General features: G+C 39.1%; 4 protein-coding genes, 1 long non-coding RNA gene, 1 other non-coding gene and 2 pseudogenes across 32 annotated transcripts; 3 read left to right on the top strand and 5 right to left on the bottom strand.

Moving 5' to 3' along the window:
* Nucleotides 1-22,653: 22,653 nt before the first annotated feature.
* Nucleotides 22,654-31,261, bottom strand: ZBTB18 (zinc finger and BTB domain containing 18). 3 transcript variants are annotated; one of them, XM_055419721.2, is made up of 3 exons: nucleotides 31,115-31,237; nucleotides 28,718-28,801; nucleotides 22,654-26,353 (listed from the first exon to the last, which is right to left on the bottom strand). In XM_055419721.2, exons 2-3 carry the CDS (start codon nucleotides 28,728-28,730, stop codon nucleotides 24,771-24,773), a joined length of 1,596 nt encoding a protein of 531 aa, XP_055275696.1. In that variant the 5' UTR covers nucleotides 28,731-28,801; nucleotides 31,115-31,237; the 3' UTR covers nucleotides 22,654-24,770. The 3 variants fall into 3 exon arrangements, with proteins under 3 accessions (XP_055275696.1, XP_055275697.1, XP_055275699.1); XM_055419722.2 differs by lacking the exon at nucleotides 31,115-31,237 and adding an exon at nucleotides 29,193-31,097; XM_055419724.2 differs by lacking the exon at nucleotides 28,718-28,801 and having other exon boundaries at nucleotides 31,115-31,261.
* Nucleotides 31,262-233,087: 201,826 nt separating this feature from the next.
* On the top strand, nucleotides 233,088-527,907 carry AKT3 (AKT serine/threonine kinase 3). 6 transcript variants are annotated; one of them, XM_088845504.1, is made up of 15 exons: nucleotides 233,092-233,354; nucleotides 244,437-244,600; nucleotides 296,259-296,320; nucleotides 378,840-378,965; nucleotides 409,155-409,266; nucleotides 416,320-416,464; nucleotides 429,140-429,271; nucleotides 440,286-440,351; nucleotides 440,813-440,881; nucleotides 464,732-464,854; nucleotides 472,034-472,162; nucleotides 482,875-483,089; nucleotides 490,318-490,405; nucleotides 514,318-514,420; nucleotides 522,339-525,911. In XM_088845504.1, exons 5-15 carry the CDS (start codon nucleotides 409,166-409,168, stop codon nucleotides 522,422-522,424), a joined length of 1,257 nt encoding a protein of 418 aa, XP_088701630.1. In that variant the 5' UTR covers nucleotides 233,092-233,354; nucleotides 244,437-244,600; nucleotides 296,259-296,320; nucleotides 378,840-378,965; nucleotides 409,155-409,165; the 3' UTR covers nucleotides 522,425-525,911. The 6 variants fall into 6 exon arrangements, 5 of the variants coding, with proteins under 5 accessions (XP_088701632.1, XP_088701630.1, XP_088701629.1 ...); XR_016039635.1 differs by lacking the exon at nucleotides 296,259-296,320 and adding an exon at nucleotides 526,805-527,907 and having other exon boundaries at nucleotides 233,218-233,354; nucleotides 522,339-522,697; XM_088845503.1 differs by lacking the exon at nucleotides 296,259-296,320 and having other exon boundaries at nucleotides 233,218-233,354.
* On the bottom strand, nucleotides 300,729-347,095 carry LOC148775172 (uncharacterized). The gene is made up of 3 exons (XR_016039636.1): nucleotides 346,965-347,095; nucleotides 320,163-320,213; nucleotides 300,729-300,832 (listed from the first exon to the last, which is right to left on the bottom strand). It is a non-coding gene; the product is annotated as an uncharacterized LOC148775172 (long non-coding RNA).
* Nucleotides 492,804-514,223, bottom strand: LOC148775171 (zinc finger CCCH domain-containing protein 15-like; annotated as a pseudogene).
* Nucleotides 527,732-807,915, bottom strand: SDCCAG8 (SHH signaling and ciliogenesis regulator SDCCAG8). 8 transcript variants are annotated; one of them, XM_088845497.1, is made up of 20 exons: nucleotides 807,715-807,914; nucleotides 792,651-792,803; nucleotides 791,890-791,972; nucleotides 788,266-788,379; nucleotides 775,582-775,704; nucleotides 757,510-757,650; nucleotides 745,798-745,862; nucleotides 742,110-742,298; nucleotides 726,362-726,500; nucleotides 702,679-702,831; nucleotides 690,698-690,832; nucleotides 687,725-687,841; nucleotides 647,600-647,742; nucleotides 608,627-608,754; nucleotides 606,418-606,526; nucleotides 596,831-596,962; nucleotides 538,465-538,591; nucleotides 535,717-535,814; nucleotides 529,777-529,867; nucleotides 527,732-527,869 (listed from the first exon to the last, which is right to left on the bottom strand). In XM_088845497.1, the coding sequence occupies exons 1-19, from the start codon at nucleotides 807,779-807,781 to the stop codon at nucleotides 529,822-529,824; spliced, it is 2,262 nt and encodes a 753-aa protein (XP_088701623.1). In that variant the 5' UTR covers nucleotides 807,782-807,914; the 3' UTR covers nucleotides 527,732-527,869; nucleotides 529,777-529,821. The 8 variants fall into 8 exon arrangements, 7 of the variants coding, with proteins under 7 accessions (XP_088701623.1, XP_088701625.1, XP_088701622.1 ...); XM_088845499.1 differs by having other exon boundaries at nucleotides 535,717-535,811; XR_016039634.1 differs by lacking the exon at nucleotides 535,717-535,814.
* LOC148775170 (WD repeat and SOCS box-containing protein 1 pseudogene) lies at nucleotides 753,124-754,629 on the top strand (annotated as a pseudogene).
* A 718-nt stretch (nucleotides 807,916-808,633) lies between the features above and the next one.
* Nucleotides 808,634-945,711, top strand: CEP170 (centrosomal protein 170). Of its 13 annotated transcripts, none has more exons than XM_055419713.2 (20): nucleotides 808,634-808,897; nucleotides 843,205-843,350; nucleotides 852,565-852,654; nucleotides 860,992-861,073; nucleotides 876,476-876,531; nucleotides 876,627-876,789; nucleotides 878,705-878,839; nucleotides 889,775-890,251; nucleotides 894,396-894,559; nucleotides 894,746-895,039; nucleotides 907,449-907,598; nucleotides 910,319-910,445; nucleotides 912,631-914,466; nucleotides 922,050-922,284; nucleotides 930,654-930,801; nucleotides 932,822-932,992; nucleotides 938,576-938,664; nucleotides 942,012-942,105; nucleotides 942,830-942,881; nucleotides 944,499-945,711. In XM_055419713.2, exons 2-20 carry the CDS (start codon nucleotides 843,246-843,248, stop codon nucleotides 944,786-944,788), a joined length of 4,758 nt encoding a protein of 1,585 aa, XP_055275688.2. In that variant the 5' UTR covers nucleotides 808,634-808,897; nucleotides 843,205-843,245; the 3' UTR covers nucleotides 944,789-945,711. The 13 variants fall into 13 exon arrangements, with proteins under 13 accessions (XP_055275688.2, XP_055275687.2, XP_055275692.2 ...); XM_055419712.2 differs by having other exon boundaries at nucleotides 930,654-930,831; XM_055419717.2 differs by having other exon boundaries at nucleotides 894,396-895,039; nucleotides 912,631-912,842; nucleotides 913,923-914,466; nucleotides 930,654-930,831.
* A 5,657-nt stretch (nucleotides 945,712-951,368) lies between these two features.
* Nucleotides 951,369-951,509, bottom strand: LOC129551820 (small nucleolar RNA SNORA79). Its single transcript, XR_008685138.1, has one exon. It is a non-coding gene; the product is annotated as a small nucleolar RNA SNORA79 (small nucleolar RNA).
* Between the last annotated feature and the right edge of the window lie 201,924 nt (nucleotides 951,510-1,153,433).

Here is a 1,153,433-nt window from a genome sequence, read left to right as displayed (position 1 = left end):
TCTCCCGGCAATCTTGATTCCAGCTTGTGCTTCTTCCAGCCCAGCATTCCTCATGATGTACTCTCCATATAAGTTAAATAAGCAAGGTGACAATATACAACCTTGACGTACTCCTTTTCCTATTTGGAACCAGTCTGTTGTTCCATGTCCAGTTCTAACTGTTGCTTCCTGACCTGCATACAGGTTTCTCAAGAGGCAGGTCAGGTGGTCTGGGATTCCCATCTCTTTCAGAATGTTCCACAGTTTATTGTGATCCACACAGTCAAAGGCTTTGGCATAGTCAATGAAGCAGAAATAGATGTTTTTCTGGAATTCTCTTGCTTTTTCCATGATCCAGCGGATGTTGGCAATTTGATCTCTGGTGCCTCTGCCTTTTCTAAAACCTGCTTGAACATCTGGAAGTTCACGGTTCACATATTGCTGAAGCCTAGCTTGGAGAATTTTGAGCATGACTTTACTAGCGTGTGAGATGAGTGCAATTGTGCGGTAGTTTGAGCATTCTTTGGCATTGCCTTTCTTTGGGGTTGGAATGAAGACTGACCTTTTCCAGTCCTGTGGCCACTGCTGAGTTTTCCAAATTTGCTGGCATATTGCGTGCAGCACTTTCACAGCATCATCTTTCAGGATTTGAAATAGCTCAACTGGAATTCCATCACCTCCACTAGCTTTGTTCCTAGTGATGCTCTCTAAGGCCCAATCTATAGAGCAAATCAAAACATAAGAATAATAAATGTTTATATTTTGACTGTTGTTTTTGCTATCAGAGTCCTTTCCCTCACTGGGAGTCACAGTCCACCTCACCTCCCTACAATGCCCTGCTAAATTACGCTGATATCTGGACCTGCTGTGGGGACATCTCAGATTCTAATCTGGTCCTACTCCTATGTGTTCTTGTCTTCAATGTCCACTGCTATCAGAACTAGTGTGTTTTCTTCTATGTGAGCTCTCAGTGACCTTTTATGTATTCCATAGACACAGAGTCTGTCTAGTTGATCATGTGGATTGCAATTTGCATCTTGTACAGCTGGTGGAAAGGTTTTGGTCTTCTTCCTTAGCCACACTGCCCCTGGGTTTCAATTGTGGTTTTACTTCCACCTCTGCCTGTGGGTCGTCCATTGGGGTTTGCTCCTGAGGCTGCCCTGGAGGACTTGGGTTTGCCCCTGTGGGGGCCAGGTGTGGAGGTGGTGCAGCTGCTTGGGTTGCAGGGGTTCTGGCAGCATCAGGTACTCAGGGGAGTTGGCGGCTAGGGCAGCAGGAAATATAGTGCTCTAGAAGAGTAAGGCAACCAATATTGGCCAATATGCTCCAGTATTCTTGCCTGGAGAACCCCACTCCCTGACAGAGAAGCCTGGCAGGCCACAGTCTACAGGGTCACAAAGAGTCGGACACAACCAAAGCGACCTTGCACACATAGACGCAAGACATTTTTTGCTGTGGCAGCTCTGCCCCAGTGAGCGTTGAGCGTGAAGGTGGCGCAGCTGCTTGGCTTGCGGGTCCCTGGTGGTGCCAAGTGTGCAGGGACACGGACTGCCTCCGCTGCAGGAGTTATGGCCCTACCAGAGTCTTTCTTCAAGCTTCTTAATAGCTGGCAATCAGAAGGCCTCTTTGGCCAGTCTTTCTCCACAGCTCTGCCCATTCAGGCACTTAGAAGGCTCCCTTGCCTGGGGTCCTTCTCTGTTGTCTGGTGTGTCAGGCACATAGAGGGGCCCCCCCTTGGCTGGGGTCCTACTCTGTAGATGGGCTCATCAGTCACTTAAAGGAGCACTCTGAGTGGGGTCCTGCAGGAGTTTCATGAGCCAGCCTCACTATTGTTCAGCTGCCGATGCTGACGTGTTGGGAGACAGAGGCTATGGTGATGGCTCCACCCCCTACACGTGACTCAGCAGTATCGCCTTGCTTCCATGGCTGCCCAGCTTTCCTTCACAGGCATTTCCCCTCACAGACTCCTCCCTCATCTCCCCTCCATCTGTCTCTCCACAGTCCACAGCATCCCTCACCCTGGGATTGTTCCACACTCCCCAAACTCCAGCTCCCAGCCACTGGGCCTTCCGGGGGACCCTTGTCCCTGTCTGGTGTATGTATGGCTGTGGCAAGGACTGTCTGATTCTCATTCCATTTAGGCTGCCACAGCTCAGCTGTTTCACTCTCAGCCTTAAATGTTTCTCCTCTGACTGAGACAATTGCCCTGATGCAGGGATTGGACCCCTGCTTCAGTTCACCCACCTGTAGATGGCAGAGCCAGTCCTACTAATACTCCTGCTTTTCCCCCTAGTTCCTTCATCCTCTAGAGTTTTGCATGGTTCTATGTATTCTTTTCTTCTGGTCAGGTATTCCTGTCCTCTCTCAGCTGGTGTTCTGCATGTACTTCTGTGTCTGAAGGTGTATTCTTGATGTATCCATGGAGAGGGATGTACTCCACGTCCACCTACTCCTCTGCCATCTTGTTCTCCCCTCACTAACGCTATTTTTAAGTGCACAGGTAATGCAGGCTCTTTTGAAAAAAATTGAAAAAGAGAGATGTGTTGCTGTTATTGTTTAGTCACTGCTGCTGCTAAGTCGCTTCAGTCGTGTCCAACTCTGCAACCCCATAGACGGCAGCCCACCAGGCTCCCCCATCCCTGGAATTCTCTAGGCAAGAACACTGGAGTGGGTTGCCATTTCCTTCTCCAATGCATGAAAGTGAAAGTGAAGTCGCTCAGTCGTGTCCGACTCTTTGCGAGCCCGTGGACTGCAGCCTACCAGGCTCCATCCATGGGATTTTCCAGGCGAGAGTACTGGAGTGGGTTGCCATTGCCTTCTCCGATTGTTTAGTCACTAAGTCATGTCCACCTCTTTGCAACCCCATAGACTGGAAGCACAGCACACTTCCCTGTCTTTCACCATCCCCCGGAGTTTGCTCAAACTCATGTCCATTGAGTCGATGATGCCATCCAACCATCTTGTCCTCTGTCGTCCCCTTCTCCTCCTGCCTTCAATCTTTCCCAGCATCAGTGTCTTTTCAAATGAATTGGCTCTTCCCATCAGGGTACTGGAACTTCAGCTTCAGCATCAGTCCTTCCACTGAAATTCAGGACTGATTTCCTTTAGGATTGACTGGTTTGGTCTCCTTGCTGTCCCAAGGGCTCTCCAGAGTCTTCTCCAGCACTGCAGTTTGAAAGCACCAATTCTTCAGCACTCAGCCTTCTCTACAGTTCCAACTCTCAAAACTCTACATGACTTGGAAAAGCCATAGCTTTGACTATACAGATTTTTGTCAGCAAAGTGATGTTTCTGCTTTTAAAAATACCCGCACCCCTCCAGCTACACTAGCAGTTGAAGTTCAGTGGCTACATCTTACCTTAGTGTGGCCAGCGCCAATAGCAGATGCTGGGGTAAGTGGACCTGAGCCTGCTTCTCTGCACTGTCATAACATGGGTGACCTTGGACAAGTCACTTAGCTCCTGTGAACCCAGTTTCCTCATCTGTCACAATGAGGAAACCTCCACTGCAGGCGGCCGACGTGAGAAGCAAAAGAGATGCTCAGTGTCAAGGGCCTGACTCATAGGAGGGCTTCAGCAGCCAAGGGCATGGTGTGGCCCCGGAGGAAGCAGCAAGGGAGGAGAGGACTCAGTCACAGGCACTCCACGCAGCGGTCGGTGGTGCAGATCTGGGGAGAGGACGGGGCCAGAGGGGCGGTCAGAATCTGCAGAAGCAGAGACGTGAGGAAGGATTGCACAGTACAGGCAGGAGGAGGTGTTGAGCACTGCAGGGCTGGGGGCTGTTTTATTCCCTCACGAGCCTTCACACTCATCACTTGTATCCCTCTGCCCCGTTCACTCAGTGGCCCCTGTGGTCCCAGGAGAGCAGGCACTGGGTTAGTGCAGAGGATGCAGAAGTCGTGAGTGGCAGGGACCGCAGCAGTAGTAAGGGCTGGGTTCATAGGGAGGGTTGCCATGGGCCAGACACCGAGCCCACTGCCCTTTCCCACATCCTCCTATACTCCAAGGGATGGCAGGATGAGGGAGCTGCTGCTATAACAGACCCTGAGAATGGAGACAGAGAAAGCAAAGGGGCCGTCAAGTGCTCAAGTGGAAGCACCTAGTCCCCACAGACCTTGTCTCTCCCAGCCACACCTCCTTGAAATCTGAGGAAGTACAGCTTCTGAGAAGGGAACAAAGAAGAAGGCAAACACACAGACTTATGTTCAACTCAGAAAGACCCTAGAAAGTAATGGGCCAGTTCCCCCAGGTACTGGAACCTGCCATATGAAACTTCAAGTGCTGGGCCAAAGTCACGTGCTTCTTTCAGAAAGCCAGAGCAAGGCCACTCCTGCTCGGAATGCGCCAAACTTCAATTAAACGTAAACTAATCCTTTAATACAAAGCCAACCTGAAACAGGGCCAAGGTTGCTCACTGGGTTTCACCCACGTGGCACCAGGGAAGCCTAGCTCCTGGCAGAGGGTACATATAGATCGACTGTGGGCATCCCAGAGCATGTAAGCTGTTGTAATAATCGCACTGCAGTTTGCTCCATCAACAAATAGATGACTGTGCTCATTCACAGCACTTCTATCAGCCACAGATGATTTGCATAAAGCCATCTCCTTTACTGTGTCAAGTAGCTCGGATGGTGGAAGGAACACCAGGCAAAACCAGGTTTCATCTCCACACTACGAACCAGTTGTGTGGCCTTAGGCCAGTCACTTAACCTCTCTGGGTCTCAATTTCCATGCTTGATAGAGAGGGATTTGACTGAAAGAATCAAAGTTCCCTTCTGACTCTAAATTCCTTTTTTTAGGACTTCTCATATTGACTTTTGGAATCAGCAAATGCCACCTAAAGAAGCTGTGGCAACATAGAGAACAAATGGATACCGGGGGGAAGGTAGGGGAGATGAACTGGGAGATTGGGATTGATATATACACTATGTATATATATACACTATGTATAAAGTAGATGTATGCACTATGTATATATACACTATTGATATATACACTATTGATATATACAGTATTGATATATACACTATGTATAAAGTAGATGACTATTGAGAACCTACTGTATAGCACAAGGAACTCTACTTGATGCTCTGTGATGACCTAAAGGGGAAGGAAATCCAAAAAAGACTGGATATATGTGTACACGTAGCTGATACACTTTTCTGTACAGTGGAAAGTAACACAGCAGTGTAAAGCAACTATACTCCATTAAAATAAAATAAAGAACCTGTGGCTACATACTTCCAGACTGAGCAACAAACTCCTCAGTCAGCATGGCTCTTGCAACCCACTGGGGGTGTTCCTAAAACTGTGGCAGTAAGTCAGATGAATAAAAGCTGTATCATGAAAGTTCTAGAATCACTGAAAATTAAAAAGACTAAAGAACTGAATTAATCTACAAAAGACAGAACATTTCTATAATGCCCCAAATTCCCTTTCATCTGTCTTTTAACTTGAATTTTTGCAAGAGGATTTAATGGATTTTGAAGTCACCAGAACTGGGGTGGAACCCTGGTTCCTGGAGGAGTTACTCTCTGAACTTCAGTTTCCTTGTCTGTAAAATGAGTGTTTATACTTTTCTGGAAACACTGTTGGAAAGATTAGCAGGGATTTATATTGAGTGATACAGAATCTGTTAAACATGAGGTGCCCATTAAATTCATTATTGTGCCAGTCCTAAAGCAAGACAAATGCATGTGTATTCATTGCTTTTTTTTTTTCCTCCCAAATCTCTTTTAAGTTTTTCAGAATAGGGACAAATTTCTTCTCCTCCTTGGTAAAGCTCACAGTGTTTTACATGACGCTGAGCAAAATAAATGAATTAATCAGTTAATGAAATTACTCTTTTGTTCTTCCCTAAGATTTAGCCTTCCTTCCCAGAATTCATACCATTTCTCCCTTCCTCTTTGAGATGGCAGATTTAAGGTCTCTCATAACATTTGCAACTCTTAGAGTTGTCATTGTTCAGTCACTAAGTCGTTTCCGACTCTTCTGCAACCCATTGACTCCCCAGCCCATGGGATTTCCCAGGCAAGAATATTGGAGTGGGTTGCCATTTCCTTCAGGGGATCTTCCTGACTCAGGGATTGAATCTGAGTCTCCTGTACTGGCAGGCAGATTCTTTACCACTGAGCCATCAGGAAAGCCTAAGTCTTAGAAGACTCCTAGCATTTGCACATCCAAGAAGAACACATAGGCTCCAGGCAACAGCCTAAAGGTGGAAAGCAGAACTCTCCCCACTACCCCAAAGAGCAAACCCAGCTCTCACAGTGGGCGAAATGGGATAGATCCTTTATGCTTTGTGCTTGTCCAGTCCCAGGAAACCACACAGGCCGTCATGCTTTTGCTCCACAACACCTTTGTAGGTACATACATTTTAGCTCCAGTCTCTCCATTTCCCAGACTAAGAGCAACAAGCAGGAAGGAGGGAGGTGGCACAGGACAGCACATGTGCAAATAAAACTGGAAATGTGCCTGAGAGGTAGGGCAGGGGGGTGTGCTTTCCAAGGGGCAACCATTCCCTCTCCTGGGACTTTGGAAGTTTTTCCGGGGTCCCCTGATCCACGGGTTAGACTGGAGAAGTTAAGTCATGCTCCTCCTGGCTTCACCTGCGGAGGTTGCCACACCAGAGTGAAGCCAGGAAACCAGTGACTCAGGAACATCCATGAGCAGAGGGGAGGTTGGCTGCTGGTGGGATCAGCAAACAGCAGGAGCTTGGAACCACGGTTACCATCAGCTTTATGTTCCCAGTGCTAGCCAGATGCCTGGCCCACTCGAAATGCTTGCTGAGCAAGCAGATGCATAAATGCAAGAAGAAATGAGGGAATGAATGAATTACAGCCAGGACTAAATCAAACAACTATTTCAGGTCCCTTTTCAAGGGGGCTAAGACCACCATTTCATACTTTGTGCTGCTTAGGAGGGACAAGAGAGAATATTTGTTGAAGGTTCCAGGGTGGTCGTGGGCTGGTCCCTGGGGAGAAGAGTTGCAGGTGGGGGGCCAGCTGCCCAGGAAGTAGATGGGGGAGAAGGAGTGCAGCTAAAGCCTGGGGGAAGTCCCAGCAGGAAGGGGTGGTCGAGCAGGGGGAGGGGGGGAATCTGAACATTTGGGGCACCCACGTGATATATGTTGTCATCTAGTCACCCCACCACCACCAGAGCCCTGTGAAGTCAGTATATCATCTCTGTTTTTATTGAAAAGAAAACTTAAGCTCTGAGAAAATAAGAAACATAACAAAGGTGAAGAAGCTGGGGAGTGGAAGTGTTGGGATTTGAACCCAGGTTTGTGCGTGTGGGCTGGTTGCTCAGTTCTTTATCACCCCATGGACTGTAGCCCACCAGGCCCCTCCATTCATGGGATTTTTCACTCAAGAATACTGGAATGAGTTGCCATTTCCTTCTCCAGGGGATCTTCCCACCCCAGGAATTGAATTCAAGTCTGCTATATCTCCTGTACTAGCAGGCAGATTCTTTACCACTGAGCCACCTGGGAAAGCCCACTGATTAGCCAATTCCAAAGTCAACATTCTTTTCCTCTTCCAGTGCTGTCTCCTGGAGAAGACAGAACATAACCATGCACATTGTCCGTGAGGCTCCCTTGGCCTCCATCCTGCGGCAAATCAGTCCTGTTGACCCGCTCTCCTGAATGGATCTAAGCTCCATTGTCATCCCTTGTTCAGCCACTGCCTTAGCCCAGCTTCCCTCACTCTCACCTGAACCACAGCAAGTCTCTTGAAGAACGGCCACCAGCTTCAATCACACTGCCCACCCGCAGCCCACTCCCAAGGAACAAGCAGCGGCTTTTCCAGAAAACAAGTGGAATGCCACTGGTCTGCTCTAGGATGAATCTAGATTCCCTAGGACCTGGCCTTGCCGGTCAGTGCAGAGTATCCCTCCCTACTCCCCGCTCTGTACTGGACTGGATGGCACCCCCCAAAAAAAGATACGCCTGCATCCTAACATCCTGACCATGTGACTATTAACATCTTGACAGATGTAATCAAGTTAAGACTCCTGAGATGAGGAGATCAGCCTGGATTACCTAGGTGGGCCCTAAACTCAAAGTCAAGTGTCCTTATAAGAAGCACAAGAGACAAAGACACACAGGTGGGGTAGAAAGCCATGTGCGAACAGAGGCAGAGACTGCAGACAGCCACAGGGAATGCCTGGAGCCACCAGAGGCTGGACTTTAAGACTGAAGGAAGGAGTGAGGCCCCGCTGACATCTTGACTTTGGACTTCCAGCCTTCAGAACTGTGGGAGAATAAATTTCTGTGGCTTGAAGCCATTCAGTCTATGGCAATTTGCTATGGCTGCCCTGGGAAAGCCACGTGCCTTCCCCACAGTGCTCCAGTCACTTACTCACTGTCCTGAGAAAGAACTAACGAAGGCTCCTGAAAGCTGCCTGCTTCTCTTTTCTGGCCTTTTTACATGCTGATCACTCTGCTCCAAACACTCTTCCACCCACTTATTGGGTGACTAACTCCTACAGTCCTATCACTTCTGCCAAAAACTCTTCTGTGACACGTCAGCCAGGCTGGATGGCCCTTACTGTGGGTTTCTACTCACCATATACTCCTCTTTTCATGACATGTATGATAACTTCACCATAATTTTTTGTTTAGCTGTTCCATTAACCAGTAAGTTTCATGAAGGCAGGTGTACCCTCCCATACACAGTTGTCACTTCGTAAATATTTGCCCGGCCCCATATCACTTTTTCCTTCCCTCCTACACCCAACTCAAATTAGCCTTCCTAGGCAGGGACCCATGAATAGAAATTATCTCTATCCTTGGCTCCCTGGTATAGTCTTCCTCTCCTGTGTCTGGGCCCCTCAAGACTCTATAGTTCTACTTCCAGCTCTGGGAATGAAGAATTAATTCTTAAACTAAGGCTCATAAAGTGGCTATAAAGAGCCACTGGGAGTTCCTTGGTGGCCTAGGGGTTAGGATTCTGGGCTTTCACTGCCAGTCCCTGGTTGGGGAACTGAGATCCCACAAGCTGTGGGGCATGCAAAGAAAAGCCCTTATTTGGCCCCAAGCCTACCCAAGCATAATACCCCCTTTCTCGGGTCACGGTGATTAGCTTGTGGAGAAGCACACAGTCTGGGTAAGGTTCAAGTTCTTTTCTAGAAAGTTAAATACAGATGTTCAGAGGATGCCATCCTCTTTCTTTTGGGGTCACTGGCTGGGACAAGGCCAGCTAGCACCATCTTTGTTCATGTCCGATGCCCCCCATGTGAAGAAAGCCCATTTTCAGGTATAAAAACGGAAGTAAACGCAAGAGTGGGTGGGGAAGGAAAGAGAGCTGAATGTCATTGTCATCTGAGTCCTTGATCCCAGTCATCCCAGAGGCCACCCCCAGACCTCCTCAAATGTTAGTGAATTCCATTCTTCTGTCAAGGGAATGGCACTTCTAAGGGGGAGATGCAGAAACTTCTTTCTGGGTGAGTGAATGTCTGCCTGAGTGCATAGCCACAACGTGGCTCTGCCTGCCTTCAGAGTACAAACCCTTCTCCTATCCTGGCTTCCCAGGTGCCTTCACAGGCAGGCAGGAGGGCAAGGTCAGGGAAGGCTGGAAATAAGATAATAATATTTTGTCCGTCCCCAAAGTTCCCCCAATGCAGGTCACAACAATTTAATCAAAAAGAGCAACAACATAACCCAAGGTGCCCTAAAACGCTCGTATGACACACAAATGAGTCTATAACACCCTGAATTAATTAGCCTTATGCCTCTCCACCTTGATCTTGAGGACCTAACTCTAACCAGAGGACCTAATTCAAACTCTGATTGTTTTGCATCTTTGGGGAGGAGGCCTTGAGTACTCAGGGCTTCCCTGGTGGCTCACATGGTAGAGAATCCACCTGCAATGTGAGAAATCTGGGTTTGACCCTGGGTTGGGAAGATCCCTGGAGGAGGGCATGGCAACCCACTCTAGTATTCTTGCCTGGAGAATCCCAATGGACAGAGTGATGAGCCATATGTCCAGCCTAGGTCTGCCACTTAAAACAATCTGAATGTTTCTGCTGCCTCAGGACGAGGAGTCATGTCTCCCTGGCTCACTCTTTCCTTCCAACAGGCAGATGGACCTCCCAACTGTGACACTGTGACAGGTGAAGCCCTGCAGCTTTGCTAGAAGACAACCCCCAGGCCCAGAAGGCCTCATTCACAGTGACCAATATTGCCCCCCACATCCCCTGGCCCCTCTATGCTCTGCACCCATGGATTCCTGTGTCCCTGACTGAGAACACATGACTCTTGCCTACTGTAGAGCTCTTTGTGGCACCACCTCTTTCCTACATCCTGAACAAGGAGAAAGGGAGAAGCATCTTCTCTTTCCATTGGGCTCTGTTCCCCTATCCCACCCCCTACCCTCCATGGAACATCTGGATCACTGTTAAATATCAATAGCTGAGAGGCAAGGCCAGCTAGGAGAAGGAGGCAGCAGAGGATGAGATGGTTAGATAGCATCACTGACTCAATGGACATGAGTTTCAGCAAACTCCCTGAGACAGTGGTGGACAGAGGAGCCTGGTCTGCTGCAGTCCGTGGGGTTGAAAAGAGTCAGACACAACTTAGTGACTAAACAACAACAAAGGCCAGCAATTAAGTTTTGTGGCCTCATCAGAATGAGTCAGGTAAGGATTTCATTAAAATATGTATGAACATGCTCCAAGATTACAAATGATAGGTAACTGGAGGGACATTAGATAAATTAAGTTAAATGAAAATTAACCTGTATTTTATAGTACTTTAAAAAGCATAGATTATTTCCTTTAACTACTTGACCATGGATTAGACATAAACTGATGTTAGACCACAAGAAAGAATATATTGTTCTCACTTGCAGATAAATAATAGTTTTTCATAGTTTCCCTCTAATTTCAGTAGAGAAATGTAATGGGCCCTATGATTTTGTCAGTTCAGCACCAGCTTCATTTCAGGGAACTATCTCCCCATCCCCCATGCCCTTGTCCTTCCCATACTCTGTGCTCTCCATGTGCATATGGCCACCACAAGAGACTGCAGATTGGCGCAACGGGCGTGGCCTTGGCACAGCCCATTGGTCCAGCAGTGGGCTCCCAATCTAAATAGGCCAATCAGAATTCTCCCCCAGGATTTGGGAACTGCAACTGACAAAAGAAGTCAGCCTTTCCCTGGGTGTCTGAAAATGAAGACATGTAAATGCAGAAGCAGTTGGCAGTCTTGTTCCACCATGTGGACTGAGGAATAGAAAATGCCAATCAGCAGAAAGAGTTCAGAGGCAAGAAAGGGAGAACAAATCCTGACAGCCTCTGAGCTCCCACTTCTAGCTGCTCCCAAGGCCTGTCCATATTCCTCTTTTGGATTTCATTGAATCCATGTAGTCTTATAATAAAATTCTTGCTTGGCTTAAACTAGCTTAAGTTGGATTTCTGTTCCTTGCAACCAAAGAGTTTTAACTAATATAAGAATGCAGTCCTATTTCAGTCTCACTTACATGCTAATCTTGAATTCCTTAACCATTTTACTTTGTGACTTCAGGATGAAAAAAATAAAAGTGAAAATATTTGAGTTAGACTCTGGTACAAATTAGTCCGCCATTGTTCTCTTGGACTGTTTGTTTTTTTTTCCCCAAAAAAACAATCTGGTAGTGTTTTCCTCCATACTGGAATGGATTAATTACAAGCTAGACACACAGGGGAATGAGTAGGTCAATGGTCTAGCTGTCAATGACAAAACATGGGATTTTTATGACAGTCACTAAGAATTTGGTCTTTCCTAATTTGAGTCCATTTGTGAGTGCTGTGTGTTCTCTTTTGATGATCTTCCTAACTCAAATGACCTCTGATCTGTAGACTTATCACCAGTCCCCTTGGACACTCCAAATTTGGTGAACCATGCCCACAGCAATGGTCTGTGGTGGGGTCCTTCCTATGGAAGCCAGAATTAGCCTTTTTATTTACAAGGCCTGTCCTAAGAAGGTGGCAGGGAGCTGTCCAACCACGACTCTGTAGAGAAGCTGAACAAGCACAAAACCTGTGCAGGACTAACAGCTATGTTGCCTTAGCCAGGAGCCCTCAACGCTTGTTCACTGCTAGTTAAAATAACAAGTGTCAACAATGAATGTGATACCATCCCCATTCACTTTCCCAAAGGTGTGTGTAGAACTAAAGAAGCTCTTGCCTGATGATATCTAGCTAGGCTCTCTCAGGCTTCTCCTATGAAAAAAAATAGAAATTAATCCCAAACCCACTGGGTTTGACCAAAGACAAGAGGCATGTGTCTGGCATGTGCGTGGGAAAACATAACCTGATATTAAAAATCCAAAGGCAGGTGGAAGTGCTCACCAGCGTTGCCCATGCCCTCCCTTGTCTGAGTGGGTGTTCCTTGGACCACTATAAGCTTCAGAAACCTGAGTGGCAAATTAGTCACGTCTCTACTCTGATTGGGAAATATTTCCTTGTTATCTGTCCAAGTTTAATCAGCATTTCAGTTAAACAGGTTAAAAATGCCCGAGGAATTCAGAGCTGGAAAGAACCTCAGAGTCATTTGGCCGAAGAGTTTATTTTAAAGATGAAGAAAATGAAGCCCAGAGAGATACAGTCACTTGTTTTTCAAGAGGCACAGCCAGGGAGCAGAGGGCTGGAGAGCAGCAGCGCATCACCCCTGCCGGCTCCAGGCTCTGAGAACCGAACGCCTTCCGCATCGCGCTGCTCGCGGACCGCTCTGCACGCGCCCGAGGCCTAGATGGCCAAGAAATCAAGGGCACCGGCTTTTATAATTCTCCAGGGAGAAAGTTCCAAGGCGCTGGGGGCCGGTGCGGAGGATTTTCAAAGGCCTGCGGCGGAGCCCTGCTCGCAGGGACACGGGCCAGATGTCCTCACGTCCCCTCTGCAGACGCTGGGGCTGCCTGCTGCAGTCCACCCCGCGCGGGCGCACGGCCGCCTCTGCTCCCGCAAGCCCCCGGGCAGCTTCGGGACACACCTAGGGATCCCGCCGGGCGGGCGGGTGGATAGTGCAGGGGCGGCAGGATGGCTGCGAAGGTCAGTCGTCTCCCCTGCTGGCCGCCTTCCTTTCCTGGTCGCTCCCTGTGGCGGCAGAGAAAACAATGAACCCGCGGGGCAGACAGAAGACAGGCTGACGCGTCTGCACACTCGGAAGACAGGGTCCAATGGCTAAGCAGCTCGAGTGGGGTCGTGAGAAAACCGTGGGGTTTTCACAGAGCAGGTGGAGTTCACAGCAAATGCACAGGGTCTTGCCAATCACTGGAGATGGCACCTTTGTTCGGTTTTCAGAAGTGCAATTCCAGGGGCACTTTTTTCCCCTTGTAAAAAAGACTGTAAAGACAATATTAATTTGTTTAAGCTCAAGACGTGAAACAAACCGGATGCCATGCTTTCTCAGCTTTCTGAGTTAGGGATGACGGTGTAATTTAACATCACCTGAGCCAAAATTCACCTGAGTAGAATTAGGGCTTGTCAGTGAATCCCCCATCACACATGAGTCTGATTCTTCTAGACACACACACACACACACAGAAATAGTTATCGGTCTCCTTGGCCCTGATCTCCTATTGAACAATAGATACCTACTCAGGACAATGTGGGGTTTGGTGCTTCTTTTGGGAGAAAAACTTATAGTATTTCTCCATCCCTATTATTCCCCTCTCTGTGTATGGTTTGTGTGTCAGCTGCTACCTGAACAGAGGTGGCAGTTCCATATAGGTTGGCTTAGAGAAGAAAACTGTTCTCACTCGGGTTCTATAAATTACTCATATTCTCACTTTAATATCAAGTACGATATGTATTAGAGTGCATGGTTTTGGCTAGAATCAATTTGGAAGGCTGTCAAATAAAAAACAAAATAGGAAAATAAATCCAAAGTAAAATTTATGACATGATTTTACTCCCATTACATTCCACTTAACAAATGCATATGTTTTACAATATCTTTAATAATAATTATTAAACATAGTAAAATACTTCCAAACTTGGCTCATTGCATAATTGTACTTCGAGTGAAAAAAAAAATTATCTGAAGCCTTGTCAATATGCCACTTCCTCCTCCCCCAGCTTTTAACAGAAGCAGCCTCCAGTGGAATAATCCAAGCTGTGTTCAAGAAGTTGGCAAGTAGGTCCAATTAAATGTGGTTTTACTGTATTCTGGCGTTTGCATATCTTGTTTGCCAAGAAGTAATCTTTGACAAAAAAAAAAAAAAAAAGAATCTCTACTGGCCCAGACACAGCCTGGATGGTGCAATGCATCACATAACTTTACCCCATGACTAAGATAATCTTTTTTTCTTAAATAGCTGTGGAAAACGTATCATATATCCATCATATTCCTATATGAATCACAAAACACTGTGCTTTATGGAGCCTCTTACATTTATACATGACAATCTGAAATTCATCTTAATAGCTTTGCTTATTTTAATTATTAAACTCAAAGGGGGTTACTTTCAGCCACCTGAGCTTGATGTATTTATTCAGGTGTGCTCCAGTTGGATTATCTAAATGAGGCTCCAAAGAACCCTATTGACTATGAAATGCCCGCTGGTCCAAGCTGCAGTCATCCACACTCACAAACCCAGGGACCTGAAACTCAGGGACAGACATGCTCCTCTGAGTTTTGCTAGGCTGTTCTTTTGCTGATGTTTTATACACTCCCATGCCCTTATGGAGGCGCTGACTCTCGTAGCCCCTTCCAGCTAACCCACACGCTACGTGAACCATCAGCCGTATCCAAAGTCCAGATGGAAAGCTGTCAACAAAGAGACTCCTTCCGCTCTGCCTACTGCATGATTCATCCCTGGCATGAAGACAGGCCGGAGATGGCCCCACCACCTTGACTCCCATAGGTGAGCCAGCCGAAGAGCACAGGTGCCCATTCCTCAGGTCAGCAGGGAGGGATCGGGTCTGAAAATGCCTCTGAACACACAACTTGGCCTTTGTTATCGACCGTCACAAGCTCATTAAAAACACATGCAGAAATGGTTAAACAAAATCCTCTAAACCTTTTACAAAATTGCCAGTCTATTAGAAGAACTGAGCTCACAGCAAACTCTCCCTTCCAATGTGTGCAATGGAGCAGCTAATGTCCTTTGGACTCTTGTCTATGGCACCAAGCAGAGAGAGGTGGGGGGGGGCTTGTTTGTTTTTGGTTCTTGTTGTTGTTTTTTTAACTTTTTTAAACCCAAACTCTTCAATAGTGCAACCCAAAGGACTGTTTTTACCAAACACATACTGTTAAAGTCATTGCCTTGTAAAAAAAATCTACAAAAATTATAAAATAAAAAGGGAGATCTGTGTCATTGTAACTGGGAGAGCAAGAAGGAAAAGAGAAGCAGATGACCGTGGCACGAATGCTTTTGTGAGTGGCACTGCATCAAAGAGGGAAGTGGACTCGCTGAATGGGGGTTTTGAAGCCTATTACATGGAAAAGTTGGATCGTAAGCTTGATCTGGGCAATATTTACTCAAAGTTTCCTTATAAGGCACAGAGCACTGCATTCCAGCAAGTCATGGACTTTCACCAGGTGCATCTTCCTCCTAATGGAAGTAGTCACAAGGAAGCAGTTTGACCACAGATTTGCAGTGTACCACGATGTGGCTCTAGCAATACATAAAATAGCACATCAGTGATGTGAGGACTGAGATTGAGATGCTCTGAGCTCTGATCTGGCATGTGCCACCTTCTCCTGGTGAGATCAGTAAGTCATTTAAATCTCTGGGGAAATCATTTTAATTTGTGTGCCTCCCTGGGGAGTTGCACTTGTTCCTTATCATTATATATATTAATCATGCTGGTTTTTTTTTAATTTTATGATGCAAGATTAAATATAAGCTGAAGTTTTCTGTCTTGGTCTCTCCAGCCCTAAGAAAAAAATACATCTCCAGCTTAGGTTTTTGGATTAATCAGTCAGATAGAGAGTTGAAAGGGCTTGGGACAGTCGTCCAAAGGAACCGAAAGTGCGATGTTAAGTTCTACAAGGGTTAGGGGCATACCTACCTACCTGAGACTGTAGGATCTCTTTCACTCCTATGGTGAGTGGACTTTCACATATCACGCAGAACTTGCTTTCCTCAGGGCCTGCTTAAAATCAGAATAAAGTTGAGACTGTTAGTGCCCAATGAACTTAAATCATAAAAATTCACATTAAAAAAACCCATAAGAAGGCTTTATGATAAGGAAACTTCACCTTGGCATAAAAAATAATAATCATTATAATAGTGAAGTCACTGCAAATGTATATAGCATCTTTTTTTTTCTGAGAGCTTAATACCTTTGCAAATTCATTTGCACACTATTCTAAGGAAGGAGATGATAAAGGGTATTATTTTTCTGGTCTTTCTTACAACTGGAGAAATCAGGGTGGGGCTGGTAGAACTTCACTAACTTTCTCTGAAGCTTTCTTTCTCAAAAGCAGATGATACTGAGAGACAGGGATGAAAAACATTCCAAGTAACCAAGGCCAGTTTTCAGATCAGTGGAAAATTATTTAATTTTCCCCTTTCAGCAGCAAACAAGTTTTGAGGTTCCTGTCTGGCTGCCACCCTCTGTCATGCATCCATGTTTCTGCTCTCCCTCTTGCACATCCAAGCAGCAGTTCTGTCAGCCCTGCACTTACTAGCCTGCAAGTAGCAGTGCCTCGTCGTGGTTGAACTAGTAACATGTTTGGAAACCTAAACAACCCCTTTCATGACTAGGAGTAGAGAGGGAGGGTGTGTCAGTGGGAAGAATCCGGCCAGGGTCTCAGTTCTTGGGGAGCCCAAGGGAGAGGTGCCAAAACATGTCCTCTGCACTCTCAGGAGAGAATGCTCTACTGTGATCTTTTTTTTTAATAGTTGATAGGATCTAAGTCAGGAAGAGAAATAGCATAATTCCAATCTTAGGTTCAACTTGTAAATATATATAGCAGACAATGGTAAGTGCAATCGTGGTAAATATCTATTAACATATTGCAAACTTTACCTTTTGGGCATAACCAGAATGTTGATTTCAGATTCAGACTTGATCAAAGATGTGCCCCGAACAAGGAATTCAGCCTCCATGTGCCTCTAAAGAGGGGAAAAAAAAAACAACCTCATGTCTAAAGTGATAGATAACTAAAGGTTTGGGAAATGCATGAAATGTTTGCAAAGTAGTCTGGACCCTCTTGCCTTCTCGTATGGCCTCGCCTGGTACCTGCTCTTCCACTTTTAGGATGAACAAACTGGAAATCACTTTTGCCCTGTCCAGCTCTAAGTTTCTGTGATTTTTAGGAAGGACATGTGATACAGCAATTTGTAAGGGGAGAATATCAGACACACAACACAGGTCTTCAAATAATGGGAAATAATTGGGCCATTCTGGCCATTAGATTTTTGCAATTCGAATAACAAAATTAACTCATTATTTTAAAAGCAACCAGTCCAGAATGCAAATTTTAAAATTCAGGATACAGATGTAAGCTGGGAAATGTTTTTGTTTATACGGCTTAAGAGTTATGTTATTTTAGGAGAGAGAAAAAATGATACATGTATCATTAAATAAGAAAAACAATATGAGGATTGATTGCCTCATACTTCGAGGGTGTTGTTTGACTGACTTTTAAACAGAAACACTTCAATCATTTAAAATTCTTCCATGCTGGTCAAGCCTACAAACCGCCTGTATTTTGACTAAAGTATTATTTTTACTGCAAGATAAGCACCTTTACAAAGCAAATTGAAAAGATGACAAACCCACCCTCCCTCCCCCTTTTGCACATAAGTGATTCTAGTACTGCTTTGAGGCATCCCTCAAGTCAAATAACATAAATAGAATGTGAGAAATTACGTTTTCTAGACTTCACACTTAGGGTGAAAAACAAAACTTCATTGTGCCTCAACATATCCTTTCATTCTTTTCTCTTAACCTAAGGATTTCATAGAGTTCAATGTGGTTTATTATACTGAGCACCTAAAAATGCCTCAGCTCCTTGGTCCACAGGCTCTGACCTTGGATGTATGTCTGTGGGTTGCTGGTGCAGAGTGGTAAATAGGGCCAACCTCAAATGTAGTTTTCATTCACATGTACTTCAATTTTTTCAAAATGGTAGAAATTCACACATAAAAACAACTTGGTTGAAAAAAGTGCATTGCAATGGTGTCCAAAATTACTCAGTGCATAAAATTTGCCCTCTTATAATTAATAAAGGACACTGAGAAAAACAGAGCAGACTATAAAATATGAATTTTAGTTTGTATCTCAACAAAAATAAAAATCTAAAGGGTAGTCCATCTGCCAGCCTTTAGTTTCTTTTTCATTTATTCAATTGCAAGATCTTGAGGATTCTGAAGAGACCTTAAATTTTACAATAAAGGCATGTGTATAATGTCTATGCTTTGAATATAAACCTGTACCATTTCTCCCTCCTGTCATACTTAAGAGACCCTCTTTCTCAAAGGCAGTTAGTTATAGAAATAATCTTATAAATTATTTTCTTGGAATACGGTTTTATGCTCAAATTTCTTCTGTTCAGTGAGGATTTTAAGTACACAGAGAAACTGCTATAAATGAGAAGAAATGGATTTTTTTCCCCTAAAAATGAATAGATGGCACAAACTTCTGTGGCTATGGTTTACAAACAATAAATGTTTTTCTTAAATGTTTTAATTGTCTATTATTGTATCATTGTGCTTTTCTAAAACTTATCCAAATAGATACTCTAGGAAGCATTGTTGCCTGTCTAGTAAACATGCAATAGGAATTTCAGTATTACCAAAGAGCTCATTTGCACGACACAGTTCCAAATAAATGATCCACAAAAAGGGTACATATGTACATACATATAATATACATATAATTTTTCTGTTTTTAAGAGATTTAGATTAAAAGCTTAAATGCTCCTACTTTGATCACAGATCATTTCAGAGCAACAGACATACATAACTGAATGTTGGGGTGTTTTGTAATCCCCTCAAAGGTGAAATGTACACTGAACCAAGGTATGATTTTTTTTTTTTAATGAGGTGAATATGTCCTTATTTATACATAGTTTCGAGTAATCTATATTTTAAAATTCTACATGGTTAAGTTTTATCCTTTTAAGCTCTGTCATATCAAAAGTTAGCTCTGATTTGTCACAGCACACATAAATAAGGTTATGCTATTCTTTCAAGTTCAGTATCTTGTACTTCCATGATTATGTATTCAAGCAACAAGAGTTAACATAGCCTATAAAAGTTTACAAATATTCAAATACACTTTTCATGTACCACTTCATATTAACTACAAATATACTTTTTACAAATGTGAATATTTAGGCCAATATGTCTTTTTAAAAATTCCTATATAGTCATGTTAAGCATGCATATTGACATTGAATAAAAGCTACTTGATTTAATGATTAACTACAGAGATTATAATAAACTGTAAATAAATCGCTTCCATGAATGGACTATCTGTGTCACACGGCCTCTCAAAGCCACTCTAAATATCCTCACTGAAACTGTTACTGACTAATGTGCTACATTTTAAAGCCAAATTGGGTTTTTGCTCCTCTTATGCCAAACGAACTAGAGAGAATTGCCTCCTATAGCAAAATGCGAGCTCAACTGCTAACCCATTTCTGAAGACAATTAGAAAGGGTGGGGGGCAGGGACAAGTACCTGAAATTCAAGAAAATTTTAGTTTTGACAGAATCATTTTGCAAACTACCCTTCACATAAACCTGGGGATCGCGATTAACAGTTAGTAAATGTTAGAATAGAACCAGGAAAGTCAACTAGGTAGTTTATTTCTCTCAAAAAAAATCAGATTTCTTTCAAGTGCTTGAATATTTAGGATTCTATGACCCTGAATTATCTAGACAATTAAATCAACAAGTTATTTAGTGTAAGCAGACCCTTTTAATTGGGCTTGAAAGAGCAACTTTTCAAATTTCATTTCTATGACCTCACCGTTTCTTGTTACAATGTTTTATGTATGGAATTGTTTCTTTCACAAGGAATTACAAACATTAAAATTTTTAATGGATCAGTTTGCAAAATGCTAAAAGTTTCACTTCTAAAATGTCTCTGTAAATAAACTAATATTTCTAAAAACCTCCAATGTCATCAGTATGATCTGATTGCTTTAGCCCTCTTTTTATATTAAAAAAATCTAAGACCGCGTTGGGAAGGCTACGTGACAAAGTCAAAAGATAAGTGGTTCTACATTTTGGACCAAAGGATCACCTACAAAGATATTTTGCCATGTTTCGGCAGGTCAGAGTAGGACATTTTTAACGTAAGGGACAAAATCCTATCAGCAAAATAAATTTGGTCTATTAGCCAGAATGAAACTCCTAAAACTTATTTGCTTTAAAAAAATAACTGTTTTAAAAAAATAAAAATGGTATTATTTCTAGCGTTTTCATGTCAAATGACATTAAACAAAAGGATTGCGTTTTCCAGTCCAGGATTTCAAAATTCACACTTCCTCGATCACTGTACCTTATTAATAAGTTTCAAACACTGAAATAATCACAATGAAAATTTAGATCAATATCTACAAATTAAAACTAAAATTTGAGTTTCCTATCCAGATGTGAGTTTCCCTCATATTAGAAATGAAAGAATGTTTTAAGCTTTTATAAGAATAAAATGTAGTCATACAACAGATTTTGAGATGTTAAGACTGATTTAAAAAATTCTTACCTGGTACAATAGGACTTTTAAAGTCAAGTTTTTATGTTTTGTGTTTCTATTGATTAAACTTAGGAGATTCAAGATTCTTTAAGTTGTATTACTTCTTAGGTTAGGAAAACCAAATGGTTTGTTTTTTTTTAAACCAATTGTTTTCTTTGATGACAGTTCAAAATTTTTGTTTTACCTGGAAAATGAGTATTTCAGCCATTTTAATGTGAGCTATTATATAATCTTAATAAAATGTTCACCTTTTCCTAATCTTCCAATAACCTGTTTGTAGATCATGTCTATTGGGAAAAAAAAACTCTACTTGATTCACCTATTAATCTGATAGCAAAATTAACTAGAAAGGAAATCAGAAACCAGTATCCTTAACATTGGATAGCTCTTGGATATTCCCTAGGGTACACCTTACACACAAAGCTGGGCCCACATTAATCTAGGGCATAATTGATTATCTGAAAGAAACAGATGTTTTCAAAAGTAAATGAAACCCCATATTTAAAGTATACTTATATATCAGCCCAATGTCAAAGGTGAGATCAATCTGAATGGTTTCCAACGTGATTACATGACAAATTAATTTCCTTTTTTAAAAATGTAGTGAATGAACAACTGATTCCTTCACTTATCAAATGTGGTGGTTTGTACGATTTGTTCTAGTTTTGCAAGAAGTGTTTTAAGGAGTTATTTCTTCCAAATTTCATGTCAAAACTCTTTTTGTAAGTGTATCCAGCTAAGTTTAAAATAATGCTCATTTAAAATTAGATGCTAGTCTGTGGAACTAAATTATAAGTCTTAACATCTTCTGAAAGATTCGAGACACTCTGACCAGATAGCATAGGAACTGAAGACACAGGTCCTACTCACCCTCCCACCCCATAACTAACTGCCCAAGAAATTATTTTGTGGAACTCAAATGTACATTCCCCTTTCGTGTCAATGTTTGGTTGGTTAAAACCAAGTGAGTTTCATGTAACTGAAATCCTGTGTCAACTGAAAGAAAAGGGAAAGGCAGGATCCCAAGTAGTAAATTACGGATGGTGCTTTATAATCTTTTGGGATTCCCATCCAAAGACAACAGGGAACTTACATATGGTACACTTTCAAGCTCCAGACCTTGTATATCATTTCTATCTAAATTAAGAATATTAACCTTACTATAGGTCATTTAATATAAATGTACTTAATTTTGACAATCGTCATGTAAAACTGTATTTTCATAGGTAACTTTAAGGACAGTGGAATGGATAATTACAAATTATGTAAATCCTGAAAGAGTATGGATAATTATAGATTCCAGAATTTATAAAAACTCTTAGGCCGGTGCCAGCCCTGCTCACACTTAAAGACAACTGGACCCTCAGCATGTGTGAGTGAGTGTTCTGTCAACTCTTTAGGTCAACCAGCAAATGTTTCTCACCCTGACAAGAACCATCAGGCAAGCATGAAGTTGGGACGATCACAAAAATTAGGGAACAGGTTTTTAAATGGTTGCATGTACTTAATCACATTTTAAAGTTAAAACTTAAGAATTAAAACCTGAGAACTTTTGACTTCTCCCAGCAACAAAGAGGATGTATACAGCTATTCTTGAACAATCGAATGCCTGCTAATTCAATTGCCTAAAATTCCAGTCATTAGCCAAGCAGTTTTCCAAATTAAGACATCCGGTCTCCTACAATTTTCCACTTAAGCCAGAACACAGAAAAATAGATTTGACCAATCAACTTAAGACTACCCATGAAAATATGACTTATGGTGTATGGATTAGTAGTTGTACAGTGTGTTATGAAAAATCTATGCTGTCACCTTCACGTTCCTGATCCAGGTTGTAGAAAATGGGTCACATTTTTTAAAATGTGCATTTAGTATCTTCTTAAATGACTAGAAGCAAAATGTTTGAACACTTCTGAGCGATTTAAAATAATCTAATAATTTATAAACTCCGAATAGAATATTAAAAATAAAGATGCCATGTATGATACATATTTAGGATCTATATAGTACATAATCACAATTTTGAAAACACACAAAAATTCTCAGTTCATATAATTTATTGCAGTTAGCACACAGTTTAAAAATTCACCAACACACCAATAGTACAAAACTAAACAGCATTATAAGTTATTCCCCCCTCAGGAAAATAAAACATACTATGATTGTCAAAGCTAGATGTCAGTCTAAGTTTTAGAACAAAGGAAGAATGTGAAACTAATAAAAGGAAAAAGCAATCACTCACAATGACCACAAAAAGAAAATCCAAAAGAAAGTCCGTTTTCTCACAGACATTGATTGTCTTCTCTAAATTAATAAAAATTATCTTAACATAAACTGTACTTTAAAAAAACTAGAAACTCTTCAAGTAACTAAAGATAATGCTCCAAGGCCATTTTCACAGCTTTTTTTGTTTGTTTGTTTGCTTTAAATGCCATTACAGCCAAATTAACACACATTTGACCAAATATTTCCAAAACAGTCCAGCAACACACAATGGAGTTTTCCATTCAGTATCTTAAGCACAAAAATAGGCTATGTTTACAGTAGTTAAGGCGATCAAATTTTAAACAAAAGCAATTAAAAAAAAAAAAAAGGGAAAAACAGCAAACGTTTTCCATGCTACTCCCATAGACCTTATTTGTAAGTGCAAGACAGGAAAACAAACACTGTGCAAAATGCTTTTGCCCTGTGTGCTGGTCATTAAAACCACACGTTGGGCTGCAGCCTCTGCTGCCGCGATACACATAGTCTACTAACCCCCTTCCCCGTGTCAATCAAGGCAGTCCAGTCCATTCAGCCTGGGGCTTTTTCAGTCCATAGAATCTTTTCATGAGTTGGGGGTGTAGGGGGGATGGGGGAGGGGATGGGGGGTATAGGATGGAGGGAGGAAGGGAGGGAAAGGAAGAAGAGAAAAAGAAAAGGGGAGGAAAAAAAGAGAATGACCTATTGTCAATTTGTGCAGTAGTTACTCTAAAAACGCTCAACTGGGTAAATGTGTACATCTAAACTTTGAGCTGGCCTGGGTTTTGTGCAATTAGAAGTTTTGTTATAAATGCACACTGCACATGCAGATCTTTAAGCCATTTGTAAACATTTATATTTTCCTTGTTATGTAGCGAAGTTATCAATTTGCAGCTTAAGTTTTTATTCAGCTTAACAGTTTCAACTTAAAGACAGTGGGAAAGTCAATTTAAATTATATAAAATAAAAATAAAAACAGTGCATTAACGTTCTTCATAACACCAGGTTTTTTTTTTTTTCCAAATGGTGCTATTTCTCTAAGGAAATTAAATAATTTTAAACTCACTCGTTAAAGTTATACAATGCAAACAAAGACAAAAAATATATTGAAACTCATGCATTTCTGTAGCGTTAATATTTACTTTTCAAGACTCAACTAAGAGCATCAACACAACCTGTCAAGTCCTTTGACACCCCCCCCAGCCCATGTAATCAATTACAGTATACAATAACAGTAATTCACATTTTTCAACACACAGTTCAACACTGCTGAAGCTGCAATATCCTTTTTCATCCCAAGCAAACCTTCACAAAGACAGCGTCCCAGTGATCCCAGTGTACTTTCAGAATTTCTCTCATTGGGAACCGTCAGAAAACCAGAAGTTGCCACAGAAAGTTTTAAGTCAACTGCTTGTTTAAAAATAGATAATCCAGCATTTCAGAAATTTTCCATTTGGGTCTAAAAGCATTCAGGTTTCCAACAGCCAGAAAAGATTCATGCAATTTGAGACATATAAAGAGGCTAATAAAACTGGAGAGAATTTCTACTTTAAAAAAAAGAAAAAGTGGGAAAAAGGAGAGAGCTCAAAAGACACCGCAGTGCTGACAAAACAGACCCTATGAAAGCATTTTGTGATAGGATGATTTGTTTCAAAGGTTCTTATTGGCTTACTTCCCCTACCCCCTCGAAAGAAAGGAAGAAAAAAACACCTCTCTATTCTCCGACTTGCTCTAAAGTTTCTTTAATCAGGATGCTAAATTAGTGAGATTCTCATGCTATTCTAAAGTGCAAAAACAAGTTAATATCCCAACCTTTCAGTTCCAGGAAACGAGACTGCTTTTAGACCGTACCACAACTATATAGAGATCTATTTATATATAGGTATATATATATATTATTTATATATATATAAAATTATTTCCAGAGTTCTTGAGAGCTATCTTCTAAGGTCCAGTCTCTGACCGCGGGCAGGCTCAGCGCCTCGCTTTTGACCGACAAGGAGTTCACCAACTCACAGTGGAACTTGCGGATGTGCCGGTACAGGTCCCCGGACTGCGTGAACCTGCGCTCGCACCACTTGCAGGCGTGCGGCTTCTCGCGCGTGTGCACCACGGCGTGGCGGCTCAGGTTGTGCGAGTACTGGAAGCTCTTGCCGCACTGCGTGCACGTGTAGGGCTTCTCGCCCGAGTGAGTCCTCTCGTGGCGCTTCAGGGTGTACATGCAGGAGAACGTCTTCCCGCACAGCGAGCAGGTGGGCACGTTGACGTCGGCGGCCGGCTTGCTGCGCAGGCCGTCCTGCTCGCGGAAGTGCGTGCTCAGGTGGATCTGCAGGATGTGCGGGCTGGGGAAGACCTTGTTGCACAGGGGGCACATGAAGATCTGGCCGGCCGGGCTCAGGATGTTGGAGACGTAGGGCAGCAGGCTGCTCTCCATGCCGCCCTCCACCTGGACCCGCTCGCTCTCGGGGGTCATCATCTCGTCGTCGCTGGCTTTGTCCTCCCGCTCCAGCTCCCTCAGGACCGAGTCCTCCCTCAGAGGAGCCAGATGGGCCGGCTCATACTGTACCCTGTTATTAGTGCTCACACTCTCTTTCACAGTGCTATGTTCCATGTCATAGTCATTAGTGCCAACATCACTCTCATCACAGGAAGCCTCTTTCTCCACCTTCACCTGCACCAGGTTGCTTCTCAGCACGTCCTGTGAAGAGAAATAAGAGCTGTTCAGATTTTCAACTCCTGAAAGGCTGGACTTGACAGACAGGTCCAGCGCACAGTCAACATCTGCCGAATCCCTCACGGAGGTGACAGACCTCTGGGACAAAGACTCTGTTGAGCTGCAGGGGCTGGCTACTGTTTTTCCAGCTGCTGTGGCGTGTGGCTCTGCCTCTCCGCCAGCCTGGGGGATGCCTGCTGAGTCCGAGGGCAATCGCATCCACATGTTCCCAGGCTCGGCCGCCAAGTCCCTTTTGCTGGGCAAGATGTTCAGTTTTTCATCTTCCCCTTCATCTTCATCACTGGGCAAATCGCCTGCCATGTGGCTGCTGCCATCCGAGAGGCTCTCGACTTTGTCCGAACAACTTGAAGCGTCTTCTTCCTTTTTGGTGCTGTCTGCCTCCGTGGTGGCTTTCTCTTTCAGCTTCTTTTTGCAGACTTTGACAATGTCATACATGTGGAGATAACTGGCAGCTGCTAGCACGTCTTCAATGGGCAAGTCTTTGAACTGGAGTTTCCCTTCATACATGAATTCAAGCAGGAGAGCGAAGGCTGGGGCTGTAACAATGTCGCTGTTCAGATGAACAATGTCTCTTTTGTCCAGCTGGTCCTTGTAAAAGAGGTGGAAATACATGCTGCATGAAGCCAGTACAGCTCGGTGCGCTCGGAACTGGGCATCTCCCACCAGAACAGTGCAGTCACAAAGAAAACCCTGATGTCTCTGCTCGCTCAGACACTGCAGCAAATGTCTACTATGGTCTGGAAACTCCATACTGTCTTCATAACCTGGGAAGAGAGAAATTTCTCATGAGAGTCTGGTTAGGAACAACTTTTCATTGCTCTACTCCCCACTTTAAAAAAAAAAATCAGCTTGGGCCTCGGAGGTACATGTCCCTGAATTTTAATCAGGCTTAGGACCCAAGCACTACCAAATCACACACACACACACAAAACCAAATGTGAGAAGAAAAATGTACGCTTTCGAAACTTCTTATTCCAGCCAAACAGTCTCTGATGCGTCTCCACCTTCCCTGAACTTTTAGTCAAGTTTTAAAAGTCTTCATTTCATTACAGTCTCTTACTGACAGTAAGAATTTAGGTCTCTTTCAGAAAAAATTTAACTAACTCTAATCATCAAATTATGTCCGACAAAACCTACAAAATAGCTTTATTTTCAAAGGGAACAACTCAAATAATGAACAAAGAAAAGTCGCAAACACATTCTGGAAGATTCAGAAAACTTGTTCAACCATCCTTTTTTTGTTACTTTTGATACCTGACTGCACTGAGAAAGCACGATTTAAACACACATATTTGGCTGAATCAAGGAAAAAAAAAATGAAATCGCATAATTAGTCCAGAAATCAGCAAACAACTTACTTTTAAAGTCAGAGTGTTAAAACAACAAAAGCCCTGTGTATAAAAACAGATGTTAATGCCTTAAGATTTGCAGGTATAGCACACATGTACGAGATCAGAAGGAACTACACGAACAGATGGGAAAGATCATCCTTACTATGAACAAATCCAAAATTATTTTTTATGAATTGAGAAAAGAAATGGCTGTATTTCCTTGTAAAATCTGTACACTTAGAATATTAAAAACCAGAAGGGCTTTATTTAACTCTGAAAATTCTCATCTAAACTTTGATCTGCTGCATAGCAAAATGAGTTCCATATTAAAATTAATACAAACTTTTAAATAAAGGCATATTACATTCAAATGAAACTCAAAAGCTGTACAGGTTTGACATACCAAAAAAAGCCTTGCTAGTAAAAGAGAAACTTTTTTTTTTTTTTTTACTCTGCCATACCTCAGTCAACAGAAAATACTTTGTTTCAACATAACTTGATATATTCTGTTTTCCCAATAGCGTTTATTCTTTCAAATGTGCATTGTTGCCCTTATTTTCTGGTGAAAAAGGGTAAAATGGAGGGAGGGGAGACACAGATGTACAAAGGGTCAAAATTCAACTGCAAAATTCAACTCCTTAAAAATAAAGCCCGACTTCCCCTTTCCTATGACTAGAAGCAAGGTTCCACATCACCCAGCTCAAAAAGTGCATCTGGGGAATGGATACCTATTAATTTAATATTGAAAAACTACTTCCCTGCTGCTTCTACACTTTGCCCAAGATGGACTAAAACTTTCAGCCTAACCCAATACATTCTGCAAGATGCCACTGCTAGAATAAACCACGATTTACAATACAATCACTTTAAGTGCCCCACAGCTAACATCAATCCTAATCCTTGAGAGGGCTAAAAATAAAGATTGGAGGGCAGCTCACAAGGTAGCCGTGATCAAATTAGGAGGCTGAGAGGACAGAGAGGGACGAAGAAGGAAGCTTATAAACATCTGATCCAGCTGACTGTGGCCATATGGCAGCTGCTGCCCAGATAAAGAGATTAAGAATAGAGGAGTGCGATTACAGCTGTCTGGCCAATTCAGGCAGCTCAAATCTACAAGTTCTAAATTAGTCGCTAACACAAAAACTCCTGCAAATAATTATCGTTATGCTGAAATAAAAGATCTCTTAAGTATATATTTGAGAGAGAAATGAGGAAACCAGTCAAACTATTCTCCTGGGGACAAAAGTTGTTTTTTTTTTTTTTTTCTTTTATTTAAAAAAAAAACCTTCGGTTTCAAAAGCACTACAGCTGTATGTTTCAGTAAGTAGTGCTGCTGAATGTTTTGAAGAATAAAGTTTCACAGAGGAATTAATTACACAACAATCTAGCTTCTTAACTAGAATAATCTTCTCATATAAGTTTGAATGCTGGATTCCAAACAGTTTACTGTTTCTCCCCCCACCCCACTCCAAAAGCAAAAGCAATCTAAATAGCAGTGAACAACAACAAAAAAGCATTTTAATCCAAAGTGATCTCAAAAAGAAGTATTTCAAAGCCTTTCTTAACATTTCAAAACTTGAAATATTCTGTAAAGTTCTTTACCGCTCAAGCAAAAAGGGATAAAAATTAAAACTAAACAAGCCCAAGACTTTCAATGCCAATAAGATGTTCATTTAATACTCAATTCCACATTTCACCCCTAAACTGGATTAGAAAAGTAATGTGATTTTTTTTTTAATTAAATAAACAAAACACCAAAACAGAAATATGCTCAATCTAATCTCTTGCTACTCCTACCTTTAGGACACATAAACCTGATTAAGTCCTTTCCTCTGAGTCTCGCTGGCTCCAGGTCTGTTACATCGGTGGAAAAAAAGCAGACTAAGAGAGACAGATGCAAAGTGGAGATGATGTTAGAGAGGAATGAGATACCTTCTCCACCACAGATCCGCACACACTAACTCCCTGTCTGTGTGTTAGAATAAAAGGCTGAGGGATGGCAGGCTGTCAGCTGCTCTGACATCATGTTCAGATGGAAATGCTACCTCCAGCTGTGCTCCTTTTAATGCCATATGCTACTCCTCTACACTCCTGCCACCAGCTTTTTCTTAGGAGAACTTTTCTCTTCTGTTAGTATAAACAAAATACTTCAAAGTCTCCCTTTTTTCCCCCCAAACTTTCTAACAGAAGAAATTGAAAAACTCAGCATATGGAGTTCTACTGTATTTATGGAATAGCAACACTTCTGTCTTAAGTTGGTGGACTGGCTTACATACTGACAGCACACTCTTGCCACGGTGCTATTCAGGAAATCCAGATTCACTTTTATTCAACTCCAACGTTTAGTTTCAAAGGCAGCTTAGGGATATTTTTAAACCAACCCATTTGACATCTCCAGTCCCATTTCAACATTATTACGGCACTTTAATTTCTTTTTCTCTGCGGAGAGAATGGTATACATGTCTCAGGATGTTGGAAGACTATTCAGAACTATGGCTTCAACCTGGTTCTCATTATTTCACCCTTGCATAACTACTTATCTAAAACTACCTTCTCAGTAAAATTTCTCACACTGCCAGTTAATGCAAATTTCAACTCTCAGTATCAACAAGCTGAAACTGCACTTGCTGAAATCCTGGAAAGTACTTCAACGAGACAAATTAATAAACTGACAACCCGCTACAGCCACCTAAAATGAATGCTGCATCTGGGCATCTGATCCGACTTTCCCCTCAGAAAGAGCAGAACTTTGTCTTCCCCTTGATCTCTGTCCCATAACAATCTTTTTTTGGGTCACTCTGTAATGTTCATGATCACAAGAAAACCTTTCAGGAAGAAAGGGGGAAGGGGTGGGGGAACCTAGGTCTAGCAAGTTAGGGAACTTTTTTAGCTACATGTGCGGGTCTTTTCGAATGGCTGATGAAATTGTAAAGCAACCCGGGCTGGCCCGACCGGTGCCCTGAAAGGGGCTGCGACATCTGTGAATGTCAAATACGTCTGCACAGGTTCCTGTGGGGGTGAGGAACAGAAAAGGCTCTGGGGCCTGAGGCGCCAAGTGTCACAGTCCTGGTGATAACCACTCTGTTCTCATTAGAAAAACCATGGCCAAGAGTTAAAGAAAGAGTAACAAAGGCCAAGTTTCTCTCTCCCGTACTTCTCGCTTTCCCAAAGTCACAAACCCAACTTTCTCTAACTTCGCGATGAATGACATAATTATGAATGCTTATTTCAGGAGGCACTCTTTGGAGATAAAATTCCTCAGCCACACCACCTATTCTGCACAAATACCCTCGCCTCATTCCCATATATCAGACATTAATCACCCCATTTACCCAGTGGGGTGGGGGGGGGGAACGAGTGACAGTTTAATGAGTCCCGAGCACCGCAATGGGCCAGCGACTCCCACTCCACAAATCAACCTCTTTGCGCCTCGCAGCCGCAGGTCCAGAGAGGGTTTTGTGAGGTCGGGTTTTGTTTTTCAAGGAGGTGGGGGCAGGGGTGCGGAGCAGGGAGGCGGCAGGGGTGGGGGTGGGAAGCAATGCAAATTTTTACGTAGTTGGCTGTGCATAAAACACTAGGGGAAAGAGGAAGGTTAAACCACAGGGAAGGAGGTGGAGGGCGTAGAGCCGGTGCAGCAGGAAAACACCTTAAACAACAGACGAGAAAACAGACCCGGGTCACGGCAACAACAAAAGAAAAGTCGTAAGAAGCCGGGGGAGGGTGGCTGTTACCGCTTCCCCGCCGCCACGGTGAGAGCCCCCGGCAACTGCCCCGGCCCGGGAGGGGCCTCCCCGCGGGCGCCGCCGCAGCTGCAAGGGTCCCCGGAGCCGCGGCCGTCCCGGCGCCTTGCAGCTGCACCGCTCCCAAGCCCCCGCCCCGCGCCCCCCGCCCCCGAGAGGCGCCGCCGCAGCTGCACCGGCCGGAGCGCGCCCCGCGCCGCAGCTGCACCGGCCGCACCCCGCCCGACCCGCAGCTGCGGCGGCCCGGCCCCGCACCCGGCCCCCGCTGCGGCGGCGCCCCCCGCCACCCCTAGCTCCACCCGCACAAACTAACTCCACTCGCGGGGCCCGGTCGCCCGCCCGCCTGCCCGCACTGCCCCGCCGGCCGGGGCCGCACAGCCGGCGCCCCGCCCGCCAGGGCCCCGGGCGCGGAGGGGGCGCCGGGTCGGGGCCGGGGGCCGGCGCCGGGACTCACACGGAGCGGCCCTAAGTCACCGCGTCCCCGCCGCCGCCGCCGTGTCCTCCGCCTCCCGGCCGCCGCTGCCGCCGCTGCCGGACTTGGTGGGCTTCCTCCTCCGCGGGCCCCCCCTCCCTCCCTCCCGGCCCCCCCGCCCCCCAATCCCGGCTCCGTCGCCCGCTCCCCCTGCCCCCTCCCTCCCTCCCGCCCACCCCCTCTGGCAGCCGGAGGAGCGCGGCGGAGCGAAGAGGCCCCACTCTCAACGGCTCCCCATGGCAGCAGCCCAGCGGCGGCCGCAGCCTGCCAGACACAGCGAGGGAGCGAGCGAGCGAGGAGCGAGCGCGGAGCCCGGGCCGGGGGGCGGGCTGGGGGGGGGCAAGGGGGAGGGGCGGGGGACGCACCACGCACGCACGCGGCGGCGCCGGCCAGATGTTCCCCCCCACCACCCGCGCGCCTCCCTCCCTCCCGGCGCTAGGCTGCTGCGATTGACCGAAAGCGGCCGGACCCGGCTCCCCGCCCGCCTCCAGCACGCAGTCTCCTCCAATAGAGCGGCGGCTTTTCAGGAGGGCGGAGGCAGTGGCGGGCAATCGTCGGACTGACAGGAGGGCCCAGCCAATGGGAAAGGCGAGCTGAAGCTGCCGCTCGCGCGTGCCAATCGCAAACAGAAACTGTTGGGATGGGCGCGTTCGGGCGGGGCTGGTAGCAAGGCAGTGCAGGCGGAGTCGTCGGGCGGGCGCAGCGGCGGTGGCGGCAGCGGCGCCCCTCTGGGGGACTTGGCCGTGAGAAAGTGAAAGGAGCCCGCGGGCGGCGGCGACAGCTGCGCTGGGAGGGGCTTGTTTCCAGGCTAGGAGGCCTCGCGCGCTCTGGGCGAGCGGAGCGAGCTTTTCGGTGTGCGCCTTGACAACCGTAAATACACTTTTAAGGGAAGTGGGGCTGGGCTGCTTGAAGTTACGGAGGTATCCGCGGAGGCAGGGCGCCCGGGACACACATGACCTAAGTCCGGCATGAGGTGGCTTCCCCTACTCTGGCTGCTGTGGGTGGCGACGCCCAGGCCCTCGTGTCCCAGAGCGCAGAGGGTAGGACTAAGGGACGTCCTCGCTCCGTCTGGCGCTGCCCCGTCAGCAGGTGCAGGTGCGCGTCGGGCTCAGCGGACGCCACTGGCTCCGACGGGCAGTTTCTGAGCGTCATTCGCAGGGCATCTTGTCACAGGCACGGCAGAGCGCCTGTATTTCTCGCAGAACCCTCATGTCACGTGTATTGCACTGTTACAAGTAGCCATTCCCAAGTGACCAAATTCTAGAGAACTACAGTGAAAGTAATACTTGTAGAAGCCATACCCTGATTTCTTAATTTGTACGTCTTCAAGCCACAAAATTAAAGTACGGAGGTTAGATTTAAGACTGTTGCACCGTTTCTCCCTTCCTTCAAATAAGTTTTTATTCGATTTCCATTCTTTGCAATTAAACGCTGTTCTTCACGGCCACCAAGAAAAGTAGAAACTTCTACTTCAAGAAGTTGGAAATCTTGAGGAGGCAAGACTTACAAGTAAAAAAGTTGAATAATGGCAGAAAATGGTTTACGAATGTAAAAGAGAAAATTGCAGAGTGAGGAATTTAGTACCCTTGTAATTGTCAAGGAAATGTGTTTATTCTTTGCTAACTGAACTGAGACTGGCAAGCCTGTTGCTAACCAACTTGCCAGGAGACCTTTCCACTGGGCAAAATGTGCTCTCACTTTGTTCCAGGTCAGATGGGTAAACCAAGTTGAAAGTATTGTTTAGGCAATCAGACATATTGAATTACTAATGAAGTAAAAAACAGGAGCCCTCGGGATTCCTGAAGCTGAAATGCTATTGGAATATCCTATTAGAAACAGTGGAGATATTCTCTACTGTTTCCTCAACCTTTTCATGTACCCATGAGATGATAACTGAGGTCAAGGCCATTCTATGAAAACCAGAGTTTTTTATTCCATGAAATGTATTCTATTCGTGCTTTTGCTGACTTCTGGATCTTTTAGTCTGTTGACAAAAGGCCAAATGTCAGTTGATTTGTTAGAAGTTAGGGAAGTTTATATATATTCTTGATAAAGGAAATACACTCTTTAAAAAAACAGGTGGAAAGAAGTACGTGCTTTGCCAACAAACAGGGAAAAAAATTGGAAAGAAATATTTGCATTCTCAGAGCTGTTTCTCACCTACTAAAAGTTTAAGGAAAGTAACAGATCTCTGGATAAAAAGGCAAAGTAATTAATAGTGTCAACATATTAAATAATAAGTTCATGAGAAAATTAGAACATTAAGATTATCCACAAAAAGCTTAGAAACTCAGCTCTGTAGCATGTAAAGTCACATCTCTAACAAAAGGCTTTACAAAAGGCACCCACAGGGAGAATAATAGCCCCGGAGATGTTTAGGGGTGGACAATGATGCATCACAAGTTATGAGCGTTGTTTTTTAGACATAAGAATCATCACTAGGATCCATTTTGAGGGCTGAGGACTTGTAGATTAAATAGAGATTTAAGGAAGCAAGTTTATAGACCTCAATTATTTAAAAGATTTTCTAAATTCATGAAAATGCATGAAATATTCATATACTGTCAATTAATAAAAACATTTCTGAAGTATTTATTGTGTTCAAGAAAGATACTCTGATGGAATACAGAAGGCAACAAAAAAGTATGTGACACTTTCTCTCCTTAGGGTTTAAATTTAGTCGGGAAAGGGCATACATGTGGAAAAACTAAATAACAATATAATAAGATGTGAATATCAGAGCTAAATGTGATATTAAATTTTTATAACTGTCTTGTCCCTGGTCTCTGATTGCTGTTGCATTTTCTCTGCCCTTTTTTTATATTAAAAAAAAATTTTAGGTGACATTTTTTGAAGTGTCACTGGAAAAATGATACTTGTAATCATGTTTGGAAAGTCATCAGCATACAAGTTGTAAATAAATAAGACTGATTTCAGAGGTATCATAATACAGAGTGATAACTATTTTTATTGGGCACCAATTGAAACCATAGAAGGTAAGTCACACTATAAAGCACCCCTTCAAGTAAGCCCCTCAAAGTAGGGACTGTTTACACAACAGGCTTAGCAAATTAGCAACATACAGAGCTACTTGACAGAGTTTGAGAGCCAGTAATCTTTTTTTCTCTCCCACAATGGAAAAAAATGCAGAAAGTATATATAGTCTCTAAACTATTAGAAAAATATAAAATTGCTTCCCTCTGGAGGAATCCTAGTCCTATACAGTTCCAGTTAACCCACACTTTTCTGGGAGTCCTGAAATTCAAAGTAATACTAGTCAATCTAACCACTTATGGTTAGACTTCCTGTCAGAGAAAGAGATGTATGTTTTACTGACGTGAATTTTGACTGATAACAGTTTAACACTCTAAAACATTAACGTACCAAATAAAATTTAATTTGATGAGCAATTCCATAAAGTGAATGTCTGATTTTTAAATGCGAAACACAGGTCAAATCTCTGGGGGGGAAAAAAATTAGTGTTCTTATTACACTTCATACAGTAGGTCATGTTGAAAAGGTTATCTATGAAATTAATTTTTGACTATTGACTTTTTATAAAAACTTCAAGTATAATTGGAATTTTTTTCTTAAAAAAATAGGGAAGCAAGCATTAATAATAAAAGAACAGGTACTCCAACATGTAATGTTTTAAATATCAGAACTATAAAGTGTGACAAAATGTGAGTAGAAATTAACCTGGTTTTGAATCTAGAGAAAAAAGACACTACAATGAACAAGTTGTTGAAGCTTCTGTTAAGCCCACTTTGGATATCATAGTACACATTAAACTCTGTTAACTTATTTCGAACCTCTCTCCCCCTCTGTCTCTCTCATTCTCTTCTTGCTTTTAGAAATGAACAGGCTGAAATGGCATAAGGAGAAGAGACACAAGCACCACTGCTGCTGCTAAGTCACCTGAGACAATGGTAAAAAAGAAAAAGGAGATGAGCACACTGCAACACTCGCCACTATAATGAAGGAGCATATTTCCTAAAGCATAGTTTATATACATACACACATATACGATAATCCCTAGCACATTATATACCAAATCATTTCTTGGGTTATAGATTCTACAGTACTTGAATCTATTAAATTCCTGAACTGTGATAAGTCATACATAAGGCGATAATTCATCCTGATTCTTAGCCCTAATGACAGAAATGTTATCAAAAACACTTGAGAAAAGATCCTTAGCAGGTATACACAGGGCGTTGGGAATAGACCCCCTATACTGGAAGCAGAGTGAACCTACACCAGTAATTCAAACCTGTTTGAGGTCTGTTAAATGGCGGAGAGGAACAAAAGATAGAGCCTTCCCAGAACTGTTTTTCCTGTATAGCCAGTTTTCAGTTGCTTACTGTAAATCAGGGCTTTTACATGACCACCATAAATCCAGAGACAGCATAATGGCTGAAGGAGGCTGATAGCTCAGGCTTGGTTGAGATCAAAACTGGCCACTTCAGAGAACTTAGAAAGCAAGCAGAGTCACCCAGCCCACACCTCTTTTCCTCTTTCTCTCTCTCCCTCCATCCCTCCATTAAATAGATTATGCCTTATGCATATATGGGAGGGGAAAAGGCGTGTAGTGACACTTTTTAGTTCACTTAGTGCTAAAATGCATTCATTATTCTATTGGTACATGATCCCAGGTAGTGTTCAAACCCCAGGTTGGCTGTCTTCCTACACAGAATGCCTTCCTGCCATCCACTGTTGTGCACTCAATCAGTTAAAAAGTACTTAAATACTATCCTAAACAAATTTGTATAGACAAGTCTACCACCCTTAAGAAAATCACACAGTTCCTCCAGAATCCAAATGTTAGAATTCTTCTGTTGTTTTGGAAGTTATATTAATTAAAAGATGCATTCATTTTATCTGTGGATTTTTTAGATTTAGTTTAAAAAAATAATCTGAAGAAACATGACTTTTCCAGATGAACAGATTCTGTTAAAGAAAGATTGAATGTGAACCTATGAAATTCAGGCCCCATTTTTAAAATAACATAAATCTTTGAGTAGTGATTGTTCTCAAATTCTATAAAATATATAGAGTGAGGTAATTTGTTTTTATCAAAATTAAAGAATAAAACTTCTAAATGTTTCAGTGTTCTTGATTATATTCAGTTGCTCAAATTTGGGTGCCAATGAACTCAGAAAAAGTGAAGTAAGAGAGATTACCAGAATTGGCACCACATACCTACTATGTGACAAGTGTTGTGTTTCTGACCAAAAGACAGAAATTTCTGTCTGCATCACAAAACAAGGATCAATTTTTCCTTCTTTTTAGGCCTGCTCCACCCTCAGAAGCAGAACATTCTTGGACTTGAAATTGGCAGAAAGAAAATGATATATCCAAATATTATTTACTGAGAACTGACAAATAAATAGGAGAAATATGGAGCTTCCCCCTTCATATTTAGGACTTCATTATACATAAAAGTCATTCTGAAGTCACTGGACAAAGATAGCATCTCATATTTCATTCATGGCTAATAAGTACATACAAACCTTATCAGAATAAAATAAAATTGTCCTAATAAAACCCTTCCTTATAAAGAAATTCTTATGAACTTAACACAAAAGTCTTGATACATACCGAAGTCAAACTATTCCTGGTAATAAGAGCAGACAGAAGGTTAAATCTCACTCCAGAAATTTACTTCGCCCTTAGCGATAACATGCAACTCAGGAAGTTACTTCCCTTACAAAGAACTAGCATTTATGCTCAAGACTAAAATGATTATTTTTGAAGTACCCATTTTACAATGCAAATGTGTATCTAAATTAAACTCAGCAAAAAAAAAAAAAAGCATTTTGAGTTGAAGCTGCAGTAATGACTTTATGGGAGACAATAGGAAAAGCAGTTCTTGAATATGAACTCAGAAACAGATTTCAAATTCCTTCTAGGTGTCTTAAAGATTTCTTTGTTCCCCTGACTCTATACCTTAATGTTTTGGCACATGTTTAACTGAGAACCCATTGCTCTGAAGTTGTTTTAGAAAACTAAGGCAGTTCAGTAAGATCATAGCAGAAAAAAAAGAGGGTAAAAACCTGACAGCTTATCTACTTGCCAAACCATGCCTTAGCACTTGGAATGTGGAACAGATGCAGGAACAGAGGCTTTGACTAAAGCAGAACGGCAACAAAAGTCTTTGTAACAAAGACACATGCACCGGAGAGCATTTTAGACATAGACAAATGACAGAGAAAAGAAATCTAAGGAACAATAACCTTAGAAAGGAGAGGTAGGGTGGAAAAGGAAAGTGAGAAGGTGGTGGCAGTGGAGAAGCGTGATTGAAATGAGGTGGAGAGAAGGAGCAGTCCCCACAGGAAGTGTGTGGTACAGGCCTGGGTGGTGGAGATGGTGCCGGTGGAGGTGGGGGCAGCAGAAATGTGAATACAACCAAGAGGTCAATGTTTCTTCCTGGGCTCTGCTGATCCTATGCCACTATTATTTGTTAAATCATATCTTGCCCGTTGTCCTTAAATAATGCTTTATGAAATACCTAGTCCCAAAATAAAGAGGATAGAATACACTTGGTATTTAACTCTACAGACACTGAAAGAATGTATTAGTCACTCAGTCATATCTGACTGTGTGTGACCCCTTTGGACTGTGGCCCACCAGGTTCCTCTGTCCATGGTATTTCCCAGGCAGGAATACTGGAGTGGGTTGCCGTTTCCTTCTCCATGGGATTTTCCTGACCCAGGGATAGAACCGAAGTCTCCTGTATTGCAGGCAGATTCTTTACCATCTGAGCCACCAGGGAATTCCAGAGATTGAGTTGCCACAATCAAGGCAGCAGTGTGTGTGTGTGTGTGTGTGTGTGTGTGCTCATGCACCCTCATGTGCATCTAGATCATTGGTTTGGCCTGTTTTTCTGATGAGAGACCTGCTTGGTATAAACCCAAGTTTTCTTAATATAGAGTTAGAACTTCATAGCACTCTCATTACATAGATTTAGGTTGATCTTATAGAGAAACTGTGGGAGTGTACAGACATTTCATTGAGAAATGCAACCTATTCATTAACCTAACTAATCATATCTCATTCATTCAACAGTCACTAAATAACATACATAGGGCCTGGTACTGGGCATATCAGCCCAGATACAGCCCATATAAAACATCTGACCTGCATCATAACCAGGTAGAGAAATTAGCAATGGAAAAAAAGAGGGTTGAATGACTTCAATAAAAAAAAAATTCCCATGATCTAAGATACTGACTATTTTTGTTTACTATCTTCCTTGACGAGAACACCTCCAGGATGAGAACTTCTTCTATGACATTAATAATTGTACCTTTAAAGCACTGGAATGGTAGTTGGCACATAATAAGAGTTCAAGAAAGATTTATAGGCAGGAAAGGAGGGATGGAGGGGACAAGGAAGGGAGGAAGAGAGAGATGGAAAGAAATAGCTTATAACTGCCTTTTTCGGAGGCTGGAGGAAATAATAGTGTTCAACTGTTCCCTTCAACGTCAGGAAAAGCTTATTCCATGGACTACCGGAAAAATGTCCATTTACTTTCTTAGAGGTACACTGACCCAGTATAGAGATAACCCAGGTGGATGTGGTAGACCTTACTCTTGGTAGAATCAGCAATTCTCCAGCACATGTGAAGAGTATTTCATCTGTGAGGCATTCTAGAAGTGATTTACTCCTCAACACATCTCTTCCAGACATTGGATGTGTTATAGTTTTTGTTACTTGGAGGAGAATATTGATACAGAATGGCTTATCCGAGGCCTCGAATTAAGACGGACACATTGCAGGACTAGTCATCAATTCCTTAGGTCACTTCTCTTCAGTGAAACTAAAAGAAAAACCTTCCCTGTTTTTAAACAAATTTAAATCTACTAGCTTTGAAAAAATACAACCTATCAGGTCTTTCTCCTTAATGAAAAAGTCATTAATGATCTCAATTGAACCATACAGACAAGCTAAAAATATAATGAACAAAGTTATTTCTGACTTTTCAAGGGTAGCTTCAATTAAAGACATATGCCATTGGTGGATGTAAATGAAGATGCCTCCAAGGAAGAGATGTTTTCCTTCTGGACATCCTATTAAGACGGTAGGGTCCTAATAACAGTAAATCTGGTGCAGAGGTATCTATAAAACTGTTTATATGGGTGCATCCTGTGACTATGAAAGATACAAGATGATATTTTCATTTGCATGGTTTGCTGGGTTTTATTTGGCAGATACAATAACACAGGCTACGCAGAGCCCATAAAACAAAGTGAGAACAGCAGCTCATTTGGTGGCAGAACGTAATAGTTATGGCTAAAGGGCTTACATAATTCATCTCAAACCCTTATGTCTATATTTACTGTTGTTTAAATGAAAATCAAGCTCTCATGGCCATAAGGAGGGATCTGGTTAGAAACTGGGTTGAGATCCTTTCTTCTTCCACAGCTTCTGAGACAATCAATCATCAACACTTAAAAACAGCTAGAGAAATATCCAGGAATAAGCAATAGGTTACCTAAGCACATTAGTACTTCATGTCTCCAATCCCGCTTCTCTAAACAACTCTAAAACTCCCACAGATGAGGGTGAGTGGAGAGAGAGGCCCTGTTCTTTATCCTGACTCAGAACTCCTAGTTAGACTCAGGGAAGCCATAAGCAATTGTAAGCCATAAGAAATAATATTTAGCTTTCAGATGATGTTTAGTGCAAGATAATATTTTGTGGGGGATGGGGTCCAGCAAAAAGGGGGCAATATAAAAGCAAGGTTGAGGCATGTGTCATTTAATACTATTAAAAGTATCTCTATTTAGATCATATTTCTAAAATAAGATTTTTAAATTCAGGATTTTTAATCACTTTACTCATGTTGTGTTGTAGGAATGAAACTTTGGCCCTCAATTGTGACTGCTCATTGCAAAAGACTGCAGATTTTTCTGTTTTAGGGGATAATGTTTGGTTTGTTTTGTTTTTTTTAAATAGGATCTGAAATAGAGTTTGTTAAAGAGAAGTTTTCACCATATTATCAAATGTATTTTAGATAAAATTTAAAAATATCAATGATTATCACACCAATTTAGTGAAAATGGAGTTATATGACTGAGAACAGCTGTGTAAAATAACATTATATCTTTATTCTCTGCAGATCTCATAGAGGTGGTATATATAAATATTGATATGTACAGATACATTTTATAATGTTCATTATAATTACATGCCATCCAATTAGATAGAAATTTTTAATATTTCTGGGTTATTGAAATATTTGTAATTAAGGTGGTCTTGAAAAATAAAAGAATTAACTCAATCATTTTAAGTGACTAGCTCACCTTTTCCATGTAAGTTGCAAAAATATGAAAATAAATAAAAACATATGGCCTAAATTTTACCCACCATGAGCAAGTAGCTATTTTTGAAACTGGGTTACTCCTCTTGATTTTAAAAATTCTGTGTTATTTTTAAGTAAATTAATATGATTATTAAAAGTGATCAAGTCTAACTTTCCAGATTTGAAGATTTTATGCCAGTTAGGATGTCACTACATATATACATGCACCAATCTGGAGGGTAAAGATGAATTTTTTTAAGTTATTCTAAACCACTACTAACTGCAAGTAAATAATTCATTTTCTATCTAATAAGATAATTGATAGACTTAATCTTGCTTTGGTATAAGCCCACGCAGTTTGTGTGTGTGCATGCACACACACATGTGCACAAGCATAGATTTAATTGCATATTCTTCAAGTTTAATAGGAAACAACTACAAGGAAAAAAAGAAACGTTAAAAACAAATAAGATATTATACATTTTCATTTGAAATTAAAATGTCATTGTCATAAACATATTATAGCCTTGTGTATTTACTCTTGTTGGGGAGATGTTTCATTACTAATCTATATTCATCTTTCAATCAGTTGATTTTCATGGCCTTCTAGTGGCTGCAGGGAAAATCTGACAAGTAGAAAGGAAAATAAGTGGTAAGCTAACCCTGATTAAGAGAATTTCAAAAAGAAAGAAAAGATCCAAAGGGCAGAAAAACAAAGGAGAATGGAGAGAACCAATTAAAATTAGGGAAAGTTTTAGGAATAAGACAATTATGCAAGTTTGTGGTTAATTCATTTTTCCCAATATATAATTTTTATTTGGAAAGTTATCCTTTATTATTTTAATCTAAAAGAAAATCTCCCTTTACTAAACTAAAAACAATCACTTAATGGTTTGTAAACTTGTGTAGTCAAATTCTAAAATCTTGACAGCTAAAAGGGCTCTGCTGCTTTGGATTGCCACTCCACTGAGAGGTGTGTGGATTTCTGAAACAGGAGAGAAACCAGTAAGAAAACAAAGCAAAGTTTTCCATTCAAAGGCATTCCAGCATGAAGAAGCATCACTTTCTGAACTGCCTGTTATCAAGGCAACTAGATGTTAGTTTGGTCCAGATTCTGTTATCATAGGTGGGTAAAAGGATTGATTTGTGCTTTTCTCCCATCTCCATGCTATGTGCCTTCAAACTTCACCTCATCACAAATATTTTTCTTTTCAGTCTTTTATTTTTGAATTCTTAGAGCATATTATTATTATTATTTTTAGTATTGCAGTCTCCAATAGTCCTTATTTTCACTCAAAATTACAATACAGGGGACTATGGCCAATGCTACACAGATGGCCAAACAGATAATAAAGACTCAGTTCATGAATAATATCCACTCAGAAAGAGGACAAAAGCAACAGGAAAAAAGAGCCCAAATTGGACAAAATGTGCATGCTATATTTAAAAAAACACACACGCGGTCATTGTCAGAGATCATTAAGGGTGCCCTGTAGTTTTAATAATATGCCAGTGGCACCAATTTGATGTGACTGTTTGCTCTTATAGTCAATAAAAAAAGTCATAACTGCTATCAAATTTAAATTTAATTTATTTTCTACACAGCCTTTTCTGTTTTCCTTGTTTTTTTTCTTTTATAACATTAACACTTTTTTTGTTAAAAAATGTGTGAAAGATTAATTTGTAGAATGAGGGGAGCTGTGGGTGCACAGCACAGGACAGATGGCGTGGGTGGGACGTGACAGTTTTCGTCTGTGGCATCATTTTGTTGTTGCTATTGCAAGTGAGCAAAATACAGCTACTGCCACCACGATCGTTTCTTGGAAGACCCTCTGATAAGGTGTGTTGCTTTTCTTCATGTCCAGGCCTGCCACATGGGGACTCAGCCACCCTCTACCCTGTAATCAGCCTGCTCATGATCATTGTTAGTCAGCCTGAGAGCCCTGGAATTTTAAAATTGCATTTATATGGAATTCCAGGGGACTTTGGTATACAACAAAATGAAATATACTCTTTCTTGGTGAGCTGACTGTTTTGAAATGAGTTAATGATCTGTCTTCTCTGAGAGCCTGTATTGTAAACCCAAACACATGAAACTATAGATGTAGAAAAAGAATGATTTTTTTCTTTTAAGGAGAAAATCTGTTGGTTTTTTTTTTTTTTTTTTTCGGTCCCAGTCTAAAATTCACACTCACACACAACTACATTCAAAGAGAGGGAAAAACTGTGCAGATTTATATTCAAAGTTTTGATTTTTACCTTGGAACAGCCCTAATTTACACATAAGTGTTGTAGGAGTTCACTATTGTAAAGGTTCTTATTGAAGAATAAAGCAATTACCACAGAAAATCACTGTCATATGGCACACACAGACATTCTGAGAAAAAGTAAAACTTTGAGAAGGAGGAAAAGGGGAATTCAGGACAGCATGTGGGAGGGAAGATTCGAGTTCTTTTTATGCACAAAGAGATCCATTAACAATATCTTTATCAGTTTCCTTCTTCCTTGTTAGCTGAACCGATTTGCAGTGCCCAGAATATGTGAATGTGATTGCAATTAAAAGACGGGGGAGTAAATAAGGGAGCGCAAATCAACATGGTTGGTAATTCACGGCAAGACAAAATTTGCCTGAAGAGAAATGTTCACAAAACCTTTCTCTCAAACTAGTGCTTCTGTCAGAGGAAGGCAAAATGGTCCACAGAAGGATGTTAGCAGCCATCGAGTGAAATGTGTAATTCTTCTGCAGTCATGAGGCTGCTTCAGACTTGAGATGAATGTATTCTGATGGGTAGGCTACTGCTATTCGTGTCATTTTATAGTATTATGTTATTTTCATAATTCAACTGTAAGCTTTCTCAGAGAGATTTCTCCACATCAGGCAGCCCTCCACAAGTGTACTTCGTTGGCAATTAGCACTCTGGGGTCAGGGATATGGGGAGGGGCCGTAGTGGAGGCAGCATCACAGAGTGGTTACTAGTGTGGGGTTCGGGGGCAGACCATTTGCACCGGATGTCTGGCTGCCCCTAGCTATGTAACTGTAACTAGGTTACTTTAATGTGTCCAAGCCTTAGTGTGTTTTAAAAACATGTAATAAAAACAGAGATAACAATAATACCATGTACCTTCACTATAGAGCTAGTGGTGGAATTAAAGAGATCTTTGTGAAGCATCTGGACAGTTCCTGGCAGGCAGTTAATTAGTCCTCATTTCCTAGGAGTCCCTTTTTGGACTTTGCTAGTACCTCATGCCCAAGGGCACACAAAACTTCAAATCTTTGGTGTGAAACATTTCTTCCTCTGTCTCATCAGGAGGTAGTAGGGGAAAATACAGTTTTGGAATATACATGGGTGCATGGGGAATGAGGAAGAAGTGGATACGATTTGAAAACCAAATATACAGGGACTTCCCTGGTGGTCCTGTATAGTTAAGACTTCGCCTTTCAATGCAGGGGGTGCAGGTTTGATTCCTGGTCAGGACGCTAAGATCCCATATGCCATGTAGCCAAAAAACCAAAACACAGAACAGAAGCAGCATTGTAACAAATTCAATAAAAACTTAAAAATCGTCCACATTTTAAAAAAATCTTAAAAAAACCAAATACACAGTGTTATATGGGGGAAGAGTGTCACCAATGTCACAGGAAATCCGGGGGAAATCTGGTGTATGTGTCATATGCCTGTAAAACAGAGTTCACAGAAAGGAAATGTGATGATAAAAGGTGTCTCAGTTCAGTTCAGTTCAGTTCAGTCGCTCAGTCATGTCCGACTCTCCGCGACCCCATGAATCACAGCACGCCAGGCCTCCCTGTCCCTCACCAACTCCCGGAGTACACTCAAACTCATGTCCACAGAGTCGGTGATGCCGCATATCTAATTTAAAGAGTTATCTATTTTGTATGTATTTGTTCTGCCAGACTTTCTCTACGATTTAATATAGTAGTGGGCAATCTAGAAATGGAGGCCAGCAAGTTCTTGTTGTTCCCTCAAACACATGTACAGACATAAACAGACTCAGAAGAGAGAGTTTCTACCCATAAATCAGTATCACAACAATAGCACTGCTGGTATTGAAACAACCAAAACAATTGCAGAGCTTGTTACTTTTATGTGCATGTAATTACTCATTCCTATGAGTCTTTATACACAAGTGTAAAGAATCCTCCGGAGAAGGCAATGGCAAGCCACTCCAGTACTCTTGCCTAGAAAATCCCATGGACGGAGGAGCCTGGTAGGCTGCAGTCCATGCAGTCGCTACGAGTCAGACATGACTGAGCGACTTCACTTTCCCTTTTCACTTTCACACATTGGAGAAGGAAATGGCAACCCACTCCAGTGTTCTTGCCTGGAGAATCCCAGGGAAGGGGGAGCCTGATGGGCTGCCCTCTATGGGGTCACACGGAGTCGGACACGACTGAAGTGACTTAGCAGCAGCAGCAGCAGCAAAGAATCCTCATTCTTTCATTGTTGTCTGATGTAGTTTTGTTTCTGTCCAAAGTGTTGGAGAATAGTTAACTCACTAACTCCAGGGGAATTCTGATGTGCTGAGATTAGGGTGAAAATGATAAACTATATGAACCTCATATTCTTAAAATATATTGAAAAATTATGCATATGTACACAGATGTATATCTAGAATTGCATTTTGTACAAGTCAATTCTTCCTTCACAGTAAGAAACTTGTACTTATTAAAGGTAATAAAGGTTTTTCAAGGTCTATCCCAATAGCTGTTCTTCCTTTTTTCTTTAGCAATAAAACTCAACTTTTACTAGGTACATGGCAGCTCAAAATGAAAACTACATTTTCCAGCTTCCTTTGCAGCTAGATCTATCTATGTGATAAGATTGGGACAATGAAATATAAATAGAAGTGTTTTGTGGCAGATTATAAGAAGCCCCTTATAAAAATAGTCATTCTCTCTTTTGACCCCTGTCTTCTTTGTCCCTTTCTATTGTTTGGAAAGTGGATGTGATGGTTGGCGCTCAGGTTGATATAACGGTCCATGAAAATGAGAGCCACACTACGTGGAGGGTGTAGAGGTGAGCTGGAGAAGCTTCTGAATTGTATGATTTGCTAAAGTAAGCGTATCAGCCCATGACTGCTTACTTCTCAGCTTTGTTTCTATAAGAGAGAAATCACGTTTATCTTGTTTGCTGCTGCTGCTAAGTCACTTCAGTCGTGTCTGCCTCTGTGCGACCCCATAGACGGCAGCCCACCAGGCTCCCCCGTCCCTGGGATTCTCCAGGCAAGAACACTGGAGTGGGTTGCCATTTCCAAGGTCTGGTTATTGAGAGTTTCTTCACATGCAACTGGTTTTTATTCTCACTGATGCTTTATGTATGCCTTTTCCTAAGGCACCATGGAAGGTAGGAGTATATTGAAAGAACCAATTCCCTAGCTACATTGGCTTAACTTTTAAAAAGTTAATTTCTGACCTAGTAGTGTACTGTGTACTGGTGGGGTTGGAGGACAGACATGGAACCCCTGTTCCATGCAGATATTCTGACACCAAAGCCTGTGCCATTGTCTATACATGATCTCCCTTGTCTCAACAGAATAGAAAGAGAGTGTGTAGGATCAGACATAGGAAATTTTTAATGGTATAAGCCTGGAGTGGCATTTGACACTTAAGCTCACATTCCATTAGCTAGAACTCAAATGGTCCGAAACTAACTACAAGAGAGCCAGAAATGTAATTTATCTGTGTTCCCAGGAAGAAGAGAAGAAACAAGAGCACTAGCTCTGCCTTTACCTAAAAAATACACAGAAAATATAGCTTCCAAAACTCCACTTCTGACTTACATTTTAGAGGCCAAATTAAACAAGGACTACACAGTTCATTGTGTAGCAAAATACTCTTCAGAGGTCATTTTGATGTTGAAACATCTAAGAGTCATAGATTTCTGATTATGGAAGATGAGTTCCTCAAACAGTGAAGCTTCATTCACAAGCCCTGGCCACTACTGTTCTTTTGATTCCTTTTATTGCTCTTTCTCCTTCCTCGTTCAAGTGCTTTTCTTGTGATGAGGGGGTAATTCTTTAACATCTATGGAAGATGTTAAGGAAAGTCTCCATAGGCTTTGTATTGCTGGGCAAAACAGTTAAACATGCATTTTAAGTGATGGTCTGGGAATATGATGCCGGAGATAACAATGGATCATTAAGGCAGAGCCTCTCCATTTCCTCTTACACTGCTGTTGTGTATTTTGTAGGCTTTGTGGTTATGTACTAACTGATACTCGTGTAAAAGAAGATCATTTAGGATATTTTTAATATGATTAGACCCTCCGAAAACATATTGAGAGAGAGATGATAGATAGATAGATCAATAGGGCTAAGTGAGTGGGTGGGCAGGTAAGTATGTGAACAGATGAATAGATATACAAAAAAAAACCTCTTTTTCCTTGGAAGATTAATCAAGATGGTTTTACTGAACCAACATTTCCCTCAAATTCTGGGTAATTAGTTATGATAACCCATTTGAGGGAAATGGTTGGGATAAAGAATAATAGATCCAAGAGGAATAAAGTCCAAGATCCCCTTTTTTCATAATTACTAGTTGTGGCCTGCATAATGGGCTTCCAAGGTGGCACTAGTGATAAAGAACCTGCCTGGGTTCGATCCCTGGGTTGGAAAGATACCCTGGAGGAGGACATGGCAACCCACTCCAGTATTTTTGCCTGGAGAATCCCATGGACAGAAGAGCCTGATGGGCTACAATCCACGGGGTCTCACAGGGTTAGACACAACGGAAGCAACTTAACTTGCAAAGCCTGCATAATAGGACAAATTATTTCATTACACTTTGTTTTGAAAATCCTTTTAAAAATTTTTATTAAAAGTTTGAAACTTCCTTTTCTAAAACTGCCCTCAAGATGTTATTACTATTAATTATTACTTCCTTTCATGGTTTGATTTTGTAGTTCATCTCTCTTTCAGGGGTGTGAGGCATTTGATAGGCAGAAGGAAATTTTAGAGTATCTATTTCCCAGGTGACATATAAAGAAATTTTAATGGCTTGGATTGTTTTCTGGAAACATCAGGGTGAATTTTGAATTTTTGTGTTAACAGAAGAAATCTGAAGCATTGATGTTCATAGAGAATAAGACAGGAAATTGGTACAAAAATGCTTCTGTAAAACCAGGAAGTTAACTTTAAGTTAAAAATGAAAAGTCTTCTTATCGATTTCTGTATGTTTCAAGGAAGCCCCAATTTAGGATTGTTGGATTTAGAATAACACATCTAACAAGCCTGGCACATAGTGGGCATGCAGATAAATTTTGAATGAATGTACAATGTATGAATGCCTAGGTCCCCAGAATTCTAGGAGAATAGAGAAACAAGAGTTGGGGTAGGCTCTGCCTTCAGTGAGAAATGAGAGGACCTCCAAGGATGCCCGGTCCTGCAAGCCCAGGAAGCAATCCCAGATAAATGGGACTCCAGCATCTCTAACATGATGCAGTGAGTAAAGTTTCTAGTGCGAATAGAGTGAACATTCCACTGTTATCTACCACAAGGAAATCACCAAGCATTTGCCAAGGTTTTGTGGCTTATGGAAGGAGAGATTTCTCTGCTCTAAACCTCTGAGGTTTAGGAAAACCATCAGGAATTCTTCAGCCTTCCGGTTCTTTTTGGTGTGGAGCCAGAACTGAGCTAATCCTTTTTTCCTCAAATCCTTTCCCACATATTCAGGTTTAAAAATCTGGCTACAAGCATAGGTCACTAATTTACAATGTTTAGTACTCATTAAACTGTCTGGGGGCTTTTCCCAAAATACTGTCACCAGTGTTCCACCACAGACTTACTGAATCCAAATCTCCAAGAGGGTCTGGACATGCAATCTGGATGTGTATGCCTTAAAAACACCTTCCCTGTTGAGTCTGTTACTTGTCAAAGACTGCAAAACCCTGGTCTGCCTCACCTCTGTAGTTAAATGAAACTCAACATTAATTGGGGTTTTGAATGCAATTGTCACAGCTTTTCGTCACCAGCTTGATATAAAAAGACTAAATCCGTTTTCTTACTCGTCAGTGATTGTGATCATAGCAAAATGCGAACTTTGTTGCACTCTCTACCTCCACCTCTAAGGGGCATCTTCATATTGTACCATTGTGTGAAACACTTACCACTTACCTATCTAACTCCTAACCATTTGGACTATGTTCTTATGAACATATGAGCACTAGAAAAAAGAAAGATTGAATACATGTAGGTGGACTATTAACAATTATAAAACCATAACTAACAGTCTGGATACTCAAATTTAATACTATTAAAATAATTAATGCACTTCTTCATATGTAAATAAGATACTAGAGTACGATGAACTATTATTTTCTTCATTTAGAAAATCAAGAAAGTAGATTATATCTAGTTAAGAGCAATCTGCTCTATAACCAAAGATACTTTCAAACAAGAAGCCAAAGTCTAAATAGTGGATTGCGATTATGAGAGTATCAAACAACTAAAAAAAAAAAAAAGGGAAATTCTCCATCACCATTTTCCAGGATCCTTTTACTATTGCCAGCACTATAATAAATTGCAGAAAGAAAGGGAAAAGGACTACCTGGGATTAATGTTGTAGGGCATTTTTTATTTAGCTTGTTGTCTTTTTGAAACACAAATTTCCATCTATTTTGAGTCTTTTGATATAGATCAGTTAAACGTGAATGAACAAAGTCTTCTTGTGTAGTTTGCCTTATCCTAATGACAAGAATGGAGTGTGCTTTTTTCCCCTTCAATAGTTTATAAATAGTCCATAGAAAAGGGCCCATTACCTTCTTATACATACTAAGCTCGTTATTGAAAAATTACACCCCCTCAAACCTCCAGGCTTTTTTGCATCTAAATGAAACTCTTTCATTTAAATATATATGGCAGGAAAAATCAGTAAATACTAATGTTCAAACCCCAAGGGGGCAGCCTGCACACAGATGAAAATATGACCAGGCGTGTGTACAGTTTTTGTTGCATGGCACTAGGCTTCGAGGAGAAAACTAAAACCTGCATAAAAGATTTCACTTGGAGAAGTAAAAGAACCTCGTACTTGGGTATATCTAAGCTCATATGTAAACTCAAAAGAGTCAGTAGAAATCCAGACATTGTTTCAAACCACAGCATAAGATTAACTGTGTGTAAACCACAGCACATTTTTGTTAAATTCACATTTACTTAATAATACATATCACCAACTTTGCAGTCAGATGTCAAGGCAGCACAAAACAAGTGAATTTTTAGGAGTCTAGCCAAGGGCCATTTGCTCACTCATGAGTGGGTTCTAAGAAGGCCCGAGCCAAAATAGCAAGACAGGCCTTTATCTGGCTAGTGGTTGCTGGGCCAAACCACCTCACAAGGGGAGTGCCGTCGACCGCATGGGAAACTAGATGAGAGACAATGTGTGGTTAACACAGGCCATTACTAGGAGGAGAAAAACAACCACAAGCGTAAAGGCTGGTGGTGGTCAGAGCATTTTTTTATTCAAAGAGTGGCTCACAGATTGGTTTGGCTAAGACTTGGCTAAGGGGGCTAACCTGCAAAATTTATCTGAAGACTAAAATGTTCCTTAGGAAAGAGATTTAGGTGAGGGGCACACAACAGTAGCCATTACATCTAAAACTGAAACACAATTTACTGAGTTCCTATTGTTTCATAACTGCTACCAGAGCAGCAAGACCATAGCATCCAGTTCTCATCAAGATGAATTATGGCAAGTCAGAAGCTATTTCAGGCTTATAAGACATTCTATAGCATGCGTTTTCAATGTGATGTAACTTGGGTCTGTTGGGAAAGAGTAGCAGTAAGAAATGGCATGTGAAGTTATGTGGGGTGCCTCATTCATGCATTTATTATTCAATAAAGCTTTGTTGAACTCTTTCCACAAGATGTGTACACACCCTGCCTTTTAGCCTATTTATTCTTACTGTCATTGACGAATCATCATCATCATCATCATCATGTAAACAAATAGTCCACACAACGACTACAGTTCCTTGAGTCCCCCGTAAGGGGAAGGGAGAAATATCTCCTTATACTTGTCATTGCTAGTCATTTTTGGATAATAATTCTTATTTCAGCGAGTGTAGCAGAAACAGGGTTGATGGCCACACTCTTTCTTAGGTGGAACTGTGTGACTAGTTCTGTCTGATCAGCTGTGAATATGTCACTTTTTTGTTGCTGTTGTTCAGTCGCTCAGTCATGTCCGACTCTTCGCGACCCCTTGGACTGCAGCACGCCAAGCTTTCCTGCTCTTCACTATCTCCCGGAGTTTGCTCAAACTCATGTCCATTGAGTCGCTGATGCCATCCAACCATGTCATCCACTGTCGTCCCCTTCTCCTCCTGCCCTCAATCTTTCTCAGCATCAGGGTATTTTCCAATGAGTCAGCTCTTCACATCAAGTGGCCAGAGTATTGGAGCTTCAGCTTCAACATCAGTCCTTCCAATGAGTATTCAGGGTTGATTTCCTTTAGGTCACTCTTACAGGCTGAAACTCAGAAGAAGCAATGCTCAATCCTCCAGCTGTCTTTTCTCTTACTCAGACAGTCAAGGAGGACTCACAAGGGGATGACAGAGATGCCAGAGCAGCCTTGATTGTCAAGCCATAGCATGTGGACAAACGCCTGTGAGAGTCATCCAGCCCACAGTGGACTTCCTGAGTGAGAAACAGACCTTTGTGATATTAAGTCACTGTGACTTGGGGTCTGTCTTTCCCTGCAATATAACCCTCTAATAAATGTTTTGCCTAGGACTGAAATTTAGATGAGACAAGAAATCACTGACTCTGTAGAAATGAAAGGAAATTTATGGATTAATAATAGACTCACCTAGGGCAGATAGATCTCCCAAAGGAAAAAACAATTTCTCCCTGTGTGTTTTTCCTGCCTCAATCAATCTCAGTCGCACTGACACTTCCCAAGATGCTAGATTGTCTCCCTCATGCCTGGTGTCTTGGGCACCCAGAAACCTCCAGGTATTCTAGCCTCAGTGTATTTGTATCTCTTTTCATCTAAATTTAGTAGAGGCAATAGTGGGCTTTATGTGTGTGTCTGACTCTTTGCGACCCTCATGGACTATAGTTCACCAGGCTCCTCATGCATGGAATTCTCCAGGCAAGAATACTGGAGTGGGTAGCCATTCCCTTCTCCAGGGTATCTTCCCAACAAAGGGATCAAACCTGGGTCTTCAGCATTGGAGGCAGATTCTTTACCATCTGAGCCACTAAGGAAGCCTGTACTGGGTTTTGGTAAGTGAAAATTTGTTGCTAAGGAATGAAGATAAAGTAAGTTAAAATGTATAGAATTAGATAGATTTGCTGAGTATTTATTTTTTTATATAATTTTATTTATTTTTGGCTATGCTGGGTCTTTGTTGCTCTGAGGGCTTTTTCTCTAGTTGCGGGGAGCAGCGGCTACTCTCTAGTTTGGTACTTAGGCTTCTCGTGGTAGCTTCTCTTGTTGCATAGCATGGACTCTAGGCATGTGGGGCTTCGACAATTGTAGTTTCAGCTCAGTAGTTGTGGCACACAGGCTTAGTTTCTCTACAGCATGTGGGATCTTCCTAGACCAGAAATCGAATCTGTGTCTCCTGTAGTGGCCCATGGATTCTTTACCACTGAACCACCAGGGAAGCCCTTGAGTATAGATTTTAATCAAAGTGTATTTGATCCTCCAAAACATTGGTAATACAGTTTTTGATCCTTGTATCCTGAATCCATTTAGATAAAACAAACCTGAAACAGAAAGCGGAGATACGAAGGGCCTCATGACTTGGCCAGATGTTGGTTTTATTTATTCACCCCAAATTGTGACAACATAAGACACACTACTTTCAATGGAACAGTCATATTCCTTATGAAAAATATAATTTCGAGAGCAATATTCTCATTAATAATTAATTTGTGGTTTTAAAGCACTTTGTATGTTCAAAGTAATGACTATAGTATTGGGAACAATAATAGTCATCACCATATTTTAAGCCTATTCATGCACAGAAGAGAGTAAGGAAGTTCTTTATAATGTAAATTATTCCTAAGCGCTCAAAATTCAGTTTACCCTTATAAACATTACTTAATTCCTAATTCTTCCATTGAGATGTTGGGGCAACAAGCTCTATATTTAATTGATAATTCTTTCAGAATAAAACAATATTGAATCTTACTTTGGGTGAGAGAAAACTGACCACAGATGGAAAAGTAATACTTTCAGGGCATGGTTTAACACCCTGGAAGAAGCAAATCACATGTATTTCTTGTTAAAAAAATTAAATGCCTTTCTTCCTGTGTGTAATATGTTTTAACCCACTGCTGCTGCTAAGTCGCTTCAGTCATGTCCAACTCTGTGCGACCCTATAGACGGCAGCCCACCAGGCTCCCCTGTCCCTGGGATTCTCCAGGCAAGAACACTGGAATGGGTTGCCATTTCCTTCTCCAATGCATGAAAGTGAAAAGTGAAAGTGAAGTCGCTCAGTCGTGTCCAACTCTTAGCGACCTCATGGACTGCAGCCTACCAGGCTCCTCTGTCCATGGGATTTTCCAGGCAAGAGTACTGGAGTGGGTTACCATTGCCTTCTCTGTTTAACCCACTATAAGCCCAATATTTAAAGGGGACTATGGTATAGTAGTTAAGACCATAGACTCTGAAGTTAAAGTAGGTTTTAATTCCTCCTTTGCCACTTAACTATCTGTGACTCTGACCAAGTTCTTTAACCCTATAGCGCCTCATCCTATTTGTAAAATGCAGGTTATAACTGTCCCTACTTTAAAATAGTACCTGATATAGTACATGTAATTACAGTGTTTATTGAAAAAAAATGAATTCATAAACTAGCTGTGAAGTATAAAAATGGTGAAAATTACCAATCCTTGGTTCTCTATAATAATCCAAATTTGAACGCAGAAAATTTTCTCATGCTAACATCCGTAATGGTCATCAAAAAGCAAAACGGATAGCAACTGTTTGGAGAATTCAAATTCAGAGGACTCTCAGACTTTGGGTAATTGTATAAGGGTGAATTATTCCCTCAAATATGCCAAAGTTGGACTCAAGATTTTCCAGGGCTAACAGGGTCTACTGGGACACTGCTGGTGGCTGTGAACTCCAAGCCCAGCACACGGGCTCGTGAGTCCTGGCATTGGGAGTGGAGGTCCACACTCACATACCTGCAGTTACAGAGTCCAGAAAGTTGTGACAACCAAATCTTGTATATTTGGTTCTTTAATTAATTTATTAATTTTTGGCTGCAGTGGGTCTTCGTGCTACACATGGGCTTTCTCTAGTTGTGGTTAGTGGGAGCTGCTCTCTAGATGCAGTGCATGGGCTTCTCATTGTGAAGGCTTCTCTTGTGGAGCACAGGCTCTAGGCACAAGGGCTTCAGTGGTTGTGGCTCTCAGACTCTAGAGCACAGGCTCAATAGTTGTGGCACATGGGCTTAGTTGCTCCATGGCAAGTGGGTTCCTCCCAGATCAGGGATCGAACCCATGTCCCCTGCATTGGCAGGTGGATTCTCAACCACTGGACCACCAGGGAAGTCCTGTTTGTGTTTAATAAGCGAGATGCAAAGTCACTTAGTATCAGGACTCCTTCTGAATGAAGATGAGGCCCTTTGGAGTCTTTGTATATCCCTTAGTGTCAATCTTCACATGTTTCACCACAGAAACAGTAACACATCTTTTTATGGGTATTTCCCCAGACCTTACTGGGATGTTACATGACTTACGCACTCAGTTATCTTTCTAAAATCTGAAAAGCCCTGAGTTCCAAGGATCTCAGGTAAGGGATTATGGACCCAGACCTTCTCACTGGTGATGCTTTCAGTTTGGAAATGGGCCGTTCCCATACTACTCTAGGCTCTCTCCAGTGTTGAGATGTGAGCGCCGTGGGATCTTTTCTCTTACCTCCTCAAAGCCAGAAGGTGGGAAAAACAATGAGAGAGAGTCTGTGACAAATTATTAAACTCACTCTGGAAGTCTTTTCTCCCAAAACTGTTGGAGGGAGTTCTGCTGTAGAGGTTTACAAGGAGTGGCAGGATAAAGATCAGGGCGTAGAAAGCACAGATATCAGACCCAAGACATTCAGCAGCAGCAGCACTTCCTAGGAGGCCATAAGCAGTGGGTCTGCCCAAAGGAGATGTGTTTGATGGGAATATCAGCGAGATAAAGACCACACGGAGGACTAACAGAAAGGCTCCGCTACGACCCAAGCCCCCTTTGTGTTCCCATCTGATCACTCAGTTCTCCAGTTTTGAGACAGGCTGGGACCTGGGACCTGGACCCTTTGCTGCAGTGCTTGCACCTGGACAAACATCTCCTCAAGCAACAAAACACAAAGAAACTATAAGAGACTAAAAATAACTGCGTTCATGCACAATTGAGGCAAATTAATGGCACTAAGATACAAAAAGACCAAGAAAGCCCAGCTGCCACTTCTGAAGAGCTGGGAGCAAAAACAGTGTCGGGAGCAGAAGTGCATGCCCCCTGCGTTCAACAGCACCAAAGGGATGGGCAAACCACCCTAGCCACATCTACAGCCTGAGTCCTGGACACACCACTACCCTCATCCCATATAAGGAGCCAACTCACCCCAACTTGGGGATCAAGCAAGGGAATCTGTTACTTGTTTTTTCTCTCTCCTGCTACAGCAGGGGCCCCATTAAAGCTTTGCCTGAATTCCTTGACTTGTCTCTTATCAATTTCTCTTGGTTGGGGAAGGTCAAGAACCATGGTCAGTATCAAGGGGATATCTCAATTCAAGATCACCACATTTCAAGTGCTCAGTGGCCACACATGGCTGTGGCTACATTATCAGACTGAGCAGAGCTGACCTGGTTTTCCTTCCACCCCATCTTTCTTCCTGATCCCTTCCTCACACCGTCACAAATAGTCCCAGGGAATTCAGAATTCCTCTTGATTATACAAAGCCCTTCCCCAATTCTGCTCTTTTATTCCAGGCCTATTTCTACTAGGTCAACTTCTGTTTTTTAAAAGAATTTTATTTATTTATTTTTAAAATTTGTATTGGAGTATAGTTGTGATGCAGACTACATCATGCAAAATGCAGGGCTGGATAAAGTACAAGCTGGAATCAAGACTGCTGGGAGAAATATCAATAATCTCAGATATGCAGATGACACCACCTTCATGGGAGAAAGTGAAGAGGAACTACAAAGCCTCTTGATGAAAGTGAATGAGGAGAATGAAAAACCTGGCTTAAAGCTCAACATTCAGAAAACTAAGATCATGGCATCCGGTCCCATCACTTCATGGAAAATAGATGGGGAAACAAGGGAAACAGTGTCAAACTTTATTTTTCTGGACTCCAAAATCACTGCAGTTGGTGACTGCAGCCATGAAACTAAAAGATACTTGCTTCTTGGAAGAAAAACTATGACCATCCGAGACAGCATACTAAAAAGCAGAGACATGACTTTGCCGGCAAAGGTCTGTCTAGTCAAAGCTATGGTTTTTCCAGTAGTCATGTATGGATGTAATCAGTTCAGTTCAGTTCAGTCTCTCAGTCGTGTCTGACTCCTTGCGACCCCATGAAACACAGCACGCCAGGCCTCCCTGTCTATCACCAACTCCCGGAATTCACTCAAACTCATGCCCATCGAGTTGGTGATGCCATCCAGCCATCTCATTCTCTGTCATCCCCGTCTCCTCCTGCCCCCAACCTCTTCCAGCATCAGAGTCCAGTGAGTCCATTCTTCGCATCAGGTGGCCAAAGTATTGGAGTTTCAGCATCAGTCCTCCCAATGAATATTCTGGACTGATGTCTTTTAGGATGGACTGGTTTGATCTCCTTGCAGTCCAAGGGACTATCAAGAGTCAAAGTTACGGTTTTTCCAGTAGTCATGTGTGGATGTGAGAGTTGGACTATAAAGAAAAGCTGAGCGCTGAAGAATTGATGCTTTTTGAACTGTGATGTTTAAGACTCTTGATAGTCTTAAACTAGTAACAGACTCTTGGACTAGTAACAGACTCTTGGACTGCAAGGAGATCAAACCAGTCCATCCTAAAGGACATCAGTCATGAATATTCATTGGGAGGACTGATGCTGAAGCTGAAACTCCGATACTTTGGCCACATGATGCGAAGAACTGACTCACTGGAAGACTCTGATGCTGGGAAAGATTGAAAGCAGGAGGAGAAGAGAATGACAGAGGATGAGATGGCTGGATGGGCATCACTGACTCGATGGGCATGAGTTTTAGTGAGTTCCAGGAGTTGGTGATGGACAGGGAAGCCTGGCGTGCTGCAGTCCATGGGGTCACAAAGAGTTGGACACAACTGAGTGACTGAACTGAACTGACTGATAGTTGTAACGTTGTGTTAGTTTCTGCTGTACAGCAAAAAGTGAGCCATCAACTTCTATTTCCAAAAAGCCACTTTCCTTAGGAAGTCATTTGGGCATTCAATAGCAATTTATTTTCTCCTCTTACATTATAGGAACTATTATTATATCACAATCTGAGAGATGGGGAAATTTAAGTTACAAAGCTAGAGATTCATCACATATGCACTGTAAGACCATGGCAGTGCAGGGGAGTCCACAACTCCTGAAAGATTGCCTTTCAGCTTTAGAAGCTAAGAGCAGAAGACCACAGACTGGCAGATTTGTCCTCCCTTTTCCTCCTCTGGGTCTGTCCTTGGCTTGTGTTGGGTCTCCGATGTTTCAATGGGCTCAGTGGGGCTTTTGTGCTTTTCCCTCCCTACTCTGTCTTCTAGCAATCGAATCTTTTCTCCAACCTTCAGCCTGCCTCCCCAGCTGTCTACTAGGGTTCACCTTCCCCTCCCAGCCCTGCCCACCTTGCCAGGTGCCTGAACCTGCTGCTCTGGGGCCATGGTCTCTATTAACTCAGAACCCAGATCTTCTTTGGTCTTGGGCCTCCCAGGCCCACATCCTGCCACTCACCATGCCCTACCAACATTAAGTTTAAAAGTAATTTCAAGACTTATACTGGAAATTTTGTGCTTATGTTTGTAAACACTATTCAAATGTCTGATAGAACTTAAAGGTCATAATGTTAAAATTCCCAACTTACTAAGTTTAAAAAACGGAAATCATTGGAAGATTTTGCTTGTCAGAATCAGTAACTTGCTAGGTCAGGTGTTTGAAGTTGCTTAGAAAGAAAAATTAAGTGCTAAATTGATTGCTGCATTTTAAGGGCAACTAATAGTTAATGTAAACAGCACTAATAGATTATGGGGAATAATCCTTTCAACCTGAGTCAGCCAAAAACTAATTAAAGATGTCTCTTTTTATTTTATACAAAAATGTACTAAATCTATAAACAGGATAACTAGATTTGTAACATAAACTTAAAGGCTTTAGGAAACTGGGCTTTTAAATGTGTAATTTTAGCAAGCTGAATGCTAATTTAACCCCCAGGTCTATTGTGTTCCTTGAAGAGGGGCTGGCTAGGCAGCTTCTCAGCACTATAAGTATCCATGACAGTTCCCCACTGGGCCTCCACATAGCTGAGTTAATCAAAGAAGGCCTTGGTCAGGAAGTTTCCAGCGTGAATGATGGCTTGGTGATGCCACAGGGAGGAAAGGCAAGGGGTCAGTGGGGCAGGGAGGAGCGGGAGTGGAGGAAGTTTAGCTACCCAAGCCCAATTCTCCTCAAACTTAAAAAGGGCTGGAGTCCAGAAAACTGAAATGGGTTTTATCAAAGCCCTTTCTACACATGTGGAGGCATGGCATTGCCCTCAGAGCTCTTCTCTGGGCACTGTCCCATCTGCTCTCAAGCACTTATTAGCTCCAACTGCACAGTTGTCGGAGAAGGCAATGGCAAGCCACTCCAGTACTCTTGCCTAGAAAATCCCATGGATGGAGGAGCCTGGTAGGCTGCAGTCCGTGGGGTCGCTATGGGTCGGACACGACTGAGCGACTTCACTTTCACTTTTCACTTTCACACATTGGAGAAGGAAATGGCAACCCACTCCAGTGTTCTTGCCTGGAGAATCCCAGGGACGGGGGAGCCTGGTGGGCTTCCATCTATGGGGTCACACAGAGTCGGACACGACTGAAGTGACTTAGCAGCAGCAGCACAGTTGTGGCCACTGAAGCTCTGTGAGGTTCAGAACATGCTGTTTTTGTCCACTTGAGCTGCTGTAACAAAAATATCACGGGCTTCCCTTGTGACTCAGTAGTAAAGAATCCACCTGCAGTGCCGGAGATGCAGGTTCAATCCCTGTGTTGGGAAGATCCCCTGGAGAAGGAAATGGCAACCCACTTCAGTACTCTTGCCTGGGAAATCCCATAGACAGAGGAGCCTGGCAGGCTACAGTCCATGGGATTGCAAAAGATTTGGACACTACTTGGTGACTAAACAACAGCAACAAAAATATCATAGCCTGGTGGCTTAACCAACAAGCATTAATTTCTCATAGTTTTGGAAACTAGGAAGTCTAAGGTCATAGCAACGGCAGCTTCGGTGTCTGGTAAGAGCCCATTTTCTGATTCATAAACGGTCTTCTACTCACTGCATCCTCACATGGTGGAAGCGACAAGGGAGCTCTTTGGAGTCTGTTTTAAAGGGCACTCACTAATCCCACTTATGATGCTTCCACACTCATGATCTAAACATATCTGAAAGGCTTCATCTCAAGGCCCCCCATCACATTGGGGATTAGGTTTTGACCTAAGAATTTGGGGGGAACAGAGCGTTCAGTATAGCATACACCCAAATCCCAGGACAGGGGCAACAGAACTTGAGCTAAGTTCTATGCCTCCTGGTTCCTGGTTCTAAAGTCACCAGCACATTCCATGGTCTGTAGAAATTAAACACAAACTATAATGGAAAAGCAGAAGGGTCCTATCTAGCAAACTGAATAAATTCCTGAGCACATGTTACATTGGTATCCTGAAATAAGGCCTGAAAAGTACTTGTCATGGCTTTAGTGCTTCTATTCAGTGAATGTGACTATTGTCTCTCTCACTGGATTCCATTTTAATGACACAGCACTGTCCCCAGCAGGAGACTGTCTGGTGAGTGCAAGTAGGGCCAACAGTATTTAAATCACATTAGACATCATAGACACTATAAGAAGGAAAGAGAATTCCCTAATTAAAGTTTTGTTAGATGGCTGTCTTAACCATTATTAATTTTTATCAAAGCCAGTCTTCTGTAGCATGATTAAGGGCCACCAGTTTCTCAGACAAAATTGTTTTTGAGGGAAATGGGGGGCACAGCACAGAGTAAAGGATATCCCTGACGCTTAATGAAATAAGAGGCAGAGAGGAAAATAAAGCAGGAAGACATTTAGTCCATTCATATTTTTGTTTGTCTCAAATCAATTGTAATTAGGAGACAAAATAGAAATTTAATAAATTAGACCCATTATCGGTTGTCATCTTATTCATTAAGTCATGTGTCCATTGTGCCTCTTTGACAATAGTCAAACACAAGAACTGGGACAAGAGAGATGAATTGGGATACTGGGAAAAAGTTTTTTCTACCCCATAGAGCTGAACTTTGTCACTTATCTGAATGGTAGAAACAAAGTTAGACATAGGGTTGTTAGAGTTAGCAAATAAAATATAGGACATTCAGTTAAATTTGAATTATAGATAAAAAATAAATAACTTTTTCAGTTAAAGTATATCCAAAATATTGCATGGAATGTAATGTAATATTAGGACATAGTATACTAAAAATTCTTTAACAATTTTTATTGTTTGTGTTGAATTCAATTTTAACTGTGTATCCTGTATTTTATCTGGCAATCCTGATTGTGTAGTCATTGGGTTGTATATGCCTGATTTACTTTTTTTTGGAATTAGCATTCATAGAAAAAGAAAGAAATAGAGCACAGGCAGTCTTCTTTAGTTCTCATTACACAGCCAGATGAAAAGATCCTTCTTTACCTTATGGAGTTGCCATCTTAGGGAAACAGAGTATGGAGAACCTTGCTTGGAGAATCAGGGTTACCCTGTCAATATGCAGTGGAGCTAGGATCCAGACCCAGGTCTGCAGTAGTTCAAAGTCTGCACGTCACCACGACTCTTCATTACCTGTTAGATGCTGAGTTAATAATACAGGAAATCAATTTTAAAATTCTGATAAAATATATATAATAAAAAATTTACTTTTTAAGTATGTAGTTCAGTTGTGCTGAGTACATTCACACTGGTGTGCAATAAATCTTCAGAATTCTTTCCATCTTACAAAAATAAAACTCTGTACCCGGTGAACAGCACCTCATTGCTCTCTCCCCCTTCCCCTGGCAACCACGGTTCCCCTTTCTGTCTCTATGAATTTTCCTATTCTAAGTCCTTCCTGTAAATGAAATCATAACAATATTTGCCTTATTTCACTTAACATCGTGTCCCCAGAATTCATCCATGTTGTAGCATGTGTGAGAATTTCCTTCCTTTTTAAGGCTGTATAATATCCCATTGTATATTTATATCACATTTCGTTTATCTATTCGTCTGTCAATAGACAGTTGGATTGCTTCTACCTTTCATCTATTGCAAATAATACTCCTATGAACATGAGTGTACAAATATGTCTTTGAATCCCTGCTTTCAATTCTTTTGTATTCAGAAGTGAAGCTGCTGAATCACATGTTAATTCTATTTTAATTTTTTGAGGAACAGTCACAGTGTTTTCCACAATGGCTGCACCATTTTATATTCTCATCAAAAGTATACAAGAGTTCCAGCTTCACATCCTCATCATCACTTGTTTTTTCTGGGGGTTTTGTTTGTTTGCTTGCTTTTTACAGCAGCCATCATAATGGATATGAGGAACCACTGTTTTCTGTGTCCATGAAAAAAATCAACTGCAAACCATATAGTTTGATTTTCTAAAAGCTGATTTAACTATTTATTTTGTTGGAATCTGCAGGGACTATCTTACTGAGTTATTTGTTGTATCTGATACTATAATCTATGGTATCATCAGCTACTATAAATAATAACAACCAACATGCACTGAGCCCCAACTGGAGGTCAGGCGTTGTGTTGAGTGCTACACAACCATTGAGGCCTCAGAGCAACCCTGCCAGGTGGATACTCAATGTTGTCATTTCCGTTTGACAGATAAGGAAAAGGATGCTTAAAGAGGTTAAATATTTTGCTCAGTGTTATAAAGCAGTAAACCTAAAATTTAAATCCAAGTAATCGCTGTGATTCATGGGGTCGCGGAGAGTCGGACACGACTGAGCGACCTAACTGAACTGAACTGACTGAATCTGACTCCTGCGGCTTCTTCCCTGGTGGCTCAGATGGTAAAAAATCCACCTGCAATGCAGGAGACCCGATTTCAACCCCTGGGTGGTAAAGATCCACTGGAGGATCTTTTTTGAAGGATCCTATCCTTTGGAGGACCCACTGCAATATTCTTGCCTGGGAAATCCCATGAGCAGAGGAACATGGCAGGCTAGAGTCCATGGGGTCACAAAAGCGACTAAATAACAACAATCTGACTCCTACTTGACCCTACCTTTTGGTGGATCTTGATAAGAAAAACACCTTCCAAATCAAGTTGACACATTTGAGGAGGATGGTCATGTATGGATGTGAGAGTTGGACTGTGAAGAAAGCTGATCGCCGAAGAATCGATGCTTTTGAACTGTGGTGTTGGAGAAGACTCTTGAGAGTCCCTTATACTGCAAGGAGATCCAACCAGTCCATTCTAAAGGAGATCAATCCTGGATGTTCATTGGAGGGACTGATGCTAAAGCTGAAACTCCAATACTTTGGCCACCTCATGCGACGAGTTGACTCACTGGAAAAGACTCTGATGCTGGGAAAGGTTGGGGGCGGGAGGAGAAGGGGACGACGGAGAATGAGATGGCTGGATGGCATCACCGACTCTGTGGACATGAGTTTGAGTGTACTCCGGGAGTTGGTGATGGACAGGGAGGCCTGGCGTGCTGTGATTCATGGGGTCGCGGAGAGTCAGACACGACTGAGCGACTGAACTGAACTGAAAAATTTGTTGACTAATGGGATATTTCTACTATGACTCCTTTCAGAGAACTTTAAAGCTTCTTTTTAAAAAATAGGTTTATTGAGATATAACTTACCTTCCATAAAATTCACCCATTTAAAGTGTACAACTCAATGATTTTTAGGACATTCACATATCTGTGTTACCATCATCATAGTCAGATTTAGAGTATTTTTATAATCTTCACGACCAAGATAGTCACGATAACGTGATCACTGACCTAGAGCCAGACATCTTGGAATGTGAAGTCAAGTGGGCCTTAGAAAGCATCACTACAAACAAAGCTAGTGGAGGTGATGGAATTCCAGTTGAGCTATTTCAAATCTTGAAAGATGATGCTGTGAAAGTGCTGCACGCAATATGCCAGCAAATTTGGAAAACTCAGCAGTGGCCACAGGACTGGAAAAGGTCAGTCTTCATTCCAATCCCAAAGAAAGGCAATGCCAAAGAATGCTCAAGTACCGCACAATTGCACTCATCTCACACTCTAGTAAAGTCATGCTCAAAATTCTCCAAGCCAGGCTTCAGCAATATGAGAACCGTGAACTCCCAGATGTTCAAGCAGGTTTTAGAAAACGCAGAGGCACCAGAGATCAAATTGCCAACATCCGCTGGATCATGGAGAAAGCAAGAGAGTTCCAGAAAACCATCTATTTCTGCTTCATTGACTATGCCAAAGCCTTTGACTGTGTGGATCACCATAAACTGTGGAACATTCTGAAAGACCAAACCACCTGACCTGTCTCTTTAGAAACCTGTATGCAGGTCAGGAAGCAACAGTCAGAACTATACATGGAACAACAGACTGGTTCCAAATAGGAAAAGGAGTACGTCAAGGCTGTATATTGTCACCTTGCTTATTTAACTTATATGCAGAGTACATCATGAGGAATGCTGGGCTGGAAGAAGCACAAGCTGGAATCAAGATTGCTGGGAGAAACATCAATAACCTCAGATATGCAGATGACACTACCCTTACGGCAGAAAGTGAAGAGGAACTCAAAAGCCTCTTGATGAAAGTGAAAGAGGAGAGTGAAAAGGTTGGCTTGAAGCTCAACATTCAGAAAACAAAGATCATGGCATCTGGTCCCATCACTTCATGGGAAATAGATGGAAAAACAGTGGAAACAGTGTCAGACTTTTTATTTTTTGGGGCTCCAAAATCACTGCGGATGCTGATTGCAGCCATGAAATTAAAAGACGCTTACTCCTTGGAAGGAAAGTTATGACCAACCTTGATAGTGTATTAAAAAGCAGAGACATTACTTTGCCAACAAAGGTCCGTCTAGTCAAGGCTATGGTTTTTCCCGTGGTCATGTATGGATGTGAGAGTTGGACTGTGAAGAAAGCTGATCGCCGAAGAATTGATGCTTTTGAACTGTGGTGTTGGAGAAGACTCTTGAGAGTCTCTTGGACTGCAAGGAGATCCAACCAGTCCATTCTAAAGGAGATCAGTCCTGGGTGTTCATTGGAAGGACTGATGCTAAAGCTGAAACTCCAATGCTTTGGCCACCTCAGGCAAAGAGTTGACTCACTGGAAAAGACCCTGATGCTAGGAAAGTTTGGGGGCGGGAGGAGAAGGGGACGACAGAGAATGAGATGGCTGGATGGCATCACCGACTCTGTGGACATGAGTTTGAGTGAACTCCGGGAGTTGGTGATGGACAGGGAGGCCTGGCGTGCTGTGATTCATGGGGTCGTGGAGAGTCGGACACGACTGAGTGACTGGACTGAACTGAACTGAACTGAAAGAAATTTTATACTTTTTAACTATCACTCTGTATCCTCCATTCCCTCCCAGCCCTAAGCAACCTCTAATCTCTCTTCTGTCTTGATTAATTTCCCTATTCTGGACCTTCAAGTAAATGGGATCATGCAGTATGTGGTCTTTTGTTCCTAGTTGCTTTCATTTAGCATAAAATTTTTGAGGATTATTCATGTTGTAGCATGTATCAATGCTTCATTCCTTTTTATGGCCATGTTAAAATTCCATTGTATAAATATACCACATTTTGTTTATCCATTTGTCCATTGATGGACATCCACCTTTTGATTATTATGAATAATGCTGTTATAAACATTCAGGCACAAATTTTTGTGGGGACATATTTTGTTTCTCTTGGTTATATACCAAGGAGTAGAATTGCTAGATCATATAGTAACTCTATATTTTAGTTACCTGAAGAAATGCCAGGCTGCTTTCCAAAGCAGCTGAACCATTTTATATTCCCACTAGCAGTATATAAAGGTTCTGATTTTTCCACACCTTTCCAACACTAGTTATTGTCTGACTTTTTATTCTAGCCATCTTTATGGGTGTCAAATGGTATCTCAAGGTCATGATTTGCATTTCCCTGATGACTAATGTTGTAGAGCATCTTTTCAAGTGTATATTGACTATTTATATATCCTCTTTGGAGAAATGTCTATTCAATCCTTTGCCCATTTTGAAATTGGGTTATTAGCCTTTTTATTATTGAACTGTATGGGCTAGAAGAAGCACAAGCTGGAATCAAGATTGCTGGCAGAAATATCAATAACCTCAGATATGCAGATGACACCACCCTTATGGCAGAAAGTGAAGAGGAACCAAAAAGCCTCTTGATGAAAGTGAAAGAGAAGAGTGAAAAAGTTGGCTTAAAGCTCAAGGTTCAGAAAACGAAGATCATGGCATCTGGTCCCATCACTTCATGGGAAATAGATGGGGAAACAGTGGAAACAGTGTCAGACTTTATTTTGGGGGGCTGCAAAATCACTGCGGATGCTGATTGCAGCCATGAAATTAAAAGACGCTTACTCCTTGGAAGGAAAGTTATGACCAACCTAAATAGTATGGATGTGAGAGTTGGACTGTGAAGAAAGCTGATCACCGAAGAATAGATGCTTTTGAACTGTGGTGTTGGAGAAGACTCTTGAGAGTCCCTTATACTGCAAGAAGATCCAACCAGTCCATTCTAGAGGAGATCAACCCTGGATGTTCATTGGAGGGACTGATGCTAAAGCTGAAGCTGCAATACTTTGGCCACCTCATGCGATGAGTTGACTCACTGGAAAAGACTTTGATGCTGGGAAAGGTTGGGGGTGGGAGGAGAAGGGGACGACAGAGAATGAGATGGCTGGATGGCATCACTGACTCTGTGGACATGAATTTGAGTGTACTCCGGGAGTTGGTGATGGACAAGGAGGCCTGGCGTGCTGTGATTCATGGGGTCGCGGAGAGTCGGACACGACTGAGCGACTGAACTGAACTGAACTGAAATAGTATATTAAAAAGCAGAGACATTACTTTGCCAACAAAGGTCCGTCTAGTCAAGGCTATGGTTTTTCCCGTGGTCATATATGGATGTGAGAGTTGGACTGTGAAGAAAGCTGATCGCTGAAGAATTGATGCTTTTGAACTGTGGTGTTGGAGAAGACTCTTGAGAGTCCATTGGACTGCAAGGAGATCCAACCAGTCTATCCTAAAGGAGATCAGTCCTGGGTGTTCATTGGAAGGACTGATGCTAAAGCTGAAGCTGCAATACTTTGGCCACCTCATGCGACGAGTTGACTCACTGGAAAAGACTCTGATGCTGGGAGGGATTGAGGGCAGGAGGAGAAGGGGACAACAGGGAATGAGATGGCTGGATGGCATCACCGACTCTGTGGACATGAGTTTGAGTGAACTCCGGGAGTTGGTGATGGACAGGGAGGCCTGGCGTGCTGTGATTCATGGGGTCACAAAGAGTCGGACACGACTGAGCAACTGAAATGAACTGAACTGAACTGATGAGTTATTTTTATACTCTAGATACAGATGACTTGATACAAATCAAATATGTGATTTTAATATTTCTTTCCATCTGTAGATTTTCTATTCATTTTCTTATGAGGTCCTTTGAGGCATAAAATTTTAAATTTTGATGAACTCCAACTTAACTGTATTTTGTTATTGTTACTTGTGCTTTTGGTGTTATATCTAAGAATCATTTGCCAAATCCAGAGTCATGAAGATTTCTTCTAAGAGGTTTATAGTTTAGTGCTTACGTTTAAGTCTGGGATCCAGTTTGAGTTCATTTTTGTTACCTGATTTGATAACATCCAATTTCATTCTTTTTCATGTGCCTATTCAGTTGTTCCAGTACCATTTGTTGAAAAGACTGTTTTTTCCCCATTGAATAGCCTTGACATTCTTGTTTAAAATCAGTTGATCAGAGATGTATGGATTATTTATGGACTTTCAGTTTTCTTCCATTGATCTATATGTCTATCCTTGAGCCAGTACCACACTGTCTTGATTACTGTGCTTTGTAATGAGTTTTAAAATCAGGAAATGTGAGTCTTTCTACTTTTTCTGTATCAGAATTGTTTTAAGTATTCCAAGTCTCTTGCAATTCCACATAAATTCAGAATTTGTCATTTTTAACAAAGAATTCAGCAAGATTCTGATAAAGATTGCTTTTATCTACAGATTATTTTGAAGAATATTGTCATTTTAATATTAAGTCCTCTGATTCTTGAATACAGGGATTTTTCCCATCTATTTAGATCTTTAATTTCTTTCAGATATGTTTTATAATTTTATGAGTATGAATTTTGCACTTTTTTGTCAAATCTATTCCTAAGTATATTTGTTCTTTTAAACACTATTGTGAATTGAATAATTTTCTTAATTGCATTTTTGGACTTTTTTGTCTGTTGCAAGTATATAGATATATAATTGATTTTTGTGTATTGATCTTGTATCCTCCAACCTTGCTCAATTTATTTATTAGTCCTTACAGTTTACTCTTGTGGTCCACACAGTCAAAGTCTTTGGTACAGTCAATAAAGCAGAAGTAGATGTTTTTCTGTAGATGTTCTCTCTGCTTTTTCGATGGTCCAACGGATGTTGGCAATTTGATCTCTGGTTCCTCTGCCTTTTCTAAACCCAGCTTGAACATCTGAAAGTTCATAGTTCATCTACTGTTGAACCCTAGCTTGGAGAATTTTGAGCATTATTTTACTAGCATATGAGACGAGTACAATTGTGCGGTAGTTTGAACATTCTTTGGCATTGCCTTTCTTTGGGATTGGAATGAAAACTGACCTTTTCCAGTCCTGTGGCCACTGCTAAGTTTTCCAGATTTGCTGGCATATTGAGTGTAGCACTTTCACAGCATCATCTTTTAGGATTTGAAATAGCTCAATTGGAATTTCATCACCACTACCAGCTTTGTTCGTAGTGATGCTTCCTAAGGCCCACTTGACTTCACATTCCAGGATGTCTGGCTCTTGGCTGATGATCACACTATCGTGATTATCTAGGATGTGAAGGTCTTCTTTGTATAGTTCTTCTGTGTGTTCTTGCCACCTCTTCTTAATATCTTCTGCTTCTCTTAGGTCCCTACCATTTCTGTCCTTTATCGAGCCCATCTTTGCATGAAATGTTCCCTTGGTATCTCTAATTCTCTTGAAGAGATCTCTAGACTTTCTCATTCTATTGTTTTCCTCTATTTCTTTTCACTGATCACTGAGGAAGGCTTTCTTATCTCTTCTTGCTATTCTTTGGAACTCTGCATTCAAATGGGTATATCTTTCCTTTTCTCCTTTGCCTTTTGCTTCTCTTCTATTCACAGCTATTTGTAAGGCCTTCTCAGACAACCATTTTGCCTTTTTGCATTTATTTTCCTTGGGGATGGTCTTGATCCCTGTCTCCTATACAATGTCACAAACCTCTGTCCATAATTCTTCAGGCACTCGGTCTATCAGATCTAATCCCTTAAATCTGTCACTTCCACTATAAAATCCTAAGGGATTTGGATCATACCTGAATGGTCTAGTCGTTTTCCCCACTTCCTTAAATTCAAGTCTGAATTTGGCAATAAGGAATTCATGGTCTGTTCCATAGTCAGCTCCCTGTCTTGTTTTTGCTGACTGTGTAGAACTTCTCCATCTTTGGCTGCAAAGAATATAATCAATCTGATTTCGGTATTGACCATGTGGTGATGTCCATGTGTAGAGTCTTCTCTTATGTTGTTGGAAGAGGGTGTTTACTATGACTAGTGGGTTCTCTTGACAAAATTCTATCAGCCTTTGCCCTGCTTCATTCTGTGCTCCAAGGCCAAATTTGCCTGTTGCTCCAGGTATTTCTTAACTTCATACTTTTTCATTCCAGTCCCTTATAATGAAAAGGACATCCTTTCTGGGTGTTAGTTCTAGAAGGTCTTGTAGGTCTTCATAGAGCCATTCAACTTCAGCTTCTTCAGCATTACTGGTCAGGGCATAGACTTGGATTACTGTGATATTGAATAGTTTGCCTTGGAAACGAATAGAGATCATTCTGTCATTTTTGAGATTGCACCCAAGTACTGTATTTTGGACTCTTTTGTTGACCATGATGGCTACTCCATTTCTTCTAAGGGATTCTTGCCCACAGTAGTAGATAAAATGGTCATTTGAGTTAAATTCACCCATTCCAGTCCATTTTAGTTTGCTGATTCCTAAAATGTCAATGTTCACTCTTGCCATCTCCTGTTTTACCACTTCCAATTTGCCTTGATTCATTGACCTAATATTCCAGGTTCTTATGCACCACTGCTCTTTACAGCATCAGACTTTACTTTCATCACCAGTCACACCCACAACTGGGTGTTGTTTTTGCTTTGGCTCCGTCTCTTCATTCTTTCTGGGGTTATTTCTCCACTGATCTCCAGTAGCATATTGGGCACCTACTGACCTGGGGAGTTCATATTTCAGTGTCCTGTCTTTTTGTCTTTTCATACTGTTCATGGAGGTTCAGTCGGACATGACTGAGCAACTGAACTGAACTGAACTACAGTTTACTCATTTCAGTCACTCAGTCGTGTCTTACTCTTTGCAACCCCATGGACTGAAGCATGCCAGGCTTTCCTGTCCATCACTGGCTCCCAGAGCTTGCTAAAACTCCTGTCCATAGAGTCGGTGATGCCATCCAACCATCTCATCCTCTGTCATCCCCTTCTCCTCCTGCCTTCAATCTTGGCCAGTATCAGGGTCTTTTCCAGTAAGTCAGTTCTTCACATCAGGTGGCCAAAGTATCGGAGCTTCAGCTTCAGCATCAGTCCTCCCAAAGAATATTCTGGACTGATTTCCTTTAGGATTGACTGGTTTGATCTCTTTTCAGTCCAAGGGACTCTCAAGAGTCTTCTCCAACACCACAGTTCAAAAGTATCAGTTCTTCAGTGCTCAGCTTTCTTTATGGCCCAACTCTCACATCCATACATGACTACTGGAAAAACCATAACTTTGACTCAATGGACCTTTGCCAGCAAAATAATGTCTCTGCTTTTTAGTACACTGTCTTGGCTGGTCATAGCTTTTCTTCCAAGGAGAAAACATCTTTTAATTTCATGGCTGCAGTCATCATTTGCAGTGATTTTGGAGCCCCAAAAATAAAGTCTGACACTGTTTCCACTATTTTTCATCTATTGGCCATGAACTGATGGGACTGGATGTCATGATCTAGTTTTTTGAATGCTGAGTTTTAAGTCAACTTTTTCACTCTCCTCTTTCACTTTCATCAAGAGGCTCTTTAGTTCCTCTTCGCTTTTTGTCATAAGGGTGGTGTCATCTCCATATCTTAGGTTACTGATATTTCTCCCAGCAATCTTGATTCCACCTTGTGCTTCATCCAGTCTGGTACTTCGCATGATATACTCTGCATATAAGTTAAATAAGGGGTGACAATATACAGCCTTGATGTACTCCTTTCCTAATTTGGAACCAGTCTGTTGTTCCATGTCCAGTTCTAACCATTGCTTCTTGACCTGCATACAGATTTCTCAGGAGGCAGGTAAGGTGGTTTGATATTCCCATCATTTTAAGGATTTTCCACAGTTTGTTGTGATCCACACAGTCAAAGGCTTTGGCGTAGTCAATAAAGCAGAAGTAGATGCTTTTCTGGAATTCTCTTGCTTTTTCTATGATCCAACGGATGTTGGCAATTTGATTTCTGGTTCCTCTGCCTTTTCTAAATCCAGCTTGAACATCTGGAAGTTCACGGTTCACATACTGTTGATGCCTCGCTTGGAGAATTTTGAGCATTACTTTGATAGTGTGTGAGATGAGTGCAACTGTGCAGTAGTTTGAACATTCTTTGGCATTGCCTTTCTTTGGATTAGGGGAGGTTTTTGTTTTTGTTGATCTTTTTGTGGATATTTTAGGATAAGAACTTTAAGAACTTTAAAGCTTCTTGATTTTACAGAAGAATCATTTACTTCATGAGATTTGCTTTAGAAAATAATTACTGCCTTTGTAGACCTGAGACCCAAAATCTAATGAAAAGGTGAAGAAAATCTGAAAACCAACAATGCAAACTCTAAGATAAAAACTGATATGTCATGATGGAAGGTGCTCTCCTTTTGAGTAATATTAGGATTGAAGGTGCTGATTGCCATTTAGAAAAGGTAAAATTATGCTTCAAAGCAACACTATTCAATACAACGTCCTATGATAGGTGGAAATGTTTTATATCTGTCTTTTCCAAAATAGTAGGCCCTAGTCATATGTGAATATTTAAATTTAAAATAATTAAAATTAAATGAAACTTGAATTTCAGTTCCTCAGTCACACTAGCCACATTTCAAGTGCTCATTAGCCATTTATGTCTAGTACTAGATACCACAAGTATAGAATATTTCCAGTGACACAGAAAGTTCTATTGGACAGAGTTGCTCTCTAGATTTCTCAGTAAAGCAACTGCTAGGTATTTACAGTTGTGGACTAGAGGGAAATAAGAGAGGAAAAAAAGATATTTCCACTTTTTTTTCCCAGTTTTAAATGATTCATAAAAAGAGCAAATTCATCGTATGAGATGATCCAATTAATGTCTATTTCCATCATCATCACAGAGATGTTAGAAGAACAAAGGAATTCACAGTTTAATGGTCCCTCTGTACTCTCCAAGAAAGATAGAAATGTGAACGAAGGAGTAAAAAGAGTTGCAAATTCTAGAGAAACATGAGGTTGAAAATCTAGTGTTAACTTCAAGGAAAAGAGAAAAATCAAAATCCATAGTGTTATAGTACATCTTTGTGAAATCCTGCAGACTCACTGCAGTGACTTAAGACCTAGGTTCAAGTACAAATTGTGCATTTATGTGTGTGATTTTCATAAGTTATCTAATCTCTCTGAGTTGAGGTTCTCTCTTCTGTAAAATGAGAAAAGGCATGTAAAGTGTTTAGATGTGCATCTGACAGGTAGTAAGCATGCAATACACAATAATAATGAAGTGTAGAGGGTGAGATAATACTGTGCATAAGTATGATTTATGCTTAAAACCCTTGACACGGCTTCTCATTGTCGTTATTCAGTCACTCAGTCGTGTCCGACTTTTTATGACCCCGTGGACTGCAGCACACCAGGCTTCCCTGTGCTTCACCATCTCCCAGACTTTGCTCAACCCATTGTCCTCAGTGTGGGCCACAGGGCAGAAGTCTGGTCTGTATTTAATGCTTAGCTTTTCTCTCTCGGTGATCCCCCTAAGCATCAGCTTCATTAACCCATGCAGTGTGTATGTAGTTTTCCAAACACCATGTCATTTTGTTTTTCTACAACTTGCTCCTGCCTTTCTGGGCTTTACATATGGTGCTAGTGGTAAAGAGCTTGCTGGCCAATGCAGGCGATATAAGCGGCATGAGTTCTATCCCTGGGTCAGGAAAATCCCCTGGAGAAGGAAATGGCAACCCACTCCAATATTCTTGCCTGAAGAATCCCAAGGACAGAAGAGCCTCACTGACTACAGTCCATAGGGTCGCAAAGAGTCAGACACCACTGAAGTGAGTGAGCATGCATGCATGTCTTTTCTTCTTTTGGAAGCCCTCTCCAGTTTTATTGGCAGGTCAGCATGTACTAATCTTTTAGTACTCAAAGGGGTTGGGCTAGAGCCTTCTCCTGTGCCTTTCATTTCTTCTGTACCTACTATTTTGATTGAAATTATCTGTTTAGGGGTCTATCTCCACTGATAAGGAGAAACCACGATGTGTTTGATACCATGTTATGCTTTGAGGGCATAAGGGGAAATGAAAAAATAATAGTCCCTGGGAGAAATGACAAAATAATAGTCCCTGCCCCCAATTAAGCAGAATTTGAAAACAGGGAGGAATTATATCTCTAGTGTCTCTTTCACTTCAAAACAGCACATTCTTAAAACATTGTTCAGTTCAGTTCAGTCGCTCAGTCATGTCCGACTCTTTGTGACCCCATGAATCACAGCACGCCAGGCCTCCCTGTCCATCACCAACTCCCGGAGCTCACTCAAACTCATGTCCATTGAGTCGGTGATGCCATCCAGCCATCTCATTCCCTGTCGTCCCCGTCTCCTCCTGCCCTCAATCCCTCCCAGCATCAGAGTCTTTCCAGTGAATCAACTCGTCGCATGAGGTGGCCAAAGTATTGGAGTTTCAGCTTTAGCATCAGTCCTTCCAATGAACACCCAGGATTGATCTCCTTTAGAATGGACTGGTTGGATCTCCTTGCAGTCCAAGGGACTCTCAAGAGTCTTCTCCAACACCACAGTTCAAAAGCATCAATTCTTTGGCGATCAGCTTTCTTCACAGTCCAACTCTCACATCCATACATGACCACTGGAAAAACCATAGCCTTGACTAGGTGGACCTTTGTTGGCAAAGTAATGTCTCTGCTTTTTAATATGTTATCTAGGTTGGTCATAACTTTCCTTCCAAGGAGTAAGCGTCTTTTAATTTCCTGGCTGCAATCAGCATTGTAGGTGCTTAAAAATGTCAAACCAGCCAGAATCTAACACATAGAGAAACAATAGCCTAGCCCAGTACCAAACTTCTTACCATGTGTTCTGGTGCACATTTTAAAGGAGGAATTGGATCTAAGGAGCAAAGGGAAGACGTTAGCTAGTGTCCCTCAGGCACGCTCCACCCTTTCAGTTTTCTCTAGTACTTTGTGAGGCCTCCAGTCTTCAGATACTTAGCATCGTTCTTGCTACCCAAGGGCTCCTGGCTCCCTCTCCATCACAGCATCTTCTCCTTTCTGTTTAAATGATTTTATTAATAAGTTAATTCATTTCTGATTAAGCAAAAATTAATTTATCATTTTATAGCCTAAAATGTAGCCCATGTTCCTTTTTCCATAGCATCATCCTTCCTGCTACAGAAGTTCAAATGTAAACATTTCCTCTCATATACAAATAAAGAGCTCCTGCTATCTGGGATACACCAATGACGCTACCTCAACTAGAGAATTACCCCCTTGCTCAGTACAGAAGCAAAATCTAGATGATAACAAATTTCTAGCCGAAGTATTCAAGAGTCCTGATGACTTAATCTGGTTACTGTAAAGTGAAACTGGTTAAAGACGAAAGCTTCTTGAAGACGATTCAAGAGGAAATTTTAATGCTGGCAATAAAAATGGTCAGCTGTATAGAGAGATGAGGCTGTATAGAGATAGTTAGATTGCTTCCTAATGACTATAGCCCCTGATACCAACTTCTGGGTTGTTTGTTTGTTTTCTAGTACACAGCCTCAGATAATCAGGAACAGCAAGTGTGTGCCATGTTGGGTAAAGATGCACAGCTCTTCCCCACCACACTGTGAATGCCGTGAAGGCAGGGCCTCGGGCTCAGCCCTCTCTGGACCTATGATGCCTAACATGTTTCTTGGCCCAGAGGAAGAACCCAGAACTTGTTGAATGCGAGAAGGAAGACGCCCAGGAAGGAAGAATGATACAATAGAACCAAGAATTGTCTCAGGGCCAAAGATATTCACTATCCAAGGACTTATAACGTTAGAAACAATAAGTGATATCATCCATGCCAACCAAATACAAATGGAATCCAATTGGTAAAAGGTGCATGCATGCTCAGTTGCTAAGTCACATCCTACTCTTTGCGACCCCTGAACTGTAGCCCACCAGGCTTCTCTGTCCATGGACTTTTCCAGGCAAGAATACTGGAGTGGGCTGCCATTTCCTCCTCCTCCTCCTTCTTGGTGACTCAAATGGTAAAGAATCTGCCTACAATGCAGGAGACCTGGGTTCATTCCCTGGTTCAAAGAGCCTGGAGAAGTGACTTTCACTTACTCACTCACCTCCAGGGTAAAAAGGTACAATAGTTGAATTAAATTGGTTTTACCAAAAGCTCCATTGCTTCATTTAATTATCTCTTCAGAAGTTGCATAGACTATAGTACATTTTATTGGCTATAGGAGCAATTAACACTTATAATTGAAAAGGTTGTCATAACAACCCTTTTCTAGTTGTTCATAACTTTCTAAAATTACAGCCCTTTGTTTAGCATTTTCTCCATTTGCTATCAGTCCAAAGGCAACTTTTGAAAATTTGAGAAATAACTCTTCTGCTATTTTTAATCTAATAAAAATTAAATCATATTTCCCCTTTAAAACTCTAAATAGGAGTAAATTGTAGAATCAAATATCTTCCCAAGGTGAAACAACAAGAATTTGAGTTTCAAGTTATGAAATATTAATGATTCACTTTTTCAGAATCTTCAAAAATACATTTTCTGTTACAAATTTTACTTTGCCTTTTGACACAGGCCTAACAACATTTTATCTCTGAACTATTCCAAGCTCTAAACTAATGCTAAGTTATGTTTTCTTTCAAGGAGGATATAATTTCATATTTAACTAGCACAGCATTTTCAGGCCTATCAATTAGGTCTGTTGAAGGAATTATCACCCTTCTAGTTACAATGTCTTACCTAGCAAAAATGCAGAATGAAACAGCAAGGCCCACACGAAGGTTAGGGAAGCAATCCAGTAAAGAAAAGGAAACTGGACGCTGAATGTTGAGAACATCATTATTATTTGCTGTGCTTTGCATTAATAATTAGTATTCCTGCCTGGAGAGGAGATATTTCCAAACATGGACTTTGGCAATGATTAAATTTGGAGTTTAATTTTGGCTCTTAATCTTTGTTGGGGGTGGCACTGAGCTTGCTCTTTTATAACTAGCTCTGAACAATAAAGTACCCATTTGAGAAGTCAAACAACAGGAGTAGTTTTTAGGAAACCAGCAGCCAAACTGATTCGCCACGTTGGCCTCCTTCCCGGGGATAAAGCAAGGCTAGGTAGTTGCGGTGGCGGTTGTCCTGGGTGAGAGCAGAATGGTAATACTCAGGATTCTCGACTGCATGGCTGGTCAAGCGAGTTAAAGAATGTCTAGGATGAGAGCAATAATGGAGGTGACCAGCCTAGAGCAAGCCCTGAATTAAGTTGGTACATTCAAAGTTGCCATAGAAACCCTGTCTGAATGTCCGCACTTCTGCAGAACTGATTTGATGGTTAAATGTTAATAAGCCTTCTTACATTGAATGATATATGAAATAGAAAACAGATGAATATGGACAAAAGAAAACATACCCTGATGTCTGAAATACTTAAGAATGCAATACTTCTCTAATACTGAGCTGTCCTTTTAAACCAAGGACCGAAGAAGTGGCAGCGTGGGGAGTCGTGGCTGGGAGCTGTGGAGGAAAGTGTTTCTGCCTTTGCGTCAAATGCTCAAATGCGGCACTCTGAAAGGCACTGCTGTAATTCAGCTACCCAGCTTGCACTTGAAGCCAAATGAAATGCAAACTTGCCTTTCAATAGCAAACCTCACTGAGGAAATGCCAGTTAGCGATGGTGAGAAGTTTCAGCTACTGTATTTTCACATATTCAGTTTTACCACTAAAAGTCCGTGAGAAAACATTTGGAGGCTGTTTAATGCTGGTTACATTATCAATTAATCCATAGTGTGTTTTAAATAAATATTTCTATTAAATGTAACAAAAACCAACATTTGTATTGCTTGCACCTAAATTATCATCATCATTGCCAAGCAGATGCGGATCGCAAGACGAGGCAGACAATCGGCACTGTAATTTGCCCAGTAACATTGTTTTAGATCTAATTAGTGCTTATGTGGATCCTTTACAAAAATGTGAAAACTGCACCAGGATGTAATTGTTTAATGAATTTAGTGCAAAGCACATCTGCATAAATTCCATTTTTGCTGAAAAAACTAAGTTCAACTGCTATTTGCTCCAGAGCCAAAACATTGTGAATTGTGCCCACTGTGCTTAAGCCCTGCTCTGCTGGCTTGGGTATTTCAAATAAATACTATGAAGTTAAAGCCTCCAGCTGCAGACCAACCCATCTGTAGATGTTTGTTATATTTGGCAGTATTGTAAATGATTGTGCCCTCCTGCTGGGGGAAAAAAAGAAGGGGAAAAAAACAAGGTTCTGTCAGCAAAAAAAAAAAAAAAGAGTAAAAGTTTGAAATATGCGTCATCCAACAAAAGTACACTTTTGCATCGGAGTCTAGTTTACCTAACAATGAATTTTAAACACCTGCTCACACTGAGCCTACCATATAAGCTGAATAATATTTCTTTTCTCTCTCCTACCCAATATTTAATTTCTGTTAAAATCGCAGAAAATTAAATTGGACACAAGTTTGATGAAAGTGGAATTTGGGCCTTTCCTTTAAGTTTTCAGAGAGTTTGCTAGTCCCTTTACGTGATCAGCGTTTAGATATAAAAATCAATAACATCTACAAAAAGAGATGAGTTAGTCTTGGATGTTTACGTGACTGGCTGGACAGGTAGCACTTTGCCGTATTCGGGTGTTTTTGGGTTTTATATGTTTGGCTTCTGGGGTTTTGTTTGCTTGTGTTATTTTTGTTGCTTTGGTACAGCATAAGTGAACTGCCGAACCAAAGCTGTTTATTCTATTAATATTAAATGAGTCTTATACACAGTGGGTGGGTATGGGACGGCAAGGCTGGGGAAAGGGCAGGTTAGAGATGTCTGGGCCTGAGTTGGAAGAATTTTGACCAGTGACAAACTACAAATGTCATTCACCTGAATGTTCCAACTTAAGGTTGAACATCTTATAATGTTCTGAAAATCTTATAACGTTCTGAATAAAGCAGCAACATTTATGATGTTTTTGTTGGTTATCGCTTGTAGCCAGTCTCAGGCTGTCTTAGGTTGGGGTTCCCTGGGAAACAGACTCCCAGGAGGCAGAGATGTGCCTTCAAGGAGTTTGGGGGGGTACATGGAAGGTGGGAGGCCCATACCTCAGGTAGTGGGGGAGGAGTGAGACTGTGCAGTGGGGCTGACTTTTGGTGCAGCCACAACAGAGGCCTCAGCCAACTGCCTGGGGTGCTTTGAAGCTGGGGTGTCCCTTTAGTTGACTGAATTGAGGCAAGAGACCTCAGTTTCCATCCCCACCTCAGGCAGGCATCAGGTGTGGGCTGTCCCTGGCGGGAGGCACAGGCCTAAATGAGGCAACTCCCTTTGGCGGCATGGGGTTTGGGGGGTGGCAGGAGGGAGATGGGGGCGTGGGGGGGCAGGGGGAAGAGGGTGGTGGTTTCCAGGTACTGATTGCAGTCACTGCTCCGGGAGGCTGGGGAGATGAGTGCCTAGGTCCTGAGCAGGGACCTTGGTGGTGAATCAGCACATGCACTCCTAACACCCTCGAGTCTGCATTGTGAAATATCTTCACTTCCTCCTTTCAAGAGGAAGGTGAGTGTGATGGACAATAGCTGTAGTTGGTCTCCGCCTGCTCCCACTACCCACCGTGTGTTCCCCTCACTCTCAGCCAGCACCTCTGCCAGTACAGACAGCTAGCTGGTGACAACCACCTGCACCTGAGCCCCACGTTTTACCCCCTGCTCGCCCTGCACTTCTCAGGCTGTGCGTGCTGTGTGTGTCTATGTAGGTATTTGCCAGGGGAGCACTCACGCCACCATAGGTCACCTGGATGGTGAGCAAATTCTCCCCTGCTGTCCTGTGTGACAGCAACCCTTCCTCTCCCTGATGACAGGCTTACTTTCGACCCTTTTCCTTGCCTGATAGTCTCCAGGCATGAAGATCCTGGAAAAACCTGTGGCAGCTGTACCTTAATGTTAAGTGAGACTCTTGCTGTGCCCCCTGGTGGAAGCATTCCCTTCCTTCGAACCAAAACCTCTAACCCTGAAGAATTCACCACGGGAGGGATTTGAGGTATCCATTTCCCAACTGGGCCACTGGGAGCTATTTCCTTTCTCTTTATGGTTCCTAGACCTGCATATCCTACCTGCAGGGGACACAATACCGTATAATGGTCTTCGACTTAAGGCTCTAGAGGATGGTGTCTGTATCTAAAAGGAATTATCTTCAAGCCAGTGACTGCTCTTTTTACCAGCCAGTGACATCTCTCTCGCTCGGGGTAGGCACTATGATGATGATGACATGCACGTGCTGTCTCTCAGTCGTGTCTGACTCTTTGCAACCCCATAGACTGTTGCCTGCCAGACTCCTCTGTCCATGGAATCTCCCAGGCAAGAATACTGGAGTGGGTTGCCTCCACTAGTGGGTTTCCTCCTTTAGGGGATCTTCCCAACCCAGGGATCAAACTTGCATCTCTTATGTCTCCTACATTGGCAGGTGGATTCTTAACCACTGAACTACCTGGGAATCCCATGTGGACACATGGTCAGATGCTTCCTGCTGCCTCTCCTTTGCTGTAAAGTGGATTGTTTGGTCAAATGCAATAACCTACGGATACCCGTGTCAGTGGAACAAACACTCTGGAGACCTTCAGGTAGTGGCTTAGGCCCTATAGGCAGAAAAACTAACCCATGCTTGGATTATGTGTCAATTCTAATGAAGATAAATCACTTCCCCTTCTGGGTGGAAAAGGTACCATGTAACTAAGCTCCCGTTAAGTGGCTGTTTTGTCTCTTTGAGGAATGGTGCTCCCTCTGGGGCTCAGCATTTGTCTCTGTGGCTCACAGGTTGGACACTTGGCAGTGGCAGTGACTGAGCCAGCCTTGATGAGTGAGACGCCCATGCTGCTGAACCCACACATTGCCTCCATCCCGGAGGTGGTAGCTACTGCGTTTACGCACCAGTTGTGCCAGCCATTGATGGTGGCAGCTAGCATTGACCAGTGACTCATCTTTAGTCATGTAGGCTCTTCTCTGTAGTGCACTGATGGGTTTGTTCGGATGGGCAGTAAAAGGTGATACAAAGAACTTCACCGTTTGTCCTATTCCCATGCACCCATCTTTCCCGGAGTCCTTGTCCCTGATGTTTCCTGTCTTGCTTCTGCCACACCCCCGGCCTAGGTTTATCATTGCTATGAGTCTCCGCAGGGGCTACTTCTTTTTCTTCAAAAGTAGATAATCAAGGTGCCTCAATCCAAAGCTCTTCTTATGAAGGAGAATTTCCCCTTCTCTCTGCCTTTCAAGGCCATTCCCAAGAGAAGCGATTATGCAATCACTGTCTGTTTTTGGCTTGCATCCACAAGCTAACCTGACTCTTCCATACACTAAGCCTAGCCTGCCTCTTCCTTTCTCAGTTCACTACTAAGGGCCCAGGGCCCAAGAGACTTTCATGGACATATCAGTGATCATCCCAGATGTGAGCTGAGGGAGAGGAGTTGCTATGACAGTGGTGGGTGACACGAATGTCTGGGCCACCTGCCTATAATTCTTCCTCCTGCCCACTTGCTTTGCTCATGTCTCATCCTGGATGCTCCACTTCTAACTTGTGATGAATTGCTCTGAGGTCTACTGGGTCTTATGACTTGGTGGGTCAGACAGAACCCAGATTCTCATGGGTAGTTTTGGCCACATGGTCACTCAATGTCCCATGATTAGGCACTCCATCTCACCCGGGGCCCATTACCATGCCAGGAGCTCTTTTTTCAAATGGTATATGATTCTCTGCTGCAGATGGCATGGCCTGTTTCCAGAACCCTAAGGTTCTACATTGTGAATCTCCTACTGGGCTTGTCATAAACTCCACATGGTATCTTTTTCCACCACAGATATCTCTAGTAGCAGAGGGTCTGCTAGTTATATGGTCCAAGCAACATCAAAACCTAGACCTGACACAGAGCTCTTTCCTGACATGGGTCCCACTCTAAGCTTATAAGCCTTCCACATGAGTTGGTAAATGTGTCAGAAGAGCATTTTCAATGGGGGAAATACTGTCTTCAGAAACCAGAGAGGCTTACCAAGTGACGGACTTCCTTTTGGTGGAGGGAGGTACACAATGCAATCACTTGTCCTTTACTAAATAGTCACGATATGATGGGCTTTTGAATCCTCATACACCCCACCCTCTGAGCACATGTTGGTTCCTGCAGCCTCTTCAGCATAGAGTCCCCTTTCTCACTTACCGGGCCAAACACTTCCCTGGTCAAGCTATGTTCTGACTTGATCACAGCTGTTGATCTGCTAGGGAGCTGATGTGGGGGTAGATCCTGAGGTAAGGAGGGGGCATAACTTGCCCTGCAAGGTGAGGACCTCTGCACCATCCTCATGGAAGTGGGAGTCCTGTCTTTTAACAGGGAAGCAGGGGTTACTTCTGCAGGACCCAGGCCTCAGGACAATCCAGGTGCTTTCAGAATGCTTGAGTGAGCAACCAAGTCTCAAGTTCCCACTTCCTCCCAATCAGGGCCATGATTTGGGCCTAGGAAACTGGATAGGATTGAAAATCCCATCTTCTCTGAAGCTTCATTAACCTTATAATTAATTCCTGGATAAGATCCCCAGCTGTTTTTTTTTTCTTTTTTTGGCTTCTGTTCTAAGAGAGATAAGAACTCTTTACATGTTGCCAAGAAGGTCCTCTAACTCCCATACTTTGTCTTAAATTGGGGATTATTCACTCATAGCCTTTCATTGTGTTTCTCCAGTACACTGGTAGCACTCAGCAAGAGCTGTCTGATGTCATCGAGCTTTTAATTACTACTCTCCCTGACACTGTAAACTTCTCAGACACCTGAGAACATCCTAGCTCACCACTGGTAACTCCACTAGGCATACCAGGGGATTCTCGGTGATCTAATTCACAAATCCCATTTAGGAGTAGGTACACATAGACCTGGGCTTCTCCGATGACTCAGAGTAAAGAATTCGCCTGCCAATGCAGAAGGTGCCGGAGATACAGGTTCAATCTCTGGGTTGGGAAGATACCCTGGAGGAGGAAATGGCAACCTGCTCCAGTATTCTTGCCTGGAAAATCCCATGGACAGAGGAACCTGAAGGGCTGGCTATCGTCCATAGGGTCACAAAGAGTTGAACATTACTGAGTGACAGAGCATGCTCTCACACTTACACCTGCATCCTGGCCTAAACTGTCTTAGGTCAGGTAATGCATTTTGAGACAGGGACTGATGTGCATGGTTTATTAGAGAAGCGAGGAATGATGCCTGGGAAGGGTGAGAGGGAAGCAGATTTCTTATTCTCACCTGTTCCTTGGCAATCAAGCACCTACTGATTCTCACCATTTCCCACTACTGCAAGTAATCCTTAAAAAGGGTCTTCATCTCATATCCTTGGTGGAGGTGACCAGGTTCCTGTGGTCTTGAAGAGGATTCTAGTTGAGGTAGGGATTAGCTCACCCTCACCATCAGTGTTTTGTTCAAAACATTCTCCTTTCAAATCAGATAGGTACAGGTGTCCCTACAGTTTCTCTGTCACCCTCATTTCCATCTTCAAATACATACAGCCCCACAGACACACACACACACACACACGCAACTCTCCCAGAACAAATCCCTTCAGGTATCATGAGACTCATGTCCACACCGTTGCCTCTGTAGGGATTTGGGTAAGCGAGAGAAGCACAGAAGACTCAGACACGATCATTAGACAATCTTTGTTATGTGTTTGTTTTATTCTTTGCTTATTGTCTACATTGACAGATAAAGGGGAGAAATAAGAGGTGGTAGGGGCTGGATGGAGAAGGCGATGGCACCCCACTCCAGTAGTCTTGACTGGAAAATCCCATGGATGGAGGAGCCTGGTAGGCTGCAGTCCATGGGGTCGCTAAGAGTCGGACACGACTGAGCGACTTCACTTTCACTTTTCACTTTCACACATTGGAGAAGGGAATGGCAACCCACTCCAGTGTTCTTGCCTGGAGAATCCCAGGGACGGGGGAGCCCGGTGGGCTGCCATCTATGTGGTCTCACAGAGTCGGACATGACTAGTAATTTAGCAGCAGGGGCTGGATGGAAGAAGCAGTTTTACCCCAGTGGCTTCCTTAAGTCTATATTCATTCACCAGATTCAGCTTACACTGTTTGCCAGACAATAGTATGGTTTTCATTGTCTTTCTCTGTTTTGTTTTTTGGTTTTTTTTTTTTTCTCCTCTTGAATAAAGTCTCCTATGAATAAAATGCTCTTTCTCAGGAGTATAACCTGGCTTCAAGCCCTGGTGAGTGCATGCCACCCTGGAACTCATGACTCTCCGACAAGTGTTGTTGTAGGACCTATATCTTCAAGTCACTCCTACTCTCACTCTGATTTCCTACCTTTTCTTGGTTTTAGGAGAGATGGCAACTGTGGTTTCTGTCAATGTTTGTCCTCCCTTGAATATATGAGACTTTTACATATTTTATTTTTAAGGATTTTCTTCCTACTCACATTTGAAAAAAGACTGTAGGGCCCAGATGTAATTATAATTATTTACAGATAATTATTCTATAACCTATTAGACACCATTTAGAAAATATAGCATCTTAGTCACATTTACACCATTTGGAGACACTGATCTTGACAGGATGTGTTAGTAGGACTGAGACACTGAAAACATTTCTAGGGATTTTGATGGAGGACCTGTTACAACCACATGTCATTTACATTTCTGATGAAAACCAGGGTGGGGAATATTTTTGCCTTATCAGAGCCTATCAGGAAAGCACTGCATATTAGTGCCTCCAAACTAGCCCAGTGCAGGAAACAGAGCCAAGCAGTTTTCCCTGTTTTGTCTAATGGATGAATAGAGCTGTAGTTGAGTGGTAAAGCCATTCAATAGCCACTGAAAAAAAAAAGAAGAAAACAATATACCTGTTGTTTGATATAGAATCCTTACAGGCTACCTTTCAAAATGACTTGTGCAAGTTGGAGAAATGGACATACAACGAGAATGGGATTAAGAGGGACCTGAGTGGTGTATCCAGCCTGGGGAAACAGATATGGTCATTAGCTTTGCTTTCTCTTGTGAAGGAGCATAGTCTATTTCTCAACCTCTTCTTAGGGGTGGGAAGAGCCCAGCTAGTTAAATGCTCCCACCAGGAGATCTGGGGGGAGTATGGGTTCCTGTGGCCTCTCTGGTCATCTTGCTGCTTTTTCAGTGAGTGGGTCAGGAGCAGACATGTCACCCAGTTCTGGCCAGGGGCCTCCACTCTCCACACTTATAAAGAAGCATACTGAAATTCAGTTCCTTCCTTCTATTGGCTATTGTCGTGTCTGCCTGCATCACAGCCGTCTCACAGCTGTGAGACAGCCTCACGGAGGTCAGCTCATGTCAGGGAAGCAGAGCAGAAAGACGGAACAAACCTGAGTTGCTGACGTGTCTTACCTGCTGAATTAGCTAACTCTGCACCATCCTACCTGTCCTCTTTCTTAGGTGAAATGACATTTTTTTAAAAAACTGCACTCTATTTTTTAGAACAGTTTTAGATTTGTGGAACAGTTGGGAAGATGGCAAAGAATTCCTATATATCCTCTCACCCAGTTTCCTCTGGTTTTAATAGCTTATATCAGTGTAAAACTATGTCAGTTACAATTGAGAACCAACAATGATATAAGGTTACTAACTAAAGTCCGCAGTTTATTCAGATTTCTTTAGTTTTTACCTAGTGTTTTTTTTCTGTCCCAGGATCCCATCCAAGTCACCACATTACACTTTTTTAAAAAACTTTTTATTTTGTATTGGAGTATAACCTATTAATGATGTTGTGATAGTTTCAGGTGGACAGCAAAGGGATTTAGCCATACATATACATGTATCCCAGAGAAGGCAATGGCAACCCACTCCAGTACTCTTGCCTGGAAAATCCCATGGATGGAGGAGCCTGGTAGGCTGTAGTCCATAGGGTCGCTAAGAGTCGGACACGACTGAGAGACTTCACTTTCAATTTTCACTTTCATGCATTGGAGAAGGAAATGGCAACCCACTCCAGTGTTCTTGCCTGGAGAATCCCAGGGACGGGGAAACCTTGTGGGCGGCTGTCTATGGGGTCGCACAGAGTAGGACATGACTGAAGTGACTTAGCAGCAGTAGCAGCAGCATACATGTATCCATTCTCCTCCAAGACCATCCAGGCTGCCATATAATATTGAGTAGAGTTACCACATTACATTTTGTTGTCATGTCTCCTTAAGTTCCTCTTGGCTATGAGAGTTTCTCAGATTTTCCTGGGTTTTGATGATCTTGACAGTTTTGAGGAATGCTGGTCAAGTATTTTGCAGGATGCCCCTCTATAGGGATTTTTCTGTTCTTCTCATGATTATACTGGGTTTTTAAACTTTGAGGGGAGGAAGACCAAATGGGTAAAGTGCTATTTTCATCACATCAAGGGTACACACTATCGATAGGACTTACCACTGTTGATACTAACCTTAACTCCTGTCTGGGGTATCATGTGTCAAGTTTCTCTACTATAAATGTATTCCCCCACCCCTTTCCACACTGTCCTCTGGAAAAACATACTATGAGGAGCCCACACTTAAGAAGTGAGGAGTTAATGCTCCCATGGAGGGAGGAGTAATTACATAAATTATTTGGAATTCTTATGCACAGGAGATTTGTCTCTTCTCCGTTATCATCTATTTATTTACTCAATTATTTTTATCAGTATGGACTCGTGATACTTATACTTGGTGCTATAATCCAACACTATTTTGTTGCTCAAATTGTTCCAACTTTGGCCATTAGGGGAGTTTTTAAAGCTATATTCTGTTGAGTTTCCTGGGGAAAGGGGTTGTATCCAAAAAAATCATAATTGATATAGCTTCTCAAAAGAAGGTCTTACCAGATCAAAAGTTAGCTGTGTAGTGTTTTTTTACTTTCAACATGTTGTAGGAATCATGTGGACTTTCTTGACTTTTACACATTCATAAGTGAATGGTCTGTATCTCGTGCCTTTGTTGGTTTTCTCTGAGCTGTAGTTTCTGGGAAGTGAGCAGCTCTCATTCCTATAACTCTTGTAACCCAGTCATTCGTGTGCCTCCTTCATGTGGATTCAGTACGGCTGTGGTGCTGTTATCCCTCTGATAGGAACTCTAACTCAGTGTAAAGCCCCAGAGGTCTGTTACTTATTTTTATTTTAAAAAAATAAAAAATAAATAAAATAAAATGTTAACAAAGTATGCAAATAGGAACATTGCCTGAAAACATCAAATTTACTTATCTTTCTGTATTTCTTGTCCTGATTTAATTATTTTTTAAAAAATCATACTTCTCAGGAAAAAAATACTGATCCTTGACCTTCTACTCACTGGCTGAGAGACATGGACAGATGGAGACCAGAGTTCGGCTGCTGTTTTCTTTTCCAGCCTCAGCAGGCAGAGCACCACTCTCCTAATCAGTGATTGTCCAGAGGCTTGTGGCAAAGTTCAGAGACCAGGTGCATCTCCTGGCTCCTGGGAACAGCTCTGGTCCCAGGGCCTGAAGTGGCCACAAGTTGGGGGAAGTGTTTTCCCCCTAGATAATTCACCAGGTTACTGCACAAATCTAATCTGAGTACAGAGGGAGGGGGGGAGAAGCAAACTCAGTGTAGTATAATCAGATGTTAATGAAAACAAATCGGTTAAAGGGTGGATATAACAAATTTCTAACGGCTTATGAGACATTTATAGGTTTGGGGGAGAAATGATCTTAAAAATTTTTAATAATTGACCATTTCAAATATTGGAATATTTCACACTAAAATCTAGATTTCTGGCTTCCCTTGAAAGTGTGAGATCTGGCATATCTCATGCTGAATTCTCTCATGGGGACTCTTGGAGCTGAATGTTGTCAGCCTTCCTGCAGTCAGGTGTCTCTGGTTCCCCAGAGTCCCCAAACAACTGCTATTGTTCCCAACCTATTCACCCATTTAAAATACCTGCATGACCTCAGGTAGCATTTTGAGCTGACAAACCCTATTTTATGACAGAGGGGAAAAGAAACAGTGATGAGAGGTAAGAGAAAGAGATACTGAGAGACTTGATTAAGGGAACCAGGTTTACAAGAGAATCCGCCAGAAGGCTAAAAAACAACAATGGAGTCTCTTAAAAGTTAAAATCTTTTAGATGAATAATATAAATTAAATATTGACTGAAGATTTTTGAGAAAGAATTTTGGGGAAATCCAAAAACTGTATTTCTGTGGTGCTAAAGCATAGCTACATAGAAAATGAATTAGATGTGCTTGATAAAGGAGGATTTTGTAAAGCACACATTTACAAAGTTTAATTCGGATTGAAGAGTATAACCCACTCCAGTATTCTTGCCTGGAGAATCTCATGGACAGAGGAGCCTGGTGGGCTACAGTCCCTGTGGTCAGGCATGACTGAGCAACTGAACAACAGCGAGAGTGTAACATACTCCAAAACAACAATTCCCCTAATCTGAGATATTATTTTATATATCTACATATGCATAAACTTTTAAAATTAGCCAGAAATCAGTTTCCTGTGCTCAGTTCAGCAGTAGATTCAAGCCAACTGGGTAGATTTTAATTTCTGAAAAAAGAAAGAATCTACTTGCTGTGTATCTCTTCATCCGAAGGGGGGGATAAATTAAATTCCAGTCCTGGCTATTAGAATTGTAAAAGAAAGAATGCAAAAGAGGTATCTAAGTAAAATAGCCCAGTTTGATTTAAAATATTCCACATATCCCGCCCCCCCCAAACTCTTAATATTTAGGAATAAAATCACTGCAAATGAACTGGAGCCACATGTGGCCAGAGAGGCTGACAGTGAAATCAGCAAGAAACTGCTTATTCAGCCTCTTCAAACAAAAATGAATTGTTCTGATGAATGAGGAGTCTTTAATGAATTACCATATGACATGCCAGTGATTTTTTTCAATATCAAGCAGAGAAAGTTTTCATTTGTCTTTTGTTCAGCTACAGCTACTTAAAAATAATGGAAGGTCATGGTGGCTGAGACAACACTTGCCATTGTGACCCTCCAGAGGCAGGATGTGCTTACACTGAGCCCAGGAGAAGGGGCGGGTGGGGTGAGGCTCTCCTCAGATCTCCGAGACCCTGCCTTGTTCTTGTTTTCTCTCCATGGAGATGAATGGCAACTTTTAATGAATCCACTGGATGACATTTGGGTACCAGCAGCGTTCACCCATTCTATGGATGTAACACAGTGATTGTGGCCACATTTGGAGCTCTAGGTGCACAGGTCAGGGACAGTGGGTGAAAAGCTTGGGAGATGTCAAGGGAGAAGAAGGGTGACTGCTGGAACCAGGTTGTGGAGAACAGGAGGGCACCTGAGAGCCCCAACAGGGCCATCAAATAGAACCAAAGAACCATCACAACCAAAGGTTTGGAGCTGGGAAGGCAACCTTCAGCCAAGCTGCCCAGCCAGGAGTTCCCAAGAGCTCAGGTGAGCCAGAGCTCAGTGTGGGCACGGCACCGAGCAGACCCACTGGGGGCATCCTCTCAGACTTGACCTTGGGAAGGCTGCAAACCTGGCCCCTCCTTAGTGCTCATGTGGACATTAGTGGTCTTTCCTTTCCTGTATCAATTCCTCTCCCTGCTCTCAGTCCATCTGGGTTTTGTGGGACTGGTCCCAGCCCGAACTCCTGAAGTGGTTTGTGACTCAGGCCACTGGGAACACATGGGGCTCAATTCGAAGACTTTAACTGAAACTGCTGGAGAAGGGAAATTCTGCTGGATGTCCTGAGAAGGTGAGACAAGGTAAGGCTAAACCTACTAACAGTCATTTGCCACCATAAGCAGGGTGCTTCCCTACAAGCAAACTGATGCACAGGAAAGGTCAGAGGGAGCTCCTAAGAGACCAGCTGAGCCCTACAGCCCATCATACCCAACAACAAGCCCGAATTCCCATCTCTGCTCCAGTCATTTTGAGTTGGAATTTCACTTATTTGCAACTAAGTGTTCTGAAAGTGTTGATCACTCAATCTTGTCCACCTCTTTGCGACCCTATGGACCTTAGCCTGCCATGGGATTCTCCAGGCAAGAATACTTTAGTGGGTTGCTATTCCCTTCTCCAGGGGAATCTTCCTGACCCAGGGATCGAACCCAAGTCCCTTGCATTACAGGCAGATTCTTAACCGTCTGAGCCACCAGGGAATCCCGACATGCTTTATCTTGAAGCTGTGGAGACCTAGCAGTGATTCAGGAAGCAGGGCTGGATAAAAGGAGGGAAATTAATAGTGAGCTTGGGAGAAAGATGAAAACACACGTCACAGTGCAACACTGACATCTCGTGAGTCTACATCGCTCTCTGTCAGAGGGAATCTTCATGATCTAGTCCTTTATAAAACCCTTGCTCTGGATTTTATTAGGTTGATAAAATCACTTTAAACCCATCAGGTTTTTTCCCCAAACTTTAAACCTTTTATTTTGTATTGGGATATACCCAATTAACAATGCTGTGGCAGTTTCAGCTGAACAGCAAAGGGAGTCCACCATCCATATACATGTATCAATTCTCCTTCAAACCTAAAACCCATGAGTTTTAATAACAGACTTGCATCTTATGAAGGTTAATTAGAAATGACCATAATAGAATATAACATATTCATCACTTAGCCATGGATTGGAGAAGGCAATGGCACCCCACTCCAGTACTCTTGCCTGGAAAATCCCATGGATGGAGGAGCCTGGTGGGCTGCAGTCCATGGGGTCGCTAAGAGTTGGACACGACTGAGCGACTTCACTTTCACTTTTCACCTTTATGCATTGGAGAAGGAAATGGCAACCCACTCCAGTGTTCTTGCCTGGAGAATCCCAAGAACGGGGGAGCCTGGTTGGCTGCCGTCTATGGGGTCACACAGAGTCAGACACTACTGAAGTGACGCAGCAGCAGCAGCAGCAGCAGCCATGGATTATTTCTCATTCTTAGAAACTATGGAGTTAACCAGTTTGATGTTGTAACTAATAAAATACAATGATCAATAGAAATTTAAAAGTTGTCAGGGACTTCCCTGCTGGTCCAGTGGCCAAGACTCCATGCTCCCAATGCAGGGGGACAGGCAGGGTTCCATCCCTGGTCAGGGAACTAGATCCCACGTGCCCCAACTGAGTCCACCCACATGCCACAACTAAAGGTCTCGAGTGCTGCAACTAAGATTCAGTGCAGCCAAATAAACATATAAGTAAAAGAAATTAAAAAGTTATCATATCATAAAAAACACTTTAATTGGACTTCAGAAATAGTATCTTTTGTATCATTTTTTTAGATTTTGCATATAAATGATATGATATGATATTTCACTTTCTCCATCTGACTTACTTCACTCAATATGACAATCTCTAGTTCCATCCACATTGCTGCAAATGGCACTATTTCATTCTTTTTAATGGCTGAGTAATAAGGAATAGTTGGGGAATATGGGACTGACACACACATATTGCTATATTTAAAATGAATAACCAATAAGGACCCACTGTTCAGCACAGGGAATTCTGCTCAATGTTGGTAACAACCTAAATGGGAAAAGAATTTGAAAAATAGATGCATGTATATGTGTAACTGAATCACTTTGCTGTACACCTGAAGCTAACACAACATTGTTCATCAACTATGCTTCAATATAAAATAAAAAATTAAAAGAAAAAACGAATATGTTTAATATCTCTTCATTTTTTTTATTTAAGACTATCACACCCTGACTCCAGAGTGACCCGACCATGTCACTTCTCTTCTTAAATCCCTTCAGTACTTCTGATTGTCTCTAATTGCTGAAGTCTGTAGCGCTCCCCACCCCTGGCTCCTGCCTGCCTCTCTAGGCTCATCCTCATCTCCTACCAGGTTGGAACTGATTTACCTTCATATCTTGCATGTCTTGTGTTCTTCCCTTTTTCCTAGATATCACAAATCTTAACTTAGTTCTCCCTTGTTCATTCTCGGGCAAGATTAACAGTCCCTTTGAATCCCTTTTCTCTCCCTACCTTGGCCACACTTAAGGAACTTTAAATTGCTTTTTCAATGTCACCTTTCTCTACAGTCTGTAAAAATCTCCAAGGGCAGGACTGTACTTATGATGTTTATAGACTGAGTAAAGCAGATTGCTCTCCCTTATATGGGTGGGCCTCATCCAATCTGCTGAAGGCCTGAATTACACCATCAGCTCTCCTGGGTGATCAGCTCACTAACTGCAGATGGTGGAACCTCTCAGTATTCATAACAGCATGAGTCAATTCCTTATAGCAGATAGGTCAAAGATAGATAGATGTCTGTATGTGTGTGCTTAGTCATTTCCAACTCTTTGGGACCCCATAGACTGTAGCCCCCCAGGCTCCTCTCTCCATGTGATTCTCCAGGCCAGAATACTGGAGTGGGTTGCCATTTCCTATTCCAGGGGTCTTCCTGACCCAGGAATTGAATGCACATCTCCTGCGTAGGCAGGCAGGTTCTTTACCACTAGTACCACCTGGGAAGCCCAGATAGACAGATAATAAATAGATAGATAATTTCCAGAGAACTTGAAGACACAAAGGAAGCCTGTCACCTCATAAATTAATTGCAGTGATTATGAAATTTTCCCATAAATTTTCCATTCATGAGGGAAATGGTGCTGCTCTTGCATTCTGATTTGTTGGGATTTTCAGGCCATCATGAATTTTGGTGTTGGTAGCTATCAGGAATGGTAATCATTATATTTCACTTTGGAGCCAAGAATGCAGTCAATTGGAATGATAATAAAAGCAGGATTCAGCTCCCAAGGGGTAGGGTAAGGAACCGGCAGGAAGCAAGTGATAGGACCTGGGGACAGGGACAGGCCTGATCCTGGCAAGCCCTGGAGGGAAAGCCAGGACCTAGGCAGGAAATGGCAACGCCAACTATGACAAAGGCTTGGGCTCTAATTGAAAGCTCACAAGGGAGCACAGTTATGGCAACATCAGATTTCCTCAGTACAGACAGCAGTTTCTAGTATCCTGCCAAGCTGGGGTTCCATAGTTCTGGATGCAGATGCAGCAGAGCATCTGGGAGTAAATGGCAGCAGTGGAGGACTGGAGGACAGGAGGGGACTGATGATACTGAAGCAGAAAGGGACCTGCATTAGATGACAAAATTTGAGCTGCATTTCCTTCCCTATCTCCCACTAAATGTATGAATATAAACAAACAGCATATCTTTTGTGGAGAAAAATGCCATCTTTACTAAATCCTAGAAGAAATTCATCATGTGTGTCTTTATGCATGAGCATCAAGTTATACCTTCATAAAGCCCAGGATTCCGAATACAAAAAAGCACTTCTTTAGACCAAGTTTATTCGTAAAGTCTGAACATATCAAAGGCATTCTTTAAGGGGATGGAGATAATACAATACTAGAGCTTTTCTTTCTGATTGTCTAATTTCATACAGAAATGGTACTCGGAGAAATAAATACCATTTCTCAAAGTGTTGCCTGTGGATTCCCTGGAAGGGATTTTTAGGAAATGTAGCTTCCCGAGTTGTACCCCAAAACTACTGAGTCAGAATCTCTGGAAATGGGGCCAAAACATGCATTTAAATAGATTCCCCAGATGACTCTAATACACAGTAAAGTTTGTACACAACAATGCCTCCAAGGACATAAACATGGTTATTAATCTGCCTCTCAAAGATCTGAAGCCTACAGTGAATCCTGACAGCCCCTGGTTTTCATTAATACTTGAATAGATTTCTGACCTCAGCCTTAGGGCAAAGATTTGGGACTTTTGGTTAGAGTGAGAACTATATGCTTTAAAACCAGACATGAGGGAGGCAGAGTTGTCTTTCTCTTGAGAAAGTTTAGTAATAAGATGTATATTTTGACCAAGGGAGAAGTCCAACCTCCTACACAAGCTGGAAACCTTGGGAAGAGCCAGTGTCCCTGAGTGAAAAGCATGGATTCATCCTCAAGCACTTCACAGGTTCTTGGTCAGCATCTGCCGGGCATCTTGCAGAAGCGATGTCTGATGTCTTTACTATAAACTTTCTCAGTGGAGGGCACTTCTGTCTCCATTAAGTGAGACAATAGGGGGTGAGTCCAGGACCGCTGGACCCCTGTCATTTATTGAGTCCTTACCTTCACCTTCAGTCTCTCACCCTCACCGTAGGAAACATAGCTCTAGGCAGGTTAAAGTATGACATCCAGTGTGGCAGGTCCAGACCTGGTCACAGCCTCTGAGAGATCTTCACAATGTCTAGGACCTCGTGTATGAACAAAGGAGGGCAGCACCAAATGCAGACAGGACAAGAGATGGAGCATAAGGATAGAAAGTATTGGCTTGGGAAAGAGGGGTACAGTGATAAAGCCCTTTGGGAGGAAATCAGTTAACTTTCGGCATCCATTTTCTCCTTTTCCTTTTAATAACCAAACTTTCCGAATTTTAGCTGAGCAATGACTACTCAGATAAAGATTTTATTTCCCCCATTTCCCTAACAACAGATGTGGTCATATGAACAGATTTTGACCAATAAGATGTGAGTGAAAGTAATGTCTGTAATTTTGGGGTTACATAATTAACAAGAAGCTGTTTGCCCTGTGTTGTGGATTCAATGTCTGTTTTCCCCCAAAGTTTCTCTGTGAAAGTCCTAACCCTCATGTAACGATGTTAGGAGGTAGGACCTTTGCAAGGTAATTACATTTAGATAAGGTCATGAAGGTAGGGACCCATGACAAGATTACAGTCCTTGTGTGTGTGTGTATGTGTGTGTGTGTGTGTGTGTGTGTGTGTTAGTTGCTCAGTCGTGTCCAACTCTTTGTGACCCCATGAACTGTAGCCCACCAGGCTCCTCTGTCCATGGAATTTTCCAGGCAAGAATACTGGAGTCGGTAACCATTCCCTCCTCCAGGGGATTTTCCTGACCCAGGGATTGAATCCAGGTCTCCTGCACTGCAGGTGGACTCTTTGCTGTCTGCGCCACCAGGGAAGCCCATTATAGCCCTTATAGGACAAAAAGAGAGAGAGAGAGACCAGAGCTTGTTCTCTCTGCCATGTGAGGATTGAGCAAGAAGATGGCCCTCCACAAGCCAAGAAGAGAGCCTTCCTCAGAACCTGATCGCACTAGCATTCTGGTCTCAAAATTGCCAGCTCCAGACTGAGAGAGATGAATATCTACTGTTTAAGCTGCCCAGTCTGTAGGACGTTGCCACAGCAGACCAAGCTGACCCTGCACTCTGCCTCAGCTTTCTGCCTCTTCCCAAGGGTTGGAGCACGGTTGTGGCACTGATCAGCCAATTCTGGTCACGGGGATGGGGGCAGGCAACAAGAGAGACGTGTCCTGGGTCACTGGGGTAGCACTGTGGATATATCTGCTCAGCACACTACTCTGGATGCCCAGCCAGCTCAGACTTTTTATGTAAAAGAGAAATAAATCTTCTATCTGATTTAGCCCTCTGCTTTTCATCTCTGTGAAAACAGTCAAGCCAATGTACCAACTAATTAAAAACAAAGTTTCAAGCGACTTTAATGAAAATTAACACAAATCCTTATCTGGTCTTTATCTGGAGCAGGCACTCATCATATTGTGAAAGGCAGCAATGGTCTCCAGATAATGGTCTATGGACTGGCTACATCAGTATCAGCCAGCTAATGATATTTTAGAAACTTGGAAGGGCTTTAACGTCTAACACCTATTATTTAATCTGGATGGTCTCCATGTGTGACTCCTGGTCTCAGGTATGTGTTGCTTTCTGTGTTCAACTCCTTTGGCCACAGGCTGCCATTTAACACCCACATCTCCCCTGCTCCTCTGAGTTAGCACCAGCTGGAAGTCTTTTTTCTGGCGTACCGTCTTTGGCTCCCTACATGCTTCTCTGGGGAAGTACACACCTTTCCCAGGTGTGGGATCACAACCCCTTCAAATATGAGGCCCTCCTGCCACCAGCTTCAGCCTGCAGAAGCTCTGGCCAGAGCATCTTGTTCTCCTCCGAGTTGCCAGCTTCCCCACCAGGGCGAGGATGTGAGCACAGAGGGGAATGTGACAACGAGAGCCTCCACCTGGTTGGGCGACTTTCTGTTCTGCAATGGCAAGAGAGAACCAGCCGGCCTGGTTTATAAGTCCCAGAGAGTCAAGGCCAGATGGCTGGAGAAGGAAACCTCCAGGAGCTTTTCCTACAGGGCCAGGCACATGCTACAGGCTTGGCAGAGGCCCCCGTGTAGACCCTCAGGAAAGGAGCTGCCACCCATGGAAAGCTGAGCCCTGGAGAGCTCTTAGTTACTTCCTGAGTTACTCTAGAGTACTTCTTGGTGATGCCCTGGCAAAGTTCCCCAGGGAATCCCTCCAAGTCACTGGTTTCCTCAGAATTCCCTGGAGGGCTTGTTACAACACAGATGGCTGGGTCCCACCCCAGAGTTTCCTGTTCATTAGTTCAGGGGTGGAGCTTGAGAATGTTTACATCTGACAAGTTCCAGGTGATGCCAAGGCTGCTGGTCCAGGGACCACACTCAGAAAGAACCACTGCTCTAAGTGCCTGGTGCCTTGGGGACAAGGCAGCTGTGGGAAACTTTTATGCAGCTCATAGGCTGAGTGTTGGGAAAAAAATCAAAGGAGTGGGAAGGGCACTGAGAACAGGAGACAACACAATGTCATAGACTATGGAATCCAGCAGAACTCTTTTGGGTCTGACTGAGTGATGCAGTAGTGAAGAATCTGCCTGCCAATGCAGGAGACATGGGTTCAATCCCTGCATCAGGAAGATCCCCTGGAGAAGGAAATGGCACCCCACTCTAGTATTCTTGCCTGGAAAATTCCATGAACAGAGGAGCCTGGTGGGCTACAATCCACAGGGTTGCAAAGAGTTAGACACGACTGAGCATACACGCATATCTATCTGTCCTGTATTAGCTGTGTGACTAGTATCACCAAGCCTTCATATTCTTTTCTGTAAAAATGGAGATACAAAATCCATTTGATAGGATTGTTGAGAAGACTGTCTACAGGGCCTGATTCAGGTACTCAGCAGGCAGCCAGAAAATTATACTTAAGCCACTCCCTCAGTTTCCCACACTGTTCCCTATACAGTTTCATGACATTATTCAGAAACTCGTGAGGCCCTACACCCCCCAGGTGTGGATGGACTCCCTTCTTATTTCTGAGTCTCAAAATAAAGGGAAATGCTTACCCTTTCTTCTTTCACCCTGTAACATTCTCTAAACATTATTTTCCACTTTGATAGTTTTAGGTGGTCACCTCACACACTAAATAGGGAGAATTAATTCCATTTTCTCGAAAATTACATACAGAGGGTATGTTTTCCAGGAAGATAGGCTTATAACTTTTGATTTACTCCTGGTTGGGGGTTTTAGTGATCCTTTCCAGCAATAAATTGAGAGGACAAGAAACAGCCAAAGTCTATAAAATTCTAGCCTTAATACTCCTACATAGCTTCAAGCAGCTTGCCAGCATTCCCCCTACTCTCAAATAAACCACTAAAACTTGGTCTCCTGCCTCTGCTGAGCTCCCAGCTCTCGTCCCGAGGGCCTCCTGGTAATTGATCACACTTCCCTTCGTTTTTTAAGGGTTGATTGTGCAATTTATGGATTACCCGGTTGTTTTGCTTCTCCTTTTTCTTTTATAGGGAGCCATTTCTTTCTTACCTCTCCTTCAAAAAACTAATAGAGTGTTTTGTACATGGTGGGATCAATAAAATATCATTGTCTGGCTGAATAAGGTTTTATGCCTACCTTTTCAACATTTTCCTATTCATAAGCTCCAGAGGAGTCAGGAAAAAAAAATGGCAACAAAGGACACTCAAAACAGGCCATGCTTGTTAACCAACTGAGATAAACATGTGGGGGAAGGGTTTACCTACAAAAGCCAGAAAGGTGAATGCCAGTAACTTGGTAACCATATCAAAGAATTTCCCAAACTAAACCATCCAGGTTCTTCCTTTCCCACCATTGCTGGGTTGGGACTTGGTAATTTCATGTCCCCTCCCAATTATTTTACCTAATGGTCTTCCCTTAATGGTCATCAACTAGCTTAGCAAACAGTTTTCTCCAGAGCATGACCCTGATAACAATGAGTTAGTACTCTGTGGAGGTAGCCAAAGTGGTCAATGAAGGGACTATGGTGGGAATCAAAGGGTCTGTTAGGGGCACGAGGGGCGCAGAAGTAGCCAGAGGACATAGCTTGACTCTAAGCATCATAATTCAGGCCTAACTTCTTCCACTGTTTTCTCTATCAGTGAATGATGGCACCATCATCCATTTAGCTGATCAAGCTAGAAGTCTGGGAGTGATTTCTGGCATCTCTTTCCCTAAAAAGTTCCCCACAGAACTTGCCTGGTGGTCCAGTGGTTAAGAATCTCCCTGCCAACTCAGGGGACTCAGGTTCAATCTCTGGTCCTGGAAGATTCCACATGCCACGGGACAACTAAGCCCAAGTGCCACAACTACCGAGCCTGTGCTCTAGAGCCCGTGCTCCACAAGAGAAGCCACTGCAATGAGAAGCCTGTGCACCACAGCTGGAGAGTAGCTCCCACTCACCGCAACTAGAGAAAGCCCAAGTACAGCAACGAAGACCCAACTCTCCATAGTCCATCTAGTATCATGTCCTATCAGTGTAATTTTATCTCTTAACTATCTATCTGCCCATTTCTTGTTACTTCTGTACCACCCGGTCCAAACCATTGCTTCTCATCTGCAAGCTGATAGTCTCCCATCTGGCCTGCCTGCAGCCATGCCTGTCCCCTCCAATCTCTCCTCCTGCAGGGGAATGGACTTTCAACATGCTATCCGAGTGTGTTACTTCTCTTCTGAGAATCACTCAGTGACTTCCACTTGCTTTTAGGATAAAAACAAAACTGTACCTGGCCTTGGGTGGTTTAGTCCCTGCCTACCTTTCCATTCTTACATTTATACAATGCCTGGCGTACAAGAGGCCCTCAACATTTGTTGTGTAATGAATATGTCACATCTAGCTGCTTGATCAAATGAATAAATCAGTGAGTGAATGGACAAATGAGTATGGCCTCTTCCCCCTTGCCTGCATGCTTAGTCGCTTCAGTTGTTCTCAACTCTTTTCGACCCTGTGGACCTTAACCCTCCAGGTTCCTCTCTCCATGGGATTCTCCAGGCAAGAATACTGGAGTGGGTTGCCATTTCCTTCTCCAGGGGATCTTCCCAATCCAGTGATCTAACTACCTCTCTTATGTCTAGCAACACGTGTGTGTGTGTGTGCATGAGTGCTTAGTTGCTCAGTTCAGTTCAGTCGTTCAGTTGTGTCCGACTCTTTGCGACCCCATGAATCACAGCACGAAAGGCCTCCCTGTCCATCACCAACTCCCGGAGTTCACTCAAACTCATGTCCATCAAGTCGGTGATGCCATCCAGCCATCTCATTCTCTGTCGTCCCCTTCTCCTCCCACCCCCAATCCCTCCTAACATCAGACTCTTCCAGTGAGTCAACTCTTCGCATGAGGTGGCCAAAGTATTGGAATTTCAGCTTTAGCATCAGTCCTTCCAATGAACACCCAGGACTGATCTCCTCTAGAATGGACTGGTTGGATCTCCTTGCAGTCCAAGGGACTCTCAAGAGTCTTCTCCAGCACCACAGTTCAAAAGCATCAATTCTTCGGCGATCAGCTTTCTTCACAGTCCAACTCTCACATCCATACATGACAACGGGAAAAACCATAGCCTTGACTAGATGGACCTTGGTTGGCAAAGTAATGTCTCTGCTTTTTAATATGCTATCTAGGTTGGTCATAACTTTCCTTCCAAGGAGTAAGCGTCTTTTTTAATTTCATGGCTGCAATCAGCATCTGCAGTGATTTTGGAGCCCCAAAAAATAAAGTCTGACACTGTTTCCACTGTTTCCCCATCTATTTCCCATGAAGTGATGGGACCAGATGCCATGATCTTCGTTTTCTGAATGTTGAGCTTCAAGCCAACCTTTTCGCTCTCCTCTTTCACTTTCATCAAGAGGCTTTTTAGTTCCTCTTCAGTTTCTGCCATAAGGGTGGTGTCATCTGCACATCTGAGGTTATTGATATTTCTCCCGGCAATCTTGATTCCAGCTGGTGCTTCTTGTATCCAATTCTTTGTGCCGCCCTTTGACTGCAGCCCCTCAGGCTCCTCTGCCTTTGGGGATTCTCCAAGCAAGAATACTGGAGTGGGTTGCTATTTTCTCCTCCAGGGGATCTTCTCGACCCAGGGATCGAATCCAGGTCTCTTACATTGCAGGCAGATTTTTTTTTAAAACATCTGAGCCACCAGGGAAGCCCTTTAGGACTTTGAAAAATAATCTCTCTATCCACCGGTGGAATCTTGACAGGGTCTTCATGAATGACCACAGACACACGGCTCTAATTAAAAGTTAAGTTCTACTATGTTTTGGTGCTCTGGATCTTAATTTGCTTTACTCATCCTATACCTAACTCTTGGCTCCCCTTTCATAACACAATGAAATGTGAAGAATTCTATCATCACACATGTTTGTCTTGGACATAATCTTATTTCTCAGAACTTATTGACTCAGCTGTTACGAATATATTTTAACTAGCTGGTTTTAACTCATTTTGACTGTGATTCCAGTGTCTCTCTATAGTTGCCTGTCCCTCGGGGCCATGCTTTTCTTCTTTCTATGTGAGCAGTTCCCATCTGGTCTGTCCTAGGATCACAGAAGACATCCCCACATAGACAAGGCCCCAGATTTTTCAGACTTCAGGGCCAGCAACCCTAGCGACACTAGTTCAGTATCTCCTGGAAAAATCCTAGAACCCACATTTTAACTAGTTTCCAGATAATTTATTGCACTACATCTGGGCCAAAACAACCCCAGTATCTGCCTAGGAGTCCCTCTGCTGATTCTCTGCTCTTGGCTCCGTGTCTACAGGCCAGGATGCCAACTTTTCCACACCAGAGTCTAAAGGGATAGTCTAAAGAAATAGCCATCTCTCTGATACAGTATTTCTTGAACCATCAAAGTATCATTGAACAAAGTTTCTTGGGTAGCATAGTCTAACTTTAGCACAGGCCAGAATTTTAACAGAACAAGAATAGAACTCTTTCTTCAGACTATATGTTCAATGTTATGAAATATATGGTCAGTTTATACTTTAAAACTCTGGTTATCACTCTCATAAAAGATTATCTTGTGAAGATATTAGCATCAAGTCTGGCACACAGTATTGCTGCTGTTTAGTTGTTCAGTCATGTCCAACTCTTTCAACCCCATGGACGCAAGAGCTCCCCAGACTCCCCTGTCCATGGGGATTTCCCAGGCAAGAATACTGGAGTGGGTTGCCATTTCAATAAATATTTTTTGAATGAAGAAATGATTCAAATGTATGCTCTCCCTCCAAAACCCACCCTCTCCAATAGCTGTATTAATGGATTGCCTTTGAAAGCAGGGCTGGCAATTGCCCAGACAGATGTCCTTACAGGCATCTTCCCACTTTCTATATTTAGAAATTGAAAGCCAAACACCAACCAACTGAATTCTCTCTGAGAGTGGAGTTATTGGTTGAGCTCAGTATCTGGGCTTCTATTAAAATGAAATATTAATCAGACCATTGAGTTTTTAAATGATCTCTTTTTTGTATATAAAGGCTATTAAAACACACTTAAATCCAAGGGCTTGCACATTTTATTCTGAATTCCCTACCAATCAAATGTCAGAATAGCCTTGATTTGAAGTCAAATTAATGTTTCTTTCATATTTTAAAGAAAAGAGGTAATACTTTAAGGCTGAAAAATGGCCAAGTAGCATGAGATGCTGACTCTCGTCCCTGAATCTAATCCTAGAGGAAGACACCACAGAAGAGATGAAGGGGCTGAGCTTAGAGGGCTACAAAACTGAGCTCAACAAGCAACAAGGGAGAAGTGTGGTCTGGAGGCAAAGGCCAGAGCCACCAGATACATTCCTTTCTCTTGTTCCCCTTCCCTTGTTTACATTTGCCTGCAAAGTTCATTTTGTGCAGCAATATTAACACAGCACCTAGTAAAGGTAGAACTGGAGGGGTAACATTAGGGCAATGGCAGTGCCTGCCAGAATAGGAAACAGAATAAAGGCAGGTAGGCTGACTGGCAGGAGTCTAAGCATCTTCTCCCTGTCACCCACTCACAACCACTTTTCCTGGGACAGAAGTACTTGGAGATCCCTGGGGAACAGATGATATCTAAAGTAGGGAAAACAGGGAGTGGGTGAGCAGGAATGCAATACAAGGGTTTGTTCACCTTCGGGAGCAGCCCTAACCCTCAAACCTAAACTAGCCTGGAAAGCACAGCAAGGTTTTCTCCCCTCCTCCAAGGCAAACCCTGGTAATCAATGCAGTTGAAAATCTCAATAGGAGAAAAGATAAACTCACAGAGAAAACAAAATTAATGGGAGAGACAGAACAAGAATTTAAAATGAGCAAAATTGAGAACCCTCAAAATTAAGGAAGATATTGTACACCTGCAAGAGGAACAAGTGACTATTGTGTACTAGAAATGTTGTGTACAGAAAAATATAATATTCCGCATAAAAGATTCAATGGGTAGATCAAATATCAGAATGGATGCAGATAAAGAAAGATTTAATGAACTGGAAAATTCATGTCAAAGAAAGCATCAAGAAAGGAAAGAATAAGAGAAAAGTTAAAAGGTATGGAAGACAAAAGTAAGACTGTACTATTGACCTCTAAGGGAGAGAAATAAACAAGGAGAAAAATATTTGGAGAAATACTCTGAACCTAAACACTTATATTCAGTCAATTTTTATTTAAATGTGAGTATAAAATGAAGCATACTTGGTCTAAGGGAAATTTATACCTCAGATATATGCCTCTCTACAAGACTTTTTAGGAGATAAACTTTAAAAAGGGAAATTAAGTGAGTCAGTTGAACTGAGGTGGATGAACCTAGAGCCTGTTATACAGAGTGAAGTAAATCAGAAACAGAAAAACAAATATCATATATTAATGCATATATATGGACTCTAAAAAAATGGTACTGACGAACCTATTTGCAGGGCAGAAATAGAGACACAGACATAGAGAACAGACTTGTGGACACAGTGGGAGAAGGAGAGGATAGGAAAAATTGAGAAAGTAGCATTGACATATGTAACTACCCTGTGTAAAACAGATGACTACGGGAAGCTGCTGTGTAACACGGGGAGCCCAGCCTGGTGCCCCGTGATGACCTAGAGTGGGATGGGAGGAGGGCTCAAGAGGGAGGGGATGTAGATATAATTATGACTGATTCATGTTGTTGTACAGCAGAAACCAGCATAACATTGTAAAGCAATTATCCTCCAGCTTAAAAAAAAAAATACTGCTCCAAAAAGAAGCAACAGCGCACTAGGAAATAAAAGGAAATGAAGGATTGATATATGATATGACAGGCATGAGCCTCAAAAACATGCTAAGTGAAAGAAATTAGTTTAGAAGGTCACATAATATATCCATTTATACAGAATGTTCAGAAAAGGAAAATTCACAGAAACAGAAGGCAAATTAGTGATTGCAGACACTGATGCTGGGAAGGATTGGGGGCAGGAGAAGAAGGGGACGACAGAGAATGAGATGGCTGGATGGCATCACCAACTCAACAGACATGAGTTTGAGTGAACTCCGGGAGTTGGTGATGGACAGGGAGGCCTGGAGTGCTGTGATTCATGGGGTCGCAAAGAGTCGGACACGACTGAGCGACTGAACTGAACTGAACTGAGACAGGAGGTGAGGAGTGGCTACTAAGGGACACAGGGTTTCTTTTGGGGGCAATGAAAATATTTTGGATACTAGTGGTGATAGTTGCACAATCTTGTAAATAAAAAAAAACAACACCACTGAATTGTACACTTTAAAGATAATTTTTAAATAAAAAAATGATACTAGGAAAATTTTTATTTAACAAACAATCATCCACCTCCCTCCCTTGCCAAAAAATATCTGCACCATTTCAGAATTAAAACTTCAGACAATAGTAATGTGCCAGGAGAAGAGGATGGAGGGAGTTTTTTTCTTATTTGGGGGCAAAACATAAATATGCATAAGCGTGAAGCACCTATAGGGAAAAATACACATAAGTGGAAATACAACTAAAGCTTGGAGCGACCGCCAGAGAAATAACAGTATCTAGTGTCACTGAGTTCATGCATTTGCAATACGTATTCTTTTTGATACATTATTTTCCTCTTATGTTTCCTTTTTATATTTAATAAATATATTTTACATAATTAAAGTTTTATTTCATTTTTATCTATAGACTAAGTTATTTTATATTTATTTCCTCTGTTTTAAAAGTATTAGTTGCTCAGTCATGTCCAACTCTTTGTGACCCCATGCACTGTAGCCAATCAGGCTCCTCTGTCCATGAGATTTTCCTGGCAAAAATACTGGAGTGGGTTGCCATTTCCTTCTCCAGGGAGTCTTCCCAATCCAGGGATCGAACCCAGGTCTCCCACATTGTGGGCAGTTTCTTTACTGTTTGAGCTACCTGAGAAGCCTGTTTATGTTTCTACATAAAATATATTTATAAATGCAGTTCATACTTATATTTAAAGTGCATTATACTGTGTACTTTAAAAGTTATATCAATAGATATATTTTCTATGAATTTCATAGCAAGGTTATTGGAGCATTGCAAACTTTTTTTAAGAGCATTGTGTTTGATGGAGTTGAAGGTCAATTGCTCTAAACATCCTTGGGTATCACTTTATTAACCGATGTTTTTCTTACGTATCTGTTTACTTTTTATTTGTTTGTTTCCCACCTCTACAAAGTAGGCATCACCATGCCTGGGCACATGGGAGATTTTGTGGATAACATATGTCCCACCACATTCTCCCTCTATGGATACAGGGGCTAAAACAGCTTCTTCCCAAAGCCAGGAGGGTCAATCCAGAGCCCACACAAAGTAAGAATAAGGGGATTGAAAGTGCTCTAATTCAAAGATCCCTGGCATGTTAGCTAGAGTCCTTCTATCAACTATAACAAGGAAAGTACAGCCCCCTCTACAAATTTACCAATATAAAGGGAACAGTTTTAGAACCAGTGGCTGCTTCAGGAGCTGTGGACCTTGCCAGCTTTTCACTTTGGATAGGATTCCCAGAGAAGCCTCTTCCCAGTAAGCCTTGTCCTTCTGTAGCAAAAGGCACATCAAGATCCCTCACCCCCAACACCATCCAGGCAAAAGTTCCACCAAAATCCTACTGAGAAGAAAAATAGATGGACACATGGAGGGGAAGTTTCTCAGACCAAGCCCAGTCTCTGGGGGGCTGAGTAACAGAACTTTATCAGCAACCCAAGGCCTGTAGAAGGCCGCTTTGGTTACACAGGATAATAAGAACTTGTCCCTAGGGCTTGCCATCTGGGATGAATGAGAAGGCATACTCAAATGCCCATGGGCGTCTGGTGCAGTGTCTCAATCAATAAACAACTGAAACAGGGATGGAGAATGACTGTGTCCAGCCATGTCTGACTCATGGCCACCGTTCAATAAAGGCAGCCGTTAGAGGGAGAGAGAAACAAAAGACCCGGGTTTGAAGGAGAAGCAGCAAGAAGTGCAAGGAACTTCTGAAGGTTTTCTACAATATCCATGAAAATACACTTGTTAAATCCTTTGAGATAAACATCTTTATTTATAAAATGATTCCTTGCTGATAAATGGGACTTCCCTGGAGGCTCAGACAGTAAAGAATCTGCCTGCAATGCAGGAGACCTGGGTTTGAACCCTGGGTTGGGAAGATCCCCTAGAGGAGGACATGGCAACCCGCTCCAGTATTCTTGCCTGGAGAAACCCGTGTACAGAGGAGCCTGATGGGCTACAGTCCATGGGGTTGCAAAGAATCAGACACGACTGAGTGACTAAGTTATTATCATTTCCTTGCAGATAGATGAATCCATAGATTTGCTTTTAAAAATTAAATATCTTTAAAAATAACATTCCCATACCACAAATATATTTATACCCCACTTTCCTGAGCAAATCAATTGCTTTGACTGGGTCACATCTGTATTAATATTTTGAATATTTTAATAGTATTGAAAAGGTGAATGAGTGCTTGCTACTTCACTGGTGAAAAGTGAGGAGAAATTGGCTTAATCACCATAAGGAGCTTGTGAGCATGTGTGCTAAGTCGCTTCAGTCGTGTCCGACTCTTTGTGACTCTGGAATGTAGCGCGCCAGGCTCCTCTGTCCATGGGGATTCTCCAGTCAAGAATACTGGAGTAGGTTGCTATGCTCTCCTCCAGGGGATCTTCCCCACTAGGGGATTGAACCCATGTCTCTTACATCTTCTGCATTGGCAAGCGAGTGCTTAATACCACTAGCGCCACCTGGGCAGCCCAGGGGCTTAGTGTAGGCATGAGGAAAAGCATATTGAGGGCAACCAGGAACACAAAGAAATTCCCAATTGACTTTGTTATGTGAATACCTTCACATAAATCATTAAAGACACCACATAGACTTCTGTCTTTAGTGGCTTATTTTGGAATCAAGTCAGTTAGTGGAGATCCCTTGATATTGACAATTTCTATATTTTACAGAGTTACTTCCTATCTGGTTATTGCAAATTTGCAGATATGAAAGGAATCTGGTCATTTCATCAAAACTTATCATTTTCATAAATGGAATCTGAGATCCCGGGAAGTTGAGCTGACTATTCAAAGGTGGCACAACCATATGATATTATTACTACACTTTTCTACTCTTTCACTGCTGTTTCCCCAAGTCTTTATTCAGTGACATACTTCACATTACATCCAAGTTCAACCCAAATGCCCTTCCTTTTCAAGTGTTCTTGGTCTGCATCGGTGAAACATTCCTCGGTGATGTTTCCGTTATACTTTGTTGAGATCCGAATCTTGCTGGGTGAGGGCTGTATGTCCTGCAATATTACCTTGAACATAAAATATATTCAACATGTTTAATAATAATATTCATGATATTCTGTTACAGTCATGAGGTGTTGTAGGTGTAAACTATGACTTTTACCATTGAAATCATAATTTTTAGAAATGGAAAGAGTGGTGTGGGAAAATATTCTCACCACTGGTGAAAAATCACGTTTTCACAGGGTTTGCAAACAGGGAAATATTTGTAGTTTTGTCTCATATGTTTTGCTTTTTTTGGCAAAAGCAAAAGGCAGTTTTCTTTGCAATAAAAACGGCCTTTCGTTTTCGCCAATGCTTCACATCCATTTTTGCCAAGCAAAAAGCTGTTTTCCCAGGAGAAAACAGCTCAAGCTGAAATAAAAGGGAAGCACAATTTATAAAATTTCCTTCTTTGAAAACAAAAATCGCTCCACTAAATGCAAACACCACCTAAGGGGCCTTGCATGGAGAAAGATAGCAGGAGCACCACGGTTAAAACACACGTTTAAACAAGCTTTCTAGTAGATATAAAACAAGTCCAAAGTCATATGGGTGGAAGGTTTTACATAGTGCCCAGAATTAACATTGAGAGTCTGGTCTTCACCTCTGTGATCCAAATGTACCTCAAGAATGACTCTTAACACACTCCTGATTGGATCCATCTATGCCATTACTCAGAATGGCTTCTACATTAGTTACATCTTCCATCTTATTATCATAGCATGATCCATTTTGATACTTAACAAAATCATACAAATTAGGAGGAACAGGTATCTCTTGTTTGCATAAGCTCAGCACATATTTAAAAGAGAGGTGGATGTGTTGCTCAGATGATAGCCTAGATAGGTGGACTGAAGCTCGCTAGCGTCTCTTTGCTACGGTGATTAAGTGCCAGAACCTGAACTAGAATATAGGTGTTTTGACTCTGTGCTTTACTCTGATGTGTTTTAAAATAAACTCTGATCATAAGTTCTGGACATAGTCCAGGAATTTGTAGTAGTCATGTAATTTGTTTTTATTTCTGTTCTATTTTGTTTGCTCTGCATTTTCCCAGGTGTGGTGATTTCTGGTATCCTTTGAAGTGTCATGACATATTCGTCAGTGGGTCATCTCTGCTGTTAGAAAGACAAATTCATTAGAAAATTTTAGTTTTGAAAAAAATCAGAAGTTTCCAGGGCCATGCTGATTGCACATAGATGATACAGCAACTGTCACCTTTACAGAAGTAGGACATTTATTATTTAGAAAAATTAAAAGATTGAAACCATTTTTCACTGACAGCTTCTTCTTGAGACTTAGCCTCTGGGGAAATTTTTTTATTGAAGGTATTCAAACAAAAGCTGTAACCGGATTGCAAACTGACCCTCAAGTTCTTTTTTTTTTCTTTTTTAAATTTTTTTTCTGTTTTTTTTTTAAACATTATGCTCCAGTTTAATACAATCCCAAATACTAAATTTTGATTGTAAAAGAGGGCTGCTGACAATGTATTGAGAACTTCTTAAAATATTCGAATGTTTGAATAATTCTCTACGGTGGGGAGGAAGCATCTTCAGTGGTGCTGAAGACTGATGTGGTCTTCACAGCCAGTAAGAAAAAGTTATTTATTAATCATAGTTGGCAAAAAAAAAAAAAAAGCTTTCTCTGAAGGAATTTCAAAAAATCTTTCAAGTTCTTAATTTGTTTAAAATAAGATTTCTTAATTCTAAACTTCCACACTGATCAGAACTATGAATTTATAACTTGTAGTTTCACTTTCAAATGGCCACAAAAGACAAGAATAAACATTTTACATTAACTCTAATTTATATGGAGACATTCAGGTAAATCTTGTTGGTGTGCATAGACATATTTTCATTGTTCCCCCTATCTATTCCAGTCCTATCTATCTTCTTTGAATAAGAGCTCAAGTCACACTTGATTTTGTAATCTTTCCTCTTTTTCAATTTCTCTGTCATTATAGTTTGTGCTACAAATTTTACCATGATGTCACAGAATTGTACCCTTTAAAATGGTAAAATTTTATGATAAATGTTATGTGTAAATTTATCTCAAGAGAAAATTCAGGGAAAAATACAATTTTATTTTAACCAAGATCATGTTTAAGTCTAAAGAACTTAAAAAATAAAGCATTTTTAGTTATTGTTTCCTTAAAAATTCACCTCTTAATTGTATTTTCTTAGATTATTTACCATGTATACATTATTTATCATATCTTCCTAACTAGACTTATGGTAAGCTTCCTGAAAGCTTGAGTCATGTCCAAACATTTTTAGTTCTTCTCAAGACTAACAAGTGTATTGTGACAGAGAAGATAGTTAGTCAATAACTAATAATTTATTAAGAAGGATTTTGTTAGATACATCTCAATTTGATGTTCTCTCAAAGTTTATGTAAATATAGGGAAGCTTGTGAGTTCAGTCCCTCAGTCGTGTCCAACTCTTTGCAGCCCCATGGACTGCAGCCCACCAGGCTCCTCTGTTGATGGGATTTCCCAGGCAAGAATACTGGAGTGCGTTGCCATTTCCTTTAACTGACCGTAGGGTGTGGTACCTTGGACAGCACCTCGGCATGTTGTACACTTCAACAGTCATTTGATGAGCTGAGTGGGCTATTTGATTCAGTGAGCCTTTAGAAAGCAAACAACTAAGAAAAGAGAAATGGACAGGGATGGAAGTAATATGGCAGACAGCAGAACAGTGATGCTCAATTAGTGCATTAGTGCACTTTAGAAACCCCTAGGGCACCACTTGGAAGCCTTGGGCTTCCTGTCTCCTTGTATATCATGGGAGACTGGGGGCTCCCCAGATTGTACATCAGTCAGATGCTGGCAGGACATCTGGAGCCTGTCTGCTGATGCTGAGTCACCCTACACTGACAAGGGGAGAGGAGACAGGGCCAGCTCCAGCCATGAGGCTCTAGTGTGTATACACTGTTTGCCCTCCAGCAGGCACTGTGGGAAGGCCTTCAGGTCAACATGGGCAGGATGGGCCTGTCACCCTTCCCTCTCCAAAGTGAAAGTTAAGAAACTGACATTTATTAGAATGAACAAACGCCTGCTGCCCGTAAATCGGGCCCTGAGTAAGGGCACATAGAAAAAAGAGCATCTAGAGAGTTTGTGATAAGAACCAGGGGCTCTGGAGACCCAATGCCTCCAAACACAAGCTTTCCCTCGTACTGTGCATGACATTTTATTACAACCAGCTATACCCCTACAAGAAGGGGATTCTGTGTCCATGATCCCACTTTGCAGAGACAGAGGAAAGGCTATGCAGGTTTCTTCTTGAGATACATCCTAAAGTCCCAGTCTTTTCTTTCTTCTTTCTCGCATACAGCAGTTCATTTATATTCCACTGGGCTTCTGCACATAAAATTCATCTCTGTGTGGGTGGAAGTAGCCCCAACTTACTTCCGTGCTGTTCACAGAGTTATTTTCATTATTGGTACAAGACGTGCTATCTCTGTAACTCACTGTACTTGGAGAAACAAGTGTTGGACTCTGGCAGAGTAAAATCCAGTTGAATTGCCTTAACTTTCCCATCACGATCAGGGTAAACATTGCTCTCCATCACCCCTCATCACCTGCCTCTACCTCCCAACCTAGGTCTAGACCTTCAACAAGAAAACTTATAATTCAAGTTGTGCTCAATGCTCTCCATTCCAAGAACATAAACAGAAAATGTAAACTAATTTGGTGTGTCCCATATCCCTTGCTGAGATACTCACTCTGGTACCACACACAATCTGAAACATAATTTCAAGAGTCCACAGGTAAGGATTTGTTCTGGCTTTGGAAGAGAGAAAAGTGTCAGTTGCTCAGTCATATCCGACTCTTTGTGATCCCATGGACTACAGCCTGCTAGGCTCCTATGTCCATGAAATTCTCTAGGTAAGAATACGGGAGGGGAAGAGGGAGGTAATGTTTACTGAGTGCCTTCTATGTGCTAGACATTTTCACAGGTCTTATTTCATTGATTATGCTCACAATAGCTCTGAAAATTGACTATTATTAACCTCATCTTGTGGATGAGAAAACTGAGGCAAAGAGAGGTTCAGTAACTTGCCAGCAGTCGTGCAGCTAACAAGTGACAGAGCCAGGATTTAAATCCAGGGTGGCGTCTTCCCGGGGTCCAAGTCCTTTCTGCTCTGCCGTGCTGCAGGTCCAGCAGGACGAGCGAGGCCATCGGGCATCATTTGGATGCAGCAAAGGAGAAAGCCAAGGGGACCCTGTTCAGACAGTCATAAGTGCTCTCCTCTATTCCCTGCACACAATGCAGGGGCACTTGGAGGAAGAAGCAAGCCTCCCTTCCATCAAACCCCTTAGGGGCTTGCTGAGTACGACAGGATTACAACACATTCTTTCTATCATGTTCCTCAGTCATCATAATGTACCATTAGCCTTCAGTTACTCCTTAATATCTGACTCTGGCTTTCCTGTTTCCAGAGACAAGAGGGCTGTAAAAATCCTCCCTACCCAAAACCAAGATTGAAGAGCTTCAGAGCGCTCAGTCTCCACAGGCAGTGGAGCCAGCCTGTCCAAGTTCAAATATGTCTCTGCCACTTACTAGCTGATTAATTGGGGGCAAATTACTTCCCTTTTCTGTATCTTGGTCTCCTCATATGTCAAATTGAAAATAATAACAGCACATATTTCACAGGGTCATGGTGCAGATTTAATGAGGTAATAGACACACAGCATTTAGATGATACCTGACCCTTAGAAAGGGCTTCTAGCTACTGCTGCCATGTAGGCAGATTTTTGCTTTGCCTGTGACAACGATCCTGGGAGAGATTTCCTTGCTTCCCCTAGAACCAAAGCATGGCTGACCCAGAGCCCTTATGAGAACCTGGGAGATGCAGTTCTTATTTTCTGTTTGATACACCCTGGAAGGAGGCCTGGGCTCCTTCTTTTGTACCCATAGATTTATTCCTCATTTCAGACTTCTGCTTGTTGGGAAAGGCAAGGGGCAGTGCTAGATGCCTTATGTTGGTAATGATCTTTATTTTGGGAATGTAACCTACTTCACTTCTGATCGCTTACGATTAATGATGTTGGATTCGTTATCTCCGAAGAAGATTTAGCTTTGGGACCAGGGACCAGGCTTGGTCAATCAAGAGCTTTTGTATAGCAGAGTTTGTTTGATTTTTTAAATTATTTTAATTGGAGGCTAATTACTTTACAATATTGCAATGGTTTTTGCCATACATTGGCATCCTGAATCCCCCTCCCACCTTCCTCCCATCCCATCCCTCAGGGTCATCCTGGTGCACCAGCCCTGAGCACCCTGTCTCATGCATAGTAGAGTTTTACTAAAGTGAAAAAGGGGCAGAGAAAGCTTCTGACACAGACATCAGAAGGGGGACAGAGAGTGCCTCCATTGCTAGTCTAAGCAAGGGAGTTAAATACCTTTTTAATCGGTTGTTACAATAAATCAAAAGAATGTCTCAAGGTTGTAAAGACCTTACTAGACTCACTCCCATAATTTACATTTCAAGATAACAGGAATAGCCAGAAGGTTTTCAGGAAGGAGAAACTGTCCTCAAGCAGGATACATTGTTGTTATATAATCCTTCGCTCGTTTGCTCAGTCGCAAAGTCCTCAGTCACTCAGTCCTGTCTGACTCTGCGACCACATGGACTGTAGCCTACCAGGCTTCTCCATCCATGGGATTTTCCAGGCAAGAATATTGAGTGGGTTGCCATTTCCTTCTCCAAGGAGTTCTCCATATAATCCTTAGTACAGAGTTTAAACTGAGTTGTTTGTTGTGTAATCATCAGTTCCAGGCTTAAAGAAAAAAACGTTTTATGTGACTAAGACTAAGGAATGTAGAGAGAGAAAAAAATGTTTGTCCTTTCCTCCTCCTTGAGAATTCCAGACCCCTATCTCCTCCTTAAGAGCCCCAGACCCCTTTCTCCTCTTCGGGGGCCCCAGACTTCTATCAACCTGTCTAGGAATTGGCTCTCTCAATTCCTTTGCACTGGCCTTTTCCTGGCATCTATCACAACATTCCATTTTATTTCAGCCCATTTCAGGCTGTGGTTGTGTCCTATGTCCCACAATAGTTTCAGAGGATCCAAAAGAATCACTGAAATGAAGGAGCTTGACCTCAAGAACCTTTCAGCTTGATCCTTTCATCAGTCTTCCAGTTTCCTTTACATCTACAAGAATGCCTTTCTGATGGTGGTACCCTAGCATCTGTGTATATATTAGAAGAGTTTGCTGATGTTGGCAACATTTATTATATCCTGATAGCTGTAGTTAAAAATCATGCCTGAGCATATGTTAAGACAATCATTTTTAATGTTTCTTTCTTTCTCCATTTATACCAGTAAAAAGATTTGAAAATATGTAATGAAATATTTCTGTAATATCTTGCCCAATATTTAAGAAATATTGACCCACCCTGATGGGCCAAGTGTTGTTCTCAGCACCAGAGAAAATACAAGTCCTCTGTTCTCATGGAACATACTTTCCAGGGGAGTAAACAGCCAATAAACAGGCACTAAACACTCGGGATAATGTTGGTAAAGTACTATGAAGAAAAAGGAAGAAGAGGCAGAGGAGGAGGAAGGAGAGGGGCAAAGAGAAACAGGTAATACAACAGAGAGTAAGTTACGCAGTGGTTAAGAATCCACCTGCCAATGCAGGAGATGTGGGTTCGATCCCTGGGTCAGGAAGATCCCCTGGAGAAGGAAATGGCAATCCACTCCAGTTATTCTTGCCTGGGAAATCCCATGGACAGAGGAGCCTGGCAGGCTACAGTCCCTGGGATCGCAAAGAGTCAGACACAACTTAGGGCTGAACAGCAACAGCAAGTTATAGAAAAGATGACAGCACCAGGGCTCTCTGAGGTCAAGGATGAGAGAAAGTCCTTTCTAAAGTGGTGACACTTAAGTTGAGACCTAAAAGAGGAGAGAGCCAGCCACTTAGACTCAGAGGAAGGGTCTTCTAAGAAAAAGGAACAGCAAGTACAAAGTCCCAAGGCAGAAAAGAACATGCTATTCAAGCCACAGAAAGCTTGCCATAAAGCAGTAAGAGAGCAGGTCAGCGTAAGATTGCAGGTGTAGACAGGAACCAGATCAGGCAGGGCCTTGGGGACCACGATAAAGAGTTTTCATTTGATGGTGAAAATACATCTGGCAAGTTAGGGGCTTGTACCAAACACTAGACTGAGATCTTTCCTTCCTTTTATCCGGCATACTCTTCCTCCAACTTTAACAACCATTTGTTACACCAAATTTTTCAGCAGTGCTAAAATAAAGAAGAAAAAGCATAGGAAGGAAGCAAGTTTCAGAGAAACTTTGCCAAATCTGGCATGGAAAGGGAAGAAAATAAATCCTTAGTCTGGGTGCTCCAGTGTTTAAAGCTGCATGACTCTCATCTGGTCTGTTGCAAAGACTGGCCAGTGAACAGCAATTTAATTTCCATTAGGTAACAGTTTCAATTGTTTTAAAGCAAATCACTGGTATCTGAAAGGGCAATGTTTCTGTTATAGACCCATTCAAAACCCCAGACATAAGTCATCAATTGAATCAGATAAATAACATAGCTTTCTCCTGGTTCCTGAATCTGAACTTAAAATAAGATAAGGCAAGGGCAGCTAATTTCTTAGTTATGAGCCGAAAAGTCAGAATCCAGTGTTCAGGAAGAAAACCTAGCATAAAAGTGTAACATAAATCCCTCAGATAAACTACATATTAAATGATGCTTCAGATAATTGCTCTGCATAATTTGTTAGTTTAAGCATTAAAAGTTATTTAAGAGGTCATTCCTTCCGGAAGTGTATAAATTAGAAAACAATAAAAATAAAAGTTATTGCACCATTAAGACAATATTTCTTATAGAATGTTGTCCAAACTCTTACTTTAAAGAGTTAACCAAACAATATTTATAAAATTAATGTCATTTACTTTTAAGGCCTTTCCTTGTATTGTTTGCTTTAATTTATCTAAAGCTCCGCTCTGCTCTCTGTAACAGTCAAAATACAAAGAATAAGAAAACCTTCTACAGCAAGACCACATGAGAACTAGCACTCTTCTCACCACAGTGAACAGAAGGGAAATCCCTTGATTTAGGAATAAGAACTTCCTCTTAAATGGCAGGTTTAATTAAATAGCTAAATGTTAATAAAGCATTTGTCAGTGGACTATGTGATTACTTTGAAAGCAATATACTCCCCAACTTCATTTTCTGGATGAGAATGTTAAGATTTACAACAGTTTAGGAAATAATATCCAGAACCATGCACTTTACAATCTCTAGCCAAGAGGAAGTCATCACACCTTCTTCTCTTTTTTTGTAAAACGAATGCTGTTCATTGTCCTTCCATGTATTTGAAGCCAGGAAGCAAAGATCTCCCCAGATTTAGAGAATAAAATCACTTTTCTAACAGTTCCTCTTAGAATGGGCTCCAAAGTGCAAAATAAAAAATACAGCATACATCTCTTCTCCATATTTATATCTTCTGTATTTACATCAGAAGTGAATTTTAATTTAGAAGCACAGTAACTTGTATTTAAAGAACAAATTAGCCTCATTAGCTAGTACAAAATGCTGCTCCTCCAGCAATCATTTCGAGATTTTTTTTTTTAAATCAGATTCATCTCTTCTTTGCCTCCAATCTTCAGAAGGACAACCTCCAGCCTTACAAACAGAATATGGCAGATCAATTGTCACTTTCAGTCACTGCCTTTTTAGATACTTCCGTTCCGTTCCGTTCCGTCGCTCAGTCGTGTCCGACTCTATGCGACCCCGTGGACTGTAGCCTACCAGGCTTCTCCGTCCATGGGATTCTCCAGGCAAGAATACTGGAGTGGGTTACCGTTTCCTTCTCCAGGGGATCTTCCCAACCCAGGGATCGAACCCGGGTCTCCCGCATTGGAGGCAGACGCTTTAACCTCTGAGCCACCAGGGAAGCACTTTTAGATACTAGGAGCACCCAAAAGGTTGGAAAAGATAAGCCATCTGCCATAAGCACTTATATAGGGAGTACATTAAAACCATACTTAAAAACGATCACCTCTTAGTGGAACTTGACAGAAGAACAGACATCCAGGGAACTTTCTAGGGTCTGACAGATGAGCAGGTCCACTCAAGTCTTCAGTATTGAAGGGTCATGGCCAGGGTAAATCTAACCACTTTGGAATGAAAAGTATGATAACAATGTAACTCGTATTTTTCCAGCCGTGCCCTCCTTTTACTCTCCTAAAAAGTTACTTAAATAATCTCATAGCTGTCTTCCCAAGAAATTTTCCTTCTTGTAAATGGCAGTCCTCCATTTTGAACTATAGTGTATACTTTTATGCTAATTACACTTTAATAATTCTTGGCTTATAGGTAAAAGGTCAGGAAAACACCCTTACAGTAATTTAAATACTCCACTGTTGCTACTCTTTTAAGCCAAATCACACAGCCCGTTTTTCTCATAAATCAGTCCGTTTTTCTCATAAATCAGCGTATCACTTGTGAATCACTGTTGTTGCTCTATGCTGATTTCCCTCTAGTTCCTCTATAGCTGTCTGCTCCCAGGATACACAGACCTGAACACAATATTCCAGGTGTGTTTCTGCCAAGCGCACTAAATTACACCACCTCTCCCTCGTGATGTGACGTCTCCACACACACAGCCCCAAATCACATTAGCTTCCATGGCATATTGCAAACATATCTCATTTGTTGTCCACTCTCTCTTGATCTCTCTGGAATTACTGTTTTTTGGATTTTTCCCCTCTTGCTGCTTACTTTTATATCTTGCTTTTTTCCCCTCCAAAGCACTGGGGTTATACCTGTCTGCCTTAATTCTCATTTTATGTGACCCTTTCTCATATTTTAACCTTTGAAACCTTGAGGAGCATTTCACTTTATTCACTTGAGTGTTTCCAGGGCTTCTTGATTTAATTTCAACTGTAAATACAATTAGCATGCTGTTTACATTTATTCCAGCTTATGAATGGACTTGCTTAGAAAAAAAAAAATAGTGCTAATGGATTCCCAGGGCCCTTCCCAGCACCTCTCCTACTGGGACAGCCCCAGAAAGTGCAGTTAACTTTCTCCAGCTCAGGGCACGGCTGCTTCAGTCACTCTGCACTATGTTGATGGACTGCTGGGTCTCTCCACTCATCAGCCAATATGGAGCTAGAACAATTACAAAAGACAGCAATTACTGAATGTGGTCTGTCATTGTGAAGATGGAGATTGAGAGAAGGAAAAAGAAGAAATGGCCCAAATCTAGAGTCATATGATAAAAAAAAAAAAAAAAGACCTCAGCCCTACTGTGGGAGTGGGCATATTCAGGGGGACTCTGAAAAGCATAGAGACTCCTAGGTTTGAGGAGGCAAAAATGCAGACCTGCTTTTTCAGCAAGCCTCCAGTTCATTTTGTGGTCTAGTAACCAGACTCATGATTGCTTTCTGATGTTCTTACAGATTACAAGTGTTCCTTACAGTGATGCTCTGATATTTAAACAACTACTCTTAAGTTACTTCCTTATGTCTTTAACTATTTTTTTTATCATTTAAATATATTTCACTTGGATTTTTAAAGTGAATACAATGACTGACTGGATCTTTTTTACAATGATCACAAACTGTAGAGCTTTGAAGAGATGGTCCGTCACGGTGTCTTCTTTGGGCTCAGTAATTCTAAGTTCTTGAAATTTCCCTAATATAACTTTAGCAATTATCTCAAAAACACCATATACCTTCTCCATTACCAGTGAAAAGACCTAAAAATGAGATACTAATCAATGAATGAGTACTGTGTCTCAACTTGAATGGTTACAGTGTTATCATAAAAACATCATAAGAAAAATAATATGTATCTCTATTTAAATTTGAATTTAATTAGAATGATATACAATTTAATGTATTTTTTACTACAGGAGCCAGAGAACAAGAAAGGCAATTTTTTAAAATGTAGGTCGATGGAAGAAATCATGTCAAAAACTAGAGGAGCTTAATAAAGAAATGCTTCCCAGTGCAGGTTGGACATTCATCAGAAAGGAGAAAAAAACGACCTAAAAGAATGGCTGCCAGGAAAGACTTTTTCATATTTGGGGGCAGAAGGGAGAAAAATCTCATTATAGGATCTGATGAATATTTGACAAAAGTCTTATACTTTATTCCTCTCCAACTTTTTGTCTGTCCTTTAAAAGAAGGAAAAGGCAGGGGGAACCACGTAAAAGTCCAGCTCCCTTTGAGCAAATACGAAAAGGAGGAAAAGGTTTTTAGATGGGAGATGTCCAAAAGAGATGAGAATTAGGTAGGCAGTCAAACGTCCTCTGTCAGGTGAACAGAAAATAGATTGTGAAAGCTCTTGAAACCAAATCTTACTGGACCCCTGAAGGAGCATGCTCAAACTGGAAGATTCCACAACACCTTGCACAGGGCTGCAACTCCACAGGCAGAAGGAAGTTAAATATTTTCTATCTAAAACAGAGTGCAATAACTCTAAATTGGATGTAGCAGGGATCCTGATTGCTGGCTTTGTCCTTACTGGTTGTGCAGCCCTGCTTAAGACATTTAATCTCTCCCTGTATCAGCTTTCTCCTCTTTTCAAATATCCTCCCCCACAGGGTTGTAGTAATGATCAAATGAAATCGTGGAAGTGAAACATCAAACTTTACACAGAAATTAGATGTATTTCTTAAGGTTTCACAAAAACTGGAATGTTACTAAGAGTGTTTGTAGTTACTGTTAACTGCCACTGGAAAACATTCCATTTTATATTCACTAGTCTTAGACCGGTGATATCAACACTTTTTGTTTTCAAGCAGACCAAAAAAATAGATAAGAATTTAAAATTTTAAGGGCTTTGGTGGCTCAGTGGTAAAGAATCTGCCTGTCAATGCTGGAGATCCAGGAGATCTGGGTTCAATCCCTGGGTTGGGAAGATACACTGGAGAAGGGCATGGCAATCCACTCCAGTATTTTTGCCTGGAGAATCTCATGGACAGAGGAGCTTGGTGGGCTATAGTCCTCCGGGTCACAAAGAGTTGGATGCAACTGAAGGGACTAAGCATGCACAATAAATGAATATCAAATAATTTTTGCTAACAATTGAAGGACTCTCCGGAGATTGTACAAAGATAAAGATATACTGCTCCTTGAAAAGAAATTTGAGAATAGAAGAATATAGCCTTAAGGATCAAAAGTATATACACTATCTTCATTGCAGCACTATTTAGAATAGCTAGGACTTGAAAGCAACCTAGATGTCCATCAACAAATGAATGGATAAAGAAGTTGTGGAATATATATTCAATGCAATATTACTCAGCCATAAAAAGGTATGCATTTGAGTCAGTTCTAGTGAGGTGGATGAACCTAGAGCCTGTTATACAAAGTGAAGTTAGAGAAAAATAAACATCTTATATTAATATATATATAATATATATATATTGCATATCAGTCCAGTTCAGTCACTCAGTAGTGTCCAACTCTTTGTGAACCCATGGACTCCAGATTCCCTGTCCATCACCAACTCCTGGAGCTTACTCAAACTCATGTCCATTGAGTCAGTGATGCCATCCAACCATATCATCGTCTGTCAACCCCTTCTCTGCCCACCTTCAATCTTTCCCAGCATCAGGGTCTTTTCCAGTAAGTCAGTTCTTCACATCAGGTGGCCATAGTACTGGAGCTTCAGCTTCAGCATCTGTCCTCCCAATGAATATTCAGGACTGATTTCCTTTATGATGGACTGGTTGGATCTCCTTGCAGTCCAAGGGACTTTCAACAGTCTTCTCCAACACCACAGTTCAAAAGCATCATTTGTTTGGCACTCAGCTTTTCTTTATAGTCCAACTCTCACATCCATATATGACTACTGGAAAAACCATACATAGCTTTGACTAGACGGATCTTTGTCGGCAAAGTAATGTCTCTGCTTTTTTAGTATGCTATTTAGGCTGGTCATAGCTTTTCCTCCAAGGAGTGAACGTCTTTTAATTTCATGGCTACAGTCTCCTTCTGCAGTGATTTTGGAGCCCAAAATAATAAAGTCTGTCACTGTTTCCATTGTTTCCCCATCTATTTGCCATGAAGTGATGGGACTGGATACCATGATCTCAGTTTTCTGAATGTTGAGCTTTAAGCTAACCTTTTCACTCTCTTCTTTCACTTTCATCAAAAGGCTCATTAGTTCTTCTTTGCTTTCTGCCATAAGAGTGGGGTCATCTGCCTATCTGAGGTTACTGATATTTCTCCCGGGAATCTTGATCCCAGCTTGTGCTTCATCCATCACAGTGTATCTCATGATGTACTCTGCATATAAGTTAAATAATAAGCAGGGTGACAATATACAGCCTTGATGTACTCCTTTCCTGATTTGGAACCAGTCTGTTGTTCCATTTCCTCCTTTGAGCCGGAATCAAACCAGCGACCTAAGGATGTCTATGCTCTGAAGTACTACAGTCCTCTGCTCTACCAGCTGAGCTATCGGAGAAAGCAAGAGAGTTCCAGAAAAACATGTATTTCTGCTTCATTGACTATGCCAAAGCCTTTGACTGTGTGGATCACAGTAAACTGTGGAAAATTCTGAAAGAGATGGGAATACCAGACCACCTGACCTGCCTCTTGAGAAACCTGTATGCAGGTCAGAAAGCAACAGTCAGAACTGTACATGGAACAACAGACTGGTTCCAAATAGGAAAAGGAGTGTGTCAAGGCTGTATATTGTCACCTTGCTTATTTAACTTATATGCAGCGTACATCATGAGGAACGCTGGGCTGGAAGAAGCACAGGCTGGAATCAAGATTGCTGGGAGAAATATCAATAACCTCAGATATGCAGATGATACTACCCTTATGGCAGAAAGTGAAGAGGAACTCAAAAGTCTCTTGATGAAAGTAAAAGAGGAGAGTGAAAAGGTTGGCTTGAAGCTCAACATTCAGAAAACAAAGATCATGGCATCTGGTCCCATCACTTCATGGGAAATAGATGGAAAAACAGTAGAAACAGTGTCAGACTTTGTTTTTTGGGGCTCCAAAATCACTGCAGATGCTGATTGCAGCCATGAAATTAAAAGACGCTTACTCCTTGGAAGGAAAGTTATGATCAACCTTGATAATATATTAAAAAGCAGAGACATTACTTTGCCAACAAAGGTCCGTCTAGTCAAGGTTATGGTTTTTCCCGTGGTCATGTATGGATGTGAGAGTTGGACTGTGAAGAAAGCTGATCACCGAAGAATTGATGCTTTTGAACTGTGGTGTTGGAGAAGACTCTTGAGAGTCCCTTGTACCGCAAGGAGATCCAACCAGTCCATTCTAAGGGAGATCGATCCTGGGTGTTCATTGGAAAGACTGATGCTAAAGCTGAAACTGCAATACTTTGGCCACCTCATGCGACGAGTTGACTCACTGAAAAAGACTCTGATGCTGGGAAGGGTTGGGGGCGGGAGGAGAAGGGGATGACAGAGAATGAGATGGCTGGATGGCATCACCGACTCTGGGGACATGAGTTTGAGTGAATTCCGGGAGTTGGTGATGGACAGGGAGGCCTGGCGTGCTGTGGTTCATGGGGTCGCGGAGAGTCGGACACGACTGAGCAACTGAACTGAACTGAACTGAACTGTTGTTCCATACTCAGTTTTAACTGTTGCTTCTTGACCTGCATACAGATTTCTCAGAAGGCAGGAAAGATGATCTGGTATTTCCATCTCCTGAAGAATTTTCCACAGTTTGTTTTGATCTACACAGTCAAAGGCTTTGGCATGGTCAATAAAGCAGAAGTAGATGTTTTTCTAGAACTCTCTTGCTTTTTTGATGATCCAACAGATGTTGGCAATTTGATCTCTGGTTCCTTTGCCTTTTCTAAATCCACCTTGTACATCTGGAAGTTTACAGTTCACATACGGTTAAAGCCCAGCTTGGAGAATTTTGAGCATCACTTTGCTAGTGTGTGAGATGAGTCCAATTGTGCAGTAGTTTTACCATTCTTTGGCACGGCCTTTCTTTGGGATTGGAATGAAAACTGACCTTTTTCAGTCCTGTGGCCACTGTTGAGTTTTCCAAATTTTCCGGCATATTCAGTGCAGCACTTTCACAGAATCATCTTTCAGGATTTGAAATAGCTCAACTGATATTCTACCACCTCCATTAGCTTTGTTTGTGGTGATGCTTCCTAAGGTCCACTTGACTTCACATTCCAGGAAGCCTGGCTCTAAGTGAGTGATCACACCATCATGATTATCTGGGTCATAAAGATCTTTTTTGTATAGTTCTTCTTATTCTTGCCATCTATTCTTAATATCTTCTGCTTCTGTTTGGTCCATACCATATCTGTCCTTAACTGAGCCCATCTTTGCATGAATTGCTCCCTTGGTATCTCTAATTTTCTTGAAGAGATCTCTAGTCTTTTCCATTTTATTTTTTTCCTCTATTTCTTAGCATTGATCACTGAGGAAGGCTTTCTTATCTCTCCTTGCTATTCTTTGGAACTCTACATTCAAATGGGTATATCTTTTCTTTTCCCCTTTGCCTTTAGCTTCTCTTCTTTTCTCCGCTATTTGTAAGACCTCCTCAGTCAACCATTTTGCATTTTGCACTTCTTTTTCTTGGGGATGGTCTTGATGACTGTTTCCTGTACAATGTCATGAACCTCCATCCTTAGTTCTTCAAGCACTCTGTCTATCAGATCTAATCCCTTGGATCTGTTTGTCATTTCCACTGTACAATTGTAAGGGATTTGATTCAGGTCATACCTGAATGGTGCAGTGGTTTTCCCTACTTTCTTCAATTTAAGTCTGAATTTGTCAATAAGAAGTTCATGATCTTAGCCACAGTCACTCCCGGTCTTGTTTTTGCTGACTGTATAGAGCTTCTCCATCTTTGGCTGCAAATAACATAATCAATCTGATTTTGGTATTGACCATCTAGTGATGTCCATGTGTAGAGTCATCTCTTGTGTTGTTCGAAGAGTGTGTTCTCTTGGCAAAACTCTATTAGCCTTTGCCCTGCTTCATTTTGCACTCCAGGGCTAAACTTGTTACTCCAGGTATCCCTTGACTTCCTACTTTTGCATTCCAGTCCCCTATAATGAAACGGACATCTTTTGGGGGGTGTTAGCTCCAGAAAGTCTTGTAGGTCCTCATAGGACTGTTCAACTTCAGCTTCTTCAGCACTACCAGTTGGGGCATCTCTCTCTCTTTAGTCGCTAAGTGGTGCCTGACTCTTTTGACCCCATGGACCGTAGCCTGACAGGCTCCTCTGTCCATGGGATCCTCCAGGCAAGAATACTGGAGTGGGTTGCCATTTCCTTCATAGACTTGGTATTACTGTGGTAGTGAATGGTTTGCCTTGGAAACGAACACAGATCATTCTGTTATTTTTGAGATTCCACTGAAGTGCAATTGGGTGCACTGCATTTTGGACTCTTTTGTTGACTCTGAAGGCTACTCCATTTCTTCTAAGGGATTCTTTCCCACAGTAGTAGATAAATGGTCATCTGAATTAAATTCACCCATTCCAGTCCATTTTAGTTCACTGATTCCTAAAATGTCGATGTTCACTCTTGCCATCTCCTGCTTGACCACTTCCAATTTACCTTGATTCATGGACCTAACATTCCAGGTTCCTATGCAATATTGTTCTTTACAGCATTGAACTTTACTTCCATCACCAGTCACATACACAACTGGGTGTTGTTTCCGCTTTGGCTCCATCTCTTCCTTCTTTCTGGAGTTATTTCTCCACTCTTCTCCAGTAACATATTTGGCACCTATAGACCTGGGGAGTTCATCTTTCAGTGTCATAGCTTTTTGCCTTTTCATACTGATCATGGGGTTCTCAAGGCAAGAATACTGAAGTGGTTTGCCATTCCCTCCTCCAGTGGACCACATTTTGTCAGAACTCTCCACCATGACCCATCCGATTTGGGTGGCCCTACACAGCATGGCTCATAGTTTCATTGAGTTAGACAAAGCTGTGGTCCGTGTGATCAGTTTGATCAGTTTTCTGTGATTGTGGTTTTTATTCTGTCTGCGCTTTGACAGATAAGGATAAGAGGCTTATGGTTCCTGATGGAAGGGACTATGGGGAAAACACAAATTATGAAATGTTCCAAAAACTTGAACCTGAGTCCAATCAAGCTTAGAGCTCTAAACACTAGTTTACAGGAAATACAAAGAGAGAGGATACAAATTCAGGCTCAGAACATTCTAAAGACAATTGATCTCATTTATCTCACTAATCAATGAAATGAAAAGGAGAGAATAAAACAAACTTAAGAGACACAATCAGAACTTTGTTTGGGTCCTTATTGGAACAAACTAACTGCATAAACATGCCCTTGACATAAGCAGGGGACCTTAAAGAGACTAGAAATTAGATGATACTGAAGAAATAGTTATTACATGAGGGTCATTGTGTTAAAATTGACAAAATATTAGTAATTGTTAAGTCTGGTTAATGGATACCTAAGATCTCAGTATTCTAGACTATTTGCTTCTTTTGTAAGGTTTATGTTTCTCATATTAAAACATTTTTTTAAAAGGAAGTGATCTATACTTCAGTGAATTGTTAATCCACATAACACAATGATAGAAACCAGCACAATTGTTATGGGAAATAGACTGTAGCTTCTTGGCTGGTCTGAAAGTTCTACATCACAAATCACCAAAAATAAGCTCATTTCTAAACTGCAATGAAAAAATAGCACAACAATCTCCATACAGACCTACTCTTGTGTTCCCCTCCCCCCCATCCCACCCCACCCCTACCAAATTTCACTTAATTCTTAGCTGTCTGTCCTTCTCTCCTTTCCCACTTCCAACAGACTGAGCAGAGTGGGTGATTATACAGTCGTGTCATTGCATCTCGATCAGTAGTACACAACCTTCTGTGACGGGACTAGGGAGAGAAAACACTGTCTTCTCACAAAAAAACCTTGGTACTGCTCTTAGTGCAGCAGCTGATGCTCATGACCCCAAAGAGGGGCTGGGGCTGAGGTCTGGTTAGGGACATGTAGTTGATGCATGAGGAAAATGAACGTAGGAAAAGTGGAAGAAGATGATGGCTGAATATAAAAATTTCTCATTTCTTGACATTAATATATAATTTTCTCTTGAATTTCTGTTTAGCATTCTAAATGGTTTTATTTGAGATGATTTGCCTTATTTTTGTTCACCACCTCTCCAACATAATGGATATTTTTTTAAGCCTAGGAAAAAAATATATCCCAGGTTGCCATGTGCAGAGACAAGAAGCTGCCCCAGGGACAGAGGAGAGGCATAATGTAGAGCAACTGTTTGAAGGGTGGAATGAAAGCACATGCTGATGTCTTGGAGTTAGAGAAGGAAAGGGATATTTACATAAGATGAGACGCCAGTGAATCGGAAAGTTCAATGTGCTTAGAAATAGATAGTGGCTGGGACAATGATAGAGGAATCACATTGCTGCAGCAGATTGCGTTTTTCATGTTTCATTTTCACTTAATTCCTGGGGAAGGCAGAAGCTCAAAGGAGTGACTCATCCTCATCTTCATCTTTCAGAAAAACTTTTGCTGACCCTCAAATGCCAAAGCCTGGAAATACCCAGGCTTTTGAATTCAAAAATAAGTTGATCACTTTTCATAAAACATTTACTGACTAAAAACAATGTTCATCTGAGTTTCAGCCACAAAAACTGTCATTTTTGTGTCTTGAAAGAAGAGTAAGCCCTCTTACCTCCTCTTCTGTCTCTTCGTTGCGCTGTCACAAAAGCACAGTTAACAAATTAAGGTACTTCATCAGTTTTAATCAGAAACATTTTTTGTCATCTCAGTTAAAAAAATGAACTAAAGGTAAATGATAGAATTAAAGTTCTGAATAACAAGAATAGTTGAGTTGGGTTCAAAATGAGGTTATAACAAAGTAGAAGTAAAGGAGAAATTGAAATCAAATATTTAAATAAGTGTAAATAGTTTCTTTATTAAATATAGGTGCAATGAGCAGAACCATCTGGAAACAACGACAGTATGTTTTAACGGTCAAGAACTTGACATCCAATGAGAAGTAAATAATCCTCATTGTAGTTTCCAAAAGTCTCAAAACACATATAAAGCATTCACTGCATTGTATCAATTATCAATAGAAGCTGATGACACTGATTTTTAGTTCAAGGTAAACTGGGAAACCTAAAGGATTTTGGATTTACTTGAGGACACAGAGTGGATGCCATCGAACTAAATGTTTTCATCTGCAGTTCACTTTGCGGGAGGAAGTTGACTAAAACCTATGTGTCACGTTTGAGGCTTTAGGGAGAACTGAGACCTGATGCTCTTTGTTTCTTCCTAGTAGAAAATTAGAGGTTAATATGGAAGGCAATCATTGATTTTTTAAAAAATTCTGAATATTGCTATTTCATTTATTCAACAAGAATTTATAGAATGTTCTTATTGAGAACATTCTATAAGAATTTATACTATGTTCAAGAAACTGTTCATATAGATTTAAGAACCCATTTCTTAACCCTTTGTTATGATATTATTTTATAAGTAGGTAAAGGTGATGGACAGGGAGGCCTGGCGTGCTGTGATTCATGGGGTCGTGGAGAGTCGGAGACGACTGAGCAACTGAACTGAACTAAACTGAACTGAACAGTTTGTAGCTTTCCCATAACATGAACAGACCTTTGTTACAATAAAAATGTTAAAAGAGAACAGTGATTTCTAGCTACCAACAAACAAGTTGCTTTGTTCTCTCAACTTTTTAGCTGATATTAAATGTCATTACCCAAAAGATTCTACTATATTGTATTTTTAATTTGAGCCCAAATTATAGCATTTTAGATGAGATTAGAGCCAAGTCCCATTGGTATTTGAAAGTGGCAATATCATGATTTCTCCATATTATGTATTCCAGAATTTTTTTCTCCTTTCCCAACCTGTTCTGTAGACAGGTTTCCAATTCTGTACCATGTCTTCAAGTGTGATTCTGCAGGAAATTTCATATCATTGGGAAATAGTCATTATATTTCAGAAACAAATAACCCTCCAATTTGATAACAAATTTTGGGTTAAATGCAAAGTGTATTTTTATCTCCAAGAATTTGACCTTTATTTCTCACAATGCTCCTATGAAGAAATTCCATTCATAAATTTTATCTATATCAGAACAACATTTTTTAATTGGCTCTTCTCTGAAATCTGTATTTATCAATTATGGCTTTCTCAGGGAAATTCTAACTTGAAAAAAAAAAAAGCTGTACATTCCAAGCTTTAACAGTTGGAGGTGGATGTCCTTAAGGGTGGAGGGGGAAAAAGTTCTTTTTTAAATGGCACATTTACTAATTATAAAATGCTCTTATCTCTCTGCAGCCAAAGCCAAAATGAACATGTGCCTTGTACTAAGAAATCCCAGGATTGTCACAACTTGTGCCAGCTGTTGAGGTTATGACACCTGTGCCAGCATCGCCAGCTCTGCCCACTGTCATCTGTTCCAACTGTTCCATCTGCACTGTTTGTACCAATTCTCCCATTTCTGCATCTGTACCTTCTGCAGAAACGTTTCCAACAATGCCAGCTGTGTCATTGGTGCCAAATATGCCAGATGTTCTATTTGTCCACCCTGGGCCAAATCAATGCAGTTTTATGCTCATTAGTTTTAGCTGGTAGATTCTATTTTACAATTTTTTGATATGTATTTAGGTTGAATCCAGGCAAAAATCCCCCTTACAACAATTTTTACATCTATCTATCCATCTTTTGCTGCCACAACTTTTTTTTATCTAACAGCATTCAAGTCGGTCCATGTCATCTTGATCCTATTAACCAGTTTGTGATAACTAGTTCAACATGAATTGTGGTAGGGCCTTTCCCACACAAGGTAAAACTGTAGAAGAAAATATTGCAAAAGCCATGGAACACAACAACAAATTGGCAAAGTCATTAAAAAAGAATAAACTTTGTTTTGATAAACAAATTGAGAATGCTCAAAAACCAATATGTTGTGCTGTAATCTATGGCATAATGTTCTATTAGGCTGCCTTTTAGTGGTGTTCTAATTGACAGAGTTACACGGGCGGATTAATGTGTATGTCATACACTCCCATTTTGTGGGTTCTGCTCTACAGAGTATTAACCAAGGACACACATGGGTGATAGGGCCAGAACTACTGCATTTACTCCTTCCTGGTAGAACTAAGCAAGCTCGGGAGCTTGTCCTCTGACCAGAAGCTAGTTTCTCTTTCCTCTCTCAAAGGTCAATTCTACCAGTACCAAAAGAAACCATTCAATGAATAAGAATGCTCTTTCAGCTTTAAAGTTGAAAAAAGAAGTATTTCCAAACTCACAAAATCATTATTCTGCATCACCACAAATCAAAAAGTAATGTTTTTCTCTTTTCCCATTCAGGAAAACCTTTTTTAAGGAGCACAAACACTCTATCTCTAAATGTTAACCCACGTTCGTGCCTCTCAAATAATTTTCAAGTGAGAAGGATGAGCCCAGATGTTGTCATTTGAAAATTGATGCTTTACCAGAAATGTGAGGTCCAGATAACACGAGGCTACCTTCTCTTTTTTCAGCCTGGATTATTTAACTCACACTTTGCAATGATGAAAGTTCCATCTATGCACCAATGCTTGAAAGTATGAATGATGATGTTCTTGACAACGGAGATGTCAGCTCATGATTACATCCAAATATGTGTACTCAGTCTATACACATGATGAGGTACAGTGAGGAAATGTCCCAATAGCTTTATTAGGTTTCAGAATCCCTGCAGAAAATACTAAGCTTTCATGGTGAATCACCAAATCATCCTAAAAGAGAAGAATTTATCTAGGTCCTAGGCTGAAAATCCTGGTGACTTCATTTCTTCCCAAAGGTCTGGATGCTAAGGCTCTTGGACCCACATGGACAATGGTGTCAGAGTAGGCCAGTGATCCTATAGTGGGAGACACGCTCCATTCCATAACATTTCTCCCTCCTAAGGTCACAGACTATTTCTCAGTATCTCAAGCCCTTCACTCTTCTATCCAAATTTTACCTGTTTTTGACCTTTTCACGCTCTACCTTTCCCTAATCATCTCTGAACATGGAAATAAGGTTGAATATACATCAATTAAAAAGACAGTGGTTTTCTATCAAAATATGCCCTGTTCCAAGCTTGGGGGGATCCAGCTTGAATCCACTGACTCTACTTCTAGATATGCTGCAGACCTTTTTATTCTAATTTCCCATGTTACTAGATGCCAGGAGGGAACATCCTTAATTAGGATTAAAATAGTTTCATGACTCGTTGGGAGTGTACCATGTACCTTCTCAGAACATTTTAATTAATATAACTTCTGCTTCCTGCTGACAAAGATGTTTCCGATGTTTTGATCCAACATATTTACCACCTTCATTGATGTGAGTCATTGGAATACTTGGAGGAATCCGCAAACTTCATAGTTTAATGGAGAATAGAATGTTAGAAGTGCCAGGTAGACATACACAGCTGAGAATATTCTCCACCATCTATCTGTCCTCCTTTTCATAAATTTTTAATACATGGCCATGAGAATACCCAGATTTGCAGATAGAGAATAGAAAATCAGACATTTCAAGGTTCCAATGGTAAAGCAGAAAAAAGACCTGGATGATTTTTAAATTGGCTTTCATTGCATATAGCCTCCCCTTTAGGATGTTGTTTCTCTGGAATGAGTAAGTCACCCAGAGAAGAATACTGCCCATTAATCCTCTAGTCATTTGGAGTAAAAGAGTATACTTCAGTCCTCTGAAGTTTCTTGAGTATTTTAATTACCCACATCTCAATCTCACTGTCCACACTTTCAAGTTTGAAAGGAGAATGGAAAGTCTTAACTATGTAGCTGCATCATTGTCGGATGTATTAGTATAAGTATCATTCTTTGAATAAGTATACTAGCAGTTGTTTGATCAGTATTTATGAAATATTACAAAAGATAATGATTACTTACCCTGAGGTGCCATGGCTCAACTGATACTACTGCCGTCATTTTCATCATTTTCTCTCATTTCTACACTATGCAAGGATAGAAAGAATAAATCACTGCACCAAATTAGGAATTTATAACTCACGAAGTTACTGAACCATCAAGCAGAAAGGAGCCTTAGAGACTCACTAATCCAATCAGAAAACAGAACCACATTGATGAAGTAACATAACTAAACTCACACTGCTAATTAGTGGTGAAATCAAGTCTAGAATGAACCTATTCTCAGGTTCCTCATCTGTAAAATGGAGATGTAAATGATAGTGTCTAACTTTGCCAACAAAGGTCCGTCTAGTCAAGGCTATGGTTTTTCCCGTGGTCATGTAGGGATGTGAGAGTTGGACTGTGAAGAAAACTGATTGCTGAAGAATTGATGCTTTTGAACTGTGGTGCTGGAGAAGACTCTTGAGAGTCCCTTGGACTGCAAGGAGATCCAACCAGTCCATTCTAAAGGAGATCAATCCTGCGTGTTCATTGGAAGGACTGATGCTAAAGCTGAAACTTCAATACTTTGGCCACCTCACGCGACGAGTTGACTCACTGGAAAAGACTCTGATGCTGGGAGGGATTGGGGGCGGGAGGAGACGGAGACAAGAGAATGAGATGGCTGGATGGCATCACCGACTCGATGGACATGAGTTTGAGTGAGCTCCGGGAGTTGGTGATGGACAGGGAGGCCTGACGTGCTGTAGATTCTTGGGTTTGCAAAGAGTCGGACATGACTGAGCGACTGAACTGAACTGAACTAAACTGAACCCATAGAGGTGCTGTGAAGGTTAAATGAGTTAATGGGTAAAAACACTTAGAACAGGGTCTGAGAGATAGTGAACATTATCATTATCTTCACTAGAATGTTTGAGCCCGTATGATTTGTATTTCTCTAGGATCATACTTGGAGAAGGCAATGGCAACCCACTCCAGTACTCTTGACTGGAAAATCCCATGGACGGAGGAGCCTGGTAGGCTGCAGTCCATGGGGTCGCTAAGAGTCAGACGCGACTGAGTGACTTCACTCTCACTTTTCACTTTTTTGCATTGAGGAAGGAAATGGCAACCCACTCCAGTGTTCTTGCCTGGAGAATCCCAGGGACAGGGGAGCCTTGTGGGCTGCCGTCTACGGGGTCACACAGAGTCGGACATGACTGAAGTGACTTAGCAGCAGCAGCAGCAGGATCATACTAGCCAATCTTGCAAATCTCAGCAAGTCACACTTTTATCCTTGGCTATGGAAGGACTGATGCTAAAGCTGAAACTCCAATACTTTGGCCACCTCATGCGAAGAGTTGACTCATTGGAAAAGACTCTGATGCTGGGAAGGATTGGGGGCAGGAGGAGAAGGGGACGACAGAGAATAAGATGGCTGGGTGGCATCACCGACTCGATGGACATGAGTTTGAGTGAACTCCGGGAGTTGGTGATGGACAGGGAGGCCTGGCGTGCTCTGATTCATGGGGTCGCAAAGATTCAGACACAACTGAGCGACTGAACTGACTGAACTGAACTGATAAACCATCTTATTTCCATGTGTTTATTGGCTAGCAAGTTTGTCTTAAGAAATAAACAGTTGTAAATGAGTCTGGAATTAAGCAATGGCCCAACTACTTGATTTTCTGTATCTACGTTGAATTCAGTGCAGACGCTCAGTCAATGCAAAGAAGTCTGAGATGCCCATGTTAATGGAAGGAAGAAAATTTATGATTAATGGAGACCAATAAATGACACAAAACAACATTATTTGGCTTTTGAGAGAAAGCACACTTTTAATCAGGAGCACGCTCACACATACTCATGGTGTTACTCTCTCATTACCTCTTTTGTGCCAACCAAGGGCATGTGGGTCTTTGCCGGGCACTAGAAAGAATAAGGCCACAGGGATTCCAGAGAAAAACAGAGCAACTCTACTCCAAATACACTGAGTTAACCATGTTGGGAAATTGGGAGAAGACAGAAAGGAAAGTAATGTAGTTACATATAAAAGTAATGTCTCATATTTGTAAAACACTTTACCTTTCTCAGTTTTTTTTTTTGTTGTTGTTGTTCAGTGGCTAAGTCACATTCAACTCTTTGCAACTCTGGACTACAGCCCGCCAGGCTCCTCTGTCCATGGGATTTCCCAGGCAAGAATGCTGGAATGGGTTGTCATTTCCTTCTCCAGGGGATCTTCCCAACCCAGGGATCAAACCCGTGTCACTTGAACTGGCAGGCAGATTCTTTACCACTGAGCCACTAGGGAAGCCCTCTCAGTTTTTTTTTTTCCATCATCTTGATTCTAGGCATCAGTATTTGGTGGCACATTAGAATCAACCTGGGTGAAAAGGGTTTGAAAAATAGCCTGCCAGACCAATCGAAATAAATCTCTTGAGGATGAAAACCACGCATCCTTTTCTGAGTCATCAGGCACCAGGAGGGTTAAGAAACTAGTCTTATAAAGTTAGTTAGTATGCATCCCCCTTCATTAAAGCAGCCTCCTAATATAGAAATTTAATTTTAAATTAATTATTTAGAACTTTGGAATTTTGAGCTTTAAACACAAAATACTACTTCATTAGCAAGGTTTGACTTAAGCTGGGTTAACTTTTCCTATCTAGGCTTCTGTTTTCAGATTCATTTCTTGCCTATCTCTATCCATTTAAGCTGGACTGAATCACAAAGCCAGAGACAGAACATTAGCTCCTGAGTTTGCTCCATATGCTCCTGTAGGAGTCTGCCTCGTTGTTAACCTTGTTACAACTCAAGATCCATCATAACAAGTGTTGCAATGAGTGATGATACAGATGGAAACGTGTTAGAGAGATAGGTCACAGCACTGGTATTTAGTGCTATCACAAATATGCAGTGATCCCTCAACCTCATTCATAGTATAATAAGTATGAATCCACAGCGTGTGGGACATACACTAGCCAGCGTTTCTCAAGCAAACCTTTCAAGTCATGTCTAAAACCGTCCATAGAACTTTCGTACATCAAAGCAGAGTTTCCCAACCTGTGAGCATTGGTACACTTGTGTGCCCAGATGGCTCATGGGTGTGCCAAGACAGTGGCTCCTTCATCCTGGGGGTAGCCAGAGTTTCTACACTCGTGGTCTTCAGACATTGGCAGCCTCATCCCATTGGCCATGTGAATATTACCATTTTCTGCATGTGTCATACATGAAGAATGCTGGAGACCTCTGAATAGCACAAACCACGCACTGGGGCACTCTCTAGACAATTTTTTTTTTACTTTAATATCCCAATTCTTTATTTCGGAAATTAATACAAAGCAGCTATCACCTGTGACTATTATTTCGTAAAGAAAGGGGATTGTTGAGCTGTGTATTTCTAACATACTTTCATATTAAAGTATTTACATCATGCAAGGGTATACAGTCCAAACTTATGGTACCAATAAAATATTTTATTAAGAAAAATTGAACCTTACTTTCTGATTTTCAAAATATTTCAGTCCTTTTGAAAAACTGAAGTAATATCACAGTGAATATCCATATTCCCTTTACCCATTTTCACAAATTGTTTACATTTGGCCACATTTGCTTGATTTCTGGGCTTCCCAGTTGGCGCTGGTGATAAAGAACCCATCTCCCAATGCAGGAGACAAAAGACACACAGGTCCAATCCCTGGGTCGGAAAGACCCCTGGAGGAGGGCATGACAACCTTCTCCAGTATTCTTGCCTGGAGAAACCCATGGACAGAGAAACCTGGCGGGTTACAGTCCATAGGGTTGCAAAGAGTCGGATATGACTGGAGTTGGACATGACTTGGCATGCATGCTGAATTTTCTTCCTGTGGAACCATTTGAAAGTTGCAGATGCCATGACACTCCACCCCTGAATACTCTGTCATGCTCCTCTAAGAAAAAATTTTCCAAAACAACCACACTTTCTCTGCCACCTCAGCTTGAGAACCATGGAACCTTCACACCAGATGGTGCATGCCTTTTTCAGAGTACGATTGGTAGATATGGTAGGTAGGTTTGATACCATTGTTCCACCTAAGAAAATTAACCTGAGTTCAATGTCATCTAATAAGCAATTCATATTCAAATTTCCCCAGTTGTTTCCAAAGTCTCCTTTATATTAAAAGATTTTTTTTTTCCCTATCCAAGATTCAATCCTATCCCATACATTGCATTTAGTGGTTACATCTCTCTGGTATTTTTTAAATCTAGAACAATCCTCCCCGCCATGTGTTTTTAAAAAGTTATTTGTTTTTCACTATGTTGACTCTTTTGAAGAATCCAGGCAGGTGGTCTTGTAGAATGTTCCACATTCTGGATCTGTCTGTTTACTCACACTTAGATTCTGTTAGAAAGGGCATTTTCAAACTCCTGAACATATATGAAAGATATAACCTAGACCAAGTGAATTCATTGACCTTAAAGGAGAAAACCTCTTCACAGTGTCTATTTTAGTCCCCATGGAGTATCAATAACTTAGTTGCAGGATGGGACTTTCCATAGACCAGCATTAGGTAACCATTATCCTACAGAATAAAAATGATTCCATCATAGGCCATCTGCCAACATATGGTACCATTGGGAAAAGATGCCAGGTCTTCAAAAGGGTGGCTTAAGGTTCCGCTGGGGTTCACTTATAGGCATTAGAGCAGTTGCTCATTCCAATAAAGGTGTTAGGCTGAAATGGTCTTATCTCAGCCTGGATATTCTCTGTGAAATGTGCTGCAGCCCAAGGTCTACTGAACAGTTAATAAAAAGAGAGAATTCAGCACCTACTGACCTGCAGAGGCGCCCCATGCCGTGCTGATGTAGAGCACCTAAGGTAGGGTTGGAGCCAGGCTGATACCACCCATCTGCCTGCTGCGGGAACTAGCTTGGTGCCAGGAATGTCCCAAGTCTGCTGTGCCCCATTTGCTGCAGAAAGTTTCAGTTATGAATGATACAATAGAAATTCACTCAAGCTTGAGCATCGCCAACTCAATGGACATGAGTTTGAGCAAACTCCAGGAGATGGTGAAGGACAGGGAAGCCTGGCATGCTGCAGTCCATGGGGTCACAAAGAGTTGGACACAGCTTAGTGATGGAACAAACAAGCTTGAGCAAAAAGTGCTACAGTGGGTACCTCGACTTTTATCAAGGCTTTCCCTGGTTATGCTGACTAGGATTATACTGTGTGACCACAGAGTCCAGGCCAGGGACAGACCCCAGGCAGGGCCACTGTTTCCTCCTGGAAGCAGAGAATGCCTCCACTTACCAGGCTTTGTGGGGCTCTCCTGGTAGGGGAGCCATCTTTCACTCCATTGGGTGTTTCCCCTCCACCATACAAGGTGCATTGAGCACAGGAGCGGGGAGCTGCAGCTGCTTTTCTCTTTGTGGCTGGATGGTCCACTCCCCTCTTGAGTCCTCCAAGTCTAGCCCTCCCCTCCACCTGGGGCCAGGGGTATAGAACAGACACAAGACAAGTGCTCTGTGCACACAAGTGTCACAATGCAGATGCCAACTTGTTTTATTTTTTTTTCTGCTTTCTGTAGTTACTTTAATTAACTTATTTTCAAGTAGTCACTACTGTACAACATCAAAATTTTAAAGGTTAAAAAATAGTTGTTGTTTAGTCACTAAGTCATATCTGACTCTTTTGTGACCCCATGAACTGTAGTCCATCAGGCTTCTCTGTCCATGGGATTTCCCAGACAAGAATACTGGAGTGGGTTGCCATTTCCTTCTCCAGAGGATCCTCCCAACCCAGGGATTGAACCCATGTCTCCTGCATTGACATGCAGGTTCTTTACCACTGAGCCACGGATATATAGTAAAAAGCAAGTTTTCTATGGTCCTGCCCCTTCAATACCCAATTTTTTTTTTCAGAAGATGATGATTATTTCAAATATCTTATATATCTGTCTAGATACATGCTATAAAATACACAGGTTAGAACATTTGTGTGCATATCTGTAAATACCACTTGTAAACATGTATGTATTTATGTGTATACATGTTTTGGTAAAACATTATAGACACTACCTTACATCTTTTCACTTCACACTAGATTTTGGAGATTCTGCCACATCTGTGCATTTAGATCTGCCAATTATTTTCCATAGCTGTATAATATTCTTTTGTATGCTTTCATCATCCTTTTTTATCAATGTCAAACCAATGAATGCTCAGGTTGCTTTAACCTTTTGCTATCACTGACAATTCTGCCATGAAAAACTTTTTATGTGTGTCATTCCTTACAACTACTAGTTGTAATAGCCATAGGATATTCCTGGAAACTAAATTGCTGACTTAAAGTTCATGAACATTTTACATTTTGAAAAATATCTCACATTTTGAATGTCGTTGTTGTTGTTTAGTTGCTAAGTCTTACCTGACTCTTCATGACCCCATGGACTGTAGTCTGCCAGGCTCCTCTGTCCATGGGATTTCCCAGGCAAGAATCCTGGAGTGGGTTACCATTTCATTCTCCCCGACCATCTTACTTTAAAGGGGCACTCATCTGCTTCTAAAAAGGATTTGCCCATGACTTAAAATAACAAACTCTTCTTTCCTCAGTTTCTCCACTTCAGGCTCACTGCTCCAGATTTTCGGGCTATTCTATTCGCTTCTTCCACATGACCTCAACTTAGGAACCACGGAGCCATCACTCTTGAGGCAGACCAGATGGTGTGTGCCTTTTCCAGGGAATGGTTGGTAGATGTGGTAGGTAGGCTTTATATGGTGATCAGTTAGACGGGAGCAGTGTCAGAGGGGAGAATCAGTTGCCCTAAAGGTTTCTAGCTTGACAACCCGAACTAAAGGTTGGTGCTATTAAATAATAAAGAGTTCTGAGAGATTAGGTTTGGGATGGGGCAGATGAGCCAGTTATTCCCTTATCTTTCACTTTACCTTTTATAGGTTAAAAAAATAGAGTCAAGATTGAGACTTAAATAAGTGGATAATTCTTGGGAATTCATTACACAAGAGGGTCAAATTTAGGGGAGCTTATTTTCTCAGATCCTACTGTAAGATTATCCACTCTGCTATTTTATGATCAGCATTTGTATCTGTTTTACTAATGACTAATTTCGGGACAAATTAAAATAAAATATGGTTATAATATAGACCTTGACAAAACACATGGTTTATTATTTCAACTGTGAGACAAGGAGCCACGTGCAATCTAGTGATAACCTGCCCTAACTTCCCACCTGATGAAACTTACAAACCACAAATTATAAACAATAAAACCATATCAAATGTCACCATCTTCTTTACAGAACACATGAAACTGTGGTCAAATCAAGGAGACACATTTGTTGGTGTCACTTACTTGAACTTGCATCCTTCACAGATTTCTCAAAATGATCAGATTCCTTGTAGTGGAAATCCCCAAGTTCTTAACAACACAGGAGCACAAGTCTATGAGAGTGAGTTCCAAATATTTTATAATAAACAACATTAAACTCCTCTCCAGCCCACCCTTTAGGCTGTTTCACAAAAGCCCCAAAACTGAGACTTTTGGCTGTTGATCTCTGGAATTCTATGTGTCCCATGTGATAAGATGCTACCTGTACAATTCAACTTACCTGTCTCAGAAATAAGTATCAGTTCAGTTCAGTTCAGTCGCTCAGTCGTGTCCGACTCTTTGCGATCCTATGAATCACAGCACGCCAGGCCTCCCTGTCCATCACCAACTCCCGGAGTTCACTCAAACTCATGTCCATCGAGTCGGTGATGCCATCCAGCCATCTCATTCTCTGTCGTCCCTGTCTCCTCCCGCCCCCAATCCCTCCCAGCATCAGAGTCTTTTCCAGTGAGTCAACTCTTCGCATGAGGTGGCCAAAGTATTGCAGTTTCAGCTTCAGCATCAGTCCTTCCAATGAACACCCAGGGTTGATCTCCTTTAGAATGGACTGATTGGATCTCCTTGCAGTCCAAGGGACTCTCAAGAGTCTTCTCCAGCACCACAGTTCAAAAGCATCAATAGGTGTTCATAAACCCATCAAAGGCAAACACTGTATTAGAGACCCAACACCTAATACACAAGTGTCAGACAAGAAAGATGTATCACAATAAAGTGCCACAAGCTGGATGGCTTGAAACAACAGAAATGTGTTCTCTTACAATTCTGGAGGCTTGCAGTCCCATTTCGAGGTGTCCATACATTTTGCTCCCTTAGAAGTTTCTAGAGGAGGATCTTTCCTTGCCTTTGTAACTTCCAGTGGTTGCCAGCGACTTTGACATCCCTTGATTTGTGGCAGCACACCACCAATCCTGTCTTCATTGTCTCAGGTGGTTCTTCTTGCGAGTTTGTGTGTCTATCCAGATGTCCTTCTTCTTATAAGAGAACCATGGGACTTCCCTGGTGGTCTAGTGGTTAAGAATCTCCCTTCCAATGCAGGGGATGTGGGTTTGATCCCTGGTGGGGGAACTAAATCCCACAGGCTGTGTGGCAACTAAGCCTATGCTTCACAAAAATAGAAGCCCGAAGACCCAGTGCAGCAAAAAACAAAGAAAAGAATACCAGTCATTGGACTAGAGTCTGCCCATAATCTAGTATGACCACCTCACCTTAACTTGATTACATTTGCCAAGACCCACTTTCTAAATAAAGTCACATTCACAGGTAACAAGGAATCAAACACATTTTTTTGGAAGACATAATTCATGACAAAAGGAAACTGCAATTTTTTTACTTCTTTATAGTAAAAGGAGACAGAAATGGTTTTTAATAAATGCAGAATGCTACAAATTTTCTTAAGAAAAAAAATTTATATGAAATAGAGATTTTGTTATAATTTTAAGATACACCCTACAATTAAAATATATAAAAATCTAAAAATGTTATTAGCAGTATTTGATTTTGTTTTGAACTTTTAACACAAGTCAAACGTGTTAATCGGATTGATGAAGACTTGCAGAGACAGAAACACCATATGGTGACACTTGGGTAGATAACTGTGCAGACATGAAAGTGGGAGGGGAAACAATTCTTCAGGCCCCCAAAGATTAGATATTGGCAGTAATGCTTTTAGCACCTCCAGAGATTATCAGTCATTTCAAACATTTAAGACTCCCATTGCAGAAACACAGCACCTAGAGTCAGAAACCCAAGGTTGTACAGATATTCACAATCTTGTGAACTGTCCTCATGTCAAGCCTGAGAAGTGCCTCATGTAACCAGACATTAGGTCTGGATGCCCAGACCAGATCTGTGATCTACATGAGCAAAGACAGCACTCCAAGCTGCTTTGGAAAGAATTACCTTAGGTGTTCGCTTTCACACAATCACCTCTTTCAGCAAAACCAAATTGCTCTATCACCTTTCAATCTGGATCATCATGGTAAAATGCTCTCAAAGCAATTTGCAGTGTTTTGCATCTTGAGACCACACCCTGCCTGGGTAGTCACTTTTACAACCATCATTTTCTCACAAAACTAAAAGGGTGAGGACTAGCCCCAGGATACCAGGATCTTGAACAAATGGATTTGTGTGTGTGTGTGTGTGTGTGTGTGTAGTTGCTTCAGTCATGTCCCACTCTTTGCAACTCCACGGACTGTAGCCCGCCAGGCTCCTCCATCCATGGGATTTTCCAGGCAAGAATACTGGAGTGGGTAGCCATGCTCTCCTCCAAGTGATCTCCCCAACCCAGGGACTGAATCCTTATAGCCCCTTTAAAATTTCAGGTACTGCTAGCCTTCAGGCTTCCCCAGTGACTCAGCGGTAAAGAACCCACCTGCAGTGCAGGAGACACTGGAGATGTGAGTTCAATCCCTGGGTCAGGAATATCCCCTGAAGAAGGGCATGGCAACCCACTCCAGTGTTCTCACCTGGAGAATCCCATGGACAGAGGAACCTGGTGGGCTACAGTCCATAGGGTTGCAAAGAGTCGGACACAACTGAATACACACGCATGCTAGCCTCCAGCTAATACACATATTACTGCAGATCTAGATGGTAAAGGGTCTGCCTGCAATGTGGGAGAACTGGGTTTGATCCCTGGGTAGGGAAGATCCCCTGGAGAAGGAAATGGCAACCCACTCCAGTACTCTTGCCTGGAAAATCCCATGGACAGCGGAGCCTGGTAGGCTACAGTCCACGGGGTCACAAAGAGTCGGACACGACTGTGTGACTTCACTTCACTTCAAAGGGAAAGAGTATTGTCAGAAAGTGAATCTTTGTCAATATCAAGTCACTCTGTCTTTGACTTTCTCAAATCCAGCCTCACTATGCAGTTTTCTAGCAAGGTAGGACTCAAGTTTAAATTGTTGGTCAGTTTTTCTGCCATTCATCTAGGATCCTGTGAAATAATTCCAACCTAGCTTCTACCCAGCTGGGAGCAGGAAGAGATCAGAGATCACCTGGTCCAGGGCAGAAAATACTCAAGACTTGTGAGCCAAGCCTCCCAAGACATTGGTCATCACCTTGGTTGGTCAGGTAGACTTTTTACAGGTTGTCTTCTAATGGATATGTTAAGATTTCTTTATCCTATTGGATTTCCTGTGCCAGCTGGAGCCAGCATGTAAGATTCTCAACTTTTAAGCCACTCCTTGCTTTCTCCCAGCTCCTTCTTCCAAATACTCTGATTGTGCACTGCCCAGCACTAATTGTACTAAGTGTCTGCTTTTCCCACTGGGTGAGGGGACTCCTCCAGGCAGGGGTCCTCTCTTAGCCATCCTTGCACCCCAGGGTCTAACTCAGTGTCTGGCACATAGTAAATACTCAAAGAGTTTTTCCTCAAATGAGGAAATATTTCTAGAAAGAACAGTACATGAGGCCTGCCCTTACTATCTGAGTATAAATTCATTGAACTGAAGTTTATCAAAGTAGTTATTTCACAAGTCACGAATGGCAGGAGATGTGATTTGAGTGCTTATGTTTGCATAGGGACAGCAAGATGATTAGAGTTAGACTTCAGGGACCTATTTAGGAAAAGTAAAGTTTTAACAGCAAATTCCAATTGTCAATGGGGTAGAATGAAGGGCTGGGATGGGGGTTACTAATAGCTAGGGCTGCCTGAGAGCACTGGGGACTTTGGAAGGTAGGCTTTGGAGAATTCAAGGTTCAGGAGGCGAGGGCCTGGACACAAGCATTTTTCCACTTTCCAAACTGACTTAAGGCTGTTCCTACTATTGTTCTTTCAAGCAAGTCAGTCTAGTTCAAGCATGAAGGGATTCAACATGCGTTGTACTTTGTGGAGTCTAAGGTATACCTGTCACATACTAATTCCCAACAGTGATAACAAGCCCCTTCTATGGTTGAAGTTAATTTTAAGCCAAGGCCCTGAGTCAAGAGAGCATCCTGCTGTCTGCAATAGAGGAGACAGAAGACCCACTGCTTGTATGGTTGGTGTTCTCTCTTCATGAACATCAGCCACAATTTTTCCAGCAGTCATGTACAGATGTGAGAGTTGGACCATAAAGAAGCCTCAGTGCCAAAGAATTGATGTTTTGGAACTGTGGTGCTGGTGAAGACTCCAGAGAGTCCCTTGGACAGCAAGGAGATTAAACCAGTCAACAATAAAGGAACTCAACCCTGAATATTCATTGGAAGGATTGATGCTGAAGCTGAAGCGCCAATACTTGGGTCTGCTGCTGCTGCTGCTAAGTCACTTCAGTCGTGTCCGACTCTGCGTGACCCCATAGACGGAAGCCCACCAGGCTCCCCCGTCCCTGGGATTCTCCAGGCAAGAACACTGGAGTGGGTTGCCATTTCCTTCTCCAATGTGTGTAAGTGGAAAGTGAAAAGTGAAAGTGAAGTCGCTCAGTCGTGTCCGACCCTTAGCGACCCCATGGACTGCAGCCTACCAGGCTCCTCCATCCATGAGATTTTCTAGGCAATAATACTTGGGTCACCTGATGCAAAAAGCTCACTCATTGGAAAAGACCCTAATGCTGGGAAAGATTGAAGGCAGGAGAAGAAGAGGGGTGACAGAGGATGAGATGGTTGGATGGCATCATCAACTCAATGGACTTGAGTCTGAGCAAACTCCAGGAGATGGTGAAGGACAGGGAAGCCTGGCGTGCTGCAGTCCACGGAGTCCCAAAGGTTCAGACATGAGTCAGCGACAAAACGACAACTTCAACCTGTCCCTGTGCAGAAGCCTATTGCAGTTTCACCCTGGTAGCTTTTCTGACAGCTGACCCTGACCCACCTGCTTCTGTCTCCTCCCTCTCTCTCTCCCACAGCAGAGACTCAATGTCAGAGACAAGTCCAGTGCCCCTTTCCTTTGTTAAGTCAAATCCTAACTTGCATGAGGGGATGGGCACACAGGCAGAGGTGCCATGAAGTGAATAAGGCTTAAAAATCCAGGGCCCTTCTCTTACCCATGATTCTCCTGAGGTTCTTGGAGGGTTGTCAGAAATTTTGCATTTGTCTTTGTCAAATGTCTGTATGTGCGCACACGTACACGCACACACATACAGAGACTTCTGTTCCTTAAACTTCGGGCGCCATACCAGGATCCTTCCCTGGTGTCACATGAAAGCCCTGCACAATCACAGCCCTTCTCAGATGACTACATTCTCAGGCAGCCTGACTTGGCCTAGAAAATTCCATGCCCCAAATCCAATCCCTTAGGCTCTTCCTAGGTCGCTTCACCAACCACAGCCCTCTATGTCTCCCCATGTGTTTATCACAGATTACAACTTGTCTCTGATCTCTCTGAGCTTTTCTTGACCAGAATCTGGGGTTGTGCAGATAAGAGCTTTGTCTCTGCCTTAGTTTAATTCTTTGTTTTTTTTTTTTTGTTTTTTTTCCCTAAGACTTTCCCTTTCTGGTCATTTTTCTGCTACTGAGAATACAGTTCTCTCCTGCTTGTAAAGGCACATGTCATGGTATAAAATAGAATGCTATTTGGCAGTAAAAATCACCCTACTGAAAGTCTTCATGTAAAACTAGGAGCAGAATTCAAGGTCAGACAGATTCCCTGAGCATGTTTACCTCCCTTTGAAATAATAACTGGAATTAAATTCCAGATTACTAGTTAACTTCAGTTATTCGGTTAGTTCAGCTTCACTTGGGCATTTCTCCCCGCCCTTGGGTGATGTTAGAGAAGCATCTCTCACAACCTCATCTCCTAAAAGCCTTCTTTAAATTCATCAAATGAGCAAACTCTTTCCTGCCACAGAGCATCTAAACCCACTTTTCCCCTCAGCTCAAAGCGCTCTTACACCACCCTCATGAGTAAGCTAATTGCTTCTCATCCTTCATAACTCAGTAACAAATATGACTATATCTTCGGCAAGTCCACTGTCACTCTCTCCTTGCACATTTTGCTTCCTTATCAGAAAATGTAATTATGTGTTTGTTTACCTCTCTCTCTTTTTTTCCCTGTACCTTCATTCAAACTATAAGCTCCATGAAGGTAAAGACCATGTCAGCTTTGTCTCTGCTGCATTTGTAGCACAAAACCCTGTCTGAAGACAGATGCCATTGTTACAGCAGGTTAGATCACCTAGCTTGTCCTGGCTTTTCTCACAGTCCAGATAAGAGAGCTATAGAACATTGTCCCAAGCTCCTGGGAGAACTCTTCCAAAATGGCAGGAACAAGGGAAATCTGTTACTGTCACTGTCTCTCTTGGAGCTCAGGTGTTATCCTCTGAGGTGTTACTGTGATGGGATGGCATATCCTGGGTCTCTCTTCTCTCCTGTCCATGACTCCCCCAACCAGCTGGCTCTCCTGTGCTGGCTCACTGACTCAGAAAGGGTGCCCACGGGCAATGAAAGGGCTTCCCTGGTGGCTCAGCCGGTAAAGAATCTGCCTGCAATGAGGGAGACCAGGGTTCAATCCCTAGGTTGGGAAGATCCCCTGGGAAAGGAAATCACAATCCACTACAGTATTCTTGCCTGGAGAATTCCATGGACAGAGGAGCCTGGTGGGCTACAGTCCATGGGGTGACAAAGAGTCGGACAGGACTGAGTTACTAACACTTTCCCTTTCAGGAGCAATGAACTCCATATCAGAACTGAATGGCCTCACCAAATTCCAGCTAGGACTTCCCTCCACTCAGGACCACGGAGTTTCAGGAGACACAGGCATTATTTATATAAGGCTCCCCCACAGCAGAGATGGTTACCAGTGGTCCATTTCAACACCAGGGATGGCTCCCCTGGGCTTGAGGGTAGGCTCTGGTGCTGAACAAGCTTTCTGGGATTCAGCCCCCTGCCCCTCCTGCCCTTTGTTACAGCTTTGAGCCACTCTTCCTCAATAACTTCAGAGGTTCAGAGAGTCATCGGAAAGTTATATTGAATTCAAGGCCAGGCTTCACTCAGACCCAGAGCTCAGGGATTTTCCCTTGGAATCCAGTATCTCAGATTTACACCTGGGTATATTGGGAATGTAGTAGGATGGGGGTGGGTAGGAACAGGTTCAGAATATCAGCTTCTTCCATCAAGAATTTATAGTCTGGTCAAATCTGGGTTGGTTTTGGCAAATATTAACTTAGAAGTTGTCTGTTCTGACTGCCTTTTCCTTCCATTTATTCCTACAGAATGGGATATTTATATGGATGCTGACTGAATATCTCAGAAACTATGCAGCAACTGCATCATATCTAGTGGTTCAGGGGTCAGCACATCTCTGTAGTCAACATGCCTGAAGAAAACGATGGAGCTAACTCAGCAGGCCTCAGCCCTGATGCCCTCTACCCAAAGTATCTGACAGGAAGAGCCACCAGCTAGAGTTCACATCTGAGGCAGAATGAAGCGCTTTTGGGAGTTCAGTCCTGCAGTCAGAGTACGGCAACCCAGAGGAATTAGCAGCTCAGTGAGAGCAGATGAGTGCAAAAGAGAGGGCTTTTGTAACTGCTAAAGAGGGCTTTCTTTGACTTCAACATCTTCAGTTCAGTTGAGTTCAGTTCAGTCACTCAGTTGTGTCCGACTCTTTGCGACCCCATGAATCACAGCACGCCAGGCCTCCCTGTCCATCACCAACTCCCGGAGTCCACTCAAACCCACCTCCATCGAGTCGGTGATGCCATCCAGCCACCTCATTCTCTGTCGTCCCCTTCTCCTCCTGCCCCCAATCCCTCCCAGCATCAGAGTCTTTTCCAGTGAGTCAACTCTTCTCATGAGATGGCCAAAGTATTGGAGTTTCAGCTTTAGCATCAGTCCTTCCAATGAACACCCAGGACTGTTGTATTTCTGGTATCCAATGATTTTAGAAGATACATAATGACAAAATATGTTATGAATTCAGTGGCATTTTTAAATGGATTTATGTCTAACAAAATTAGACACAGAAGGACCTGCACACACTTTAAAAACATAATGTATGTATTTACTTAAGACATTCCACATTCAGTTTACATCCAATCTACATTCAGTCTATGATGGATACATGGACACCTGAACCCCTCGGAACATCTCCCGCCCTCTAGGCTTTACAAAGCTCATCTTTTGACCATCAGTCAAGACACAATATGAAATGACCCAGATAAGTATCAACAGGGTTTATTCAACAGATGACAAACCCAGGCCAGTAGTCATACCCTTCGGAATCAGAAACTAGGTAGATTCTGAGACTGCTGACCAAGTGTGGGGAGGCATGGATCAGCACCAGGGAGGAAGGAGCCTCATATGACGTGAAGAAGTCCATCCTGCAAACTAAGGCTCAGGGCAGGACTCTGCTTGGTAGAGACTATTGGATATAGGGGCTATTAGAACAAGGCAGGCATCTGACAAGTGTAGCATCCCAGGATATTGGGGCATGCAACAACTCTGGGGGCATACAAGAGGTTAGGACCTACCCTTGGGGCTGGTTGGCAGCAAAGGACGTTGGCAAGTGTGAAAGTTAGCACATGTGGCATAGGAATGGTGTCCTCTGTCTGCAGGGTGCTTACTCCAGTTCTCAGAGGTACTTCATAGTAGATAGGGCTGAAATTGCAGATACCGTTCTGCTGCCAGCCTTGGCTCAGGACTTGGGGCTAGACTGAGCCCACCAGTTAAGACAACAGAACATTCAGCTGGACAGACCAAAGACAACAGCTTCAGGAGCCACAATTCTCTGCTGACAAGCCTGAGAGAATGACAGAAACTCCCAGCCTCGTAAACCAGTATCGCCAGACTCAGAACACATCTCAGCACACTCTCCCCAAGATTCTGAGAACTCAAGTAAGTTATTTAGGAAAAAGAGAGAGAGGTGGAATAATTTCTGAGTCTCCCTTCTTTTTTGTACTCCACAGGCATAATTGCATTCGGTGGGGGAAAACATTAATACTTGGGGCCTCAATTCCAAAAAAAGAAAAGAGTGAAACAGCTTTATGGGCAGAATCTTTGTGGGCTCCCTTGATTCAAATCCTTATTGTGATTCAGGAGCCAAAAGCTTTCCACACCGCCCCCACAACTCAGACTGAAGCTGCCTCTCCAGACTGGAAGAAACAGCTCCTAGAAACAGTACCCACCTCCCCAAGCCCTACAGAAACTGTTTCACATCCTTTGTCTAGGCATCAAAAACAGGATGATTAATGTAGATGGTGGTGATGCTTAAAAAAGGATCCCTGAGACCCAGGGATGTTATCTAACTGCAAGTGTCTCAAAAATGCCTTTCACAAGCCACAAAGCACTCTCCATCAAACACAGCCAATGGAGCAGCCGTGAAAGGCCAAGACAATAAATTGAGATGAGTAGTGCTCAGAATAGTAAAAAGTTCCAGGAATGGCCTAAAGTCAAAACAATGCATTGTGGTGGGGAGGGAATTCTACCCTGAGACTAACATTCATGGATGGTAATAAATAAAAACTTCAGAAAGAAGGAAGGAGCCCAACATAGGAACAGGGCAAGCACAGGGTTGGTTGGGAGCCCCATTAAGGCTCAGTTAGGTGATACCCACTGCCAACCCCACCTCAAGAGGATCATTTTTTTAGCAACAGATGATTATAGTTAATTCAAGAGGAAATTTTCATGGGAAGCCTCAAATTTTCTTTCTGTTTTATGCTAGTTCAAATCCTTTGGAGGCAACAAGGATTCCTACTTGGACTGAAGTTTCCACTTGGTTCATGCACTAAGGAAGGCATCTTAAGGTAGGACCCTGACCCAGACACCCCTTCTACAAACCATTGAGGTAGCCTCCTCAAAGCATGAAGGAAAGCCTGTTTTCTTTCCTCTAGCCACTCACATCACAGGACAGTTTCCATGTGCAGGAACAGGCGTGGCTTCTTCTCTTCCAACTTTATCATCTTCCTCCCCAACAAAGATATAGTTCATCCCCCATGTCACAAGGCTTTAATAAACAGTAAGAAGAACAGCATCAAGAGCTGGTCATTTACTGTCTACCGATTTGTGAGCTCCGTGCCATGTGCTACCCATGTGGCAGTTACTGCCTAAAGGTTTCTGGCATAAGAGACACTTCCAGTTGTCTATATAACTCCTCCCTCCTTTCTTTCTAAGGGAAACCTGATTAACCTCTCCCCCAAGATGCTTAAGCAACACATGAGACATTGACCCCAACCCCATCTCCAGAGGTAGGTGCTGATATAGGTAGGGTCTAAATGAATCATAGTGAGCCCATTCACCTTGCTGAAGATTGGCTCAGGAACACAGACAGAAACTCACAGCCTTCCTCTAGCAACTATTAGTAGTCTAGAGGTGCACATGTGACCTAAGTTGGCCCAACCAGCACAAAGGCAAGGACTTTTGATTCATGCTCTGTCTCTTTCCCTCTGCCTCCCTCCTTCCCTCTCTCTCTCTGCCTTTCCCTCTGGGTGTGAACATGGAAGCACATTGCCCCTGTTGCTGCTAGGAAACCATTCTGAGAAAAAAGCCAACACAGGGAGACAAGTTAGGTCAGGAATCACTGAGAAATGGAGCCAGAACTCTAATCATAGAAGTCCTGGAGCCTTCCCACCTCAGGACTTCTTGATGTGTGACACGATAAATGCCCTTATTATTTAAGTCAATTTGACTCAAATATTCTGTTCCTTGCAGCCAAAAACATCCTAACTGTTATATCTGAAATAAAATTGCTTCATGTCTTTTGTTCCCATCCTGCCTATCTTTTTTTTTTATTTCATTCCTTCCTTCCATTCTAAGAAGGCAGTCTAGCTCTGCTGCTCTTCTGGCTGTGTGGTCTTACTTAGGGAAATTCTTCAATCTCCCTGGTCTTCAGGGTCCTCATTTAATGAAGGAGTTGGCTAGAAGAATCTGTAAGATCCCTTCAAACTCTAATATTATAGTACAAACATTAAACAGTAAAATACCTCCACTAAAAAGACATGTCATATCAAGTAGGTAAACCACTGAGTTCAGTTCAAACCAGTTCAAGCTTAAGGCAGAGAGTTGCCAAGACAATAAAAAAAAGATGGCTTGAGAAGACATGAAGCAACCTCCCATACACAGCAGGCTTCAAGTCAATGAACACAGAAAATCAATGAGGCGAAAACCATGTACCCCTGAGAATGAATGAGGTGAAAATAAATTGACCACAAAATTGTATGTTCCCTTTTATAGTCAGCCAAATATACTCTATATTCCCAGTCACTCTCTTGTGCCTCCTGGCTCTGACAACCCAAAGAAGAGGAGAAAGGGACTCAGTGCCTTATTCTTGAGAAGGACAACAGAACGCACTGGAATGAATGGAGAAAGAAGGAATTTTATATAGGCCAAGAGGCTCTGAGAATCAATCTCTACTGCATTTTTTTCCTTCTATATTCACATGGGCATTTCGTTCATTTTGAGTCTCCAGTTACTGTATGCATGGACCAAAGACTGTTTCAGATCAGAGGAGATTTGCCCCAGTAAAGGGCTGTTTAATGGCAACCCACTCCAGTGTTCTTGCCTGGAGAATCCCAGGACGGGGGAGCCTGGTGGGCTGCCGTCTATGGGGTTGCACAGAGTCGGACATGACTGAAGCGACTTAGCAGCAGCTGCCCCTATTACCTATCGCCTCCAGCAAGACAGAGATGCATTGAAGGTTAAAGGAGCACACGTAATTGGGTAGTAGACTATTTGTGAGTGAGAGCAGGACAATACTATGTTTAAGTGTCCAGGGACAAGTGAGGCACTCTATGTTCCAGGGAGTGATGGTGGTGACATCCTGGGAGCAATGCCTTTGAGACCCAAGTCAGGAAAGGAAGAGGACTCTATTTACACTGTTATTGAACCCCAACAGTGCAGACATGCCACAATTTAGCATGTATATTTGTGTTAATCTCTCAGTTGTGTCCAATCTTTGTGACCCCATGGACTGTGTAGCCCAGCAGGCTCCTCTGTCCATGGAATTCTCCAGGGTGTCCAGGCTAAATCTCCAGAATATTGGAGTGGGTTGCCATTCCCTTTTCCAGGGGATCTTCCTGATCCAGGGCTACAACCCAGGTCTCCCACATTGTAGGCAGATTCTTTACCATCTGAGCCACTAGGGAAGCCCTTATTTAGCATAGTCCTGGCATAAAAAGTTCCACGAATATTTATTGCATTGATAATTAAAAGGGGTAATATTACAACCAAGTCAATGAAGATTCTTCATGGCAACAAAGTACAGGAGAAATTGAACAAAGGGAGGAGCAGTTGAAATTGTACCCAGAAAGAAAAATGGCTAGGGGACCAGTGTAGCAAAAAAGTATCTACATTAGTGGTTATCAACCCCGGTTGCACTTAGAATCACCTGCGGACATTAAAAAATAACAGTCATGATGCTTCCTTCCCTAAGGAATTTTGATTTGGCTGGTATGGAGCGGGGTTAAAGTCTGCAACCACTGGGGGGCAGTGGGTGGAGTGAAAGTACAGTGCCAATCAGCTCTTACTATCAACTTTTCAAATCCACATTTTTTTTTTTAACATCTCTTTATTTCTTTGTCTGTGTCAAGTTTTAGTTGTGGGGCACGAGATTCTCTCTAGTTGTGGTGTGTGTGTTTTGTTTCCCCCAGCATGTGGGATGTTAGCTCCCAGTGTGTGTTGTCGTTCAATCGTGTCTGACTCTTTGCAACCCCATGGACTGCAAACCCCAAGCCTACCAGACCCCCCTGTCCATGGGATTCTCCCGGCAAGAAAACTAGAGTGGGTAGCCATTTCTCTTTCCAGAGGAACTTCCCGACCCGGAGATCAAACCTGGGTCTCCCGCATGGCAGGCAGATTCTTTATCATCTAGCCACCAGGGGAAGCCCCAGACCAGGGATCAAACCTAGGTCCCCTGCATTAGACAGTGGATTCTTAACCATTGGACCACAGGGGATTCCCAGTCCACAGGGTTTTAATGGGCAGTTGTGGGGTGCTTTTTACAGTATAAGTGTTTCTGTGCTTTTGGCATACACACCACCACCTTCCCAAAGCACTCTCCTCCAGAACTTCAGTGGTTCCCACTTATTTGCAGGTTAAAAATCTGGGACAAATTAATGACTTTCTTATGCCTTCTTTTCCTTGTGATCATCAACAGCAGTGTCTCTTTACATTTAGACTTATCCCAAGTCTGAACTCCAAAAATGAAAATTAAAAAGGAAAAAACTTCAGAAAGTTGAGTTGTGAGCACTTGCTTCAAAAGAAGAGTTCAGAAACAGACCAATTCAGAGATTCCTTTCTTGGCTTCTCTGGTGGCTCAGATGGTAAAGAATCTGCCTGTAAAGAAGGAAATCCAGGTTCAATCCTTGGGTCAGGAAGATCCCCTAGAAGAGGAAATGGCTACTCAGTCTAGTATTCTTGTCTGGGAAATCCCATGGACAGAGGAGCCTGGCAGGCTATAGTCCATAGGGTTGCAAAGAATTGGACACGACTAAGTGACTGAGCACCCATGCAAAGATGCATTAACAGAGAAAAAATGAGGGACTAGAATAGAAGCCCTGGTTAAAGATCATTAGACTCTTGACTGACAGTCAGCTGAGCTGGTAGGAAACTAATCTCCCAGAGGCAGGCTCCCTTTAAGCTCATTAAAGTTTATTTTTAAATTACTTAAGTATTTTATCAGGTATATTAATTTCCTCCCAGAAGGAACTTGAGAAACACATCATGCGAGAAGTTCATTCTGGACTAGGTTTGGGACAATTTCTCATTTCTGGTGAAAATCTTACAATTCTGAGCATACTCCTCCTTTAAAGCAAAGAAAATCACCCTGGCACCATCCCTGGTGGATCAGTGATAAAGAATCCACCTGCCAGTGCAGGAGACCCTGGTTCAGTCCTTGGGTCAGGAGGATCCCACCTGCCTCGAGGCATCTAAGCCCACCTCCACAACTATTGGACTTACCTTGTGGTTCAGACAGTGAAGAATGTGCCTACAATGCAGGAGACAGGTTCAATCCCTCGATAGAGAAGATCCCCTGGAGAAGGGAATGGTAACCCACTCTTGCCTTGAGAATTCCATGGACAAAGGAGCCTGGTGGGCTATAGTCCATGGGGTCGCAAAGAGTCGGATGTGACTGAGCGACTGAACTGAACTGATACAGGTAAGTGGTCCATGAGTCTTCTGCCTGGTGGCCTAATTTTTTTTTTTTTTTTTTGCATACTGATAGTTGACAGCAAAATGCTTCCTTCCTCCAGCAGCACCAAAGACTGAGATCCTTCAACTCATTCCCAAACATGGCATTCCTTAGGAACAGCCTTCAAAAGACATTTAATAAATAAAGCAAGGAGGGTATAGTTAGGATATAAATGTGAAAGTGACATACATCTTAGAGTTTTGCCTCTTCTAATCTCAAAGCACAAAACAAAGCTCAAGTCCTCCAAAATGTCTTCCACAGAAAGGCTACAAGAGGAATTATCTGACAGAGACTAGGGAATCCATACGTGCTTTATTTGAATGGACAGAGAAGCCTGGAGAGCTACAGCGCATGGGGTCGGAAGAGTCAACATTTCTGAGCCACTAACACGTAGATGGACAGGGAGGCCTGGCGTGCTGCGATTCATGGGGTCGCAAAGAGTCGGACACGACTGAGCGACTGAACTGAACTGAACACATATACACACACAAATACACACAACCAGTTTAGCTGATTTGCCCTTCCGTTGCAGTCCTTAGTGTGTTTCCCAGGTGGGGCTAGTGGTAAAGAACCCACCTGCCAGTGCAGGTAGACCTAAGAGACATAGGCTTGATCCCTGGATCAGGAAGATCCCCTGGAGGAGGGCGTGGCAACCCACTCCAGTATTCTTGTCTGGAGAATCCCAGGGACAGAGGAGTTTGGCAGGCTACAGTCCATGGGGCCACAAAGAGCTGGACATGACTGAAGCGACTTAGCATGCAAGCTGCTGCTGCTAAGTCGCTTCAGTTGTGTCCAATTCTGTGCGACCCCATAGATGGCAGCCCACCAGGCTCCGCCGTCCCTGGGATTCTCCAGGCAAGAACACTGGAATGGGTTGCCATTTCCTTCTCCAATGCATGAAAGTGAAAAGTGAAAGTGAAGTCGCTCAGTCGTGTCCGACCCTTAGCGACCACATGGACCGCAGCCTACCAGGCTCCTCTGTCCATGGGATTTTCCAGGCAAGAGTACTGGAGTGGGTGGCCATTGCCTTCTCCGTAGCAAGCAAGCAGTCATTAGTAAAGACACATTTGGCAGGTAACGTGCAACCACAGTAAGACACTGCAACGATTCTTACTCACCTGACTTGTCAGATGTCAAATCGAGGTTAGAACCCCAACTACTTTTAGTAGGAGTGCTCTACACATTACCTGTAAGCTTGGAGCAGAGGTGTCTGGGTGAGTAGAGCCAGGTGGGAGGGGGTTGTGAACACCCGCAGCATGGGGTGGGGGAGGCCACCTGCCGGTTACACACTGCTCTGGCTCAGCCGTACCCTTGGAGCTAGTCCCTACTGCCCACAGGCTACAATCTCCTGCCCTACCCTTTATGTCCAGCTCGAGGGAATTTTAAACTAAAAGGACCCGCGGAAACACAGCAAAGATTGGAAGTTACCGACTTATCTAATTGTGATGTGAAGAATCACACCACTCACAGGCCTTGAAATTGTTAAGCTAAGAACTTGGTTCCTTACACACACACATCCCTTCTCTCTCTCCCACCCACCCAAACACAATAGTCCATTCCAGGATTCTGAATAACCAAAGGCTACACTGACAGAGGCAAACTGTAACCTGAACTCACACGGCTCCCAGCAACCAACTTTCACCTTCAGTATTTTAGTAGGTGGCATCATCAACTCAATGGACATGAGTCTGAGCACACTCCAGGAGATAGTGAAGGACAGGGAGGCCTGGCATGCTGCAGTCCATGGGGTTGCAAAGAGTCAGACAGGACTGAGCGACTGAACAACAAATAGAAAGTCAGAGCCCCGGTTCTAATCCCAGTCCTGTTTACAACTCTTCTTATCCTGGGCCTCCCATCGGTAAAATCAGAGATAAGCCGGCTTTCCTGCTAAGATGAGCCATTGAAACGACTGCAGAAGAAACCAATCCCCTCCGATCGGAATCTGCATGTTCAGAAATTTGAAGCATGCGCTTGGAGTTTTCTCTTATGCACGCCTTCATCCACCTTTTTCACAAACAGTCTCCTTTAAACCTCCAGCAGCTCAGCCCGGATGCTGTGTAACCAGAGGGCGCAAGGCGAGTTCAAAGTGAGCGCCGCGCTGCGGGCGGAGGGAGGGCGCCCGGGGTCCGGGCTGCCCCTCGGCTTCCCGCGCTCGCACCATGGCGATCGCGGCAGAAACTAGAGGAAAGAGCCCCGGGTGCCAGCCCCGCGTCAGCAATCGCCCGCCCCCTTGCACCAACGGGGCGTGTGATCCCGTCTTTGTGCCCTCGCCGCCGGGCGCTGAGCCGTTTGTGATTCTGTCCCTTTGCGGGCCCCAGCCCCGCTCCCGAAGCCCCTTCGGGCGCCAGTGGCTGGGCGGGCGGCGGAGAGGCCGGCGCAGCCTGGTCCACCCTCCCCGCCCGGGGTGGCGACGGGTTCCCAGGAGAGGGAGGAAGTGGGCCGGCAGGATCCCGGGCCCGATGGGGAAGGGGGCTGGGGCCCGAGCCCGGACAGGAAAACACGTCGGGGGCCCCTTGAAAGTGAAAGTGGCTCTGCTTTTCCAAACAAACAACCAAAAAACCACACCTAAATCCGTGCTGAGGCCCCCGGCGCGGGAGCAGGGAGGTGGGAGGGCAGGAGGGTTACCATTAGCTCGCCTTTGCATTTTTATTGATTGCTCAAGATGAAGAGAATTGGTTCCAAAATCCGGGGACAGGAGTAGAATAGGGGAGGTATGACTGAACTTTCTGCCCCGACATGACTGTCGGGTCTGTGACGTTCTATGGGGTGCTGCAGGGTAAAATTTGGACCGAAAAAAAAAAGGCCTGTAGGAGAGAAAGGAAAAGTAAGAGATCCACAGGAGGGTGGAGAAAAGCAACCGGGCAGTAAAAATGATAAACCATCAGGGAACACTCCCCATATAAAGTGCTCAAGCTCGGTCCATCATTTATTCTCACCGGAACCCCACCTGCCTGACATAGATAATGTCCTTATTCCTATTTTGCACATGAAGACACCAAAGCAAAGGGGCGTTAAACAAACTTTCGACTGAAAGGAGATTTGAGCCTGAATCTGGCTCCAGAGCTGAAATGACCTTCCCTCAGCACTGCTCCTTTTCTGTTTGGCAAAAACAGACTAGTGGGCAGGGCCTGGAGAATTTACCTGGTTTTAGGCAAACTGTGACTCCAGATAGACAAATCACTTAATCTTTGAGTCCTCCTATTTTTCTCAGGAATGATGACTTTTCAGGAATCTTGTGAAACTCAAATGAGATAATGTATTTGCATATATATGCAAAATAGTGAAAGTCTCTCATTCATGTCCAGCTTTTTGCGACCCCATGGACTATATAGTCTATGGAATTCTCCAGGCTAGAATACTGGAGTGGGTAGCCTTTCCCTTCTCCAGGGGATCTTCCCAACCCAGGGATTGAACCCAGGTCTCCCGCATTGCAGGCAGATTCTTTACCAGCTGAGCCACAAGGGAAGCCCTTGCAAAAGAGAAGGCATTTGAAAGTGAAAGTGTTAGTCACTCAGTCATGTCCCATTCTTTGCCACCCCATGGATTGGATGACTCCCTGGACTATATAGCCCGCTAGGCTCCTCTGTCCATGGAATTCTCTAGGCAAGAATACTGAAGTGGGTAACTGTGCCTTCCTCCAGGAGATCTTTCCCACCTAGGAATGGAACCCAAGTCTCTTATGTCTCCTGCATTGGCAGGCAAGTTCTTTACTATCTGAGCCACCAGGGAAGTGCAGAAGGCCCTTACCAAATATAAAATAATTTCATATAGTCTAGTCCATCCCTGGAGTGGAGGCCTTAAAAATATCTCCTGAGAAGGGAACCCAAATGCATTCATTAGCTCTCAGAGGAACTTCCACATCCACATCCACAATTTGTTACACACTGAAAATGCCCCTCTTTCAAGTAGGCCTCTTTCCGTTCTGTGCTGTGCTAAGTTGGTTCAGTCGTGTCTGACTCTTTGTGACCCCATGGACTGTGGCTTGCTCGGGCTCCTCTGTCCATGGGGATTCTCCAGGCAAGAATACTGGAGTGGGTTGCCATTTCTTTCTCCAAGGTATCTTCCTGACCCAGAAATGAAACCTTTGTCTCTTAAGTCTCCCACTTTGGCAGGTGGGTTCTTTACCACTGGCGCCACCTGGGAAGCCCTCCTTCCCCTCTAATCCACTTCTTTGTTCAGTATGTTGAATATACTACTGAATTTAGGTTGTTTTCCCCCAGGTATTCCCTTGTAACTTAGAATTCAGTTCAGTTCAGTTCAGTCGCTCAGTCGTGTCCGACTCTCCGCGACCCCATGAATCACAGCACCAGTCCATTCTAAAGGAGATCAATCCTGGATGTTCAGTGGAGGGACTGATGCTAAAGCTGAAACTTAGAATTACGAATTACTAAATATCATATGGACTGCAGGGTTTCTCTGGTGGCTCAGAAGGTAAAGAATTCGCCTGTAATGTGGGAGATCTAGGTTCAATCCCTGGGTGGGAAAGATCCTCTGGAGGAGAGCATGGTAACCCACTCCAGTATTTTTGCCTATAGAATCCCCATGGACAGAGGAGCCTGGCCAGCTACAGACCATGGGGTCGCAAAGAGTCAGATACGACTAAGCATAGCACATATGGACTCCATGGTTAATACCTTGGTAGAGGATGGGGAGAAATCTGTTTTTTTTTTAAGGATGGGGCCTGAGTTTAGGAAGCCACCAACTACCTCTTTATTCACTGCCTTGGTCTCACCTCCACAGCTACTGTGAGGGGTGTGGGGTTCTCAGACTCACCCCTGCTTTTTAAAAAAATTTAATTTATTTTTAATTGGAGGATAATTGCTTACAATTGTGTTGGTGTCTGCCATATATTAGCATGAGTCAGCCATAAGTATACACATATCCCCTCCCTCCTGAATCTTCCTCCCACCTGTCCCATCCCTTTAGGTTGTCACAGAGCACCAGGTTTGAGCTTGCATCATACAGCAAATTCCCACTGGCTATCTATTTTACATATGATAATATATATGTTTCAGTGCTACTCTCTCAATTTGTCCCACCCTCTCCTTCCCCCGCTGTGTCCACAAGTCTGTTTCTCTATGTCTGCATCTCCATTGCTGCCCTGCAAATAGGTTCATCAGTACCATCTTTCTAAAGTCCATCAGTTCAGTTCAGTCACTCAGTCGTGTCCGACTCTTAGTGACCCCATGAACCACAGCACGCCAGGCCTCCCTGTCCATCACCAACTCCTGGAGTTCACTCAAACTCATGTCTATCGAGTTGGTGATGCCATCCAGCCATCTCATTCTCTGTCGTCCCCGTCTCCTCCCACCCCCAATCGCTCCCAGCATCAGAGTCTTTTCCAGTGAGTCAACTCGTCGCATGAGGTGGCCAAAGTATTGCAGTTTCAGCTTTAGCATCAGTCCTTCCAATGAACACCCAGGATTGATCTCCTCTAGAATGGACTGGTTGGATCTCCTTGCAGTCCAAGGGACTCTCAAGAGTCTTCTCCAACACCACAGTTCAAAAGCATCAATTCTTCGGAGATCAGCTTTCTTCACAGTCCAACTCTCACATCCATACATGACCACGGGAAAAACCATAGCCTTGACTAGACGGACCTTGGTTGGCAAAGTAATGTCTCTGCTTTTTAATATGCTATCTAGGCTGGTCATAACTTTCCTTCCAAGGAGTAAGCGTCTTTTAATTTCATGGCTGCAATCAGCATCCGCAGTGATTTTGGAGCCCAAAAAAATAAAGTCTGACACTGTTTCCACTGTTTCCCCATCTATTTCCCAAGAAGTGATGGGACCAGATGCCATGATCTTTGTTTTCTGAATGTTAAGCTTCAAGCCAACCTTTTCACTCTCCTCTTTCACTTTCATCAATAGTCCATATATATGCATTAATATATGATATTTGTTCTTCTCTTTCAGACTTACTTCATTCTGTATAATAGGCTCTAGGTTCATCCACCTCAGAACTGACTCAAATGTGTTCCTTTTTATGGCCAAGTAATATTCCATTGTATACATGTACCACAACTTCTTTATCCATTCATCTGTCGATGGACATCTAGGTTGCTTCCATGTCTTAGCTATTGTAGTGCTTCAGTGAACATTGGGGTACATGTGTCTTTTTTAATTATGGTTTCCTCAGTCACCCTTGCTTTTTTAAATGCTCTATGAGGCAGTGTCTGAGAAAAAGTTAGGAGAACTCAGTGGAGATCCTTCAGAAAAGGAAAAAGGAAGCTGGCACAATTCTGTACATGGCTGGAACTGTAGTTTCCACAGTTCCATCCTGGCCATAGGTTGCTAGGGTGGCCATAACATTGGACCCTAGACTGAGTGGTTTCAACAACAGAAATTTATTTTTTTATTCATTTACTTCAGAACTTTTATTAAGACCTGAAATTTAGGGGAAAATTGTGTCATTTTAAAAAGTAGCATGCTATTTACCACAAACATGTGAATTCTGAAAAGGAGACTATTTTACCTATCTCCTTTTGGATCTGAACCAGGAAACTTGCATCCAAATTTGTCAATCTTGCTAGCAGTGTCAGATTTTATGACCTGTATATCTCCATGCTACCTTGGATTTTGGTCTTCCAATTCTATCCATGTTTTCTCTAGCTCTGATTTCTCTATTTATTTTTTCTTTCTTATTATACAATATATAGTATAGATGCTCTATCCAACCCATTGTGGAATGGGGTAAGGAATATAAAGGAATAATTAATGAATTAATGTTTCCATAACTGTCTAACTGGGATCAATAATAAACATCACCCAAGAAGAGTTGCCTGTGCTATGTGCCTGGCTCCTTTATTTACCTGTGAAACACTGACTTATAAGAATGCAATAAGAATTAATAATATAGCTGCTCTGGAGACCACCTGATTGAAGAGTCGACTCTTTGGAAAAGACTCTGATGCTGGGAAAGATTAAGGGCAGGAGGAGAAGGGGATGACAGAGGATGAGATGGTTGAATGGCATCATTGACTCAATGGACATGAGTTTGAGCAAACTCCAGGAGATAGTGAAGAACAGGGAAGCCTGGCGTGCTGCAGTCCATGAAGTCACAAAGAGTCTGACAAGACTGAGCGACTGAACACAACAGAGAAATTTGAGCTACGTCAGAAGCAGAGAATTTATCAGTAAAACCACAGTAACCAAAATAAATAATATTCTTCTGACATCAAGAAACTGTCTAGCTCTTGATGTCTCCCCTCAACTCCTGCCCTACTCTGCCCCTTCCTCCCACCTCAGCCCAAGTATTCCTGTGGCTTTATTTTCACAAGGATTTTGTTGTTTGTTCCCCCACCCTACCCCATAACTCACACATTCACCCCCAGGACTTTAAATCCAGAATACCTGTATGTTGGCAAAGCAAAATCCAAATGATCAGAAGCACTGAACATTATTAGATGCACTGAAGAGTCAGTCTGCTTTTGTCTCATGATGGAATACAACAAAGTAAGGTATGGCTGTCCAAACATTTTCCCTTAAGATGGCAGGAGATCAGACAGCACGAGGCTAGTGCCACCTGAAGCTAAATTATCACTTAATATACATAGTGAGCAGCTGATGTCCAGAAGTCAGCATCAAGCTTCTTGCTAACATGATGAGCAATGACCATCTGTCCCCACAAAGCCAGGCTGCATGACCTTCAGTCACAGGCGTTGCTAGCAGAGCTCTTTCCCATGATGAAGGATGAGAAAAAGAGCTGCTTTACTAATCTTCTGTTAGTAGCAACAATGACAACAAAAGTGCTCATTCCTATTTTTATTACATATTTTCTACTAAAAAAAATTTAAAAATAATCAACAGAAACCTGGACAGCAAGTTAAAGCTTAGAGATGTGTGGTTCTATTTTCTTAGAAGGAAGATGTATGCATATAATTAATATGCAACCAAAGAGCAAAGCAGAACACATGCATTCTATCAGAAATTCCCTCATGTTTTATTAATCTAAACTCCACGAAAATATCTAGCTGGAACACAAATCACAGCTCAAAACTTCAGGCCACTAAATCTCTATGACAAACAATAAGTCACTCTAAACTGTGACTATTGTTGCTGGAGAAAGTAAACAATAATTGAGATAGGTGAGAAGAAAATCACTACAAAGATATAACCTTGCCAGTGAGGGGTTTGTGATCTAGATTGACTCATTAAATCCTTATGTGAATTGAATGCATTCCCCCATTTGTCTCCTGCATTCTTTTCTGTGTCTGTCATCCAAGGGTTTGTTAGCATCATCAGAACAAAAAGAGAGAGGGAAAAAAGTAAGCGGCTGCTTCTCAGTGGGAATCCATCAGTTGACAGAGAGTAAGATAACCATGTCCAAGATCAACAAAACCAGACATTATAAAATGTTTCTTTAAGCCTGAGTGGTTCTCACAATATCAAGCAAATATGTATGCAGTGTGTTATTTTTGTAAAGAATTCCATCTTTCCATAACCTTTTGCTTAACTCTCAGGATTTAAAAAAAAAAATGGTTGTTGTTGTTTTTTTTAATGTAAGTCATTTCCTAAGAATTTGGCTTAATAGGTCACTTAAAGGAATAGGAAACACATGAGAATTGTTGGTGTATTCCTTACACCATGGGTTCGAGCACGAGGGAAGAAAGCATGGATTGGAGCATGAGGGAAAAAAGCATGGGTTCGAGCATGAGGGAAAAAAGCAATCAGCCATGGCTTAATTGCTGGTCTCACTTTGGTTTCAAGGAAGTTCAGCAGCTCAGAGGTGCCTTCAAGGACCCAAACTCTTTCCATTCTTCTGTTCCAGTTATCCTCTACGTATTGGCTTTTCATTCTGATTATTTGTCAGCTAAAGTCTAAAGTTGGCTAGCAAAACTTCAGGTATCATGTTCTCTCACTGGCATCCCAGCAAGGAACAAAAGGCAGAAGCACAAGTTTTGTCCTTTGTCTTTATTCAGGAAGGGAAACCCTCTATAGATTTCCCATTGGATCTTACTGGTAGAACTGGGTCTTTTATCTATTTGTAGATCAATCATTAGTGAAAATGAAAACAGGCCAATCATGATTCATGCCTTGAATGAAATCTATGATCAATACCTGCATTGGACGGGTGGGGGAAGAGGTAGGTGGCAAAAGTGGGCAAATGGCTACTGGGAAAGCAAGGAACACAAGTCTGTTCCAATCAGCCAGATCCCAGGTTCCTCCCCATTCTCCAAAACCTCCATCATGACATGGAATTTCCTTCGGTCTCATCAAGAATGGCCTTTGGGACTTCCCAGGTGGTCCAGTGGTTAAGCCTTTATCTTCCAGTGTAGCGGGTGTGGGTTTGATCCCTGATCAGGAGGCTAAGATCCCACATGTCTCAGGGTCAAAAAACCAAACCATAAAATAGAAGCAGTATTGTAACAAATTCAATAAAGACTTTTTAAAAAATGGTCCACATCAAAAAACTCTTAAAAAAAAAAACAATGGCCCATGTAAAATAGCTGCAGAAAATCTGTTCCTTTTCTGTATTTCCAAGCATTTTCCTACTGTTTTCTATTCTTCTATTGGTATAGCTATATAAGTTTTTTTCTCTGCCAGCATCTATCTGTTCCTCTTCTGTTTGTCTCTGAGCTGTCTCTCCTATCACTTCCCACATCTTAATAGACTTTCCATTGTACATCTACTGATCCACATCTATTTCACTAAAAAAAAAAAAGAGACACAGGTGTGGCGACTTATAGTTCCTTTGTTCAGGTTTATACTGTTGAAGCTGTGACTTCAGTCTCCAGGATCAGGGCTGCCAACAGCAAGGCAGGTTCCCTCAATGGCAACAGAGATGAAGACCAAAGGCAGAGGTCAGGATTCACTGAGGGATTTTGCTGCTGGGCTGTACAGACCTGGTCACGAGTGTCCCTTGCTTGTTTATCTTCCATGACCAACTATTAGATGTGTGTAGTTGGGGAAGAAACAAGTCTTCTTTGAAAGAATGTTTCCTGTCTGACTGTGTAGCCACCAACAGCTGCTTTCTGCCACTCCATGGCAGGACCCGGCTCTCCACCAGGTCTCCAGGACAAACCTGAGCTAAGGCAGGACAAACTCAGTCAGTTCAGCTTCACACTCTGTGGCTCTTGTTGCTTCTCCAATCCTGATAGAACATTATCAGAAAACTGTCAGTTTTGGGGGAGAAAAAAAAAGACAGGAAGGAAGTCGTATCTGTCAAAGGGAGACTTTCCTTGTAGGAAGAACAGCAGGATCTTGAAGACTGGAATTCTGTTCTCTGTGAATGCTCTGAGGACCAGCCTCACCACAGCCCACCCTGGCTTTGCTGGGGAAGATCAGGGGAGGCAGCTGTACTCCCTCCCGAAGGCCCAAATGACAGCACTTTCAGTTTCCTCTTGGTGTCCATTGCCACAGTGAGGTTGCAAGATATCAAGAAGGCTTTTCTAGAGGCAGAAGAAGGGGAAATAAACAGAAAGGATTACAACTGATGACTTAGCTTACTACACATGTGGGTTTTTGTTGCTTTTTGGGGGTCCACTTTCAGCCTGGCTCACTTTTTCATATCAGAAGCCATCTGCTACAGAATGCAAGATGAGGGCTCTCTGGAGGGCCATAGACCGACAGCAACACAAGACTCTAAAGAAGTGCTTCTCAGCTGAGGGTGGTTTTGCACCCCCCCCAGGGACATTTGGCAATGCGAGAGCCATTTTTGGTCATTACAGCTGGAGTGGTGCTACCATCTCATAAGCAGAGGCCAGGGATGCTACCCAACACCCTGCCATGCACAGGACAGGCCTCACAGCAGAGAATCATCTGGCCCCAAATGGCAACAGTGCTGAGGCTGAGAAAACCTACCCTAGACACAGACACTAGCCCACCTTCACAGGAAAACCTGGGAGACTGTGGCCCTGGTTCTGCCACATTAGCTCATCATCTCCCTGCAGGCTTATCAGGGAGGCAGAGGAGGTGCAAAGACTGTATTAGAAAGTCATTGGTGATTACTGCAGCTCATGGGCGAGGAAGGGAGTGCCTTCCCCTCACTTGAAGCCTGAGGAAGAGGAGATTTCAAGAAACCTATCCCACCAGCTTGATGTGGGTCCTCTGAAATTTGGGGGTAATGGGACTTGGCATCTGGCTTTTCCGGAGTGAAAGAAAATCTAAACAGAAGAGACTGACTAAGGCTGGCAGCAGAGCAAAGAGAGGACCAGTTGCACTGAGAGCAAGCTACACTTCAACCAACAGCAAAGAAGGCCAGCCTGGGGTTGTCTGGAAAAAGAAAGATCCTGCTGACAACAACCTCCTGGCTTCTTCCTCTAGCACAGGGGTGAACTGCTAGAACCCCAGGGAATATGGCACACAAAAGGTGGATGGTAGGATGGGCACAATTCCCTGGGGCTGAGGAGAGAGCCTCCACTTTATCTCCCCCAGCAGAGAGTGAACACGCTGGAACACAGGCTCATGAGAGTAGAGACAGCCTTGAATCTGCCCTTGTGCATTCCTTTTTAATTGGGTGCTTGGCTATTGGTAATAAATGTAGATACATACTTTACAACAAATATTAATAATCTGACAATTGAGAACCAGCATCATCTCTTGAAGAGAGCTTTGACATGCATTCAAATCCTGGCTCTGCTACTTACTAACAGGGCCTTGCCCTTGTTATTTCAGATTATTTATCTGTAAAAGAGTTCTACAGTTGTTATATGCATTAATAAGATAAGCACTTTAATAATTTAAAATTATTTATTTATAAATTATATTTATAAATTAAAGATAAAGTACATATTAATAAGATATGCATAGAATAAGTATTCAATAAATGGCAGACTTCTGTGCATGTCAGTGTGGCCTAAATGGAGCCCAGGGAATTGCAAAACATAGAACTTTTCATTAACTCTGCCTGGGCTTTTATTGTAGGAAAAAATTATGAGACTCTTTCTGTTCCTGTTGCCAAACTTATGTACATGTCACAGTGCTTCTCAGGGCTACATGGATCTACTAGGATGCTTTCAGTTACTAGTACAGAAACCAAACTAAAAGTACCTTAAACCATACAGCATTTAGTATCTCACATAACAAGACTATAGGTGGAAGAGTTCTGGGGTTAATCTGCAACCTGATCTATGTAACCAAGAATGTTTCTGCTTTCCCATTCCCAGCCCTGTGGCTTTTGTTCTCAGGTTTATGGTTCTGGGGTCTTAAGATAGCTGCAGTAGCTCAGAGCATTTCAATTCAGTAAAGTTGCTCAGTTCCAACTCTTTGTGATTCCATGGACTGTAGCACGCCAGGCTTCCCTGTCCATCAGCAACCCCCAGAGCTTGCTCAAACTCATGTCCATCGCGTCGGTGATGCCAGCCAACCATCTCATCGTCTGCCATCCCCTTCTCCTCCTGCCTTCAATCTTTCCCAGCATCAGGGTCTTTTCCAATGAGTCAGTTCTTCATATCAGGTGGCCAAACTATTGGAGTTTCAGCTTCAGCGTCTGTCCTTCCAATGAATATTCAGGACTGATTTCCTTTAGGATTGACTGGTTTGATATCCTTGCAGTCCAAGGGATGGACTCTCAAGAGTCTTCTCCAACACCACAAGTCAAAAGTATCAATTCAGAGCATTCTACCCTTACACATTTTATTCAATAACTTAAAGATGTAGGAAAATGAGGACATTTCTTAGTGTTTTCTTTTGAAAAGCAAAAAACCCTGTTTCATAGAAGATGACTACTCAGAAATCTTCTTCTCACATTGAATTGGTTGTGGTTGTATCACACGCTCATGTTTAACCAATTACTGGCAAACAGAAATAAGACCACCAGGAATGGGTCGGGACCTCTTCTCTGAGTACAAGGACAATGGCGAATAAAGTAGACACACTGTGATTGTTACATCAGTCAAAATATTTCCAGACTAAGACTGTGAGAGCCCCATCAATTATATTGCCTGTGCTAGGTAATAAATGTCTAGCACAATGTCTACATATAGCAATGGGGTGGGAAGGTGTGAGCTTGGAGTTTTTATCAGCAAATTGCCATTAGAAAAGTTCATTTCATTCGTCTCTTTTAGGTTTCTGTCTCTTATGTGTTGTTGCTGTTTTTTTAAGTAATGACTTAATTGTTTTCATCAAAATGATAAATGCTCATTACCTTTTCAAATGACCGATACAGAAAAGTACAAAGAAAAAAAAGCAATAAATCATCCCAAAACCCACTGCCCAGAACTAACCACTGTTATCATTTGTTGATCGTAATTGAATGCATCACTATGAATGTGAGATGGATTTGGAAATGGAGAAATAGAAATAATTGAATGAGGCTACATTCTATTCTCTTAAATTTAACTTTACTTGATTTTAATCAGCAAGAAGAATAACTTGAAGTGAAACTTCTGAATTTTAGACAAGTATTTCTTGACCATAAGATACATTATTTCCTAAAATATCTATGATTTTTTAAAAAAGAGAATAAAATATTTAATAAGGTAGGCTATTTAAATTTTTAAAATACAGGTTCTAGATAATCAAGATTGATAGACAGAATAATTAACTTCCTCCCATCTCTATTCCTGAATTTCTATTGGTGGTGATATTATTTTCATTTCGTCAAGTTTTGTGATGTCTTCACTCTGCTCAGTAACCATAATTCTGGGGCCAGATGTTTGAACAGGTCTCCCCTTCTTCCTTCAGGCCTTTGTGAAGGGAAGTGCCTTCAGGCAGTGCCTCCCACCCAGACTTCACCAGTTGGGCACACAGCCACCTCACTTATGTCCAGCTATGAACTGTCATTCCTTCCCCTGAGATTTTCTATACTACTCCTTTCTCCCAGACTAACCAAGTCCTATCTATTCTTCAAAGACTATTTTAACTTCCACATCCCTAATATCTCACAATTTAATTTTACCTTTTCTCTGAAGCCCTCATAAATTTCTCGTCCGTACCATTCATTTTATTGTGCATTCTCTGCTTATTTTGATATCTATGTATCGTTTCCTCAGGTAAATAATAAGCTCCTTGAGGGCAGGGACCAAATCTAATGCCCTTTTTTTGACCATCAGGGCGCTGAGCCCTCAATATATACTAAATAGATACCTGTTCGGTTGAAAAAGCCATGTATAGAGTAACACAAAAGCAACAGACTCTGATAGAAAAGACTTTAAAAAAGTACAGATATACTCCTGCTTGCTGATTACAGAAAGCAAATGGCTGCCGAGCTCCCGGACACCCTTTGGTAGAACACACAGAAGTGCTATTTCCTGGCCTCTTGAACGATGATGATCTGTCACAGGAAATAGTAAGTTGATTGAATTATTGTGAAGAAATTCAGAAATTATAATGCTGAAAGTTCTTGGTCAATGGAAAGATGGTATTTTCAATCTAGGAAAATCCATATTTGTTCACTAACTTGACAAGTATTATTGAACAATTACTAGGTGCTAGATTCTGACATTGTTGAATTTGATATATATGTGCTAGAGTTGGTGTTACTGATATATATGGTCTCTGTCTGCAAGGAGAATAAGGGAGTGAAAAAGACAGACATTAAACAAATAAAAACAACATGGTGGGTAATTCAAAAGAATTGCAAATGCTGCCTGAAGGTAGGACCTAAGGGATCCAAAAGGCTTCCCAGAAGAGAGGCTTCAAAATGAAGAGCTGTAGAGGGAGTACAAGTTCCCTTAATTAGAAAAAGCTCCACCTGGAAGTTTAGATTTAAGGACATGTTTGCACGCAGGTGTGGAATTAAATGTTAATACAGACAGAAGGACTGACTTCTCTAAACCTTAAGCAATGAATTAAGGATAAGGAAGTGAAAATAACCAGAGGTGACATGTGTTGCCTTAGTATCTGTCAGAAGGCTTGAAGTTTTAATTATGAAGCAGAAAATCCACCTCGAATATCTCCTTAGTTGAGAACATTAATAAATCCTTTCATTCTTTTATTTCAACACTCTATATCATTGGCTATCTACAAGGCTTAGAGGGTCAGTTGCTTACAATTCAGTTCTGTACAACAACTTTTCCCCAGAAGCGTCTTGAAAGCTTTTTCTATGACCGCTAGTGTATGAAAAGCCTTTATGAATACATTGTAAGTGTTGTGGATGCAAAATAAATTTATTTACTTATGCAACATTCACATATTAGTCTTTTTTTAAATAAGAATTTACCTATTATCTAAGTTTATAAAGGGAGATGGGAGGGAAGTTCAAAAGGGAGGGGATATATGTATACCTATGGCTGATTCAGGTTGAGGTTTGACAGAAAACAAAATTCTGTAAAGCAATTATCCTTCAATAAAAAAAATAAATTAAAAAAAAAAGATCCTTACTTTGTATAGGTGCTTCACAAGCCCCAGAAAAACAGGTATCTCTCATTATACTAACTAGATACATTCCAGCAGTGTGTACACGTTGTTGTTGTGTTACTGCTCTTGCTGTTGGAGTGGGGCCCTAAATCAAGTACTATGTGTTTTTCCCCCACTGATTTCTACTAGGGTAGTAAAAATATCAGGTTAAAGGAACAAATTTAAATAAAAGCTTTCCACAGAGTTGTTACAGAAACAAATGGTTTAGCTACACATCACTGACCAAATAAGGTCTTTCTCACCTCTGCTCTACTTACACATGCTATTACATCAGCTTCAAACCATAATCTGCCCACGCCCACCCCCACCCCGAAGTCACTCTGCTTTAAATGAGATGGAAGGCTCAGCTGACTGGCACAGAGTCAGCTAATGCACTTGCTAAATACAGGTTCCCTGCCCACCCCACCTTTAGAAATTCTAATTCAGTAGGGAAGGGAATATGCATTTTTGGTCACCCCTCCCCAAGGCATTCCAAAGTAGACAAATTGGGGAACCACCTCAACACCCTAAAGCAGGATCTCCATCACATTACTCTTCCCAGTCTTAAAATAAGACTCAGAATACTGTAATCCCTCATATATGTTTGTGAAATGAATCAAACCTACCAATCAGGAAAACTGGTTCACTATCTGTGAAGATTAAAGGCTAAAACGGGTTTGGTCCTTGGAGCACTCAGGTATCTGCTGGGAGGCCTCCGTGCTCCTCATCATAGATGGCCTTGCATTCCTGCCCCGCAGCCCCACAGGAATGGCCCTTATTCTAGAAGCCCTGGCTTTGGGCTCAATTCCCAGGTTGATCTTATCTCCTTTTGACCAGGAGTTGGGGTTGCAATACTTAAACTTCGTCAAAAATGCCCGAAATGGTAGACTTGAGATTCCAGGTCCTGAAACGTATCACATTTTAATGAAAAAGAAACACGTGTAATTTGGATGGAGATTCTGAGTAAATTTTGATAGTGTTCTACCAATAAATTTATCTCCTGACTTCCACAAACACCGTAAGACAGTTGTCATTTTCTGAGAATTCACTGTTAAATGAGACTTGCATGGACAGTTAGGTACTAACAATCTTCTGCAATCCAGTAACAGGGAAGCAAAGGGGCTGCCTGAAGAAAGAAGAAATAAAAGAGAGACGACGGCGTAAACAAGAGCATTACTCTCTCCCAGAACGAAACGGGGTTTCGGTGGTCAGAAGGGCAGCGTCTGCTGCGAGGTTGTCTGAGGGGACAGTGTCCCTTCCGAAAAAAAAAATGTAAAAGCACCCCGAGGACGTAGCTGTTGAGAAATGCCCGCATCGCGATTCTTTAACGCTGCAGGGTTTAAGGCCGGCTGCGTACGCGCGCACAATATAAACAGGAAGGATTAGAGTGACCCCGCGTCCCGAAAGACTGCAGCAGTCCGGGAAAAGGCTCCGGTTACCTCGCGTCCCGAGCAGCCTGCCCCTGGATGACAAACATCCCGGATGCGGGGGTTCTTTTGTGGTTCATGGGAAAGCACGGCTAATCCGAGCGGCCCCGCGCGCTCGCACAACGCCCATTCAGAGCGGCTCACGAAGCTCCCGGGCCCGCTCCGCGCGCCGCCCCCGCGCCCCCGCGCCCCCGCACGGAAGGGGGAGGCCCCGGAGAGCACTGCAGGAAAGGGCTGCCTCTCCAAGCGCTCCGCAGTGAGGCTTCGGCGGAAAGAGAAGACTCGATCACGCTGGTCTTTTTCCTCGTTCCATCTGGGATTTACCCCCACTGTTTAAACCCTCCACCCTCTGTTCCCCTCTGGTTTTCCATCCTCTTGGTTCACTGAGCACTTCCAAAGCTCCAGGCTCGAAGAGCCCTACAGGAAGTGACTGATCCAACAATCATAATTGTCAAACACCACTGCGAGATCGGTCTGTTTTACCGATGAGGAAACTGAGGCACGGGGTAACCCTTGGGGGCGCTGCACGCGAAGTCGAATTTCCAGTGTACACGTTCTTCCTCACTTAAGTTACACGCGGCGGCGGCTGTCACTAGCGCAGAACTTTCTGTAACCTGCCACTGAGTCACCTTGACATAAACACATCTATGTTTCCATATCAACTGTCTCATTTGGAGAGAGCGAGGAGTTCACACGCCAGTCAAGTGGAAAAGATGAGGTGGGAGAAACAGGAAAGACGGCTCGCAGTTTTTCACGAGCGCAGCGCGGCCGTGTTGGGAGCTCCCTGGCTTCTGTAAGGGCGCAGGTTCAATGAAAGCGTCTACTTCCAGCTGCTCCAGCTTCCGCACTAAAGGGGATGGGAAAAGTCTGTCCCTCTAGGAAGGGGGCTTAAAAACCAAGCTGTAAATCATGGACCCTCTGTCCCAGCCATGTTCAGTGAGATGGATGAAAGGAGGGTGATCTACAGAGGTTTCTTGTTTGCTGACAAGTGATCTGTTTGTCATTCTGGAAAATGCCCGCGATAGTTAACTATGTTCCTGAGAATCATTGAATAATTCAGAAAACAAAAAGGCGGTGAACCAAGTTTACAAAGTCCAAGCAGATTTGTCAAGGTTTGGGAACATACTAATCAGAAAATTGTGCCGCATGGGTGGGGAGAAAGTTTCAACTTCACTAGTGATAAGAGAAATGAAATTAAACAGCAAAGAGATACTGAATTTTAACCTGTCCCTCCTTCCAAAAAAATACCTAATGAGATAGAATGTGCCATCTTGTGTACTGCTGGTGGGAGAGAAAATTGGAGTAAACTTTTAAGAGATAATGTGAAAACACTGAGCAGAAGCCTTTAAATGTATATATTTTTAATCTAGCAGTTCTAACAGAGTTTTATCCTAAGGTAATAAATTTAAATATGCTAAATAATTTTAATTGAGGAAGACTCAATACAGCACTCTTCAAAATACTGAAAGAATGGAAACAGATTTAGATGTCCTGTTTAAATATGTTGCATAATCCAGACAAAGGAAAACTGCTTATTTCTAAAAGCAAAAAAGTAGATGTTAAGAGTCTGCGTATCACAAAGCCTTTTTTTTGGAAAAAAAATGTCTTTAGAAATGTATCTGGGAGGGAATGCAAAACATTAGTGGCCAATGATTGTGAGTTTTATTTTCTGCTTTCTGTTTCTAATATATCTTTTTTTAAAGATTTTTTTTTACATGGACCATTTTTAAAGTCTTTATTGACTTGTTACATTATTGTCTCTGTTTTCTATTTTTTGGCCACGAGGCATGTGGGATCTTACTCCTCCACCAGGGATCGAACCTGCATCCCCCGAATTGGAAAGCAAAGTCTTAACTGTTGGACCACCAGAGAAGTCCCTGTTTCTAATATATCTTTAGCTACTATGCATTTTGAATAATAAAGAAAAATGAAATGTTTATTTTTAAGAAAGAAAAACCAAATCTCTCTGCTTCCCCCATAATGATTAGATGAGAGCAACCTTTGAGTTCAAAGTGGGATAGTCTTCAATTTCGGTGAGTATACTCTTCAGGCTCTATGACTTTCATCAGTTCAGTTCAGTTCAGTCGCTCAGTCGTATCCGACTCTTTGCGACACCATGAATCACAGCACGCCAGGCCTCCCTGTCCATCACCAACTCCGGAGTTCACTCAAACTCATGTCCATCGAGTCGGTGATGCCATCCAGTCATCTCATTCTCTGTCGTCCCCTTCTCCTCCTGCCCCCAATCCCTCCCAGCATCAGAGTCTTTTCCAGAGAGTCAGCTCGTCGCATGAGGTGGCCATAGTATTGGAGTTTCAGCTTTAGCATCAGTCCTTCCAATGAACACCCAGGATTGATCTCCTTTAGAATGACTTTCATAATGGAACATATATCTTGCCACATGGGTGTCTGGTACCCAGGCATAAGGATGTCCTTCAATCAACAACACAAAGTTCAGAGATGGATCTTAGACTCTCATCAGGGAATTTAAGTGGAAAGTGATTGTTGTCTGATGCTTGACAAATGCCCATCCAGGAGAAGCGAAATTCAGAAAAGATCATCTCAGGATCCGACTATCCACTGCTCCTCTAGGCATTAGCACAGTACTACTCCACATCAGTAAGACCATTAGCTCTGCACACAGACCTCATTAAATTAGTACTCCGCAGAAAGCCTTTGCTGAGTTACACTATCATGTTACACTCTTGGCTTTATGTTATCATATTACACCCTAGGCTTCTATCTGGGTTTAAAATGAAATGGTCATTTGATGGATTCCTTTTCTTTAAATCCTACACTGCGGATGTTTTTCATGTGTCCGAATAGCTCTGTGTATTGACTCTCCTGATCAAATTCCTTCAGAGTAGTAGTGCATAAACTGGCTTCCAGGAGATACTGAGCGGCTGAGGGACCACACATCTCTACCACCTGGGGACTCTGCTTTTCCTTACTCTGCCACAGATGCCAGATATAAGGCAGTTTCACCTCCTCCCAAAATTAACGCTCAGAAAAGAGGAATTCCTCTTATATATGTGCTCTTAAAAACTCTCACATTACCAGGTATGAACCAATTATTTTTAGCCATAAAGTATTATTTACGAAAGACAAAAAAATGTAAAACAGATTTAAGTAGCTATTTCTGGAGGTATGACTTCACACTTGAAAGTTTATGGATATCACTGAAATAAGCCTTTTAAAGATCATTTTTTTAAAAAGAAAAAAAATGTGATTGTGTTGTAAGATCACAAATACATACTGCATTTGTTTCCTAGGACTGTTGTAACAAAGTTTCGCAAACTGGTGACTTAAACAGAAATTGCTCACTCTTCTGGAGGCTAGAAATCTGAAATTAGGGTGTTGGTGGGCCACGCTTCACCTGAAACCTGTAGGGGGTCCTTCCTTGCCTCTTCTAGTTCCTGGTATTTGTTGGCAGTTTTTGGTTTTCCTTGGCTTATAGATGCAGCACTCTGACCTCTGCCTCCATAGCCACGTGGCTGTCTTTTCCTTTTGTGTCTCTCCCCTGTTCTCCTTTGATATCAGATCGAGGGCATATTTTATTCCAGTGTGACCTCATCTTAACTAATTACATCAACAAGGACCCTTTACTGAATAAAATCACATTCTGAGGCACTAGTGGTTAGAATATCAACCTGTCTTTTGGGGAGGCTCAATTTAACAATATATACCTACAGAGCAAATTAAAAAAAAAAACTAGTGTTATTTAAATTATATTTGCCTCTTGAGATAAAGTCCCCGTGAAAGCCAGTGAAAATGTTAGTCGCTCAGTCATGTCCTACTCTTTGCAACCCCATGGTCTGTAGCCCACCAGGCTCTTCTGTCCATGGGATTCTCCAGGCAAGAGTACTGGATTGGGTGGCCATTCACTTCTCTCCTGGGGATCTTCCTGACCCAGGTATCAAACCTAGGTCTCCTGCATTGCAGGTATATTCTTTACCATCTGAACTACAACCTATTGGATCTGTTTTCTGGAGAACCATAATACACACTGATATTAAACAGAACATATTTGTGGTTGCCAAGGGTGGGCAGTATAGGCCAAATGGGTGAAGGCAGTCAAAAGTTAGGAACTCCCAGGTATAAAGTAAGTCATAGGGATGTAATATACATCATGGTGACTATACTTAATAATACTATATTGCATATTTGAAAGTTGCTATGAGAGAAACTTTGAAAACTTTTATGTAAGAAAAAGATTCTATAACTATATAGAATTCCATATAGAAATTCTATAACTATGTATGGTGATGCATGTTAACAAAACAATGTGGTGATAATTTTGCAATATGTACAGATATCAAATCATTATGATGTACACCTCAAACTAATATAATGTTCTAAGTTCATTCTATCTCAATTTAAAAAAAGAAAATTGCCATTAATTCTGTTTAGAAGTGGAGGAAGTAATGCATTTCGGACAATAAGAGAGAAATAATAAGAGATTATGAAAAGAAGGGACAGTTAAATGAGGGATTTTCAGTAAATAATCCTTGGTGCCCCAAACTATTAATTATTAGAAATCAGTGGTTGTTGCCTTCATTTGAACCTCCAGATGCTCACACGGCTTTCATTTTCACATCCTTCAGGTCGAAGCTCAAATATCTTTGACAGTGTATTTGACAACCTGTAACTTGTGTTTCCATGTATCTTGCTTGTTTCTTGTCTATCTCCTCTTTAGATCATGAGTTCCTTGAGGGCAAGGATCTCATCTGTTCCATTTACTGTTGAATCCCCAGAGCCTGGATATGGACCACACAATAGATCAATAGCAGTGTATTTTAAGAATGAATATTCCAACAATGAATTAATATGTGGCTATTTTGAAGATTAATTGAAGGAGTGAAAATTCTTCCCTCAGCGTTGTCCCATCACATGGAGAGTGCTCCATCACTTTTCCCCAGTGAGACTTCTTTACTTTCTCACCTAAGACTGGTTTGACAAATGCGTTCTCCTGAAGAAACAAACTTAAAGTTGGAATTCAGTTTAAATCATAGGAAAGAACACTGTCGGCACAGATGAAAATCCTTTGGGCCAAAGTAAAATAAATGCAGGGTCAATTTATTAGAATAAATGTAGGCCAGAAAGAGTACGGATTTCAGAGGGAGGTTGTCCTGCATTCAAGTCCTTGTTCTTTTCCTTCCCAGATTTGCATGATGGCAATTTCTCCAAAGTCTTCAAGCCTCAGTGTTCTTAGCTGTACCCAAGGATAACGATATCTACATTGTAGGTTGTGAGAGCCGAGTGACCTGGCAGACTGACACTCAGAGCAGAGCCCTCTACAGTCTCATTTTCATTTGCCAAAGCAACAAGTCCCATTTAAAAAGCAAGCACTTAGAGTAGCAGGTAACCTAACAGAGCTCCTCTTTTGCCTCATTTTTGAGATTTAATGTCAAGCATAATGATAAAGAATCCTCCTTCAATGCAGGAGCTGTAGGAGACTCGGATTCAATCCCTGAATCCAGAAAATTCCCTGCAGGAGGGAATGGAAACCCAATCCAGTATTCTTGCCTGCAGAATCCCATGGACAGAGGACCCTGGCAGGCAATAGTCCATGAGGCCCCAAAGAGTTGGACCTGAATGAACCGACTTACTACACATGCACACACACACACATAATGAAGTTACTTGTTTTTTTCCCTAAGCCACACTTCAATAGGCCATTGCAAGCAAGGAGAACTTACCAAGTATTTTTTAAAGCCATACTTTTTTTCTTTCTTGCCAGCATTGCGTTTGAATGAATCTTTTCCCCAGTAATCATGCTGACATGGATTCATGTCTCTATTCAGCTTAGACTCCCACTGTTCTTTAAGGGTAATTTTCAAATATTTCTACACAAGTTGACATATATTTTCCATTGATAAATAATAGCCTCCATACTTTTACCACCTGCATACTATTTTGACAGATTACCACCCTGAAGAAGTTTTTGTGTTTAAGAAAAGTAATTTGTCTAAAGGAAGAGAATATTTTTAAACCACACTTCTAAAAATGTCAAATAACAGGAATAAAAGGGGGTGGGGTGGGGAATGAGCCTTGGAGTAAAAGAGATAGCAGCTGAATAAAAGAAATCTCAAAATAAAAAGAATAGAAAAGATCAAGAGATAACACAAAAAGGAAACTAGGAATCTAAACATTGTTAGAAGTAGAAAGTGAAAGTAGGAAATGAAACTGTATTCTTACCCAGTTGTGAGTTTTAAATGCCATGACAATGTAGATGAAAAGGAAAAGAGATATTTAAAACCGGTGACTTCAACTTTTGAAAAACTGTCTTTTTTTTCTTTTAGAATTCAGGATACTGAGTACTACTTGCTTGAATGAATACACAGACAAGTCTTTGTAGGTGGTTTTCCTTTAGTAAATTTAATAAAACTTATAACTTCAAATAAATAGAGATAAGAATTTGTATATATGTGCTGTTTAAATATTAAGCTGAAATTACAAATTCAATTATTCTGATGTATTCTCTTTTTGAGATTTTTTAACATAGATAATCTAAAAACCTCATTTAATGCTCTGAACACAAAAAGAAATTAAAATTTCTTTAAATTTAAAGCTTACCTACCTCCTTATAGCTCAATCATATTTTTAATAGCTGAGAATAATGTAAACTAGGCCATTTTCTTTCATGTTTGAATAGCATATGGTGTAGTCCAGAGCTTCACTCACAAGTTTTGCCTCATGCCCTCATTTAATTTTTTATATGTGTTAATAGGATACACAATATATTGTGTATCTCCTGTGTTCTAGATATTGGATGATAAGCCCTTTATGTATATTTTTTCACCTGCTATAATTTCCATGCTAAACTTAAGAAGCTTGAGGCTTATGGAGAAGCCTCACTTGCCCAAAATCACCCAGCTTTCAAGTATGGATTTGGATTTGAGTCCCTGGTGAGGCCATCAAGGTATGTAACTACAGAAATAGAAACTGACTAGCTACCCACTCCAATATTCATGGGCTTCCCTGGTGGTTCAGACAGTAAAGAATCCGCCTGCAATGCAGGAGACCTGGGTTCAATCCCTGGGTTAGGAAGAACCCCTGGAGGAGGGAATGGCAACGCACTCCAGTATTCTTGCCTGGAGGAATCCCATGGGCAGAAGAGCCTGATGGGCTACAGCCCATGGGGTCCAAAGAGTCAGAAACGACTGAGCGACCAAGCAACTGAGCCCACGTAGCCAGTTTTAACAAAAAGAAAGATTTATTAATTGAATAATAGATTTCTTATAGAACTTCCAGGAGGACTATAGAAATAACCACAGAAAAATGGACAAGAGCAAGGGAAATTATGCATCTGGCCAGTTCTGCTGTGCTGTCTCATTAGATATGAGTCATGGTAACTTGCAGCCCTAAAGTGCCAGCACTGGGCACTATACATTGATGTCACCACCACCATTCTTAGAACTCTGGAAATTGTACGCTTCAGCCACCACTAATATTACCAGAAAGATATATACTTTTTATGGATCACCAGATACAATCAAAAGTCTGGGGCAGGTTAATCTAGTTGACTGAGTCTAGGTCATGTGCCTTGGCCTCAACTGCAAGAAAGATTGACATGTGAGTAGTCTGGCCCTTTTAGCACCAATAATGGGAGGTGGGCTACAACCTGCACCAGATTCCTCCGGTGAGAAATTTCCTCCAAAGAGTAAAAGGGTCATTTCCTTTTTGCTCATTAGTCAAGCATTTAACACAACATTGACACTAAGCAGATAGATGTTCAATAAACATGTGTGAAATGAAGAAACGAAAGTATAATCCAGTTGTCTCTGAGAGAGGTGCAAGGAAGCACCATCAGTAGCTGATAACAGTATTGAAATGGCCAACCAGGTAATCCTCACTCAATTGAGGCTCTGGGCAGTGAGTGAGGAAAACTGGAGGCCCCACTTCAGAACATAAAACTGAAACGGACAAAGCTGGGACTGGGTTGCTTCTGTACTTTCTAGGTAAGAAATTCTTCTGGAAAAGAATGCCTGAAAGAGCCCCCAAACCCTCAGTACTGGTCACTATGTGCTGTGTTTGGTTGGTCAGTCATATCTGACCCTTTGCAACCCCATGGACTGTAGCCTGCCAGGCGCCTCTGTCCGTGGGGATTCAGGCAAGAATACTAGAGTGGGTTGTCATGCTCACCTCCAGGGGATCTTCCCAAACCAGGAATCAAACTGGGGTCTCCTGCCTGGCAGGCAGATTCTTTACCAGCTGAGCTACCAGGGGACCCCACTTGTCACTACAGCTGTTGTCAACTAGGGCAGAAACAATTCACTTAAAAAAGTATGGAGAAAGCAGTCAGTGCTTGGTGTGTGCTACAGATTTTACATGCATTATCTTGTGTAGTCACAGTGTTGAAATAGCTGTGAAATAGCTACTGCTTGTAGTTCCATTTTACAGAAGACAAGAGGTAAGGCTTAGGGGAACTGCCTAAGGGTGCATAATCAGGAACTGGCAGAACGCTTCTTATTGATTCCAACCCCCCCCCCCCGCAATAACTATGCAAGAGTATAAAACAGAAACTTAAACTGTAAAAACAGGTTATGGTGTAAGGCATTTCTGCCACAGAATTTACTCATTTCACTGTCAACTTGTACCATTATTTCTTATTTCACATTTTTACAGAAAGAAATCAGCCTACACTTGAGCTGGCTCCAGAGAGGGAAATAGAGGGCTGAGCTCGGTGCTCTCCAAGGTTCTGAAAGCCAGTGTTTGAAATTTAAAATTTAACTGCCAGAGTAAAGGTAGCATCATTTTATATTGGCTCTTCAATTTTTACACCCAGGGCAAAGCCATCTGTGAGCGGAGGAAAATGAAATAATTATGAAATTTAGGCAGTTCTTAAGAAACTAAAGTTTTCAACACACCCACATCCATTCACTAAAATTAAGGGATATGAACTCTGAAAACAGACTTCCTTTATACATTTTTGGCTTTCTTCCACAGTTATGAAAGTCAACCCATGCCAGCAATGTCGAAAATCATGATGGGAATTTTCTGAGTGCTGCAGTAAATATATTCTCTTGGTTATGCATCATCAGTCCTGGAACGTTGCTGAGGCCAGGGTAAGCATCTGGAACTAGAGTACCTGGTGGCATAGGCAAGAAACAGCCAGTGGGGCGAGGATCAGAGTCAGAATTGGCAGCAAGAGAGTCTGGAAGAAGAAAGGAAATCAAAAGGAAAGGAGGGGAGTAAAGATCTGAAATAAAGAGAAAAAAAAAAAATCTGAAAGCTTGAATGGGGCCAGACATAAAGGAGCTGAGGCTGTGGCCAGTGGCAAGTCATGGCTTTCAATTCATGGGGAGAAAGGTATCATCTGCTCTCTCTTTACTCCTAATACCAACTGCAGTGATGCTGTTTCTTTCCAAGTCTTTCTACACAGCTCCACGGGGGCTGACATTGGGCTGGACTGACATCTGCTGCTACTTCTTGCTGCATTCTGTGCTATTTGGAGATACTCTATTGATATCATCCTTCTTTGACCTTGCTTCACTCTGCCCCTCCCACCCCTCCTTCCACTGTCCTATTTGTAGCAGCCGCTTTAGTCCACTAACAAGGGCTCATTTATCTATTGGTCCTGCTCTTGCTTTTGTTTCTCTTGTCTATTTGGAGTTTAGCTTTTTGATATAAAGCCAGTGCGAATTCTCACTTGTCCTTGAGAAATGGTTCAACATAACTGACTTGCTACAACCAGCAGGTAAAAGCCTAAGCTAATTCAACATTTCATAGTGGTCTGTTTAGCAGCTTAAAACTTTAGCTAAGCAGATAACCATTCTCCTTTGCAGATATTGTCATCCTGCCCTTATAATCATGATCCCAGGCCACTGCGATGCAGAGACCACGTGTGTTTAGAATAAATAAATAAAAAGAACTGAGCTCCTGTCATATGGTTCTGGCTTGGACAGTTTGAACCCTGCCATTGCAGCTGAAGATGGGTTGCTGCTTACAGAATACTAATTGCTATTACTATTCTGAACTGGTCTCTCTTGTGGAAGAAAAAAATATGAGAGAAAAGCTTAGTTTGGGTTGGTCACTCAAAATCATAAGCTAAGTTGGGAGAAATTCTATGTACCAAATGTATATAGATATATATTCTAAGTTTTATATATATGCATCATACAATAGATACACTGTGCATAGAAAATATATACACACATACATTGTATTTTATATATATATATATACAGTACATAGAAAAAAGTGTATATATATATCTCCAGGATTTTTTTTACTGAAATGCCGTTGGGCTTGTACCAAGTCAGAAGTATCAGGACTTTTAGCTCTCATTTAATTTTTTGTGCTAACTTTGTCACAGCAGTCTGTCAACAATATTTACTGAGGGCTCATGTGTACACAGAATAGCAGAAGACTGGTCTTACTGTTTGCTTGAGTCTATTTAGATAGAACAAATTGATCTAAAAGTCTGTTTACCTGAGATTCACCATTGATCATGTATTCTTTGATGTGCCTTCTTTTTGTGGATTTAGCATCAGATGCTGTGTTGAAAACTTGAAAATAAGAGGAAGAGTATTAATCCTTGGACTCAGATACAGGTTTTCCTGGTTTGGTGGGAAAGTTATGGATTTGGAATCAGAGGACCTAGGATTAAAACCTGGCCCTGTTATTTACAAAGTGCTTGAACTTGGGCAAGTGACTTACTATTTTTGTTCCCTAGTTTCCCATCTCACAGGATTATCATAAGGAATAAGTGAGACTGTGATATGAACCAGCTTTGTAAACTGTAAAAAAACACCTTACCACATAAGGGATTAGAAACTGTGATAATCTAACACAATGACTATGAAATGTACAAGTTGTCAGGATTAAGGATCACATTTCAGAGGATAGCCACTCTATATTGTCAACCTCTCTCCCCCAAGTACAAGTTAATACTATTATTATAATAACTTGAAAATATGCTTCAATTTTCTCCTTCTAGAGTTTCATTCCACTGGATGAATTAAAACTGGAAACTTCACTAATAGGGAATGGAAGTAATTTGGTTCAACAAAGCTCTTTTCATTTTAACAATATTCTCTATAATGTATGATGAAGGGAACCATTAAAATCATTTTGAATATATCTGAAAATGTCTCACCAAGAAATGGAGCAGTTCTAGACAGTTTCTGATTAGTTGCCTCCTCCCAGGCAACGGATGTCAAATGAGACCATTAGGGCAACTTTTAGACAGACGCATCCTCAGTGAAGAGAGACCTAAGAGGCACTAGAGAGCATTCTAAGAACATTCTCTTCAGATGCATGTTCTTTAGGAGACAGTACATTCCCTCTTTCTGGCAGTGATCTAGCAAAGGCTTAGTAAAATTACCAGGGAAGAACTGAGGAAGAGATTTGAATGCCAGCTCGAGGTCTAGACTAGATCGGTAGTTCCTACTTTAGGGTCGCTACACTTTTCCCAATATTTAGGGGAAAAAAAATCAATTATTACCATAATTTTACTTTCTTTAAAAATGGATTATCTTTACATAAAAAGTAAGAGTTATAATTACAGAATAGAGAACAATTTTGCATTTCTTTTACTGAAAAACATTATTCTACTGTCCTTAGATTTTCCTTTTATTGCAAACCGGAAAAACTTCCCCTGCAGCTAGCACCAGTTGTTGGGCCAATATTTGGTAGTGCTTTAGGAGTCTGTTCGATCTTGAAATACTATGATCACAAAAACATACTAAAGCAAAATTATTTATTATTCCTCAAGCACAAAATGATACTTGATCAGAGTATGTGAGCAGCTATTTGTTATGCTATGGATAATTTCAAATTTTGAGAGCCTCTGCTATCATTTAGTTTTGATGAAAAATGGTTTGATACTTTGATTATTTAATTCTGGTTACTCCTCCTTATACAATGAATTCACTTAAATAGCTAACAGGAAAAGAGGAAGAGAAAAATAAACTAGACAAAAATCTATTGCAGATTTTTCTATTATAAAATTGCACAATCTGTTCAGATATTGTAAAGGAGGACATTTGACATTTTCCCTCAGGTGGAAGGTTCAATTTCTCAGGACGTTGCACCAGTGATTTCAGTTGCTCTTTGCCAGGAGTGTGGGATTCATCTGCCGTTTTCTATTTCTATTAGCTGTGAGTTTCTCTGCATTCAAGTTCCATCTGAGAAGACTACTAAACTTAGCTCATTTCAAAGAGAACAACTCCCACTGGGAAGGTGTCACTGGCTAAAGTCTCATGACCCAGGTACCTGAGAAATACAAAGCTCTGCAATTTTATTCATCATAAAAGAGAAAAATATGTTAAGATATCTGTCTTTATTTTTCTTAGCCATAATCAGATATTCACTAGACTGGACTATTTTACATGGAAACTCAAGAATCAGGATAAATTGTTTTTTAACAGAACAAGGAATTTTTTAAAACAACTGATGTATTTCCCATAAATTGAATGAACAAGGTTGTGACTGTGCAAGAATATTTCAAAACCTTGTAAGCACATGATATATAGCATTTTCATTTAGTGTTTCAGGTATTCTCTGCCTCAGAGAATAATTGTTTCTGTCCAAATCAAGTTTCCTTTTTTAAAACTCCTGAAGGGACCAAGTTGATTTCCTGTCCTTATTTTCTCCCCATATCAGCCTATCCTGAACATCAGCAAATGTAGGATAATGAGTTCATGGAAAATTAACCCATACTACATTAATGCTCACACACGCATTTGCTATTTGCTTGATGTGTCCCCCATCCTAAGCACTGTGCTAAAGTCTAGGATTACCAAAATGAAAAAGAGTTCATAGTCACAGTGTGATGGGCTCTGCTGCTGCTGCTAAGTCACGTCAGTCATGTTCGACTCTGTGTGACCCCATAGACGGCAGCCCACCAGGCTCCCCTGTCCCTAGGATTCTCCAGGCAAGAACACTGGAGTGGGTTGCCATTTCCCTCTCCAATGTGTGAAAGTTAAAAGTGAAAGTGAAGTCGCTCAGTCATGTCCGACTCTTAGCAACCCCACGGACTGCAGCCTACCAGGGTCCTCTGTCCATGGGATTTTCCAGGCAAGAGTACTGGAATGGCTTGCCATTGCCTTCTCCGTGATGGGCTCTAAGTTAGCACATATCAACCCAAAAGGGGTCAGGACAATGTTTCTCAAAATAAGAGCTTTTTTTTTAACTATAATCCACTGTAAGAAGTAAACTTTTTATCCCTATCCTGTACTCATAAACACACAGACACACCTTTGTGCACACACATGCAAACACATGCAATCAACACTCAACTGAAATGAAATTTTCGGTTAGGTCAAACTTATCCTTTCTACATGTGATACACTGTAATATTTTCTGTTCCATTTCCTTAATTTTTTTTAAAGACTGATATGACTGACTAAACTGATTTCATAGCTCACTTGCTACAACCTGCATTTCGAAAAATAGTGGTCTGGGATAAGTCAGTATGCAGCTAAAAATACCAAAAAAAAGTTGTCAAGAAGTATACTGGAAATAAAAACAAAAGGCAGTACTAAAATAATATTAGAATGTTGGAGAAGGAAATGGCAGCCCACTCCAGTGTTCTTGCCTGGAGAATCCCAGAGACGGTGGAGTCTGGTGGGCTACCATCTATGGGGGTCGCACAGAGTCGGACACGACTGAAGTGACTTAGCAGCAGCAGGCTGATGTACCTTAACAAAGATATTAACCACAGGAACACATGAAACAGTCTTTGCCCTGGAAGTGATAAGCTTAGATCTAATGAAGTATCATTTCACAAAGGGCATTAACTCAAGATATAGCTTGTGGTGTGCAAGTGTAAACAGATGTAGAACAGGAGATTAAATTCAAGTAGTTTTTCAGTTCAGTTCAGTCGCTCAGTCGTGTCCGACTCTCCGCGACCCCATGAATCACAGCACGCCAGGCCTCCCTGTCCATCACCAACTCCTGGAGTACACTCAAACTCATGTCCACAGAGTTGGTGATGCCATCCAGCCATCTCATTCTCTGTCGTCCCCTTCTCCTCCCGCCCCCAACCTTTCCCAGCATCAGAGTCTTTTCCAGTGAGTCAACTCGTCGCATGAGGTGGCCAAAGTATTGCAGTTTCAGCTTTAGCATCAGTCCCTCCAATGAACATCCAGGATTGATCTCCTTTAGAATGGACTGGTTGGATCTCCTTGCAGTATAAGGGACTCTCAAGAGTCTTCTCCAACACCACAGTTCAAAAGCATCGATTCTTCGGCGATCAGCCTTCTTCACAGTCCAACTCTCACATCCATACATGACCACAGGAAAAACCATTGCCTTGACTAGACGGACCTTGGTTGGCAAAGTAATGTCTCTGTTTTAGCTGTTCTTTTTTTTTTTTCTATATTTACTACCACTTGCAGTGTAATCAAGGTGTTAGGTTTACTACCCTTGAGTTAATGCCCTTTGTGAAATGATACTTCATTAGATCTAAGCTTATCACTTCCAGGGGAAAGACTTTCCTGGAGCAGTCTGAAAAGAAGATGAAGGTGATGTAAATATCTGATACAGTGGTAGCTTTCAGACATTCAGCCCAATCTTGCTAGAAGCAGAAGAAAGAAATCTGAGATGTAAATATAATTTTTATTAAGTACACTTGAAGACTCATTGATAAATTAGCTGACAAATGTCTAAAATACTAGTGCTTGGCTTGCATCATATGCTTCTCATCATGGAACTGCCTGCTTACTTCATCTGTCTGCATCAGCTAACCTGTCTGAGGGTGCTCCTCAGATTGCTTTTCTTTCATTCTGAGTGCTCTCTTCAAGTGATCCATCCATTTTCTTGCTGTGAACTTTCCTGAATGCACTGACCAGATAATCACCCCAGACGTTCCCCAGACACATTAGTCAGCTGCCTATTGGGTCAATCAATCTAGGAGTCCAATAGATGCTTAAAAAGCAGACATATATAAAGCCCAACTCCCTTCCTCCCTCATGGCAAGTCAGTTTCTTCTCCTCCTACTTTTCCAAATACACTAAACAGTACTAGTTGGAACCCACCCATTTCTACTAAGAGTCTAGTTTTCTCATGCTCCAAACCCAATCAATCAAGTCATGAAGTTCTGCCAGTACTACCTCCTCAACGTATGTTTGAATTTACCCTTTCTTCATACACATTGCCTCTATCTTTGTGCTGGGCCTCACCATCTCTCACCGATACAAAAGTTTTTAAGCTGATCTCCTATCTCTGGCCCAGGCCCTGTAGCACAGGCCCAGGAGAGGGACATTTTAGCATCACTCTCTTCTCTAAGTAGTCTTACAGTGTCTGCCATGCCTACAGCACCCTTCTTGGAAGTTTCTTAAATCAAACTGTTTATGTGTTACACCACATCTCCACAGCTGATGAAAGAAGCTGACCCAAAGGCAGCCAACTGCAAGTCTAGGAGGAGGTCCAGCATCAGAGTCTTGCCTAAATTGGGAAAGGGGGTGAGAGGTGGGAGTGGTCCACACTGGATTACAGTTGGCTGCTATTCACATCCTCCCTCTTGGAGACGGGAGACACAGAGAGGCTGCAGACACACAGATGCACAGGGAAGCACCGGAGACAGCCTAAAGCCAAATGGGCAACAGGAGAGCACAGGCACCCAAGCACACAATGTTGTTCTGATTTTCACAAGGTCTCGCTGTGCAATGGTTGACATGGTTACATCTTCCTTACTTTCCCCACAAATCCCTCAACAGTCCCCCACGAACTAAGTGAATTTTTATCATTTAAAACTCTGAAGAGCCTAAAACTGCTCATTTTTTCCAGTGCATCTTCTACGTGGCTGCCAATGATTCTCCAAAATAAAATGTGAGGGCACAGTCCTGCCTCTCACCTCCTTATAGCTTCTCCTTCCACGCGGGAAAAATATTTCAAATCCTGAGCATGTCATGATATCCAGTCCTGCCTTTCTGCCTGGACCTCAGCTCTGCCTCCAAGCACAGGTGAATTCTCACCTTCGCTGTGATCTCTCATATGCGTGATGTCACAGACCCTCTTCCCTCTGTCTCGATCCCAGCAGGTAGATGTACTCATTTGTCAAGTCTCAGCTTCCACACCTTCCCTCAGGAACTCTTTTCCTGTCTCCCAGACAGTGCCTTCTATAAAAATTCCATGAAAGCAATCATGATGTGCACTGTTATCATTAACATATCGGTATCTACTCTGTCCCCACTAGGATTGGGGGGCGGGGGTGGGCAGGTAGGGTTTTATTTTTAATTCCTGAAAGTGTTTGTTGCTCAGTCATGTCCTACTCTTTGTGATCCCCATGGTCTGTAGCCCACCAGGCTCCTCTGCCCATGGGATTCTCCAGGAAAGAATACTGGAATGGGTTGCCATTCCCTTCTCCAGAGGACTTTCCCAACCCAGGAGTCGAACCCAGGCCTCCTGCATTGCACGCATATTCTTTACTGTCTGAGCCACCAGGGAAGCCCATTTGTAATTCCTAACAGTCTTTAATTATGTCCCTTACTAAGCAAATACTTATTGAGCACCCTATGCAGACTCTGAAAATATACAATAAACCAAACAGGGGCAAACTTTATCATCTCAAAGTTTGGCAGGAAGATCAGCATTAAGTAGCACAAGGCAGTGGTGTTATCTCGAGAGTACAACGGGGCACCATGGGATGTGACAGCACAGGTGAGGAAGACTTCTCGACCTGGTGATATTCACATGAGACCCCAGTAGGGAGCAGAGCTCAGCGGAAAGAATTTTGCAGGAAGGAGAAAAGAGGGAAAGATAAAGGAAAATGTTAGAGGAAAAGGAAGCAGCGTATATATATAAGTAAGGTAAGAGGAATCTTGGTGCATTCATAGGAAAAGGAAGTTCACTGGAGGTCAGAGGGCCCACAGTCAGGGGCTGTAACTAGGTGGGAGTGACCACAATGGTCAACTCACTGCAGCCTGTATCAGTCATGATATTAATGCAGCATTTTATCCTAAGGCAGTGAAGGCTTTTAAGCGGGACATCAGATTCTATTTTTAATAACCAGTTAGCCTGAGTATCAATTACAGAAGAGAAGCAATAAGGTGAGTTGGAGGGCCATTAGAATAGCTTAGGTGAGTTATGGTGACAGTGGAGGTGAGAGAAGTGAATATAACTGGGAGATTAAGAGGGTGAATGGGACTTTACTGGTGGTCCAGTGGTTAAGACTCTGCCTTCCAATGCAGAGGATGCAGGTTTGATCCCTGGTCAGGGAGCTAAGATCACATATGCTTTGGGGCCAAAAAAAAACAAAACATAAAACAGAAGCAATATTGTACCAAATTCAATAAAGTCTTCAAAAATGGTCCATATCAAAAAATCTTTAAAAAAAGAAAGGGGGGTGGTGGTGGTGATTGATAAAGACTTGGTGACTGATTCAGTGTAGGGGTGGTGGCTTTGTAATGTGTCAGCCTGAACTACCTTTCCTAGAATTCCTTTTCCTGTACGTGTCCTGTCCCGTGAGCCGTAAGAGACATCCTCGTGGGGGAGCTGGAAGAGGGAAGGTGTGGAACTGAATAAACAAGGAGGCCATTAGACTGAGGTGGCTCTAATGCTTTCATGGTCGATGTAAGCAAACCCAAACCTGAGCCTGTAAACGCCTCAAGGTTATGAAATCAAGACACTAAGGACAGACAATCACAAACAGCCAAATAGGCCTTGAGTCATAGCCAACCAAAAAATTGTCCTTTCTTTGCTTTCAGTATTTTCTCTCTAATATCTTTCCCTGGCTCCTGTTGGCAAAGTGTTCCTAATCACTACCTGATTAGAACTGATACATACTCAAATACACTCCTAACATATTCAATATGCCTCACTTTATCTTTGAGCAAAGTGAAGCAACAACCATTTTGCAGCTCACATATCTTGTCATTTACCTGCAGGCTCATCACCTCATTGTGTGAGGCAGTGACTGCTCCACCCTCCCCTGGACACCCTTCAGCTCCTCCTACTCCTGGTCCAGCTGTGGGTGGCAGCATACTGGCTTGGGCAGATACCCATACCAACAAGGTCAGAGGCAACGAAATCTGGTATGTGTTTCAGTATGTCCTGAGGTGCTCCATCTCGTGCTTCTGAGCTCCAGCTTGCTCTTATTCTTCCTTTACATTCATATCTCCTTCTTGGCTGCCCATTTCATGGACACTAAGCTCCAACATCAGAAGCAAAGAGAATACAGCCTTTCAAAGAGAGACTGAGGCTGTGTGCTGTGCTTAGACTCTCAGTCGTGCCTGACTCTTTGCAACCCAGTAGACTGTAGCCTGCCAGGCTGCTCTGTCCATGGGGATTCTCCAGGCAAGAATACTGGAGTGAGTTGCCATGCCCTCCTCCAGGGGATCTTCCCAAACCCAGAGACTGAACCCAGGTCTTCTGCATTGCAGGCATATTTTTTACCATCTGAGCCACCAGGGAAGCCCATAGAATATATGCATAATGGAATATTACTCAGCCACAAAAAAGAATGACATAATGTCATTTGCAGCAATATGGACAGACCTCGTGATCATCATACTAAGTCAGACAGAGACAAATATGTGATATCATTTATATGTGGAATCCAAAAAAATTATACAACTGAACTTATTTATAGAACAGAAACAGACTCATAGTCACAGAGAACATGCTTGTAGTTGCCAAAGTAGGGAGGGAATGGGGGAAAGATGGATTGGGAGTTTGGGATTAGTGGATACAAACCAGTATATATAGGATGGTTAAACAACAAGGTCCGACAGTACAGCACAGGGAACTATATTCAGTATCTTATAATAACCTATAATGGAAAAGAATCTGAACAACTGTATATATACATATATATATAAATATATAACTGAATCACTTTACTATATACCAGAATCTAAGGCAATGTTGTAAATCAACTATACTTCAATAAAAAATTCTATACAATCAAATTTTAAATATTAATTTTTATTCTAGTATACAGTGATATTTTAAAACATTGAATATTTGAAAAGCTAATTTAGTGTTTTAGATCACAACAATAGCACTTACTTTGCTAGTTTATTTCTAACCCAGCTTTCTAACAATTTTCATAATTTACTAGAACATACAAGTTTTATTGAGCCTACAAAAATTATATGAACTTTTATGTTTCATAAAGATAATATTCTTCTATCTAGTACCAATTAGGCATTTGATATTCTCGTCACATTCTCTCTCCCACGTCACCAGATTAAGAGAACACAAGAATCTGCTTTTACAAATGTCCACTGAAGATTCCTCCTAAAGAGACGTGCTCATGAAAATAAACAAATGGAGTAAGAAAAGAAAGAAAATATGTGTCTTAATTTCATTACACCCATTAACTTATTTTCATCATGTGTCTGATATTAAATTTTTTTAAATTGTGTCCTGAATTATTTTAAATCCCAGGTTTTTGGATTACAGTTCTCCATTTTTCAAATGAGAGCAATAAGCCTAGCAACCTGTCCAAATTATTATATCTTTCAAAATGTGTATGGTATTCTGAGGGGGTAGTATACACTTGGAGCTCCTGTCTTATTACAAAAATGCTCTTGAGATTTCCTTTACAGAATAAATAGTTGCATGGTTTACATTTGCACATACCCACTTTCAATATCAGAATTCCAATATAAAAAGAACCCACCACAAAGATCTTTTAATAAATTTGAAGAATTCTGTACAATAAAAATCTTAAGCCTTAAATTTCTTCCCCATAATCTTTTGTATAGTGAAAACGCTACATGCTCTCATAATAGACACTTAGTTCACACTTCCTGTTCTGCCTGAGTAGCTCAGTATTCAGTTCTCATATGTTTTCCAGGGAGAAAGAAATACCCAGAAGTTAAGTGACGTTAGATAACACAGAAAGTGGCTGTGTCAAAACTAGAATTTATAATTTTTAATTCTAATACCCAGGGTATTCAAGTCATAGTCCTAAAAATTATTCTTTCCCAGTAATGAATGTCAGCTTTACTATATATCTGAAGTGTAAAATGAAATCTGCTATAGAATTCCATTTACCATTTTAACTAGAACATTGGAAACCACAATCTGGGAGGACATGAATATCAAAACTGTAGATAATCTTTTTACAAACTGCAAACAGCTTAATCAAACCAACAGGGCAGGTAAGGCAATTCGTTATTTAATAACAACCCTCAGCTGTTTAAAATAACCATCTTAATAATCAATACCATGTTGAGCTTTTCACCTAGCATTTATTTTAAGGAGCGTCGTGTTTTGAACAATCATTTTAAATCCTAGTAAACTGAAGAATTAATTAGCAAGCACGGAGGCTCAGCAAACTAATGCTTTAGTCTGTCCAACCATCTGCTCAGGAGCACCCTTCTCAAATCTTGGCATTATAGAGAATGGGGGAGCACAGCACTCTCAATGCTTATGGTGGTAGACAAGTGGCTCCTCAGTACTTAACCATCCATCTTCCAAATAATCATGAGGAAACCCATCTCAGGAATAAGCTCTTAAAAGTTCTGCCTCCTTTTGCACTTACGGTCAGAATGTCAGGGGCTTCTCTGGTGGCTCAGACAGTAAAGAATCTGCCTGCAATGCAGGAGATCCGGATTCAATTCCTGGGTCGGGAAGATTTCCTGAAGAAGGGAATGGCTACCCACTCCAGTATTTTGCATGGAGAATTCCATGGACAGAGGAGCCTGGTGGGCCACAGCCCATGGGGTCGCAGAGAGTTGAACACGACTGAGTGGCTAACACTTTCACTTTCACTTCTTCAGAGCATCAGTAAGGCCAAGGTTTCTTTAAGGGTAAGGACCTGGTTAAAAATGACTTCAATACCCAATTAGTAATGTTCCTTTCAAAACAGGTACTGTAGGAAGTTCTAGTCTTAATCCAATGATTCTTCCACTCAGATCACTTTTAAAATTTCATTTTTTGGAATTTTGTTTTGCATATCCCCGAACAGTGGGAAAGAATGCTAATCTCTTTAATATTGTTAGACATTTCCAGTAAAAGTTATATAATTATAAACCAAAATCTATTTTATAGTTTGTAAATTGACTCAGGAGGCTCAAAATTGGAGTTAAAAAAATTGGTTTAGGGATGGGCCCCAGACTCAAGTCTGAGACTTAATTCCAGGACTTCAGCTGAAACTGCCTTCTTTTTAAGGGTGATTTATAAGTTAAAATTATAAATCTGTAACTGCTAGGAACCATTATATGGTGAAATCTTCCTGAGGATGAAGTCAGTGCAGAGTAAGGCTGAGCTGAAAGATGGAGAAAGAATCCTGATGACCTTTGAGTAGCTATATCCAGCTCTGCCTGAAGCCAGGCTCCTGAGTTTTCAGTTATATGAGCCACTAATTCTTTTTTTTTTTAAACCCACTTAAGTGTGTCTCCCTATGTAATGGATTCAGTCAAGAAAAAAAAAAAAGAATTAGGAAATGTAACAGCTTATACATACATAAACATGTGACTTATGTTCTGCCCACTTACGTCATTAGTTTTAGTTTGACATCTTTAATCATGTATATTTTATTTTTCAATTTCATAGCTACACAAAGTATTTTTAATTTCAGGTCTACTTTACAAAGCTGGAAATTCAGTGGTAGGGGTAAGGAGGAAAAGGTAGGTAATCTTAGGACTGTTTTCATTAGTGACTCCTTAAGTTTGGAATGTAATGATTTTGAATGAAGACATATCCTAGTCAGCAATGTTACCATCAGAGGCTAAGAGAATTTAAACCAGAAATCAGCCTGACATCTTTTACCTTCCCTATGTGTTATGGCTTTCCCTTTGCCAATCAAGTTAACAGCTCTTTGAGTCTTTCTGGCAGGATATTTCCTGGACTATCATGAAAAAACACTCCTAGTCTATCATATCTCAGCACAGTAAACCCATTGCAGGCTGTTTTTCTCTAAAAATCTGATCAATACATCTGTTTCCCCAGGGGTAGAGAAAGAACAAACAGCAAGTCCTGATAAAGCGTCTCTGGCATTGCTCATTTCCTCAAAGGCTATACATGGCACACACTTATTGCCTTCGTCCTTTGCTATTAATAAGACTTCTTGAGGAAACACTAAAAGCTCTAATTCCATCCAGATGCAAGCAGTTTTCAGCACCAGCACCTCACCCCTGATGTTCTGGCAAAATTACCGAGCGCACTTCCTGACTCATACACTCTCAAGCATCCCTTTCTGTCCTCAAGTGAGACCAGAAAATTTTGGAGCAGGTTGCTTTTTGGAAACTGACTTTTCAGCTACTGTAACTCATATCATGGCTCTGCAATATATTTTCTCTCCTCACAGAGAAAAGTAGCTAGCATTAAAGAATTAGCTCTGGAGTTCAGTTCCACATCCTCAAAGTCCCTCACAGAAAAAGTCCAGTGCCGCTCATTACAAACACGGAGCATCTTCAAAAGATTTGCAAACAAGTCCTTTGCCCCAGATTCTGAAATACCATCATTTCACACATTGTTGTTGTTATTGTTTAGCTGCTAGACCGTGTCCGACTCCTTTTCAACCCCATGGATTGTAGCCGGCAGGCTCCTCTGTCCATGGGATTTTCCAGGCAAGATACACTGCAGCAGGTTGCCATTTCTGCCCCCAAGGGGATCTTCCCAACCCAGGAATGGAACCCTCGTCTTCTGAGTCTCCTGTACTGGCAGGCAGATTCTTTACCACTGAGAGAGGAGTCAAAAAAGCATTATTCTGTCAGGCTTGATGCAGAGAAATGAGCATGTGTCAGGCAGTGTCTTTTGTGTTGAACCAAATCCTCAAGATGCAATGCAATGATGAGCCTATGATTTCCATCTGTTCCTTTTTCTGCAGGAAACTGCCTCCTGGTGCCCAGGGGCTCAGTGAAACTTGCCCCCTGTCATTTCTCCCACCGTTCCATTTCACAGTCGTATTCTGGAGAGGACGTGCTTCTGAGAGGCAAGAGCATTGGCAGCTTTACTAAAATTTCCAAGAAGTATATTCTGGAATATTTGTGATAGAAAGTTTAGGAACAACTATTTCAACCATTGGAACTTCTTATATGAAGAGCTAACCATCTCACTCCGCCTGCTCCAAGTAAGGCTACTTAAAAGAGAAATATCTATTCAGAGGGAAAGTAAGTATATGGGAAACTACTTCTTCTGCTTCAGAGTAATCACTGGCTATTTGAACAAGATTATGGACAGAGGAGCCTGGTGGGATACAGTCCATAGGGTTGCAAAGTTGGACACGACTGAAGCGACTTAGCAGAAACACACACACACAGAGCTACCAGAAGGAGACAGAAACCCCTGGAAAGTTTGAAAAGGTCAGGGCTTTTCCAGAACAGCCTTTTCCCTATTAAGTATATTTTGGGGAGGGTAAGCAAGAGATGGGGAAAGGTAAAAGTTTTCCTAAAAGATGTTGATACAAAATGTTCTTAAAGAAAGCACTGCTTAGTCAAAAAGTTGCTGCTGCTTCTTGAATTCATTTCAAATAAAGTTCTCGGTTTAAGAGCTTTGAAAGTTAACCATACATATCCCACTAATAGTTGGTTTGAGTTTTGTTTTGTCATTATATAATTTTCAACTTTGAGGAAAATAATAGTATTTATAGATAGCATTCATGAATTATGCAAATCAAAAATATAATAGACCTTTAGTTGCAATGTTCATATCACCACATAGAGTGACTAATTTTTCAAATTAGTAAAGGAAGTTAGAACTGTGAGTCAGTGAGTGGATCACCCTAATGAATGAAAATAAAATTTATGCTTCTCCCAGATGGGCTGTATTTTATTTTTAAAATATTTATTAAGATTTATTAGTTTTGTGCTAAATTTTGTTAATAGTTATTCCCCATATATGTTTCAACTATTCAATATGTTATAGTGTTTCTACACACACAATCTAATATTGAGTCAGAGAAGAAATGGACCTTAACACATCAAGATCATAAAGATATGCAAACAGTACAGTATATTCTGATCCACTCAGTAGTATAGGTAGTTCACCAGACTTGAGAACCATTTCAATATTTAACACAACCTTCAAGGCAGAAAAATAGTTCTGCACTCCTAATCTAATCACCAATGTTGTTATTCAGTTGCTAAGTCATGCGCAGCTCTTTGTGACACTAAGGACTGTAGCCCACCAGGCTCCTCTGTTCATGGGATTTTCCAAGCCAGAATACTAGAGTAGGTTGCCATTTCCTTAACCAGGGGAATCTTCCTGGTCCATGGATCGAACCCATGCCTCCTGATTTGGCAGGTGAATTCTTTACCAGTGAGCCACCAGGGAGGCCTAATTACCACCTACTAATCACTGCGAATGCTGATTGCAGCCATGAAATTAAAAGACGCTTACTCCTTGGAAGGAAAGTTATGACCAGCCTAGACAGCATATTAAAAAGCAGAGACATTACTTTGCCAACCAAGGTCCGTCTAGTCAAGGCTATGGTTTTTCCCGTGGTCATGTATGGATGTGAGAGTTGGACTGTGAAGAAAGCTGATCGCCGAAGAATTGATGCTTTTGAACTGTGGTGCTGGAGAAGACTCTTGAGAGTCCCTTGGACTGCAAGGAGATCCAACCAGTCCATTCTAAAGGAGATCGATCCTGGGTGTTCATTGGAAGGACTGATGCTAAAGCTGAAACTGCAATACTTTGGCCACCTCATGCGACGAGTTGACTCACTGGAAAAGACTCTGATGCTGGGAGGGATTGGGGGTAGGAGGAGACGGGGATGACAGAGAATGAGATGGCTGGATGGCATCACCAACTCGATGGACATGAGTTTGAGTGCTGCGATTCATGGGGTCACAAAGAGTCGGACACGACTGAGCGACTGAACTGAACTGAACTGAACTGAAACTACTAAAACAGTGATGACCAGTTTTCCCAGCATCACTTGTTAAAGAGACTGTCTTTTCTCCATTTTATATTCTTGCCTCCTTTGTCAAAGATAAGGTGTCCATAAGTGCGTGGATTTATCTCTGGGCTTTCTATTTTGTTCCATTGATCCATATTTCTGTCTTTATGCCAGTACCATACTGTCTTGATGACTGTGGCTTTGTAGTAGAGCCTGAAGTCCAGCAGGTTAATTCCTCCAGTTCCATTCTTCTTCCTCAAGATTACTTTGGCTATTCGAGGTTTTTTGTATTTCCATACAAATTGTGAGATTATTTGTTCTAGTTCTGTGAAAAATATCGTTGGTAGCTTGATAGGGATTGCATTGAATGTATAAATTACTTTGGGTAACCACTTGTAAAAGAATGAAACTAGAACACTTCCTAACACCATACACCAAAATAAACTCAAAATGGATTAGAGAGCTAAATGTAAGACCAGAGTCTATAAAACTCCTAGAGGAGAACGTAGGCAAAACACTCTCCGACATAAATCACAGCAGGATCCTCCAAGACCCACCTCCCAGAATATTGGAAATAAAAGCAAAAATAAACAAAGGGGACCTAATTAAAATCAAAAGCTTCTGCACAGCAAAGGAAACTATAAGCAAGGTGAAAAGACAGCCTTCAGAATGGGAGAAAATAATAGCAAATGAAGCAACTGATAAAGGATTAATCTCCAAAATATACAAGCAGCTCCTGCAGCTCAATTCCAGAAAAATAAATGACCCAATCAAAAAATGGGCCAAAGAACTAAACAGACATTTCTCCAAAGAAGACATAAAGATGGCTAACAAACACATGAAAAAATGCTCAACATCCCTCATAATCAGAGAAATGCAAATCAAAACCACAATGAGATACCATTTCACACCAGTCAGAATGACTGCTATCCAAAAGTCTACATGCAATAAATGCTGGAGAGGGTGTGGAGAGAAGGGAACCCTCTTACTGTTGGTGGGAATGCAAACTAGTACAGCCACTATGGAGAACAGTGTGGAGATTCCTCAAAAAACTGGAAATAGAACTGCCATATGATCCAGCAATCGCACTCCTGGGCATACACACCGAGGAAACTAGAATTGAAAGAGACACATGTACTCCAGTGTTCATTGCAGCACTGTTTATAATAGCCAGAACGTGGAAGCAACCTAGATGTCCATCTGCAGATGAATGGATAAGAAAGCTTTGGTACATATACACAATGGAGTATTTTTCAGCCATCAAAAAGAATGCATTTGAATCAGTTTTAATGAGGTGGATGAAATTGGAGCCTATTATACAGAGTGAAGTAAGCCAGAAAGAAAAACATCAATACAGTATACTAATGCATATATATGGAATTTAGAAAGATGGTAACCTTAACCCTGTATACAAGACTGCAAAAGAGACATAGGTATATAGAACAGTCTTTGGGACTCTGTGGGAGAGGGTGAAGGTGGGATGATTTGAGAGAGTGGCATTGTAGCATGTATATTATCATACGTGAAATGAATCACCAGTCCAGGTTCGACGCATGATACAGGATGCTTGGGGCTGGTGCACGGGGATGACCTGGAGGGAGGATATGGGGAAGAGGGAGGTGGGAAGGGGGTTCAAGAAAGGGAACACATGTACACCCGGGGTGGATTCGTGTCAGTGTATGACAAAACCAACCAATATATTAATGTAAGGTAATACTTTGGCCACCTCATGCAACGAGTTGACTCACTGGAAAAGACTCTGATGCTAGGAAAGGTTGGGGGCGGGAGGAGAAGGGGACGACAGAGAATGAGATGGCTGGATGGCATCATCGACTCTGTGGACATGAGTTTGAGTGAACTCCGGGAGTTGGTGATGGACAGGGAGGCCTGGCATGCTGTGATCCATGGGGTCACGGAGAGTCGGACACGACTGAGCGACTGAACTGAACTGAACTGAACTGAACTGAATTTGCCTCCAATAAAATAAATAAATAAATAAATAATTCATATCCTAAAAAAAAAATAAAACAGTGATGAAATCATTTATATGTCTATTTTCTTAGACCTTGTCAAATTTTACATGTAATTAGATTTGTGTACCTGGTCTTGCTCTGTGTAAAATAAATAATCTAATTGCAGACTACAGCAAGTGTTTGACATATTTTAGCATTCTTCGTTTATTCAGCAAACATCCTGAAGCACCTACTATGTGCTGGCACTATTCTAGGTGCTATGATGACCAAAGAAAAAGGCACAGTCTCTGTGTTCACGGAGGCACATCTATACAGGAGCATCATGATATGGCTTGTAAAAGCATAAAGAAATGGCTGCTGAGTGAACTGTGCACAAATTAGAAATTATAAAACTTTAGTTTCAAAGAGCTAAGATCAAGAGAAGCAACTGGGCTGATGATGAATGTCCTTTATAATAAAAAAAAAAAGATAGCAACAAGATTCTTACAACCAACATATGGAGATTAATAGCAATAATGTGGCCTCAATCTTTCTTGAAAAGTTGAGGTCTGAAGGGAAAGATGCTAAGAATCCACAGGGATTCATTTTAGTAGCAAAGCAGAGACTGAGAGCATTATAATGTGTTCTATGAAGGGATCTTCAGGGACTTAACACCAAAGTTCAGGAGCCGTGTAAGAAGCCCAAGTAGGTTTAACACAAATCTAAGCAGATGAATCGGAGAAGGCAATGGCACCCCACTCCAGTACTCTTGTCTGGAAAATCCCATGGATAGAGGAGCCTGGTAGGCTGCAGTCCATGGGGTCACTAAGAGTCGGACACAACTGAGCGACTTCACTTTCACACCTTGGAGAGGGAAATGGAAACCCACTCCAGTGTTCTTGCCTGGAGAATCCCAGGGACCGGGGAGCCTGGTGGGCTGCCGTCTATGAGGTTGCACAGAGTTGGACACGACTGACGCAACTTAGCAGCAGCAAGCAGATGAATAGTGAAATCAGAATAATAAAATCCCCTTTTAAATAGGGTAGCTGAGGACTGTAGCCTGGAAACCCTGTAATGACAACCTGGTTTAAAGTCTCAGAACCTTGTAGAAGTGGTCTCACTCCAAAAGAGATTCACATTGAGTTTGATTTTCTTCCTTCCTCTGGTTGTCAAATTCTAAAAGAAAATTGGGTCTGACATAAATAGTGATTACAAATAGATTCATTATAAAGGGACTACAGTTGCCTTGGTATTTATATTTCTTTAAATTTCACTCTAATGTAGTCAACTAACTACACTGTTCTTTAACATGTGTGCTAAGTCATTGCAACAAAAATATATTTGTATAAAAACACATGTGATTGAAATTAAAATCTTTTCAACTCAGGTAATTGTGCTTATGGGATGCTTGGACCTTTGGGGGCCATACTACCATAAGTCAGCACTGCCTCTATATTCACATACCTATAAAAGCAGCTTATCTCACCTGCAGGCAAGATGAAATAACACAAACAGCTAACGTTGCTGATTTTTGCTATATGCCAAGCACTCTATTAATTATTTTGAATGTGGTATTTTAGTTAATCCTCTCAACCATTTTAGGACATAGGAACCAAAATCACTACCATCTTACACATGGGGAAACTGAGAAGAAATTTGCACGTTCACACAGTTGGTAAGTGGAGAAACAAGAATTCCAGGCCAGAGTAGATTGGACTCCAAAACCCAAAGGGCAAATGCACCTCCTTTTTTAAGGTATAAGCAGCAGGTAGGTACCTGTCTCTGAGTAAAAAAAGAGAGAAAATTGATAGCAGGTAGGAGCATGAAAATGGAACAGGAAGGAAAGTCGTAAAGAACAGAGAGACAAAGAGCAAAGGCCAAAAAAAGGAACAAAGCAAAAAATGTTGTCCCTGAAGTAATTGTAGGGCTTCCCTGGTGACTCAAACAGTAAAGAATCTGCCTGCAATGCAAGAGACCCAGGTTTGATCCCTGGGTGGGGAAGATCCCCTCAAGAAGGAAATGGCTACCCATTTTTGCTTGGAGAATCCCATGGACAGAAAAGCCTGACAGGCTACAGTCCATGGGGTTGCACAGTTGGACATGACTGAGCTGCTAAACTTTCACCTTTTTTTTCTTCACAACTACCTTATCGCACAACCAAACTCTCTTCAAAACGCTTACCGCAATCTGTAGTTTTCCTTTATTTTTAATCTTGATTGACTCCCACACTAGAAAGTCTGTTTTCCCGTAATGTACATACAGCACAAAGCACTGCCCAGCACATAATCAGTGAGCAAGAATCATTTATTGAATTCATTAAATCAATCCATTAAGTAATATAATTTTCAGAATTGGAGGCTAAGCTACCAGTCAGGTTTTCCCCCATCAGCTAAGAATTATGTCTGCTCTTCTCTAACAAGAGAGACATTACTTGGAGCATAGTCTTAGTTTCTGCCCCTTGGGCAGTTAATTCTTATTTGCTTAGCGGTGAAGACTCAAGGACACATGGAAAGGAGGGGATCGTGTTAAAGGGGAGACGTATGGATCTCCTTGAGATCAAAGATGGATTATTTTGATTAGTAGATTCTGTGCTACTTAAATTTGTCGTGAAAGTCACTTCAGAGTTGCCTTCTTTGAAGAGGTAAGTTTTGTTGGAAAAGTATGTAGGAGAAAGGTGACATCAAAAGCAGAAGAGGATTTCGCTTCCACCACACAGGGCCATGTGGAGGCTCATGAGGAGGTGGTGGTATTCAGGGAGAGTGGGAGTGGTGAGCAGTGTGATTTGAGAGTGGAGGTAGCAAATGTGGGAAGAGGAGGAAATGACAGCACTTAGCTGAACAGTGGGCTTAACAATCTGGCAGTAAACAGGGAGCTAACAAGGCCCACCTGGAGCGGTTAGCGACAAAAAAGACATTTGTAGCTCACCAAGAAGACTTAATTGAGGAGAAAATAATATGATGTTTGGCTAGCATGAGACTCATGCTGTATCTTGGACCCAAGTTCTTTTGGAATTTTGAAGTAGGCAAGAAATGACTGACATGTTTGTACTTCTGGACTGAAAACGTCTTTCTTTGGTGATATTTTAGCACCCATGCCAGCATCATTGTTATTTACTCTGTAGTGATTTTATCTTGACGTTCATGTTTCTTAATGTCAGACATTTTGTGACTACTATCTTCCTTATTAAAATTATTTTATTTTATGCTTTGATAAACTTCTTGGCACAGATGTACTTTGTGATGCTAATCATAGATTTGTTCCTTTTATTTTCAATCTTTTCTATGACAGTTCAACTTTGTTTGGTTATTCTTTTTGCTGTATACTTACAGAAAACCTGTCTTCCGTTTTTAGTCATAAAGGATTCGTTCACCTTAGAGAGTCCAACATGCTTTTTCTTTTTTTTAAGCCTACAGTCCATCTGTTACCATCTCCTCTGATATTAAATTGTATTACCCTTTGTTGTTTCCTCCAACTTTTGGCAGAAGAGACTGTTTTCCAATAAGCCCACTTATCGCATATGACAAGAAATGTATCAAGTTTTTTATCAGCTTTCAATGTAGACAAATCATTAAGCATGTCCCCAAATGTTTAGATTTACCACTTGTTTATGTCACTGATGCAGTGGGTAGGGTGGGGGAGTTATCTACTGAACTATAACAAATTACCCCAAATTTAGCAGCTTTAAATGGCATATATTCATTATCTCACAGTTTCTGCAGGTTAGGAGTCTGTACCCAGTTTAGCTGGGCCTTCTCCTCAGGGTCTCACTAAGCTGCAATCAAGGTGTTACCCAGGCTTCTTCCTTTCTGGAGCTCAAGGTCCTTCTCCAAGCTCATGTGGTTCCTGGCAGAATTCCATTTCTTGCAGCTATGGGACTAATGTCCATTCCTTCACTGGCTATTAGCAGGGCTGCTTCATGTATAGTTCCTTGCCACGTGTCCCTCTCACATGACAACTTTCACCTGTTCCAGGGCAGCAGGAGAACCTCGCTCCATTCTGATAAGGCAGAGTCTTACATAACCTAAGGTAATCGCAAGAGTAACTATCCCCATCCCCTTTGTGACACATCACTTTTGCTGTATCAGTAAGAACTACTCCTTTCAGTAGTAATGTGCGACTTCTCCCTCTCCTCTCTGGGTTGGGTCACAGGAGGCCTACAAGAGATACAAGACTTCCATAACCTTCATCATTCTTTAGACTGAACTGTATCCCCCTCAAATCCTATGTCAAAGCCCTCATCCCTAAATGTGACCGTAATTGGGGATAGGGATGAGGTCGTAAGTGTAGGCCCTGATATAACTAGTCTCCTTATAAGAAAGGACCCAGACAGCACGTTCTCTCTCACTCCCACTCCCCTTCTCTCTTTCCCATGTGAGGACAAAGCAAGAAAGTAGTCATCTGCAAGCTGGGAAAAGAGCTCTCACCAGGAACAAGTCCTGCAGGAAACTTGAACTTACGGGTTCCAGAACTGGGAGAAATAAATGTCTGTTGTCTAGGCCAACTAATCTACGGTATTCCTATTATGGCCGCCTGAGCAAACAAAAATGTGTCAGTAACAGGGCCAAACTCCCCCCGCCTCAGTGGCAGTGGAGGCCATGTGGGGAGCAATATTGAGGCACAGCTGTTCCGTCTAGTCCTGGGGCATCAGAAGAGGACTCATAGGAAGCCAGAACTCCCAATCCCACTCAAGGGTAATGAGAAACCCTTCCGCCATAAAGTGAAAAAAAAAAAATAGAAAGTTTTATATAGATAAATATAGATAGATACTTACTTATAAATAGATAAGTAAGAAACAAATGGGAATTATCAAGCCAAAAAAAATTACAATAAGTGGGAAAAAAGAATCCAGTGATGGAGTCAACAGTAAAACAGAGAAGACAGAGGAAAGAATCAGTGACCTCGAATGTAGAGTCATAAATAGTCTGAACTGCTAGAAGAATATACTGAAAAATATTTAAGTGAACAGAGCCTCAAAGATCTGTGAGATTCTAAAAAAATATTTAGTATTCATATTATTCAAGTTCTGAAGAAGGAAAGAAAACGAGCATTTCCAGCAATAATGGTGAAACACTTCCAAATTTTGGCAAAATACATAAATCTACAGGAAGCTGAGCAAGCCCCAAACACACTGAACCCCCCCGCCAAAAATCAGTGTAAAGACACTTGATAGTCAAGCTTTTGAAAACTAAAAGGAAATAAAAACTCTTGAAAGCAATGAGACAATGTTATACGTAGGGAAAAAGCATTTTAAAAGACAGATAATTCTCATGAGCAACCATGGAGGCATAAAAAGTGGCCTAATATTTTTCAAGCTGTGAAACCAAAATTCTATGCTCAGCAAAAATTTTCTTCAGGAAAGAAGGGAAAGGGACTTCCTTTGTGCCCCAGTGGTTAAGAATCTGCCTTTCAATGTAGGGGACATGGTTCGATCCCTGGCTCAGGAACCAAGATCCCACAAGTCACAGGGAAACAAAACCTGTGCACCACAATTAGAGAAGTCTGCACGCTATAATAAAGACCCATCACAGCCAAAAAAAGAAAAAAATTACAAGAAATGCAGGGAAAATCAAAACATTTTCAGAATAAGGAAAACAAAGGAAATTGTCACTGGAAGATTTGCTCTAATAAATGGCTGAAGGAAGCTCTTCAAACAAAAGAAATGGTAAAAGAAAGAATCTTAGAACTTCAGAAAGGAGGAATCATGGAAAGAGTAAAGATATGGTAAATATAATAGATTTTCCTTCTCCTTTAGGGTTTTCTAAATTATAGTTGATGGTAGAAGCAAAACTTATAACACTGCTTGACTTGTTTCTCAGTGTATGTAGAGGAAATATTTAAAAGTTACTGTATAAGGAGTAAGGAATGTAAAGGAATGTAATGGGAAAGTAAGATTTCTACACTTCATTCAAACTAGTAAAACGTCAAGACCAATAGAACGTGATAAATTATGTATATACAGTCCGCCTTCCTGTTTCACAGCTTATACATCTATGTCCCACCACTTTATATTAGGGACTTGAGCATCCACAAATTTTGATGCCTGTGAGGTTCTGGGACTGATATGTTACGGATACTGAGGGTGAATGTATAATGTAATACATAGTGCTGCGATGTGATTAGTGACTCAGTTGTGTTTGACTCTTTGTGACCCCAAGGAGCCTGCCAGTCTCCTTTGTCCATGGGGATTCTCCAGGTAAGAACACTGGAGTGGGTTGCCATGCCCTCCTCCAGGGGATCTTCCCAACCCAGGGATTGAACCCAGGTCTCCGTCATTGCAGGCAGATTCTTTACAGTCTGAGCCACCAGGGAAGCCCATAGGGCAATCACTGAAAAAGCTACACATAAAGATACATTTTTTTCCCAGATGGCACTAGTGGTAAAGAACCTGCCTGCCAATGCAGGAGATGTAAGAGTCACAAGTTCGATCCCTGGGTGGGGAACATCCCCTGGAGACGGGCATGGCAAATCACTCCAGTTGGACATAACTAAAGCAACCTAGCAGGCAAAGCTTCATTAAAAAATACTACAGAAAAATCAAAATGGAATTCATTTGCAATAACCTGGATAGACCTTGAGGTCCTTATGCTAAGTGAAATAAGTCAGATGAAGCTAATCTCAAAAGGTCACATACTGCATAATTCCATTTATATAGCATTCTCAAAATGAAAAAAAATTATCAAGATGTAGAACAGGTTAATGACTGACTGGGGTTATGAATGGTGGGATGGGATGTGTGAGACTATAAACAGCACAAAGGAGATCTTGGTGGTGATGGATATCTCTGTATCTTGATTGTGATGGTGGCTATATAAATCTGTACATGGGATAAAACAACAGAAATATATAATCCTATTATGATAGTGTCAATTTCCTGGTTTTGATATTATACTATAATTATATAAAAGATAATCAATGGGGAAAATTGGGTAAAAGATATAGAAGAGCTCCCTGTATTGTTATTATACTGTACATATACATATAAACTTACTATATTGTATATGTATAAACTCCTTGCTTGCAATTTGCTGTGACTCTAAAATTTTTCAAAATAAAAAGCTTTTTGTTTCTTTAAGATTATTTATTTTTGGCTGTGCTGGATCCTTGTTGCTGCATGCAGGCTTTTCTCTAGCTGTGGAGAGCAGGGGCTACTCTCCAGTACGGTGCCCAGATTTCTCATTGTGGTGGCTTCTCTGGTTGCAGAGCCCAGGCTCTGGGGTGTGCAGGTTTCAGTTGCACATGGCTCAGTAGCTGTGGCTTGCAAGATAGTTACTCCATGGTATATGGGATTTTAGTTCTCTGATCAGGGACTGAACTTGAGTAACTTGCATTGGCAGGCAGATTCCCAACCACTGGGCCACCAGGGAAGGCCCCAAATAAAAATTTTAAAAACTGAATATAGATGTGTGTGTGTTTGTGTATTTGTGGGTGTCTGCATGTGTGCATGCTCAGTTGTGTCTGACTCTTTGCAACCCCATGGATAGCAGCCCACCAGGCTCCTCTGTCCATGGGATTTTCTAGGCAAGAATATTGGAGTGGGTTGCCATCCTCTTCTCCAGGGGATCTTCCTGACCCAGGGATCAAACCCGTGTCTCCTGCATTGGCAGGCAGATTCTTTACAGCTGAGCCACCTGGGAAGCCCCTGTGCGTGTCTACTTCCTGGTAAAATAGCTGCATCTATGAGGTACTCTGTTTGTTTCTTTTTTTAGCAAATTTTAAAGCCATTAAGTTAGGACAAGAATATTTACACATTGCTGTCACAATACCCAATCTATGTACTGGTGGGATGATCTTGAGTAAACTCCCTGAACTTTGGTTTTTTTAGTTGTAAAATTAGGATAATCATACTCCACATGCCTACAGGATTTTTCTAAGGGTCAAACGAGGTTACAAATGCAAAACCACTGAATCCTCTATCTGATAAATGATAGACACTCAAGAACCACCTTCTTTCCTTCCTTCTTGCTTTCACTTTGTATTCCACTACTTTTTAAGTTTTTTTTTTCCAATTGGGTTTCAAGCACTATTCTTACTCCAATAGATGGATATATTGAATGTAAAAAATATGGATAAAAGAAATTAAGGACCTTTGTAGAAATAATGATTCCAAGTCCAAGACAGGAAATGACTGGGATATCTTTTTGTACCATAAAGTAAGAAAACTATCAGGGACTAATAGGATCGCCTCAAAAAATAAAACAAACACAGAAACCTAATTGAATGCACTTCCACTGGCTTAAAATGGCACTGATTGTGAAGGAAAAAAGATAGACTAAGAAGATAGCAGCAGAGGCAACATAGTTTTAATCTCCCTAAATTCCTCTAAAAACATAAAGGGCAACTATGATAGCAAAACAAAAGACCAATGGATAGTATCTACAGTAAGTCTAAATGACCAGGTATTCCTATGATCCCTCAAATACTCAACACCTTCAGCTACAAGGCTTGAGCAATATCAGCATTTGTGCTGGAGAAAAAGAGCACTGATAAATGAGCTTCTAATGGCTCTGGGACCAAGAACCCCCAAATCACCCTGTGGTGATCACTACAAAGCACTGGCCAATCTGAGAACAAGAGCTGAAACTAGGAGGAGAGAAATTCATTGGTAAATTCAAGGGGATTGTGCTGTTATAAAGTCTAATGGAGCAGTCTGGGTCCAATAAGTTCTCAAAATTAATAAAACAGATTTCTTCTACAAGACATAGCCCACCCGAGGACAAGTTGCTGAAAGGAGAATCCAAATGGAGCAAACTAGAAGGGCGAATACAGAAAAGAACCAGTTAAAAGTTAGGGGGGGAGAAAGCAAGTTAGGAGACAAACAGCAGAAATTACTTTTAGTCACTTTGGGGAAAAAATACAGAAGTAAGAAATCTAGAACTATAAAGTAAGAAAAAATCTTCTGCCCCTCTCCTGAATGGACAGGAAAGGTCATTTCATTTAAAAGTGAGCATCTGAAAAAAGATTATAGCTGACTGTCATACAAAGTAATTACAAGAAAGAACAGAATGAGTAGAATAAGATCCTTGTAGACAAAAAAAGTCATGACATGAAGAGTATAAAACTGAAAACTATAATTTTATACTTAAAAAACTAAAAAATTAAAATGATACAAATTATGTGAAAAAACATGTATCAGAATTAGAAAAATTCAGGAATCAAGTGATTGTTGAAAACAAATATTTAAAAAGACAGGTGAGGGAACTCAAGAAAGAATTAGAAAAATATATTTTTTAAAACAAAGCTAGAATAACACACAATAGATAATGCTTCAAGAAAAGTAGAGTATGAAAAAGAGAAAGCTTTGAAAAAAAAATTAAGAAAAGAATCATAAAGACTTCAAAGAAATAGATTCCAAAATGCCAACATACAAATGACAGGAAACCAAAGGAGAAAACCAAAGCAGTGAAACAGAACAAATGTTAAAAATTGTAACATTATAATATACTATGCTGCTACTGCTAAGTCACTTAAGTCATGTCCGACTCTGTGAGACCCCACCACCATCCCTGAGATTCTCCAGGCAAGAACACTGGAGTGGGTTGCCATTTCCTTCTCCAATGGGTGAAAGTGAAAAGGGAAAGTAAAGTCGCTCAGTCGTGTCCAACTAGTAGTGACCCCCTGGACTGTAGCCCACCAGGCTCCTCTATCCATGGGATTTTCTAGGCAAGAGTACTGGAGTGGCTTGCCATTGCCTTCTCTGGTAATATACTATAACAATCCTAAAAGAAGATGCTGTGAAAGTGCTGCACTCAATACGCCAGCCAATTTGGAAAATTCAGCAGTGGCCACAGGACTGGAAAAGGTCAGTTTTCATTCCAATCCCAAAGAAGGACAATGCCAAAGAATGTTCAAACTACCACACAATTGCGCTCATTTCACATGTCAGCAAGGTAATGCTCAAAATCCTTCAAGCTAGGCTTCGACAGTATGTGAACCAAGAACTTCCAGATGTACAATTTGGATTTAGAAAAGGCAGAGGGACCAGAGATCAAATTTCCAACATCCACTGGATCATAGAAAAAGCAAGGGAATTCCAGAAAAACATCTGCTTCATTGACTACGCTAAAGCCTTTGACTGTGTGGATCACAACAAACTATGGAACATTCTTAAAGAGATGGGCTATCAGACCACCTTACCTACCTCCTGAGAAACCTGTATGCAAGTCAAGAAGCAACAGTTAGAACTGGACATGGAACAACAAACTGGTTCCAAACTGGGAAAGGAGTACATCAAGGGTGTATATTGTCACCCTGCTTATTTAACTTCTATGTAAGAGTAAATCATGCAAAATGCTTGGCTGGATAAAGCATAGTCTGGAATCAAGATTGCCGGAGGAAATATCAATAACCTCAGATATGCAGGTGACACCACCTTAATGACAGAAAGCAAAGAGGAACTAAAGAGCCTCTGGATGAAGGTGGAAGAGGGGAGTGAAAAAACTGGCTTAAAACCCAGCATTCAAAAAACTAAGATTATGGCATCCAGTCCTATCACTTCATGGCAAATAGATGGGGAAACAATGGAAACAGTGACAGACTTTATTTTCTGGGGCTCCAAAAATCACTGTGGATGGTAACTGAAGGCATGAAATTAAAAGACGCTTGCTCCTTGGAAGAAAAGCTATGACCAACATAGGCAGCATATTAAAAGGCAGAGATATCACTTGGCTGACAAAGGTCTGTCTAGTCAAAACTATGGTTTTTCTAGTAGTCATGTATGGATGTGAGAGTTGGACCATTAAGAAAGCTGAGTGCCAAAGAACTGATGCTTTTGAACTGTGGTGTTGGAGAAGACTCTTGAGAGTCCCTCAGACTGCAAGGAGATCAAACCAGTCAGTCCTAAAGGAAATCTTAATGTTCATTGGAAGGACTGATGTTGAATGAAGCTCCAATACTTTGGCCACCTGATGCGAAGAGCTGACTCACTGGAAAAGACCCCAATGGTGGGAAAGATTGAGGGCAGGAAGAGAAGGAGGCAACAGAGAATAAGATGGTTGGATGGCGTCATCAACTCAGTGGACATGAGTTTGAGCCAACTCCAGGAGATGATGAAGGACAGGGAAGCCTGGCATGCTGCCATTCAGCAGATCTCAGAGTCAGACACGACTGAGCGACTGAACTAAATCTGCATGCGTGTGTGTGTGCTCAGTTGCTTCAGTCTTGTCTGACTCTGTGTGATGCTATGGACTGCAGCCTCAGTCCATGGAATTCTCCAGGCAAGAATACTGGAGTGGGTTGCCATGCCCTCCTCCAAGGGATCTTCCTGACCCAGGGATCAAACCTGCGTCTCCTGTGTCTCCTGCATTGCAGGCAGCTTCTTTAACCACTGAACCACTGGGGAATCCCATATACTATATCTTCCTTATATTAAAACTGTAAAAGTAGTTTCTGAACCCTAAAGAAGAGTTCAAGCAATAGAGATTCCACCTATTATGGCTGCAATTTAGTAAAGAAATAGGACAAATATATTGGTGGTTTAATACCACCATTGCTATTCTCATTTCTAAACCAACATTGGTATAAGACTCTACAGCAGGGGATCCAAACTCCATTACCTACAGGAGATATCAAGTAACATATGAGTGAAGGACTGTATCATGAGGGAGGAACTATGCCCCTTCTGATGCAGACAGCCATTTGCCCCACTCCAAGAGGTAAACATCATTTGAAAACAATGAAGTATAAATAATAAAGCAACAGTGGAGAAGAAAGAAGATACTAAAAATTCATAGGTAGTAATTTTAAAAAAGACAGAACAAACAGAAGAACAAAAAAAAATTAGACTGACAATAAGAAATAATACAGTGGTAATCTTAAACCCAATCATATGGATAATCATACAAAAGTAAAGTCAAAACTAGCAAGTACCAAACTTGTAGCCTTAAGAAACTTTACCCTAATAAAAGATTATTGAGGACTCCAAAGAGCTTTTATCCATGTGGGATACACACACACAGACATTATATATATAAAAAATTAAAAAAATATATTTATATATAAATATATACACCATGTAAAAATGCCATATTAGTTATTAAAAATGAGAAATGTTTAATATATTTACATATTAATTCATCTAAAATAGCATAATGTGCTTTTATGATAGATAACTGTATTTTCCAAAAAAAAAAAAATGAGAAGAGTAACATTGTTTTACATTTTTGGAAACTTCTTTAATGCTTGGCTTGACAGAAGACAGTTGGATACTCTTGTTTTTACATTCAGTCTTCTATAATAGGTTCTTTTGGTTGAAGTATATGAAGTAAATCTGGCCTCATATGGATATGTAGATGGAAAAGTTTTGTTAATATCTTTTGCATATAATTGTAGACTTTCATCTTTGATCCTACATCAAAACTTGAAAACTGGTAGTTGCTTAAAAGTTATGGAAAATGAAATCATTTCAACAAACTTTTCACTGTCAAGTACATTAAAATTCCGTTGTCTATCTAGCACCTTGAATAGTTCTTTACCCACATACAATCATGTGTTAATCATTTGGAACATATTGGTTCACTGAGCTTTGCAAATGTTGGCACATTTCAATATACAACATTGCAAAAATTACAGTTGTTCATATCATTACTGAGCTCATCAACTGGTAAACTATTAAGTTCACAGTGGCAAGTACAAGTTTTCCAAAATTCTAACTTTTTACTTGAAAGCATAAATGTTATTATCAGTAAAAAAAAACCCCAAAAACTTCAGTAGTCTTCCTTAAGGTGATTGGATAGCTAGATTTATTTTGGGGAGAATTGCTGCCATATTTTCAAGTTTGAATTACCATATTTCATTAGTTGTTCTTTCAAGTAAAAACACTGCTTCTTTTAAACAGCGCTGTTTGCTCACCTTGCAACTCAAACAATCTCACAAGTGCTTTTACTCAGGGCATCATGCTTCAATATGTAGCTGAACTACTTTATATGTACTTTTAAACAATATATATTTAATAAAATTGATACTTTGTAGTCCTTGATAAAGGATTTTCTCTAAGTGAAACTTTTTTTTTTAAGTACATGCTGAATATCAATGACTGTACTGCATTTGATGCCACTGCCTTGATTCATGCTAAGGCAATTTTATCCACTATGTTTTTTGCATAATCAATACAAATGTCCCATAGTGAACAAAACATCATCCTAGTATTATTATGAAAACCATTTTGATCTTACGGACACACCCTGAAAAGGCCTTAAGTATTTCCAGGGGTCCATAGACTATACATTGGTCTAAACTCTCCAATTAAGTCAGACAGTTATCAAAATGGGTAAAAAAGCAAGATCAAACAAAAAAAAACAACACTCAAACACTGATCCTAAGACAGCTGGAGTGGGTATTCTTGCCTGGAGAATCCCATGGACAGAGGAGCCTAGCAGGCTACAGTCCACGGGATCGCAAGAGTTAGACACAACTTAGCGACTAAACCACTACCAGACATCATGAAAAAGCATGAATAAAAGGGGCATTTTATCATGGTAAAGTATTAATTTGTTAAGAAGATATTATAATCCTAAATGTATACACAAAGATACTAAAAATATCCAGAAAAAGTGGCAGAACTAAAAGAAGAAATGAACAAATCCACAATTATATTTAGAAATTTCAGCACTCCCCTCATCAATTGATAAAACAGACTTCTAGTTTCCAGTTCTGTGTGCAAGGAACTTGAAGTCACCACTCCATTTTAACAAGAAAAAAACTGAGTAGACTGAAAAACAACAACTTTTATTAGATCTATAAGAGTGTTAAGGACTCAGAGCAAGCCACTGTTCCCAAGATTGGAGAGACAGGCAGGCAGAGTCACAGTTTACTGGAGCAGAGACGAAGGAGTAGAAACTGGCTTACGGATAGGGAAAGCTGAACTAATTGACAAGTTGCCAGATTCTCAGTGTGGACAAATTTGGGGGTTAAAAACTTTAGGAGGACCTAGTCACATTGTAAAATATCATGAAATCAACCTCCAGGAGCTTGACCTAGTTCCCACAGTCAATACCAGGGAAAATCCTCTTGGGCTTCTGGCAGCTGGAGGAGAAAAGGAACCATTTTGAAATACATCAAAACACTCTGTTCTTAACACGGCTTGCCCTCAGGGGAAACTAGTTAACCAAAGCCTAATCTGCTAGGGTTTTATCAGGGCTTAAGAGTCTGCCTGCAATGCAGGAGACCCTGGTTTGATCTCTGGGTCAGGAAGATCCCCTGGAGAAGGAAATGACAGCCCACTCCGATATGCTTGCCTGGAAAATCCCATGGACAGAGGAGCCTGGTGGGCTATACTCCATAGGGCTGCAAAGAGTCAGACATGACTAAGCAACTAACACAAACATGTTATCAGAAACAACCTGAGTTGGGAAGGGAAATACCCAACTCCAGCCCATGTTTAGACATTCTGTCCAACCCAGTGGGAGAAAGAAAAGCTGAGAAACACTTGTGAAGTTCACAATCCAGAGTCACAGACTCACTAAAAGACCGATATCTACTTGTAGGACTATAGAACACTTCCTTTCTCCTCATAACTCATCAGCACATTACCAAGCTGCCACTTTACAACAATTCCTTTCACCCAGTACATCATGTTCCAAGTACCAATGAAAAAATTACAAAGCATACTCAAAGGCCAAAAATACAATTTGAAGAAACGGAGCAGGCATCAAAACCATACATGACAGGGATCTTAAAATTATTCAATCAGAAATTTAAAACAACTGTGATTAATATGTTAATATGTTAAGGGCTCTAACGGATAAAGTAGACAGGATGCAAGAACAGATGGGCAATGTAAGCAGAAACATGGAAATTCTAAGAAAGAACCAAAAAGAAATGCTGTAGATAAACGCTGTAATAGAAATAAACAATGCTTTTGATGGGCTTATTAGTAGGTTAGACATAACTGAGGAAAGAATCTGAGCTTGAGAATATCAATAAAACAAGTAGACGGAAAATCTATAAGGATATAAAAGACTTGAACATTAGCAGTTAACACTGATTTAATTGACATTTATAAAGCACTATATCCAGCAACAGCAAAATATGCATTCTTCTCAAATTACTATGGAACATTCAACAAGATACATTAATATACTGAATCAAAACTCAGTATTAGTCACTCAGTTGTGTCTGACTCATTGTAATCCCATGGACTGCAGCCTGCCAAGCTCTTCCATCCATGAGATTTCTCAGGCAAGAACACTGAAGTGAGTTGCCATTTCCTTGTCCAGGGAATCTTCCCAACCCAAGATTGAACACAGGTCTCCCGCATTGCAGGTAGACTCTTTCCTGTTTGAGCAACCAATTGTCAATACTTTTAAAAGGATTATAATCATACAAAGTATGATCTCTACTCACAATGGATTTAAATTGCAAATCAATAACAAGACGTCTAGAAAATTCCCAAATATGTGGAAATTAAACAATATACATCTAAAGAAACCATGGTCAAAAAAAAAACTACACAGAAATTATAAAATATTTTGATGGTAATGAAAATATAGCATACTAAAATGTGATGCCTCTAAAGCAGTACTTGCAGAGAAATGTAAACACTTGTTTTAGAAAAAGAAAGGTCTAAATCAATAATTTACACTTCTATTTTAAGAACTATAGTAATTAGAAGGAAATTATAACTATAATACCAGAAATCAATAAAATAGGAAACATGGAAGCAATAGAGAAAAACTATTAAAATAAAAAATTACTTTTATGAAAAGATCAATAAAGTTAATAAATTTCTAGCTTTATTGATAAAAATGAAGACTCAAGTTATCAATATCAGGAACAAAAGAAAAGCTATATCTATAAACCTACAGATATAAAAGAATATTACAATTAACTTTATGCCAACAATTTATATGAAATAGAAAAATTCATTAAAATTATATAAGCCAAAACTTACACAAGATGAAATAGAAAATATGAATACTCCCATACCCATTAAACACACTGAATTTTTAAAAAACCTTCTCACAGAGAAAACTCCAGGCCCAAATAGCTTCACTGCTGAATTTTAATCGAACATTTAAGACAGAAATAATACCAATTCTACAGAAGATTTTTTTTTTAAGAAAACAGAGGAAAAGAAAATATTTTCTAATTCATTTTATGAGTAGTATAATATAACCCTGACAACCAAAATAAGTAATGCCACTTCTCACAGAACTAGAACAAATAATTCTAAAACTTGTATGGAACCATATAAGACCCTGAAAAGCCAAAAGAATCTTGAGATAGAAGAGCTGAAGGTGCCATGCGCCCTGACTTCAGACCATCCTGCAAAGCTACAATGATCAAAACAGAATGGTACTGGCACACAGATGAACAGGACAGAATAGAGAGGCCAGAAATAAGCCTATGAACTTATGGTCAATTAATCTACTACTAAGGAGACAAGAATATACAATGGAGAAAAGATACTCTCTTCAATAAGTGGTGCTGGGAAAACTGGACAGTTGCATATAAAAGTGAATTTAGAACTTTCTATAACACCATATGAAGATAAATTTAAGATGTATTAAAGACCTAAATCTAAGACTGAAAGCATAAAACTTTTAGGGGGAAAACATAGGCAGAACACTCTTGACATAAATCATAGGAATATTTTTTGGGGGTCTGTCTTCTAAAACAAAAGAAACAAAGGCAAAAGGAAACAAATGGAACCTAATCAAACTTAAAAGCTTTTGCACTGGAAAGGAAATCATTTACAAAATGAAAAGACAACCTGCTGAATGGGAGAAAATGTTTACAAATGATATGAACAATAGTCAACATATATAAACAACTCATCCAACTCAATATCAAGAAAACAAGCCTCCCAATTAAATGACAGGCAGAACTGAATAGACAATTTTCCCAGGAGGAAATGCAGATGACCAACAAGCACATAAATGCAAATCAAAACTACAATGAGATATCACCTCACATTTGTCAGAATGGTTTTCATCACAAAGAACACCACAACTGTGGCACGGATGTGGAGAAAACAACTGCTCATACACTGTTGATGGGAATGTAAATGGTGCGGTCACTGTGGAAAATAGTATGGATTTCTCAAAAAACCTTTAAGCAAAACTATCATATGACCCAACAATTCCACACCTGGGTGTATATCTAAACAACAAACAAACAAAAAACTAATTTGAAAAGATTCACACATCCCAATTTTCATAGAAGCATTATTTATAATTGTCAAGACATGAAAGCAACCCAAGTGTCTCTCAACAGATAAAGAAGATGTGGTACACAGACACATACACACACACACCATGGAATACTACCCAGCCATAAAAAGAAAAAATTTTTGCCATTTGCAACACCATGAATGGACTTGGAGGGTATTAAACTTATTAAGTGAAATAAGTCAGACAAAGAAAGACAAATCCTGCATATCACTTATATGTAGAATCTAAAAATTGCAACAATCTAGTGAATATAACAAAAAAGAAGTGGGCTCACAGGTAAAAGAGTGGTTACCAGTGAGCAGAGATGGGGGGGGCAGTATAGGGGGAGGGGATTAAAAAGGACAAACTACTATGAATAGAATAAGCTACCAGGATATGTTGAACAACACAGGGAATATAGCCAATATTTTATAATAACTATAAATGGAGTAAAACCTTTAAGAATTGTGAATCGTTATATTGTACCTGCAATATATAATATTATACATCAACTCTACTTCAATTTAAAAAAGATATTACAAAAATACTACAGTCCAATATCCTTATGAACAGAGATTCAGTCTTTTCTAAGAATTTAGAAATTACATTCAGCTATATATAAAAAGGCTGACACAATATGACCAAGTGGGATTTGTCCAAGAAATACAAGGTGAATTTAACATTAAAAAAAATCAACTAAATGTAATTCACAGTATTAATAGAACAAAGGTGAAAAGACAAGTATATCAATAGATGCAGAAAAAGCTTTTAACAAAGTTCACATAAATTTATGATAAAAATTCTTAACTAAGAATAGAAAAGAATTTTCTCAGTCTTATAAAGGGCAGCAATTAAAAACTTGTACCTAACATTTTCCTTAATAAATACTGAAGTTTCCCCACAACCCACATCCCTTTACTACTTTTATTTGATATTACAATGAAAGTCCTAACCAGTATAATAAAGCAACGAAAATAAATAAAAAGTGTACATATTTGAATTAAACAATAATCTTTATGTATAGATGACATAATCATATACATATGGAGCTTACACAAAAGTTGTTAGAAATCGATAGGCTAATTTAGCAAAGTCCTAAGATACAAGGTCAATATGCAAATATCAGTCATATCTCTACATGCTAGCAACAAATAATCAAATTTATGAAAAAGAACCATTTATAATAGCTTTGAAGACACGTAAGGATAAAATTAACAAATATATGTAAAATTTGTACATTGAAATTTTTAAAAGTTGTTGAGAAAAAATTTTAAATACCTAAATCAGTGGTGAAATAGGCCAGGTTTGTGAATGGAAATTTCAGTGTTTTTAAGATGTTAATTCTCCACAACTTAATCTAGAGGTTCAACAGAATTCCAATCAAGAATCCAAAGTATTACTTTTTTGGCAAGAATTGACAAGCTGACTCTAAAATTTTTATGTAAGGAATAACCTAGAATAGACAAGACAGTTTTTAAAAACAGGAACAATGTTCCTTCAAACTACCTGTTTTTGAAACTTGAAAGTGAAAGTGAAGTCACTCAGTCATGTCCGACTCTTTGCGACCCCATGGACTGTAGCCTACCAGGCTCCTCCGTCGGTGGGATTCTCCAGGCAAGAGTACTGGAGTGGGTTACCGTTTCCTTCTCCAGGAGATCTTCCCAACCCAGGGATCGAACCCAGGTCTCCCTCATTGCAGGCAGATGCTTTATCATCTGAGCCACCAGGGAAGTTCTTTTGAAACTTACTAGTAAACTATTTGGCAACCCACTCCAGTGTTCTTGCCTGGAGAATCCCAGGGGCGGCGGAGCCTAGTGGGCTGCCGTCTATGGGGTCGCACAGAGTCAGACACGACTGAAGTGACTTAGCAGCAGCAGCAGCAGCAGTAAACTATTATGATCAATAGAGTATGATGTTGACATAATAGCCTTTTCATCAAAAGATATTGGAATAATTAGATATCAATACTAGGAAAAGAATGAGCCTCAATCCTTCCTTGCGTCACATCATACACAAAAATTTTACCCAAATAGCTCACAGACCTAGTTGCAATTGACAAAATTATAAAATGTTTAGAAGAAAACATAGGAAGAAATTTTTGCAAAGATTTGTTAGATATCCTACAAGAAATGCATAAAAATATTGATAAATTGGATTTCATCAAAATTAAGAAATTCTCCTCTTCAAAAAATACTGCTGCTATATATAAAAATGGGGCTTCCCTGAGGCTCATCAGGCAGAGGATCTGCCTGTAATGCAGGAAACATAGGAGACACAGTTTCTATCCCTGGGTCCAGAAGATTATATAAACTAGATAAACAACAAACATTTACTGTATAGCACAGGGAACAATATTCAGCATCTTATAATAATGTATAGTTGAAAAGAATCCAAAAAATATACATATTATATATATATATAATGGAATCATTTTGCTGTACATCTAAAACTAATATAATATTGTAAACCAACTATAAGTCGATAAAAAATAAAAATAAAAAACACATTAAGAAAATAAAAGGAAGGTCACCAGCTGGGAAACAGTAGTAGAATTTCATATGTCTAACAGAGGATTTATACCCAGAATATGTAATGAACTTTACAACTTAATAAGAAGAAGACAAACATTCTAATCAAAACAGGGAAATGATACAAGAAGACATTTCACAAAGGCAGATACATTCATAGCCAACAAATACATAAAAGATGATTAACATCATTAAATTTAAACTAAAACCTCCATGAGATAAAACAATACGCTCCCTAGAATGGTGAAAATTAATATGACTGATAATATATTCATTATTGGTGAGCATGTGGAGGAACTGGAATTCTCATACATTGCTAGTGGAAGTATAAAACTGGTACGATTGCTTTAGAAAAGTTTGGATTTTTTTTTTCTTTAAATAAAGTTAAACATGTGATTCCCTGGTGGCTCAGAGGCTAAAGCATCTGCTTGCATTGTGGGAGACTTGGGTTTGATCCCTGGGTCGGGAAGATCCCCTGGAGAAGGAAATGGCAACCCACTCCAGTATTCTTGCCTGGAAAATCCATGGACAGAGAAGCCTGGTAGGCTACAGTCCCTGGGGTCACAAAGAGTCGGACACAACTGAGTGACTTCACTTCACTTTGAAACATATGATGCACACGACCCAGCTATTCCATTCCTAGACATTTACCAGAAAGAAATGAAAACATATGTCCATCCAAAGGTTTATATAGGAATGTACACATTCATAACAGTCAAAAGCTGGAAACAACCACAAAATCAATCAACAGATGAATAAACAAATCATGCTACAGCCGTACAATGGATAATCATTTAGCCTTATTACAGGACAAACTATCAATATACTCAACATAGGTGATTCAAAAGCAATATGGTGAGCATAAGAAGCTGGATACAAGAGTGCATATTGTATCATTCCATTTACGTGAAATTCTAGAAAAAAGCATAACAAAGCAGTAATTACTGAAAGTAGATAGTTACCTGAGACTGCAGAAATGTGGTGGGGAGGCTGACCGCCAAGAGGCACAAAGGAAACTTGCACAGTGATGGAAATAATCTTTATTTTGACTGTGGTAGTGGTTACAGAGGTCTATAAGTTTGTGTAAGTCTCTTGAAACCTCAAACTTAAAACAGATAATTGTATTTTATATAAATAATACTTGAATAAACTTGATAAAAAACTAGAAATTAAAATTTAAAAATATGACAGCTAGTTAAAACTTAGAAAAGTACGTATATGAAACTAAGGCAATACATCTGTAACTCAGAATTCTGCCCTGTAATTTACCAAGTACAGACTGACAAGTCCCTCTTGTCAACCATTGACATTAAGTATAGTTGATTTTTGAACAGCTCAGGGCTTAGGGGCATCCATCTTCCTCACAGTCAAAAATCCACATATAACTTTGTAGTTGGTCCTCCTTATCCATGGTCCCTCATTCCAGAATTCAGCCAACCACAGATCATGTAGTACTCAGTATGTATTTAGTGAAAAAAAATCTGTGTATAAGTGGACTTGCCCAGTTCACACATTTTACTATTATCTCCATTTTACAGATTGCAAAATGGAAGTCTCATTACATATTTGCCCAATTTTACATAGCTGGTACATAGTAAAACTGGAACTCAAACCAAAATTCCAAGTTTTCAATCCTTTGTCTATTCCACTCTATAATATATATATATATTTATTTATTTGCAGGCTTTTCTAGAAGACTTACTAATAATCCTAAGCCTCTCCTTCCTTAATGCTCTGGAGAAATTAATAAGCAAGTGATCTCAAACTACATATATTTTTTTTTCCTTTGTTGGACAAGAACAGTCTTAAAATTGTACATGGTCAGCATTCTCCCCTTGAGTTCTTTATATTTACTGTATTTGTAATGGTTCCTTGCATTTAAGCCTTTCATCAATCCAAGTTTCTGTCTAGGTATTTCTTAATGATTTCCCTCACTTTGCACTCCTAACCCTTTATATCACATACTATTAACAAGTGTAACACAGCAGCCAAGGTTCTAACCTCCATATGTAACTAAAGGATAAAGAAGAATCAAATGTCATACAGTTAATTAATATTTTATCTTCAGAAAAAACTCTCCTTTTCCATACTATCCATTGGAAGGTGGGTCACTGGAAAAGGAGTTACTTATAAAATGGCAAAATAATGCAAAATTATATTCATTAATAAGACAAATATAACAATTTATCTGTAAATTGTTATGCTCATAAATATGCATACACATATGTGCTGCAGATTTACTGAACTGAAAACAAACTTGGAACTCAGTAAAAGATTATATTAAAGTTCTGAATGCATTTCTAAGCTGGAAGTATTAATCAACCTAGAAGAAGTAAAAGAAATCTTGATAAAAAAAAAGCCAGGACACAAAACAAGTCTCAATAACTTTTAAAGAACTGAAATTATACAAAGTATGTTCCCATATTTTGGAGAATTAAGAAACAAAATTCGAAGAAAAATCAGAACACAAATAAAAATTATTTTGAACTAAAAGATTATGAAAAGATCACATCTCAAACATGATATACCACTAAAGAAGTCTTCAGAGAAAAGTATATAGTCTTACACACATAATTGGAAAAAAATAAAGGCTGGAAATTAATTAATTCATCATCTATCTCAAGAAGTTAGAATAAGAACCATGAAACAAAACTTGCAAAACACTAGGAGATAGAAAATTAGAAAGAGAGCAGCGACTAATGAATTTAAAATGTTGGTAAAATTGACAAACTTTTGGTAAGAATCAATCAGGAGAGACACAGAAAGAAAAAAAATAATACCAGAAATGAAACAGATGACATTAGAGATTCTTCAGACATTAAAAAGAAAGTAAGAAGATATTGTCTTCAAAAACCTCATGTCATTAAATTTGGAAAGTTTAGATGAAAAAAACTCCTTAAAAAATCATGATATATTCACACAGTGGAATCTATAAAAATGAAAAATATAGCTACTCACAACAATATGTATGGATTTTAAACACATAATACTGAGAAAAAGGAGAAACTCAAACGAAACAATCTTAGTTGTAGACTGACAAATTGGAGGAAATAATGAAAACCAAGGAAATGATTATTCAGAAAGACAGGATAGTGTTTACTCTTGAGGGACGAGGCTCCAGTTGGGGAAGCACACACTGGATTCAAGGTTGCTGCTCATGTTCTCTTACTGGGCCTGGATGGTAGTTACATAAGTGTTTGCTTCAGAATCACTGGGCAATCTATACATATGCCTTAAGTAGTTTCTGTAAAAACAGTGTTTTGAAATTTTTAAAATTAAATTAATACATGATGAAAAAGAAACTCCCATGAATACTCTTCATTTTGCACATATTAGTTCAATCTCTCTCTTTCTCTACTTCTCATGAAAATATAATTTGTTTTACACTGACTATTTAAAAAATACATTCTTCTCTGAGCGAAGCACTGAGCTGATTCTGACTCCCCTTGGAATTAAAATTTTGATTGCTATAACAAGGTTGCTGTTGCTGCTCACTTGCCTCTGACTCTTTGAGACCCCATGGATACTGGAGTGGGTTGCCATGTCCTCCTCCAGGGAATCTTCCCGACCCAGAGATTGAACCTGTGATTCCTGCGTCTCCTGCATTACAGGTGAATTCTTTACTGCTGGGGAAGCCCTATAACAAGGCTGCATATATCCTATATGTATATTTATCACAGCAGTCTTTTTAGTTAAGAATTTTTTAAAACAGTAATAGATTCAAACGTTGACTTAAGCAGATTTAAATAGTCCTATAAATATCGGGTTGGCAAAAAAGTTTGTTTGGTGTTTTCCATAAGCTGGCTCTAGTAGCGCTCAGTTGCCTTTAACTTCATTCAAAACAATTGTATTGTGACAACTGTCATATAAGAGTGCTTTAAAAAAAAAACTTGTCAAAATTGGTGAATTTTTGTGTAGTCATTTTAATATAGAAGATGGAAGAAAAAAGCAATATTTTTGGCATGGTATGCTTTATTATTTCAAGAAAGGTAAAAAATACAACTGAAATGCAAAAAAGGATTTGTGCAGCATAGTTGCTGTGATGGACCAAAGGTGTTCAAAGTGGTTTGTGAAGTTTTGTGCTGGAGATTTCTCGCTGAATCCACGGTCGATGGTCTAGTAGACCCAGATGAAGTTGATAGCTATCAAATTGAGATATTAATTGCAAACAATCATTTTGGTCACCTCATGCGATGAGTTGACTCACTGGAAGGGACTCTGATGCTGGGAGGGATTGGAGGTGGGAGGAGACGGGGACGACAGAGAATGAGATGGCTGGATGGCATCACCAACTCGATGGACATGAGTTTGAGTGAACTCCGGGAGTTGGTGATGGACAGGGAGGCCTGGTGTGCTGTGATTCATGGGATCACAAAGAGTCGGACACGACTGAGCGACTGAACTGAACTGAACTGAACTGAACTGAACGTGGGAGATAGCCAACATACTCTAAATATCCAAATCAAGCTTTGAAAATCATTTGCACCAGCTTGGTTATGTTAATTGCTTGGATGTTTGGGTTACACATAAATTAAGTGGGAAAAATCTTCTTGATCGTACTTCTGCATGTGATTCTCAACTTAAACATAACAAAAATGTTCCCTTTAAAAAAAACAAATTGTGATGGGAGATGAAAAGTGGATACTGTACAATAATGTGGAATGCAAGAGATCATGGGACAAGCTAAAAGAACCCCTACCAACCACACCAAAGGCCAGTCTTCATCCAAAGAAGGTGATGATGCTGTGTTTATGGTGGGATTGGAAGGGAGTCCTCTACCATGACCTTCTTCTGGAAAACCAGATAATTAACTCCAACAAGTACTGCTCCCAGTAAGCCCAACTGAAGGCAGCACTCGATGAAAATCACTCAGAATTACTCAAAAGAAGATGCATAATCTTCCATCAGGATACTACCAGATGCATCTTTCTTTGATGACCAGGCAAAAACTGTTACAGCTTGGCTGGAAAGTTCTGATTCATCTACTATACTCACCAGACACTGCATCTTCAGATTTCCATTTATTTCAGTCTTTACAAAATTATTTTAATGGAAAAAATTTCAGTTCCCTCAAAGACTGTAAAAGGCACCTAGAACAGTTCTTTGCTCAAAAAGATAAAAAGTTTTGAGAAGACGGAATTATGAAGCTGCCTGAAAAAATGGCAGAAGGCAGTGGAACAAAACAGTGAAAACATTGTTCAGTAAAGTTCTTGGTGAAAAATGTGTCTTTTATTTTTACTTAAAAATTGAAGGAATCTTTTGGCCTATCCGATATAGATGTTAGAGTTTTGAGGTTAAATTTGGATTTCTCCTCACTAAGGAGTCAGTGAAAACTCTTAGTCAATAGTGCTAAACTAAGTTAGTTTTTAAGTACAATCCACATAACTCTTCTCTTTTTGTCAAAGTTCTGAGAATGCTCTTCTATTTCTCACACTCTTGTTGGACAGCACTGCTCTGTTACTTGCTTAGGTTTGGGTCTTTATGACTCTTTGTGGGAAAGGCTTGCTATTTTTGTAACTGTTTAAAGTTCACTTATTTTAAAAATCTCTTTTGGCAGGAAAAGATAACTACTAACTGAAGGTTAGAAATGCTTTTCTATTGCATGTAAATGTGGTCACTTTGACACCCTGGCTCATTGTTATCCACCCCCTCTGGACCTCCTATGTAACCTTTTTTTTAAATTTCTTATATTTTTTTCCCTTTTATGTTTTTTTAAATTTTATCAACTTGACTTATTACACTGTGTGAATTTAAGCATATAATGTGTTACTTTTATACATTTATATGCTGTAATATGCTCACCCTTGTAGTAATATTTACCACATTACATAAAGATAGAACAATATTGTTGTCTATATTCATTACACTATGCACTAGATCTTTAGGACTTTTCTGCAAGTTTGCACCCTTAAATAATATCTGTCTTATCCCCCATCCTCTAACCCCTAGTAATAAATATTTACTCTAATTTTTTTTCACAAGTTTGACTTTTTTATTTCTACTGTGCTGCAGGCTCTACCATAGCATAATTCGACAACTTGAGACCTGTTTTTATGTGAAAAGTGTGGCTTCCTTGGTGGCTCAGATGGTAAAGAATCCGCCTGCAATGCAGGAGATTCAGGTTCGATCCCTGGATTGGAAAGATCCCTTGGAGAAAGGAATGGCTACCCACTCAGGAATTCTTGTCTGGAAAGTCCCATGGAAGGAAGACACTGGCTAGCTATAGCTCGTGGGGTTGCAAAGAGTTGGACATGACTGAGCGACTGAACACACACACACAAGGTACTTAATGAGAAGCAGACTTACCTCCTGTTCTGTTTCCCACAGCTTGGGATATTCAATTAAGAATAATTGGCAATAGGATAATTATTTAATTTTTAATGACTTTCTTATGGTGATTTGGGTTGATAAGTAGCTTGTATATTTTAAGCAATTACCTCTTCCTATTTCTGAGCTTATATCATCATTTGAAAACACATTGGTTGAATTGGGGGAAGTACTCAGACGTAACCAGATTCAAATGCTGAATAGATGGGTTGACAAATGAGGACACTGTTACCAGTTTAATCCCCATATGGACCAATTAGTTTCACATAGAGAAGAACTCTGTTCCAAAACCACAGATTGCACCATTAACCCCAGTCAGCCGTCTCCAAATTGTGTGTCATTGATCACGAGAGGCCCAGGTATGAGTGTCAATAGCTCAGAGCAAACCCATCATCACCTCTGAGAGCAGAGCCATTCTGTTATCTTACACGTTCTTCACCTCATAGGTGAAGGAATATTACAGTAAGACGGAAAAGCTGAAGACCTCTCTGCTCCGTTTCCCGTACTCCACAATCCTATTATAAAAGGTGAAAAATTACAACTGCATAGCTTCCATTTTGGTAAAAAATCATCATGCTTTAGAGGAAACTGGTAATAGCATTATTGATAAGCAATACAACTGGCAAGCAACAAACAGCTTGTGGATTCACTTCATCAATGATTAACTCCATCATTAAAGGTACCTTAGAAATCCTAACATTGACCCAAACAGAGAAGAAAAGCCAAATACATACTTTCCTGAAACTTTGTTACTCCTGGTTAGTTTGTAGAGTAACAAAAACAAATATCAAAAGTACAATTATATCAAATACGAAATCTATCACATATGACTCCTGAAACAGTCTAAAATATAAAGGTTTGTTAATCTTGGATACTGAAGTGGGTGGCCATGCCCTCCTTGATGGGATCTTCCCCACCCAGGGATCAAATCCATGTCTCCTGCATTGCAGGCAGATTCTTTACTGCTGAGCGACCCAGGAAGCCCCTTGTTAATCTTATTCATTCTCAAAACAAACAAAATCTTACCTAATTTAATTTCTTGCTATGGAAAAAGTTTCAGAGCCATCCTTAACTTGGGACTAAGCCTGAAAAATTATCTTAAAAGGTAATTTGGGGTAAAATTGGGTCAAATTAATTTTAGAATAGGCATTAATAAAAATAATGTCATCCTTACCATCACTTTGGCAAACTTATAATAGATGTTTTGATATGTGTATCCATTTAGCATACTTATCTTTTGGTAATAGAATGCAATTAAGTTAAAGATAAAACTGATTTTAGCAAAAAGCTGATGCAGTTATAGTTTGTAACAGCGCCAACATTCTTGGTTCTTCATGAACCTTTTGAATAAGCCCAAAATTTGGAGAATAAAGAACAATGATTTAAATCTAATGACTGGGAGCCTGGGTAGATATCCTTTGTGAGTCATTCCTTCTCTTTGGTAGGAACTACTTGGCAAACAGGATTGGAGTTCATGGACATTTTCTATCCTATGTTCCACATGATGTTTATTTTTCCTATTCCTTGTCATTCTTGCTGTTTCTTACCCTGAAAAGTCACCTGAACGCTAAAAAAAAAAAGTTTCTTTACCACTAGTTTCAGAGAGTAAAATAACTCCTTTTTCTCCTTCTGAATTTGGATCCCAACTGAAGAATGCATAGGTATTGGAGAAGAAAAGAGCCACTCCACATTAGTACAAGTCAGAAATGTGCATTTAAGCCTGCAGGCAAGTGAGCTTGCTCATAATTCACGCCAGAACCAGAACACCACAGGCCACATCTGCAGAGCAGTTCTCTGTTGGCACATGGGGAGCAGACATGCACCCCAAACACAGGGACCTGAGAATGGGTTAAGTGCCTGTAGGAAGTTTGGAGGGAACTCCTGTGGGGAGTGAAGGAAGCAGGATTTGGCATAGTGAAGTGCAGCACAATCACAATGAAGACTTCAGCTGATCCTGTGTGTGTGTGTGTGTGTGTGTGTGTGTGTTGTGGGAGGTGGGGAGTGTGTGCTGCGGGAGCAGTAGAGAGGTCTGGGGATATGGATGGGCCTATAGGATTGTCCTGAACTGAGGCAAGGGGCTAGCCCTTACCTCCCAGACAGAACAATCATTGAGAAGGGAGTGTGATCTGGGGTAAAGCTGCTCCCTCAGTAGAGGACAATTCCTGGGAAGGGGACTTAATTAAGAAGTGTCAATGACCAACATTCTGAGCAGCTGGAGAAATGTCTGCTTCAGTCCTCAAAGGAGGGGTTGCAGATCTGGGCATGATGCCACTACAGTGTTGAAGGAACTCAATCAAATGCATGACATATACCGCCTTCTGTTCAAGGCACTAAAATGCAAGTTATGATTCAGTTTTCATCCTACATGCATCCTACAAGTATTGCACTTGGCCTTTCCTCCTCCATGTCATGGAGCACTGATGCCAGCAAAATTTCCCCACCTGTCTACAAAACTCTTTCTATCCATGCAAATCCTTTCCATGTTCACTCTTATCTTGGAGAAGTATCTACCTTCCATTCAAGGTAGGTACTATTATCTTTATTCACCTCCCATAATCTTTTGAAACTCTTCAATAATCCCCCTTTTCCTTCATTTTCAATATCTTTCTCTCAATTAGCTCTTTTTTCCTTTTCCCATTTATATTGTCTAATTTCTCTCATTCTTAAAAAAAGGAAGTCTCATAGCCTGGATCCCCATCTGGCTACTATTTCACTTCTCTGTCCAACTTTTTGAAAAATATGAAATGGTCTGACAGAAAGATCATGGGCTTCAGTGTAAAGCAGACCTCAGTGTAAGCCCCGTGGGGTTCTGCCCCTTGCTAGCCTAGAAAAATTTCTTAATTTTGTTTTGAAATTTATCACTTGTCTCTGAATCTATTTCATCACTTATAATGTGGGAATGGCAATTCCTACTTAATGAAGTTGTAATGAAGGTTAAGATTAGAGTATGGTAGAATAGAAATGGTGGGCATGAATTTAATTTCCCAGATTCAAGGGTTCTAGAACTGAAATATATTTCAATTTTGGGTCTCCATTAGGGTGAGTAATTAGAAACTTCCTTTCTGCCTGGGGTTGTCAAGAAGTCCTGGAGGAAAGGCACTGGGAGACTGGTTTCCATGGTATTGGTTCACAAGAAAAGAAAGGGCTATTGGTCTTGGTTGTACACACTGGCATCCCCTGAGATGTCAGTTATCTCAATTGCCCTTTGCTGCTGAGCTATCCCTTAGCCCCCTCAGTGTCATTTGCTGATGTGCTGGAACTTCAGTGCTAATCCTACCTCATAGTTGAGCATGGGGATCTCCAATGTCCGCTTAAACCTCAGAAATCCTGGTCACACAGGAATTGTGTTGCTGCCCAAGTCAAGCTGCTCACCTGGAAGGTCTGTGGGGACTGACCGTGTACATTAACCATAGGGACGAGACAACCCCTGGCCTTTCCATCCATCTAGAATCTCACAAGGAAAGAAACACAACTCCTGTCTTTCTTTGGAATCCTGAAGACTGTCAGGTTATTTACTCATTTTCCCACTTGGGCTGGCCCTTCCCCAGAAACCCACCCATCTCCTCCTGCTAGCCTGAGGAACATTTAGAGGTGGCACAGAGTGAGCGAGGCCTTCTTCTAGGCATTGCGTAGTCTCCCAAGTCTGCTGTTTAAAGCCCTAGAGTTTCCGCCGAAGGGCTAGACTTCAGAAACTAAGAAGCCAGAAAAGGATGCCTTTCCTTGTCAATCTGTTCTACCATCTCTTTCCTGAGGCAATGATCTTCTAGCTCTGTAAATGTCAAGAGAGAGCTTGGGGAGTCATAATCCAGAAAACAAAGGTGAATATTTCAAAACAGCGTCCTGCTACACTTAAGCAAAATGCCAGAGGGGAACTTACTTAGTTCCCAGTTGTTGTTGTTGCTAAGTTGTGTCGGATTCTTTTGCAACCCCAGGGATTGTAACCTGCTGGGCTTCTCTCTGTCCATGGAATTTTCCAGGCACAGAGAACTGGAGTGGATTGTCAGTTCCTTCTCCAGGGGATCTTCCCAACCTAGGAATTGAACCCTTGTCTCCTGCACTGGCAGGCAGATTCTTTACCACTGAGCCACCAGGGAAGTCCAGCTTATAGTAGGTTTCAATAAATATTAATTTCTATTTCTATTACTCCACTATCCCCTCTTCTTCAATTGGCCATTTCCTCATTAACTCTTTGAAGCTATCATTCCCATTATACCATGAAATTACTTCCATAAAAATAACCAATGATGCCCCAGTTGTAAAATTCAATAGGGACTTATCAGCTTTTCTCTTTTATTTGCCCCTCCTCGACAGCATTTCCACTGGCAAATATATCTCCCTCCCCCTTTTTGAAACTCTCAACCTTGGCTTTTACAACTTCTGCTTCTCTCCTTACTCATTTGGCTATTTTTTTTTCCTCCGTTTTTTTATTTTCCTGCCCTCAAGTATTAGTGTTTGCCAAGGTTTCAGTTTTTAGTATCATACTGCTGCCTGGTGTCATTTACCCCATGCTCTGATGCAGACCCAAAGCTTCAGACCAATTTTTCTAGTCTGACCACCATATTTTCATATTCTCAAATGTCTCTAATACTAAATTAGCTAATTCCTATAGAGTGCTTAACACAATCATGTTAGCCACTGTATTTATTACCACATCTAATTGAAAGTCTGAAAAGTGTGCATCAAATTTAATACCAAAAATGGTCCATTTTCTCTTTTCTCTCTCATAACCTTGCCTCTTGACAACCTTCCTCCCCAAAATAAGCACTAACAACCATAGTGTGTACATGCTCACACACACACACACACACACCACACTCCTCATCCCAGGGCCAGGAGGGCAGAATTCTGGACATCATCCTTCATCCCTCTTTTTCACACTATCCCTTTGCCCACCATTTAATCACTCTGCCCTGATGATTCTACATCAGAAATTAATCAGGAGATTCTTCTTTCTTCTACCTCTCCAGTGCTCTTACATAAATATAGACTCATGTTTTCTCATGATTATTCTTCAAGCCCAGCTCAAATGTTTTCATGTCACTGAAATCTTTCCTGCACCATTTTTTTTTCTTCTTCTGGAATTCCTGATGGTACCCTCTCTTGCTTTTGTGTTCCTTTCACTGCCTGGAATGTCTCCTTCTGCCCTGTCAACTTCTGGATCTCATTTTATTTTACTTATTTTTTATTGTTTTGGTCAGGCTGTGTAACTTGTGGGAACTTAATTCTCTGACTAGGGATCAAACCTGGGCCCTTGGCAAGAAATGCAGTCCAGTCCTAACCACTGGGCTGCTAGGGAATCCCTAACCTCATTTAAAAGCTCAATTAAAATGTCATTAACCTCTCTTTAGGTGGACCTGACTTACTCTGTCCCGTCCCATTGTTCATTTTTCTATGGTGTGTTTTCTTATCCCTTTATATATGCTTCTATTATCACACTTCTTTGTATTGTGGTTGCTTATTTATGTTGGTATCCTAATAGAATAGAACATCGTAAAGGTAGGCACTGGGTTGTATCCATATCTCTCCCTATACCTTTACATAGAGTGAATAAGTGTTCATGGAATTAAGTTGAAATGAATATTAAAATGTGAACTGTATGATTTGAGGTGTTAAACATTTTAGCAGAGAAGACACTAGGACTAGGCCTGCCTAGTGGACTTTAGACTGCCATTTGTGTCCTCCTCTGTGACCCCGTGGACTATAGCCTGCCAGGGTCCTCTGTCTATGGAATTTTTCAGGCAAGAATACTGTAGTGGGTTGCCATTAGCTTCTCCAGGGGATCTTCCCAACCTAGGGATCGAACCTGGGTCTCCTGTACTGCAGGCAGACTCTTTACCATCTGAGCCACCAGGGAAGCCCATGGACTAGGCAAATACGCAAATGTTTTGTGAAACCCTGACTGGAGATTTCAGAAAAGAGGTTATGATAACCCATCGTTAAGGAGAAAGTACATGAAGAGTAACAAAAGTTGGAGACTTTGCTTCATTTTTTATAAACTTTTTCTTTCATTCTTTATAAGCTTTTCCTTGTGAAACAACTAAAGAAGCTTGTGTTCATCAGTAAGAGTTCTAGATATCATGTAACTGATGTCATGTAAAGTCAGATATTTAGCAGAAGATACCTATAAGGAAGTAACTTTTCCAAAGGGAAGAGGGATAGAATGAGAACCTTCTGTAGACACATATGACATGTGTTTAGTAAACTGTTATTCTCTGACTTGTACACTCAAGACTTGTAATAACACTTTGAATGGAGCAAGATAAAGTTAAGGGGTTTAACCTGGACACCAAAGCCCAACCATTTTCTGAATGTTTCATATTTTGATACAGAACAAAGAAAGGCAAGTCATCTTTGGTAACTGCAGACATTAAAAGAAAATCAAGGCAGATTTACACTGTTAGAAAAAAATACATCTAATTTGAGATTTGTGCCTGTATCCAGTGGTTTTCATGGCTCAATGTAACTTAGTCAAAGAGACCAATCTTAATACAAATTGTACTTCCATATTTTTATTTTGGATTTTGTGGCATATTTACATTTTATAAATTCTTCAGGAATGAAATTCATAGTGTTCAACTTTAAATTTTTTAAGAAAAAATTCTGAGAAATTAATCAAAGGCTAGAATCTAAATATTTAACATCATTAATATGGAAAACAATGTATGAAAAAGGCAATTCGTTGTCACATATTTGTCAAACACAAATACAAGCAAATGTAGAGAAAATGCTCTTTTAATTAATTTTGTGCCTTAAACACCTATTAACCTCAATACATTTTTTTTTGGTAACAGCTGATAATTTTTTTATATATCCCTGTAGCTCAAATGGTAAAGAATCTGCCTGTTAGGCAGGAGACCAGGGTTCAATCCTTGGGTTGGGAGAAGGGAATGGCAATCCACTCCAGTATTCTCGCCTGGAGAATTCCATGGACAGAGAAGCCTGGCGGGATATAGTCTGTGGGGTCGCAAAGAGTCGGACACAACTGAATGACTAACTCACAAGCACACATGTAAGTAGGAAACAGCAGATATTTATCCTACAGAGAGACTATGCTTTTTAATAGGCATTTAAAACTGAAATTTTCACTAAGAGCCCCAAATTTTTTTAAGAAAAAGTGAAATTTCAAGTTAGGTAACTATTAAGAAGGAAATAATTCAAAACCTATTCTATAACTCAGATACTCTTGTCCATTTCAAGAATATCAAATAGTTGAGACAGAGGAGATCTGTGTATGGATTGTACTGGGGAAGGTTGAACTCACCATCTCCAGTGGGGAAAGGATGGAGAATGCCTCCTCAGCTCATGCCAGAGGGGCATCCATGGGCTTCCGTGGGATCAAATGCAGAACTTGGGTTGTGTTCGTTCCCTGCATTGAGGGGATTCTGTTGAAATTGGGATCAGGTTCCCCAACTGTTTCTCTGGAAGAACCACAAAGGAGAGAATGGTCAACAGGTGAGTGTTTCCCGAGGACCAGCTGAAGTACCGCAGGAGAGGAGTGGGCTGGAGCCGTCTTGAGTCCTGCCTCGGAGACCTCTGCCGAGGCTGGGAGCACCCCAACAGGGAGACTTCAGTAGGGCTGAGGAAACTGAAGCTGAAGGGCAAGTAGGAGTAGGCAGCTAAAAGAAAAGGTGCATTGCCCACATTGTAGGGGTTGCAGTTAGAGAAGTCCGGAAGCAACTCTCCAAAGAGCCCCTGGAGAGCCAACCTGAAACACAGACAGGTCACGGGCCAGTGACCTGTGTGGTCCCGTGCACACAGACTTTAGCAGACCTAAACTCTGCTCTCCTTTGCTCTTTTAAAATTTTTCATTCTTGTTCCACAGCAGCGCCAGCATTTCCGTTTTGCACTGGATCCTGCAAGTCCTAGTGGGTAGGAAGGTTCTGTATGTCAGGCCAAGAGAGTGCGAAACTGGATTACAACAGTACAAGCTAGATAAGAACTGTTTTGTTCTTCACCCTGAGACTGACTTGTGGGGTGCAAGAGGAAAACGAGATGGAGAAATAGAGAAGCTGAGCTGTTTTCCCCATACAGGCTTTCAGTCTAAAAAAGGCTTGAATTCTAAAACAAATTCAGGGTTTTGATTAAAATCTAATTTCTGATTGAGATAGTATTTGCAAATGAAAGTGGCCATAGTTTTACTTAGGAACTAAAGGTGAACAGAAAAATTCTGATACTGAATTACCTCTTACCATAAAAAAAGCAAACTAGGATTATTTAATGAAATATTGCAAATACAAGTTGGAGGGCTTTGTAGTGGGTGTCGATTTGAATCCTTCCAGTCGACCCAGAAAGTATTTTCATTAGTAGAAGTTGTGTTTTAAAATAGATGGGGAAACTTTCTGGAACAGAACTATATTTACATGAGATAACTGAGGAAGGGGTTGAGGTGATTACCTGGGTGAAGGCTGGAAATTTACTGTCATTATTTCACTGCTAGTTGTTGTGTTAAGAAGGTCAGTCCTCTCAGAGCAGGTTCTGAAACAGCTAAAAAGGCACATCATCTCAGGAAGTCAAAATTATATCCTAAAATGAGGTTCTGGGATTAAAATATGGAGTTATTGGTATTATTGCATACCTTTATTTAGCTGCAGTCCGAATAATAATACGTATGCTCTTGCTTTGGAATCAGAACCTGAATTCTAGGTCAATGACCCACAAGCAGTTATTTGATTGTGGTCAATAACCTTTTGTGGGCTCTCTTGATGGCTCAGTAGGTAAAGAATCTTCCTGTAATGCAGGAGACACAGGAGATTTGGGTTCCATCCCTGGGTCAGGAAGATCCCTGAAGGGGGATATGGTAACCCACTCTAGTACTCTGGCCTGAAGAATACCATGGACAGAGGAGCATGGCGGGTTACAGTCCATGGGGTCGCAAAGAGTCAGACACGACTGAGCGACTAAGTCCGCAAACACACCATGACACGTATAAAAAAAAAATTAAAAACTTTCTGTCTTCAGATCCAAGGGTTCTGAAATACTAAATATAAGTATTAAGTTGCCAACAGACTTAATTGTCTAAGAGAGAGCATGATAATATCAATGAAAAAATTTTCCTTCACACTCTAGTAATATAGTAGGGAAAAAAAGCCTGCCAATAAAACAAGGGGGAGGTTTCCAGAGAACTTTAAGTATCCCCTTGCACGTGGCATCAGATTAGTGACATGCTTAACCCTCAGGTATTCTTGTGTGTTACTAATCAAGCCCCATACCTTGTAAAAACAGTATCTGTGAAAAAGAGAAAAGGCAATTAGTATTGATAACTATTGTAACTTACTCTTCTGCTACTTATACCTGGACTTAAACTATGCTCTTTTGAAAATTTCTATTAATCATCTAGGATATTGATTAATTACAGTTATAGACTTAGCATGGTTATTTCAGAAACCAACTGTGGCAAAGACTGACTGGGTGTTCATCAAACCAATTTCTTTTTCTTTACGGGCTAGACTCTATTTCATGGGCTGCCTTGTAGTTTGGTGGCTTTGGAGTGCTCTAGCCAGCGGAATGTGAATGGAAGTGAAATGCACAAAACTTCTCTTGAGTGATCCTCCATGTTTTGCCCTTCAGCCAGTTTGATGTCATGATTACGTGTTGAACACGTCATAAGTCAAACATGGAAGAAACTTTATTCTTATAAATGCTTAGAGGAGACTTGCCCGCCATTCTGAACTTTACATGGATGAAAAATACATTTCTACTGTTGTGTGCAGGACAGATTTTCACATTTGTTTGTTTACCAGTTAGTGTTAACACATATATTTATGTTTATGGTAAAGGAATTGTAGCTTACTGATCACTCACTATGTTTTAGATGCCATCTAAAACCTGTATGCAGGTCAGGAAGCAACAGTCAGAACTGTACATGGAACAACAGACTGGTTCCAAATAGGAAAAGGAGGACGTCAAGGCTGTACATTGTCACATTGCTTGTTTAACTTATATGCAGAGTACATCATGAGGAACGCTGGGCTGGAAGAAGCACAAGCTGGAATCAAGATTGCCGGGAGAAATATCAATAACCCCAGATATGCAGATGACACCACCCTTATGGCAGAAAGGGAAGAGGAACTAAAAAGCCTCTTGATGAAAGAGGAGAGTGAAAAGGTTGGCTTGAAGCTTAACATTCAGAAACCAAAGATTATGGCATCTGGTCCCATCACTTCATGGGAAATAGATGGAAAAACAGTGGAAACAGTGTCAGACTTTATTTTTTTGGACTCCAAAATCACTGCAGATGCTGATTGCAGCCATGAAATTAAAAGACGCTTACTCCTTGGAAGGAAAGTTATGACCAACCTAGATAGTATATTAAAAAGCAGAGACATTACTTTGCCAACCAAGGTCCGTCTAGTCAAGGCTATGGTTTTTCCCGTGGTCATGTATGGATGTGAGAGTTGGACTGTGAAGAAAGCTGATGGCCGAAGAATTGATGCTTTTGAACTGTGGTGCTGGAGAAGACTCTTGAGAGTCCCTTGGACTGCAAGGAGATCCAACCAGTCCATTCTAAAGGAGATCAATCCTGGGTGTTCATTGGAAGGACTGATGCTAAAGCTGAAACTGCAATACTTTGGCCACCTCATGCAAACAGTTGACTCACTGGAAAAGACTCTGATGCTGGGAAAGGTTCGGGGTGGGAGGAGAAGGGGACGACCGAGAATGAGATGGCTGGATGGCATCACCGACTCTGTGGAGATGAGTTTGAGTGAACTCTGGGAGTTGCTGATGGACAGGGAGGCCTGGCGTGCTGTGATTCATGGGATCGCGGAGAGTCGGATACGACAGAGCGACTGAACTGAACTGAACTGAATATTTCATCACATTGAATTCTCATAATAAGCTGTTGAAGTAGTTGTAACCATTGTTGAACAAATGAGGAAATTAAGGCTTAGAAGAGTTCAGAAACTTCCCTAAGACCTAAACTCTGAAGAGAGAGGATTTGGACTCAGATCTCCAAGTCTGCAATGTGTGTTCATGATCTTTCCAATAAGCCATCCCAAGAGAAGAATACAGTATAAACTACACACAGGACACAGATTTATTTGTCCATTCATTCATTTGTTCATCAAACATATTTTGTGCATATTGTGTGTCATGTTCTATTTTAGATACTTGAGACAAAATATCTGTTATTAAACCACAGAAACAGTAACTTAACTTTTGTTACCTGATGTCCTGTAATTCTAAATGTGCCTTCTAGTTTAAGTTACTCCCAAGCAATGGTTGGAGGAAGGCATGGTAATCCACTCCACCATTCTTGCCTGGAGAATCCCCATGGACAGAAGAGCCTGGCGGGCTGCAGTCCATGGGATCGCAAAGAGTCGGACAAGACTGAGCAACTACGCACAAGCAATGCTGGAAGTACTAACAAGTAGCTCTCAGTAATTTACTCATTGATCGTCAAGAAGAGTAAATATTTTTCTTAAGATATACAAATAACTAGTACTGAGAGATATTAACCTTAAGAATCTCTGGCTTAGTAAAGAATGAGGGTATGTCTCTAAAATTTAGGAGGGATATTCCAACGGATAAACATACTCCTGTTGCCCATATTATTTGAAAGTGATGACAGTGAAGAGAAGAAATCTAGAATACACTCCGTATGGAGTACCATCATCTCACAATCAGCAGATTCTCCAAAACTCATGATGGCACAGTCTAAGAGAAAGAACAATGCTACTTAAGTAAATAACAGTGCTATAATCAATTCTTATATAATAAAAGCAGACATGCTTTGATCACAGAAATGGATGAAACTACCACAGTAGAAGAACAAAACACAGAAGAAATGAAACTTTACAGCTTTTCAAATACATGAAGCCTAGAGTACATAATCCATGGCAGTTTATACAATATTTACTTGTAGGTTGTGATCCGGTTAAGATTTAATCCAATCTGACGAGACTGAGAAAAATTTTGAGGCAGGATGGCTAGCTTCCCTCATAGTTCAGTTGATAAAGAATCTGCCTGCAATGCAGAAGACCTGGGTTCGATTCCTAGGTCAGGAGGATCCCCTGGAGAAGAAACTGGCAACCCACTCCAGTATTCTTGCCTAGAGAATCCCCATGGACAGAGGCGGCTGGCAGGCTGCAGTCCACCAGGTCGAAAGAGTGGGACAGGACTTAGCAAATAAACCACCACCATGGCTCATAAGACAAATTTGATTCTCAGCAATACATTGATGTTAAAATTGGAAATAAAATTACAGTTGATAAGAGATATCTGGTAATTCAGAATATCACAAGTCTCAGAGCTAAGTATTTAAGAGAGTTTTCAAAACACTCTTTTTAATGCTGCTGTCATAGGGACTATTTTCTTACAAATAAGAAGTGACTTGGGTTATTATAGAATAAAAATCTGACTCATTTTTGTTACTCTCAAGCAAAAAATTTTTAATGAAATCACTTTACCAGTAGGGACTGTTAGAGGTCTGATAATTATGGCAATAAGTTATACACTTTTTATACACAGATAAGCTGAATAGAGAGGCTCAGTGGTAAAGAATCTGCCTGCCAAGGCGGGAGATGCAATTGTGAGACTCACGTTCCATCCCTGAGTCAGGAAGCTCCCCTGGAGAAGAAAATGGCAACCCAGTATTCTTGCCTGGAAAATTTTCATGGACAGAGAAGACTAAAGGATAGAGTGTATATTTATTAATCAGTTCATGATGTGCTGGGAAATATGGAAAAAGGAGAAAGACAGCAATTGGGGACTTTTGGGTAGACTGTACATCTTAAAAAAGCATATTTTATTCTGAAACTGTCAAGTGTAGTGTTTCCTTTGCAAATGGAGAAAATTGATTTAAAAAGCCCTTTCTTTTCTTATTAGGTTAGGTTCCATAGTCCTGTCCACAATCCCAATAGATGTGCCTTTCACAACAGATGTTGACAGAGATGTATAGATACAACTCCCTATGTAAATACCAGGGATATAGTGTAAAAGAATGATTACCATCCCAGTGTTGTCAGGAAATGGAAAAAGCACAGTAGAAAGTGCCCTTCAGAAGCAGTAAGTCTTCTACAGAAAGAACCCAAAAACACTACCAAGAATCTTGCATTGGCAGAAATAGCAGGTACATCAACAAGGCTAGAGTCACATGGTGAAATGATTTTTTCAAAGTGTTCTAGAAGCAACAATCCATGGCGTCAGAAAAAGTAAACTTTCATAACTTTCTGGAGTATGATGTATGGTTAAAAAAAAAAAAGGCCATTTTGCAAAAAAAAAAAACAAACACCCAAACTATCTCCTTTGTAAACATTCTCAGAAGCCATTAACTTCAAAAGAAAGCAATGCTGTCTTCGTAGTGAATGCAGTACATCATGGCCTCCTCAAAGTCAATGAAAACTATATACTATCTCTAAAAAATGTGAAATTTTAAGGTTGAAGTACGATGCTACTGCAAGGTGTACACTATGTGTGGTGGTTACTGCTTACAGGAAGCGCTGGGATGGCTCTTCCGAGAGAGGTGTTCTAGGACTGGACGGTAAGGTCTCCCGCTCTGTACAGACCCCAGAGATGCAGAGGGGTGGGGTCGCTTCTCGACCAGCTCCTAGCTTTCGGGGGCGCGCCCCTACAGGGAACCGCCCATCTCGGGGGCCTCAGGTTCCGGCCCTCTGGCTCCCGGCCTGACCTCGCCAGAGCTGCGGCGGGCGGGAGGATAAGCCCCGGCTCGCGGAGGGCAGAAGAGCCTCCCCTCCCGGGCCTCGGGTGCCTGCCGCACGCCACGAGGGCGCGGGGGAAACCCACAACTTCCCGCCCAGGAACGACGCCCCGCTCCTGGCTCCGGCTGGGGGGTGTTCTCGCGAGAGGAGAGGGGGGCGCTGGCCGCCGCGGGCCCGGGGGCGCGGGGAAGCCCGCGGACGGGGGCCCGCGGGGAGGGGGCAGAGGCGGCGGGCCGGCTGGGGACGCGGGGAAGCCGCTCCCGCCTGTCGCCGTGCGCCAGCCCCTGACGTCAGGAGTTTTCCTCAAAGTCAACAACAAGCCCCGCGGCGGCGGCGAGAGCTGCTCGCGGCCGCCCCAGCGGGAGGAGGGGGCGGGGAGGCGGCGGCGGCGGCGGCGGCGGCGGCGGGGGCCCCCTCCCCCCAGCGGGGCGCGGCCCGAGAGGAGGCCGCAGGCCGCAGACCCCAGACCCGCGCCGGGCCGCCAGGGCCTCTCAGAGCCTCCGCCCGCCGCCGCCTCGCCTCGCCGGCGCGACCCGTCCCCCGCCCGAGCGGAGTTTTCTGGTGATGAATTGAATTTGTAGCCGAGATCCGATTCCCACGTAGAGTCTCCGCCCCCTCCCCCCCGCCGCCTCCCTCCTCCCGCCGCCGCCGCCGCCGCCGCCGCCGCCTCCCGCTCCAGCTCCGCGGCCCGGCCGGCTCCCTCCCTCCCTCCCTCCCCTGCAGCCCGCCGCCTGCCCTCCCGCCGGCCACACCGGGCTCCAGGGGGGCCAGAGGCTCTGCGGGGTGGGGGGAGGACAGGAGGGGAGGAGGAGGGAGGGGGACCCCCGAGTCGCCCCCTCTCCTCCCCCCGCCCCCCGGCTCCATCCTCCGCCGCCGCCCGAGCAGCTGCGGGGCCGCCGCCGCCGCCTCTGCAGGTAACAGCCACCGCCCCCCCACTCGCGCCCTCTCCCCGCCGCGCCTGCACTCCCTCCGGGGCCCCCCTCGGGCGGGGGGTGGCGGTGGTTGAATGGGGTGGGGGCGCCCGGCTTGTCACCGCGCCGGGGGCGTGGGCGTGGGGCTGGGTCGCCGGGGGCTGGGGTGAGGGATGCGGGTGCGGAGGCAGGGGATGCCCGGCGCGGGCGGACCGCACCCCTCACTTTGCGGGGGAAGCCGGGGCGGCGGTGCGCCGGGGGCCGGGGCGGGTGTTCCCGGCCTAGCGGTGCGGTCCGGGTCTGGGCCGCCCTGGCCCGGCGCCTCCGGTCTCGCTCGCTCTGCGCCACTCTCGCTCCCGCCCCTCACCCTCCCCGCCGGCCGGCGGCGTGGGCAGGGGGCCCCGCTCGGCCTGGGGCGGCGGCGGGGTTATGTAACGCGGGGAGCGCCGGTGTCAGGGCGTCTGGGTGGGGGAGGGGGCCGTCTGCGCGCGGGTGGGGGAGGCCGGGATGCGGCGGCTCCCCGGGGTCTTGTTCTCCACCCCACCCCCCCGCCGCCGCCGCCGCCGCCGCCGCCGGCGCACAGGAAGAGACGGCACTGGTGGGGTGGGGGTGTGTGGGAGGTGGGGAACGTGCTTGTCTGTGTTTTTAATAGTAGTGGGTTTTGATCCGCTCGGGAGTTGTGTGCTAAGAATAGAAATGTGCGGAAGATGCTGGCTTTGGCGGATCCAGTGATGCTGTCGCTGCTGGCGGCGGCGGCGGCGGCTCTGGCTGCAAGTAAACAAACCAGCCTCTTCCTCGTCCACCTCCTCCTCCTGCGCATCGGTCTGCATCAGCCATGATGCTGGTGGGGCCGTTCTGAGCCCAGAGTTGAAGCGGAGCGGGTTGCTGTGTGCACCCAGACTCCTAGGCGGGGTCACCCCTTGTTTGGGATTTCCCGGGAATCTGCAGTTAGGCTCGATTGAATTTCTTTGGGGCCAGGTTTTCGATACCGGTATTGACTGTTTATCTTCTGAAAGCAGAGGGAGTGCTTATCCATAAGTCAAGGCTAGGATACTCACGTTACTTTCATCAAAGTAATGTTATGAAAGTGACACCAACACGTTCCACCAGTGTGGTAATTGATCGAAAGCCCAGTGGTTTGTAATTGATAACGTTTCCAAATGGAAATTCAACAGTGAAACCTATGTATCTATAGTAATTACTAGTATTGATAAAACGTTCACTTTTTTAGTTCATCGTGACGCTAAAGAATGTGAAATAATGACCTTTTTTGTAGTTAATACGTTGTCAGCTGCTTCATGTCATCAATTTAGATGTATGTTTCATCTTTGGTTAAGTATGGTCTTATAATATCTTTTTAGTGCACTATAAATCATTAAACAACTGTTGGGCTTTGGTTTTGGTGAAAAGTCATTAAATTAGGTTATAGATTGTTGGAAAATAGTTGAAAAAGCCAAAGGAGAAAGAATCCTATAAAGATGGTTTAGGAAACTCTGTCTTCAGAACTTGTTATTGCGAAATATGTATAAATGAATAAGAATATTCCAGGAGGTAGTTGTCTAAAACGTGAAGACAACTTTTATTGGCGTATCTCCTTACTAGTATTCCTAGTTTTCCAAGATATACGACAGAATGCACAATTATTTGTAAGGTATATGTCACGACTGTAGATGTTTTTTCCTTTTGCCCATACATAATCTAGACGTTGAAAGTTTACCAGTGAGACTGTGTTTGACGGTCTGCTTTTTGTTTTTTCACTAAAGTTTACCCCACTATCTTTGGTTAGAGTTTTTAGTTTTATAGTGAGGAAAGTGCATATATCACATGACTGAGACAACATTGGAAGTTAGAGACCAATAAAGAGTTTTAGTTTTGTGTTTGTATTGTGTATTTGCAGTATGTAGTATGTTTTCTTAGAGTGTTTAAAAAATAATATCGGATATAAAGTCATTCTGCAAAAATATTTATGAAACTATTACTTGTATTCATCTTGTCCCATACTCCTAGCCTTTCTGTAATGATTACTTTAGTGAATTGTTTTCCAACTTAAAATTAATTTTTACTTTGATTCTTGAAGTTGTGTGTTTAAGAATATTCGGATGTTTTTGTTTATGTAACTTTAATGGCTGTAAAGTATTTTAAATAAGATTTCTTTCATTTATTCACTGAACTAGTACTAGAGTGTTGACTGTGTGGTAGGGATTGATTTGATCGAAAACTTTTACTATTTACATTTCATCCAGAAGATCACTACTATTAGTGAATTTGTTTTCAGAATCACTGCAAATCTAAACAGGTTTTGGCTAAACATATGGAACAAATGTACTTAGTATAGAGTCTTGTGCAAAGTAAGGATTTAAGGGTTTTTAAATTCTAGCTCTGTAAACAAGAGACCTTCTTACAAAAAATTCAATGGAAAATTTCAACTATTTAGGTTTCTGTAGAAAGAGGAACTGGTTTTACAAACTGATTTTGTGGAAGTTTAGAATTTACTTAAACTTTGCATAGTTTATGGAAAGATGGTTACACTTTGTTGTTACAGCTTTTAGTACTAAACTTCGCACTTGTGAAGATGAGGCAGTTATTGTTAATGATGTGTTAATTTGATTTTTTAGCATGATTTCATAGGATCTAGTCTTTATATTGTGATTAAGTTTCAAGCATTAAAAAATACTTAATTTAAAACCATTAGCTTTGAATAACATAAAATGCAAGGCATTTCATTTTGACCAAATCTGTCCTGTAGTTTGACTTGGTTTTTATTTTTAATATAAAATATAATTAATGCACATGATGAATTTTTGTAGATTTGTGTTTATTTAAATTATTTACAATTTGTTTTTCCCTCTGAGTTTTAGAGTGTGCATCAGTGTTCTAAATCTTAGTTTCATACAGCATGTACTTTTCTGTAGTTGCCTGAATCATTTTATGATAACTTAAATATTTCATCATGGTCTTTTATGTGTGATAAGAGCTGGATTCAATTTAGAGTTAACGGGAGCCAGTGCCTGATGAGCGCGTGCATGTTCCAGGCACTGTTTTATGTGCTTAACATGTATAAATGCATTTAATCATAATAATAGCCTGTTACACTTCTGAAAGAGATTTTCACAGGAGAAAACACTTTTCCTTGCATTGTAAAATTTTTGTTTCATTTGAACTTTTTTCGTTTTGAAACACTTCTTTTAGTGTTTTCCTAACCTGTTTATACCGATTATTAGAGTTCACAGTGACAATGCTAAATTTCACTAATGTAGTACAATAAAATTTACATAGAAATCAAGATAATATGATTTGATTATCATCTTATATCAAGTCATATTAAAAAAAATATATTGACTGATCCATATTTTTTTTTCATTTTTTTCAAATGCCAAATTAAATGCCCCAGATGTTTACATGTTTTATTCTAAGCACTGTAGTCTTTGAACATGTCAGATGTAAATATTTCCTTTACCAGAAAATCTTCAAATAATAGTCAGTAGGTAAATTAATGTATGCTTCTTGACCTATAGATTTCTTAGTTCTTTTTCTTTTCAATTCTCTGGTTATATTTATTTGTCACCAGTTAACAGATATTTCACATTTTTATATGGGTGTATGTTGCTAGTATTCAGAGGGAAAAGTAAAAAAGAAAAGTGGAAGAAATCACTTAGAGATTTCAAATGAGAATTTTTCTTTATATTAATTGAAAAAGTCTCTGACTATATTTGGGAGTCTAGGGGATGAGAGGGGGAGAAAGATATTTTTGCCAGTATTGGCATTTAGTCCAAATTTTGTGTGAGTGAAATTGATGTTTGAATGTTTTATTAACTTTTTGAGGACTGAAACTGTGTATAATCAGGATACTGTCACTTGAGATGGCATCTATAAGTGAAATAGGTACTCAGTAGCTTTGAACTTGAAGAACTATAAATAAGAACTATTTACAGTTCATCTAATGTTGCACTTTTGTTTTTATGGCTAAGGAAACTGAGGCACAGAGAATTAAAGGACCTTATACAGCATCACTCTGGGTGGGGCAGAGTTGGGAACAGAGACCCAAGTTTCCTACATTGCCCTGTGCTCTTTCTAATGCACCACTGAGATGAACTTTGTTACAGGATTCCATGCCTACTGGTTAATTCTCAGTTTAATCAGGAGTAAAATCTGTCAGGTTGATTAATGGCATTTTTGTGTGTGTGTGTGTGTTGGTGGGTGTTTTTTGTTTTATAATCAGGAAGGTTCCCAAGTCAGAGTTTAGAAGGATTTTACATGTATTTTTAAAAAATATGGCCAACCATGCAACTGAGATTCTTTTAGTAACAACCTTCATCCTGTCCATTGGTCATTATATAAGTGCTTTCATATAGAGGCAAGCCACATTTTATATTAAAAATGTAGGGGTGAATTTGTCAATAGCTTGTTCAGTGGTTTAGGAGAACCAAAGGAATCCAATAAGCATTTTCTTAGTTGTTTCAAATTAAAATATTAACTATATCACCCAGTACAAGTTGCTGTTTTTAATCTGATTAATAATGGGTATGTTGATTGAAATGACACTCAAATGCCCTGAATGGGGATAAGGAAGAGGGCAGAAATGGTTTATGGTTTTGTTTACATATTTCAAAGTTTATAAAGTTGATTATTAAGAATTGGCAATTTATTTATTTATTTTTAAGAATTGGCAATTTAAAATAACTGATATTTTGTGTGAAAGTTAGAAATCTTGCCTATGCTTTTTCAGGTATTTCCCCATAGTGTGAAACCGTGAAGATATCTACATAGAGTTTAAAGAAAATCTACAGAGTGTATTATAATCTGAAAAGAAGAAAGGTATCCAAAGTATATAGTTTGTACTGTTCACTTCCCTATATGATATGTTTTTAGCAGGATAGCAACTCATAAAAGGACAGACTGGTTTAAGAGTTTTTTGAAAAGGAGATCAGGTTACCTTGAATTTCCTTTCCACTCCAGTATTTTTCCTTTCCCTCAAATCCTTATGAATGTTTCATGTAGTCTTATGTATTTATTACGGCATATATTAGTTTCACCTATTTCTTAGAATCAGTAAATACCATAGAAATATATTGTGGTTACCCTTGACCATCATTTGTTTTTCAAAGTAGAAACTTTCTATTGTGTTTGGACATCAATTCTTCATTAGTTTGGCTAGCATATCTAAAGTATATTAAAAATACGGGTACAAGCAAGTATATTCTGCATGGTATTAATTATATCCAAATGTATAGTAGTTTTAGGGCTTCTCTGATGGCTCAATGAAAGAATCCACCTGCGATGCAGGAGACACAGGAGACGTGGGTTTGATCCCTGGATCAGGAAGATCCTCTGCAGGAGGGAATGGGAACCCACTTCAGTATTCTTGCCTGGAGAATCCCATGCAGGCTACAGTCCATGGGGTCATAGAGAGTCGACATGACTGAGCATGCCCAAGTACAATGATATAGTACTTTATACCTATTAACCTATAAATTTTATTCTTTATAAAGAAGAATTGCTAGGGGTGCTTTTTAACTTTATGTCAACCTACTTTTAGTCTTCCGTTATAGTCTGTGATGCAGTAGTTATATTTAATTTTTAATTTATTTGAAAACATCATGCTTTATTGGACTTCTGAAATATGTTACAGAAAAAATGTTCAGAACTGTTCATAAATATTGCACATATTTTTGAGAGTTCATATTTTGTTACTTTATAGAAAGTATACCAAACTGATAGAAGACTTGAATTGCTTCTTGTTACTTGTCATTAATTTGTTATGGTAACTGTGAAGAAATAATGTTATCATTATTGGTTGGTTATGGTCTTCTTAAGTTCAAAATTGTAGATGTGATAACTACTGCACAGATTCGTTTTTAGAGTTAATTGAGAAAATGTATGTGAAAGCACTTTGATAACAAATTATTATAGGTTTGGAAAACATTTTTAAAATATTTTGTTTAGCTTGGCCCTTGTATACTCAGTTTAGTTCTTGTCACAGAGTAGATAATCAATACATATTTATTGACTGAATAAACATAGGGTTGTGTGTGTTTATTATGTGTTATATACACGACACACACATAAAATTTCTTGAGTGAAATTTTAAAAAGATATTTGAACAAGTTTTTTGCTTAAAATTAAATGGTTGGCTGCTATAAGTAAATTGACACGACTGAGTGACTGAACTGAACTGAAACATTCTTAAAAGTATCATTAAGAAAATATCCCATTCTTTCCCTTTTTTTCCCTCCCATAATGGATTATTTTGGGCAGTGTTGCTGCTTAATTTGTTTGGAAATTGAAACTTGACCATCTGAACACAATTAGTCAAAAAATACTGAGAAAAAACGATAATTTTAATGTATGTTAGGCCTTAAAATTAATGGAGATCTATAGGAAACATACTTTAATCAGTTCAGTTGCTCAGCCGTGTCCAACTCTTTGCAACCTCCTGCAGCACTCCAGGCTTCCTTGTCTATCACCAACTCCCGCAGTTTGCTCAGATTCATGTCTATCGAGTTGGTGATGCCATCCAACCATCTCATCCTCTTTCATCCCCTTCTCCTCCTGCCTTCAATCTTTCCCAGCATTAGGATCTTTTCCAATGAGTCAGTTCTTTGCATTAGGTGGCCAAAGTATTGGAGTTTCACCTTCAGCATCGATCCTTCCAATCAATGATTATTAATGAATAGGGAAGAATATTTATTATAACTTTAATTATTTTTATGTGGTTCTTCTATAATGTTTAAGTTCAGGTTTGTTTTTATTGTGGCTTCAGACCATTCTGTTTGTCAACTTAGAATTTTAGTTTGCTTCATCTTAATTCATTATCTAAAGCTGCATCTTTTTTCTTTCACTCATCCATCCATTCATTCATTTATTCCATATTTGTTAAGCATCTCTTATGTGCCAGGAAGCATCAAATTGCTTTACTAAATAATAATGCTATTGAATGAAATTAAAGATGTGAAAATGCTTTGTATGTTATAGAATGAATTTAAGATGTCATTATCAAAATCTCAGATAATTTCGTATGAAGTTACTTCTAGTGTAACTATATGTGTAAATTCTGAATTGAATCTACCAAGAATTTTGAATGAAATTTTTCATGAGAATGGGAAAAATTAGATATGCAATATGTTTAAAAGAAAAATAAGCCAAATTTTGTTACAATAGCTCATTGGATAGAACAGATTTCTAGAGACGTAGTTACTGTAGGAGGAGGTGAAGTTCACTCTACCTTAGGAAACAGATTACAAACCTAAAGTACAGCCCAGTATTTAGCAGAATAGTGTTTTTAATAACATGTAGGACTTGAGTGGGAGAGCGTATTTGACTTTGGTGCAAGAGTGTTACCACTGTAGGAAAAGTAAATCAAAGAATATGGTTAAATGCATGAGAGTCAATAGTATTGGTTCTGTATTAAAGACAGTGTTTATTTCTAGCTTATTGATCATAATTCTAGAGTAATATACCTTTAAACGACTTTTAAATTGTTTTTGAAGTTTGTATCATTTTAGCCAGTAGAGACCCAGGAGCAGTTTCAAAGCTGAAAATTATGATTTTGGGTAGAGCTTGGTGGTACTATTTTAAGATGTAGAATGGATAAAGCCATGTGTGTATTGCCTGGGTTGACTGGACTGGCCCTGTTGAAGATGATAAATTTTGTCCTATTGATTTAATATTCATTTAAAAAGTTTAAATGCATAGGTACTGGTAAACATCTTTATTTAGAAAACTCTTTTTTGGAAGCAATTTGTTTATAAAACTAAATTCATTAATTTGGGGTTGTTCTGAGTATTTCAATCTATGTTTTTGTTCTGATGAGGAAGTGTTAGTGGAAAGTGTGTACCTGTTTCTGTTGTCTTGATTCTCATAAAGTAGCTGTGTGATGTTGGGCAAGGTGCATCATTTGTCTTGACTTCTTTTTTCTCAGCTGTGAAATGAAGGTGCCTTCTAGCTTAGAGTCTAACAATGAAATGTACACCTAAGAAAGCAGAATCAATTTTGAAAATATTTTTGTTTTTCCAGTGTTTTATGTAAGGGTATGACAATGCAGATTATTCTAATAGGAAAATATTTATGTTTATTGATGTGTTGTATTTGTTTGTTTATTACTAAGTGTTGATCATGAATCTCTTCCTTTTCCAATCCCAAGGATATTAGATGAATTTTCGTTTACTCAGAGTATATAGTTTAATAGTTAGAAACCAAGGATGGTTAATAGATGTAATGCCCCTTGTTATAAGTATGACCAAAGAAGGTCTAAGTGCAGTTCTTCTAAAGACATCATTTTGCACTAGTGTCCCTAATATTTAACTTTCTTATACAGTTGACCCTTGACCAGTGCTTGGGATGGGGAAGCGCCCCACCCCAACCCCAGTGTCAAAAATCTGCCTACTGCTATCTCTGCCTCGAAAACAAAGGAATTGATAAATGACTCATCCAGGGGCAGGAAGCTGACAGTTTGGATAAAATAAGGACTCTTAGTTTTTTTTATTCCACATATTGTGATCTCTAATTGAACACAAATTTTTCCTCACACTTGGGTAACTTGACGATCTGTAAAATGAAAATGCAAATAGTATATTTTTTGAAAAAAATCTACATATAAGTGGACCTGCACAATTCAAATGCATGTTGTTCAAGGGTTAATCGTAATTATTTATGTTATATAAGGAGTTAACCCTTTCAGTTATCTAGCTCCATGTTAAGTAGCCAGCTCATCATGTTGAGTTCTTAAGGAAGTTACGTAAATCAGATTATAATGATGTTTTGATTCTTTACCAAAAGCTTTTTTGTCTTTTTGCTTGTTTTTAATGGTGAAATCGGTCTTGTCTTGAATTACGTGGTCGTTTCCTATGGCTGTTTGTCACAGTGTGTTCCCTTGGATTTCAACGAATGTTACTAAAGGGGAAAAAAAAGACTTGTGTGTTCAAATAAGTTTAGGATTTGCTGAGATAAATAAGATTATACATGATATATTTTATACCTTTAATATGGTAATAGTGATGTTTCACGGAGAAGGCAATGGCAAGCCACTCCAGTACTCTTGCCTAGAAAATCCCATGGATGGAGGAGCCTGGTGGGCTGCAGTCCATGGGGTCGCTAAGGGTCGGACACGACTGAGCGACTTCACTTTCACTTTTCAGAACCACTTTCACCCATTGGAGAAGGAAATGGCAACCCACTCCAGTGTTCTTGCCTGGAGAATCCCAAGGACGGGGGAGCCTGGTGGGCTTCTGTCTATGGGGTCGCACAGAGTCGGACACGACTGAAGTGACTTAGCAGCAGTAGCAGCAGTGATGTTTCAAGAGAATAACATGGTTTATAGAATTTCCCAAACTTGTTTGACCACATAAATTTTTTTTTCTTCTTTTAATCCTCTTTTTTTCTTATTTTTCTGGAATTTCCCTTTGTATTCTGTCAAACATGTTTTGGAAAAATACACCAAGATTCTAATATCCTTTTTGACTCTGTGCAGTAGTTAGACTGGAATGATTTTGAGGACAGTCTTGGTCCAGCCTGTAGTAACTGCCTTCAGCCCCCTAGCACATGATCGGGGTGGTCTTCTATTCAGCCACACAAACTTTGTCAGGCTCTCTTGAGAGAATAGTAGTCTTAATTCCTGACTGCTAAATGATGAAGCTCTGTACTTAACGTGCATTGGAAAAAGAACTATAATTCATTTCAGTACTAGCGAGAAAGTCTAACCTTGAACTTATTCCTATGCACTGTTTATCAAAATCATATTTGAGAAAATATTGGGTTGATCAGAAAGTTTGTTTGGGTTTTTCCCTAAGATATTACAGAAAAACTCAAAACTTTTTGGCCAATCCAATAGCATAATTCTATACTCCATCCATCCATTTTTTCTGGTTATCTAAAATTTATACCTTGGTTCCTATATCATGTTTCTTGGTCCCTTTTTGTGAAGCTGCTTTAACTCAATTTTATCGACATTTTCCCTTTTAGATTGAGAGAGACAAGAACTAGCCTCTAAAACTCACTGCTGTATGTATGTGAGGATATTTTTGAGGACTTTTGTTTATTTCACTATGAGGTCTCTTACAAAGATCCGTGGGTTAAACTTCAGATTTTTGTCCCAGGAAAAAATTTCTTATGAACAACATTTTTTCTTTTAAAAAATATTTATGGATACTGTAAAAAATGAAGGTGATTTTATTTCCTTATTTTCATTGGTTCCTGAAAGCTTCATGTTAAATTTGTGGTCCATCTTTCACAAATAGGTAGATTTTTACTCTGGTGGCTTTTTATCTTTTCTAAAGTCAAAGAATGCGGGCTTCAGAATCAGATTGCGTTCAGATCTTGGTGCCACCATTCATTAGTTGTTTTTAAATCTGGGCATCACGTTAATCTCTGTAAGCCTCAATTTCCCCATCTGCGAAATGTAATAGTGCCCTTATAGGGTTGTTGGAAAGATTACCAGAGAATAATTGATGTTACAGTTCTTGACTTGTCTTGAATATTCCATACTTTTTCCCACTTTCATATTCCATATGTTTCAGTTCACCTACTTTAAAAAATAATTGATTTTATATTATTTATAATATTTTATTTATTGTAATCTACCTAAGATATTTCTTAGAACAAGACAGAGTAAGCATACATAAATGTTGGTTTCTTAGCACATTGTTTTCTACATAAAATCTAGCAATTAAAAACTTTCACAATTGCCTTGCCATAACTATTTCAAAATTTACTGAGATTTTGAAACTAAATATACATGAAGATTTACTTTTAGTCTGTCTCACTTTCATTTTCTTCCCCTTTCACCTCAAACACCGATCATCAAGTCAATTTTCTGTACTCTTTGAGTAGATATGACAGTGGTTAAGATATTTTTTTTGTTGAAACCTCTTAGGTTAAAAGTTTCACTATCATTTGAAATCTGTCACAAGACCAGAGAAGTGCATTCATTGTAAAACTACTTAATAAATAGGTTCCGCAGTTTGAAGAGCTAGACTTTTATGTGAGGTCAGGTCAGTTGAAGACATTTACAAAGAATTAGTTGTTTGTTATTGCTCTGTGAGTTGCAAGAATGGAAAAAAAAGAAATTCTTTCTTCAATACTTCCTTCCAGGCTGAGTCATCACTAGAGAGTGGGAAGGGCAGCAGCAGCAGCAGCAGAGAATCCAAACCCCAAAGCTGGTATCACAAAGTACCATTTCTCCAAGTTGGGGGCTCAGAGGGGAGCCATCATGAGCGATGTTACCATTGTGAAAGAAGGTTGGGTTCAGAAGAGGGGTAAGTGTTCAACAGAACTGAAAACAATGTGGTTGGTAAGTGTGCTAACACTTAGTTGTGTCCTGGAAGTCAATATCTTTTTTTCTAACGTTTGAAACAAAGTAAACTGTGGCATACTATGACCACTAAGAAAGAACAGTTATTTGATATGTGTTAGGAGTTTGCTTGTTATTTCGGAATTCTTTGTAATACTTGATTTTGATCATTTATAATCAAATTATGAAGGTTTGGCTTATCTGGTATGTTGTGTGTACGTATGTTACAGAAAGTTTGTGTTGTATTTTTCTGTATTGTCCACAGATTCTATAATCCAGAGAGATGTCTTTAGATGTCTAGAAAAATGTCTAACTTGTATGCATTTAAAGACATGTAAATAAAAGTACTCAGTTATATTAAGCCATTTTTGGGTGGTGGCGGGGAAAAGGATTAAAGTAGTAAAGAGGAAAGATTCTCTCACAAACTCATGGATTCATTAATCGTATAGTTAGATAAGTAAAGTCCTAAAGTAAAAGACCTGATGAGGAAAGGGAATGTGTATGTGTGCCCGTGCATGTGTGTTTAATTTTGTATTTTAATTTTTCATGATCTACTTTTATTATTTCTTATTTACTCCTATTTTAGATAAATAATTCAAATGCATTATTATTGCTTTTTAATACTAAAAAAAGCCTCTTGAATGTAAAGCTTAGTTTATCCTCCATGAGATCACCTACTAATGAGGTTAATGTGCTTATTTTGAAATCTAGACTAGAGTTTAGACTAGTTGCCAGGCAACTACTGTTTATCCAAATGGCCAAATTCAGTAGGATGAAGATGGCTCCATTTTCAGAGCTTTAACTTTTTGTATATCTGTTTTCTAGTTAAAAGTTCCTTCTTAATAATTTTGTAATTTTTAATATTCTTTGAAGCTTTGTAGTTACTATTTAGGCTCAAAAGATGTCAGTAGTTAAATATGATTACATATTAATGAGTTTTTTAAAAATAAGCCTATTGCTTATTTTTAAATTGCATTGTAATTTACATACAATAAACTTCACCTGTTTTAAGTGATAAATTTTGCTAAATTTATACAGTAGTGTAAACAAATGCTACAACCATGATGTAGAACATTTCTGTTATCCCAGAAAGTTCCCTCATTCACCTATGCAGTCAGTCCTCTTCCTTGAACCCTGGCAACCACTGATTTGCTGTTACTATAATTCCGCTTTTCTAGAATTTCATATAAGTAGAATCATACAATATTAGTCTTTTGGGTCTGCTTACTTTTACGTAGTAAAATACTTTAAAGATCCATCTGTGTTGTTGTATATATCATTAGTTTGTTCCTTTTTATTGTTGAGTAGTATACCACCATCTAGACATACCACAGTTTTTCTGTTTCCTGGTTGGTGGGTTGTTTCTAGTCTTTGGCTACTACGAATAAAGCTTCTGTGATCATTTGAGTACATGTCTTTGTGTGATGTGTTTTCATTTTTCTTGAGTATTAACCTAAGAATGAGATTGCAGAGTCATATGGTAAGTATATGTTTAACTTTATAAAAACTGTTTCCCAAAGTAGCTATTTGTATTGTTAAAGTTTAATTTTTCCCATGTTATTCTCATAGGATAAATTTGGAAAGCATTTTCATATTTCTGTGCTGTGTGAAAATTATTTAAAAATTTTTTAACTTGTCTGTTGCATTTATATATTTTTTCCTACTTTTTTGGGGGGGATGGCAACTCACTTAAACCTTTTGGAGTTTTATTAATCTCAAATATCTGTTCTCACAAGATAGTTGTGAGGGTTAAGTGAGATAGTGGATGTGGATGTGTAATGACAATTCTTAAGGTATTACTATCACTGTATTTTATCAGTGTATTAGGAGTGGTTCTTGAGTCTTATTTAATTGTGTCTTGTCTGAAATACTAAAATAGAAGTTTGGTATGTCGTGCATAGAATAAAGAAAAAATGAAAGTGAATTCTCAGTGTTTTTCCTGTATTGTTTAGTGAATACGACTGTAATGAGTGTGTGTATGTGTTTATTTTGGGAAATGATGGTCATATAAACAAGAATTTGAGGTACACAAGGTATAGAATGAAAAGTAACTCTACCTCTTCCAACTAGTTTTTTGGCTTAGAGAGAAATTTTTTATTTTTAATTCTGCTGATTATTATTCCAGTTTTATATATAATATGCTAAACCTTATTTTTGATGAATCTTAAGTAATCTAGTGTATCTTCATTGAGAAAAATTAAAAAATTTAACTGTTAATACTTATTTTCTCCCTTCTGTTTTTTATTTTTATTTTTTGGTGTTTGTGGTTAAACTTCTAGTTTTTGCACTATTAATTCTAGAAAGTTTTTAGACATTGACTCTAAACTTGCCACTTAATAAGTTGAGAAAAAGTGATACCCCTCCCAATCTTTTCCTTTGAATTCCATATTTCCTTCCCATTTTATGTCAACTGTAACAGTGATTTTATATTTTTAAGGCTTATAATAGTTGCTGCTTCTAAAAAGCAGTAATCTATATTATGATTATATATATATATATTACTCACTGCTAAACAAAGTAGTATGATGGGATCCTTAGAGATGAGGTGGATTTTTGTACTCCATTGATATTCAAGATCATCCCATACTTTAGTTTGGCTTCTAGTATGGCGTATCACTTTTTTCTGGATTTTCCAATGACCACATTTTCCCCCTGTTGGTAGAAGAGCCTTCTTCATATCACTTCGTTATCCAGCTTTTTAATCATACTATTTGTGGAAGTTCTGAGATAAACTGACTTTTCTGAGAGTGATGATTAGCTAGTGTCACATTATTTAATTGCATTCTTGGATAAGTTCTTTGCTTTCGTAGCTCTCACGTCTTTCTTCTTTTTGTTTTGGATTTATTTTCAGTTTTCTGGAGTATTTCCTGAAGTCACTTTTTCAGAAAGAATGTGTGTGGGTGCTTGCCAACACCATGTTTGAAATGTCCTTTTCACTTTTGCACCTGTGCATGCCTTGGCTGGGTGTAAAATCAGGTTTAAAATAATTTTTCTTCAGCATTTTGAAGGTTGCATTTCATTACCTTTTAGTAATGTTTTACTGATAAGAGATTTGATGCTATTATAGAATAGTATTTTTGTAGGTAACCTGATTTGTATTTTGAAAGCTTTTTGTGTTGATGCCTTTTTATCTTTGGCATTATAAAATTTGAAGAGGATGAGTTATAGTCCTTTAAAATTTTTTCTGTAAAGCATTTGTTAGACCTTTTGAAAATGTGAGCTGTGTCTTTAGTTCTGAGAAATCTTCTGTATTTCTTTCATTATTTTTCCCTTTGTTCTCTGTGTTCTTTCCACATTGTTTCCCCTAGAGTTTTAAAGTTTTTGTTTTACATCTTTTGTTTTTTTGTCTATTTGTTCTGAGAGATTGCCTTGACTATTCCGTAAATCTTTATTGAATTACTTATCTCAGCTCAAGTTCAAGTTTAGTCCTCCAGCTCTTTGCAACCCCATGGACTGTAGCATGTCAGGCCTTCCTGTCCATCACCAACTCCCGGAGTTTGCTCAAACTCATGTCCATTGAGTCGGTGATAACCATCCAGCCATCTCATCCTCTGTCATCCCCTTTTCCTCCCACCTTCACTCTTTCCCAGCATCAGGGTCTTTTCAAATGAGTCAGTTCTTCACATCAGGTAGCCAAAGTATTGGAGTTTCAGCTTCACCATCAGTCCTTCCAATGAATATTCAGGACTGATTTCCTTTAGGATGGACTGGTTGGATCTCTTTGCTGTCCAGGGGACTCTCAAGAGTCTTCTCCAATACCACAGTTCAAAAGCATCAGTTCTTCAGCGCTCAGCTTGCTTTATGGTCCAAGCCAGCTATTACTTTATATTTCTGGGAATTTCGTCTCATTCATGGTCACTTGCTCTTATTTTATATATCTATATATAATACAGTTTTTAATCTTAGGACACTAGGTTTAAAATTTTTTCTCCTCATCAAATAACTCTTCCATTTTGTTTCTTCTGGTTCTTTTTGATGGTGGTAGTTATTTCTTCAAGTGTCTGGTCATCCTTATTTCTTCTGAATGAAAGACCAGAGTTACAGATAGGGCCCTCTCTTTTTACAGAGTGGGGATTAGTGATGTTGGTGTTTAACTGTGCTCTTAAAAGGTTTAGTTGAAACATTAGAAAAAACCAAATTAGGCATATTTTTCTTCCACACTTATTCATTTAGACATTTTCAGTGTTATCTTAATAATAATGTTTTAGTCAGGCAAATGTCATATAGTCTGTTGTTGTTTGGCTATATTTTGGTTCAAAGAATTTATTCTCAAGGATTGTTACGATTTGCTGCTTGCTTATTACCCTGGGTAGATTATTATCACCTGAACTTTGGTGTACTCATTTGAAAATAAATATAATATCTGCCTTCTTTACCTCACAGTGTGATTGTAAGCATTACAAGGTAATTTATTTAGAGGAGTGGTTTCAGACTCTTAAACTATAAATAAATAAATATAGAAAAAGTTGTAATATAGTTGTTACTTTGTCAGTCCTTTTTCTCAAATTTGTATTTATGAATCAGTTATTAACTCCTGTTCATGTATAATCTCATTGTGTTTGTACTTTTAATGTGAATAAGCTGCTGTTTAGCTAATATCTTAGAATAGGGAAAGAAAGACTTAAAGATAATTATTGATATTATGTAGGATAAATGCTTTTCTGACTGTGGCTATTAGGGATATATCAGTAGTGAAAACTTTTTCCCTCTACTTATCCAAAATCATGAGTATTGAGATAACACATTAATTTAGTATTGTTGGTGTTATAAATTACAGTGAAAGAAACATCAGTTGCAAACTGGAGTGTTACCTGCATTTTCCTTCTTAGTGGTCCTTCGAGAGTACCTAGCAGTTTGGCTGCACATCAGAATAAGATGCATTTGCATATATATCAGACACTTCTTAAATTACTTTCTTCAAAGATCAGCCTGCGGGTATACTCTGGGTAACTTAAAATCTTTAAACTAGGTGTCAAAAGTTTTGCTTTCTTAGTTTCCATTACAGCTAGTAGTAATATTTGCTCTGAAGAAACTTAAACTGTATTAATAAAATGGGAAATTTTAACCTGCTTAAAAGGTTTAAATTCTAGAAATATGTATATTTTAATAATGTTGCATAAGGGCTTATTGTAGTTCATAAAATTTTGTTTGGTTAGTAGTACTGTTTCTTAAAAACCTAAGTAGTCTATTAATGTGGAGAGCCAGTTCCTTTGATAGCAAGTTAAAATTTGTAATGTGTCAACTCATCATCGTACTGTTTTGAAATTGGTACAAATCTAAGAGGTAGTTTTATTATTAAAGCATTTTGAGTGATTAAAATGCTGCATGATGGGTTAATTCCTTACACTTTTTCTTGTATGAGTATCTGACAAATGGAATTTCATGTTATGTTCTGTGTGTGTAACCAGCTCGTGTTTTCAAATAACTTTTTCCCTAGTTGCCTTGTGGTTATTATAGTTTCCATTCAGGGATGTCCATTGTCCATAAACTGTGTCCTTTGAATGGTATTTGTCTTACATTGTATGAAATGGTTTGCTTAGATGAACTAGAATGTTAGTATTTGGTGATTCTTAGCTAAAACTTTATATGTTTATGAGTTTTTTTACAAAACAGCTTAATCCCTACTGTGCAAAGTACACCTCTGTAGCAATGACTGTAAGATAGATTATGGTTTAATGTGTGTTGTGATCTAGTCAATTGTAAGTTATTACAGAGAAAACAAACTGTGCCTTTTTGGGGGTGCTTTTCGAAGTCCAAGGGCCTTTCCTTCTCTTTTAATTTGTATATACTCATGTACATTTTGTTCATATTTTATTCACAAAGTGACTTTTGAAATAAATTATAAAGTGATTAAGAAAAGAGAAAATGAGAGCGTGATTTCCTGTTTACTAGTCAGCAGCAAGCATTTTCCATAGAGAGTAAAGAGCTGTGGTAGTGACTGCATAAACCACGTGGTAGATTAGAGAAGCTCATTTTGACTATTGACATTGTAAAAGGAGCAGAAATATGGAAAGTTAAGTTTATTTTCTAATTGCATTAAACTTGGAGATTTAATGTATCTACAGTGATGTGAAATTTGTTCTTCCTATTATTTCAATGTATTTGTTTTGAAAGTGTTAACCAAGTCAACCAAATGGAGAGAACCATCAAATAGCTTTCATACACATTCTAGAGTGTAAAATTGCTGTTACCCACCTTCCCATTCAACAATTGAGCTTGTGTATTGACTTTGTATTCTACAGTCTCATTAAATTCACTTATTAATGTTGGTTGACTTTAAAGGTTTTGTGTTGTTAGTCAAGTCATCTGTAAAGAGCCACAATTCTGTTTCTTCCTTTCCAGTGTTTATGCCTTTAATTAATTTTTCTGGTTTTACTTCACTGGTTCGGAAGTTTCATATTAGCTGTAGGATTTCACTGCTGCCCTTTATTGAGTTGAGAAAGTTCCCTTCTATTTCTAGTTTGCTGAGAACTTTTATAATGAGTGGGTATTCAGTTTTTTCAAGAGATTTTCCGGCACCTGTTGAAATGACCATTAACTTTTCTCATTACTGTTTTAATTTGTTAATATGGCATACTACTTTGACTGCTGGAATAAACCCGTTTGGTCATGATGTACTATCTTTAATATATTAACAGTCTTGATTCACTAATATTTTGTTAAGGATCCTTTTATACATTTATCAAAATATTTATCTATAATTTTTATTTCAAGTTTTGCGTAATAGTTATGCTGCTGCTGCTGCTAAGTCACTTCAGTCGTGTCCGACTCTGTGTGACCCCATAGACGGAAGCCCACCAGGCTCCCCGGTCCCTGGGATTCTCCAGGCAAGAACACTGGAGTGGGTTGCCATTTCCTTCTCCAATGCTAGACTTATAAAATAGGTTGAAAATCCCCTCCTTGATTTTTGAAGGAATTTGCAAAAGATGAGTTTTATTTCTTCCTTATATTTTTGCTAAACTGCAGTCAGTGAAGCCATCTGTGTTGGAGCTTTTTAAAATAATACATTCAATTTATTTAATAGATACAGGAGTATTCAGATTTTGTTTCATCTTGTGTAGTTTGAGTAAATTGTGTATTTTGTCCATTTCCTCTAAATTGATTTATTGTCTACTAGCCTGACAATGACTAGAAGGCAATGGCAAGCCACTCCAGTACTCTTGCCTGGAAAATCCCATGGATGGAGGAGCCTGGTTGGCTGCAGTCCGTGGGGTCGCTAAGGGTCGGACACGACTGAGCGACTTCACTTTCACTTTTCCCTTTCACACATTGGAGAAGGAAATGGCAACCCACTCCAGTGTTCTTGCCTGGAGAATCCCAGGGATGGGGGAGCCTGGTGGGCTTCCATCTATGGGGTCACACAGAGTCGGACACGACTGAAGTGACTTAGCAGCTTAGCAGCAGCAGCAGCCCAACTTTAAAATTTTCTTGAAGTTGATTTCTGTTGACAGCTCTTTTTCTTTGCATGTGATTGTATTTTCTTGTTACTTCACATGTCTGGTATATAGTTCATTGTGTTGCTGTGGTATATATACTCTTGATCTCTTATTTCCTATTGAAGACTACTGCTTTTTGTTTTAATTGATACTTACCTCAATTTTATTATTTCATTTTCTCTGTTGTGAAAAGCAGTTAAAATCTCTGCTTTTTTCCTCGACTTTTTTGCTTTCTGTTTTTAGGTTCTTTTTTTTTTTTTTTAATGCATGGATTATTCAGGGGTTAGCTAGAATTTGGGCAGGGTTTACATGTAGGTTTTGGGGCTCCTCCTCTGTGTCTTCCTGTCTTGTGGGGTATTCTCATTTTCTAGTCATGAAAAGTTTTTGGCAGCTCTGAGCTCCAATTCTTTAAGCAACATGACTATGATTTTTTGTCCAAGTTTTATTCACGCTAATCTCAAGAAATGGAGGAGCCTCTCAAGCAACAAGTCATGTAAAAATGTAAATCTCATCCGGGGCAGTCAGTTCCCTTCTTTCACGGGTAACTTTCCCCAGTTTCTGCTTACTTTTGGTGCTTTCCACTACCTTCAGATAGTTTTTATTTTAGTATTTTGTACAGGATTTATAACTTTAAGTATGGTAAAGTTAGCTTAATACAAATCACCCTACAGTCAATGAAAGTGGAACTCTGCTAGACATGTTTTAATGTATAGATGTAAAGTTTAAGCTTTGTAAGTTACTAAGTTTTGTTATTTGTTAATTTAATTACTCATAACAAATTAAGAGGAGTAGAAACTTCATCTATCTGTATAACCGAGGAAACTAATGGTTTAAACCATCTGAGCTCCAGTCACCTGGAAACATAGCTAAACCTTTTCTCCAGTAAATTTATAGAATTTTAAACTAGAGGAGTCTTTGGAAGTTGTCTAGTCTTATACCTGTATATCTTACAGTTTAGAAGACAGGTCAGTTTTGGAGTTGAGGCAGAGCAGGACCATTAGTGGAATTATTGTATTGTCAGTTTTATGATACTTCATATTTTGTTTCTTTCCTGTCACTTAGGAATATACTGGAGTTCTTTTTAAAAAGCTATTATTAGTACTTGGTGAGGGAGTAGGTAAGAACTGTTGAACAGGAGGCTTTAAAAATCTCTAAGAACGGAAAAGGGAGTAGCTTCCATATGTTGGAAACCTCACATCCCAGTGGGGAGTACAGGGACGCTGTACCTGTTGAACCTACCGTGTTAGCTTCCTTGGAGAACCTGTTACTGATGTGATGACCATGCACCTGCTACTCTATTTTCTTAAAGATATGTTTTTACTTATGCCAGTTTTTCTGCTTGGCATTTTCTTCCCTTCTGTCAGTGAAAATCCTTAATTTTAATATCATCTTGATGTTTTCCCAGATCACAGTCTTACAGAGTGAGAATGATTTCTCTTGTCTCTAACACTTTAGTGCCTTGTCTTGCTGTAGGCTTTTTATTGACTAGTTATTACATAGATACATTATTTTACCTTCTCCATTATAAACTCCCTGAGGGCAGGAACCTTGTCCAGTACAACTATATTTCTTCCCCCTATAGGGTCTACGAGTACCTTGAACATAGCTCTTAATCTTTCTTTGATAAATGGATAAGGAAGAGGAAAAAACAATTCTAGATGTTCACATATCAGTATGTCACAGATATCAGGGCTTAGAACTCAATTTGGGATAGCTGAGGCAGGGCAGGGAATAGAGAATAGATAGTCACAGTTATGGAAGTAGCCTGTACCTAGGATGGGCTTCCCAGGTGGCACAGTGGTAAAGAGTCTGCCTGCCAATGCAGGAGACACAAGAAGTGAGGATTCGATCCCTGGGTCAGGTAGGTCCCCTGGAGTAGGAAATGGAAACCTGCTGCAGTGTCTTGCCTGGAAAATTCCATGCACAGACGAGCCCCCCCCCCCACCCCCACGCACCCTATACATACCCACCCTACACAAACACATCCCCCCCCACACAGACACACACTCCTAGAATAGGATTTTGGGATTCCAGATCAGGTCATACATTTATCATTCTATCATGCTTTTGTGTATAGGGACTAATGGAGTAGAAATTAGAACTGACTGAATGGTTATTGCTGGCAGAGATGGCTGGGAAGATCCCTCATAGTCCCAGGATAGGTGAGTATATAAGTTGTCTTAACCAGATAAGTGGGACACTGTAGTGAAAAATGTAGTAGTGACCATAGTTCTGAAAGATGTGTTCGTATTTAGGGATAATTTTTGCTTTACTCGTAGAACTGAGAAGTGCTTCCATGTTCATGAAACTAACTTTTCAAGCCTATGAGGAGAATATTTTCTGATATGTTTCTGATGGATCATTTATTGAAACTAAAATCTCATTGTATAAGGCATAGCTGTTTCATTATTTAATAGCTCTGAGCACTAGTAGTCATTATTTTGCCTTCCTGAGCAGTTAAAAAAAAAAAAGTTCTGTTTTCCCTGTGATAGGCCTTCAGATTGGAGAAGGAAATGGCAACCCATTCCAGTATTCTTGCCTGGGAAATGCCATGGACAGAGGAGCTTGGCGGGCTACTGTCCATGGTGTTGGCAAAAGAACTTAAGGCAACAAATATCTTCAGATATTTCAAGATCACTGTAATGTCTTCCCTAAAATCTTTCTAAGCAAAAAGTTCTCTTTTCTTTAGTTTGTTTATTGTATGACATGGTTTCTAGCTCTCTCATGCATGATCTTTGGTGTCCTCTTATGGAGATATCTGTTTGTCTTAAAATGTGGCTTTATAGATGATCTTATTTGCAAAACAGAAATAGAGACACAGAGGTAGAGAACAAATGTATGGATACCAAGGAGGAAGCAGAGGGTGAGATGAATTGGGAGATTGACATGTGTGTGTATATATATATGTGTGTATATACACACACTAGTATATATATACAGTAGATAAGTAATGGGCCCTTGCTGTATAGCACAGGTAACTCTTATTCGGTAGTTTGTGGTAACCTAAATGGAAACAAGATCCACCAAAGAGGGGAAACTTGTATCCGTATGGCTGATTAACTATGTACAGCAGAAACTGACACAGCAGTGTAAACAACTATACTCCAGTTAAAACAACAAAACTGTGGTGTCCAGAAGAGATAATATATTTATTTTCCCATTGCTAGTTTGTAAACATTTGTGTTGCCTCATGCCATGGCCATCACTGGGTATTATTTTGGTTTTTAAAATTTTTATTGGTTATTTGTTTTATATATACCAGTGTGTATCTGTCAATCCCAGTCTCCCAGTTTATCCCTCCTTCACCAACATTCCTCTGTCTTTTTTAGTTTTTGCCATTTTATTGCTGTCTTATTTTACATCTCTTTGTTACTGAGGTTTAACTTTGTTATTTCTTTTAGCCATTCCCCCCCAATAAATTGCTTGTTCTTATCCTTAGTTTTTATGTATGAAACTAAGATCTTTAGTCAAGTTCATAAATCGTGTATATTATTTGTTTGTAAGAACATTTTATATATTCTGAATACTGTTTTTTTGTTAATCTTTTTGTTGCTGCTGCAGATCTTTTCCTGATTCGTTTATGCCTTTTAACTTTAGTGTTGTCATGTAAAGGTCTTTAACTGCTATGTATTCTATTAATACTATATCAGGCTTTTCTTTAAGGATGCCATCCAGGTCATACTTGGAAACTTTTGCCTGTTTTCTTTGAGCATCATTATGATTTTAAAAATTTGTGTTATGAAAGTAACATATGAGTTCTTTTTGTAAGAAGGCTAAAGCAACAGATAGAGTTGCACTATTATTTTCCTTCTCAGAAATATTGCTAACAAGTGTGTTGTGCCAGTATAAAGTCAGATTTTTCTTCAAATATTTAAGAACCAGAAAGATACTTGCAAAACTATAAGTAATATTTGTCTCTTGTCAAAAGATTTGGATTCAAGGAATTGAGCAGGGCACAGGAATAGGGATAATGAAAAAAAAGAGACTTCTGTGCTTTATTCTGTATAAACATTTGAATCTTATTGTTTTGTCTCATTTTACATAAATGGTGTCATAGTCACTTAACAATATGTCTTTGAGATTTGTTTATGCTGTTGCAACATGTAGTCAGAAAAGAATGATTGCTCTGACAGAACTTGCTTTTAGTGAGCCTATTCTTCTCATTCGTCTATTTGTCTCATTGTTACATACTCATATACTGTCAGTTTAGTCCAGTGGTTAAGAGAGTGGAACTTCAAGTCTTCGCCTTGCCTTTTGCTAGTGGCTGTTGGCAAAATACTCAGTATGCCTTCGATTTACCATCTGTAAGATGGAGATGACAATAATTTCGCTCATATGGTGGTGGTTTTGTCACTGGTCACATCCAAATCTTTTGTGACCAGGCTCCTCTGTCTATAGGATTTTGTGGGGAAGAATACTGGAGTGGGTTGCTATTTCCTTCTCCAGGGAATCTTCCTGACCCAGGAATTGAACCTGCGTCTGCTTCACTGCAGGTTGATTCTTTACCATTGAGCTACCAGAGGAACCCTTTATGTGGTTGTGTGCTATGCTTAGTCTCTCTGTCGTGTCCTCATGTCCGACTCTTTGCAGCTCCATGGACTGTAGTCCACCAAGCTCCTCTGTCCATGGGGATTCTGCAGGCAAGAATACTGGAGTGGGTTGCCATGCCCTCATTCAGGGGATATTCCCAACCCAGGGATTGAACCCAGGTCTCCTACATTGCAGGCAGATTCTTTACCGTCTGAGCCACCAGGGAAGATCGTATAAAACATCATAGTGTTTGATTAGTTTTTATCACAGTACATGGGATATTCTAAATAGTTAACAAGCAATAGCTGCTATTATTGCTATTATATATAGCTGCTATTATTATTATATATTATTACTATTATAGAATAGCTGCTATTATACTTAGTAATCTGACATTGCTAAATTTGACATCAGTTTTACTGATATTTAATATTTAGCCTCACCCACTGTTTTCTTCTATAAAAACAATAAGGATCTTTGCCTGTACAAGGTTTTGTTTTGTTTTGAATACCTTTCTGATGCTCTGTATTTCTCACAAGATTATTGATGCTTCTTGGAACTCCATGATAACTATCTTCTCAGCACCTTTGGACATTACAGAAGTGTGAAAGAGGAGCCACTCAGTATTCCTTTCTGTTGTCTGACCTGAGTGTTGTGCTGCTCTCTTCCTCAGTCTTTATCTTTTATCATTTTAAAGTTTCTGTTTGTTTGTAACAGTTTTATTCTCTGTTATGATACTGCTGTCTTTTCACTTTTTCTAAATGAATTAGTGCTACAGCAACAAGTATAAACATTTTTTTCCTTCTGCACTCAGGAATGGGTAAGGCAAAGTGATAGTTGCCTTTTAATGTTGTGGTTGACTAAAGATGTTTGTCATTTAAGAACACTAATTTCCTTTTTGTCCACATTTGCAAACTAACACGTTCTATCTAAAATTCATGTGTTGAGAGAGGCATAAGTTTATTTTTTAATGTTGTGATAGCAACAATTGATAAGTGAAAATGAAAAAAGTAAAAGTTGGGAAAGAAGGTGAAGGGGAACAGTTTTTCACCTTCATAGTGGGAAGTCAGTTGAAATCAAGAAAGAGAGCCATAATGCCAGAAGTATTAAAAGTGGCTCTATTTGACAAGTAGAATGGTGAGGGTGTGGGGTGTATGTATGAATGGTAGGAGAGACACTACTATTTTTAAGTCTTAAGTTCTTTCGTATGTTACTGAATTATTATATATTCTGCAGGTATTAATAGTAAACTGTATCCCACATGATCCTAGTTTATGAAGATAAAAAGCATAGTTTTATATATTGATAAAGGTATAAAAATTGATTGGAAGGAAATATATACCACAGTATTAAAAGCAGTTATCCCTGGGTATTGTTTTTTTTTCCCCTCATTATATTTTTCTATATTTTATAAAATTTCTAAAGTGAGTTTATTACTTTTATAATCATAAAATTATTAAGGGAAAATATATAGGACTGTCTGCATTTAATTTGTCATATCTGGCATCAGTATGACATTTTAATTTATACAAGTACTATAACTTTTTTAAATTAAAGAAGTTAGAGAACCATTTGGGAATATCCCCTGGAGAAGGGAAAGGCTCCCCACTCCAGTGTTCTGGCCTGGAGAATTCCATGGACAGTATAGTCATGGAGTCGCAAAGAGTCAGACACGCGACTTTCACTTTCAGTTTTCACTTTCATTCTCTCCATGTTTTAAATGTATTAGTAAGACAAGTATTCTGCTAAAAATAACAGAATAGGTAGCCAAGAATAACAAACAAAGATGTGTTTATTTTTTCCCATAAGAAGGATAAAGGTCGTCAGGGACTGATTGTTTATCAGATAAGGATAAAATCACCAAAGATCCAAGCTCTCTCTGCTTGTGCACCTTTAGCTTACTGGCTTTTCATTCCTACACTTGTTGATTCAAGGTTTCAAGATATCTTTCAGTCTCTAGTGAGAGGCAGCCAGGGTTAAGGGGATTGGGAAAAGATAACTGCTTTAAAGAACCAACAGTATGTGCCACAAAACGTTTTCTTTTATGTGTGTGTGTTTGTGTGTAGTTATAATGTTGGTTCTTAGATTTCTGGCAGAGACAATTTCCAACCTTTGTATAGGTCAGATTGAAAGTTTGGCACATAGCATTCTCTAAAATTTATCCCCATGGTGATTATTCTAAAAGATAGCTATTTTGTTTGTAGGACTTCTAGGCTTGTGCTCCCTTCTTAAAAAAGATTGTTATTCTGAGGTGATAGTGAATTAGGAAGTATGTTTGTAAAATGATCCTTAATTTTTTTTTTTAATGATCCTCAGTTTGATTTGACTTTCCTTGTAGAATCCAAATTTTAGTTTCCAGCTAGTTTTCTGAGGATTGTGTTTATAGTGTAACAAATGAATTATATAAAGGTTTTCATTTTTGTTTTTAAGTCAGAGTATGCAATGAAATTGGTAGTCACAGGTTTTATAGCTGATGATTCCAGCTCTGTTGTTTAGTTGCTCAGTTGTGTCCAACACTTTTGAGACCCCATGGACTGTAGCCCGCCAGGTTCCTCTGTCTGTGGGATTTTCCAGGCAAAAATAACTGGAGTGAGTTTCCATTTCCTTCTCCAAGGGATCTTCTGACCCAGGGATCGAGCCCGAGTCTCCTGCATTGCAGGTGAATTCTTTACCACTGAGCCACCTGGGAAGCCTGATTCCAACTCTACCATCTGGATCAGCCGAAAAGACCCAGATTACATCCTTCAAAATGTTAGGGCTTATACTTACTTGGATTTTTTTCATCCATATATTTTAATGAATATTACTCTTTCCTTATTCCTCTTGTGACTGACTTCTTTAAAAATTTTTTAAAATGTAAGTTTATATAGCTTTCGGTGTTACATTTATGGCTTTCAGCATTAAAATGGTGCTGAATAAAAATACATTACTATCAAATTAGACTCATTTGTAAAAGTTTAGATCTTTATAGTTGTGTTTATCAGTGAATCAATAAACTTATTTTTTTTGGTTAATTTTTCTTAGCAGTTACCCAGAGATACTTATTTATCCTCAAGCAATTTTTTGTTAGTCTAAAAAGCTGTTACCATTTTATGCTTTTGAGGAGTGACAAATTCTTCTTGTAAAATAAATAAGCATATTTATTTCTAGTATTTGGATAACTAATATCTTTAATAAAATTAGAGAAATATTTTTTTGGAGACTGGGAAGAATATGAAAATACAGGTCACCTGCCTTCATGGAGTTTAGAATTTAGTGGGGAAAGAGGCTCTTCAAGATGAGTCAGTTTCCTCATCTGTAACATGGCATCGTATAGCTCTTACCTACCTAATGAGAGTTGTGAGGGTTAAGTGAGTTAATCATGTCAAAGGCTTTGGACTATGCCACGGACATAGTAAGTGTTTTCTAAATGTTAGCTGCTATTACCATCGTTATTAAAAAATAGAGATTTGCACAAAGTGCTTTGGGAGCACAGACTGGGCAAGATTGACTTCCTGGAAAAGGGAGGGAGTGATAAAATTTGTACCTGCTGTCAGTTCTGCTTCATAGTTTCCTTGTTTATCATTGCCCATTTGAGTGCCTAGTGCATAGTCAGTCCTCAAAGGAAGAACTCAGAGAAGTTGCAAAGGTGAATTTTTCTTAAAACATCTTAAAAGTAGATGACAATAAAATTGGAAGATGTCGTGTTAAAATTTGTCACCCAATCTTCTATGCCTGACTCAGTCCTAGGATAGAATTTAGAATATTTTTGCAAGTAAGTAATAGAGGATAATTTTAGAAATAGAAAAGCTTTTATTTTCAACCAGGCTTTTGAAACAGTCTGGGTTTTCAAATAGTTTAAGATAATGCTTTCTAGCAAGGACTTGAGATGTAAGAATCATATACTTCAGACTAGTCTCATAGCTGTGTATTTTGACAGTGCTGTGTTGTTTTAGGTCAGTATAACTACATTGATTTCTATCTGCTGCTCTATAACTGATTACCCAACACTTGGTGGCTTAAAACAATGATTTATTATTTGTCATGATTCTGTGGTTTGACTCAGTGGTTCTTCTGGTGGTCTCAATTGGAGTCACTCATCTGGCTGGATTTAGAGTGTAACGAGGCAGAGCTGGAAAATCCCAGAAGGTCTTGCTCCCGTGTTTGGTCCCTTGGTGCTGAATGCTGAGTGGGAGTACCTCAGTTCTCCTTCCTGTTGCCTTTTTTCAGCAGGACAGCCTGAACTTTAGAGCATGTGACTGGCTTCTGAGAATGAATACTGCCAGCCCTCCTAAAGGCTAGAACCAGAGCTGGCACAGCATTTCTTATAATCCATTTTTTTGGTCAAACAAGTCAGAAGGCCAGCTTGGATTCAAGAGGAAGAGAAATAGTCCATCTCTTGATGGAAAGAGTGGCAAAGAATTTGTGGACCCTTAACCTACAGTAGATAGCATGGTGCCTTAATTTTCATTGGGTGTTTGCTTTCTGCCCTGCCTATTTATCTGTTACATTTCTTTATGTTTTACCTTTTTCTGTTTTACTGATTTAGATTTCTGTTCTTTTGATAGTGTGGATTTTAGTTCTGCCTTTGTTTTTACTTTGCGTATATGTATTTCTTTTCTAGTTTACTTTTAATATATTCTACTTTTTAACCTTCTCACTTTTCTTTGTCTTTTATCTTTAATTTTATGGAACCTAAACCTTTATTCCCACTGTAAGTCGTAGGTGTGGTATTTGGGTTAGAGGAAGTGTTAGAAACACAGGGGTGATGTCCACCGGGTTGTTATTGATGGTAAGACACTGAATCTTTGGTTTAGGGGCCTGGTGTAAGATGATGAGATAGCCCCTTTTGATTGAGACATTTTTCAGCTTTTGATAATTACTACTGAGTTTTTACATGTTGTAAATATGCTTTCAACTGGTTACCCATAAAATTGTAGTGAAATTATAAATTTCTTAAATTTTGTGATTTCGAACAGGTAAGATAAGCTGCTGATATGCTAGTTCAGAAAGCAGTTCAACCTGTGCATAACTTAAGTAAACTCAAGTAAAGCCTTTAAAAAAAAATTTTAGTAATACATTTTATTTAGCCTACATGTACAATGTGACATTTCAATGTGTATCAATATGAAAAGTTACTAACAATGTATTTTATATTCTTTTTCAATCTGAAGTCTTCAGAATGTGGTGTGTATTTTGCGTTTTGAGAACCTCAGTTAATTCTGGCCACAGTTCAAGTGCTCACTAGCCACGTGTGACCACTGGTTACCATATTGGACAGTGAAGTCTTCCAGAGTCAAGTAGAGCCTTCTGATAACTGTGGTCAACATGTTGCGTGCAATCTCAGGATGATCCTGGTCCAGAACTGAGCTAAGCTCATCCTGCCCCATTGACACAGTACTGAAGTTTATTGTACTGGAAAAGCTAGCATTTGGGGTAATTTGTTATGTAAAAATTGTACAGATTTTGGTATCAGAGTGGTTTTATTTTGCCATAGCAACAACTTAAAATGGAAGTCTGTCATTGGAACTCAGTGGTGGACACAAACTAGCAAGATTTTGAGCCATTAGTGAAAGCCTGAAAAGCCTGATTAGACTGTTAGCAGAAGTTTGATGGCCTTTGAGAAGACTGGGTGAGAGCTTAGAGAAAAATGAGAAAAATGTCATTAGCAAATTGAGGAAGGAGATTCTTGTTCTCTAGTGGCAGAAGTTTAGGAACTCTGTCACCAGCAGTAAAATAGGAAGTAGAAGAATATATGCAGTAAACTAGGTGATCTAGCTAAGGAGATTTTGTAAGCAGAACATTAAGGATACTCCTGGTTTCTTCTTGCTGCTTGTATATAAAATGTAAAAGGAGAGAGACCAATCAAAGAAAGTACTGTTAAACAAAAAGCATGTGTGAGTCTGAAAATTCCTAGCCTCTTCATTTGACTAGTGTTGCTAAAATGAAGAACATTCTGGAAAACAGCAAATCCAAAACACTCTCACGAAAATGTGTTCTACAAATGAAGCTGAGGATGTGAATTTAAAATCCTTTAAAACGTCAGAAAGATCCAAGGTGTTGCCTCAAAGACCTCTTGAGTCAAACAACAGGGTTTCTAAGAACATTTAGAGAGTTGTCCTTCAGCGGTCTTCAGCAGAGGCACAAGGAACAGAAGGAAGGGCTTGTCTTGAAGAGATTTATGGGTATGGCCTTTGTCTCACAATGGAGTAAACCATAATAAGATTATTAGGAGGCCCACGAAGTTTCTTCTCTCCTCTCTTCTTCCCTTTTACCTCTTTTTCTTCTAATGAGAATGAATTGGCACTGTCAGCTTGGATGGACTTGGACTGGACTTGGGACAGACAGTACACATGAAAAGCAGGCTTTGAGTCTCTGAACCTCTGCATGTAGGAAGCATGTTGAGAAAGCTACATGGCTGCCAACATGGGCTACCCTTTAAGGAAAAGAAAGCATGATTTGAAAAGCAGGACCAAGAGCCTGGAGGACAGAAACAGGCCTTGGATTCTGATCAGAAATTGACTGTGTTGCATTGGATTTCAGAACTGCTGTGAGCCAGTACCCTTCACCTCCTGCTTTATCTGTTTTGAGCACCAGTGCTTTAGTAGTTTCCCTGTGCCTTTTGTGCCTTTGGTCCTGAGTTCCTGACCCACAGAAACTGAAAGATGTGAAAGGTTTATTGTTATTTTAAAGCTTTAAGTTTTGTGGTAATCTGTTACGCAGTGATAGATAACTAATGCAGTGACAGGTTGAAATTGGAAGGCTGAGAAGAGAACCCCACCGTTTCAGGCAGTGGGAGTGGGGGAAAACAGGAGAATAAGACCTGATTTCAAAGGTCTTGATCAATTACAACCATGGACTGACTGACTGTCATTGGAAAAGATGTAAAGTCAAGAATATTCATTAATGTGTGTTCTGTTAAATATTGGAGAAAAGAATTCTAATTATTGCTAAGAACTTGAATTTTATGTGTAAAATGGGGAAGAACTCTACTTATTTTATGTGTAGTTTTACTGTTTGACCTTGTTTCTTAGTAAGCAAGTTTGATTATATAGTGTATATTCTCAGAGGTCAATATTATTTGGTGTAAAAGTATTTAAGATAAATGTAAGATAGAGTTGGGCTCTAAACTCAGCTCTTATCAATTTACTTTAAAATGACTGAAAAGAAGAGGAAATTACTTTCACTCTTCACTTGAAGATTTTGAAAATTTTAATTATGTACAAAAGCTAAAGGTTTTAATACAGAGCTAATAAGCACATAAATCTTTAGTGTTTCACCATATTTTCTTTATGTATTTCCCCCCCAGCTTTGAGGTACCCTTGCTAAAACTTTATATTTGACATGTATGATACAGTGTTTTGGTGTATGTATACATTGTGAGCTTCCCATGTGGCGCTAGTGGTAAAGAACCTGCCTTGCCAGTGCGGGAGACATGAGAGATGAGGATCCTGGAGGAGGGCACGGCATCCCACTCCAGTATTCTGGCCTGGAGAATCCCATGGACAGAGGAGCCTGGCAGGCTGCAGTCCAGTGGGTCTGAAAGAGTCAGACATGACTGAAGTGACTTAGCATGTGGGCATACATTGTGAAATGATTGCCACAATTAAGGTGATTTAATATTTTCATTAACACTCATAGTTACAATGTTACTTTGGGTTTTTTTTTTTGTTGTTGTTGAATCATTTGAAAACAAGATGCACATTTTGGTCCATCCCTACGTTCTTTTAGTCCAAATCTCCAAGAATAAGGTCTTTATGGTTACCATTAATCCAACCAAGAAAATTAATACATTGAATAATCACATCTAATATGGCAGTCAAAGCTTTTATAATTTTTAAAAATCTAGAATCTATATAGTATATTTGGTTATGTCTCTAGCCCATTTTATTCTGGAATAATAAAAATGTGACTTTGTATTGCTTTCTATGACATTGAATCTGATTTTCTTTGAGGATTTTATGCCTCCAGATGCCTCTGTAGAATGTTATACATTCTGGATTTGTCTTAATTTTTGTTTATTATTAGATCCAGGTTGATCCTTTTTTGGGGAAAATACTATATAGATGACGTATACTTGGTCAAAAAAATGCCTTCTGGAACTCTTCACTATAAATATATTTTTTCCATTTACAAACCTGTGCAGTCATAATTCCTAACAACCTTTCACTTTGGTTTTAAATTTCCATTGATTGATGCCACTACCTGAATCAATTTTAACCTTGTGAATTGTAGGAAAATTCCATTGTAATGGCCATATATAATTGATCTGTGTTTGCAGTTTCCTGCAAAAAAAAAAAAAAAAGAAATGCCTTGTCACCACTGAAAGAATCCACTGTTTTTTCTTGTTAAAAATAAATAATTTGGACTGTGGATTTGAATTCATTTATTGTCTGAGTTCCATGTATGTTTATTTTCCATAATGAATAATTTTGAAAAGCTTTAACTTAAAACAATAAGTTAATAACAGATCTCTTAGGATAGCTCTAGAATTCCTAACAGTGAGGCTTATTGAACAGTTGTCTGATACTTTTTGAACACCAGCTACAATATTAGGAATCACACCAGATAGTATAATGTATTTAACATTAAAAATGTAACCCTCGAATACTCATCAGATAAACTGAAAAGATAAGACACATATGCATGTAGAAACAGAAGACTATTTATAGCAAGAAAGCATATATGCTGAATCACTGGTATAGTCAATAGATGATTTTTGTGTTCAGGAAACTGTCACTTTGAACTTTGACATGTGCACAAGGCGTGCAGGTATATGAAATGTCTTAGGATGTCGTTGACATTCTGAACCTGGACTTTTGAAACGTACTTTACAATAATAATCTAGTGCCTACCATGTTATAGCAACCAAAGAAACAAAAGGAATAAAACATATCCATTGCCCTGGAAATGCTATTGCGTGAGATGAAAAACACAGGGATCAATGCTACATAAGATCATAAAAAATGCTATAATAAAGGTATCTACTTAGTGCCAAGGTTGTATAGGAGAGAGAACTAGGAATTCACATTGCTCCAGAGATGGGTGTGTGACAGGAATGTCTTCTCCAGAGTAAATGGCCTTTGAGTCTGGGAGGAAGTTTTTCGATTGAGAATGGAAGAGTATTCTAGGCAATAGAAGATGGGCCCAAATACCCAGAGGTGTGATTGTGTGTGGCATGTTTTAGAGCCTGGTGATACCTTTTCAGGAAATTCAGAAATGGTTCTGATTTGGAAGGGGTTGATAGAAATGATTATTCAGCCTTTTGTGAGTTTAATATTTTTACATACAGGAGAACAACACAGTTGAATTTTAATGTTATGTACACTTTTTCAGAAAAGTATATGGCAGGCAGTGGATTGAAAAATGAATCCAGGAAACACTCTACCAGCAGTTGAGGAATGAGAGGAAAAGGAGTCTTCCTTAGGAATGTACCAAAAGCATTAATTAGAGAGGAAGAAAACTACAATAGTAATGTCATTAGAACAAATTGATGAGATTTTACAAGAGGATGGTTAATATCACATATAACAGTATACAGAGGGAGTGAAAGTTTTTAAAAAGGCTGTAGGATTTGACAATAATTTTGTGAATTCAGTGTCAGTGATTTGGGGAAGGGGATTGGAAACCACTTTTCTTGGGGACAAAGGAGAGTTATTAATGCTTAAATACTGGGTTTCAATTATTTGGAAAATCTGACGGTGAAAAGTAGAGTAGCACCAGCATGGGTACAATTTGGTCAAGCGAAATTATTTTTAAAAGTTAGAGAAAGCCTTGTATGTGTATGATGGCCGAGTGGAACATGCTAGTGGGACAGGAGATGCTACACGTTGTCAGAGCATAATTGACGGAGCAAAGGATTGGGAAGAGATGACAACACAGGAGAGAGGATTAGCTTTGGGAAGGAGGAGAGGCAAGCTTCCAGCTGATCCAGAGGGAAAGAAGTGGTCATGAAGGAAGAACAGAAAGGGAAGGATTATTAAGGAAGAGGATTGTAAAAAGGAACTTAGGCGATGCTATTACATTCTCTATAAATTTGGATAGAGCAAACATTTTGGTTTTTGAACTTTCTCTGTGATTTATGTATTCCAGGAGCATTGATGGATAAAGTACCCATCCAACATAATCTAAAGTTGGAGAGTGGCATGGCAGAAAACTAAAGGGCAAGGAGTAGACACCTGATATTTTCTATCATTAGAAAACTTTTAGTACAAAGAAAATACTGAATATCAGAATGCTCTAATATTGTTTAAAAATGCAATCATTGTTTAAACCTTGTTTAGGAACACTAAATATTACTGTGTTAAAAAAAGCTTTGGTATATAAATTTCAAAGTATGTTTTATATTGATAAAACTATTAATCTAATTTTTAATTGTTTAAAATTTTGCTGCATTTTTTAAAACGGAGGACTTTTCTCTATGAGAATAATTAGGACTTCGCAGATTTCAAGCAACAGCAACTCAACACAAGCTTAAGCAGTGAAGGATAAATTTAGAAGAAGGGATGGATTTATTAGATTATGTAAATGAGGAATCCGGAATGGATTGATTTCAGAGATACCTGAGTCCAGGAACCCTAGTGATGATGTCAGACATTGTTTCTTCTGTTCCATTCTGCTGTTTTCATCTGTGATGTTCTCATTTCCAAGCAGGATTCTGCTCTGTAGTGAGCATGTGGTTACTGGAAGCCTCAGGGCAATATCATGGCTCACTATTCAAAAGTAAGGTAGGCTTTTTCCCACCAGCCATATAGTAGAAACCAGAGTGGATTGTGTCATTTTTCCATCCCTAATTATCTCTGTAGCCAGGGATATATGTACTCTGATTATATAGAACTTGGGTTGTGTAATCACCTTTTGAAGGAGGTCACAATAACCTATGAGTTAAAGGGATGGTGGCTCAAAAATTTGGCACATTTCCTTCTATTTGTATGTACGTGTGTATCTACCTGTTGGCTCTATAACAAACCAAGTAGTTTACTGAATGCCTTGTGTCAAATTTCTTAGGAAAGAATCAGCCTTTGATTATATAATTAAGTCTTTAACAGCTTTTTTAGTTTGTGATTTCGTAAGAGATACTGTAGAAGCCTTTTCTTCTTTTACAAGTAAAAGTGTTTTCTATGGTATATATCACAATATCTTCAGGCCTTCACAGAAATGGGCCAGCTGTTCATGAGTTGACTTCAGTAGTAGTGAAAGTGAACATCTTGTGATGCTGCAAAGACCTGGATGTGAGTCTCACAGAAGTCCTGAGTTTTAAGTCTTAACTCTTTCAGTAATCAACTGTGTGTAAATAACACATAGAACTACTTGACACCACTGAGGCTATAAAAATAGGTGAATTGGAGATCTTGTGAGGCTCTAAATTTCTTCTACTTTTAATAGAATAATTCAGGTTACAGAAAAATGTGAAATAGGAATCTTAGTATACTGTAAAGAAAATTAATGATTCTGGTTTTCACTTTAGACAGATTTGGGCTTGAATTCCAACTCTTCTACTCACCAGCTATGTAAACTTGGACAAATTGCTAAACCTTGTCTCCTCATGGAAAGGATGGCAATAGTAATAATAATACCTGATTTGAAGGATAGAAATGCATTTGATTTATGCCCAATAAAATTTTGATTAGTTTCTGTAAAGTTCCTTACAGCTCCAAAATTTGATATTTGGAATTATTTTTGCCACATGAATATTCATTTCTCCCATTAAAACTTTATTAACTCTATCTAGGAAAATAATGTAAATTACAAATGTGTAGTTATAAATGTATGTTTATAGCATTGCTTCCCCTTGAGCCGTGTAGTGTAGAGAACTCATTTGGACCCTTTCATAACAGAATTTGAACACTTAATTTAGCTATCTTACCAAGAGTTAGGCTTAGTAGTAGATTGTACTGGAATATACCTGGTAAAGGGCAAATTATGATAGCAGAAATGGGACATACAAATTTTAAAACAGAAAATTCTGATTAGGCAGTTGGAAATGAGCTCTGTGGACTTGAGATCTAAGATTCCCGAAATCAAACTAAATAGATATCACTGAAGATTGTTGTAAAGATCAAAGGAACTAAAGTTTGTAAGCCCTTTATGCATAGTATTTTTCATATACATTAGTTACTACCATTGTTGTTTTTATCTTCTAGGAGTACTTTTTCCTCATGATCAGCAAGCCATATTTAGTTGAGAGCAAAGGCAATGTAAAAATCCAGTGCCATTTTTATCTAAAAATTCTACTGGGACCTTCAATAGAAAAAACCAAACAAACCCGCAAAACTGAAGAAGTGCATCCAAAATCCCAAACTGGGATTTTATTTTTTTCTGATTTTGCTGTAGATTCCTGAAATAATTTTTCATGGGAAAATTTTTAGTATTCTTTCATTCAACAGATATTTATTCAGTACTCATTATGAGCTAGGTAGGGGCTTCCCAGGTGGCACTAGTGGTAAAGAACCTGCCTGCTGATACAGGAGATGTAAGAGACACAGGTTCGATCCCTGGGTTGGGAAGATCCCCTGGCGAAGGGAATGGCTATCCACTCCAGTATTTTTGCCTGGGAAATCCTGTGGACAGAGGAGCCTGGTGGGGTCACAGTTCGTGGGGTCACAAAGAGTTGGATATTAACTGAAGCGACTTAGCATGCACACACATGGGCTAGATACTGAAGAAAAGAACAGTGAACATATAACATACTTTATTAAGAAAAAAAAGTGGCTTATTTAAATTTTATTTTATAATAGTTTTGTAGTTGCAAAATAAAATTAATTGCAACTATAAGATCAATTAAGGTGTTAGTATACCAGTGACTTTTGAGTAGTCTGGATAGTAAAGAAACTTCTTCAACTTTGTTGAATTTGGTGTTTTTACCTATTTTACCCCTTTCCCTCCCTCAATGAACCCAATTTCGGAGATAATAGTATATTAGTAGGTTTGTTTAACTGAAAGTGAACAATATTAGGTTAACCGTGTGATGTTTGTAGGGCAGAAACAATTGCATATCAGCATTTTATAGTTCATCTTATACTAATTGGACTGCTGTGTCCTGGTTCGGCTAGGACAGTTTCTGGTTTATGCCCTGTTGCTCCAGTGCTGTTATTTATAGTCTTTCTCAGAAGTGCCCTGGTTTAGATGATAAATTATATGGTGCCCCTCTAGCTGACACTTTTGAACCACTTAAATGCCAGGCAGCATTCTAATCATTTGATATATATTAACTCAGTCCTCACAACAACCTTGTGAGGTTGGTTCTGTATTATTTTTCTTTTTTAAAGATGAATAAGATGAGGTACAGAGAATTTTAAGATTACACACCTAGTAAGTCATGGGCTCAGGATTCAGATGCAGGCACACTGGTCCTAAGGACTAGCCATTATGCTTTGTGACACAAGAATGCTCTGTGCAGATGCTTAAGGGAAGAGAGAGGAAGGCAGAGCTCTGGAGAATACTGCCAGTTAAAAGCAAGTAAAGGGAATAGAAACTTGGAGGTATGGCAGATAAGGGACTAAAAGGAAGCAACTTTAAGTCATACAAAATACAATTTGGTGAATTTGATTTATTTCCTCTAATTATCCTCATCCCCTTTTTAACCAGAAAGAGAGATGTTCCTTTTCATTGTTTAGTAAGTGCCCCAAAGTACTAGTCTAAGAATCCCAGGATTCTCATTCAAGAGGCCTTAAGTTGGGACCCAGAAACCAATTAATTTATCCATCAAATGCTATTGACGGCTTTCCTGACATTTTCTTATGACCACAGTGTGTCAGTGATGTCAGAAGGTGACTCTGTTGCCTCCTCTCTAATTGAAGGACAGAGATAATAAATAAGTAAATAAACAGGATAATTTAATCAACAGTAAGTGCTGTAAAGAACGTAAATTATGGTGTGTACTAGAGAGTTACCCTAATAGGGGAGAGAGATGACTGCAGATCATGATCTTGGAGGGGATCTTTCAGGAAGTAACTTTCTTTTTAAACCTTGCTTTTAAAAAATTATATTTTAAAACAGTGGTAAAATCTACATAAGTTAAAATTGACCATTATAAGCGTACAGTTGAGTGGAATTAAGTGCATTCACATTGCTGTACAACTATAACCACTGTCTGTCTCCAGAACTTTTATAAAACTGAAACTTTGTACAGTTGGTCCCTTTCATATCCAGAGGTCCATGTATTTGTCCAATTGCAGGCTGAAAATTTTTTGGGAAAAAAAAAAAGATTTCAGAAGGTTCCTAAAAGTGAAGCTTGAATTTGCCTTGTGCTGGCAGCTGTTTGCATAGCATGTATGTTGTTTTAAATATTGTAAGTAATCTGCAGATGATTTTAAGTAAATGGGAGGGTGTGCATAGGTTGTATGCAAGTACTTTGTCATTTTATACAAGGGGTTGAACATCCACAAACCCTGGTATCCGCGAGGGTCCTGGAACCCTGTGGATACCGAGGGAGGACTACTCTTTAGAACAGTAACTCTCCATTTCCCCCTGAATGAGAGATACAGCGGGAATCAGAAATAGCTGACTTTTTGAAATCAGAAAGCAGATGGACAGGCAGTAACTGATTAGCAGAAAGGAAAGCTTACAGTACCCGCAAGTGCACAATACCTGTAAGAGGTGTAATGCACTTGACCCTTTAATGCACAGGGAACCCCCAGGCAGTCACAGGGTCACATGTAAGTTTACAATCTTGCCGTCCATATCCGGTGTTCTATATCCACAACCAACTATGGATCGTGTAGTACATATTTTGTGAAAAAAATCTGTGTATTAGTGGATCTATGCAGTTCAGCTCATGTGATTCAAGGGTCATCTGTACTATATCTCTCTGAAACTCCCAAAAGGCTCAGCATTGGGAAGCTCCAGATATTAAGAAAATCGAGATCAGAAGTGGAGCAGAAAACAGGGAGACTGGTCAGAAAATATGTACGCTTATAGGTGGAATCCTTAGGTTCTATCTCTTTGTATCCTGTTGGTAAGTGACTCCCTTCACCACCAATCCTGGTCTCAGTAGACCAAGATATATTGTTTATAACACTGAAGAAGTACCTGCATTTTAAAACCAGGGGCAGTGGATGGCTGATTATTTAAAACAGGAAAATTAAGGGAAATCTGTATCCAAACTCTGGAACTCTTAACTTGGTTTTCTCTTCGTCTGTTCAGCAGCTGTCTTCAGGTACTGGTAGGCTCACCCAGAATAAATTCCATCTGTTGACAAGCCCTGTTCCCTCACATAGATCTTTCAGTCAATTTTTTTTTCTGAATTATGAACTAAGAATCCAAGACCATCAGACATTTGGGGAAAACCTCCATAAAAAAAAAAAAGAAGTCAAAATAAACAAACAGAAATAAAGTGGAGGAGGGAAATGATACTTGGGAGTATTGGGAGAAAACAGACACCATAGGGATCAAAGGAACCTTAAAAAAATCCTCTAATAGTATTATCGGAGAAGATACCCACTTCTCTTCCCACTAAAATGATAGCGAAAACTAAGGAAAAATCCATGAGAATAAAGAGAGGGTAATGAGGGTAAAGAGAACTGGATGGATGAGAGATGACAGGAGACAGAAGATAGAAACTGTTGGAAGTTGAGAACCTGATGTAGATTTAGCAGAATTGGGAAAGCAGAAGCTTAGTCATATGGTATGGATAGTTGTGCGATTAGAAATCGGTCTTCTTTCAGTTATGTCCTTTGCTTTATTTGCACTACTGGTTCTTATATTTTGAGTAGGCTACTCTCTCTTGATTGAAGCTGTTCATGGGTTGTCCACCAGGGGAAAAATCAGAATTCTCAAAGTACAGTTTTTTGTTTTCCTGTGGTTCTCTTAAGTGGTCATGCATTGTACCCTTCTCCCTATTGTTTGTGAATCATAATTTTATAGGAATGGATAGCTGATGCTTTTTTGGGTGCCAGTGACATGGGATTGAAAAGGATGCTCAAAAGGAAATACAAGCAGTATTCAGCTAAGAATGTGTTCTAAAGTTTGCTCATAAAGTAGTTATTTAAAACTTGGTACTTTCTTTTAAAATGATGTAATAAATGGTCATTAGGTTCTCAGACTAAACTTTAAAAAACTTTTAATCAACAGTTAAATGGGCATTGGTGAGTGCCTCAGGAGACTGAAGTGCTTTGTGTAATATTTTCCTACGAAAAATTATTTTTTTGTGGTTAAAGTGGCTACATGTATTTGGAATCATTAAGACTTGAATTCAAATCCTGCCTCTGCCATTTTTATGCTGATGCTTTTGAACTGTGGTGCTGGAGAAGACTCTTGAGAGTCCCTTGAACTGCAAGGAGATCCAACCAGTCCATTCTAAAGGAGATCAATCCTGGGTGTTCATTGGAAGGACTGATGCTAAAGCTGAAACTCCAATACTGTGGCCACCTCATGCGACGAGTTGACTCACTGGAAAAGACTCTGATGCTGGGAAAGGTTGGAGGCGGGAGGAGAAGGGGACGACAGAGAATGAGATGGCTGGATGGCATCACCGACTCGATGGACATGAGTTTGAGTGAATTCCGGGGGTTGGTGATGGACAGGGAGGCCTGGCATGCTGTGATTCATGGGGTCGCGGAGAGTCGGACACGAGTGAGCGACTGAACTGAACTGAACCTCGAACAAGTTATTGTTTCCGAATCTAAATAGAATCTAAATCAGTAAAATGAGATTAATAATATACTGCTCAGAGGGTAGTTGTAATGATTCAGTGAAATTAAAATAGATAACTCACTCAACCTAGCTCCTGGACCCTATGGGGTCAGTGAATGTTAGTAGTTTCCTTCACTTTTCCCCTTCTGTGGTATGTAGTGAGAGGGAACATTAAGGAGGGACTTAAGGGAAGTGTGTGTCAAGTGAAGGTACGTTAACATTTTTAAAAAGGAATTCCTGTGATTTTAAAATTTTGCCTTATTTATTTGCTACACATGTTTTCCTTGTCACTTGATATACTTGCTATTTTAATACTGTAGAAAGAGCATAGGAATGGGACTCAGGAAATCCAAGGTCTAGTCCACTTCCTTACTGACCAGATGAATGATGGCTGTGTATGTTACTTCCCCGCTTTGGGTCTCATGTCTGATTCGAAAAGTGAAAGTGTTTTATTATAAAATGACGTCTAGAAATCTGTTTCTGCTCTAACATTATATGATCTGTGATATGTGAGGCTGAAGTTATCTTTTTTGCAGCCTGTGTTTTATGGGGTGTTAAGGCTTGGGAAACATGTGTTGTTGTAAACTCATTATAATGTGTTTGGAAGACTTGAGATTATTTGAAAGTAACCAGACTTAGAGCTGATGTTTGGCTTTTTCTTTGGAAAATAGTTCTGGCTATGAAACCTATTTTTGATTGGAAATGTACCAGGAGTAGCCACTGTTTTTCTTCCTGCAGAGATAAGTGATCTCTTAAGAGAGATCATGTGCTGTTTACATGAAGCTATCGCCCTTATTTTTTTCAAAGTCATATGGATTTTACCATTGCTCTTGTAAACCTTTCCTCCTGACAGTTGTGGACATTCTTATTCCTAGCATGATTTGGGAGATGTGTGTGTATGTGTGTGTTTTAAATTGTATTTAATGTTTGTTATGCTAATTTTAGTTCAGTTGTCACTACAAAAGGAATCCTACTCCCACCCCAGGCTAGATCTTGTTTCCATGGTGTTTTTTTCATAGTCTGAATTATATATATTGCTGATTTTATATCTTTTTTCTCAATTGGATTGAAAGCTCTTGAAGGGTAGTGACCACATTTTTTTGGCTGACTTTCATCTCTTATGTCTGGCACATAATTGACATTCAGGATGTATTTTTTGAGAAAATGAATAAATTCATGTTTCTTAACAAATATTAAATGAGTAGAAATATAGTGGCAAATAAGAACTCAAAATGTTTACTAGAATTAACAATAGCCTTTGCTATTGTTAATAAAAATTCAAAATACGAAACTAGAATTAACTGTAGCCTTTGCTCTTATAAAGCAGTGAATCTAAAAGGAAAGGAAAAAATCAAGGTGATTGTATAAATGACTTTTGTTATTGTTTGTGCAAGAACAGTGAACATTCCCTAGTACAGGAAGCAGCTTTTAAAAACTGTTGGCAGAATTAAGAAGTCAGACTGTCCTTGACCCTTAGATCAAATGTTTTAGAGCCCAAGTTTCTTAAATCTTTGTCAGTTTGGAATAAACATTTTGACACAATGAAAGATTTATTCTGTAATTCTGGTCTTTATAAACCAAGAGCTTAAGTAAATTTGCAGAAACAAAAAGCAAAAACTTTCTAATTTGTATTAGTTTCATTTTAAAAAAGTTCATTTCCTTTCAAGTGCATAATACTGTAAAGGGAACTCAGCTGTATTAGTAGATAAACATGTTGATTCATTTGGTCCTGAGCTACTGAGTGAAGCCTGGAGGGGCTTGTTTTGTTATTTCCCCTACCCTGTGGCATAATGTTTTTCCTCCTCTTCTGCTTATTGTGGAAAGGGGACTGGAATAAGTGACTATTTAGCTTTACCTGATTTAATTAAGAAAGAGGTAAGGGGAAAAGATTTCACTATTTACTTCTTTTTCTTCATCATTAACATAATATGCTATACTTTTCAGTCTCTTAAGTTATATCTGACTCTGTGACCCCATGGACTGCAGCACGCCTAGCTTCCCTGTTGTTCACCATCTCTTGGAATTTGCTCAGATTCGTGTCCATTGAGTCAGTGATGCTATCTAACCATCTCATCTGTTGCCTGCTTCTCCTTTTGGCTTCAATCTTTACCAGCATCTGGGTCTTTTCTAGTGAGTTGGCTTTTCACATCAAATGGCCAAAGTATTGGAGCTTCAGTTTTAGCATCAGTCCTCACGTGAATGAATATTTATGGTTGATTTCCTTTAGGATTGACTGGTTTGATCTCCTTGCTGTCCAAGGGACTATCAGGGGTCTTCTCCAGCACCACAGTTCAAAAGCATCAGTTCTCCGCTCAGCCTTCTTTATGGTCCAACTCTCATATCCATACTTAACTACTGGAAAAACCTTAGCTTTGACTGTGTGAACTTTTGTTGGCAGAATGATCTCTGCTTTTTAATATGCTGTGTAGGTTTGTCATGGCTTTCCATCCGAGGAGCAGGCATCTTTTAATTTCATGGCTACAGTCACGGTCCACAGTGGGTTTGGAGACCAAGAAAATAAAATCTGTCACTGTTTCCACTTTTTCCCCTTCTATTTGCATAAAACATGCTTTTCATCCCGTGCACATATTTTACTGAGTATGTGGAGTAATAGTTTGCTGTTATATATTACTTCACAGTTTTTACAAAGTCCTTTTACTTAATGCTCTGTTTTGAATACTTTATTGTTATGAGTCAAAGGTGTCTTCAGGTATTTTGAGGATGAACTTAATTTTGGAAGCAAAGTATGCTTTATCCAGTGTTATTGGGATAATATACTCATGATAAATTTATGTTAGAGATTTTATGAACTGTATGAAGAATTTTTATAAGAAACATATTTTGGAATGTATTTTAGAAGAGGACCAATGTATGTGACTTTTATATAAATCCCCTAAGTAGTTGTGTGTTTCAGCATGCATTGTTTTCTGTGTGTTTCATATCACTTCAGGTGTGGTGAATATGCAAAGATTAATAATTTCACTCTGCCCTCAAGTAGCTTACTGTCTGTATAACATTTCCCAAAGTCATTATGGGTAGGTGTTCCTCAAAAATAGATTCTTCTTTTGAATAAGTTTGGAAAATACCTAGGCTAAACAAAATAGAAGGTTTCTTTAGTAGAATTCTCTAGAGTGTACAGTTGTGGAATTCCAAAAAGTAATTATGCTTTGTGAAATTCTCTGAACACATTTTTTTTTCTCTCATGAAACTTCTCAGGTGGATTCTGAAGGGACCGGAGAGTGTCAGAGACAGTAGCAGTTGCATGTTCAGGAAGAGGATGATTAATGTGTCATGGGACACCCTTTGTAAAACAGTGGACTAATGTTAATATTCTTATCTAGCCCATACCTTTTGAATACTGTCTCAAAAGTCTAGCATTTGCTGTAGAATCTATGCATCTTAATCCTTTATAGGTCAGATGATGGGCTTGATTCTTGTGATGAATCAGCTGAATGGAAATGGGAATGAATAAATACGAAAAATGGTACCAGTTATCTTAAATTCAGCCTGTCTGAATGTTCAGACATTCAACCTGTCTAACCGTTTCTTCCAAAGTAGTTACACCTCCCAGCTTTTCTATTTGATTTTATTGTTTTATTCCTTTTCTACATGACCACAATCATTATTGACCTTTTCCATTGTCTTTCCAGCCATAGCCCCAATGCCTATAGCTTACTTTTTCCTTAATGTTCATTAGTCTTTCTTTCTATTCCCACTGCTGTCATGTAGATTAGATATGCATGAAATGAGTGACCAGTAAATATTTGTCAAGTGATGGAATCTGTATATGACATTTCCCAGATTAACCTAATCCAACAGTACTTTTATGGCTCAGCTGGTAAAGAATCTGCCTGTAATGCAGGATACCTGGGTTTGATCCCTGGGTTGGGAAGATCTCCTGGAGAAGGGAAAGGCTACCCACTCCAGTATTTGGGCCCAGAGAATTCCAAGGGGTCACAAAGAGTCGGACACAACTGAGTGACTTTCACTTTTACTTTCAGCAGTACTTTTATTCTGTCTCCCACTCCTAAATTTGTATATCTGTCTGAATTATGCTTTTCTGTGTGTGTTACATTATACACTGTTCTCAAATCAGTTCTTATGTGACCCCTTCCCCCTTTTGCATTCCTTAATTTGCTTTTCTTTGCAGCTTCTTTTTCTTTCGCATTTCCATAGCAGGAATATTTTGTGTGGTAAGAAGTTGCTGCAGTCTTTCATGACACTACTTTCCAAAGCATGGATTGAAGAACTGTGGGTGAATTTCAAGGACTGAGGAATGCTGTCACTCTCCAGCATTTCTGGTTCAACGGCTTCTAATCATTTTTGCTATCTCCACCCCCAGTGCTTTTAATAACTTCAGGGTTCATGATTGACTGATTTGCTGTTATTTACTTATTACATACTTATCTGTTAGATACTGAGTTATTAATTATTTGTAAAGTTAAGTTGCTAGTTAAATTTTGCTAATTTAAGCTGAAAGGAGATCTCCCTGAACAGACTGATGGAGAGACCAGGCTGTCAGAATTGGGGCTGACAGAAATTTCCCCAGAAATGGGAAAAGTGCCTTCATTTTCAAAATAGCTGTAGAAGAAAACTCCGTACCTGTTTTGCTTTTTTAAATTGCATTCATATAGCTATTATACTCTTTAATTATAAACTTGTAAGTTGAGGAATTGATTATTTTTCTTCTCAGGCAGAGATTGTGAGGGCAATAATGAGATGAGTGGATTTGTATATCCTGGAATTTTAAATCCAGAGATGGGGAGAAAGAGGAAACACAGATTTTCAGAATATGAAAGCATAATTTTGGTCTACTTTGTGCTTGAGTACCCCGTTTTTGAGGGCTTCCCAGGTGGTGCTAGTGGTAAAAAACCTGCCTGCCAAAATTGGAGGCACGAGTTCTATCCCAGGGCTCGGAAGATCCCCTGGAGAAGGACAGGCAACCCACTCCAGTATTTTTGCTGGGAGAGTTCCATGGACAGAGGAGCCTGTCCTTCTGTAACCCTATGGGCTATAACCCTAGGAGCCTGTAACCCTATGGACTTCATTCCATAGGGTCACAAAGAATTGGACACGACTGAAGTGACTTAGCATGCACCCTTTTTGAACAGAGAGGATACACTTAGGTCAGTACTTTCCCAGTGTGTTGTCAAAATATAACTCAAATCCTTTGATTAAAGCTCTCCAATGGTTTCTTGTCTCCTGTAGAAGAAAAAAATTCAAACTGCTGTCAATAATCTTATAGGATCAGTGTGATCTGGACAGAGACAGGTCCCAAGAGTTGGACAAAACTTAGCGACTACACCACCACAACCACAGTTACCATGAAGCTAATTAAAGCTTAATGTCTCTTGCTTGTGTAGGCTGTTTCTTGGACTGGACCTAAATTAGTTAAGCCCCTATAGTTTAGACTTTGACTTCCTCCCTGTCACACCTTCCACTCTTTTCAGGTATGTTGGAGTGGACTCAGGCAGTTTTGGAATCCTAAGGAGAGATGTATGGGATCCATTTATGTGATTTGCTGTGGTTTTCACATATAGTTTAGTTCTTATGGGCTGACCCAGCTGGCATCCTCACATAAACCTACAGGACCAGAGGCTGAATGGTGATGTGAACGTGTCCTGTGTCACCCTGGATAATGGAGGAGAAACCAAGACTGGCCATTAAATTTGTTGTACGTTCTTCTAATCTTACAACCCATTTGTGAAAGAAATGTAGAAGTTTTCACAAATTTGGTAATTTGAAGTGTTTATGTGGTATCACCAAGAGGCAGTGGTGAAGCTGAAAGAAACTTCGCTGAACTATCAGTTATAAAAAACAAAATTTCACTCTCTATTCTAGATAAAAGACTGAACTGTTCTCTCTATAGAAAATATTATAAAATCATTGTCACGAAGAGGAAATCAAGTGCAATACAACCAAGATATGTAGAAAAACTTACTAGAAAGGTGTGCCAGAAAATTATTTAAAATATTATGTTATTGCTTAGGATTGTTTGATGTGCTTGAGAGCTTTAAAAATTTTGTAATGTAGTTTTCTTTCACATTCTAAAGAAATACTCAATTTAGAATTTAATTTTGTTTTCATAGTTTTGTATTCTCTTCCCCCAATTTATAAGCTTCAAGCTCCATTAAAAGCTGATCTACCCCAGATTTCCTCTTCAGTTCAGTTCAGTTCAGTCGCTCAGTCGTGTCCGACTCTTTGCGACCCCATGAATCACAGCACGCCAGGCCTCCCTGTCCATCACCAACTCCCGGAGTTCACTCAAACTCATGTCCACAGAGTCGGTGATGCCATCCAGTCATCTCATTCTCTGTCGTCCCCTTCTCCTCCCGCCCCCAATCCTTCCCAGCATCAGTCTTTTCCAGTGAGTCAACTTGTCGCATGAGGTGGCCATAGTATTGGAATTTCAGCTTTAGCATCAGTCCTTCCAGTGAACACCCAGGATTGATCTCCTCTAGAATGGACTGATGTACCTCTTTAACCTCATCTCACGTACTCATCCCCTCATTCATTGCAGTTCAGACATGTTCATCATTTTGTTCCTCGAATGCATTACTTGCCCTCATGACAGGCCTTATGCATTTGGGTATTCCGCATTTTCCTTACCTTTTTGAAGGATTTTTAATTATTTACTTCTCAGGACAAGTGTACTTCTTCTAGAGTCTTTGACCACCCACAGTATCCTTTTCTTCCCCTCTCATCTCTGCCACATAACCTGTTCTATTTTCAAAGCATTTACCAACTCTTGACTTTTAATTTGTATTTTTATTGACTGCCTTCACCTTTGAGAATATGAACTTCATGTATGAGTTATATTGTTCACACTGTGTTCCCAGAGCCTGGAATAACATCTGGACCTTTAGACACTCAATGGATATTTTTTGGATGAAGTGTTACTAATGAGCTTGACCTTGTACATTTTGGTCTGTATTTATTTGCTATATATTTAAAGTTTCTGACTTTGTTATTTTTGCATGCCATTTGTGTATTCACTGAACCTAATGTTGGGTTGTCTTATCAATTTGTAAAACCTCTCTTTTGATCTTTTTAAGCAAATATTGTTTAAGTCTTAGCTACCATATTTTGGTTAAAAGCATTCTGTTTTAGAATATTAAAGCAAACAAAAAAATACAGAGAATAATAAAATGAGCACTCAAATACTCATCTTCTAGCTTTGTTATATTTTAGTATCAGGTTCTTTTTTATTAATAAAGCGTTACAGGTACATTTCAAGTTTATGCATCCCTCTCTAATATTACTCCCATCTCCTTTACTCTGCTTATCAAAGGTACACCTAGTTCAGTGTTTGCCATTCTCATACAGTTATATTTAAATTTTTTTCTTTTGTAAACTTGCATATATTAACAATAGAACTAGTATGTTTCGAACTTTGTATAAACAATGCCATCTGTAAATATCTTCTTCAGCTTTTTGTTTTAATTGAAGTACAGTTGATTTGCAGTATTGTGTTAGTTGTAGGTATACAGCAATATATACATGTATATGTATTCTTTTCCTGGTTCTTTTCCATTATAGGTTATTGCACGGTACTAGATATAGTGCTATACAGTAGGTCCTTGTTGTTTACCTATTTTATATGTAGTAATGTGTATCTGTTAATCTCAGACTCCAAATTTATAACTCCCCCCTTCCCTCTTTGGTATTCATAAGGTTGTTTCACTGTAAGTCTGTTTTTGTTTTGTTCTATGCTGTACTGAGTCACTCAGTCGTGTCTGACTCTTTGTGACCCCGTGAACTGTAGCCTGCCAGGCTCCTCTGTCCATGGGGATTCTCCAGGCAAGAATACTGGAGTGGATTGCCCTGCCCTCCTTCAGGGGATGTTTCTAACCTAGATATCAAACCCTGGTCTCCTGCTTTGTGGTTGGATTCTTGACCATCTGAGCCACCAGGGAAGCCCTTCTATTTTATAAATAAGTTTATTTGTATCATTTTTTTAGATTCTACCTTTTAAGTGATATCATGTGAAATCTGTCTTCTCTTACTTCACTTAGTATGATAATCTCTAGGTCCATCCATGTTCTACAAATGGCATTAATTCATTATTTTTTATGGCTGGATAATAGACGATTGTAGGTGCTTATGTGCTTAGTTGTGTCTGACTCTTTGCAACTCCATGGACTGTAGCCTGCCAGGCTCCTCTTGTCCATTGAATTTTCCAGGCAAGAATACTGGAGTGGGTTGCTATTTCCAACTCCAGGGGATCTTCGTATGTTTTATATGTGTACACACACACACACACACACACACACACACACACACACCCCGCACCATCTTTATCCATTCCTCTGTCCGTGGACACTTAGGTTGCTTTCATGCCTTGGGTATTATAAATAGTGCTGCTATGAATATTGGGGTGTGTGTATCTTTTTGAATTAAGACTTTTCATCTTTTCTCAATATATGCCCATGAGTGGGATTGCTGGACTATGTAGTAAGTCTGTTTTTAGATTTTTAAGGAGCCTCTGCATTTTTCCATAGTGGCTTACATGCATTTACATTCCTACCAACAGTGAAGCAAGATTCCCTTTTCTGCACACCTGCTGTATCATTTATTATTTGTAGACTTTTTGGTGATGGCCATTCTGACTGATGTGAGGTCATACCTTGTTGTAGTTTTGATTTGCATTTCTCTAATAAATAGTGGTGTTTAGCATCTTTTCATGTGCTTGTTGGACATATGTATGTCTTCTTTGGAGAAATGTCTATATAACTCTTCTGCCCATTTTTTGATTAGATTGTGTGTTTTTTTGATATTGATCTATGTGAATTGTGTATTTTGGGAATTAATCCCCTGTTGGTTGCATCATTTGCAAATATTTTCTCCTTTTGGGTTTTCATTTCTTTTTTAAAAATGGTTTCTTTGCTGTTCCGTTCTGTTCCGTTGCTCAGTCGTGTCCGACTCTATGCGACCCCGTGGACTGTAGCCTACCAGGCTTCTCCGTCCATGGGATTCTCCAGGCAAGAATACTAGAGTGGGTTACCGTTTCCTTTTCCAGGGGATCTTCCCGACCCAGGGATCGAACCCGGGTCTCCCGCATTGGAGGCAGACGCTTTTTTAAGTTAAATTAGGTCCCATTTATTTATTTTTGCTTTTATTTCCTCTACTCTAGAAGATGGATCCAAATGAGTACTATTGTGATTTATGTCAGTGAATGTTCTGCCTGTGTTTTCCCCTGGGAATTTTATAGTGTCTGAGCTTATATTCATGTCTTTAATCTATTTTGAATTTATTTTTGTGTATGTTATTAGAGAATATTCTAGTTCATTCTTTTATGTGTAGCTGTTCACTTTTTCCAGCACCACTTATTGAAGAGGCTGTCTTTTCTTCATTGTATGTTCTTGCCTCCTTTGTTGTAGATTAATTGACCTTAAGTGCATGGATTTATTGCTGAGCTTTTCTTTTTTTTTTATGCTTTTCATTTGATCTGTATGTCTGTTTTTGTGTCAGTACTGTACTCCTTTGATGAGTGTGGCTTTATAGTGTAGTCTGAAGTCAGGGAGCCTGATTCCTCCAGCTCAGTTCTTTCTCAAGATTGTTTTGGCTATTTAGGGTCTTTTGTGTTTCCATACAAAATTTAAAATCATTTGTTCTAATTCTGTGAAAATTGCCATTGGTAATTTGATAGGGATTACATTGAATCTGTAGATTTCCTTGGATAATGTGATCATTTTAACAATTATTGATTCTTCCAATCCAGAAACATGTTATCTTTCCATATGTTTGTGTCATCTTCATTTTCTTTCACCAGTGTCTATAATGGGGGGCACAGGTCTTTTGGCTCCGTAGGAAGATTTATTCCTAGCTATTCTTTTGTATGTGGTGGTAAATGGGATTGATTCTTTTTCATTCTGATATTTCATTGTTCAGTTCAGTTGCTTAGTCGTGTCTGACTCTTTGCGACCCCATGAATCATCATTCTCTGTCGTCCCCTTCTCCTCCTGCCCCCAATCCCTCCCAGCATCAGACTCTTTTCCAGTGAGTCAGCTCTTCACATGAGGTGGCCAAAGTATTGGAGTTTCAGCTTTAGCATCAGTCCTTCCAGTGAACACCCAGGACTGATCTCCTTTAGAATGGACTGATTGGATCTCCTTGCAGTCCAAGGGACTCTCAAGAGTCTTTTCCAACAGCACAGTTCAGAAGCATCAATTCTTCGGCAGTCAGCTTTCTTCACAGTCCAACTCTCACATCCATACATGACCACGGGAAAAACCATAACCTTGACTAGACGGACCTTAGTTGGCAAAGTAATGTCTCTGCTTTTTAATATGCTATTTAGGTTAGTGTATAGAAATGCAACAGATTTCTGTATATTAATTTTGTATCTTGCAACTTTACCTAATTTATTGATAAGTTGTAGTGGGTTGCTTCTTGAGGATTTTCTATTGATATACATAGTATTATGTCATCTGTAAACAGTGGCAGTCTTACTTCTTTTCCAGTTTGATTGATTTTGTTTTTATACTCATCTGATCGCTGTGGCTAGGAATTCCAGAACTGTGTTGAATAAAAATGGCAAGAACAGTGTGTACATGTCAACCCCCAATTCCTTTTCCCCCTCCTTCCCCTCCCAGGTAAGCATAAGTTCATTCTCTAAATCTGTGAGTTTGTATTGTAGATAAGATAATCTTTATCATGTTTTTAAGATATTGCATGTAAGCAATATCATATGATACTTGTTTTTCTCTCTCTGTTTGACTTACTTTACTTAAGAAGATAATCTCCAGGTTCATCCATGTTGCTACAAATGGCATTATTTCGTTCTTTTTAATAGCTGAGTAATATTCCGTTACGTATATGTACCACATCTTTTTCCATTCCTCCGTTGATGGATATTTAGGTTGCTTCCTTACTCAGTTTTGTTTCTGTGGTGTCGTTTGTAGCTTCTCCTTTTTCATTTCTGTCTTGTTTGATTTGGGCTTGCTCTCTTTTTTTTTTAATGACTCTGGCTAAAGGTTTATCGATATTGTTTATCCTTTCAGAGAACTGACTTTTGGTTTTGTTGATTTTTTTCTGTTGTTTTAGTAGTCTCTATTTCATTTATTTCTACTCTTTATGGCTTTTTTTCTTCTTTGGGTTTTGTTTGCCTTTCTCTGGTTGCTTCAGGTTAGGTTGTTTATTTGTGACTTCTCTTGTTTCCTGAGGTAAACTTATATTGCTATGAACGTTCTTAGAACTGCTTTTTCTGTGTCCCATTGGTTTTGGGTTGTTGTGTTTGCATTTGTATCTAGGTGTCTTGATTTCCTTTTTGATTTCGCCAATGACTCATTGGTTGTTTAGTAACATACTGTTTAGCCTCCATGCGTTTATGGGTTTTTTTGCTGTTTTTTCTTGTTGTTGATTTCTAGTCTTATAATGTTGTGGTCAGGAAAGGTGCTTGATTTGATTACTATTTCCTTAAAGCCACTACAGCTTGTTTTGTGGCCTAGCATGTGATCTATCCTAGAGAAAGTTCATGTGCAATTTAAAAGAATGTGTATTCTGCCGCTTTGAGGTGGAATGGTGTCTCTGTTAAGTCCATTATATCAGTTAAGTACATTTGGTTTAATGTGTTATCTATTGTAAGTGATTCCTTACTGTTTTTCTATCTGGATGATCTGTCTATTGATATAAGTGGGGGTGTTAAAGTCCTTTACTATTATTGTATTATTGTTGATTTCTCCTTTTATGTCTGTTAATATTTCCCTTACATATTGAGATACTCCTATGATGGTTACATGTATATTTATAATTGTTATATCTTCTTGGATTATCCCTTGGTCATCAAAGTGTCCATTTGTCTGTTTATAATAATAATCTTTAATAGTCTTTGTCTCTTTAAAATAATAGTCCTTGTTTTAAAGTCTATTTTGTCTCATGAGTGCTGCTGTTCTAGCTTTCTTTTGATTTCTCTTTGCTTGGAATACCTTTCTCCATCCTCTCACTTTTAGTCTCTGTGTTTCTAGATCTGAAGTGAGTCTTTTGTAGGCAGCATGTATATGGGTCTTATTTTTGTATCCATTGAGCCAGTCTAAATCTTTTGGCTAGAGCATTTAGTTCATTTACATTTAAGGTGATTATCAATATTGTGTTGGTTTCTGCCATACAACAACGTGAATCATTCATAAGTATACATATATACCCTTCCTCTTGAGCTATTCTCCCACCCTACCCCTTTCCCACCTCTCTTTGTTGTCACAGAGCACAAGGTTGACCTCCATGTATTATATAGTAGCTTCCCACTAGCTAGCTATTTTACATATAGTAATGTATATATTTCAATGCTACTCTGGATTCGTCCCATTCTCTCCTTCCCCTGCTGTGTCCACAAGTCTGTTCTCTATGTCTGCATCTCTATTCCTGCCCTGCAGATAGGTTCATCAGAACTGTTTTTCTAGATTCCGTATATGTAAGTTAATATACGGTATTTGTTCTTCTCTTTCTTACTTGGTTCAGTCTGTATAACAGGCTCTAGGTTCACCTGCTGCTGCTGCTGCTAAGTCGCTTCAGTCGTGTCTGACTCTGTGTGACCCCATAGACGGCAGCCCAGGAGGCTCCCCCATCCCTGGGATTTTCCAAGCAAGAACACTGGAGTGGGTTGCCATTTCCTTCTCCAATGCAGGAAAGTGAAAAGTGAGAGTGAAGTTGCTCAGTCATGTCGACTCTTAGCAAGCAACCCCATGGACTACAGCCTATCAGGCTCCTCCGTCCATGGGATTTTCCAGGCAAGAGTGAGTTGCCACTGCCTTCTCCACTAGGTTCACCTACCTCAGTTCAAGTGACTTGTTAATTATTTTGAATTTGTTTTTATTATCCCTGCCCCGTTTCTTTTTAGTTCTCTTCTCCTGTGATTTGATGACTATCTGTAGTGTTATGTTTGGATTCCCTTTTCTTTTTTGTATATATATCTGTGATAGATTTTTGGTTTGCAGTTAGCATGAGGTTTTTGTATAGCAGTCTGTATATCTTGTTACTTAAGTTACTCTTATCTCTCGCTTTCAAATGTATTTTAACAACCCTGCATTTGTACTCTCCTCCCCTAATAGTTCTTGTTTTTGACATTATATTTGCATCTAATTGTTCTTTGTATCCCTTATTGTGGACAGAGATGATTTTAATACTTTTTCTCTTTTAACTTCCCTACGAGCTTTGTGTGTATCCGTAATCCGAGAGGGTTGCCATTTCCTTCTCCAGAGGATCTTCCTGACCCAGGGATCGAGCCCGGGTCTCCCACATTGTAGGCAGACTCTTTACTGTCTGAGCCACCAGGGAGGCCTCATGTTTCCCTTTAGTAGTGATGTATTTCATGTCGTAATTTTCTCATTTCTAGTTGTGGCCTTTTCTTTTTCACCTAGAGAAGTTCCTTTAACATTTGCTGTAAAGCTGGGTTGGTGGTGGTGAATTCTTACAGCTTACTTGTCTTTAAAGGTTTTGATTTCTTCATCGAATCTGAATGAGAGCCTTGCTGAGTAGAGCGCTGGGTTGTAGGTATTCCCCTTGAATCATTCTAAATATATTGTGCCACTTTTTTTCTGGCCTGCAGTTTCTGCTGAAAAATCAGTTGATAGCCTTTACAGCCTGGTTTATTTTTTTAGTGTTATGTTTTTTAAGGTGTATTTATATTGATACATGGAGTTGTGATTTCTTCATTTTCATTGCTATGTGGTTTTGCATGAATAAACCACACTTTAAAAAACTGTTCTGTTGAAGAGCTTTAAAGTCATTGCCAATTTTTTCCCTATTACAAGCAGTGCTGTAACAAATGTTTTTGTACATGCCCTGTGTATATGTGAAATTTTTATTGCAAGTAGAGAATTGCTCGATCTTAGGCAAGATCCCCTGGAGAAGGAATAGGCTACTCATTGCAGTATTAATGGGATTCCCTCGTGACTCAGATGGCAAGCAATCCACCTACAATGTGGGAGACCTGGATTTGATCCTTGGGTTGGGAAGATCCTTTGGAGGAGGGCATGGCAGTTCACTCCAGTATTCTTTACTGGAGAATCCCTATGGGCAGAGGGATTCTCTGTCCCTGGTGGGCTATAGTCCATGGGGTTGCAGAGAGTCACACATGACTGAGTGACTAACCACAGCACAGCTCAGGATATGCTCAGCCTTCACCTTTGCTAGATTTTCTATAGTTTCTAAAGTGGTTGTTAGCATTTTAATTCCACCAGCAGTTTGTGAGACTAGTCATCTTGTCAAACATAATTTTTGTCATTCTGATGTATGAGAAATGGTATTTAGTATTTTAAATTTGATTTTCTCTGGTTATTAATGGCAGCCCTAGTTCTTTTTATATGTTCATTCCTGTTTTTTTAAATTGCCTTTTCTACTCTGCTCCATCCCCCTTGTTACTTTAAGTTTGTGGCTTGTCCTTCTAGTTGTTGTGTAGTAAAATTTTTTGGTACCAAAAATTTTCATTTTCAATATAGATACATTTGACAGTCTTTTACTTTATAATTTGCTCCTAGTATCATACTTAGGAACTTCCTTTCCTACACTGAGGTTATAATAATAGTCTTTTTATTAATTAACTGTTTGGTTCAGTTCAGTTCAGTTGCTCAGTCATGTCCGACTCTTTGTGACCCCATGAATCTACAGCACCCCAGGCCTCCCTGTCCATCACCAACTCCCGGAGTTCACTCAAACTCATGTCCATAGAGTTGGTGATGCCATCCAGCCATCTCATTCTCTGCTGTCCCCTTCTCCTCCCGCCCCCAACCTTTCCCAGAATCAGAGTCTTTTCTAGTGAGACAACTCGTCGCATGAGGTGGCCAAAGTATTGCAGTTTCAGCTTCAATGAACACCCAGGATCTCCTTTAGAATGGACTGGTTGGATCTCCTTGCAGTCCAGGGGACTCTCAAGAGTCTTCTCTGGCACCACAGTTCAAAAGCATCAATTCTTCGGCGATCAGCTTTCTTCACAGTCCAACTCTCACATCCATACATGACCACGGGAAAAACCATAGCCTTGACTAGACGGACCTTGGTTGGCAAAGTAATGTCTCTGCTTTTTAATATACTATCTAGGTTGGTCATAACTTTCCTTCCAAGGAGTAAGCGTCTTTTAATTTCATGGCTGCAATCACCATCTGCAGTGATTTTGGAGCCCCAAAAAATAAAGTCTGACACTGTCTCCACTGTTTTTCCATCTATTTCCCATGAAGTGATGAGACCAGATGCCACGATCTTCGTTTTCTGAATGTTGAGCTTCAAGCCAAACTTTTCACTCTCCTCTTTCACTTTCATCAAGAGGCTTTTTAGTTCCTCTTCACTTTCTGCCGTAAGGGTGGTGTCATCTGCGTATGTGAGATTATTGATATTTCTCCCAGCAATCTTGATTCCAGCTTGTGCTTCTTCCAGCCCAGCTTTCCTCATGATGTACTCTGCATATAAGTTAAATAAGCAGGGTGACAATATACAGCCTTGACGTCCTCCTTTTCCTATTTGGAACCAGTCTGTTGTTCCATGTACAGTTTTGACTGTTGCTTTCTGACCTGCATACAGGTTTCTCAAGAGGCAGGTCAGGTGGTCTGGTATTCCCATCTCTTTCAGAATGTTCCACAGTTTATTGTGATCCACACAGTCAAAGGATTTGGCATAGTCAATGAAGCAGAAATAGATGTTTTTCTGGAACTCTCTTGCTTTTTCCATGATTCAGCGGATGTTGGCAATTTGATCTCTGGTGCCTCTGCCTTTTCTAAAACCTGCTTGAATATCTGGGAGTTCACGGTTCACATATTGCTGAAGCCTGGCTTGGAGAATTTTGAGCATGACTTTACTAGCGTGTGAGATGAGTGCAATTGTGCAGTAGTTTGAGCATTTTTTGACATTGCCTTTCTTTGGGATTGGAATGAAGACTGATCTTTACCAGTCCTGTGGCCACTGCTGAGTTTTCCAAATTTGTTGGCATATTGAGTGCAGCACTTTCACAGCATCATCTTTGAAGATTTGAAATAGCTCAACTGGAATTCCATCACCTCCACTAACTTTGTTCGTAGTGATGCTTTCTAAGGCCCACTTGACTTTACATTTTGCTCTATAACAAATTGGGGCTTCCTCGGTGGTGCTACTGGTGAAGAATTTGCCTGCTAGTGCAGGGGACACAAAAGATGCATGTTCGATCCCCGGGTTGGGAATATCCCCTGGAATAGGAAATGACACCCCACTCCAGTATTCTTACCTGGAAAATTCTATGGGCAGAGGAGCCTGGCAGGTTACTGTCCATCAGGCTGCAAAGAGTTGGGCACCACTGAATGACCGAGCACACATATACATACACATACTATAACAAATTACCAGCAAAACCTATTTGCCTAAAAGAATAAATATTTAATATTCCTTTTCACTTCTGGAAGCAGTATGTCTGGGTAGTTCTGATCTTGGTCTCTTATGAGATTGTAGTCAAGGTGTCGGTCAGGGTTTCAGTCATTTGAAGGCTTAATTACAGCTGGAGGACTTGCTTTTAAAGATAGCCTACTCAGATGGCCAGTGAGTTGGTGTAGGCTTTTGGTGGGAGGCCTCCGTTCCTCTTGATGTGATCCTTTACCAAGGCCTCTTGAGAGTTATAATTTGGAGGCTGACTTTCCCTGCATGAGTGAGCCAGGAGATAACAGTGGAAACTTAAGTCTTTTATGATCTATCCTTTGTAGTCACAGACATCACTCAGCTTGTTCTTTGTGGGAGGAGACTATACTGAGATTGGAATACCAAGGTGAGAGGATCACCAAAGGCTGTCTTGGAGCCTCGCTAGCAGAGTGTCTTGTGTGTGTGCTTGGTCGCTCAGTTGTGTCTGACTGTTTGCAACCCCATGGACTGTAACCCACCAGGCTCCTTTCTCCATGGGGATTCTCCAGGGAAGAATACTGAGGTGGGTTTCCATGCCCTCCTCCAGGGTATCTTCCCAGCCCAGGTCTTTCTCATTGCAGGCGGATTCTTTACCATCTGAGCTACCAGGGAAGCTCAGTGTGTCTTATGCTTTAAAATAAAATACCTAATAGTTATTTCACATTTAGACTTTTTTTAATCTACCTTGAGGGTGTTATGGTGTATGTGTGTGTGTGTTTAGAAGGGGACCTAATCTTATTATTCTTCTAAAAGTATAGTAATTGTCTCATTTGTTGAACAATCCATCATATTGTTCTTTTTATATGTGGGTTTGCTTCTGGGCTCTCTGTCGTCTCTTTTAGCCTGTTTTTAAAAATTCCTATGCCAATCTATGGTACTTGACCGTAGATTAATACCACTTGATCTAAGGCAAGTCTCAAACTCTTTACTCTTCTTCGTGATTGGTTTAGTTCTTGTCTCCAAAGACTGTTAAGAGAGAAATTGTTGAATAAATCCTTCTGACTTTTAGAACCAGATTCTATGAACATATCTTTTGGGATTTTACTTACGTTAAAGAATATAAACATATAACCTTTTTTTCATTATAAAAATAATAGTTGCTTAGTGAATATTTGTAAAATACAGGTAAGCTGGAAAACTTTTAAAAAATAAAGTGTCCATAACCCCATCCTCCAAACATGGCCTTTATTGTAGCATTAAGAAATTTTTAAGTATTCATGTCAATGTATGGCAAAAAGCACCACAATATTGTAAGGTAATTAGCTTCTAATTAAAATGAATAAATTAACTAAAAAATTAAATCTGTAACAAAAGACACCGAATATTGGGAAAAATAAGGATTAACACTGTTATTGTAGTGTGTGTTCATACAACATTAAGAAAAATATAAATAGAAAAATGGATAAAGAATATGAACAGGCGTTTGACAGATGTGGATGTACAGAGAGATACATACACTCTTTCCTCAAATGTTAATGTTTTTCCACATTTGCATTGTTTTTCTTTTTTCTCTCCTCCTCTGTCTCATTTCGTCTCTGTCCTAGTGCTTTGTCCCTCATTCCACATTGATATATTTATTAGGAATACTTAAAATATTTTAAAGATACTTAGGTTCAAATACATGTTTATTTTCTGAACTATTTGAGACATGATGACCCTTTTATTTTCTAAAACTAGAACACGATCTTCATAATTAAAGTGAAGTTATCAAAATCAAGAAACTAAGGTTGACACAATTGCTATTATCAAATATTGCCAGTAATAATCTTCATAGCCCTCTGTCTCCAAAAAATTTTTGGATCATTATTTAAGAGTCATGTGACTTCGTGATGTCTAATTATGCAGTAGAAGCACATGGTACTGATTTGTCCCAATCCTGGTGATGTTAACTTTGATCACTGGTTAAAATGACAATGGTGTCTACCAAGACTGTTCTCCATTGTAAGGTTATTATTTTTCCCTCTGTAATTAAAAAGAATCTTATGGTGTGACACTTTGTGACAGTATAAATATCTAGGTATTCCTCAAACTTTGGCCCACCAGTTTCAGCATTCAATTATGGCTCTTGTTTGGGTCAGCTATTTGTGATACATGGTGATTTTCTAATTTGCTGTTCCTTTTTCATTTTAATTGAGTTTATTACAGAAAATTTTTCTCTTATGAGTGCTATTTTACTCAATGGAGTATAGTCTTTTACTCTCATTATTAATTCTGAATTCTCAAACTCTCCTGGATTTGGCCCATGTAAGCCCCTGAAAAGCTAGGTCTATATTATTTTGACATGTTCCCATCAATTTGTAAAGACTTTCTGACATAATAAAATATTCCAGGCTTTTCATACAGTTTCCCGGGTCTGGAATGAACCATTTTCCCAGGGAGTTCTGATTCCTTTTCATGGGAAATAGTATTATCTTTCTTTTATTCTTAATTATCTTTATTCTTCATTACTGTTTGTTTTTATACTATCTTGATTTGTTCTATTTTTCCATGACTTATCATACTGCTTTAATTAAGTTTTATAATTTTGTTCTTTATTTAATTATTAGATCTCCCTGGTATATATTTCACCCTAGAGAAGAATCATCTGTTTTTACTTGTCCTCCAGAACCTTATAATCCTTGTTTTTTCTTTTGACCTGTTTGATTATTTATCTCATGCTTCTTCTGAATTCTTCTTCCTTGATTATAATTTTAAAGGGTAGATTTCCCTAGACTCCTTCCCTTCCTCTGAGGAACCAGTCAGGTTCACTGGTCATGTTTGTTGGTAGGAAATCTATACTAGTTCCTTCTCCCTAGGGACGATTTGATACTATATATCAAAATTACAAATGTATATTCCCATTTCAGGGAGTATATCCTTCAGGTATATTTTCACATTTTGTGATGATATATGTACAGGGTTGTTCATACAAATGCTGTATGTAATAGCAGAAGATTTGGAGATTATTCACAATAATCTGAAAGAAAACCTTATTATTGTTTTTCTTCCCTTTTCTGCTCATATATGTGTAAGGTTTGCTTTTTTTCGTATATGTCAACCAAAACAATATATTGTAATAGAGTGGAACAAAAGCTCAAATGTCCATAAATAGTGGATAGGTTAATAATGATGTGGTAGTACAATGGAATATTATGCAGTTGAAAAGGAATAGGAAGAATAGTATTTATATGGAAAATCATGGAAAAATCATTGCAGTTAAAAAGAAAAAGAGTAAAATGCAGAACTTGTATAGAGTACTTTCTGAGTAAAGGAAGGAAATAGATTGTGTAGTTTTATTTGTTCTATTGGTGTAAAGGAACTCTGGAAGGAAAAATAAGAAACTAACAGTTTTCCCCAAGAAAAAGGATATGACCCAGGCAGGTCCCAAAGGTATGAAGAGACTTTTTACTGTATATCTTTTTAATCTGTTTAATTTTTGACATGTGAAAATACTACCTGTTGAATTCAACTTGTCTTCCAGTATAACTTATACCTGGTTTTGCTGCAGTACAAATTTGGAGTTTTTACTAGTTCTGAACCACTGGCCCACAGCATAAAATGTTTTTCAACACACTGTGAAGCATTTTTTCCCTGTAGCTTTATACTTTGCCACTTCTGGCTCCATATTTTACACCCTGGCAACATTGAATGTCCTGTAGTTCTCACAAGTGGCACTGTTTCATACCTGTGTGTGTTTTACCTACGTCTTCTCGTATTTATCATTGGAGAATCAGTTTGTTTTCTTCTCTGGAAAGCTGTTGTGTACCTCTGCAGGCAGAGTTAGGTACTTGTGTAATACTTTTTGTGTTTGTCTAGTATTACCCTAACCATATTGCCTTTTAACGATTAGCTCCTTATATAGTACCCACACATAGAGACACAAAGATTTGCTTCTTTTTTTTTTTTTTTCCTGATAACTCTGCATGTAGGGTAGAGGCCATCTCTTAAATGGCTTGTAGTCTTCAGTGGAGACCTTCATGCAGGAATGTAACTGATATATGACAGAGGGTAATAAATGAGACAATAGGCAAGGTTATACTTCCAGAGAATTCTTTTACATGGGTCTTAAGATGCACCATAGTCTAGATGGAGACCTTTTAATAGGGCCTGTTCAGGAGCAGCAGATAATCAAGTATAGCTTCAGTGTAGAGGAATCATGACACAAGGTGAATTGGGAAGGAAAGTAAAAAAAAAAACAGGGACAGATTGTGAGAGGCCTAACATTCTAGTTTGAGGAATTTAAATAGTATCTTGTAGGCAGAGTAGGACTATCAAATGTTTTTGAACAAGGAGCCAATCTAATATGTGTTTTAGGATGATTACTTTTATACTTTCTGTAGAGTGGTTTGAAAAAGGAAGCAATGAGAGACAGGGGCATCTGTTAGGATATTTTATACTGTAAACTACAATGTTGAATATGGAATTGAAAAGGAACAGTCCCAGCTATATTTTCAGACTCCATTTTTCTGTCCATCTAGTCCATTCAACTTAGAACGGTCTTTTATTTCAAAAGTGAGATTCTATTCATCTTTGGAGAGACAGCTTATATGTAATGTCTACTAGTAATCCCTGAAAACTCCCCTCCAAATGCATTAATTGTACCCTGTTCTGACTGCATTTCACTTATTTATGACTTTTTTTCATACTCTGTCTCATAGTAGTTGTCTTACTCACCCCTGAAACTATTTCTTTCTAGAAACCTTTGTGTTACTTTATTTGACTTTATTCATCTAACACTTATCATATTGTATTGTTGTTTGTTTCAGTAAACATTTCTTTGGTACCAAACCTGGAGGAATTCATAGTTTTGGCAGTCCATATGTTATAATATATGATTAGATGTATGAGTTTTTTAGGGCAACTTTATTTTGATTTCTTGCACATATTTGATGATACATATTATGAACTCAGTATTATGGAGATATCAGAGGAACAGTGTTAGTTAAAAGCCCAATTTAAATCCTGGTTCTACCACTGTAGCCTGGGTCCCCTGTAGAGAAGTTACTTAGCCTATTTAAGCCATAGTTTTCTCAACTTAGGCTTCCCTGATAGCTCAGTTGGTAAAGAATCCACCTGTAATGCTGCTGCTGCTGCTGCTGCTGCGTCACTTCAGTCGTGTCCGACTCTGTGTGACCCCATAGACAGAAGCCCACCAGGGTCCCCCGTCCCTGGGATTCTCCAGGCAAGAACACTGGAGTGGGTTGCCATTTCCTTCTCCAATGTGTAAAAGTGAAAAGTGAAAGTGAAGTCGCTCAGTCGTGTCCGACCCTTAGCGACCCCACGGACTGCAGCCTACCAGGCTCCTCCATCCATGGGATTTTCTAGGCAAGAGTACTGGAGTGGCTTGCCATTGCCTTCTCCGACCTGTAATGCAGGAGACCCCAATTGAATTCGTGGGTTGGGACGATCTGCTGGAGAAGGGATAGGCTATGCACTCCAGTTTTCTTGGACTTCACTTGTGGCTCAGCTGGTAAAGAATCCGCCTGCAATGTGGGAGACCTGGATCGATCCCTAGGTTGGGAAAATCCCCGGGAGAAGGTAACGGCTACCCACTCCAGTATTCTGACCTGGATAATTCCGTGGACTGTATAGTCCGTGGGGTCACAAAGTAAAATGGGAAATTGGCTTGGGCTGCCATGACAAAATATCATAGACTGGGCAGCTTCAATAACAGAAATCTATTTTTCACAGTTCTGGAGTCTATGAAGTATTAAGAGCATAGTGTCAGCATTTTTGGGTTCTGGTGAGAACTCTCCTGGCTTATAGGCAATACTTGCCTTCTCCTTGTATCTCACATAGTGGAAACAGACAGGACAAACTCTCTGATGTCTCTTATAAGGGAACTAATTCCATCATGAGGTCTCCACCCTTGTGACCCTATCTAAACCCAATTTATTCCCAAAGACCCCATCACATTTGGGGTTGGTTAGGTTTTCAACATGAATTTGGGGGGGGACACAAATAGTCCATAGTACTGTCTTATGCAGTGGTTTTGAAAATTACATAATGGAAAGCATTTAGCACTGTGCTTCTAGTATAAAAATTGATGTGTTTGTTTATTCTATTGTCATCAGTATCATTTGACTTGGCCTAATTTCACATATTATGTAATGGGTGAAAACTAGAAATGAATTGGCGATTTTGCTCTTCATTGATGGAGAATTGTGGTAGTATTAATCATGAAGAGAAATGTAGGAAGAAGGGTAAGATTGCAGGCTTTCTGATGAGAGGTGCTTTATTCACTTTATCAAGAGGCAAGGAGAAGATAGATGCAAATGTCAGGTTTATAGATGTAGCGTAAAATGCCAAGAGTAGAAGAGAGAACCTTTAATATTCTTTATATGTGTATGACCTTTAAATGCAGTTCTTAATTGTTTTTATTCAAATCTTTTATGTTTCTTTTTTCTGAGTTCATTGATAAGGATGAATTTTTGTGTGAGCCCAGGAAGGCAGAAGTATCATTCTCATCTTTATTCACAAATACCACTAAATTTATTTTGCTGGATTTTCAAAAGTTCTGTTTCAAACATTTTGAATCTTTTGACATATTTTGACAGCTTAGAATTGGGCTATAATCGATTCCTGTCCTCTAGCTTGTGGGATTTACTTTCTCCTCTCTAAGTTAATGAATCAAGGGCTTATTAGCCTTTCTAGAACTATTAAGAATCTCTCAATCTTTCACTTTTGGCAATAATTGTCTCCACATTTACTTTATAGAGTCCCCTTTGGTGGAGCCCACAGGCGGAGAGGAAGCACAGGATTCATAAGATGGCGGGCGGGTGAGTGACTGAGAATTTGGGCTGAAATTGGGGGAAAAAAAAAGTGGCAGTGGTTGCACCTTAATAAGAGGAATAAATGTGAAGTCTAAGTTGGGACGTTACATTGTCTTGGTCAGGTCTGTAAAGAATGGAATGGTTTTAAGGTTTATTTTTTCAATACAGAGTTTATTAATACTTTATATAATATAGCTATCATGCCATATTGTATGATTTTATCAAAATTCACTCTGTGACTCAACACGTAGTCCACAGTTTGAGGGAACGTAGAAATATTTATCCCAGAGTACATCTTTTTTTGTGGTAGTAGTGGTTAAAAATGCATCATTAAATTGTGGTTTGGGGCTTATCTTTTTTGTTTTAAAAACAGAAATTTCACCTCTTAATAATATAACCTTGAGTTGACCTACTGGTTTACTGATGAATTTATGAATTTTCTGTGGGTGTAGTAGTGGTATGTAGTTAGATGAAGCTGACTATACAATCATAAAGTAGAAGAAGTTTGTTTCTAGGACCCTTTCACTCTGTTTCCGTATTCCTTCAACCTCCTCACTTAGTTGAGGGAGTTACCCTCCATAGGGCCTTGACAGGTTGTCTTTATTTCTTTTGTTTTTGTTTTCTTTCCTTTTATTTTTTGACAGGTTATCTTTGAAAGATTGAATAGCAGATTATTTTACATTTAAATGAGGCTTTTGAAAATCCAAACAGAATTTCCTTATGATGAAACTAGAAACATTGGCATCTATTGGGAGAAATATTTTTAGTAAATAGAGTTTTTTGACTCTGCTTCTTGAGTCACAACCTGTTGCCAGGTAGGAGTGGAATGGACACTATTAGAGATCTCACACATGCTAGTGTCTGAGGACCTGTGCTAGGTCTTTTATACATTCATTTGACCCTCAGGGCGAGCTTGTGAGGTAGGCTTCCTACTCACGTTTTACAGCAGGGCACTGAAAGAGGCACAGAGAAGTGTAGTCGCCTTCCTCAGACAGTGGAGGCACATCTTAGAGTCACGGCTCAGGACTCTCAGACTCCAGACCTTTCACACTTACCAGTGCACCAGTATTTGACGACCACTTTATCTTATTGCTTAATCTGTAGTTCTTTTTGGTGAACATAAGATATCTTGTCCTCAAGAATTCCTTTACATGCTTCTATAGAGATGGGTCCCCATCTCCTCTGTATGTCACCATACTGGATCGTGCTGCTTGTAGTGGATGAGTCTTGTGCTTTTTGTGTGTTTCTTGCTGCTGCTGCTGCTAAGTAGCTTCAGTCGTGTCCGACTCTCTGCGACCCCATAGATGGCAGCCCACCAGGCTCCGCCGTCCCTGGGATTCTCCAGGTAAGAACACTGGAGTGGGTTGCCATTTCCTTCTCCATGGCATGAAAATGAAAAGTGAAAGTGAAGTCTCTCAGTCGTATCTGACTCTTCACAACCCCATGGACTGCAGCCTATCAGGCTCCTCTGTCCATGGGATTTTCCAGGCAAGAGTACTGGAGTGGGTTGCCATTGCCTTCTCTGGTGTTTCTTGCTAGGAGTATAAAATTGCCTTATTAGTAGAGATGGCCAGCAACTACAACATTCAGCGGTAAACGTATCGAGTTAGGTTTGTTTGTTTTCTAGCAGATTGACCAGCTGGGAAGTTTGTATAGGGATGTATATATGAGAACTGTATATATGTGTGATGTATATGTGTGAACTGTAATGTTTGGGAATTATCACAGCAAGAATGAAGAAATTTCTTGTTATTGATGCTTTTGAACAGGTATATTCAGGATTACAAAACATTTTGAAAATGTTCATTCAACAGAGAATTATAAAGTCCCTTGGACTACAGGAAGATCCAACCAGTCCATTCTAAAGGAGATCAGTCCTGGGTGTTCATTGGAAGGACTGATGCTGAAGTTGAAACTCCAATACTTTGGCCACCTCATGTGACGAGTTGACTCACTGGAAAAGAGTCTGATGCTGGGAGGGATTGGGGGCAAGAGGAGAAGGGGACGACAGAGATTGAGATGGCTGGATGGCATCACCAACTCGATGCACATGAGTTTGAGTGAACTCCGGGAGTTGGTGATAGACAGGGAGGCCTGGCGTGCTGTGATTCATGGAGTCGCAAAGAGTCAGACACGACTGAGTGACTGAACTGAACTGAGATTCTATACTGAACACGATAGGAAAAACACATGGTTTCAGCCCTCAGTGCAATGATAGTTTAAAAGGGAGACAAACATGTGAGGTAACTGTTAGGATACACTGTTGTCATTATAGTGCTGGAGACGTGTAGGCCAGAGAGTGGGCATACCATGAAAGGTCAGGTTAACTGTGCTTGGGTGAGAAGAGGCTGTAGTTTAAACTGAAGGCCGAATGTATTCTTGACTACAAGAAAATTCATGGTCATACGTAGCATTTGCACAGACAGCATTTTTCTTCCTTGTACATGTAAATGTAGTATTAGGCTTGAACACTTAGTGTTTTCCCTTTACCTCAAATCATACATCCCTGCATATATCTTTCAGAAGGCTTCTCCTGTAATTGTTCTTTGTTTCCCTTTATTTTTCTGTTCTACAGCTCTAAAATTTCTCTGGTTTTTGGAAAGAGGCAGACTAATTTCTGGATAGTAAAGGAAAGTTAAATTTATGATGATCGCTCTATTTCTGCATTCCTTACAGCACTTAGTAGTGAGTGAAGCATCACAGTGGTGGTGGGAAATGGTAAAGAGAGCAGGGTAATGGAACTAGGCACCTGATTGCTTTATAATTTTTACTGTCACACAAATGGTTTTCTTCTGCCTAAAATAAGGACTAAAAGCGTGACTGGCTATGTTCTTGAGCTGAGAGTGAAATAGAGGACAGTTGTCTAGAGCGAAACACTGCATTCAGTGGTATATTAATTATTTCCTGCCCCATTTTGGTTGTAAGGCTTTATGGTGAATTATGCTTATGAAGCATTTCCCTATGATTAAGTATTAGGATACATGCCTATCTCTGTCTCTAATATATGCTGGTTTTTATAGACCGACACATTGGCATATGTTTAGGCAGTTCAGTTAGATGAGAAGCCACTTTCCATGGTATTATGGAAAGAGCCCTGCACCAAAAGTTAGGAAAACTGAGTTCTGATCCTGCCCCTGCCTCTTAAGTAATTTTTTTTCTCCTTTGATCTCATCAGGTAACCTCTCTTAGGTCTCAGTTTCTTCCTTTTAAATACTGGGATAGGATAATGCTCCTTAAGGTATTGCTCAGCTCACACTTTAATTGTTTTATTGTTGACAAAAGGCTATTTATTCACCAACTAAATCTTTATTGCGTGCTTCCATATTTCAGGTTCTGTGCTAGGTAGGTGCAGTCAAAGACACATGGAGGATGGACGTATGGTCAATGAGAGGGAATCAAGAGTTGAGAAGTAAACTTATGCAACTCTGGTAAAGTTTTGACAAAGGTAGAAAGACCATTCACTGTGGGAGGATAGTCTTCAACAAATGATGCTGGGAGAACTGGACTTTCACATGCAGAAGAATCAATTTAGATCCCCACTTCATACTGTATACAAAAAATAACTCAAAATCTATTAAAGACATAAACATGAAAGCTACAACTATACATCTCTTGGGCTTCCCTCATAGCTCAGTTGGTAAAGAATCTGCCTTCAATGCAGGAGATCTGGGTTCAATTCCTGGGTTGGGAAAATCCCCTGAAGAAGGAAATGGCAACCCATTCCAGTATTTCTCCCTGGAGAATTCCATGGCCAGAGGAGCCTGGCAAGCTATACTCCATGAAGTCAAAAGAGTGGGACACAACTTAGCGACTAAACCATACATCTCTTAGAAGGAAATGAGTACATCTTTGTGATCTTGAACTAGGCAATAGTTTTTTAGATTTGATATCAAATACACGAGCAACCAGTGAAAAACCAAAAACTTGGACCTCATCAAAATTAAAAACGTGTCAAATGACAGTCTTAAGAAAGTGAAAAGATGATCCATAGGATGGGGGAAAATATTTGAAAATCATATGCCTGATAAAGTACCCAGAGTATATCAAGAATTTTTATAAATCATCTATAGCCCAAATTGAAAGTGGCCAAAAGATCTGAATTGACATTTTTTTCAAAGAAGATACATAAATGGCTGGTAATACATGACAAAATGCTCAACATCAGTAGCCGGAAGAGAAATGCAAAATCATAGGAGATACCACTTCACACCCATTCAGTTCAGTTCCGTCGCTCAGTTGTGTCCGACTCTTTGCGACCCCATGAATCACAGCATGCCAGGCCTCCCTGTCCACCACCAACTCCTGGAGTTCACTCAGACTCATGTCCATCGAGTCGGTGATGCTTTCCAGCCATCTCATTCTCTGTCATCTCCTTTTCCTCCTGTCCCCAATCCCTCCCAGCATCAGACTCTTTTCCAGTGAGTCAACTCTTCGCGTGAGGTGGCCAAAGTATTGGAGTTTCAGCTTCAGCGTCAGTCTTTCCAATGAACACCCAGGACTGATCTCCTTAGGATGGCACTAATCAAAAAGATGGACAATAAAAAGTGTTGGTGAGAATGTGAAGACATTTTAACCCTTATATACTGCTTGTGGGTTTGTAAAATGGTGCAGCTGTTTTGGAAAACAGTTTGGCAGTTCTTTGAAAACTTAAACAGAGTTACTGTGTGACCCAGCAGTTTCATATCTAGGTATATACCCAAGAAAATGGAAATCATATGTTTATACAAAACTTGTCTATGAATGTTCATAGTAGCTTTATTCATAGAAGCCCCAAAAGTGGAAATAAGCCAAAGTCCAGTAACTGTTACATGAGTGAATAAAATGTGGAATAATCTGTAAAGTGGAATATTATTTAGTTGGAAAAGTAAAGAAATATACATGCTATTACCATGGATATACCTTGAAAACCTCCTTCTAAGTGAAAACAGTCAGATACAAAAGGCCATGTATTATATGATTCCATTTATATGAAATGTCCAGAATGGACAAATCCATAAAAGACAGAAAGCAGGTTGTCAGGGCGAGCAGGAAGAGGGAATGGAGAGCTAAAGGCTGCTAATGGGTTCAGGCTTTCCTTTTTGGAAGATGAAAAGTTCTGAAGTTAGTGCTGATGGTTACACAACCTTGTGAATATACTAAAAGCAAAAACTGTATTCTTTAAAATGGTAATTTTTATGGTATATGAATTGTTATCTCAATAAATTTTTTTTTTTTAAAGACATGATCCTTTCCTTCATGGTGCTAAAATGAACTGCTTAATATGATAGGGATAACAAAGGGTTCTGTGGGAGGCTACAGTATGACATTCTGTCCTGCTGTGTGGAGTTGGGGTCAGACTCCTGGAATAAGTACCATTGAAATGAATTGAAACTACTTAGATGGAAAAACTGGTACAGTGGAAATTAGGAAACAGGAAAGAATATATGAGAATTAATAACTTAAAGCAAGTTTAGTTTTAACAGGTATAGTCTCCTACCTCTGTCACCATGTAAGATTGTCACAGATCTTTTACCTTAAGTAATTTAATTATCCTGTAGTGTATATTATGTAAAAAATATATCTTAACCTTCTGTAGGAAACAGAGCATTTATTTTTCATGATTTAATTATAAATATTTAAAAATTTCAGTCTATAGGATTTTAAAATTTAAATTTTCATGAAATCAGAGCTAGATTCTATAACTTGTTTAAGCTGGGTTTTGTCTCCCCTTTCCCTTTTATATATTTTATAAACCAAGTTTCCAACCTTCCTTCATATAAAAATCGTATTTTTTTCCTTTTGACAGTTTGAGGTTAATTTCAGAACCTTGTAAGAATTATTTGCTGTGGGGTTGAGATGAATACAAATGTCTGTTTCTGTTTGCTCTTAGGTAGTAAAATGTTTTATTAAGAAATTTTAAGCATGTACAAAAGTAGTAATAGTCACACCCATGCAATCAACACCAGCTTTAAAAATTTCAAACTCATAGCCAATTTTATTTTATTACACACTCACCTATTCCTTTACTTTCTAAATTATTTGGGAGCAGATCTCAGAAGTCACATCATTCTTTATGCATGTTCATGTATCTCTTAATGAAAAGAACTCTTTTCTTTTTAATATATATTATTGAGATATTTTTAACTTGGAATGTTTTCATATGAAAATAAATTATTTAAAAGTTATCTGTTGCTGGAAATGAATAGTTAATTTTTACTCTTTTATACAGTGTTTTATTCATTTATATACAGTGTTCATTTCTTCTACTAAGTACTAGGTATGGTTCCAAAATCATAAAATTGATGGTATGAGAATGTGGTTCATAGTCTTTATGTTCCTCGTGGTGATTATTTATGATTAAGTAGGGCTTAGAAATGATAAAACTTTTCTCTGCAGCTGATTATGTCCTTTTTATAGGAGTGTCTATCATTTAACGTGATGAGCTACCAGCCCTTGTGGAATGCACATCTCTAGGCTTCCTTGACATTTGACTTTCTTGGTTCATTCCTATACTGGAGTGTTCTTTAACTGGCACATTGTCTTCTGATTTCGACCGCGTGCAATTGTATCTCATCCGTACTCTGTTCTTAACCCTCTTTTATTCTCTCTGCAGACTCTTAGTTCTGCTGTCATGCTGTGCCGTGCCTACATGCTTAGTTGCGTCCGACTCTTTGTGACCTTTTGGCCTGTAGCCCTCCAGGCTCCTCTCTCAGTGGGGTTTTCCAGGCAGGAATACTGGAGCAGGTTGCCATTTCCTTCTCCAGGGAATCTTCCTGACCCAGGGATTGAAACCCCATCTCCTGTGTCTCCTGCGTTGCAGGAGAATTCTATACCTGTTGAGCCATCAGGGAAGCCCATGGCTGTCAGGTTAACATGACATTATTACTTACATTACGTATGTATTCAGTTCAGTTAAGTTCAGCTGTTCAGTCGTGTCCGACTGTTCATGACCCCATGAATCACAGCACGCCAGGCCTCCCTGTCCATCACCAAATGTATTAGTGAATCCCAAATATTTGTTACTAGTGAATGAAACACCTATCTTTAATATTCTAGTTAATTATTTAAAATGTTCCCATGGATATATATCTTCCTCCTCTTTCAGTCTTCTGTGCACCTGCTATTATTTTGTTCTGTTGACTCTTCAAAATTATGGTATTTGTGTTTTCATTATTATTACCTATTCTATGCTATTTATTACTTTTAGGTTATCTGAGTGCTCCTCTCTGTGATTCCATAAACCTTGTATGTTCTCCATAGTCAGAGCAGTGCATGTCTCTCCCTTATTAGAGTTCAGGCTCTTTGGGGCTGAGATTGGATTTTATTCATGCTAGGACCATAGTACATGAGACATAGAAATATTCATTAAATTGTTAATTGAATTCTAATCTGTTTGCCTACTGTATTCCAGCAATAGTACATCCTATGTAAAGTACTCCTTGAGAATCCAATAAAAGTGGTACAGTCTATCAATGTGCCCTGTAAATTTCTGTCATAGAACTTATTAAAATCTAAAATTATTGTTTATTTTCTTTTTTATTACCTTTTCCCCCCTTTGAATGTATTTCCTGTGATAGTAGGGACCATGACAGTTTTATACATTTTATGTATACATTTTGACATAACATGGCACAGGGTAGGACCTTAATAAATACTTACTGAATACGAATGAGTGTGCTTCCTCCTTGGTTGAGATCAGTGTACTTATCCATAATGCAAATAATTTCACAATTATAAACCTTAGACTTGAATCTTTGTTTTATTGTTATCAGACTGATTTTTTTTTTTTTTGCCACTCTGTGCTGTGAAGGATTGGGAAGCCTGGCATGCTGCAGTCCATGGGGTCAGAAAGAGTTGGACAAGTCTTGGGACTGAACGACAACTGTGTTGCTTGTAGGATCTTAGTTCCTTGACTAGGAATTGAACCCAGCAGTGAGAGTACTGGATCCTAACCACTAGGCTGCCAGGGGATTCCCAGACTGATTTTTCTAAAACAGTACTTTCACTGGTGAAATGTCTAGTCAAACTCTTCTGCCAGATCTGAGATAGGTTCTGGGAATACAAAGATAAATAAGAACTTTGTTCCTTACTTTTATGGGATTTTGGAATAAAGAGAAAGAAATGCTTAAATCCCCTTGCGGAGGTCAAGGAAAGCTTCCTAGAGGGCTTCTGATATCTCAAAGGTTTTTTAAGCTCAAAAATTGTATAATTCATAGGAGCCATTTTCCCTGGCAGTAGCAAAAAATTTCAGTAATCACAAAGAAAAGACTGATTGCTACCAGCAGGAAATTGTTGGCTGTTCTATGGCTGCCCTCATTCTGATTGACTTGTATATTTATTTCAACCTAGAAGTAGTAACTTTGGAATTTAAATGTAATTCCTTACTAGATAGAGATGATTTTTAGGTTATGCATTATTTTGTTAGCTGAGATAACTGAAAGGAGAATTCAGCATTGTTGTACGTGGCTTTACTGAACCCAATGCAAGCTTTCCTTATTTGTGGTTGGTTTGATTTTTGTTTCGTTAACAAGGGAATTAGGAAATACTTGCCCTTAACAGTATTAATACACTCTTTTTTTGACTTATTTATATGACTAATTTACTTATTTTTGTTTTCTCTTTCATTCCTGTTAGGAGGTAACCTCTGTGAGAACAGAATTTTTGTCTGTGGTGTTCATTGCTCTATAAATATTTGTGGAATGGATACTTATGAAGTCCATTAGTAGCCTTAACAGAGTAGTTTAAATAAAATAGTGGGGATGGAAACTGGTTTATATGGTTGAGGATAGCCTGAACTGATAGTGATCTAAAGATCAAACAGGAATAGATTTTTTTCTCCTTTTAAAACAGTTGATAAAGAATATTTATGAAAATTCCCTTCTTAGCCACTTTCATTTCTTTTTACTGCTGATAGATTATAAAATCTTTTAAAAATCAACATGTTCTATTAGATTTCTTTTTTTGTAATTTATTTATAAACTTTCTAATCACTAAATTCATTTATTACCGTAAGTCATATGCCCTCAACTTCTTAAGACTTTTTAGATTTTTGAAAGAAATGAAAATTTTAGGTATTTTCTTCTTTAACCTAAACATAGATGTGAAGTGATGTATCAGTAAATAGTTTTAGATCTTAGATTAATTTTATTTTTTAAAGTTACTAAGCAAATGTGTACCAAAAGTAAATATGTATATAAATGACTTTACGTTATTCAGAATTCCAAAATTAGACATCTGTCTAATGAATGTTGTTCTGCATGTTGCTAAATAATTAATAGTAATTAAAAGGTTAAATATAAGCTGAAGAAAGCTTCGAATTTTGAAATGTTTGCAACAACTAGTAATCTGACTGATGCAGACGTTTTTGTCAAAGTTGAAAAAGTTAGAGCTAATTAATTTCTTGGGAGACATATGATGAAATTGTAGGTGTGATAACATATTTGAGTAACATATGGTAGTTATGGGGCACCTTTCTAATGATTGAGCAGCCAGTTAAATATAGACTTTTTTGGTTGTTTTTCTTTTATTATCATTCTTTGTTAATGTGTATTTTTAAAATAATTTTGCTTTCTGGAAGTCAGTACTCAGGATTTAATGATTTATATTTAAAATATTATCATGAATACTCTTTTCTAAATGGACATAAATTTAGTAAAAATTTTTCTTAAAAGTACATCCATTTTTTTCCCCTCAGCATATGTATGTATTATATTTAACATGATTAAACTAATCCAGAGTTTAGGGGAGTATACTCTCAGTACACATTGCTTAACTCAGATTACCCTTGAATGAAGATTTCCCCCAAATATTTTATGGTTACTTTTGATATAGTAATATAAACAGCACATATCTGAAGGAGGGCATGGCACCCCACTCCAGTGTTCTTGCCTGGGGAAATCTCCATGGACAGAGGAGCCTGGTGGACTATAGTTCATGGGATCGCAAAGAGTTGGATATGACTGAGTGACTAAGCACCCCACAGCACATATAGATACATATTTTTTTTTTTACTTTAGCTGTGTTTTTCTCTCATAAGGATTCAGTATTTGCATTTTGACTAATTTCCTTCCTTCCAGTCTTACTTTCTGAATACTGCTTGATTATGATAGCAGATTAAAAAAAGAACTAACCATCCTGTTACTAAAATAATGTCTTACACCTTGGTAGAGGAAATTTTGACTTAAGAATTTTGCAAATAGAGACAAGTAATGACTTAGAGATTTTTGTTTTCCCTCTTTTAAAAGTTGGATTTTTACCAAAATTTGTATGATTATAATCTAATGTCTAAATCTAAAATTTTCTATCATTCAGAAATCTGCAGAGTAAAGCAAATTCAGGATGGAAATGCTTCTGTTGTGCTACAGAGCCAGCCACTGGAGGGTGTTCGAATTAATTTCTCTTGGTCTCAGTATTCTGCTGATCTGTTAGGTTGATGGAATGAAATATAAATGTGAAGGCTGTGCACTCTTTTTAAACTTTTTATTTTTTATTGGGGTATAGTCGATTAACAATGTTGTGATATTTTCAGGTGAACAGAGAAGGTACTCAGCCATACTCCCCCAAACTCCCCTCCCATCAGATGGTGATATAACATTGAGCAAAGTTCCATGTGCTATACAATAAGTCCTTGCTGTTATCCATTTTAAATATAGCAGTCACACACAATTTTAAGAGATAATTAATTGATTACTGGGTTCCTAAAACACTGTGATACTTTGGAGACAAACTGTATGCATTAAAATCTATTTCCCAAGGGAATTCCTTGGCAGTTGTCAACTAAGAAAAGATGCACAACATGAGAGTTGCAAAAGTTTTATTTGGGGCAAAATGAGGCTGCAGCCTGGGAGACAGCACCTCAGATAGCTCTGAGACACTGCTCCAAGGCTCTGCTTTTTTATGTTGTCTGATACTAAAGGAAAAGTGATATTTGCATCTAAAATGAAATAAACTGAGAGGGAATATGATTTTAAACCTTAAAGGAAAGTGAATTGAAAGTCGCTCAGTCGTGTCTGACTCTTTGTGACCCCATGGACTATATAGTCCATGGAATTCTCTAGGCCAGAATACTGGAGTGAGTATCCTTTCCCTTCTCCAGGGGATCTTTCCAACCCAGGGATCAAACCCAGGTCTCCTGCATTGCAGGTGGATTCTTTACCAGCTGAGCCACAAGGGAAGGCCAAGAATACTAGAGTGGGTAGCCTATCCGTTCTCCAGTGGATCTTCCTTACCCAGGAATCGATCTGGGGTCTCCTCATTGAAGGCAGATTCTCCACCAACTGAGCTATGGTGATGTGTAAATTCTAGAATTATGAAGGAGATAAATATAATACTCCTTTGGATTCTCATCTAGAAATTATTCAGAATATTACTATATATATATATATATATGTTTGTGCATGCCAAATCAGTTTAATATCATACAACTTATAGCTCGGTAAAGCTGAAAAAATAAAGTCTTTGAAATATGTTGAAAATTGTATGATACACAGTTGGCAGTTTATCATTTCATGTATATAGGAAACTGTTTCCCTTTAATTCTTCTTTTAATAATCTTACTTAAAAATTTGCATAGAGTTAGAGGATCTAGCATTTCTAGAAACCTCCCAACTTGATTTTCTAAACATTTTTTATATTACCACAACTGTTTTTATTTAAATTTGAATATTCTACAAAGAATTTTGGTATGGACATCTGTTCTATGAATTCTTCCTTATTCTGAATCTGTTGCAAAATTTTCCTTGTCAGTTGACTTGCTTTTTAGCCCATGGTGACAAAGGCAGATATTCATGAGGGGACTGCTGGAGAATTTTGTTCCAGTTGGGCTCTGAACTAAGCCTTAAGTTAATAATAAAGGTGAACTTTCAAGTGACTTAGAGTAAACCACTTACTTTCTCATTAATTTAATTACATCTTTGTAAAATTTGGATTATTACTTAGTTATCTGTGAATACCGAGTCTTAAAGATAGTAGGATTTTCTGTGTATAGCTTACCAGTTTGAAAAATGAGTTTAGAGGTTTATTCTGGGCCTGTAAACTTTAAATAATTTAATTGGCAGGATTGTTAATGGTGATTAGAATCTCCAGAAACAAAATCCTAGTGAATAGACTCTTCACTTTTGAGAACTAGCAGTAAAATGATGATATAGAAATTAACTGTTTGTTTTGTTAATTATCAACAATAATAAACATTAAGTTGGATAATTTAAAAAATTATAGTTTAATCCATATAATTCTAGTAAACAATAGGCAGTATTAAATGACAATTGGAAAGATGATGGTCTTTCATTCAGTAAGAAAATTTGATATTTGATTTTGTTTCATAGTTGAATAATTTTTTTTGCTTTCATAAGTTGTCAAAATGTATTCTATTCAGATAAGTCTGTCTCTGTGTCATAAAGAAAGTAAACGACAGATATCTGTAAGCCAACATTGAATTTCGCTGTAAAACTTGGCCCCAAAACTGAAAGCTATGGTTCATTCTAGAAATATTTCTGGAACAGTGAGTGAATGATTTTGGAAGATGAGTTTTACATTTTAAGTACAGTGTCAACAGTCTTTACCTTGCCATGCATAATTTTTGTTGCCAGATGTGCCGAGGTCAGTATTTTAGCCATTCCTGTCTTACTTATTTTCTGAAATTACTAAGTAGCTGTTGAGGGGACTTATGATCAAAAAGAAATTTTTAGAGGAAAATACATTAAGAGCCTTATTAATAGTATGGAAAATAGTCCATTTTGTGGAGCATAATATGCTCTGTCACATGGAAATATTTTTTTGGATGCTTTCATAGCCATCTGTAGAGGTGAATCTTTGATTAAACATAAGTCAGATAAAAAAGATAATTTTGACATTGTCTTTCCTTCCTGAAATACCTAGCTTCTGTGAAATAGTGTGTTAGCTTGATCCCATCATTACAAAGGAGTTTCATAGTCAGCAATTAAAAGTATGCATAGTAAATTCATTGTTTATCGTTTTTAGTATTTTCTGTTGACATGAAAAATTTTAAGAACAGATGATCATCAATCTAGCCTGAGAATAAATTATTTTTTTGCCTCTGTAATGAAAGACTAACTTTAATAAATGTGTTTAAAATCTATCCATTTCACAAACTTTATTCACTAAATATGTGCCAGAACATTTTAGAAACTCAGAATTACTATGAAGCTACTACACTTACTCTTTTGAAAGTTGGGGGAAACTGTAGATGCTTTATCCATTTACAGTTACCAGGTATACTGACAAACATCTATTATTTTGACTTTTAGAAATTATCTTAGCATCATCATTTCTTATGAGACGTTGGATAGGACCAATTCAGGCAGCAGGAAAGATTCTGAGATAAAGGAACTAAAATTTTGTGCGCCTTGTCTTCAACAATAAAATACTTACCATATTTCTTAAATGAATATTACTCTGTTCCTTAAAATGCATTCATATTATTTGCCTTGAAAAAACTGTCTCAAGGTTAGATGCTGTCTCTCTGTGACTACCATTAAATCCTTCCTATGTATCAGGCATGGTGAGTTGTGCCTTGTATGCAGTAAGTCATTTTATGTGTTTAAACGTTAAGGATAAACTGGAGCAAGATCATTAGACCTCTGACTACAGTCACAGGGGTGATCTATGTTACTTAGGCCTATGTAAGTAACTGGGACTGCTCCTTCATAGGTACATATTGATAGTGCAGCTGACTGACAGATGATCGCCAGGGTTTTAAGATATCTTTCCAAACTTTTGTTCCTTGCTTGACTGAATTTTCAGTAGCCAGGGAAGATTTTCTGTCAATTCTGAGTTTTGATGTTTGGGATTCAGTAAGTACTTAGAGCTCAAAATTCTCCAAGCCAGGCTTCAGCAATACAGGAACCAGATGTGCAAACTGGTTTTAGAAAAGGCAGAGGAACCAGAGATCAAATTGCCAACATCCGCTGGATCATCGAAAAAGCAAGAGAGTTCTAGAAAAACATCTATTTCTGCTTTATTGACTATGCCAAAGCGTTTGACCGTGTGGATCACAATAAACTGGAAAATTCTTCAAGGAATACCAGACCACCTGACCTGCCTCTTGAGAAACCTGTATGCAGGTCAGGAAGCAGCACTTAGAACTGGACATGGAACAACAGATTGGTTCCAAATAGGAAAAGGAGTACGTCAAGGTTGTATATTGTCAACCCTACATCATGAGGAATGCTGGGCTAGAAGAAGCACAAGCTGGAATCAAGATTGCCGGGAGAAATATCAATAACCTCAGATATGCAGATGACACCACCTTTATGGCAGAAAGTGAAGAGGAACTAAAAAGCCTCTTGATGAAAGTGAAAGAGGAGAGTGAAAAAGTTGGCTTAAAGCTCAACATTCAGAAAACTAAGATCATGGTATCTGGTCCCATCACTTCATGGGAAATAGATGGGGAAACAGTGGAAACCGTGTCAGACTTTATTTTTTTGGGCTCCAAAATCACTGCAAATGGTGATTGCAGCCATGAAATTAAAGGACACTTACTCCTTGGAAGGAAAGTTATGACCAACCTAGATAGCATATTAAAAAGCAGAGACATTACTTTGCCAACCAGGGTCCGTCTAGTCAAGACTATGGTTTTTCCAGTGGTCATGTATAGATGTGAGAGTTGCACTGTGAAGAAAGCTGATTGCCGAAGAATTGATGCTTTTAAACTGTGGTGTTGGAGAAGACTCTTGAGAGTCCCTTGGACTGCAAGGAGATCCAACCAGTCCATTCTAAAGGAGATCAATCCTGGGTGTTCATTGGAAGGACTGATGCTGAAGCTGAAACTCCAATACTTTGGCCACCTCATGCGACGAGTTGACTCACTGGAAAAGACCCTGATGCTAGGAGGGATTGGGAGCAGAAGGAGAAGGGGATGACAGAGTATGAGATGGCTGGATGGCATCACCGACTTGATGGACATGTTTGGGTAATCCCCGGGAGTTGGTGATGGACAGGGAGGCCTGGCGTGCTGCGATTCATGGGGTTGGAAAGAGTTGGACACGACTGAGCGACTGAACTGAACTGAACTGAAGTACTTAGAGTAAGTAAAGGGGAAGTGCTTACCAAAGTGGGAGCTGAGTCTTGCCTCCGTCAGCTGTTCTCCATCTATTCATTTTTCTTAATTCAGTCAAATATTTATTGACTACCTATATGTTCATGGAACTCATATACAAGTGAGGGAAATAACCAATAAAGAAGATAAATACATAAAGCATATTATATGTTAGACAATAGAGAAAAGTCAAGTCTTAACCATGGGCCTTCATATCTGAGGATGCATATTCCTAGGTTAAAAGCCATTGCCTCTGTTAATCAGGTGTTTTCTCAACACTTAAGATGTTGAGATGGGCCACCTTAAGTGTAAAACCACATCATGTACCTACAGTGCAGTTTGGGAGTATTAGGATCAATTGTTTTGAAGTATCATGATATAAATGTTAGGTGCCTCCATTAATGTAGGAGATGCATTCTAACCACACTGTTTATTGTCTAAAGAAATAATATTTAATCCATAGAGGTATATTCCTTAATATCTCAGAATTCTAGCTACCTTGCTGATAGGTGTGATTATAAAATAGCAACTGATTCTCTTAAGATACACATAAAATTTAGCATCTTTATATAGAGACTTATGGTTATTGGTTTATGTTTACTTCATTTTCCCCTCGTCTCTTAACATTCTTTTCCTCATTTAAAAATATATTCTGTTTAAGTGAAGTGAAGTCAAAGTCGCTCAGTCATGTCAAACTCTTTGCAACCCCATGGACTATACAGTCCATGGAATTCTCCAGGCCAGAATACTGGAGTGGATAGCCTTTCCGTTCTCCAGGGGATCTTCCTAACCCAGGGATCAAATCCAGGTCTCCTGCATTGCAGGCAGATTCTTTACCGGCTGAGCCACAAGGGGAAGCCCAAGAATACTGCAGTGGGTAGCCTATCCCTTCTCCAGAGTATCTTCCGGAGTCAGGAATCGAACCAGGGTCTCCTGCATTGCGGGCAGATTCTGTACCAACTGAGCTATCAGGGAAGCCCATATTGTGTTTAAAAATGTAATATTTTGATCAGAATAGTGCTTCAAACATGAATTTACAGTAAGATGGAAGATTATGAATTGATTTTGTATCTGCCAGTTGCCTCAGAGGCCTTAGCAGTCCAAGGAGCACCTTAATTTAAGTGTGTTCCCATCTCAAAGCCTTATTGTTCTCTATGTCAAGAGAACTGTTCCCCCATATATCTGGATCTAGCTTCCTCATATCTTTTCAATTTTCCTTAAAAATCACCTTCACAATGGCAGCCATCCTGATTTACCTTATCTAAAACTTTAGCTTCCCTATCCTCTCCAAACTCTTTATATTCCTTCCTTGACTGTTTTGTGTTTTTATCCTTAGCACTTATCAGTATCTAACATTTTATGTATTCTTTTCTCCTCCCTTAAAATATAGAGCTCATGAGCAGTGATTTTTGTTCATTTTTTTCCCTATTATATTCCCAGTGCCTGTCATAGAATAGAGCACTCAGTATTTATTGAGTTTTAACAAATGAATAAAATTTATTACTAGAACCTATTAAGAGCTTTAGTTGTTCAATAAATCTGTATAGAAATGAAAATAGGGAATACAAATATAAAAACCTTCACATTTATTTTTTTTGATTTATATTTTGAAGTAATTTTAAACTTACAGAAAAGTTGTAAGAATATTTCAGAGGCTTTCTTTGCTGATCTGTTTACGTATAGGATACCTCATTGTCTCTGCATACTTTGATGAATTTTTCTTACAATCAAGGACATTCTCATACATAAAAGAGTTTAACTATTAAGAAATTAATATTGATACATCAGTCACTACCATCTAATCCTCACATTGTTTCCATTGTTCTTTGAGCACATGCTTACTGTCTGCACAGGATACTCTGGGATCATCTTGTGTATCCCCACCCTAGCTCTGGAATCAGTATGCTCCAAGGAATCACATTTGTGTGTATTTAGACCTGAAAATGTTGGTACTGGTTGTTTTCATTCATTGTATTGGGTGCCACTGTTCTCAAGCCCTTTCAGTACATAGCTAGGAAGTATCTGTGTCTGTGTGTGTACATATATATGTATATATATGTATATATATGTGTGTGTGTGTGTGTGTGTACATTTATATGTATATTTGTGTGTATGTGTATGGTGTACTGTCATTTCAGTCATGTGTGATTCTTTGTGACCCCACGGACTATAGCACCTCTGTCTGTGGAATTTCCCAGGCAAGAATATTGGAGTGGGTTGCCATTCCCTTTCCAGGGGATCTTCCTGACCCAGGGATCAAACCCGAATCTCCTGCATTGCAGGCAAATTCTTTATGGTCTGAGCCACCAGGAAAGTTCTCTAGATGTTGCCAAATGTCCCCCAGGGATGGGGAGCAAAATCACCACTCCTGGTTGAGTGCTGCTGATCATGGAACTTAAAATCAAGTACAGACACAGGTATTGAACAGCTAGTAATTTAAATATATTTATTTACTTATTATAAACATAAATATATTCAATTTTATATACAGTTATCCATTGTGATAAAGGGTAATTAAGAGAAGTACAAAGAGCCAAGAAAAATGATAACACCATTTTGAAAACCAGTCAAAGTTTTTATACATTATGTATTAGGTACTTGATGTAAGTAAATGAATTTTAGACATGGTCTTTAGGTGTAGGATGACTCTACAATGTATTACACAAACTAGGAGGATTTTAGGAGTGTCAGAGTATACTGTTAGTAACCAGGATGAAACAATAAGTAGAAATGAGGCAAATCCTACATAAGGACTTCATAATCTACTTCTAAGCCTCTATAATCTACTCAGGAAAAAGACCAATATATGAAACATGGGGAGACTAATTCAAGGAAATAGGAAATAAGCACTAAACTTTTTCAGATATTGGACTTTCCTGGTGGCTCAGATGGTTAAGAATCTGCTTGCAATGCAGGAGAACTGGGTTCAGTCCCTGGATTGGGAAGATCTGGAGAAGGGAATGGCTACCAACTCCAGTATTCTTGCCTGGAGAATTCCATGAACAGAGGAACCTGGTGGGCTATAGTCCACAGGGTTGCAAAGAGTCGGACATGACTGAGCAACTAACACCACCTTGTTTTATGTTAGTATAAGAAGTGGTTCTTTGTTATTTCTCCATTTTGACTTTATAGAAGGGCTTCATGAAGAAAGATGGGATTCTAGGTCTAAAACTTAGTTCCTGACTTCCTCTCTAATATGACTCAACTGTTCCTGTTCAGTTCTTACACTCTGCTATATAATTTTCTAACCTGTTGAAGAGTTTGAATTTGATCTAGCAAAAAGAGACCTGCTGGGGAGTCTTGATGAGGAATGTAACATGATAAAATGGTTATCTGTTCTGGTAGAAACCATTCCTTTGTATACCAGCCTTCATGGTATCAAAATTGGGTTTTAAGAGAACAATATTGTGTGAACTACCAAGTATATATACTGAAAGAAAAAATTTTTCTTAAGCTAATATGTCTTTTATAAAAAACAGATCTCCAAGGATTATTCTTATATCAGCTTATCTTCATATTCCCTGTTTTTTTAATTAAACATTGCTTATATTTTAATTTCATTTACCACTTAAGGCCCTATAAGTTATTACTATAACTTTAAGCTAGTAGCCAAGATATTTATTGTGTTGTCCAAAAAGGTTCTTTGGTTTTTAAGTAAAAATAAAAGATATATTTTTTTCATTTTCACCAGGACCACCATTGATTAATGTATTGACCATTTTGTTTCATTGCCTTCTGGTATTTTTTAGGCAACTTCATAATTCCTTCCTCCCAAAACAGTTTATCTTTTTGAGCAAAGAATTGTTCCAGGTGCCTTTTTGCAGTCTTCAAAGGAGTTGAAATTTTTTTCAATTGAGGGAATTTTGTAAAGACCAAGATAAGTGGAAATATGAAGGTTCAATGTCTGATGAATATGGCAGATGCATCAGAACTACCCAGCCAAGCTGAAAGAATTTTTGCTTGGTCACCAAAGAAACGTGATCTTGCTTTATCCTGTTGGAAGATTATGTATTTTCTGTTGACCAATTCTGGACACTTTTCGTCGCGTGCTGCTTTCAACTGGTCTAACTGGGAGCAGTACTTGTTGGAATTGACCGTTTGGTTTTCCAGAGGGAACTCATAATAGAGGACTCCCTTCCAATCCTACCGTAAACATAACCTCATCTTCTTTGGTTGAAGACTGACCTTTGGTGTGGTTGGTGGTGGTTCATTTCCCTTGTCCCATGATCTCTTCCGTTTTGTGTTACTATACAGTATCCACTTTTCATTGCCTGTTACAATTTGTTTTAAAAACAGAATGTTTTTGTTGCTGTAAATAGAGAATCTCATGCAGAAATATGGTCAAGAAGGTTTTTTTCTTTTTACTTATGTGGAATCCAAACATGCAAGCAATTAACAAACTTGGGGAAGATGATTTTCAATGCTTGATTTGGATATTTTGAGTATATTGATTATCTCCTATGTGGTATAATGTGGATTGTTTTCAATTAATGTATCGATTTGATCACTGTCAACTTCAACTGGTCTGCAGCCTGACTATGGAGCATTGTCCGACTAGGAATCTCCCACACAAAACTTCATAAACCAGTTTTGACACGTTTGATCAGTGACAGCACCTTCTCTGTACACTGCACACACAAATCTTTTTTTTTTTTTTTGCTTTTCAGTTGCATTTTTACCTTTCTTGAAATAATAAAGCATAATATGCCAAAATGTTGCTTTTTTCTTGTATCTTTAATATTAAAATGGCTACACAAAAATTCACTAATTTTGATTTTTTTTTAGACTGATATACAGTGAGATGACAGCTATCACAATACAATCTAACAAAATTATGTTGGATGAAATTGAAGACACCTGAATGCTACTAGAGCCATTTTGTGGAATAAACCAAACTTTCTGGCCAACTCAATAAAATTTTAAAAGGTTTAGGCATAGCTTTGACTGTTTGCATTCTTCTTTCCTTGCTGACATCAGGTGCTGGTAAAGGGAAGATCATAAACTTAAAAATATGGAGCATTTGGGGAAGTTAAGGCAGATCAAGATGGTACCGCATGATGGAAGAGGCATGAATTTCTTGAAACTGATAGAAATAATATCTGGATGTTGGAGAAAAATATGTATTGGATAAAGGGTGCAGGAAAATATGCCAAAGGTATACTTACCCATTTCAGATATTTGCTTTCTGCCAATTTTGTGCCCGGGAAGAGGGATAGAAACTTTAACTTCCTTTTCCCCATCATTCGTTCCAAGGATCTTTATTTCAGGCTGCTTTAGTTGGTACAGGGATTCCCTGGTAATGTAGCTGGTAAAGAATCTGCCTGCAATGCGGGAGACTCCAGTTATATTCATGGGTTGCGAAGATCCCCTGGAGAAGGGATAGGCTACCCACTCCAGTATTTTTGCCTGGAGAACCCCCATGGACAGAGGAGCCTGGTGGGCAACAGTCCATGGGGTCGCAAAGAGTCGGACAAGACTGAGCTACTAAGCACAGCACAGCACAGTATCTCAAGAGGGGCTGAAACATAGGAACAAAACTGTTGGGACTTCCCTGGTGACTTGGATGATAAAGAATCTGCCTGCAATGCAGAAGACCCAGTTTCGATCCCTGGGACCGATTAGGATTATTTAACAAAGTGGGTGTTCATTGAAAGGACTGATGCTAAAGCTGAAACTCCAATACTTTGGCGACCTCGTGCAACGAGTTGACTCACTGGAAAAGAGTCTGATGCTGGGAGGGATTGGGGGTGGGAGGAGACGGGGACGACAGAGAATGAGATGGCTGGATGGCATCACCGACTCGATGGACATGAGTTTGAGTGAACTCTGGGAGTTGGTGATGGACAAGGAGGCCTGGCGTGCTGTGATTCATGGGGTTGCAAAGAAAGCATCACTATGAACAAAGCTAGTGGAGGTGATGGAATTCCAGTTGAATTCAAATCTTGAAAGATGATGCTGTGAAAGTGCTACACTCACTATGCCAGCAAATTTGGAAAACTCAGCAGTGGCCAAGGGCTGGAAAAGGTCAGTCTTCATTCCAATCCCAAAGAAAGGCAATGCCAAGGAATGCTCAAACTACCGCACAGTTGCACTCATCTCACATGCTAGTAAAGTCATGCTCAAAATTCTCCAAGCCAGGCTTCAGCAATATGTGAACCGAGAACTCCCAGATGTTCAAGCAGGTTTTAGAAAAGGCAGAGGCACTAGAGATCAAATTGCCAACATCCGCTGGATCATGGAGAAAGCAAGAGAGTTCTAGAAAAACATCTATTTCTGCTTCATTGACTATGCCAAAGCCTTTGACTGTGTGGATCACAATAAACTGTGGAACATTCTGAAAGAGATGGGAATCCCAGACCACCTGACCTGCCTCTTGAGAAACCTGTATGCAGGTCAGGAAGCAACAGTCAGAACTGTACATGGAACAACAGACTGGTTCCAAATAGGAAAAGGAGTACGTCAAGGCTGTATATTGTCACCCTGCTTATTTAACTTATATGGAGAGTACATCATGAGGAACGCTGGGCTGGAAGAAGCACAAGCTGGAATCAAGATTGCTGGGAGAAATATCAGTAACCTCAGATATGCAGATGACACCACCCTTATGGCAGAAAGTGAAGAGAAACTCAAAAGCCTCTTGATGAAAGTGAAAGAGGAGAGTAAAAAGCTTGGCTTGAAGCTCAACATTCAGAAAACGAAGATCATGGCATCTGGTCCCATCACTTCATGGGAAATAGATGGAAAAACAGTGGTGACAGTGTCAGACTTTATTTTTTTGGGCTCCAAAATCACTGCAGATGGTGATTGCAGCCATGAAATTAAAAGACGCTTACTCCTTGGAAGGAAAGTTATGACCAACCTTGATAGTGTATTAAAAAGCAGAGACATTACTTTGCCAACCAAGGTCCGTCTAGTCAAGGCTATTATGGTTTTTCCCGTGGTCATGTATGGATGTGAGAGTTGGACTGTGAAGAAAGCTAATCGCCGAAGAATCGATGCTTTTGAACTGTGGTGTTGGAGAAGACTCTTGAGAGTCCATTGGACTGCAAGGAGATCCAACCAGTCCATTCTAAAGGAGATCAGTCCTGGGTGTTCATTGGAAGGACTGATGCTAAAGCTGAAACTGCAATACTTTGGCCACTTCATGCGACGAGTTGACTCACTAGAAAAGACTCTGATGCTGGGAAAGGTTGGGGGCGGGAGAAGGGGATGACAGAGAATGAGATGGCTGGATGGCATCACCGACTCTGTGGACATGAGTTTGAGTGTACTCCGGGAGTTGGTGATGGACAGGGAGGCCTGGCGTGCTGTGATTCATGGGGTTGCAGAGAGTCGGACACGACTGAGCGACTGAACTGAACTGAAATATACCTTTGTGATGACATCCTTAAATTTAATAACAGCGTTATTCTCTGGCACAAAGCAGTCAGGGTACCCAAAAGCTACCCCTGAAGTTAAAGTGTAAAAGACCACTTAGAAACCTGTGAAGTGTTTTTATTATTTTAAAGTTTAAGATCTATTGAGTTTGAAAAAATAAAATTAAAAGTTGAAAACACCAAATCTAATACTGTGTATAATTGGAATGAGATTTTTTAGAAAATTACATGTAGCAAATAATTAATCCTTATAGAAGATCCAACTTCCATCCTAAAGGAGATCAATCCTGGGTGTTCATTGGAAGGACTGATGTTGAAGCTGAAACTCCAGTACTTTGGCTACCTCATGCGAAGAGTTGACTCATTGGAAAAGACCCTGATGCTGGGGTTAGGAGGAGAAGGGGACAACAGAGGATGCGATGGCTGGATGGCATCACTGACTCGATGGACATGAGTTTGGGTAGACTCCGGGAGTTGGTGATGGACAGGGAGGCCTGGCTTGCTGCGATTCATGGGGTCGCAAAGAGTCAGACACGACTGAGTGACTGAATTGACTGAAGGATTAATTATTTTATCTATTTTAGGGAAAAATTAATTTAACAAACCTATTATTATGTGAAATTTGTGTAATGAACATGGGCGGTACATAATTTCTGTAATATTTATAGCGTCAACTACAAGAAAAGGCTGAATTAGTATTATCAATTGCAAAGGACATTCATTTCAGAATCAAAGCTATTCGTAAAGCACTGCTCCTGGTCACTATAATTCAACATTACAGGAATGTTTAAAATGCCATGCCATATCACTTTACTAGATATACCTTTTAGGTGCTTATGTGCTTCATTTTGGATAAATAGCACTTTTTTGTACCTTCCGATATTGAGTGGATTTTTTTCTTAGTTGAAAGTGTTAACTCATCTGCTGACTTCTGGCTTTGTACCAAAAGTAAAGAAGCTCATAGTTATTAGATGATAAAACAGAGGTCACCCAGCAAGCAGTTACAAGACCCAATACACAGCGTAAGCCCTTGCTCAGCAGCTCATTGTGATTAGCGAACCAGGCTTCTATAAGTAAGTTTTCTCCCTTTCCCCTGGATCCAGTGGAGTTTTGGTTGGGTGGAATATCATTGTGGATAGCAGATTGGCTTGGCAGTTGAAGGCCCCTGGGCTGAAGTTTCTAGAGGCTGGGAAACCTCCTTGACAGCTAGGAACTTAGCCCTTACTACCCATCTCAGTCCTGCTTTTCTGTGTCTCCCATATCCTTTTCTTCCCAGCCCTGTTCCCTGTGGGCTGGATCCTATTTCAGTTGTTCCATGTGTATCTCCAGCCTGTTCCTGTAGACAAAAGTTCATTCTGCAGTGAATGTTCCTGCTTTCTCCATTTTGCATTTCTGAGTTGAAGCCCTGATATACCTCTCAGATCAGAGCACCACTTACCCTTTGATAGTGAAGTGCACAGCAGAATATCCTGTCTTTCTCTTCATTAGGCTAAGGCAGAAAACAGCAAAACAAAAACAAGGACTGTATCATTTTAAAAAGATGAATACAGCACTGTCCTTTCCAAAAAAGGAAATTAATAAGAGTATGTAAAATTTAGGTATAATTATATTTCTTAGACTATTACTCATTTAAGCTTTCTTTATACTTAAATCCAAACATTTGGTAGAAAAGTCAAACTTAATCACTGCCTTAGATACACTTTAAAAATTCTGTAACATGAGTGGTCTTTGTACTTGCCTTGTGGCAAATATCTTGACATTATAGAAGTTGCATAGATACTTAAAATGTGTTGATCTTTCTGAGTCTGTAGTAATAATTTTCTGAAATTTCTTTTTTCCCTTTAGTAGGCTATCTTTGAGAAGCATTTTAAAAAATATGTCTGGCTTGATGTAATTTAGAGTTATGACATGTAATTTTCACCAATAAGTTGGGTCAGAGAATTCCGAATTATTTTTTCCCCCCAAAACATTAACTTATTTCCTATGTGTGTTTATAACCTAATATTGTGAGTACCTAATTTATAACCAGCAACTAAGACAAAAGGAAGTTTTCTTTTTAAAAAAATTATCTAAAAATATGATTTTATTATTTCCTAGTAGTAAATTGACTCTTAAGGCTGTCTAGCCTTAATTAATAATATTTATTAAGAACCTAGTATGTGAGTGAAGAGTACAGTATGTTTAGAAATAACCCCAACTGGAGGATAAGGGCATTAAGCTCGCTATTCTTGTAAAATACTGTGTTTATCTGTGTGATCAGGAGAGACGGCAAGAAAGGGAGTGATGGAAGAAAGGAGAGTGGTAGGATAGGGGTGCATATAGTAGTTGGAAGTAACTTGTGGTGTGAAATCAAAAAGACTTAGGACACATCTAAAGATGACATAAAATATATGTTAGTATCAATACAGTGTAAAGTTTGGATTATTAGAGATAATGGAATTATGATTGGAAATTATTGGGGTAAATTTAAATGAAGGAGATTTAAAGTAGTATTTTGAAGAAGTGGGGCAGATAAGCAGAACGTAATTTGCGCTGAGTTCATAGGCAGATTAATTTCCGTTTACTAACTGAATCACTTTATTCATAGAAATAATACTTTGCCTCTTTCTATTGAAGTATATGGGAGTCCATATTCCATTTAGACAATCTGAGAAGTGTAGTCAGGGAAAGAGTTATGAAGGAGCTTGGAAAAGATAAAAAGATTGCTGTGCCATAGAAGCTAAGTGATAGCAGTTATCCACATGTATGGATTTAAGAATGAGGCCTGGGAAGAGGTCACTAATGACAGTTCCATTAATGACCTTGTAGAGACCAGTTTCAGTAGAATAGTGATGATAAAGAAATTGCAGAGTGTTGAAGGTGGATATTGAAATGGAGAAAGTCACTACACATTACTTTTGGGTTATTTTTTGATACAAGTGAAGAAAACATTGTAGCAGGTCAAAGAAAGATGATGCTTGAATGGGGTGAGCATGTTCATAGGTTAGGGAAGGAGTCAGAACAAAGAGGGAGATTGAAGATTCAAGGGAGATATAATCATTGACATAACAAGATTTTTATAGATAACAGAAGAATAGAGGATAGCCCTTGAAAAGGAGGATATATACACCCTCCTTTGAAATAGAGAATTCCAAATAAATCGACGGTTTCAAATGGAGAGTTGAGACCCTATTGACTGTAGCCCGCCAGGCTCCTTTGTCCATGGGGATTCTCCAACAAGTCTACTCGAGTGTGTTGCCATGTCCTTCTCTAAGGGATCTTTCCAAACTAGGGATCGAACCCAGGTCTCCCGCATTGCAGGCAGATTCTTTACCAACTGAGCCACCAGGGAAGCCCTGAGATTATTTGCATTCAGTAGTTTCCATATTCGGAGAAGGCAATGGTAAGCTACTCCAGTACTCTTGCCTGGAAAATCCCATGGATGGAGGAGCCTGGTGGGCTACAGTCCGTGGGGTTGCTAAGGGTCGGACACGACTGAGCGACTTCACTTTCACTTTTCACTTTCACCCATTGGAGAAGGAAATGGCAACCCACTCCAGTGTTCTTGCCTGGAGAATCCCAGGGACGGGGGAGCCTGGTGGGCTTCCGTCTATGGGGTCGCACAGAGTCGGACACGACTGAAGTGACTTAGCAGTTTCCATATTTTCTAGGAAGTAAGGTCTTTACAGAATGAGAGAGATGGCATTTAGTGGAGACAGTTTTGAATAGGGTAAAGAAGATGTCTGCTTTTTTGTAAATAATCATTATCTATTTGACTTGATAGATGGTCAAGTCAGAAAGAGATGAGTTAATTTCCCAGGGTTTCATGAATTATAGTGGGTTTTTTTGGAGGAGGTTTAGTTTCATGATTTAATATACTATTGCTCAGAACAGTTACATGGAAAACATTGACTAGCACACCAAGGGTGGAGATTGATAAAATGTCTGCAGTCGGAGAAAAACTCAGTTCAGTTCAGTTCAGTCGCTCAGTCGTGTCCGACTCTCCGCGACCCCATGAATCACAGCACGCCAGGCCTCCCTGTCCATCACCAACTCCCGGAGTACACTCAAACTCATGTCCACAGAGTCGGTGATGCCATCCAGCCATCTCACTCTCCGTCGTCCCCTTCTCCTCCCGCCCCCAACCTTTCCCAGCATCAGAGTCTTTTCCAGTGAGTCAACTCGTCGCATGAGGTGGCCAAAGTATTGCAGTTTCAGCTTTAGCATCAGTCCCTCCAATGAACATCCAGGATTGATCTCCTTTAGAATGGACTGGTTGGATCTCCTTGAAGTATAAGGGACTCTCAAGAGTCTTCTCCAACACCACAGTTCAAAAGCATCGATTCTTCGGCGATCAGCTTTCTTCACAGTCCAACTCTCACATCCATACATGACCACGGGAAAAACCATTGCCTTGACTAGACGGACCTTGGTTGGCAAAGTAATGTCTCTGCTTTTTAATACACTATCAAGGTTGGTCATAACTTTCCTTACAAGGAGCAAACGTCTTTTAATTTCATGGCTCCAATCAGCATCTGCAGTGATTTTGGAGCCCAAAAAAACAAAGTCTGACACTGTTTCCACTGTTTTTCCATCTATTTCCCATGAAGTGATGGGACCAGATGCCATGATCTTTGTTTTCTGAATGTTGAGCTTCAAGCCAACCTTTTCACTCTCCTCTTTCACTTTCATCAAGAGGCCTTTGAGTTCCTCTTCACTTTCTGCCATAAGGGTGGTGTCATCTGCATATCTGAGGTTATTGATATTTCTCCCGGCAATCTTGATTCCAGCTTGTGCTTCTTCCAGCCCAGCGTTCCTCATGATGTACTCTGCATATAAGTTAAATAAGCAAGGTGACAATATACAACCTTGACGTACACCTTTTCCTATTTGGAACCAGTCGGTTGTTCCATGTCCAGTTCTGACTGTTGCTTCCTGACCTGCATACAGGTTTCTCAAGAGGCAGGTCAGGTGGTCTGGGATTCCCATCTCTTTCAGAATGTTCCACAGTTTATTGTGATCCACACAGTCAAAGGCTTTGGCATAGTCAATGAAGCAGAAATAGATGTTTTTCTGGAACTCTCTTGCTTTCTCCATGATCCAGCGGATGTTGGCAATTTGATCTCTGGTGCCTCTGCCTTTTCTAAAACCTGCTTGAACATCTGGGAGTTCACGGTTTACATACTGCTGAAGCCTGGCTTGGAGAATTTTGAGCATGACTTTACTAGTGTGTGAGATGAGTGCAATTGTGCGGTAGTTTGAACATTCTTTGGCATTGCCTTTCTTTGGGATTGGAATGAAGACTGATCTCTTCCAGTCCTGTGGCCACTGCTGAGTTTTCCAAATCTGCTGGCATATTGAGTGCAGCACTTTCACAGCATCATCTTTCAAGACTTGAAATAGCTCCACTGGAATTCCATCACCTCCACTAGCTTTGTTCGTAGTGATGCTTTCTAAGGCCCACTTGACTTCACATTCCAAGATGTCTGGCTCTAGGTCGGTGATCACATTATCGTGACTATCTTGGTCGTGAAGATCTTTTTTGTACAGTTCTTCTGTGTATTCCTGCCACCTCTTCTTAATATCTTCTGCTTCTGTTAGGTCCATACCATTTCTGTCCTTTATCGCGCCCATCTTTGCATGAAATGTTCCCTTGGAATCTCTAATTTTCTTGAAGAGGTCTCTTGTTTTTCCCATTCTGTTGTTATCCTCTATTTCTTTGCATTGATCACTGAGGAAGGCTTTCTTATCTCTCCTTGCTGTTCTTTGGAACTCTGCATTCAGATGCTTATAGCTTTCCTTTTCTCCTTTGCTTTTTGCCTCTCTTCTTTTTACAGCTATTTGTAAGGCCTCCTCAGACAGCCATTTCGCTCTTTTGCATTTCTTTTCCATGGGGATGGTCTTGGTCCCTGTCTCCTGTACAATGTCACGAACCTCCGTCCAGAGTTCATCAGGCACTCTATCAATCAGATCTAGTCCCTTAAATCTATTTCTCACTTCCACTGTATAAGGGATTTGATTGAGGTCATATCTGAATGGTCTAGTGGTTTTCCCTACTTTCTTCAATTTAAGTCTGAACTTCGCAATAAGGAGTTCATGATCTGAGCCACAGTCAGCTCCTGGTCTTGTTTTCGCTAACTGTATACAGCTTCTCCATCTTTGGTTGCAAAGAATGTAATCAATCTGATTTCGGTGTTGACCATCTGGTGATGTCCATGTGTAGAGTCTTCTCTTGTGTTGTTGGAAGAGGGTGTTTGCTATGACTAGTGCATTCTCTTGACAAAACTCTATTAGCCTTTGCCCTGCTTCATTCCGTGCTCCAAGGCCAAATTTGCCAGTTACTCCAGGTGTTTCTTGACTTCCTACTTTTGCATTCCAGTCCCCTAGAATGAAAAGGACATCTTTTTTGGGTGTTAGTTCTAAAAGGTCTTGTAGGTCTTCATGGAACTGATTAACTTCGGCTTCTTCAGCATTACTGGTTGGGGCATAGGCCTGGATTACTGTAATATTGAATGGTTTGCCTTGGAAACGAACAGAAATCATCCTGTCATTTTTAAGATTGCATCCAAGTACTGCATTTCGGACTCTTTTGTTGACCATGATGGCTACTCCATTTCTTCTAAGGGATTCCTGCCCACAGTAGTAGATATAATGGTCATCCGAGTTAAATTCACCCATTCCAGTCCATTTTAATTCACTGATTCCTAGAATGTCGACGTTCACTCTTGCCATCTCCTGTTTGACCACTTCCAATTTGCCTTGATTCATGAACCTAACATTCCAGGTTCCTATGCAATATTGCTCTTTACAGCACCGGACCTTGTTTCTATCACTGGTCACATCCACAACTGGGTATTGGTTTTGCTTTTGCTCCATCCCTTTATTCCTTCTATAGTTATTTCTCCACTGAGCTCCAGTAGCATACTGGGCACCTACCGACCTGGGGAATTCCTCATTCAGTATCCTATCATTTTGCCCTTTGTTACTGTTCATGGGGTTCTCAAGGCAAGTATACTGAAGTGGTTTGCCATTCCCTTCTCCAGGGGACCACATTCGGCTGTGGTCCATGTGATCAGATCAGCTAGTTTCCTGTGATTATGATTTCAGTTTGTCTGCCCTCTGGTGCCCCCTAGCAATAAACTAGATGAGAAAAATAGAGACTGACTAAACTAAGGATTCTATGGGGTCGCAAAGAGTCGGACACAACTGAGCGACTGAACTGAACTGCACTGAAGGATTCTGTAGAGAAGGAGACACATGAGTAAGGGTAGAAGGGAACTTGCAGACAGAAAACTGGAGAACGAAGGACTGGAAATGGTAAGTAAAAGGAAGGAGGAAGTTCAGTGGAAGTAGAAAAATTGGAATATTAGCTTAAAATACGACAGAGTAGTTTATTCCTTCAGCGGTATTTGAGTGCCGGCCTCCCCTCCACCCCCATTTTGCTGGGCACTCTTCTTTGCAGTTTCTTAGAAAATGAAGTACCGAATGGGTACTGTTCAACAGAGTTGCCACTAGATGTCACTGTGACTCACATGGCAAATTTAAACTACTCTCCTCAAGATAAAGGGCTTTGTAAGTCAGATGTGCATAAATAGGCAACATTTACAGACTTTACACAGATTAATTAGTTCTAATCCAGGTATTTTATCTGTACAGGTCCATCCAGAGAAAACCTCTTTTAGGACAAAAGCAAACCCTGAAAATTTCATGTGATTAATACCATCTTTGCATTATTGATTCATTTTTACTATGTTAATCACACTTAAATAGTATTTCTCTTTGTGTGCTGCTCAGTTGCGTCTGACCCTCTGCGACCCCACGGACTGTCACTGGGCAGGATCCTCTGTCCGTGGGGATTCTCCAGGCAAGAATACTGGAGTGGGTTGCTATACCCTCCTCTAGGGGATCTCCCCAACCCAGGGATCAAACCCAGGTCTCCCTCATGCAGGCGGATTCTTTACAGTCTGAGCCACCAGGGAAGCCCAAGAACACTGGAATGGGTAGCTTATCCCTTCTTCAGGGGATTTTCCTGACTCAGGAATCGAACTGGGATTTCCGGCATTGCAGGCAGATTCTTTACTGTCTGAGCCACCAGGAAGTATTTCTTTAGTGAACTTTAAATTTTTCTGAAAGCCTATATTGGATTTTTGCAGGTATTTTCTTAACAACTATTTTAGTTGTTTGCCAGATTGGTTGTGGTTTTATAGGGACTAATGAGTTTTCATGAGGACTAACAAAGCTACTTTTAACTAAGGGCTCAAGATTGTGCATGTCTGTACTGTACTGTGACTTGAAGTTTTGCTTGTGTGGCCTTTTTGTTCTCAACTCTAAGGAATGGTTAGTATCTATTCAGCTTTAAAAAAAAAAGTCTCATTCTTGTTCCCTATCCCAGATAGGATCACCAAGTAGTTCTGCTTCTTTATCTTCTTGTTCAAAGAAAGGAGTCATGTTTAGGAAGCTTATCAGACTTCTGCCTTCCCACAAGGCTTGGTTCTTTCAAAACCTCTGAGCAATTTTGAGCAACTTTGCAATATAATTATTTAACAGGCATGCAAAAAACCAGACAAACTGACAAACCATGTTAACTTTCTCAGAAACATGTAAACAGTACCCAGGCACATTATATATGTTTCAGGATCTGTTTATAATCTGATGTTTTCGTTTATGTTAATTATTCTTCATGAGACTGAAAAGCCTGGGGAGAGATTGCTCAATATAAACAATTTGAAAACCATTATAGTAGAAAAAGTGTAGAGTCATACTTTCTGCATGTGATATGCCTAACAATATAACCCAATACTTTTTATATAACTCTTTTTATTGCTGACCCTGAAGTTAGCTTGTGATCCGTTATGATCTTAAATGATTTCTAGCCATGTTTGCAAAAATCTATATTGTCTTAAGTACACTATTTTAAATTTATCGCTTGAATTTCATTGTGTTTATGGACAAAGTCAGTTTATATTTTAAGGTGATTTTCTGTGGTACTTCCCATTGTAATATTAATACTTTCACTTGGAAAGGTACCTGTTTTCTAGCATCATCATAATCTATAATCAAGTAGTTATCAGGAGAGCCTTTTGCATCAAGACGCCAGGAACAGAACCTCTGGCATAGAGTTGGTAAGCTGCAAAGAAGGAAACAAAGTACATTATCTGGAATAACTGGAAATAGGCTGAAGATGCAACTGCAGCTTGCTTTGAGAATTTTACAAAAGACTTTTCCTTGATTGGAAAAATACTTATTTTTTCATGGGTTCTTAAGACCAGATGTTAGGTAATATTTTGGTCTATTAATTGAAGATATCTTCCTTTAATGTTTAAATAAATTTTTTGAAAAAAATTATTTTGTTTGTTAGCAGGTAAACATGAACATTGCACTTCCTGAGGTGTACTAGGTAGGATGGTAAACAGGAAGGGAGGTCTGTAAAAACTTACCTGCAGTTGCATCATAATTTCACTTTCTCAAAATTGTATGGAACTAATCATGGTTATAACTTCAGTAATACAAAAAGCATTCAACTATGATGCAGCAATGTTCCGTTAATGAAATTCTTCTGGGAATTTTCCAGTAGTCACTTTTTAATTCTTAAATTCACTTCCATAATAATTTTCAAAATGAAACTTTTTTCTGACATTTCATTTCTTTGAAGCTTTACAGTGAAAGTATTATGTATTCCTTTTTAGGAATATACTCTTCTGTTGTACCGGGAATAATAAGTTTATTTAGATAATGGCCATCTACACTCTCTAGCTCTAATCCCTAAAGGCGTTAACCTCCATTAGGGACAAATGTAGATTTTTGTTTGCTTGAAATAGCTTCTTGGGCATGTAAAAACTCTTCTGACATCATTATTTAGGGGCTCCCATCCTCCCAGTGGAATCACAGCCTAATACAAAAACTTTGCAGCTGGTGAGCTCCCAAAGCCTCTTTTGATGATCGTCTTTAAGCTCAGTATGGCAGTTGTTCCTTTCCTGTGCTGGTACCCCTGCCTCATCCCACCTCTGTGCTCATGGTCGTCTAGACAGTAAGAATTCTCCAATGGTAAAATACAGGGCTGAAAGTGTCTGATGCCGTTTTCATCCTCTGTTCCTCCTCATTCTTTTTCGTTCTGAACACATCCACCGAGTTTAATGGAGACTGTCAAGGGAAGGGTACTGTCACCTCTCTCTCTTACTCTGTCTTCTGTGAAGCCTTACTCGCTTTAACTCGTGTGTCAAATTAAAAAAATGTCTGTGGCAACAGGCAGGAAGTATCCAGAGGTTACTCATTAAGGTATTCCTTTGCTTCTCAATGGAGTGTTTGGAATCAGAGATTGAATCTGCAGTTGTAACCATGGCCTAGTTATCAAACCTTGAAGTTTCTTCAGCTCTTATTATGTTCTCCATTTAAAAAAGTAAGTACAGGTAACCCAAGCAAGTGGCAGTTAATGACTTAACTCCCTGATAAACTGGTTGACAAGAAATTATCTCAAAGTTTTTTTTTTTTCCTTTGCTTTAACTAGCTTAATCATCTATAGGCTTGTATTGGTAATTTTTAGACTCCCCCCCGCCAAAAATCACTCAAGATAAATCATGTTTATCTCATTGAACTATAAAGATAGAAAATATTTTAATTGGTTAAATAGGATATGATTCACATATTTTGAAAATACATAACATAGCTATAATTGTGTGTGTTAGTCTCGGTCGTGTCCGACTCTTTGTGACCCCATAGACTGTAGCCTGCTAGGCTTCTCTGTCCAGCTGTAATTGGGAAGCTCTAAAAAGACATGGAACTGATAGGCCAGTAGTAGTAATTAACATTCAACTGATGAATGTTAAAATATGGGAAAAAAGATAGAGAAACATGTTTGAATATAAAGTACTACCTGTGTTTGAATTTAATAAAAATTCATATTTATTATTTAAGTAAAATAAATGTTGAACTAGGAAAATAGAAGTAAAGCAAAGTGAAAAGTTGTTCAATGAAAGATCTTTTCAGTTTGGTTACACATTGGGAATTTGTGCTTTTGCAGTTTGTTGATAACATGTATTAAAGTTATGTTCCAGAGTCAGTGCAGATTTTGCTAAATTAATTTTTTGCAGACCTACATAATGCATTTTTAAATTGAGATATAATTGATGTATAATATTGTATTAATGTCAGGTGTACAACAGATGATTTAATATTTGTAAATATTGTGAAATGATCACACAGTAAGTTTAATGCATTGATTTTTGAAAGCTGTTTTCAAGATAAATACTGTAAGTACTGTTGATGCTCATTTTATATAATTATTATATGTCTTGAACTTATTAAATCCAACTTGAAAGGCATCATTTAGGAAATCCCTAGAAGTGTTAAATAGTAAAATCTCCATTCCTAGTCAGTTCAGTTCAGTCAGTTCAATCACTCAGTCGTGTCTGACTCTTTGCGACCCCATGAATCACAGCACGCCAGGCTTCCCTGTCCATCACCAAATGCGGATGCTGATTGCAGCCATTCCTAGTACCAGTGATCAGATGGGCAGGAAAATAGTACATCAGTAAAATGAATAATCTCTCATTCTGGAGAGCTGAATACTAGTATCTGTTTCCATCTATTTTTGCAACCTTGAGCAAATTGCCTGTTTTGTTTTGTTTTTTGTAATATAAGAGGAATTGACCTAGGTCATCTCGAAAATTCCTGCATGTGTTAGCATAGTGTGATATTTTAAAATCAATGTTCTTGGTGTCTTATTTTATAGATGTGCCCCAAACTTCTGTTTTATTTTACTTTTCTTCTGAATCAAATTAAATTTTTTAACAACTTTATTTATTTATTTTTACTTTACAATATTGTATTGGTTTTACCATACATTGACATGAATCCGCCATGGGTGTACATGTGTTCCTCATCCTGAACCCCCCTCATGTCCCTTCCCATCCCATCCCTCTGGGTCATCCCAGTGCACCAGCCCCGAGCACCCTGTATCATACATTGAACCTGGATTGGCGATTCATTTCACTAATGATAATATACATGTTTCAGCGCCATTCTCCCAAATCATCCCGCCCTTGCCCTCTCCCACAGAGTCCAAAAGACTGTTCTTTACATCTGTGTCTCTTTTGCTGTCTTGCATATAGGGTTATCGTTACCATCTTTCTAAATTCCATATATATGCGTTAGTATACTGTATTGGTGTTTTTCTTTCTGGCTTACTTCACTCTGTATGATAGGCTCCAGTTTCATCCACCTCATTAGAACTGATTCAAATGTATTCTTTTTAATGGCTGAGTAATATTCCATTGTGTATATGTACCACAGCTTTCTTATCCATTCGTCTGCTGATGGACATCTAGGTTGCTTCCATGTCCTGGCTATTATAAAGAATGCGGTGATGAACATTGGGGTACATGTGTCTCTTTCAATTCTGGTTTCCTTGGTGTGTATACCCAGCAGTGGGATTGCTGGGTCATATGGCAGTTCTTTTTCCAGTTTTTTAAGGAGTCTCCACACTGTTCTCCATAGTGGTTGTACTAGTTTGCATTCCCACCAACAGTGTAAGAGGGTTCCCTTCTCTCCACACCCTCTCCAGCATTTATTGCTTGTAGACTTTTGGATAGCAGCCATTCTGACTGGCATGAGATGGTACCTCATTGTGGTTTTGATTTGCATTTCTCTGATAATGAGTGATTTTGAGCATCTCTTCATGTGCCAAATTTCTGTTTTAGAACTGAAATCTTTAATAGGATTATCACAAGAAATTAAAAAACCTCTCCCATTACTTGCAAAGGAAACATTTTTTTTGAGAAAATAACAAACATATATTTTGATTCATAAGGACTAATTGATATAGTTACCACAAATGAGATGCCCTCATGGTAACAAGAATAGCCATTTCAAAAATTACCATTAAACATAGTAAAGAATATTGGAACTAATACATAATGGTGTAAAATATAGTAAGTTAAGAGATTCTGTTTCTTTACCAGTAATAATTTTCTAAATTATTTACTAATTTAAAGGTAAATTTTTTATTAGGGTATGAGATACATACAGAAAAGTAAAAGAATTATTCAGAGCATCCCCTATGAATTTTCACAAAGTGAGCATATCATGTAACTATCATCTGTGTAAAAACACAGATCATTACCAGTTCCTTTTACGTTTTCACCTCCTGTCCCTCTAGTCACTGTCCTCCAGTAAGCTAATAGGATGACTTCTGCACCGTAGATTTTGTTAGTTACTTTCCTGAAGTTTTTTGTTTGTTTGTTTTTTTGCATTTGCACCAGCAGTTTATGAGTTCATTTGTCCTGTATCTTCACCAGCACTTGAAATTGTCTTTTTAATTTCAGTCATTCTGCGGGATATATAGGGACATGGCATTGTGTTTTTGTTTTCCCCTCATGGCTACTGAAGTCAAACCCTTTTCTTATGTGTTTGCTGTTCATGTGGAGTACTAAAATAATTTTTTGACACTGTATCATAAAATACACTTCCTTATGTTAAGAAGAGGCATTGTAAATTAGATATATAAAACATTTGGCATAATCCCTTCTTCTGTCTCTAGTTGATAAATTGTGAAATGCTTTGAAACTCTTTTCTAACTTAATAAACCATTGTCTGTATTTCAAACCATAAAACTAATTTCAAATGCTTATCTTTTACGTGTTCTAAAGGAGATCAATCCTGGGTGTTCATTGGAAGGACTGATGCTAAAGCTGAAACTCCAATACTTTGGCCACCTCATGTGACGAGTTGAGTCATTGGAAAAGACTCTGATGCTGGGAGGGATTGGGGGCGGGAGGAGACGGGGACGACAGAGAATGAGATGGCTGGATGGCATCACCTACTCGATGGACATGAGTTTGAGTGAACTCTGGGAGTTGGTGATGGACAGGGAGGCCTGGCATGCTATGATTCATGGGGTCGCGGAGAGTTGGACACGACTGAGTGACTGAACTGAACTAAACTGAACTGAAGGCTATTATTAGTATTTTTTGGAAAAAACTATCGAAATGAAGTAGTTTAAACAAGCAGTATAGACCTTTTTTTTTTTTTTAAACACCAGAAGAAAAATACTAGACTTTGTAAAGAATGTAATTTAAAGTTGATCTATCTAACTAACTAGTTTTAGTGGCCAGTTACAACCTGATATTCTAACACAGAAAGCTTGGAATTTCTCTGAGCAGTACTTTATAGTTATATGTCTGAGGTAGAGACCAACTTTTCATGTCCTTCTACATTTCCTACCTTTCTGTGTAGTTGTATTGGACACATATGATTCGTCTCTGGTCAGTGGACTGTGTGGAAAAAGATTCTGCGTCACTTCTGGGCTGAGGCAGCGTACCTCCTCCCATGGTCCTTTTCTCTCGCGCTCTGGTGACTTTGAAGGCTGCCTACTCCAGTCCCTGTCGTAAGCCAGCCAGCTCTTGTTTGTCGTGGCAGTCAGTGTTCAGTAACCTAGTACAGCTTCAATTCAGTAAGCGATGCATTGAATAAAAATGCTTAGAAGCCCCTGACGTGTTTTTATGTCCATGGTTTTTGTCAACAGAATGTTGTCTTCCTTCAGCAGTACAGAGAATATGTTTATGAAGAGGAATAGATTTCCGATGGGAAAATAAAAAAGACCAAAAAGTTTGTTTTTGTTTTTCTGTTCCACCAAATGAGAAGAAAACATAAAGGCAGATGTTTGTTTCTGATTGTCAGAGTCATATTTATCATTTACATGGAATCCCATTCTTTCTGTGTGATTTTATCTAGTTTTTGTTTTTTTTTTTTTCCAACTTAGGGAGGTGACAGCTCTCACAAAAGGTATATGTCACAGTATATTGAAGGATTATGAAAAAATATTGTAGTCTTTTGCTGAACAATGGGAATACAAAAAAGCATCCTAATTGAGATAAAAAATACATTATTTAGGAAAATAAGTCCTTTTTAGCTTCTTCTGTTATTTAAAACTTTTTTACACGAAAGTGATTTCCTTGAGCTCTAATTTATTACTCTTTTGTTTTAACAAGAATTTCCAACAACCCAAAATAAGCCTTAGTAATAGGTAAATAAGTATTTTATATACCATCATGTATTTGCTAATCTTGTATTAAATTACTTAAGCAACTTTAGTAGGAAACTTTGGAAGTGTGAGATGTGTAGTACCAGAGGAATGATCTTAAATTGGACAAAATTGGTTAAGAAATTGAAATGAATAAGGAGTATGCGATAAAAATATGTAGCACTCATATTGGACTATTTAAATATTTTATTTGTGATCAATATTGGACTATGTTGGTGGCTCATCCTTATGGCAGAAAGTGAAGAAGAACTAAAGAGCCTCTTGATGAAAGTGAAAGAGAAAAGTGAAAAAGCTGACTTAAAACTCAACGTTCAGAAAACTAAGATCGTGGCATCTGGTCCCATCACTTCATGGCAAATAGATGGGGAAACAATGGAAACAGTGACAGACTTTATATTTTGGGGCTCCAAGATCACTGCAGATGATGACTGCAGCCATGAAATTGAAAGATGCTTGCTCCTTGGAAGAAAAGCTATGATCAACCTAGATAGCATATTAAAAATCAGAGACATTACTTTGCCAACACAAGTCCGTCTAGTCAAAGCTACGGTTTTTCCAGTAGTCATATATGGATGTGAGAGTTGAACTATAAAGAAAGCTGAGTGCTGAAGAATAGATGCTTTTGAACCGGGGTGTTGGAGAAGACTGTTGAGAGTTCCTTGGCTTACAAGGAGATCCAACCAGTCCATCCTAAAGGAGATCAGTCCTGAATATTCATTGGAAGGACTGATGCTACAGCTGAAGCTCTCAATACTTTGGCCATCTGATGCGAAGAACTGACTCATTGGAAAAACCCCTGATGCTGGGAAAGATTGAAGGCGGGAGAAGGGAATGACAGAGGATGAGATGGTTGAATGACATCACCAACTCGATGGACATGAGTTTGAGCAGCTCCAGAAGTTGGTGATGGAACAGGGAAGCCTGGCGTGCTGCCGTCCATGGAGTCACAAAGAATTGGACACGACTGACTGAACTGATGTTGGTGGCCCAGTGGTAAAGTATCCACCTGCCAAAGAGGAGACATGAGTTCTATCACTGGGTTGGGAAGATCCCCTGGAGAAGAAAATGACAACCCACTCCAGTATTCCTGCCCGGAAAATCACATGGACAGAGGAGCCTGGCAGGCTACAGTTCGTGGGGTCGCAAAGAGTCGGACATGACTGAGTGAGTAAATAGCAACAATAACACAATGTTCTGTAAACTTACGTGAAAGTGAAAGTTGCTCAGTGTGTCCAGCTCTTTGTGACCTATGGACTGTATAGTCCAGGGAATTCTCCACACCAGAATACTGGAGTGGGCAGCCTTTCCCTTCTCCAGGGGATCTTCCCAACCCAGGAATCGAACCCAGGTCTCCCGCATTGCGGGCGGATTCTTTACCCACTGAGCCACAAGGGAAGCCCAAACTTAGGAAAATATTAATTCCCTCTGTTTAACCTCTTAGCAATATTGTCAAGTTTAATATTCTTACAGGTACAGTTTCACAGGGAAGTATAATAGAATTGTCACTAGCCATAAGGTTTTAAATAGCATCAGTATGAGAAAAAAAGATAAATGCTCCTCAGTAAATTATTGCAATAGTTTTTTTACTAGTGTTACTGGAAATAGGTGATTTAGTGCTAGTTTCTGTGTAATATTGATTTGTTTTGAGAGAAAGAGACAGAAACATTCAAGGAAACAAGAATCAATAATGTCTGAAGACTAACAAACTTTTTACAGAAAATACAGGTATAAATTTTTATAAAACGAAAGACCTAACATAAATTTCCTAGATGTGAAACCATCATTTCCTTCGAGAAGCAGATTTCCAGGTACTTCATAGCTTGAACAAGTACTTGTCTTGAGTCCTTCCCCTCCACTTTCATATTTGAATATAATAAATATGCTTAGGAAATATATGTAGGTGAAGTTTCACTGTTTTTAGAGGGCACAATATAAATAATTACTCTTTCCTATTTGGCCCTCTATACACTATTAGACATAAAATGAAGTGTAAAGATGGAGGTCAAAATGTACTACTGATAAAGATTAAATTAGAGATTTATCGTGCGGGCCAAATGGCTTGCTGACTGAATTACAGAACTAAGCAGAGTTTCCAAGCACATTTTGAGCAGTATAAATAAGACAGCACCATAGAACTTGGATCTTTTTCTTTTTTTTTAATGAAGGATCAGAGTAAATACCTTTGCAAGTCACATGGTTTCTGTCACACCTGTAGCTACTCAACTCTGATTGTAGTGCAGGAAAGCAGCCAGACACAATACCAAACTATTGGGCATGGCTGTGTTCAGTAAAACTTTATTTAGAGAAACAGACTGCAGGCCTTGTGCAGTTACTGTGCTGATCTCTTCTTATACACAGCAACAGAGACAGCAGACTAGCTTCAAAAGGAAGAAAAAGGACTGAGCTTAAATTTTGCGTGCCAGATTATCCACCAGATAAATTACTCCAGAATTAGTGAGTGCAGGGAGAGAAAGAATCCTGGAGCATCTCTGATAGGAAATGTAGGGTAAGTTTTCCTTGGATCTTCAGGCTTACTACCCTTCCAGTGAACACACAAGAATCTGTTAGGCACAAAGCATTACTTCATACTGAATATTTCAGCTCTGAGAGTCTTGGTGCTTAGTCAGTGCTAATTTTGGCATAGTTTCTCACAGTCAGTTTATTTCTGACCAGTGATAGTAAAACCACGTTAATGAACTCACAGGAGGACTCTTATCTTCCTGCCACATGTGTTGACACGAGGGCATGCTTTAAGATAGCTCAAATTACTCTGCTGACTGATTCGTATTTATTGAGGGCCTACAAAGTGCCAGGCATTTTGATAGATGCTAGGGTTGTAACAGTGAACACGAGTGACATGGTTCCTGCCCCAACAAGAGTTTGTGTCAGGTAGCTGGGAGGGATCTGAGAGAGAAAATGACCTCTAAGTTGAAATCTAAAGTTTGAACCGGAGGTGGCCAGTTGATAGGCATGGGAAGGAAAAGAGTGTTCAGTAGAACTAACAGCTTCAACCCAAGGAAAAGAAGCATTGAGTAGAGATGGATGAGGCTGGAAAAGGAAGAGGAAGCCACTGTTGCAGGGCCTCTGTAAGAGTTGGGTTTATCCGAAGATCACTGAGAAGTCGTCAAAGGGCTTTAAGACAGAAGGTCTTAAAAGTTTGCACTTTTGCTTACATTGGGTTTGGATCAGAAAAGATGAAGGTTGAAACCCTGTTGCTGTGCGGCCCAACACTGTAGCCAGGAGGTACTTGTTGAGCACTTGAAATGTGGCTCCTATGGCTGTGGAACTGAATTTTAAATTTTATTTAATTTAATTAAAAATGGGAGCAGTAAAAGTATATAACTTTGTTACAGGATTGTGTGATTGTTTTGGTGGGATTTACATTTTACGTAAACTGTTGAAAATAGAGCATCTGAACTGAATTGTGTTGTAGCTGTAAAGCACATACTGCGTTTTTAATTCATGCTTTGGGAAAAAAAAGAATTAAAATATCTCGATGTTTTTACTGATTACTTATTGAAATGATAGTATCTTGGATAATATTTAGTTGATTAAATATATTATTTTAAATAATTTTACCTGTTTACTTTTTAAAATATTACTTTTTAATATTTTAGAAATATTAAAATTGGATATGTGACTTGCATTATGTATCTGTTGAATTATTTTGTCCTGAGATCAGTTAGGAGACTCTTAGGAAAATTCAGGTGAGACATGATGATCTTGAATCAGGGTTGTGGCAGCAGGGTAAGGTGGGTAAATCTGAGAACTATCTAGGAGATAAAACTGATAGGATTTGGCATTTGAGTAAGAGAGGTGGCAAACTAGTTGTAAGGAGAAAAAGGGAGCCTCCAAGTACTTAAAATATGGTATAGTAATACTAGGTGGCAAGTGAGGCACAGGTTTTTATATAATTCTGAGTGTGTAATGTTTAACACCCTCCAGTTTGATGTCATTGAAATTTATTTGCATGTTTTCTTTAAGATTGAACTTATTTCTGTTTAAAAGAATAAACACTTTAATTACATGTGAAGGTTACTGAGATCCATGTTTAAAGTTGAAGCCCTAAAGTATCTGATGAATGTTAAACATTTAATACTTTTTCCTATTGACCTTCTAAGAAATAAGATGCATTTTTAGCTTCATTTTCCAGTCTCTTAAGCTTATGAAAGTCGTCGAGACAGTTTGTTGACCCCAAAGAGACCTTTCAGTCTCTGACTTGTTAGACAACAGGGTCTGTACTCTTCATTGGCATTCAGGTCACAGGCAGCCACTGGGCTCAGTGCAAAGCCAAGCACAGCTTTAGGATTTAGACAAAGCCAATCTGGCAGAGGAACCCAGTTGTCAGGGAAGCTGGCTGTATTGTAAAGAACTGTTGCATAATGGGGAGACCAAGTAGAACTATTAGGATGCAAATGTGAAAAAAATGGTGGAGCTAACCTGCAAAAACAAACATTTCTTTTTTGGTGAAGAGTCTATTCACTGTTGCTTTCTTCTGTTTAACTTTGCTGGGCTATAGATGTAGTTGGTGCAATTTGAGTATATTAGTTTATCTTAATCTCTGGTCAGAATGCTACTCTATATTGTTTTTAAGTAAACAGCTAATTTGTATAAAAAGACTAAGGTACTACAGTATTTTGAAATCTTTTCATAATTTTCAGCTGTGTTCAACTTCAGCATTGATCAGTTTTTTATGTGTGATTTTAATTCCCAGATTTTTGATGAGGAATCTTTTTGACCTTTGATTTCATTTCATCTGGTTTATAGCAAAATATTATTCCCATAATTGACACCAAATTACTTCCCATACTCGACTCTAAACTGTTGTCTTATTTAACGTAAAGCCTTCATAGATACAAGAGGAAAGTATTGAAAGTCTTAAAACAGGAGTTCAGTTTTGTTTTACTAATGTCCTCTTAAGGGAATCTGCTGTTTCTCTTTTCCTTTACTCTGTTCATCCCTGCCTTGAGTGTCCACTTTTCCTTTTGCTTTCTACTTCTTTATTTTCATTTTTCTCTTTCTACTTATCATCTTCTTTAGTTAAATGTAACTGAATCCACACCTTGCTAAGTGCTGTGAAAGTGACTTGTGCAAGCTTACACATCTTGTACATGATAGGTCAAGAAGGGTTTTCTAGAGATAGTGAAGGTAAAATTGAGATGGAAAGGAAGAGTAAGTTGCCTGTACAGTGTGAAGGGAATCAGGTTACTGGAAGGGGACCAACAAAAAGTATGACAGAAGGGAACCTGGCACTTTTCTGGAAGGGAAAGTAGATCTGTAGGGCAGGTAGTCTATAAGGGAGAGACTGGTGAGAATGAATCACTCTGTATTTGGATAACATTTTTCATATGCTGTTTAAGTATGCCACAGTTCATTTATTCAACAAATATTTTAAGAATTCACAAAGTTGCCAGTTACATGAGTACTATCCATGGGAAATTGGAAAGAAGGTTAAAAAATATGGGTGGCATCCATCTGAGTGAAATCAGATGGGCTTTGAGGTTTTTAAAGGAGACAAATCTTGAGCAAAGTCTTTGTACCTCTCTGTTTTGTTTTAGATTGGTATATGCTTTGACTTTCTCATTTTGTAGTTACGCTTCCATTTTTTAAATCTTAGCACTTTGCAACTTTGCAAGTTTCCTAATTTCTTTAAGATTCTATTACTGTCTTCTCCATTCTTGCTTTGTTTTTGTTTTGAAATATCTTTAAGAACAAAATTGCTCTATACCTGGTGTTTTCCTGACTTTTAAACCTCTATTTATAGAGTCATTTTCTTCCTAATGCTGTTTTTTTTTGTTTTCTTTCATGACTGTGCTTCATTCAGCCTCCTTTAGTACCTTTCTTTCCTAGTAAATTTCATTAACATTGGGCATCAAGCTTAGTCATTTGAGACCTTTTTTCCTTGACCTCAGTTTTTTTTGCTTTTTAAATTTGAATGCTGATTACTGTATCTGATAATGGTTAGTGATTATAATTTCTGACATTTATCAGTCACAATATAGTATATACCAGACACTATGCTGATTGCTTTATATATCAGTTCAGTCGCTCAGTCTTGTCCGACTCTTTGCAATCCCATGGACTGCAGCACACCAGGTTTCACTGTCCATTACCAACTCCTGAAGCCTACACAAACTCATGTCCATCACGTCAGTGATGCCATCCAACCATCTCATCCTATGTCGTCCCCTTTCCCTCCTGCCGTCGATCTTTCCCAGCATCAGGGTCTTTTCCAGTGAGTCAGTTCTTTGCATCAGGTGGCCAAAGTATTGGAGTTTCAACTTCAGCATCAGTCCTTCCAATGAATATTCAGGACTGATTTCCTTTAGGATGGACTGATTTCCTTTAGAATTAACTGATTGGATCTCCTTGCAGTCCAGGTCCTGGAATGCTTTATATATAGTATGTAATTTAAGCCTTGGAACAACTTTGGTAGGCATTGTTATTGTCCACAATAGTGAAAGAAATAGATCTTCAGAGAGATTAATTTTTTTTTTATGATACACTGATATTAAGTTGGAAAGCCAGGATTTGAACCAAATATCTGGACACTTTTTACCTCATGTGAAGCTTTCTGTCTGGTATTTACATTTTATTTTGTTTACAGATTTGTATTTAAAAAATAAATATTTGGCAGGTGGTTTAGACTAAATATAACTTCAACTAAATGTGTTTCCCCCTAAATTACCATTATACTTAATATTTACTTAGAACATATTTTGCATTTACCACTAGCAAAGGGAAGTAATTTCAATTTGAATTATTAATTTTCAACTTCAAATTCATTCTGCCATTCTACTTAATTTCCCATGGCACTATATCACATACCCATCATTTCTTCCCTTCCTTTATGGTGCTTCTGAAATGTGACCCTTTTATTGGACTGAAATTTTGTTTTCTACATATGATTGTGTCAGATGTGTTTACTTCAGCTCAGTCTAATTAAAAGGGATAGAAATAGCTGGAAAGACTAGTAATCATGACAGTGATGACCACGAATAAGATGATGATAGAAAGACTTAGCTACTCAGATGCTAAAGTTTGTTTCTGGGCATGCTATAATAGTGTCTAATAATGAAGGAACATGTTATGAGAGGATATAGAATAATATTTTCTTGCTGTAAAATCATATTACTAATTATTTTCAGTATGATTAGCCTGTAGTTAAAGTTTTAAATATCTTATGAAAATGGCATTTTTAAAAATACTTCAAAATAATATATATGTAATATGCATGTAATATGTATATATGTAATGTGTATGTATGTATAAATATATATGTAATATGTATTATATATGTAATAGTATGATCTACTTTTGCTTTTCAAAGCTCACAGTTTTTAAAAACAATATTCTAACATTTTAGTTTATATGTGAACATTATACATGAATTCACTCACTCATACATTCTTTCATTTATGAATTCTGTTCGTGGTCAGGTACTTAGCTTTTACTGGAAGTGCTAGCTAGGTACAGGAGATAAGAGTGACCACGGGGCTGACACAGTCTCTGTCCTCATAGACTTCAAGTATATCTATCACTGAATTGGATTTTAGGAGGAGCAGACTAGTTATATATTTTTCTTGTTCAGAGGTCCTGCTATATTTGACTTGTGTGGATTTTAGGCTTTGTGTTAATATATTTGAAAATCTTGACTTTAGACTGTAACTTTTAGTTACAGTTATTGATTTGATTAATATGTATAGATATTGATGTGGTTACTGGATATTTTTATGATAGTTAGCTTTTACTTCTTTGCATTCTGAAATTTTCTTTTTATCACTCAGTATTAGTGTTTTTAGGAGAAGGAAATGGCAACGCACTCCAGTGTTCTTGCCTGGAGAATCCCAGGGACGGAGGAGCCTGGTCGGCTGCCGTCTATGGGGTCGCACAGAGTTGGACACGACTGAAGCAACTTAGCAGCAGCAGCAGCAGCATTAGTGTTTTTGTGCCATATCTGTACCTATGTAGTGTAGCTATTGGTAGGTCATGCCTTTTAACTACTGTATAGTACTCCAACTAAATAATTAGCACTGTATTTTACTTGTTCTTTAACTGACAAACTTTTAGAATATTTCCACCTTTCCACTTCTATTTAATCAATGCTACAATAATTTGGGTCTCTTTCCAATCAAAACTTTAAATAGCTTTTGAAAAAGAACCATCCTTTATGTCATTAACGTGTGCTTGAAAAACAGAAGTTTTGAATTTTGCCTTTGGTATTTTTGACTGGGTTGTTTTGTAGAAGGTTCCAGTTAAATTAGCTTAAATTGCCTCTAGTGTGTCCTCTCTCTATACCTTAAGAGTGAAAACCTCAAATCAGTCATTTTACTTAGAGGATATGAGTTGGCATTGCATGGTACTGAACAGGTAAAAGGAAACAAAGTGTAGGAAAGCAGCTAATTATAGTAATTGCAGCTGGTTTCAAAGTACTTCTGACAGTTTGTGCATAATGCTTACTTGAAAGCATCAAATGGGTGCTAGTTGTGAAATAGAACACCTGTTTGTTGTTGAGCCTGTGTTTATGCAGATGATTGTTGTTGTCAAAGCACCTTGATGTAGAGTAGTCCTGTTTACATTTACATTCTCCCCAAAGGATTAACAGTGTTCTCTCAATAAATTTGCAGTCTATTCTCTTTTCAAAGGCTGCTGTTTGGAGGGTGGTGTGAAAGAGGCAACAAGTGCTTGCTAATCACTTGAATATACATAATTAGCTACAGTCTGGTGCACTGGATTCTTTGTGGAACCATAACAATACTGATTGGAAAAGCTCATAACAATAGATGTGTTACCACATAGTTTTTGAGGGTACGTGTTTATTCATTGGTATTTAGTTCTCATTTTTTAGAACATAAGTTTTACTTAAAAGTATACAAATTCTTGTTCTTTTTAATGAACTAGTGTCAGTTATATAGCAGCTCTTTAAAGTCAACCCTAAATAGCAAATTTCTACTTCTAAAAAGACCAATGAGAGTCTGAGGTTATTATTTAACACATTCAGTTCAATTCAGTTCAGTCACTCAGTCGTGTCTGACTCTCCGCGACCCCATGAATCACAGCACGCCAGGCCTCCCTGTTCACCAACTCCTGGAGTTCACTCAAACTCATGTCCACAGAGTCGGTGATGCCATCCAGCCATCTCATTCTCTGTCGTCCCCTTCTCCTCCCGCCCCCAACCTTTCCTAGCATCAGACATACTTAATAATTCCAGAAATTGCGAAACATTTAAGCTTATTGGGCAGCTAAACTCAATCCACAGTGGAGGATTTTTAGACCAAAAAAAAAAAAAAAACCAACAAAGTTTAAGATGACTAGATCTATATGCAAAGAAACAAAATATATTCTCTTATTTCCTAATGTTCTAGCTTTGTATCATTTTGTTGAATGTCTTTGTTGTGGGAATATTTAGACCTCAAATTTTATATCTTGAAATTCAAAGGGTCATAGGCATTTCAGGTAGCCTTCCATGAAACCTATAATGCTGTGGTAATTGTTTTCCTTTTCCATTCCCTTTTACACTGACATCCATTCAGGCTTCCATTTCTGATTCCTATAAAGTTGTAGACTGATGGTCGGTCAGTCACTAACTTACTGTTCTAGAGGTCCAAGTGTGGTTTTCCTCCCTGCATAAAAATTCTGATAGTACCCTTAGACTTCACCAGTTCTGATATAGAAGTGTTAATAAAGAAAAGTAGCAACCCACTCCAGTGTTCTTGGCTGGAGAATCCCAGGGATGGGGGAGCCTGGTAGGCTTCCGTCTATGGGGTCACACAGAGTCGGACACGACTGAAGTGACTTAGCAGCAGCAGCATAGAGGAGAAGCTTGTTCATATAGGAGCACAGGAAAGAAGCTTGTTAACTGTCTTCCTTAGGAGGTTACAGTGTTGGCCTATTTGGGAGATTCCTGCAGTGTCTCCTGCCCATAACCTAGGTACAGTGTAGCTGTTTAGGTGGTACATGTGGGAGCATTTTACATTTGGTTAGTGAAGTATTTATTTTATATATTGAAGACTACGATTGGCTTATCAACTGTGTAAACTTTTGGTGTGGAAATCAACACAGACTTCTCCTGAAACAGAGTAGAGGCTATTTACTCAGAATTTGAGCAGCAAGAGAGTCAGCCACTTTCACTTTGCCTGATATTCCAAGGCAGGCAGGGGAGTGGGAAAGCTTTACAGTAAAAGCAGGGAGGCTCCAGGTGTGCCCTGATTGGAGATTATTGGCATGGGGAATCTAGAGGCAGGGATCTTATGTGATTGGTTTGGGGAGCATATTTAGCTTTCTCTGGTTAGTCACAAGTTAGAAGCAGGGGCAAAATTAACAAGGCTAGTTATTGTCCAGGTTCTGACTGTTCCGGGCTGTAGAGCTTGTGGTTTGGCTTTCTGGGCTGGTTGCAGAGGTCAGAGTTCTCTCGTCATATATTGTCTGGTCATTGTCTGTTTTCAGTTCAGCCTCTTATTAGGTAGTATTGGTGAGACCAAATGTATTAAGGAAAAATATATCCTTGTAATTTTAAGTATATATACCTTAAACTCATTAATGTTAGAAAGCTTTAAGATTTTAGTGTTTTGAAGTTTTCTTTCAACTGGTTATCCTTTGAAACCTTGAAGAATTGAAAGTATATAACCAGAAGTTTTTAAGAACGTTGTGATTTCCTCTCTAGCTTTGTTTCATAACATTTTAGGTAAAGTAAACTTTATAATCAAAATTCACAATTGCTAGTATGATGCATCAAGAAGCTGAAAGTTCCCAAGAACTCTCTATAAACTTTTCCTGATAATTATTAAAATTTATAATTGTGTCAAATGCTTACTTCGCAGATATCTTCCTCCTGAAGTGTTGATAGGAGAGCCAAGTTTATTGCTTGCTGCAGTGAGAATACCACCTGGTCAGAGCTTTGGCAGTGTCTCAGAGGGGAAAAGGCCAGGTTGTTATGTATTGAGGACCGAAGTTTGGTTTACGGTGTGCCAGGATAGGGGGTGTCTGTATGTGTGCATGCACGTGCATGTGGTTTGATTAGAATTGTATAAGAGCCGCGATACAACAGTAAGGGATTAAAAGAATCTTAACAAACTCTCTGTTGGTACTTTCCATTAAATAACTTACTGTCATAGGACTGCAGCATTGTACTTTAAGCTGTTGAAATGGTGATTTTTCACTTATGTAAAAGAGATGTAGCCGAGGTCCTTAATTAAGGTTAGATCAATTCTTAAAAAATATCCACATTCTGCTGTGGGCAACTATCAAATCAGTATTATAATTCTATTATAAAATTCATGTCAACATCAGATCTATTAAATTTTTGAGGGTTTCTATTTGTGATGCTTCATTTTCTTGGCTTTACTTTTATTTCTTTACTAGAAATACTTTGAAATATGAGGGTGGAGGTTCCTTTTCTGTAGACTGAGGATGTGAAACTTCATTTCTTGAGTTCTAAATTCCCCTGAAGGCGTTGTTTCAAGAATAGGACTTCAGCTTTGCATGTTTCAACCTATAAATTGCAGTTAATGGCAAGAATCCTTATAATAATAAACCTTTGGTATTGTAGGTTGATTTATGAAGACTGACCCTCGGATTAAATTTTGTCTGTTGTCTGCCCTTCATTTTTATTCCTTTAACAAATGTCAGGTTGGGCTGCCCTGTCCCAGTTTTGACCAGTAGTGTGTATATTCAGCCTCAGAGTATATTATCTAGATTGGGCTCCTTTTGAATGTTAATTCATTCACATTAACCAAAAAAATTTATACTGTGTGAATTGCTCATTTTCTGTCATGACCCGGGGGTGTGGAAGTCATCTGTTGAAGACTGAGTGGGCCCACCATTGGGGGCCGGTTTTACCACAGCGTTGACATTCTCTCCTCGGCTCAGGCAGGGAGCCTTGGTCAGGCCACCTGTGCAGTCACCTAACAGGGTAGGATTGCAGAACCTTACCTGCATTGCTTTGATTTAATGTAGTTGTATTTGTGGAAGGATGCTAGGTGTTTGGGTAAAATGAATTCCTCTTTGCTCTCTACCCCTGTCATTACCAAATTGCCTGCTTTTTCATGAGGACACATTGGTTTTTAAAGGCTATGAGAACTGTAAAAGAGGACGAACTGGATTCTCAGTTTGAGCGTTTTGACCCATCTGGAACCTTTTGTCTTTGGTCCATGTTTGTTTCATGTTGTTTTGACAACTCTGTTAGGGCTGTGGGACTGGGGACTTTTCCACAGATAAAGAACTTTCTCTTGGGTTGAGAAAGAGACTATTGGTTGATAAGTTGAGCAAATACAAACTTTTCCAGGAAAATTATTTTCTGGTATTTTGAGAAGTTACTTTTGTAAGTTATAGAGACTGAATTTAGGTATTACTAAAAGACTGTATTAAATATTAAATATTTGCTATAGTTTTCGGTCATTATCTGCTTTAGTTGAATTCACTTTATGTGTAAAATATTTTTATATCTAGTTGGTAGGTCAAATGATATTAACACAACTGTTTTTGATAGATTAGAAAAACTGAACTTTTTCATCCAGGGAATTTTTCCAGATGTTACCACTAGAATTTATTTAAGCATACTCTAACACATATAAAATCTTATTCCTTTTTCATATACTTTTCATGAATATATGAAGTAGATTTAGCCAGCAAGTAGGTTATCCCCCAGTTTGAACTCCAGATTCAGCAAACTTAAGATCTGTTATAATGCCCAGCAACAGAGTAATCAGAACAGACTAGGAAAGGCCAAATATCTTCTCCCAGTAGAAATTTAGCAGTAAGTTATTATTCCTTAAAGTATGGGTTTTAGTCCCTGTGTATTAGAATCCCTTGGGATGCTTATTAAAAGTTCAGTTTTCCATAAATTGTAATTAGAATGTCTAGTTTTGGGATCCTGCCTGATAGGTATATTTATACTAAGTATCCCTGCTAATTCATATTTACACTAAAATTTAGGATTCTTTGTATGATGAAAATCAATCAGAAAAGTATATTTCAGTTGCTGATGTTTATTTAATACATAATTTTGTCAAAAATATAACTAGTAAGTTTCATAATTAGAACATTTTTCCACGTTTTTGTATTTGAAAAGATTGTCTTTGGAAACTAACTTCCTTATTCTCAGTTTTTCGTATTGACTGCTGATTTGTTCACTTAATAGTTCTCTATTTAGGCTTAAAAGCCTTAAAACTAGATGTATAATCAACCTATTTTGTTGCTATATAAAGTAGAAAATAGTAGTCTTACCTTTCTCTGAATTCTTGGTGTTTTTTTCCCCTTATGTCTTGATTTTTGTCCTTTCTCAGTTGTTTCCTGGGTGTAGACTTTTTTTTTGGAAGATCTCAGGGACGAGGGTACTGTCTTCTCCAGCAGTCTCACACAGCATTTGTACAATGGCACAGAAATACAATTTTTTAAAATTGAAGTACAGTTGATTTACAGTGTTATGTTAGTTTCAGGTGTACAGCATAGTGATTTGATATTTTTATAGGTTCCACTCCATTTAAAGTTATTATAAAATATTGACTATATTCCCTATGTTGTATGTAATCACCCTTGTATCTTATTTATTTTATACCTAGTAGTTTGTACCTCCTCTTCCTCTTCCCCTTGTTGCCCCTCCCCCCGTTCTTCTCCCAGCTAGTAGCCACTGGTTTGTCCTCTGTATCTGTGAGTTTGTTTCTGTTATGTTCATCCCTTTGTTTTATTTTTTAGATTTGACATATATAAGTGAAAATGTGTAGTATCTGTCTTTTTCTGTCTGAATTATTTCACTAAGGATAATGCTCTCCAGATCCATCTGTGTTATTGCAAATGGCAACATTTCATTCTCTTTGTATCAGTCAGTTCAGTTCAGTCGCTCAGTCGTGTCCGACTCTCCGCGACCCCATGAATCACAGCACGCCAGGCCTCTCTTTGTATAGCTGAGTGGTATTCCACTTAATGTATAATAACAACACATCTTCTTTATCTATTTATCTGTTGATGGACACTTAGGTTGCTTTAATATCTTGGCAGCTGTAAGTAATGCTACTGTGAACATTGGGATACATATATCTTTTTGAATTAGTGTTGTTGTTTTCTTCTAATGAATGCCCAAGAGTGGGGATTTTGGGATCATGCAGTAGTTCTATTTTTAATTTTTTGAGGAACCTCCATACTGTTTTCCATACTGGCTGTACCTGTTTACATTCCCACTAACAGTGTACTGGGGGTCCACATCTTCCACCAGTGCTCATATTTCTTGTCTTTTTTACTGTAGCCATTTTAACTGGTGTGAAGTGTTATCTCATTTTGTTTTGACTTGCATTTTCCTAATGATTATGATGTTGAACATCTTTTCATGTGCCAGTTGGTCATCTTGTATGTCTTGTTTGGAAAAATATTCCAGTCTTCTGCCTATTTTTTAATTGGGTTATTTGGTTTTTTGATATTGAGTTATATGAGCTATTTATATATTTTGGATATTAACCTTTTATCAAATATACTATTTGCAAATATTTTCTCTCACTTAGCAAGTTGCCTTTTCATTTTGTTGATTATTTCCCTAACTGTGAAAAAAACTTTTAAGTTTCATTATTTCCCATTTATTTTTGTTTCTTTTCCCTTGCCTAAAAAGACATTTTAAAAAGTTACCTTTTCATATCTTTGTGTCATCTATAGCTTCCTTCACTGGTGTCTTATAGTTTTTGGAGGATAGGTCTTTCACCTCCTTGATTAAGCTTATTCCTAGGTTTTTTATTCTTCTTGATGTGATTATTACTGGGGTTGCTTTCATGTTTTCTTATTTTGATAGTTTATTATTAGTGTATAGAAAAGCAACAGATTTCTGTATGTCTTGTATCCTGCAACTTTACTGAATTCATTTGTTACTTATAATAGTTTTTTGGTGGAGACTTTAGAGTTTTCTATTAACAGTATCATGTATCCTGCAAGTAGTGACAGTTGAATTGTCACATCTGATTTAGATGTCTTTTATTTCTTTTTCTTGTCTTATTTCTGTGGCTAGGACTTCCAATGCAGTGTTAAATAGAAATGGCAAGCGTGGGCATCCTTGTCTTGTTTCTGATTTTGGAGGAAAAGCTTTCATTTTTTTTCAGAGTTGAGCATGATATTAGCTGTGGGTTTGTCACAGATGACTTTTTCTTGTTGAGACATGTTTCCTGTATACCAGTTTTGTTAAATTTTTAATCATGAATGGGTATAAATTTGATCAAATGATTTTTCTGCATCTGTTGATCATGTGCGGATTTAGTTTTGTTAATATGTTGTGTTATATTGATTGATTGGTGAATATTTAACCATCCTTGCATCCCTGAAGTAAATCCCACTTGATCATGATATATGATCCTTTTTATATATTGTTGAATTACATTTGCTAATGTTCTGTTGAGGACTTTTGCATCTATATTTTTCAGAGGTAATGGCCTGTAATTTTCTTTTTTTGTAGGACACTTATCTGGTTTTGGTGTTAGGATAATGGTAGCCTCATAGAATGAATATGGGAGTATTCCTTCCTCTTCATTCTTTGGAATAGTTTGAGAAGGATAGGTATTAACTTTTTTTTATGTTTGTTTGAATTTCCCAGTGAAGCTGACCAGTCATGGACTTTTGTTTGCTGGGAGTTTTTTGATTACTGATTTAATTTTAGTAATACTAATGTGTTTGTTCAGATTATTTTTTTCTTCCTAATTCAGTCTTGGAGGATTGTATGTTTCTAGAAATTTATCTATTTTTCTGTTTTGTACAATTTGTTGTGTATCTTTTTATAGTATCCTTTTATGATTATTTTTCTGTAATATTGGTTAGAATTTCTCTTATTTTTACTTTTGTTTATTTGGGTCTCTTGTTTTTTTCTTAATGAGCCTGGATAAAGGGTTGATTATCAGTTTTGTTTATCTTTACAAAAAAACAACTTTTTGTTTCATTGATATTTTCTGTTTTTAGTTTTTGTCTTGTGATGGAATTATGATTGTGTATTATAAATTTAGGTAATTTCTATTTCAGATCTCTTTTTCTAAAGTTTTACATTATAGCATATTTCTCTTTTATGGTAACAAGTTCAAATGTAAGCCTAATAAAACAATAAAAAACTTAAGCCAGCAATCTAGTACTTGCAATATGAATTTAGCAGATGTGTCAAAATGTATGAATTGTTTTTAATGTTAAACGTTTTGTTTGTGAGAATAACTTAACACCTGCTGTGACCTTTTAAGCTATGTAAATTTTAGTGACTGTAAAATTAGAATGTATACCTTACCAAAATCTGTTAGGAAATTATTTAGAATGTTTTAAGCTTGGCTCTTTTAGAGATTTTATTATGTAATATGAAGACATTCAAATTTGATATGAAAACTGAAACATATCATAATTCCTAGTCTTAAAAGCCTTTTTAAAACAGTTATCTGTAGGATAATCTCATCTCTGATGTATGTTATCCAGGAGCAACAGAAAGTATTATCTAATACTACACTAATAGCTGTTTCCTTTTAGCAGTAACCATGTTGGGATCTATGGCTATACCAATACCTTGTTAAAGTACCAAATAGGATTATACTGGAATAATAAATTTTCCAGAGTTATTAATTCCCCTTTCTCTTCATGATATAAAAAAAAGTAAGAAAACATAAAAATTGTAAGAGTACTTGAGATATGGGTTCAATCCCTGGGTTGGGAAGATCCCCTGGAGAAGGAAATGGCAACCCACTCCAGTATTCTTGCCTGGGAAATCCCACAGACAGAGAAACCTGGCAGGCTACAGTCCATGGGGTCACAACAGAGTCTGATATGACTTAGTGACTAAGCAACAACAACTTATTTTTGTAACTCTGTTTGCCAATGGAATGTTTTGCAGTAGCTATTTTAAAAGAATGGTTTACCTAATTTTTTTCTGAGAGATACACTGTGATCTTGGAAGATGTTTAAAAGAAAATGGTGTTTTACATTTTGATTTGATGCAAATTGCATTAATCCACAATGTTTATTACGTTTATAATTTTGAAAGATAATCCTGTTTCAGGAGAGTACCTCTTTAGCTGGTTAAACCCTTGAATTAAGTCAATATTGTGGTATTACCAAGTCTGCTTTTTTCTCCTCACATCTTTTAGACCAGGTAATTAACTAGGGTCAGTCAGGTTGAGACCCTATTTGGATAAAAATCATAGAGCTCTATGTAGTATGTTTGGTAAAGCAATTGAAGACTGTATTTGACACTTGCTTATATTTGACTTAATGCCTTTTGTATTGAAACATGTTTTTAACAGTTTTGTGTGTGTGTATGTGTGTGAACAGAAAAAAATTTTAAACTCCTTAGTGGCAGAGACTGCTTTCATCCCTCTTATTTCTTTTAATACCACTTTAATCGTTTTTAGTTGTACATTTGCTTCCTTTTTTAATGTATCCCTTGTAATACAAAGTTGTTAAGAATTTATTGAGAATATATACTAGATGTTCAGTATAGCAGAGATGGGCTGCTTGTTCACTAAATTCATCTGACTGTCACTCTCACCCCCACCCTACAGAGCCAGACTCTCTCTGTCTGTCTTGATACTAGGTGTGGCCATAGTCTTAAGTACTGGCTCCTAAAATACGAGCAGCATTAAGTTTTGTGACTTCCAGGCATAGCTTGTAAATGTCCCCCGTGTTCAGTCCTCTTTCTCTTGTCTCTTCTATTGGCAATCGAGAAGCCAAGGAGATGGGTGAGACTCTGGAAGGAAGAAGTCTGGGTCCTTGAATTACTGCCTGGAGGAGAGCCACGCATGGATCAGGAATATTTGTTTGACTTTACATAGCCCCAATAAAATTTTGGTTGTGTTAAGCCCATAAGATCCCATGGTTTATCTCTTTAAGTAGCTTACTAACACACTTGTTGAATTGAATAATTTAGTTTACTCAATTATTTAATTCTCTTTGTTAGGAGTTGGAAGTGGGAGTCAAGAAAATAAAGTGAAACTGAGTGAGAAATTGAGTTTGTCTCCAGTTGGAGGAGGAGTCAATGTGGAACTAACTCAGAGATGAGAGATGAATAAAGGATAGTGAGAAAAATTTAGAATGATGTGTTAGGGACCTGGTAAAAACAGAGAGCAGGAAGTTACAGTGTAAGCACGTTAGGAGAACAGTCCTGGGAGCTGGAGGAGTAGGGGACATTGTGAAAAATGAAAACCAAATCTCAAGAGTTGGATAGGATTTTAAACACATATTGGTTTTAAAAATGGGAATTTTGTCTCATTCTGTACACAGTTTGCAAATGTGTTTCTTTGCTTTTTGCAAATTTAGTTCATGAATATCTTGACAAAATATGATACTCACAAAAAAGTGTAATGATTAAATGAACAGAGTTGCAAACATACATGTGTATGCTACAATTTAGATTCATTAGTTAGATTAGTTTTGAAATGAGTCGTCATGTCTGAATTGAGTCATTCTCTTAGGTACATGCAAAGAAAATAATTGAATTATGGCTATGTTTTATGCATATATGAAATACAGTATGTCATATTTTTAAAATGCTTAAATATAGGTGAAATTTACTCTGTGTTTTAGGCATGTAAGATACTGCACAGAACGTTTGATAAGTGGAATATTTATCAATTCATTTAACATTTACATTTTTTGTATTTTAATTTGATACCATTTAACGTTTTTGTGCCACAAAACTAGATTTTTATCACTCAATTAAAAAAACCAGATTGGTTGAATATTGTGACTTAGATAGCTTTTTAAAAAAAGCTTTAAACTTGTAGTCTTAATAAAACATATAAGTTAAAAATATGCTTCACGATTGACCTGGTGTTTCCAGTTTTTATCTCCTGTGTAAATAACAAGGAGAATATGTGCCGTCGTTGGCTTATGAATACCAACATCTCAAGTCTTGTGTTTGTGGCTGTAAGATGTGAGGATTTTCTTGCCCACTGTTCACAGCAGCTGAGCTGCAGATGAAATTACCTTTTATCCCTGTGGTAAGAGACTATCTGACCTGTACTTTGGGTGGTGTTGAGGAAGCAGTGGCAACCTTTGACTGAAGGAATCCTTTCTCTTCCTGGGCGTAGCATCCAGCAAGAAAAGAATGTAGCTCTGTTCTTCCACCCTACACGTAGTCCCATGCATGTTGAAGATCATTGACATGTTGTATATTCAGTGTCCTGAATTCATTATAATGCTTTGTAAAATAGAAATGCTATTAAAGGTGATTTGAGTTTCCAAGATTTCTTATAAGTATAATATGAATGTATGCTGTATAATCTGTCAGTTAGCTGGAACTGAACTGGACTTGAATTCAAAAGAACTGGTCAATGGACAGGTCTCTTCACTGCTCTAAATCTTGGTTTCCTAATCTGTAAAATCATAACATCCTCAAATTTTAATGTTATAAATGACCGAAGGAACAACCTTTCACTCAGATTTCTTTTATTATATTTTTGGTACATGGCCATCCAATGATAGGACGCCTCAACATCATTCTCTTCTCCTGTCAGTTTTCAAACTGTTGAGCAAAATATTTCCTCATTCTTTGTGGGCCATTCATAGGAGCAGAAAATACTGATTGGAATATTAATACATGACCTGTCTATTTCACAAGGTAAGGGGAGGATCACATGAAATAATGGGAGTGAAGGCAAAGTGAAACATTGCAAAAATCTCAAGTCTTGTGATTCATACTGTGTAGTGCTTTTTCAGCTCATGACGTGTCGGAATTAACTGTCATTTATAGTAGTAAAATTATTTCTATGATAAGCTAAGTTTTCAGTCTCTGACAAATTAAGTAACCTTTGGAACCCTGTCTGTCAGATGGAGTCTGTTAGTGCCCTCATATTTTTGATGCTACCTAATAATCTCCATTCAGAAAACTAAGATCATGGCATCTGGTCCCATCACTTCATGGGAAATAGATGGGGAAACAGTGGAAACAGTGTCAGACTTTATTTTTTTGGGCTCCAAAATCACTGTGGATGCTGATTGCAGCCATGAAATTAAAGACACTTACTCCTTGGAAGAAAAGTTATGACCAACCTGGAGAGCATATTAAAAAGCAGAGACATTACTTTGCCAACCAAGGTCCGTCTAGTCAAGGCTGTGGTTTTTCCCATGGTCATGTATGGATGTGAGAGTTGGACTGTGAAGAAAGCTGATCGCCGAAGAATTGATGCTTTTAAACTGTGGTGCTGGAGAAGACTCTTGAGAGTCCCTTGGACTGCAAGGAGATCCAACCAGTCCATTCTAAAGGAGATCAATCCTGGGTGTTCATTGGAAGGACTGATGCTGATGCTGAAACTGCAATACTTTGGCCACCTCATGCGACTAGTTGACTCACTGGAAAAGACTCTGATGCTGGGAAGGTTTGGGGGCAGGAGGTGACGGGGACAACAGAGAATGAGATGGCTGGATGGCATCACCGACTTGATGGAGGTGAGTTTGAGTGAACTCCGTGAGTTGGTGATGGACAGGGAGGCCTGGCGTGCTGTGATTCATGGGGTCACAAAGAGTTGGACACGACTGAGCGACTGAACTGAACTGAACTGAATCTCCGAAAAATAAAAATCTTGACCCACAATTTAAAAACTGTTGGATGAGAATCTTTGGGAGGGGTTTAGATTCCCAGTGCACAATAGTAGTAACCAAAAGACTGTAACACAAACTGAAGTTGTAGTCATGCGGAGTCATATACACTTTTGCCACATGATTAGTTTAGTTCTTGAATACACCATGTAAAAACTGCTTGCATAAAAACATGACTGTTTCATGTACTAACAGCAAATGACAGACTCAAGTGAGTTCTGCCTGGATGTGTTAATAGTTCCAACTGGTAGTCATTCAAAACCTAAAGCAGTTTGGGGTAGGTTACTGTTTTTTACTGTGTTCACTGACTAATTCCTGAAAGCTTATAATTAGTAATTTTTCCAGTTACTAAAACTAATCCAGTAAGTTAGAAATATGTTTCTTGAGGAAGACACACATGCACACAGCTAGTATGGCTAAGTGTACTAGAGAGGCCAACGACTTACTGCTCTCTCTGTAGTCCTTTGTAAGGAAAACTGCTCTACCTTCACTTCCTGTTATTTGGGATAGATACTCCTGCCCCAGTCAAGCTGATTAGTGGACATCTGACCCAAGAACTCCTTCAAGGAATTGGAGAGGTGAAAGACTGAAATAGTTAAACAGATGGAGAGATGAAGCCATAACATTGTGTTGGGGTTAGAATTGCTTGTAACTTAGGAGGGAACTGACCTTCTGAGCAAGGTGAAGAGCTAGTGGGTAGAGAGAATATAGCAGACATTAGAGAGTGAGGCAGTGGAGTGGTGGGGGAAATGGGAGCAAGAAAGAAGAAAGACCAGAAATGGAAACAGAACCAGACCGTGCACAATCCCTGAACAAGACAAAGGAAAGTGATGTTTGTCATTTCCCGTATCTAATTTGCCAAAGTTTTGTCTTTACACCTCTTTTCCTCGGATGATATTTTTGTATTCTTAAATAACCCTTTGCTTGCATTAGCTCAAGTGTGTTTTTGTTCCTTGCGACTGAAAGAACCTTAAAAGAGCACTCAGTGTAGAGACAAAATATCAAGGGTATTTGGCCAAGGCCTGCCTGCTTCTGACTACTACTGTAGAAATACCCTCTTTTTTTTTTTTTTCCCATTCTTTCTCTATGTAATTGTAATAAAATGTTAAGTAATCATTGCTTTTTAATTTCTAGGCCCTCTTGATTTGAAATTCTGTGATAGGCATTGTTAGTGCTTGATTTGCTTTTATTACAGATAGGAGAAGTTTGTTGTAAACGGATGCACTCATTGCTTTTGTTTCTGCTGAAGAAGTCTGTATGAACGTTAGTCTTCTTGAATCTTTTTAAGTCTTGAAGTGGGTTTGCCATCATTGTTAGGGTATCAGCAGACCAGTCATTCTTTTCTTAGTGGTGTGTCACTGACTTTGGCCAAGTATATGCAGGTATTTAAGGGTATCCTATATAATACAAATTGTATTTGGTTCCTGTTATAGGGATTTTGGTTATTCACATTTTAATAAGAAAACATCAACTTTTTACTTCTGTGGCATACATGAGCTCTTAAAAAGATATATATTAGGTAAACCAAAGTGAAAATGCTTATTGGACATAGTAGTATCATTTGGTTCTGTAATTCTAATTTATAAACATTTTCTTGACAGTTTAGTTCAGACTGAGTTTTGTTCTTCCCATTGCCATCCATTCCCCCCTTAGGTAAAGTCTTCAAAATTGTGACTACACAAAGCATTCTTCTTAAACAATTGTTTTTACTCAGCAAATACTTCTTATTAAAGGAGATTTTTAAAATGGTCTTAATTTACCCTTGGACAATTAGATTTTTTGTATTAACATTGCATAGTGCAAAAATGGTTTCAGGTAGATAGAAGTTGTTGGTAGAGTTAGCTAAGGAAAATTGATAATGAAATACTGTAGCACAGTTTTTCGAAATCAGGCCAATCTTTAATATTTGGGAATGTTTAGAAAACTATAAAGCAAAATATAAAAATGAAACATTTTAATTTTAGGGTAAATTGGTTTTGTGGCCCAATGCTAGTAGCATAAAGGGAAGCCACAGCATCGGTAGTTAGTGATAAAGATTTTATTTTCTAAGTTTATATCTTCCAAGGTAGAGATTTATTATAGGAATTTACTGGTGCAACTTTTGGATGGACTGGTCCTTCTGAATGTAATTATGCCTACTTGCCTTGGTGGAAGCACAGTCTTCTAGGATAGTGTTGGGATATCATTACCATTGATATAAACATTGTTTACTATCATGTAAGACACCAGTTTCAAACTTTAGTAGGGACTCCTGAGTTTTATGTTGAACTGAAAGTTTCTTAAAATATATTACTTTTTCGTGTACCCAGAACACTGATCGGAACAGTACTTGTGGGTACATGTAAATAGTAGAAATTCAGACCTGTGATTTCATTTCACTTTACTGGAAATTTCAGTGATTCATATGAGTTCTAGTTGAATAGTTCAGTGTTTAAAATATAGTTCATGGAAGATAAACACTTTACATTTTTTATCTAGCGAGACACACAGCTGTTATTAAAATGAATTTACTTCCAATTAGGGAAAAACTAATCTTATTTTTTTTCCTACTCATATTTTGTTGTCAGAAAAATGTCGCTGTCATATATTGGATTTATAAGCAATGCCCTAATGTGATTAAACACTTTTAAGAAAAAATGGTAGGTAGGTTTTTATAGATTTCAAAGTGGACAAAAATTTATGTTCAAATTTTAATTTAGAAAACTTTACTTTTGCAAACTTGTGGATATATCCTTCTTGTGCCTTTCATAGTGCTTGGCACACGATACTTAAGCTATTTAATTGACAGATTTTCTGGAAGAAAATTTTAGGACACATACAAGGAAATTCTGGTTTAGGTTTACTGATACATATGGAGAAGAGTTATATTTGCATCAGTGAAATACAGACTTGAATGACATGATCTTAATGGAAGGTCATTTAGTGATTTGCTATATTGAAATGTTCAAATCTGTCTAACAGCCATAGCTTATTCTTTTGGGATTTTCAAAAATATACTGTACCTTAACAGCAACACTCCTATGAACCTGTATTCTTTTTTTTTTTTAGTTAAAAAACATTTTACAAAGTGGACACATTGTTTAATTTTGTTTTGCATTTTCTAGATTGGAGTGCAAGGCCAATAAATTAAACCCAGGCAGTTCTGTTGCTAATTACACACAACTTCTCTTGAGTATCAGATATTCAAATCCATTTTATGAATATGGTGGAGAGAATAACAACTGTAAAACAAAGCAGTGTGCATGTAAGTGACTGTTAGCGTGCATTTCAGAAAGGATAAATGCTCACCATATGGTACAATTACTGTGTCCAAGTTTTCAAATTAGCTTCTCTCATCCTCCTTATTACTGTCTTTAAAAAGAGAGGAAAAAACCCAACATGATTTATCTACTCTGCAGCAGAACTCTTGACGCAAAACAGCAGCCCAGTTCTGTCCAGTTTTTTTTTTTCCTTTAGCATAATAGAGGCTGTCGGACTTTTTTATACTAATTACTGTGTGAGCCTCAGATGAACCCCCTTCAATTCACAGGGCTTTGTTAAGGGAGGAGCTGTCAATGTGTCTGCCCGTTTGCAGCTGTGCTGTGGCTTTAGCTTGCTTAACATTATGCTGCTTTTTAGACTTGACAGAAGGGATTTTTTTTTTTTTTTTATTAAGGCAAAGCAGCCTTGTAGCGAAATGGTTTAAGCAGCTGCATTGTAGGGAAGCACAAAGAAGTTATTATTGTGTCTGTTTAGGGGGGTGGAATGGAGGGGGGGATATTCGGCTGCTGTTGATGCCGATTGTTGACTTGCCATCTGCCAGATAGGGAGAAGAAAAAAATGACAGCTCCAGCAGGGTGTTCAAGAGGTTGTTTGGAGAGACGCATAAACATGTGCAGATGTCGAACTGAATAATGGCTAGAACTTGAGACGGTTTATGATGCTGCTGATGTTTGTGCATATACAGAATGAATGTATGTGTGGATTTGGTTAACCAAGGCTACATACTAATTATCATTGTTTTCCTGCATGCCCCTTCCCCTTAGTTCGTTAATTAGTTTAGGGGCTTAGTACTTCCTCTTCCTTCTGTTATTCACATCTAGTTTTAGAAAACAGCTTCTTTTAAAATGGCAATAAAACCTTCCTTATTTCTTCATACACATGATAGCTAATCTGTTTGGTTAGTATTAGGTGTGAGTTGCTAACTGATAACAGGAGATTTTGATTAGGAAATAAGTCAGGTGAATCACCTTACTCTTAATGCATACATTTATTAACAGTTTGACACTATTCACTGAGTTGATTTTATAGCCTACCACTAGGGGTGAGATACTACCAAATTCACTTTACTAAGTAATTCCATCATACTTTGAACTTAGAGGATACAAGTTGTGAAACAAAGTTATATAACAGCCTGGTCTCCTTGGTTACCCTTCTTTCTCTTGGTTGTCTTTGATTCTGGAAATGATAGTTACACGTTTTCTTTATGGAGTAATGCATTGGTTGTCTATTTCCTTCTGATTCGTTCTTGTCATTAGATATTAGAGATTTGATATGTCTGTAATCTTTTTAAATACTATGATAACACTTTAGGGTGCACTAAGTATGTTTAGTTAACTTTTTTCATTACTTTGACTTTAAATAATTGAAAAGGAATAGTGATGCTAGGTAAAATTTCTGAAAGGTATTTATGTTGTAGAACACCTTACAGTTTTGCAAAACTTTAAGACCAATCATATATGAGTTTATTAGAAAATGGAAAGAGAAGCTCTGACTTTCTCTATTTCTATCACCAAAAAAAAAAAAAAAAAAAGTGCGGGAAATTAGAGAGTTTTTATTTTGACTTTTGGTAAACTCATGCTTTCCTAAAACATTTAGGGTTTTTTTTCCCTAATTAAGAAGAAAGCCTTAAGTGTGGTTGAAAGGCAAACAGACTGACAGAGCTTTATGTCCACAGTAATGTCTTTCTGAAAGGACTAAAGGGAGATTATCTGTTATTTTCTACTCTTCAGAAAGAAATAGAGGTCATGTCTATTTAGAAAAACATTCTATCTTAAATGTCGGTTTTTCCCCAAGTGACTAATCCGTATTTGCTGAAAAGGCTAGAGGACCTTTCCTTTGTCTTGTATATTTAGTTTTTTCTTTTATTTGGAAAGCCACACGTATGTCCATATTTTTGTATGTAGAATTATGTACATATGTTTGTAGTTTTATAGTCAGTCCTGATATCCCTGCTAAGCTTGGGAGGAAGCAGCAAATCATTTTCCAGGTAGAGGTGTTAAACTGAGAGTGTGGTTTGACAGTGGCCGGGATGTTAGTGAGAGGCTGAACAAAACCAAGCTTGTATAAAAGCAGACTTGCAGTTCTGTTGCTTTATTCATCATATCATGTTACCTCAGAACCATTTGTAAGATCTTTATGCAGGCAAATATACTTACTGAGGTGTTTGAAATATTCAAGGCAGAGTGTCTTTGAAGTTACTCACACCAGATTTAAATATCAGTTAACTTAAGTGAGTCACTTTATGAAAGTTCCTATAACATGTCTGAATTTCTTCATATGCTGAAAGAAGGAAACAACCACTGATATTTAAGGATCTTGTAAAAACTAAATGAGATAGTATCTTTGGAATGTCTGGAACATGTGCAATAGTAGCTGTTACTAATATTTTGTTTTTGTTGATGTATAAGTCTAAAGCCCTGTAACTGTTGTGATTGAAGGGCTTTTATAATGCCTACTTGCGGTAAAATGAGCACTCAAAGTTCTCAAGAACCATCGAAGATATATAAGGTTTTTTTTTATAACCTAACATTTATTTGGTGATTTATATGATTGCTTCATAAATCTGAAGGGAAATCAGTTATTTCAAGAGAATATCAAGAAAGTTGTTGAATGTAACTAATTTGGGGGTGTGAGATCAGTGGTCATTTAGTAATGATGATTTTATGTTCAGTTCAGTCGCTCAGTCGTGTCTGACTCTTTGCGACCCCTTGAATCACAGCACGCCAGGCCTCCCTGTCCATCACCAACTCCCGGAGTTCACTCAAACTCATGTCCATCGAGTCAGTGATGCCATCCAGCCATCTTATTCTCTGTTGTCCCCGTCTCCTCCTGCCCCCCAATCCCTCCCAGCATCGGTTGTATCCTATAAAATTATTTTTCTACTTCAAAAATTTAGCACAGGGTTGCAGAAAATTATATTCATTCCCTTAATTCAATATTAATCCCGTTATTTTGGAACCATATTTTTCTCTGCTATGTGTGCATGCTCAGTTGCCTCAGTCATATCTGACTCTTTGCCACCCCGTAGACTGTAGCCTGCCAGGCTCCTTTGCCCATGGGATTCTCCAGGTAAGAGTACTGGGCTGGGTTGCCATTTTCTTCTCCAGGGAATCTTCCCAGCCTGGGATCAAACCTGAATCTCTTAGGTCTCCTACATTGGCAGGTGGGTTGTTTACCACTAGTGCCACTTGGGAAGCCTTTTCTCTGCTATGGTCAGTACTTAAGCTGTACTGGGGTTATAATTACTTTTAAAATAAAGGTGTTTGAGCACCTTACAGTTAATAAATGTAATAACTGTAGTGAACAAACAACACTAAAAAGAATATTTTATCTCCTCAGGGCATTATAAAGCATTATTTGATTGTTCTAACTCTATTTTGCAGACAAAGAAACTGAAGAGGCTCATATAGTGAATATAGTGATGAAAGTTCTGGGATAAGCAGAAGTGTTCTTTTTAAGAGGAGTAAAGAGGAAATGGCATTGATTGACCTTCAGCAATCAATAAATTCAGTATAGGATGGTTATCACTCAGATGTTGATGGTTCTTTAAGGTTTTTCTTTTAAAATTGTTGTTTCTGTCACGTATTCTTTCTTCACTAAATATTGCTAAGTAATTTTGGATGAAAGACGAGGGATGTTGAGACAGCTGCCTGATCCTGTTTCTAAGAGTGGTTAATAGGACTGGGTATAGTCACTAACGGAAAAGGAAATGACAACCACTCCTTGCCTGGAGAATCCCATGGACAGAGGAGCCTGGTGGGCTACTGTTCATGGGGGTCACAGAAAGTTGGACACGACTGAGTGACTAAGCACATGGTCAGTAAGGTCTTCTATTTTAGTTTTGAAGAATAAATTGGTTATAGTTTTTAAATGAACTGCAGTTTGAGCAATACTAGCTTCATACTATGCTATTTTAATATTTAATAGCACCTGGGTGTGAATGCCAGTATTCAGATACAGGTAATTAGTATTATACTCCTAATTTTTTTAAAAAAATGATGTTTACCAAGAGCAACTTATAATGCTAAAGAAGTGGAATATCTCCTAGTCTATGAAATGTATCACAGATTAGGATGAGTTTATTTCACATATGAGTCAAACTGTACTTGGTGATCTTCAGGATAATTTTAAGAAAACTTTAGGAACTTCTAACTTTAGTGGTATATAGATGTATTTGAATTGTGCCTCAGAAAAATCCTGCATGAATAGTAATTTTTAAAAATATTGGCCAGTCTGTTGAAAACAGGAGAATATTTTAGTCTGACATTCTTTAAGGCGTCTTGCTAAATGTTTTGGCTTAAAATTTTTAATGTGTTTAGTTTTAAGAAAATCTGATTAAAGATGTTGGTAAACTTGGTAGCACTTTTTAGAACAGAAGATGATTAAGATACAAAGGCAGAAAGGCATAAACCGTGAAGTTCATGTGCTTTTTGGCTAGACGAGTCACTTATTTGCTTTTAGACTGGAACACAGCATCAAAGTTCATAATTTTATACTTTTAAGTGAAACCACATAGAACAGCAGCTGTTGTTTCCTGGCATCTTTCTAAGGAGATATTTAAACAAGTATATATATATTTATTATAGAAAAAAAATTTATAAAATGTCCTTCTTTCCCATCTCTTCATTTGCATTGTTTTCAATTCATTTTTTTAAGATAGCTGTTTGTACTTTCTGTTTTAGTAAAATAAGACTTGGAATTTAGTTAAAAAAATTTTTTTTACCTTAAAAATCAGTATGAAAATTAAGTGGGTGCTTTGACCTTTTAGTGCCAGTTTGTCATTTGAATTGTATTTTATTAACAAATTAATGGTTCATAACAATTGAACCTATTGGCTGTTAACTGCTTATAGGAAGAAAATGGAACCCCTGTATAGTTTAGGACTGAATGTTAATTGATTTGAAGTGCTTCACTCAAAGACGTATATGTTCTCATGTCCTGCAATGTTTAAAAAACAAATTATTCTACAGAGATCATTATAATATAGATTTAATAAACAGCATGCAATCATTTATATAATTTTTCATTTTAGTATATTTTGAATAACTTCCATGATATTGAGTCTTCAAGTCATTTTCCTTCATGATTTTTAAGAAAATCTTTCCTCTCAAACTTACTGGAAACATTAAAAAATGTTATTGTACTTATAGAAGTATGCATAATGACAATAAAAGAAATCCTTATGTACAGTGAGCAGATACTCAGGTTGTTTCATTAAAATTTATTTATTTTTGAATGGTAGGTAAAGATTGTTTTTGAATTTTCTGCCTATGTGTTAGGTAATACTGCCCTCAGAGGGCCAAGGTAAGTAAATTCATTTTTAACATTGAGAAACAACTTTACTGCTGTTTATCTGATCTTTAAACTTGCACGGGGAGGAGAAATGGACTTCTTTGAATCATTGAATAGTGTTTGATTTATGGTTGCATCTCTTTGATTTTTCTGTTCTTTAAATGTGTTAGCTGTATCTGTGTACTTCACTTTGATGACAGCCTCTAAGCATGTTCAGTGCTTTTCTAAGAAAATTGTACCAGACTACTGGCCACATGTTGCCGAATTAGATTGGTTTACAATGGGGATTAGGAAATTACCTAGAAAAGAAAGTTTAAGATGATTTTCCTGGGTATGTGGGTGTGTTTTACTTTTTGTTTCTTTGATAATGACTATTCAGTGAACCACACTTCTGAATGTATGGTAGCATTCATTGAAATGGAAGCATTATATTCCCCTCAGTTTTATAAATTGAAGCATAATCACATCTTTAAAATATAGTAAATCAAAAATAATGTACTTTACTAGAAATGCAATTGTTACATGTAAATATAAATATACCAGAAGTTGAAATATACTATTATTCCATCTATAAAAGCCTAAAACTAATGTATGTTTTAACATGTCTCTGAATTCAGAATGTTTAAAGTTAAGTGATAATTAACTCATGCAATGAAAAGGTAAAGTGGGAAAGGCCTGATGTCAAAATACTGAGTTGCATGCTTTTGCCTTTTGCTTTGTTTGTATATCGTAACTTTCTTAGGAGATAATTTGAAAGAAACATTGAGATGTTTAGTAGTAAATCCAATGAAGTGCTTGATTTTTTTCCCCTAGAATTAACTTGATACTAAATTAAGAAAGATTGTTTCTGTAGCAGAATTATTGGTTTTTAATGGAAGATTTCAGTTGGTAAAGAATAAATGACATGTAATTCATTATTATCAATAACAATAGGGGATGAAAGTAAGATATAAGCAAGGTGAAAAACAAAAGTTGAAACTTTATCCACTAAAAAACAGCACCTACTTTTCTCATAATCTGGAACAGTGATAGTATATAAATGAAATTAACAAATTGCATTTGAAATTTTTTTGTTTTTTGTCTATTTGTTTTGTTTTTTGAGGGAGGGGATGTCGGTAGCCCATACAGGGAAAAAAATCCTACATTTCACTTTTTAAAATCATTACCAGTCATGTAGCATTATAAATCAGTATCTGTATATACCATACCATTTTGTCCACTCCCCAAGCCCCCACTTCCCCTCTGGTAACGGCTGATCTGTTCTGTTTATCTATAAGTTTATTTTTGTTTTATTTTGTTTGATCATTTGTTGTTGTGTCTTTTTTTTTTTTTTTTTTTTAGTTTTTTACATTCCACATATGACTGAAATCGTATGGTATTTGCCTTTCTCTGACCTATTGCACTTCAACATAATACCCTCAAGGTCTATCCATGTTGTTGCTAATAGCAGGATTTCATTTTTTATTTATGGCTGAGTATTAGATTGAAGGGAGAAGGCAATGGCACCCCACTCCAGTACTCTTGCCTGGAAAATCCTACGAATGGAGGAGCCTGGTAGACTGCAGTTCATGGGGTCGCTAAGAGTCGGACACGAGTGAGCGACTTCACTTTCACTTTTCACTTTCACGCATTGGAGAAGGAAATGGCGACCCACTCCAGTGTTTTTGCCTGGAGAATCCCAGGTATGGTGGAGCCTGGTGGGCTGCCGTCTGTGGGGTCACACAGAGTCGGACACGACTGAAGCGACTTAGCAGCAGTAGCTGCAGCATTAGATTGAAGGCAAAAGGAGAAGAGGGTAGCAGAGGATGAGATGGTTGGATAGCATCATGACTCAGTGGACATGAACTTGGATAAATTCTGGGAGATTTAGGGACAGGGAGGCTGGCATTTTGTAGTCCATGGGGTTGCAAAGAGTCAGATACAACTTGGCAACTGAACAACAACAACAGATCGTTCCATTGTGGGCTTCCTTGGTGGCAGTGAATCCACCTACCAGTGCAGGAGACATAAGAGACGCAGATTTGATCACTGGGTCAGAAAGATTGAGAGACTGAGCATTATTCCATTGTAAATATTGTGATTTGTACAGAATTATTCCATTGTGTATATTGTGATACGCACACACGCCTGCTTGCTAATTTCTTCAGTTGTGTCTGACTCTTTGTGACCCCATGGACCATAGCCTGTCAGGCTCCTCTGTCCATGGGATTCTCCAGGCAGGAGTACTGAAGTAGGTGGCCATTCCCTTCTCCAGGGGCTCTTCCCAACCCAGGGATCAAACCTGTGTCTCCTGCATTGGCAGGCAGGTTCTTTACCACTGAGCCGTCAGGGATGCCCTGTGCGTGCATGCATGCTGTGTCGCTTCAGTCGTGTCTGACTCTTTGTGACCCCATGGACCATAGCCCACCAGGCTCCTCTCTCCATGGGACTCTCCAGGCAAGAATACTGGAGTGAGTTGCCATGCCCGTCTCCAGGGGGTCTTCCCAACCCAGGGATTGAACCAGTGACTCATGTGTCTCCTGATTGTAGGTGGATTCTTTACTACTGAGCCGCTGAGGAAGCCCCCAGGGAAACCCTACAATGAGCCAGATGTTCTATGTGCATTACAAATATCAATTTATTTCTTCTTCAGTACTGTTGTCCCCACTTTCCTAAAGAGGAAGCTGAGATACAGAGAGATTAAACAGCATGCCCAAAGGCACACAGCTAGAGTGACAGAGTTGGCAATTGAACTCCCGTGTGTACTCTATAAAATGCTGGCCTCAGTTTTGAAAGCTTGAGTAGTAGGGCAGAGTAGAATTTTGTTGATTGTATTAGATATTTATTCAAATCTCAACTTTGTCCTGTACTTGTTACTAGCGTCTCGGAGCCTCAGCATGGCTATCTGTGTCAAGTTAGGATGCCATCAAAACAATCTGTGCGTGCCTATGGGAACAGGTCTGTTGTGCCTAATACCTGAGCACAGTGCATGGCTCAGGATATTCAAGTGTCCTTGCCTGCCTTACATTCACCACTTAGAACTGTGATGTGAGTCTCAGTAAGTATATCACCTAGGGAAAGCAAAGGAGAGAAGAGAGAACTTACAGAAGCCCATGAATTCACCCTCAGAATAATAGTTTGTGATTTGATGCAGTGCAATTTTTGGGTCCCATGCTATTGGAAGTAGGCTTCTAAGGTGGCTCAGTGGTAAAGAATCTGCCTGCCAACGCATATATATGGAATTTAGAAAGATGCAAATGATAACCCTGTATACGAGATAGCAAAAGAGACACAGATGTATAGAACAATCTTTGGAACTCTGTGGGAGAGGGTGAGGATGATCTGGGAGAATGGCATTGAAACATGTATGTTGTCATATGTGAAACGAATCACCAGTTCAGGGTCGATGCATGATACAGGATGCTCGGGGCTGGTGTGCAGGGATGACCCAGAGGGAGGATAAAGGGAGGAGGGAGGTGGGAGGGGGGTTCAGGAGGGGGAACTCATGTACACCCGGGGCGGATTCATGTCAATGTATGGCAAAACCAACCAATATAATATTGTAAAATAATTAGCCTCCAATAAAAAATAAATTTAATTAATTAAAAAAAAAAAGAATCTGCCTGCCAATGCAGGAGATGCAAGAGATGCAGGTTCAATTCCTGGGTCAGGAAGATTCCCTGGAGAAGGAAATGACAACCCACTCCCGTTTTCTTGCCTGGAAAATTCCATGGGCAGAGCTACAGTCCGTGGGGTTGCAAAGAGTCAGACCCAACTGAGTGACTGAGCTCACATGTGTGTAGGTTTTAGGTTACATGCTATGCTATTGGAAAGTTCCTGTAGGAGTCTCTCCATTGGCGAGAGTCTAAGATAAAACCTGGTTCTGTTTTGTTGAGTTTTGTTCTATAAGGCAGTGATTTTAATTACAGGGGTGGGAAGGTTGAATCACATGAGGGTTTTTTCAGATGACATAGCCCTCCTCCTGATGAGCCTTCTCTGCCAGCTTCCTATCCCTGCCATAGTGAGACACTGTTATTGTTGTCTATTCTGTCCATCAGGTATGTTACCACAGAAAAATGGATTGAGCCGTGCAGGGTTGTGTTTTAGGGGGATTTCCATTTGAAAGAGCTTTTCTGACATGAATGTAGTCCCTCTTCTGCATAGTGGTGGGTTTACTCATCCATTCAGTTAGTGGAAAACGCAAGCCTTCTCCGTGGTAGGTGCCGGTGGTACATGTAAGTAGGTTTGCAAATGGGCTCAGTACTGATTGTTTACTGCAGTGCAAGATATTACATTGATTTTAATATATAGAGAATATGATGTGGTGAAATGGAAAATACGTACAGTAAGGAAATTGTAAAAATTTCCAATGAAGCCTTTTTTAAATTGGTCCATTTCTTTGACATAGTTAAGTATTCTGTTGGCCCTCACTACTCTGTTAAAATACTGCAGGAAGGACTGTATGTTTAATGTAGTGTGTGGAGTTGGAGTTTTTTTTCCTGTAATGCAGAAAGCAGATTAAAAAGAAAGCTTTTTTTGCTTTTGCAATCTACAAGGGCGTAAATGTAAGCAAAATAATAATTTAGCTCACATTTAACCCAGCAGGAAGCTGAGTACAGATTGAGTAATTCTCCACAACATATCTACTGCTATGTAAACTAATCTCATGGTTTATTCTTCATTAAATTGCCAAGATGCTATTTTTCTGTTGGCTAGTTTGTATATGTGCTTTGTTTTCTCTCTCCCCCTCCTCATTTCCCTTGCTTTCTCTCACATTAAAACTTTATACTATAACTCTATTAAGATATTCTTACGTTTGTAAGAATAATAAGCATCACATTTTTGGCTTACAGTGTAATGTTTCCTAAAAACAAAGGGAGCCAGGATTTGATTAACTAATTTACAGAATACTATGAAACAAGTACCAGACTGTTAAAGGTAGATGGTAATTGTGCAATTTTCTGGATAACAAAAGAAAATTATAAAGTAGACTAAGTAGTGGCAGACTTGGCATTCTGAGATCTTAGAGAAGCTGGCATTCCAACATCTTGTGGGATTCAGTGCTTAGGTACTTTCCTCATGATTGCTTCAGCTTCAAAGCAAAACATGGATCTCAGCCTTCTTTAGGAAGTAGATTTGAAAACTACACTCAATATAAAAATGACAAGTTCATGTATTATGCAGTGGAAGAAAAATTTCTTGACTATAATATACTTTGAAAATAATCATGAAGGAGCATATGTGGTAAAACAGGAATGTGGGTACACCTGGAAAGCATTTAAGGCATCTTGGAAGCAGGATGCGGAATCACCAAAATTGTAAACACCTTCCATCTGGCCAGTTACAGTGGTAACGTTGACCAGTACCAGAGCAGACAAATCTCTCATGTGACCTCATGAGATAGCCAGACAAGCTGGGTGAGATGATCATAAAGATATGAATGCTATGCAATACGACCTCATTGATCAATACCATACAGAAAATTATGAGAAAAAAAGATACTACATTGATCAATACTGTACAGAAAATAATGAAAGAAAAAGACAAGCCTTGAAATGTGAAAGACTAAGGTGTTGGAATCAAGATTGCTGGGAGAAATATCAATAACCTCAGATATGCAGATGACACCACCCTTATGGCAGAAAATGAAGAGGAACTCAAAGGCCTCTTGATGAAAGTGAAAGAGGAGAGTGAAAAGGTTGGCTTGAAGCTCAACATTCAGAAAACGAAGATCGTGGCATCTGGTCCCATCACTTCATGGGAAATAGATGGAAAAACAGTGGAGACAGTGTCAGACTTTATTTTTTTGGGCTCCAAAATCACTGTAGATGCTGATTGCAGCCATGAAATTAAAAGACGCTTACTCCTTGGAAGGAAAGTTATGACCAACCTGGATAGTATATTAAAAAGCAGAGACATTACTTTGCCAACCAAGGTCCGTCTAGTCAAGGCTATGGTTTTTCCCGTGGTCATGTATGGATGTGAGAGTTGGACTGTGAAGAAGGCTAATCGCCGAAGAATTGATGCTTTTGAACTGTGGTGCTGGAGAAGACTCTTGAGAGTCCCTTGGACTGCAAGGAGATCCAACCAGTCCATTCTAAAGGAGATCAGTCCTGGGTTTTCATTGGAAGGACTGATGATAAAGCTGAAACTGCAATACTTTGGCCACCTCATGCGACGAGTTGACTCACTGGAAAAGACTCTGATGCTGGGAAAGGTTGGGAGTGGGAGGAGAAGGGGACGACAGAGAATGAGATGGTGGATGGCATCGCCGACTCGATGGACATGAGTTTGAGTGAACTCTGGGAGTTGGTGATGGACAGGGAGGCCTGGCGTGCTGTGATTCATGGGGTCGCAGAGTCGGACACGACTGAACAACTGAACTAAACTGAACTGAATTGAAGGTGTTCTATGTTATGCTGGATGGAGGTTGTATCAATAACTATATAACTGTGCTTCTCTGTTTGTATTGTCATGAGGCTTCAAAGAGGAAGGGGCCTCATTTTGAATTAACACAGCTGCAAACCTGGATTCAGGGACCATATGCTGCTCCTAGACTCTTCCCCACAATAATGCTTCAAACAGCAAATACTGAGCACCTTTTTCAACGGGCACTTAGGTTGCTATTTGGAAATAACCAAGACATAGCAGGTATTACCATCCCTCACTATGACCTGCTGGAGCCTTAAAAATGATTATAGAAATGGAAGAAGTTTTCATTTTAATTGCTCAGTCATCTGCTTTTCTCTAGCTCTTCCCACAGCAAGCCACATGAGGGCAGGCACTAAAACTATGCCTGTATGATTCATTGCTGCATTCTCAGTGCTTTTGTTTTTAGTAAGTATTTTGACACTAAGTATTTTTGAATGAGTTGATCTATTAGAAGCCCATTTCCCCCAGTGTTAAATAAAAATGTTTAAAGAACTGTATTCTTTGATTTGGGATGCTCATTGACCAGTAGCTTTAAACTCAGAACAACTGAGCTGGGCAGGAGTCATTAATTTCTTCCCAAATGGCCCAGTGGTAAAGAATCTGCCTGCCAACTAGGAGCCATAGGAGACAGGGGTTTGATCCCTGGGTCAGGAAGATTCCTCTGGAGGAAGTGGCAAACCCACTCCATTATTCTTGCCAGGATAATCTCATGGACAGAGGAGCCTGTGGGCTATGGGCCTTGGGTTCACAAAGAGTCTGATGCGACTGAGCACAGACAGATGCAGACAGAGGCACATTTTGTAGATATCACCTAATTTCCAGAGTCTGACAACATCCAGAGCTGGTTAATGGCTGTGTGTTGAAGAGAGTGCATAGAGACACCATAGAATCTAACAGTTTTAATTTGCTCAGGGGCAATAAGAAAGAACATCCTTGAAAAGGACTTAATAAAAAGGGGAAAGATAACCTAAAAATTGAGGTTTGCAAGAGAAGGAAAGAAGTCAACATATATAGGTGCAAGAGCATTTTCATTTAATAACATTTCAGATTGTTCCTCATTGAAAAATTGTTATGCTAGCTCATGGCAGTGTAGGTAATATTAAAAAATTCTTCAAGATTATTTTCAGGACATCTGTGAAATGGGATGATGATAATTTCAATGAGAGAAATATTTCTTCTACTCCTTCAGGGATAGAAATGGGGTTTTTTCTTAGAACTAATTGGAATGTGATACTTGGATCTGCTATGTAAAAACGTAACAGGCAATTTTAAGAACTGCAAATATTGTATTACGTTTATCATGATGCATTACTTCAGTAACTATATTTAGTTATAAGATATTTACAATAGAGCACACTATTATAAATTATATATTCAGTATTTATTTGTTTATAGGGCTAATATTTATTTACGAAAATCCACTAGTGGAAAAAAGATTCTGCTGTGTTTTCTTTTAGGTAGTTCACATGTTTAAATTTGGTTGGCATCTGTCAACAAGTAGCAGAATATTTATAATATTGTGAACCATAAAATTAAACAAATTTTATGTTGAAATTAACATTAACCTTTTGGTCTTAGGTAAAAACTGACTCATGAAAACTTTTACTTAAGACTAATAGTTTCTTAAAGTTATGTACATTTATTTTTATTGAAAGCTGTCATTTTTTGGCTTAAAGCACTTCTTTGAATTTCTTAAAATATTTGTATTTTCATGGTACTGTGCCCTATGTTTGTCATTTAATAAAAATAATTCAGAGAGCCCTAAGACTTTGGCTTTTTTCTTTGGAAGAGTAGTTACTTCTGTGATATCCTATCCCTATCTTAAAAAAGAAGTGAAGTAGTAAATCAGTGTTGTGTTTTCACACTGGATAACCTTTTTTATTTCTTTAGATTGGATTTGCTTTATATTCCTGAAACTAAGGAGACTTTTTTCTGTTGGTGAAGTAAATTTACTGCTCATTGTTGCCTGTTGCCTCAGTTATGTAAATAACACCTGAATAAGTGCTATATTGATTAGTAGACTATTTAATGTGAGGTTGTAGCTGAATTGTAAATGATACTAGAATAAATGATTGTGGCTTCATTTAATAATAACAATAATAATCTAACACTTGCCATATGTCAGGGAATGTTATAAGTCCTTTTTATGTCCTTCCAAACCCTTTAGATAGGCACTGATTCTCATTTTTCAGGTGAGGAAACTAAGCTTTATGATGAGTCAAAACAGTAATGCCTCTTTCCTGACATTCATGTGAGAATGCCTTCAGACTTTTTATTATTAGTAGCAAATGACTAGCTTTTGAAGCTTCTGTTATAACAAGCATGAGTGACCATTGGTATTTTTAAAACCTGTATCACCTGTATCACAGAAACCAGAATTTCAATTTATTTTTAAGAGATTACAAGAAGTAAAATATTAAGTAAGTAAGGTAAGAACATTGGCAAAAGTCCAGAATCTAAAATCATAACTAAGTAAAACTGTGAACTCCAGTAAACAGCATCTTCCAACCCGCATTTCATAAGTACGATTCTGTTTTTATCAGAGTGGTATGGATTTCCCCCTCTGTATGTGTAAAGTATTAACTTTGAGTCTCTGTAACACTTATGCCAATAACTTAATCAGTAGGGTTTTTGTTGTTGTTTCAGTTTTTTGTTTGTTTCTGTAAACAAGCCTTTGGTTGTAGTGTTGAGAAGCTTCATTTGTTTTTATAGGTGTGCTGTAACAAATTATAGAAAGTTGGGTGGCTTTAAACAACATTTATTTATTTTCTGACTGTTCTGGAGGCCAGAAGTTAGAATTAATATATCGTAAGGTGTAAGCAGTGGTTATAAGTTAGAATCCAGATGTAAACCTTCCTGCAAAGGCTTTCGAGGAGAATCCATTTCTTGCCTCTTCCAGCTTCTGTGTCTTCAGTTAGTCCTTTCCTTGTGGTGCATCATTCCAATCTCTGTCTCTTTTTTTCACACTGCCTCTTCCCCTTCTCTGTGTGTCAGACCTTCTTCTGCTTCACGGTTACAGATACTTGTAATTGGATTTAGGGCTCACCCGGATAGTCTAGGATGGGCCTTCCCAGATGGCTCAGTGGTAAAGAATCGGCCTGCCAATGCAGGAGACATGGGAGATGCAGGTTTGATCCCTTGGCCGGGAAGATCTCCTTGAGGAGGAAATGGCAATTCACTCCAGTATTCTTGCCTGGGAAATTCCATGGACAGAGGAGCCTGGCGGGCCACAAAGATGAACGTGATTGAGCACGCATGCACAGGTTGTCCAGGATGAATTTCTCTTTTGAAAAGCCCCTCTTCTCAAATCCTTACCTTAATAACCTCTTTTGCCAAAGAAAGTAACTTTCCCAGTTTCCAGGGATTGTTGTTCAGTCACAGTTGTGTCCAGCTCTGTGATACTATGGACTGCAGCCGCCAGGCCTCTCTGTCCCTCACCATCTCTGGAATTTGCCCAAGTTCATGTTCATTGCATCAGTGATGCCGTCCAGCCATCTCACTCTCTGATGCCCTCTTCTCCTCTGCCCTCGATCTTTCCCAGCATCATGAACTTTTCCAGTGAGTCATCGGTTCTCATCAACTGACCAAAATAGTAGAGCTGGAGCTTCAGCTTCAGCATCAGTCCTTCCAGTGAATATTCAGGGTTGATCTCCCTTAAGATTGACTGGTTTGATCTCCTTGCTGTCCAAGGGACTTTCAGAAGTCTTCTGCAGCACCACAGTTTGAAGGCATCAATCTTTGGCATTCTGCCTTCTTTGCTCTCCAGCTCTCACAACCGTATATGTGACCACTGGGAAGACCACAGCCTTGACTATATGGACCTTTGTCGGCAGAACAATGTCTCTGCTTTTCAACACACGGTCTAAGTTTGTCATCGCTTTCCTTCCAAGAAGCAATCATCTTCTGATTTTATGGCTGCAGTCACCGTCCGCAGTGATTTTGGAGCCCAACAAGAGGAAATCTGTCACTACTTCCACCTTTTTTTTAGAATTTAGTTTTAAGCCGGCTCTTTCACTCTCCAGAGGCTCTTTAGTTCTTCTTCGCTTTCTGCCATTAGAGTGGTATCATCAACATACCTGAGGTTGTTGATGTTTCTCTCGCCCGTCGTGATTCTGGCTTTTAACTCATCCAGCCCGGCGTTTCTCATGACGTGCCAGAGTATAAGTTAAGCAAGCACGGTGGCAGTAGTGAGCACTGCCGTACTCCTTTCTCAGTCTTGAACCAATGAGTCGTTCCATACAAGGTTCTACCTGTTGCTTCTTGACCCGCATACAGGTTTCTCAGGAGACAGGTAAGATGGTCTGGTATTCCCAGGTGAGAGCTTTGCACTGTGTGTCATGATCAATACAGTCAAAGGCTTTAGCGTAATTAATGAAACAGATGTTTTTCCGGGGATTAGGGTGTATACATATATTTTGGGTTCAACATTCAGTCTACTACAGAAGTCAAAATATCAGGAACTTTGTTAGAAAATACTTTTTGGTATTGGTAGCAGCATGCTTCAAAATATACAAAGCCTCCAGCCAATGAGTATGAATGAATTGGAAGCACCCATGCAGGCAGATAGAAAGTTGTGATAGATATCATGTCCACGTGTGACTGTGGTGCTTGCTGAAGGTTAATCATGACAGTGCATACACATTTCAAATGTATATTGATGGGTAGCTGTTGAACAGTCTCTTCAGAAGACTTGGTACTCCATAGATGCTGCTGCTTTATTTAACAAGACTTTCTCCCCATTATAACCAGGCTGTCTTTTAAATTAGTTGAAATCTTGATGCTTTTGAACTGTGGTGTTGGAGAAGACTCTTGAGAGTCCCTTGTACTGCAAGGAGATCCAACCAGTCCATTCTAGAGGAGATCAATCCTGGGTGTTCATTGGAAAGACTGATGCTAAAGCTGAAACTGCAATACTTTGGCCACCTCATGCGATGAGTTGACTCACTGGAAAAGACTCTGATGCTGGGAAAGGTTGGGGGCGGGAGGAGAAGGGGATGACTGAGAATGAGATGGCTGGATGGCATCACCGACTCTGTGGACATGAGTTTGAGTGAACTCCGGGAGTTGGTGATGGACAGGGAGGCCTGGCATGCTGTGATTCATGGGGTCGCGGAGAGTCGGACACGACTGAGCAACTGAACTGAACTGAACTGAACTGATGGGCTGTGAATAAAAAAGTAAGATGCAACTTCATTTTAATGCAGGAGGTACAAACTTAGGTGTAAATGCTATGCTTAAAAAATAAGATGTGATTAACTTTTGTTGTTGTTTAGTCACCAAGACGTGTCCAACTCTTTTGTGACCCCATGGATTGTACCCCACCAGGTTCCTCTGTCCATGCAATTTCTCAGGCAAGAATACTGAAATCGGCTGCCATTTCCTTCTCCAGGGGATCTTCCTGACTCAAGGATTGAGCCCATGTCTCCTGCATTGGCAGGTGGATGCTTTACCATTCAGCCACCACAGAAGCCTTTTATCTCTGTCTAAAAAAGAATGGTGGCAGAGAGGGTAACTTTATTCTAGGAACTTAACTCCTATGAAAGCTAGGACTTTTTGGCCATATTTTAAGAGCAGACTTAGATGTGCCTTATTTGAACTCCCACTACCTAAGCTGAGTCAGTTAAGAAGGTGTTACATGAGCAGCTGGACAAGATCTGGTTTTCTTGGGAGTCCCAAGGCTGCAGGAACAATTCTGCTTTGCTATCAGTGTGCACAGTGTCTTTCCAAACTGTTGGGAGAAGCTGTAACTTTTTAAAATTCTTTTAAGCTAGGAATATTATCCTTCTTTTGTAGTGGGTCTAGTACATAGCAATAAGCTTACTTTTTTGTTTTATTGATAGCTTACGAGTTTGTGTCCTCTGTAAGGCCCATTTCTTTAGACCTCTTGGAACTCAAAAATGAATGTTTAATTAGACCAACACATCATGCTATATTACATGAGCTTTAGTTAAGAATGTTTATAGGAACCTATAATAAAGGATTCATTTTCAGGAAATACTCATAACCTTTCTCCAGATTTTAATGGGAACCAGAAATCTGGTATAATACTGGAATATAAGCTTTATGAGTTAGACGCCATTATTTCTGATCTGCTACTGTGTTCCTAGCACCTAGGATAATTTCTCAGAAAGTCCATTCATATTATAGATGGAAAATGATAAAATGAAAATTACATTCAGGAGTCTTCATTGAAAGTGTGGGATACACTGTTAGCTTAGCATGACAGTACAGTTGCTGGTTAACTGAATCAATTCAAAATTAGTAATAAAATTTTGTCAGAAATACTTAATGTTTATCTAATAAAGAAGGGAAATTTTGACTTCAGTTTTTCTTCTGGGTAAATGACTATCACAGTCTTTGAGTAATATGTGTCAGGGATGCATAATATACTTATTTTTAAGAAATTTTTGTTAATCAAAAGCCCTGCTATAAGCCACATAAATATTTTAAATTTCTTAAGATTTGTTTAACAAGAAGATAAAATTTTTGAGGTGATGTTTGGTGTCTTTCATCTACACATGTAAATTCTTAGTGGTTGATAGGAAATTATTCTTAGAATTGAAAACATTTCTTTTAATTATACATTTTCAAAAGAGATGTATTTAGTACTCTTAAAAGATAAGGAGAAATGTTGTATAAGAAAAAATGATGTTATCCTGATTTTTTTCTGCTTTAAAATTTACAAAATGGATTTGTTTCATTTTATCTTTGGTATAGTTATTAAACTATTATTATTTAGCTTATAAAAGTTATAGCATTTTGTACCAGTACAAGTTATTGTTTTAAAATAGCATTTGAAGTATAATGTCCCTGATTACAAAACGTCTAAGGGAGTTGGTGATGGACAGGGAGGCCTGGCGTGCTTTGATTCATGGGGTCGCGGAGAGTCAGACACGACTGAGCGACTGAACTGAACTGAATGATTTTAATTTTTATATAGGAATACTTAAATATGAATGGGGCTTCCCTGGTGGCTCAGAGGGTAAAGTGTCTGCCTGCAATGCAGGAGACCTGGGTTCGATCCCTGGGTCAGGAAGATCCCCTGGGGAAGGGAATGGCAACCCACTCCAGTACTCTTGCCTGGAAAATCCCATGGACAGAGAAGCCTGGTAGACTAGAGTCCATGGGATTGTAAAGAGTCGGACACGACTGAGCGATCAACCACAACCACAAATATGAATAGAAAAATAAAGCAATAAGTACAATTAAGAAAGGATCTGTTTGATATTTTTAATGAGAACTGTGGGTTTATCATTCTGGTTTTATAAATTTGGCCAGTGTTTATTCACATTAGGGCCATATTTTTAAGTAAGTTAAACTTATGAGTGGTGTCAGGTTTCCCTTTTCTTTCCCTTAAGTTTTTCTTGTATGCTTATACATTTGTGGGGGAAGATGTTCATATATACACTTATTCATTTAGTAAGTTATTTTTGAGCATCATCAAGTGGCAGGCACTAGATTGGACACTTGGAGTGTATCACTTTAAGAAAAATGAACGGACAGTATTTATTTTCATTGGTTAAAACTGAGTTTTAAAGCAAAGTGTAGGATTTTGGAGAACATATCTGCTGTCATGAGCTGCAGAGCTTCCCATTGCTTACTTTCCTGATAAGATTTGTAGTGGTACTGAATGTGATTGTGCAGTGAATTGTGTCAGTATTTGGAAGATCAGTATAACTTGGTGGACCAGTGTTTCCTAAATGAACAGTGTGTGCTGTTAGAAAATCATGCAGCGTGTAAAAGATTCATTCAACGGGATTTCATATAGCAAAGTACAGAAAGTTCATTGATAGTGGTTTCAAATTCCACATTGCAGGTAACCTTTTAGAAAATGACTGCTTGTCAAATGCTGGTGTAGTATCAAAGAAAGACATCCATAACTCTTTGAACACTCATCCCTTTCCCAACTACATATCTGTTTGGGCTAGATTTTTTTTTAATATTTCAATCAAAAATATATTACTGTAACAGTTTGGATGTAGGAACAGATAAGAAACTCTGTCTTTTTTAAAGCCAGACATTAAAGAGATTTGTAAAGATGTAAAGCAATTCAGCTCTTCACCTTAATATTTTTGTTTTAGGAAATAAAACTATTGTCATAAAAAATATTTTTGTTCCATGCAATGAGTTAATTTTTTTATTGTTAAAGGAAATAATAAAAATTTAAATTTTCTCCTTTTCAGTTTCTAATACGGTAAATATTATAGTTGAAATCTACATACACAAAAATTCATTGGATATATTTAAGTATTAAAAATATTTAAGGGTGTAAAGAGGTCTGAGGTGAGAATTTGGAGAATTGCCGATCCAGAGGAATGATTCCACATCTGAAATACATGTCAGGGGTGAGATTATGAGAAAACTCATATTTTATACTAAGAGACTGATACTAAACAGTAAGAATATTTTTGAACATAAAAGTGATATCATCAAAGCAATATATTAGGACATTAGAATTATCTGGAGATGATAGTTGCATTATGATGGAAGAGGGGCGAGTAGAATGGGAGAAAAGTCACAGTGCATTAGCAGAAGGGCAGATGTAAAGTGTTAGGGGATCTTAGGTTGGATAAATAAGAGAGACTTATGAAGTCAGTACTGACTTAGCTGCTGATGAGAGGAAACAGTCAAATGTTAGGTTTGAGCTTAGATAACTAATGTCAGGAGAAACTGATTTGAAGGGAAAGCTGAACTGCTTTCAAAGTTTTGTAGTACTGTGATTAAGCACTTGAGATTGAAAAGGCAGATAGAACTATTCGGCAGAGAAGTGAAAATTGAGACCAGGGAGCCTTCCAGCTCTTATAGTATCATGGAGTGCCTCTGTTGCTTAAAAAGAAGTGTGAAGTAAGCAAATGGTGATCTTGATGCTAAAAATTTATATTTTGGTAGCTAGTTGATAGCTCATATCAAAATCTGATAGAATATCCATTTATTGACTATTTTGTGCTTGGCACTAACCACTTGTTCTTATTTCTTACATTTATGTGTATGAGTGTGTGTGTGGTTTTTAAGCGCTATTATCCCATGTTCTTTAATTTCCTTATTTACAGCGTTTGTGCAGTTATTTTCCTTTTAATATTTAGAATGTTGTTTAAACAAGTTATCCTCAAGATTTAACAATGAAAATAGACTTTTCCCCTTTCTTTTCAAAAAATGACACAGTTAGTTGTGGTACATGGAAGAGAAGCATCTATTTCATGTTCCTCTTATGATAAGTGTTTTTCATCGAAATTCCTTGATACTGTGTGTATGATTTATTTACCAAGGCTTTTTAAGACGACTGAAAATATGCTCTAACAACCATCTGATATGAAAAACTGAACAAAATGTGTATTCAGTTGAATGATTCTCTGAAGAAATAATGGTGCAAATGAATTATCAAAGTGTGAAATCATTAGAAACAAAACATGTTTGGGTTTTTATTGAATCTTAATTGCAGCTTATGTATTTCCTTTTGTAAGCTAAGTTAAAAGAAAATTGCCTATCTAAATTTTTGGAGGCCAGTGTTGTAGGACATATATTATACCATAATTTATTTTTTTTCACATAAAAGCTGCTGTTCATTTTTCCCCCAGCATTAACATGCATACTTTCCTCATGTAGGAGAATATATAAAAAACTGGAGGCCAAGATATTTCCTTTTGAAGACAGATGGCTCATTCATAGGATATAAAGAGAAACCCCAAGATGTGGATTTACCTTATCCCCTCAACAACTTTTCAGTAGCAAGTAAGTTAATTACAATTGTTGATTCACCTTGTATTTATTTATTTGTATGGCTGTATGTGTCAGATACTTTGAGATATGTGAAAAGCCTATGAAAAAGTTTAGGTTTGTTCTTAATTGCAGATACATTTTCAGTTTATATAGAATTTCAGTTACTTAGCACTGTAACTGAAAGATTCCATAGATTATTATAATGTGTGGTCTTATATAATCCAAAATAGTGTAATTTTTTCATAGTTAGAACTTTGTGATAAAAACCATTCCCCAGGTACATACCTCAAGTTTTTCTTTAAAATGTAAACAGAGACCTTTGAACATGACTGCTGCATTGAACTTGGTTGTAAGATGTTACAGTTCTTAGTGCACCTCTAATCGAAGTTTCCTGTCATAATCCTAACCCTTTTGATTGATTGTATGATAAGAAACAAGTGATTTACCTTAAACAGTATTTTCTGAGAAGATTTTGTTTGTGGTAAATTTTTATTCCTTACAAATATCTAACACTTTCTTCCTTACAAATTTCTAAATAAGTTTGTAATTTAAACTTAATATATTTTCTTGAAAATAGCCAAAAATAAACAGAAAGATGATGATGATGATAATGGTGATTATAATTGTTATAACTAGGCTTTCAGATTGTTTAAATTGCTGATTTATCAGTGAAAGGGGTTTTCTGTGTTAATTCAGGAGTAAAGCATTTTAAAGCATAATATTAAGTTAAAACAAACTTGCATAAGAGATAAAGTTTGTGATAAAATCTTTAACTAGACACACCATTCTTAATTTTGATTTTGATTGTATGCTGCTGCTGCTGCTAAGTCGCTTCAGTCGTGTCCGACTCTGTGCAACTCCATAGACGGCAGCCCACCAGGCTCCCCCATCCTTGGGATTCTCCAGGCAAGAGCACTGGAATGGGTTGCCATTTTCTTCTCCAATGCTTGAAAGTGAAAAGTGAAAGTGAAGTTGCTTAGTCGTGTCCGACTCTTGGCAACCCCATGGACTGCAGCCTACCAGGCTCCTCCATCCATGGGATTTTCCAGGCAAGAGTACTGGAGTGGGGTGCCATTTCCTTCTCCGTTGATTGTATGCAGTTATCTATTAGTCGTGATTTGGAAAGATATGAGGGAAGATTGAAGCAAAAATCAGTTAAAAAATATAGCAGCATCAGAAGATCCAAAATGATAAAAATCCTCGAATGTTATACACGTGATTTTATCATTACATAGCGCCACAGTCTTTTTTTTTTTTTGTGGATACTTTCTTTCAGTTTTTTTAAACAATAACGACAATAAACCAAAAATTTTGTGAAATCATTTTAACTAAAAAAAAAAAAACAAAACCCTCTTGTTTATGTAAGTGGATTTTTCCATAGGGAGTTTCGTTTTTTAAAAAGTGAGGATACCGTTATATTTGTGTATTAAGAAAATAATTCTTTCTCCACCACAATGGCTCACTGGATACTTATGGCTTTCTCTCAGTAGAAAATTATTTTAAAAATCCTGTTGTCAGTTGAAATGATATCTTGTATTTTGTATTGACTTATGAATACATTTTCTTTCCAAAGACATTTTGGGCAAGCGTTTCCTTTAAAGTGATAGAAATTGGCTTTTAAAACATTAGCAGTGTACATTATCATATCTGACCTAAAGCCAGTGTGGTTTCTTAGTTTGCCTATTTTACTAGCAAATGCTATTATTGGTTTGTCTGAAATAATTTATAAAGTACAGAACTCCTGTATCTGCTGATCAAAATGCAGCATTTTTTGACCTTATGAAATTTCACACCCCAACAAGCTTTAAAGACATACTGTATGTCACAGTCTGCCAACATCTGCTCCGACACTTCCACTGGCAGAGGCTGAAATAAATGCTGCACTCTTGAGGAGAGAACCTATTTAGTGACTGACAGTCAGCTTATCCATGAAATTAATATTAGTTGGCATCTGTAATCTTTACTTGAATAATAAGTAGTTATGGATAGTTAAATTAATAAGCGAAGTTATAGACCAGCTCCTTAATTTTGGGAAACATGTTAATAACGTGGATCTTACAACAAACTGTTTTAAACTGATTGTTTTTAACGCCTGACTTATCGCAGTCATAAGTTTGAAATAATTTGTTTTTGTCAAAGTCATGTCTGACTCTTTGCAACCCCATGGACTATACAGTCCATGGAATTCTCCAGGCCAGAATATTGGAGTGGGTAGCCTTTCCCTTCTCCAGGGAATCTTCCCAATCCAGGGATTGAACCCAGGTCTCCTGCATTGCAGGCAGATTCTTTAGCAGCTGAGCCACAAGGGAAGACCAAGAATACTGGAGTGGGTAGCCTATCCCTCCTCCAGCAGATCTTCCCGACCCAGAAATCTAACCGGGGTCTTCTGCATTGCAGGCAGATTGTTTACCAACTGAGCTATCAGGGAAGCCTCCTTGCAATAATTACCTGCGATAGTAATGTGTAGTGAAAAGGGCCCTAGTTGAAGAAATAGTTCAAATTTAAGCTCTACCAAAAACCATGAGTATGACCTTGGGCAGGTTGTTCTCACAATCTCTGGTCTTTAGTCCCTTCATCAGCATGGTGAGGACACCTGAATGAATTTGAAAGGGCCCCTTTGTCTCTAGCTTTCCGTGATTCTGTGGGGGGAAGTTTGAGCAGGCCATTGAAGAGTGAATGGGAATGAAATTATTATAGAAAAGAGGACAAGAATATTTCAGGCGGAGGGTAACAAGGAATGTTTTTGTGAGGTATTAGGAGAAGGAACAGTAAGAGCCAGAGAGGGTCTCTCTACCATTAGTCTCCCACTGGTTCTAGCTGTCTTCAACATATGACAAAAAGGAACTAGGAATACAAGGTGCAGCATACTCAGGTATGTTGGGAGACGTTATATATACATATGTGTTCCATTCATAGCTACAGTGTGTCCCCTATTTTTCCTGATAATTAAAATATGGTACTTCAACATTAATCTTGGTGACTTTTAATGAAACTTTTCCAAAATAGGCTTTTTATTTGTATGAAAATAATAAAGTAAGAGAACTAGAAGGGACTTGGTACTGATCTTTCCATTCTTCATTTTCAGATTCCTTTTCTTCTAGTTCAAAAGTTCCCCAAAGATAAGTCTTTATACTCGTTTCTACTTTTCAGTCTTCCGCAGTCTATTAACTTTTTTATTTGCTTGATGAAACCACTTTCAGCAAGTTCTCCAGTGACCCCTTAATTGCTCAGACTAGGAGACATTTTTTTTAGTTCTTCTTTTCCTGGATTTACATTTGGGGGGCATTTTATAGTTTTGATTACTACTTCTTTCTTGGGATGATCTTTCTCATTGTTTTCTAAGATGCTTTTCTTTCCTGGTTTTCTTGGTTGACTTACTGCATGCATTTGGATATCTTAACTGGGTTCTGGCCAAGGACTATTCTCACTTTTTATTCTCTTCCTGGATGGTCACATTCGCATTAAGGTTTCAGTTACTCCTAGTATACAACTTGCTCCCACACTTACGTATCTTCCGGGCAGGCCTCTTTTCTGAGCATTAGATTGCTATCTTTACTATATTCAACTGACTACTGGATATCTCCACCTAGATATTTTTGGAGGCAACATATCTTAAGCTGAACTGAAGATAGTTTGGTTAACTTTTCCCCCTGTATTCACTACCTCAGTTCTGTTTTGAGCAGAAACCTGGATCTATTTCATGCCTTTTCCCCCCTCGTATCTTCACCTTACTCCCAATTTATTTCTAGCCTTTCAGGTCTTGCTTCTTATTTCTTGAAATTATTTCCTTCTCTCTAATCTCTAGAACAGGCCCTCATCATCTCTGCTATAGATTTTTAGCTATCGATCTCTGCCTATAGTTTCTACCACTCATATTCTTCCTTCTCATGAGTGTCAAGGTGATTTTTCTAAAATTAAATCCTAACTATGGTGCTAACCTGTGAAAGCTTGGCCCTAAATCTTCATTTTATCCTGCTGGATAAAAGTCCAGATTCCTTAATATATCACGCAAAGATCTCAGCCTGGCCTCTGCTTTCAGCTCTTTCCTCATGTCTTCTGCAGTCCATTTACACTTTGGCAGTACTGAACTGTTTGTAATTTCAGGTATAAACTATGTAGCATTTCTACTCTGAGCCTTTATGCTGTTCCTTCTGTTTTCTATTTGCTGGAATAATTTTTTTTTTTCGTCCTTTAAGACAATTCAGATTTAAATCCCCAGCCTCATTCCTTGCTAAATTCTTCCTCTTTGTTTTTCACAAAGCTGTTATCTTTTGTTGTTAATCATGTTTCTTGGCTGTCTTATTCATGTGTGTGTCTCATCCAGTAACTGTGAGTTATTTTAGGGGAGAGAGCCTAGATCTTTATATCTCATATATCTTAGTGCCTACATCTTAGGCACTAATAATGGATTTTGAATGCATTTCTGAAAACATCCAGAATTTTCCTTTTGAGATGAGAAAAATGAAGCTTTTGAAAATTCAGTGATTTTTAAAAATTTATTTATTTATTTTAATTGGAGGCTAATTACTTTACAATATTGTAGTGGTTTTTGCCAAACATCGATACGAATCAACCATGGGTGCACATGTGTTCCCCATCCACGTCCCTCCCCATCCCATCCCTCTGGTTCATCTCAGTGTACCAGCCCTGAGCACCCTGTCTCATGCATTGAACTTGGACTGGCGATCTGCTTCACATATGATAATATACATGTTTCAACGCTATGCTCCCAAATCATCCCACCCTCGTCTTCTCCCACAGAGTCCAAAAAACTGTTCTACACATCTGTGTCTCTTTTGCTGTCTCGCATATAGGGTCATTGTTATCATCTTTCTAAATTCCATATATATGCGTTAGTATACTGTATTGGTGTTTTTCTTTCTGACTTACTTCACTCTGTATAATAGGCTCCAATTTCATCCACCTCATTAGAATGGATTCAAATGCATTCTTTTTAATGGCTAAGTAATATTCCATTCTGTATATGTACCACAGCTTTCTTATCCGTTCATCTGCCAATGGATATCTAGGTTGCTTCCATGTCTTGGCTATTGTAAACAGTGCTGGGATGAACATTGGGGTACACGTGTCTCTTTCAGTTCTGGTTTCCTTGGTGTGTATGCCCAGCAGTGGGATTGCTGGGTCGTATGGCAGTTCTGTTTCCAGTTTTTTGAGGAATCTCCACACTGTTCTCCATAGTGGCTGTACTAGTTTGCATTCCCACCAACAGTGTAAGAGGGTTCCTTTTCCTCCTTACCCTCTCCAGCATTTATTGTTTGTAGACTTTTGGATAGCAGCCATTCTGACTGGCGTGAGATGGTACCTCATTGTGGTTTTGATTTGCATTTCTCTGATAATGAGTGATGCTGAGCATCTTTTCATGTGTTTGTTAGCCACCTGTATGTCTTCTTTGGCCTATTTTTTGATTAGGTCATTTATTTTTCTGGAATTGAGATGCAGGAGCTGCTTGTATATTTTTGAGATTAATTCTGTGTCAGTTGCTTTATTTGCTGTTATTTTCTCCCATTTTGAAGGCTGTCTTTTCACCTTGCTTATATTTTCCTTCGTTGTGCAAAAGCTTTTAAGTTTAATTAGGTCCCATTTGTTTATTTTTGCTTTATTTCCATTACTCTTGGGAGGTGGGTCATAGAAGATCCTGTTGTGATATATGCCAGACAGTTTTGCCTATGTTTTCCTCTAGGAGTTTTATAGTTTCTGGTCTTACGTTTAGATCTTTAATCCATTTTGAGTTTATTTTTGTGTATCGTATTAGAAAGTGTTCTAGTTTCATTATTTTACAAGTGGTTGACCAGTTTTCCCAGCACCACTTATTAAAGAGATTGTCTGTTCTCCATTGTGTATTCTTGCCTCCTTTGTCGAAGATGAGGTGTCCATAGGTGTGTGGATTTATCTCTGGGCTTTCTAGTAAAGTCAGTGATCTTTTTAAGGTTGCTTTACTAGGTAGTGGTAGTTAAGTGTGTGTCAGTCGCTCAGTTGTGTCCGACTCTTTGTGACCCCGTGGACTGTAGCTGGCCAGGCTCTGTCCATGGAATTCTCCAGGCAAGAATACTGGAGTGGGTTGCCATTTCCTTTTCCAGGTAGTTAAGTATCAAGATTAAAATTCATATTTCTCTGCTGTCACTTAAGTGTTATCTCCCTCTCCGTGCTTCCCCAGTTCAGCTCAGTCGCTCAGTCATGTCCGACTCGTTGCAGCCTCATGGACTGCAGCACTCCAGGCCTCCCTGGCACAACCCCTCCTCCATTCCCCACCTCCACTCCGTGACATTTTCCCTATCTAGAGCTTGAGATCTGATTTTGGGTCAGAATTCCAACTCCCAAATTGCTCGATATCCTTTGGCATGCATAATGTAAGTTCTCCAACGCCTATAAAATGTGGATAACAGTATTTGACCTTTATCCTTTTTTGGATGGGTCAAATATGAACTGTATTGGAAATTGCCTTCTAAATATAATACTATAGAAATATAAGTAAAATAATAGTTTTTCCAAGAAAATTGTATCTCCGATCAGAAATATGGTTAGGTAAATTACTGTCAGCATTCAAAACAGAACGATCATAGTACCTGGTCCCATCACTTCGTGGCAAACAGAAGGGGAAAAAGTGGAAGCAGTAACATTTTATTTTGGGGGGCTCCAAGAATCAAGTCGTTGCATACAGTGACTGCAGCCATGAAATCGAAAAACACTTGCTCCTTGGAAGGAAAGCTATGATAAACCTAGACAGCATATTCAAAAGTAGAGGCATCACTTTGCTGACAAAGGTCCATATAGTCAAAACTATTTTTCCAGTAGTCATGTACAGATGTGAGAGCTGGACCATAAAGAAGGCTGAGTGCCAAAGAATTGATGCTTTCAAACTGTGGTGTTGGAGAAGACTCTCAGAGTCCTTGGACAGCAAGGAGATCAAACCAGTCAATCCTAAAAGAAATCAACCCTCAGTATTAGGACGGTTGCTGAAGCTGATGTTCCAATACTTTCACCATCTGATGCGATGAGCTGACTCATTGGAAAAGACCCTGATTCTGGGAAGAATTGAAAGCAAAAGGAGAAGGGACAGCAGAGGATGAGATGGTTACATAGCATCACTGACTCAGTGGACCTGAGTCTGAACAAACTCCAGGAGATAGTGGAGGACAGGGAAGCCTGTAGTCCATGGAGTCGCAAAGAGTCAGACACTACTTAGCAGCTGAAAAACAGCAGCAAATTACTAATTATAGATTGAAGTTTATCTTTGCATAGGAAGCATTGCATTTTGACTGAAAAATAATATAGGATACATACAAGACTTGTTGCAAAGCTCTTTTCAAAGATACATTGAGCACAATAGCTTGTCTACCCAGGTAGTAGTCATGATTCCTGACATGTTGACAGTTATTAGCTCAACTCAAAAGTGGATGCAATTGGTCAATGGAGAACTTGAACATTGCCCATGTCTTGAGACTGATCATACTTTTGACCTAGTCCTTGCTTTCACCGTGGTGGGAAAGGAAAAGTGCAGCCTATGTTCCCAGGAGCACTTACTAGAATTCTGCCTTATTCTGTGATGCAGATACTGGCCTGCTCTGACCATATCCCTTTCCTCTCTGAAACCTTTCTTCTGTCTCTTTTAAAAGCGTTTCTTAGGCCATTTTTAGAAGTGCAGTGACCTGTTTACTCACTAACCTATTCTTCTTCAATTTGAAAGAAAGTAAGGGAGTTACGGGACTTAAACCTACCAAAAACCATTTTTACCTCTGAATAATATTAGATTCTGAGATTTTAAATAAATGTGTAGAAAAATCAATTGATTCCTCCTAATGCTTTCATTGTGTTTGTTCATGGGGATCAAGAAATAGCTTATGACTTGATTCTTGTTTTATATGTGATAAAAAATAGTCTGTAGAAAGCAACTCTAACTCTATAATATATAAATACATGAGGATTATGGGAGATCAGAAAATTAATGCTGTAGAAGTTGAGAGAATAAATAAAAGTAAGGTAGGATGACTAGAAAAGAATTTATGCATAAGGCAAGGTTAACTTGAGCCTAGAAGGACAGGTGATATTTAGGTTTTTGGAAGGAAGAACACTTTCTCAGTATAGGTTAACAGCATAAGCAGAAATGAAGTCTGGAATTAAAGAGTAGCTTGTTTGTAACTAGTGTAAACAATATGCTAGATGGATAGAAAACTTTTGTTGAAGGAAAAAACTCTTAAGGTTGGATAAACTATAATCAGACTGTGAAAGATCTTGAATACCAGTTTGACTTTTTTAATGGAAACCCATTGGAAACCATTGGAGGCTTTTGAGCATTAGGTATCCAAATAAATATTTGATTTAAAAAGAAGCTATATGGTTGTAGTTCTCTTCCTTTTCCTACCATAAGTCAGCCAGTCAGCAAGGTACTGTCATGTTGTCCCTACTTTTCAGTCTTACTGCTGTCTTCCTAGTTCAGTTGGATGATTATGATCGTACCTTAATAATTATCTCTTGCCTTCAAGTATTCTCTGGGGTATTTGGAAGCAATACATAGGATCTTCAAAAAGAATCTTCCTTAGCAAATGACATTTTGCTCAGGAAAATCTTAACTTTTCTCCATTTTCACAAGAGGAAGATGAATTTTTTTCTTATTTATGTTTATACATGTATATATAAGTATTCCTTTCTTTCTTCTGTTACTCCTCAATGTTCCATACGTTTTTTGGACACAGATTAGTAGATTTTATTAAGTTCAACTGGATGTGAAATTCCTAATTCTGCTTTTGTTTTGAGTGATTTTTAGACTGTTTTATGTATTTGATCATTGGAAGACTTGTTTTCTCTAATTGTGTTCAGATTTTTAGGAAAATAGAAAGTTATATCTGGTACTTGGATTATCTATCTCACTATGAGGAATGCCTTGAAAGAAAGTGAAAGCCGCTCAGTTGTGTCCAGCTCTTTGGGACCCCATGGACTGTAGTCCATGGAATTCTCCAGACAAGAATACTGGAGTTGGTATCCATTTCCTTCTCCAGGGATCTTCCCAACCCAGGGATCGAATCTAGGTCTCCTGTATTGCAGGTGGATTCTTTACCGTCTGAGCCACCAGGGAAGCCCAAGAATGCTGGAGTGTGTAGCCTATCCCTTCTACAGCAGATCTTCCTGATCCAGGAATTGAACCAGGGTCTCCTGCATTGCAGACAGATTCTTTACCAGCTGAGCTACCAGGGAAACCTGGTATGCGTTACTTAAAAATTAAATGAATTACTGTAAATTTAATCGAAATTTCTTCCTATCCTTCATTTTTATGGATGATACTGTATTCATATATTTACAAACTTTAACCCATAAACCAAGTTTAGAATTGGGAATGTCGAGAACCTTTTTAAAAAATCACTTTAAAAGGAGATAGTTTTTAGAAAATTTTGAAGAAGAATAATGCCATATTTAGTCACATGTTTCCTTCTCTTCATTGAAACCACACTTCAATCTGATTTAAAAAAATTTTCCGCAGAATTTCTACTGTTTCGTTCTTTTTTCGACATTGTACAACAAATGTGCACAAAAGAAAAATGTGTAACTCCCATTTTAATCACTATGGCAGTTAAGAATGTCAAATCCAGCTCCTACATATGAGAACTGTCTGTATCACTGAAATATTTCATCAGTTATATGTCCTTTATAAATGTAAATTTTTGTGTGTATCATTTGAGCTTCCTGTTAAATAATCTCATGATTTTACTACTTCCTTCATTATAATGCTGCAGGTGAACTGTTCATATTTTGCTAAGAGCATGTATTTTTCCTGGTAGCAGCTCTCATGATTTCTCACTCCTCTTTTCTGATTTACTCTAGAGCTAATCTGGGGCTTCTCTGGTGGCTCAGAGGGTAAAGTGTCCGCCTGCAATGTGGGAGACCCAGGTTCGATCCCTGGGTCAGGAAGATCCCCTGGAGAAGGAAATGGCAACCCACTCCAGTATTTTTGCCTGGAGAATCCCATGGATGGAGGAACCTGGTAGTGGTCACAAAAAGTCGGACACAACTGAGCGAGTTCACTTTGAGAGCTAATCTATTTAGTTGTAGTCTTTACCTTCTCAGTTTCATTCATCAGAATATAACTTAGTATGGGGTCTTATGTAGAATCGAGGAAAATGATAACCTTCCAGAGCATAATCACTGTGCATAATCACTTAAAAAATTTCCTCCAGTGTTTATTATAAGATCTGATATATTAGAAAATCACAGGACTTGGAATCAGAAGACCTAAGTTTTGGTTCTGCTCTTCTTTACTAGCTCTGTGATCTTGGACAAATCACAAAAGTCTCCTGATCTTCATTTTTCTTAGCTTTAAACATGAGGTTATCTGCTGTTCAGGATTAGGGTGGGGGTTAAATGAGATGATACCTGTGAAAGACTTTGTAAATTATAAATGCTAAAATACAAATAAAAGTAATAGTGTAAAATAGAATATGCTCAGTAATATTTGCTTCAGTTCAGTTCAGTCGCTCAGTCGTGTCCGACTCTTTGTGACCCCATGAATCGCAGCACTCCAGGCCACCCTGTCCATCACCAACTCCAGGAGTTTACCCAAACCCATGTCCATTGAGTCGGTGATGCCATCCAGCCATCTCATCCTCTGTCATCCCCTTTTCCTCCTGCCCTCAATCCCTCCCAGCATCAGGGTCTTTTCTAATGAGTCAAGTCTTCACATGAGGTGGCCAAAGTATTGGAGTTTCAGCTTCAGCATCAGTCCTTCCAATGAACACCCAGGACTGATCTCCTTTAGGAGGGACTGGTTGGATCTCCTTGCAGTCCAAGGGACTCTCAAGAGTCTTCTCCAACACCACAGTTCAAAAGCATCAATTCTTCGGAGATCAGCTTTCTTCACAGTCCAACTCTCACATCCATACATGACCACTGGAAAAACCATAGCCTTGACTAGACGGACCTTTGTTGGCAAAGTAACGTCTCTGCTTTTTAATATGCTATCTAGGTTGGTCATAACTTTCCTTTGAAGGAGTAAGTGTCTTTTAATTTCATGGCTACAATCACCATCTGCAGTGATTTGCTTAATGGAGTTAAATGGCAGCCATCCCCTGCTTTCCAGTTAAATGGTATTGGAATAAGGTGGAAACTACTCTATTGGGCTTTCTTCAAAGACAATGAAACTGTTAAATAGACCCTATGTATAACTAGCATCACTGACTCAATGGACATGAATCTGAGCACACTCCAGGAGATAGTGAAGGACAGGGAAGCCTGGCACGCTGCAGTCCATGGGGTCTCAAAGAGTTGAACATGACTTAGCAACTGAACATACACATCTACAACAAGATTGAAATTGAGAATGGCTCCTCTTGTTTTCTTTGGGGGAAAAATCTCAATTGTATTTAATGCCAAAGACTTTGTCTGTAGAGACTGGTCTTTCTTATAACTAAATAACATGTGGTAGACCCCTCAACCATGCACATGGCCTCCTCCTGGAAAATGAAGAAGAACATCACTGCAGCTGAAAAGGCAGCACCACTGGGCTGACCTCAGAGGACCTGGGTGCAGACCAAATTCTTTAATTAGAAGGTTTAGTCTGAAGTGTTTTGTTTTTTTAATAAAGATAATAACATCCCCAAGTGTCTTTCTGACTGTTCTAAGAGGATCCTTTGGTTACTATGCACTGGGGAAAATTTCATGTTAATTTGGTTCTTCCATTAGATAATTACTTTCTTGTAAGATGGAGTATGCAGTGGGAGTTGTTTTTAATGGAAGGTAGGCAAGGAGTGGTCCGCTTCAATAGCCTGTATTAATGTGAGGACATAAAAGAGGTCCCAGCAGAACCAAGCTTCCTTCCTCCCTTCCTTCATCCTTTTCTTTCCCCCTTCCTCCCTTCTCTTCTTCCTCTTTCTCTCTGCCTTGCTCTCTTCCTCCTTCCCTCTCTCACTCAGCTTCCTCTTAGGTCAGCAGTCAACTCTTGCTTATCCAGAGATACTGGTGTGAAAAATATTATGCGTGCAATAATTTTCACTGAATTGTTCTTAAGTATTATTTCCTCTGACTCCTTTCTTTACTTCCTTTACTCATCATCTTAAGTAGCAGCCTCACACACTTGTTCTGTTTTGAGATTTCCTACTTTATTTGCATATGATTTAAAGTAACACAATTCGGATACATAGAAGTTATCACTTAATATTTAAACATATTTGTAGGAAATCTAAGTTCAAATGAATATTTAGAAAGTTTTTATTGAGGGTTTATTGTGTTCTCAACATTGTACCAGGTACTGAGGGAAAAGAGAAGGAAATAAGGAAGGAAACCAACTTTTCTTTGAGCCTTACTATGTGCCAGGCCCTTTCACATATGTTATCTCATTTAATCTTCACAACAACATTCTGAGGTAAGTATTTTGTTCTCCATTTTAAAGAGACTGAGAGATTATGTGACTAAACTGGCAAATGGCAGAGCCAGAATTTCAGCCCATGTCTAACAGAATGCTAACCTTGAAGTCTGCGTTCCTTTCATTAATCCACAGATACAGCCTGTGGATTTGAAGAATTTATAATCTGCTAGCAAAATATGCCACAAACCCTTGGAATTAGTATTTTGAGATTGGTATTTTGATGGTTCAGTTCTGAAGTAGGTTTATAATTAATATATTCAGTAAGAGTTTTAGGAAAAGGAGGTATCATTGAGGAGTAGATCATCAAGAAAAGCTTCGTTGGAAATTGAGATTGTTTGGAAAAATAGTAAGATTTCAAAAGATGACATATATCCCAGGTAACAGATCACTATAATTTGAAAAAATTATTTCTGAGACACTGGTTGAATCTATTGTTAATTTAAATGGGTATGAAATCCTCAGAATATGGATGAAACCTCCAGATGGTATGTTATTTCTTTGTCCCTGTATAGACTGAAAGATATCAAAGGAGAAAGAAACATAAGTGATAGGAATGAATTGGGCACTTGAATTGTTTAGCAGACTGCCATAATCGTGCCAGATACTTTGTATGATTTCTCAGTGTCAGAGTTAGGCATTATGTCCCCTATTTGCTGACTTGGCTTTTACATGAAGTTTCTGTTGTCACATTGGTATTCATCTTCTCTCCTAGTAGAATATAAAATAATTTTACTGATGCAAATAAATAATTCTATTTTAAAATACCATCTTAAAGTTAATATTTTTTCTTTAGCTAAAAATATTTTGAACTGTAGCTTTTAGCTTGGAAAGGGGCACATCATCTGTTCACTGTTTTTTAACCGATTTATTTTATATAAGAGAGCCGAGGTGGTGTGAGTGCGGAGTGAATAGTGGGTGTGGGGTAGGAGGACCACCGCCTGCAGCCTGTGTATGATAAGCAGGTATGATGGGGTTTTGCATAACTTTTAATATTAAATTAATTACTATTAGGTCAGTATACTTCAGTTTTTCAACTATGGTTTTGCTCAGTGTATAACACTCAGGTAGCCTTTGGTGCTGAGCATCCTTGTACTATTTTCTCTTATTACTGATCCTAGAGTTTTCTTCTGTGATACTGTTCCATATCTGAAGAGTGACAATAATCCTTTTTATACCCTTTTCTGTGTATACTCATTTATGGCCTAATTAAATCTATAGATTGTTTTTGGTTAAGTTAAATATAGACAAAACCTACCTGATTTACATGTTTAATATTTATTTTTTAACTTAGTTTCTTTTCTAGGAAGTAGAGGCTTATTTGTAATTACTTTATAAAATTTTAAATTAGGGAATACCCTGGCAGTCCAGTGGGTAGGACTCTGCTGTTTCACTGCTGAGGGCTCAAGTTAAATCCCTAATAAGGGAACTAAGATCCCACTGGCCATGCACTGCAGCCAAAAAAAAAAAAATCCCCCAAAATTATAATTTAAAAAATGATTATATGCCCGTTACTTGCTCATTTAATCCCATCATACTTATAATTGGGCTTCCTAGGTGGCTCACTGGTAAAGAATCTACTTCCCTACTTATAATTAATACGTGTGAAATTTAAATAAAGACTTAAGGAAGTAAAAGGAAGAGAACTAACATTGTTTAAGCTCCTATGTATAAGGTGCCTTATTTACAGCAACATGACAAGAAAAACATGAGATAAATATTACCTTTCAAAAAGAAAACTAGTAAAGCTGGGGCCTTAGGGAGATTAAGAAATTTTCCTAGACTCTCAAAGCAAGTACTTGGGAAGACTAACAATGATTTGGACTGGACTGTCTAACATCTGAGGCTTCCACAGTGGTTCAGCAGTAAAGAATCCGCCTGCAGCATGGGTTCAATCCTTGGGTCAGGAAGATCCCTGGAGAAGGAAATGGCTATAACCACTCCAGTATTGTTGCCTGGAAATTCCCATGGGCAGAGGAGCCTGGCGGGTCACAGTCCATAGGCTTGCCAAGATTTGGACACATCTGAGGCAACTGAACAAGCATGCATTTCTCACACCTGGATTGAGTGTATTTAATCATAAATGGAGTTCAGAGATAGCTCTTCTTCAAGTAATGCTTATTCAGCACCACAGAAACTTTGTGGTTCAGTTCAGTCACTCATTCGTATCCAACTCTTTGCAACCCCATGAAACACAGAACACCAGGCCTCCCTGTCCATCACCAACTCCCGGAGTTCACTCAAACTCATGTCATCGAGTCAGTGTTGCCATCCAGCCATCTCATCCTCTATCGTCCCCTTCTCCTCCTGCCCCCAATCCCTCTGAGCATCAGGGTCTTTTCCAGTGGGTCAACTCTTTGCATGAGGTGGCCTAAGTATTGGAGTTTCAGCCTCAGCATCAGTCCTTCCAATGAACACCCAGGACTGATCTCCTTTAGGATGGACTGGTTGGATCTCCTTGCAGTCCAAGGGACTCTCAAGAGTCTTCTCCAGTGCCACAGTTCAAAAACATTAATTCTTTGGCATTGAGCTTTCTTCACAGTCCAACTCTCACATCCATACATGACCACTGGAAAAGCCATAGCCTTGACTAGATGGACCTTTGTTGGCAAAGTAATATCTACTTTTTAATATGCTATCTAGGTTGGTCATAACTTTCCTTCAAGGAGTAAGCGTCTTTTAATTTCATGGTATGTCAAGTATTATTAACAGTAGGTTGGTAGCAGACTCTTGTTTTTGAGAGGTATATTGTGTGTAACCTTGATACTTACTTATGCTTTAGCAGAGGGACAAGCATGGAGATGGTAGTCAGGTGGCTGATTATTTGATAGAAATTTGTTATGTAATATTGGGCCAGTCACTTCACCATCCCTGGTGTTTTATTATCTGTGATATGAAGGAGTGGGCATGAAGAATTTCCAGAGTCTTCTAGAAGTCAATGATTTGCCTATGAGCCACAGATAATAATTTCTTGGAACATTCAGTCTTTTGAGAATTAATGCAAATAACAATTTACCACTTGTTGAGCATCTGTGTGCTATGCATTTTATATTTGTATTATTAGTCACGCTGATATTTTTGCAGGATACATAATGTCTCTGTTTTATAGGGAAACTTGGCCCATAGAAATTGCCCATGGTCATGCATTTGGTGAACTGGGACTTAAATCTAAACCCACAGCTTTCAGGTGTCAAGGCCGGTGCTTTTTACACATCACTGCTTAACTAAAACATCTGTGGCTGCTGTAGGGTCTTAAGCTAAAACGTTTTCTAGCATAGGAAGCATAGACAGAAGATACGGGCTTTCTTTGTCTCTAGATTATATGTCAGTGTCATGGATCAAGTCTTATCATTCTCAACTAGTATATGAAAATATGTTTCAGAGCTTTTTGATGTTCCCATTTAAGGAAACTGAAGCTAAATGCAGAGAATTTACTCTAGTAAGTGAAGATTTCAGCCGTTCTCTTCTATCAAAGAAGTCATAGGAGTTTTAGAGACAGAATCATTTGGATATTAGTATGAATTATATGATCATTGCATTTTTAACAAGTTAGGCTTGGACACATTTTATCTTGCTGCAGCTATATAATGAATCACTGCCTTTCTGTTTTTTCCCCTCTATCTTTATGTTATTTTAAACCTTTGTTATGTTTTGAGTAAAGTTAAATGAGGCTCAAGGCCACAGTGAGGGGAAGGACCTTTAAGCCTTGGAATTTAGGAAGGATAGAGAAGCATTCTTTCGGGTTGGAAATAATACATAATCAAGCAGATGCTAATGAAAAAATGAAATGCAGAGAATGAAAAAAAGAGGCAAGGGTGCCTGTTTGAAAGTTTTATGGAGGAGAGTACATTGCCCCTTTATTACAATAATGTTTCTGCACTATAATAAGGTCTTTCATTGCAAGTTCAGCTTTTTTCATTCATTTGTTTTGTGCTCTGCTTCCTGTTACTAATTGTCAGCACAATGGTCTTCCAGCTATGAAGTCTCAGTGTCCTTTTGGACCAATTTGTCATTGTCTTTCTCCCTCACCCCCAACCCGTGCACTATTACTATGGTTGCATTTTTAGACATTTTTAATGTTTTAAAATGGCAATGCTTTTGAAACATGCCAGAATAGTTCATGCTAATTGAATCATCCATCCAGCAACAGTTATTGCTTCCAAAAGCACACTGATAAAGTTTCTTTCTCTATAGGATATTCTTAGAAAGAAATTAAAATATATAATATTTTCTTCATAGCATTATTTCATATGAATTGTTTCCTTTGAGCTTTGCGGTTGTGCTATGGAAATAGGACATTTTGTTAAAATATTTTTGTTAAACTATATTATTTACAGTTCTGCTGTTACCTCCTAAATTCTTTGGGATTTCTGTGCCTTTAGGAACTTATATTTCTGTTGTTTTCCTTCTAATGGCTCTGTACTCTAACAAATAGATTATCTTATCATTAAGGAATCAACGAGATTGACTTACATTGACAAACCTGAACAAGTTCCGATTCCAGCAACTCTCATTACATCTTAATTTGTGTTGGTTTTAACATTTGGGCCAATAAGTATTTCAGCTTTGTATCAGCAATCTAATATTGACAGAAAGACATTTTTTCCAATGAAAGTTTGGTCAGTTTTCTCTGGGGGATCCTATTTCAGTATTTTGCATGTCACCTGTTTCTGGCACATTAGTATTGCAGAAAACTTGAAAATAAAATATAAATACATCTTGTTATAAATAAAAAGTAAAGCATTTCTTCCTCTCTTGTAAGAAGCTAATATTCCTAAAGCAGTTTGTGACATACAGAAAGGTCCCAGAATTTAGAGCTAGAAAATCTGGATTTAGAGACTCAGTTTTACAGCCTTAATGACTTGATAATTTTGAACAAGTGACTTAAAAATCAGACAACCTTCATTTTCTTCTTTGTGAAATGGAAATGATGAAAATACTTTAGAACTTTATTGGGAGAATTAAGTGAGAAATCATACATGTAATATCTTAATCTTGTGGTTAAGCTGCTAATAACATGCTAAAATAAAGACTTAGTAGTTAATTATTGAAAAAGAATGAATTTTGGAGAAATATATAATGGAAAACAGTTTTCCTGTTGACTTAAATTGGCAAAGATGAATTTTTTTTCAATTCTGCTAGAGATGAATGAGCTGATTCTTCCAACATATGCTGTTCCTTTGGCTTACCAATTAAACAAGATTATGAATTAAGTATTATTATACTGCTCCAAGGACTTCCCTGGTGGCTTAGACGGTAAAGCAACTGCCTACAATGCATGAGACCCAGGTTTGATACCTGGGTTGGAAAGATCCCCTAAAGAAGGAAATGGCAACCTACTGCAGTATTCTTGCCTGGAGAATCCCGTGGATGGAGAAGCCTGGCAGGCTGTAGTCCATGGGATTGCAGAGAGTTGGACACGAGTGACTGAGTGACTTTACTGCTGCAAAGACCCAGAGACTTGTTTGTGGTTGTGGTTGAAGCTTTTTAAATAAAAGCTTGAGTAAGTCTAATCAGACTGATAGTATGTAGGACAACTTGACAGGAGAGAAGGCTGGAGAAAGGGAGAGCATCTGGGAAACCATATTAGGGGTCCAGATTTTGGTAAATTCTCTGGTTGGATGTAGCAGTGAAAAGAAGGGATGGTTCAAAAGACATTACAAAGAACTGTTACAGTAAGTGTTGTAGGCTTAGCCATGGGTTGAAAGACGATCAAAGATGACGGAGGATGTGTTTCTTGGATGATTAGGAAGATTATATAGTATTAAAATGAATAGAAACATTGTGTTGATGCACTAATTTTCAGTTTGGAAGATTAGGGAAAAAACACCCATTTAGATATGTTGAGAATGAAGAAATAATAGGTCCTCAAAAGAGCTGCCAGTTTTGCCATAAAGCAATGGAGCTTGATGGAAAGATTGATACTAGAGGTGCAGGCTTGTCATTGAACGTCACGTCTTAATTTTGGCAGAGTAATGTGAGAGACTACCCAGAGTGACATCCAAAGTCCTTACCAGGTCACTGAACGCCTTTTAGATCTCCTCTCCTAACATACTACTTTAGTCACACTGCACTTGCAGTTTCTGACATGTCTGAACTCTCTCCAGCTGTGGGTCTTTGTTCTTACTGTTCCTTCAGCCCAGATCACTCTTCCCACAGATATCTGCATTGCATTGGTTGTCCATTTCACTAAGAGATACCCTTTCTAACTAGTCTTTCTAAAATAGTACTACTTTCCCTTTTTTTCTAACTTGTTGCCCTAGGTAGTTTTTCTTCACAATACTGATTAGCACCTATTATGTTATAAACTAATTGATTTTCATGTTTATTGTTTGATTGCTTATCTTCTCAGTAAAACATAAACTTTATGAAAAATAGGGACTTTGTTTTGTTCACTGCTCTATCTTCAGTGCCTGGGTTGTTGTCAGGCATATTGTAAGCACACAATAATTATTTGTTTAATGCATGTCTAAATTTACTAAGGATAAAAGAAAAGTGTAGCACAAAGTTCTCAGCATAAGGGAGCAGCTTAGTTCTAAGGAAGAGGCCCTAAGAAAGAAGATTAATGAATGGTCAGAGTTGCAGGTAAAGTCAGGCAAGTCTGTCACAGGACCCTGGGGGAGTGCCTCATTGGTAGGGAGCCAAGTGCATCAGATGCAGCAAAGAAATGAAAATGAGAAAAACAAAAATATATCTGATGAGGAGAGATTTCAGAAGACCAGTAGAAACCACAGCTTAGGTGAATGGCTAAGAAATGTGTAACAAAGGCCATTTTTGTAAATAATGGTTTTTAAAGGGAGGGAAAGGAGCATTTAGTACATGTGCATCTTGCTCTGTATGTATATTTATTATTTGTTCACCCTGGTATGCATTGATAAGCACCTATGAAAATGAGTAGAAATGGTCACATTGATACATGGAAGCTTGAGCTATTTAAGTTGTAAATTAGAGTTAATACAATATAAATTGATTTTTCTAATAGTGATACCTTTCCCTGGTGGCTCAAATAGTTAAGAATCTGCCTGCAGTGTGGGAGACCTGGGTTCACTTTCTGGGTTGGGAAGATCTCCTGGAGAAGGGAATGGCTACCCACTCCAGTATTCTGGCCTGGAGAATTCCGTGAACAGAGGAACCTGGTGGGCTACAGTCCATGGGCTTGCAGAGAGTCGGACATGACTGAGTGACTTTCACTTCACTTAAACTTCAATGCTCAAGTGAAATATTTTGAAGTTTAATTTATGTTCAGTGAGTTTCATTTACTAGAAGGATCTTTGTTTTATATATTAAAATGCACATTTTATTAAAAAAATAATTTCCTTGGACATTTTGATACATACCTTGTGAAAAGAATCTAATATTATTTTGGAACGAGTTTCTATTTTTGACTTTTTATCATAAACATTTTCAGAGATACAGATAAGTAGAGAAAATAGCTTATTGAACTCTCATGACTATTGTATGCCTAACAAACAACAGAACCAAAAAATACCTAGCTTGCCTAATGGTACATTAGATGTTTGCATGACTATTACAACTCTTTTAGGAAATGCCTGTTGTTATTTTCATTATCTTAATCATTGTCCCACAATGACCACAATGTGTTTTTACCTGAAATTTCAAGTATGCAGAGGGTGTTCAGAGAACAGTTGTTCTAGAAGACTCTTGAAGTGTGTGTTTGTTTAATTAGAAGCGGGATATGGTGGACCAACAAAATTGAAATATGTTGATGGGGAAAATATTGGCTCTAAAATGTATTATTGGTAAATGGTGGTGTCTGTGGTGACCATATTCATTAAAGAACAATGAATTAGGAGAGGTTCACCGTAACATGTTGTGATTTCAAATACAATTTAAGTAGTATTCCATGTTACAACCAGTGAAGTTTATGATAATGAAAATGTCAGGATTTGATATATGTATCATAAAGTGAAAACCTCTTATAGAGTGGAATATAATGTTAGTAACCTAGTCTTATTCCTGCCCTTTATAGAATTTTGTATAAAATAAAATGTGAGAACTTCTTTTTTTTTTTCTTCCCTTTTCTGTTTCCTTATGTGGAGAGGGTTTGTTGATTCTGAGTGACAGGTAAATGATTCAGACCCAAACAGCTAGAACCATGCAGTTGGACCAGTGCAAGATTGGGAATCACTTTTTTATCATAAGTAGTTGAAAAATTTTATTATAGCTAGCTTTATTGGTATTGTAGTATGTAAAATCCAGCAGTGAAAAGATCTGGAGGCTCTGCTGCCCTCCTGACTATGTTCTTTCCCTTCTGCTTTTCATCTGAATCCACCTTTCCCCTACATGCCTGCTTGGAGAAACAAAAAATGCCAGGACCAGTATCCTATTGAGAGTAGTTCTCATCCCTGACCATCTCATCCCCATGGTGTGCTGAGAGCCATGAGCAGACACATTGGGGCCTACCTCCCTCTCCAGACATTGTTACCAGTGAAAATTATCCTGGTTTTCTTTTTAGGAGAAGAGATGTCACACAAGGGAGAACAAGCAAGCATAGCAAGGTATGGGGAAGGCACAGAGGAGGGGACAGCCAGGCCTTCCTTCTACAGATGATTACTAACCTTTTTACAGGCAGTTTTCCTAACAGTATATTCTTTCCAGATAAGAATGGAATGTGGTTTCAGACAGACCTGGGGGTAAAGCCTTATACAGGTACTTAAAACAAGCTAAACAAGCTGTGTGTTTGTGAGCAAGTTATTTAGCTAGTTTCAATCTCAGTCTGCTCATTTATAATGAGGAGGATATTAATAGCTCTTAGGTTTGGCCTTCAGGTGAAATTAACATTTAGGAACCTCTAATGAGTATAGTGCCTGGCACATAGTGATCTCAGTATATATATCCTCTACTGATCTTGCTGTCTACCATGGTACCTGTCACACCTAAGCTGTTTTCCTCTTCAGTTCAGTTCAGTTCAGTCGCTCAGTCGTGTCCGACTCTTTGCGACCCCATGAATCACAGCACGCCAGGCCTCCCTGTTCATCACCAACTCCTGGAGTTCACTCAAAACTCATGTCCATCGAGTCAGTGATGCCATCTAGCCATCTCATTCTTTGTCATCCCCTTTTCCTCCCGCCCCCAATCCCTCCCAGCATCAGAGTCTTTTCCAGGGAAAGAGGAGAGCGAAAAGGTTGGCTTGAATCTCAACATTCAGAAAACAAAGATCATGGCATCTGGTCCCATCACTTCATGGGAAATAGATGGAAAAACAGTGGAAACAGTGTCAGACTTTATTTTTTTGGGCTCCAAAATCACTGCGGATACTGATTGCAGCCATGAAATTAAAAGACGCTTGCTTACTCCTTGGAAAGAAAGTTATGACCAACCTAGATAGCATATTAAAAAGCAGAGACATTACTTTGTCAACCAAGGTCTGTCTAGTCAAGGCTATGGTTTTTCCAGTGGTCATGTATGGATGTGAGAGTTGGACTGTGAAGAAAGCTGATTGCCGAAGAATTGATGCTTTTGAACTGTGGTGCTGGAGAAGACGCTTGAGAGTCCCTTGGACTGCAAGGAGATCCAACCAGTCCATTCTAGAGGAGATCAATCCTGGGTTTTCATTGGAAGGACTGATGCTAAAGCTGAAACTCCCAATACTTTAGCCACCTCATGTGACGAGTTGACTCACTGGAAAAGACTTTTCCTCTTAGTGGAATGAATAAATCTCCTTAAGGTTGATGAGTTGAGTCTTAATTGGGTGCTATGACTTTCTGCTCCCTGGACAGTAAAAGCTTTACATAAAAGAAAGAAATATTCTTTTCCCTCTTATAAAGAATATCTGTAATAGTATTATAATATGGGGCTTTAAAAATAAACTCTTCTTATGGTCTTTATAACTCACAGTTAGCATTATTTAATTTTGTGATGTAATAATTAAATAGAATATATTACTACCCCTTTGTTTTCCACACCATATGTTAGTAGAATTATTTTTAAAAGAATATAGTTAGCATTTAAACGGTTAAAACCCTTGAAATAAGACCTAATTTTTGAAATAAAATCTGAACAGGTGATATCCAGAAACTTTTTTTGGTATGTATATTTTTTATATGGGATATTGTAGTTCCTCTATTTATTTGGCTTTCAAGTTTACAGAATAATTACAGCTTTGAATAAATTTGGTAACCTGTGGTTCAGAGTGGTTCTAAAAGTAGATAGAACATTTGAGGTTCAGCTTATAGTTTAACTTGGTCAAGCTGGTTCTTTGAACAGGTAAGCAAAATTAATAAAGCCTTAGCCAGACTCTTTAGAAAAAGAAGGGAGAGGGCTAAAATCAATAAAATTAAAAATGAAGAAGTTACAGCAGACACCACAAAAATATAAGACAAAGGATCATAAGAGACTACTGTAAGCAACTATATGCGAATAGAATGGAAAACCTAGAAGAAATGGACAAATTCTTAGAATGTACAATATCCTAAGACTGAACCAGGAAAAAATAAAAAATGTAAACAAACCAGTTATAAATAGGGAAATTGAAAGTGTGATTAGAAAATTCCCAACCATAGTGCAGAACTAGATGGCCTCACAGACGAACTCTATCAGAAGAGTTAATACTTATCTTTCTGAAACTACCAAAATATTGCAGAGGAAGGAACACTCTCAAACTCATTCTACGAGGCCACCATCATGTTGGTATGAAAACCAGACAAAGAGACAACAAAAAAAAAAGCAAATTGCAGGCCAGTATCATTGATGAACATAGACACAGAAGTCCTCAACAAAATACTAGCAATCTGAGTCCAACAGTGCATTAAAAGGGTCATACATCATGATCAAATGGAATTTATCCCATGGATGCAAAGGTATTTCAGTATCCACAAATCAATTAGTCGAATACACTACATCAATAAACTGAAGAATAAATTCATATGATTATCTCAATAGATGCAGAAAAGCTTTTGACAAAATCATCCATTTATGGTAAAAACTCTGGAAAGTGGGCATAGAGGGAACATACCTCAACATAATAAAGACAATATATGACAAACCCACACCTCACATCATACTAAGCTGTGAAAAGCTAAAAGCATTCTGTCTGTGATCAAGAACAAGACAAGGATGTTCACTCTCGCTGCTTTTATTAACATATTTTTGGAAGTTTTAGCCACAGCAGTAAGAGAAGAAAAAGATATTAAAGGAATCCAAATTAGAGAAGAAGTAAAACTGTCACTGTTTGCATGTAACGTGATACTATACATAGAATATCCTAAAGATGCTACCAGCAATATATTTTACTAGAGCTCATCAATTAATTAAGTTTCAGTATACAAAATTAATACTCAGAAATCTATTGCATTTCTATACAGTGAATTTAAAATAGGTAACCAATAAGGAATAGATCCTGATGCTGGGAAAGATTGAGAGGAGATGGGGCAACAAGAGATGAGATGGTTGGATAACATCACCGACTCAATGGACGTGAGTTTGAGCAAACTCCAGGAGATAATGAAGGACAGAGAAGCCTTGTGTGCTGCAGTTCATGGGTTCACGAAGAGTTGGACACAGCTTAGGAACTGAGCAACAACAAACCAATAAGGACCTACTGTATAGCACAGGGAACTTGGCTCAATGTTCTGTAATAATCTAAATGGGAAAAGAATGGATACTTATGGGTCGAACTGAATCACTTTGCTGTATGCCTGTAACTAATGCATATAAAAATTTTTTGAAAAAAAATATGGGTTATGATGTAATAAAAGTTAGTTACCTGCCATTTTGTTGAAATTTCTCTGTATTAAATTGTTCAGCAATCATAGATAATCATTTGGTTAATAACTTTTTATACTCTCTATCCAAAATTTCTTCCTTAAAAAACAAAACAAAACTGAATTGTTCTACCTTGAGTTAAGAATCTTTACTAAAAGGAAAATATTCTTCTAAGTATTGATTAACCAGTTTACTTATTAGCCCTCTCCCTTTTAAGAATCCTCTTTAAAAGTGTTTTCAGACATGCACTATATTCTGAAAACTTTCATGGCTTGTTTTTCTTCATTGTAGAGAGAATTGTATGGTGTGTTCATGTTTCCATATTATGGCTAACATAAGAAAACCCAAAGTGTTGCTACTTACCAGCTCACTTGTTTTAGTATGGTAATTTAAAGTTTCAAGTGTTTTAAGTTTGGAGTCAGCTGTTTAATTATATTTGTTTATGCACAGCAGTAAACCCTGAAGTGTGGTAGAATATTCTCCTCTCCAGATGTTGACCTGTCACTTGAATATTGTGGACTGGTTCTTGGTAGCCACTTCTTTCTTCTATAGTTTCAGTCTAATGGATAATATTTAGAAGTTGGATTCATTTATAGAGTATTTAATACTGAGACCTATAACATATAGGTTTATTTCTATTCTTCAAGTCCATAACTACATGTAACATTTTTGTTGAACTAGAGGTCTCAAGAAGACCTGAATAAACCCTTTTTACTATTAGTGAAATATTACTTTATAATTATACAGAATGATTAAAAATAGAGTTTGGTATGTGCTGTAAGCGTGTAGAGTTTCTTACTCATTTTTCTACTTACTATGCCCAGAATCTTGTATAGTAATTGGCCCATAATTGGCATTTCATATATATTGTTGAGTCCATAAATACTTAGCATATTTATTCAAAACAACTTGTGTATAACTATTTATATCATTATATTATTATCTTAATATTTTTCCAAAACCATCCTATACATAAATACAAATGTTTCAGTGTTTCCTAAGCAATTATTTTTTACTAGTCTACTTGGGAATGGTGTTTAATCACTTCTATTATCCTTTTCATAAATTTCAGTAATTGATAACCACTTAGAATGTCATATGTAGTCTTTTAAATAGCTTTTACATATATAGCCTTAAAAAGTTCTTTAGATTGTAGCATTTAAACTTCATTTAGGTATGGTGTTGAAAATATGCTTCCTGTAAAGTTTGTTTTAATTCCTCATAGTGCTTTTAAAGATAAGAAGACCTTGGGACTGAGAGAAATAATGTACTTTGCCTAGGATAACACTGCTGATAGTGGGTGACGAGCCTGGATTTGAACCTGGCATTCTAATTTTCAGGTCCATTATCTTAGTTACCTTGACATCACTGCAAAGGAAAACGTAACAGAAACCGGAATAGGTAACCCTTAGACTGGACGTTCTTTCTTTCCTTTCCTGTTGCTCCTCTCTCCCTCTACTCCTTAGTTCACTCTTGAGTTTTCCATCAGCACTGTCCCTCTCTTTAAGAGTCTGTTCTGCATTCTTTACATTAAAAGCCTGTTAGTACATCGCAGCACTCTTTATAATATCCAGGATATGGAAGCAACCTAGATGTCCATCTGCAGACGAATGGATAAGAAAGCTGTGGTACATATACACAATGGAGTATTACTCAGCCATTAAAAAGAATACATTTGAATCAGTTCTAATGACGTGGATGAAACTGGAGCCTATTATACAGAGTGAAGTAAGCCAGAAAGAAAAACACCAATACAGTATACTAATGCATATATATGGAATTTAGAAAGATGGTAATGATAACCCTATATACAAGACAGCAAAGAGACTCACATGTACAGAATAGTCTTTTGGACTCTGTGGGAGAGGGCGAGGGTGGGGTGATTTGGGAGAATGGCATTGAAACATGTATATTATCATATGTGAAAGGAATCGCCAGCCCAGGTTCGCTGCATGATACAGGATGCTTGGACCTGGTGCACTGGGATGAACCAGAGGGATGGGATGGGGAGGGAGGTGGGAGCAGGGTTCAAGATGGGGAACACATGTACACCCCGGGCAGATTCATGTCAAAGTATGGCAAAACCAATACAATATTGTAATTAGCCTCCAATTAAAAAAAAAAAGCCAGTTAGTCAGTTACTCAATCATCAGGTATTTCCTGTGTACCCTTATGTGCTGTCACTGTTGTCGATGCTGTGAGGAAGAGTTGTGCACACAATTCCCAACTTTTATTTAATCCATCTAACTGGAACATTAAGTGAACATTCTTAAACATCTCTAAGATAGTACAGTAAATCATTGGCTGGAAGAATGAAAGAAATTTTACAAAGAAGGGAAAAGGAAGGAGCAAAGAGAATCAAACTGAGTCTGTACTTTATAGGCAGAGTAAGTTGGGTGAAATTGTGTAGTTCTTTATTGTTATAAATTGTATGATATCTTTGGTGTTTTAAAACTTTTGTGTTTCAGACAAAAATTAGCACATTGATATTTCAACATTCATATTTCAGAAGTATTTAACATTGTTATTATTTAACTGAGATAATAGATTTTATGATCTGTCGATTCTGCTACCTTTTCATTATTTTACGCAGCACCAGGTTCTCATTTCCCTCCTTTTAGTTCCTTAGTTGATAATTGCAACCACTCCCTTGTCTTCCATCCTGTATTCTGTTTCACTTTTCTGCATTCTCAAACTTACTTAGTTAAATTATGGCTTTGCTTAAATCCGATCCTCTGTGTTCCCCATCTGTACCCGTGCAGCTGAATATATCTGGGGAAAAATATGATCCCTGGTGATACTTTAAATTCCAAGAGATCTTCCTGACCAAGAAATGGAACCCACATCTCCTGCATTGCCAGGTGGGTTCTCTACCACTAGTGCCACCTGGGAAGCCCCATTAAGTTCCATGGGCCCTTAATGCCATTTAGCAGTCATGGATATTTATTTACCTGTCTTGTTTGCTTCTAGAAGGCTATTACATATCTTCTCTTTTCTCAAAGCCCCAGTGCATCCTCATCCAACCTAATTTTTAAGGATGGCTTTACATCCTGATTCATTGGGAAAAAATGGAAGCATTGAGCAGATAATTTTCTACTAGCTCCTACTTTCCTCTATACCCCTAACTGCATTTGGACTCCTTTACCCAATCTTCTCTCCAATTCCATCACTAAATTCTCTGTACTCCTGACTACAGCCAGCCCCGTACTTGTTCAGTGAATCCTTTCCCTTCTTGACTATTTAAGGAAGTTGCACCAGAAATTTTCTCCTCTTTCCTGTATCATCAAAATTACCTTCTTGTTGGATTATTACTGTCAGAATTCACTCACTTGGAAAATATTTACTGAGTGTCTGCTATATGTTAGGCACAGTTCTAGGTACTAAGAATATGTTAGTAGAGCTTCCATTCTAGTTGAAGAAACAAACAGTAAACAAAAAATATATTAGTCATCTCATATGAACAAAGATGGAAACATGCTATGAGAAATAAAAAGTAGAGCAGGTTAGAGGGGTTGGAGAGTCCTGGGAAAAGGATACGGATTTCACCATTGAACATCATGTTTGAGGCAGGCTTCACAGTGAAGGTTTTTAGATTTAAGACTTGAAGGAAATGGGGGAGTTAGCTAGGGGATTGTGTGAGGGGAAGAATACCCAGCAGAGGCACGACTAGATGAAAAACCCTACAGACAGAGACTGCAGTGCCTTATGGAGGAAGTGCAGGGTGGCAGGGTAGTTGGCAGAGTGACCTGAAGGAGAGTACTAGCGGAAGAGGTGAGAAGCTGCGGTGGGATGGGTTGGGGGTCCAGATCGTGTAGGACCCTTGCTGATCATCTAAAGGCCTTCGTCTTCTGTTCTTAATGAATTGAAAACATTGCAATTTTATTTATTTATTTTTTGCAGTTGTTCATTTTAAGGTTTCTGACAGTAGGTCTCTGCAGAGAGGGGCAGAGGAGAACTGTTCTAAGGTTTTGGGAATATTCATGTCAGAGACAGTGATGGCTTGTTCCAAGATAGTGGAGGAAGTGTGAAGTGATATTAATATATCTTGAAAGTGGAGTCAACAGGATTTCGAGGGTGAGATGTGAGAGAAGAAGGGACTTAAAGATGATCCCAAGGTTTTTGACTTGAGCAGCTGAAAGGCTGGAGGTGCCATCATCTGAGATAGAGAAAGCTACAGTTAAGAGGTTGGCAAGGGGAGCAAGAGTGGAAGAAATCAGGAGTTTAATTTTGAATGAGTTCAGATGTCTCTCAGAATACAGTTTCTATATTTAAGTAACTCATCTGACCTTTCCACATCTCTCAGTAGGAAGATCCAGTTTTATGGCACCTGCAGCGGTTTAGGCATTGGGTGGTGAGAGCCTGAAGTATAGCAGCATCAATGGAAAAGTAATGGCATATGCTCCCAGTATCAAAAAGGAAGGTCACCCATGTTTTCAGTTTGAATGATGGAAAAATTAGGAAAGCCAGGTCTAAGAACAGATTTAGAGGGAAAGATAGTAGGTTGGGTTTTAGGTGTGGTTCCAATAATTCAACCAGGTAGAAATAACCTATGTATAGTTAGACATGTGTATCATAAAATAGAGATCCAAAATAGAAATTTGGCTGAGACCATAAAAACTTGTTAGAAAAGAGGAAAAAAAAAAAAAAAAGCAGAGACCCTTGATGAATTATCTTTTTTAGCGTGAAGAGTAAAGAATTGGTCCAGTGTGATTAATGACTTTATCGTATAAAGACCCATGTGGTTGATAGTTGCTAATGATGAAACTAGCACAAAGCATAAACACTAAGAAAACCCTGTTGAGTGTGTCAACTAGGGGTAAATTAGTTTCTTTTAAGAGAAAAGTGTCAGTGGACAACCCTATCCTATTCACTCATATTGTCTAATACCAGACGGTAGCCCACCAGCCTTCTCTGTCCATGGGATTCTCTAGGCACAATACTGGAGTGGGAGGCGTTAGGGGATCTTCCCGACACAGGGATCAAACGTGGGTGTCCTTCATTGCAGACAGATTCTTTACTATATGAGTCACCAGAGAAGCTCAGGTGTATACATAATAATAGCAGCTAACATTTATTGAAAACTTAGTATGTGTCATGCACTACACCATTACATGTACTCATTATTAATCCCCTGATGGCCCAGACGGTAAAGAACCAACCTCCCAATGCAGGAGACACGGGTTTGATCCCTGGCTTGGTAAGATCCCCTGGAGAAGGGAATGGCTACCCACTCCAATATTATTACCTGAAGAATTCCATGGATAGAGGAGCCTGGTGGGTTATAATCCATGGGGTCGCAAAGAGTCAGACATGACTGAGCAAACAACACTTTCATTATTAATCCCCACATCACTTTTATGATGTAGGTACTCTTCCCCATTTAATACTTAAAGACCAGACAAATTAATCAACTTGTCCAAAGTTGCATAGTTAATGGTAGGAAAAAAAGATTGTATCCAGGCTCTGTAGTGTTAAAAATCCATGCTACACTATGCTCCTTTTCTTTAAAGTCTTCATAGATAATCCTTGACAGAACTTACCACTCTTTGACTGACTGACCCTAGGTGACTCTAGAATTTTAGGGGGTACTTACTGTCAAAGGCTTATAATCTAGGTAGGCATAAGGATATTGTCTTAAAATTTATATTAGATACTCTATGCTAAGTGAAAATGAGAGGTACAGTAATAAGTAATGAGAATATAGGGTGGGGAATGGTTGGTCTAGATCAGGTTTTTATAAAAGGCTTCATGGAAGGAGTAGAATTTGATACCTTAGAGGACAAGAATTCTTTTGATAATTGGATATGCCTAGGGGTAAAATAAATAGGAAACATTCCAAATAGTAGTGTTAGCTGGAACAGTGGTGTAGATACAGGACAGAGGAAGATGTATTTAGGGAGAGTTTAATAGTCCATTATAGCTGGGCATGTGACCAGAATGGGCAAAGGATTAGAAAGGAATATTGAAGTCAGGTTTTGAACAACTGTGAGTGAGATCCATAGAAATCTGTGAAGTTGCAGTGGTTTGTTTAGAATGGAACTCTGTAGTTCTCAACTGTTTACTTGTTTAAATATAAGTATATTCAAAGAGACATTTTATTTTATTTCTAGAATGCCAGTTAATGAAAACAGAACGACCAAAGCCAAACACATTTATTATCAGATGTCTCCAGTGGACCACTGTTATAGAGAGAACATTTCACGTAGATACTCCAGAGGAAAGGTAAGAAACTCATTTTTTCTGTTTTGTGAAACATCAGCAGTCAGTCTAAAGATATATGCGTATCTGACTTGACCACTTGTAAATATATTGGTAAAATGCTGTTCAGTTAAGTCGCTCAGTCGTGTCCGACTCTTTGCGACCCCATGAATCACAGCACGCCAGGCCTCCCTGTCTATTACCAACTCCCAGAGTTCACCCAAACTCATGTCCATCGAGTCGGTGATGCCATCCAGCCATCTCATTCTCTGTCGTCCCCTTCTCCTCCCGCCCCCAATCCCTCCCAGCATCAGGGTCTTCTCAGATGAGTCAACTCTTTGCATCCAGTGGCCAAAGTATTGGAGTTTCAGCTTCGACATCAATCCTTCCAGTGAACACCCAGGACTGATCTCCTTTAGAATGGACTGGTTGGATCTCCTTGCAGTCCAAGGGACTCTCAAGCGTCTTCTTCTCCAGCACCACAATTCAAAAGCATCAATTCTTTGGCACTCAGCTTTCTTCACAGTCCATCTCTCACATCCATACATGACCACGGGAAAAACCATAGCCTTGACTAGATGGACCTTTGTTGGCAAAGGAATGTCTCTGCTTTTTAATATGCTATCTAGGTTGGTCATAACTTTCCTTCCAAGGAGTAAGCGTCTTTTAATTTCATGGCTGCAATCACCATCTGCAGTGATTTTGGAGCCCCCAAAAAATAAAGTCTGACACTGTTTCCACTGTTTCCCCATCTATTTCCCATGAAGTGACGGGACTGGATGCCATGATCTTTGTTTTCTGAATGTTGAGCTTTAAGCCAACTTTTTCACTTTCCTATTTCACTTTCATCAAGAGGCTCTTTAGTTCCTCTTCACTTTCTGCCATAAGGGTGGTGTCATCTGCGTATCTGAGGTTATTGGTATTTCTCCCAGCAATCTTGATTCCAGCTTGTGCTTCCTCCAGCCCAGCATTTCTCATGATGTACTCTGCATATAAGTTAAATAAGTAGGGTGACAAAATACAGCCTTGACATACTCCTTTTCCTATTTGGAACCAGTCTGCTGTTCCATGTCCAGTTCTAACTGTTGCTTCCTGACCTGCATACAGGTTTCTCAAGAGGCAGATCAGGTGGTCTGGTATTCCCATCTCTTTCAGAATTTTCCACAGTTTATTGTGATCCACACAGTCTGTAGTCCCTTAATTATTCTGTTTCTGGTGTAATAGATAAATGACAGGCTTACAAAGATATTAAATCAAAACTTATAAGTGCTGTAAGATATACTTTGAAACAGAAGACCGAACACTTAAAATATAAATTAAAGAGGTCACCAAATTACATTTTAAAAATTATGTAATTGATTGTGGTCATATTTGGAATTCTAGGGCTGGTGATGGCAAAAGATTTCAAATAGTGTGCCATTATGCAAGTGGCTTCCCAGAAGGTTATGCTGAGAAGGATTCTGAGATTGGGGCTATGCTCAGTGAGGGAAAAACATCAGCTGTGATTGGTATTAAATGTCATCATTGCTAAAGAGAAGGATACTAGTAACTAGCACACCAACATCAGGGCCGCATGTCATCCTCCTGATCTACTATCCTCGAATTCTATCTTAATATTCTCTTATCTGGTGGCTCTGAATACTGAGTTAAGTCCAACAACCACAAAATAATTTTTCTACACATGTTACCATATTTGATCCAAATCAGAAACTTTGTGAAGGTAAATGTTATTATCCTTATTTTTCAAGTGAACCAATTAGGTCCTAAGAGACTTGTTTAAATTTTAAAACCAAAAACTCTTTCTCAGATGTGGTGAAGTATTATTTTAGTAACACTTTTTTGTCAGTAAACAGTAAGTAATAAAGTATGATTGATTAGGAAATACCGAACAGAATGAAAAATTACTCAGAATTCTAGTTCTATAAGCAGACTTAGGGTCTGATAATATTTTCTTTAATATACTTTCCATCTGACCCAGTGCAGATGTGTAAAGGTCTTTGGTATACATAAAATTTGATATGTCCTACCTTCCCACATACCCTTGTCTTCCCTATGCATTGCTATATGTTGGATCCTCAGTTTTCTTATATCTCTACTCATAACTATGGTTGAGCCCATTACCTTGTACCTTTCAGATCTGAGCTTAAAATGTCACATTTCCCACAAAACCTTCTCTTATTCTTATAGATGATGTAGGACTCCCTGCTGCATACTTACGTATCTCCTTATATCTTCTGTATCAAGTTTGTCTCCGCTGTAATCTTTGTTTGTCTTTTTCTCTCTTGATTATAAGATTCTTGACTAGCAAGTATCATATCTTCCTTGCTCATTATTTTATCTTTAGCATGTAGTTGAAGATCTGACACAGTGTTTGTTGACTGGCTGAATGAATGGAACTTTTCCCATGTCAATACATAGTCTTTGAAAATATTATTCTTAGTGGATTGTAACATCCGATTGAAACAGTGATTGATTTTACCATTTATGTTGGCATAGCTGGACTTAAGCCATTTCTTAATAATTTAAAATATCTAGTTTGCTGTTCTTCCAGTAATATCACACTACTTTTTAGAAAACTAGAAATAGAAGACTAAGTAATAAACAGAACCTGAAGTTAGTAGAAAGAGACAATAAAGACTGGAGTAGAAATGAATAAAATAGAGACTAAAAAAAATCTAGAAAATATCAGTGAATGTAAAAGCTGGTTCCTTGAAAAGGTAAACAAAACTGAAAATCCTTTAGACAGACTCATCAAGAAAAAAAGAGAAAAGGCCAAAATAAAATCTGAAATGAAAGGGGAGACATTACAACCAAATCCACAGTAAAAGAAAGGATCATAAGAGATACTATGAACAATTTAACACCAGTAAAATGAATAACCAGAAGAAATGGATTAATTAATAGAAATGTGCAATCTTCCAAGACTGAACCAACCAGAAAGGAGTATATAAACAGGCCAGTTACCAGTAATTGAAATTGAATCAGTTAAAAACAATAACAGAACAAAACCTTTCCAACAAACCAAAGTCCAGGCCAGATAGAAAATATTGCAAACCATGTAATCAATAAGGGCTTAATTTCCAAAATATAGAAACAACTCATATAACTCAACAACAAAAAAACAACCATCCAATTCAAAGATGAGCAGAAGACCTAAGTAGACATTTCTCCGAAGAAGAAATACAGATGACCAATAGGCACTTGAGAAGATGCTCAACATCACTAGAGAAATAACAAATCAAAACAGTGAGTTACCTCCCACAAGTCAGAATGGCTATCTTTAAAATTCTACGAATAACAAATGCTGGAGAGGGTGTGGAGAAAAGGGAGCCCTCCTCTACTATAAATAGGAATGTAAGTTGTTGAAACCACTGTGGAAAACAGTATGGAGATTCCTCAGAAGTTTAAAAATAGAATTAGGATATGATGTAGCAGTCTCACTCCTGGGCATCAGTTCAGTTCAGTTGCTCAGTTGTGTCCTATTCTCCGCGACCCCATGAAGCACAGCACGCCAGGCCTCCCTGTCCATCACCAACTCCCGGAGTTCACTCAAACTCATGTCCACAGAGTCGGTAATGCCATCCAGCCATCTCATTCTCGGTTGTCCCCTTCTCCTCCCGCCCCCAACCTTTCCCAGCATCAGAGTCTTTTCCAGTGAGTCAACTCGTCGCATGAGGTGGCCAAAGTATTGCAGTTTCAGCTTTAGCATCAGTCCTTCCAATGAACACCCAGGATTGATCTCCTTTAGAATGGACTGGTTGGATCTCCTTGCAGTCCAATGGACTCTCAAGAGTCTTCTCCAACACCACAGTTCAAAAGCATCAATTCTTCATCGATCAGCTTTCTTCACAGTCCAACTCTCATATCCATACATGACCACGGGAAAAACCATAGCCGTGACTAGACGGACCTTTGTTGGCAAAGTAATGTCTCTGCTTTTTAATATACTATCAAGGTTGGTCATAACTTTCCTTCCAAGGAGCAAGCGTCTTTTAATTTCATGGCTGCAATCAGCATCTGCAGTGATTTTGGAGCCCCCAAAAATAAAGTCTGACACTGTTTCCGCTGTTTTTCCATCTATTTCCCATGAAGTGATGGGACCAGATGCCATGATCTTTGTTTTCTGAATGTTGAGCCTCAAGCCAAGCTTTTCACTCTGCTCTTTCACTTTCTGCCATAAGGGTGGTGTCATCTGCATATCTGAGGTTATTGATATTTCTCCCAGCAATCTTGATTCCAGCTTGTGCTTCTTCCAGCCCAGTGTTCCTCATGATGTACTCTGCATGTAAGTTAAATAAGCAAGGTGACAATATACAGCCTTGACGTACTCCTTTTCCTGGGCATATATACATACAAAACTATAATTCAAAAAGATACATATACCTCTATGTTCATAACAACTCTATTCAAAGTAGTTAAAACAGAGAAACAACTAAATGTGCATTGACATATGAATGCATAAGATGTCGTGCGGTTTTATAATGGAATATAACTTACCTACGAAAAAGAATGAAATAATGCGATTTGCAACAACATGGACGTAAGTAGAGATTGTCATACTAAGTGAAGTCAGAAAGAGAAAGACAAATATTGTATGATATCACTTATGTGTGAAATTTAAAATATGACATGAACCTATCTATGAAACAAAACTGAAGATGGTGATTACAGCCATGAAATTAAAAGACGCTTACTCCTTGGAAGTTATGACCAACCTAGATAGCATATTAAAAAGCAGAGACATTACTTTGCCAACAAAGGTCCGTCTAGTCAAGGCTATGGTTTTTCCAGTGGTCATGTATGGATGTGAGAGATGGACTGTGAAGAAAGCTGATCGCCAAAGAATTGATGCTTTTGAACTGTGGTGTTGGAGAAGACTCTTGAGAGTCCCTTGGACTGCAAGGAGATCCAACCAGTCCATTCTAAAGGAGATCAGTCCTGGGTGTTCATTGGAAGGACTGATGCTAAAGCTGAAACTCCAATACTTTGGCCACCTCATGCGTCAAGTTGACTCATTGGAAAAGACCCTCATGCTGGGAAAGATTGGGGGCAGGAGGAGAAGGGGATGACAGAGGATGAGATGGCTGGATGGCATCACCGACTCAATGGAGGTGGGTTTGCGTGAATTCCAGGAGTTGGTGATGGACAGGGAGGCCTGGCGTGCTGCGATTCATGGGGTCGCAAAGAGTCGGACACGACTGAGCAAGTGAACTGAACTAATGAAACAAAAGCAGAATCATGAACCTAGAGAAAAGCGTGATGGTTGTCAAGGGGGACGAAGTTGGGGAAGGGATAGAATGGGAGGTTGGGGTTAGCAGATGTAAACTTTTATGTATATAATGGCCTAGCTGTATAACATAGAGAAATGTGTTCAATATCCTACGATAAACCATAATGGAAAAGAATATATTAAAAATGTGTATATGTATAAAACTGAATCACTTTGCTATATGGTAATAGCATTGTAAATCAGCTGTACTTCAATAAAAATATTGATCAAAAAAGAAAGAACTATAGCCCAGTATACTTGTTACTATAGTGAATGCAAAATTTCTTAACAAAATTTTGACAAACCAGATTCAAGGAAATATGTAAAAAAGGTCATACATTATGACTAAATGGAATTTATCATATAATTCAATTGTATTAAATCTGAAAATCATCCAACTGAATTCACTGTATTAGAAAAGAGAAACTACATTGTCATTTTAACAGGTGCAGAAAAAGCGTTTGAAAAAATCCAACACTCTTTCATGACAAAAACACTCAACTGGTTAGGAATGGAAGGGAACTTAATCAACTTGATTAAGTGGATCTACAAACAAACTACAACTTATATAATATTCAGAGGTAAAAGACTTGATACTTTCTCCCTTAAGATCTGGAACAAAATAAGAATGTCTGCTCTTACCACTGTTATCTAACATTGTACTGATGGTCTGCTCTAGACCATTACAAGGCAAGAAAAAGAAATAAAAGTGAAACACATTGTAAGGAGGAAGTAAATTGCTCTTCTTTATAGACCATATGGTTGCCTGTGTGGAATATCCAAAAAAATAAAAGCTATTAGAACTAGTAAATAAATTTATTAAGGCTATAGAATGATCATCATACCAAAAGCAATTGTATTTCTGAATACTAACAGAAAAGTTGGAAAATAAAAGAAAAATTTAAACCTCCACAATAGCATAAAAGAATACTTAGAAATAAATTTAGTTCATTGTTTCCAAGACATTTTCATAGAAAACTACATACACTGCGTTGGATAATTAAAGATCTAAATAAATGGAGAGCTATACCATGTTCATGGATTAGGGGACTTAATTTATTAAGATATCAGTTTCCTCCAGATTGATTCATAGATTTAATGTTGTTCCACTTAGAATTATAGCAGAATTTGTCTTACAAAATCTACAGACTGATTTTATACAAATTGTATACGGAAGTAAATGATCCTTTATCTGATAGCACAGCTGTCAAAAAGTAGAAGGCTTATATTACTGCTCCTAAATCCTATTATTTAAGCTACAAACTATGCCTATCAGTTTTTAAAAAAGAAACTTAACTATGTGATCTGGGAACAGTTTTTGCCTTTGAAAAGTTTTTGAAACTTTTTTTGTTAATTTATTTTTAATTGGGGGAAATTGCTTTACAATGTTGTGTTGGTTTCTGCTGTCCAACAACACAAATGAGCCATGATTATACATATATCACCTCCTTCTGTTGGACCTTAATAGAGAAACTGAGTATTTCAGTGATGGACTTAAAGATGTGTACAGAGAATTAAGATCTAATCATGCTTTTATATAATTTTTACTCAGTTTTCTTACAGCCATCATCTTCTCTTCCTCCCTTTCTTCTTCTTCTTTATACCTCCAAGTAAATACTAGTATTGATAAAAAAACTTTAGGACGGTAATGTAAAATACTTCTAGGATCAACTTCATCTTGGAGTTATGGTGGGGGATATGTATTATTTTGAAATAGACTTTGTGTTGACTTTATATTTTTATAGAAGAGAAATATTTGCGTTGTTTACGATTCTTTATTAATGGGAGTTTTTTTCTCGTTTTTATAGGGAAGAATGGACAGAAGCTATCCAGGCTGTAGCAGACAGACTCCAGAGGCAAGAAGAAGAGAGAATGAATTGTAGTCCAACTTCACAAATTGATAATATAGGAGAGGAAGAGATGGATGCTTCTACAACCCATCATAAAAGAAAGGTAGAAAAGAACATTTTATTTCCCTCTTTAGCACAACATTTATGTGTGTGGAAGAAATATGTCAGCAATTGCCATTTGAAAAAATTGTTAACCAGTTATCTTATGATGTGCCATTACATTGTTGTGAATGGTTTTTAATCAGGTAAATCTTAAACCCGTCATTGTTTAAAACCACACAATTGAAACATCACTTTATTTCAGTGTTTCAGCAATTAGCACTGAATGCTGAAAGGGCTTGTTAGGATGCCGTGACTGATGAGCCATCATACTACTTTATAATTTGCATTTTTCCCTTACTGTTTTTAATACTATTTTAGAAACTTGGAAATAGAATGTTTTCCCTAATGATTTGGTCTTTTTCCATTTGGCATTCTGTGTTCTCCTGAAAGCAGAAGCTTAAATGGCTCTGTGAACTTCCTGCTTGGTGCCCCAGCCTTACTAATACCAGCAGGAAAGTGAGCAATCTTGAAAATTATAGCTTTTTATTTTAATGACTGCTTCTAAGCCAGTGCGGGAAACAGACTTTTCCTACCCTCAGTGCTCTAGAATAATAAACACCAATTTATGTATTTATGGGAATTGTAAAGTATGTTTTTCATTACTATAGAATATTGAAAAACATCTTTCTTTGCAAAAGGTGGTATTTTAAGATTAAGGGTATAAGTGTTCAAAGTAGATGAACATGTCATTTTTTATGTTAGAATATATTTATTATATTAGATTTTAAATTAATCTTTAGGTTGAAAAATGCTAATTCTTAAGGTAATTATCCATATAATTTTGTATTAGCACAGTGATTAAGAACGCTTTGGTTTTAGACTGCCTGAGTTCATATCTCTTTTTCTTACGTGCTAAAGATGTGAAGGTAAGCTTTGCAATTACAATTTAGATTTAGTTAATTATCCTTACCTTATCTGAAGTTTCTGTTCTAATTAGAATTATATTCTGTGCTTGATCTTGACCAAATGTCTGAGAACCCTGTGTTTGAAGACTTATCCTCTATTTGTTAGCTATACTTATCCCTCTTTTCTTTTGAGTCACCTTATCTACCCTGGGCCCTTGTTCCTTAGTTATTGCCAAGAGAAAAACACAGTCTAGCTTTACCTCCTTCTCAGAGAGAAAGAAGTTCCTTTTGCTTGTGTATGTTCACATGTATACAATTAATTTGAAATTTGACTATGCTCATAAGTTTAAAGTCGTATCCTGATTATTCTCATCCTTTGAGTAATAAACTACTTCATTCAATAGCAAACTATACCAGCTGTAGAATTTCTGAATAGCAAAGATTAATAAGCTAGAGGTTGAAATTGGGAAGTTCATAACACTCTTAACTAGAAATACTGTTACTGGTGGGTGTAAAAATTTTGGAAATGGAAATTTACAGAACTTTGAATGAAGAGACATTTTGAATGATAACAGGAATGGAAAATACTACTTTTTCTGTTAAGGCTGGTTGTAAATGATTTTTAAAGCATAATACATTTTCCTGTTTTCAGTTACCAGTGTCGATTGTCTTAAGAGTTTGTCACCTTTACTAGTTACCACTTGTAAGCATTTATTATATGCTTATTTCATGCTAGGCTCTGAGCTGTACTTTCATATGCATAATACATTTTCCTGTTTTCAGTTACCAGTGTCGATTGTCTTAAGAGTTTGTCACCTTTACTAGTTACCACTTGTAAGCATTTATTATATGCTTATTTCATGCTAGGCTCTGAGCTGTACTTTCATATGTATTATCTCATTTGATCCTTATAGGAATCATACAAGGATAGAGAAGTTAAATATCTTGTTCAAGAATGTAGTGACTTTACAGACTATGCAACTTCAGTATGCGATCTGCTTTTTATTGATTCACATATCTTGAGCTTCTGCAACCTCTATATTGTTATAATCAAGCTATATTAGAAAGAAAATTATACAGACAGTCTCTCATTTTGTACTCTGTTTCTCAAAATAGTATGTCATATTGTTGCTTTTACACAGTGGTTGGATATTAGTTAATTTCATTTTGTATTAGAGCACTTTTGGAAAAATCAATAGAATTTCAATATCCTAGAACACTGGAGGAAAGGGAAACTTCTGTTGTCCTACTGCTTGTGTTCAAGTCCTGGATCTACCATTTGTATTAGTGTGGGGGAAGTTTCTTAATTCTTCTGTCCTTTAGTTTCTTTATCTATCTATAAAAGGAAGATAACAGTGGTATTTACCTCATAGAGTTGTGAGGATTAAAATATAGTTGGGAGTATATGTAAATTGTTTATATACTAAGTGCTCAGTGAATATTAGCTAGTATTAGGTAGTATTTTACTTTATCCACATAAAGATAATTAAACATTCACATATTTTTGAAACAGAGTCTCTTGGAATTCTCTTGTTGAAACTAAGTCTCCAAAATGAAAAACTAGTTGTCAGAAGTATTATTTAGAGTTTTGGAATGGGATCCATTTTCTTATTTGGCCTGCATCTTATTTCCTTGTAATTTTAATACTTCATTTAAAATGAAATGATATAAAATAGTTTGAAATAACAGAGTACAGAAAAGAACATTTGTACTACTAACTATGCTGCTGCTACTGCTAAGACACTTCAGTCGTGTCTGACTCTGTGTGACCCCACAGACAGAAGCCCACCTGGCTCCCTCATCCCTGGGATTCTCCAGGCAAGAACACTGGAGTGGGTTGCCATTTCCTTCTCCAATGTGTGAAAGTGAAAAGTGAAAGTAAAGTCGCTCAGTCATGTCCGACCCTTAGCGACCCCACGGACTGCAGCCTACCAGGCTCCTCCATCCATGGGATTTTCTAGGCAAGAGTACTGGAGTGGCTTGCCATTGCCTTCTCCAACTAACTATGCTAGAACAATCCTAATAACTTGGTTCAAAAGGGTGAAATATTACTATCACTTCCTTAAGATAAATGACTCTGAAACTACAGTTGACACTTGAACAACACAGAGGCTTGGTGAGCCCACCCTCTGTACAGTTAGGAATCTGCCTTTAATTTATAGTTGACCCTATGCCTTTAATTTATAGTTGACTCTTTAATTTATAGTTGAACCCCAGAGGGGTTCTGGGTTCTTCTCTATCTGTGGTTCCTCTGAAGCAGCTGTACCTCCATATCCACAGTTGCTTTGTATTTGTTTGTAGTGGTGCATCTGAGGATTCAATCAATAGTGGATCAAAGAAAAAATCCACAAATAAGTGGACCCAACCAGCCCAAACCCATTTTGGTCAAGAGGCAACTGTATATCCTTTGTGAATGTTACTTACAAAAAGAATTGTATAAATTCAGATTATGTTTAATTTTAGATTGTAAACCCAAATATTCTGTGATAAGAATATCCTTCTCATAATTTATGGAATGCATTTTCTTTGTTCACTTTTTGACAAATGGATACTAGGAGGAAGAGAATAGCTACTGATAATGATAACTATGCTGAGAATTGTCCTGACTGTTCTCTCTTGTTTGGGTCAGACAGATGGTTATTTTCCTTAATGGTATAGTATTGCCGTAGTATCTGCTCTTCAGATTGAAACCCTTGGAGAGGGAAAGATAATGGTAGTAGAGAGAAGAGGCAGCAGCCTTGCAACAGATTCAAGTGCTGATCTTTGTTTAAATTAAAAGGTGATGTTTCAAAGGAATTTGATTAGAGGACTCAAAAATGTCTAATCTTGGTCTGCCAAGCTGCCACTATCTGGACTCTGTTATGTTCGTAAACGGCCACAGTAAAAGGATTAATAGCCAAATGGGAATAAAATTTTTGCTTAGTTTTTAAATGATCAATATAGACTTCTCTGGTCACAGCTGGTTCATCTTATGACTTACGAAGTATAATCAGTAAACTATAATTCAGTTCAGTTCAGTCTCTCAGTAGTCTGTGACTCTTTGTGACCCTATGGACTGCAGTCCTAAAGTATAATTGCTGCTGCTGCTGCTAAGTCACTTCAGTTGTGTCCGACTCTGTGTGACCCCATAGACGGAAACCCACCAGGCTCCCCTGTCCCTGAGATTCTCCAGGCAAGAACACTGGAGTGGGTTGCCATTTCCTTCTCCAATGTGTGAAAGTGGAAAGTGAAAAGTGAAAGCGAAGTCGCTCAGTCGTGTCTGACCCTTAGCGACCCCATGGACTGCAGCCTACCAGGCTCTTCCATCCATGGGATTTTCTAGGCAAGAGTACTGGAGTGGCTTGCCATTGCCTTCTCCCGAAGTATAATTAGTACCTCCTATATTCCCATTATGTCTGATCCCAGTTCTTGGAATTTTATTATTTAGTGCCTGACTACCATAACTCATAGCAATCAGTAGATGCAGAGAAGGAGAGAAAGAAAAGAACAGACCTGAAATCAAGTCATTTCTCACTTCCTACCTAGAGGGAGGAGCAGCATAATCAGTGTTATAGAAATTGACTTGATAAGATTAGAGCTTCCCCTTGGACCTTGGGAAAAAACACTCAAGGAATGAAGGAGAGATGTGGTCAGAGAGGTTACTTCTTGGAAGACTCCTTATCACTTGTTGGACTTTATTTGGTTTTTGTTTGGTGTATCTCTTACATTGTAAATGTATGTGGAATTGATCTTTTTTGGTCAAACTTGCTAAAACCACTGTATCCTTTTCCTCGTATTCCTCTTCGTTTATATATATTTGTAACCTAATTTGGGGGTTTGGGGGCTTGACAATTATTTTTCTTACAATCTAGTGTGTGATTTGAATATACTTTTAAAAAATGTATTTATTTTAATTGTAGTCTAATTACAATATTGTAGTGGTTTTTGCCATACATTGACATGACTCAGCCATGGGTGTACATGTGTCCCCCATCCTGAACCCCCCTCCCACCTCCCTCCCCATCCCATCCCTCAGGGTTGTCCCAGTGCACCGACTTTGAGTGCCCGGTTTCATGCATCAAACTTGGACTGGTGATCTGTTTCACATATGGTAATATACATGTTTCAATGCTAGTCTCTCAAATCATCCCACCCTTGCCTTGTGTATGCACATGCATCTTTTAGCCTAAAACAGCCACATTGATATGTTACAGAGATTATGTACAGGAAAGAGTATAATTCTGAAAAAATATTTCCTAATAAATTTTTAGGTTTGGGTTTTGGAGGATTACTTTTCTATAGAGTATCTAATGCTCTTATTTTAAAAAACTTTATTGAAGTATTTTTATAGAAGTTTCAGCTTTAAAAAATTTTTTCTATTGAAGTATAGTTGATATCCAAAATTATGTTAGTTGATATACAATATTGTGTTGGTTTCCCCTTTGGTAACCATTGTTTGTTTTCTGTCTGTGAATGTTTCTGTTTTGTAAAGAATTAATTTGTACTGGTTTTTGAATTTCCACATATAAATGATATTTATTGTCTTTAACTGAATTACTTCACTTCTCTAGGTCCATTCATGTTGCTGCAAGCTTTATTTCATTCTTTTCTATGGCTGAGTAATATTTCATTGTGTGTGTATTTGTGTGTATACATATACACACATATGTACATATACACACATATGTACATATACACACATATGTACATTTACACACATATACATAAACACATTTGTTGTTTCACTGTTTTACTTGCTAAATTATGCCAGGCTCCCCTGTCCATTGAATTTTCCAAGCAGGAATACTGGAATAGGTTGCCATTTCCTACTCCAGGGGAATCTTCCTGACCCAGAGATCAAACCCATGTCTCTGGTGTCTCCTGCATTGGGAGGCAGATTCTTTTCCACTGAGCTACCTGGGAAGACTGAATATTAATACATACCACATATTTATCCTTTCATCTGTTGATGGACACTTAGATTGCTTCCATATTTTGGCTGTTATAAATAGTATATCATACTCTTAATTTTAAATAAAATCTTATTGTATCTTTGCCCTTAACACTATCCAAGAAAGGAAAATCTGCTGCTGCTGCTAAGTCGCTTCAGTCGTGTCCGACTCTTAGCGACCCCATGGACTGCAGCCCACCAGGCTCCTCCGTCCATGGGAGTTTCCAGGCAATAATACTGGAGTAGGGTGTCATTGCCTTCTCTGAGAAAAGGAAAATAAGTTGCATTTTATTTGTAAAGAATAGATAATCACTGTGTATACTGCACTGAAGATGAGCATTTGCTATCATGGATACTTTTTAATTTTTCTAAAGTTTTATCAAACTGGATTTGATACAACCTAGATATCTTTGAGAGATGAGTAGATAAAGAAGTTGTACATATATACAATGGAGTATTTTTCAGCCATAAAAAGAAGCACATTTAAATCAGCCCTAATGAGGTGGATGAACCTAGAGTCTTATACAGAGTGAAGTAAGTCAGAAAGAGAAAAACAGATTTCGTATATTAATGCGTATATATGGAATCTAGAAAGACGGTATGATGAACTATTGGCAGGGCAGTAGTAGAGACACAGACATAGAGAACAGACTTGTGGACATAGCAGGGGAATGCGAGGGCAGGATGAATTGAGAGGGTAGAATGGAAATGTATACATTACCATATGTAAAATTAGATAACCAGTGGAAATTTGCTGCATGATGCAGGGAGCTCAAATCAGGTGCTCTATGACAACCTATAGGGGTTGGAGCAGGTAGGAGAAGGGAGGGAGTTTCAAGAGGGAGGGGACATATGCATACCTATGACTGATTCATGTTGGTGTTTGGCAGAAACCAGCACATTATTGTAAAGCAATTATCCTCCAATTAAAAAGAAATTTTTAAAAACCTAAGAATAAAAAAAAAAAACCCTAAAAATAGATATGATAAATGTTTCTGATTTAATCATATAGAATGCTTTGTTAGTAACATAAATTTCCATGTAAATTCTTTTTTTAAAAAAAGATTGACAAACTGACAGAAGCTGTGAAATTTGGTGTTAAAGCTGTCATCCCTTTTTTTAACCTCCTTGTCCCTAAGAATTACAGTCCTTAAAGAAGATAGTACTATTTCATTATTATATATTGCTTTTTGGGTCAAAATGTCATAAAGCAGTTCATAAATTCTTTTCTAATCTTTATCCCCAGAATTCAGTTTCAGTTTATATATTTAGTGTTTAATAATGGAACACAGTATCATTTTCCAGTATTTTTAGATATAAAGTGAGAGAAGGTACTGTTCAGATGAAGCTTTGAGCAATAAAGTAACATATGGCTTAGTTACAAGACATGGATCAAAAACCATGATTTGATTGCTGCGATTTATGTCAGAGAATGTTCTGCCTGTTTTCCTCCCAAGAGTTTTATAGTATCCAGTCTTACATTTAGGTCTTTAATCTATTTTGACTATATTGTTGTGTATAGTTTTAGTGAATGTTCTAATTTTGTTGTTTTCCCTGTAGCTGTCCAGTTTTCCCAGCACCACTTACTGAAGAGACTTATCTTTTCTCCATTGTGTATTCTTGCCTTCTTTATAATAGATTAAGTGACCATAGGTACATGGCTTTATCGCTGGACTTTTTATCCAGTTCCATTGATATGTGTTTCTGTTTTTGTGACAGCACCCTACTGTTTTAATGACTGTAGCCTTGTAATATAGTCTGATGTCTTGGCTTCCGATTCCTCCAGTATCATTGTTTTTCTCAGGATTGATTTTGGCTATTCCAGGTCTTTTGTGTTTCCATACAAATTAAAATTTTTTTGTTCTACTTCTGTGAAAAATAACGTTGCATAATAATAAATATGCCCTCACTTTCAGTCTGTATGTGTCTCTAGGTCTGAAGTGGGTCTCTTGTAGACAGCATATATTTGGGTCTTGTTTTTGTATCCATTTAGCCTGTCTGTGACTTTTGGTTAGAGCATTTAATCCATTTACATTTAAGGTAATTCTGGATATGTGAGTTCCTATAGCAATTTTATTAGTTGTTTTGAATTTGTTGTTTTTCTGGTTTGGTGGTACTGAATTCTCTTATTTTTGTTTTTCTGTAAAACTTTTGATTTCTCTTTCAGATGTAAATGAGAGCCTTGCTGAATAGAGTATTCTTTTTTCTTTCATCACTTTAAGAGATAGCACTTCATTCTGGCCTGCAGTTTCTGCTTGAAAATTGGCTGATAACTTTATGAGGATTCTCGTGTATGCTATTTGTTGTGTTTCCCTTATGGCTTTTAATGTTTATTTGTCTTTAATTTTTGTCAGTTTGATTAATGTGGCTCAGTGTGTTCTTGTGTGGGTTCACCTTGTACAGGATTGTCTGTGATTCCTAGCCAAATGACTGTTTTTTTTTTCATGTTAGGGAAGTTTTTAGCTATAATCTCTTCGAATTCTTCAAATATTTTCTCAGGCCCTGTTTCTTGTCCTTCTGGGACTCCTATAATTGAATGTTAGTGCATTTAATACTGTCCTAAGGTTTCTGATCCTGTCATTTCTTTTCATTTGTTTTTCTTTATTCTGTTCTGTGGTACTGATTTCCACCTCTGTGTCTTCCACCTCACTTTTGTTCTTCAGCCTCTGTTATTCTGCTGTTGATTCCTTCTAGTGTCTTTTTCATTTTAGTTATTGTACTGTTCACATTCATTTGTTTGCTCCTTAAATCTTCTAGCTCCTTATTAAACATTTCTTGTATCTTCTCAATTTGTGCCCCCAACTCTTTTTTTGAGATTTTGCATCATCTTTCCTATCATTAATCTCAATTCTTTTTCGTATCGATTTTCTGTCTCCTCTTCAGTTAGTTGTTCTTGTGGGTTTTTATCTTTGTTTCTTTGTTTTCTTTCTTTGTTACATTTCTCTGTTGTTTCATTTTGTCTTTCTGTGTTCGGTGGTCTCCTTTCCATAGGCTATAGGACCATAGTTCCTCCTCTTTCTGACGTCTGCTTCCTGGTGAGAATGGAGGTCCATGGGCTTATGTAGTCTTCCTGGCGAGTGGGATTGGTGCCTTCCCTCTCATAGGTGGAGCTGGGCCTTGTCCCTTTGATGGATGGGGCCGTGTCAAAGGGTGTGTTTTGATGTGGTTGTGAGCTCAGTATGCATTAGGCCCTCTGTCCTGGTGGTTGTGTGGCCTGAGGCTTTGCAGCTCTGGAGCTTGCAGGTTGTTGGATGGAGCCAAGTCTCGGTGCCAAAACACAGACCTTCAGGAGATCTCACACTGATTGATACTCCCTGAGACTTCTGTTACCAGTGTTCTTTCCTTCACAGTGAGTGACAGTTGACCTTCACCTACCCAGGAGTCTCTCCAAGACTCATAGGTGGGTTTAATCCAGGTTTCCATGGAGCTATCCACTTTGTGCTGGGTGCCAGCATGCATGAGACCTTGTGTACATCCTCCAAGATGTTTCTGCCAGCCCAGTGGAGCTCTTGCACCAAAGCGCTGCTGGCCTTCAAGGCTAAATGCTCTGGGTGTTCTTCTGTCCTACACCATACCCTCAGATCATCTTGGAGGGCTGTTTTGCGTGGTACCATCTCTGAGTAGCCTGTGTGGGTTTAATGTTTTTTTTGTGTGAGGGTTGTTTTCAGAGTAGACGGCTGCCACTTCTTTTCTCTGTTGACCATTATCAGCTTGATAGGAGTCTGACTAATGTTTTGGTGACCAGAGCCTGCACTGGGTATTGAGCAGGGCCTCCTCATTGCTCTATGATTGTCACTGCCCTGTCAGAGGTGGGATCTTCTTCCTAGTTGTTGGTAGAGGCCTCCAGACCTGTTCCTTAGCTTTTGTGTTTTTGATCTGCAGTGCAAGGTAGGAGGGATTGGAGCAGTCATGCTGGAAGGGAAGACACTGTAGCTGTTCACCTGTGAGTGTGCTCTGTTGTGTCACCTGTCACCCATTGTGCGAGCTCTCAGATTACACTGTCGGTGGCATTGCTCTCGATCCCACCTCAACTGTGGGTATGCTATCTGTTGGCCCTGGTGTCTCTAAGATTGTTTTCACCAGGCCACCAGCATAGGTCCACTGAAGTCATGTCCCAGGAATGCAGTAATCACGGGTGTGGACCTGTTGTGGGCACTATGGAGGCAGCTTTGACTCTAGTCTGGCCCAGTCCCCACATGGATGTGCTGAGAAAGTCGGTAACTGCAAAAGCTTGGCTACGGGATCACTCACTGGTTGTCTGTTCAGATGTTCTATAGGTGCTGAGTTTATAAGGATGTCCTCGAGAGTGTCAGTTCGCCTTTTTGGGCAGCTGAGAGGAGAGATTCTAGCTTTTCTTCCTTAGTTGCATATTCCCTAGGGCTTAGCTGTGGCTTTAGCCTCAACCTCTTCTTGTGGGCCATCCAAAGGGGTCTTTTACTGAGGTGGCCCTGGAACACACAAATATGCCTGAGTGAGAAGGGGGTACTGAGGCTGCGAGGCAACTGGGATTGCGCAGCTCTGGTGGCAAGGAAGTGTGGAGACCCTGGCAGCCATAGGCATGAAAGAGTCAGAGTGCTGGGGCCCTTCCCAGCACTTTGCTGCATGCAGGAGAGTGCATGCTCAGGCATTGATGAGGTGGTGGGGAAGCTGGCTGTACCTCGTGCCCAGTGGCAAGTTCTCAGGGGAGCTGGCAGCTGTTAAGTGTGAGAATCTGTCCCGGCAGAGGTTCCTCCCAGTGCCCAGCCACAGGTGCGAAAGAGTCAGCCCCACCCGGGGGCCCTTTCCAGCACCTAACAACTGGTGTGAGAGAGCCACCCAGCAGGGACCCTTCCTAGTGCCTGGGTGTGGGAGAGCCAGCCCCAGTGGGGTCTCTTCCGAGTTGCTGGGGAGGTGAGGGGCAGCGGTGGAGAGAGAGGATGCAGTGGCAGCTCCACTTCTGACATAACAATGACCCTTCTGTGGCAGTCGAGTTTCCTCCCCAAACATTCTTACTTGTGGATTTCCTCACTTCTGATCCCTCAGGCGGTCTCCTTGCAGCAGCCAACAGCAAACCTCTCCCCGGGTTTGCTCCCCAAACCCCATGTTCTTGCCCCCAGTCCCCATCTGCACTAGAAACAGATGTCTCAAGCTGGAGCACCAGGGCTGTGGTGTGGACTCTGTAGGTCTCACTTTGCCCTGCCTCCCACAGACCTGTTGTTGACCTTTCCTGATAGCCTCTTAAACTCCCCTGCTCTGCCAAATGATCTCTCCACTGGTGAGGGGGCTTCCTGAGATGTGGGAACCTCTCCTCTCCTTTTCTTTCTCCTTTCTTTTGTCCTACCTGGTTTTGCAGGGATCTTTTCTTGTCCTTTTGTGTGTCCAAGGTCCTCTGCTAACATTCAGCCTTTTCTCTGAGAATTGTTCTTTTGTAAATGTATTCTTGATGCTTTTCTAGGGAGTGATGAACCCCACATCCTCCTAACTCCTCCACCATCTTGACCTCCCCGCCTTTTCTTTAAAATTTAATTGATTTCTTTTTTCTTCTTTCTTTTTTTTGGCCACACCATGCCATGCTATATAGCAAGTGGAATTCCAGTTCCGTGATCAGGAATCGAACCCATGCTCCCAGCAGTGGAAGTGCAGATTCTTAACCACTGGAGAGACTGCCAGGGACATCCCTAAGTGATTTCTGCCCTGATCTTTATTTTATTATTTTTTTCTAGTTCTTTTGAGTTTAATTTGCTCTTTTTGTAGTTTCTTAAGGTAGAAGCTGAAGTCATTGCTTTGAGACATTTCTGACATTTACTTCAAATGGGTGGTAAAGAGGAAAGAAACACTTCTAAAAAGGCACAAAAATTTTCAATAACTTCTGATTGTCAGTAGGATGAAACCCCACCCTGTTAAATTCTTTTTGTTATTGTTTTGGTCATGCTGTGTGACATGCAGGATCTTAGTTCCCTGACCAGAGAGCGAACCGGCACCTCCTGCAGTGGAGCACCTCCTCCAGTCTTAACCACTGGACTGCCAGGGAAGTCCAATTTGTTATTTTAATATCCTTCTAAAGGAATTTAAATTTAAGACTGTAAATTCAGCATACCTCCTCTTTCATCTAAAGCCTGTTAAAATGCTAGTAAAGAAATTTTTAAAAGGGAAAAGTTCACAAAAATGAAAAGCTGGATGAGGGGAAGGCCTGAGTGAACAAACGTTATCAAATTTTTGGAAGTTTATGGATAAATAAAGCAGAACAGGATAAACATTCATAGAGGAAGCTAGAGAGAGGGGGTAGTAAAATCCTGGTAATCAACTTACTTAGAGATCAGAATCAGAAATGAAATTGAAAACAGGCAGATTAGAGACATTCTTAAAGAGTTTCATGACTTCCTATTCTGAATTGGACCACTTGTTTTCTCAGCAGATGTACTGCTATTCTTTCTTTGAACTGAGCTGCAGAATTCTTTTCAGTGTTTCTTATACACGTATCTTTCTTTTTCTTGGAGTCCATCCTTATTTTGATAGAGTACGTTCTCAAACACTCCATTCAAAAGTACTTTTCTCTTAGATATATTTGGAAATGTTTGTGGAGGACATTTTTGATTGACTCATCATGTAGGGGAGTGGCACTACTAAATCCTTAGAATACTTGGAAGTGAGTAAAGTTGGTTTTATTTTTCCCTTTGCCCTTATACTTTACTAATAATGAATAGTTGAGAGATTCTGTGCTCAAAATTATTGTCTCCACTGTCTGCAGCATCCATGGTTATGGATGGGAAAGCTGATACCAGGCTGATCCTGATTAACTTAAGTGTTCTTAGAAATTGGTAAAATTTGATTTTGAGTAGATAATGCCAAATATATACATATATGTTTACAAATAAATTTCATCAGATATTTCATATTATATATTTTAATTTGTATTTTTCAGACAATGAATGATTTTGACTATTTGAAACTACTAGGTAAAGGCACTTTTGGGAAAGTTATTTTGGTTCGAGAGAAGGCAAGTGGAAAATATTATGCTATGAAGATTCTGAAGAAAGAAGTTATTATTGCCAAGGTAATAATACAAGAGTTGATTATTAAATTTTTGTTTATGTTGTCCACATGTGTGTGTGCTCATGCACACACATGACTAGACTGTAGAAATTCCATTAAATAAACAAAATGTTGATTATAGGCTACAGCTGCATAATATCTGTATATTGATATTTATTTATAGCATTAAAATTTTCAAAAGTTTATAATATCATCTGTTATGTACAGTCTTTTATTCTTTTCAGAGGAAATTTTAGTCTGTGTTTGTTTTGGGAGAGTATTTTCGCTATATATTTGGGACCTGTGTCACTAATTATACTAGTGATTTTTTGATATTCCCCTAACAGTTTGAATTTTTTATTAAAGTAATGAATAGTATAGATTACTAGCATAGATTATTTGTACTGATAAATTTTGTATAATTGTTGAATGGAAAAGCATCCTTAGTAGATTTGAAACTACTAGAATAATAAAACTAAAATGATCGCTACTGTATGTCTGCTTAAAATTTATCACATGTGTATAAACTTTCTTGTCATGAGAACTTTGAAGATTTATTTTCCTAGCATCTTTCTAATACACATTACAGTATTATTAACTATTTATCATACTCTACATTAAATCCCCAGGAATTCTTTATTTCACAACTAGAATTTTATAGTTTTTTTTAAGTATTAAATTGAATTATACTTGGTTTATAATATTGTCTTAGTTTCATGTGTAGAGCTTAGTGATTCAGTTATCTTTTGTGATTGCATTCCATATTAAGATTATATTCCATGTTAAGTATCCCTGAGATACACAATAAATCCTTGTTACCTATCTATTTTATGTATAGTAGTTTGTGTTAATCCTATATGCCTAATTAGTCCATCTCTTCTGGTAATAAGTTTATTTTCTGTGTTTGTGAATCTTTCTGTTTTGTTTATAGAATTCATGTAATTTTTTTTAGATTCCTCATAAAAGTGATACAGTATTTGTGTTTCTGTGTCTGACTTACATCACTAAGTATAATGATCTCTAGGTCCTTTCATGTTACTGCAAATGGCATAATTTCATTTTTTCATTGTGTATATATATGTATGTATGTGTGTGTGTTTATATACATACACATATGCCACATCTTGTTAATCATCTACTTGATGAGTACTTGACATGTTTCCATGTCTTGCCTGTTGTGAATACCACTGCTGTGAACATTGAGGTGCATGTATTTTTTTTAAATTTATTTATTTTTAACTGGAGAACAATTGCTTTATCTTATTATATTAGTTTGTGCCCTATATCAATATGAACCAGCCATAGTTAAATGTAGTTTTTGTTTTTTCTGAATATATGCCCAGGAGTGGGATTGGTGGATCATATGGTAGTTCTGTTTTTAGTTTTTTAAGGAACCTCCATACTGTTTGCCTCTCTTCTTTTCACAGCTATTTGTAAGGCCTCCTCAGACAGCCATTTCGCTCTTTTGCATTTCTTTTCCTTGGGGATGGTCTTGGTCCCTGTCTCCTGTACAATGTCACGAACCTCCGTCCAGAGTTCATCAGGCACTCTATCAATCAGATCTAGTCCCTTAAATCTATTTCTCACTTCCACTGTATAATCATAAGGGATTTGATTGAGGTCATATTTGAATGGTCTAGTGGTTTTCCCTACTTTCTTCAATTTCAGTCTGAATTTGGCAATAAGGAGTTCATGATCTGAGCCACAGTCAGCTCCTGGTCTTGTTTTCGCTAACTGTATACAGCTTCTCCATCTTTGGTTGCAAAGAATATAATCAGTCTGATTTCGGTGTTGACCATCTAGTGATGTCCATGTGTAGAGTCTTCTCTTGTGTTGTTGGAAGAGGATGTTTGCTATGACCAGTGCATTCTCTTGACAAAACTCTATTAGCCTTTGCCCTGCTTCATTCCGTGCTCCAAGGCCAAATTTGCCCGTTACTCCAGGGGTTTCTTGACTTCCTACTTTTGCATTCCAGTCCCCTATAATGAAAAGCACATCTTTTTTGGGTGTTAGTTCTAAAAAGAAGAGAGGCGAAAAGCAAAGGAGAAAAGGAAAGATATAAGCATCTGAATGCAGAGTTCCAGAGAATAGCAAGGAGAGATAAGAAAGACTTCCTCAGTGATCAATGCAAAGAAATAGAGAAAAACAACAGAATAGGAAAAACAAGAGACGTCTTCAAGAAAATTAGGCTTCCAAGGGAACATTTCATGCAAAGATGGGCTCGATAAAGGACAGAAATGGTATGGACCTAACAGAAGCAGAAGATATTAAGAAGAGGTGGCAGGAATACACAGAAGAACTGTACAAAAAAGATCTTCACGACCAAGATAGTCACGATAACGTGATCACTGACCTAGAGCCAGACATCTTGGAATGTGAAGTCAAGTGGGCCTTAGAAAGCATCACTACTAACAAAGCTAGTGGAGGTGATAGAATTCCAGTTGAGCCATTTCAAGTCTTGAAAGATGATGCTGTGAAAGTGCTGCACTCAATATGCCAGCAGATTTGGAAAACTCAGCAGTGGCCACAGGACTGGAAGAGGTCAGTCTTCATTCCAATCCCAAAGAAAGGCCATGCCAAAGAATGCTCAAACTACCGCACAATTGCACTCATCTCACACGCTAGTAAAGTCATGCTCAAAATTCTCCAAGCCAGGCTTCAGCAGTATGTAAACCGTGAACTCCCAGATGTTCAAGCAGGTTTTAGAAAAGACAGAGGCACCAGAGATCAAATTGCCAACATCCGCTGGATCATGGAGAAAGCAAGAGAGTTCCAGAAAAACATCTATTTCTGCTTCATTGACTATGCCAAAGCCTTTGACTGTGTGGATCACAATAAACTGTGGAAAATTCTGAAAGAAATGGGAATCCCAGACCACCTGACCTGCCTCTTGAGAAACCTGTATGCAGGTCAGAAAGCAACAGTTAGAACTGGACATGGAACAACAGACTGGTTCCAAATAGGAAAAGGTGTACGTCCAGGTTGTATATTGTCACCTTGCTTATTTAACTTATATGCAGAGTAGTACATCATGAGGAACGCTGGGCTGGAAGAAGCCCAAGCTGGAATCAAGATTGCCGGGAGAAATATCAATAACCTCAGATATGCAGATGACACTACCCTTATGGCAGAAAGTGAAGAGGAACTCAAAAGCCTCTTGATGAAAGTGAAAGAGGAGAGTGAAAAGGTTGGCTTGAAGCTCAACATTCAGAAAACAAAGATCATGGCATCTGGTCCCATCACTTCATGGGAAATAGATGGAAAAACAGTGGAAACAGTGTCAGACTTTATTTTTGGGGGCTCCAGAATCACTGCAGATGGTGATTGCAGCCATGAAATTAAAAGACGCCTGCTCCTTGGAAGGAAAGTTATGACCAACCTTGATAGTATATTAAAAAGCAGAGACATTGCTTTGCCAACCAAGGTCGGTCTAGTCAAGGCAATGGTTTTTCCCGTGGTCATGTATGGATGTGAGAGTTGGACTGTGAAGAAAGCTGATCGCCGAAGAATCGATGCTTTTGAACTGTGGTGTTGGAGAAGACTCTTGAGAGTCCCTTGGACTGCAAGGAGATCCAACCAGTCCATTCTAAAGGAGATCAATCCTGGATGTTCATTGGAGGGACTGATGCTAAAGCTGAAACTGCAATACTTTGGCCGCCTCATGCGACCAGTTGACTCACTGGAAAAGACTCTGATGCTGGGAAAGGTTGGGGGCGGGAGGAGAAGGGGACGACGGAGAATGAGATGGCTGGATGGCATCACCGACTCTGTGGACATGAGTTTGAGTGTACTCCGGGAGTTGGTGATGGACAGGGAGGCCTGGCGTCCTGTGATTCATGGGGTCGCGGAGAGCCGGACACGACTGAGCGACTGAACTGAACTGAGTGATACTGTTTGCCATAGTGGCTACACCAATTTATAGTCTCACCAATAGTATAGGAGAGTTCCCTTTTCTCCATATCTTCTCTAGCATTTATTATTTGTAGCCTTTTTGATGATAGTCATTTTGACAAGTGTGAAATGGTACTGAAGTGACAGTGTACTTCGCTGTGATTTTTATTTCCTTTTCTCTAAAGAAAAGGAAAAGAATCTGCATACCTATACAGGAGACCCAGGTTCAATCCATGGGTCACAAAGATCCCCTGGAGGAGGGCATGGCAACCCACTCCAGTATTCTTGCCTGGAAAATCCTGTGGACGGAAGAATCTGGTGGGCTATAGTCCATGTGGTTGCAAAAGAGTTGAATATGATTTAGCAACTAAACAACAGCAAAAATAATTAGTGATGTTGAGCATCTTCTTTGGAGGAATATCTGTTTAGTGCTTCTGCCCACTTTTTAATTAGGTTTTTTTTTAATTGAATTCTGTGAGCTTCTTGTATATTTTAGATATTAATTCCTTGTAAGTAGCATCATTTGAAAATATTTTTCTCCTATTCCATAGGTTTTGTTTTGTTTTGTTGATGGTTTCCTTTGCTGTGCAAAAAAATTTTAAGTTTGTTTAGGTCCCATTTTTGGTTTTATTTTTGCTTATAACTTCCTTTGTTTTCAGAGACTGACCTAAGAAAATACTGCATTAATTTATGTCCAAGAATATTTTGCCTGTGTTCTGGTCAAGGAGTTTTGTTGTGTCATGTCTTATATTTAGGTCTTTAAATTATTTTGAGTTTATCTTTGTATATGGTGTTAGGGAGTGTTCTAATTTTATTGATCTACATGCAGATGTTTAACTCTCCCATCACCATTTGTTGAAGAAGCTGTCTTTTCTCCATTTTATATACTTGCCTTTTTTGTCATGGATTGACTATAGGGCTTCCCTGGTGGCTCAGAGGTTAAAGCGTCTGTCTCCAATGCAGGAGACCCGGGTTCGATCCCTGAGTCGGGAAGATTCCCTGGAGAAGGAAACGGTAACCCACTCCAGTATTCTTGCCTGGAGAATCCCATGGACGGAGAAGCCTGGTACGCTTCAGTCCACGGGGTTGCATAGAGTTGGACACGACTGAGCGATGGAACGGAATGGACTATAGGTGCATGGGTTTATTTATGGGCTCTCTATTCTGTCCCATTGGGCTACAAATCAGTTTTTTGTGCCAGTACCATGCTGTTTTGATTACTGTAGCTCTGTAATATGGTCTGATGTCAGGGAGCATGATATTTCCCGCTCTGTTCTTCCATCTCAAGATTGCTTTGGCAATTCAGGGTCTTTTGTGGTTCCATATGAATTTTAAGAATATTTGTTCCAGTTCTATGAATAAAGTCATAGGTATTTGGATAAAAATTGCATTAAATCTGTAAATTGCTTTGGGTAGTTTGGCCATTTTAGTTATATTAATTGTTCCAGTCCAAGGGCATGGGATCTTTCCCTTTCATTGTTGAATTGTCTTCAGTTTCTTTTATCAGTGTTTTATAGTTTTCAATGTATAGATTTTTCACCTGCTTGGTATTTTATTTTCTTGATGTGATTTCAAACAGGATTTTGTTTACTTCCGCTTGTTGATGTATCATTGTAAGTGTAATGAAAGAGATTTGTGTATATTGATGTTTTATCCTGCTGTCTTGCTGAATTCATTTAGTAGTTCCACTAGTTTTTGTGTAGTGTTACTGATTTTTGTGGGTTTTGCTGTCTTAAATGATTACAGAAGAACTCACTGAGAAAGTGAAATTTCAGTGAACATTTGAAGGAAATGAGGAAGCAAACCATTCACATATTTGGGAGGAAGAATATTCCTGATAGAGGAAATCACAACCAGAAAAAGCACTGAGGAAGCAACATATTTTAAAAATAGCTAGGAAGCTAATCTAGCATGGCCTGCATAGAGTGAAAACAGTGGAGAGTTGTTTATGATAGTGGTAGATGCTGTAAGGATATTGGTTTTTACTCATTTTACTGGTCAACCTTTGGAAGTTTTTATACTTTTTTTTTTTTTTTTTACTGTATCGTGTATAGTAACATGATATAGTGTTCATTTTAATATCATCACCTTGGCTGTGGTGTTGAGAACAGACTGTGGAAGCAGGGAGCTTGTTAGGAGTTAACTGCAGTAATCCAGATAATTGATTATAGTGGCTTGCATCAGGGTATTAGCAGAGAGGTGGTAAGACGTATTAGTCTGGGGCGTATTTTGATGCAGAACCATCAGGATTGCCTGACAGATTGAATGATAGTATGGTGGCTCAGTTGGTAAAGAATTCACCTGCAATGCAGGAGACATGGATTCAATCCCTGGATTGGGAAGATCTCTTGGAGAAGGAAATGGTAACCCACTCCATTATTCTTGCCTGGGAAATCCCATGGACAGAGGAGCCTGGCGGGCTACAGTTCATGGGTTGCATGCGTCAGATACAACTTAACGATCAAACAACAACAAGTACGACATCCTTTCTATGGAGAAAAATATATGGATTTCTGACATACTGCTTGTCAAAACAGAGCAAGTACATAATGATCACTTGTCACTGTGGTTGATTAAGAATAAAGATAACCAAGGTAAAATCTTTTCCCCCCTCTTCTCCTTGCTTCCCCACCTTCTTCATCTCCTCCTCTAGGCCTCATTTATAGCTCTGGATTATTATTTTTTTTTAATGCTTTAGATGTCATGTATCTTGATTTCAACCAGCTTCATGAAGTCAGTCTTTAGAGTCTTGTGGTCAAAATGGAGAAAATAATGTGAACAGAGTTAAAGTGTGCCTGGTTAAGTTGCTACTGAGTTGTTGGAAATGACCATTGATGTTGGACTTAGATGAGATCAGTCTTGACCTTTTCACCAGCAATTTAAGCAGTTTAACTTCTGTGAACCTCAGTTGCTGCTGCTGCTGCTGCTGCTAAGCCACTTCAGTCGTGTCCGACTCTGTGTGACCCCATAGACGGAAGCCCACCAGGCTCCCCCGTCCCTGGGATTCTCCAGGCAAGAACACTGGAGTGGGTTGCCATTTCCTTCTCCAGTGTGTGAAAGTGGAAAGTGAAAAGTGAAAGTGAAGTCGCTCAGTCGTGTCCGACCCTTAGCGACCCCAAGGACTGCAGCCTACCAGGCTCCTCCATCCATGGGATTTTCTAGGCAATAGTACTGGAGTGGCTTGCCATTGCCTTCTCCGGTGAACCTCAGTTACCTCATATAAAATGGGAATAATCAAAGACACCTGCTCAGTTACTACAAGAATTAAAGGAGATGACACCCTTGGTGTCCACAGTGATAGAGATGTTCTCTTCTGTTTATCATTTGCTCCTTGTCCATCTCCCACCAAAAACTTAACTACTGAAAACCAGTAAGTGGGGAGAATGAAAAGGAGAATTTTAGACCATGATTGGTAAAGGGTAGAATAAATTAGAGAGGATTGGAAAAATGAGTATGAGGAAGACTATTCTTCTGCGTCATGTTTGCAAAAAATCATGAAAAATTCCATTCTCCCTAAGCTTCTTTCTATGAAAGAAATTAGATTTTAAAATTCATTAGTCTTTTGCCATGGATGAATAGATATGAAACTAAACTTTGAAAGCTTTTTCATGAAAACATTTTACTTATATACCCAAGCACTTTTTATTTGTAATGATGATCAACAAATGGGTTTTTAGAAAAGCATCATATTGTTTTAGCCCCTAAGTTTTATCACTGTTATTTATAACTTTTTGTTTTGACATGTTACTTTTAACTGTAATTAAAAATTATTGACATCTGTGTTTACTTTTTAGCTTATGCATACCTTATCTTCATAGCGGAAACTAATTAGTATGTGAAATACTGTACCATTAAATTTGCATTAAGGAGAAAATTTTAATTTGATCAGATGTGAAGTATGGTAGAAAATACTTTTTAATACTTAAAATATATGTGCTACTGCTAAGTTGCTGCTAAGTCAATTCAGTCGTGTCCGACTCTGTGTGACCCCATAGAGGAAAGCCCACCAGGCTCCCCCATCCCTGGGATTCTCCAGGCAAGAACACTGGAGTGGGTTGCCATTTCCTTCTCCAGTGTGTGAAAGTGAAAAGTGAAAGTGAAGTTGCTCAGTCGTGTCCGACTCTTAGCGACCCCACGGACTGCAACCTACCAGGCTCCTCCACCCATGGGATTGTCTAGGCAAAGGTACTGGAGTGGCTTGCCATTGCCTTCTCCATAAAATATGTGTACATGGTATTAATTCTGGTTTCATTCTCATAACAAAGAAATACTGTTTTAGCTTTTGCCTACCTACATCTTTACTTGACTCCTTTAATGTGGTTAGACAGATTACAGAATTTAGGAAAAAAATAATCTTTCGTGGAACTAAGGGATTTAGAAAAATGACTATTACATATAATGGGCTTGTTTCAACAAAATAGAATGAAATAGCTGTCAGAAATATTAACTGAAGTGCTAGGATATCTTTTCCAAATGGGTTTCATACTTCTCTTTTTTTAGTCTTTTCCTAGTTTACTGCCTCAGATCACTTAAAATCCTAAAGCATAACTGGTATATGTTGCCTTCTCTGACTGCATATAAAGTAATACTTCTGCTTTATCCTCTGTTGGAAGCATAAAGCTGTTAGTTTTTCACTGTTAATTTTATATCTCAAAAATATTTCAAACAATTTTTCTTGCTCCTGGTGCCTCTGCAGTCATCCTAGCCATCCTAATTTCACTCTTATACTACAATTGTCTCCTAATGGATCACTCCTGTTTTTGCTGTCCTTCTGTGAGGAGCCTGAGCAAATTTAAAAACAGATAGCAGTTGTGTGCCCCAATCCCCCAATCCTACACCATCATATTACTCAACCTGTGATCTTCCAGTAGCATTAATTTTCCTTCTTTACCCCACTTTCTCGAAGATCACTTATCAGAATTCGTAATTATTTCTTAAATTGGATATGTACCAATTTGATATGCACCAGTGTCTTCTCCACTAGCATGTCAACTCCATGAGCAAAAGAATCATGTCTTTTTTAAAAAAAATGATTTTATACTTGCACTGTTATTATTATTTAGTAAGTGCATGTCAAGGATTTCATTTTTTAATCAATGAATTCAGTTTAATAGCCCATAAAATAGCCACTTGTATAATCCTTAATCATGTATTTTGTATTCATTATATGATTCTCATAAACTTTAGCATTCCCTTGTCTTCTTTGCTTTTTCCATTAATGCTGATCACCATCTGACCAAATGGAATGATAGCTCCAGGAGGGCAGCACTTTTGTCTATGGTGTTCAGTATCCTGTCTTCAGTGGATAGAACAATACCCAGAGTATATTTGTTTTGTATTTTTTGAAAGAGTAGATGATTGCATGAGTTAAAGTCCCACATATGTGACATCTTGGAATTCATTCCTATGATAAACTGTTAAGTTTAACAAACATTTAACAACTACCTACTGTATATACTAATCATTATGGCAAGCATTGTGGGTATAGAAATTAGTTCTGATATCATTTATATTTATTATTTTTTATTAAAATGTTTGGTGTTCTAATTAATTTAAAATTTATGGTATGATATGATCGTGGTTTTCATGTTGTTTGAGCATTTAAACCTGGTTCTTATTAACCAAATAAGACTTGAATGCTTTCTTACCCATACTTTATTTCACTGGTTTTTAATACTATGTCATTATACTTTCCTTAATTGAAAAAGAGTGAAGTAAGTCAGAAAGAGAAAGACAAACACCATATATTAACGCATACATATGGAACCTAGAAAGATGGTACTGATGATCCTATGTACAGAGCAGCAAAAGAGACACAGACGTAAAGAACAGACTTTTGGAATCAGTGGGAGAAGGAGAGGTTGGGATGATTTGAGAGAATAGCATTGAAACATATACATTACCATATGTCAGTGCAAGTTTGACATATGAAGCAGGGCACCTAAAGCTGATGCTCTGTGACAACCTGGAGAAGATAGGGTGTGGAGAGAGAGAGGAGGGGAGTTCAGGATGGAGGGGACGCATGTATACCTACGGCCAGTCCATACTGATATGTGACAAAAACCATGACAATATTGTAATTATCCTCCAAGTAAAATTAATTAATTTTTACAAAAAGAATTGGTCTCACTCTCTTGAAATGGCTTTTAGCATCTTTGATGCTCGTTTATCTTCTAAGTCTAAATAAGGTCAGATGCTTTTGTAAAGATTAGTACAGTGTCCTAAAGTTTCCACTTCTTACTTATAATCTTGATTTGCTGGCAGTGTTAATAAATTGATCCAGCCAGGGCTTTGTTTAGGATCTTGGCAGAAGCAGAGACCAGAGATGTTGTGTTAGTTTCAGCATTTATCTTCCTTTCCTTTCTTCTTTAAGACGGTGTTATTTTTGAGATATAAAACATTTTTTCCAGTTCTCCATATGTTGAAGAAAATCTTCCCTAGTTCACTTTTGATGTCAAGATGAAATTTATGTACAAAATTGGGGAAATACAATCTTAGTGTATTTTTGGCTTTAGGTATATCCAGATCTTGAAAGTGTCCTAGAATAGGCTGTGATCTTTTTTTATTTTTTTTAAGAAAAACATGCTAAAAAACCACAAAACAAAAATATACAGTTTTATACTATTTTTATTTCTGAAATGTATAATTTAGTATTAAACCTCTTAATGTATACTGTGTTCCTCTTTTTGATAACTTATTTTTCTTTTAGGTAGAAGACTTACCAATGCTATGATTTTTACTGAAATATATCCTTTGTATCCCCCTGAATACAATGTAATACAAACATGGAAATATTAACTACTCCATGCCTAGCTATTAACTTACAGGACATTCTTTTCAAGGGGAAAGGCTTACTATTTCATTTTCTGTGTCCCTGGTAATTTTTGCTTATTATTATATCATTATTGATATACTTTGATAAAATATGACTGAGTTTGTACATTATAGACATCTGATTTAAATCACTAATTTGATTTTTTTTTTTTTTTGGTAGAAGAGAAGCTAAGCAATAAAGGAGCATGTGTTTAAAATCTTTTTCTGTGTCTGGGGTTTAATCTCTTCTGGTCTTAGAGAAATAGCGAAATTTTTGTATTATTTGTGCTTGGAACATATATTAAAGGTTTATTTGCCTTTTTCTTTCATAGGATGAAGTGGCACACACTTTAACTGAAAGCAGAGTATTAAAGAACACTAGACATCCCTTTTTAACAGTAAGTGACTAGAGGAAAGATGTTATAATCATAACATTTTATATTTAAGGTAGTTTTATTATAGCAATTAAGTATGACAAATAACATTTTCAGTCACATTTATTTAGGTATGCCATTTTCTTTGATTTGCAAAGTTCTTGTATGTTCCTGGTCCCAGTGAAGTGTTTTAAGATTAAGAACAACAGATAGACTTTCAAAAGGAAGAAACTTTAAGAGTTAGGATAGTTTTACTGATCATTATAATTTTAGTTTTTCCAGAAATAATGCCCATTGCTGATCTTCACAAAATGTGTTTTATATTTCTCATAAATTTTTATTTAAGTGTTCTTAAAGGAATAAATAGACTCTTAAGGAACATGAACAATTTATCAGTCACACTTACTGTTTCTAAGTGTTCTATTTTTGAAACTGTTGTAAAAATGTAGGATTATAATATAACATGTTTTCTTTTTCATTTCAAGTCCCTGAAATATTCCTTCCAGACAAAAGACCGTTTGTGTTTTGTGATGGAATATGTTAATGGGGGAGAGGTGAGTCAAGTATAACCAACACTTGGATTTGCATGGTAGTATTGTTTTTGTAAATTATTTACAAGTTATAATGTAATAGTTCTCTGCTTCTTGATAGAGATTTGATAGCTCTCTGCTATTTTAGTAAATGAGAGCTGAATAATTTTTAATGAAATATAAAGGTCATTTATTTTTTTAACTGGCAATACTTTATGTATAGGAAAGCATAATCAACTCTTTTTTAAATTTTTTAAATGTAAATTTGATTTTTAAAATCACGGTTTTTAATTTTGAAAACCAAACATATAGGGTTTATAATGCTTTACGTAGTTCTTTGGCAAGTTTTTGTGAAACTTGTAAAAAATTATTTCATCCATTAAACTCGGTTTAACAATAGGCCATAGGTACATTGCAGTTGAGTTTTCTCTTCTACATAATAGTTAAGAGTAACCTTGACTGTATTTAGATGATTTTTTAGTTTTGAAGAGAAATTCAATCATTTTAGCAATATATTTCACCTTTTCCTTTATTCTTTATCCTTTTCCCTATGTTTCACCAAAATCAGTGTGAGGGGAAAATGTAGTTTACTGGAGATATTTCACATTGTGAATATTCTGAAATTTAATTATTAAATAGGGGCCTGTATCTCACAGACTTTAAAATAGTCTTATTACCTGAAAGAAAAGAAGGAAGGAGAGAGAAGGAAGAAGGGAGGAAAAGAGGGAGGGAGGGAGAGGGAAGGAGAAAAGGGAAGAAATAAGGGAAGGAAGGAAAGAGAGGGAGGAAGGAAAGAAGGAAAGGGGTACGGAAAGAAGAAGCAGTTATCCTCTATAGCATGTTTTCTCCTATTGAATTATCTGACTTACAGGAATTAGTGCATTGCAAAAAATTCATTCATTCATTTGGTAAACACATTTTGAGTGCCTTGGCAGTGTGAGTTTATCAAAATGTGTTAAGAGTTTATAATTTATCTTATAACTGTGTTATAAATTAGGATATAGTGAAAGACCTAAGTGTTAAGAAATTCATAAAAGAAAATTTGTTATGAATGGATCTAGTGTTTAGGTTAGGCTTAATGAAATTCCAACAGGGGAACTGATTTGAGAGGATATTTCAGGCAGAGGGGATGATGTGAGCAAAATCACTGATAGGCAAGCACAGAGGAACAGGTTGAGTAGTTAGAATTTAGTAATCCAGGCATTCTGAACTGGACCCTCGTCAGTCAGATATTGTCTGAGAAAATAAAGAGAAGATGGGTGTCATAGAATTATATAGGATTGATCTGTCTTAGCAGTTCATTAATTGAATGTGGGTAGAAAAGCATTTGGTTGGGATCACGGAGAATTAATATGTGTAGTGAACTTATGAAGAGTGTGTTAAGAGTAAAATTATAAATTTGGTTTTAAAAAGCTTTTTCCTAAGGTTCCAAGAAATATGTGGAAATACCACAGAGAATAAATATGGGTCAGAGTATGGATACAGATTTGGGAGCCATTCCCATAAGGGTTGTAATTTAAGTTATGGAGGTGAATATTTCCTATTTTATAGGAAATTTAAATTGGTGAAGTCTCTATGTTAGAATCTATCAAAATTAAAAATGCACATATTCTGGGACCCAACAATTTCACTTCCAGGAGGTCTACTTAGATATTTTTGCAGTGAAATACTTTATATTCATTAAAAAGAATGATGTCACCCAATATGGGCTGAAACAATGCAATTTCTAGGATATATTATGAAATAAGATAAGCAAGATGCAGACAGAATGTAAAGTATGCTACTATCATGTTAAAGTAAGACCATATATGTGTGCATATATGTCTTTGTGTACGCTGACTATCTGAATTATGTACTGGAGATTAGTGCTTACCTTCAGGAAGGCAAACTGAATCACTGGGGAAAAGATGGGAGGAAGTCTTTATTTTTCACTTTATTCTTGGGCATCTTTTGTATTTAGTATCAAAAGTGTAGATTAAAGTTGAAGGAAGAAAGATAGGTAGGCAGATGGATGGATGACCAGTGGAGAGAATATTATATAGGGAAATGATAAACTGCAGGCAAAAAGTTGGAGAAGCACTCTTAAATTATAGAAATACTCTTAAACAGTATCATGTGTTTGTATCTATCTTAAAAATTAGCACATTGCTTTATAATTGTTTCCTTATCTGTCCTTCCTACTAGGCTCAAAACTCCCTAAACTTACCCATTGGTATAACCCTGGCACCTAACACACTACCTGACACATAGTAGGAACTTGACACTTACTGGATGTTTTGGATGAGCAAATAAACGAATAGATGAAAAGTTTCCCTCCAGGAACAGGGATAAAATAAGTTAGCAAAAGTGGTAAACTAGAGGGGACATCCCTGGTGGCCCAGTGGTTAAGACTCTGTCTTCCAGTTAAGGGACACAGGTTCAATTCCTTCTTGGGGAACTGAGATCCCACATACCACAGGGCAACTAAACCCACATGTACCAACTGAGACTTGAAGCAGCCAAATAAATGAATTAAAAAGAAAACTGGTAAAATAGTGACTACTGAGAAGTAGGAAGAAAAATAGAAAGTAATGTGGTACATAGGTTCTTTAGAAAAAATGCTGAAAATGTATTTTCAGGAGAGCCTATCTTTTTGTGTATTTATAAAATATTTATTTATTGAGAATGATCAGAGTACTCTGGTAGATAAGTGTGCATTCAGATCTGAATTAAGCATAACTCTTACTCTAAAAAGAGTTTATGGTCTAGTGGGGAAGATAAGGTATAAAATTTATACTAAGTGTAAAAGTGATCATTATCTCTGGTATCAGAAGTATGTGGATTAAGGACGGTGGGACTTCATAGGAAAGAAGGACCAGTTTTATTTAGATGGTGGGATGAAGGGAAGCCACCTGGAAGCTTAGTAGAGGGAGCTAGTTGTCACTCTTACTTCTGTTCTAAACCTTGAGTATGTAGACAATTAATCAATTGATGATTGTTAAAAAATTTTTTTCTTACACAGAAGCAGATTTTCAAGCTAGCCAGATGGTTTTCTTACTCATCAAAATGCCTACACTATTTCTCTTGTTTGGCATTTCTTCTCCTTTTTCAGAACTTCTGTTTTAGGTGTGTGCTACAGATAAAAACTAAATTATTTTATGTATTGAAGCAGGTACACTTTTATATGGTAATGTAATTTTACATGCATGTATAGTAACTACAGAATTGCCAAAAATATAAAAAATGGAAATATAATTATGTTTACATGATTTTTGTAAAAATCAAAGTTTTATGTGTATAATCTCCCAGTGTTTTTATTCTTTTAGGTTATCAAATATGCTTTTAAATGCATTTTATGCATTTTAAGTATACTTTAAAATGTGCTTTATAAACACAAATAGTTATTTATTTAATTCTTGGAACCTGATGGGGTGATTTCAGTTCTTAAGTTTTTCTGAGAAGCAAATCTGTACTCAGTGTATGCTTATGGTGACTTATTTTATTTTGGTGAATTGTTAGTACTCACCCAAATGGCAGCATCCTCAAATCTCCTGTCCAGTGTTTGCTCTGAGGTAGGCTTCTTTAGTGGACCCATTGAAGTTAATTAGTAACTTGCTGAGTTTTCACTCAATTCATACTTATTGTCTGATGATTTTCAATTAGCCATAGTATTCTTCTAGCCTGTATTTTGGAATGTTTATTTTGAAATGTAAGTACAGCAGCTGAGACATTTCTTTATACTTTCTTCACATTTTTGTGAATATTTGAACTTCTTTCAGCCTAATAGATGGCACAAGAGTTGCGCATGCTTGTGGCTGTGCTTGTATGTTCCTATATCTGCCAATATTGTTTAAAGTGCTACATAACCTTGGTGGGAATAGATTATGAGAGAAATACTGACTGTGAAAAATCCTTTCAGGTGTGTCAGTACAGTAGAGTCACATCATAATTTATATGAATTCAAAGAAATAGGCTTAGCAACAGATAACATAGATAGGAATGAAGGAGGGATGAGGGAGAGGAAGAAAAGAGAGTGGAAAGGAAGCAAGGAAGAAAGTAGTGATTCTGCCATTCCTCTTGCTAAACATATTCAGAGTAACCTCAATATGAGAGAGAAAATGCTGTTCTTTTACTTCACATCAGTTTCTACTTGCCATCCTTGGAGTTTCATGGTATATAAATTCTAGTGCTTAAAAATTCATAATTTTTATAAAACATTGTCATTAAGTATGGATGGTTCTTCAAAGAAGCTAGTATTTCAGTGCTAGAGGAAGAACTGTGCTGGCTTAACTATTCTGAGACAGCAAATTGGTCTTCAGTGTAATGTCTTACTAAGGAATTTCCAAGGATGGTTTTGGTTTACTTGATGGTTTATATGTTAAGTTCAGAACCCACTCTAGTATAATCCATTTGCCTATTAAATATTTAATGAGCAATTGCAATGAATTGAACACCAGAGGATGTAGAAATAACGGAAATACAGTACTTCCTTGAGAAGGTGAGTATCTAATTGCAGACAAGAAAATATGCATATTCAATGTCATTATTGCTATGAAAACACTGGCTGTTGTGGAATACAGAGAATGTGGATTTGAATCAGTCCATAAGGAAGAGAAAGGAACGGGGAGAATGGCATGGTCAGAAACACTTCTTAAAACCAAAGTTACTCCATTTTAAGATAAGGTTGTTTTTAAGTAAAGATTCCTAAAATTGTTTTTGAGTAAGGCTGTATAATGATCCCTGGATCAAACTCTACCCACGGAGGAAGATTCCTCCGTTTGAACAACAGAAAAGAGGGGAATGTAAGAATGGGTTAACATAAGAACGGCCATCTTAGAGGCCGGAAAAACCATTTTTACTGAGTACGTGACTTGAGGGAAGAAGAACTAGATAAAACCTGGAAGACAAGTTAATCTTAAGTACCAAGAATGTGGACAGTTGAGACACTGAAAATTAGGTAAACAGGTCTGATAAGCTTATCTCGTTAAGACACCAGGATAGAGATATGCACAGCTGTGTGTGTGTGTGTGTGTGTGTGTGTGTGTGTGTGTAAAATTACTGTGAATTAGGTAATTTTGAAATATCATGTTTTGAAAATGCTATATAACCCCTTGGCTCTGAGTGTTCGGGGTCCCTGTTGAAACCTGCTGCGTCAGGCAGATACTTGGACCCCAGCTAGCTGGAAATAAACCTCGCTGTGTGACTTGCAAAAAAAAGAAAAGAAACACTTCTTCAAGTAGTTGGCTGAGCTAAGTCTTACTGGTGACTGTAAATTACATAAGTACAGATGAGAGGGAGAGCGTTCCTACACAGAGAGAGTGCTTAGAATGTGGGAGCTCATGCAAGCTCTCCCCTGCCTCCGCAGATGTAGCATGGTGTGCATGATGCACAGAGTCCTGCACAGAAGAGCCAGAAGAATGCGACCAGGTTGTTAGGGTCATGTTAGCCAGATCTCTCCCAAGTAATTTAGATTTTATCCTGAATGAAGTGAAACATCACGGAAGGATTTCTGTATGAAATGTTTTAGAAGGAAGACTTTGGTAACAGTACGAAGCTTGTATTGGAAAAGATAAAATTGGATGCAGAGAAATGGCTTAGAAGCTACTGCAGGTGGAAGGTTTAGGTAACCTGTTCAAAAAAGGATAAGTTGTTAACTGAGGCAATATTAGTGAGAAGGAATCAAATTCTAAATGCTGTTCAGGTATAGGATTTCCAGAATTTAATGACTGAAAGGAGAGAAAGGAAAATATCACACAGTTTCCTATTTGCTACTTGGAGAATTTGTATGGGTACTGGGCTATTTGTAAAATCAGGGAACAGTAAAAGGAATGATTTCTGAGTTGATCATCCTGTATGTGAGGTACCTCAAGGGAATCTGAAGGAGGTGGGAGAGTTAGGTTAGAGATACAAATAAGGTTCAGCTGCAATGCTGAAACCAAGGAAGGGAAAATGTCCAGTATGAGAATAGTGTGTAGTTCGAAAGATAAATGGCTAAGAATGGTGCCTGAAGATACCAACATTGGACACATTGGTGATAAGAGAAGCCTAAGGAGGATACCAGGTAGAAGCAGCCAGACAAGAGAAGCCTTAGAAGTTCAGTTCAATTCAGTTCAGTTGCTCAGTCGTGTCCGACTCTGCAACTCCATGGACTGGGACTGCAGCACGCCAGGCTTCCCTGTCCATCACCAACTCCTGGAGCTTACTCAAACTTATGTCCATCAAGTCGGTGATGCCATCCAACCATATCATCCTCTGTCGTTCCTTTCTCCTCCCACCTTCAATCTTTCCCAGCATCAGGGTCTTTCTAGGGAGTCGGTTCTTTGCATCAGGTGACCAAAGTATTAGAATTTCAGCTTCAGCATCAGTCTCTCCAGTGAATATTCAGGACTGATTTCCTTTAGGATTGACTGGTTGGATCTCCTTGCAGTCCAAGGGACTCTCAAGAGTCTTCTCCAGCACCACAGTCCTCACAGTTCAAAAGCATTACAGTTTTGAACACCATAGTTCAAAAGCATAAATTCTTTGGTACTCAGCTGTCTTTATATAAAGCCTTAGAAGTTAAGGGAAGTATATTGAATGTAAGAGTAAAGATACACAACTGAAAGATAGCAATTGAATTCGTTGGATTTGACATCTACTACTAGTTCCGCTGGAGAAGGGATAGGCTACCCACTCCAGTATTCTTGGGCTTCCCTTGTGGCTCAGCTGGTAAAGAATCTGCCTACAAAGCAGGAGACCCGGGTTCGATCTCTGGGTTGGGAAGATCCCCTTGAGAAGGGAAAGGCTAGCCACTCAAGTATTTTGGCCTAGAGAATTGCATGGACTGTATAGTTATGGGGTCGCAAAGAGTCGGAGACGACCGAGCGACTTTCACTTTCTCTAGTTCCTAAGCAGAGTACCATGAATTCTTTTTTTATGGCTTGCTGACTGGTATGTACCTTGACTACACAAGGGTTGGTTTGGAGCTCAGTAGAACAAGGTTATGACGGTTCAGTGCAGCCTTTGGTGGACAGTAAATCAGCACATGGAGAATTGATTATAAAAGCACTCTAATAATGTGACCCATCACACTGCTGCTAACATATCCAAGCCACTCTCTTTTTGTAGCTTGCATGTGTGTGTGTGTGTGTGTATGCGCACTCAATCGTGTCTGACTCTCTGCAACCCCATGGACCATAGCCCACCAGGCTTCTTTGTCCATGGGCTTTTCCAGGCAAGAATACTGGAGTGGGTTGCCATTTCCTTCTCCAGGGGATCTTTCTGACCCAGGGATCGAACCCACATCTCTTGCATCTCTTACACTGCCAGATGGGTTCTTTACCAACTGTAACTTCAGTTCAGTTGCTCAGTTATGTCCGACTCTGCAACCCCATGAATCACAGCACGCCAGGCCTCCCTGTCCATCACCAACTCCTGGAGTCTCAAATTTATATGAGAAGCAGAAAAATATTATGGCAGGGGGACAAGGAGGGGAGTAAACTGAAAACTATTTAGTTTGATTTAGAATGTCTTTACTTAGGACTCTTTACCAAAATCCTTGCTCATGGCCTTCTTTCTTTCAGGTCTGTAAAACAAACCTCTATAATATATCAAACCTCTATAAATCCATCTCCAGGCTACAATCTCCTGGAGATTGATAAGAGATTGATTAGTGGGGTAAGGAAAATGATTGCATAGAATGTTAGTCATCTGATAAGTTATTCACATTCTTCTATATTCTATATATATCTGGGTACAAATGGAGTTAACATTTTCAGTTGTTTACTATTTTTGTCCATATTTTAGCTCATTGTACACTCTATAGTAAGTCCTTTGATAAAACTCATTTTATTTTTTGCATATGACTTCGAGTTTCATGCCAATCTTGAGAGTCTCTCATACTTATTTTAGATTCTCATTATCTTGCTGGCGTTTTGTCTTCAATGATCTCATTTTAAATTCACATGAGACAGAAGTGCCGGCAGTCAGCATTCTAGATCTACTTACTAATTTATGGAGGTGTGATTTGGGTGACTTTTAAATTAAAAGTATCATTTCATATTCATAGTGATTTTTAAAATTTTACTAAGTTTACAGATGTACGAATATCTTTATTGTCAGAAGTCTGACAAGTAACTTCTTTGCTAACCATTTTAGTTATTAGTATATTATATAGGTTTTATCAGAGTTCTATTGTTTTCACCCAGATCTTTTCTAAAAAGTGTCAAGCCAAGAAGGATGCATTATAATATTCACATTAGTACATAAAGTTCAAGGCAAAATACATTGGGAATGTTTTTACTATATAATTTTATATTTCAAGACTGCTGTACTGTGCTTAGTTGCTCAGTCATGTCTGACTCTCTGTGACCCCATGAACTGTAGCCCACCAGGCTCCTCTGTCCATAAAACTCTCCAGGCTAGAATACTGGAGTAGGTTGCCATGGCCTCCTCCAGGGGATCTTCCCAACCCAGGGATCAAAACTAGGTCTCATGCACTGTAGGTGGATTTTTTAGCATCTGAGCCACCAGGGAAGCCCATATTTCAATGCTAAATTCCCCAAGTTCATTAAACCAATATATCTCTGCTTGTGAAGTAATAATCCAAAGACTCATCTAGGCTAAACATCTAAGTTGCTTACTTTTATATCTAGAACATCAGATGAAGTGGCTGAAGCTTCAGGAGCTGACTGGGCATTTATCTGTTTTCACAATTTTTTTCCTTGTGTTTATGGCACAGGATGACAATTTCAGTGTAGTCACATTCTTTGCACAAAGGTTGGATTACCCCAGAGTGAACATTTCAAGAGAGTGAAAACAGAAGGCACAATATGTGTATAAATTGGAAACTTTGAAGGAGAAAAAAAAGGGACAGTGTAGCAAATTAATATTTAAATATTTAAAACTAAAATATCAGAACACAGTATGTAGTCATTTGTGTTCTGTATCTTACAGTTAATATAATAGTTTAAAAATTCATCAATGTTGTTGCATATATCAGGAGTTTATTCTTTTTATGGTCTTATGTGGATATATTATAATGTATTTATATAATCTTTAGTAGATACTTGCTTTTCTTGTGGTTTGGGGCTATTATGAAAAAATTTCTTGTGAATATTCCAGTACAAATCTTTGTGTGTATGTATAGTTTCAGTTGCCTTGGATGAATATCTAGGAATACAATTTCTGTGTCATTTGGTATGTTCAGCTTCATAAGAAACCTGCCACATTGTACCATTTTGCATTTCTAGGATATTATTTAACATCATTGCCACACTTGGCGTGGTTAGTCTTTCTTATTTACCTCTTCTTTTGGATGTGTAATGGCATCTTACAGTTTTGATTTGAATTTCCTGAATTATTAATGGTATTGAACTTGCTTTCCTGTGCTGATTTGCCATGTTGTATCTTCTTTATTGAAGTATCTGTTAAAATCTTTGGTCCATGTTTTGATTGGGTTGTTTGTTTTCTTAATATTGAGTGGTCAGACTTCTTTATACTGTTTGCAAGTACTTTATCATATATATGTTTTGCAAACAGTTTCTCCCAGTCTGTGTTCTGCCATTTCATTTTTTAGTGGGGAATTTTTTCCTTGTGTTTATTTTTGCTTAAATCCATTGTTTAGAAGTCATATTGTTCATATGTAATTTATATTCAGTAAAATTTACCACTTTTAAATGTACAAGTTAGTGAGTTTTGACAAATGGCGTTGTTTACCAATACCCCAGTCATGATGTAGAACAGTTCAATCATTGTAACAAGTCTTTCATACTCCTTTACAGTCAGTTTCCCCATCACCTCCTATCCTTCTAACCACTGATGTGCTTTCTTACTTACAAGTATGTTTTGAAGTACAAAACTTTTAAAATTAGATGAAATACAATTTATCAGTGTTTTTCTTTTGTAGTTTACAGATATGGGATTTAATTTAAAACATCTTTTCCTACCCAACTTTGTTAAGATTTACTCCTGTGTTTCTTCTAGAAATGTTAATAGTTTTAAGAATTATATTTAGTCTGTAATCCACTTCAAGTTAATTTTTGTTTGTGGTATTAAATAATCAAGGTTCTTTTTTTTTTTGCAATTGGATATTTAGTTGAAAAAAATATTTGTTGAAAATAGGACTGTGTTAAGGCAGTATGTGATTTTAAGTCTATGTTAAACAGGAACAAATCTTGTGGGGAAAAATATAACCTTGTATTTCCTCCAGTAAATAAGCTTGTACCTGATTAGGATGGGTGATTTCAGACATATGAACAGATAAACACAGAGTTTTTTGGTCCTTTTAAAGTTAAGAGTATATAAACATTCTGGACAGTTTTGCAGAGTCCAATAAAATTACATATAAACAAATCAGACAGAGTTTCATTCAGTAGCATCATGATTTGAAATACTTAAGCATGAGGTGATTTCTCATGACTTGACCCCCAGATATTTATTACAGTTTTATTCCTAAGCTCAAAATTTAAAGTAGTAACTCTCTGCCCTTTAAAAAAAATTGGTGCTGTTGACTTGTAGTTTTTCTCTCATGGTTAAAATTCATTTAAAACATTTTAGTGAGCCTAGAAATTCTTTTTACATGTAGTGTATCTTGCCTGCCTCATATTTTTCCTGATTAACTTTTTCATAATTCTCAATAAAGAGGCAAAAGAGGAACGACTCCAGGGACTGATCTTTTCTGCTGGTGCAGATGGGTGACTCAGTGCATCAACTCAGGTGTTCTGACTTTCTTGGTATGTTGTTGTTACATATTGGCAAGAACCTTAGGTCTTGAAAGACTTCTTTAAGTCTACAATAAACCTTGGTTTAGGGATAGAGTAAACGAAAAAGTGGGCTTCCCTGGTGGTCCAGTGGTAAAGAGCCTGCCTGCCAATTCAGGAGTCATGGGTTTGATCCCTGGGTTGAGAAGATCCCCTGGAGAAGGAAATGGCAACCCACTGCAGTATTCTTGCCTGGGAAATCTCATGGACTGAGGAGGCTGGCAGACTATAGTTCATGGGGTCGCAAAGAGTCTGACAAGACTTAGCAACTAAAACAACAACAAAATTTTTTTGAAAAGTATTTGTTGAAAAAACTATTTTTCTCTCACCGAATTACCCTGACACCTCTGATCTGTGTCCATCAATCCATATGCTGTATCTCACTGTCTTTAGTACTTTTGCTTTAGAGTATTGAAATGAGGCAGTTTTGAGTCTTCCAATTTTACTCTTTTAAAAAAAAATGATCTCAGCAACTCTATTTGCTTAACATTTTATGTTAATTGTAGAGTGTTGATTTCTACATGAAGGTCTCAGTTCATGAAGGTCTGCTAGACTTTAATATCGTAATCTCTTGATCAATTTGGGGAGAATTGACATGTTAACAGTATTGTCTTCTGATCCATGAACATGGTATATCATTCCAATTATTTAGATCTTCTTTAATATTTCAACAATATTATGTAGTTTTTAGTGAACAGGACCTGAACGTTTCTTGTTATATTTATCCTTATTAATCTTATGTGTTTTCTGATACTATAAATGATTTGTTTGAAGTCTCAAAAATGAGTTGTTTGTTGCATTTAGAAATACAATTGATATTTACTTATAGCCTTGAATCCTCAATCCTTTCTCAAAGTTTATTTACTTGTTCATAAATATGTTGAGATTCTCTTTGTGGATAATCATATCATATGGAAACAAAGACAGTTTTACTTCCTCTTTTTTCAACCTTAATAGGTTTTCTCTCTTTTTCTTGTCTTATTAAACTAAGACCTTCAGAACAGTGTTAAATAGGAAGGTAAGAGCAATCATTTTTACCTTATACCAGATCTTAAGGCAAATGCATTTATACCCTCACTGTTAAGACTTTATTAAAGTATTATGAATACTTTAACAAGTTGAATAAGTTTCTTTTAATTCCTATTTTCCTGAGTTTTTTTTTTTTTTTAATGATAGAATGTAAAATTTTGTCAGATTATTTCTGTATCTGTTGGGATGATCATGTGGTTTTTCTTCTGTATTCTGGTAATAGCTTGAATTTCAGTTTTTGTTTGTTTGCTTTTTAATGTTAACATTGCATTTCTTAGGGCTTGAGGTAGTTTAACTGGAAATTTTTAACCAAATAACTATTTCATAGTCCAGCCATCTGACCTTAGATCACTGTTAGTTCTCTTGTAGCATCCTAAGGACTTAATTTGTATTTTAAGTAATGTAATATTGAAGAATTTATTAAAATGACATTTTTATATTTCTGTCTATATCACTGTCTTTTCTTAAACTCTTCAAGCACTAAATATAAATTTCAGTTCAGTTCAGTTCAGTCGCTCGGTTGTGTCCAACTCTCCGCGACCCCATGAATCACAGCACGCCAGGCCTCCCTGTCCATCACCAACTCTCGGAGTTCACTCAAACTCATGTCCACGGAGTCGGTGATGCTATCCAGCCATCTCATTCTTGTCATCCCCTTCTCCTCCCGCCCCCAACCTTTCCCAGCATCAGAGTCTTTTCCAGTGAGTCACCTCGTCGCATGAGGTGGCCAAAGTATTGCAGTTTCAGCTTTAGCATCAGTCCTTCCAATGAACACCCAGGATTGATCTCCCTTAGAATGGACTGTTTGGATCTCCTTGCGGTACAAGGGACTCTCAAGAGTCTTCTCCAACACCACAGTTCAAAAGCATCAATTCTTCGGCAATCAGCTTTCTTCACAGTCCAATTCTCACATCCATACATGACCATGGGAAAAACCATAGCCTTGACTAGACGGACCTTGGTTGGCAAAGTAATGTCTCTGCTTTTTAATATACTATCAAGGTTGTATATAAATTAAATATAAATTTACATTGCATTAAATATTCTGTGCAAAATGCATAGAAACTATGGAGTTTAGCTTGTGAAAAGAATAGACATGATCTAGAAAACAAATGTATTACCTATTAATTGTAAGTGTACTTTTATTTGATGCTATAAAAGTACTTGTTTAAATGTTTTATTGTATAACTAATACCATTCCAGTTGTGAGTGTAGTATTTACTACAGACTGAATCTTTCCTTCCCAAACTCATAAGTGAAAACCTAATCCTCATTGTGATGGCACTTGAAACAAAGTCTTTGGACTAATTAGGTCATGAAGGTGGAACCCTCATGAATGGAATTAGTGCTGTTGTAAAGGACAGCTCAGGGATACCCTGATAGCTCAGCTGGCAATGCAGGAGACCCGGTTTTATGCCTGGGTCGGAAGATCTGCTGGAGAAGGGATAGGCTACCCATTTCAGTATTCTTGAGCTTTCCTTGTGGCTCAGCTAATAAAGAATCCACCTGCAATGCAGGAAACCTGGGTTCGATCCCTGGGTTGGGAAGATCCCCTGGAGAAGGGAAGGGCTACCCATTCTGGTATTCTGGCCTGAAGAATTCCATGGACTGTATAGTCCACGGGGTTGCAAAGAGTCGGACACGACTGAACAACTTCACTTTCATAACGAACAGCTCAGAGAGTTCAGTTGCTCCTTCCCCAATCTGAGGACACAGTGAAAAGACAGCTGTCTATGAACCGGGAGATAGACACTCAGTCTGCCACTGCATTGATCTTATATTTCTCAGCCTCCAGAATTATGAGAAATAAATTTGTGTGGCCCAGTATTTTGGCCTGGAGAATTCCATGGACTGTATAGTCCATGGGGTCTCAAAGAGTCAGACATACTGAGTGACTTTCACTTTTATAATCCACCCAGTCTGTGATAATCTGTTATGGCAACCCAAATGGACTAAGACAGTATTGTTGATGAGTTGTCCTGTATATGAGCTTGAGACATTCTTTTCATCTGAGGTTTTTTGTAAACTCAAGGGATGTGTTAATTAGCATTATTGCACAGACTGGCACGTCTTGTTGCTTAATTAATTAGTTGTCTTTAGAGTATTCAGGTTCTGAGCTCATCAATATTATGATAATGAATGTAATCATTGAAATTATTGACTTGTATTGAACATATTTTGTTATTTTCTCTATTAACCAACATTTTGCCATTACAGAAGAATGACTAGAGTTTGTATATACAGATAATATTTGCAAGAAAAATATAATTTGATTTAAAGTCTTAGATTGCATTGATAATTCTCAGGATATTAAGTTCAGATATTTATTTATCTTTTTTGAAAGTTTTTTGCATAGTTTTCAAAATATAGTAATTTGTTTTCAAGATAGGCATTCTGGGTTTGTGATGAAATCTTGACTTGTTTATTTAAATCATTAAAACAGTCTATTTGCGTTACTGTATTTTCATAGCATTATTAAGCACAAAACACAACAAAAAAACATGTAATCACTGCTAAAGAAAGTCAGACTTCTGAAGATATGCTCCTTGCTTGAGGAGCAAACAATTCTTTTTTTTTTTTAACAAAAACAAGATTATATAGTTGTGGTCTTTTTAATGTTTCTAATAAAAAACACTTTACCTTTAAAACTTTAAGCCTTATTTTTCTTACAAATAATTCTTTGGAAAGGATTTTTGAATTTAACTTTATTCTCTGCAGTATATTTATTAAGCATATAGTGTGCCGACATACTAGGCTTATTGCTGAGGATGCAAAACTATATAGTACTTGTACAGTCTTCCTCTTTGTCCTGAGCTTCTGCCAACAAAAAGTGGTCAAAAGCCTAAATTGCTGAAAGAATCAATAGTATTTTAATTGAAATCCTTATATAATTTCCCCTATTATGAAAGTAACATGCATATTCATTGTAGAAAAGTCAGAAAGTTATTTCAATTCAATTGATAAAATGTTTTATTTATTTATTGCTATTTACTGACTGCATGCTTCAAGGTAGATACCGTGCTATGTAATTAGTAAATGGCATGAAGAAGACATATGGTGTCACATTTAAGGAAATCATAGTTTCAGTGATATTTTCGAGCAACAGGAGTTTCAAATTTTGAAATCCAATTTGTCAATTTGTCTTTTTTAAAAAAAAATATTGTTTAAGAAATCTTTGTCTATCCTGGATCACAAATATTTTCTCTTGTGTTTCCTTTTATAACTTATATAGTTGTACCTACCACATTTAGTTTTATGATCTGTTTTATTTTTATGTATGCTATAAGCTAAGAATTGAGGTTCTTTTTTTTTTTTTTTAAATCTCCTGTGGATATCTGCCTATTCCAGCATCTGTTGTTGAAAAGTCCCATTGAATGACCTTGACACCCTTGTCAAAAATCACTTTGACACGTTTGTGGCCATTCCTCTAACACTAACACTGCTGCACTACAGAGGCAGTGTGTTCAAGGACTCCACTGGGTGCCACATTTCTTAAGAAGTTTTTCCATTTTGCCTGGTGAAAACAGAAAATATTTTTAGCTCTATGAGCTGTGATGTTTTTTCACCTGATTCTTTCTAATGGCTCTTTCCCTGACCTCGGAATTTTCCTTATATACATGTGCTGATTAGTAAGACTCAAGGCAATTCATTGCAGGTCCCTGGAGCTCTCCTTTCTGTGGTTCTCTGTCTCATGAATTATAGCTACTTTGGTCTCCCCAGTCTCTGAACTCTCTATTCATAATTCAAGGATCCCACAAGTTCTTTTTGATTTTCCCTCCCTGTGTTGCATTCTATATGGTCTCTTGAACAACCATTAATTGTTTCCTTTTTCTTTGGGGTCAGTGTACCTTGAAGTGTAATACTTAATGTATGGATATCCTTGTTTTATTTATTTTTTTAATATGTTTTCCTAATTGTTGAAGAAGGGAGTATAAATCTGTTATCTGTTACTCAGTCATTGTCAAAACAAAGTCTCTAACCTTTATACTTTATAGATATTTCCACTGGATGCAGGATTTTAGGATATGGGATTTTTTTTTTTTCTTTTAGCAATTTAAACATGTTTTTCCATTGTTCTTCTGCTAATATAGTTTCTGAGGAGAAGTCTCCTATTTGCTGTGTGTGTTGTTTTTTTCCCCTTCAGAACTTTTTAAAGATTTTCTGTTTATCACTAGTTTTTCAGTAGTTTTACTGTGATCTGACTGGTTATGTTGGTTATGTTCTTAGTGTTCATGCATGATTGTGAGTTTTCATCTTATTGGGTTTCATTGGAATGCTTAGTCTGCATTTATCTTTCTTTTTTCCTAGTTTAGAAGAATTCAGGCTTTATTTTAGAGATGTCTCCCTCTCTCTTTCAGGATCTGGTGTCTAACACCAGATTCTAACATTCACATGTTAGACGGCTTGATACTATCCAACAGGTCACTAAGATTCTTTTTTTTTTTTTTTTAGGTACAGTTCATATAGTTTTCTTCTGCTATAATTTCATGTTCATTGGTCTTTTCTCTTGCAATGTCTAATCTGTTGTTTATCCCATCTAATAAAATTTTCATTCTGGTATTATATGTTTCATCTTTAAAAGTCCTATTTATTTCTATTTCCCATTATCTCTTGTTTATGTTCATATGCTTCTTTAAAGTTCAGTTCAGTCGCTCAGTCGTGTCCGACTCTTTGCGACCCCATGAATCACAGCACGCCAGGCCTCCCTGTCCATCACCAGCTCACGGAGTTCACTCAAACTCATGTCCATCAAGTCGGTGATGCCATCCAGCCATCTCATTCTCTGTTGTCCCCGTCTCCTCCCACCCCCAATCCCTCCCAGCATCAGAGTCTTTTCCAGTGAGTCAACTCGTCGAAAGTTACTATATGTTAATTCCATCATCTCTTGTTATTTTTTAAAGTCTATGTCTAATGACTAATTTTTTTGTTGGTGATGCATCATATTTTCCTTCATCTTCTCACGTCTAGTAACTGTTGATTGTATACTGGATACTTTGAATTTTATGTTAAGTGTTTAGATTGTGTTGTCTTCCTTCAAAGAGTGTTATATCTTACTCTGGAGAGTAGTTTTTTATAAATATGATATTCTGTAGTCTTGTTTGTTAGCTTTGTTAATGTAGGTTTAGCTTTTACTCTGACTTCTTTGAATTATCTACTGAATGCCTCTGTGTTCAATAATGACATTCTAATGACGGATTAGAAATGGATTGTCTCAGGTCTGGGAATTATTTGGCATACAGATCCCTACTCCTCTGCTTATTCTTGTACGTGCATAGCTTGGTATCAGATGCAAACAACCATGTAAATTGTATAGCTTCTTCCTCACTGGTATTCCGTCCTACTAATGCTACCCATCTCACCTACCTCAAAATCTGATATTTATTTCTCCAACAGTGAGACATCTGTGTTATGCTTGGTATGTTCTTTATAACATTCTAGAAAATGCCTCCAGACAGAAAGCAGGCAATTTTAGGACTCGCCTCTTTTGTTTTCATGGGAATCATAGTCTCACACTGCCTGTTGTCCACTATCTAAAAAGAATTCTGTTGTATATTTTTCTCAATTTTCATTTATTCCTTCTAATATTTGTGTTTAGTTGCTTTGGGAAAAAGGGTAAATCTAGTCCCATAAACTTTTTATTTTTGTTTTCTGCTTTTTTAAATTAGTTTCATATTTTTTATTTAGCTGTCAGTTACATCTAAAATTTATTTTGTTGTGTTAGATAAAAAAATCTAATTTAAAAAATGTTCAACATGATTGAAAGTCTGTTTTCACATTTTTGTCATATATACTATGCAAGAATATCCTTGTGTAGGAGATTTCTACATTGCCTTTTTTTTTTAAGGAAATTTTAAGAGGAACAACTATATTTTAAAAATTAGATTGATATCTATTGCCGGTTGTCCTACAAAAGGTTTATGTTTACATTCTAGCTACCAGTGTGTATCTCTTCACACTTTCACTGATAATGGTATTTCTCGAAGTGTTAAATTGTTTTATATATGTTTTATCACTACTTCATTGATTATTATAAGGTGGTACATTTTCACATACTGTAATAATTTGTATTCCTCTTATGTTATCTTTGCCCTTTCTCTTTTTTCCCCTTAGGTTTTAGTGTTGTTTAATGTGATTTCTCTATATATTATGCATATACACTGTAATATTTGTCATAAATATTCAATTTACATTTTTGCTATTTCATGTAGTTAATTCTATCAGTTCCTCCTTTTATGATTCTGTTTCCTCTTGTGTCCTGAGATCAGGAAACTATTGGTTCGTATTCTCTAGTTTATAAATTACATGAAATTAATTTTGTTACGATGTGAAGTGAAAATCAAATTTTACTTTTCTCCAAAGTTAAGTGAATATTGTGATACCATTTATTAAATGGTAATGTTTCCCATATACTTTATCATATGTAATTAATCAACTCCAACATATTTTAACTTTTTATAAAGTAACCTATTCTGGCTGCCTGATATCATTGATATTTCTTTTTTTCCCAAACCTTAACCTTTTATTTATATTGAGGTAGAGACCATTAACAATGTTGTGATAATTTCAGGTGAACAGCAGAGGGATTCAGCCATACATATATATGTACCCATTCTCCCCCAAACCCTCCTCCCATCCAGTCTGGCACATAACATTGAGCAGAGTTCCATGTGCTATACAATAGGTCCTTGTTGGTTATTCATTTTAAATATAGTAGTGTGTACATGACCTTCCCAAAGTCCCTAACTATGTCTCCCCCACCCCGGCAATCTAAAAGTTCATTTACTCAGTCTGTGAGTCTTTCTGTTTTGTACGTAAATTCATTTTTGTCATTTCCTTTTAGAGTCCGCCTATATGGGGTGTCATACAGTGTTTGTTCTTCACTGACTGACTGACTTCACTTAGTATGACACTTTCTAGTTCTGTCTGTGTTGCCGCAAATGGCATTATTTCATTCTTTTTAGTGGCTGAGCTGTGTTCCGCTTTGTATATGTACCGCATCTCTATCCACTCCTCCGTCAGTGGACATTTAGGTTGCTTCTGTGTCTTGGCTGTTGTCAGCAGTGCTGCGGTGAACATAGGGGTGCGGGTATCCTTTCGGATCATGGTTTTCTCCAGATATGTGCCTGTTGCGTATGAATTGTAGCTTTATAGCATCTGTCATTTCTTCAGGCAGAAGTTTTCTTGAAAGCATTTGTGTACTGAGAAAACATCTGTTTCAGTAACACCTTGGCTCATCTCATTCATTTTTTCTAAAGGAGTCATGTACCATTTCTAGTTTATATTCTCTTCTTGGCCCACCTAGTGTGACATCCCTTCCCTGAAAGATAACAGATGACCCAATTCCTTTGTCTGGTAAATGTGAATTTTCTTGGTGAAACTTTTGTATCCTTTATTCTTCAAGTATTATATATTTTTTTCTTTTGTATTTCTTTTAGAACTCTATCTTAATGTCCTATTCTGCCTCTTTTCCCTGTCCTTATCCCTGTAGTGATACCCTAAAATTCCGACCTTAACTCTGTTTCAGTTTCTACTAAATTTCTGGGCTATATCTTGCTTCCCAGCATCAGACTGTCATCACCAATTCAATGGACATGAACTTGGGCAAACTCTAGGAGATCCTGAGAAACAGGGAGGCCTGGCATGCTGCAGTCCATGGGGTTGCAAAGAGTTGGACATGACTTGGCGACCGAACAACAATTTTGCTTCCTTGATGTTACCAGTATCCTGACTCTATACCATTTGGTCCCCATTTATCTCTATACCATTTGGTCCCATAGTAGTGAACTGTACTATAGTTCTTATTTAAATGTCAACAGGTCAAGGTAAAATCCGTTGCTCCTCTGTTCCCAACCCCATTCTTTTCCTTTACACTACTGACAACAACACCACACACTGCTGGAAACCTCGAAACTCTTTCTGCCTGTGCCCAAACGGTGCATGCTAATCCCCGTGGGGTACTGACTATACTGAAATGTCTGTTGCTGCTGCTAGTTAAGGTTCCTCAGAAACTCTTACAGCTCAAAGGTAACCGCTTGTACTACCAAAGATACTTACTCACTTCTTAAAGTGTGCTATTTTAAAACTATGTATTTTTAATGTAATTGTATATGTCTGGTTTTTCTAAACAAACAGTTACATTCTTTCAGATTGATACAATTTCCTCCATTGTGTCTGCCGCTTTTTACAACACTGAATTGGTGTTTAATAATTTTTGTTGCACTTTGTGAATTGTTTACCTGACTAGTCTCAGTTTTTTTTTTCTTTTTAAAATATTTATTTATTTGTTTGGCTGTGTTGGGTCTTAGTTGCAGTGTTTGGGTCTTTAGTTGCGACGTGTGGGATCTAGTTCCCTGACCAGAGAATGAACCTGGGCTCCCTGAATTGGGAGTGCACAGCCTTAGCTACTGAACCACCAGGAAGGTACCTCAGATTTTAAATTGATTCTCTCCTTGCTGCCATAGTTGTCTGTTTAAAATTATGCTAATTTTTGACCCAAATGTCTTTGACACTCTTTATCTACAGAATTAATCTCTAAACCGTATCATGGAAGTCCAGGTCCTAAACAGTCTGATCTCAACTTTTTTTTTTTTGCTTAAGTTCTGTCATTGTCATGAATGGATATCTTTGTTCTTCAGCTCTGTGCACTCCCTGCATGTTGTTTCTTTGCCATTACTGTTCTTTTCTTTAGAGTTAATTCCTTCTATATGCATTTATTAATTACCTACTATGTGCACTTACTGTACTAGGTTGTGGTCAGAACATTAAGATGGGTATAACTTTCATGGCACCCTTTTGTATGCTTCCCTTGTATTCTCCATTTGTGAAAAATCCCATCCTTCAAAATATAAGTGAGATAATTCCTTGTCCATGAAGTCTTCTCAGATCATTCTAGTAAAGATTAATCATCCTTTGCCTCCAAGGCATTTTTAATATCAGAATTACAAAATTTCTCATAGCTCTCTCATTTGTTATCTATACATCTATAGATTATGTCTTAATCACCATTGTATGCCCTCTTTTTCTCTTCCCAGTGACCTTAAAGTAATTGATGATCATTAAATGGAAAGTTGGTTCAAAGCCAAGGTAGAAACTTAGAAGGAATATTCAGGGAAAAATCAGGAGAGTTCAGTACCAAACCTAAGGAATGTTTATAAGAAGAAGGGGATAATAATTGATATTCTAAGCTCCAGAACAAAAGGTCATTGGTTATGTTAACAAGTTCAGTTCAGCCACTCAGCAGTGTCCTACTCTTTGTGACCCCATGGACTGCAGCTTGCCAGGCTTCCCTGTCTATCACCAACTCCTGGAGTTTACTCAAACTTGTGTCCATCACATCAGTGATACCATCCAACTATTTCATCCTCTGTCGTCCCCTTCTCCTCCCACCTTCAATCTTTCTTATCATCAGGGTCTTTTCCAATGAGTCAGTTATTCACATCAGGTGGCCAAAGTATTGGAGTTTCAGCATCAGTCCTTCCAGTGAATATTCAGGACTCATTTTCTTTAGGATGGACTGGTTGGATCTCCTTGCAGCCCAAGGGACTCTCAAGAGAATTCTCCAACACCACAGTTCAAAAGCATCAGTTCTTTGGTACTCAGCTTTCTTTATGGACCAACTCTCACATTCATACATGACTACTGGAAGAGAATAAGGTCCATAAAATAGCAAGGATGGACATCCGAGGACAGCAGATTGAGAAATAAATAGGATTCTTCTCCTTAAGTAGCTTTTTTTTTTAAGCTGATATTTTTACAGAAATTGGCTAGGAGACAAATTGAAGATTTATGATCTAAATAAAGAACTTGAAGCCTGCATATATTATGTTAATTTAGGGAGGATCTATATATTTTGTACAGAAGATCAGTGGGTACTAGGCTTGACATTATATGAAGGAAGTTTAGAAATCTAACCACTATTTTAATGTCATTAGAAGACTACATTATAAATCACCGTAGCGATCACAGGGGTTTCTTCGTCAAAATTAGTCATATTTTTATTAAAGGAAGACAGAAATTACTTTGCCCTAGAAGGATTTCAGAATGGTTTTACTGATGATCCATGCTTCTTTCTACTTCCTGTCTTTGTTTGAATAGTAGTATATTAATAGCATGAAGTGAAAAGTGCAAGTGTTAGTGGCTCAGTCATGCCTGACTGTGACCCCATGGACTGTAGCCTGATAGGCTTTTCTTTCTATGGAATTCTCCAGGCCAGAGTACTGGAGTGGGTATCCATTCCCTTCTCCAGGGGATCTTCCTGACCCAGGGATCAGATCTGGGTCTTCCGCATTGCAGGCAGATTCATTATCATCTGAGCCACCAGGGAAGCCCCGTTAATAGCATGTATTCTGAAGCATATCCCTTATATGCATACCCTTAAAAACATACCAATTATACGTTGGTATGATTTTGGGCATAGTATATTTGGTCATTTATAAGACACATTGAATAATTTCTTCAGTCAGAAGGCCTTTTATATTTGGTGATGTGTTATAGTGTTAATTCACATCATTTTTTTTTTTTCTTTCTTGGTCTTAACATAAAATGTTAGTGAAGTTACAATCAGCGGCATCTTAGATTTGATGAAATATGACAGTATAGTAGAGAATATTAAAGTTTAGAGACTGTCTGCCAAATATTTTAGTTTTACTGTAACATTGAACAAGTCTTTTTGGCAATAGGTACATGATATTAACTTCTTCTCTTTATTGGGAGACTGGGTTATGCGTTAATTTTGATCTTAGTGATAGACTGTTAAGTGGAGTTGGAAGTGGGAAAGGGGAAAGTGAAAAAAAAGTGAAGTTGCTCAGTCGTGTCCCACTCTTTGTGACCCCATGGACTATAGCCTACCAGGATTCTCTGTCCATGGGATTTTCCAGGCAAGAGTACTGAAGTGGGTTGCCATTGTCTTCTCCGGGAAAAGGGAAGAAGGAATCTATAAGGAACCTACTTTCTGTTACCTAAATTATGATTTGGTATGTGAGAAAAAAATCTTGGTTAACCATAATTATTATAAATTTGTAGAAGCAGTTTGTAGCAGTAATCCCTGTGAAGTTATAGCTCATTTCTGATCTTGCAATCAAGGATACACTGACTGGTTCATCACTTGTAATCAAAGACATGTATTAAGTACCTATTGTGATACTGGCAATGTACTCAGCACTGCAAACACTCTTTGGTGGTTCATGACAGGTTTCTTAATACAGTGAAACAGTACAACAGAAAGGTCAGTAATCAATTCACAGTGCGTGGAACCAGCTCCTTTCTCATATACACAGTTGAAGTGAGAGATGAGACAGGCAGTTCCTTAAACAAACAGCTTGTCTAAATGGAGAGCTGGATGCTTGACCACAATGAGCACTCAGTAAATACTTGTTGACTGATGAGTGGAAGTATGTTTTTAGGTGATTGACAGGAAATGGATGGGCTTATCATTTTAAGTGATTACATGTGAAAAGATTGGTGTCATAGGTAATTATTGTTGAAATTGGAAGAATATACATTGAGAATTATTAAGGGAATAATGGGAGCTTCTCATTTTGGGCATTACTAAAATAAATTGAAAATGTAAAGCCTCACAATTTCCCATTGTAGAAAGCATTGATTTAAACATTGAAATCATTCCTAGAGATATCATGATGAATAAAGAGTTGCAGAATTAAGCAAGTTCATAGAAATAAGGTTCCACAAACCTGCAGTCCTTTCTTTGAAACCAGATGTGAATCAAGTAGAAATTAAGTAGAAATGTTGCATCTCTGCTTATGTTCATTTATTTTAATAAAGTCTCAGTACCTAATCCTTGAAAGAGTTGAAGCAACAGTTTATGGAGGAGGAGATGTAATCTGATGATGCATACTTTTTCCTCTGGTAACTGAAGGTTAAATGGGTAGCAAACAGAATGCCTTAAACAAGATTGGTATATTGATTAAAGCGCTGATTTAACAGCTCTCTGTCTCCCCTTGGAAACCTGGAAAAGATAAGCCAGCTGCTGTCTAAGAGTGCTCAGTGTCCACTGAGAGTACACTATCTATCATCACAATATGGTGATGAGAGGTGTTTTATGTTTGTGTTAATTTCCCCCACTAAATCAGTAATTATTACAGTCCTGTCCCTGCTGTTTACCCTGCAGCTGTTTTTCCATTTGTCGAGAGAGCGGGTGTTCTCCGAGGACCGCACACGTTTCTATGGTGCAGAAATTGTCTCTGCCTTGGACTATCTACATTCCGGAAAGATTGTGTACCGTGATCTCAAGGTAAAAAAGAAAAGTAATCAGAGTTTGTTTCTGCAGAGGCTATAGGGACAAACACAAAGTAATTATAAAGTTACACAGTTTGAAGACAAGAAGATCTAGTTGGGGGAAAAAAAACAACACTTTAAGAATGTGGTTCACTGTATCTGACAGGAAATTTCATTCACTGGTAAATGTGTAATTCTTTTTATGTCCAAGTTTTTGACATGCAAAATAAGTTCTGTTCGACTGCTCTGATCACAGTGATCTACCAGTAATTGTTCCACTCTTCTGTTAGTGTAATGAGTAATGTTAAACATTTGATTCAATGTCTTGTCACTTTGCAAGTGACATTTTAAAATCAACTCCATTATTATGTTCTAGCATCCTATGATATATTATGATAAACTTACAGTAGATAATATTATTTAGGGGAAGGAGAATATTTGATTTTGATAAATTTTTAGTGGGCTTAAAGAGCTGAAGTACTTTAATATTGCCTTTTATCAGTTTATTTAGTTACCATTTTAAAAAGCACCGTGTTTGTTTTATCAGTAATAATGACTTTATGTCTCTGAAGTTTCTTTTTGACAAGACCCTCAGAATAGCTCAGGAACTAGCAAACTTTCTGTGAAGCCCAGATAGTAAATATTTAAGGCATTGCTGCTCTTACAGTATCTTTTGCAACTCCTCAGTGCTACTGTTGTAGGATGAAAGCAGTCAAGGACAGTATGTAAATGAGCATGTCTGGCTGTGTTCCAGTAAAACTTTAATTACAAAAACAGGCAGTAGTTAAGATTTCGCCCCCAGGCCATATTTTGCTGACCCTTGGAGTAGCTCATAAAAGGTAGTAGTAATTCTCACGATACTGTTTTAATTTAGATTGGCCACGTTAAGGAAATTTGTACCCTGACACACTCTGAACAGGTTCTAAATGTGACCATCTTAATTTCTTAAAAAGTAAATCATATGATCTTGACCTATTAAAGTCTGACACAGAATTGCTTTATTTATCAAGAATGAGTTCATTTAAAGTATAATTCTACTTATAGAAATAGAAGTTATATTCGTCTTTTATGAAATGCTGTTTGTGTTAAATGAAGTATGTGTGTTAGTTGCTCAGTCGCGTCCAACTCTTTCTGACCTCATGGACTGTAGTCTGCCAGGCTCCTCTGTCCATGGAATTCTCCAGGCAAGAATACTGGAGTGTGTAGCTATTCCCTTCTCCAGGGGATCTTCCCAACCTAGGATTTGAACCCGGGTCTCCCGCATTGCAGGCAGATTCTTTTACTATCTGAACTACCAGGGAATGAGGTATATATCTACATCTTATAGCACACCAGAGAAGTCAAAGTTTCCCCTCACTCCCATTCACTTGTTTTTAAACACCTGTGATCCTTAAATTATCTAATTACTTAACCAATTGTCTGAGTTATTTCAAGATGTTGCTATCATGTACCTCTGTATTATGAATGATCCCTAAGAAGTAACTATCTCAAAAAATATTACTTTACATGATGACAGTGAAATATAGTGTGTATGTCTATATAACATCATTAGTTTTTATTTTCTAATTTCTTAACATGTTATTTATGAAACAAACTGAAATTCTATTTTTAGAAAAAATTATTATACTGTATCTATATCAGAGATGATCAATTAAGTGCCAAAATAGATCAGAGATGGATATAAATCAACAGTATGATTGTCTTTAGCCTGCAGCTTCTATAGCCAGGAGTAGCAGAATTCCGCATCTCTGTATCTGATGTCTGCATGGCCAAATAATCCTATAATGTTTAAATGTCGTGAATATGAATTTTTTAAAAAGAATTTAATTATATGGTATGACAAAACTTATGTTATATGTTATTTCCATATTTACTTAGAAGTAGTTATTTTCTGCCTGATCTCCCCCCGCCCCCCACTTTATATTTTATGAATCCTATTTATGGGGATAAGGGGGAGGACTTCCTGGATTTAAGAAAAGGAGAATAATTTTGAAGTACTTAGTAATATATCCAAAATGCTTAAAGCTCAATTAGTCTAAAGAAACAAAGAAAAGAATGCTCACTTGATTGATAGCATTGAAAACGAATGATATAATTGGGATGATTTTGGTCAGTATCTCCACTGATCATTTCTCATTAATCAACTTATCAGTACATTGACACTCATTTAATGAATTTTGTTGCTCTGTCCTTTCTGATAACGAAATTAGATTAAATTTATTAGCCTGCAGTATGAATACCAGTCATGTAGTTAGCATATAAATAGGCCATAAACTACTAGACAATTAAGTGACCTCTCCTCTCTAAATTTGTTTCTATTTTATTATAGCCTTAACGTAAAGGTCTAAGTAAATGTGTACCATTGGACAGGATCTGTGGAATTTACACCAAGAAAAATGGATAACCTAAAAAGTCAGACATTCAAAATTTATACAAGTGTTATTTATATCCATATTGTTTCATGATAGAATGAGATATTTAGGTACAGTTGTAGAAATTTAGAGCTGACCCATAATTTACAGCTAAGGTCATTGAAGACTAGAAACCTTGTAAGTGATTTACTCGAAGTAATGGACTAAATTGGTGACATAGTCAAGATTGTTGGATTCCATGAATCCTAGCTCCAGGTATAATGTTCTTTTTATTACACCAGTTGGCCTTTCTAGAAATGAAATGAACTTTAGGTGGGGGCATGCATTGCATTAACTCTAGACGATCTTTGTAAATCTAAAATTTGAATAAAGCTGCCAAAAATAAGGAATGTTTTAAGTATATTCAAAACACATCCTCTAACTCCCACTTCTAACTACTCTGGATCCCCTCTTTTATAAACACGTTCAGCCACTGCTGCTGTGAATTCCTTCCACCTCTTAACATTCACATGTACTATTGGGCTATATTCCTCAAGTGTAGGGAATTCTTAAATGTAGTAACTCTGAAACCCCAGTCTAGGCGTGATCTCTTCTATTGTATATTATGAATTCTTTTTCCAGTTTAGGAAGGTTCAAAGATTTCCTTTCAGCATTTTAATGCACTGTCCTAATCTCATGATCATTAAGTTCATACGGGTCACAACATTTGGCACTTTGATGCCCATAAATCTAAATATGCAGGGTGCAGGGGCGGAATTTCTTACTGTATTCTTGGGCTTGAGGCAGTCTTGGTACTGATGTATCTGTGCTAAAGTGGGATTGTAAGAGTGAGTGAAGGGACTAGTTTGTGTTGCTACAATAGTTGTCAGAGCCTTTAGGAATTGCTATTATCATTCCTTTGCTTAATCACAAAATGTCAGCCATTTAATTAAAATGAGACCTAAAATATATGTGTGTGTGTGTTTTACATAGCTAGATATTAGAATATATGATATATGAATTGTATATTAGAAAACTTTTAAAAACTTAGAAGTTAAAACCTTGTAAACTTTCTAATAGCAAGAGTTTAATTTTATTCTAGGCACCAGCAAGAGCAGACAGAGCATAGTATATTTTCTTGCTGTCATTTCTTGTTCACGAAGCACAGAGGAAAAAAGATTTCAAAACCTATCGAATCACAATCCTCTGCCAAATAATTCTCGTCCAGTTCAACTCGATAAAAAACGTTGCCTTTTTAAAATGGAAACTCTGGGATGTATATGTCTAATATATTTGTTTCCTCAAAGTATGAACTATTAGATAACAAACAACCCTCTGATACATATAGTAAGCATTACCCAGATTTTGAGTGTATAATCTTTTCTTTCACACTTCCTATTTAACTTCATACATTGCTTTTGCCAGTGGATGTATCCATTAAGTATCATCATAATGCCCTGACCTCAATCCTAGATGCTAAGACTGACAGTGGAGAGAAAACAGATGCATTTAATGTTTCATAATAGAGAGTACCTGAACAGGCAGTTATGGTGTACATTTTTCTTTTTATGCTTTAAAAAAAAAGGAAGAAGGAAAGCATTCGATTTAGGAGAAGAGAACCAAAGACCATTTGTAAACATTTTTATTCCTCCTTTACACAGTGGAAAGATTCCTAAAAATAATTTGACTTAATCTTCTTACGTTAATGTCACATGCACTAAGGAAGTGATTTCCAGGTGTTTTTTGATATCTCTAAGCCATTGATCTGCTTTTGAAAGATTTCTAGGTAATTCTGTATATCCTTCACCTTTGTGAATCGCAGCACTAATGGTGCTTATATTTAATGAAATCTTTGTTATGCATCTGCATAAAATTGCAAAAAAAACCAATATATTTTTAACCAGACAGGATATTTAATTACCCCCGATTTATCTCTATATAAGATTAGATTTGGGGATGTAATTTTTTTAAGGTGATGCATTTCTGACTCTTTTTTTCATACTGATAGACAAATTGTTTTTGTCATTCATGCTCAGCAAAATGACATTTCAGGATAGTGAGAGAAGAATAGTAATTGATGGAAGAAAGTGGACACCATTATAAAGTAACTGGCTCAAAAATTGTAAAATATTTTTTTTGTTTATTCAAAAGAAATTGATGCATATTAAAAACTGTTTTTAATGAGGACATTAGAGCTGATAAAAGTGTTTTATAGGGTTCCATTTCTTAACTTTTCTCTTTCCTTTAACATACAGTGTTGTCTAGAAGAACACATACCATGTTGATAAATTATAAATCAGCCATTAAAACCCCCCATGTTTAATAAATGATCAGTACATTTGTTGATTAAGTTCTCCATTCAATAGCATTTAATTCTCAAAACAGTCCCATTGGATTGTTACTGTTATTTACCTGTGTGTCACAGGTCAAGTTGAGATGCATAGGTGTCAGTAGCGTACACGCGGGTTACACAGTGAGGGATAGGACTTGAATTTACACTTAAGTTCTCTGACTTGATTCCATAATCTTCCCACATTACCCTCAACTGCCTCCTTTACAGTATGCTACCTTGTCCCCATTATCATGAGCTTTACCCCATCTCTCACACTCCTCCTGTAGGCTGACCTTATTTCTGACTGTATTATTGTAATAAAGCTGACCAATAAAACAAAGGAATGATTAGCTGTCATGGTTTGCCTGGAACTTCCCCAGTTACAGAACTTTTATTAAAAATCCTTCATCCTGGGAAACCTCCTCAGTTGTGGGCACACTGAGAATTCTTGGTCACTTTCATTCTATTCCTGTTCTTCACTCAAATCCTGTCCCTGAATCTCATTTCATTCCTCATCCCTCAACTCTTGGTATCTTGGAGATGAGATTCGCTAATTAGGTATGGATCAAGATATGTTCTGATATTCTGTATCTATGCTTTTCAAGATAGTCTTGTCAAATGTGGACAGTTAGCACATTAGTGCATGCAGAGTTTTATTTTGCAGTGCATAGAAAGCATATAAAGTGAATTGGCGTGATATACATTAAACTACATATTTTATTCAATATTGTTATGTATTATTTGAAGTCTAAGAACTCTTGTGTATTATAAAAAGATCTTTATAGCATTTTAAGGTTTTGTTTTTATATTGTAATGTATTTCTATGTTAGAACAATAAGCATATTTTAAAAAATTAAGAAGAGAGCATATATTTAACACAGCAGACATTCCATTATATACTTCTCTTTCTCATTATGGCAAGATAGAAGTAGGAAGAAGAGAGTGTTGTTTGCAAGAAAAAGGGAAAAGGGAGAAAATCAGAAGCATGAAGAAGAATAAAAAAGAGGAAGGAAGTAGACAAATTCTTTTTTGATATTTCTGATCAGTTTTACTATTTAGGACGTATTGCCATTTGCACACATTGGGTTTGATTTTCAGGTTCCAGTTAGTAGAGAATCAGTCTAGCTAAAGTTAGATAAAATAAGAGAATATTCATTTTTAAAAGGTTTAACAGTGTTTTTAGGGTTCATTCAGCACTCTGTAGACAAGTCAAAACAGACTCACTTCTCTAAAGTCTGTGCAGTGTGTGAAACATGGATCAAGCATTGAGTTTAGTTGGGCAGCATATTTAAGTACTATACTGAGCATAGCTTGCTTAACTGTATTTAGTTTCTGATCTGTAAGACACTGGATAATATATAACAGTGTAACATCATCACATTTTATAAAATTGGTATCTATGTTCTTATATAATAAGAGTTCTGTTTTGAATTTGATATTGACTTCAGGCAATGGCAACCCACTCCAGTACTCTTGCCTGGAAAATCCCATGGACAAAGGAGCCTGGCAGGCTGCAGTCCATGGGGTTGCGAAGAGTCAGACACGACTGAGCGACTTCACTTCACTTTCGGAGTTTGAGTAGGCACTTTCATACATTATCATGTTAAGGAGTCGAATAATTACCTACTCCTCAAATAAGTTAATTATCATTCATCCTGCTAATATAATTTTTTCACATGTGTTTTTTTGTGAATGCATTTCTTATGTATTCCCTTAGGTATATGTACATGACTGAGCAGGGTTGGGGCCCCATTGATATACCTGACGATAAAGTGACAACTCAGAACTCATGTGTATTTCTGTATGGTGATAATCATAACTTTAGGTTCAAATTGGAAGAATAAGATCAGTTATTGTTAACTATTTTTAATTGCATTAGCTTTGCACAAGCTCTTTCCCCCCCTTGCACTGCTTAATTTTTCACTTGAGGCTCTTTGGTTATCTTTTTTAAGATTGTTGTTTTTGTATTAATGGGTTTAAAGAGGTTCCAACTTTGAAAGTGTTGGTATTTCTTTATTACAGATAACTGCAAGAGAAGATATTGCGTTACCTTACAAAATAAGATTTAGGTTTGATTTACAGCCACCACCAAAGAAACATTTCTGTAAATAAATATTTTATAATAGTAATAGACTCCCAAGAGAAATAGTTGAAAACCATCTGTACATATCTAGAAGAATCATCTTGTCTCTTTGAAATTGTTTAGATCAAACTTTATTTTTAAAAGGGAAAAAGAAGATTGATGTTTGCTTTCGAAAGTTAATTAAGGCTTTAGTTCTTAGGACTTAGACAATAATGGCTCTTACTCCCATGGGTTTAAAAATCAGTTTATTATTGTAAAGTATTTGATAAAATATTTCTTTTTACACATGAATTTGGCAGCTATCGGGTTTCTAAGTATCAAAAGTTCTTTGACTAATTATGTCCTCTTTCCAGAATATCTTACTCAGCATTCAGTTATTTTTCAAAACGGTATTTTCCTATTTTTGAAGACTATTTTCTTACTATGCAGTTGGAGAATTTGATGCTGGATAAAGATGGCCACATAAAAATCACAGATTTTGGACTTTGCAAAGAAGGGATCACTGATGCAGCCACCATGAAGACTTTTTGTGGTACACCAGAGTATCTGGCACCAGAGGTGGGCTATGTTTCCATTTACAGAAAAATAAAAATAACACTGATGTTTTGCAAAGTAAACCATTTAAGCATTTAAAAAAACTGGAGTGTCTACTACTTTGACCTGGATTTCAACATGAATCAAATCTATTTTACTCCCACTTGTTTAACATGGTATTCTAGGGCAAAAATATATATAAATCAGCACAAAGATACTGGTAACTGCAATCAAATTAAGTCAGTTTTTACTTGTTGGCCATATGTGTTTTTTTTCTTTGTGCCTATTTTTATTCACTTATTAAAATTAAATATTTCAGTGACTTCGGCAAGAATGTTAACAGTTTTATAAACCATTCTGGATTTTCCTTAGAAACAAAGAAACAGTGATAATTCGTGTTTGTAATTTTGTGGGTTTTTATACTTAATTATTAGAAAGGATTTCACTGGAAAAGTTAGTGAAATGACAGTGGCTACATTTTGGAAATCATGCTAAACCAAAACAGGCTTCAGCCAGTGCCCTCCCATGCTGAGAATTCCATAGTGATTCACTGATTGTTTGTTCAACAAATGTACATTATTCATCTACTATATATTGGCTATTTTTCTGGGTGTGTGGTTATAGAAACAAGACACAAAGGACCCTGCTCTCAGGGAACTCACTTCTGGTAGAGGGAGACAGAGTAAAAATAAATATATAGCATCATGTCATGCAATGAATATGTGTCATGAAGGGAAAGAAGCTAGATAAAAGGAGGTTGTGGTGGCTGTGTTAGGTAGTGTTCTCATTACTATTACTGCAAAACAAACCACTGTAAAACCTAACTATTTCATGTGATCAAACGTTCTGAGTCAGGATAGCAGGAATGACTGCTCTATGATACATGGGGCACGGCAGTGGGTGACTCTGTGACTGGAGGCCAGAATCTGGAAACTCCCCACTTTAGGTATCTGACAGTTGATGCTGACTGTCATCTGGTGCCTTGCAGGGCTCTCAAAAGCCTCAACTTCCCCATATGGCCTGGCTTCCTCAAAACCTTGTGGCTTCAGAGTAGCCAGACTGTTTTGGCTTTGGGTTCTAAAATGTTCTAGGGAACAGTTTAGAAACTGCTTCATTTTTTTTTTTTTTTAACGTAGTAAACCATGAAGAAATGTTTTATTAATTTTTAAAAAATTTCTCTTCATAGTATATTTTTTAAACTTTATTATCATATACCATAAAATTCAGCCTTCTCAAGTGCATAGTAGTGGTTTGTAGTATGTTCAAAGTTGTGCAGTGCAACCATCACCACTATCTAATTCCAGAATATTTTCATCACTCCAACAAAGAAACTCCATACATGTTAGCTCCTGCCTAACCTCCCCTCCTGCTAGACAACTACTAATCTACTTTGTCACTATAGGTGTGTCTATTCTAAACATTTCATACAAATGGAATCATACAATACATGGCCTCTTGTGTCTGGCCTCTTTTACTTAGTTTATTTTCAAGGTTCATCCATGCTTTAGCATGTTTTTGGTACTTCATTCCTTTTTATGGCCAAAATAATATTCTGTTGTATGAATCTAATACATTTTGTCTTATCCACTCAGCAGCTGATGGACATTTGGATTTCTTTCAGGTTTTGGCCAATGATGCTGCTATAAACGTTTCTCTTTTATGATTTCATTTCAGGAATTTCACATCATTTCTGCATATGCTGAAACTTCCTGAGCCTACATGTATTTAAGAGGGTAGTAACATAGATCCCTGGAGAAGGAAATGGCAACCCACTCCAGTGTTCCTGCCTGGAGAATCCCAGGGACGGGGGAGCCTGGTGGGCTGCCGTCTATGGGGTTGCACAGAGTCGGACACGACTGAAGTGACTTAGCAGCAGCATCAGCAACATAGATCCCACCTCTCCATGGCAAAAACATGTGAGATGGGAGATACTGTTGCAGCCCTCTTTGGAAAATATAATCTCCTACAGATAGGATGTGCAGGGAAAGTGATGTTTAACCAGAGACCTGAATGCTAAGAGGCAACTATTGTAAAAATACAGGGGACAAGTTTTCCAAACACAGGGAGCAGCTAGTATAAAACCTGTGAGGCACAAGTTCAGTTCTTCCCTCAAACTCCAGGAAGGTTAGTGTGACTAGAGCAAAGGAGGGAGGCATTTATGTTTGATGGATGATGATAGCTATTTATTGAACATGTATTATGTGCCGCATGCTATATATATATATATATATATATATATATATATACATTGCAAGTTTGAAATAACCTTTTGAGATAGCAAACCTGTTCTTTTTAAAGGTAAGGGAACTGAGGATCAGAATCTTTTAATGTAACAGGTGGTAGAGATAGAAACAGGATTCTAACGAGGTTCATCTTATAAAGCCTATTTTTACTTTTTTAATTGCATAAAGTGGTAGCCCAAAAAAAAAAAATCACTGTTTCAAGGCCACTATAGATGTAAGTAATTGCCATTTTTAAAATAGATGCCTTTGTAAATGCTCAACAGGAAAAGTAATCAAAAGAATTAGGAAATGGGAATATATTCAGAATGTTACTAGCATTCCGCATATGTATAGTAGCTAATGCCAGTTTATTACTACAATAACTCTTTTCAATTAGAGATTAAAATTACATTTCAAGAATTTTAAGTTTTTGTAAATAAATGTAAATAAATTTGAAATATTAGCAGTATTTTTCACAGTAAATTTCCAAATATTGTTTTATCAAGGTCTGCCAAAGTAACATTTTTTTTTCTGTTATAAAATGTGGAGTTTAAAATTTTCCATTTTTGTAGCTGAATTTGGTAAAAGTTTAGAATAATGTTTCTTGTTTATTCAAATACAAGATCACATTTTCTAGAATAGGATTGTTTTTGTGAATGTCATGAAAAACAGAATCTTTGTTTCTCTGGAGTTCCAATTGCCCCTGCTATACATTTGCCATGGATGATGATATCCCATATTTAGAATAACAAAATTAGTTGTATCACAATTAGGGGAAATTATTTCTGTAGAAGATAAATACATCTCATTTCAGAAGCAGATGATCTCCTAAGAAACAAAGATATTGTTTTTATATGCAAATGTCATCAACTGAAGAACAAAACCAGGAATTTAATCCAAGAAGAGTCCAGTTGTTTCTAAATAGAAAGCTTACAGTTCACAGGGAATTATCAATTTCTTCTTAAAGACAGGTAAACCCTTTCTGTATACCTTTTTAAAAAATATTGCAGAAGGGTTTAAAAGCAGTTTATATACCTGATGGCTGAGAGATGTTGGTTCATAATTAACATCTTGACCTTATTTTCACAGCGGAGAGTGATGGTTGTGGTTACTATTTGAGGATGAGAAAACTTGAGACAACTAAACTTCTCACGCAGTTTCAATTTTTCTGTTTTAAGCATTTGTGTCAAACTGCATTTTGTTAAATCAGGGTAACTTTTATATTCTTCCTTTCAAAAACAAGAATTTAAGTTCTTTCTTCTGGTCTCTGGTGTAGACCATTTCACTGAAGAACACTCGTTCATTCATTAAAGAAATATTTGTTGAGTATTTATTAGTCATACAGTCTGTTAGGTGCTAGGAATACAGAGATCATAGAAATGTTTTTTGTCATCTGGTAGCCTGCTGTATGGAGAAGGCAATGGCAAGCCACTCCAGTACTCTTGCCTAGAAAATCCCATGGATGGAGGAGCCTGGTAGGCTGCAGTCCGTGGGATCGCTAAGGGTCGGACACGACTGAGCGACTTCACTTTCACTTTTCACTTTCACACATTGGAGAAGGAAATGGTAACCCACTCCAGTGTTCTTGCCTGGAGAATCCCAGGGACGGGGGAGCCTGGTGGGCTTCCGTCTGTGGGGTCACACAGAGTCGGACACGACTGAAGTGACTCAGCAGCAGCAGCAGCAGCAGCCTGCTGTATTTACTAAGGTGATAGGATTTGGAGAATAATCATTACTGTCCAAGAAAATAATTGCTTTCCTAGAGTTATGTACAGTGCAGTGAAAGGAAAGGTGGTGGGAGGGCCTGGTGGCAGTAAAGAGGGAGCAGACTAAGAGGAGGCTGGATGTGTAGATCTGGATCAGAACGGGAAAGAGTTTAGATTTGATCTCACGGACAAGGGAAAATCACGTGAACTGAGAGCAGGGCAGTAATATGATCCAGATATGCATGGTCAGAATTACAGAGGGATTGGCAAGAGCTTAAACTAGCCTCTTCCCTTTACTGCAGATGGTATCTCTCACTTTCTTTGAACCTTGACGTTTCTAGTACATAGCATTATTGATGCCAGACTTTTCTTGGTAGTTTGTCAGTAGTAGTTGTTTATCAGATCTGGAGTATGTGCCTGAGTACTGCTTCTCTTTTGAAGGGCTCCTTGTTAGTATATTACCTTCTCCTCACATGGGAGACCTCCTGTTTACACATTATGGAGACATCTTTCTGCAGCCTCTCATTCATCTAGCAGTGGCCATCCTTTACCTTTTCAACTAGTTTTGGAGGGGTTTTGTTTGCTTGATTGTTCTGTTTTTTTTTTTGGCCATGCCACAGAGATGCAGGATCTTGGTTCCCTGATGAGGGATTGAACTTGTGCCCCTTATAGTAGAAGCTGGGAGTCCTAATCACTGGGCCTCCAGGGAATTCCCTAAACTATTTTAATTTGGTCAGAATGCTTTGCTACTTAAAGATGGTTGCAGGATATTTTAAAAAACACTTCAAAAATACTGTTATAAATCAGATCAAAACTGATGTATTAACTGTACTGTATCTCAGACTTATACCTGATTTTTAAATGAACTGAAGTTTTAAATGAACTTAGATTTCTTCTTAAAGACCACCAGGAAAAAAAAAAAATTTTTATGATATAAAAATGCCATTTGTTAAAAAAAAGGATATTTTTTAAAGTATTTGTTCTCTTCTTTTGATGCAGAACTGTGTACCTTTTTTATTAAAAGGGGGAAAAGTATCTTTTTAAAAAGATGTTGCAGAGATACAGTCCTAATGGGCATATAAACTACATGTTTAGTGTGCTACATCTCTAAAGCTGCATTAGTATAGATAGTTTTAAAGTGGTTTTGCTCTTTCTTGTATTAGAAGGAAGTAAATTTGACCTGCCATATATTATGGACTATGGTATTTTGAGGGGATTTTGTTTTCATCGTCTCTACTATATTCTCATGCCTAGAAATATAAAGAAATTAGAAATCATATATAAAATCTTACTGTTAGATTTTATTATTTGATTTGGCTCTCGTTAAATCCAAACCATCCTTTTATGCAGTGCTAATTATTTAGAGTCTCAGCTTTGCTCTTGAGTTAGCAGTACCTGATCAACTTTCCAACTGTAAAACAGTTTGAAAATCAAATGTAGCTTACATGCAAGACCCAACAAAATTAAAAGTGTTAAGTACGTTTTGGCAGTTCACTTTTATTATGCCCAGTCCTCAAATGTACCAGCAGATAATCATCTGAATGTTAGTTATTTTTCACATGCTTATGTGATCACACAAAAAGTACATGCTAAAAAGAAGCAGATGGTGACAGATGGGGAAGGTTGAATAAGGTGGTTTTGGAAACCTAGAGAAATGCACTTCTGTAATAGTGTAAAAATAAAAATTATTTGATAATCAAGTTAGAACTAACAAAAAGATTGCAAAAAAATGACTTGATTGTTGGAAAATACATAGTATCTAGTTGTGGTTGCTATTCAGAAAAAAATGTATATAATTTTATTTCATATGTGTAAAATGCTATGTTTTTCAGTGGCTGAAGATGCATTTTTAATGTATTCCTGGTTTTTGGAAAGTCATTTTTAGAGAATAGTCACTGGGTATCATTTTATTCACTTTTATTTTGAAGCCTACTAGCTTCAATATCTTTTATAATGTGTATTTTGACAGTATCTGAAATAGATTAAAATATTTTGATAACTATTTTGATACAAAGATTTGCTTAAAGTCACTGTGATTCTTTATAGATAATAGCACAAATGAAAGGCGAAAAGTATACGTTAACTTCTTCAGAAGGGTGGAGAGAATCATATTAATTAAGGGTGAAGATAGTTGGTAGCCTGGAGTATAGTGTACGTAGGTGAAGTAAGTAGAACCAAACTTGATTTTAAGTGTACTAAATGGAATTTTGTTTATTTTAAATACAACAAAGAATAAATGAGAAAGACATCATTTTATCAGCCTTATCAGTATTATCCTTAGGAGATCTTAAAAACGAATGAAATCAAAATTATATATATATATATATATATATACGTACATTTAATCTGTAGATAAAAATAGTAGCATACATAGTTATATTTTGCTTACCCTTGGACAAAATTCTTAAAACTAAAACAAAAACTAAATCTTAAAACTTATAAGCTTTTTGTAAAAATTAAAAGTTATTTTAGTAGCTTTTCCCAAACTGTATACATCCCTAATATTTTATTTAATTCTTAATGATGCATGTAGCACTTGTCCTCTTGAAGTATTTTTGAAAGCCTTCACTTCTTGATGGTTCTAAACGGACTCACCACCAATATTAAGGGGGAAATTAAGTGAATGAGCACAGTGATTAGTTCAGACAGAAGTTGTCTGCTTTATTGTTAGAATTTTTATTTAAGAACGTCTGTCATGAGTTGGCTATTTTTTATACTGTTTCTGGATAATATTAAAAACTGTCCCATTTTGCTGTACATCTGAAACTAACACAGTATTGTAAATCAAGTATAGTTCAATAAAAAACTGCGTAGTTAAAAAAATTCCCACTTGGTCCCCAAATTAGATATTGTTTAAATATAAACAAAAATGATATTTTTAGTTCAATGTTAATGTCTCAACATTTATAAGTAGCAGCTTTTACTTCCCTAGAGTTCTGTCAGGTTTTTTTGTAGCTATTTTTCACCTAAAGTTCTTTTGAGTGTTATATAGTCTTTTGATTTTAACAATCAGAATATTTGCATTCAGTACTTTGGAATGATTCTAATTTAAGTGCCGAGTTTAATTTTAAATTCTCTGAGACATAATATATACAAAACCAACCCTAACTGGGAACCCTAGTGATTGCCTATAGTGTTTTATAATGGCCATTTTTACTTTGGATACAAAGACCCAGTTTCTTAGAACCCCATAATGTCTGTTGCTTTAGGATAAAAAGGAAGTATAGGAATCTCTGGGAAGATAACCTGTGAGTATGACTGAATCACCACTATTGTATCCATTTAGCTTTGCCTGTTCTAGCCAGAGAATGCTTCTGAAAGTATGATACTAACTGCATGCAAGTACTTGTGTTTGCATGCTAGGAGGTAGCCATAAAGCTTACAGCATCTTAATTCAGAGCAAATGGCACAGTTTCAGTTTCTTTAGAATCATTTGAGCAGTTGAAAACTGGATATAAAGTATATTATTTATGAAGAAAATAGCAGTAAACCACAGAGTTCATTATTCTTGTGAAATGTATGTAGTAGTTCTGTAGCAGCAATACATTTTAGAATCTGAATTAGAAGATTCACAGGCCATCTTTTAGCAACATTTCTGTGATGTTAGGAATATTAAAGGATTTCTGTAGATTATATAGCATATAACTGTGTGTTTATATATAAAACACACATTATCAGTTACCTGAAATAAAAGGTTACCAGAGGAAAAAAAATTTGAATTAGCGGTAAATTGGTTCATCCAAGTTCGCAGTTTACTTTCACAACATAGGTGTACAGACAGTTTGTTTAGATGTTTAATTTTTTCCCCCATCTGTTCTGTCAGGATTATTGATTGAGCAGTAAGCCACTCCAGGGCATACATAGCCTCCTCATAACTACTTGCCTTGAGTGCTTTGTGTGGCCTTGCAAGCAAGCTGAGAAAGGTATTCCTTCAGCCTCCCAGTAAGCCTTAATTGGTAAAAGAATATTGAAATGAATGTGCCTTTTGAAAGTACCCATTCATGAAACAAATATTTACTTTGGGAACTTTAATTGATGGTATCATTTTAAAATATAAAATTTATTATTTAATGTCATTCTTTGAAATTAGTAACCATTCAAGAGCTGTTCATAGTGATTTTTTAAAACTCAGCTGGTTTTTGATAAGTGTAAGTGTGTACATCAGATGTTACCAAATATTAATCAGGTATTACCAGATCATTTAAAAGTAATTGATAACCTGCTGTGACTTCCTTGAATCTTGGATTTTATTATATTAGAAAGTGAAGCAATCTCTGGCTCCTAGTGGAAAAATTGAAACTACACCTTGTTTCCTAGAGCTTGGGCTCCGCTTGGGGTTTATTGATGTGACCTCTCACCATTTTTTAACATTTACATTCTTTTATTAGTGTTTCAAATCCCCACTTGTTCTTTATCTCTGGGCATTTGTGTTAAATGTTCTCATAACATGAAGCTACATCTAGGGTTACAGAGGACAATAGGTGTGGAAGGAAATACCAAATATCTTCCTTCATATTTTAACCTGATTTTATAAACATTAATGACATTGATTTCATGGAAAAGAACACTGTCTTTAGTTTGGTTCTTCAAGATAAGTCTTTCAGTGAATTATTTCTTTAGAAGCAGATTTTGATCTGCATATATATCCAGATTATATGATAAATTGCATTGTAATGGAGTTTGAAATGTATTAACATTGTTGTACCTCTACATTATCATGTATCTTGCTCTTTGGATCAGCCCTGGTGCTAACCATGAAGTTAATTAGCCTTTTTGCTAGGAGGGGAAAAAATCATCAGAGGTAATCAAAAGGAACTGCAACTCCTAGGTTAAAGAATGTAAATTTTATATATTACTAGGCTGTGGGTGTTAATTTCAGTCAGGAATTTCTACATTATTTCAAAGTATTATATTTTGATTTCGATGTAAGTAGAAAGAATATTGTATGAACAGTGGTAATGTATTTTATAGTATATCCACATGCAGAATATTATGATCATATTTGTTTTTATTTTCTGTGTATTTCATCTTCCAGCTGTCTTGAGGTAGGAGTTGAACAGAAACCTTTCTTTTTAGTTGATGACAAAGACTTCCAGATAAAGAGGACTGGCTGAGTTGTTAGGATATTTTCTCCTCAACATTGCCTAAGTTTTACATGTCACTGAGATAATATGTCAGTTACATCACATTTGTTCAGTACAGAGTAATACAGCAAACAGTTCTCATTGTAGCAGTATGCATGTATATTTCAATTAAAGCGCTTATGTTCAGAAGCAAAACCACTTATCTTGAGAATCAGTGTTCATTTTACGAAGCTAAATAAAATATACTTTATTTTATCAAACAGATTTTTTTACAATACAGTTTTATTTTTCATTTGCTTATTTCTCTTCAAAAATAAAACCTTTTTTTATGTACTCACTTTCCCTTCTGGCTGCAAACCAGGTATTTAAACAAAAATAAAGGATTGCCAGTTTTGCCAGCTGGGGATGAGAACCCGGCTGGTGAAATGTGGGTTCGGGAGGCAGTTAATCCAGCTTTTATGCTTTTTATGGTTTTATGAAAAAAGAGGTTAAAAACCACATTTGGCTCTTTTTTGTGTGTACCACTGTTTTGTTGGTGTTGTAGGAGTGCAATAAGAGGTTACTTAGACTTTAAAATTTTTGTTATTAGGTAAAATCCAGCATCTATTAGATAAAGGCCTACAGACAGCACAGTCTGCTAATTGGCCATGGAATAGATTAAAAAGTCACTGGTGTTTAAAAATTACATTACTATACAAATACAGTATCTTGAAATAAAATATTGAAAGATCCAAATGATTAATTTCCACTGATTGAGGAACATACCTTGTAGAAAGGTAATCATATTTTTCCTGTACAAACGGCAAGTGATGTTTCAGTTTGAACAGGTTGCTCTAGCACAGCATAACTGATCCTTGCATATTGTTTCTTACTAAATATATTTTGCATGTAATGTGTTTTGGGAAATAAATTTAAGGCCATATACCAGACAGATATTGAGTCCATGATTTTTATTGTTTGTGTTTAATAGAAATTGTTGTGAGGTTCTAAAACTTTGGATATTAAAGTTTATTACAACTCAATCAATCAATCTTTATATTCACTCTGTTGCCTAAATATTTCCTGCAAGAGTTTCAATGTGTAGGGTCCTCCAAAAGGTTTCATATATATTTTCATGATTGTCATGCCCTGGATGCTTCTTTAATACAATGCATCTGTTTACTCCTATCTGTCACTGATTTGTATTAGTTAGTTCTTCTCAGTGCAAGAACGTGTTAGACACATTATGTTCTCTATAATCAACACAGTTCAGCTCTAAGTTGTTACTTACTGACCACCTTAGTGGAGCTAGAATGAAAAATTAAGTATGCCTAAATGAAAATGTGTAAGTATGCAAATAGTTTTCTTTTGATCCTTAGGGCACTCATATATTCATTTACTTTGCTTTGCTGTTCAGTGGCTAAGTTATGTCTGACACTTTGCAACCTGACTTTGTAGACTGCAGCATGCTAGGCTCCTCTGTTCTCCACTTAATTCATTTACTTAGAATCTTGCAGTAGGCTGCAAAAAAGGTTGCAATACCTCTTTTTTTTTCACCCCTTATATCTGGCTATATATTGAACATTTCACATATTTGATAAGATATAAAATTCTTCATAGTTTAAATATCAAGATCTCAGAATCGCCTACTTAGGTTTTGAAAGTTATGATTCACTTTTGTGTAAAAATCTTATGCTTTAAAGGTTAACATGTAAAAATTAATCTTTTACTGGTTTCACTTTTAGGTGTTAGAAGATAATGACTATGGCCGAGCTGTGGATTGGTGGGGCCTTGGGGTTGTCATGTATGAAATGATGTGTGGGAGATTACCTTTCTATAACCAGGATCATGAGAAACTTTTTGAACTAATTCTAATGGAAGACATTAAATTTCCTCGAACACTCTCTTCAGATGCAAAATCATTGCTTTCAGGGCTCTTGATAAAGGATCCAAATAAACGGTAAGCCACAAATAACACGCAGTGAGTTACTGATGAATGTGGTTAGAAATTGTGATATGGAAATTAATTCACGTATAACTAACTCCAAGAAGCAATGTATTTGATGCAGACATCTTCCCACTGAGACACTGACTTATTTTTAACTGCATAATATAGAACATTTAAAATTTTTTCTCAACTCTTCCCTAACTTGGAAATTTTATACAGATTTTACCAAATAAGGATTTTGAGAGTGTTACAAGCAAACAATTTCCTAATTTGCATGGTGCTTGCTATTGTGGGGATAGGAGGATCCCTTTTTTCCCTTTCAATCTCTGGGCTTTATATTTCTGCTGATTTACATTATAAAACGGATAGAACTGTCTCTATACTCTCCTCCCACACTAACCTATGTTAACATATCTAGCTACTTTTTTTGTTTGTCGTTTGAAGATAATTCTTTTTCATGCGTGGCTGAAAGGACTAGTGGAAAAAATGTGTTTATACACTTTGTATTTCTATTTTTATAGCTATAGCTATGACCTGAAAAATCCTACAGTTCTTTGCTTAATGAGCTATAGTATTCTTTGTTCATGTTTATATATTTATTTATACATACATTTTATAAGTCACACATGAAATGACTATTAATTATAAAATGTCTTTTAATTTATGTGTTTGTGTATACATGTAAACTCATTGTTCCATTAGATATATATACATATCACTATTTCTCTGAAAATCTCTCAGACCTCAAGTGTCTTAAGGGTAGACCATTTCATATATTTAACTTTTTGTAACGCCTCACATAATTTTCATAATGTTCTGTTAGTGGTTGATGCTCACTGCGTATTTGTGACAGACTGAATTAATGAGTGAAGGAATAAGTGAATTCTAAAATGTGGGCTTTGTTTACCTTGGAGAAGGTTTCCATCACACGCTTACAGCTTTTAAGTTTGTGAAGAACATGATTATACCTTCGGCAGAAATAAGCAAACATAATAAAAGAGGTACCATCTTTTTGCTTAGTGAAGAACCGTTCAAAAATGTTTCTGAATCCTGTAACTGAGACCTTACCTTATATTTATAAAGTAACTTTGTGTTATTTGCCAGGATATTCGCACATCTCTTATTTCCCTTGCTTTTTAGTAGCCTGTGGAGTAGAAAGGATAGATATTATTCTCATTTCCATTTGACTGGGAGAAAATGAGGCCCAGGGAGGTTTAAGTGATTTATCCTAGTTCTCACAGAAAATTTGTGTAGAACAAGAATAGAGATCAAGTTTTTATGTACCTATTTGATATTTATCTTGTATCTTCTTTACAGTGCACCATGTTCTTGGTTTAGGTTTTAGAATGTATTCCATTTGATGTGATTGTTTCACAACTGCTTTAACAAGAGGTACTTGGCTATAGATAATCTTATAAATGGAGCTAGGATTTCTATTTTATCTTCTTGAGTTTTGGATTTAATATTTGCCTTAGGGCAGTGAATTTTTAACCTATCTTTTTCTGACTTCTCCTTCTGGTTTTCATGTCTCCTTTATTTTTTTTATTGTCATTTCCCCACCCTCCACCCTCACCCCACCTTCTGAGAATAGCACATAGTAATTGGTGAATACATGTGTGGGGAATTGTTAGAATGTTAGTGGCCTGGTATGTAGGACAACTCTTAAAGTTTTGTCTACCCAGAGGTTGATACAATCTGAAGAGAAGATATGCTATTTTAAACTATCTGTTATTTCCTTTTTAAGGTACATAAGTCAAGCCCCTCCACTGCTACATTATAATATTAGGAATGCAGGGATGAATAAAATGAATCATCTCTGCTCTAGGGATTCATAGAATTACATGGGGGTACAAAACATATTCACAGATGCTCAGGCTAAACTACAGACAAATGCTACTGAAATTATTAGCTATCCTAGGGGATTGGAAAACTTGAGCTGGCTTATGAAGGGGTTGGAATTTGCAGTGATTTTCATGCAGACAATTTTACATGTAAAGAACAGCTCAAATTACAGGTGAACATGACATTTGAGAATTTCATCAACTGGAGCCTAGAGTATGAGTTGGGTGACATTGAGAGATGATGGTCATGTGTTAGATTCTAAGGACCTTATGCTTCTTAGAAAATATATAGTCTTTATTCAGAAGGAGATGAGAAGCCACTGAATTATTAATAGTAAGGGATGGTGTAATCAGGTTTGTGTTATGAAAAGATAACTCAGGCAGCTTTGTCATGGATAGATTAGAATAGTGAAGGGCCAGGGGCAAGTAGGCAGAGTAATGAAGAATACATGTAGAATTGTCCACATAAAGAGATGGAATCCATCCCAAAACAGTGGTAAATAGTGCTAAGTAGACTTTGTGAATGATTAAATAGAAATGATGAGTAAGTGGAAGGACTTTGGGATGCCTCTGAGGTTTCCAACTTGGATGACTAGTATGGAGAATGGAGTTATTATTGACAGAGTGGGGATACAGGCAAAGGAGGAGGCTTGTTGGGGTGGAAGTTGATATTAGTTTTGCTGTACTGAGTCTGAGGTTTCTGTAGAAGACCTAGATGTCAAGCAGGCAGCTGAAAATAGTACCAGTGTTTACTAGAAAGACAATAGCTGATTTCCTCCATGTATATAGCCAGGAATGGGATTGCTGGGTCATATGGTAGTTCTATTTTTAGTTTTTAAAGGAACTTCCATACTCTTCATAGGAAACTCCCAATGTACACTCCTTCCAATAGTGTAGGGGGGTTCCCTTTTCTCTCTATCCTCTCCAGTATTTATTGTTTGTAGATTTTTTAATGATGGACATTCTGATCAGTGTGAGGTTATACATCATTGTAGTTTTTGATATGCATTTCTCTAATAATAAGTGGTGTTGAGCATCCTTTCATCTGTTTGTTGGCCATCCTTATGTCTTTGGAGAGATGTCTGTTTAGGTCTTCTGCTAATTTTTTCACTGGGTTGGTTGGTTCATTGTTTGTTTTATTGAGCTGCATGAGTTGTTTGTATATTTTGGAGATTAATTCCTTGTCAGTTGCTTCATTTGCAGATATTTTCTTCATTCTGAGGGTGTCTTTTTGTTTTGTTTACAGTTTCCTTTGCTGTGCAAAAGCTTTGAAGTTTAATTAAATCCCATTGGTTCATTTTGTTTTTATTTTTATTATTCTAGGAGGTGGGTCAGAAAAGATCTTGTTGCAATTTATGTCAGAGAATGTTCTGCCTATGTTTTCCTCTAAGAGTTTTATAGTGTCTGTGCTTACATTTAGGTCTTCAATCCAATTTGAGTTTTATTTTTGTGTATGGTGTTAGAGAGTGTTCTAATTTCCTTCTTTTACATGTAGCTGTCCAGTTTTCCTATCCAAGTTGAACTTATTTGCAAAGCAGAAATAGAGAGACAGATGTAGGGAACAAACTTATGAATACCAAGTCAGGGTAGGGAAGTGAGATGAATTGGGAGATTGGGAATGACATATATACAACAGTATGTATAAAATGGATAACTAATGAGAACCTACTGTATAGCACAAGGAACCCTACTCAATGCTTTGTGTGATAAATGAGAAAGAAATCAAAAAAGGGAAAACTAAGATCATGGCATCCGATCCCATCACTTCTTGGCAAATAGATGGGGAAACAGTGGAAACAGTGGCTGACTTTATTTTCCTGGGCTCCAAAATCACTGCAGATGCTGATTGCAGCCATGAAATTAAAAGATGCTTACTCCTTGGAAGGAAAGTTATGACCAACATAGACAACATATTAAAAAGCAGAGAGATTACTTTGCCAACAAAGGTCCGTCTAGTCAAGGCTATGGTTTTTCCAGTAGTCGTGTATGGATGTGAGAGTTGGACTGCGAAGAAAGCTGATTGCTGAAGAATTGATGCTTTTGAACTGTGGTGTTGGAGAATCCTCTTGAGAGTCCCTTGGACTGCAAGGAGATCCAATCAGTCCATCCTAAAGTAAATCAGTCCTGAGTATTCATTGGAAGGACTGATGCTGAAGCTGAAACTCCAATACTTTGGCCACGTGATGTGGAGAGCTGACTCATTTGAAAAGACCCTGATGCTGGGAAAGATGGAGGGCAGGAGGAGAAGGGGACGACAGAGAATGAGATGGTTGGATGGTATCACCAACTCAATGGACATGGGTTTGGGTGGACTCTGGGATTTGGTGATGAACAGGGAGGCCTGGCGTGCTGCGGTTCATGGGGTCACAAAGAGTTGGACACGACTGAGCCACTGAACTGAACTGATATGTATATATATAACTGATTTTTCTGAACAGTAGAAACTAACACAACATTGCAAAGCATCTATAGTCCAGTAAAAATTAATTTAAAAAAACCAGAAACACAAAAACTGAATATTTGGATTTGGGGTCTGTAAATATCTCATGACTAGAGCCATGACAATAGTGAAAAGAGTAGAATATAAAAAGAAGACACCCTAGGACAGAGACTTGGGAAATGTCAAAAATTTAGGAGGTAGAACGAAGAGAAAGAGCCAATGAAGGACCCTGAAAAGTCTTTGGAAACATAATCAAAGATAGTATACCTCTTTATTATTTCTATTCATTTATTTAAACTGCTTCAGTTTTTCTGATACCCTTTACTGAATTGCTCTCAGTTCTATCAAAGAGTCAGCTCTCAGTTTGCTTTTATTTCTTATTCTTCATTACTTTATGATTACTCTGTTAGTATCTCTTTTAATGTCCTATGCAAATTTTGTAGGAACATCATAACCTCATGCTGAATTCAGTAACACAAGGAAAATGTAAATCCCATGTTGCTTCTAGTTATGAAGAATCCATAATGGCTGAGGATTTTAGATTGGCTTTCTGATATGGGGATTTGGTATTCTTAGACAAAAATATCTTAATGTAAATCATATTTTGATATTATTTCGAAGTCTTAAATTGTATATTAGGGAGTCATTGACATTGAAATTTTTGACAGTTTCACACTTTGAAGAAGCTTGTGTTAAAGAATCTCTACCAACTTCTAAAATGGCAGTCTAAGATTATATTCTTAGTCTTTGTATAGTATTCATGGCTGATACTTTAGTTATATATGTATTTGATAAATGTAGATTAAATGCTGGCTATGTCCAAAGCCAAATATTGCTTGAGAACTAAGGAGTGACATAAAAATGAATGACTGAAGCTGAATTAAAACCTTTTATTTCTAAAAATGATTATGGTTTTCCATTTTAACTGCTACTTCACTCACCATCTTGTCTATATTTTAGATTGAAAACAATATTGAACTAAATAATAACGTAGATATAAGAAAATACAATGAACTTCTGACATACTACTTTGATGCATACTTTGAAATGTTAAATGATTCTTTCAGAAGCAAGTATTTTGGTGTTTCTACTTTTCTGGCTTCCTAAGCACAGGCTTAAAACACTTTTTGGATAATCCAGTACTGAACTCTCCCCTCAAACGAATTTGTGTTCTACCAGGGGAGAGGCATACATAACTTGAAATAGAATGAAAAAGAATGAGGCCAGAAGTCCAGTGCTGAGTGTTAACTAAATATAGAGTTGCCAGTCTGAGAGTTCCAAATATGGACATAACTATTATGATCTGATCCAACCTAAAAGTTTCAGTCAGAAGTGTGATTTATTCTGTATGGACCTTAGGATAAAAGACCTAGATACTGGGAGTTATAGGATCATCACTACAGATATTCGGAATTCTGCTAATTGTTTTGTTTTTCCATTGTGACAGTGTGTCAGAGGATCCTGGATTCTTCCTAGTGATGTATTCCTTATACCTAATAACAGCCAGAATTCATTAAAATTTTATAATTGCTTATTTTCTATGACATATTTGCTTTTCTTCCTACCTAGTGGTGTGCTGGGAGTTGACATGTACCAGCTTAGAATAACCAGTTGTTAAATATCAAGAATTTTGTGAGCTGGTTGTTGAAAACAGCCATTATTAAAAATTATATGAACTTACAATTAAACCAGGAACATTAATATCAAGGATAGAAAATACTCAAAACTCATAATGAGTTATCAAATTAACTCATTTGATATATGAGATATCAAAGATATCACTCTTTGATAATGTTGTTAAATTTTACTCTTCTCTGTACTTTTGAGGATACTTATATATTTTGAGGTTGGAAATCCTATATAATGTTTTGCTTCTGCACATCTTCTATTGGTAAATCAAATAATACATATATGTATTATATATTTATAATTTCCCAAGATAGCTGATTATTAAGCATTTACCAGCATGTATCATTCCTAACAATGAGTAAAATCAAATAAAACTTGCTCTATCAAATTCAGATTTAAAAATAGATTTATTTTATTTTCCTCTTTGTTTCCCAATCCTTTCTTTATTTCTCTCTTTTTCCTCTTTTCCTCCCATCTTAACTTCCTCCTCTGTTATTTTCTATTTCTCTCATCCTTTCTTCATAGTGACTAGTATGTACTATATGAAACTGAGAAATCTAGAAAACAATCTGAATTTCAGATTGTGTCAGGTATCAGTTTAATAAGATTACCTTCAAAGATGGGGTGAGGATATTTTTTAATTTTTAATTTATATTGAAAGTTGTATAGCAGATTCCATTACAGTGATATTTCATATATTAACTTTCTCACTTCTGTGAAAATTCATTTGAAATATGAAAGCAATTTATTGGCTTCTGTTAACAATGCTCTCTAAATTGTTTTTTCTAGCCAGTTATGTAGTCTTTTCAGAATTTATGTTGACAAGGGTGCATTTTGACTAAAGTCATTCTAAAATAATTTTGGTTTGAGAATTGACAATAGCTATTATTTTTTGTGCTAGGTACTTGTTTATTTCTAAATGCTAAGCATTTAGCACTTAGCATAATCTAAATACTTAGCATTTAGAAATAACAAGTACCCTAACAGTAATCTTCCATGCTGGTTTTATTATTCCCACTATACAGATGAGAAAACTGAGATTAAGTAACTTTTCATTGTCATACACCTCATAAGTTCTAGAGCTGCTTGCCTAGTTCTGGTTTGTCTCCAAAACTTGTGCTTTTTCAAATACCATACTGTCCCAAGGCAAATTCTTATTAATAGTGTATTAGGAAAACTAGATCTTACAACAAAAGCTTTTTATTTTTATGGCTATTTATCACAAGGACTATTTACACACAGAAAGTTACATTTCACAAAAGCTTTGTAGTTGTGCATTTAGCTTATGCAGATGTTCTATAATCATTTAATTTTATTTCTGTTATCACAGCCTTGGTGGAGGACCAGATGATGCAAAAGAAATTATGAGACACAGTTTCTTTTCTGGAGTAAACTGGCAAGATGTGTATGATAAAAAGGTTGGTTATCTTCATGATATTGTATTTTTACTCTATTATTTAATTGAATATTGAACTTCCTAGCACAAAACATTATTGATAGTTTTTACATCTGAAATGCATTTTCAAATTTTATTCAGTGTGATCAATTTTCTCTTTATTATCACAATAATTTGTTAGTCTACTTCTCATCATTTCATTGATTCAGAAAAAATAAAGGCACCAATGTTATATTATTCTTCAGGAAAACTAGCAAACAATCACAATTTTGAAACTTTGTCTCTATACTTTTCATTTTAAAGTGAATGCTTCATATTTATTTATACAATTCCTTATTTTTAAAAGGAATTTACAGCAGTTTAGTTTTAATATTTAATAGAATAATACGTTTATTTGTCTTCTTTGGGGCTTCTCTTTTACTTGAAATAGAACTTCAGGACTTACAAGATGGATGCTACAAATCATATAAGTTTAGGAATAGGAAATTATTATGTCTGTTTTATCTTTTAAATTTTAAAAATTTTATTTTTACTACTACAGATATTGTTAGTACAGTCAATGATTTTAATATTTCGATTTTTAAATGCTCATATGAAAATTTTGCTATGAAATTTTTATGTTATCAGCATTTTGCTTATAATTCTTATCTAGTCAGTTTATGTACTCAGTCCTTCCACTTCCATTTCAGTTTGTTCTAGGTTTTCATGTTTTTCTCTAAAATGTATTTATCAGCAACGTTTATGCAATGTCTTAATTTGTGCCAAATACTCTTCTCTGTTAATCCCTAAAGCAAAGATAGAATGATGTCATAGAGTTATGAGAAAGTAAGACAAGTGCATCATTTTTGTATTATGTTACAGTAATAGGGAATGTGGTGATTTTAAGCATTTCTTACAACTAGGTGTTTAAAATAGAGGCACCATGTTACAGTACCTCTACTCAAACTTCAATTAAACTTAACATTTCTTGAGGTCCTACCATGTATAAAGCACTGAGGTAAGTATTGGATCCTTCTCAAACCTTGTGAGAAGTTTGTGATCATTCTTAAGTATCCTCAGTGTTTATTAACTTCAGGCAGACAGTTATGTATCTACTTTATAATACTGATGAAATTCTTTATGAGTGGCATCCATATATAGCCCCTAAAGTACCACTTGCTGTTTATCACGTCAGTGCACTGCAAAAGAACCTAGAAATAATATATGATCAAAGATTTCCTTTGGCACACAAAGTTATAAGCCACAACTAAATATTCCTTTGGTATATACTCTGTCCAAAGAGGACTCCACCACCACCACCAACAACCAAACAGAAAGAAAAATTTCCTTAAGAGACAAAATATGGGGCACTGGTATGGCACTACTAACTTTAAGGAAGAGGTAGAATATGGATTTTCTTCAGTACTATTCAAAGAGTCAGATACGTTAATAAGATTGTAGTTTGGCATCACCTAACGAATGCTCTGAGAACCCAGCCAGCACACAGTGAAGAAACAACGCTTATCCTGTCTCTGCCCCATGGGCTCAGCATGCCCAAAGTGAAGGTACTGTTAAGATACCCAGGCAGCTCCCTTGTGGTGAATGAAACTGGAGAAGCGAGCAAGAAGGGCAGGACAAGGAGCTGCCAAAACATAGCTTCAGATGATGTATGTGAAGAAGTGAATTTAAATTGTTAGAGTTTAGATAAAAATAGTTGCTGCTTAATTTGAGCAAAAATGTTAAGTATCCTGCATAAGGAAGCACAACCACAAAGATCACAAACTTTCTACTCATTGACACTTGCTACAGGTTTACTCGGGGGTGTGGGTGGTATCCTGGATGTCAGATGGCACTGATGTTTTCAGCCATCTTCATATACCTGAAGAAGAACCGTGTCATAGCAGCATGCTTAAATTTTGACACTCTTTCTAAAAGGTGGTGGAAATATGATTGGGTTTATTTGGGTTTGTATTGTATTACAACAAACAAGGAATTAATTATAGGAATGCTAATACAGTTGCTATTTTCATGAATTTACCTGTGTTTTCAAACATTTTTGAGGGGATTTATATCTTTAAAATACATCACTTATTCTTCATCTCTAAGGTTAGATATTTTTCAGTTTTACTAATATGCTTTGGGAGAATTGATCTTTTTATAGATCTATGACATGATTATTGGCTATTTTCCTATTGATATGTATCATGGTAAACTCTCCAGATGAAGGTATGTGTGAAGATACTGGTATGTTTAGTGGAAGGGCTTCCCCAGTGGCTCAGTGGTAAAGAATCCACCTGCCAATGCAGGAGATGTGGGTTTGAGCTCTGGGTTGGGAAGATCCCCTGGAGGAAGAAATGGCGCTCCCTGCCAGTATTCTTGCCTGTGAAGTCCCATGGCCAGGGGAGCCTGGCAGGCTACAGTCCGGGGGGGGTCACAAAGAGTCAGACAGGACTGAGCGCCTGAGCATGAGCACCTTTAGGAGAAAGTAGAACCTCTTCCTAGGAAAGTTAAAAATGAATTAATCTTAACTGTGAGTATCATCATGTACCACTCTAAATAACTCAGTACTGGAAGGTGGAGGTACTCATCCTAGATTTGCTGCTTCTCTCTTGTGTGGAAATGGACAAGTTGTTTTACACCCACAGGAAAGTATGATCTTTGAAGTGACTTCAGTCTTTCAGATTCTCTGGTAGGATGTTTTATATGCATTTATCTAGGTAGATTTCTATATGTTTTATAGTCAGTTTGTCAACTTTATACAAAAAAGTCTGCTGGGAGTTTTCTGTGAGACTGTGTTCAATTTATAGAAGAATTTGGGAAGGATTGGCCTTTGAAAATGCTGGACCTCTTCATTTATTTAGGCCTTCTTTAATTACTCCCGTGGTCATGTATGGATGTGAGAGTTAGACTGTGAAGAAAGCTGATCGCCGAAGAATCGATGCTTTTGAACTGTGGTGTTGGAGAAGACTCTTGAGAGTCCCTTGGACTGCAAGGAGATCCAGCCAGTCCATGCTAAAGGAGATCAATCTTGGGTGTTCATTGGAAGGACTGATGCTAAAGCTGAAACTGCAATACTTTGGCCACCTCATGCGACGAGTTGACTCACTGGAAAAGACTCTGATGCTGGGAAAGGTTGGGGGCGGGAGGAGAAGGGGACGACAGAGAATGAGATGTCTGGATGGCATCACCGACTCTGTGGACATGAGTTTGAGTGAACTCTGGGAGTTGGTGATGGACAGGGAGGCCTGGCGTGCTGTGATTCATGGGGTCGCGGAGAGTCGGACACGACTGAGTGACTGAACTGAACTGAACTGAATTACTCTCAGTAATGTTTCATAATTTTCAGTGTTTAGTTCTTATTCATATTTTGTTAAATTTATCCATAAGTATTTCATTTCTTCTGATGTGAACGATACTTTAAAATTTTATTTTCATATTGTTTGCTACCAGTAGAAATAGGATTGATTTTTGTATGTTGATCTTGTATCCTACAAGCCATTAGTTTTAGTAGTTTTTTTGTACATGACATAGGGTTATCTAAATAGATGACCATATTTTATATAGATAAAAAGCTTTACTTCATTTTCAATCTGTATGTATTTTATTTCTTTTTGTTTATTATATTGGCTAGGAAGTGGCAACCCACTCCAGTGTTCTTGCCTGGAGAATCCCAGGGACGGGGGAGCCTGGTGGCCTTCCATCTATGGGGTCACACAGAGTCGGACACGACTGAAGTGACTTAGCAGTAACAGTAGCAGCAAGATCTTTCTACAATGTGGAATAGAAATGATGAGAGTTAGCATCCTGGTTTTGTTTCTAAGGAGAGAAAACATTGTTTCTATGGAGAAAACACTGTTTACCATTAAATATGACATTAATCACATCTAACATTGAAATATTCATTACTAAATATCATTCTAAATATCAGTAAAAAGAATCAAAGTTATTTGGAGAAGTAGTTGATCTCACAGCTGGGATGGGGAAGGTAAAAGAAGAGCCCAAAGAATTTTGTGGTGCCAGAAAGTAAAAAAGAAAACAAAACAAGGAAGGTAGATGGAAAGGTTCATGTTAATGGAACACAGGAACCAACCTTAAGTAATTCCCACTGGTGAAAGCTGGAACAGTTTCAGTAGCAAAACAAATATTGTATGTGACCCAAAGAATGAGATACATGTCCATTGAGTCTGTACTGTGAAATTAGTGATTGAACAAAAGATAACATGTTGAAAAGAGACATGTCTTCATTAAAGTAGTAGTAGTAGTATTGCTCAATCATGTCTGACTCTTTGAGACCTCGTGGACTATATCCTGCCAAGCTTCTCGATCCATGGGATTCTCCAGGCAAGAATACTAGAGTGGGTTGCCATTCCCTTCTCCAGGGGATCTTCCTGACCCAGGAATTGAACCCAGATCTCCCACATTGCAGGCAGATTCTTTGTCACCTGAGACACCAGGGAAGCCCCATCTTCATTTTAGGTGAATTCCAATTAATAAAGGTAGAAGGAATCAGGGAAATAGAAAATTATCATTAAAAACCCCAGAATAAAAATTGCTGTATGTGATTCACCAATGAATGCTAAAATTAGTAGGTAAAAGTAAAGAAACAGAATATTTGCATGTCCACATATCTCTCTCAAAATATATATTTACAAAGATTACAAGAGTAATTTTAGAGTTAAAAAGAAAAAAAACTTGGCAGACATTGCAAAATCATTGTAACCCATGATATGATAGCATGAAAAGGCTGTATCACTTTTGTAGTATTCTTCAAAATGAATAACCTCAATATGATCATGAGAAAACCTGAAGAAACCTGCATGGAGAGATATATACTTCAAAATAACTGGTCAGATAGGTTTAAAGGTGTCAGCTTCATGAAAGGCAAAGAATGATTGTGGAACTTTCACAAACTGAAGAGATCAAGGTGGCATGACTAAATGTAGTATCGAATTCTAGATTGGATCTTGGAATAGAAAAGGGCCCTAAGTGGAACTGGTGAAATCTAAATAAAGTTAAAAGTGAAAGTATTAGTTGCTAAGTCATGTCCAACCCTATGTGACCCCATGGACTGTAGCCTGCCAAGCTCCTCTGTCCATGGAATTCTCCAGGCAAGAATACTGGAGTGGGTAACCATTCCCTTCTCCAGGGCATCTTCCCCATCCAGGGTCGAACTTGAGTCTCCTGCATTACAGGTAGATTCTTCACTGTCTGAAGCACCAGAGAAGTTTTGCTTAATTTGTTTATATCTCTTTCTGAAGTATATGGGCTACAATCTTTGAAGAGTGGCTACAGTAATACCTGTCTCATCTACATCCCTCACTGAATCATCTCCCTCATCTCCACCTGTTCCCTGGGTGTAACAGGTATTGTCTGCTTCCTCCTTGTTATCATCAGTCAGCTCAGGGCGAAATTCATACATTTCACAACCACTGAAAACTAGTGCCTACCCTGTTTTGAAGTCCTTCTTTCCATTTCTTGCTCAAGTTTATCCATCTTTTCTTGTCTTTTCCTTCCATATAAGGAAAGATTCTGGAGTTATTTTGGCAGTATTTGGACCTAGGGCAGAACACTCTATTAGATCTTTTAATGACATTTTCTGTTCATTCTCTTCTTTCTTTAAGAAAGATAAACGACACAGTATAAATCCAGAAGGAAGTGGGTCATGATGCATGCAAATATCTGCCCCTCCATGGCATACCCAAAGCCAGCCATGTTTGTTGTTTCTAGTAGTTCAAGAAAGTATTTGCACACTCTCAATTTTGGAGCTTTTCTTTTCTGCCTTATTGTGCTTCTTACTCAGTGCTTCTGGTTTATTCTCATCCTAATTATCTATAGTATATTTTTCAAGTTCTTCACTGCCTGCGTCACATTTTCTCACGGCAGTCAAGAGAGAACTTACACTTACCTCCTTTAGTACTCCGCCTGTGCATGTACCACCAGATTGACGATCTGTACTTTTACTTAGTTTTTGAGCAGCAATTACAGGTTTGAACAGCTCATTTAGCTCTTGTAATTCTTACTGCTTGTCATCCAGTAATGTTTCTCTACTCCACCTTTTGGCTTCTCTAAGTCTTAGCAGGTTTGGGGGAGATGAAAGGTGGATTATGGAGACAGCAGGCGCTAGCCAGACTTTTTAGCACATCATGGGGTCTATCTCCATGGTAGGAGGAGAAAGAGGAACACACAGGCTTAATCACTGCACCATACTTTGACTTTTTCCTTATTCATTAGATAATATATGACTTCTAATGGAATGTGCAGCCCATTTTTATTTAATTCAATTATTAACATAGTTGGGTTTAAATCTGCCATCTTGCAATTTTATTCCTTTTTTATCTACCTTCTTTTGAATATTTTTGTTTTGATTTTATCTTAGCTATTGTCTCATTAGCTATTCTTCTTTGTTTTTTTGTCTTGAGGTTGTTTTAGAGTTTTCTGTATGTATGTTTAACTTACCATACTGTGCCTTCAATTAATATTATAACCATATCACTTTGAATGGCATATTTCTGTCTCCCCTTCCATTCTTCATTTTCATATATTCTACTTTCACATATTATAAACCATCACAATATATCATAATTCTCTTTAGTTTTAGACAATTATATTTTAATGTGCTAACAATGCTTTATATTTACTACTAGTAGCATTCTCCATCGCCTTATGGTGATCCATGCTGCCATCTGGTATCTTTTTCTTTGTTTGGTGAAATGTATTAAAGTTACACTGGCACTTTTCATGACTGAATCATGACTTCCTATTTTCTGATTGAAAAATTCAGCATGAAGAATTTGGTGATTGATGACAGTTATGCCACTGTTGGGGATTGTTGTTGTTTTCTTAAGTAAAGCAAGGTTAGACAAGAACAACATGAACACCAAACAGAAAAAAGAAAGAGGCTAAACAGATGCATCTAGGTAGTTTCACATTGATGTTCTCCTTATCCTACTCAAATGGTAGTCCAGTCTAAGACTTCAGATCAGAGAAAAATGAGCCACAAATATCTACCAAATGTTCTGACAGTTTAACTTTAAAATTACTCTCTTCTGTTGATTGTGAGGCATTGCACTGAGGATATAAAAGAACACAGACAGCTGTCAAAACCATGTTAGTTATGATATGAAATGCAAATGGTTTAAGCTTTAAAACCCTCAAGTGGGTTAAAAACAAAATGTAACTAGATGTTCTGTATAAGAATCTCACCTAAAACAAAATTGCACTGAAAAATGGATAAAATAAGAGGATAAACAGAGGTGAAACAGTCGAGTGTCACAAAAAATGAACAGACAGTAGTAATTTTGAGCTCAGTAGAGTTCAACATATAAACATTAAATGTGAGAAGTCATTTTTGGCACAATGAGCAATAGTATAATCCTCAATGTAAAAATTAAAATTTTTGCACCAAATAGGATTTGTGCAAAACACTATTATAAATGCCAGAAGGCCTGATAGAACACAATTTCTTTTTAATGTGGCAGAGGTTCATCAATTTTCTTGATCTTTTCAAAAAGCCAGTTTGTGATTTTGGTGATTTTCTCTATCAGTTTTCAATTTTAAAATTTATGGATTTCTACCCTCATTTTTATTTATTTTCTTATTATTTCGGATTTTATTTGCTCTTCTATTTCTGGCTTCCTAAATTGGAAGCATAGATGATTACTTTTAGAGCTTTCTTTTTGAATGTGTGATTCAGTGCTGCAAAGTTTTCCTATATAGACTATTTTTACTGCATCCCACAAACTTTGATGAGTTGTATTTATTTTTATTTACTTAAAAATATATTTAAAATTTTCTTGAAATGTCTTATTTGACCCATGTGTTATTTGGAACTGTATTATTTGATCTCTGCTGCTGCTGCTGCTAAGTCGCTTCAGTTGTGTCCAACTCTGTGCAACCCGGGCTCCTCCGTTCCTGGGATTCTCCAGGCAAGAACACTGGAGTGGGTTGCCATTTCCTTCTCTAATAAATGAAAGTGAAAAGTGAAAGTGAAGTCGTGTCCAACTCTTTGCGACCTCACGAACTGCAGCCTACCAGGCTCCTCCATCCATGGGATTTTCCAGGCTAGAGTACTGGAGTGGGGTGCCATTGCCTTCTCCGATTTGATCTCTATTTGGAACTTTTCCAGATATATTTATATTACTGATTGCCAGTTTAATTTTTTTGTGGTCTGAGAGCATACCTTTGTATGATTTCTGTTCTTTTAAATTTAAGATGTGTTTTATGACCTGGAATATGGTTTCTCTTGGTAAATGTTCTGTGAACTTAAGTAGAATATGTATTCTGCTATTGTTGGAGGAGGTAGTCTATAAATATCAATTCGATCCAGTTGGCTGATGGTGCTTTTCAGTCCGTACTAATTTTCTGCCTTCTGAATCTGTCAATTACTGATAAAGTGAAAGTGAAGTCGCTCAGTCATGTCTGACTCTTTGCGACCCCATGCACAGTAGCCTACCGGGCTCCTCCTTCCATGGGATTTTCCAGGCAAGAGTACTGGAGTGGGTTGCCATTTCCTTCTCCACGACTTCACTTCACTTTACTGATAAAGGGATGTTAAAAGTCTCCAACTATCATTGTGAATTAAATCTATTTCTCCTTACAGTTCCATCAGTTTTTCGCTATTGTATTTTGAAACTCTCTCGTTAGATGCATATACATTAAGCATTGTTATGTCTCTGGAGAATTAACCCCTTTATCGTTATGTAATGTTTCTTTTTGTATGATAACTTTCAATCCTCTGAAGTCGGCGCTGTCTGAAATTAATATGGTTATTCCAGCTTTCTTTTGATAAGTGTTACCATGGTTTCACCTTACATTTTTTTTAACCTACAATTAATACAGTCATAGATCACATTAGTTTGGTTTTTTTTTAATCGAAGTATAGTTGATTTACAATATCCTGTTAGTTTTAGGTGTATAGCACAGTGATTCAGTTGTACATATATGTATATTTTTCTTTGTATTCAGATTCTCTTCCCTTATAGGTTATTACAAGATACGGAGTATAGTTCCCTGTGGTCTACAGTATATCCTTCTTGGTTATCTATTTTATATATAGTAGTGTATATATTATGCCAACCTCATAATTTATCTCTCCTACTGCTTCTCCCCTTTGGTAACTGTAAGTTTGTTTCCTGTGCCTGTGAGTCTTCTTTCTGTTTGGAAATAAGTTCATTTGTATCTTTTTTTAGGTTTTTCATGTAAGCGATATCATATGATATTTATCTTTCCCTGTCTAGCTTATTTTACTTAGTGTGATACTCTCTAGGCCCATCCATGTTGCTGCAAATGGCATTATTTTGTGTCTGAGCAATATTCTGTTGTATATGTGTATACTACATCTTTTTTGTCCATTCATCTGTCAGTGGACAGTCAGGTTGCTTCCATATCTTCGATATTGTAAATAGTGATGCTATGAAAAGTGGAGTGCATGTACCTTTTTAAATGGTGATTTTCCCCAGATATATGTCCAGGAGTGGGATTGCAGAATCATACGTAGTTCTATTTTTAGTTTTTCAAGAAACCTGCATACAGTTCTGCACAGTGGTTATACCATTTTACATCTCTGCCAACAGTGAGGGAGGGTTCCTTGCCCCCCACACACTCTCTCTAGCATTTATTATTTGTAGACTTTTGATGATGGTTATTCTGATCAATGTGAGGTGATACCTCATTGTGGTTTTGAGTCCGTTTTCTCTAATAATTAGCGACGTTGAGCATCTTTTCGTGTGCCTTTTGGCCATTTGTATGTCTTGGACAGTTACATGTAAAAGAATGAAATTAGAACATTCTCTAATTCCATACACAAAAATAAACTCAAAATGTATTAGAGACCTAAATGTAAGACCAAATGATCTGTGGTATGGTGCCTAGCACTCATTTTGGAATATTCTTGCTTCAAGTATTTCTTCTGTGCCTTTCTGTCCCTCCTCTTCCCTTAGTCCCATTACATATACATCTTTTATAGTTGTCTCAGAATGCTTGGATATTCTGTTCTTTTTTACTCTTGTTTCTCATTTTGAAAGTTTCTGTTAACAATATCTTCAAGCTCACCAATTATTTCCTTGACTGTGTTCTGACTATTGGTGAACCTATCAAAGACAAAGGCATTCTGTGGTGGTGTTTTTGATTGCTAGCATTTCCTCTGATGCTTTCTTAGAGATTCCATTTATCTACTGTTCTTGCTCGTCGGAGAAGCAATGGCAGCCCACTCCAGTACTCTTGTCTGGAGAATCCCAGGGATGGGGGAGCCTGGTGGGCTGCCGTCTATGGGGTCGCACAGAGTCGGACACGACTGACGCGACTTAGCAGCAGCAGCAGCAGCATTCTTGCTCGTAGTTCACTTTTTCTACTAAAGCCTTTAGTGTAATAATCATAGCTGCTTCAAATTCCTGGTCTCATAATTCCAACATCTGTCTCTCTCTCTGTCATATCTGAGGCTCGCTTTGTATCTTGAAAATATACATTTTTATCCCTTTAGTATGTCTTGTAATTTTTTTGTTGAAAGTCAGACATTATGTACTGAGTAAAAGAAATTGAGGAAATTGAGGTAAATAGGTCTTTAGTGGAGGTGTTAGGTGTATTTCACTAGTTTACCGGGTTTGAACATACTTACTAGTTTTAGTGCCATTTTTTTAAGGTGATGGTCTATATAATATAGATGATCGTCTCATCTGTTTCCAACTTGTATGCCTTTTATCTCTTTTTTTCCTGCCTCCTTGCATTGACTAAGATTGCCAGAACAATGTTGTATAGAGATGGTGAGAATAGACATTTAATTATTACTAATTTGGGGGAGACAGTATTTACATTTCCCCTTCTGATTATGATATTAGCTATAGGTTTTTTTATGCTTGCCATCTCCCAGGTTAAAATTATATGCTGTTTATTTCCTGAGCACTTTTGTTATGAAGAGGTGCTGGATTTTGTCAGTTTGTTTTTCTTCATTCATAGAGATAATTGTGTAATGTTTCTACTTTAGTTTATTAATATAGTGAATAACATAGATTTTCAAATATTATACCTATATTGCATGCCTAGAATAAACTTCTAAACAATCATGGTATATTATCTTTTTTATATATTGCTAGATTTTTGTTAGTTTTTTATTTTATGATTTTGCATTGATATTCATAGGAAGCATTGGGCTATACTTTTCTTTTCATGTACTATCTGGTTTTAGAATCAGGATAATAATACTAGACACCGAAAATAAATGGTGTTCCCTTTTTTATTTTTGGAAAAGTTTGCATAGAGTTACTATATTTCCGCTCTCAGTGTTGACAGGATGTCCTGTGGAGTCATCTGAGCCTGGACTAAAGAAATTCAATTTATTCAGTGTATGTTCAGCATTTCTAATTATCTGTTTCTTTTCAAAAAGATTTTATAGTTCATATGTGTTTCAAGGAATTTTAATACTTTAAGTATTGTATTCATTGACACTGAGTTAATGGATTATTTGCTTTATTTTTCTATTCCTTTTACCTTGTGTTATAAATTAGCTCTTCCTTTTAGCCAGTAACATTGAAAACTTAATACATTTGAATCCTTTCTTCTTTTATAATATGATCTTGTAGTGTTGTATTTTTACTACCTCTAAGCGTTGCTATAGCTGCATCATGTAAGTTTTTTTTGTCATAGTATGATCTAATTTTTATTTCAAGATGCTTTTTAATTTTCCTTATGATATCTTCTTTTACTCTATAGATTACTGAAGTATGTTGTTTGATTTACAATATTTGGAGATTTGTTAACTATTTTTCTGTTTAGGTTTCTAGTCTAATTCTATTGTTAAGGAACATACTTTTATAATTTTAAATACTTTAAATTTTTGAGGTTTGTTTTGTGAAAAAATATGATTTATGTTGAGTGTTTCATATACATTGAAAATAATGTGTTTCTTTGTTATATAGTGTTCTATAAATGTCAATTAGATCAAGTGGGTTAATAGTTTTTAAGTATTCTACATGCTTACTGATTGTTTGACTACTTGCTTTTATCAGTTAATAAGAGAGGATAAGTAAAATCCTGAACTGTAATTGTGGTATTGACTAATTCTCTTTTGGTTCTATCACTTTTGCTTTAAACTTGCAGTTCTGTTCTTAGCTGCACCCAGTTTTAAGACTGTTATAACTTCTTTAAGTGAATTTCATCACCTCTCTAGGTTAGCCAGCTTTTTGTATAAAGATTAGAGTGGCTATACATGAAATAGAAAATAAAAAATAGAGAAAGTTAATAAAACCAAAAATAGTCGATTGTTTGAAAAGATCATAATTGACAAATTTTTAAATAGACTGGCTAAGAAAGTGAAAAAATATATTAAAATCACAGGTGAAAAACATTAATATTGATTTTACAGAAATAAAAAGGATTGTTAAGAGGATAATGTGAACAGCTATAAAGTGGATAAGCCTGTATGCAGTGGAAAAATTCCTAGAAACACACAAACTGCCAAAATGACTCAAGTAGAAGTGTGTGTGTTAGTCACTCAGTCGTGTTCAACTCTGTAACTCCATGGACTTTAGCCAACTAGGCTCCTCTGCTCTGTCCATCAAATTCTCCAGGCCAGAGTAGTGGAGTGGGTTGCCATGCCATTCTCCAGGGGATCTTCCCAACCCAGGGATCGACCCTTGGTCTGCTGCATTGCAGGCATATTCTTTACTAGCTGAGCTACATGGGAAGCCTCCCAAGTAGCAGTAGAAAATCTGAATATGTCTACGGCCATACCACCCTGGACGCGCCCGATCTCGTCTGATCTCGGAAGCTAAGCAGGGTCGGGCCTGGTTAGTACTTGGATGGGAAAATCTGAATATATCTAAATACTAGCTCAGATATGCAGATGACATCACCCTTATGGCAGAAAGTGAAGAGGAACTCAAAAGCCTCTTGATGAAAGTGAAAGAGGAGAGTGAAAAGGTTGGCTTGAACCTCAACATTCAGAAAACTAAGATCATGGCATCTGGCCCCATCACTTCATGTGAAATAGATGGCGAAACAGTGGAAACAGTGTCAGACTTTATTTTTTTGGGCTCCAAAATCACTGCAGATGCTGATTGCAGCCATGAAATTAAAAGACGCTTACTCCTTGGAAGGAAACTTATGACTAACCTAGATAGTATATTAAAAAGAAGAGACATTACTTTGCCAACCAAGGTCCGTCTAGTCAAGCCTATGGTTTTTCCCGTGGTCATGTATGGATGTGAGAGTTGGACTGTGAAGAAAGCTGATTGCTGAAGAATTGATGCTTTTGAACTGTGGTGTTGGAGAAGACTCTTGAGAGTCCCTTGGACTGCAAGGAGATCCAACCAGTCATTCTAAAGGAGGGACTTATGCTAAAGCTGAAACTGCAATACTTTGGCCACCTCATGCGACGAGTTGACTCACTGGAAAAGACTCTGATGTTGGGAAAGATTGGGGGCGGGAGGAGAAGGGGACAACAGAGGATGAGATGGCTGGATGGCATCACCGAATCGATGGACATGAGTTTGAATGAACTCCGGGAGTTGGTGATGGACAGGGAGGCCTGGCGTGCTGTGATTAATGGGGTTGCAAAGAGTCGGACATGAATGAGCGACTGAACTGAACTGAAAACACTAATAAGGACTGATAGGGACAAAGTAAACCGAAAACTCCAATAAAGAAAAGCCCACGCAAGATCAGATGGCTTCACTAGAAAATTATTCAAACATTGAAACGATGCCACCCCTTCGCAGATTCTTCAAAGAAATTGAAGAGTAGTGAATACAGAGGCACCAGAGATCAAATTGCCAACATCCACTGGATCTTGGAGAAAGCAAGAGAGTTCCAGAAAAACATCTATTTCTGCTTCATTGACTATGCCAAAGCCTTTGACTGTGTGGATCACAATAAACTGTGGAACATTCTGAAAGAGATGGGAATCCCAGACCACCTGACCTGCCTCTTGAGAAACCTGTATGCAGGTCAGGAATCAACAGTCAGAACTGTACATGGAATAACAGACTGGTTCCAAATAGGAAAAGGAGTACGTCAAGGCTGTATATTGTCACCTTGCTTATTTAACTTATATGCAGAGTACATCATGAGGAACGCTGGGCTGGAAGAAGCACAAGCTGGAATCAAGATTGCTGGGAGAAATATCAATAACCTCAGATATGCAGATGACACCACCCTTATGGCAGAAAGTGAAGAGGAACTCAAAAGTCTCTTGATGAAAGTGAAAGAGGAGAGTGAAAAGGTTGGCTTGAAGTTCAACTTTCAGAAAACAAAGATCATGGCATCTGGTCCCATCACTTCATGGGAAATAGATGGAAAAACAGTGGAAACAGTGTCAGACTTTATTTTTGGGGGCTCCAAAATCACTGCAGATGGTGATTGCAGCCATGAAATTAAAAGACGCTTACTCCTTGGAAGGAAAGTTATGACCAACCTTAATAGTATATTAAAAAGCAGAGACATTACTTTGCCAACAAAGGTCCGTCTAGTCAAGGCTATGGTTTTTCCCGTGGTGATGTATGGATGTGAGAGTTGGACTGTGAAGAAGGCTAATCGCCGAAGAATTGATGCTTTTGAACTGTGGTGCTGGAGAAGACTCTTGAGAGTCCCTTGGACTGCAAGGAGATCCAACCAGTCCATTCTAAAGGAGATCAATCCTGGGTGTTCATTGGAAGGACTGATGGTAAAGCTGAAACTGCAATACTTTGGCCACCTCATGCGATGAGTTGACTCACTGGAAAAGACTCTGATGCTAGGAAAGGTTGAGGGCGGGAGGGGAAGGGGACGACAGAGAATGAGATGGCTGGATGGCATCACCGACTCTGTGGACATGAGTTTGAGTGAACTCTGGGAGTTGGTGATGGACAGGGAGGCCTGGCGTGCTGTGATTCATGGGGTCGCGGAGAGTCCGACACGACTGAGTGACTGAACTGAACTGAACTGAATGCTTGCTGACTCTGTTAGAGCAGCATTACCCTGATTCCAAAGTTATGCAGACACACAGCAACAAAACTACACAGCACTATCCCCAGTTAATTCCCACAGAAGTATTAGCAAACCAATCAGTGACATATTAAAGGGGTTATACGTCCTGATGAAGTGAGTCTTATTCCAGGAATGCAAAAATTCAACATCCAAAAATCAATCAATGTAATACCTTACTTTAATAGAATAAAGAAAAAGTGATCTCAGTTGGTACAGAAAAAACTTTTGACAAAATTCAACACTCTTTTCATGGTAAAAGAACCAAAACAAGCAAACAAAATGATACTTAGAAAACTAGAAATAGAAATTTCCTCATCATAATATAAACCATTTGTGAACTCACAGGTCACACACTCAAATGATGAAAGTCTGAAAGCTTTCCCCAAAGATAAGGAAGAAGATAAGGATGCCTACTTTCAGCCTATCAACAATAAGATGATCTTCTTTTCAACATAATACTAGAAAGTTGTCAGTATTTAGAAAGAACAGGCAATAAAATGCAATCAAATGGAAAAGGAAGTAGTAAAACTACTTCCGTTAACAGATGACATGATCTTATATGCAGAAAACACTAAGGAATACACACACACACACCAAAAAACCTCTTAAAACTAATAAAATCACAGAGAAAATATATTTCTATACATTAGATAAAAACAGTATAAAAAGCAATTTAAGAAAATTCCATGTTAAATAATGTCATAAAGAAGACAATATTTAGGGACAAATTTAGTTATTATATAATGTATATTATTATATATAACTACATATGAATTATTATTTGTAATTATTTGTATTATTTGTATTATTATTTATTAGACCAGATGGACCTAATTGATTTATATATATAATATATAATTTTATAAATTTTTGTACATATACATACATGCATATATAAATGAATAAGTCCTTCTGGTCTAATGCATCATTTTAAGCCTTAACTGATTTTCTATCTGGATGATCTGTGCATTGATGTAAGTGAGTGTTAAAGTCTGCCTCTGTTACTGTGTTCCTGCCAATTTCTACTTCTATGTCCATTAATATTTTCCTTATATATTGGGCTTCCCTGGTAGCTCAGTTGGTAAAGAATCTGCCTGCAGTGCAGAGACCCCAGTTCGATTCCTGGGTCAGGAAGCTCCTTTGTAGAAGAGATAGGCTACCCACTCCAGTATTCTTGGACTTCCCTTGTGGCTCAGCTGGTAAAGAATCTGCCTGCAATGCTGGAGACCTGAGTTCGATCTCTGGGTTGGGAAGATCCCCTGGAGAAGGGAAAGGCTACCCACTCCAGTATTCTGGCCTGGAGAATTCCATGGACTGTATAGTCCATGGGGTCACAAAGAGGCGGACATGATTGATCTGCTTTCCCTATGTATGTATTCACTATATATTGAAGGTCTCCTATGTTGGGTGCATACATATATATTTATAATTACTATATCTTCTTGGGTTGATTCCTTGATCATTGTGTAATGTCTTTTGTCTCTGGCATTGGTCTTTAAAGTCTGTTTTGTCTAGGTATTTGTACTTCAGCTTTCTGTTGATTTTCATGTTCATGCAGTACCTTTTCCAGTTCCCTCATTTTCTGTCTGTATCGTTACACCTGAGGTGAGTTTGTAAGCTGCATATATATATGGGTCTTGTTTTTGTATCTGTTCAGCCACTCTCTCTCTTTTGAATTGAGCATTTAGTCAATTTACATTTAAGATAATCATCAGTAAGTATATTCTTTTTGCTATTTTAAAAATTGTTTTGGGGGTGTTTGTGTAGGTCTTTCCCCCCCCTTCTTGTTTTGTTCTCATGGTTTGATGACTATATTTAGTGTTATATCTGGACTTATTTTTTGTATGTGTATCTCTTACAGATTATTTGTGGTTATCAGCAAATTACTGCCATATATATACATATAAAATTGTTTTAAGTTGCTGATCTTTGACTTTCAAATGTACTTTAATAATCCTGCACTTGTACTCTCCTCGCCTCATGATCACTGTTTTTGATAATAACTGCTTATGGTGGATATAGATGGCTTTACCACTTTTGTCTTTTAATCTTTCCACTAGCTTCGTACATGGACATTATCCTTTCTTTACTTGTGGGGTTGGCCAAAAAGTTCATTTTTGATTTTTCAATGCAGATGTTTTATAGTTCAATTAAAATGCATTAATAAGTGATCCCTCAAACATACTTCTTTGTCCTTCTTAAGGAATACATGCAGATCTTGTTTTATTGCACTTCACTTTATTGTTCTTCACAGAAAATGCATGTTTTTGCAAGTTGAAGGTTTGTGGCAACCCTGTGCCTATCAAGTCTATCAGTGCCACTTTCCAAAAACATATACTCACCTCATGTATCTATCACATTTTGATAATTCTTGAAACATTTCAGACTCTTTCATTATTGTATTTATTATGGTGATCTGTGGTCAGTGATCTTTAACATTACTACTTTAATTGTTTGGAGGCTCCATGAGCCACACTTAATGGATGCGCAGTAAATGTTGTGTGTGTTCTGACTGCTTCGCAGACTGGGCGTTCCACCATTTTTCTCCCTCTTCTCGGGTCTCCTTATTCCCTGAGACACAACATTATTGAAAGAAGGCTGATTGATAACCCTACAGTGGTCTCCCAGTGTTCAAGGGAAAGGAAGAATTGCATGTCTCCCAGTTTAAATCAAAAGCTAGAAAAGATTAAGCTTAGTGAAGAAGGCGTGTTGCAAGCAAAGATAAGCCCAGAACGAGGCTTCTACAGTTAGCCAAGTTGTGAATGCAAAGGAAAAGTTCTGAAGGAAATTAAAACTGCTACTCCGATGAACACACAAATGATAAAAATGCAAAACAGCATTATTAAATTGTCTGGATAGAAGATCAAAGCAGCCACAGCATTCCCATAGGCCACAGGCTAATCTGGTGCCGCGCCCTGACACTTGCATTCTTTGAAGGCCAAAGAGAGGTAAGGAAGGTTCTGAAGAAAATCTTGAAACTGGATGTTGCTTCACAAGGTTTAAGGAAAGAAACTGTCTCCATACATAACAAAAGCTCATAGTGAAAGAGCAAGTACCGTGTAAGAAGCTGCAGCAAATTATCCAGCTAAGATAATAAATAAAGGTGGCTATAGTAAAAAACAGATTTTCAATGAATTTAAAACAGCCTTCCTTTGGAAGAAGATGCCATGTAGAAGATTCCATAGCTAGACAGGAGAAGTCAGTGCCTGGCTTCAAAGTTTCAAAAGACTGACTCTTTTGAGTCAGGGGCTAATGCAGCTGGTGGGGCTTCCCAGGTGGCTCAGTGGTAAAAAATCTGTCTCCCATTGCAGGAGACACAGGAGTCGTGGGTTCAATCCCTGGGCCAGGAAGATCCCCTGGAAGAGGAAATTGGTAACCCACTCCAGTATTCTTGCCTGGAAAAACCCATGGACAGAGGAACCGGATGGGCTGTAGTCCATGGTGTTATAAAGAGGCAGACACAATTGAGCGACTGAGCACACATGCACAGTGCAACTGGTGACTTTAAATTGAAGCCAGTACTCATTTTATCATTCCAAACATCCTAAGGCTCTTAAGAATTATACTAAGTCTATTCTGCCTGTGCTTTAAGAATGGAGCAACAAAGCCCGGATGACAGCACATCTGTTTACAACATAGTTTACTGAATATTCTAAGCCCACTGTTCAGACCTACTGTTCAGATAGAAAGATTCCTTTCAAAATATTACTACTACTCATTACCATGCACCTAGTCATCTATGGGAATATACAGTAAGGTTAATGTTTTCCTGCCTGCTAAGACACATCCATTCCAGTTCATTTTACTTCGCTGATTCCTAAAATGTCTATATTCACTCTTGCCATCTCCTGTTTAACCACTTCCAATTTGCCTTGATTCATGGACCTAATATTCCAGGTTCCTGTGCAATATTGCTCTTTACAGCATCGGACTTTACTTCCATCACCAGTTACATCCACAACAGGGTATTGTTTTTGCTTTGGCTCCATCTCTTCATTCTTTCTGGAGTTATTTCTCCACTGATCTCCAGTAGCATATTGGGCACCTACTGACCTGGGGAGTTCATCTTTCGTTGTCCTATCTTTTTGCCTTTAAATGCTGGACTGGATGAAGCACAAGCTGGAATCAAGATTGCCGGGAGAAATATCAATAACCTCATATATGTAGATGACACAGCACTTACGGCAGAAAACGAAGAACTAAAGAACCTCTTGATGAAAGTGAAAGGGGAGAGTGAAAAGGTTGGCTTGAAGCTCAACATTCAGAAAACAAAGATCATGGCATCTGGTCCCATCACTTCATGGGAAATAGATGGAAAAACAGTGGAAACAGTGTCAGACTTTAATTTTTTGGGCTCCAAAATCACTGCAGACGCTGATTGCAGCCATGAAATTAAAAGACGCTTACTCCTTGGAAGGAAAGTTATGACCAACCTTGATAGTATATTAAAAAGCAGAGACATTACTTTGCCAACAAAAGCCCGTCTAGTCAAGGCAATGGTTTTTCCCGTGGTCATGTATGGATGTGAGAGTTGGACTGTGAAGAAAGCTGATCGCCGAAGAATCGATGCTTTTGAACTGTGGTGCTGGAGAAGACTCTTGAGAGTCCCTTATACTGCAAGGAGATCCAACCAGTCCATTCTAAAGGAGATCAATCCTGGATGTTCATTGGAGGGACTGATGCTACAGCTGAAACTGCAATACTTTGGCCACCTCATGCGACGAGTTGACTCACTGGAAAAGACTCTGATGCTGGGAAAGGTTGGGGGCGGGAGGAGAAGGGGATGACGGAGAATGAGATGGCTGGATGGCATCACCGACTCTGTGGACATGAGTTTGAGTGTACTCCGGGAGTTGGTGATGGACAGGGAGGCCTGGCGTGCTGTGATTCATGGGGTCGCGGAGAGTCGGACACGACTGAGCGACTGAACTGAACTGAACTGAATCTATGTCACCTTTAAGTCGGCAAAAATAAGACTTGGAGCTGATTGTGGCTCAAGATCATGAATTCCTTATTGCAAAATTCAGATTTAAACTGAAGAAAGTAGGGAAAACCACTAGGCCATTCTAGATTCAAGGGATTAGATCTGATAGACATTGAGCCTGAAGAACTATGGATGGAGGTTTGTAACATTATACAGGAAGTGGTGACCGAACCCATCCCCAAGAAAAAGAAATGCAACGAGGCAAAATGATTGTCTGGTAGAGCTTTATATGCTGGATTTAGAAAAGGCAGAGGAATCAGAGATCAAATTGCCAACATCTGTTGGATCATAGAAAAAATTAGTGAATTCCAGAAAAACATCTATTTCTGCTTCATTGACTACCTCAAAGCCTTTGACTGTGTGTATCACAACAATCTGTGGAAAATTCTTCAAGAGATGGGAATACAAGACCATCTTACCTGCCTCCTGAGAAACCTGTATGCAGATCAAGAAGCAACAGTTAGAACTGGACGTGGAACAGTAGACTGGTTCCAAATTGGGAAAGGAGTATTACGTCAAGGCTGTATATTGTCACCCTGCTTGTTTAACTTATATGCAGAGTACATCATGTTAAATGCCGGGCTGGATGAATCAGAAGCTGGAATCAAGATTGCTGGGAAAAATATCAGTAACTTCAGATACGCAGTTGTTACCACTCTAATGGCAGAAAGCGAAGAGGAGCTAAAGAGTCTCTTGATGAAGGTGAAAAAGGAGAGTGAAAAAGCTGGCTTGAAACTCAACATTCACAAAACAAAGATCATGGCATCCAGTCCCATCACTTCATGGCAAATAGAAGTGGGGCGGGGGGGGAATGGAAACAGTGACAGATTTTATTTTCCAAAATCACTGTGGATGGTGACTGCAGCCATGAAATTAAAAGACGCTTGCTCCTTGAAAGAAAAACAGTGACCAGCCTAGACAGCATATTAAAAAAGCAGAGTCATTACTTTGCCAACAAAGATCCGTCTAGTCAAAGCTATGGTTTTTCCACTAGTCATGTATGGATGTGAGAGTTGGGAGTATAAAGAATGCTGAGGCCAAAGAATTGATGCTTTTGAACTGTGGTGTTGGAGAAGACTCTTGAGAGTCGCTTGGACTGCAGGGAGATCAAACCAGTCACTCCTAAAGGAAATCAATCCTGAATATTCATTGGAAACACTGATGCTAAAGCTGAAGCTCCAGTACTTTGGCTACTTAGTGTGAAGAACCGACTCATTGGAAAAGACCCTGATGCTAGGAAAGATTGAGGGCAGGAGGAGAAGGGGGAGACAGAGAATGAGATGGTTGGATGGCATCATCGACTCGAAGGACATTAGTTGGAGCAGACTCCAGAATATAGTGAAGGACAGGGAAGCCTAGTGTTCTGCAGTCCTTGAGAGACTGAAAAACAACAAAAATTACCCAACAGTAAAATGCATGAGCTGTCAGTACATGCAGTGACGTGGATGAGTGTCAAAATAATCATGCTAAGTGAAAACAACCAGATGAAGAATACATATTATTCGATTCCAAATACATAGAAGTTGAGAAAATATAAGCAAATCATTCATGACAGAAAGCAGATCAGCTGTTGCCTGCAGGTGAATAGAAGAGAGGACAGGATTACACAGGGTCGTGAGAAAACATCTACAAGTGATGGCTGGGTTCATCATCTTTATTGCATGCGTGTGTACATATGTCAAAACATGAAATTGTATACTTTTTTTGTATACTCTTACATTAAAATATATTTACAATTTATGTCAACCATACCTCAATAAATCTTTTTTATAAGGATTTGCTCTCATGGAACTTATGTTTTATTGGGGAGGAGACACAATTATGATGATAATAAACCCGTATTTTTTCTGTGTGTATATATAGCTAGATATGCATCAGATGTTGAAAAGTTTTTTGAAGAGAAAGCAGTGTGAGGATAGAAAGTGATGGGGAGGGGAGGGCAGGTGTTTGAGAGAGGTGGTCAGGTAATGCGATATCATGATATTTGAATAGACACTAGTTTGAGCTCCCTGTAGTATTGTGAAAATTGCATAAAGTTCATTTCAATTTTTTTTTTTTAAGTTTCAGGTGACCATTCTGTCTCTCATCTAAAAAGATAACATCTTTCCCTTAACGTGAAGGCAGATTTAAGTTTCTGCCATCAGAAGGAAACAGATGGGAAGGGTGGGCAGAGATAAGCAAAACCTACTCCACATTCTCAATAGAAGCCATTTCTGCTCTAAGAATTTCTTGTGCTTAATTTCTTATTAGAAGGGTGAGACCTATTTTTGGAACATTTGTAGAATGGTGAATCAGAAAGAAAGTTACAACCAAAATCCCTGTCTCCTAGTTGCCTGCAAGAGAGGCAGTTATCTCTCTGTTTTTTTGAAGGAAAAACCCAAATTCTGCAATCACTATCACCATTGGTGTTCTTGTATGTATGTCTGTGATGCCATTGAAGGATTTGCAAAATAATCCTCTCATGGAACTTTTATTTTATTGAGGAGGAGGTGTAATGGTGATGTATGTGTGTGTGTGTCAGATGTTGAAAAGTCTTTTGAAGGAGGATAAAGCAGTGTGAGATTGCACTTTTCAATGAATGGAAGAGGGAAGATTTCCATCAGTGGCGTGAACTGCTTGCTTGTGTCCAGTCATCCTCACAGGGCAGCTAGAAATATGTTGTTATCTTAGCAACAGCTGATCAGTGCAACCTGAACTTGATTCAGTACCCCCAAGAAAGAGTGCTTGCTAGTGATAGATAGAGACTTTAGAATATCTGTGTATTGGGGGCATAGAGAAAGAATGTTCAAAAGAAAAGAAATTTCAAATGCTTTATAACATGTGTTATAAACTGAAATGAGGTCCTTTATTTTGAAAACATGCTTTTAACTTTGCTTATGGTTTTTTAAAGCATAGTCCGTCTAGAGAATAATTTAAAGATCTTTGTCTTATTATTTAACATAAATTTGGTGACAGTGTGGAAAGTGCATTGAGTGATGCCCATTGGGTATTCGTTTCTGTAAATTTTTTATAAAACATACTAATTTCTGTCATTCTGTTTTTCATTTTTCTCTCTTCATGGTACTCATCAGAGCATCAGAATGAATACCACCATTCATCAGAGTGGTGTCTGTCAGAGTATGCTCTGGGGCTGGGCTCCCTGTGTTAAAAGAAACCTGTAGACTCTCACCTGTGAGGCTGGGAGCCATGAGAAGCAGGAGCCCCCTCCTGGCTCCAGTCCCACTGGCCAGTGGAGGCTACCGATGCAGAGATTCACATGGCTCAGGATTCTGTAACCTTCAGCAGCCCAGGACTTTTCCCCCACCGTGTGCCTGCTGTGGGTTGGAGGCAAATGAGTCCAGTTCTCTGAACCCTTAAAGTAGTTCCCTCTAGTCTTTTGGGTCATGGTTCCCTGTGAGGAGCTGATCAAATCTATGAACAGAACGTTTGCACATCACTTCAGGGGCTGCCACAAGCCCCTCTTCAGTGCAGGTAGATAGTAAGGCCCATCTCAGGTTAGCAGAGTTACAGGTCTTTGCCAGGTACAGAGGCCGTGCTCTATTTGTGACCTAGGTAATAACTGTGTTATTAAGTTGCATTTTTAATAATAACCTGTTCAGCCAGGTACCAGGAAGAACTAGAGAAAGCCAGCAAGTGCTTTTCCTGTAGCAGGAAGACCCTGTGTTCTGTGACAGCAGTCCAGATCCATTGGTTTTATATGTACTTTTCTAGGAAAAAATACTGGGGCAGACTTTTCAATATCCTCTTCCCATTCTTTTCTTTGATTTTCATTTGTTCTATTTCACATATCCCCTCAAATGTTACATAGAACAACAAAGTATCTACAGTTCTCTGTTTAGACTTAACCAGGAAGCCAAATACCTCCGACCATGAAGCCAAAGACACATCTGCCTTGTGCAGTGACCGAGAAGTCTAACCTCATACACTATTCATTCAGTACTTGCTCTCTAATTTTATCCTAGAAATGTATTTTCCTAAGTTAAAGTCTGTTAATAGTACCCTTTTGCTTCTTACAGCTTGTACCTCCTTTTAAGCCTCAAGTAACGTCTGAGACAGACACCAGATATTTTGATGAAGAATTTACAGCTCAGACTATTACAATAACACCACCTGAAAAATGTAAGTAAATCTAGAAGGCAGCTGATAATGTTCCAATATAAGTGAAGAAAACAGACATTTTTTTTAAACTGATTATTTTCTAGTTCAAATTCTTTAGTGGTGTAATTCTATTCCTTTTAAGAACATGGGGTTCTCAGTGGAAATACATAAAGATAGGTAGCTAAGAGAAAAGTTTTTTTGAGTAAAAAAAATTATATATGGAAAAATTGTAGACTTGAGAATTATAGACTAAATTTTAGACTAACTAGCTCTTTTCTGCATGCATGTGTGCTGAGTCGCTAGGTTGTGTCCCACTCTTTGCAACCCTGAGGACTGGCCCGCCAGGCTCCTCTGTCCATGGGATTTCCTGGACAAGAATACTGGAGTAGGCTGCCATTTCCTTCTCTAGGAGATCTTCCAGACCCAGGGATCGAACTTGCGTCTGCTGCGTTGGCAGGTGGATTCTTTACCACTGAGCAACCAGGGAAGCTAATTCTTCCCTACCATTCTCCAATAAATTATTTTGACCTCAACTAAAAGGATTCTGAAATGAAGACCTCCCGTGTTTTCCCACTGCTCATTCAGACGCTACCTTCAGAATTTTGGTAATTCTGGTCTTGTGCTTACTTAGCAGTTTTTTAAAATTCACTTTAAACTGAATCACCCTTTTTTGCATAGCTTTGTCTCAAACATTAATATCTATGAAGAAATAATTTAGTTTGCTAATAGTTTTTGGTAAGTTAAATTACAAATTTATTAAAACTATACATTCATGCACCACTTAAAATCATTCCACATGTACTAGTGTGTGCCCCACATTTGAATGAATACCTTTCCCTTAATGGGAAGAAAAGTTTATAAAATATAATTTATAAGCATTCTTGCATGTTGACAAAGGCCTGCATCTGTCATCATTAGTTTAGGAGTGAGGACAAAATTGAGTTTCAGGGACAAATTTGGATAGCTAGAAGATTTCTTCAAATCGCACATCTTGTGGCTCACACAATAACATCATGTTAGTTTTTCCTCCTTTTCTTCTCCTTTATATCCTTCTCTACATTTCCTCTCCTCTCCTTTTTAAAAAGCAGACTAGTTGATAGTGCTGATTTACACTGAGTGTCCATGAGAGGGAAGATTGAAGTACTGTTGCAACGGTGGATGTGGTCAATTGATTACAACTTTGAAAGGCAAAATAGGAGCAGCAGGCTGAGTTTTTAATATGAGACCTATGGCCGACAAAAAAAATGGATCATAAATACTGTGAAATGAAAAATATAATTATGTGTGCATATATACTTTTCTTTCTTTAGATTTGCAAGAATTTAAGAGCCTCTTAACTTTCATTTGATAAGGGGAAAAATTAAAACTCAGAGAGAAGAGGAGCTTTCCCAGGTCCCACAGTTAGTATTAGCTGTAGTCAGGAGCAGGAGTCACAGTTTGGCCAATGGTAAAGTTGGTAAACTTGTGAAATGGCTGTTTATTGAGGCCCTATTCGTAGTTTGTCACCAGTGGTAGGTGAAGGGCTTCATTGCTAGAATCAGAATCTCTGAGAGATGAAGATGTTAGAAGGCCTGTGGAGTTGTGGGCAGTCAGCTAAGGACCATCTGAATAGGAGCAGTGGGCACAACCATGGCATGGTTTTCCCTGGCCCAGTGTAGGCTGTTGGTGATACAATTTAATTGTCTGAAATTCTGGGCAACACCACTGAGTTGTTGGACTAGCCTAGAAGTACTTCCCACCAGAGTGCATTTTGGGGGCCTCCTCATTTGTATATAACCTTAATTGTAATCAGACCATATCATTCTCCTGCTTCAAATCCTGCAGGGGCCTGCCAGCTGCACTGTACACCTAGCCGCTGACACTGGCTGCACACAGCTCTGTCAGATCTGGTCCTGTCCTCCTCTTTGACCTCATCCTGTCTGTCTTCTCTACCGTCCCTGGGTTCCAGCCCCACTGTGAACACACAGCGTGCCTCAGGACTGTGTGTTTAACCCTTCTCTGTCTAGAATTCTCTTTTCCCAGACATTTGCATGAATAATTCTTACTTGTCCTTCAGATCTCTTTAAGTGTCATTGTATCAGAGCACTTTCTTTAGCCTCCTTACCTTAAAAACAGTGCAGCCCCTCAGACCCCATCACCCCACCCCCTAATTCTGTACATTGACACCTTTACTTGCTGGAATCCTTCTGGTTAATTTGTTAGTTTGCTTTACTGTCTGCTTCTCCAACTTGAACACGGTAGCTCTGAGAAGAAGGATTTGGTTTGTCTTTTTCGCTGCTAGCCCCAGCTGAGTTAGGTACCTGGCTCAGCATAGGTATTCAATAAATGTGTGTTAAGTGAGTCAAGAAACAGACCCTAGGGAGGCCTGGGCCAGGAGGAGGCCCGGCTCGCTCCAGACAGCACTGCTGCCCATCCCAGCCCAGAATTTGTGTTTGGCTGGTGTCCTCATGCAATCTCACACGGAGCTTGGTGAGGTTAAATAGAGCTTTTGGTATTTGTGGACTCTAACTCTTAGGACAAGCTAAACGTGCTATTTTGAGAGTCCTAGAGATAGGTAGGCCATGTAAATGCAAAACCATGAGTGCAAATTTTATTCTAGAAAGTTAAAAGGAAAATATCAGTGTGAAAGAGAAAGGTGGATTGAAAAAGTCCTGGACTTGGGCCCTGCTTTGTCTCTCAGCACCCCACACTAGCTCTGGAATGTGGCAGGTCACTCACTGTGTGTGCCTGATAAGCCATCTCTTTAGGAAAGGCACCCAGAGTTCTATAGGTTTAAATAACCCTATGTTTTATTTTATTGAAGCATCAGGTTAACCACAACCATAGTGTCCTTTGATATGTGACCCACAATGTGAAGAGTGATGATAAGTGAAAACCTAGCAAAAAAGAGCAGGCATGAGTGGAGGAGCATGGGGAAGGGACTACTGAACTGTGATGCTGGCAGTGAGGCAGGGCCCTTCCCTGACGCTGAGCCCTAGGTGGCCCCAGAACATGCATCCAGCAGCATCTGGACTGACAAGAGTGTACCCCAGTCTAGGGGCAGGACAGCCCTGTGGACCTACTGTCTTAGTTTCTGATTCAAGGTTTCTAGAGAGAGAAGTCAGATGAGAGAGCTCAGGAGGGTGGGCTGTGGCCAACGGGTGGGCACCAGCCAGGCTGTCCTCTGCAGCTCAGCCCAGCGTGGCTCCCAGGGCCAGGCCGTGGGGCTGTATCCCTGCCTCAGGGTGTGGCCTCAGTGCTTGCGGTCTGCAGCAGCTGGCTTCTTCTGGGCACAAGGGCAGTGTTTTTACTTGGTTGATCCGTGAGTATATCCTAAATCCCCTTAAGAGGCGGATCAAAGGAAAATCTGTGAAGCCTTGAACTGTGATTACATTTAACATAATCTTTTCTTCTTGCAGCTTTGAATAGTGTTACTGGTGAGAGACCAATGTAGCTCTGAAGCTGCTAAAAGCACAGAGGTTTTGTTCACAAAAGGCCGCAGTAGGACCATTAAGTTAGCGATTGTCTCCCCACTTGCCACCTTGCTTTTGTAGAACAGAATGGAGTTATTTTTTAGAACAAAGCAGCAGTTAGAGAGGCAAATGTTCCTTTTTTACAAACAGCTGCAGTAATATGCCAGATTGTCCTCACTGGTGTTAATTAATTGAGCAGATTTTGGAATGTGTCTTCTTGCTTTACATCCATTAATGGTCCTCTGCCTTCCTCTTAGAGAAAAAGGAGATTTCTTTGAGCTTTTGCTGCCATGTAATTACTTTGGTTAACGTTCTAAGGAAATCAGGCAACTAATGCTGCCTGGATCCAGGGATTCAGTTGTTCTAGTATAGGGTTGATCACCCTGTTTCTTTTTCCCAGGGGTGTGCTATTTGGCTTTTTTGCACAGTTCATATCCATTATCATCACTGTTCCCTCTGAACCTACTTTCTGAGTGGAAAAGCATTTATATACGTTGACTGGGTGTGAAGGCCTGGCTGGGGCAGCCAGCTGCCCTGTCAGCTGGCTCTTCCCTGGAGCGCTCCTTCTTCCTCAGCCCCACACTGGCGTGCACAGTACCAGGGGCTCAGGGGAACCCCTCATTCCTGTCCCAGCGCCTCCCCAACTCACAGTTCCTCTTGGGGCCATGATCAGAGACTTGCCCCTCACTAATGCCACGTTCAAAAGAATAGGAGGGAAATGGAGAAGGTGATGTAACTGACTTTAAAGAAGATCCAGATGTGGGGCCCTCACAAGGTTATCAATGAGATATATAGTTATGTTCAGAAATGGGATTAACTTGTTCCTAAAGTGTCAGAATGAAAAGTTTCTCTTAACTTTACTGCCTCATAGCAATAATAATCCTCGAAAAGGAAATCCAACCCCTCCTCCTGTCATGAGCCTGACTGCCCTGGTCTCCAGGCCTTCCCACCTTGGTGCAAGTCCTGGTTTGCAGCCCAGGGAGCTGGGCAAGTCCTTCTGTGTCTGAGGCCAGACAACAGGCTTCCCACACATGCTGTCTGTTCACTGTGCCAAAACACACCCAGTGAAACAAAGCTGCTAGTGGGGAGAACTGTTCTTTGCCATGTGATTGGCAGAGTGAATGTTAAGATTTCAGCTGCCTTTCTGCTAGAGCAGGGGTCCCAAACCTCCAGGCTACAGACCAGGACCTCCTGTTGGATCAGCAGCGTCATGAGATTAGAAATAAGGTAAATAGTAAATGTGCTTGAATAATCTCGAAACCATCCCCCACTGCCTGGGTCCGTGGAAAAATTATCTTCCACGAAACTGGCCCCTGGTGCCAAAAAGTTTGGGGACCGCTGCTCTAGAGAGTTTTTATAGTTTGTGACTCAAAACAGATATGCCATCCTCTGTGTCTTCCATCTTTAGTATATCTGAAAATACTATGGAAGATATTTGACCTAAAAGATGCCTGTGGTTTGCTTGGTACCTAACCAGTTATTTTAGAAGGAGGCAGTTCAGTTCAGTCACTCAGTCGTGTCCAACTCTCCGCAACCCCATGAATCACAGCACGCCAGGCCTCCCTGTCCATCGCCAACTCCCGGAGTTCACTCAAACTCATGTCCACAGAGTCGGTGATGCCATCCAGCCATCTCATTCTCTGTCGTCCCCTTCTCCTCCCGCCCCCAACCTTTCCCAGCATCAGAGTCTTTTCCAGTGAGTCAACTCGTCGCATGAGGTGGCCAAAGTATTGCAGTGTCAGCTTCAGCATCAGTCCTTCCAATGAACACCCAGGATTGATCTCCTTTAGAATGGACTGGTTGGATCTCCTTGCAGTCCAAGGGACTCTCAAGAGTCTTCTCCAACACCACAGTTCAAAAGCATCAGTTCTTCGGCGATCAGCTTTCTTCACAGTCCAACTCTCACATCCGTACATGACCACGGGAAAAACCATAGCCTTGACTAGACGGACCTTGGTTGGCAAAGTAATGTCTCTGCTTTTTAATATGCTGTCTAGGTTGGTCATAACTTTCCTTCCAAGGAGTAAGCGTCTTTTAATTTCATGGCTGCAGTCAGCATCTGCAGTGATTTTGGAGCCCAAAAAAATAAAGTCTGACACTGTTTCCACTGTTTTTCCATCTATTCCCCATGAAGTGATGGGACCAGATGCCATGATCTTTGTTTTCTGAATGTTGAGCTTCAAGCCAACCTTTTCACTCTCCTCTTTCACTTTCATCAAGAGGCTTTTTAGTTCCTCTTCACTTTCTGCCATAAGGGTAGTGTCCTCTGCATATCTGAGGTTATTGATATTTCTCCCAGCAATCTTGATTCCAGCTTGTGCTTCTTCCAGCCCAGCGTTCCTCATGATGTACTCTGCATATAAGTTAAATAAGCAAGGTGACAATATACAGCCTTGACGTACTCCTTTTCCTATTTGGAACCAGTCTGTTGTTCCATGGCCAGTTCTGACTGTTGCTTTCTGACCTGCATACAGGTTTCTCAAGAGGCAGGTCAGGTGGTCTAGGATTCCCATCTCTTTCAGTAGGAGGCAGAGGTTTCCCTAAATCAGAGTGCTATCTGGAAATGCTGAGTTTAAAAGGTCTGTTTGCAGGAGGCGGGTTTACAAGGATCAGGGAACCTCAACTACTGCTTGATGGATTGAGTCCTACCTAATAAGATGATATTTTCTGGGATATTCAAGGCTACAAATTTCGGTTAGCAACTTGATCCCATTTCTGATGATGTGAAAGTCACTCAGTTGTGTCCGACTCTTTGCGACCCCCAGGTCAGAATACTGGAGTGGGTAGCTGTTCCCTTCTCCAGGGGATCTTCCCAACCCAGGGATCGTACCCAGGTCCAGAATCTTCTGTTAAAAATAGAGTGCTGGGTTTTCCCTGGTGGCTCAGAGGTGAAGAATCTGCCTGCCAGTGGAGGAGATGGGTTCAATCCCTGGTCCAGGAAGATCCCCATGCCTCGGAGCAGCTAAGCCCGTGCGTCACAGCTCCTGAGGCTGGGAGCCACCACTGCTGAGCCCGCAACCCCCGGAGCCATGCTCTGCCATGAGAAGCCACTGCACCAGAGCTGAAGAGGAGCCCCACTGCCACAACTAGAGAAAAGCTTGCTCAGCAACTAAGACCCAATACAGCCGAAAATAAGTAAATACATTTTTAAAAGAATTTTTTAGTTAAAAAATAGCATACTGAAAAGAACAGCGAGGAAAGGAAAGGGCAGCAGTGTTATTCTTCAGAGGAATGCAGAGCAACATCCTTCTTGTGTGACCGGGTCCGTACCCACGATACAGCAGGATCTGGCCTGTGTGCCTTCTCCCATTCTGTGGGGAGGCTGGAAAATTAAAAGAATTGGTAACGTGAATTTCCTATATATATTTGAGGAAAGGGAATTATTTTGCTTGAAGGAAAGAAGGTTGGGTATTTGAAAGACTCTCACTTATTTCATATAGGATAGCATATAACCAAAGGCACTTCGAGTAGAGCAGAGGGATTTAATAGGGCACCTCCCCTACAGACAGTGAGCCCCGAGGACAGGAGGGACTTTGTTCAGAGCCCAGAGCAGATGCACAGGGAACGCTGTGGGCCGAGTGACTGAATTCATGACCCAAAGAGGGAAGAGCATTCTGACACTGAAAGATTTTAATCATCAGAATAGTTATGGGAAAAGGTTGGGTAAGCCTTTGTGATCTTTCAAATGCAAGAAAAAAGAGAGGAGCAAAGGGAGGAACTGCTTAAATGAAAACAATCTCTTTCCATTCCTGTCAAATCTCCCAATTTGTTTCCTGATGAACTGGTACCTAAGATGCTGACGTCTTTTCCCTTCTTTCCTTGACTTACTCTCTTTATTCTAGTTGAAAGTTTTATCATAGGAAAATTAGGATCGGTGAGTTAGAGCAGGTATTAGATGTAAAAAATGTAAAATCTTAACCATGTAAGATTAAGATGAAAGGGGCTCAGATGAAATGGAATCACAAATAAACTTAATTTTGCAATCATACCAAAAGTTCCATGAAGAAGAAATACAAGCATTTCAAGATAGATTGATATTGAAAATATTAGCAGATAACTTTGAGTGCTGTAGGATTCTTCGTAATTTTGACCAGTTACCTTTGAAATTAAAGGTAACTGAAGATTGTTTGTTCCTTATTTTTAAAAATCTATTTATTTATTTTAATTGGAGGCTAATTACACTGTTGTAGTTTCTGCCATACATCTACGTGAATCTTTTCTTCAATAGTTTTCCACAGTTTTGTGTCTTGAAATGTTAGTGTCATGAAGGAAATGATTTGATAGTATTATTTCTTCATAGATTCTGTTTGAAAATGATCTGGTTTTTGAGGTAAGTGTATCCATTGTATGTTCTATTGAAAGACACAAGTTTCTGGGCTCATTAACCTCTGTTAATCTTTATTATGTTAGGAGTTAGAGCTATATAGACCAGAGAGTGTGTTGCAAAAAATTAACGTAAAATTAAAATAGCTGTTTCCCGCCCACAGATGATGAGGACGGCATGGACGGCATGGACAATGAGAGGCGGCCGCACTTCCCTCAGTTTTCCTACTCCGCAAGTGGGCGAGAATGAGTCCCTGTACTTCTGCTACTTCACTGTCATCTTAGGTTCATTACTGAAAATGGTTCCTGGGCACCACAGCAGTCCTAACTCTTACAAATGCAGGAGCACCTTCAGACATCCCAGACCAGTCCAAGGTCTTCACCCCTCGCCGCCTTTCACCCACATGAGAATACACATATACGCAGATACACTCGACATTTTTGTTTTTGCATGAAATTGTATCTCAGTCTAAGGTCTCATGCTGTTGCTGCTACTGTCTTACTATTATAGCAACTTTAAGAGGTAATTTTACAATCTTTGAAAGTCATGAGCCCACCATTGTTCATTTGTGCACCAACTGTCATCTTTTGATCTTTTGATTTTTGTTTTTCCCTAACAGTGAAGGCTAAATGATTCTAGGTACATTTTTTAACTTTCTAGACGATAAATCAAAGACTAATTAGACTAAGAAGATTTAGTTTTTAATTCAGAACAAGCAACTGTGGAAGAGTGGTGATGTGCATATGCAGAATCTTAGTAAAGCATATCAGCTGAGTGCATAAAATAGGTATATATCAGTAAGATCCTGCTGGAATTCATTAGGAAGCATTTGAGAGAAGGACTGAACAACTGATAGGATAGATACATTTATAAAGTTAAATTCCTGTTCAGTACTGCAGAGGAAGCCTGGTGTTCCACGTGGATGTCCAGATTTCACAGGCTCTTATTGGCAAAGGAACATTGTCCTGCCAAGGAAGGAAGCGTGTGCGCAGCAGAGTAGGTGACTTAAGGGTCTCCGATATGATTTGCACCAGAGAGCATTTTATTTCCCCTGTGCTTGGAAACCTCTTCCCCTTCCTGATACTATCACCTCTGATGGCTGAAGAATGTAGACAGGTATAACGATCCTGTTTTTCACCAAAATCTGTACACCGAGGTGAACAGGTGTTCACCTCATTTGTTTCGATTTGTTTTACTTTCAGTTCTACGTGAAATAGCTTTTTCTCAGATGTTAAAACTTCGAATGTCCTTTTATGATTTTGTTTATATTGCAGTAGTATTTATTTTTTAGTGATGAGAACTGTATGTCATGTTAGCAAATGCAGCTCCAACATACGTAAAATAGACTTACTGCAGTTTCTTTTGACCCATGTGCAAGGAATGTACACGCCGGTGAGACTCATGCACTTTTTCTCCTGTGTAAAACAATTTTTGATGAGGCTCTGAAATTGTACAAATAGATTAGAATTTGGCTTTGGGAGAAGAGATGCTGTCATTCAGCCCCTTGGTGCTAAAAATGAGAAATCCTCAACTATCTATGCCAAGGGGTGGAAACAAATGGATGTTATATTGGCTATTTTGAGAATTGAAAGGTTATGATGGCCTGGCAACATAATATAATGAAGAAAATTGAGACCTGGATGATAAGAAATGGACTTTATTTTGCAAAATGAACACATCTCAAGTATTTACAAAGTGGGCAGTAAAGGATAAGGACCTAGTATGTTTATTCTGATCATGGTACATTTATCACTGAATTAAGCCATCAGGGAGAAAAAACAAAAAAGAACACCTCTGACTTTTCTTTTTCTGTATATACTCATGTCCTCAAATTCCAACATTTCTCACTGAAAGGGGACATGTATGCAAACCTCATCTTTCTCTTTCATTAATGATGATCTTCAGATTAAACCCTTTGGTGCTAGGAGCTGACATTTTCCAAAGCAGCCTAAGTCCAGGGGGCAGGGGGCCCTTGTTGTGGCAAGCTGGAGGCCTCCTGACTCCATGGAGCCATCGTGAAGATGTATTTTAGTTAAACTATCTGACAGCTCCCAAATGGAAGACTACAGCGTGCCGTAGTGTTACGATTGCATTGTATGAGAGCAAGTGACTTTCTAAGTGGGATGGATCATATTCATATGCAGATGTCTTAGCCTCTTGACGCTGGAAGTGTGGGTTTATAGACATGAAACCACTGCTGGCGGTGGGTGGACCACTGGGACTGACAGGGGGTTAAAGGGCATTTTACTAAGGCAGCTAAGACATATTCAGACATAGATTTTATCCTAATTTTTCATATCTCTGAGTGAAGTTCATCCTTAGTACTGAGTAGGAAGTTGCAGTCAATGATAGTTCATTCTTACTTACACATATAGCTCAACTTTTTTTTTTCCACTTGGAATTATGTTGAATGTTTCACTTTGACAAGGAAGTAGACTAGAAGGTATGTCCTGTAAGTTGTCTTGCATCCATTATATAAAAAAAGAAACAGGCGAGAGGAAGAGAGGAAAGCTGAGACTGGCTGGCATTCAGAGCATTCATTTCTTCAGAGGGAAAGTATAATACCATACACTAAGCACACAGATGGTTTTGGTTTTTGGTTGTTTGTTTTTTTTCCCCCTAAATCTGAAGGTGATTTCCATGACCTTGGCCAAGGACACTTCCTACGGATTAATGACAGCATTGACTGTGCCCCAGGCTGGCCACTCTGTACAGCCAGCTCACCGTCCCCCGCTGGTGCCTGGGGCTTAGTCTCGTACCCCCTCTGAGATTCCGTTAGTGTCACACAAGGTGTTTTCTTGGCTTCGATTTTGAGAACCCCTTACTTTCATTCCCTGATATCAGTCAGCTGACATGGAAATACAAGAGACAAACAGAAACTGCATATAGGAGATTCTAAAATTTCCCTCGTGTCTGCCCATAGCTGAAGTTTTGGATTCTGGCAGATGGAAAGGCCTGAACCTGGAGTCACTCTGTTGGAATAGCGGGAGTTCAGGCTTTGCAGACTCATTCCTGTACCGACTTTCACCAAGTCTGCCTCTTGGCCGTAATGCAGCCATCTTGGAGGAAAATTGGCCGTTTCTGCGTGGATTTCTGGCAGGGCTGCTCAGAGCTTTGCTTTCCACACTAACTCCATAGCATTATTCCAGTGTTTCCCATTTCCCATACCCGATATCCAGCTTCTCAAAGCTGACTGTTCTTGCAGGGGCCACTTGCTTCTCTAGTCCATGGTAAGGGCCTGCCTTCCTAACTGCAGGGTCTTTCTATTACACGTCAGTGTACACACTTTGCTGCTACCGTTTGTACTGTCCACAGTAGACTTTCCTTATCTTGCTCCTGGTAGTGCATTACAGGCAAGCATGAAATGTAAAGTATTTATTTAAATAAAAAGAAAAACCTCTAAATTGGTAATTGAATTACCTCCCTGTAGCTTTATAGTTTGTGACATTTCTTGACCTTGCTAGTTCTTTCATTAGATCCGCACAAGATCTAGTCATCTGGTTAAGGATTTTAAGCAGACGCAACTACGAACCCAAGAAACTGTATTTACTCTTACTGTTGGTCATACTAAAACTGTTTCTTTCCTTAAGTATATGACCCACAAGGATGTGAAATAACTACCAGAAACTGTTTTTGTACACTGTACATCCTTAGTATTTTTACACGTATATGATAGGGACGCACATTATTTTCCTTCGTACAGACAGCTTAAATAAAGCACTATGTCAATCTGCTACTTCTCTGTTTATTGTCGTTGGATGTGGTTCTGTAATCTCAGAAAATTAAATATCCTTCTTTTCTGAAAAGATTTAATAGGTCCACCTGGTATTACCGCATTCTAGGAAACAGGAAAGTATGTAAATTTCTTGTAGCTCGAAAAACACACAGGATTATTTTACTACTTCAATAAAATGGCAATAGTGCAACTGTACAAAAGGGCTGCTTCCAAAGGGGGGATGCTGACTTCTCAGCAGTGGGTCTAGAAGAGATCTGTGAAGCTGGAGATTGGTTTTTGTGGAGATTTGTTAAGCCCCTAATAGTCTTCACACATCAGGTGGTCTGAACCCAGAATTCCTAAGGAGTGTAGCTCATCAGCAGTGTCTTCCTGATAATGTGTTGCTCTGCATACTTCCTTTCTTAAGAGTATATTTTTAAAACTTCATGGCAGATTAACCAACATAGAAATGGATAATAGGTGGGTAGGATGGTTGGACTACAGTCTGATTTACCTAGGGTCATTTTGGATGGGGCCTTTTTCTGATTTTACCTCATAAACCTACTATTGGTGAAACTTGGCTTTGCTCCTGTGACGAAGCCAGATAGAGGAACGGCTTTGGGACCAAAGTTGGTCAAGCATGTATGAGTGTGTCACACAGCCAAACTGGAGGGCATTCCAACACGTGCTCTTCTCTCAAAACCACTGGGGTTGACAGATCCAGGAGGCTTACATAAAGTGACCTCTATAATTCTTTAAAGGTGCTATATTTTTAGAATATTGTATAATTTATTTACTGTCCCTGAAACAGAATTAGGGACAATTAATATATCTTACGTGACAACCTTTATGTCTAGCACAGTTGATGAAATCAAGAAAACTTCTGAATCTGAATAGAAGTTCTGTTCTTTCAGGCTTGAACCTTGTCCATGCTCGAGAGACTCGGATGGTCTTTGCGGGTGTATCATCCCACCGCCTCCGGAGCCTAGTCCACATCCATCTGAGAGGCCATGATGGTGATGTGATGACGATGATGATAGATCTGTGCCAGGGAGAACGGCCCGAGGTCAGGGACTTGTCCCGACTGCAGCCTTGCCCTCAGTGTTCCATTGTCGTCCTCAAGGACAACATAACACTTTCAGTGCCCATTTTTATTACTTTGAAGCATTTGAGGGCTTAATTGTGTACAGTGGAAATACTATTTTACACTAAAATAATGATCTGTGTACAGATGTTTGATAGAACTTAAGTGAATTTTGTAATTTCGCTGAGTATGTCTTTAGGCTCCTCTCAGTTGCTCGTATTGAAGGAAAAACACGACACCACCGAGCCAGAGATGCTTTTTGCCTGTTTTTGTTGTTAACAGAGTGGAGAGGATAATGCTTGGTGCTTCCTGGTATCTTCTGCTTGTGCACAAATGAGCACGATGGTAAATAGTAGAGTCTTCTGAGATGTTGGTTAAAAGTAAATAAAGTTGAAGGATAATATGTATAGATCACCAAGAGGGAAAGAAACATGAATGGTAGGAAAAAAGTTTGGTCCTTAATACCCTTTAGCCTAGTTAAAAATATGTGCCTTTTTTTGGTGTGTTTTTTTCATCACTACAAGATATAAAGGAAACATCAATTCGAGTCTTCAAAAAATTCATTTATTGAAATTCGTATGTGTAACAGAGCATACAAATGAGCAGATATAAAAACATAATAACTTCAAGCCTTTTCTGAAAACATACACCAGGAGGTCTCCTCATCCAGTGTCAGACTTCAGCTCCAGCCCGTCCATCCTGCAGGGACCGCTTGGCAACGAATGTGGCGATGATGACGCAGCCCACCGCAGTCTGAGGTGGGGTCCACTGGGAAGGTCGCGGTGCATTGTGGCATATTACGTATAAGTCAGATGAATGTAAATATCTCTTTGTAAATCATTTATTTCACTCTGTTTCATCCAGGTCAGCAATCAGATTGTGGCATGCTGGGTAACTGGAAAAAAATGATAATAAAAAGTAAGTTTAAATAGATCATGTTTTTCAATGTGATTTGTCTTCTTTCTGGTTTAGTGACCTCTTCCCAAGTTTTGGAGAAGATTCTTTTGCAAAAAAATATAGTTGTATGTAACCAATTGTATGAAAAGTCTATAGGTGTGTAAGGTGAACTCTTTTAATGTTTTAAATTTGAAAACAAGCTACATTCCAGACATTTGTGTGTCTGAAGACAGAAAATAGCCAAAGATCCATCTCTTTCCCTGGGAACAGGAGAAAGGAGACATGGATTTGTGCCAGGAACTGTTTACTGAAAACTGCTCAGAATTAGAGTAAAACTCGACCAAAAAAAGAAAACCAGGATGTAGACTAAGTGTCCCTAAGAAATTCCTGGTGACATGATACAAGCTAACACCTCCAAATGTTTAGATGCAGTGTGTTTTATCACATATAAAGGCATTTTTCATATGGAAACCACCTCCCACATGCTGGAAGAAGGAACTTGGTAGATGTGGTCTCTTGGTTTTAAACAGGAATAAATGTTTCAAAACTAGCTCATGAGAATTGGGTTGAGGGAGTCGCAGGTTAGTAAAGTACTGAATACTGCTGCCTGTCCTGGCTGACGTGGCTGTTCAGATTAGTTTAAACCATATCAGAAACCACTGGAGATAGTTAACGTTGTACAAGACGTACAAGACATAATCTCAGGAAATTGCTGTGCATTGTGTGGGAAGATGACTTGCCCTCTAGGAGCGTGAAGTCACCAGGATTACGGGGACTAGAGAGAGCTAAAATGGTAACTACCAAATCCCAGTTTTCACTTCAAGAGACAAATGGGAAGGTAATGCAGGGATCTGGGCCCATCTGGTCTCTGTTTGGCTGGGTGAGAGTCGTCTCCAAGAGAAGCAAGTGGGCTCTACACTCCCCAACAAAGATTGCCTGCACTGGACAGGGCTGCTGTCTACCCAGCTTAAGCCACTATTACTTGTGGAGGATTTCCAAGATAGGACAGTGAGTGAAACCAAGATCAGTTTGCACAAGAAATATAGGAAAATTAATCGGTTGCCTTTTTTAAAAAAATGAAAAAATGTTCACTTGTCAAATGTGAGACACTTGTGATTTTTTAACGAGCAAGTCTGAGTTTCGACACGGTGACTAGAGCATCTGGTATGCACCCCCAACCACACACAGCGGGAGGCCCGGGCATGGTGGGGAAGTACGTGGGGTCTGTATGTGGCTCTCTGGGGGCTGGGGAGGTGGAGGGGCTCCTGGAGTGCCACAGGGAGGCCAGGGAGCCCCAGAGCCCTGCCACTGCAGAAAGAGTGCCCCTGTTTGCATCAAACACGTGATCTCCGTGAGCCGATTGGCCTTCTGGTCCTGACGGAAATGATCAGTGAATGATGGGCTTGAATGGCCAGCCTGTCCCCTAGCTAGGCAGACTGCCTGCCCACCATGTGCTCTGGAGAGGGTGGCTTACTTTCTAACTTTAGAGATTCAAGGACATCTTTGACTACAAGGATAAGTATAAACCACAACAGACACATTTCAATAAAAGATTTCAAACTTGAGGTAGAAAACACAACACCTATAATGTGAACAACACAGGACAGTAAAGACCTTAAGTAGAAGGGAACCATGTTGTAGAACTTTTTTAAACCCAGGTTCCAGGAAACAGGTATTTCTCACATGAGTCTCTTCAGTTCCCGCCAGGAACTGACCCATCACCCAGCCCATTCCTGCTAGTGCTCCTGCAAGGGTCAACCTGAGATTCCTGGGGAGCACTCAAAGGTTTTCTCTTTCGTTTGGTTTTGCAAAGCCCTGTATTCCTCCCCACTTTCGTATCACAGAACTTCCTGTTCACTGCCTGATGCATCACGAGCACTCAGCGAATGTGACTGAATAATTTACCCTGTAATGTCACTGTCTTCTGCTAACCAGCTCTTGGTGTCACCCTCAGATGGCCGGATCTTCAGTAAAGAATGTTTCTTGGTTCTTCCCCCTAACCGCGAGCATGTCCAGAGAGAGAGAAGCTTTAGTTACTGCCAACATCTGGCTCCTCCCTGCTTGGCTCAGATGGTAAAGAATCTGCCTGCAGTGCAGGAGACCCAGGTTCGATCCCTGGGTTGACTACTCCAGTATTCTTGCCTGGAGAATTCCTGTGGACAGAAGAGCCCTACAGTCCATGGGGTCACAAAGAGTTGGATACGACTGAGCAACTAACACTACACTACCAACATCTACTCCTCTGCCATCACTTAGGACATCAGCCGTGCCGAGTTCCAGAAAGGTGGCTCATCGGCCACACCACAGTGGTCATGGTCTGGCTGTATGTTCCAGCGGGACACAGCCAGTGTGAACTGTGGCTGGGGCCCTCAGCCACTCTCTTCCCATCACTGTGCCTTCAGACTTGTCACCGGGGCCCCTCACCGTGTCCCCGTGGGTGGTGTGGCCACACCTGCAGTTGTTGGTGGCTGCCCCCTAGAGGGTGGAGGGCTGACAGCCCCCTGGCAGCTGCTCCTCTGAAGAGTTGTCCACAGATGACATAAATGCTCCCCAACTGCAGGCCCGATATCACTGACTCGTTTTCTTTTTAAAACACTTAACGGAGCCTTCTCTCCACAAACCCTGACTTGTGCATCTGATTTTTTACTGAAGTTTAACTTAATTCAGAGTTTAAAAAATGAGTCTCTGGGTGATCTGAACTGTTGCCCAAGCAACCACACCTGGGGTCCATCCCAGCCTTCTCTGTTTTTTTCCCCAAGCCTGTAGCCCAGGGACGCCTGCGGCACCAGCGAGGCCTCGCAGGGATGCTCAGAGCTCGGCCTGCCCCGTGTTTCCATCTGTCTCTTCTCTGTGTGTCTGCACCTGGCCTCTCTTAGCAGCCCCTCCAAGTGGGATATCTCCCCTTGTGCTCCCTCCTGTGCTTGTGTGTACATCTTCTGTCTCTGTTTGACCAGGATTAAAAAAAAAAAAAAAATTGAACCTGTTCCTCAGGCCTCTGGTAGAAAAGCATCTATTTTTAACTCGAGGACAGAATCCCTCCCCTAGCCTCCATGTGGGGTATTCCAGAGCTCGGCCTCAGTTGACGGAGCTCCAGGGAAGCCTTCCAGTACCTGCCTCGTGCTGCCCCCACTGTGGGAGCCAGGCCACAGCTCTGTAGCTGCTCAGCTGGGACCCAGCTCCAGGCTGCTGCCTGGGAGAGAAGACCCCCATCTCCCTCCTCCATGCAGCCCAAGGCCCAGGGAATGAACACCAGTCTCTCTAGAAGTTCGTTCTCCTGCCCATTCATTTTGCAGCTCTATTCACTCCACCTCTCTGGGCCTGATTTTTCCACCTGTACAGAAAGATGTTAAATGATTTCTCTAAGTGGCCCTTTCAAGCCTACAGTGACCTCAGTGCCACCCTGGTGGACACTCTCTTCTGGGCTCTGGTAATGCAGAGAGCTCCCTTTTAAAAGGAAGCTGGTTCTATTACTGATTTCTTTTTTTTTTAACCAGAAATTGACTGATGGCTTGATGCAGAAGCTAAAAACTGAAGTGGTCCAGAACTGAGATTTGAACCCAGGCAGTTTGACCTCAAAGTCCAGGCTCTTTTTAATGCTATTCCAACCAACTTAGTGAAAGAGCCACCAAGTTTGGTGTTTGTGGGATTAAGCAGCAGTCAAATATATCAGGCAACCTGGACTATATAAGCCAGGTGACCTATGAATGACCATTAACTTGTCCTCCCCAGTCCTGTGGAACTCACGCGGCTCAGACATGACCACTGACCTGTTAGAAGGCAGTTCTCCGCCAATACAGGGCTCATGGTCACGGACTCCAGGTCAAGAGGGGCCTGCCTCTGCCCTGCACAAGTCACCGAAGCTCTGGCTGAACTGCCTTCCCCCTCCGGCTGGCGCAGCTGCCATATGGGCAGGAGTTCACAGCAAGGTCGCCGCAGACCCTCATTTTATTCTTCTCCTATGGCTGCCCGTCTGGGCCGCAGACAATGAAAGCTCTGTGGCAGTCAGAGTTCAAGCTCCATTTTCCCTGAACTCTGGGGCCTGGGTTTGCTGCCTCTGGGCTCCAACACAGGAAAAGAACTATAGAAGCCAGAAGACGGCACCAGTAGAGGCAGGACAGACTTTCTTGCAGAAAGAAGGTGAAGACTGATTCCTTAGCTTCCTGGAAAACAGCACCTCGATGTGGACTTGGGACTTGAGACATGGGGGGAAGGCAGGGGACCCCATGCACAGACAGGAGTTGTCAGGTGGGAGGACCCACTCGCCAGTGGCTGGCATCTGCTCGCCATCTCTTCCCCAGAGCACACTCCAAACAAGCAACGGTTCCTGCCACAGTCCGCGGGATCCCGACTTTGTCATCTTCCAGCTTTCTTGAATCCCATGAGTCACGAGAAACTTCCCCTGCACATGGGCAGGGGTCTGTGTTTTGTACGAACCGTGTTTCCATGGTAAATAGATTTTTAAGAATTTCCCAAAGGACAGACAGTGTCACCAACAGCAGAGTGGAGCCTCTGGCTGCCTCATGTTTGAAAGCGTTAAAAATAAAGACAACATTGACATTTGGGGTTGTAATGTGACGGAATTACAGTCTTTTAAAGGCAAGAACCACTTATCTACACTACATGTAATATTCAGTGTTTTGTTCACTTGTCTAATTGGATTAAAATATTTAGCTCCCTTTAAAATCTTGATTGTGAATTTATATTGCAAAATGTAATGTCTGACTCGGGAAGCAATAAGTGGAGCAAATGTATCTGAAGCAATGCTAAATTCAATGTATTTTTCTTCCATAAGTCTTATTCTGAAATTATTCACTCTTGGACAAAGTGAACTGTTAGCAGAAGAGCACGTTTGGCTTCAATAAAGCTGTATGCACTTTTCAATATTAATTACACACAGGGCCTTCAGTTGAAAAAAAGGAAAAGTTAAACTGTGCTATTTGAGTTGCTTGAGGAAGCCTCCCTGAGGGTCACAAGACCCCTATGTTAGAAATGTGGCACCAGGGGGTCTTACGTCATTCTTTTACAACACTCAGGCAGCAGGGAGTTAATGACATTTTAGCTGCATATGTTCAAGTTTATTTAAAAAAATATGCAAGTCACTTCGGTTGACAGTGTCTTGTACACAGTTTTGAAAGAATCAGGGCAAACTTTAACAGAGTCAGTTTTTATTTGAAAAATATTTTCTGGGAATGTATCAGTGTTTATTTTTGAGACTGACAATTCGGGTGAAAATCAGGATAAAAACAAAAAAACAACAATTTGGTTGAAATCAAATTGTTTGTTTTCATCTATTTAGAATTCTTTCCAAAAAAATCTTGGTTCAGGAGGAGGCTTTTTAATTTATTTTATTCAGTGTATTTGCTGTTCTATCAAGCACCATCTGTCCTGCAGGTAGCTAGCTTCGTGGAAGTGCCGACTTAACTGGGTGAAGCCCCCCCGGGCTCAAGGAAGGCCCACCACAGACTCTGTGGACACCTCCAAGTCTCTGCTGGCTGACCCTACCGCTTGGTTTGCAGGCACTCGAGGGAGCTGAGCCGCTCTCCCCGGAGCTCACATTTCTGAAGGCTCCCCCTCCCTTTTCTTCAGGTCACAAATGGGCCTTTCCTCCCTTCATCATCTGTTGTCCTTGTTTCTTGTGCTTCTTTTCGCTCTCTTTATGAATCCTTTGCTGTAGTGAGATAATGTCCGTGATTTTGAATATAATCACATATGTCTGCTGGATCCATACACAAATTTAAATCAAATGAGAAAGTAAATTCACTGCCAAAAATGCTCAAAAGTCATAGGGCCAACTGATTAATCACCCATCAGTCAGCTTCAGATGCTGTTTTCTAAACTGTGTAAGTGACGCATCTAAAGGGACTACAAAGACACCTCTCCCAGACTGAACACTGAGGATGGAGTCAAGCAGTCTGTTGGGACAGAGCTATCAGAGAATGCAAATCGGCTGAAACCATATCCACCACCAGAGAAATATACAAATAAAATAATCTTGGTATAAATGACATGCTCTAAGTGGACAGATAATTTCCATCCTCTCCCTTCTCTCAGATGCCATTCTCCCCAAGAAAAGACTCTAATTTCCTTACCAGCTGGAGCCACCCTTCCTGGCCAGATGTTAGAGCCCCAGGCCCTGGGTCACAGACCTCTGACCTGGCTCCCAGCTGTCAGCCCTTACCAAAACTCCACTGGGACCCAAGTTCCACATACTAGACACCCCGCAACCCCCACCACCCACAGGCACTACCACAGAGCCAATCCTCTACTGTCCCTGAAAAGAACAGAGGAGAATCGTGTTTGCAGTGTAAACATGAAGAACTAACAGCATTTCATGATGTTTTAAAAGCTATTTTTCCAGTTTTTTCTCCAAGAGTGAAGCAGGAGACTCGTAAAGCCATTGTTTTTCATCAGTCCTAAACTGAGAACAAGTCAGAAAAGCAGCCTTGAACTTGGCAATCAGCAGACTTAACCAGGTCCACCGGGTAAGCCACAGGGCTGGCCTAGCTCTCGCTGGACTGGCCACCACAGGACAGCAGCGTTTCAGGGGATACAGGAACTCTCATGGCCAAAAAATGTCACAGCGGCAGTTAGGACGATGACCATCGGCCAGTTATGTTGTTGTGCATGTTTCAGAAGTTCAGCAGAAACAATTCAGAATAATAAAGCCTTCTGAACAGGCTAGATGTTTCCTGTCTGAGGCCACAGGCCAACCCGAACTTGTCATCTGCTTCGGCACAGGACTGAGGCATAGGAGCAAATTGGAGGGATGTGACTCAGCTTTAGAGCAGCTGCCCAGGCCAGAAAATATCCATTCTCTTGTGAGAATTCAATGGATAGAGATTTTTAGAGGCTGACGTGCAAAATTAAGTTATTGTGCTTAATTCATCCAGGCTGGGAAAATGGAAGCCTTTAGCTAAACCACCCTGAAACCAGAGATAAACTAGAGGACTCTGGGAGAAAGGGTGGGTGCGGACTTGGTGTGTCTGGTCACTCCAGAACCCTCAGGAGGCAGCAGGCACCCTTTGAATACCTGCTGTGGACAAATAACACCCTCAAGGCCTCATCGGAAGCTAAATGCAATAGGTCTAAACACCACACTCAGGTACGAAGAGTAGGCCTTTGATTTAGAGAGTAGCGACTTGCCTGGGCTCCTGCCTCGTCTTTGAACACGAGGACTTGCTACGGAAAGCCAGCATGTTCCTGACCAAATTGCCTTTGTCACGTCCACAATGAAATTAACTCCGAATGTAATATCTGAATCTGAAAGATCCCTTTACAGACAAGCCAGATGGGCCAGTATCAGATAGCATAGGATGTCGAAATCGTTTCTGCTGCTTCAGGCAAGGGGAAAAAAAAAAGCTTTGCTGATTTTTCTGAAGAATTTTGAGGTTTTAGGTTTATCTTTTTTCTTTTCATAAAATGCATTTTACAAAAATTTCACAATCCATTTGGCAATTATTGGGTTTTTTAAAGCCCTGGATGAGGTTTCTAAGCATTGACGATCTGTGTTAAGTTCTAAGTAGACTGTAAGGTAGGCAGATGGGGAGTTAAAAGGCAAACCCCGGAGGATAACGATCTGGCCCAGAGTGGAGAGGAGGCTGCCACATGCTTGGAGCTTGTGTGCAAGACTCTCCACAGCCCACATGCTGAAGTCCTTCTCAGCTCTCAGTGGCCGGGAGCTCCACTCATGCCCTGAGTTCCTCCAGCTGCCTGGAGGCTCGATGGCCCCAACCTTTGGCTGGCACCACCCAGGGCCACCCAGCACTCCCCCGACCCCACCTTGAGGACCTGCCCAGAAAGCTGAGTTTGGGTCATGGTCGGGCCACACAGTGCAGGATGAGATACCTGGGCACGTCGGAGGAGCTGGGTGACAGCGGTGCACATCGTTCCATGGCTGCTGCCCCACAGGATCTCTGCTCGACCTGTGCTTCTCCCAGGACCTTCTCCAGTTTGAGGAAGAGAGAGGAAAAGAAAAACCCTGACATTTCTTCTGCCTGCAATATGCCAGAGAGCCGGCCACACACCTCACAGCTGCCCTCATTTGTCTTCCAGTGTCCCTTTGAGTTAGGCTGGTATGCTACCCACTATGCAGATGTGGACACCGAGGCTTAGAAGAGACTTCAATTTATTCAGGCCCTAGTGACATGGATGCACTCTGGACTCATTCTCTGTTCTTTCTGCCTCCAGCACTTTCAGAGGTTCTCAATCCCTACTGTCTTCCAGAATTTTCCAAACAGCTTGTTAAGATACAGATTCCTGGGCCCGGCTCCCAGAGATGCTGTCTGCTGTGTGTGGGGAGAGGCCCTGGGACCCATGTTCCTTTGTTTATAGGTTGACAAGATCCTGGATAACCGTGTGACTGTAGGGCATGGAGAGCAGCCTCTGGGAGCAGACAGTGCACGCGTGTCTCCAGCCCAGGGCCTGAGCTCAGCGACTGGTTCCTGGGGGTGCTCACTCACTCTGTGGAACCACTGAGGACTTTGCAGAGGGGTCTGGTGGGCTGAGTGGGAAAAAGCACTCAGAGGACAGTGGCTCCTCAGTACCCTGCCCAGAAAGGGTATGGTACAGGTAAGGTAAATACCCAGAAAGGGTATTTGGGCTCATGGTCATTTTGGAAATAGAATGAAACAACTTCTCATCATTTTCACTTCCAGGTGCATTTTTCCCATTAATCATTCTGAGCACTTGCTGCATGGCGTCCCCCAGGCACTCGTGGAGCACCCGGGCGCACTCCTATTAGAGACTGAGGCCTCGGCCAGCCCGTGGACCACCTCCTTATCCTGACTTCTCAGTGGGGTAAGAAGCCCAGCCTCTTAGACACGGAGAGAAGCAATGTAGGAAAATAAGGTTTCATTCCATCCTCTAACTCCATTGTCCCTGCCACTGGCCACAGACCTAACCTGAACAGGGAAAGTCTGGATCATGGAGTCAGACTTCAGCTCCGTTTTCAGTGTCCCTACTTGCTAGCTGTACGTGCTTATTTGAGTCTCAGTTTCCCTGTCTGTATTCTTGCCTGGAGAATCCCATGGATGGAGGAGCCTGGTGGGCTACAGTCCACGGGGTCGCAGAGAGTCAGACATGACTGAGCGACTTCACTTTCACTTTCCCTATCTATAAGACAGAGACAATAATCAATCTTGCAGGCATGTTCAAGGATAGAGGGAGTTAATGAGTATTATCTGTGTAACATTCCCACACCTTCTGCAAGCACTCCAGAGTGGAGTGAAGTCGCTCAGTTGTGTCCGACTCTTTGTGACCCCATGGACTTTGGCCTACCAGGCTCCTCAGTCCACGGGATTTTCCAGGCAAGAATACTGGAGTGGGTTGCCATTTCCTTCTCTAGGGGATCTTCCTGACCCAGGTCTCCTGCATTGTAGGCAGACGCTTTACCGTCTGAGCTATAGCTCAATTACCAATCAGCTGTTTTAAAACAAGACTCTTACATTCTGTTCACAAGGACTCCCCGAATTGGGATCATGCCTTTCCTCCACCAATTCAGACTACACACACCCTCCAGGGGCAGTTCAAAGCCAACCTCCTCCAGAAAGGCTCCTGACCACTGCAGCCCGCCCCACTCTCCCACCTCCTGCACCCCTCAGCGGGGGTGCTTTCACGGTGCTGCCCTGTGTGGCTTGCTGCTTCACTGTGGGTCTGCTCTCCTGTGCAAACTTTAGTTCCCGAAAGAGGACAAGGAACTTCCCTTGTCCGTGTGGGACAGGGAAGGCCCACACTTCCCTTCACTGTGCCCAGAACAGTCTTCAGGGTCTCCCTCCCAGCTTCTTCGCTAACCCATGGACAGAGGAGCCTGGTAGGCTACAGTCTATGGGGTCACAAAGAGTCGGACACGACTGAGCGACTTCACTTTCACTTTATGTGACCCCCGGGGCTGGATGGCATCACCGACTCTGTGGACATGAGTTTGAGTGTACTCTGGGATTTGGTGATGGACAGGGAGGCCTGGCGTGCTGTGATTCATGGGGTCACGAAGAGTTGGACACGACTGAGCGACTGAACTGAACTGAACTGAACTGAAGACACAGCTCTGTCACAGGAGAGACGAATACACTGCCATATGTAAAGAGACAGCCAATGGAAATTAGCTGGATGACTTGGGGAACTCAAACCGAGATTCTGTAACAACCTAGAGGTGTGGAAAAGGGTGGGAGGTGGGAGGAAGGTTCAAGAGGGAAGGGACATATGTGTAGTTTGTGTTAGTCGCTCAGTCGTGTCCAGCTCTTTTGCGACCCCATGGACTGTAGCCCGCCAGGCTCCTCTGTCCATGGAGTTCTCCAGGCAAGAATACTGGAGAGGGTAGCCAATCTCTTCTCCAGGGGAGCTTCCCAACCCAGGGATCAAACCCAGGTCTCCTGCATTGCAGATAGATTGTTTTTTTTAACCATCAGCCACCAGGGAAGCCCAGTATACATATGTATACTTATGGTTAATTCATGCTGATTTATGGCAGAAACCAAAGCGATATTGTAAAACAATTATCCTCCCATTAAAAATAAATAATTTTTTTAAAAACAGATAAGTAAAAGACCATGTGCACCACGATGTGTTCTCCGGTGGGTGAGGTGCCATGCACGGTACCTGGGATCGCAGATGTCCCACCTCTTCCGATAGGCTCTGTCTCTCCAGCAGAAGCTGGTTCTGCTTGTTGAGGAGCTGCACCAGCTGCTGGGCCGTGGCCTGGCTGTGCTTGTCTAGCTGCTTCAGCCTGGAGAAAAATCCACCACAAAATTAGAGACGGGTTTTGAGAACTGGGGGACAAAGGCTTCCACTCGCCCCTGTATTCCCCTGCTCTGGGTGTGGGAGGGAAGCTCCTGACCGTGAACTACAAGCTGGAGGTCAGATGCACCTGGACGCACTCCTTCAGGGGAATGGAATTTTATCAAACGTGAAAGGGAATCGCGAGTCTTTTCGGTGAGTTGTTATTTAGGGAGCACAGATAAAACTGAAGAAAAACTCAAACCTTAAACTCACAGAGCTCAAAGATGAGGGGGCCTGAGTGCCTCCATTGTTCAGCGGGAAACGTCTCTGGCAGGCTGGAGCAGACGGCCGGCCCCGGCTGGGGATGTGGGTGAGGGAAGGCGGAAACACTGAACTAAGGGTTTTCCATTATTAATCACTCAGTCAATCATGAGCTCCGGCATCGCTGACCAGATGTCTTTAAAGATCCTATATTTGTCATTCTGCTGATGGACTCTCCTCTCCAGACTTGCTAATTCACTCAAACTATTATCCACATTTGTCCAAAGATGGCTTCCTCCAACCAGTAGCACACTCACCCGGGGAAATGTAGGCCTTGGATTAAATTTAGACTTGAACAACTACCGAGAACTGGTCTGTGAAGAAGTTGGGTAGATCATACACCCTTCCTCAGGGTCCTCATGGACCAAAAGCACCAGTGGTGAAATTAAGTTCTATTTTCACAAGAAAACTCCAGACTACATATGCCACAGTGAGGCAAGAAATCCGAAGACCGTTCTGCAGACACTGGGCTCAACACACCCTCAGTTCCAGCTCTCCGACGGCTGACTTTTGGGGCGGGTGCTTTAAGCATAACTGAATATCTGGAGGACAGACATTTAGGACTCAGGGAGCAATGGATAGACTTGTTTGCTAAAAGTGATTCAGCATCTGGAGACAGGTAAACCTAAAACTGCACCCAGGGAAACCTAACAGTGGTCTAGTACTTGACTCACACTGGCCTCAGATTCCTCTGCTCCTGCAGCCCTCCCCACTTCCCAGGTGGCACCTACTGCCTGGCCCGACCCCTTCTCGAGCTCCGGGTGATTGTTCAAGCTGCCTCACCAGGCACACTTACTGCAACCCAGTCCACATCCTGCACTCTCCTAAGAACACGCCGTGCTCCGGGTTTTCCGTCACACCTGGTTTTCTACCACCCCTCCTCCGAATGCTACATTGCAAGGATGCGAGGTCTGAAGTGAAGATACTGGGGCAGGCATCTAGCAGGCACTGCACATGCTCTCCTGGTAGGAGCCAGCTCTGACCATGCCCACAAGCCTATGCCGCCCCCCCTGCCCACGGCTGCTCTGGAGAGAGCAAGGACCAAGGACAAGGCTTAGTTCCTCCTTCCTATGTTTGTAGCTGCCTAGGACCAGGTTCCCCTGATGGCTCAGTTGGTAAAGAATCTGCCTGCAATGGAGGAGACCTGGGTTTGATCCCTGGGTCATGAAGATCCTTTGGAGAAGGGAATGACAACCCATTCTAGTATCCTTGCCTGGAGAATCCCATGGATAGAGAAGCCTGGCAGGCTGCAGTCTGTGGGGTCACAAAGAGCTAGATACGACTAAGCAAGTAACACACAAAATACTTCAATGGGGCTTTTCAGGTGGCGTTAGTGGTAAAGAGCCCACCTGCCAATGCAGGAGATGTAAGAGATGTGTGTTCGATCCCTGGGTTGGGAAGATCCCCTGGAGCAGGGCATGGCAACCCACTCTGGTCCATATTCTTGCCTGGAGAATCCCATGGACAGAGAGAGGAGCCTGGCGGGCTACAGACCATAGGATCCCAAAGAGTCAGACATGACTGAAGCGAGTTAGCATGCACGCACACAGGACCAGGTTCGGGCTTCCCCACTGGGTCAGACAGAAAAGAATCCACCTGCAGTGCAGGCGACCTGAGTTTGATCCCTGGGTTGGGAAGATCCCCTGGAGATGGCTACCCACTCCACTATTCTTACCTGGATAATTCCATGGACAGAGCAGCCTGGCAGGCTACAGTCTGTGGGGTCACAAAGAGTAAGACAGGACTGAGCGACTAACACTTTCACTTTAGGACCAGATTCAGGGTTTCCCTCGCCCAGAGCCTGGGCTACAGTCTGGTCCTGTCCATCCATGTTCGAGCACTTTCTTGCATCTGTACTATATAAATTACAAGGCCCACCTCCTTTGCACCCATTACTCTCTCATATGGGAGGATAGAAAAATAAGTTCCCATGGCATTGCAGCTTTGGGAAGCCCGATCTGCCCCTACTGCCACGGACCATGCTCTTATGTGGAGCAATTTTTCCTGAGAACACAGTCTCAAAACTATCCCATTGGCGTCAGACCAAACCGAAGTTCTCCTCTATAGCATCCTCAGCATGGAGAGGCTGGGAGAAGCAAGGACATTCAGGGAGCAGAGGAGCCAGGCCAGCTGGCTTCAGGGGCTGGGGAGCCTGGGAAAGGGGGCACTATGCCCAGGCTCATCCAGCGGCTGACCTGAGTAGCGACTCTGCTCTCCGGCACTGGAGTGGGCACCACTGAAGATAAAGAGATGTTGAGAAGAGCCTTTCCCTTGAGAAGTAAACAACCTAACGCTTTGAGATTTAAGTCAGACGAGCAAGGACGTCCTCATTTGCAGTGAAGCTCTGTAAACCACCAGGCGCAGGTGACCTTCCCCTTCGAATCGAGTCTTCGGTGTAGAGAGACTAAGAGTGACTGAGGTAGTCGCCCATTGGCTTCATGTTTGTTTAGAACAGATGAAACAGCAACATGTGATAAACAGATGGTACCGTCAAGGCTTAAAGTCAAGAAGGTTACAGGAGTGGTCACCCTCCATGAGGTCCTTGCTCTGTGAATTGATCAATGAGATAATATTCGGGCTAATAGATGGGGTCTGGTGTGTAGTTTTGGGCTCCTGAAAAGATTGGCTACCTGATCCAGGGCTCTGGGCTGAGCCAAAGCCTGTTTTCGCAGCATAAACAGCCAGCCATGGGTCGGCCACACCACTCACTGCCAGAAATGGGATTGGTTCCTGCCTAGACCTTCCTCCAAAGGAGCCCCAGAAGAACCTAAATGAGGCTCAGCTGGCTGTGTTCTACAAAGTGTGGGCCTTGGATCCCTGAAGCATTTACCCAGGAGCCCAGGCCCCACCCAGACCAGATCAATCAAGTCCCAGGTGTGAGCCTTGCATCAGCAAGAAACCAGCTGCCCAGGGTTTTCCTGCAGGAAAGTGAAAGTGTTAGTCGCTCAGTCATGTCCGACTCTTTGTGACCCCAAGGACTGTAGCCCACCAGGCTCCTCTGTTTGTGGAATTCTCCAGTCAAGAATACAGGAGTGGGTTGCTATTTCCTTCTCCAGTAAATCTTCCCGGCCCAGGGATTGAACGTGGGTCTCCTGAATTGAAGGCAGGCTCTTGACTGCCACCTGGGAAAACCTTCCTTCCAGCAGAAGCACAACTGATAAAAGGAATAAGACCTGTAGGAAAGTCCTGCCTTCCCTCCAGGAGGCTGAAGCCTCACTAGCTTCACAGCTGAAGAGCCAAGAGTGGATTCACTGTGCCTCAACTTGAACTCCTCTAAGGAGGCCCTTTAAAAAATATGCTCCGTCTTTTTTCAAAGTCAGCCTCTATCATGCCACTTTACTACAGCAATAAAGCCAATCACAAGCTCAGAAAAAGTAAAAACAACTAAACCCAAACTCACATTTGTTGGAAAAAAAAAAAAAAGCCACAATCCAGATTTTACATAAAAAGGACTTTGTTAAGGAAATATATTAATATTTCAATGGGAGCCCTCTCAAGGCCTATTTTGAATATTGGGAAAACAGATTTTTTTTTAAAATAAATAGTTCTTTTTTGTAACTGCTTTCCCCAAACACTGTACAACCTAGCCTACACTATTCACGAATGCTTTATTACTGTCAGTTAGAAGAGACTTTTGGGGTGTCCTACTGGCAAATACACTGTCTTTTATTTTCTGTGGTGGCTGTTGCTCTCATTTTTGTTGTCCTTCTAGGTTCGTGTATTCATCCAGTCACAGCTGCAGCCACCACCACCAACAACAGCTAACTTTTGCTGAGCCTCTGAGCTCATCCCTCCATTAAAACTCACTACAGTCCTAAGAGGTATGGCCAAGATTATTATCCTGTTTTACAGATGAGAAAACTGAAACTGACAGGTTCAATGAACTTGCACGAAGTCACACAGTGAATAAATGGCAGACTACCGAGGCACAGCTAGGCCTAGTGTAGGTGTTCTTAACCACCATTAAAGGTTGGTTAATTCAGTGAGTTAAATTCAGCAAACCAACCAACTCTTGGTAAACAGTTCTCATGACACATCAAGAGTTACAAAATATTCCTCGCCTTAGGAGTTTCCCTACTAATTTTGGAGACAAAACAGGTGCTACACTGAGAGGCCCACGAAGGCATAAAAGCACAGGGTCAACAGAGGCACGTGTGGGATCCAGGAAGGCTTGTGCCTACTTAGGAGAAAGATCAGCATCATCACCATCGTCTGCTGAGTGCTCACTGTCTGCTAGGTGCTGATTATTTATTAACTTCTTAGTGCTCGTGACAGCTTCATGAAACAGGAACCGTTGTTATCTCCACTCTAAGGATGAGGAAACTGAGTTATATAGGACTAGTCCCAGGTCACTTGGATAGGATATAGGGCTATATCAGAATATAGTCCTGGATATAGGACAGGAAATAGGACCAGTCCAAGGTCACTCAGCTGGCAGGTTGGGATGTGCAAAGATGAATGGTGCTGGTCTGGCAGGGACCAGGGCAGGGCCTTCCACAGGGGAGGTGGCACTCCAAAGACAAGGGTGGGCAGTGTGGCTTGACCACAGGCTGTGGGCTGCTCGGAGGGAGGGAATGCTGGACTCGGTAACGCTCTGACCTGAACTAACAAATACTGATGCTGTCCTTCAGACAATGGCATTGCCATTTACCAAAAGAGAATGGGAGGACGCACAGGGTCAGGGTGAGGGTCACCCACTCACCCACCCAGCAGTGGTTCAGCTTGGGGTCTGAGGAAGGGTCTGGCTGGATCTTTAGCTGTGCCAATCAAACCCACAGAGAGGTGAGGCCATGAATGTGCTGGGAAAGCCTGGTGTTCAAGTTTGTTAAAGGATCATCATTCCATTTTACAGATGAGAAAACAAAATGACAGGTTCGATTAACCTGCACAAAGTCACGCAGGGAATAAGTGGTAGGGCATGGAGGCAAAGTTTGGCCAAGTACAGGTGTTCTTAACCACCATTAGTGGTTGGTTAATTCAGTGAGTTGACTCAGCAAACCAACCAACCCTCAGGATACAGGTCTCATGATGTCAAGAGTTAGAGCAGGTTGGGCCCCTACCGCCTACTGGCCAAGAACCTCTGCTGCAGAGAGAGGAAACACGGCCAGGCCCAGGTCTTGGGGAACAGCCGCCTGTCAAGGCTGAGGGCAGAGAGCCAGAGGACACTGACAGGTGCCTGGAGTGAGGATGAAGGCTGGGAGATGGGAGCGGCTCCCAGGAGGGGCAGGGCAGCTGCTACGTGTCCCCTCCCTTCAGTAGGAGGCTGTGGCAGAAGCCGGTTACAGGCACAGGGGAGCGGTGATTATCCTAGACAGGGGTGAGGCTGAGCACAAGGCAGCAAGAGTGCAAGCTGGGGTGGAGAAACCCGAGCCAGTGGGCAGGATGTGCTGGAGGAGAGAAAAGACATCTGCAACACAGAGGGAGCTGGCCTTTTGGAGGCAGGAAGGCACCCGGGGAAGCAGGCAGGCCCTCTTCCTGGAGGCAGAGGAAGCAGGCAAGGTTAGCCTGAGCCTGAGAGACCTGCTCAGTGGCCTCCTTAATCCACCCCAGGTAAAGAGCGGAGAGAAGAGGCAGCTCAATGGGAGATGCTCTGAAGGGTGGGGGAGCTGGTCGTGGCAGGGTCATCTGAAGGGGTGCCTCCTCAGGTGGACACAGGCATTCTGGCCTGCCCTCTGGATGATCTCACCCCCTCTCCAGCCTCTGGGGTGCCCCAGGCACCCTTCTGCTCCTTCCACCCACAAGCTGGGGGCCTCCCTCTGCCTGGACTATGACTCCTCAAAGTCCTCAAAGGACTTTGATCTCAAAGGGCTGGAAACGACTTGTTTTCAATGTTCAGGTCTCAGCACAATTGTCCTTCTAAGAGTTTGCAATTTCATGTTTTGTTTAGGCCCCTTGTTTTGAGCCATTCCCTCTACCAGGCGTGGAGTAATTAAAGGAGAGAGGGAGCCTGCCCTCAGGGACCTACAGAGGAGCCTTTCAGGCAGCAGCCCCTCCTGCAAGGAGAAGCCAACAGCTTGCCAACCACGCAAAGGTTTCACACAGCAGGAAGGAGAGCGGAACCTTCAGCTTTCTAAGCTCAATCCCTAAGTTGGATGCTCCTTTCTCAAGGCTTGGCCTTTCCAGGTGCCTCAGTGGTAAGGAATCCACCTGCAATGCAGGAGACATGGGTTCTACCCCTGGGTAGGGAAGATCCCCCGAAGAAAGAAATGGCAATCCACTCCAATATTCTTGCCTGGGAAATTCCATGGACAGAGAAACCTGGCAGGCTACAGTCCATAGGGTCACAAAGAGTAGGACATGACTGATCAACTAGACAACAATTCCCATTGCCTATACGTCATCTCCAGAACAGGCAGTTATCCCCTCCTCTCCCAGAGACCCCCAGGATGTGCCCACTGTCTGTACAGTACTGTCCCAGTGCCCAGTGGAGCTGTAGCCAGGCCAAGCTATCCCTTCTCTAGAAGCCCTGGAGCTTCCCTTGCCTCACAGGGCAGGGTGACCACAAGGAAGGACACTTCCAGGCCAGGGTCACCATCCTGATCTCAGGTACAGGGTCCAGTTCCTTAAGGACCTGTCACCACTGGGCAGACTGGGGCCTCTTGGAGGAGAAGAGCAGTTGTGCCCATGCTGGAGTAGAGTGTTCAGCATGCACCTGCCTGTGCAAAGGCTCCCCAGGAATTACTGGCAGGGGGTAGGGGTTGGGGGCGATGGGGGAGGGGCCACAGTTGGGCTTCCCAGGTGGTGCTAGTGGTAAAGAACCTGCCTGCCAATGCAGGGGACATAAGAGAAGAGGATTGGATCCCTGGGAAGGTAAGATCCCTGGAGGAGGGCATGGCAACCCACTCCAGTATTCTTGCCTGGAGAATCCCACGGACAAAGGAGCCTGGTAGGCTACTGTCTATAGCGTCGCAAAAAGTCGGACACGACTAAGAGACAGGCTGCATAGTCCAGGGGCAATAGTTATGAAGGGAACAAGAGGGCCCAGGATGGCGATACAATGAAAGGAGACTGGGACATGAGCTAAGCCCAAGCACGCTTCTATTGGTCCAACAGTGGTGCTCTCTGCCACACCCCGCAGGCATGATCAGAACCAACATTTAAAAAAAAAATATGCACGACTTTAAGATAAGATGGAGCAAGTGGTGAAATACAAAACAACTTTATGGAGCTGAGTGGGCTGGGAAAAATATCTTATGCAAAACAGAAGCGGTGCAAGCTGCCAGCTCTGGTCCTATGCTTCAGACACTCATTTGCTATGAATACTGTGAAAGCAAGTGAATACATATATTTAAATTTTTGTATGTTGTATGTGATACATACAAAATATATGCAGTGTCTAAATAAGTTATGAGGCATAATAATCAAATGAACACTTGTGAACACGGTGCCAGTGCTGTGGGGCCACTCCCTACATATTTCTCTCCAGCCCAGCTCCCTACTTACCCCAGAGGTGCCCAGTGACTTCATGCATGCATGTTTTTTGATCAGAGGTTTGAGTTTCACTCAACATTTAACCTGGGAGCTCCCTCCAAACTACAGTGGGTGGTTTTTTGTTTGTTTGTTTTCTGTGGTGGTCATGGTAAAATGTCTTTTGTCCTGAAATGTTTTCAGACCAGAGATAAGTGTTTTCAAAATGCTCAGACCCACAGTTTCCCTGGGAGAGGGGCTTCCTAATGTAAATGAAGAGCAATGTTTCAACTAAAAACATATGAATTTCAAAGGTGCACGTTCTGTGACTGTAAAATGTGACTCAGTCCTCTACTTTTCCCAGTTGTTTAGTTATTGTCTTTTCTGGCAAAGTGTAGCCCGCCAGGCTTCTCTGTAAATGGGATTTTTCAGGCAGGAACACTGGAGTGGGCTGCCATTTCCTTCTCTAGGGGATATTCCCAACCCAGGGACTGAACTCATGTCTCCTGCCTTGGCAGGAGGATTCTTTACAACTGAACCACCTGGAAAGCCCCAATAGAGTGCTCTAATATTTACTGTACTCAAAGAGTTCTGTACTCATTAGCTAAATTAATTCTCATAACAATCCTACACAGTACACATTATTATTGTCTGTATTTTGTGCATGAGAAAAGCAAGGCACAAATCATTTGCCCAAGTTCAGACAACCAGAGGCCTTCCCTCATAGCTCAGTTGGTAAAGAATCTGCCTGCAGTGCAGGAGACCCGGGTTCGATTCCTGGGTTGGCAACCCAATCCAGGATTCTTGCCTGGAGAATCCCATGGACAGTGGAAGGCTACAGTCCATGGGGGTCACAAGAGTTGGACATGACTTAGTGACTAAACCACCACTACCAGACAACCAGAAGGGGGCAAAGTCAGGATTAACGAGCCACAAACGACATACTCTTCCTTCTGTGCCCTTCTCACATGGATGGGACCACCCCTCGTCACCTGTCTCTGAGTCTTCTTTGCCTCCTTCCTCTCTGCCCACATTGATTCTGATCAGTCCCGAAACCTTCTAAATCCCCCCACAGCCTGTTCTATCCCATACAGCTTGTCCCCACTTACTACAGTCATTGCTGGTCTGCCTTTCCCACTGAACAATGGATATCTTCAAGGACAGGAACGGGATCTTATTCAGCTCTCCAACTCCAGCACTTAGCAAGGTGCTGGATACATGTGTCAGAACCAAACCACTTACCAGCAGAAAATGTTTATGCCAAATATAATAACTGTAATTTCATCTACAGTGTGAGTACACTTTAATATTTAATAACTTTGTTGCTGCAAGAACATAACATGTAAATCAAATAATTTTAGGTATGCTACTGAAATTTGTCATTTAAAGGAATCCTAGAAGAGATGAATGAGTACTGGACTTGAAAACAGGAGGCATGGGTTCAAAATCCCATCACAAACTACCTATTTTACTTGGGCACGAGGCTTGTCCTCTCTCAACCTCAGGTTTTTCACCTTTAAAATTGAGCAAAGAATACCTCCTGATCGCTTGAATCACAAACACTGGGGATGCAGCCAAGCAATATATGTTTTAATAAGCCTGCTGGGTGATTCTGATCAATTCTCAAGTTTAAGAAGCATGGGTATGCTATAATTCACAGTATCAATCACATACAAAATGACTTCTTCTGGAAAATAATTTCTTTTGTGAGGCTCCAATTTTAATCATCAAAGCAGCCCATGTATAAATGAAAACTATACTAGTCTACTCCTAAGTTTTGCTGTCAGTCATATAAACGTAAGCGAATCGTGTGATCACTTTGGATCTCAATTTCCTCACATATGCAATGACAGAATAAGCTAGAAATAGATCAGCAAACTTCACACCACAGGCCAAATCCAGCCTGGTCCACTGTCTGTTTTTGTACAACCTGTACATTAAGAATATTTTTAATATACATTTTTAAATGACTGAAAAAAAAAAAACAATATTTTGTGACATGAACATCCAATGAAATTCAACTTTCAGTTCCCCTAAATAAACTTTCATTGAAGCACAGCCACGCTCATCCACTTGTGTATTGTCTACAGCTGCTTTTGCACAGTAACAGCAGAGCTGGGGGATTGCGACAGAGACCATATGGCCACAGAGCCTAAAATATTTATTACTTGACCCTCTAGAAAAAAAGTTTGCCAGCCCCTGGACTGGAAGATGACTAAGTTCCCTTTGAACTCCAAACTTCTGCGATCCTATGACTTTACAGAATTTTACTGTGTTCCTGTCTTCGGAACAGTACACCTAGGTTGCCCAAGTCAAAGTTTTGAAAACCCAATTACCCTAGTTACTGCTCTAGGTAATTAATTTGGTGAATAAACCATATTAATTTAAAGTTGTACACTTTGTTCCAGTGCTTAAAAATTGCTGCCACATTTTATGAAATTCCCTTTCATTACTGTGGCCATACAGAATCAGTGAGAATAAGCTGTGTGCTCAGGAAGCTGGAACACATTCTAGCCAGTTATCCTCACTTAGAAAATTAAGGCAGTTTCTATGGCTGGTTTGCTGTTTAAAGATCCTTTGTTCAAATCTACCCTTTTCAATAACGATGTCAATGGAGAAATTCATTCTAATGGTCATGCAATTCTGGAGAGAGTTTGCATTTCTGATAAAGACAATTTACATTCCTGTAAGGCCCCCCACTTATTGGTTTCGTTGGTGGCTCTGTGGTAAAGAACCCGCCTGCCAGTGCAGAAGACACGAGTTGGATCCCGAAGTTGAGAAGCTCCCCTAGAGTAGGAAATGGCAACGCACTCCATGGGTTGGAGAACCCCATGGACAGAGGAACCTAGCGGAATACTGTCCATGGAGCCTCGAAAGAGTCAGGCATGACTTAGCAACTGAACAACAACAGGATTCCCTTTGATTTTTCATTCTCTCTAATTTCCAATGAGCCTTGGGTGTCTGTGGAGTAAAGCAGGTGGTAGCTTAGGACAGCAATGAGGAAAAGACCCCTGCTCTTCTCTTCAAAAGGGTCAGGTCATGTTAGACATGAGAGGCACCTTAGAGGCTATTCAGCCCTGCCCGTTATGGTGGATCTGAGGCCCGAGACTACAAGTGACTTATCCAAGGTCACACAGACTGTCTAGAGTCAATCTGGGACTGAAACCCATATCTCTTGACTCCAGATCTAGTGCTCGGCAGTATTTCAAAACCCTTTTTTGCAAGGCCTGGCTTCTATTCCATACTGAAAAATAAGGATTTTATGCAAGGACCTTAAGAAGGTGACACACTGGACAATATACTGAGAAATGACTGACACAACCATTTTTTTAACACCAGGGCTGGGAAAAAGAAGGCATTCTCTAGCTTAGTGCTTTTCTAACTAGCTCAGTGAAGGGAACTGAGAACTTCGGGTTTTGCAGTTGCTTTTTTCACTTCCTCTCTGTCGCAGACTGACAGTTTTGTGAAAAACAAACAAAAGGCTGGTGCACCCCCTAACTGACAACAGTTTCTAAACACCCTCAGTCTCTGTTCTTAACTCCTTGGTCTGGGACCCACACTGACCTAGTCCACAGCCTGGCACTGGCATGAAGGGGGCAGGAACCAGAGGCCAAAGGCTCCAAAACCAGCCTGGAAAACTCCTTGGAGGCCACTCCGGTGCCACAGGACCCTGGGCAAGCCTGAGAAGAGCACTCGAAGGGCCCTGGCATTGCCCTGGAGCCCCTGACAGTGTTGCCGGCTCTCTGCTGAACCAACTGCTTAGAACACAGTTGCCTCTGCAAAGGAGGTACAGTTTCCCCTCAGGTCAGTTAGGAACATCTGCTGGGTGGCTACCCTGCAGTCTTAAAGTACATGTGCTATCTGACCAGGCTAAGCTTGTAATTCCCTTGGAGGACTGAGCCTCATAAGGAACCGACATCAGAGAAACAGTGGGCATAGGAGCTGACGTGGCAAGAATCTCAGACTGACGAACCCAGGACACTGTTTGCCTTAAGTCTCAGATACCCTTAATCAGTTCTTTATAAAGCAAGAGCAGGGTCATGGTAACCACCACCCCACTGTGCAAAGAATAACAGGACAGAGGATTGAAAGCTGTTGAAAATCACAACCTTTGCAGAGTAGAATCCAGGCAGGCCACTTAAAAGTAACAGCAGAAAAGCCCACACCACCTGTCCTGCCACACCTGGCCTAAACCCAAGCCTGAGCACTCTCTTTTCAAAAACTAGTTATTTAGAAATCATTCCATACTTATGAAAAGTTGCAAAAGGTGGCATTTTCAGGAAGATTCTGTTCTAAGGGGATCCTCCTGGTGCCCCCTGAGACTAATGCCCCTTCGAGTGGTCCTGGAGTGTTAGGTTCCATACTGCAGTGAGGATCCTTCTGGTCCCTTCATGCTGGACAGCCCCACCCTCGAGGTAGTCAGATTGGTCACAGAGGTATGATGAAATCAGAGTGAGCCCACGGCGGCTAAGCAACCGGATTCAGTCACCACGGCACACTTAGTGGCACACGTTTAATTAGGTTTTAATGCGAGTAATTTGATAACTACTCCTGGCCATCCACTACGGAACTGTCAATGCTGAGAGCTTTTTTATTTAGTGTCTCTTCCATCTACACTGAGGCAGCCTCCCTGCTGACCCTTGTCAAAGAACCCCATCTGCTGGTTGCCACGGTAACTGAAGGCGACCAATTGAGCTGAACAGAGTGACTCAGAAATAAAATCTGCGGCCAAAGGAATTCTGCTAAGAGTAATAAATCATTTAGTAAAAGGGGATCCTCCACACAGTGAAGCGCGTTGGGATATGATGGCATAACTCTTCCAGCTAGAAGGTCCATGGCAGATCAGAGTGATGAGGCTTGCCGGAGGGTTCATGTGGTTGCTAGTGGGCACAAACTGCAGAGAAGTCAGATCCTGCCCATTTATGCGCCATCGTGGGGGAGAAGGTACCAACTACATCAACTGTTTCGTGTTCGGGCTGCAAAATTCTGAATTTTAAGAAGTGGCAAGAGAACCGGTCCAGGCTTCCAACACTCCATACTCTTTTTTTTTTAAGTAGCACAAGTAAACAAAATGCCCCATGTAGCTCATGTGGCCTTGAGGAAGATGGCAGAGAGAACAGACACTGAGATTGCTTTGGAATACAAATGTCTAGCACCATCTCTTTGTCATCAATCAACTTTTAGATGCTCCAAGCAGAAGTCATCTGCGGAACAAAACATGCAGTCCTTGAAATAGCAAGGGAGATGGGATTCAACTCAGAGGGTTGAGGGTATCACCACAGGACGATCTCAGAGAGGCTCTGAATAAGAAGGGCAGAAGAAAAAGGAAAGGAGAAGCCTTGTTGGGGGGGGTGGGGGGGGAGTACTCTGGGTGACAAGAGGCAGCACACTGCAGGCCCCTCGCAGCGGGCACAGAGTTGTACCTGAATCCCACTAGGAATCCCTACAGCCCACATTTTAAGAAAAAACCCAGACATGCTAAATCATCCATCCAGCATTTAATCTGTAGATGGCAGTCCCTTAGTGGTTGTGGAGGAGAAGCAAGGTTAAGGGCAGTAGACATCACTGCCCTGACAGCCAATGACCACAGGGGATGAAGGGCTCCAGGACACAGAGACAGCAGGTGTGTGTGCTGGGCGATGGAGGTGGGGTGGTCCCGCAGCCTTACCCTGCTGCTCTGCTCAGGCTGTATCCCACCCCTAAGTGGGCAGGATACTGACATCTTTCCAACCCCTAACCCCCGCAGTGATGGGAGGACTATGTATCCTAAGTCGTGAACCCCAGAGATAATTTCCCGCTTTAGAAAAGAGCAACTGCCAAAGAGAAGGTAGGTCCCCCTCGCCCCCTCCCATCCTAGATGCCACCAATAAAAGGCTTCATCTTAGAGTTTTAGTGAGATTCCGTAGATGGCTTTAGGAGCGGCTGTGCACGCCCAGGACGAGTCTTTTCCGGTGCCTCTCCCGTCCCCAGAGCCCACCAGGCAAAGCCTTCCGGGGCCACAGCGCTTCTGGGAGCCGCCAGCCCGGGCCCCATCCAGCGCCGGGCAATGCTGTCTCTGCGGGTTGAAGGGTCGGCCGGGCTCCACGAGCGCCTCTGGCGCCCCACACCTGCGCTCGGGCGCCCGCGCAGGGCAGGGCGGCCTCCCGCTCCGGCTCCCGCCGCCGCCGCCGCCGCAGTGGGCCCCGCGCAGCCCAGCGGCTCGCCCTCCCCGCGGCTCGGCCGGGTCCCGGATGCGGGGCCGCATGCTCCGCGGGCGGGGCGGGGCGGGGCGGGGGAGGCCCGCTGGCCGGCATCTGGCTCCGGAGGCTCCGCGGGGGCTCGCAAGGCCTCTGGACTTTGGCAGAAGGAGAGGATTAAGCTGAGATGGCAGTTGAAGCAGGGAAACGGATGAAAGCTTCATTAACTCCAAGCTCACGTCCCAATTTCTTTCCCTTGAGAAGCAATGTGAAAAAAGTTTCCTTGTGATGGGAAAGTGCTGAGTGATTATGTTTGCTTTTCTTAGTTCAATTCCTTCTTTGTAAACAATAACAAAAATTAATCAGTTTGCTGATTATGGGGGACTCAAATTTTAATTAAACAGGAAAAAACAACTTGCTAATAGAATCGCCCAAGAAATATTACAACCCATTTTAATATCTATGTTAGTGATTAAGCTTCTCACGTGACTTAATTGAAATTGGCAAATATCTTAAAGAAATGGAAATTTAAAAGGTGCTGGGTATGATATGACTTTAATTTCCCCCTGTTCTCGTCCAATAACTAAACTGACTTTTATGATCAACCCTAAAATGTGCCATAGAAAACAGGGCTTTTTAAATGATTTTATGATTCCATAAAAATATCTTGAGTCCTGCTTGATGACACAGTTGTTCATGCCTGAATTCCCCCTCTCCCTTCTTACAAAGTTACCATTAGTTTCACTTCTAAAACCCTACTTCCAATTCTTTGTCTCTGCTCACTCTCCCGAATTCTCCTCCATATTTCAGTTCCCAGACACTCTTGAACTTTGCACATGCTGCCAGTTTGAGCCTGCACAGAATAATCAGTATATTAATTCCACTCAGAGACAGTGAGATTTTTCTAACACAATCTGCCCAACCTGAACTCTTTCCTTCAGAAACACTTTGCCTTTAAAAAGAAACTCCCAGCATGAACCTCATAAGAAGCGACATGTAACAGACAGTGCATGTGGCGCTGGGCGTGCAGCTCAGAATTAAAAGAGAATTTTTTACTTTGTTTCTTTGGTGCCATGTGCATAATGTACATGTGGACGAAACTGACATCAGACATTTAAAAGCAAAAAAGAGTGGGGGGAGGGGGATGTGATGGTGGAGGGAAAGAAAGAAAATATGTTGATGAAAACAGTAACTTCTGTTAATCTACATTTTTCAGTTACTGTCTTAATTAAGAATGTTAGGAAATATGTTGCAGTTTAATTGCATTGTTTCAAGAAATTCTAATGCTGACAAATTTGGGACCAGGGTACACTTGGATGGTAAAAGGAATTGAAGTGGCTGTTTCTTCCAATTGGTAGATAATCAAAATTATGCTTTCCACAGACAACCCCCATGCCCTTGATCCTAAATTCAGAAGACAGAGTAAGAATAGCCTAATCCTGTGTTCAGTATGAAATGAGTTATGAAAAAGAAAAGAATGTTTTTAATCTATGTATATGAGATAGGAATAATTTTTTAGTATAAATGAAAACAATGCACACACAAAATGAAATAGCACTTCATCTGAAATTTCTGGGTAACATTATTATCCCTGTAGAAAATAGCTATTTAGGAAAAAGTTGGTAACAGTCTTCAAATTATTCTCTGATGACCTCGAGACATTAAAAATCAAATGTCTCAGCCACAAGTACATAAACATAATGACAGTTTGAAAACATTCAGATGTCAGATCGCTGCGTCCTTTTCTTCTACTGCAGCCCAGTCACACAAGCTCTAGGCTTCATTTCTTTTGGAGTGGGGGGAAGACTGTATCATCACAAAGCAAAATAAATTAGAATGTATTTTCCTTGCTCAGTGTTCCTGTGATAGAAGTTGTAGAAGCAAGGTAACCTCCCATTTCCTACAGTATACCACAGTCAACTCATTTTTAACCTGGATGTTAACATTTCTTCGGTTCAGTTCAGTCGCTCAGTCGTGTCCGACTCTTTGCGACCCCATGAATCACAGCAAGCTAGGCCTCCTTGTCCATCACCAACTCCCGGAGTTCACTCAATTCTTACTTGATCCCATTTTCTGGGACCTGAGCAGTTGAGCTCACTGCCTCTGAGAAGGGAAATGGGGGCTCAAACCCTAAGGACGGTGTTGATATTCCGTGCCCTCCAGTCCCTGGGGTGCAGCACCAACCAGCACCAACCAGACCAGCAACCTCCACTGACCCAACTGCTTCATTCAAACCGGTTTGATGATTTGGTCAGACAAACTGGCCAATTCTTTGACAGGATCAACTATACATTTCACCTTCCATTAACCATGATTTGTGATACACCTAGAGCCTCAGGGTTCAGAGCACCCTTGGAGGAGGCGGGCCTAACTTTTCCAGCAGCTAAAGATACTGCACCTGTATGTGCAACGGCCCTGGAATGAGAATAAAATAAGATCTGTTTGCCCTAAAACGTAGCTGAAATGTCCAAAGAGCTTGGGGAAGAGAACCAACTTGAAAGCTCTGCTCTCACTGGGAGGTCTCACGGCTCCTTCTGCCTCAGCCTCTCAGAACAAGAATGGTCGGAGGACTTGTCCAGGGCTGAAATACTGCCAACATGCTGCCATTCTCAGTGTCTCAAGTTTTAAACTTTCATTTACTCTTTGTATTAGAGAATAGAATCCCAGGGTCTCACATTGTGGGGTAAATGGCATATGTGACCTCAAATTCCAGAGTCTTCAATGCTATGGAATTAATATAATTTTTTTTCCTATCTCACAGGAAGGCCAAAATAGTGAAGGATGCATCTCTGGTGTGCTCAACACCTGCAGCTGCCTGACCAAGAGATGAAACACTTTCCATCTTTGGGGGTTTCTGGAAATTCTGGTGGTCGAAAACATCCCCCCCCAGTAGCTGGGCAACCTTCCCAGAGAGGCCTTTGTGGGGCAGCACTGGAGGCTGGTGTGCGGCGCCCGGACTCCTGCGGAGGGCGGCGGCAGAGGACACTGCGCTGAGCAGCCCCTGAGCATGGAGCATCGTTAATCACCAGATCAGACAGCGAGAGGAAAGTTCAGGCAGGACACAGAGGCGGGGAGAACTCACGAGTGTAATTAGACGTTGAAAAGTTCTGAGTCAATTCTCAGAGTTTAGAGAACATTAAAAGAAGAATACACAATACAGGGGAGTGGTGGGGTGCGGGGGTGGGGGGGAGATTGGAGATAGGGAAGCAGTACGCGCCCGAGGGCCAATTGCCTCTCCAGCAGCGGCAAGGCTGTTCCTGGGCTCGCAGGACCATTTGTTCCATTACACAATCTCCTGAAGCCATTTAGAGAGAGCTCAAACAACTGCCTGTACCAACACGACACATGGCTTCCCATCCCGACTCTTTGCTAATCCAGACGCTCCAACCATCTTTCTTTAAGATGCCATATGGTTGGCAGAAGCCTGTAGATCTAACAGCACATCTGCTTGTGCGTTTCTTCTTCCCTCCATCCCCCCAACAAAAGAAGGATAGAGAGACAGACCAAGAGGAGGGCATGCGTGTATACCTCTGCCTATGTCCTTATTTCCTTTTACGGACTCTAACTAAATAAAACTATCATGGGGATGATTGCAGTTATTCTGGGCTGAATCAATTTTTACTAGACAACATGGCGATCTCTTTGCTTGTCAATGATTTAAATCAAGATTAGAAAAACAAAGGATGGATGATCCACTTTCTCCAAAAGGGTGATTATTGGAAAAACCACTTCAAAGCGATCCCTCCCCGAATCCTTGTGAAGCTTTCTTGCGGAAAGGGAGGGACAGCACCCTTGCCTGAAGCAATTTCTCCTCTTCTTTTCGGTCAAGGAAGACAGACAAGCTGAGAAACTAGCAGATACCCAGAGCCTGCTTTGTTAGCAAGCACGCGCGGCTGTATGCTAATGAGTCGGCACCGACACACGCTGCTTTTTTGGTATGATGAGCAAGGATTGTTGACACTGTTGAAATCCTGGCTCTCCTGGCCTGTGAGCACACGGGCTGCCTCCTTGGAATCTGGCCCCCAGTAAGACAGGCTGCAAAAAAAATAATGCATTTTCTACTCTCCTGATGACTGAAATCTGGCCATTTGCAACTTGGAGCAGTTGGGCAGGGGGGAGGGGACGTTAGAAAAACATTCTAAAAGATTCTATCAAGCTGGGAATCACAAAGACACAGGTGAAATTTATGGGTTTCTTTTCAACTAAAAGTGAAACCTGGTAGACACATGTTGAGTGATCAAGGCCAGGGCGCTGGCTTCAGGAGCAAACCCCTGAAAAGTGAGGGTGAGGGGCTGTTACTGTAGCCTTGGCCACATGGGGTGGGTGGGACATTCCCACCACACTGGGCAGAGGGCACTCTGCAGATGAGACCTCACTACTAATGGCACCGTCTCAGTTACAGGAGAAAAGCTAAGTGTCTGATTTTTTTGTAAATCTCTCTGACCCATTTGTCAGTTGACCATACATTGTTTTCCAAGTCTGCGGAAATATAAGGTGGGAAAAAGCAAAGCAGATATTCCATTGGTGCAAAAGTACAACTTTTTTAAGTCAAGGAAGAGTGGGGGAAACTACATCTTTTGATTGCTGAGCATGAAATATCCCTTTGCCTGCCAAGAAACTCTAAGGGATAGGTATTATTATTGCAGTTTAGCTAGATAAGGAAACTAACACTTAGAGTTACACAAAAAGAAGCAAAAGATCCCAAAACTTCAGCAAACCTATGCAGCTAGGAATTGCCAAACTCAAAAGCCCATGCCTGTCTCACTTACAGACCAATAGGGCCCACGTGTGCAACTACAGTTACACACCCAAGCATTACCTCATGGATATGCCCAGGGTCACATATGCCAGTCTAAGCAGATCACTCTTAGCTGGTGAGCAAAATGCCAGTTAGTTATTCAGGCAATTAGTATTCAGGCAAGGGGGCAAAACAGTAAATTCCATTTACTTGTAATTTATAACATGAATCAGAGAAGGCAATGGCAAGATTCATGTGACTGAAATGCAAAAACATGCGACATTACTAAAAAAAATCGAACGTTGTAATAAAAATATTAGAATTTATCTATTCAAAAAGTATGCTCTTTAAATTATTCACCTCGAGGACAGCACATGCATTTCAATAACTCTGCCATCACCTAGGACCTGCTGCTATGTTCCTTCATAGGTACATGTCACTAAGTCCTTGGGCTTAGTGGATACACATGTAGGTTTGTAAGTGAGTGCATATTAAGTACATTTCATCAAAATCATTTGTTTTAATAAAATACATGCAGTCTGTGAAGCTTGGCATGCTGCAGTCCACAGGGTCACAAAGAATCGGATATGACTTCGCGACTAAACAACATGCTATACTAATTAATGATGACACAACAGCTCAGAGAAGATTTTGAGCCTAATTCTACTATCAACAGGGACAACAAACTATCATTACAATTTAATTTTTATCATTGAGATATGGCTATGTAGAGAGATGGGTTTAAATTTTAAAAATATATATGGGTTTAAATTTTTTAAAAATTTAAAAAAATATAAATTAAAAAAAAATCTGAACACGATCCAAGGTGAATTCTTCTAAGCCTGTTTCATGTCTAATATAAAATGATACTACCTACCTCACAGGATTGTGGTGAGAATTAGAGATAGCCTGTAAGCTGTCTGGTACTTTGTAGATTCTCCAGAAATGAAAATACAATCATTATTGCTATTGTTTCAGAGCATATAGAAGATTTCAGAGCATACAGAAACTGCTTTCATATACATTGGTTCATCCAACTCTTAAAACAGCCCTGGAATGTAAGAAGTTTTTCTTCTGTCAGTGAATGAGATCGCTGAAATTTGAAAATAAAATAACTAAAGCAATAATATGAGCTATTATTAATTATTTGTTGAGCCCTTTCTGTATGCAGTTACTGTTATAAGTGCTTTTCTAGCCTTTTTTGATCATAACAGCAACCCTTTGAGGAAGATATTACTGGTACTCTTATAATTCTCATTTTATAGACAAGAAAGTGAGGCTAAGAGATGCTGCCAATATCTTGCCTGGTAAATGGCAGAGCTGGAACACAATCCCAGGTCTGTCTTCTAAACCCATGATACTAACAATAGCTGTAAAACACTGAAGGCAGGACTAAAAACCAGATTTCTCTGTTTAAAACCCAGTGCCCTTTTGTCTATAATCATACTGTCCTTGGGTGGGACTTACCTAAAGCTATTGCACATGTGACAAGGAAATTTCCTAGTACAAAACTCCTTGTACTTACCAAATTTCCCTGTATGCTAACAAATTCTATAGGGTCCATGGTTCAAGTGTTACAAAAAATGCACACTCACACAGAGCCTCAATGCTGGGTGCTCCCTACAGCACCGTGAAACATTAAAGCGGTGTTCTTTTATAAGATGGCAGGACATGACATATGCATTTGAATGCATCACACACATAAACACACGCCAACAAAGCTGTCATTGTAGTCATTATATATTTGGAAACTAATTTAATATCACTGAAATTGTCAGAAAATTTTTTATCAAGATAATAGTCTTCCAATGAAAATGAACTATCAACAGAAGCCTTCCAAATCAAAATTACATGCTAGAGGTACTGGAATATTCTGAGGTTTCTGACCAGATACTGACATGAAGAAATGGGAGTTGATGCAACTAAAATCTGCATTTATGGTTCACATATGTGCTTTACCAGACAACCCTCTTCAGATAAAGCCATGGAGCTGCTCTTATGAACTCCCTCCTTGTTTCTGATGGAGTGGGAATGGGGCTGTCACCTCAGGTAGGCTCACCTTGATCCCTCTGCTCTCTCTCTCCTTGTGTCCCCTTTATCTCACTGGACATGAACTGATTTCTGTAAGTCAAGTTTCCCCACTGGTTCTCTCCTCCATTATCAGAGCTTCCAGGCTCCTAATTTCAAGACTGACTTCAACTCAGTTCAAAGTGGAATAGGATTTAAAAAAAAAAATTGATCACATTTTTAGTTGATGGTCGATAGCAGTTTCCGGGAGGGTCCCAGCAGATACCTTGTAAATGGAGTTGTGTTACTTGGAATTTACAGCCCTCTAAGTACAAGATGCCCCACAGGTTATAAATCTCAAAGGCTTCTCAAGAGAGTTCTGGAATGCATTATTATGAGGCAGCACTTGGATCTACCAAGAATGGAGACCTGCATATTAACTGGCCCACAAGAGTGAGACCAGGGGCCTCAGAAGCAGACATTTTAAATAATATGTCCTTCATTAATTTCATATAATTCCATAGGCTGCAGTAGCCCTGGATTGTAGCATGAGAAAAAAAATACCATTTTATTCTAACTTTGCTAAAGATATGGGTAGGATGGACTTCCCCTATCATACATGAGTGTGATTTCCTGAGCCACTTACCTACTCTGACCAGGATCAATAGAACTTGCATCTCCTGGAGCACAACATAAGCTCGATTTCCCATTACACCTTGTTCCTTGTGCTGAACACTTTAGCAACTCACGTACCTCGTGTTTGCTGAAAACTTACTATACTCCAGGCACTGTTCTGAACATTTCTGGAAAATAACTCATTCAATTCTCTTAACTGATTCTCATAATTTAATAGCCTCACATTAAGTGCTACTGCTGTTTAGTCACTCAGTCATATCCGACTCTTTGCAACCCATGGACTATTGCCTGCCAGGCTCCTCTGTCCATGGGATTTCCCAAGCAAGAATGCTGGAGTGGGTTTTCATTTCCTTCTCTAGGGGATCTTCCCAACCCAGGGATCGAACCTGCATCTCCTGCTTGGCAGGCAGATTCTTAACCACTGAGCCATCTGGGAAGCCGTCATATTAAGTACCATGCTCCAGATCACACAGCACAGAAGTAGTAGAGCCTGTATTTGATGCTAGCCATCTGGGTTCAGGATACACAAACTTAACTACCCTTCGCTCAAAGTGACTCTCAAAGACATTATGTAGGAAATGGTATGATGCCTACCTAGCCTGCCAGTCATGAGAATTTGGTGCCATTTAGCCTCTTTTGCCAGAGAAGGCAATGGCAAGCCACTCCAGTACTCTTGCCTAGAGAATCGCATGGACGGAGGAGCCTGGTGGGCTGCAGTCCATGGGGTCGCTACTAGTCGGACATGACTGACCGACTTCACTTTCACACATTGGAGAAGGAAATGGCAACCCACTCCAGTGTTCTTGCCTGGAGAATCCCAGGGACGGCGGAGCCTGGTGGGCTGCCGTCTATGGGGTCGCACAGAGTTGGACACGACTGAAGCGACTTAGCAGCAGCAGCAGCCTCTTTTGACCCTGAGTTTCTTCAAAGTAAAACATAATTTAAACAACACTTGTCCTACCTATCTATGTCACAAGGATATGTATTATATTCTCTCCCATGTTTACTGCTTTTTTTAAACCCTATTAGAGGGCTTCCCTGGTGGCTCAGAGGTTAAACCCTATTAGAGGTCTTTTCTAGGCCCAAATCAGTTGTGATCACCTTGAGGGGAGAGGCCAGTATCTAATATATTTTGATAACTACCATGACCAGAACTCAAATTTAGTCAGCACCATCTTCATCTTAGCCTCATAAGTTGCCACTTTGGGTGCTATTAATAACTGGGTCCCCAAAATGAACAACCAAGGATCCCTTCCTTTGCTAGTTAAAGATAGGGGCAAAGACTTGTTCATACTGCATGTGGTGTTTAAATGCCTTTTCCAAAACAGCCTCAGGTGAACTGACAAGCAATGAAATTAGTCAGCCCCACTAAGACATGAAGTGATGGTCTGACCTGGACTAAGGGAGAGCTTCCCTTCCGGAAGCCCCTGAGGTAAGTTTGTTACCTGCCCATGGTCCACATGGATATTAAAAATAATACCACAACAACTGATTGAACACAGCTAACATGATGAGAAGGATGATGAGATGATATACCTAAAAAGGAACACTGCCTTTCTGGAGACGGAGAAAATTGTTAATACAAACGAACAGCTGTTTGGGAAGAAAACATTATTTCCAAAGCCCAGACAAAGCTCTATTTATTACATTTCAGAGACACTTAAATTATAGTGTCTGAAAGCTATCTTGTCATGGGTATCTGTGACACCTAAATTATCCAAAAATCTGAAAGGTTAAGCCACAATAAAGATTTTAAGTGAGAAAGACTTAGAAAAAGTTCTTTTTGTCTCAAAGGATCAGGTGAGTAAATCTGCTGTGTAGCATAACCTGATGAGTACTAAGCTCCAGGACTAAATCTTATGGAAATCCAATAGCATATGCAATTCAAAATTCATTCAGAGATGTTAATATGTGCTATTTTAAAATCTAAATGCAAAATTCACTGTTCCCATGGTCTGTGATCTTGTGCACAGTGGTTCTCTGGGCACTTCATTGCCCCAAGCTCCAGGCCTGACCTAGGTGCTCCACAGGAGTCCTGGATGTTCTCTGTGCCGACTGTCCTGGGCCAGGCCTGCAGAGGAGATGCTGGGCACGGCAGCCACTGAGGGGGCTTGGGCTCAGATTTGTCACTATCAACCCTGACCCTCCCAGAAGAAACCAGGGCTTATTACCAATGCCTCGCCCACTGACTAGCATGTGTCTGACTGCCTCTAGATATTTCCAGAGAATGGACTGTCACACTTTGACTAAGGAAAAATAAAGGAAATCTTATGTAGTTGCATCTAGGAAAAGTTAAACAGTGGATCAAGTGACCACATTGGCAGTCACTGTCACAGTCCACTGTAGGTATAACTCTAAATCTTTTCAGTTCATCATTCCAGCTGATTCAAGTAAAATACAGTCTTCAGTCTAGATTGGAAAGACAACCAAACCAACAGCTTAAAGAAGTAAACTGAAATCCATTATCACTTGATATTTACAGGTACTTTCACTCTATGTTTCCTTGTGCGTGGGGTGACCTGACCTTGAAGGCCAGGGGTGTCCAATAGGAATCTTTATCACTCTCTGCAAGTGCACTTGCCTTCCCCCCTTCATCCATTTCTTGTTTATTGTTCTACCTTACTTCCTACACACCTCACCGGGTGTTGTGCAGCTTAGTAAGTTAGCAAAGGCTTGCAATTTTCCTAGTGAAAGGTGTTATGGTGTTATGTAAATACACAGTATTATTTTGTCTTTATTCCAGCATTGCCTGGTTTGAAATAGTTCAGTGTGTGTAAATATGTTGAATAATGTGTATTAATTGGATTTTTTTTTTAGTAATTCCCTGGCATCCCAGTTACTAAGTGGAAGCAAGCTTACTTTCACAATGAAATATTAACTATAGTCTCAGACAACTATTCATAATTCTTTGTGCCTTTCAAATTGAATTCTAGCTAGATGAATCCACCAAGCATGATGAATCATTTGTTTGAATACTAGACAGAATCACTAAGTTGTGACCTCTTAGGAAAATAAATAGAGGCAGATGCAAAGGTTAAAGTTCACAACACAGCAAGTAGCCCACTCCAGAAGATGGGAACAAGTATGTAAGATCTCTTAATTGTAAACAGTTAGCATAATGGAAGAGCCTAAGTGTATAACATTCAGAAAAATATTTCAAAGTACCAATACCACCAAATGTTTTAAGTTGGAGTTTTCAAAAATAAGTCTCACTCTGAGGCTCGAGGGTCAGTCAGGGCCACGTTAGCTCTTGATGCCCGCTTTCGTGCCCCTGTGAACACCATTTCATTTAACCATGTCAGCAATCTAGGGTCAAGGGGACCTGACCATGGCAACCTAACTTTCTTCATGAGGTTCTGAAATACAGGACTATTTCCAGACTTTTCTCTAGAAAACAGCTCCCCTGCAGACTGCTGGCTGCCATGGGGATACTGAGAATTCACGTCAATTACAAGTATTTCCAGGAGTGATCACTATTTACATAGCCTGTGTAGGCATGTGCCCATTTGGCACAGTAGTCTCGTTATAGGCCCTATCACAGATGACAAAGAGTGCCTCCCACACAAAGGGAGTCAAAAGTATAAGCTCTCTAGAATAATCATAAAGATGGGGAGAAAGTGTCAACAGATTGCTGAAAAATGCGCAAAACTCATAAAATAGTGAGTTTAATGAGTGACATGACTGTAGATAACTTTTTTGTAATGTAGATTATTTTTCCTCCCCAAATAAAAATTTGCCTATAAATTCATACTGTAATTGGATTACAGCTATTATAGGAATTGCTTTGAGTCAGGACGGTCTTGGGGTTGAAAAGCCACAGGAACATTCCTGGCTAGTTGGCTGAGCCATCAGGTGGTCCAAGAAGGTGAAGAACCATGCCACGATACCGGGAATAGAAGGGCAGTCAGCCAGAAGTGATGCACTGCTTCTCATCTTGGGCCTTGAGTTTAAAATGGTCTTCCACAGTGAGGAACCCAAGAACGTTATTAGAACAGGTACCTTATTCTCTTCTGTGTATATACCCTGCCTCCCCTTAGGAGTCAAGTATCACTCTACTGGGGAGCATTTTCTGGTTTCCTCATACCTCTCCCTTCTTCTGTGTTCCCCACGATGGCTCTTATCACAGAGCATCATGACTGCCTGTCTCCAGCACTGAAACGTTAGCTCCTTGTGAGCAGGGGTTGACTCTTACTGGTACCGACTGCATCCACCCAGTACCTGACGCATGTTAGTGTCGAATAAAAGAATGAATTGTAATGACAGCACCATAGAGGACACGAGTGTGCCTCCAAAGCACTGGTTGGCCCAGGATCAGATATCATGCTGGAAATGTAAAGCTTTGTTTATCCTTTTCATATAGATGATTTTCAAAGAACCACTGGCAAAACTGCCATTTCTACCTTCGGTTGAAGTAGAGAACTGGTGGCATTTGTGGCAGTCATGTTACTTTTGCTTTCCAAGGAGCCTGGACTTTTTTTTTTCTAAAAGAAAACTAGATGAAAGAGGGAAACGCCTTGGTGTAGAGGAAGCCTTGGGGACTTTCTAGGAAAACAATTTCATTGGCAGCAGTACTATGCTTTTTCTAAGGCTGTTTAAATGCCATACACACTACTATTATTGTTGCTGTTCAGTTGCTCAGACGTGTCTGACCCTTTGCGACCTCATGGACCGCAAACGATAGATGCTGGTGTTTTCTAGCTGACTAAAAGGCAGGGGCTTTAAGGCAATGTGAAGAAAATATCACAATATTCATTTGTTCTATTATTCACTCATTCATTTGTTCAACTATTTACTGATCTCCTGTAATGTCTTCTCTCCTGGATATTGGGAAATAGTGGAAAACAAGACAGACAAGATTTCATTCCAAGGAGGTTGTGTAGTTGTTAACAGGATGGCACATTTGTGGGAATTTTGCAAAGTGCTTCAAGGAAAGTGCTAGGGGAGAAACCTCACTGGTGGAAAGCAGGCAAGTGGAATCTAAACTTAAGATTAAGGAATTCCTTAATGGTCTCATCCCAAAGATGAGGGGTTTCAGTTACCTTTGTCTAAACAGAAGTCCAAATACATTTTCTGAAATCTGGCCTTAGTGCCTACCAAAATATGTGATACTGGCCCCTCCTCTCAAAGAGGTCACAATCTATTTGGACCTAGAAGAGACCTTTACATGTGGGAAAAAGAAAGCAGTAAACGTGTGAGGAGGGAATGGTCCAAGAGTGAGTGGTCTTGGAGCTCAGAAGAGGAATTCATTAAAGAAAGCTTCTCCATAGATTCTAAAGCACTGTGTATTACTGATTTTAAAACAGTGCATTTATATATATCAATAACCCAGAAATAAGTATGGGGATGGAAATGAAGTAGACAGTCTTGCTGGTAACAAAGGCTTCAGGGCAATAAATTTCAAAACAAAGTAGAATGGTAATGTAGCTCGAATCCGACTGGATATGCCAGAAAGAAAAAAATGTTTCCCACAAATGCAAACTTTCTTCGAGGCTAAGAAAGTGGACTTGTAAAGCTTCTCAAAGACTGCAAGTCATGCCACAGACGGTTAGACGGAACGGGTGACTCCTGAAAGCCATTCTGCAGATTGCTAAGACTTAGAATACCACTCACTCTAGCAGAATTCATGGCCTCCCGAGGTCAGGGACGCCTTACAGAGCACATACTGGAAGAGTCAGGCTGACCCAACACACTTTCTCTTTGATCAACCTTATATCTGACTGTATTTTAGTAAATTATCCATGTAGTTGTATTTTGACAGCTCTCTTTACAGCAGTAAAACAAAATGTGTGCATCGCAAATGGCAAAGATTCAAATTTCAGCTATGTTTATCCAAAATAGCACTGAACTGCTTCTGTACTTATGCTATACTGCCTACAGCTTTACGGAAGGGAAGACAGATGGGATGAATTTAGCAGGGAAACAGCTGTGGCTTGAAGAAGAGACAAGCAAAAGTTTTGCTATCAGGCTTCATTATGTATCAAGGTACCAGTAAAATGTGTATCCGTAAGGCAGCCAAAAAAGTGTTTTTCATCTGACTAGTGATAATTACCTTTTCTCAACAGCTGACAATGTTCTAAGTGGCATTAAATAGGTAGAGTAATTAAGCAGTAAGATACAACAGGCAGTGCCTTGCTGGGAATCATGGTTCCCCTTAAGTGCTTTGGGAGGTAGAAGCTAGAGAGCCATCGACTCCAACCTCCTGAGCAATGCGGCGAGCCCAAGGATTTGCCTGTGGGAGTGCACCCAAACAGGAAAAGGGGGAAAGCCATCCATGGAGACTGGCAGTTGGGATCTTAATTGTGTGACAAGGACACTACTAAAGAAAGTTAGGTAAGTTCCCACCTCTAACCCTTCCACCCGTCTGTTAGTGATGAGTGTGCGTCATTCATACTTTGTGGCAAGCAACTGGACCGTGAAATGGGAGAGCTCGGGCTATTTATTTTCCAAATTATCTCTGCCTGTTTTTACATGTCCAATTAGATGTTCTTCAAGACTAAGATGCTTCAACTTTCTGAAAACAGAAAATCACCAGTTTTTACTCTTGAGAGGGTGATCAGTTACTTTGTGAGTTAAGTTTGTGCAGTGACCATTCCTGTGGACACCAATCCCATCCTCTCCAGCAGCCTCAGGAAAAACTAACACATGCGCTACTGCAAATCCTATAGGTCCTTCTATATAATGTACTGCAATGCTGCACAAACTTTATGTTTACAATAATAAACCATGCCTTCTGTGAAAAAATTTTACCCTTGTGTTAATCACCTTAAGTAGAAAACTCTATATTGGGAGCTCCCCCCCACCAAATTATATATTATGTGCACTTTATTAACCTCTGATAAACTGTACTTTATTAACCTCTGATAAACTGTTTCACTGAATAGCTTTCTTTTACTAAATCTAATTTATGTCACAGTGGTAAATAACATCATATTCCACCCAGATTAATAACATTATCATTGTCATGGTAACAGACCAGAGGAAATCAGAGAAAGCCTTAAAAAGGAACATACAAAATAGAACACTTCTCTGGTGGTCCAGTGTTTAAGACTCCATGTTTCCAATGTAAGGGGTATGGGTTCAAACCCTGGTCAGGGAACTAAGATCCCACATGCTGCATTGTGTGACTAATATTTGGTGGCACAAACTTTTCCGAAAAAGCTGGAATTATCACATCACCATTGAATGGCAATAAACGAAAAGCATTCACATACTCAAAAATGCATGTTCACTGTGTTAGACACTTAATAACTTCCTAAGTATGTTACCATCACTTTCCACTCCCATTCTTTCAAAAGGTGGTATGTTTTATTTCCTTTTATGTGAAACTATCTCTCCCATCCCCCAGCCCACTGTAAGCTTATTCTAAAGGTCCTCTGCCTTTTCAGTGACTTTTGCTCCCGGCAACACTTCTCAGGCCTCTATCCACTACATCTTGACAACTCCCCGACAGCCACTGATTTTCTGGGTCTGTTCAGCAGCAAAAAGGCAGCAGGTTACTGTGCGACAAGCATAGGCTTTGGAGTCTGGCAAACCTGGCAGGCTACAGTCTGTGGGGTCGCAAGAGTCAGACACGACTTGGTGACTGAACTACTACTACTGAAATTCACATTGGAGAAGGAAAATGGCAACCCACTCCAGTATCCTTGCCTGGAGAATTCCATGGGCAGAGGATCCTGATGGGCTGCAGTCCATAGGGTCACAGAGAGTCGGACACGATTGAGTGACTAACACACACACACACACACACACACACACACACACACAAACCTTTTAAATTCTAGCTTCTCCTTTTATGGGCTATGCAACTATGGTCACATTTCCTTCCTCCAAGCCTCAGTTTCTTGATCTGTGAACTAAGAGTAAACCTTGCAGGGCTGTTGCAGAATACCTAATGTAATGGCAGAGTAAACTGTCAACAAGTAGGAATGACATTATGGAAAGAAAATATTTTACTGAATTGCCCTCTGCCATCGTCTTATTTCAAACTATCGCTTCTCTTCTCTTTCTGCTCACTATTCATCAATTTGCCTTAAAGGTAACATAAACGTATTTGCAACTGTTAACGTTTTACTCTCCCTACCACACTTTCTTCCATGTATCAGAACGTAAGTTTTCACACATAGAAGAGGATACTCATGTATAAGATGTATATGCAACAGCTTAAGACAGGTATGTTGAGACTCAATACAGAAACTGGTCAGATGCTCCTTGTGGGACAGTTGTAGCAGTTTAATGGGGAAAGCAGCTCATAAAGCAGAGAAAGGGAACATAAAACAATACTGAATTTCTTTGAATAATAGGAGGAATTTCTTAAAAATTGTTATTATGGGAGCTAAAGTATTTCTAAGACTCGTCAACATCCCTTCTTCATAGGCCTGGGAGCTATACTGCCTGGGATCAACTTCAGACTCTGTCATGTAGTAGCTGGGTGACCTTGAGTCAGTTACTTAACCTCATCATGCCTCAGTTTCCTCACTGGTAAAATGGGGACAATGCTAGTATTTGCCTCATAGGGTTGTTATAAAAATTAAGCATGTTAATGAAGGGAAGTGCTTAGGGTAAGAACAACGGCTGGTACATAGTAGGGACTATCTACATTAGTTGCTGCAATGATAATGATTATGACAAATATGACAAATACTATGTATTTATTATCTATTGTGTAATTATACACTGTATAATAGTTATCATTATTGTAAGGGGTGTCAGGAAATTTGTACATCATAGCAAGTGGCTTAATACTGTGTTCGACGGCTATCAAACTGTGGAAACTGGGGAATCAAGGAGAGGGCCATGAAGCACAAAACAAGAGTAGATCCAGGGCCCTGGAGCAGGGAGACAAAAGATGTGGATGAATTTATCTTATATAAGCAATGATCTTAATATCGTCCTTGGTGAATAATCAAACTTCTTTATAAGGAGTAAGGTCCTAAAATTAGTAACCTGCTCAGACCCACACAAAAGTCAAGATCAAATAGAACTGTGTTTTGTGTATCCTGAGTGCTCATTCTGGGATGGATCCTGAAGGTTCCTACAGGGAGCTGTCTATCCATACCAGGATACTGTACTTGCCAATTTTATTTCTGACACAGAGAGATACCTTGGATACTGCTGAGGACAAGAAAAGAGCACACACTGCAACAATCTAGCACCAATGCTGTCTTACAGTGTAAGTCAATAAGAATCGCTGTCTCTTGGTTTCCTTGTATTGTACATGATAACCACCCATGGTAACCACTTAACAGGGTTGGAGAGTGTCAGCTGAAATCCATAAGGGACACTTTGCTGTTGCAATTATGTAAACACAGGGATAATCTCTCTTTTAAGAATCAGTTTTGAGTGACTTCAGATCCACGTGTTAAGAACAAAAGCTTTATAAAACTAATGAAAAATTGGGCTTACACACTGTACTTTGACATCAAGCATCAACATTTCAAATTTCAGGTTTGCACAAGGACTGCTACCAGCAGACAGTTAAATAAATACACTGTATTTGAAAAACTGTTTCTTCGTGTAGTGAAGCCACTCAACAATGGGAAGCTGTCACAAATAAGGATACTGACAGGCCAACTGCAGCAAATACAGTTTTATCTAAAAGGGTGGATTCCTTCTCTATATTTTCTATAGGTCTCCTATATTACATTTAAAATTATCAGCTATAAATGATCAATTTTAAAGGAAAGAACTATGTCATGGGTCCAAAACCAGCTATAAAATAATGTGGGTGTGTAAATAAATTATTTTTAGCTTTGTGATAACTTTCACCGTTGCTGTGACACTGAGAATAAAATTTCTTTCATGTCTTTGGTGTTCAGGACAAACAGAATAAACACATGCTAAATTTAAATATTTATAAGATTCTTTCTAGAAAGGAACATTATGAAATAATCAATAAACTAAATTTTACAAAGCAGGATGCATCCGGCCAAAAAAGAATAGAAGATCCATTTGTTACTCACAAAGCATTAATGTTTTCTAACATGTGTGGTAAATACCTATGATTCTTCCACCTATTTTCCTTTTTGGAAGTTCATTACTATATATTCTGAGACAATCTGCTCTCCTAGAGTATGGAGTTTGAATAAAGCAGATCTGGTTGATTTTTTTTTCCTTAGATGAATACACAAAGACCCTTAAAAAACAAGTGTTGTTTAAAATAAGGCATGATGAGTACATTTAATATTTATTAAAAATACAGCATCTACCAAAAGACTTTGAAACTGAACTCTAGCTCTTCCAGCCCAATTTTGCAAAAGAGAGTTAAGTAATATCAGAATAAAAGGTTTACGAAAAGCACTAAAAAAGAAGGGATAAAGACAGAAGACTACCTCCCAAAATAAAAAGAAAGAAAAAAAGAAACAAACTTTCCCCACTCACCAGAAACAAACAAGTAAACTGCTTCCCCTACATTTTTTTAAATGCTGGGAATGATCCACTTTGACCTACACATATTAGTGTAAAAATAAAAGCCAAAAGACCGGTTTTCCTTATGTATTTTCAAGAAAACAATTATAGACACAGCTGACAGCTCATTTGAATTTCCTTTATTGCTTTTTTAAAGTAGATTCTCCATTCTAGTTTCATTGCACATGGAGGCATCCATTTTTTAAGATGAATTTTATTTTGCCACTATAGTTCCAAATTTGTCATGTGACTATTTCTGCAGCTTCATTAAACTAATCCCCTGAAATGCCTCATATCTTTTAACTTTGAATAACATGAATGGCTCTGTGGCCTTGGGTCACCCAGGCCAGCCACAGAGTTAATAAGAGAATTTCCCCACTGGCCAAGGAAGCATCAAGGATAAAAACAGAACCTGAACACTCTTCTGACCTAATTACATCAGGCTTTCCCTTTCAGTGAACCAAACCAAGGAGGGGAAGCAGAGGAGCAGGGCTTTCAATCAAGATAAACTGTGTGCTCCTGGTTCACTCAATAGATAAGCAGTTGGAGGAGACAGAAATCTAAGATGATGAAGACCAAAAACAGGAGCAGTGCTCTGAGGCCCCCAACACCCTAGAATGGCCATCACCCCACTCTACTGGTCCTTGCTCCAGGAACATGCATGCCTGGAATGCAGAGACCATTCTGATTCATTTTTGTTTGTTTGTTTCCTCAGGACCCAGGACAATGCCCAACCAAATACTCTGACAAATTTGACACTGTTAATGTTTTGGGTAACATTATTAAATATACTCTTCCCTTGATATGTGGCAGAAATGGAGGGGTCTAATAAACTGGATCACATTTACAAACATTACAAGCAGAACTTACTACAATGAATTATGTTAAGTGAAGAATGTTCATGTAAGTAATCAATTTTGCAAAATTAAATGTAATATATTGTGTGTGCCTAAGGATCATGGAAAAAGCAAGAGAGTTCCAGAAAAACATCTGTTTCTGCTTTATTGACTATGCCAAAGCCTTTGACTGTGTGGATCACAATAAACTGTGGAAAATTCTGAAAGAGATGGGAATACCAGACCACCTGACCTGCCTCTTGAGAAACCTGTATGCAGGTCAGGAAGCAACAGTCAGAACTGGACATGGAACAACAGACTGGTTCCAAATAGGAAAAGGAGTACGTCAAGGCTGTATATTGTCACCCTGCTTATATTTAATTTATATGCAGAGTACATCATGAGGAACGCTGGGCTGGAAGAAGCACAAGCTGGAATCAAGATTGCTGGGAGAAATATCAATAACCTCAGATATGCAGATGACACCACCCTTATGGCAGAAAGGGAAGAGGAACTAAAAAGCCTCTTGAGGAAAGTGAAAGAGGAGAGTGAAAATGTTGGCTTGAAGCTCAACATTCAGAAAACAAAGATCATGGCATCTGGTCCCATCACTTCATGGCAAATAGATGGGGAAACAGTGGAAACAGTGTCAGACTTTATTTTTTTGGGCTCCAAAATCACTGCAGATGCTGATTGCAGCCATGAAATTAAAAGACACTTACTCCTTGGAAGGAAAGTTATGACCAACCTAGATAGCATATTAAAAAGCAGAAACATTACTTTGCCAACCAAGGTCCGTCTAGTCAAGGCTATGGTTTTTCCAGTGGTCATGTATGGATGTGAGAGTTGGACTGTGAAGAAAGCTGATCTCCGAAGAATTGATGCTTTTGAACTGTGGTGTTGGAGAAGACTCTTGAGAGTCCCTTGGACTGCAAGGAGATCCAACCAGTCCATACTAAAGGAGATCAATCCTGGGTATTCATTGGAAGGACTGATGCTAAAGCTGAAACTGCAATACTTTGGCCACCTAATGCGAAGAGTTGACTCATTGGATAAGACTCTGATGCTGGGAGGGATTGGGGGCAGGAGGAGAAGGGGATGACAGAGAATGAGATGGCTGGATGGCATCACCGACTCGATGGACATGAGTTTGAGTGAACTTAGGGAGTTGGTGATGGACAGGGAGGCCTGGCGTGCTGTGATTCATGGGGTCACAAAGAGTCGGACACGACTGAGCGACTGATCTGAACTGAACTGAAAGTGAGATATAATGACAATAGCTTGGTTTTCTATCAAGTTGAATTTGGAGGAAGACATTTTGAATTAGGGTCATTTATTAAGTTTCAGAGCCTCCAGTCTCTTTTCATAATTGAGTGTGACCAAGATAGATAAAGGGCTTCCCTGGTGGCTCAGACAGTAAGGAATCAGCCTACAATGCAGGACAGCCAGGTTCGATCCTTGGTAGGGAAGATCCCCTAGAGAAATGGCAACCCACTCCCCTAGAGAAGGAAATGGCAATCCCCTAGAGAAGGAATTGCCTGGAGAATTCCATGGACAGAGGAGCCTGGTAGGCTACAGTCCATGGGGTCACAAAGAGTTGGACATGACTAAGCAACCAACACTTTTGTTTACTTCATTTTCAAGATAGACAGAAGTAAAGCAATTAAGTATTTAGCAATTGGCCTATTTTTTTTATGTCAGGATAAAACAGAACCTCAAAATTCCCTAGGAATTTTTTTGTTATAATTTTAAAAACATTTTCATTTCTTCATTCTGAAATAGATTCCCTTTTAAAAAATTATTGTACTTTTTTTTAGAAATGTGCCCCAGATTTTTCTTGTCTGAGAAATTACAAAATTTTTATTCTAAGTAGTGTACATAACTTTAATATTTATTTTGGTTATTGAAACTAAAACAAACAGTGTTACAAATATGTGGTGGATTCTATTCACTATCTCCACACCCTTTGGCAAGTTTTCTCTGACCAACCTAGATGCCCAGCAGGGTGGATGGCACACTTGTCAGGTTTATTGAAATCTTGACCAGATCAATGGCCCATGCAGTAGGAAGTGCCAACACTTTCTCAAATGCAAATCAAAACTATAATGAGGTATCACCTCATAGTGGTTAGAATGACCATCACCAAAAAGTCTACAAATAAAAAATGCTGGAGTTTTGGAGAAAAAGGCACCCTCCTACACAGCTGGTAGAAAGAGAAATTCGTACAATTACTGTGGCAAACAGTATGAAGGTTCCTTTAAAAACTAAAAATAGAACTACCATATGACCCAGCAATCCCACTTCTGTGATATCACTTATATATGGAATAAAAAAAATGATACAAATGAACTTATATACAAAATAGAAATAGACCCAGAGGCATAGAAAACAAATTTAATGGTGATCAAAGGAGAAATGAGGGGGGAGGAATAAATTAGGAGTTTGGGGATTAACATAAACACACTACTATATATAAAATAGGTAACTAACAAGGACTTACTGTACAGCATAGGGATCCATAGCCAATATTTTGTAAAAATTTGCTATATATCTAAAACTAACCCAATACTTTAAATCAACTATGCTTCAATTAAAAAAACAAAGACCATTTCTCTTAAGGAATTCACCATCCGGTGGGGAATAGAAGTCTATGTAACCAGGAAGATAGTACAGGTTACAGAAAGAGCATGGGTTTTAGAAATCTCAGTTACTGAATAATTAAACACCAAATGAAGAGTCTCCCCTTGACCAAACTTTAGTCAGGTTCCTCTAAGTCCTCTTTTCAATTAGGCTTTGACCTTGGGCTTCACTGTCTGCCCTTGCCAGGCCTGCGCTGCCAGTTTTAGCAAGAATATTATCAGTTTAGAGAGAATCTCCTACTCTTGATAACTGATCAACCTAAACATCTGATCAAATTTCCTTACCCTTCACCACCCACAACGTGATGTCTGGTCACCTTGGCCTGCCTTCAGGAAGAATCCTGTTAGATCCATTTAGCCAGAGTCCTCCCTTGTCTCTGGTGTTTCTTCTGAGTAATTTTCTGTCAACCGACTCCACAATCCCACGCCCACCACCATCCTCTCCTTGACTATGAACCCCCACGCTTCCTTGTATATGAAGCTGAGCCAAGTTCTCTCCTCACCTCATTCCAATAGTGCCTCAATAGAATCTATTCTTACCCCTTTAGCTCCTGCAAGGCTCGGGTTTCTTTGATACCTCTCTAAGACTTATCTTGCTCCTCTGGAGAATAAGATTACTATTATCAATATTAAAAATGAAATAAAATATTACTTTAGTTGAGGCCAAATCCCCATTAGTCACTCAGAAAATACTGCTTCTTTACTTGTGTGTGTGTGTGTGTGTGTGTGTGTGTGTATTAGTCGTTCAGTCGTGTCCAACTCCCTGTGACCCCGTGGACTGTAGCCTGCCAGACTCCTCTGTCTATGGGATTCTCTAGGCAAGAATCCTGGAGACGGTAGCCATTCCCTTCTCCAGGGGATCTTCCTGACCCAGGGATTGAAGCTGGGTCTCCTGCATTGCAAGCAGATTCTTTACTGTCTAAGCCACCAGGGAAGTCCACTTTGTTTCTTACTTACAGTTAAAATATATGTTCTAACACCTGCAAACACATAAAATAACATAGTCTGTGGTGTACTGGGACTGCAGGGCAAGAAGAAATACATTCAGGGTGGATGCGTTGTCTCCTACAGCTCCAAGAAAACCAAACATGAAAGAGGTCTCTCTGCCCAGATGATTATGACTATGTGTGAGCCCATGAAGAGGAAACTATGAATTTTAGCCGAGTTACAATTAGTTCCCAGATGCTCAACTTGGCCTCTGTGTCTCAGACTCATTGTCTCAAAGGGAAGACAATACTAATGATCCATCTTGCACGGTATATATGAAAAAAAATATCTATTTCATGTTTTAAAGGTCACTGAATATATAACAGCTAGATAGTTAAAGCAAAATACCATATTCATCAGTGAAATAGAAAAGTTTAGCAGCATTCATCTGTTCTCATTTTAAATTTACCACAGTATGTAAATTAGAGGATTTAAAAAAGCATCAGGCACAAATCTGAGCTAGGTGCGAATGAAAAGCACAATCAGAAGCAAATTTGTGACTGCTTGAAGTGTAAGAGTTTGCCAAATGGGCTGGTACTTAGATTTTACTACTAATCTGAGTTTATATAAAGCCAATAGAAAGATCCCAATTATTGTTAAATACCCAGAGTAGAAATTCGCTGCTAAACTGCTGTATAGTATTGGTCTCAGGTTGGTTTTTGTAAGCATCTTATTTTAAGTACTGAAATTATCACAGGAATACCACACACAGAGCTGAACTTTAAATACACAGTCCCAGGCATATATATAGTCTGAGGAAAATAAACTCAATACAATTTGGATTAGAGGCTGAATTACCTGATTTTAAAAAATATTTTGCAGTAGTAGAGAGAATCTACTTAGCCAAGAACATTAGTTATCCTACCAACTTAACATGACAAGATACAACTGATGATAAAATGAGATAACCTGATCATTCTTAACAGGATTTTCTTATATCCAAAACATTCACACTATATCAGAAAACTACAGAGGCGGGTTTGTGATTCACACTCTTGTAGATCTCAGTGGGCCAATATGTTACATTGAGACATCAGCCTACTATTTAAACAGCACCTTGTCTGGTTTCCATGGAACAAATTATCTTCAAAAACAAGATGAACCAGATTAAGTTGAAGCCCAGGGAAGGTCAAACTCAGGAATGCTGCACATTCCTGGGAGACCTTGGGAGCCCTGCTGACTTGGGCTGGGGCCTTGAGCCAGCCAGAGTGAAATTTCAAGTCAGAAACAGCTTAAGTGACTACTAGTCCAGCTGGAGAGATAAGGAGATAGATGTACAGTCAGGTGCCAAGACCACCCTTGCTTTAAGACCAATCTTGTGACAAGACAGCATAAACCTCAGTCTCAGAATGCTTTCGATTATTTCCCACTTTCTCAAGTCACATCATAATACTTAATCAACTCTGAAAAGTGGGATAATAAAATAAATGTCTTTTCTACCTCATAATGCCTAATCATTCAAAATGTTACACTTTTTGAGTATCTGCTGTATTCTAAACACTGTTCTGCTGTTCTGCTTAGTCGCTGAGTCGTGTCCAACTCTTTGAGACCCCATGGACTGTAGCCCGCCAGGCTCCTCTGTCCATGGAATTTCCCAGGCAAGAATACTGGAGTGGGTTGCCATTCTCTTCTCCAGGGGATCTTCCCAACTCAGGGATCAAACCCAGGTCTCCTGCATCGCAGGCAGATTCTTTACCACTAAGTCACCTGGGAAGCCTTAGGTTTAAAATAGCTAACAAAGCCATTTCCTTCTCCAGGGGATCTCCAATCCAGGGATTGAACCTGGGTCTCTGGCGCTGCAGGCAGATTCTTTACTCTCTAAACCCCCAGGGAAGTCCCCTAGTAAAGCAAAATCCTAGTGTGTTCAAATCCTAATGGACTAGTGGGAAAAAAAAGAGGACACATATGGAATCAGTATATATTAACCCTAACCATTAGGCTAACAGCTTTTAAACAAAAAAAAAAATCAGTTTCTAGATAATTATTAATTAAGTCAACACAGTTTTATACACCAAGACTTCAGAGACTAACTCATGATTCACACCGAAGACTTCACAATCTAATAAAAGAGAAGAACATAAAACACCATGAAAACAGTGCTCTAAGAGCTAGGAAATAGAAACAGTTACTGTAGACATAAGAGGGAGTGACTGCCTAGAATTAAGAAATGCTGGCTTTTAGGGAGAGCTCAACTTTCTATTAGTCCTGCCCCTAGCCACCCCCAAATCCTTCCCTGAAAGCTGTTCTTATATGAGATACCTGCAGATTAGGCCCAGACATATTTTTCAGCCTATCCTTGTGGTCATTTAGTCTCCACATTGAAGAGTGGGCGACCTAGGACCCCAAGATGGGAATGTAGACATGAGTGAAGGGAGGCTGTCTGGGCCACCTCATTTGCAGTCATTCAAGCTTCTCTGTTCTAGGCAAAAAGCCAAAAGGAGTTCAGGCTGCTATGACCCAGCCAGGCCTAGCAGGAGTTAACCTTGCAGGTAAATACAGTGGCATAATTCTAAATAAGAATTGTGGGCTTCCCAGGCAGTTCAGATGGTAAAGATTCTGCCTGCAATGCAGGAGACCAGAGTTCAATCCCTGGGTTGGGAAGATCCCCTGGAGAAGGGAGTGGCAACCCACTCCAGTATTTTTGCCTGGAAAATCCATGGACAGAGGAGCCTGGGGGGCTACTGCGATGGGGTCACAAAGAGTCAGACACGACTTAGCAAATGAGTGTTGTGCACTGTGAAATGCAAAACTATGTTCTAAGAGCCATGTGGGAAAACTGGAGCACTGCAAGATATAGGTCACAAAAATGATTATTTAAATGTAGGACAGATAGAGAAGTTAAGTGTATTTGGTTTGAGCTGGAAATGATCATTTCTTTCCAAGGATCAGCTTCTAAGGGCCCTTCTGCTTGGCCATGTAAAAAGAAGAAAAGTGTTTCCCAGCCTCAATTCTACATTATCACCTTCATCTATGATACAGAAATCACTAGCATTATGTGAAATGTTAAAATTTTTTAGCTGATTAAAAAAAAACTGTCACAAAAGTTGCATCTTAATAATCATTCTGTAATATATCAGGCCATTTGTGGAAAACAAAAGCTTGGAAAATGTATAACCCATTCTAAATAACTGTCATAAAATTTATAAAGTCAAAGCCATTTGTTTAACTGCTAACAACCTTAACAAGTAGCTCCATTAAGCATGACCAATAAACCTTGCAAAATAAGGACCAACTAATAACACAGTGTAGTTAAATGGCCTAAATAGAGAGAGAGCTCCATTTGTTTTAATGAGATCAAAGCATACTTAATAGTTGTGATTAATATTTACTGAGTGCTCACTGGTTGTGCATCACTATGCAGTAAAAATTTAGATTTATGTTACTTAATGATAGTAATTAGATGCACATACCTTGAGCAGTTTTTCCATGGGTGGGGATGTGGATAAGAGGTTATAAATTATTTTTAAGTTGTACGTACACATCAAACTCTGCTTTTGTCTCATTTTTCCCCCCCCCTTCTACAGTTTTGGGAGACTGAAAAAGGTGAATTAGAAGACAAAAATGACTGTGGATTCATTTAGTGAGTGACTTCTGAGGGCCTGGCCCTTGGCTATGTACTAGAGAAACAATGATGAACTAGGACATTGTTCCTATTCTTAAGGAACTCCTCATGAATTAGACATTCAAAGATACGTGATAATAGAGATAATCAAGACTTCCAGGAACTATTCTTTTCCAAATCCATTCCTTGATATGGCCTCCGTAACCTGGAATAATCACACCTCAACTTTCACCTGTGGATAACAGACTCCCACTGTGTGGCAGTGTGGCTAGATGAAACAGCCACAAACAGCTCTTCCTACCTAGGGGTTGGAAAGCAAGGATGTGGTATTCATGCCACACACTAGAGTCTAGAAGGAAAAGAGAAAATAAAAACCGTGTTTGGAATAGGAAAAGTAAGGGACAAAAGATGATTAAAGAGCCATGAAAAAATTACGGAGGTCCTTCATGAAGTGCTACAGTGGGTCATTTTCAACTGCAGATGAACATGTCTCCATAAACAGCCCTACAGAGTAGTTTATGCCACACCCTCAAACCCCCATCTGCAAAGTTTTCAATTTTGACAAAGTATTTTAATTTATAATATTATTTTAAACCAACTTAAACTTTAAAAATGATTAATAATTTCTCAGATTTATGAAGACTTTTTAATACACTAATGTGTATTTTGACTTTTCAGAGAAAAAAAGAGTCTTTGCAATATATCCCAGACTAAAACATACAGCATTCCTTTTCTCAAAAAACATTTTGTACAATTGATTGTCCATAGAAAACATATTGAAAAATGCTGCCCTATCCCTCTGTGCTGCAACAAATGTAGCAAGGGAGTGAAGAGGCAGTTACACAGCACATTTGTGTGTTTTTTTTTTGTGAAGTGGATGTGTAATATAATCATCGTCTTGATAAATACTGATTTAATTAAGAAAGGAAAATGGAATGTATGCACAAACCAAAAAAACAACAAAAGGAGAAGCTGAAGAATTATATTCATAACCCAATTTAGAAAAACGATAGCTGTTAATTACTTGTTAATGTGTTCATTCATTCTCTCTGCAGAATGAGACTACTGCATTCATAGTACCCTTTAAAAACCAGACATAGGTTCTTAATACAAAAATTTATTGAAACCAATTTTGAAATCACTTGTATTTTCAGCTGTGCAACTTTCTAGGAGAGCAATTCTTCCAGGATTTTATACAGAGTAGATCAGTTTACTAAAGAAAGCAGGGCTACATCCCCGAGGATCCCCAACTGAGTAGCAAATCACTTGAAAATCTGTACACGAGGGGTAATTCTCTAGGCTAAACAGTGGCCACTGCTTTTACTGCCAAGAAGTTATGGAATATTCGCTGAGTATAAGAATGTTCCACTTGCTGATCTTTTGGGGAATGTGAAGCTCGCCTAAGACCCAGGGGGAAGAGAAAGCAAAAGGGAACAAAGAAAGCTAACTTTCTTCTGCCTCCAGGTTGGTTGCCTCCTCTCTGGTATTAATACAAAGGGGAAAACTGTGCATGGAGAATGCAATGCAGCTTCTCCTATAAAACTAGCTTGGTGTATATCTTCACTTGTCTGACTCTAGTTCTTCCTTCCAAAGTATAGCAGAAACTCTCTGAATGGAAGGCCACTTACCCTGATCAACACTCTCCCTTCCTCTCTACTGAAGGGTACTGAATGATGTCCAGGGCACTCTCAACACTCACAGCCATTGGCTCCCACTCTACTGTATGACTGGATGTTTGTGCCCTTACCAGTTGTGTTATATTTCCCAAAATCTGTTGTGTTTCTTCCCAAGTCTGTACATGCTGCTAACACAGGTATAACTTAATGTCTAGTGAACTCACAAATAAGATTATTAAAAAATTAGTTTGCTGATTCTATGAAAACAAAGTAGAATGATTTAGAAAGAATCGACAAAGCTGAATTTAAAAGAAGCCTGTCAAATTAAGTGTGCATGAAATAAATTAAAAGACATGGTAGGAGAGCAAGTGAAGAAGTGAAGTGAAGTCGCTCGGTCGTGTCCGACTCTTTGCGACCCCGTGGACTGTAGCCTACCAGGCTTCTCCATCCATGGGATTCTCCAGGCAAGAATACTGGAGTGGGTTACCATTTCTTTCTGACCCAGGGATCGAACCCAGGTCTTCTGCACTGGAGGGAGACGCTTTAATCTCTGAGCCACCAGGGAAATGCAGAGAGCAACAGGGTCATTAAAATAGCAAATTCTGCATGGAAGTTGCTTCTCAAGTAATCTTTATGTCCTCAGTTGTTTCAGCAAAATCAAAATTGGGTGAATCAGAAGAGGCAATTTTGGTATAATTTATCCAGGGAAAATGATACGGAACTCCAAATAGGGCAGTTCATACACGAAGAAGATGTCTTGGCCTAAACATAGTGTCACTTGCTATGACTTCCTGACTTTTCAATTAATCATCCAGCTTCTGGTCTTAAGCTTACTGGATGAGCCACTTTCTGCCAACATCTGTTTATCTGCACTTAATATTTTCCTTTTGATTTTTAGTACTAACCCATCGCCCTACTTCTGGGAACACATAAATTATTGAGAGGGTACAGAGGAACACGCAGAAGCAGAAAACATAGAATCTAATCATTACCTGAACTGTAGTCTTGGAAATCACTTTATCTCTCTGGGCCACCTTCCTCATCTATAAAGTGTCCTCCGTCCTTGTAGGGATGGAGGATGAGAGGGAGGTTATAAGAAAAGGAGTTGGACTAGATAATCTTTCAGGTCTCTTCTGCTTATTTAAAATGCCATTCTGTGCAATTCAGCCTGAATTTTGAAGAACAAGCAGAGTTCTTCAAAACATCTGTTAATCTTTATTTGGAATATAACATAAATATTCAGGAAAAATACATAAATTCTTTGTTAATGTCAAGAGTAAGTAAATAAATTTACTTGAGAAAACAAATATTATTTAGAATTTTTAGAAGTTTTAAGTTTTAGAATATTTAACAAAAAATAAAATATGAATTTATTCAAATAAGATCTAAGTTGCCAATATAAAATTAATAATTGAAATCCTTATAATTTGAGAATGGGGGAAATGTCTTTAAGATGTTATACTTCAAGTATCCATGCTCTCTATAATAAAAAACTTTAGCAGAAACTATCCTTATTGATATTTCCAAAGTGGACTACAAAGCTATAGTTCTGGGAATAGCATGTACTGTAAACTTGTTTAAATAATTCCCAGTGTTAATTTTAATTTGACAAATGCAAAACCACAATCACTGATTGGAAAAAATAAAATACTGAAAGAAACAAATGCTGCCTTCTTTAAACTCATTAGTTCTGCAACAGAACTAAACTGAAAAATTAAGCTCAAGACTCAATTTAGATCAAAACTGAATTTCTTTAACAGCAGTGAGTCTTGTCAAAAATGTGTTTCTAGATAAAAAGAAAATTGCTAGAGAGTTCTGCCTAACATATTGTTTTGGTATTTCTTTCATTTTAATTAGAATGATGCCTGAGTCAATTTTTGTGCAACGAAAATAATACAAACTAGACTCATATACAAAGATGAGATTTAAATCTATGTACACATCATCTTTTAAAATAACCATTTGCCATTTGTGAGTGGGAAAAGAAACTGTAATATTCAGTTTACATGTTCCTTTAGAGTCTACATCAATTTCAAGTTTTCTTTTATGATTCAGCTATTCTAAGAATATAAAATATTTTATTAAGAATTAATGTGTTATCCACACAAATGGCAAATATTGAAAATAGGAATATAAATAAGAAAATAATAAAAATAGTAAGTCTACTAATGCTGAAGAGGAAGGAAGACAGGAGGGGGAGGAGAGCATGTGAAAGGGAGAGAGATTTTAAACATCCGGTTTCTATTCTGGACCGTTTATAGAAACAGACAGACACAGCGAGCTGAAGCCAAATATATTCTCGGGCTCTGACAGGATTTGTTTCCTATCTTGTCATTATTTTTACTGTATTCTTCCTAATAAGATTTCTCCAGTGTTCTAGATTTCCAGACCAACAATACCAGTCTTATTGAGGGCTTAAAAATGAGAGTCTCGGAGGATTTGGGCATGTTCGTGGAGTCTGGCTGTCTATGAGCCTACTCGCTAGGGGTTTACAAGTTTTCCAGGAACTCTTCAGCACAAAGGCACACAATCATGGCAACATTCATCCCCCATCATATGCATCCTTCCAGAATTCTTCTTAGGATCTAATATACAATCCCTGGCATAGCAATAGATACCTGGTCTATTGCAGAAAGGTAAAGATAGATGCATGATGCGCATTTCACTACCGCTGGCACAAGGGCAATGGACTCACTCAACATGCCTCCTCTTTGTATGCTCTCTTTATGAGAGCAATTTCAAGTCATACTAATATCTCAAGCAAGTGCCTATCGACCTCAACCCTTTAAATTTCAATGCCACTGAGAGAAAGTCATAGCGCCCACTAAACATGCAGCTAGCTTGTCTCTACATCAAAATAAAACACAATAGAGTTCCTCTCCTCCACAGATAATGAGGGAACTATTTTGAAAATATGAATGATCTGTTTATGCAGACTATAAAAACATCCCTTTGCATCAAAATAAGTGTCCTTCTTTATTGCACACAGATTATTTTCTATAGAATTTAAATTGTACATGAAATTATAATTGTGTCTTGTTTAATGTAAATTGATTGTCTCAATTATTGGGAAAGCATTTGAATTTTAATGGACTACTTTGCTGGACATGTGCCAAGCAAATCAGCAAAAAAACTCTAATAGCTCTAACTGTGGAGGTACACAGCCAAACATTTATATAAATCAGGAGGGACTGCTTGGTTGCAAGAATTAATCCTAAAGTGGTCCAGAACAGTTAGCTATTTGCCATGAAGAGGAAATCAGCTGTTGATTTTCAGTGTTAGAAGATTCTGTAATAGTGAGGCTGTAATTTGGTTTCTCTCTCTGAAAAAAAAACGAGAAGAAAGGACTCATTTCCCTATTAATAGAAAGGACTTTTATGGATATACTTTTTTCTTTTTAAATGTTTTTCCTTCTACAGATTAGGTTATCCCTGAAAAATCAAGGCTTTGTCCTGAAGGTAGAACCAACAGAGAACCTAGCAGTACTGGGTCACCAGGCGCTAAGACACACTTGAACATGAACCTTGGACGTCTGAGAGGAGGCCGCCCCAGGAAATTGGCTGTAGGTAGACACATCTCAGCAGTATGCCACATAGTCATTTCTTGACATTTCTCCATTTATAAATTAGTGTCTATGCTGCGATTCACGGGGTCGCAAAGAGTCGGACACAACTGAGTGACTGAACTGAACTGATGAGGCCAAATACACTCCACACTTACAATCATAGGCAGACCTCACCCAGTTTGCTACCTAGATAGCTGCAACATTTTTACAGTAAAATTATAACCAGTTGTGCTGGAGGTATAGATACATATCTGCCCAAAACTGTCAGCTTTATAAGATCTTTTTCTTACACCCTCAGCCTTAAGAAGCACTGTTGCTAGGTATAAAAATCACCCCTGGGTATAATATGATGAACTTCTTACTACACAGCCAAAGTTATAGCTCAGTATCAGGCAAAGAAGAAGATGATGAAGAAGTAGCAGATAAGCAGCACCTGCTGGTTAGAGAACAACTCAGCATGACCTGCACGTTTGGCACCTCAATACCCATCCACCCCCCTGGCCCCACATGTGCAGGGGATTGGTTAAGCTTCACTTAGCAGTCAGAGTCAGCAATGCTTCAGCTACATGGATGTCACCTTTCTTTTAATGACATTTGCCTAGCATATATATATACATTAAAATTTGCATTAAGAGGAAATGAGTGATTCAAAAGACACTTTAATGCTGCTTTTCTGTATTTCTGCAAAATACATTTAAAATAAATGCTTTTTAAACTGCTGCATATTTTCCATAGGCAATAATGAGAAAATGGTTCTGCCCCTATTGACACATACAGACACACATGGACATCCACAGACACATACACACACACAATTTCATGTAATAGTAATTTTAATAACCAATTAATCTACAGAAAACAAAAACCCAGAAAATATCACTATCATCAAGATACTATAAAACCAAATTTTCTCTCTAGTCTTACTAAATTTCCATCCCCAGCAGTCTGCATGTTATACATGGCAAAAAAAAAAACAAAAAAACTCATGAAATTGCCCTCCTCAACCCAACTCATGAAATGTTTAACTAAACAAAGGAAAACACTTTAAAAAGGACTGAAGGCATTATACTCCTTATGTAATCACCTTAGAAGTTATTTTGTTCAAAATGATCAAAGAAATGTCCAAAACAACACGGAATCCCACAGTTAGGGTTCTATTGATTTTAGATGTTGATCTTTTGAGCAACATGAAAGAACTAAAAGAGCACGAAAAGGAATATTACCTACAGGGCTTCAAATGCAGCCTCAACTCCAAGTGCCCAGCTGGTCAGAGCTGAAAACCCAGCAGTTCTTCTTTGAGTTGAGAGGTCATGGGCTTTGTCGGGACGGCCCCTCCCAGGTCACGTGGAAAAGGTCTGCCTTGGAACAAAATTCCACTAAAGCAGCCTAAAACAGAGTTTTCTGGGAGAAAAGCGAGCTATTTTTGCAGTCCTAGCTATCAGTGCAGCTTATTTTGTTTTAAAGGAAGACCTGCTATGAATATTTTGTGCTTCTATTTTGTTTTGTTTTAGTTAATGATGATACACTATTAAGTCTGAATTGCAAAATAAAATCCGAGCTTATTATTTAGTAAAAATTTACATTGTTTCCTATGTGACTAGCAGACACTAAGCTCACTTCAATCTCAGAATAACCCTAGGCAATGGGAACTATTTTGCCTTCTTTCACACCTGAGAAGTGAGGAAACTTGCCTAACATCCACAGCCTGTTCCTTGGTGGGTCTGGGCTTAGAATCCAGGCAAGAAGCTCCAGAAACTGCATGGTTTTTAACCACCATGTACCACATGCTCTATTAGTAATTTAAGAATCTTCTTAAAAGCTCATTTAGTCTTGCCATAACCTGGGGAGATTTCTAAAGCACATGAGCCTGAAAAACCACCAGTGGAGATTTTGACTTTTAGATGCCACACTGTCACTCATGACTTAGAATGGGGAAATCTGCCGGCGGGCTTTTGTGACCTGGGACTCTGGAGACCTGAAGCCCAGGGCTGGCTCAGATGCTGGCTTCCTGGGGAAACTTGGAGAGGTACTGAAGCACACTGATGGAAACATGGGTTCCAGCTTAGATAACCTTGCATTTTTAGACTAGAGATGCAACATATTAGCGAAGTGTCTGTGGATAAGCCACATAATCTCTTGGAGACTCAGTTTCCCCCTCTAAAAAAATAGGAGATGAGTATTATCTCAATGAGATGGATGAGATGGTTGGATGGCATCATTGACTCCGGAGACGTGAGTTTGAGCAAACTCTGGGAGATAGTGAAGAACAGGGAACCCTGGTATACTGCGGTCCATGAGTTAGTGACTGAACAACATTATCTTAATAGAATTGATCAATGCTTCAATTACTCAGTGCCTCTCTGCTACAGATTCTTTTATTACAAAAATGCAGTGCTGTGTTAGAGATCACAGTCCCATCTACCTAACAAATACTGTGATAACATAATACTGTGATTACAAGACAGTTGACTGGGCTCCCCAGGTGGCACAGTGGTAAAGAATCTGCTTGCCAATGCAGGAGACACAAGAGATGTGGGTTTGATCCCTGGGGCAGGAAGATCCCCTGGAGGAGGAAATGGCAACCCACTCCAATATTCTAGCCTGGAAAATTCCATGGACAGAGGAGCCTGATAGGCTACAGCCCATGGGGTTGCAAAAAGTTGGGCACAAAGAGCATACATACACAGGCACGACAGTTGACTATACTAATACTGTACTATATTTATATAGTGCTTATGATTTCCAGATATTTTCACATCTACATTCTGATTAGATCCTCATTACTAATCTAATCTGCATAGTATTCAATCCTCATTTTATGGATGAAGAAATTGAAGCTGAGAGAATTTATTTGGCTTGGCCATGATCATACATTGTCAGGTGACATGGCTGGCCCACAAACTCTGAGCTTTTGCTCCTTATCCAGGGTTCTTTTCCTTATAATTTGCTGCGTTTCCAGAGGAGACATGAGGCCTGCTTACAATAAGCTTATAGCACAAATGGGAAAATAAAAGAACATGAAGAAGTAGAAATGAATACTAATTGCTCCAAGATCCTGGAGAGGATGGAGCAGCTGTCTCTGGTTTGTATGTCAGTATTTTCTGAGGGGCCTCTTATATATCCAGTGGAAACGTGATGCCTAGGCTTGCTTGGAGAGCAGAAGCCAAGGTAGAGTTTCCATGAGGAGAAGGAAGCAAAGGAAATGAGAGACATTTAATGAAGACACGGTTGCAAGAATGCTCATAACCAGTGAATGGTAATCGATGGCTCTGGAAGGGAATAGAAGTGAAGCAGTTGAAATGACTGGAGATGCACATAATGAAGGTTTTCTCAAGGGTTGGCCTTGAGGTTGACATTATTTAATGTTATTAATATTCTCCATGACAGATATATCAGATTCTCTCAGGGCCATCCTTTCCTGGGCTCAATCCCTTCCTACTGTTATTGAGTTATTTGAGTTCATGGAACCCTCTTGGTTCTGCCACCCAAGGTTTACTGCATATAACTCACGTCTCAGGTTCCTCCTGCCACTTGAGAGTCCAATGACATGCAAACTTCTAGAACTTAGGATCTGACTTCTGAAGCAACAGCTAAAAGGACTGATAAATGTAATATGAAGTACAGGGGAATTACCTCCCATGAGGAAAATTCTGGACTCATGGGAAACATGAGATGGAAGTGGGGCAGATAAATTCCCTCTCCTTTCCTCCCTCCAGTGAGCTATTTGGAGGAACAGTTTCTCTGTACAGCCTGCCCAGAAACAGCCTGTGTGGCTGTGACTCTGTGGCTTATTATAAGGCAGTTGCCGGTATAGTAACATCTCCTTACACAATTTTGCATTCTTCCATGCCTCACCTTCCTTTCCCTCACTCTCACTGTCCTAGGTTTCAACTAAAATATACACTAGCATTTAATCCTTGTTCAAGTTCTGGGACAGCAGAAGTGAAGGGATTGGCAAAGTCATAGTTGAAATTACCCAGTTAATTAAAACATCCAAAAACAGGTATAAAAAGATATAATAAGTCATAGAAATGTAAGTAGTCTGATAACGTAAGAAAAATGACTGGTGAAAAAGTCAATAAACTCAGAAATCAGAAACAAACTATAGATGGGAAATGATAAGCAGAAAGCTATGAAGGGGCCCTTCTAGCTCACCAAGTAGGAGATAAATACCACGATGTTTAAAAGGCTAACATCACAGAAATGCCAAACCCCATTCTCCTACCTGCTTAAAATCCTTTAACAGCTCCTTCTCACGGTGCTCAGGGTAAGTTTCAAACATTTTTACTTGACTCAAGAGAAAAACCCTTCCAGGCCTAATTTCCGAGAGTCTCACTTTCTCTAAATATGTTGTTGTTTAGTCGCTAAGTCATGTCTGACTCTTTGTGACCGCATGGACTGTAGCCCACCAAACTCCAAACTCCTCTGTTCTTGGGATTTTCTGGGCAAGTATACTGGAGTGGGTTGCCATTTCCTCTTCCAGGAGATCTTCCTGACCCAGGGATTGAGCCTGCGTCTCCTGCATTGGCAGGTGGATTCTCTACCACTGAGCTAACAGGGAAGCCCTCTTAATACGCAGAAAGCGACACACAAAAAAATGTTACTCCCACCCTAACAATGAGAGAAAAAAGTCAGATAATCAACAAAGCCATATTTATTCTCGAGCCAGTCAGAGAGCTGAGGTTGGACGATAAATAGGTGAACTAAATTCCAAAAAGCAGTATGCCTCTCTGAGGAGAGGCAGAAACACTTGAATTGTTTTATCTTTGACAGAGCATGGGGAAGAGAAACGGCCACTATAAAAGGAGGGAAGGTGAAAGCAGGCAACATTTTAACCAGTTCTTAAGAGGGTGGTCATCTAGTGTGGTTGTCTAGCACTCCTGGGAGCTCCAGACACAAGAGGACAAGAAGAGTTCACACTCATTCTTTAGCACTTTTCCAGAGGCTTCCTTCCACTGGATGCTCACAAGAAAGACTGGCAGCAGGAGAGGAGACATGTACCCCTACCAAGAAGGGCACAAGAAAAAACCCTGCCCCCTGCCCACATACTAGACTCTAGTTTTTCATATGAAGCAAAAGCCTCAAGCTTCTGGGGAAGCGAAAAGAAACCTTCCCAGGAAAGGGTTCAGTGCCTCCGGGGAAATATTAGAAGCAAAAGCCGTCTTCTCCTGGGAGGGGGTGGAAGCCTCTTTACTTGGTCCTAGGAATAGCTAAACTTTCACTGAGGAACAGGCCAAAGCAAAATCCATCATCAGTATGATGGTAGATGTTTGAAATCCAGCTCTCAGGGGGAAAACAAAGTCCTGATTTGTAGTGTCTGCCCATTTCTGTGATGTGACTACTTCTCTGTGTGTATCTGTGTATGTGCTAAGTCGTGTCTCACTCTTTTGCAATCCTGTGGACTGTAGCCCGCCTGAGTCCTCTGTGGGATTTTCCAAGCAAGAATACTGGGGCGGGTTGCCATTTCCTTCTCCAGGGGATCTTCCAACCCAGGGATAGAACCTGTGTCTCTTGCATCTCCTGCATTACAGGAGGATTCTTTACCGCTGCTGAGCTACCAGGTAAATATTTCTACTATGGCCAATTTATACCAGAATGATGTCAGATGACTCACACATTTATAAAAATTTAACAATCAGTTCAAGCACACAATTGCATCTGACCCTGAGGAGGCATCGGGCTTCCCTCGTAGCTCAGCTGGTAAAGACTCTGCCTGCTGTGCAGGAGACCCAGGTTCGATTCCTGGGTCAGGAAGATCCCCTGGAGAAGGAAACGGCAACCCACTCCAGTATTCTTGTCTGGAGAATCCCATGGACAGAGGAGCCTGGTGGGCTATAGTCCATGGGGTCATAAGAGTTGGACACAACTTAGTGACTAACCACCACCTTCCCCCATTACCACCCGAGGAGGCATCAGAAAACCCCATCCTCATCCTAGTGCCCATCAAAAAACCACAATGAGAGTCATATGGAAAAGACCAGAAATAAAAACAAAGAAAAACCCAGCATTAACAATAAAAAATTTCTTTGATGGGCCTATGAACAGCATGGATTCAACACAGGGAAGGAAAATCATGAAGTCTGAGACTGGCCAATGGACATTATCCAAACTAAACACAAAGAAGAGAGAAAGGAGTTGTGGGGGGGGGGTAGGCAGGGGGTAGTGTGGGCAGAGAAGAGATTAGAATGGTGCATCTAAGAGCTATGGGACATCAAATGACCCAAGAAAGGTATAACTAGAATCCCGGAAAAGGGAGAGAGAAAAACTGGAATGGGAAGACCTAACTCCTGCGCACTGTCTCTGCCTCGTCTACTGTCAATCTCCCTTTTTAAAGCCATCGTGAAGCTATTGAAGAGGCCATGTCTACGCTGACTCTCAGGACCTTCAAACAGTTATTCCTTTTTCTCTGTTAAGATTACTTCTACTTCTCAGGATTCAGTTAGGTATTATTTCTCTAAGGAATTGTACAAGGGTTTCTAAACCTGAATTGGCTGCCAGTCTGGTGTGACCCAGAACATCCTGATTTACTCTCATCATAGTATGTTACACCCCTGTGATTACCTTATGCTCCTGGCAGAACTGAAAACTCCTTAAGGGTAGAGATCATGACTTTTTTCTTTTGTATGCTCAGTTCAGTTCAGTTCAGTCACTCAGTCGCGTCCAACTCTTTGCGACCCCATGAGCCACAAAATGACAGGCCTCCCTGTCCATCACCAACTCCCGGAGTCCACCCAAACCCATGTCCATCGAGTTGGTGATGCCATCCAACCATCTCATCCTCCATCGTCCCCTTCTCCTCCTGCCTCCAATCCCTCCCAGCATCAGAGTCTATTCCAATGAGTCAACTCTTCGCATGAGGTGGCCAAAGTATTGGAATTTCAGCTTTAGCATCAGTCCTTCCAATGAACAACCAGGACTGATCTCCTTTAGAATGGACTGGTTGGATCTCCTTGCAGTCCAAGGACTCTCAAGAGTCTTCTCCAGCACCACACTTCAAAAGCATCAATTCTTTGGTGTTCAGCTTTCTTTATAGTCCAACTTTCACATCCATACATGACCACTGGAAAAACCACAGCCTTGAATAGACGGACCTTTGTTGACAAAGTAATGTCTCTGCTTTTTAATATGCTGCCTAGGTTGGTTATAAGTTTACTTCCAAGGAGTAAGCATATTTTAATTTCATTGCTGCAATCACCATCTGCAGTGATTTAGGAGCCCAGAAAAAATAAAGTCAGCCACTGTTTCCCCATCTATTTGCCATGAAGTGATGGGACCAGACGCCATGATGTTAGCTTTCTGAATGTTGAGCTTTAAACCAACTTTTTCACTCTCCTCTTTCACTTTCATCAAGAGGCTTTTGAGTTCCTCTTCACTTTCTGTCATAAGGGTGGTGTCATCTGCATATCTGAGGTTATTGATATTTCTCCGGGCAATCTTGATTCCAGCTTGTGCTTCCTCCAGCCCAGCATTTTTCATGATGTACTCTGCATAAAAGTTAAATACGCAGGGTGACAATATATAGCCTTGACGTATTCCTTTTCCTATTTGGAACCAGTCTGTTGTTCCATGTCCAGTTCTAACTGTTGCTTCCTGACCTGCATACAGGTTTCTCAAGAGGTAGGTCATGTGGTCTGGTAGGCCCATCTCTTTCAGAATTTTCCACAAGAGAAGATTCTACACGTGGATATCACCAGATGGTCGACAGCGAAATCAGATTGATTATATTCTTTTCAGCCAAAGATGGAGAAGCTCTATACAGTCAGCAGAAACAAGACCATGTGCTGACTGTGGCTCAGACCATGAACTCCTTATTGCCAAATTCAGACTGAAATTGAAGAAAGTGGAGAAAACCACTAGACCATTCAGGTATGACCTAAATCAAATCCCTTATGACTATACAGTGGAAGTGAGAAATAGATTTAAGGGACTAGATCTGATCGACAGAGTGCCTGATGAACTATGGATGGAGGTTCGTGACATTGTACAGGAGACAGGGATCAAGACCATCTCCAAGAAAAAGAAATGCAAAAAAGCAAAATGGCTGTCTGAGGAGGCCTTACAAATAGCTGTGAAAAGAAGGGAAGCGAAAAGGAAAGATATATCCATTTGAATGTGAGTTCCAAAAAATAGCAAGGAGAGATAAGAAAGCCTTCCTCAGCGATCAATTCAAAGAAATAGGGGGAAACAATAGAATGGGAAAGACTAGACATCTCTTCAAGAAAATTAGATACCAAGGGAACATTTCATGCAAAGATGGGCTCGATAAAGGACAGAAATGGTATGGACCTAAAAGAAGCAGAAGATATTAAGAAGAGGTGGCAAGAATACACAGAATTGTACAAAAAAGATCTTCATGACCCAGATAACCATGATGGTATGATCACTCCCCTAGAGCCAGGCATCCTGGAATGTGAAGTCAAGTGGCCTTAGGAAACACCACTACAAACAAAGCTAGTGGAGATGATGGAATTCCAATGAGCTATTTCAAATCCTGAAAGATGATGCTGTGAAAGTGCTGCACTGAATACGCCAGAAAATTTGGAAAACTCAGCAGTAGCCACAGGACTGGAAAAGGTCAGTTTTCATTCCAATCCCAAACAAAGGCAATGCCAAAGAATGCGCAAACTACCGCACAATTGCAGTCATCTCACATACTAGTAAAGTAATGCTTAAAATTCTCCAAGCCAGGCTTCAGCAATACATGAACCATGAACTTCCAGATGTTCAAGCTGGTTTTAGAAAAGGCAGAGGCACCAGAGATCAAATTGCCAACATCTGCTGGATCATAGAAAAAGCAAGAGAATTCCAGAAAAACATCTATTTCTGCTTTATTGACTATACCATAGCCTTTGTATGCTCAATGCTTAATAAATGTTAATAAATACAGGGATATATTAATAAGCTAGAAAATACAAACTACAGCACAAACCAAGCAATCGAGTTTAAGCTTTCACATTGAATATACAAAATTCAAAATTACTGGAAGTTTAAAAAGCAATACAACAAATGGGACCACAGAAATAAAAAATGAATCATATTTAACTTGAAAGCATAAATTACAATTTAAATCATAAGAGTTAGGATAACAAAAATGCTAATCAAAAGTTCTCAATCTACCTAAAAGATAAAACCAAAATGATAAATTTGGCTTTAAAGAAGGAACTGACTCAGAGAGGCTTACATTGGATATCTGGAAGAAATTTTTAGAGATCTTAAGCATGGAAATGCATTCTTTTTTTTTCAAACAAACACACACATACATTGATATGCTCACAAACACTTAGAATATCATAGGCATATCACAGTATGATCTGAAATGTTGTTCTATAAATCAGCTGTTGAAAACTCAGAAGGCATTTATCCTTAGAAATAACATCATGTAAACATGGTATTTTGTTTTACACACTGGTTTCACAATAGCCTATTTAACCCATAATGTAAATAAACTACCTTCTAGAATTTTTGCCTCTCAAGTTTTTGTTGGAAGTCCAAAATCTAGAACAGAACCTGGGGTATATGTGAAGGAGTTGGTAAGCACGCTGAATGAAGAATGCTGACTGATTCATAGTGGGAAACATTTGCTGTGGACACAGACACTGTTCCAAAGAGTTTTCAGGGGTTGTTTTAGGCCATTATCACAGCCTTATAAGGTAGCATTTTTCAGATAATGAAAGTGATACAGTGAGGAAATAAGAAAGATTAAATTTATGATTTAAGGAATTTGCTTTTGACCTCACATCTAGGAAGAAAGCCTAGGGTGCATGCTCTTAACCACTGTACATACTGTGAAAATTAGTCAATAGAAATCTTATTTAAAATGGAGTTGGAGGCCAGTAGGGGGAACTCTCAAGCCCTACCACTCCAAGTCAGGCCCAAACCCAAGAGGAAAAGACATACTTTGTATCTCCAACAGGTAGAAGGTTACTACTTTAACCCAGCAAGAGAAACAAACAAACAAAAAAACTCCTTGCCAGGCTACAACCTGGCCCTTTAGAGACTCACAACTCAGCCAATGAAAAGCCACTGCTTCAAATTCCCAGTTTCCTCCAATGAACTCTTTCTTTAATAACAGCTCCACCAACTCCTCTTCTAGAAAAGAACATTCTTCTCCTTTGTTATTTGGACTTGCCTGTGGTGCACTACAGATTACATGTCCTGAACTGTATATCCTTGCTGTTCTCAAATTAACCTATTCTGTTAGTAAAATAACTGGCTGTTTTATTGTTTTAGGTCAACAATACCATCTCTCTAATTTCAGCTTTAGGTCTTAAAAAGCATAGGACTAGAACCAGAATGGAACTTAAACGAATGGAAGCTCCATAAGGGCAGGATGTCTTCAGGACAAGCAGATTTATCCAAGCACATCACTGCTATACAATAAGCACTCAATAAATATTTGACAACCCACTCCAGTGCTCCTCCCTGGAGAATCCCATGGACAGAGGAGTCTGGCAGGCTACAGTCCACGGGTCACAAAAAGCTGGAAATGACTGAACCATACTCTATTTTTGCCTGAAAAATCCCATGGACAGAGGAGCCTGGCAGGTTACAGTCCTAAGGGTTGCAAAGAGTCAGATGCATGCACACACAAATAAGTGAAAGAGTATTTTCCCTTTCCTTGGATATTGGGCCTATTCTAAGAAGAAGCATTAATTATACCAAAAAGTCTGACATTTCCCTCCTTCTCTTTTTTTGGGTTTATTTCTCATTTAATTTTCTCCCAGGTGATCAGTTAAGATACTGTCTGCTTTGTTCTAGCTATAGCAACTGCACAGCCTGCTTTATATAATTTATTTACCCTCAGATCAAAATCTAACTTCTATAGCTAGAACGTCCTCTGTTACTGGGAGGAAAGCATCTGATTTCAGGTCTTCCCAATAAAATGTAACTGAAAATGCCTTCCATTCCTCTTAGGGATTTGCCAGTAATGCATAGAATAATTGGATTTTAAAGAAATTGCTTGCTAACCCCAGTTGACATAAATTTGGTACAATCTGGGGGGTGGGGAAGGGTCATGCTTTCTAAGCTGTTTCTGGTTTGTGTAGCTTCCTTTTTCCCTCTACATAATACTCTCAGATTGTTTGTCTTTAGACCCGTTAGGGGAGGCAGGCTACCTAATCCATGGTCTAGCAAAATGAAAGCTAGTGATAACAAAGAAACATTTCAAAACAGGGTTGAGATGAGCTTCTTGCCTAGCAACATATGGACTACATACCAGTGATTACAATTTGATATTATAAAATAATGGCATATAAATCTAAAATAACACATCAATTATGCTAATTTACTTTTAAAAGTACGTTGTCAGTTATCTAAACACACAGATTCACAAGCAGTTCATCACCAAAGGAGTACTTAAAGAAAACTGGTGGTGGTGACGGACAGATAGAAGGTGGGGATTATACATACATTTGCTTTAGCAAAAGACAGGAAGGATGATTCACTTCTGAATTACAACTCATACAGGACATGAAACATATTTCTTGAGAAAATAATACACTGCTGTTGCAAATATGAAGTATTGCATTATAAGAGGTTAGCAAACAACTCACCACTAGTGAAATAAATTATCGTGAAACTAAACTGAGACTATTTTATAGCTAAAACTAAGAAGAGCAGTATTTGAAGAGCAAGATGACATCAGTGCAACACTGGTAATGCAATGTGAACTAAACGTCCTTCGCCCAGATCATGGGAAGTCAAACTACGAGTGCTTGTGCGGCATCACAGGGGCCCTGCGAGGCCTGGAGGCCCATGAAATACGCATCGGCATTTTCAGTAAGCTGTCCTGACTTCTAAAACCCACCCTGAAGTACTTCTAAAACATTCACTTAACAGATTTTGACACTGTCCATAAGAACTGCAGAAATGACCTATAATTTTCAGTCAGTTCCTCTGACCATCACTAGCCAGGGAACTTTGGGGTATATTTTGATTACTCTTCTTAATGAGGAAAGATCAAGTCAAGAAATTACCTCGGGAATGGGGCAAGTTTGATCACTATACATCCCAGATTTAATATCAACAAACTTTTGAATTATGCAAAACCAAGAAAACGGGAGATCAAAACAAACAAATGAAAACAACCCTTCAGGCAACCAACTCCTGCTCAGGCTGCCAAGGGTGGCTGTCCCCCAGGACATCCCTCCTTTTTGCTTCTGGGGTTTCAGGAGGTAGAGAGCAGCCACAAGTCACCTCCCCCAGATGGCATGTGGTATCACAGCTGCCCTGGACTCTGGGCTCATATAGCCTTGACCAACCCAAACAGAGGGGGAGCTTGCAGCTATGGGAAAGAGGCAGACATGAAGACGCTTTTTATTTTTCTATCCCCTGGCCAACTACAGTGACTTGGTACAAAACTGTTGACGAATAAATACACATCAAATTCTGGCCTCAGCTTACTCTACCAGCACCATATCCATAAACCTGCACTCAACAGTTCATATGCTCTTTTCAACCACACATACAGCAGTGTAGGAAGTAACTCTTTCCTGTCCAAAATTAATTCCTGAACAATGCTTGAGGTCCCAAACTTCCTCTACACTCAGGACACCTACATTGCCTCTGTGTCTGCTTTAGTATCTCCAGATTTATTTTGATTCTAAAAATCCCCTTCACAGAAGTATGTAGTTTTATGAAACCCCTTAGAAAATTTTAAATTATTTCATTATTTTACATAATATAATTAAGAGGGGAATTTTAAGTAAAAACATTTTATTTGAAATAAATATATATTTGCTTTCCTGGTAGTTCAGTAGTAAAGAATCTGCCTGCCAATGCAGAAGATGTGGGTTTGATCCTGAGGTCAAGAAGATCCCCTGGAGAATGAAAAGGCAATCTGCTCCAGTGTTCTTACCTTGGAAATTCCATGTACAGAGGAGCCCGGTGGGCTAAGTCCATGGGGTCGCAAAAGATTTGGACACAACTTAGTGACTAAACAACAATAACAACTACCTCTGATTAAGACATCTAATTTTCTTAGGCTATTACGTGCTTTATCTTACAAAAAACATACAAAACCTAATTTCTAGAAGAGAAATTTTGAAATTTCTGCATATTACTTTACCAACTTCCACCTTAAAGGTACACAGTTTTCCTACAGTATTCTATATTAAATATACTTCTGTGTCTTTAGAGAATAGTAAAGAGGGAACATGCTCTCCTCTCTGTGTATAATAAGAACAACTTAAATTGAAAAAAAATATATATATATTACGTACTAGATTTTGGGCATGCTCCTTGAGTACCACAGTAATCATGAATTCTATTTATTCCAGCGCAATTCCCATTCTGTTTTTGAAGCAAACACATTCACTGTGTGGCGCATCAGTTGATGATAAAGTATTTATTACCTTTGCTTCATTATCTCATGTAGTCTCCCATGTTGGACACACTGTTCCTCTAATTCATCATTTCTTCTCTGTAACTTTTCCAGTTTGTCATATGTATACATCTTTTCTTGACTGAGCTGAGCTATTTCGGATCTAAAGAGATGTAAACAGAAATAACAGATGTTAAAGGTTTTTATTACCAGAGCATGTTTTTATTGTATAACCTCATCATTTCCTTGAACTCTACACTTAAACATGTGTCAATAAAATTATTTTATGTAAAATAAAATATTGCAGAAATTACGAAATGTCTAGTAGAAGAATATGCACACTGCAAAAACTCAAGTGGTAGCACATAAAAGAATAACAACTTTCTCTAATAGAGAGATTTTTCAAGGAACAAGGCAAAAATGATAATCAAATCCCATTTTTTAAAAGACGACTATTAAGTTACCAAATATTTACTGAGTATCTGTTACAGGCACGCTATCATGCTGTTACAGGAACAACCCCAGGCCTAATTTCTATGAAAAAGAGTTGTTTCTTTTAATTGACATAACTAATTTAATAGAACAACATTAAAATAATATAGTTTTTAAAAATGGTGGTTCTCTGCTCCCTGACCCTATGTCTAGACTGTCAATGTAATTACTATTTCAGTTGTAGTTAAATCAGTATCAGTTTTATGTTATAACAACTACATAAATATTGGTCCTTGTTATCTAAGGAGTATACTATGATTATACATGTGTACGTTTATATGGGGCTTCCCAAGTGGCACGAGTGGTAAAGAATCTGCCTGCCAATGCAGGAGACACAGAAGACACGAGTTCAATCTCTGGGTTGGGAAGACCTCCTGCAGAAGGAAATGGCAACCCACTCCAGTATTCTTACCTGGAAAATTCCATGGACAAAGGTGCCTAATGGGCTACAGTCTATGGGGTCGCAAAGAGTTGAACACAACTGAGCATACATGGATATACGTACATATTTTCCCTAAATGAATAGGCTTTAGTGTGGAGTGATTGAGTGGGGAGCCATCTTTTCTGATTGGAGATTCATAATAGTATCAGTATCTGTAATTCTTTCCCCTGTGGCCATTCTGTTTCTCAAAGGAAGGATTCTCCAGTTTTTTGCTTGCTGTGTACAACACTAACCATCAGTGGTCTAGGAGCTGATTGGAAATAGAGGGGTGGTGTTCTCACCTTTCAGAATGTAGTGCACGCATGCTTGTATGTAATCAATCAGTCAGTCTTGTCAGATGCTTTGAGACCACACGGACTGTGGGCCCCCAGGCTCCTCTGTCCATGGGATTCTCTAGGTAAGAATACTGGAGTGGGTTGCCATTTCCTACTCCAGGGGATCGTCCCCACTCAGAGATCAAACCCAAGTCTCCTTCAAAATGTAGACTTTCAATTAATTCCTCTATTCTAACTTCAGTATAGCTATTTAAACCAGTGCGTGCTGGTTTAATCTCTTCAGAGAGGAAGCCCATAGTTTTCTGGGTAGAGGAATGATGGTCCCCTGGCTGCATGGGGTGGAGGGTAGAACTGTCAACTTTGGTTTCAGTCCTATGTTCCACTCCTGCCTTCTAAGGATTTCTGGGATCCTCAGAGCAGAACAGCTTGCCTCACAAACAAGTAACCTTGTCTGCAGACATTTAAGATTCCTCTTCCTCCATTTGCTAGGTCAGGTACCATTCCCACAATTTTCTTTCAGTCTTCACCAATTTCATTTGGGATTACAGATATCTACTTTGATGACGGTTGATGTCTGTCAGGAAATATGCTACCTCTTCCGTGTCTTGGATGGCTATTTCAAGTCTCAAAATTTGAAGATAAGAAAAATATCTATCCAAGAAAAATTATATCCTTGCCTTGCTTTAATTAAACATTACTTCTCACTCCACCGTTTCCTCATACTGCACTGCCTCATAGGTTAGAACTGAAAGCTTAAAACTCTTGCATATTAAAATACGAGTAGTTAACAACTGGTTTGTTTCTTGAAGTTTAAATATTGAGTTGGCCAAAAGGCTCGCTTGGAAAAACCCAAACAAACTTGGCCAACCCATAAGACACTTGATGTAAAATTACTTCCCTCCAAAGAAAGAATTCCTCCATTAGGAGCAATAGCCTTTTTAATTTTTTTTTCCTGGAAGAGACTGGGATTTGCTAAGGGAGTTTACCTCAAGGACCAAACTACTTCGCAAGGCAAAAAGCAATTTCTCACTTTAGTCCAATTCATTTCTCATTTTGTTTTTATTTGGTTCAAGTTTCATTGCAAAAGAAGCTTGTTCTGATTAATACTTGCAGTTCTCAATATGTCAGCATGCTTTTTGAAACCTCTAGCATACATTAACTTATAATTTATTCCCGTGACATGTGCTCTGTACCTCATCCTTCTTGCTAGATTACGCATGAGGGCAAGGATTATCTCATTTTCAAGCTCCGATCAGGAACTTAGTCTACATTTACTTTTTCTAATAACAATTTACTTATATTTGAAACGTCTAAATAAGTAAATAACCACTTGTCTCTCCTTTCAAAATCACATGCAATATAAAAGAATTTAGGAGCAGTTATATAAAGCTGTTAATTTAGTATTCTTCCAAGGTTAGCATTTTCTATCACAATATGCACTATGCACTAAAATTTCTAAAGGACCAAAAATACTCTTACACCAGATTAGAAAAAAAATGCAGAAGAATGTTTATCTATTCTCAGGTACTTCCCCAGAAAAAAAAAACAAAACAGTCACTAAAAGAAAAATCAGGAAGGAAGCAAAGATTTTACAGTATAAAAATACAAAGCTTTCATACACAACAAAATACCATGTTTTCATGAGAATGTTCCTTGTAACACTGTTTCTAGAAGCAACCTTGTTATGCAACCTAATATAATAAAACTTAACCTAGAAATGTATCAACAGATGATTAGTTACATTACATGAAAAAAGAACTATCAAGATGCTATTCTGATAATAAGGCTATCTACTGGTGTTATATATTGACTTAAAACATGACATATTGGTAAAAAAGGAAAATATTAAAAATCAGCATAAAGTAATTCTATCTTATAAAATAAAAACAAATCTCTTGGTGTCCAGATTAGAAATTTCTCTTTTTTCCCTTTTCTTTATTTTCTGAATTTTTACAATGAACATGTATTTAAGACAAAAAATAAAGTCACTTTGATTCTGAAAAGGTTCATAAGAAACAAAAAGAACTGGGGACAAATTTTTCAAAATTAAAGAAAAGGGGGATGTAAAAAATGAGATGAATGAATATTAGAAGCATTATGTAATAAATCACTATTCCCCACTCTTCATCAAAATTCCAATTAAAAAAGTACAAGGGATATGAAAAATATTCACAGAAGAATAAACATAAATGGTCTATAAATATTTAGAAAATATTCAATTTCCCTATTATTCAAAGAAATGCCTAATAAAAGCAGATAAATTTGGCTTTAATAAAAGTGAAACATTTATTATATGCCTATACTATACCAGGTTGTGGAATTCATCCTTCACATTATGATCTCAATTAATCCTACAAGGTAACTGTTTATTCCCTTTTCTCTGTGGGGTAAATATGAGATTTAATGATTTGCCTGAGGTCACCCAAATGGTTATTAGCAAAGCCCAGACACAAACACTGTTCTGGCCAACTCTAAAGGGGTTGCCCCACCCACAAAATCTCTCTTCTTTTTGTCACGTACTGTATGCACATAGATATACTGAGCAGAATTTAGTGTAGTACTTAAGCAAAGTCATACATGTTAACAGCCTTAAAAGGGTGCATAGTCTTGGACCAGCAATCCTCCTTTCAGACATCTCAACTAAAAAGATCATGAAAAAATTCAGATTTAGGTATAAAATTATTATTAGATTATTCATTACATTTAAAAATAGTTTAAAATTCTGATGAATTACTATGCACCCAAATGATTCAGTTAAAATTATGTTTTCACAGTATTTACTGATATAGAAAACTCTACATTAGATATTATTAAATAAAAAAGCAAGATGCAACTATACACACAGACACACACACACACATACAAACTATGATGTCACAGTATAAATGTATGGTAACATACACATATACCTACACATGGAAAAGGACTGAAAAGCAATATGTCCAAAGTTAACAATAGTTAGCTGGATGGTAATGTCACAGGAAAATAAATGCCTGATATTGAGTTTATCTTATGTATATAATTTCAAAAATATAGATGTTAATAGTAAAATACATATTACTATCAGGTATTTTATTTCTATAGTATTTTTCTCCTTTGCATATTTTATGTGTATGTTTTTCTGTTTGTTTATGGTAGTAATTTGCCTACCAACTTCCAATGTTCAATAAAAATTTGGTACATGTATATGTTCATTATCTTTTATCTGTCTTTAGTCCATGATATATTGAAAGAACTAGCCATTTGCAAAGTTTAAAGAGTAAACTTATGAACTTCTATGTTAGCTTGAGATTACATTTGTGGCATGACTATCCTAGCGTCATATAAAAAGAAAATTGACTCTAATCCATTTTCATAGAAAATTTAGGTAATTTCTGGCTTTACGGAAGCATGAACTTCTCTCTGCATTTTTATATAGCAGTTATATTGTGTAATTACATTTGCATGAAGTATAATATTTTACTACTATAATTAGTATTACAGTGATTGCTTTTTAAGGAAAAACATGACCCCTTAATTTTTTATTCTTTTAGAGACTCATTCAACTTTTGGTAATAATTAGCAGAGGCCAATATCAGTTTCTTCCTGTATAATATAATTTTTGTAGCATCCCAAACTACCATCATCTAAACATGCACAGGAAAAAAAAAAAATAGTTCAACCGGGTGTGTGCTCTTTACTTCAATTAAACTCACACAGTTGGATACCTACTGTTGCCAAAACAGTAATATAATTTATACATTATAGTCCACACAGTAAAACTACACTAAAAGTCATTTAACAATATTTATAACACCATAAAATACAGTGTTAAAATATATGAACTGCAATATGTACCAAAATTGTAAAATTTGTTTCTCATCATCAGTGATTAAAACCACGATCATTGCTCTAGCCTCAAAACCCACAACCCTGGTGACAGATTAGAATTCAAATCTTAATGATCAATTTACAATTAACAAGATAGAAGTGAAACAAATTAAACCAACCATTATATATAACGAGACCCAATGGACTCCCATTGTTCCTCTTAATTACAAAACGCAAGTCACAAATACACAATGGGTACTGTTAGACATCAATCCACAAGCCTAGCAACCCAGAAAGTGACAATGATAGAAAAGAAAGAGAAGCAAAACCGCGTAGACCCCAGTTCTATGCTCTATGTCCTATTCTGTTCAATGGGGCAAAAGTGTTGAGAGGTGAAAACCTAGCACATGCTGGATCCCCAGTCTGCAGCTGGCAGAGGGTCCCTTCTAGCCGGTGCCCAACCTTTCTGAGCTCTTCCCAAGGCATGTTTTAGATTTCACTGCAAACTGCACTGCAAACATTTCAGTGCTGATTCATCTAAGCGCTTTGGGAGAGGGAACACATCCTTCATTTTAATAGGAAAAAAAAAAATCACAGTTGCACCAAAGATATTTAAATATCTCCATGTACCAACTTCGAAAACAAGCCTATCACTGTAATAAGCTCTCAGAGTCCTGGGGAATAAAGACAAAGGGAGCTAAAGTTTATGTGAGTTTCATCTAAAATCAGCCAGAATGTCTGCCTGGTGCCAATTAAAAGCAAAAAGGAATTACTGCTCTTGTCTGATGGTCAAAAACAAGCTACATAAAATGCATGAAATTGGCGGTTCACTTTTAGCTTTAAAATGAGATGTGCCATTCACAAAACCTGGGGTTACAGACACCACTCGAGCAGTGTGGAAGGCATACTGTGTAGGAAGCACTGGTTCGTCACTGTGGAGGACTTGCAGACAGCAGAAGCAATAAGCACAGCCATAATGCGACTTACGTCTACTTGGGAGAAAACACATATAACATACACACAGGCGGAGGAACCATTTCTAAACACTTTCACAAAGCAGCTTAGCATGTGGATGGGGTAAAGAGTAAGAGTGTCTGGGAGTGGTTCCCCTGCATTGTCAGCTAACCCAGTGATTCTTCAGGGGCTCTAGTCAAAGGACTAGATCTATGATTTTAAAAAAAAAAAAAAAGGCTTAAATAAATGGCATGAATCCATATATTTAGCATGGGATTTTGAATAACATAAAATTCTTAGACCAAAATAAATGTTTAAATTGTTCGTCAACATGAAATAAATACACTTACTTTCAGGAAAAAGTTTTACTGTGGTACTCTGAGGAAAAGCTGGATTAAAATTAGCCTATGGTTTAAATAATGATTTTGGAGATGGCACTTCCACAATGACAACAGCTTAGAAAAGTCAAAAAACTTCAAGATTTCCTCATCTCAAAGCACAGGGCAGGGACTATTTATCCCAAAAGTTTAGCAGACGGTAAATAGAGGCTCACTCCTGGAGAGCTTCTACAGGGCTTCATAAATTCATAGTTTTATTTTAAAAGAAATACTCAGAGCCCTACAAGTTTATAGATGTTTTCAAAACAAAGATAGTATCAAAAAATGGAGTGTCTTTCATGTAGGAACCCAGAGTGAGATGAGAAATTAAGAGTAAACAAACAAATAAGAAACCCCCAAACACAACTGATCCTATCTACTAATTTCTTGTGAGACACACAAAACATATATTTTGTAAATTTTATACATTTTATATCATTGTAATGATAATAAGTTACAACTTATTTAGTTTTTATTATTTGCTAGGTTTTAGTTTGGAATCAACATATAAAGTTACAGTAGATGCGTATTTTAACTCTTTAGACTTACAAGACAAAGTCCAGAGCAGGACCTGAAACACAACCAAATCTGATCACAATTTCCTGATCCTGCATTGCCTTCAAAAAGGTTTTCCATTGTGGTACAGACTTTATGTCTGTCAGCAAATTATGGCACTCAGACCCTGGCAAAGACAATAATTGCTAGTGAAGGGATATCCTCATTGCCAGTCAAGACCCTTAAAATGATGCCATCAGTGACAGCAATAGCACCTACTGTATACTTTTATGTGTCAAGCATGGTGTTAGGTGTTATATGTATACCTATATCTCCCTCTCTAAATTTCTAATTCCCACCAAAATCCTGTATCATAGTTTTTAAGAGGTTTTTACAAATGGAGAAGCTGAGGTTTGGAGAAATTAAGCCAGGGACCCAAGGTTATGAAGCTAAGTGGCAAAGCAAGATTCAAACCTTATTCTTTCTGAATTCCAAAGTGTTTTTTTTTTTTTACTGCACACTGCCCATCATCAAAAAAGAAATAGTGTGGAACCAGAGTCAGATCATGATACAGAGGGTAACACCATGCTTGTTTGTTTCATTCATTCATTCAATATGTATTGGGTACCAGGTCAGATGGTAAAGAATCTAAGCCCTGCAATGCAGGAGACCTGGGTTTGATCCCTGGGCTGGGAAGATCCCCTGGAGCAGGACATGGCAACTCAATCCAGTACTCTTGCCTGGAGAATCCCCATGGACAGAGGAGCCTGGCAGGCTACCGTCCATGGGGTCGCAAAGAGTCAGACACGACTGAGCGACTAAGCACAGCACAGCACCAGCTCTGTATCAGACATAAAGGAACACATTCAATTGACAAAGCAGTGGTCAGGAGCTAGAAACAGAAGTGAGAGGAGTTGAAGAGAAGAGAGGCTGAGGTTCAAGTTCACAAGACCAGGGTAAACTGCTAGACCTAGAGCAGGGAAAAGAAGGCCTTAGAGCACATGGCACAGGTTAACCCAGGCTCACAGTTAACCCTCACATACGCAAGTATGCTCCATGGAAATTTAAAGATTAATTTTTCCCTCCTAAACTTTCCCATCATAATTACTTTGGTCTGGATTTTCTTTTGTGGTGGATGTAAGATATTATTCTTATGAAAGGTACAGGCTTTGGAACCAGAAATATCTAAGTTAGAATTCTAGTGTGCCTACTTATTAGCTTTTTAAATGCTCTGAGTATTGCTTTCCCCATCCATAAAAGAAGATAATTCATGTCTCAAGCTGTTGTGAGAATTAAATAATATAAAGCAAGCATATAGATTCTCTTTCTCTTTTATATACTTCAATTTCCTGAATTATACCTGAATTAGACAGCAAGATAATTAATCAGTAATCAATCCCAAAGCAATCTTAAGATAACAAACTCTTTTAAGGCCCAAGTTTTTCTTAAATTATTAATGTGTTTGTTTGTATCTATGTGAAGTAAATAAAAAATTTCTAGTTAGAATACTTCCTGTTGATATGAGGGTCTCCTCCAGGGCATAATTATTTGGGTTTCCTTGTCAAATTTCCTGGAAATACTGGGTATTTTGGTACTCTGAGCCTTTTCCCTTCCCAAATAAGATATCTAATTAGTATTTGCTAAGAAGGTGCATGCTTAGAGCACATTCTGGGTGGTTATAGGAGTTTCTGCCTTCCTGTAAGCAGAATGAATTGGATTCACAAGCGCTCTGATTTTTCAAAAGATTCAGGGATGGGGATTCCACAAACTAGGCCAGATTATTGATGCAGGAACCCAAGATGGGACTCAGAGTGATTAGATATGCTCTGATCCTCCTAGAAATTCATTCTGAATGACATACCTAAGCCAGTAGTTGGTTTGTTGAGACCTACTGCTTGCTGTTTGATAATATAAGTGAGTTTCAAAACAATATAAAAGAGAAGGTATACTATTTTCCCATTAGGTTATATTGTAACTGATACTTTAGCTAGTTAAGTGAATGATTTCCTTTGAGTTCAAGTCAAAGCGATTCTGTTCAACATCATTCATTTGCAAGAGGAAACCACAGTTCAAACAGGGCAAATAAATTTGTCTAAGATTACACAGTTCCTGTCAGAGCTAAGATGAGAATTCAGGCTTCTCAGAATTTAGAATAGAAATAATTCATTTATTGTGATAATATGATTGAAAAATGTACAGAAAAAATTCATTAAGATCTCAATCAATGGATTTATAAAAGAGCATAAACCTATAAAAAGAATGATGGTTCTATTAAAATAAAACAATTTTAGGAGAAAAGATGATTTTGGTTTATTTCAAAGTGTCATCTACTTTAACTTTTATACATACATATTTTATTTATTGCCATTTGACTTAAAGATAGCTTTTATGTGTTCGTGGAGAACTATAATAGACTAAAACATGTTGGCTGTATTAAAGTAAAACTTTAGAACTGCTTGACTCACCAGTATGTTTTATTAGAATAATTGCCATTTTGACCCTTGTGTTCTAACATTTTATAGTTTTCAATTCTGAACATTAAAAAGGTCAAATAATAGTATGTACACCTAATTATGAAAAAAACACCGAGGTGTCTATATGGACAATTAAGAAAATTTTCAGAGAGAAAATGTTTTTTACAGGAAATATGTCAATACCTATCTAATTTTGACATTAGACTATAAAATAGTGGAAATGCTGTCCTTTAGGGAAAAAAATTATAGCATTCACATAAACAGTGCTCTGAAAGTACTGCATAAATAATATTACCCACCTGCTTTTCTGAGAGATTTGTTCCAGTTTCCTGGCTAACATGCAGCACTCTTCCTTCAGCTTTGTCAAAAATGAATTCTGGGAGGTCAGCAATGAATACTGTTCATTTTCTGGAAATAACAATAAACCCTCCTATAAACATCAGATGCTTATGGTTGTAGCTCTGCAGTGCAATGCATAGTGGTAAAAGCAATAAGACTGACTACCACATGTTTCCTGTAAGACACTAGATCACTTTTAGGGTCCTAGGTCAAAGGAATGCTCATCTGGCAAGACACTGAACCTTGTGAGACATTTATTTTCCTAATAATTACACACTAGAAACATTTCTGATCATACCAGCTTTGTGTAAATTTTAACATGCTAATAACTGTCAAATACCTCAAGTGGAGTCATAGATTTTTTTATCTTTGTAATTTTCAATATACTCTTCTTTTTAAAATTTTATTCTAAACAGAATGTCAAATTTATCACAATCAGATAATTCAAAACTAAAATAATTGAGAAACTCTTTCTATACTGTAATTCATGCTTTATGTTTCATATTTGCTCATATATTTCACTACGCCCACCTTGCATATACTTCTGTTTATATAAAAAAACCCACATAATTTTCCTTACATTTCCATCAACAGTGTGAACTTTAGTGCAGATCTGACAAAAGAAACTGAAGAGAGTATGTATTTTTGTGCAAAATACAAGGAAGTATTCTTATGGTGGCTCAGTTAATACTCTTATCTAGTATTCAGAGATACTGCCGAAGACTCCTTGATCACCAGGATCCTCCTAGTAGTGGGGGCAAACAATAATTTATCCTATAATTTCCTCCTTTTGTTTTTAGTGGAAAAACAACTAGTAAGCCTGGTAAAATTTCATTTCTTCTGGCCAAACGCTGTGAGAAGAAAATCTCTACTGAAAGTGATGGGTGAATTATGCAGATCAATATGACATTTGCCTCTTTATTATCTAATACATAATTTAATGAATTTTATGTTAGCAATTTTTCACTTATAAGATAAGCAACACTTTTTTTTTTACCATGTTATCAAATATAGTATACATTAAATCACATGAAAATTATCTTTAGGTGAAAGGTTTAACAGGCCCTTTCTTTCTCTTCAGTTTTCGATAGTGACTGGCAAAAAAGCATATAGCATACAAAGCAAAATAAATCAAGACACTAAAAATTAAGCAACATTTTTCTGGAAGAGACAGGATCAATTAAACTTTCGTTTTAATAGTACAATCAGCTTGGAGTATGTGGTGTGGAATTATAATGACTGACACTGTCTTGTTTTGACTAACACTGTCTGTGAACACACAACTCAAAAGTGAAAGGAACTACAGAATGCTCCGACTGAACAAATCAAACTGCCTATTTTCAAAGTGCATTTTACTTTCAAATTAAAGGTAAAGAGTTACTGGCCAACTCAGCCTGCAGAATAGCGCCAATGTGATGAAAGATGGCAATTTTTAGCCAAGCTGCCAGCTGTGGTCAATGCCTTGTATTAGTGAATTTTAACAGCAGTTGTGAGAACTTGAAGAATGCAAAGGATTAAACATCACTTTAGACTGGGTTGGGGGAGGTGGGATAATCATACAAATGCTAAAAATGTTCGAAGCTGCAAAGATTAAATAAAGGAACATATCAATTTGGAGCCACTGAATTACATCCAGCTGCGACAGTGAATTAAGAACCGATTAATGGCTAAAGCTTTTCTCCAGTTTGGATGCTGAAGCAAACTCATTAGGCTTTTAGAGTAGCTATAATGTGTGTACTGTGGGAACTGTTCAGTGCTATTCAGGAGACTCTAACTGTAAGCTCAGAGCATTTCCCGCAGAGCTTCTGATGCTATTTTCTTTATATAACATGTGTGCCTGAAAACCCAGCCAAAAACAAGCCCTTTGTTTTTCTACTTTGTTGTGGTCTCTCTCAGCTTTACGTTTCTTGAACACAGGTAAATAAACTCATAATCCAGATGGTGCAACAGATGTGAGAGCAGCACTCTGAAATCAACAGACAGTGGGCAATACTTTCCATTTTCTCTTTTAAACGCTAACTAATATGTAATTCGGAATCTCCGGTGTAGTTAGCATCTGCTCCCTTCGGCCAGCCAAAGGTTACAGGTGTTCCTGATGTCATTTCACAGTAAGGCGTGGGCCTGGCTTGTGAGCAAGTGCCCAGGCTCTAATCTTTCCCTACCACCTACCAGTTTTGTCATGCTGGGCTTCCATTTGCTGTATCTTCTGTGTCAGCTCCTGCTCTCTTTGCTGGGCCTGAAGGGCTTGGGCCTTTGCTTCATTGCTAAAGCTCTGCTGAATGCTATCTTTTTCCAGTCTACAAGGCAGAGAGGAGACAGACAGAAATTTAATCTACACATGCACTAACCCCCATCATTTCCCCTACAGACCTCAGAGAGCTGATATGGAGTAAACTGTTCAGCATAAGCAGACAACAATCTTTCCACAGACTCCCAATTTTCAGGGGAGAATTCAAAGGACCTTTCGAGCAATGTTTAATACCTGCCATAAATCCAAATGAACTAAGGTAAGCAACTTTAAAAATCAAAATATCATGACAACTGAATTAATGGTGTTTTGTAACTTTAAAACACAAACATCATTTTCTATAACATTTTCAGTGTTGCTGGCCGCCAGTTAATCTTTTTTCCCCTGAATGGTCAATATTTCCTAAAGATCCAGAAGTTACAGGATCAATACAGTGTGATTCAATACACCCCAAAACTTAAACTCTTGAAACTAAGCTTCGTGGATCACCTCTGCTTTTGCTCCCAAACTTATTACGGAATCTCAAATATAATGTAGGAGGTTCTATCTTGAGGCAGAAATGCATGCTTTCATTAAATATTTTCACACATTAGGCCATGTAATGTGAATATAAATATGAAAATGAAAAATGTCTCCCAGAACTTCATAATAAAATCCCTTTAGGGCCACACGGAAAGAATTGCAGGATGAGAAGCTTCTGTAGTCAAAGAGCTCATCCCACTGTAATTGGATATTGACCAGTGGATAGGTCTATATCCAATCACAGTGACTCCTAAAGAGATGAACTTCCTAAACAGTTAGAACCTGAAGAATGCAAAGGACCTCATCTCTGGCAGCTCTGTGGATACTGACACTGTCTGCGCGTGCACACACACACAACACACACATTAGGTGGGTTCTTTATACTCTAAATATGGGTAGGTGATATGAAAGTTTCCTTCCATTAACTGGCTTAGTTTTTTCTAACTCCTAATCTCCTTGTGGGCATTTCTCATCCATGCTGCTTTAGTTTACTAATTGAGAGATTTACTGTCTTGTCTTTGCCAAACTAAAAATAAACAATCCCATAAACCTATCACTACTAGTCTATGTACCGCTGTGGAACTTCAAATCACTGGTTTCTAATTATAAAGCAACATAAGGAAAGTCTATTGAAATCGGTCAATGCATGTGGTAATGTTGTAGTATAAATTCCAGAATGAAAATACACCCACACCTCACTCAAATGGATCATCAGGGGGCCACGCTAAATGTGAAATAAGGTCCCTTCTGGTACTTTTAATAACAACACCCTTTGGACTGGCTCCAAGGTCTGGCCTCATTCTCAGTTCCAAACTGGCATACTGCAGCAAATGGAGTCGGGCTAGGCCACTTTTTGCCTCTCCAGTCATACCACATATTTTTTGGCCATGGAAAACTGCATGTCTCTATGTTTTGCTGGATGTCTCCACACCCCCCTCACCCTTCTCTACCCTCCACCGACTCCTGTCATCCTTGCCCAGTGTATGTTACTCCTTTAGGACCTGCTCAATATTCCCTCCTCTTCTCCCCCTTCTCCTAAATTAACTATTCTTTCCTCAAGGTGACATCAGTATGAAAGAAAGTGAAAGTGTTAGTCGCTCAGTGTCACATCCAACTCTTTGCAACCCCATGGACTGTAGCCTGCCAGGCTCCTCTGTCCATGGGATTTCCCAGGCAGGAATATAGGAGTGGATTGGCATTTCCTCCTCTAGGGGAGCTTCCTGACCCAGGGATAGAACCTATGGAGACATGGGTTCTATCTCCTGCCTTGGCAGGTGAATTCTTGACTATTGAGCCACCTGGGAAGCCCTGTGTACATATGCATCCTACTAAGATAACATTGGGCTTCCCTGGTGGCTCAGAGGTTAAAGCGTCTGCCTCCAATGCGGGAGACCCGGGTTCGATCCCTGGGTCGGGAAGATCCCCTGGAGAAGGAAACGGTAACCCACTCCAGTATTCTTGCCTGGAGAATCCCATGGACGGAGAAGCCTGGTAGGCTACAGTCCACGGGGTCGCAAAGAGTCGGACACGACTGAGCGACGGAACGGAAGATAACATTTGTCACAGTTCAGTTGTTGGTTTACTTGTCTGTCTCTTTTTGTCCTGTTTGTCTATACACACCCTGAGCCCAGTTCAGTATGTGGCATACAGGAAGTGGGCAGTGAACAATTAATGAATCGATGTTCTTACATACTTGCCATGGGGGAAAAGAAGGCTGCAGTCTTTAAGTGAAGCTGCAGAATCTGCTCAGGTCTTACATGAGGATTCCAAACATGTTAAAAGAGAGAAAGAGAGAAGAGGACAGAAGAGGATGGTTCTAATGGTGCTGCCAGCTGGAGATGCTGCTGCTGAAAGTTAGCTCAAAAAGGGCACCTTGTATTCTTACATTGAGCAACCATCCCCAAGACAGAGAATTAGAATTCTGAGACTCCCAATACTGGGTGACCAAAAAGTGTAGTGTTCAAAACCAATACCCACTGGAGAGCAAAACGGGCATTAAAAAAAAATATTATACTAAGGCAGTCATAACTGGGACTATCGTTTGTAGACTAGGGCTTATGGTTCACTTACACAAAGGAGTTGTCAATCTCACCAGTCATTTTCAGAATGAGGAATTACCTGATTATTGATCTCCTAGAGAAAAGAGTCACTGTCTTATTGTAGTTCTCCTCATAGAATAATTTAAAAGGATGCTCTACCAACAATGTTGTTATACATCAACTTTTGTTTCTTGATTCCTTCTCCAACTTTTACGCTTTGTGAGAAACTACACATTTTACTTTCAGTTACATTAAAAAAAATGGCATATTCTTGCTTTCTTACCTTCTTTATATACTCCTTTCCTTCTATGTTACCACTTTTCCCTGCAGGGTCTTTCTTTCTTTTACTTAAATACAACTTTAAAATGTTAGAAATGCGAAGGAATCTCAAATTTAATCAAACCTTTTCACATTATAGTTGGGGAAAAGAAGAGGGCCATAAAGAGTTAGAAATCTGCTCAAAGGTTACTGAAAATGCTATAAAGGCAGAGGTGTGATTTGATATATATTGATTTCAGTTCAGTTCAGTTCACTCGCTCAGTCGTGTCTGACTCTTTGCGACCCCATTAATCACAGCACACCTGGCCTCCCTGTCCATCACCAACTCCCAGAGTTCACTCAAACTCACCTCCATCGAGTTGGTGATGCCATCCAGCCATCTCATTCTCGGTCGTCCCCTTCTCCTCCTGCCCCAATGCCTCCCAGCATCAGAGTCTTTTCCAGTGAGTCAACTCTTTGCATGAGGTGGCCAAAGTATTGCAGTTTCAGCTTTAGTATCAGTCCTTCCAATGAACACCCAGGACTGAGCTCCATTAGAATGGACTGGTTGGATCTCCTTGCAGTCCAAGGGACTCTCAAGAGTCTTCTCCAACACCACAGTTGAAAAGCATCAGTTCTTTGGAGATCAGCTTTCTTCACAGTCCAACTCTCACATCCATACATGACCACTGGAAAAACCATAGCCTTGACTAGATGGACCTTTGTTGGCAAAGTAATGTCTCTGCTTTTTAATATGCTATCTAGGTTGGTCATAACTTTCCTTCCAAGGAGTAAGCGTCTTTTAATTTCATGGCTGCAATCAGCATCTGCAGTGATTTTGGAGCCCCCAAAAAATAAAGTCTGACACTGTTTCCACTGTTTCCCCATCTATTTCCCATGAAGTGATGGGCCCAGATGCCATGATCTTAGTTTTCTGAATGTTGAGCTTTAAGTCAGCTTTTTCACTCTATTCTTTCACTTTCATCAAGAGGTTTTTTAGTTCCTCTTCACTTTCTGCCATAAGGGTGGTGTCATCTGCATATCTGAGGTTATTGATATTTCTCCCAGCAATCTTGATTCCAGGTTGTGCTTCTTCCAGCCCAGCGTTCCTCATGATGTACTCTGCATATAAGTTAAATAAGCAGGGTAACAATATACAATCTTGACTTACACTTTTCCTGATTTGGAACCAGTCTGTTGTTTCATGTCCAGTTCTAACCGTTGCTTCCTGACCTGCATATAGGTTTCTCAAGAGGCAGGTCAGGTGGTCTGGCATTCCCATCTCTTTCAGAATTTTCCACAGTTTATTGTGATCCATACAGTCAAAGGCATTGGCCTAGTCAATAAAGCAGAAGTAGATGTTTTTCTGGAACTCTCTTGATTTTTCCATGATCCAGAGGATGTTGGCAATTTGATCTCTGGTTCCTCTGCCTTTTCTAAAACCAGCTTGAACATCTGGAAGTTCACGGATCACGTATTGCTGAAGCCTGGCTTGGAGAATTTTGAGCATGACTTTACTAGCGTGTAAGATGGCTGCAAATATGTGGTAGTTTGAGCATTCTTTGGCATTGCCTTTGTTTGGGATTGGAATGAAGACTGACCTTTTCCAGTCCTGTGGCCACTGCTGAGTTTTCCAAATTTGCTGGCATATTGAGTGCAGCACTTTCACAGCATCATCTTTTAGGATTTTAAATAGCTCAACTGGAATTCCATCACCTCTGCTATCTTTGTTCATAGTGATGCTTTCTAAGGCCCACTTGACTTCACATTCCAGGATGTCTGGCTCTAGGTCAGTGATCACACCATCATGATTATCTGGGTTGTGAAGATCTTTTTTGTACAGTTCTTCTGTGTATTCTTGCCACCTCTTCTTAATATCTTCTGCTTCTGTTAGGTCCATACCATTTCTGTCCTTTATCGAGCCCATCTTTGCATGAAACGTTCCCTTGGTATCTCTAATTTTCTTGAAGAGATCTCTAGTCTTTCCCATTCTGTTGTTTTCCTCTATTTCTTTGCATTGATCACTGAGGAAGTCTTTCTTATCTCTCCTTGCTATTCTTTGGAACTCTGCATTCAGATGCTTATATCTTTCATTTTCTCCTTTGCTTTTTACCTCTTTTCTTTTCACAGCTATTTGTAAGGCCTCCCCAGACAACCATTTTGCTTTTTTGCATTTCTTTTCCATGGGGATGGTCTTGGTCCCTGTCTCCTGTACAATGTCACGAACCTCCGACCATAGTTCATCATGCACTCTATTTATCAGATCTGGTCCCTTAAATCTATTTCTCACTTCCACTGTATAGTCATAAGGGATTTGATTTAGGTCATATCTGAATAGTCTAGTGGTTTTCCCTACTTTCTTCAATTTAAGTCTGAATTTGGCAATAAGGAGTTCATGGTCTGAGCCACAGTCAGCTCCCGAGTCTTGTTTTTGCTGACTGTATAGAGCTTCTCCATCTTTGGCTGCAAAGAATATAATCAATCTGATTTCGGTGTTGACCATCTGGTGATATCCATGTGTAGAGTCTTCTCTTGTATTGTTGGATGAGGGTGTTTGCTATGACCAGTGCGTTCTCTTGGCAAAACTCTATTAGCCTTTGCCCTGCTTCATTCTGTGCTCCTAGGCCAAATTTGCCTGTTACTCCAGGTGTTTCTTGACTTCCTACTTTTGCATTCCAGTCCCCTCTAATGAAAAGGACATCTTTTTTGGGTGTTAGTTCTAAAAAGGTCTTGTAGGTCTTCATAGAACTTTGGCTTCTTCAGTGTTACTGGTTGGGGCATAAGCTTGGATTACTGTAATACTGAATGGTTTGCCTTGGAAACAAACAGAGATCATTCTGTCGTTTTTGAGACTGCATCCAAGTACTGCATTTCGGACTCTTTTGTTGACCATGATGGCTACTCCATTTCTTCTAAGGGATTCCTGCCCACAGTAGTAGATATAATGGTCTTCTGAGTTAAATTCACCCATTCCAGTCCATTTTAGTTCACTAATTCCTAGAATTTAGATCACGGATTCCTAAAATTATTTTGATTTAGGTAATGCAATAGTGGATTGAAAGAATTATTAAAAGTTATCTGGGCATTCAAAGACATGATCAGAGAAGAATCCAAAACAATTCATTTAATATTTAACATAACTCTATTATGTGAAAGACATTCTGCTAGGCACAGGTCAAATGAAGATAGGTAAATATGGCATAGTCCTTACATTAATAGGAAATTCAAAATGGCCAGAATAAAAGGTGAAATACACCATACAAAAGGTACTAGGGAATAAAACTATCAAAGCATAGAAAGAGGTCAGTTTCAGCTGGGTGTGAGAGCCTCATGAAAGATAGCTAGGCCAGTCCACCCCTACTGGTTTTCATTCAGTCCTCACTCAAAATACTTATAATCTCATTTAACCAAACTTATAGCTAGACATAGTTTACAAATTTGAATAAAAGCAATGGCATTAGAGAAGAATTTCTTGATTGTTATTAAAATAATGCTGAAAGATTTATTCATAATAACTAAAACCTAGAAATAACCTAAATGTCCATGAACTGCTTAATAGATAAACTGTGATATAGCTTTACAATGGAATACTAGGAGTGGTAGTAATAAAAGGGAACTGTTACATATAACACCTGGGTGAATCTCAAAGGCAGTATGCTTAAAGAGGCACAAAAGGTATATATTATGATTTCATTTATTTCATTTCACACACGAAATTCCAGCAAATTAAACTATAGTGTGACTGATCAGTGTTTCGAGGACCTGGAGGTAGGGGATGGGCATAAGGGAATTTTGGGGATTGATAGAAATGTTCTCTATCATGGTTATGATGGTTCCGTAACTATGCACATTTGTCAAGACACATTGAATTGCAAACTTAAAATTGGTGATTTTTATTATATTTAAATTTACCTCAATAGAGCTGACTTTAAAAAGGAGCACATGTACTAGAATTGGAACATCCAAGTTTTTCTCCAAGTTATGCACATCACCTGTGGCAGCAGATGCATGTGCAGGTCATGTCGATGTTTATTGATATTAACAAAAGGAGGGAGCAGTACTCTGGAGTCTCAAATATACACAGAGGTTCAGTTCAGTTCAGTTCAGTCGCTCAGTCGTGTCCGACTCTCCGTGACCCCATGAATCACAGCACGCCAGGCCTCCCTGTCCATCACCAACTCCCGGAGTTCACTCAAACTCATGTCCACAGAGTCGGTGATGCCATCCAGCCATCTCATTCTCTGTCGTCCCCTTCTCCTCCCGCCCTCAACCTTTCCCAGTATCAGAGTCTTTTCCAGTGAGTCAACTCGTCGCATGAGGTGGCCAAAGTATTGCAGTGTCAGCTTTAGCATCAGTCCTTCCAATGAACACCCAGGATCGATCTCCTCTAGAATGGACTGGTTGGATCTCCTTACAGTCCAAGGGACTCTCAAGAGTCTTCTCCAACACCACAGTTCAAAAGCATCAATTCTTCGGCACTCAGCTTTCTTCACAATCCAACTCTCACATCCATACATGACCACGGGAAAAACCATAGCCTTGACTAGACGGACCTTGGTTGGCAAAGTAATGTCTCTGCTTTTTAATATGCTGTCTAGGTTGGTCATAACTTTCCTTCCAAGGAGTAAGTGTCTTTTAATTTCATGGCTGCAATCAGCATCCGCAGTGATTTTGGGGCACTCCTTTTTTACAATTATAATTCTGGTTGATTATATCTTCTCAAAATGTCATTTGCTATCCCATTTTAAAAAAATGGATTGAATAAAATGGAATTGAAGAACTAACTTTATGTTTCTAATCCACAGCTTTTCCATATTGTTTATTTTAAATCTTGCTATTTAAAAAAATCCATGTTACAGAACAAAGATGATTAGATGGATTTTTTTTTTAATTTCACTACTTACATTAAAAGATTAAATGTTTCTGATGATCCTAAAGTTCACCGGTGGGTGTAGGTCAGAAATCATGAAAGCCTTAAGTACAACCTGAGGACAAAGACGTGGTGGTGGCGGTGATTTGAGGCACCAATCCTGTCTGCCGTGTTTATACTCATCTTTTTACGAGTGACTGAAATTCTAGTATCAGACATATAACACTTTTTGGTTAAAAGGTATTTTTCCCTTTTAAAGTAAAACATAGAGAGCTTCGTAACAGTAGCATATTGGTATAATAAAATGCTTGAGACCATTTACAACATGCTTACTCGACGAGAGCCATTCTTGATGGACTTACAGAGAGAAGTAGCAGGGAGCTAAGATACATGATGTCCTTTTGTCCCAATAATGGTGATATCATCTTCGATCACTTGGTTGATGTTATTGGTGTCCTGGAAAATGTTTAATAATTGATTCGGGGTGGGGACATCCCTCATTTGCAGTGCTTACCAGTTTTCAGTGTAAATACTTCTACCAGGGCCTATTTTAATAATATGATATTATCTTATTCTTGTGCACTTGTTGGCTTTCTATTCCAGAAGATGTTCCAGGTTCTTCTTGTACTGTCCTTTACCAGTCTTGGAATCAGCATTCGCTCAAGGAGCTCTTGTGCCTTTTAGTGGAGAATCCAAGATGTGTCACTAGGTGGTGATAATTGCTAGTGACAAGTCTTGGCTTCTATGTCACCTTAGTAGACAGAGCCAGTATATGAATATGAAAGTACATATAAATGTATAGATATGAATATTTGTCTATAGGCCTTTATATGAATATAAACATAACACATTCAAATTGATGTCTCTAATTCCAATCCAGTAACATAGATATAACCTAGTTTTCCCTCTTTCTCTAAGTGTAACATTCTTCTCAATAGCGAGAAACTTGGAATCCATTATCTTCAACATATTCATTTTCTTGAACTTAGTATATACAGAAAGTGCTTTCAAAGCTGCTAATCTACTATGGAAAGCAAATCTATGAGTAACTAAAATTAAATATTTCCTTATAGTTTTGCTTTATCTAAAAAATTGAATAACAGTTGATTTATGATATTGTGTTAGTTTCAGGGGTACAGCTAAGTGATTCAGATTCTTTTCCATTATAAGTCACTACACTATATTGAATAAAGTTTCCTGTGTGATGCAGTAAATCTTGTTTTCTATTTATTTTATATACAGTGGCATCTACCTATTAATGCATTTTTTTTTTAAAAGCATACACACCATTTTTCAATTGATTCTCTGTAGTCTGGGAAAATCACATCTTAAGAGGCAATGGAGTACAGCAGAAAACTCACAGAGTTAGAAGTTCCAAGTATAGTACAGTATCCTTCAGTTCAGTTCAGTTCAGTCGCTCAGTCGTGTCCGACTCTTTGCGACCCCATGAATCACAGCACGCCAGGCCTCCCTGTCCATCACCAACTCACGGAGTTCACTCAAACTCATGTCCACAGAGTCGGTGATGCAATCCATCCACCTCATTCTCTGTCATCCCTGTCTCCTCCCGCCCCCAATCCCTCCCAGTATCAGAGTCTTTTCCAGTGAGTCAACTCGTTGCATGAGGTGGCCAAAGTATTGCATTTTCAGCTTCAGCATCAGTCCTTCCAATGAATACCCAGGATTGATCTCCTTTAGAATGGACTGGTTGGATCTCCTTGCAGTCCAAGGGACTCTCAAGAGTCTTCTCCAACACCACAGTTCAAAAGCATCAATTCTTTGGCGATCAGCTTTCTTCACAGTCCAACTCTCACATCCATACATGACCACTGGAAAAACCATAGCCTTGACTAGATGGACCTTGGTTGGCAAAGTAATGTCTCTGCTTTTTAATATGCTATCTAGGTTGGTCATAACTTTCCTTCCAAGGAGTAAGCGTCTTTTAATTTCATGGCTGCAATCAGCATCTGCAGTGATTTTGGAGCCCCAAAAAATAAAGTCTGACACTGCTTCCACTGTTTCCCCATCTATTTGCCATGAAGTGATGGGACCAGATGCCATGATCTTTGTTTTCTGAATGTTGAGCTTCAATATCCTTATTACCTCCTTATTACCTATGTGACCATGAACAAGTAACTTAATTCTTTATATCTGAAGATTCTTCATGGAAATTGGACAGGAAAAATTCTATCTTTAAAGGTTAATAATAATTTTAGTAACATGTTATTTATTAATATTTAGCATAAGCTAAGTTCTTTATGCATTCTTTTATTAATCTCACATAACTCCAAGAGGTAGGTTCTCTTACTATCCTCACTTTATAAATGAGGAAATTGAGGCCTGGAGAGGGTGTACAATTTTTTCAGAGTCACCCAGTTATTAAGGGACACAGCCAGGAAATTCAGGCCTACCTAAATCTAAAGTGCACATATGAATCTCTAAGTTTCAGTATCTGACTCTGTCAGCAATGCAGAGAAATGAGGGTGACAAGAGTCTTATTTCAATTATCCATATATGTGTGTGTGTCATTTAATACCCACAGTACATCCATCTTGATAGCCCAGTTCCAAGCTAGTTCTCCTTCTCCTTTCCCATTTGCCCTATATGCTACTGGATCACTTCTTCCTACAATGATACCATCAATTAGTTGTATCCTCCTTAAAGAAATAAACTGACCTGTGCAAAAACATTAAAAGGCACATAAATACATCTCTTGCCTCAAGCTGGTCACAGACTTCTAGGATAGATAAGACATGCACATCTTAATTGGAATGTAAGTACCTAAAGAATAGAGACCTTTGTTTTGCTCACTAATTTATACCAAGAGCCTACAGTAGTGCATGGAATACAATTGTGTAGAACAAACGTTTGATGAATGGTTAATGAGTGCATGAATAAATGAACAACTGTTAAGGAGTATAAAGTACTAAGTATCCTTATGGGTTTAAGGATCCTCCTGTCTATTGATTAGAAGAAAATGGATAAAATAATCCCTATTTTAGCCAATCATTTAATTTGGTTTTGTTATTGTTATTGACAATAACAATAAAAACAATAGTAAAATTATTAGACAGCTTGATATCTTCCATTTTTGTGGAGAACCAAAATCCTTTACCTGTTTACCTTACTATTTTAGTTGGTAAAGAACCTGCCTGAAAGGCAGGAGACCCAGGTTCGATTCCTGAGTCGGGAAGATCTCTTGGAAGATCTCCACTATCAAGAACTATGTTCTCATACTGGAGCAAATGGAGAAATCCTGGTATAGAACAAATAGGGAAAGGAAAATGCAAAAGGACTGCTGCTGCTGCTGCTAAATTGCTTCAGTCGTGTCCGACTCTGTGCGACCCCATAGAGGGCAGTCCACCAGGCTCCCCCGTCCCTGGGATTCTCCAGGCAAGAACACCGGAGTGGGTTGCCATTTCCTTCTCCAATGCATGAAAGTGAAAAGTGACAGTGAAGTCACTCAGTCATGTCCGACTCTTAGCGACCCCATGGACCGCAGCCTACCAGGCTCCTCTGTCCATGGGATTTTCCAGGCAAGAGTACTGGAGTGGGGTGCCATTGCCTTCTCTGATGCAAAAGAACTAGGATTCAGTAATCCCTATTTCCTATGCTGTGCTCAGTCATTTCAGTTGTGTTTGACTCTTTGTGACTCTATGGACTGTGGCCCACCAGGCTTCTCTGCCCATGGATGCTCCAGGCAAGAATACTGCAGTGGGTTGCCATGCCCTCCTTCAGGGAATCTTCCCAACCCAGGGATTGAACCTGGATCTCTTTCATCTCCTGCATTGGCAGGTGGGTTCTTTACCACTTGCGCCACCTAGGAAGACCCAATCCCTACTTCCTCAAATACGCATCATGCGTGTTTCTAAGAGAAAGTTATTTATATTTTCTTCACTGCAAAGTCTATCACAATTTTAAGTACAATATTGAAAGATGAATTATCAAATCAGAGCATGAGTTACTTTTAGGAAAGGAAGCAGAACCAAAAGAGGTCAATTTCTTTCAAAGGAAGAAACACAAGAGGAAGGAAATAATTAACAGAAACTTTCCTAAAAATATTTTTGCCTCCAAAGATGTTCTCTTTTAGTCTCTCCAAAACAATTTGAAAACTCTAAACTTCAAGGCCAAGGAGGGTATGGTAGACTCGATATTGCCTGCTTCTATCATACCTTCCATATCATTCACATTTACTTAAGAAAAAACCACAGACTCCTGCCATCTCATCATCTTCCAGTGTCTGTGCTTTCTGTTTTACAAAGCAGAGTCAGACACATTGATGTCTTTATTCTTCATAATAATTCTGTAAGGCAAGGTGATGGAGCAGATATCCTTGTCTGACAGATGAAGGATCTCAAGCTCAGATAATTAAGAGATTTGCTCAACACCACACAGCTAGCAGTAAGTTTGGTGTCCTTTCCATTTCATGGCATTGCCTTACATGAGGAGTATTCAATACTTAAATAACTACTTTGTGCCAGGCACAAAAGTGTGGGGGTGCATCAGTACAGAAGATACAGACCATGACCATCCCTTCAAAGAGTTCATGGTCTAGTGAAGAACACAAACAAGAAACAGCAACTAAAATAGTGGTGGTGGTGGTGGTGGTGGTGGTTTAGTCGCCAAGTCATGTACGACCCCATGAACTATAGCCCGCCAGGCTCCCCTGTCCATGGGATTCTTCAGGCAAGAATACTGGAGTGGGTTGCCATTTTCTTCTCCAAGAGATCTTCCCGACTCGGGAATTGAACCTGGGTCTCCTGCCTTTCAGGCAGATTCTTTGCCAACTAAAATAGTAAGGTAAATAATAAAAGGGGGCTAAATTCCTGCTATCCTACAGTGGATAGGACTAGAGTTGGGGAGTGGCTAGGCACAGTGAGGAAAGATTTCAGGAAGCTTAAAATATTAGAGGCTTAAAATGAGTAACAATTAGCCATATAAAGAAAGACAGGGATCTTGTTACAAGTGAAGTGGACAACTGGTGCAAAGGCCCAGGGACAAGAGAAGAGGATCAGGTGCCTCTGGAAAAATTGCAAACAGTTCTGGCACAAGTGGAGGGTGGGATATTATGGGCTGTGGGGTAGAAGCGAGCAGTTGGTGGAGGGGAGACTGAAGGAAGATGAGACTGGAGATGTAGGCAGGAGCCAGAACATGAAGCTATTTTTAAGGACTCCCTCCTCAGGGAAATAGGGAGCCAATGTAGGGTTTTAAGCAGGGGAGTGTTGTGATCACACTCAAGCTTTAGAAAGATGGCTCTGGCGGCAGCGTGGAGAACAGATGGGGCAGGGACAACATTAGAAGCAGGGAGAGCACTTATTACTACAGCAATGGCAAGAGCAACTCTCGGAGTGGGTCTCGGATCTCGTAGATGTCACCGGTGGGTAAAGAGGCCGGACAGCGCCCCACCACACACCGGGGTCTTCCAGCCTCGACACTGTTTGAGTAGCACAGAGGTCTCAGAGGCATTACCTGCTTGCGCTGATCAAAGTTCCTGGGAAAATGTCAGGCCCTCCTCTGCTCTGTTTTACAATAACAGGGGCCCGGTTCCAAAGACTAAAGAAGAAGAACAAATACACTATTGCATAGAAGGACTTAGACCATGATTTTCCCTTTGCATTTTCATATTGTTAAAATGTTTACATTTCCATCTCTGGCTTTTCTGTGTAAACTGACTGCATCGGTCCACTCTTGCCTTTCCTCCCTGAAAAATATCAGTTTATCTACATATTCCCAATAATTAATCCTTCTGATGAGTAACTTCAAATTAGATATCAGAAGGATCAATATATATTATAATTGCATTTATGTAACCTGTCAATGGATATGCATCACTGTCAAATTGTAGAACAACTGACAGAAAATAGTTTCTATTCTGTTGTGAAATGTTTTGACTTAATTTTCAGGAGCCATTTTTAAATGGGGAACATGTTGGTTACTCTATGTCTATTAAATTTATTCAGAAATATAATAGCAAAAGTCACAAATATTAAATATATTTCATAATGTCATTTCTCAAGCCTAATAGAGTAATACTTCATTTATCTGGAATATTGGGAGTGTTACACGAGAGAATTTTCCAGGTATTAGACCCACAGATTCTGACCATTGCAGTAGAAATATGTCTCAAATATATTATATCTCTGCTTCCTTACGCAAACTACACCAAATATAACAAACTCTTCAGAATCAAGGTTCATGCCTGCTTGCTGCAACACTCCCTCTGCTTAGAAGCTCCTAGGAACCATTGTTTGGTGCTGAATCTTCAGGTGTCTAACATAGTGACTGGAAATAGCAGTCACTCAATACTATTTGTTGCATGGAAGGTCTCAGATGCTATTCTAAGGAAGCAGAAAGTATACAGAAGCACTGATCTGCTTCTTAAAATTTTTTGTCTGTTGGTTGGTTTGCTATGAATGCTGCCATGCTTTTTGTTTTGTTATGTTTCAAAATCTTTTTAACATATAAAACTGATGCTTAAGATAGTTTCACTGATCCTACACAGAAAACTACGAGGGCTTGGTGATAGTTACTTGCTTCTTAGAAGTACTTTTAAATTTATATCTCAGTTTATGGCTATGTGTCAAATGGCTGAATTTACCAGAAGTCTACGCTTGAGGAAGTGGGGGAGTTCTATAATAAAAACAGCAGGATTTTCATTTTTCTAACACGGTGGCCTTTGGTCAAACACCCAGTATGTCTGAACACAAAAATAAGGATTGTGATCTACTGACTGACCTTGGCTTGGTAACAAAAACGCAGTTCATTTTGAAAGTTTGACTGAGAGCTCTAAAACCTCTCCATTGTTGCACAAACCTCTGGAGCTGAAAAATACTGCACTTACAGAAGAAAGAAACTGACCCAAGGCCAAGTTTTCAGATTCTTACTCCAGTATAATTCTCACTCTTTTCAATAAGAAAATCATTGTTCTTGTCATAGTAATTAGGTCATTTTCCCCATCAAAACATTTTTCTTTTCAGTGATTTTGTGATTTAACGTTATTTCTATTTGGTTCATAACACTTGCTTATAACTGTTCTTACCTACATTCTTAATGGTTTCCTCTGCTTCAGTAACATAAAGTGTTTGTTGGGTTTTCTTCTTCCTCAAGCCATTTCTAAGCCATCATCTTCATCATTCCTATAGTAACACAACTGCCTTTTCTATTTCTGAAAACCTGCTTTTACCTTTATTCTAAATCTACATTCAGATTCATTTATAGGAGGCAGCCTGTCTTGAGCCTATCCAAACCAGCAGGATTTGTACCCTGAGAAAAGGAACATAAGCAACTAAAATCCTAAAATATATCTAAAAACAGTACAGTGTTTCACTTTTGACCTTTACCCCTTAGTACACAAACTTCACTGCCAGCAGGGCTGGGTTGGCTATTATTCTTTTTACGCAAGGAAGTAGGGATGAGGGAGCAGACTTTGGTGTCAGCCAAGCTTGGCATCATAGTCTCAGTACCTTCACATACTAGCCATGTACCCTAAGTGAGTTACTTATGCTATCATTCAGTTTTCTTGAATGTGAAATGGGGTTAGTAACAGCACCTCTCCTTATAAGACTAGGAAAGAGATTGTATGTAAAATTTACGGAGCACAGCACTGACACATAGTTAAATGTTCAAAAATATCAATTAGTCCCATTATTATTATCTGAATCCTTGTGACCCCAGGGACTGTAGCCCCCCAGGTTCCTCTGTCCATGGGATTCTCCAGGCAAGAATACTGGAGTGGATTGCCATTCCCTTCTCCACAGGATCTTCCCAACCCAGGGTCTGAACCCAGCTCTCCTGCATTGGCAGGCAGATTCTTTACTATCTGAGAAACCACGGAAGCCCTATTATCATTATTATTTCCTAAAAGATGACTCCTCAGTGAAATAATCAATACGATTACCTCAAAGACAAAAAAACATTGGGGAAAGAATAAAAAATTTCCTCAATTTACTGATGAAACCCATACAGAGGGAGATGGTACAGTGGATATGAGCTTGGACTTCGGGCATATAGTATCTAGGTTTGAACCCTGGCCTACCACGCACTAGTTGTGTGACACCAGAGTAGAGTTTCACCCTAACGCTCATTTCATCATTTACTAAAATGATAGTATCGTGCCTAAATTCACATAATGGGCTGGTATCGAATTATTTGTCAAGTTTAATTTCCACAGCTCTTCACATGTAAAGGTAAAGAGGGGACAGTAAGACATGGAAGAAATTATTGTAACGTGCTGCTGGTGCAGCTGTTGTTCAGCTGCTTTCCCTATCTTCCTCCTCCCCTCAAAGTGACAGTTCTTCAGAAAAATATTAACCAAAGTTAGTCCTGGCTACTGGTTTCAATTTTTTTTTGAAAAGCAGACATGATTTTCTCACTTTACAGAATGATTCCAATTATTGTAGCAACAGATTCTAGGGTTCGTGGCTGCATCTACAGTGGGCATTGTGGGAAAGCCAGGAAAATTGAGGAACAAAAGGTCAAGGGCTACAGTGGCTTGGACGACAGCCACTGGCCACATGTGGCTACTAAGCGCTTGAATTGTGGCTAGTTTGAAGAGAGACTTGCTGGAAGTCTGGACCTCTGTGAAAAATTAGGGGTAAAAAAGAGTAAGATATATCTAATTAGTTTATATTGGCTACATATTGATACTACTTTGTACATTGGTTTAAGTAAACTACGTTATTAAAATTAGCTTTCCCTGTTTCTTTTAAAATATGACTATTTGAAAAGTTTAATATGTGGTCTGCATTTTGTGGCTCCCTTATTTCTACTGAAATGTGCTGATTTGAGCAAAACTCCTTTCCTCCTTCCCCAAAGCAAAGCATCATTTTTAATTTTGATGTTGCATGAATCAAACCAACCATGTAACCACATACTAACTTTAAGTACATCATGATGATATAAAATCTTATAATTTTTATAAAAAGCAAAAATTATTAAAATAACATTTTCTTATCTTGATAAATTGATTTGTGTCATCCAGTCATCATTGCTTGAAAGGAGAAACAAAGAACTCTGATAGAAAACTAAGAGCTAAAGCTGAAGTAGTCACCGTATTATACAAATGTAAGCAATATAAGCTTTCTAAACTTTTTTTTGTAAATCTGATTTGGTTTGAAGCAACTTCCAAAATACATATTCATATTTAAAATTAAATTATGAAGCATATTAAAAATTATTCCATACAGCCAAGCTGGCAAATTATAGAAAAATGTCTGGTTATATACATGGATTACAGGCTCCTAATAAGTTAATGTGTATATAATTGGAAAATCTTTATCATTTAATAGCCTTGGAATAATTGTTAAATGGGAGATAGCAGATTCTCTAAGATCAGCTCTTCCACAGATTTTTTTACTGAATCTTCGGCAATCATCCTCATATCATTCATTCTTGTTTATAGTAAGAAACTAACAGTTTCAAAGTCTATCAAGAGTATTAGTCAGTCAGTCAATCTATCAACCCGTGTAATAAACTATCCTGCCTGGTGAGTTTATCCGCTGCCTTGTAGTTTTTACTTATTGCAAAACATTATCTCCATTTCGTGAAATACAAATAAGCTGCTGAATGGTTTCAAATCTCTACAGACACTGGTGGGGTTTATTTGTTGGAAGAAATACCATTTGAGAACCCAGAAAGGAGAGTGAGTGGGAACGCCAGGACCACATGTGAGCCCTCATGAGAATCATAATTCCAATCATCAATATCATTACAAGATCATTATTTATAGAAAATCTCACTTGAAATATTTATGAATTCTAGGCACTTTCAAGTGTATTTATAGAAACGTTAACACATTATGAGTGCTAAACTTCTCAACTTTTAGAGTGTACTGCCCATAAGTTTGCTGCCTTTCTTCTGAAAACGGGAAAGGATACACACAGAAAGGAGGAATATCAGTATGCCAAGAACTGAGGGAGAATGAAATCTATCGCAGAGTTTGACTTAGGGTCCCAGACTTTAAATACATGCCAATATTTCCTAGCAGAAAATTGCTTAAAATAATTTATACCCAAAAGTACTCATAATGTTTTACTCTATGAAATCTTATTCTAAGAGTCAAGCTTTGAAAGGTACATCAACTCAATTAGCTGATTGGCATCAAATTATTTAATTGTCAAATTTATTTTCTAGAACTGTTGACATATATAAAGGCAAAGTTGGAAGAGCAAATATGGAAGGACTTGCTATAATGTGACTCTGGCACAGCTAACTGTTCAAGTGATGGTCAAAGACGTCTCTCCTCTCTCACTTCCATTTCAGAGCACTGATTACACCTGACATGAAAGTTACCCACCTCCCTGCTCTCTTCATGAACGAGAGTGGGAGGTGGGGACAGAGAGTGAAGTTCCAGAGGCACGGATGAGATAAGAAAACAATTCCCATGTGATAATTCTCAGATGTCCTGCTACAAAGTGATTTAGATTAGTTTGTGTATTTCCCAAAAACTTTTCTGGGAGATATGTGGAGATTTAAAAGCAAAGTTTCCCTAAGTCATATAAATTTGGGAAACAGGGAAAATAAAATTCCTTTCTAAAGAGAGTCATACAATGTGTTAGCATATTAAAAGCTCTGAGAAGCCCTACTGTCAGGAATCCTATTTAATTCAACTTTCCAAAAGGAATATTTTCGCACCACCTACTACCATCAGAGGCAAATAGCACAATGGATAAAACCTTATTCCGGAGCCTAACTGCCTAAGCTTGAATCCCACCTCCACCACTTGGTGGTGCTGTGACCTTGGTCAAGGTATTAACCTGCAGGCACCTCAGCTTTCTTATCTGTAAAATGGGACTCATGGCAGAATCAACCTGGAAAGGTTGCATGGAGACTGAGGTAATGTGAGTAACGTGCTCATCTAAGCAGTGTGTCCAAGGAGCTATCTCTACCACCACTCCTAGGAGGAGTGTTCCAAGAAGCTGTAATTTTTGTTTGTAAGCTAAAACTCCTTGCTTTTTTCTTTTAAGAACCAATAATCATATGCCTGAGCCCCAAAAGAAAATTACTTTCCCTTTCAGCCACAGATCATCTGAGATTTCTACATAAAGATTTTAATGTGTTTATTCAGACAAGCTATATTATCAATTAATACAAAAGAGTAGTATGTGGAAGGCAGAGAAAAACACTATATTAGAAGCAAACAAATGGAGATTCTACTTCTAGCTTCCACTAAATGACTGTTGACCTTGGACATGTCACTGAACTTCTGTGCATCTCAGGTTTCACATAATGAGTATTGGCCTACATGAGTAGTTTCATTAATTCATTCATTTAAGATGATTTTGAGTTCAGGACAGTTCATAAATCTAAATATGCTGTTTTCTAGCTTTTACGCGCACACACACACACACACACACACACACGGTATATAGTTACATAAACCTTGTCCACTAGGTTGTAGGATATCGGTAAAGAAGAATCACAGTCTTTTCATTTAAAAATTTTACAGTGCTTAAATGTTCCCTCTATAGCTGTAACAGAATACACTCAATAAGTTTTCAACGAGGGCCTTCCCTGATAGTCCAGTTTCTAAGACTCCGCTCACCCCGTGCAGGGGGCCGAGTTCGATCCCTGGGCAGGGAACTGGAGCTCACATGCCTCCATTAAGAGCTCATGTGCCACAGCTGAAGATCCCATGTGCTTCAACTAAGACTCAGTGCAGCCAAATAAATAAAGATATTTAAAAATGAACGAATGTTGAATGAAGGACTCTTTAACAGCAGTTACCCCTTTACTCTTCATTCAAAAAAAAAAAAATTTCAAGACCCCTATGATGTAAAACACTATGCTGGGTACAACTAAGTTCACATATTTCTGGAAAGTTGTTAGTTCTACCTATAAAGAGCTTGCAAATTGATTTCCAGTATGAATATCAAATGATGACACTAATTGTTGCAGTTTTTGTTCACTATTTTTCAATTTGAATTCCATAATTCAAGTGAGTTTTATGGTATTATTTTACACAGCAGCACCATGCTAGTAACATTACTATCAAAAGGTATTTAGTCACTATGATAGAAGAGTTGGCAAAATCAGTATCTTACAATGAAAGCAATTTTATGTAAAATTTTAGATTAATAAGAATATCCATTGGATGAAAACTTCTTAATGAGTTGGAAGAAAGAAGTACATTTTACAGTTGGCTTTAAAAAATCACACAGGTTATTAATTCCCTTTTATTAGAAGAAATCACTATTTTCCCTTCAAATGGATAGTTGTATATAGCCTCATCCAGTCTCAAAAGTGACCAAAAGTGTTGATCTCTACAAACAATATAAACGTAAGTAAACATCTTCTATAACTGCTAATCAAATTTCAGTTCTGTTCACTGACAAAAGCATGTCATAGATCATAGACATTTTCTCTAAAATCAGTGTCCCCAAATACCCTGACCTAATCAGATGTAATCTATTTGATCCAGGCGGCTCTGAGATAGGGAATGTGAACACAGTGCTCACTGAATTTACTCTGAGTATTTAATCTTTGTGAGAAGAATGCAGAAACTTTTGTGGGTAAATTACTAGATCTTTAAGATCCCCAGATAATTGTGCATTTTCACTGTTTTTCCTGGTGATTGCTTTCTCAAGGCTGCTCTTATATTGGCATCTTTTTAACAATAATGTAACATAGGAACTTTTCAAGGACAAGAGTGGAAGACATGGGCCCACATAAACGGAAGGCATGATGTGACCAGACAGATGATCAGCAAGATGTCTTTAGTTTGCAGAGAGAAACTTTCGTTTTCATAGGTCTAAGAAAAATTGTTTAAAAGTCTCTTAGCTCCACTGTAAACTGTTCCGACTTTAAATGATACTTAGTTTGCAGGTGTCTGCCTGAAGGCAGGTCACTGAAAGTCAGTGAAAATCAGGACAATCTCAGCAACAGAAATTAACCTGCAGATTGTGGCAGGCAAACATATATTTCACAGAGCATTATTCCGGCTGAAACAATCAAACCGGACTTCACAAAATGAACAGAGACTTACAACAACAAAAGCAACCAACGGCATCTATTTTAACATTGCAAATTTCTTAGATATTACAGATGCCACCCAACAGTGCGTGCATTCGCTTCCCATATGTGAACAAAACTGAGGCATCACAAGATAAATTTGAATGGAATGTTAATCTTCACTTTAAATTTTTTTTTTTCTTTTCCTAGCTGACGACACAATTTTAGTATTATCATAACGGAGCTTCTGGCTGGAAGAAATTAAATTAATGGATGGATAAAAAAAGCTTAGAAACTTAAAAAAAAATAAACAACTTTCAGATATCTATACTTGATGGTGTCAAGAGCCAAGATGAATGTATTTCAATTGCAACTTCCAAACTAAACTCACAAATTACTACCATTATGCTAAGCGTTAGCTACCCCACTGTGCAGTTTTGCTTTGTGAATTTTTACCTTCCTCTATGAACACTTTTAGCCACTGATCGCACAGCCTTGCAATGTTTTCTGCCTTTTCCTTTAAATAAACTGGCTCTGGCTCCTTCCATCTGGTTCCCCTTCCGTCAGCAACCCTGCACCTGTTCACACCTCCTCTCCTGTTGGATTCCACTGAACATTTCCTCCTCTGCCAGGGCTATTCTGGCACTCGCAACCTTTCTGTCATTCAATCCATCTGTCAGAAGTGAACTTTGTTTACCGCAAGCTTCTGCTTTCTTCTTCAAGAAGCAAAGCCCCTCAAGGTCATTGTCAAATGAACTGTCGGCATGGATTTAAATCCTCTACTGCTAACCAGCAGAAGATGAAGTTCTGTTGTGTAATGTACTTGTGAAAATTACTTTTGGGTTCGGAAAGACAATAATTTGGAGTCAAAGTAGTAAGACATAGTGTTTTAATGATCATTTGTAAAACCAGACAGCTGATATGTATCTCCTTCATGTGTGTCTGCACTTCTTATTATATCGAGTATGAACTATATGTATAAGATGCAAAATAAAAGTTTTAAAGTGAAATCAAAATATCATAAACAAGTTTACAGTATGTAAAAATTGCTTCATACTATATAGCATTAACTTGAGGAATAAATATTTTCACTAATGAATTAGCCAAGGGAAAGAGTATTCCAATTAAGAAATTTTACACTGAAATGCTTAAAATGTACAAATATGTACCATTTCAATTATAAACTATATATTAACACACAGCTCCATTACTGCTTTGAAAACTTTAACCTATGATACACAAAACAATTCATGGATATTTTAAATTCCATCATGTAAAAAATAAACAACTCTGCTTAAATAATACTCAAATACATGCTGCCAAACATATCATCTATCTAAAGAATGTAAGTTGTATCAATAGGCCAGTGAAAGAAATAAACTCATGGAAATTAGGTGATTAGATGAAAATGATACTCTCAATTAAATTTATTCTGTGTCATCTACAGCTATCAAAGACTTATCCTACCTTCATAAATTGAACATGAAATCACTTTATGTTGAATTATTCACCAGTATTTTAGACAACCATATTCTTTAGCAAAAGACAAATCAATGACTTGACACAAATTTCTTATAAGAAAAAGAGAGATCACTTTTTAGGAGAAAATATATTTTAACCAAAGCATTTTTACAAATATAATGCTAAACGACACCTTGTTCATAATGTTGCTTTTATAATTTGGGAGAATTATTCCAAGATTTACTCTTATTACGTGTGCTTTTATGAAGTAAAATTAATCAAACCTTTAAAATTCACTAAATTATTTTTAGAAAAGATAAAAATTAAATTCTTTTCACTGCTATATAATTGAAAGCAGGTTTTATGAATAAAAACATTCTAAAACACGTAATTAAAAATTTGAATCTTAAGGTTCTGACTGATTAAATGTAATTTACTTAAAAAGATTTTATCAGAGCAATTTTTATATGTGTTTTAAGAAAATTATTTTAATACCAAATATAAAAGTAAAAATGAAAACCAAGAATGATAGCTTAAAATCCAACTGCAGAGCCATTCTTTTTTAGCTCTAATTTCAATTTTATTACTAACATCCAAAATACTCTATATCCTATAAATCACTCTTCTGTAATATATATATAATATAACATATTGATTTTGAACATAAAATATGAATCCTTAGAGGTGCTTTCTCTTTTATCTTCCTAAAACATAATTTCTAAATAATTCCTTTTCATGTGGAAAAAATTTCAAAAATAGTATCTAATTTACCCAGCAAATTTGTTAACATTATTTTGGCCACTTCTTCCCTTTAGTGTAATCTGTGCTTTATGGTAGTTTGGTTCCCTGGGTCCCTGCTTCTGAATAACATGGAAAGAATACTGGTAATTTAATCACTTCTGTGGTCTGATTTGCTATATGACAGAAATAAGTATTAGCAAAATGTTAGTTTAATAGAGGTTGCTTAAATTACCATGAAGAAACTCTTCATTTTTAGCAAATTGCATTTGAAAAACACACTAGTAGGGCTGTTTTGGAAAATTTGTCTAAGAACATAAACAAATAAAACCACTCAGTTTAACATCACTTATAGTCACACACAGATGTATGAATGTGCATACACACAAACACACTCACTATTCCCCTCCATAAATACGTAAGAAAAAGAATAGGGAAATAATACTATGATTACTTTTACAAATGGGCCACTTTAAGAAATTCAAAGACTACTGTCAATGTTAATATGCCTAATACATAACATGCTTATTTTATTTTCTAAATAGAAAACACTTAGGAAAAAGTTTCAGATAGTTTGCTACCAACACCTGAAACACAAATTTCACAGCAAAAATAAAGAGCCTTTGAAGCAATGCTGCCGGGTTGCACTAGAGAACAGGGAAGCCGCTTCTAAGGGCACTGCCAGGTAAAGACCAAGAGCTGATGTCGTTCACGTTCCTTAACGTCAGTTTTCCTAAAGCAGCATATGGACATAGGATGGAAGGTAAAATATTTAAACTCCTTAACGAAGAACTGACCTTAATTTATCTACATTCTGAGGAGACATAATTCTGTTTTTCTAAGAACTGAAAATGATTAAAACACTATTATTTTTCTCTGGTTTATTGATTTTTCTGCCTTTATATTCACGAAGTCTTTTAACACCGGAGGATATCCATTCTGCCACCCCCTTCCTCAATTACCTTAAGGCAAGACCTTCTTTCAGATGTGGAAATATTTGCAGGACTGCAGGACAAAGAACTGAGACATTTTCATAGAGTTGATTAAGGGGGAGAAACGGATTTGCAAGATTCTGTTAAGTAAGAAGAGACTAAATGACAACTTTAAATCTGCCACAATCATTTACTAATGTGCTGCTATATCAAATAAGTCTAATTTTTTGACAGCACCAAATTAGATTTATTGCAGAAACTGCTGCATAAATAGCATATGGCTATGTTATACCACCTATTTCAAATCCTGGTAATGTTTCCCCCTCCCCCTTCAAAATGAATAAATTGAGCCAAGCTACAAACCTTCTGCAAAGAAAGAAATATACTAGCTCAAAAACAGATGTAGACGATCTGGATTTCTTTGTTAAAGTAATAGTTTTAACATGAATGTCCCATTTCTATATTTAAAAAATCATGGGCTCCTTAGTAAATTATGAAATTTACCAGGTCAGTTTTCTCTTTCATTTCTTTCAGAATGACTTACTTTTATTCTTGTTTTAAGGTTTTAGGTTTTGACTGATGCTTACATTTTGATGTTCAATCCACAATTACACAGGGGAAAAAAGAAGGGCAAGTGGCTCTGAATCAAATATGGCTTAAATCAGGTCATAAGAAATTATTAAGCACAAGGGCATGGATCTTATGGTTGTTTTTGGTTTGCATTAGTGAAAGACATGTAATAGAAATAATCAAAAAGTCTTTTCTAATTTTAACTATAGCCTTGATACTGTAAACTCTCTGGTATGTAAAATATATAAAGTGATTGTTCCACGTGCCACACTATACACATGAGGATGGCAGAACCATACGAACTGCAAAAATTAAAGTTCTGTGAAAACTGAGATTGAAAACTCACACAACCATTCTGAGATGGACAATTCTTCCTTTCTCAATCTCTGCCCAATACTCACCCCACCCCCAATTGTGATGCAATTCAATTTTTCTTTTTGAACAAAAGTTTCCGTTCTTCCTTAGATGGGAAAGACGTTGCAAGGTCTTATCTCAGACCAATGGGCACACCACTGCAAACATCATGGCACTCGGCTACCCCGCAGATTCTCTCTCTGTGGTCAGTCTTCCCAGCTGCCCTATCTGTTACTGTCTGATTAGTTCTGCTAAGGAGCCCCTCCCCTGCCAGCTTTCGGTGCCATCTGTTCTACACAAGATGGCTGCTGCCCAGCAACCTAACACTGCCCTCCTACCTGGCACCCGGCTACCATCCTTACCCCAAAGTGCTAACACAGGTTCTCACTGCTGGCAGAGTCAGGATTTCATTACTACTACTTTGACAAGTGCAGGGTTGTTTGTAATTTCTCTTTTATCCTGATTTTGATTGTACAACAACCTCCCACTGATTCAGTTTGCTTCAGTTTTGTTGCTCACAGATTTTACTCTCCACATTAATCTCCCTCTGGCATGTTACTGCATCTGTTCCCTTTTTTATTATTAATTTTCAAATTCCCACCATTTTTGACAAAAAGGAGGTAATCTACACTCTGTTTCTGCCCATTTCATTTTCTTTAATTTGGAAGATAAGTATGAAAGCATGCCAAAGAAGTTAATTCTCCGTTAACAGTTTATTTTCTGGCATCCCTAAGCCTTTGTATATGAAAAACAGATAGGAATAAATGTTGACTGAATCACAACAACATAGTTGCAATCATTCCTGAATTTAATGAAAACCAAACATATGAAACAGCATTTAAAAAGTTTATTAGTTACACGAGTTGTCTCATGCTGTCATTCTTTCTTCCACTTTTAACAGATAATTCTTCAGATAATTCTTTGTGAGAATTAGTCGGAGTGCAGGATCTGAGTCTGTTGGGTTCATCTACGTTCCACCATGAGCTCTCTTTTCACTGTAGATGAATTTTATTATTCCTTAATATAATTATCATCTCTCCTCAACCCAAACATTGATGATTATGTCAATTGTGAATGACTGTGAATAAATGCCTTATTTCAGAAATAGGCTAAGAATAGAGAACTGCCATCAGTGCAAAAAAGCAGAGCTTGAAGAGCCCCTAGGTTGAGGAACTGTTTCCATTAGATATTGTTTAACAAACAATATCAGGAATGGTAAGATGGTTTTTCCTCTGAAGAGGAAGAGGGCTACCTAAGATTCAGAAAATAGGTAGTAGTAGTATTTAACAATGTACTCTCTTTGTATTCCTCATTTGTCAACACCACCACCTTGCAACAAAGGACTTGAGTAATGAGATCACTGCCCTAACATTTTCTAGATTGAGCAACATACTGTGACTGATATTTCATTTATTTTACATGAATTCATACTTACAGCATTGGAGTCCCTGAATGGATGAGCAATACCTCAGATTTACAGAAACCTGTATTAGATGATTTTCATACTCATGTATATCCTCATAAAATCACAGTTAAGATCTGTAGGAAATAAAGTGTGGTAAGAGACTTCCCAGGGTGATGGAAGATAATCAGAAACAGAACGATGTCCAGGCAGGTGAACCACACTTCAGATCTGCTATTGAAAAACCAGAAAATCTTGAACACTGCTAAAACCCACTTTTAAGGTCTTGTCTTGAACAGCCTCCTACCTCTCTTGCATATATTCCAAAAGTGAATTGTTACTTTATTTTATATAATTCTTTTGTGGGTACAGTTATATTTACAACTACTCTCTCAACACAGGGTGCCTTGTTTTGGTAAGTCCCCTGGTCTACAATACGGTCCTTGGAGGTAGTCACACACTGGTTTCAAAGGAATGAGTTTAAAGATACTGGTCCCTTCCCTGTGCTCCACCTCTCCACCACCTGGTCAGGAAGGGGCACGCTCAGCCCCCCCACAGGCGACCTGAGCCTGCTGGGTGGAGAGAGGTCACACAGAGCCAAGGTGAAGCAGTCTTTGCTCAGCTGGACATCTGCTCTACATGCTGCTTCTACACATTTTCTGACCTCTCTGGTTCCCATGCTGAGTTCCTGAGTTCAGGGCACTGTCTCCTCTGCTTGGCCTGTCTAATGGAGTAGTAGTTTGATAAAAGTTTGTTTACTGGAAACTGGGCTTCCTGGTGGCTCAGATGGTAAAAACTCTGTGTGCAGTGCGGGAGACCCAGGTTCAATCCCTGGGTCAGGAAGATCCCCTGGAGAAGGAAATGACAACCCACTCCAGTATTTTTGCCTGGAAAATCCTATGGACGGAGGAGCCTGGCAGGCTACAGTCCATGGGGTCACAAAGAGTCGGACACGACTGAGCGACTTCACTTTCTTTCTTTTCTTACTTGAACTGGGCCCTTGTCCTCCACGAGACAAGGCCTGAGACAGGCACTGAGGAGACTGGTTGTACTCCAAGCCTCTTCTTTCCTCAGGATCCTTAAAATCAGCTTTGATTCCAGGATTTACCAACCAATATTCACCCTTACCTTGGGTATAGTGGGTATATATTCACCCACTCTGTGGGTATCAGGGAGACACTAAATAACAAGTGGCTTATGCCTAATATTAAGCTGGGGATTTTTTAAATACTTCTTTTACCTTAAATTAGTGTTAGACAGCAGATCTTTCCTGCAGAGACATATTTAGACTGAGGGCTACTAGGATAACAATTCTGCTCTTGCTTTTTTCCTCCTATTTTCACTGAGGTTGATGTTCAGTGTTTTGAGTCAGGCGAGTGGTGTGGGTAATACTTTCTCGGTTTCCTCTGGGCTTCCTCAGAAAATGAATTGGCAGCCACTGCCACCATGCTCCAGGCTGTGGGCCTGTGTGGCAGGGAGAAGAATACATCCCCGGTGTGGATGTTCATTGCACACACATTCGGGCTTCACAAACATTAAGCAGAACCTGCAGAGACCATTCTCTGGTAGCCTCTGACTCTAACCTCTCTTGCCCTGGGCCACACCTAGACAAGGGTTCTTAGCCGGCCAAACAGGTGGAGCAGAGTGGACTCAGGCAACGTGGCATCCATCAGAGCACAATGAAATGCCTTGTCTTTCCAGGCTCCCTGACAGCCTGTTCCCTCTGATACTGGGGAGGGGGGTGGTGGGGGGCGGGGAGGAGGAAAGGAAAAGAGGACGCAATGTAAAACAGTACCAAGGCCGTCTATTTCAAGACTTAAAAGATGTTGGTTGCACATATATCCATTTAAAATTATTTTTGACACGTTCTCTGCTTAATTTATTCATGAAAGGAGTATAAGGAAAATATGAGCTTAACTTTTAAATGGAAACTTTAGGCTAAAAATTCCTCAATAATTTGGAAAAAAAAGAAAGATACAGTTCACTATGGAATAGCAAGAATACATGTCAATGTTACACCATTCCCTTCAAAAGAAGAGATATTGAAAGCCTGGACTTTTGACCTAAGCTAGCTGTCGCCTGAAAAAGAGTGCTATTCCTTCCAAATTTTCACTAACAATAGAGAGGAAAGGTATGTTAATCCAGTATTTACAGAGATCTTGTCAAACAACCTACTGCTGAACTTGGTGCTGAAGACACAGAGATGAAAAAGGCCTGTTTCCTGGCCCATGAACTGACACTTTATAATCCCCAAAGTATTCCTATTTAGCTCTTAAATACGTTTTTACACTTATTTGTGAATACAAATTCCAGATCACAGGTTCTAGAGTCTGATGGATCCAATGCAAACTCTGCCTCCTTTATTCTCACTCCCCCTTCCCGCTGTGTGACTTTTTTGGTTCCCTTTTCCAAGACTCAGCTTCTTCAGGCTTGTTGTTCTCACTGAGAAAGCAGGGTGTTTCAAACTTCTTATGTAAAATATCATTTTTATAAACAATATCTAATCTTTTGCAAAGCACTAACTTTGTAAAGTGAAAAAAAAGAAATACTAGAAAAAAAATAAAGATACGAAAAAAGAAAAGAGAGAGCATACTGATCTTGCACGTGGATGTTGTGGCAATTTAAATAAAAACATTTCCAAACACTCTCATCTTGGATTTATCTTGCCACAGAGTAGTAACACACAGCCCACCATGGACCACATTTACTAAACCACTGTTATCTGAAGCCAGGCACAGTGCTTGGCATGTGCTAGACAAAAATCTATGCATCCTTTACATCTCTCTTTTTATACTCTAAGAGTTCTTTAAATAGAACCACAGAGCATCCCTGTGGAGAACTGATCATGCCTCCTTGGACTTATGTTGAAAGTGGAGAATATCATTCTCAAGCCAACATGACAGAGAGGTACTCTTCTTTCTCTTCTTTCCACTCCCAATCATCCCTTAGCCAAAGGAAAAAGCCGAGATTGCTAAAAAGACAATAGAGGACATAGAAGGGACCTCTGTTCTTATATTTAGTCAAGATCTCTGACAACCTCCCCCTTGCTTAGTGCAACTCTCTTGGGGTTTTGCTGAGGCTGCCAGCCCCAGGACCCAAAATGGTATGTGTGCACATGACTCAGTTTTGAAATTTGAACTGAAGGTTTCAAATTGGAAGTGGAGAAGCCAGGAAATCACGTTCTTACAGTTTGAAAACAAGGCATCTCCTTTATCTTTAGTTCAGATTGAGGGATGTGGCTCCATGGTATGGAAGAACCTGAGATAATGAGCCAACATTCAGACGGAAGTCGAGCCCTGCGATTGACAGAGAATGACTGCATTCTGGTGCTGCCTTGAGTCCCTGGTCCAGGAAACCCTGAGGCCCCAGCCACATCTGGGTTTTACATGGTCTGGTCATTAAACTAATCAGTTCCCCCTTTGGGGGTTTTGTTTACCTCAACCAAAGAGTCCTCACTCATTTGGCAATCCTAGAACTCAAACCATTAAATTAAGGAATGTACTCGTGCTCAGTCGTATCCGACTTTTTGAGACCCTATGGACTGTAGCCAGCCAGGCTCCTCTGTCCATGGAATTTTCCTTGCAAGAATATTGGAGTGAGTTGCTCTGCCCTCCTCCAGGGGAATCTTCTTGACCCAAGGATCAAATTCACATCTCCTATGTCTCTTGGATTGCAGGTGGATTCCTTGCCACTGAGCCACTGGGCAAGCCCAACCAACGGTTACTACCTGGAAGCTAAAGGCTCTGGAATGGAAGACTTAATCATCCTCCCAAAGTTAAAGCACCCATCATAATTGGATAACCAGGTGACTCCTCTCTTACACTCTTTTTCACTCTCAAAAAGACACAAATACTAAAGTTCAAGTTTCCACATCTCACAGTCATAAGGTTAAATCTTCCCATCTAGATCTATGTCAGAGCATAATTACTCATATCATGAACTGCCCTTAGATTCCTGCTCTGAGAAGTTCTTCGAAGTACATATCATTGAAAACATCATTTATGTAAAAGGGGAAATATACATTTTAAAGGAAGCTCTGCTGATATAAACTGGAGCCTGCAGGATTACTGTCAGTTTGGCCCCCCTTTTGCATTTTGTGCAATTCAATTTCTAAATTCTCTGGAAAATAAACAGGGAAGACTTCCTAATTTTTTCCTAATTTCCTTCCAGATTAGATCTGAGAAAAAGATACAGGATTCAAAAGCATGTGTTTCAATACACACATGATAGTTACAGAGAAGAGTGATTGCCTCAATCAGTATTTAATTACACAAGCATTCAGAAATGGTTGTTTTAATATGTAATATCACTTTATATAATCTGTCTACTATGTATGTAAGTGGTAGTCTTGTGAGAGGGACTTAAATTCTATAGCTTTTTACAGATGTTTGGACATGTCAAAAACAAATATGTGAAGGAATTTCCACTTTTTAATAAAAGCCTCTCTTTTCTCTTGGGTACAAAAGAAATTAAGAAGTAGAGTGACAGCTTTATTATAATACATTAAATGACTAAGGTGAATGATGCACCAAAGGACACTGTTTCCTAGGAAAATCACAAGCTAAGATGACAATTTACCGACTGGTATTTATATCAGTGTATAAGGGAGCATATTAAAAAGCAGAGACATTACTTTGCCAACAAAGGTCCATCTAGTCAAAGCTATGGTTTTTACAGTAGTCATGTATGGATGTGAGAGTTGGACTATAAGGAAAGCTAAGTGCCAAAGAATTGATGCTTCTGAACTGTGGTGTTGGAGAAGACTCTTGAAAGTCTCTCGGACTGCAAAAAGATCCAACCAGTCAATTCTAAATGAAATCAGCCCTGAATATTCATTGGAAGGACTGATGATGAAGATGAAACTCTAATACTCTGGCCACCTGATGTGAAGAACTGACTCATTTGAAAAGACCCTGATGCTGGGAAAGACTGAAGGCAGCAAAAGGATGACAGATGATGAGATGGCTGGATGGCATCACCGACTCAATGGACATGAGTCTGAGTGAACTCTGGGAGTTGGTGATGGACAGGGAGGCCTGGCGTGCTGCAGTCCATGAGGTCGCAAAAAGTCGGACATGACTGAGCAACTGAACTGACCTGATAAGAGAGCAGCCAACACTTATCTCTATTATAAATTTATGTTATTGGTTTTCTTGGTTGTCTCTTGGAAATGATCACATTAATCCATTTCCCTACTAACTCACATAGAAAACAAACTCACATAGAACTACAGCCTGATGGATAACTATATAGGCTTTGCAGGCAAATTTCTGCGTTTCAAAGATATACCAGTTGTGTGACCTTAGATGAATCATTTTACCTCTTTGTGCCTTAGTTGCATCCACTGTAAAACAAGGAAATAATAGTCTTCACCTTACAGGATTATTGTGAGAGCTCAATGAAAAGCACTCAGCTCAGTTCCCAGAACACAGTAGAGGTTCAGTAAGTGATGGCCACTTGCCTTTAGCTAATACCTCTGTTATTATTTTTTTAAAAGCCACTACATGTGGCATGGCACCAGGCAGACCCAAAATGAACGTATTCTTAACCTCAGAGACTGATGAAAATGAAAGTGAAAGTGAAGTGAAAGTCACTCAGTCGTGTCCAACTCTTTGTGACCCCATGGACTATACAATCCATAGAATTCTCTAGCCAGAATACTGGAGTGGGTAACCTTTCCCTTCTCCAGGGGATCTTCCAAACCTAGGGAACGAACCCAGGTCTCCCGCATTGCAGGTGGATTCTTTACTAGCTGGGCCACAAAGGAAGTCCAAGAACACTGGAGTGGGTACCCTATCCCTTCTCCAGCAGATCTTCCCGACCAAGGAATCAAACCGGGGTCTCCTGCATTGCAGGTGGATTCTTTACCAACTGAGCTATCAGGGAAGCTGACTGATACTTGTATGTATTTAACTTTCTCATGTATACATGTGTACCTCCCAAATGCCAGTTTGGCCCCTGGAATTTCCCATGAAATGTCCTTCATTTCCATTTTCCTATGTCCAAATGCTACCAAGGATAATAAGAAATTATCTGTCCCTCTGTTTGCATAATATTTTATCTGCAAAATCCCTTTTGGATATTATCATTTATCTTACCAATTCTTTGTGTATTTTCTTTTTGCCCCCACTATATAAGCTTCTGAAGGGCAGCATCTGAAGCTGTTTTATATTTATGTCTCCCACCATCCCTAGGATAGTGTCTTGTAACAGGAAATGTTCCATGTAGAGTGAGCAAATACATGAACGTATATTTTTAAACATAGCTGGAAGTTTGTTATGGAAAAGAAAGAAGTTATTTGATTACTATTAGCAAAGACATAAGTGGGAAGGGAGTAGCCTTGCTTTTGTTTTAATGTATACTAGGCTATGTATGTTTAATGATCATATTTACCAGGCACTGGTTTCAAACACTCTCAGAGGGACCATCTTTTAATTGTAGAGACCTCTAGTTTAAAATTCTGTGTGTGTGTGAGGTTTTCAAGTAAGGTGAGAGGCACTTTACCAAACCTACTGAGTTGTTAGAAGGGTTATCATTTGATTTGACTATACTTAAACATATATGTGCACACTAAGTTAAAAATGAAAAAAGTTATAAAATCATAACATAGTATAATATGTACAAGAAAAATTCCCAACAAAATTTTTCATCTTTGTTCCATCTCATCAGTTCAGTTCAGTTCAGTTCAGTCACTCAGTCGTGTCTGACTCTTTGCGACCCCATGAACCACAGCACGCCAGGCCTCCCTGTCCACCACCAACTCCCGGAGTTCACTCAAACTCATGCCCATCGAGTCGGTGATGCCATCCAGCCATCTCATTCTCTGCCGTCCCCGTCTCCTCCTACCCCCAATCCCTCCTAGCATCAGACTCTTTTCCAGTGAGTCAACTCGTCGCATACAGCATCAGACCTTGCTTCTATTAGCAGTCACATCCACAACTGGGTATTTGTTTCACTTTGGCTCCAATATGTTCCATCTCATATTTTTTACCTGATATATCTGAGAATACGTAGATATATATATATATATATATACACACACACATCAATACTGGGCTTGAATAAACAGTCATAAACTTGTATTAACCATTCTTATAATAATGACTTATTGAACTCCAACTCTTTGCAAAGAGCTAAGCTAGGTGCTCTGAGAACTGTAATATTAATAAGATCTCTCCTCCCATTTGAAGAACAATACATCACAGAACAGAAGACAAACAGATACATAAAAATCTTCAGAGTATGAATTTATTTTTTCAGATGTTCATTTTCCCTGTTTTGAGGGATTTGTTTAGTAGTAGCAAGTGCCTTCAGCTCTAAGTGGGAAGGAGGATTCAGAGGGAGATGTGCTCCCTCTAGCATGGGTCCTCAGGGAGGACTACAGTGGAAAAATTAAGATTTCAGAGAAACCTGGAAAATAAGATTATAATAGGGCTGCTGCTGCTGCTAAGTCACTTCAGTCGTGTCCGACTCTGTGCGACCCCATAGATGGCAGCCCACCAGGATCCCCCATCCCTGGGATTCTCCAGGCAAGAACACTGGACTGGGTTGCCATTTCCTTCTCCAATGCATGAAAGTGAAAAGTGAAAGTGAAGTCGCTCAGTCGTGTCCCACTCTTAGCCATCCCATGGACTGCAGCCTACCAGGCTCCTCCATCCATGGGATTTTCCAGGTAAGAGTCTAAAGAAGCTCAAAGGGGTATTCTGGGTTTACAGAGTAGCAGAAGGAGAGGAGAGACCAAAAGTCAAAGGAGGTCTGCATCTGCTTAAGTCACATGCTGGAAATCTGCACTGAGAGGATGGAACTGGTAGCAGTGAAAAACAATTAGGAAGTTGGGAGCCTGTCATGTGTGCATGTGTGCTCAGTCGCTCAGTCATGTCTGACTTTTTGTGACCCTGTAGACTGTAGCCCTCCAGGCTCCATTGTTCATGGGATTCCCTGACTAAGTCAAGACAGTGCTTATGAATATATACAGCAGTGGCTGGCAAAGGAGATTGGAAGGATGTTAGGAGAGTATTTTCATAACCCTTAAGAGAAGTCACCAGAGCCTAAATTATGCTGAATGTAAATGGTGGTATGAAGGACATTTCTATGAAATCTCTCTGAACTTCATAAACTAAGGAAACATCTTGAGCAAAGGATATTCCAAGCAATTTAAGTACCTGATGCTGGGAGGGACTGGGAGCAGGAGGAGAAGGGGACGACAGAGAATGAGATGGCTGGATGGCATCACCGAATCGATGGACATGAGTTTGAGTGAACTCCGGGAGTTGGTGATGGACAGGGAGGCCTGGCGTGCTGCGATTCATGGGGTCGCAAAGAGTCGGACACGACTGAGCGACTGAACTGAACTGAACTGAATGCCCTGAAACAGGAATTTAATAATGCATTGTCTTAACTCATGTTGTTGGACTATCAGAGTTGGAAAAAAAAACTTAGAAATCATCTTGTCTAACCTAACTTTACAGGTGAGTATGCAGGTTCAAAGAATTAAGTAATTTGTCAAAAGTTGCAAAGACAGTGAGTGCCTGGGTAAAGATATCAAAACTCAGTTTCCTCAATCCTAGGATACCTGCCTCCCCACCCTTGTTAACATGTGTATGGTTTTAATTGTTACTTCACCAGGAATATACCTGAACCACACTTTATTCTTTTCTTATATACTGAAGGCCCCATTTCATTTCCTTGGCTATTCTTCCACAGTTCTTGAAAACATGGTCCTCTCTATGTGCTTCTACCCACTCCTTTGGCTACAATATCTTTATGTAAAAAGCATCCAGATCTAAACCTCTGTCATGATCTTTCTCCTCACACTGGATCTACACTGGACATCTTCATCAGAGCTCCGAAATAAAGCATATTCTTGCCTCTGCTACTCCTTTAACATTCCCTAGTTGAATTAATGGATCATCCACTTAACACAGGCTAGAAGCTTTGGAATCATCTTTTTAAACTTTTTAAATTTTTTAACTGGAAAATTGCTTTGCAGTTTTCTGTTGGTTTCTTCAGTACACCACCACAAATCGGTCATAATTATACACATTTCCCTTCCCTCCCTTCCCTCCCCCATCCCAATCTTCTAGGTCAGGAATCATCTTTAATTCCAGTCTCTCTTATCATCACCCTAAACGCCTCCTGAAGATACTGTATCTTTTCCATTCTCCTGGTGCATACACAGCTGAGGACTACTACTGTACTTATATTCTAATTGGAGTCCCTGCCAATCATCTCTTCCACAACCAATCTGTTTTCACAGTGCCTTTCAATTACCTTCCTTAAATATACATTTGATCCTAGCATAGTTCAAGCTCTCTTGACTTCTTGAGTTAAACAAGACTCCCAACTGAGGGGCTGTACACTTTTTCTATGAAGGGCCAGATAATAAATATTTTGGGCTTTGAGGATCATACTCAATTCTGCCATGGAAATGCTACACATAATACACAAAGGATAATCATGGCTGTGTCCAATAAAATTTTATTTATGATTTTTGTGTGTCATAAAATATATTTTTTCCTCCCAGTCATTTAAAAATATTAAAAAAAAAATTCTTATCTCATGGATCACTTTAGAAGCAGATGATGCACCAGATTTGGCCTATGGGCTGTAGTTACCAGCTCTATCCTAACTGGTTTTCTTATCTCCTACGTCAACTATCCAAGTTCACTCTACACAGCTGTCTGAGTCGGGATCCTAACCCCAAAAGCTGATCATGTTAGAAGCCCTGATTAAAATATTACATTAGGAGTAATCCCTTATTCTCAGAATGGCCAAAATTCCAGAATATGGTCCACAAGACCCTTCCCCTTGTCCCTCTCCCTCTCTTGTCAAACACCTAAAGTAACTGTAGAGTCTACATTCTCTCCCAACTTTACATCTTTGCATATATTGTTCCCTCTACTTGGGGTGTTTGCCCCATCTTTCTCTACTTTGAGGACTCCTATTCATGAACTCAGAAAGCTTTCCCTATCTCCTTCAGTCAGTTCAGTTCAGTTCAGTCGCTCCGTTGTGACTGACTCTTTGTGACCCCATGAATCACAGCATGCCAGGCCTCCCTGTCCATCACCAACTCCCGGAGTTCACTCAAACTCATGTCCATCGAGTCCTCCAATTAATAGAATGAGACAGTTCTCTTTCCTATGTGCTTCTGTGGCAGTCTTAATTTCTCTCATTACCCTGATGTCACACTCTATTGTAACTGCATATATAGATCTGGCTCCTTTGTAGAATGTGAACAACCTAAGGATAGGAACTGAGTTTATTTTTTCTCTCTATGTCCAGGGCCAACCAATGTATATAAAAGATAGTAGGTGCTCAATAAATACTCATTAAATAAGTGGATGGTATGTTTACTAATTAAGTCCTTCAAAAAATGTTGAATTTCTATTTTCCATTTTTAAGTCCAATTAGATAAAAAAGGAAAATTCCAAAAGAAGTGACAGATTGACCTATAAATTTCTACTCATTTTAAAATTTTATTTGCCCTAGAAGATTTGAAATCCTTATTTTATCACTATTTTATAGCATCTTTTTCATATTTAATTTTAAACTTTGTCTAGAATATGACATTCAAAATATTTAAATTAAGGCTCAATGAAGTGTTACCTGTGTTAGATTTATTTATTTCAGCTAAAAACAAAATATATGAAATTTCTCAGCCACACACTTGAGTATATAAATCAATAAAGAATGGTGAAGGGAAGCAAATGCTAAGAAAAACCAAATTGGGTATCAGAAATATTTAGTCCAACAAGCAAGTCATTTTCTGTGCAAAACAGAGATATATACAGTTCCTTTCATTTTTATTGTCATCTTTAAATTTATGAATGTGGATTTTATAAAACATGAACATAGACTAAGTGTAAAATGCTTACAAAAGAGTACTGCATTTAGAAAATAGATAATTAAGCTTTATTTTCTATAAAACTAAGTTAAATTTCTGTAGACTTGTAATAAATAAAGCTCAATAGAAAAAGCTTTCTATGGAACCAAGCAAAACCGTTTTTCTTAAGAACAAAGGAATTAGTTACCACCAGTCCATTTTCAGCAGTTGCTGCATCTTAATATGCTCTACTTGCAAGAAATGGATCTTGTCAGACAGTACAAATTGATACAGCACAGGAAAACTCTCGATGGACTTTGACTTCAGAAATTAACTCTCTGAATAAGACAGAATGGCAAAGTGGGCAAAACCAGCACTAATATTTATTTATTGAAGTTCAGCCACACTGAGACATTAAAAGCTGTCCTGTTTCTGTGGGTTAGTAGTACTTAGCACACAAATGGTTAGTTCTCAATAGAAGTCTGACAAAGAAGAAAAACTATTAAATATCATGATCAAGCTAAATTCTGAAACTTCTAAGATTAAATAACCCTAGGAACTATGTTAACATTATGTTCTCACTTCTATAGTGAAATACTTTAAGTGGGCATTAAAAAAATGGCTATATTCTGCAGTATTAAGCAATTTTTTTCTCAATAAAGTGTTTCAACTATTGGGAGTTTTCCAGATATCCCATGTGTATAAATAATTTATTTTCTTTCTTTCATTTTTTTCCTTTCTTTCTCCTCCTTTCTCCTCTTTTCTTTCATTGTTTAAAAGGGAACTTGGCAAACCATTTGGAATATTATCATAACAAAATGTTTTTAACAAAGTTTGATTTTAACAGAACTAGAGGCATCTTAACACTAACCGAAAACTTTGGGAGGTTCAACAACCTCTAGAGTATTTTTTTTCTCCAAATGCAGGCTGTTCAAGTGGTGCTTTTCTCCATCTGTTATCATACCGTGCTCAGAATTACATTGTCATATTTAATGTAAAAGGGATCAGTCCCCTTTCATAGTTTAAATTCAACATTTTACTATGATCAGAAGACCAGTGTTTTTCTAATTTATGAATAAACCAAATTTTATAAACTTATGTAGGTATTTAGACAAACTTCTCTCTAAAAACTGAAAAACTCTAAGAATTGAACAAACCCAAAGGCTTGATCTGAAAAGTGAAAAATTGTACTAAAACTTGAAAGGAAAAGAAACCATTTATATGGTACTGTGAAACACCTACAATCTCAGTTTGAATTTTTCTCTGTGTCTGTATATTTATGCATATTGTGTGTGTTTTCAATATAACAAATTTCCCAATGTTTACTACCTAAATTGTATTATTGTAATTTAGGGCTGAGCTATGTGTTCACTAAAGTTTTATGACAATGATGCTCTCACATAAAAATATCTCATGATGGAAGTGATGTAATTTGAAACCACGATGGTATAAGCAGGGTTATAGTAATGGTTTAAACATGAATAGCATCAATCAGTTCCATCTCTAACTTTTACACCTCCTCAGGACTCAGGTTGCTTATTTTGTAGCACTTCCACCTCAGTTTGCATCTTAGGATGTCTTTTGTTTTGTCTCTTTCACCACTGACCTTATCTCGCTATGTTCCTAAATATATTCCTCAGATACTTCAGTTCAACATTTTTATTAGACATAAAATTAACAGGAGAGGTAGTGGCTGTGGTAGAAGAAATATGTCATTTTGCTTATATTGATAGAGAATCACCTAAATATTTTAGCATTGTAGATGATAGGTTTGTAATCTTATCAGAAATTCCCTGCCACACTTATCATTCACATGTCTGGGTGTTTTGCTTACCACATCTCCACTTTTCTTAATATGCCTAAAAACTGTGTGTGAACTGAATGACTAAGACTTAACTCTAACAACTGTTTGGAAGCCTGTGGCAAAAATCTGAGGAATGAAATTGGTGCTATGGTGCATAATGGGATTAGGCAGTACCTGGTGAGGTGCAGTTGGTGCTCAGATTCGCCCAGCAGTTCTGTCAGTTTCAGGCACTCCTCTCTGGCCCGGGTTGCCTTCTCCTGCTGCTGTTCCAAGCGCTGCTTGCTTTCACTCAGTTCTAAACTCAATTTCTCTATTTCCTTAGGCAGAGAGAAAAGGGTGAAGAGTATCACTATAAAATATATGCACTTGAATTCAAAATTATCTCATTTTTATTTTTGCCATGAATTTCAATATGATGAAAAATTATTAGAAAATTTAGGCTAGCTTCCACTTTATGACAAAGGGAATTAACCCAGCCAGAAATGCACATTAGTGAGGATTTTTTGGATCGTAAGATGCAGTCTAATTTTAAAAATGAAATGATTAAATGAGGATAGTCAAAATGGATAATCTGTGCTTTGAATCTAAGGCTCAGGCTCTTTAAAAAATAATACGAACTTAAAAAGTCACTACTTTTTAAATGTAACAGTTTTGCTTGTGAGATAAGATCAGACATGTGCAGTGATTTACATCACATGTGAGACCTTATTTTAAAAGACATATTTATGGTTTCATTTGGATGTTTTGAAAATCAAGTTAAATGGTAAAATAATTTAAGATATCTTTTAGAAAAATATGAGGTGTAAAAGAAGACACCATTATGATGCACAGTATTATTTGGAAAAAATACTTTAGGAAAAAATAAAACATGAGAAATTTCAAACATTTTGAATGTATGACATTGCTGAGCTAAAATAATATTGCATTAAAATTGCATTTAAAAGACATTGAAACCATTCTGAGATTAACAAACATAAACATCAAAATATATAAAAATCTATAATAACTTATTCTTTGGTTTCAGTATGAAATTATACTTTCTTACTGAAACTCAAATATTTCAAAGCAAAAATAATTTACATAGAACATGGTTTAAATAATTTACACATTAAAGTACAAATATTTATTTATTATAGACCATCCACAATTTTTAAAAAAAGAAAATAGACATAAATATTCATACTATCAAAACAAGAAAAACAAAATAGGGGAAAGTAAAGAGTGAAATATTTTCAATTCAGCAGAAAGCAAGAAGCAATTTTTATAAACAAAAATGCAGTCCACTCTTGGAAAACAAATCCATGTCTAAGTAGGGTTTTAAACTTAGTATTTAAGTACATTTCAAATTTCCTCATGTTATTACTCAGTATTCTGAACAATCTACAACTACAGTGAATATATCAGGCAGGATAAATTGTTTATTTTTCTACATTTATTGCACTACAAATATTCAGTTTATCTCCATCAAAACTGTATATTACCATATAATAAAATAACATATAAGCTATTTTTTAAAAATTATGTAATAACGAGCATATTGCTTTAATTCAGAGTAGATTTTCTATATCTTTCAGATTAGATTATTAAGTGAAACTGATTTGTTTAAAATATTTTAAATTGTTAAAAGTTTTATCAATACATTTCTATCTCATTATGCAATATAATTAAAAAGATAGAAAAACGTAAGAGAAAAGCCTAGTCTACTAAGTTCAGTCTAACATTTATGAAATTAACAAAAAAGCAATGTAGAACCGGAATTATATGTTAATTTTAAAATTACAAAAATGTATCCATTAATTTTTTTTTTTGTTCCTGCTCATGCTCAGTCACTTCAGTTGAGTCTGACTCTTTGCGACCCCATGGACTATAGCCCACCAGGTTCCTCTGTCCGTGGGATTCTCCAGGCAAGAACACTGGAGTGAATTGCCTTGTCCTCCTCCAGGGGATCTTCTTGACCCAAGGATCGAACCTACGTCTCCTACATCTCCTGTGTTGCGGATGAATTCTTTACTGCAGAACCACCAGGAAATTACAAAAATTTATCCATTAATATTTTTACACAGTGCTATGTGCAAGAAACTATGCTAAATATTATGATGGACTCAGAGTTTTCACCTCCACACTCAGGACTTAGCAATTTAGTGGAGTAAATGAGACAAACACACACAAAAAGACAACCAAAATACCAAGCATGTAAAAAACAACAAATGAGTCTTAGAGAAAATCTGTGCTTCAATAGGCCAGATTAAGGATATACATGGCAACCCACTCCAGTGTTCTTGCCTGGAGAATCCCAGGGACAGGGGAGCCTGATGGGCTTCCGTCTATGGGGTCACACAGAGTCGGACACGACTGAAGTGACTTAGCAGTAGCAGCAGCATGGGCAAGAAAAGGGGGAAAGAAGGTAAAGCCACATAAACTCATGGAATGATAGATTAGACCAATTATCAAACATTTTTAATTCTAGATTTATAAAGCTGTATTTTTCCTTATAGGTAATGAGGAAATAATGATTTAAACAGGTATGCAACATGAGAGAAGCTGAGCTTCAAAATACTGGATTAATGTGTATGATCATTAAGACAGTAGAGATTGGCAGTAATAGTAGACCACAAAAAGATGGTTCCAATACTCCAAATATAAGAAGTAGTGACAGTTAAAACAGAAATATAAAGAGAACATGATGAGTACATGTAAATGAAAGGATAGATATCAGAAGATAACAAAGATGATTCCAGAATTTTAAGTTGAGAGTACACTACACAGTGACAGAAATAGAAGATGTATGAAATTCTAAACTTCCTTCAAAAGAAAAGGTGTAACAATTTTTATAAGCACCATCCAACAGCAATAATGTGTGTAACCTTATATTGGTGATCAGGTTTTATGTATAAACTAGCTGCTTTCTTGGTCTCATGTAATAAAAAGTCAGATGCTGCACTGAATTCCAGTCAAACATAGAAATCAAGAACATGGGCCCAAGAATCAACAGAAATCAGGGCTCAAACACAGCTCTGGCACTCTCCAGCTCTGTGATCTTGGACAAGTCACTCAACTCTTACCAGTTTCTTCAGTCTAAAATGGTAGTGCCAACTCTAGAAAGCTCCTAAACTATTGGGAAGACAAAAATGAGAAGGTGAATACTTACCAGAGTGCCTAGGATATAGCAAGAGCTGAATAAAAAACAGCTGGTATCATTATGCTGATTTTTCTCTACCTTTCAAGAAGAGCAAAAATATAAGTAAAGGAAAAAGGCCTGCCTAAGGATTTATGGTTATCCCTGAGCACTAAAGAGTTCTTAATTTAATTCAATAAAATTTCTGGATAAGCACTCTTTTGGAGGACAATGAATAAAACTTTATTATTATTTCAAAATGCAAAAAGCATTTTTGTTAGGAAGATGGAAAGTTACTGCCTGATTCTGATTATCTGTGCCAGAGAAACAGCTTATTGGTGCAGATAATCAAAATCAACAAATAATCGAACCAGCTGGACCAGGGCTCAACACTTACTCCCCGAGTCAGGAAAATCTGCCATGGCACCAACTCCAACAGTTAGAAGAGGAATCTCTTGCCAGAAATGCCATACTCCCATTGGCAGGATAACCCTTTCCTTTGCCCAACTAGGTCAGGGCTGCTTCCTTGGCTGTATACAGTGGCTCAGGGATGAAAGACCACAACAGTCATAGGCCAATTGTACACTACTCTCAAAGTACTCTATTAACCTGCAATGTACAGTGCAGTTTGATATGGCCATCTTCTGGCTAACTGGGCAAAGGCGAGTCCGGATAGCTTTCAGTTCAGTTTCAGTCGCTCAGTCGTGTCCGACTCTCCACGACCCCATGAATCACAGCACGCCAGGCCTCCCTGTCTATCACCAACTCCCGGAGTTCACTCAAACTCATGTCCACAGAGTCAGTGATGCCATCCAGCCATCTCATTCTCTGTTGTCCCCTTCTCCTCCCGCCCCCAACCTTTTCCAGCATCAGAGTCTTTTCCAGTGAGTCAACTCGTCGCACAAAAGATATACTTCAAGTCATGAATGTAACCACCAGAATAACTAAAAGTTGTTTAATTGTCAAGTCATGTCTGACTCTTTGTGACCCCATGGACTGCAGTACACCAGCCCTCCCTGTCCCTCACCTTCTCCAGGAGTTTGACGAAGTTCATGTTCACTGAATCAGTGACGTCATCGAAAAATCTCAATAACTAAAAGTAGAAATGGTTAAAAGTGGCTGCCTCAGGAGAACACTACCAAGGAGGGGATATGGAGAAACAGAGACTACTGCTCATTTATCATCTATAATGCACATAATTTTCTTAATCATTTCTTTTCATTATTTATTAGATTTTCTTATCAAAGTAATGTGCCTAATTTAAGTCAAATAGTACTCAGTTGCTCCTAACAAAGAAAGGTAGTGCCTGTGCCCTTCCCCTCCCCCATTTCTAAGCCAAATCCTCAATGGCACATAGTATCCATCCCTGATATTTATATTCCTACTTTAACATACTTGCTTCCCTGGTGGCTCACATGGTAAGGAATCTACCTGCAATGCGGGAAACCTGGGTTCAGTCCCTGGGTTGGGAAGATCCCCTGGAGAAGGGAACGACTACCCACTCCAGTATTCTGTCCTGGAGAATTCCATGGACAGAGGAGCCTGGTTGACTACAGTCCATGGGGTCACAAAGAGTCAGACACAACTGGGCGACTTTCACTTTTATCATGCTATCCTTTGATTTTGCTACATAAACTTCATCTATTGATTTCCTATGTGGCACTAGTGGTAAAGAATCCACCTGCCAATGTAGGAGATGGAAGAGACGAGGATTTGATTCATGGGTGGGGAAGATCCCCTGGAGAAGGAAATGGCAACCCGCTCTAGCATTCTTGCCTGGGAAATATCATGAATAGAAGAGCCTAACGGGCTGCAGTCCATGGGGTTGCAAAGAGTTGGACACGACTGAGTGAGAACTCATCCATGTTGATTTCCTATATTTAAAAAGGTAGTGATTTATCTCTCTTATACCGCCCAATATACCCACCTCATCCTCCTCTATAACAATTTTGGTTAAATCATTAGTCGGTAGTTCACTTACATTATAATGATTATAGCAATATTGTTCATTACTGAGACAAGCATAACTCTGCTTAAATTAATTTTCTTGCAAAAATCTTTTATTATTTGTAGAATTAATTGCTTGCTTCTTTAATCATTTTTCTAGGTAAGTAACATTTTTTCCCCAAATGTTCAAACAGTTCTGTCAAATACCCATTAATAATATTTTTTCAATAGTGAAACATATCAGTAAATAATTAGTTCCTTTAAATTATTTTCCTAGATATATGCTGCTTGGTGACATGTCTAGCCTGGTTGTTCCCTGATTTGGTTGATTTTCTTACACATGCTCCTATTAGAGTTTCTTGTTTTATGTGTTTTAAGTCATCCTGTTTCTCAGTTTACCCTCTTCTGTAGTTGAAATACATTCTCTGGGTAACTTTCACAAGAAAGGGTACACAAATAATGCATTTTCAAAAAGCATCTGTATGCCTGAATATGTTGTTATTCCATGCATATCCTTGATAGTTTAAAGTGAAAGTCACTCAGTTGTATCTGACTCTTTGTGACCCCATGGACTGTACAGTCCATGGAATTCTCCAGGCCAGAATACTAGAGTATGGTAGCCTTTCCCTTCTCCAGGGGATCTTCCCAACCCAGGGATCAAACTCAGGTCTCGTGCATTGCAGACAGATTCTTCACCAGCTGAGCCACAAGGGAAGTCCAAGAATACTGGAGTGGGTAGCCTATCCCTTCTTCAGCAGATCTTCCTGACCCAGGAATCAAACTGGGGTCTCCTGCATTACAGGCAGATTCTTTACCAACTGAGTTATCAGGGAAGCCCACTTGATAGTTTGGCTAGGTATAATATCTATGCTGAAATTAACTTTCATTCAGGATTTTTAAGGGACAGCAAACTGTCTTCAAGACTGTATATTACAATTAAAAAGCCCTATGTTATTATGATTCCTAATAGTCTGTGATTTTTTTTTTGTTTGTTTCTAAAAGCCTTTATAATAATTTTCCTCTGGAATTTTGCAACTTTACAATGCTAGACCTTGGAATGGGCCTTTTTTCACACATTGTGCTGGGTTTTCAGTAGGCCCTTTTTAATCTGGAGGTTTTCTTTTGTTTGAATAAATTTTCTTATATTTTTATTTTAAAATATTCTGATGCCATACATTTCAATAATTCCTTTTCCTGGAACTCATGGACATTGGTTTTTGGCTCTGTTGCATTGATCACCTGATTTTTTCTATTTGTCTTCTGATTCTAACTTCTGAGATAGTCCCTTGACATCATGTTCCAAAACTTCTATCGAATTAAAAAAATTTTTAGCACATCTTTCATTCCAGGAGATATTTCTTGTTTTATTGTTTTTATAAAGCATGCTATTTTTATCATATGAATATAATATTGTATGCATCCATTAAAGTATTAAAGTATTTAAGATGTTCTCCTCTGCTATACTGCATCAGTTTCCTTTTTTATTGTTTGTTTTAGACACTGTATTATGTAAGAGGCTCTCCTCAAATGTGTAGTGATACTCAGCTGTCTTTTTATATTTGAGAATGAAGTATTTCACAAAGGTTTGATGTAATGGTTTTAGGGTAATGAAAAAAGTTTCTATTATTCTTCAGCAAATATTCACTTCTATCTCCTTCCACTGGTAATGAGATACACTATATCTCCCCAATGACTTTGGACTTTGTCATCTCATTTCAATTAGCCAATAGAATTTTCATGTTTATAATGAAAGCAGATGTCATAAACATGTTTTTGTAGTTTGACTTCGTTTTTATATTCTGGTGATACTCCATGAGAAAAGCATGCCTTGAATAGCTGCTGTCCCCTTTGCCTGGACCACATAATAAATACATGTGGATCAGAACCAAACCCAAACCATAGCTCAGACAATAACAACCTGAAGCAGAACCACCCAGTCAAATGTAGCATAGATCAGTCAAATTACAGATGACCTGAAGATTCATAAACATGAGCATAAATGATTGCTATTGTAAGCCATGAGTTTTTTCAACATAAAATAACTGACAAACCACTAAAGGAACAAAAGGAACACTCTAAAGGATTCTAAAGAAACTCAGGGTCAAAAACATTGAATAACTGTCCAAAGGAGTAAAACTAAGCCTTGAACCAGATCTGATTTTGCTCCTCTATCAGTTCAGTTCAGTTCAGTTCAGTCGCTCAGTCGTGTCCGACTCTCCGCGACCCCATGAATCACAGCACGCCAGGCCTCCCTGTCCATCACCAACTCCCGGAGTACACTCAAACTCATGTCCACAGAGTCGGTGATGCCATCCAGCCATCTCATTCTCCGTCATCCCCTTCTCCTCCCGCCCCCAACCTTTCCCAGCATCAGAGTCTTTTCCAGTGAGTCAACTCGTCTCATGAGGTGGCCAAAGTATTGCAGTTTCAGCTTTAGCATCAGTCCCTCCAATGAACACACCATACCCTAAATTAGCCAACAGCTTTTAATTTATTTTCTTTTTAACCAAGATCCACAGTAAGAAATACATTTTATACCACAGTTTAGAAACATATACACTCTCCCACACATATGTATAAATGTAACTATTATATCATAAAATAAACAATACTAACCCTAATTATATTTGAAGTACTCAGATATTTCCTAGTCCTTCTAATTCTATTCCCCTTAAAAAAATAAAAACTTTTGGTTTCACCCCATAAAATTGATTTTATGATAATACAATTTAAAAAGTAGCGAAGGAATCAAGATGGTGGAGAAGGAGAAAGTGAAGTTCACCTCTCCCGACAAATGCGTCAAGAATGCATCTACAAATGGAACAACCCTCACAGAGCACTGGCTAAACATAAGCAGAGGTCTCAGACACCTAAAAGGACAAGAAAGGCCCAGGCACAACCAAGTAGGGTGAAAGAAAGAAGGAAAGAAACATAAGCGGAGGTCTGAGACACCTAAAAGGACAAGAAAGGCCCAGGCACAACCAAGTAGGATAAAAGAAAGAAGGGAGAAAGAAAAGGAGCGGAAGAGGGATGGGAACGGCACCACTGGCGGAGGAGCTGAAGGACAGAAGAGGTTTCCACAAGGGAGGCAGCCTCCTCAACAGTGGGGAGATCAGCTGGGACAGAATGGGAGCACTGGGGACTATTAGAGGAGAGCACAACAACTGGTCAGTGGGGCAGAACAGAGTGAGACCTTTACAGTTGGTCTGTGTCCCAGCCTAAGATGTGTGTCCACTGGTACAGATGGGGGCTAGGTTCTGAAACATGGGTTTGGAAAGCAAATCCAGAAAGGGGACTGCTGTTAGCTGCGAAGAGACAGCCTGAGGGGACAGGAGTGAGGAAATCCATAACCCTGAATGCTTGTGGAGGAAACCTGGACTCCACAGAAGCAAAGCGCCCATTGCTGAGTGATGTGCAAGGGGCAGGGCCACCTTTGCAGCCTCTGTTACCATGCACTGGCTTCTGCCTCATTGCGCATTAGAGAGACTCCCACCAGGGCTGACTTTCACATGTCCATGGCCACTGGCCAAAGCACCTCATTCCAGTCTGGGCTGGCTCTCTTGTGAGCGCAGCTGCAGACTTCCCCAAGCACCTGTCCCCACCCCTGTGGCCCCAGTGGCTGCCATCTCATCCTCCTCACTCTATCTCCTCAATAGTAGGCACTCTTGCGACCACAGCCACCACCACTTCTGTACCCCTTTCTTGCTGGGGCAGACTCATGTGATCTAGGGCAACCTTGAAAGCAGATCCCTGTGGGGTGAAACCACAGCTAAACTCCAGAGGTCATGCAACTAAGGAAGAAACGCTAAAATCTCTCCTTGCAGGTACACAAACCATGAATTGATATTGCCATGATTGGCTTTGTAAACTCACTGCCGACAAAACATTTGAATGGACAAGCTCCCCAGGTAAGACAGATCTAGCTTTAACAGCTGTAAACTGTGAGCACAGACATGTCAGGGTTGGACCAGGCCAGAGTCTGAGCTGCCTCCATAGTGCCTACAGGGGGTCCAGATCCAGGATTACTGCAGTCTGGGGACCTGACTTCAGTGGACCTACCTGAGACTAATACAATATTGTAAGTCAATTATACTCTAATAAGAGTTAAAAATAAAAAAGAAATAGAATCACAGATGTAGAAACACTTATGGTTACCAGAGGGTAAGAGGGGGAGGGATAAATTGGGAGCTTGAGATTGACATAAATACACTTCGTTCCGTTCCATTCCGTCGCTCAGTCGTGTCCGACTCTTTGCGACCCCGTGGACTGTAGCCTACCAGGCTTCTCCGTCCATGGGATTCTCCAGGCAAGAATATTGGAGTGGGTTACCGTATCCTTCTCCAGGGGATCTTCCCGACCCAGGGATTGAACCCGGGTCTCCCGCATTAGAGGCAGAGGCTTTAACCTCTGAGACTACTATATATCAAATAGATAAATAAGAATCTACTGTATAGTTCAGGTTCAGTTCAGTTCAGTTCAGTCGCTCAGTCATGTCCGACTCTTTGCGACCCCATGAATCACAGCACGCCAGGCCTCCCTATCCATTACCAACTCCCGGAGTTCACTCAAACTCATGTCCATCGAGTCGGTGATGACATCCAGTCATCTCATTCTCTGTTGTCCCCTTCTCCTCCCACCCCCAATCCTTCCCAGAATCAGAGTCTTTTCCAGTGAGTCAACTCATCGCATGAGGTGGCCAAAGTATTGCAGTTTCAGCTTCAGCATCAGTCCTTCCAATGAACACCCAGGATTAATCTCCTTTTAGAATGGACTGGCTGGATCTCCTTGCAGTCCAAGGGACTTTCAAGAGTCTTCTTCAGCACCACAGTTCAAAAGCATTAATTCTTCGGTGATCAGCTTTCTTCACAGTCCAACTCTCACATCCATACATGACCACGGGAAAAACCATAGCCTTGACTAGACGGACCTTTGTTGGCAAAGGAATGTCTCTGCTTTTTAATATGCTATCTAGGTTGGTCATAACTTTCCTTCCAAGGAGTAAGTGTCTTTTAATTTCATGGCTGCAATCAGCATCTGCAGTGATTTTGGAGCCCCCAAAAATAAAGTCTGACAATGTTTCCACTGTTTTCCCATATATTTCCCGTGAAGTGATGGGACCAGATGCCATGATCTTTGTTTTCTAAATGTTGAGCTTCAAGCCAACCTTTTCACTCTCCTCTTTCACTTTCATCAAGAGGCTTTTTAGTTCCTCTTCACTTTCTGCCATAAGGGCTTTAGTCAATATTCTGTAATGTCCTATATGGAAAAGAATCTAAAAAAGAGTGGATATATGTATATGTATAACTGATTCTTTGTGTTGCTGAACAGAAACTAATACAACATTGTAAATCAGCTATACTCCAATAAAAATTAATTTAAAAAATTAGGGTATATTTATGATTATTAAAAACTATATTTTTAATATAAATTAAACAGAATGAAATAAAGAATTTCATTAAGTTCAATATATACTTCTCCTGACTTCCTGAGTAAAAAAATACTTAAAACCCATTTAAAAAATTATGTCATCTTAGTTCCAAAGAATAACTTTACTTGGAATGAAAAAGTAGCATATAGGAACTATTTTAATCCAATGGTAGTGATTTATTCCTGCTATAAATATGTGAATTAAAAATTATTTAATAATCATTAATCTAGGGTAATTTATTTATACACATAAGAAAATGAAGAAAGAAAAAATACTACAGAACACTAGGAAGATTGGAACTCTTGCACAGTGAGAAAGAAGAACCTGTGGTTTTGAAGTGGTCAAAATTTGACAATGTGAATTTATCACTGAGCCCAATGGATGAATTCATGGAATATATTTAGAAAAATAAAGTGGTACATGATACTGAAAAATAAAACATAACAATATATCACTTGAAAGATAAATGATCATTTCTATCAAGTTCTGTGTGGATAAAAAGAATGTATTCATCTGAAATTGAGTATTCATCCATTGACATTTTTATTAACTTGTTGATGTTAAGAATGACTTTACCAAACCATTAATAAGGTTGTCTGTAGCTGCACTAGCTACCTATGGGTATATAAAATTAATTTAATTAAAATAGAGAACATAGCTCCTCAACTGCATTAATCACATAGTACTCAGTAGCCACATATAGATCATTGCTGCCATACTGAACAGTGTAGGTATAAAATATCTCATCATCACAGAAAATTCTACTTGATAGCACTGGTCTCGAAAATAGCCAGATTTATTACTAAGACTCACTCTCCAAACTAGACTCTTGGAAAACCAGCCTATATAAATAAAAAGATATTATAAATAATATGAAAGTCATTTTAGAAATGGACAAAAATGGTTGTCTTTACTGTAGTAGACATAGAAGTGTAAGCAGCTCCTTTGCCCCTTTTCTGTTCATTCCTGTTTTCTTCTGGTCTTAACCATAAAGACGAGATCACAACACAGCATTTAACCTAACTTCTGGTTTCTGCTTTAATGAATGTACACAATGCCTTGCCTAATCTATTGATGCCTTTCCTGGATTAGAAGGTGTAAGAATGAAGAATTAAGTAGCTAAAGAATGATTGGTTCTCTGCCCCTAGCTTCCCCTTAGTAAATCTGCAGGCAGACCCCACAGGTGCAGTTGTGCCGTGTGGGTAAGAGAGCATCCAATTGCACAGGCAGTTCACACGAGCAAGACAGCATCCTAAGGAAGATTATAAGTCAGGTTTGCATGAAATGGAAAAATGATGAAGAATCTTACCTCCTATTTTAATGATTAACTATGATTTTTTTCCCTTTAAAAAATCATGGCTAAGCAGAATCTTCAGAGTTGGTCCCTGGACAGAAGTGCACCTTCTCCCAGGTTGCTGGCTTTTCTGAATAAAGCATCTTTCCTTTCTACTGACACTTGCCCCTCAATTTATTGGCTTTGAGTGGCAAGCAAACCGAACAGACCTGAGTTCGATAACCGAAGGTTGCTGATACCATTCTAGAAGTTCTGTTCATGCTTATCATCACTGAGGGCACACAATATTGATTTAATATGCTTTTACTTCAGGCCTAATAGTAACACTGACACCAGCCATCATTTCTCATGTGTCAGGCACTGTGTTAGTATTTCATACTATTAGATTTTCTATTTTCAATCTTATTTTGTGTTCATGGCAATCTTGTAAACATAAATATCCTATCCTTGTTTTACGATGAGAAAACAGACACAGATATTTAGTGACTTATACAAAATAATATAGCGGCAGAGATGGGATTCAAAATGGGATTAATCTGATTTCAAGTCCTATACTCTTTATACTGTACTGTATATTGTCTTCCTAAACAAACTTCAGAAGATAAAAAGAAAAATGACAAAATGTACTTTCTAAAACCTCTTGGACTACAACTTGGCATGGGTAAAAGGCATGGACAGACACTGAGAAGATTAACTCGAGATGTCTGGGATCAAATGTCACACTAGCTAACACAAGGCCCTCAATTTGCAAAGCTCTGGCTGAGATTCACTTTGAAGAAGCATTTCCCCAAGAGATTTTAGGGGTAGCCTTGAGGGTGTGGAGTTTGAATGTGCTTAGCCTTAGGTCCCAAAGTTTGTATCTTTTACAACACAAAGACTCCACATAGCAGGAGAGTCAAAGTGGCAACTGACCTTTTAGCCTTTCCAATACAATATGTAACAGTTGGTAAAACTTTACAGTTTTCTAATCATTTCTAACTGACTCCTAAATCAATTCTTACTCTAAGCAAATATTCTTCAAATAGTTTTAATAAAAGTTTTTTTTTTTTTTCTCTCTTTCCATAATGATGAAAGAAGTGGTATCAACGGATCACTTATACTCAGGAGCACTTCCTTGGAGCTAAAGGAACTCGCAAAACAAGTTTTCAAAACAGATGAGATTGATCTATGGCAAAAAAAAGTATCTTTCTAAAAGGGTGGATCTCAAGAGAAGAATTTAAGACATCTGGTACAAAGCTAATCCTGTTACACTGTGACAATACAGCAGCCTTTTTCTGTTAAGCAAAGCTCACACTACTGTTAGGCGATAGCAGGAAATTCATCGGCAAGAGTAAGAATCATTGCAGCCCTGTGGTCAGTTTACAAAAAAGAGCTCGCGTGATAGGATTACTTTTGGGGGCTGGTTTCCTCCTTGTCTTCATTCATATCTGGTCTCTGTCTAAGTAATAGTAGTAACAGTAATAGTAATCTATCCCAACAATAAAAGTAAAATGACATGAATTAAAGTTTTTAAGGGAATGCCCTGGTGGTCCAGTGGTTAGATCTCTGCAGTCTCACTGCCAAGGGCCCAGGTTTGATCCCTAGTGGGAGAACTAAGTTCCCACAAGACCTGCAACATGGCCAAAAGAAAAAAAAGGTTTTTGAGAAACTGTATGAATGTCTCCAATGTTAGTTGGAATACATGGTTCTAAACACATATAAATCAATACATACAAATCCATGTAGACTATGTAAATTTGAATGATTCAAAAGATTTTCAAAATTAAGTTTGACCATATGGAATATTTACCTTACAGATTAAATTCAGAACATAACCCGCTCCTGAAATGTCATTATGCTATAGTGAAATATATTGTTTATTTCAGTAGTAGAATTTATTTCAATGGGCTCACAAATAATTTTAGTTCTATACTTACAAACATTCTAGAGGGTGAATGGGTCAGCTAAATATGTTGCTATATTTAATAGCAGGAATTAATTGCTTTTGCTATCATTAGTGAAGACCCTGGGATTTGTCCCTATAAATATCAAGGGACTGTAACTTCAAAGACTTGAAAACAGCTTCCTAACACTGTCTCCTAATCTCCCCTCCACTCCCAGTTGCAAGTTGATTGAATCAGTACTGCCTGACTACTGGACAACTACAAAGTTTAATGTATCTATAAGTACTCGGTTGGCCAAAAAGTTTGCTTGGGTTTTTCCATAGGATGTTATGGAAAAACCCCAATGAACATTTTCTCCAACCTAATAAAAACTTTTTGGAATGATTGCTTAATTATTTACAAATTCACCTAACTGAACTGTCATCCAAGAGAATATTTCTGTTTTACTCATAGCAGTACCTTAAGAGCTATATTAATGTAGTTGATAAGCTAGTTTTTCCCGTGGTCATGTATGGATGTGAGAGTTGGACTGTGAAGAAAGCTGAGCACCGAAGAATTGATGCTTTTGAACTGTGGTGTTGGAGAAGACTCTTGAGAGTCCCTTGGACTGAAAGGAGATGCAACCAGTCTATTCTAAAGGAGATCAATCCTGGGTGTTCATTGGAAGGACTGATGCTAAAGCTGAAACTGCAATACTTTGGCCACCTCATGCGACGAGTTGATTCACTGGAAAAGACTCTGATGCTGGGAAAGGTCGGGGGCGGGAGGAGAAGGGGATGACCGAGAATGAGATGGCTGGATGGCATCACCGACTCTGTGGACATGAGTTTGAGTGAACTCCGGGAGTTGGTGATGGACAGGGAGGCCTGGCGTGCTGTGATTCGTGGGGTCGCGGAGAGTCGGACACGACTGAGCGACTGAACTGAACTGAAACTCAAAACATGTTAAATCTTTGGCAGTAAACATGTTAAATCTTTGGCAGTTTCTTGCTCTACAAAGCTAGTAATCCTGTGGCATCTATCTATACTACTGCACATGTTTTAAAATGTTTATTTCTAATTGGAGGATAATTGCTTACAATGTTGGTGTTGGTTTCTGCTGTACAACAAGGTGAATCAGCTATAAGGAAATATATATGCCCTCCATCTTGAGCCTCCCTCTCCCTTGCCCCCTCATCTCACCCCTCTAGGTCGTCACAGAGTGCCAGCCTGGGCTCCCTATGTTATATAGCAGCTTCTATGTGCGTGTGTACTAAGTTGCTTCAGTCATGTCCAACTCTCTGTGAGCCTGTGGACTGTAGCCCACCAGGCTCCTCTGTCCATGGGACTCTCCAGGCAAGAATACTGGAGTGGGTTGCCACGCCCTCCTCCAGGGGATCTTCCCGATCCAGGACAGCAGCTTCTAATAGCTATGTATTTGACACGTGGTAGTGTACAAATGTTAATGCTACTTTCTCAATTCGTCCTGCCCTCTCCTTCCCCTGCTCTGTCCACAAGTCCATTCTCTACAACTGTGTCTCTATTGCTCTGTAAATAAGTTCATCAGTACCATTTTTCTAGATTATGGAATCTAGATTATGGAAACATATATATGCGTTGACATTTGTTTTTCTCTTTCTGACTTACTTCACTCTGTGTAACAGGCTCTAGGTTCATCCACCTTAGTTCAACTGATTCACATTCGTTCCTTTTTGTGACTGAGTAATATTCCATTGTATATATATACTGTGACTTCTTTATTTCATCTGTCGATGGACATCTAGGTTGCTTCCATGTCCTGGCTATCGAAAATAGTGCTGCAATGAACACTGGGGCACATGTGTTGTGTCTTTTTAAAAAATTTAAACGTATTTATTAATTGGAGGATAATTGCTTTACAGTACCGTATTGGTTTCTGCTTATGGAATCAGTCATAGGTATATGTATGTCCCCTTCCTCTTGAACTTCCCTCCCACCTCCCACACCATCCCAACCCTAAACGTTGTCACAGAGCACTGGATTTGAGCTCCCTGCATCATATTGCAAATTCCCACTGGCTATCTAATTTTACATATGGTGGCTCAGACGGTAAAGCGTCTTCCTACAATGTGGGAGAGCTGGGTTCAATCCCTGGGTCAGGAAGATCTCCTGGAGAAGGAAATGGCAATCCACTCTGGTATTCTTGCCTAGAAAATCCCATGGACAGAGGAACCTGGTAGGCTACAGTCCATGGGGTCACAAAGAGTCAGACACGACTGAGCAACTTCACTTCGCTTCACTTCAATATATATATATGTCTCAATGCTACTCTCTCAATTCATCCCATTCTCCCCTTCCCCCACTGTGTCTACAAGTCTGTTCTCTATGTATGCATCTCCACTGCTGCCCTGCAGATAGATTCATCAGTACCATATTTCTATATTCCATATATATGCATTAATATATAATATTTGCTTTCCTCTTTCTGACTTACTTCACTCTGTAAAATAGGCTCTAGGTTCATCTACCTTATTAGAACTGAGTCAAATGTATTCCTTTATATGCCTGAGTAATACTCCATTCTGTTTATGTACCACAACTTCTTTATCCATCTGTTGATGGACATCTATGCTGCTTCCATGTCCTGGCTATTGTAAATAGTGCTGCAATGAACACTAGGGTACATGTGCCTTTTTGAATTATGGTTTTCTCAAGGTATATGCCCAGTGGGATTGGTGGGTTATGTGATAGATTTACTCCTAGTTTTTTAAGATTTAACAGTTTTTTCATACTGTTCTCCACAGGCTGTATCAATTTACATTTCCATCAATAGTGCAAGAGGGTTCCTTTTTCCTCACATCCTCTCCAGCATTTACTGTTTATAGACTTTTTGATGATGGCCATTCTGACTGGTGTGAGGTGATACTTCACTGTAGTTTTGATTTGCATTTTTATAATAATGAGCAATGTTGAGCACATTTTTATGTGTTTACTGGCCATTTTTAGATCTTCTTTGAAGAATTAACTAAAAAGACCAATTCAGGTCTAAATTCTGTGTACACATGAAGGAAATCCTTTAATATGCTGAAACCATCCATGTTAGAACATTTTTTGCTTTTCAACTTTTAAAACAAAGTGAAGTTCAAAAAATAATGGTTTGGCTTCTTATTTTCTAGAAGGGAATTATGTCAGCAATGTACTTATTCTAATTTGATGAAAAGTGAAACCATTTTACATTTAAAATGTTAATATATAAAACTGACCTTAAGGGAACATTATTAATGAACTGGTGCAACCACTATGGAAAACAGTATGGAGTGTCCTCAAAAAATTAAAAATAGAACTATCATACAATTGAGCAATTTCACATCTGAGTATTTATCTGAAGGTAATACACTACTATCTTGAAAAGATATCTGCATTCTTATGTTTGTCACAGCATTATTTATAACAGCCAAAATACAAAAACAACGTAAGAATCCATTGACAGACGAATGGATAAAGAGAATATGATATACACACAAACACACACACACACAGTGAAATATTACACAGCCATAAGAAAGGAAATTCTGCTTTTTGTGACAATATGGATGGACCTGAGACCATTATCCTAAGTAAAATAAGTCAGACAGAGAAAGACAAATACTGGATGATCTCATTTTTAGGTGGAACCTAAAAAAAAGTGAACTCAGACACATAAAAGATAGGCTGTTGCTAGAGTTGGGGAATGGGGAGGTGGGCAAAATGGGTGAGGCTGGTCAAACAGTAAAAACTTCCAGTTATAAGATAAATAAGACATTAATTTTTTTAAAGGCCAATAATAAACTATGAACCATGATTTCTTCTATTCTTCCCTGAGAACTGGGGCCATGATTCTTTGACTGAGGGGTAAGAGGGTGGTCAGTGAAGATAATCAGAGGTAAGAGTCACCAATGCACCAATGCAAATTTCACTTGAACTTCCTAACAAATTAACATAATTCTTTTTTATAGTCCTAATTTATGTGAAAAAAGTTAGTCTTAACTTTAACCCAATCCTTTTGAAGGTACTTCAAAGTATTTTGCTTGCTACAGTCAGTACATTCAAAAGAAAACAAGCCTGGAGTTTTCTCTCAAAATAAACTGTAATAAAAATGGGAAGGTCTCTTTTCTGATGGACCATCTTACATAAAAAGATAGGTGTTTTCAAAGACCAGAGAATTATTTGGTATGCTTTTCTCTCTGACAAAACAGAAATGATCTAGTAAGTACAAAATCTGGAAGATTAAAAAAATGACTAAAGGAGAAATATCTACAAATAGTTACTCCAAACTCAAATGTTCACACAGTTGACTTTAATTACTATTTGAAAATTGTTTTATTACCAATTTGGAAAATCACCCACAGTAAAAATAAAACAAAATAATTCCAGTTTAGGAAAACTGTTACTTTATTCCCCCTTAAACAATTTCTTCCCAACTCCTCAGTTCAATACAATAAATATTTCTTAGTACCTATGTGCCTACCATGTGCCAGATATTATACCGTATGTATAACACAGATTTTATATGTGTATATATAATCCAGATGACCAGACCATTACAAATATATATCCAATCTGTCTACTCTTCATCTCACTCTTTCTTGTACTTCATTACTATTAAAATAAAAATTTCCTATCATTTTGATAAAAAGGCAAACCCAATGATACATCTAAACTATTATATCATTTTCTCTTCAAATTTATAATAATCTCAGCTATGGTAAATAACAGAAATTACTGCCATACTCTTGCTTAGTTCTTAGAAAAATTTATAGCAGAAAATGTTTTATAAGCATTAATATTAAGGCTCCAGGATTCACATTAAATGAAGTACAGCCATAATTTTGATTATATTACTACATTTTGGTTATAATTTGTTCCTTACAGCTCTGTATATTAAAGTTATGAACATTTTCCAATAGAATAATTTGATTTAAAATACATTAGAATATATGATTACAATAACTGGTTACATTACCCAATACTAATTACAGAGTTCTTGTTACTGCAGCATTCTTTATGTGTAGGAATACGACTAAACATAAATAAAAAATGAGACTAAAACAATTATAATACACAAGAAAATGAAAAGCATTTTCAAGTAAGATTCTTTATATCTTTATCATATTTATCTATCTACTGGGCTTCCCTGGTGGTTCAGATGGTAAAAAAATCTGCCTTCTATGCAGGAGACCCAGGTTTGATCTCTGGGTCAGGAAGATGCCCTGGAGAAGAGAATGGCTACCCACTGCAGTATCTTAAGGGCTCAGATGGTAAAGAATCTGCCAGCAATGTACGATATGCAATTCAGGATATCAGTAAGACATTCTTATATCTTTATTATTCTTATCTATCTATAAATAAGTGAACTGAAAATACTACTAATCCTAAAGTTATATTTGATTTTGCCATAGGAAGCATTATACATAAATTTAAGTATGTGAAGTTAACTATGTATTCATTATTTATAAAAAAATGTTTTTATTACTAAATGTATTTACAATAATGTCAACTTCTCATCATGAGATAAAAAATATTTAAATGACATCAAAGATGTCATTTATAACCCCAAATTAAATAGTTTTTGAGTTTTTTTTCCTTCAAAATTGAGATTGTTACTTTAAATGGAGAAGGCAATGGCAAGCCACTCCAGTACTCTTGCCTAGAAAATCCCATGGATGGAGGAGCCTGGTAGGCTGCAGTCCGTGGGGTCGCTAAGGGTCGGACACAACTGAGCGACTTCACTTTCACTTTTCACTTTCACACATTGGAGAAGGAAATGGCAACCCACTCCAGTGTTCTTGCCTGGAGAATCCCAGGGAAGGGGGAACCTGGTGGGCTTCCGTCTATGGGGTCACACAGAGTCGGACACGACTGAAGTGACTTAGCAGCAGTAGCAGCAGTAGCAGCATAAAGTTCAGTGCAATGTGAAATTTCAATAATATCCTATATTTTCCATTAATGCGTCAAATGTAATGTTTTTTTTGACACTATAGTTAAAGGAATATCAATATTCAAGTATGCTTTCAAAGTCCCATACGTTTTAGAATAGATATAAAAGTATCTATTCTGAGAATTATAAAACCACAATTTCCAAAAACAACTACTTAATAAAGCAGCTCCTATTCTAATAGTAGCCTGATTATCCAGTTTTTTTCCAGCTATTAAAAACTATATAAGAATAAATTATCCCATTTAGTCTTATCCAGAAAAACAGGGAATGCTGGCATAACTATTTTGTCTTTTAGATATGTACACCTTTTTATTATTTTATAACAAGAACAAATTAAAATTCTTATACTCAACGTAGCTTTTATAGGAGCTGATAGAAGAATATTGGTTAAATATTCTGCTTCCTAAAGGGAAAATACAGGAAAAGTTTTGGGTTATTTTCTCCTAACTTTCAAGACTTCAGTGTACATTTTTAATTTATCAAATCTAATTCCTCTTCCTTAAATATTACACTGGCTATATTTCTTCTACAAAAATGTGTTCCCACCAAAAGGACCCTAAAACATTTGGGAAGCTTAACTCCTCTGTTTACACCAAGATTTTCTTTCATAAAAACATAGGCCTTTAAAAATGGACACAGTTAAAGATAGAAGTATTATTTATCATCTTTATCTATTCCCTCTCTTTACAGATGAGAACACTGGGGTCCAGTGAGGTTAAATGACCCACTGAGGCTCAGTAAACTGGACTAGAATCCAGGCTTCATGCTCTTTACCAATACCTAGTTCCTTTCAAATGTGGAATAATGCCAAATCACAAAGCTAAGTCAGTTATGAGTACAAACAAGCTTCTATTTCAATAATTAATTTTTAAATGTAATAAAGAAAATACATCATCTGTCTCCTTTCTGACAACTATTATTCAACATGAAGCTTTTCTTTTTGCTCTGTGTATCTCTTATTAGTTAAATTCTGTTTATCTCTGGCAATCAGAACAAATTTAAGATTCAGCCCCCTTTTGTAAAAAGCTAGTTTTATAAGACCATATATGCCATTTCTCAATTGAGGGAAAAATATATTTTATTGGATTTTATTTTTATCAACATTACTGTTTAGTACAAAATATTTCTCTTCTCTCAAACCAAGAAAAGCTCAAACCTATTCAAGATCTCCCCACCTTTCATTTCAAATGGAATGATTTTATGTTACAGAAAATCATATTTTAATTCTGTGCTAAATCAGTTTCAAATGACTGAGAAAGGAAACATCAATGTAAGGAGTCTGGATACTTAGCAGCATGGATGCTAGAATACAGCTCCTCTTCTTTCTCATATAAGTACACTGGACCTCTGTGAGGTCACCTCTCTTTTCTACCTACCCAGTTTCTACTACTCCTTAGTGTAGCTGATTACAGAGAACATCGACATCAATACTCTGACTCTAAAATTCTGAAGAAAGAGAAGTGGCACATTACTGAAAGCATACCTAGAAATTCAGACCTACAGGCTCTTTCCTGAACACTTCTGCTTGGATACAAAATATTCCATGTCTATCTACAACTCACCTCTTTGCTGCTACTCTGCTCGTGACACAAAATGGATCCTCTTCCACTGGGAAACTGGACAATTTAACCTTATCTTGTTGGAGGAGTTTCACCAAAATTAATGAGATGTTCTTATGTGAAGAGGAAACAGCAATTTTTAACAACAAAACTAGGTCTATTTTTAGAGACACAACTGATTGAAAAAAAAAATCCTTCTGTACTGAGACATGGCGTACGTGATCTCACCTTATGGGGAGTTTTTAGAAAATTCACTTTAGCTGTGAATTATATAAATGTTTCTGTAAAATACTATTTGGAGAACTTAAGAATATGTTGTTCTTAGCTTTAACTATAAAATCACCTATATTTTCTAACTAATTTTGGCAAGAAGCTTTTGATGTAAAGTAGACGTTTTTGTGAATAAATGTTTTCAGTATGCTTCTTTCAAATTAATACCATCTGTATACAAAAGAGTAAATTCATCTATTCAATTTATTGACCATCTATTCCATCATAAAAGCTCCATTCTATACAGCTTTTCATAATTTATGAAACACATTTATATGCAGTACTGAATTTACATGGGCTTCCCTGATGGCTCAGTGGTAAAGAATCAGCCTGTAACGCAGAAGATAAGGGTTCAATCCCTGGGTTAGGAAGACCCCCTGGAGAAGGAAATGGCAACCCACTCCAGTATTCTTTCCTGGGAAATCCCATGGACAGAGAAGCCTGGCAGGCCACAGTCCTTTGGGGGTCTCAAGAGTTAGAATAGACTTAGTGACTAAACCACCACCAATTTATACAAATTTATATGCTATGACAATTAGAAAACACATAATTCTTGCTTTTATTCCTTTTCATAGAGAAAGATGAAATAGGTATAGAACAGATAAATATAGGGTAATGATTAGGACAGAAACACTTTTTTTAAAAATTGAGATATAATTGACACATAACACTGTATTACTTTCAGGTACACAACACAATGATGTGATATATGTGCATGGACTTAATAAGACTTTTAAAATGAAAGTAGGTCGATAGAATCAATAAGATCTCAAAAAAAGTGTTTTTGTAGACTCTAATTCCTCAAATTTCTAACTTAATCCATTTATCCAGATTATTTAGATGAAGAAATTAGAATTCCAGGGAGGTCCATTCCTCTTCCATTGGGAGATTCTCAATACAGGTTTGAATCCTGCCAACTAGAAATCTGCTCCATATTTATATAAGAACTTTGATTTCTTAGCTACCCATGCCTAATTTTTCACTATTTGCCATCATTATATTCTTCTGTCAATGGCACCTAATGGTACCTAATAGTTCAGTGGTACCTAAACAGACCAACTGTAAATAGTAGGTTCAGTTCAGTTCAGTTCAGTTCAGTCTGAAAGCAAATATCTTTTGATTGACTAGAGTTACTTTGAAGAAGGTAAATGGTTTGGTTCTTAAACAGGAAAACAAACACATCATACAGAAGACAGAATGGAAAATATCAATCTACAAAGAGGTCGTCAGCTACAGGTTGCAGGGCTGCGCCCTGCCAATCATGTTATACTGTTTAAACCACTGATTTTAATGAAGGCACCAATGATATGATGATCAAATCTGCCTGTGACATAAACCTGAGAGGACTAATTTATTAGAGTGAAATGTTAAAACCAGAATCCAAAAGGGTTCAGACAAGCTGACACCATTCATTCAATCTAAAATGATCAAATTTCAAAGAGACAGATGCAAATAATCTGTACTTACTGCCCAATTGTAGGGCAGGACACTTATGCCATTAGGGGTTTTAATTGAATTTAAACTCACAAAAGTTCACAATGAGACATATTTGATAAACACATAACCCAAATGATAACTGGCTCTGAAACTAGATTACTATAAGTTTAGATGATAGCTCCAATTCTATGTACTGCTGAGGTCATACCCAAAATATCATATTTAGTTATCATCATGGCTCTGTAAAGCAACTAAACAAAAAAGAACAACAAGGGCCTACTGCATAGCACAGAAAACTCTGCTCGATGTTATGTGGCACCCTGGATGGGAGGGGAGTTTGGGAGACAATGGATGCATGTATCCATTTGCTGTCCACCTGAAACTATCACATTAGTTGGCTATGGGCGTGCTAAGCTGCTTCAGTCGTTTCCAGCTCTGTGTGACCCTATGGGCTATAGCCCTCCAGGCATCTTTGTCCATGGGGATTCTCCAGGCAAGAATACTGGAGTGGGTTGCCATGTCCTCCGACTTAATTGGCTATACTCCAATATAAAATAAAAAGCTTAAAAAAAAAGACATGATTTTTAAAAATATAAATAAAATAGAATACAGTCAGGAGGCAGAACTGACAATAAAGAATGTGAATAATAATAGTAACAAGTATAAAAATAATAATTATTAATATCTATAGATCACTTTAAGAGCTTCCCTGGTGGCTCAGTGGTAAAAATCTGCCTGCTAATGCAGGAGACGTAGGAGACTTGGGTTTGATCCCTGGGTCAGGAAGATCCTCTGGAGAAGGAAATGGCAACCTACTCCAGTATTCTTGCCAGGAGAATCCCATGGACAGAGAAGGCTGGCAGCCTACAATCCATGGGGTCACAAAGAGTTGGACACAACTTAGCAACTAAACAATCATTTATTTATTAGATCATTTATTAATGTCATGTCCTGGGCTATGAGATTACCTCAAGGTTTTTACAAAACCCCCCAAAGTGGTAATTTTATCTATCCTCATTAGACAAAAATGCTTGGATATACTAAGTATTAATAATTTGACCAAGTTCATCAGATAGTATTATAGATATTAAAGTAAGAATTTTACTGTAGGCTATCTATTTTCAGGGTCTGAACTTCTGGCTACCTAACCACCTACCTATCCAGTTACTGTGACTCTAACTGCATACTAGGCACTGAAGCACTGGAATACAAAAGAGGATGTGACAAATAAGAGAATCTGGCTTCAAACTTACATGCCAATGAAAGAGACAGATTTTTTTAAATAAAAAAAAAATCATTAAGTTTCATGAAGGAAACAAGGTACTATGAGAGAATAATGGGGTGGTGTGCAACAGGATATATGTCAATAGAGAAGTGAAGACATTTAAGTGGAAACCAAAGAAAGAGAAAGAGTTGGTTAAGTACAGGAAGAGTGAAGAAGAACAGAAAAGGTCAACGTGTGTTCAAAGGCCTTGACATCTTTGGGAAACTAAAGGAAAACTAGGAGCCTCTAGTGAATGGAGACAGGAAGAATAGATAAGGGTAGGTATTAAGACAGTTGGTGATCAGATTACACAGGGTCTGGTGAATTATTAAAAAAAAGTTTGGAATTATGTTTCTAAATGCAAATGGGAAAATATCTCAATCTGTTAAATGGAAGAACACTGATTCAATTCACAGTTTGTCTTTGCTAATGTGTTATATACATATTGAAGGGGAATGACTTCATAAATCTAATATTGTGGCAAGGAAAAAACAGATAACAAGCAAAATAAATGAGTAAAATATAGAGTACAATAAAGCAGAAAGAGAAAAGAGAGTACTGGGGGAATGGTGCACAATTTAAAATAAGGTGGTCAGGGATGGGCTCACAGAGATGATATCAAAGCAATTATTTGCTGGGTAGTGATTAAGCTAGTGATTCATAGGGTCATCAGGCAGAACAGTGGTCCAGGCAAAGGGAATAGAAAGACAAAGCCCCTGAATGGGATTGTGTATTTGATGTGTTTGAGGAACAGCAAATGAAGCCAGTGTGACTAGAGCAGAGCAATGGAGGAGAAAAATAGGAGATGAGGGGAAGAGAGATTAACTGGAGGGATGGACTTTGCAGCATCTTATAGATCAACCGTGGAAACTTTGCCTTACCGTATCTGAGGTAGGAAATCACTGGTAGTTACAATCAGAAAAGGGACAATATTTGACACAGATTTTAACAGAGTTCTCTGTCCATAAAGGGACTAAAATGGGTTGAAGCAGGAAAAAAGGAAGCCAATTAAGACATTACTTCAATAACACCTGTAAAGATGGACATGGAACAACAGACTGGTTCCAAATCGGGAAAGGAGTACGTCAAGGCTGTATATTGTCACCCTGCTTATTTAACTTATAAGCAGAGTATATCATGTCAAATGCCAGGCTGGATGAAGCACAAGCTGGAATCAAGACTACCAGGAGAAATATCAATAACCTCAGATATGCAGATGATACCACACTTAGGGCAGAAAGCGAAGAAGAACTAAAGAAACTCTTGGTGAAAGGGAAAGAGGAAAGTTAAAAAGTAGGCTTAAAACTCAACATTCAGAAAACTAAGATCTTAGCATCTGGTCCCATCGCTTCATGGCAAATATATGGGGAAACAATGGAAACAGTGAGAGACTTTTTCTGGGCTCCAAATCACTGCAGATGGTGACTACAGCCATGAAATTAAAAGACACTTGCTCCTTGAAAGAAAAGTTATGACCAACCTAGACAGCATATTAAAAAGCAGAGACATTACTTTTTCAACAAAGGTCTGTCTAGGCAAAGCTCTGGTTTTTCCAGTACTCATGTATGGATGTGAATTGGTTGTGTGATGGATCTGTGGTTATGTTGGCCCCTTCTGAGTTATAATTGAATGTGAAACTAAGTAGAGGTAAGTAAGTAGAGGTGAAAGCCCAGTTATTCTTAGTATGACTTTAGAATGCTTTGTACAATCTTTCTCATTTTCTCTTCCTAGTTTTTCTTTTCCTCTTATCTTCTTGTTTTTATAACTGGAACAACTCAAGGTTCCTTTGTTCTCTCCTGGCTGATGAGGTAAGTTGAAGATATCCTAAATTCAGCATTTAGAGACTTCAGGCTCTGCTCAAGAAAACCCTGTTTATCCGTAAGTCATACTTCTTGTATTACATATTCAGTTCAGTTCAGTTCAGTTCAGTCACTCAGTCGTGTCCGACTCTTTGCGACCCCATGAATCACAGCACGCCAGGCCTCCCTGTCCATCACCAACTCCCGGAGTTCACTCAAACTCATGTCCATCGAGTCGGTGATGCCATCCAGCCATCTCATTCTCTGTCATCCCCGTCTCCTCCCACCCCCAATCCCTCCCAGCATCAGAGTCTTTTCCAGTGAGTCAACTCGTCGCATGAGATGGCCAAAGTATTGGAGTTTCAGCTTTAGCATCAGTCCTTCCAATGAACACCCAGGATTGATCTCCTTTAGAATGGACTGGTTGGATCTCCTTGCAGTCCAAGGGACTCTCAAGAGTCTTCTCCAGCACCACAGTTCAAAAGCATCAATTCTTCGGCAATCAGCTTTCTTCACAGTCCAACTCTCACATCCATACATGACCACGGGAAAAACCATAGCCTTGACTAGATGGACCTTGGTTGGCAAAGTAATGTCTCTGCTTTTTAATATTAGTGATAAATATATATATATATATATAATAGACACATACACTCGTACATGTATCTATACATACACACACACAAAGATATATATATATATATAGATAGATTTTTAAAACATTAATAGGTATTTGATCCATCCATTTACCTTAACTCCCCTTTTAGATCAAAACATATCTGGCTCTTGATATATAAACCCTTAAACAGCTTCAATTACTATGCACATAGTGGACTTTCAGTTACTTAGGAAAGAAATACTGACCCAGCCCTATTTGTCTGTGATAAACTTAAGTGTAGAGATAAGTTGAAAGTGACAGCCTAAAGTTTCTAATTCAAATGTAAAGTTTCTAATTCAAATTAGGATTCAAATCTCTCAGTATGAGATTACCATATTAAGTAAATCAGCCAGAGAAAGATAAATATTATACCATTTAAATGCAGAATTTAAAAACATGATACAGATGAACTTATTTACAAAACAGATTCATGGACATAGAAAACAAATTTAGGATTACCAAAGGGGAAAGGTGAGTGCGTGCTCAGTGGTTTAGTTGTATCCGACTCTGCGACCCTTTGGACTGTAGCCCGCCAAGCTCCTCTGTCCATGGGATTTTTCAGTTAAGAATACTTCAGTGGGTTGCATTTCCTCCTCCAGGGGGTCTTCCCAACCCAGAGATCAAACCCACGTCTCTTATATCTCCTGTATTGCAAGTAGATTCTTTACCTGCTAAGTCATCAGAGAAGCCCCAAAGGGAAATGGGATAGGGATAAATTTGGCATTTGGAATAAAAATGTACATACTACTACATATAAAACAGATAACCAACAAAAATCTACTGTGAAGCATAGGAAACTATACACAATATCTTGTATAATAACCTATAATGGGAAGACTCTACAGTAAAGCGTTTGCCTACAATGTGGGAGACCTGGGTTCGATCCCTGGATCGGAAAGATCCCCTGGAGAAGGAAATGGCAACCCACTCCAGTATTCTTGCCTGGAAAATCCCATGGACTGAGGAGCCTGGTAGGCTACAGTCCATGGGGTCGCAAAGAGTCGGACACGACTGAGCGACTTCACTTCACTTCACTATACATATCTCTATATAGATATAAGTGAATCACTTTGCTAGGCAACTGAAACTAACAAAACATTGTAAATCAACTAACTTCAATAATTTTTTTTAAATGGGTATATTCAGATTTCTATGCAGAAAATTCTGAGCAAGTGAAAGAAGGGCCCAAAAGAAAAGGTAGTACTTGCAATGATGGGACAACCTTTCATGTCAAGCAATTCAGTCATTCTTTCTCCTCCACCTTCTTAAGATTTCCCTAAAACTTTTTACATCCCGGTCTTCCTTGGTTGCCACTCTCTCTAAGATAGGAACATTCCCTTGCGTTTTATGGGGACCTTTCAACCACAACTTGACTCATGATTTCTGAAGCCAGGTTAATGCTATTACTTGCATGTTTTATTACCACAGGATGGGGCAGGTGGGTGGAGAGTCAGGGGGAAGAAGAGAGTAAGAGAGAGAGGATGAATATGAATGATTATCAGAACTTCAGTTGTGAGTGGAGAGAGTCTTACAGAAAAGAATCTTCTATTTTCCACAGGGAATGCCAAAAATTCTAAGGGAAGTATAAAGCAGGCTAGAAATTAGGACACTGATGCTTTCTTGTCTTTTCCCTAAAATCTGAATGTCAGTGTAAGTGATCCACTTAAATACAGATCTTAACAACAAAAAAAGGTTAAATTACCTTGACCATCTCTTAAGAATAGCAACATGAAAACTAAACACCTTGCAATGTATTAATAGTCATGAGCACTCTGCAGTTAATTACATTTAGGATCTCAGTCTAGGGCAGTCTCTCAGACTGGACTCCAATAAGGGTCAGGGAAACATGCCAGGGATACGTGAATTCTCTAAGAGAATAAAAAAATCAGTTCTTGTTCTGATGATTAAAAAATCAAAGTACAAAAAATATCATATTCTAGGTCATCTAGATCCAATATTACCATAGCATTTCATTCCAGGCCTCTGTTTATGAGACAGCACCAAGGAAAAACTGAAACTTAAAGCATCAACTACTAATGCCACGTCTCAAGGAGTTACCAATTTATTCCTGAGGATCAGGGGTTCACATAGATACAAAACCCTGGCTGAGAGTATTTAATTCTGCGGGCTTCCTGAAGAGTGACTTCTCCACCAAAATACTGTTGAGAAGTTTGCTATTGCCTAAAATCTTTCCTATAGAAATTCATTCTTAATTCAGAGTAGATCTTTAATTCTTATTGCAGGTTAACTGATGTCTATCTTGTAACCTACTTCAACTGTTTAAAGGCTAGACATTTTATTGCTCTAGCATTCATCATAATGAAAAGAATATAATCTAAGGCCGATAATAGTAAAAGTTCCTTCTTATTGTAATAGAAATGTCATTTTTATAAATCAGAGAGAATGGCAAGTTTAGAATAACACTTGAGGCTGCACATAATTGTATTGATTTTATTAATACCTAATGGCAGAAAGTGAAGAGGAACTCAAAAGCCTCTTGATGAAAGTGAAAGAGGAGAGTGAAAAGGTTGGGCTTGAAGCTCAACATTCAGAAAACAAAGATCATGGCATCTGGTCCCATCACTTCATGGGAAATAGATGGAAAAACAGTGGAAACAGTGTCAGACTTTATTTTTTGGGGCTCCAAAATCACTGCAGATGCTGATTGCAGCCATGAAATTAAAAGACGCTTACTCCTAGGAAGGAAAGTTATGACCAACCTAGATAGCATATTAAAAAGCAGAAACATTACTTTGCCAACAAAGGTCCGTCTAGTCAAGGCTATGGTTTTTCCCGTGGTCATGTATGGATGTGAGAGTTGGACTGTGAAGAAAGCTGAGCGCCTAAGAATTGATGCTTTTGAACTGTGGTGCTGGAGAAGACTCTTGAGAGTCCCTTGGACTGCAAGGAGATCCAACCAGTCCATTCTAAAGGAGATCAATCCTGGGTGTTCATTGGAAGGACTGATGCTAAAGCTGAAACTGCAATACTTTGGCCACCTCATGTGATGAGTTGATTCACTGGAAAAGACTCTGATGCTGGGAAGGATTGGGGGCAGGAGGAGAAGGGGACGACGGAGAATGAGATGGCTGGATGGCATCACCGACTCTGTGGACATGAGTTTGAGTGAACTCCGGGAGTTGGTGATGGACAGGGAGGCCTGGCGTGCTGTGATTCATGGGGTCGCGGAGAGTTGGACACGACTGAGCAACTGAACTGAACTGAATTCATAATTATGAATAGCAGAAATATATCTATTTTTCTGGAAACATGGGCATTCAAGACATAAAGAAAATTTAACTTTCACTTAGCCAAGCTTCTTACTTTACTGGGAAAGAAAATGAGGGTCTCAGAGGTTTGCTCAGGAAGTAAGCTGAAAAGTCAAATCAAGAAGTCATGTCTTTGGACACTCTGTGCTTCGCCTTACATTATCAGTCATGTGGAAATGTTCTACAAATCATTAAGGTAACTGTCAGTTCTCTTATTTCTAGACAACTCATCCTACTCAATTCTAATACTTTATTTTTAAAGTAGGAATATACTTTGGTTTTAAAAAATACTTTTTGTTTATATTTGGCTATAGTGAAGTGAAGTGAAATTCGCTCAGTCATGTTTCACTCTTTGTGACCCCATGGACTATAGAGTCCATGGAATTCTCCAGGTCAGAATACTGGAGTGGGTTGCCATTTCCTTCTCCAATATTTGGCTGTGCCAGGTATTAACTGCAGCATGCAGGATATTTACTTGTAGCATACAAATTCTACTATCCAAAATACTATCTTGAGAAGTTTGCTGTGGCCTAAAATCTTTCCAATAGAACTTCATTCTTAATTCAGAGTAGGACTTTAGTCCTCACTGCAGATTGAGTTCAGTTCAGTTTAGTTCAGCCGCTCAGTCATATCCAACTCCCCATGACCCCATGGACTGCAGCACACCAGGCCTCCCTGTCCATCACCAACTTCCAGAGCCTGCTCAAACCCATGTCCACTGAGTCGATGATACCATCCAGCCATCTCATCCTCTGTTGTCCCCCTCTCCTTCCACCTTCAATCTTTCCCAGCATCAAAGTCTTTTCAAATGAGTCAGTTCTTTGCATCAGGTGGCCAAGATATTGCAGTTTCAGCTTCAGAATCAGTCCTTCCAATGAATATTCAGAACTGATTTCCTTTAGGATTGACTGGTTGGATCTACTTGCTGTCCAAGGGACTCTTAAGAGTCTTCTCCAACACCACAGTTCAAAAGCATCAATTCTTCGGATCATAAACTAGTGTTTAATCAGCATGTGGGCTATAGTTCCCTGACCAGAGATGGAAACCAGACCACCAGCATTGAGAGCATGGAGTCTTAGCCACTGAACCACCAGGGAAGTCCCCTAACACTCAAATATAATGTCATTTTGTTGTATGTCATCTGAAGTTTGAAAATCTTAAAATTGTCTCATTACATAGAAAACACTGAAAAAGAAATGAAAAACTTACACAAATATTCCCAAAATAAAATATGACTTCTGTGCCTGGTGGTAGGACATGCAGAATGTTGTAAGCAGGCAATTACACTGGGATTCTGAGACTGATATAAGCCTTTTTTCTATGGGCAATCTTTTTATAACAGGGACGTGGCACTTGAAATACTGAGGTCAGTGATACAAGCATGCTATGGAATCAAAAGATACATACATTCCTTGCATACTTCCTCCTTTCCCTACGGGCCCATCTCCATTTCTTTGTTCAATCTGCCTTCTTCCAACCTACATGCCTTCATCTCCTACCCATGGTGGGCAACATCCTTACCATCCTTCAACTCTGTCCTCTCTCCTTCTCCTAAATCTGCATACCCTTTTGTGGTTTGCTAATGACAGTTACTATGGTCTCTGACATACACTTATTTGGAAACCTATCTTATTGATACATACTCCCCTTTCTAAGAATAGAAGTTCACTGCTGTATAGGGAGCTCAGCTTGGTGCTCTGTGGTGACCTAGAGGGGTGGGGTGAGAGAGTAGGAGGAAGGGGATATATACATAGAGCCGGTTCACTTCCTTGTGCAGCAGAAACTAACATAACATTGTAATGCTACTATACCCCCAAAACAACAAAAAAGAACAGAAGGTTATTCCAGGTCAGGATAGTGCATGCAATATATGGTTGTTGAATTAAAGAAACAAGTGAAGTCTAGGGCAAAAGGATTCTAAATTGATAACAGCATCTGTTCTCTTCAAAGTATGATGTATCACTTTCTTTTGAAAGCACTGGGTTGACCAGAAAGTTCATTTGGGTTTTGAACCCAAATGAACTTTCTGGCCAATCTAATCCATGTAAATGACCAGAGTAAAGTGATCTATGAAGAGAAGGCAGCAACACATAAAAAGCTTAAGATATTGTTACGTGAAAAAAGTAAAAAACAAAATTATATCTAGGCTGTATTTACTACTTGAAAATAATATATATGCATATGGACAAAAAGTGGAAGGTAAAACAGAAAAATGAAAACAATTTGCTCTATTGGGTGATGGAATCATTGGCTTCTGTGAATGTGCTTCTGTTTATACAATAAATATTGTTTTTAAATGTATACATATGTAGTAATTAGTAATATTTATACTGGATATTGGTACTAATATTTCTGGACTATAAATAAAGCAGCTGTAGCTGTCCTATGTCTAATATCATTCAGTTTGCTGGCCCGCATGCAAACGTATTCAAAGAATTGCTGCCACCTGGTAGTCACCAGAATTTCTGACTTTGTAGCTAGAGAAGATAATCTGTAAGGTTAGAAGGTTGGGTCAACTTTCAAAGTCAAAATAAGTATGCCAAAAATTTTTAAGGACCAAAATATGTATCATTCACTGAAACTGAAATACAGCAAAAATTACATTTCTTTAGAATCAACAGTTTGATGAATCTTATGACTTCCTTAAACACAAAAAGGTTTTTTGACTTGTCTTTACAGTTTTATATTCCTTTCCAGAGGTAATAAGCATTTATCTAAATATTTATCCCATAACACATATTATTTCTAAAAGGACTTGTTTTGTTTCTTAATTGTAACATTATTGCTATATAGCCCTGAATTGTTACTTTTATATACATTGTTTCTGCTTACACACTTGATTTTTTTAAAGATGTATTATTACAGTGAATAGCATTATCATCTTTCCTAGAAAATCAAATGGCTTTTTTGAGCATATGAATTTCTATAGTGTTTTTATGAATGAGATATACATATACTGCCACCTAAAACCACTGCCCAAATCATTATTAAAGTTACTCACGCTAAAAGCCCCAAGGACCTGCAACTTGATATTCTTCACTGTTGATGTCGAACTATTTCTTTGTTCAAAAAAATCGAACTTACTTTTTTTTACTGCTAATTTTCTGACCTTATGAATGTAATTATAATTTTAAATGAAGAAATTAACTTTATATGGTGTTTCAGAAAAAAACAAATTGGTAATATTTTATTAAATGGAGATATTTTAAATTATTTACAAAATCCTATTTGTCCCATTCAAGCATCCCACAGCACAAGAACAAAAGAAGCTGATTATTTAGACATACGCCAGGGTGAAAATTTTTCTCAGAATTCTAGGTTGGGCTGTGATAAGAACACAAATTTATCTAAGTATATTGAACAATGCTTTAGGGCATACTTAGGGAAGATGCTATTTAAAAAAAAAAAAAGCTTTATTGCATCACACACATGGAACCAGATTCTCCTCTCATGGGCTGTAGCCAGCATGAAGTTCACACTACATTAATTTGCACTTGTCGATATGCTACTTTACAAGTATTTTTAGGCATGTTCAAATGTGTACTCTGGCTCTTAAACTAGAATATAAACCCCCTAAGGGCAGGACCTGGGTCTTCCAGTTATCACCCCACAGTGTCTAGTGTAGCTGGTGTGGGCAGGCCGAGCCCTCTGGAATGGCTACAGTCTAAGTGAGGAGCAGGGAGAGGAATGTGCTAAACCTCCATCACTGAAAGAGGGTGTGAAGAACACTGGAGAGCAACTCTGTCATCACCAGGACCAAGTGATTACAAGTACGAACGGCGTGCCCAAGTGGCCCCTCCCAGTCATTTTTCAGAGCTCGAAGTGAGACTGCAGGTGGCAGGTGGATAGTCTCTGAAGCCTAGCTCTCAGAAGCCATCCACTATCTCAGTATATTCCCCAAAAGCCCTCTGAGGAGAGGATACAGCATTACAGACACATAAGAGAGAACAGAGCCAAACAGGATTTTAATCTGTAAGTGCTAAATTATGAATCAAAGTGAAAGTGTTAGTCACTCAGTCATGTCTGACCCTTTGTGACCCCATGAACTGTAGCCCCTCAGGTTCCTCTGTCCATGGAATTCTCCAGGCAAGAAACTGGAGTGGGTTGCCATTTCCTTCTCCAGGGGATCTTCATCACCCAGAGATCAAACCTGGGTCTCCTGCATTGCAGGCAGATTCTTTACCATCTGAGCCACTAGGGAAGCCCTAAATTATAGAAAAGACAAATATTAATACCCCTAGTAGCCATGTTAATACAGACAATGAAATGTTCCTAGAATGTTTCCAGAATCAAATAAAAGACAATGGACTTCAGAGATCCATTAGCTGCTGTTTAAAGCTAAAAGTTTCATGATCTGTTACAGCAATCTATTTCAATCTTCTTGCTCTCAGAAAATTCTTATTTTGGGCTACTGTAATTTCCAGTTGCTGTGATTAAATCTCTTTGTTCTTATTCTTTCCTTACTAAAGATCAAGAACAAGTGTTTAACTTTCTCCTTGAAATTATGTCAAGTCCTTAAAGACAAGTGAAGCAATGCTTCAGTATTCTCTAAGTAGAAAGGTACAATTCTTCAACTTTCCTTTATTGCTTTTATTTCTCAGGCCTTAAGTAGGTCGTGCTTTAGGACATGTAGGGCTTCCTCTCTACACAAAGCCATACAAAACAGATGTACTACTCCAAACAATCTAATTAATTCAATTGAACTTATAACTCTTGTGTTGACACAGTCCACGTTTTTTAATGTCAGCATTAAAGTGTGGAGTCATGCTGCTGTAGATATGAACAACCCTCAAATCCCTTTTTTGCCCTAATTTTCTAGTAAAAATTTGCAGATTTATTTCTTTTGTATATGTGCTTTACCCTTAAATATTTTCTTTGATTTCCCCATTCAGGTAATTTTGAACTTCAACACTTCCTATGCAATATTAGCCACAACTTCAGAGTTCTAACTTACACAATATTGATAAGAAAGTCTTATCTTTGACAGAAATTAAACTAACCTAAACATTTTGTACTGTTATTATAAAACAATTTATGTATTTATATTTGTACTCTCATCCAAGCCATTATTAAGTCACATGCCTCTAATCAGACAATAACACAATGACCAGTCATATACCACTAGATGACTAAGAGATCAGGCATCAGGCACATTTCCTATACTGCGAAATACTCTAGAGCTGTTACGTTATATTTCAAGATTAGTGAGTTTTCAATCTCAAAGCTCCACATTCTAGACGGCAGGGGAAACAAAAGTTTTATCTTTATCCTCAAGGTAGGGGTTGGCAAGCATTTTCAGTAAAGGCTCAGAGAGCAAGTATTTCAGTTGTGGTGGGCTATGCCACAGCTTCTCAACTCTGCCTTGTGGCAGCAAAGCAGCCATAGACAGTACATTAACAAGCGAGTGTCACCGTGCTCTATGACAACTTGATTTGTAACAACTGCCTGCAGGTCAGAGCTGCCAGTGGGCTATAGTTTGCTAGCCCTCTTCTATAGCTACAGGGCACCTGTGCATAAACATGCACTCATATCTCTGTAAGTAGGCATGTATATACATGCATTAGCACGGTGGTCCCCAGCCTTTTTGGCACCATGGACAGTTTTGTGGAGGACGATTTTTTAATTTATTTTTTATTCTTTAATTGGAGGAAAATAGTTTTATAGTGTTGTGCTTGTGGCAGACAGTTTTTCCACAGAAGAAGTGGTGGGGCGATGGTTCCGGAGATAATGAAACCAATAGGGAGTGGCAGCTGAAGCTTCCCACACTTGCCCGCTGCTCACCTCTTGCTGTGTGGCCAGTACCCGACAGGCCCTGGATCACTACCGGTCCCAGGGATTGGGGACCCCTGCATTAGCACACCAAATCTCTGTCTGCTTATCCCCATAGCTAAGGTGGCTTCATGGGCGTGTGATCAGTGTGCTCATATAGGGACCTGTGTTTAGAAGGGCTCTGAACCTGCAGTTTAATGCTCTGTGGTCAATGTTTTAAAATTCCTCTTAATGATTTTATGTTGGAATCTGGGTTTTACCGGTGAAGTCGGATGGCACCAATGGAAGCCCCACTCACATCTGTGGTCTTGTCTCTCCACTGCCTCATGGCTTGGACACTTGTTCCCTTTCAGTTTCCTCTTCCTGGTCCCTGCCTTGGGACCATGCCGCTCTCCACCATGGATGGGACCAGGTCACAGCAGTGTTAGGGGGAGGAACATGTTCTGTTGGGCTTTACTGGTGGCTGAGAATCCACCTGTAATGCAGGAGACCCGGTTTTGATCCCTGGGTCAGGAAGATCCCCTGGAGGAGGGCATGGCAATCCACTCCAGCATTCTTGCCTGGAGAATCCCATGGACTGAGGAGCCTGGTGGGCTACAGTCCATAGTGTCTCAAAGAGTTGGACACAACTGAAGCGACTGAGCATGCAGGCATGCACCTGAGCTCTGCTATTATCCTTTACATCTGGTGGGAGCCTGGATCTGAGCCTGAGAAAGGCTGGGTTGAGTGTGTATATCCCTGACATCTGAGGGTAGGATATGGAGTTGACGATCCCTGCTCCTGCCTGACGGCACTACAGCACACTCAGTGGACTCAACGTGAAGCCTCTGCCCACCCTGATCCCAGCACGTGGAGCTTGCCCAGTTTTCTGGGATGAAAACTGACTGTCTCTCTTCCCCACTGGGGCATGGTATACAGGTTTTTTGGCTGGTGGCATGGAAAACCTAGAAACTTTGGACCCATCTGTATACCCAGTCATGGGGCACCTATGGGGGTCTGCAGCCCCCACCATGAGTATCCCATGCTGGAGGGGGTCCAACACTAAACAGCAAATAAATGACATGCAGAAGGAGGGAGGAAGAGGGAAAAGGAGAGAAGGCAGAGAGGGAGAGGAGAGAAGCTGACTGCAGGAGAAAGGAAAATGTTTCATAATTTATCATCTTTAACATCAATTTTTTCCTGTTTTCTTGAACAAAGAACTTTGTATTTTCATTTTGTATTAGGCCCTAATCAAAGATTAGGGGCTGTAAAGAATCATCTCTGAGACTCATCCCCCAAAGTGGAAGCTAATAAAGAAAACTTCACTAATGCATCACTCATTTCAGAGTCAGCTACCCTTCGTGCTGCCAGGGCTTCCTGAAGCCTTCCTAAATTCTAAATTGTAAGGCTCTGAAATTAATTATATATTTTGAATGTCAGACTAACAGGCTCCTTTCAGAATATGATGACTGGGGTTGCTGCAAGGTAGCCATTTCCTTCAAATAGTTTGCTACAGGATTAATTCCTATTTCCTTTAAAGTACCTTACAAATATAAAGCATTATCAAAGACTTGTTGAAACTTGTTGATAACAACAGACAGGGAAAGGCAAAATTTTTCCAAGATTTCCCTTTATTTTCTAGTAAAGAAGATAACACCATAACATTCTAACATACAAAAACATAACTATCTTCCTGATTCGAATAAGCTGACTACAGTCATTGTAGAGACGGTCAGAAAAAATTGAACATGGGTTGTGCATTATAGGATATCAAAGAATTACTGTTAATATTGTTAGGTGTGATGACATAGTGGTTGTGAAAAAATTCTTCATAGATGTACACAGAAGTATTTACTATGGGTGAAATGACACAATGTCTGAGATCTGCTTTATATATTTCAAAAGTGGAAGAGAGGGGAAAAGACAGGAGAGGAAGCGAAGATGAAGAAGGATGATAAAGTTGACAAGGAAGATGAAGATGACAATGAAGATGGAGAGACAAAATGTGAAGTAGATGGAACAGAATTGCAAAATGAGGAACCTGGGTGATGGAGATTTCATTGTAATAGTCTCCTTATCTTCGCAAATATTTTAAAATCCCCATAGTGGAGTGTGTGTATGTGTCTAACTGTTGCCCATAAAAAATTTCTAATAAAAAATCAGGGCACAGATTTTTCATTCTTCTACATACCAAATGTCTTTTTTTTTTTTTTTTTTTTTGGTGCTAGAAGCATCCACTGAGGCTGGCAGGAACTCTAACTGAAGAGATACAAAGGAGTTAGTTGATGGGAAGGATAACCTGCCCATCAGTTCCTGACACAATAAAAAAAGAGAAAAGGAGAAAATGGGAGGAAGAGATAGTCATTGTTACTCTCCTAACCTTCCATTCTAATTATGCCAGAGTCAAGGCTTGGGTCACAAGGAAAATGATTTTGGTGCTCAACCATTTGCCCTATTTTGTATACATCAAAAAAGCTCTTGTTCTCACCACATTCCAATCTGACAGTTTCCCACCTACTTTAAAAATGTATCAAGAGACCAGATTAACAAAAATATAGACAAAAGGACCATATTACAAGGAACACCTTGTTTGTAAACATAGAGATAGCCTTCCTGTTATTCTGAATTGCATGATATGTTAACACTTTAAAAGTGAAATCGCTTTATATTATTTTATAGGTATTTCAGATATATGTTCAACAGTCCAGCTTTTAAAAATTAAATGTAAATTTCTCTCCTGAGTGCAGATGGCGGTCAAGCAAAGTAGCTCTTCAGTCCTAAAGACAGAAGGTCAGGTCATGGCTGAAAGACCAAAGAACAATTGCTGCTTTGCTACTCCAGATCATCCATGGAATGAGACACCACTACTTTCTTGTTTTCCAACTATCTGTTCAGTTCAGAATAGTTCCACAGAGTACCTATAAGATTTCCTCAAATTCTGTCCAAGAAAATAATAGCATGCACATCACATTACAAACATCTTGGAAAACTATTAGGATATTTTATTCCTAACTCTGACATCCTAAAAAGGCATACCTCTATCTATAAATAACATTAAAATCATTATAAAAACTGTTCATGTTTCACTATAGAGGTAATATTTACAAATGAAAACTGCTCCTTTCAAAAATCCTACAGAATTTAGCCTCCACATCATTAGTAGTTAATTAAAATGAGATATAGTGAGAAAAGACAAATATTACCAATACTTCTGCATGTGTTATTCATTTATAAGAAATATTATAATCTTATTGCTCCTATAGTGTTTTTCTTTCTAGAACATTAAAATATAATTTTTAAATAGCTTGGAGACTCTACCTTATGATATATTTTCAGTTAGTCTAAAATGTTACGTTAGCAGATGCTACAGAATAACAGGAAAGGTATATAATAATGCTAGGGAGCATGACAATATGATACCTTTTTTTAAAAGCTATGATACATCAGAAAAGGAAAGTTCCGTGTTGGTTGGCAATACTAGACCTTCAGTTTCTGATATAAAGGATTTTTAATTCCACTATCAGGCACGCCCCCAACTGGATAGAATAAAATAGTGTCATTATTTGAACATAATGAAATGTACATTATTTGTTAATAATGAAAATTCTTCTGAAAATTTAAAACTCATTATAATACTATGAATGTAGTGGTGCAAAAGCAGAATTTGATTTTGGCTGTTTGGATTTTATTTCAGTACCAGGAATTTCAGTCACCACTTGAAAAACTTTTTGTACTAAATTTCATTATCACTTTCACTTTTAATACTTTTCCCGATTGTCTTTGCATTATTTGCATAGAGAGCTGATTGCATTGAAAAATAAATATGTTGGAAAATTTGATAAAAAATGTTGAACTAGAATATATTTCAAAAAATTTACTTTGGGCTACCCCCTTTTAAACCGTAGTGATTTCCTTAAAATAATGACACTGAGAATTCAGTTTTATTTTAATTGAATAGATTTATCAACCCGCTTTCACTGAATATAAAGAATGAAAGCTTTCAATGTTCTGTCACACAAAACTAAGAAAATCAAAAGTCAGTAGATTTGGAACTACCTCGCTAAAAACTGTATCCATGTTGTCAATTAAAATTGAAGTATCTACATGATCTCAACAAAGATATAATGTAAAACATCTGTTCAAACTTAAATTGAAGTAAGTAACATTTTTTCCCTAACATTTCCAGTTTTACTGTATTTAGGTTTCCTGAACAAACGTATTCATGATAGTCTTAGTTAAAACTGGTTCCACTCTGCCAACAATCAATTTGATTGACATGTTTACATATCAACTCATCTCATCTCACAAATTTTAAACTTTTTCACTTAAAATTGGATTCAAGTTGGCATTTTTCAAGAACTTTATTTACATATATTTTAGGTTCAAAATGTGCATTAGAACATTTTTTTTTACTTTTTTAAGTAATAGATACATATATCCAAATGTATATGTATGACCTGTCAGATTGGAATTTCATATGAATTCAGTTGTATTCTCACAACTTCATGTGAAAGGTGATAATTTTAGGCAACTGTATATGAAATTCTTTTAATAGTATAAATTGGATCATTCCATTAATTAGAAAGAATATAATAGAAATAAATGACTTAGGAATAAAATCACAAAAATTTCAGAAAAAAACCATTAGTTATGTCTTTAATTGCTGCAGGTACTACATTTGTATCAAATCTTACCTGATCTTTAATTTCAAGATCCCTTTTAGTTTTTGTTCTGTACTCTCTGTGCTCCTTTTCGGCCTCATCCTTCTCCATGTTGGTTTTATTCAATTGATAGCGCATTTCTCCACACACCTGTTAGATTACAAAAACTAGATCAATAGCTACTGGAATCTACTAGGCAATGCCTGCAATCAGATCTTTTGGTGCCCCCTAGCGGTCATATGAATAAATACAACAGAAGTTTTCTAAGAATGGCATTTTCTATTTGCATATTCAATATATTGTTAAGATTTGGAGGCAATATCAGATATTATTGAGTCTTGCAACTTCAAATTACAGATAAAGCAAAGCATAACCAGGGAACTCTGGTAATATACACAAGAATTTTTCATGTAAAATAAGAGCTTCAATTGCATATTATCATCTAAAATGCACTATCATCTCACTTTTAAATAGGTAAAATTATTAATTAAACTATTAAGCTATGTTATTATTCATTCAAATTGTCATGGTTAAAAATATGCTCTATATTAAAAACTTACCTTGAAACTCTTTATCAGTTAGGCTTTTATTTAAGGAAATTAATAAAGGAATTCTTCTCTCTGTTAATAGACTATATTATTATTTAGGTATAGAGTAGAACCCAGCCAGTATTTACTGTAGGCTTTGTAGATAATGTCAGTTTTACCATGCAGAATACTATGTATTCAAGTTAAGAAAATTAAAAATCATAGACTGCAACTAAGTCCACTCTGCTTTTAAAATAACTATGGCATTCAACATAAAAGGAAAATATAGATGTAAGTGAAATGATTTTAATACAGTATTAAATACTAAACACATGTAGTATCTAAAAATTATATATCATCCTTTACATATTCTTTCAATCCAGGGCATCTCCATATATATAAATACATTTGGAAAATGCAACTAGCAGACAAATATAAATAAAGAAGTTACAAACTTCTGAGACAACTGAGAACTTGTAGGAAGATCAAATAATACATGTCTGCTAAGTCAGTTTCTAAGTTACAAATATGAGATTTTAAAAATTAGGTATCATCCGTTAGGTAGAATGGCTATTTCTACCTGAAACTTTTTAATTTTGGTAGTTCTCCAAAATGATTATTAGGATTTTAGAAATTAGTTTCATCATTATTGAAGTTTTAGAATTTTGTAAAACCTATATGCATTTCTTATGTTCAAATAAAAAATACCTTAAGACTAAACTAGTTGGTGTTTGAAAATTACAGTGACAAGATAGAAGAAAAACTGTTTCTCCCCAGTGACCCTCAAAAAGTTTTTAAAAAATGAGTAAAATTACTAAAAACTGTATTTGAAATTTAGATATCTTCAATATGTAAGAGTTGACCCTTTCAACTTCAAAAATATTAGTAATGTACAAAAAATTATTAATCAAAGCTAAATAAAATTTAAAAATTAAGAACTACAGAAAAACATGAGAGGAGCCCTAATTGTCTTCCTTCACTATTTCAATCTATTTGATTTACATATAAGAATACAATTTAAAAATCCAAATTATAATACCAACACATAACAACTACATAGCCATGGTGCTTAAAACTCAATATCAGTATAAAATTATCATATATAATAACTATCTAAGCATTAAGTCCTATTTAAAATAATTGCATCCCTTAAGTTTATTTTTAAAGTTTCCCTGCCTCACTAATTTCAGTTTAAAATGCATTTGTTAAATTTATTCGTAACACTTAAGTTTCACCTAAAATAAATCAACAAATTAAATTTAACTAGAATTGGAAGCAATCACAAGGCACTCCCCTGATGTTTGAGTCCTTTTGAACAGTTCTAAAGACAGAGTAATCATTCTTTACTGTCCATACATATTTCAACAGAAAGTTCTCTCCTTATAATGAACTAAAAATCCTCATGTAGCTCTCACCTATTATCCGGGTCAACCACTTCTATCCCTCTGCACCAATTCCCTTACTTCTGCCCCCTACTTCCACACAAACACATCAATCATACTGGCAAATACGATATTTTAAGCTTCTGCATGATCTAGCTGGAATTTTAGAAAGCAAATGAAGAACTATATAAACTCAAGGGAAAAAAAGAAAAATTAGGCTTCCTTTCCTAATATATATTAAAGACAATTCAAATTACTGAGTTATAAAGCAATAATGGCATTAAAAATGTGTCAAAATTTGGGAAAATATGTTGAGAAATAAAATACAATATGAAATGAATATGCATTTTAACAAAATTATCTGTGTATGTATTGATGAAAAACAAATTGATTTAATTTATTACATCATGCATATCCATATTGAGTTACTTAGTCTTTAAACCAATGATTACTGAAGTCTACATAGACTTCTAGTGTTTCTTAAACATGTATCTTTGCCACTTACGACCATTAAACATTTCAGTTCCTGGTTCACAAGTTTGTGGATGCCCATAGTGCTGACATTGTGATACCATAGTGTAAAGTATAAATTTAAGGACCAATAGAATAAGAAGTTGTAGTATTAGAATCTTGATTTTAAAGAACAGGTCTGAAAGGAATGAGAGGTAGAGAATTTTTTTATGTTAAACACACCTTTATGTTGTAAATAAATGTATGTCTTTTAGTATTATTGAGAAGACCAAACTTATACCATCTCTGGGGGAAAAATTACCCCTAATTGACTAATTTAGAAATACAAGTTTTATCAAATACTTAATAATTAAAGTAATAAAATTTGCCTATTTACAAGTCTGTCTCAACAACTTAAGTTCTTTGAGGACATTGTTTGTGTCTAACCCATCTTCATATTTGTAGCACCTAGCAAAGGGCCTGATGATAATAAATAAATGCTTGTTGAATGACCATTATGTGGCTCTTCACTATCTCGAAACAAAAAATTTTTTCTACTCCAGACTTCTTTCTGAGATTTACAGGCTGGGAAAAAATTTTCAAAGAAAAGATTTACATAATTAGTAAACTAAAATCTCTCTTTGTACCTTTGTGACATCCATTTCCCGGGAAGCAAGCTGGTTTTGAATTTCCTCAAGTTGATGAACAGCCGAAATCTTCTCTCTTGTAACCTTTTCCACCTCAGCCTCCAGTTGGGCAATATTCTGAGATAGGGTCAACATCTATAACAGGAAATAAAAGTCCTAAATGATAATGTCATTTGACAAAACAAAGATTTAAAACATCTTGAGTTAACAGAGTCTTAGCATGGCCACTGGACTCTCTAAGTCATTTCTCTGTGGATGGGGTATCTCCATGACTCTGCATTCTCAATTCATCAATCTCCCTTGACTATCACCTCATATAATTAGTTTTTTCCCCTAAACTTTCAAGATTTACTCTCTTAACAACTTTCAAATATACAGTGCAGTATTGTTAATTAGAGTCACCATGTGTTTTATTTTTAAAAGATATGTATGTATGTATTTGTTTATTTGGCAGCATGCTGGATCTTTGGTTGCAGCATGTGGCCTCTATTTACCTGATTAGGGATGGAACCCTGGCTTCCTGTATTGGGAACACCAGAGTCTTAGCCACTGGATCACCAGGGAAGTCCCACCATGCTTTTTAAATATTAAAAATAGAATAGATGAGCAGACATTTTTTTGAGAAATTTCCATATGTTACACTAAGTCTCTAATACCAGAGTTTATGAATTTCTATGTACTCAGACATGTCTAATATCTGAAAAGTTCAATAAGAATATAAAATACTATTTTTTAAAAACACAAAGTATTTTAGTTATTTTGTATTAAGGCAGACACAAGAATAAAGGTGCTGAATTTATCCTCCATGTTAAACTATATTTAAAAATTTATTGATCTATTCTTTATCAACTAAAATTATTTACATGCATAGTGCTTAAGACATCACATTTTTTGCTGTCTGTTTAGATTAGAAGTTCCTCAAGAGCATATTCCTTAAGAGGCATATGATTAATGTTTGATGAATTTGAATCATTAGAATAAATGGCTCTTCTGAGGGACTCTATGATAGCAGGTGCTTAGTTTTTCTTATAAGGGTTAGAAGTGCTTTCCAGATCTTAGATTTAACCTTCATAGTTTTCAGTTTGCAATTACATTTTAACTTCTGCTCCGGTGAGTCAAACTTTTCTAGGCAATTATTTTCTCATTTGTATTAGCACTTTTAAAGTGATGAAGAAATGCTACCTTGCCCCCAGATCAAAACATAGCCATTCGTTTTTAATCAGCTAAAACAAAAACTGATAACAAATTTCACATAATATTTAAAATCTACCACTGTACACTAACATGGGTGTGAATTCAGTTTTACAATAGAAATCAGTAACTAAAGTTTGTAATAAAAATCAAGATTGCCTTTGGCAACTAACTAAAATTGAAAATATCAAAATAATGAGCCCGGGTAGCTATTTTCTAATTTAGACTGTAGAGGTATTATTTAACTTGTCTAGGGATTGTGGAGAATTGTACATTTATCATCAAGAAGTTGGTTACAAATCTAAATTGCATGTAAAATTTCTTTTATTGATACCAAGCTATGAACTATCCTTATGCAGATTACAATCTGAAACAAAAATTAAAGGTCAAAAGAAGTTAAATGTAACAAATAAAAAGTACTAACTAAATTTCCTTAATTTAAAAATTCAAGTGCATGAGTAAGCATATTATGAATATGTAATTATAGCTTTTCTGGAACCTTACAATAACAACAAACTTTAATTACCAGCTACTAAAAAATTCATGTATTATTTATGTGAATCTTATGGCAAACGTATTAATATTGTGTGGCTTTTTTGAAGTAAATGTGCAGACATTTATTTTGCTAATGGTAAATTCCGAGTCAGTTTCTATAGCATGTGACAAATCGTGCACTTTCCATATGATTCCCTCCCTCTGCCACCCATCACTTCTTTCTTCTACCCACTACCTGTCTGCTCCCTTCTGTCACCCACTTCTTGGAGCCTTCCCTCCTGTTGACACACCTTCTTTTTCCCCATGCCCACCATCTGGAAGTCAGCGTTACACTGCAGGAACTTCTCCATCACATCTGTTGCAGAGGCAGAAGTAACACAGACAGCTGCAACACTGCTGGAGGGCCAGGGTGTTGACATCAGGTAAGTCCTTTAAACTTTGACAGGGGCAAGCAAGAGGCAAGGATACCCAGGATGGGAGAGCCTGATAGAAATTTCTACAATGAAGTAGTCCCTGGTGTATTGAACATAGTATAAAATGGCATTCCTCATAAAAAAAGGTATAAGAATTAGGGATTCTAGCAATAGGCTATTATCAAGAAACCAGCTGAGAAAATTCACAAACCACAGGGGGCATTCGATAAATAGAAGACTGAAGAATTGATTGAATTAACAAACTTAATGTCTTAGTGCAACCAAAGACCATTACTGATGCCAACAGGCAAACTCACAGCAAGAACTGTTCATGGAGGAATGATTCAAAATCTGTCTAGGTGGAAGGCATCTGCTCTTCTAGAGCTTCCCACATAAATGAAAATTTTAAAGCAGTAAGAAGAAAGGGAAGAAGAAAAATAATAAAAAGAGAGAAAGAATATACAAGTCTCAGAAGCAAGCCCACCACAAGGAAAGCAGGGACACTTGCTCCAACACTAACCATGAGAACTTAAAATGTTTTGATTGTTGAGACTTCCTACTAAAGTAACTTCTGGTGCTAGGCAGTGTGATAATATTCCTTTTTAATCCCCTTGGAAAAGGAATGTATTGGATTAACTTTCTGTTGAAAAAAATGAAAACCAAGAATTTTCCCAAATTCATTTAAGCTAACAAATAAAAAAATAAAGCTGGACTTTATATTAAAATGTGTCAGCTTTTACTAACACAAAGGTCCAAGAAAGCTACCCAATAGAGCTAACTCTTTCACTAGAGAAGGATAATAGCCACAAACTAAAATTTTTTTAACGTCCACGCTAAGCTGAACTGAACTGAAGCCAGGTAGTTTGTTAGGTACTTCAAAACATTATTTCATTTAATCCTATCAATTCCTTAAGTAGATCAAATCTGTCATTTACTACTCTGAAATTTGGAGAGGTTAAACGAATTGTTCAAGGTCACAAAAAGGTCAAATTGGATTCAATACTAAACTCTTTTACTTCAAAGATTCTGCCATTTCCTATGAGAGTACTGCCTTCACTGCTAGGATCACTTTCAACTCTTTATTCATACATCTTTATTTTGGGCAGGATCTTGAAATTAAATGTCAATAAGGCTTAATGGGGACCAAAAAAAAAAAAAAATTCAGAAATGCACTGTATTTCTGTTGCCACTTTTGTTCATAAAATAATTATCAGTTTAAGAAAATTATACATAAAAGCACCTGGAATATTGCCTGGCATATTTCAGACTTCATTTCTTCTTATCAGGAATTCTCATCAACATACTTTTACATAGTAAAAGTACTCAGCAAGGCAAAAGTTGCCACTAAACAACCCAGGAAAAAAGTCTCCTAGGCATAATTAGTGGCTGATATTTGTTCTTGATGCCATTCTTTCTCTCACACAAGCTCAGTTCACAACTTTACCTTCCTGCACAGCTTACTCACATTGGTATATCTCCCCCTCATACTGCATTTCTAAATCCTGCCTTTTTTTTTTTTTTTTGATGCTCACTTAAAAATGCCTTCTCTTGCAGACAGAAATCTGTTCTGATCCTCTGAATTCTTAGCATTTTAATTATACCTTTCCAGGAGAGGGAAATGGCAACCCACTCCATTGTTCTTCTTGCCTGGGAAATCCCATGGACAGAGAAGCCTGGGGGCTACTGTCCATAGGGTCACAAAGAGTTGGACACACCTGAGCAGGCATGCACACATGCCTTTCCAATGGCCTGGGGCCTTCTTTCTTCCACTTGTATTCCCCTTGTATTCATTCAGTAAATATATATTGAGCACATTTTATGTGGGAGGAATGTGCCAAGCAATTAGGATGTTAACAAACCATACGTGCAGGGGAATCATAGTAAATTAGGGGAGATAATTCAATAAGATTTTGCAATAAATTGAGTTATAGAAGCCCATAGGAGGGGCTCCCAAAAATTCATCATTGGGAGACTACGAGAAGATATGGTGTCAAGAACTCTAAGCCATCAGTCAGAGAAGCTAGAGGAAGAGTCAATGGTGGGTGAGGGGTGCAGGGATGGGAGAGGAGGGGCAAGGTCTTGCAAAATCCTGAAATGAAAAATTGGTATGGCAGATTGGCAAGTTTGCACATTTGAGAAAGTGCAAGTAGGTCAGTATGGTGGTAATGTAAGAAAGAAAAGAGAAGGGAGATGAGACTGAAGAACCAAAGAGAGGGGGGAAAATGTACAATCTTTATGTTACAGTGAAAGAGCTTAAAAAGATGCCACAAAAAAAGAAAACTACAGGGTAATATCACTGATGAACATAGACGCAAAAATCTTTAACAAAATTCTACAAACAGAATCCAACAACATATTAAAAAGATCATATATCATGACCAAGTGGGCTTTATCCCAGGGATGCAAGAATTCTTTAATATCCACAAATCAATCAATATGATACACCACATTAACAAATTGAAAGATTAAAACCACAAGATTACCTTAATAGATGCAGAGAAAGCCTTCAACAAAATTCAACATCCATTTATGATAAAAACCCTCCAGAAAGCAGGCATAGAAGGAACATACCTCAATATAATAAAAGCCATATATGATAAACCCACAGCAAACATTATCCTCAATGGAGAAAAATTGAAAGCATTTCTCCTAAAGTCAGGAACAGGACAAGGGTGCCCACTCTCACCACTACTATTCAACATAGATTTGGAAGTTTTAGCCACAGCAATCAGAGAACAAAAAGAAATAAAAGGAATCCAGATTGGAAAAGAAGTAAAACTCTCACTGTTTGCAGATGACATGATCCTCTACACAGAAAACCCTGAAGACTTCACCAGAAAATTACTAGAGCTAATCAATGAATATAGTAAAGTTGCAGGATATAAAATTAACACAGAGAAATCCCTTGCATTCCTACACACTGCTGCTGCTGCTGCTGCTGCTAAGTCACTTCAGTTGTGTCCGACTCTGTGTGACCCCATAGACGGAAGCCCACACTAACAATGAGGAAACAGAAAGAGAAATTCACCACTGCAACGAAAAGAATAAAATACTTAGGAATAAATCTACCTAAAGAAACAAAAGACCTATATAAAGAAAACAATAAAACACTGGTGAAAGAAATCAAAGATGACACAAATAGATGGAGAAATATACCATGTTCATGGATTGGAAGAATCAATATAGTGAAAATGAGTATACTACCCAAAGCAATGTATAGATTCAATGCAATCCCTATCAAGCTACCAACGGTATTTTTCAGAGAACTAGAACAAATAATTTCACAATTTGTATGGGAATACAAAATAACCTCAAATAGCCAAAGCAATCTTGAGAAACAAGAATGGAGCTGGAGGACTCAACCTGCTGACTTCAGGCTATTCTACAAAGCTACAGTCATCAAGGCAGTATGGTACTGGCACAAACACAGAAATATAGATCAATGGAACAAAACAAAAAGCCCAGAGATAAATCCACACACCTATGGACACCTTATCTTTGACAAAGGAGGCAAGAATATACAATGGAGAAAAGACAATCTCTTTAACAAGTAGTGCTGGGAAAACTGGTCAACCACCTGTAAAGAATGAAACTAGAATACTTTTTAACACCATACATAAAAATAAACTCAAAATGAATTAAAGATCTAAACATAAGAACAGAAACTATAAAACTCCTAGAGGAAAACATAGGCAAAACACTCTCCGACATAAATCACAGCAGGATCCTCTATGATCCATCTCCCAGAGTAGTGGAAATAAAAGCAAAAATTAACAAATGGGACCTAATTAAACTTAAAAACTTTTGCACAATGAGGGAAACTATAAGCAAGGTGAAAAGACAGCCTTCAGAATGGGAGAAAATAATAGCAAATTAAGCAACTGACAAAGAATTAATCTTAAAAATATACAAGCAGCTCTTGCAGCTCAATTCCAGAAAAATAAATAACCCAATCAAAATATGGGCCAAAGAACTAAACAGACATTTCTCCAAAGAAGACACACACATGGCTAACAAACACATGAAAAGATGCTCAATATCACTCATAATCAGAGAAATGCAAATCAAAACCACAATGAGGTACCATCTCATGCCAGTCAGAATGGCTGCTATCCAAAAGTCTACAAGCAATAAATGCTGGAGAGGGTGTGGAGAAAAGGGAACCCTCTTACACTGTCGGTGGGAATGCAAACTAGTACAGTCACTATGGAGAACAGTGTGGAGATTCCTTAAAAAAAATGGAAATAGAACTGCCATACAACCCAGGAATCCCACTGCTGGGTACACACACCGAAGAAACCAGAATTGAAAGAGACATGTGTACCCCAATGTTCATCGCAGCACTGTTTACAATAGCCAGGACATGGAAGCAACCTAGATGTCCATTGGCAGATGAATGGATAAGAAAGCTGTGGTACATATACACAATGGAATATTACTCAGCCATTAAAAAGAATGTATTTGAATCAGTTCTACTGAGGTGGATAAAACTAGAGCCTATTATACAAAATGAAGTAAGTCAGAAAGAAAAACACCAATACAGTATATTAACACATATATATGGAATTTAGGAAGATGGTAATGATGATCCTACATGTGAGACAGCAAAAGAGACACAGATGTAAAGAACAGTCTTTTCGACTCTGTAGGAGAAGGCGAGGTTAGCTATTCTCTCTCTCTGTGAGAGAATAGCATTGAAACATGTACATTCCGTTCCGTTCCGTTGCTCAGTCGTGTCCGACTCTATGCGACCTCGTGGACTGAAGCCTACCAGGCTTCTCCGTCCATGGGATTCTCCAGGCAAGAATACTGGAGTGGGTTACCGTTTCCTTCTCCAGGGGATCTTCCTGACCCAGGGATCGAACCCGGGTCTCCCGCATTGGAGGCAGACACTTTAACCTCTGAGTCACCAGGGAATCATATGTGAAACAGATCACCAGTCCAGGTTCAATGCATGTGACACAATGCTCAGGGCTGGTGCACTTGGATGACCCTGAGGGATGGGTTGGGGAGGGAAGTGGGAGGGGGTTCAGGATGGGGAACACATGTACACCCGTGGCTGATTCATGTCAATGTATGGCAAAAACCACTACAATATTGTAAAGTAATTAGCCTCCAATTAAAATAAATTAATTTTTTAAAAAAGAGAGCTTAAATTCTATCCATGGGGTTAAAGAGAGACATGAAAGGATTTTAAAGAAAGAGACTGACTTATTGATGGATTCATTTTAGAAAGGGCATCCTTGGATCTTTGGGTAAGAGAACAGATGAGAAGGAGGTGAGACTGGAAGCAAGGAGACCACGTGGGGCTGCAGGAATCATCCAAGGGTGAGATATGGAGAGCAGTGGGATGGAGAGACAGGGCAACACTGGTAGGGTCTGAATCTCTGAACTGGGTAACTTAGTGACGTACAGGGTGAGGCAGAAGGAGGAAAGGACAACAGCAAGATTTCTGAGTTGGGCAACTGGATGAATAAATAGTAGTTCCACTATGAAAGGGAAGGTAGGAAGTGAAGCTGGTTTGGGAGCTCACTAGAGAGCTAAAGCTTTAAGACTCAATACCATATATATGGGGCTTCCCAGGTGGCTCAGTGGTAAAAGAATCCATCTGCTGATACAGGAGACACAGGTTCAAGCCTTGGGTCAGGAAGATACCCTGGAGAAGGAAATGGCAACCCACTCCAGTATTCAAGCTTGGAAAATCTCATGGACAGAGGAGCCTAGTGGACTACATACAGTCCATAGGGTTGCAAACAGCTGGACATGACTGAGCATGCACTCATGCACAATGTGTATGAAATTAAATCCACAGCAGTGCTACAGTACAGTAACGAAGATTCAGCACAACCAAAAATAATAAGTAAATAAATTAAAAAAAAATTTAAGCCACAGTAGTGCTTCTGCTAAGTTGCTTCAATCGTGTCTGACTGTGTGTGACCCCATAGATGGCAGCCCATCAGGCTCCCCTGTCCCTGGGATCCTCCAGGCAAGAATACTGGAGTGGGTTGCCATTTCCTTCTCCAATGTATGCAAGTGAAAAGTGAAAGTGAAGTTGCTCAGTCGTGTCCGACCCTTAGCAACCCCACAGACTGCAGCCTACCAGGCTCCTCCATCCATGGGATTTTCTAGGCAAGAGTACTGGAGTGGCTTGCCATTGCCTTCTCTGGCACAGTAGTGCTGCTGCTGCTGCTAAGTCACTTCAGTCGTGTCTGACTCTGTGTGACCCCATAGACGGAAGCCCACCAGGTTTCCCCGTCCCTGGGATTCTCCAGGCAAGAACACTGGAGTGGGTTGCCATTTCCTTCTCCAATGTGTGAAAGTGAAAAGTGAAAGTGAAGTCGCTCAGTCGTGTCCGACCCTTAACGACCCCACGGACTGCAGCCTACCAGGCTCCTCCATCCATGGGATTTTCTAGGCAGTAGTGCTAAAGACACCTAAATCTAAAGCTCTCTGCTAAACTCTAGAATCTCCTGTCAAGGTGCTTTCTGGATGTGTCTGTTTCATTACCTCAAAGGCACCTTAAACTCAGACTAACCTAAAAGGCACACATCATCATTTTCCCAAATCAAGAATATTGATTCAGAGAAATCAAAGAAAGAAATTTTTAAGGAGAATAAGAATGAAAAAATATTCATTAAAAATAGCATAATGAGGTCTCCAGTGAACATAGCAATGGTAATATCATTGACCATGGGCATAGAAGCTGAAATGCAGTGGGCTGATGAGTGGTGAGAAAAAGACAATGCATGTTCAGTCGTGTCTGACTCCTTGCATCCCCCTGGACTGTAGTACACCAGGATCCTCTGTCCATGGGATTTTCCAGGCAAGAATACTGGAGTGGGTTGCCATTTCCTACCCCAGGAGATCTTCCTGACCCAGGGATCGAACCTGCATCTCCTGTGTCTCCTGCACTGGCAGGTGGGCTCTTTACCACTAAGCCATAGAGGAAGCCCCCAAAAGACAATATGTATGGACAAATCTTTCAAGAAATTTGACTATTAAAGGAAAGAGTAAGGAGGGATATGGAATTACTAAGGTGGTTTCCAGCCTTGGCTGCACACTGGAATCACCTGGACAATTTTTTAAAATCCTGACACCTGGATTCTACCCTCAGCTAGTCTCCCATAATTCATTTGGGATTCAGACTGGGTGAATGAGAGTTTCGAAACTTCTACATAGCCATGATTGAGAATGACTGGATTAGAAGAATGAGCCTATTTTCCTGATGATAAGGAAAAGGTTACAGTGAAGTAAAGGCTAAAGATTTAGAAGAGAGTGGGGAACAAATGGAAATAGGTCCCTGAGGTGGTTGAGAGGCATGGGATCCAGAGCAAGAGGAAAGGATGAAGTCACTCCCATCTGACAGGGTTGCAGTGCAGGTGAAATTTTACTTTAGGCAGAAGTGAGGGGGAAAATAAATAAGTTGAAGTGGTTACCGCCTAATGGTGTCAACTTTCTTTGTTAGGTAAGTAGAGGCTCTCTGCTGAGAATGAGGTGAAAGGTAGTATGGTAAAGAACCTGAGAAGAATTAACGTGATTTGAAATAGTCCTTGAAAAATGGGTCTTAGATACCATCATTTCCCACCTGGACTACTGTAATTACTTGCCACTTGGTCTAAGAGGTTTATTCTGGTCCCCCTTCAAATCTATGGGCAGATGATTTTTCTCAAATATAAATGGCATCATGACACTGCTCAACTTAAAGCCATTCAATGGTTTGTTGTTGTTATTCAGTTGATAAGTCATGTCCGACACTTTGCGACTCCATGGCTGCAGCATGCCAGGTTTCCTTGTCCTTCACTATCTCCCAAAATTTTCTCAAGCTCATGTCCATTGAGTTGGTGATGCCATCCAACCATCTCATCCTCTGTTCCCCACTTCTCCTCCTGCCCTCAATCTTTCCCAGCATCGGAGTCTTTTCCAATGAGTCAGCTCTTTGCATCAGAGTATTGGAGCTTCAGCTTTAGCATCAGTCCTTCCAATGAATATTCAGGGTTGATTTCCTTTAGGATTGACCGGTTTGATCTCCTTTCTGTCCACGGGACTCTCGAGAGTCTTCTTCAGCACCACAACTTGGAAGCATCAATTCTTCAATGGTTTACCATCACTTTTTGGATAACACTTAAAATCTTTCACATGGATTTTAAGACCATTCATGATTTGGTCCCTGCATATTTCTCCAAACTCATCTACCATTACTCTGTCTCTTACTGCTTATGCTCCAGTTACCTAAACTCTCTCTAAATTCCCAAAAAGGATTATGCTTTGTAGCTTCTGAGCCTTGGGAGTATTATTTTTCTGGGTCTGAAATTCCCCTCAACTCCTCCACTGACCACTCCTACTCAACTCCTTTGAGTCTCACTTGTAAAATCTCATGCTTAGGAAAATCTTTCATGACTGTGTAGACTAAGTCATATTTGCCTGTTACGCATTTTCATGGTAACTCTATACTGTATCTTCATGCTTTTATCACTGTGGTAAAAACTCATTTGTGGAAGCATGTGCTTAATGTCTACCTCTCCCACTAGTCTATAAACTCCATGGGGGGAGTGCATTGGTCCTGTGATGATGACATTCCCAGGACCTCCAGTTAGTATCTGTTGAATCCCTGAATGAACAGGAGAGACAGAAATGTATAGGCGGACTGCTAGAAAGCACTGAAAGAACCATGGACAAAAAAGAACATAAGGGTATAGTGGTGGTATCTGCAAGATTGTAGCATTTTCCTTCACCAGCTGAGATCATCAGTCCAAGTCATACAAGGTAGACAGTTAGACTGATCTTTAAGTTAAGTTTTGACAGGCACAATTTTTTAAAAAAAAGGATAAGAAAACAAGGGAGTTTACATTGCCTCACATACCTGTATTACTTAAAACTCACTGGGCAGAATTTGTGATTTTTTTTCTTTATATAGCTTCAGGCTCACACATTGCTGTGCACACAGCAGATAATCAGTAGATATTTGCTGAATGAGTTAATTTTCAAATCTTGGAATATTATAAGACAGAACTTACAGTACAAGCTGTGAGACTGCTTTGAACAAACAGAACATGTATCCATTGTTTGGGTTACTTCAAGGACCACATCTTGCTTAGTTTTGGTCTACTATAGCAATTAATAGCAATTTTAAAACTAGATTCCACTAAACTTTATATTCCAGTTTGTTACTGTTTTCCAAACACTGCCCATCTCATATTATCTGTTCCTTTTGCCTCTAATTGCCCACTTCCACTTATTCATCATGTAATTTGTTCAGTTCAGTTCAGTTCATTTCAGTCACTCAATGGTGTCTGACTCTTTGCAACCCCATGGACTGTAGCACGCCAGGATTCCCTATCCATTGCCAACTCCCAGAGCTTGCTTAGATTCATGTCCATCGAGTTGGTGATGCTATCCAACCATCTCATTTTTTTGTAATTTGTAATTTGTTAGAACCTATTTTATACAAAGCATGTCATCACTTTTTTTGGCTACTTGGTTTCTTACGAGTGTTTTATCTTCTTAATGTCTAATTTGGGAGTGGGGGATGAAATGAAAGGGTAATCTCTCCTTAATTTAACCAAGGTTGAACTATAATATGGATATCTGCAGAGCACCTGCTCTCCTCTGACAAACAGAGAGGGACTCAAACAGAATGGCAGCATTAGAGTATATTTCACAATTTCCTACCATGAAATCTAATTATTTTCTTTGGAAAGGTCAGAGAATATAACTTTTATTGAGAATAGAAAAATTTTATGAACTCTAATTAATAAGCAACTTGAATACTTAAAAGATTTAAACATTTAAAGATCATTCAAGAATTGCAGACGGCAGACTCATCAATTACATCAAAAAAACATTTCCTCTGCATTGTGGATAACAAATTGAACTCTTAAGTACCTTTGAGCCCATGTCTTCTCTTTCTTTTGTTATTTCTTTTTTCAACATCTCTTTCTCAAAGGCTCTTTTTTCTTGCTGAGATGCAAGTTCTTCCTCAAGTCGGTCTGTCTGCCTCTCCAGCTCATTCTTCAACTGTTCGCACTGGATCAAAGCCTGCCAGAATAAGACAGAGTGAAATGGAACCATAGAATTTAGAAGAAATACGGGGGAAATGAGACAATTAAGCTTTAATAATATTTAAAATAGTTACAACTTAATGTAAAGTCAAAGAAAGAATATTTTTATATTTGTCAATACCACTTGGTGATTCAAATATTACATATATTCAAAAGTTACAGTAATTCACATATTTGTTTTCACAATTAAGGCTATATTTACTAAGAAAATCCAAGCAACAAACCATGATAAGGGCCACAGAGGAGTTTGAATTTTATAAAAGGGGGTCAGAAAATGTTCTAGTATTTTCAATTATATATCATGCTTATACTATAAGAAACATATAAGTATCTAATTTAACTGTTTTTCATTTGGACATGGTTAAAAATTATTTGTATTTTAAATGATAAAGATCAAAATTTTAAGATGAGATGTGTTTGTCATTACATAAAGGCATCTATTATTTAACATATAGTAATCAAGTTTCCTTAAATATAAGTAAGATAAGATTTGGTTCAGTCTCCTTACACACATAGCTAAAGTAAAAATTAGGTAATCAAATTTCGGTAAGGAAAGACTCAAAACAGCATTTACTACCTAGTTTTATAAAATGAGAAGTCTCATATTTCATTTTGGCATTTTAAAAGTTGGTAATTTTCCTTTAGACTAAATTTCAAGAATTTATACTAAATTCTGTGTTTCCAGAAATAAAAACTCTCTAATTTCCTTTTGGCTATATTCAGAATATCTTTATGTACAACAAATATGCCTTTCTGGTGTTACATGCACATGAGGCTATTTGGAAAGAAAGGGGCCACTTGACAACCCGAGGGTCCCCAGTCAAATATGGTGATCCAATTCTTAGACTCTTGGAGGCAGTCCATCTGCCCACTGAGGTTTCAGTCTCCCATTGTTAAGGACACCAAAAAGGGAGCACAGAAGTGGCACGAGGGAACCAAGCAGCTGATCAGGCAGCTAAGAGAGCAGCATTACAGAACCATGACCTAATAGGGGTTGACACCTTAGTTCCACAGACTAATTTGCCAGAAACTCCCTCATATACTGAAGGTGAGATTCTTAAAGCTAAGAGTGATGGCTTTCAAGAAGATCATATGGGGTGGTTCCAAAAGGAGGGACTCCTTTTTCTGCCTGGGAACCTCCAATGGAAGCTGGTCAACTCCTTACATGCCACCACTCATTTAGGGGAAAAGGCTCTCCAAAAATTACTAGAAAGGTCCTTCAGAGGAATAGGCTTCCAAACAACTATAAGGCAAGTGGTCTCCTCTTGTCCCATTTGTCAATTAAACAACCCCCAAGGAGCTCGAAGACCCCAGCTGGCCCAGCCCGTCCAACGATGTGGGGCCTACCCAGGAGAGGACTGGCAGATGGACTTCACCCAGATGCCCGTTTCTCAAGGGTATAAATACCTATTAGTCATGATAGATACATTCACAGGATGGAGTGAAGGTTTTCCCATCCAGACTGAGAAGACTGAGGAGGTGGTAAAGAAACTGCTCCATAAAATCATTCCAAGATTTGGTCTGCCCAGGTCATTACAAAGTGACAATGGGACATCATTTACTTCTAAGGTCACCCAAGGGGTCTCTAAAGCATTGGGCATTACTTATTATCTCCGTTGTGCTTGGAGGCCTCAGTCTTCAGGAAAAGTAAAAAGAGCCAACCAATTCTTAAAATCAGCAATAAAAAAGATAACCCAGGAGACCTCCCTGGGATGAAAAGAGGCTTTACCAATAGCCCTCCTCCACACCTGAATTCCCCCTAAGGAACAGGTTGGTCTTAGTCCTTATGAGAAGCTATATGAGAGACCTTTTGTTTATGTCAATGACCTCTTCCTAGATCCAGAGATTCAGACCCTTCAGTCTTATACCATGGCCATTGGACAATTCCAACAGGATATATGCTTGTGGGGTATGAACTAGGACCCAAAAGATTCTAAGGAGTCACCACTATATGCTCCAGGGACTCAAGTCCTAATTAAAGTCTGGAGAGATGGGTCCCCAAAGGCTCAACTCCAGCCCACATGGAAGGGCCCCTACACTGTAACACTTCCTATCCCCACAGCAGTCAAGGTACAGGACATGACTCCTGGATTCACTACTCATGAGTCAAGCCATGGAAGAAAATAGAAGAGGACACTCAATACACCTATTCAGGACTACAAATGAGTGCCAATCTGGTTTCTGGGGATAAGATTTCTCAGGATAGCTCTAAAAAGCCAACACAGCTTGACAGAGACTGTACTCCAAAACAGACAGGAGATAAATCTTCTGATCCCTGAACAAGGAAGGACTTGAGCCATCCTAGCGATGGGAATTTAGAATTGGCTAATGCCCCTACTAGTCCTTGTTATGCCATATTGATGTTGCTTATGATTGTTCTATACATTATCAAAAGCTGAAGCTCCAATACTTTGGCCACCTCATGCGAAGAGTTGACTCACTGGAAAAGACTCTGATGCTAGGAGGGATTGGGGGCAGGAGGAGAAGGAGACGACGGAGAATGGGATGGCTGGATGGCATCACCAACTCGATGGACATGAGTTTGGGTGAACTCTGGGAGTTGGTGATGGACAGGGAGGCCTGGCATGCTGTAATTCATGGGGTCGCAAAGAGTCGGACACGACTGAGCGACTGAACTGAACTGAACTGAACCTGTTTTGTCTCTGCCCAGGTCAACAAGCTACAACATGCAGTGCCAGTTCAACTAAGATATAAAACTACAGCTAACCATGGAAAATATCACTCACCCTTAGATGGACACCACTGTAAGGACTCTGAGGCCTGAGACTAGCAAGAAGGGGAGGCCCAATGCCCCTCGCCATCTCAGTTCAGCAGGAATTAGCCAGAAAGACCTCAACGCCCCTGTTCCCAAAGAATTGGGCCTCCCCTCTCTTGAGGGGGGAATGCAAGGTAGGTAGAATAGGGAAAAGGAATCCAAAATGGCAGTGGCCAAAAGACAAGGAAGGGAAAAGCCCACGAAAATAGAACAAAGGAAGGTCCTAGGACCTGAGTGAGGCCCTCAGGTAAAACAAACAACACTCCTGGCTGGCCCAATTTACATAGGACAGGCCCAAGGGAAAAAAAACATATAAAAAGAGGAACCAAAGCTAGCTCTCTGTCTCTCCCTTCCACGCGCTGGGGTGCTCTTCTCTTCGCATCTTGGGATCAACGTGCCCTCACGCCTTGAAGATGGATTTTCCTGCTATCTTCTAAATAAAATAGAGCTGTAACAGTGATTTGCCTAAGAGCTATAACATGATCCATTCGAGACCTGAGAGCTATAACACGGTCTGTCCAAGACCCGAGAGCTGTGACATGCCAAGGGGGCTTTAATGTCCGTCACTCCAAATCTTTGTTATGACGAGACAAAAACTGAGGAACATACACTCGCCTGACAATAGTCACAGTTATTGTTAATGGAGATGCAAGTAGTCTCAGTAAGCACTGCAAAGTTTTATGCATTGTTATGCTTCCCTCTGGTGAAAGCTATAGTAAATACAGACAATAAATGCCTAGGATATGTGAATTTTTTTCCTTTTATCATGAACTCATTGAACTCTAACTTGTTTCAAACTCTTCTGGAAATGTTCTATACTCCTAGGCATAAAATATGAGGATAAAATGCAATTGTCTCAGATAAATTGATAAGCAAATACGATGCCTAAAAAAAAGATTCTCCTAGGGAGTTAGTCCCAAATCCAATTTTAGTTGAAAATGTTTGGAAGATAAAATTTCACATTAGATTTTCAAGGAAATGGAAAAGCATAATTTTTCTATAATTTAAACCATTGGAGCTTGAAATATTACTAATTAGAGATTTTTGTGCTTTGGAACACAATTGCTCTGGTATAAAGTATTTTATAAGAACCTAATAAAAACATTCATATGTTCACTGGCACACGACTATCATGAAAGAATAAAATGATTATGGAATACAAACTAGTATATCTAATCAGATGGTGTTTCATTGAATAAGAACTCAGGAATCAACGTTAGTAGGTACAGGAACAGTGGAAGGAACTGCTGAAGATCAGGCTAACATGAAGAACAAAGAAAGAGTCAATTCAAAGAATTTAATCAGTTCAGCAACAAAGAACAGTAAATGATCCTGACAGGTAAAAGGCCTAGTGCCAAAATTATATAAGCACAAGTGAGAAGCTGTAAACCACATAAACAAAATATGTTGCTGAAGACTTTGTGGATGGCCTTCTATGAGAAGTAGCTACCACTGAGAGGCAGTAATGAAACACTGAGAGGCAGTAATGAAACACTGAATAAAAATAGTAGGTTAAAAACTGGATATTGATCACTCTTGGTTTGTAACCAGTGATCCCATATAAAAATAGCTTTTAGTTTTATTGTTTTCATTTTAATATATATTCTTGGTCACAGTGAAGGAAATATTAACTAACACTTGGAACTAGAAAAGTCATTTTTTTTTTTTTTAATTTTAATTTATTTTATTGGAGGCAAATTACCCTTCATTAATATATTGGTTGGTTTTGCGATTCATTGACATGAATCCGCCCCGGGTGTACATGTGCTCTCCCTCCCGAACCCCCCTCCCACCTCCCTCCTCCCCATATCCTCCCCCCATGTCATTCCCCTGCACCAGCCCCAGGCATCCTGCATCATGCGTCGAACCTGGACTGGTCACATATGCCAATATACATGCTACAATGCCATTCTCCCCAATCATCCCACCTTCACCCTCTCCCACAGAGTCCCAAAGACTGTTCTATATGTCTATGTCTCTTTTGCAGTCTCGTACACAGGTTTCAGGTTTCCATCTTTCTAAATTCCATATATATGCGTCAGTATACTATATTGATGTTTTTCTTTCTGGCTTACTTCACTCTGTATAATTGGCTCCAATTTCATCCACCTCATTAAAACTGATTCAAATGCATTTTTCTTGATGGCTGAAAAATACTCCATTGTGTATATGTACCAAAGCTTTCTTATCCATTCATCTGCAGATGGACATCTAGGTTGCTTCCATGCCCTGGCTATTATAAACAGTGCTGCAATGAACATTGGCGTACATGTGTCTCTTTCAATTCTGGTTTCCTCGGTGTGTATGCCCAGGAGTGCAATTGCTGGATCATATGGCAGTTCTATTTCCAGTTTTTTGAGGAATCTCCACACTGTTCTCCAAAGTGGCTGTACTAGTTTGCATTCCCACCAACAGTGTAAGAGGGTTCCTTTCTCTCCACACCCTCTCCAGCATTTATTGCATGTAGACTTTTGGATAGCAGCCATTCTGACTGGTGTGAAATGGTATCTCATTGTGGTTTTGATTTGCATTTCTCTGATGATGAGGGATGTTGAGCATTTTTTCATGTGTTTGTTAGCCATCTTTATGTCTTCTTTGGAGAAATGTCTGTTTAGTTCTTTGGCCCATTTTTTGATTGGGTCACTTAGTTTTCTGGAATTGAGCTGCAGGAGCTGCTTGTATATTTTGGAGATTAATCCTTTATCAGTTGCTTCATTTGCTATTATTTTCTCCCATTCTGAAGGCTGTCTTTTCACCTTGCTTAGAGTTTCTTTTGCTGTGCAGAAGCTTTTGATTTTAATTAGGTCCCATTTGTTTATTTTTGCTTTTATTTCCAATATTCTGGGAGGTGGGTCTTGGAGGATCCTGCTGTGATTTATGTCAGAGAGTGTTTTGCCTACGTTCTCCTCTAGGAGTTTTATAGTATCTGGCCTTACATTTAGCTCTCTAATCCATTTTGAGTTTATTTTTGTGTATGGTGTTAGGAAGTGTTCTAATTTCATTCTTTTACAAGTGGCTGACCAGTTTTCCCAGCACCACTTGTTAAAGAGACTGTCTTTTGTCCATTTTATATTCTTGCCTCCTTTGTCAAAGATAAGGTGTCCATAGGTGCGTGGGTTTATCTCTGGGCTTTCTATTTTGTTCCATTGATCTATATTTCTGTCTTTATGCCAGTACCATACTGTCTTGATGACTGTGGCTTTGTAGTAGAGCCTGAAGTCTGGCAGGTTAATTCCTCCAGTTCCATTTTTCTTCTTCAAGATTGCTTTGGCTATTCGAGGTTTTTTGTATTTCCATACAAACTGTGAGATTATTTGTTCTAATTCTGTGAAAAATATCGTTGGTAGCTTGATAGGGATTGCATTGAATGTATAAATTACTTTGGGTAGTATACTCATTTTCACAATACTTATTCTTCCAATCCACGAACACGGTATATTTCTCCATCTATTAGTGTCCTCTTTGATTACTTTCACTAGTGTTTTGTAGTTTTCTATGTACAAGTCTTTTGTTTCCTTAGGTAGATATATTCCTAAGTATTTAATTCTTTTCGTTGCAACAGTGAATGGAATAGTTTCTTTAATGTCTCTTTCTATTTTCTCATTATTAGTGTATAGGAATGCAAGGGATTTCTGTGTGTTGATTTTATATCCTGCAACTTTACTGTATTCATTGATTAGCTCTAGTAGTTTTCTGGTAGAGTCTTTAGGGTTTTCTGTGTAGAGGATCATGTCATCAGCGAACAGTGAAAGTTTTACTTCTTCTTTTCCAATTTGTATTCCTTTTATGTCTTTTTCTGCTCTGATTGCTGTAGCCAAAACTTCCAGAACTATGTTGAATAGTAGTGGTGAGAGTGGGCACCCTTGTCTTGTTCCTGACTTTAGGGGAAATGCTTTCAGTTTTTCACCATTGAGGATAATGTTTGCTATGGGTTTGTCGTATATAGCTTTTATTATGTTGAGATATGTCCCTTCAATTCCCACTTTCTGGAGAGTTTTTATCATAAATGGATGTTGTATTTTGTCAAAGGCTTTCTCTGCATCTATTGAGATAATCATATGATTTTTATTTTTCAGTTTGTTAATGTGGTGTATTACGTTGATTGATTTGCGGATATTGAAGAATCCTTGCATTCTTGGGATAAAGCCCACTTGGTCATGATGTATGATCTTTTTAATATGTTGTTGGATTCTGATTGCTAGAATTTTGTTAAGGATTTTTGCATCTATGTTCATCAGTGATATTGGCCTGTAGTTTTCTTTTTTTGTGGGATCTTTACCAGGTTTTGGGATTAGGGTGATAGTGGCCTCATAGAATGAGTTTGGAAGTTTTCCTTCCTTAGCAATTTTCTGAAAGAGTTTGAGTAGAATAGGTGTTAGCTCTTCACTAAATTTTTGGTAGAATTCAGCTGTGAAGCCGTCTGGACCTGGGCTTTTGTTTGCTGGAAGCTTTCCGATTACTTCCTCTATTTCCGTGCTTGTGATGGGTCTGTTCAGATTTTCTATTTCTTCCTGGTTCAGTTTTGGCAAGGTGTACTTTTCTAGGAATTTGTCCATTTCTTCCAAGTTATTCATTTTATTGCCATATAATTGCTGATAGTATTCTCTAATAATCCTTTGTATTTCTGTGTTGTCAGTTGTGATTTCTCCCTTTTCATTTCTAATTTTATTGATTTGGTTCTTCTCCCTTTCTTTCTTGATAAGTCTGGTTAGTGGTTTGTCAATTTTATTTACCTTCTCAAAGAACCAGCTTTTGGCTTTGTTGATTTTTGCTATGGTCTCTTTTGTTTCTTTTGCATTTATCTCTGCCCTAATTTTTATGATTTCTTTCCTTCTGCTAACCCTGGGGTTCTCCATTTCTTCCTTTTCTAGTTTCTTTAGATGTAGAGTTAGGTTATTTAGTTGACTTTTTTCTTGTTTCTTGAGGTGTGCCTGTATTGCTATGAACTTCCCCCTTAGCACTGCTTTTACAGTGTCCCAGAGGTTTTGGGTTGTTGTGTTTTCATTTTCATTCATTTCTATGCATATTTTAATTTCTCTTTTGATTTCTTCTATGATTTGTTCATTATTCAGCAGCGTGTTGTTCAGCCTCCATATGTTGGCATTTTTAATAGTTTTTCTCCCGTAATTGAGATCTAGTCTTACTGCATTGTGGTCAGAAAAGATGCTTGGAATGATTTCAATTTTTTTGAATTTACCAAGGCTGGATTTATGGCCCAGGATGTGATCTATCCTGGAAAAGGTTCTGTGTGCGCTTGAGAAAAAGGTGAAGTTCATTGTTTTGGGGTGAAATGTCCTATAGATATCTATTAGGTCTAACTGGTCTATTGTATCATTTAAAGTTTGTGTTTCTTTGTTAATTTTCTGTTTAGTTGATCTATCCATAGATGTAAGTGGGGTATTAAAATCTCCCACTATTATTGTGTTATTGTTAATTTCCCCTTTCATAATTGTTAGTAATTGTTTTACATATTGCGGTGCTCCAATGTTGGGTGCATAAATATTTAGAATTGTTATATCTTCATCTTGGATTGATCCTTTGATCATTATGTAGTTTCCTTCTTTGTCTCTTTTCACAGCCTTTGTTTTAAAATCAATTTTATCTGATATGAGTATTGCTACTCCTGCTTTCTTTTGGTCTCTATTTGCGTGGAATATCTTTTTCCAGCCCTTCACTTTCAGTCTGTATGTGTCCCTCGATTTGAGGTGGGTCTCTTGTAGACAACATATAAGGGGGTCTTGTTTTTGTATCCATTCAACCAGCCTTTGTCTTTTGGTTGGGGCATTCAACCCATTTACGTTTAAGGTGATTATTGATAAGTATGATCCTGTTGCCATTTTCATTATTGTTTGGGTTCAAGTTTATATACCCTTTCTGTGTTTCCAGTCTAGAGAAGATCCTTTAGTATTTGTTGGAGAGCTGGTTTGGTGATGCTGAATTCTCTCAGCTTTTGCTTGTCTGTAAAGCTTTTGATTTCTCCTTCACATTTGAATGAGATCCTTGCTGGGTATAGTAATCTGGGCTGTAGGTTATTTTCTTTCATCACTTTAAATATGTCTTGCCATTCCCTCCTGGCCTGAAGAGTTTCTGCTGAAAGATCAGCTGTTATCCTTATGGGGATCCCCTTGTGTGTTATTTGTTGTTTTTCCCTTGCTGCTTGTAATATTTTTTCTTTGTGTTTGATCTTTGTTAATTTGATTAATATGTGCCTTGGGGTATTTCGCCTTGGGTTTATCCTGTTAGGGACTCTCTGTGTTTCTTGGACTTGGGTGATTATTTCCTTCCCCATTTTAGGGAAATTTTCAACTATTATCTCCTCGAGTATTCTCTCATGGTCTTTCTTTTTGTCTTCTTCTTCTGGGACTCCTATGATTCGAATGTTGGGGCATTTAATATTGTCCCATATGTCTCTAATATTGTGCTCATTTCTTTTAATTCGTTTTTCTTTTTCCGTCTCTGTTTCATTTATTTCTACAATTCTATCTTCTAGCTCGCTTATCCTGTCTTCTGCCTCCGTTATTCTACTGTTTGTGCCCTCGAGAGTGTTTTTGATCTCGTCTATTGTATTATTCATTGTATATTGACTCTTTTTTATTTCCTCTAATTCTTTATTGAACATTTCTTCCATCTTCTCCATCCTTTTCTCCAGTTTATTTATCTGTAACTCCATTTTGCTTTCCAGATTTTGAATCATTTTCACAATTAAAATTCGAAATTCTTTATCGGGTAGGTTCCCTATATCTTCCTCTTTTGTTTGTGTTGGTGGGCATTTATCCTGTTCCTTTACTTGTTGGGTATTTCTCTGCCTCTTCATCTTGCTTATATTGCTGTGTTCGGGTGGCCTTTCTGTCTTCTGACAGTCTGTGGAGTTCTCTTTATTATGTAGTTGCCTCGTTATGTGTGGGGTTGGATGGGTGACTTGCCAAGGTTCCCTGGTTAGGGAAGCTTGAGTAGATGTTCTGGTGGGTGGAACTGGATTTCTTCTCTCTGGAGTGCAAGGAAGTGTCCAATAATGAGTTTGAGATGACCGTGGGTTTGGGGTGGCTTTGGGCAGCCTGTATATTGAAGTTCAGTGCTATTCTCCTGTGTTGCTGGATAGCTTGCGTAGTATGTCTTTCACTGAAACTTGTTGACCCTTGGGTGGTGCCTGGTTTCAGTGTATGTATGGAGGCCTTTGATGAGTACCTATCAATTAATGTTCTCTGGAACCGGAGATCTCTGGTGTTCTCAGGATTTGGCCTTAAGCCTCTGCCTCTGGTTTTCAGTCTTATTCTTACAGGAGGCTCAAGGCTTCTCCCTCTTCTGTTTTCTGGTCTCCTCAGTGTCTAATTACCGTCCTGACTCCAGGATGCGGTGGTGGACACTTTTTTTTTTTTTCCCCAGGCTCTCCTATTCAGTCCTGCTGTAGGGAGGGAGGAACAACTAACAAATACCCCTGGCGTCTGTGGGGAGTGCTCGCGGTGTCTCGGCTACACTGGGAATGCTCCCGCTCGAGGCGTGTGTGCTTTCCCTGTTTATGCTGCTTAGGCTTTAGTTTGCTCGGCTGCAAGCTGTCCACGGCTGGCGCTGGGTTGCATGCACTTCCCAGGTCTGATTGGCTCAGGTTCAGGTCCTCGGGTACTCGACAAAGGCAGACTTGGCTGGGCCTGCGTTTTGTGCCTTCCCCGGTCCTAGCAGCTCAGGTGACCAGGCGTTTGGCGAGCGCAGTCGCTGCGACTTATCGCCTTCCCGGTCCCCGCCGCTCGGTTTTCTGGGAGTACAACTGGTGCAGTTTCTCAGGTGGATATCGACCGGCCCGAACCCAAGAAGTCCTGGCCAGCAAGGAAGCTTGCCTGCAGCTTGGCACGGGAAGCCTCTCTGGGGCCGCGGCTGCCCCCGCCCCGGCGCTGGCTGCCCTCCCCGCCCGCGTCGGCGGGGGCTGGGGCGCCCAAGCCCGGTTCTCCCTCCAAGCGCGGGCGCTGGCTCTCCCTCCACGCGCGGGCGCCGGCTCTCCCTCCACGCGCGGGCGCCGGCTCTCCCTCCACGCGCGGGCGCCTGCTCTCCCTCTAAGCACCGCCGCCGCTGGCTCTTCCTCTGAGCGCTGCTGCCGGCGCCTCCCTGCCCAGCCCCCGCCTGCTAGTGAGGGGCGCGGGAATCTGCGCCGCTTCTCCGCTGAGAGTTTCCTCTGGGCACTTAGTCTGTGAGTTTTAATTATTTATGTCTTTTGTCTCCCAGTTATGCGGCCCTCTGAGGATCCACTCGCCAGTGTTTCCAGGTGTTAGGAAACTTCTCTCTCTCTTTTTTTTTTTTTTTTTTAAGCCTCCCTTCCCGGGAGGGAGCTCCGTCCCTCCCTCTTTTGTCTCTCTTTTTATCTTTTTATCTATTTCCTACCTCCTTTCGAGACTATGGGCTGCTTTTCTGAGTGCCTGATGTCCTCTGCCGGTATTCAGAAGATTTTTTGTGGGATTTACTCAGCGTTCAAATGTTCTTTTGTTGATTTTGTTGGGGGGAAAGTGGCCGCCCTGTCCTATTCCTCCGCCATCTTCCCGTCCTCTAGAAAAGTCATTTAATCTTGCAATGGACCTCATATACAAGATTTGGTTCTACTAAATAAATATGTATACATTCTTTCCATTAGGGCTTCCCTCATAGCTCAGTTGGTAAAGAATCTGCCTGCAATGAAGGAGACCCTGGTTCAATTCCTGGGTTGTGAATATCCCTTGGAGAAGGGATAGGCTACCCACTCCAGTATTCCTGGGCTTCCCTTGTGGCTCAGCTGGTAAAGAATCTGCCTGCAATGCGGGAGACCTGGGTACGATCTCTGGGTTGGGAAGATCCCCTGAGGAAGGGAAAGGCTACCCACTCTAGTACTCTGGACTGGAGAATTCCATGAACTGTATAGTCCATGGGGCTGCAAAGAGTCAGACAGGCTGAGCGACTTTCACTTTTTTCTTTCCATTAAAGCTTTGTCTTTAAGTTCTAAAACTCCTCTCCTAGTTTTCAGAATCCCAGATGATTCAGTACTCCTTGATTACACTCTATATAACCATTTAGAAAAGGTATATCACTGAATCCTCAATGACTAGGTCAAGGAATGGCCAACTACAATTAATTGATAGATCTTCACAGGTGACCATGTTAATTTGTGATCTGCAGCTGCCATTTCTCCTAGTAGTTCCCAAGGTCATGCTCCCTCTTTTCCCTGAGCACAACCCTTTTCTTGGTGGAAATGGCTGTAGGTCTTGGGGAGTCGGGGACTTAGACAACCCTCTTTCTTTTGCACCCTTGGTTTGAGGTATTCAAAATTCAAATAAAGGCTAATGCACCTTATTTCAGTTTTTGTTAAAAATGACCTAAAATGCAGTGACCTAGATGGGAAACCTGTGTGCACGCTAAGTCATTTCAGTCCTGTCCGATTCTGCAACCTCGTAGACTGTAACCTGCCAGACTCCTCTGTTAACGGGGAGTCTCCAGGCAAGAATACTGGAGTGGGTGCCATGCCCTCCTCCAGAGGATTTTCTGACCCAGGGATCGAAACTCCAACTCCTGAGGCTCCTGCATTGCAGGTGGATTCTTTATCACTGAGTCACTTCCAATCGGGGGAAGTCTTTTATATACATATATATATATACACACACAAACTCAGATATGGGCAGACGCGAGACGCCCGGCTCCCGGCGGCGCAGACGCGAGAGACGCCCGGCTCCCGGCGGCGCAGACGCGAGAGACGCCCGGCTCCCGGCGGCGCAGATGCGAGAGACGCCCGGCTCCCGGCGCAACCGACCACGTGCAGAATCGTGGCTGAGAGGAGCTGCCCCGCACCCAGGGTTGGGGCGGTGGCCGAGAGGAGCTGTACCACGTCCAGGAGGTGGTGGCTGCTTGGGCACCGGAGGGCCGAGAGGAGCTGATCCACATTCAAAGCAGGAGGGGCGGCCTTGAGGAGATACCCCTCGTCCAAGGTAGGGTACAGCGGCTGCGCCTTGCTGGAGCGGCTGGGAAGGGATACTCCACGACCAGGTGGAATATAGGAATCCAGTGTTCTGGGGAGGAAGGAACAAGACGGCGAGACCACTTTCTTCCCCACAAATTCATCAAAAGAACATTTGAACGTGGAGTAAAGTCCACAAAACCACTTCTGAATACTGGCAGAGGACATCAGGCTCCCAGAAAAGCAGCCCATTGTCTTCTAAAGGAAAGAGAAGAAATCCAGCTCCACCTACCAGAACACTGACACATGCTTCCCTAACCAGGGAACCCGGACAAGTCACCTGTCCAACCCCACACACAGCGAAGAAACTACATAATAAAGAGAACTCCACAAACTGCAAGAAGAGGGAAAGGACACCCCAAGCAAAGCAATATAAGCAAGATGAAGAGGCAGAGAAATACCCAGCAAGTAAAGGAACAAGATAATTGCCCACCAACACAAACAAAAGAAGAAGATATAGGGAATCTACCTGATAAAGAATTTCGAATTTTGATGGTGAAAATGATTCAAAATCTTGAAAGCAAAATGGAGTTACAGATAAATAACCTGGAGAAAAGGATTGAGAAGATGGAAGAAAGATTTAATAAGGACTTAGAAGAAATAAAAAAGAGTCAATATACAATGAATAATGCAATAGATGAGATCAGAAACACTCTGGAGGGAACAAACAGTAGAATAACAGAGGCAGAAGACAGGATAAGCGAACTAGAAGATAGAATTGTAGAAATAAATGAAACAGAGAGGAAAAAAGAAAAACAAATTAAAAGAAATGAGGACAATATTAGAGACCTCTGGGACAATGTTAAACGCTCCAACATTCGAATCATAGGAGTCCCAGAAGAAGAAGACAAAAAGAAAGACCATGAGAGAATACTTGAGGAGATAATAGTTGAAAACTTCCCTAAAATAGGGAAAGAAATAATCACCCAAGTCCAAGAAATCCAGAGAGTCCCCAACAGGATAAACCCAAGGCGAAATACTCCAAGACACATATTAATCAAATTAACAAAGCTCAAACACAAAGAACAAATATTAAAAGCAGCAAGGGAAAAGCAGCAAATAACACTCAAGGGGATTCCCATAAGGATAACAGCTGATCTTTCAACAGAAACTCTTCAGGCCAGAAGGGAGTGGCAAGATATACTTAAAGTGATGAAAGAAAATAACCTACAGCCCAGATTACTATACCCAGCAAGGATCTCATTCAAATATGAAGGAGAAATCAAAAGCTTTACAGACAAGCAAAAGCTGAGGGAATTCAGCATCACCAAACCAGCTCTCCAACAAATGCTAAAGGATCTTCTATAGACAGGAATCACAGAAAGAGTGTATAAACTTGAACCCAAAGCAATAAAGAAAATGGCTACAGGATCGTACTTTTCAATAATTACCTTAAACGTAAATGGGTTGAATGCCCCAACCAAAAGACAAAGGCTGGCTGAATGGATACAAAAACAAGACCCCCATATATGTTGTCTGCAAGAGACCCACCTCAAAACGAGGGATGCATACAGACTGAAAGTGAAGGGCTGGAAAAAGATAGTCCATGCAAATAGAGACCAAAAGAAAGCAGGAGTAGCAATACTCATATCAGATAAAATAGACTTTACAACAAAGGCTGTGAAACGAGACAAAGAAGGAAACTACATAATGATCAAAGGATCAATCCAAGAAGAAGATATAACAATTATAAATATTTATGCACCTAACATAGGAGCACCGCAATATGTAAGACAATTACTAACAAGTATGAAAGGGGAAATTAACAATAACACAATAATAGTGGGAGATTTTAACACCCCACTTACATCTATGGATAGATCAACTAAACAGAAAATTAACAAGGAAACACAATCTTTAAATGATATAATAGAACAGTTAGACCTAATAGATATCTATAGGACATTTCACCCCAAAACAATGAATTTCACCTTTTTCTCAAGCGCACACGGAACCTTTTCCAGGATAGATCACATGCTGGGACATAAATCTAGCCTAGGTAAATTCAAAAAAATTGAAATTATTCCAAGCATCTTTTCTGACCACAATGCAGTAAGATTAGATCTCAATTACAGGAGAATAACTATTAAAAGTGCCCACATATGGAGACTGAACAACACGCTGCTGAATAATGAACAAATCATAGAAGAAATCAAAAGAGACATCAAAATATGCGTAGAAATGAATGAAAATGAAAACACAACAACCCAAAACCTCTGGGACACTGTAAAAGCAGTGCTAAGGGGGAAGTTCATAGCAATACAGGCACACCTCAAGAAACAAGAAAAAAGTCAACTAAATAACCTAACTCTACATCTAAAGCAACTAGAAAAGGAAGAAATGAAGAACCCCAGGGTCAGTAGAAGGAAAGAAATCATAAAAATTAGGGCAGAGATAAATGCAAAAGAAACAAAAGAGACCATAGCAAAAATCAACAAAGCCAAAAGCTGGTTCTTTGAGAAGGTGAATAAAATTGACAAACCACTAGCCAGACTCATCAAGAAACAAAGGGAGAAGAACCAAATCAATAAAATTAGAAATGAAAATGGAGAGATCACAACTGACAACACAGAAATACAAAGGATTATTAGAGAATACTATCAGCAATTATATGGCAATAAAATGAATAACCTGGAAGAAATGGACAAATTCCTAGAAAAGTACAACTTTCCAAAACTGAACCAGGAAGAAATAGAAAATCTGAACAAACCCATCACAAGCACGGAAATTGAAACTGTAATCAAAAATCTCCCAGCAAACAAAAGCCCAGGTCCAGACGGCTTCACAGCTGAATTCTACCAAAAATTTAGAGAAGAGCTAACACCTATTCTACTCAAACTCTTCCAGAAAATAGCTGAGGAAGGGAAACTTCCAAACTCATTCTATGAGGCCACCATCACCCTAATCCCAAAACCTGGTAAAGACCCCACAAAAAAAGAAAACTATAGGCCAATATCACTGATGAACATAGATGCAAAAATCCTTAACAAAATTCTAGCAGTCAGAATCCAACAACACATTAAGAAGATCATACATCATGACCAAGTGGGCTTTATCCCAGGAATGCAAGGATTCTTCAATATCCGCAAATCAATCAACGTAATACACCACATTAACAAACTGAAAAATAAAAATCATATGATTATCTCAATAGATGCAGAGAAAGCCTTCGACAAAATTCAACATCCATTTTTGATAAAAACCCTCCAGAAAGTGGGAATTGAAGGGACATACCTCAACATAATAAAAGCTATATATGACAAACCCACAGCAAACATTATCCTCAATGGTGAAAAACTGAAAGCATTTCCCCTAAAGTCAGGAACAAGACAAGGGTGCCCACTCTCACCACTACTATTCAACATAGTTCTGGAAGTTTTGGCCACAGCAATCAGAGCAGAAAAAGACATAAAAGGAATACAAATTGGAAAAGAAGAAGTAAAGCTTTCACTGTTCACTGATGACATGATCCTCTACACAGAAAACCCTAAAGACTCTACCAGAAAACTACTAGAGCTAATCAATGATTACAGTAAAGTTGCAGGATATAAAATCAACACACAGAAATCCCTTGCATTCCTATACACTAATAATGAGAAAATAGAAAGAGAAATTAAGGAAACTATTCCATTCACTGTTGCAACGAAAACAATTAAATACTTAGGAATATATCTACCTAAGGAAACAAAAGACTTGTACATAGAAAACTATAAAACACTAGTGAAAGTAATCAAAGAGGACACTAATAGATGGAGAAATATACCGTGTTCGTGGATTGGAAGAATAAATATTGTAAAAATGAGTATACTACCCAAAGTAATTTATACATTCAATGCAATCCCTATCAAGCTACCAACAATATTTTTCACAGAACTAGAACAAATAATCTCACAATTTGTATGGAAATACAAAAAACCTCGAATAGCTAAAGCAATTTTGAGGAAGAAGAATGGAACTGGGGGAATTAACCTGCCAGACTTCAGGCTCTATTACAAAGCCACAGTCATCAAGACAGTATGGTACTGGCATAAAGACAGAAATATAGATCAATGGAACAAAATAGAAAGCCCAGAGATAAACCCACGCACCTATGGACACCTTATCTTCGACAAAGGAGGCAAGAATATAAAATGGAGAAAAGACAGTCTCTTTAACAAGTGGTGCTGGGAAAACTGGTCAGCCACTTGTAAAAGAATGAAACTAGAACACTTCCTAACACCATACACCAAAATAAACTCAAAATGGATTAAAGATCTAAATGTAAGACCAGAAACTATAAAACTCCTAGAGGAGAACGTAGGCAAAACACTCTCTGACATAAATCACAGCAGGATCCTCCAAGACCCACCTCCCAGAATATTGGAAATAAAAGCAAAAATAAACAATTGGGACCTAATTAAAATCAAAAGCTTCTGCACAGCAAAGGAAACTCTAAGCAAGGTGAAAAGACAGCCTTCAGAATGGGAGAAAATAATAGCAAATGAAGCAACTGATAAAGGATTAATCTCCAAATTATACAAGCAGCTCCTGCAGCTTAATTCCAGAAAACTAAGTGACCCAATCAAAAAATGGGCCAAAGAACTAAACAGACATTTCTCCAAAGAAGACATAAAGATGGCTAACAAACACATGAAAAAATGCTCAACATCCCTCATAATCAGAGAAATGCAAATCAAAACCACAATGAGATACCATTTCACACCAGTCAGAATGGCTGCTATCCAAAAGTCTACATGCAATAAATGCTGGAGAGGGTGTGGAAAGAAGGGAACCCTCTTACACTGTTGGTGGGAATGCAGACTGGTACAGCCACTATGGAGAACAGTGTGGAGATTCCTCAGAAAACTGGAAATAGAACTGCCATATGATCCAGCGATCGCACTCCTGGGCATACACACCGAGGAAACCAGAATTGAAAGAGACACATGTACTCCAATGTTCATCGCAGCACTGTTTATAATAGCCAGGACATGGAAGCAACCTAGATGTCCATCTGCAGATGAATGGATAAGAAAGCTTTGGTACATATACACAACGGAGTATTTCTCAGCCATCAAAAAGAATGCATTTGAATCAGTTTTAATGAGGTGGATGAAATTGGAGCCAATTATACAGAGTGAAGTAAGCCAGAAAGAAGAACATCAATACTGTATATTAACGCATATATATGGAATTTAGAAAAATGGTAACCTGAACCCTGTATAAGAGACTGCAAAAGAGACATAGGCATTTAGAACAGTCTTTGGGACTCTGTGGGAGAGGGTGAAGGTGGAATGATTGGGGAGAATGGAATTGTAGCATGTATATTATCATAAGTGACCAGTCCAGGTTCGACGCATAATTTTTCCTCTGTTCATTTCTTTGCATTTGTGCTTTTTTAATAAAAATACTTTTAACTGTAAAGAAAATTATAAAAAATAAATAAATAAATAAATAAATAAAACAAACTCAGATATGCAGATGACAACACTCTTATGGCAGAAAGTGAAGAGGGACTAAAAAGCCTTTTGATGAAAATGAAAGAGGAGGGTGAAAAAGTTGGCTTAAAGCTCAACATTGAGAAAACAAAGATCACGGCATCTGGTCCCATCACTTCATGGGAAATAGATGGGGAAACAGTGGAAACAGTGTCAGACTTTATTTTTTGGGGCTACAAAATCACTGCAGATGGTGACTGCACCAGGAAATTAAAAGACGCTTACTCCTTGGAAGGAAAGTTATGACCAACCTAGATAGTATACTAAAAAGCAGAGACATTACTTTGCCAACAAAGGTCCATCTAGTCAAGGCTATGGTTTTTCCAGTGGTCATATATGGATGTGAGTGTTGGACTGTGAAGAAAGCCGATCGCCGAAGAATTGATGCTTTTGAACTGTGGTGCTGGAGAAGACTCTTGAGAGTCCCTTGGACTGCAAGGAGATCCAACCAGTCCATTCTAGAGGAGATCAATCCTGGGTGTTCATTGGAGGGACTGATGCTAAAGCTGAAACTAATACTTTGGCCACCTCATGTGAAGAGTTGACTCACTGGAAAAGACTCTGATGCTGGGAGGGATTGGGGGCGGGAGGAGACAGGGACGACAGAGAATGAGATGGCTGGATGGCATCACCGACTCGATGGACATGAGTTTGAGTGAACTCCGGGAGTTGGTGACGGACAGGGAGGCCTGGCGTGCTGTGATTCATGGGGTCTCAAAGAGTCAGACATGACTGAGTGTCTGAACTGAACTGAACTGAACTGATACACAAACTGTGGGAGATAGTGAAGGACAGGGAAGTCTGGTATGCTGCAGTCCATGGGTTGCAAAGAATCTGACACAACTTAGCGACTGAACAACAACAACAAACATATAGACACACATACATCCTTTATTCACATTCTTTTCAGGCAACCACAACTCTCTTCTCTATGTCTGCGAGTCTATTTCTGTTTCATAGATAAGTTCAGTACTCTTGCCTAGAAAATCCCACGGATGGAGGAGCCTGGTGGGCTGCAGTCCGTGGGGTCGCTAAGGGTCAGACACGACTGAGCGACTTCACTTTCACTTTTCACTCTCACACATTGGAGAAGGAAATGGCAACCCACTCCAGTGTTCTTGCCTGGGGGGCTTCTGTCTATGGGGTTGCACAGACTGAAGTGACTTAGAAGCAGCAGCAGATAAGTTCATTTATGTCATGTTTTCGATTCTACATACAAGTGACATCATATGGTATTTGCCTTTTTTTTAACTTTTTATTTTGTATTGAGGTGTAGCCGATTAACAATGTTGTAATAGTTTCAGGTGAACAGTGAAAGGACTCAGCCATATATATATATACATACCCATTCTCCCTCAAACTCCCTTCCCATCTAGGCTACCACATAACATTGAGCAGAGTTCCATCGAACTCTGATATAATATTTATGAAATGTAATTGCTTCCACTTATTTAGCATGCAATATGCAAAATATAACACTAGATGGCAACAAATGTTAAGAAACTATAAGAACAAAGTAACCATTTCATAATGCAGTAATAAAGTAGTTGATTTTAAAATTAAAGTATATATGCTGTTTTGATTTTTACTTTCAAAAAGCAAAATTCCTAATATGTTTTACTATATCTTGACAAAATAACTATTATTCTTGCACTGCATTTTGTAAACTGCTTAGAAATCAATCCTGGCATAAATACTAACTCAGTGAAAAATAGATTCACTATACACAATAGCCTTTCTAGTTCTTAACCACTGAAATATTAAATCATAAAAATTATTTATAAAAATTCATACTAATATTTAAAGTTAATAGCTAACTTTATTTCAATTCAACAAACATTTATGGTACAATTAATATGTAAATAGCCATTGTGAAGAATACAGTGATAGATGTCACAGGCCAGGTTTTTAAGGTCTTTTCATGGAGAGAAATATGTACACAGCCATAAAAATTATACACAGCTCATTAGGAGTACAGAGAAGGAAGAGACTAATTCAAACAAGAAGGGGTTGGAAAAAACTTTTGGGAAGATTGCCACCTGAGTTGACTCTCATAGACTGAATAGGTATTTCACAGTTGAATACAGTGCAGAAAAGTACAACACGAGCAAATTCATGGAAAGAGTTGATATAGGTCACATTACAGAAACAGCACAAGTTATATGAAACGTATAGTAAAAGATAAGGCTAGAAAAGTTAGAGTGGGACCACACTGTGAAAGATCTGGAAGGTTATGCTAAGGATTTGTCTTTTATTCTACTGCAAGGGGAGAGCTGCCCGAACAGGGAGATTTACAATTTAGGAAGACTTTGGCACAAAGTGAAAGATATACTGGGGTTGAAAGAGACCTGAGGGAGACCAACAGGGAGATTTACAATTTAGGAAGACTTTGGCAACAAAGTGAAAGATATACTGGGGTTGAAAGAGACCTGAGGGAGACCAACAGAAGGCTATTCCAAAAGCCCACATAGGTTGCATAAGAGTATGTGAAGACTTGAACCAGGGCAAAGGTACAGGAATGGAAGTTGCAGGGATAACTTAGTAAGGGTCTCTGAGGAGAAGGTGCGAGTTTGGTAACTGATTGGATGTTGAGAGCGATGAATGGGGAGGAGCCAAAGTATTTTAAAGGATCTAGCCCAGAACTGTTGGTAAAAAGATAATACCATTATCTGAAAGAAGATAATATGGAAAACTGTAGAAGGAAAACTGTAGAAGGAAAAGGAGTGACAGACAGTAAGGAGGAGAGAATTAACATTTTGGTAGTGTGCAGTTTCAGATGCTAATGGCATATAATCCATATAAAGAGATCCAGTAGCAGCTGGAAATGTCGGTCTGGGGCACAGCAGAGCTGTTAGAGCTAAAGACACAATGTAGGAGTGTTCAGTGAGAGGAAGACACAGAGTCCTGGAAATTAGGGCAACATGGGTGGAAGTCTAGGAACAAAATGAGGAAAGTCTACATTCTAGGCTTGTGGAAAACAAGCTAAAAGGCATGTGGAAGAGTAGAGAAGACAATGCAAAGGTGACCCACAGAGTGAAATACCAAACTAATCAAGGAGAAAAGATGATGTTACAATTAATGGCTTCCTGGAGTCGAGTCAAATGTGGACTAAGATGAAGTCACTGGCTTTAGTAATCAGGAAGTGACTGGTGACCATAAAGTGACCAATTCAGTAGTATGAAATCAGACTACAATTTGTTAAAAGCTTGACTGCAGTGTGTTCAAAAGTGAATGGAAAGCTACAAAGGTAAAAACAATGGAGAAGGAAGGATGCAAGATATAAGAAAGATATGATAACAAATGGTTTAGGGTCCCTGAAACCTTGGGAGTAGGAGATATCAAAAACTTGGGAGAGATTCATTTTGGAAAGTAAGAGGACCAGATAAGCAAGAAAAAAAATGAGAAGTGGGCCCCATGGGAGGTGATCAGGTCATGAAAGCAGAGTCCTCAAGAATGGGATTAGTGCCCTTATAAAATAGATGCCAAAGAGTTCTCTTGCCCCTTCTGCCATGTGAAGACATAGTGAAAGACAGAAAGTGAGCTCTGACCAAACACCGAATCTGTTGGTGCCACGATCTTAAACTTCCAGAATTGTGAGAAATAAATGTTTGTTGTTTAAGCCACAATGTTTAAGGTATTTTCATTATGGCAGCCTGAAAGGCCTTAGACAAGAGAAAAAAAGGGTCAGAGGCTAAAGTTGTTAAAAAGTGTCAAAGATTTTACAACTATTTTATAAATCCAAGTATAAAATGGATGATTTTTCAAAAAATGTGTCAAATAGTGTCTTCTAGATTGAGTGTTTAAGTCGATTAAAATTAGAGAGAGGAGAATCAATGATGATTTCAAAGAGAAGTGGTAACCTAATTTCAAAGAGGAATTATGCAGGACTTCCTGGTAGTTTAGTAGATAAGACTCCATGCTCCCAATACAGGGGGCCTGCGTTTGATCCCTGGCCAGGGAACTAAGATTCCCACATACTGCAATTAAGCCTGCCTGCTGCAACTACCAAGCCCACCCAGTCTAGAGCCCACACACCACCACTAGAGACCATGAGCCACAATAAAGAGTCTGTGCACCCCAGCAAGCACAGGCAAAAGAAGTAATAAATATATATATATAATAAAAGCAGGAAAAAACCCATTTTAAAAAAAAGAGAAAGAAGGAGTAGGTACCATAACAAAGGCCTGGAAATGGCAATATGGAGTGATATGAATGCTAACCTCCTCCATCATAGCCAAATGAGATGAGATGTACAGCAAAGGGCTCCCCTGGGGGTTTTGAGGGTCATAATACCAGCAAGGGGCAGCTAGAGTTCATTACAAATGAAGAAATAAGGGTGTTTGAAGAAACAATAAAGTAAATTAGGGCATTTGGTCAGAATGAACATTACTTTCAAAAGGCACAGGAGCACTATGAAGGTCAAATGGTCTAGGAAGAGCTAAAGATGAACTGGACAGAGAAAAATGGATAAAGCAATGACTGAGGAGAAGTTTAATATGAAGCTGATTAGACCAATAAAATAGTGATGTTACTATATGGTATGGCTTAGACCAATGCCATCTAAGAGCATTTTTTGTGATAATGGAAATGTCCTATATTGCACTGACTAATACAGTAATCACCAGCTACATGTGGCTACTAGGTACTTCAAACAGAAGCTACATGTGGCTACAGAAAACACACAGGAGCTTTAATGGTTTAAGGTTTGGCCCCAACAGCAGTGAATCAACAGTAACCTCCTATTATTCAAAGTGCTTAGAACACTGCCTGATCACTGTGTTAACTATTACTGACATTATCATTACCATTAAATGTGTTTGACTTAAGCACACAATGGATATCAATTCACAGCTAAAGATGCTATTAAATACACATATATTATTATTGTGGTATATTTGAATGTTCTCAAAATTTCCCAGGGACAGAGAAAAAACATCTGTCTTCAGTCATACATGAACATACAAAAACGGGTCACTATGGGTGTTAATAAGTTTTACTCAGCATTAAAAATTATCAGCAAATGAAAAGGTTAAACATACAACTCTCTCAAAGTACCATATTACATTATACTGTTCTTTCAATAGTCATATAGCAAGAGAATCTGCAGCGGAATAAGAATTCTCCAAAGAGCAAATTTGTTTAATTTAGAAATTCAACACTAACAAACTGGTTTCCACTTTGTGTGTTTGGAAAAAAAGTTTAGTTATGGAGAATAACCAAATAAGTACTCAGAAAAGAAAAAAAAATGAATTAAGGCATGCTTTCATTTTAATCATATTAGACTTGCCTTGGTTTTTTCAAAACTGGCTTCCTCAGTCATTTTCACAGCTTGTTTCACCTGCTCATAAGCACTTGCTTCTCTTTGCTGCACCTCTGTCAAACTGTTCCTCACGGAAACGAGCGCAGACATTAAGTCATCTCTTTCTCTGTCAGCACAAAAAGAACATTGAAAACAAGAAATGATCAAATGGTCAAGTATTCATAAGTCAGTGAGAAAAAAGCATTGATACGTATTAGAAGAAGAGCCAGAGCAGGCCAGCCCAGCACATGTTCAAGCACTCCCCAGAGAAAGACCTCTGTCCTCACTTGGTGAGGGGCAGGCAGAACGGCCAGAAGAGCAGGGAGCATTCATGGCAGGACTGCATCCACGTGGGATAATAACCTATTGTGGAGAGGACTGGCACACTGAGGGCTGCAGAGGAAAGCCCAGAAAAGAGGAAATTAGTTAAAAAGCTAAGTGTAGGCAGCAGAAAAGGAGAAAAAACTAATAAAGTAGTGAAGGTCACTCAGTTATGTCAGACTGTGACCCTATGGATGATACCATCCATGGAATTCTCCAGGCCAGAATACTGGAGTGAGTAGCCTATCCCTTCTCTAGTGGATCTTCCCCACCCAGGAATTGAACCGCGGTCTCCTGCATTGCAGGTGGATTCTTTACCAACTGAACTATCAGGGAAGGTGGGAATCGTACCTCAAAACCATGGTAAGAAGGGACTACTGAGGCTTGGTTTACACTACTGGCTCTCCGCTCTACTAGAATGAACATGTCTTTTTTTCTTTCCATCTTCCTTCACAACCCTCTTTTTGATGCTTCTTGGCTTCCCTGGTGGCTCGGATGGTAAAGCGCTTGCCTGCAATTCAGGAGACTTGGGTCCGATCCCTGGGTCGGGAAGATTCCCTGGAGAAGGAAATGGCAAGGAAGCAAGGAAATGGCAACCCACTTTTCCAGTATTCTTGCCTGGAAAATCCCATGGTCGGAGGAGCCTGGAAGGTTGAGTCCACGAAGTCTCAAAGAGTCGGACATGACTAAGCGGCTTCACTTATGAATGAAAAACTTTCACCTACTTATGAAAGTATTTCTTCTTTCAATGGATAGTACTGTTGGATTACTCAAATGCCTTGATTACACATAAGACTCGTTATTTTACAAAATCTTACACCCCTAGGTTTGATCATTGCCTAGCTCTACCCTCTTCTCAGCAATTCTCATAAAGCTAAGCTATTTCTTAGGGACAGAACTGAATTGAATGCCAAAATGCTTTGGCATGTAAAATAGCAGCAAGGTTGCAATCTCATGGATTAATTTAAGCAAATTCCACATAAAAGATTTCAGGACATCTGGAACTCATCCACTGGATAAAAATGATCAATAGATCCCCCAAAAAGTGAGGTGGGAAACTATCTATTAACACAAAACAAACAAACAAAAAAAGTAAATTGGACTGTTATTTATGTTATTCCATACTTTGTTAAAGAGCTCAAGGTTTAAACTGTGATTTCAAATTCAGTTGAAGTAACTGCTGTAGCTTCCTTTTCATTGCCAAGTTCTGAATTATTGCTAAACAGTCAACTGTGTAAGCCATTAATAAAGAGTAAATTTTAAGGAGTCCTAACTTAAAAGATTAAATCTCTGAGTTTGAATTATTTTCAAAATTGACCAATGTCTTGAGTTAAAAATTTTCTTAAAAATAAAATAATTTAAACTATTTGTGGCATTTGGAAAACAGTCATATTTTAAAAAATATGTAATATTGAACAAAGTTACATTATTAACAGTTTCATAAAAGCTCTTTGTTAAAAAAAGAATACATTGCTGCAAGTATCATAAAATTTGTGGTAGCATAGTGATCTTCATTTTAGAATTTCCTGATTCACTTATTTTCAATTGAGAAAAATAATTTGTCTAAAGGAAATGAAAAAGGAGTGAATTATTTTGATCAAATATAATTAAACACAATAATTATATGAAAAAGTGGAAGAATCAAAGCAAGATTACTCTGGTTGAATAAAAAATATTAAGTAAAATGCAAACAAAATCAAATTCATATTTATTTGCATTTCAGAAAAGGCTCTAACATAAAAGGGACTAGCTTCATTCAGAATATAAAACCCAACTAGAACCTGTGTTTCTAAGCAGAAAATAAAAATTCACTCTTATGGACAACAGGTCAACATCATACAGTTACCTTTCCTAAAGTTCTAGACCTACTAAGAAACCAAAGTCACTATTCAATGATACTCTTACCTGTTCCTAATACTATACCACCATCATACCTGAAGTTACAAATAAAAAGATTAACAAAAAAACCTCAGAATATATATTAACACACAGGCCACAGTAGGATCAAGTTTCTAACAAATTTGCTTCTTACAGGAGACTTACACGTAATACATTTAAACTATTTCTAGTATATCCTCTTGCTAAGAGTACTCTGTCACACAGTACATACTCAATGAAATAAACGACAAAAGACAAATGAATGAATAATGACTTTGCTACAGGAGGGCTTCAAAGAGGTTAAGCAAAATTCTGTCCCAGTTCTAATATGTTAAATTTTTTTTAGTTCCCCCACCAGGGATTGAACCCATGTCCCCTTTGGGGAAACGTGGAATCTTAACCACAGGACTACCAGGGAAGTCTCCTATGTCTAAATTTAAAAAGTCACTAGGAGAAGGAAATGGCAACCCACTCCAATGTTCTTGCCTGGAGAATCCCAGGGATGGGGGAGCCTGGTGGGCTGCCGACTACGGCGTCGCACAGAGTCGGACACGACTGAAGCGACTTAGCAGCAGCAGCAGCAGACTATTTAGAACTGGAAACAAAAGAGTTTAATTGCTCTGGATCAAAAAATTTTCAGAACATGAACTCACCAATTTCAGACTATTGAATGACAAAAAATCATCAAAGATAAACCCTCAAATACCGTGGTGGCTCAGACAGTAAATAATCTGCTTGCAATGCAGGAGAACCAGGTTTGATTCCTGGGTCTGGAAGATCTCCTGGAGAAGGAAATGGCAACCCACTCCAGTATTCTTGCCTGGGAAATCCCATGGACAGAGACAGCTGAAGGGCTGCACTCCATGGGGTCACAAAGAGTCAGACACGACTGAGCAACTAACACACACACACACACACACACTGATGTTTTGTTAAGGTCACCATTTAACAGTGAATCTGTAAAAGAACTGTACTAAAAATTCGTGCAACCACTGCACTGACACTCTAACTTTCTGTAAAAGAAATGTAATATATGCTTCAAGGTGGCCCTCAGACCATCTGAAAAGTTCAGGAGAGATACTTAAATTACACATATTCTTACAGGTGCCACTAGCAATTTTGGCAATTTAGCACTATTTAAATTTGCTAATTTAGGGCTTCCCTGGTGGCTCAGACGGTAAAGAATCTGCCTGCAATGTGGGAGACCTGGGTTCAATCCCTGGATCTGGAAGATCCCCTGGAGAAGGGAATGCCTACCTGCTGGATAATCCCATGGATGAAGAAGCCTGGAAGGCTTTAGTCCATGGGGTTGCAAAACAGATGGACATGACTGAGAGACTAACACACAGGACTAGCTACTGAGTCACCACATTTTTTATTTGTTTTGTTTCAACTTAGCCAGCCTACATACCAAATAGCAAGCACTTGAAAAAACAACTCTGGGTATGTTAGCCCTGTCCTCAATATAAGGCTTCCCATGGGGCTCACTAGGTAAAGCATCTGCCTGTAATGTACGAGATGCAGGAGAGGAAGATTTGATCCCTGGGGTGGGAAGATCCCCTGGAGAAGAGCATGGCAACTAAATCCAGTATTCTTGCCTAGAGAATTCCATGGACAGAGAAGACTAACAGGCTACAGTCCATGGGGTCGCAAAGAGTTGGACTTGACTGAAATGAATGAACAGGTGCGCAACATAAGGCCCTGCTTCCTGTCCCATTTCTATGCTCATCTGGCTGACACCTTCTTGAGTTTTTTCTCCTTTACTTCAGCCCCATGCTGCTGCTGCTGCTGCTAAGTCACTTCAGTTGTGTCCGACTCTGTGTGACCCCACAGACAGAAGCCCACCAGGCTCCCCCGTCCCTGGGATTTTCCAGGCAAGAACACTGGAGTGGGTTGCCATTTCCCTCTCCAATGCATGAAAGTGAAAAGTGAAAGTGAAGGCGCTCAGTCATGTCTGACTCTTAGTGACCCCATGGACTGCAGCCTTCCAGGCTCCTCCGTCCATGGGATTTTCCAGGCAAGAGTACTGGAGTCGGGTGCCATTGCCTTCTCCGCAGCCCCATGCTACTACTCATTATCTGTCCTTCAGAAATGGTCAATTCTGGCTACCCAGATTAACTACTCAGTCAGCTGCAGAGCTCCTCCTAGTCCACAGTCCCAGCCCAAAGCCAGGCCTGAGCAAGACTCTTACAATGGGAAGTTGTACAAACTTACATGATACATCAATGTGAGAGTGAGAGGGCAGCTCTCCAAATTACCATCTCCCATGGCAAAAGTTCTTTAATTGCTTAAAAACACCATGGGAATGTTTTGATGAGTGTGATCAAGGAGTTTTTCAAACAAAGCAAGCAATACAGCATTAATCCTGCAACATGCCACGATGCAGATGACAGAGCAGCTGAGGCAGAAAATGAAGTAAGAAGCAGGGGTGTCGGTTCTAGGATGAACTAACAGTCATGTAGTATTTAAGGAAACTAGAGCAACAATCAGAGCAAATAGGACTGAGAAAGTCTCTGAATAATCTTGGCCAATGTTTATAATAAGGAAAAGAGAGGAGTTGGTCTGATACATACATGAGATTCATCTTGAAATATGGAGTACTCCATATTTAATTCCTTCAATTCCAAAGCTATTCCACAGTTATTAGCAGTTTTAAGCTTTTTTAAACGTCACTGTTTTTAAAAGAAAGTCTAGAAGGCTGACTACAACATTTTCTTGTTCCTCATTTCTGGGAAGTTCGCACTACAGTCTTTTTCTTTTGGTTTTCTGTGTATGTGTGTAAGAGAGACAATGAATTCTCTTTTATTCCTAAGCAGTTAGTCTTAGTTTTTTAATTTTCTTTTTTAAAAACTGAAATATAGCTGCAAAGCAAGCTATACAGAAGATTGCCAATCACCCATTCCCAAATCACAAGCTGGATTGAAGTCCCAGGATAGTACAGTAGTAATCATTTCTGAAAAGTACACTGAGGTTCCTTCAAGGTACTGTGAGCTACAGGCAGGAATTTAATACAAGGCAGTTCCATCTTAATTACCATCTTTGATCATTAAGAAAGAAAGGTTACTGTAGCTCTTACCTACTTCATGACATACTGAGGACTAAGTGAAAGGCAGAAATTAAGAAATACTCTAAGGACTTCAAGCTATCTTTTAAAATACATCCAATGAACTCAAAAGTTGTTAAATTTTCTCTCCAAAAATTTTCAAGGATCCTAATAAAACACCACAAACACAGGCAGTCTGGTCTCCAAGTCGTGCCTGATCCTCTCCTTTTCAGCTATCCAATGTTGTATCATGGGGGCTTCCCTGGTGGCTCAGATAGTAAAGAATCTGCCTGCAATGCAGGAGACCTGGGTTTGATCCCTGCGTCGGGAAGATCCCCTGGAGAAGGGAATGGCAATACACTCCAGTATTCTTGCCTGGAAAATTTCATGGACAGAGAAGCCTGGTGGGCTACAGTCCATGGGGTCACAAAGAGTCAGACACAACTGAGCAACTAACACTTTCACTACATTTTCTAGTGTTGTGTCATATATATCATATATTACAAGCTAAAAAATCAACAAAGTAGGTTAAAATTGGTACCACAATACTACATTTTTCAATAGAGACCAAGACACACTTTTATCATATTTGGGATACAACTTCAAAAATTTCACGTTAGAGTCATTCAGGAAATACTACAGTACAATTCATTGAGGGTTCAGGCTTCTTAATTATGCTTAAAACTAGAAATCAAACCTAAAAAGTTTTGGCCACTCTTCAAAGTCAGCATAACATTGAATATTTAGCATTCTGCATTAGTAAATTGAAAGAAACTGAACACCAGCTTAGGCCATGGGAATAATACAGACAATGATTTTCATTGACAGTAAAACTAGAAACCTTCCACAGTATACTGTTATTAAAGTAGAATATGAGTCAATGACATGCTGACAAAGCAGAAAACTGAACTGAAAAGGTTGCCATTTATTCTAAGAGGCTAAGAGCTGAAATACAGGATAGAGACAAAGGAATATGTAACTGGGCAAGAATCTAATTTCTAAATGACTGCAAGTCTTGGAATCAATGTAAACATTGTAGCTTCCTTTTAAGACATTTTACTTATAACACAGAAGGATAATATTAAATCAATATAATAGGAGAAAGAAACCCTGCTTTTTATTTGCTGACTGTTTTTGCCTGACTAGTTTATCTTAGAATATCCTCTTCATCTGCATGACTTTGAATATGCTTTTTCCACTTTTAAATTAATCTTTCATTACATTCTTCTTATAATAAATTAATTTCCAATATGGTTAAAATTTCATGGTAATTAAAATTTCAATGTATTAAAAAGCAGAGATATCACTTTGCCAACAAAGTCCATATAGTAAAGCTATGGCTTTTCCAGTAGTCATGTACAGATGTGAGAGCTGGACCATAAAGAAGGCTGAGTGTCAAAGAATTGATGCTTCGAATTGTGGTGCTAGGGAATACTCTTAAGAGTCTCTTGGACTGCAAAGAGATCAAACCAGTCAATCCTAAAGGAAATCAATCCTAAGTATTCATTGGAAGGACTGACGCTGAAGCTCCAATACTTTGGCCACCTGATGTGAAGAGCTGACTCATTGGAAAAGACCATGATGCTGGGAAAGACTGAGTGCAGGAGGAGAAGAGGGCAGCAGAGGAAGAGATGGTTAGAAAGCATTACTGACTCAGTGGACACGAATCTGAGCACACTGTGGGATACAGTGAAGGATAGGAAAGCCTGGTAGTTCATGGGGTCACAAAGAGTCAGACACAGCTTAGCAACTGAACAACAACAGCAGTTAGAGACTACTTAACAAACACTGTCAATTTCAATGCCTTCTTCTACTTCTCCAGGGGTTATCACTGTTAAATATTGTGATTATTCTTTTGCCTCTTTTTCTATGCACATGTATTCACCTGGTTGTGAGTGAGCCTCTAAAAAAAAAACAAATACTTTCCTGCCAGGTATGTCTTTCTCATCTTTTTCTTTTTTGTTTTTCTTCAATAACATATTTCGGAGCTTAGTTGAACATTAGTACATATAGATCTACCTCATTCCTTTTTTTTTTGTACATAAAATTTCATACTTTATCTAAACTGAAGTCCAGTTATTCTTCTTTGAGGGATATTTAGGCTGTTTACATCTAAAAGGAAAACCTACTGTTTTCTTCTATAGTTTCTATACTCATGGTACTTCTGCTACCACATTTGTAGGTTTTCCACACATAGCAATTCTCTGAGTGGCTAATAACTCAATTCTGATACTAACTGCCTGGAGTTGACACAAACCCCACAGGTTAAGGCTCAGTGCCACAAAACAATCTCAACTGAAGGTTCCAATTATAAGTCCCAGGTACCTTGTATCTCTTTTGACCAAAAACCATGGGTTTCCATGATTCTTTCCAGTGCAAAATAATTTGCTAGAACAGCTCACAGAACTCAGGAAAGTGTTTTCCTTAATATTGCTCGCTTATTATAAAAGATTCAACTCATGAACAGATAAATAGGAGAGATCACTAGACAAAGGTATGCGGAAAGGTGTGTGGAGCTTCCACATCCTGTCTGGTGTCACATTCTAGTACTCAATGTGTTGACCAATCCAGAAGCTCCCTAAACTCCATTGTTTAGAGTTTGTATAGAAGTTCCATAGGATGATTGATTATATCATTGGCCATTGATGACTGGACTCCATCTCCAGCTCTTTCCCTTCCTAAAGTTTGGGAAATAGAGACTGAAAATTCCAATCTTCTAATTACATGGATGGTTTCTGTGGCAACCATCATTCCCTTCCTTAGTCAAAAGTCATCTACTTAATATAAACTCATGGGCTTAACAATAACAACCTATTTCAGAAGCACAGGACAAAACACAAATGTTAGTACAAAATACATACTTATTGCTTTTACCACTTAGAAAAATACAGAAGTTTTAGGAGTTATATGCAAAGAATGGGAAATGAAGACAAAAATATGTATTTCTTATCAAATGATAATATCATAACAGCATTACAAATAATGCTGCAAATAGAGTTCCCTACAAATGCCCTATTATGGTATACATACATTCTCTAGTGTAGATTTTGAAACGTGTAATACACAATTTAAATATTAATGAACAGTGCTAAATTACCCTCAAAAGTAGTGTCAATCTATAGTTCCACTAGCAGTGTATGAAAATACAGACTTATGCATAGCCTCATCAATTCTTGAGACCACTAGTCTTTTTAAACTTTTCACCAGTTTGATAGCTGGAATTTTTAAACTGGTATTTCCTTGAATGAGGCTTTGTTGGTGGCTCAGTAGTAAAGAATTCACATGTAATACAGGAGATGCAGGTTTGATTCCTGTGTCAGGAAGATCCTGCTGCTGCTGCTGCTGCTAAGTCACTTCAGTCGTGTCCGACTCTGTGTGACAGAGTGGGCTACCGTCTATGGGATTCTCCAGGCAAGAACACTGGAGTGGGCCAGGAAGATCCTGTGGAGAAGGAAATGGCAACCCATTCTAGTATTCTTGCCTATAAAATCCCATGGACAGAGGAGCCTGGTGGATTACAGTCCATGGGGTTGCAAAAGTTGGACACAACTTAGTGACCACTATTTTCTTGAATAATAACACCACCATCATTTTCTTGAATAATAACAATGAATAGCTTAAATGACAACAAATAACAAATGTTGGCAAACATGGAAGAAAAGACAACTCTAGAGCACTGTTGGTGGAAACGTAAATTAGTAAGCTGTTAGGTAAAACAGTATAAAAGTTCCTCAAAAAATTAAAAGTATCAAAAGAACTACCGTACAATCCAGAAATTCTACTTCTGGGTAGTTTTCAGAAGAAAGCAGAAACAGAAATCCAAAGGGATGTAGACGCCCCTATGTTCACTGCAGCCTTATTTCCAATAGCCATTATACAGAAGCAACGTACGTGTCCATCAAAGAATGGAAAAAAGAGGATGTGATATATGTGTATAAATACACATGCACAAACAATGAAGTATTACTCAGATATACAATGGTTGAATGAAATGAAATGAAATCTTGCCATCTGCAACAATATGGATGGACTTAGAGGGTATTATGATAAGTAAAATAAGTCAGACAATAAAATATGATTTCATTTATGTTCGGAAAATCTGAATAAGAAATGAACTAATGTAACAGAACAGAAACAGAATCAGATACAAACAGGTGGTTTCCAGAGGGGAGGGTTTTGGGAAGATGAGTAAAATAGGTAAATGAGATTAAGATTATTTATTTTGTAACTTAAAACAAGTCAAAAGGATGAAATGAACAGCATGGGAAATACAGTTAATAATACTGTAATAATTTTACATGGTGACAGGTATAACTAGACTTATTGTGGTGATCATTTTGTAATGTATAGAATTATCAAATCACTATGTTGTGCACCTGGGACTAACATAGTATTGTGGGTCAATTACACTTCAATTAAAAAAAAAAGAATGAATACTTACTCGTGTATTATCATCCTCTTTTATTGTTTACAAATTCCTGTCCTAGAAGGAATGAAGGGATGGAGCAAAAGCAAAACCAATACCCAGTTGTGGATGTGACCGGTGATAGAAACAAGGTCCAGTGCTGTAAAGAGCAATATTGCATAGGAACCTGGAATGTTAGGTCCATGAATCAAGGCAAACTGGAAGTGGTCAAACAGGAGATGGCAAGAGTGAACATAGAAATTCTAGGAATCAGTGAATTAAAATGGACTGGAATGGGTGAATTTAACTCAGATGACCATTATATCTACTACTGTGGGCAGGAATCCCTTAGAAGAAATGGAGTAGCCATCATGGTCAACAAAAGAATCCGAAATGCAGTACTTGGATGCAATCTTAAAAACGACAGAATGATTTCTGTTCGTTTCCAAGGCAAACCATTCAATATTACAGTAATCCAGGCCTATGCCCCAACCAGTAACGCTGAAGAAGCCGAAGTTGAATGGTTCTATGAAGACCTACAAGACCTTTTGGAACTAACACCCAAAAAAGATGACCTTTTCATTATAGGGGACTGGACTACAAAAGTAGGAAGTCAAAAAACACCTGGAGTAACAGGCAAATTTGGCCTTGGAGCACGGAATGAAGCAGGGCAAAGGCTAATAGAGTTTTGTCAAGAGAATGCACTGGTCATAGCAAACACCCTCTTCCAACAGCACAAGAGAAGACTCTACACATGGACATCACCAGATGGTCAATACCGAAATCAGATTGACTATATTCTTTGCAGCCAAAGATGGAGAAGCTGTATACAGTCAGCAAAAACAAGACCAGGAGTTGACTGTGGCTCAGATCATGAACTCCTTATTGCCAAATTCAGACTTAAATTGAAGAAAGTAGGGAAAACCACTAGACCATTCAGATATGACCTAAATCAAATCCCTCATGATTACACAGTGGAAGTGAGAAATAGATTTAAGGGACTAGATCTGATTGATAGAGTGCCTGATGAACTCTGGACGGAGGTTCGTGACACTGTACAGGAGACAGGGACCAAGACCATCCCCATGAAAAAGAAATGCAAAAAAGCAAAATGGCTGTCTGAGGAGGCCTTACAAATAGCTGTGAAAAGAAGAGAAGTGAAAAGCAAAGGAGAAAAGGAAAGATATAAGCATTTGAATGCAGAGTTCCAAAGAATAGCAAGGAGAGATAAGAAAGCCTTCCTCAGTGATCAATGCAAAGAAATAGAGGAAAACAACAGAATGGGAAAGACTAGAGATCTCTTCAAGAAAATTAGAGATTCCAAGGGAACATTTCATGCAAAGAAGGGCTCGATAAAGGACAGAAATGGTATGGACCTAACAGATGCAGAAGATATTAAGAAGAGGTGGCAAGAATACACAGAAGAACTGTACAAAAAAGATCTTTATGACCAAGATAGTCACAATAACGTGATCACTGACTTAGAGCCAGACATCTTGGAATGTGAAGTCAAGTGGGCCTTAGAAAGCATCACTATGAACAAAGCTAGTGGAGGTGATGGAATTCCAGTTGAGCTATTTCAAATCTTGAAAGATGATGCTGTGAAAGTGCTGCACTCAATATGCCAGCAAATTTGAAAAACTCAGCAGTGGCCACAGGACTGGAAAAGGTCAGTCTTCATTCCAATCCCAAAGAAAGGCAATGCCAAAGAATGCTCGAACTACCTCACAATTGCACTCATCTCACACGCTAGTAAAGTCATGCTCAAAATTCTCCAAGCCAGGCTTCAGCAATATGTGAACCGTGAACTCCCAGATGTTCAAGCAGGTTTTAGAAAAGGCAGAGGCACCAGAGATCAAATTGCCAACACCCGCTGGATCATGGAGAAAGCAAGAGAGTTCTAGAAAAACATCTATTTCTGCTTCATTGACGATGCCAAAGCCTTTGACTGTGTGGATCACAATAAACTGTGGAAAATTCTGAAACAGATGGGAATCCCAGACCACCTGACCTGCCTCTTGAGAAACCTGTGTGCAGGTCAGGAAGCAACAGTCAGAACTGTACATGGAACAACAGACTGGTTCCAAATAGGAAAAGGAGTACGTCAAGGCTGTATATTGTACCTTGCCTATTTAACTTCTATGCAGAGTACATCATGAGGAATGCTGGGATGGAAGAAGCACAAGCTGGAATCAAGATTGCTGGGAGAAATATCAATAACCTCAGATACACAGATGACACCACCCTTATGGCAGAAAGTGAAGAGGAACTCAAAAGCCTCTTGATGAAAGTGAAAGAGGAGACTGAAAGGTTGGCTTGAAGCTCAACGTTCAGAAAACAAAGATCATGGCATCTGGTCCCATCACTTCATGGGAAATAGATGGAAAAACAGTGGAAACAGGGTCAGACTTTATTTTTTTGGGCTCCAAAATCACTGCAGATGCTGATTGCAGCCATGAAATTAAAAGACGCTTACTCCTTGGAAGGAAAGTTATGACCAACCTAGATAGCATATTACAAAGCAGAGACATTACTTTGCCAACAAAGGTCCGTCTAGTCAAGGCTATGGTTTTTCCAGTGGTCATGTATGGATGTGAGAGTTGGACTGTGAAGAAAGCTGATTGCCGAAGAATTGATGGTTTTGAACTGTGGTGTTGGAGAAGACTCTTGAGAGTCCCTTGGACTGCAAGGAGATCCAACCAGTCCATTCTAAAGGAGATCAATCCTGGGTGTTCATTGGAAGGACTGATGCTGAAGCTGAAACTGCAATACTTTGGCCACCTCATGCGAAGAGTTGACTCACTGGAAAAGACTCTGATGCTAGGAAAGGTTGGGGGCGGGAGGAGAAGGGGACGACAGAGAATGGATGGCATCACCGACTCTGTGGACATGAGTTTGAGTGAACTCTGTGAGTTGGTGATGGACTGGGAGGCCTGGCGTGCTGTGATTCATGGGGTCGCGGAGAGTCGGACACGACTGAGTGACTGAACTGAACTGAAATGAACTGAATTCCCATCCTGTACCTACTTTGCAACTGAGAAGTTTTTCTTTTCTGTTCCTTTTCAAAGAAATTATTTATACATTGTACAAAAAATTTTGTTATATAAAATATATTTTCCTATCTTTTAGTTTAGTTTGCAGTATTATATCATAAGTAAGTTTTTGTTTTAATGGAATCAAATGTAACATTTTATTTCCCTTTCTGACTTATTTTCCTCATCATGCTCAGAGCTTTAATTAGCCCAAGTCCATAAAGATGTTTTTCTATAATTTCTCCTAATATTTTTGTAGTCTAGAAATGATATCGAGATCTTTAAACCATCTTGAATTTATGTTTGTGAAATATGATTCCATTCTTTTCTCAAATATAAACAAGCAAATTTTTAACTTCTCTGAGTCTCAGTTTTCTTAGTTGTAGAATGATGGCAATCTACTTACCTTTTCAATGTTTTACTAAGATTAAAAGATATTATGGTTTAAATTTCCTGGTATAATCCTTGGTATATTAGAAATGCTTATTATACATCAGTTATATCTGAAAATATATTTAACATACATTTAATAAATTGTCACTGTATGAAATACTAGCACGCGTGCTCAGTTGTGTCTGATTCTTTGCAACTCCATGGACTGTATCCTTTGTCCATGGAATTTTCCAGGCAAGAATACTGGAGTGGGTTGCCATTTCCTTCTCTAAGGGATCTTTCTGACCCAACCTGCATCTCCTGCATTGGCAGGTGGATTCTTTATCACTATGCCTGGGAAGCCAATATGTAATAAATATGAATAAGTTAATAGTATATTTAATAATATAATATTTAACAAAAAGCAAGGCCATCAGTGCAGATCATGTAAAGTACCAGTGGAGAAATTTAGTTTTTATATAACAAACAATAAGTTAGTCACATGTAGAAACCATGGCTATGGGACATTTTTACTACTTCCAAGTATAGGAGGTACAGATGGGTTTTAATATTTATAGAGCATTAAATGGCAACCCACTTCAGTACTCTTACCTGGAAAATCCCATGGACTGAGGAGCCTGGTAGGCTACAGTCCATTTGGTCGCAAAGAGTTGGTCACGACTGAGCAACTTTATTTCACTATAATACGGCAGGAAATATTTGAAGCAATATATAGGTATGCATTCAATGTTCCCTCAAAAATAATACTATTAGGCACTTTTACCTCCATTTTCAAGTGGGGGAATTGAGGCATGAGAGGATTAAACCGAGGTCTCCAGTACTGCAGGTGGTCTCCTGCACTGCAGGCAGATTCTTTACCGACTGAGCCACCAGGGAAGCCCTAAACAAAGTAAGCTGGCAGTAGAACCAAAGTATGGATCCAGGCAGTTTGACTCAAAAGCAAACACTCAAGTCACAAGGCTAAGCTGCATCCATAACATTCCAAAAGGTGGTATTGAATATTATTCACCAAAACAAAGGAAGACTTCAAACTGAGGGAGGTAAATTCATTCATCCAAAGGTCAAAATTGACTTTAATGATGAAGTCTTTTCTTCTCGACACCAGTTCCAATTAGAGGATCTCTGATGTTAACAAAGTTATGACCAACCTATACAGCATATTAAAAAGCAGAGACATTACTTTGCCAACAAAGATCTGTCTACTCAAGGCTATGATTTTTCCAGTAGTCATGTATGGACGTGAGAGTTGGACTATTAAGAAAGCTGAGCTCCGAAGAATTGATGCTTTTGAACTGTGGTGTTGGAGAAGACTCTTGAGAGTCCCTTGGACTGCAAGGAGATCCAACCAGTAAATCCTAAGGGAAATCAGTCCAGAATATTCATTGGAAGGACTGATGCTAAAGCTGAAACTCCAATACTTGGCCACCTGATGCAAAGAACTGACTCATTTGGAAAAAACCCTGACGCTGGGGAAGATTGAAGGTGGGAGGACAAGGGGATGACAGAGGATGAGATGGTTGGATGGTATCACCAACTCAATGGACAAATGAGTTTGAGCAAACTCTGGGAGTTGCTGATGGACAGGGAGGCCTGGTGTGCCGCAGTCCATGGGGTCGCAAAGAGTCGGACATGACTGAGCGACTGAACTGAACAATGATGTTAACAATAAATACCAAAATGTCTTGTCATATAAACAGCAATTTACTGAGTGCCTTCTACAGACCAGGTACTCTTCCAGAAGCCAGAGATATAGAAATAAAACACAATTGCTGCCTGCAAGTATACACAATATATTATAAAGTTACAGAAGAAAGGAGGCTAAGTCAATTGAGGACAAAATGGGGTAAGACTGGTGAGAGAATACTTCTAAGAGGAAGTGATGTTTGGGCTAGTTAAATGAACCCAAAGAGACAGAAAAAGGTGACCCTGAGCACAGACAAAAGCAGAGGGCATGTGAGAGAGAACACCCACTATAAATCATCACTGGATACTGTATTAAATAATAATCCTCAACTTCTACAGAATAAAATTTTCATAGGAAAAGGCTTCCTCTGGAATAGTGAAAACAAAACAAAAAAGATGTACCCAGAGAACTGTAATATTTTAGCCTAGATGAAAATTTTGACTCCATAAAAACTCACTTGTAATTTGTCCCTGATCAATCCTCAAGTATTAATAAATGGGATACAGTGGATCCTTCTTCCAGTGTACTCATAATATTCTTCATGACACATATTAAAGACTTGATAAAAAAAACAACAACTCACTTTATACTACAGCCAGGAAATCTGAAATCAGGCAAAATCAAGAGAATTCCTCTCAAACTCAGTGCTGTTATGAATAGTGCTGGATCTTCAATTACAGAGTCATAGAAATGAACAGAATTATAAAAGCTATCTACTTCAATCCTCTCATTTCAAGATGAGACTGAAACCAACAAAGATAAAATTATTGTCTGAAATGACTAGATTATACACAGTTGGCAGAACCTATATATTCTCTCTTTAAAAAAGCTACAATGAAGGGACCTTAGAAAATTCATTTTATTTGAAGCTTAACATTAATCACATGTGATTTAGCATGGGGATAAAAAAAACTATAATGCCCATTTAAAGATATGGGTTTCCGTATTACCAACAACCCCACATAAAGAAGCATACTTACTTAGTCAGTCTTTCAATGGTTTGTATGTGAACATTATTATGGGTTTGGGAAAGAACAGCTTCATGCTGAGCACATTTCAAACAAAGACCACCAACACGGTTAGAAATATTAGCAGCAAGAAGAGACTCTTTATGTTTTAGACGCTCTTTAAGATCTTCACAGTTTTTCTGATATTCAGCTAAGTCTTTCCTAAAAAGAAGGGAAAAAAGCTTTAGCAAGTGGACACAGCAGGGGAAGAAGTTAGGATAAACTGAAAAAGTAGCACTGACATATATATACTATCATGTGTAAAACAGAAAATAGATAGATAGTGGAAAGCTGCTATATAACACAGGGAGCCCAACCTAGAGCTCCGTAACAACGTAGAGGGGTGGGATTGGGGACAGGGAGACTCAAGAGGAAGGGTGTATATGTGTATATATACATACGTATATATATTGTATATATATTATATATATATATATAATCATTGTATATAACAGTGATTCACACTGTTGTGATGCAGAAACCAATACAACATAGTAAAGCAATTATCATCTTATTAAAATTTTTTTTAAATGTCCAGGTAAAAGAATACTACTTTTAAATGTATCATCACAGTGATAATTACTATCATTTACTGATGTTTACCTTATTAGGTGCTTTTTATACAATAATTTATTAATTCTTACCACAATCCTGAGATGTAGATGTGATTATCCAAATTGACCCTTAAATTAAAAGACACTTACTCCTTGGAAGGAAAGTTATGACCAGCCTAGATAGCATATTAAAAAGCAGAGACATTACTTTGCCAACAAAGGTCCGTCTAGTCAAGGCTATGGTTTTTCCCGTGGTCATGTATGGATGTGAGAGTTGGACTGTGAAGAAAGCTGATCACCAAAGAATTGATGCTTTTGAACTGTGGTGCTGGAGAAGACTCTTGAGAGTCCCTTGGACTGCAAGGAGATCCAACCAGTCCATTCTAAAGGAGATCAATCCTGGGTGTTCATTGGAAGGATTGATGCTAAAGCTGAAACTCCAATACTTTGGCCACCTCGTGCGACGAGTTGACTCACTGGAAAAGAGTCTGATGCTAGGAGGGATTGGGGGTAGGAGGAGACGGGGACGGCAGAGAATGAGATGGCTGGATGGCATCACCGACTCGATGGACATGAGTTTGAGTGAACTCCGGGAGTGGTGATGGACAGGGAGGCCTGGCGTGCTGTGGTTCATGGGGTCGCAAAGAGTCGGACACGACTAAGTGACTGAACTGAACTGAACTGAGTGTGCCTCCGATACTGGTTCTCTTTTCAAGGGATTCCATCGCTTCCCAAAAATAAAATTCCAAATACAAATCCTAAATAGTTTATCTCAATAAAGGGATAACACAATATCCTTAAATTGAGAGAAATATCCTATTTCAAGTATTAACTCTTTAAAATTTATAAAGAGAACCTTAAAAGATTGCATAAAGGACATGGATTTTACACATGTTACTGCCCATTTTTCTTCAGTAAAAAAAATCAACTAACCACAAAGTTCTACAAAGAACTGAGAGTGGGCTACAGAAAGAAGTCAGAATTCGACAGACATAAGATTTCACAAGTAGCAGCTGTTAGCTGGAAATATACAGCTTGATAATGAAAGGGCAGAGGAATTGTGTGTGTGTGTTCTTCCTTTGTTTGTTTGTTTTAATGGGATAGTTCCTGGATAAGGTTTTTCTCTATGTTGATCTGTTAAGGATTAAATGGATTGTATTTTCCTTCCCCTTCCCTAAAAAGCTTTTGTAAAGTCAACTTAGGTAACTGAGCTTTCTTGCACACATATCCCTTTCATATTGTATTCTTTTTAAAAAAGTCCTAACTTAAAGAAACTGTTCTTAAATTCTTAAGATTGCAGAAGCCAGGCAGTTTATCTCTGGCTTCGACTACTCTCTATAGAAAAATTCATGGATCTATAGCCATCCTAATTTGTTCCCTGTCACAAAGGTGAAGCCAACAGTCAAGACATCTGGCTGTTACACACTTCATCGACTCTTGGGATTTGGGGGGCTTTCAGACAGCCTGGAAGAGGTGGAAAAGATCTATGGGCCACCTAAGGGTTAAAAAAAAAAAGCAAATCTAATGACACTCTGAAGCAGAAAAAAAGGAGCTGTTTATATCTTTTTCCCAAGATAATATCTACAATATAATGTTTCCTTTTAAGTATCATGTAGAAAAAGTCTGATGGTTGGATGGCATCACCAACTCAATGGACATGAGCTGGAGCAAACTCTGGGACATGGTGAAGGACAGAGAAGCCTGACATATTGCTGTCCATGTGGTCACAAAGAGTTGGACACAACTTAGTGACTGAACAACAGTCACTTTCGAACAACAGTCTAACTTTCGAAAGCTTTGTAAAAAGAACTTCAGAAGTACATTCCAAAGTCAAAGAGTCTCCATTACTATTTCTGTCAGCTTCAAATTCAAAACACTCAAGTAGATTCAGTTACATGAAAAGGCAAACAGAAAATTTAAAAAATAGGTAACATAAAACTAGAGTTTCCAAGAGCAGTGATTTTCTTTCTTTAAGAAAATGTTTCTTTAAATAATCTTAAATTATGCGAAAAGAAAATGAAGAAACAGAAGAATGCAGGGAACAAAGTCTGGTCCATTGAAAGGTGATATTTTAATGCAATGCAAGACTGCATAGTAGAATTGTGAATGGAACAAAATAAGTCATATTCCCATAAAATAATGAGCTAGAAATATATCACTAAATACTGAAGAACCAAAACACAATATAAATCAAACTATAGCAAAGCAAGAAAGCAAAAATTAGACCATCTTATAAAAGTTTAGGTTTCTTCATGAAAAATCAAGAGTCTCTACAGAAATCCTCAACCTTACAAGGCATGAAAGGTGTAAGAATATATTAAAATAAATGAATATCTACATTTGTAGCAAAAAGCCATATGTTCTGGTTCTTGGTAGTACTTTAGTTATAGCTCTAGACAATATATGGCCTGTTAAATTTTATTTCAAAAATAAAATTTACTAAAATAAAATTATAAAAATATTTTAAAGGTTATTTCATTAGAAAAGATTTTATTACCATTATTTCAATTAACCTTTAACTTAAAAAATTAATTCCTGTATCTTCTCCTACTCATAATATAGAACAAATCACTAATGGTTAATCTATAATATATAGGCTTTATTGGGATTTTTGAAAACATATTAAAAAGTACATGAAAATTTGTATATACTCAAATCTGCCAAGGATATAAAAATTCAAACTATTATACTACTGTTGCAATTTTAAAATTAGATGAAGACCTCCTGCAGAAGGAAAAAAAACTACTTGCTTGTAATTTGAAAATTACAGTGCTTTATTTACATTATTTTATTTTAAAAGCATAATTTCTATAAGAAGAGCTACTAATTCCTTTTTCTATATGAAAACATAATATTTTACAACTGATGAAGGGACAAAATTTATAATTTAGCTCACATTTCTTTGACATGGGATTTGAAAAAGGACCTCACAAATCACTTTAGCCTTTACTAATCTGAGGAAATTTCATGTAGTGCATATAAAATAACAGCAAACAATTACTATATTGACTATATTGACTAAAACTGAAATTTCAGTAAACATTCAAACATATTTTTAAGATCATTATGGTTTTGCCAATGACTTTAAGTAGATGATAATACTTTACCTCAGAAACGTCAATTGAGATTCCAGGATTTCACTCTTTTCCTCATAAGTAAGTTTTAGTCTCTCCTTTAGAAAAGAAAAAAAATGCACATGTTGTCCATGTCCTGTGTTTTAATTATCAATATGAAAATCAGTTATTTATTTTTACCCAGGAGGAAAATCAATGTGCCCTCTCTGGAACCACTTTCCCTTTTCCACTACAAACACTCTATTTTTATTGGGTGAAAGCCTGCAAAGAACTACTGAATCATAAAATGGTGATTACTAATAAAAAAGTTTTTTTTTTTTTCAAAACTGCATACACCAGTTCTTATTTTTAAAAGTATGACTCTGGGCAAAACCAATTATAGCCCGTAAAGTCCATGAGGGCAAGGATCAAATCTTCTTGAAATCTCCCATTGTGATTGCTGCCTAGCTGACACACCAAAAAATATTAATATGTGTTAGATGAATGATAAAAGTTATAAATCACAGTATGAGAGACCAAAGTGATAATCCACAAGCCTTAGCTGATATCCAGTTTTTCTTTAATTCTAAGATAAAAACACTGCTATCTCCAAGAGCTTATATTCTAAGCAGAAATAGCAAGACAGATGAACAAATATAATAATTATATACAATTTACTCCAGTGAAAATACAGAAGGTAAAATAAAATAGAAAAGGCAGGAATTTTTAATTTAGCTGAAGAGAAGTAGAGAAGGCTTCATTTGAAGAGATGCTAAGACTTGAATAATTTCCACTAGAGCAAAAGGCACAGTGTCTGGAGAAAGTGTGCTATATATCTGGTCAATAAGTAATTCAGTATCACTAGAATGTAGAATGCTAGACGGGAGAGTAGATAGAAATGAGCTGATTAGGTAAGGTGGTCAGTGAGAAGAATAAAAATATGAAGACTTTTATTTAGTACATACAACTAAATAAAAGTCTCTACATAGCTGAAGCACTGGATGAATATTTAAATCTTTTTATCAGCATTGAATCTTATATTACACTGAAGGATATGTAAAAGGGATCATCACAAATGAAGACATTGCAAATAAATAAGAGATAAGCTGATGAACAAGAGTAATGAAGTAGCTACTTACAAAACAGAAACAGACTCACAGACTTAGAGAATGAACTAATGTTTGCCATTAGGGGGAAGAATGGGGGGAAAGAGATAGTTATAGAGCTTGGATCGACATGTATACACTGTTATATTTAAAATGGATAACCTACAAGGACCTACTGTGTAGCACAGGGAACTCTGCTCAACATTATGTGGCCACCCAGATGGGAGGGGAGTTTAAGGGAGAATGGATACATGTATATGTATGGCTGAGTCCCTTTGCTGTACACCTGAAACTATCGTAACATTGTTAATTGGCGATACTCCAATATAAAATAAAAAGTTAAAAAAAGAGTAATCAAGCAGCAAACATAGAAAATATTTACAGTACAAAGCTGTAAACAAGCATAATTCATAGAATTTTTTTCTCTTGATTTAGTGTTAAATTTTATTTTTATTAAGTATAGTTGATTTACAATATTAAGTGTTTCAGGTGTACAGTCAAGTGATTTCAGTTCAGTTCAGTTGCTCAGTTGTGTCTGACTCTTTGCATCCCCATCAACTGCAGCTCGCCAGGCTTCCCTCTCTATCACCAACTTGCTCAAACTAATGCCCATCAAGTTGGTAATGCCTTCCAACCATCTCATTCTCTGTTATCCCCTACTCCTCCTGTCTACAATCTTTCCAAGCATCAGGGGCTTTTCCAATGAGTCAGTTCTTCGCATCAGGTGGCCAAAGAATTGGAGCTTCAGCTTCAGCATCAGTCCTTCCAATGAATATTCAGGACTGATTTCATTTAGGATAGAATGGTTGGATCTCCTTGCAGTCCAAGGGACTCTCAAGAGTATTCTCCAACACCACAGTTCAAAAGCATCAATTCTTTGGTGCTCACATTTCTTTATAGTACAACTCTCACATCCATCCATGACTACTGGAAAAACCCTAGCTTTGACAAGATGGACCTTTGTTGGCAAAGTAATGTCTCTGCTTTTTAATATACTGTTTAGGTTGGTGATAGCTTTTCTTCCAAGGAGCAAACGTCTTTGAATTTCAAGGCTGCAGTCACCATCTGCAGTGATTTTGGAGCCCAAGAAAACAAAGTCGGTCACTGTTTCTACTGTTTCCCCATCTATTTGTCATGAAGTGGTTGGACCAGATGCCATGATCTTCATTTTGTGAATGTTGAGTTTTAAGCCAGATTTTTCACTCTTCCCTTGCACTTTCATCAGAGGCTCTTTAGTTCCTCTTCACTTTCTGGCATAAGAATGATGCTATCTGCATATCTGAGGTTATTGATATTTCTCCCGGCAGTCTTGATTCCAGCTTGTGCTTCATCCAGCCCAGCATTCTGCATGATGTACTCTGCATATAAGTTAAGTAAGCAGGGTGACAATACACAGCCTTGATGTAGTCCTTTCCCAATTTGGAACCAGTCTGTTGTTCCATGTCCAGTTCTAACTGTTGCTTCTTGACCTGCATACAGATTTCTCAGGAGGCAAGTAAGGTGGTCTGGTATTCCCACCTCTTGAAGAATTTTCCAGATTGTTGTGATCTACACAGTCAAAAGCTTTGGTGTAATAAATAAAGCAGAAATTGACGCTTTTCTAGAATTCTCTTGCTTTTTCAATGATCTAGCATATGTTGGTAATTTGATCTCTGGTTCCTCTGCCTTTTCTAAACCTAGCTTGAACACCTGGAAGTTCATGGTTCACATATTTTTGAAGCCGTGCTTGGAGAATTTTGGGCATTACTTTGCTAGCATGTGAAACGAGTGCAATTGTGTGGTAGTTTGAACATTTTTTGGCATTGCCCTCTTTTGGGATTGAAATAAAAACTGACTTTTTCCATTCCTGTGACCACTGTTGAGTTTTCCAAATATGTTCCATTATAGGTTATTATTAGATACTGAATATAATTCCCTGTGTTACACAGTAAATCCTTGTTGCCTATCTATTTTATGCATAGTAGTTTGTATCTGTTAATCCTATACTCCTAATTTGTCCCTCCTTCACTCCCTCTCTCCTTTGTCAACCATAATTTGTTTTCTATGTCTGTGAGTCTGTTTGTTTTGTATATAGATTTACTTGTTATTATTTTTTTTAGATTTCACGTAAAAATGGTATCATATAGAATTTGTATTTCTCTTTTTTCACTAAGTATGATATTTTCTAGGTCCATCCATGTTGCTACAAATGACAAGATTTCATTCTCTTTATGGCAGAGTAGTGTCAGACTTTATTTTTTTGGGCTCCAAAATCACTGAGGATGCTGATTGCAGCCAGGAAATTAAAAGACACTTACTCCTTGGAAGGAAAGTTATGCCCAACCTAGATAGTATATTAAAAAGCAGAGACATTCCTTTGCCAACAAAGGTCCGTCTAGTCAAGGCTATGGTTTTTCTCGTGGTCATGTATGGATGTGAGAGTTGGACTGTGAAGAAAGCTGATCGCCGAAGAATTGATGCTTTTGAACTGTGGTGCTGGAGAAGACTCTTGAGAGTCCCTTGGACTGCAAGGAGATCCAACCAGTCCATTCTAAAGGAGATCGATCCTGAGTATTCATTGGAAGGACTGATGCTAAAGCTGAAACTCCAATTCTTTGGCCACCTCATGCAACGAGTTGACTCACTGGAAGAGTCTGATGCTAGGAGGGATTGGCGGTGGGAGGAGACGGGGACAACAGAGAATGAGATGGCTGGATGGCATCACTGACTCGATGGACATGAGTTTGAGTGAACTCCAGGAGTTGGTGATGGACAGGGAGGCCTGGCGTGCTGTGATTCATGGAGTCGCAAAGAGTCGGTCACGACTGAGCGACTGAACTGAACTGAATATTCCATCATATATATAAACAATATATTTTAAGCCAATTGTCTGCTGATGGACACGAGTTGCTTCCATGTCTTGGCTATTGTAAACAATGATGCTATGGACACTGGGGGGCATGAGTCTTCTCAAACAGGAGGTTTCATTTTTGGGGAGGATAAATACTCAGGAGTGGGTATCATATGGTAGCTCTATTTTGAGTTTTTCAGAGAACCTCCATACTATTTCCCATAGTGGCTGCACCTATTTACATTCCCACTAACAGGGCACAAGGGTTCCCTTCTCTCCACAACTCCCCAGCATTTATTATTTGTATACTTTTTGATGATAGCCATTCTGACTAATGTGAAGTGATACCTCACTAAGGCTTTGATTCGCATTTCTCTAATAATCTATTTTTATGTGCCTGTTGGTCATCTATATATCTTCTTTGGAAAAATGCCTATCTGGGACCTCTGTCCATTTTTGATTGGGTTGTCTGTTTTTTTTTTTTTTTTGGTATTGAGTTATGGGATATTTCTATCTTTGGATATTAACCCCTTGTTGATCACACAGTTTGCTGATATTTTCCACTATGCTCTAGGTTTTGTTGTTGGTTTCCTTTGCATAATACAAGTTTTTAGGTCCCAATTCTTTATTTTTGCTTTTATTTCTTTTGCCTTGGGATACTGATCTAAGAAAATATTGCTAAGATTTATGTCATAGAATGATTTTCTTATGTTCCCCTCTAGGAGTTCTATCTACTCATGTAAAACTGACAGAATTTTATGACTGAATAGATGTGGGGGAGAAAAAGACATTAAAAATAACCCTGGGTTGTTGACTTGAACAAAACCAGGTGAATGCTGGTGCTAAAGATTCTTCCAGAGTGAGAAAAGGAAATAAAATGGAACATTAAATGTTCAACTAATTCAAAAGAAGGCAGGAAAGGAAAAAGAAGAAAAGGTGAAGAAATAGCAGAAGGGGAAAAAAAGACATAACAAGATAGTAGATTTTAAAGTGTACACATAATACGGAGAAGGCAATGGCACCCCACTCCAGTACTCTTGCCTGGAAAATCCCATGGATGGAGCCTGGTAGGCTGCAGTCCATGGGGTCGTGAAGAGTCGGACACGACTGAGAGACTTCACTTTCACTTTTCACTTGCATGCATTGTAGAAGGAAATGGCAACCCACTCCAGTGTTCTTGCCTGGAGAATCCCAGGGACAGGGGAGCCTGGTGGGCTGCCGTCTATGGGGTCGCACAGAGTCAGACACGACTGAAGCGACTTAGCAGCAGCAGCATACACATAATAACGTTTAAAGGACAGATATTGTCAGATTGGATAAAGAAAGCAAAACTCAACTATGTGCTGTCCAAAAGAAACCCATATTAAATATGAAGACATAAGTATGTTAAAAGTAAAATAGAAAAAAATACATTGATAACACTAATCAAAAGCAAGTAGGAGTCAGTCAAAATACAAAAACCATGGGCTTTTCTATATTCTAGCACTGAAGAAGGAAATGGCAACCCACTCCAGTGTTCTTGCTGGAGAATCCCAGGGACAGCGGAGCCTGGTCGGCTGCCGTCCATGGGGTTGCACAGAGTCGGACACGACTGAAGTGACTTAGCAGCAGCAGCAGCACTGAAGAATAAGAAAATGAAAATTTTAAATATGTATATTGCTTATGATAATACTGTAAAAAAATCTAGAGGTTAATTCTAAAGAAAGATGTGTAAGGCCTTTATTCAGAAAACTATAAAAAACTCACAAAAATTCAAGATGACCTAAATAGAGTGATACGTAATTTTACTATTAGACAATATATTATCATAAGATATCAATTCTTCCTCCCACAAATGACCTATACCTTTAATGTAATCTTAATCAAAACTACTTTATGGCTTTTTGAAAGCTAACTAATTATAAACGTATTTGGAAATGCAAAAGGCAAGAAATAGGACATTCTTTAGCTCTAAGAAAAATGTTGGAAGACTTGGTCTACCAGATAGAAGATTATAAGAATCAAGACAGGATGGCAATAGCACGAAGAAGTAGTAACACAGACACCAAGGAAATAAAACATAAAGCCCAGAAACAGACTCACACATATATGCACCCTTGATTTATAACAAAGGTGTCAGGCAAATGACTGTCTTCTCAACAGATGATGCTGGGATATACAAATAACCCGATAGGAAAAGTAACCCCCTACACTTCCTACCAGATACAAAAATAAATTCCATGTACACTGTGGTTCTAAATGTAAAAAGCAAGATTATAAGGTTTCTGAAAGATAATATAGGAGAATATCTTCAGAATACCTGATGGTCTTGGGGGTAGGGAAATACTTTTTTATACAGGACACAAAAGATACTAAAAAATAAAGGGAAAACACTGGTAAATTGGACCACATTAAAATTAAGAAATTCTAACCAAGAAAGAAAGAGAAAAAAGAAACCTATCATGAGAGTTCCAAGACAAACCACTAAAAATAAGAAAATATGTTCCAATAGAGGTAACCAATAATGGGCTTATACTCAAATGAAGAGCTTTAAAAAAATATTGTCAGATAATTCAAAAAAATAAGTAGGACATTTGAACAGGCATGTCACAAAAAAGGACATCAAATGGCCAATAGATATATGAGAAGATACTCAATCACATGAGAAATCAGAGAAATGAAAATAAAAACCACCAAAAAAACAGAATATCAAGTGTTGGCAAGGATATGGAGCAATGTCACTCATGATGCTGACAGAAGTGTCAACTAATAAAAAAATCACCTTGGAAAAGTTTGCCCTTATTTACTCAAATTGAGCCTATACATACACTATGACCAACAATGACACTCCAAGGTATATACCCAACATAAATGTGTACAATGCACACCAACAGACATATAAAAGAATGCTCATAGCAGCAATAATCACAATATCCCCAAACTGGAAAAATACAAATATACGTCAACAATACATAAATACATAATTCTGTTATATTCATATAGTAGATCTATCAATGAAAATGAATAAACTTCTAACACATGCTACTAAAAATATATATGAATCTATCAAATATAATACTGAAAAATAGCTACACAAAAAAGAATAAGTACTATGTGATTCAATTTATGTAATATTTTAAAAACCAGGCAGAAATCAGTTTGAATGTCTGGGGATCATGCTTAGGGATCAATTTTCATAAAAGTCAAGCTAGTGTTTAGCTTTAAGAGAATGAGAGGTGGTAACTGGGAGTGGGCATGAAGAGGGCTTGTGGGACATGGTAATGTTAGACATCTTACAGGGACAATTACATGGTTGTTCATTTGGAGGTAAATCCTAAAGCTGTACATTTTTATTTTGCATACTTTTCTGAATTTATGTTAAATTATGTCATTAGAAACATCAAAGGATGGCATGACCAACTAATGTATGTTTTATAGAATGCTGCTCTGAGATGAGGAAGGAAGATGAAGTTTGATATGTGGAGGTTATTAATGACCTTGAAAAGAAATGGTTTAGGGGAATATGCGGGGGGAGCTCAAATAAAGTATGCTGAAGAAAGAATGGGCAGTGAGGAACAGAGGCGTGAGTATAGACAACTGCTTCGAAAGCCTTTGGTATGAAGGGGAGTAGCTGGGTGATAGTTCAAAGGGAATGTAAGATGAAGAGAATATATTTTGTGTTTGTTTGCTTTAAGACAGGAGCTAGGTCTCCAGTGTCTCGTCTGCTCTCGGCAGCGTGCAGTGAGATCACGTACTATAGGTGAACTTTTAGCTCCAGCAGCCCCTTTTGACAAGAAATGTGGTAGTGAAAATTGGACTGTTGCTTTTGCCCCAGATGGTTCAACTTTGCCTGGTCACAAGGACATCGCACAGTAAAGCTTGTTCCATGGTCCCAGTGCCTTAAGAACTTTCTCTTTCATGGCACCAAGAATATCACCAATTCAAGTAGTTTAAGATTATCAAGACAAAACAGTGATGGTGGTCAGAAAAATAAGCCCCGTGAACATATTATAGACTGTGGTGATATAGTCTGGAGTCTTGCTTTTGGATCGTCAGTTCCAGAGAAACAGAGTCGCTGTGTAAATATAGAATGGCATCGGTTCAGATTTGGACAAGATCAGCTACTCCTTGCCACAGGGTTAAACAATGGACGTATCAAAATATGGGATGTATATACAGGAAAACTCCTCCTTAACTTGGTAGATCATACTGAAGTGGTCAGAGATTTAACTTTTGCTCCAGATGGGAGCTTGATCCTGGTGTCAGCTTCAAGAGACAAAACTCTGAGAGTGTGGGACCTGAAAGATGATGGAAACATGATGAAAGTATTGCGGGGCCATCAGAACTGGGTGTATAGCTGTGCATTCTCTCCTGACTCTTCTATGCTGTGTTCAGTGGGAGCCAATAAAGCAGTTTTCCTTTGGAATATGGATAAGTACACCATGATACGAAAACTAGAGGGACATCACCATGATGTTGTAGCTTGTGACTTTTCTCCTGATGGAGCATTGCTGGCTACGGCATCTTATGATACTCGAGTGTATATCTGGGATCCACACACTGGAGCCATTCTGATGGAATTTGGGCACCTGTTTCCCCCACCCACTCCAATATTTGCTGGAGGAGCAAATGACCGATGGGTACGATCTGTATCGTTTAGTCATGATGGACTGCACATTGCAAGCCTTGCTGATGATAAAATGGTGAGGTTCTGGAGAATTGATGAGGATTATCCTGTGCAAGTTGCACCTTTGAGCAATGGTCTTTGCTGTGCCTTTTCTACTGATGGCAGTGTTTTAGCTGCTGGGACACATGATGGAAGTGTGTATTTTTGGGCAAGTCCCTAGCCTTCAACATTTATGTCGCATGTCAATCTGGAGAGTGATGCCCACCCAAGAAGTCCAGGAGCTGCCGGTTCCTTCCAAAATTTTAGAGTTTCTCTCCTACCGTATTTAGAGGACACTGCCTTCCCTAGTATTAGGGACTGAATACACTTTACACAAACCTCAAACTTTACTGACTTCAAGGTTTAGGAGATTTATTTAATTTGATACATTCTTGTATTTCATTTTGATCAGTTGAACTTTTAAAATATTATTTATAGACCTTAGAAATATTTCTGAACATATCAAATGTAAATTTTTTTTCTAAAATTTAACTGTGAAAACATATACATACATGTATATATTTAGATATAAGCTGCTATGTGTTGAATGGACCCTTTTGCTTTTCTAATTCTTAGTTTCAGCATGTATATGTTGCTTCAGTAGAGCCGCAATATATATCTTTGCTGTAAAGTGGAAGTAATTTTTTATTATTCTGTAACACTGAGTTAGCTGGTAAATACTAACTTAAGAAAGCTGAACTGCTTTATATAAAATGTGTATTTGGTTGGGGGGTGGTCAGAGAACTGACCTGCAAGTAAAACACAGCTTCTGTCTAGGGAAGGATTTTGTTTTTGTTAGAAGTGGCATCTGAGAGGTAAAGTTTGAATGTGACATTATTAAATTAAAAATAGGATATAACCAGGAAAAAAAAAAAAAGACAGGAGCTAGTATAGCACATATTTTGCTAAAAACCCAGTTAAGAAGGATAAAAGGTACAAGAGCAAGAGGAGATACGCGCAAGAGTGAAATCCTTGAAAGAAGTGAGGAAGACTTGGAACATAAAGCACACAGAAGCAGAGACTGACCTTTGACATAAACAGGATAAACAAGTGAATCTACAATAGTTATAAATAGAACACTAAGAGAAGACATAAGAGGGAAACTAATTCTAATGTGGGAAAAGGAGGGATGGAAGCATGTAATTAGGGAAGGTAGGATGGGATGGGACATTTGAACCAAGTTTGGTAGGTAAACATTTCAATAGGTAGAGGATACGAAGGAAGCATTTTAGGCAGGGATTATCGCATAAGCCAAAGTCAATTCTTCAAAGAGAAATGGAACTGGGAAATAAGCTTATGAAGTAGCAAGAAGTGAGTGGTCTGTGTGCTTATAGCCAATACTTGTGAGAATGACAGAAGAATGAGGAGCGAGTCTGGAAATGTAGTTTGAAGAAAATAGCAGATGGCTTGGGAGATTGGTCTTAATCCTATGAGTATTAAGTAGCTATCATAGCTTATTCAGTTGGAAAAAAAACATATAATTTACTTAGTCTTTCTGATTTTTTTTTAAGAAAGGAACTCTTTCCTAAATACTAGAAAAAAGCTTGGATTAGGGAATGAGGAGCAAGGAAATTTGGGCCGTAAAGAGCCTTTAGAAAAATTTAACAACAAAACCTGTGGATAATAATGAGAGTGGAACTATGATTCATTATATCTTCCCCTGGAACATTCCATTTTTGGTTCCATCATTCCATTATTTTCACTCAGATCAGAGGATTTAAAAGTATCATTTGATCTTAAAATATAATTATTTTAGACTCATTGGGAAATTGGGACATTCAGAAGCATCTATATATATGGGGAGTTTAGAAAGCCACAAACATGCCCAGGGACAATGCATTCTCAGAAAAGTCCTAAGAAGACCTGAAGCTTTCACTTCAGGTTGATCTCTAGGCTCAGAGCAGGTATAACTGTAAGGTAAAGTCCAGCACAGTCAAAGCACAAAGATTTGGAGAGTTGGCTGTTCTATTTTGGGGGGGCTTCTTGGTGCTCTTGTTGTTGTTTGTTTCAGCTGCTGGCAGTCAAGGAAATCTCTCAAACATCAGCTGAATATGAGCTAATGGAACAGAGATCTCAGTGATCACACACAACAAGAAATAGTTTTTATAGAAATAGCTTGGAAAATTCTTTAAAGGACTATGACAGCCTCCAACAAGAAAAAAGACATCAAACCTTAAAAAAATAGGGTATCTGATTTCCAGAGTTATCACATACAACAGTTTAACGCCCAATTTTCAACAACAAAAAATCAGTAGGCATACAAAGAAAGAGGAAAACGTGGCTCACTCAATTAAACAGAATAAATTGACAGGAACCATGCCTATGAAACTGCCGACATCAGACTTACTAGACGAAAACTTAAAAATGACTGCCTAAGGACACTCAGAATGCTAAGAGAAAATATGAACAAAGAACTAAAGGAAGTCAGGAAAACAAATTATAGAAAAGAACCAAATAAATTCTGGAGCTGAGAAAAACAAAAACTGAAATAAAAAATTCACTAAAGAGATTTTAGAGATTTGGGCAGCAGAAGAAAGAATCTGAAAATTTGAAGACAGAACAATTGAAATAATTGAATCTGAGAAGCAGAAAAAAAAATGAAGAATTACCAAATGATCCAACAATTGCTTTTCTGATTATATTCGAAAGAAGGATCTCAAACAGATACTTGTGCATCAATGTCCATATCAGCCTTACAACAGACAATAGGTTGAAACTCCCCAAAAATCTATTAACAGATAAAAGGAAAAACAAAGTGTGGCATATATGTACAGGGGAATATTATTCACCCTTATAAAGATATGAAATTATGATACACATTACAACATGGATGAAACTTGAAAACTCTATGCTCAATGAAATAAGCCAGACAAAATGAGAAACACTTAAGTGAAGTATAGAATAGATAAACTCACATAAAGCATAAAATGTTACCAAGGGTTGTGGGAAGAGGGAAATGGAAGTTATTATTTAATTGGTAGAGTTTTTGTTTGGGATGATGAAAATATTCTGGAAATGAGTACTGTTTATGCTTGAACAACACTGTGAATGTACTTAGTGTAAATAATTGTACATTTAAAATTTTAAATGGTTAAAATAGCAAATTTTGTGTTATATATATATTTACCACAATAAAAAAGTACCAAAAATGTAGATGCATATGAAAAAAGTACCCAAATACTCACCAGTTCTAGTTTCCATTTTTCAGCCTCAACAGCAGAAGCAACTTTGATAGTATCAGCATTGCCACATGAAAATGATCTCTTTGCAGCTTCATCCACCCTAGAGTCTTCACCTGTTGTAATCCAAGAATTCTGCATGTTTCCCTAAAATAAAATGTGAAAGTACTTCCAATTGACTTTTAACTTCTAAATCAATATTCATACTTTACAAATGAAATACTGATTATCTGTGATGAAAGGAATAAGAAAAACAGCAGGTGCTTCTAGATACAAATCAACAATTATTTTGCATTTTCAAGCTGTTAAGGGCATATTCCAAACACGTGTTACAAAGTTGAATTCCTCCAGGTACAGGCAATAATGCAAATAAGCAAAGAGGGCTGTATATCACTGTATTGAACAAATGAAATTGTCTCTTACCTCTTTGGAGACACATACTCTTGAAACACATAAACCTCTCTTGGTTTGTTTTCCATTCTCCACATTTCATAAAGATATGACTAATAATAATAATTACTACATATAATGTTTACTATGTGCCGGACACTGTTTTACGTCCTCCACATATATTAACTTAGCTAATCATTACAATAATCCTATGGGACAAGTGTCACTGTTACCTCCATTTTATAGATAAGGAAACTGAGTTACGGAGAGTAACTGCTAAAAGTCAGAGGTAGAAAGTGACTAATAAGTGGCAGAGCTAGGATCTGAACCCTGGCAATCTAGCTCCAGAGGCCTAAACCACTATGCTCTTCCGCCTTTTCAGAAAATTATTTATCTTCAATGAGGAAAACAGTGCATGGTGATAAACAGAACTGACATGCAGCTTGCCTGTCAAGGATCTTAAAAGTAGTCATAGGGATCACGACAGAGCAACCCAAGAAAGAAGTCACTACTCAGTTTCAGTCTATTGCTGCCATGTGTGAACGCCATCTCATATTACCCCTAAAAAATCTTGAGATTTTTAAAAGATGAGGCAGATATCTGGCTCTTCAATTGAAACACTGTTAAATACTGAGTCAGTTTTTCAAATATATAAAACATGTCTATAGACTGAATTTGGTGTACCCACTGTCGGTTGGCAAACTTTGGCATTCTCTAAGCATTCAGTGTAACAAGCAGTTCAAAATCTGGGTGATTTATGTGTGAATCAAGAACTAAAATACTTATTTAATTTATCCAACAAGTAATTAATGAACGGCGGCGCCGACGCGACGCGAGAGACGCCGGCCCCGGCGGCGCCGACGCGACGCGAGAGACGCCGGCCCCGGCGGACCCGGCGCAACGAACCACGCAAAGAGGTGCAGCCGTGAGGAGCTACCCCACGCCTGAGGCCAGGGCCAGCGGCCGAGAGGAGCTGCCCCACGTCCAACAGGCGGTGGCAGCGCGGGCGCAAGAGGGTCGAGAGGAGCTACTCCGCGTTCAAGGTCAGGAGGGGCGGCCTTGAGGAGATACCCCTCGTCCAAGGTAAGGTACAGCGGCTGCACTTTGCTGGAGCAGCTGTGGAGAGATTTTCCACAACCAAGGTAAGACAAACCCAAATAAGACGGTAGGTATTGCTAGGGGGCATCAGAGGGCAGACAAACTGAAATCATAATCACAGGAAACTAGCCGATGTGATCACATGGACCACAGCCGAATGTGGTCCACTGGAGAAGGGAATGGCAAACCACTTCAGTATACTTGCCTTGAGAACCCCATGAACAGTAACAAAGGGCAAAATGATAGGATACTGAATGAGGAATTCCCCAGGTCGGTAGGTGCCCAGTATGCTACTGGAGCTCAGTGGAGAAATAACTATAGAAGGAATAAAAGGATGGAGCAAAAGCAAAACCAATACCCAGTTGTGGATGTGACCAGTGATAGAAGCAAGGTCCGGTGCTGTAAAGAGCAATATTGCATAGGAACCTGGAATGTTAGGTCCATGAATCAAGGCAAACTGGAAGTGGTCAAACAGGAGATGGCAAGAGTGAACATAGAAATTCTAGGAATCAGTGAATTAAAATGGACTGGAATGGGTGAATTTAACTCAGATGACCATTATATTTACTACTGTGGGCAGGAATCCCTTAGAAGAAATGGAGTAGCCATCATGGTCAACAAAAGAGTCCAAAATGCAGTACTTGGATGCAATCTCAAAAATGACAGAATGATTTCTGTTCGTTTCCAAGGCAAACCATTCAATATTACAGTAATCCAGGCCTATGTCCCAACCAGTAATGCTGAAGAAGCCGAAGTTAATCGGTTCTATGAAGACCTACAAGACCTTTTAGAACTAACACCCAAAAAAGATGTCCTTTTTATTATAGGGGACTGGAATGCAAAAGTAGGAAGTCAAGAAAAACCTGGAGTAACAGGCAAATTTGGCCTTGGAGCACGGAATGAAGCAGGGCAAAGGCTAATAGAGTTTTGTCAAGAGAATGCACTGGTCATAGCAAACACCCTCTTCCAACAACACAAGAGAAGACTCTACACATGGACATCACCAGATGGTCAATACCGAAATCAGATTGATTATATTCTTTGCAGCCAAAGATGAAGAAGCTGTATACAGTTAGCGAAAACAAGACCAGGAGTTGACTGTGGCTCAGATCATGAACTCCTTATTGCCAAATTCAGACTTAAATTGAAGAAAGTAGGGAAAACCACTAGACCATTCAGATATGACCTCAATCAAATCCCTTATGATTATACAGTGGAAGTGAGAAATAGATTTAAGGGACTCGATCTGATAGATAGAGTGCCTGATGAACTCTGGACGGAGGTTCATGACATTGTACAGGAGACAGGGACCAAGACCATCCCCATGGAAAAGAAATGCACAAGAGCGAAATGGCTGTCTGAGGAGGCCTTACAAATAGCTGTGAAAAGAAGAGAGGCGAAAAGCAAAGGAGAAAAGGAAAGATATAAGCATCTGAATGCAGAGTTCCAAAGAATAGCAAGGAGAAATAAGAAAGCCTTCCTCAGTGATCAATGCAAAGAAATAGAGGAAAACAACAAAATAGGAAAAACAAGAGATCTCTTCAAGAAAATTAGAGATTCCAAGGGAACATTTCATGCAAAGATGGGCTCGATAAAGGACAGAAATGGTATGGACCTTACAGAAGCAGAAGATACTAAGAAGAGGTGGCAGGAATACACAGAAGAACTGTACAAAAAAGATCTTCACGACCAAGATAGTCACGATAACGTGATCACTGACCTAGAGCCAGACATCTTGGAATGTGAAGTCAAGTGGGCCTTAGAAAACATCACTACTAACAAAGCTAGTAGAGGTGATGGAATTCCAGTTGAGCTATTTCAAGTCTTGAAAGATGATGCTGTGAAAGTGCTGCACTCAATATGCCAGCAGATTTGGAAAACTCAGCAGTGGACACAGGACTGGAAAAGGTCAGTCTTCACTCCAATCCCAAAGAAAGGCAATGCCAAAGAATGCTCAAACTACTGCACAATTGCACTCATCTCACACGCTAGTAAAGTCACGCTCAAAATTCTCCAAGCCAGGCTTCAGCAGTATGTAAACCGTGAACTCCCAGATGTTCAAGCAGGTTTTAGAAAAGGCAGAGGCACCAGAGATCAAATTGCCAACATCCGCTGGATCATGGAGAAAGCAAGAGAGTTCCAGAAAAACATCTATTTCTGCTTCATTGACTATGCCAAAGCCTTTGACTGTGTGGATCACAATAAACTGTGGAACATTCTGAAAGAGATGGGAATCCCAGACCACCTGACCTGCCTCTTGAGAAACCTGTGTGCAGGTCAGGAAGCAACAGTCAGAACTGGCCATGGAACAACAGACTGGTTCCAAATAGGAAAAGGTGTACGTCAAGGTTGTATATTGTCACCTTGCTTATTTAACTTATATGCAGAGTACATCATGAGGAAAGCTGGGCTTGAAGAAGCCCAAGCTGGAATCAAGATTGCCGGGAGAAATATCAATAACCTCAGATATGCAGATGACACTACCCTTATGGCAGAAAGTGAAGAGGAACTCAAAAGCCTCTTGATGAAAGTGAAAGAGGAGAGTGAAAAGGTTGGCTTGAAGCTCAACATTCAGAAAACAAAGATCATGGCATCTGGTCCCATCACTTCATGGGAAATAGATGGAAAAACAGTGGAAACAGTGTCAGACTTTATTTTTTTGGGCTCCAAAATCACTGCAGATGCTGATTGCAGCCAGGAAATTAAAAGACGCTTGCTCCTTGGAAGGAAAGTTATGACCAACCTTGATAGCATATTAAAAAGCAGAGACATTACTTTGCCAACCAAGGTCCATCTAGTCAAGGCTATGGTTTTTCCAGTGGTCATGTATGGATGTGAGAGTTGGACTGTGAAGAAAGCTGATCGCCGAAGAATCGATGCTTTTGAACTGTGGTGTTGGAGAAGACTCTTGAGAGTCCCTTATACTGCAAGGAGATCCAACCAGTCCATTCTAAAGGAGATCAATCCTGGATGTTCATTGGAGGGACTGATGCTAAAGCTGAAACTGCAATACTTTGGCCACCTCATGCGACGAGTTGACTCACTGGAAAAGACTCTGATGCTGGGAAAGGTTGGGGGCGGGAGGAGAAGGGGACGACGGAGAATGAGATGGCTGGATGGCATCACCGACTCTGTGGACATGAGTTTGAGTGTACTCCGGGAGTTGGTGATGGACAGGGAGGCCTGGCGTGCTGTGATTCATGGGGTCGCGGAGAGTAGGACACGACTGAGCGACTGAACTGAACTGAACTGATTAAGGGCCAAGGGACACAGTAGTATTCATAAGCAAGGATATGTCCCCAAACACAGAACTATACTGTGGTTTCATATCATGTTAGAATGTGGTAAACTGTATTCATTCAAAGTAGTATTCTCAGATTCTATTCCATATTCTTTGGGAAGTTCAAAGAACTTGTATAATACTGACTATATTCAGACATTGTGCTAAAAGCTTAGTGGTCAGTGGTAGGTGGTAAAAATGAGCAAGATCAATCTGACCCTTGAGGAGTTTATAGGCTAATGAAGAAGAGAAAAACCTAAGCAGGTAATTTCAATTTAGTAAAGCCATAAGTGTGCACATCAGAACAAGGCCAGACAGAAGAGGTATACTAAGAGCAATTGGAGATTCAAGGAAAGTTTCTGGAGAAGTTTTGACACTAGTGTGATATCTTGAAGGAGGAAAAAAATAAGTTAGATGCCAAGAAGAGAGAACACCATGAGAAAACTCACAGAGATGAGAAATAACATGGTGCTTCCCAGAGGCTTTTAGGAAATTCAGTATTATTAAAGGTTGACGTACAAGGCAATAACGTCAGAAGATGAAAGTAGAACTGTTTATGATAGCCAAAGCATGGAAACAACCTAAACGTCCATTTAAAGATGAATAAATAAAGAAGATGTGGTACACATACACAATGGAATACTACTCAGTCATGAAAAATGAAATGATGCCATTGCAGCAACATGGATGCAACTAGAGAAGATCATACTAAGTGAAGTAGGTCAAAAAGAGAAAGACAAATACCATATGACATCCCTTCAGTTCAGTTCAGTTCAGTCGCTCAGTCGTGTCCGACTCTTTGCGACCCTGTGAATCACAGCACGCCAGGCCTCCCTGTCCATCACCAACTCCCGGAGTTCACTCAAACTCATGTCCATCGAGTTGGTGATGCCATCCAGCCATCTCATTCTCTATTGTCCCCGTCTCCTCCCACCCCCAATCCTTCCTAGCATCAGACTCTTTTCCAGTGAGTCAACTCATCACATGAGGTTTCAGCTTTAGCATCAGTCCTTCCAATGAACACCCAGGATTGATCTCCTTTACACTGGACTGGTCATGTGCCATATTTGTACCTAAGATATGGCACAAATTAATCTATATACAAAACAGAAATAGGCTCATAGACATAGAGAACAGATTTGCAGTTGGTAGGGGAGAAGAGAGAAAGATAGACTGGGAGCTTGCTGTTGGTAGGTGCAAATTATTACATTTAGAATTGATAACAAGAAGGTCTAAATGTATGACACAGGGAAGTATTTGCTATATTCACTATCTTGTGATAAACCATAAGGGAAAAGAATATAAAAAAGAATGCAAATATGTGTATAACTGAGCTATTTTGCTGTACAGCAGAGATTGGCACAGACTGTAAATCAATTATGAAAGTGCGAGTGTTAGTTGCTGTCATGTCCAATTCTATGCGACCCCATGGACTGTAGCCTGCCAGCCTCCTCTGTCTATGGAATTCTCCAGGCAAGAATACTGGAGTGGGTAGCCATTCCCTTCTTCAGAGGATCTTCCTGACCCAGGAATGGAACCCAGATCTCCCACACTGCAGGCAGATTCTTTACTGTATGAGTCACCAGGGAAAGTGAAAAAAAAAAAAAAAAAAAAGCCAGAGAATTAAATAAGGATATCGAAAGTAAAGTATGCCATGCTAATAAGCTTAAACTTGATTCTGTAAATAGGGAAAAATCTTCCAAGATTTGATTATATTAAAAATAGTTTTGCATTTTTTTTCCCCCTGTCTGGCTATCCCACTGTTAAGGTTGCTATCTCAGAAGAAGGAACAAGATGGCAGAGGAATAGGTCAGCGAGACCACACTCTCCCCCACAAATTCATCAAAAGAACATTTGAACGCAGAGTAAAGTCCACAAAACAACTTCTGAATGCTGGCAGAGGACATCAGGCACCCAGAAAAGCATCCCATTGTCTTCGAAAGAAGATTACCCGCTAAAAGGTAACTCCCAGCAGAGAAGCAGCGCAGATGCCTGCATCTGCGATTAGGAAGCGGGGGCTGGGCAGGGAGGAGCCGGCTGAACTGCTTAGAGAGAGGACTGGGCTTGAATGTCGCGAGAACAATCTGAGAGAACTGGCGATAGCAAAGCAGACTGGGATAGCTTCCCCACGAAAAGGTGGAAAGCTCTAACCTAAGACTCCGCCAGCCCTGCTCACAGAACAAAGGACTGAGCAGAGCGAGCCGGCTGCGGTCGGTCCATCCCCCATCCCCCCGCCGAGACAGGTAAGGGAGGGCAGCCAGAGCCAGAGGGGGCAACCGAGGCCCCAGAAAGGCATCCGATACCAAACTGCAGGCAGGCTTCATTGCTAATCAAGACTTCTTGGGCTCGGGCTGGTGGATATCCGCCTGAGAAGGTGCGCTGGTTGTACACCCAGAAAACCGAGTGGCAGGGACTGGGGAGGTAATAAGTCGCAGCGACCGCGCTTGCCAAACACCTGGTCACCTGAGCTGCTCGGACTGGGGAAGGCACAAAACGCAGGCCCAACCAAGTCTGCGCCTTTGTGGAGTACCCGAGAACCTGAACTTGAGAAGCTCAGACCTGGGAAATGCATACAACCCGCGCGCTGGCCTCGGACAGTTCCTGGCAGAGCAACTTAGAGCCTGTGCAGTGTAGACTGGGAGAGCACACGCGCTGTGAGCAGGGGCAAACCCAGTGTGGCCGAGACACTGCGAGCACTCCCCACAGACGCGAGAGATATTTGTCTGCAGCATTCCTCCCTTCCCAGAACAGGACTGAACAACTGAGCCTTAAAAAGTGTCCACACACCCCCTAGTATCAGGGCAGAAATTAGACACTGAAGAGACCAGCAAACAGAAGCTAAAACAGAGGGAACCACCTTGGAAATGACAGATAGAGAGGTCTAGAGGCTACTCCAAGGATAAGACCATAAACCAGAGGCAAGAGGCTTAAGCCCGAATCCTGAGAACGCCAGAGAATTCCTGACTCCAGGGAACGTTAATCGATAGGAGCTCATCAAACGGCTCCATACCTACACTAAAACAAAGCACCACCCAAGGGTCAATACATTCCAGAGCAAGACATACCACACAAATTCTCCAACAGCACAGGAAAATAGCCCTGAGCTTCAATATACAGGCTGCCCAAAGTCACTCCAAACCCACTGACATCTCATAACTCATTACTGGACACTTCATTGCACTCCAGAGAGAAGAAATCCAGCTCCACCCACCAGAACACCGACACAAGCTTCCCTAACCAGAGAACCTTGACAAGTCACCCGTCCAACCCCACACACAGTGAGGAAACTACATAATAAAGAGAATTCCACAAACTGCCAGAAGAGGGAAAGGCCACCCCAAGCAAAGTAATATAAGCAAGGTGAAGAGGCAGAGAAATACCCAGCAAGTAAAGGAACAAGAGAAATGCCCACCAACACAAACAAAAGAGGAAGACATAGGGATTCTACCTGATAAAGAATTTCGAATTTTGGTGGGGAAAATGATTCAAAATCTTGAAAGCAAAATGGAGTTACAGATAAATAACCTGGAGAAAAGGACTGAGAAGATGGAAGAAAGGTTTAATAAGGACTTAGAGGAAATAAAAAAGAGTCAATATACAATGAATAATGCAATAGATGAGATCAGAAACACTCTGGAGGGAACAAACAGTAGAATAAAAGAGGCAGAAGACAGGATAAGCGAGCTAGAAGATAGAATTGTAGAAATAAACGAAACAGAGGAAAAAAGAAAAACGAATTAAAAGAAATGAGGACAATATTAGAGACCTCTGGGACAATGTTAAACACTCCAACATTCGAATCATAGGAGTCCCAGAAGAAGAAGACAAAAAGAAAGACCATGAGAGAATACTTGAGGAGATAATAGTTGAAAACTTCCCTAAAATGGGGAAAGAAATAATCACCCAAGAAACCCAGAGAGTCCCCAACAGGATAAACCCAAGGCGAAATACTCCAAGACACATATTAATCAAATTAACAAAGATCAAACACAAAGAACAAATATTAAAAGCAGCAAGGGAAAAGCAGCAAATAATACACAAGGGGATTCCCATAAGGATAACAGCTAATCTTTCAACAGAAACTCTTCAGGCCAGGAGGGAATGGCAAGACAAACTTAAAGTGAGGAAAGAAAATAACCTACAGCCCAGATTACTGTACCCAGCAAGGATCTCATTCAAATGTGAAGGAAAAATCAAAAGCTTTACAGACAAGCAAAAGCTGAGGGAATTCAGCATCACGAAACCAGCTCTCCAACAAATGCTAAAGGATCTTCTCTAGACAGGAAACACAGAAAGGGTGTATAAACTCAAACCTAAAGCAATAAAGAAAATGGCTACGGGATCGTACTTATAAATAATTACCTTAAATGTAAATGGGTTGAACACCCCAACCGAAAGACAAAGGCTGGCTGAATGGATACAAAAACAAGAACCCCATATATGTTGTCTACAAGAGACCCACCTCAAAATGAGGGACACATACAGACTGAAAGTGAAGGGCTAGAAAAAGATATTCCATGCAAATAGAGACCAAAAGAAAGCAGGAGTAGCAATATTCATATCAGATAAAATAGACTTTACAACAAAGGCTGTGAAACGAGACAAAGAAGGAAACTACATAATGATCAAAGGATCAATCGAAGAAGAAGATATAACCATTATAAATATTTATGCACCCAACATAGGAGCACCACAATATGTAAGACAGTTACTAACAAGTATGAAAGGGGAAATTAACAATAACACAATAATAGTGGTAGACTTTAATACCCCACTTACATCTATGAATAGATCAACTAAACAGAAAATTAACAAGGAAACACAAACTTTAAATGATACAATAGACCAGTTAGACCTAATAGATGTCTATAGGACATTTCACCCCAAAACAATGAATTTCAGCTTTTTCTCAAGCGCACACGGAACATTTTCCAGGATAGATCACATCCTGGGCCATAAATCTAGCCTTGGTAAATTCAAAAAAATTGAAATCATTCCAAGCATCTTTTCTGACCACAATGCAGTAAGATTAGATCTCAATTACAAGAGAAAAACTATTAAAAAGGCCAACATATGGAGACTGAACAACATGCTGCTGAATAATGAACAAATCATAGAAGAAATGAAATGAGAAATCAAAATCTGCATAGAAATGAATGAAAATGAAAACACAACAACCCAAAACCTCTGGGACACTGTAAAAGCAGTGCTAAGGGGGAAGTTCATAGCAATACAGGCACACCTCAAGAAATAAGAAAGAAGTCAACTAAATAACCTAACTCTACTTCTAAAGAAACTAGAAAAGGAAGAAATGAAGAACCCCAGGGTTAGTAGAAGGAAAGAAATCGTAAAAATTAGGGCAGAGATAAATGCAAAAGAAACAAAAGAGACCATAGCAAAAATCAACAAAGCCAAAAGCTGGTTCTTTGAGAAGATAAATAAAATTGACAAACCACTAGCCAGACTCATCAAGAAACAAAGGGAGAAGAACCAAATCAATAAAATTAGAAATGAAAATGGAGAGATCACAACTGACAACACAGAAATACAAAGGATTATTAGAGAATACTATCAGCAATTATATGGCAATAAAATGAATAACCTGGAAGAAATGGACAAATTCCTAGAAAAGTACACCTTTCCAAAACTGAACCAGGAAGAAATAGAAAATCTGAACAAACCCATCACAAGCACAGAACTAGAGACTGTAATCAGAAATCTTCCAGAAAACAAAAGCCCAGGTCCAGACAGCTTCACAGCTGAATTCTACCAAAAATTTAGAGAAGCGCTAACACCTATTCTACTCAAATTCTTCCAGAAAATTCCTGAGGAAGGGAAACTTCCAAACTCATTCTATGAGGCCACCATCACCCTAATCCCAAAACCTGGTAAAGATCCCACAAAAAAAGAAAACTACAGGCCAATATCACTGATGAACATAGATGAAAAATCCTTAACAAAATTCTAGCAATCAGAATCCAACAACACATTAAGAAGATCATACATCATGGGCTTTATCCCAGGAATGCAAGGATTCTTCAATATCCGCAAATGAATCAACGTAATACACCACATTAACAAACTGAAAAATAAAAATCATATGATTATCTCAATAGATGTAGAGAAAAACTTCGACAAAATTCAACATCCATTTATGATAAAAACCCTCCAGAAAGTGGGAATAGAAGGGACATACATCAACATAATAAAAGCTATATATGACATACCCACAGCAAACATTATCTTCAATAGTGAAAAATTGAAAGAATTTCCCCTAAAGTCAGAAACAAGACAAGGGTGCCCATCTCACCACTACTATTCAACATAGTTCTGGAAGTTTTGGCTACAGCAATCAGAGCAGAAAAAGACATAAAAGGAATACAAATTGGAAAAGAAGAAGTAAAACTTTCACTGTTCGCTGATGACATGATCCTCTACACAGAAAACCCTAAAGACTCTACCAGAAAACTACTAGAGCTAATCAATGAATACAGTAAAGTTGTAGGATATAAAACCAACACACAGAAATCCCTAGCATTCCTATACACTAATAATGAGAAAATAGAGAAATTAAGGAAACTATTATATTCACTGTTGCAACAAAAAGAATTAAATACTTAGGAATGTATCTACCTACGGAAACAAAAGACTTGTACATAGAAAACTATAAAACACTAGTGAAAGTAATCAAAGAGGACACTAATAGATGGAGAAATATACCATGTTCGTGGATTGGAAGAATAAATATTGTAAAAATGAGTATACTACCCAAAGTAATTTATACATTCAATGCAATCCCTATCAAGCTACCAACGATATTTTTCACAGAACTAGAACAAATAATCTCACAATTTGTATGGAAATACAAAAAACCTCAAATAGCCAAAGCAATCTTGAGGAAGAAGAATGGAACTAGGGGAATTAACCTGCTGGACTTCAGGCTCTACTACAAAGCCACAGTCATCAAGACAGTATGGTACTGGCATAAAGACAGAAATATAGATCAATGGAACAAAATAGAAAGCCCAGAGATAAATCCACGCACCTATGGACACCTTATCTTTCACAAAGGAGGCAAGAATATAAAATGGAGAAAAGACTGCCTCTTTAACAAGTGGTGCTGGGAAAACTGGTCAGCCACTTGTAAAAGAATGAAACTAGAACACTTCCTAACACCATACACCAAAATAAACTCAAAATGGATTAGAGAGCTAAATGTAAGACCAGAAACTATAAAACTCCTAGAGGAGAACGTAGGCAAAACACCCTCTGACATAAATCACAGCAGGATCCTCCAAGACCCACCTCCCAGAATATTGGAAATAAAAGCAAAAATAAACAAATGGGACCTAATGAAAATCAAAAGCTTCTGCACAGCAAAGGAAACTATCAGTTCAGTTCAGTCGCTCAGTTGTGTCCGACTCTTAGCGACCCCATGAACCACAGCACGCCAGGCCTCCAGTTCCATTACCAACTCCCGGAGTTCACTCAAACTCATGTCCATCGAGTCGTTGATGCCATCCAGTCACCTCATTCTCTGTCTTCCCTGTCTCCTCCTACCCCCAATCGCTCCCAGCATCAGAGTCTTTTCCAGTGAGTCAACTCGTCGCATGAGGTGGCCAAAGTATTGGAGTTTCACCTTTAGCATAAGTCCTTCCAATGAACACCCAGGATTGATCTCCTCTAGAATGGACTGGTTGGATCTCCTTGCAGTCCAAGGGACTCTCAAGAGTCTTCTCCAGCACCACAGTTCAAAAGCATCAATTCTTTGGCGATCAGCTTTCTTCACAGTCCAACTCTCACATCCATACATGACCACGGGAAAAACCATAGCCTTGACTAGACGGACCTTGGTTGGCAAAGTAATGTCCCTGCTCTTTAATATGCTATCTAGGCTGGGCATAACTTTCCTTCCAAGGAGCAAGCGTCTTTTAATTTCATGGCTGCAATCAGCATCCGCAGTGATTTTGGAGCTCAAAAAATAAAATCTGACACGGTTTCCACTGTTTCCCCATCTATTTCCCAAGAAGTGATGGGACCAGATGCCATGATCTTCGTTTTCTGAATGTTGAGCTTTAAGCAACCTTTTCACTCTCCTCTTTCACTTTCATCAAGAGGCCTTTGAGTTCCTCTTCACTTTCTGCCATAAGGGTGGTGTCATCTGTATATCTGAGGTTATTGATCTTTCTCCCGGCAATCTTGATTCCAGAATGGGCTTCTTCCAGCCCAGCGTTCCTCATGATGTACTCTGCATATAAGTTAAATAAGCAGGATGACAATATACAACCTTGACGTACTCCTTTTCCTATTTGGAACCAGTCTGTTGTTCCATGGCCAGTTCTAACTGTTGCTTCCTGACCTGCATACAGGTTTCTCAAGAGGCAGGTCAGGTGGTCTGGTATTCCCTTCTCTTTCAGAATTTTCCACAGTTTATTGTGATCCACACAGTCAAAGGCCTTGGCATAGTCAATGAAGCAGAAATAGATGTTTTTCTGGAACTCTCTTGCTTTCTCCATAATCCAGCGGATGTTGGCAATTTGATCGACTTAGCAGCAGCAGCAGCAGCCTCTGCCTTTTCTAAAACCTGCTTGAACATCTGGAAGTTCACGATTCACATATTGCTGAAGCCTAGCTTGGAGAATTTTGAGCATGACTTTACTAGCGTGTGAGATGAGTGCAATTGTGCGGTAGTTTGAGCATTCTTTGGCACTGCCTTTCTTTGGGATTGGAATGAAGACCGATCTTTTCCAGTCCTGCTCTGGCGGCGCAGACGTGAGTGACTATAAGTAAGGTGAAAAGACAGCCTTCAGAATGGGAGAAAATAATAGCAAATGAAGCAACTGATAAAGGATTAATCTCCAAAATATACAAGCAGCTCCTGCACCTCAATTCCAGAAAAATAAATGACCCAATCAAAAAATGGGCCAAAGAACTAAACAGACATTTCTCCAAAGACATAAAGATGGCTAACAAACACATGAAAAAATGCTCAACATTCCTCATAATCAGAGAGATGCAAATCAAAACCACAATGAGATACCATTTCACACCAGTCAGAATGGCTGCTATCCAAAAGTCTACATGCAATAAATGCTGAAGAGGGTGTGGAGAGAAGGGAACCCTCTTACACTATTGGTGGGAATGCAAACTAGTACAGCCACTATGGAGAACAGTGTGGAGAGTCCTCAAAAAACTGGAAATAGAACTGCCATATGACCCTGCAGTCCCACTCCTGGGCATACACACCGAGGAAACCATAATTGAAAGAGACACATGTACTCCAATGTTCATCGCAGCACTGTTTATAATAGCCAGGACATGGAAGCAACCTAGATGTCCATCTGCAGACAAATGGATAAGAAAGCTTTGGTACATATACACAATGGAGTATTACTCAGCCATTAAAAAGAATGCATTTGAATCAGTTCTAATGAGGTGGATGAAACTGGAGCCTATTATACAGAGTGAAGTAAGCCAGAAAAAAAAAACAGTATACTAACGCATATATATGGAATTTAGAAAGATGCAAATGATAACCCTGTATACGAGACAGCAAAAGAGACACAGATGTATAGAACAGTCTTTGGGACTCTGTGAGAGAGGGTGAGGGTGGGATGATTTGGGAGAATGGCATTGAAACATGTATATTATCATATGTGAAATGAATCGCCAGTTCAGGGTCGATGCATGTTACAGGATGCTCGGGGCTGGTGTGCGGGGATGACCCAGATGGAGGATAAAGGAAGGCGGGAGGTGGGAGGGAGGTTCAGGAGGGGGAACTCATGTGCATCCAGGGCGGAATCATGTCAGTGTATGGCAAAACCAACCAATATAATATTGTAAAATAATTAGCCTCCAATAAAAAATAAAAATAAATAGAAAAAAAAATAAAAATAAAACTGCAATTTAAAAAAATAAGTAAAAACATAAAAATAGTCTTGCAGAGCAACGACAGAAAGTGGTACAAATTTCCCATGGAGAAATTGGAGGACATATGTAGACTACAGATCACTGATTTATGATATCAAATAATATTGTTTGGAAATAAGTGCTAGTCTAATTGACATGTTCTTTCACAGATAGCTTTCAAAAAACTTGAATGACATTTGATCAAGATATAAAAAGTCAAATTACATTTACATCCCTGAAGATTACTGAATACCTCGGATTTCTTAATTGAGGTGAGGGGTTGGAATGGAAGGGATAAAGAGACATGGAAAGAAATAGCTCAGAAATTTTCTACTTAAAAAAAATTCTAATAAAAAGAGTATTTTAATATTATTTTTGAACTCTCAAGAAAAGCCCCTTAAAAAGGAATATGATAAAAAATGAAGATGTAAATGAAATATTCTTTGAATGGTTTTAGTTATTTAAAAATAATCTGCTTGCTTCTTCAACTTTTAAGTCAAAAACTAAGCTAAAAGCTAAAAGTCATGTAGGCTACCATCAAAGTCCCAGTCCATGGCAAAGATGGTTTGGTTCAATGTTGATAAGCTATTCCTAATCTAGTCAGAAAGACATTATAATTCAAGGCCAGATAGATGGATCAGGGGAGTCAGACAGTGCTGTGTTTGAGTTCTAGCTTTGTAGGTTACTTAACTGCTGTATACCTTAATTTAATCATCTGAAAGTAGGTGGAACAACACCTGCCTTATACGGCTATCATAAGACTGAAATGATATAATGCAAAGGTCTGTCTAGTCAAGGCTATGGTTTTTCCCGTGGTCATATATGGATGTGAGAGTTGGACTGTGAAGAAAGCTGATCGCCGAAGAATTGATGCTTTTGAACTGTGGTGCTGGAGAAGACTCTTGAGAGTCCCTTGGACTGCAAGGAGATCCAACCAATCCATTCTAAAGGAGATCGATCCTGGGTGTTCATTGGAAGGACTTATGCTTAAGGTGAAACTCCAATACTTTGGCGACCTCATGAGAAGAGTTGACTCACTGGAAAAGAGTCTGATGCTGGGAGGCATTGGGGGCAGGAGGAGAAGGGGACGACAGAGAATGAGATGGCTGGATGGCATCACTGACTCGATGGACATGAGTTTGAGTGAACTCCAGGAGTTGGTGATGGACAGGGAGGCCTGGCGTGCTGTGATTCATGGGGTCGCAAAGAGTCGGACACGACTGAGCGACTGAACTGAACTGAAACAAAGTATTTGATACAGTACCTGGCACATCATAACCATGCAGTTATCAATAAATATTAATTATTACTATACACATATTTCAACTGTTTTTCCAAAGAAGGCATTAAGAAACACTGAAAGTATATATTCACATCTGCCAATAGCTTTGGCAAGATTTACCATCAACATGGTAATAGGCTCATTAAAAAGAATTTAGGAAAAAAGGAAGATAATATCTCTCAATCTGTTTATATTTAAGATATTCTAAATAGCTTTATTTACATTAAAACTCTCAATACAACACTATTCATAGGTTGCCAAAATGCCTCAATTCACCTCCACAAGTAGAAAGTGGGAGAAATAATTTTGTAACAACAAATTAACACAGAAGACTAACATTAAAATAGGTATCAAGGTCACCTGACACATACGAACAACCATTTCAATATCTGCATTATGTTTTAGCTCATGTAAATGTTTTTTAAACAAAAAAGCTCTCTACAACTCTACCCTTTCTATAATCTGTGTATCTGTAGTTTTCTTAAGCAAGTTTTCTTTGTTCATAAGGCAAAGCCTGTGTGCTTTTACCATCATTTCCTTCCCCTTTTGCATTACTCACTTCTCTTGCCCTCTGATTCACTTGTCTGCCTTATTTCCTTTCTCATTTCACTTCCCCATCTTCCACTTCTTTGCACTGTATAAATATCAAAGACTATGAATAACTGAGTCACTGTTCACTGCACATTTGGAGGAAAATCAAAAGAATATACTTATTTAAAAAATGAGCTTACATGTAAGTACTTTTTATGAATCATTTTCAAATTGACCCAAAATAATGGGAACTAAGATAAAATTTTTAAACACTAATATTAATAATACAATACTATAAATATTCAGAAAAAGTTATATAATGAAGAAAATAGCTGATCACAAAGTGATATGTAATTGCAGAAAAATAAACTAAAATGCTAATCAGCTCACTTTATTATTCAGAGTTAACACATCCAGATACAACAGCAAATTCTAACACAAAGAACTCCAAGATTAACAATGAAACATCAGGTCAGGTTAAGAAAAAAACTTCAAAAATTAGAGGACACCTAGGTAAAACATTACAACAGATGTGTTTTTTCCTAAACAGAACTTACTTACTAATAATGACTGAGTCAAAAGCACCAAAATACACTGCAAAGTAAAGCCGAAACAGGCAAGTACCAAAACTTTCCCAGGGAAAACTGAGTTTTGTTTCAAAAAGCAGAACAACTGTCATCAACTACAGCCCATAGCAAAAGAGTAAAAACTACTTTGAAGGCAAAAGTATCTCTGACAACTCACAAAGAGAAATTAAATTTAAACACTATTTAAATATCATCATAAAAATTTTATGTCACAGAATCATAGAGATCACACAATTCTCTGTTCCTCAAAATGTATTCCACCGATATTAGATTCACTTTGACAACTTGCTCAAAGACTAACCCAGACCAGCTTTCAGGGATAAAGCCCAGGATCTGCAGTGTCAGTAAGTATCCCAAACCCCATTCACATTAAAGACTAAGGACTGCTAATATTGGAGAATTTCTCAAATTGCCAATAAATAAACAGAGGACTTCCAAGGTGAAGCCAAGCCTGAAAGTCCTATAAAATTACTTGCCAAACGTGCAGCTTGTTAGGGTCAATGGGAAGATTAACATTCTTAATCTTGGACACACATGTCAGTGTTCTTTCTCCTACAGCATGCTAATTAGACTTACTGGAACTCAAAGTTCAAAGATGATTTACAGAAATACAACAGAAATCTAAGCTAAAATTCTGAACAGTGGCTGGATTTAACAAAGTCCAGTTCTGTTAACATACTTCCTATATGACATACTTCCTGCTTTCAGGCTTGCTATTTCGTATGGAAAAAACACAAATGGTAATGCTCAGAGAGGAAACTGGAGTGGCTGCTAGGCACACCACTACGTCGTTTAATTTGAGCCACACAAATTTGAGCCACACAAATTTGAGCCACCACCACAGCGAATTTTAATTTCTGCAGCCCCAAGTAAATACCAGCACAGCACTTCTGCCAAACTTTAAGAAAAAAATTGAAGCACTTAAGAAGGCTGAGGGAGAGGGTAGGAGGCAACATTCAGACTATATATATTTTAGTTTAATGGTTTATATAAATGCTCACAGATGCATCCAGAAGTGTTTGTTCCCTCATTTCTTCTTGTCCTCGAGATTTCAGCTCTTGTTGGAGCCTTTCATTTTCAAGCACAACTACTTGTACCCTATTTTTCATTCCAGAGAGTTCCTCCTATAAAAAGCAGAAACAAATACCAAATACATTAAGCATTTTTTCTTTATTTTTAAGACATGTCACTTGCAGACTGCATACATTAAGCAATCTTAAGCAGTTTTTATTTGTTGATTACTAGATGATCCAACATGATATGAATCATGGAAGACTGATGCTCTCTATCCATTTCCTGAAATATTATAATTATATTTTGACAAGAAACTCAAGCATCAGCTAACAAAGAGAAGGCTGGAGGAAGACAGCAGACGGCCTGCTAATGGCCATACCACAGGACTGTGTGGTTTCTGACAATTTTATTCTACAGACGTATATACATTCTTTAATTAAAGGGTTTATCTAAAAGACTTTTAAACATGAGGTAGATACACTCCTAAACCCATAAAGTAAGATATATTATTATTCATGCTCAAATGCCAATAACATTGAAAACTGACAGAGGGCTACATGGATAATAAAGGACACTGAGACAGAAATGTGAGGAAAGTTACAATGGTTATCTATGAACTGGTAGCCAGATGGAGGGGATTATGAGTGAAAATAGTTTGGTGGATAGTGCTTAAAGAGTGTTTCCTTGGCTGAGCAGGGAGTAATATAAAGAATTATAGGTATATAACAATTTGTATAGCTATTAAGTATCATCTCACCCTGAAAAAATGTAAACAATACTGATATATTGAGGGTATAATACTTAATCTTCATTACCGTTATAATAAACAGCTATTGTACAGCATATAAAATTTCCATTCCATTTATCTTATTCAGAAAAAAAATCAAAGCTGTAATTGAAAACCATAATTAAACAGATACTGCAGACTTCCAATTTTTGATCTGACATATGAGAAGCTTGGAAGACATCACTCCCATCTTCATAACTAGAAAAAGAGCTGAACAAGCTTAACAATAAACTACTCTTCTTAGATCCATCAGAGAATTAAGGTCACAGGGAAAACTATTATCCCTCAGAATGGAAAGACAGACAAGTACTCCTGAGAACATCAACCCAGCAGAGCAGAAACTTCTGGAGGAGCCAGTGGTGGGGCAGGAAAAATATAAAAATAATTGATGAAATGCTGGAAGCTTAGTATAGATCAGTTTGAGTTAAAAACTGCAGAATAACCCAGTCTCTGGAGGGGAAGGTGTCTCCTACACTTTTATGAGCTTTATCTCCAGGACACAAACAGATTCTAATAGCAAAGACTAGAGGAAACCCCATTCCTGTTTCCTCTAGTAGGAGAGGAAAAGTAACCCAAAAGCATTCTGTTCTTTTTAACCAGGACCGCCTCAAGAGAAACTATTTTACCAGAGCCTAAGAAACTGGTTTTTGCTTTTTTCCCCAGAACCTAAGTGACCGGGGGGAAGAGAGGGGAATCCCAACTCCAACTCCACTTAAGGGGAGAGGGAGACTGAGAAACGCTTGTGAAGGATATTGCCAAAGGCACAGGGTCACTAAAAGACTGAGACATGATCATAGGATTACAAAATGCTCCCCCTACTCCCATATCCTACCACCACATCAAAAGTACACTTGTATCATAACACGGGAATACACTAAAATAACTGCACATCTCAGGATATATTTAAGAATTCTTGAGGGAAACCCAAACACAACAGTGGAGACAAAACCAGAACACTAGAGGAAATTTTAGCCTCTGACACATATAGTCAAGAAAATTAGAGATACCAAGGGAATATTTCATGCAAAGATGGGCTTGATAAAGGACAGAAATGGTATGGACCTAACAGAAGCAGAAGATATTAAGAAGAGGTGGCAAGAATACACGGAAGAACTGTACAAAAAAGATCTTCACAACCAAGATAATCACGATGGCGTGATCACTCACCTAGAGCCAGACATCTTGGAATGTGAAGTGGGCCTTGGAAAGCATCACGACGAACAAAGCTAGTGGAGGTGATGGAATTCCACTTGAGCTATTTCAAATCCTGAAAGATGATGCTGTGAAAGTGCTGCACTCAATATGCCAGCAAATTTGGAAAACTCAAAAGTGGCCACAGGACTGGAAAAGGTCAGTCTTCATTCCAATCCCAAAGAAAGGCAATGCCAAAGAATGCTCAAACTACCGCACAATTGCACTCATCTCACTCACTAGTAAAGTCATCCTCAAAATTCTCCAAGTCAGGCTTCAGCAGTATGTAAACCGTGAACTCCCAGATGTTCAAGCAGGTTTTAGAAAGGCAGAGGCACCAGAGATCAAATTGCCAACATCCGCTGGATCATGGAGAAAGCAAGAGAGTTCCAGAAGAGCATCTATTTCTGCTTCATTGACTATGCCAAGGCCTTTGACTGTGTGGATCACAATAAGCTGTGGAAAATTCTGAAAGAGATGGGAATACCAGACCACCTGACCTGCCTCTTGAGAAACCTGTATGCAGGTCAGGAAGCAACAGTTAGAATGGGCCATGGAACAACAGACTGGTTCCAAATACGAAAAGGAGTACGTCAAGGTTGTATATTGTCACCCTGCTTATTTAACTTATATGCAGAGTACATCATGAGAAACGCTGGGCTGGAAGAAGCACAAGCTGGAATCAAGATTGCCGGGAGAAATACCAATAACCTCAGATATGCAGATGACACCACCTTTATGGCAGAAAGTGAAGAGGAACTCAAAAGCCTTTTGATGAAAGTGAAAGAGAAGAGTGAAAAAGTTGGCTTGAAGCTCAACATTCAGAAAACAAAGATCATGGCACCTGGTCCCATCACTTCATGGCAAATAGATGGGGAAACAGTGGAAACAGTGTCAGACTTTATTTTTTGGGGCTCCAAAATCACTGCGGATGCTGATTGCAGCCAGGAAATTAAAAGATGCTTACTCCTTGGAAGGAAAGTTATGACCAGCCTAGATAGCATATTAAAAAGCAGAGACATTACTTTGCCAACAAAGGTCCGTCTAGTCAAGGCTATGGTTTTTCCCGTGGTCATGTATGGATGTGAGAGTTGGACTGTGAAGAAGGCTGATCGCCGAAGAATTGATGCTTTTGAACTGTGGTGCTGCAGAAGACTCTTGAGAGTCCCTTGGACTGCAAGGAGATCCATCCAGTCCATTCTAAAGGAGATCGAGCCTGGGTGTTCATTGGAAGGACTGATGCTAAAGGTGAAACTCCAATACTTTGGCCATCTCATGTGAAGAGTTGACTCACTGGAAAAGACTCTGATGCTGGGAGGGATTGGGGGCAGGAGGAGACGGGGACGACAGAAAATGAGATGGCTGGATGGCTCAATGGACATGAGTTTGAGTGAACTCCGGGAGTTGGTGATGGACAGGGAGGACTGGTGTGCTGTGATTCATGGGGTCGCAAAGAGTCGGACACGAGTGAGCGACTGAACTGAATTGAACTGAATTGACACATATAGTAACAGCAAATAATAAATACCGTCTAATTTCTACAACAAACAAAAAACCTTACACTAAATGCATATTTTCCTCAGTTCCTTTTATTCAATCCTCCATGTCCAGAATTCAATAAAAAATTAGAAGGCATACTAAAAGACTTAAAACACAGTTGTAAGAGACTAAGCAAACACAGAAACAGAGTTAGATATAGCAAAGATGTTGGAATTATCAGATGGAGAGTTTAAAATAATTATGATTAGCATGCTAAAGGGTCAAATGGGAAAAAGTGGTCCACATGCAAGAACAGATGGATAATATAACCAGAGATGGAAACTAAGAGAAAAAGCAAAATGCTGGAAATCAAAAACACTGCAGAGGAAATGAAGATTGCCTTTGAAGGGGTCATTAATAGACTGGACACATTCAAATAATTAGTAAGCTTGAATAAGTTAACAGAAACTTCTCTAACTGATATACAAAGAAGAAAAAAAAATGATACAGACAGAACAGAATATCCAAGAATTGTGGAACAATAATAAAGGTGAAGAAAGAGAGAAAGGAGGAGAAGAAATATTTAAATGAATAATGATTGAGATTTGCCCCAAATTAATTATAAGCGCCAAACAACAGATCCAAGAAGCTCAGAGAACACTGGGCAAGATAAAACTGAAAAATCTACACCCAGGTATATCATATTCAAAGTGCAGAAAATCAAAGACAAAGAGAAAAAAGAAAAATTTTCAAGATGTCAAAGGGAAAAACCTTAGGGAGGATAAAGGGAGGAGGGAGGTGGGAGGGGGGTTCAGGAGGGGGAACTCATGTACACCCGGGGTGGATTCATGTCAATGTATGGCAAAACCAACCAATATAATATTGTAAAATAATTAGCCTCCAATAAAAAAAAAAAAGAATTACATGAGGTACTTGCAGGTATGGAAAAAGTATAATGGCATATTTAAAGTTTTGAATGAAAAGAGTCCCAACAAGCTAGAATTCTGTAATCAGTGATACCAACCTTCAAAAGTGAGGGGAAAACAAAGACTTTTTCAGATAACCAAAATTAGAAAATCTGTCTCTGGTAGACCTGCCTTGCGAGAAATGTTAAAAGGAAGTTCTTCAAGAAGTAGGAAAATTATTTAGGTTATAAACTCAGATCTTCATAAAGAAAGAAAAAGCAGTCCAAGAAGGCATATAGAGATAAGTATAATCTTTTATTTTTCTTAATGTTAGCTGATATAACAGATAACAGTTTGTTCAGTATCATATTAGCCATAGTGTATATAGATTGAACCAGTCAATCCTAAAGGAAATCAATCTTGAATATTCATTGGAAGGAGTGATGCTGAAGCTGAAACTCCAATACTTTGGCAACCTGATGCGAAGAGCTGACTCATTTGAAAAGACCCTGATGCTGGGAAAGATTGAAGGTAGGAGGAGAAGGGGACGACAGAGAATGAGATGGCTGGATGGCATCACCGACTCTGTGGACATGAGTTTGAGTGAACTCCGGGAGTTGGTGATGGACAGGGAGGCCTGGCCTGCTGTGATTCATGGGGTCGCGGAGAGTCAGACACGACTGAGTGACTGAACTGAACTGATATAGTGATCACAGCTTGTGGATAACTGAAATGAATGACAGAAATGCATAAGGGTCAGGAGGGAGGAACTGGGAACACTCTGTTAAAAGGAATTTTCTCAACCCCTGAAGTGTTTATTGAAAATACACTTAGATTAGTGGTAAAGGTAATGGCAAACTCAAGGACAACTGCTTATAAGTTTTTTTTTTTTTAAAGAAGTTCAATTGATATGCTAAGAGAGGAGAAAATCACAATCATATAACATGCTAACTCAAAACCAGAGATGGTACCAAAAAAACCCAGAAAGAACAAGAGCAATGAATAGAAAACAGTAAATAATATGGCAGGTATTATAGATAGCCAACTGTATCAATAATCACTTTAAACATCCATGCTCTGACTATATCAGTTAAAAGACAGACTGCCAGAGTAAATAAAAGACAAGACCTAAGTACACACTGTCTACAAGAAGCCTTCTTTAAATCTAAAGACACAGATACTTTAAAAGTAAAGTAATGGAGAAAGATATACCATGCTAACATAAATCAAAATAAAGCTAGAGAAAAAGCAATACCTGAGCATTTGTATATTTTTTTCTCCAGAGCTCCAGATACATTTCTAATGAGCAATCATGTTTAAAAACAACTAGACTATATGATGACCTTTAACTTTTATCTAGTTTTACTGTTTCTATTTCATATTCAGTGCTCATTTCATTTAGTTTCTTCATCTCTCTTTTTTTATTTGATGTTCTTTCTCTGCCTTTATCAAGTGTAGCAGAAAGCTTTTGTATACATATATAAATATGTGTAATATGTACATTTTAGAAAGCTTATGAATTAATGCATAACTAAAAATTATGACAGTTTTATTCCACTTCTTTGATTTAATATGAATAGAATGCTAATTTCTAATTAAACAGATATGCAATAAGCAACAAAGGTTTACTGTATAGCATAGGGAACTATAGCCAATATTTTGTAATAATCTATGACGGAAAATAAATATATGTGTATTTGTATAACTGAATTACCCTGCTAAGCACCTGAAGCACTGTAAGTCAACCATACTTCAATAAAATATAGATATATTTTAAAAGAAAGACATAAGAACACTAAAAAAAAAGAAAGCTGGAGTAACTATATTAATTTCACACTTCATAATAAGGAAGAAAATATCAGGGATAATAAAGAGGCATGACATACTGATAAAAATTTCAATTTTCCAACAAGACACAATAATCCTAGTGTATATGTGCCTAACAACAGAGCATTAAAATGCATGAAGTAAAAACTGATAGAACTGCAAGGAAAATTGATGTATCTACTATTTCAGTTAGAGATTTCAACATTCCTCTATCAGTCATTGACTGGCCGACTGGCAAAATATCAGCATGAACATAGTTGAACTGAACACCACCATTAATCACTTGGGTCTAATTGACATTTATATACTACTTCATCCAACAACAACAAAATATACACTCTTCTCAAGGTAACACATAACATTCACCAAAACATACCATATTCTGTGGTCTAAAACCATATATTAGTAAATTAAAAAGAATGGAAATCACAAAAAGTATGTTATCAGATCGTAATAGAATTAAACTAGCAATCAATAACAGAAAGATAGCTGGAACACTCCCAAAATGTGTGTGATTAAATAATACTCTTCTAAATAAATACAGGTCCAGGATAAGTTTCAAGAAAAAAATTTAAATTATTTTGAACTAAACAAAAATGAAAATACCACTTAGCAAAATTTGTGAGATGCAACTAAATCAGGGGAAATATTAAAAAGAATAAAGATTTCAAAACAATAATTTCAGGAAACTAAAACAAACAAAAGAAATTAAATTGATAGTAAGTAGAAGAAAAGATAATAAAAATTAGGGTAGAACAAACGAAATTAAAAACAGAAAATCAAGAAAGAAAAGCAGCAAAACCAAAAGACTGGTCTTTGAAATGGTCAATGAAATTGATTAGAGTCTAGCCAGGCTAATCAAGACAAAAAGAGTACACACAGATTACTAATCTCAGAAATGATTCCACTACAGATTCTATGGGGCTTTCTAGGTGACGCTAGTGGTAAAGAACCTGCCTGCCAATGTAGGAGACATAAGAGATGTGGGCTTGATCTCTGGGTCAGGAAGATCCCCTGGAGAAGGGTATGGCAACCCACTCCAGTATTCTTACCTGGAGAATCATGGACAGAAGAGTTCATAGGATTGCGCAGTCAGACACGACTGAAGCAGCTTAGCACACATGCACAGATTCTATGGACATTAAAAGGATAATAAAGGAATACTATGAGCAACTCTAAGTCCATAATTTGATCACCCTAGAGGAAATGAACCAGTCCCTTGAAAGACACAATCTACCAAAACTCCTGAAGGGAAGGGCAGGTAAGCTGAACAGGCCTAGTGAAGTTACTTAGTCGTGTCAGACTCTGCAACCCCATGGACTGTAGCCTGCTAGGCTCCTCTGTTCATGGGATTTTCCAGGTAACAATACTATTTGCCATTTCCTTCTCCAGGGGATCTTCCCAACCCAGAGATTGAACCCAGGTCTCCAGCATTGCAGGCAGACTCTTTACTGTCTGAGCCATTAGGGAAGCCTTGAATAGGCCTACTTGTATTAAAGAAATTAAATAAATAATTGATCCTATTTCAAAACAGGAAGTACCAGTCCTAATATTGACTCACTGGTGAATTTTGACAAATATTTTAAGAAGAAATTAGATCAATTCTCTAAAATATCTTTTATAAAATACCAGAGAGAATACTTCCTAGCTCATTCTATGAAGTCCACATTATCCTAACCAAACTAGGTGAAGAGGCTACAAGGTTGAAAAATGGCAGATCAATATATCCCATGAATACAGATGCAAAAATCCTCATCAAAACATTAGTGAATCAAATCCCACAATGTATAAAAATAATTATACAGCAGGACCAAATGGAATTTAATCTACCTATGCAAGTCTGGCTCAATATTTCAAACTCAAAATAATTCAACATGCTAGAAAAAAAATCAAATGATCATATCAATAGATGTAAAAAAAGCAAGTGACAAAATCCAAGAACCATTCAAGGTAAAAACCTCAATGAACTAGGAATAAAGAAAAAACATCTTCAGTTTAGTAAAAAAAACATCTACAAATAACCTATAGCTAACATTGTACTTCACTGTGAGACAATAGGTAGTTTCCTACTAAGATTAAGAATAAGACAAGGAGGTCACCTCTTATCACTTCTATTCAACATCATATTAAAAGTCCTAACTAAAACAATAAGGCAAGAAACAGAAATAAAAGCTATAAAAGATGAAATACAGCTATATTTGTCACAGATGACATGATTGTCTATGAAGAAAATCTCAAAGAATCAAAAAAACCTGCTAAAATAAATCATTAAGCAAGGTTGCACATTACAAGGTTAATATACAAAAGTCAACTGTTTTCCTATATATTAGTAATAAGTAATTGATATTTGAAATTAAGAACACAGTACCATTTACATTAACACCAACAAAATTAAATACTCAGGTATAAATCGTATAACATATGCATCAGATCTGTAAGAACAAAATTGCGAAACTCTGATGAAGACATCAAGGAATATCTAAATAAATGGATAGATATTCCATATACATGGCTAGGAAGATTCAATATTGTCAAATATCAGTTCCTCCTAATTTGAAAGATTCAACACAAACTCAGTCAAAATTCCAGCATGTTACTTTGTAGATATTTACAAACTACTTTGGAGCTTATATAAAGAGGCAAAAGACCCAAAATCATCAATATGATATTGAAGGAAAAGACCAAAATTGGAAGATTGACAAAGGCAGACTTCAAGACCTACTGTAAAGCTCCAATAATCAAGAGAGTATGATATTTGTGACAGAACTGACCAACATATCAATGAAACAGAATAGTGAGCCCAGAAACATATGCACACAAGCACAGTCAACGGATCTTTAACTATGGATAGAGAACAAACATATGGATACCAAGGATGGAAGGGGGAGGGGGATAAATTGAGATTGGGATTGACAAATATACACTACTGACACTATGTATAAAATAGACAACTAATGGGAATCTACTGTATAGCTCAGGGAACTCTATTCAATGCTTTGTGGTGACCTAAATGGAAAGGAAATAAAAAAGACAGGATATATACATATAGCTGATTTGCTTTGCTGTACAGTAGAAACTAACATAACATTTTAAAGGAGCTATACTGTAATAAAATTAATTAAAAATGGAATAAGGGTAACTCAATGTTGATAGTCTTTTCAACAAATGATGTTGAACAAATGGATATCGATATGCAAAAAAAATTTTTTAATTGTCTGGATACAGATCCTAGACTCACAAATATTAACTAAAAATGGAGCACAGACTAAATGCAAAACACAAAACTATCGAAAAGCTAGAAAAAGAACTAGAGAAAATATTGGTGAGCTTGGATTTGGTAATATTTTTTAGATTTAATACCAAAAGCACAGTCCATGGAAGAAAAAAATTGATAAGCTAGACTTGATTAAAATTAGAAGCTTCTGCTCTACGATGCTGTTAAGACAAGCCAAAATTGAGAAAAAAGAATTGCAAAAGACATATATGACAAATGACTGGTATCCAAAATATATAAAGAAATTTTGAAGCTCAACAATAAGAAAATGCACAACCCAATTAAAAAATGAGCAAGAGACCCGAACAGACACCTCATCAAAGAGAGTATATAAATGGAAAATAAGCATATGAAAAAATACTCAACATTACATATCATCAGGGAATTGAAATTAAAACAAGATAGCATCACATATTTCTAATACACTAGAATTTAAAACACTGACAATACCAAATCCTGGCAAGAACTGTTCCATGTCATGAGCTTTCATTCACTACTGGAGGGAAAGTAAAATGGCACAGCCATTCTGGAAGACAGTACGGCAGTTTCTTATGAAAATAAACATACTCTTACAGGTGATCCAGCAATTTTGCTTCATGGTATTTACCCAAATGAGTTTAAGAAAAAAAGAGTAGATTTTTTTGTAGTTGCCACAACTTGGAGGCAAGTGGGATTTCCTTCAATTGGTGAGTTGATAAAAAAAAAAAATCCTATACCCAGACAATGGAATATTATTCAGTGATAGAAAGAAATAAGCTATTGAGCCATGAAAAAACATTAAGGAAGCTTAAATGTATATTGTTAAGGCAATAAAGCCAATCTGAAAAGGCTACAAACTGTATGACTCTAACTATATGACATTCTGGAAAAGGTAAAACTACGGAGACAGTAAAAAGATCAGTGGTTGCCAGGGGTTTAGTGGATAGGAAAGGAGGGATAAATAAGCAGAGCACAGATGATTTTTAAAGCAGCCAAACTATTCTCTATGATACTGTAATGGTAGATATATACCATTACACATTTTTAAAAACTTATAGAATTTAAAACCCAGAGTAATGTAACAGTATTGGCTCATCACTGTAACAAACATACTACAATGATGCATGATGTAAACAGCAGGGGAAACTGCTGGGGAGCCATAAAGTACATGGGAGTACAGGATAATTCTATGTATTTTCCATACACTTTTTCTGTAAACCTAAAGCTGACTAAAAAACAAAATCTATTAATTAAGCAAACTAATAAGGTTTCTAAACCCTTAAACATTACTTTGAATATCCTACTTCCTGGTAACATGTATCAAATGTATACTCTGTCTGACTTTCAAGGATTTTGTAATCCTCTATTTAACCAATTCAGTATTATTTTAATAATTACTAAGAGATATGTTCCATTGAAGGAATGTAGACTAGATGCCTCATGACCCCCATAAATAAATCATATTTATCCTGAATATTTTCTTTCACTGTTGCTGTTTTTCCTTTAAAATTCTTCCATCTCCCTTCTGCTGATCTAATGATCCTACACCTTAAGATTTTTCTCTCCCATAAAAACATCCTCAAAGACAGTGAATTTTTAGTAACCTTCTTCTCTTATACCACAAAATAAAGGACCACACTGTATCTTTACTATCGTGTTGCTGAGATTCTCATAGGTAACAGTGCTCTCAACTAGATGGTAAGTTTATTACGATTTTTATTACAGAGTGGAAAAATCTGTCATCTCAAAATATGCTACTCTGGAAGAATTATCTTAGGCCTGGCGTGCTGTGATTCATGGGGTCGCGGAGAGTCGGACACGACTGAGCGACTGAACTGAACTGAACTGAACTGAACTGAAGGGTCCGTGAAAAACAGCAGGCACAAGCCTGCTCTGACTTCCCCTTTTCTTCCAGAAAGCAGGACTAAAACTCCCATGTGAACGATGCCCTCCCTACACCAGGAAGAACAGTCTTATCACCAGAGACAGAGAGTAGAGACTGAGAGAAATCTGTACAAACAGACCCTGTTAAAAGAACTCATCTTCTTTAGCCTCCCCACATATTTTCAGAACATTTCCACAGCTGCGTCTCTGTTCAACCAAGTACAAAAGCATTTAGGTTTCACCACTTCTTCAGGTCTTCATTTCCTTATGAAGGCTCCCATGTCACATAAATCTTACATTAAATAAATGTGTATCCTTTTATCCTGTTAATCTATCTTATGTTGCTTTAATTCAAAGGCCCAACCAAAGACACTAAAGGGCAGAGGTAATGTTTTATCTCCCCTACAATATCTTTCAGGTTTACCCGCAGCTTTTTAGCGATTAATAGAAGCTTATTAATGGAATGGGTCCTAGGATATGATTTCAGCTTTTCTAGTAATCCAAGCATACCTTTATAATAATGAGTGTATCCTCCAAGAACAAGGAGAAATGACATGCTAAGATAAAGAAACTCCCTTGAAAAGCTGACAATGAAACCTTTAAAGGTTTCTCAAGCTACATATCAGACTTACACTTTGGAAGAGGAACCATGTTTAAAATATAATACACGATACAAAAGATATCACTAAGTTCCATACAAATATCACATAATCTGATGTATTAATATAAAAAAAAAAAACGAAGACACTAACATACTTTGGGAAGGCATTAAAAACACTGCTAAACCTCATACAGTCATGCAATCTATAACATCTAGTGTTATAAGCCATAAGTGACAACATTTGGTTTCTTGATTCTAAGTATCAGTATCCCCATGAGCTATCTTCATTCAAAGTTACAGTAAGAACCTTTATACTGACAAGGGGTAGATATAGTCTAGCAGTTTAGAATCCCTATTTGCTGCACTACAATTTCAACAGGTTGACAAGAGTGGGAGAACGACTGGTATTACTATTCCAAAGCATTTGCTGTAAGCTGGGCTAAAGCAAAGAGTGGAAAGGAAAAAATTCCAAAACATAAGAAAATATTATCAAAATATTATGGACTACTATATAATTATAAACTACTGGGAAATTAAGTACTCAGAAATGGCATGGTCAGGAGTACCATTCTCAAGCTTGAGAAGTTTCGATTACACGTCAGTCTTTTCAATCACAGAAAGATGGCAACCATCAAGGTGTTGCTATAAACATGAAGACTAATTAATAGCAAATTTTCACACAAGATATTATTATTAATAACAAATTTAACATAGTCTGGCTTAAATTTTTAATGGGATACTTACCTTGCAGAACTTGACTTCTGCCTCTAAATGATAAATGTACTGAGACTGGTCATTGATGATAGGAACAAGATTGTGGACAGTAGGCATACTGGTTTCCTCACATTCTGATGACCTCTAAGGCAAAAATGAAAACAAATGAAGCATGTTCGGATTTAGCAAAGAATCAGCTAATACCATCTCCATACTCAATTTAGCACTTATGTCATATAAACATAGAATAAACATAGACTAAATCACAGTGCAGCTAACAGTATTATTTCATCTTATAAATTCTATAAATAGATAAGATTCAGGAATACGAAAACTATTTTTTAAAGAGGGAAAAGGAAAATGGTTGTAAAAAGCACACAGCAAATGGAAAAATGCTCGAGTAGTATAATTTGGCTTGGGATGAACCACCTATTTGAGCCATCTGGAAATATGACGTGCTATTCAGTAATTTTGAGATGAAGGGACAGCTTTTTAAGAAATCACCATAGAAGAGGGCTGCTAGCTAAAACTGCAGAACAGCTGCCTGAAGAAGGGATTCTTTAGACAAGTGTCTGATGCCAAATGTGTGTCATGGAGGTAAAATTTTATCTGCAAAGAAATACATTAGCAAAACCTGTTTTTTTATTTTTGACCCTAATACTTAAGGCAATTGGAGACTATGCTGTTCTGGAGCCTCCAGAACTAGAGTGCTAAAGCAGATATACATGAAAGTGAGACATTGCACTGAGGACTTTAGAAAAAAAATGTCAATTCTCTTTACTTTTGCAGCAGTCCTGTAATTGATTTTTAATATCCATCTTACCTTATCCTAAAATTATTGTAAAATGATTTATAAATCATATATCATCCACTCCAGTATTCTCGCCTGGAGAATCCCATGGACAGAAGAGCCTGGTGGGCCACAGTCCATGGGGTCGCAAAGAGTCAGACACGACTGAGTGACTAACATCACTACTACCACTACAACATTATTCAAAGAAAAGAGGAAGTTAGGAAAAGGGAAAATGAAGGTCTACCAGTTAGATGAATCCAGAGGAAAGTTTGAGGTGAGACACACAATCATTTTATTTTTCAACACAGCAGAAATTCCTATAAATGATGAAGCACCAGCTCTCATGGCAGAATAATTAAGTACAACTTTGCTTCTGGCCACATTTAATAAATTTAAAACCAAAAGACATTTTAATTAAATGAATTATCTGTGGTAAGTAGAAAGCAACTAATTATAATAATTAACATTAATAGAAAGGGGTTCAGTGCATAGGCAAATATAAATGATTACTATGTGTATACATAGGGCAAAATCAATGTGAAAATTAAAAACAAGCTAGTATCATGTGGAAAATGTTCATATAAAATCACTTGTATGTTTATCATAGTTTGAATGTTCATATTTTAAAAAATAGCAAGTAATAATGTTTAGACATATTTTCTACCTCAACACTGCCTCATTTCACTCTTAATACAGCCACATATTTCTCATATGTCATATTGGCGATGAAACTGAATTCTAAGGGGTACAGTCTTCAAAAGCTACTTATTATTATGGCTTGTAATCATCATATGTAGGTTGTATACATTTAGAGTCTAAGTTCCATTCTTTCACAGAGAGCCAATATAAATAGACGTGTGTATTGGTATATACTGTATACATTGAACTGATCATCTTGATGAGTCTTCTTGCTTATCTAAAGTCAATCAGTTTTGCATAGTATTATCTTAAAAATGCTAAGAAACATGTCTCAGCATTCAACAGATACAGCAACTTAATCTACTACACTTAAAAGTACTCCACCCATATGTGCTTAAGAGCATTTTAGAAACTAGGTGTAAACAGTAATAAATTCACTGAATGATGAAATATTTTATCAAAATTATAGTTTATATCTATAAATATTGAATAGGAACATGTAGTCCATTTCTCTAAAGTGGGAATTAAGCATGAAAGTCTGTGACAGGCTGGAATGAAGTGTTAATATGGGGGTACTCTTAGGACATTTCAGCTGTGAGTAAAGGAAACTGACATGTCTTCAAGTTTTCAGCACGTAGCCTGGGTATCCAACAGTCACAGACATTGAAAATGCAAGGTGAAAAAAAAAAGAAAATGCAAGGTGGTTATTGTTGCCATGACATTTTATATTTGTGTCATACTTCATAGGTTTCCAAAGAATTTTAAATATGGGATCTTACCTTATTACTATAAAAACCCTGTGAGAGAGTGCATGATAGACCCTAGATCACCCTAAAGCATAGATTATCATTTTGACCATTTAAACCTGGCCAAATCCTTACTTCACAGTACCCTTTCTCTACAGAACACTTCCCTCCCACCCACCTTCTCCTCACGTATACCCTTCCCTCACAGTACCCTCCCCCACTTCCACCCTTTCTTCACACCTATCTCAGGCTTTATATCACACTGCTTCAATCAGAAATAATATGCTCCATTAAAGCAACAGCAGTATGAAATACAGTACAGTTTCCCATATCATACCATTTTATAACTATATATCTTTAAATGTAGAAAAAGATTACATACTTCAAATTTAACATTTAACATAAACAAAGGACAGTTAGAATTGGAAAGTAAATTCTAAAACTAATAAAAATACAGATATGCCCCTCTATAAAAGCAATGGTTAGGGACTTGGTGGTCCAGTGATTAAGAATCCGCCTTTCTTTCTTTTTTTAATTATTTATTTTAAAAATGTATTTATTTATTTAACTTGAAGGATAATTACAATACTGTGATGGCTTTTTCAATACATCAACGTGAATCAGCCATAGGTATACATATGTTCCCCCCATCCTGAAACCCCCTCCCACCTACGTCACCACCCCACTCCTCCAGGTTGTCACAGAACACTGGCCCTGGGTGCCCTGCTTCATGCACTGAACTTGCACTGGTCATCCATTCTACATATGGCATATGGTAATGTACATGTTTCAATGCTATTTCTCAAATCATCCCACCCTCTTCTTCTCTCACTGAGCCCAGAAATCTGTTTTTTACATCTGTGTCTCCTTTGCTGACCTGTATGTAGGATCGTTGGTACCATCCTTCTAGGAGAATCTGCCTTTCAATACAAGGGATGCTGGTTCAACCCCTGGAAGAGGAACTAAGATCCCACATGGCCCTGGGCAGCTAAGCCCATGTGCCACAAGTACTGAGCCCTCACACACCACAACTAGACAGAAGCCTGCACACCGAATGAAAGATCTTGCTTACTACAACAAAGACCCTGTGTGCCACAGCTAAGACTAGAAGCAGCCAAAAATGAACAGATAATAATAATAATAAATTATTAAAAAAAGCAATGGTTAATCTTTTCCATATATTGTTCCTTTTAAAAAAATATTTGCTAACAGTTGCAAAGTAAATTCTCCAAACTATTTCCTCACTCACATTTTTCAAGTGAATAATAAATTAAAAAATCAGAATCTCCTCTGCATGGAAGTCTCTTCTTCAGCCAAAATAATTATCAGAGGGAAGATTATTTCTTTTAACACTTTCCATTATTAGCATGCCCAGCTCAGAATCTGTTTAACACATGTACTACTAAAATGATACACAAAATTAAAATATAGTTAGAAAAATAATGCTTTTGTCAGGTTGTAAATGGTGACACTTACCGAAGGGGATGTTTCTTGTCTTTTTAGAGATACCTCACTTTCCTTAGTTGCTTGCTGGCGCAACAAAGCTTTGAGTTGATTAACTATAGAGCAAAAGCAATAGGTTTATTCACCTTATTTTAAATCCATAGTTTATCATCACCCATCTATCCTTCCATCAGTCTAACAAATATTGGTGTATTATGCATCACAAAATGTGCTATTGACAGACACAAAAACAAACATGAGAAAAATCTCTATCATTTAAAAGGTAAGAATCCACTGAGCAAGAGGTATATAACTAACAGATATAAAACAATATTATAAGCTCTAAATCAAGCTCTAGGTCTACCTATAATGCTGTAAGAAGAGGAAGCACGTAACTGTGCCTGTTTTCACAGAGAAGAGAGTGTGAAGGATGTATAGATCACCATGCAGAAAAGGGTGAGAAAAAAACCAGTTTGAACACATGGCTCATACAAAGCAGAAAAGCACAGCCATAGGGTGGCATGAGTAGAACACGCTTGCAAGATGAATAGTTGAAAGGAAGATAGAAAAATGAGGCTGGAGAGGCAGCTAGGAATTACCTTAAGAAACAGTGCTTTGACATCCCATAGGCATAGGGAAGTCAAAGGGAAAAAAATAAGCAAGGGAACTAGATTAGCTGCTTTGTGTTTCTTGACTAAAATCCTAGCAGTAGAGGACAGACTAGTGTCGTTACTGTATGGCGTTTAAAGAATTCACTGTGTGTCATTCAGGTTAGAACTGACATTCACACTCACCGGCATGGCTGTGTTGTAGTTCACGCCAGGCATTTCCAGCATCCTCGTTTCCTACATTGGTATTAAAAGAAGGATCCAGCATATCTTCTCCAATGGTGACATCACCTTCTCTCAGGGCACATTTCAACTGGTGAATGCTTCTATTTGCACGTTCTGCGATAGCATGTGAAAATCAGAGCCAGTGAAATCTGGGTGACCAAATGAACATGGACTTGAGAAGACAATTTCTAAAGGAAAAGCAATCATTTCTGATACTTTGTGGGAGGGAAAAAGCATAGCTTTGCTTCTAGCTTGCTGAGGAACATGCCAGAGGAAATGTGAAATTAAGTTTATGGGGTAGAGGCTAGACTTAATGATCTCTAAGCTCCCTGACACCACTGTGATTGACATCCACTGTATATAGCTCTACTGCCAAGGAGGACTGAATGGGAGAGCTTTTCCCCTCTTCACTCTCCCAAACAAAAATCTAACAGGGGAGGCACTATCCTGACTCCTCAATGCCTAAGACTCCCCTACACATTTTGGCATGGTGTAGATTGGCAAGACCGGCAAGAGGGATTCCACCACATCAAGTTCTTACCGAAAGAAGCCTCCTTGTCCCTGTGGGCCACATGGCCCTCTAGCATCAAGAGACAGCTGACCACCTGGCCTAGTTCTGATCAAGATTTGATAGCTGATGTGTTTAGAGCAGTACAGTTGTACTTATATACTATACTTAGTATAGTTGTACTAATATACTGCTGGCCGACCACATCTTATGTAGAAATTCTCGGTTACTATGCCTGATCACCCTTAGAATTGAAGTTTAAACTCACTACCACATACTTAACATAAATAGTCTAAAATTAAGTATTTTAAGGTCTATTACTCTAGTATTTCATCTCTGAAAACAGCCTCCAAAGAACCTACCCTTACATCCTTGTGCTCTCCCCGGTTGAAATTTAGTGGGTCTGTAACCTGCACTCACCAAGAGAATGCACTGGAAGGCACATGACGCCTGACCCATCACATCTTTAAAACGTTTGGTAGCTTCTGTTTCTACCTTCTTGGAATGTTGGTTTTTGAGAACACCAAGCCACTAAGTAGGAAGTCTGGCTACTCTGCTAGAGAGACTCTGAAGAGGCCATGTGGAAAGGAGAGGCCCTGAGATCACCACAAGGAGATGAAAAGAAGCCCAACCCCACTAACAGTCTGGCAGAGTCTCCTGATGACTCCAGTGCCAGAGGTCATCTACCCACAGGGCATGAAAGAGACTTGAAAACTGCCCAGCTGGAGTCTGGTAAAACCACAGATCTATGAGAGACACTAAAAATGCTTTTGGTTGTTGGTTTCTGCCATCAAGCTTTAGAGTGACGTGTGTGGTGTGTGTGCATGTGTGTGTGTGTGCATGCTTAATCGCTTAGTCATGTCCAACTCTTTGCAATCCCATGGACTGTAGCCTGCCAGGCTCCTCTGTTCATGGGAATTCTCTGGGCAAGAATACTGGAGTGGGTTGTGCTTGTTAATCAGCAAAAGGTAACTGAAATAATTATTCAGTGAAATACTCACCCAAAAACACCTTTAACAAAGGATCCAAGTCTTAGATTAATAACAGAACTATATACTAATATAGTAATGATACTGTGCATGTATGTTCAGTCACTACAGTCATGTTTCTTTCATGACCTTATGTACCATAGCTCTCCAGGCTCCTCTGTCCGTGGGATTCTCCAGGCAAGAATACTGGAGTGGGTTGCCATGCCCTCCTCCAGGGGATCTTCCCCACCCAAGATCATCTACTGCATTGCAGGCAGATTCTTTACAGCTGAGCCACTGGGGAAGCCCCAGTAATGACACTGTTCAGTTCAGTTCAGTCGCTCAGTCGTGTCCGACTCTCTGCGACCCCATGAATCATAGCACGCCAGGCCTCCCTATCCATCACCAACTCCCGGAGTACACTCAAACTCATGTCCACAGAGTCGGTGATGCCATCCAGCCATCTATTATATGTTAATACTATAATATACTAGTGACACTAGACATGACATTACTAATAACTCTATCCTGTTTCATGGATTTTTTTACATGTATGACAACTGGAGAATCAGGCAATTGATGGGTAATTTTATTAGTTAAAAAATAGATACTTTTTCAGGTTTAAACTTGTTACTTCTGCTAATCTCTTAGAATTAATTCTCCAGTTCCAATCTAGAAACATTAACTGTAACAAAAAATGTTCCTTTTACATTAGAGCTGAGACCCAGGTTTCAGTCATCACTTTTAAATGTTGACATCTGTATTTGAAAGTTATCTTTAATTCATTTATTTATTAAATATTTATATATAGCTAACATAGAAATTTATGTTAGAAAAAGGTGAATTCCCATGCAAGTTCATGTACAGTTATTATCTATCTCAAACGGATTCTATTGAAATAATTCTTAACATCTTCAGAGGAGACCTTTTTCTCAGTAAAATCTTTCCCTAATTCAGAGCAATGCATAACAATAACATCAATGAAGTTCTTTCTTCTGATCTAGGCCCTTTCTTGACAAGTAAGATCTACTTCTTCTGTTCAGGAGAAAAACTTCTCTTCTTTAATACCTACAAGAGAATCCTAAGAAAGCTATAAAAATGAAAAATCTTTTCATTACAAATCATGGATGAAAATATATTTATAAATATATATTCTACAGGACCTTGAAAAAGAGATTCTATTTCCTTTAAGCTCATTAATTTGAATGTGTGAAACAGAAAAAAATAACCGTAACTTAATAGAAAAAAATATTCTCTATCTTACAAAATGTCTAATATAGGTCCTTCACTTACAGCAACTCATTTTCCCCTTGAGTAAACTAACAAAAATAGGTCTTTTAGGTCAGGGTTCAACAGTCTACACAAGAGATCCAATAAACTTATCACCGCAATTTTCTCCACACCAATCCTATTTCCACACAGACCTTTCTCTGACAGGAATTTGGTATTGATAACTAACCAAGCCTGGCCTCCTTTTATTCCTCATGAGTTTAAAGTCTAGATAAGATGCATTCCTGGCTTCAGTAAAATGAGAAGCAGCAATAGTTTTTTTTTTTTAATAACTCAGTATTTTCTAAAGAGACTTGTTAAAGGAAAAGGAAATATCAAAGTGTTACATGATAAGCAATTTAGTTCACACAGTTTTAGACTTATGCACTGATACCTATGAATAAAGCACTTATCTTTACTGCATCCATTAAAAGGAAACAGAGGGTTTGAATTACACTAAAAGTAGGCTCTGTGGAGCCATAAAAATGACTTCATCTATAAGACAAAGGATAATTACTTATTTATACTTAATCTGACTAAAAGCTAACAAGCTATATTAGGAAAAGGAAAGGAAATCTGAAAAAAAAAAAGTGTAATTGAAAATTCCTACAGGTAGAGTTCTTTCATTAGCTTACAATAATGGGAGAGTTTTATGAGGCCATTTAATCCCTTTCCTGATATTCCTGTTTAATCTTTTAGAGTTTTTATCATTTAAAGACTATGTGTTAAACTGTACTATGAAAATAGTATTATGTGACATACTAATATATTGAATTCAACAACTATCCCACTTTTCTTAGTGATTACACAAGGTCTGGGTTTTTTTGCAACAAATGACTTCAGTTGCTAGGATCAGAGATGAAGAGAAGGAATTTGCAAGAACTGAATCCTGAAACTAAAACTAAGGAGGTAAGTGATATTTTAAAGTCATTTCAAGAGTACATTTTAAAACATGCTAAATGCTTTTCAAATACATACATACTAACATAATTATATACACTGTAACAGACAAACAGAATTAATCCCTTGGAATAACAACACTCAGATCTTTCAAGACAGACGAAACCCCACTGCTTTTCAACTGGAGCCATCACAACTGGTCTCATAATCCTTATTAAGAACACTACTCCCCAGATGCCATTAACTGCTGCTTCTTGTTGTTTAGTTGCGGGGTCATTTCCGACTCTTTTGCTACCCCATGGACAGTAGCCTGCCAAGGATGGGATTTCCCAGGGAAGAATAGTGGAGTGGGTTGCCATGTCCTTCACCAGGGGAGCTTCCTGACCCAAAGATAGAACCTGCATCTCTGACATTGGCAGGCGCATTCTTTACCACTGAGCCACCAGGGAAGCCGTAACCCCATTTTGCTTACATGTAAGGAAACCAGATTAGATAGGAGGTTCCAATTAGGGTTTCCTATCCCACTGTTAATGGACATACCTTTATCTATCTATAACCAAGAGTGGGGAAGAATACTCAGTTCCTCTTCTCTCCTGAGAGGATAGTTAACAAATTTCACAATACATCCTGATTTCTTCTTCCCAGCATCAACCACAGGCTGAATACAAACTTAATTACAAATACAAACAGAAATACCACCTCTGAGTCCTACAGAATCGGATGAACATAAATGTAACTAAATAATATTTCTGCTAGTCTACTATCCAATTATCAATCAATACAATGAGCACTGAAAAGGTTTTTAAGATGCTGATTGCCAACAAATTTGTCTGTTTCATTCATTTTTGTAATTGAGTTGCTCTAATTTCCAACTCCCAGCTCAACACTGAACCTCTTCATCAAGATGTTTTTGTACAAAAAGGAAAATACATCCCTGTATACCAAGGATCACCACTTACATACGTACTGTGAATTATTAATGTCTACGTTCTCCATCTGTACTGGGAGATGTGAATGAGAATTATCCTGGTGACAAGGAGGCAGAACCGCACCCAATACAGTGCCCAGCTGTCTCTGAGAAAACATGCAATGAACCATACCTCCCCAGGCTAAGCATGAGGCGAGGTGCAATTCTCAAAACAAGCTTAGATCTGGGCAGACAAGCAGAAAAATGAAACCACGGCCAGATAAGAGACGCATGTGTCCGTCCACACTTGACTGGGCCTTAGCTAGTACAGGGGATTGCTGTCACTGTTTACTGGGGTACTGACAATTAGTGTGACCAAGATGAAAACAGCATTAATCCAAAATCAGAAAAAGCAGTTTCGTAACTGGCAGTTACAATGATTAAAGAGACTAAAAGTTGTATGCAGAAACTACAAAATCTCAAAAAAAATTACTATCATAAGACTCTAATAGCTGAAAAAAGGTGTTAAAACTGGTTGGTACCAGAAGTGAAAGATAATCCAAATAAGAATGTAAACATCTTTAAGAGCAGTGTCTGGAAGATCATTAATGATGGATGGATGTTGGGAAACCAAGAAGATTGACTATACGCATTATGAGGGATACACCTGGTTCTTTTCTTTTTTGTATCAACTGAGAAGACTTATGCACCTGTCACTTTCCCATTAAAGAAGTTATCCTAGCCAGACTGGCAGAACTTAGGTACAATTATCAGCCAAAACAATCTGTATCCTTAATTGTAATTATTCTCAAGCACGGTTCTTGCAAAGCAAATGCTATGAGTAATAACCTTGCTACTTCTAGATCACGGTTCTCAGTCTCAGCACTGTTGATATTTGGACTTGGTAATTCTTGACTGTAAGGGGATGTGTTGTGTTTTTACAGCAGCATCCCTGGCCTCCACCCGATAGATGCTGGTAAAACTCTCCCTGCCACTTGTGACAATCAAAAATGCCGCCAGACATTACCAAATGTCTTCTGGATGGAAAAAAAAAAAAAGTCACCCTGATTGATAACTGCTGGTTTACAGTAATAAAACAAGATAGCCAGTGCTCAGTTTCGAGGCGTGACTACCCACACTGCTACACTGGAACTGCAGGCGCAACTTGGTGAAAAGTGCTCAGAACACTGAGCTATTCTACCACTGCGGTAGGCAGCACACACAGCCCACTGCCATCACCACCAAGATGAGGTGCTTCTGATCCAGGTGTCAGGACTTGTTATACCTACTGTGATCAAGAACCTGAAACTCATATTTAGTTTCATTTTGTTTCCAGGCCTGATACATGATGCAATACTTCATGTATTACTCTAGTAATAAGTATTACTTCATGTAATACACTAAGGCTACTTTTTAGAGCTTCTTTAGTACTCATTCCTTTAAATGTTCTAGTGGGCTTTGATGAAGTTCTCCAATAATCAAGGCTGCTTCAGTAAGCACACAGGCATGTTTCAAGCTACCTTTCCCACCTTTTATCTCTCAGAGGAGTATCACTAAGTGAAAACTCGGAAAACCTTAGCATAAACTGGTGAAGTGATCAGAGTTTAAGTCTTTTAAAAAAATCTCAAAAGCTTGAGAAACAAAGTGGTCTCTTTTTTTTTTTTTTTCCCGCACAAACATGTCTAAGAAGTGAAAATGCCCTTACAATCTTGTAACACCAAACCATTGTTTTGGTTCCACATTATTTCATGGATGATTATTTACTTATAAAACATGCTTTTGGGGCTGCTAAATCCTGTCTTTTGCTTATTTTACCTCATTAGTTTTAGGGAAGAAAAAATGGAAATGCTACTACTTTTTGGTATTCTGGTAAAAGAAATAGTAATAAAAGTTAAAACTACTAAGAACAGCCATATAAGTAAACAAAACAAAAAATGAATATATGTAATTTAAATTTTAATAGCAAAAAAGTCAATTTAAATGTTTGAAAAATTTCATTTGCATTACCAATCCTTATTTATTAATAGCCAAATCATTGTATTTCTTTATTTTCATAATGAATGCTTCTGGGGCCATTCTTACATTGTTGCCCGTCTTGGTCAAAGTGAGATTGATAGTTAACTAAGCAAACATTAGCCGTAGACAATGTGTGTGAGTGTGCGCCTAAATACATTAAAATTTTAGAATACATTTAAGAACAGTAAAAACAAAAAAGAAGAAGAAATACAAGTTTGATGAGTAAAACTGAGAAAAAGAGGAACTTTTACTTAAGTTTCCTTTAAGTATGCCAAAGGTCCAGATGACATAACTGCTGGTTAATTCAGTGACCAAATTATGGACTAGTAAGATGAACATTAGTTTCTACATATGTATCCTTCTCTGGAATGAAAAAAAAAAACAACAAACACTTGTTTATATTTTACTTATATACAATTGGCACATCAGTATTATTTTCAGTTTTATCAAACTAAATCAACTTACGAAAAAAAAGATCACCCCCCAAATTTTATATTTTCTTCCCATATTCAACTTCTCACTTTCCATGAACCTAGTTCCTTAATCTCATAAGGAAACACAACTTTTTATCATTCGTGTGGTCCAATCCAGTGTTGATAAAAGGGACATTACAGATCTAGAGATCTGAGATAATGGCTGAAGGGGAACCAAGCTCTCATATATAGGATAAGACCCACATAGTATAGGATGAAGGGAAAAGAATAAAAGAAAAGGAAGAAAGAAAAGAGGGAAAGAGCAAGAAAGTAATTGCAATGCTTTCAGAAAAAGAATAAACTGCCCAGTTTGGCCATACCCTCACTATTCCCTAGTGTCTTCCACTGACTTCATCACACATTTTGTCATCTCCGTGGTTCCTACTGGCAATAATTCTACCTCCTAGTCCAAACTTTTCATATTCCAGATGAGGAAACAAGAATCCGAGAAGAGTTTACTAACTTGCCTAAGGTAACAGATGATTATTAGAAAAGCAACAGTAAGAATTGGAACTTGGATCCTAGTTTCGATTCTTTTCTCTGACTCCATCATCAGTACAGTTCATTCGCTCAGTTGCGTCCGACTCTCCGCGACCCCATGAATCACAGCACACCAGGCCTCCCTGTCCATCACCAACTCCCGGAGTTCACTCAAACTCATGTCCATTGAGTCGGTGATGCCATCCAGCCATCTCATTCTCGGTCGTCCCCTTCCCCTCCCACCCCCAACATTTCCCAGCATCAGAGTCTTTTCCAGTGAGTCAACTCGTCGCATGAGGTGGCCAAAGTATTGCAGTTTCAGCTTTAGCATCAGTCCCTCCAATGAACACCCAGGATTGATCTCCTCTAGAATGGACTGGTTGGATCTCCTTGCAGTCCAAGGGACTCTCAAGAGTCTTCTCCAACACCACAGTTTAAAAGCATCAATTCTTCGGCGATCAGCTTTCTTCACAGTCCAACTCTCACATCCATACTTGACCACGGGAAAAACCATAGCCTTGACTAGATGGACCTTTGTTGGCAAAGTAATGTCTCTGCTTTTTAATATGCTATCTAGGTTGGTCATAACTTTCCTTCCAAGGAGTAAGCGTCTTTTAATTTCATGGCTGCAATTTCACCATCTGCAGTGATTTTGGAGCCCCCCAAAATAAAATCTGACACTGTCTCCACTATTTTTCCATCTATTTCCCATGAAGTGATGGGACCAGATGCCATGATCTTTGTTTTCTGAATGTTGAGCTTCAAGCCAACATTTTCACTCTCCTCTTTCACTTTCATCAAGAGGCTTTTGAGCTCCTCTTCACTTTCTGCCATAAGGGTGGTGTCATCTGCATATCTGAGGTTATTGATATTTCTCCCGGCAATCTTGATTCCAGCTTGTGCTTCTTCCAGCCCAGCGTTCCTCATGATGTACTCTGCATAGAAGTTAAATAAGCAAGGTGACAATATACAGCCTTGACGTACTCCTTTTCCTATTTGGAACCAGTCTGTTGTTCCATGTACAGTTCTGACTGTTGCTTCCTGACCTGCATACAGGTTTCTCAAGAGGCAGGTCAGGTGTCTGGTATTCCCATCTCTTTCAGAATGTTCCACAGTTTATTGTGATCCACACAGTCAAAGGCTTTGACATAGTCAATGAAGCAGAAATAGATGGTTTTCTGGAACTCTCTCGCTTTCTCCATGATCCAGCGGATGTTGGCAATTTGATCTCTGGTGCCTCTGCCTTTTGAAGAGATATCCCACGCGCAAGGTAAGAGAAACCCAAATAAGACGGTAGGTATTGCGAGGGGGCATCAGAGGGCAGACACATTGAAATCATAATCACAGGAAACTAGTCGATCTGATCACATGGACCACAGCCGAATGCGGTCCACTAGAGAAGGGAATGGCAAACCACTTCAGTATACTTGCCTTGAGAACCCCATGAACAGTAACAAAGGGCAAAATGATAGGATACTGAATGAGGAATACCCAGTTGTGGATGTGACTGGTGATAGAAGCAAGGTCCGGTGCTGTAAAGAGCAATATTGCATAGGAACCTGGAATGTTAGGTCCATGAATCAAGGCAAATTGGAAGTGGTCAAACAGGAGATGGCAAGAGTGAACATAGACATTCTAGGAATCAGTAAACTAAAATGGACTGGAATGGGTGAATTTAACTCAGATGACCATTATATTTACTACTGTGGGCAGGAATCCCTTAGAAGAAATGGAGTAGCCATCATGGTCAACAAAAGAGTCCGAAATGCAGTACTTGGACTCCATCATACTCTTCCATAAATTCAATCTAGAGCCTAAAATAACAAAACGTTGAAAGAAAAAGGAGGAATTACCATATAAAATGCATACAGAAAGTAAATGATGCATTTCTGTTTCAGTATAAGTTTGTTCCATTTCTTTATGCCCACTCAATCAAAGGTGGCCAGGAAGTTGGAGAATAGGTGACTAATGTATACAGCTGTAAAACTGAATCCACAGCTAACACTGCAGCAACATTCGAAACAGGATTCAGTTGTTAAGGCTGGGACACTGAATTTCTAACAAGTTCTTGCCTTCTAACATCATATTCCTACATTCAAGTGTATAGAATTTAAACAGCCTGAATCTTCTGTTATACTATAATAGAATTAGCTTATTTTATAACTCATGACCTTGTACTATGATGTGTTAAATTTAGAGGAGGGGCATTTGCTATACTTCACAATTACCAATATAATTCTGTGGGTCTTGAATTTTAGATGCCTAAAGACTGAGTGACAGCCCCTTGGACTGCAAGGAGATCCAACCAGTCCATTCTAAAGGAGATCAATCTTGGGCGTTCATTGGAAGGACTGATGCTAAAGCTGAAACTCCAATACTTTGGCCACCTCACGCGACAAGCTGACTCACTGGAAAAGACTCTGATGCTGGGAAAGGTTGGGAGTGGGAGGAGAAGGGGACGACAGAGAATGAGATGGCTGGATGGCATCACCGACTTGACGGACATGAGTTTGAGTGAACTCCGGGAGTTGGTGTTGGACAGGGAGGCCTGGCGTGCTGTGATTCATGGGGTCGCAAAGAGTCGGACACGACTGAGCAACTGAACTGAACTGAAAGAGTGAATGAACACTTAACCATATTTGGGCAAGTCCCTTTTCGTTCTAGATTAAACTGTGACTCCCAGGATACCTAGGATATGCTCACCACTGAAAACAAACTTTTAGAACATCTACTATGTAAGCATACATTACAGATCTGTAGGGCAATGAAGCTTTCTAGTTGGTTTGCCAGAACTGTTACTTTGAAGAAGAGTCTTTCAGTTCAGTTCAGTTCAGTTCAGTCATTCAGTCGTGTCCGACTCTCCACGACCCCATGAATCACAGCACGCCAGGCCTCCCTGTCCATCACGAACTCCCGGAGTTCACTCAAACTCATGTCCACAGAGTCAGTGATGCCATCCAGCCATCTCATTCTCTGTCGTCCCCTTCTCCTCCCGCCCCCAACCTTTCCTAGCATCAGAGTCTTTTCCAGTGAGTCAACTCGTCGCATGAGGTGGCCAAAGTATTGCAGTTTCAGCTTTAGCATCAACCATTCCAAAGAATGCTCAAACTACCGCACAATTGAACTCATCTCACACGCTAGTAAAGTCATGCTCAAGATTCTCCAAGCCAGGCTTCAGCAGTATGTAAACCGTGAACTCCCAGATGTTCAAGCAGGTTTTAGAAAAGGCAGAGGCACCAGAGATCAAATTGCCAACATCCGCTGGATCATGGAGAAAGCAAGAGAGTTCCAGAAAAACATCTATTTCTGCTTCATTGACTATGCCAAAGCCTTTGACTATGTCGATCACAATAAACTGTGGAACATTCTGAAAGACATGGGAATCCCAGACCACCTGACCTGCCTCTTGAGAAACCTGTATGCAGGTCAGGAAGCAACAGTTAGAACTGGACATGGAACAACAGACTGGTTCCAAATAGGAAAAGGTGTACGTCCAGGTTGTATATTGTCACCTTGCTTATTTAACTTATATGCAGAGTACATCATGAGGAACGCTGGGCTGGAAGAAGCACAAGCTGGAATCAATATCAGAAATATCAATAACCTCAGATATGCAGATGACACTACCCTTACGGCAGAAAGTGAAGAGGAACTCAAAAGCCTCTTGATGAAAGTGAAAGAGGAGAGTGAAAAGGTTGGCTTGAAGCTCAACATTCAGAAAACAAAGATCATGGCATCTGGTCCCATCACTTCATGGGAAATAGATGGAAAAACAGTGGAAACAGTGTCAGACTTTATTTTTTTGGGCTCCGAAATCACTGCAGATGCTGATTGCAGCCATGAAATTAAAAGATGCTTGCTCCTTGGAAGGAAAGTTATGACTATCCTTGATAGTATATTAAAAAGCAGAGACATTACTTTGCCAACCAAGGTCCGTCTAGTCAATGCTATGGTTTTTCCCGTGGTCATGTATGGATGTGAGAGTTGGACTGTGAAGAAGGCTGATCGCCGAAGAATCGATGCTTTTGAACTGTGGTGTTGGAGAAGACTCTTGAGAGTCCCTTATACTGCAAGGAGATCCAACCAGTCCGTTCTAAGGCAGATCAATCCTGGATGTTCATTGGAGGGACTGATGCTAAAGCTGAAACTCCAATACTTTGGCCACCTCATGCGACGAGTTGACTCACTGGAAAAGACTCTGATGCTGGGAAGGGTTGGGGGCGGGAGGAGAAGGGGACGACCGAGAATGAGATGGCTGGATGGCATCACCGACTCTGTGGACATGAGTTTGAGTGTACTCCGGGAGTTGGTGATGGACAGGGAGGCCTGGCGTGCTCTGATTCATGGGGTCGCGGAGAGTTGGACACAACTGAGCGACTGAACTGAACTGATCAACCATTCCAATTCTCAGTGAGGGCACAGACAATCCAAAGCAGGAGTTATCTCCAGAGGATAACCCTAACCCTAACCCTAATTTTTTTTGGGTCACCAGAGGGTGACTACATGTGAAAGGCATCAGGGAAAGAATCAGTGGTGAGTATGGAGTCTGTAGATGGCTCTACTTCCATGGCTGCCATGGGATCATCAGACTCAAGGAGAGGCAAGAATTCACTTAAGTTTCAAAAGCAAGAAAGCAACACTGACTTTGCTTTTTACATCAGAACTTCAAGTTCTTCATTTACTATTAACAGAATATTTCCAAAAATTATATTAAAGAAATGAGGAAAAGCTATAAAAACAAGACACTATCATGGGGAAATTGTAAAATCATTTTGCAGTTTTACATGTCCACTTCCTGGCAAGATACAAATGAAAGAATTAGTAATGATTACATGTATAGTTATTGAGTTAACCAGAGAAATAACTTGTAGGAAAGATCAAGAATATTTATGACCTTTTCTTTAAGAATGAACGAGACAAGACATTTTGGGGAAGTAATGGTGAATAGAAAAAAACCAAAAGAACTTAACATTTTGCATTTTATCTGATTGTATAGTAAAACAGTTCTAGAGTTGTCAGACACAAACGCTTAAAATAATGAAGTTTCATATACAAAATAATGCCACCATACTGGGTTTATTCAGAAACACACATTTTTACTTTAAACAGAATTATCCTGTCTAAAAGTGGTCATTTATAATGTGTGAAGTGAAGAACTTCTGATCGTGCTTCTGTTCAGTATTAGTTCTGTTTCCTTCCATAAGCTGTTACATAAACTAATAAATAAATATAAAAATTAAAATGCTACTAAATAAATGATAAGTGCTGAAAACCCATGAAAATTTCCTAGTTGCATTTCTCAATTTATTGTTAAAACTATCATTTAAAATTAATAACAAACTTTTCTCTTTGTTTGATCTTGATTATGTTTTCAGCACTTGACACAGAAGTTTGATCTTGATTATGTTTTCATTATCTTATATCGTTATAACACTAACTTTTTATTTCATTTTACAACATCTTACCTTTGAATAAGAACTCTTCACTCTATAATTACTGAAAGCAGTATTGTGGGTATTAAATATAGTACTATAACAGTTTGAAATTAACTGCATCAAAATGCCTAATATTAAATAGTCTCTAGTGTTTAAATAAAGGTTTATACTAAGGTTAAAGGAGAAGAACTGGGAGGTACATAATGGAAAACAGAATTTTTTTTTTAACCAACCTCAAAAATTAAATGCCACTGGTACTATCATTCTTCACAGTATTTTCTTGTTTTCAAATGAAAAGTTAGAAGTGGTTATTTCTGTATCTGATACCTCTTGAAACATCAGTAGGCTGATGAAGATATTCATCCAGACCAATGATTTTACTCTTGCAGTTTGAATACTGAGAATGTTGACAGTTTATAACACTGCTGACAGATGGAAACAATATGTAATAACCTTTCAAAGTCTAGACTCACTACATTCAAGTCTCTTATCCCCTCAAAAAATCTTCACTTTGCCACAAGTACCAATCATAAATTGCAGCTAACATTTAATGAGGGCTTATGTGTCAAGTGCTGATCTTTACACTTCTGTTTTTTTATCGTGATAATCTGTAGCTATTTACCCCATTAATCCAAAGTCTCCTTGAGGACAGTCACTTTGTCTAGTTCCTTATGATATCCCCAGCATGTGGTATGTCTAACGTATAGTAGGCACTAAATTAATAAATGAGTCAACGTTTTAAATGCTTTAAATGTTTTTAAAGCTGTTGGTCATGACCTAAAGGGTTAAGAAAATGCAAAGGAAAGTAGAGTGAATTACTTCTAGTAAAATAAATATTCTTTAATGAAACTTTTAGCCTGTATGCATGCACGCATGCTCACTGGTTAAGTTGTGTCCAACTCTTTGCTACTGTATGGATTGTAGACCACCAAACTCCTCTGTCCATGAGATTTCCCAGGCAAGAAAACTGGAGTGGGTTTCCATTTCCTCCTCCAGGGAACCATTCCGACCCAGGTATCCAACTCCCATCTCCTGTGTTTCCTGCATTGGCAGGCAAGTTCTTTACCACTAAGTCACCAGGGAAGCCCCTAGCCTATATGTATACACCCCATATAAAATATATTTTTACTTATGGCTAAGAGTTTAAAAAAAAATCTGAAGAAGCACTGCTTTATTTGAATTATTTCGTTTGCTCCTCAGAAGAACCATGTAGACAATATCATAACTTCCACCTTAAAATAAGAGAAATGAGGTTTTCTAGATGTTATATATGATGTTCAAGATGATAAGACTATCTACAAGTATGTCACTTTTATTAATGATGTCATGATTACTATTAGTGAAACTTTAGTTAATTCAGATTTTCTCATGATACTCATCAGGTACTATAGTAAGAAAATCTGAATTAACTAAATAAAGTTTCAGTAATTGAGACATGATTAATAAAGACAAACATAGGCTTTCAAGGCAGACAAGTCTGACTGAATTTAATACCTGGCTCTGCCAATAACCAGCTATGTTGGCTTTGGCCTAACTTAGCCTCTTTGACCTCTATTTCTCCATGTGTAGAAGAGGGACAGTCATAAGGTTGTAAGTTTTAAGTGATTTAATATACGTAAATAGGATAGACCACTAAATAGAAGCTATTGTGATTAAAATAATTATTAGCGGGTTCCCCCCCGCCCCCCGGGTCCAATAAATCACATTCAATTTTACACATAATTTGAATGTGTAAAGAGTGCATCAGGAATTTACTGGATTATAAAAAGAGGAATGAGAACTGGACACAACAGGCATAGAGCCATCCTAGAGTTTGTGCGAACCTCGGGTAAAAAAGATGCCCAAGACAATCAGGGAGTTGGTTCAGTTCGCTATGGGAATCATGGGAAACAACGCTGCTTAAACGTAAAAACAAACACAACTATTTAATCCTTCCACAGCAACATCCATCTTCTTTCTCTGCAGTCTGGCAAAGGCTGAACCAAGGTGTCAAGAATCGCACCAGGTCAGCTCCCAGTCACGAGGTCCTGGTATCAAGGGGCTAGGGCACAGAGGTTCGAGAAACTCACCCCGGAGACTACGTTGATACTGCCCCAGAATCTCCTCCAGGGTAGAGTTCTCCGGGGACTTCGCCATGCACACACTCGGGGGCCAGAGATGGGAGATGCGTGGGGAAGTGTCCAGTGTCCTCCCCTCCAAGAATAAGAGGCCTCAGCCCCCACGATGCGCCCGCCTGCTTCCTGCAGCTGCTGTCACAGGGAAGCAAGGAATCCCGGAGATTTCGGGCCTTTTTCCACCCTCGGGCCCTCGTGGTGGACGTCGGAAGCTGTAGTCCTCAGTATCTAAGTCTACAGCCTCGAAGTTCCTACGAACCCGCCCAAAGACTACAATTCCCAGAGGGCAACGCGCTCGAAGCTCATGCTTTGGCGGTTTGGCGACCAGATCCGGTTGCCAAGAGACTGCTTGGAGGCTCCGCCCATTTCTGTAGCCCAGTCAGGCTTAGTCCTGCCTTCATCCCATCCTGCTGTCTGGACCACCTAACTGACAGAACGGGCTCGTGGAGAGGCTTTATTTATCCTTCTAAATTCACTAATATGCAGTTGATCCTTGAGGATTCTCAAGAACGCAAATAACGAGCTCCTACACCTTCAGCCTCAACATCTCTCAACACTATTAAATAAATTTTCAAGAAAAAGAAGCTCTGAATTTCCCAAACGGCGTAGATCGAGGAAGCGGCTGACACTAGCAATCTTATCAAGCCCAGCGACCCGACAGCAGCTTGGAGTTGGCGCACTGCCCGCTGGGAACTGTAGTCCCAGCCCGTTGCGGTCCCCGCTAAAGCCCGGGTCCTGTTCATTGTTGAAGCAGGTCTTCGGCGTACGCCTGCGCAGTCAGCAGCTGGAGAGGCCTGTGGTTGAGACCCCCCCCGCACAACTCCTTTTCATTGTCTGTGCTCGGCGCCTGCGCAGTAGAAGTTCGCCGGGACTGGGCCGGAGCAGGGGTAGGGCCGGGCTCCTCGCCCTCTCCCCAGGCGCCTGCGCACTGAGCGGCCGCTCCTTGCCGTTACCGCTATGTGCGGAGCGTGTGTGGAATAACGTTATTGCCCAGGAGCGCCGAGGGGCCCAGAGCTCGACCGCGGCGGCGGCGGCGGCGGCGGCGGCGGCGGCGACAGGGTGGGGGAGGACGCTTGCGAAAGACTCACGGGACGCGGCGCGCCCCGCCCCCCCGTCCGGTCCCTCTCAGCAGTGAGGGGTAAGTGATGCGCTCTGATGCCGTCGCCGCCGCCTTTCCACACCCTGCTCCTCGGGTTTGCAGCGGGGGCTCGGGCGCGGCCCGCAGCGGGCGAGGGTGCGGGCCAGCGGCGAGGGGCGCGTCCCCACGGCTCCGCGCGCCGCCCCCTCCCCCGGGCCTGGGACTCGGCGGGGACGCCCATCCCCCATAGTCCCCCCCTCCAGCCCCGCGTCCCCCGGTCCAGCGGCCCGGCTTCCCCTGCTGGTGTCCACGTATTGGGTCGTCTCTGGCTGTCCTGGCTTTGTGCAGCCCCCTCCGCCCGAGCTGTTTGCGGGGGTGCGGGCGGAGCAGTGGAGGCGATGGCTGCGCTGCAGCTGGAGAAGGGGTTTTTCCCAGTCTGAGCAGCTCCGGGTGTCGACCCTTTTTGTGTGGTTGGTTTTGGGGTGTGGGGCGGTTTGGAGAGGTCTGGCGAAGAGCGTTTTGGACGTGGTGGGAGGGCGTGGAAGATGTGGTGTCACTCAGCCCGCCGGGCCACAGCACCCGCGCAGGCTGTGGCTCCGTAGTAACCCGGGGGAGGAGAGAGTGGCTTCCTGTCGACTTCATTGTCCTGAGATTCAAATGTGGGCTTTGGTATGGGTGCCTTCATTTCTGCCAGGGAAAGAAGAATTAGCAGCTGCCTAACCAGGGGCGGGAAGATGTGGGATTTGGATCCTAAGTCATAAAATCTGTTGATTTTTTTTTTAGTGTTTAGCGGAGTTTTTTGGTTTTTGGTTTTTTTTTTTTGAGAATGTAAGCTCCAGGAAGACAGGGACAGTGCCTGTCCAAGCATTGCCAAGGTGATTCATGTAAAATTACTAGATCACGATGAAGAAAGGACTAGGAAGGGCCTGACGACAAAGCTGTTTGTGTAGCAGGAAGATGAACCAGCAGAATGTTTTTTCATTGGGTGGGTAACGCATTCAACGTTCCTAAGGGAATAGGGTAGGATACATCTTGCGGTTTTGTTTTTTAAGCATTCAAAATAAAAAATAGGCCTGGTACATTTCTGTTTCTGAATTTTTTAATGCATGTTTTTATTCTCTTAATGAAAATTTACCCGCTTGGGAGAAATGTAGTGAAGTAGATGCACTTGATTGAAAATGCATCGTTTAAAATGATTTTATTGTTAAGCAGTGCATACAGTCGTTTGCTGGCATGAAAACCAGCAAAAGAAACTGAAGCTGGAAGGGGAGGACCCGGTGGAGGAATGATGTGAAAGGAGAGAGTTACATTATGAATACAGTATCCAGATCTTCACTAATATAACCTTAGCGGGGCATGTGCAATGATTTAGGAATTCTACTCTGGAAATACTACATTGCACGTTACAAACCATTTTGTATTTTCCTGCCATTTAAATAGTAAAACCAGTGCTGCTTTTACTTTTTCGTAACTTTGTAAATTTTGTAGAATTTTTATTTTTTGTTTTAAAACTGAAAAATCTTGACAGAGGAAGACATTAAAACTTGGAAAGTCAACTGATTTGTCAGTCCAAGCTCAGCTGCTAATGAAAGGCAGAGTCAGATAAAACGAAGGTCTTTTTTGCAATGTGCTCTTTTATCTGTGTCCCTTGGTCCCGCTACCCTGTCAAAATTATGGAATGCTTTTCTGCATGCTCTTTGAGTTGTCCTGTGACAGTCAAGTTTATTAATACCTCATAGTTGTATTAGTCTAGTCTTTTTCTTTTGATGTAAAAGTAATACTAATGAAGAGGAACTTTAGTTTCATAAATTAACTTTCTGATACAGGAAAAGTTGCCTTAAAGTGGACTTTTCATAAAAGCAGAAACTGTTGGAATTTTCCCCCTACTTCATATTAATAACCATATTTTAATGTTATCTTCTGCTATTCAATACTATTTTATAGTATGATCAACTCTATAAACTTAAAAATGAAATTGCCCCATAGGAACTCATGAAGTTCATTGTTCTTAAATTCAGTGAATTTTGTTATATTCAGGTTAAACAAGAGCTTACTGTTTGAGGGAAGAAAATTCACGTTGAACTTTTTTATTAAAATTATGCTCTTTTATTCAGTTGATTTTGCCATAAAGTGGTTTTATTGTCTTATACTTTTTACCTTTTAGTTCTACATTGTATTTTGATAGACTTTTAAAAGAGAATTACTATGTTTCTTAAATTTCATCTTACTTAAAAATAATCTGTAATTAAATTCACCATGTGGAATTAAATCAAACTTGAAATGTATTCTACTTTTTAATTTAATGGTGTGCTAAAATTACTTTATTATGGAATTAAATAACCATCTGCATGTTTTTCAACTTTACACTATAAAATTATAATTCATTGTGTCTATTAGTATGAATATCTAGGTGATTTTAAAAACCCTGTGCTTAAGGATTTGTTTTATTTGTTCCAAGTATCAGTTTCTTGTTTCCTTTTATCTCTTTAAAAAAACCCAAAAGCCTCCTGAAACTAGTTTTATTGTTGCATCTGATAGTGATCAGCTATCACTCATCTGGTACTAAATACTGTATATGTTTAAACTTGTTGTCAGTATGATTTTTACTCAACAAAATTCTGTCCCTGAAAAGTAACGTGCTATTTTAATTAATGTGTAGTGATTTTCTTTTCTTCTTTATCATGGACATTGGGGGGATAAGCAGTATATTGTGCTTATAAATATCTAACAGACAGCATGATATTAAACTGCCAACTGAAATATCTGTATAGTTGTGAATTATTCTACAAGTATGTAAAAAAAGGATTGCATACTGTCTGAAAAAAATTTGGTGGATAAATGTTATTGACTGAAGCATTAAGTGTTGATGTGTTTCAGTAAGAAATGAGTTTCCTCTAACGGGGAGAAACCTCAGACTATTTTTATTTCATAAACTTTTGTTAATAACTAAGATTTCTAATGACTACCCTTGGTGAAATGGGTCTTTATTTACTCAAATATTTCTCGAGGGAAGTGCTCAGCAATGAGTTAGCCAGTGTAGGCTGTCTAAAAGTGTAAGAAAACATCTGTCGGTAGTTGTTGTTTGGTTACTAAGTCAAGTCTGACTCTCTGCAACTGTATGGACTGCAGCGTGCCAGTCTTCCCTGTCCTTCACTATCTCCCGGAGTTTGTTCAAACTCATGTCCATTGAGTTGGTGATGCCATCCAACCATCTCATCCTCTGTTGGCCCCTTCTCCTCCTGCCCTCAATCTTTCCCATCATCAGGGTCTTTTCCAATGATTTAGCTCTTCGCATCAGGTGTCCAGAGTATTGGAGCTTCAATTTCAGCATCAACCTTTCTAGTGAATGTTCAGGGTTGATTTCCTATACGATTGACTGATTTGATCTCCTTGCCCTCTGGTGGTATGCTTGATTAAATTGGATATATAGTTTAGTTGAAATGATTATGCAAAAGTATATTATATTTTGGGGGCAAAATGAATGACATAGCTGATATGTTCTAAAGTAAACCCCACTCCTGTTCAGAGGTAGAAAGGAAACCAACAAAAGCAAGGTTATAGAAATTTCTTTGATCCAGTAGAGATTATGTGAAGCATAGAAGTAGAAATGAATTCCAAGCATGCACTGCATAGGTTTGAAAAACAAAAAACACAGCAGAGAACAAGTTATTGTTTAAGTGTATTGGTGGCTAACACATAATATAGAAAATACTACACTTTGGAACATAATATTTACTGAATACATGAGTAACGTGTGTGTGTGCTTAGTTGTTCAGTCGTGTCCTGACTCTGCAACCCCACGGACTATAGCCCACCAGGCTCCTCTTTTCATGGGATTCTGCAGGCAACGAGTAATACTTAGTGTGTATTGAGTACCAACAAAGTGCCAGGCATTTTGTGTGTCTCTGTGTAACTCATGCAGCCCTCGTGTAAGTAAGGTATTATTTTACACTTAAAGTTGAAAATACTTGAGGTCCTGAGTTAGTGAATAATTTTGCTTCTGTGTCATTCATTACTCAGTGGTAAAGTCTATTAACTGAAAGTCTTTTGACTGAAGCCAAAATTGTTTTCACTTATCTTTTTCAGTAAGCTTAAAAAAATATCATTTATTTCCTTCTAATTCACATTATTTTAGAATCAGAGGAGACTTTAGAAGTCATCTCAAATGATGTGCCATTTATTACTAATCCCTGAGATCTTACTGAGCCCACCTTCTCCATGAGCAACGCTTCCATGAACAAATGGCCATAGGATGGCTGATTTAGCTTTTGAAAATTATAATAGAAAGCTCTTATTTAAACTGAGCTAGTATCTGCTTTACTATGTAACTTATTCCATTGGTTATACTTCTTTTGTCGGATACAGTAAGGTTTTTCTCAATATAGTGGTTCTCTGCCAAGTTTTCCCTTTTCTGAATTAACTCTGCAACCTCTACAACTTCATATGATCCAGTTTCCTTTACCTTCCTCATCTCTGTCACTAGATATCTATCAGTCCGTTTCTTCAGTGCCGTTCTTTTTTGTTCTGATTCTGTTTCCACATTTAGTTCTGCAGTTGTGGTCTGAACGCAGTGTAGTGAAATTATCCCTTTCCTTAATTCAAGCCATACAGTTGTGTTTACAGTCTAAAATTGTGTTAACTCCAACAACAGTAATATCTTACCAGTTCTAAGCAGAAAAATGCTATGTGGCTTTTCAAGTTATATTTATCCAATTCAAGGGATTATTTTCTTTTTTACATTCTGTGTTTCTACTTTTCTAATGTTAAAATGGCCTTTTTTTTATAAAATGATAGTGTTGGTAGGTAGTAAGTTTCTTTTGATGTTAATCTTTGGGTTTTGTTTTTGTGTTCTTAACAATAAAAAGTTGGCCTTCTGTTATTTCCCATTCTGTTTCTTAGAAAAATTTGCCTGGAAATCACTGATGCAGTCAATATAAACATGCACCTTTTTTATGTTAGGATCTTTCCCATTCTGAATATACATGTAGATAATGTTTTTAAGCAATGTTTACCTTTAGCCCTTTTGAATATCATCTAATTGAAGGTAGTTAAAACTTGAGATCTTCTTGAATAATGATTCTGTCATCCAAGGGATTAGCTTCTCTTCCTGGCTTTTTGACATTTATAAATTTAACAAGCAAGCCCTCTTATGTCTTTATCCTGCGCGTGTATTGGATATAGCCAAGGACATACCATGCAAATTTATAAATAGAAAAAAAGTTACATAAAGTATGCTGGAGGAAAAAGGTCACCTTTGTGTGTGTGTCAACAGGGATAATGAAAACCATTTGAATGTTTGTTTGTTTTAATTAAAGAGAAAATCATTATATCCTCTAGTACTAAGGGAGTTGGTTGAAGCTTACTGTCTGGTGTGGATATGAATCATTATATAATTATATAAAGTCAAGCATAGATGCTGTGAATAAAAGTAAATCAGAATAAAGGGATAGAGAGTGATGGGCTGCTATTTTTTATTTATTCTTAAGTAGCCATTCACATGGCACATTAAAATGGTCCAAAAAAATCAAACTATTTGAAAAATAATGTGAAAATCCTCTCACCCATCCACCTTATCTGCCGACTTAACCACTTCTCCCAATCTAATAGGTAACTTTTTAATGTATCCTTCCAGTGAATTTTTTTCAATTTAAGTAAATACTGTATATATTTTTATACTATTTACCCTCTTTTACACAAAGATAGCCTCTTTATACAATATTCTGCATCTTGAGAGCTACTGTTTTAGAGACCGGTTAGGTAATATCACTCTTTGAGAAAGTAACTGCAGCCATGAAATTAAAAAATGCTTGCTCCTTGGAAGGAAAGCAATGACAAACCTGTGCTAAGTCATTTCAGTCATGTCTCTATGGACTGTAGCCCACCAGGCTCCTCTGTCCGTGGGATTCCCCAGGCAAGAATATTAGAGTGGGTTGCCATGCCCTCCTGCAGGGGATCATCCCTACTTAGGGACAGAACCTGGCTTTCTTACGTTTCTTGCATTCGCGGATCTTTACCATTAGTGCCACCTGGGAAGCCCCTGACAAAACTAGACAGTGTATTAGAAAGCAGAGACATCACTTTGTCAACAAAGGTCCATATAGCAAAGCTATGGTTTTTCCAGTAGTCATGTATAGGTGTGAGAGTTGGACCATAAAGAAGGCTAAGCCAAAGAATTGATGCTTTTGAATTGTGGTACTGGACGAGACTCTTGAGAGTCCTTTGGACTGCAAGGAGTTCAAACCAGTCAATCTTAAAGGAAATCAACCCTGAATATTCATTAAAAGGACTGTTGCTGAAGCTAAAACTCCAATACTTTGGCCTCCTGATGCAAAGAGCTGACGCATTGCAAAAGACCCTGATGCTGGGAAAGATTGAAGGCAAAAGAAGAGGGAAATGGCAGAGGATGAGATGGTTAGATAGCATACCAATACCAACTCAATGGACATGAATTTGAGGAAACACCAGGAGATAGTGAAGGCTCGGCTTGCTGCAGTCCATGGGATTGCAAAGAGCCAGACACAACTTAGCAACTGAACAACAAGAAGTTCTTTCCTAGGTGGATGGATGTGACTACTGCTGCTACTGAGGTTTGAACAGGAGAGACAGTTGCAGTGAGAAGAATTTGTTTTCAGGAATTGCCTGAGGCATTACTTGTGTGATCTTGAGCTTGTCATGACTTAGCGACTAAACAGCAACAGGAACAAGGTATGTCACTTAATTTCAGAAGATCAGTTTCTTTGTTTATAAAATAAAGCTGGCAATAGTCCAACTACATCAGAGGTTTATTTTGAAAAACTCTTTAGATAGATAAAAAACATGAAAGTTGTAATTATGTTTAGTGATCCTCTTCCCAGCACCACAAGTGTGGTACCATTTGATAATGTTAGATTAGAAGAAATGTTTTGGTTCAAGTTCCATCAAGCCCAAAATATCTGTAATGAATGAAAAAAAATAAAATCTGCCAAGTGTTTTAGTATTTTTTTTTAAAGAATGAACTCATTTCATTTGTTATTTTTATTTTAATGTTTTAAATTTATTATTGTAAAAATCTTTAATCTTTATCTCTACTAATTATTGAATGATCAGTTTATCTTTTAGTTCAGAGAAAACACAAGCCTGTAAATATTTTTATCAGTACACCTTTGGTTACATTCCTCAGATTTTACATATACTGGTCTCAGAGTTTCTACTTTTTAAATTATTCATTTTATTCCTTTTCATCAGAGTAAATTTGTGAGATAAGTTTTTGTTGTAAAATACACAGCCTGTGTGTATGTGACTTATTATCATTCTTCTGGATTTTATTCCTACTATTTTTTAATGAAAATTATTAAACATATACAAGGAAATTGAAACAGTTTCATAGTGACACCTCACATACCTACCATCTTGATTCTGCCATTAACATTCTGTTAGTTTTATCACATATCTGGCCATAAACCTTTGTCTATTCACCAGTCCCTCTTACATTGATCCATTTCAAAGTAAACTGTAGAGGTATGTTTTTCACAAAAGGGTTCTTAAATCATTTGGAATTGTTTCAGGTTTAAGTTTTCTGAATGTATTTTTGAAATATTTTGTAGTAACCACTGTCATATTAAACAGTAGTTTAAAAATGAAGTACACTGTTTTCTATTCCAGTAATATAACTGAGGGCTTCCCTGGTGGCTCAGCTGGTATATGCTGCTGCTGCTAAGTCACTTCAGTCGTGTCTGACTCTGTGTCACCCCATAGACGGAAGCCCACCAGGCTCCCCCGTCCCTGGGATTCTCCAGGCAAGAACACTGGAGTGGGTTGCCATTTCCTTCTCCAATGTGTGAAAGTGAAAAGTGAAAGTGAAGTCGCTCAGTCATGTCCGACCCTTAGCGACCCCACGGACTGCAGCCTACCAGGCTCCTCCATCCATGGGATTTTCTAGGCAAGAGTACTGGAGTGGCTTGCCATGAGTGTGAGCATAGATAGAGGAAAAAACAAAAATGATAAACCTAGTGTAGCAAAAAGTTAAAATTTGCTGAATTTGGGTACCAGACATGTGTGTCTTCTGTACTATTTCTTCACTCTTCTATAAGATTAAAATTATTCCAAAATAAAGCTTTTTCAGTGGTTTAACCAATTTGAAAACATACTTAAAACTAAAAATGCATTCACACTTTGTCTTTCATTTCAGCCATAATTAGCAAACTAATAAAATATACATTCCGATGGAAAAGATCTTTATATCTGTGATACAAAGCATAGATAAATATTTTATGAGAGGATTAAAGCTTCAGCTAGCATAGCAATTATGCACTGGTGCTCAGCTTATTGTTTCACTTGCTTATAAGTCCACCTGTAATGCAGGAGACCCCCGTTTGATTCCTGGGTCGGGAAGATCCCTGGAGAAGGGATAGGATACCCAGTCCAGTATCCATGGGCTTCCCTGGTGGCTCAAACAGTAAAGAATCTGCCTGCAATATGGGAGACCTGGGTTCGATCCCTGGGCTGGAAAGATCCCCTGGAGTAGGGCATGGCAACTCACTCCAGTATTAGGGCTTCCTGCGTAGCTCAGCTGGTAAAGAATCTGCTTGCAATGCAAGAGACCCCAGTTTGATTCCTGGGTCAAGAGGTTCCCCTCGAGAAGGGATAGGCTACCCACTCTAGTATTCTTGTGCTTCCCTGGTGGCTCAGATGGTAAAGAATCCACCTGCAGTACGGGATACCTGGGTTCAATCCCTGGGTTGGGAAGATCCCCTGGAGGAGGGCATGGCAACCCATTCCAGTATTCTAGCCTGGAGAATCCCCATGGACAGAGGACCCTGGCGGGCTGTAGTCCATGGGGTCTCAAAGAGTCTGATACGACTGAGCGACTAAGAGTATTACTGAGCTCAGTTTTTCTGCAAATAGCTAGCTGACAAAGTTGACACCAGTGACACAGGAAGACAGGATATTCATTGTTTGTATGTTCATCTGTGTGTGTGTGCTTTTGAAGAGGAATGGTAGATAGTTTGGTTTTTGTTTTTGATTAAGCTGAAGAGCTATTGAAGGAAACATACTGTTTCTCCTATCCAAGTACTAACAATGTCCGACCCTGCTAAGCTTCTGAGATCAGATGAGACTGGGCATGTTCAGGGTGGTATGGCTGTAGACTACACTGTTTCTCTAATCCAATGATTCTTCTATTTCCTTCAGTCACAAACCCACAAATGAAATATATCTTCTTAGTTCAATACCTCACTACCTTCCACTTCCACTATTCCCCTGCCCTTCTTTTATGTGAAAAATTGTGTTGGGCCATTCACCAAATATAAGAAGAGCCTTTGCTTGTGGTGAAAGAGCACGGTTCCACATTAAGATTTTAAGTGGTTCCTGTAACAGATTCCAGGATGTTAAGGATCTACTATATGGAATAAAGAATTGAAAATTTGTGAATTGGAGAGGTGGGAACAAATAGAATGCAATTAAATCAATGGTAAATAAAGTAAAATTTAGACATTTATTTGGGGAGAGTGGCCTGAGGACAAGAGAATGGGCTTTTAAGTGTCTGGGAGAAGCAAGTCTACTGATTATTGTTAATAACATTCAGAACGTAATTCATTAATAGAATCTGGCACTGTTTTGCTAATGGATTTTAGGTTAATTACAAGTTCATAAGTCTTGTTCACCAAAGATATGATGAAGTTTGTATAAGATGGATGTTTCATCAAAGGATACTATCCGACGACCATTTCTTTCTTTGAATTTTCACGTGTCTAGTTTTGTCACTAGGATTTCTAATCTCTGACTTGCTCTTCCTGTTCTCTCTTTTTCCTGGGTGCGATCTGTAGTTTTTTCCTCCAGTCTCAGCATTCTAAATCAAAACATTGTGTATTTCCTGTGTGCTCAGTTTCAGTTCAGTCACTCAGTTGTGTCTGACTCTTTGCAACCCCCTGGAATGCAGCACGCCAGGCTTCCCTGTCCATCACCAACTCCCGGAGCTTGCTCAAACTCACGTCCATCCAGTTGGTGATACCATCCACCCATCTCATCCTATGTTGTCCCCTTCTTCTCCTGCCTTCAATCTTTCTCATCATCAGGGTCTTTTCCAGTGAGTCAGTTCTTTACATCAGGTGGCCAAAGTATTGGCAGTTTCAGCTTCAGCATCAGTCCTTCCAGTGAATATTCAGGACTGATTTCCTTCAGGATTGAATGGCTTGAACTCCTTGAAGTCCAAGGGACTCTCCAGAGTCTTGTCCAACACCACAGTTCAAAAGACATCAATTCTTCAAAAATTCCTGTGCACTAGTACTTTGTAAATTTCTTTCTCTTCATTAAATTACAGCCCATTCCCCCCATTCCCTTCTCTGCCATGTTGTCAGTCCAGTCAATCCAAATTGAAGGGGTCTTTTTGAAGTACTAGAAAATACATGTTTTTGTGTACACATTTCTTCAATGATTTATCTAAAAAAAAGGGAGATTGGGAGAGGGAGTACCTGGGTGGTTGATACTGCCATTTATCAAGAAAGAACAGAAGGAAAGGCAGATTTTGTTCAGAGGATGGAAAGATGCAAATTTTTTTCAGATTAATTCTGACAGGTGATTGGGGACTTGGAAATGAAAATGATTTACAAGTAATTAGAGATCGGGTCCATATCTTATAAAAGAGGTTTTGGCTTGAAATTTAGATGTGCCACTTAATAAACTGTATTTGAAGTCCAGTGCATCTGCCCCCAATCTTTTTGGCACCAAGGACTGTTTTCATGGAAGACAATTTTAGACAGTTTTTGTATGGCAACCTAGATCCCTCACAGTGGGGTTTGCAATCCTGTGAGAATCTAATGCTTCTGCTGACCTGACAGGAGGCAGTAATGTGAGCAGTGGGGAGCGGCTGTAAATACAGATGAAGCTTCATCATTCTTGCGCTGCTCACTTCCTGCTGTGCTGCCCGGTTCCTAACATGCTACAGACAGTACCTGTCCATGGGCCAGGGGTTTGGGATCCCTGTGTTGCAGTGGCTTCAATGAAGTCTCAAAGAGAACATATATTGGGAACTAACCTCCTAAAAATAAAGATTTAAAGAGAAAGTAGAGACTGACCACAGAAGTCAGAGAAACCAAAGTAATGTTTCCAGAAGGTAAGAATGGGCAGAGATATTAAGAGGTGATATAATAGGAATGTTAAAGATCATTGGGTTTACAATTATAAGGATATTTTTGACCATGATTCAGTAAGGCAGTTGAGAGGAAGAGAGAGGACAGAAATTCAGTAAACCGTCAGAAGATATTCAAGAATGTTTGAAAGGTAAGGAAGTTGGTTAGCAAAAACAAACTGTTCTTTAAAGCCTAACACCAAAAACAAGGAAGGAAAGCTCTCTTAGGTAAACTATATACTATGTGTACTTTATTTTCTTTTTCAAGGTTTTTAAAATTTTTTTCATACTTTTAACAGTTGTAAACAATTTTTTTGGGCAACAAATTTTCAAGATGTAAAAACTTACATTTAAAAAAGAATAAGCTCTGAGGACATATAATATATTTATCCCTTTATTTGAAAGTTAATTTTAGGACATAGATTCTGAAAGGTAAGATAGTCTTAGATTCATTTATATTCCAGCTTTGCTAGTGTACAAGAGCTAGTTGTCAGAACTAGATTTTTTAAATAAGCTGCTGTCTAAGGGTATCATGCTTAAAATCCAAAAGTTACTTTGGCCTTGGAAATCCAAATTTACTAATATACGTACTGAGTTCTGCTATAAAACTGCTTTCTTTTTTTTGTTGTTATGTATATATATCATATACTCTTAAAAAGTAAGTTTACCGTTTGACAGCATTCAAATATAATGATCACAATCACTTCTTTAAAATGTATTCTTTGAAGTGATATTCTGATAATGAAGAACCTAATTTTATAAGCATCAGTTGTTTAATGAATTATAATATGTGAAAGAACAAACTTATGGACATAGTAACAGTTGAAGCGACTATTGAAAAATTTTGGCCAAAGATAGGCTTGATTGCTCATGTAATTTACTAATTTGTGTGAATGAATTCTATATACCTTTATCTGAAAATATCATGCTCATTTGGTCAGACCAGAATTTCTCTTTCCAATGTAAATTATTTTCATCCTCCTGTTTTGTGTGCTTCTATTCTAAAGGTATGAAGTATTTAAGTGAAGTCATCCTTAATGTAAATAATCTTGTGATTCCTGTTTATATAAAGTTGATCTAGCTAGGGTACCCATTAGCGGTAGGTGAATATTTGCATTTAAATTAATAAAAATTAAACAAAAAATCTTCTCAAATGCATTTACCATATTTCAAGTGCTTAGTAGTTCACATGTGGCCTGTGGCTCAGGTACTGGACAGTGTAGATGTTAATACAAAGCCCTTCTATCATCATAGTTCTTTTGCACAGTACTGATATATTTAATAGCATTATAATTTAACATGAAGGTAAAAAGAAATAGTGCATAATCCAGGCTAATAATTAGCAACTTGTTATTAAATAGTAAGTGCTTCTCTGATGCATTCACAAAATATATCCTTGTCCAAAACATATTTTGAGACTTTTTTTGATTTCGGTTTTCATCTGTTGTACTGATACTATTATACCACCTCCCAAATAGTTTATTTATAGTGAATTAGAGGAGGAAAGGTAGTGATGATAAGCACAAAAGGTTGTTTGCTTTTTTTTTTTTTTAATTGTAGTTGATTCACAATGTTGTGTTTCTGGTGTATACAAAATAATTCAGCTATACATATATAAATACTGTTTTTCATATTCTTTTTCATTATGATTTATCACAGAATGTTGAATATAGTTCTCTGTGTTGTATAGTAGACCTTGCTGTTTATCTGTTTTATACATCATAGTTTGTATCTGCTAACTCTATAGATTCCTAATTTATCCCTCATCCACCACCTTTCCCCTTTGGTAACCATGCATTTCTTTTCTGTTTGTGAGTCTGTTTCTGTTTTATAAATGTTTATTTGTATCATATTTTAGATTATACATATAATAGATATCATATGGTATTTGTCATTCTGACTTACTTCACTCACTATGATAATCCTTAAGTCTATCCATGTTGCTGCAGATGGCATTATTTCATTCTTTTTTATGGCTGAGTAGTATTCCTGTGTGTGTGTGTAATATCTGTATACACCACATCTTCATCCATTCCTCTGTTGATGGACATTTAGGTTGGTTCCATGTCTTGGCTGTTGTAGATAGTGCTGCCGTGAATGAACATTGGGGTTCATGTATTTTTTTTTTTTAATTAGAAGTAGTTTTTAAAGGGCATATTATAGTTAGGCAGTTACATGCTTAAATTCATTACAGAAGAACCACAGAAACAAGAGAAATTGTTGTCATAAAGTGAACTAAAAAAGATGAATCAAAAACATTTGGGTTCCAGGCTCCTATAAAGCCTTAACTCAAGCCGCTTTCTTCATCACTCCCTCCTGTAGGTTCTGTTTTCAGTTCTCTGAGACAAGTTTGTGCACCTTTTTCTGCTTCTAGTGATATTTGACAAAGGTTTTCAGATTCATAGTTGTGCATTGAGCCTAGAATAGTTTACTGTCTTTTCTAATTCTGGATTTCTAATCTATGTTAGTTTATTGAATTTATATCATTCCTCTAGATGGGTCAGTTGATTTCTGGTCTCTGATTTTAATGTAAATTGACTGATTCTTCCTTGCCTATGGAGTTCTTGGGGAGAAAAGGTTGGAACCTACTGGTAGCCAGCAAGAAGATAAGAGGTAGATTAAAAATAGATTGAATTTTGCATGACCTGTGAGTGTTTATTATGCAAAAACAATGTCATTAAACATGTTAGTAGGTAAAAATACACTCCTTCAATCATTTTAAAAACTCTTCAGCCAAATCTTCAGCTGTAGGAATTGACATCACTAGCCTGGAGAATCCCAGGGACGGCGGAGCCTGGTGGGCTGCCATCTATGGGGTCGCACAGAGTCGGACACGACTGAAGCGACTTAGCAGCAGCAGCAGTTTAAGGCATACTTGAGAAAAATACAGAGAGTAGTTGTGGAAGAAGCCCAGAACTTGGTATCTGAAAACCCAGGTTTGAATTCAGATAGCTTCTGTCTACTACTGTTAGATTTGTGACCTTGCTTAAGTCATTTAACTTCAACTTTCCTCCAGGGAAACATGTTTCTTGCATGCTTGTTTTGTTTCACTCATGCTTGTATGAAAGTATAAGCATCTAGTACAGTTACTGGATCAAAGGACGTACTTGATAAATCTTTGAATCTGAGTCTTAATTGATTTGTTGGTGTAAAACAAAATTATGTTTTAACAAAGTCTTACAGTTCTACAAAAGCGAGCAAATCAGCCTTTACATTTTTCATAAACTGGCAGAGGAAACTTAGCAGTAACCTTTACTGCCTAGACAATTTATAGAAAAGTCTGTCATCAAATCTAAGTCTTTTGAAGATATAGAGTAAACTGAGATATAGAATACATGACTGATATTTGAAATGTCATCTTCATTTTTCTTAATGAAAAAATTTTTACTCTTTAATGCTGTTTTAGGCAAAAGTTGTATTATAAATTGGGGTTTTTTCCAACATGTATTTGCTTTTTTTTCCCCAAGATTTAATTAATAGTGTATATGGCAGATTATAAAGGTAAAATTTGGAACAGTTGTTTCCAAATAATCAACTGTATATGAAAGCAAAAGTTTTCCCAGTACAGATTTCGTTCACATGATCATGGAACAAGTTTCTTGGTAGGTATCCAAAATAAGCACAGCTGTGGATTTAATTTTTTGGTTTAACTGTACTATTTCAAATGAGGGTGGGGATTTTAAAAGGAATACATTTTTCCCAGGAGTGTATTTCATTATCTCCCTCATCTCAAGTTAATTATACAGCAAAGCTGAATTTTTGAATATATTCTTTCTTGAATATATCACTTTCTCAGAGATGTTTCCCAGACCACCCAGCCTAAACAGCACCACCCTAACACTTACATTATGCTGTTCTTGTTTTTCTCATTCCTATCTTCCCACTGTCACTGAAATTGTTTTATTCATTTAGTTAGCTTTCATTTGTCTATTTTTGCTTCTATGAGGTTGTGAACTTTTTCTGTCTTAACACTCTTTCCCTCTTATTAGTGGGTCACACTAAGTAACCTTATGCATGAAGAAAAATAGATTAATTCATTTTATAGTACTCTGTAAAATGGAGTTTTCCAGTGTAACTGTTGTATAATGTTTGTGCACTTCTAAACCTTCCGTCATTTTTGTTGTTACAAACAACTATGTGAATGTGTGTATATGAAGTTCTTAGAACTGTCTGGCATGTGCTTTCCTGGTGACTCAGATGATAAAGAATCCACCTCCAATGCGGGAGACCTGGGTTCGATTCCAGGTTGGGAAGATCCCTTGGAGGAGGGTGTGGCAACCCATTCCAGTATCCTTGCCTGGAGAATCTCCATGGACAGAGGTGCCTGGCAGGCTATAGTCCTTGGGGTCGCAAAAAGTCAGACATGACTGAGCGACTAAGTGCAGCACAGCATAGCACATCTATTATTGTAAGTAAAAGATTATAGAAAAGAATGTTTGCCTTTGTAACAAATGGTCAGTCACGTCTGCCCCTTATTTGATCTTGAGTCCTTAGCTGAAATGCAGCCCTAGTGTTTTCCTCATTTTCAGAAATACGAGGTGTCAGAGGCAGAGGCAGAGCTTTTATTACTGTTGAGGATATTTTCGGTTAGGGCTTTAGTAGGGGGGAAATGGAACGTAGTATTCCTGAATTTATACATTTATTTAAAATTTAGCCACTTACCTTTTAGGTACTTGATATGATAGAATAAAAAGACATGATATTTATAGCAACTTTATTCATAACTGCCAAAACTTGGAAACAATTAAGATGTCCTTTCACAAGTGAGTGAATAAACTGTCACTCATCCAGAGAATGGAATATTATTCAGTGTTAAAAAGAAATGAGCTATCAAGCTGTAAAAAGATGCAGAGGAAACTTAAATGCCTATCACTAAATGGAAGAAGCCAGTCTGAAAGGCTTCTAATTATATTACATTGTAGGAAAATGTGGACACAGTAAAAACATCGTTGGTTGCCAGGTTTGGTGCAAGAGGGTTGAATAGGAGGAGCACAGAGGATTTTTTAGGGCAATGAAAATACTCAATATACCATAATGATGGATACATTCAATCATATATGTGTCAAAACCCACAGAATGTACAGTACCAAGGGTGAACCCTAATATAAGCTAGGTACTTTGATACTGATGTGTCAGTGTAAGTTCAAGAATTGTAATTAAAAAAAAAAAAAGTATCACTTTTGGTGGGGGATGCTGATAATGGGGCAACTCTACATGTTTGGTGGTTGGGAGTATTGGGAAATCTCTGTACCTTCCCCACTCAGTTTTACTGTGAACCTTAAAGTGTTCTAAAATAGTGTCTTAATTAAAAGTAATTTTTAAAGACATAGTACAAGTTACAGAGGCCTAGATGGGCAGTTGATGCATCGATTTAGTTCATTTAATTTACAAGCTTTACTGCTCATTCAGATGACAATTTCAGGAGGTGAACTTGATCACGTTTTGTTGTTGTTGTAAGTTTTCTTTTTCCTTTCTCCTACTGTTTATTCATTCAGGAAACAGCTGGGCACTGGACCAAGCCCATGGAGATCATTGTCACCCTTTCATGCCTGCTAACACCAGAAGAAAAGTTGTCACGTGGGTGATAGGGTTTTATTAAAATGAGGATTATATCAGTTGAGGAAAGCATTTTCAGCTGTGTAGATTGATAGTGCTGATGTTTCCTACAGCAGTTATTTCTTACTGAAGGAATTGAGGGTTATAAGAGGAAGTTCATTCTCTATAAAGCCATCTGGTGATAATCAGCCAAGTGATTGCCAGAGCATAAGGATAGACTTTGCTTAACATGTTTTTTTAGCTCAAGTAGTTGCATGCATTGATGATCATTTGTGTAATAGTTTTATTTTTCCGCTCAAACCTAATAATCCAACTAATAGTGTTCTTTGCTGTGGGTTGTGTGATGCATTGTTTCAAATTTCTTTCATAATGTTGTTATAGATCAGGTACATTGTTTTTACCTATCACAAGGCTCTTGGCAACCCACTCCAGTGTTCTTGCCTGGAGAATCCCAGGGATGGGGGAGCCTGGTGGGCTTCCGTCTAGGGGTCACACAGAGTTGGACACGACTGAAGTGACTTAGCAGCAGCAGCAGCAGCAAGGCTCTATCATTACAGTAATTAAAATCACATACTCTTCTTGCTGTCGGTCCTCAATTTGAACTGTGACAAGCAACTTTTTAAAAAAATATATAAGCAAAAGCAATAAAATACATGTAATGTTGAAACTTAAAAGTGTAATGAGAATGTATTCTGTGGTGAACATTTGCAGAGTTTCTGTTTTCTTTCTTTTTTTTTTTTTTTTATTTAAATCTGTAATACCACATTTGTAACCCATTAGATCCTGAAATGAACTCTGATCTAATAGGAGAGTTAATTTTTAAAGCTGACTGTAGCTACCAGAAACTTGGAAATGGGATTATGATGCTAGGTCAGTATTTACCTCCTCCCAGTGACCTCCAAATGTCAGAGCTTTAAACTTTGGCTGCTGCTGCCGAAAGACCTTATCTGACAAGGAGATAAAGAATAAGAGAGAGACAATTGAAGGCAGGGAGGTGGTGAAGATGGGGGGAGTTAACCAGGATTTAAAGGCTAGATTTAATTGTAGCAAAGGTTAAATGATTAAATTCTCACCCCTTATGCTTGCACATTTCCAGATTATTCTCAACTCAAGAAGAGTTGTAGTAGCTCTACAGAGCTACCCATTCATTCATTAAAAATATCTTGTCACTCACACTAGAGGCAAAATATTGTACTCGGCTCTGGGAATACAGGGCTTCCCTGGTGGCTCAGAGGGTAAAGCGTCTGCCTGCAATGCAGGAGACCTGGGTTCGATCCCTGGGTCAGGAAGATCCCCTGGAGAAGGAAATGGCGACCCACTCCAGTACTCTTGCCTGGAAAATCCCATGGACAGAGAAGCCTGGTAGACTACAGTCCATGGGATTGCAAAGAGTCGGACACGACTGAGCAACTTCACTTTCTGGGAATACAGAGAGGTACTGTACTGACTTGCAGTACTACTCCCCTCAGTGTTCCCATCCCAGCCTGGAGTGATGGCATTCTTCTCTGTTCTAGTATCACCTTAGGCTTATCTCTGTATTGGCATCTACTGACCAATTGAGTTCAGTGGATTGAGTTCCTGGGGCAGGCTTTTCTTTTTGTTTTTTCTTTGTTCACCTTGAATTCTCAGAGTTCCTGAATTTGGTCGGTTTCTCATAAGCATTTCCTGAAAGAAGAGGGGTAGAGGAATAGAGACTTTGCCTACCTTCAAAGAGCTCACCAACTAGAAACATACAGTAACTTTGCAATCTAGAGAACATAATCATATAATAATACTGCAGATATCAGTAATGCTATAAGTTATAGTTTAAATGATAACATGATAGATGTTTGAACTAAGTTTTGTAGGGCTTTAAAGTGTATTATTCTGCCATGGGGAAAGGCTTATAGACAGGCAGCATCTGTTAATACTACCCTTTATCATACTGTGGGATATCTTAAATGCTGAAATTAAGAAGCACAGAAAGTAGAGACTAGTACAGTTTTGTATTATGTGTAGTCTGCAACATATCTAAGATTGTAATTAAGTTATTCCAGTGTTAGAAATTGATGCTATGGGAAATGGAAGTTTGGGGTTGTATTTTAGTTATATTGTTAATCACTTTAAATGAAGCAAGAAAATGTGTTCATTTCTCAATAGTAGGCTTTAATATTTGTAATTCTTAAGTTACTTTTTTTTTTTTTTTTACATTTTGTGGTTAAAGCCCTTACCTCTTCTCATACCCAAAACACACACACATAAATATATATTTAAGAGTTTTGTTGTTTGTTTTTTTTTTTAGAATTATGTATAAAACTCTCAGGACCCTGAATCTGTTCAGCTTGTTAAATCTAAAGCTAAGCCATACACATGTTAATTATATGTTCATGATTAATGGATGAGCATACTCCATATGGTTTAATCTCTGAAACTATATTAGTAAGTTTCTCAGCTAATATTTTAATCTCTTAAATTCCTCTTAGATAAAATAAAATTCTTCCAGTTTATCAGATAATATGTATTACTGCCCTGGATGTATCAGATTCCTTTGTTTTTAACTCAGAGAACTTACCATGAAGATTTTGCATGTTGTCAAATAGTTTTTTTGCATCGATCTGCGTAATTAGTTAACTAATGCATTTCTGATCATTTTTTCTTTCATTTTAGTATTAAACTCTTATTACCTTGATTCATCTTTATATGTTGACCCATCTTTTAATTCCAGGAATAAATCCCATGTAGCCCTGGTACATAATCCTTTTGATATGCTAGTGAATTCGGTTTGCCAGTATTTTGTTGGAGATTATTACATCAAATAATATGTTAGTGTGGTTTTTTCTTGTAGTTTCTGTGTCTACCTTAGGCATCATAACACTGCCCTCATGGAATGGATTAGGATGTCTTCCCTCTTCAATTTTTGGAAGAGTTTGTAAGGAATCAGTGTTAATTTTTTTTGTAAATTGAGGTGTAGTTGATCTGTGCCACGTTGCTTCAGTTGTGTCTGACTCTCTGTGACCCCATGGACTGTAGCCCCCCAGGCTCCTCTGTTCATGGCATTCTCCAGGCAAGAATGCTGGTGTGGGTCGCCATGCCCTCCTTCAGGGGATCTTCCTGGAGTAGTTGATTTACAGTTAGTTTCAGGTGTACAACATAATGATTCAAAATTTTTATAGATTATACTTTATTTTGTATAATATTCCTGATGTGTACAGTATATCCATTATACGTAGTAGTTCGTGCCTCTTAATCCCCTCCCCATTTCCTGCCCTTTCCTCTTTCCTCCCTCTCACTGGTGACCACTATATCTGTGAGTCTCTTTTTTGTTAAATTCACTAGTTTGTTTTGCATTTAGATTATACATATATGTGATATCATACAGTATGCAGATGTCTTTCACTGACTTATTTCACTTAGCATAATGTCTTCCAGGTCCATCCATGTTGTTGAAAATGGCAAAATTTTATTCTTTGTAATGGCTCAAGTAGTATTTCATTCTATATAAGTATATATCCCACATCTTTATTCATTCATCTATTGATGGGTGGACTCTTAGATTACTTCCATATCTCAAGCACTATAAGTAATGCTGCTCTGAACATTGAGGTATATATTTAATATATCTTTTTGAATTAGTGTTTTTGTTTCCTTCTGATATCTACCCAGGAATGGGATTGCTGGATCCTATGGTAGTTCTTTTTTGAGTTTTTTGAGGAACTTCCATACTGTTTTACCAAGTAGAACAGTTCCCTTTTCTCAACGTCTTTGTTGGGTTCCCTTTTCTTAACATCTTTGCCAACATTTGCTATTTGTGGTCTTTTTGATAAGAGCCGTTCTTTTTTTGTGTGTGTGGCTTGGGATCTTAGTTCCCCACCAGGGATCAAACCTGTGCCCACTGCATTGGAAGCATGGAGTCTTAACCAGTGGACCACCAGGAAAGTCCCCTGATGATAGCCTGGAGTGAGACTGACAGGTGTGAGGTATCTTACTGTCGTTTCACTTTCCTTTTTTTGGTGGTTAGCAGTGTCCAGCATCTTTCATGTTCCTGTTGATGTTGAATTGCATGAAATCTTAGTGTTTTTGCCTATTATCACATACATAATTTGGATATTAAACCTTTATCATATACATAATTTGCAAATAGCTTGTCCCATTCAGTAGGCTGCCTTTTCTTTTTGTTGATAGCTTTCCTCATAGTGCAATGTTTTAGTTTGATGTAATCGCACTTGTTTATTTTTTTGTTTTGCTTCCCTTACTTGAGGAGAGATATCCAAAAAGACATTGCTGACTGGATGGCATCACCGACTCGATGGACATGAGTTTGAGTGAACTCCGTGAGTTGGTGATGGACAGGGAGGCCTGGCGTGCTGTGATTCATGGGGTCGCAAAGAGTCGGACACGACTGAGCGACTGAACTGAAGCCCATGTGACAGTGTATTACGTATGTTTTCTAGGGATTTTATGGCTTCAGTCTTTACGTTTAAGTCTTTAATCCATTTGCAGTGTGTTTTTGTAAATGATGTGAGAGCGTAGTCCAATTTGAGTCCTTTGCATGTAGCCATCCAGGTTATCAACATCGTTTACTGAAGAGGGTATTTTTCTCCAGTATACATTCTTGCCTACTTTATTTCTGGGCTCTTTATTCTGTTCTATTGGTGTATGTGTCTCTTTTTAGGCCAGTGGCATACTGTTTTGATTACTGCAGCCTTTTAGTATGATTTGAAAATGAGGACTGCCAGCTTTGTTCTTTATCAGTGTTTTTTTGAGCTATTGAGTGTCTTTTGTGTTTCCACACAATTTTTATATTTGTTCTAGTTATTATTTGCTTTTGGTGGTAGAGACATTTTAACAGTATTAATTCTTACAATCCATGAACACAACATGTCTTTCCATTTGTACCATTTTCAATTTCTTTCTTCCATATTTTATAGTTTTCTGATTATCAGTCTTTCACCTCCTTAAATTGATTCCGAAGTACTTAATTCTTTTTGATACAATGAGAAATAAGATTGTTTTCTTAAATTATCTTTCTGATCATTCATCATTGGTATATAGAACTGTTGCAGATTTCTGTATACTAATTTTGTATACTGCAGTTTCACCAAATTCAGTAATGAACTTTAGTAGTTTTCTGCTGACATCTTCAGGATTTTCTGTGTGTAGTATCATATCATTTTGTCTGCAAACAGTGACAGTTTTACTTTTCCTTTCTGGTTTATATTCCTTGTATTCCTTTTTCTTCTCTGATGGCTGTGGCCAAGACTTCCAATACTATGTTAGGTAAAAGTGGTGAGAGTGGGAATCCTTGTATTATTCCTGATGTTAAAGGAAATGCATTCTGCTTTTCTCCATTGAGTATGATGTTAGCTGTAGGTTTATCATATATGGCCTTCATTATGATGAGGTATTTTCCTTCTGTGCCCGCCTTCTGAAGGGCCTTTATCATAAATAATTGATTGTCAGATATTGAAAAGCCCTTGCATCCCTCAGGTAAATCCCATTTAATCATGTTGTGTAATCTTTTTGATATATTGTTGAATTTGGTTTGCTACTAACTTGTTTAGAAGTTTGGCATCCCAGTTCATCAGTGATACTGACCTGCAGTTTTCTTTTTTTGTATTGTTTTTGTCTGGTTTTGCTATTGGGGTGATGTGACTTCATAAAATGGGTTTGGAAGAGCTCCTTCCTCTGCACTTTTTTGGAATAGTTTAAGAATAAGTTAACTCTCCTCTAAATATTTGTTAGAATTCACCTGTGAAGCCATCTGGGCCTGAACTTTTGTTTGTTTGGAGTTTGTTTGTTTGTTTAAATTACTAATTCAGTTTCATCTAGTAATTGGTCCGTTAATGTTTTCTGTTTCTTCCCAGGTCAGTATTGAGATGATTGTGTATTTCTGGGAATTTGTCCATTTCTTCTGGTTTGTCCATTTTATTGGCATAATATTGTTCATAGTAATCTCTTAAAATTCTTTGAGTTTCTTCAGTATTGATTGTAACTTCTTTTTCATTTCTGATTTTTTGATTCATGCCCTCTTTATCTTGATAAGTCTGGCTATAGGTTTATCAATTTTGTTTATCTTTTCAAAGAATTAGCTTTTCATTTCATTGATCTTTCCTTTTTTTTTTTTTCCTAGTCTCTGTTTATTTCTGCTCTGATCTTTATGATTTCTTTTCTTTTTCTAATTTTGGGTTTTGTTTTGCTGGGTTTTTTTTTTTTTTTTTTTGTAGTTCCTTTAGGCATAATGTTAGGTTGATTGAGATCTTTTGTTTCCTGAGGTAAACTTGTATCACTGTAAATTTCCATCTTTGAACTGCTTTTGCTGCAACCCAAACATTTTGGATCATTGTGTTTTCATTTTCGCTGTCTACAGGTATTTTGGGGTTTCTTCTTTAATTTTTTCAGTGATCCATTGGTTACTTAGTAGCATTTTGTTAAACCTCCATCAATTTGAGTTTTGTATATTTTTTTTCCCCTTGTAGTTGATTCCTAATATGATTTTTTTTTGGTGGAAAAGTTGCTTCATATGATTTCAGTTTCCTCAGATTTACTGAATCTTCTTTTGTGGCCTAGCATGTGATCGATCTTGAAGTATATTCCATGTATACTTGAAAAGAATGTGTATTATGCTGCTTTTGGATGGAGTGTTTTATGTGTTGCTATTAAGTTCATCCAGTCTAATATATCATTTAAAGTTAATGTCTCCTTATTGATTTGTTGAGTGAATGACTGTTTATTGATGTAAATGGAATGATTAGTAAAAAATTAGAAAATGTAAAAAAAAGAAACAGATGAAGAATATATAACTGAAAATTTAAAATCCATTAGAAGGAATTGGCGGTAGGTTATATGATACAGAGGATAGTCAGCAAAGTGGCAGACCGAGTAGTGGCAGTCACACAAGATTAACAGAAAATAGTTTAAATTTAAAATGTTGATAGATTAAGAGACCACTGGCACAAAGTCAGGTGTAAAAACATTCACATTATAGGCTTCTTAGAAGAGAGAAAGGGACAGAGAACATATTTGAAGATACTGTAGCGGAAAACTTCCCTAACCTGGGAAAGAAGCAGACATCTAGGTCCAGGACATACAGAGTGTCCCAAAGAGGATCACCCAAAGTGGACTACGTCAATATATATTGTAATTTAAATAGCAAAAATTTAAAAATAAAGAGAATCTTAAAAGCAGCAAGGGATCAACAACAGTTACATACAAGGAACTGAGCTTCTGCAGGTGAGAAGAAAGTGACACTATATATTTAAAGGGATGAAAGGGAAGAATCTACAACTCAGAAAAATCTACCAGACAAGATTCTCGTTGAGATTTGATAGATCAAAATTTTACAAACAAGCAAAATCTAAAAGAATTCAACACCACCAAACCGTACGTTAAGTGATTCCTTAAAGCAAAAAAGAAAAGGACACAGTTGGAAATAGTAATCTTTATTGTCTTCTTCCTTCAATTAGCTTTGGTTTTGGTTTCCTTAAAGTCTGCACTTAGATTATTGATTTGAGATCTTTTTTTTGCTTTTTTTTTTTCCTTTTTACAGTGGTTACAGCTATAACTGTAATTGTAACATTCCCTATTAGGACTAGTTTTGAACAAATATTATTAGTTTTTTATTCTGTATTGTTTTCATTTGCTTTTTCTTTTAAATTCTCTTATGATTGCTTCTCTACTGCTGCTGCTAAGTTGCCTCAGTCGTGTCCGACTCTGTGTGACCCTATAGACGGCAGCCCACTCATTGTCAAAGTGTGTTGTTTAATTTTTACACAGTGAGAAATTTCCAGTTTTTCTTCTGTTACTGATGAATGATTCCATTCGACTGTGATTAGAAAAGTTGTTTCGTACGTTTTCCATCTTTTTAAATTCATTAAGACTTGTTTTACTCCTAACATTACGTCATGAAAACGTTCTTCATGCACTTGAGAAAAATGTGAATTTGAGTGAAGTGTTACAGCAGATTGGTTTCTAGTGTTATAAAATCCTTTCTTTATTGATCTTCTGTCTAGTTGTTTTTCACAGTTGAAAGTGGAGTATTGAAGTCTTCAACTATTATTGTTCTACTCTCTGTTTTTTCTTTTAATTTTATCTGTTTTGCTTCATATATTTTGATGCTCTTTTGTTAGGTGTGTATGTTTGCAGTTTTTAGATCCTCTTGATGTATAGAACGTTTTATCAATATGTAATGTTCTTTGCCTTTCATAAGCTTCTTTGAACTAAAGTCTACTTATCTGACATTGACATAGCCATCTCAACTTTGTTTTGATTCCTGTTTGCATGGAATTTCTTTGATTGTGTGTTCCTTACATCGGCAGATTCTCTCATAGAAGCCATGAAGATGGACCCTTTTATTTTATCCAGTCTACTATTTTCTTCATTTTCATAGGAGAATTTAATACAAAGGTTTTATTAGGAAGCACTTTGAAATATATATGTATTTGAAGTTTTCCTTATAGTAGCTTCTTTCCAAATTCATAAAGTTACCAAGAGTATTTTTTTAGCCATTTCACTTCACAGTACAGTAATATATTAGCATATCATATGTTGTTTGGTGAACTATTATCCCCATTTGTCTAGGGACTGTCTGGAGGCATATCCAGAGTTATATTAACATAATCGTGGAGACTTTACCCCCTTACTTTTAGCTTCTATTGAATCACAGCTAGTACTTGTAATATTAATGGTACCTAACTTGAAATCTAAACTCAATGCAATTAGAATGAGATAACCAAACTACAGATATGGAGAAAAGATATTATCATTGGAAATTCACTTCTTTTCAGTTCAGTTCAGTTCAGTCGCTCAGTCATGTCCGACTCTGACCCCATGAATCACAGCATGCCAGGCCTCCCTGTCCATCACCAACTCCCGGAGTTCACTCAAACTCAAGTCCATCGAGTCAGTGATGCCATCTAGCCATCTCATTCTCTGTCGTCCCCTTCTCCTGCCCCCAATCCCTCCCAGCATCAGTCTTTTCCAGTGAGTCAGCTCTTTGCATGAGATGGCCAAAGTATTGGAGTTTCAGCTTTAGCATCATTCCTTCCAATGAACACCCAGGACTGTTAAGAGTAGCTAAATTTCTCGAGTCAATCTGTAGTTCAGTGTTATTTCAAAATTGTATGCTAAAAGAAACAATTTTCAAGAAGTATTTTGAATAGGACCCCTGAAATTTTCTCACTTCTTCCCAGTCTCACTAATACAAAGAGAAGGAAAGGAAGAGAAGTTGAGAAAGTTTTGGAAGAGGGGGAACTTTGGGAGGAAGAACTAAATAAACAAATAAATTCTCTTAGGATCTTGGAAAGGCTGGGGAATGTGACATACCTTGTATCTTAGTAGGCAGGGTGGACCGAAAACAAGGAAATTAGTTGAAAGTTCATATAAAAAACTATCAGGGCTCATTGCCCAAACCCCCATTCCCACAGAAGTTGACAGGTTTATTATCTGAAGATACTGTATCAGAGAGACTCCAAACATGTGACCATCAAGCTTATTCAAGGGTAGGGTAAAGTGCTGTGCTTAACCAAGCCTACCATAGACACTCTTCACACAGAATGGTGAGATTCTTCCCAGTTACTTCATTCAGCTTGACTTCTACAACATCATCAGTGTGTTTTTGCCTACTATGAGAGGAGATTGGATGATTCTCCTGTGAAACTCCAGATGGTGGAAAAGTAAACTATAGATGTTGACCCTTTCCACCCGAAATTCTCTCTTTTTATTTTTTTGTTAAAATAAGCTCCCTTTACCTACAGTTTGTAGTTCTGTAATGCATCACAGCCTTAGGTTTAATTACCATTCTGAGATTGAAGAAACTGGGGAAAAGGGAACAATTACAACAAAAATTTCATTTGTATATTTTTAGAAATAAGTGTATTGGATTGTCATTCTGCTGTTGAAAGACCTTCTATTTCAGTAAATTATACTCATTTTTGTGCATTATAGTCAATCTGCAAATCTCTCGATGACTCAAACAGTAATTTTATTATTGTTCATATGTCTGTTTTTAATGGTTGAATGATATACTTGAGGGCATGCTTCAGGTTCTGTGTTAGATCTATATCTGTTCTACATGTCTTTCATTCTTCTTGAACCAATGGGCTAGCCAGGGCACGTTCTTTTTATGGTGAAGGCAAAGGTACAAGAGATCAAACCCAGTTGCCCAAGCATATTTTAGTCTCCATTTGCATCACAACTATTAACATTACCTCATTGGCCAAAACAAGTCATGAAGCATAGCCCAGAGTTATATAGAGGGAAATTATACCTCCACTGAAACAGCGCACCTCAAATTGGGCCTTGAACCCACATGCTGGGACTCAAATTCCCAGGCAAAACCCTAATAAAAACTTGAACCCATGGTCATTTAATCAGAATCACTCACCTTGCATCTGGACTTACTGAGGCTCGGTTTCATTGTGTATCCGCACACAAGTGGTAGGCAAGAAGTAGTTTTATTAACATAAAGTACTTGTGAGAGATACAAGTGGGCAGGTGAGGAAGCTCTGCCCCGAGGATCAAGAAGACTAAAATTTTATAATCAAAGGAAAATTAAAAAGAGGGCAAAGACCACCTTCTTCAAGAAGATATCAAGCTTACATCACCAGCGCCTCCTTCATTTTGGGCAGGAGAGTGTCTTAACCCTGTGAGGTCAACTAGGATTATGATAGCATTTATTCAAATCAGTAGAAGGGTGGTGACATTTTTCTTTTACCTGATGGCCTGGGGCATATCTTGTGCTTTTATTCATGGCTTTATAGTTAAGTAAGACTGCTTCCTCCCTTGATGTTCCAGTAGCTTTCTTGAGTGATCATTAACTTACAGTGGTCTCCCAAAGTTTCCTTGGTTTCCCTCTCTGTCTATAGTCCTTTGCTGGGACTTCAATAAGTACCTGTGTATCTATCCTGTTCTATCCTTTTCACTACCTTTAATTGGAGGAATTGCCAAGTCATAGAGCAAAGGTTATAGTTCATGGTTGCACTTGAATATGTAAGAAGGTCTGGGACTATAATCTTTGTGGAGGACAGTGGTCCTCCATACTATTGAGTCTTTAGATTTCCAGTATGACCTAAAGACTGTGCTTTGAGAAAATGTTTCAGGAAGTTTTATCAGTGATCCATTAAATGAACTCTTCATAATTGAAATATGTATGAATTAACGATTGTAGTATTTTTCATTTTATGAATAAGTTAAAGGCATTTTATATTGCCGTAGTTTTTCCCTAAAATGTTTCTTTAAGTGAGTAATTTTAGAGCATTGACATAAAAGATATGCAATGTACGATTATTGTTTAGTTGATGTATTTTGATAATGGGTGGGGCTGATGATGGGTCTGGCTGATACCAGATCACCATACCTGCCTCCTGAGAAATATGTCTGCAGGTCAACAGTTAAAACCAGACATGAAACAATGGACTAGTTCAAAATTGGTAAAGGAGTACATCAAGGCTGTATATTGTCACTCTGCTTATTTAACTTATATGCAGAGTATATAGTGAGAAATGCCAGGGTGTATGAGAGGCACAAGATGGAATCAAGATTGCTGGGAGAAATATCAATAACCTCAGATATGCAGATGACACCACCCTTACGGCAGAAAGTGACGAGGAACTCAAAAGCCTCTTGATGAAAGTGAAAGAGGAGAGTGAAAAAGTTGGCTTGAAGCTCAACATTCAGAAAACGAAGATCATGGCACCTGGTCCCATCACTTCATGGCAAATAGATGGAGAAACATGGAAACAGGAGAGACTTTATTTTATTGGGTTCCAAAATCATTGCAGATGGTGACTGCAGCTATGAAATGAAAAGTCGCTTGCTCCTTGGAAGAAAAAATGTGATCAATGTAAACAGCATATTAAAAAGCAGAGACATTACTTTGCTGACAAAGGTCTGTCTAGTCAAAACTATGGTTTTTCCAGTAGTCATATATGGATGTGAGAGTTGGATCATAAAGAAAGTGAGCGCTGAAGAATTGATGCTTTTCAACTGTGGTGTTGGAGAAGACTCTTGAGAGTCCCTTGGACTTCAAGGAGATCCAACCAGTCCATCCTAAAGGAAAACAGTCCTGAATATTCATTGAAAGGACTGATGCTGAAGCTGAAGCTCCAGTACTTTGGCCAGCTGATGTGAAGAACTGACTCATTGGAAAAGACCCTGCTGCTGGGAAGGATTGAAAGCAGGAGGAGAAGGGGATGACAGAGTATGAGATGGTTTATGGCATCACCGACTTGATGGACATGAGTTTGAGTAAGCTTCGGGAGTTGGTGATGGACAGGAAAGCCTGGCATGCTGCAGTCCATGAGGTCACAAAGAGTCGGACATGGCTGAGCAACTGAACTAAAGTGAACTGATCACATCCGTACACAACTACTGGAAAAACTATAGATTTGATTATCAGGACTTTTGTCAGCAAAGTAATGTCTCTGCTTTTTAATACACTATCTAGGTTTGTCATAGCTTTTCTTCCAAGGAGTAAGCATCTTTTAATTTCATGGCTGCAGGCACTGTGAGCAGTGATTTTGGAGCCCAAGAAAGAAGTCTGTCACTGTTTCCATTGGTTCCCCACCTGTTTGCCATGAATTGCCATAAGTAAAATAAGTAACTAAACTATGGACCCGATGCCATAATCTTCTTTTCTTTGAACGTCGAGTTTTAAGCCAGCTTTTCCACTCTCTCCTTTCACCTTTACCAAGAGGCTCTTTAGTTCCTCTTCACTTTCTGCCATAAGGGTGGTGTCATCTGCATATCTGAGGTTATGGATATTTCTCCTGGCAGTCTTATTTCCAGCTTGTGCTCTATTCAGCCTGGCATTATGCATGATGTTCTCTGCATATAAGTTAAATAAGCAGGGTAACAATATACACCCTGCTTGAAGTACCCGTTCCCAATTTTGAACCAGTCCATTGTTCCATGTCCAGTTCTGTTACTTCTTGACCTGCATACATATTTCTCAGGAGGCAGGTTAGATGGCCTGGTATTCCCATCTCTTTAAGAATTTTCTGTAGTTTGTTGTGATCCAACACAGCCAAAGTCTTTTGCATAGTCAATGAAGCAGAAGTAGATGTTTTTCTGGAATTCCCTTGCTTTTTCTATGACCCAGTGGATGCTGACAATTTGATCTCTGATTCCTCTGCCTTTTCTAAATCCAGCTTGTACATCTGGAAGTTCTTTTTCACATTCTGTTGAATCCTGGCTTGAAGGATTTTGAGTGTTACCTTGCTAGCATGTGAAATGAACGTGATTGTGCGGTAGTTTGGACATTCTTTGGCATTACCCTTCTTTGGGATTGAAATGAAAACTGACCTTTTCCAGTCCTGTGGCCACTGCTGAGTTTTCCAGATTTATATAAAATTTTATTTTATATAGTTATGTACTTACTTGGGCTTCCCTGGTGGCTCAGGTAGTAGAGAATCCGCCTGCAACTCAGGAAACCCAGGTTCGATCCCTTGGTTGGAACATCCCCTGGAGAAGGGAATAGCAACCCACTTCAGTATTCTTGCCTGGGAAATCCCATGGACCAAGGAGCCTGCTGGGGTATAGTCTATGGGGTCGCAAGAGTTGGACACAACTTAAAGACTAACACTTGACATATGAAATGCTAAAAACCATTTTGACAGAAAGTACACAGATGAATGCTTCCTTTGCTGGTTCAGTGGTAAAGAACCTGCCTGCCGGTGCAGGAGATGCAGGTGTGATCCCTGGATCAGCAAGATCCCTTGGAGAAGGAAATGGCAACCCACTCCGGTATTCTTGCCTGGGAAATTCCATGGACAGAGGGTCCTGAGGGCTACAGTTCATGGAGTCACAAAGAGTTGGACACAACTTGACTATTGAGCTTGCACACATGCAGACAGATGAATAGAAGACTTAACAGCAACATCTGCATCAGGGAGTTAGGTGAATGGAAGATTTAAGAATCCACATAAATTGACCAATTAATTTAATAAACTCAAAAGAGAATAGGACTTAATAGTTTTCACTTTACAGAAAATTATTTGCTTATTTTGATGAAACGCATGGTTTCATGTATGTGTAGACAAATTCATAACATACAGGGTTTTTACTTTAACATAAAAGTCCACATTTTATTTTTTTTAAAAGTCCACATTTTAAAGGGTTTTCTTTTAATATATAGATGTGTTTCTTATTGCAGAATGTTTGATTTCATTGTTTCGTGGTATAAAGTGAAAGTCACTCAGTTGTGTCCAACTGTTTGTGACCCCATGGACTGTACAGTCCACGGAATTCTCCAGGTCAGAATACCGGAGTGGGTAGCCTTTCCCTTATCCACCCTCCCACATTGTAGGCGGATTCTTTACCAGCTGAGCCATAAGGTTTGCTGCTCATTAAATCGTAAGAGAATGTATCATTTTGCAGGAAAAATATTTATAAGTAGTAGTCTTTGATCCATAAGAAAAAAGCTGTCATGTAGACACTATCCTTGTTTCCATTTTACACAAGAGGAAACTAAGGGACACAGGGTAAGTAACTTGCCCAAGGTCTTGCAGAAATAACTGTAGAACCAGGAGTGTCTGACTCTTAAGTTCATGCTCTTAATGACATAGTCACATCCTCTAAGACAGTAGTTCTAGAAGCTCAGTCAGCGGGCCTCTGGGAGTCCCTGAAACCATTTCAAGGGTCGTGAAGTCAAAACTGTTTTCTTAATATTATCAAAGCATCATTTGCCTTTTTTATTGTATGGACCTTTGAACTGATATGAAAAACAATGCTGGCTCAGGCTGCTGCTTCCTTATTGAAGGCATTGGCATCCTGCTGTGTTAATAGCAGTCATATTCTTCACTGCCATGCACTTGAAAGTAAGAAAAAAAAGCTGGTTTCACTAAAGAATGTCCTTGATAAAGTGTTACAAAACATTAAGTCTAATAAATCTTGACCTTTGAATCACCATCTTTTTAATGTTCTGTGTGACTAAATGGAACTACACATAAAGACGCTATTTTTATATACCAAAGTACCACGGTTGTCTAAAGAAAAGCATTTGTGTTATTGTTTGAGTTGTGAGCTGAACTAGCCAGTTGTTTCATAGAACACTATTTTTACTTGAAATAATGACTGGCAGACAGATTATGGTTTTGCAGACTTGAATATTTGGTAGACAGTATAAACCTGTCACTTCAAGGAAAAGAATTGACTTTTTTTTGACAGGAAAATTAGGCTTTCAAGAGAAAATTGGAATTTTAGGAACTCGATTCTGCTGCTTTACAACTGCCCAGAACTTAAAGACTTTTCTGATGAGATGAATTATGATATTAAGTGAATGTGATATTTTTAACTAGTATAATAAAACGTATCATCACTTGGAAGATCTGTATAACTTAGGGAACCAGTGTTTTTCAAGTGATCGATGCATGAAGTTAAAAAATCCCTTCAAAGCAGAAAATGGATTCTCATGATGGATAGTTTCAGATTCCGTATTGTAAATAACATTTAAGAAATTACCACCTGGGAAGTTTTGGTGTAGTATCAAAGAAAACCGTCTTCGGTTATCTGGAGAGACTATTAAAATAAATTTACCATTTCCTACTAGTTATCTGGGAATAAGTATGAAGCTAAGTTTTTAAATATTTTAAGTTAAACAGATTGAATTCAGAGCAGATATGAAAATCTTCTATAAAATCAAACCTTAAAGATTTGATTTTAAAAAATGTATAATGGTATTATTCTCACTAATTTGGGGGGAAGTATAATTAGTCTTCATTAAAATGTTAGCTATTGTTCTGTAAAATTGATTTATCAATAATTTTAGAATGAATTAATTCATACCAGTTTCTCAGTTTTATTTCTAATATGATAAATATTAATATATCTAATCCATGTAAACAAAATGTTCTTTAGGGTCTTTTTTTTTCCTCTGAGTGTAGAAGAATGTCAAGGACAAAAAGTTTAGGAACTGCTGCTCTAGGAAAATTGTATTTAGAAAGTTGTTTTTCAGTCGCCATGGACTGCCGCACACCAGGCTCCTCTGTCCTTCACTGTCTCTTCAGTTCAGTTCAGTTCAGTCGCTCAGTCGTGTCCGACTCTTTGCGACCCCATGAATCACAGCACGCCAGGCCTCCTTGTCCATCACCAACTCCCGGAGTTCACTCAAACTGAAGTCCATCAAGTCAATGATGCCATCCAGCCATCTCATTCTCTGTCGTCCCTTTCTCCTCCTGCCCCCAATCCCTCCCAGGATCAGAGTCTTCCAGTGAGTCAACTCTTTGCATGAGGTGGCCAAAGTATTGGAGTTTCAGCTTCAGCATCAGTCCTTCCAGTGAACACCCAGGACTGATCTCCTCTAGAATGGACTGTTGTTTCTTAGAGTTTGCCAAACTCATGTACATTGAGTAGGTCTTACTGTCTAATCATCTCATTCCCTGCCACCCCCTTCTCCTGTTGCCTTTAGTCTTTCCCAGCATCAGGTTCTTTTCCAAAGAGTCAGCCCTTTGCATCAGGTGGCCAAAGTATTAGAGTTTCAGCTTCAGCATCAGTCCTTCCAGTGAATATTCAGAGTTGATTTCCTTTAGGATTGACTGGTTTGATCCTTCAGTCCAAGGGACTCTAAAGAGTCTTCTCTAGCACCACGATTCAAAACCGTCAATTCTTTGATGCTCAACCTTCTGTTTATGATCCAACTCTCACATATGTACATGACTACTGGAATAAACCATAGTTTTGACTATACGGACCTTTGTTGGCAAAGTGATGTTTCTGCTTTTTAATATGCTATCTAGGGCTTCCCTGGTGGCTCAAATGGTAAAAAATATGCTTGCAGTACAGGAGACCTGGGTTTTATCCCTTTTTGGGAAGATCCTCTGGAGGAGGGCAACCCCCTCCAGTATCTTGCCTGGGGAATCCCATGGACAGAGGAGTCTGGTGGCCTACAGTCAGTGGGGTTGCAAAGAGTTGGCTATGACTGAGCGACTAAGCACAGCACAGGTTTGTCATAGCTTTCTGTCCAAGGAGCAAGCGTCTTTGAATTTCATGGACGTAGTCACTGTCCACAGTGATTTTGGAGCCCAAGAAAATAAAATCTGTCACTGTTTCTACTTTTTCCCCTTCTGTTTGCCATGTAATGATTGGACCAGATGCCATCATCGTAGTGTTTTAATGTTAAGCTTCAAGCCAGCTTTTTCACTGTCATCTTTCACCCTCATCAAGAGGCTTTTTGGTTCCTCTTTTTGCCATTATAGTGGTAAAAGTACAGTACATAAATTTTGAAAGAGCATATTTTTGAAAGAGCATTAAATGGTCTACACTGATAGTGAAGCATTTTCTTTGTTGTCCCTTGTTAGCTCTTAATCAGTTATCAAATATATTCATTTGAATTGAGTCTGTGTTTCTCAAATCATTTGTAATTTAGATACTTATTTGTATAATATTGTAATATCGGTAGCATTTACTGAGGTTAACATGATACAAATGTGATCATGTACTTGAGGATTGTAGACCTTTATAAGCTACGCTCAAAGCCTTTCAGACATATGATAAATGTTATTAGTTGATTGCCTAATTGACTAATGTTTGTTTTTTCTTTATTGGAGTTTGTGGACTTACTTCTGAAAATATGTTAGATATGTTTTTTTCCTGGGAACTGTGGACTGTCTGTTTATTTAGGCAGGTGTAAATGTTGAGTGCAGTTCTATCCCAAGGCCTGCTTACAGGGTTTGGTGAATAGATAACCGAAATTGAAAATATCTGAATGTATGCTTTTCTAAATCTCTCTCTTCAGGATGACGTAGCTTTCCCAAAGACTTAGAAGCTAAACAGAAAATGAGCTTAACATCCTGGTTTTTGGTGAGCAGTGGAGGCACTCGCCACAGGCTGCCACGAGAAATGATTTTTGTTGGAAGAGATGACTGTGAGCTCATGTTGCAGGTAATTGCATCCACCTTCTATGTCTACTCAAAACCTAAGATTGTTATGAAGTATTTTTCTACCCCTTTGAAGAGCAACACTACTTTCCTTTGAAATTTCCAAATCTCTGTCTTTAAACTCTAGCTACTAGTTTAGTTTTCTCCCTCTTGTACCGTTTAAAAAGAAGTTGTAAGTCTTGGAGATTATATAAAAAATGAGAACTTTGAGTAGAGAAGTTTATTTTTAATTTTAAGAAGTTTCACATTATGCACTCTTAAGACACAAGTAATAATTTTATCTCCATGTAAATGTACTGATTCATAAAATGAGCATCCATGAAGTAAAACGGAATTTTATTCATGGGTAGTTGATTGATCCTGGAATTAATCTATTTCTTTTAGAGATATTCATATTTATTCATCTAGTAGTTTGAGCATGCAGATTGTTGGTATTTAAAACTGAATTATTTTTAAAGGTATGTGCATGCTCAGTTGTGTCCCAACTCTTTGCAACCCCATAGACTGTAGCCCACAGACTTCTCTGTCCATGGAAATTTTACAGGCAAGAATACTGGAGTGGGTTGCCATTTCCTTTTCCAAGGAATCTTCCCAATGCAGGAATCAAACCCATGTCTCTTAGGTCTTCTGCATTGGCAGGCAGATTCTTTACCACTGTGCCACCTGGGAAGCCCCATTTTAAAGCAGTTACTTTTTTTTTTTTATGGCTTGTCGAGCACAGAATTAAAGGATGGGTTTTTACTTGAGTTTTTTATGCCAATTATGGACGACTATGAAATCACTTCTGTTCTCATTTTAGGACAAAATTTTTGGAATCAGAATCATCTGTCTGTTGATACCAAGGTCTGCTTATTAAATCTTCCTTTGTAAACTTCTGCTAATCATTTAGCATCTTTGAGCCTCAGTTACCTCATCTGTTTAAAGCAAACAATAATGCCTATATCAGAGAATCACTATGAAAGTTATTTATTAATTTTTTAAAATTTTTATTTAATAAATGGTACAAAGCACAATGCCAAAAACATTAACAGTTAAAATTTCACCAAATGGAAAAATACTATAGAACTGTGTATTTTTACAACTGTGTATTCTGTAGTATTTAAAGCAATTACTTTTAAAACACACTTTTAGGATATTTTTGAGCAAAGTAATTAGCAAAAATGACCCCCAAGTTTTTGAGAACTTTGTTAATTTAAGAGGTCCTGACAGTCTAGAATAAAGTCTTATTCAATTGTTCTCCCCGCTTTTATTGATTAAAAACTGTAAACAAGTGCTTAGAATAGAGATGTTTATTGTGTTAGCCCATTGGTTCTCAGTTGGGATGATCCTACCTCCGCTAACTTTTCCAAAAGATATTTGCCATATTTGGAGACATTTTGATTGTCATGCATGGTGGAGGGTTGGCGGTGATTGCTACTGACATTCAGTAGGCAAAGGTCAAGGGGGATTGCTAAACATCCTACAGTATATAAAATACTTCATACCTCCTTTGTTACCACCAAACACACACAACAGAGAATTATTTGCTCAAAAATATCAGTAGTGCTGAGACTGAGAAACCCTTCATTATCCCCAGAAAAGTCAGATTTGCATATATTTGTATACATTTTTACTTTAAGAACTTATAGTTTTGAGACAGTAAAAGTAAAGCCACTATAGAGCTGTATGAGTTACATGTTTAATGATACCATAATTAAACCAGTTCAATGAGAGAAATAGAATAGTACAAAGATTTTCTGGACTCCTCAGTGCGATGGAGTGGTGAGACTAACAACTGAGAAGAAGGCAGTAATGATTCTGTTTGGGTATAGGCCACTTGTAACTGAAACATATTTTAGGTTCAAATTGGGTAGAACTCATTCTTTAGAGAGTGGAAGAGGTTGTTTCTATGTGGCATTTGTCTTGAACCAGCATAGCGATATCTTAAGAAATATGGGAATGGCTGTTTAGGAACTTACAGGATAAATCTCTTCTTACACTTACATGGAGATAAGATTAAAAGGCATGACTGGTGAGGTGTCTGTGTCTTGGTTTATGTGTAACAAATGTAGGTTATCTGACAATTAGTCAGGTGGAGGAAGGAAACTGAGAGTCCAAGGAGACCAAGATGCGATCCAGTATCAGAGAGGAAAGAGCTACACAGAGAAAGAACTCTGCAGAGAATTACCCTTGAGTATGTGATTGAGTGGGACTTCCCTGATGGCTCAGAGGGCAAAGAATCTGCCTGCAGTACAGGAGACACAGGAGACGTAGGTTCATTCCCTGGGTCAGGAAGATCCCCTGGGGGAAGAAATGGCAACCCACTCCAGTGTTCTTGCCTGAGAAATTCCATGGACAGAGGAGCCTGGTAGACTGCAGTCCAAAGGGTCACAAAGAATCAGCACACATGTATGTGATTGAGTACTATCTGCACACAAGTGTGAAGAAACTCCCCAAGGGCAGGGGGAAAAAACTCAAAAAGATTAAAGTTAACAGTAATTGGCACTAACAGGGTTAGAAATGATTCCTGTTTCTCACAGCCAGATTGGAGATCCTCATAATTCACAGGGCATTGGTCTCTACCCCTCTGTATTGGGGAAATAATGCTAGTCTGAGTTCTACTCTTATCTAAAAATATTAAAAACAAAAGGATCACATTTTTTTTAAAGTAATTTAGCTGTGTCCCAGAGCAAAGTTCAAGAATATTTATAGGAATATAGAAATATCCATCATCCTAAAAGGTAAAATTCCCAGTGTCTGGTAACCAGTAAAAAATTATCAGGACTGTAAAGAATCAGGAAAATGGAACCCATAATAAAGATTGATTAAAGATTAGTTGTTTCTGAATAATTTGGCAAAGTTGGCAAAATTTAAAAATGGCAAAGCAACCTTCAAAAAGAAGAATAAAGTTGAATGACTCACACTTGTCAAATTCCAAATTTATTATAAAGCTAGCAATACTGGAATAAGGGTAGACATATGGACAAATGAAACAGAATGGAGAGTTCAGAAATAAGCCCATATACCTATGGCTTTATGTTTTGAATTGTGTTCCCTCAAAAGATGTATGAAGGTCTTAATACCCCATACTTATGAATGTGACCTTATTTGGAAATAGGGTCTTTGAGGATATAGTCAAGTTAAGATGGAGGCAAATTCTAAGCCAGTATAACTGGTATCATCAGATGAGGAAAAGACAGACACAGAGAGAAGACAGCCATGTAAAAACAGAAGCAGAGATTAGAGTTATGCTACCAGACGCTCAGGAAACGTGGGTTATGAGAAACCGGAAGAGACAAGGGAAGGTTCTTCCCTAAAAGTTTTAGAGGAAGTGTAGTCCTACCAACTCCTTGAATTTGGACTTCCAGACTCCAGAACTTTAAGAGACGAAACTTGAATTGTTTTTAACTGATTTTACCACCCAATTTATGGTACTTTGTTGTGGCAGCCCAAGGATACTGATGCATTGGGTTTTTGAGAACGGACCCAAGTCCATTCAGTAAAGAATGGTCTTTCCAACAGATAAAACTGGGACAGCTGTACTTCCACATTAAAAAGGAAAAGTGAATTTGGTCCTCTACTTCACAGCATATATAAATATTAACTCAAAATGGATCAATGACCTGAATATAAAAGCTAAAGCCATAAAACCCTTAGAATAAATCATAGGGCTAAATCTTCATGATCTTGGATTTGGCAGTAGATTCATGATACCAGTAGCACAAACAGAGAAAGCAGAAAGTAGATAAATTGGACTTCATCAAAATGAAAACCTTGTTCATCTAATGATACTATCAAGAGAGTGAAAGGACAACTCATAGAATGGGAGAAAATATTTATAAAACCTTATATATCTTCAGTCAGTTCAGTTCAGTTCAGTCGCTCAGTCGTGTCCGACTCTCCGCGACCCCATGAATCACAGCACGCCAGGCCTCCCTGTCCATCACCAACTCCCAGAGTTCACTCAAGCTCATGTCCACAGAGTCGGTGATGCCATCCAGCCATCTCATTCTCTGTCGTCCCCTTCTCCTCCCGCCCCCAACCTTTCCCAGCATCAGAGTCTTTTCCAGTGAGTCAACTCGTCGCATGAGGTGGCCAAAGTATTGCTTACAAGAGTTTAATATCCAAAGAATGTAAAGAACTACAACTGGACAACAGATACACAAATAACCCCCTTTCAAAAATGGACAAAAGACTTGACACATTTCTCCAAAGAAGATATAAATATGGCTGATAAGCATGTGAAAGATGCTCAACATCCTTTGTCATAAAAACAAATCAAGGGGCTTCTCTGATGGTCAGTGGTTAAGAGCCCTCCTTGTGATGCGTGGGACAGGAGTTTGATCCCTAATCCAGGATGATTCCGTATGCCATGGGGCAGCTAAGCCCATGTGCTGCAATGACGGAGCCTGTGCCCTGGAGCTCCCTCCCACAACTGTTGAGCACATGCATCAGAACTACTGAAGCCCATGTTCCCTAGAGCCTGTGTTCCACAAGAGGAGCCACCGCAAAGAGAATCCCACGCACCAGAACTGGAGAGTATCCCCTGCTTTTGGCAACTAGAGAAGGCCCAAGTTCAGCAACAAAGACCCAGTGTAGCCAAAAAAAAGAAAAAATTATATGTCTACATGTATATATTCTACACGTGAAATCTCTAAAACAAGCGTATTCATAGAGATGCAGAGTAGATTAGTGATTACCAGTGGCTGGAGGAAGGAGACTTGGGAGTTACTGCTTTAGAGTAACAGAGTTCTGTTTGGGGTGATGAAAAGTTTTTAGAATCCAGTATTGTGCAACAGTGATGTTTGTACACCATTGTAAATTTAATTAATGCCACTGAATCATACTCTTAAGAAGTTTAAAATGATAAGTGTTATGTTATATATATTTTACCACAGTAAATAAATGAAAAGGAAATCAGTGGCAACAAAATTTTAAAATATCTTTGATTTGATTCAGGTATTATAATTGAAACAATGCCTTTATAACAAATTTAAAATAAAATCAATATTTTTTAAAGAGCCGAAAGCAATCTTACCAGTGTAAGAAGTCAAAAATCAACATTTTTATTTAAAGTTCATCAATGTGTCTAATGTGGACACCTCTTCTACTCATGGCTGTTTTTTAAATTTATGCTTTATTTTCAAACTACAATGTGAAGTTGATGAGGAAACTCAGTGATCAAGTGAGAAAAAACCCAGTTTTTACCTATTCTTCAGACTCCACCTCTAAAGATACTTATGCCCTTTATCTGATGGGAGCATACTCCTTTTAGCACTGCGCTGGACACAGTGTATTCTCTGAAAAAAGTCCATGATTTGATCAGCATAATGGTTATCTGGTAATCAGAATCAGTGCTACAAATTAATGGAACTTCTTAGTACAGAGAGGCACATCTTGTGTATGAAAGTAAGAACAAGTATTTTTACAAATTGTGTTTAGTTTTTGAGTGGTTTCATCATTGATAGTATATTAGTAAAATAAATGGATTATTTAAAACTACTGTTCTTTTTATATTATTTCTGAAAAGTGAACTAAGCTCATGTATGGCTTATACTTTTGAAAAGTGAATACTTGTAAGTATATAAATGTGAACTATATTTGTTTTGGAAAATGAGAGCTCTTGAGTTGATGAAGTTATGTTTTCATCTTAAGATGATACATAGGTTAAATGGTTGTGCATTGGTTAGATCGGTTGGTTTGATAATTGAAATTGTTAGAAATAAAAGTGGTATTATTTGATTGCTTTTTAATGAGTAAATAAAAGATCTTTTAAGATTTTGTTAGCCTAGTTAGCATTTATGGTTTAAAAACCCTTTATTTTTAACCTACAGGAAATAACTGGTTAGTTGCTAGGTTTTAGAATCTCTGCTAGATAGTTTTCAGCAGTTTCTTACCTGTAATTAGATTTACTGGCAATACTTTGATGACAGTGTAGCTTAAAACCTACTGCGAAAAGGGAGCAAATGATCCTGTGAGGTCATATGATCTGTTTGGTTACAGTTAATTTGTTGTTGTTGTTGTTAATTATGACCAAAAAAAATGTTTGCTTGTTTTTGTTTTGTTTTTTCATCTCACTCCAAAAAAGGTAGTGTAAAGAATGTGGTCCTAGAGAAGAAAATGTGCTTGGATATTAATGAGTAGGTGATTTTGAAATTAAGAATTCTGTTTCTACCACTTAATCTTAGGAGCCTTTAACAAATTAATTTGCTGTGCTTGTTTATCTTGAAGGATGATTATACTATGTTCCCTAAGACGTTATGTAAAACAAGTCTTACAGAGCCATGATGCAAGGTATAAAATATAATTAAGGCTAAAGATTATATTTGCTTTGCTTTGAGTGACAGACAGTATTACTGTTAAAAGCACCATGCAGTTGAATAACACTTTCTCTGTTCTCATTATTCATTTATGTTGTTTCAGTTGTTCCTCAACAATTTTTGAAAGATATAATTAGCTCTACTTTGCAAATGATAAAATTAAGATTTAGAAAGATTTAGTGACTGTGTTTTATTATAATATATTGGTTTCCTCTGTATGCAAATGAGTTGCCTTTTGAAAAGAGTTTTCAAAATTCTGATTTTTATCTTCATAACATTTTAAATTGCCCCAAAGGCATGAATTTTGCTCTATTTGGGGAATCATTGTATTAATTAAACATTTTTCCAATGCATAATAGTAAATATAATACAATTATATTTGATTCACTATTTAATAACTTTGAATGATGTATTAATGATGGAATATGTTTTGAAGCTCATAGGTTACTAATTTTCATCTTTTCTTTGGAGCAAAGGGTAGCAAAGGATAAATCACTATTACTGTGATTGTAAAAATGCAACTGGATATATAAAGACTCTTTCAACTACAATATCTTTTAAAGTTTTTAAGTGATGGTGACATACAGTGGTGGTCTTTTCTCCTTTTAGTTTTTTCTTAGCTTTTTTTCCATGTATTTTTCTGTCTTTTTTGCTGTCTTAAGATTTTAGTGAGAAAAATAATAATGTTGATCAATAGATGTTTCGTACCCAAAGAATGGATGACATATATCAAGTACTCATTTGTACCATTTCATATGTTAGTTTTTAGTTACAGATTAGTCAGTGTGAGTCTTTGATGCTTTTTTGTTGTGCCTGGCCTGAAATTGGTTTTTATGTTTTGACTTATGGCAGGCATTTCCTTGTTTGTTTATTGCAGGAAAGGAAGTATTTCTTTTTAAGAAAAGTATTATTGCTTCATTTTGATACTCTTATTTTCCAAATATTTCTAGTTTTATAATTATCTGAGAGCCAGAATTGTTTTGGTTTGGTTCTGTTGTTTCAAGCCATCTTGTTTGTTGGCTTCTTAAAATTTGGCCTGAACTTTGTAGCTTCTATACTTTTATTATTTTATATATAAGAAAACTTTCCTACCTCCATGATTTATGAAATGAGGTTGGCCAAATAGCATGGATTTTCTTTCCATCAAACCTTTTTAAACATATGCTAGATAGGCCATATGCTTCATGCTGGTTCTTTCCTAGTGGTTTAGATGGTAAAGAATCCCCCTGCAATGCAAGAGACCTGGGTTCAATCCCTCAGTCGGAAAGATCCCTTAGAGAAGAGAATGGCAACACCCTCTAGTATTCTTGCCTGAAGAGTCCCATAGACAGAGGAGCCTGGAGGGCCACAGTCCTTGGGGTCGCACATAGTCAGACATGACTGAAGCCGACTTAGCACACATGCTGAGTGCGGTATACAGTGTGTATACAGGGGTCTCTCTGTCCTTAGGTGTAGAACGAGATGTGTATGTAAATAAGTAAGTATAACGCAGGACAGTGATGGAAGTTGGTGTGGGGTACACAAAAAAGAGATGGTCACTTCTGCCTGTGAGAAAATGTGGGAATAAGAAATCTGGAAAGACTTCTAGAGGAGATGGCTTGAGCTGAATTATCTTAAAAGATGAATAAGTGGTTTCTGGAAAGTTAGAATGTGGATGAGTGTGTGGTATTGAAGATAGAATGGCATTCAGTATCTGTTTAGGTAAAAGTTCCTTGTAGTTTGTATATAGGATGTGAACACAAGCATTTTGAAAGAGTAAGACTTAGGCATTAGAAGACACCAGATCTTGGCAGGCCCTGTGTTCTGTATTAAAGACTTGGTGTATTTTAACTTAGCCAGTAAGAGGATTGAGTTTTCAAGCAGGTTACAAATGTCTTCCATGCATTTAGTCATCACCAAAAAACTGTGAGCTAGGTGAACCTTTTTATAAAATGATTAATTCGAAGATGAGTAGACTTCCCTAGTGGCTCAGACGGTAAAGTGTCTGCCTACAGTGCCTACAATGTGTGAGACCTGGGTTCAATCCCTGGGTCGGGAAGATCTCCTGGAGGAGGAAATGGCAACCCACTCCAGGAATCTGGCGTGGAAAATCCCATGGACAGTGGAACCTGGTAGGCTACAGTCCATGATACCTCCTCCCCATTTTGGATGGTTCCTTTGCTTTTAGTATACCAAGGATAACGTAATAACCCAGTAGTAAATGGTTGTTGAGTTCATATTCAGTGGTTCTCAGATTATGTCTTCCTGTGGCTTAGTTCCTTTGGGTGCAAATTTCCAAAGGCTTATAGTTCATCTCTGAGCTACTTTCATCTATAGATAACTCACTAAACTCTAAGAGAAAGAGTGTGTGTGTGTACTTTAAAAGAAACTCAAGAGCGATTTTCAGAAATCCGTTTGCATTCTAATGCCTTTTTTTTTTTACTTTCTCTTTCTCTCTTAGAGCTCTCCCATGAGTTTTAGAACCCATATTCTAAGCGAGGATAATTTTATATTCAGGAACATAGCACATGAGAGATGAAAAGCCTGTATGGTAATTTTTCTTGCAATGAGGTACATAACACATGAAGTTATAATTCACATGATTTCCATATAAGAGTTTCATATTATTTTTTAAAAAGTATTGTCATTTGATACATTCAACAAAGTCAGCTGATTTAAATTCTCAAAAGTAGAACGTGTGACTTCGGTAGAAAAAAATGTCTTAAAATTGTGGCAGCTTTCCTCTTTGAAAAGTGATGCCAGAATTCTATTGGATAGTAACAGTTTAAATCTCATTTAATCTAGTTTTACTTTGGTATTTTCCTATATTTACAATCTTATTAAAGTAAACTATTTAGCCAAAAACCATTGTTATAGTTATTTATTCTGGCATTTTCTTGCGTTTTTTTTTTTTTTTTAACTTAAAATTTTTTCTTTCAGTCTCGTAGTGTGGATAAGCAACATGCTGTAATCAATTATGATGCCTCTACTGATGAACATTTGGTGAAAGATTTAGGCAGTCTAAATGGGGTAAGTAAAGAGTTTGCTTTTTGTCTTACCTGAATTTTTGTTTAATATTGTAAGAAAACAGATAAAAACACAAAATCCTGTGTGTTTTATTTCCTTTTCTTTAGTGTGCACCTACTTTTAAGTGCTTACTAGGTTCGTAGCACTTTGAGGACCTTATGCTAGAATATGAATGTGGCTTATGTTCCCAAGAAACCTTGGTGGTAAATACTTAAAGGAATTCACATGGTTGTTGGTTATTATTATCTAATGGTTTAAAAAAAAAAAAAAGGCTTCTCTAAGGAAGTAAGAGGAGGGCTTGTCCTTACTGAATGACTTGAATTTATATGTGAGAAAAGAGTGGTAAGTCATGACAGTAAGAATTCAGAAAAGCAGTCTTTGAGAGACATAATTGTCATGCATGTGGGTTCAGTTCAGTTCAGTTCAGTCGCTCAGTCGTGTCCGACTCTCTGCGACCCCATGAATCACAGCATGCCAGGCCTCCCTGTCCATCACCAACTCCCGGAGCATGTGGGTTAACTTTGGGCAAAAAAGAAGATGCAAATATGGTTTGGTGTTTGATCATTGGAGAATCTTCTGTATTAGAGTAAAAAGGAGTGAAACACATTCATTTACTTTAACAAATGTGGTGTGTTGTCTAAACTCTAGTGTCTGTTATTGCTTCTTTGGATTCTTACATTGAAAATTTTTGTGTTAGTACAGTGAATTTTTTTCCCTAATTCTTCAATTGATTTTTCTACTTTGGCAGAATGTAAGTAGCTGCAGAGTAGGAGAATGCTGAGGTGTTGAATAATTTATCTTATTTCTTCTCAGTTTTCTCATGGCTTTGCTAACAAAAACAATTATAATTTTGTTGAGATCTTTGCTGTTGAAATTCTTTAAAAGAATTTCACAGAATTAAATGTGTCCATACTTCCTCTAACTGGTACTGCTTTTCAAAATATACCATTAAACATTATGGGGAAAACATGCAGAAATTTGGCAAATATGGTAATTTTTTTCATTTTCTGAATTGGCCTGCTCCTGAAGGACTTTTATGTTTATTCATTGAGATACATTTTTGGAAGCATGTTTTTCTCTTAGTTAACACCTTTGCCATATGATCCAGCGATCGCACTCCTGGGCATACACACCGAGGAAACCAGAATTGAAAGAGACACATGTACTCCAATGTTCATCGCAGCACTGTTTATAATAGCCAGGACATGGAAGCAACCTAGATGTCCATCTGCAGATGAATGGATAAGAAAGCTTTGGTACATATTCACAATGGAGTATTTCTCAGCCATCAAAAAGAATGCATTTGAATCAGTTTTAATGAGGTGGATGAAATTGGAGCCAATTATACAGAGTGAAGTAAGCCAGAAAGAAGAACATCAATACCATATATTAACGCATATATATGGAATTTAGAAAAATGGTAACCTAAACCCTGTATAAGAGACTGCAAAAGAGACATAGGCATTTAGAACAGTCTTTGGGACTCTGTGGGAGAGGGTGAAGGTGGAATGATTGGAGAGAATGGAATTGTAGCATGTATATTATCATAAGTGACCAGTCCAGGTTCGATGCATAAATTTTCCTCTGTTCAAAAAAAAAAAAAAAAAAAGCATCGATTCTACAGGTGCTCAGCTTTCTTTATGGTCCAGCTCTCACATCCATACATGACTACTGGAAAAACAATAGCTTTGACTAAATGGACCTTTGTTGGCAAAGTAATGTCTCTGCTTTTTAATATGCTGTCTAGGATAGTCATAACTTTTCTCCCAAGGAGCAAGTGTCTTTTAATTTCATGGCTGCAGTCACCATCTGCAGTGATTTTGAAGTCCAAGATGACATAGATCTCAGTTAGCCTGACTGCTTTTGGAATCTTTCATGCTATGTGGATTCCCAGTAATACTTAATTAAAATTTTCTCCTGTTTAAAAAAAAAAAAAAAACACCTTTGTTTCCTATGACACATAAATAATTAAGTCTTAATTCCTCATGTTTAAACTGAATTACCTCATATTCGGTATCACCCACTTTTCCAGATTTATGCTCCATCACATTTTCCTTACCATGCCTCCAAAATAGTAGTTTTTCTACGATGCTGTCACCTTCTGCAAATAATCTGTTAGATTTTCTGCAGCCAAGTCATTTTTGCATGTGCCTTGTCATATGTCATACTTTTTTTAAAATTTTAATTGGAGGCTAATTACTTTACAATATTGTGGTGGTTTTTGCCATCATCCTCCTGAAGGCAGCAAAAAAAAGGTATTGAAGAATATTAACTCATTGATGTAGTTAACATGTTGAATGATTAAAATAAAGGAAATAGGCAGATGAGGTAGAAATTGTTCTAACATGGGGCATGTAAGTACGCAGTTTGGATTCTGAGGTGCTATTTACAGAGTTACCCTCTTCCTTGTCCACATCTACAGACTTCTGTTTTAATCTCTGTCAGGTGCTTTATCAACCTTGCTAATGCAAGGTTTAAGAATCTACTTGTGAATCTACTTGTGAATATCTGCCTCTGTGCTAGACTTTGTGTTCTTCTGAACAGTTCATGGGCCTTTTGCTGCGGTAAACACACCACAGTGCCTCGCACAAGGCTCTGTACAGTGCCTGAACCCAGTAAATCTTTTTGAATGGAATTGAATGAATTTTCTATATGAAAGAGTTTATAGAGAAATTTTTAATCCACTTCCACATGTGGAATGTTTTAAAAATGTTATATTCTGCTTTTAAAACTAGAAAATTTCATCTTGACCACAGCACTCATCTTAGGTGTCTTTACATTGTATCTTGGAAAATAATAAGTGAGAGTTACATTTGTGTTTTAGTCTTTTAAAACATTGTGACCAAATAAAAATTATTGATGTAGGTTATAAAATATCAGGTGAAATATTAACTTCTAAGTTTATCAAGGTTGACCTTTCTTATAATTTGATTGTACTCAGTAATTTTCTGAAGTACTCACAATATATGTGAGTATGTGTCCGTTACAGAACTTTAAAACGTTACACAAATAATAAATGCACTGTTACCCAAATGAATAGCCTAGGAAATATGCCATAATGAACTCTGGTAGCCAAAGTCTGGGGACTACCAGCTGTCATGCATTTTATTCATAGAAAACTTGGCTATCAGAGGTGCAGGTGCTCCACAGCATGGAGGAAGCAGGAAGAACTGGAGGCAAATAAGGGCTCTCATAGAAAAGAGAAGCCTCAAGTAGCTTGCAGGGAAACAGCCCACTGACATAAGCTACAGAAGCAGTTCCAGCTCCTCAAGCAGATCAGCCTCATTTCTGGTAGTACTAACGTTAAGTATGGACCTAAGTAACTTAACATGCATAGAATTCTAGAAATTTGAGCATCAGGTTAAAAGTAGTAATTTCAGAGAAGGCAGTGTAGTGGTATGAGCCCAGCTTAAATTCTTACTAGTGGTGTGACGCTGGACAAGTCACTTAATTTTTCTGTTCCTCAAGTTTTTAAAAATAGAAGTAGTAAAGTGGTGCTCCTCTCAGGTTGTGGTGAATAAGTTAATAGTTTTAAACACCTCGAACAGTATGTAATAAGCATTCAGTAAGTGTTAGTTGCTGAGTTCCCCAGTGATTCAGTGGTAAAGAATCTGCCTGCCAATGCAGGAGATGGCAGATTCTGTCCCTGAGTTAGGAAGATCCCCTGGAGGAGAAAAGAGCAACCCACTCCAGTATTCTTGCTTGGAGAATCCCATGGACAGAGGAGCCTAGTAGGCTCCAGTCCATGGGGTCACAAAGAGTTGGACACAACTAAGCACACACACACACATATACAAGTGTTAGTTACTTTTGTTATTATGATAAGAAGAGCAGTTAAAACAATTTAGCATCCTGTAGGCTACCTACTTTGTAGTGAATATATATGCAGTTAAATTTTTTTAAAAAGCACTATCAACTTAATTCATAAATAGCTACCTGTGACTACTTTCACTTCTACTTCCTTTCACCCTACCCTAAAATACACTTCCAAGTTACCTAGTTCCACAATTAATGTTATCACTACCGGAAATGAGGCTGTTCTGCTTGAGGAGCTGGAACTGCTTCTGCAGCTTATGTCAGTGGGCTGTTTCCCTGCAAGCTCCGTGAGGCTTCTCTTTTCTGTGAGAGCCCTTATTTGCCTCCAGTTCTTCCTGCTTCCTCCGTGCTCCTGAGCACCTGCACCTCTGATAGCCACCATTGGCTTTTGCCATACCACTCCCATCCCATTCTACCTCAGCTCCCTGTGTTCCAGCCCCCACTGTGTCCTCTTGCACACTGTATATCCCGCAGCATCAGACCAGTATAGCATGGAATGAGGAAGTAGAAAAGTAGTTAGGGGAGGAAGAGGAGACCTTACTTGCTGGCAACATGATTGAGGTGTTGTGCTGCTGGCCACTTCCTTCAGATTTCTCAGAGCATTACTGCAGTACCTGGTTGTTATATGATTTTATACTGTCAGTTATGTAATACATTCGTATTTAAACAGATGTTTATCTGGTTTATTTGTCTTCTCTAAGGGTAGTGGTTTGGGTGGCGGAGTTTGGGGAGCTGACTTCGCTTGGTCACCCAAGCTTTCTCGATGTGCAGAGAATGTGGGATTTGTAGTTCAGAGACCTGATTCTGAATCCCAGTAATTCTACTTCTGAACTCAAATCTTGATTGTTACTTCATGCTGTGTGCCTCATTGTTCTCACCTGTCTTGCCTACCAGGTAGAGGTATGATCAAATGATGTTGGCATAAGAAAGAAAACCTATTTTTCTTTCCATATCTAATTTATTAAAATGCTTCATAGTTGATTTATATAAATGATTTTTTTTTCCTTTTGCTCTTTGAAATTTTCTCCCTTTTATAATTTTAAACCGTCAGAAGACTTTTTGCTCCCAGGTGTTCTCAATTAGATTTTGTGAGATGAAATTTTGTGTCCAGCTCATATTTCCTCAGCCATTTTTAGACCTTAGGGAATATTTCTGTCATAAATGCTGCTGCTGCTGCTGCTGCTAAGTCACTTCAGTCTTGTCCGACTCTGTGACCCCATAGACGGCAGGCCACCAGGCTCCCCCGTCCCTGAGATTCTCCAGGCAAGGACACTGGAGTGGGTTGCCAAAATGCTCGCATGTTAAAATTATGTATTTAATCTCTGAAAGTTCCTAGTACATTTGTTAAAAACAATAAGTGTTTAATATTTAAGAGAGTTAAGCAGTGAGCTTTGAGCAGATCTTATAGGTAGTCTTAGGTCTTTTAAGCAAATATGGTATTTTAGGATGAGATGGTTTTAAATAAAATTGGTTTAGAACTGTGGCATTTCTCTTTTATTCTGTATCTATCCTCTGCATATCAGACATTTGTTAATTAATATTTTCTTTTATTCTTTTCTCTTTCATCATGCTCCTTTAGCTTTTCTCTTTTGTAATTAATATAGAATATGTTGGTAAACTCAAAATATAATTCTTAAAACACTCTAAAATGTGCCTTTTGAAAATGAGCCTGAAATTAGAGTTTATAAATGCCTGAGCCTTTGAATTTTCTTTGAATTAACATTTCCTCCTTTCTGTGAAGCATGTTAGAAGCTTATTATTTAGGATTATTCATAAATCATACTAATATGTGATCTTGAGTTTAGCAATATTCTTCTGCCTCCTTATAACAGGAGTAAGATTGCAGCTTCTATTTTTGCTTGTTTGTTTTTGGTAGACTTAGAAACTGGTATTCTGTGACATATTACAAAGTGCCAGCTATGCAAAGCAATTTGAGAATATGATCATAATAACACACCCTTTATGTATTTTACTTTATAACATTCTAAACTTATTCATTGTGGAGGGAACCTTCTCAAGCAAGGTATGATGGCCATCTCAAATCCAGTAAAGAACAGGAAAAATGAGATTCAAAAAGAAAGAGTAATTTTTAAAGTTTCAACTTATCAAAGGAAAGCATTGGGCACTTATACGATGTCCGCATTCCAGGAAGTTAAGTATAATGTTGTGTATCTATGTTTTATAAATCAGGTGGATTCTAGGTCTTTAACTTCTAGTATGTCAGGAAAAATAATTGTCACCATTTACCATCCTGTGTCCAGTGGACCCTTTGTGTCTTTTTACAAATAGTTTACACAAGTAAGAATTAAATGATGAGAGAACAACTAGAACTTTTATTAAAAAATGAGACGTGTGTGCACTGTAAGTCGCTTCAGTCGTGTCCAACTTTTGTGGCCCCATGGACTGTAACCCATCAGGCTCCTCTGTCCGTGGGATTCTCCAGGCAAGAATACTGGAGTGGGTTGCCATTTCCTTGGGGATCTTCCCGACCCAGGGTTCGAACCCACGTGTCTTTTGTCTCCTGCATTGGCAGGTGGGTTCTTTACCCCTAATGCCACCTGACAAACTCCAATTTTTATTCCATATTTTCCTGGTTTTGAAAGATATGTAGCACACTGAATCAATATTGTTCTTTGAGAGCCACGAATGTGTCAGTTGTCATGCATTCTGCGGGATATATATCCATTTTATAGATGCTGATTCAGATTTCAAGTACATCTCTCACTGGTTCTAGTTTACTATTATTTCTAGTTTTTCTTGCTCTTGCATTATCAAAATGCATTATTTTTAAGATTTTTGACAGTTTAAAACTTTATCAAGAAGAAGGTCATCTTTTTCTTCCATAATTGTAAAATATTACAAATAAGTTGCCAGATCAGTTCAATAATTTTATTTCTCTTAATACATCATCTCTTTACTGCCAGTTACTTTTATATAGATACATTTGTTCTCTTCCATACTAAATCAAATAAACATTAAAGCGCAAACATTAAAAAATGAGAGAAAACTGTCACAATTTCTTTTAAAATGCAGAATCGTCAATTTTGTGTTAAAAAATACTGTGTAATTCCTCTTACTGACTTAGGCTAACTGGATGAAAAATATCTTTTAGGGTTTTTTTTTTTTTTTTAACTTTGGAAACATTTTTCTCTCATCAGTTCTTGTGTTAGGCAAAATTCATCTAGGATTATCTTCATCCGAAGACTCATGGTTTGATATTTTGCTAATTTTGTTAACGTTTTATCATTGTTGTTATAGTCTAGAATGCTGCTCTACTTTTTGTATTTACCCTTACAACTGTGAAAAGTTTCCCATCTCTTCTTTGCCTTTCAGTTCAGTTCAGTTCAGTCACTCAGTCATGTCCGACTCTTTGCGACCCCATGAATCACAGCACGCCAGACCTCTAAAAAATGCTGAATTCTCAATTTTGCTCTTTAATAGCTTTTTGAAAAAGGGCAAAGATGCTGTCTTCAGATGTCTTTCACATCTTCTTGGGAAAATGATGCAATATTCTGGGTAATGTAGTAAGAAACCGAAAGGTTGTACAATATTTCATGATTGCATCATCCATCTAGCTCTGTTTGATATTCACACTATCCATGTGTGGCTATTGAGCACTTGAAATGTGACTAGTCTAAAAAACAAGGTACAAAAGAAAGAATGTAAAATGCCTTTTAATTTTTATATTCTTTATTTGTTAAAATGGTACTATTTTGGATGTGTATGTTTATTAAAATATTTTATGAAAATTAATTTCACCTCTTTTCACCTGCTAGAAAATTAAATAGTATACGTACTAGTATAGTATGCCTAGTATGGTATACTAGTGTGTTCTAGGTAATTCTATTTTTCTGTTACTATTTTGGTCATTTCCACAGTAAGAAATAATTGATAAAATGAAATAATTATGGGATGATGATGTTGATGAAACAGAATATTTTGAGATACAGGAAAAATAGTGTTTCTATAATGTATCTTAGATTCATGTAAGAGTCTTGTAATGTATCTTAAGTTCTTAAAAGCGTCCAAAGAACTCATATGGCAATTGGAAAATGGAATGAATTTTATTCAGTTTTTTTAGATAAATTTTCTTTTTCTTCTTTAAAAGACTTCTAGGAATAACCTCAATCCTTTACCAATAATTAAAACTGTCCAGAAAAATTAAAATTGAGTCTAGTGGACCCTGATAGTATATCTAGAGCTAAATATTTCACCCTTTACAATTTCTAACTTCAAGTAGGATCTTTTCTTGGCACCATTTTTAGGTGCCTAAATTTGTCTTGGCAGCATAGTAGACTTAGAGGAACTGCAAGTTGGTTCTTTGTGTGTTACTTGTAATAGTAGTAAAAGGCTTAGTATGAAGTCTTTTATTATGAAATCATTCATTACAAGATGCATTTTATGATGATACACAAGCTGTAATTAGCCACCATTCGACTTTACAGTGTAAGGTTTGAATATTTGCTTGTCTAAAATATAATAATTCTTAAAATATTAACTTAACATCTTTTTTTTCTCTTGTAGACTTTTGTGAATGATGTTAGAATTCCAGAACAGACTTATATCACCTTGAAACTTGAAGATAAGTTGAGATTTGGATATGATATCCTTACATGATTTTGTGCATTTATTAAATTTATTAAAAGATCTTTATTCTGGTATAAATTAAACATTTCTTCAGACATAAGAATTCATAATATAAGCATGCTGGAAGTCTCTTTGCCCTTCCAAATTAAAATACACGTTTAAAAATAATACATTTTCTTTCTGCTTATTATGCCTATTCCTAAAAACAATGCTGGAAAAGTTGATGGACTCTTTTTTTCCTCTTCACTCTGTATTATAGTTTCAGCAGAAATATTCCTGCAGTGCTATTACATATGCACTTTGGGTATCAAAGAATGTAACTGGGTAGAAGACAGAGTGTGTAATCGTAGCCAAGTCTAGAGATTTATTTCTCCTGGTTACATGATAATGGCCAGGTCCCCCAGGAGGCATGGAAAGAAATTAATGCTGTCTTTCCTTCTGTCTCCATTTTAACTCCATTTTATGCATTCCATCTCTCTTGCCTGTTAATTCAAATTTTTCCATATCCTATGTCTTTTGAAACCTATGCTCCGTGATTAAGTACATTATGCATTTACCATATGTTTGAAATTCTTTTGTTTGAAAATAGGATACTACGAACTGAATAAGGACATGATGGTGTTCTCCTAGTAAAGAATCACTAGTGAAGAGAAGGAACCTGACTGGATGAACAAGAATAAAAACAATTATATTAATACAGGGTGGAAAACTTTGTAAAAATAATTTAATTAATTTAGAATTAATTAAAGAATTTATTTAATTAAAATACAGATATTACATATTATACTGAATTTTTTTTAAATCTGCACATTGATATTAAGGACTATATCAAATGTACTGGCAACTGGATGAACTTTTATTACTCTAGCAGAGAAAATGTCTCAACTAAGGAGAGGTGATACTTAAATGTACTAACACTTTAAAATTGTTCCTAGAACATAATTACTTTTTATAGATTTAACTTAAAATTTATGAAAAAATAATTCTGTTGCTGCTGCTAAGTCACTTCAGTCGTGTCCAACTCTGTGCGACCCCATAGACGGCAGCCCACCGGGCTCCCCCGTCCCTGGCATTCTCTAGGCAAGAACACTGGAGTGGGTTGCCATTTCCTTCTCCAATGCATGCAAGTGAAAAGTGAAAGTGAAGTCACTCAGTCGTCTCCGACTCTTCGCAACCCCATGGACTGCAGCCTACCAGGCTCCTCCATCCATGGGATTTTCCAGGCAAGAGTACTGGAGTGGGTTGCCATTGCCTTCTCCGAATAATTCTGTAGCATATCATATAATCTTTACACTTGTATACCCAAAGCAGCATTAATCATTAATAATTTTGAGTTGTATATTTTAAATCTTTAAAATATATATATATCAAGCACAATGATTAGGAATTAACATTAAAGCCTTGATTGATGGTTTGTTTTCCACCAACATAAGTTTCATCCAAAAATAAATACAAATATATTTTGAATTTGAATAGCTCCTTCATTCATTTGACATTAGCTGTTTGAAAACATGAGAAAATAGTAGGAAATGGGTTTCAGTAAAACTCTATAAAGTTTACTTTGAATTTTAAATTAAGAAACTATTGAGAAGATACTCATCATGCTTTTATAGATTGTATAATCATTTCTCATTAGTAAACTAATATTTCCTTATATACATGCTCACAGTGTGTCTGTCAAAAATTTGGGGACAAATGTTTTGTTCCAAAGGGCTTTTTCAGTGTTGTAAGTCAATGTTAAGCCACAACTATCCAATCCCTCAGGTTAGACTCAGTTGATTTCATTATTTAAAAATAACATCTCATATTGCTCATGATTTTTGAGCACTGTCTGTAAATGAGCACTGTGCTGTTACAGTGGCAGAAACTGTATTATATAGGATGAAACTCTTAAAACAAATTTTTACATATTACATATACCAGACTGAAACCATTATTGTGCTTTATTCATAGTAAAATTAAGTTTAATAGTTAACTAGTCTCAGTTCAGTTCAGTCGCTCAGTCGTGTCCAACTCTTTGTGACCCCATGAATCGCAGCACACCAGGCCTCCCTGTTCATCAACAACACCCGGAGTTCACTCAAACCCATGTCCATCGATTCGGTTATTCCATCCAGCTATCTCATCCTCTGTCGTCCCCTTCTCCTTCTGCCCCCAATCTCTCCCAGCATCAGAGTCTTTTCCAGTGAGTCAGCTCATTGCATGAGGTGGCCAAAGTATTGGAGTTTCAGCTTCAGCATCAGTCCTTCCAATGAACACCCAGGACTGATCTCCTTTAGGATGGGCTGGTTGGATCTCCTTGCGGTACAAGGGACTCTCAAGAGTCTTCTCCAGCACCACAGTTCAAAAGCATCAATTCTTCGGCGATCAGCTTTCTTCACAGTCCAACTCTCACATCCATACATGACCACGGGTAAAACCATAGCCTTGACTAGACAGACCTTGTTGGCAAAGTAATGTCTCTGCTTTTTAATATGCTGTCTGGGTTGGTCATAACTTTCCTTCCAAGGAGTAAGCGTCTTTTAATTTCATGGCTGCAGTCACCATCTGCAGTGATATTGGAGCCCCCAAAAATAAAGTTTGGCACTGTTTCCACTGTTTCCCCATCGATTTCCCATGAAGTGATGGGACCAGAAGCCATGATCTTAGTTTTCTGAATGTTGAGCTTTAAGCCAACTTTTTCACTCTCCGCTTTCACTTTCCTCAAGAGGCTTTTTAGTTCCTCTTCACTTTCTGCCATAAGGGTGGTGTCATCTGCATATCTGAGGTTATTGATATTTCTCTGGGCAATCTTGATTCCAGCTTGTGCTTCTTCCAGCCCAGCGTTCCTCATGATGTACTCTGCATATAAGTTAAATAAGCAAGGTGACAATATACAACTTTGACGTACTCCTTTTCGTATTTGGACCAGTCTGTTGTTCCATGTCCAGTTCTAACTGTTGCTTCCTGACCTGCATACAGGTTTCTCAAGAGGCAGGTCAGGTGGTCTGGTATTCCCATCTCTTTCAGAATGTTCCACAGTTTATTGTGATCCACACAGTCAAAGGCTTTGGCACAGTCAATGAAGCAGAAATAGATGTTTTTCTGGAACTCTCTTGCTTTCTCCATGATCCAGCAGATGTTGGCAGTTTGATCTCTGGTTCCTCTGCCTTTTCTAAAGCCAGCTTGAACATCTGGAAGTTCACGGTTCATGAATTGCTGAAGCCTGGCTTGGAGAATTTTGAGCATGACTTTACTAGCGTGTGAGATGAGTGCAATTGTGTGGTAGTTTGAGAATTCTTTGGCACTGCCTTTCTTTGGGACTGGAATGACGACTGACCTTTTCCAGTCCTGTGGCCACTACTGAGTTTTCCAAATTTGCTGGCATATTGAGTGCAACACTTTCACAGCATCATCTTTTAGGGTTTGAAATAGCTCAACTGGAATTCCATCACCTCCTCTAGCTTTGTTCATAGTGATGCTTTCTAAGGCCCGCTTGACTTCACATTCCAGGATGTCTGGCTCGAGGTGAGTGATCACACCATCGTGATTACCTTGGTCGTAAAGATCTTTTTTGTACAGTTCTTCTGTGTATTCTTGCCACCTCTTAATATCTTCTGCTTCTGTTCGGTCCATACCTTTTCTGTCCTTTATCGAGCCCATCTTTGCATGACATGTTCCCTTGGTATCTCTAATTTTCTTGAAGAGATCTCTTGTTTTTCCTATTCTGTTGTTTTCCTCTATTTCTTTGCATTGAACTAGTCTACAGATTGTTATATCTTGTAGTTAAAAATTGTTTAATTAAAATGCCACAGCAACAGAAAGAACATTTACCATGAATTAAGACTGGAAAGAACATTTACCGTGAGTTGAAACTGGAATACAATTTATCTACCAAAAGTATTTTTTTCTAATCAGAGTAATTAAGTGATTTGGAAAAGCAAGTAGTGAAATATCCAAGTTTAAGAAATGTCTGTAAACTCAGGAAGTATAGTGGAATGCTACACTTCAGGAACAGGTACTGTATCTTCAGGTGGCTAGATATGTAGCAGATAAGCAAGCCTAAGTTTATTTATTTTACAATTATTTATTGAATGTCTCCTACATGCCAGACATAGTCCCCACAGTATGGGGATGTTGTATTGTTGTTTAGTTATGAATTTGTATTCAACTCTTTTGTAACCCCATGGACTGTAGCCTGCCAGGCTCCTTCTGTCCATTGAATTTCTTGGGCAAGAATACTGGAATGAATAGCCATTCCCTCTCCAAGGGTTTTTCCCGACCCAAGGATCAAAGCCACGTCTCCTGCATTATAGGTGAGTTCTTTACCACTGAGCCACCAGAGAGCCCCAGTCTGGGGGTACAGCACTAATTAAACCAGACCGCAGTCTCTGTCCTCCCGGGGCTTACACTTCAATGGGTTTGGAGGTAGCTGACAGCACACACAAAGAGTGATAGAGGGTGATAAATTCTATCGAGGAAAAGTGTGAATGGGATACAGAGAGCTAGTGGTGGTGCATGAGAAAGTATACTTTTAAAGGGCTGTTCATGAAGACTTCACTGAGAAGCCAACATTGGAGCAAAGATAGGGAGAAGGTGAAGATGCTGACCTTATGGATATATCTGGAGAAATTGCTCTTCAAGCAGATAGAGAGTTAAATGCAGGATTTAAACCAAAAACCTGTTTGCAATATTTGAGGAACAGCCTTGAAAAAAAGTCCGTGTGGCTGGAGCCAGTGAAGGGTCAGAGCATGTGGGGAACCAGAATGTATCACCTTGAATAGGCCACTGTAAGAATTTTTGCTTTTAAGTGAAACGGAGCGATTAGAGGGTTTAATCAGAGGAATGAGGTGATAATGACTTACATGTTTTAAAGAATCCTCTGGTTTCTCTTATTCAAGGCGTTTCCCTGTGGCTCAGATGGTAAAGCGTCTGCCTACAATGCGGGAGACCCGGGTTCAATCCCTGGGTCAGGAAGTTCCCCTGGAGAAGGAAATGGCAACCCACTCCAGTATTCTTGCCTGGAAAATCCCATGGACGGAGGAACCCGGTTGGCTACAGAGAGGTCGCAAAGAGTCGGACACAACTGAGCAACTTCACTTCACTCTTGTTCAAGGACTTAAGGGTGGGAGTGGGCAGGAGTGGTAAGAGGGAGACCAGTTAGAAGGTTGTTATGGTAGTTGCAGTAGCTCCAGGTGAGAAATAATGGAGGTTTGGACCAGGGTGATAGAAGCAGAGGCAGTGAGAAATGATAGGATCTGTACATGTCTTGTAGATGGAGCCAGTAATATTCTTGATTAGACTGAATATGGACTAAGAGAACAGAGTCAAGGATGAATCCAAAATTGTACAGTTGATGTAAACAATTTAAAAAATGGAGTCCCCCTTAACCAACAGCATATTCTATAGGTAGAGCAGATATTGTGAAGAAAATGGGAAGAAACTTCTCCCCCAGTCCATTTAAATCTGATATAATTGAATTTGGTCTAATTGAATTTTTCAATTGTTAATGTTTTCTATTTGACTTCTACTTGTCATTATTAACTTCTTCCAGGTGAAAGCTGACATCATTCAAGACCTTTCTTTTCTAATATAGGCATTTAGTGATATAAAATCCACCCGCCCCTGCCCCCCACCCAGTACGGTCATACCTTAGAGATATTGTGCTTTCAGTTTCAGACCACTGTAGCATTGTAAGAAACCAGCCACACAAATTTTTTGGTTTCCCAGTGCATATAAAAGTTGATGTTTAAATGACATTGTAGTCTATTAGGTATGTGATAGCATTATGTCTAAAAAATTTGTATATACCTTGATAAAAAAATGCTTTATTACTAAAAACTGCTAACTATCATGTGAGCATTCTATGAGTCATAATCTTATTAAGGATGCAGGGTCTTGCCTTGGTGTTGATGGGTGCTGACTGACCAGGGAGGTGGTTGCTGGAAGTTGGGGTGGCTGTGGCTATTTCTTAGAATAACACAACAGTGAAGTTTGCCACATGAATTGACTCTTCCTTTCATGGGTGATTTTTCTGTAATACGCAGTGCTTTTTGATTGCATGTTACCCAAAGCAGAACTTCTTTCATAATTGGAGGCAGTCTCTCAAACCTTACTGCTGCTTTATCAACTAAGTATATGTAATACTCTAGATCCTTTGTTGTCATGCCAACAGTCTTCACAGCATCTTTACCAGGAGTAGATTCCATTTCAAGAAACTTCTTTGCCCATTCATAAGAAACTTCTTATTCATTGTAATTTTATCATGAGATTGCAGCAGTTTAACCGCACTTTCAGACTCCACTTTTAATTCTAGTTCTTTTGCTATTTGCACTGTCTCAGCAATTACTTCCCCCACTGAAGTCTTGAACCCCTCAAAGTCATTCATGAGGTTTGGAATCAACTTCTTCCAAACTCCTGTTAGTATTGATAGTTGACCTTTCCATAAATCACAAATGTTCTAATGGAAACTAGAATGGTGAATCTTTTCCAAAAGGTTTTCAGATAACTTCTGAAATCCAGCTGAAGAATTGCTGTGGCAGCTGTAAGCTTATGAAATGTATCTGTTCAGTCGTAAGACTTGAGGTACTTCCCTGGTGGTCCAGTGGCTAGGCCTTCACACTCCCAATATCAGGGGTACAGGTTTAATCCTTGGTCACGGAAATAGATCCCACATGCTGCAACTAAGACCTGGCACAGCCAAATAAATAAAAATAAATAGTTTTTTTTTTTTAATAAGGCTTTAAAGTCAAAATGTCTCAATTCATGGGTTGCAGAATGGATGTTGTTGTTGTTAGCAGGCATTAATTTTGTATATCTCCATCAGAGCTCTTGGGTGACAAGGTGCATGTTCAGTGAGCAGAAATACTTTGAAAAGAATCTTTTTTTTCTGAACGTACATGCTGCTAAGTCTCTTCAGTCATGTCCCACTCTTTGCGACCCCATGGACTGTAACGTGCCATGTAGTAGGTCTCAAACGGTGGGCTTAAAATATTTAGTAAACAGTGTTGTAAACAGATGTCCAGTCACCCAGGCTTTATTATTTCATTGACAGAGGACAGGCAGAGTAGATTTAGTGTAATTCCTAAGGGCCCTAAGATATTCTGAATGGTAAGTAAGCATTGGCTTCAACTTAAAAATCATTACCTATGTTATCCCCCCTAACAAGAGAATCAGCTTGCCCATTGAAGCGAAGTCATTGACTTCTCTCTAGCTATGAAAGGGTGTCTTCTTCCAAAGAAGACTGTTTTGTCTACATTGAAAATCTGTTGTTTAGTGTCATTATAATTATCTTAGCTAGATCTTCTGGATAATTTGCTATAGCTTCTATATCAGCAATTGCTGCTTCACTTTGCACTTTTATGTTATGGAAATGGCTTCTTTTCCTGAGCATTATAAATCATTCTGTGTAAGCTTCAAGCTTTTCTTCTGCAACTTCCTCACCTCTTGCAGCCTTCATTGAAGAGAGGGCCTTGCTCTGCATTAGGCTTTGGCTTTAAGGGAATGTTGTGGCTGGTTTGGTCTTCTATTCAGATCACTAAACTTACTCCATATTTACACTAAATCTATTTAGCTTTCTTACCATTCATGTATCACTAAAATACCAGTTTTAATTTTCCTTCAAGAACTTTTTCTTTCCAGTCACAATTTGGCTGTCACATGAAGCCTATCTTTGGTCCCATCTTGGCTTTTTTTTTTTTCTCAAATGTCCCTCCATCTCTTTTTTTTTTAAACACCAAAAATATTTTGCTGTCTTTTGACATGCCTTCCTCACTAGGTTTAGTCATTTCTAGCTTTTAACTTAAAGTACAAGATGTGTGACTCTTCATTTCACTTAAATGTTTAGAGGCTGTTGTGGGGCTATTAATTGGCCTAATATTAACGTTGTCGTGTCTTAGGGAATATGCAGACCAGAGGAGAGAGAAAGAATGGCCAGTTGGTGGGCCAGTCAGAACGTGGACAACATCTATCAATTAAGTTCACCGACCTATATGGGTGAAGTTCATGGTGACCCAGAACAATAACAATAGTAACATCAAAGATTACTGATCAGGGACTCCTGGTGGCCCAGTGGTTAAGAGTTCACCTTCCAGTGCAGGGGACTCAGATTCGATCCCTGGCTGGGGACCATGCACCACAATTACTGAGGCTGGGCGCCTCAATAGAGACCCCATGTGCCACAAACCCACGGGCCACAACAAAAGACCCCACGTGCTGCAGCAGAGACCGCACGTGCCGACACAGCCAAAAATAACTTTTTAAAAAGATCACTAATCACAGATCCCCGTAACAAATATAAAAATGATGAAAATGTTTGAAATGTGCGAATTACCATTCCATTCCATCGCTCAGTCATGTCCGACTCTTTGCGACCCCGTGGACTGTAGCCTACTAGGCTTCTCCGTCCATGGGATTCTCCAGGCAAGAATACTGGAGGGGGTTACCATTTCCTTCTCCAGGGGATCTTCCTGACCCAGGGATCGAACCCGGGTCTCCTGCATTGGAGGCAGATGCTTTAACCTCTGAGCCACCAGGGAAGCCCGGCGAATTACCATACAGAGACACAAAGTGAGCAAATGCCATTGGAAAACTGTCTGCGATAGACTTGGTAGGTGCAGGGTTGCCACAGACCTTCAATTTGTATGAAACACAGTGTCTGCAGAACACAATAAAGGGAAGTACAATAAAGTACGCCTATACTGCTTTAACATGTAAGATACTTTCAAGTTTCTCTTTTGATCTTTGTTGAGTTATCTTTGTTACTTAGTTTCTAAATATTTGGAATTTTTCCAAGGGAAAGTTAATTCTGATTTATTATTATTTATTATTAATTTCCAATTTGCCCATAGTGGTCAAAAACATACTTCATGTATTTCAAATCCTGTCGTGTCACGCATGGTATATCTACTCTTATCTTGGTAAATATGCTCTGTGTACTTGAAAAGAATGTGCATTCTTTTAACTTATTATTGTCTTTACATTTGAAATAGGCAGCACATAGTAGGTCTTAGTTTTTATTCCGTTTGATCATTTCTGCCCTCATCTGGGGATCTAGAGCATTCATTTAATGATGTGGTTATTAAATCTGTCATATTGGTATTTGTGCTCTATTTGCCCCATCAGTTTTTTCTCTTTTTCTCCTAACTTATTTTGGATTATTGAGCTTCTTTATGATTTCATTTTGTCTTGTTATTTTATTACTGTAACCCTTTTTTTAAAAATTAGTGGTTAAGATTTTATAATTTTATCTTTAATTTTAAGCTGTATCTTCAAATGACATTATACTACTTCACATACAGTATAAGAACGTTATAGTGGTATACTTGCATTTTTTCTGTCCTGATCTTTGTGCTGTGATTGTCATACCTTTTATTTCTATATATGTTACAAATTGCATTCTACATTGATATCAGGAAAGCATCAGTTATCTTTTAAAGAGGTTTAAATAAGAAAAATAGATTTTTATGGCCATTGTATTCATATCTTAAACCAGTGTAATTACCATTTCTTTTCATCCTTTTTAATATTAATAGATCCACATTTTCATCTAGTTTCCTTAGTTATTAGAAGTTATTGTTGCTAGACATAGAATTCTAGATGACATTTCTTTTAAGCACTTTAAATTTGTTGTTCTCAATTGCATTGGTTCCCTTTTCCCCTGGTTTTGAGCAGTTTGATTTTAATATGCGTTTGTATAGTTTTCTTCATGTCTCTTGTGCTTGGAGTTTTTTGAGCATGTTGGATCTGTGGTTTTATACTTTTAATTAGATTTAGAAAAAAAATTTAGCCATTATTTTTTAAAATTTTTCTGTTTTCTTCACTTTTTACTCAAGGACTTCATTTAAATGTATATTAGGCTACTTGAAGTCATCTCATAGCTTATTGAGGCTCTATTTATTATTTTTTTAATGAGTATCTGTTATTTGTGTGTTTCACTTTGGGTTGTTTTTATTGTTGCATTGTCTTCAGCTTTGCTAAACTTTTCTTTTTCTGTGTCTAACATGCAATTTCCTTGTCCAGTATAGTTTTCAGCTCTAAAATTTGGAGTTTGTCTTTTATATCTTTCAAGTCTTTATATTTTTTAAACATATGGAATACAGTGAAATTCAGTCAGCCAGTTCAGGCTCTCAGTCGTGTCCGACTCTTTGTGACCCCATGAACCGCATCACGCCAGGCCTCCCTGTACATCACCAACTCCTGGAGTTTACCCAAACTCATGTCCATTGAGTAGGTGATACCATCCAGCCATCTCATCCTCTGTCGTCCTCTTCTCCTTCTGCCCCCAATCCCTCCCAGCCTCAGGGTCTTTTCCAAAGAATCAACTCTTCTCATGAGGTGGTCAAACTATTGGAGTTTCAGCTTCAGCATCAGTCCTTCCAATGAACACCCAGGACTGATCTCCTTTAGGATGGACTGGTTGGATCTCCTTGCAGTCCAAGGGACTCTCAAGAGTCTTTTCCAACACCACAGTTCAAAAACATCAATTCTTCGGCGATCGCTTTCTTCACAGTCCAGCTCTCACATCCATACATGACCACTGGAAAAACCATAGCTTTGACTAGATGGACCTTGGTTGGCAAAGTAATGTCTCTGCTTTTTAATATGCTATCTAGGTTGGTCATAACTTTCCTTCCAAGGAGTAAGCGTCTTTTAATTTCATGGCTACAGTCAGCATCGGCAGTGATTTTGGAGCCCCCCCAAAAAAACTCTGACACTGTTTCCACTGTTTGCCCATCTATTTCCCTTACAAATAGCTGTGAAAAGAAGAGAAGCGAAAAGCAAAGGAGAAAAGGAAAGATTTAAGCATCTGAATGCAGAGTTCCAAAGAATAGCAAGTAGAGATAAGAAAACCTTCCTCAGCGATTAATGCAAAGAAATAGAGGGAAACAACAGAATGGGAAAGACTAGAGATCTCTTCAAGAAAATTAGAGATACCAAGGGAACATTTCATGCAAAGATGGGCTCGATAAAGGACAGAAATGGTATGGACCTAACAGAAGCAGAAGATATTAAGAAGAGGTGGCAAGAATACACAGAAGAACTGTACAAAAAAGATCTTCACGACCCAGATAATGACAATAGTGTGGTCACTCACCTGGAGCCAGACATCTTGGAATGTGAAGTCAAGTGGGCCTTAGAAAGCATCACTATGAACAAAGCTAGTAGAGGTGATGGAATTCCAGTTGAGCTATTTCAAATCTTGAAAGATGATGCTGTGAAAGTGCTGCACTCAGTATGCCAGCAAATTTGGAAAACTCAGCAGTGGCCACAAGACTGGAAGAGGTCAGTCTTCATTCCAATCCCAAAGAAAGGCAGTGCCAAAGAATGCTCAAACTACTGCACAATTGCACTCATCTCACACGCTAGTGAAGTCATGCTTAAAATTCTCCAAGCCAGGCTTCAGCAGTACGTGAACCGTGAAGTTCCAGATGTTCAAGCTGGCTTTAGAAAAGGCAGAGGCACCAGAGATCAAACTGCCAACATCTGCTGGATCATCGAAAAAGCAAGAGAGTTCCAGAAAAACATCTATTTCTGCTTTCTTGACTATGTCAAAGCCTTTGACTGTGTCGATCACAATAAACTGTGGAACATGCTGAAAGAGATGGGAATACCAGACCACCTGACCTGCCTCTTGAGAAACCTGTATGCAGGTCAGGAAGCAACAGTTAGAACTGGACATGGAACAACAGACTGGTTCCAAATAGCAAAAGGATTACATCAAGGCTATATATTGTCACCATGCTTACTTAGCTTATATGCAGAGTACATCATGAGGAACGCTGGGCTGGAAGAAGCACAAGCTGGAATCAAGATTGCCAGGAGAAATAGCAATAACCTCAGATATGCAGATGACACCACCCTTATGGCAGAAAGCGAAGAGGAACTAAAAAGCCTCTTGATGAAAGTGAAAGAGGAGAGTGAAAAGGTTGGCTTGAAGCTCAACATTCAGAAAACTTAAGATCATGGCATCTGGTCCCATCACTTCATGGGAAATAGATGGGGAAATAGTGGAAACAGTGATATTAACTGTGTTGAAATGTTTGTTGACATCTGTGTCAGTTCTGAGTCAGTTTTGATAGATTTTTACATTCATTGTTTTGACTGAATGACAGACATTCATTTTTTTACCTTGTTGAGTATTGTATGCATACTTTTGGATTCCTATAAATATTTTTGAGCTTTGTTCTGGGACACAGGTTACTTTGAAATAGTTTTTTCATGTTGAGTATTGCTTTTCTAAAATTTTTTGAACTTCTAAGAATAGTCTGGGGCTAATTAATTCCCCGTTACAGAAGCAAGACCTTTCTGTATACTTTGCTTTAGGGGTCAGCTAGACCATTGGTAAACCTGGCTCTCAGCCTGTGTTTGTAAATAAAGTTTTATTGGTACACAGGCATATCCACTTATGTACATCTTTCTTTAGCTGCTTTTGTACTGTCATAGCAGAGTTGAGTAGTTGAAACAGAAATCATATGGTTTCCAAAACCTAAAAAGTTTACTGTCTGGCCCTCAATAGATAAACAATTTGCCAACCCCTGCTTTATCCAGTGACCCGTTATACATGAGGTTTTCCAGCTTGGCTGTTGTGATTAGACACTATTCCTGTCCCTCTCTGAGTAAGGAGCAGTATTACCTCGAATACTTTCAGGTGGTTCTTGTCCCAGCCATAGGTATGTTTTCTCAAATTAATGTGCTGATCAATGCCCAACTGAATACTTGAGCCAGCCCCTGTAACAATCTCTGGATTACTCTTTCTGTGCAGTTTTCTGAACTGTAGTCCTCTTGGTCTCCCCAGACTCTCAACCCTCTTTCTTCACAGCTTAGAGTCTGCCAGGTTCTGCCTTGCTTACCCATCCCTCCAGTTTGACTTGGAAGCTCTCTAAAGATACTGAGTTAGTGCAGTGATTGCACTCCCTTTGATTTGTTCCTCTTCACTCAAGAATCACTGTCTTTTGTTACCTGGTATTGATTGTCTTTCCTTCCAAGGAGTAAGTGTCTTTTAATTTCATGGCTGCAATCAGCATCTGTAGTGATTACTCTCCGCGACCCCATGAATCACAGCACGCCAGGCCTCCCTGTCCATCACCAACTCCCGGAGTACACTCAAACTCATGTCCACAGAGTCGGTGATGCCATCCAGCCATCTCATTCTCGGTCGTCCCCTTCTCCTCCCGCCCCCAACCTTTCCCAGCATCAGAGTCTTTTCCAGTGAGTCAACTCATCGCATGAGGTGGCCAAAGTATTGCAGTTTCAGCCCTAGCATCAGTCCTTCCAATGAACATCCAGGATCGATCTCCCTTAGAATGGACTGGTTGGATCTCCTTGCAGTCCCAGGGACTCTCAAGAGTCTTCTCCAACACCACAGTTCAAAAGCATCAATTCTTCGGCGATCAGCTTTCTTCACAGTCCAACTCTCACATCCATACATGACCACGGGAAAAACCATAGCCTTGACTAGACGGACCTTTTGAACTGAACTGAATTAATTGTCTTTGCAAACCATTGTTTCACGTATTTTTTTCTGTTTTTCAGTTGTTTCTTATTCAAAGAAGTGTGGAAATAATTTATAAATATAATGATTTTTAGTAAGCAAGATTTAAGTAAACATGTAACTGTTTCTAAAATTTTTTGAGATATAATTGACATATAGCTGTAGTTAATATGACCGTATTGTGTATTTTGTAACTTGACATCATAAGTAATTGTACCTTAGATTGTCATTTTTCTGAATTAGGCAAGCTAAAAACAGTTACCTGGGTCTGTACCACTAGCAAGATAGTAGCTTTGAAGGTAAAAGCTGGAGTCAGAGCAGTCTCAAAAATCTCATAGTAATACTAGAATTCTCAGGTAAATTCATAACCTAAACAAAAGAAATCTTGAATTCTTTGGTCTCGCACACAGGAGTTTTTTAAGACAAAGTATGTGAATCTTAGTTACACACTCTTTATAAGTTTTCCTTTATAAGTTTTCTTTATAAGTTACACACTCTTTATAAGTTTATAAGTTTATAAGCCTAAATTTAAGAGGATGCCCTAGACTAACTTTGAGGAATAGCCTGAATTAAAGCACTCCCAGGAGAAACTTGAAGCTGCAGAAAGCAATCACAGCAGGCTAAAATCATGTTTCCCATTGAAAAATAGAAATGACTTTCAGTATTTTTAAGATGGTGTTTTCCACTGTAAATGTAGGTATGCAATGAATCTTCTGCAGCTGTTAATGAGTTTTTGGAGAGTAAAACAAAAGTTTACTAGAATTTTTAGTTTTTATTAAGTACTTAACTATGAACTATATATTGTCATATATACCAGAAGATGTGCATCAGCATATTTACATAACAAAAAAAGAAAATTTTTAATTATTTTAAGTTACCGGAAGCAATGTAAAGTGATAAGAAAGCCCTGGACTAGTATTCAGTTGACTAGATTATTATCTTTGGTTCTGCCTCTCTAGTCCTCAAGTTCCACGTGGACAGAATGGGAAGGTGGGTTAATGGAATTGAATAGGATATTCCCAGAGCGCTTTACAATTCTAGAAAATGCTGAGTCTTTGTTATTTTAATGAGTAGATCTATGGATCAAATACTTGTAAACAAGTTTACTGCTCGTCATGCATGGGAAGTCTCTTTTTCTCCCAAGTGGTCATGATAATTATAGCTGTTTACCCTTGAAGTCATGGGTGCTCTGAACTGATAAAGAAGACTAGATTTACTATGTGGTTATAAAAGTCCTTTCATTATGGGGTTAAGTAATGGTGAGAAATGTGACCTCTGTTGTTTAGTAAAAGATCTTTTCAACATACAGAGGCATTGTTGTTTTTGGCATAATAATGAAAGCATTCATTATATCTAGCACTTGGTTCTAATCTGTATAGAATCAGTTGTTTGATAATGTAATTTGACCCTGATTGCAAGTCATGGGGGGAGGGAGTGGTTGTAGTTTCTGTAAAGACCCTAATTATAGCATTTCTTTTGCACTTTCAAGATGAGTTTCATTTTTATCAGTGCTTGTGAAGTAGGAATAATTGAATTTCTTAAGGATTTACTGTTGGGTAATCACTGATGACCCTTCTTTTTAGATTTTTGTGATTAGCTATCAATATAATTTGATCCAGGTGCTTTTCTTTGTGGTCTTATTACTGTTAGTGAGAACTGAAAATGTCTTTTGTGCTTAGGTTAATCACCCAGTTGTTTGCTTCTTGAAGGCTGTGATTATTACCTAAGTTTGGAATTACTTGCTAGACTTTTTAAGATTTTATTTAGTATTAAAAAATTTTTATATTTGTGAACATAATTTAACTTTTTTTAAACATGTAACTCTTAAGGGAAATATGGCCATTCTCTAATAATTACTTCTTGAAAATAGGACAACTTCTATATTATCTTTGATTGTTTTAAGCATATCAGGGTTTTGAAATTATATTCTTCCTTAGCTCTGTTTACATACAAATCTTTTCACTGTAGTACGAGGAGAAATGAGGGTCCCTGAAGAAGCTCTCAAGGTAAACATTTTTACTTATTTCTTTTGTAAACCTGCCATTTACTAGGGTTGATTTCACTCATGGATATTTCACTTCCATTTTAAAATGTTTTGTAGCATGAGAAATTTACCATTCAGCTTCAGTTGTCCCAAAAATCTTCAGAATCAGAATTATCAAAATCTGCATGTGCCAAAAGCATAGATTCAAAGGTAGCAGATTCTGCAACAGAAGTGCAGCACAAACCTACAGAAGCACTAAAATCTGAGGAGAAAGTCGTTGGTAAGTTAACCTCTTTGAAAATATCATGTTTATTGATTATGAAGAAATTGCATGCTTTGTTCTCAGAAAATTGTCCATGTCCTTATAAAAATAATTAATGACAATTTCAGAGTGGGTTTTAATGCAGCCAGTGCTTCTTAGAAAGCAGTGTAGAACATAATTATATGGCATTTGTATGTAGGTGTATTTAGTATGTTTATTTGAGGAAAGTAAATATAATTTACCTTCTAGTATTTTTATTATTTCATGTTTGTCTGCTTTTTCCCCCTAGATTATAACTGAAATGAATGAAAAGGAAATGTCCAATAATGGCTACATTATCATAATTATTATGATATGTATAATATTACAGTAGGAGCTTTAGGAATATTTTATACACATAATCCCAGTCATACAAAAACAACTTTTAAAACTGCTGCTGCTGCTAAGTCACTTCAGTCGTGTCCGAGTCTGTGCAACCCCACAGACGGCAGCCCACCAGGCTCTGCCGTCCCTGGGATTCTCCAGGCAAGAACACTAGAGTGGGTTGCCATTTCCTTCTCCTAGAAATTACCAAATTGCTCAAATATAAGCTTATTAGTCCAATTAACAGCTAGTTTAAATTTAGTTACTGTGCAGTGTCCTTAGGCTTTAAAAAAATTTATAAACGGTCACTTATACCAAAATTTAGTTTTGTCTTTTATGTTTAGACTTATGAGCCATTTCTGTGTGCCAGCGAACAAGTTGCACTTTGACTAAAAGCTATTGGACTATAGCAGTTTATATTACTTAGATATTAGCCAGTGCAAAATTTGTTTCTCATGTTCAATATTGAATGAGATCCACAACTATTATTCGACTTAGAGTATTTTCTGCTATCTACACTATGCAGTTAACCCTTGAACAGCACTGGTTTGAACTGTTGAGCAGCTGCTGCTGCTGCTAAGTCACTTCAGTTGTGTCCAATTCTGTGCGACCCCATAGCCCACCAGGCTCCCCCGTTCCCAGGATTCTGCAGGCAAGAACACTAGAGTGGCTTGCCATTTCCTTCTCCAGTGCATGAAAGTGAAAAGTGAAAGTGAAGTTGCTCAGTCGCATCCAGCTCTTAGCAACCCCATGGAACATGGACTATAGCCTACCAGGCTCCTCTGTCCATGGGATTTTCCAGGCAAGAGTACTGGAGTGGGTTGCCATTGCCTTCTCTGTGTTGAGCAACACTGTATTAAAAAGAAATGCAGATTTTTTTTTCAATAGTTAATACTACAATACTACACAATCCACATTAGTTGAATCATGAATGCAGAACTGCTTCCCTCGTGGTTCAGATGGTAAAGAATTGGCCTGCAATGTGGGAGACCCAGGTTCGATCCCTGGGTTGGGAAGATCCCCTGGAGAAGGAACTGGCAACCCACTCCAGTATTCTTGCCTGAAGAATCCCATGGATAGATGAGCCTGGTGGACTAGAGTCCATGGAGTCACAATGAGTTGGACATGCCTGAGTGACTAATACACAGGAACTATGGATTTGGAAGTGAAAGTTGTTGAATAAGTTTTCAGCTCTTTGTGACCCATGGACTCTAGCCCACCAGGCTCCCCTGTCCGTGGGATTCTTCAGGCAGGAATACTGGAGTGGGTTGCCAGTTCCTTCTCCAAGGGATTGTCCTGACCTAGGGATCGAACCTGGTTCTTCCGCATTGCAGGCAGATTCTCTACCATTTGAACCACCAGGGGAGCAGGCTGACTATAAGTTATACTATGCTTGAATTTTCAACTGCAGAGAAGGTAGAGGCTCCTAAACTCTGCATTGTTCAGGGGTCACCTGTACTTTGTTTTTCATTAAATCAACTGGGCAATTCTAACATTCTCCAAAAGCATGTTTGTTTGTTTGTTTTCGTGTTTCATGTGCTTTAAACAGATTTCCCCCACTTCTTTACAGATACTTCTGCCATGCCCCGTGGTACTCCGTTATATGGGCAGCCTTCATGGTGGGGGGATGATGAGGCAGATGAACAGAGACCTTTCAAGTCAAATGGCAAACCCGAAGAGAAAAATCACGAAATTGGAACATCAGGTAAAAAAAATCTCAGATTATGACATTAAATGGTTTTAAGGAAGAACTTACTATCAAAGCAAAAATCTTATCTATTCTTAAAAGTGGTGTCTCCTATTATTTAAGTGATATAGTTTAATAATATGGTTGGACATTTTGAAATAATTATTAAAATGTTCTAACTAGACCAAAATAGTAAATGCAGACTAACTTTGTGTGTTTTCACTAGATTCACAAGCATATAATCGTATTTTTAGTTGAAAAATTTTTATTATGTTCAAAATGTATGAAGTTAAAACTTCTTTAAAATCTCAGTGTGCCTAATTTTGGGGGGTATGATAGCAAGAAGATTAGCTGTTAAGCAGCCAGAATGAAGAAATAATTCTGAATCACATTCTCATATTAATAGTCAAGGAACATATTCTTTTGTTGCTGGAGAAATTTAGTAATGAACTAAGTCAAAGGCCAGAAAATAAGGATTTCCAGGAAATAAACGGAGGTATCAGTTGCCTGTTACATAAGGACTTGGCATGGACATCAACACTGGTGCATGGAGCACCCGGTTTCCTTGATAACGGCAGATAAGGATCAGAACTGGAGGAATTAAATACAGGCACCAGGGAGTAGTATGTAAAGCCAGCTGTGACTCTGAGTCAAGGATAGATTCCATCAGCACTCCTGTCAACTTTCTACCTTTCACCATAATTCTACAAGATAAATAAGACTTTTTTCTTAGCTGGAGAATAAGAACACTGGTTCTTATTCATAAGTATACTCTAATTTTACCAGGATACAGGTCTAGGAAATCTGGCCTTATCAACTTGCTCTTAAAGTGCCCCAAACTAAAGTTGTCAACTTTGCAAATAAAGTCCCATCTCAGTTTTCTTATTTCTGTGGCCAACATAACTTTTTCTTCATGTTCAAGCTCAGAAGCTTAATATTATTTAGAATACCCTCAGATGCAAATAACAGAAATGCCACCTGATACTAAACAGAAAGGAAATGTACCGGCTTAAATAATGAACCTCTTTTAGAATTGGTTAATGCAGCATCTCAGTGGCATCATCAGCTAGTGTTTTCTCTTGGACTCTCAGCCCTTCTGTTCAGTGGCTGCATACTAAGGAAGTTTCCCCTAATACTCATAGGCTGTTTGCCAGTAGCAGTTGGGGTGCATGCTACTTTGATCACATCCAGTCGGAAATAGCAAAGGTTGCTTCTAAAAGACCCCCTGGAAACTTTCCCCAAAGCTTTTAACGCATCTGTCATTTCATTGACCTCTCATGGGTTCAGGAGTAGATCACATGCTTATTTCTGAACCAATCCCTGGCAAGGGTTATGAGATTATCCTTAAGCCAGTCTTACCCATCCTGAAGCTGAATGTGGGGTTAATTTTCCCTTAAGGCACATGAGCTGTATCAGGGACAGGCAGATACCTGGGAATGTTGGAGTTCTTTTTGAAGGGAGGGATAGGAAATGGAGTTTGGAAGACAGTCAAGAATGTCTTTATTTGAAATTTTTGTGTCTTCCCTTCCTTTCATTTTATCTGTTATATTGCCTACTTCTATTGTGCTTTTTTTCCCCTATTTCCAGTTTCAACCTTTCTGCAGTTCAATTTGTGCAATAAATCTAAGCTGTCCTTTATTTCCTTTGCTTAACAAAGACTTTATGTGAAGATTTTATGTCAAAGTTTCTCTCTAACTGTATCTCACTTTCCTTAGCCTTGTATCCACTATAGTTGTTTAGTGCTCTCCCAGTGCATTCCCACAAAATCAGACTTAATTCCTGCCTTCTCTTCTCCCATAGGAGTATATACACATAAATCCAGTAGTATAAAATTCTAAAGGATATGTCTGTGTATGTGTATCATAACACTTTTGTTTAGTATTTTGTGTGTATTCCTTAACTGCATATTTTTTACTTCAAGGATCATATGTTATATTCTCATGTGTACTAGAGCCACCTCAGAGAGAGGGAGGGGCAAAAGGAGGAAGGAAGAGAGAAGAGTGAAGAAAAAAATGTGCTAATTATTAGGGAGTTAAACACAGCAGAATGTAATATTCACAGACTCTGAAAATAATTGTGATAGTGAGTTTATCTAGTCGTTAAAGATCCTTCTACCCAAAACAACTTCTGAAATCTGAAATAAATATCTTGTGGAACACAGTGAATGTTTTTGTACTGGAGACAGAACTATGATTTATTAACAATAGATAATACTTCAGTGGTGCTTTCTTTATCCAGACACTCTTCTGAGTGCCCCGTGTATATTTAATCATTTAATCCTCATAGCTGTACCTGAAAGTAGTTACTAGTATCATACCCATTTTATAGATTAGGAAGTGGCAGCACAGCAATGTGAGTTTATTCACAAGGTCACTCAGCTAGCAAAAAGTGTGGCTGGGATTCTAACCCAGGTATCCTGACTTATAGAGTTCATGCTGTTACCCACAGTTAACATTTCAGCAATAATTACATACCCACCCCCACACACACAAAATCATTCTAAAAGAATATACTTTGTAGCGTATAAGGACTAAAACAAACACCCCTAAAACCAACTGACATTAAAATCAATCCCTCATGCCTCAGCATAATAAAATGAATTTCAAGCTGTGAAGTGTCCAGTAGTAATTTCATCTGTGTGAATGAAACTAAATTCTTAAATGATTACCAGCTTGTGTGGCCTATCTCATTATCTTTTCTGCCAGATGACAAAAGCTGCTTCATAATCGTGGGATTATTTTTGAGTTAGAAGGAATTTAGTGATTTACATCTTTTGTTAAGAAGCTTAAAGCACTCTGTCAGATTCAGCTGATTAAAAGCTTTAATGAGAGTCTCATTTACTTTCATATATTAGCATCAGGATGTGATTGTTTCAGATTCATCATTTGTAGTTTTTTAAACTACTATAGGATGAGGGAAACAGCTTACAAGTCTGATATAATTTATGATGCCAGCACGTATTGTAGAGTGAAATTTGAAAATGTATATTAAATGCTATTTCATTTGGTCATTGTGAAATTAAGGGTTTTTTTTAGTGTTTAAAATTGTGAAATATAAATGATGAATTTATTTGTGCTCTAAGCATGCTTTTCTGGTAAAAACATAAAGTGATGTGCTTCTTCATTACCAGTTTTTAGAATGTAGAATCTTAGTTGTTGTCCTTTAGTTGCTAAGTCGTGTCCGACTCTTTGTGACCCCATGGACTGCAGTGCACCAGACTCCCGTCTTTCATTGTCTCCCAGAGTTTGCTCAAACTCATGTTCACTGAGTCAATGATGCCATCCAACCATCTCATCGTCTGTCACTCCCTTCTCCTGCCCTCATTCTTTTCCAGCATTAGGGTCTTTCTTTTCCAGTGAGTTTGCTCTCTGCATCAGGTGGCCAAAGAATTGGCGTTTCAGCTTCAACATCTGTCCTTCCAATGAATATTCAAGGTTGATTTTCTTTAAAATTGCCTGGTTTGATCTCCTTACTGTCCAAGGGACTCTCAAGAGTCTTCTCTAGCATCCCAAAATCTTAGCACTTATTTTGCAAGGTGAGCATTCCAGAAAGGATACTAGAGTATCTACTCCCTAGTAAGTTATGTCCCTTTCTGTGGGTCCATGTGTATCCAGAATCTCCTACCAATTTACCTTAAAGTCTCCAAAACCCTGGAAGCAAATGTTAGAGCAGTCAAGTTCTCCTGAAGTAGTATGAATATTTTGAGTCCTAATAAAGGAGAACTTGTCCTTGATTTAGTTCAGATGTGTTCTCCGACCTGCTAACATGGTTTAAACATTTTTAAAGTTACAATTAAAGGCCTTAAAGAGTTGCATACATTTTGAAAAGGTTGCGTACAACTGTGAAGAGTAGATTTTTGGCTCTTTTACACTGATTTTTAATCTAATTGAACTAAATTTAAAAACTTTTCAGTTGTAATTCCTTTTTGGTAAAAGGAGTTTCCCAGTCTTTGTAATTTGAAGTACTTGAACGTACTAGGTTGGATGGATATCTTAAGTAGAATTCACCTTCATAGTTACAGTCTTTGTAAGCATCTTGAAATAGCTTAATATTTCATGTTATTTAGTATAGAAGGAAGGGAACATTTTTTGCTAGATTATGTATATCATAAAATTCCCTGGAAATTTAATAAATGCCACAATCATAAAATGCCTTAAGAACTTAAGGATATTGCTCTTCTGATTTAGATAACCATAACTGAGTCTAGCATGATTGTTTATTAAAAACTCTTCAGTTCAGTTCAGTTCAGTAGCTCAGTCGTGTCCGATTCTTTGCGACCCCATGAATCACAGCACGCCAGGCCTCCCTGTCCATCACCAGCTCCCGGAGTTCACTCAAACTCATGTCCATCGAGTCAGTGATGCCATCCAGCCATCTCATTCTCTGTCGTCCCCTTCTCCTCCTGCCCCCAATCCCTCCCAGCATCAGAGTCTTTTCCAGTGAGTCAACTCTTCGCATGAGGTGGCCAAAGTATTAGGGTTTCAGCTTTAGCATCAGTCCTTCCAATGAACACCCAGGACTGATCTCCTTTAGAATGGACTGATTGGATCTCCTTGCAGTCCAAGGGACTCTCAAGAGTCTTCTCAAGCACCACAGTTCAAAAGCATCAATTCTTCGGCGATCAGCTTTCTTCACAGTCCAACTCTCACATCCATACATGACCACGGGAAAAACCATAGCCTTGACTAGATGGACCTTTGTTGGCAAAGGAATGTCTCTGCTTTTTAATATATTATCAAGGTTGGTCATAACTTTCCTTCCAAGGAGTAAGCGTCTTTTAATTTCATGGCTGCAGTCAGCATCTGCAGTGATTGTGGAGCCCAAAAAAATAAAGTCTGACACTGTTTCCACTGTTTTTCCATCTATTTCCCATGAAGTGATGGAACCAGATGCCATGATCTTTGTTTTCTGAATGTTGAGCTTCAAGCCAACCTTTTCACTCTCCTCTTTCACTTTCATCAAGAGGCTTTTTAGTTCCTCTTCACTTTCTGCCATAAGGGTAGTGTCATCAGCATATCTGAGATTATTGATATTTCGTCCAGCAATCTTGATTCCAGCTTGTGCTTCTTCCAGCCCAGCGTTCCTCATGATGTATGTACTCTGCATATAAGTTAAATAAGCAAGGTGACAATATACAGCCTTGACGTACTCCTTTTCCTATTTGGAACTGTTGTTCCATGTCCAGTTCTGACTGCTGCTTCCTGACCTGCATACAGGTTTCTCAAGAGGCAGGTCAGGTGGCTTGGTATTCCCATCTCTTTCAGAATGTTCCACAGTTTATTGTGATCCACACAGTAAAGGCTTTGGCATAGTCAATGAAGCAGAAATAGATGCTCTTCTGGAATTCTCTAGCTTTCTCCATGATCCAGCGGATGTTGGCAATTGGATCTCTGGTGCCTCTGCCTTTTCTAAAACCTGCTTGAACATCTGGGAGTTCACAGTTCACATATTACTGAAGCCTGGCTTGGAGAATTTTGAGCATGACTTTACTAGCGTGTGAGGTGAGTGCAATTGTGCGGTAGTTTGAGCATTCTTTGGCATTGCCTTTCTTTGGGATTGGAATGAAGACTGACCTTTTCCAGTCCTGTGGCCACTGCTGAGTTTTCCAAATTTGCTGGCATATTGATGCACTTTCACAGCATCATCTTTCAAGATTTGAAATAGCTCAACTGGAATTCCATCACCACCACTAGCTTTGTTCATAGTGATGCTTTCTAAGGCCCACTTTACTTCACATTCCAAGATGTCTGGCTCTAGGTCAGTGATCACAGCATCGTGATTATCTTGGTCGTGAAGATCTTTTTTGTACAGTTCTTCTGTGTATTCTTGCCACCTCTTCTTAATATCTTCTGCTTCTGTTAGGTCCATACCATTTTTGTCCTTTATCGAGCCCATCTTTGCATGAAATGTTCCCTTGGAAGCTCTAATTTTCTTGAAGAGGTCTCTTGTTTTTCCTATTCTGTTGTTTTCCTCTATTTCTTTGCATTGATCGCTGAGGAAGGCTTTCTTATCTCTCCTTGCTATTCTTTGGAACTCTGCATTCAGATGCTTAAATCTTTCCTTTTCTCCTTTGCTTTTCTCTTCTCTTCTTTTCACAGCTATTTTTAAGGCCTCCTCAGACAGCCATTTTGCCTTTTTGCATTTCTTTTCCATGGGGATAGTCTTGGTCCGTGTCTCCTGTACAATGTCACGAACCTCCGTCCAGAGTTCATCAGGCACTCTATCTATCAGATCTAGTCCCTTATATCTATTCCTCACTTCCACTGTATAATCATAAGGGATTTGATTTAGGTCATATCTGAATGGTCTAGTGGTTTTCCCTACTTTCTTCAATTTCAGTCTGAATTTGGCAATAAGGAGTTCATGATCTGAGCCACAGTCAGCTCCTGGTCTTGTTTTTGCTAACTGTATACAGCTTCTCCATCTTTGGCTGCAAAGAATATAATCAATCTGATTTCGGTGTTGACTATCTGGTGATGTCCATGTGTAGAGTCTTCTCTTGTGTTGTTGGAAGAGGGTGTTTGCTATGACCAGTGCGTTCTCTTGACAAAACTCTATTAGCCTTTGCCCTGCTTCATTCCGTGCTCCAAGGCCAAATTTGCCTGTTACTCCAGGTGTTTCTTGACTTCCTACTTTTGCATTCCAGTCCCCTATAATGAAAAGGACATCTTTTTTGGGTGTTAGTTCCAAGGCATAAGCATCTTTTAATTTCATGGCTGCACTCAGCACCCACAGTGATTTTGGAGCCCCAAAACATAAAGTCTGACACTGTTCCCACTGTTTCCCCATCTATTTCCCATGAAGTGATGGGACCAGATGCCATGATCTTTGTTTTCTGAATGTTGAGCTTTAAGCCAACTTTTTCACTTTCCTCTTTCACTTTCATCAAGAGGCTTTTTAGTTCCTCTTCACTTTTAGTTGAGATTAATAATTAAGTATTAGTATGAATGAAAATTATTCTAATAATATTTTATTCATACCAGTGTTTTATTATTAATCTCATTAGGAGTATTTAGGGCTTCCCTTGTGGCTGAAATGATAAAGAACCTGCCAGCAATGCAGGAGACCCAGGTTCAATCACTGGGTCTGGAGGGTCCCCTGGAGAAGGGAATGGCTACCCACTCCAGTATTCTTGTCTGGAGAATTCCATGGGCAGAGCAACCTGGAGGGCTACAATCAGTGGGGGTTGCAGAGTCGGACATGACTGAGTTTACTTGAGTATAAATAAAACAGATTTTGAAGAGAAATGCATGTTAAATTCATAAATTTCAGAATGATTTTTACCAGTACTGAGAAAGGAAAGCTTTTATTTTTCTATATTAATTTAGAAGACCCTTAATAATTTCTCTAGTGGGCCTATAATCCCATGTATAGTAGGCCCACACTTGATGTGGTTTTATCATCTTTAGCAAAATGATTTCCTCTACTAATGAATTTTCCAGATGACCGAACTTCACTTTAACAACTGCAATATTTTTTTTTAAGTTTAACTATTCCCTTAATTTCTATTTACTCATATCATCTCCTTCTTAAGCAAAGATGGCTGAATATAATTAAAATGTTTACTTTATGACTCAGAAGCTTCATTATGAATATCAGTAATTGAACTATATGTTACAGTAATGTCCTTGGGAGACTTGAAGTATGTAAGACTATTTGCCCATATACTTAATGGTTCTGAACTGCTGTGTTTTTGAGCCACATGTCTCCTCTTGATTGTTTTTTGACTTATCTCAACCAGTTGACTCGTTTTCTTAGTGCGGAATATTTGACCTTAATCCTTGCTTTTACATACCCTCCAAATTTGTCACATGTAATCTGAGTAAATAGTCAAAAAAAAGGTTCTCAATGAGGGACTTTCCTTGTAGTAAAGATCACAGATATGAGGATATAGGTATTGCCATAACTGTCTTGGGTTTTTTTTAGAGTTAGATGTTTGGTTTTAGTTTTTGGTTTCCCTAGTTAGCTGTGTTGGAGGGTTGGGGGAGAAAAAGTAAGAGAAACATTTTTTTGTGTGCCTACTTTGTTCCAGACTTTTTCTGGGTGACTTATGCTATCTCAATTAATCCATACCTCACTGAATCTTCACAACAATCTTATGGGTGGGTATTATTTTCTCATTTTATAATGAGAAAAATGAGAATTAAGAACTGATAGAGGTGGGACTTGCCTGATTTCACATCTTCTTCCTGCTTTCTGCTAAACCAGGCTGTTTGGCTCTAATCATCAGATCATAACTGCTGTCTTTCTGCTCTGTTGTGCTGCTTGATATTGTTAGATAACTGATTACTGGATAAGTTGGGTGTTAGCCTATGGATGTCTCAGATTCTAATCTTTAGAGGAAAGTCAGTTTTGAAGTAGGAATAACTTAGGAAATAATAACCTTAAAAATAGTTACGTGCAATTGGTGACCTCTGCTTTTTAATGTGTTATAAAGTGAAAGCATGTTAAAAGTATGTCAGAAATAACTGAAGTTTTTCTTCTCAAGGGAGGAAAGTTGAGAACATATTCATTTGAATCATTAGTGACAAGTCGATGATAAATGCTATACCCCTGGGCCAGCTTGTTGCAGTTATTACTTCATAGTTCAGTCACATCATTTATTTGAGTATTCAGGTAGTGGTAGTAGGAAAATGCCACTTTTTGTCCTCAGTGTTACTCTGTTACCTGTAAGGATGCAAAAACAAAATGAATGTATGAGGTCAGGTAGATAGGAAGGATAGTTCTATATGAAATTGATCAGGTACAGTACATTATTAAATTAGTAAATAAACCAATGTATGAAAAAATAAAAACATCAGTGAGTTTACCAACATATATAGAGCAGTCAATGCATTTTACTCTCATGGTAATTTTAAGTGACAGGCCTTCAAAGTAAACTTTCAAGTGGACATTTTAATATTAAGGAAAAATAAATGAGCTCTTTAATAAAGACATTTTTGAAACATTACTTAGGTTATTCAGAATCTTGTATATCCTCTTTTTCTAGGTAGTGTGTAGAATTACTGCTTTGACAGTGTAGTTTTTCTGATACACTTTTTTTATTTTCAGTGGTGAGGAAAAACTAAGTAGATTTGACAAGGAAAATTTTTCAGTTAAAAATTGTTTTTGTTATATATTCTGTTTACTGTCTGTGTAACGTTTTTCACTTTTTTTTTTGGGGGGGGGGAGTGGAACTTGAGGTCTTTAATGCTCTGTGCCCTCCCTGAGCCACCAGGAAAGCCCCTGAATACTGGAGTGGGTAGCCTATCCCTTCTCCAGGGGATCTTCCTGACCCAGGAATCAAACCAGGTTCACCTGCATTGCAGACGAATTCTTTGCCACCCTCGTCAGTTGTGTTTTACACTGGAGATAATTCTTAATTTGGAACTTCCCAGGTGGTGTAGTGGTAAAGAACCTGCCTGCCAATGCAGGAGACATAAGAGACGTGAGTTTGATTCCTGTGTTGGGAAGATCCCCTGAAGAAGGGAATGGCAACCCTCTCCAGTATTCTTGCCTGGAGAATTCCATGGGGAGAGCCTGGTGGGCTGCAGTTCTTGGATTGCAAAAAGTCGGACTTGACTGAAGCGACTTAGCACACATGCAATACCTTGTGCCACACATTGGTCTATAGAGATGTTGCTGTTCCATTCTTGTATAATCTAAAAACAAACAGTTTTATGACTGTTTCATATTTAGAGTCTTGCTAGGAAACTGATTATAGCACCTGAAGAATTCCATCAGTATTTAATACTTGGAAAAATGTTTCAAGAGACCAAATACTTCACTTAATTAAATAATTATTGTAAACAAACTTGTCCCTCGTATATTCTTTCCTAATAAATTATTTGTAAATGATTTTTCTATCAATGTGTTTTTAAAAGGAATGCCTTTTTGAACTTTAGGGCAATAGTTTTTATTTGAATTCACTCTTTCCCATCTTTATAATAGTTCTTTTGCTTCCTGAAAACCAAAGCAGTTTAATCTTGATTTTTTTTTTGCATTTGTGATATCTGATAACAGATTTAAAACATTTCAGTTATCATTTTCGTTTATGTGCCTTCACATATTTTATATAGAAATGCATTTCTTTTCATGCCTTCTTATTTGTCTCTGAGGCAACAGAAGAAGAGTGTTCCAGAGTTACTTGCTTATGCCAACTCTTGTTGGTGATCTGAGATTTATAATTCAGCTTTCCTCTAAGGATTTTTGACAGTTGGGCATATTCTGCTGTATAGAGATGTACATGAGTTTTCTTTTGGAATTAATTGGCTGGCAACTGAATTTTCTATTTTTAACTTGTTTCACACTGCTGCTTGGATTTCATTTTACAAGCAAACCACATGTCTTTACTCGTTCTTTTTTTTTTTATAAAATGTTATCTGTCTTCTTGTAAGGATCACGCATTAGTAATATTATTTTTGTCATTCTGAAAGTAATGTCTCTAAATTGTGATGGTGAAGAATGGTAAGTAAAATCATCCTGTCCAGAATGTTGCTTATGTATTAACCTCATGTTTCTTTCTTCATTTGAACACGTTCTCCTTTAGAAATTTACTTGTTTTTGCAATATTCCATCCTCCTTACTTGATAAGGAAATTCCTATTTTTTTCTATCTCTCTAGATATGTACATTGAACATGCATCTCCATCTACATTTGATTTCATTTCTTTTGTACTTTTGATGATTTCTGAATCCACGTTGGAAACAAAAAGACCTAGCCTTGCAAAATCCCATCTCTTAACTGCTTTGCTATCCTTTGCACTGCTGCTTACCTTGCATCTCCCTATTCGTAACGGGAATGCCATGTTTATAATCAAAATTATTTCTCTTTTATGACATTTGTCATTCTTTTTCATCTAAGCAGCAATCTGCCTTCTGATTCCCATGGAGTAATGGAAGTGGCCATTACTATACTCCTTCAAGTTCTAGAAGCTCCCAAATATTTTGAATTTTCTCTTATTTTTCTTATTAGGGTGCAGCATAGATGCCAAGCAAGTTGAAGAACAATCTGCAGCTGCAAATGAAGAAGTACTTTTTCCTTTCTGTAGGGAACCAAGTTATTTTGAAATCCCTACAAAAGAATTTCAGCAACCATCACAAATAACAGAGAGCACTATTCATGAAATCCCAACAAAAGACACACCAAGTTCTCATACAACAGGTGCAGGGCATGCTTCATTTACCATTGAATTTGATGACAGTACCCCAGGGAAAGTAACTATTAGAGATCATGTGACAAAATTTACTTCTGATCAGCGCCACAAGTCAAAGAAGTCTTCTCCTGGAACTCAAGACCTGCCGGGGATTCAAACTGGAATGATGGCACCCGAAAACAAAGTAGCTGACTGGCTAGCACAGAACAACCCTCCTCAGATGGTATGGGAAAGAACAGAAGAAGATTCCAAGAGTATTAAAAGTGATGTTCCAGTTTACTTGAAAAGGTTGAAAGGTAACTTTTCAGAACTTCCTTTTTTATGGTTAAGTTCAGTCTTCACAGTCACCAAACTATGATTAGAAAAATAATTATACAAAGCTTCTGCTTCTGCTTTTTTGAAGGTTTATATTTGATCTTAAAGTTCAAAAGCCAGCCATTCTGCCCATATCCAACTTATTCATTCAGAACAGTCTGCCTTCATTTTCTTACCAAAACCAAATTGGTTTTGTAAATTTATATGTATGCCATTAAATATGTTTCTTTTTCCTGTGGAAATATTCATTCATTTCACCAGTGGAATTCCTTAGAAGACAATTCTCATCATTTTCCTGATTTAAGGAAAATATATGTTTAATTCTATTCTCTACTGTGTACTTCGTGTAAAATGTCAATATGTAGATTTTAAACGTTTTAAGTTACGGAATTACGGGCTTAGAGTTCTACTTTGGCAGCATAGTCAGGTTGTTGGTGGATTGTTTCAGACTGTTCTCAAGATACTCATATCATGAAACAAATTTTATATAGAGATACTAAGAATTAATTGAATTAAGAATTTTTTCACTAGTGAAAATTGCAGTTAAATGTTTATTTTTGAAATAATTATTAAATATGTTTTATTAAAAATACTTGACCAAAGTTAGTTAAAATACATCAGAGTATCAACTAACCATTTTCCCCCCATTGGTTTTGCTAGTTAAATTTTAATTTAGAATTTGCTGAATACAGATTTATGTTACTATATCTTGATTTTATTTACCAAGCTTACTATAAGGGAAATGATTACATGTTAATCTGATCATTCTGTTACCATACAAAAAGTTAAAGAGCTTTAAAAGAATACTTGTTGAGGTGAGATTGTATATTCCTTACCTTATGTCTCTAGCCCTTTCCTGGGACTTGAGTATGTGATAGGTACTCATTAATTTGAATAATCAATGAATGACTTCTTTATCATTGACAAAACTGACCCTGGTTTAACCTGTACTTTATGATTTGGGATTCTCGTCACCTAACAGAAGAAATACCTATTTCCTATTTGCTTCTAAGGCATTTCAAAATAGTGAGATGGTGTGATTACCTAATTCTTTCTTAGAGCCCATTACCATATTTAATTATAATCATAAGCATTTACCTGGCATACGAACTTTTGACATGTAATTGTTGTCTTTACTCCTAGTAGATAATAACATATATAACTGAGACCTATACCTGTATTGATATATATGTATAGGTTAAAGCTTACATATAAAAGCTACCCATTTGTAAACTGATCATTTTTTATGGATTGGATAAAATGAGACTGATATCCTAGTATAATGTAAAAAGTAGTGTAAACTTTGAAAATTTAAAAATAACGTGTTCTTTAGACCACCCTTAGCAAATGTACACAAATGAGCTAAGAGATAAACTACCATTAAAAAATACCTTTATGGAACTTTTCTGACATTCCAGTGGTTACGATTCTCTGCTTCCACTGCAGGAGGCACAGGTTTCACCCCTAGTTGGGGAACTAAGATCCTCCATGCCATGTGGTATGGCCAAAAAAAAAACACCTTTATTATACCCTTTTATTTGTAACTGTAATTTTACTTACAATGACTGTTTTCTGTTTTAGCTGTTATTTTGATACCTGTTAGAGGCATTAATGTTCACATTCAGACTGTATTCATATATTATGTTAAATTTTTGAAAATCCTTACCAGAAATTATACAAATTATTATTATCCCTCAGAGTTGATTAGATATACATTCTAATATGTTGCCATTGCGTAGAACCCTACTTTTAAATTTGCCTTCAGGACATTTTACAAACCATCTAAGAAAATGTCCTTGTGAATATGCCTCATTTTTGATCCAAGATTTATCCATTTTATTTTTTCAGGTGTATTTACAAATGACATTTTACTTTCCCCCAAAGTTAGAGCTGCCATCATTAGATAAAAGATTTTCCACAATTTAAAAGATCAAAAGTATATACCTAGACTCAAAATAAGTATAGGAAATAGAAACTATTTTACAATAATTAGACATTCAGCAACTTAGATCAGTCAAAAACTTGAAAGTTGGCAAAACAAAACAACTTTGCTCCTGCAAGAGTGAAATGCATGTGCTTTGGGACAGTGAAGATAATAATGTTAACAAAACCCATACACTTATACCCTTTAGGAGAGTTGAAGCTTCTTTTGGACACAGCTACTGATTAGTTACAGGCAATCTATCCTAAAAAATACTAGAAGAACTTCAACATATTAATGCATGATTAATGACAGACAAAACACAAAAAATCTCAACAGTTCCTAATGATTTTTTGTTAAATAAAAACAAAAATTGCAGTTCTGATCAGATGTGTTATCTTGTATAACACTGGAAAATGAAAAAGAAGAATAATTTTCTACAAAGAAAATGGCTAATCTATAACCTTTTAACCTGTAACTTAAAAGATACTGAAAAGACCTGACACCAGATAAGCATCAACTTTTTATATGTTGTTATAAGAATTAGCATATGTCATAACATATATGTTATATACATGTTATAACATATATAACTATGTTATAACATATAACTTGTTACAAGAAATAACATATAACTAACACTGACTCTATGGACATGAGTTTGAGTAAGTTTCAGGAGTTGGTAGATGGACGGGGGGGTCACAAAGAGTCAGGCACGACTGAGCAACTGAACTGAACAAGAACCAAAGCCTGTAAAGATGGTGTTTTCATAATGTGTATGTGTGTAATATGGGTCATCTGGTCCCATTACACATGAAATATGGGCATTTAGTTATTTACAGCTCTTACAAACTGGATTCCTTTTCATTATATCCAGTGCAATATGTACAATGTCCTATTTTTTTATGAGTTTTGTATTTGAATTAGTGGTTTTGTTTGCTTCTGCATTCCATCTGCCTATCCTTTATCCCTAGATTAATTACCAAAGCAGGAATTCCATTAATTAAACTGAACACCATTTTATTTTTTTTTCTTTTCATATTGCATTTTCAGTAGTTGCTAGTTTGAAGGAAGATTTTCGGATTTAGTTCTGGAAGTATTGAAATACACCTGATTGACTAGATTAATTTAAGCTTTCTTCTAAAGAGCTATCTTTTAAGCCCTCATTTTAAGCCCACACATAGAATAACTCAACTTTCCATTAAATTCGTGTTATAAGCATATAATAATTGTCATTTGATTATTTCCTCTAGTGTACTTATTGTTTATATGATAAGAATTCTAAATCAGTGAAAAATCAAGTAGTTTTCATAAGGTTTCACACTTAATCCTTAACAGAGCTATGAAGAGTAACAAAAAGCCTCTGTCAGGAAGCTGATGTTTTCAAAATCCAATTGCAGTATTCTATCTTGACTCTATATGCTTAATGCAGAAAACATATTTTTATCTCGTTATATTTAGCAACATGCCATTTGTCTGGTAGGTTTATATAGGATTTCATAGTCTATGCTTTTTCCATGCTAGACCTTTTAGCATGCTCTGTTTAACTAGTTGAAGCCACCAGAGTTTAAATGAGCGCACATACAAAATTGCAAAGATTATCATAGCAAAAAAGATGTTTGTAAAGAATTATACAGTAATTGGTGGAATCTGCAAATTTTCAGTTTTATATATTAGAAAGGAAAGGAATGCTGTACTTTTGGAAGTTTTGAACATCACTGAAATTAACGATTCATCACACTTTTATTGCATTTGCATTCTCTTTTCCTGTGTAATGATAAGCATTTCGGTGGGATCACACTTTTTTTTCTTTTTCCTTTCTAATGCTAAAGATAAATTTTTGATTATTTAAATAAGGTATAAGGTTTAAAGGCAGGATTAATATTTAATGTTACAAATACAGAATCACAGATGTTGTAGCACTGCTTATCTTTTAAGGCATTGATGAACCATTATAAAGTTAAAATTTGGAGAAAGAAAAGTAACCCTATTCAAGTGTTTATAAAGGACTCATTGTTGGTTGATGGAATTTGAATGTAAGCATTGCAATTGAGGGAAGTTTGCAGAGCCTGTTACTGAAAAGAACATATGACTTTGGATTGAAAGCGGGGAGGGGCAGAACAAGCAGCACTTTTGTATATGCTTTGATTTTCTACATAGGATTTTTTCCCTTCTCTATTATGTGGTTTCTTTTCTGTGTCCAGGAAACAAACATGATGATGGTACACAAAGCGACTCAGAAAATGCTGGGGCTCACAGGCGCTGTAGCAAGCGTGCAACTCTTGAGGAACACTTAAGGCGCCACCATTCAGAACAGAAAAAACTACAGAAGGCCCAGGCTACTGAAAAGCATCAAGACCAAGCTGTTGTAAGTCAAACTGCTTTTATGATTGCATTCTTTGATGAAGACAATCCCAGAAAAAGAAGGTCATATTCTTTCACTCAGAGTACGGGAATCTTGTGTCAGGAAACTACTTATTCAGCACCACATACAAAACTTGAAAAAACAAAATCTCCAACAGCAGATGCCAAAGTGGTTTCTTTGTCTTTACAGACTAGCTCTGCGCACCACAGAGGGGGGCATGGTGTTCCACATGGGAAATTGTTAAAACAGAAATCAGAGGAGCCATCGGTGTCAATTCCCTTCCTACAAACTGCATTATTAAGAAGTTCAGGGAGTCTTGGGCACAGACCAAGCCAGGAGATGGATAAAATGTTAAAAAATCAAGCTACTTCCGCTGCTTCTGAAAAGGATAATGATGATGACCAAAGTGACAAGGGTACCTATACCATTGAGTTAGAGAATCCCAACAGTGAGGAAGTGGAAGCAAGAAAAATGATTGACAAGGTAAATAATTGGTATTAGTTTTCTCGTGGTATATTTAACTGTTGGAAATTATTAGAGGATATAAAATGTTTTCATGTAGTTAGTATATTAAAACTTTAGGATTTTATTAGGGAACTGGAAACCTAACAATAAGACCAAAATTCTTTTTGATTTTGTTCTGCTTATATTCTGAATTTGCCTGAGTTTCATATGTAAAGTTCTGTACATACAAGCTGTTTGGACCTTTTAAAGTTGTAATAATTTAAGATTGACTTCTTAAATGCTACATCTTGACCATGCCCACTTTGCATTTAAAAACTAAAAATCAAAGAAAACCAAATTACTGTTGACTCCATTAATATAAACATGAGCTTCAGTTGAAAATAGTTAAACAAAGGTTTCCTGCCTACTAATTTTATTTTGGAAGCAGATGAAAATACATGTTTTAATCCATTATTCTTTCTCCTTAGTTTCTTCTCTTAATTTCTATTCACTGCTGTCTGTGGTGATAGAAAAGAAATGTGTAAAAACAAAAGCAGTGTGTTTATGATACTCTGAGCTTAACCAAGGGTATACCTAGTCATGATAATTATTTACATTACAGATTTTCATGTTTTTGATTAATGTGTATAATGATTGTTGTATGGGAAGATTGACTTTAGAATCTGCTGTATATTTTATCCCCTGGAAGACAGAAACATAAATTTGGCTAAGCATTAATCTCTTGTTACTTAGCACGTGAGCAGCATTAGCACCACTGGAGAGCCTGTTAGAAATACAAAATCTCCAGTCCATCTTAAACATAGTGAAAAGGAATCTGCTTTAAAAGTAGGGCTCATATGCAGATTAACATTTGAGATACACTAGTTCAGATGATGAGCTTACACAGTGGTCTTTTAGAGAATACACAAGATAACCTTTGGGAAGCAGGAAAATTATTAGGACTTATATTTACTTTAATTTCATAGTTTTTATTTCTATTTAAGAGTATGTTCTATAGTGTATACAGTCTATTACTACATTGGTATGTGTGTGTATATATATATATATAATTTCTAACATCCATTTATTGAGGAGCAAATGCTCAGAATTTTTCAGTGTTGGGCTATAGAACTCCAGACTTTCAGAAACTCATTAGTTTAGGAAATAGATGTTATGATGGTTGTTAATAAGAGAAATAAATAAAAAAAATAAAGAGAAATAAAGAAGTTTTTAAAAATTAACAAACAGATAAACTAATATTTCTAATAATAGTAAAGGAAAGCTAAGAACACAGTTGTAGCAATAGAAAATGACTCAGTCATTTCTAATTATTTTCATCACTGGGAATCAATAATGACATTACTTTCAGATTAAAGTTTATAATTTTACCTCTGGTCATGGAGAACAAGTATATTGCTATTTAAGATACTGTCAAGTAGAAAATAAAAGGATAGGTTTTAGAAAAAAAAAAAAGCTAATAAGTTTTAAAATTCAGATTAATATTAATTTTATTCTAGTGTATTTTTGATTCATGTATATTTCATTTATAGTTTATTGATGTTTCTCTATTAAAAGATCTTTCAGTGGGAGATTATATTGTAGTAGTTTAAAAACATGAACACTTGTAGGCAGACAGATCTGTACTAGATGAACCAGATATAAGTACACTGAGTGAACACTGGCTTGCAAAAAGAATTCAATAAAATATATAAGAGGCTTATTATTATAATGCTATCTTATATATAACTATATAAATATATAATTATTATAATGCTATTATAATGCTATCTTATGATAAAAGGTCTATGTTATTAACCTTATGAGGAGTTTCCATGTATGAATCGCTACACTCGGTTTTGATAAATCCTGAAAAGTTCCTCAGCATTGAAAAAGTCAAATCTGAAACTCAAATGGAAGTTAAAGTGCAAGGAAATAGCCTGGCCACAACAACAGAAAGTCATGAAGGAAGTCATTGTTGTCAGTTGAGACTCTTGAAAAGTAAACTGCTGGATAAAGAGAAGGACTACAAAACCTGGTGTGTACCTGCTGTCCATAATAAGCATCCTTTTTTTCATTTTCAAAGAGTCCCAATTTCAGTGACAAATTATATGGTCACACTATAGATAAAGAAAACCAAGAATCTAAAGCAGGATTCACTTAAGGGAATAATGTCAGAATGTGACTGAGTAGATAATTCAGTCATTCTTAGTTTGTATAAACCAGAAAACAAAGCTAAGGCCATAATTGTAGGAAGAAACAGGAGTCACTACATTATGTTGTGAATGCCAGAGAAAAAGAGCTGAGATTCTAATGGCTGTGGTTAAAGCTAGAGGTCAGATTCAGGCTAACTGAAGTCAGGCTCTGGGGAAACAAATGTCTGAAGAAAATGAAGTAACCTGTGAGCATGAAGAAAGCAAAGACCCAAAATAGTCAGAATCAGGGCGTAAGAAGGACTTTGGGAGGATGGGAGGAAATTCAGACATCATATCAAGTTGCTCGGGTAAGCTTTGTCATCCATTTTCTACCTTTTAAAGTTAGGGTGTGTGAGATGGAAGTGGGGACCATCAGCTGTTGTCCATCTGAATGTAATTGTTATTTGGGCCTGAAAACTTCAATGTGGTCTCTTTCCTTTTTTACTCCCTCATTTGAGAGCTGGTTTATGTCATTAATTGTTTTCTCAATCTTTATTCAGTATCTGCCACGTGCCCAGCTTTGTGTTAGGAGAGAGAGAGAGATTGAAATAGAAAAGACAGAGTTCTTCCCCTCAAGAACTAAGTATATGGAGGCATGGAAATATGCAAGTGAAAACATATGCATTAAAAATAGTATGGTGGATGCTTTGATAAGCAAACTGTTCAAGTAAGGGTACCAGAATCTTCCATGAGGAGATCTCAGGTTAGATATCTTTTCCTCAGAGAAGTCTTTAGCTGTCCAATCTAAGGCAATACCCTTCCCCTCCCCCGTACCGTCAGATCAACTTGTTTCATTTTAATCATACGCTTTATCACCATTTGATAGTTTCCTATTTATTTATTTGCCTCTCTGCTACCCTATAATACACACACAAAACACACAAATGTGTACATATGCAAGAATATAAATTCCATGACTGCAGGAACCTAGTGCCTGGCATATCAAATGTCCTCAGTAAATACCGAATTTAATTGCCAATTGACCTCATTTTGAAATATATGGTATTAATCCCATAATAGGCATGGGAAAACTCTCACGGAGAGTTTTTCAAAAATTTGGAGCAATCTTTTCAAAAGCCCGGGAGGGTAGAGGCCTTGTTCAGAGGACCGCACTCACTTTCAGAGAGATGAGATTGGCCTAGACATTGACAGCCCCTCTGTATCATATTAAGGACTTTAGTGGGTTTTTTTAATGCTGAATGCCATTGTGAATCATTGAACACTTAAATCTGGCAGTGACGTGCAAATCACTGTCATAAGTGTGAAGAATGGATTGAAACTTGGAAAGGCTGGAAGCAGAGAAGGCGGTTAAAAAGCTACTGACATGTACAGTGGTCGGTTGAATATAAATGTCTGGATCTTAGGTAAGAGATCTGGGATAAAATAGCATTTTTAGAATTAAAAAAGGGTAGCTGTGAATGCACAATACAGATGAGATCACCTGGAAAGAGTATATAAAAGTGAGAAGAGGCAAAGTACAAAATTCATAGCAACACCTGTACAGGTGAACAATGGAATAAGAGTAAATAAAGGAGGATCAAACATAGGAGTAAGAGAAAAGAACAATAGCACCTTGGAATCAGACAGAATATAATAAAAGTGAGTAAGCAGCAGTTTCATATGATACACTGACATTAAATATGATAAGCACTAGAATGCCTTTTCAGTTTTTCCCCAAAGTACATTGTATTTCTGCGTCTAGAGACGATAGGCAGAACATATAACTTGCCTCGCAACTCAGAAGTTGCATGCATGCTGTTAAAGTAGGATCTCTTTAAAGAGATGATCAAGCTATAATGCCATTATCTTTTTCTGTGTCGGTTATACTGTTATGTAATTCAAAGGCACTGAGATATCTCTGCCCAACCTCCAAGTTAACGGGATTACAACATTTTGGTTTGTACTTCTGTGTTGTGTGTTTGTCAGTAGATAAAACTTATTGTATGCTTTGTCCCCAAATTTACTTTTTATAATATTAACTCAAATGTCTGTTATTTATAAAGAACTCTTAAGTTTTACATCTAAGCTTACATGGAGATGTGCTATAATAAGAAAGTGCTGTTAACTGCCTGGATTAAAGGTAATTATCTTCCGCTGCAATGATAGCCTCCCCTAGACCTCCCTCCTTTGACTTCCCTATAATAACCTAGAGAACCCATCATAGTACCAGTTTCTTTTCCCCACTCCTTCGTCCAAAACACTGCTAAGGGAAGAGGAGGATACTGTCAGGGCTACTTCATAGACTTTTAGGCTAAATGAGAAAGACTTGGAATGAAAACAGCCAAATATTAAATGAAAAGAAAAAATAGTGGTCTTTGTAGAGTGCTTGAGGTTCTTTTGAAAAAAGTGTTTTTCTTCTCCATAAATTTCATACCACAGACCAGTTATACCAGATAGCTTCCTTCCTGAGTTTTGATTCCCCAATGCCTCTTAATTAGCCCTTCATGGGGCCTCGTATCTATCAGTGCTGATTCTGTAGGCAACAGGTGGTAGGGAAGAATCCAGAACCAGGAGAACTACACAGGACTGGAAACACAAAATGAGGAACATCGACAGCAGTGAGACATCCCAAAGGAAGTCAGTGCTGAGAACTTGGATCCAGGTATAAGCAATTTGGAATGAAGATATTCCAAACTCTAACATTCCCAGCAAGATTCTAGACTAGGTTCAAGTCAGAGCCAGGGAACTGTGATAAAGCAGAGTGAAAATCTAGAGAGCCTGTTAGAACACAGAGGAGGGAGGTATCTGCAGAGTCCACTCATAAACCCAATCAGGTGTCTGGGAACTAAAGGAAAAGAGATCAGATAAGAGCCTTGAGTAGTAAAAGAGGACCTTGATAATAATAGAGGCTGCATTTGGAATTTGACTTAATATTTTTTTTTCTAATTCCTATCAATCCAGAAATAATCTGAGTTAATATAAGGGCTGAAGCAAATAGTGGTTCTTGACAGATAAATTCTGACAGCTTGATTTTTGTTTTCTTTTATGTTAATCTTCTTTCCTGCTGTCTCTTCACTGAACAATTTAAAAAATTTTTTTGTATCAGGAGAATTCAGTTTTGGTCGCTCTGTTGATGCTCCTCTCCCCTTTTTAACAATCCAAGTCCTTCTTAGGTACAGGAAATGCTTTACTGCTGTATTAATCCCCAAAGCTTCATAAAGAAACCCTCACCTTTTTTTTCAGTTAAGAGCTTAATATTTAATAGGTTTGCCCCAATTTTTCTTTTTCTACTATTGTAAGAGATCTTATTTTCCTGGTTCTTAGGGGCTTTTCACTTATAGTGCCCTAGTCTAATAAGCTCTTCCCTGTGTGGTTTTTTGGTTTAGTTTTGCATGCCTACTTCCTTCTCATAATTTACTTTTAGAGGCTTTCTTTAACCACTCTATCTATAAAATAGCCCCAGCGTTACCCTCTTATAATACTACCGTGATTTCTTTATAGAACTTACCTCTAGCTAGTTTATTTTCTCTCTATCCTTTCTAGAATGATCTCATTTGTATTCATCATGTCTGTATTTCTTGTGCCAAGAACAGTGCCTGGTATGTAGTAGACACTCAGTAATTATCATTTGAATGGATAAATGAGAAAGAAAAAATATTGACTTGATTTTTATGTTTATCAATATTTATATGTGGTTAGCTATATATTAGCTAATTTATTTCAGTGAATTTATAGATTGATTAAATGCAGTGAGGCCTCCACAAACAGATTTTCCTATATTTTATGTGCTGAAATTTGTTTATATCTTGATTCCAAAATAACTTGTTAAAATGTGTAATTTAAAACCTGTTTTGTAAGTTTTTCTTTGTAATAAGAAATATGAAAGCTGCAAAAGAGTATTGGTTGCATCAGAAGAAATGTGTAAGTTTCAGGGGAATTGCTTTGATTAGTAGAAATCTAGAAATACTTTTGAGTTTCTATTATACCCACTTAAGCACTTAATGCTTAAAAATCTGTTTGGCAAAGAAAGCATAAGATGGTAATTGATGAGCAGCCAGATTTTAGGTATGAAAGAAAAGAATGCATGACAATGAATTAAGCCATAAAAAGGAGAGAAACTGGACATTTTAACTATAGAAGCATTAGATAAGAACTGAGTGTGATTTGAATATACAAAAGGAGGAACTAATAGAAAAATAATGCTAAACAGTGATGAAAAAGGAAAAGAAGGTGGCTGTAAGACTCCAAAAGAATAGGAAGAATCAAGGATGTAGGATAGGTTCTGGGAAAGGACAGAGATTTACCCAGACAGATGAAAAGGAAGAACGGTAAGGTCAGATGGTACATTTCAGTTCAGTTCAGTCGCTTAGTCGTGTCCGACTCTTTGCGACCCCATGAACCGCAGGACGCCAGACTTCCCTGTCCATCACCATCTGTCAGAGTCCACCCAAACCCATGTCCATTGAGTCACTTATGCCATCCAACCGTCTCATCCTCTGTCATCCCCTTCTCCTGCCCTCAATCTTTCCCAGCATCAGAATTTTTTCAAATGAGTCAGTTCTTTGCATCAGGTGGCCTAAGTATTGGAGTTTCAGCTTCAACATCAGTCCTTCCAATGAACATCCAGGACTGATGTTCTTTAGGATGGACTGGTTGGATCTCTTTGCAGTCCAAGGGACTCTCAAGAGTCTTCTCCAACACCACAGTTCAAAAGCATCAATTCTTCAGTGCTCAGCTTTCTTTATAGTCCAACTCTCACATCCATACATGACCACTGGAAAAACCATAGCCTTGACTAGACGGGACCTTTGTTGGCAAAGTAATGTCTCTGCTTTTTAATATGCCATTAAAAGGCATTTTAAGGTTGGTCATAACTTTCCTTCCAAGGAGTAAGTGTCTTTTAATTTCATGGCTGCAATCACCATCCGCAGTGATTTTGGAGCCCAAAAAATAAAGTCTGACACTGTTTCCACTGTTTCCCCATCTATTTCCCATGAAGTGATGGGACCGGATGCCATGATCTTAGTTTTCTCAATGTTGAGCTTTAAGCCAACTTTTTCACTCTCCTCTTTGACTTTCATCAAGAGGCTCTTTAGTTCTTCTTCACTTTCTGCCATAAGGGTGGTGTCATCTACATATCTGAGGTTATTGATATTTCTCCCGGCAATCTTGATTCCAGCTTGTGCTTCTTCCAGCCCAGTGTTCCTCATGATGTACTCTGCATATAAGTTAAATAAGCAGGGTGACAATATACAACCTTGACGTACTCCTTTTCGTATTTGGAACCAGTCTGTTGTTCCATGTCCAGTTCTAACTGTTGCTTCCTGACCTGCATATAGGTTTCTCAGGATGCAGGTCAGGTGGTCTGGTATTCCCATCTCTTTCACAGTTTTCCACAGTTTGTTGTAATCCACACAGTCAAAGACTTTGGCACAGTCAGTAAGACAGAAATAGATGTTTTTCTGGAACTCTAGATGGTGCCTTTAAAAACAAACAGGTAGGTGGCTCAGTGGTAAAGAATTCACCTGCCAGTGCAGGAGATGTGGGTTCGTTCCCTGGGTTGGGAAAGTCCCCTGGAGAAGGAAATGGCTACCCACTCCAGTATTCATGCCTGGAAAATCCCATGGACAGAGGAGCCTGATGGACTACAGTTCATGGAGTCACAAAAGTCAGACACGACTTAATGACTAAACAACAAAATTTACGTAATATTTTCTGTATTAGCCATTTGAAGTGCACAGTTTATTGATTTTTAGTACATTCACATTGTTCAACCATCAACACTGTGTAACTCCAGGACATTTTCATCACTTCATAAAGAAATCCCATGCATATTAAGCAGTCAGTCTGTCCTCTGGCTCCTGGCAACCACCAGTCTACTTTCTGCATCTGTGGATTTGCTTCTGGCCATGTCCTATAAATGGGATCTCATAGCATGTGGCCTTTTATGACTTGCTACTTTTCACTTTGTACAATCTTTTCAATGTTTGTCCATGCTATAGCATACATCAATACTTCATTCATTTTTTTGACTGAATAATAAAAAAATAATAATAGTGTGTGGATATACCAAATTTTTTTATCTGTTCACTCATTAATGGACATTTGGGTTGTTTCTACCTTTCAGCTATTGTGAATAACGCTCTGTGAACATGCATGTACTTGTGTTTATTTATATATCATGCTGAATTATAATGTATATCTCATACCCCAGTTCTGAGCTCTTCTTTTATAACTTTGTCTGATTTTAAATTTAAAAATTGGTTAAAAATATATTATAGAAATAACAGTGTTAAACGTTCAGAACCATTTATTCCAGTGAATTTGTTGGCTTTTGTATTTTAAAAATGAAATTAGATTTTCTTGGAAAATTGCAAGTTCAACTTCTATTAAATTTTCTGATTTTGTTCCCTGATATTAGTGGCTAGCATTCTGCATAATTCTTGAACTGTTATGTGTCAAGTGATTTCCGTAACCCATGAGAAACTCTACTGTTGATTTGAACTAGTAGAGACTGGCAGATTCTTTACTGTCTGAGCCACCAGGGAAGCCCAAATTCCATTTCTGTGGGAGAATAAATTAAGAATTTCAACTGAGTTGGAAAAATGTTAAATGAATTCATTGAGGACTGTTGCTACTCACTTGGGAGTAGCCTTCTCCCTTCCTCCACCCTTTTTCACACTTCTCTCAGCTTTCTGTCACAAGAAGTGTGCAACCTGTGTCTGAGGCTACCAAATGTAATTTGATCCCTCTTTCAAGTATTCAGTAGGTGTAATATTTACCCCCATGAAAGTTAATCTTGGGTTTGATATACCATTATTCTCCCTTCTCCAACTTCCAATTTCAGAATTAGACACTGGACATTCTCAATATAGTCTGAACCTTTAACTAATAATGACGATAGTGATAATATGGTAGTGAAAAATCAAGGTCAAACTTTTCATAGGCTCACTTTCTGTTATACATGCTAGTCTTTTTTCATCCTGAAGAATGTTTAATTTATTTAAATTTAAAACTAAAATCTAAAAATATTGCCAAGTTTTTTTTTTAACTTCGGAGTACCTCTGCTTGGTTCAAATGGCATTCTGTTTTTTGTATTTCTTTTCCCCTAAGCTCCTGATTTAGACCTCAGCTCCTTGAGAGCAAGGACAGCAAAAAAAAAAAAAAAAATATATATATATATATATGTATATATATACATATATATGAGTAGGAGCTGGCAGCCCACTCCAGTATTCTTGCCAGGATAATCCTATGGAAGAGGAACCTGGTGGGCTACAGTCCAGGGGGTCGCAAAGAGTTGGACACAACTGAGCTTATATATAGTTTGTTTATTTTTTAAATGCCCTATGGTGGTGAACCCAACAACCTACCAATAATGTTACCATACCTCAGTAGCAGGTTGTTAAGACTATTTAAAGTAGCCAATGAGATATAGCTGTGAAATCCCAAAGTGAGATACTACATATCACATGTATGTATTCAAAGGAAAAGATTGAGAACATGTTCCCTAATTCTATCTTCTTACCCTAAACCTCAAGACTCCTAGAGGAGTCACAGGTCACTCCCCCATAGAGAGATGAATCTGTCTGGATCAAGGGAATTATAGGGAAGAATACATGAAAACCACTTCCAGCCCTTAAGGTAAATAAATAATTTTTAAATTGCCAGTACCAGAGAGCACAGAGAGTACAAGTTCAAAAAGAAATTTTCTATTCCCATACCACTCCTGCTCCTTTCCATGCCCTTTGGAAAAATTAAAAACTGACAAACTTAAGAGGAAGATTCTACTTAGGAAATATAAAAGTTGGACAGATATCTGCTCTTTCTTTCTTTCTCACTTTAGACTTCTAATCTAAAAAAGTTTCTAGCTGAGTGAGAGGCACCCTGATTTTGTACTTTATCAAGTTTGGGGGTTTAAATGAGCCCTGCGTAATGGGGAAGAGAAGAGATTCATGAGCCTAGGTTACCATAGTGTGTTTATAATATCACTGAGCCATCTAGGAGGAGAAAGTACAGATAGGTTGAGTAACAGTTTGCAGTTAGTGATTTCAGTGACGATCACTTGGGGACAAAATCTAGAATGAAAAGATGAGAAAATCTAGCAAGCTTGGTCTCTGCTTTGAGGAGCCTTCAAGTTGTGTTTAAGTTATGTATGCATGTCAGATTATATGTACTTTTTAGATGTGAAAAGTACTATAGCTTTAAAGTACAGAGTATAGCTGTTTCTGTCTTCTTTGTTTTCACATGAAAGTTGTAGATTTTTTATACTGAGACATGAAAATGAAAATTTAGATTTCAAGCTGAACTAGTTATTAGTATCATTAATTTTTCAAAACACTATCAAAAATATAGGTATGAACTTTGAAGGCTTCCTTGCTCATACAACAAACACTACTTCAGGCCATATTACTTGTTTGGAAAATATCAATAAATTGCTGCTTCTCTGACAGATATGTGTATAGCTGTTAATACCTCTGATGTTTTAAGAGGAATCTGTAGGAAGTCATGTAACTATACTTTCTGTACAGCTTCAGTCCCTTTCCCTAAAAACATTAGTTCTCTGTGTGTGTGTCTTTCATTATTATTTCAAAATAGTGTCAGAAGCAATTTGAAGAGATTTAATAGATTCGGAACTGCTGATGCTTAGATATTTAAGGAAATCAAAGTTTTGGAAGTCCATTTCGAGTATGGATTAGAATTAAATATCAAATCAGAAATTAACTGAAGGTAAATTTTATATTAATGTGCCAGAGAGATACAACATACAAATAATCACATGTGATTATTTTTATCTTTTACTCAAAAACTTGAGTTGTAATTTTTTTGTGTGATTATGCAAATAAGGAAATAAGCTTCAGTAAATGTGGAGTTCAGTGACTTGAGTTAGAGATAATTTTAAAATTTTAAGGTAGTCACGCATAACTTAGTGGTTCTGATTTCTTTCTTTACAAGTGGAGTTGAAGGCAGAGCACATGGAAAGATATATTTAGTATGTCTTACTGCTGTTCTTGTTAAACTTGCTAGTTCTACTGTTTGGCAAAATGAAACGGGTTTGTTTTTTCCTTTCTGTATACTAAAAAAATTCATATTTGATTTAATAGTCAATAATACCCAGTTTTCTCTTAAAGCAAAGATAATTTGAATATTGAGTGGTTCAACAGAATATTAAATCATAATTCTTGAGAACTGTACAGTTATATTTGAATTAAATAGTAAGTAATGACATCTAGTGGTAACATTTCAAAGTTCAGTGAATTTTGCAAATTTGATATTTGCTTTACGAAATGTAGACTTCAGAATTTATCAGCCATCATTAAAATGTTTTCTAGAAAATAGTTTGACTTAAAGATTTTTTCCATTTTTGTAGAAAATGAAGGCTCTTTGATTTTATTCTAAAGCTCTCTTCTACAGAGTGCTAATTCAAGCACATGTTACCATTCTTCATTTTAATTATTAGAACCACAACTTATACCTATAAATAATAACCATTGGCAACCAAGTAGACTTAATATTAAAACAGTGTTAAAGTTTATATAGTTATAAACTTTTCCCAGTCAATTCAAAGCCTTAGTTGTGCCAATAAATGAGTAAGACTCAGGTAACTGCCCTTAAAGGTACATGATTGATTGTTGGTCTCTGTGTTTAGAATATTTCAGAAGTATTGACTACAGACAGTCTTCTTATTGAAAGAAGCCTTCTTATTGCTAACCTGTGTGAACAGACTCAGGAATCTGCATTTCAAACAAAGGCCTTTAAGTTTAAAAATTATGTTCTACTCTACACAAAGTTTAAGAATTATAGGATGTTTTATACAAAGATCGTACAATAAAATCTGTTATTTAGTACCTGAGAAAATTATATGTATACATTTAATTCATGTATGTAAATATTAAGCACTTGTTAGGGAAGGAACAGATAAAATCAACCATAAGCTTTAAGCTTCCAGCATGCTTCTCAAAAGCAGAGACAAGCTGAAGTGGTGTGGTACTCTATCCTAACACTTGGCATCTTAAAATGCTTACCATTATTAACATCTTTTAACAAAGCAAATGTAATATTCTGAATATCTCTTATTTATTATCAAATGATACATTTGCTAAATGTTTAAAAAGGTTAGTTACGTTTACATAAGCTACCACTGCCCTGTTTTCATCTCCAGCTATTACTCCTATCATTAAACAAGTTTCCCTCATTATTGAACTTACCTATGAAATTAACTTAAAATACTGTTTTTTGCCTCTGAAGTTACTGATAATGCTCACATATTAATCTGCTACTCAGAATCTCATTTGTAAAATAATTTCTCCTCCTAGGTATTTGGAGTAGATGACAATCAAGATTATAATAGGCCTATTATCAATGAAAAACATAAAGATCTGATAAAAGATTGGGCTCTCAGTTCTGCTGCAGTAGTAATGGAAGAAAGAAAACCACTGAGTACACCTGGATTTCACAACTCAGAGGTATACACATCTTCCTCAAATTTTTTACATGCGCAAAATATAAATGTTTATTATTTGTTAATTACAGCTGACCCCTGAACCATATGGGTTTGAACTGCGCAGTTCCACTTTCACACAGATTTGTTTTTTCACTAAATACCTACTACAGTAGTACATGACCCATGGTTGAATCCAGGGATTGGAAACCATGAATACAGAGGGCCACCTGCAAAATTATAAATGGAGTTTTGGCTTCACAGTGGGTTGGAGCTTTTATTCCCCCTCGGCCCTCACTTTTTTTAATGGTCAGCTGTATATTATTTTAAGCAGTTAATATATCCTCTTGTAAAACACTGTAATATTTTTTTGTCAGTCAGTGAAAATGTTAACTTTCAGTTAGCAGTTAATGAACTATTTGCTCACTGTCTCTGACATTGAGATAAAGTGTGTGTGTATATATATATATATACACTGCATATACTTACTAGAAGGTCATGTATTGGAAAGGAAAGATCTATCATGCAAGGTTGTGCCTGATACATACAACTTAAAAACCTAAATAAGTGCCCTTGTAGTGCATTCCAGGATGCAACTAGAAAGGGTGGCTTGGTTGATAGTTACGGAGTCAGTGTAGCATAGTAAAGCTCTTAAGACCTGAGTACAAATCCTAGAACTGCCACATCTAACAGGGTATCTTTGAGTCAGTCATTTCCCCTCCTCTCATCTTTAGTTTTCTCATCTATGCAAATGGTATTTTTCTAAAACCTATTTACAGGGAAGGATATGAAGGATAGAAAGTACCCTGCAGAATAATTGTCTTAGATTTATGCAGTCAACAAATGTTTATCCCTTTACTAGAAATGTTAATAGAATTTCATTGTACACTAATATATTGGAAGAAGTGTAAAAAAAAATTATATATGACTGAGAAGTATTATAATTTATTCAGCTAATAAGATCTAACATTCAGTGGAAGTTTTCTGCGTAGCATTTTACAAATAGTGAAACTGAAGTATGTAGAAATTAACTTGGTCAAGGTCTTAAAACTCATACCTTGTGAGGCCAGAATTTGAACCTTAAAGAGCTTTGATGTGTTAACCCTTTCTCTTATTCATTATAGTACCTTTCTAAAAATGAGTTAATTTAAAATATACAAATAGTAAATATATATTAAATATAAATTGAATCTTAAGGTATAAATAAAACAAAATATAAATGAAATATTTGTGTGAAATATATTCTTTATAGTCAACTGAATTCAGATATATATTTGCCTATTAATATAAAGTTTTTCCCTTTATGGTCTGCTATTTCCTGAAAACTGTTGAAACAGTTTTATTTTGATGTTTTTCAAGATGCTTGATTTACTTATTGAAAGCAAGTGATACTTATTAAAAGCAGTGGTTTGGTATTCTGATTAATTTAGAAAGGGTGCTGGTGACTGTGAACTTGTTAGACTCCCTCTTCTCTTTATCCCCTCAGCCCATGCCAAGTAAATTTATATATAGCCCAAGTATATACGTGCCTTTGAAGGAACCACCTAAACAGCCGTTAGAACATTCATTATGTAGAATGGGTCTACATAAATGTGTGACTTTGAAACCCATTCTGTTGTGGGTATTCCTAGAATGATGTGAATGGCTCTGGTACCTCCTTCAGTCTCAGAACTGTGAACAACTCCCACAAAATCTTGGCAGGAATTCAAAGATTCAGCAGGCTTTGGTATCTTTAGGCTTTACTGTACATATGTCACTTTGTATGCAACTTACTATTTTAATCCATTATTCTTGAAATCATATAGTATATAGTCTTATGAAATATTTACCAGTTTTTAGACTGTCATTTGACACTTTTAATAAAATGCTTTCTGAAATAATTCAGAATAAATTTGATCAGAACTTTCCAATTCTTAGTTATCATTACAGATTCAGTACTGAGCATTGACTTAAATTTCTAGTGAGGAAACAGTTTTTTCTATACACCTAGATCGTCCATCTTAAATACATAGATTGACCTGGGCTTAAGAATTACCAATATATAATCCATATATATGGAACCATATCATGAATTAAATTCTGTTTCACACTTGACTAATCATTTGCCTTAAAGACAGATCTAGATGGGACAGGTCTGTGTTCAGACTGGTTATACAAACATTCTTAAAGATTTGAGTGATTTCTAGCTTCTTCTGAAAATACTAAGTATTGCAGAAAGAAGCCTAAAGCTTTGGCTTGTATTTGAAATCCCTGAAGACATGACCTGGCAGATTTTAATACTCCCTGAGAATGTGGAACCAGTCTGATTTATGGAAACATTTCAAGGACTGAAGAACAACTTAGAAATAGGTCTTAGACTCTGTTCTCTAGAATGGACTAGAACTAACTTTGCTGTGGTAGCCATGAAGTTATTGTAGTACACCTGAGTTTATTTAGCAACAGTAAATTTTAAGCTCTAAGAGTTTATTTTAGTACCATTGTTAGTCCTTAATAAGTACAGAAAATTTTACTACATTCACAGTAATAATCTTGTAGTTAAAAGAGATGCCCTAGAAAATCTTTATATATGAGGAAATATAACATGATAATATATATAATGATAATTATATATAATATATAATGTGAGGTTTAAATATTGCTTTATATGATAGGTTAAGGGGAATTTAATGACTAAATGAAATTCTCTGAACATGAGAACAGACTTGACAGACTAGATCATTTCATACTTTTATTTCTCTCCTTTAGGAAGGTACATCTTCGTCTGGAAACAAGCGTTGGGTTTCACAATGGGCTAGTTTGGCTGCCAATCACACAAGGCATGATCAAGAAGAAAGAATAATGGAGTTGTCTGTACCTGTTCCTTTAGAGCATGGTATTTCCTTTCCTTTTTTCTTTTTTTTTTTTTGTGAGCCATACATCTGTTTTAAAAATACTATAAGCTAAATCTGTGTAGTGAGAAGTGAATTAAACCTAAATAAATATATTCACATAGTCTCAAGCTACTATATATAGATTTTATTTTCACTAAAAATGCAGATATCATTAATGTAACCTTAACTGAAAATAGAGGTAATTTGTAGATGAAGCGTGTGTGTATGTATACTCACAAAAACTTATATATATGACTATATGTATATAACATATATACATGTGAAAATTTAAAAATAAGACTAATACAGTTCTAAACTGTCCCATTCACTAACACATCAAATATTTAAATGCCACTTTTTTCCATATGTTTAATGAGGAAAATTTATTTAATACAACTTAATTGATTAAATACATCTTTTGCAAATGTATAATATGATTTTTATTACTACCTTTTTACTGTATTTCTGTGAACTGAAATATAAAGTTTCTTTAAAAAAACAAAAATTATGATGCCTCTTACTATTTTATTAGTAGATTCAGTTCATTACATTCTTCATTAAAAATAAAACCCTCAGAAGAATTTATATGTGACTTTTTATCTGTTTTCTTAGTTGTGTTATCGCTGGAAGTTGAAATAGAAATTTATTTTGTGTTTATTGTGGCACCCAAAAATCTTTTTAGGAATTTTGTAAACATTTGTCAGCAAGTATTTGAGCAAGGTACACAGCAGTGTACTAGAAAAGCTGTATAATTTATCATAAAAGTTTGAAGTAATTTTTAATATTACCAAAAATCTTCGGAAAGACAGCATAATTATCAGATTGGTTCATATAAACTGATTACTGTTTGGGGAACAAAAAAGCAAGTCAGGCTAGAGAAATTTATAAAGAATCATTATAAAAGTATTATTAGTTGTAGAAAGCAAAATTCTACCCTTGTTATAAAAATTAATAATACTTAGCCTTCATTATTTTGTTCCTGTTTCATCATATTCTAAAGGAGCTTACTCAGATAAGCTGATAAATCTACTTATATCCTAAAATGTTCTTGTCAGATATTCATTGAGTGTGTGTTAGGAGCCAGGACAGTGTCAGAAATGCTAGAAAAGTACAAAAAGATAAAATAGCTATAACTAAATAAGCTAGTGCTTCAAGTAGTACTGTGGAGATAAGATAACCAAATAGCATGATCATTTGCTAAATTAAAGTTACATTAGTAAGTTATTAAGTATTTTCCTACATTATAGCCATAGTATTGCTATGAAATTTAGATGTTAAAATTTTAGAATTATAAAGGGATAACCACAGAAGCTATCTCTAGTATCTTTTTTTCCATTTATACCCAAAAGATTTAAATGCTTTAAATGTTAATTTATATTTCCCTAAAAAGATCCCTTTTCTCAGAAATACATTTCATTTATAAACAGTCAGGAAAGTCCTCCTTAAGTAATATTCTCAAAGTCTCTCACATGGAAACATTGAAGTTATATATTTTCCCATCAACTTCTCAGTTTGAGGCTTTAATATACCGGAAGATCATAATTTAAAAATAACTCAGTTTGTGAAATTATGACAAGTCCTGTCACTTTTTTCCTTTCTTATAATTGTTAAAAATCTTTTAATTAGCTTTGAATTTTTTCTTTTAGAAAACATTGTTAAAGTTCTACATTTTCTGTTTTACTTAGGAAATCCAGACTTGTCATTCTTCCATTAGATAATGATGCTTATTAAAAATTAGGTATATTATTATTATTTACTATATAATTCAAAGTATAGCAAATTGTTTATTAGACATTATTTTTACAATTCTATATATTATGCAGAGTCCATTTTTTGTGAGTGAAATTTCACAGATGGGACAAGTCACAAAAGCAAGAATGTGAACTTCTCTCCCATAAAAGACATTAAAAGAAGAAGAGAGCAACAGATGTAGGTTTAAGATCAGATGACCCTAATTTTCATCTCATAAAATTTGCTCTCTTGACTCCTGTTAGTAAGGTACCTTTTGTGCATCTCAGTGTTGCATTTTCTTTTTAAATTACACTGTCACAATGTTGGCTTATTTCTTCAAAGTTTTACTTTATACCTAAGCCATTTCTTAACTTTAAAATCTAAGGTAATATGACATTTGTTTTATTTTCACTTTTTTGCCCCAGTAAGTTCCATATTTGTTGTTTTCTTTTATAGATACAGATATCAGTGAATCTGGCATTTCACTGAGAAGTACTGGCTCAGCAGCTTCCTTGGCTAGTCAGGGAGAGAGAAGGAGACGAACCCTTCCCCAGCTTCCAAGTGAAGAAAAGTCTCTTGAGAGCTCCAGAACAAAGGTTATAGCACAGAGGTCAGAGATAGGAGAAAAGCAAGACACGGAGCTTCAGGAGAAAGAAGCACCTGCACAGGTATACCAGAAAGATAAACAAGACACTGACAGAGCCTTGAGTAAAATGAACAGGGCAGTAAATGGTGAGACTCTTAAAAATGGTGGAGATAGTAAAACCTTGCTTCACTTAGGCAGCTCTTATTCTGGAAAGGAGAAAACTGAAACTGATAAGGAAGCTTCTTTGGTAAAGCAAACATTAGCTAAAATCCAGCAACAAGAACAAAAGGAACAGGCACAGTGGACACCTACTAAATTATCTTCTTCAAAAAACATTGCAGGTCAGGTAGATAGATGTAGGGAGGAGTCTTTTAAGCAGGAGTCACAGCCTCAAGAAAAAATTCCAGGACTTTCTGCAGGCAAAGGAGAAAGAGCAATACAAAACGAGGGTAAGAGAAGAAAAGCTGAGGAAATTCTGAAAAGTCAGACTTCAAAGGGAGGAGACAAGAAGGAATCCTCCAAGTCATTAGTGCGACAAGGAAGCTTCACTATAGAAAAACCTAGCCCCAACATACCCATAGAACTTATCCCCCATATAAATAAACAGCCTTCTTCAACACCCCCTTCCTTAGCATTAACAACAGCCAGCAGAATAAGAGAAAGAAGTGATTCCATGGATACTGATTCTAGTATGGACACAACCCTTATTCTAAAAGACACAGAAGCAGTAATGGCTTTTCTAGAAGCTAAACTGCGTGAAGATACTAAAACTGATGAAGGCCCAGATACTCCCAGTTATAACAGAGACAACTCCATTTCACCCGAATCTGATGTGGACACAGCTAGTACCATCAGTCTGGTTACTGGAGAGACTGAAAGGAAGTCAACCCAAAAACGAAAGAGTTTCACTAGTCTCTATAAAGATAGGTGTTCCACAGGTTCTCCTTCCAAAGATGTTGCAAAGTCGTCATCTTCGGGTGCTAGGGAGAAAATTGAAAAAAAAACAAAAAGTCGTTCCACAGATATAGGTTCTCGGGCAGAGGGTCGTAAATTTGTACAGTCCAGTGGAAGAATAAGGCAGCCTTCAGTAGATTTAACAGATGATGACCAAACCTCTAGTGTACCTCACTCGGCCATCTCTGATGTTATGTCATCTGACCAGGAAACTTACTCTTGTAAATCTCATGGAAGGACTCCACTTACCTCAACTGATGAGCATGCACATTCCAAACTGGAAGGAAGTAAAGTAACTAAATCCAAGACTTCTCCTGGAGCTACTGGTTCGTCCAGTAAATCCACCACTCTCCCAAGGCCACGACCTACCAGGACTTCCCTCTTGCGCAGAGCCCGACTTGGTGAAGCTTCGGACAGTGAACTTGCTGATGCTGACAAAGCATCTGTTGCTTCTGAAGTGTCCACAACAAGTTCGACATCCAAACCTCCCACAGGAAGGCGTAACATTTCTAGGATTGATTTGTTGGCTCAGCCTCGTAGAACAAGGCTTGGCTCATTATCGGCTCGCAGTGACTCTGAAGCAACGATCTCTAGAAGTAGTGCCTCTTCACGGACCGCAGAAGCCATCATTAGAAGTGGAGCCAGATTAGTACCTTCAGATAAATTTTCTCCTAGAATTAGAGCTAACAGTATCTCTCGACTATCCGACTCCAAGGTCAAAAGTATGACCTCAGCACATGGCTCTCCTTCAGGTAAATTGGATCCAGACTTTTTATAATATTAGTGTATTTCTTTTATGTTTTGGAACTTCTTTGAAAGATTTTGATTCCCAAAATTTTCAGCAGAAAGATCATATTATAGAGGGTTTTTGTTCCTTAAAAAGTTACTTTAGTTAGCTTGAAAGTGAAGTGAAAGTGTCAGTTGCTCAGTTGTGTCCAACTTTCTGCGATCCCATGGACTGTAGCCCACCAGGCTCCTCTGTCCATAGAATTCTCCAGGCAAGAATAGTGGAGTGGGTTGCCATTCCCTTCTCTGGGTGATTTCCCGACCCAGGGATCAAACCCAGGTCTCCTACGTTACAGGCAGATTCTTTACCATCTGAGCCATTAGCAGGAAAATTCAGAAGTTATATACACTTCCAGTTAAAGTCCTGGTACAAAATAATGAATTCAAAATTTGAAGTTTATTAAATTGATTTGGGAGTTTTAATTGTCTAGTTGGTGAGGTATCTGGGTTTGTGTGTCAGAATTAGGTTAGGAATTATTATCTGGTCTGTATAATAAAAATGAATATTGTGTTTCTGAAAACATGTTCAACTTTTAAATATCCTAACATAATTCTAAGTTCTTGTGAATCTGAAGAACAGTAGTATACTTTTTGTTACTCCTTTCAGAACTAAATGAAAAATGAGTTTTACTCTTTTCCTGTTTATTTTGAAACGTCTGATTTTATTAAGTTAAATCGATTTATGATTGGGGTGGGCGGAAACTAATCCTTTAATTTATTTCAGTGCAAGAAGATGGATTTGTGAGACAGTCACTAAGCTCATGGGCAGAACTGGGCTATAGAAATTTAACTGGTTATGAGCATTGCATCATAATGTGCCATCATATAACTGTAGTAATTAATTGTCACGGATTTTGATAATTACAAGAGCTACTTTCTCCCCACCAGAATTAACTGCTTCTAGCATATTCGTCTGTGTATATACTTGATTTTCAGAGCTGTAGCCAGTGAGAATACATGTGTGACCAAAGAGCAGCAAGACAGATATTTGTGTGTATCCTGTAAACGTGGTCTTATTACTTCATAATCAGCCTCATGTGGGTGTGGCTGAAAAAGGACAGTTGAGGGGAAAACAGCTGTTAAAAGGACTTAAAGATTCATTTTTGTCGATTACCTAAGTGAGCCCTAAATCTTGAATGAAGAGTAGAGGGAAAGTTGGTATGCAGTCTTCTGTAAAATTTTTACTTCTGTCACAATTCAGCCTACAAAACCCCAAACCAGTGGTACTTTGCATGTGTTTTGTTTTGTTTTGTTTTGTTTTGTTTCATTTTCTGTTCCTCCTCTCTTCTCTTCACTGCTGCTTTCCTCCTCTCCATTCACATTCCCGTCTCCTGGTCTGTGGGAGAGGTGATGGTAATCATCGTGGGTGTAGCTGAGGATAGATAACATAAGAGTCTAGATTCCAAAAGAATAGGTAAATTTCCTTTGTTACTCCTGTTCTCCTTGTTTCTCCTCTTCAGACTTTGGTCGGTGGCTAATGGTATTTGAAAACTGCTTTCACTTGATTATGCTTACCCCCTGTTGTTACCTGGTGTTCCACGTGCCTCTGCTTCTTCAGTTCACATTTCCTTTTTGCCGCATTCTGCCGTGTGTAGTGTGTACTCTGATTAGGTTTCTTCTGCCTCGTGCTTGTTTCCTCACCTCAAGTCTGTTTAAGTACATGAAACCGTTTAAGGGCTCTTCTGTCTTAACATAAGTTGTACATTACCATGTGGCATGAAACTCTTGGTAACTCTTCCTTCTATACTAGTTGTCTAGCTCTTAACACATGAGTGATCTGATTTTATTCTCAATGTTTAACAGAGGGACTTATTTGAGATGCAAACCAAATATGATAATTTCTAGTAAGTCTAAGAAACAGCTATAAGATGCTATATATATATATATATTATATATATGTCCTTATATATATGTATGTTTTTAAATATGTCTTCAAATTCAGTATTTTAGCCTATATTTTGTTTTCTTGTTTGAATACAGAACTTGATAAACATGCATCTTTCTGTGTCCAAATGTACCTTGAATTACTTAATGAAATTTCCTAGGGCAAATGGAGGTATGTGACCTTGGCATTCTTCAAACTTACTAGCAGTATATTAAATAATTAACATCATTGAATTTAATAGTTCAAAGGGTTATTCAGTTTAGAGAACTAAAGCCAAGAGATAGAATAACCTGCCTGGTCACATAGATATATCAAGAACAGGTTGTGAATCCAAAGCATTTAATTCCCAGCCTATTGCTTTTTCTACCACAATCAGTCTAGCTCTGAGAAACAGACTCCACTTACATGCAGACTTCCAGAGGACAGCTAGACTATTGGATTATTATCAGGAGTATATATACAACCAATATACAATATAAATATTTTGGTATTATTCACTATAATCTTTGTAACTATGATGTTTTACCAAGTTCATGTTCTCTTTCCCACCTTTTTGAGCCTAAAGCTACATTGTGGTCCAGGATTATATATTCAGATTCTTTTAAGATGCCTATTTCCAGTTTTATAATCCTATCTAGGACAATGACCTGGATCTTTCAGTCAGTGGTAACATGCTAAAATAGTTACATGTGGTAAATAGTAATTACACCATTTCTACTTAATATAATTATAAATCTTAAATGGAGAAAGGAAATAATTCCTAGCTTTTGAAATATTTAAAAGAATGTGAAACCATCCTTATCAGTGTTGCTAAGCACACTATAAACTTTTAAAATGCCTGACCCTGGAACCTGTAAAATTATCCAAACTAACACATAAAAATAATTCTGTAAAGCTTCAAATTATATATTTTAGCCTATGTTAGAAAAAGCTTTTCCAAGAAATGAATATGATAAAAATAGAATGGAAATCTCGTATTTGGCAAAATTAAGAGTAATTAAGAGTAAGATTTCTTCTATGCTTCTTTAATTCTGATGTAATATGCTTTTAGGAGTTTAGTCCACCCCCCTCCCCAGCCCTTCAAAATTTTTTTCAATGATCCGTCAATATGAAGTTATATTAAAATATCCAGATTTATTTTAATAAGATCTATTTAAAACTATGGAGAAGGCAATGGCAAGCCACTCCAGTACTCTTGCCTAGAAAATCCCATGGACGGTGGAGCCTGGTAGGCTGCAGTCCATGGGGTCGCTACGAGTCAGACATGAGTGAGCGATTTCACTTTCACACATTGGAGAGGGAAATGGCAACCCACTCCAGTGTTCTTGCCTGGAGAATCCCAGGGACGGGGGAGCTTGGTGGGCTGCCGTCTATTGGGTCACACAGAGTCGGACACGACTGAAGTGACTTAGCAGTAGCAGCAGCATTTAAAACTAAGTACCCTGAATTACCAAAGTAAGGCTTCCCCAATGGCTCAGAAGGCAAAGAATCTTCCTGCAGTACAGGAGACCTGTATTGATCCCCCGGTCAGAAGATCCACTGGAGAAGGAAATGGCAACCCACTCCAGTATTCTTGACTAGAGAATTTCATGGACGGAGGATTTGGGCAGGCTACAGTCCATGGGATTGCAAATAGTCGAACACGACTGTGTGACTGATTTTCACTTTCACCGTGAATTATCAAAGTAAGGCAGTTGGTTTTCATTATGTTTTAAGTATACATGCTAAAATTTTCAAAAATCATGTTAACATCCTTAAAATTTTTTTAGACTGCTTTCCCATTTTTATTCTAATCCTCAAAATTTATAGATGTTAACTCTTGGACATGCATGGGTTGAGTTATTTCTTCTCAAGTCAAAGACCAATACAGAACACCATGATCTTATGCTCATACATATTAAATGTGTTTCTGGCTTAATTTCCCACAAAAATATTTTTATCAACTTATAAAAATGTAATGTTTGTCTTCTGAAATTTATTTGTTACATGTGTAGATAATGATGTGTTTTGATGTCAGCAAACTTTCGGTTAAGAGTGAAAGAAATCAAAGCACTCACAGATAAATGATCCTAATAACTTTTTCCCATTTTAAATTATTTAGACATCATGAATATTATATTTTCTTGATGAATGTAGTAGTTTATTACTTCCACAAGAGGGAGTGTTATAATTTTATAGCTAAAATGAGTCTGTTTAACTAACATAACTAGAATAATTTTCAGGTTAGCTACAAAATAATTAAGCCCATCTTAGAACTTTTTCTCATTTTATTATATGTGCTGTCCAGCACCTCATCAACCCAAGAAGCTTCTTAGAGATTGGAATTTGAGATACCTTCAACACAGATTTTCAGTTTAAGCATTTATCTGAACTGCCTTATTAGTACCAGTATATCAAATGAGCCTAATAATATAAAGTTACATTTGATTCTCTAAATAATTTTATCTAAGCAGGGTAAAATTCAAGAAGAAAGTAAAAAAAAATTTTCAGCCCTGTAAAAATCATAAAACAATCATTCTATGAGAATTCTAGGATGTCTTTTTTTTAAAATTAGTCTAACTTGAAATTTTTTTTAATAAAATATTTATTTAATTTTAAAGCACTTGGAATGAGTTTTGCACTCTCAGAGTCAGTAGATCTGGCTTAAACTTTGATTTAAGCAAGTCACAGGACCTTTCTGGGCCCAATTTTTATCTATAGATTGAAGAATTTAAACTAGCTCATGTCCAAGTCAATTTATTCTAAAACTATATGAAATAAGTAGGCACTGGGAAAAGTCAAAAACATTTTTCCTTGAAGTTTCCTCTACAAAAGCTAGTTAGATTATATGGATTTTTCTTCAGATAAAATACATTGCTGCTATAGTTTGGAAGCAAAGATTAAGAAAGCAAAGGTACTGAGAGAACTTCTTCGGCAAATAATAGGTTAGAGGTCCTGGCTTTAACTCCCATTCACAGTCCCTTTTTCACCAGTAGTCATCATTTCACGTCTCATTTTTTGTTCAGAGATTAACTTAAGCTTTGCTTCATAGCACACCATGTATGATATACTTTCCATTGGTAAAGATAACCTTTAGTTACTTGAAGACTTACTAATTATATTTTTATTTTCTGCTGTGTCCTATCTATTTTGAATTTTCCTTCTCTCCTTCCTTTTATTATTTTTAAAACTTTTTATGCAGTTTTAAAGGTTACTTTTTATTTAGTTATTCCAAAATATTGGCTGTCTCCCCATTCCTTGAGCTCATCTTATACCCGATAGTTTTGACCTCCCACCTGACTCCCATATTGCTTCTCCTCTTTTAAAACTTATTCTTAGAAACTTCAGTATTTTTGCTGGATTCTGGATAGACTTATAAAAAATAGGTGGAAAGTTTATGAATTTCATTTGAAAAAGAAGTTTTTCATTTATTCTTTTCTCCAAAAGATAATGATTTTCTGACCTGGAGACTTCGATTGCACAATTTAAATTCTAACGGAGCTCAGCTTATATATTGTCACCTGATAACTTGTGTCACCTGACATTTAGCCCTTGTTTCTCACTTTCTCATTCTGCTTTCCTGTGCTGTGCCACTCAAGAAATCTATCAGTTATTGATGCCATTCTCTTTAAATTACCTCCATATTAACAACCTGAGTTCTGTAATACCTGTTTTCATACCTTCTGCAGTTTATTGAAACTCTTTGTTACTGGTTTTTGTCTTCTCTCTAATTTTCAGTTATAGGTATGGTTATGTAGTTTTCAAGTCAAAAATCAGGAATTTTAATCTAACAAAATATCTTTTTTATTTATGGATTTCCTTTTATGAATCATATTCTAGGGTAGCAAAATAAAAAACATTTAGTATTTAATGAAATACCTTTTAATAAAGGTACAGATTTGTTTGCTATATATCTAATTGCCTTGCTGTGTTTCTTTTAAAAAAAAAAAAAACAACAGCAAACTTATTTACTCTTGTTTCTTAACTTTTCCTAAAGCTGTTTTCAAGTCTCAGGGTCAGTTCAAATGTCTAGAAATTGGTAAATTTCCACCATGGTAAAAGTACTATTTGTGTTAATAAATTATCTTCTAATGTTAAAATCAGAAATTATTTTTAATAACCCCTTCAAAAAAATCTGATTAATTACCTGGAGTTCCATGTATGTGTTTATGTACACTTTTACAGAAAGCCATGAAGTTTTGGCCTATTTTCATTCTCTCAAATAAGAGTTTAAATCCAGACAAATGGGTAGGCACTGATTTATGATATAGTCTTGATGACAGATTTCTCTGCAAGCAGTTCTGGAACAATGTTTATCAGTCTTATTTGAGTGCCAACTCAGCCTTACAGAGCCTTAAGCAGAAATGAAGTCTATGAAAGAAAAGACAGGAAGGGCATAAAATTCAAGTGGAGTAGGATAAAGGAATTCTAGACTTCACCAATGTACACAGCCTAGAGTCAGCTTCTGTTTTATTAAAGAGAAAGACAAAGAAAGCTCTTAACATTAACAGCAGTTGGAACTTACAACAGAAGCTAAGGTTTAGCCACCAAAAATGTCTCATGCTTTTTTACTAGGTTTTTCTATTTTGAGGAAAGGAAATGGTCAGTATCTAGGAATTAATTCATTTATTCAAACATATTTATTAAACATTTGTTAGCCAGACAACGCTAAATTCTTTGGAACATGTTAGTGGATTAAGCAGGCATAATTCCTGCCCTTGTGAAGTTTTCCATAGATTAGCCATTTTTTCCCTATATTTACCTCTTTATGCTTCACACTTTATTTGCATGTTTAATTATTATATTAACAGTAGTAGTGATCTGTCTGCATTAATTTGTCTTCTAATTTTCAAATGTGTCTGCAAAACCATTTTTTAAATCTTTACTAACCTTAAATAAGAAAGTGATTACCACTTTCTTTAATGTGACTATTGTCAGTATCTCCTGTGCCATAAATGTTAATGGTTGTGAGAATACCTTTGTAGGTTTTCACTCCTTGTAGATTTTATTGCCATTGTCTATTTTCACCTGTATGCTTTCAATGTCAAAGCAGCAGAGTTGTACTGAAGATGCTTTGTTGTGTTTTTACCGTGTAAAAAGATTTTTTCCAATCATAGCATAACAGGATGTTGAATGACAGAGGTAATGTTTTTTTTTCTGCCATAAAGGCATAATTTCCACAGCAGGAATTATGCATATTTGTTTGTTGGGAAAAGAGGGTTTTTACCATCTCCATGTTGAAAAGTCCATGTGGCATGAGGAAATCTTTTCCCTTATTTTATTTTTCTTTGTTGTTGTTGCTGTCATTAAAAAAAAAATCCATAACGTCACTTAAATGAGAAATATTTGCAATTAAATAGTACCTGAGTTACACATTTATGAATAGAGCTTGCTTAGTTGTTTGTCATTAGTCAATTTTTCATCTGAATGTTTGTTTACTCACCATGCTACAGAAAATGTGATCTTTCTATTGTTCTTAATTCTTCATTGTTTTTAATTCACCAAAGTATGATGTTTCTATCTTTAAGGAGTAGTAGACTTAATGGTTTTGTAAACTATGTGTATGTCAGTTCTTGAAAATTGTGCTGTGTGTGGTCTCATGGTGTTTTTGAAATCATGATTTTTATTTTCTCTCTTTTAAAAGATAACATAATAATTCTTTTTTCAATAATTAAACTAATTTAGTAAATTCAAGATGGAGGCGCTTTCCTACTGATTATGCTTCCACCTCAGAAGATGAATTTGGATCAAACCGTAATTCCCCTAAACATACCCGTCTACGTACTTCTCCAGCCCTGAAAACGACTCGATTGCAGAGCTCTGGGTCAGCAGTGCCTACTAGTTCTTCATTCAAACACCGGATAAAAGAACAGGAAGACTACATCCGAGATTGGACTGCCCATCGAGAAGAAATAGCCAGGTTGGTTTTAATCCATTATCTCTAAGAGTTGAAATTATTTGTTACTGTTTCAACTTGATAATAAATTTACCTTTTACTTTGCTTGTACCAAGAAATGAAATCCACAGAGAACTAAGAACTTTAGTTTTGTTGATAGTATTACTCATTATCCTCTTTTTCTTTAATGCAAGTGCTACTTACATATTACACTTTTAATGCAAGTGCTACTTACATATTAAAGAATTTATTTTGGTAAACCCCCCTTTCTTATTTCCAGTAGAGACTCTGATGAATTAATATAATTTTGAAAGGTAGTCAGTATCAGCTCCAAATAATTGAGAATTGTACAGATACATTTTTTATTTTTTTACCTTCCAAAGAGGTGTACTTATTAGAGATGTTGTTAATGTTCTCTGGGGAGAATTAGAGAGGCAGATTATTACTTGTACTTTTATGAGTTCATTAGATTGAGTTAGTACAATCCTTTAATAATTAAATGAGAATATTATTTTGAATATTAAACATGTTTATAATAAACTTAAGATTACATAATTAAAAGTAAAATTCATACTGCAGATGTGATTTTTAACCCCTAACATTGCAGTTGACTATTAAATAGAGGCTCTATTCAAATATATGCTATAGTAGTTAAAGGTTTTTTGGTAAGTTTGTAAGGTGTTAAATTTACTGCAGTATGCCACATGTTACCTAAACATTTTCACTGTGTACATGCTAAAATTATTTCTGCCTTTAGCTTAAGGTCCTAATTTTCTTATACTTGACAACATTTATTAAAGAAATTATATATAATAATTCATAAATTCCTTTAAAAATTTTTATGATGATTTTATGATGTTTATCTTTTTTTTCTTTATGGACTTCTGTGAATTGTTTCTTTTTTTCCTGGATCATTAGTTTAATGTTTTTTTTTTCTTCAATGACTATTCACTAGTGGTTGCTTTTAGTTCTTGCAGAACATGCCCTTCTAATCTCATTGTGTTGCTTAAACATTACTTTTTGGCCATGTAAGTGACAATAATTGTTGAAGCATTGTATGGGCATGCATGTGATTAGAGTATGGGCATACGTGTGCTTTGGGACCCACGCATCATTGTATGCTGTGCTAAGTCGCTTCAGTCGTGTCCAACTCTGTGCAACCCCATGGACTATAGCCCACCAGGCTCCTCTGTCCATGGGGTTCTCCAGGCAAGAATACTGGAGGGCGTTGCCATCCCTTCCTCCAGGGGACCTTCCCAACCTAAGTATCAAACCTGCATCTCTTATGTGTCCTGCATTGGTGGGCAGATTCTTTACCACTAGCATCACCTGGAAAGCCATTCCATGCATTATTATGGCCCCACAAAACTCCTACAATGAAAGAATCTTGATACTACATTTTTTTTCTTGTGGGCACAGCTGGCAACAACAGGCCTTGCTCTTGTCTCATTTTTTTCCCTCCCCATAGAGAAGTCTTACCACATGAACACAAGGGGTACCCAAGGGAACTAGAGTGTTCTGCTTTTTCTTAGGAGGCTTTGCCTCTTAAGCTCTCTACCCTAAACTAGAACACTGAACACCTTCTAGCCCAAACTCACTTCCCTGTCCCTAAACAGAAAAAAATTATGATACAAGGGGAAAGTGACTAAGAACTGTTATATTTTCACTTGGTTTTATTTTGTTAGTATGTGTATTTTATTACCCTTGTCTGTATGTGTTTTATTATCTATAGTAGTACTCTAAGGCTAGCCTATTTAACACCTAATGATTCATGCCTTTTTCCTCCAGTTTGTTAGTAGCATTACGTTAATAAAACTTGCTGTTGGGATTTAATTTTTCAAGGTGTATTTTCCACCCATACATCTCACAGGAAGATAAAGTAGTTTTATTTTTATTTATTAAGATATTTAAAAAAGTAAGAGGGGAGGATAGGAAGTATAGAAGGAAAGAAAGTTGATGTTTAATGTTCCTATAGAATACTGACATTTTCTTAACATGCAGAAATTTATTTTCAAATAATTAAACTAAATAGAATGTGAGAAGTACATGTTTTATTTCTGTAAATTTGATACCACTTTCACTTAAACTTGAAAAGCATAATAGTGATTTTAATTGATTACAAAATGTTTTATGCTTTGTCTTACTCTTTTGCTCAGATTTTAGAGCTATATCACTAAACCAGCACCTTTACACCTCTGCAGTTTTGTTTTGGATCAAGTTTATGTTTACATAAGTTTTTTTTTTATGTATTGTATAATCCCCATCCAAATGTAATTCCCATCCACTCAACAAAGAATTCCTAAGCAACTTGTATGAGTAGAACGTAGTATTTAGTGTGAGTGAAGTGTAAAGGTGACTTGGACATGAGTGTCCTCAGAGAGTTCAGAGTCAGAGGAAAGAAGTAAAGGTGTTGCATGAGCTGATATCAGGCAGAGTGGTAGAAGAGGTTGTAGAAAGGGTGAAGTTTGAACTTCCCTGGTAGTCCAGTGGCTAGGACTCCATGCTTCCAATGCAGGAGGCCTGGGTTTGATCCTTGGTCAGGGAACTAGATCACACACACTACAACTAGAAGAACCTGCTTGCCTGACACAGCCAAATAAATTAATTAATTAATTATTTTTAAAAGGGTGTCTGCAACAGGAATTTACTGGAGGTTGAAAAGAGAAAAGAAATAGCATGGGAAAAAATGGAGTGGGTGAAGTTTGTCTGAGTCTAAGATACAAAGGTATATAGTTAATGGATGACCAAATTGAAGATAATCCTAAGCCAGCTAAATAATAGGAGACGTTAAATGCCAGCTAAGAAGCATACCTATCATTTTATATATAAGATTTATGTTTAAGATTTTTGAAAAGGATGATAAGATCTATATTAAAAGAAGGTTACTCTTAAGGGCAATTTGTAGAATTGTTTGAGAGAGAAGAGAACCTAGAGATAAACTAGTGATCTGTTCTAGAAGTTAATGTGCAAGACATTGAAGGCCTAAGTTAAGATAGTGTTAGTGACGGTTTAAATGGAGATATGGAAGTGTAACATTTGACAGCGTTTGACAATTGCTTGAGTAATTCCTTGGTTGTTCAAATGAATATTGTTAAGAACTCCTATGAGCAGAATGAAGTTTTTAGCATCAGTGACCCATAAAGGTGACTTAGAAATGGATGTCCTCAGAAACAAAAGACAAAAAGGAAGATAAGCTCTGTTTTGGGCATACTGACTTCAGGTATGCAGGTACTTTTGAAACAGACATATGAAAGAGTATAGCTCTGCAGCATAGAAAGCTTATGAGAGCTAGAATCATCGTTTTGGAAGTCAGACGAAAATAGTTGAAGTTGTGGTCATAGACATTGCCAGGAAGTGGTGAGTGAACTGAGAATATTATTGAACTCTGAGGGATAACCTAATTATAAGGATTCAGTATAGCCGAATAATCAAAATCATGGATTCTGGGATCAGACCTTCTCAGTTCAAACCCAACTCTGCCATGTGGTCTGTAAGAGCCCAGACAAGTTAAGTAAGTTACTGTGCTCTAGTTTTATGCATAAAATGGACATAACAATAGTGTCAGCTTGAGAGAGTTGACAAACCAAGGCATGTGCATAACCTAGTGCTTGACATATAGTAAGCTATCAGATGTTACTTATATTTAAGTGGAGTGCAGAGAAAACAGTGGTGTGTATATATACTCAAACATGATTGTATTTATAACTTAATTGTGACCATTGAGTTTTCTGTATATTTGATAATTTAAATTTATGAGGCTCCAGATATAATTGGAGTTTCAGAATCAAAGTTATATTCTTACAATTTGTAAAATATTTTATTAAGGCTTACCCTATACTGATAGGAAACCTAAGAACTGAACCAAATTTTCATTCAGATTTTCATTTCATTGTTTTAAAACGTTCTTTCTTCCTAAGAATAATAATGCTGATATATAAGTAGTCTATTTTTAATATTGAAATGATTATTAAATAACTGTGTCATAGAACACCAACCTAATGAGTCTTATTCCCTGATTTGATTGACCCCAAAGTAGTCATCTGACACTTCCAGTCAAGAGGAAAAGAAGCTTTATTACTGAATCTTTTACATATAGTATTTTTATTAGTGAAATTCAAATAAGAATACCTAAAAGTATATTTTTTAATACTTTAAAATACAATGGTGGTTTATATTTTTCAGGGCTCAATATTTGTGATTAAAATTACAAATGCATGGTAATGTTAATGGCAAAAAACCAAATTGTAATTTTAATACATTTTATTACAAGTTTTTTTATATTTTTTGTAAGAGCCAATTTAATTTAGTGGCCAGAATTAAGTGATATGGGTTTCCTTATAATATATGCACACTTAGTTTTTTCAGTCATGTCTGACTCTTTGCAGACAAAACTAAAGCCTGTCCATATACCCTATGGTCTGTAGCCCTCCAGGCTCCTCTGTCCATGGGATTTTCCAAGAATACTGGACTGAGTTGCCAGGCCCTCCTCCAGGGAATCTTCCCTACCCAGGGATTGAATGAATGCATGTCTCCAGCATTGCAGGTGGATTCTTTACCCCTGAGCAACCAGGGAAGCCCTTATAATATATAAAACAATGAAATGAAACATTACAAAAGTAGGAAGTCAAGAGATACCTGCAGTAACAGGCAAATGGCATTGGAGTACAAAACAAAGCAGGTCAAAGGCTAACAGAGTTTTGCCAAGAGAACGCACTGGTCATAACAAACACCTTCTTCCAACAACTCAAGAGAAGACTGTATGCATGGACATCACCAGATGGTCTGTATCAAAATCAGATTGATTATATTCTTTGCAGCCAAAGTTGGGGAAGCTCTATACAATCAGCAGAAACAAGACCAGGAGCTGACTATGGCTCAGATCATGAACTCCTTATTGCCAAGTTCAGACTTAAATTTAAGAAAGTAGGGAAAACCACTAGACCATTCAGGTATGACCTAAATCAAATTCCTTATGATTATACAGTGGAAGTGACAAATAGATTCAAGGGAATAGATCTGATAGAATGACTGAAGAACCATGGACGGAGGTTTGTGACATTGTGCAGGAGCCAGTGATCAAGACCATTCCCAAGAAAAAGAAATCCAAAAAGGCAGAATGGTTGTCTGAGGAGGCCTTACAAATAGCTGAGAAAAGAAGAGAAGCGAGAGGCAAAGGAGAAAAGGAAAGATATACCCATTTGAATGAAGAGTTCCAAAGAATAGCAAGGAGAGATTTAAAAAAGCCTTCCTCAGTGATCAGTGCAAAGAAATAGAGGAAAACGATAGAATGGGAAAGACTAGAGATCTCTTCAAGAAAATGAGAGATACCAAGGGAATATTTCATGCAAAGATGGGCACAGTAAAGGACAGAGATGATATGGACCTAACAGAAGCAGAAGATATTAAGAAGAGGTGGCAAGAATACACAGAAGAACTGTACAAAAAAGATCTTCACGACCAAAATAATCACGATGGTGTGATCACTCACCTAGAGCCAGACATCTTGGAATATGAAGTCAAGTGGGCCTTAGAAAGCATCACTACAAACAAAGCTAGTGGAGGTGATGGAATTCCAGTTGAGCTGTTTCAAATCCTGAAAGATGATGCTGTGAAAGTGCTGCACTCAGTATGCCAGCAAATTTGGAAAACTCAGCAGTGGCCACAGGACTGGAAAAGGTCCGTTTTCATTCCAATTCCAAAGAAAGGCAATGCCAAAGAATGTTCAGACTACCATACAATTGCACTCATCTCACACGCTAGAAAAGTAATGCTCAAAATTCTCCAAGCCAGGCTTCAACAGTATGTTAATCATGACCTTCCAGACATTCAAACTGGGTTTAGAAAAGGCAGAGGAACCAGAGACCAAATTTCCAACATCCGTTGGATCATAGAAAAAGCAAGAGAGTTCTAGAAAAACCTCTAGTTCTGCTTTATTGACTATGGCAAAGCCTTTGACTGTGTGGATCACAACAAACTGTGGAAAATTCTGAAAGAGATGGAAATAGCAGACCACCTGACCTGCCTCTTGAGAAACCTATATGCAGGTCAGGAGACAACAGTTAGAACTGGACATGGAACAACGGACTGGTTCCAAATTGGGAAAGGAGGCTGTGTATTGTTACCCTGCTTATTGAACTTCTATGCAGAGTACATCATGTGAAATGCCGGCCTGGAAGAAGCACAAGCTGGAATCAAGATTGCCGGGAGAAATATCAATAACCTCAGATATGTAGATGACACCACCCTTATGGCAGAAAGTGAAGAGGAAGTAAAGAGACTCTTGATGAAAGTGAAAGAGGAGAGTGAAATGTTGGCTTAAAACTCAACATTCAGAAAATGATGATCATAGCATCCAGTCCCATCACTTCATGGAAAAATAGATGAGGAAACAATGGAAGCAGTGAGAAACTTTATTTTCTTGGGCTCCAAAATCACTGCAGATGGTGACCTGCAGCCATGAAATTAAAAGATTTGCTCCTTGGAAGGAAAGCTATTACCAAGCTAGACAGCATATTAAAAAGCAAAGACATGACTTTGCCAACAAAGTTCATCTAGTCAAAGCTATGATATTTCCAGTAGTCATGTATGGATGTGAGAGTTGAACTATAAAGAAAGCTGAGCACCGAAGAATTTATGCTTTTGAGCTGTGGTGTTGGAGAAGACTCTTGAGAATCCCTTGGACTGAAAGGAAATCCAAGCAGTTAATCCTAAAGGAAATCAGTTCTGAATATTCATTGGAGGGACTGATGCTGAAGCTGAAACTCCAATACTTTGGCCACCTGATACAAAGAACTGACTCATTGGGAAAGACTCTGATGCTGGGAAAGATTGAAGGCAGGAAGAGAAGGGGATGACAGAGGATGAGATGGTTGGATGGCATCACCGACCCGATGGACATGAGTTTGAGTAAACTCTGGGAGTTGGTGATGGACAGGGAAGCCTGGTGTGCCGTCGTTCATTGGATCGCAAAGAGTCGGACATGACTGAGCGACTGAACTGAAATAGCCTATTAACAATGTTGTGATAGTTTCTGCTTCTTCACCATTGCAGCCCTTAGGACCTAGCACAGTGACCAGATCATTAAGTGTTTACTGGTAAATAAAAAGAAATTGACCGTAGATTGCTTCTGTTGGGCCATAAGCTTCAAGTTACCGTCTCTTTTTAAATCTGTGGTTAAGTTTCTATGCAATTACTCCATTCCGTGAAAGCCTTTCAAGCTCACATTTTGCATAAGTTAAAAAGTTGTTACTTTGTGCCTTGGGTTTTAGAGTTGTAAAGCCTGTACACGTACTTTACAAATATTCTGTCATTCCAAAGCTTTTGATTACTGTGAAAGTAACCAAATTGAGATCCTGTGCAGTGGCTGCATAACTTAGCAAATGTTCAGTTATCACTGATAACAGTTACTTAGTTCTTCAGTCCATGTGGCTGAAAATACAAATAAATGACTTTAGGGACATGAGCTCAAAACATGGAATCTGGCCCTGTCTCAGCTACTTTTAAGTTGTGTGGTCATGAGCAAGCCAGTAATTTTCTCTGAAAATGTCTCTTTCTTCATAATCAATCAGTTAGATAAGTTCTACCTTGTGACCCTCAAGTGACATGTGATGTACTATAAAGTATGGTAGATAGCATAAAATGTTATGCTGTGTCAGAGCTCCTCACTTCTTTGGTACCATACACCCCTTGGGCCATCTGGAGAAGCTAAGGGAGCTCCTCTCAGAAATGTATAAACATTAGAAACAATTATATTGAAATACAGTTTTTAAAATATTTTTAAAATGATATAGTAGTATATGATTCTTCGTTAACACGGTAAATGTAATGTTATTGCTGAGGGTATAATGAAGTAGTTTTGAAGTAGTGATGACTAAATGATTTTATATACTCATAGAAACTATAATGTGATTAGTTTTGCTGCCAAAAATCACCAGTACTGCTAATACCACTGTTGTTTGTTGCTTATCTTTGTAATTGAAAGAAATGCTAAGTTTCATTTAGAAGGTTAGTGAAAATAAAGCTGTAACTGCTTTTCTCATTCAAGTTCACAGGCCTTTGAATTGTTAACCGTGCCCAAGTTTAAGAACTGCTGTAATATATTAATGCTAGTAATTACCATTAACAGTGTTTTTAAAAGATACATATCACTACTTCAGGCATTTAACACATCTGTTTGAAAGTGACAACTTGTAAATTATGTGTGGTTTAGTTTGATTCATATTGGAATTAACGTTTTAATTTTTCCAATATCAAAATAGTTAATGGTATGCGTAGAAAATCTGAGGTTTTGAGGACAAATCTTTAAATATACAACTTATAAAACTGATTCTATCGAAATGATTGTAGACCTGTTATGTGAAAGAATTAAACTTCTTTTCTAAAATTATCACCAGGATCAGCCAAGATCTCGCTCTCATTGCTCGGGAAATCAACGATGTAGCAGGAGAGATAGATTCAGTGACCTCCTCAGGCACTGCCCCTAGTACCACAGTAAGCACTGCTGCCACCACCCCCGGCTCTGCCATAGACACTAGAGAAGAGGTAGGAGATCTTCATGGAGAGATGCATAAGGTTCTTTCTTTTCTTTATTTCTTTTGCTTTTAGCTTTTTGCTTAGTTTTTTTTTGGTTACATCCATCCTCCCTATTTGCATGAAGCTCTGCATTTTCCAACTTTGCTTTAACAAATTTCTTTTATGTTCTTAAAACAAAACTAGTAAAGGCTAACATTTGGTCTACTATTAGCATGAAACTGTAAAATTATTTAAAATAAACACTTTGTAAAATATGAAAATAAATGGTACCTAAAAAGCACATCCAAATTTGGTAAATAATTGTATAAATAATAAATCATTGTATAAAGTTTCCGTAACTCTTACATAGGTTCTTAACGAGACATTATCTCTAGTAGCAAGAAAAAGTCTATAGTTTTCACTACTTTAAATAAGTCTGTTGATGAATATATACATACATACATATATACATATGCACAAAGATTCTTCAAAAATTGAAATATACATACATGTACACACTCATTCAAATGTATGTATTCAGTTTTAAAACATTCTTGTGAACTGTGCAATGTAAAGTAGCATATACAGACTATTGTCCTGCCAAACCAGTCTCCTGCTCTCCCCTTCCAGGGGACACCATGAACACAGATGGCTCCAGAAGTTACCTTTAAAATATAATATAAAAATAATGGTATTCTGGCTTGGTGCAGAGACACAAAAAAAAGACAGACATTCTGAAAGAATGAGTTGCAGTTTTATTGGGACAAAGCCACACAGATTTATTTAATTATCCTCTGACTGTTTTATGTTACAGTGTCAGAATTGAGTAGTTGAACAGAGACTGTAAGACTGCACAGCCTAAAATATTTATCATTTGGCCTGTTACAGCAAAAGTGTGCCAACCCCTAATATTGATGATTCATTTCACTTCCTTAATTTTATAAAGTAATGTTCTCAATAGTAGCCAAAAATGGTTAGCCTTTTTGACACATTTAATTCTGGTAAACTCTTCTACTAAAATTTTCTTCAGTTGCTTTTTGTCGCATTTATAATCTTATTCTTTAATGGTCATAATTTTGTTGTTTTTTTCCCCTTTATGTGTTCTCTAATTTGGTAAATAATGTTTCATCAGTCTGTGTAGTTTTGTTACCACACTAATCAATTGTAAATGTGTATAAAAAATCCTTATTGGCAAAAAACAAAAGGATCTTCTTGGTGGCAAGACATACACAATTCTTCCTGGTACATTCTGAATGATGAAGATATTATTTTCTCAGCTGTCTAACTAAATTATACCTAACGTGATTGTATATTCACTCAGACTCAGTAAAATTTTTCAAACATTTCATTAAGTAGAATTCCATTTTTTCCTTTTGGCTTCATTTCTTATTCCTATACTAGAGTTTATTCCTTCTTCAGTAAACCTGAGTTACTTTGTACTATATGTGCATAATTTGCACTGTAGATGGCAGTATATCACTTGTACTGGAATATGTCATTTCTGTAGCATTACTGCTAAAAGTTTATCTAAGATCAAAATACTTTGTGAATTAAAAAAATTTTTTTTCTTTTGTAAACTTAATTATAATTTGTAATTTATGTATCTGTGAAGAAATTTGGCACCTGGATTTGGGGAGAAAAAAAGGAAAAAACAAGATAGGAAACTAAAAGAAAAAGAAACATTATTTTACACTGGTAAGGCAATGTGAGTAAAATGAACTCCTTGTCCATCTACATGGCTCAGCTTTTTCTATTTACCATCTATGTTTTCCATTGGGGGAAACTTTATCCATGGGAGAATCAAATTTAACATAGTTATTATATATATTTTGGATTTTGAAAATAAAATCAATGTAGATGAACATCTACTTTATAAAACAGACACCTTTGAAGTGCTTATAAAAAGAAAGAGTAATTGGTTTATTGAAGATATCATATTTCTGTTACTACCTGAGAATGGAATAACTTCTAACTATAAAAACTGTAATGCCAGTATCTGTGTTTTTCTAAATTACTCTGTGCTCATGAGGATTTGCTTTTGTCCTGTTAGTTAGTTGATCGAGTTTTTGATGAAAGCCTCAACTTCCGAAAGATCCCTCCATTAGTTCATTCTAAAACACCAGAAGGAAACAACTGTCGGTCTAGTGACCCAAGACCTCAACCAGCAGAGCCTCCTGATCACTTAACAATTACAAGGCGGAGAACCTGGAGCAGGGATGAAGTGAGTAAACTATAAACTTCAACACGTGGCAGAGGATGCATGCCCCATTGGTCGGAAAAAGAGGGGGAGAACTGTTCCATGTATGTGTGTGTGCTCAGTCGTGTCTCTTTGCAATGCCATGGACTGACTGTATGTAGCTCGCTAGGCTCCTCTGTCCATAGGGTTTTCCTGGCAAGAATACTGGAGTGACTTTCCATTTCCTCCTCTGGGGGATCTTCCCGACCCAAGGATTGAACCTGTGTCTCCTGCATTGGAGATTCTTTACCACTCACACCACCAGAGAATTCCATTGTTTAATACTTACAAGCCTCTTAAGATAAACAGGGAAGGTTTGGGGAGTGATAAGAGGATTGGTGGGCTTTGGATTATTTTTGGAGCCATGCTTCAGGTCCTGTAAAGACTACATTTGTAAAACAAAGACAATTTTGTATGGTTTTGTTCAATATATAGGGCTGGGGAAAAAGTGCTTGTCCTTATGGGTAGAAAAGAATTTCATCGTGGCATCACATCAATTACAAATAATTAACTCTAAATGAATTTAGTTCCTAAAGGGCAAAAGCAAAACTTTAAAGTTTTTAGTAAAATATAGGTAAATATCTTTCAGCACTGCAGCAAGGAATGATTTATTAAAAGACACAAAAAGTTTTGACTTAAAAATAAAAGATTGATAAATTTGAGTGTGTTAAAGGACTATGTGAAATATACAGGCAACAAGAGATTAGAATACAGAATATATCAGAGCTCTTATAATCAGTTTAAAAAAGCAAAACAGCCCAAAAGAAAAATCTGCAAAAAACATGTGCAGCATTTCACTGAAAATACCCAAGGCCTATGAAGAGATGTTCAGCTTCATGAGTAGTCAGAGAAATAGTTTTCAAGGCTACACTGAGATTATTTTATATTCATTCAATTGGCAACAAATTAAAAAGTATTAAAACATTAAATATAGGAGAAGATGTGAATATATAGGCTTTCTTATTGTTGCTAGTAAGGTTAAATTGGTGGAATCACTTTGGCAAACAGTTTGATATTATTTCCTAAAATTGAACATAAATGTAGCCCATTATCCAGCAGTTTTGCTGCTCCTGTATACCCTTTCTCATTGACAGCAAAAGTCATGGAAGAGGATATTCATAGTAGCACTGTGGGCAGTAACAAAACTTGGGAACAATCTTTTAGTGTTTGTATCTGAAGAAAAATGAATGTATAAACTGGTATGTGCACAAATTGAAAAATCAATGGCGGGATCAAAACAGATGAACTACAGTATGCCACAGTGTGGATGAATTTTAGTAATAGAACATTAAATGAAGAAAGTAATTTTCAAAAGATCGGATAAAATGTGTTTTGTCACAAATTAGTAATGTTATATACTTAGGGCAGGAATAGATCTAGCAAATTATGTAAAAAGAAAACCAAGGGAATGATGAGTGGGATTCAGAATATTGTTTGCCTTGGGAGGAGGGAGACAGGGAGATGGGATGGAAAAAGCACGTGACTAGAGGCAGATTGTATTAGTCAGCTGTTTCTTTCTGTTGTTCAGTTACTCAGTTGTGTCAGACTCTGCAACCCCACGGACTGCAGCACACCAGGCCTCCCTGTCCTTCACTCTCTCCTGGAGTTTGCTCAACTCGTGTCTATTGAGTTGATAAAGCCATCCAACCATCTCATCCTCTGTTGCCCCCTTCTTCTCCTGCCCTCAGTCTTTCCCATCATCAGGGTCTTTTCCAGTGAGTCAGCTCTTTGCATCAGGTGGCCAAAGTATTGGAGCTTCAGCATCAGTCCTTTCAATGGGTATTCAGGGTTGATCTCCTTTAGGATTGACTGCTGCTGCTGCTGCTGCTGCTGCTGCTGCTAAGTCACTTCAGTTGTGTCCGACTCTGTGTGACCCCATAGACGGAAGCCCACCAGGCTCCCCTGTCCCTGGGATTCTCCAGGCAAGAACACTGGAGTGGGTTGCCATTTCCTTTTCCCATGTGTGAAAGTGGAAAGTGAAAAGTGAAAGTGAAGTCGCTCAATTGTGTCCGACCTTTAGCGACCCCACGGACTGCAGCCTACCAGGCTCCTCCATCCATGGGATTTTCTAGGCAAGAGTACTGGAGTGGCTTGCCATTGCCTTCTGGGTTGATCTTATTGCAATCCAAGGGATTCTCAAGAGTCTTCTTGAGCACCACAGTTTGAAAGCATCAATTCATTGGTGTGCAGCCTTCTTTATGGTCCTAATCTCACTTCCAAACATGACTATTAGAAAAACCATAACTTTGACCGTATGCACCTTTGTCAACAAAGTGATGTCTCTGCTTTTTAATACACTCAGTTTTTCATAGCTTTCCTTCCAAGGAACAAAAGTCTTTTAATTTATGGCTGCACTAATTTTGGAGCCCAAGAAAATAAAATGTCAGTTTCATTTTTCCCCACCTATTTACCACAAAGTGTTGAGACCCGATGCCATGAACTTAGTTTTTTGAATGTTGAGTTTTAAGCCAGCTTTTTCACTCCTCTTTCACCTTCATCAAAAGGCTCCTTAGTTCCACTTCGCTTTCTGCCATAAGGGTGGTATCATCTGCATATCTGAGGTTGTTTATATTTCTCCCGGCGCTCTTAATTCTAGCTTATGATTCATCCAGCCCATCATTTCTCATGATGTACTCTGCATGTAAGTTAAATAAGCAGGGTGACAACATACATCCTTGTTGTACTCCTTTTCCCAATTTGGAACCAGTCTATTGTTCCATGTCTGGTTCTAGCTGTTGCTTCTTGACCTGCATACAGTTTTCTCAGGAGACAGGTAAGGTGGTCTGGTATTCCATGTCTTTAAGAATTTTCCACAGTTTGTTGTGATCCACACAGTCAAAGGTTTTAGGATAGTCAATGAAGCAAAAGTAAATGTTTTTCTGAAATCCCCTTATTTTCCTTATGATCCAGCGGATGTTGGCAATTTGATCTCTGGTTCCTTTGCCTCTTCTAAATGAAGCTTGTCCATCTAGAACTTCTTGGTTTATGTACTGCTGAAGCCTAGCTTGAAGGATTTTGATTATAACCTTGCCTGCATGTGAAATGAGTGCAATTGTACAGTAATTTGAACATCCTTTGGCATAGCCCTTCTTTGGGATTGGAATGAAAACTGACCTTTTCCAGTCCTGTGGCCACTAAGGAATTTTACAAATTTGCTGACATATTGAGTGCAGCACTTTAAAAACATCATCTTTTAGGATTTTAAATAGCTCAGCAGAAATTCCATTTTCTCCACTAGCTTTGTTCATATTAATGCTTCCTAAGGCCCACTCGACTTCACACTCCAGGATGTTTGGCTTCTAGGTGAGTGACCACCGCATCCCGGTTATTCCAGTCTTAAGACCTTTTTTGTATAGTTCTTCTGTGTGTCCTTGCCGCTTCTTTATCACTTCTGCTTCTCTTAGATTCTTTCTATGTCTGTCCTTTATCATGCCCATCCTTGCATGAAATGTTCCCTTGATATCTCTAGTTTTCTTGAAGCCATCTCCAATATTTCCCAGTCTTTTGTTTTCCTCTATTTCTTTACATTGTTCATTTAAGAAGGCCTTCTTATCTTTCCCTGCTAATCTCTGGAACTCTGCATTCAGTTGGGTGTATCTCTCCCTTTCTCCCTTACCTTTTGCTTCTTTCCTTTCCTCTACTATTTGTAAAGACTCCTCAGACAACCACTTGGCCTTGTATTTCTTTTTCTTTGTGATGGTTTTGGTCATTACTTCCTGTACAATGTTACTAACCTCCATCTGGTAGATAGTTCTTCAGGCACTCTATTTACCAAATCTAATCCCTTGAATCTATGTTTCACCTCCACTGTATAATCATAAGAGATTTGATTTAGGTAATACCTGAAAGGCCTAATGGTTTTCCCTAGTTTCTTTAAGCCTGAATTTTGCAGTAAGGAGTTCATGATCTGAGCCACAGTCAGCTCCAAGTCTTGTTTTTGCTGACTGTATAGAGCTTCTCCATCATTTGCTGCAAAGAATATAATCAGTCCGTTTTCAGTACTGACCATTTGATAATGTTCTTGTGTAGAGACATTTCTTGTGTTGTTGGAAGAAGGTGTTTGCTGTGACCAATGTGTTCTTTTGACAAAACTCTGTTGACTTTTGCCCTGCTTCATTTTGTACTCCAAGGCCAAACTTGCTTGTATTCTAGATATCTCTTAACTTCCTACTTTTGCATACCAGTCAGCTATGATGAAAAGGACGTTAGTTCTAGAAGATCTTATAGGTCTTCATAGAACTCTTCAGCTTCTTCAGCGTTAGTGGTTGGGGTGTAGGCTTGTATTACTGTGATGCTGAATGGTTTGCCTTGGAAATGAACTGAGATTATTCTGTCATTTTTGAGATTGCACCCAAATACTGCATTTCAGACTCTTGCTGACTTTGAGCGCTACTCCATTTCTTCTAAGGGATTCTTGCCCACAGTAGTAGATTTAATGATCATCTGAATTAAATATGCCCATTCTCATCCATATTAGTTCACTGATTGCTAAGATTTAGATATTCACTCTTGCCATCTCCTGTTTAACCACGTCCAATTTACATTGATTCATGGACCTAACATTCCAAATTCCTATGGGGTTTTGTTCTTTACTGCATTGGACTTTACTTTCACCACTGATACTGACAATAGATGGAACTGATTTTGGAACCCAAATCTAGTCTTAGGATGCAGACTAAATTCAGCCTCCCACCTGGTTTTGTAAATAGAGTTTTATCAGCTGCAGCTCCTTCTGCTATAATATAGCCTCTCTTGCTATAGTGAGAGAGGTGAGTAGTTGTAACAGAGACCACATTGGCCCCAGTCTTCACTCTCTTGCCCTTTACAGAAGTTTGCCAACCTTTGCTTTTGCCCGTAAAGTTCAGCTGGAATGATAACAACCCCTAACATAAAAACTTATTCTTGGGGACTTCCCTAGTGGTCCAGTGGTTAAGACTTCGCCTTCCAATGCAGGGGGAATGTGGGTTCGATCCCTGGTTGGGTAGCTAGGATCCCACATACCTCATGGCCAAAAAACCAAAGCATAAAACAGAAGAAGTAGCCTTAACAAATTCAATAAAGACTATTTAAAAATGTGGTCCACATTTTAAAAAAAAACTTACTATTTTGAATACATTTTAAAAACTTATCTGTCCCACTGTGGAGAACAAGGATTGTAATCTTCTTGATCTCTTTGTTCATCTTATTTGTTGAAAGAATAGATGACAAATTTATTGTTCTAAGTTACTTATATTCTCCCAGTTATGATCATTTGAATTGGAAGCATGAGAGACAGGATCATGATAGTAATTAAAAGTTAGATAACATGGGTTGTCTTTTGAAAGTTATATGATGAAAATAATATGGAAATATGACAAGTTATTTAACAAAAAAGAATTCCTTTCTTAATTTTTATTTCTCATTCTCAATATAGTTACACAGTACTCTTAATTAAATCCTTTATCGAGTTTTATTAAAATTAGCATAAATATGAAATGCCCCTAAATATAGTGAGTTGTGACCATTCTTGGTGATTATCTGATACAGAGGTAGTATTTTAATGTCTGTTCTTCCCTTTCCATGTTTCAGGTCATGGGAGATAATCTGTTGCTCTCATCCGTCTTTCAGTTCTCTAAGAAGATAAGACAGTCTATAGATAAAACAGCTGGAAAGATCAGGTACTGTGTCATTACTCAGACATCCTTGCTTCTATAAAAGCAGGTTACTTTCCTTTCTAGTAAATTTTGAAGGATGACCTATATACCTAAATTTTACATGGCCTTAGTCAAAAAGTAGGTGAAGTGAGCAGGCTAGAGGATAATGAGAAATGACATTGGAGAGACAAGGAAGGACCAGTTTGGGCAGAACTTGTTTAAGGAGTTTGGACTTTATCGTTAAAAAGCCATAGAAAGTTAATACATCAACTGCTTATCTTTATATATGTGTGTGTATATATATATGTAAAGAGTTTTAATATTTTATTATCATCTTGCCTCTCTCTCAGGATGTACACATGCCACTTAGGAAAACATAAAATTAAGGAGGAAAAAACCCAGTGTGTCTGATAATAGCACTTGGTCTGAGATTTAATTATCAAATGTTACCAGTTTCATTGGTTTGGGGAGATTGGTTTGTTTAATACACCAGTATTATCCATAGAGACACCATGTAAGTCTCCTCATGTGGTCATGTGACCTAGCAACAGGAAAAGCTTGAGGCCTCCTTACCTATAAATGGGAATCCCATATTATTTCATCCTACCTGCCGAAATACATGCCTTTTTTCCTCAGTAACTGAGCCTTCATCCAGTTATTTATTCATTCAGTAGATCTTCATAGAGTACCTGCCTTATACCATTCTCTTCTGTTGATTCCTTACCACAGAGTATCTTTCTCAGTCTGCGTTGAATTAACTCATCCCTAGTTTGCTCTCGAAGAAAAAATTTTGTAGTTTAGACATTTAATTAAAATTGTGACCATTAAACACATTGATGGTTAGTTGGTTGATTTTGTTGTCTCAGAAATTTGACAGAATTTAGGAAGTATAAAAAATAAATATTTTTTTAATGTTAATTTGTTGCCTTCAGTTTGAGTGTTGAGTTTTGCTATGTGTGAAGCACTGTGACAGGCTCTGTGGAAGACAATAAGAAAGATAAAACATGCTCCCTACTGTTAAGGTCTTACAATCTAGTTGACGAATGACAGTGTATATACAGATAACTATGGTACAAGAGAGCACATAATAGATTAGTGCCCAGTTAGAGGTAAGAACAGAGCAAGGATCACCTTCACCCCGGACTGTCAGGGAAGGCTTTGTGGAAGAAGTAATATTCAAAGCTAGATATAATTTTTGGTAAGCAAAATCTAAGGGATAGAGGCCTGAGCCTTTTACACAGATAGTACTAGAATAGTTTGGGAAATGACTGGTCTTTAGGTCTGTACCAGGAGTTATAAACGGAAATGCCTACCCAGACCTATCTAAAACTATCCTGTAAGTTATTCTAATACTTGCTATAGACTCAATTAAAAATATTTATACAACTGTTTTGCAGTATTCTTGTTGGATTCCATGTGAAAGTGCCCCTCAGGGTATGCAGTGTGGCCCTGCATTGGTCAACTCCCAGTTTCCAACCCCTGATTTGCATGGATTGAGGGCCAGTGCTAGAGAATAGATTGTGGGGGGTCTTACAATATGTGCCTAAGACTCTTTTTTACCGAAAGCTACTTTATCAAAAAGGAGTTTTAACTTCATAGTTAAATTATTGAATGAAGTTAGCTTTGGAATTCTGTATATTTTCATGCTGCTGTTTAATCTGACTACTCTTTTGAATTCATTATGTAATATGAAGATCAGTTGAAAGCCCTGATTGTTTCTGAAAGATCTATAATGACCTTTGCACAAAACCATTTAATTTCTAACCATTATGATCTGGTCTGATTTCTTGCTGTAGTTTTCTACTTCCTTAGTGTTTAAGTATTACACTTCACTCCATGAAGCCAAAATTACAATTGGCTTTATAAACCTGCAGCACAGTATTTACAAATTGTCTTTAAGTTTTTTATCACTTTAGTGGCTTAGAACTTCAGGGACGTGTGTGTGTATGTGAGAGATTTAGGAATCTCAGGTAGCATTTTTACCAAAGATGAAATATATGTATGGCTTAACAATTTGAAAAAGCACTAACATTGTACTCAGTAACCATCTTCTGGCAAAATTCAGTGAGTTTTCAGGATGGCTAAGCACAGACTCATGAAATAGTCATTTTTTTCTTACTTTCACCAATCCTAAGGCTTTCAGTACTCTTTTAGAGAGCACACAATAATTTCTCAGGCCTTAATTTCACGGTCGTTAGGATAACAGCTCCTAGATAGCTAGAAAGGATACTTAGTCTTTGGGGTGTAGAAATTTTAACAGTAGAGCAGAAGAGTATTCTCTTTTAGGATTCTGGATCCATCGTTGCCTTTTTTAGCATGATTATTTGTAATTGTAGATGTTCCAGACTTGGAATTTGACATTGATGAATTTGGTATTGACTTGATATTGATGAGTTTCATGTTTTTAAATAAGTTGAACCTGGCATATTGAATTGTGAAGAAATACAAATAAAAATGTAATTTAGTTTTACTACATAAATACTGATCAACTTCGAATAGTAATACTTTTACTGTACTTTCTTGTACAGTATTGGTTATTGTATAAGGCAGTTAACCTAGATTTCGAGCCCAAAGAAGAAATTCAAATAGAAACTAAAAAGGTACCTAGTATTTACAACTCTCTAAAGCTGCTGGATCATGTCTTCTAGATTGAAGAGAGAGATACCACATTTGAAAGACAAGTCAGAATTTTGTGACACTTTGTTTTATAAGATGCCTGAAATTAATTTTGAGCATTGGATCTTTATTGACAATTGTTTTTGTCAAAAAGATAGTTTCTTAACTCTTAACAGGTTATTATGTAAAATATACTAACATGAATTAGCATTTTTAAAGAAAAGAAGCATAAGTACTCTATTATAATTTTCAACCTGTGAAATTACATACACACTTCGATCAGTTACTAAGAAGCCTTTTTCTGTTTAAAGAGGTCCTAACAGACTCAATTGCTTATACTTAATTCAGCCTGTTTTCATCTTAAATTTACCTTATATTTATACTGCATATGTTCTGTATGAAACAAGTTGTATTTTTGTTAAAAGATGGTTATATAAAAATATTAGATAAAATTTTGGGGCTATATTGTCATCTACATTTGTTTTATATTTGGTTCTCAATAAAGAATGAGATAAATACTAAATCGTTTTTATGTGTCCATTTGTAGCTAGTCAGTTACTTTTTTAGTACAGATATCTCACATAAATGAGTTTATTGTTAATATTGGCTCAGTGTTTAATTCACAGTTCATGTAACACTTAGTGGTATTTTTAATTCTTGTTTAGTTTTGAAAAGATATATTGTTTTTGTATTATCATTAAAAATGTGATGTTTTAAAAATATTAAATGTAAAAAGCTTATTTTTTAATTTATAGAATATTATTTAAAGACAAAGATCGGAATTGGGATGAAATAGAAAGCAAGTTAAGAGCTGAAAGTGAAGTCCCTATTGTGAAAACCTCAAGCATGGTATGGTAATATTTCTTGAATATTAAAACATTTTTTAAAAGGTTTTATGTTCAGGGAATGATATGCTGATTTTTTAACTGTTCATTTATTTCATTTATAAAGGAAGATATAAGAGCACAAATTTGGGAAACTTTATGCTTTCTCTTGTCTGTCACAGGGTTTTAAAGTGTTGACTGCTTCAAAGTTTTAGAGGGTGTGGAGGAACCTTTTATGTTTCTTACTATTAATATACTCCTGTTCTTATAATAATTATATGTTATAAATAAGCAATTTTGAAATAAGAGCGAACTCAAATGTAAGTTGACATGAGTCACTTCTGTTTACTTAACAGATTGCTTTGTCTTCTCCAGAATTTGTGCAGGTTTTTATTATTCAGGAAATCATCCTAAAATTGAGGTGGCAGTTTGTACATTTTCCATAGAAAATCCTTAAGCAGTTTTTACAGTTGTTGCAAGATTGATCAATATATCTTTGCATATACAGTATTATTATCTAACTTTTCATCTTTTATTACTATCTCACTGAAAAGAATTCTGCTTCACTATTAACAATTTTAAAATTCAAATCTTTTTACTGAATATCATAATTATTTCATATCCTGTTGCTACAGATTGGGGCCATGTCAGTAATATTAAGGACACCAAATAAAATTAGTGTAAGGTTTGTTGCTTATCAGATAAAAATGTTTTAATTAAGTTAATTCTTGTCATTGCTTTCCCTACAGGAGATTTCTTCTATCTTACAGGAGCTAAAAAGAGTTGAAAAGCAGCTACAAGGTAAATTTACTACTGATTAAGTATAAAGAGCTAACAATTTTAGAACAAGTACATCCTAAGTGATAATTCTAAAATACTACTAATTATTTGAACACTATTTGATTAAGTGTAATGATGTATGAATAAAGATACAAAGTTCTGTGTATTCAAATTATTCATAAAAAGAAAGTATAAATAATTAAAAATATAATTCATAGTATTATATAGTATCTATTATTTGTATCTATATAGTATATACAATATAGATTGTATTGTATATCTATACTGTATAGTATCTATTATTTGTATATATATTTATAAATTATAGTATATAAAAAATATGTAAAATAATATATTAAGATGTGTATATGCAGCTGAAAATGCTTGTTGACAATTAGCACTGTTTACTTGATTTGATAATTCTTAAATTATATTTGTGGTACAACCCATATGAACTAATAATGGTTTTATAAGTCATAATGATCATTTGGATGTACCACAAGAAGTGAGTGCACCTTGGACACAGGGACCAGAAGAGGGAGTAGAGAAGAAAAAGAGACTGTTGGCCTCCTCAGCTTTAAGAGGAACATTGTTTTTGGTGGGTGTCAGATCTTTAATTATGCACTTAGGCCTATGTGTATTTTGACCCACAAGTCCCCAGTGGTAAAACAGGCAGATTCCAGAGTTGGTTGCTAATTTTACTCAGTATTTGTTTGAATTATCATAGGCATTATGTGTTGGTCCTGGCTAAGTGGTTCTGAATCTTTTCTCAGCCTCAGCACACCTAAGCGTATACCTCCATGAGGCAAAGTGGCTTGTTTACCTGATTGTTAGCTGGCAGGAGGGAGGATGCTTTTAAAAAGAATCTCTTAAATAATTCTTCTATCTGTGATGCTTCTTTTCCTCAACTCTACTCTCTACCCAATACCACGTTGAAAATCACTGCTAAAGACTTTCCCTTGTCTGCTCAAGGATCTTTTGGATTGAAAGCTGGTCTTTATCTGGCCCTTGCTATGGAGAATGCAAGGTCTGTTTGGCCTGCTGGGGTTGCCATGGAATATGAATATCTAGGCTATGAAGGATTTTTATGGCTCAGTGGTCCATAAATATATACTTGTGCATGGCAAATACCCTAGCATCCTCACCAGGATGAATGACAATATGCTATGGTAGCTTCAGAGTGTGCTATTTGCCTCCTCAATTTTCATGTTACTCTGAACCCCATCTTAGCAACTAATCCCAATTATCTGAGTAAAAAATAAAGCCAGGAGTAGTTTCTTTCAGTCATAACCAGTATTTTCATCATCCTCTTATAATGATTAAAGCATATTTCAAAGAGACCTTTCCTGAATTCCACATCTCCAAATCCTAGTCTTCCAGCAAGTTCAGATGCCTGTGTAAGTAGCCTCCTCAAGGGACCATAGAAAGCTTTCAGGTTTTTATAATCTACGATATAGATGAGGCCCAGAATTACTGAAAGTGGGGTTTTAAATACAGAATTGGAAGGATTAACCAAATTAAAGCTCATATAAATATTAGTAATTGAAATATTATCCAAATCATAAGCAATATTCATATCCAAATTTAGCTGCATCTATAGTTATATCTTTTTCCCTCTATTCCTTTCCTTTCTTTCAGCTATCAATGCTATGATTGACCCGGATGGGACTTTGGAGGCTCTGAACAACATGGGATTTCCCAGTGCTATCTTGCCATCTCCACCAAAACAGAAGTCCAGTCCTGTGAATGACCACAGCAGCCCGGGTCAGACACCGACACTTTGCCAACCAGAAGCTAGGGTTCTTCATCCTGCTGCTGGTGCAGTCTCAGCTGAATTTGAGAATGCCGAGTCTGAGGCTGATTTCAGTATACATTTCAATAGGTTCAACCCCGATGGGGAAGAGGAGGACGTTACAGTACAGGAATGACTTTCTCTTGCTTGTTAAAATAATTACCTGTGGAATGACTAAAATTATTGGAAACAGCATAGTGTTGACTTTTAGCGAAAATAAGACAGCTTGGTCAACTGTAATCTTGTTATCTCTGTCTTCTTAATTTTATTTATTTATTTTTTATCTATAACGTGGAGCCATAGTAATCCTTTCGAACCATTGAGATGACCATTTGATGCACATAGAGGAAAAATTAGATTGTGAAAGTTTCACATTTTGTGATTTTTATGATTTTCAAATTGAATTAGATAATTGCATCTTTTCCCTTCATAGATCTTTGTTTTTTTTTCTTTAAGCCACGCTGTGACCTACAAGCAAACTAAATACCCAACCTTTCTGACCCCCATGTCTCCTGTGCCAAGCTGCTCCCTGAAATGGACTTGCTCTTCGTCTGTACAGATTTGTTAAACACTTATATTTGCTTCTTAATAATAGGATTTATATTAGTATTCATTACCATTGGATACAATGACATATTGCTCTCCACAGTCAAAACTGACCTTTCAGAACAGTCCTTCTTGTGTTCTAAAATTTTCCAACATATATGTGATTTATATAACTTCGTTGCTGCGTAAATTGTCTTAGGGTTTATGGAAATGAACTATTATGTTTGCACTAAGATTTGCTGGGAGTGGTAGGTGGACCTATCTATATATCAATAAGGACTAACCATCATTTTTTGTATATAGGAGATTGATAATTGTATTTGTTTTAACCCCACAGTGTTTTACTCCACTTTCAAAAAGATCAATTTGGCACTTTTTTCCCTTTTTTTTTTTTTTTTTTTTTAGTGAAAGTAAGATTTTGTCTCATTTTAGGGCAAATGATAAGTAGAAGGATTAAACTAGGCAGATAGGTTATAGGTGGAGTCTATTTTTAAAACTAAGAACACGTATACAGGTCCTGTGTTACCAAGTTTATATGTGACAGTTGAAAGAATTTTTCCCTTGAAATGATCATGAGATTAAAATTTTGGGCATTAGGAAACTTGGAGAACCGGTAGTCATAAGATTAGTAGATAGTTTTACTCCCAAGCGATGAACTGCTTCTGTGTGTTTCCCCGTAGGACCCAATAGTAAATCCTGTCTCAGTCGTACACATTTATAAGGACCCTACAAGATGACGACCAAGGCTTCGGGCCTGTGCTAAACAGGAAGCTTATGAAAAGTATCTTCTATTAACTTGTTTTTTCTCTCTTTTCAGTAAGTTCACATTTGGATAAGTTTAAAAAGAAAGTAATTATCTTTATGTTTCCAGAACACTATAATTTTGGGTAATTCTTAATTCAGTTAAATATTATTAGTAGACCTGGATTTTTGAAACCCTTGATCCCATCAGTTTATAAAGATTAAAGCTGCAACTTTTGCAAATTTCATGAAATATTCTTTAATATTTTGGCAATAATCCTGTACTACATTTATTTTAAGAAAGTAACTGTTGAATTCAATGGCAAGCCACTCCAGTACTCTTGCCTAGAAAATCCCGTGGATGGAGCAGCCTGGTAGGCTGCAGTCCATGGGGTCGCTAAGGGTCGGACACGACTGAGCAACTTTACTTTCACTTTTCACTTTCACACATTGGAGAAGGAAATGGCAACCCACTCCAGTGTTCTTGCCTGGAGAATCCCAGGGACGGGGGAGCCTGGTGGGCTTCCGTCTATGGGATCACACAGAGTCGGACACGACTGAAGTGACTTAGCAGCAGCAACTGTTGAATTCAAAAGTTTACAGGATTTTTTAAAATCCTGTACTGTTGGACCAGTTAATAAAGATGAAAAAAAAAAAAAGGAACAAAAAACCTGTTTTTAGAGACATAGAAACAAAAGTCTGTTATATAATGGATCTCATTATTTTTCTTTAAATTAAAAAAAAAAGCAAATGAACTGTTCTCCTTGTAAAGCTAAATTCCCCATTCTGTCTAATAAAGGAAGACTGAAAAAATGGTTTTAAAGAGCATGAATGGAAAGATACAGTTGCTTTGAAGGAATAAATGAAATGTTAAAACAGGGTTGATCCATTTGAAGAAAGAGTAGAAAAAATTAATCACCACCCTTCATCTTTGTTTAATGTTTGGGTACTGATGATATCAACATGGAAGTAGAAGGTAAGGATTTGTTTAGGAAAATATTAGCATCTATTCTACTTACATTATCATTTAAGTGTTTACACAGTTTTGTTCAATTACAAACATTTGGCCTTTTACTATGTTATTTTTATTTTGTATGAATACATTATTCTCCTTATTTATTTTTGTTACCTTTATTACTTATGTTATTTTGTTATGCATTTACAACTCCATTTTTAAATAAAGTGTTTCTGGAACTTTATGCAATTGATTGTACATTTTATTCTATCATCTGAATTGCTAATACTTCATCAATTTATCAAATAACTCTATATAATTTTCCAAGGTTAAGCAAAAAAAGTTCTTCAGTTTACTTAATATGTGATAACTGTAAAACTCCTACTCTTTTGAGCTAAAGAAGAAAATATTTTCTTAGCAAATTATAGTAAATACAATTCTCTTAGCTTAATAATCTAATGTATATATAGATAGATATTTATATATGTATTCGATTCCTGGGTCAGGAAGATCCCTTGGGAAAGGGAATGGCAACTCTAGTATTCTTGCCTGGAGAATTGCATCGACAGAGAAGCCTGGTCTACTCTTTGCAAGCCCATGGACTGTAGCCCGTGGTGCCCCATGGGTGACACTAGTGGTAAAGAACCTGTCTGCCAACACAGGAGACATGAGACATGAGTTTGATATCTGGGTCAGAAAGATCCCCTGGAGGGGGGCATGACAATCCCATGGACAGAGGAGTCTAATGGGCTACAGTCCATAGGGTCTCAAAGAGTCCGACATGACTGAAGCATCTTAGCACACACGCACACACAGATATTTATACATGCACAGCCTTTCTTTGTTGCTGGCATGGAATCATCAGGAAGCTTTATAACTGATATATTTGGGGAACAAAGAATAAATTTAAAATACATCTTAAATTTAAGAACTATCCATTTGGACTCATTTGTACCCAAGAGTCTTAAATATCTCCCTGTTACTGTTACTCTATTTCGCAAGTTTTTTCAGTTCAGTTCAGTCGCTCAGTCGTGTCCGACTCTCTGCGACCCCATGAATCACAGCATGCCAGGCCTCCCTGTCCATCACCAACTTCCGGAGTTCACTCAAATTCATGTCCACAGAGTCGGTGATGCCATCCAACCATCTCATTCTCGGTTGTCCCCTTCTCCTCCCACCCTCAACCTTTCCCAGCATCAGAGTCTTTTCCAGTGAGTCAACTCGTCGCCTGAGGTGGCCAAAGTATTGCAGTTTCAGCTTCAGCATCAGTCCCTCCAATGAACACCCAGGATCGATCTCCCTTAGAATGGACTGTTTGGATCTCCTTGCGGTACAAGGGACTCTCAAGAGTCTTCTCCAACACCACAGTTCAAAAGCATCAGTTCTTCGGCGATCAGCTTTCTTCACAGTCCAACTCTCACATCCATACATGACCACGGGAAAAACCATAGCCTTGACTAGACGGACCTTGGTTGGCAAAGTAATGTCTCTGCTTTTTAATATATTATCAAGGTTGATCATAACTTTCCTTCCAAGGAGTAAGCGTCTTTTAATTTCATGGCTGCAATCAGCATCTGCAGTGATTTTGGAGCCCAAAAAAATAAAGTCTGACACTGTTTCCACTGTTTCCCCATCTATTTCCCATGAAGTGATGGGACCAGATGCCATGATCTTTGTTTTCTGAATGTTGCGCTTCAAGCCAACCTTTTCACTCTCCTCTTTCACTTTCATCAAGAGGCTTTTGAGTTCCTCTTCACTTTCTGCTATAAGGGTAGTGTCATCTGCATATCTGAGATTATTGATATTTCTCCCAGCAATCTTGATTCCAGCTTGTACTTCTTCCAGCCCAGCTTTCCTCATGATGTACTCTACATATAAGTTAAATAAGCAAGGTGACAATAAACAGCCTTGACGCGCTCCTTTTCCTATTTGGAACCAGTCTGTTCCATGTACAGTTCTGACTGTTGCTTCCTGACCTGCATACAGGTTTCTCAAGAGGCAGGTCAGGTGGTCTGGGATTCCCATCTCTTTCAGAATTTTCCACAGTTTATTGTGATCCACACAGTCAAAGGCTTTGGCATAGTCAACGAAGCAGAAATAGATGCTCTTCTGGAACTCTCTTGCTTTCTCCATGATCCAGCGGATGTTGGCAATTTGATCTCTGGTGCCTCTGCCTTTTCTAAAACCTGCTTGAACATCTGGGAGTTCACGGTTCACATATTGCTGAAGACTGACTTGGAGAATTTTGAGCATGACTTTACTAGCATGTGAGATGAGTGCAATTGTGCGGTAGTTCAAGTTTTTTAGGCTTTCCATAATCTGGCTCTTTGCTTATGTGTCTGTGTACAGCTGATACAGACTCTCCACCCTGAGACAATGTGGAGCTTCTGCATCACTCTGTGTACTTGCTTCTTCCTCCCCTTCCTTCCTGCTTATGCATATTCCTTCCATTCTTCAGAGTTCCACTGAGCTCTTCATAAAGCTTCCCTCCCTTGACTGGGCCACAGTAAAGGGTTGTGTCGTACTTATATTTTCCCCTTCTCTTCTCCCACTACATACACAGTTTTCTTCCTTCTAAATTAATAATTTTATTTCCTGGATAAACTGTACTTAAAAATATCTGTGTGTTTTGTTTCCTTTGTCTGTCTTTGATTTTGCTTGTCATCTATGTCTCTGCCTGACAGGATCCTAACTTTTGAAGGAAAAATAGAAGCTTGGGATCCAGACTCTTTCCTCACTAGATAAAAATGTGTTTCTCTGTCTTCTGATCTGCAGGAGGAAAGAATCTTAATATCCAAGAAATCTCTTCCAACCCAAGTGGTCTGTGACTTCAAAATAGTTAGCCATCCTGTTTTTCTTCAGAAAAATACCCCAGGTCATATTTATTCAACAACCGTGGACTAGGCACTGAAGTTACTGTAGGCAAGCAAATAAATGATTGCCTTCACACACCTTCTATTCTGGAGTAGGGAAACAGATAATAGAAACTAAAAATTAGTTAAGTTGATATAAGATGGAGTAATCACATTCTCCTTTACCCTCCCAGTGGATTACTTATATTGCTGTCTCCCTAGTTTCTTAAAAGTGCATACTGCTCAACAAATGATTCAGTTAAATGCTTTTTATTTGGGTTTTGGGGAACATTTTGTAATCTGACTCAACCTCCATGCTTTTCCTCCGTTCCCCTCTTTGGTGTAGTTAAGACCCATAGTCTCTCTCTCTCTCTTTTACTGAAGTGTATTTGATTTACAATGTTGTGTTACTCTCAGGTGTGCAGCAAAGTGAATCAGTTATACATGTGCCCACTCTTTAAGATTCTTTTCCCATTTCGGCCATTACAGAGTATGGAGTAGCATTCCCTGTGCTGTATAGCAGGTTCTTCTCAGGTATCTATTTTATAAACAGAAATGTGTCTCTCATCCCCAACCTCCCAATTTATCTGTCCCCTTCCTTATTCCCTAGGTGTAAGTCTGTTCTCTACATCTGTGACTGCTTCAGTTTTGTGAATTAGATTCTTTTGTACCCTTTTTTTGTATTCTACATACAAGTGATACCATATGATATTTTATTTCTGTGTCTGATTTCACTCAATATGTCCATCTCTGGGTCCATCAGTGTTGCTGCAAATGGCATTCTTTTGTTCCTTTTTTATCCATTCCGTTCAGTTGCTCAGTCATGTCCGACTCTTTGTGACCCCGTGGACTGTAGCCTACCAGGCTTCTCCGTCCATGGGATTCTCCAGGCAAGAATACTGGAGTGGGTTACCATTTCCTTCTCCAGGGGATCTTCCCGACCCAGGGATCGAACCCGGGTCTCCCGCATTGGAGGCAGACGCTTTAACCTCTGAGCCACCAGGGAAGCCCTTGTTCCTTTTTTATGGCTGAGTAATATTTCATTGTCTGTATATACCACATCTTTATCCATTCCTCTGTCCATGGACATTTAGTTTTCCATGTTCTGACTGTTGTAAATAGTGTGGCAGTGAACATTGAGATGCATGTATCTTTCTGAATTATGGTTTTTTCCAGGCAAATGCCTACTAGCGGGATTGCTGAGTCATATGGTAGTTCTGTTTTTAGGTTTTTAAGGAACCTCTGTACTGTTCTGCATAGAGGCTGTACCAATTTACATACTCACAGTGTTGCTGCTAATGCTGCTGCTGCTGCTAAGTCACTTCAGTCGTGTCCGACTCTGTGTGATCCCATAGACGGAAGCCCACCAGGCTCCCCGTCCCTGGGATTCTCCAGGCAAGAACACTGGAGTGGGTTGCCATTTCTTTCTCCAGTGTGTGAAAGTGAAGTCGCTCAGTCATGTCCGACCCATAGCGACCCCACGGACTGCAGCCTACCAGGCTCCTCCATCCATGGGATTTTCTAGGCAAGAGTACTGGAGTGGCTTGCCATTGCCTTCTCCACAGGGGGGTTCTTTTCTCCATATCCCCTCCAGCATTTATTGTTTATAGATTTTTTTCTTAAACTGTGTGACTCCACAAAAATCAGAAGGCACTAGAAAACAGCCAAGCCATCCTCATGGTGCCCTGAGGGAAGACATGTCAGCTTAGATATATGATGATCCCACCACCTAAGACTCCATGCAGTGAGAGGAACAGCCATGAAATGTTTGGATACTTTTTGATGATGGCATTCTGACTAATGTGAGGTGATAGCTCATTTGATTTATAATTTTCTAGTAATTAGTAATGTTGGAGTATCTTTTCATGTGATTTTTGGGCATCAGTATGTCTTCTTTGGAGAATTAGCTATCTAAATGTTCCACCATTGTTTAATTGGGTTGTTTTTGTTTATATTGAGCTGCATGAGCTGTTTGTATATTTTAGAGATTAATCCTTTGTCAGTTGCTTCATTTGCACATATTTTCTCCCATTTTAAGGGTTGTTTTTCTGTTATGGTTTCCTTTGCTGTGCAAAATCTTTTATGTTTAATTAGACCCATTTGTTTGTTTTTTATTTTTATTCTAGGAAGTGGATCAAAAAAAAAAAAAAAAGATCTTGCTGCAGTTTATGTTACAGTGTTCTACCCATGTTTTCCTCTGAGTGTTTTATAGAGGATCTATGAAAATGTATCTGATCTTACATTTAGGTCTTTAGTCCATTTTGAGTTTATTTTTCCTTGTGGTGTTGAGGAGTGTTCTAATTTCGTTCTTTGACATGTAGCTGTCCAGTTTTTCATAGAAGAGACTATCTTTTCTTCATTGTATAGTTATACCTCCTTTGTCACAGATGAATTGACCATTGGTGAATGGATTTATCTCTGGCTTTCTATACAGTTCCACTGATCTATATTTCTGATTTTGTGCCAGTATCATACTGTTTTAATGACTGTAGCTCTGTAGTATAGTCTGAAGTCAGGGAGCTTATTTCACCCAGCTCTTTTTTTATTTCTGAAGATTGCTTGGGCTGTTCATGGTCTTTTGTGTTTCCATAAAATTGTAAAATTTTCTTCTAATTCTATCAAAAATGCCACTGATAATTTGATAGGGTTTGCACTGAAATTGTAGATTGCTTTGGGTAGTTTAGTCATTTTCACAATGTTCTTCCAGTCCAATAACATGGTATATTTCTCCATCTGTTTGTGTCATCTTTTATTTCTTTCATCAGTATCTTATAGTTTTCTGAGTACAGGTCTTTTATCTCCTTAGGTAGGCTTATTCCTTAGTATTTCATTCTGTTTGTTGCAATAGTAAATGAAGTTGTTTCCATAATTTCTCTCTCTGACCTTTCATTGTTAGTATATAGGAATGCAGGAGTTTTCTGTCCATTAATGTTGTATTCTACAGCTTTACCAGATTCATTGATGAGCTCTGGTAGTTTTCTGGTGTCATCGTCATACATAGAAAATCCTAAAAATGCTCGCTCCCAGAAGACCCAGAATGTCTTGATTTACGTGAAAGTCACTTTCATTATATCACACAATTTAACACTGGATTTTAGATAGATGTGAGGCAGCTTCTTCAGTGCTGTGCTTTTGCTGCTGGATCCCAGAGGGACCCCATTAGGCTGATGAATTCTAGCTGAAGTTGCATGCAAATTCTTGAAGAAATTATTTCAAGGCACTTCCTCAATTTAGAGAAATCCACGTTTGCTTTATTTGGATATTGGAATGACCAGGACATTGGAAGTCTACTGAAAGAATATTGAACTCTCTTGCCCTCAATTCAGACTTGGTTAACATCTTTCTGGCCTTTCTGTTCCCTACTCCCTCCCTTCTTCCAAGTGTGGTGTGTGAGCTTCATACCTCCCTTTTCTTGCATCTTCACCGTAAGGAAAACCTCCATGCTGGCTCCACTCAATCTGTCTAGCACATTTCACTACCTGGAACTGATTTTTATTGAACATTTGGTGTTCTTTTTTTGGTATCTGTATACATACTGAAATGTTCAACAAGCATTTGTTAATTGATTGTGGTCTTTTTAGAGTTATTACTATTACAACTTTATTCCTCTTATGCTACTGTGAGATCTAACCTCAAACTGAAGTATGAAAATTCTTTGAATTTTGAGGCATGGTATAATTAGATCTCAAAATGTTAGACATTATGTAACTAAACTACCTCATCCATATTTGAAGTTTGAGGCTGAAACAAATAACTCATGCTGAGTGAGAGATTATTATTTTTCCAGCCAGTATATTAAATATTTACATGTATTATCTCTCTTAATCCTCAATAAAAAACTATAATAAGAAAACATTATTTATATATTAAAGGAACTGAGGCTTTCTGACGTTACGTATATTCAGCAGCCCAATTGAGATTTAATCAAGATCTCTTTAACTTGACAACAGAGGACAAGATGGTTGGATGGAATCACCAACTCAATGAACATGAGTCTGAGCAAGCTCTGGAAGATGGTGATGGACAGGGAAGCCTGGCGTGCTGCAGTCCATGTGGTCACAAAGAGACACAACTGAGCGACTGAACAACAGCAACAACTTTAACTTGAAAATCCAAATTCTTTGTGACCACCCTCTGCTGGCTCTTTACCCAGCAGACAACTTGTACAGCCTGGATAAGTCAGTGTCCTGTTCCTTTTCTTCAGTGCTTTGTCTCAGGTCAGTGACCACAAGTTTGAGGAGGTTATTGGGTCCTTCCTCTACTTTGGGGTAGAATTCATTGAGCTGGGGATCCTAATAAACTTTTCCAATGGTAACAAGTAATGACCAAATGTTATGAATGACTTCCTTACCTGTAACACAAATCCCTTGAAAGAGATTATGAACTGTCTCCTAGAAATCTGGATATTGAGTTCTTCAGGGAGAATGCTATCAAGAACCATGTCAAGTTATGAGACGACTCTTGCTCTACTCTTGGTTTTAAAGATACAAAACCCAGGGCTGAAAATACGGAATTGCTGTCTAGTGAGTCCATATCAGACCTGTGACTAGAGAGCTGCCTCAAGCTATTCATTACTTCTAAGCAAGGCAAACTGGAGAAAAGGAAATACACTTTGAACCAACAGAGAATGACCCTGAAGCTTTATTAGAGACAAAACATGGATGGAGTGCAGCAAGAGCTGTTCTTTCCTCCCAGAAAAAGATAACACAGTCTTAACCTTATAATCAATTATAAGAGGGCCTCCTGTGCCAACTATGAGGATAGGGGCTGTTGGATTTTCTCTGGATAAGAAAAGAATTTCTGCCAAATTTGAAGTGTAGAAATGTGTAAATGTTTTAATTTTATATATATGCACAAATATATATACATATATAATTCATATGTATACATATACATAATGCATATATAAAATTTTAGATCTTATATATTATCTATACATATCTCTCTGTGTGTGTGTAGTGTTCACTAGACATTGCACCTTTGGTTATCCATTTATTTCAATTTTCAAAAATTCTTAATGGAAAAAATTTCAGTTCTCTGGAAGACTATAAAAGTCACCTGGAACAGTTCTTTGCTCAAAAAGATAAAAAGTTTTGGAAAGATGGAATTATGAAGTTGCCTGGGAAATGTCAGAAGACAGTGGGACAAAACATTCATTACATTGTTCAATAAAGTTCTCAGTGAAAATGAAAAGTGTGTCTCTTATTTTTACTTAAACTGAAGGGACTTCTTGGCCAACCCAATAATAAAGTTGACAGAATTAAGACTAGTTGAAGAGATGTAAATGTGGGAAGATGATATAATATTTTTTAGAGTTTTGAATGTTAAACCGTGAATGAGTGCTGGCAAAAAAGATGGAAATTCTTGGAAGTTCAGGCCTAGATAAGAGTCTTTTCCAAAGATTTCTGGGAGGAAGGCGTGAGCACAGGTCAGAGCTAGTAGGAAGAAATGGTAAAAAGAATGGGTTTTTAGAACTTGGTGGGCATGTGTTTCAATTTCTATTCTTGGGACTTCCCTGGTGTTTCAGTGTCGGAAGACTCCACGCCCCCAATGCAGGAGACACAAGTGTAATCCCTGGTTATAGAACAAAATCCCACATGCTGCAACTAGGAGTTTGTATGCCATAACTAAAGATCCCACATGCCACAACTAAGATTCAGAGAAGCAAAAAATAAAAAATCCCTAGTTACTACATACGAGCTCTTAAGCAAGTTGGGTAGTCTTTCTGAGATTCAGTTTTTCATTCCTGTAAGGTACAGCTAGTAACACCCAGTTCGTAGGGCTAATGAATAAAATAAATTATAATGTACATAAAACCTTAACACACTGACTAGTACATGTTATGCTCTCTGTATTATGCAGGTAGAAACATCTTCAAAGCAGATACAAGCAAGAGAAGGACTGAGTAGTGAGTAGGACTAAGAATTTTAAGAACTTACAGTCAACAGTGCCTAGGTGATCATTAGTAATCTTTGATAGAACAGTAGAGTGAAGATAGTAAAGTTATAATAGTTCCTTTTTTAAACTGGAACTATTTCAGATACATTACGTAAGTCAGGCCGCATTGCTTCAGGTTCAGCTTTATTTGGGTGGTAGTGAAGAAATGGAGGCAGAAAGTTAATGGAAAGAATTGGAATATTTTACTTGGAGAGGAAATATGGCTCTTCACTTTTTTTTAACTCCAAACAACTAACACAGTAGTGATAATACCTCAAAGGCTCAAATAATGTTTGTTCTTAACTAAAACAAAAATACATGTTACTATCATGTGGATTATAATATGTTTTTTAACAAATTTTTAAGACTCCAGACACACTCTGGGTACCAGGCCTTTGCATCACTGTTTCTTCATCTGAGACCATTCTTCCCCAGTTACCAGGCTGGTGCATTTCTTCATTGCATTCGGCTCCGATTTCAGTTCCTCAGATAGACCTTCTCTGAACACCCTCTGGGATAGCCACTCATGCCCTATTACTTTTCAGGGATTGACATTAACATGTTCATAGTATTTATCATCCCCTGACATGCACTTATTTATTTACTTACTAATATATTGTCTGGGCTTCCCTGGTGTCTCAGTTGGTAAATAATCCACCTGCAATGTGGGAGACAAGGATTTGATCCCTGGGTTGGGAAGATGCCCTGGAGGAGGACAAGGCAACCCACTCCAGTATTCTTGCCTGGAGAATCCCATGGACAGAGGAACCTGGCAGGCTACAGTCCATGGCGTCACAAGGAGTCAGATAGCACTGAGAGACTGAGCATAGCACAGTGTATTGTCTATAATCTCTCCCTCAACTAAAATGCACACTCCAAGAGAACACAATTTTTGTTTAATTCACTGCTGTGTGTCTAGTGCCTGTAACAGTAATTAGTGCATTGGCAGTTAATAAGTGATCACACACAGAGATGAATGAATGAACTGAGTAGCTGAAGGGGAAAATGTTATTTTCCTCTCATGATTGTTACTGATCCATTAAAAAAAAAAAACCAATGAACTTTGTATTATTTTGGAAGAGTTTTAGAATTATTTTAAAAGGTACAAAGATAGTACAGAGAATTCTTACCCTCCTCACTTAGTTTTCTCTGTTGTTAACATAACGAAGTTTCAGACTTTACTTGGATTTCACCAGCTTTTCCATTCATGACTTCTTTCTGCTCCAGGAAGCAATCCTGACTGACATTGCATTTAGTCACAGCCTCTTAGCTGGCTCAGGTCTTCAGCAGTGCCTTGGTCTTTGCTTCTTTTTCATGACCTTGACAGTTTCCATGCTGATCCATATCTGAAAGTGTTGACAGAACTTCTACTCTCCATCAAGCTATCCCTCTCTTGCCTCTCTACAATTTACTCGGTTTTAGTGAAGGCTTGGGCTCCTGCCATGAACGGCCTATTTTCATCTGTCTTGTGCAGCCTTATTTCACATATTGGTGAGTAGTCTATAAAGAATGCTTGTGAAAATTTAACTATGTCAGCAAAGAAAATACATATTTTATATAATAGTGGATTCTTTCTGTATTAGAAAGTTTTGCTTGATATTTATGAGAAAGTCTACTCATAGCCTTCTTCCTTTTAAGTCCTGTTTAGTCAATGCTTCTCCTCACTTTTCCTGTAAAGGGGATACATTTCTCAAGGAATAGCATGAGGTTTAAAATTAAGGTAGTTTTTCTCTAACCTGTGGAAAAAAATTTGACTTTGTAAAATTTTACCTGACAGGACAAAAAAAAAGTGTGTTTTTAGTCACATGTATGAATGTAGTAAATATGTTAAGTATCCTAAAACAGCAACACAGGATAATGACAACTTTGACTCACAGGTTATTTACATCACTGTGGGTTCACTGCTTCAAAGCTCAAAACAGAAGGAGGAAACCTGTGATTTTTTTTCTAATAAGTGTACTTGATTTTCCCAACAGACCCTTGCACTGTCATGTATATGTTACATATTCCCTGTATTGAACTTAGATATTTATTTGATTCTCTTCCTGACTGGGATGTGTTTTGCAAGGGCAGAGATTGTGAATAACTTATATTTATATACCAGCTTAACTGGTGCACCCATAGTTGGTGCTCAGATACATGGGAAAGCCCTTATAAGTTAATGACTTTATTTAAATTACAAAACTCAAGACACATCCATCCTAATTCTTTTGTTTTTGTATTTTTGAAAAGGTTTGAAATGTTTTTTATTTTCAAAGAAGTAATAAGTTCACATAGGAAACACAGCTCCAATCAGAATCACTTTTACTCATGACTGTTAATTCTCACCTTGATCCCAGGAGTTTAACAACATCAGGTGCCATGAGACTTACAGTTTGGCTTCAGAGATGGTTACTAAACTGATGATCAACTCCCACTTGATCAACCATTAGCTGTGTCAGACCACTGTCTCTCCTCCTTTTCTGCTTTTCCTACTATGGAAAAGTAAAAGTAAAAACCACTTGAGACCCCCAGGAATATTCCTGATGGATTCACTGGGGTCCTCTGCCATGGTTTTTAATGTTTGTGAAAATGCCAAATAATACAAATATTTTATTGTCCTAAAAATTGCACTATATTTGTCTGCACTTCTAGGCTGGCATAGAAAGGTAAAAATTGTTACTGCTTATTAAACAACTGCCACGTAGGATAGCTTTGGTGATCGCTAGAAGGAAATGGCAACCCACTCCAGTGTTCTTGCCTGGAGAATCCCAGGGATGGGGGAGCCTGATGGGCTTCCGTCTATGGGGTCACACAGAGTCGGACACGACTGAAGTGACTTAGCAGCAGCAGCAGCAGCAGCCCTTGTTATAAATAAGAAAATGAGGCTCAGAGACAGCAGTTGACTTCACCAGTGTCACTCAATTTGAAGTGGCAGAGCCATGGTCTGAACACAAACTTTAAAATAGACCTTAGAATAAAGAAGATTACAAGAGATAAGGAAGGACACTACATAATGATCAAGGGATCAATCCAAGAGGAAGACATTACAATTGTAAATATCTATGCACCCAACATAAGAGTACCTCAATACATAAGACAAACATTGACAGATATAAAAGGAGAAATTGACAGTAACACAATAATAGTAGGAGACTTTAACACCCCACTCACACCAATGGACATATCATCAAAACAGAAAATTGATAAGAAAGAACAAGTCTTAAATGATACATTAGACGAGATGGATCTCATTGATATCTTCAGGACATTACATTCAAATGCAGAAGAATACACTTTCTTCTCAAGTGCACATGGAACATTCTCCAGGATAGTCCACATCTTGGATCACAAATCAAATCTCAGTAAATTTAAGAAAATTGAAATCATATCAAGCATCTTCTCTGACCACAACATTATGAGACAAGATATCAATTACAAGAAAAAAACTGTAAGAAACACAAACACATGGAGACTAAACAACACGTTTCTAAATAACCAACAGGTTACCAAAGAAATCAAAAGGGAAATTAAAAAATTTCTAGAAACAAATAACAATGAAAACATGACAACTCAAAACCTATAGGATGCAGCATAAGCAGTTCTCAGAGGTAAGTTTATAGCAATACATTCCTACCTCAAGAAACAAAACATCAAATAGACAACCTAACTTTACACCTAAAATAACTGGAAAAAGAAGAACAATAACAAAAAAAAAACAATCCAAAATTAATAGAAGGAAAAAAATCATAAAGATCCGAGCAGAAATGAAAGAAATGATAGTAAAGATTAATAAAACTAAAAGCTGGTTCTTTGAGAAGATAAACAAAATTGACAAACCTTTAGCCAAACTCATTAAAAAAAGAGAAGAATCAAATCAATAAAATTAGAAATAAAAGAGAGGTTACAACAGATAATGCAGAAATACAAAGGATTATAAGAGACTATTAGGAACAACTATATGGCAATAAAATGGATAACCTGGAAGAAATGGACAGATTCTTAGAAAAGTTCACTCTTCCAAGACTGAACCAAGAAGAAATAGAAAGTATTAACAACCCAATTACGAGCACTGAAATTGAAGCTGTGATAAAAAAAATCTCCCAAAAAACAAAAGCCCAGGACCAGATGGTTTCACAGGAGAATTCTATCAAACATTTCAGTTCAGTTTAGTTCAGTTCAGTCGCTCAATCGTGTCCGACTCTTCACGACCCCATGAATCACAGCACGCCAGGCCTTCCTGTCCATCACCAACTCCCGGAGTTCACTCAAACTCATGTCCACAGAGTCAGTGATGCCATCCAGCCTTCTCATTCTCTGTCGTCCCCTTCTCCTCCCGCCCCCAATCCCTCCCAGCATCAGAGTCTTTTCCAGTGAATCAGCTCGTCTCATGAGGTGGCCAAAGTATTGCAGTTTCAGCTTTAGCATCAGTCCCTCCAATGAACACCCAGGATTGATCTCCTCTAGAATGGACTGGTTGGATCTCCTTGCAGTCCAAGGGACTCTCAAGAGTCTTCTCCAGCACCACAGTTCAAAAGCATCAATTCTTCGGCAATTAGCCTTCTTCACAGTCCAACTCTCACATCCATACATGACCACGGGAAAAACCATAGCCTTGACTAGACGGACCTTGGTTGGCAAAGTAATGTCTCTGCTTTTCAATATACTATCCAGGTTGGTCATAACTTTCTTTCCAAGGAATAAGCGTCTTTGAATTTCATGACTGTAATCAGCATCTGCAGTGATTTTGGAGCCCCCCCCAAAAAAAATCTGACACTGTCTCCACTGTTTTTCCATCTATTTCCCATGAAGTGATGGGACCAGATGCCATGATCTTTGTTTTCTGAATGTTGAGCTTCAAGCCAACCTTTTCACTCTCCTCTTTCACTTTCATCAAGAGGCTTTTGAGTTCCTCTTCACTTTCTGCCATAAGGGTGGTGTCATCTGCATATCTGAGGTTATTGATATTTCTCCCGGCAATCTTAGAGATGAGCTAATGCCTATCCTTCTAAAACTCTTTCAAAAAAATTGCAGAGGAAGGAACACTTCCAAACTCATTCTACGAGGCCAACATCACCCTGATATCAACACCAGACAAAGACAACACAAAAAAAGAAAACTATAGGCCAATATCACTGATGAACATAGATGCAAAAATTTTCAACAAAATTTTAGTAAACAGAATTCAGCAAAACATCAAAAAGCTCATACACCATGATCAAGTTGGGTTTATTCCTGGAATGCAAGGATTCTTCAATATATGCAAATCAATCAATGTGATACATCATATTTTCAAATTGAAAGATGAAAACCATATGATCATCTCAATAGATGCAGAAAAAGCCTTTGACAAAATTCAGCACCCATTTATGATTGAAACTCTTCAAAAAATGGGAATAGAAAGAACCTACCTCAACATAGTAAAGGCCATATATGATAAGCCTACAGCAAAGATTATTCTCAATAGTGAAAAAGTGAAAGCATTCCCCCTAAGATCAGGAACAAGACAAGGGTATCCACTTTCACCACTATTATTCAACATAGTTCTAGAAGTCTTAGTTATAGCAATCAGAGAAGAAAAAGAAATAAACGGAATCCAGATCAGAAAAAAAGAAGTAAAGCTCTCATTGTTTGCATGGACATGATACTGTCCATAGAAAACCCTAAAGATAGTATCAGAAAATTACTAGAGCTAATTCTTGAGAGTCCCTTGGACTGCAAGGAGGTCCAAGAAGTCCATCCTAAAAGAGATCAGTCCTCGGTGTTCATTGGAAGGACTGATGCTAAAGCTGAAACTCCAGTACTTTGGCCACCTCAGGTGAAGAGTTGACTCAATAGAAAAGACCCTGATGCTGGGAGGGATTGGGGGCAGGAGGAGAAGGGGACGTCAGAGGATGAGATGGCTGGATGGCATCACCGACTCGATGGACATGAGTTTGAGTGAACTCTGGGAGTTGGTGATGGACAGGGAGGCCTGGTGTGCTGTGATTCATGGGATCGCGAAGAGTCGGACACGACTGAGCGACTGAACTGAACTGAATCAGTGAATTTAAGTTGCAGAACACAAAATCAATACACAGAAATCACTTGCATTTCTATATACTAACAGTAAAAAATCAGAAAAAGAAATTAAGGAATCAATCCCATTCACCACTGCAACAAAAAGAATTAAATATCTAGGAATAAACTTAACTAAGGAGACAAAAGAATTGTACACAAAAAATTATGACACTGATGAAAGAAATCAAAGATGACACAAACAGATGAAGAGATATTTCAAGTTACTGGGTAACAAGAATAAATATTGTGAAAATAGCTGTTCTACCAAATTCAGTCTACAGATTCAATGCAATCCTTATCAAATTACCAATGATATTTTTCACAGAACTAAAACAAAAGATTTCACAAGTCATATGGAAACACAAAAGACCCCAAATTAGCCAAAGCAATCCTGCGAAAGAAGAATGGAGCTGGAGGACTCAACCTTCCTGACTTCAAATCATACTACAAAGCTACAGTCATCAAGACAGTATGCTGCTGGCACAAAAACAGAAATATAGATGAATGGAACAAGATAGAAAGCCAAAAAATAAACCCAAGCCCCTATGGGTACTTTATTTTTGACAAAGGAAGCAAGAATATTGAATGGGGCAAAGATAGTCTCCTCAATAAATAGTGCTGGGAAAACTGGATAGATATTTGTAAAAGAATGAAATTAGAACACTTCCTAACACCATACACAAAGATAAACTAAAAATGGATTAAAGACCTAAATGTAAGACCAGCAACTTGAAACTCTTAGAAGAAAACATAGGCAGAACACTCGATGACATAAATCAAAGCAAGATCCTCTATGACCCACTTCCTAGAATAAAGAAAATAAAAACCGTAAACAAGTGGGACCTGATTAAACTTAAAAGATTTGCATAGCAAAGGAAACTATAAGCAAGGTAAAAAGACAACCCTCAGAATGGGAGAAAATCGTAGCAAATGAAACAACTGACAAAGGATTAATTCCCAAAATATACAAGCAGCTCATACAACGCAATGCCAGAAAAACAAGCAACCCAATCAAAAAGTGGGAAAAAGATGTAAACAGACATTTCTCCAAAGAAGACATACAGATGGCTCATAAACACATGAAAAGATGCTCAATATCACTAATTATTCGAGAAATGCAAATGAAAACTGCGATGAGATATCACCTCATACCAGTCAGAATGGTGATCATAAAAAGTCTACCAACAATAAATAAAGGGTGTGGAGAAAAGGGAATGCTCTTGCACTGTTGGTGGGAATATAAATTGATACAACCACCTTGGAAGACGGTATGGAGATTCCTTAAAAAGCTAGGAATAAAACCACCATATGACCCAGCAATCCCACTCCTAGGCATAGCAACTTCACTTTCACTTTTCACTTTCACACATTGGAGAAGGAAATGGCAACCCACTCCAGTGTTCTTGCCTGAAGAATCCCAGGGACGGGGGATCCTGGTGGGCTTTTCTGTCTATGGGGTCACACAGAGTCGGACAGGACTGAAGTTACACAGCAGCAGCAGCAGCAGAACATGGAAGCAACCTAGATGTCCATTGACAGATGAATGGATAAAGAAGTTGTGGTACATATACACAATGGAATATTACTCAGTCATAAAAAGGAACACATCTGAGTCAGTTCTGATGAGGTGGATGAACCTAGAACCTATTATACAGAGTGAAGTGAGTTAGAAAGAGAAAGATAAATATCGTATTCTAATGCACATATATGGAATCTAGAAAAATGATACTGAAGAATTTATTTACAGGGCAACAATGATGAAAAAGACATAGAGAATAGACTTATGGGCATGGGGAGAGGGAAGGAGAGGGTGAGATGCATGGAAAGAGTAACATGGAAACTTACATTACCATATGTAAAATAGATAGCCAACGGCAATTTGCTGCATGGCTCAGGAAGCTCAGACAGGGGCTCTGTACCAATCTAGAGGGGTGGGATGGGGAAGGAAATGGGAGGGAGATTCAAAAGAGAGGGGATATGTGTATACCTATGGCTGATTCATGCTGTGGTTTGGCAGAAAACAACAAAATTCTCTAAAGCAAATATCCTTCAATTAAAAAAAATTAAAAAAAAAGAAAACTGTAGAAAGGTATAGAAAAGTATTCTGGGCATTCATATGAAATTTCACCAAAAAATATAAAGAATAGCTATCATTTATATATTATTAAAGGATTTTTGGTTTTACAAAAGAATTTGCCATAGAATTCCTCTGCATGGTTGTGTGTTTCATTGAATTAAAACTTTCATTTGGGAGGCCAGGAACAAGATGGCGGAGGAATAGGACAGAGAGACCACTCTCTCCCCCACAAATTCATCAAAAGAACATTTGAACTCGGAGTAAAGTCCACAAAACAACTTCTGAATGCTGGCAGAGGACATCAGGCACCCAGGAAAGCAGCCCATTGTCTTCTAAAGGAGGTAGGAAAAAACATAAAAGATAAAAAGAAAGACAAAAGAAGTAAGGACGGAGCTCCATTCCAGGAAGGGAGGATTTAAAAAGAGAGAAGTTTCCAAACACCAGGAAACACTCTCACTGGCGAATCTGTGGCGAACCTTGGAAGCTCAGAGGGCCACATAACCGGGAGGAAAAAGAAAGAGGTGGTTAAAACCCACAGATTACCTGCCAAACAGTAACTCCCAGTGGAGAAGTAGCGCAGACGCCTGCATACACCATTAGCAAGCGGGGGCTGGGCAGGGAGGGGACGGCTGAACTGCTTAGAGAGAGGACTGGGCTTGAATGCCGCGAGAACAACCTGAAAGAACTGGGGATAGCAAAGAAGACTGAGATAGCTTCCCCACGAAAAGATGGAAAGCTCTAACCTAAGACTCTGCCAGCCCCACTCACAGAACAAAGGACAGCAGAGCAAGCCAGCTGTGATCGGCCCATCCCTCATCCCCCGCCAAGACAGGCAGGGAGGGCAGCCAGAGCCAGAGGGGGCAACCGCGGCCCCAGAAAGGCATCCGATATAAACTAGAGGCAGGATTTTTGCTAATCAGGACTTCTTGGGCTCGGGCCGGTCGATGTCCCCCTGAGAAGTTGTGCCGGTTGTATACCCAGAAAACCGAGTGGCAGGGACTGGGGAGGCGATAAGTCCCAGCGACCACGCTTGCCAAACACCTGGTCCCCTGAGTTGCTTGGACCGGGGAAGACACAAAACGCAGGCCCAACCAAGTCTGTGCCTTTGTGGAGTACCCGAGAACCTGAACTTGAGCCGCTCAAACCTGGGAAGTGCATACAACCCGGCGCCGGCCTCAGAGAGTTCCCAGCAGAGCAACCTAGAGCCTGTGCAGTGTAGACTGGGACAACACACGCGCTGCAAGTGGGGGCAAACCCAGTGTGACCGAGACGCTGCGAGCACTCCCCACAGACGCCAGAGATATTTGTCTGCAGCGTTCCTCCCTTCCCAGAACAGGACTGAACAACTGAGCCTTAAAAAGTGTCCACCCACCCCCTAGTATCAGGGCGGAAATTAGACACTGGAGACCAGCAAACAGAAGCTAAAACAGAGGGAACAACCTTGGAAATGACAGATAGAGTAGTCTAGAGGCTACTCCAAGAATAAGACGAAAAACCAGAGGCAAGAGGCTTAAGCCTGAATCCTGACACCACCAGAGAACTCCTGACTCCAGGGAACATTAATCGATAGGAGCTCATCAAACGTCTCCATACCTACACTAAAACCAAGCACCACCCAAGGGTCAACAAGTTCTAGGGCAAGACATACCATGCAAATTCTCCAGCAGCACAGGAAAATAGCCCTGAACTTCAATATACAGGCTGCCCAAAGTCACTCCAAACCCACTGACATCTCATAACTCATTACTGGACACTTCACTGCACTCCAAAGAGAAGAAATCCAGCTCCACCTACCAGAACACCGACACAAGCTTCCCTAACCAGGGAACCTTGACAAGTCACGCGTCCAACCCCACACACAGCGAGGAAACTACATAATAAAGAGAACTCCACAAACTGCCAGAAGAGGGAAAGGCCACCCCAAGCAAAGCAATATAAGCAAGATGAAGAGGCAGAGAAATACCCAGCAAGTAAAGGGACAAGATAAATGCCCACTAACACAAACAAAAGAGGAAGATATAGGGAATCTACCTGATAAAGAATTTCGAATTTTGGTGGTGGAAATGATTCAAAATCTTGAAAACAAAATGGAGTTACAGATAAATAACCTGGAGAAAAGGATTGAGAAGATGGAAGAAAGGTTTAATAAGGACTTAGAGGAAATAAAAAAGAGTCAATATACAATGAATAATGCAATAGATGAGATCAGAAACACTCTGGAGGGAACAAACAGTAGAATAACAGAGGCAGAAGACAGGATAAGCGAGCTAGTAGAAATAAATGAAACAGAGAGGAAAAAAGAAAAACGAATTAAAAGAAATGAGAACAATATTAGAGACCTCAGGGACAATGTTAAACGCTCCAACATTCGAATCATAGGAGTCCCAGAAGAAGAAGACAAAAAGAAAGACCATGAGAGAACACTTGAGGAGATAATAGTTGAAAACTTCCCTAAAATTGGGAAAGAAATAATCACCCAAGTCCAAGAAACCCAAAGAGTCCCCAACAGGATAAACCCAAGGTGAAATACTCCAAGACACATATTAATCAAATTAACAAAGATCAAACACAAAGAACAAATATTAAAAGCAGCAAGGGAAAAGCAGCAAATAACACACAAGGGGATTCCCGTAAGTATAACAGCTGATCTTTCAACAGAAACTCTTCAGGCCAGAAGGGAATGGCAAGACAAACTTAAAGTGATGAAAGAAAATACCCTACAGCCCAGACTACTGTACCCAGCAAGGATCTCATTCAAATATGAAGGAGAAATCAAAAGCTTTACAGACAAGCAAAAGCTGAGAGAATACAGCATCACCAAGCTCTCCAACAAATGCTAAAGGATCTTCTCTAGACAGGAAACACAGAAAGGGTGTATAAACTCAAACCCAAAGCAATAAAGAAAATGGCTACGGGATCGTACTTATCAATAATTACCTTAAACGTAAATGGGTTGAATGCCCCAACCAAAAGACAAAGGCTGGCTGAATGGATACAAAAACAAGAACCCCATATATGTTGTCTGCAAGAGACCCACCTCAAAACGAGGGACACATACAGACTGAAAGTGAAGGGCTTGAAAAAGATATTCCATGCAAATAGAGACCAAAAGAAAGCAGGAGTAGCAATACTCATATCAGATAAAATAGACTTTAAAACAAAGGCTGTGAAAAGAGACAAAGAAGGAAACTACATAATGATCAAAGGATCAATCCAAGATGAAAATATAACTTAACAATTATAAATATTTATGCACCCAACATAGGAGCACTGCAATATGTAAGACAATTACTAACAAGTATGAAAAGGGAAATTAACAACAATGCAATAATAGTGGGAGATTTTAATACCCCACTTACATCTATGGATAGATCAACTAAACAGAAAATTAACAAGGAAACACAAACTTTAAATGATACAATAGACCAGTTAGACCTAATAGATATCTATAGGACATTTCACCCCAAAACAATGAATTTCACCTTTTTCTCAAGCGCACACGGAACCTTTTCCAGGATAGATCACAACCTGGGCCATAAATCTAGCCTTGGTAAATTAAAAAAAATTGAAATCATTCCAAGCATCTTTTCTGACCACAATGCAGTAAGATTAGATCTCAATTATGGGAGAAAAACTATTAAAAATGCCAACATATGGAGGCTGAACAACACGCTGCTGAACAATGAACAAATCATAGAAGAAATCAAAAGAGAAATCAAAATATGCATAGAAATGAATGAAAATGAAAACACAACAACCCAAAACCTCTGGGACACTGTAAAAGCAGTGCTAAGGGGGAAGTTCATAGCAATACAGGCACATCTCAAGAAACAAGAAAAAAGTCAACTAAATAACCTAACTCTACATCTAAAGCAACTAGAAAAGGAAGAAATGAGGAACCCCAGGGTCAGTAGAAGGAAAGGAGTCATAAAAATTAGGGCAGAGATAAATGCAAAAGAAACAAAAGAGACCATAGCAAAAATCAACAAAGCCAAAAGCTGGTTTTTTGAGAAAGTAAATAAAATTGACAAACCACTAGCCAGACTTATCAAGAAACAAAGGGAGAAGAACCAAATCAATAAAATTAGAAATGAAAATGGAGAGATCACAACTGACAACACAGAAATACAAAGGATTATTAGAGAATACTATCAGCAATTATATGGCAATAAAATGAATAACCTGGAAGAAATGGACAAATTCCTAGAAAAGTACAACTTTCCAAAACTGAACCAGGAAGAAATAGAAAATCTGAATAGACCCATCACAAGCACAGAACTAGAGACTGTAATCAGGAATCTTCCAGCAAACAAAAGCCCAGGTCCAGATGGCTTCACAGCTGAATTCTACCAAAAATTTAGGGAAGAGCTAACACCTATTCTACTCAAACTCTTCCAGAAAATTGCTGAGGAAGGGAAACTTCCAAACTCATTCTATGAGGCCACCATCACCCTAATCCCAAAACCTGGTAAAGACCCCACAAGAAAAGAAAACTACAGGCCAATATCACTGATGAACATAGATGCAAAAATCCTTAACAAAATTCTAGCAATCAGAATCCAACAACACATTAAGAAGATCATACATCATGACCAAGTGGGCTTTATCCCAAGAATGCAAGGATTCTTCAATATCCACAAATCAATCAACATAATACACCACATTAACAAACTGAAAAATAAAAATCATATGATTATCTCAATAGATGCAGAGAAAGCCTTCGACAAAATTCAACATCCATTTATGATAAAAACCCTCCAGAAAGTGGGAATAGAAGGGACATACCTCAACATAATAAAAGCTATATATGACAAACCCACAGCAAACATTATCCTCAGTGGTGAAAAACTGAAAGCATTTCCCCTAAAGTCAGGAACAAGACAAGGGTGCCCACTCTCACCACTACTATTCAACATAGTTCTGGAAGTTTTGGCTACAGCAATCAGAGCAGAAAAAGACATAAAAGGAATACAAATTGGAAAAGAAGAAGTAAAACTTTCACTGTTCGCTGATGACATGATCCTCTACACAGAAAACCCTAAAGACTCTACCAGAAAACTACTAGAGCTAATCAATGAATACAGTAGAGTTGCAGGATATAAAATCAACACACAGAAATCCCTTGCATTCCTATACACTAATAATGAGAAAATAGAAAGAGAAATTAAGGAAACTATTCCATTCACTGTTGCAACGAAAAGAATTAAATACTTAGGAATATATCTACCTAAGGAAACAAAAGACTTGTATGTCGGAAACTATAAAACACTACTGAAAGTAATCAAAGAGGACACTAATAGATGGAGAAATATACCATGTTCATGGGTTGGAAGAATAAATATTGTAAAAATAAGTATACTACCCAAAGTAATTTATACATTCAATGCAATCCCTATCAAGCTACCAATGATATTTTTCACAGAACTAGAACAAATAATCTCACAATTCGTATGGAAATACAAAAAACCTCGAATAGCCAAAGCAATCTTGAGCAAGAAAAATGGAACTGGGGGAATTAACCTGCCGGACTTCAGGCTCTACTACAAAGCCACAATCATCAAGACAGTATGGTACTGGCATAAAGACAGAAATATAGATCAATGGAACAAAATAGAAAGCCCAGAGATAAATCCACGCACCTATGGACACCTTATCTTTCACAAAGGAGGCAAGAATATAAAATGGAGAAAAGACAGTCCCTTTAACAAGTGGTGCTGGGAAAACTGGTCAGCCACTTGTAAAAGAATGAAACTAGAACACTTCCTAACACCATACACAAAAATAAACTCAAAATGGATTAGAGAGCTAAATGTAAGACCAGATACTATAAAACTCCTAGAGGAGAACGTAGGCAAAACACTCTCTGACATAAATCACAGCAGGATCCTCCAAGACCCACCTCCCAGAATATTGGAAATAAAAGCAAAAATAAACAAATGGGACCTAATTAAAATCAAAAGCTTCTGCACAGCAAAGGAAACTATAAGCAAGGTGACAAGACAGCCTTCAGAATGGGAGAAAATAATAGCAAATGAAGCAACGGATAAAGGATTAATCTCCAAAATATACAAGCAGCTCCTGCAGCTCAATTCCAGAAAAATAAATGACCCAATCAAAAAATGGGCCAAAGAACTAAACAGACATTTCTCCAAAGAAGACATAAAGATGGCTAACAAACACATGAAAAAATGCTCAACATCCCTCATAATCAGAGAGATGCAAATCAAAACCACAATGAGGTACCATTTCACACCAGTCAGAATGGCTGCTATCCAAAAGTCTACATGCAATAAATGCTGGAGAGGGTGTGGAGAGAAGGGAACCCTCTTACATTGTTGGTGGGAATGCAAACTAGTACAGCCACTATGGAGAACAGTGTGGAGATTCCTCAAAAAACTGGAAATAGAACTGCCATGTGATCCAGCAATTGCACTCCTGGGCATACACACCGAGGAAACCAGAATTGAAAGAGACACATGTACTCCAATGTTCATTGCAGCACTGTTTATAATAGTCAGGACATGGAAGCAACCTAGATGTCCATCTGCAGACGAATGGATAAGAAAGCTTTGGTACATATACACAATGGAGTATTATTCAGCCATTAAAAAGAATACATTTGAATCAGTTCTAATGAGGTGGATGAAACTGGAGCCTATTATACAGAGTGAAGTAAGCCAGAAAGAAAAACACCAATACAGGATACTAACGCATATATATGGAATTTAGAAAGATGCAAATGATAACCCTGTATATGAGACAGCAAAAGAGACTCAGATGTATAGAACAGTCTTTGGGACTCTGTGGGAGAGGGTGAGGGTGGGATGATTTGGGAGAATGGCATTGAAACACGTATGTTGTCATATGTGAAACGAATCACCAGTTCAGGGTCGATGCATGTTACAGGATGCTCGGGGCTGGTGTGCGGGGATGACCCAGAGGGAGGATAAAGGGAGGAGGGAGGTGGGAGGGAGGTTCAGGAGGGGGAACTCATGTACACCCGGGGTGGATTCATGTCAATGTATGGCAAAACCAACCAATATAATATAGTAAAATAATTAGCCTCCAATAAAAAATAAATTAAAAAAAAACTTTCATTTGATCTCCTACAACTGAATTTACAAGCAACTCTTCGGCCATGTATGTATTGGGTAAAATATATCATCTTATAACTTTTCTTTATTTGTCCTCAAATTGCACTGAGTTTAATAATTAATGTTGCTGCTGCTGCTGCTAAGTCGCTTCAATCGTGTCCGACTCTGTGCGACCCCAGTCCAGCAGGCTTCGCCGTCTCTGGGATTCTCCAGGCAAGAACACTGGAGTGGGTTGCCATTTCCTTCTCCAATGCATGAAAGTGAAAAGTGAAAGTGAAGTCGCTCAGTCGTGTCCGACTCTTAGTGACCCCACAGACTGCAGCCTACCAGGCCCCTCCGCCCATGGGATTTTTCCAGGCAAGAGTGGGGTGCCATTGCCTTCTCCAAATAATTAATGTTAAGTAGCATTAAAATGGCAACCCACTCCAGTGTTCTTGCCTGGAGAATCCCAGGGACGGCAGAGCCTGGTGGGCTGCCGTCTATGGGGTCGCAGTGTCGGACACGAATGAAGTGACTTAGCAGCAGCAGCATTAAAAATGGCAAGCACTCCAGTACTCTTGCCTAGAAAACCGCATGGACAGAGGAGCCTGGTGGGCTGCAGTCCATGGGGTCGCTACTAGTCGGACACGACTGAGCGACTTCACTTTCACTTTTCACTTTCACACATCGGAGAAGGAAATGGCAATCCACTCGAGTGTTCTTGCCTGGAGAATCCCAGGGACGGCGGAGCCTGGTCGGCTGCCGTCTATGGGGTCGCACAGAGTCGGACACGACTGAAGCGACTTAGCAGCAGCAGCAGCGTTAAAAAGTCAGAATCCCAGGGTTGGGGGGTCACTAAAGAATTTCAGTTATAAAAACAAAACAAAACAAACAAACAAATTCCTCTCCTATGTCTGAGAGAAACAGGCAAGCCGAACTTGAATCTCTTTCTCCCTTAAGTATTTTTTTTTTTTAATTTTTTCATGCTCTGGGATATTGTGAAATGATTTTGAAACAGGCAAGGGAGAAATATAATTACCTCAGGTAGCTGGTTTCTAATCAGCCTGTGAATACCAAGTTCCAGATGGCAATGCAGTTTTAATTTTGCTAGATGCTGGAATTATTTATTGATCTCTATTAAACAGCCAGCAGCTCCATATTCTGGATTGCTCTTCAATAATTCTAAATGACTGAGATCTGCATTGTAAACATGTCTGCAGCACTGAAACTGGTGACATTTCTGAAATGACATTTGATTCTGCTTTGTCTTGGCCTATTCACAGGTGGCCAGTCCTTATTTACAGACATAAATCAGTTTTCAGTTTCCTTCACCCCTCTTCCTACTGAAGATGTGTTGAATTTGTGAGTGTTCAGACCAGTCTCATAACAGAAAGGGTCTGGCCTGGGGTCTGATTGTTCTCTGGCCTTAGATCCTATTTAACAAAAAGTTCAGAGTGCCATCCCTGCATGTTCATGGACCAGAGAAGAGCACATGGTGGGAGAGGTGGAACATGAGGGAGTAAAGAGGATTCAGAGCCTAGATATGGATAGACAGGACTTCCCTGGTGGCTCAGATGGTAAAGCGTCTGCCTGCAATGTGGAAGACCCGGGTTCAATCCCTGGGTCAGGAAGATCCCCTGGAGAAGGAAATGGCAACCCTCTCCAGTACCCTTGCCTGGAAAATTATATGGAGAGAGGAGCGTGGTAGGCTATAGTCCATGGGGTTGCAAAGAGTCAGACACGACTGAGCAACTTCGCTTTCTTTCTTTCTTTCTGGATAGATAAGGGTATGTTGCTCACATCATCAGGCCAGAATTCAGATCCATCCACAGGAGTCAGCTGAGCAAGGAGCTGCAGTCAGGGGTCTGGATCCAGGCAGATGGCAAGCACATGGTTCATTAAAAAAAAATATTGATGGAAGATCTACTAAGTGCAAAACAGTGTCCAGAGTCCAGATTGCTCAGATCATGAGGCAGGGATCAGGAAACATGATGGGATGACAGAAAGCATGGAGCAAATTAGCTCCTTAGAAGTTTAGGAACTGGCTGGAGATCTTCCAATAAGACACCTACAACGAGGTCCATGTAGTTTCATGTCCAATTACCCCTTATTCATTTTTTCTCTTTTTAAAAAAAATGATTATGGGCACCTCCCAGATAAAACATCCCATGTTGCTAGTGGCTGACCTATTGGGGGAGCTGGAGAAGGAAAGGAAAACAGGCTTCATTTCCAGGACTTGGTGAAGGATGGTATTATCCGCCTTAGAAGGTTTTCCTTACCCAGCTTGTTTGTTTAAATGCTCAGTGGTGTCCGACTCTTTGTGACCCTTTGGGATTTAGCCCACCAAGCTCCTCTGTCCATGGAATTCTCCAGTCAAGAATACTGAAGTGGGTGGCCAATTCCTTCTCCAGGAGCTCTTCCCCACCAAGGGATCAAACCTGAGTATCCTGTGTCCCCTGCATTGCAGGCGGATTCTTTGCCCACTGAACCATGGGGCAAGCCCAGACCAAGACCAATCATCAATTCTGAAGGAATTAGAGGACAAACTCTAATGAGGCTTGGATGCTGTCATCCTTTCAGACTGGCACAGCAAACTAGATTTCTGGCACCCAGACGAATAGATCACTTGGGGTCCACAAGGAAGGAACTAAAAACTCATTTACGGAACTAAGTGAAAGTTTAACTGGGAGATAAGACCTCTGTGCATAGCAGCCGGGGAGTCCATGAATTTGTAAACTTCTGGGGTGCATCCTGGAGCTTTATAAAGGGGTCTTGGACTGCCCAGAGCTCTAGATGGCTTCCCAGCCCATCTGGCATCCCCTCCCCTAACTAGCTCCTCTGTCCCCGATGTCCCTGCCCTGCAGGGCAGGCTGACTATATGGTGCTAATCGTGGCCACTGGTTTGGGCAAGTTCTAGGCGGGCATCTCCAAGAACTGGCAGACTTGTGAGCAATCCTGCTAGCCTCCGTCCGGGGCATGAAGCAGCTGATTGTGGCCATCAGCAAAATGGACAGGACCTGCCTACAGCACCGGGCTTCCAGACCATCAGGATGTGAGCATCTACTTCAGGAAGACCTGCTACAAGCTGGCTTCCAGGGCCTTCATGTCCATATTGGGCTGTCATGGTGACGCTGTGCTGGCGTTCCCTACCTACATGAGAGCAGGGTGGGCTCGTTGACCAGCAGCGTGGGTCCCGGGATGGACACGTGGTGAGCCACTTCCCACACCTATGTACTGCTTCCCCTCAGATGCCCTTACTCAAGGGCAGTGTGGGCAAGAAGAGGAACATGTCTCCCTGCGGTTTCCTCAATCTCCAGTATATAAAAATTCTATGTATTTACTGAATAAAATTCATAAAAGTTAACTGGCTGTCTTGGTTTCTTCCAAGGAGGAGAGCATGAGGTAAATGGGGAACTCTAGGGAGATTACAACTAATTTAAGGCCCACAGGCTTCAAAGTGTTTGTGCCTTGGGTTGTGATTGTGATTTATGGTCTTACCTCCCTCTCCTACCCAAGGCTCTATCCCACTCCACTGTTTCCCTCAAACCTAATCACCTCTGGCCAGTCCTCCACTTGAGGAAGAAGATTGGTTTGGGATGTGAAAATATATTCACAGTGGTATAGGGCAGGATCTCAGTGTCAATACGTTAGTCCAGCACAACCTCAAATTACCCTTTCAATGTCTCCAAGAAGCATGCAGTTTGAGCAGGGTTTTTCAAATAGTGGCTTGTAGATTGACAGCATACTAAATTGGGCTTCCCTGGTGGCTCAGTGGTAAAGAATCCACCTGCCAAGTAGAAGACGTGGGTTCAATCCCTGGATCAGAAAGATTCCTGGAGAAGGGAATGGCAACCTACTCCAGGATTCTTATGCAGGAAACCTCAGGGACAGAGAAGCCTGGTGGGCTACAGTCCATGGGGTCACAGAGTCAGACATGACTGAGCCACTAAACACACACACAATTTCATGGGGCAAAGGAATGGGGGATATGAAAAATATAGATTCAAGTGCCCTGTCGCAGATACAGTGAATCAGAATCTTTCAGGATTATGATTTTAGAAGATTGTGAATCATATGCAACCTTCTGAGAACTGCCAATTTAAAGGGATATTTTTGGTGAAATTTTGTTGTAAGTTTTAAAAATTAAAAGTATATATATATATATAAACAATATTGCTAAAGTTAGAACTAAAGCTCATACTTTAGTAAGAAGATGTCCTTTTCACTATAGGGGACTGGAATGCAAAAGCAGGAAGTCAAGAAACACCTGGAGTAACAGGCAAATTTGGCCTTGGAGCATGAAACGAAGCAGGGCAAAGGCTAATAGAGTTTTGCCAAGAGAATGCACTGGTCATAGCAAACACCCTCTTCCAACAATACAAGAGAAGACTCTACACATGGACATCACCAGATAGTCAACACCGAAATCAGATTGATTATATTCTTTGCAGCCAAAGATGGAGAAGCTGTATACAGTTAGCAAAAACAAGACCAGGAGCTGGCTGTGGCTCAGATCATGAACTCCTTATTGCCAAATTCAGACTGAAATTGAAGAAAGTAGGGAAAACCACTAGACCATTCAGATATGACCTAAATCAAATCCCTTATGATTATACAGTGGAAGTGAGAAATAGATTTAAGGGACTAGATCTGATAGATAGAGTGCCTGATGAACTCTGGACGGAGGTTTGTGACATTGTACAGCAGAGAGGGACCAAGACCATCCCCATGGAAAAGAAATGCAAAAAAGCAAAATGGCTGTCTGAGGAGGCATTACAAATAGCTGTGAAAAGAAGGGAAGTGAAAAGCAAAGGAGAAAAGGAAAGATATAAGCATCTGAATGCAGAGTTCCAAAGAATAGCAAAGAGAGAGATAAGAAAGGCTTCCTCAGCGATCAATGCAAAGAAATAGAGGAAAACAACAGAATAGGAAAAATAAGAGATCTCTTCAAGAAAATTAGAGGTATCAAGGGAACATTTCATGCAAAGATGGGCTCGATAAAGGACAGAAATGGTATGGACCTAACAGATGCAGAAGATATTAAGAAGAGGTGGCAAGAATACACAGAAGAACTGTACAAATAAGATCTTCACGACGAAGATAATCACGATGGTGTGATCACTCACCTGGAGCCAGACATCTTGGCATGTGAAGTCAAGTGGGCCTTAGAAAGCATCACTACGAATAAAGCTAGTGGAGGTGATGGAATTCCAGTTGAGCTATTTCAAATCTTGAAAGATGATGCTGTGAAAGTGCTGCACTCAATATGCCAGCAAATTTGGAAAACTCAGCAGTGGCCACAGGACTGGAAAAGGTCAGTCGTCATTCCAATTCCAAAGAAAGGCAATGCCAAAGAATGCTCAAACTACTGCACAATTGCACTCATCTCACACGCTAGTAAAGTGATGCTCAAAATTCTCCAAGCCAGGCTTCAGCAATATGTGAACTGTGAACTTCCAGATGTTCAAGCAAGTTTTAGAAAAGTTAGAGGCACCAGAGATCAAACTGCCAACATCTGCTAGATCATGGAGAAAGCAAGAGAGTTCCAGAAAAACATCTATTTCTGCTTCATTGACTATGCCAAAGCCTTTGACTGTGTGGATCACAATAAACTGTGGAAAATTCTGAAAGAGATGGAATCCCAGACCACCTGACCTGCCTCTTGAGAAACCTGTATGCAGGTCAGGAAGCAACAGTTAGAACTGGACATGGAACAACAGACTGGTTCCAAATAGGAAAAGGAGTACGTCAAGGCTGCATATTGTCACCCTGCTTATTTAACTTATATGCAGAGTATATCATGAGGAACACTGGGCTGGAAGAAGCACAAGCTGGAATCAAGATTGCTGGGAGAAATATCAGCAACCTCAGATATGCAGTTGACACCACCCTTATGGCAGAAAAGGAAGAGTAACTATAGAGCCTCTTGATGAAAGTGAAAGAGGAGAGTGAAAAAGTTGTCTTAAAGCTCAACATTCAGAAAACAAAGATCATGGCATCTGGTCCCATCACTTCATGGGAGATAGATGGGGAAACAGTGGAAATAGTGTCAGACTTTATTTTTGGGGGCTCCAAAATCACTGCAGAGAACATAGGCAAAACACTCTCCGACATAAATCACAGCAGGATCCTCCATGACCCACCTCCCAGAATATTGGAAATAAAAGCAAAAATAAACAAATGGGACCTAATTAAAATCAAAAGCTTCTGCACAGCAAAGGAAACTATAAGTAAGGTGAAAAGACAGCCTTCAGAATGGGAGAAAATAATAGCAAATGAAGCAACGGATAAAGGATTAATCTCCAAAACATACAAGAAGCTCCTGCAGCTCAATTCCAGAAAAATAAATGACCCAATCAAAAAATGGGCCAAAGAACTAAACAGACATTTCTCCAAAGAAGACATAAAGATGGCTAACAAACACATGAAAAAATGCTCAACATCCCTCATAATCAGAGAGATGCAAATCAAAACCACAATGAGATACCATTTCACACCAGTCAGAATGGCTGCTATCCAAAAGTCTACATGCAGTAAATGCTGGAGAGGATGTGGAGAGAAAGGAACCCTCTTACACTGTTGGTGGGAATGCAAACTAGTACAGCCACTATGGAGAACAGTGTGGAGATTCCTCAAAAAACTGGAAATAGAACTGCCATATGATCCAGCAATCGCACTCCTGGGCATACACACCGAGGAAACCAGAATTGAAAGAGACACATGTACTCCAATGTTCATTGCAGCACTGTTTATAATAGTCAGGACATGGAAGCAACCTAGATGTCCATCTGCAGACGAATGGATAAGAAAGCTTTGGTACATATACACAATGGAGTATTATTCAGCCATTAAAAAGAATACATTTGAATCAGTTCTAATGAGGTGGATGAAACTGGAGCCTATTACACAGAGTGAAGTAAGCCAGAAAGAAAAACACCAATACAGTATACTAACGTATATATATGAAATGTAGAAAGATGGTAACGATAACCCTGTATGCAAGACAGCAAAAGAGACACAGATGTATAGAGCAGTCTTTTGGACTCTGTGGAGAGGGCGAGGGTGAGATGATTTGAGAGAATGGCATTGAAACATGTATATTATCATATGTGAAATGAAATCGCCAGTCCAGGTTCGATGCATGATACAGGATGCTCGGTGTCGGGAGCTGGCATGAGAGACCCCGCCCATGGCAAGGTCTTGGCTTGAAGAGCTGGCAGGCAAGGCCCTCCAGACCTCTGGGGATTTCTCGGGGCCACCTCATCATCTACTCCTGGGCCTCCGTCTTTTCTTCTTCTGATGCTTGGTAGTCCTCTGTGCTTTCTTTTTTTTTGGTAATTAATTTATTTTTTATTGGAGGCAAATTATTTTACAATATTATATTGGTTGGTTTTGCCATACATTGACATGAATTTGCCCCAGGTTTATATAAGTTCCCCCTCCTGAACCCCCCTCCCACCTCCCTCCTCCCTTTATCCTCCCTCTGGGTCATCCCTGCATGCCAGCCCCGAGCATCCTATAACATGCATTGACCCTGAACTAGTGATTTGTTTCACATATGATAACATACGTGTTTCAATGCCATTCTCCCAAATCCTCCCACCCTCACCCTCTCCCATAGAGTCCCAAAGACTGTTCTATACATCTGAGTCTCTTTTGCTGTCTCGTATACAGGGTTGTCATTTCCATCTTTCTAAATTCCATATATATGCGTTAGTATACTGTATTGGTGTTTTTCTTTCTGGCTTACTTCACTCTGTGTAATAGGCTCCAGTTTCATCCACCTCATTAGAACTGATTCAAATGTATTCTTTTTAATGGCTGAATAATACTCCATTGTGTATATGTACCAAAGCTTTCTTATCCATTCGTCTGCAGATGGACATCTAGGTTGCTTCCATGTCCTGACTATTATAAACAGTGCTGCAATGAACATTGGAGTACATGTGTCTCTTTCAATTCTGGTTTCCTCGGTGTGTATGCCCAGGAGTGCGATTGCTGGATCATATGGCAGTTCTATTTCCAGTTTTTTGAGGAATCTCCACACTGTTCTCCATAGTGGCTGTACTAGTTTGCATTCCCACCAACAGTGTAAGAGGGTTCCTTTCTCTCCACATCCTCTCCAGCATTTACTGCATGTAGACTTTTGGATAGCAGCCATTCTGACTGGTGTGAAATGGTACCTCATTGTGGTTTTGATTTGCATCTCTCTGATTATGAGGGATGTTGAGCATTTTTTCATGTGTTTGTTAGCCATCTTTATGTCTTCTTTGGAGAAATGTCTGTTTAGTTCTTTGGCCCATTTTTTGATTGGGTCATTTATTTTTCTGGAATTGAGCTGCAGGAGCTTCTTGTATGTTTTGGAGATTAATCCTTTATCCGTTGCTTCATTTGCTATTATTTTCTCCCATTCTGAAGGCTGTCTTTTCACCTTACTTATAGTTTCCTTTGCTGTGCAGAAGCTTTTGATTTTAATTAGGTCCCATTTGTTTATTTTTGCTTTTATTTCCAATATTCTGGGAGGTGGGTCATGGAGGATCCTGCTGTGATTTATGTCGGAGAGTGTTTTGCCTATGTTCTCCTCTAAGAGTTTTATAGTTTCTGGTCTTACATTTAGCTCTCTAATCCATTTTGAATTTATTTTTGTGTATGGTGTTAGGAAGTGTTCTAGTTTCATTCTTTTACAGGTGGCTGACCAGTTTTCCCAGCACCACTTGTTAAAGAGACTGTCTTTTCTCCATTTTATATTCTTGCCTCCTTTGTCAAAGATGAGGTGTCCATAGGTGTGTGGATTTATCTCTGGGCTTTCTATTTTGTTCCATTGATCTATATTTCTGTCTTTATGCCAGTACCATACTGTCTTGATGATTGTGGCTTTGTAGTAGAGCCTGAAGTCCGGCAGGTTAATTCCCCCAGTTCCATTTTTCTTCCTCAAGATTGCTTTGGCTATTCGAGGTTTTTTGTATTTCCATACGAATTGTGAGATTATTTGTTCTAGTTCTGTGAAAAATATCGTTGGTAGCTTGATAGGGATTGCATTGAATGTATAAATTACTTTGGGTAGTATACTCACTTTTACAATATTTATTCTTCCAATCCATGAACATGGTATATTTCTCCATCTATTAGTGTCCTCTTTGATTGCTTTCAGTAGTGTTTTATAGTTTTCTATGTACAAGTCTTTTGTTTCCTTAGGTAGATATATTCCTAAGTATTTAATTCTTTTCGTTGCAACAGTGAATGGAATAGTTTCCTTAATTTCTCTTTCTATTTTCTCATTAATAGTGTATAGGAATGCAAGGGATTTCTGTGTGTTGATTTTATATCCTGCAACGTTACTGTATTCATCGATTAGCTCTAGTAGTTTTCTGGTAGAGTCTCTAGGGTTTTCTGTGTAGAGGATCCTCTGTGCTTTCTAAGAGTTCTTCTGACTCCTGCTCAAATATCCCCCTTGAAGCATTTGCATGGTAGTAATACAGTCCCTGAGGGTGTATGGGTCCTATAAACAGGCCAGGAATGAAGAAAATATTTTTACAGAGAACATCCTAATCCTTCTGGCCCTGTTGGGGTTATAATTGTCAATTTAGAATTTGGAATGCTCAGGACTGCACAAAGCGCCCCCAGCATAAAATTAAGTCTGCTAACAATAGGCCTAAACATTCCACAAGCAAAATAGGTAAAAAGCCTTTCACGAGTTTAGAAGGGCCCCTTAGAGTGAGATCTGGAGGGAGCTCATGAGACTCTTGGCCTTCAAAGTCACATACCAGTGCTTGCTGATATGTCTCCCTGCCCCCTGTCCATGGTGTGCCTGGGAGTACACTAAAAGAAAACATAGAGATAAAGGTTTATAACAAAATGAATAAGCATATAGCATTAGTGTAGAAAATTGTCTCTGCAGATGTATGGGGGTAGAGCCCCAAAACAGATACCATACTACCTCAGTTCAGTTCAGTTCAGTTCAGTTGCTCAGTCGTGTCTGACTCTCCGCGACCCCATGAATCACAGCACGCCAGGCCTCCCTGTCCATCACCAACTCCCAGAGTTCACTCAAACTCATGTCCACAGAGTCGATGATGCCATCCAGCCATCTCATTCTCTGTCGTCCCCTTCTCCTCCCGCCCCCAAACTTTCCCAGCATCAGAGTCTTTTCCAGTGAGTCAACTCGTCGCATGAGGTGGCCAAAGTATTGCAGTTTCAGCTTCAGCATCAGTCCTTCCAATGAACACCCAGGATTGATCTCCTTTAGAATGGACTGGTTGGATCTCCTTGCAGTCCAAGGGACTCTCAAGAGTTTTCTCCAGCACCACAGTTCAAAAGCATTGATTCTTCGATGATCGGCTTTCTTCACAGTCCAACTCTCACATCCATACATGACCACGGGAAAAACCATTGCCTTGAATAGACGGACCTTGGTTGGCAAAGTAATGTCTCTGCTTTTTAATATACTATCAAGGTTAGTCATAACTTTCCTTCCAAGGAGCAAGCGTCTTTTAATTTCATGGCTGCAATCAGGGAGTCACAAAGTCTGCACAGAACTGAGACTCCCAAGATAAGGCTTGTTAATAGTTTTTACAGTTGACTAACTGCTACAGTACTCTTGCCTGGAGAATCCCATGGACGGAGGAGCTTGGTGGGCTGCAGTCCATGGGGTCGCTAAGAGTTGGACACGACTGAGCGACTTCACTTTCACTTTTCACTTTCATGCATTGGAGAGGGAAATGGCAACCCACTCCAGTGTTCTTGTCTGGAGAATCCCAGGGATGGGGGAGCCTGGTGGGCTTCTGTCTATGGGGTTGCACAGAGTCGGACATGACTGAAGTGACTTAGCAGCAGCAACTGCTACACAGATAAAGCCGTTTTCTCATGCCTTGTGGCCTTGATGTCTTAAAAGTCCATTGTTTGAGAGTTATGCATGAAGGTGCTGACTGTTCTAGAAGATGGTCTATGATTGCATTCCTGGCACAACTGTATCAAGACAATCCCTCCTCCCTTTTTAGTATTGCCAGTTTTAGGGTATGGGTGGGATGATTTGGGAGAATGACATTGAAACACGTATGTTGTCATATGTGAAACGAATCACTAGTTCAGGGTCAATGCATGTTATAGGATGCTCGGGGCTGGCATGCGGGGATGACCCAGAGGGAGGATAAAGGGAGGAGGGAGGTGGGAGGGGGGTTCAGGAGGGGGAACTTATGTAAACCCGGGGCAAATTCATATCAATGTATGGCAAAACCAACCAATATAATATTGTAAAATAATTTGCCTCCAATAAAAAATAAATTAACTACAAAAAAAAAAAATAAAGCAGTCTTGATTCTGCCTCTACCAAGACTCGAATCGCCTTTTTTTCCTTTCTTTTCTTGCCGACGTCGCTCATCCTGAGGGTATCCCTGGACTCTTGCCGAGGCTGGACCCCAGCAGGTCGGGGCTGGTGTACTGGAATGAACCAGAGGGATGGGATGGGGAGGGAGGTGGGAGGGGGGTCCAAGATGGGGAACACATGTACACCCGGGGCAGATTCATGTCAACATATGGCAAAACCAATACAATAATGTAAATTAATCAGCTTCCAATTAAAATAAATAAATTAAAAAAAATAAATACAAAATCACTGCAGATAGTGATTGCAGCCATGAAATTAAAGGACACTTACTCCTTGGAAGGAAAGTTATGACCAACCTAGATAGCATATTAAAAAGCAGAGACATTACTTTGCCAACAAAGGTCAAGGCCATGATTTTTCCAGTGGTCATGTATGGATGTGAGAGTTGGACTGTGAAGAAAGCTGATCGCCAAAGAATTGATGCTTTTGAACTGTGGTGTTGGAGAAGACTCTTGAGAGTCCCTTGGACTGCAAGGAGAACCAACCAATCCATCCTAAAGGAGATCAGTCCTGGGTGTTCATTGGAAGGACTGATGCTAAAGCTGAAACTAATACTTTGGCCACCTCATGCGACGAGTTGACTCACTGGAAAAGACTCTGATGCTGGGAGGGATTGCGGGCAGGAGAAGACGGGGACGACAGAGAATGAGATGGCTGGATGGCATCACCGACTCGAAGGAGGTGAGTTTGAGTGAACTCCGGGAGTTGGTGACGGACAGGGAGGCCTGGCGTGCTGTGATTCATGGGGTCGCCATGAGTCAGACACGACTGAGCAACTGAACTGAACTGAGCCCCCAATTTGAAATTTGATTTTATTATTATTTATATTAATTATTATGATAAACCAATGTAGATGTATATGTCTAAAACACACTTTACACTAATGAGATACTACTTTTATCTGTTATATGGGTAGATTATAGTGTTTTTCTGTAAGAATTCATTTTTAAAACATGCTCCTATGCTTGCTGCTACTGCTGCTGCTAAGTCACTTCAGTCGTGTCCGACTCTGTGTGACCCCACAGATGGAAGCCCACCAGGCTCCCCTGTCCCTGGGATTCTCCAGGCAAGAACACTGGAGTGGGTTGCCATTTCCTTCTCCAATGTGTGAAAGTGAAGTCACTCAGTCGTGTCCGACCCTTAGCGACCCCACGGACTGCAGCCTACCAGGCTCCTCCACCCATGGGATTTTCTAGGCAAGAGTACTGGAGTGGCTTGCCATTGCCTTCTCCGGCTCCTATGCTTAAAAGAGGTTAAAAAAAAGTCTTAGTTTCTGTCATGGAAACTGTTTCATAGCAACAGTCATTAAAGAATACAGAGTTGGGCAGCTGTTGCAGGAACAAGGATGGAGGTAAGCACAGTGATAGCTAAAGGACATTGACTCAAAATAATGAATCGTTGTAACAAGTTGTAACACTGTGTCTGGACATTGGCACATTTCAAAAGCAGCACTCTGTAGGTCCAAGATCTTAATTTTACCTGGTCACTTTTCTCCACAGTGGGATTTTCTAAACAGTGTTTCAGATGTTCATAGGGCAAAAGTGATTTGGGGAACAAATAAGTTTGGAAGAAACCTTGATGAAGCCTGCATCAGCCAGTCAGTCAGTGTTAGCTGCTCAGACATGTCTGGCTCTTGTGACCCCATGGACTGTCCTCCAAGCTCCTCTGTCCGTGGAATTCTCCAGGCAAGAATACTATAGTGGCTTGCCATTCCCTCTTCTAGGGGATCCTCCTGACCCAGGGATCAAACCCAGGTCTCCTGCATTGCAGGCATATTCTTTACCATCTGAGCCACCAGGGAAGCACAAAGCCTGCATACAATGTCCTATTCCTGGCCATGCACAGTATGTATTAACATGAAAGGATCTGACAAATATTATTTAATTTTGTTTAATTACGCATTTTACTAAACAATATTTCCTAAGAGAAAAGTCTTATTTGCAAAATCAATTCTGGAAGCTCTGATATAAAAATGTTTATATAATAAGCACCACGATTATTATTATAATTAGGGTCTTACTTGAAATGTTGATTGTTTCTATTTTATCATTGTTATAATATTGCTCTGTGAAATATGTGGCTACCAGCTATAAGCGTTTATTTAAATTTAAATTAGTTAAAATTAAACACAGTTCAAAATTCAATTCGTTAGTCATACTAGTTACATTTTAAGTGCTCAATATCCACAGGTGGCAGGAAATTACCTTTATGTTCTTTGGTTTTAGTTTTTTTGGGGGAGTGGGTGCTCTATTTGTTAAAAATAAATATTAACGCAAATCTTCATAAATTTCTAAAACATGCAGTGTAGACACTATTATGCAGAGTTCTCTAACACCTTTGAAAACAACAATTTATTAATTTTCAGAAAAGCTTTGTGAAGCATTAAGCCTGATTCTTTCCTGGGGAGAAGACCTCCGGTGTTTTCATGTAAGGGAAATTTTACTTGCTGCATTTAACTTAATTGCTCAATTAGTCATTTGCGAAATTCCCTGGGGTCCTCTAAATGTGCCATCAGTAAAAGCACTGTGTGTACAAAACCAGAGGCCAAATCCTCACCATTTTATGATAGAAAGTGGGGAAGTCAGATGTTACTGAGTACGCTAACCGGTACAAGTAGAGATGAGTGTGTGGCACTTGTCCCAGTCTTGAGGTGTAACTTGAACTTTTGTTAGAGGAAACACTGACCAAAATTGCCCAGCCTGGCCAGGCCCGATAGTAATCACTTCATGAATTATGTTACAATAGGAGGTCCTGGTAAGGAATGTGGAAATAACAAGCAATCATCTACTTGAGGAATTTAAAAAATTCAAAAGGAGAGGAGGATGTCCTACCAACCTCCCAGAATCCTTCTTGCTGGAATCCGTCTTGGCTTAGCAATGTGTGTGCCCCCAGGAAGAACCCTGAGTTAGGGTCCTTTGGACAATGATTGGCCAGACTCAGTTCAGTTCAGTCGCTCAGTCATGTCCGACTCTTTGCGACCCCATGAATCACAGCACGAAAGGCCTCCCTGTCCATCACCAACTCCTGGAGTTCACTCAAACTCATGTCCATCGAGTCGGTGATGCCATCCAGCCATCTCATCCTCTGACGTCCCTTTCTCCTCCTGCCCCCAATCCCTCCCAGCATCAGACTCTTTTTCAGTGAGTCAACTCTTCGCATGAGGTGGCCAAAGTATTAGTTTCAGCTTTAGCATCAGTCCTTCCAATGAACACCCAGGACAGATCTCCTTTAGGATGGACTGGTTGATTCTCCTTGCAGTCCAAGGGACTCTCAAGTCTTCTCCAACACCACAGGTCAAAAGCATCAATTCTTCGGCGATCAGCTTTCTTCACAATCCAACTCTCACATCCATACATGACCACGGGAAAAACCATAGCCTTGACTAGACAGACCTTGGTTGGCAAAGTAATGTCTCTGCTTTTTAATATGCTATCTAGGTTGGCCATAACTTTCCTTCCAAGGAGTAAGTGTCTTTTAATTTCATGGCTGCAATCACCATCTGCAGTGATTTTGGAGCCCCCAAAAATAATGTCTGACACTGTTTCCACTGTTTCCCCATCTATTTCACATGAAGTGATGGGACCAGATGCCATGATCTTTGTTTTCTGAATGTGGAGCTTTAAGACAACTTTTTCACTCTCCTCTTTCATTTTCATCAAGAGGCTCTTTAGTTCTTCTTTGATTTCTGCCATAAGGGTGGTGTCATCTGCATATCTGAGGTTATTGATATTTCTCCCGGCAATCTTGATTCCAGCTTATGCTTCTTCCAGCCCAGCGTGCCTCATGATATACTCTGCATATAAGTTAAATAAGCAAGGTGACAATATACAGCCTTGATGTACTCCTTTTTCTATTTGGAACCAGTCCGTTGTTCCATGGATAGTTCTAACTGTTGCTTCCTGACCTGCATACAGGTTTCTCAAGAGGCAGGTCAGGTGGTCTGGGATTCCCATCTCTTTCAGAATGTTCCACAGTTTATTGTGATCCACACAGTCTAAGGCTTTAGCATAGTCGATAAAGCAGAAATAGATGTTTTTCTGGAACTCTCCTGCTTTTTCGATGATTTAGCGGATGTTGGCAATTTGATCTCTGGTTCCTCTGCCTTTTCTAAAACCAGCTTTAACATCTGGAAGTTCACAGTTCACGTATTGCTGAAGCCTGGCTTGGAGAATTTTGAACATGACTTTACTAGCGTGTGAGATGAGTGCAATTGTGCGGTAATTTGAGCATTCTTTGGCATTGCCTTTCTTTGGGATTGGAATGAAGACGGACCTTTTCCTGTCCCGTGGCATGTGCTGAGTCTTCCTAATTTGCTGGCATATTGAGGGCAGCACTTTCACAGCATCATCTTTTAGGATTTGAAATAGCTCAACTGGAATTCCATCACCTCCACTAGCTTTGTTCGTAGTGATGCTTTCTAAGGCCCACTTGACTTCACATTCCACGATGTCTGTCTTTAGGTGAATGATTACAACATCATGATTATCTTGGCCAAAGACTACTGGGAAACTAATCCCATTACCGTAAAACCTGTGGCTGTGCGTTCTCCTGGGTTGGCAGAGCAGTTCTCCTGTCCCTTACCATGCTCCTGTCCATCCAGGCACTCCTTCCCAATAGTCTCTTGCTTTGTCAGCACATGTGTCTCCTCGGACATTTCTCAGTATTAGACAAGAGCCCACTCTTGGGAATTGGAAGGGGTCCGCCTTCCTGCAACACTTTAAGCTCTTCTCTCAGGGTGCTGTTTTTGGCCCTTGGTGCTTTAACACTCACACTGTTTAGAAGTGCAAAGAAAAACATAGCTTATTTTAAAATATTAATAACTAGTTAATCTTTTACAAAGGTCTCTCCCTGTAGGAGGGATGGGAACAACAACTTTAAATCTGGTAAGTGAAGATAACAAAATCTCTTTCAGTTTGGGTGATCCTGTTTGTGTTATGCTGGCGTTTTGGTTTCTGCTCCATCTGCCTCCAGGAGGGAGTCTGGTGTGTGTTTCTGGGACATCCACGATGAAGAGCACAAGGAGGATCAGGATCCATGCATAAGGAAGCCTTGGATCCGTGTTGATCTCTGCCTTGAGGGGCTGCTCTGTTTTACCCTCTAGCCTTCCAAAACTGAGTGTATCTTCTCAGGTGAGGTGGTCAGAATCAGCAAACAAAAATACAGGACACCCAGTTAGGTCTGAATTTCACATAAACAACAAATTAGACTTTTATAGGGCTTCCCTAGTGACTCAGATGGTAAGAATCTGCCTTCAACTCGGGAGACTGGGTTCCATCTCTGGGTCGGGAAGATCCCCTGCAGAAAGGAATGGCTACCCACTCCAGTATTCTTGCCCGACTGCAACATTCTTGCCTGGAGAATCCCATGGACAGAGGAGCCTGGTGAGCTACAGTCCACGGGGTTGCAAAGAGTCAGACACGGCTGAGCAACTAATACTTTCACTCTTACTTCCAGACTTATTATAAGTATGGGACTAAAAAAATTTGTAAAAATTATTTGTTATTTATGTGAAATTCAAGCTTCATCAGGCCTCCTGTATTTCAACTGGCAATCCTATAGCACTGCACATGCCCTTGTTGGGGTACAGGGAATTCTGGGTCTCTTGCTCACCATGCACAGATGGAACACCATTCTCCCCCTCCCAGCAGCACTCCCTAACATCTTTGTGAAACTGAGCTTGGGATTTCCAAGAGAGTCTTGGGTTTCTCCATCCTATGAGCTGGTTTGCTTGAGTGCTTTCATACCTGCCTCACTTATTTCTCAGCTCCATCCCCTCATTAGGCTTAATCCGTCTTCTTTTTCCTTTTCCCTTTTCACCAAGTGAAAAGGGCAAGGCTCATTTTCTCTTTCCCTGGAAGCTCAGCTGGTAAAGACTCTGCCTGCAATGCAAGAGACCCCAGTTTGATTCCTGGATCAGGAAGGTCCGCTGGAGAAGGGATAGGCTACCCACTCCAGTATTCTTGGGCTTCCCTAGAGGCTCAGTTGTTAAAGAATCCACCTGCAAGGCAGGCGATCTGGGTTCGATCCGTGGGTTGGGAAGATCCCCTGGAGGAGGGCATGGCAATCTACTCCAGTATTCTTGCCTGGAGAATCCCCATGGACAGAGGAGCCTGATTGCAGTCCATGAGGTCACAAGTACTCAGACAAGACTGAACGACTAAGCACAGCACTTTTTCTACTTCATCTTCTTCTTCTTCCCAGAGACAGAAGTTTTACAGCAGAGTGCCTACTCTCCATGATAGTAGGAAGAAATGATGATGTGGGTGGATCAGGTATAACTCTACAGTTCAGTTCAGTTCAGTCGCTCAGTCGTGTCTGACTCTTTGCGACCCCATGAATCACAGCACACCAGGCCTCCCTGTCCATCACCAACTCCCGGAGTTCACTCAAACTCATGTCCATCGAGTCAGTGATGCCATCCAGACATCTCATTCTCTGTCGTCCCCTTCTCCTCCTGCCCCCAATCCCTCCCAGCATCAGAGTCTTTTGGGGCAATTTGAAACTAGAGATAATCAAGGATGCAAATACTTAGTTTCAAGCAAGAATAATGTCATAATTCTCATTCAAATATAAAATGAGCACACATCAAAGGTTTTCTTTAAGTTATCAATGCATGAGGGAACTAGAAAGTTGTTATAAATGGTTCAAAAGAGAATCAAAAGAGCAGACACAATTATAGACCATTAAAAATGTTGAAATGTATTTACATTAGGCAAATTAAAAAAAAAACGAACTGGCTTCTTCCAAAATAAGGGCAGGGAAGCCAACTGAACTTCCTTAGGACAGAAATTATTTGCATACTATTAGGTTTCTACAGTTAATTTCTGGACATCACAAGATGGTTAATATAGACATCAGATTGGTTATATTCTTTGCAGCCAAAGATGGAGAAACTATACAGTCAGCAAAAACAAGACCAGGAGCTGACTGTGGCTCAAATCATGAACCCCTTATTGCCAAATTCAGACTTAAATTGAAGAAAGTAGGGGAAACCACTAAACCAATCAGGTATGACCTAAATCAAATCCCTTATGATTATACAGTAGAAGTGACAAACATTCAAGGGATTAGTTCTGATAGACAAGAGTGCCTGAAGAATTATGGATGGAGGTTTTTGACATTGTACAGAAGGCAGTAATCAAAGCCATCTCCAAGAAAAAGAAATGCAAAAAGGCAAAAAGGTTGTCAAGGAGGCCTTACAAATAGCTGAGTAAAGAAGAGAAGTGAAAGGCAAAAGAGAAAAGGAAAGATACATCCATTTGAATGCAGAGTTCCAAAGAATAGCAAGGAGAGATAAGAAAGCCTTCCTCAGTGATCAGGGCAAAGAAATAGAGGAAAACAATAGAATGGGAAAGACTAGAGATCTCTTTGAGAAAATTAGAGATATCAAATGTTCCCTAATACCAAAATTAGGCAACATTTCATGCCAAGGTGGGCAGAATAAAGGGCAGAAATGGTATGGACCTAACAGAAGCAGAAGATATTAAGAAGAGGTGGCAAGTATACACAGAAGAACTATACAAAAAAGATCTCATGACCCAGATAACTATGATGGTGTGATCACTTACCTAGAGCTAGACATCCTGGAATGCAAAGTCAAGTGGGCCTTAGGAAGCATCATTAAAAACAAAGCTAGTGGAGGTGATGGAATTCCAGTTGAGCTATTTCAAATCCTGAAAGATGATGCTGTGAAAGTGCTGCACTCAATATGCCAGCAAATTTGGAAAACTCATCAATGGCCACAGGACTGGAAAAGGTATGTTTTCATCACAATCCCAAAGAAAGGCAATGTCAAAGAATGTTCATACTACTGCACAATTGCACTCATCTCACACGCTAGCAAAGTAATGCTCAAAATTCTCCAAGCCAGGCTTCAGCAGCACGTGAATTGTGAACTTCCAGATGTTCAAAATGAACTTAGAAAAGGCAGAGGAACCAGAGATCAAATTGCCAACATCCATTGGATCATAGAAAAAACAAGAGAGTTCCAGAAAAACATCTACTTCTGCTTTATTGACTATGCCAAAGCCTTTGACTGTGTGGATCACAACAAACTGCTGAAAATTCTTCAAGAGATGGGAATACCAGACTACCTGACCTGCCTACTGAGAAATCTGTATGCAGGTCAAGAAGAAACAGAACTGGATATGGAACAACAGACTGGTTCCAAATAGGGAAAGGAGTACACCAAGGCTGTATATTGTCACCCTGCTTCTTTAACTTATATGAAGAGTACATCATGAGAAATGCCAAGTTGGGTGAACTACAAACTGGAATCAAGATTTCCAGGAGAAATATCAATACCTCAGATATGCAGATGACACCACCCTTATGGCAGAAATCAAAGAAGAACTAAAGAGCCTCTTGATGAAAATGAAAGAGGAGAGTGAAAAAGTTGGCTTAAAACTCAACATTCAGAAAATGAAGATCATGGCATCCAGTCCCATCACTTCATGGCAAATAGATGGGGAAACAATGGAAGCAGTGAGAGACTTTATTTTCTTGGGCTCCAAAATCACTGCAGAAGGTGACTGCAGCTATGAAGTTAAAAGACGTTTGCTCCTTGGAAGAAAAGTTATGACCAAACTAGACAGTATGTTAAAAAGCAGAGATATTACTTTGTCAACAAAGTTCCCTCTAGTCAAAGCTTATATTTTTCCAGTAGTCATTTATGGATGTGAGAGATGGACTCTAAAAAAAACTGAAGACAGAAGAATTGATGCTTTTGAGCTGTGGTGTTGGAGAAGACTCTCAAGAGTCCCTTGGACTGCAAGGAGATCCAATCAGTCTATCCTAAAGAAATCAGTCCTGAATATTCATTGGGAGGACTGATGCTGAAGCTGAAACTTCAATACTTTGGCCACTTGATGCAAAGAACTGACTCATTGGAAAAGCCTCTGATGCTGGGAAAGATTGAAGGCAGGAGGTGAAGTGGATAACAGAAGGTGAGATGGTTGGATGGTATCACCGACTCGATAGACATGAGTTTGAGTAAGCTCTGGGAGTTGGTGATGGACAGGGAAGCCTGGCATGCTGCAGTTCATTGGGTTGCAAAAAGTCAGAAATGACTGAGCAACTGAACTGAACTGACTGACATAACACATATAAAGAACTTTGTAGGTGCTTGGCACAGAATAGTTGCTAAATAAACATATTACTGTTTTGTGATCTGAATTCTGAAGGTACATAAATTGCATTTTTTTGCCTTCCTTCCTTCTCAGTGTTATGCTTCCTTTCTTAAAAATGGCATCATTTAAAAAATAATTGTATTTATTTATTCATGGCTGTGCTAAATCTTTGTAGCTGTGCAGGTTTTTCTTTAGTTGCAGCGAGCAGGGCTCTCCTTTCTAACTGCAGTATGCAGGCTTCTCATTGCCGTGGCTCCTCTTGTTGCTGAGCAGTGGCTCTAGGGCATGTGGGACTCAGTAGTTGCAGCTCCCGGGCTCGAGAGCACAGGCTCAATAGTTGTGGTGCACAGGCTTAGTTGCTCCACGGCATATGGGATCTTTCTGGATTAGGAAGGACCCATGTCTTCTTCATTGGCAGGATGATTCTTTACCATTGAGACACCAGGGAAGCCCTATTTGTTTTCTACTATGAGGTGACAGTAAAGCATCTGCCTATAATGTGGGAGACCTGGGTTCGATCCCTGGGTCGGGAAGATCCTCTGGAGAAAGAAATGGCACCCCACTCCAGTACTGTTGCCTGGAAAATCCCATGGACAGAAGAGCCTGGTAGACTATAGTCCATGGTGTCGCAGAGTTGGACATGACTGACTAAAAAGAAAAAAAATAAATGAGGTGATAGAAGAATGGAAGAAAGGAAGAAGACCTCCTGTTTGCGCTCTGGAATCAGGATCCCAGAAGAATCTACATCTCACACCTGCTGTCAGTATGATAGGGAGGAAAGATTGTGACTTCACTGTACTGTCTGACTCCACTGGACATAGAGAGACTGAGCACCGCATCCCAGCTCTAATGGGCTGCCAGTGGGATGATGTGAGTATGAGGACAGACAGAAAAATAAAATGAAATAAAATGTGGAGAAAGAACACTGTCTTTTGAGTTCACTGAGTGTCATGAACACCCCAAAACAGCAGTTTCCATATTTCAAAGTGAACTTAGATTTCCTCAGTAATTTGCAAGTGAGAAATTCTCAGAGTATCTTCAGTAGACCAGGAACAAGTGGAGAGCTTGAGAGACATTTGATTAATGAAGTGGGCTATGATGGTCAATGCATCTCAGAACATTAATTTAAAAAGAATTATCAGGTTAAGTCTTTGACATGGGAGTAACGCTAGCCCATAAAGAATGCCCGACCGCCCTGTTTTTATTGGCCTTGGAGAGAATTTCCTGGTAGAGTGGTGTCAGGCTTTGAATTCAACGTCCTTTGCACTTCTCACATTTCAGTGTTTCATAGAGAGGGTGTCACTGTTGCCTGGGGCAATGATTTCAGCTCAAAGAAATATAAGAACTTGCATAAGCCAAATTAACTAAGTCAAAATATCTTTTAAAAATGTTGTGCATGTGCATATATGTGTCTGGGTATATATAACAGATGGGGGAGGAAGGTCATTGTGTGTATTTATTTCCTTAGTGTGAAAGAGTTATTCCCTCTTTCTAATGGATGTTTTAGTAAAGACTCAGCAAGCAACATCAAATGTATGAAATCAAATGACAAAGCAAAGCAAATCAATTCTATCTTGATGCAGTTTCATATGTGCTTAGTTTATTGCAACCACTAGCAATTCTCAGGATGTTATATTTGTGAAATAAGGTACTTAGTTGAGAATAAGATTTTTAAAAAATTCAAGTGACTGCCATTTAGGAGTTTCTATCAGTGTTCTGAACTGAAACAAGAGAATTTGCTTCATCTTTGGGAAAGCTTTTTTTTTTTTTTTTAAAGTATGGGTTCTGTTTAGTATCCTAAGCTGGATATATTCATTTTCTTGGTACAAATAGTAGAAACCAAGTATTGTGAGCATCAGAAGAAAAGAAATTAGAACATCAAATGGCTCATGGAATTGATGAAAATATTGGAGAGCTAGACTCAGGCTATAAATACCCAAGAACTAAGGAAAGTTTTACAGTTGACAACAGACGCAGGTCATGACACAGAATACCCTGCCTGGGAAACCACTGCTCCCAGTGAACCCAAGCACTTCTGCCCCCACTACTCTGGATGGTAGTCACTAGAAGTCACCACTCACTCCCAGAATTAGGTCTAATAAAGCTTCCTTGTCATTAGTTTCTGATTTGAAGCTCTGGCAAGGACTCTATAATAATGCCCAAGTTTAGGTCATGAGCACAGTTGACAGCCTATGTCCTGTTTTCCTCTAAGACCCACAGGATGGTGGGTTTCCCAGATATGACAACTTACCAACCAACCAATGAACTTAAAATATCAAGTATCTACTACATACAGAATTTTGCCTCAAAGTTTTGTTTTAATCTACAATGTCCCTAATTTACAGTCCAAATCATGGTCACTTTGAGAGTGAAAGGTGGTGCTGGGATAACACAGGTGTAAATTAGAACTGTCCTGGGAAAACTGAGATAAATGATTGTCTTACTTGTATCTGAGTAGTTATTACTTGTCTTTAAGGGTCATGTCTTTGTCTAACCTAAGAATTTGCTCATGGTGCACAACAGATTGAAACATAGCAAGAAGGCCTGATCTTCTCTTAACTCAAGACGGGGGGGGGGGGGGAACCCTGTGATAAAGAATGGAATTTAATTTGGAGCAGCTCTGTATACTGGGAGTCATAAAGGAAGAAATGTTGGAGACCCCATCTTCCCCCAGCCTTTGGACCTCTACAGCATATTTCTGTGACTCAGTTGTCTGGATCTCAGGACTGTAGGCTAGGAGGTTCCCTGAATAAAATGGATGTGCTGTCCATTAAAATTCTGAAGCAACTAAGGAAGAAGGCTTTGGTAAGGGGTAGGGAAATATATTTTCTATTGACAGAGTGAAATGTTTCATTGGATCTACTCTCTAAGGTGAGAGAGATTTGGTGATTCCTGTTAGTGGTAGGGTGGGAGAAATTGCTTCTGGGAACTCAGAAAGGACTCTGAGGTAAGATTTCATTATGATATATCCAAGTGTGCTTTTTATGTACTCATCATGCTTTTTATAGCCTTTTTAAAATCTGTAGTTTGATGATACCTTTCATTTGTTTAGAAAAATTCTCACTTTTTGGGAAAAAGTCGCAAACTTACAGAAGTTTACAATAATTATAAAAATTTTTTTTCTCTGAATTGTTAGGACTGAGCTGCCAACATGATGCTCCATAACCCTTGGATAGGTTAATGTGTATTACCTGCAAACAATAACATTCTACAAAACCATAGTGCGATCATCACAATCAGGAAATTAACTATAGCTTACTGCTACCATTTAAACCTCGGATTCCATGCAAAGTTCATCAGTAGTCCCAATCATGTCTTCTATATCTAAAAGATCAAGTCCAGAACTTTGCACTTAAATTTCATGTGTCTTTAGTCTCCTGTGTTGTTGTTGCTGTCCAGTTGCCCAGTCACGTCCGATTCTTTGTGACCCCATGGACTGCAACATGCCAGGACCCCCCTAGTCCCTCACCATCTCCCAGAACTTGCCTAAGTTCATTTTCATGGCATTGGTGATGCCATCCAGCCATCTCATCCTCTGATGCCCTCTTATCCTTCTGTTCTCAATCTTTTCCAGCATCAGGGACTTTTCCAATGAGTCATCTGTTCACATCAGATGACCAAAATCCTGGAACTTCAGCTTCAGCATCGGTCCTTTCAGTGAATATTCAGGGTTAATCTCCCTTAAGGTTGGCAGGTTTGATCTCCTTGCTGTTCAGGGGACTTTCAGGAGTCTCCTTTAGTCTAGGAAAACTTTCCATCCATTGAATTTTTCCTTGGTTTTCATAAGTTTGACACTTTGGAAGATTACAAGCATTGCTTTGTGGAATGTCCCTCAATTTGTGTTTGTCTAATGTTTTCTCATCATTAGATTCAGTGTATGCATCTTTGGTAGGGGTGTCACAGAAGCAGCCCTTCATTTTCTCTTTGTATTCTGTCAGAGGACTCATGATTTTGACTTATTCTCTTAGGGATGATACTCAACTTGACCTCTTGATTAGGGTAGTCCTCCCAGTCTTCTCACCTATAAAGCTGCACTTTCTCCTTAGTAGTTAGTACATAATTTGTGAATGGGTACCAAAAGACTTCCCTGGTGACACAGAGATAAAGAACTTGCCTGCCAATGCCAGAGATACGGGTTCAATCCCTCAGTTGGGAAGATCCCCTGGAGAAGGAAATGGCAACCCACTCTAGTATTCTTGCCTGGTAAATCTTATGGACAGAAGAGTGTGGTGGGGTCATAAAAGATTTGGACACAACAACAACAACAACCTAAAGACTATGTAAATGTTTCATTCCCCCTCAAAATTTCAATATATTCATTAATTATTTATATTATCACGGTGTCATGAATCCCTGCTTTGTTCAATGTGTCATAATCTGTTATAGTTATTAACAATGACCCCCCTAAACAAGATCCTACTGTATAGCACAGAGAGCTGTAGTCAGTATCCTATGATAAACCATAATGGAAAAGAATATTAAAAAAGAATACATATATAAGTATAACTGAATTACTTTGCTGTGTAATAGTAATTAGCACAACATTGTAAATCAATTATACTTCAATAAAAAATAAACGCTGACCCTCCAGATGGGAGAGATCCTTAAAGGAGACTACCTGGATGTCCCTCACAACACTTCTACTTACATGTCATTCAGTTCAGTTCAGTTCAGTCCCTCAGTCGTGTCTGACTCTTTGAGACCCCATGAATCACCGCACGCCAGGCCTCCCTGTCCATCACCAACTCACGGAGTTCACTCAAACTCATGTCCATCAAGTCGGTGATGCCATCCAGCCATCTCATTCTCTGTTGTCCCCTTCTCCTCCTGCCCTCAATCCCTCCCAGCATCAGGGTCTTTTCCAGTGAGTCAACTCATCGCATGAGGTGGCCAAAGTATTGGAGTTTCAGCTTTAGCATCAGTCCTTCCAATGAACACCCAGGACTGATCTCCTTTACATGTCATTAGTCAGAACTTATTCAAATGACCTCATCTGCGACGGAGAATGAGATGGCTGGATGGCATCACCGACTCTGTGGACATGAGTTTGAGTTAACTCCGAGAGTTGGTGATGGACAGGGAGGCCTGGCATGCTGTGATTCATGGGGTCGCGGAGAGTCGGACACGACTGAGCGACTGAACTGAACTGAACTGAACTGAACCACTAAAGGATCCTAGGGAAAGTCTTTTATTCCAGATGTCAGTGTGTGCAGCTAAGGTGAGTGTTCTGTTAATAGGGAAAATGGACAGAATGGATAATGGGAGGCAACTAGCAGATTTTGCCACTGTGGTTTAAAAAGTAAAAATTCACATGAAGATTTCTTGATGTATTCTGGAATATTATTTCTTAGCAACATTTATGAAATTAGACAAGATGTGTATATTAATCACAATTTTAAGGCACTATATCCAAAAGTCTTTTTTAATAGTTGTGTATTTTTCAAATAAATAGTACTCCTTTGAATGCCTGCAAAATAAGGTAAAATGTAAAGAAATGTGAATATGTTCCAGTTTTGGCTATTGATCTGCTTTGTAACATTTAGGAAAGTCATTTGAAACGTCTTTCTGATTGTCTCTTTATTGATAATTTTAAAAAATGTCTATATTAAAAGGGGTTTTTAAGTCTAGAAAGTGAATAAGATAATTTCTCTCTAGGACTAAAACAAATACACAAAAAGATAAATAAAACAAACCAAATAAACACATCATCATTTTTGAGGGGCACTAGTCTGTCTACTTTGTCAGATTATATAAAATAGATTTAATGGTAGACATTTTGGAGGTAAAGGAAATATTAACTTTTATTGTTAAAGTGTGTTCCCTTGGATAGAAGGGCCTCATTTTCCTCGTCCATTAAATGACTCAATTATCTTTACCTCCCAGAATTATTGTGAGACAAATGTGATAGCATATAAAATGTGACTATCACAGTGTCTGACCCATAGTATGTAGCTAACAAGTAGTACTTATTAATTTTATAGTAGTTACATTTTTATGATTAGAGTGTATCTGTACTTGTCTGTGTAAAGGGATATAGTAGTGTTAAAACAGAGATGAGGCTTTGGTCACTAATGTTAAGTGATTTACTACTCAGATAAAAATTCACAAAAATGAAACTGTACTAAATATAATAGTTTGATGAAAATTTTAGAGTTCCCACTCCACTAGTAGTTTTCATAAATAAGCTAAGCTGAGAGAGGCATGACAGAGCCCTAGAGATCTCTGCTAGCACACCTCCTGTCAGCACTTTCCCCAATTCCTGATGATACATTGGATCCTGAGGCATTTCAGCTCATCATCTACAGAAAATACTGGAAGAAAATATACTATATAAGTTTATTTTTTAAAAGAATCTATTATTGACTGTGCTGTGTCTTTGTTCCTGTGCTCAGGTTTTCTCCAGTTGCAGCGAGTGAAGGCTACTCTCTAGCTGTGGGCTTCTTACTGTGGGGGCTTCGCTTGTTGCAGAGCACAGGCTCTAGGGTGCATGGGCTCAGAAGTTGTGGAGCACGGGCTTAGTTGCTCTGTGATATGTGGGATCTTCCTGGACCAGGAATGGAACCCTGTCTCCTGCTTTGGTAGGTGGATTCTTAACCACTGGACTACAAGGGAAGTCCAAAATTTATTTTTATATTTTTCTTTTTTTTTTTGTTTTTTAATTTATTTATTTTAATTGGAGGCTAATTACTTTACATTATTGTATTGGTTTTGCCATACATTGACATGAATCTGCCCCAGGTGTACATATGTTCCCCATCTTGAACCCCCCTCCCACCTCCCTCCCCATCCCATCCCTCTGGTTCATCCCAGTACACCAGCCCCGAGCATCTTGTATCATGCATTGAACCTGGACTGGCGATTCGTTTCACACATGATAATATACATGTTTCAATGCCATTCTCCCAAGTCAAAATTTATTTTTAAAATGAGTTAAAACCAGGTCCAGTGGAACTCAGGTTCTAGCATTTTTAATGCCTTGGTCTTTCCTACTGCTATTTGTGTAATGTTGGAATTCTGGAGTTGATACAAGTCTATAAATCAAAAATACTCTCTTCTGTCTCAATTTCATTGTGACTAAAATAAAATAAATCTGATTGAACTAAAACAATAAGATTACAGTAATATAATTTCTCTTTTGGGTACTTCCTCTATACCTGGGATTCAACCTTACCTGCAGTTTCAGAACTAAAAAAATTTATGAATAAAAACTGAAAGCACACACTTTTGAAGGTATTTCAATTCTTGTGAAATTTGTAGGCATATTAACCTCACACAATTGGAGGTGTTATAGAGCAAGTGCTTGGCATTGCATTATCAAGGTGACTATTTTTATGCCATAACAATATAAGACACCTGGAAGATAACATACAGCATGTATGCATACATGCTCAGTCGTGTCCAACTATTTGCAGCCCCACGGACTATAGCCCACCAGACTGTCCATTTGTATTTTCAAGGCAAGAATACTGGAGTGTGTTGCCATTTTCTACTCCAGGGGATCTTCCTGACCCAGGGATAGAATCCATGTCTCTTGCATTGATAGACAGATTCTTAATCACTGAGCCACAATGTGCAAAAGTGGGGTGGCATTGCTGATGCTTGAAAAAACCATAAATCTCAATGAAAGTGAAAGTTGCTCGTTGTGTCCGACTCTTTGAAACCCCATGAACTATACATTTCATGGAATTCTCCAGGCCAGAATACTAGAGTGGGTAGCCTTTCCCTTTTCCAGGGGAATTGAACCCAGATCTCCCGCATTGCAGGCAGATTCTTTACCAACTGAGCTATCAGGGAAGCCCAAGAATACTGGAATGGGTAACCTATCCCTTCTCCAGTGGATCTTCCTGACCCAGGAATTGAACCAGGGTCTCCTGCATTGCAGGCAGATTCTTTATGCTGATGCACACTGATTTTTAAAGGCAAACACTTTTTTACTTAGTTTTATTAATGCTTTTACATTCTCTACAGACAATGCTTTCTTGCTTCCAGGGGACTGACCATTCCCTCCAGTCTGTCCTCAGTATGTCACTGAAGGCCTTGGAGTTTTATAAAATAAGTCATTTAAAATTACGCTTACATAAGGGATTTTGGGGAGCAGAGTGAATTGCAGCTTAATTTCCAAAGGCAATTAGCTGTTTTTAAAGGCCACTGCTTTTCCTTACTTGCTCTTTGATCTATGTCATCTGTCTTGGATCACTTGTACAGTCTGCTTTTCAGGCTTTGTATTGCTGAAGTCACTTCTGCAGTTTATGATCCATGAAAATACGTTAGCAGTGAAACAACACACCCCATCCAGTGTTCAAAGCAAATCTCCATGTCCCTTCTAGGTCAGAATCCAAACTATGGGAGAAATAGGGATATATCAACTTTACAAATTAGTCAAGTCTTCTAAAAGTCTACCTAGCTAAGTAATTACATAGTTCTTCCCTCTATTAAACAAAGAAAATAAAAAAAGCACAATAGAAAGTATTTTTTCCCTCAACTTATCTGTTTATTATGGAAAAACACAGTAAGCTCCAAAGAAGAAAACAGAAGGCAACTCTTAATTACACTATTCAGAGATAGCTATTATTTCTTCAGGTATATGTATACTTTCAGCTCTATATAGACTGCATATATCTATACACATATACACACAGTTGTTACGGGTGTTTAGTCACTAAGTCATATCTGACTCTTTGCGACCTCAAGGACTGTAGCCCACCAGGCTTCTCTGTCCATGGGATTTCCCAGGCAAGGATACTGGAGTGGGTTGCCATTTCCTTCCTCAGGGGATCTTCCCAACTCAGGGGTTGAACCGGAGTTTCCTGAATTGGCAGACCAATTCTTAACCATTGAGCTACCAGGGAAGACCATATACACGCAGAGTACATTTATATATATATATATATATATATATATATACACATATTTAGATATATATTAATACTTACATAAAGTGTTACATAACCTTTTCTCACTGAATAGATTATGAACAATTATCTATGTTATTACTGCAGATTTTTCCTGAAGACTTAGAATCAGGCTTTTTCTCCTCTATCTGGAGACCCTGTACTTTCAACAGGCCTTTGTTCTGTTGGAAAGATCTGTTTGAATGTAGTTATGACCAAGAAAGGGGATATAAGATGATGCCTAATGTTCAGTGCAGAACTGCTCTGTTTTGGCATTTTATTCTTTTGAGATGATTTAGAAGCATGATATTTCAAGATATTACTATTTGGTTATCATCCCTTAGCCTCTCCAAGAAGTGACAAAACTCAAAAAATTGTTTATGGAAGGACTGATAATTTAATGCCTACATTTCAGTAGCAGGAAAGACATCAGAACAAATTCAGATTTATTTACATTATCCTTAGTGTGAAGGACAATCATTTATTTCAGTAGGACTGACTAGAGTGTTTAGTGCTGGCATCAAGTTTAAGTCAGAATTTTGCCAAGTACAGAATCCCTTCTACAGCAGCCCCAACAGCAGATGGCAGCCTAGACTATGATTGAATTTCATAAAGGATTACTCTGCCAGTTGCAATCCAAGTCATTAATGAATAGTTCTAGAGAAGAGGAATTTATTGCTTGTGTTAAACAAATTTCTGCTTCTTAATAATTCCCCTGCCTGTATCTAACATCTACTCTCTTGACCACAAATTAGTCTATTTTGCATTAGTCTTCACGCTTGTCTCCCCTGAGTCTTTTTCACCCTAGCATGAAGATCCTACTTGATGTAACAGTTGACATACCAGCTGGCTTTCTTAGGATGCACTCCTGGTACATATCTACTCTCTGAGTCATTCAGATTGAAAGTGATCTCCAAGTTCTGGTCTGTGTAGCAGAGGTCTCAGTAGCACCGAGATCTCTTATGATCAAGATCTAGAATATACAGACTGAGACTGAAGTCCCCTTTTTTGTTGTTTTGGCATCCGTGTCACTCTGTTGGATGAGAATGAATATGAATATGCTGCTTATTCTCTGTTTGCTTCCCCAACAGATAGTTTCTCCACTTGGTCCTCCCTGAAAGATTCCCAAGAGTCTGACCTCTACTGAATGTACCTCTCAGCTGGCCCGGCTTTCTAGCTTCTGATTGGACTTGGTCTCAGCAGGAACTTTGAGGGTAAGAGTAAGATGGTATTGAACAATTTTTTAAAAGAACAAAGAATGTGTCTTACCAATGGCTTCACCTCCTGCTGGGCATTATGGTGCCAGTCCTTGGGTGATCCACTGTTACTAGTTAGTTGCCTTAATCCTGTAAACAGTTCCTTTATTAAACTCTTCTCAGTTAAACTCTTTGACAGTGCCACCATTTTCTGCTGGGATACAGATGGTATGGGCTTTCCTAGTAGCTCAGCTGGTAAAGAATCTGCTGCAATGCAGGAGACCCCAGTTCAATTCCTGGGTCAGGAAGATCTCCTGAAGAAGGGATAGGTTACCCACTCCAGTATTCTTGGGCTTCCCTGGTGGCTTAGTTGGTAAAGAATACACCTGCAATGCAGGAGACCTGGGTTTGATCCTTGGGTTGGGAAGATACCCTGAAGAAGGGAATGGCTATTCACTTCAATATTCTGGCCTGGAGAATTCCATGGACAGTATAGTCCATGAGGGTCACAAGAAGTCAGACATTCCCTGATGGCTCAGTGGGTAAAGAATCTGACTGGAATGCAGAAGACACAGGAGATGTGGGTTCATTCCCTGGGTCGGAAAGATCCCCTGGAGGAAATGGCAACCCACTCCAGTATTCTTGCCTGGACAACCCCATGGACAGAGGAGCCTGACAGGCTACAGTCCAAAGGTTGCAAAGAGTTGGACAAGACTAAGCATGCTGGCAAGGTACAGAGGGTATAAGGAGCATGCTGCTGCTGCTGCTAAGTCATTTCAGTCGTGTCCAACTCTGTGTGACCCCATAGATGGCAGCCCACCAGGCTCCTCTGTCCCTGGGATTCTCCAGGCAATAATACTGGAGTGGGTTGCCATTTCCTTCTCCAATGCTTGCATGCATGCTAAGTCACTTAAGTTGTGTCCGACTCTGTGAGACCCCATGGACAGCAGCCCACCAGGCTCCTCCGTCCACGGAATTCTCTAGGCAAGAATACTGGAGTGGGTTGCCATTTCCCTGTCCCATAAGGAGCATACAGGCACTAAAATACTGGGAAATTTTTCAAATGAACTGCACCAGAACAGATCTTCCTGATTCTGTTTTGTGTAGAACTTTTTTTTAGCTCCCAAATATAGTATTTTGAACTTAGCTTTCAGGGAGTTCTTTATGTTGGTGTCAGCCAATCATTTCAGATGGTTGACATCATTTGGATCTTGATTTTGTTAGTGATATTAGCCTTTCCCCTCAACAATTTGCTAACTGTGTACAAATTTTATTACTATGTGATCTCTCTTGCTATCCATGGAGAGGCAGTAGAGCATTATGAGGAAAAATCAACTTTGGGGTTGAGTTAGGTTTGAATTACTAACTGTGTGAACATCATTTCTTAATCTATAAGGTAAGCATAATACCTGAAAAATTTGGTGTGAGTTTAACAAAAGAGTCTTTAAAGCCCTTATGTCTCACTTGGTCCATGATAAGCCTTCAATAAATGATAGCTTTGTATGCAGGAGAGAAAGGTAAGGTATCCCCCAAAGAAATAAGCCAACTAAGAATACCATTCAAGATGTAAGTATGGAATGAGAGGAATACAGATGTGTGTGTATGTGTATGTGTGCTGGGGAGGGGGAGAGGAGGGCAGTAGACAAATGAACTGACCCTCACACTTCCTGTAGAGAGGAAAATAATTTCATTGGGAACGTCAGTCATCTGAAAAGATGGTTATTTGAACATTTCTCTTTGGGCTTCTGCTTTGCTTCTCCTGTTGTCTTTATTTATTGGGCTCTCTCTGCCTTCTCTAGTCTCTGCCCCAACCATCTCCTCCCTCCCCTAATTCAAAATTTTTCCTCCCTCCTACCAAGAAATGTACTTTATTAATTAGTTATATGTTTCTGTTTTCTAATATGCTGTTTTCTGCTTTCTTGTTTACTAATGCATTATTTCTGCTTTCTTAGGAGTAATTATTCCTCTTCTACTATTTTTTGCTAATACTTAGTGTTTTTATTTTCATTCTGCTCTATTTTTCATATTTACTGTTTTTATTTATCACTATTTTCTAGATAGTCTACAAATTTTATTTAGATTTTTTTTGACAAAAGAATTATTTGAGAAACTTTTATGTTCCCATGTTGTGATTTCTAGTTTTATTGCATTATAATCAGAGAATATTATCTGTATTTGTAATAGCATTTGTACCACATTTATACCTTTTACTTGACTCAGATTTTTTTCATATGGCCTAACATGTTCTCTTTTGTAAATATATCATTGACATAAAACAATTCAACAATTCAGTGTACGTTTTCTAGTTATAGGCTATACAATTTGCTAATACAATATAATGTGCTTGTATTAGGGCCTTTATATATCTTCTTTGTTGCCTTCTTTCTTTATCATGAGATGAGAGGGTAAGCTAAAGTCTCACCACCATTTTTCTTTCTATATCTCTTTGCATTTCCTGAAGTTTTATCTTCATGAAATTTTTATGCATAAAACAATGCACATACAGTTTTTGTGTATAACATTTGGATTTTACCTTTTATAAAGAGATCTTTTCTCTCCCTTGACTTTGCTTGGCCTGGCGTTAATGGCACAGGTTTAACATTTTTGTTGTTGCTTAGTCACTAAGTCATGTATGACTCTTTTGTGACCCCATGAACTGTAGCCCACCAGACTCCTCTGTCCAGGCTTCTCTGTCCATGGGATTTCTCAGGCAAGTATACTGGACTGGGTTGTCATTTCCTTCTCGGGGGGATCTTCCCAACCCAGGGATTGAAACAGCGTCTCCTGCATTGGCAGGTGGATTCTTAATCACTGATCCACCTGGGAAGCCCACAGATTTAATATTTTAGAGATAAAATTGATTAGGAATCAGAAGGATTTCAGGGTTGCTAATGGTGGTTCAGAACCACGGACATCTATCCTAGGAACCATCTTCCTCACTTCAGGGTCTTAAACCTTTGTGAGTCACAGAATTAGAGAAGAGATACGGAGAGTCACCTTAAAACGATGAGCTGATTTCTAATCTTCCAGGAAACCTAAAAGAAGGCTAATGGACTGTGCAAATTCAGAAACCATTCAAAGTAGGGATGTCATTCCTAGTGTATTCAATCTTACCACCTCATTGGGCTAGATTATTCCCATCATGAGGGAGACTGCCTCAAGCTATTTTGGCTGAGGCATGTTTCTAAAAATGCATCCAATTAACTTCCTTTGTTGTGGTTTCTTGCTCACCAAACATTATTCTGATTATGATTCAACATCCCATAAAATTCCATCTGCAGGGAGAAAATGTATTAGGCATGACAATGCTAAACATTTCAACCGATGTCATTACAAACATTTCAACATAATTTGATAACTTGGCACTTTGGTTCTATACATTATATTTTGTGTGCTTAATTAGCATAATGAATTCACTTTCAGAAACACTCATCCTATCTCAATTGTGAGTAAATTGGTTTATATATATATATATATATGTGGTTGAGAGAATGCAAAACTATGAATTCATTAAGATGATTCTTATGATGGTAATCTGCCAACTTGCACTTTTTCATTACTGTGCACGTTCCGGTAAAAGCATGGACCATGTGTAAGCAAGGGGAGAGCCCTGTGGCACTCCACCAAATTCCCCACTCCAAATTCACATTGGCTTATTAACTAATGCTCACTATCACATGAAAGTCTGTATCTGAATCTGGGTGCTGACATGATGAAATGGTGTGATACTCAAGCAGCAATGCAGATATTCAAACATCTGTTTATTTCCTGGGAGAAAAATTTTAAAGAAAAGTATATTTAAACAACTGCTTATATTTGACTAAAGAAAAGCAAGCAAGCACTTAATTTATGAATTTGCTAATTGCTTGTCTCAGCTGAGAACGCTGGTGTTGAATATATGCCATTTTTTTCAGATTTTGCACAGAAAATAATTTCAAAGACTAAATGACATAATGCCTACATGGAGCCTGAGGAATGGCTATAAAAGCAATCCTGGGGCTACTGAAGCTGTCACAGTGGCACTTAGCTTTTCTGTTTGGACCTTGGGGCCATTTTTCTCAAAGTAAAATAAAATAAATATGTCTTAATTATAAGACATAGATACACAGAAGTTCATTTATATTTGAATTTTGGAAAGTCTATTACTATTAATTAATTATAATAAATAGTCTTCCTATTAATTAATAGGAAGGCACATCAGGGTGTTTTTCTTACGCTGATAGTGATTCAGTTCGGTTGCTCAGCTGCGTCCAACTCTTTGCTACCCCACGGACTGCAGCACGTCAGGCTTCCCAGGCACCAACTCTTGGAGCTTGCTCAAACTCTTGTCCATTGAGTTGGTGATGCTACCCAACCATCTCATCCTCTGTCGTCCACTTCTCCCCTTGCCGTCAATCTTTCCCAGCAGCAGTGTCTTTTCCAGTGAATCGGTCTTTCGCATCAGGTGGCCAAAGTTTGGAGTTTCCACTTCAGCATCTGTCCTTCCAATGAATATTCAGGACTGATTTCCTTTGGGATTGACTGGTTTGATCTCCTTGCAGTCCAAGCGACTCTCAAGAGTCTTCTCAGTTCAAGAGTACCACAGTTCAAAAGCATCAATTCTTCGGCGCTCAACTTTCTTTACAGTCCAACTCTCACATCCATACGTGACTACTGGAAAAACCATAGTTTTGACTAGATGGACCTTTGTTAGCAAAGTAATGTCTCTGCTTTTTAATATGTCTAAGTTGGTCATAGCTTTTCTTCCAAGGAGCAAGCATCTTTGAATTTCATGGCTGCAGTCACCATCTGCAGTGATTTTGGAGCCCAAGAAAATAGTCTGTCAGTGTCTCCATTGTTTCCCCATCTATTTGCCGTGAAGTGATGGGACTGGATGCCGTGATCTTAGTTTTTTGAATGTTGAGTTTTAAGACAGCTTTTTCACTCTTCTGTTTCATTTTTATCAAGAGTGATTAAGGCAGCTCTGCCTTAAGGTATTTTCTTATGCCAGAGATGCCAGAAATAGAACATCTCTCAGTTTTGGAGATCCTTTGTTTATGAGGTTTTCTCTGGTGGCTCAGATTGTAAAGAATCTGTCTGCAATGCAGGAGACCCAGGTTCAGTCCCAGGGTTGGCAAGAACCTCTGGAGGAGGGTATGGCAACCCACTCCAGTACTCTTGCCTGGAGAATTCCATGGACAGAGGAGCCTGGTGGGCTACAGTCCATGAGCACAGTTACATTTAGTCAATTTCAGTCAATGATATTCACTAAATGCCACTAGAGCAGAAGTAAATACCAACAGAAAATCACATTTTACAAATACCATCACCTCAGTACCCTAACCTGCCATTTCTTAATAACTGAAATTCCTCTCTTTTGCTGCAGTGAGTCTCCTGATTGTGGCTGGAGGAATACAGATGGCCATGTAGCCTCCAAGAGCACTCGTATGACCTTTCTAGAGAGGAGATTCTTGGATAGTGAGTAATATTTGAAAGCTGGAATGAGTTAGCAGCAATAACAGAAGGAAAAAAAATGAGTGTGACCAATTCAAGAATCCATTTGGTAGGATAAGGGTTCTGAGGGAAACCCTTGGTTCAGGGAGCAACTCAGGAGTTTCTTCTGTCATAGAAGGGTGGGATAGTAGGAGATCAGGAGTCTTGGGGATTTAGTTGCCTAATTTCTTGCTTAAATGCTAGTGCAAATGATGCAAAGCACTCCAAGGGTTACTGCTTCTGCCACTGTAGAGTATATTTGTTGCATTTTGGCTGTGAAGCATCCACATATTTCCTATTAGCACCGCAATGTCCCTTCATTAGGAATTCTTCACTGTAGACAGTTTCGCTGGTATGGGTGAGAGCATGTGACTTAGTTTTGTCTTCTTTGAGATTTTTTTATGGGACTTTGAACAGTGAACGGGAGATGGATAGTCTTGCTCCACAGGTGCAATTAGACTAGAATGTTCCTGAGGCAGCCTATATTTTCTGCTTCTCAGCCTTGAGGAGAAATCCTTTTGTTTTGACTTGTTCTTAACTTTTTGTCACTTCTTTGGGTCTCCCCACTCATACATTAAAACAAATCTCTAAAGAAGTGTAATCCCACCATGTTTCTGGAAGAAGAACTAGCTCTGTCAGTTCCACAATCACATGTACCACACATTTATATTAATCATATGTCTTATAAAGATTACTGCGTTCTCTTTGTGTGATTTTCTGATATGCCCACCTCAAAAAGGAAGCACTTAAGTGGAAAGAAATTTTCTTTAAAAGGTTTACTTTGTAATCTTGACATGATGTGAATGTGGAGTTCTTACTGATGAACTCAATTTCCTCAATAAATAAAATGAAATACTGAGAAGTAAGGTTAAAACTTGAATAACAGATAGGTTAAAAGAAAAAATTTAACTGAGGCAAAGACATTTGAGGCATCAACACAATTCTATTTAATTGTGTATTAATTTGTAGGAAAATTGGAAACAAGTTGATAGTGAAATCAATACGTCACTAAACAAGCATAAGGTCTAATTTTTTGCTGAATTGACAAAATAAGGCAGTAGTTTAAGTGTCATCTAAATATAACCATGTTCCTTCAGAAAGCAACTTGCTGGTAGCATAATTCCTGAAAATTGCGACATGCAGTTAGCACTTGTCGGTTTTTAGCCTGTAAAGGAAAAACCTGAAAGGTGACACAAAGCAAAGGGGTCATTAGAAAAATATAACTTTTTTCCCCACATTTTGGCCATGCTATGTGTCCTGTAGGATCTTAGTTCCCCAATCAGGGATTGAACTCCAGGCCAGGGCAATGAAAGTGCTGAGTCCTAACCACTGGACCACCAGGAATTTGCTGCCACCACTAGTCTTCCTTATAGCTTACCATCTGCTCAGCAGATGGCCTTGGACTGAGCATTCTTATTTTTTTATTTCTCCTTTTCTTATCACCTTGTTCTGACACACATACGCACACCACCCTCCACTCCCCAGCCCCACTCCCAGCTCATGAAGTGTCATTCATGTTGGCAACTTTGCTTTCTTCAGGGTTTGGTTTACAAACCTACTTTCTCTTTAGAGAGATGAAATAAAAGCAAACTCTTAGCCTTCGGAATCTTTAACTGCTGTGATGTTTAAAAAATTAAAGAAGTAATAACTAAAACAAACTCATTTATTCCCTAAGTCTGTAGTTTCATGTCAGTCTTTTGAAATAATATGCTCTGAGCCCAGTGTGGTGACTTTGGTGGGTCATGCTCAACCCATTGTGAACAGGAGTGCTGGCCTGCACCCTGAAGTGTGAAGTCCTTTTTTGCCCTTCAGAATGGCCGCCTGAACTAATTTATCACTCAGTTTGAAAAGCCATTTTTTATAACGCACTGTGGTTATACCTTGCTTGTTTCTCCAACTGTCCTGTATAAAGTATTGATTTCTCATACTAGCAGTGACTAAGGAAGTCACTTCTTCATTACTACCTAATGAGGGCAAAGTGGACACGTTCTGAAGCGCAGCGCCCATCTCCTGGCACACATGCCTCATGCTCCTCTTGTCTCCAGCGAGTGGAGCACTGTCTTCAGGGGCTATCTCCCTTTTACCTTCATCAATCTGATGACCATATCGTCCCCATGGAAATCTCAATTTCCAGTCGGCACAGGATGCACATAAAAGATCACTGTGAGTTGTTTTTTTCTCCTCACTGGCAGTTTTCATTTTCCTGGGGCTTATAAATCTCCTGGCATTTATTACACTTTCTGGTTTGATGTCAGCTTATTTGTGAAGCTGTCTGTCATCGTGTTCAAAATTGAGGGGGGCCACAGTCTAGCCAGGAGACATGACTAATTCACACTGTCCTCCCTGCTAGCTTTTGAGCAGTAGGAAGCTCTGAGGCTCTGCAGACAAGCCCCCTCTGGCATTTGGAATGCTCTCCCACCATGCCTCCCCGTTAATTAACCAAGCAACTAACAGAACGGTGACTGGTGTTCATGACTCCTCTGAATTTGCTTGCTTGATTTGTCCTTGAGACCTTGAAAGAGTTGCTCTCCCCTTGTCCCCTGGGTTTTGGACACTCCATCCTTGGGACTGGCTCCAAGTTGACTCTGGTGTTGACTTACGGCAGATACCATAGACCAAGAAACCCACACAGAGCCTTGGCAAAACTGGAGATGCTGGATGTTTCCTATTGGGACACAGGAAGACTGAGAACCTCTAATGAATATGGACTGCAAGTGAAAATCATGCCAGACTTTTTAGAGTGGTTAGCCCCGGACTATGGGATTAAGAGGGACATTTATTTTCTTTTTTAGATTCAGCTGCACTTTCTGCAATGGGCATGTATCAATAAAATACATGATACTGTTCAGAAGTTGCACCCGCTTGTCATGTTGCTGGTGTTATTAGGGGTGCTTTTGTATATGATGAGTAAAAATCTAGGCTGGACACTCCAAGCAAAAAGTGTTTGCTCAGTCACTAAGTCATATCAGACCCTTGAACAGTCTCCTGGGTCGGCAGGTGATTCTTTACCACTGAGCCAACCAGGAAAAGTGAAAAGTAGTGAAAGTGTTAGTTACTCAGTTGTGTCCAACTCTTTGGGACTCCATGGACTATAGCTAGCCAGGCTTCTCTCTCCATGGAATTCTCCAGGCAAGAATACTGGAGTGGATAGCCATTCCCTTCTCCAGGATATCTTCCTGACACAGGGATTGAGCCCAGGTCTCCTATATTGCAGATTCTTTACTGTCTGAGCTACCAGGGAAGCCCACCACCTCAGGAAAATAAAATGGAGTTAAGTTTGACATGTGTTCTCACTTCTTAACCCTTGGGAATTTTAAACACAAAAGTATTCCATGTGATCAAATAAACAAGTGCCGAGAATAGATGGGTGTCCTGGTTACTGCCTTTCTACCCCTCCTAGCAGCCGCCTTGGCTCATAGAGTTTTGAGAATGGTTGGTATAAAGGAAACTCTGTACCTCTCTCATAAGTGGAACATTCAGCTCCCTCTTCTCCAGCAACTGACCCTCTCTCTGATCAGGCTAACTTCACCCCTAGGCCTCCTGGGATTTCATCAGGGCCAGTGAAGAGGTTAGGTTTCTCCTTATACCTCCAGAGGAAAGCATTTATGTACATTTATGTACATGCCACTGACTGCAAAATAGTCACTTAATCCTCTTATCTGGTCTGCATGTCCCATTGCAGGGGCACATATTGTGACTTCACCGCTCCATCCTAATAGAGGAGACTATTTAATGGAATCTGGACAGACCCTGCAACTTGTTTTGCCAGTGAAATATGGAGAAAGCAATATTGTGGGACTTTCAAGGTTGGATTATAAGAGGCCTTGGAACTTCTGCTTTTACTGTCTTCAAATGCTTCTCTGATACCACTAACCTACTGGAAGATGAAAGGTCATTGGAAGAGAATCAAGATTCTCAGTCATCTGCCAGTCATATGAATGAGGCCATCTTGGACCTGATGGCCCAGTAAATGCTTCCACTGTACACAGTCAAAGCAATGAGGGAACCCAGACAAAAAATAATGTGGTGAGTTTGGGGGTATCAATTGTACAGCAATAACAGATAGTTGAAAAACTTAACGCCTTTTAGAGACAGAAATACCTAAATCCTATTCACGTTAGCACTTGGTTAGTACAGGATAGATGTTGAACTGGTATTGGTTGCAGGTAAAGGAAATAGACAGTGATCAGAACACAAGTCTTTATGGTCCATGGTCAAGAGTTTAGACTTAATCCTAAGAACAGCTATAGAAGGATTTAGGCAAGAACATAACCTGGTCAAATTTTCATTTCATAAAGTGGTATTAGCATCCAAATGGGTTTCCCTGGTGGCTCAGTGGTAAAGAACCTGGGCCGGAAAGATCCCCTGGAGGAGGAAATAGCAACCCACTCCAGTATTCATGCCTGGAAATCCCATGGACTGAGCAGCCTGGTGGGATACAGTCCATGGAGTTGCAAAGAATGGGGCACAACTTAGCTCCTCAACAACAACAATTTGCAACCATGTGGAGAATGGATTTAAAAGCGTCAATTCTGGAGGCAGGAAAACCATTTGGAAGGCTATTATAGTGATTGTTTAAAGTTGAAGGTAAGCTTAGAAATGTGGCAAGTGGCAAAAGAAAATAGTTTCAAAGATTTTAGAGATAGTAAAAAGGCAAAATTGGAAGGACCAGATTGCATGAGGAAACTAGGTGGAGCGTGGTGTCAGTCCTAAAGATGAAGAATTCTGGGGGCAGAGGAAATTAGATTTGGAACGAAAGATGATGAGTTTGGTTTTCTGAATGTTCATGAAGGAGGCATTCATATAGAATTTTCTGATGGGCAATTTTGCATAAAGGACTGCATCTAAAGATGTCAAGAGTGGACTTAAAATTGAAACCATCAATAATTATGAGTTTTAAGTATTTTCCATTCTGGTTGAAGGTGGACACATATAAGTCAGAGAGCCATAAGTTTATTTTTTTCTGGCCAACCTATAGAACAGGACACAACTTGTACAACAGAAGGTAAACATGAATTTTGAGGATTAACTGGAAAGCTCATAAGAGAACAAGAAAGATTCTGTTTCATGATTCATGAGGGATGATATTTTAGAGTTGATTTCATGAGGGAATTCATTAAGCCAGTATAGAGCCATGCCATTTTAACTGTAATGTTTAAGGATCTTTAGCTCTGATTTTTTTAATTAGAAGAAGCAAATAAAGAGAGCTTCGTTTTAACTGTGGGAAATCACTCTTCTGTATTTCCAGTGACTTCAAATTTGTCCTGATGCTGCCATCCAGATAATCCTAGTGGTTTTAAGATAATTATTAAGATAATTATATATTAATTATTATATTATTAATATTATATTATGCAATTAATGGATATTAATTAATATTAACCAAATCAAATTAATATTAATAATATTAATTAATATTATATAATATTGATTATATTATTATTATATTAAAATTAATTATACTATTAAGATAATTATATTCTAAGATAATTATAATCATAGCTCAGTTGGTAAAGAATCCACCTGCAATGCAGGAGACCCCGGTCAGATTCCTGGGTCGGGAAGATCCCCTGGAGAAGAGATAGGCTGCCCACTCCATTATTCTTGGGCTTCCCTTGTGGCTCAGCTGGTAAAGAATCCCCCTGCAATGAGGGAGACCTGGGTTCGATCCCTGGGTTGGGAAGATCCCCTGGAGAAGGGAATGGCTACAAACTCCATTATTCTTGCCTGGAGAATTCCATGGACTGTATAGTCTCTGGGGTCAAAAAGAGTCGGATATGGCTGAGTGACTTTCATTGAGTCCTAAGTCCTTACTTTGTCTCAGTTTCTTTCCTACAAGATTGGTTACGAAAATGGGCATAGGACCTGCTAACAGGCCTTATTGACAGCCTCTGACACAGCTGCGGTGTGAGGGGTCAGACAGTACATGTAATGATTTTCAGCCAGAAGAGACTTTAGAGGCTGTTCGCCCATCCCCCTCTCGCTTTCACTCTCCCTCTGTGTCACACATGCACACACCACCCCACACACTCAGATTCAGGCACGAAGAATATTAATAAAGGGATTCTTTCAGAAGTTTTTATACTTCAGGCACTGCTCTAAACAGTTCACATATATGAGCTTGTTTAATCCTTAAACCCCAGTTAAGTAGATACTACTACTATTCCTTTTTCTTCACCAGATGAGGGAGCAAGGCACAGAGAGGTTAAGTAACTTGCTCAGCATTACTAACCTAGTAAGTGATGTGGCTGAAATTCAAAGGAGAGCATCTGGCTCTGGGATCAACCCGAGCCAAAGAGCGTTGACAACACAGCAGGAAGTTACAAAGAATAAACTGAGTTTAAACTGAGCTTCCTGCTAACCTTAGCCTCACTCCCAAACAAGCAGAAAGCCAGATCCAGAAGCAATTATGCATTACATTCTCATTTCAATCGTATCCCCCTACTTGAAAACTGTGCCCGCAGACCAGCCTCCTTCCCCAGATGTGGTGCCTGCCTCAGCCCGCCCCCAGAGGGCAGTGCCGCGCTGTCTACCAGGCAGGCACCGCACGCTTTCTTCCTTCAGACTCGCCTGTTTGCTTCTCCACTGCATTCAGGTTGCTCAGTACAAACAAGTAGCTTGCTTGTAAAACCTTGCCCTGAGCACCCTACAGCAACCCTGGCTTCATTTTTTAAGTCTTTATTACTACCTGACATGATATTCTCATTTTGATTGTGTGCCCCTACTTGAAAAGAGTCCTGTGGGGACAGGGACTTTTCCTGTCACATATGCTATAGTTCCCACAACTACCGTAATGCCTGGCACATAGTAGGGGCTCATTAAATATTGAGTGTTGCTGGAGCTCAGGGCAGGCTGCCCCCAAATATGTCAAAGTGGCATATTGATTATTTTCAATTAAACTTACTTGAGAAATAGCCAGTGCAAGAAGAGCAGTCTGACCCTTCTCTGTGTCCACTGCCCTACCACCCACCCCGAAAGTAGGAACTATTCTCATCTGAAAGGTACTTCCCTGCACCAAGAGACAGAGAGAAAAGCATTCCTAACACCCCAGATAAGGAATTCAGGGCCAAGAAGCCTGACAACCAACCTTGTTACTTCTTTACGGATTTACTACACTAAGCCCAATCTTTCTCTAGATTCTTCACTAATCGAGCACCCGAGCCTAAGTTCCTTTGTCCTGTCATTTCCTCACAAATGTATTGTCTAAAAAGTATAAAAGCTACCAGCCTTGGCTATTTCTATGAGACCTTTGTATGTACCAATTAAATTAGCTTTTTTCTCCTGTTACTCTTTTATTAGTTTAATTATAAGACCATTATGAGCACAAGAACTCAGGAGGGGTGGGGAGGAAATGTCTTCTCAGCAGTGCATGATGAAGACTGGTGAGTTCAGCTTCCCCTGGTCAGAAGGACAGGGAAACAGAGACTTTGGTATAAATACAATGAGCATTTAAGAATTCAGCAGTTCTAAGCAAGGCCCTGAGCCAGGCTGTGTACTGAAATCTCCGGGCCTCACTTGCAGCTTGAGTGTGTTGATTCGATCCCCATCACGGCACAAAGGTCAGTTTAAGTCTTCTGTTTGTTTCTCACTGGGGAGGAACTGACCATGGTTCCTGACTGTGTACTGACCAGGAGAGGGAGAACTGTGGGGAGACTTGGTGGCTTCTAGGCTCCACTTTGCCTGGACACCCATGAGGGCTCCGGTCTGTCTGCATTCCATCAGCTCTCCTGGGATGAAGGAACTGCCTGGCTCTCCAAGGAAGAGCTGTTCTCTAGGACAAGGGAGGGTCTGCTCCAAAAGGGAGAGTTGGACAACAGTATAGTCTTTAAGAGCTTAAACTTTGAGCTTACATTAAAAATTTTGATTTTGTTTCTTTCCTTGAATGAGTAGTGTGACCTTGAATGAGTTCCTTAACCTGAGTCTCTTCTCACCCGCTTAATGAAAAGAACTATGCCTGTTTTGTGAGATAGTTCTAAGGACTCAGACGTGCTGACTAAACCATAGTCTATTAGAAAAGAATCACCTTATTTCTGAAGTGGGAACTTTAACATATTCTTACGAGATTTTGGTGTGATTTCAGATGTTTAGTGGGATTTTGTGAATGGGTTTATTGCAAATAGCTTTCATGTTTCAGAGTTTTCTTAAACAACAGGTTTTCCCAAAGTGCATTCCATAAACTACCTATTACCAGCATGTTAGTACATATCATAAAAACAGGCCAATATTGCAGTGTTTATACAGTCTGCAATAAGCTGAATGGCTATGGCAAATATCTAAGAGAAGTATTTTCTAATTTTACAAATTCATTAGATCACAGAATTTTCTTTTTATGGAGTGCTTAGTAGAACTTACATTCCATGAAAAGCAGTTTGAGAGAAAATACTTTCAAAGAAAAAAGACTCAGTTTTATATCAGAAATATCTGTCACCTTATTGTATTAAACAATCAAATCTCATTCTAGAAAAAAATCTTAACTTTTGTCCATTTTGATTTAGGTAACAGAGTTAAAGGAAAAAACACCATTTTGAATGCTCCATACTTCGGGTAGCGGGAACCCAAAGTCCTAGTTGGCCATCAAGAGTGAAGAGAATAGATATCCAGCAGAGCCCTGCAGGGTTCCTGGGCACAAAAGCCTTTCTGTGTCCGGCACTTCTGTGGTTTCAGGAAGCAGTCCTCACTCAGCTTCAACCACCTTCCCTGAGGTCCAAAGGGTAGGTTCAAGCAGTTGTTAATTAGGAAAGGGAGGGGATGAGATCCAAGGGAGGAACAAATTGTTAAGAGAAACAATAGTGTTACCTTGGGGCAAGGTCCTGGTTCCCTGTCTAGGGATACACACAGCAGTATCTCTGAGCTGTTTTGCAGATAACTGAAACCCCCAACAGGTGGGAGAAGTTAACAGTTAACTGGTTAATGATGGTACACTGTCCACAAGCATGTAGACCTCAGGCTGGAAGGTTGGAACCAGAAGGCTGATGATGCTGACTCCCGCTTTCCTCATCACCAGACCATCAGAAGAATACCATGAGCTGATCATGCCCTTTTTGAACCAATACTGTCAAGCTCCTCACTACCCCCTCCAGGTCAGGACAGTTTTGAGGGCATTAGACCACAGTGGCCTCCTTTGCCTGGCCAAGCAATAAAGCTCTTCTTTTCTACTTTACCCAAAACTCTGTCTCCGAAATTTAATTTGGTGTCAGAGTACAGAGGCCATAATTGGCTTCAATACGATTAAGTGCACTTCTATTGCTAAGACAGGGAGGCCTGGCGTGCTGTGATTCATGGGGTCGCAGAGAGTCGGACACGACTGAGCGACTGAACTGAACTGATTGCTAAGATATCCTGAGGAAGATTTGTAAAGTATCTTGTGAATGGGCTGTATGCTTTAAATTCAAGCGTCCCATCTCACAGTATGGTAACAACTACTCTTTAGGCTGCAGGGAAGCTTTCAGTAGAAGCAATTTCATACCTAGGCCATACTGATTTTAAGTATAATATTGCAAACCATCTTAAAATCATTACTAGACAGCAGGTGAGATTTGAACGCCTATCACTTTCCTTGAATTGAGTCTCTGTAATGTTCTTATTTGCAAAATTTGTTTTTTGCTCAGACAGTTGTTGTTCAGTAGCTAAGTCGTGTCTGACTCTTTGCAACTGAATGAACTGCAGCACGCCAGGCTTCCCTGTCCTTCACTATCTCCCAGAGTTTGCTCAAATTCATGTCCGTTGAGTTGGTAATACTATCTAACCATTTTATCCTCTGCATCCCTATTCTTTTGCCTTCAAACTTTCCCTATTAGTCAAAAATTATGTCTTGGTTTTTATTTAAGTTCTTCTTTTATTAGAATGACTTCCAAGTCATTCATTAAGAAGTAAAGCGAATTCAAAGATTTTGTCCATAGGCACAAACTGGATTTCTTAAAAGTCCTGCTGCATATTTTGTAGACGATAATGTCTATTCCTCTTCTCTCGCGTCCCCTCATTCCTATTTGTTTCAGGCCTGCATGCAAATACCAGCTCTATAGACCATATATTGACTGAAGCACACTTGAGCCTGAAATAACATTAACTTCTATGCCTTGGTTTTCTCACTTGAACATAGGGATATTTATGCCTGTCTCAAGAAACTATTATGAGGATGGAGGGACAGGAAGTGCATTTGGTGGCCAACAAATAGCATCTGTTATTCTGAGCATCCTTGCAGCTTTGGGTTTCAGCTTACTGAAGAGTGTGAGATGACTCATTCTTGCTGTGTTGTGCTTAGTTGCTCAGATTCTTTGCAACCCCATGGACTGTAGCTTGCCAGGTTCCTCTGTTCATGGGGATTCTCCAGGCAAGAATACTGGATTGGATTGCCTTCTTCCAGGGGATCTTCCCAACCCAGGGATCGAACTCAGGTCTCCCACATTGCAGGCAGATTCTTTCCTGTCTGAGCCACTTAGTGCAGTGGTTAAAAAAGACAATGAAAATATCAGCACTCCTTTCCCTAATGAAGTCATAGGTGTTGTTGTTCAGTCACTAAGCCATGTTTGATTCTTCATGGCAGCATGGATTGCAGCACACCAGGTTTCCCTGTCCCTCACCATCTCCTGGAGCTTGCCCAAGTTCATGTCCATTGAATCAGTGAAGCCATCCAACCATGTCATCCTTGGTCCCATCTTCTCCTTCTGCCTTCAAACTTCCCCAGCATCAGGGTCTTTCCAAGGAGTCAGCTCTTCATATCAGGTGGCCAAAGCATTGGAGCTTATAAGATAGAAGTTGGGGCTTCCCAGGTGGTGCTATTGTAAATGAACCTGCCTGCCAATGCAGGAGATATAAGAGACTTTGTTTGATTCCTGGGTTGGAAAGACCCCCCTGGAGGAGGGCATGGAAACCCACTCCAGTATTCCTGTGGAGAATGCCATGGACAGTGGAGACTAATGGGATATAGTCCACAGGGTTGCAAAGAGTCAGACATGACTGAATCGACATAGCATGCTTGCATGCCAGATAAGAGTTGCCATGCCTGAAAAGGTGGACTGGACTGTGGAGAGGGGCTTGATCACAAGCTGCGCTGCTCCTCAGAGGTACTTAGGCCTGTTTGGAACAGTATTTGAAAACATGGCTGTAGCAACTCATGTTTGAAAATCAAGTGGTGACTTAGGGCAGGAGCTGATCAGTCTTGGAAGAAGGATGTGTTTATTGCCAGCTGAGTCAACAGCCCCTGGGTCTGCTCTCTCCAAGCTCAGCCCTACTCTGCCTGTAGCCAGGCCAGCTCAAGGAGGGCCTGAAGAAATCGTCCACCCTTTTGTTGTGTCCAGTCTGCAGAGTCAAGGGGGAAGGTAGCATTCTCTGGGAGTATGACTTTACATTCAGGTGGGCAGAGAGTTCTCCTGGTTGGGACGTGCATCTCCTTCATACATTCCTTACCTTTCTTTGTTCATTCATTCAACAAATATTTACTATCTAGTAATAATTGATGCTTTTGAACTGTGGTGTTGGAGAAGACTCTTGAGAGTCCCTTGGACTGCAAGGAGATCCAACCAGTCCATTCGAAAGGAGATCGATCCTGGGTGTTCACTGGAAGGACTGATGCTAAAGCTGAAACTGCAATACTGTGGCCACCTCATGTGACGAGTTGACTCACTGGAAAAGACTGATGCTGGGAAGGATTGGGGGCGGGAGGAGAAGGGGACGACAGAGAATGAGATGGCTGGATGGCATCCCCGACTCGATGGACATGAATTTGAGTGAACTCTGGGAGCTGGTGATGGACAGGGAGCCTGGCGTGCTGTGATTCATGGGGTTGCAAAGAGTCGGACACGACTGAGCGACTGAACTGAACTGCATAAACATTATCCAGACACTAAGCTGGAAACTGGGGCGAGAAGATGAATAAACACTACCCTGTCCTCCAAAAGCCCTTAATCTAGTAGGAGGACACACCTATATCCTTGTTGCTGTTGTTTAGTCACTCAGTCATGTCCTACTCATGAACTGTAGCCCTCCAGGCTCTTCTGTCCCAGGCAAGAATACTGGAGTGGGTTTCCATTTCCTTTTCCAGAGGATCTTCTCAACCCAGGGACCAAACCTTGTCTCCTACATTGGCAGGTGGATTCTTTACCACTGAGCCACCAGGGAAACCCCCACCTATATCTTAGTAAACACCTCGTAAACATAGTGTATCTCATAAATACTGCAAGAGGGATGAACAGAATGATTGGAGTATAAAGTGGACAGCCAGTCCAAGTTTAAATTATTGAGATGGAAAAGAACAGACACAGAGAGTGTTAGAAGACCTGCGTTATTTCGTGCTTCCTCTCATTTTCCCCCTTGTCTCTTATATCATCCTTCCCTCAAATCACAATTAAGGAATTTGGAAAGATGGTAGACTGAGAGTAGCCTTTTCTGCAAAATTCTTCTTGGGGATGAACATTTGCTGTCCCCTTAGAGGCTGACTCTAGAAATAGCCACCATTTATTAACTGTTTATTATCCACTTGGTTCTTGATAAGTCCTTTAGGTGTATTATGTCATTTAATTTCGCTGAATCTTTATGATAACATCTCAACACAGATGTTTTTTATATCAGGGATAGGGAGACTTAAAGTAATTGAGAAATTTTCTCCCACAGCTAGTAAATGGTAGAATCTGTATGTGAGCTCAGGTTTGACTGGCCCTAAATCCTTAGGTCTTGGGATGGATTGTCAAGTTGACCGGATTAAGGGATGTCTACATAAAACATTTCCATGTGGGTCTTTGAGGGTGTTTCTGAAAGAGATTAACATTTGATTCAGTAGGCTGAGTAAAGCCATCCTTTCTCCTCAATGTGGGTAGGCACTATCCAATCCGCTGACTGCCCTAATAAAAAGGCAAAGGAAGGAAAATTCTCTCTCTTTCTTCTTGAGCTGGGACATCCATCTTTTCATGCCCTCAGACATGGGAGCTCCTGTTCTTGGGCCTTAGGGTTCCAGGACTTATGCCAGTATCCTTGAAATTCTCAGGTCTTTGACCTCAGACAAGGTTTACACCAATGGCTCCCTTGGTTCTCAGGCCTTCAGATTCAGACTGAATTATATCACTATATTTTCGGATTCTCTAGTTTACATGTGGCAGACTGTGAGACTTCTCAACCCTTATAACCTCATGAGCCAATTTTTGTAATAAATCCTGTCTTATACATATCTCTATATATATTGGTTCCATTTCTTTGGAGGACTCTGACTAATACAGGTCTTCTCCACTTTGCCACTGCCTCTCCCATGCCATTTCTGACCTGCAAAGAGCTTGTATCTCAGAATAAGCATGGAGGTGAGGAATGGGTTAGGTGGTCTTCTGTTTTATATGCATTGATATCAGAAATGGCAGATACTTTGAAAATGAGTTGCATGGATTAAGTGATCTCTCACTAAACAGGAAAGAACTCTCATGGGAATTAAATCATCTTCTCCTTTTGCTCTGAGTTCTTTTTGTGGTTCTATTTTGTGTGTTGACCACAAGGCATTCAAGTTTACTCAACTTTTCTTTGACACTGAACTTGAGACTGGTTGTCGTTGTCCAAGTCTCATCTCATAGTGCTTCGTTTCTTCTATTTAGCAACTGGAAATGATGCGCCCTCCTCATCAGGGGACTTCAGGGTATAGATGATGACTTGTATCAGTAATCAAGAAGGGGGCCTAGGAACAGTACTGGTGGCTCTTCATTTGTACTAGAGGTGACACTTTCCCCACAGAAAGTTCTTATAAACTGTTGCTGTGAATGATGTGCTGATTGAAGATAATGGTGACAATGATAATTCTTTAATTATGCTTTGTACCTCTCATCTCCTTGGACTCTCAAAAGGCTTCATACATGTCCTTAGTCAAAATAGATCCATTAGCTCTACTGAAATAAAAAGGTTACTGATAAAGTGCTGGACACTGAGGCTCAAATGGATGTAACCCTATTCACTGTTCTTTCCCCAAATATCGTTTTTCTTATAATCCTCTCAATGGTGGTTTCCACATCAGGTCTACAAGACGTCGTGGTGATGAACCTGCAGGATTAGGCACATAAGGATTCTCACTTAGGTGAGCTCGCTTATTCTGCCACACTGGGCAGAGGGAGGCCAGTCTCCCCCTGTGAGTGCCAAGAAGCACAAAGAAGGCTGTCCAAGGCTCTCTGTCCACTCAGCTCAAACATATTCTCTCCTGGGCAAATTTGAGAAAGAGGAGTCATTAAAATGGGGCTCTCTCAAGACTAGGCAGTTCTCTTTCTTTTATAGCTTGTTTTCTTCCCTCTGTCTTTGTACTATCTCTATTCCGGTCTATTCATCTTCTTGGAGAAGCTTCTTTATCACCAGCAGAGCAGGAACCCAAGATCTCACCATGCAGCTTCTCTCTTCATCTCACTATCCGTCTTTAATCTCTCTTCTCTCTGGGCTTCCTTTTCGTTTTTATTTTTTTTTTCTTTCTGCAGACTGATTTCTTTTTAGGGCCCTCAAAGTTCTTCTAAAATGGCAGTCCAATCACTTGAGTCAGCAGAATGTTCCAGCTCAACTCCCCACAGTCTCCCAACTCCCAACAGCCAGAAGAGGGTATCTGCCCCTCTAGTTCAGATGTGTATCCCTGGCCCAGGCAGGCTTTCTCTAGTTGTGGCGAGCAGCTACTCTTTGTTGTGGAGCATGGGTTTCTCACTGCAGTGGCTTCTTTTGTTGCAGAGCACAGGATCTAGGTGCATGGGCTCAGTAGTTTTGGTTCATGGGCTTAGATGCCCTCCAGCATGTGGAATCTTCCTGGACCAGGGATCAAATCCCTGTCCCATGCATTGGCAGGTGGATTCTTTACCACTGGACCACCAGGGAAGTCTTACATGTTAATTTTATTCTGGTAGACGTGCAAATGATTTCTTTTTTAAAAAATGATTTATTGCCCTCTAAGACTTAAACCAATTTGGTCTCTAAATTAGCAAATTTATTTCAGCATGCTGTTCCTGATGGTCTATATAAATCTTTGTTTTTCAAATTCCCCTTTGAAAGAGTTTACTGTTGTTTGATTCTGTCTTTTGTGAAGAGCATAAATCTTTTACACATACTCACTCTGTTTATATGATAATTGTGTTTTAATTTTATGAAAATTATACTTTGACAGCTCAACCAGACAGGCTACAGAAAGTTCTATGAGAATTGTCAGATGAGTCACCTGGTCAGAAGCACAAAGGATAGAATCAGGCTTTTCTTTATCATAGCTGACTAAAGGTTCATTCCCAGATGTAAGTGTCCTTGACCAGGGTCTGATGTGGGGGTGGGGAGGGTTTCATTGCTGAGATACCCATATTGTAAGGAAGGCTGGGATCCATAGTAGAGGAGACAAAGTAGGAATGATGAGAGTGACTAAAAAAATGAAAATTTTCATTACATTTGGAAAACAGAATAGAGTATGGCTGGATAAGAGGGGACCTTAACACAACAAGCAGAGGCAAAATTGGGAATATCCCTTATCCAATAAGCTCTGACTACTTTCACTTTTCACTTTCACACGTTGGAGAAGGAAATGGCAACCCACTCCAGTGTTCTTGCCTGGAGAATCCCAGGGACGGGGGAGCCTGGTGAGCTTCTGTCTATGGGGTCACACAGAGTCGGACACGACTGAAGTGACTTAGCAGCAGCAGCAGCAGCAGTGTCTATAGTCATATCTTTACTCATGTTCAGAAATTTACTTAAAAGTAGTAATAATATTACAAACAATCTAAATATGTAATTAATTCCAATGTTTTGGTTTCCTAATAGTGTCAGCAGGCTTATATTGACTTACACTGACTTCATCAGTGATGAAGAGAGGGACATAAAGAAAGTAAATAACCCACCCATGATTTTTGCACAGTAAGAATTGCTACAGAAAGGATTTAAACCTAGGTTTATCTAATTCCACGGTCTACATGCTCACCCTTTCCTTCCTCCCTATCTCCTCTCGCCCTGTCTATCTCAAACATTTATTGAGTACCTACCCTGTGCCAGACTCTTTGAACACAGAAAGAAACAAAGTCCTTGTTTTCAGGGAGTTTACATTCCAGTGGGAGGGACATAGAAAGTAATAATTTAAAAACTACATCTCCTGTGGCAGCAGGGGCTGTGAAGAAGACACGGCTTTCACATTTTGTTTGATATCTGTCAGCTGTGCAGTCTCTCACACTACATCGCTCATGCACTGCTTAACTTTGTCCTGGAGAATCAGGAGGGCTTCATAAAAACACCTGCACTCTCTTTGTTTCAGGGTCTTTGGCAAAGAGGAGCGGACACAGTGACAGACAAAGCTGCTGGAAGAAGTGGTGCTGGAGGCAGCCAATAGCTTAATCATGCATCCCAGAGGCAGTGAATGTGACATCACATTTCTGGTTCTGCAAGGGAATCCAAGGGCAACTCCTGGGAAGTCATCGCGGCCCCTAGCCTCCCACAGAGGCACCTACTCGGCTTCCGAGGTATGACCACAGAGACTCGAAAGGGTTCACTCACTTTGACAGGAATCAGTAATAATTGTTGTTCGGATAAAGTTCATGCTAAGAAATCAGCATTTATAAGTGAGGATCTCAATGGAGAGGGCACGACAGTAATTAAAATAGGTGTCACACCTGAGTGATTAGACCACACTAAGGTTGTGTTAGAGAAGTAAAAACTTGCCTCTACCCTTCTAGGTTCTTCTGGCTGGTCTAAGATTTAAATTGACATAAGACAGAAAAGAAAAGAAAATTTAGCTTCATACAATGGGGATCCCGTGTACATGAGAAGTTCAGAGACAGAAATGTAAAATGAGGTGTAGATGCCCTCCTGAGCTAAGGAATGGGGCCTGGGCCTGGGGTTTCCAAGGACAGGAGGGTCATTTACTGGACAATACAGAGAAAAGCAGATATTTGGTAATTAGATGCTTGCCTTGCCATATAGGTGGGGCCAGTTAGACAAAATTTATTTCCAATAATAACTCTTTTCTGGGGAAACCCTCCAATTTAAATTATTCTAGGTAGTTAAGGCAGGGGCAGTAGTTTCTCTTGAAACTGCAGAGTCTTGATTAGATTCAGTTCAAAATAATTCTCATGCAAAGGTGGGAAAGCTCATTCTGAACTCCTGTATTTGCTGTTTCACTTGTTGGCAGGGCTTCTGGTTGCAAAGCAGTATCAAAAATGATAAGGAGGGTTTCCCTGGTAACCCAGTGGTCCTTGTCCAAGCTCATTTCCTATGTTTGTTGGTAGAGTTAATTTCCTGTAGTTGTAGGACTGAGGTCTCCAAATTTATTTCTGGCTGTCAACCAAGGGTTGCTCTCAGCTCTATCAAAAAAACTAATAAACAGAAACTTCAATTAAATAGAGTCAGGGGCCCGGGGGAGTAGCTTTCACATCTGTGACAAATGCGGAGCTGAACAGGAAGAAGAAAGATTCCTCTTCTTTCCTGGCAAGGACTCAGTCAATGAAAAGTCATGGACTCTTTGCTTAATTTGCCCTCCCAAGTGCTTTTTCCTCTCAGTAAAAGCATTCTTCTTCACTTACCAGGTGGGGACTTGCATGTTAGTTCCCCATGATTGCAGAAAATTGATTGCAATTCTCTGCTGATTCTGAATAAACCTGTCTTTTTTTTTGGCCGGAGAAATAACTGGAAATCTATTTGACTTAGGTCAATGTTTTGGTGGCCTGTATGGGGACCAGAGAAGACTCTCAACAACTCAGGTGAACAAATAGGTGCTTGTATCCACAAGCTGAACCTGTGTGCTCACTGATTCTTTTGACTGACCCCTGGAGTTTGAAGGTACCCCAAGGTCATGTCCTCTTTGCATCTGAACCCTTTCCAGGCTTTATTCAGGATCTAGTTAAAGGTTTTGTCTTTTTGGTTAAGGCCTTGTTCTGTATACAGGTATCCATTTGGTACTTGGTTTGATTTTGGGAATTAGAGTGTTTCACTGAAATTGGCTGAGAAGCCTCTAGTCCTTTCCTTTGGGAACAGAGGCTGCTTCACTAAAACTGTGCCACTTCAGCCATCAGCCCATTCATTTGTCATAGCAACTGTTTTGTGGGAACTGGCTGGAAACCTGTGGCCTGTCTCTTCCAGGACCAAGCTGTTCCCTTAGAACTGGCTGGTATTAGGACGGCTGGCTATTGAGTTGCAAGCTGTTTGAGATATTTGAACTGTTTAGGCTATTTGAATTGCTAGCTGCTTGAGCTGAAAACTGTTCTTTTACTATAGAGAAAATCTTCTGGGAAATAAGATCTCAGTTATCTAAATATTTTGAGGACTGCTGTCTCCTGCAAAAGAGGCTCCAGCAGATTTTATGTTTAAAAACTGCTGTCCTTCCTCATATGTATTTCTAATTAAATGAGCTGACCCGACCAAAGGCATTTTAGATAATCAGTTGCCATTATGGGGAAATTTTGAAACACCCAAACTCAATTTTCTGAAAGCTGAATTGGACTACAATAGCTTCAAGTTTTCCAGAAAAAAACGGACTGCTTATTTTGGTTTGTATTTGGGGCTTCCAAACATTATCCAAAGTCTAAGGTGACTTTTTTCTTGCAGAATAAGATTTTAAGATTGACTGAGGCAAATACATGATTAAGGAAAGATGAAATGGCTCTTCTTCTTTGGCTTCTTCGTCCTAGATTCCACCTCCTTACTTTCTATGTGGCCTATATCTCCCATATACTGACCCTCAGTTCCCCCACACTAAAGCTGTCACCAAACTTTCCTTTTTCTCTGAACCTTTCTCTACTTCATTTCCTCTGAACTTATCAAAACCTGTCCCTGTAAAATTAAGCCTTTTGAGAACCCAAGAGGTGAAGCAATTTCTTATAGTCTCTGGACATAACTGAACTGTAAGCCATTGTCAAAGATGTTCCCACAGTAATCAATGATCTTCACAGATTTGCTGAGGCATCAAGTATAGTTATTCAAACTTATCAACCTAGTTTCTCTGACTTATATCAGTTAGTTCATATTCTTATTGGTGAAGGCTGGGATGTTGTTGGATGAAAACCACTAACTGTAATTTTGAAACGTCTCTAGACTTAAAACTGGGAGACCAGTCTGCTAATTTATTAGGTGGTCAGTCTCAGGTAATTGCTTAGAGAATTCATCAAGCAATTCCTAGGGCATTTTTTAAAGCTTGTTGATGGGAATGAAATTCAGACTCACACATAAAAATCTGATGAACCTGCTCAAGGCTGTTACAATCAACATGATTGATTTTTTAAAGAAAATTCTGGTCTTCCTTCAGAAGTTGATTCTGTCTGGGTAGCTTTTAACTTTATGCTTATTAATGGACTGAACTGGGACCTTTACATTCTAGTAATTGGCTCAGCTGGTAAAGAATTCACCTGCAATGTGGGAGACCTTGGTTCGATCCCTGGGTTTTGCAGATCACCTGGAGAAGGGAACAGCTACCCACTCCAGTATTCTGGCCTGGAGAATTCCAAGGACTGTATAGTCCATGGGGTTGCAAAGAGTTGGACACAAATGAGCGACTTTCACTTTCACTTGGGGCTTCCCTGGTAGCTCAGTTGGTAAAGAATCTGCCTGCAATGCGGGAAACTCCACTTCAATTTCTGGGTCAGGAAGATTCCCCTGGAGAAGAGATAGGTTACCTTCTCCAGTATTTTTGGGCTTTCCTCATGGCTTACCTGGTAAAGAATCTGCCTGCAATGTGGGAGACCTGGGTTCAATCCCTAAGTTGGGAAGATGCCCTGGAGAAGGGAAAGGCTACCCACTCCAGTATTCTGGCCAGGAGAATTCCATGGACTATATAGTCTATGGGGTTCCAAAGAGTCGGACACAACTGAGCGACTTTCACTTTCAAAGAGACGGTGAATGAGAAACTATTTCCACTCTAGATTTACTTAATCTGGCAAACCAGCTCTCGTGTACTCTAGATGAGTGACTCAAAGGAAGACCTCCCAAATTCTTAATTTTCAACCACAGCAATTGAAAGCTCCTAAACAAAACCAAAGCCCTCCTGGTTTCTGCCACTATTGCAAATGGCCAGGATATTGGGAAAGAGACTGATACCAATTGAAGCACTTTAGGTGCCTCCAGTCCTCTAACCAGCCTTTCCAACACCCCCACAATTCTCAGTGATGGTCTGTTTCTGATCCTCCCTCTTAATTGGCTTGGAAAAACATTTCTCCAGATTGGGAATGACTTTCTTCCAGTCCTAACCGACACCAGAGCCACACTGTCAGTGTTCAATCCTGCTACGATAAAGCATCCTCTGCCTTGGAGTACTAAAATAGTTCAAGTAGTGGAGATCTCTGATGAATATGAAGAGATCTCTGCCTCTGAACCTCTTCCCTTTCGTTTAGGCTCTTTGAGAGATACTCTTTTCTCCTCAGTTCCTCTGTCTCTACCCATTTGCTAGGCTGAGACTTCTTAGAAAAGTGTCATGTCAGACTTTCTTTCTCCCAGTTCAGTTCAGTTCAGTTCAGTCGCTCAGTCATGTCCGACTCTGCGACCCCATGAATCACAGCACGCCAGGCCTCCCTGTCCATCACCAACTCCTGGAGTTCACCCAAACTCATGTCCATCGAGTTGGTGATGCCATCCAGCCATCTCAGTCTCTGTCGTCCCCTTCTCCTCCCACCCCCAATCCTTCCCAGCATCAGAGTCTTTTCCAGTGAGTCAACTTGTCGCATGAGGTGGCCAAAGTATTGGAGTTTCAGCTTTAGCATCAGTCCTTCCAATGAACACCCAGGATTGATCTCCTTTAGAATGGACTGGTTGGATCTCCTTGTAGTCCAAGGGATTCTCAAGAGTCTTCTCCAGCACCACAGTTCAAAAGCATCAATTCTTCAGCGATCAGCTTTCTTCACAGTCCAATTCTCACATCCATACATGACCACGGGAAAAACCATAGCCTTGACTAGACAGACCTTGGTTGGCAAAGTAATGTCTCTGCTTTTTAATATGCTATCTAGGCTGGTCATAACTTTCCTTCGAAGGAGTAAGTGTCTTTTAATTTCATGGCTGCAATCACCATCTGCAGTGATTTTGGAGGCCCCCAAAATAAGTCTGACACTGTTTCCGCTGTTTTCCCATCTATTTCCCATGAAGTGATGGGACCAGATGCCATGATCTTCATTTTCTGAATGTTGAGCTTCAAGCCAACCTTTTCATTCTCCTCTTTCACTTTCATCAAGAGGCTTTTGAGTTCTTCTTCACTTTCTGCCATAAGGGTGGTGTCATCTGCATATCTGAGGTTATTGATATTTCTCCCAGCAATCTTGATTCCAGCTTGTGCTTCTTCCAGCCTAGCGTTCTTCATGATGTACTAGAGGTGGGAAATAATTCTAGAATTTGACAGTAGTCATCAAGTAACCCATCAGGTGAATTAAATGACTCTCTAACATCTTTTGTTAGTTATTGACATCAATCATTTGTCCCTATTGAAACAGCTACCACTTTCCTTATGGGCTAAATAAATCTCCCACTGATATCAGCAAAGGTCAAGCATGCTTCCCATCAAGATTCAAATAGAAACCGCCAAACCTCTTCCCAGAGTCGATCAATATCCTGTAGGTAAAGAAACCCTTCAAGGCATTAAGCCCATAACAGAATTTTTTTCTTAATTAACTAATCTTTGGTTGTTCTGGGTCTTTGTTGCCATGAGGGCTTTTTCTGGTTGGGTGAGTGGGGGCTACTCTTCATTGTGGTGTGCAGGCTTCTCATTGTAGTGGCTTCTCTTGTTGCTGAGAATGGGCTCTAGGCACACAGACTTCAGTACTTGCAGCATGTGGGCTCAGTAGTCACAGCTCCCAGGCTTTAGAGTGCAGGCTCAGTAGTCATGGCACATGGGCTTAGTTACTTGGCAGCTTGTGGATTCTTCCTGCACCAGGGATTGAACCCGTATCCCTGCCTTGGCAGGCAGATTCTTATCTGTTCTTATGATGTACCACCAGGGAAGTCTCCACAATAGAATGTTACAAGACTCAATACCTTATTATTCTTTGTACTAGCTTCTGAATTACTCCTATTTTACCAGGGAGAGAACATTGAGTTTCATCCAGGACAACTGAGCAATTAATGCCCCAGGGTTTTACTGAGATGTCTTTCTATTTCTCACAAATCCTGAAGGCTGATCTGGATGATGTAAGATTCCCTGGGAGTTCCACTTTGTTGCAATATGAGGATGATTCCATTTGCTTCTTGCTCCTCTTCTCAAGCTTCCTCTCAGGAAGACAGAATGCACTTACTAAAGCTTTTTGCATTAAAGAGACACAGCGTTGCCAAAGAAAAATTGCTGTTTGCTCAAACCCAGGTTTCATATTTAGGGTATCTGATACAGAAAAAGGGCTACACCTAGACCTAGACAGACTTCACAGAGTCCTGAGTTTTTCAACACTTAAAGCTAAGTGCTGACTATGAGCTTTACTAAGGCCAGTTGGTTACTGCTGAAACTGGATTCCAAATTTTTCTTTTATGGCCAAACCTCTGTATTCTTTACTCAATATTAACCACCTTGACCCAGTTTTTAAAATAATTTTTTTTTGTATTGGCGTATAGCTGATTAACAATGTTGTGATAGTTTCAGGTGAATAGTAAAGGGACTCAGTCACACATATACATGTATCCATTCTCTTCCTAAACCCCTCTCCTCCAGATTGCCACATAATATTGAGTAGAGTTCCATGTGCTATACAGTAGGTCTTTGTTGGTCATCCATTTTAAATATAGCAGTGTGTACATGACCATCCCAGACTCCCTAACTATCCCTTCCCCCTGGCAACCGTAAGTTTGTTTTATAAGTCTGTGAGTCTCTTTCTGTTTTTTACATGAATTAATTTGTATTCTTTCTTTTTAGATTCCACATGTAAGGATGTCATACAATATTTCTCCTTCTCTGTCTGACTTACTTTACTCAGTATGACACTCTCTAGGTTCATCCATGTTGCTGCAAATGGCATTATTTTGTTCTGTTTAATGACTGAGTAATATTCCATTGTGTATGTATGCCACATCTTTTTTATCCATCCCTCTGACCTTGACCCAGTTTTATAGGACGGACCAGACAACATAGGGTTCATGGTCTTAAGGGAGAGTCTGATGAATCCATTTGTTCTTGGGATCCCAATGATCAGATCCCCTTTAGGAAGGGATGGAATTGTCTTAGGGTACTCACTCCCAAATATGGGGATTGCCCCTGACCCACAGGGTATTACAGCCAGCAACTGGACCCTGTGGCACAGGGTCACCCTCCTTGCCTAAGAGTCATTACAGCCACTGCCCTTTGGGTTAAGGCCTCTGAGAAAATTGCTGTGGGATTCTCTTTAGCCATTTTTGTTCCTCATGCAGTAGGAGCTCTCCTGTATTCTCATCACCCTCGACATTTCTCACCCAGTGGCCTCCCTCACCTCCTGTGAAGTCCTTTTGTTAACTGCCCCCCACATAGCTCTTATTATGTAGTGATTGGGAAGATCCCCTAGAGAAGGGAAAGACTACACACTCCAGTATTCTGGCCTGGAAAATTCCATGGACTGTATAGTCCATGGGGTCACAAAGAGTCCGACATGACTGAGCAACTTTCACTTTCACACTTTTAGCCTAACTACTCTTCCCCTGTCTATCACTGATGAAGTACCTCACAACTGCTGAATGCTGAGTCCCAGTTCCCCATAACAATCTACAGGAAATTCCACTAGGTAATATTGACTTCTCATGGCCCTTATCTAAAAGACGACAGTGGCAGATATTATACTGGGTGTGCTATTACAACTTCTTTTGATGTTATTGAGGCAGCATCTTTACCTATGGTTACTTTAGCCCAACAATGCTGAATAATACACAAGCTTGTACTTTAGTCAAGGACAAAACTGCCAATATTTAGATAAGCATATATGCTTTTAGAGTAGCTCATGATTTTGGAATGTTGTTGAAGTAATGTGGCTTTCTTACTTCCATTGCAAGTAAAATTAAAAATGACTCCAATGTTTAGGAATTATTGAATGTAATACTTTAACCTGCCAATTAAGTATTATTAAAATTCTAGGACATTATAATATTGACTCTCTAAAAACTAAGGGAAATCACCTTGCTGACATTTCTACAAGGAATGCTGCCCTTAAAGGATGAACAGCAGCCAAACTTCTGTCATGGCCCAAAGGGATATTTCTCCAAATGATAATTTAGGAAAACTGGCTAGATAGGCCCAGTAATTGGCCTCAGGAAAGGAAAAACAAGATGGGAAATCCAATAAGTTTTGGTTTGATAAAAACAAGCTTACCACCCTCAATCATCTGGTATGGACTAAGTAACAACCCAATCTTAACAGAGACCCTAGAATTCCCATTCCTTACCACTATACATGTATTAAACCATCAATCTATTGACAAAATGACTGCTTCCATGAATCAATACTGGTGGGAAAGCATTACTGTACCGTTCTGTGCTTAGTTGCTCTGTTGTGTCTGACTCTTTGCAACCCAATGGACTGTAACCCACCAGGCTCCTCTGTCCATGGGGATTCTCCAGGCAAGAATACTGGATTGGGTTGCCATGCCCTCCTCCAGGGGATCTTCCCAACCTAGGGATTGAACCCAGCACTTTCACAAGTCTTTGTTGTTTGCCAGTTTTATAGCACTTTCACTGTACTTACTATCCCAATCCTCTGATTTAGTTAGACACAGTAATGACATTATTAATACTCAATTTGCAAAATTTATAGAGGGTCTCCAAAAACTTTTGCCTAAAATCGTTGTCATTGGTCCTTCTAAACCTCATGGGTAGCCCTTTTGGAACTCATGAACTCTCACCCATTGAGACAGTCACAGGATGCCCAATACTCTTGACTCCTGATTCTTTTGACCCATTATTAATAAAAGGAAAGATATTCCAATATTTAAAAAGACTTAATTGCTTCTATTGAAATAACTATGTTTTGGGAGAGCCATCTTTTTGAATTGCATGCTCAGGAGATGAAGACCTCAAGTATCACACCTTGCAGCCTGAAGATTTTGTCTGTTGGGAAGGACACATCCAGAAGAAATCTCTTCAACCTCAGTGGAAAGGCCCCTATCAAATACTGCTAACCAACCCTTGTGCCACTAGACTGTAAGGAATAGACTCTTAGACTCACATGACACACCTAAAGAAAGCATAGAAACCTGACTGGATCTGCAAATCATCTGAGAACCTGAAAGAACGATTTTTGAATTAGAGACAGCATCTGATGAGACAGCTTTCCCAGGATATCTGGACCAGACCTGTTGGAAGTTTGTTTCCAAACCTTTGATGATGACATAACACTTCAGATGATCTCTAATGTCTATGATCTTGATAATATATGAACTTTATTTTAAAATTTTTTCAACTTTTATTTTTAAAATTTTTATTGGAATATAGTTGCTTTACAATATTGTGCTAGTTTCTTCTAAATAGCAAATTAAATGTAATAAATATACATATATCCTACCCTTTTTAGAGTTCCTTCCCATTTTGTTGCTCAGCTGCTCAGTCGTGTCCGAGTCTTTGTGACCCCATGGATTGCAGCATGCCAGGCTTCCTGTCCTTCACCATCTCTCGGAGTTTGCTCATTTAGGTCACCATAAACCATTGAGTAGAGTTCGCTTGCTATATGGTAGGTTCTCATTAGTTATCTATTTTATACATAGTAGCATATATATTGCCTAGAAAATTCCATGGATGGAGGAGCCTGGTAGGCTGTAGTCCGTGGGGTCACTAGGGGTCGGACACGACTGAGCGACTTCACTTTCACTTTTCACTTTCACACATTGGAGAAGGAAATGGCAACCCACTCCAGTGTTCTTGCCTGGAGAATCCCAGGGACGGGGGAGCCTCGTGGGCTTCCGTCTATGGGGTCACACAGAGTCGGACACGACTGAAGTGACTTAGCAGCAGCAGCAGCATATATATGTGAATTCTGGTCTCCCAATTCATCCTGCCCCCCATAACATCTTTGGTATCCATAAATTTGTTCTTTACAACTTTGTGTGTTTCTAATTCTGAAATAAGTTCATCTGTACCATTTTTCTAGATTCCACATACAAAAGATATTGTCTGATACTTGTTTTTCTCTTTCTGATTTAATTGTCTCTGTATGTCAGTCTCTAGGTCTATCCATACCTCTGCAAATGGCATGGTTTTGTTCTTTTTTATAGTTGAGTAATATTCTATTGTACATATGTACCACACTTTCTTTATCCATTCCACTGTTGATGGAAATTTAGGTTGCTTACATGTCCTGGCTATTGTAAATAGTGCTGCAATGAACATTGATAGGCTCTAGTAGTTTTCTGGTGGCTTCTTTAGGTTAAAAGCACCTGAGAGTTCCTCTTACCCCTCCTTGTTACTTGAATATGACCTCAGTAGGTTTCCAATCTGTTCACTTTCCTTTTGACAAGAGGCACTACATCCAGATAAGTTCCATCTGACATTTAGAGACAAAATGCCCCTGAAACCAGAAAACCTGACTCTGATCAGGGATACTTTCAGAGAGAGATCTTGATCAAAAGGGGGGAAATGTAAAAATTTTAATAAACAGAAACCTCAATTGCATAGAGCTGGGAGATGATAAAGGGGAGATTTCATTCCTTGTAACATTAGCAGACTCCTTTTTTCCTGGTAAGAATCCAGCCAATGAAAAGCCAACTTCCTTTTTCCTCTGTAAAGGAGTTCTCTCCTTGTTATGCAGGCACTTACATGTGGCTCACGGTGGTTACAGACTCCTAATTGCAACTCTCTGCTTTCCCCAAATAAACCCTTTTCAGCTGGAAAAATAACTGACAACGTCCTTAAGTCAATAGCTCCTAAAGGCCACTCTCAGATTCTTACCGCAAGGGCCCATCCATCTTCAAAGGCAGCAGGAGAATGTCTCTTGAATTGAATTGCTCTCAGCTTTGCACAAATGTCTCTGGTCTCTCACATCTAGGCTTAGATTTAAAGGACTCATGTGATTAGGTGAGATCCATCAGGAAAATCTCTCTTTTGCCATAGTAAAACCTGTGATTGTTCCATAGGTTCTTGGTAGTGTTTAGTCACTAAATTGTGTCTGAATATTTTGTGACCCCATGGACTGTAGCCCTCCAGGCTCCTCTGTCCATGGAATTCTCCAGGCAAGAGCACTGGAGTGGGTCACTATTTCCTTCTCCAGGGGATCTTTCCAACCCAGGGATTGAACCCATGTCTCCTACACTGGCAGGCAGATTCCCATTGAGCCACCTGGGAAGCCTACATAGGTTCTTCCAACACTCAAAAAAGAGGAGGTTATATTGTATAGCAGATGGAATTCCACTCAACGTTATGTGCCAGCCTGGATGGGAGGGGGGTTTGGGGGAGAATGAATAAGTGTGTATGTTTAGCTAAGTCATTTCACCGTTCACCTGAAACTATCACAACATTGTTAATGGGCTATTTCAGTTCAGTCACTCAGTCATGTCTGCCTCTTTGTGACCCCATGGACTGCAGCATGCCAGGCTTCCCTGTCCATCACCAACTCCTGGAGCTTACTCAAACTCATGTCCATCGAGTCGGTGATGCCATCCAGCCATGGCTACAGTTCATTGTTTCCCCATCTATTTGCCATGAAGTGATGGGACCAGATGCCATGATCTTTGTTTTCTGAATGTTGAGCTTTAAACCAACTTTTTCACTCTCCTCTTTCACTTTCATCAAGAGGCTCTTTAGTTCTTCTTCTCTTTCTGCCAAAGGGTGGTGTCATCTGCATGTCTGAGGTTATTAATATTTCTCCCAGCAATCTTGATTTCAGCTTGTACTTCATCTAGACTGGCATTTCACGTGATGTACTTTGCATATATGGTTTCAGTGTGTCTGTCCTCTGATGCCCTTTTGCAACACCTACTGTCTCACTTGGGTTTATCTTACCTTGGATGTGGGGTATCTCTTCATGGAGCTCCAGCAAAGCGCAGCCGCTGCTCCTTACCTTGGACGAGGTCGCCCCTCCTGACCTTGAACGTGGAGTAGCTCCTCTCGGTACTCCTGTGCCCGCGTGGCCACCGCTTCTTGGCTGTGGGGTTGCTCCAATCTGATTACATGGACCACAGCCTTGTCTAACTCAATGAAACTAAGCCATGTCATGTGGGGCCACCCAAGATGGACGGTCATGGTAGAGAGGTCTTACAAAATATGGTCCACTGGAGAAGGGAATGGCAAACCACTTCAGTATTCTTGCCTTGAGAACCCCATGAACAGTATGAAAAGGCAAAAAGATAGGATACTGAAAGAGGAACTCCCCAGGTCGGTAGGTGCCCAATATGCTAGAGGAGATCAGTGGAGAAATAACTCCAGAAAGAATGAAGGGATGAAGCCAAAGCAAAAACAATACCCAGTTGTGGATGTGACTGGTGATAGAAGCAAGGTCCGATGCTGTAAAGAGCAATATTGCATAGGAACCTGGAATGTTAGGTCCATGAATCAAGGCAAATTGGAAGTGGTCAAACAGGAGATGGCAAGAGTGAACATCGACATTCTAGGAATCTGTGAACTAAAATGGACTGGAATGGGTGAATTTAACTCAGATGACCACTATATCTACTACTGTGGGCAGGAATCCCTTAGAAGAAATGGAGTAGCCATCATGGTCAACAAAAGAGTACGAAATGCAGTACTTGGATGCAGTCTCAAAAATGACAGAACGATCTCTGTTCGTTTCCAAGGCAAACCATTCAATATTACAGTAACCCAAGCCTATGCCCCAACCGGTAATGCTGAAGAAGCCAAAGTTGAATGGTTCTATGAAGACCTACAAGACCTTCTAGAACTAACACCCAAAAAGATGTCCTTTTCATTATAGGGGACTGGAATGCAAAAGTAGGAAGTGAAGAAACACCTGGAGTAACAGGCAAATTTGGCCTTGGAACACGGAATCAAGTAGGGCAAAGGCTAATAGAGTTTTGCCAAGAGAACGCACTGGTCATAGCAAACACCCTATTTCAACAACGCAAGAGAACACTACACATGGACATCACCAGATGATCAACACCGAAATCAGATTGATTATATTCTTTGCAGCCAAAGACGGAGAAGATCTATACAGTCAGCAAAAACAAGACCAGGAGCTGACTGTGGCTCAGATCGTGAACTCCTTATTGCCCAATTCATACTTAAATTGAAGAAAGTGAGGAAAACCATTAGACCATTCAGGTATGACCTAAATCAAATCCCTTATGATTATACAGTGGAAGTGAGAAATAGATTTAAGGGACTAGATCTGACAGACAGAGTGCCTGATGAACTATGGACAGAGGTTCATGACATTGTACAGGAGACAGGGACCAAGACATCTCCATGGAAAAGAAATGCAAAAAAGCAAAATGGCTGTCTGAGGAGGCCTTACAAATAGCTGTGAAAAGAAGAGAAGAGAAAGCAAAGGAGAAAAGGAAAGATATAAGCATCTGAATGCAGAGTTCCAAAGAATAGCAAGGAGAGATAAGAAAGCCTTCCTCAGCGATCAATGCAAAGAAATAGAGGAAAACAACAGAATAGGAAAAACAAGAGATCTCTTCAAGAAAATTAGAGATATCAAGGGAACATTTCATGCAAAGATGGGCTCGATAAAGGACAGAAATGGTATGGACCTAACAGAAGCAGAAGATATTAAGAAGAGGTGGCAAGAATACACAGAAGAACTGTACAAAAAAGATCTTCATGACCCAGATAATCATGATGGTGTGATCACTGACCTAGAGCCAGACATCCTGGAATGTGAAGTGAAGTGGGCCTTAGAAAGCATCACTACGAACAAAGCTAGTGGAGGTGATGGAATTCCAGTTGAGCTATTTAAAATCCTGAAAGATGATGCTGTGAAGGTGCTGAACTCAATATGCCAGCAAATTTGGAAAACTCAGCAGTGGCCACAGGACTGGAAAAGGTCAGTCTTCATCCCAATCCCAAACAAAGGCAATGCCAAAGAATGCTCAAACTACTGCACAATTGCACTCATCTCACACACTAGTAAAGTCATGTTCAAAATTCTCCAAGCCAGGCTTCAGCAATACGTGAACCGTGAAATTCCAGATGTTCAAGCAGGTTTTAGAAAAGGCAGAGGGACCAGAGATCAAATTGCCAACATCCGCCGGATCATGGAAAAAGCAAGAGTTCCAGAAAAACATCTATTTCTGCTTCATTGACTATGCCAAAGCCTTTGACTGTGTGGATCACAATAAACTGTGGAAAATTCTGAAAGAGATGGGAATCCCAGACCACCTGACCTGCCTCCTGAGAAACCTGTATGCAGGTCAGGAAACAACAGTTAGAACTGAATATGGAACAACAGATTGGTTCCAAATAGAAAAAGGAGTACGTCAAGGCTGTATATTGTCACCCTGCTTATTTAACTTATATGCAGAGTACATCATGAGGAATGCTGGGCTGGAAGAAGCACAGGCTGGAATCAAGATTACGGGGAGAAATATCAATCACCTCAGATATGCAGATGACACCACCCTTATGGCAGAAAGTGAAGAGGAGCTCAAAAGCCTCTTGATGAAAGTGAAAGAGGAGAGTGAAAAAGTTGGCTAGGAGCTCAACATTCAGAAAACTAAGATCATGGCATCTGTTCCCATCACTTCATGGGAAATAGATGGGGAAACAGTGGACACAGTGTCAGACTTTATTTTGGGGGGCTCTAAAATCACTGCAGATGCTGATTGCAGCCATGAAACTAAAAGATGCTTACTCCTTGGAAGGCAAGTTATGACCAACCTAGATAGCATATTAAAAAGCAGAGACATTACTTTGCCAACCAAGGTCCGTCTAGTCAGTTCAGTTCAGTTCAGTTGAGTCGCTCAGTCGTGTCTGACTCTCCGCGACCCCATGAATCACAGCATGCCAGGCCTCCCTGTCCATCACCAACTCCTGGAGCTCACTCAAACTCATGTCCACAGAGTCGGTGATGCCATCCAGCCATCTCATTCTCGGTCGTCTCCTTCTTTTCCCGCCCCCAACCTTTCCCAGCGTCAGAGTCTTTTCCAGTGAGTCAACTCGTCGCATGAGGTGGCCAAAGTATTGCAGTTTCAGCTTCAGCATCAGTCCCTCCAATGAACACCCAGGATCGATCTCCCTTAGAATGGACTGGTTGGATCTCCTTGCGGTACAAGGGACTCTCAAGAGTCTTCTCCAACACCACAGTTCAAAAGCATCAATTCTTTGGCGCTCAGCTTTCTTCACAGTCCAACTCTCACATCCATACATGACCACGGGAAAAACCATAGCCTTGACTAGACGGACCTTTGTTGGCAAAGTAATGTCTCTGCTTTTTAAGGCTATGGTTTTTCTCATGGTTATATATGGATGTGAGACTTGGACTGTGAGGAAAGCTGATCGCCGAAGAATTGATGCTTTTGAACTGTGGTGTTGGAGAAGATTCTTGAGAGTCCCATGGACTGCAAGGAGATCCAATCATTCCAACCTAAAGGAGACCAGTCATGGGTGTTTATTGGAAGGACTGATGCTGAGGCTGAAACTCCAATTCTTTGGCCACCTCATGTGAAGAGTTGATTCACTGGAAAAGACCCTGATGCTGGGAGGGACTGGGGACAGGAGTAGAAGGGGAAGACAGAGGGTGATAGGCTGGATGGCATCACCGACTTGATGCACATGAGTTTGAGTGAACTCCGGGAGTTGGTGATGTAGGGAGGCCTGGTGTGCTGTGATTCATGGGGTTGCAAAGAGTCGGACATGACTGAGCGACTGAACTGACTGACTGAACTGACTTTGCATATAAGTTAAAGAAGCAGGTTGACAATATACAACCTTTCCTGATTTGGAACCAGTCTGTTGTTCCATGTCCAGTTCTAACTGTTGTTTCTTGACCTGCGTACAGATTTCCCAGGAGGCAAGTCAGGTGGTCTGGTGTTCCTATTTCTTGAAGAATTTTCCACAGTTTCTTGTGATCTACACAGTCAAAAGCTTTGGAATAGTTAATAAAGCAAAAGTAGATGTATTCTGGGACACTTTTTCTTTTTTGATGGTCCAGCAGATGTTGGCAATTTGATCTCTGGTTCCTCTGCCTACAGTCCATGGGGTCCAAAAGAGTCGGACATGATTGAGGGACTAATGCTTTCACTTTGTGCATGTGCATATATGTGTCCTTTTTGCTGGGAAGAAGATCTATCATTTTCATTAGATTCTCAAACATCCTGGAAGTGTTCACTTATCACAGACACCAACAGGTGAATTAAATCGGAGTCACTGCAGATATTAAATCCAAATGGTAGCCTAAGTGGAAAACCACCATGCACAAAGAACACTGGGCTTGAAAGATAAGTGAACTTGGTTTTTATCTCATTACCAGTGACTATGAGACCTTAGAGAAATCACTCAACTTCTCTGGACCTCATTTGCAAAGAGGATTATAATACTAAGTCCTATTTCTCACAGGTGATAGGAGAATTAAAAATATGTAAAAGTGTTTAACAAAAAAATTAAAAAGTTGTTTTGCAAAGTGTGAAGTGTTAGCATTTACCAACTGTCTTATCCGTGTGAAGAGACAGTGAGTAGGAGACTATATTTTGAGTGAAAAAGAAAATAGAAGTTCACATCTATCAAAGTTCAAGATTAAATCCTCTCTATTTCCCAGAGTTTCCTGCTGTTGAGAACAGGTAAATTGCTATAACCTTTCTGGAAAACAATTTCCCAATCTTTCTGAAAGCAATTTCCCAATATATATCAGGAGTGTAAAAAAAGTCCAAGCCAGTTGATCCCAGGATAACATTTCTAGGGATTTCTTTTAAGGATTTAATTAATGTACAAAGATAATGGGTAATCTAAAATTGGAAATAATCTAAATATTTAACAATAAGTGATTGTTTAATGATAAATGAGATATTATTTAAGCACTAACATTCTTTTGCATTTAGTATTTAACATGGAAATATGCTTATAGTGAATGCTAAGTTGTTTCAGTCTTGTCCAACTCTTTGCAACCCTACAGACTTGCAGCCTGCCAGTCTCCTCTGTCCATGGGATTCTCCAGGCAAGAACACTGGAGTGGGTTGCTATGCCCTCCTCCAGGGGATCTTCTCAACTCAGGGATATGAACCTACCTCTGTTATGTGTCCTGCATTGGCAGGCAGGTTCTTCACCACTAGTGCCACCTGGGAAGCCCAGCATCCTTATAGTAAATAATCTGAAAGGCAATTTATAAATATGGTTCATATGATATATTTGCATTTTTAAGGGTTCTGGAAGGATTTACACCAAAATATTGACAGTAGTTCAGGGGATACAATTTTTGAAAATATTATTATTTCTTTCTTATGCTGAATCTGCATTTTTTTTTTTTTTTTGTATTTTCCATTAAAAAAAAAATGAAAGCAATTATAAGTACTCAATGTTGTTAAGGACTGGGATGGCCTCCAACCCTACCAAGGGCAGAATCATTTTCTGTTATCTCAAGGGAATAGTCAGGAAAACAAGGGGGCGCATCCCAATGAGAGAGACTGACTCAGAATGATAAAATAATTACCTGCTTTTCTCCAAAAGGCTGGCCATCCTGCCTTCCCCCACTTTTCATCTGCAAGCTGGGCCAGGATATTTTTGAGCAAAATGAGTCGATGAAACCTCCAACATGAAAACTGTCCCTCCTTAAGCTGAGTTCTCTCAATCTGATCTTCTCACTGATTGCCACCCTCTGCGCCCCTTCGTTCTCACAGCTGGGAGGCTGACCTTTCTTGAGAACCAGCTGAAGTCGCGTGGGGGTTGGTGTGGAACCCGGGTCTAGCCTACCAGGCTAATTGGCTGTGCCTCTTTGTGCATGCGGTTTACACGCTTGGAGTTTTGGTTTCCTAATCTCTGGTTGCCAGAGAGCTGAGATGAACCCACAGGAGTATTTGCAAACTTGGACGTGTTCATGTGGTACTTCTGATCGAACCTTCGTTCCTGCTTTTCTAATAGTGCTGATGTTCCAGCTCCAAAATTGTGGCTCCCTGTGTGCCACACGTCACACACTGAGATGCTGCTGCCATACTTGTGTCCGCAGTCCTGTTCTAAGCTGTGTCCTAATACTATTCTTCTCCTCTATGTGGCTCTGGTCACTGCCTCACACCAGGACCAGAACCCTTTTTTTAAACAAATTTATTTTTAAATGGAAGATAATTACAATATTGTGTTGGTTTCTGCCATACCATCTGTCAATCAGCTATAAGTATATAAATGTCCGTTCTCTTCTGAACCTCCCTCACACCCACCACTCCATCCCACCCCTCTAGGTTGTCACAGTACTGGGTTGAGCTCCCTGTGTTACGCAGTAACTTTCCATTAGCTATCTATTTTACGTTCGGTAATGTATATGTTTTATTGCTACTCTTTTCATTCATCCCACCCTCTTCTTCCTCTGCTGTGCCCACAAGTCTGTTCTCTACGTCTGCATCTCTGTTCTTGCCCTCAAAATAGGTTCATCGGTACCATTTTTTCTAGATTGCAAGTGAGGAGAATAGCCAAGTGAGGAGATAGAGAAAAAACAGAGCCTGTGCCCATATATATGTGTTAATATATGATATTCATTTTTCTTTTTCTGACTTACTTCACTCTGTATAACAGGCTCTAGCTTTATCCACCTCACTAGAACTGCCTCAAATGCATTCGTTTTAATGGCTGAGTAATAGTCTGCTGTATATATGTACCATACCTTCTTTATCCATTCATCTGTTGATGAACATCTAGATTGCTTCCATGTCCTAGTTATTGTAAATAGTGCTACAATGAATATTAGGGTACATGTGTCTTTTTCAATTATGGTTTTCTCAGGGTTTATGCCCAGGAGTGGGATTTCTGGGTTATATGTTAGTTTTATTCCTAGTTTTTAAAGGAATCTCCATACTGTTCTCCATAGTGGCTGTATCAATTTACATTCTCACGAACAGTCCCAGCCCAAAGTGTAAAGTAATGTTTTTCAAAGCATGTTCCCTGCATCTTTGGCTTCCAGTGTGCCTGGATCCTGGTTATAAATCAGATCCCTGGGTCAAACTCCGAACTTATGGATGAGAATTGGCTGTTGGAATGCTTGGGAATCTATGCTGTTTTAAGTTCTCCATGTGATTCTTCTGCACTTTCACGTTTGAACACCACTGATCCAGGGCTTGGGTACTGAATGTAGACCTCTCAGGTGCTTCCTTTTTCTTTCCCTGTCTGGCCTGGACTCTGGTATTGGGAACTCCCTATTTCTAAGGCTTTGAAACTTATCTTGTACTTTCTTGTATGATTAATGAGTGCATTTTATTTTCAAAGGAACAAAAACTCAATCCAAAATAATTTAAAGAAAAACAAAGTTGTAGAAGTTCAAGAATCTACTGCTTTCAGGTATGGCTTGATCCAGGGCACATGTTCTGTTTTTCTCTATCTCCTCACTTATCTACTCTATGTTGATTTCATTCTCAGGAAGGATTGATCCTGTGTTCACAGAATGGCTGCAGAGGCTCTAGGTCTTATACCCACTCAGCCTTGAATTTTCTACTGGGTTTATATCTGATAGGGTATAAGACCTAGGGCCTCTGCACCCTATCAGATATAAACCCAGTAGAAAATTCAAGGCTGAAGTTATCATCAAAGTCTTACAGACTGTCTCTGGCTCTGATGGGGTCACCTGTGTATCCTTGAGGCAGTCTCAAGTTTCAGGGGAATGGGTGCTTCTGATTGACGATGGTGTAGTGGTGGTTAGCTTTCAAAAACATAAACTAAGGTGGGAATGGTGGTGGTGGGGGGTGTGCGTTTCCAAATGAAAATTATATGCTTTTCTTAGAAGTAAGGTAAATGGATGATCAGAGACCCCAGGCTGCAAATGTCCATTTATTTTTCTTGTGAAATTTGGACTCTCCACGAAACTGTTGTGACTCAGGCCCACAGTACTCTGTCTGATGTTCTGACCTTAAGGGTCAGCTCCTGCAGCTGTGATAAGGTGTCTTGTTTGCGTAGTCCCTGTGGCTTCCTCAGGCGTGCCCTGTCTCACTGTAGCTGCATCAGCCATGCACCTCTGAGTGCCCAGCTGTTGCAACAGCCCAGTTTCCTCTAACCACCCTCAATGACTACCCATATCCAAACCCAGAGCAAAACAGAAATTTCTTTTGAAATCCAGAGTAGAAGTGAACAGTTGCATTCAGACCCAACCAAGGGTAAGGGAACCTGTTTTATTAAAGCCCTTTCCCTCTGTCAGAGGTCATTTCACTCAAACTCTAAAAAGCTCAAGATAATCCACCCCCCACCAGGCTGCACAAAACGAATAGCCAGCAAGCCTGAAGCACAGGGGTTGATGGTAGATGAGAGGCTGTGCTTTGTTTCCCAGGAGAGAGGGAGCTGCAGGTTGAGTCCATTCCAGTCCTGCAGGGGTGACAATGCAGCTGGCTTCCCCGGGGGCTGACACTGGGGTTAGACTTTATGAAAAGGATTAAGCAAAGAAGTAACCTTGACCAGGAGGAGCCTTTGTTCTCTGGGCCACATGCCGGAGCTGGAATAGACCACAGTAGCCCGAAGCCCACAGTGCTGTGTGCTCTTTTGGTTCAGGAGGGGATTCCAACAGGGGTCTAACCATCTGCATCTCATTGCATGGAGCGAGATTAGTCTCTCGCCTTCTCTCACCGTTATTTGAGCTGAGACAAATTTCCAGAGAAAGTAAACCTACGGGACAGAGGCTATTCCTACTGGGCAAATGTAATTAGATGAGACAAAAACAAAGCTCTGAAAGCCTAATCAGGGGCAACCCCCTAAGTGGTGATCAGACTTTATATACATCTAAACAGCCAGGAAACGGGGAGTTGAAGCTGTCCTTGCCAGCCCGGGACAGAGCTAATGCTGGGAGTGAAAGCTACACCACTGATTCTGTGTATGGCTTTAAAGCTCCTTCCATTTAGCAGTGAAGCCTGCACTTTGGAAATTGTTTTTGGTGTGTCCACGGAGGAAAGTCTGTCAGTGCTTGAAACTGGATTGTTTCAAATAACCATTGTGTGGAATGGCAGTGAGGAAGGCAAAATATGGATGAGTTCCCCTAAACTTTAGGACCTAAAGGGAATTTTGGGGAGGTGAGAGTAGGTTTATGTAACGTACTTTATTTTTTTTTCCATTTTTTATGTAAGTATAGTTGATTTACAATATTGTGTTAGTTTCAAGTGTAAAGCAAAGTGATTCAAATCTGTTTGTATCTTCTTTTCAGATTCTTTCCATTATATGGTATTACAAGACATTGAAAATAGTTACCTGTGCTCCGCATAGGTCCTTGCTGTTTATCTGTTGTATGTATAGTAGTGTATATTTGTTAATCCCAAACTTCTAATTTACCCCTCCCACTTTTTCCCTTTGGTAACTATAAGTTTGATTCCGTAAATAAGTTGATTTATATAATATTTTTAGATTGCACATATAAGTGATAGCATATGGTATTTGTCTTTGACTTACTTCACTTAGTATGATAATCTCTAGGTCCATACACGTTGCTGCAAATGGCATTATTTCATTCTTTTTTTGTGACTGAGTAATCTTCCATTCTTTCTCTCTATATAAAATCACATCTTCTTTATCTATTCATCTATTGATGGACATTTAGTTTGCTCCCATGTCTTGGCTGCTATGAGCGTACAGATGTTTGTGTCTCTTCACATTAAAAGTTTTCATCCCCTTTCCAGATATATGCCAAGGAGTGAGATTGCTGGATCGTATGGTAGCTCTCTTTTTAGTTTTTTAAGAAACCTCCATATTGTTTTCTATACTGGCTGGACCAATTTGCATTCCCACCAACAGTGTAGAACATTTCCCTTTTCTCCACATCCTCTCTGGCATTTATTATTTGTAGACTTTTTGATGATGGCCACCTGACCAGTGTGAGATGATATCTCATTGTAGCTTTGATTTGCATCTCTCTTCTTGGAAGGAAAGTTATGACCAACCTTGATAGTATATTAAAAAGCAGAGACATTACTTTGCCAACCAAGGTCCGTCTAGTCAAGGCAATGGTTTTTCCTGTGGTCATGTATGGATGTGAGACTTGGACTGTGAAGAAAGCTGATCGCCGAAGAATCGATGCTTTTGAACTGTGGTGTTGGAGAAGACTCTTGAGAGTCCCTTATACTGCGAGGAGATCCAACCAGTCCATTCTAAAGGAGATCAATCCTGGGTGTTCATTGGAGGGACTGATGCTAAAGCTGAAACTGCAATACTTTGGCTACCTCATGCGACGAGTTGACTCACTGGAAAAGACTCTGATGCTGGGAAAGGTTGGGGGCGGGAGGAGAAGGGGACGACGGAGAATGAGATGGCTGGATGGCATCACCGACTCTGTGGACATGCGTTTGAGTGTACTCCGGGAGTTGGTGATGGACAGGGAGGCCTGGCGTGCTGTGGTTCATGGGGTCCTGGAGAGTCGGGCACGACTGAGTGACTGAACTGAACTGAACTGAATAATTAGCAATGTTGAACATCTTTTCATGTGCCTGTTGGCCATCTGTATGTCTTCTTTGGAGAAATGTTTATTTAGGTCTCCTGCCCATTTTTGGACTGAATTGTTTGTTTCTGATACTGAGTTGTATGGGCAGTTTGTATATTTTGGAAATTAAGCCCTTGTCAGTAGGACCTAAAGGAACTTATCACCAACTGACAGTTTTTCTACTCTCTAGGATGGAGGCAGTGGAGAGGTGATTGACCCTGGACTGGAATCTCTCAAGATCCAGGAGATTTTACCCAGGGACACGTGGAATGGGAGCAGTAGGAGCAGAAGAAAGAAGCCTTCAACACTGAGATCTGGAGACTTTCCTAGTCTTTCCTAGGTCTTGGGAACCTGCTGGCAGTACCTGTGATAGCACCCGTTCTTGGGTGTAGGGTCACACATCTGCTTTTTATTCAAATCTTTCTGGCTGCTAAAAAAGGTAAGAATATCAGTGAGGAATAGCTTGTAGAGTTGCCATTGATCTTCTTGCCAGAGGACCAGTACTGGTTGTGAACAATAGGGTTACATCAGGCATCCAAAAGTATGAATTTCTCAATGATGTTTCAAGGAATATTGGAATCTTATCAAAAGCAATGTATCAAATTATTGATTCAGTTACTTAAAGTGCATTACAGAGGATGCCTATCAGACTCAGACATCTCAGTGTCTAATCCAGTGAAAAGAGTGCACATAGGGAGCATATGTTAAAGTTCTTTGCATCTCTGTGTGAACATAATGTATGACATGTGACATCAATATTATTTTTTGTGTGTGTTTGTTTTGGTTGCATGATGAGATGAACAAGGGATTAAAATTCCGTGTTTGCTTCCACTGATCTACCCTGCCCATTTGGGAAATAATTTGCTTTCTTGAACACATCATCTGACTTCTTTTGTGTTCAATCAATAGAATGGATTTTATAAAATGAACTGAAAAAATGCCAGTAAGTCCAGGCCACAGGGATATTTCCACAAATGTCAGGTCATTGCTGCACTTTCTCTTCAGTTGTGGGTACAAAAAGTTCAGATACCCTCAGAAACTCTTGCCCATACAAAAAGTATAGCTTAGAAACGAAGTAGCACTTTGCTTAAATGTAACTGTCTTAAGCTTTTCATGACATCAAAGGCATATAGATCAACATTTGAGTAACTAAGTCAGTCATCAAAATGTTTGGTTTGCATCATGTAAAATAATCATCTCTACTGAGTCTTCAAAGATTTGAGCAGTTGAATGTCATGTTAGCACAATCTTTGTTGAGTCCTTTTATTAAATCTTGTGAATTAAAATACCCCCAGTTTTGAAATATCTGGGAGAGTTGGTCTTATCATGTTCCCCTTATGGATTTGGGATGTGGTCCAAGAGAGCAAAGCCTACTCTTGGAAGAATCCTCTAATTCTGATCCATAAGGAAGGCCAGGAGAGTAGAGAATGTATTCCCATTTGTTGTCTACAGGGTTATTTGTTTGTGTTGCTTTGGAAATAGGATTACTCTATGTCTGGTTATAGTTGACAGAATAAAATATTATTTTATACCATATCTGAGAAATAAATAACTTTTGAACCTATATAAAAATATTAAAGTGGGTCAGCTCCCTTTGGGAACATTCTCTGTCCCTAGAATTCTGCTTCCATTATTTTATATCAATAATACCTGACATTTGTTTATAGCTATGTGCCTGTCAACTCTGTATTTATTAATATGTCCCAAGGCTTTCTTGTACTTCCACAAGGTGAGGAAAACAGTGATGCTATATATCCAGTTGGAGGTATCTTTAAAAAACAAAACACTCTCTGCTGAATTGTAAGCTGCTTCATAAGGTAGAGGCTATTTGGAAGGGCCATCCTAGAATCCAGGCTCAGCCAAGTACAGGGCTGTCCAGTCTGGTGATTCCTATGAAACCAAGTTTGGATGATTATGGAATAATCCTGGATTTCAGGGTCATATCTATGGTGCTGATTTAGTTCTTGCCTGCCCACTTCTGTCATTCTTTTTCTTTATGACTTGGAGATAAATTTATTTCCTGAATCCTTGATCCCTAAGAATAAACTAACCAAGACCACCTTGAATCTTAAATAAATGGTATATTAATAAATGGTTTATTAATAAATATCTAATGTTTACTATGTGTTAACCACTGTTGCAGCACCTTACATGTTTTAACTCTTGTCATCCCCATAACCTCAATGAGGTCGGTCCTGTCACTATTCCTATACTGCAGGTGGGGGAGTAAGGTACCAAGAGGACAGGTCACCTGCCCCAAAGCACCTGGTCAAGACAACAGTTCAGATGTCCACCAGAACTATGCTCCTCACAAGCCCCTGCCTTCCCTTGTACAGTTGCTTATATGTGCTGGGGATTTGGAAGCTTGGGGAGGCATTGGGTCAAGGATGCTTCATGGGTTATGTTGTTATGTCACCTTTCTGGAACTCCTTCAAACAGCAATTTCATTCATTACAAGAACAAACAAGCGAAAGAATCAAAAGGTAGCCCATTGAGAGAGAACCTCTCAAGTCCTCTATTTGTTTTACATCAGTTAAGTTAAGCCTTGGCTGCTTCACACACTGTTGCTGAGCAGAGGACCCTAGAAAGCACTAGTGGTTTATTTTGGTGGAGAGACAGAATGACTTCTTCAAGCTCAGACAGCTTTCCTGGACCCATGAGGGCCCTCCCTATCTGATATCTGAGACACAATTGTAAGCTCTGAGATCCTAAACAAAATATGAGAAGTGTGAGTGTAGAGTTTGGTAAGGGGTTTCCCCTTTCTCATCTCCAGGCTGCTTACTCAAGTTCTAACTGTATAAAATCTTTAAGAAGGAGGAATCCCCACAAGACCATTCAGTCGTACTTCTAATCCAGGCATGGAAATCCTGCCTGCAGAGCTAGAGTGCTTGACTGGGCCCACATCCTGGCACTACCACTCAGCAGCAGGATGACTTTCAGGAAGTTATTTAACTTCTGTAAGCACCAATTTTAAAATGGGAATAATTCTGATAACCACCTTTTTATATTCTTAAGAGGAAATATGTAAAGAGGTACTTAGCACACTGCCAGGAACATAGTAAGCGTTCAATAAATGCACCTATTATTGTTATTGGACTTCCCTGTAGCTCAAACGGTAAAGAGCCTGCCTGCGATGCAGGAGACCGGGGTTTGATCCCTGGTTTGGGAAGTTCCTCTGGAGAAGGGAATGGCAACCCACTCCAGTATTCTTGCCTGGAGAATCCCATGGACAGAGAAGCCTGGTGGGCCACAGTCTGTGGGGTCACAAAGAGTTAGACATGACTGAGCGACCAACACACACATGTTGTGATTATTTGTCATCTTTGTTCAAATACTTGGAGTGATGAGGAGCTAACTACCTCATAAATCATCTTGTGGGGAAGCTCTAGTTTAAGGAATCCAAGAATTTGAAATATAAGAGAACAGTTAGTTCAGTCTCATTAGCACACAAGCAAGGAATCTAAGGCACAGAAAGATTAAATGATCTACCCAAGGATATACCAGTAGTCAAGGGTAGAACCCACAGTAGAACTTCTGAGCACATGGCATTAATTCCAGGGTCTTTTTCCTTTCAAAATCATGTCAAAGGCCACCTCCCTGTAATTTTTCCCTGTGAGTCTAACTTTCTCCATGTCATGGCTCCAGAAATAAATACTGGATCCTTTAAAAACATGAGTGTTGAAATGAGAGTTCACATCGTCCATTATCAGACTTTAATAAATAATAGAATTCTTGTCTTGGCACTTCTAAGTACTCCACAGATAGGTTAAAGACCCAGAAACGCTGCCCTTTATAAACACGGCATGGAGGTATTTCTATTTCCTTTTCATATTTGGTTACAGAGTTTTCACGACATTCAGCCATCCTTATGCTTTTACCCCATCTAATTATGAGTAACATTTTATTCATTCTTCAATCTGCCCATTTATTGCTCAAAATGAATCCCTATTCTTTGCCAGATACTGTGGACACACAAACAAAAAGACATGTTCTCTGCTCTCCAGATGCTAATGAAGTGAAAGGACAGATCCATGAACAGTGGAAACTGGGCGACGATTAATACAGTGGAGACAGATGCTCAGTTCTCTAGAAGCATAGAGGAAGGAGGTTTAGGCTACCTTGCATTGGTTCAGGTAAAGTTGTGCGTAGACCTAGGAAGAGAGTCAGCTGAGGAGGTAATCTGCAGCTATGCAAAGTAAGCGGTACCATTAGTTACTGTGACAGACAGTGGCTGGTTGCTCAAGAACTTGTCTCTCCTTCTTCCTGGGCACACCAGCCCTACTTGTGGTCAGGAGGCCATATGACTGAATTTTAGCCAATAAAATGTGAATAGAAGTCAGGAGTGTTACTTTCAGGCCCAGACCACTAATTCTCTGACATGTAACTCTTCATGTGCTTCTTCCATCTATGGGCTAGATTCAGACACAGCCAGTGAACTGGAAGCCATGTGTTGGCAAATGTAGCCACAGGATGGAAGGGGCTGGGTCCCTGGTCAGAAGAAAGCCTCCGGTTGTTCAGGAACGTGTATTTCAGACTTCATGAATGTGAGAGATAAGTTCCTATTGTGTTTAAGCCATTACATATTTTGAGGTTAATTTTTTGTTGTTGAATCAGTTGGAGTTACTACTGCTGCAATGAACTCAGAAGTTGGGATTTATTTACAGTATATTGATGCCAACCAAACCAGCCAAACTAGTCTGATAAAAGTACAAGTAATCCTGGCTTCTTAGTCTGCTAGACAATCACTTGGGAGCTAGACTCACAATATGTTCCTCTCTTGGAAAATTCCATTTGAAATATATTTGGCTCCTTATCCTTGAAGAAATCATTTTAGCCTTGATTGAAACGTTCCTGTTTCTCTTAGATAACGTGGCTTACTCTACAGCTGGTTGCTGCTGTTAAAAATCTACAGCTTGCTTTTTCTATTTTTTGTAAGCAAAGAGGATCAGGAAGTAACTTTACTCCTAACACAGAGAAGGGAAAGAGGACTTGAAGCTTCTATATGAGTATGGAAAAGACAAAGAAGGAAAAGTGTCTTGTCTGTGTTCAGTGTGATTTTTCAGGACTTTCTCTCCAGTTAGCTCAGCTTTCCACATCCCTAACTTGATCTTCATCAGATCACATCATGTTTCATTATAATTTTATTGTCACTTTTGACATTTCTGACACAAAATAACCCACAGATTTCAGTCAAATCAAAGAAAAACAAAATCAAATAAGGAATAAATTAGAGAATTCAAAAGAGAAAAAGAAAGATGTCTGAATATTGACATGTCTGTGGTTCATATATATGCAACACATTTGCTATTCATTCAATTTAAGCATCTGTGCTGCTGCTGCTGCTGCTAAGTCGCTTCAGTCATGTCCGACTCTGTGCGACCCCATAGACGGCAGCCCACCAGGTTCCACCATCCCTGGGATTCTCCAGGCAAGAACACTGGAGTGGGCTGCCATTTCCTTCTCCAATGCATGAAAGGGAAAAGGGAATGTGAAGTCACTCAGTCATGTCCGACTAGTAGTGACCCCATGGACTGCAGCCTACCAGGCTCCTCCGTGGGATTTTCTAGGCAAGAGTACTGGAGTGGTTTGCCTTTGGTTGCCTAATACTAAGTAACAAATTATTCTAAAACTTGGAGGATAAATTGGAGAATTCAAAAGAAAAAAAGAGAGATGTCTGAATATTGACATGTCTCTGGGTCATATATACACAACACACTTGCTATTCATTCAATTTAAGCATCTGTATTAGTTACCTAATACTAAATAACAAATTATTCTAAAACTTGGTGACTTACAACACCAGTCACTCATTAGGTCACAGTTTCTGAAGGTCAGGAATCTGGGAGTGGCTTAGGGGAATGATTCTGGCTCAGGGTCTCTCATGCGTTTGCAGACAAGATATTGGCTGGGGCCTACAGTCATGTGAAGGCTTGACTGTGGCTGGAGGATCTGATTTCAAGATCACACAGTCACATGACTGCTGTCTGGAGGCCTCATTTCCCTCATTATGTGGCTCTTGCCATAGGGCTGCTCATGACATGTCAGCTCATTTCACCCAGAGTGAATTATTTAAGGGAAAATGAGTGAGGAGGAAGCATGGCTCTTTTATGATCTGAAATCAAACACTGTTATGTTTGATTTATTCTTTTCATTAGAAGTGGCTATACAATTTTACATTCTTTCTCACCCATAATAAGTGAAAGTTTCTATTGCTCCACAACCTCAGCAATATATGGCAGTGTCAGTGTTCTGGATTTTGGCCATTCTAACAGGTATATAGTGAGACCTTATTGTTTTAATTGGCATCTCCCTGATGATATATGAATTGGAACATCTTTTCGTATGCTTATCTGTCATTTGTATATCTTCTTTGGTTCAGTGAGTGTAGAGGTCTTTGGCCTGCTTTTTAATTGAGTTTGTTAGTCTTTTGCTTGTTAAGTTTTAAAAATTCCTTGTAGATCTGGGATAAGAGTCTTCTGATAGATGTATCTTTTACAAATATTTTCTCCCAATCTCTGACTTGTCTCCTCATTCTCTTGACATTGTTTCTTTGTGAAGCAGAAATTTTAAATTTTGTTGAAGTACAGTTTATCAGTTATTTCTTTCACAAATCATACCTTGGGTATTGTATCTAAAAAGGCACCACTATGCCAAAGTTCATCTAGTTTCCTCCTGTGATTTTCCAGGAGTTTTATAGTTTTGTGTTTCACATTTAGGCTTAAAATTGATTTTGAGTTAATTTATCTGAAGTGTGTAAAGTCTGTGTCTAGATTCATTTTTTTGCATGCAAATATCCAGCCGTGTAGCTCAGTCAGTAAAGAGTCTGACTGCAATGCAGGAGACCTGGGTTCAGTCCCTGGGTTGGGAAGATGCCCTGGAGAAGGAAATGGAAACCCACTCCAGTATTCTTGCCTGGAGAATCCCTTGGACAGAGGAGCCTGGTGGGCTACTGTTCATGGAGGGTCACAGAGAGTCAGACATGACTGAAGTGACTTAGCATGCACATAATCTTTAGAACTGGTTTGCTAATATCCACAAAATAACTTGCTATGATTTTAACTGGGATTTCATTGAATCTATAAATCAAGTTAGGAAGAACTGGCAATATTGAGTCTTTTCATTTATGAACATGAAATATGTCTCCATTTATTTAGTTCTTTGATTTCATTCATCAGAGTTTTATAGTTTTCCTCATATAGATCATAAATGTTTTGTTAGATTTATACTTAAGTATTTCTTTTTGGGGGAGTAATGATGTAAATAATGTGTTTTTAATTTCAAATTCCACTTGTCCCATTGCTGGTATATAGGAAAATAACAGACTTTTGTGTGTTAAAACTTTATGTCCTGCAACTTTGCTGTAATTGCTTATTTTAGTTCCAGGAGGGTTTTTTGCTGTTGTTATTGTTGCTAATTCTCTTGGATTTTTCTTCTATATAGATTACTACATTGTTAGAAAACAAAAACAGTTTTATTTCTTCCTTTCCAGTCTGTATACTTTTTATTCCTTTTGCTTATTTCATTACCTATGGTTTCTAGTACAACAGTAAAAAGGGAATGTTGCGAGGGAAGATTCTTGCCTTGTTCCCAAAACGATTAATATTTTAAGGAACTGCTAGACTGTTTTCCTAAGTGGTTGCACCATCTTACATTCCCACAAGCAATGTATGAAAATAGGAAGTTTTGTTTAACATGTTCAGTCAAACCTTAGCCTTAACTTTCAGTTATAGCAAACACTGACAGTTAAAAAAGTTAATGGACACCGTGAGGAAACAATCAGAAAAATCTGGAAAGTGAGACATTCTCTAATTGATCTCTTCAAAACTTCAGCGAGTCAATGTCCTGATAAAAGGCTAATGGAGGATATTTTAGATTAAAAGATGTTAAAAAAACCCATAACAACCAAATCTAATGTGTAAATCTTAATTAGATTGTACTTGCTGCTGCTAAGTCACTTCAGTCGTGTCCGACTCTGTGCGACCCCATAGACGGCAGCCCACCAGGCTCCTCCATCCCTGATATTCTCCAGGCAAGAACACTGGAGTGGGTTGCCATTTCCTTCTCCATTGTACTTAGAATGAAACAAAACAGCTCTAGAAGACACTTTTGGATTAAGTTGGGATATTTGAATATACACTGGATGTTAGTTTGAGCATTTATTGGCATTGCCTTTCTCTGGGATTGGAATGACGACTGACCTTTTCCAGTCCTGTGGCCACTGCTGAGTTTTCCAAATTTGCTGGCATACTGAGTGCAGCACTTTCACAGCATCATCTTTCAAGATTTGAAATAGGTCAACTGGAATTCCATCACCTCCACTAGCTTTGTTCGTAGTAATGCTCTCTAAGGCCCACTTGACTTCACATTCCAAGATGTCTGGCTCTAGGTCAGTGATCACGCCATCGTGATTATCTTGGTTGTGAAGATCTTTTTTGTACAGTTCTTCTGTGTATTCTTGCCACCTCTTCTTAATATCTTCTGCTTCTGTTAGGTCCATACCATTTCTGTCCTTTATCGAGTCCATCTTTGCATGAAATATTCCCTTGGTATCTCTAATTTTCTTGAAGAGATCTCTTGATTTTCCTATTTTGTTGTTTTCCTCTATTTCTTTGCATTGATCGCTGAGGAAGGCTTTCTTATCTCTCCTTGCTATTCTTTGGAACTTTGCGTTCAGATGCTTATATCTTTCCTTTTCTCCTTTGCTTTCCCTTCTCTTCTTTTCACAGCTATTTGTAAGGCCTCCTCAGACAGCCACTTTGCTTTTTTGCATTTCTTTTCCATGGGGATGATCTTGGTCCGTGTCTCCTGTACAATGTCACGAACCTCCATCCAGAGTTCATCAGGCACTCTATCTATCAGATCTAGACCCTTACATCTATTTCTTACTTCCACTGTATAATCATAAGGGATTTGATTTAGGTCATATCTGAATGGTCTAGTGGTTTTCCCTACTTTCTTCAATTTCAGTCTGAATTTGGCAATAAGGAGTTCATGATCTGAGCCAGTCAGCTCCTGGTCATGTTTTTGCAGACTGTATAGAGCTTCTCCATCTTTGACTGCAAAGAATATAATCAGTCTGATTTTGGTGTTGATCATCTGGTGATGTCCATGTGTAGAGTCTTCTCTTGTGTTGTTGGAAGAGGGTGTTTGCTATGACCAGTGCGTTCTCTTGGCAAAACTCTATTAGCCTTTGCCCTACTTCATTCCGTGCTCCAAGGCCAAAGTTTCCTGTTACTCCAGGTGTTTCTTGACTACGTACTTTTGCATTCCAGTCCCCTGTAATGAAAAGGACATCTTTTTTGGGTGTTAGTTCTTAAAGGTCTTGTAGGTCTTCATAGAACCGTTCAACTTCAGCTTCTTCACTTTGCCAACCAAGGTCCGTCTAGTCAAGGCTATGGTTTTTCCAGTGGTCATGTATGGATGTGAGAGTTGGACTGTGAAGAAAGCTGAGTGCCGAAGAATCGATGCTTTTGAACTGTGGTGCTGGAGAAGACTCTTGAGAGTCCCTTGGACTGCAAGGAGATCCAACCAGTCCATTCTAGAGGAGATCAATCCTGGGTGTTCATTGGAAGGACTGATGCTAAAGCTGAAACTGCAATACTTTGGCCACCTCATGCGTTGACTCACTGGAGTTGACTCACTGGAAAAGACTCTGATGCTGGGAAGGATTGGGGGTGGGAGGAGAAGGGGATGACAGAGAATGAGATGGCTGGATGGCATCACTGATATGATGGACATGAGTTTGAGTGAACTCCGGGAGTTGATGATGGATAGGGAGGCCTGGCGTGCTGTGATTCATGGGGTCGCAAAGAGTCAGACACGACTGAGTGACTGAACTGAACTGAACTGGATGTTAGATGGTATTAGGAAATTATTACAAAATTTCTTAGATATAATATTCATATTGTAGTTAAATAGGAGGAGAATGTTCTTATTTTTAAGAGATGCAGCTGAATTATTTAGGGACTTTAAGTCTCATGATACCTGCAAATTCTTTCAAGTTGTTCAACAATCTCTTTCTCACACATACATACACACAAAGACAACACAAATAATGTAATGGAAGATGCTAGTTTTTAAATACAGGTGATGAATATGTGTATGGATGCTCAGTATATATTGCTATTTCAATTTCTGTGACTCTTCACATTTTTCATTATAAAAAGTTGGAAAGAAAAGAGATTAAAAGCTCCGTGATTTATAATTCTAGCTTTGTCTCTGCAATTAGACTGCAAACGCTGAAGGTCTAGGCCCCAATTTGTACCTGTCAGGCTCCTGTACCAAGTCCAATGACCAGAACCTTGAAGGTTTCTGGCAATGATGCCTCAATACAGATGTCTAATCATTAACCAGGAGGCAAGAAAGGAATTCACACATACCAGCAGTTCTGAAAATGTGGCTAAAGTGGAAGGAAATATGACATCCTTCACTCTTTATAGCTCTAGCTTGGAAAATGAGTGGGTGGTAATTGCAACCATGTTCCTGATGACTACCAGCAAAAACAAACTTTTTTAACTTTGCTCCCAGAGTCCTCAGTGCAAAAGAAAACAGGAATCAGCCAGCATCCCGTTAGCATTACTCATGTTGATTACTGCTTCTGCCTAAGTTGAAGCAAGTCAGCTAAGTAACATCCTGAAACAAAACATAACCCCTGGGGTACTGAATTTTTGTTGTTCTAAAAGACAGAGATTTTGGGGGGAAAGTTTCTTGGCATATATGCACCATTCAGTACATAAGGGGTTTTTCTTACACTAGCCTGGGTGGAGGGTGAGCTCCTGGGGATTTTACAAAAACATCAGGGTCACCTGGGCCAACTAAGAGCAATCCTGATCTAATATTCTTCTAAATTTTCCATTCTTTTCCTGATACCTGTTGCCAGGAGAAGGAAAAGAATTGTCCCTCCGTCGGTGTAGCTTTCTTCACCTGGAAACAAGAGTCACTTTTTTTCTCTACAGTATTGTTTTTAGGATTATGGAGTGAATGCTAGAAATATAATGTGTATCTTAAGAGAAAGAAAAGTAAGTGCTTGGACTAGACAAATCTATGGAGTCTTCCTTCATTCATAGATAGATGGCATGTCTCAAATCTCTTAGAAACTCCTTATTTCAAAGGTACTGTGTTATTATTTCTGTAAACTGATTAAATGTCCTGGTTTTTCTTTTGTCTCCAATTTGAATTTGTTTTTCTCAGATATTGTCATTGTTCAGTTGCTAAGTCGTGTCTGACTGCGATGCCATGGACTGCAACACGCCTGTTCTTCACTGTCTTTCAGAGTTTGCTCAAACCCATGTCCACTGAGTCATTGATACCATCCAACCATCTCATCCTCTGTTACCCTCTTCTCTTACCCTCAATCTTTTCCAGCATCAGGGTCTTTTCTAATGAGTTGGCTCTTTGCATCAGGTGGCCAAAGTGTTGGAGCTTCAGCTTCAGCCTAACTCCTTCCAATGAATATTCAGGGTTGATTTCCTTTAGGATTGACTGATTTGATTTCTTTCCTGTCCAAGGGACTCTCAAGAGTTTTCTGCAGCACCACAATTCAAAGGCATTAGTTCTTTGGTGTTCAGAGTTCTTTATGGTCCAACTCTCAGATGACTATAACTCCTTGTGATGCAAAACTCCTTTCTTACACACTAGGTTCTATTAGTTTTTGAAAAGTCTTGTCACTATGAACACTGTGGCAAAGCAAGAATAGATTGCTTTCCTGATATAAAACAGCTTTGATTTTTCAGAGAGTCTGACTTCATGCTCTGAGTTCCCAGAACAGTGTTGGTTTACATTTTCTACACCTTTGCTAGCCCTTGTATTTTGACCCTTTATCAGTCCAGCATATATTAAATTTTTGTTTCCAAACATGTGGTGGCCATTGCTGCACCCACATGAGACGTCTCTTAATAACCATATTTAATAGTTATAGTCCTCAAATTCATTTCGTTAACAGAATTTAGGCTTTGAAGGGACCATGTTGATCCTCATTAAGATTTCTGGGAGTCCAATACCAAGTTCGTTAAATTTGACACAGGGGAAAGAAAATTGACACAAAAAGTTAAGTAACTTGCTTCTGGTAGTGTTTCCTGAGATGTGTATCAGAGAAAAAAGATTAGTATTCCAACAGATTTGGGAAAACTGCACATTAGATCCTTCTTTTTGAAGGCCTCAATGCACAGCAACATACTGAAGGCTTAGAAAGGCCCTGCAGTAAAGAAATCTGTTTAACTTTGTTTAATTCAGTGTTAGCTAAATTTATTCAGTTAGCTAAAATGTTATTTAAATTAAATTAATAACATTAATGTTATTTAAATGTTATTTAAATTAAATGTTATTTAATTAAATGTTATTTAAATTAAATTAATAACATTAAAATGTTTTTTAATTCAGTGTTAGCTAAATTTATTCAGTTAGCTAAAATGTCTTTTAAAAGCTATAAAACATCAATGTCTCAGGGAAGGTAATTTGGAAAATTATGATTTATAATTGCTATAAAGAAAAATGTTATTCAAACCAACTACTAAAAATTAGGAGTCAATCAGAGAAAATTGAATATTGATTGAATATTTGATGATATTTATAAGCTATTATTAAGTGTGATAATGAGATTCAGTCTGTGGGTTTTTTTCTTGACTCATTATCACATGCTGAAAGACTTGCCAGTAAAATGATTTAGTATCTTAAGTTTGCTTCAAAATGATCAAGGCCAGGGCAGCTTAAAGTAGGTGACAATATGAACTGACATCAGACATCAGTTGGTAACTATTTAAGTTTTTTATTTTAAAGAACATTTTCATGTTTTCTTAAATTCTTTTCTGACATTGGAGATCTGAGTATTTGATTACTCTTTGACGGCATGAAGATTCTTCAGCAAGTATCTCCAAGTAACTTCCAGTTTGCAGAATAGTAGTAAGGTGGTTTGGCTTCCCAAGTGGCTCAGTGGTAAAGAATCTACGTGTCAGTGCAGGAGACATGGGTTTGATCCCTGGGCCAGGAAGATCCCCTGGAGAAGGAAATGGCAACCCACTCCAGTGTTCTTGCCTGGGAAATCCCATGGACAGAGGAGTCTGGCAGGGCTACAGTCTATGAAGTTGCAAAAGAGTCAGACACAACTTAGTGACTAAACAACAACAACAAAAGTAAGGTGGATACTTCTACTGCTGCTACTGCTAAGTCGCTTCAGTCGTGTCCGACTCTGTGCGACCCCATAGACGGCAGCCCACCAGGCTCCCCTGTCCCTGGGATTCTCCAGGCAAGAATACTGGAGTGGGTTGCCATTTAAGCAGATGCTAAATACCTGGATTAGGAGCATTCCCAAGACCCAGCTCAAGGCTGTCACAATGCAATAAACACTTGTTAATCAATTGATTGACTGGGTGGAGGACCCAGGAGTATTCCAATTCTAATGCATCTCACCTATTCATATACTTTATTTTTATGATGGAGCTTTGCTGGGATTCCAGAACCTTTAGCTAGTCCAAAGATCTCATTTGACAACTTAAGACAAGGAGTTCCAGAGACTGTACCCATCATGGTGAGCTCTGATGACTCAGAGACATAGTAGAGGAAAGACATGGCTTTAGAACCTGAATTGGGTTTGCCTCTATGGATCACCACTTTCTAGCTGTGAGATCTTAAGCAAATCATTTAGGTTCTTTTGGCTCTGTTTCTTCACCTGTAAAATTGGAATAGTAACAATAATAATGTTGTGGTTGTTTAGTCACTAAGTCATGTCCTACTCTTTCGAGACCTTGTGGACTGTAGCCAGGCTCATCTGTCCATGGGATTTCCCAGGCAAGAACACTGGAGTGGGATGCCATTTCCTTCTCCAGAGGATCTTCCTGACCCAGGGATCAAACCCTCATCTCCTGCATTGGCAGGTGGGTTTTTATTTTTACCACTGAGCCACCAGGGAAGTCCAAGAACACTGGAATGGGTAGCCTACCCCTTCTCTAGTAGATCTTCCTGACCCAGGAATTGAACCAGTGTTTCCTGCATTGCAGGCAGATTCTTTACCAACTGAGCTATCAGGGAAGCTCCTCTGAACCACCAGGGAAGCCATAATAATAATACCTCTCATAAAGCCATTGTGACTATTAAATCAGAAGTTCTATTTAATAATTATCAATGATCATGTTCATTACTATCAACATAATCTTTCTTGTCAGTGGTGGGGAATGCTCGTATTATGAGTAACTCCCACTCAAGTCGTATGAGTCCTTGATTTCCAACAAACAATGGGAAATAGTTATTAAACTAATGGAAATAGGTTGCTGCTAAACAATCACAATAATTCAAAAGAGGCACAAAATGGGCATTATGTATCTACATTAGGAAATATTTTTTCTCTTTTTGAATAGTTTTACAATAGTTTAAGTGAGAAAGGAAGGAAATACCACTCTGATCTTTATTAAAACAGAAACTTGGTTAAATCTTAAATATTCAAATTTTATCAGTGATGTGTTGCTGCTGCCATTGCCATTATAGGTTATTCTTGTGATAAATATTTGTAATATTTCTGAAAAAGGCATGCGTGGAGTGAATACTTATATTTTGATTTCTACCTACTTTAATAATGGGCTTCCTAGGTGGTGCTAGTGGTAAAAAATCTGCCTGCCAATGCAGGAGACAAAAGAGACTTGGGTTTGATCCCTGGGTTGGGAAGATTCCCTGAAATAAGAAATGGCAAACCACTCCAGTATTCTTGCCTGGAAAATCCCATGGACAGATGAGCCTGGTGGGCTACAGTCCATGTGGCTGCAAAGAATCAGACATGACTGAGTGAACACACATACACACACTTTAATAATAACTAGAAATATATCACCTCAGAAAAAAAAGATGAAAGTGATGATGCAATAAGGAGCTTAGGCATCCAAATGTTTCTTTCAAGGAACGTTTAGTCTTCATGTATCTTTAATTTCCCTGCACGATTCCTATAAGAGCTCAAACAATTGGTTCAGATGATTTTAGACAGTTAACAAATACGTATTTTTAAAACCTTCATATTTTTTTCATTCTTCTCAGATTGTCATGATGATTTCTTAGAACTAAAAGAAAATATGCTACAGATATTCAGAAAATTTTAGCAATATAAACCACCTCTGATTTTCGTTCTGTACATAAGCACCAAGGGGAGAGTGTTATGATCCAAAGACTCAGGCATTGTAGAACAGCAGACCTGGATTCCACTGTGAGAATTATTTCACTTAAATTTTTTTTTCACTTTGTTTATTTATTTAGCTGTTCTGGGTCTTCATTGCTTCATGGGCTACTCTCTAGTTTCAGTGCACTGGCTTCTCTCTGCGGTCATTTCTTTTCTTGCAGCTCCTGGGCTCTTGCACGCAGGCTCAGTAGTTGTGGTATATAGGTTTAGTTATCCCACAGCATGTGGAATCTTCCTGGACCAGGGATCGAACCTGTGTCCTCTGCATTAGCAGATGGATTCTTTACCACTGAACCACCAGGGAAGTCCCAAGAATGATCTCACTTTTGCTAAGCTTTGATTTCCTATCTATAAAACAGCTTTGCTTACTGATTAATTCAAGAATTGAAAGGTACAAAGCATGCAAACTTTGGCACATAAGCTGCTAAACATTAACTGTTTTCAGTGAACAATTGTCAAATGACTATAGATGTTTTTAAAAATCTTAATCAGAATTTTAAAAATCTTGACAACGTCTACCAGAGTATCCTCTTCACTTGTTCTCTGTTGATTGTTTCTACTCCTGGCCTGCCAACCAGAAGTGAAAGCATTGTATGCCCTTCTCTCCTTAGAGAAGCAAGATTTTCATTTACAGTCTCTATTCTCTGAGAGGCTGAAAAATGTTATTCTTGTGTAGACTCTATGACTTGTTATGGTCGTTGGAGTTGGATCGACATTCTCTTGTGACTTTGCACTTACTAAGTCAGAGGGGAAGTTCCTGAAGGGCTCCCTTAACGTCACTGAATGCTACTGCTCTGACCACGCTGAAAGATGGTTCATGGAAAAAGATATTAAACAGCTAAATTGGACCATTACCTACCTCATGAATCACCATGAGAACTGAGTATCTTTTGAGAGATATATTTTTTTAAAGGTACCTTGAAAATAGGGGCTTCCCAGGTGGCTCAGTGGTAAGGAATCTGCCTACCAATGCAGAAGATGCAGGTTTAATCCCTGGGTCAGGAAGATACCCTAGAGAAGGAAATGGCAAACCACTCTAGTATTCTTGCCTGGGAAATCCCATGGACAGAGGAGCCTGGTGGGCTACAGTCAGTGGGTCACAAAGAGTCAGACACGACAGAGCAACTGAACATGCATGCACCTTGAAAATATATGGGTCAGGTTTTTAACCATTTATTCTATGCTTTCTGGTTAGTGAACAAGTTGTTGGACACATTTCCTAATAAAGTCCAAACCCAGGAGTATTTCCTTGTATAAAAATATATTTATCCAAGGGAAAAAATGGTTCCTGAGGTCCTATGATTTCTCAAAGGGTCTTGGACTTCGCTTTTCTTCCTTTTTCTTTTCTTTGTGATTGAAACAAAGATGCAAAATCAAAACAAAATCCTGAAAACTAATCAGCAACTCTACTGAAATCTTCCATTTCACTCAAAAAGGAAAATTCAAGTAGATCTATATTCCCAGTTTTACCCTGCATCCAGCATGTCTGGATAGTCTATTTTCTCAATGTATAAGTAAACCATTCTAGTCATAATAAAATGCACATGAGTGCCCAAGTTCACCGACTCCAAAGGGAATTTCTCAAGCTAGTTGAGATTGCTAGTTGTCCTTCTAGATATAAATACCAGGGAGTTTCATTATTTCATTTCCTTATTAGGATGGTATGGTATAATCTTAGCCACATATATTCTCTTATGTCTTGAATCCAATTATTTTCCTGAGCCCACACTCAGATAAATAAATCCCACAGTTTGTTTTCTTGGGCTCCAAAATCATTGCAGATGGTGACTGCAGCCATGAAATTAAAAGACACATGCTCACTGGAAGAAAGGCTATGACAAACCTAGACAGCATGTTAAAAAGTGGAGACATTACTTTGGTGACAAAGGTTCATATAGTCAAAGCTATGGTTTTTCCAGGAGTGGATGTGAGAGTTGGGCTGTAAAGAAAGCTGAGTGCCGAAGAATTGATGTTTTAGAACTGTGGTGTTGGAGAAGACTCTTGAGTTACTTAGACTCTCAGTCCTAAAGAAAATCAGTCCTGACTATTCATTGGAAGGACTGATGCTGAAGCTGAAAGCTCCAATACTTTGGCCACCTAATGGGAAGAACTGATTCACTGGAAAAGATCCTGATGCTGGGGAAGATTGAAGGCAGGAGAAGAAGGGGAATGACAGAGAATAAGATGGTTGGATAGCATCACCAACTCGATGGACATGAGTTTGAGCAAGCTCTGGGAATTGGTGAAAGAGAGGGAAGCCTGGCGTGGGGTCGCAAAGAGTCGGACACGACTGAGAGAATGAACTGAACACTCAGATAATGAAAGGAACACTTAGATTAAAAATAAATAACTATAACTAGTAATTGTGTTCTGCACATTATTAATCCTCCATTTCATACCTTATGAGGACAGCTCTTTATTCTTGAAATTCATTGTTGAGAGTCATGGTCTGCAGAGAGTACACAGGAGTTTAAAGTGGTTGGTACCTGATGATAGGTTTTTGTCAGAGATTGCTGGAGTAAATTGAAAGCAAATGTCCTGGCTTATCTGAAGGACCCAATTCTCTCCCCAGATGTGAGATACTAGCATGCTTTCAACTGAACTAGAGCATGAAAGTGTTTGAATTAAATTAGGGTTGGAAAGAGACTGAAGCTCTCTCTCATTGACAACACAGTGGGATGTGGTCTTCAGTAGATGACAATCACATGCACATTCCTCCAGGCTCTGATGCTGCTGCTGCTGCTAAGTTGCTTCAGTCGTGTCCGACTCTGTGTGACCCCATAGATGACAGCCCGCCAGGCCCCTCTGTCCCTGGGATTCTCCAAGCAAGAATACTGGAGTGGGTTGCCATTGCCTTCTCCCCTCCAGGCTCTAATAATCCACTATTCTCTGGCCCAATGAGGGTCCAAAAACAAAGAACTCTTGATCAAGGCACAGACAGACCTTAGCATTTCTATTGTTTGCTACTGCTAAGTCACTTCAGCCGTGTCCGACTCTGTGTGACCCCATAGAGGGAAGCCCACCAGGCTCCCCCATCCCTGGGATTCTCCAGGCAAGAACACTGGAGTGGGTTGCCATTTCCTTCTCCATTTCTATTGTTTACTTCTGATCGTTCGGAGTCATTGGTTTAAGGTTACATAGATTAGAGAGGGGAAGGGATTAAGTCATATAAATAAAAGGGGTCCATATGGCCACAGGACTGGAAAAGGTCAGTCTTCATTTCAATCCCAAAGAAAGGCAATGCCAAAGAATGCTCAAACTACGGCACAATTACACTCATCTCACACGCTAGTAAAGTCATGCTCAAAATTCTCCAAGCCAGGCTTCAGCAGTACGTGAACCGTGAACTCCCAGATGTTCAAGCAGGTTTTAGAAAAGGCAGAGGCACCAGAGATCAAATTGCCAACATCCGCTAGATCATGGAGAAAGCAAGAGAGTTCCAGAAAAACATCTATTTCTGCTTCATTGACTATGCCAAAGCCTTTGACTGTGTGGATCACAATAAACTGTGGAAAATTCTGAAAGAGATGGGAATCCCAGACCACCTGCCCTGCCTCTTAGAAACCTGTATGCATGTCAGGAAGCAACAGTTAGAACTGGCCATGGAACAACAGACTAGTTCCAAATAGGAAAAGGTGTACGTCAAGGTTGTATATTGTCACCCTGCTTATTTAACTTATATGCAGAGTACATCATGAGGAACGCTGGGCTGGAAGAAGCCAAAGCTGGAATCAAGATTGCCGGAAGAAATATCAGTCACCTCAGATATGCAGATGACACCACCCTTATGGCAGAAAGTGAAGAGGAACTCAAAAGCCTCTTGATGAAAGTGAAAGAGGAGAGTGAAAAGGTTGGCTTGAAGCTCAACATTCAGAAAACTAAGATCATGGCATCTGTTCCCATCACTTCATGGGAAATAGATGGGGAAACAGTGGAAACAGTGTCAGACTTTATTTTGGGGGGCTCTATAATCACTGCAAATGCTGATTGCAGCCATGAAATTAAAAGACGCTTACTCCTTGGAAGGAAAGTTATAACCAGCCTAGATAGCATATTAAAAAGCAGAGACATTACTTTGCCAACCAAGGTCCGTCTAGTCAAGGCTATGGTTTTTCCAGTGGTCATGTATGGATGTGAGAGTTGGACTGTGAAGAAAGCTGATTGCCGAAGAATTGATACTTTTGAACTGTGGTGCTGGAGAAGACTCTTGAGAGTCCCTTGGACTGCAAGGAGATCCAACCAGTCCATTCTGAAGGAGATCAATCCTGGGTGTTCATTGGAAGGACTGATGCTAAAGCTGAAGCTCCAATACTTTGGCCACCTCATGCGACGAGTTGACTCACTGGAAAAGACTCTGATGCTGGGAAAGGTTGAGGGCAGGAGGAGAAGGGGACGACAGAGAATGAGATGGCTGGATGGCATCACCACCTCGATGGACATGTTTGAGTGAACTCCGGGAGTTGGTGATGGACAGGGAGGCCTGGCGTGCTGTGATTCATGGGGTTGCAGAGTCGGTCATGACTGAGTGACTGAACTGAACTGAACTGTTATAGTCAAAGCTATGATTTTTCCTGTAGTCATATACGGATGTGAGATTTGGACCATAAAGAAGGCTGAGTGCCAAAGAATTGATCATTTCAAATTGTGGTGCAGGAGAAGACTCTTGAGAGTCCCTTGGAGAGCAAGGTGATCAAACCAGTCAATCCTAAAGGAAATCAACCCAGAATATTCATTGGAAGGATTTGTGCTGAAGCTCTGATACTTTGGCCACTTGATATGAAGACCCAACTCATTGGAAAGGACCCTCGTGCTGGGAAAGATTGAGAGCAGGGGAAGGGGGCAACCGAATATGAGATTGTTGGATGGCATCGTTGATTCAATGGACATGAATTGAATCAATGGACACAAATTTGAGCAAGCCCTGGGAGACAGAGAAGTACAGGGAAGCCTGGCATGCTGCAGTCCGGGATTGAAAACAGGTGGACACAACTTAGTGACTGAACAACAACAACGTTAAGGAGGCAAGAAAAACAATATTGCAAGGAGTGGAGGGGAAGACAAGAGACTAGGCAAGTTCTAAAGCAGAGGCAAGTTGTGAGAGAGTCCTAGAAAAATAGACTTACTTCACAAGACTAGGGAGAGCTGAACAAAAAACACGAGGCCAGGATAAGAATGAGTGTCCTATTTGATTAGCCTTAAAGAATCTCTTTGTGAGAATCAGTTGGACCGGAATAAAATGTCTCCAACCAGGAGGCAACTTGCATCCACCTAACTCATTAACGGGAAGTCTAGTCTGATGAGCAGTACCCCAGATAAGGCTGATTTGGGTGTCATTGTCCCTTCAGTATCTGCTGGGTGTCTCTAAGGACCAAAAGCCTCTTAGCGTACTTAATCTGTTGATCATTAGGAAAGGAGCAAAGAAGACAGCAGTCTGGATTCTGAAAGCAAAAGTCACCAGGGAAATGGAGCTTGGCTCAGTTTTGTGCCCCTGTTATTTCTCTCAGGCCAGCAGATCAGGGCTTTTGGTTATCCTTAGATCTGAATTGGGAATGGGTCCACAGATCCTGGTGAGCATCACAAAATTTCCTGGAAAAGCTTTTGAGCCAGAGCTGTCACTTAAGCAATTTAGTACATCCAGGGGGCATAGCTATGTTTCATTGCCCCAGCTGGCTTCTATGCAGTTCTGGCGTGTGATTAAGGGAGGGTAGGATTAATGTCCTTTTGACAACAGTTAAGTTCAGTTCAGTTTAGTTCAGTCGCTCAGTCATTTCTGACTTTTTGTGACCCCATGAACTGCAGCACACCAGGCTTCCCCGTCCCTCACCAACTCCCGGGGTTTACTCAAACTCATGTCCGTTGAGTGGGTGATGCTATCCAACCATCAATGACAACAGTATCCATCCACAAATGAGAATGATACAGTTTATTTCTTAAGAGTACTATCAACCTGAACATGATTTGTGGTTAGCTTTCCAAATGAGCTGTAACTTTCAGGAGAAGACCCTACTTCACCCTGGCAACAAATACATTCTTTGCTTTGAGGATTCTAAAGCCAGTTTCAACCTAAGATAGCATCTAGAAGAGTGGGGAAAAAAGTCCCAGTGACTTCACTCAACCTATGAGACTTTTGTGCACAGAAACATACATGGACAGGCCCAAGGGCCAGGACCATATTGTGTCCTCTGCTCCATGCCCAAGCCTGGCATGTAGTAAATACTCCATAACAACTGATAAATAATGAGTATAAGAAATGATCAGATGAATGACTATAAATTCTTTAAACGTTACATTCAAGCTCATTTGTAAACTTAATGGTAAATAATCATTTTACTTGTATTTATCTGCAGAATTTATTCAAGGGTAAAGAAAAAAAAACAAAACAACAAGAGGAGTATTATGGGAGGTGCTTCCCTGGTGGCTCAGTGGTAAAGAATCTGCCTGCCAATGCAGGGGATGAGGGTTCAACCCCCTGGGTTGGAAAGATCCCCTGGAGAAGGAAACGGACCCCACTTCAGTATTCTTGCCTGGGAAATCTTATGGGTGGAGGACCATGGCGGGCTATAGTCCATGGGGTTGCAAAGAGTCGGATACAACTGAGTGACTGAACAACAAATTGTTTAAGCCACCCAGTCTGGCATACTTTTCTCTGGGCAGCCCTAGCAAACTAACAGACTCTCCTTTCTGCAACCTCTATTTACTCCTCCCTTCCCCAGCCAGGAGCAGCTTACTCTCTCTGACCTCCCAGGTTTTCTCAGCAGAACTGCTTCATCTGAGGCTGTCTCTACTACACAGGACTCCAAGTTCTAGAGTCCTTTGATTCAATTCAGAGATCAACTGCCACTCCTGCTCATGTCAGAGGTGCTGTCACAGCACCAAGCGCAGAGAAGATGCTGTCTCATGGTTCTCGCAGCACCATCTCAGTTGACCTCTCTCTAGGTCAGTCTCATTGCAGTTTGCTAGGTAAATACAATACACTTATCAACAAATTCCTATCTGGATTATCATGGATCTTCTAGTCTAAATGCTTTCTCTAGTAATGTACTTCAACAAGGTACTCTTGAGATGAGGAACATTATCTCATTTATTCAACATTTAGTGAAGTACGAGGCATGTCGAAGATGCTCAACAAATCTTGTTTCCAGAATCAAAGTGATCGTCTTGCTTCCTTTTAGCCACTTCAGGTGACTGAGAGCTCATTACTTACAGACATGGCAATTTCTTAGTGTAATGATTAGTTAGTTAGTTAGTTAGTTCAGTCGCTCAGTCGTGTCCGACTCTCCGCGACCCCATGAATCACAGCACGCCAGGCCTCCCTATCCATCACCAACTCCCGGAGTACACTCAAACTCATGTCCACAGAGTCGGTGATGCCATCCAGCCATCTCATTCTCCGTCGTCCCCTTCTCCTCCCGCCCCCAACCTTTCCCAGCATCAGAGTCTTTTCCAGTGAGTCAACTCGTCGCATGAGGTGGCCAAAGTATTGCAGTTTCAGCTTTAGCATCAGTCCCTCCAATGAACATCCAGGATTGATCTCCTCTAGAATGGACTGGTTGGATCTCCTTGCAGTATAAGGGACTCTCAAGAGTCTTCTCCAGCACCACAGTTCAAAAGCATTGATTCTTCGGCGATCAGCCTTCTTCACAGTCCAACTCTCACATCCATACATGACCACGGGAAAAACCATTGCCTTGACTAGACGGACCTTGGTTGGCAAAGTAATGTCTCTACTTTTTAATATACTATCAAGGTTGGTCATAACTTTCCTTCCAAGGAGCAAGTGTCTTTTAATTTCATGGCTGCAATCAGCATCTGCAGTGATTTTGGAGCCCAAAAAAACAAAGTCTGACACTGTTTCCACTGTTTTTCCATCTATTTCCCGTGAAGTGATGGGACCAGATGCCATGATCTTAGTTTTCTGAATGTTGAGCTTCAAGCCAACCTTTTCACTCTCCTCTTTCACTTTCATCAAGAGGCTTTTGAGTTCCTCTTCACTTTCTGCCATAAAGGTAGTGTCATCTGCATATCTGAGGTTATTGATATTTCTCCCAGCAATCTTGATTCCAGCTTGTGCTTCTTCCAGCTCAGTGTAATGATTAAGATACATATTTAGGAAATGTATATGATAATTAACATATTATGAATATAATTTAGATTCAAATTATAAAAATGAAATAAACATTTCTTATTTATAGCTTTGGAACAATCTTCTTTCAATTAGATTTAGCTCTGATGTATGAAAATAATTTAATTTCTTTTAGACTTCAAGCCTATTATTTAATCATCAGATATCTTTTGACACCCTACTGCTTTTTATAGGTACTGATACAGAGTGCTGAGGAGACCGCAGCTGGAGAAAGCCTGTGTGCCACAGTGAAAATCCAGCACAATCAGAAAATAAATAAAATACAGAAAGAGAAAATCTTAAAAAGAAATTATCATTAACATTGTAGGATGCTTTTCCTGTTTGATAAACTATAATTCTACCTATTCCTCTCTAGAGGATATGTTTTATGGTCCAGGTGTCCTTCATGAGCCCCTTTCCTGCCAAGATTGTGTCTGGGTTGAATTTCAGATGGGGCAATTCTTCCAGCATCCCGAAGAATATATGTGTATATTCCTGAGTGGCTAATATTGTATATCCTGACATCTTTTTTTTCTTATAGCCTTTTCACATATGAGATGGGATTCTCAAATAATAAGAGCACATTTACAACTATATGAAAATTCATATTTTAGGAGAAGGAAAATCCATCAAGAGGAGAAGGGGCCAACAGAGGATGAGTTGGATGGCTGATCGAAAGGACATGAGTTTGAGCAAACTCAGGGAGACAGTGAAAGACAGGGAAGCCTGACTTGCTGCAGTTCATGGGGTCACAAAGAGTCGGACATGACTTAGTGACCAAACAACAATAGCAGTACACTTTATATCTTCCTTTGTTAGTTCCCAGCTCTATATAGAGCTTAATCAGAGCTTGACTTTCAACCTAAAATGCTATTTGATTATGGCTATATCTTCACTCCCATCCTAGATTGTAAGCTCCTAGGGTCAGTATTCCGGAGAAGGCACTGACACCCCACTCTAGTACTCTTGCCTGGAAAATCCCATGGATGGAGGAGCCTGGTAGGCTGCAGTCCATGGGGTTGCGAAGAGTCAGACACGACTGAGTGACTTCACTTTCACTTTTCACTTTCATGCATTGGAGAAGGAAATGGCAACCTACTCCAGTGTTCTTGCCTGGAGAATCCCAGGGACGTGGGAGCCTGGTGGGCTGCCGTCTATGGGGTCGCACAGAATCGCACATGACTGAAGCAACTTAGCAGCAGCAGCAGCATCAGGGGAAGTATTCAGGACTGAATCATCCTACACATCACCCAAAACTGAGACTTCTTCATTTAGCTATTTTTCTTGGTCTTTCCAAACCCTCAGCGTTGCCGCACAGTCACCACAGGGTGATTACATGGTAAATGTTAGGACTAATGGTCTAAGTCAGGGGAAAAAAAGCAACAATAAAAATAAGTATATGTTTTGGCCCAGAGGGGGATTTATTTTACATTATTTTCTGCCTTATTATAAGATATTGAATGGCTTGTGTTACAGGGATCTGGAGAAGATGTCTTTCTAATCATGTTTTAGGTTAAAAAAGAAACAGATCAATCAAGAGAGTCATCTGACACTTGGTCTGGGGAATGCCAGAGACCTAGAGTCTTTGTAGAACATTGTTAATAACTTGTACCTTGCATGACATTTTGAGTGTTTTATAGCAGTCGTGGCTTTGGTTTACAGTTTTCTTTAGCTCTTTTAGACATTGATCGCTTTCGACAGGCTACTTATTTGGCTACTGAATTACATTTATTCCATTCTAAGGAAAGGGATTGGGTTTCCCTGGTGGTTCAGATGGTAAAGAATCTGACTGCAATGCAGGAGATCCAAGTTCAGTCCCTGGGTTGGGAAGATCCCCTGGAGAAGGGAATGGCTACCTACTCTAGAACTCTTGCCTGGAAAATCCTATGGACAGAGGAACCTGGTGGGCTAGAGTCCAAAGGCTTGCAAAGGGTCGGACATGACTGAGTGACTAACACACACACACAAGGGAAGGGATCGTGTCTTGTTTAACGTTGTATTCCAACCCTGTCACAGTACCTGGCACATAGAGGTGCTCACGGATATTTATGCAGTTTACTTTGGAATTCCAGAGTATGTAGATGTTTCCTGGAAATGTTTCTGCTTATAGTCTTATGTTGGTCACATTGTATCGAAGCTTGAAAAGTGTCTCATAACTTTGGGCCATTTTAAGGGCTTCTCTAAGATTCTCAAGTTGCCCAAGGGGTTTAATCTGGTAGCAAGCACCCTGTCCTACACTCTCCATGGGACTAGGAGTTCCTGACCAAGTCTTGACTCTTGGAGAGAAAGAATCTCTTCTAAGCTTATTTTTTTAAAATAATTATTTGGCACAGACATACAATTAAGTGGTCAAGATATGTTTGTGGATGGCAACAAGTAAATGTATTATGAGAAAAGGAATTATACCAGTTCTATGACTGAAAACTAGAGCCCTGAGTAGTCAAAGCTTTAAAGATTTGATCCTTGTTCAGAGTCAACTTCTGAAGATTCAGCTATCAGTACTATTGTTAGATACTGATGATAATACCAGCTGGTACAGACTTGACTTATAGCATTAACTATCTGTTGAAGAGGATCATGTGGCATCCTGGGATTGAACTCACTTATATTTCTTGATGTTGTTTTCAATTGTTTAGTCGTGTCCAACTTTTTGCAACCCCAATGGTCTGTAGCCCACCAGACGTCTCTCTCAGGGATCTTCCTGACGCAGAGATTGAATTTGCATCTCCTCCAATGACAGGCAAGTTCTTTACCACTGAGCCACCAGGGAAGCTATTCTGTTTTCAGTTCAGTTCAGTTCAGTTCAATCACTCATTTGTGTCTGACTCTTTGTGACCCCATGGACTGCAGCACACCAGGCTTCCGTATCCATCACCAACTCCCAGAATTACTCAAACTCATGTCCATAAGTCAGTGATGCCATCCTACCATCTCATCCTCTGTCATCCCCTTCTTCTCCAGCCTTCAGTCTTTTCCAGCATCAGGGTCTTCTCAAATGAGTCAGTTCTTCACATCAGGGGGCTAAAGTATTGGAGTTTCAGCTTTAGCATCAGTCCTTCCAATGAATATTCAGGACTGATTTCCTTTAGGATGGGCTGGTTGGATCTCCTTGCTGTCCAAGGGATTCTCAAGAGTCTTGTACAACACCACAGTTCAAAAGCATCAATTCTTTGGCACTCAGCTTTCTTTATAGTCCAACTCTCACATCCATACATGACTACTGAAAAAAAAATAGCTTTGACTAGATGGACTTTTGTTGGCAAAGTAATATCTCTGCTTTTTAATATGCTGTCTAGGCTGGTCATAACTTTCCTTCAAAGGAGAAAGCGTCTTTTAATTTCATGGCAGCAAGTCATCATCTGCAGTGATTTTGGAGCCCCCCCCGCAAAATAAAGTCTCTCACTGTTTTCATTGTTTCCCCATCTATTTGCCATGAAGTGATGTGATCATGCCATGATCTTAGTTTTCTAAATGTTGAGCTTTAAGCCAACTTTTCACTCTCCTCTTTCACTTTCATCAAGAGGCTCTTTAGTTTTTCTTCAATTTCTGCCATAAGGGTGGTGTCATCTGCATATCTGAAGTTATTGATATTTTTCCTGGCAATCTTGATTCTAGCTTGTGCTTCCTTCAGCCCAGCGTTTCTCATGATGTACTCTGCATATAAGTCAAATAAGCACGGTGACCATATACAGCCTTGATGTACTCCTTTCTCAATTTGGAACCAGTTTGTTGTTCCATGTCAAGTTCTAACCGTTGCTTCCTGACCTGCATATAGATTCTTCAAGAGACAGGTCAGGTGGTGTGGTATTCCCATCTCTTTCAGAATTTTCCACAGTTTATTGTGATCCACACAGTCAAAGGTTTTGGTATAGTCAAGAAAGCAGAAATAGATGTTTTTCTGGAACTCTCTTGCTTTTTCTATGATTCAGCAGATGTTGGCAATTTGATCTCTGGTTCCTCTGCCTCTTTTAAATCCTGCTTGTACATCTGGACGTTCTCGGTTCACGTACTATTGAAGCCTGGCTTGGAGAATTTTGAGCATTACTTTGCTACCGTGTGAGATGAGTGCAATTGTGCGGTAGTTTGAGCATTCTTTGGCATTGCCTTTCTTTGGGATTGGAATGTAAACGGACCTTTTTCAGTCTTGTGGCCACTGATGAATTTTCCAAATTTGCTGGCATATTGAGTGTAGCACTTTCACAGCATCATTTTTTAGGATTTGAAATAGCTCAACTGTAAACCCATCACCTCCACTAGTTTTGTTCATAGTGATGCTTCCTAAGGCCCACTTGACTTCACATTCCAGGATGTCTGGCTCTAGGTGAGTGATCATACCATTGTGGTTATCTGGGTCGTGAAGATCTTTTTTTGTATAGTTCTTCAGTATACACCTCTTCTTAATATCTTCTGCTTCTGTTAGGCACATACCATTTTTGTCCTTTATCGAGCCCTTCTTTGAGTGAAATGTTCCCTTGGTATCTCTAATTTTCTTGAAGAGATATCTAGTCTTTTCCATGCTGTTGTTTTCCTCTATTTCTTTGCATTCATCACTGAGGAAGGCTTTCTTATCTCTCCTTGCTATTCTTTGGAACTCTGCATTCAAATGGGTATATCTTTCCTTTTCTTCTTTGCCTTTCACTTCTCCTCTTTTCACAGGTATTTGTATGGCCTCCTCAGACAAACATTTTGCCTTTTTGTATTTCTTTTTCTTGGGGATGGTCTTGATCACTGCCTCCTATACAATGTCATGAACCTCTGTCCATAGTTCTTCAGGCACTCTATCTGATCTAATCCTTTGAATCTATTTGTCATATCCACTGTAAAATCATAAGGGATTTGATTTAGGTCATTTGATGGTCAAAATGCAGTAATTAAAGTGATAAGGAAAACCCTTGACAGTCTTCTCACACCCAAGAATACCTCCCCTGTACCACAGAGACTGCAATTCTCAACACTTCTCAAAGCTGAGAAATTTAAAGAAGAAGACACATTTGCTAGTTTACACAGTAGTGGGGATTATTTTAGAAAATGTACCCATATTTTTTAGAATTCTGTATTAGATTCAAAGAGTAGGTATCAATAGGGTGGTAGGGTAGGGATCATGGGCAGAGTTTAAAGAGAAGAGGGAGACAAAGGGAGGGAAGGAGAAAGTATGAGTGTGTGTGTGTGAGAGAGAGAGGTCATTTTTACTACATGCTAAATAAAGCCCACAGGAATCAGAGTACAAAATTTACATATCTTCCTCTAAGTGATAAGTGTTAGTTGCTCAGTTGGGTCTGACTCTTTGTGACCCCATCGACCATAGTCTGCCAGGCTCCTCTGTGCATGGGATTCTCAAGGTAAGAATAATGGAGTGGGTAATCATTCCCTTCTTCAGAGGATATTCCTGAACCAGGGATTGAACACAGGTCTCTTGCATTGCTTTTTCTTAAATCTTAAATTAATGGTGAGAAAGGGCACAAATTAACCAAATATTTCCATTTCAACTAGCTAAACAAAAATTGTCAACATGTTAGCCTTTTGAGGGCAGAAGTTTACTTATTGCTGTATCCCCAGTGCCTAGAAAGGTACTTTGCACCTAGTGGGCCCTGGACAAATATATATGAATTTAAGAAGTGAATTAACCACTACCAAACATTTACAAAATAATTAATACCAAGTCTTTACAAACTTCTCCAAAAAATAAAATAAGAGGATGTTTCCTGTCTTATTTTATGAAGCTATTGTTATACTGATACTAAAATCAACATCAGTACAAGAAAACTACAGACCAATCAATATCTGTTATAGATGACTATAGATGAAAAATTTCAACAAAATACTAGTAAACTGAATCCAGCAACATAGGCAAATGATGATACAAATACCATAATGCAATGGGGTTTACTTAATTGTGAAAGACTGAATGCTTTTCCCCTAAGATGAGAGAAAAAAATTAAGGACATTTGTTCTCATCATTTCTATACAACATTACCTAGAAGTTCTAGCCAGGGCAATTTGGCAAGAAAAGGAAGTAAAAGGCATACAGATTGGAAAGGAAGTAGTAAAGTTATCTCTACATACAGACAATCTGATTTTTACACAGAAAACTCTAAGGAATCCAGTAAAAAATGATTATAATTAGTAAATGAGTTCAGCAATGGTTCGTAATTTAAGATCAATATGTAACATTAGTTCAAAATGGATGAAAGGACCAAATGTAAGAGCTAATTTTATAATACTCTTATAAAAAAAAAAAAAAGAGGTAAATCTTCCTGACCTTGGAATTAGCAAGTTTCTTAGTAGACCAAAAGCACAAGCAACCAAAGGAAAAAGAATAGATAGACTTCATCAAAATTAAAACCTTTTGTGTTCCAAAGAACATTATCAAGAAACTGAAAGAGAGCCCACAGAATGGGAAAAGTCTTTTTTTTTTTTGCAAATCATGTATCTGATAAGGGAGTTATGTCAGAATATATAAAAACTATAAGACTAAGAAAACAAATTTTCCAAGTAAATAATAGGCAAATAATCTATGTAAGCATCTCTCCAAAGAGGATTGCAAATAACCAATAACAAGCAAAAAGATGTTTGGCACCTTTGGTCAACATGGAAACACAAATCAAAATCACAATGAGACAGTGAGGTACCACTTAATACCAACAAAGATGGCGATGATAAAAAAAAAAATCAGATAAAAACAAGTGTTGGTGAGGATGTGGAGAAATTGAAACCCTCATACACTGCTAGTGGGAAAGTGAAGTGGTATGGTCACTTTGGAAGCACTTTGAAAATTCCTTAAAAAGTTAAGCAACGAGCTACCGCATAACTCTGCAACTCCAGTTCTATTAGTTATATTCCCAAGAGAAACATCACATGTGTCTACATAAAAACATACACACAGATGTTCTTGGAAGCATTATTCATAACTCCTGAAATAACCAAACAGTCCAACTGTCCATAGGTTGATGACTGAACAGAATAAACAAAAGTGGTATATCCATACAATGAGATATTATTTGGCCAAAAAAGTTACATACAAATTACTAGTACATGTTACAGCACGAATGAACAATGGAAACATACTAAGTGTAAGATATAAGTCATGAAGGACTACATATTGTGATTGCTCTTATATGAAATTTCCAGAATAGCTATTAATAAATTTGTAGAGACAAATTGTGGTTGCTGGTGGGTAAAGGCAATGGAGGAGTTTTGGAGTGATAACGTAAGGGTCTGGTTTTCTTTCTAGAGTAACAAAAATGTCCTAAAACTGGGGTGATAGTTGCCCAACTCTTAAAACAAACTAAAAACGATTCAGTTGTACACTCTAAATTAATGGTATGTGAATTTTATCTCAATAAAGCTGTTACCCAAAAAAGGAGAATGAATTAATAACTTGAGAGCTTGCATATTAGAATAAAGCCTATTACATAAATAAATAGATAAAGTATATATCCAAGTTTTAAATTAACCAATGAAACCTTTAGAAATGACAGACATTTTCTCCTTCAATAAAAAAAAGGTCAACTCTATAGGACTAGATTAGATTTACTTGCAAATGTTGCCAAACACTTGGCTTCTACGGAAATAATATTTAAGGAGGAGCTTCTTTTTAGCCAGTGTTGAGACAAGCAAAACTGCATGTTGCATTTAAATACATTTCCAACTGGTAGCATAGATTTGGATAAAACTGTAACAACCTATTTAATACATAAAAGCTGAGCTCCCTGGTGGCCCAGGCTCAGTGCAGTGTGGTGTTCAAGGGAACATTAGGCTGACATCCAACAACAATAGTTGAAAAGCAATTTAAATATTATGAATAATTTCTCAAAGAATTCTTAATACCAACCAAGCTTATTAAAATCTCTTTCCCTCTTGCCTCTCTTTCTCAGCAACTCATGAACATGACAACTACCCAAATAACTCCCTCTTCTCTTATCTGAACTCATCCCTCCTTACCTCCTAAAATTCTCTTTCCAATCCCCTCTGGTGGCTCCTATTTTTCCCTCTCATCTTATCTTATGTGTGTAGTCTGTACTCATTTTAATAACTTTTAATTCACCTCAGCTCATTTTAATTACTTTTATTTCTCCCTTTCACACATCACCCTGCTTCTATGCGAGAAAGATCACAAAAACATAATTCACTTTAACAGGTTATAATCTTTTTCTGGTCATATTGCTCATATTTAAACATTTAAAAGATAATTTTTAAACATTTAAAAGATAATTTTATTTATTTATTTATTTTTGGCTGCACTGGGATCTTCATTGCTGTGTGGGTTTTCCTCTAGTTGAGGCAACAGTGGGCTACTCTCTAGTTGTGGTGGGCAGGCTTGTCATGGCAGTGGCTTTTCTTATTGTGGAGCACAGGCTTTACGGCATGCAGGCTTCAGTAGGTGCAACTCCTGGGCTCTAGAGCACAGACACAGTAGTTGTACGGGCTTAGCTACTCCATGGCATGTGGGATCTTCCTGATTCAGGGATTGAACCCATGACTCCTGCATTGGCAGGTGGATTCTTTACCCCCAAGTCACCAGGTAAGGGCTGCAGAACATATTTAAAACTTAGAGGTGGCAGATTAAGGCTTGTGGGAAGAGAAAGTGATCACCACTCTGTGCTCTCTGGAATCTTCTACTTACCAGTGCAGCCGGAATATCAGTTGGAAGTAGGGGAAGGGGAGATTAGTTATCTGCATACTTTGTGATGACTTTCACTCCAATTTGTGGAATTGTTTAAGTCTTAGAAGGCATGACTCCTTCATTTACATTAGTCATCTTAAGTGGACTAACCCCAAGCATTTGACGTCAATAAAATTATAAAGCATATTAAGGAGCTAAAAGAATCCATAATGACTCAATTCCTTAAAACAGAAACACTGACAATGATGCTTCAAGTGCTAAGCTGAAGACAGGATGAAAAGGGTTAAGAAATTGTGAATTCCATGAGTACTCAGACTGTTTTTCAAGTTATCTTCCCATCAGCCAGTCAATGGTATTTATTGAGTGATTGTCTTCTGTGTCTCAAGCACCAAATTAGCCTTCAAATCTCAAGTTCTCTAAAGAGAACTCTTTTTCCCCTTGGCCAAAGTAAGTATATCTTTCTCTACAAACAAACTCCTGGGCATTCTGGATGCCTCTGCACAGCAGTTAGAATTTTGGGCTTTAATTTCACATAAACAGAGGAGGCAGACTGCTCTCCCTAGTTCCCCTGCTTATTCTCCTCAAAGTTGATAAGAAAACTTCAGTCAAAGTTGAAATCCACATTGGGAGAGCCTAGGCTGATTGCTGGAGAAGACTCTTGAGAATCCCTTGGACTGCAAGGAGATCCAACCAGTCCATTCTAAAGGAGATCAATCCTGGGTGTTCATTGGAAGGACTGATGCTAAAGTTGAAACTCCAATACTTTGGCCACCTTATGCGACGAGTTGACTCATTGGAAAAGACTCTGATGCTGGGAAGGATTGGGGATGGAGGGGGAAGGGGACGACAGAGAATGAGATGGCTGGATGGCATCACCGACTCGATGGATGTGAGTTTGAGTGAACTCTGGGAGTTGGTGATGGACAGGGAGGCCTGACGTGCTGTGATTCATGGGATCGCAAAGAGTCGGACACGACTGAGAGACTGAACTGAACTGAACTGAGACTGATTTTGGTCGTGGGGTATCTCTTCACACAGCTGCTGCTCCTTACCTTGGACGAGTGGTATCTCCTCATGGACCTTGAACGTGGAGTGGCTCCTCTCAGCCCTCCTGTGCCTGCACAGCCGCCACCACTTAAGAGAAACCCAAGTAAGATGGTAGGTATTGCAAGAGGGCATCAGAGGGCAGACACACTGAAATCATATTCACAGAAAACTAGTCGATCTGATCACACGGACCACAGCCTTGTGTCACTCAATGAAACTAAGCCATGCCATGTGGGGCCACCCAAGACGGGCGGGTCATGGTGGAGAGGTCTGACAGAATGTGGTCCACTGGAGAAGGGAATGGCAAACCACTTCAGTATACTTCCTTTGAGAACCCCATGAACAGTATGAAAAGGCAAAATGATAGGATACTGAATGAGGAACTCCCCAGGTCAGTAGGTGCCCAATATGCTAGAGATCAGTGGAGAAATAAATCCAGAAAGAATGAAGGGATGGAGCCAAAGCAAAAACAATACCCAGTTGTGGATGTGACTGGTGATAGAAGCAAGGTCCGATGCTGTAAAGAGCAATATTGCATAGGAACCTGGAATGTTAGGTCCCTGAGTCAAGGCATATTGGAAGTGGTCAAACAGGAGATGGCAAGAGTGAACGTCAACATTCTAGGAATCAGTGAACTAAAATGGACTGGAATGGGTGAATTTAACTCAGATGACCATTATATCTACTACTGTGGGCAGGAATCCCTTAGAAGAAATGGAATAGCCATCATGGTCAACAAAAGAGTCTGAAATGCTGTAATTGGATGTAATCTAAAAAACGATAGAATGATCCCTGTTCATTTCCAAGGCAAATCATTCAATATTATAGTAATCCAAGCCTATGCCCCAACCAGTAACGCTGAAGAAGCCGAAGTTTAACAGTTCTATGAAGACCTACAATACCTTTTAGAACTAACACCCAAAAAAGATATCCTTTTCATTATAGGGGACAGGAATGCAAAAGTAGGAAGTCAAGAAACACCTGGAGTAACAGGCAAATTTGGCCTTGGAGCATGCAATGAAGTAGGGCAGAGGCTAATAGCGTTTTCCCAAGAGTACTAACTGGGCAAACACCCTCTTTCAAAACACAAGAGAAGACTCTACACATGGACATCACCAGATGATCAACACCAAAATCAGACTGATTATATTCTTTGCAGCCAAAGATGGAGAAGCTCTAACTGTATAGTTAGCAAAAACAAGACCAGGAGCTGACTGTGGCTCAGATCATGAACTTCTTATTGCCAAATTCAGACTTAAATTGAATAAAGTAGGGAAAACCACTAAACCATTCAGATATAACCTAAATCAAATCCCTTATGATTATACAGTGAAAGTGAGAAATAGATTTAAGGGACTAGATCTGATAGAGTGCCTGAAGAACTATGGGCAGAGATACATGACATTGTACAGGAGACAGGGATCAAGACCATCCCCATGGAAAAGAAATGCAAAAAAGCAAAATGGCTGCCTGGGGAGGCGTTACAAATAGCTGTGAAAAGAACAGAAGCAAAAAGCACAGGAGAAAATGAAAGATATAAGCATCTGAATGCAGAGTTCCAAAGAATAGCAAGGAGAGATAAGCCTTCCTCAGCGATCAATGCAAAGAAATAGAGGAAAACAACAAAATAGGAAAAACAAGAGATCTCTTCAAGAAAATTAGAGATACCAAGGGAACATTTCATGCAAAGATGAGCTCGATAAAGGACAGAAACGGTATGGACCTAACAGATGCAGAAGATATTAAGAAGAGGTGGCAAGAATACACAGAAAAACTGTACAAAAAAGATCTTCATGACCAAGATAATCATGATGGTGTGATCACTCACCTAGAGCCAGACATCCTGGAATGTGAAGTCAAATGGGCCTTAGAAAGCATCACTACGAACAAAGCTAGTGGAGGTGATGGAATTCCAGTTGAGCTATTTCAAATCCTGAAAGATGATGCTGTGAAAGTGCTGCACTCAATATGCCAGCAAATTTGGAAAACTCAGCAGTGGCCACAGGACTGGAAAAGGTCAGTCTTCATTCCAATCCCAAAGAAAGGGAATGCCAAAGAATGCTCAAACTACTACACAATTGCATTCATCTCACACGCTAGTAAAGTCTTGTTCAAAATTCTCCAAGCCAGGCTTCAGCAATATGTGAACCGTGAACTCCCAGATGTTCAAGCAGGTTTTAGAAAAGGCAGAGGAACCAGAGATCAAATTGCCAACATCTGCTGGATCATATTAAAGCAAGAGAGTTCCAGAAAAACATCTATTTCTGCTTCATTGACTATGCCAAAGCCTTTGACTGTGTGGATTACAACAAACTGTGGAACATTCTGAAAGAGATGGGAATCCCAGACCACCTGACCTACCTCTTGAGAAACCTGTATGCAGGTCAGGTAGCAACAGTTAGAACTGGCCATGGAACAACAGACTGGTTCCAAATAGGAAAAGGAGTGCGTCAAGGTTGTATATTGTCACCCTGCTTATTTAACTTATATGCAGAGTACATCATGAGGAATGCTGGGCTGGAAGAAGCCCAAGCTGGAATCAAGATTGCCGGGAGAAATATCAATCACCTCAGATATGCAGATGACACCACCCTTATGGCAGAAAGGGAAGAGGAACTCAAAAGCCTCTTGATGAAAGTGAAAGAAGAGAGTGAAAAAGTTGGCTTGAAGCTCAACATTCAGAAAACTAAGATCATGGCATCTGGTCCCATCACTTCATGGGAAATAGATGGGGAAACAGTAAAAACAGTGTCAGAATTCATTTTTTTTGGGCTCCAAAATCACTGTGGATGCTGATTGCAGCCATGAAATTAAAAGACGCTTACTCCTTGGAAGGCAAGTTATGACCAACCTAGATAGTATATTAAAAAGCAGAGACATTACTTTGCCAACCAAGATCCATCTGGTCAAGGCTATTGTTTTTCCCGTGGTCATGTATGGATGTGAGAGTTGGACTGTGAAGAAAGCTGATCGCCGAAGAGTTGATACTTTTGAACTGTGATGTTGGAGAAGACTCTTGAGAGTCCCTTGGATTGCAAGGAGATCCAACCAGTCCATTCTAAAGGGGATCAGTCCTGGGTGTTCATTGGAAGGACTCATGCTAAAGCTGAAACTCTAATACTTTGGCCACCTCATGCGAAGATTTGACTCACTGGAGAAAACTCTGATGCTGGGAGGGACTGGGGGCTGGAGGAGAAGGGGACGACAGAGAATGAGATGGCTGGATGGCATCACCAACTCGATGGACATGAGTTTGAGTGAACTCTGGGAGTTGGTGATGGACAGGGAGGCCTGGTGTGCTGTGATTCATGGGGTGGCAAAGATTCGGACAAGACTTGTGACTGAACTGAACTGAGGGAACTGAACTGAACTTCCACCAGGGAAGCCTGAGGCTGATTTTAGAAAGCTTACTTGATTGAAGATGATTTTCTGACCTGCCATCTCTCTTATGGTCAAATTTCTCTGACTTGGGATCTCTCCCTGAGAAAGAGCAGCAGTAGGAATTCTGCATAGATCTGTGCGTATTAGAGATTGAAATGTCAGCTGAGATCTCTTAGGGAAGATGACAAGTAAGGAACAGTCAGTTCATGAGAGTAAAGTCATGTAGTGGAAGTGAAAGTGTTAGTCGCTCAGACATATCTGACTCTTTGTGACCCCATGGACTGTAGCCTGCCATTCTCCTCTGTCCATAGGATTCTCCAGGCCAGAATATGGAGTGCGTTGCCATTCCCTTCTCCAGGGGATCTTCCCACCCCTGGGTTCAAACTCTGATCTCCTGCCTGGCAGGAGGGTTCTTAACGATTGAGCTGCCAGCGAGGTTGCCGTGTGCATTCTGCCTCGTTTACTTCTCCTAGTCATTTAGTATTTACACTCATTGAGAGTAAACTTTTAGAGGGACCAAAATCAGCTACTCACATTTGAACTTTCCCCCCCCTCTATTTCCTTCTACCAGCCCACCTTTGGGGTCTTTTTGAATTTGTTAGCCCCAGTGAGTAAAAGTTGAGGGAGAGGAAAAGAATGGCAAATCTTGCTTAGTTGTGCCAGGTGAAATGTTCTGGGGAGTAGAACTTGAAACACACGCCAGAGTTCTGAAAGAAGTGTTGCTGACTTCCACGCTTTGTGTGTGTAGATGATGAACAGTAATGAGCAGGAGGACTAGAGAAGTCTGGCTTCTCACATGGATGTAAGCTGCTGTGTGCACACTGCCTCATTTACTTCTCCTAGGGAAACTCTTACACACCAAGAGGCTCTACTTCTACTCTGTGTAAGCTGAAACGTGCCAGGCTTGACCTTGACAGATTTTAGGAGACACGTGAGATGGAAGGTGTGCTCTGAAGTCTACACCATCACTCTTCTGGTTCAAGTCTAGTGATCTTGTTTTCCTGTCAAAATAGAAGGCAGAGCCTTATCGGCAATACAGAAGAGACTCCCTTTACACACAGAATCTGTACCCAGAGACTGGATATCAAGTTAAATCATGCCTTTGAAACTTCTCAGCTGCCTGAACCAGATAAGATTTGTAAACTCCAGGCTTAAGGTAGGAGCTGATATGTCCCAAATTGTACTTTTCTCACATTCCCATGAGTTTCCAGTTTGATTGCATGTCACCTAATAATGGATGGCATTGAGCCTTCAAGTCTGGGAAAGTGCCTTAGAAAGTAAGTAGTTGGGAAAATAGGGCATTCTTTTTGAATAACTATCAGCAATTTCTTTGTGAAATGTGCAGATTCTAAAATGAGAAACTTCTCAAATTTTTTAAATGAAAAACATTTTTACTTCTGGCAACTGAAGAAAGTATGTCCTGAATTAGGAGTTACCAGGGAGAAGGCTGCACATTAACTCATTTGCCATTAAGCAGGACATGAACAGCACAGGAACCATGAAGAACAGCACAACGATCGCCCAATACTTGATGTAGCCAAAGTGAGGATTATCTCTTCTAATTAGTTTGTGTGTTGTGTGGGGATGGAGGAGGTAGGAAGAGATCACAAAATAATTGCAGGCCATCCAAATGTGTGACTGTTTGTTGTTGTTTAGTCGCTAAGTCATGTCAGACTCTTTTGCAACACATGGACTGTAGCCCACCAGGCTCCTCTGTCCACGGGATTTCCCAGGTAAGAATACTGGAGTGGGCTGTCATTTCATTCTCCAGGGAATCTTTACACCCCAGGGATGGAACCCATGTCTCTTGCATTGGCAGGTGGATTCTTTACCTCTGAACCACCAGGGGAACCTGTGTGGCTGTTTACTGTGGTTCAAATGTGTGCGGGACTGCCACTGGGGAGGTTGATACAGCAGAGGGGAACCTCAGTGAATTCATGGCTGTCCAGTATTTTTCCAATCTCATGTTCACCAGTAGTTCTGAAAGTTCTAAAGCAATTTTTAATAAAATGCATTCTTTCTATGTTATTTCAATTTCCCATTCTGTGCCTAGCACAAGACTGCTAAAATTGCTTAAAAGCTACCTATTATTGCTAAAAATGAATAACATAGTTGACTCTATTTACTGCTTTTTTATTTCTAGATAGCCCAGAATTTTATTTTCCATAGTTTTATGATGATTTTTGCCTGGGTTCATTTTGGCAGTTGATTATTAATGAATTCTGAAACATTCACTTGGGACATGACAATGAATAAGGCACAGCCTGTGTCCTCAGGGGCTCATTGTTTAGTGTGGGAGACAAAGGAATAGACAACTAACCACAAAGTGCTGGAGTAAATTCTGTGGATAGAGTGATGGTCAAGGGAGAAGGCACAGGAGGTACTTCCCTGTGACTTTTTCCCCTGGTAAACTTGAAGAACTTGAGCCTCCTGTAGAAAACAGACATGGTCATACCTGGGTCATCAAGAAAGAATATTTCCACATCAGGGAATATCATGCTAGAATGTGGGCTTCCCTGGTGGCTCAGTGATAAGGAACCTACCTGCCAATGCAGGAGGTGTGATTTCAATCCCTGAGTTAGGAAGATCCCCTGGAGAAACAAAAGGGAGACCACTCCAATATTTCTGGGAAGTTCCATGGACAGAGGAGCCTGGAATGCTACAATCCACTGCAAAGGGGTTACAAAGAATCAGACTTAGCTATTGAACAACAACAAGGGAAAATAAAAATAAAAATTTGCCCAAGAAAGGAAGTAGCTACAGTACACTGCATGGCTTAGTAGTTAGCAGTGTTTACTGCTTCTCAGGAGGGCTTCTTAGCACCTCAGGCATTGTTGTAAATCAACATCCTGCCCGTTGCAGGACTTGTAGCATCCCTGACCCTCATCCACTAAATGCCACTGGCCCATCCCCTCCCACCCACCCCCTAACACTGACAAACCAAATGCTGTCCCACATTTCAATTTTCCTTTTAAGGGGTATTACTGAGCCAGGTTGAAAATCACTAGTTTACAGAGCTGTAATGATGTAAATGTAAAATAATGTAAATGCTAATTATAAATCAAAATTGAAAGCAAATTCAATTGAAAATTTAATTACAAAGACTGAGTGACTACAGAAAGTGTAGACAAAGGAGGGGAGCATATGAGAACCACATCTTCATTCTCCACCTTGGAAAGCCGGTAGTTAATGCCTAAAACTGACCAATCATGATCTATTTAGAGACTGGAAGGTAAATACAACAGATCAAAATAGCTGTTGATGTTGTTCGGTCCCTAAGTCCTGTCCAGCTTTTTGTGACCCCAAGGACTACAGCATGCCAGGCTTCTCTGTCCTTCACAAACTCCCTGAGTTTGCTCAAGCTCATGTCCATGGAGTTGGTGATGCCATCCAACCATCTTATCTTCTTTCTCCCCCTTCTCCTGCTCTCAATCTTTCCCAGCATCAGGATCTTTTCCAATGAGTCAGTTCTTTGCATCAGGTGGCCAAAGTATTGGAGCTTCAGCTTCAGCATCAGTCCTTTAAATGAATATTCAGGGTTGATTTCCTTTAGGATTGACTGGTTTGATCTCTTTGCTGTCCAAGGGATTCTCAAGAGTCTTCTCCAGCACCACAATTTGAAAGCATCAGTTCTTTGGCACGCAGCCTTCCTTATGGTCCAAAACTCACATCTATATATGACTACTGGAAAAACCGTATCTTTGACCATATGGATCTTTGTTATGCAAAGTTATGTCTCTGCTTTTGAATACATTGTCTAGGTTTGTCATAGCTTTCCTTCTAAGGAGCAAGTGTTTTTTAATTTCATGGCTGCAATCAATGCCCACAGCAATTTTGAAGCCCAAGAAAATGTGCAAGTATAGTTTTGATAAAATTTAAAATGAGTTTAAAGGTAGCAGTGGAGGCATGGAGACTAACTAGGAGTTAAATTGGGAATATATTTTTATCTATCTGTCAGTCTATCCATCTACTCGTATGTCTATTTACAGAAGGTGACAATGAGGATTGGGAGACTTAGAGAGGTTAATAAGCCATCGAGGTCACAGAGTCAGCAGAGAGAGGAGCCAGAAAGCAGTCTGCCTCTAACCCCAGAACCCTTGATCACTCCTCTTTGCTGCCTCTAAAAGAACAAGTGAGAGGAAAGAGTGAAGGGAGTGGGCCACAGACAAGAGGGAGCCTGTGAGATGCTCTCTGAAGGTTGCTTCTACCTTCTGACCCTCTGGGTGTTGCGTAGGGGGTTACTGTGGCTGATGTGATTCATACAGCTCTGCTCTCAGATTGCTGTAAGAGGGCAGATGAATGCAGGGAGCCACTACAGAGCTGCTAAGAGAAGAGAAGGAACGAAGCCTGAGTCTCTGGCTTCAAATGCTATTCTCAGAGTGAAAAAAGAGGCCTGAAGAATTGTATGTTTCATATGGCTGATCCTGGGGCACTGTGTCAAACAGGAGTGACCTGTTTATTTAGAACTTCCACCCCAGTCATTTTCTCTTGGGTGACTTTAGAACCCACCTGTGTAGTGATTCTCTGTGAATATATTTGAAAGTAATGTCATCCCCAAAGTAGTTTGATTTACATTTTTCAGCTTTCATTTTTGTCTTGGCACAAGAAAATCTAATTTCTTTCCCCAAACACTGTTTCTTACCTCTATCATTTACCTCACATGTCATGCTTTATATAGACATTAATGCTATTTTAATTGCAGTGTAATCTTTTCTCCTTGGAGAAAGTTGGAAAAAATTAGAAAATTACAAATAAGAAAATGAAATCCTCCATAATTCCACCACAGAAAGACAGCCACTGATTTTACCTGAGTGGTGCCATCTCGCATACATGTGAGAACTTGAGCATGTGATGAAAACTTTCATCTATGAATCTCCAGCCCTCATCAGGGCACCTGGCACAGCTGACACTCAGTAAATGCTTGGTAAAGCTTTAGTTAGGCATCTGGTATTTAAGTAAAAGATGCATCTAAAAATGCAAGAAGTAGCTAGCTAGTCCACTTGGGCAGAGAGGTAAGGAATCTTTGAAAACTCTACACATCAGCTTTAAATCACCAAGAACATTTTCAAAAATCCTTTCTGCTATCTTGCTCCTTTTCTAAAACTTGTCCTCTACAATGGATCAATATTCTCTTCAACTTTCACTGAGTAGTTCTCATAGCCTCATGAACTCCCTGGGCTCATTTCCATCTTCATTTCTCCCCGTCTCCTAGCAGGGTCTTTTCTCATACTGTTCTGCTTCCCAGGTGGTGCTAGTGGTAAAGAACACTGCTGGCCAATTCAAGAGACATAAGAGACATGGATTCCATCCCTGGGTTGGGAAGATCCCTGGGAGGAGGGAATGGCAACCCACTCCAGTAGTCTTACCTGGAGAATCCCATGGACAGAGGAACCTGGTGGGCTACAGTCCATGGGGTTGCAAAGAGTCGGACATGACTGAAGCCACTTAGCTCACGTGCACACACGCTGTTGTGTTCTCTACTGCTTATCCATCCTTCCGGTTCCAGCTTGAGTCCACTCTTCCACCCATGTACTTAACGACTTGACTTCATTTATTTCCCTTTCTTGACTGAATTCTGCAGCCCCCAGAGCCTGCAGCTTAGTGCTTCTTGTGGCTGATTTGAACCATATACCATAATTACACCTGACTTTGCTTTCTTTCTCCTTACAAGAAGACTAGACACAAGGTAGATACTGGTATCTTAGACTGATTGCTTGATTACTCAAGACTGCTGCAAATGCAAGAAAATCCCCTCAGTACAGGCATGCCTTGGAGATATTGTGGGTTTTGGTTCCAGACCGCTGCAATAAAGCTAATATCACAATAAAGCAAGTCACATCATTTTTTTGTTTGTTTGTTTCCTGGTGCATGTGGAAGCTATGCTTACACTACACTATAGTCTAAGTATCAGTTCAGTTCAGTTCAGTTCAGTCGCTCAGTCGTGTCTGACTCTTCGCGACCCCATGAATCACAGCACGCCAGGCATCCCTGTCCATCACCAACTCCTGGAGTTCACTCAAACTCATGTCCATCTATTCGGTTATTCCATCCAGCCATCTCATCCTCTGTCATCCCCTTCTCCTTCTGCCCCCAATCCCTCCTAGCATCAGACTCTTTTCCAGTGAGTCAACTTGTTGCATGAGGTGGCCAAAGTATTGCAGCTTCAGCTTTAGCATCAGTCCTTCCAGTGAACACCCAGGATTGATCTCCTTTAGAATGGACTGGTTGGATCTCCTTGCAGTCCAAGGGACTCTCAAGAGTCTTCTCCAGCACCACAGTTCAAAAGCATCAATTCTTCAGCGATCAGCCTTCTTCACAGTCCAACTCTCACATCCATACATGACCACTGGAAAAACCATAGCCTTGACTAGACGGACGTTTGTTGGCAAAGTAATGTCTCTGCTTTTTAATATACTATCTAGGTTGGTCATAACTTTCCTTCCAAGGAGTAAGCGTCTTTTAATTTCATGGCTACAATATAGCATTGTCTAAAAAATGTACATACCCTAATTTTAAAATGCTTTATCACTAAAAACTGCTAAATATAATCTGAGCATTCTATGAGTCATAATCTTATTAAGAGTGCAGGGTCTTGCCTCAATGTTGTTTTTTTTTTTTTTTAAGGAGGAAATACAAATATTTATTGACATACAGTGTCAGGAGATCAAGGAATTTTTTTTTTTTTTACATTGAAGGTATTTTATTTTCTTGTAACTAGCACTTCAAATGCAACAAGCATTTGAAGCAACAAGCATTTGACCCAACAAGTAAAACTTTCTACAGTTCATAACTTTTATAAATAAAATAAATTAAATGCACAGTGAATAAGTTCTCTGAAATATTTCAATATTTCTGCAGGTTTAGTAACATCGTAAAATACATTTCAACTAAAATTCACAAATCTAAAAACCTGTTAGGCATTTTTAGGCGTTTTAATTTGGAAATGAAGGCCAATATTACATCGTAATATGCCAATTACAAATAGTACTTCAAATAGCAAATACTACAGTTTGTCCCAAACTTTAAAAACTATTCAAGAACTCAACACTGAACTATTGATGGCTATGAGAATTGTTTCCTAGCCTTTTTGAAAATTTCAACCCATTTACGTTTAAGGTAATTATTGATAAGTGCGATCCCGTAGCCATTTTCTTTATTGCTTTGGGTTCAAGTTTATACACTCTTTCTGTGTTTCCTGTCTATAGAAGATCCTTTAGCATTTGTTGGAGAGCTGGTTTGGTGATGCTGAATTCCCTCAGCTTTTGCTTGTCTGTAAAGCTTTTGATTTCTCCTTCATATTTGAATGAGATCCTTGCTGGGTATAGTAATCTGGGCTGTAGGGTATTTTCTTTCATCACGTTAAGTATGTCTTGCCACTCCCTTCTGGCCTGAAGAGTTTCTGTTGAAAGATCAGCTGTTATCCTTATGGGAATCCCCTTATGTGTTATTTGCTGCTTTTCCCTTGCTGCTTTTAATATTTGTTCTTTGTGTTTGATCTTTGTTAATTTGATTAATGTGTGTCTTGGAGTATTTCGCCTTGGGTTTATCCTGTTGGGGACTCTCTGGGTTTCTTGGACTTGGGTGATTATTTCTTTCCCTATTTTAGGGAAGTTTTCAACTATTATCTCCTCGAGTATTCTCTCATGGTCTTTCTTTTGGTCTTCTTCTTCTGGGACTCCTATGATTCGAATGTTGGAGCGTTTAACATTGTCCCAGAGGTCTCTAATATTGTCCTCATTTCTTTTAATTCGTTTTTCTTTTTTCCTCTCTGTTTCATTTATTTCTACAATTCTATCTTCTAGTTCGCTTATCCTGTCTTCTGCCTCTGTTGTTCTACTGTTTGTTCCCTCCAGAGTGTTTCTGATCTCATCTATTGCATTATTCATTGTATATTGACTCTTTATTATTTCTTCTAAGTCCTTATTAAATCTTTCTTCCATCTTCTCAATCCTTTTCTCCAGGTTATTTATCTGTAACTCCATTTTGCTTTCAAGATTTTGAATCATTTTCACCATCAAAATTCGAAATTCTTTATCAGGTAAATTCCCTATATCTTCTTCTTTTGTTTGTGTTGGTGGGCAATTATCTTGTTCCTTTACTTGCTGGGTATTTCTCTGCCTCTTCATCTTGCTTATATTGCTTTGCTTGGGGTGGCCTTTCCCTCTTCTTGCAGTTTGTGGAGTTCTCTTTATTATGTAGTTTCTTCTCTGTGTGTGGGGTTGGACGGGTGACTTGTCTGGGTTCCCTGGTTACGGAAGCATGTGTCGGTGTTCTGGTGGGTGGAGCTGGATTTCTTCTCTCTCCTTTAGAAGACAATGGGCTGCTTTTCTGGGAGCCTGATGTCCTCTGCCAGTATTCAGAAGTTGTTTTGTGGACTTTACTCCACGTTCAAATGTTCTTTTGATGAATTTGTGGGGGAGAGAGTGGTCTCACCATCTTATCCCTCCGCCATCTTGTTCCTTCCTCCCCAGAACACTGGATTCTTACATTCCACTTGGTCGTGGAGTATCTCTTCCCAGCTGCTCCAGCATGGTGCAGCCGCTGTACCTTACCTTGGACGAGGGGTATCTCCTCAAGGCCGCCCCTCCTGCTTTGAATGTGGATCAGCTCCTCTCGGCCCTCCGGTGCCCAAGCAGCCACCGCCTCTTGGACGTGGTACAGCTCCTCTCGGCCACCGCCCTAACCCTGGGCGCGGGGCAGCTCCTCTCAGCCACGATTCTGCAAGTGGTCGGTTACGCTGGAGCCGGGTGTCTCTCGCGTCTGCGCCGCCGGAGCCGGGGGTCTCTCTGAGATCAAGGAAAATTCTTGCCTCAATGTTGATGCCTGCTGACTGATCACAGAGGTGGTTGCTGGAAGCTGGAATGGCTGTGGCAATTTCTTAGAATAAGACAACAGTGAAGTTTGCCATATTGATTGATTCTTCCTTTAATGAATGATTTCTCTGTAGCACACAGTGCTCTTTGATTGCATTTTACCCAAAGCAGAACTTCTTTCAAAATTGGAGTCAATTCTCTCTAACCCTGCTTCTGCTTTATTAGCTAAGTTTTATGTGATATTTGAGATTGTTGTGTCAACAGTCTTTATAGCATCTTTACCAAGAGTAGATTCCATCCCAAGAAGCCACTTTCTTTGCCTTTTCATAAAAAGCAACTTCTTAATTCATTCAAGCTTTACCATGAGATCACAGCAATTTAACCACAGCCTCAACTTCCACTTTTAATTCTGGTTCTCTTCAACTTTCACCACATCTGCAGTTACTTCCCTTGCTGAAGTCTTGAACCTCTCAAAGTCATCCATGAAGTTTGGAATTAGTTTCTTTCAAACTCCTGTTAGTGTTAATATATACACCACTTCCCATGAATCACAAACATTTTAATGGCATCTAGAATGGAGGGTCTTTTCCAGAAGAGTTTCAAATAACTTTTCCTAGATCCAGCAGAGGAATCACTGAAGCAGCTGTAGCCTTATGAAATGTATTTATTCAATAATAATACTTGAAAGTTGAAATGACTCCTTGATCCATGGGCTACAGAATGAATGCAGTTGTTAGTAGGCATGAAAAAAACTAATTCTGTACATCTCTATTAGAGCTCTTGGGTGGCCAGGTGTGCTGTTAGTGAGGAGAAATACTTTAAAAAGAGTATTTTTTTCTGAGCAGTAGGTCTCAAAAAGTGAGCTTAAAATATTTAGTAAACCATACTGTAAACAGATGTGCTGTCACCCAGGCTTTATTGTTCTGCTGACAGAGCACAGGCAGGGTAGAATTTGTATAATTCTTATGGGTCTAACTTCAACAGAAGCACTGGCTTCTATTGAAAGTTATCTGCTGCATTAGGCCCCAACAGGAGAGTCAGCCTGCCCTTTGAAGCTTTGAAGCCAAGGCATTGACTTTTTCTCTCTATGAAAGTCCTAGAGGGCATCTTCTTCCAATAGAAGGCTGTTTCATTTTACATTGAAAATCTGTTGTTTAGCGTGGTCACATTCATTACAATCGTCTTAGCTAGATCTTCTGGTTAACTTGCTGTAGCTTCTACATCAGCAAATGCTATTATGGAGACTGCTTATTTCCTTAAATATCATGAATCAACTCTTAGCTACAAACTTTTCTTCTTCACCTTCTTCACCTCTCTCAGCCTTTGTAGAATTGAAGAGTGTTAGAGCCTTGATGTTCATTGGAAGGACTGATGCTAAAGCTGAAACTCCAATACTTTGGCCACCTCATGCGAAGAGTTGACTCACTGGAAAAGGCTCTGATGCTGGAAGGGATTGGGGGCGGGAGGAGAAGGGGACAACAGAGAATGAGATGGCTGGATGGCATCCCTGACTCGACGGACATGAGTTTCAGTGAACTCCGGGAGTTGGTGATGGACAGGGAGGCCTGGCGTGCTGTGATTCATGTGGTCGCAAAGAGTCGGACACGACTGAGCAACTGAACTGAACTGAGGCTTTGTCTTAAGGTAATGTTGTTGGCTTAATCTTCTATTCAGAATGCTAAAACTTACCCTGTACAGAAATAAGGCTGTTTTGCTTTCGTATCGTTCGTGTGTTCACTGAAGTAGCACTTTTAATTTCCTTCAAGAGCTTTTCCTTTACATTCACAACTTGACTTAACTGTTTGGCACACAAGCTGTAGCTCTCAGACTATCTTGGCTTTCTGTGTGCTTTCTTCACTAAGCATAATCATTTCTAGTGTTTTATTTAAAGTGAGAAATGTGTGACTCTTCCTTTTACTTGGAGGCCATCATGTTTGTGAAGTGGCTTAATTCTTACATGGTTTTGTCCCATGGGATAGGAAGGCCAGAGGCGCAGGAGAGAGACACAGGAACAGCCAGTCATTGAAGCAGTTGGAACACATACCGTATCTCAAGTTAATCATTTTAATGGATGAGGTTCATGGTCTTGAGAACAATTACAATAGTAACATGAAAGATGATGGATCACAGATCACTATAACAAACATAATGAAAAATCTCAAAATATTGCTAGAATTACCAAAATGTGACACAAAAATCTGAGGTGAGAAAATACAGTTATAAAAATGGTGGCAATAGACGTGTTGGAGGCAGTGTTGCCACAAAGCTTCAATTTGCATAAAACACAGTATCTGCACAGTACAATAAAGTGAAGCATAATAAAATGAAGTCTGCCTGTAGCTAATCCTAAATTTGAGAGATGGTTTCTTGGTAACGCTGAGAGTGGGCTATGAAAAACGCTCTTTCAAAGATGTGAAGGATCAGATACTGGGCCTTTGGCTGATTTTTTTTTTGTTTTTTTGATATAGCTCAAAAGAGATATGAAATACAGAGTTGTTTTATTTGGAATCTGTGGATTAGCCATAGATTAACAACCACGGGCTTCCTTGGTGGCTCAGAGGTAAAGAATGTGCCTGTAATGCAAAAGACGTGGGTTTGATCCCTGGGCCAGGAAGATCCCCTGGAGAAGGAAATGGCAACTCACTCCAGTATTCTTGCCTGAAAAATCCCATAGACAGAGGAGCCTGGAGGACACAGTCCATGGGGTCGCAAAGAGTCAAACACAACTTAGCAAATAACAACAAGCAGTCACGTGAGTTGAAGAGGGCAGCTTACCTTCTGAAATCTCTAAACACATAAAAGGGCAAGAGTTTAATCTCTGCAGTAAACCTGCCTCCACCAGATATAAAATAAGTGGGAGGACAGTGAAATAATACAATCCATCTGAAGACTCTTGAGCCCAGAAATGTTTCATTAAAGCTCTCAGAAAATATCAACCCCAACAGCAACAGATAATTCAGTTTAGTCTGTGGCTAGGGAGATTTGCAGAGCAGGAATGATAAACTCACCCAACCATTTTGACTTTCCCCTGGATACTGTTGTCCTTGTAAAAACCCAGACCTGGCCACCAGGGAGAAGGCTCACACCACTTCCTTGTTTCTGTCTTACTTTGCAGTTTTGCAATCACCCCCCACAAATGGGTATGTGAACTGAACAGCAGCACAGGTAAAGGTGCAAACTGAGGCTGAGGTCACTCCCAAGCTGGTCGTCATTCAGGCTAGTGAAACAGATTCTCTGAGACAGTGCATTGGCAGCTCATTAACGAGAATTTCTGGTGGTTTGAGTTAAGGTTTATGGTGTAGTATTCCTCCACACTCCTTTTGTGAGATAGTTTACTTTCCAACTAGGGAGATTGCTCACGTCTGATGCTCAAGAGTGTGGCACACTGAGAAGCTGGAGTAACATCCTGCCGTGGCTATGGGGCGGCTCCTCGGGTTGGCCAGGAAGGGGAGCTGGGTACTGATGACCACAGGCCCTGAGCTGGGAGGCATGTGAAATTCTGAGACTATTGTTATTGCTTAGTTTTTGTCATTTAGTTGCTAAGCTGTGTTGGACTCTTTGCAGTTCCATGGACTGTGGCCTGCCAGGCTCCTCTGTCCATGGGATTCTCCTAAAAGAATATTGGAGTGGGTTGCCATTTCCTTCTTCAGGGGATCTCCCTGACCCAGGGATCAAACCAGTGTCTCCTGCTTTGACAGGAGGATTCTTTACCACTAAGCCACCTGGGAAGCCCGTTCTGAATGTATTTCCTGCACCAAATTGGCACTGAAGTAAATGTGGTAAATTCTATTGATTCTACTTGGGGATCACAGATCCTGTTTTCCTTTGAACTTCTTTCTTTTTGCATTTCAATTAGATAACAAATTATCTCTTCCTGTATGGATTTAGCAGATGACTTATCCCCATCTTTGGAAGAAGCTTTCCCAAACTGATTAACTCAAAAACTCAAACTGGCCTTTCAGCCTGAAGGATGGAGTTAGAGCAGATATTCACTACTGACATTTTCTCTGAGGCTGTGTTGTGTTTGTGGTTGTTTGAATCCTCTGAATGTCTGCCTCCTGCAATACATATTTCTTTCTTTCCCCCAGCTTTATTAAGGTATAACTGACTTTGACAAATAAAGTAAATAAAAATTGCATTTCAGGTATACACGATGATTTGATGTACGCACACATTGTGAAATGATTACCATAGCCAATAAGCTTTTATTTGTTTGTGGTGAGCACACTTAACATCTACTTCCTCTCTTTAGCAAATTTCAAGTATATAATATGCTATTAGTACCTGTGGGCTTCCCCGGTGGCTCAATGGTAAAGAATCTGGCTGCCAATACAGAAAACATGGGTTCGATCCCTGAGTTGAGAAGTTCCCTTGGAGAAGGAAATAGCAAGCCACTCCAATAATCTTGCCTGGGAAATCCCATGGACAGAGGAGACTAAGGGGCTATAGTCCATGGGGTGGCAAAGAGTCAGACATGACTTAGCAACTAAACAGCAACAAATTAGAACCTATAGTCATCACGCTGTACATTGGATCCTCAGAACTTATTCATAATGCATATTGCTTGAGTGGTCCTGCAAGGTAATATCCTGGTAGTGGTGGTGGTGAGTGTGTTGAATGGGATAGGGGAAAGCAGATGACATATCAAATACCTCTGGCCTTGAGGCCTCAATTAGTAGAAGAGATTGGACACGTCTACCCAGCTTTCACGCCAAACAGAATCCATTTTGTATGTATATATAGGTAAAGTGCTCTGGGGGATCAGGAAGAGAGAGAGGACCTAGGCTGTTGAGGCTAGGAGAAGCTTAGCTTGGAAAGAGATGACATTTATGCCTGGTTTGAAGGCTGAGCCTGGTTTCTGAAAGAGGCTTTGGGAATGGATGTGAACAAGTGCAGTTTAAGAAAAGCTCCAAACCCTATAAAACCTAGAAGAATCAGTAATTCTATATGAATTCATATGAAGACAATATGAAGTAAGGGGCTAAGAGCATGTATCCCCAGAATCTGACAGCCAGAGTTCCACTTCTGCCTCTGCCCTTCCTGCTCGGGGATTTTGAGCAAACTATTTCACTTCAGTCAGCTGAAGTGTCCTCATTTGTATGGAAACCCTCAGCACTGCTCACAGCATCTCCTAGGTTTTGCGAATTCATGACCGTCTTGGCTTTAGCTGATGGTGGGTACTCCAGCATCCAGACAATGCCCCTGCTTTCCTCGTCAAGTCCCCAGTTCGGGCTTGGGCAGTGTTGGTGAGCCCCTTCTCTCGCTGAAACCTCCCCCACACCCTTCTCTCATCCTCCATCCACTCCATCCATTTCAGTGCCCCATCACCCTCAGGTGGTTGCCTCCAGTCTCCATGAGCAGTGTTTCTAGCTTTAGATATCCTAGGTATGAGTGGCTCTAGGGTTGTCACATTCTGTAAATCATAGCAGCTGCAAGACAAGACCACTTTCTCTTGCTGATATTGGTCAGCTCCTCAGACAATAACATGTTCAGAAGCTCTGGCTATTTACACTGTCAGACCTTCCTTCTTCTCAGGGGTGAGGAAGGGGAAGAAAGGGGAGGGATATGAAATGAGCTGGAACTGCATCCTTTCACAGGTACAATAAAGACAAGGAAAGTATTTGTCTCACAGGTAGTTCCCCAAGATCAGATGGAAATAATGTAAGCAAAGCCCATGACACAGTGCCAGGCACAGGGAAATCTTTCGATAACTATTAGCAGTGGTAGCATTGTATCTATATTCTAGGGGCTAGATGACCTGGATAGTTGAGATAAAACTATAAAGTCCTGAGAAGCAGGATTTTATCCATCTTCTCCCCATAGGGGAGACTCCTCTTTGAGTCTTAGTTTCCTCCTCCGTTAAATGGAGGTGATAATAGTATAGTACATGTACACAGATTGGTTCTGAGGATGTAAACATATGTAGAGAGAGCTTAGAACAGTGTCATGTACACAGTAAACCCCATCTGTGTTTGCTTTATCGTTATTATTACCAGAGACTTCCAGGTTTCTATGTCTTTGTGCAAACATCGATTGCCAAGGAAGAGAACTGAGCTGCCTATATTGAGCTGGATGTCACTTTGGGATAAGTTGGTTGGGGCAGAGGTGAGAAGATTATTTGGTACAGACAATGGAACCCATATCACTGTCTTGACAGAGAAGACAGACCCCATCGGAGCTGCCTAATGTAGTCAGTATTCCCATTTTATAGGTGAGGCAACTAACTAAACATCAGATACATTAGATTACGTGTTCAAGGTCACATTGAGTCATCAGTGAGATGTAGAACTAAGATTAAAATAGAAATTTCTGTTCCTTTTCAAGCCTACAGTCTCTCCATCTATAGTCTTCTGTGTTCCCTTGTGTTCCTCTGAGCATGCATAAACAGCTACCTTTAAACCAATCACCATGATGTGGCAGGTTCTTCTTATTGGAAGAAAATATAAGCGATAAATGATAGCAAAGGGCAGTAATATGCTAATGCTTACTTCACAGTAAACTGAAGAGAGAAAACCTGAAGTTCAGTTTCTCATTTTAAATTAGGTTACACAGGCTATTAAGTCAAGACAGAATATATTTTTAGATTTTTGGATGGAGTGTACAATAGCCAGAACTTATTGCTATGCAAATGAAAACCAGACATTCAAGGTTAAACACCAAGCATCGCACTTAAAACTAACCTTACCACCAATATCAGCCTTGCAAGAGAGGATGGAAAGTCTATTAGGCATTTATCTTGACTTTTTTCACCATATAATTACCTTCTAGATGCTTTCTATCTGTAATGAAACTATCTATTTAGTATCTTAAAAAAAATTGTCAGGAAGTAGAAGTTGTCTTGCATTTGGAACTGTTACTGATTGCAAGTTTTCTTATTATGAAAATCATTATCTCACTGTAACTTTGTCTCTTTCTTTTAATCAAATAAACACAGCTCATCCAGTCTGAGGGTGTAGCATGAACAGATGTGAAGAGGCTGTGTAGAAAATTCTGCAAGTTCTGCATGTTCATAGATTTTAAAAAAAATTCTCAGCTTTGCCAATGAATGTTCTTGAATAAGAAAGGACAACAGAAATGCATACATTTTATAGATTTTACTTCTCTAAGCCCTCTTTGTTTCTACCAGTAGACTGAATGTTCCTTATGGGCAGAGACCTTGCCTGTTTGCTCATTATTGTAGCCCCAGTGCCTGGCAAAAAGGTTTTCTGCTCAACTGGTATTTCTCAAGGTGAATTGGATTCCAAGAACTTTGGCTTGTATTCCCACTGTAATCACTCTTTACAAATAAATAGCCGGATAGGGCAGGTACAATTATCAATGTGATTGAGGGTAGGAGGAGAAGGGGTGACAAAGTATGAGATTGCTGGATGGCATCGCCAACTCAATGGACAGGAGTTCGAGCAAACTCTGTGAGACAGTGGAGGACAGAAAACCTGGTGTGCTGCAGTCCATGGGGTTGCAAAGAGTCAACACAACTTAGTGACTAAGCAGCAATGACAAACTGAGGCAAGAAAAAGTCAACTAACTTGTCTTAAAGTTAAAAAGCCAGTAAGTGAAAAGCAGAGGCTGGAACCCAGAGCTCATGTCTCTGAACCTGTACTTGTTCTACAAGACAGGACAGGAGCTGCAGTTGTGGCACCTTGTTCCTACTCCCACACCTATGGGGACTGATGTGAATAGTTTCAGAGAATTATTGTCTCTCAGTTCAGTTCAGTTCAGTCGCTCAGTCGTGTCCGACTCTTTGCGACCCCATGAATCACAGCACGCCACGCATCCCTGTCCATCACCAACTCCCGGAGTTCACTCAAACTCATGTCCATTGAGTCGGTGATGCCATCCAGCCATCTCATTCTCTGTCATCCCCTTCTCCTCATGCCCCCAATCCCTCCCAGCATCAGACTCTTTTCCAGTGAGTCAACTCGTCGCATGAGGTGGCCAAAGTATTGCAGTTTCAGCTTTAGCATCAGTCCTTCCAATGAACATGCAGGATGGATCTCCTTTAGAATGGACTGGTTGGATCTCCTTGCAGTCCAAGGGATTCTCAAGAGTCTTCTCCAACACCACAGTTCAAAATCATCAATTCTTTGGCGATCAGCTTTCTTCACAGTCCAACTCTCACATCCATACATGAACTGCTGCTAAATCATTGTATGAATGTTCCAATATGAAAATATTTTTAAACTGATAATGAATTAAAATATACCTGGAGTTGACTTGATATCTTTCTATTCCCCAAAACCAAGCCAAACATTTCCTAAATCCAGAGTAATAACATTCATTATTGTCTTCTTTCTTTTTTTAAGAAGTCATCAGGCTCACACTTTGCTAAAAACTTCACAGTGATCAATAAGCAAGCTGCCACATGGTTCCCCCTAATCATTTTATCTATTGAACTGAAGTCTGAGACTCATGACAAATGTACCTGAACTCCAAACGTTATCATATGAGTTCAATTCAGTTCAGTTGCTCAGTCGTGTTCGACTCTTTGAGACCCCATGAACTGCAGCACACCAGGCCTCCCTGTCCATCACCAGCTCCCGGAGTTTACTCAAACTCATGTCCATTGAGTCGGTGATGCCATCCAACCATCTCATCCTCTGTCGTCCCCTTCTCCTCCTGCCTTCAGTCTTTCCCAGCATCAGGGTCTTTTCAAATGAGTCAGCTCTTCGCATCAGGTGGCCAAAGTATTGGAGTTTCAGCTTCAACATCAGTCCTTTCAATGAATATTCAGGACTGATTTCCTTTAGGAGGGACTGGTTGGATCTCCTTGCTGTCCAAGGGACTCTCAAGAGTCTTCTCCAATACCACACTTCAAAAGCATCAATGTTATGGTGCTCAGCTTTCTTTAGAGTCCAACTCTCATATCCATACATGGCTACTAGAAAAACCATAGCCTTGACTAGATGGACCTTTGTTGGCAAAGTAATGTCTCTGGTTTTTAAAAAGTTGTCTGCTACTACTGCTAAGTCACTTCAGTCGTGTCCGACTCTGTGTGACCCCATAAACGGAAGCCCACCAGGCTCCCCCGTCCCTGGGATTCTCCAGGCAAGAACACTGGAGTGGGTTGCCATTTCCTTCTCCAATGTGTGAAAGTGAAAAGTGAAAGTGAAGTTGCTCAGTCCTGTCTGACCCATAGCGACCCCACGGACTACAGCCAACCAGGCTCCTCCATCCATGCGATTTTCTAGGCAAGAGTACTGGAGTAGCTTGCCATTGCCTTCTCTGAATATGCTGTCTAGGTTATCATATTATTTAACAGCAAATGTTTGCCTTCCCCAATCTCCAAGCTTCTTGAATTTTTTAACTTTCACCATGGAACACATTTCTGATTTTCTTTTCATCTTGATCTTTTTCTTTCCCTAATTTCTTTAAGTCTGGGCTATATTTAAGGTATACTCAAGAAGCAATTGTATGTGTCTCAGAGGCAGTTCATACTGGCCTGTTGGAGTCACCTGTTAAATTTTGGAGAATTTTGCAAGCTGGTTATTAAATCAACCATTATTAAAACTTATATTATTAGTGTGAGATGATATCTCATTTTAGTTTTGATTTGCATTTCTGTAATAATAAGCGATGCTGAGCATTTTTTCATGTGTTTATTAGCCATCTGTATGTCTTCTTTGGAGGAATATCTGTTTAGGTATTTTGCCCATTTTTTGATTGAGTTGTTTGTTTTTCTGCTGTTGAACTGCATGAGCTGCTTGTATATTTTGGAGACTAATTCTTGTCAGTTGTTTCATTTGCTTTTATTTTCTCCCATTCTGAGGGCTGTCTTTTCACCTTGCTTATAGTTTCTTTTGTTGTGTAAAAGCTGTTAAGTTTAACTAAGTCCCATTTGTTTATTTTAGTTTTTATTTCCATTACTCTGAGAGGAGGGTCATAGAGGATCTTGCTGTGATTTGTGGTAGAGAGTGTCTGGATGGAGGGGACACGTGTATACCTATGGTTGATTCATATTGATGTATGGCAAAAACCATCACAATATTGTAATTATCCTTCAATTAAAATAAATAAATTAATTTCAAAACTTAAAAAATTATTTAAATTACAATTAAATACTATATTAAAAACAGGTAATAAATATACAAAACATCACTTTATAATTATTACATTTTAATACTCTTATCTATGCTCTTGAAATTATTGGTCCATTGGTGGAATTACTATAGAGTGGTGTCCTCTTCCCAACCCTGTATCCAGTGATGTTATATTAGCTTGAAGTCAGCCTTGGTGGGAGTATTTTCACCATGGAAATTGGTAAGCTGTACAAAGCACAGATTTTTTTTTCTGTAGATCCACTTGTTAAGTATTTACTACCATAGGTTTCAGAGAAGGCAATGGCACCCCACTCCAGTACTCTTGCCTGGAAAATCCCATGGATGGAGGGGCCTTGTAAGCTGCAGTCCATGGGGTTGCACAGAGCCGGACGTGACTGAGCTACTTCACTTTCACTTTTCACTTTCATGTATTGGAGAAGGAAATGGCAACCCACTCCAGTGTTCTTGCCTGGAGAATCCCAGGGACGGGGGAACCTGGTGGGCTGCCATCTATGGGGTCGCACAGAGTCGAACACGACTGAAGTGACTTAGCAGCAGCAGCGTAGGTTTAGCCATAGGAGAACAACATGGTAGGCTCTGAGCCTCTGGTTAAGAACTATCTCACCTTGGGTGAGCCGCCCAATCTCCCTGCACTTTAGTTTCCTTGTCTTCAGAATAGGCTTGCTGTAAGAATCAAATAGTGGTATGTATATAAACCACTTACTGTAATTCTTAGCTCATCACATGGAATACACTTTAAAAATATGGCTAACATAATCATTAATAATGCCAGCCTTCTTTCTTTATGAAGTAGGAAGAGAAAATATCTTTTCAAAGACAGCTGGTGCTGCTTTTGTCATCTACAAGAATAGCATACTTTGTCTTATGGGTAGATTTTTCCATGTGTAAGAATATACCTTGATGGAGCTTGAGGGAACTTTTATGGGTAGAAAAGTGAAGCCACCTTTAACATAGACTAGGAGAAGGAAATGGCAACCCACTCCAGTGTTCGTGCCTGGAGAATCCCAGGGAGGGCGGAGCCTGGTGGGCTGCCGTCTATGGGGTCACACAGAGTCGGACATGACTGAAGTGACTTAGCAGCAGCAGCAGCAGGCAACATTAAGTACAAGTTAAGACTGAATTTATTTGCACAGTGAAGGAATAAAAAGTTTGAGATTCGGTGGGCAATCCGGAAAAGAGGAGTGAAAAAACAGCAGGATATGCAAAGAATTGCAGAGCTCTGACTGGAGTCTGTAGGTGGAGGTGGAATAGCAAGCTAACAACAGGGAATCAGACAAGGTTGAAGAACAATCCACCCACGGGAAAATTCCCTGTGATGGAGGTGGGGTGGAATGTACACTTTACGAGGTGAAGTTTCTTATGGTCTTGACTTTATTTTCCTCCATTACTGCCACGTGTAGTAAAGTATGGAACATTGTGTTAATGGTGCTTTGGGAAGTCAGAAGGACCTAATTATGTGGGTCACAGAAAATTCAATGGAAAGTAAAGGTATAATAAGCATGTAATCTGCACCATACCAACCAACCATTTCTTGGGAACCTATAGAAATCTGAGTGAGCTTCCTGAGTCCACAGTATATGAGATGGAAACTTGAGTTGTTTTCCTTAACTATTACAGGTAGATTTAGAAGACATCTAGGCAGCAGACTTGTGGGTACAAGTAACAGTCTTATTCCAAATTCTACACAGATATTGACACCTAAACCTATATTTTTATCCTTCATCTCTCTCAAGCTGCAGTCTGCCTGTCCGAATGCCTGGTTAGTCTCTCTTCCTGTACTTCAAAATTAACAGATGAAAATTGAAATTTGGGCTTCCCTGGTGGTTCAGTGGTAAAGAATCTGCCTGCCAATGCAGGAGACATGGGTTCGATCCCTGATCCTGAAAGGTCCCACATGCCACTGAGCAACCAAGCCCATGTGCCACAACTACTGAGCCCATTCTCTTGAACCCAGGAGCTGAAACTACTGAGACCACACACCACAACTAATGAAGCCTGCCAACGTTAGAGTGACGCCCTGCAACAAGAGAAGCCACCACAATAAGAAACCCGCACACCACTAGAAAAACGCCTGCACAGCAACAAAGACCCAGCATAGCCATAGATAAATAAATAAATAACATTTTATATATATATAAAAGAAAATTGAAGTCTAATTGCCTCCGCAAACATGTTCCTCTGCATTGATCATTTTTATTAGTAGACCATTTCCTTGCAAGATGTTTGAAGTAAACAGCTACTAGAATAGGAACATGTTAATTAATGTCCGCCAAACCCAATACACAAATTAAAAGGGTTGCTACTGATGAACAGCCTTCCCTTTTCTCCAAAGGATTCCTGACAGTGTTAAAGGATTTATACCCAAACTATCTCCCACGAGTCAGACTAAAATATTGTGGGTCATCAGGTTTTTCCCATTTTACAGATCAGGAAACCAGTGTTCAGTAGCAGAGAGGAAGAATTTAGTCATTCTCAGTATATGAGCAATGGGTTGCTGGTCTTTTCACCACAGGGCCAGCATTCTTTGGGGCCAGTAGTTCCCCACTTGCCTGAGGACCAGCTCTCTCACCTTAAGACCCTGGTTTCCATTGCTCTGCAATGTCAGTTCTTTCAATAAAGAGCTCCCTAGGTGGTTTATTGTGGAGTCAGTGTTGAGAACTGTTGTCTTAGAACTTGACTCTCTGGTCGTGGGTGGTCTCTTATATGATATTAGTTGGCTACTGAACCTGTACTAGTGATTCTGAACAAAAAGAGAGGATGGTATTAATTACATTGAAATGTCACTTATTTTTGCCTGAGAGTACATTGAAATGTCACTTATTTTTGCTGTGAGAGTAATGGCTCACATGTTTCGAGTGATTTTCCTTCAGCAAGGGAAACTGTATAGTGAAGAACATGATGCTTTCAGAAAGGCTTTGTTGTATTTTGAGCTAGAAGAGGGAAGAACTAAAACCAAATAGGCTGGTGGCCTTGTGGGTGAGGCAGGACTCTTTTGTTTAAACTCCAATACTTTGGCCACCTCATGCGACGAGTTGACTCACTGGAAAAGACTCTGATGCTGGGAGGGATTGGGGGCGGGAGGAGATGGGGACGACAGAGAATGAGATGGCTGGATGGCATCACCGACTCTGTGGACATGAGTTTGAGTGAACTCCGGGAGTTGGTGATGGACAGGGAGGCCTGGCGTGCTGTGATTCATGGGGTCGCAGAGAGTCGGACATGACTGAGCAACTGAACTGAACTGAAGGGATTTCCTGAAAAGCCAGAGCTGTGATTCTTAATAAACAGAGGATAAATCAGGTGTAGACCCTTGATGGGGAGCACCTGGAGCTTGGTCTAATGCTGGAATTGAGGGGGTGAGCATGCCTAGGGCCTGATACTGACAGTAGTCCGTGTTTCCCATCTGACTGAAAGTCAGTCCTTTCCCATCTCTGTATTTCCACCTGGTAGACAGCTATGCTTTCCTCCGTCCCACAGTTAAAACCACCCTCTCCTACCACCTTCTCTGAGGGGATTTTCTTGACTACCACACTGAATTGATTTCTCCTTCAGCATGTTCCCATGACCATGAAGATGAATCATCTCTGCCCACCAGAAGCTCATGGTCCAACTGGGAATAGACTGAAACTACCAAATTGACATACCATCACATGAAAGAAGGAGGTGCCATGGGAACAAGCTGAAGACAGCATGATTTTAACCCACACTCCCTACATTTGAAGGCCAAGTCTCAACCACTGGACCTCCATGGGTGTCTCACTCTTCCAGTATTCTGCAGATGCCATTATGTTTTATACATATCATCATGTGAACACACTTGAGAATCACTGTTGGTATCACTGTGTATTATTTTTTCCAAAGCATTTATGACTATCTGAAATTAACAAATTTGCTTACTGGTTTATCTCATCTCCCTTCACTAGAATATAGCAGACTTTAACATATTCTGTTCATCCTTGTATATCCTACAATGTCTAAAATAGTACCTGCCACATAGTAGGTGTTCAATACATATTTGTTAAAAGAATGAGCCTTCTTTATTGCCCAGAAAGCAATAGTAAGTTTAGGAAACTGGAGTAGGATTTGGGGTAACATTCAAGCACTGAGTAGGTGAAATAATCTAACAGCTGTTGGCAGGATAATAAAATAAATCCTTAATTAATTTTAGCTGCTACTACAAGCCCAGAAATAGAATTAATGTCGTTACATAACATTATGCTCCAAAAGAACAAATTCATAGTGAAACAACCTGATTTGATTAATACAAGCTAAGTATAAGGCTGTGGAAGATTCTGCCAAAATCAGTATTTGCAAATTCATAATATTTATTCAATATTTAATACTAAAACCAAACTGCAGAAATTTACTGAGGTAATAACTTTCATTCTTTGGGGGAGTGTAGGAAAATCATGCTGTAAAAAATAAGCTTCTCTTTTTATTGTGAGTTTCTGCTTCCCATTAATTTCAGTTCTGAGTCAGTAGATAGGTGAAAGAAGGTCAAATCTTATAGCATAATGAGCAAAATTATGGCTAGAATTTTGACAGCTAACTATTGATTTCCTCTTCTCCAAGAACAAGCACAGAGGTGCAAAAGAAGTCACTATTCTACCTAAAAAAGTAAACCTGTGCTAATAGTAACATAAAACACGTTTCATGAATAATTCTTTCTCTGGCCCACTACACAATTTTATCATCAAAGCAAAGAAAAAAAGTTTACCTGAGGTCCCCCCACCCATGAGCTCCAAACTTCCTTGGGCTTCCCTGGTGACTCAGTGGAAAAGAATCAGCCTGCCAAGGGGTTTGACCCCTAGGTGGGGAAGATCCCTTGGAAAAGGAAATGGGAACCCACCCCAATATTCTTGTCTGGGAAATTCCATGGACATAGGAGCCTGGAGGTCTACAGCCCATAGGGTCATTAAGAGTCAAATAACACAGTGTCTAAACACACCAAACACAATTTTTCTTATGCCCCACTTACCCCAACTTTAACTCATATAGCACACACTTGACAGACAGCATAGTTCCCTTTCATTTAAGGAATAAATTGCCAAATCTTTATTGCCAAATTGGTAGGAAGTATTCTTACAGTGGTTTCTCCCACATGACTTCAGAAAGAATCATTATCTAGGGAAGCTGAGTGGCCACAGATAACTGTTTAAGATGATGATCAAATTTCAGGTCTACCTTTCCTTTGATCAGGAGCTGTGTGAGGGGAATGCATTCTGTTCTTTTCATTTTTCAATATTGATTTCTTAGAAATAGGTTTCAGTATTCTGGAGGCATTGCCAGCCAAGAGGGACATTAGCAAAGGACAATCTTAAGCTGTGTCTACATGAGGTCTCTACAGTTAGTTTAAATGTGAAACATGCAGTTGATCAGCCTTTATCATTAAAGGAGGGAACCAAACAACCCACCTTACTGACTTAGCTCCATGGAAGAACTTAAATTTTGCATGAATTAACTAATGGTTTAAGACAGAGCAACTTTTGAACTTTTGCCTACATTGCAAATCAAAGGAGAAAAGACATTTAGTGATTAGATTGTGTAGCAGGTTTACTCGAAGAAACTTCACTTGAATATTGTTTTGATTGGAAGTATATACTTTTTGGGCTTCCCTGGTGGCTCAGGGGTAAAGAATCTGCCTGCAATGCAGGAGGCACGGGTTCAATCCTTGGATGGCGAAGATCCCCTGGAAAAGGAAATGGCAACCCACTCCAGTATTCTTGCCTGGGAAATCCCAGGGACAGAGGAACCTGGCAGGCTACAGTCCATGGGGTCATAAGATTCAAACACGACTTAGTGATGAAACCACCACCACCAATACATTTTCAGGCTCTGATGCTGCTGATGCCAGAGACTAATTTGAGCAACAGCATTGTTTTGCATTTTCTTTGTGATACACAGTGAGGCTAGCCTGGTGTCTGAATCTCGAGCTTCTGACACAGCACTTGCTCCAGTGGGCTGCAAAGGGAGCAGGAAGACAGAGGCATGAGTTCCTCCTCAGGCATAACAATGTCACTCTGGCTTCTACAAGAAAAGTCTGTGCAACAGCTTTACCTTGGTCTCCATGGAAACCGGTAATATATTTTAAAATGAAAAGTTAAAACACCTTTCCACGAGCTCTCCTTCTAGGAAGGAATCTCCTGTGACTAAAATATGTTAATAGATGCAGCCTCCTGCTGGCTTCTGCCAGACCTCAGGTGACAGAGTTCTGTCCTTTCAATCACAGGCCTCCGTGAAGCAATTACCTTTCTTTTCACTCTTTCAGTCCAGTGAACAAGAGAAGGGAGAATCCAAAGCAATCCATTGTATTCCAGTGAGTGTGAGCTTAGGGTTTCTCCTCAAACACATAGAGTGGAGCTCCTCTGTCTCCTAGCTTTCTGTTAGGTTGCAGTTCTCGATTTTCTTAGAACTGAAAGCAGGCATCTTTTGTTTATAGTTTGGTCTGAGTTAAACTTGGAAACTCTCTCCCAGGATTGGGTTTACTGTGGGGGGAAGGTAGTGAATTTCAACATCTCCCCACCTCGAGCTTCAGAGGCATCTCCTGGGACCGAAGAAGGAGGCAGCCCAGGGTAAGAGAGTGGCAGAATCTGTGTGGCCACTTTGTGGGCGCTAGTTCTGGAAGCTTTGTTCTCCTCTCTGCTGTGACTGGGAGACTTTGTAAATGACCCTCAAAAGAGAACAGAGAAGAATGGCCAAAATTGACCCAACACGTGTCAAAGAAATCCTTAAAGAGTCCAACCTTGGCTAAAGACCAGTACGGGGGCACTCTTTCTGCCTTCTTCTGATGCTATGTCAGAAGCTTTCTCTCTTTTGTGCTTTAATAGAACTTTATTACACACACAAACACACGATAGAGCCCAACCCCATGAATGCCCTCAGGCTGGCGTCTAATTTTCAGGAATGATAAGGACTCTACAGTAGAAATGGAGGTTGCTTAGCATATTCACAGGGGGTTCTCAAACCACAGAAGCCCTACCCCTGATGTGCAGATAGCACCTCATCCCCTCCCACCCAAACTCCTTTTGGGGTGTCTGCATGCTCAGTCGTATCCCACTCTTTGTGACCCCATGAACTGTAGCCCACAGGCTCCTCTGTCCATGGGATTCTTCAGGCAAGAATATTGGATGGGGTTGCCATTTCCTCTTCCAGGGGATCTTCCTGATCCAGGGATTGAACCCATGTCTCCTGCATTGGCAGGTGAATTCATTACCACTGAGCCATTTAGGAAGCCCTTCTTTGGGGGTGGAATGATGTAAATGAAGAGCAGCATCAGGCTGGGCTGCAAATGGACTGTGTGCTCTCTGCCCACAGCATAAGCAGTAACACACAACAAAGCAAAACAGAAGAAGATAAAATGCCTTTGTTCCCGAGTCCTCCCAAAACAACAACAACAACACACACACACACACACATATCACTGCTGCACCAAGCATGTGGGGAATCAGCCCTGCAGGAGCCCTAGCACACAGACTCACCTATGTTGCTTACTCAATGGGAAAAGAAACAAGTCTGCTAATGGTGCATTTCTGTGCAGAGGAGATAAGTGTCCTAATTGGGAAAGTTTCAAAAATGAATGATTGAGACATTGCTTGATCTGATTTGTGTATTGCTTCAGTCTGAAGCCTGAACACATTAAGCAGCAGTGAATTAGAGTAACAGGGCAGCCTAGGCAGAAAGAAGGAAATGGAAAAGGTCTATTGGGAGAGAAAATCCTTAATGTGTTTTCTATTGAAATTATCTATAAATGGCTTGTGAGAAATAGGTCAAGGAAAAAATATATTTATATATTCTCTCTCCATCCTTCCTTCGTGTCCAGCTCGTCATCCAGAAAGCTTTAACTCTGCGATTTATTACCATTAAAGCATTAACACAAATAACACTGATGTTTGTAGATAATGGCTTTCAACTTGACAGAAATGTTTGGAAGTGTTGTGTGCTGGGAATCAGGCTAATATCTATGTGGGAATTCTTACATCTGATTTCAAATCTTGCTGAAAAGTCAGCTCCTCTGTGAAGACTTCTAGGCTGTCCCACCTTCCACCATACACACTACCTGTATCCTAACAGGTTAAAAAAAAACAAACATTTAAAAAGTGGATAACAAACAAGGACCTACTGTACAGCACAGGGAACTCTGCTCAGTGTTATGTGGCAGCCCGGATGGGAGGCGGGTTTGGGAGACAATGCATACATGTATATATATGGCTGAGTCCCTTCGCTCTCCACCAGAAACTATCACAATATTGTCAATCGACTGTACCCCAATACAAAATAAAAAGCTAAGAAATTTAAATAATTATTACTTTTTGCCCTTGCTTCTATTTTTGTAGCCATACATTGCAGTAGAAAAGGCACAGGGATAAGGAGGCAAGCTGACTTGCATGCAAAGACCATCTCTCTGGCATAGAAGTCACATGATTTAGGGCAAGCTGAAGCTCTTGGTTTTTCCCACTGTAAAGTAGAGATGATGGTTATTCTGACTTGGAACTGTTATAAGATTTGAATGATATAAGGAAGCACAGAATGTGCATTATTGAAGAATAAATGTCCAAGATAATTATTCAGGTACTGTCACCTGCACTATTGTATGTAATAGCTTATAATCCTTAGAGTTTATGAATATGTCACCTTTTACCTATGGCAAAAGGGATCCAGCAGACGTGACAAGTTGAGGATCTCTTGAGATGGGGAGATTTTCCTGGAATATTTGAGTGGGTCTCATGTAATCACATGGGTTCTTAGAAGTGGAAGAGGGAGACAGAGGAAGGGTTGGAACCATGAGATGTCAGAATTCTACCTACTATTGCTGTCTCTGAAGATGGAGGAGGAGCACAGGGAGCTAGGAAATTTGGTAGCCTCTAGGAGACAGAAAAGAAAGAAAATAGATTGCCCCTTAGAGCTCTTCATAAAAGAATGCAGTACTGCCTACACCTTGATTTTAAACCAGTGAGACTTGTGTTGAAATTTTTACTGACAGAACTATAAGATGAAGAATTCTCACTAAGTTTTGGGTAATTTGTTAGAGCAGCAATAAACTAAAACACTCACCTTAGGGCCTCCCAGGTGGTACAATGGTACAGAATTCAATGCCAATGCAGGTTGAATTCCTGGGTAGGGAAGATTCCCTGGAGAAGGAAATGACAACCCTCTCCAGTATTCTTGCCTGAGCAGTCCCTTGGATGGAGGAGCCTGGTTGGCTACAGTCCATGGACTTGCAAAGAGTTGGACACACTGAGCACGCACGCACACTCACCATGTGTATTTTCCACTCGACAGCCAGAGGGAAGTTTTGAAAACCTTGGCTAGATCATGATGCATTTCTGCTCAAAACCCTCAATGGCCTCAGTCTACACTCTGAGTACTTCAGAGACTGACAGTGTCCTCAGGACCCTACAGTTTCTGGCCCTGCCACTGCCTTGATATAACTCTGGAACGCTTCCCTCTCTTACTCTGTGGCTGTTCCTAGAATATGGCCAGCCTTCTCCTCACCACAGTCGTTGCCTCCACTCAGGTCCCCTCCTCTTGAAATCCTCTGACCTCAGAGTGGTGTGGTCTGGAGTTATAGCACGTGGCCTTGAGGAGCTTGGCTGGGTTCTAGCCACACTGCCACTACTTGCTAGATCAGTTCAGTCGCTCAGTCATGTCCAACTCTTTGCGACCCCATGAATCACAGCATGCCAGGCCTCCCTGTCCATCACCGCTCCAAGAGTTCACCCAAACTCATGTCCATGGAGTTGGTGATGGCATTCAGCCATCTCATTCTCTGTCGTTCCCGTCTCCTCCCGCCCCCAATCCCTCCCAGCATCAGCGTCTTTTCCAGTGAGTCAACTCGTTGCATGAGGTGGCCAAAGTATTGGAGTTTCAGCTTTAGCATCAGTCCTTCCGATGAACACCCAGGATTGATCTCCTCTAGAATGGACTGGTTGGATCTCCTTGCAGTCCAAGGGACTCTCAAGAGTCTTCTCCAGCACCACAGTTCAAAAGCATCAATTCTTCAGCGATCAGCTTTCTTTACAGTCCAGCTCACATCCATACATGACCACGGGAAAAACCATAGCCTTGACTAGACGTACTTTTGTTGGCAAAGTAATGTCTCTGCTTTTTAATATGCTATCTAGGTTGGTCATAACTTTCCTTCCAAGGAGTAAGCGTCTTTTAATTTCATGGCTGCAATCAGCATCCGCAGTGATTTTGGAGCCCCCCAAAATAAAGTCTGACACTGTTTCCACTGTTTCTCCATTTATTTCCCATGAAGTGATGGGACCAGATGCCATGATCTTTGTTTTCTGAATATTGAGCTTCAAGCCAACCTTTTCACTCTCCTCTTTCACTTTCATCAAGAGGCTTTTGAGTTCCTCTTCACTTTCTGCCATAAGGGTGGTGTCATCTGCATATCTGAGGTTATTGATATTTCTCCCAGCAATCTTGATTCCAGCTTGTGCTTCTTCCAGCCCAGCATTCCTCATGATGTACTCTGCATAGAAGTTAAATAAGCAGGGTGACTAAAAACAACCTTGACGTACTCCTTTTCCTATTTGGAACCAGTCTGTTGTTCCATGTCCAGTTCTAACTGTTGCCTCCTGACCTACATATAGGTTTCTCAAGAGGCAGGTCAGGTGGTCTGGTATTCCCACCTCTTTCAAAATTTTCCACAGTTTATTGTGATCCACACAGTCAAAGGCTTTGGCATAGTCAATAAAGCAGAAGTAGATTTTTTTCTTGCTTTCTCCATGATCCAGAGGATGCTGGCAATTTGATCTCTGGTGCCTCTGCCTTTTGTAAAACCTGCTTGAACATCTGGAAGTTCATGGTTCACATATTGCTGAAACCTGGCTTGGAGAATTTTGATCATGACTTTACTAGCATGTGAGATGAGTGCAATTGTGCGGTAGTTTGAGCATTCTTTGGCATTCCCTTTCTTTGGGATTGGAATGAAGACTGACCTTTTCCAGTCCTGTGGCCACTGCTGAGTTTTCCAAATTTGCTGGCATATTGAGTGCAGCACCTTCACAGCATCATCTTTCAGGATTTGAAATAGCTTGACTGGAATTCCATCACCTCCTCTAGCTTTGTTCATAGTGATGCTCTCTAAGGTCTACTTGACTTCACATTCCAAAATGTCTGGCTCCAGGTGAGTGATCACACCATCGTGATTATCTTGGTCATGAAGATCTTTTGTGTCTAGTTCTTCTATGTATTCTTGCCACCTCTTCTTAATATCTTCTGCTTCTATTAGGTCCATACCATTTCTGTCCTTTATTGAATCCATCTTTGCATGAAATATTCCCTTGATACCTCTAATTTTCTTGAAGAGATCTCTTGTTTTTCCTATTCTGTTGTTTTCCTCTATTAAGTTATATACCTTTTAGTTAAAAGGTAGTTGTAGTTTAGCACTTGTTTCCTTATCTGCCAAATGAAGATCATCACAACTCCTACAGCATGTGATATTCATGAGGATTTAGGACTGTACCTGATTCAGCTAGACCCTCTTGATAACTATTTCAGCAAGTCTTTGTGGCTCAATTCCTTCTCCTGTCTTAGCTCAGCTTACTGATTCCTATCATTATGTCAACTCAACATATTTTTCCTCCCTGCACTCATCATCTCCTGACATGGATGTATTTTCTTACTCCCATTATCTCCCCTACTAGACTGTAAGGGGCTCAGTGGTAAAGAATCCTCCTGCCAATACAGGAGAGGCAGATTCAATCCCTGGGAGGGGAAGATCTCCTGGAGGAGGAAATGGCAGCCCACTCAGTATTCTTGCCTGGGAAATCCCATGGACAGAGGAGCCTGGAGGGTTAGCGTGGGGTCCCAAAAGATTCGACTGAGCAACTATTGATAACAACTAGATTGTAAGCCCCATGAAAGTAGGGATTTTCTTTTGTTCATTGTGGAATCCTCAGCCCCTGGAAGAGTGTGTGGCTCCAGGAGGCTCCCAGTGCTTTTTGAGAATGTGTTTATTCCTTTCAGGAATTCAGGAGAGGAGATATCCATGGTGAATCTGAGGTTGAAACATGAGACCTCTAAAGTTTTTTGTTCCCAAAGTTGAAGATGTTGGTCATGTTCACAGCACTAAATCCTGGTTGTTTATTTGGTATCTCAGGCAAAATTTTGTCTTAATACTTTCTCATGTCCCTTCTAGCTTATGCCTTTCCCATAAGGGCTCTCCCCTGGCGCTTCTTGGTTCTTCCACGTTCCTACCTCAGGGAAACATATTTTACTTGCCTGAGTCTCTGAACTATAAAGAAAGCTGAGCACAGAAGAATTGATGCTTTTGAACCTGGTGTTGGAGAAGACTCTTGAGAGTCCCTTGGACTGCAAGGAGATCCATCTAGTCCATCCTAAAGGAGATCAGTCCTGGGTGTTCATTGGAAGCACTGATGTTGAAGCTGAAACTCCAATACTTTGGCCACCTGACGCGAAGAGCTGACTCATTTGAAAAGACCCTGATGCTGGGAAAGATTGAAGGCAGGAGGAGAAGAGGACGACAGAGGATGAGATGGTTGGATGGCATCATCGACTCGATGGATGTGGGTTTGGGTGAACTCCAGGAGTTGGTGATGGACAGGGATGCCTGGTGTGCTGCGGTTCATGGGGTCGCAAAGAGTCGGACATGACTGAGCAACTGAACTGAACTGAGTCCTTAGGTACTTACTTGGTGCCATGCAATAGTTGATATTAATGCCTAAATAAAACAATTTATTTACAGTGAGAGAACGTGAGGTCCTAACATAACTAAAATGCCCATGACCCCAGAGTACTTCTAAAGGTACAAAGTGTTGACCATGAGGCAGACAGGAGGCAAAAGTTTTAAGAGAGACTCCTTAAAATCATGTCACATAAAGAACTGGCATTTGTAACTCTTACAGTTGGGTGAGTTGGGCTGTAATTTGTCAATGGTACTGTGAAAACTGCTGTAAAAAAATAGAATGTGGTCTATTTGGAGATTTAAGTCTTACAGTGGTATAAGCTCATTTAGAGTAATCTTATTTAAAGAATTTTCTGAATATTGATGGCATCTTACTGGTACATGCAGACTTTGTGTACACAGAAATAGAAGAGCAATAATGGGTTTAATAAATGGGTTATTCAGGCTATTGATAGAGTTAAAAAGATGAAATGAATGATGGTTTATTTGACTGAATTAAGATAATCAACTAGTTGACTTGCATAGCACTCAAGGTTTAGGTACAAGTAATAAACACTCCACGGGTTCTTTTTTCTTGTAGTAAAATTAGTAAAATACATAAAATTCACCATTTTAACTGCCAACTGTACAATTTCAGTGATATTAAATATATTTAAAATTTCCTGCAACCATTGCCACTATCCTTTTCCAGAATTTTTCCATCATTTGAAACAGAAACACTATACCCAATAAACAATAACTTCCCATTCATTTCAACCTGAAGGACTCTCATAACCTTTCTTGTAAGGCAGGTCTAATATAACACTAACAAGCTCTCTCAGTTTTTGTTTGACTGAAAATGTCTTAATCTCTCCCTCATTGTTGAAGGACAGTTTTGCAGATATGAAGTACTTGTTTGACAGTTTTCTTCTTTCAATGCTTTAAATATATCAATTTTGCTGAAAGGTCTCTGCTGAGAAATCCAGTGATAGTCGTATTGAGGATCACTCATAGGTGATGAGTCAACCACCAATTATTCCCCAAGTTCCTTTCTGCTAATCTCCATATTCAAACAAAGTCCTCTAGATTTACCACTTTTATATTTCTTAAATGTATTCTTTTTCTCTCTATCTTCACTGCCACAAACATAGTTCATTTCTTGTTAGGATTACAATTTGCTTCCTACTGTGTTTTTCTAAGTATGTCTTTGAATTTCTCTGGTACATTCTCTGTGTTCTACAAATTTGACCTGAAACACGTATGACCATGATGTTTCTTTTTAAAGTTGTTGGTTGGTTCCTCATGGCCATTGGCCATGGCTAAGTCCAAACTTCTGGCCATAACATTTAAGACCTCCTGCTGCAATCTTTCTTTGCCCAGTTTTCTCAGGCTTACTCAACTACTGGTGATTTCATGAGCACTGTGGGTATCTTTTGTAACTATATGCCTGAAAAGTACTCTTTTTTCATCTTTGCTTGAATAACTTCTACCTACCCCTTCACACTTGGCCTAGGACACACTTCATCTGGAAGTCTCAACTCATTGTTTTCCCACCACCACAGATTAAATATTTTTCATGCTCTTAGAATATCTTAAATATTATATTTTTTATCATGCCACTTGGCACTCTGTGTTGTACACAGTTGGGTATTTTCCTGCTGTACAGTAGGGAAGGGACATTTTTAACTTAGTTTTATGTTTTTAATGCTTAGCAAATGTAGGTTCTATAAATCTGTGTGGTATGAATAAATTAATGGGTCATCACCATCCTTATCATAGGAAAGTATTTTTAAAAAGCTGTCAGCATTCCTCTTTCTCTAGAGAAAAATTTCATTATTATTAATACATTACAAACACCCAATAATGAATGGAAAGAATTCAGCCAATTTTTATGTCTTTCAAGAGAAAGAGAATTAATGTACTACAAGTAGAATCTTTTTAGATTATTTTCATGATGCAGCCCATTCATGTCTCAGTTGCTATCATTTCTTAAGCAGCTTTTTTTTTAATCATTTTCCATTTTCATATTACCTCCCCAGTTCTATCACTAAAGCAGTAATTTCCCCCTCTATTTTTTTAAAATTTTTATTTAATAAATAGTACAAAGCACAATGCCAAAAACATTAACAGTTAAAATTTCACCAAATGAAAAAATACTATAGAATACACAGTTGTAAAAAGCTACATTAAGTTATTTTACAACTGCCTCAGGCTGCAAAAAGAAAAAAAAAAAACCCAATGCCATACCTAAGTTATCCCTCTCTCAAAATAATGCCATTTATGTTATAAACCATGAGCACCCCATCAAAAGATGGGAACTGCTTTTGTTAATTAATATATATATATATATATATGACTGTATCACTTTGCTATACACCTGCAACAAACACACCACTGTAAATGAAATATAGTAAATGTAAAATAAAAATAAGTAACAGACCTTTGGGGCTTTACACAGAGTTAGAGTTCCTATCAGAGGGATAACAGCATCACAGCCATACTGAATCCTCGTGAAGGAGGCACAAGAATGACTGAATTACAAGAGTTACAGGGAACCTCACTGTTTGTGTGGGACTAGTGTTCTTTACAGAGAAGGAAATGGCAACCCACTCCAGTATTCTCGCCTGGAGAATCCCAGGGACAGAGGAACTTGGTGGGCTGCCGTCTGTGGGGTCGCACAGAATCGGACACACTGAAGCGACTTAGCAGCAGCAGCAGCAGTGTTCTTCAAGCACATACTTTACTGTCACACTGAATAACATTTTATGAATATTTCCACAGGTCAGCCTGCACCATCACTCTTCCTTATGACTGGTCTGTTTTTTAATTTTTGTTGTAAGGGCAGTTAATAATATAATCATTTTGGAGTTCAGCTCTGCATATTGCATTATCTCCTCTAAAGGGGTCAATTTTATCCATCAGAGTTGGAGAGTGACCAAAGAAGAGTACTAAATTAAATTAAGTCCTTTGAGTGAGAGTGAGTTGCACAGCATCCTCACAAGCTGACCAATCATTTCCACAGTTGTCATTGTCTTTTGAAGAAAATAAAAATTAGACCCTTGAAAAATGGCACTGTTTCGATAAAGGCCAAAGTAGCTTAGAATTTCCATGGGACTAACTGCCTAACTGTATTCCTTGGAAGATGCAGAAAACAGACCACTGCAAAATTTTTGCTATACTCCTTTCTTTCTTTTTTTTTTTCTTTTTCCCAATGATCTCCCTATACATTAGCTAAGTCAGGCTGCTCATTCTTTCTCAGTCACATCCTGAGAATTCTCACTTTTATACTTCCTTGGAAAACATCCATCAGTGTTCTATTTCTCTGAGTCTTTCCTATTATAAAATAGAGCTTCCGACATGGAAGTTCACTGTTTTCCCATGCAATGATCTCTTCCTTTTTCTATGAGCCCAAAGTAGTTTCTTTAACCATCTCTTCATTATCCACTTCGTGTGGAGATTATTTCTTTTTTGCCTATTTTGCACCTTAAAATTCCTAGCACAGTGCCTTGTGTCTAGTAGGTGTTCAATAAGAGAATGTGGCAAGAATGCTACAAATGTGCATGGTTCCAGAGCTGTGACAGCATCAAGCATCCTTGGTTGTGGGAGACAGACAGCAGGGACCAAGGGTGTGGACACAAGCATTCAGTTCAGTTCATTTCAGTTCAGTTCAGTTGCTCAGTCGTGTCCGACTCTTTGTGACCCCATAAATCACAGCACGCCAGGCCTCCCTGTCCATCACCAACTCCCGGAGTTCACTCAAACTCATGTCCACACAAGCATGGGTGATGTCAAAACTGAGGTAGTGTTTCCACAACTAACACATGGAAGAAAAGGTGCTGAGTCAAAGGAGCATTAGAAATGTCAGAACTTTGACATATTCCTGCCCTTTGGGAGGGAGGGAAAGATGTGAGAAAGAAAGTCAAAACCAGATCCCTATGTCCTGCTCCGTTCTGCCCTGTTAATTCTTGAGCAGAGTTATTCTGGGAAGAAAGAGAAGGTGACCCTGAGTCTCAAGGAGAATGAAGACGCTTAGAAGGAAGGGGACTTTTACATTTCTGACACTGAACACAATGACAAAAATGACCTAAGCTTTTTTATAAGGAGTAATTTTGGCACCTCCCCAGGGAGCCACTGGTATTTGGAGAGGGGGTTCAGGTAAAAATAATGTCAGCCATATGCACTCAGCTTTCTCAAGGGGCTTGGGGTCTATGTAACATTTGCTATTGCTGATGGAAGTTTGATTTGCAATGCTGTGGTTCCAACCCTGGGCTCTGGGGTCCAGGGCTGTTTTTCATATCTCAATAGTCCTGAAGGAACTTACATGTTTACCCTTGTCAGACTGTGCAGGCTAACTAAAATGTCAGGTGTTTTTTTCCTTTAAATTGAAATCAGATCCACGTAAGGTAGGAACACTTATGCTAATTTGAACTTGACTGGTAAAATGTGAGCTAATTTTAAAAATACAGTTTCTTCGTAGATAAGCTCTTTCAAACATAAGTTTTCCACACTATTGGTAAAAAGATGTCTGAGTATTTTTGCCCTTTTGCTCTGTGAGGAGACGGAGGAATACTTTAGTTCCCCAACTCTCTGAGGTGTTTTGTATTCCTGTGTGTTGTTACTGTTGAGGCAGGTCTGATTTCTCTGCTATTCTCCCATTTCACCCACCTTGTGCATGTTTAAATAGCTAACTAGCATCAAATTGGGAGTTATTGTTGGTGGCTCAGATGGTAAAGAATTTGCTTGCCATGCAGGAGATCTGGGTTCAATTCCTGGATTGGGAAGATCTCCTGAAGGGAATGGCAACCCACTACAGTATTCTTGCTGGAGAATCCTGTGGACAGAGGTGCCTGGCGGGCTACAGTCCATAGGGTTGCGAAGAGTCGGACATGACTGAGCAACTTTCACTTAAGCATCAAGTTACTTTTTGAGGTGCAAGTTTACCAACAATATTAGGCTTTTTATTTTTTTAATGATTTTATTTATTTTTGGTTGTGTAGGGCCTTCATTGCTGTGTGGGTTTTTCTCTAGCTGGGGCGAGCAGGGGCTACTCTCTAGTTGTGGTGCCCAGGCTTCTGATTTCAGTGGCTTCTCTCGTTGCAGGGCATGGGCTCTAGGGTGCGGCGGGCTTCAGTGGTTGCAGCCCATGGGCTTCAATGATTGCAACTCTAGAGCACAGGCTCAGTAGTTTTGGCTTTTGGGCTTAGTTGCTTCTAGGCATGTGGGATCTTCCCTGACTGGAGATGAAACTTGCATTTCCTCCACTGTAGGCAGATGCTTTACCACTGAGCCACCAGGGAAGTCCTCCGGCATATTTTAGATTCTAGTTTTCCCCACATGTATCTGATGAGAGAGGCCAGGATCAAGAGACCTGGGAGCTGGGAGTCCTCAGCCACAGTTGTATGCCTGCCATCAAAATCTCTGGTGTCTTTGGTGAGCACCTCGACTTTCTAGGACTGTTTCCTTCTTTCAGTCATGTCCCACTCTTTGCGACCCCATGGACTGTAACCCACCAGGCTCCCCTGTCCATGGGATTTCCCAGGCAAGAATACTGGAAAGGGTTGCTATTTCCTTCTCCATATTAGGCTTTTTATAATCTGCTAAAGCCATTCATCTAAAGAGATTGTTTCCTATTTTGTTCTGAAACTTTAGAACACTTCAGAAAACAATACAGTATACAAAATGTAAAAACTTTTGTAATATATTTTTATCACTGCATATATAAGACTATATTGCTGTGTTTGTTTTTCTTTTTAGTGTTCAACTGATCCAAATGATGAGGTGGCAAAGAACAATTCTAGGGAAGAGTTGTTGTACATAATCCCACAACACTAAGGTAAAATATTTTCATTTTTGTGTCTTATCCTTTAGTCCTTGTTCATATGACCTATAAGTATTTTTCTTGGTACTGTTGAAAGCATTGTATATATGCCATTTGCTTTTTGTAATTTTTAACTAAAAACCACATATTGTCAAAATAATAGTCTACTTAAAACAAAAAGAGTAAGAAGTCAAGAAGATAGCAACAAAACACGGAATGCTGAGAATTGGGGAGGGTACTGGTAGAAGAAAAAACAAGAAAGGTAGTAGAGAAAGTTGATATTTATGAATTTTTAGTTTTAAAATAATATTTGGTGTATACATGACAATATAAAAATATATATGTAAGCCATAAAACATAAAAGTACAATGGTAACACCACCTAAGTTAGATCTCATTCAAATATTCATATTTTGTATCTATATTCTCCACATTGATTCTATCCTACTGCCTACCTCACAAAGACAATTGCTTTCCTGAATTTTGTGTTAAATATTTCTTGTTTCTCTTCCTCTATCAGAAGTGGAGGTACTGAGTCACATAGCTTCAGGCATATAACTTAAAATTGTAAAGCTAAACCCATGTAGAATCCAAGGCAGAATATAACTTCAAAATCTAAATAAAAAATCAAAGACAATATAAAATAATATAAACAAAAATAAAATACTAACAAAAAGGCATTAGAATAAAGAAATGTAAACTATAAAATAAAACCAAAACTAAGCATATTTATTTGAACAGCAGAAGGAGTGAACTTAACTGTTGAAAGAAAAATATTTAGCAATATGTTGTCTAAAAGAGACATAGCTAATTCCCTTCTCCAGGGAATCTTCCTGACCCAGGGATCAAACCTGGATCTCCTGCATTGCAGGCAGATTTTTTACCATCTGAGCCACCAGTAAAGCCTAAGTTAAATAAGCAGGGTGAAAGTATATAGCTTTGTTGTACTTTTTTCCCAACTTTGAACTAGTCAGCTGTTCCATGTAAGGCTCTAACTGTTGCTTTTTGACCAGCATACAGATTTCTCAGGAGACAGGTAAAGTGATCTGGTACTTTCATCTCTTTAAGAATTTTCCACAGTTTGTTGTGATCCACACAGTCAAAGGCTTTAGTGTGCTCACTGAAGCAGAAGTAGTTGTTTTTCTGGAATTTCCTTGGTTTCTCTATGATACCAAGAATGTTGGTAAATTGATCTCTGGTTTCTCTGTGCTTCCTAAATTCAGCTTGTACATCTGGAATTTCTCGGTTCATATACTGCTGAAGCCTAGTTTGAAGGATTTTGAGCATAATCTTACTATTGTCAACTACAAATTGGCACTTACTAACAGCATTGCCAATGACTGAACAGCAAAAGCATTTGCCATCTGCCTCTATGGAGATTGAACCCCATGCTGCTGTTAGCTGCTGACCTTCAACAACCCCTGAGGAAGTTCAGGGAGGAGTGAGGCACACTGTGCTCCAGGGTATCTGGTGGGACAGGTCTTTAGATAGTCGGATGTTTTTAGGAACAGATTTTATGAACTCAATCCTTGCATCTCTTCATATCTAGAGAAGCACTAAATCCCTTCATGGTACATCAGATCCTTAAGTTCAGTCACTCAGTTGTGTCTGACTCTTTGCAACCCCATGAATCACAGCACACCAGGCCTCCCTGTCCATCACCAACTCCCGGAGTTCACTCAAACTCATGTCCATCGAGTCGGTGACGCAGTCCAGCCATCTCATTCTCTGTCGTCCCCGTCACCTCCTGCCCCCAAACCCTCCCAGCATCAGAGTCTTTTCCAGTGAGTCAACTTGACACATGAGGTGGCCAAAGTATTGGAGTTTCAGCCTCAGCATCAGTCCTTCCAATGAACACCCGGGACTGATCTCCTTTAGAATGGACTGGTTCGATCTCCTTGCAGTCCAAGGGACTCTCAAGAGTCTTCTCCAGCAGCACAGTTCAAAAGCATCGATTTCTTCGGCGATCAGCTTTCTTCACAGTCCAACTCTCACATCCATACATGACCACTGGAAAAACCATAGCCTTGACTAGACGGACCTTGGTTGGCAAAGTAATGTCTCTGCTTTTTAATATGCTGCCTAGGTTGGTCATAACTTTCCTTCCGAGGAGTAAGTGTCTTTTAATTTCATGGCTACAATCAACATCCACAGTGATTTTGGAGCCCCCCAAAATAAAGTCTGACACTGTTTCCACTGTTTCTCCATCTATTTCCCATGAAGTGATGGGACCAGATGCCATGATCTTAATTTTCTGAATGCTGAACTTCAAGCCAACTTTTTCACTCTCCTCTTTCACTTTCATCAAGAGGCTTTTTAGTTCCTCTTCACTTTCTGCCATAAGGGTGGAGGACTAACAAAAAAAAAACGTTTTGTAAAATGAGTGCTTCATGGTATTGAACTCCCCCTTCACCAAAACCTTATATATTGTCTTTCTCCCACTGCCGCTTTAGAGCAGTCTCTCAGAGCTATCTGAGATGCTGCCTCCTGGGCTGCAGTCCTCATTTTGCCCCAAATAAAACTTAACTCACAACTTTCAAGTTGTGCATCTTTTTTTAATCGACACTAGCATGCGAAATGAGTGCAATTGTGTGGTAGTTTTTAACATTCTTTGGCATTGCCTTTCTTTGGAATCGGAATGAAAACTGACCATCTCCAGTCCTGTGGCCCTTACTGAGTTTTCCAAATTTACTGACAAATTGAGTGCAGTACTTTATCAGCATCATCTTTTAGGATTTTAAATAGCTCTGTGCTGTGCTGTGCTTAGTCACTCAGTCGTGTCTGATGCTTTGCACCCTGTGGATTGTAGCTGGCCAGGCTCCTCTGTCTGTGGGGTTCTCCAGGCAAGCATACTGGAATGGGTTGCCATGCCCTCCTGCAGGGGATCTTCCCAAACCAGGGATTAAACCCAGGTTTCCCTCATTGCAGATGGATTCTTTACCATCTAAGCCACTAGGGAAGCCTTTTTCAGAGAATGTCAAATTGAATCTTGGAGACAGAGTTTTGGGTGAAATAAGAGAGAATAGCTTTATTGCTTAGGTGAAGGGGAACACAGTTGGCTCCTTCCCTTGAAAACTTTGTGTCCCAACATGGGAGGATTTGGCAAGGAGTTTTTAGAGCAATGATTGCAGGATGGGGTTGCTGACAAGATAGGGTGTGTGCAGGACCTACACTCCTTGAATTGGGCTTCAGGTGGTCTAATCTTTATGAGCTCCTCTGGTGAACTGAACTGATTGAATTAAAAAACAAACGGAGAAGTCCAAAGATTTTAGAAGTAATCCTAAGAGCATAATGGAGCAACCATAAAAGTTAAAGGTAGTTCAGTTCAGTTCAGTCACTCAGTCGTGTCAGACTCTTTGCAACCCCATGAATCACAACACGCCAGGCCTCCCTGTCAATCACCAACTCCCGGAGTTCACTCAAAAAAAGGCAGTTAGACTTTAAAAAAAAAAAAAAAACAACAAACGTGCTGCCTTTGGTGTATTCTGTTGACCAGCTCACTTCCCTGCCACCTTCTCTTGACAGGAGGAACTGGAGAAACTACTATGTCTCAAACTTCGATTAGCCAATGAATAAAAGACCATAGTAGTGACAGCTTTTTAGTTGCACAGATTATGAAGCCAAACCAAAGGAGCCTGGTAGAATTACAGTGCTATCAACTTAATGTGTGTGTTACCCAGAGAACTATCGACTTAATGTGTATGTTGCCCAAAGAACAGTTTCTTATGTTCTTTTTTTGTTTTTGTTTTTTGTACTTTGGGTAATTCCAAACCTCTAATGACTGTGCAAAATTAGTAAATCATATCTGATCTGCAAACCAGAAATAATCATTTGAGGATGGATAGCGTATTCCTGGGTAATACATGTTTTCTTATCTTAAAGTGTTAAATCTACTTTTGTTTAACTTACAGGTGGCTAGAATTGTTGCTTTCATCTTTAGAAAATTATTGAATGAAAAGTAAACCTAGATTTGGGGCTTTGAACTGATGCTATAATGGGATAAGACTCCAGGACTTTGGCAGGAAGTGACTGTATTTTGTAAAAGATAAATCACTGGACCAGAGGATAGGCCATAAGAGGCAGGATTTTACTCTGGTCCCTCAAACTCCCACCTCTTTTTGTGCCACAGTATCTAGTCTTCTTGTCTTGAGTAAAGCTGGATCTAGAGAATATGATGGTACACTACCCCCATGATTAGGTTACTAATCAGTTGACTGAGTTAATTAAAAAAAGAGATTATCTTTGCTGGGCCTGACCTAACCAGGTGAATCCTTAAAAGGCATGGTGCTAGGTATCTCCTGAAGTCAGACAAAGTCAAAGTAGTAGAAACATTCTCCTGCTGGCTTTGAAGAGACCAGTTGCTATGAGTCCTGCAACCACAATGAATTGAACCCTATCAATAATCTGAATGAACTTGGAAAGGACCCCAAGGTCCAGATAAGAATACAGCCTGACCAACACTGAGACACAAGATTGCAGCCTTGTGATGCCTGAGCTGAGAAGTTGTTTGGGCAGCCCCAGAATTTCTGACCTATGAAACAGTGAGATAATCAGTAAGAGCTGTTTTAAACTCCTGTTTGTGTTAATTTGCTATGCAATAGTAGAAAACGAAATCCACAGCCTTCTAGTGGAATAATCATGGGAAATGGCAGGGGCTTTGTTTGCTTTGTTTTGTTCCTTTTAAAACAGTAAACATAGTGTTAGTTTTTTGCAGCCTTGTCTATATTCTGTTCCTCTTTCCCCTACTCTCTCCCTTCCTTTCTCTCCCTGTCTTCTACCGTCTCTTCCTCCCTCTATAAATCTTCCTTTGAGACACTAGGGAAGTTTCTCTCCCTAGTAAGACTTGATCTCTCCTTCTGTCATAATGAGTTCCTGTATTATAGCCATGTGCATTTATAATCAACGGAGTTGAAAGGGTCATAAAGATGTCATAAAAGACTCCACCATTAGTTAGCCCCAGTGGACTTGAGCAATTTACATAACTCATTTGCAAATGAGAAAATGTCTGAAGGTTCATACTTGAACAAATGTTCAACAATTCTATGAACTGCCCACTTCTGTGTGCAAAATTGGAGATAATGGTGTCACTGTTTCTGGGGTGCTTTGAAGGGTGACAGGAATGGCCAGAGTCAATAATTTATCTTGAACAGCTGCCTCCCGTGGAAAGGCTCGTGATGTTCCTAAATCACCAGAGCCTCATTCGAGAGCCTCACGTAGGCTTTAAGGATTGGGCTTTCATCCCAGGCAGGCTCTGATTTATCTTTCCTGTAATATCGCTTCAATTTCCTTACCAACAATATAGAAGAGATCTAAAGGAACACATGCCAAAAAAACGGCAAGAATTCAGTCTTAGAGTGATCCTCTCTTCTGATGATCTCCTTTCAGGAGGTTAGAATTAGCCTCTATAAATTCGACTGATATGTAATCAGCATTTCTCTTCTAAGTGAGTAAGTGGGTACTAGTCTCTCAGTCATGTCCAACTCTTTGTGACCCCATGGACTATAACCTGCCAGGCTCCTCTGTCCACAGAATTCTCCAGCAAAAATACTGGAGTGGGTTTCCATTTCCTTCCTCCTACTCTTCTAAGTACTGGGGATTAAAAGATGAATAAATCAGACCTTGAAGTAGCTCACATTCTTGTTGGTCAGGGTTTGTGTATGACCATATAGCCATGAACAAACGCAAGCAAATAATACCACAAAATCATAATAGGAATATAATCAACATCAATATATAATATATATATATTATAATATAGGACATCAATATATAATAATCAACTTAAATATATAATATAGGAGTTCAGAAGAGGCAGATTTTAAGGTTGAGAATTATAGTATTCTTAAATCCCTCCCCCAGTGGCTCAGTGGTAAAGAACCTGCCTGCCAGTGCAGGAAACACAGATTCGATCCCTTGTTCTGAATGATCCCCTGGAGAAGGAAATGGCAACTCACTCCAGTATTTTTGCCTGGCAAATCCGATGGACAGAGGGGCCTGCTGGGTTACAGTCCATGGGGTTGCAAAAGAGTTGGACACGACTTAGCGACTGAACAACAATGAATAATATTTTTATATGGATATATGATATTTTCTAAAATAGAAAAACAATTTAGAGAGGAGAGTGGCGCTGTTTTACAATTTTGCAAATCCTTTTAATGTCTGGTTTAATGGAAGACCACAGGATTCTGCTTTGGCATTCGGTCTGCTGTTCTGCATTTAGTGTTGTTTAGGTCGAAGTAAGAGAAGAAAGTTCAACCTCACGCAGATGTGTACTAGTTGGAAAAGGGAGGAATATCCAAATAGCCTTCTCACATAATTGTGAATACACACTATAGCCTCTTTAAAACATACTGTACACTCGTGGGAGAAAGAAAGTGAAAAAGGTACAGCACATCTTAGTATCATGATGAAAGTGGTTTTGACCTTGCGGCCTCCCTCAAAGGGTCTCAAGAATTCTCCAGGATCCCTGGACCTGCCTTGAGAAGTGCTGCACTCAAGAAAGGAACAAGCAACCAGCCAGAGAAGCACTGTACTTGTCTCCATGGAGAGGCTCTGGGTCATACTGGTGGTCTCTGAAGATATAAGGAGGAAGTCCAGAAAGTACCATTTAGGTAGCACTTTTCTGTTCCCCTTATCTCTTCTCTGTCCTCCATCTTAAACACTGGAAGCATTGGAAATACAGGTAATCGATGTGGAGGAGGAAGGATAGGAAAAGGAGAAAGAGAATCATCCAACCAGACCTCCTCTCCCCCGTGGCAGCCTTCCTGCTTGGAGTAGTCCTGAGGTTGGGAAAGGCAGCCTCGGTTTAAGACTGATCCTTTTAATCTAGCATTTTTCAGAGATCTTTTGCTGCCAAAATGATTAGATAAGAAAATGTGACTGCCTGAATTTTCATTTGGGGTGGAGAAGAAAAGGACCTCTATAGAATAAATGCAGTGAAAAGTGAAAGAGTTAATCTCTCAGTCATGTTTGACTCTTTGTGACCCCATGGATTGTAGCCCACCAGGCTCCTCTGTTCATGGGATTCTCTAGGCAAGAATACTGGAGTGGGTTGCCATACCTTCCTCCACGGGATCTCCCTGACCCATGAGTCAAACCCATATCTTCTGCATTGGCAGGTAGATTCTTTACCACTGAGCTAACTGGGAAGCCCTGAATAAATGTAAGTGGGTAGAAAAGAAAATAAATTTGCCTGATGAGCATTTGGTTAAATACTTTTAAAACAAACAAATCATTGCACAAGGAATGTGTAATGTCTATGAAAGAAAATCACAGGTATTTTCAGTTCAATTCAGTTAAGTCTTTCAGTCGTGTCTGAATCTTTGCAACCCCATGATCTGCAGCACACAGTGCTTCCCTGTCCATCACCAACTCCTGGAGTTTACTCAAACTCATGTCCATAGGGTCAGTGATGCCATCCAACTATCTCATCCTTTGTCGTCCCCTTCTCCTCCTGCCTTCAATCTTTCCCAGTATCAGGGCCTTTTCCAATAAGTCAGTTCTTCGAATCAGGTGGCCAAAGTATTGGAGTTTCAGCTTCAGCATCAGTCCTTCCAATGAATATTCAGACTGATTTCCTATAGGATGGACTGGCTGGATCTCCTTGGAGTCCGAGGGACTTTAGGGGTAAATTTTATTTACAGGTATTTTAGAGGTAAATAAAATGTCCCAGTTTGGTCTCGGGAAGAGGATCTTGATGGGAGACCAAATTGAAAATATGGAATTGGAATCAGATTGGATAAGGGTTTGGCTGCCACTTGGAGCCACTTGTGCTCAACTTGCTGGGCAGGTAGGAGAGACTGGAGCCCTGGAGCTATTTGAGAGGAATCTGATTTTTTTTTTTTTTTGGCCTTGCCTTAAAAGGAGATCAGTCCTGGGCCTTCATTGGAAGGACTGATGCTAAAGCTGAAACTCCAATACTTTGGCCGCCTCATGCGAAGAGTTGACTCATTGGAAAAGACTCTGATGCTGGGAGGGATTGGGGGCAGGAGGAGAAGGGGACGACAGAGAATGAGATGGCTGGATGGCATCCCTGACTCGATGGACATGAGTTTGAGTGAACTCCGGGAGTTGGTGATGGACAGGGAGGCCTGGCGTACTGTGATTCATGGCGTCACAAAGAGTCGGACATTACTGAAGTGAACTGAGGCATGCAGAATCTGAGTTCCATCAGGACCAAATCAGTGCCTACCCCCCTCACCCCCTGCAGTGAAAGCAACATGCAGTCTTAACTATTGGACCACCAAGGAAGCCCCAAGAAAGGAGTGTGCTTTAGACAGAGTAGCTTTTCTCCTTTTCATGGAGAGTAGAGCCATGCAAAACCAAGTGAGTCAAACAGTCATGTTTAAAAGCTTTTATCCTTTTCTCCAGGAGTATTTCTGAGACTTTTGAGCACATATAAAATTTGTCTTTCTTTCCTCCTTTCAGATAGTGGGGCTTACTCTCTCCAATTCAGCTCATGGCAAACCTCACAGGATACGAAAACTGCTGTCAGAAGGAAAATCGACTTTGTTTTGAGTTACACACTAGGGAAGGCGGCCTCTAATCACCTTGGCAGATTGCTTCCTTTCCTTTTTTGTTTTCTCTGAATCCAACCTCTCCTCTCCCAGTCCCTGTGCCTGCTCACCCTCCTTAGCCCACCCTTTGTGTCCCTGTCTTCAGAGTTGCTTCAGGGACCATCAGATCAGAGAAAACAAACAGGCCCAGAGCCACGCAAGTTAGAGGCTTGTGAGGGAGTCAGGTCACAGTGTATACATGCCACCCTTAAGGAAGAGAGACTCTTTGGTTATGACCATAAAACTGGTCATCACATTGGTGGAATAAACTCATCTCGGCTCATTTACAGAGATGGGCTCACATGGAAAGTGCTGTACCTGAAAATCACCTGAAGAGCTCAGCTCAGACAGACAAAGCTTCCTTCTTAAACTGGTTTGGTTGTGGAAGATGGGTGGGCAGGAAGGTTTACTAATGGCTGCCACCTTATACCAGGCATCTAAATCATCTCATTTAGTCCTAAGAAAACTCTAGGAGCTAAATTTTCTTATCCTTATAATGTAGATAAGAAAGGTAAGGTGCTGAGAGGTTGAATGACCTGCCCAACCCACACTACTAGTAAATGATAGAGCAGCAGATTCAATAGAGATAATTTTGGCGCCAATGGAGGTTCACATACTGCCCCAATGCACGGAATTTCCCACTGCTTGTTGTCAGTCATTTCATTGTTCTTATTTTAAGTTCTCAAAGAACAAGAATATCAGGTCAAATATTCTTAAAGTTCAAGGTTTTCTTAAAGTTTATTACTCTGTGGTTGTTGAGGATGCTGCTCTTCATAGTTGTTTTAAAATTTGGTAGGTAGAACAGAAAGAAAAGCTGGGGATGATTATTTTTATAAATTGCTTCTGAACAAGAGAATCTGTGTGTAGGAAAATGAATTATTTTTCTTTACTTTTCTTTCTCCTTCCCTCTGTCCCTTTTTCCTTCTTTCTGGATTTCTCTAAAAAATTCTTTTGTTTTAAAAAGTTTGAAAAAAATACAAGAAAGTAGGAATAATATTATAATAAATACCCATGTATCTAAAAATTATTCTTTCTGGATTAACAACAAGTCATCTCTAAAAATATTTCCCAGTGCCCTTTTCCTCCTGCTTCCCAAAGGGAGACATCATTTCCTGACTACAGCTCTGAATTAAGATCTGATTTTAGCTCCTTCATAGCAGACACACTTAGTTTCTAATAAAACGGCTCTTCCTAAAGTTTTGAGTTCTGTTTTTTCCATCTACTTAGAGCTCCTTCATTCTGAAACAAGAAAGCCATCCTCATAGAAATGTTTCTAGAGTTAATGAGCTGAGAGAGATGCCATTTTGAGCGTCTTTAGAAAAAAATTAATGCGCAGCCTATTTCTCCTGCTTCAATATATTTTTAGAATAAGGGGTTGTCTTATCATTCTCTTACACATACATGCATTTAACAGCCACCATTCCAGAATTTACTGAAGGATAGAAACTGGGGCATAGTTTCTAATTGAATATTGATAATAAGAAAAGATTCAGGGACATTCTGAAACACGAACATATGAAGAATAATTAACTGAAAATAAAAATGATAAAGCTACACTAGTTCTTCGCTTATCAATCAGCAAGCAAATTACAAAGCACGATAAAGTTATTTCTTATATTAACATGAGTTTGCTCATTTATCTTTGTCTTTGTAGCTAGATTTTAATTATTTCATGTGATGCTACAAAATAATTACAGCAGAGGTGTTCTAGGTCTACCTTTATTAGCTGCACAACCCTGAGCCAGCAATTTCCCTTTTGTAAGCCTCCTTCTCCTCAAGTGCAGCATAGAGATTATGAGGGTAATCACTTCACTGGACTGTGTGAGCATCAAGTGAAATCACTCACGCACAGAGCCTGGTTCCTAACACGTGCCCAGTGAATGGCCCCCACTGCTTTTGAGCTGGTTACAATAGTTTTAGTAGTTGTTTGGAATGAGAGTTATGTCACTCCCAGAAATTCACTGAATGATTTGTCCTTTCTATCCCTGTAATGCTGCAGTCTACAAGGGGAGAGGTCCCCTTTGGGCATATTTTTTTCTGAGGGCCACAGCGAGATTCCTATTGAATTATAAAGTATGGCCGCCCCCTGAGTGGTTTAGGCAACCTGGGTCATGGGCAGGAAAGAAGAGGTGTCATTGCCTTGACCCTGAGTCCAGAGAAGTTAAACCTGCTGTTGTATAATGGGGAGAAGGAGGACTATGTATGGAACCCAGATGATCCACTTGGGTACTTCTTGATACTCTTTTCTATAATTGTGACTATAAATGGCAGTCACAACAATGCCCACAATCTTAGCCTGAGAATTCTTTTTTTTTTTTCAACAATGAGATTTTTTTTTTTAATTATTATTTTAGAAAGAGAAAGTAGGATGAATGTCACAGAGGTTAACAATCCATGTTGCCAAGCTTCTGGGAGTAAAATTTTCCTGCTAAGAGGACTATCTCCCACAGTTTCTGTTTTATTGGTAAATATAAATATAAAGCATCTGCTCCTTCCCAGGCAAGTCCTGTACTCAGAAAGAACTAAGCCAAGTCTTAGAGAACAACCAATTTAAGTGGAGGGGCTGAAGCTTCCAAATACAGCCACTGTTTCTGCCTTGCATCTTTCTCTCTGTGGGACGTGGTCGCTGCCCAGGGAAGCTGCGGCAGGAAGTCCAGGGGTGCAGCAGCAGCAGCTGTTTGTGTGTTGACAGTGGCTCCCAGCCCCTGGACTCATAGCTCTGCATGATGGCCTTCTGCCTTCAACAACTGCTATGTAAGGGCAGCAGAGATGATGCTAATGGTGATGGTAATCTCAAATAGCTGGTGAAGGAGGGAGATGATGAGTATTAGTTGCAGCTCGAGATTGACTGCAGGGGAGGAGAGGTAATTCTTCCCACCATCTAACCTTCCTCTTCTAAGTTTCCCACTGGAAACTGGGAGGAGATGCTCCCTGATTGTACATGGAGAAGTGGATTCAAATGGCACCAAGGGTGGACCCTGATAGACACAGAGACGTGCTGCTCACATCTCCCTTTACGCTACGACTTGCTGTGGGGGGTGACCAGAAGGTGGCCTCCAGATGTCTGCTCATCCCAGGGGCTGCCTCAGCATCTGGTTCCAGGGCTCCTGAGTGCAAGGAGTTTCTGGATGGGCACCACAGTTCAATTTCCTTTTCTGTTCCATTTGCAGGTGTTGATTCCTTGTGAACATCTTGCACTCAAACTCTTTCTCAGCATTTGCTTCTAGATAACTAGACCTGTGACAATCCTTGTTTTCATTTGGAGCCATGATAATTCTCCAAATACCTATTAATAATTCCATATATCACCCACCCTCCATTTTTGTTCTTCCTTTCTAATTTCATTGTATATGATATATTTCTTACTCATAATCAAGGCTCATTTTTTTCCCTCTTGTATCTCTTAGTGTTATTTGTAAGAATCCTATTCAGGGACTCATATGTGTATTGTAAGTTAAGAAATAATCAATTCTGGCCAAGTAAAGGAAAAGATGGAAAAAGAAAAGGAAAATTTGAAAGACTTGTGCAGCCCACAGAATCCAAGAAAAAGATAATCAAGCTGGATCCAGGGAAGAGATGATCCTGTGAGAGCTTCAGCATGTTCAGGAGTAAAAGTTCACAGACCTCTTTGTCCCCCAAAGCACAGTTTTCAGCGTGATGATTCTTCATTCTAAGTTTCAGATTCACAAGAAAGGGAATATGAGTAATAAGTTGTGTCTGCTTCAGACTAGGGGAGACAGAAGAAGCTATTGGAGGTTGATAACTAAGGGGCTGCCCCCATAGAAGAGGAAATCTGGTGTGGCCATCCCAAGAGGCATTTATTGCTTTTAGTATTAAGACAAAGGCCCATATAGTCAAAGCCATGGTTTTCTCCAGTAGTCATGCACATGTGAGAGTTGGACGATAAAGAAGGCTGAGCACCAAAGAATTGATGCTTTCAAGCTGTTGTGTTGGAGAAGACTCTTGAGAGTCCTTTGGACAACAAGGAGATCAAACTAGTCAATCCTAAAGGAAATCAACCTTGACTATTCATTGGACGGACCAACGCTGAAGCTCCTATATTTTAGACACCTGATGGGAAGAGCCCACTCAATGGAAAAGATCCTGATGCTGGGAAAGATTGAAGGCAGCAGAAGAAGGGAGAGACAAAAGATGAGATGGTTGGATAGCATCATCGACTCAATGGACATGAGTTTGAGCAAGTTCTGGGAGATACTGAGGAACAGGGAAGCCTAGCGTGCTGCAGTCGACGCAGTTGTAAAGAGTCGGACGGGACTGAGAGACCGAAAAACAACAGCAAGTCAACAGGTAGAGAAGGTGCATTGCAGTGACTCACTTGGTTGTCAGTACTTTGTTAGCAGATTTGGGAAAAAATCCAGGAAGCCTAGCGTGTGCTTTTTGGTGTTTCTCCTCTACTGAGGCTCTGCTCATCTTTCTCTTTTCTTTTTGGTTTTGGTGAGCTGGGCCGCAAGTCCTCTGGCTCTTTGGAAGCCTAAAGATGGTGACTTCCTCAGTGACTTGGTAGCCATTCATTGTGGAGAACTGGCTTTTCTTCCCCTTTCCCTGAGAGATCTGGCTCTGCTGAGTCAGTGAGTGAAAGAGAACTACAGCCGGGGGCATCCCCACCTTAGTTCTCACTGCAGAAGTGATTCGAAGAATCTGCGATCTTCTGTATCAAGTAAATTAGAGGGAGGGAAGCACTGTTTTCCGGAGGGATCTCTGTTGTCTCAAGAATAATTGCATTAAAAAAATTAATTTTAATTTTTAATTTAGTTTTGTCTGTGTTGGGTCTTTGTTGCTACACGGACTGCTCTCTAGTTGTGGTACTCAGGCTCCTCAATGTGGAGGTTCCTCAAGGAGCACAGGCTCTGGGTGCCCAGGTTTCAGTAGTTGTGGCACACGGGCTTAGTTGGAGCTTCCCGATCCAGGGAATGAACTTGTATCTCCTGCATTGGCAGGCCAATTCTTTACCACAGAGCCACCAGGGAAGCTCTGAATAATTGCATTTCTGAAATTTATGAACTGCGTGATGTTATAAAACCAAAGCAGATAAACACAACATATTTCCCCCTTGCCTTTCTTCAGTTCCCCACCGGCCGAGGGCAGATCCAGTGCTACTAACACTCCTGTTTTTCCCCCTAGTTCCTTCATCCTACTGAGTTTTGCATGGTTCTATATATTCTTTCCCACTGGTCAGGTACCGCTGTCCACTCTCAGCATGCACTCCTGTGTCTGAAGGTGTATTCCTGATGTATCCTTAGAGAGAGATGTACTCCATGTCCACCTACTCCTCTGCCGTCCTGTTCTCTTCCTGTCTCTCTCCTTAGTAGCTAGAAATGTTAGATCCATAATAATTTCCCAAGTGTAGAAATTTATTCAGCTGTTCATGTACTAACACCAACTCTTTCTCTTTCATGGATTCCTTTTTGCTCTAATTGTCCTATTGTGCCTTTGTGCTACGTGTCAAATGTGTGAGCTGGCCCAGGTCCTTTTGGAAGCACATTTATAAAGATAAGCCATCTTTCCTCTTCCTTCCTCCAAAATAGAAAATAGCCATAATGGATTATTTCGGAGATAAGGAAACTGGAATGTTTTGATGAAAGAGAAGTGACCAAATTGAAGATAACTGCGAGGCCTTCCAGAGAACAAGATCAGTGTTTACAGATAACACACTGGCTCTTGGCACCAAGTTTCAAAACACACAGCCTTTGCCAGAGTTGCCTGTGGAACACAGTGCCTGTGTTCCACACCATTTTTTCCTGACATAAAGGGGTGCCCATGTCTCCTCTCTGTTTTTTTTAATCAGTTGAGCAAAAGATTTGTCAATACATACTCTGCATTCACCTCATTGAGTTTGACTGTTAATTCCCTGAAAAAGGGATATTTTGGATTAACTGTCTCCTCTGGCAGAAACTGGAGTTGCAATCATATGTAACATGAGGTAATATAATTTTGTAGTAAACCAACTGTTGGCTAAAAGCAAGACTTTGCTGATATATTTCTTCCTTTCCATCATCTTCAGGGGAGTTCAAAGTCATTAAAACATTTCTAACTCATTTGCAAGACTCTGACCTGCCTTTTGAGAAATCTGTATGCAGATCAGGAAGCAACAGTTAGAACAGGACATGGAACAACAGACTGGTTCCAAATAGTAAAAGGAGTATGTCAAGGCTGTTTGTTGTCACCCTGCTTATTTAACTTATGCAGAGTAATCATAAGAAATGTTGGGCTGGAAGAAGCACAAGCTGGAATCAAGATTGCTGGGAGAAATACCAATAACCTCAGATATGCAAGATCCCCTGGAGAAGGAAATGGTAACCCACTCCAGTATTCTTGCCTGGAGAATCCCATGGACGGAGAAGCCTGGTAGGCTACAGTCCACGGGGTCGCAAAGAGTCGGACACGACTGAGCGACTGAACGGAACGGATGCAGATGACACCACCCTTATGGCAGAAAGTGAAGAAGAACTAAAGAGCCTCTTAATGAAAGTGAAAGAGGAGAGTGAAAAAGTTGGCTTGAAGCTCAACATTCAGAAAACTAAGATCATGGCATCTGGTCCCATCACTTCATGGGAAATAGATGGGGAAACAGTGGAAACAGTGGCTGACTTTATTTTTTGGGGCTCCAAAATCACTGCAGATGGTGATTGCAGCTACGAAATTAAAAGACACTTACTCCTTGGAAGGAAAGTTGTGAACAACCTAGACAGCATATTAAAAAGCAGAGACATTACTTTGCCAACAAAGGTCTGTTTAATCAAGGCTGTGGTTTTTCCAGTAGTCATGTATGGATGTGGGAGTTGGACTATAAAGAAAGCTGAGTACCGATGCTTTTGATCTTTTGAATTTGATGCTTTTGAACTGCGGTGTTGGAAAAGACTCTTGAGAGTCCCTTGGATTGCAAGGAGATCCAACCAGTCCATTCTAAAGGAGATCAGTCCTGGGTGTTCACTGGAAGGACTGATGTTGAAACTGAAACTCCAGTACTTGGGCCACCTGATTTGAAGAGGTGACTCATTTGAAAAGACCCTGATGCTGGGAAAGATTGAAGGCAGGAGGAGAAGGAAATGAAAGAGGATGAGATGGTTGGATGGCATCACTGACTTAATGGACAGGAGTTTGAACAAACTCCAGGAGATGGTGAAGGATGGGGAAATGTGGCATGCTGCAGTCCATGGAGTTGCAAATAGCTGGACACGACTTAGCAACTGAACAACAAGAAGTACTTTAAATCAATGTAGTAAATACTTGACAGTTGAATTTCAGATAATATGAGAAATTAATGGAAGGAATATTTTAGTGTAAGATGGTTATGTTCTTCCAGAAGGGGTCACGATGGGAATATCTCTCCTTTTTAACATAGACTTGGACATATTTTTTTAACTTATTTTCTTTTCTATAGGCATGCTAGAGAATTTTTAGTCACCCATTCACATTTCTAATAACCAGGACATACTGAAGAATTTAGTCATTCAAAAAGATAACATTTTAACCATACAAATTAGAGTACTGTAGATGTTGACTCACTGAATTTGATTAAAAGCTATATTTTTGTGATGGGGAAGCTGCTTGGGTGGGTATATGTGTGTGTGTGTGTGTGTGAAGGTGCATGTGTGTGTAGCAAGGTGAGGAGAATGATAGGAGCTGGATGTGGTGAAAATACTAGGTAGATGCAGCCGTACCCCAGAGTATACTCATGTTGATGCACCTCCTCTTCTGCTCCATCAGGCTCTTGAGTGGTCAAGTCTGTACCTTGTCATCTGTGATCTCTCCAGCCCCTGAGACAGGGCCTGGCACAGAATTTAGAATGTGCATGGGTTGAATGAAGTGGTGAGAATTGTAGAAATGTCATAGAATCATATGGAAGCGGGTAGCCGTTCCCTTCTTCAAGGGATCTTCCCAACCTAGGGATAGAACTTAGGTTTCCCGCATTGCAGGTGGATTCTTTACCAACTGAGCCACCAGAGAATCCCAAGAATGCTGGAGTGGGTAGCCTATCCCTTGTCTAGTGCCTCTTCCTGACCCAGGAATAGAATCGGGGTCTCCTGCCTTGCAGGCAAATTCTTTACCAGCTGAGCTACCAGGGAAGCATATGGAAGCTAAAAGATCTTTCTTGCAAATAGGAGAGTACAGCCAATAACTATGCACCCATCATAGCTTGTTGATGGTATATCAAGTATCAAACCTAGATATTCTGACTCTGAGCTCAGCACTCTTTGTGCTTCTTCACACTGCTCTGGGTGTGAAAAGTTTTTAAAAAGTAGTTTGTAAAATTGTTCATCAGATAACATGTAATATAATGAGGTTTTATTTTTGCTTAATCCTTTGAGCTTAAAATTTGAAGAGTTTTAAGTCATTGAAAACAAATGCAATATTTAAAATTACCCATTTTCTTCTAACAAAGATATTTCCTTAGGGAAGAACACAAGAAATAGCAGTGTAGTCTACCTGAAATTGTTTCCTGGTAACGTCACATATTGCTTCTTCAGCCCTGAAATGTGGATTAATGGATCTGGAATGACTTGACATTAACAATTTTCTGTGACCCACTTTTATATAAAAGATCACGTTTGAGAAGAAAGAAGCAGACGTATAATGGAAGAAATATCTATTAATGGAAAGAGGAGATTTGAACTTCTTCATTTTAAAATACCTTAAGAAAATTGCAAAACAAAATGAAACAATGTGAAGTATTCTAAAGAAGAAAGCTGAATATAAATGAAAGTTAACCTGGGTGTTCATTGGAAGGACTGATGCTAAAGCTGAAACTCCAATACTTTGGCCACCTCATGTGACGAGTTGTCTCACTGGAAAAGAGTCTGATGCTAGGAGGGATTGGGGGTGGGAGGAGTCGGGGATGACAGAGAATGAGATGTCTGGATGGCATCACCGACTCGATGGACATGAGTTTGAGTGAACGCTGGGAGTTGGTGATGGACAGGGAGGCCTGGCATGTGTGATTCATGGGGTTGCAAAGAGTCAGACACGACTGAGCGACTGAACTGAACTGAACTGAACTGAACCTGAGAGATACTTCAAGCATTTTCTGTCCTTGCGCCAGTTTGGTAGAGTGACTTGAAATCATAATCCAGTAACATTTTTGTTGAGCTAAGTGATATCTTTATGTAGATGTGAAAGGTGGATATAAGAGTGATTAATTGTGGGGGGTTGGGGGTGGAGGGACTCCCCTGGTGGTTCAGAAGAAGGTTCTGCAATGCAGAAGACCCAGATTTGATCTATGGGACAGGAAGATCCCCTGGAGTAGGAAATAGCAATCCACTCCAGTATTCTTGCCTGGGAAATCCCATGGACAGAAGACCCTGATGGGCTACAGTCCATGGGGTCACAAGAGTTGGACATGACTTAGTGACTAAACCACCACCACCACCAATTGTGTGGCTCTGTGTGTTCATGTGTGTGACTAAGGATTGGAGTTAAATTTTATTACCAGGAATCTTCTTTTTAAAAATGTTAATAGTTGGACTGTGAAGAAAGCTGATCACCGAAGAACTGATGCTTTTGAACTGTGGTGTTGGAGAAGACTCTTGAGAGTCCCTTGGACTGCAAGGAGATCCAACCAGTCCATTCTAAAGGAGATCAATCCTGGGTGTTCATTGGAAGGACTGATGCTAAAGCTGAAACTCCAATACTTTGGCCACCTCATGTGACGAGTTGACTCACTGGAAAAGACTCTGATGCTGGGAGGGATTGGGGGCAGGAGGGGAAGGGGATGACAGAGAATGAGATGGCTGGATGGCATCACCGACTCGATGGACATGAGTTTGAGTGAACTCCGGGAGTTGGTGATGGACAGGGAGGCCTGGTGTGCTGTGATTCATGGGGTCGCAAAGAGTCGGACACGACTGAGTGACTGAACTGAACTGAACTGAATACTCTTTGGAGGAGTATGATGTTGAATTCTGGCCACCAAATCACTGTGCGACACTGTGAATATAACTGTCCTACAAAACGTCATTAAATGTGAAGATTTAAACCAAAAGGATCCAAAAATACTAACTAGAAATCTAACATTTAGTCTTCCTATCATTTACTCATTATAGTCTGTATAGTCTAGATATTCTTTTGGGGCATTTATCATTCCAGTTAACTAATAACAAATCACCACATTCTGATCCAAGAATATAGAAGATGAAAATGATGGTGAAAATTATTTTTCTAAGAATGTAATGGTTATGGCATTGAATCATTATTATCCACCCAGTGAACAGTAATGCTATTCTTATCTTCTGATTTATGAATTTTCTAAATTCGTGGGTTGGACTGAAAAATAATAACTTCATGTTTATGCTCCAAAATAATTTTTAATGATCTTTGCTTTTCAGTAACTTAAAAATGGGTCTTCCATTTGTCTATTGATTCTCCAGACAGATGGAGTATACATGATTTTGGATTCTCACCACTCAGATCATCACTCGGTAAATCTGCCAATTAGTCTCTGTTCAAATCCAATTACACTTTTGTCAAATTTATTGAATGTTTTATACATGAAGGATGAAGTGATCTAACTTTTACTTTTTTGAAAAATTGTCTCTCTGATCACTAAGATTTTTGAAGTTGCTGACTCTAGTGGTTGGTTGAGCAGATGCCACTGGTTGATGTAAGAGAGGAATAAAAGTTTTAATATGTTATGTGTTTAAGATAAGACACTAGTTTGGAAAAGACTAAAATCATTCCTGGAAATTTGTCTTAATCAGCAATCTATTTCCCCATTTGATTGAACACTGAAGAAGTTCATGGGTTCACAAAAAGCAAGAGGGGGACAAAAAGGAACATCAAAGAATCATAAACCCCTTCCTTTTTATATCAGGAAATGTAAACATTGATGTTAAATAACCTGTGCAAGATCCTAAACCTAATAAGTAGCTGGGACAAGAAATTAAGTCTCCTCAGTTCAGTTCAGTCCAGTTCAGTCGCTCAGTCATGTCCGACTCTTTGCGACCCCATGAATCACAGCACGCCAGGCCTCCCTGTCCATCACCAACTCCCGGAGTTCACTCAAACTCATATCCATCAAGTCGGTGATGCCATCCAGCCATCTCATTCTCTGTCATCCCCTTCCCCTCCTGCCCCCAGTCCTTCCCAGCATCAGACTCTTTTCCAGTGAGTCAACTCGACGCATGAGGTGGCCAAAGTATTGGAGTTTCAGCTTTAGCATCAGTTCTTCCAATAAACACCCAGGACTGATCTCCTTCAGACCTCAGACTAATTGTCTTCCCATAGTTTTGTTTTCTTCATTTAAAATAATTAGACTGATCTGTCTCTATATGAGCTTCAGTAAACTCCACTCTCCCATTTATACTTTGTTTGATGTATCTAAGCTTATGTTTATGGACAGGATGCAAAGGGGGAAAAACTCAAAAGGCCAAATCTGTCTGAGTTGACATTTCCTTATCAACAGTATTTTAGGCAAGGTCGCTGCATAAATAGATCCAGAAGAGACAAGAACTAAAAGGTGGCAAGGGTGTAATGCTGGGAAAGGAGTGGGGAGAATGAATTAATAAACTTTAGACTTATGAGTTTAAAACTGAATAAAGTCTTGGACAGTTCAGTTCAGTTGCTCAGTCGTGTCTGACTCTTTGCAACCCCATGAACCCTGTCCATCACCAACTCCCGGAGTTTACCCGAACCCATGTCCATTTAGTTGGTGATGCCATCCAAGCATCTCATCTTCTGTTGTCCCCTTCTTTTCCCGCCCTTAATCTTTCCCAGCATCAAGGTCTTTTCAAATGACTCAGCTCTTTGCATCAGGTGGCCAAAGTATTGGAGTTTCAACTTCAGCATCAGTCCTTCCTATGAACACTCAGAACAATCAACAGCATTCAAATTTTCAGCACTGAACAGCACCCCTATTCAAAAATAAGTCTTCAGAAAAGGAGTCACCCTGCTGAAGCCTGAATTGGAAATTTCTCTTTTTGGAATGCTAAAAAGAAAGATTATTTTCAGGGCAGGGTTTTTATAAGTCTTAGTATTTAAGCAAGAATGCAAGATAACACAGTTTAGTAATGTTTTTTACAACATAGCTTGGGAAAAAAGGAATTCTTTGTTTAATCCTGAGTTAATCAGAACACTAAATTAGCTAAAAGACCCTGAGCATCTGGATTAATTAAATTTTTAGTAGAAGAGAGATGCACATAAACTGAATGGGCCATTTGGATACACAGTGGGATTTAAAGCAGGATGTGTTGTGTCCTGAATTGGTAACTAGAAAACAATCTGTCAGGTGCTGAATGTCAGAAAAGTCTTTATCACTGGGAAAGATACTAATGGGCTAAAAGAAGGTACACTGGTACACCATGATCATCAGCAAATCTATTGAGGATCTAAGAACAGAACATCATACCTGCCACTAGTTAATATGAAGAATAGTGAGTTAGTTATTATTTGCATGGGATGAAATAATCAATTTAACTTTTATTTTCAATCTTTTTGTTTGAATTAATTGATGTGCTGATGCTAGGTAGATATAACAGAGCGCTATGCTCCCAAAGTGTCTGGAACTCCATATCCTAAAGCTGTGACCAAGTCTAGGCTTAGTTCTCAGGTTGATGCCAAGTTGTTTTCCTTTTTTAATTAGTTTGTATTGGCATTTAGTTGATTTACAATGTTGTGATACTTTCAGATGTACAGGAAAGTGAGTCAGTTATACATACTTTTAGATTCTTTTCTCATACAAGCCATGACAGGGTTTTGATTAAAGTTCCCTATGCTATAGAGTAGGTCATAAAGTTATTTTATATGTAGTACAGTGTATATGTCAATTCCAGTCTCCCAATTCATCCTTTGTGCCCTTGTTTCCCCCAGTAACCATAAGTTTGTTTTCTACACCTGTGATTCTGTTTGTTTCATAAATAGGTTCATTCAGACCATTTTTTTTTAGCTTCCACATATAAGCATGCTGCTGCTGCTGCTGCTAATTCTCTTCAGTCATGTCCGACTCTGTGCGACCCCATAGATGGCAGCCCACCAGGCTCTCCCGTCCCTGGGATTCTCCAGGCAGGAACACTGGAGTAGGTTGCCATTTCCTTCTCCAATGCATGAAAGTGAAAAGTGAAAGTGAAGTTGCTCAGTCGTGTCTGACTCTTGGCAACTCCACGGACTTCAGCCTACCAGGCTCCTCCGTCCATGGGATTTTCCAGGCAAGAGTACTGGAGTGGGTTGCCATTGCCTTCTCCGATGTATAAGCATACCATATGACATTTGTCTTTGTTTGACTTGATGATGAACTTCTGCACACTAAATTTACTTTGGGAAGAACTAAACTTTTCCCTTAAACCATATATAAAAAGTCATGACTGCCTCATTACTGAATTATCAAAAATCTTTGGGTCAACACCATTTTTCTTTTAAGGTTTTCATTAAAAATGACAAAACTTGAGTTTTACAGGTTTTCTTTCATTTCAATTAAACAGTTATTTTATGAAAGAATGAAACCTATAATGCTTGTTATTAAACTTGGACATGGAGGTAAAGAAACTAATTCCTTTTAAGCAAAGAACTATTCATTGGGGCTCTTTCTGCTCCTAGAGAAGTTCTAAGCTAGAAAAATCAGAAGTATATGCATGCAGATTACAAATCATGATGTTTACAAATGCCTTGGTTGCCTGAGTAAAATTTTCCTTTAATCACTCATCCTTCTTACTGATATGTAAGAGGGCCACAGACAATAAATTTCATGACCACTTTTTGATTCCCAGACATCTGCCCTGTGTATGCTTCTCCACCCTACGAGTTAAAAAGATTCTATCTCACAATGCTTACAGCAGACTGGCTGAAGGATGGTCTTTAAGACCAGCTCTAAGAACTGGTATCAAGTCTATGAAGTCAAATCCTGCTTTGTGAATGTCTGGTAGCAAGTACACAAATTGATCAATGTGATACACTGTATTAACAAATTGAATAATAAAAACCACATAACCATCTCGATAGACGCAGAGAAACTTTTGATCAAATTCAACACAATTCATGATAAAAACTCTCCAGAAAATGGGCATAGAGGGAAATCACCTCAACATAATAAAGGCCATATATGACAAATGCACAGCAAACATTATTCTCAATGGTAAAAAACTAAAAGCATTTCCTTTAATATCAGGAACAAGACAAGGGTGTCCACTCTCACCACTATTAGTCAACATAGCCTTGGTAGTCTTAGCCACAGCAATCAGAGAAGAAAAAGAAATAAAAGGAATCCAGTTTTGAAAAGAAGAGTTAAAACTATCACTGTTTGCAGATAACATACTATACATAGAAAATCATAAAAATGTCACTAGAAAAGTACTAGAGCTAATTGATAAATATGGTAAAGTTGCATATTACAAAATTAATACACAGAAATCTCCAGCATTCCTATACCCTCACAATGAAAGATCAGAAAGAGAAATAAGGAACAATTTCATTTACTATTGTGAAAAAAAGAATGAAATACCTAGGAATAAACCTACCTAAGGAGGCAAGATATCTGTATACAGAAAACTATATGATACTGATGAAAGAAATCAAAGATGACACAAACAGATGAAGAGACATACCATGTTTTTGGAATGAAAGAATCAATACTGTGAAAAAGACTATACTATCCAAAGCAATCTACAGATTCAATGGAATCCCTATTAAATCACCAATGGCATTTTTCACAGAACTAGAATAGAAAATTTTACAATTTGTATGGAAAAACAAAAGACATCGAATAGTGAAAGCAATCTTAAGACAGGAAAAAGTAGCTGGAGGAATCAGGCTCCCCGAGTTCAGACTACATTGGAAAACATCAAGGAAGTACGGTACTGGCAGAAAACCAGAAGTATAGATCAATGGGATAGGATAGAAAGCCCAGAGATAAACGCATGCACTTATGATCACCTAATCTATGACAAAGGAGACATGAATATATAGTGGAGAAGAGACAGTCTTCTCAATAAGGGTGGGAAAACTGGACAGCTACAGTAAAAGAATGAAATTAGAGTGCTCCCTGATACCATAAACAAAAATAAACTCAAAATGGATTAAGGAATGTAAGGCTAGATACTTATGCAAATCAAAACTACTATGAGGTATTATCTCACACAGGTCAGAACTACTGCTGCTGCTAAGTCACTTCAGTCGTGTCTGATTCATGCGACCCCAGAGATGGCAGCCCAGCAGGTTCTCCCGTCCCTGGGATTCTCCAGACAAGAACACTGGAGTGGGTTGCCATTTCCTTCTCCAATGCATGAAAATGAAAAATGAAAGTGAAGCCACTCAGCCATGTCCGACTCTTAGCGACCCCATGGACTGCAGCCCACCAGGCTCTTCCATCCATGGGATTCTCTAGGCAAGAGTACTGGAGTAGGGTGCCATTGACTTCTCCACAGGTTAGAATGGCCAACATCAAAAAATCTACAAACAATAAATGCTGAAGAAGGTGTGGAGAAAAGGGAACGCTCTTGCACTGTTGGCAGGAATGTAAATTGATACAGCCACTACAGAGAACAGTTTGGAAGTTCCTTAAAAAAAATAAAAATAGAAGTACCATATGACCCAGCAATGCCATTACTGGGCATATACCCAGAGAAAGCAATGAAATAGCTAGGACATGGAAGTAATATAAATGTTCATCAACAGAGAAATGGATAAAGAAGATATGGTTCATATATACAATAGAATATTAGTCAGGCATAAAAAGGAATGAAATTGGATCATTTGCAGAGCAATGGATGAACCTAGAGGCTGTCATACAGAATGAAATAAGTCAGTAAGAGAAAAATAGTTATCACATATTAACGCATATGTAAGGAATTTAGAAAAATGGTACATTGCAAAATAGAAATAAAGACACAGACATAGAGAACAAAGATATGGATACCAAAGAAAAAGGGGATGGAATAAATTGGGAGATTGGGATTGACATATATACACTACTGGTACTATGCATAAAATAGATAACTAGTGAGATAACTAATGGAAAGATAACTTCTCTGTCCATGGGATTCTCCAGGCAAGAATACTGGAGTCAGTTGCCATGTCCTTCTCCAAGGATCTTCCTGGCCCAGGGATCGAACCCACATCTCTCAAATGGCTACCTGCTTTGGCAGGTGGGTTTTACCACTGGGGCCTCCTGAGAAGCCAACAAATGAGAACCTTCTGTGTAGCTCAGGAAACTCTACTCAGCGCTGTGTGGTGACCTAAATGGGAAGCAAAACCCCAAAATGGAGGATATATGTACACATAGTATACGTATAGTTGATTACTAGGTGGCACTGGTGGCAAAGAACCCACTGACCATGCAGGAGACATAAGAGACCTGGGTTTGATCCCTGGGATGGGATGATCCCCTGAAGGAAGGGATGGAAACCCACTCCAGTATTCTTGCCTGAAGACTCCCAGGGACAGAGAAGCCTGGCCAGCTGCAGTTCCTAGGGTCATAAAGAGTTGAACCAGCTGAAGCAACTTAGCTCACACACATAGCTGATTAATTTTGCTGTACAGTAGAAATTAACAGAATATTGTAAAGCAACTATATTCCAATAAAAATTAATTTAAAAAGAAAAAAGAATCACAAGGGGGAAATGGTATTATTTCTATAACTTGTGTCCTTCATATATATGTCCAAGATTTACTTTTTCAATAGTTTTGAAATACAGGTTGTAAAAAGAGTACAAAGTAAAGCTTAAAGACCAATAATAAAATGAATAGCATGTACCCAACAGTCATGCCAGAAGAAGAATTTTCATACCCTAGGAGCTCTGTGTGCCTTCTCCAATCACATTATACTCAGTATCTGTTAGAAGTAGTTATTTAGCTGAATTTTGTTCCCTGGTTTTTCTTCACTGTTATCAGACATTTTTATACCTCTATATAAGTTCAGTTCAGTTCAGTTCAGTTCAGTCGCTCAGTCGTGTCCGACTCTCCGCGACCCCATGAATCACAGCACGCCAGGCCTCCCTGTCCATCACCAACTCCCGGAGTACACTCAAACCCACGTCCACAGAGTCGGTGATGCCATCCAGCCATCTCATTCTCGGTCGTCCCCTTCTCCTCCCGCCCCCAACCTTTCCCAGCATCAGAGTCTTTTCCAGTGAGTCAACTCATCGCATGAGGTGGCCAAAGTATTGCAGTTTCAGCTTTAGCATCAGTCCCTCCAATGAACATCCAGGATTGATCTCCTTTAGAATAGACAGGTTGGATCTCCTTGCAGTGTAAGGGACTCTCAACAGTCTTCTCCAACACCACAGTTCAAAAGCATCGATATAAGTAAGTACTGATTAATTCTCACTGTATTATAGAATTGAAGTCATACCTATATCTTCTATTATGACTGTTTAAAATTATGTTTTGAAAAGTTATATTGATTTTTATAGCTGTAATTCACTTGTTTTCATTTTTATTCAGATTATTGATGTAGCTATTTATTTATTTCAACCTACAATTGATGAGTATTTAGATTGACTCCCATTTTTTGCTGCAACAATTCTATTAAAAATACTTCTATATGTTTCTCTGATGAATAGGTACAGGAATTTTTCATGTATGTATATACAAATACATATGTGTATATATAATGTAAATTGCTGTATCATAGGATATGATACATACTAACTACAGGTCTGTATGATGGAGTTTTTACTTCATGCTGTCCTTTATACCAGGGCCTTTATTCCAAAATTTTCACTACCTGGAAAATTACTTTCAACCTAGAAGATAAAAAGAAAGGTGAAAAATTGTGCTTTGGCTCATTAAATTTTAGTATCTGGAAATAACACATATCAAGTTGGCTCACATTTCACTGGCTTAAAGAAAGTTACATAATTTCACAGCTCGTTTCATGGAAGCAGAGACGTATAATCCAACTGTTTGGTTGGAAGATAACTGGAAGTATCTTCTCTTAAATACTCGGAGCTCTAATGTCTACCATATTCCACCATTCTAGACATCAAAATATTTGGTTCACTGTCTTTCCCTTCTGCACAATACATAAATACCCTTTCCAAGGAAGTCAGCATAAAATTACCAACCAGTCATAGCAGTGAGGTAAAAATTCATGACTTCTGGCTAATGTGTAACTCTGTCTATAGGAGGGTTTTGGAAAGGTAAATGCTGTTATTGGTTGAATTGTGTTCCCCTAAAAATATATGTTGGAGGCCTAACCTCTGGTGCCTGTGAATATAACCTTACTTGGAAATAGGAAGAATCAAACTAAGATAAGACCATACTGGATTAAGGTGGACCTGAAACCATTATGATTGATGTCTCTTTAAGAAAAGTGGAAGAAACAGATGTGAGAGGAAAGTGTCATGTGATAACATGAAACAGAGGCAGCAACAGAAGTGCTCTCTGCTGCAAGCCAAGGAACATTCTGGATCACTGGCAAACCACCAGAAGCTATGAAGAGGGAAAAAAAGTTTCTCCCCTATAGGTTTCAGAGAGAACAGAACTCTGCTGACACTTTCACTTCATGGTCTGTTGTCCAAAACTGTGAGACAATAAGCACCTGTTGCTTTGAGCCACGCAGTTTGCAACAATTTGTTATGTCAGCCCTGGAAACTAACACGGGCTTCCCAGGTGGTGCAGTGGTAAAGAATCTGCCTGCCAATGCAAGAGACACAAGAGATGGCAGGTTTCATCCCTGGGTTGGGAAGGCCCCCTGGAGTAGAAAATGCAACCCACTCCAGTATTCTTGCCTGGAGGATCCTATGGACAAGCCTGGCAGGCTGCAGTCCATGGGATCACAGAGTCAGACACAACCAAGTGACAGAACACAGCAGCACAGCACAGGAACCTGATACACATTGGTCATAAACACTTGTTTCTACATTAGGTCAGATGTATTGCCTCTTGAATTCAAAACCTGTGAAATGAAAAGACTTGTTATCGCTTACCTTTTCCCCTAACACATATATACCCACTGTGCAATGCAAGGACAGGGCCACGGCAGGGGGCTGTGCCCTGCATATGGAGTGAAGAGGAACTGAACACGTAGCCAGAGGAGTGGCACATGGTGGATATTGCCACCTGCATTGATGCCCAGTGCACTTGTCCTTCTGGGTGCTTGTTAGGATTGTCCTTCCTGGTCTCTTTGAAGTCAGATAGTCATGTGACTAGGTCTAGCAAATGGATTTGGGTAGAAATGATGTGCTTTTAGTTATTGGCTCTAGACTTTCCAGGTGTCATGGAAATACTTTTTGGGATAAACCTTCACTAATCTGCATTCTAGACTGACTCTGATGATCAGAGCTCCCTTATCTCCACATTGGAAATGCAAGTAAATCCTTGCTACTTTAAGCCACTGAGGTCTGGGGTTTGTCATCACAGCATAATCTAGCTGATCCTGACAGAGCAACAAAAATTAATTTAAAAAGATTCATTCACATATTTATTGCTCATTCATATATTTATTAAATGCCAACTCTATATCCGCCCTACTTTAGGCATCAGCGATTAAAGAAAAAAGACAATTCCTGACCTGAAGTAATACACAATTTAAAGAGGTAGACAAATATGTAAGCTACTCACACCATTTCAGTGTGAGAAGTTCTACCTAAATCTTTCTAATGTTTGGTCCTCCTGGGGGACCAGGTCATGCCTGCTGTGAGCTGCCTTTGGGGGCAGAATCCTGGTGTAGGTCACCTAAGACCCTGGACTGAGGGGGAAAATAAGGAGGCATTGTAAGATCTAATTCATCAGTCTGTGGAGAGACTTATCTTTGGAGAACCTGGTGGCTCAAATGGTAAAGAACCTTGCTTGATAATGCAGGAGATGTGAGAGATGAGGGTACAATCCCTGGGTCAGGAGGATCCTCTGCAGAAGGAAATGGCAACCCACTACAGTATTCTTGCCTGGAAAATTCCATGGACAGAGGACCCTGGAGGTCTGCAATTCATGGGGTCGCAAAAAGTTGGACATGACTGAGCATGCACACATGTAAAGAAAGACAAGACAAGTGTGAAAATCTGGAAATCAAAAGTCTGAGTGTTGGGGAGGGGCAAGATCAGGATGAGAGAAGTGGAAGACCAAATTTGAAATCAAGGACAAGGCCTAAACTGTGGAAGAGGCTGATGAGGTTATATGTGGGGAGGTGGACTGCAGACAGAGGTGATTAAAAGACCAAGGTGGGTCCATACTTTCACAGTGTTACAAAAGCTGAGAGGAAGTGATGTTTGAATTGTTTTTGAAGGATGACTAGGAGTTTCCCAATAATCAAATGGACATGATTTATTGGCAGGTAATGTGCATGAGTACATGCTTAGTCGCTCAGTTGTGTTTGACTCTCTTGCAACCCCATGGACTGTAGCCCACCAGGTTCCTTTGTCCATGGGATTTCCCAAGCAAGAATACTTGAGTGAGTTGCCATGCCCTCTTCCAGGGGATCTTCCTGAACCAGGGATTGAAACTCCGTCTCCTGTGTCTCCTGCATTGGCAGGATGGTTCTTTACCCCTAGTGCCACCTGAGAAGTCCCTTGCCAGGTTATAAGGAACATTAGAAGTCATTTTGGGCAGAAGAAAGTGATGTCTAATAGTCCCTGGGACTAAAGTAGAGTTGACGAGATTAGGATGTGGGGAGATAGGGCTCCAAACAATTATAAAAAAATTTTGTACCCGAGGGTGAAGAGCTTGGGTTTGATTTCAGAAACAACAGGAAGCCAATGCAAGCTGGTGGGAGGGTAGCAGAACAGCTGGACAGAAGGACCAAGTAGCAGTCCAGGCAAGAGACAGTGAGAGGCTGGATCAAGACAGTGACAAGTGAATGCAGAGGAGAGACCAGAAAATGAAGAACTTTCTAAGATCAAAGCCTGGGATTTGGTGTCTGACTAGATGCAGGGATAAAGAAGACATAGGTAAACTATGCACATAGTGACTTCAAAAGATAGTGATGAAAATCAGGGCTGGCTGACTAGCAAGGGCTTCCATTCCAATTCCAGTGTAGCAATGAACTGGCTTCTGGACTCCAGGAAAATAATTTATCCCGAGTTTCCTTATGAAAGGAGAAGATTAACCAGAAAATTTCGTTTCTTTCAGCTTGAGTATTCTATTGTTCTAAGCTATTCCCCTTCATACTGCTTAGTTCTAAAACTAGTGATACATGAAACTCCTGCAAGTTTTCTGTAAAGTAAACTTAGAAAAATGTATGTTGCATTTCCTTTAAGAACCTAAGGGTCCAACATTTATTGAAAATATTGAGGCAGGTGAATAGCATTTGGGATCTGACCTTGAAGAAACAATGCATCAGAAGCAGACTCAGAGGGAGAAGATGAGGGGAACTCAGAAATAAGCCTGAAAATTTGAACTGAACAGTTTAATTGAAAATTGAAAACATTGTTCCTCATTAGAAGTTCACGAGTTCTACAAATATTGAACTTCAGTTCTTGAGCTACATATGAAATGAACCCAATTGATTTTTAGGTTATTTGGTCATTCATATCTTCTTAATCATTAAGAAAACTTCTGGAAGTTTCTATTTCTTTGTAGTGAATAGTTTACAAGCTCTTTGGATATAGCTTCCATTACCTGAGGTAAGTTCCAGAATGCAGTAGAGTAAAAATGGTCACGGGCTACACATTTAATGGAAATTACTAGAAAAAAAATTTTTTGGGACCATTTTCCTCTACATTGTGACAGACCTCCTGATGAATGTTTTATGTTAATGTGCAGATGTTCTTTTTGGTCTGCCTTAATTTAGTGAAGCAACTTGAAAATATTTCATCTCACATTTCAAATATTTTGTTCCAAGGATACTGAGTAATAAAATGTACTCCCCAACATCTTGAATAATAAATCAATTTATTCATGATGCAGCTAATTTTGTAAATTTCATGTAATTTAGGTTTTTCTGATCTAAGATTTTCCAAGAAAGAGGAAGGATGTGGAGTAAGTGGAATCTGGTTTATTGCTTTTTATTTTTCTAAGTGTAATTTAAACCCAAATATGCCACCTCTTAAAACTGAAAAATTGGATGTTTTGCTCACAGGCTGTTAGGATTTAGGCTTTAATATCCTTAAAATGGACAATGGGCTTATGTCAGTGGTGGAAGACAAATAGGTAATGACTTCCAGAGAAATAGCATTCTACCTTCAGTTGGGGAAGAATACATTTTAAAGCTTTCAGTGCTCTGACAGCCTTTGGGATTGCTAAAGGAGAAATAGGCAAAAGCTGTGGGGAACACCTCTGGTGGCTCTGAAAGGAGGAAAAGAGAGAATCTGTAATTACCATCTAGAAGTCACTGGGTAGGGGGCTAAATACCAGTTTGCTTTGGCCTGGAGTTTGATTAGGGTTAGGTAAGGGGTGGTAAGATGTGGAGTTGGGAGTAGGATAGTTGTAGCTGGTGAAAGTGAGGTAAATGAAAAATCATTTATTCATTGACTTATTTATCCATCCATTTAGTCATTCAATAAATATTTATTGAGATGTAGTATGTTCTAGGCATTGCTGGGGACAGAGCACTGAACAATACAGACAGAAACTCTTGCCTTCATGGAGCTTGTATTTTAGTGAAAAGTAGTTGGAGAGTAAACAAACAAGCAAAAAAATATATATATACCTATCAGAATGTGATGAGTTGTAGAGGAAAAAAAGCAGGAAAGCAGGATAAAAAGTGCTGCTGCTGCTGCTAAGTCACTTCAGTCGTGTCCGACTCTGTGTGACCCCATAGACGGCAGCCCACTAGGCTCCCCTGTCCCTGGGATTCTCCAGGCAAGAACACTGGAGTGGGTTGCCATTTCCTTCTCCAATGTGTGAAAGTGAAAAGTGAAAGTGAAGTCGCTCAGTCCTGTCTGACTCTTCGCAACCCCATAGACTGCAGCCCACCAGGCTCCTCCATCCATGGATTTTCCAGGCAAGAGTACTGAAGCGTGGTGCCATTGCCTCCTCCGATAAAAAGTGCTGCTTCTACTGCTGCTAAGTTGCTTCAGTCGTGTCCGACTCTGTGCGATCCCATAGACGGCAGCCCACCAGGCTCCCCCGTCCCTGGGATTCTCCAGGCAAGGTGTTCAAATACTATTTTAAGGAGACTGTTAGGGTAAGTCTCACTGATTAGATGATATTTAAGAAGTAAAGGCGGAGAAGGCAATGGCAAGCCACTCCAGTACTATTGCCTAGAAAATCCCATGGATGGAGGAGCCTGGTAGGCTGCAGTCCGTGGGGTCGCTAAGGGTCGGACACGACTGAGCGACTTCACTTTCACTTTTCACTTTCACACATTGGAGAAGGAAATGGCAACCCACTCCAGTGTTCTTGCCTGGAGAATCCCAGGGACGGGGGAGCCTGGTGGGCTTCCGTCTATGGGGTCTCACGGAGTCGGACACGACTGAAGTGACTTAGCAGCAGCAGCAAGAAGTAAAGGAGGTGAGGGAGAGCCTGCCATTTGGGAAGAGGGGATATTCTCGGAAAATAGCTTCATCCCAGATAGAGGACAAAGGCCCTGGGACAGGAGGATTCTGACTTGTTGATGGAAGTAGGTGGGAGTGGACCCGAGGAAGATTGTGGGAAAGGAAATTGACAGCACAGTGTGAAGTCTGGGAGGCTGTCCAGAGCGTGACGTGCCTTGTAGATGCTCACTCTGCCTGACATAGAAGCTGCTGCAGAGTGTTCAGCTGGAGTAATGTGATCTGACATGGATTTTCAAATAATCACTCTGGTTGCTATGCTGTGAATAGACTGTGGGTGGAGATGGGGGCAAGGGCAAAAGCAAGGATACAGATACGTGGATCTTTCAATAATCAAGATGAGAGGTGACAGTGGCTTGCACCTGGGTGAAAAGAGTAGAGATGGGAAGCAGTTGGATTCTCTGTGTGTTCTGAAGGTAGAACCAACAAAATTTACCGATAGATTGGATAGGCGCTACAAGAGAAAGAGAGGAGTCAGAAGTGACTAAAATAATTTTGTCCGAACCACTAGAAGGATGATACTGTGAGACTGTGAAGACTGTGGGAGGTGTGAGGTCAGGAGTTTCCATCTGCACCTGTTAAATTTGGAATGTGTCAAAATACGGAGGGAAAACTAAGGGAAACATGATCTCCCCCAGATTTTAGTATGTTTTGCTTAACAATACAGATATATATGATAAAAGTTTATGAAGTAAAATAAAATAATGCACACAAAATTTAAGGAAGTGGCTTCTCCATTTGGGGGAGAAAGAGCAGAATGATGGCACAGAGGAAGAACATGTAGGCTGATGCAGTGAAGTTGGAGATGTTCCAGTTTTCAAGTGGAATAGAGGTTTCATTGGTGTTCATTTTTTAATGTTTTATAACTTACATGTATTTTCATTAATGAAATATTACATGATAAAAAATTGAGAATGAGATGAATTGGAAACAAGCAGTCCAGACAACAATTTGGGGAGTTGCTTCTATGAAAAGGAACAGAAAAATATAGTTGAAGTGGGGTTAAGAAAGGGTGTTTTAAAACTGAATAATGATCAAAAGGATGTACATACGCTGATGAGAATGATACCGTTGAGAGGGAAACATTGATAGTACCGGAGGGAGAAGGTATCCATGTCACAGAGATGCTCTTGACTAGATGAGAGAATGTGTGCGGTTGCTGCCTGCTGCTTGTTGATTTGATGGAGTTGCTTTCTTATTTCCAGGTAGTGCAGTGGTAAAGAATCCACCTGCCAATGCAGGAGACAAAAGAAATGTGGGTATGATTCCTGGGCTGAGAAATGGCAACCCTCTCCAGTATCTTTGCCTGGGAAATCCAATCCACAGAGGAGCCTGGCGGGCTACAGTCCACAGTCCATGGTGTCCAAGAGTCGGACACGACTGAGCACGGGCATGCCACCACCACTTTTTGTATTCTAAACATAAAAGCATCGGTTTTACATGTTGGAGATCCCTTCTCTCATTCTGTTACTAGTCTTTAATAGCATTCTTCATTGGACAAGAATTCCTATTTTTTGAAAATTCTACATATGGTATTGTTTCTGAATTTTTTACAAAGGTCCTTTCATGCCTCTAGGTCATGGAGATAGTCTTCTATTATATTAAAATTATAACTTCCCCTTTCAATTTTAGACTTTTAACCCTTCTAGCATTCTCCTTTATTTGTGGCATTAAGTAGTGATCCAAGTTCAAATTCTCAAAACCATAAGCAGATTTTTTTCCAACATAATCTACTAAACAATCCACCCTTTCCCCCTTCAGTTGGTGGAAAAACAACTGTTTGCAACTGTCCCCCCTGCATGTCATTTTCTCAAATTGCCTTTACACTTCTACTGTGTTTGGCTTCTGCCTTTCCTATTAGAAGGTTTTACTCCATTTTAAGATTGGAAGCTCTGTGTGTAGAGGAGCACTGCCTTCTTGTATGTACTTTGTGGGCTTCCCAGGTGGCTCAGTGGTAAAGAACCCGCCTACCAATGCAAGAGACATGGGTTGGATCCCTGAGTCAGGAAGATCCCCTGGAGAAGGAAATGTCAACCCACTCCAGTATTCTTGCCTGGAATATCCCATGGACAGAGGAGCCTGTGGGCCACAGGTGACTCTTCCCTGGTGGCTCAGACGTAAAGCATCTGCCTACAATGTGGGAAACCCCATTTTGATCCCTGGGTTGGGAAGATCCTCTGGAGAAGGAAATGGCAACCCACTCCACTATTCTTGCCTGGAAAATCCCATGGACGGAGAGTGTGGTAGGCTATAGTCCATGGAGTCGCAAAGAGTCAGACATGTTTGAGCGACTTCACTTTTGTATGATGATTAGTGATCTGTGTCAAGAGGCTTTTGAGTTCCTCTTCACTTTCTGCCATAAGGGTGGTGTCATCTGCATATCTGAGGTTATTGATATTTCTCCCGGCAATCTTAATTCCTGCTTCTTCCAGACCAGAGTTCCTCATGATGTACTCTGCGCATAAGTTAAACAAGCGACTGAACTGAACCGAACTGAACTGAGTGATCTGTGTCACTGAGCAGTGCTCCGTGTTAGCATCGGAAAATTTCTTC

This window comes from Moschus berezovskii, chromosome 17, assembly GCF_049115385.1.
Source record: "Moschus berezovskii isolate FMDL1 chromosome 17, NW_MosBer_1.0, whole genome shotgun sequence".
NCBI classification, from domain to species: Eukaryota; Metazoa; Chordata; class Mammalia; order Artiodactyla; family Moschidae; genus Moschus; species Moschus berezovskii.
This window is presented reverse-complemented; position numbering and strand designations above follow the sequence as displayed.

What these genes read in the sequence shown, in the direction of transcription:
- AKT3 (XM_088845503.1), top strand. Translation starts at nt 244,555, where the DNA reads ATGAGCGATGTTACCATTGTGAAAGAAGGTTGGGTTCAGAAGAGGG. An exon ending in CTAGACATCCCTTTTTAACA is followed by an intron (nt 440,352 to 440,812) that starts GTAAGTGACTAG and finishes TTTCATTTCAAG; the next exon opens with TCCCTGAAATATTCCTTCCA. An exon ending in TTGTGTACCGTGATCTCAAG is followed by an intron (nt 464,855 to 472,033) that starts GTAAAAAAGAAA and finishes CTTACTATGCAG; the next exon opens with TTGGAGAATTTGATGCTGGA.
- SDCCAG8 (XM_088845496.1), bottom strand. Translation starts at nt 807,781, where the DNA reads ATGGCGAAGTCCCCGGAGAACTCTACCCTGGAGGAGATTCTGGGGCAG. An exon ending in CAGAAGTCAAGTTCTGCAAG is followed by an intron (nt 775,705 to 788,265) that starts GTAAGTATCCCA and finishes TGCTTTTTATAG; the next exon opens with GAGGAACTCTCTGGAATGAA. An exon ending in AGCTCCTCCGACGTGCCCAG is followed by an intron (nt 527,870 to 535,716) that starts GTATCTCATCCT and finishes ATTTTTTTCCAG; the next exon opens with TTACCCAGCATGCCACAATC.
- CEP170 (XM_055419706.2), top strand. Translation starts at nt 843,246, where the DNA reads ATGAGCTTAACATCCTGGTTTTTGGTGAGCAGTGGAGGCACTCGCCAC. An exon ending in GTTGAGATTTGGATATGATA is followed by an intron (nt 861,074 to 876,475) that starts TCCTTACATGAT and finishes TCTGTTTACATA; the next exon opens with CAAATCTTTTCACTGTAGTA. An exon ending in TTACTTGAAAAGGTTGAAAG is followed by an intron (nt 890,252 to 894,395) that starts GTAACTTTTCAG and finishes TTCTGTGTCCAG; the next exon opens with GAAACAAACATGATGATGGT.